At 35.4% G+C, this 1,089,496-nt stretch overlaps 18 protein-coding genes and 1 long non-coding RNA gene across 36 annotated transcripts in view; 8 read left to right on the plus strand and 11 right to left on the minus strand.

The window, feature by feature from the left end:
* Window positions 1-517, minus strand: part of LOC129751347 (vacuolar protein sorting-associated protein VTA1 homolog) — a 2,025-nt gene extending 1,508 nt beyond the window's left edge. The window contains exon 1 of the mRNA XM_055746791.1: window positions 1-517. Within this exon, the coding sequence (XP_055602766.1) occupies window positions 1-414 (414 nt within the window). The 5' untranslated portion in view covers window positions 415-517.
* LOC129751345 (peroxiredoxin-2-like) overlaps window positions 1-3,356 on the plus strand; it is a 6,446-nt gene extending 3,090 nt beyond the window's left edge. Inside the window, exons 1-4 of one of the 2 annotated variants that reach the window (XM_055746790.1) lie at window positions 1,505-1,687; window positions 2,507-2,970; window positions 3,036-3,201; window positions 3,264-3,356. In XM_055746790.1, the coding sequence (XP_055602765.1) occupies window positions 1,520-1,687; window positions 2,507-2,970; window positions 3,036-3,201; window positions 3,264-3,314 (849 nt within the window). In that variant the 5' untranslated portion in view covers window positions 1,505-1,519 and the 3' untranslated portion in view covers window positions 3,315-3,356. Of the gene's footprint in view, window positions 1-1,504; window positions 1,688-2,506; window positions 2,971-3,035; window positions 3,202-3,263 lie in introns of those variants that run through there. The other variant, XM_055746789.1, reaches the window with a different exon arrangement.
* A 29,358-nt stretch (window positions 3,357-32,714) lies between these two features.
* On the plus strand, window positions 32,715-42,056 carry LOC129755673 (integrator complex subunit 14). Its single transcript, XM_055752291.1, has 4 exons — window positions 32,715-33,073; window positions 40,361-40,745; window positions 40,805-41,064; window positions 41,126-42,056. The coding sequence occupies exons 1-4, from the start codon at window positions 32,879-32,881 to the stop codon at window positions 42,002-42,004; spliced, it is 1,719 nt and encodes a 572-aa protein (XP_055608266.1). The 5' UTR covers window positions 32,715-32,878; the 3' UTR covers window positions 42,005-42,056.
* Window positions 36,796-39,718, plus strand: LOC129755672 (dnaJ homolog subfamily C member 2). Its single transcript, XM_055752290.1, has 2 exons — window positions 36,796-37,611; window positions 37,676-39,718. Exons 1-2 carry the CDS (start codon window positions 37,271-37,273, stop codon window positions 39,450-39,452), a joined length of 2,118 nt encoding a protein of 705 aa, XP_055608265.1. The 5' UTR covers window positions 36,796-37,270; the 3' UTR covers window positions 39,453-39,718.
* Window positions 42,057-45,208: 3,152 nt separating the features above from the next.
* On the minus strand, window positions 45,209-273,133 carry LOC129750741 (homeobox protein PKNOX2-like). 7 transcript variants are annotated; one of them, XM_055745760.1, is made up of 11 exons: window positions 272,623-273,133; window positions 231,933-232,198; window positions 175,229-175,247; window positions 137,363-137,387; window positions 77,237-78,399; window positions 74,187-74,328; window positions 73,749-74,018; window positions 73,596-73,680; window positions 73,168-73,233; window positions 58,123-58,193; window positions 45,209-58,057 (listed from the first exon to the last, which is right to left on the minus strand). In XM_055745760.1, the coding sequence occupies exons 5-9, from the start codon at window positions 77,527-77,529 to the stop codon at window positions 73,217-73,219; spliced, it is 807 nt and encodes a 268-aa protein (XP_055601735.1). In that variant the 5' UTR covers window positions 77,530-78,399; window positions 137,363-137,387; window positions 175,229-175,247; window positions 231,933-232,198; window positions 272,623-273,133; the 3' UTR covers window positions 45,209-58,057; window positions 58,123-58,193; window positions 73,168-73,216. The 7 variants fall into 7 exon arrangements, with proteins under 7 accessions (XP_055601735.1, XP_055601738.1, XP_055601739.1 ...); XM_055745763.1 differs by lacking the exon at window positions 272,623-273,133 and adding an exon at window positions 272,001-272,134; XM_055745764.1 differs by lacking the exon at window positions 272,623-273,133 and adding an exon at window positions 233,168-233,336.
* Window positions 98,633-104,752, minus strand: LOC129751978 (uncharacterized). The gene has a single exon (XM_055747771.1). The coding sequence runs from the start codon at window positions 104,750-104,752 to the stop codon at window positions 98,633-98,635; it is 6,120 nt and encodes a 2,039-aa protein (XP_055603746.1).
* Window positions 273,134-278,189: 5,056 nt separating the features above from the next.
* LOC129750899 (E3 ubiquitin-protein ligase AMFR-like) lies at window positions 278,190-413,219 on the minus strand. Of its 2 annotated transcripts, none has more exons than XM_055746067.1 (10): window positions 412,927-413,219; window positions 378,135-378,784; window positions 346,995-347,087; window positions 339,731-339,814; window positions 339,194-339,274; window positions 316,672-316,827; window positions 292,499-292,589; window positions 281,068-281,413; window positions 280,049-281,002; window positions 278,190-279,311 (listed from the first exon to the last, which is right to left on the minus strand). In XM_055746067.1, exons 2-10 carry the CDS (start codon window positions 378,576-378,578, stop codon window positions 279,095-279,097), a joined length of 2,466 nt encoding a protein of 821 aa, XP_055602042.1. In that variant the 5' UTR covers window positions 378,579-378,784; window positions 412,927-413,219; the 3' UTR covers window positions 278,190-279,094. The 2 variants fall into 2 exon arrangements, with proteins under 2 accessions (XP_055602042.1, XP_055602041.1); XM_055746066.1 differs by having other exon boundaries at window positions 412,499-413,219.
* Window positions 378,672-383,435, minus strand: LOC129751979 (uncharacterized protein K02A2.6-like). Its single transcript, XM_055747772.1, has 4 exons — window positions 381,924-383,435; window positions 381,442-381,735; window positions 379,092-381,384; window positions 378,672-378,784 (listed from the first exon to the last, which is right to left on the minus strand). Exons 1-4 carry the CDS (start codon window positions 383,433-383,435, stop codon window positions 378,672-378,674), a joined length of 4,212 nt encoding a protein of 1,403 aa, XP_055603747.1.
* Window positions 413,220-420,746: 7,527 nt separating the features above from the next.
* Window positions 420,747-526,090, minus strand: LOC129758010 (mucin-17-like). Its single transcript, XM_055755427.1, has 6 exons — window positions 523,844-526,090; window positions 467,994-468,044; window positions 427,578-436,864; window positions 427,124-427,511; window positions 426,462-427,063; window positions 420,747-421,670 (listed from the first exon to the last, which is right to left on the minus strand). The coding sequence occupies exons 3-6, from the start codon at window positions 436,845-436,847 to the stop codon at window positions 421,374-421,376; spliced, it is 10,557 nt and encodes a 3,518-aa protein (XP_055611402.1). The 5' UTR covers window positions 436,848-436,864; window positions 467,994-468,044; window positions 523,844-526,090; the 3' UTR covers window positions 420,747-421,373.
* Window positions 526,091-636,435: 110,345 nt separating this feature from the next.
* Window positions 636,436-660,213, minus strand: LOC129758638 (uncharacterized). Its single transcript, XM_055756185.1, has 10 exons — window positions 660,063-660,213; window positions 649,819-651,195; window positions 649,514-649,757; window positions 649,328-649,452; window positions 649,050-649,261; window positions 648,730-648,989; window positions 648,267-648,667; window positions 643,198-643,305; window positions 637,823-638,104; window positions 636,436-637,768 (listed from the first exon to the last, which is right to left on the minus strand). Exons 2-10 carry the CDS (start codon window positions 650,998-651,000, stop codon window positions 636,617-636,619), a joined length of 3,966 nt encoding a protein of 1,321 aa, XP_055612160.1. The 5' UTR covers window positions 651,001-651,195; window positions 660,063-660,213; the 3' UTR covers window positions 636,436-636,616.
* A 19-nt stretch (window positions 660,214-660,232) lies between these two features.
* On the minus strand, window positions 660,233-758,281 carry LOC129758639 (DNA polymerase theta). Of its 3 annotated transcripts, XR_008740035.1 has the most exons (10): window positions 757,583-758,281; window positions 755,680-757,032; window positions 755,040-755,627; window positions 708,080-708,597; window positions 706,573-708,022; window positions 706,321-706,430; window positions 705,701-706,247; window positions 704,846-705,639; window positions 684,668-684,883; window positions 660,233-660,291 (listed from the first exon to the last, which is right to left on the minus strand). XR_008740035.1 is itself a non-coding variant. In XM_055756186.1 (9 exons), exons 1-8 carry the CDS (start codon window positions 758,177-758,179, stop codon window positions 704,848-704,850), a joined length of 5,955 nt encoding a protein of 1,984 aa, XP_055612161.1. In that variant the 5' UTR covers window positions 758,180-758,281; the 3' UTR covers window positions 684,064-684,883; window positions 704,846-704,847. The 3 variants fall into 3 exon arrangements, 2 of the variants coding, with proteins under 2 accessions (XP_055612161.1, XP_055612162.1); XM_055756186.1 differs by lacking the exon at window positions 660,233-660,291 and having other exon boundaries at window positions 684,064-684,883; XM_055756187.1 differs by lacking the exons at window positions 660,233-660,291; window positions 684,668-684,883 and having other exon boundaries at window positions 704,837-705,639.
* Window positions 666,830-697,125, plus strand: LOC129758645 (rhodanese domain-containing protein CG4456-like). Of its 5 annotated transcripts, none has more exons than XM_055756196.1 (4): window positions 666,830-666,986; window positions 695,904-696,063; window positions 696,139-696,304; window positions 696,879-697,042. In XM_055756196.1, exons 2-4 carry the CDS (start codon window positions 695,937-695,939, stop codon window positions 696,931-696,933), a joined length of 348 nt encoding a protein of 115 aa, XP_055612171.1. In that variant the 5' UTR covers window positions 666,830-666,986; window positions 695,904-695,936; the 3' UTR covers window positions 696,934-697,042. The 5 variants fall into 5 exon arrangements, with proteins under 5 accessions (XP_055612171.1, XP_055612172.1, XP_055612167.1 ...); XM_055756197.1 differs by lacking the exon at window positions 666,830-666,986 and adding an exon at window positions 694,478-695,281 and having other exon boundaries at window positions 696,879-697,125; XM_055756192.1 differs by lacking the exon at window positions 666,830-666,986 and adding an exon at window positions 695,092-695,347 and having other exon boundaries at window positions 696,879-697,041.
* LOC129758642 (rhodanese domain-containing protein CG4456-like) lies at window positions 667,073-668,215 on the plus strand. Its single transcript, XM_055756190.1, has 4 exons — window positions 667,073-667,332; window positions 667,549-667,743; window positions 667,801-667,960; window positions 668,032-668,215. The coding sequence occupies exons 1-4, from the start codon at window positions 667,158-667,160 to the stop codon at window positions 668,090-668,092; spliced, it is 591 nt and encodes a 196-aa protein (XP_055612165.1). The 5' UTR covers window positions 667,073-667,157; the 3' UTR covers window positions 668,093-668,215.
* LOC129758644 (rhodanese domain-containing protein CG4456-like) lies at window positions 704,018-704,700 on the plus strand. Its single transcript, XM_055756191.1, has 3 exons — window positions 704,018-704,289; window positions 704,372-704,531; window positions 704,598-704,700. The coding sequence occupies exons 1-3, from the start codon at window positions 704,091-704,093 to the stop codon at window positions 704,650-704,652; spliced, it is 414 nt and encodes a 137-aa protein (XP_055612166.1). The 5' UTR covers window positions 704,018-704,090; the 3' UTR covers window positions 704,653-704,700.
* LOC129758641 (venom carboxylesterase-6-like) lies at window positions 723,198-732,383 on the plus strand. Its single transcript, XM_055756189.1, has 2 exons — window positions 723,198-724,773; window positions 731,518-732,383. Exons 1-2 carry the CDS (start codon window positions 723,559-723,561, stop codon window positions 731,986-731,988), a joined length of 1,686 nt encoding a protein of 561 aa, XP_055612164.1. The 5' UTR covers window positions 723,198-723,558; the 3' UTR covers window positions 731,989-732,383.
* Window positions 758,282-759,382: 1,101 nt separating the features above from the next.
* Window positions 759,383-837,456, plus strand: LOC129758640 (vinculin). The gene is made up of 5 exons (XM_055756188.1): window positions 759,383-759,920; window positions 804,139-804,385; window positions 829,053-831,143; window positions 831,206-831,841; window positions 835,918-837,456. The coding sequence occupies exons 2-5, from the start codon at window positions 804,329-804,331 to the stop codon at window positions 836,023-836,025; spliced, it is 2,892 nt and encodes a 963-aa protein (XP_055612163.1). The 5' UTR covers window positions 759,383-759,920; window positions 804,139-804,328; the 3' UTR covers window positions 836,026-837,456.
* Window positions 837,457-901,265: 63,809 nt separating this feature from the next.
* On the minus strand, window positions 901,266-909,220 carry LOC129751980 (ionotropic receptor 75a-like). The gene is made up of 4 exons (XM_055747774.1): window positions 908,512-909,220; window positions 902,284-902,602; window positions 901,570-902,228; window positions 901,266-901,515 (listed from the first exon to the last, which is right to left on the minus strand). The coding sequence occupies exons 1-4, from the start codon at window positions 909,138-909,140 to the stop codon at window positions 901,266-901,268; spliced, it is 1,857 nt and encodes a 618-aa protein (XP_055603749.1). The 5' UTR covers window positions 909,141-909,220.
* Window positions 909,221-930,370: 21,150 nt separating this feature from the next.
* LOC129755687 (diuretic hormone receptor-like) lies at window positions 930,371-1,051,754 on the minus strand. 2 transcript variants are annotated; one of them, XR_008739302.1, is made up of 11 exons: window positions 1,051,583-1,051,754; window positions 1,042,358-1,042,451; window positions 1,041,607-1,041,706; window positions 1,009,373-1,009,453; window positions 990,968-991,044; window positions 980,255-980,365; window positions 979,728-979,913; window positions 964,361-964,488; window positions 961,173-961,361; window positions 952,116-952,175; window positions 931,331-931,410 (listed from the first exon to the last, which is right to left on the minus strand). XR_008739302.1 is itself a non-coding variant. In XM_055752304.1 (10 exons), exons 1-10 carry the CDS (start codon window positions 1,051,612-1,051,614, stop codon window positions 931,167-931,169), a joined length of 993 nt encoding a protein of 330 aa, XP_055608279.1. In that variant the 5' UTR covers window positions 1,051,615-1,051,754; the 3' UTR covers window positions 930,371-931,166. The 2 variants fall into 2 exon arrangements, 1 of the variants encoding a protein (XP_055608279.1); XM_055752304.1 differs by lacking the exons at window positions 952,116-952,175; window positions 961,173-961,361 and adding an exon at window positions 930,371-931,190 and having other exon boundaries at window positions 931,251-931,410.
* A 1,176-nt stretch (window positions 1,051,755-1,052,930) lies between these two features.
* Window positions 1,052,931-1,089,496, minus strand: part of LOC129755688 (uncharacterized) — a 45,195-nt gene continuing 8,629 nt past the window's right edge. Inside the window, exons 1-3 of one of the 3 annotated variants that reach the window (XR_008739304.1) lie at window positions 1,078,138-1,078,216; window positions 1,069,295-1,069,979; window positions 1,052,931-1,053,054 (exon numbers count right to left, since the gene is read on the minus strand). This is a non-coding gene — a long non-coding RNA (uncharacterized LOC129755688). Of the gene's footprint in view, window positions 1,053,055-1,069,294; window positions 1,069,980-1,078,036; window positions 1,078,217-1,089,496 lie in introns of those variants that run through there. The other 2 variants (XR_008739303.1, XR_008739305.1) reach the window with 2 other exon arrangements.

Genomic DNA, 1,089,496 nt, shown 5'->3' on the forward strand with positions numbered 1-1,089,496 from the left:
CTGAGTTACCTCCTCTGTCAATTCACCGAACGTCTGCAGTACATCGTAGATCATTCCTGCCGTATAGAAAGCCTTCACAACGTTCTTCCCGAAATTACTGGCACGATCTTGCTTGTCTGCGTACAGGAACAACTTCAATGCGTAGTTTTCCAGATATGCCTGGGCCGCTACCTCATGCGTAATCGATTCGTTCTCGGCATGTTCCTTCTTGGCGCGTTCCAGCCAATCCATGATACCGATCAGGAATTTACGTTCCTCCGAACCCTGGCTATTGATTTTCAACCCCAGCTGCAGAGCGTACAATCTGCACCAGTAGCTGACGATGGCATCTCTGCTGTCGTGTTCCTGGGCCGTCTTCAGATAGTGACTGATGGCTTTCAGTGATTCCGGAACGTTTGCTAAATTTGCTGCCATTTCCTTCCAGGGACTTTAAATCCTTCGATTAGTAATTGAGTTTAAATTTTTCGGCCAATAATTTTTACACAAATTTGAAGAACCAAAACAATGACTAATCTGACGTATCAAAACGAAAGGACTTATAAACATTTTATTCCATATTTGAAAGACTCTTTAAAGTCTAGAAAATGTACGTATAAATCATTAAAAGTATTGAGTTTTTTATTATAATAGTAACTTTGAAAAACAAAATCAAAACTTGATTCAATTTTGATGAAATATTGCGAATCAAAAATCTAAATAAATGATGTATATATCCTATTGTTATACTACGCTCAAATTATTTCAATGAGTGAACTTCGTTCATCTCACAGGAAAAATTAAAATTCAATTTCTTTCTCACGTGTCACGATTCACGAATTTAGAGATGAATCGAAGCTTACATTCTGTTCAATGATTTTAAAATCGTAATCTAATTTAAAGTTCTCGATTACTGAATCTAAAAGATACATTTTCTACTTCTATGAAGTAAAACTAGGGTTCTGCTGAGTATGAACTTCCAGTTTTTATGCTCAAATCTGTATCTAAAATCTGAAGGTATCATCCAAATTCACGAAGTAATAAAATTGCTTAAATCAATAACTCTATCTATCTCAAGTCTCAATCTGGAACCTGGAATCAGAAGCTGAATACGGAATCTGTATCTGGAATCTTAGTTCGAAATTTTAATTTTAAATCTAAATCTTAAATCTGAATTCAATGATAAAATCTGAATCCAAAGTCTAAAACTGAAATCCTCAACTGTAATTTAAAAGTGTTTAAAATTCGAATGATCAATCTGAACCTGAAATACATTCGAAACTCTTCAATATAATTCTGAAATCTTTTTAAAAATAAAATTTGAATCTTATTCTGAAATCTAAATATTCAACCCAAATTTTAATGCTGGAATAAGATTTTGAATATTGAAACTAAATCTGAAATTTTTTATTAGAAATCTGGATCAAAAAGGATCTGAAACTAGAATCCTAAATTAATGTTAGAATTCATTCTCCAAATTTAAACATTCTGAAATCTAACAGAGTTGGCTTTGCAAAATTGATCAAAACGATACAAATTAAAAATGTTGGCCAAAATTCTACCGTCAAATTTACCGAAATCGATCTTCCAGCAGCCGAAATCGGTTGATATATCACCGATCCCGCGGTATACTAATTGTTTGTTCTACAATTTCAATCCCATTCGGGTGGCCGTTTGCGAAGATTCAAATTTAAATCCTCAAGAAATTAAGGTACAATTCGTGTTAAAATTTTGAGTTTAAGCTAAGCACTGTTAATATTTTTTTTTCATTTGAGGGTGTCAAATTAAAATTAAAATGTGCGTTAGTTGTTTTTTTTATTCAATTTTGGTAGAACGATTGCTTTCAGTGTTACGATTCCAAACAAAGATGAACGAAATGAATTTGAAGTCAGTGTTTAAGGTGTCTACACATATTGTCGTTTTTGAGTTTCATTTGAAAATTGGTTTTGGAATTTACAATGTAATACAATAACTGCATACTTTTCTTAATTTTTCATTCTAACATGAACTTTTCGTTTTGTAATCAATTTTTCAATATCGGTGTTTTGGAATCTAGGTCAACTTTCGGCACATGTACCTTACCTGTTGTCTGCCGCCGGCTTTTCACGACTCACAACAAACTCATTCGCAGCCAAAATAGTTCCTCGGCGATCGGCTTGTCCGTCAACCATTGATTGCTTCTTTTCGCTTGAATCCCTGTCTAGCTTCGCGTAAACTCAGCAAAACTCTTTTGGCTCTTATCAAAAATACGTCGTCAAGAGCATACCTTATCAGCCAACCCATTAAAAAGGAACGATACAATCTTCCAATATAATTTTCCCGGCACGATTAGCAGCAGCGAGTTTGTGTTTCGTGCTGTTCTCACATTGCATTGCACCATTTTGTATGCGTGGCTAAAAGCCTACAATAGCAAATAGTTTTCCCGGTGGTTTCTAGGATAGGAGTGTGGCAAATGTTTAAAATGAAAAATATTAATCCGGGGCGTGTGCTTATTCTAATCGGCGCTGTTCTGGGCCTGCTATCTTCCCAGGGACAGGCAGAGGAAGGTTCCTGTCATTCGTACGCCGGAGGTCACGTTTACCCGCAGGAAGATGTGCGCTCGGCCGACCACAAACTTCAGTGGACCAAAGCTGTTATCTCGCGACCTGCCCCTCAATTTGAAGCTACAGCCGTCGTCGATGGCGCCTTCAAGAAGATCAAACTGTCCGACTACCGGGGCAAATATCTGGTGTTCTTTTTCTACCCGTTGGACTTCACATTCGTCTGCCCGACGGAGATTTTAGCTTTCTCGGATCGAGCCAAGGAGTTCAGGAAGATGAACGCCGAAGTTATTGCTGCCAGTATTGATTCCCACTTTACCCATCTGGCTTGGATCAACACTCCTCGGAAAGAAGGCGGTCTGGGCAAGATAAACATCCCACTGGTCAGCGATATCACTCACAGTATTGCCAAGGACTATGGAGTGTACTTGGACGATTTGGGCCATACTTTAAGGTAGATTTTTATATTTTGAGACTAGAATCATAACTAAATATTTAATTTGGTTTTTTTTTCAACAGAGGACTGTTCATCATCGACGATCGTGGCATCCTGCGGCAGATCACCATGAACGACTTGCCGGTGGGACGTTCGGTCGACGAAACGTTGAGGCTGGTGCAAGCATTCCAGTACACTGACAAGCACGGCGAGGTATGCCCGGCCGGTTGGAAACCGGGACAAGATACGGTACTTGATAAGTTAAAGCTGCTTTAAAAATAGGTCTAATAATCTTTTGTTTTAAATTTTAGATTGTGCCAAACCCAGCGGAGAAAATCAAGTATTTCGAGAAAAATCATTAGTGTAAATGAATGTGCTAATGAAACGTCGTTTCGTCCAAAACACTTTACTTGGTAGTGCTTTTAATTGAGAAATAGCCTTTATAATTCTGGTTAATCTTAGTTGGTCATCAAAATGTAGAAGCTCATTGCTTAAGGTTTTTCAAAAATTGGTTTTTTTCAAAATTTTCGTGTTTTCGGTTCTTTCTTTTCTTTTAAATTTAAATATTAAAGTTAATATAACTACATAACGTACGTAAGTATATAACATATCAGTTAGGTATTCATTACTTAGGTTATCGTTTCTCATCGCTTCATTATACAGCTGAACTGATCTAGCCAAATTTCGCATAATGAGATGATTTTCAAACTACCGTGTTCAGTTTTTATTTTGCGAAAATTTAAATAAGGTATGTGTATTTTGTGATTTTCACACACGTATAACATCTAATTCCAAACAGAATGTTTTCTGAGTACCTATGGTGAAAAAACTAAAACAATATTGTTGTCAGGGATTAAAAAAAATGCAGTATTGGGGCCAGTCTTGGTAATCGTTGAATCGTTTGAATAATTTAAATTACGTGTGATTTTTCCCGCTAATGTATCGTTGGATTCTAAACACACGTTAATAGAACCTTGTTGAAAAAAATTAGCTGTGCGTTGTTGATGTTGAATTATTTAAACATGAAGTCGACTCTACGAAAATCATTTAAGTTTATGACCTGTGCACATTTACACGATCTAAATTGAATGAATAGGTCAGAGATAGAAAATGATTGTTTCTTAAAAATAGTAGAAATATAAAATTTAAACAAAAATTGTTTTGTTAGTCCGTAAATCCAGTTTTTAAGGTTTTGATGACCTTTTTTTTGTTAAAATATAAAGTTTTTAAGCTCTTTTAATCTTCGATTGGTTAAAGTGGGTCCATAAAACACACTTTACAAACATTGAACTATAAGGTACACCTATTGACAGTGTTATAAAATATCAGTGTACCAATTGAAGTAACCCAAACGTGAGTGATCATAAATTAGCGTGTATCATTCTGACAAATAAAATTCAATCCTTTGTTCGTTTCCAACCTGTAAACACGCGTTTCATTTATACTCCTGCTGAGAGGTTTTGGGCCCAGCCTAACCTCAGTTCCAAACCGCGTGCTAAAAGTTTTTCGCGAATGAAAAGTTTTCGGATCGAAAAAGTTTGTCGGTCGTAATGGAGGAGGAAACGAGATCGCTCCGGATCAAGCCGTTTGACGGATCCGGGTTTAACAACTGGTGCTTCCGAATGAAGGCATATCTACAGCAGTTGGATGTGCTTCACACTCATCTGGCGCAACCCCTTATAGTGTAGTTTTGATCCGTTATCGGATAAGGCTGATGTCATGCTGAAGCAACTAGCAACGCGACCTACAACGCAACGTTCACACGACTAACCAGCTCTCATTTGATCTCCATGGAAATCGCGCAGACCTGTCATACTGGTCGCTTTGTGTAGCGCGACCAATCTGATGCCAATGTGTTTAGTAGCGCGACTAGCAGGAAATCCAATAGGAATATTGTTTTTTCTCGATTTGAAGCAGTGATTCCGGGTTTTAAGCACAATAGTACGAAGATCTGTCCGAACTTGTGATAATAAACTAAAAACTATCTTAATCGGCGAGAAAATTTTCATGAATTCTTAGTTCCGGCAAAAAAACAAGGAATTTTGTCGGTTCAAATTTCGGCATACTTGCAATCCGGGTCGTGATTTGATGAGTTTTTGATGGCTCCGGAAAGAAAGGAGACGATTCAAAGCATTATCAGATGTAGAGAAGTGATGATTTGTAGGGAATTTCAAAGTGACAGGTCGCGCCAGCATGACATACCAATGCAATGCAACGCAATCTTATTGGAACGTTGCGTTGCGTTGCGTTGCTAGTTGTTTCAGCATGACATCAGCCTAAGACTGGGTTAACTCCTTTTTGGTGTACAGGCCTTGTACCCCTTATAGGGTACATAGGCTATACGTCATATCGTCGGGTCAAATTTACACATTATTTGAAACGCTTGCGCTCTGTGAAGATGTGAGCAGTTTCAAGCGACAAGGAACGTTGCATGTAAGGAATACAAAATGAAAATGAAATGACATATTTTCAAACAAAGCATACTTTATTTCTTCACTTTAAACTTAACATTTTTAACATACTACCGCTCGATTTCAGCATTTTCCGAAGCATGATGATTTCCGCAGCTTGTGGTCACAGGGCAACCTGTTGAGCGAATAATTGATTGTTAATTGATGGTTTAATAATTTATTCGTAGTAAAATGCTTACCATTTACCAGCATAGTTTATCACGAAGCATTTCTGGTTCGGAATCGGAACCCTCCTCATGTGCCCACGCAAAGTCTGTGAAGAGAATCATACAAATGTATTAGAAACGAAACTATTTTGACGATAATATTAAAATACTTACTAAAATCCTCCTCCAAACAGTCCAGCGGACTTGCAACAAAACGGTTCAAAATTTGACAACACATAAAACTACCCGTCGTGATGCGTACCCGGGCTTTTCGAAATAATGTGTAATATTGACCCGACAAATTGACCCGTTATTTGACAGATAATTAATGCAGGTTCGTAAAAACGGGTCAATTTTACAACTTTCAGGTGTTCCGCCAAATGAGTGTGTTCATTGCGTGGAGAAAGCGGCTGAGGAGGAGGATTTCTGGCATGTCCGAGAAGACGACCGTCCGGAAGTTGCCACGCGAAAGGAAGTGAAAATCGCGGAACGTGTTAAACAGGACAATCGGTGTCGGTCCGTGTTGATTCAGGCTATCGCCGACAGCCATTTGGAGTATGTCAAGGACAAAAATAGCCCGAAACAGATTTGGGATGGACTCCACAGTGTGTTCCAGCGGAAGAGTCTGACGAACCGGTTTCTTCTGAAGCGTCAGTTGCTCTCTATGCGATACAGTGAGAGTGATAGTTTGCAGGACCATTTTCTCCGCTTCGATCAGTTGGTGCGGGAGATAAAAGGTGCTGGCGCATGCATGGAGGAGGAAGATGTAATTTGTCACCTCATGCTTACGATGCCGGAATCGTATGACGCCGTGACGACAGTCATGGAGGCTGTGTCTGACAATTTGACGCTGGATCTTGTGCGAAGAAAGTACCTGGATGTGGAGGCCAAGCGAAGAGGCCAACGGCCGGAAGCGGAAAAAGAAGAGGCCGCGTTTTCTGGAAAACAGAAACCGAAGATAAAGTGTTTTGGCTGCCACGGTTTTGGCCACAAGATGGCGCAGTGTCCGAAGAATAGTGGTGCAAAAAGGCACGAAAACAAAAGCTCGGTGCAAAAGGCACATGTGAGTGCGAAAACAGTGAGTTTTGTTGCAGCCGACGTGGAATTTGCTGCTGCCAGTGTGAATAGGCAATCGAAGTGGTACCTCGACAGTGGCGCGTCTGAGCATATGTCCAACGATAGTTCGTTGTTTGAGGTTATGGAAACTCTCCATACGCCGGTAGTGATTCAGACCGCGAAAAGTGGGGTAGTGTTGCGCGCACACAAGAAAGGTCGTGTCGTCGTACAAGCAGTGGTGAATGGTCAAAAGATTGTGATCACCATGGAAGATGTTTTATACATTCCTGATCTGGCGTTAAATCTTCTGTCGCTCAGGCGATTGGAGAGATCTGGGAAGAAAGTGATTTTCTACAGAGGGTGTATAACAGTAGAGGCCGATGGTGAGACAGTGGCCACTGGTTGCCAGTTTGGCAAGTTGTACTGTATGGACTTTGAGTGTAAACAAGTGAACTCAAGTGAAAGTGCGATGCTAAGTGGCAAAGTGAGCAAGAAACTCGAGCTGTGGCACCAAAGGTTTGGCCATCTAGGTAGTGATAATCTAGCGAAACTAGTTTCGAAGAAAATGGTGGATGGCTTGTCGGTAGAGGACGTCGCGGACGGCTCTGTGAAATTGTTGTGTGAAGCCTGTATTGTTGGTAAACAATCCCGTGAGCCATTCCACAGCCGTATCGAAAAGCTTGCGAGTCGACCCCTCGAAATCGTTCACAGTGACGTTTGTGGACCTGTGACACCAGTAACGTGGGACGGAAACAACTATTTCGTCACATTTACGGATGATTTTACCCATATGTGCGTGCTTTACCTCATTCGGTCGAAGAGTGATGTGCAGGAGTGCTTTGAGGAATATGAGGCAATGGCATCCGCTCATTTCGGAACCAAGATCAGCCGATTGGTTTGCGATAATGGAGGTGAATATACGGGTAAGTCGATGCGGCGTCTGTGCAAGAAGTTGGGTATTCTGCTGGAGACAACGGTACCGTATACGCCAGAGCAGAACGGCGTAAGTGAACGTCTCAACAGAACTCTCGTGGAAAAAGTGCGGGCTATGCTAGAAGCAAGTGAAATGCCGAAGAACTTGTGGGGCGAGGCAGTCTACACTGCAAATTATGTGCTTAATCGAAGCCCAAGCGTCGCGGTCGCCGGTGATCGGACTCCGTATGAGGTTTGGCACGGGAAAAAGCCAAACGTTTCGAACTTGCGCGTTTTCGGGAGTGAGTGTTACGTACACGTACCAATAAAACTTCGAAAGAAACTTGATTCGAAGAGTGAGAAAGTTCGGTTTGTCGGTTACGGTCCGAGCGGTTATCGAGTGTGGAACGGAAGAAAGGTTTTCACAGCTCGTGATGTTGTGTTCAACGAGGAAAAGTTGGGACATTGTTCGCCGCCGGTGTTGATCGAAAACGGGAAAGACGAAAGTCGAGCGGTCGTGATACGAAGTCGTGTGCTCAATCGCGAAGTTGATCAGAACCCGCCGCGGGTGCATCAAGAAACAGACGATGAGTTTTACACAGATACTGAAGAACAAAGTGAAAACGAAGCGTCGGTCGGTGATGAGCACTCGGGAAACGGTGACGTGCGTCGAAGCGGTCGTGCTACGGTGCCACCCGCGTGGCATAGTGATTATGACTTGAGTGCGACAGTGTTTGCGTTAAGTGCTGAGGAATATTTGGACGATATTCCGTCGGATATCGAGGCTCTCAAGAAGAGAAGTGATTGGTCGCAGTGGAATCGTGCAATTGAAGAAGAGCTAGCTTCATTGGAGAAGAACGACACGTGGCGTTTAACAAAGTTACCTGCTGGTAGAAAATTGGTCGATAATAAGTGGGTATTCAAGGTTAAACGCAAGTGTGATGGTGAAGTAGACAGGTACAAAGCCAGACTGGTTGCTCGCGGTTTTACCCAGCGACCAGGTTTTGATTTTTCGGAGACCTACTCACCTGTTGCTAGAATGTCGACGCTGCGGATTCTCCTAGCATTGGCGAACCATGAACGCTGGCACGTACACCAGATGGACGTAACGTGTGCATTTTTGAACGGCGTATTAGACGAGGATATCTATATGCGCCAACCAGCTGGCTTTGAGAGGGGGAATGGTCTTGTGTGTAAGCTGAACAAGGCTATTTATGGTCTTAAGCAAGCCTCTCGAAGCTGGAATCAGCGTTTCCATGTTTTTGTGAGCAGTCTTGGGTTCAAGAGAAGCGAGCATGACCTGTGTCTGTACTATCGACGACAGGACGGCGTTGTTGTTTACGTTGTCATTTACGTGGACGACATATTGCTTGTGAGCAACTCGGAGAAGGAGATCAAGAAACTCAAGAAAAGCCTGTCTGCTGAATTCGAGATGAAGGATCTTCAGGAAGTAAGGTCATTCCTGGGATTGAACATCAGGCGTGAACGTGAGATGGGACTCATGGAAATCGACCAGAGCACTTACGTCAAGAGTGTGCTCGAGAGATTCGGGATGAGCGACTGTAAACCTTCCGCTATTCCGATGGACCCACGCCTGCGATTGGAGAAAGGAGAGAATCCGAAGGAGTACACAGACAAACCGTACAAGGAGCTAGTGGGTTGTCTAATGTACTTAATGGTAACTTCGAGACCAGACCTGTCGGCAGCTGTGAGCTACTTTGCGGGATTCCAGTGTTGTGCTACCAATGATCACTGGGTCCACCTGAAACGAGTCCTGAGATACCTGAGAGGGACAGTTGATAGTAAGCTCGTGTTCCAGCGTACTGAATCGTCGAAAATGCTAGAGGCGTACGCTGATGCGGATTGGGGAAACGACCCCAACGACAGAAGATCAGTTTCCGGATTTGTCGTCAAGTTGTATGGTTCTACCGTGATGTGGGCGACCAAGAAACAGGGATCAGTTGCCTTGTCGAGTACCGAAGCGGAACTGATGGCGTTGTGTCTGGCTAGCTGCGAGGTCGTATGGGCGACGAACCTCCTGAAGTCTGTGGGACAAGACGTCGAGCTACCGATTACAGTGTACGAGGATAACCAACCATGTATCGCCGTTACGTCGGATCCTCGTAAACACAAACGTATGAAACACATCGAGATCCAGAACTTCTTCGTCAGAGAATTGGTGGAGAAAGGTCAACTGGAGCTGCAGTATTTGCAAACCGAGGAGCAAGTGGCGGACGCCTTAACCAAGGGACTACCATCGCCACGCTTCTGCAAACTACGAGAGAAATTGGGGATCATCAATTGAGGCGGGATATTGACAGTGTTATAAAATATCAGTGTACCAATTGAAGTAACCCAAACGTGAGTGATCATAAATTAGCGTGTATCATTCTGACAAATAAAATTCAATCCTTTGTTCGTTTCCAACCTGTAAACACGCGTTTCATTTATACTCCTGCTGAGAACACCGGGGCAAGTGCAAACGGTTTTCACCATAGTTCAACTTTCACATGTCCTAGAAAAATATGTATATGTTCAAAAATTACCAATTATCGTTCGTTGCATCACGAAAATAGTTCTCAACAAATTCCCGTTGAAAATGAAAAATAAAAAAATGTTGGTAAAAAGTAATGGTGCTTTTGTGAAAAAATTTCAAAATTTGCACTTGCCCCGTTTATGGGGGCAAGTGCAAACGCAATACTTTTTCCAAACTAATTCACAGATGAGTCAGTGTATCGGTCCTAAAATGAATTGAATACATGTTCCGGTACGTTTTATCAACTTTTGTTAATATATTTGCTGTTCTCTTGCAATTTTGATAACTTTTTGGAACTCCATTTTTGGTGACTGTTGTTTTAAGCAAAAGATCTGTCGGGCTACCCCATTATGGAGCACCGACGTCAGTTCTACCCGGAACATTTCATTCAGTGTTTTTCATTACTCCATCACACACAAATCCACACAAAATAAACACACACTTTGCTTACGAAATAAAAACTCATTCCATAGTTGTCAGTCACACCGTTAACCACGTTGTACTTTCCTCGACCGCTGCCTTTATTACCTGCGATAGGTTATGGGCCCAGCAGCGAGGTTAAAAGTAAAAATCGTAAAGTCCGTATTTTTAACCGCGTTAATCGAATTGTTCGCAAGTTTTCGGACGGTAATCGCGAAAAGCAATGGAGGCGAATCGATTCACGCTACAGAAGCTCGGGAACAATAATTATACCACCTGGCGGTTCAAGGTCGAGTTGTTACTCGTTCGGGAGGAGCTCTGGCGATACGTGGATCCAGGAGTAAAGCCGGAGACGGAAGCGGATGCCACGTGGAGGGCAGGAGATGCCAAAGCAAGAGCCACGATTGGCTTATTGATTGAGGACAACCAGCACGGATTGATTCGCTCATCAACGACGGCCAAAGCTACTTGGACGGCGCTCCAGAATCACCACCAGAAGACAACTCTAACCTCAAAAGTGTCGCTACTTAAAAGGATTTGCGACAAGCGCTACGTCAACGGAGAAGATATGGCCGAGCACCTGTTCGAGATGGAAGAGTTGTTTGCTTGTTTAGCCAACGCCGGTCAAGAGCTGCAACAAAATCTCATGGTCGCGATGATCTTGAGAAGTCTTCCCAGCTCTTTTGACACGCTAACAACAGCTCTCGAAAGCAGATCGGACGAAGACCTCACGCTCGAGTTGGTCAAGCGGAAGCTACTCGACGAGGCAGCGAAGCAGCAGGGATCAGCGCCCGGCACGGTGCTGCAGGTTAGCCGCGACAGCAGAAAGAAGAAGCCTTTTGTTTGCCACTATTGTCAGAAGGCAGGCCATAAGCAGAAAGAGTGCCGCAAGCTGATTCGCGACAAGGAGGCGGAATCAAAATCCCAAGGAAAGCCAACAAATCGGAAGGAAACCGTTTCGTTTGCTTTGGTTACCGGTGTTGTAGCAATGGTAAACGCAAGCAAACCGTGGATCGTCGACTCCGGTGCGACAAGCCACACCGTCGCCGACCGGAAATCGTTTTTGGAGCTCAAGGAAAGTGCGGCCAGGTATGTCAAGCTAGCGGATGGTAAGGATGTCAAAGTTTGTGGTGAAGGTCCCTGTGTCGTCGAATGCGTTAACGAGCGAGGTCACCGTCATGAAATGAACCTTAGTGAAGCACTTCATGTTCCGGATCTGTCCCTGAACTTACTTTCGGTCCGCGCGCTGGTCGAAAAGCAAGCTACTGTAATTTTCGACGCAGCTGGCTGTCGGATCATGCGAGGAGAAGTCACTATAGCAGCGGCAACTTTGAAGGACGGCCTGTACCACATTAAGCAACCACAGAGCGTCGTCATGGTGGCAAGCGACCATCACCACAAGGACTGTAAGCACGTTTGGCATAGGAGATTCGGCCACCGGGATCCGAAAGCGATTCACCGTTTGCAGAAGGGCGGTTTGGCGGACGGCATCATAATCCACGAGTGCAACGTTGACGAGCAGTGCGAATGCTGCCTAAAAGGTAAGATGCCACGTATTACCTTCCCCAACGAATCGACGTCTACGTCAGCCGCTCCTATGGATCTAGTGCACACGGACGTTTGCGGCCCGGTTGACACACCGTCGGTCAGTGGTTATCGGTACTTCATGACCGTCATTGATGACCACACCAGATACTGCGTGATCTTCCTATTAAAGGAAAAATCAGAAGTCGCAACGAAAATAGAAGAATACGTCGCTCGTGCCAAGACGCTGTTTGGTCGTTCACCGAAAGCCATCCGTTCAGACCAGGGCGGAGAGTACAGCAGCAAGCAGCTGCGGTCGTTCTACAAGCGAGAGGGGATTGCGCCGCAATACACAGCGGCTTACAGCCCCCAACAGAACGGGATTGCGGAACGAAAGAACCGTTCCCTCATCGAGATGGTGCGCGGTATGCTCTTCGATGCGAAGTTAGAGCAACGTTACTGGGCAGAGGCGCTTTGCACGGCAGTATACCTCCAAAACATTCTGCCTACGAAACCTCTTGACGTCACGCCCTTCGAGCTCTGGAATGGTGTGAAACCCAAGGTCCATCACTTGAAAGTTTTCGGCTGCAGCGCTTGGGTTCACATTCCTAAAGTAAAGAGGAAGAAACTGGACGCCACAGCTCAAAAGCTGACATTCATCGGTTATTCGCCGGAGCATAAGGCATACCGCTTCTTGGATAGAGCCACCCGTCAGATCCACGTAAGCCGAGACGCCAAGTTTATCGAAGACGAAAGGGACTCAAGCGTAGCAGGTACCTCCAGCGGAGATCAGCATATCGACGGGGAAGTGGAATTCGACTCCGTTTTGCAGAAAGACTCAGTTATCTCGAAGCAACAAGGCGAAGAAGAAGATACTGAAGATAGCGATAGCCTGGCCGACGAAGAATCATTCTACGGATTTAGCGAAAATGAACCCTTGCAGGGCGAGGATGACCCCGTAGAACAATTAGAAGGCAGAAAGTCAACACGGCGCACGAAAGGTGTACCCCCTGAAAGGTTCGATCCCGCCGCAGTTGTGGTGAAGCATTTCGAAGAAGAACCCCGCAGCTACTCCGAAGCTATCAAACGACCCGATGCTGCTGTCTGGCAGGTAGCGATGCAGGAGGAGATAAAGTCCCTTCAAGAGTACGGAACGTGGGAGTTGGTCCCATTGCCGCCTGGAAACAAACCGGTAGGATGCAAATGGACTTTTAAAAGAAAGCAGGACGAAAACGGGCAAATAGTGCGTCATAAAGCAAGACTAGTTGCTCAAGGATTCGCGCAAAAATACGGCCAAGATTACGACGAGGTCTTTGCCCCCGTCGTACGACAGGCGACCCTACGAACAGTGCTCGTGTTAGCCAGCAAGCAACAGATGCTAGTCAAGCACCTGGACATAAAAAGCGCCTACCTGTATGCAGACTTGGAGGAGGATGTCTACATGAAGCAACCGCCTGGCTTCGAACGAAACGACGGCATGGTGTGTCGCCTAAAACGAAGCATTTATGGTCTTAAACAGTCTGCCAGGGCCTGGAATAAGAAAATAGACGGTGTCTTCAAAATGATGGGGTTCGTCCAAGCTAGTGCCGACAAATGCCTGTACATCCGCAGCCACAAAGGGAAGCAGACCTTCATCCTGATATACGTCGACGATATGGTCATCGCGTGCAGCTCGGAGGAGGAGTTCGGAGAAATATCTCGTGCGCTTCAAAAAGACTTCAAATTGTCGTGTCTGGGTGAACTCAAACATTTCCTGGGCATACGCGTAGAGAGAAAGGGCGACCATTATACACTGGACCAATCCAACTACATTGGGAAGCTCATCCAACGATTCGGGCACGAAAACGCTAAACCATCAAAAGTGCCTATGGACCCCGCATATCTCAAGCAAAAGGAGGAGACCGAATTGCCTACAAACACATCATACCGCAGTTTGGTGGGCAGTTTGCTTTACGTTGCGGTAAACACCAGGCCGGACATCTGCGTGGCTACATCATTGCTGGGAAGAAAAGTTTCAAATCCGTCGAACAGTGATTGGACAGAAGCAAAGCGAGTCATCAGGTACCTCAAGGCTACGAAAGATTACCGTTTGCATCTAGGATCCGGCATCGGCGAACTTGAATGCTACGTGGACGCCAGCTGGGCCAGCGACGAGGCGGACATGAAATCACATTCTGGCTTTCTACTGAAGTTCGGTGGAGGGCTCGTCGAATGGGGCACACGAAAACAAACATGCTGTTGTGACCGATCAGCAAGTCACAAGTGAGAAGCGCTCATCATCATCTGTCGCGTTGACATGCCGCGAATTGTCACTAGTAAAGAGAAGATTATAGTTAAACGTAGAAGTGTAGAAGTGAAAAGCACATTGGCCGGAAAAAGTGCCGTAGCAAATTTAGCAACGTGGTATTCTGTTCGATCTTATAAATTCTGGATATTTATAGTTAAGTTCTTAGTGAACTCCTTGTAAGTTTGAACTAAAAAACGAATCTTTTGAAGCATCATTATTTGATAAATATTTTATATTTGATAGCGTTTTATGCGAGGTGTTTCGGCTTAGTTAAAGTGGTTTTTTTATAAGTTTATCAGATTAGCCGGATATTCCCAGTAAGTCTACCTCTCGATCATTATATTGAAAATATCCTAATGATAAAATTCCTCCAGCTAGCCGTATTGTCAAACGGACCAGACACAGTTTCGCTCAGATTAGCTGGTCGATCAAGAAAAGGGACTAATTTGTAAGTCGATTTAACATTACTTTTTCTACCTCAAAATACTTATACCTGTTACAAATAAATTTCAGTTGAGTTCAGTCGAGGACGAACTGCAAAAACCCCAACATTCTCAAAAATTATCGGCAAAATGAGCAAAACTGATCGTGTCATTCCTAACCTCGAAAGCGCTGTGGCTGGAACCACAAACGTGCACAACTGCTGCGATTGCTCCAAGGCAGATGGGGCTGAAACCATGGTAGCATGCGACCAGTGTAGTCGCTGGTGGCATTTCGCCTGTGCTGGAGTCGACGCTGATATTGCAGACAAATCCTGGAAATGTACGGATTGCTGCAAGACTCAAATTCTTGATCCGGAGCACATGGGCTCTAAGAGATCTGCAAAATCGGTTATATCGGTTCGATCCACCGCTTCTGTGTCCCAGTTACGGCTCCATCATCTTGAAGAGCAGAAAGAAATGGAAGATCGTTACCGGAAGGAGCAAGCAGAAAGGGATCTTCAGTTTCTGGTCCAAAAACATAACCTAGAAATGGCGATCATGCAAGAGGGGAGGAATCCTGGTAGCGAGAGAAGATCCGCTATTCTGGCTACAAATATGCGGGTTGAAGCTTGGGTCAACGATGCTCGAAATACAGAAAAGGAAGTTTCGGCGACCACGGTTATACCACTTACCAGCTCAACGCCTTTGGCACCGCCAAACCAGCATAGGCACAATCACGGCCATCAAGAACCAGGAAGAGCAGCCGCAAATGACTTCATGCTTCCCCCGTCAGTACCAACGGGCCCAAGGGAGCAAGTGAACGTGGAAAACGGCCCTCCTAAACCTGATCATTTTCGTCGTGATCCTGCACCCTCGTATATTAATCAGCCATCGACTAGTTGTGCCATGCAAATGCACCAAGTGAACTTCGGACACCGTGTTTTTCCTACTGGTCCTCCTGCGGCTTCCAAATGCCAACCAGAAATCCAAGGCTTACCCAGGAACGATTTCTTCCACGCTTCCTCACGGAACCATCCACCACCAATTTCACAACAGTTTGTGAACGGGCTACCACAAGTCAACCAGCAAGTACCTTCAAACGGACAACCGACACAGAACATTCCGCAATACCCCCCGGAATACGTCACTCATCAACCGTTTCCAAATTATGGACCAGTTCTTAGTGCCCAGCAGTTCGCGGCGCGGCAAGTAGTTTCGAAAGATCTACCGAAATTCGCCGGCGACCCGCTTGAATGGCCGATGTTCGAACATGCGTTTGAATCGACGACAGCAATGTGCGGGATCCAGCCCGATGAGAACCTTGCGAGGTTACAGAGAAGTCTCATAGGAAATGCTCGTGAAAAGGTACTTAGCATTCTTACAGTACCATCTGCGGTTCCCGAAATAATGGCCACTCTTCGTGCGGAATGTGGAAGACCGGATCAGCTGATTAACAGCCTCATAAGCAGAATCCGGAATACAAGTCCTCCCAGCATCAATAAGTTCGATTCCCTAGTGACATTTGGACGTGAGGTAAGAAACCTCATTACTTACATCGAAGCGGCTAACCTGCAATCACACCTTAACAACCCGTCGCTTGTTACCGAACTTGCTGCGAAATTGCCATCGGATCTTCTCCTGCAGTGGGGAATGCATATTCAATTGACCCAGCAAGCAACACTCAAAGAATTCTGCAACTTCGTTTCCGCTATTAGAGCGGCAGCGTGTAACGTGTCGGTTCCCTCAAAGCAATCTGTTGATGGGAGCATCAAAAAGGACAAGCGCAAGGACAAAGGCACCTTTGTGAACGTGCATCAAGAAGCTGATCGAGTATACGAAAAAGCTTTCACCAAGTCTAGTACCAACAATACGGCGGCCAAGCCGTGTCTCGGATGTAGTAGCAGGGCACACAAGATCCGTGATTGCCAAAAGTTTCGTAGTCTTACAGTGATGGAACGATTGAAGCTGGTAGAAGAAAAGGGGATGTGTCGTCGGTGTCTGGCGCCCCATGGCAAATGGCCCTGTCGCACTAAACAACCCTGTGGCCTTGAAGGTTGCTCAGAAGCGCATCACAAACTCCTACACGTGAGTCAATTTGAACCGGCAACGGTTTCCATCCATCGTGACAAAAGAGGTTCTACTTTGTACAAGATCGTACCTGTTACACTTCACGGCAACGGAAGGTCCGTTTCTGCCTACGCTTTTCTCGACGACGGTTCGAATGTTACATTGGTAGAAGACGAGATAGCGGAAAAACTTGGCCTAGAAGGTGATGATCACGATTTGTGTCTCCAATGGACGAGCAGTGTTACCCGCAACGAAAGTTCCCGAATCGTTCAATTGTCGGTGTCGAAGGAAAACAACGGTCACCAATATCCTTTATCGAACGTTCGAACCATTTCGAAACTAGACCTTCCCCAACAGACTTTGAACTACGAGGAGCTCTGTAAAAGCTTCCCTCATCTTCGCGGGTTACCCGTAAAAAGCTACCAAGCAGCCAAACCACAAATTCTAATTGGTTTGGACAATGCCAGATTGAAGCTGTCGTTAAACAAACGTGAAAGCAATGGTGCAAATCTCGTTGCCGCAAAGACTCGTCTAGGATGGGCCATATATGGTGGTCAAAGAGTAGCTGACTCGAATTTTCAAACGATGGTTCACATTTGCAAGTGCACACAAGATGAGCTGATGCATCAGCAGGTAGCGGACTATTTTCTCTCTGAGTCCTCAGGAATTTGTCCACCATCTCCACCAGAATGCGAAGAAGATCAACGTGCACGTAAAATCCTCGAAGCGACAACAAAAAGAACACCTTCCGGACGTTTCGAAACTGGACTTCTTTGGGCAGACGACTTTGTGAAATTTCCCAACAGTTTCTACATGGCAGATCGTCGTTCGTTATGTCTAGCTCGACGCCTCGAAAAAGATCCCCTTTTGAAGGCAAATGTTGTACGGCAAATTGAGGAATATCAGGAACGTGGATATGCCCATAAAGCAACGGAACAAGAGCTACGAGAATCCGACCCGAACCGTGTGTGGTATTTGCCGATAAGTGTAGTTTGCCACCCCCGAAAACCAAATAAAGTAAGAGTGGTCTGGGATGCGGCAGCTCGTGTTGGTACCACTTCGTTAAATTCCATGCTGCTTAAAGGCCCTGACTTGCTGAGGCCTCTGTTATCGGTGTCGAGACCGACGCGCTTGGCGGCCATCTTTTCCTGTCCTTTCTTTTCTGTTTTTGGTCCTAAATTATCGCAGCCCTCCTTTCTCGCTGAAATACGTCTATAAACTAAACTCTCAAAACTTTTGTCACTCTGTTCAATCTATCCTGCTTTTTCCTTCTCACGCTACCCATTGCAACCGAATCTCTACACACTCTCCCTGTTCTCCTTCATCAAATACCCCAGTACTCAATTACTCAGCTCGCTCTCTTTAACTTCTTCACGCTAAACGAGAAGCAATCGTACAAACATGCAGAATGCAGATTAGTTCACGAACGACTTAAACATATTTATTTTTCCTTAATTATATCCTCCGTTACACAACCCACATCTTATTTCCTACATTCGCCTCCGCCTCTATACTGCACTTCAATAGTTGACCCGATTAAACCCCGATTTATATTTGCAGCACTGATTTAAGACATACCACTTTTTTTTTTATCGACCCCAGTGATATTTTGCAACAACTCATCTTCTCAAACCAACACAACACCTTTCTGAGTTACAAAAGGTTCGCGGTTTGCGTAGCAGAAATTCAGAGTGCAGCCTTTCGGTCGAAAATCGAAAAGCCTCTTGATATTTATTATTTATTAACGTATTTTTTTTCACCTGGAGGCAACCTAGGTTCGCTCTAACTGCTGTCATCGTGCTCATTTATTGCTCGAGAGGCAACCTAGGTTCGCTCGGAAAACGGACGGAGTCGCCCTGAGAAGAAAGTCAGTTTTGCGAGAAGTTTACCAATACTCTCAACGTTGTTGTCAAAACATTAAACAGCTGTTTTTGGCTGAAAGCAAAACAGTTGAAATAATGAACGGGAAAATGATGATTGCCGCGATTTTGAACCTCTCAGCCAAGCAAAATCGTACTATCTGCTGTCCAGTGCAATCCGGACACGAAAAAAGGCAATCCGGATGTGAAGAACCGAATGAAGAAATCTAGAAGGGAGAACAAAATGACAGCTGCATGTAAACATTGCGCTCGTTCTCACGCACACCTACGTATAGAATAACTCGAAACCCGAAAATCGTTTTTTTATTCTGACGGTTCCAGAGCCAAATCCGGAATCAAAAAAAAATACGCCATATGTTTGATTGATAAACAACAAAAAAGAAGGCAAGACCAGGCTTCATTTTGCTCATCTTGAACAAAAGGAGACAGTGAACTTTTTCGCTCCGAATAATTGTGAGCTTACTTTTAATGAGCATTTCATCCTCCGCTGCTGAGAGAGCAGGGAGAATTTTTTTCTCAAACGAATGATCACTCTTCTACTGACAGAGCATTGTTGGTGTGTGACTCTGAAAACAAAACAAAAAAATTACATATGAAATTTGGTCGTTTCACTAAATCACGTGGACAGCTTTAATGTGTGATTTGACCGTCCTCTTTCTACGTGGAATTATGGAATATTGGCCTCAGAATTTGTCAACCTGCTTTATTGTTGGGGACGTTTAATAATTCTGGCATGCTTTTATATCTGATTTTGTAAACAAAGAGGTAATTAAAGATTTACACATTTGTTTCACATTATTTTCAGCATTTCAGCATTTACAACTTTGCTTGGTCGTTTATTTCTCAGCCAGTTACTGAGAAGCTAACGAAAATTTCTCCCTGCGAAAATGAGATTGGGTGACTGCGTGATTGAAATGATCTCCAACAAAATGTGGGTTGCTTGATCGTTTAAAGTGCGAGAAAGCATGTTTCTTCCAGGCGTTTGACAAGGAGATGAGAAAAAGTGAGCAAAAATCAAGAGAATCGCAGAAGCCTGGGCAAGACAAGCAATATCGGATTAACGGGAGGCAACCTACAACGAACATCGCTACAAAACTCCTTCGAAACCTCGAAACAGATCTTCGAAAATCTGGAACCTACAGTATGTGTGATACACCAATAAACCTTAACCAGAACTATTATGAATGTAAGTAAACATTATTCTAAACGAATATTTGAAGATTTCGCATGCATCCTTTTCTGCACAACCTTTGCTTATTCTTCCTACCGTCTCACTAGATTCAAACCTCTTAATCACAAGTTCTCACTCTAGTATCGATTGTAAAATTTCCTTTTCTTCTGGTTTTTAGACTAGGCAATTATTGATTCTTAGCAAAAACGACTCTTCTAACTTCAAAAACTCAAATATACATTCTCGACCCGATTTCGTAGTAAAATCTCTAATTCAAATTAAATCTATGTGAGATCAAAAAAGTACAACAAATTCTCGTCAGATTCCTATCTCCCTCCAATCGATTATCAGATTTATTATGGACACTGGACACTAACTTAAACCTCAGGTTCTAGACACTACTCCCCAATGCAAATTTCGTATTCCATTCCATTTTTTTCTATGCTTATTTTTTATCTAAAACACCAACAATTAAATTTCCCATTGTTCTTTAATCCATGGTAATGCAGTCAGGCCTCAAACTTTCAGCTAATATCACCATACTAAAACTTCGACTCCAGTTTCCAAATTTGGATATAAGGTGAAAATTTAAAAAAATAATTTTTATTTTTAGATCAACATGACGGAATCTATTTCTGCCTCTCTTATAATAATTTGGTTTCCGACTACCGGTACAGCTTAGATACTGCATCAAATTGAACAAGACTTCAACATATTGGTTCAAATTTCCAAAAACGAACATGAACATCAGACTAGTATCGCGCTCCAATTGCATGATTCGAGTAGAGACCATCAATTACATACAAGACATATTAAACATCTTTTTAAAAAAATGGGATACTCAGACTGTAGATTCAGCTTCCGGACTCCCCTTTAAAAAAAACTCAGGCTTTCATATTCTAAAACCAAATCACGAAGGCACTACCGTGGAACTCCGACTATGTCCTCATTTAAATTCAAACTGAAATTAATATCCAATATCCATATTAAGAATCGAAACTTAAATTAGAAGATGTTCCCTTCTCGTTCCCAACCATTGAATTAAGATTTCTTCTAAAGTTGCCCATTCACATTCACAAATTAATTATGAATTATGGCATTACTCTTTATTTTCAGAGGCCAACTATTAAAAACAAAATAGCCTGTTGAATTCCGATTAAGACAAGGACTATGACCTTTAACTGATAATCGAACCTCTGGTTAATATTTAAGAATAAAAAAATCAATTTCAAGACATGAATTAGGCCAACCCAGCAAACCTGCCATCCTTCAATCAATGATTTCAAATCATCTTGTCGTTTCCGAACCCAGCTTTGATCTTTATTATCTAATATTTTATGTTCTTATCTCTTCTGTTTCAACCTCTTTTATTTAATTCCCTTTTTGTCGTTTTATACTCCCCGTCTCCATTCACATGTTCTCATCCTATCATCGTTATTTTTTTTTCACTCCTCTCTACATTCTCTCACTTTTAATATCCAAATCCTTTTTTTTTCACTAAATTTTTGCTTTTTTTTGTCTACTTTCAACCTCTATTTCACTCATTTTTAAAATCCGGTTATTCTTTGTCGTCTCAAAGCCCAGCTTCTTATTGTCGTGATTTATTATTATTATTTTTTTTTTTTTAATAACTAGGTATTATTTTATTTTTTGTATTAATCTATTTGCTCCTGAGCTTAACAAGATCAATTAATAATATTATTTATGACGTCTCAATATTTCATCTTATTAACCCCTTTTCTTCATCTCTTCGGCTTAACTACCTTATTTAAGTTGTTTCAGTTTCCCATCGTTTAATTTTTCTCACCACAATTCTCATCTTTTATACTTCTTGTCTTCTTATGTTATCATCTTTTCTTCTACATTTCTCTCGAGCCTCTCATCTTATATTTTCATCCCTCGATTGTCTAATTTTCAAATTCTGTTGTTCTTTTTTTTTTACTTGACTCTTTTTTAAATCTTAATTACCTAATGTTTTTATCTACTTATTGCTTCTGTTTTAACATTTCTTATTTAACTTTTTGTTTCATCTCTCTCATCTCAATTCACATCTTTGCATCATACCACTATTCTCTCTAGCCTCTGATTTTTCAGTTTTTCTTTCATTAGTTTTCTGTTCTCATATCGTCATATTTCAATCTTTTCAGTTTGATGTTCGGTGACTTTTGGTCATCTCAATACCCTGCTTTTTTCTGTCTTTACCTTTTTTATTTATTAATTTTTTTTTTAATTACTCGTTCTTTTTAATCTTTTTATTTGCTCATAAGTCTAGCAAAGTCAATGAATAATACTATATGTACCGTCTCAATTATTCATCTAACTATCCCCTGTCCGTCATCTCTTCAGCTTTGTTTTTTTAATTCTTTTCCGTTTCTTATCGTTGTATCTTCCCATCACAAATCTCATCTCCTACTCTTGTCGTCTTTTCTTCTTATCATTCACTTTTTCCAGACTCTTTTTTGTAATTTTTATCTTCCAATTTTTCATTTTTTATTTTCAAATCCTATCAACTTTTTGTCGTCTCAGCACCCAGCTTTGATCTTTATTATCCAATCCTTTAATTTCCCTATCTCTTATGTTTCAACATATCCTATTGAATTTAAAAAAATCATCGTTGCATCCTTCCCGTCTCAATTCACATCATCTCATCTAATAATCTTTTCTCCCACTCGTCTTTCAATTTCCAAACTTCTCTTTAACTAACTTTCCATTCCTCCAGTGTCCACCTTCAATCCTTTCACATTCTCATTTTGAAATCCGATTATTCTTTGTCGCCTTAATGCCCATCTTCTTCTTGTCGTTTCCTGTTTATTTATCTTTTGTTCTACTAAGCACTAACTATCTCCTTGATCTATTCACTTGCTCATGCGCTTAACAAGGTTAATGAATAATACTTTTTATACCGCCTCAATATCTCATCCTATCAGCCTCTTTTCGCCATCTCACCGGCTTAACTTCTTTTCCTTTAAGTCGTTACGGTTTTTCATCGTTTCATTTCTACCGTCACGTTTCTTATCTTCCTGTCTTCTCATATTATCAGCTTTTCTTCTACTTTTCTATTCAGCTTCACATCGTATAGCTCTTATCTTTCCATTTTCTGATTTTAAAATTCGGTCATCTTTTTGTAGTCCCAGCACCCAGCTTTGATCCCTATTATCTAATGTTTCTATGTTCTTATTTTTTCTGTTTCAAACTCTCTCTTGTTTAATTTCCCTTTCATTTCTCTAGTCTCAAATCTTATATTTCATCCTATCATCTTTTCTTCCACTTTTCTCTCCAGCCTCTCATCTTTTGATTACAAAATTTTTCTCTGACTAGTTTTCTGTTCTTATATTGACATCTTCCAATATTTTCATTTTCTCATTTTGAAGTCCTATTACCTTTCGCCATTTAATACCCAACTTCTTCTTGTCGTGAGCTTTTTTTATATTTAATTTCTTTTTCAGTTTTTTTTATTAATCAATTTATCTCATAAGCCTATCAAATACAATGAATAATACTATGTATACCGTCTCAGTATCTCGTCTTATTATCCTCTTTTCTTCTACTCTACAGTTTCTTCACTTTTCTATCACGCTTCTATTCTTCTTGTATTCTCATCTTGTCCTATTTTCTTCCGATTCTCTCATTATATTTATCTTTCTTTCCGTTTGCTCAATCTCAAATCCTGTCATCTTTTAGCCGTCTGAGCTCTGATCTTTATTATCTTATGCTTCGATCTTCCTATCTCTTATTTTGATTTTATTTATCGTTTAATATTTCTCGTTTCACTTCACATTTTCACAACTCATCATCCTTTCTCCCACTTTTCTCTCCAGCCTCTCATCTTCTAATTTAAAAATTTTCTTTCACCAACCTTCTGTTCTTATATAGTCCTGTTTTAATCGTTTCATTTTCTCATCTTGAACTCCGGTTGCTCTTCGTGGTCTCAATACTCAACTTCGAATTGTCATGACCCTTTTGTAATTTCTTTTTTCAATTATTATTATTTTATCTTCATCCCGTCTCAATATTTTATCCTCTAATCCTCTTTACGTCATCTCTCCCACCTCTCAGCTACCTATTTTTCAGTGTCGTTTCCTTTTCCCATCGATTTCCCTCTCCGCCATTCTTCTTGTCTTCTCATCTTATCTTCATCTCTTCTACTCTTCTTTCCAGATTCTCCTCAAATAATTTTTGATAATTTAGTAGTTTTCAAATTCTGTCATCTTTTTTTTCTCTTATCATTATAACTATTTTTGTTGTTCAACTCATTGCTCATGAACTTAACAAAGACAACGAAATATATGATTTATACCGTCTCAATTTATTTTTATCTTATTAGACTCTTCTCGCTTTATCTCTACCGCTTCATAACCCTTAAGTGGTTTGTACATTTTTTCAAGTACTGGAGACTGTACCACGATTCAAGCACTGAACCTCCATATCCATCAAACTGTTTGAACTGCCCCACTCCGGGGTCTGTTCCACTCATCCGGCTTTTTGGACTGCCCCTCTCATGGGTCTGTTCCAAAAATCAAATTATTTGGACTGTCCCTCTCAGGGGTCTGTCCGATTTATCTGACTATTTGAACTGCCCTTCTCAGGGGTCTGTCACACTCATCCGGCTTTTTTCGGACTGCCCCTCTCAGGGGTCTGTCCCAAAAATCAAACTCTTTGGACTGCCCCTCTCAGGGGTCTGTCCCACTCATTCGACTATTTGGACTGCCCCTCTCAGGGGTCTGTCCAAAAATCTTATTATTTGGACTGCCCCTCTCAGGGGTATGTCACTCATCCGACTATTTGGACTGCCCCTCTCAGGGGTCTGTCCCAAAAATCAAACTCTTTGGACTGCCCCACTCAGGAGTCTGTCCCACTCATCCGGCTTTTTTGACTGCCCCTCACAAAGGTCTGTCCGACTCATCTGACTATTTGAACTGCCCCTCTCAGGGGTCTGTTCCACTCATTCGTCTATTTGGATTGCCCCTCTCAGGGGTCTGTCCCACTCATCCGGCTTTTTAGACTGCACCTCCCAGGGGTCTGTCCGATGACTATTTGAACTGCCCCTCTCATGGGTCTGTCTCACTCATCCGTCATTTGGACTGCCCCTCTCAGGGGTCTGTCACACTCATCCGGCTTTTTGGATTGCCCCTCTCAGGGGTCTGTCCCAAAAATTAAATTCTTTGGACTGCCCCTCACAGGGGTCTGCCCAACTCATCCGGCTTTTTTGGACTGCCCCTCTCAGGGCTCTGTCCCACTCATTCGACTATTTCGACTGCCCCTCTCAGGGGTCTGTCCAAAAATCTTATTATTTGGACTGCCCCTCTCAGGGGTCTGTCCCACTCATCCGACTATTTGAACTGCCCCTCTCAGGGGTCTGTCCCAAAAATCAAACTCTTTGGACTGCGCCTCTCAGGAGTCTGTCTCACTCATCCGGCTTTTTTAACTGCCCCTCACAGGGGTCTGTCCGACTCATCTGACTATTTGAACTGCCCCTCTCAGGGGTCTGTCCCGCTCATTCGTCTATTTGGACTGCCCCTCTCAGGGGTCTGTCCCACTCATCCGGCTTTTTGGACTGCCCCTCTCAGGGGTCTGTCACACTCATTCGGCTTTTTGGACTGCCCCTCTCAGGGGTCTGTCCCACTTATCCTGTTTTTTTTTTTTTTTGACTGCCCCTCACAGGGGTCTGTCCCACTCATCCGGCTTTTTTTTTTGGACTGCCTCTCTCAGGGGTCTGTCTCACTATTCCGACTATTTAGACTGCCCCTCTCAGGGGTCTGTCCCACTCATCCGGCTGTTTGGACTACCCCTCTCAGGGGTCTGTCACACTCATCCGGCTTTTGTTTTTTTTTTTTTTTTTTTTTTGGACTGCCCCTCACAGGGGTCTGTCCCACTCATCCGGCTTTTTCGACTGCCCCTCTCAGGGGTCTGTTCCACTCATTCGACTATTTGGACTGCCCCTCTCAGGGGTCTGTCCAAAAATCTAATTATTTGGACTGCCCCTCTCAGGGGTCTGTCCCACTCATCCGGCTGTTTGGACTACCCCTCTCAGGGGTCTGTCACACTCATCCGGCTTTTGTTTTTTTGGACTGCCCCTCACAGGGGTCTGTCACACTCATCCGGCTTTTTCGACTGCCCCTCTCAGGGGTCTGTCCCACTCATTCGACTATTTGGACTGCCCCTCTCAGGGGTCTGTCCCACTCATCCGGCTGTTTGGACTACCCCTCTCAGGGGTCTGTCACACTCATCCGGCTTTTGTTTTTTTTTTTTGGACTGCCCCTCACAGGGGTCTGTCCCACTCATCCGGCTTTTTCGACTGCCCCTCTCAGGGGTCTGTCCCACTCATTCGACTATTTGGACTGCCCCTCTCAGGGGTCTGTCCAAAAATCTAATTATTTGGACTGCCCCTCTCAGGGGTCTGTCACACTCATCCGGCTTTTGTTTTTTTTTTTGGACTGCCCCTCACAGGGGTCTGTCCCACTCATCCGGCTTTTTCGACTGCCCCTCTCAGGGGTCTGTCCCACTCATTCGACTATTTGGACTGCCCCTCTCAGGGGTCTGTCCAAAAATCTAATTATTTGGACTGCCCCTCTCAGGGGTCTGTCCCACTCATCCGGTTGTTTGGACTACCCCTCTCAGGGGTCTGTCCCACACACCCGATTATCTGGTCTGTCCCTCTTAGGAGTCTGGCCTACCCATCCACCTATTTGGACCGCCCCTCTCAGAGGTTTGTCCCATACAGCGAACCACCAGCAATGGCCCGTTCAAGGGGTCATCTCTGGCCAGATCCTTCGTCTCACACACCATCACTTACCCACCGAACAGTATTCTCTTTGGGACAATAACAAACAAAATTCTATCCCTCCTCCCATCGACGAATACAACCAACGCTCACTGCAGTATTTTAACATTATCCATCCTACTCCTGGACCTCTGGATGAAGCGTCAAATTCACCATATCCACAATAACAAGCAACTCACTTTAACAAAATAATTGATCGCTTTTTTGGTCCAACCTCACATCAATGTGGCCTGAATCCCACACAAACACAAACCTCCAACTCAGACCTAAAACAGGACATCACCAGCAAATCCGTTTCCAGAATCCAGTCTCCAATCCTAAAAACAACTTTAGTCACAAAATTTCAATTAAAGAGACACTCCGAACCCCAAATGTTACGACAAGATTAAAATTTTGCATCACAAGTTCAAACCCTTCAACCAGCTTAATTTCCAGACTATGCAGAAATTTGAACTTCGCTCACCTTCCAGTCAACACTGCAATGCACAATTACGGAAATGTATTTGCACATTTCCTACTATTTACCACTCTTAAACAATCCGAAGCATCAATCCTGTTAAAAAAAGTCTACTTACCGGTTCCTTGAACCGACTGCGCCATTGTCGAGACCGACGCGCTTGGCGGCCATCTTTTCCTGTCCTTTCTTTTCTGTTTTTGGTCCTAAATTATCGCAGCCCTCCTTTCTCGCTGAAATACGTCTATAAACTAAACTCTCAAAACTTTTGTCACTCTGTTCAATCTATCCTGCTTTTTCCTTCTCACGCTACCCATTGCAACCGAATCTCTACACACTCTCCCTGTTCTCCTTCATCAAATACCCCAGTACTCAATTACTCAGCTCGCTCTCTTTAACTTCTTCACGCTAAACGAGAAGCAATCGTACAAACATGCAGAATGCAGATTAGTTCACGAACGACTTAAACATATTTATTTTTCCTTAATTATATCCTCCGTTACACAACCCACATCTTATTTCCTACAATCGGTTCTTTTTCGCTTTAGAGAAAGACAGTTTTCGGTGGCTGGTGACATCCGCCAAATGTTCCACCAACTTTTGATCCGAGCGGAAGACCGACAGGCTCAACGGTTCCTGTGGCGCATCGATGAAAAATCTCCACCGGAAGTTTTTGTGATGAATGTGGCTACTTTTGGGGCAACTTGCTCTCCATGTTCCGCCCTCTACGTGAAGGACCTGAACGCCTCCGAACACCTCGCTGTTTATCCGGAGGCAGCACAAGCTATCGTTGACGGAACATACGTCGATGACTTTCTCGACAGTAAGGACACCATCGCTGAGGCGGTAAAGCTCGCCAAAGAAGTAGCCATCATCAACAGCGCTGCCGGATTTGAAATACCTTTATGGAAATCGAACTCCGAGGAAGTTCTGCAAAAAATCGGAACAAGACTCTCGAAAATGGAGGAAAAAACGTTCTCCGACAGATCATCGGTTGCTGAGCGGATCCTCGGCATAGTGTGGTTGCCGGATCAGGATGTGTTCACCTTTACCATACAGTTTCGGGAGGACCTCCAACAGTTATTGCGAGCTACTACTATCCCCACAAAGCGCCAAGTTCTGCAAGTGGTGATGAGTTTTTTCGATCCGATTGGTTTTATTGCTGCTTTCACAATCCACGGCAAAATCCTGATCCAGGACATCTGGCGGTCTGGTATCTCATGGGATCAACCGATCAGCCAAACCGAATTCGACAACTGGAAACGTTGGGTTTCCCTGATACCAAATCTGAAACAAGTAAGAATTCCCAGGTGCTACTTCCCCGATTACGAAATCGGCAGTTACGATACCCTCCAGCTCCACATATTCGCTGACGCCAGCGAGCTGGCTTACTCTTGTGTGGCCTTCTTCCGAATCGTTGACAGGGGACATCCTCGCTGCTCATTCGTTGCTCCCAAAACAAAGGTCACTCCACTACGCCCTCAATCCATCCCCAGGAACGAACTGAATGGTGCGCTCATAGGTGTTCGTTTGATGGAAACTATTGAGAAAAGTCATCGGCTGAAGGTGACGAAACGGTTCCTTTGGACGGATTCTTCTGTAGTCTTGTCCTGGCTGCGAGCAGATCCAAGGAAATATCGACAGTACGTTGGATTTCGTGTGGGCGAAATCTTATCCAAGACCAACATCGATGAATGGAACTGGGTTCCCTCGAAATTAAATATTGCGGACGAAGCCACAAAATGGAACAACGGTCCCAAATTGGACCCTTCCAGTACGTGGTTCACCGGTCCCGATTTTCTTCTGCGCAGCGAAAACGAGTGGCCAAAACGGAAACCAGACCAACAGGAAACACCCGAGGAGATGAAAGTCGTTCATTTAATCCACTACGCAGCTCCGATGCGACCGCTGTTGCAATATTGTAAATTCTCACGCTTCGAACAACTCACCAAGTATTTGGGTTACTTTTACCACTTTTTCCATCTTTGTCAAACCAAAAATCGTACCCCGAATAACCCACCAACAGTTCAACTTACCCAAAAAGATTATGCTGCAGCTGAAACTGCTTTGTGGCGTTTGATACAAGCAGAAAAATTCGCAGATGAAATAGCCGTTTGTCGGAACAACCTTAGCTTGCCAGTAACAAAACGTAAAAAACTTGTGAAAAGTAGCCCTTTGGCGAAAATTTGCTTATTTTTGGACGACGATGGTGTGCTTAGAGCAGCGACAAGAATTGACGGTAAGGCCCTTTATTACCCTTACAATTTTCGAAATCCAGTAGTTCTTCCCAAAGATAGCCACGTAACCAAACTACTTGTATTAAAATTCCATCAACGTTACGGTCATGCAAACACCGGAACCGTACTCAACGAGATACAACAGCGCTTCTATATCCCAAAATGTCGAGCAACAGTAAAGTCGATCATCAAAAACTGTGCATGGTGCCGCGTGTATAAAGCGGTTCCTTGTGCACCACGAATGGCTTGTCTACCTCACCCGAGGGTGCGTCCATATGTTCGAGCATTTACATTCACAGGCGTGGATTACTTTGGTCCGGTGACAGTTAGACGGGGACGCGCAAACGTTAAACGCTGGATCTGCTTATTCACGTGTCTCACGGTACGAGCTATACACCTCGAAGTGGTGCACTCCATGTCTTCCGATTCGTGTATAAAGGCTATTAGACGGTTTGTCGCAAGAAGAGGTCCGCCGAAGCACTTTTACAGCGACAATGGAACAAATTTTCGTGGTGCATCGAGAGAACTATCCACCGAGATCAAGAACGCGAATCATGAAGCTGCCCGAACTTTCACCAATGCCGAAACCGAGTGGCATTTCAACCCACCGTCCACTCCCCACATGGGGGGTATTTGGGAGCGGAAGGTCCGCTCTGTGAAAGATGCCTTCAAAGTAATCACACCTCAACGACAACTCGATGACGAAGAACTTGTTACGTTTTTGGCAGAGATCGAAATGTTAGTAAATTCTCATCCACTAACGTTTGTACCACTGGATTCCCCAAACGAAGAAGTTTTAACCCCGAATAATTTCCTGTTGCTCAGTTCAGATGGCTCCAACCCTCCAAAGGTGTCACTGGATGATCACGTAAACTTGAGAGCGAATTGGAAGGCGCTGGATCCAATCTTAAATCAATTTTGGAAAAAATGGATCTCAGGTTATTTGCCAACAATTGCTAGGAGGACAAAATGGTTCAGTGATGTCAGACCACTGAAAGAGGGCGACTTAGTGGTCATCGTAGATGAAACAGTGCGGAATGGCTGGCTGCGTGGGCGGATTGTGAAAACCTATCCAGACGACGAGGGTCAGGTCAGGAAAGTGGATGTACGGACAGATATCGGAATTCTACAACGAGGAGCGGTTAAGGTGGCCTTGCTGGATCTAAAGGAAGAAGGTAAAGCCGGTCTGTAGGGCATTACGGGCCGGGGTGTTGTGACCGATCAGCAAGTCACAAGTGAGAAGCGCTCATCATCATCTATCGCGTTGACATGCCGCGAATTGTCACTAGTAAAGAGAAGATTATAGTTAAACGTAGAAGTGTAGAAGTGAAAAGCACATTGGCCGGAAAAAGTGCCGTAGCAAATTTAGCAACGTGGTATTCTGTTCGATCTTATAAATTCTGGATATTTATAGTTAAGTTCTTAGTGAACTCCTTGTAAGTTTGAACTAAAAAACGAATCTTTTGAAGCATCATTATTTGATAAATATTTTATATTTGATAGCGTTTTATGCGAGGTGTTTCGGCTTAGTTAAAGTGGTTTTTTTATAAGTTTATCAGATTAGCCGGATATTCCCAGTAAGTCTACCTCTCGATCATTATATTGAAAATATCCTAATGATAAAATTCCTCCAGCTAGCCGTATTGTCAAACGGACCAGACACAGTTTCGCTCAGATTAGCTGGTCGATCAAGAAAAGGGACTAATTTGTAAGTCGATTTAACATTACTTTTTCTACCTCAAAATACTTATACCTGTTACAAATAAATTTCAGTTGAGTTCAGTCGAGGACGAACTGCAAAAACCCCAACACATGCGTTGCTGTGTCCTCGACCGAGGCTGAATACGTGGCTCTGGCGGAAGGTTGCCAGGAGTTGCTGTGGTACCGCAAGCTGCTCCAGGATCTACATCAAGAACAACGAGCTCCTGTCGTCGTATGGGAGGACAACCAATCGTGTATGAAGATCGTGGAGTCTGAACGTCTGGAACGCCGTTCTAAGCACATTAACACCAAGTATGCGTTCACCAAGGATCTACATTCAAAACGAATTATCGAGCTCCGCTACATGCCCACTGAAAGCATGGAGGCGGACATAATGACAAAGCCCCTGGATCGCGTAAAGCTGGAGCGGCACAGAGCAGCCATCGGCGTCATAGATTCAATTAAGGCATCGAACTAACATCGTTGAGGAGGAGTGTCGGGCTACCCCATTATGGAGCACCGACGTCAGTTCTACCCGGAACATTTCATTCAGTGTTTTTCATTACTCCATCACACACAAATCCACACAAAATAAACACACACTTTGCTTACGAAATAAAAACTCATTCCATAGTTGTCAGTCACACCGTTAACCAGAGTGCCTCCAGTAGGGTGGGTGCATATTGAGGAAAAGTAGGCAAGGGGTACCAAAAGTTTCTCATTGGTGGGGGGTGGAGACGGTGCGCTTTTTGACAGCGAATTGTTCGCCTACCATGCCTACGATTACGATTGCCTGTCACGCCTGTCACAAGATGGACGATTCCGTGCATTGGTATAAGAACACACCTGAAGATTTACCCGCCTTGCCGTTAACCACGTTGTACTTTCCTCGACCGCTGCCTTTATTACCTGCGATAAGATCTTCATTTACTAAGGCATTACGGAACTTTGAACATCCGCTTCAGATAAAACACTTTGGATATCCCTTCTAACAATTTTAATATAATGCTGAACCATTTTGGTGATGAATTTTCTGAAATGGCTGATGTTACATGGCTTGAAGGTGCGTTTGCACTTACCCCGGTAGTGTCGTTTGCACTTGCCCCGCAGTGTGGGTTAACAAGAGCGAATATTATTTTCACAACTTTCGGGGTGTACTGAAAATTTATCATAAATTTTCTGCTTTCACTTGAATATCGGTCTCAAACACTCACCTTTTAACGAAAATTCGGATTTGAATGCCCTTTTTTGTAGCCAAAATATGCAAAACAAAAACACACTGTTCATGTCTAGTACGTACTTGAATTCGTGTGGGATCAAACAGTGCCGTGTTTTTAGTGAAAAATTTAAAGAAAGTTTAGTTTATCTATGTCAGATTGTTTGTTTGAGTCTAAACAACAATTTCTAGAAGAAGAAATATTTTTTACTTTTTTTGTAACAGAGAAAAGTTGAACGTTTGCACTTGCCCCGAGTTTGCACTTGCCCCGGTGTACCTTACATGTTTAAAAGTTTTTTTGCCGTTTTAAGGCAAGAAGTTTTTCGTCTCTTAGAACTAAAAATATTGAAAAATTTAAAATGATAAAATTTAAAAATAATGTTTTCTATTTTCACAAATTTTACAAGTAATTGAACCATTCTAGCTATGGGTTCATGCATGCCACATTCATTTGATTCATTTTAGTGTTCATCATCACAATTTGTGATTGTTCTCAAACTTCTCAAACAAGAGTTTCGTCAACAAGGGCACATTATTTCGATGTTGCTCCAGTATTTTAAGCATTTTAAGTGAATGTTATTATTTTAAGTCCAGAAAGACCTTCTAATTGACTATCAAAAACCCCATCCGTTGTGAGCCAACAAAATGCCGACAATCATCGCGTTGGATGTGTCGCTGTCGATGACGCGACCGGTTCCGATACCGGGATCCGGTAGCTCGTCCGGATCCAATGCTGGAGCCAGTGACGACGGGTTGACCTATGGGCAGCTAGCCGTGCATGGGATCAACGCGATTCTAGACTATCTGACCAAGCATTCTCGGATGGAATTTGTATCGCTGGTAAGTTTTGATATTTTTTTTTAATTATTCATTGAACTTTTTGCAAAAAAAGAATGAACTTGTTCATCCATGTTTGTTATCAAAATGATCGAAAAGTAACAGTGTTTGCAGATTTCCCTATTTTTTGTAAGAATCCATCTCTTTTATTGATAAGAACATAATATGTTAGTTGCTAGCAAACTTTTAAATAAAAGGCAAGGGGTGATGCAACAAAGCCTTGAGCATTTCTAGCGTAACTCTTCAAAGGGCGAAACTGCCAAACGTAAACAAATTGAATTAACGGTCATATCGGATGTACGCGGTTGCACTTTACCTAATAAACGCGGTTTCATCTTTAAATCACTTAAAACTTTCAAAAAGTTCATAGAACTCAATTGGCTGAATCTTCCTGTTGATGCATTTTCATTGGAAAGTGAAGTTTTTTCTGTAGACCTATTTATTAAACACTACAATTTTGATTTTTACAAAGTTGCGAAAGTAAGTTAGGCCTATTCAAATGGGGTTAATTCTTCTAATCGTGTAGGTCCAATAGGCGTAACTAAATTGATCGTGTGTCACAAAATGGCCTAATTAGATTTTGCGTGTAGGACCAAAGGATTGGGATTGGGCCTGCTAAAAAGAATAAAGCGTGCTCTTCACTCTTACACAGATTTCCATAAGAATGACAGCTAATCGGAGTGAAATCGGAGTGAAGGCTATTTCTCGGTTTATCACACGAGAAATCGTATACCGGGACTGCGAGCGCGCCCATCGCCCATGAAACTTCAAAACCAAAACAAAAACGGCCGATCAATTGGGCGAAACTTGCAGGCGTAACTGGAATCGAAACAAACAAAAAAAAAAGCGAAACTCGAAAATCTCTTAAATTTAGTGAAAACATTTAAAGTTCTTGGTAACCAACAAACAATAATGCAATTTTTTTGATTTTGTTGAACAAAAAGTGGTCTATTTTTTAATAGGATTTAATTAGATGTTCCGAAATTTCAAAAGCGTTTTTCTCGTTTCGAGCTAACTACTGGTTTCGCCCTTGTAAAATTTACGCTAGGTTTTTATTTTTATTATTAATCATTAATTATCGGTTTTTGATTGTAACTTTTTTTTAATTTGTAAATTAATCAGAGTTACCGTAAAATATAATGTTAGCATTCAATTTATTAGATTGGCCAAATTCATATCAGTTTTAAGAAGTTAATCTTATATAACTGAGCCAATCAAACAAATTTTTTGCTGTATCATGTTTTAGATAGATTTTGACTATTAATATAAAAATGAAGTAGGAAAGTCAGATCCCACACCTTTTGTTTTGGAAATTATTGAATCGATTTTGACAAACTCTAGATCATTGAAGAAAAGTCAGTGATAACAACAGAACAATCGGTTAAGTGGTTTTCAAGTTGTGGTTGTTTGAAATTTTAAAGAGACTTTTATTATTTTGAATTGACTGAAATCGTACACGCTCGTTTTTGTTTAACCTTTTTTGGTTCAAAAATAACCATTTTATGGCTTTGGCCCGAAAACTGCCAATATGGTTATTTTTTAAGAATTTTTCCATCATAAATTTTAACCATTTTTGTAGTTCTAGGGCATTACCCATAAAATGTTATGTTTTTCATCGTAGCCATTTTAAAAATAATCGATGTGCAGACGAATGCGTTTTTTTTTTAATTCATAATACCGCGTAACTGAATCGAGTTCTAATTTAAATCGGTCCTTTGTAATTCTGGAACATCAAATCTATTGACAATGATAAAAGGTAAACAATTTAATATAAATTATCTTCGAATAAAAATTCTAACCTAAAAAAATATTTCAGGACACGGATTAGGAGGCTCCGCTTTAAATTGATCCGCTGGCAACCGGTTCATCGTAATCAGGCACAACAAACGAAAGCTGGAAAAGCATAGTCGTCGCACTATCTGGAAGCGGACTTCGCACAATTCCCCGGTAAGTTTTTATTTTCTCTCGAATATTTTTTAAAATAGAATTCAAAGGATAAATAAGGTTGGTTACTGAATGAAACATTCTTGTTTTAGGTTTTCTATCAATCGTTGCGAAATGCGAGATATTCTAACGACCAGTATTTTCACCATCCGGGAGGAGCTGGAACTGGCTGGACCGCCTGAAATACATCATCCGCCGGTCATGAAGGAATCATTCAAACCTCCGTGAACGAACAGCAGTGGTGTTGTGATACTGGGGGGAATCAATTTTGCTGCTTCAAATGCTACCGGGTGTTTCGGCTGCCCTTATCATTTCCTGCTTCCGTCCATATATTTTCAAATATCATCTTTTGCCATCATTTCTATGGCAAAAAGTACATACCGACAGAAATACAAGGAATAAAATAAACAACGTACATATTTGTAAACCGTGTTTTTGCTTAATTTTGTCGATAAGTCTATCATAACGTTCAATTCCGCAATATTGCTCTTTATATTTCGTTTAAAAAATAACCATTTTCTTACTTCTAGGATGCTACCATTTACGATTGAAAAATAACCATATTCGAACTTCTCCCCTAGAAGTCATTTTATGACTTCTCAAGGAGAACTCATAAAATGACATTTCCCGGGAAAAGGTAAAAAATGGTTATTTTTGAATCGTAAATGGTTTAATGATTTCTAGCGTGTAAGATTTCGAGAGTGAAGTTGAGAACATGGTTTGTTATTCGACCGTATCAAGAGATGGATTCTAATACAAAAAAATTACATTGTTCAAGAGGTGTGTTCAACAGAACTGAATCGAAATCAATTGAAATGGATTGACAGTTGATCAGCTGTTTTTCCAATTGACTTCAATCGATTTCTATCAGGCTGCTGAATGAACGGCCAGACACTAATACTAACGCGCTGTTTTTATTGTCATTTTCTTATTCAGCTATACTCTATGAGGTTTCAGGATTAATTTTCTTATATAAAAGAAGCAAAATCGTAATGGTCTTAAATTTTACTTTTAATTAATTTTTCGATTCCCGATGCGTCTCCGCTAGAATTGAAAAAAAAACTGAGTTTATGATTCGACCCCACAAAAAAGGAAAATGAAAAAAATTACGGATAAAGTATTTTTTAATAAAGATTATTTATTTCTGGAAAATTTTGTGTCTATTTTCCGGCTGGCTATCACAAAATACTGCATCTCTGACACAGCACCGCCGACACCACATCGACCGACATCAATTTCACTGGCACAGCACCATCGACTCAGAATACCTGGCAGACTACGACTTTCACAGCAACACCGACCCAGCATGATTGGCACAGCACCACCGACACAGCATGGCTGACACAGCAGCACCGACCAGCATCGACCAACACAGCACTACCGACACCGACTTAGCACGGCACAGCACCACCGACTCAGTACACGACAGAGGACACCGCACCGAATGACATCACTTTCAAACTTGAATATTAAAAAACAAAACCGAATCAGCTGTTTTTTTGACAGTAAACAACTGCATTTGTGTTAGTGCGATAGAAACCGATAGAAACGAATCCTGCTCTCGAGCTTGATCGATTTCGATTGGTTTCGATCGATTCCGATTGGCTTCATTGAACGTCAATTGGATTAGTTTCGATCACAACATTGGCTGAGTGAACAACAATTTACCAATCGAAATCGATTGAAACCGATTTCAATTGGCTGTTGAACGGGCTTAAGATCAACTGGCAACACTTCCGGTAAACACGCGCGCGCCAAACAAAAAAATTGACAACCGTCGAGCTCGCAGCAGCTGGCAGCTGACAGGAAATTTTTTCCTCGCACCGTTTCGCGATTCGTGAATTTTCGCTCCTGGTGTTGGCAGCACGCCATAAAAAGTTATTATTTTTCTGCGATTTTCTCGGCCGCAAACGAACGGTTCCCGCAGTATTTCGGCACATTTTGCGATCCGGTGCGGTGTTCCTCCGGTTTTCACTCGAATCGGCCCGGTTAAGTTGACGTGGGAGCCACTGTTCTTTCTTCATCTTCAACGAGGAGGTGCTGCACCAAAATTTTCGATCCAATGTTGGCTCATGTTTGAGGTTAGGATCATTCTTTAACGCTGTTGTGTGGTTCGGGATCGTCGAACTGCGGATAACTTAGCAGATCCGCTAAAGGATTGTGGAGACATATAGCAACAGGCTACCAAGGTAGCGTATTATCCAACAAATAAAATTTAAGAGGCAAGTCGGGAGCGGCCATTCGGAAGCAGCGAAAATGGCCACAGGAAAGCGAATATTGACGGTCGCCTTGCGTACCAATTACGACATCCGTCGAATGAAATCATCCTCATCGGTAGAATGTTTGCCTTATCTGGCTGATTCGAAGGGAATTCCACCGGAGTGTCCTCCCACGAAAGACGAGCTGCAGGCAGCCGGATTGCTTCCTTCGGATGAACAGCAGAATGCCGCTGCCGGAGAACAACAACCCTCGAAACCGGATCCGGAAGTCGTGTTCGAGAAGATGTTCGAGCTCGATGTGGACTATCTCAAATCTTTGGACCCGAAGGATTGGAAAAATCAGGACCATTATGCGGTGCTCGGACTGAAGAAAATGAGGTGAGCTTGGCTGAATGTTTGAACAAAAAGAATTAATTTGAAATGACTTTCCTTCCAATTGCAGATTCGATGCGACGGATGACGATATTAAGCGAGCATACCGTAAAATTGTACTCAAACACCACCCGGACAAACGGAAAGCTCTCGGGGAGGAGGTCATTGCCGATGAAGATTATTTCCACTGTATTACGATGGCATACGAGACGCTGGGTAACTTGAAGAACCGTCGAGCATTCGATTCAGTCGATCCGGAATTCGATGATTCGTTACCGTCGCAGGCCGAAGTCAAGAAGGACTTTTACAAATCGCTACGGAACGTTTTTAAACGTAACTCCCGTTGGAGTGAATCAAGAAAGCCGGTTCCTCAGTTGGGAGATGAGAATACCAGCCGCGAGAAGGTGGAAGAATTTTACGACTTTTGGTATAACTTTTCGAGTTGGCGCGAGTTCAGCTATTTGGACGAGGAAGACAAAGAAAAGGGACAGGATCGAGACGAGCGCCGTTGGATCGAAAAGCAAAACAAGGCTATTCGGCTGCAGAGAAAGAAGGAAGAATCGGCGAGAATCCGAGCCCTGGTGGATTTGACTTACAATAACGATCCTCGAATTGTTAAATTCAAGAAGGAAGAAAAGGATAAAAAGCTGGCTGCTAAACGGGCCAAGCAGGACGCCTACCAGGCTCAAAAAGCTGAAGAAGAGCGGATGGCTAAGGAAGCTGCCTTGGCAAAACAGAAAGCAGCTGAAGCTGAACAAAAACGTATCGAAAATATTCAAATCGAAAAGGAACGGATGAAGCGTGCCTTGAAGAAAGAACGTAAAACACTTCGGGACGCAGCCAAGGCCAACGATTACTATATCAAGGAAGAAACGGAACGTTTGAAACACTTGGAGGGTCTGGAGAAACTTTGCGAATCGATGAAGCTTCTTGATTTGCAGGAGTTCAATAAAGAACTTGCTTCGGATGGTCGAAACGCCTTTGTCAAAGCGCTGGATACTTTGGAGCAGAAATTAGAAGAAGAACGACGGTCACAGACGTCGCAAAATTCTTCGATACCGAACAATGCTGGCCTGAAAGTTGTGAATCGTAAAGCTCTCTGGAACTATGACAATGTTCAACTTTTGATTAAAGCTGTCAATCTGTTTCCGGCCGGGACCATTTCTCGCTGGGATGTAATCGCCAATTATCTCAATCAACATGGAACGGAACTGGGCGACATGAAGTTTTATGCGAAAGATATTCTGAACAAGGCCAAGGAACTGCAAAGCGGCGATTTCTCCAAAAGCGATCTCAAAACAGTGGTTAACCAGCAAGCTTACGAATCTTTCGAGAAAACTAGAAAAGACCTTAAAGTGATAGACCGTGCGGAAATTAGCACCAAGGATGATGAAGCTGTCGCTGCCAAAAAATCCAAAACTCCAAAAGAAGCCCCGAAACCGAATGGACAACACGCAAAAATGAACGGCTCCCACGAAGGCTCCGAGGAGAAGGAAAACATAAGCAGCAGTAAACCACCGGCAGCAGACACTAACAAAGAGAAGGAACCTTCTCCTGCTCCGGTTACGGAAGCACCAGCTGCCCCAGTGGCTCCAGCAAAGGAAAAAGAATCCACTAAAAAGGAAAAGAAAGAAAAGGAAAATAAGGTGTGGAGCAAGGAGGAGCAAGCCCTCCTGGAACAGGCCATCAAAACTTATCCTTTGTCCACACCGGATCGTTGGGATCGGATAGCGGAATGCATACCAAACCGAAGCAAAAAGGAGTGTCTCAAACGTGTCAAGGAGCTGGTCGATCTGGTGAATGCCAAAAAGGAAGCTCAGACAACGGTCGCCCCGAAGCAAAAATGAAGCAATCAAATCCCCACCCTCCGTAAGGCAAATTTCTTGATGCTGCTAAATCAATAACAACAAAGGCGCAATTACGCGAATGCTGCTAAACAACAATACCTAGCTACAACTACAGTAACGACTACTGGAGCGCGGAGTAAGGCCTGGGTCCCTAGAACAAGGGGCACCCCGAATAGGCGTCCGGGAATACAATTTGCTAATTATTTTACGTTTAGTACTGTAAATAATGTCTTAAACCTGAGAATTAAATACTGCTAGAAATTCAACCGTGGTGTTGATTTTGTTTTTCGATGAGAAGTCCCCGGTATTTCTTACTTATTAAAAATTTAATTACTTGTTAATTGGCTGTTAGGCGTTTCGATTAGATAGATTGCTGTTATAAGGCTTTGTTTGTCATGTTGGCAGACTTTTTAAAAAATGATTAAATAGCAGAGTAAATTCTTGAACTTATGCCGAAGGTGTATAGCCTCACTTCGCCTTCAAGCCTTCAATCATCACAATAAAAAGGTGGATTGCTGTAGAAATCATGAACTCGAGTATAAGGTCATGGGCATAAAGATTGAAAAGAAAATGGAAGAATCTCCAATTCCAAGTAAGCACAAGGTGACGTTCACTTGAACGATATTAGAGATGGCAGAACTTTGCACCCGAGTATTAACTCATGATCATGGTAAAGTTAAAAGACTATAGTAAACTATAGTAAGTCTCTTTAATGTAAAGCAGCTGAATTAACAAAATTCTCATCACGAGCATAAACTCATGATGAAATTTTGATTATACTCACTCATTTATTTCTGAACTTATCATGATCAGGTGTATTATATTATCTACTCAAGAACCGAAAAACTTACGTATTTACCTTGTAAAAAGTATCGTTTCCAATACTAAATTTCTGATCCTCACATCAGATAATCTACTCCTCGATGCTGGAAGTGCTGGTCGACTTCACCCGGGACTACGATGCCATAAGGCAGGCGTTGCACAAAATCGACCACTACGACAAGACGAACCTGGAGGCTGCCCTGGTGGCGGTGAATAATATGTTCAAGACTCACTGGGGCAGCCAAAACTACTGCCAGATCATTTTCGTAACGGATTGTGGCGTCGGGATGGGGCCCAGCTCGCTTAAGAACACCATCATTAATCTGCAGAACTGTAAGGTGCAAGCTGGGCCAGCTGGTGTTGGGGGCCTGAAGATACCGGTGTCGGACAACCAGTGGGTAGGGTTTTCCTACCCGAGCAAGCTGACCTTTATGTGCTTAGGAAATTTGGCGGATCTTTCGTTTAAATTTGGTAAGACGTTTTTCAAACATAAATCCCATATAAAGTCTAAATCTAACATATTTTTTAAGGAACAAAACTGTACCAGCAGTTGTTGGACGTGAGCGGTCAAAATGGACAGATTTTCATTCCCAAACTGAAGAGCCTCTCGATTGAGGATCCCATCGTTGAAGAGGGAGATGACAGTGGAGGACGACAGATGAATCGCCGATGCATTCAGGACATTTTCGAGAATATGTGTGAACAAAATTACAAACAGTTCGAAGCGACGCTCCGTTGTGGAGGCTACTTCCGGTTGGAAGGGGCGATCATCATTTGGCCGGCCCCTTTGGTACGTTAAAACAGTTATTTTATTTTGGAGTAGTTTAAACTAAAAATAAAATTTTCCTCAGCCTTACACCGCGAAAGACCTTCTGGGAGCGGAAACGACACGAATCATCTCCCGCAAGTTGGAGGTGTGCGGTTTCATTAGCTTGTCGGATATTGGTTCACCTATGTCAGTAAGCAGGCACCTGATTCTACCACGATGTGACGGAGACAAGCGCTTATCGGCAAAAGATAGCAATCTCACGGCTGAAGAGAAGTTGGAAAATGACATCAAAGGATTCTACGCCAAACCGGACGGAGCGAGTGGCGGAGGAGATGACGACGATGGGCATTCGGGAGGAGACGGCACCCGAGAATCGGTTTGCGTTATGCTGCATGGAGCCCTTAAGGTCGAAAATATGGCTGCATTAGTGTTGTTAAACGACAACTGGTACGGGTTCATCTACTCGTACGCAGACGGAAAGAAGAAATCCAACCTTATGCTGAACGTTCTGCCGCCTGGTAACGACGTAGTCCCATGGTTGGGCGATTTACGATATCTAGGAAATTTGGACGATGCCTTTCCGGGTGAAAATCCTAGTTTCCCTATCAAGGCTGATAAGCGAAGCTATTCGCAGAACATTGTGGTGTGGATCCGACAGGCGGGGCTTCAATCTGACATACAGAAGGTGTTGCGACATGCGAAGAAACTGCCCGAAAAGACGCAACATTTCTACAAAGAACTTAATCGTATTAGGCGTGCTGCTCTTTCGTTAGGCTTTATCGAGCTGCTCGAAGGGCTGGCACATATTTTTGAAAGGGAGGCGGCCATGCTGGGACCGAGCAGCAGTCCCGACTGTTCTATTCAACTTAAACACGCAGCCAATGAGTTGCGGAAACCTAGCAATCGGGATCTAAAAGCCGTCATCCAGGCCATGCCGACCAAATACAATCAAGTGGGATAGTTTTATAGGTAATTCCTCAAAAAAGCGTCTTTAAATATATTTTATGTGTCAACCCCAAGTTGCAACTTTTCTGATTATCACGTTCCTTGTGTTATTGGATATCATTACAACTTAAGCCATTTAAAAGCTTCAAATTGGTGCCACATGTAACGCTACTTCACTATTTTAACATTTGAATCCAAGAGTTTAATCCGTCGAGTCCGAGTTTTTCGAACAAACGGCTCTGAAAATATCGTATGACCACGACCGAAGATTTTTTCGTCGCAGAGTATGGCATCAATTTCACGAATGGAGTATACACTGAGGTTTTTTTTATACGGATTTTCGAATAAACCCGTTTTTTTTACACGGATTTCGCGAATTAACGCGGTTTTTGAGAGGAAATATTCTAAGACTCTTCTAAGGAAACATCTTTTTGTAGTTGGGAAAATTTAGGCTCTGAGACAAAGAACGTGAAACATGAGACCTGAGACTTGGGACCTGAGACATGAGACCTGAGGCTTTAGACCTGAAATATGAGACCTGGAATATGAGACACGAGACATGAGACCTGAGACATGAGACCTGAGACTTGAGACCTGGAATATGAGACTCGAGACCTGAGACACGAGACATGAGACCTGAGACCTGAGACTTGAGACCTGAGACATGAGACATGAGACTTGAGACCTGAAACTTGAGACCTGAAATATGAGATTCGAGATCTGAGACACGAGAGATGAGAGCTGAGACCTGAGACATGAGACATGAAACCTGAGACACGAGACACGAGACATGGGGGGCCATGAGACATGAGACTTGAGACCTGAGACTTGAGACCTGAGACTTGAGACCTGAAATATGAGACTCGAGATCTGAGTCACGAGACATGAGCCATGAGAGCTGAGACATGAGACCTGAGATTTGAGACCTGATACATGAGACATGAGACATGAGACATAGGACATGATACATGAGACGATCTGAATTCCACACTGTCAAATACGCATCACTATATTCTATTATTCAAATTATCTAATTGATTTTATTTTTTATCTTAAAAATAAACGATCATTGTACGCAAATTTTTAAACAATCAGCGCTGATTTTTTAATTAAAATAGATTTTTTACGGGGATTTTCGAATTACGGGTTTTTTTACGCGGATTTTCTAATTAACGAGGTTTTTTTACTCGGATTTTCGAATTAACGCGGTTTTTTTACGCGGATTTTCGAGTTACGAAACCCCGCGTAAAAAAACCTCAGTGTAAATGTAAACACGATACTCGAAGGTAAATTTTCTACCAGAAACAACAAAGCGTCTGCTTCAATGTTGAACGGCGATTCATTTCATAGGTTTCATGAGCGCATCAATAAATCTTTCACTTTTTAATACGACTATGGAAAATTGCTTGAATGGAATCCAGAAGGACATCGAAGAAGAGGCAGATCCAGAAACTCGTTGCGGCGAAGCCTAGCCGCCGAAATACGAACTGTCGACTAGAGTCTTGACTGGGACCAAGTGAAGACGCTGGCTCCGGATCGTCAACAGTGGAGGTCTTTTAACACGGCCCTATGCACCGGAGGATCGACGCGGGAACATTAAGTAAGTAAGTAAGTATACACACTTAATCTTTTCTCCTGTGGTCGGAACGATTTCGTCCTGTATTTTCAACTGCAAAAATTATAGGACGGTTTCAGGATAGAACAGACGATTTAAGAACTGCACAGGGAAACAATTGTCAAATTCGCACCTGTAGGTTTGAGATGGCTTTAAAGTTTTTGTATAGTGTTTTGATCCTGATGTTAGCATTGCCTTATTCTTTAAGGATACAGAATAATATAGATAGAACTGCGTAAGCGAGTGGGCGAAAAAGGGCGATAAGTTTGACTGACAGATTGTGGGACGAAAGTGCTTTTGCTAAGTCTGAACAAGAATCCCACAGTTTTACCTGTAATTAGGTTCATTATTAATTTTGAACTTCTTGGTACGGTCAAAAAGCCCATAAAGAGGACAAACCTTTAAAAATTTCAACAACGAATCATCCCACGTTTCATCGTTCTTTGAAAACCATGTGGCTCTTTTATTGAACCGAACGGCGGTGTTATAAATTTTACAAGTTAAACTAACAAAGGATTTTCGGATGTATGGCAATCGAAACAATAAAATTTCATATTCAATTCAATTTTCTCTCTTTAGTTAGCATTTTTTTTTTAATTTTCGGTTTTCCCTCTTTTGTATCAATTAATCAATAATAGTCAATGCTGCTTCCTTACTCTCATATAATGACTGCACTATTGGAAGTGTATTTGTATACATGGTTGCTTACTATCTTTTACATCATTATCACTAGCATCAAACGATCGCATTTTGTTGTTTTTTTTTGCTACGTATATTTGAACAAACTAGCGTACTTTCGTACAGGGTTTGTCTTCCCGATTCTCACATCTGGGACTTCGGGATATTATTGAAGTTTTAAAATGCAGCACCTTCTTGGTGTAACATCGCTTTTGTTAAAAGAGGTTTCTGATTAAAGTGTTTTTTTTTACACCTCCGAATATTGTTTTTGTGTAGCTTCTCGTAAGTGTAATGCAATTATAATGAGGAATAATAGAATTTTACGTATATCATTTTCTTCGTTTCTTGCTTACGTTATCGAAAGTTTTGATTTTTTTCACTTTTTGTTTATTGATTCCAAAGTTTTGTTTATTTTTTGGTTTTTGTTAATTTTAAAGTTCGTATAACTTGTAAGGTATTTTGCCGAGACGGTTCGAGTTTTAGTTTATTAATTTTTTTTTGATCGTTTTTACAATCATGTGGCGTTTGTATAGCAAGAAAATTTGTTTGTTGAAGCCAAAAGTTTGTACAAGCGTATTTCAAATTTATTTCGAGAAATAATAAATGGATAACTAGTTCAAAAAATCAGTTTTTAAGATTTGTTGATAATTTCGGAACTTTCAGTAGAGCAACCTAATTTTTTTACCGCGATATCTCTTTAACATATTTATCCGCTTTTAGTTTTTTTTCAAAAATTAAAAATTCATGTTTTGAGCAGGAAATTTATGAAGCAAAATAATATGTTTCCAATTGTTGTATTTAAAGAAGCCTATATTTTCTCATTCTTATTTTACCTTCTCTAAGTATATATATTTGAAATCATTTTCATCTCTATGTACAAATATGTCCATCCATGCCCTCTGGTAGAACATGCGAATTGCTTTTTCGTTTAGGTTAGTTTTTTTTTGTTTGTCAACTCTCATCGATCAACGTGGGACGACGTTTCGCCCCCAAAATTTGTATACTTCTTCAAGGTTATGGAACTGAAATCTCCCGTGTTCTCGGTGTCGTAAATAAGCTAATAGAGGATTAAAAATAAAACACATTGACTCTTCTTTGTTCGTTATCATTAGTTACGTATACAGTTTCGGTCAGCATTTTTTTCTGCTCAGACAATTGGCATTCGGTTTCCACGTGTTTAGGTTGTTTTTGTTTTGTTTAGCTACTAAAGTACAATAACTTATATGTTGGGTACTTAACATACTTGTGTAAAAAATCGGTATACCTTTTATTCTTAACGAATATTTCGCTTGGTTGTTTTTCATCCTGTGCTTGACTGTTGCCTACATAAAGCTTACTTAACATCTCCCTTTCTCTGCTTATTTTTACTTGTATTCTCATCAATTTCGCTCCTCGGAAGCCTTTTTGTCATGTGTCACGCGTGACAAATGATGATAGGAATATTTTACGTATTTCTGTTTTGGGTGGACTGATTTTGTTGCTTTACTTCTCAGCTTGAGTAAGTAAGTGTTATCCCAGCTGTTGCTGTTCGTTATCGAGCATTCGTTTTCTGTTGGTTTTTTTTTATTTCTTTTTGTTTGCAAGAGATATGAAAAACAAATAAATCTATTATCACAGGCTTAATTCTTACACTTTCGCTTCAGAACTTTTTAGTAGTATTGTTGTTTTTCACTGGTTTTATATTCTGAATCGTTACTTAATAAGGGATTTGGTTTTTTGGATAGTTTTTATAGTTATTGTTAAAAATAATTGTGTCACTTTGCGTACTTTGAACTCTTAACGTAGGTTGTCAGGGTATTGATGATAGTAGGGATATCCCGAGCAAACCCGGGATATGTTTCAAGGATCAAGACGATGGAAGTCAACAAGTTGAGAAAGTGAAGTGTTTCCAGTAGTATTGAGATGAGTTGAAAATATTGACTTATTAGCTCAAAATTTTGACAATTTTGACAATTTTGAAAATTTTGACAATTTTGAAAATTTTGACAAATTTTTACAATTTTGACAATTTTTGCCAATTTTAACAATTTTAGCAATTTTGGCAATTTTGGCAGTTTTGACAATTTTGACAATTTTGACAATTTTGAAAATTTTGACAAATTTTTACAATTTTGACAATTTTTGCCAATTTTAACAATTTTAGCAATTTTGGCAATTTTGACAATTTTGGCAATTTTGACAATTCTGGCAATTTTGACAATTTTGGCAATTTTGACAATTTTGAAAATTTTGAAAATTTTGACAGTTTTAATAATTTTGACAATTTTTACATTTTTGACATTTTTATCAATTTTGACAATTTTGACAATGTTGACAATTTTAAAAATTTTATTAATTTTGACAATTTTGGCAAGTTTTGACAATTTTCACATTTTTGACATTTTTGACAATTTTGACAATCTTGACAATTTTGACAATTTAACAATTTTGTGAATTTTGACATTTTTGACAAATTTTTACAATTTTGACAATTATGGCAATTTTGACAATTTTGGCAATTTTGTCAATCTTGACAATTTTGACAATTTCGACAATTTTGACAAGTTTTGACAATTTTGGCAATTTTGACAATTTTGACAATTTTGACAATTGTGACAATTTTGACAATTTTTACATTTTGACAATTTTGGCAATTTTGACAATTTGGCAATTTTGACACTTTTGAAAATTTTACAAATTTTGGCAATTTTGACATTTTTGACAATTTTGACCAAGGAATATTTAAAGAAGGTAGTGCCAAGGCAGCCCTGCTTTAGTATTGGTACAGGCTGAGAAGTCACAATCACCACAAATCTGTTAATTTACTAGGAAACTTGTCTTTTTCGCTGATATTTCAAAGAATCTACTGGAATTTTCCACTTTGAAAACATGTTATTGTAGAAGGATTCTTGCTCTTCAAGATCGGTACAAAAAAGTTGTATTTCCGAATAATTTTTCTATAAAATAGACCACCGAAGTTAGAAAAAATGGTGGATTTTCACCACTGTAATTTGCAAAACTTTAAAATTATTTCAAAGTCTTCCATGAAATTGTTCAAGTCAGTGCTTTTTAAGCTAACAATCAGTCGAACACTCAATATCTACCAGCTAGACGTTTCAAAAGCTGATTTTTCTTCATTTTTGAACGTTTTAGCTTAAAGGCGACATTACATTCATTAATAAAATAAGGAAAAAAAACATAATGCAATCTTCAAAGGACCAAAAAACTTCATAAAATTGTGAAAAAAGGCCTTACAACATAATCGAAATGAAATTGGAATTCATTTTCGTTCGAAAACGCGTTTTCTTTGAAATTCCTTCCATTCTCATATAAATTTTCGATACAATCGTTTTTGTGACGTCACAAAAAAATCCAATATGGCTCTCGGCACTACCTTATTTAAATATTCCTTGAATTTTGACAATTTTGATAATTTTGACATTTTTGACATTTTAACACTTTTGACATTTTTGACAATTCTGACAACGACAGGAATATGAAAAAAGGTAGGGTTATCACTTCGACTTTTCTTAATCCATGTTGAAAATGCCTTTTTTGAATTGTATTGAAGTGTATTATTGCTTATTTTTGTTGGAAAAGTCTGCTACCGAGTATGCTTAGAAAATAAAGGAATTGCTAGGAGATTTGGCGAGCGATTGCTTCAGATTTGGGCTTTATTCATACCAAACTAGCTTGTTCTAAAACTAAAAGCTCCTGACTGAGAAAACAGCTGTCAAAACAACCGTTATTCATAACAACTGAAGCAATTGCTTTGAGCGACTGCTCGACTGCACGATTTAGTTTAGCAAAAGCTATTACTAGGTTTTTTTCATACCACCTATGGTGCTAAATCTGCATAAAGAAATTAATTTTCTGGTATCCGCTGGCTTCAAAATAAGGCCATTTGCAAGAAACTCTTGACCACCCTATACTGTTGTTTGGAGGTTGAGACCCCAGAATCCCAGACATACACCCTTATTCTCGTTTTCGATCGAATGGCATTCGTTCGAAAGTTAGGCAAATTCGTATTCTTTTTTTTTTTTTTTTTTGTAAATTATTTATTTGAAACGGCTCATACCTTTAGGCTTTAAGGAGCCAAACTCGTTTTGTTTGATTACAATTGTGTACTTAGATCTAGTTCACTTTTTTTTTTTTGAAGAAAAAGAAAGATAGAAAGGGAAATATGAAAATAAAGAGAATTATAGTCGAAGATCGATAGCTTTTAGGAAAAGGTATATCTCGAACATATAGTCCAAGTCCATCATACCTAATACATCCCTCACTGGAACGTCGGGTGGTTTTCCTCGGGCCCGAAGGGAATCTATAAAGTTCGCTCTGGCGAATAGGTGGTCCTCACACGACCAAACATGGTCATGTCGATGTCATGGTAACCTAGACCACATCCGCATAAATTGCTGCCAGCAATATTTAAACGATAGAGTACCGCATTCATGGAATAATGATTGGACATGAGACGGGAAAATATACGAATAAAATCCCGAGTCAGGTTCAATCTATTAAACCAGGGTTTAAGGCTTACCTTTGGGATAATCGAGTGGAACCACCGACCCAACTCATCCTCGTCCCATCTACGCTGCCAGTTGACAAGAGAGTTTCTTCGAGCCAAGAAGTAAAATTCGTTGAATACGATTTCACGCTGGTAAATGTTGCCTTCCATCGCACCCACTTTTGCAAGGGAATCTGCCCTCTCATTGCCTGCTATTGAGCAATGTGAGGGGACCCAGATAAAGGTGATAGAAAAGCAACGTCTTGATAAAGTGGTCAATATATCTCGTATCATTTCGAGGAAGTACGGCGTGAATTTTCCTGGTTTTATAGAGCGGATTGCTTCAACAGAGCTGAGACTATCAGTTATAATATAGTAGTGTTCAATAGGTCGTGTGGCAATACTATTCAAAGCCCAGTGAATAGCTGCTAACTCTGCAACATATACAGAGCATGGTGACTGGAGACTGTGAGATGCGCTGGATATTTCGTTGAACACTCCAAATCCTGTTGTTTCCTCTATAAGTGATCCATCGGTAAAGTACATTTTATCAGCATCGACGTGTCTATATTTAGCTTCGAAAATTCTTGGAATCAGAAGAGGACGATGCGGATCCGGGATTCCACGAATTTCCTGCTGCATAGACAAATCAAACTGGACAGAAGAATGATCGTAGTCTGGGCTACAAACACGAGTTGGAGAATACGAAGAAGGGTTTACCTGCATTGACATGAGGATATGGTATATAGACATAAATCTGGTTTGAACATTTTGCTCAAGTAACCTTTCGAAATTTACAATCACCAATGGGTTCATGACCTCACACCTGATGAGGAACCGAAGTGATAGTAAATTGAATCGATCTTTCAAAGGGAGTATTCCTGCCAAAACTTCAAGACTCATGTTGTGTGTTGAGGGCATACAGCCCAAAGCGATACGGAGACAACGGTATTGGATACGCTCTAGTTTGATGAGGTGAGTTTTGGCAGCTGACTGGAAACAGAAGCTACCATATTCCATAACGGATAGAATAGTTGTTCGATACAATTTGATAAGATCTTCTGGATGGGCTCCCCACCAGGTGCCAGTAATTGATCGGAGAAAATTGATTCTTTGTTGGCATTTTCCTTTCAGATACTCAATGTGGGCTCTCCAGGTACACTTGGAATCAAACCAAACCCCAAGATACTTGAAACTCCTCGATTGAGTGATCGTTCTGCCTAGGAGTTGAAGCTTAGGTTGAGCAGGAAATTCGTATTCTTGTTTTCGTTCGAACGAATGAAAACAGTTCGATTTTTCGAACATAGTTCGAACGAACAAAACGTTGCATTCCCATTTTCGTTCAAACGTATTTTCTCTATGGGCCGACAAACGCGAGTCTGATACTGCGAACCGTTTGAAGTGAAATTAGTGAAATCTTATACCGATTGTGGAATTTTGTATTGTGGTTGGAAATACTAAAATTATTATCAGTTGAAATACGAAACCGTATGTTTCTAAATACATTTTCAAGACGAAAGAAATTTTCATTTAGTCATAGTTTTAAATCGTTCCTATCTTTCCCTCTCCAGGAATTTTCTTCAGCATCACAAAATCAGCTTTGCGTGCTCGGAATCTACTCGACATTCGAACGAATGGTTGTGTTTTTGTTGAATTAGTACACGGAAAATAATAAAAAGGTAAAATTTACCGAGATAAAAAGGTAAATGCTTGTGAAATCCAAAAAGGTAACTTTTACCTCACCGAGGTGAAACTCACCTCACAACGAGGTAAAGTTTACCTGAATCGAGCAGACAAAAAAGGTAAAATTCACCTAGAAAAAAAGGTAAAAAAAAGGTGCTTTCTACCTCTTCGAGGTAAAGCTTACCGCGTAGCAAGGTGAAATTGACCTGGATTGCGCTGAACAAAACGGTACAATTCACCTCGAAACAAAGGTAACTATTTTCCGAACCCGTTTATTGACGTTAAGTTGTTTTTTCATTCAGGAATAAGTTTTGTTTCGTGCGCAATACGTGAAAATAGAAGCAGAAAGGTAAATTTAGCATTAGATTTCATTTTGTTGTGCTGGTTCTCATCATAAAACTATATTACAGATTGGCCTACTGAGCTACGAAGTGTTTTCCTCATCATTCCGGAACAGCCAATATTATCCCCCAGTTGGTCGGATGAGTCGAACGGAGAAGGAACGAAATGTGCTAATTGTAGGAGGATTCAGCGGCCATGGTGGACACGGAAAAGGCAGCGTTGATGGCCGAGAGGGTGCAATAGTCCCAAGTAACCAAAAGTCTCATAGATACTTAATCCTGTAGTACATTAAAAGTTCACATTTGGCTGTAAAAGGTCCTCGAGAGAATTAAATATAAGTGCTTGAATCGGACTTCTGAACGAACATAAAAAGTCTAAAAAAGTACCATAGATCATTTTTGTGCGTTCCAAGTACCTTTAAAAATCCAGGATTCAATTTGGACTATCGGGCTTCGTTACGAACTTCTTACGAACTTTTTGGATCCATGAAGAACTTGTTACGAACGTTTTGGTTCCATGAGGAACTTCTTAAGAACTTCAATGCAAACGTATACATTATTTACAAAAAATAAAAGAATGGTAGGTTTTACTATCTCCGTCGGCGATTAGAACAAGAATGATGTTAGGAAAAGAACATTGGAATGGAAAAGTCCAGGTTCATAAGTAAATGATACTAAGGGAATATTTTACTAAATCCAAAACAAGTTTCTGCACCAGCTTTCCACAAATTCTTTACTTTTAGAACATTAATAATCCATAGTTTTGTTTTTGAGCCAAACAAACAAAAAAATCAAATTTTTATTCAAATTTTGTTTTCAAATTGTTTTCAATGATAGTATATATTCACACCGAATCATATTTTATCATTTTCCTTAATTTTCTTCATGAAGGAGCAGCTTTACAGACGAAGCGGAGCGGCCTAAAGCAAGGTCTCCACTGGTTGGTAGGTACCGGGAGAAGCCCTCATATGAGAAAAACTTAAAACTATGCGACTTCTGATTTTTTTTTCAGGCCTATTTGAAGAAATTTGTTTTTTGATTTAATCCAACAAGAATCTAAAATTTGAAAAATATCGTTAGTGGCACAGAACAAATAAAACTCATTTTAAAAAACCATACTAATTCACGAGCTCAATATGGCTTTCCATTTGCTGTTGCAGAAAATTTAAACTTGGAAGAGATATCGCAGCACATTATTGGTTCTTCTTTTTTAAACTAGAACTTGAAACAAAAAAGTAAGGCACACATTTTACAAAAAGCAAAATCAAACATTTAAAAACTTACGTTTAATCACAAACCATGCGAGTCCGCTTTGAAAATAAATGATGCATTATTTGATGGATGCAAATGTTCACATTTTAAATACTAAGCCTACTCGAAAAAGGTGATAAACCAGAGTTAACTTTGAATAGAAGTTTTAGATAACATCAATCTAAGTATTGGCTATGGTACAGAGGTAGCATGTTCAGTTTTCACCAAAAAGGTTCAGGTTCAAATCTTCATGAAAATTGTAAGTATAAAATTCATTTAGAGTAACGGGAATAGTAGGTATAATAAAAATGAAATGAATAGAATTTCAATGGGAGAGGGGGGTAAAGTAAATACCCCTACAATACTTTTTGAAAAAAATCTTTTTATTCAAAATCTCATGCAATGGCTGAATAGCCTTCTACTCAGCTTTGATTTTGAGACTTTAAAGTATCAATAAGAACTTAAATTTTAAGCTGAGTAGAAGGCTATACAGCCCGGAAACAGGGCTGAGTAAGCTTCTGAAAGACCGTTTTATGGAACTTTTGGTTACTTGGGAGTGTTTTCCTCCGTCAAAACGGAGCATTCGAGAAAAAAACGGAGAAGAACATTATTAAAACATAGATTTCCAAAACATTAATGACATAGGTAATAAAAAATAAAAATTAAATCTTGAATGAATTTGTGTCTTTGTTTCATTTAATTTAGTGAATAAGCAGAACCCTTTAAGATAGTGAATGGGAAACCGGTAGAATGTACCTTTTCGCTCAGTGTATCCCAAAAAGGTAAAATTTACCTTTTTTCTAGGTAAAAAGAAAAACGGTACAATTCACCTTTTGGCTACGTGAAATGGTAAAATTTACCTCGAAAGAGGGGTGGAAAAAAGTACCTCGCTACTCGGCATATTTTACCTTTTTATTATTTTCCGTGTACAATATCGTATAAGAAAAAAAATTCTAGAGAGTAAAAACTTAAATTTATTTCAATAGTTTTTAATTTGCAGATCGAAATTCAGTACCACACGTCTGTTAAGACGGGGCAAATTTTCACCAGCAACAACCATAGCACCACTACCACCGCCGGCTGTTATCGGCCTTGACTCGTTGAAATTTTAAAATTGTCTAGATATCACCGGATTTTTCTTACATCTGCTGCTGTTGATGCACTTTTCTGGTTCGGTTGCTAAGTCTTATAGCTGTTTCCCTGCAGTCCTCCGCCCCGACAGTCACAAATTTCACAAAATCACACAATTTGTTTACTTTTAATTGGCAGACGAGAAATGTCAATGCTGCCAAAAAATTTCGAAGTTCATCTGGTAACACCAACATCGAACGTATCGCATTCGAACGAAAACAGGAATAGCTTTTTCGAATTCGTTCGAAAGTATCCGTTCGAACGAAAGGCAGATACGCCGTAAACCAGAATAAGGGTGATAGTGTGATTTTTGGGTACCCTACTATCCATGCGATACTTTTTAAGTTTCTGAGAAGGTTTTTACTTAATGTTTGCCTTCAGAAGTTCTTGGGTTTGTGAAACTGGATTTGATCTCAATTGTCTACCAAGTTTAATGATCCTGCGTTTTTATAAAACTTGGCAATGCTTTGCTGGAGTAGGAGTTTTATGTTGCCAATTGACCCTATACGACATCAAAATTTCCCTTTAATCGATGATTATACACAGTTAGCGGAAATCGCCGAAACCAGTAGGTATATTTTTACCGAATTTTCAACATGTGGAGTACATTAACCAGTTTGATATTTTTTTAAATGACTGAGTGACTGTAATTATGCAAAGTACCCATAGTTTGTGCGTCAAAAAAGGTGTACTGAACAATCTGCTAAAGTAGCTGCAGCTCGGTTGCTTTTACCGAAGTATCGTAATACTTACCGAAAAACGAATTAAGCATTTTTATCACCAAAATTTCGGTAAATTTTGACTGAACTTTTGGTAATTTTTACCGAAATTTCGGTAATTTTAACCAATTTACTGAATGTTTCCAGAAAAGTCTGTAAATTTAATCGAACAAACAGTAAAATTTCGGTGAATAACTGGTCGGTAGAACAAATTACGAACTCATAGATTACTAGTTAGCGTGAATTGCTTTGTTGATTCGGGATAAGAGTTTCGATGTTCGTCGGTTTAGCTTTGTACCGATTTTAGTCCAGTTGGCCAAAGAAGAAGGTTTCAGCTGATCCAAAAAGGTTTCGACCGCACTCTTTCAAATATTTACTTTGTTTCGTTGCTCCCTTGTTTTACAAAAACACGCAGGTGTGCGCGCGCGTGTCTATCAGTACCATTATCATAATCATTCAATTAACGTCCTGCTAATGCGACAATTTAGATTCGAAATTGAAGTAAACAGTACAGGTACCTACGGAAAAAGGTGAGCAATCGAAGAGAGTTAAAAAACGAAACAAAATAGTACACAACTCGACGAAACCCTTCTCACCAAATCAATATGTAAATAATATTTATTCAATGTTGGTTATAACATCCACCTCCTAAATTTAGTCACCCCGGTTGACTGTTGGTCGGAGATTGTTTTCTGTCGTTTGTCGTTGCCGTTTTCTGATTGAGTTACGCGTAGCGAGCGATTCGAATCCGGTTCGAAGGACCATCAGCTCTCAACTCAAACGAAAAAATCCCCCGGCAAACAAACAACCTCATTATTTGTAATAAATATTAATCAATTCAACTCGACGGGCATGATCGCGCGAATTTACCGGCGTTAATGATGTTTATTTCCGATGGAATGGTTACTTTCCACACGAGCCCTGTGTCCTTGCTTCGCGAGTTTGACATCTGCTGTCCCATTTGGTTTACCCGATGCCGGTTGTTGAAGGGAGAAATTGAAACAAAACCGAAACATACGACGGAAAAACAACAACAGCTCGACGAATACGATTTCAACTTTCGAAGGAAGGGAAGGGGTGTGGCACTCTCATTAATTAATTATCATATTTTCATCATTTTCTCCTCGTGATTCGAGCAGCCAAATTCGGCCGATTCCATTGCCGATGTCATAATTATTTATAGGAAAAACACACTCCTCGAGGTTTGCTCTTTTTATCGTGGTTCTTGGCAGTTCATACGTACCTGTGTATTGTCCCTTTTTTTATTTGAAATTAAATTCATTGAATTACAGGTTTCGTAACAAGAAGAAATAATTTGATTCCTTTCTTGATGTTCCAAAAAAAAACGGCAACGAAAAATTTCAAACGGGACCCATTTACATTATCACGTGCTTTGACCATTCTCATAACCTCACATTCGCGTCGATTTGGGTTCGAGTTTTGAGAGTTCACGTGCTCGATGCCTTCGGAAAACAAAAAAAAAACAAACGCACAAGGGGAAACAGGGAAGAGGGGCGGCGCCAATGTTTAATGAATGGCAAATACCAAACACAAACAATAACCGACGACGAAAGTCAGCAGCAGCAGGGACCGCTTTTGTTTACAAATGGTTTTTCTATTCAAATTAATGTGTTTGATTTGAATTTCACACCCCCCTGACAGGGGACTGAAAGGGAGCAAAGAACACTGAACGTCGTCGTCAGCTTTTGGCTTTCATTAGATTTTATCCTACGACACCGGGGGAGGGCAGGGGATAATTTAAACAATAGTTAAGATTTGTTTGGAAATGAAAAATGGCACCGTTGACACATTTAGAACCCGGGAATGTTGTCCAGAAAATCGACCATGTCACACTACATTATGAATCTGATTCCTAAGGAAATTTTTTCCTGACATTATTTGGCCTGGATTCGACCAGACCGAACTGAACGCCAATTTGAAAAAAATTGAGTTATGTATTGCAGCGGATGTAAAACATAATAAACTATCTGTCCAATGAAAATCAGAACATTTGTCCTATTTTTTCTGATTTTATTAGAAAATTTCAATGTTGCAGACAGTAGAAATGGCAAAAATGCGTTGCGCCAAAGTGAACTGAGAGCACCCTTAGAGGTTAAGACAAAAATTCTGTTTTGGTCATGAAAACTGATTTTGTGCGAAAAAATCTTATGTGTGTTGGTTTTTTCGATTCAAAACAGTTCTTCGGCTCGTCACGAATTAATATCTGATAAATTAAATGATAAAAAACGTTCCCGTGGATAAAAACTTTATATTTCGGATTGTAAGCATTTGTTAAAATTTCGCTCCGCCAGACTGAACCGAATCCCTTGAGTTTTGTTTTCCAATTTACTCAAGGGGATGTTAGAACTTTTAACATTTTACGATAAAAGATACTTTATTTTATTGCTTACTGTCGTTCAGAACGCAACCGGTAAGTCACATTCAAAGATATTCCGGATTTCAAAAGTGCGAAATTTGTATGGCTCGGTTCACTCTGGCTCAACGAAAAAAAAACTTTTTCCAAGCATCAGCCATACTCGTTGGGTGCTGCTCGTAAAGCGCCTATTAGTAGGCTCCTACGTTCAGAACAAATGACCCAGGCAAATGTTAGCACATGGCAATTTTTTCAACATTTTGGTTCGACCAGAGTGAACTGGGTGCAAACATATTGCTATTAAAATTCAGTTTTCGGCTTATAGTGTAATCAGAAATCGACCAGTATAGCTTCCACGGCTTTATAAGAGTCTAAATGTGATGGTAAAATGATTAAATGAGATATCTAATAAAATGGTATCAATTGGTAGGGCTGTGAACTTTGAACTCGATTTTCTTGAAATCAAGTTTATGGCGTTCAGTTCGGTCTGGTCGCATCCCGACCATTTAGATTGAAGAGAAAAATTGCAATTTCCACTGTAATATGTGTTTTGAGCCTACTAGGTTGAAAAATTCTAATCAAAGCAATCAAAAGATTCCTTTTGATTAAAAAAAAGGATTCAAAAATCGAAGAAAAATGTCAAAATCATGAATTGACGATAGAAGGACAAAATTATTCTTTATAACTTTTTGAGATTTGCAACTGATTAGCCTACTTATAGGCGAAACTTTTCAAATTGAGGACATCAAATATTTTTGCCCTTGATGATAGAATTAAACTGTGGCTTTTTCAAAATGCTTAAAAAAATTCCAAATATTTGTATCAAATTAGGAAACCATTAATATTAAAAGCCCAACTGCAGCTAATGGCCGGCAGTCGGTTTGCGATGAATATTTAAAGACAGAAACATACTCGTCTCAATTAATACCTCCTCGTCAATAATGGACAACCACAAATACGCATATGAATAATTGAGCACGCAAAGTTTAGCAAAGTGACACGTTTGCGATTTGATTAGTAGATAGCTAGTAGGTTTGAAATGGTTGGAAAATTGTTTCGGTTTCTGTTTCTGTTTTGTTGACTTGACTCTGTCCATCCCAGCTGGATTACCTAATAATTGCTGCTGGGGGATGCGATTTGCTGCAACCCAAAATTCTTGCTTGCTCTAGCAAAAAAAAATATCTCTCTCACTCCTAACAACTCAGTTAAAAATTAACTACAAACTATATCGTATAACCGGTTGCAATTACGAATAGGGAGATACGAACTGATGAAAAAAAAACGAACTAGACTCGGTTGTTTGTTTGTATGGCATTTGCGTTGCACTTCGTATACGTAAAAAATGGGGAAGTCTAAAATAGTAGTATACCTCTATTTGTGGTAAGCACATTGCACTTTTTCTTCAAGTTTTTCATTTGTTTGTGTTTTTTCTTCATAGTTTCTCTCACATTTTCGCTTAGTATACATTAGTTACGTATTTTGAGGTTTTGGTTTCACATTTCAGTAAATATTTTTTCTAGTTTGATTCATCCTCGGGACTTACGTGCGATTTCTGTTGTTTTTGTTGTTTTCTTGTAGTCGTTGCTTTTGGAAGCAATCTGAACGGAAGTCATCTTGAGGGTGGCACGATCCACATTGGAACTGATGTTTTCGATGTTGCCCTCGATCATCAGCGGATTTGACTGGTTGGAGTGGAAGTTTGGATTCGTTGCACTTGGCTATTTGTTCTAAGACTTTTGGTAACTTTGAATGGGAACTTTTAGACAACAGTCACTTGATGCGTGAAATAATCTGTGAAAATAAAAAAAAAATGGTCATATTCACATTCCATCCAGAGGACAAGTAGTTTTACATACCTGAACTGGTCGATTTACTTATTGGGTTGCTGGAGTGGACGACGTTTAGTACTGATGAACCAATCATTGACCTAGTGATAAGAAACAGAAAATATAGATCATTTAACAAACATTTCGGAAAGATTTTGATTGTAGCTTACAGTCTATTTAAAATTCAATTAAAAGTAGGGTAGAAAATTCTCTAGCTGATCCTGTTTAATCGATCGAAGATTTAAATTCGATCGAAGCCACATTTCAAAACCCCACTTACAAAATCATTTTGAGTTAAAATTTCGATTAATAATGAAAAGGTAGATAACATTCCTGTGAATAACAAAAATTCTTTGGAACAATATGAAACGAGAAAAAGCAGTTAAGAAATTCTGAAAGTGTTTTACATCAACAGTGCCCAAAAGCCTCATTAGGTACGAGTCTAATTGCAGTTACTCTTGGGCGCGATCAAGCAGACATAGGCTCAGGAGGCAACTAACTAGTTAACTGACCTATATCACAAGCCCATTTTTTTTGTAATTCAAATCATGAAAAATGTAAAGTTTTTTTTTCTATAATATAGATGTTAATTTTTATTTCTTTGAAATTTTTAGTTCAAAATGCAATTTAAGTGTCCACTGAAGAGGAGCGAATGTCCTAGCTCGAAACGTATCTGGACGACTTGTAAAAACGTTTTAATCATCCTAAAACTCGCCGAAAAATGTCGATTAATTAATTCACAAACCGCCTTTATCGTCTCTCCATCCATGGGCGATGGAATCGAAAAGTTATTCTTTCGCTCCTTAAGAAAACCCTGTAAGATCTGTCAAAAATAGGGTTAAATTTTAGCTGCATCCAACTTGCACTATTTAATGCAAAATCAACACGCAAATTCGGCATCGCTTCCATCACTTAGGACTTGGTAGGATGTGGCCGAGTGAAGAGCATGTGTTTTTCTGTTCTGTTTTTGTAAGAATTTCAATTGTTTTATGACTGTTTTCACGAGGTGGTTTCAGATATTTAGATAAGACAGTTTTTTTCCTTTTATCCCTAATTTTTTTCAAATCTTTCCCGAAATGCATTTTGCTTTACACAAGACAGTTTGTTTCGTTTGTGATCGAATGAAAACAAAACAAACTGAAGACTAAAAACTAAAATTTCAAAGAAAAACCTGGCATTACTAATATTTTTTGTCTATCCCAGTGGTTGTATTTAGTTGAGAATGAATTGATCAACCTTCTCTCGCTCAACGCTTTACTCGGAAGCAAAGGTTGCTTTGAGGCAGCGAAAACGACAAAACAGATTATGCATACGCTCTCAACATGGCCCGCCTTCACGAAGCAATATACATTCGAGGCAGCGAATCCAAAAAACCAAACGAATGTCTCTCACTCATCTCCTGTTACATTCTTGAGGGAACCGAATTCAAAAGGCACAGCAAACCCGAGTCTCCTCGTTTGTGCCTGGATCGAATACCCGAGGTTTTTCTGCTATTGCTATTATTGCACAGCAACCGCACGCAGGCAGCTAGTTTTTTCGTTTCTTTTTCCTCCCCCCTCCTTGCTCCATACGTTGCGGGCCTATGCAATGCAATAAGTTCGGTTGTTGTCGTTGTTGCCTCAACCTTTGCGGCGAGGTTGAAGATGTTCTCCTCAACGACAGCTATCGGCTTGAGTCCATCAAATTCAATAACGTAAATGAGTATGTGTGCCTCGCCTACTTCATGCATCATGTAGCAACCGAACGTTGAGAGAGTTCGTTCGGGGCAGCAAACGAATAGTGTCTCTCAGAGCAGATCCTCCTCATGGGGGGAGATTTGAATGAATGTATATGTATCGTCTCCTGTATTACTATGCAAGGCCTCAAAGTGTGTATTTTGAGAGCCTCTGATGAGAAAATTGGTGAGGATTTCAATCACTGGTCTATCCTTAAATTACAACATCTATTTATGAATATATCCTAACTCGTTTATGTAAACAAATAGTTTTATTAAAAACCAATCAGCGTTAGATTTGTGGTACGCCATCTACACTCGGTCTCCGCAAAACAAACTATCGCATGTGCTGCACTTGCGTCTATCGACTATTTACACGGACTTGGCCGGCGTCGTTATTGGTTCATTTGAAAGAAAGGTTTCCTCAAAACTGTACAGTAATATTGTATTGCTTGTTCCCAGCAATCTCTAACTTGGTTCATTGTGCAATGTTGATCTGAATCAAACACAGAATGCAACCATTATGCCATTGGCCCATTGATAGCAAGCTCAAGCTCAAGCTCCATCCATTGCAGTTTGGCTAATGAAACTATCAATTTTATTTCATTTTCTATATACAGATGTAAAAAAATTAGAAAATAAATTAAACATGAGAAATGCTTGGCGGCCCGTATGACCATGTTCAAAGAGCCGAGGGTATCCAGCGCCTTAAAATTAAAAAAAATCGATTACTCTCTGGAGCCACCTCATAAGTTTAAAATTATGCAGTTTAAAAAATTTAACTTGTTATATTCCATTAATATAGTTCCAAAAAATTGTCAAATGAAAAAAGACAAAGAAATAAAAAGGAAAATGTATTTGGAGTTTTAAAACATCGTGGTCAGGGAAAAGAAGGTAAATTTATGAATGTTGTGACTAAAGGTAAAATTTATTTTTTTAATATATTGTTAAATTGTTTTTTAAATCGGTTTTGGCTGATAAAAACACAACGCTTTTGTTTTTAAATCGTACTGTACTACCGTCGGAAGAAAAATTGTCACACGTTTAAATTTAATATCTTTTAACAGGTTGGTGTCTGGTCGGCTTATTTCAAAATTTTTGTTTGTCAAAAGGTGGGGTGGAAAACAGATGGTAGAAATAGAAGGTAGGTCAGATAATTTTTTTTTTTATTAATATTTCAAGTATTAATAAATTAATGCAAGTATTAATAAATAAATAAATTTCAAACATGTGTATCAAACTGAAGTGAAACAAACCAAAATATCATGTCAAAATTTAACATGTGGCAATTAACTTCTTCATAACTTCTTCAATTTTCAACCGAATTTGATAAATAACCACATGAAATCTTTGTTTTGATTTGATATTTAAGGTCAACAGAAAATCAGATTTTTAAAATGTTACCAACGAGTCTAAAACTTTCGATAAAACAAAATTAAATCCAAAAAATGTTTTTAGAAATTCACTAAAATCAACAATAATGTTGATCATATGATTTTAATCGCCGTAATTTGTATGATTATAATTTTAATGGCATGTGCGGCGGAATGAAAACTAGAGAGAATTTATTTTATAGAATTTGAAAGAAAGGTGGATAGACAGGCATTAGTGCGCCAATAGGAGAAAGCTTGATAGGTGTTGAAATTTTAGGCTAGAGGGCATGTTGATGAAAAGCTCCCATGAATTGCTCCCGCCTTTGCTCTGCATTAGCTAACTATACATGAGAAACCCATTAAAATTATAATCATACAAACTACGGCGATTAAAATCATATAACAAATAATCATTGGCAAAAAGAAAAAATTATCTCTAGTTTTCATTCCGCCGCACATGCCATTAAAATTATAATCAACTAGCTGATCCCATACGAACTCCGTTTCGCTTTCAACTTGTTGTATGAATACGCCAATTGTCAAGCATTTTCCAGATGCACTTCCGAAATCATTGTTTAGTTATTTTTGCAAAAATATTGGACGTTCACTTTTCTGTCTTCTGCTACTAAATTTGAAATCAGAAATCAATTGAACGTGCCAAAAAATCACCGTGTATGAATTTCGACTCGACAGTTTCATAACAACGCAATTATTGTCAAAAAGTTCAACCCCTTCAGGTGGCCTCTTATACAATCTTTGATATCTGTAATCAATTTCCTTCCCTCAAAACTTCCGTATGCAAATTTTCAAAGCAATCTATTGCATAGTAATGTCAATATTGCTAAAAGCAGTGGAAAACTAATGGACGACTCCTGTCGTAGACCCCTGGCAAAACATTTGACAACTATAATCGATTGTCCGTCCCTGAAAACTACCGTGTGCCAATTTTCATCCCAATCCGATGTATGGTAACGACGATATTGCAAAAATATGGAAACGTTAATATGGACGCCCACCTTTTGCCGGCCCCTTACCCTGAATTCAATACCTGAAATCGATTGCCCGTCCCTCAAAACTCTCGTGTACAAATTTTCATCCCAATCCTTCATCTTTTCATGAAAAACATTTTTTACACCCATCATTTTTTAGGAAGCTTGAATAGATTTGTCTTAATAGTTTTATCTTCGAAAGATTAAACTGCTTTTTTATCTTTTCCATCCCCTATCTAATGAAAATATTTGTTGAAGATAATCCCACTTTTCAATATGGATGATCTCCCTGTAAAATGGTATATTTAAGTTTCATTTAATTAGAAATTTCTTAAAAACCTCCGAACTTTTTTGAACCATGTTGAAAACCCACTTTGTATGTTTTTTTTTATTTGCTTGTATGTATTTTTTCGCTTTTCAATTTCGCACTGTTTTATTATTAGTTTATCTTAAATGTTGAAAGTTCTACTAATAACTTTTTGAAGTTATCAACAACAAATCATCTCGGACACACCATTTTTATATTATGAAAAAGGTTTTTTTAGTTCTGTTATTTTTTCATGGGTACAAACATCCCATTAAGAGATGGTAGAATCGACCACATTTTTCATCAATGATAACTCAAAAGTTAGAAATTGGCCAGTAAAATAGAATTGTATAAAACTCAAAACCTCAAATTTCATTATGTTATCAATTTTCTAATCCCCCATTAAAATTCCAATTGAAGCGTTAAAATCGCAGCCGTGAACTTATAAACTCTGAATCTAAAAAAATTTTCTTTCTCTATGAGGAATTCCAAAAATAAAAAAATGGTTGACCTTCAAAGCCCCCCAGCAGCGGTAAAGAGTACTTTGAAAGCCACTACTATTCTAGTCAATATATTCCTAACAGGCTAGTTGTATTTTTCAATCAAAATGTAGGCTTATAATTGTATCCAAATATCTCGTACCGGTAGCATGTGCTTTGAATAGTAGAAGGTACAAAAAACACCCGCCAAAATTTTGACTTTCAAAATTTTAATGCTCAGCAAGCTTCGATTTGCTACCCAGTACATGTGAGCTCTGGATGGTCGTTTCTAATAGCCTGCCCATGGTGATGGTGAAAATAATCCCTCCAACGAAACGAACGGAAACGAAAGTCGGTTCACAAAATGGGTGCCATGACTTTTGGTTCGGGAGAATAAAACCGTTGTTGTTTGGACGACCGCCCTCAAAAGGGGTCATCCGAAAATCTAAAAACATTTTTCATCATTCCTGGTCCTAATGAGCACCCATGCCAAATTTCAGCTCTCTAGCTCTTAAGGCAGCTGAGCCTATTGAAGACAAACATACAAACGAACAAACGGAAATTACTTTTTATCTATTATATAAAATTCTCTTGTAACGGTGTTTGTAGTACTACTCCTCCGAAATTACCAAAACGATTCAAATGAAATTATTTTTAGAATATTCTGTGGGCATGCGAATCGGTTTATATCGAATAAAAACAACAAAAAGTCACATCAATTGTCCGTAATCATTAAATTTGTAATAAATTGAATCAAATAAAAGTCATGGCCTTCAATTTTTTCGAGAGATTTTTTTTCCTTTGGGCGCCGGGCGGTTTGTTTTTCGTCTCCAAGGTCGAGGCGTCGCGAGCTAACGTCGCTAGAGAATAGTTACCATGGCACAGCATACTGATTAATGGGAACATTTGGGCGCGTATTTCTCAACCAGGCATACTTTCAATTCACGTGGTGGCTCTATGAAGCCTAGATTTGATATTTTCTCTATGTATCCCAGCAAAATTGTACAGCACAAATTAATGAATGCGGCCTAGATGTCCCCCAGATTGATATTTTGCCGATCGAATCAAAACCATTCAAACGATTTTAAAACTTAAAACGATGTTGATTCCGTGTTAATTAAAGCAGCATGTTTTGTCTTAAAAATAAAAATTTAATACTGATAAAGGTATCTTTGCGGACGTTTGAAAAAAAGAAAGCGAGAAGATTTTCAAGCAATTATGTTTATAATTCGATACGCCTAGATTCCTGTCGATAGCAGACAAAATAATAACATGTATTAATTAATCAGAACCACAACAAAATCCGATGAAAATGAACAAACCCATGAACAAGAGTTTGTCTTTTACAATAGATTATATTTCAAAAGTGAGGATGTGCATTTTCCGGAAGAATTTTCAGTTGAGAAAGTACACTAGAGCAAGACCAAACTTTCAACATTTAAAAAAAATGGAGGTATTATTTCTTATTTCTTCATCTATTAATTTTCGGGCCCATACCAACAATCTGACGAAATAAACTCAACTTTTCTTTTAAACCATTTACCAAAAAAACATGAACATCTATCTTTAAGGAATTTCCTCTCCAAAATGATTCAGCATTATATGAGAAAGGCCCGCGTGTTGAATCTGAAGTGGATATTCAAAATTATTAAAAGTGTCTTTGTAAGTGGAGCCTTTTGTTTAAAACAGCATAAAGTAAAAGTGGAGTATCAAAAATTTACCTTAACTCTAAAAAAAAATGCAGATATATCAATGAAATTTGATACAACGAACAGGAACACGTATCAAATTCGTTTCAAAGTCTTTAAACTACATTTCGCATCTATGAATAAGTTCAGAAAATGCATAGTGTTTTCACTTGCTTCAATAATTGGGACAAATGTCAACTTAGAAGTATCTTTTAGTCAACATTATTGCATATTTTACTTTCAACAAAAGTTTGATGAGAAATGATTTAGTTATTCAACAAACGAAAATTTTTTTGTTTTAAAGATTTACATATTTTTCTTAAAAGCTCAACTATGTTAAAATCCGTTTACATTGTTTACATCCGTGTTGTATCTGAATTGAAATAAAGATTGAAATAAAAAAAAATCAAACAAAAGACACTTTGGTAACTGTTAGCCTTCTCGGTGTATAAATTATCATTTTATGGTTTTGTGTGATGTTCACATGAAAAATTTAAAAAAAAAATTCATACCACCTTCGAAGCATGAACAGACTTTTTTCGATCCATCAAATTTTTGATAATCTGCTTTTCATTCGATTGTTAATGAACAAATAAGGTCAGCAAGTTTAGATCTTCAAAATTCTTAAAAAGCTCAGCTAAAAAAAAAGAAAATAACCGTAATTCAGCTGAAAACAAAATTTAAACATATTTTTTTCCCCTTTAAAACCATTCTTTTCCTTGATCCTTTGAGTTGTGGTTTATCAATATGAATTCAATTTGCACTTTCTGCTAAAACAAATCAAAATATAGTAATTTGCAGTATAAAAAGTCGCCAGATTTCATACCATGACAAGTACTGTTTGGCATCACTTCAATTTATAACGTGTCATATCTACAAAGTGACTGATTTTAGCATGGGAAGGAATTTTGGCACGAGATATGTTTCCATGATGGTTATAAACCTTTCTGCATTGCAGTGTAAAGAAGGGAGGGACAAAGGGAGTTCAATGAAAACGTATCAAACCATTAAGGGCACCCATACAAGTTTATTGGCATAAATCGAAAATTCATAAAGCAAAAGGAAGAGAGGGTAGTTGGATACGAAGAATTTGAGACCATCCCTTATTTCTGGGTGGAATCGCAAAGAAGGAGGCAAGTTTTCATTCATATTATATTCGGAATAATTCGAAAACTTATCAGATAAATAAAGCGAAATACTACGTCATTTAAATACTAAAAATTCAGTTACAGTAGTTCGTGAGCACCTTTTGCATTGCTAGAGGGAAGGGGGAAAGGACTTGAAGTCCATATCATTAAAACATGCATTTTGACATCATTAAAGCTTATAAAAATAGATTAAAATTTTTAGGTCTTGAAAAACAAATCTAGAGATCAAACTTAAGAAAATATTATAAAATTATTTTTGTACTGAAATTCGAAATTAAAGCTGCGGTAATTTTTAAAAGCGTTTGCTTCTTAATAAGCTTGACATTTGGTTTGAAATGCTGCTTAAGAAATAAAGCTTGATTTCAGATATTTTATTAAATTTAATTTATTTTCGAAAGGTGTAGCAAAGCACACTGGGTAAGCTAGTATATATAGATAATGTTGATCATACGCAAGCCAGGATTAAGGAGGAGGGGGTAGTGCACAGTGGTTTAAAACTCGAAAAACGCGATCATGGGCTTTTTGAAGGCTTAAATGTAAAAATTTTTTTCCCACATTTTTATTGGCTGGGCAAATTTTTATTTGATTTTTTTTACACAAAATCCAAACAAATTAAGCTAAATCCAGAGATTATTCTAAAAAAAATTCTATAATAAACTGACCAACACCAAACACCTCAAATTTTCATTTTTTATCGTCAACAACATTCGTATCGTTTTAAAACTACAAAAAAAAAAACAGTTTAGATAAAGATAGCTTAAGAAAATTTAGAAAAAATTGAGTTTTCTGTTTGAGTCAGATCAAAGTTAGCTTTACTTGACTAGTCCACTTTACTTCAAAAATATATGTTCAAAAAAATCCAGAAAATCTGGAATGCCTACAATACATCATACATCACTTTCTCTTACTTATTAAACAGAGAAAGTATTTTAGGAGCTACTAGCGAATCACTCATTATTTTTGGATATGAAATATTTTCCCCACGTTTGAATTTTTTTAAAGATTTCCACGACAGGTAGCATAACGGGGGCTATAATAATAATAAAACCGAACAATGTGGAATTCTCACTTTATAAGCATAAGTATTAGAATGAATAATTGTTGCTAGCTTTTGGATTTTTTTTATTGAAATTTTCGTAGGAATTAATCTCTTCGTAGAAATCAACCATCAAAAAACCACTGTAGTCAATGCTCAATTGATTTTCTATTTAAATTTCGGTCTGTGATTTGAAATTCTAATAGAAACTTTTGCAACTAATTGAATCCAAGTTTTATTCGGTTAATTCTGATGTACTTTTAATTTAAAATTATCCTCTACTTAAGCAAATAACCGGAAATCAGCATATTATTTTATGGTTAACCAATCTCAATGTGAACATTTTGTCACATTTAGAAGAATTTTTTGAAAAAAGTTTCTGTTATTTAATATTTGATCTGGGAATCTTATTCTTTATACAAAATTATAAATAATACATTTTTTTTTCAATTTCGAACAAATGACAGAAAAAAGATTTGTTTTTGTTTTTCAAAGATATGAAACTGAAATAAAACATTTGGATTTAAATTATAAATTTAGTAATTTCTGCTTTGACTCTGATGGTAATTCCACTTAGCAATTTCATTTGTTAGGAATTCATTTGTTATCTGTTTCTCAAATCTTGATTTGAAATTATGATTTTAACTTGAGACACTGTATTTGGGTCCGATTTTAGGTTTAGAATTTCACTCTTGATTCTTACATCTTTTGGAATTTTAATTTATTTCTATTTTTTTTTATTCTAAGTCTTAGATCTTAATGTTGTATCCTAATTGTCATGATGGACATATTTATTCTGCTTTCGATCTATCTTATCTGCAATTAATCATCAAAAGAAAACATTTTCATATCTATCTTTGATGTTTTCTAATTCAGGGAATTTTCGACGATGATAGAGTCAAAAAAAAAATTGGAATGAATTTTGCATTTAACAGCTTTAATCCTAGTTTTAAGAAAGATATACTCTTTTACAATATTTGCACGTGATGTAATAACAATTATTGTTTAAAGATACCGGACAGAATTGTTATCTCAATGCTTGCCAGATTTCCGTTTGACACAAGATTAAAAAATTATAACAACTCAACTCCAGTTTTTGGTTTGGTTTTCCAAAATTCCATATTTGAAGCATAACTCAGAAACTGTTCTGCTGAGATTTTTAACAATTTCATTAACACAAACTTTATATGGAAAAAGACGAATACAAGATTTTGTTTTGTTGAAAATCAACTGAATTTTTTGAGTTGAAGTGCCAATCAAATTAATGAAGTTTTTTTTTTAAATAATTCGTTGATTTGAAACGGCTCAAACCTTTGAGTTTTAAGGAGCCAAGGTATTCTTTTTTAAATTAATGAAGTAACTGAATGGTGAGAGATGATATTCCAAATGCATTTAAAAATATGGATAGGCTTGTAGAACCAAAATCTTACATTTTAATTGATATCATTTTTCCTTTTTCCAGAATCCTTAAGGGGGGAGTAGGGTCTAACACTTTCAAAAAATCGATTTTATTTAATTTTCTTATTGTAAAACATTTCAAGAATGTTGTGTCAAATTTTCAAGTCAATTGAAGCAAAACTGTAGAAATTATAGGCCTTAATCTCCTCCTATCTAATACTGCAACAAAGCAAGAGCAGAAACTTCAAACGCGTTTTTCTCGAAAGCACATTTTTTAAGCCCGTCGACATCGTCATTTGAAAACTACTTATCCGATTCTTTTCAAATTTGGAACATATTTTCTACATATAAAATACCAGACCCCAACGTTTTTCTTTTTTTTTTTTTTATTTTGGGGAGATTTTACAAATAAAAAATGGCGAATTTTTTCGTGAAAAATCGTAGTTTTTACTTCAAACAGCCACAAAAATTTTATAAATTTTTTTTAAGTTAAATAAAAACTTTGGGGTCCAGAAAAACATCTATTAAAAATATTTTGCTCTGATTTTTTGACTTCAGATGATTCTGTGCAGAGATACAGTGTCCACCGCAAATCCTGTTTTCTTAACCTTCCCATGCCGTTCGGGTCAATATGACCCGAAGCGCACATTTAAAATCTCTTTATCATCATTCCAATATACTGAAGAACTTGGAATTTTGACAGACCAAGTATGTTCTATGAAAATAATGATCAAATTAACGTCAAAAAATTGAAATTTGAGTTTTGAAAATCTGTTCATTGGAGAATGAAATACAGCTAAGCAAAGCAAAAATTGGATATCGTTTTTTTAAAGATAGATTTTTTTCTACCGGAAGATCTGAGATAGCGGTCAGAACTTTCATTGGACCCCAATATATCTATACACTGTCAGATAGATGGATTCTTGACGAATTCAAACATTAATGAAACACTTAAATACAGAAAAGCTGTCAAAAGTTATGAGCATTTTAAAAATAAAATTGATTTTTCGGACTTTTTACTTTCTGAACCAGTTTCTGATAACTTGGTAATACATATCGACTTTATTTTAAAATTTTGAGTAAAAAGAACAAATTACCTACACAATGAATATAATATCATCAAAATCGGTTAACATTTACAGCCAGAAGAACGAAATCAAACTACAACACAAATTTCCCCGAAACGGATATTTTGCGAACGGCATGGGAAGGTTAAAGGCATCCTCGAAAGTGCTCCGTCACTGGCTCATTTTTCAATATTTTTCTACGAAAAAATTACTAAATGTTCTTTTTACAATGTTTTGTATAATGCAAAAAATTTGAATACATTTGTTTGAACGATAGCTCTAGAAAAAAATCGTGAAAATGGTGTTTTTTTTACCCATTAGACCCTACCACCCCCTTAATGAATAGGAATGGGATTAAAGAAACTGGATCGAGAGGATCCAGTTGTTTAATATTAGCAGCACATACGTTTTACGTTCTAAAACATTAAGTGATCAACTTAAACTTGCCGTATTTTTTCTAATCATTCATATAAGAAACCTGAACACCCCTCATTTTGTAGGTGTGTGTGTGTGTAGAAGGATGCTTCTATTTAGCTTTCGACATTAGTAAGATCTTTAGTTTTCAAAATAGCGTCCAAGCAAGAGTAGCTACGAATCAGAATTTTGTACATGCGTCATGAAAATCCAAACTACACGCACGCGGAAATAGCAAAATCGTTGAATGTAGCGAAATCAACCGTCACCAAAGTAATAAAAGTGTTCGGGGATCATATTTCGATAACTAGAAAGCAGAATCTGGAACAGAAGAGTGGCTAGCCTTTTCAAGCGTGTCGCCAATAAGTTGGAAATATCATCTACAACCGTGCATGAAGCTTAAAAACTATCCGGACTGTCGACTTATAAGAAGATATAGTGACTGCAAGATCTCTGAAACTGTATGCGACATTGTTTACAAAATTTGATTGCGTGGTAATGGACGACGAAACCCACGCCAAAGTAGACTTCAGACAGCTTCTGGGACAAGAGTTTTATACAGCAACCAGATGGGGAAAGGTGGCGGAAATTTTCAAGAATATTAAACAATCAAAATTTGCCAAGAAATATCTGGTTTGGCAAGCCATCTGTACCTGATGCTTGTAAAGCGACATTTTCGTTACCGCCGGGACCGTCAGCCAGGAAATTTTCGGAAATAAAAGGCTGTCTCCAAAAGCTTTTGCTGTCTTTCTTGAAGAAACATGACTTGTCTGTGCTGTTTTGGCCGGATTTGGCATCTCGCCATTATTATTATTATTTATTTATTATTATTAATTCATCGAACAATTGTGTTTAAATGAATAACTTCACGATCACAAAGAATGAAACGATCTTGATTGGTGTAACCGACGAACAAAACGACTTGATGGCTCTCCGAACTGATGTAAGTGCTCAACATCCCGGAATATGCGCATCATTGCGCTGGTTGGTTCATAGTAACCGTAGGATGTCCTATGAGTTCGACTCGACAGCAGCGAATGAGATCGTGACATTCTCGACGGAGCCCTAAAGCTGATCATCCTAAGCAGGTTTGGTGATTGTACTCCTCCGTTCAAAATTTTAGCGACAAATGTGGCCTGTTGAGTTTTTCGACGACATTCGAGAGAATCTAGTCCTAAAAGCTGGCACCGATGAGGATAAGGGGGTAGATCTTCGGGATGGTTCTACGGCAGATGACGTAAGGCGGATCTGATAAACCGCTTTTGCACTCGTTCGATTCGTAAGATCCAGCTTAGCTGGTATGGGGCCCATACGATTGAAGCGTGCTCAAGAATAGATCGGACAAGTGCACAGTACAGTGACTTCAAGCAATACGGATCTGTGAATTCTCGCGCTATTTTCAAGATAAAGCCGAGTTGTTTATTGGCTTTATTGATGACCGCAGTACGTTGATTGTTGAAGGTAAGATGATCATCCAGGATAACACCAAGATCATTAACTTCGAATACTCTATTTATGTGCTCATTGCCGATGTAGTAGTTATGTAGAACAGGTGATTTTTTCCGGTGAAAAGTTATGACCGAACACTTTGAGACACTAACAGATAATTGGTTACGTCTACACCATTCATCAAAGTTGTCTAACAAAGATTGAAGGTATTCACAATCCGCAGCGCATTCTATTGGAACGAATATTTTAAGATCGTCTGCATATGCAATTTTTGTTCCATTATCTAAGATAGCAATCAAATCGTTGAAAAACAAAGCAAACAACAAAGGTCCCAAATTGCTGCCTTGAGGGACGCCGGATCGGTTTGGAAACGGAAAAGAGATGCTATCATCAATCTTAATCCTTATGCACCTGTTAGTTAAAAATGACTTCAACCAATGAATCATATTGTTGTGGACACCGAGCTTGGCAAGCTTTGCAAGTAGAATTCGATGATCAATCGCGTCAAATGCGGCTTTAATATCGGTATAAACAGCATCAACTTGCTTCTTATTCTCTAGTTGATTCAAACAGAAAGACGTGTATTCTAAAAGGTTCGTACATACCGATCTTCCAGACATAAACCCATGTTGTTCCGATGAAATGTATTGCGAAGAAGCTACTAGTAAGGCTTGGCTAACTACAATTTCGAACAGTTTTGATCCAGCAGACAAGCTTGTTATTCCACGGTATTGTTTCACGTTACGACGTTCGCCAGTTTTAAAAATCGGAAACATAAACGAAGTTTTCCACAGCTCTGGAAATTTCCGTTGTTGGAAGGATCGGTTGAAAATTCGAGCCAGAGGAGATGATACTCCTTCGATACATCGACAATAAATAACTGAAGGGATTCCGTCAGGTCCTGGGGCAAAGGAGCTTTTTAGTTTTTTAGCAGCAACTTCGACGACATCTTGATTGACTTCAAAGGTGTTAAAGTCTATGGCATCCATAGGAACATGGCGAATGGCATCGAAACACTCGCGTTCTGAGGAGGTCTTGTGTGAGAAAACTAACCGAAAATACGCAGCAAACAAATCGCAACACGTTTGTGGGGAGTTAGCCTCAGTCTCATGGAAGAACACTGACGAAGGAATTGCGTTGGATTATCAAATAAAGGCCATGGAAAGGTAGGCCGCTAACAACATTCAGGTTGTGCCCAAGGATAAGAACCCTCCCAACACACCAGAGCTTCTCCCAATCGGAAAATATTGGACGATAGTTAAGCAAAACCGTAAGAAGACCCAAAAACTGTAAGCAGTTCAAAGCAGTTCAAAGCAAACTGGAGTTCTGCGCCGAAGAAAGTGGATAAGGTACAAAATCTGATGGCAGGCGTTAAACAAAAGTCTCGCCAATTTGTACTAGGTCGACCGAAATCCTAAATGGGTAGTTTTTCCGTCTTTTATACAGATTGAACATCAAAAAGAGAGATACTTTGATTTTTTAAATAAACAAATAATCGATTTACGCGCAAATTAGTTTTACCACTTTTTTATCCGAACACGCTTTACTTGTCAGGAATTACGCAGCGAGAAAGAGACTTTGCGGAATTCATATGGAATATATCATTTGATAATCCGCAGACAGTGAAATTCAGCATATGCGGTTAAAATCTTTAAAAATTTATCCTATTTCTTTTTATTCTCTGAAAGAAAAAAATTTTGAGCAACATTCAAATGACAGCATTAAGCTATGTTTATATTATAGTGAAAATAATAAGCATTTTTATGGTAGCATACCAGGAAAAATTAAATTTCCTATTTTTTTTAAAGAACCTAACCTCCTGAATCAAAGTATTTTTTTTTCATATCTTATAATTTGGGGTATTTTAAAAGTAGCATGATTTTCAAAGTCATTTAGAGTCATTGTTTCGTGAGTGTGAACTACTCTCTGGAGCCACGATTATCGATTTATCTTTTTTTCCCTCAAAAACAGCTTGAAATCATATTTTTATTTCAATTCAACAATTCAACTTACCTGCAATAGTGACGGATTGATTTGTGCGACCAGGGCACATTTCCCCTTCTCAGTAGGATAGGGATGCTGAGAAAAAAAAGGGTAAACAGAAGAAAATTATCAAAATTAGTCGCAGCAGGAATGGTTCGAAGGACAATGAAAAACTACCGGAAAGGATAAGCTAACAGCTTAATTCCAGCCAGTGTTTTGAGAGAATTTCGTGACGATTTGGTCCATTTTTCATCAACGTCATCTTGGTCGAAAAGATTTTTTTTCTGTTATGACGACAGCTTCTGACTGATCATCATCAGTCGATAATCAGGAATGGGTGAGTGGGAGATATGGATGGAAAGTTTGTAGAACTGTTGGATAGTTAGGGTTGAGTTGAGCTGGGTGGATTCAATAGGAGGGGCTCATATTTGCCTCAACTATCAAGGGCTGATACTCACTCTGCATATTGTTGAACTCGCTGGTGTCATTGGTGGTGAGATAGTCTGTGTTCTGGTAGTAGCCTTGAGCACTTCCCGAAAGATCCTTTAAAAATTTCAAAATTTTTAGGATTAACAAAAACTGCCTAAAAATTCTCCGTGTCAAATTCTTACCTGTTCCGGGCTGTTGATCGGACTGTTCGAGTTCGAGAGGTTGTTGTTGTGTTCCAGGGCGTAGTCCGATCGAAGCAAATTCTCCGACTGCATTTTGCCCCGCAAACAGGCAATGTAGCGGGTACAGAAGTCCCGGCACAGCTCCTGCACCTTCTCCAGCTCCAGCAGGTGTATCCTTAGGACTTGCAGGGCTTTGATCATAAGGCTGTCGAGTTCGGTGTTGTTCGTTAGCAGCGGCCGCTTCTCCTTTTCGAGCAGCTGGACGAAAGCCTAACGGAATGAGGAAATCAACAAAAATTAGTGCGAATTTCTTTGAAGAAAATTGGTCTCAACTGAGGGCCAAGGTTGAAGTGTGACTTTTGGCCGTTGGACTTTTTCAATTTTGAGTATATTTTTGTCATTTTCCAGAACTATTTTTTGTCAACTGGGTTTCCTTACCTGAATGTCTCGGGAAAAGCTATCGCCATCGGTCCCATTGCTGGATCCATTGGGGCTGGAGGAGTTCGAGGAGGGATAGTAACCTTGCGTCGCTTGTTCACATTTTTCTAGGAGCAAAGCTAACAGAGAAAAAAGTGGATGTCTGCAAAGAAAGAACCAAGAAAAAAAGTCATCATTGTGTTAGAGACGTTTTCCCCGAAAGAAAATTGACAAGGTGCATTTCGTTTTCATTTTCCATCCCACCCGATGCAATTTTATAAGAGGAGCTAGAAACCTTTGGTTGCGGTCTTCCCGAAGGACGGTTGCGGGAAACGTGCTCGGGAAGGTGGGAGGCGCCTGAGCTTTTGGATCCGCCCATCTTGTCCTCGACTGGTAATAAAGATATTACTGTGTTATTTCAACATTCTGTCTCGGATTCTATACCGTCGATGTCGTTTGGGTATAGTTTAACTTTTCCCTTTAGCTTTAGATTGATACAGCTATACGTTTAGCTAGATAAGTTAGTGGCCAAGTTTGAACTAGCTCTGACTTGCTCAAGGCAATGCAATGATGACGACTAGTTTCTTCGGAGGGCTTATGGTACATCATGTCTGGAATATTCACTTCTACCCACATCGAGAGGATTCCCATCGCAATATCCGTACGTTGTCGTTTTACTTTCGTGCTGCATGTGCAATGAAATTTACAATTCTCTATATTTTATTTCGATCCGAGCTTTGCAATTTGGAGAACGAAGGAATACCTTTGAATTAGGATTTAATTCGAACTTATTTGTTTTTCTCTACATAGAACATGTTTGAAGGATCTGAAATCATTTTAAATCATGAATGTCAATTGACAATTTTGACAATTTTGACAATTTTGACAATTTTGACAATTTTGACAATTTTGACAATTTTGACAGTTTTGACAATTTTGACAATTTTGACAATTTTGACAATTTTGACAATTTTGACAATTTTGTCAATTTTGACAATTTTGACAATTTTGACAATTTTGACAATTTTGACAATTTTAACAATTTTGACAATTTTGACAATTTTGACAATTTTGACAATTTTGACAATTTTGACAATTTTGATAATTTTGACAATTTTGACAATTTTGACAATTTTGACAATTTTGACAATTTTGACAGTTTTGACAATTTTGACAATTTTGATAATTTTGACAATTCTGACAATTTTAAAAATTTTCAAAAATTTTGACAATTTTGACAATTTTGACAATTTTGACAATTTTGACAATTTTGACAATTTTGACAATTTTGACAATTTTGACAATTTTGACAATTTTGACAATTTTGACAATTTTGACAATTTTGACAATTTTGACAATTTTGACAATTTTGACAATTTTGACAATTTTGACAATTTTGACAATTTTGACAATTTTGACAATTTTGACAATTTTGACAATTTTGACAATTTTGACAATTTTGACAATTTTGACAATTTTGACAATTTTGACAATTTTGACAATTTTGACAATTTTGACAATTTTGACAATTTTGACAATTTTGACAATTTTGACAATTTTGACAATTTTGACAATTTTGACAATTTTGACAATTTTGACAATTTTGACAATTTTGACAATTTTGACAATTTTGACAATTTTGACAATTTTGACAATTTCGACAATTTTGACAATTTTGACAATTTTGACAATTTGGACAAAATTGTAAATTTTGACAATTTTGACAATTCTGACAATTTTGAAAATTTTGACAATTCTGACAATTTTGAAAATTTTGCCATTTTTGACAATTTTGACAATCTTGACAATTTTGACAATTTTGAAAATTTTGACAATTTTGACAATTTTGACAATTTTGACAATTTTGACAATTTTGACAATTTTGACAATTTTGACAATTTTGACAATTTTGACAATTTTGACAATTTTGACAATTTTGACAATTTTGACAATTTTGACAATTTTGACAATTTTGACAATTTTGACAATTTTGACAATTTTGACAATTTTAACAATTTTGACAATTTTGACAATTTTGAAAATTTTGAAAATTTTGACAATTTCGACCATTTTGACAATTTTGACAATTTTGACAATTTTGACAATTTTGACAATTTTGACAATTTTGACAATTTTGACAATTTTGACAATTTTGACAATTTTGACAATTTTGACAATTTTGACAATTTTGACAATTTTGACAATTTTGACAATTTTGACAATTTTGACAATTTTGACAATTTTGACAATTTTGACAATTTTGACAATTTTGACAATTTTGACAATTTTGACAATTTTGACAATTTTGACAATTTTGACAATTTTGACAATTTTGACAATTTTGACAATTTTGACAATTTCGACAATTTTGACAATTTTGACAATTTTGACAATTTTGACAATTTTGACAATTTTGACAATTTTGACAATTTTGACAATTTTGACAATTTTGACAATTTTGACAATTTTGACAATTTTGACAATTGTTAAAATTTTGACAATTTTGAAAATTTTTACAATTTTAACAATTTTTACAATTTTGACAAATATGAGAAATTTGAGAACTTCGACGGTTTTGCCAATTCTGCCAATTTTGACAGTTTTGACAAATTTGACAATTTTGACAATTTTGCCAACTTTGACAATTTTGACAATTTTGACATTTTTTGTCAATTTTTGACAATTTTGACAATTTTGACAATTTTGACAATTTTGACAATTTTGACAATTTTGACAATTTTGACAATTTTGACAATTTTGACAATTTTGACAATTTTGACAATTTTGACAATTTTGACAATTTTGACAATTTTGACAATTTTGACAATTTTGACAATTTTGACAATTTTGACAATTTTGACAATTTTGACAATTTTGACAATTTTGACAATTTTGACAATTTTGACAATTTTGACAATTTTGACAATTTTGACAATTTTGACAATTTAGACAATTTTGACAATTTTGACAATTTTGACAATTTGGATAATTTTGACAATTTTGACAATTTTGTCAATTTTGACAATTTTGACAATTTTGACAATTTTGAAATTCGAAAAAAATCTACTCACTTGTACACTGCCCGTTTGTCCGCCTCGAATTGTGCCTGATCGAACTCGCTGAGTCCACTTCCGCCTCCCACGGTGGTGTTGCTGCTGCTGCTGTGATTGCTATTGTTATTTGGAGATGCTGTGACCGGAGCAGTATTGGCACTTCCTCCACCCCCACCGCCACCCGCACCCGAGCTTCCCCCACCGGATCCGGTTGTGGTACCGGCAGAACTGTGAAGCCCGCCACTCCCCACCAAACCGGAAGCTGCACCGGACACCACCGAAGGAACCGTGGCTATGCTATTATCTTGCATCTTGTGTGCGGGTGTGACTCTTTTGGTTGGACTTTTCTTGAGGTTATATCTTCTTCCTGGTGTTTTTTTTTTTGTCCCCGGTAATAAGACTGTGGGTGAACAAATACACTGTGTCCTCTTTTCGAAATTGCACTTTTTCTTCTCAACACTCAACACAGAAGACGGACACTATTTTCACAGACCAGCAAGCACGTTCAGGATGCCTTTCTTCTTCCTGTTATTAGACTTTTCCCCGCCCTTTTTTCTCTACCGTGTTGAAAGATTACAACTTCAGTACCTCAACATGATCTTATTGCACTTCACCAAGAAACCGGAATCAGAAACGGACATTCGAGATGGAAAATCATACAGACAGAGGGACAGAAATTTGTGAGAAACGTTTCGGATGTGATGTGTTACGTGATTTTGGCGCCTTTTTGGGGGTGTTTTTGTATGCTTTTGGAAAGGGAATGGGGGCGTCAAAAGTTTGATCACAATCCGCGTTTCGGGTGCAGGAGGAAATCCGCGTTCACGTTTTTGCAAACAACGAATCCGATTTGCATAAATTGCAGTTCATCAATTTGGCATTGATTGTTTCCCACGATTTTCCATCGGGATTCGAGGGGCCATCGCGTTTTGGTTGAAGTTATTGTTGATGGTAGAAACGAGAAAATGTTGGAGTCTCGCGTAATTTTTCCCGCTATCGGCGGTCTTTTAGTCTAGCTCCATCGATGGCTTCGTCCAACAAACTGCAAAGTGGATTAATTTTTCCATTCCTGTTTCGGTGACATCCGAGTTGATTTAGAGGTGCTTCCTGGTGGTCCTGGATTTCGGGGAACCGGGGCTGGCCATTCCAAATTTGAATTTATTTATCGAACTTGTTGTTGTGTTCTGAAATGATGGATAGAGATGAGGGGAAAAACCAAATTAGATTTATGTGATTCCGGTTTTCTGTTTTCCGTTTGTTTCGATTTGAACTAGTGGTGGCTTCAATAATACCAAACTCAATTGGAATGTTGTTTCCGATTTTGTATGACAAACTGTCGTCAAACAATGTCGGATTCGGAACGATTACGTTTCAACTGATCGGAACGATAAAAGGTTTTTAAATAAAACAACGATCAATTTATTCGGAGGCTCTAATGTGTAGAACGATTCAAAATGGTGTCGAAGTCAAAACATGACAAGTTTTTAAAGACATTTTGTTCAAATTCATTTTATTTAACACCTAACTCTTAACAAAACTAAGCATAAGTAATATCTGGTATCTGAAATCTAAAATCTGAATCTGAAATCTGAATCTGAAATCTGAATCTGAAATCTGAATCTGAAATCTGAATCTGAAATCTGAATCTGAAATCTGAATCCGAAATCTGAATCTGAAATCTGAATCTGAAATCTGAATCTGAAATCTGAATCTGAAATCTGAATCTGAAATCTGAATCTGAAATCTGAATCTGAAATCTGAATCTGAAATCTGAATCTGAAATCTGAATCTGAAATCTAAATCTGAAATCTGAATCCGAAATCTGAATCTGAAATCTGAATCTGAAATCTGAATCTGAAATCTGAATCTGAAATCTGAATCTGAAATCTGAATCTGAAATCTGAATCTGAAATCTGAATCTGAAATCTGAATCTGAAATCTGAATCTGAAATCTGAATCTGAAATCTGAATCTGAAATCTGAATCTGAAATCTGAATCTGAAATCTGAATCTGAAATCTGAATCTGAAATCTGAATCTGAATCTAAAATCTGTAAACTGTTGTTTAAGGGTGATTTAATTTAAACAAGAATCCTATAACAATTGTTATCGGTGGCCTTGTAATGTTGGTCAACAATTTTCAATCAAATGGTCGTTAAAACTGATTACATTCGTTTGCACAGCTCAGTAAATGGCACAGTGGGCATCATCAACTTATCCTATAAATTCAATAGTTTAATGGTCATTAAAACGCTTTTTTATCTTATCATTTATTTTGAACCTTAGATATTTAAAAATTGTTCAAATTACTTTCATTTAACTTATTTTTTTTAGATTTATGTGATTCCGGTTTTCTGTTTTCCGTTTGTTTCGATTTGAACTAGTGGTGGCTTCAATAATACCAAACTCAATTGGAATGTTGTTTCCGATTTTGTATGACAAACTGTCGTCAAACAATGTCGGATTCGGAACGATTACGTTTCAACTGATCGGAACGATAAAAGGTTTTTAAATAAAACAACGATCAATTTATTCGGAGGCTCTAATGTGTAGAACGATTCAAAATGGTGTCGAAGTCAAAACATGACAAGTTTTTAAAGACATTTTGTTCAAATTCATTTTATTTAACACCTAACTCTTAACAAAACTAAGCATAAGTAATATCTGGTATCTGAAATCTAAAATCTGAATCTGAAATCTGAATCTGAAATCTGAATCTGAAATCTGAATCTGAAATCTGAATCTGAAATCTGAATCTGAAATCTGAATCTGAAATCTGAATCTGAAATCTGAATCTGAAATCTGAATCCGAAATCTGAATCTGAAATCTGAATCTGAAATCTGAATCTGAAATCTGAATCTGAAATCTGAATCTGAAATCTGAATCTGAAATCTGAATCTGAAATCTGAATCTGAAATCTGAATCTGAAATCTAAATCTGAAATCTGAATCCGAAATCTGAATCTGAAATCTGAATCTGAAATCTGAATCTGAAATCTGAATCTGAAATCTGAATCTGAAATCTGAATCTGAAATCTGAATCTGAAATCTGAATCTGAAATCTGAATCTGAAATCTGAATCTGAAATCTGAATCTGAAATCTGAATCTGAAATCTGAATCTGAAATCTGAATCTGAAATCTGAATCTGAAATCTGAATCTGAAATCTGAATCTGAAATCTGAATCTGAAATCTGAATCTGAAATCTGAATCTGAAATCTGAATCTGAAATCTGAATCTGAAATCTGAATCTGAAATCTGAATCTGAAATCTGAATCTGAAATCTGAATCTGAAATCTGAATCTGAAATCTGAATCTGAAATCTGAATCTGAAATCTGAATCTGAAATCTGAATCTGAAATCTGAATCTGAAATCTGAATCTGAAATCTGAATCTGAAATCTGAATCTGAAATCTGAATCTGAAATCTGAATCTGAAATCTGAATCTGAAATCTGAATCTGAAATCTGAATCTGAAATCTGAATCTGAAATCTGAATCTGAAATCTGAATCTGAAATCTGAATCTGAAATCTGAATCTGAAATCTGAATCTGAAATCTGAATCTGAAATCTGAATCTGAAATCTGAATCTGAAATCTGAAATCTGAATCTGAAATCTGAATCTGAAATCTGAATCTGAAATCTGAATCTGAAATCTGAATCTGAAATCTGAATCTGAAATCTGAATCTGAAATCTGAATCTGAAATCTGAATCTGAAATCTGAATCTGAAATCTGAATCTGAAATCTGAATCTGAAATCTGAATCTGAAATCTGAATCTGAAATCTGAATCTGAAATCTGAATCTGAAATCTGAATCTGAAATCTGAATCTGAAATCTGAATCTGAAATCTGAATCTGAAATCTGAATCTGAAATCTGAATCTGAAATCTGAATCTGAAATCTGAATCTGAAATCTGAATCTGAAATCTGAATCTGAAATCTGAATCTGAAATCTGAATCTGAAATCTGAATCTGAAATCTGAATCTGAAATCTGAATCTGAAATCTGAATCTGAAATCTGAATCTGAAATCTGAATCTGAAATCTGAATCTGAAATCTGAATCTGAAATCTGAATCTGAAATCTGAATCTGAAATCTGAATCTGAAATCTGAATCTGAAATCTGAATCTGAAATCTGAATCTGAAATCTGAATCTGAAATCTGAATCTGAAATCTGAATCTGAAATCTGAATCTGAAATCTGAATCTGAAATCTGAATCTGAAATCTGAATCTGAAATCTGAATCTGAAATCTGAATCTGAAATCTGAATCTGAAATCTGAATCTGAAATCTGAATCTGAAATCTGAATCTGAAATCTGAATCTGAAATCTGAATCTGAAATCTGAATCTGAAATCTGAATCTGAAATCTGAATCTGAAATCTGAATCTGAAATCTGAATCTGAAATCTGAATCTGAAATCTGAATCTGAAATCTGAATCTGAGATCTGAATCTGAATCTGAATCTGAAATCTGAATCTGAAATCTGAATCTGAAATCTGAATCTGAAATCTGAATCTGAAATCTGAATCTGAAATCTGAATCTGAAATCTGAATCTGAAATCTGAATCTGAAATCTGAATCTGAAATCTGAATCTGAAATCTGAATCTGAAATCTGAATCTGAAATCTGAATCTGAAATCTGAATCTGAAATCTGAATCTGAAATCTGAATCTGAAATCTGAATCTGAAATCTGAATCTGAAATCTGAATCTGAAATCTGAATCTGAAATCTGAATCTGAAATCTGAATCTGAAATCTGAATCTGAAATCTGAATCTGAAATCTGAATCTGAAATCTGAATCTGAAATCTGAATCTGAAATCTGAATCTGAAATCTGAATCTGAAATCTGAATCTGAAATCTGAATCTGAAATCTGAATCTGAAATCTGAATCTGAAATCTGAATCTGAAATCTGAATCTGAAATCTGAATCTGAAATCTGAATCTGAAATCTGAATCTGAAATCTGAATCTGAAATCTGAATCTGAAATCTGAATCTGAAATCTGAATCTGAAATCTGAATCTGAAATCTGAATCTGAAATCTGAATCTGAAATCTGAATCTGAAATCTGAATCTGAATCTGAAATCTGAATCTGAAATCTGAATCTGAAATCTGAATCTGAAATCTGAATCTGAAATCTGAATCTGAAATCTGAATCTGAAATCTGAATCTGAAATCTGAATCTGAAATCTGAATCTGAAATCTGAATCTGAAATCTGAATCTGAAATCTGAATCTGAAATCTGAATCTGAAATCTGAATCTGAAATCTGAATCTGAAATCTGAATCTGAAATCTGAATCTGAAATCTGAATCTGAAATCTGAATCTGAAATCTGAATCTGAAATCTGAATCTGAAATCTGAATCTGAAATCTGAATCTGAAATCTGAATCTGAAATCTGAATCTGAAATCTGAATCTGAAATCTGAATCTGAAATCTGAATCTGAAATCTGAATCTGAAATCTGAATCTGAATCTGAAATCTGAATCTGAATCTGAATCTGAATCTGAAATCTGAATCTGAAATCTGAATCTGAAATCTGAATCTGAAATCTGAATCTGAAATCTGAATCTGAAATCTGAATCTGAAATCTGAATCTGAAATCTGAATCTGAAATCTGAATCTGAAATCTGAATCTGAAATCTGAATCTGAAATCTGAATCTGAAATCTGAATCTGAAATCTGAATCTGAAATCTGAATCTGAAATCTGAATCTGAAATCTGAATCTGAAATCTGAATCTGAAATCTGAATCTGAAATCTGAATCTGAAATCTGAATCTGAAATCTGAATCTGAAATCTGAATCTGAAATCTGAATCTGAAATCTGAATCTGAAATCTGAATCTGAAATCTGAATCTGAAATCTGAATCTGAAATCTGAATCTGAAATCTGAATCTGAAATCTGAATCTGAAATCTGAATCTGAAATCTGAATCTGAAATCTGAATCTGAAATCTGAATCTGAAATCTGAATCTGAAATCTGAATCTGAAATCTGAATCTGAAATCTGAATCTGAAATCTGAATCTGAAATCTGAATCTGAAATCTGAATCTGAAATCTGAATCTGAAATCTGAATCTGAAATCTGAATCTGAAATCTGAATCTGAAATCTGAATCTGAAATCTGAATCTGAAATCTGAATCTGAAATCTGAATCTGAAATCTGAATCTGAAATCTGAATCTGAAATCTGAATCTGAAATCTGAATCTGAAATCTGAATCTGAAATCTGAATCTGAAATCTGAATCTGAAATCTGAATCTGAAATCTGAATCTGAAATCTGAATCTGAAATCTGAATCTGAAATCTGAATCTGAAATCTGAATCTGAAATCTGAATCTGAAATCTGAATCTGAAATCTGAATCTGAAATCTGAATCTGAAATCTGAATCTGAAATCTGAATCTGAAATCTGAATCTGAAATCTGAATCTGAATCTGAAATCTGAATCTGAAATCTGAATCTGAAATCTGAATCTGAAATCTGAATCTGAAATCTGAATCTGAAATCTGAATCTGAAATCTGAATCTGAAATCTGAATCTGAAATCTGAATCTGAAATCTGAATCTGAAATCTGAATCTGAAATCTGAATCTGAAATCTGAATCTGAAATCTGAATCTGAAATCTGAATCTGAAATCTGAATCTGAAATCTGAATCTGAAATCTGAATCTGAAATCTGAATCTGAAATCTGAATCTGAAATCTGAATCTGAAATCTGAATCTGAAATCTGAATCTGAAATCTGAATCTGAAATCTGAATCTGAAATCTGAATCTGAAATCTGAATCTGAAATCTGAATCTGAAATCTGAATCTGAAATCTGAATCTGAAATCTGAATCTGAAATCTGAATCTGAAATCTGAATCTGAAATCTGAATCTGAAATCTGAATCTGAAATCTGAATCTGAAATCTGAATCTGAAATCTGAATCTGAAATCTGAATCTGAAATCTGAATCTGAAATCTGAATCTGAAATCTGAATCTGAAATCTGAATCTGAAATCTGAATCTGAAATCTGAATCTGAAATCTGAATCTGAAATCTGAATCTGAAATCTGAATCTGAAATCTGAATCTGAAATCTGAATCTGAAATCTGAATCTGAAATCTGAATCTGAAATCTGAATCTGAAATCTGAATCTGAAATCTGAATCTGAAATCTGAATCTGAAATCTGAATCTGAAATCTGAATCTGAAATCTGAATCTGAAATCTGAATCTGAAATCTGAATCTGAAATCTGAATCTGAAATCTGAATCTGAAATCTGAATCTGAAATCTGAATCTGAAATCTGAATCTGAAATCTGAATCTGAAATCTGAATCTGAAATCTGAATCTGAAATCTGAATCTGAAATCTGAATCTGAAATCTGAATCTGAAATCTGAATCTGAAATCTGAATCTGAAATCTGAATCTGAAATCTGAATCTGAAATCTGAATCTGAAATCTGAATCTGAAATCTGAATCTGAAATCTGAATCTGAAATCTGAATCTGAAATCTGAATCTGAAATCTGAATCTGAAATCTGAATCTGAAATCTGAATCTGAAATCTGAATCTGAAATCTGAATCTGAAATCTGAATCTGAAATCTGAATCTGAAATCTGAATCTGAAATCTGAATCTGAAATCTGAATCTGAAATCTGAATCTGAAATCTGAATCTGAAATCTGAATCTGAAATCTGAATCTGAAATCTGAATCTGAAATCTGAATCTGAAATCTGAATCTGAAATCTGAATCTGAAATCTGAATCTGAAATCTGAATCTGAAATCTGAATCTGAAATCTGAATCTGAAATCTGAATCTGAAATCTGAATCTGAAATCTGAATCTGAAATCTGAATCTGAAATCTGAATCTGAAATCTGAATCTGAAATCTGAATCTGAAATCTGAATCTGAAATCTGAATCTGAAATCTGAATCTGAAATCTGAATCTGAAATCTGAATCTGAAATCTGAATCTGAAATCTGAATCTGAAATCTGAATCTGAAATCTGAATCTGAAATCTGAATCTGAAATCTGAATCTGAAATCTGAATCTGAAATCTGAATCTGAAATCTGAATCTGAAATCTGAATCTGAAATCTGAATCTGAAATCTGAATCTGAAATCTGAATCTGAAATCTGAATCTGAAATCTGAATCTGAAATCTGAATCTGAAATCTGAATCTGAAATCTGAATCTGAAATCTGAATCTGAAATCTGAATCTGAAATCTGAATCTGAAATCTGAATCTGAAATCTGAATCTGAAATCTGAATCTGAAATCTGAATCTGAAATCTGAATCTGAAATCTGAATCTGAAATCTGAATCTGAAATCTGAATCTGAAATCTGAATCTGAAATCTGAATCTGAAATCTGAATCTGAAATCTGAATCTGAAATCTGAATCTGAAATCTGAATCTGAAATCTGAATCTGAAATCTGAATCTGAAATCTGAATCTGAAATCTGAATCTGAAATCTGAATCTGAAATCTGAATCTGAAATCTGAATCTGAAATCTGAATCTGAAATCTGAATCTGAAATCTGAATCTGAAATCTGAATCTGAAATCTGAATCTGAAATCTGAATCTGAAATCTGAATCTGAAATCTGAATCTGAAATCTGAATCTGAAATCTGAATCTGAAATCTGAATCTGAAATCTGAATCTGAAATCTGAATCTGAAATCTGAATCTGAAATCTGAATCTGAAATCTGAATCTGAAATCTGAATCTGAAATCTGAATCTGAAATCTGAATCTGAAATCTGAATCTGAAATCTGAATCTGAAATCTGAATCTGAAATCTGAATCTGAAATCTGAATCTGAAATCTGAATCTGAAATCTGAATCTGAAATCTGAATCTGAAATCTGAATCTGAAATCTGAATCTGAAATCTGAATCTGAAATCTGAATCTGAAATCTGAATCTGAAATCTGAATCTGAAATCTGAATCTGAAATCTGAATCTGAAATCTGAATCTGAAATCTGAATCTGAAATCTGAATCTGAAATCTGAATCTGAAATCTGAATCTGAAATCTGAATCTGAAATCTGAATCTGAAATCTGAATCTGAAATCTGAATCTGAAATCTGAATCTGAAATCTGAATCTGAAATCTGAATCTGAAATCTGAATCTGAAATCTGAATCTGAAATCTGAATCTGAAATCTGAATCTGAAATCTGAATCTGAAATCTGAATCTGAAATCTGAATCTGAAATCTGAATCTGAAATCTGAATCTGAAATCTGAATCTGAAATCTGAATCTGAAATCTGAATCTGAAATCTGAATCTGAAATCTGAATCTGAAATCTGAATCTGAAATCTGAATCTGAAATCTGAATCTGAAATCTGAATCTGAAATCTGAATCTGAAATCTGAATCTGAAATCTGAATCTGAAATCTGAATCTGAAATCTGAATCTGAAATCTGAATCTGAAATCTGAATCTGAAATCTGAATCTGAAATCTGAATCTGAAATCTGAATCTGAAATCTGAATCTGAAATCTGAATCTGAAATCTGAATCTGAAATCTGAATCTGAAATCTGAATCTGAAATCTGAATCTGAAATCTGAATCTGAAATCTGAATCTGAAATCTGAATCTGAAATCTGAATCTGAAATCTGAATCTGAAATCTGAATCTGAAATCTGAATCTGAAATCTGAATCTGAAATCTGAATCTGAAATCTGAATCTGAAATCTGAATCTGAAATCTGAATCTGAAATCTGAATCTGAAATCTGAATCTGAAATCTGAATCTGAAATCTGAATCTGAAATCTGAATCTGAAATCTGAATCTGAAATCTGAATCTGAAATCTGAATCTGAAATCTGAATCTGAAATCTGAATCTGAAATCTGAATCTGAAATCTGAATCTGAAATCTGAATCTGAAATCTGAATCTGAAATCTGAATCTGAAATCTGAATCTGAAATCTGAATCTGAAATCTGAATCTGAAATCTGAATCTGAAATCTGAATCTGAAATCTGAATCTGAAATCTGAATCTGAAATCTGAATCTGAAATCTGAATCTGAAATCTGAATCTGAAATCTGAATCTGAAATCTGAATCTGAAATCTGAATCTGAAATCTGAATCTGAATATGAAATCTGAATTTGAAAACTGTTGTTTTCGAAAGATTTAATTTAAACAAGAATCCTTTAACAATTTTTCATTGTTATCGGCGGCTGTTTTAATATTGGTCAACAATATTCAATCAAATGGTCGTTAAAACTGATTACATTCATTTGCTCAGCTCAGTAAATGCCACACTGGGTAACTCATGTTATAAATTTTATAGTTTAATGGCCATTAAAACGCTTTTTTTTATCATAACTATTATTTTGAACCTACAATATTTAAAAATGGTTTAAATTATTTTCCTAACTTAAATTTTTTTTATCTTCAAGACCAAATATTATCTGTCTGGGTCTACAAAACACCAACTATCAGTGAAAAGCATAGAAGCCTGAATGAGGTTTTGTGGCCTTCGAAAGTTGACACGAGGAAGCGCTCGCGGAAACAGTTCAAATTTGCAACCGGTTAGCTGGCCGGAAATTGAGAGCACCAGATAGGACATTTCCCTCTAAGGCTAAACTAAGCAAGGGGGTAGGGTGGCTCCATAAACCGAAAAACCAAATCAAATCGGTTTTTATCGCTCCGATCCATACAACAACAACCACTGTATGTTTGGGTTGTGAGGCTTCTATGGGGGGTTTTTGCACGCTGAAAAAAGGGGATTGGCAAGGGTATGAATATTGTTTTATTTGATTCTTTGATGGTTTGGTGAGTCGCGTTTCAAACACAAATGTCATCAAATTTGTGCTTCGCGATCGATTGTCCTAGGACATTCAAGTAGAGCAACTTTAGACACACTGTTTTAAATAAAAATAATAAATTAATCATCTGAACGACGAAGGCATTAGGTTTTTTTTATCAGTGGCAGGATCGCCATATGTACGAAGTAAAAAACAGAAGTATACCTTGATCAACCACAACAAAATATTCAGATATTGACCTTTCTTATGCAAGTGGTAACATGTAACGAGGTCCAAAGTAACTTCGGGCAACGGTTAAATTTTTGTGGGTTTCCCACTGGTGGTTGGGGACTTGGGGGTTCGCTTAAATGGGTGTTGTTCCATTTCTATCTGATACTGTTGTGACCAGCAAAACCTCCAAAAACACTTGTCCTGCCTAGTTGGGGGAATCAATCGATGGGCGAAATGAGCGAAGGTTTATCCACATATCCTGAACGAACCGGGTTTTGTAGTGGTTTAGTAAACTAATCGACTGGAACATTTTGATCGGAACATTTGGCAATCGATTTGCTGGGGCTTCACTCGTGGCACGGATTGATGCTAGGATGATGTGATTGAATATTTTATTTGCTTAGTGAAACAAACGAGACCAATTGCTACATGAAATCGTTTTTGCTTTTGAAATCAAATCGGGAGTCACTGAAGTCACATTTATCACTGAATTTCCATGTTTGAACTTTGATTATGATTGTTTTTATTGATCACAATCAATGAAATAGGAACCACAAACGTAAAAAACCACACTTTGTGAAAAATAGATTAAAAATTAATTCGGCAGTTAATGACTGTTAACACAGAACCAATACGTAAATACCATGATACGTAAATTTATCTATCTTTTATAAACGCTTGTTACTAACAACTAACCGAAAATTGAAAAAAATATAACATAAATTTTGATTTAATTTCGAAACTTTATATTGATTAAAATGGTGATGGGGGATTTATGGGGATCGAAGTAGTCATCGATTAAAGAATGACGTGTTTTTTTCCATGTTCCTATTTTTAGTCAATTTCAAAAGTAAAATTCTTTTAAATATCAAGAATAATCATAATCATGCTGCTGCAGAAGACCCTAAGTTGAGAATCCAATATTTGAACCATTCGACATTCGAGTCATCAGGCACGGTTATCCGCGCCGCTACGATCAATCAAACGGGAATTCGAAGATTGTTAGCGAATCAAGCGACGGATTGTAATTCCCTCTCTGCGGATTGGTTTCCGTGTAAGAAAATTTCATTTTCCCAAATCAAATTTGACCTTAATAATTGATTCAAGAACGGGTCCCGAAAAATTTTCACAAGGAGTGGCCTCGAGGAAAAAACACCAAATTTGCTTTCCGGAAAATCCGGAATGCAGCTCGTAGCGATATCCAAGGGTTTGAGCGGAATTTTGTCTTAGGAGTCCAAAATCTTATTGGAGAAATTGGTGAGTCCGTTCCTTTTTATTTGATCGCGAGTGAGTTTATGAAAGTATTGGACTTTTTTTTCTTATTCATTCCAAACGTTGCTTTTTGGTTGAAAGCAAAAGCTTGATCTGGTTTAAATCTTTCACAGCAATAGGTTCTCAAAATACAACTTGTTTTCAATCGGTCATCATTGAACTCATTTTTCAAATTTTGAAAGCTATTAAATGGGATCCGTGATTATGTCATAACGCGCTTATTCAAACATGATTTTTCCGCAGTTGATTTTTTTTTGCAATTCGGTACACTCTTTTGCCGCATTCTTACACCTTTTATTTTTCAAAACTCAAGAAGTGCAAAAAGACAAGTTTGAAAATTACTTTAAATTTACAAAATTTTTGTTTTGTTCCGGTACGCTTCATTGTGGTGTACAAACTTTTAATTTTTCTAAACTCAAGAAGTGCAAAAAGCTAGTTAAACAATTACTTTAAATTGTCAATATTATTGTTTAGTTTTGTTTAAATTTTAACCTTTCGTTTCATTGAGAAACAAGTAAGTTTGTAACAGTTTTTTTTTAATGAAAAAGTGAAATAAAAATTCTGCAGGATTAGATAAAATGACCTATTTAAAAAATTCAATTGTAAAGCAAAACTTATTCGTTTATCATCACCCAAAGTTATTCATAGCAGGTTTTTTTTACTTGTATTTTATAATTGTTCTATTAATATAATTTTTTACATAAGCACGGTTTCCACGGTTCTCGTATATTAACACGTTATTTGAGAAAAAAGTCCTGCGAGTAAACGGTGGATTTGATGAAGCGTAATAAAAAAAATCTTTGAGTAGAAATAAATCTTTTTAAAAATTTGTTTAAAAAATTTGAAAAGTTTAAGAAAACTTCCATCATTGTATACTTTGGACAATTGAGTCGAAAAAGGTGGTGTATGATGAAATGCAATTTAACTAAGATTCCGTCGAAAAATCAAGATCTATAATCGTTTGGAAGCAACTTAAACAACAAAATTTTCATAAGTTTTTACATTGCATAGGTTGGAAGTGCGGCAAAAACGCTTAACTGAATCAGTAACTTACTGGAACTTTGGAGTTATTCAGTTTTTTGAGAAAAAAAGACGTATTCGAAAATTTTTGTTTTGAGCCCATGAAATTTGGAATTGAGGTTCAAGTTTGATTTATTTCCAGTGTAAGTCATTTTTTTCCGGGATTAGTCAGTGATTATTGTAAAAGTTTTCCAAGAAAAAAAAAGCGGAACATTTTAAGGAAAAAGTGGGGCAGCGGGACATTCAACAAAAAAGCGGTACATGTATTTTGCGGGATAGCTGGCAACCCTATACAGAGGTGACCTCGATCCTAATGCACACCATGGATCTTTCAAGCCTTTCTCTCTTTTCCAAATTATCTATTGACTACTAGAACGTGGCCGGCGCCGTCATTGATTATAATCAATTATCAAAGAGAGAGCATCAGTTTTGGGCATTGTAAATGTACTGACAATCCCAGGCAACATTCTTTTAACCTTTGATAAAATTTGATGGCGTCGGTCAATCACAGCAACCATTGGCGATGTGGAACTACATAGTTCTACTGAGCCACGCCAGTGATCATTGAACTCAAATGTATTTACCTTCATTAAAATTTTATTATTCAAAAAATTCTAAGAACATAGAATCATTCATTGTTCAAAAAATTGAATGAATCATTTCGAGATCCATCATTTGAGGTGGATATAAGTAGTCAATCAAGCTAATCAAAGCTAAACTAAGGTTCTGCCAACTACAGTGATATGAATTTTTTTTTTATTGTATGTTCGTTCTCATAGGACTGATTCATAAAAAATTATATGGAGCAAAGTCAGACTTTTAGAACTGATAAAAATTGAATAAATTCTATTCAATGTATTAAATATGTGAATTGATGAGATTTTAGATTGTGGTAGAAAGAGAAGCAGGTTGTATTCGAATCAAAATCGATTAATAAGTCCAATCTTGATAAATTCGGTGCTTTCAAGCCGATAATGCTCAATTGTATTTGTCAATTAAATGAGGATAAATAGATGATCTTGCTAATAAGAAAAAAGTTGAACTGAACAGATTTACAGAACAGAATTTTAATATCAGAGACAATTGTTGGGCATGGTTAATAAAGTTAAAATCTTTACTTCGAGATACTAGAGCTTTTCTAGGGCTCTAGAAGTGAAAATAATTCTTTTCTATTTGTTTGGATGTGATAGGTTCAAGAAAAGATTACACTTTCCGGCTGTCAAATTAAATTTATTTTTATATATATATTACGACCTACATGAGGTTTTGGGTTTATTTGCACTATTTTTTCAAATGCTCTTCGCTCTTTTCACCACCTTAGAATTTTCTTCTGATCTTCTATCCGTCTTTCATTTCAACTCTTTAACTCTCACCTATAAAGCCGCAAATTAATTTCATAAAACAAATTCACGGTGATTTCTCTTCTTAAATAACTATTTTTTATTTTAACCTGTTCTACGTATAGCGCGGGATTTGTTGAAACTTTCACACTAGTCAAAATGTCTTCTAATCAAATCTCATTCCTCAAACAAAATTCTTTGCTAAGATGCAGAGGTAAACTCGGTCCTAAAGCGCGCTATTAATCTTATCCTTTTCTACATTTTCCAAACTATCTCTCGACTATTAGGACGTGGCCGGCGCCGTTATTGACGGTCCAAAGAGAGAGCACCAGTTTTAGACATCTTGAATGTGATGCAATTCCAGACACCCTTCTTTAGAGCTTTGATCAAAATTGATGGCCACGGTCAATCAAAGACTAGCAACCATTGGCGATGTTGAACTTGTTCTACTGAGCTACGCCGATCATGGAACTTGAAATGTATTCAATGATTCAAGGTGGATCTTAGTAGTCAATCAAGCAAAGCTAAGCAAAGCTATTATATTGATTAAAAAGGTGATGCTGTAAAATGGAATGGATAGGAACACTTTTCGGATTGTTGTTTTAACATTTCTGTGCCAGTCAGCATCTTCAAACTACATTTAATTTTTGTGCTTTTGGTAAAAAAACAAACGGAAAAATATTTTGTAACAAAATTCACCCGTTCGTTTAATTTTCCAGCGTTTCCATAAATAAATGCAAGTTTTTCGTTCAGTCGATGAAGCCTTCTTCGATATCCATTCTCGAAGAAGGCTTTAGACCATGCATGCTCTGCGAAGTAGTTCCACCTCCTCGTGATCCAGAGCGGAAATGTGTACGCATTCTTGCAGATGTACGGTCGAGAAAACTACACGTACCCCCACCCTTTATGACGACCTTGCGAACGAAAATGGTACACTCGTGGAAACTCGAGCGACGTAGGCGATACGATGACATAGCTGTGGGTCACTCCTCTGTTAGTAAGGCGGAGTGAAATCTTCCCTAAAAGGGTCAGTAAGGGGGTGGATCGCTACCGTCCCGTTAAAACATGGCGAGTATTTTGAAGATGCTTCGTTAGCCTGACTGGACTGACCACCCAGTCGGTGTGGTTGTCGGATGCCTCTCCCGACTTTGTGCTGGCCTGGCTCTGAGCCTGGGCCTCGTAAGGGCACCTGGTCAACATTGTGGCAAGAAGGGATAATCTGGAGACCACAAAGGCGACCCACCTGCGGAGGATTAACTCTGCCCTATCGATGGGACACTTACAGCATGTAAAATTTGAACAAAAATAGTAGAGCCGTGGGACTTACGGATACACTGAGTGGTGGTCTGATGAGATCGCCCCGACTCAAGTCGGTGGGTGGTAGTAGCAGTAGGGGCGCCCTCGCCCTTCGTCTAAGGAGCGCCTCAATGATGAAGTTAACGGTATAAGCACAATTTTTAAAAGTTCAGAGACGCCGAAAAATCCGCAACCGATGATATCGCAAGCGGTTATCGACATCGAAATCCTGAGACAATTCGTTATGGCACGATCGAATTTGGCTCGGGAGATGGAAGAGCGGGTGCAAGCTCTTAGAGAGACGCTCGATAAAACGGATGACGAGTTACAGCGTTTGGAAGGAAACGTACAGAAACGATTAGATTGATTATCTCTACTTCAAGGGGACATTGAGCGAACGTAGGGCAAGGATCGCTAGATTAGCCATGTACGATAAATACTTCAAGTTGAAGATCCGTGTCATAGCAGAAGATCCAAAGAAGCTGGCGAGAGCAGTTTTTTCCAGCGTAGATGGAAGGAACACCGAATTGCAAGCTAGTCTCTAATCCAGCAGCGAATCTAGTGATACCAACGAGCTGGGGTTGAAAGTTACTGTCCCCAAACAAGTACGGCGTATTAAACGCGTGGGTAGCAAGGAACCGGTAGCACAGGTACAGGTATTGCGACAAATGAGAGGAGATGTGTTTATTATGTACGAGTGTGTGCGCAATTGATCACGTCACAGATGGCGCAGGGTGCTCAGCGCCTTGCGATCGTCGTAGTTGTTGTCGTTACGCAGCCGGGAATGTCCGTGAAACGTCGAAACAAGGTGCGTGTGTAAGAACACAGAGACAGATGGAACCGTAACATGGTCAGAATGTCCCACCGTCGGAGGACTTCCGTTCGAGTAGACCTTCACCTTCTACGTAGTGGATCTTGGGGATACGTCCCGTGCGTGGTAGAATAACTCCTCCGGCGAGGAGTATCTGAGTAGTGCCGTTCCCTACAAGTGAAGCTGCGACGATAAGACAATAGCTTCTTCGCAGTGGATATCGTATGGAATGGGTATTTCGCGGTACGGAGTGGAGGGTAGAGTGACTCTTCGTCGGATGATGTGATGTCTTCGTCGGAAATTATCCGAGTAGTTGCTTCAAGCCCCGAGCGTATGCTGTGATAGGCGCGTATCCAGGATAAGCTGCTCTCGATCCGCCACACGACGAGATCTCAAGTCAAGATGAGGAGATATCGAGATGAGGAGAGGTAAGGCCTTGAGTCGTTGCTGTTGGATTGAATTCGACTTTGAGTATTGTCTTGAATGCTTGAAGCGCACTAGTTCGAATAGACCTTCCACTATTAAAAAATAGTGGATAATCATGGCCAGTAGTCTCTGGTGGACTTTATGGCGTAGGGGGTTAATGTATTTGTAATATTGTATCATGAGTCGAGCAATTGCACCGATAGACCAGACTAGCAAACTGGGGGGCACGGAGGCTCGCCGTGCCCTGAAATGTAATCCGTTAATTGGATTGCCCGCCGGGGTAACAACTAGAGTGTCCATTTCCCGGCCATTATGAATCGGGAAATCTTGTGGCCTATTTCCCGGGAATTCCCGGGATCCCGGGAAATATTCAAAATCATGTAAAATATATGCACTTCGATTCAAATATACATGGCTTATCGAACCTTTCATGCATACAAGCCCATAATTTGTTCAAAATGTACACTTCATAATGTTTTTTTGTACTTATTTTTAATCAATTTTATCAAACTGTTTTCAACAATGATAAAAACAGTATAACGAACTATAAAATAATTTGAATAAGTCAAATGAACATCCATGCAACTAGGGGTTGATACAAAAAATTATTTTTTTAATTTGTTTGATTCTTCCAACCATTCGTTTTTCTGAACACTTTACATATTTGCTCTTCAAATGAAACAACGATGTATTCTACATTTTGAGGTTTTGAAGTTCATCTGGCTTTCAAAGTCAAAGGGAAACAAGTGCATGAATATTACTTTCGAGAAAACACAATCTTTCTACCTGCTGCGCGATTTTTCATATATTTTTCGAACTGTCGTGGGGTTTCGTTCAATGAATACGGCGTGGAAATACATATAATCTTTTTAAACTAATCTATTTGAATAAAATAATTGCACCAACTGGCTGATAAATGTCTACTGCCACAGGAATCAGCATATTCTCAATGAGTTTTGTATGACTACATTTAAAAAAAAAGCAATAAGAATGATTACGGAGGCTTTCAGACTTTTCCAGAGAAATAATTTCATACATGTCGGGAATTCCCGGGAATGAAACTACGATTCCCGGGAATCGGAAATTCCCGATTTTTCAAAATTCCCGCCCGGGAAATCTCGGGACGGACACTCTAGTAACAACTAATTAAAAACGACAATGCATAATGGCTTCAGACAGTTCGAAAAGAATTATTAACTGTTTTCTATGATTTCAGTAAAACATCTACTGAAATATCTACTGAAATCAATGTTTAAAAAAATGGAATTGGAATGATGACGAAGTTATGATCTATTGTTCATATATGGCCAAATCAACTTATTAAAGATTTACCATTCTTCAGCTAGCAGAAGCCGTTAGCTAACGAAAAATTTTCTACAATTTACCAGCTTTAAAATAAGGAATCAAAGATGAAAAAATTTAGGTATCGAATTGAAAACAAATTTGGAATAATATCTTTTTTGAGATACAAATTAGGTTCGAAGTTTTTTCACGTAAAATGTAAACCAAGGAATATTAATCTTTCAAAGTTATTTACATCTTTGGTTATTTTCAAATAAAAAAAATTGTTTTCTTAAATAAACGACACTAATTCATAAATAAAATTGTCACGCGATTTGCAGCTCGGGTTATCAATGCTAAGCTGAAGCAACATCTGAGTCCATAAATCCGGCAAATTAAGAGAGCGGTGAAGCCTCAAGAAGCTCTACACTCCAGAAACCACATCATAACGGTTCCCTTAAGTGACATCGAAATCACATTTGTTATTTATGGCTTCCCAATAACGCGTGTCGTAGCTACCGGAATTCCTACCGGCGGCCGTCTGATCCTCGCCATTATTACAACAACCAACCGGAGGAAGACTCCCACGGAGAAATTTGGCAGGCAATAAAACGCACATTTTTCCTTCCGCCATGGACGAATGTGCTTGTGGCCAACCCTCGAGGATTTTTTATGTTATTTTTTTTTCTCTGGATTGCTCTCGTTGCACCCTTCAGCGGACACAATACATCCTTCCGAGAGACGGAACGTCCTTCACACATAAAAGAAGGCAAATAAAAACGGAAATATTTCGACATAATTCGAATCACACGCACTTTGTTCTCCCTAGAACGACATCATGGCCTGATGGCGGCGCGGCGTTCCGGATTACATGTGCTCCTTTTTCGCTCTCTTCCTTGTCTTGGAATTTGGTTGACGTTTGAGTCGAACTCTGCTCCGAGGGAGAAGAAAAAAGCCACTTGCCGACATCGGTCGGCAATTAAATGTTGGTTATGTGTTTTTGATAACGGCCATCCACCCCTTTGCTGTTCACTTCAACTTCCATACTTATAATCTCCCGCTGAAAGGCAGAAACCAACAACGAAAGTGAATAAAAATCTTGTCTAATCCATCCCTGTGACGTCGGGGTAGGTTGGGGTAAAATATTCTAAATTTTATTAACCGTTAGATTCTACACCTCAAACTTATTATTAGCAAAGAGTTACTTTCAGAAATATTTGTAAATTTTTTTATTAGGTTTTAGCAAGCCAAAAACAATTTTTTTGGCCCACTTTACCCAACGAATTTCCTCGTAATTCAGTCTGTTACTACTGGAAAAAGCAAGGACGTCTTCTCTGCGACCGAAGAAATACCTCTCATCTGCACCGAGTTTATTTCCCAGACTCGCCGAGCTTCTTTTTCTGATGACGCGCGCACTCCCAGATTGACTACTGACTGCTGCCAAAGGATGTGATGTGATGATGTAAGGAGGAAAGTACAGGCACTAAATCATATTTTTGTGTGAAAATCCTATTAAAACCACATGCTACACTACCTACTTGTGCTAGCTTGCTGCGGTAGGAGGGAACTTATGCCGCTGCCCTTGGAGTTGTGCATGATGGACACATTCTTCGGCTGGGTTACATACATAAATGGAACAGTTTCCCCGTCGCATGTTGATTTTATTGAATTTTTTATCTTGAATTTGTTTTTAATTTTTTTAAGAAAGTATTTCCTATGGAACATCTTTTCCCGAAATTATCACGTAAATAGGATGACTAACCTTATATGGCGACCGTCAAAAAATGTTCTATTGAATTTTCTATATTATCACAATGTGTCTTGAGAAGGGCTATCATGGGGATTGTGTGACCAAGATCCACGATGCTGGTTTTCCTGCCTCGTGTTCTTCCGCGATTAATTAGGACTTATTCATAGATGTTGACCGATTGAATTGATTGAAGGTGCACGAGTTATTAGAAAAGGGACAGTAGTGGGTATATGGATTCTCAGAGTAATCGAAACTCCTGCAGCGTCATTTATGAAAAAAAATAGCCGAAGCTGAGGATCTGTTTTTTTAAGACTTTGGAGATAATTATTGTTCCGGGTTGCGGAGGAGTAATCTAACGCCGATCTTTTTAGCAGCTTTACAGACAGCTTTAAGCTGTAATTTTATTCAAAAAATTAGTTTAGGGATATAATATAATATAAATTGTGACTTACATAATTCGGTGCAATTCTTATTGTTATAATTCCGACAACCTGAACTCTTTGAATGGGACTTGCCAAATGCTGTGAACGGAAAAGGAAAGTTTGAGCGCATCCGTCTTTGCATGCGACGTTGCTTTAGCAAACCTGATTGCCTCAAAGGCGATATTTTAGGCGGCACTGTCCACTAATGAATTCCTTGCTCTTCTGATAATGCCGACAACCGTAACGCGCTTAATTGGATTTGCCAAATGCTGGGAACAGAAAAGAAATAGCTCAACACCCGTCTTTGCATGCGACGTGGATTTCTTCAAACCTGAGTGCCTCAAAGGCGATATTTTAAGCGGCACTGTATACTATGGTATAGCCTAGCACTACTAATAGTTCCGTCAACTGGAACTCGCGTAAAAGGACAGGCCAATTGCTGTGGACGGAAAGGAAATGATTGAGCATGCGTCTTTGCATGTGACGTGGATTTGGCAAACCTGAATTACGCGAAAGGCAGTATTTTAAACGGCACTGTCTACAACAGAACTTTATAGCACTATAGTTTTAAGTAGTTCACTAGGTAGGTATCAAATTAATAGGCTAATATTACAATTTTTAGGTAGGGTAAATAACTAATAATCTAGCATGGGGAAACAGTCTGGATTCTGCAAACTTTTAACCGGATGTGGTCCTGTCATCCGTCGTTGATCAAGCTACGTCAACCAGCTCGCCGCTGAACTGCAGTTGAAGGCGCCGACGTATAATGGCGCGACGCTTGAGCTGGACCAGTGCACCCAGTTGCCAACATCCCCTCCCCCGTAACACAGGTCAGAATGATCCTGGGTTACCTCCTACTGCGACGTCTAGTAATGCAAGTTTTGAGACCGACTGCCTTGTGAGCCCCTTTTGAGTTTGAATGATCGCCTTTCTAATTCGCCCGTCTTGCCCAGGAATGACCTCGTTAACCCTGCCTCGCACCCAGCCGTTTCTTCGTGCCTCATCTACAATGATAACGAGATCTCCAACGCCAACCGGTCGCGTTTCACCAAGCCATTTAGAGCGACGTGTAAGCTCCGGCATGTACTCTCTAACCCATCGACGCCAAAACATATCCGCTTGATGCTGAATCTGGTTCCAAGCGTTCTTCAACGCAAACGCTTCTCCAATCGGTTCAATTGATGGCTGCTTCACACCGTTGGAGCTTCCCAGCAGCAGATGGTTAGGAGTGATCGCCTCATTTTCTTCAGCTTCCAAAGGTAGGTATGTCAGAGGTCTAGAATTGACGATGCTTTCAGCCTCAATCACAAGTGTCCACAAACCTTCGTCGTTTAATTTCCGATTTGCACTGATGCTGCTTTCCATGGCCGTTTTTACGGAACGCACCATTCTTTCCCAGGCGCCTCCCATATGGGGGGTACCGGGAGGAATGAATATCCATTTGGTAGTCGTATTAGTGAATGTTGAACTGAGTCCCTCTTGAATATTTCGCACCTGTTCCTGCAGCACGTTGTCCGCCCCTCTAAAGTTGGTACCGTTGTCGGAATAAAACTCCAGTGGGGATCCACGCCGATCGATGAAACGACGAATTGCCATGATGCAGGACTCCGTGCTCAGGCTGAACACCACTTCAACGTGAACGGCGCGCAATGTCAGGCACGTAAAGAGTGCGATCCACCTTTTCGCTGAACTCCTTCCGACTTTGACGAAAATTGGGCCAAAGAGATCAAGCCCAACGTAGGTAAACGGCCGTGTGTACGAGGCCAATCTTGCTGCTGGTAAGGGGGCCATTCTAGGGACCTGTGGTCGGGATTTATACACTCTACAGTATTGGCAGCATTTTATCACCTGCTTGACGCGAGAGCGAACTTGAGGAATGTAAACAATCTGGCGAAGCTCGTTAACGACTGTCTCGAAATTAGCATGTTTGAATTTACGATGGTAGAAGTCGATTAGCAGTACTGTTACTCGATGCGTCTTGGGTAGTATAACGGGAAATTTGACGTTGTCTCCTACGTTAGCGGCAGCACCGATTCGTCCATCTACTCGCATGACGCTGCGCTCATCCATGTAAGGACAAAGCTTGTACAGTTTGCTTCCTTTCTCCATTGGAATGTGGGTCGAACTCGACTTCTGACGGTGATAACTGAGCGTAGACATTTCTTCTAGGAAGCCCGACCATTGAGCTGTCCGGAACAGGTAGTTTTCTGCTTTCTGTAATTCAGTTTGATTGAGACGAACTCTTTTCAAGCTGGATTGTAGTTCAGCTTGATTGAGACGAGCTCCTTTCCACCGAGGTTGACGCTTCTCACAGAGGTCGACGTATCGAAAAACGTAGGCCATCGTCCTCAGCATTCGTTCCCATTTGGAAAACTTGGATGAATCAATTATTGATTCTGGGATGGCTACAGATTCGTGGATTAAGCAATGTTTTTGTTCTTCCTCGGTCGGTTGAATGGATCTCGGCTGCGGCCAATTCTCTTCTCTCTGCAGTAGAAATCCTGGTCCTTTGAACCAGAAACTATCCGTATTCAATTGATCTCCTTGTCCCTGCTTTGTAGCCATGTCCGCAACGTTTTGTTTTGTAGGTACCCATCGCCAATCAGCAATGGAAGTCGTCGACAAGATCTCCGATACCCGGCAAGCTACAAATTGCGAGTAGCGTCGATGGTCTGACCGGATCCACGCCAAAACAGTGCTTGAGTCTGACCAGAATATTGTTCGTGTTACGTTCACCTTGTGTCCTTCCTTGATAAAAGTTTCCAAGCGTGCTGCCAAAACCGCAGATTGCAACTCCAGCCGGGGAATAGACCAGTGGCGTAAAGGAGCCACTTTGGTCTTGGCTGCAACGAGGGCACACCGGAAACCGTCTGCCGAAATAGGGATTCTAAAATAGGCCACCGCTGCATACGCGTCTTCGCTGGCGTCGGCAAATATGTGGAGTTCTAGCTGACGATAGGAAGACTTATTGGCGCTTGGGAAGTAGCACCTTGGAACACGAACATCGGCTACCATCGGGAATTGCTCGATCCATTTTACCCACTTCTCGTTAGTTCGATCGCTTATTTCCTCATCCCACTGCGTGCCTGCACGCCAAATGTCTTGCAGCAGAACCTTTCCTTGGATTACGAAGGCCGCTAACAAGCCCAGCGGATCAAAGACGCTCATCAGGATTCTGAGTACTTGGCGCTTCGTAGGACGTTGTTTGCTTGCTATGAGATCACACAATTGTGGTTGAAAACTTGTTGAAAATGCCAGGAAATCATCTTTAGGCAGCCAATGCATTCCCAAAACTCTTTCGATGTTCGTATGTTCAAGATTCAGGGATCTTGGATCGGCAGATATTGGTTCTCCCAGACCTTCTAGCACCTTCGAACTGTTAGATCTCCATCCTCGAATATTGAAGCCTCCTTGAGCATGTACGGTTTTCACTTCTTTGGCGATTTCTTCAGTTTCTCTCTCCGTTCCAAAGCTGCTGAGGTAGTCGTCCATATAATGACAATCGAATATCTCTTCTACAGCCCGGGGGTAAACATTCTCATAATCTAGGGCATTTTTTCGTTTTACGAATAGCGCTGAAGCTGGGGAACACGTTGCACCGAAAGTGGCCACTTGCATAACAAAAACTTCCGGTTCTTTGAAGGGGTCTGTCCTCCATAGGAACCTCTGAGCGTGTTGGTCCTCTGGGCGAATACGGATTTGGTGGAACATCTCCGCAATGTCACCAGACACAGCCACTGAGAATTGTCGGAACCGGAAAAGGACCCATGGTAGCTTAGCAAGTTGATCAGGACCTTTGAGTAGCATAGCATTCAAGGAGACTCCATTTACAGTTGCAGCTGCATCCCAAATCATGCGGACTTTGTTTGGTTTCTTTGGGTTCACCACTACTCCCAGTGGAAGGTACCATACTTTTCGACAATCCTCTTTCTGCAATTCTGTCTCAGTAGCGCGGCGAGCGTATCCTTTTACCTGATATTCTTCAATCTGTTTCGTAACACATTCCAGCATCTCCGGGTTTCGCTTGAGCTTACGCTCGAGACATTCATGGCGCTTCAATGCCATTGGGCGACTGTCAGGGAATTCGAAGTGATCAAATCTCCAAAGAAGGCCTGTTTCGAACCGGTCACCTTTCCGGATTGTCGTTTCTTCTAAAATCTGTTTGGCTCGCTTGTCACTCTTGGATTCCAAAACTATTCGGCCCGCTACTCCTACGTCCTCTAAGGCGAAATAGTCCCGCACTGCAGTGTGCAGAGTGTTGTCGCATGAACAATCGTTGCTGTGAATATTCACGGACAGTTTCGATCGGTCTTCTGTGGTTCCTCCATAAATACACCACCCGAGCCTCGTTTTAGTAGCTACTGGTTCTTGCGGTCGACCTTCTTTAATAGAGAGCGGAACTGTTAAGCGTAAGTTGTTCAAACCTATAAGAACTCGTGGAACCGCTTCCTGGTAACTGGTAATGGGAAGACCCCGTAGATGAGAGAATGAACTAGAAAGAGCTCGATAATTCATGGATTGATGGGGAAGCGATAGTGCTTTCACTGTTCGAGTATCTCGCAGTTTGAATCTCGGTCGATCAATACCAGAAACACTAAGTTCCACCACCTTTGAATCTCGTTCCGTACGCATTACGTTGCCTGTCCATCGTAGACAGAGCGTCTGACGCTCACCCTGCAGGCCAAGCTCACCGACCAACGCTTCTTCCACAAGCGTAAGTGAAGATCCCTCGTCAAGAAAGGCAAAAGTTTGAATTTTTCGATTCCCACTTCCATGAACAACTATTGGTACAATCCGGAAAAGACAAAGCTGCGAAACACTACGGTGAACATGGTTTTCATAGACAGGCGGACCACGAACAGTTGGTTTCGACCGTTGATTTGTAGGGAATCTGGAACTAGGCTGGGCCTGCTGAGAACGGACGAAGTGAAGGAGAGGGTGGTGGCGAACATGACAACCATTCACGTTACACTTTCCACTAACACGGCAGGAACGATGTCCATGAAAGTTGAGACAGTTCCGGCAAAGTCCCTCTCTTTCCACGACCTGCCAGCGTTCATCGACGTTGAGGGATTTGAATTGCTCACACTCATTCAGACGATGGTTATGACCGCATACAATACACGTACGTTCTCTCGTTTCATCTCCTGTATAATCTGCATGTGCATGGAGCACTCCCCGTTTCGGTTTGCCGCGTTCTTCAGTTCTATTCGAAGTTCCGACGTAAGATGTTACAAGTCTGGCTGATTTCATGAGGGCGGACATGAACTCTCCAAACTGTTTAAGGTTTACTTCACCAATCATTTCACTATAGCATGCCCACTGCATCTGATATGAAATGGGCAAACGATCAACAAGTTCGGCGAGCAAGGATGGGTTGAAAAAATGGGCAGTTTGATTGGCAGCTTCTAAAGTGTCGCAGAAGCTTTGGACGGCCAAGCCGTAATCAATTAAGGTTTCCAGCTTTTCGGCTTTTGGGGCGGGAATAGTTTTAATTTTGTTCAAAAGGACCTTGATTAATTGCTCAGGTCGACCGTAATGGCTGCGGAGGGTGTCGATAATTCCTGGCACTGAATTAGGGATAAGAATGCGACTGCGAACAGATTCCAGAGCATCGCCTTTCAGACAACGCTGGAGGCGTAGTAAATTTTCAGCTTGATTGTACCCGCATGCTAGCGTAGTAGTAGTAAAAGTGCTGATGAAAACAGGCCAGTCAGCTGGGTTCCCAGTAAAGGTAGGGAGGTCTCGAGCCATGACCTGGCGGGCAGCTAACTGCGATGGTGTGGGCGTATAATCTGCCATAACTTGAGCAAAATTAATGTATTCATTTGGGCAACTCCCCAGCTGTTTAATCAGTGACTCGTGGGGCTCATAGAGTTGTTCAGCTGGCAAGCATTTATTAGGAGTGGTCTTACCTGTTTTCTCGGGGAGAGGGGGTAGAAGTGGCAAAAATGCACCCACCAAACTGGACGGGTGGGGTTTATTCTCACGATTTGCTGGATTCTCCGGGTTGTCGGTTGTCGTGGTGGGAATGGGAGTAGGCGAGTTTTGACGGGCTGATTCCAAAACATGATCTTGTTTCGGACGTTGGTTTAGAGCCAAACATTCTGTGAGTAGCTGACACAAGACTTCTACGTCCGGTTTTGAATTCGACGATCCACATTCTTCTGCTTCCGGAATCCTGGTTGAGCGCTGCTGGGCGTCGCTTTCTGCGGCAACGGGTTTCTGCTTCTTGATGGCACCACCTACTGGTGCTGGCTGTTGCTTTGGCGCTGGGTTCGATTGTAGAACATTCTCCAGATTGGGGGTTGAAATCTTTTCGGCACAATCCTTCGGCTTGTTAGTGTCAAAACTATTCCGTGGAGTTAGCTTCCCTTTCCAGTTGAATTCTTTCCTTGGTACTTCAGTTGATGACAATCCTTGAAAGACGGAAGCAATTTCGGGGCTGGGAAGGATTGGACCGTCGGGCGAGTTTTCAGTTGATGAGATTTGATCCAGCCATTCCGCGGTAATTTGACGACTGATTCGGCGGCTCAATCGACTTCGGACACTTGATTCGTCTTCTTCACTGATCGTAGATTGTAGGAGTTTATATCGTGTGTCAACTAGATTCTTTTCGGCCTGAATAGCTTCTAGACGGATATCTAGCGCTCTCTGCTCAAGTTCTCGATTCTCAGCTAGATGTTGCAGTTGCAGTTGAATTCTTTTTGAGCGCGTACCCGATGATGTTGCACCACTCCGAACGCTAATAGCTGGAAGACACTTTCGACAGGTCCAAGGGCGATTTTCTATTGACCCTGTGACTCCCGCACAAGTCTGGTGCCACCAATCATCGCACACGTCACACTGCACTAGATTAGCAACGGAATCCGGTCGGTCGCAGGCGACACAGTTAAATTCCTCTTCCGGGATGGTAACTGGCGTTGGCGCGTCGTTTCCCGCGGTTGCCATGTCGTGGCAGAAGAGCGAATTATCTTAAAGTTTGTTCCGGGTTGCGGAGGAGTAATCTAACGCCGATCTTTTTAGCAGCTTTACAGACAGCTTTAAGCTGTAATTTTATTCAAAAAATTAGTTTAGGGATATAATATAATATAAATTGTGACTTACATAATTCGGTGCAATTCTTATTGTTATAATTCCGACAACCTGAACTCTTTGAATGGGACTTGCCAAATGCTGTGAACGGAAAAGGAAAGTTTGAGCGCATCCGTCTTTGCATGCGACGTTGCTTTAGCAAACCTGATTGCCTCAAAGGCGATATTTTAGGCGGCACTGTCCACTAATGAATTCCTTGCTCTTCTGATAATGCCGACAACCGTAACGCGCTTAATTGGATTTGCCAAATGCTGGGAACAGAAAAGAAATAGCTCAACACCCGTCTTTGCATGCGACGTGGATTTCTTCAAACCTGAGTGCCTCAAAGGCGATATTTTAAGCGGCACTGTATACTATGGTATAGCCTAGCACTACTAATAGTTCCGTCAACTGGAACTCGCGTAAAAGGACAGGCCAATTGCTGTGGACGGAAAGGAAATGATTGAGCATGCGTCTTTGCATGTGACGTGGATTTGGCAAACCTGAATTACGCGAAAGGCAGTATTTTAAACGGCACTGTCTACAACAGAACTTTATAGCACTATAGTTTTAAGTAGTTCACTAGGTAGGTATCAAATTAATAGGCTAATATTACAATTTTTAGGTAGGGTAAATAACTAATAATCTAGCATGGGGAAACAGTCTGGATTCTGCAAACTTTTAACCGGATGTGGTCCTGTCATCCGTCGTTGATCAAGCTACGTCAACCAGCTCGCCGCTGAACTGCAGTTGAAGGCGCCGACGTATAATGGCGCGACGCTTGAGCTGGACCAGTGCACCCAGTTGCCAACAATTATGATTCAGACAGACAGAACCAACAACTAAACATTGGTGCATTGGAGGCTCATTGAATAGATTTGGACTGAATTCTCTGACCACAGTCAAAGCTCTGACCGACAGAGCCTCAGGCTAGTTCATCTCTTAGTCTTCATTTTGATAGATGTTAGAAAATTATTGATACAAATAAGAATCATGAACGTACCTCGTGTCAACAAAATTGTCAGTTAAACAAAATCCAGACTTGTTTTGTAGAAAAAGCTCAAACAAAGTTATGATGATTTCAACAACAAGGTTTGCATTGATATTTTTATTGAAACTTTCTTTAACAGTTCGGTTCATAAAGTAACTAATTTGCAACAATTAATTAAAGCTGTTAGAACTTTTTTATAAAGCTTAAATCAACTTTTTCATATTGTAAATAATATTTCTAATTTCAATATTACGATCAACAAACTGAAATTAGAAAAATATGAAATGTTCAATAAGTTTGATTTTTCAGATTTTTGGTCTAGTCTCATTCATATTGGGAAATATTTTTTTGACTCCAAAATGTAGAAATGTAATTGACATAAAAATTTAAGATTTTTGTGTTTTTCCTCTGATATAATGGAAGATTATAAATTGTTGTTGTCCTATTCGGCCGAATATTTAATTCAACTATTTGGTGAGTCAAATCTCTAGTTATTACAGTATTAACGTTCAAAGTATTTATGTCATGAGAACGAGTTTGATTGAGAAATCGTGAATGAAGGTGAGATGATAATGATAGTTCCATCTAAGTCCTACGGCATTATACGTTTACTTTTCTGAACAATTTTTTTACGGGGGAATAATCCATTAATAATGGATGAATTGAATAAATTTTTTAGCCCTTTTGGAGTTTGCATCAAATTTTCGATGAGTGCAATTCGGTTTTGCATTTCTTTAAGTGGTTGTTGCATATTTGGATGGAGCTGGAAATTGATACATATTCAGGATTGTGTGCGGGATATCAAATTCAAAACAATTTTAATTTGCGAGTTGTGGAGTTTCGGGAAGCAACAATTCCAATTTTTTAATACGTTTTAGACTGTATTAAAATATTTCTGAAAGTTAACATTAGTTTAGAATATATCTTATCGGATACTAATTCAAATTGCTTACGTTTAATGCTTCTCTTAGTTAAACTCCTGGATTCGACCTACAACTCTACTGCGTGACCTTCCTAACCTCCAAACACGACTTTGTATCAATTACAGCACTATCAGACAACCTGTTATGATGATCACTTTGAATACGTTTTTATAATATTTTTAACATTACGAATTCACCTTAGACCAGCGATGGTCGTTCCGGATTAACATCAATGGTAGTTTTCTGTTAGTCGTGCCTACGTGCCTTTTAGAACAACTGTGAATTTTAATATTGTGTTTTAATTTAAAGGTCACACTTAGCAATGATTATCTTCCTGTTAACTTACTGTTTCCAAATGCTTATGTAGCGAACTAAACATAATATTCTCAGAAACTTTGATTCTTAGATTGATCTTTGATTCATTACTTGTTAGAAATGGCGCGAACTTCAAATGTATAGCTTCTAATTTTCTACCTCCTATGATTATTATTATTATTTTACGTGCGGCATTTTCGAACATTATTGATGTTAATTTACCGAAATGTCATAAAACTGCTGTTGAGTTTCGCTGAGATGAGACGTGTCGACTCCTAGTCGTGACAGCGAGTTCTGGGGAGCAACAAATAGGGTAGGAAAGTATCGAAAATGGTTTTCGAAAAAGGGAGCATACGCATGTGATGAAAAACGACCCATCGCCGAAAACTGCTTGTGGATGCTCCACAACATGTTAATGAATCCATCAAGAAGTGTGCCCGAATAAGGTTAACGTTCCAGTTTCGTGGTGTAATTGATTAATACTTTAAAAAATTGAGATAACTAAGAAGGAACAACAGGATTGTGAGTCTGGATTTTGATTCTGGGTTCTGATTATGAGGTCTAATCATGAATTCTGATTCGGAGCCTGGTAATATCTTATTCTAAATATGTTTCGAAAATTAAAAAAATAGTTGGTAAGTGCCGTCTGAGGTAAGCTTCCAGGGTTTGAAAAGGTAAGATTCGAATAGCATTGCTTCATTATATGATTTTATTTTTATCGATAAATATATGTTTATTAGAACGAACAGTACCTGCTACCTGATACCTGTCAGCCAGGCAGGTACATACACCAGTGCGTAATACCTGTCGTAAATTCATAATATTTGTATAATGTTATGATTTTTTTCACGGCTGCAAAAATAAGTGACTCATTTTACCAAGTAAGACATTCACATCCATGTATGCATTCAGTTTACAACAAATTAATCGAAGCCATGGGGTCTGATATGTGGTGATTTGCATTGAAGATAAGCCGAACTAGTAATCTAAAGAATGCAAGTCAGCGCATCCGTTAACGAAACTGCGGTGAATCCGTGCACCCATTAATGATGGATGAATCATCATAAAGGATGAAAAACTAATAATAGATAAAATACCCTCATGTATTGATTTTTTTTATTGAAAAATTATTAAAAAGTGTTTTTTCAATTATTAGTGTTTACAAGAAGAGCGAAAATTGATTTTCTAAGTTAATTCTTCGCAACTATATGAATGGTTTTATAATTCGAACTTTTTATTTTAGATTGCTGCATATCGCACTTGAGAAACACGGACACGAAGATTATGATAAAAGCTTTCACAAAAAGAACATAATGCAAATTTCATACAAACATAATCGCATAACTATTCACAACTAAATTACTCACTTCCACGGTGTCCAAACACAAGATTTGTGAAGTTCTTCTGCTAAAATTATGATTACTGCAATGGAAATTTAGAGCAAGTAGGTATTTATTTCTAATTGCCTTGGGTTAAAACAATAAGGTATAATCGTTTCATGTTGTTGTTAGTTTGCAACAATTAATTTTTTTTTGTTCAACACCCAAGATATGAGGAAATAATATTTTTTCATTATTTTTCGTTTTATCTACTCATCATCGCCGACTATTGAGAATTTTTTCGGAGAAAAATAAAAAATATGAAAAGAAGGGTTAATGCAACATTGAACTTGTCATAACTTCTCTGAGCTAAACGATGCAGCTTTTATAAATTATTTTTCATGGAATGGTAAGGCTGCACAATTTTATGAAAAAATAGTCAGCTATTTCCGTAAAAACTTTGATTGCTCAAATTAATTGTTTTCGTTATACCCATATGTCTTTTATTCAGTTCAGCCATTCATGGCATTTTGTCAATTGTGCCATTTTTGTCATTTTTGTCATTTATGACATTTTATCCTTTTGTGCCATTTTATTAATTTTTCTATATTTTTTGGACATTTCGTACCAAATGCGAAAAAATAAGGTTTGACAAGCTTTTGACAATATCATTCTCATGAGAATTAAGCTTGAAGAGTCATGTTTGGTAAACTGTGGGCCAATAATTTTGGTCGAAATTTTTTTTTATGCGGCTTATGAGGCCAAAACTTCTCACCGCGGGATAATGCTAGGTAAATGAATTAGGAAGTAGTTAAGCGAGATCGTAATACACCTGAAGAACTAAACACTGGCACTCAATTGAACACTGGTTGCTTCCTGATAAGTTAGAAGGTCAGAGAGCTGTATTACAAGCATAATTAGGGCTTTAATATTCATTATGTAATTGTGTCAATGTGTTGCAGTTTGGATGCTACGATATGTAACGCTTTGTTGTGTAATGTAACAGATAAATAATAGCCACTGTGCGCTGAGTTTTGTTGTTACGATGTGTAATGCTGTGTTGTGTAATGTAACAGACAAAAAAAAGCCTCTGTTGGCTGGCCTTTGTTTTACGGTATTTAATGTTGTGTACTTGTGTTGTATCATATGTTTATTAAACATATAATGTGTACTATAATGTTGACCCATTAACTACTGAACGATGTTGTGTAAAGTGTGAATTTCCGGTCAAACAATCATTACTGATCGGACCAATGAATGCTGGGTTGGGCGTAGGTAAAAAGCCCTGGGGCCAACGTCATATCCTAGTTCTCTTGCATTCTTAGTGAACCGGTATTTGTAATTAATAAAAAAATGCGTACGTACATTGTACGTGCTACGGCATTGCCACAACAAAAAACTAACACACGCATATAGGATCTCAGTGAAACTTCATGATTCTTTAAATTCTACTTGAGACTAAAGGCTTATTGAGCTTTGAGGCTATACTATACTATACTATACTATACTATACTATACTATACTATACTATACTATACTATACTATACTATACTATACTATACTATACTATACTATACTATACTATACTATACTATACTATACTATACTATACTATACTATACTATACTATACTATACTATACTATACTATACTATACTATACTATACTATACTATACTATACTATACTATACTATACTATACTATACTATACTATACTATACTATACTATACTATACTATACTATACTATACTATACTATACTATACTATACTATACTATACTATACTATACTATACTATACTATACTATACTATACTATACTATACTATACTATACTATACTATACTATACTATACTATACTATACTATACTATACTATACTATACTATACTATACTATACTATACTATACTATACTATACTATACTATACTATACTATACTATACTATACTATACTATACTATACTATACTATACTATACTATACTATACTATACTATACTATACTATACTATACTATACTATACTATACTATACTATACTATACTATACTATACTATACTATACTATACTATACTATACTATACTATACTATACTATACTATACTATACTATACTATACTATACTATACTATACTATACTATACTATACTATACTATACTATACTATACTATACTATACTATACTATACTATACTATACTATACTATACTATACTATACTATACTATACTATACTATACTATACTATACTATACTATACTATACTATACTATACTATACTATACTATACTATACTATACTATACTATACTATACTATACTATACTATACTATACTATACTATACTATACTATACTATACTATACTATACTATACTATACTATACTATACTATACTATACTATACTATACTATACTATACTATACTATACTATACTATACTATACTATACTATACTATACTATACTATACTATACTATACTATACTATACTATACTATACTATACTATACTATACTATACTATACTATACTATACTATACTATACTATACTTTACTACCTACACTTTACTATTCTGCACTATGGAACATGCTTCATAAGTTAATTAGATAATTTTGTATCTCTTTGTATTCTTGTTCTTTTTGTATCTTTGTTTTCCTTTTAAGACTATGAAGTCAATAGTCAAGGATGTAAATATATGAAAAATTATATAATTGCTGTCATTCATTTTAATTTTATTTGGAACAAAAAATGGAACACTTCATATCTGTCTGACTGCCACAGTCCATCACAGGTGTCAACTAAAAATGCTCCCCCCACTAGCCCAAAAAAACCCTTCACAACATGGGTAACGTAACTCAAATTACTCTCGGGACCATATTAGGTACACCTCAGAAAGCCGGACTTTCGAAAACCGGCATCCGAGCATTCCGCATTCGCCCAGCTGCCTGAGTCTCCGGATTGTCCTTTGTGTGTCATTCTGTGGAAACCGGAAACATGATGATGATGGTGCCACATATGGTACACCTGCTGATTCCCTATGCTCAGAGAGGAACAGAAAAACGAAAGGACCCCAATATGCTTTCAAGGGACTGGACTGACCACCGCATACCGGTTGACGAACTGATCCCAGTGTGGATGTCATGTTGAACCTCGGAATCGACTTACCCCCGAACCCAGACATGCATCCAGTATTGCGAGAATCTTGGTTTGAGTTGACGGCGGAAAACACGAAGTCAGGAGAGAGGATTAAAAAAGAAGTACCTTCTGGCCGTCAGAACAGGGCATCATCTGTCTGTGTGCCCTTAGTTTGTCAGTGGAATGAGCTCGGTTTTATGGGATTTATTTTCTCCACTCAACGCCATGAAGACCGACTGGCTTCAGAATCCTGAAGATATGTGCAAGTGCAAGCATATGGTTAAAGTCATCCGTTTTTTTCCTCACGACTTGTTCAGCGAAACCTTCTACAGCACTTCATTCAGCTTTTTTTAATACAAAAAATGTCACTAGCGCAGAGTGGTCCCAGTTGAATTTATCCTGGTGCGGATCCCTTGATTTATGAAACATTCCCTAGTTCGAAATGTGTATTGAAATGCTCTCCTCAAAGAAAGTTTCCATACCTAATTAAGATGGACTTAATTTAAAATGCAATTAAATCGCCATTCGTCCAAGAGATTATAAATTTTCAACCAAACTCATAACTTTCCCCGACTTGAAAGAAAAAGTCTAAAAAACACCACCCCTTTACGCTCCGGGGGAACGGTAAATATAGTTAAATTAAGCCATTAAGAATGAAACCAGGCCCATCCGTCAACCCGTTCAGCTCAAAACGGGAGCCGTCAAAACCAAAACAGCAATAAGTCAACATTGCGTGCCGGATAGGTAAATCGGTGCCAAATTTATGTTTTAGTAGTGCCTCGGGAAATGTGGCTTGTAACCGCCCTTCGCTTGTCGGCCCCGGGGGGAAAATCCGACATTCGTCAATATGAATACAGGAGGCCTCTCCATACTTCATGCAGTATTGTAGAAAACAGTCAACGAGTTCAGTGGAAAATAGAACCCTCCTCTATCATTGAAGGCGATGGGAAAAATGGTTGAGGTTCGGAAAATGAGGATCAGAGAAGAGGAGAAGTAGAAAACATCAGCAAAAAACCATATAATTTACACCTTCCTGGTGTCGAACTGGTTGGTACTAAACTGTTCTTCTTTGCTGGCTCGCTCGCTCGCTCGCTTTCATCGTTTTGATCCTTCCGTTCATCCATCATTTTTCGCTCCGACCAGAATAGGTAGGTACCCCTTTCGAAATTTCACGTACGGTTCCATCCAGTAGAAGCAGAACCAGACGACGAGCTAGCGGCATCACGTCGAACTCAATCACCGTAATTTGACGCCCTCGGGGTGGCTATTGATTTAAATAAATAATGGTTATTAAGTAACTGTAGCAGGTACCGAGGTGAGGACTTCTTTCCTCTCGTTCGTTGATCTGATTTTACGGCTCGTGAACGGCCAACACAGCGGAAGGGAAATTAATCAAATTGATGGCTATTAGGTGGAATACCTTTGATGTACTTTACACATAGTTTCAGGAGATTAGATCAAGTAGTTTTCCTCCGATATTACAAAGTGAGTAGAAGTGTCCTTTTTAGCGTTAATGCTTCCGCTTAAAAAATTAAGTTCTACTAGAAGATCAAGTTATAGAATTCAATCGTGAGTTAGTCGTATTATCTTGTTATTTTTTTTAATTTATTTAAAACATTCCACTGAACGTGGGTATTCTTTTTGCGAGGGTCATACAAATTCGTATGTTTGTTAAGATAGAAAGGTTTGTTGTTTTCTTTTTCAAAAAATCATTTTAAATAAGTTGGAAATCATATGCATCAAGCAGAAGATAAAAAAAAAACGAATTTTCGGGCAGTCGAAGAGTGAGAGCACATCGTTAAAATAGATTAAGAAGATAGTCGGTCCTAGATGACTACCTTGGGGCACACCGGAGAAGGCAGAGAACTGGCTGAAGAGAGAGAGTCTCCTGTGCGAAATGTTAATTTACGTCCACTTAAGTAACTGCGGAACCAGCCAAGTAAAGGTCCTCAGAATCCTAATTGAACGCTTAGCCAATAGCAATATCGTGGTTCACCTTATCAAATGCTGCTGACAAATCGGTTTAAATTGCCTCTATTTGAGACTTTCGATCAACGTCGTCATCAACTCTTCGTTAGCTTCAGAATCGGAGAAATTCTGAGTCTCTCCAAGTTGACGGACTGTCGTTACGTTTCGATCAAGCTGAATGTAGCAGTGTCGCTCACCAAATGGGGACGTCCTCCCAATGTTTCGAGTGAGAGTTCTTGATTTTGTGGCCCGAAGTTCCTGTACCAGCATCTGTCGAAATGGCCTCAACATAATCTTCCCGCTGCAAATACAAAAACGGAAATCAAAGCAATACACCTTTTCCACAGCGTTGAGCTTCCGAGTTGCCTCATTGACGTGACCAGATTTTCGAAACGGATTATAGTGGTTCCGTTGCGGCAAGATGAGCATCGACATGCTGAAAATGTCCTCTTGGTTGGCTCGAATCGAGACCTACAGTGATAAAATCAGAATACTGAAGCGGAACTCAGAACTTCCTTTTCAAAATTGGTTACCGTTGGAGAAATCGAGTCTTCTCTAAGCTAGGTACTTTTTTTCTATCTTTTCAAAATAAAGGGTGCTCTTATGATGCCAAATTTCGCATCATGAAAAATTAATACCTCCATTATGACTAGTTTTGCTATCAAATTAAATTCTACAAAAAATTTTGCTTCCTGTTTGCTGTTGATGCCTGAACGTGATCTCAGCTTGCTGTCAAATATAAATATACGAAACCCTAATAATGCCTATTTTTCCCTCGTACAAAACTTAACAGCATACGATACTATCACTATGCTGTTGGCACACATCTAATAACTTTTTGCCTTTTTTGTAAATTCTTTTTTTGAAACGGCTTATACCTTTCGGCTTTAAGGAGCCAAACACGTTTTGTTTGATTACAATTGTGTGCTTCTATCTAGTTTACTTTTTGAAGAAAAGAAAGAAGATAGATAGGGAAATATGAAAATAAAAAGAATTATAGACGAAGATCAAAAGCTTTTAGAAAAAGGTATGTTTCGAACATGTAGTCCAAGTCTATCACAGCGACTTTTTTGCCTTATAAGATATAAATTTTAGATCTTCGACAAAGTTGTTCACCGGAAAATTTCCTTCGGAGAATTTATAAATTGGCACAACAACCATAACCAGACTCCATAGAAGAAACAAAAATTATGTTGATGTTTCAGAACAAAATATTCAATTTTCCCATACAAACCTAAAAGTTCAATTTACTTATGTTCACAGTCTTGTTTCAACCAACTTCGAGTTCGGACGCTTTTATCGATAACTGCTAATTTAACGGATAAGTCTTTATCGCTCTCGAAGTGTTGTTTCCTCTTTTGTTTTTTCAAGGTTAAGAAAGACAATAAAACTGTTTAGTTGAAGAATTTTGTACAGATTGCCATCGTCGCCATGGCGCCTGGGGGGTTTCACAGGAGTGATGAATTTCCTGCTTTGGGATCATTTATGCCAAATCGTGGTGAAATAAGTTACATTATTGTAGAAAGTGACACAAATAATTTATCGTTGGCCAATGTATCACCATTTCTCATACATCGTTCCATTACAAATTCGGTGGGTGATGTGGAAGATTCGCGTACGGAACAAAATGGTGCTCGTATCATTCTCAAAGTGAGGGGTACAAAAAAATATGAAAAACTGCTACAGCTATCTCAAATATCTGATGGCATCAAAATTAAAACATTCGAACATCCTAAACTCAACTTCTGTAAAGTCGTAATACATGCTCCGGAAGTAAGAAACGTTAAAGATGAAATCATCCTAGAAGAACTGCGTGATCAACATGTTGAGAAGGTTGATAGAATAAAGAGAAAGGTAGGTGAAGACCTCATCAATACCGACACCATCATTCTTACGATCAGACAACACACATCTCCGACGTTCATCAAACTTGGTTTTACTAAAAAACCAACCCGTACATACTATCCCCGTCCAATGCGCTGCTCAAACTGCCTTGAATACGGTCATGTTTCCCATAAATGCCTCAAACAAAAGAAGTGCAAAAATTGTAGTAAGAATTTCCATGGCGATGTGGCGATACTTTATCTCCTGTTTGCGTCAACTGTTCTGGTCCCCATCCTGTTACTTCATCTTCATGCCCTGATTTCAAATCTGAAACTGAAATTGTTAAAATTAAAATAGATAATGACATCCCTTTCCCACCCGCCCTCGTATATTTGTTGACCGCGAAGGACACAAATCATATGCTGATGCATCCAAAAATATATCTAGCCGAATAAATGTTGCTCAACTATCTTCCGTACCCATGCGTAGATGCAGCTGTAAATGTGCTTGTGAAAATGAATCTCTCCCTCTCCCAAACCTAATTACATCTCCATTACCTATCAACGAAACTACTATCATTCTCTCAGAAGCAATTCCCACAGTCTCTCACTAATCACTAATCGTACATCCAGCCAGAACTTATGCCTGATCCCGGAGAATAATGAAAGATTGTTATTATTCTTTTTGTCTTTGTTCATGTTTTCAATTATATTAACATAAAAACATTAAAATAATAGAAAACATAAATCGGCCGGGCCAACTGTGGAGCAGAGAACGCAGAGACGTCAGGAACAAAAAAAAGAGAAGAAGCGTGGACCACCAGTACCATACGCTCCGAGGGGCAATGCGTTGGAAGCACGCTAGAAAGTGCTCCTTGTTGATAAAACGAAGTGTGGCTCTGATCATTCTTCAGCGGCTGTAAATGAGTTATTTTGTACACAGAAATCACAAAACATAAGGAGCAAATTATGTTTGGGAATCTGACATCATAAGCGTAATAATTATGAAATTTCTAACTTTTAATACAATTTTTAAATTTGAATTTTTTACAATTTTGGATTTTTGTGCACTCTCATTTCAGGTCATTGACCAAGGATATAGCGCCTTTACTCGCTCTTGCAAATAAAAAAGAAAAGAGGAAAACATTAAAAGGAAAACCAAACCTTTCGAGTTCTGTTAAAAACTCGAATGGTTTTAATGACTTACAATAAGATGCGGTGCTATAACCGATGTTAATTTTCAGTATTGAAATGGATATTTCGAACAGCAAGTCTTTGTAAAGAGACAGTTAGTAACTCAAAACCATTATACAAATGAAAAACATAGAACAGCGTTGAAATTATACTTAGCTTTGTTTACCCCGCTGTAGATAATTATCTGCAAATAACGGAAAATTTAACATCTCCATTTCCGTAAGAGGGCAGCAGCACTGCAGTACGTCCTCCTTTTTGAATTATCCAAAAAGATCGCAGCAATCATGAAATTCTTCCTTGTCAATGTGACCGATAGTGAAAATCAGTCTTCATCCGTTTTTCACGGAACCACAAATCCCCTCTCCTACACAGCACCTCGCGAACAGCTCATGCCCCAACGACACCAAGGCAGTGGCTCATTAAACTCAATAAACTTCGACGATTCAACCAAATAAAAAGTAGCTTTAAACCAAGGTCGTAAGCAACAGAAAACATGTATCTGAAAACCTCATTATTTTTCCGCTATTGCCAATGTATAATTTTCTGCCACGACTTTTCTAACTGCATAACTTCATCATGAAAACTAGTAAAATTGAAGAACAGCTTAGTTTTTCCTTCAAAATCTGTCACAAAAGCACTGTATTTTCCACCGCCACATTGATTTGTGGGACTTTCTTCTTCACGTTTTCATTCTTCTTTGTGGCACTTTCTTCTATCACACAATAATCACACAAATAATATTCCCAACAAACAAGACAGGAATTTCACCATTTTCAAAAAATTTACTGTTCTTTCAAAAATAATTCATGTTTTCTTCTGTGAATCTTTAAAATGAATCAAGCCTTCCACACCACAAAAACTCGCCTCCCAATCGCCTCAATTTCCCGAGGACAATACATCTTATTAAACGGGTAATGGTTTATCTTTCACATGCACATCACTTTTGGTTATAAGTTGTTAATATTTCGATAATTTTCTTCAATTTTAAACTATCACCCATTATCGAAGCAAAACGCGACCGCGGAAAAAAAAACGACCGTACTCAAGCAAAGCCTACTTAGCCGAAGCAATTCCCACAGTCTCTCACCAAAATAACTTGAATATTAAAAAATCTCAACATGAGACAAATGAAGTTGTAACCGGAACAAAGCCGAAACAAGCTCCGAAAAGTAAAAGAACCGATCAAAATAGTTTAAAGAAAACACGGCCAACTAAATCTAACCTTCAAATCGACAGCCCTTCCTCGCCTAACAGTAAAGGACCACCCAATAAATACTTAAGAAAATCTCGTCCAACAATTGATTCTCGCAGTGATAATGACATGTTTGATGGAAATGATATTGACATTGATAGTATTTAAATCCTGTCCTTTTTCTCTTTTTAATTAAATTTATTTTCAATATTATACAGTGGAATATGAATGGTTTGATTTCCCATCGGAATGAATTGAACAATCTGATTGCAAACATAAATCCTCAACTTATAGCTTTACAAGAAATACACCACAAAACGACGATCAAAAAGGCGTTGATTACAATTCCACATGGGGTGGAGTTGCAATTGCAATTTTAGAAAATATTCCTCATGTTGAAATTCCCTTAAATACACAACTTCAAGCTGCTACTATTCAAATCTTATACCCATTTAAAATTTGTGTTGTATCTCTATACCTCAGAAATGGACACTGGGAAAAAGACGCAACTCTCATCCCTTATTAAAGCCTTGCCAATTCCTTTCTTAATTTTAGGAGACTTTAATGTTTGTCATCCGGACTGGGGAAGTATTGAAGCCAATAGATCTGGAAGAATTATTTCTGAAATAATTGCTGAAATGATTTGATTTAACGGCTCTGGAACCGATTTTTGCTCAAGCACAGGTAATATTACCAATATAGATTTGACGATAGGGAAAAGGGAAAAAGTAATAGATTTCACATGGAACGTTTTGGAAGATCTCTGTGAAAGTGATCATTTTCCAATAAAAATATCGACAGGGCGTCAATCATCTAATATTACCAGGGGTAGTCAGTGGGTCACTAAAGCAGCTGATTGAAACACTTTTGAAAATATCATTGACGAAAATTTTCCAGCTGGTTGTGCAGCATCTGTTGAGAAAATAACTTTTGAAATTGTAAATGCAGCACAAAAATCTATTCCCAGAACTTCAGAAACTCCACCTAAGAAAAGGAATCCTTGGTGGTCAGATGAGGTCCACTCCACTATCAAACATGGAAGAAAAACACTTAGAGCTCTTAGGAAAATAGGGAAAGATCATCCAAACTATGATAGAATTTTAGAAGAGTTCAAAGTAGCTAGATCAGGCTCTAGGAAAATTATCTGGAAAGCGAAATAGGAATCCTGGAAAACGTTTACTTCATCTTTTAATTCTGAAACTATGCCTAGCGAAATGTGGGGACGAATCAGATCCCTACGAGGATTCAGTAAAACTTCTAAAATATCAATCATGGAAACAAATGATGGTTTAACTGATGATCCTATAAAAATAGCCAACACTTTGGCAGAATCATTTGCGAATATTTCAAGTAATGATTCGTATGACACTGAATTTTTGAGATACAAAAACAAACAAGAACAACCAATATCTTACAACTTTGCTGATAATGATTTGTATAATTGTCCATTTTCTATTCACGAACTCATGACTGCTTTAGCTAAAGGAAAAGGAAAAAGTTGTGGTCCAGATAACATTAATTACTCCATGTTACAACATCTACCATACCATGCTAAGCTTACTCTTCTTAGAGCCTTTAATAATCTGTGGGAGGAGGGTAGTTTTCCAGAAATTTGGAAGGAATCGCCAATTCCGAAACCGAACAAAGCATCAACTAATCCAAAAAATATACGACCAATTTCGTCGAACGCGTGTCCTTCCACAGTACTAGAAAGGATGGTTTCATTTCGTTTAGCTTCAGAATTACAACGAAGAAACTTAATAGATTCGAGACAAATTGCTTTCCAAAAAGGTAGATCAATTGATGAACATATAGTAACTTTAACAGAAGATATCAAAGAGTCTTTAAGGAGGAAACAAATGACAGATGCAGTTTTTCTTGATATTTCAAAGGCATATGATGTTACGTGGCGTTTTAGTATTCTCAAACAACTCAAAGATTGGCAAATTGGTGGAAACATGTTTAGATTTATTCAGAACTTTCTTGAAGATCGTACCTTCAAAGTTATTTTTGGTAATAACATTTCGGATTCCAAAATTTTAGAAAACGGTGTTCTGCAAGGTTCGGTTTTGAGTGTTTATTTGTTTTGATTGCTTTCAATTCTGTGTTTAGTTACATTCCACGTGATGTTAAAGCTTTAGTATTTGCAGATGATATTGTTCTGTATGTCTCCGGTAAGAATGGCAAAGTGTTGCGGAAAAAATTACAGAAGACACTCAAAAAAATAGGTACTTGGTCCAAACGTTCTGGTTACAAGATTTCATCTGATAAAACAGTAGTTATGCGTTTCACAAAAAAGAAGGAGAATCTCAACCCAACTCTATTAGAAATCAATGGAATTTTGTTAAGTAATGTAGAACAAGTTAAGTGGCTTGGAGTGACTTTAATACCCAATATGAGTTTTCTTCCTTTCATAAAAGAAACAGCAAAGATATGCGAGAAACGATGTAATATTATAAAAGCTATATCAAACATAAAAACTGGCGGCCAGTCTAGTGATATTTTAAATATTTCAAAAAGTATTGTTTTCACTCGTCTTTTTTTTGCCATCCCTGTTTTAATTTTATGTAGTAACAATTATTTGAAAAAGCTTGAAGTAATTTATAACAAGCCATCAGGGCGGCAATCGGAGCCTTCTGCTCAAGTCCTATAATTAGCATCATGGTTGAATCTGGAATTCTACCATTCAAATATACGTTGCTTTACAATTTTGCAAAAATTTTTGTCAAGTTTCAAAATGGTGAGAATCAAAATGTAAATAGAGTATGTAATGATCTATTCTTTTCTAACAAATAAAAAAAGTCGACACTTAACTGGAATTTACCATCAGCTAAGAATATTTTACCCTGTTAAATGGAATTTATCACCTGCGAGAATCAACTGGGAAATGTTAGAAAACCGCGATAAAAAATTTCAAACATTGTCATCCAGCAAAATTTTCAAAACATGATAGGTCAGAAATATATCAACCATACAAAGTGCTTTACTGATGGTTCGAAAACAAGTTCTGCTGTTTCTGTTGGAATTTTTCATCCTCATAACAACGTTTCTCAATCCTTTTCGCTCCCTAACTTTCTTAGTATTTTTTCTGCTGAAGCATATGCTATAATGCTAGAAATGAAAAGAATTCAAGATACAATTTTACCCCAAGCCCAAGTCGTATTCACTGATTCCGCTAGCGTATTGCTAGCTGTAGAATCCAGTGAATCTCGACATCCCTGGATCCAAACAATCAACAAAATTGTTCGAGAAATTCATCACATTCAGTTATGCTGGGTTCCAAGTCACAGAGGCATATATGGAAATGATAAAGCTGATTTAGCAGCTAAAAACGGGTTAACCCTTGATGTCCACCCTATCCCGGCTCCTCAACAGGACATTATAAAAGAAATAAGGAAAAAAGTTTGGGAAATTTGGGATCATGAATGGTTAAATGCTACGCAGAACAAACTACGGGAAGTAAGAAGTACCACTCGCCCTTGGAAATATTTTACTGAATCTAGACCGGAAAAGGTGGCATCACGACGTTTGAAAATTGGGCACACGTGGGAAACACATCATCATCTGATTGACAAAAGCGACATGACCTGCGAATCCTGCGGGGTAACTAAAACCGTAAAACATCTTGTAATAAACTGCAGAATCTATGAACAACAAAGGCAAGAAAGCAACATCGGAACTACGTTTGGAGATATTCTTGCATATACTGAAGAAGCGGAAACAAAGTTAATACAATTCCTAAAAACAAGTGGTCTGATTAAAAAATTGTAAAGTTGTAAAAAACAATTCAAATTGTAATTTTCAAAATGTAAATAGTTGTAAAAAGTTATAGAATGTAAATAGTTGTAAAATTAGTTTTAAGTAGATTAAGACCTGAATAAACACTCAGGGTTACAAGGTCATTAATAAAATTAAAAAAAAAAATTACTTATCATGGATGAGTTTTGAACCAAATCCAAACTTGTAAGACCCTAGTGTTTGAGAAATTAAAAAATGACCCCAAATCGACGCAGTCTACCGTGACATGTTTAGTTCACCTCATATTCAATACTTGCATAATATTGAAATACGCTATTTTGTGTAAAGAATTTCAAGAACTGTTATCAAGGGGAAAAAATGTTATATAAATTGAAAGAACGTAAAAAAGGAAAAAAAAACTCCAACTTCCCATTTGAAGTGACAGTGTTCAGAGCCAAATGAGCTCCGGTTTTTATCATATCACATCTAAGCCCAGCCAGCTAACCAACAAGAGCAGAGCACACAGCACCAGAGGGATCGTTCCGAGCTCTTCAGAGCCAGACCCAGATAAAAGCATTTCGAGGTAGTCGCCTTCTCGTTGAACGGCCGGAAACATTTAGGTAGGTACCTACCCAGAAGAGCCAAGTCAACGACCAGGCCACAGCTGCCATATTGTGTTATCAACAACGACGAACGGGGGTTGGCCGTGGACAAACCGTGGACAAAATCTCATATATTGCTTCTTGTGTCGGAACGAAACGTGAATGAGAAGGGTTGGTCCATCTGAATTCAAACGCCGACCCAGCCGGACGAAGTTTGAAGAAAGGATGCTTGCCGGGGGAGAGCTTTCATTCATGAATTTGGGAATTGAAACAAGATTTTCAACTCTTGTCTTCCTCCAAACCCCCAAAAAAACCCACTGATAGCCCTTCCATTTTGCTACATACTTTGGGTTGGCAGGAAATTGATAGCAGCGTTCGGTTTCTATCTGCTGGTCCCTTGAACTGTTGTGGCATCTTCATTATTTTTCCTGGGGTTGCTCTGGAAAGAGGGGATTAGAGGACGTGAGAGAGCGCTGCCGACCGGGGTGAAGTGGTGTTATCACACCAGATCTCCCAAGAGCTTAGGGACCGAAGTCATTCTATTTTCTCGCCGCTGCTGTGACATTTTGCTTTGGTGGTTGGGAAGGCCCCGTTTCTTCTTCATTTAATACAGAATATCCAACCAGTCACTGCCACGCACTCACTAAATTCATTTCAACAAGCTCCTATTTTTCGGGTACATCCTAATTTTTTTCCAGTTTTTTTTGGAAGTATTCTTCCGAGGGCTTAACCTAGAAGAAACGAGCCTAATTCGACCTTTGCCATCCGATAGGGGCAATTTCGGTATGCCTGTCTTGTCGAATAGTGGTGTGTATACTCTTTGATGTTATCTTGATCAGTTTTTTCTGAGGTTCTCAACTTGAAACCTTATCCTACATCTCATATCTATAGCTCATTTCTCATATCCCATATCTCATTTCTTATTTCTAATTTCTCATGTCTCATTTCTCATCTCTCATTTCTTATTTCTGTTTCCTTATTTCTCATTTCTCATTTCTCATTTCTCATTTCTCATTTTTCATTTCTCATTTCTCATTTCTCATTTCTCATTTCTCATTTCTCATTTCTCATTTCTCATTTCTCATTTCTCATTTCTCATTTCTCATTTCTCATTTCTCATTTCTCATTTCTCATTTCTCATTTCTCATTTCTCATTTCTCATTTCTCACTTCTCATTTCTCATTTCTCATTTCTCATTTCTCATTTCTTATTTCTCATTTCTCATTTCTCATTTCTCATTTCCCATTTCTCATTTCCCATTTCCCATTTCCCATTTCCCATTTTCCATTTCCCATTCCCCATTTCTCATTTCTCATTTCTCATTTCCCATTTCTCATTTCTCATTTCCCATTTATCATGTCTCATTTCTCACTTCTCGTTTCTCATTTCTAATTTCTCATTTTTCATTTATCATTTTTCATTTCTCATTTCTCATTTCTAATTTATCATTTCTCATTTCTCATTTCTAATTTCTCATTTCTCATTTCTCATTTCTCATTTCTCATTTCTCATTTCTCATTTCTCATTTCTCATTTCTCATTTCTCATTTCTCATTTCTCATTTCTCATTTCTCATTTCTCATTTCTCATTTCTCATTTCTCATTTCTCATTTCTCATTTCTCATTTCTCATTTCTCATTTCTCATTTCTCATTTCTCATTTCTCATTTCTCATTTCTCATTTCTCATTTCTCATTTCTCATCTCTCATTTCTCATTTCTCATTTCTCATTTCTCATTTCTCATTTCTCATTTCTCATTTCTCATTTCTTATTTCTCATTTCTCATTTCTCATTCCTCATTTCTGATTTCTCATTACTCATTTCTCATTTGTCAATTCTCACCTAAAAATTTAACGAAATTTGTTGATTTTAACTAAATTTATTTTTCAAAATATCTTAAGAATCACTGCTTTTGACATAATAAGCAGATTTTGGGTCACATAGCAAAACAACATAGGAAGAAAAAACGAAACAAAACTTTCAATTTCAGCCTTCAATATTCACAAGCCCTCCCCCCAAATTCCGGTTCCATTACTGCGATATCAAAGTTATGATGAGCTCGGTCGATTCGTGACCTGAACCGAACACGGGTTTTCTCGGGGATTCAGATCCGGCAAAGTAGAGCGAAAAAAAAACTCACTAACGAAAATCCTACAGTTGACTTCATATTTTGATACTATTCTACAGTTCTGGTTCTGAGTTTTTTTTCACTCAACTCAACTTATTAGAATCGTGCGATACCCCAATTTCCTTCCAACAAGAACTCGAGAAAGGGAAAGTTTGGGCAAATTTTAATCTACCCTCACCGGTTATTGGCGACAGAAACTTATCAAGAGTGACACGACTTTTCCGAAGGGGAACCCATCGCTTGTAGGATTATACACGAATTCGGTACGATTTCTTGCCCTGGCAAAGCTGATTGTGCGTACGAAAGTTCGCCGGGAGGAAAAAACCTTCAGGACTGTGGCGAATTTCAATAAGCGCCGACGATGAGACGAAATTGACTAGAGCTTTATCGGAAATTTGATTGTTCTAATTGAAATCGTGAAAACGTGTCAGAAGGAAATTTTTTTATTATAATTTCGATCGACTAATATATGGCCTGCCTTCGACCAGATCGAACTGAACGCCATGAGAAAATTTTTAAACTGGTGATTTTGAAACTCTTGTTATCCTTGTGCGCTAACGCAACATCTAAAATAATTCAATGGGATTTGTTCCTTGGGTTAGGAACTATTGAATAGGGTTGATAAGTTTTGCAGATTTCGTCTATAGATGAAAATATTTGTCAATAATACTAAAGAAACTCGAAAAAATGCTGATGGCTTTCAGTTCGGTCTGGTCGAATCCCGACCATATAAGATCGAAATTCTTTTCAAATTGAAATGAACATTTTGATCTTCAATAACAAAAGAACGCATCCCGCATTTCTAACCTCTCATATCTTTTTCTTTATCGTTCATCTCTCATCAATCATTTTCATTTCTCAATTTTCATCTTTGATCTTTATCTCTCATCTCTCATCTCTCATCTCTCATCTCTCATCTCTCATCTCTCATCTCTCATCTCTCATCTCTCATCCCTCATCTCTCAACTCCCATCTCCCATCTCTCATCTCTCATCGCTCATCGCTCATCGCTCATCTCTCATCTCTCATCTCTCATCCCTCATCTCTCATCTCTCATCTCTCATCTCTCATCTCTCATCTCTCATCTCTCATCTCTCATCTCTCATCTCTCATCTCTCATATCTCATTTTTCATTTTTCATTTTTCATCTCTCATTTCTCATCTCTCATCTCTCATCTCTCATCTCTCATCTCTCATCTCTCATCTCTCATCTCTCATCTCTCATCTCTCATCTCTCATCTCTCATCTCTCATCTCTCATCTCTCATCTCTCATCTCTCATCTCTCATCTCTCATCTCTCATCTCTCATCTCTCATCTCTCATCTCTCATCTCTCATCTCTCATCTCTCATCTCTCATCTCTCATCTCTCATCTCTCATCTCTCATCTCTCATCTCTCATCTCTCATCTCTCATCTCTCATCTCTCATCTCTCATCTCTCATCTCTCATCTCTCATCTCTCATCTCTCATCTCTCATCTCTCATCTCTCATCTCTCATCTCTCATCTCTCATCTCTCATCTTTCATCACTGATCATCTATCTTTCATCTTTATCTTATACAATTTTCTAATTTTTGTTGCTATCATTATTATTCTTTCACAACCGTTTTGTCATTTTTTGACTTCTCTCCTCAAAATGTATCTGTGTTTTTTTTTAAATTTATACACTTTGAAACTACTTAAGATAACACCGAAACCAAATCTCGTAGAATCACTGCCAACAACCAGGCGCTGCGGTGTCGAATCGAGTCGAGACAAACACCACAATAAACAAACAAACTCAAACAAATTGCCGTTTCCGTAATGAAAACTGTCAATATTGACCGCGCCACTTGAAGCAACGTTTAATAGCAGCAAGCAGCTAAACGAAAATGGTTGTTGGCTTAAGTCGCTTCCACCTACCTTTATGGGATGGTAGCGAGCAGCTTAGCGAGGCTGTTTAGCTGCTGCCGGTTTTATTCCTGTGCTACTTAAGCTTATCGCGCTGCTCCCAGCCCAAGACGATGACGATAGACGGTGACTTATCGTCTCTCAACAAGTATGTTGTAAGCGTGATAAGATGGCTCTGGGATTGTTGAGAATGACGCTTAAATTGGAGAAAAATATTCTACCGTTTTGGTTTTGTTTGAAATCAGGAGGGATTGATTTTTCAATAATGTTATTATAAGCTTTAAAAAAGTAATAAATAACAAAAGAATAAAACACGTTTTAGGATCCCTAAAGATGACGACACTTTGAATCGAAACGTCGGAATAAACGTCTTTTGACTAAATTAGAAAAAAAATAAGACTATTATTGAAGAATTTAACATAAAATTTAATTTTTCTGACAGTTTTGATACAATTGAACGCTTAAAAGTAGTTCACTTACAATTACCCTCACTTCTACTGCGTATAGTCTTTCACAACATACAACTCCCTGAGGAAGACAAGTTCCTTCCAAGATGCTCTAGCTAGCTGAATATTCAACCGATAGATACCGGTGCATGGCTGTATGAAACATCTCGGGACGAAAGTGATCCATCTACAGATAAAATATTCAAATAAAGTCTCGTTTAATTGAAGTTAATTGGCCGAGCGATGTTTGTGTGTGACGGCAAGCCGTCACAGTCACATTCGTTGTACATAACATAGGTAGGTACTTAATCTGCTGCAATCGGATGCTGAGTGTCTTAGGACAAACACTACATAGGCATAGGTTCGCTCGCAGATAGGCTGATGCTAGATTGAGAATATTCTTCTTCTGGCAACGAGCTGCTGAAGCTGTTTGATCATTGCCGACTGTGCCAGGTCGAAGGAGCTCTTGGTCTTGTTTTTGTTGCCTCTCTGCCCTGACATCGAGAAACACTCTTCCGGTGCAGGTCGGACCTCTTACCGTAGATAAGACTTCAAACGTTCCGAATCGCGCGACAAAATTGTGATTTTTATATAAATTTATATTTTTTGAGCAATCTTATACAATTTTGAATCATTTTTGATAGAATATGTCAGTTCTATGTTTTTTTAAATTTTTTATCACTTTTGTCGTTTTTGTCATTTTTATCATTTATGTCAATTTTGTAATTTTTGTAATTTTGTTAATTTTTGTAAATTTTTGTGTCATTTTTGTGTCATTTTTGTGTTATTTTTGTGTCATTTTGGTGTCATTCTTGTGTCATTTTTGTGTCATTTTTGTGTCATTTTTCTGTCATTTTGTGTCATTTTGTGTCATTTTGGTTTCATTTTGGTTTCATTTTTATGTCATTTTTGTCATTTTTGTCATTTTTGTCATTTTTGTCATTTTTGTCATTTTTGTCATTTTTGTCATTTTTGTCATTTTTGTCATTTTTGTCATTTTTGTCATTTTGGTCATTTTTGTCATTTTTGTCATTTTTGTCATTTTTGTCATTTTTGTCATTTTTGTCATTTTTGTCATTTTTGTCATTTTTGTCATTTTTGTCATTTTTGTCATTTTTGTCATTTTTGTCATTTTTGTCATTTTTGTCATTTTTGTCATTTTTGTCATTTTTGTCATTTTTGTCATTTTTGTCATTTTTGACATTTTTGTCATTTTTGTCATTTTCGTCATTTTTGTCATTTTTGTCATTTTTGTATTTTTCGTGATTTTTTTCAGCAACTCATGTCGTTTTTAGATAACATGCCCAAGTCATCGGTTCAGCATATTCTCTCAAATCAAAGCAATCCTTTGTTGCGTTATAGCGTGTTTTTTCAAGCTGGCGAAAAAGTTCCGAAAAATTATAAATTTGAGAAGAAAATAGTAGATATTTATCGTATAGGAATCTTCGAATCCCGGAAGCAGAAAACTATGCAGTTCGAGTTACCAACTGCAGTGTGGATAGTTTTGGCGACGCAGCATCTTTACATGTCGTCAAGCGCAAGCCTCGCCTGAGCTCAGCTGGCTACATCCGATATTTGGTAAGTTCTTTCTTTATTTCATGTATACCAACTGCGTAAATATTTTCAGGTATTAAAACGAAAATTTATCCTTTTTTGTGAAGCGCAATCTTTATCTATTGAAAAGTGCCATTTTTTTCAAACGATTGGCACAGAAGGACCTCGTTTTAATTTTCAGTGAACAATTGGAAATTGTATTGCGTTTCGATGTCTGCCGAATATGTTTTATTGTAAGAATCAGATTAAGCTCGCAAGAATTGGTCTTCCAAAATCGAGAACTATATGCGATTTGTATCTGATTGGTAACAAGCTAAGATGCTTCAATTGAAAAAAATGTCCATTCAAATAAAAAAAAACAGCAAAACACAGACTTCCGACAGTCTAGTACTTCAGTTTTCTTAGTCGGAAGTCACAAGTTCGGACTTCCGAAGTAAAATTTAATGTTTGCGTGATAACAAAGTTTAGTGAGTGACATTGGAAAGTTTTTTTTTATCGATTGAAAACGCACATTGAAAATGGTGTTTTGAATGTTATATTAAAAAAAATGATGATCATATCATGTTGGTTAGCGAACACCATTAATTTTTTTCTTCGTCTTAAATAGCGAAATTCATATGACGCAAAGAGTAGAATTGCATTGATGAATTATCAAAAACGACCTTTATGAATTGTATGAATTATTCCAACTTTACAACGATTATGAAAAGTCGTTTTTTTTTTAAATTCATTAATATATCAGGAATAAAAGTTAGGAAAAGAAGCTAGTTTGAAGAAAATTTTCGAAAAAAATATGCTTGTTTTGTCTTTCTGCCAGCTTCAAAGTATTTAATCTTTGCCTCATAGATAGAAATAGGAGTTGATGTAATGCGTAATTCTACGCAGGTTTTAGTGGTGGAATAGAGTTATCGTTTATTCGATTTTGTCAGTGAGCGTCAGTCTAATGTGAATTAGCGATAGTTATTTATCACTCTTACACTTAAGTGTTATCCTCACTAATGTTCTCATTTCCGTGTGATATTATGAGTTAACCACTCAGAATATCTGGGAACACTATTGAGTTAACAAGAACCTAGTTTGAGTAATTTAGCTTTACAGTGTGATGATATAGGGGATGAATAACACGAGAGTGTTAAAATCCCAGAAAAACAAAAAACAATTCACAGTGTGATAGTGTAAACATTTCTAGAGTAGCATTCCTATAGGGCGAAAGTAGCAGTTAGCTCGAAACGAGAAAAAACGCGTTTGAAATTCCCGAACATTCAATCAAATCCTATTTAAAAATCGCCCACTTTTTGTTCAACAAAATCAAAAAATGTGCATTATATTCACTTATTGTTCAATGGTTATCAAAAATTTTAACTTTTTTTCACTAAATTTCAGAAATTTTCGAGTATCGCCCTTTTTTTGTTTTCGATTCCAGTTACGCCTGCAAGTTTCGCCCGTTTGGTTTTGGTTTTGAAGTTTCGTCCTTTGGTCCTACACGCAAAAACTAATTAGGCCGTTTTATCACACACGGTCAACTTAGTTACGCCTATTGGCCCTACATGAATAGAAAAATTAACCCCATTATGAATAGGCGTAACTCACGTTCCAACGAAAATGCATCAACAGAAAGTTTCACCCAATTGAGTTTTATCAATTTTTTGAAAGTTTTAACTGATTTTAAGATGAAACCGCGTCTGTTAGGTAGAGTGCAACCGCTTACATACGGAATGACCGTTAACTCAATTTGTTTACATTTGGCAGTTTCGCCCTTTTGAAATGTTGCGCTAGATTTCTTCAAATCGATCGATGCACACTCTGGAATCAATATTACGTATTGTTGGGAAAATTATCCAACAAATAGAATGGTGAAATCCTCACTATTAATGTTCTCATTTCCTCAAACTGCTGAGTTACCAAGAACCTAGTTTGAGTAATGTGGCTTCACAGTGTGATGATGTAAACAATTGTATTGTCATCATAATCACCATCCTATTGTTCTCAGCAATCATCAATTGTGAATTGGACATAGCAAGAGGAACCAAAACAAACAAGCAATCGTCTGCTGCTGTTCCGGACACCGGAGGAACCGATAGGAAATCGTAAGTTTCAACCCTTTCCTTGGATATTTGTATAAAGATTCGCAGACGTATAGACGGTTTCTATAGTTGGTGATATTGACATAACTTTGTTTCTGAACTTTTCAAATTCAGTCTTGGAATTTATAGGGACAAAAGGTTGTTGATTGATCCTAGAAAGTATCTTACTAACACTCCTCCCTTTATTGTCCGTCGTTATTGTTTATTCTCAAAGGGAGAGCATGAGTTTTACGCACTGAGAATATTGTGCCAATCTCAAGCACCATTCTATTGGCCCTTGCACAAAATTGATGGCTTCGATCAACCACGGTGTAGCAACCATTTTCGAAGTAGAACTTGTTCTGCCTAGTCACGCCAGCAGTTGTGGAATTGGAAATGCATAAGTAGAGCTCTCATTAATTTTTTTTTTCTACATTGATTCTTATTCAAAATCATATCTTAAGTCTTTTTTATTGTTGATGTATAAACATACCTACTCAGCATTTTAAGTTCAATGATTTAAGGTGAATATGAGAAGTCAACCAAGCAATATAAACTAAGAATTAAATCTGAATGTAAATTCTCTCAAATATTTGTTTCTCTTCCATGTTATCCCGGATTAAGAGTGCTAGACCCTAAAAGTTTTGAAAACTACAACTAGAGTGAAACTTCTACAAAACAAGTGTTACATCCACGTGAAAGGCACACATTCTCTAAAAGTAAACATTTTAAAGTGTTTCTTGCGTTTTGACTCGCACACTCAACAGCTGAACACCGTTCAGTAATAGCCAAATGTAGCCAAGAAACTTGGCTGGCGGTGTTGATAAAAACGCCCTGGCAAACAAGATAAGGGCCCTGATGATGATTCCACATCTCTCTAGGAGGAGCGAGCGCGTCTGCCTGTGCCTTGGCATGGCTTACAACATCCTGTTTGTTTGCTGTTTTGGGAAAACAGCTCGCACCATTTACTTCTTCCACTTTTCCACGCCGACCGTTTCGGAACTTCTGCACTCCTTCTTCTCTGGAGGAGAGAAAGAGGCTCCCACTTCTATTTAGTTAGAAGAGGCGAGAGTTGTTCACACGTGTGCCGGGAACCCATCTTCTCCAGTATCCAGGACCGGAGTGGCAAATTTGCCGGTTGGTCTTTCGTCGAGGATCGACGGACGAGAAAGAGGGCATAAACAACTCCCACGTGTATCACTATGCTACACGAACGAACGACGCACGAGGCACTACACCACATGATTTCAATTGGTGGGGGAGGACAGGATGAAGAAAAGCTGGGTGGGAAACAGAATGGAAATTTCATCCACCCATTCAGAACCAGACAGTGCACAAGGAGCGCAAATTGTTGGTGGTAGTTTTTTTTTCTTTGAAATAAATTTATTTTCAAATATTTTCAAAACATTTGATCAAATTTAGAAAAAAAATTTGGATCAAAAAACCTGATCCTCTAAATGATTGTACACTCTTCTAGTCACCATTAATTTTAACAAAAGAATTAAAAAAAAAATATCTCCCCCTTCAGACGCAGCGCGTCAACCAATCTAAATTTCGCCTCGCTTCGGTTCACTCGGGATGAGTTCAGTTCAGCCGGTCGGATGCTCGCTTTTCATCTCCAGGAGCTGTGGCATCATCATTGGCAAAGTGTCGGAGCATCGCCAGATCACAAACGCCTCCTCCCCTTCTGACACAAGCAAATCATATCGAAACAGTGGAAAGGAGAGGGAGAAAATTATATGGAAAAGAAACAAAAATTTCTTTAGTTTTGCTATTTTTGTTCAACTTTTTTTGGGTCTGGTTTCTCTTTCTTTTTCCACACTTTTCCATCGTTTGCCTTTTCTTTTGTGTATCATTTTCCGAAAATCTTTATGCATAAAACCGAGACGCTGAAACCGACTGGGTATTATATATGGGTGGCGGTTTCATATTTTGCAGTTTCCAGTTTTTCCTCATACATAATACATGCAATCCCGCTGGTTTTGCAGAATTGGTGCAGAGAGACCGGCCATAATGGTCGCACAGAACATCCCGGGATGGTTTGCTGATGTGCTGTCTCGGTACTAACCAGATCGAGCGAAATATTGAAGAATTTGATATCGAAGCTGAAAAGAATTGAAGAGTGAATTTCGCCAACTTAAAACATCTTGTATGACTTATTAACTCTTTCGCCTCACTTAAGAAATTGAACATAAAAACGTTCAGCAAGCAACTTCAGAAAGCGTCTAAACCCAACTGGAAAGAATGACAAAAATTAAAAAATGACAAAAATGACAAAAATGACAAAAATGACAAAAATGACAAAAATGTCAAAAATGTCAAAAATGACAAAAATGACAAAAATGACAAAAATGACAAAAATGACAAAAATGACAAAAATGACAAAAATGACAAAAATGACAAAAATGACAAAAATGACAAAAATGACAAAAATGACAAAAATGACAAAAATGACAAAAATGACAAAAATGACAAAAATGACAAAAATGACAAAAATGACAAAAATGACAAAAATGACAAAAATGACAAAAATGACAAAAATGACAAAAATGACAAAAATGACAAAAATGACAAAAATGACAAAAATGACAAAAATGACAAAAATGACAAAAAATGACAAAACTGACAAAAATGACAAAAATGACAAAAATGACAAAAATGACAAAAATGACAAAAATGACAAAAATGACAAAAATGACAAAAATGACAAAAATGACAAAAATGACAAAAATGACAAAAATGACAAAAATGACAAAAATTGCAAAAATGACAAAAATTACAAAAATGATAAAAATGACAAAAATGACAAAAATGACAAAAATGACAAAAATGACAAAAATGACAAAAATGACAAAAATGACAAAAATGACAAAAATGACAAAAATGACAAAAATGACAAAAATGACAAAAATGACAAAAATGACAAAAATGACAAAAATGACAAAAATGACAAAAATGACAAAAATGACAAAAATGACAAAAATGACAAAAATGACAAAAATGACAAAAATGACAAAAATGACAAAAATGACAAAAATGACAAAAATGACAAAAATGACAAAAATGACAAAAATGACAAAAATGACAAAAATGACAAAAATGACAAAAATGACAAAAATGACAAAAATGACAAAAATTGCAAAAATGACAAAAATTACAAAAATGATAAAAATGACAAAAATGACAAAAATGACAAAAATGACAAAAATGACAAAAATGACAAAAATGACAAAAATGACAAAAATGACAAAAATGACAAAAATGACAAAAATGACAAAAATGACAAAAATGACAAAAATGACAAAAATGACAAAAATGACAAAAATGACAAAAATGACAAAAATGACAAAAATGACAAAAATGACAAAAATGACAAAAATGAAATTTTTAAAGTTTTGACAATTTTTACAATTTTGACAATTTTGACAATTTTGACAATTTTGACAATTTTGACAATTTTGATAATTTTGACAATTTTGACAATTTTGACAATTTTGACAATTTTGACAATTTTGACAATTTTGACAATTTTGACAATTTTGACAATTTTGACAATTTTGACAATTTTGACAATTTTGACAATTTTGACAATTTTGACAATTTTGACAATTTTGACAATTTTGACAATTTTGACAATTTTGACAATTTTGACAATTTTGACAATTTTGACAATTTTGACAATTTTGACAATTTTGACAATTTTGACAATTTTGACAATTTTGACAATTTTGACAATTTTGACAATTTTGACAATTTTGACAATTTTGACAATTTTGACAATTTTGACAATTTTGACAATTTTGACAATTTTGACAATTTTGACAATTTTGACAATTTTGACAATTTTGACAATTTTGACAATTTTGACAATTTTGACAATTTTGACAATTTTGACAATTTTGACAATTTTGACAATTTTGACAATTTTGACAATTTTGACAATTTTGACAATTTTGACAATTTTGACAATTTTGACAAGTTTGACAATTTTGACAATTTTGACAATTTTGACAATTTTGACAATTTTGACAATTTTGACAATTTTGACAATTTTGACAATTTTGACAATTTTGACAATTTTGACAATTTTGACAATTTTGACAATTTTGACAATTTTGACAATTTTGACAATTTTGACAATTTTGACAATTTTGACAATTTTGACAATTTTGACAATTTCGATAACTTCAACAATATTGACAATATTGACAATTTTGACAATTTTGAAAATTTTGACAATTTTGATAATTTTGACAATTTTGATAATTTTGACAATTTTGACAATTTTGACAATTTTGACAATTTTGACAATTTTGACAATTTTGACAATTTTGACAATTTTGACAATTTTGACAATTTTGACAATTTTGACAATTTTGACAATTTTGACAATTTTGACAATTTTGACAATTTTGACAATTTTGACAATTTTGACAATTTTGACAATTTTGACAATTTTGACAATTTTGACAATTTTGACAATTTTGACAATTTTGACAATTTTGACAATTTTGACAATTTTGACAATTTTGAAAATTTTGACAATTTTGACAATTTTGACAATTTTGACAATTTTGACAATTTTAACAATTTTGACAATTTTGACAAGTTTGACAATTTTGACAATTTTGACAATTTTGACAATTTTGACAATTTTGACAATTTTGACAATTTTGACAATTTTGACAATTTTGACAATTTTGACAATTTTGACAATTTTGACAATTTTGACAATTTTGACAATTTTGACAATTTTGACAATTTTGACAATTTTGACAATTTTGACAATTTTGACAATTTTGACAATTTTGACAATTTTGACAATTTTGACAATTTTGACAATTTTGACAATTTTGACAATTTTGACAATTTTGACAATTTTGACAATTTTGACAATTTTGACAATTTTGACAATTTTGACAATTTTGACAATTTTGACAATTTTGACAATTTTGACAATTTTGACAATTTTTGACAATTTTGACAATTTTGACAATTTTGACAATTTTGACAATTTTGACAATTTTGACAATTTTGACAATTTTGACAATTTTGACAATTTTGACAATTTTGACAATTTTGACAATTTTGACAATTTTGACAATTTTGACAATTTTGACAATTTTGACAATTTTGACAATTTTGACAATTTTGACAATTTTGACAATTTTGACAATTTTGACAATTTTGACAATTTTGACAATTTTGACAATTTTGACAATTTTGACAATTTTGACAATTTTGACAATTTTGACAATTTTGACAATTTTGACAATTTTGATAATTTTGACAATTTTGACAATTTTGTTAATTTTTTCAATCATAAAGGTATTAAAAAATTTAAAAAAAAATTATCTGAGTTTTTACCCATATCTACAATTAAGAGAAGAGGAACCGATTACTGAACTTTACTCAAAATTGACGATTTTTTCCTATATATTCCTGTGATATTAAGAGTTCTTATTATAATTGGGACAATTGTGTTTCATTTTTGGTAGCATGCATTTTGTTCTTGACGAAGGTCTTTTTCTATTATTTCAAACCTGAAAAATTCAAATTTTCTTTTTTATTTTGTATACGGAAAGTGTTCCTCTATTTCTTCTTTGAATCAATAAAACACATTCAAGTGATACCGCAGGCTGCTACCCGCTCACATAATAGTAAACAAATCATAAAATCGTCACTAAACGTAGGAGAATCGTAAATCTTTTATTGGTGTCTAATTAGCGAGAATAACCAGCCATTAGCCCGGGCTTCTGCAATGCATAAAAGTGATGCCTTGAAGGCAACAGCAGCAGCCGCGACGAGTAGGTTTATGTTATTTTGTGTTTTATTTAACGCTTGCTCGCTCATATTATGCACTCACTTGCTTACACTTGTTGAGCTTTTGAGTCGTTCGTATTTTAACAACACGTCCGCCATAAACGGGAGGGACCATTCAAAAGCTACCGGAGGACTGATTAAGTCATTGAGCGCTGTTATGGTCGTTTGCTGTATAGGAATCATCGAGGTTATCTTCGCTTTCTTAGAGGTGTGATTTTATTGAGATTAGATTAGGTTTAATGTGCCTGACAATCGGGGCTAACTTGGAAGAATATTTATCAAAACATAAGCATTTTAAAATACTGCTTAGTTTCGCAAGATTTTTTCTATTTCGGAAATCTTGAAATTCCGCCTTCTCTCTTTCAAAAAATTATTACGTTTTTGGCATGTTGCGTTTTTTTTAAATGATTTTTTTCACTATTGATAATTTTTATTTCTGTCTTCTAAACATGTATAATGTGAAATTTGTCACAATGACAAATGAATGAAAAAAAAAACCACGCGTAGTGGTATTTTTTTGAACAAATAAAAAATATCTTTTCTAAAAATCCGCGAAACACTTTTTGGAGGCAACAACCGAGCACACGCCAGGAAAAGTCCAAATCATCCCCTGATGTCGATGCATAAGTAAGCAGCATCCGTAGGTCCACGCTTCGGTTGCTTCCTTGCGGTTCTGAAGGATTTTCCCGTAAAAGTTTCTCTCACCCTCTCGCCCTTTTCTGCGAGGAAGCGCGCCCAAATGCGACTGAGAAAAGAGGTACATATTTTCTATATTAAAGGTAACATTTGCGTTTTATTGCAGTTTTCTCCTCGGGAAAAGATGTCAGCTCCTGTTCTGTGCTACTTTGTGTTCGCAGCTATTCATCCAACATACATTTATGCAGAGCAAGCAAGCAACCCAGGAAGTCCCTCTACCCTTGAAAGTTTCCCGGCAGCCGAGGAAAATGTTACACCACGTTTGGAAACTTCGTCATTCCAGGAGCTATGGGTTTGGGCACAATGGAACGAAGCGGGAAGAAAAAGCATGAAGGATCCACTCAGCTAGCCAACTTCTTTCATCACACACTTTTTCACTTTATTGCGGTTCCAGTTGAGTTAAGTTTTCGGCATACATAGATTAGAAGGACGCGGGTCAAAGGAATTGTTATGTGAGTAGGTCATAATTTTCTTGTATATAATTAAAAGGCGAGCAGGATTTAGCCTGGCATATTTCAGCTAACGAAAATAGAACCTTTGAACTGTTTTTGACGGTCGCCATGTATAGAAAATTGTAAACCTCAAGACTTAGTTTTTTTTGTTTATTCAAATTTTTGAAATTATGAGCCAAGACGGCCTTCGATTGTGACCTGAGAATACGTTAGCTATGAACAATGTCACTTACCTTAACGTTTACGCATATCAGGTATCTGAAAAAAGTAAAAGAAAGAAAGAAACTCGATTAAGATTAAAGTAAAGCCAAGAGCGCAGATGATTTACTAACTTAAGTATCACCACAATTGGAAGATAATTTCCCGAAGCAGAAAACGACCGTTTTATTGGCATCGGATCTCGAAATGATTTCCACTCACTTTTACGTTAATGTCCAGAAACTCGACAAATAAAAACCGATATTTATTGGCACGCGGCTTGCGAAAACGTAATTAAAAGAGATAATCCCACACCCCTTGCTCATTTCCATTCCCCGGCAAGCCGCCTTATAGGCTCCCGTTTTGAAATACAGAATATCATCGAACTCGATTAAAAGTCGATTAAATGGGTTTTAAAACGCCGCCCGCGTTGGTGGAGTGGGAATGATAATGGGCCAGCTGAAATGTAACTGAGTCCCCCCCAGTTCACATTTTACCCGTGCCTGGCTTTTTTTGGTATGGCAATTCGTTTGCTACTTATACAGAGATTAAAGAAATTTTTATTATTACTACATATTTACTGCTCTGGACAGACAGAAAGAAAGAAAAATGGCACATCTGATGCGAAACGTAAATTTTTGGTCATTGTCCTTCTTCTAAAAAATTTTAATTTCTTAGTTGGTTTAGCCTCGAATGGAAATATAAGGTGAATTCAAGGTATCGCTTTAGACAATTTCAAAACCAATAAAAAGGAATTTACGAAACAAACCCATCAAAGTGTCAAATAAAACATATTTTTGGGAAGGGTTTAAAATATGCCTTTTTCTGATAAACTTTTTGGTAATGATTGTTCAAGAACAATTTGAATATCACAATTTATTATTCAGTTTTAATAATTATTTTCTTGAGGATTAATTAAAAATATGGGAAGTTCAAGAGTTATGGTTGTTAATTTGTGTAGGTTTTGGGTCAAATTGAAGAATTTTACAGAAAATTTGGAAGTTTAATCAAAGGTTTATTTTTTCAAATAATCGAAATATTTTGGGATCACTTCAGAAGAATATTTTAAAACTGTTTCAAAATATTAGAATTTTGATGAAAAATGAGTGAAAATTTGAATAAATGAACGTAAGAAAACTTAAATTTTTGCTGTTAAAGTGACAAATGTCACAATGCTAAGCAAATGTGTATTACATAGAAAATCTCTCACCTTGAATAATGGTAGTTGAAGATTTTTCCCTAAAAAGCCTTGAAAAAATTATATCGTCATCTAAATAAATCTTGAATAACCTAGATTTTAATGTTTTTATTAATTAACTCCTTGCCCTGAATTATTTTTTGACTTAAAAACTCACATAAGTTGAGTTTTATGATTACAAATAACTTTTGCTCAACGAAAAACTTTATTGTGAATAAAAAATTATAAATTTTGTTTGAGAAAACGATTCTAAATTTTTTCAGTTGTAGTTTTTACACACTTCAACGATTTTTTTTGAAATATTAAAATATATTTAGACTGCTTAGTAGGTCATTCATAATTTTTGCTAAAATTGTTTCAAAACGTTTTTTTGAGAATCTCTTGCCATTAGTTGGAATGCATTTGAATTGAGAAAGCAACATCATACTCGAGCAGATTTTGACTAAATCAATTGCAAACAGTAACCAAACTTAGGTATCAACACTGGAATGATACTATTATTTGGTGTTGTATTTTTCCCGATGCCAAAATAAGGTTCCAACAAAGTATCAAAATGCTGAAATATGATGACAAACTTATACAAAAATAAAGCATTAAAAGCAAAATGATAGCACCTAATCGTTGATTTTCCAATAACAGCTAAATCAGGCATCATTGAAGTTTCATTAACTTTAGAGTATGGTTGCCAGATTGCCCGGTTTTATCCGGGTTTGCCCGGATAATTGATACAAAATTTGGGAACAGCGAGGCCCAGCCCGGTTGCCCTTATTTTATTGAAAACACCCCGAATTTTTCCCGGATTTATACACTTTATATTGCGAATCAAACAAAAAATAAACAAATTGTGTTGTAATTTTTTTATTTATGCTACCAAAACGAAATTTTTTAGCAAGTTTAATAAAACGTATCATGAAAGGGTTTTGGAAGCCTAAAATACGAAGTTAAATCTGTCAATGAGTTTTAACGAAATAAAAATTGTGATGAATTTTTTTTCTTCGTTTTTTTTGAATAATTTCTGGGCTTCGACAAAATTTGCCCGGATATTACCGGGACGTAAATTTAGAAATCAAATGAACTGATTTTACCAGGTTTTGATAGAAAATTGCACGGATACGTGCTGAAAAAGTTCTGGTAACCCTACCCTAGGTAAGAAAAATGAGATCAAAATGAACTGAATCATGCTAATTCAGTGTCTAATTTTTTTCTGCGACGTCAAATCAGGGATATTAATGTGTTTGAATTCAAATCGAACTGAGAGTAATTTTGAACAAAATTTTGTGTCGTTTTGCAAGAATAAAAGTGATAAAATGTCAAAATTAGGCTTTCATTTCCCAAACAGCGAAAAAAAAATTAAACACATTGTTTTGAGAATAACTTTTGAACGCATGGATGTTGAAATTCTTATTGACACTACCTAGAAATGTAATTTTTACAGGGCTTGTCATACAGCTCAGTTGGCAAGTCAGTTGCCTCCCGAGCCGATGTCCGTGAGTAATTTTTACTTGAGCAGAATATTTCGACTATCTGAATTGATGAAGAAGTGCAGCTTCTTTGATTTTTGGGCTGCTTGTGCGCTGTGCGTCTGTATTTCACAATTTGTTTCTTCCCTTTTTTCAATCCAAGAATTTTTGTATGTTGTCCCCTTTTCCTGGAGCACTTCCTGGCACTTCAAATTACCTCAATTTTGTTTTTCGAAGTTATGAAAAGTTGAGCACGTTGCCCTCATTTTGCAAAAAAAAAAAACAACATCACTGACTTATTATCACTCCTCTTCAGTTTTCTCATAATGACACGATTTCTCATTCAATCAAAATAAAAATATCAACTTTATGAGGCCTATAAAAGTGTAATGGAAGAAAACGGTCGAGTTTAGAGGCATTTTTTCTTATATTTTTGGGCGTTTATCGTGACAATCATTATGTACTATCTACTGATTTGCAGCTTCCACAAATTGTTACCCTAAATAAAAACTAATTCACAAATTTTTTTAAACTTTTTCGGCTTTTTCTTCTTCTTGTCAACGGTAAATTTCTGGCTAGAAAACTTCTAGATGCCCGTTAAAAGATGTTTTTACAGTTCATTTCGAAAATTTTCACCACGCTAGCTGTATATCTGTTGAGCGCAAAGAAGAACTTTTTAAAATAGTCAAAAAAAATTGGGGCCTGGTTTGAGTCTGTTGGACCAGCCTGACAGAAGAATTGACATTTTCTACCACTTCTACAATCGAAATTTTCGGATTGTGCCAGATAAACTTTCAAAGATGGATTCAAATTCTTCATTTTCAAGAAATCAATCGTGTTTCCTTTTTTTTTTTAAATTTTAGCTCATCGTTAGATTTTCTAGGATGATTCTAAATGATTTATAACACAAACTTTGGTCGAATAGTTGATATTCAGCTGTTTTGGGATCTCTAAGGCACTTCCATGGATTTTTCACGTTCCAGCACAAAAATTCGTCGTAATCTCAAAAACCACTTCACTGAAAATTTCATCAATTTCCATCCATGAATCCAAAAGTTATTCCCGAAACAAAGTGTTGCATTTTTTTCGAATACCCTCTTTATATGCGAGTTGCACAATGCTGCTCGGTTTTAGTTTCACTAAAAGTATTTTAATGCCTCGTTAAATCAGCCTTTTTGAAGAAATTTTGAAAGCAAAACGATGCCATATTCTGGGATCATTCCATATCAAAAAGTGGCATAACTGTGCGCTCAAAATTCATTTTGAAACGGTGTAGTTAAACGAAGTATCATTAAGGTTTCTGTGAAACCTGGAATTGATATTGAATGAGTTTGTTATATGGAAATTGAGACCCAAATTTTGGCATTGTACCACCTTTTCCGAGCAAAATGATACCAAATTTTACTTTCAAAGCATTTTAGCAAAATCAGGTATAATTTTGCTATTAAAGTCTGCTCGGGTAACGCTTATTATTCTCAGCTACCTTAAAAAGAATATTATTAAAAATGCCATGAATGTAAGAAACAAAAAAAAACAAACACCCAATAGTTTGGAATTTCATAAGAAACACTGTAAAATTACTTTTCAATCAATCACTGATAAAAGACTTAACGAAAACTAAAATTCAAATGCAGATACTTTGAAAACAAACCTTCGTGACAAAGCATATGAGGTTGTCCTTTAGTATCGTTTTTATATGGTTTATTCTAGGATTGTTAAATTTTCTGCAAAAGATCGGTCCCCTAGATCGATTCAGATGAACGGTCGTAGGATCGATCCACCTAAAAATCGGAGCTGGAGGACCGATCTCTGTTGGATCGATCATTTCCATTGTTAACAAGTTACGTTTCAATGTACTCAAACTCATTGTATCAAACTCTGTAAACAAAAATTCCACAAAAGATAATCTAATTTTTAGACCAACATTCACTAGAATTTTCCCCGCGAGTATCGGGGCCGGGCAAATCCAGGAAATAGTGATTTCAAAATTTTGAAAACTCAAAATTCGGGTTAATTTGAGCAAAACCCATGAATAAATATAATTAATAAACAGCAGCATTTGAACATTACATATCAGCAGATTTCAAATCGTACTGTAAGCTACCAAAAATACATTATTTGTATTTTGATAAAATTTGTTAAAAAAATTCGTTCTTGGACTAGAGAATAAAAAATTAAAAAAACAGTCCAAATATGTTTTTGGTTTGGTTGTCTAAATAAATTAAATAAATTTGAGAAAAACCGGGGTTTTTTAAACGAGACCTGGACCATTTGCCCACAGTGGACTTTTCCCAAATTTTGTATTAAATACTCAGGCAAGTCTGGGTAAAACTCGTCAATCTGACAAGCTTAGACTAGATGGCTAAAAGATGGCACTGTTTGACAAAAAATCTTAAACCAAATTTTATCCATATATCTCGGCTCAACGAGAAAAAGAATACAAAAAGATCGAAAGATCGAATCGAAAATAAACAAATCTAATCGACTTTTTTCATGCTGAAGAATCGATTAAAAAAATTGAAAATCTAAGTTCAAAAGATCTATCTCTCAAAGATCGATTCAAGATCGATCAATCCTAGTTGATGCAATCAAACTTCACACGTATATTACACAGCCAATTTGTTTTTAAAACATTAGCTCAAAATCCATTTTGTTTGAAATCTTCCCAGTTTTTATTAATTGTTAAACTCGATTGATTGTTCAATAAACACTTGGTAGTTTCAATATCAATAAAAAAATCATGTTTGAAATGGTCACTTTGTTAGAGGCGTAAAATGAAGTGAATCAGAACAGAAATTGGAAAATTATACCATTAACCGTAAAGAAAAAAAATCTTCCTATACGTGCTGATTCAGCTAGAGCAGTGGTTTTCAAAGTGGTCCCTACCGCCCCCTTGGGGGCGTTGAGAGCTACCAGGGGGGGCGGTGAGATCAATTTTGAAATTTGGGGGGCGTTGGAAAGGCTCAGGGGGCGGTGAGGTAATTCTCATTTTCAGTTTGATGCAAGACAATGGAATTATGTTACAGAACTAAACATCAGTTTCAAGACTAAAAAAGCGTTAATTCTTCAGAGCTGCCAGCAAATTTTTGTTCCAGTATCAATTTTTGTTTCTAAAAATGTATCAAATTTTTTTTAATTGTCACAGATTTTGTATACGTTCTATTTTGGGTTATACTCAAAAAGATAATCTTGATAATCTTTGAAATGTATTGACTCAAAAAATCTGCTAAACAGAGAAATCCTACGAAAAATCTGTGTTAAATGATAATTTTTTTGGAAAGAAAATATGAAAGTTTTTATTTGGTAAGAAAATTTTTATTTAAAGTTCTTATTTGTTCATCTTTATTTCAATCGATTAAAAAAATCAACATTGTCACTAACATTGTCGGAACTCAGTTATAAGAATATAATTTAAAATTTAAAACTTATGAAGCCTGCATAACTTTGAACAGGTTTCAAATTTAGATAAATAAAATATAATACTATTATAACGTTATTTCACCGGCTTGACAGTAAAGATTTTAAATACACATTAATGATGAATATAGATTTTTTAACCAACATTCAAGATGTATGAATTTATATCAAAACAAACAAATCAATCAGTTTAAGTAATTGACGAGGAAATTTTACATAGAATTGAATGCTTACTGGAGGTATTAAGCAATATGAGGCCCTTGGAACCAAAAGTAAAAAAATAGTTATGTAAATAAAATTCTAAAAAACTTAAAAATTTCTTAATATAGTTTGAAATATACAGAATCGTTGGATAATATTGAATCAAAATCTACCATTTTTACACTTATGATACCCCATGCCACTTTGGCTCTAAGGATCTCATATAAATTTGAATGAATTTTGAGTTAAGTCTTAAATCAACATAAAGCCAAAAGCTAATGGTTTTTTCAACTATCTAGATGATCTTTTTTTTTAAAGATTTCATTAAATTTTGCTCAGGGGGGCGTTGAGCTCGAAAATTTTGCAAAAGGGGGCGGTGAGTGAAAAAAGTTTGAAAACCACTGAGCTAGAGGCTGAAAGTCTCTTCAATACAAATAAAAAAACAAAAAAATAATTTTACTTCTGGGATGCTTTATAAAAAGTGACCAGAATGATATAGAGCCATTTATTTTGTTTAACCTTTATTGTGGTCTTTAGATTGTCACCTATAAAATTTTAGGTAAGACTTGTCAAGAACGAAATGTCTGTTCTAAGAAATGATGATTCTCTGTAATAATCATCTAAAAATAATATAACGATGTGAACATGAGGTCTCGCGAAACTTTCTTCGAATAAAAATTATTTGATTTATTTAAAGCTTTTCAATTTTTTTTTCCAGTAAAAATCCGGATTTTGAAATCTGAAACAGTTATGTTTATTCAGTTTCAAGGGTCGAGCTGCTCAAACTTTGTTTAAGGGGGGGGGGGTAGGGTCTAACACTTTCAAAAAATCGATTTTTTTATTTTTTTATTTTCTTATTGTAAAACATTTCAAGAATATTGTGTCAAATTTTCAAGTCAATTGAAGCAAAACTGTAGAAGTTATAGGCCTTTATCTCCTCCTTTCTAATACTGCAAGAAAGCAAGAGCAGAAACTTCAAACGCGTTTTTCTCGAAAGCACATTTTTAAAGTCCGTGGACATCGTCATTTGAAAACTACTTATCCGATTCTTTTCAAATTTGGAACATATTTTCTACATATAAAATACCAGACCCCAACGTTTTTCTTTTTTGAATTTTTTACTTTGGGGAGATTTTAGAGGTGAAAAATGGCGGATTTTTGAGTGAAAAATCGTAGTTTTTACTTCAAACAGCCACAAAAATTTCATAAAAATATTTTTAAGTAAAATAAAAACGTTGGGGTCCAGAAAAACATCTATTAAAAATGTTTTTCTCTGATTTTTTGACTTCAGATGGTTCTGTGCTGAGATACAGTGTCCACCGCAAATCCTGTTTTCTGAAAGGCATCCTCGAAAATGCTCCGTCACCGGCTCATTTTTCAATATTTTTCTACGAAAAAATTACTAAATGTTCTTTTAACAATGCTTTGTATAATGCAAAAAATTTGAATACATTTGTTCGAACGATAGCTCTAGAAAAAAATCGTGAAAATGGTGTTTTTTATACCCGTTAGACCCTACCCCCCCCTTAAGCATTTTTAAAAAGTTAGTCTTGTATGTTAAAGTTTAACACTTGCCGAACTAAATTGAATAGGAAGAGTAGACGTGTGCTGAATCGTCAGTACGTGTTTTTTTTCGTGCGGTTAAAAGTGCAATAAAATTTTAAGAAAAATCTAATGATTTCGAGGATTTAAAACAAAGTTCAATTAGGGCTTGTAAGAAATATGCGAATTAAGTGTGTTTCAGAAAGTTGCGTGTGAGAAAAATGCACAGAAGCCGTTGTTAAGCTTCCGAATGAAACGGTCGATGTTTTGTTTGCCCCATGAACGTAGTTTGATTATGAAAATTGTGAGAAATTACAAAATATCTATGCAAGTAGAAATAATATGCGAGGTTATGTGAAAAACCAAAAAGTACGGTTTTGCAAAACTAGAAAGTTGTGAAATCCTTTGGCTACAAATTTTGCAATTAGCAATAAATTAATGCGAAAATAGGCGAAAGTGTTCCTAAAATGTTAAATGCCTATATCAAGAAAAAAGTAGGTTAGTCTTATAATTTTTTTTACTTTTCATCATAGAAACATTAAATCTACGCTCAAATCACAATCTTACAGTGAAAAAAGAAGACTCTGCACAAGCCAAAAATGTTATCGAGATGAATAATTCGATGACATTTTTCTGAGCGACTGTCATTGCAAAACTGAATAACATTTTCTCCAGTCGTTTAATATTTTTTTTGGATGACCGTCAATGTCATTGAGACATTTTCGAATGTTATTGGAAAATGTTATGCGACTGTCACGATCCCAACTGTCTTTTGGATGACATTCTCATCACTGATGAAAAGCTTAATACTTATCCGATAAAAATACGATATGAACAAAATATTACCAACAAAATAAGAACAGTCCAAAGTTGGTCTCCGTTTACTTTATTTTACAGCTTATTGGAAATAACCTTAAAAATGCGATTGTAATTTCAATTGTAGTTCGACAGAACGAGCATCAAATTCGAGCCTGGCAAATATTGTCTATTTGCAATGGGTGAATTCAACTTGCAGGGCTGGTAGCGGTTTGACAATGAAAAAGTAGGGACTTTAGTGACCAAAATTTGAAAAAAAAGTGACCAAATAGTGACTTTGAGAACCGAAAAAAGTGACCAAATTGTGACTATGTAGAACGTCCAGGGGGGGGGGGGGGGGGAGGAGGGCTGGGTTTCGAAATTCAAATTGAGATAAAAATAATAACAATACAACAAATAAAAAATTGAAAAGGAAAAGCCGTTTGTCACTCATGTTCAACACACAAACTAAAAAAAAGACTGATAAACAAAATTTTGGAAACATATTACAACGAATGTTTCAAATTTTCGATAAGTCAAGAAAGTAAGAAATAAATTAGTTTCTAAAGAATTTCTTAGCAAATTTAAAATTAAAAAAATCTGAATTCTAAAATAAATGTCCAATCTTGTACAAAACTTACCATGAATAGATGTTAGGAAAATGATAATAATTGTTAATTTTTATTCATCTAAATTTGGAATTCTTTTCCTCAATTTCAACTGGAAGTTTAGTGAGAAATTCCGCTGTAATTTTTTAATTTGAACAAAAAATATTTAATCACGATTTGAAATGTGAATTACCGATTACTGAATAAGAAATAAATTTTGAACAGAATTTATTCAATGTTCGATGGTTTAATCTATATATATAAAAATGAATGTTTGTCTGTCTGTCTGTTCCCTATAGACTCGGAAACTACTGAACCGATCATCGTCAAGATTGGCATCTGAGGGTTTTTGAGGCCGGGGATGGTTTCTGTAATAGTTAAAACTCCATCCGACTTAAGGGAGGGGGCGCTTCCATACAAAATTTGTAGTTTTTCGGAACAAATTAAAGTCATGACATCCATTTTCTCGAGATTTTTTCTTCCTTTGGGCGGTTTGTTTTTCGTCTCCAAGGTCGAGGCGTCGGGAGCCAACGTCGCAAAAGGATAGTAACAAGGCATAGCATACTGATCAGTGGAAGTATTTTGGCGCGTATTTCTCAACCAAGAATATTTTCAATGCAAGGGGTGGCGATATGAAGCCTTGATGTGATTTTTTTCTACTTGATTCCTAGCTCATTTGTACAGCACATGGTTATGAATGACGCCTAGATGAGACCCAGATTGACATTTTGTCGATCGAATAAAACATATACATTTTTGCCAAGTTCTGAAATTGAAAAGTCTTGGCATCATTTTTAGAGATTTTCTTTCCTTTGAGGGGTTTGTTTTTCGTTTCTATGGCCAAGCAAACGTCGTCGCAAGTGGATAGTAACCAAAACAACCTGTTCATTGATTGCTGGAAAAGTTAACAATCAGGCGCCTGTTTCTCAACCAAGTGCCTATATTTCTTATGCACGGAAGGGCGATATGCAACCTAGATGTGTTTTTTCTTGCTTTATTGTACACAGCACGTGGAAATAAATGACGCCTTGATGCGACACGGATTGGTATTTTATCAATCGAATCAAAACCAATTGAAAGATTCGCAAAAATACTTCTTTATTTAGTTCGTGTTAATGTAGAAAGCCTACGTTGTCTAAAAAATATAAATTTTATTCTGATGCGGACAATTGAAAAAAAAAATCCATAAAGAAAAGAATTTACAGACAATTTTTTAACCTATTTCGCCTACATTATTTTTGAATCATATTGATAGTAGGAATAGGAATAAGAAGTTTTCTACAGAGGTAGATCGGAAACATTTTGTTGAACATGTAAAAATGTACTTAACTGAAGTTTTATCAACCACCATTAAAATTTAAAGAAGATAATAAAAATCCGATCCGACACACGAACTGATCAAGAGCCTTTTCTTTAAATTAGATAAGATAGGACTGACGTGAAAGGTATCATTAAAATAAACTGATGTTTATTGACCAAAAGTGAGGGAAATCATTTCCCGGAAGACTTTTCATTCAAGGAACATTACAGCATGATCTGTTAAAAAAAAATGAAAATTATGTTTTCTTCTAGAAATTGTTACTTCGGCCCAAATACACAACTGAAACGAATTTAGAAATGAAAATGCGAGCTTTTTATTTTCAATAGTTCTGGAAAAACCATCGTACTTTTTGCTAAAATACCAATTCAAGTACGTACCTAACATAAAAAGTGTTTTTGTGTTACATGGCTCCATAAAAGAGACTTTTGATCCGCTACTTTTTTTGAAAAGTGAGACTTTAGAACTGATGTTCAACTGGAAGCAACATTTTTAGTATACTCTTAAAGTGTTAAAAACAATATTCCCTCATGTCAACTTACACGGTGGGACAAGGGCAAACGTCGAACTTTTAAGAAATTCATCTTCAAAATGATTCAACATTTTAGAAAGACCAGAAGGGGTATTCCGAATGTTGAAACTGAAGCGGATATTGAGAATTCTTAAATGTCTTTGTAAATGAAGGTCATTCCCTTTGAACAGCATTCGTTAAAAGTGGAGTAACAAACATAAATTTATATTGCAGGAATACTGTAGATATATCAATGAAACTTGATAGAACAAAAAACAGGAATACGACACTTGCCCCAATATACGAGACAAATGTAAACTTAGAAATTTGTTTTTGCCAACATTCTTGAATATTTGACTTTCAAAGAGAAAATAAAAAAACACTGAGAACTTATTTAGTGATGCAACTGATATTTTTTCAAATATTTATATTTTTTGCTGTAGTGGGGGACAAAATTGGAAAAGATGGGGGAGCTCCCATGTAAATTTAAGATAAAGAGCTTTTCAAAGAAGGGACCATATTCAAAAAGGGTGTTTTTGCGTACAGAGTACAAATTTCAGATCTTGAAAAACGAGTTTAGAGATTAAGTTTCAGTAAATATAACCATTTTTGAATTGCAATTCAGAACTGCAGCTCTTGGGCCACATTTCAGAGTTGTTGGTTCTGAAGTATTATGAGGTTTGATTTAAAAAAATGCTCCCTAAAATCTAAATTTGAATAAATTTTTACAAATTACATTTATTTCCGGAAGGTGTAGCAAAGCACACCGGGCCAGCTAGTTTAATTTGATAAAAAAAAGAATATATTTATGATTATTTTAAAAGTGCCAGTTATATAAGCCAGACATAAATCTTTTAATAAAGTAAAATTCTCCAGTTATCAAAATTTCATTTTTGAAGCTTAAATAATAACTTCATGTTCAACTTCACTGACAAAGAAATGTTAGAAAATGAGTAATTACGTGAATGATAAAAACTGATGAAAAATTAAAAATAATGAGTACAAAACTTTTGTTATTAATATTGAAAGCACAAATCAAGTACAAAGTTAGTTAACATTGCGTATTAATTTTATTTTTAAAATTGCTACTTAGAACAATTTTTCAAACTTTTTAGATTAATTTAAAAATCATAATCGATCCAAAAAACATGATTAGATATAAAAAATATTAATAAAAAGTTTTTAAATTTTCAATCGCAGGTTTTAAGGCTTTAAATTACAAGCTCTGAGTATTTTGTCTCTTTTGATTAAAATATTGGGTCCTGAAAGAACAGAAGGTTAAAATTATGTTCTATTATTAAAAATTGGGAGTTAAAGGCTTATGGTTGAAGAACACGAAAATTCAGAATTTAAAAACAAGGAAACAATATTTAAAAATATGTCTTAAAAATTTAAAAAGTTTGATTAAAAAAATTCGGCAAGTTGATTAGAAAATTGAAAAAAAAAAACTGTACAATAAAATTCGGTAAATTTATTTGAAGATTGAAAAAACAATATGGGAATAAAAAAGATTAGTTTTTAAAAACATTTCAGGAAGAGTTTTTTCAATTAACATGTTTCATTATAAACATGTTGGTGCTTATTTTTTTTTTAAATAATTGATTTGGTAAATAGTGTCCTAAACCAGGAATTTTGTCAAATTCGGCCGAAAACATTTAGTTTTGGTGATAAAGAGTTTATTACTAGTAAAATCAATCATTGATAGATAACTGATTATGGAAAAATGTCATTACAAGTATTTTTGACATCACAGCAGAAAGTTTAAAAAAAACCTGATTCTATTTAAAGCTCATCAATTGATTCAATGATTTTGATTTGAGTTTTCGTAAAAAAAAAGTGCACAAACTTCTCTGAAGATTTAATTATTTTCAAAAGTCATTTCAATAACAAAATCTGATAGAAATATTGCATACATATTTAGATTCGGAGAACCCAAATTAGTTGAAATTACCGTTTAAATTCATTGCACCTAAGAAAAATGTAAATTTTGTGGCCTTCTGTAAATTTTTAAACCCTTTTTTTTAAGTATTTAGAAGAACAAAACACACGAAATAAATTTGAGTATGAAATTGTTTTTTTAAAGAATATTTCATATCAACATAACATTGACATGACATAAAAGATTTTTTTAATAAAAAAAAAATGGTTCGTTTCAATCTCAATCTTAGTAACACTTCTTAATAAAAATCCATTCTAAACACGAGATAGGATTTTTGTATATCAAGTTTTGAGTTCCAATACAAAAGGTTGATTGAACTAAAAATTAAAATCTACAATCAAAGTTAGTTTCAATTCATCAACGTCAAATAATGTCGTAGATCGAAATGTCTCAAGCCAAGGGTGATTCATGCTGAAATTCCGCCGGAGGCTAAAAAAAATTCTAACTGACTGATCAAGTAATTTACCGTTACTACCGTCAATATTAACACGCGCAATTCAAATTACTCTTTCATTGGTTTATTTTCGGTGAAAAAAGTGACTTTTGGTGATGAAAGTGACCATTTTTCGGAAAATAGTGACTTTAGTGACCAAATAATAAAAAAAGTGACTTTTTGGTGACTGACCCAAAAAAAGTGACCAAGTCACTAAAAAGTGACTCGCTACCAGCCCTGAACTTGCACCCAGTGTCCAGGAGACACAAACCCATTCAGACGACTCGCGCTTCAAGTCGCGACTTAATGGCCTGCCCATCATCGAAGTTGCCGCCATTCCCGGGGAGAGTGAAATGTAGGGAAAAAAAGAAACGAAAAATAAAAAGAAAGAAACTCAATTCAAGAGTGGAGTGGAGATTGGCCATAATAATCATAACATCGGAATGAGTTATGATTTTTCATTTTACAATAATAGCATAAATTTTCCTGCCATCCAGCCAGCGCTACAGTCAGCCAGCAGTCGATTCTTTCCGGTCGGTTTGTGCGTTGTGGCACTACTGGGTACCGACTTGGAAGATGAGGAAATTCCGCTGCCGGAATGGCATTCCGCAAGACACGGATCCGCGAGAGAGAGAAGCTGCCGCCAACTTGCAAATAATGTGCCAATAATAATTGTGACGAGCGCTCCATTCACACCACACTATACAACTCAACTCACATGTAGATATACGCGAGATAACGCGCCGCGTTCATAACCATTCGAATGCGACAAATGATTGCAGAAACATGACCCATCCCGGGCGTCAGACTTCAGTTCAGACTCCTCCCGAACATCCCTGGGGGCTCGTAAACTGCAAGGGACATCAGTCAGCAGTCAGCAGAGAGCAGCATTGGTTCGATGTTGGATCACGTTCTTCGGTCGGGCTTCTTGGGTGACATCATGCGCAGCAATGTGAGGTAGGATTGATCCTTGTAGCTGGTGCATAACTACAAAGTGGAAGTCTGAGCTTGTTCAAGCTTTCAGCAAGGTTTGAGCGAGCATTAAGAACAGACTCGTTTTGATAGATTGTCTATTGTGACAGAATTCCATGAAAAAATCATTTTGTAATGCGGATACGAGTTGCATATTTTATCTATAAAATTACAATCAAATGGACAGGATCTACGAATACCATAAGGATGCGAAGTAACACAACAATCACACATACTGTATGAAAATGATCGATTTTACAGTTAAGATTACTTAGCTTCTTCATAGAAAAGGCTAATCCCATCAGCTTTATGTTGTGTACAAAAAATCTTCAAGCTGATGCATGCATGAGAGTCGATTTGGGATTATTTTCGAATATCTCGAATTTTCGTTTTGGCTCAAAGAGACTTGTGATATACAGACCCCGTTCGTTTTTGGCAACACGCCCGTAAATTTTATGTTGCCTAAATCGAATGTTGCCCAAATCGAACGGTTTTTTTTGTCACTTTTTCATTTTTGATTTTCATTTCAAATAAGTCAAAATTGATGTAAAACCTTATCTTAGCATAAAATTTTTCAATTTGGCTCGATTATATTAGTTTTGAGCAGTAAAACGTGGAAAAATTCATGTTTTTACTGTTTAAAACTATTATAATTAAGCCGAGTTGAAAAATTTCATGCTAATATTACGTTTTACATTAATTTTGATTAATTTGAAGAGAAAATAAAAAATAAAAAAAAATGACAAAAAAAATCGTCTTTTTTGGATGTTGCCAAAAACGAACGGTTTTTGCTCGGATGTTGCCAAAATCGTGTGTTGCCAAAATCGAACGGGGTCTGTAACTCAGTTGGTAAGTCAGTTGCTTCCTGAGCAGATGTCCGCGAGTTCGAGCCCAAGAGTAAAAATCGAATACAGTTGTACCGGATAAGTTTTTTACAGGGAAATTTTGAATTTTGCCCTTGAAATCGAACATGGATACCATTTAAACTCTGTAACAGAGCTTTTTCGTATTTTTTGTGTCTATTGTTGTTATCTCGAAATTTTGGCCTAAAATCGACTTTCTCGGAATTGCTTTGATTTTTTGGCTCTGAATGTAGTCAAGCCGAGGCCGTGCGAACGGGGGGGTTGAGGGGTTAAACCCCCCTCCCATGGAGATTTTTTTCCAAGTAAAATTTTCACCGTATTATCAGAAAATTACTTCATTTTAAAAGGTGTTAACAAGCAAGTCAGAAATTTGAATCGCCTCCGGCGGAATTGAGTCTTACATCACCCTAGGCTTGAGACATTTCATTTTGCGACACTATATTACGTTCACGAATTGAAACTTTTTTCTAATTGTAAGTTTCGTTTTGCAATTCAATTAACCTTTTGCATACTTGAGATACAAAACCCCTAACTTATCTTTAAGGTTTTGTGAAAATTATGAGTAAGAAAATGATGTTCAGGATCTATTTCCTTACTCATTTTATATATTTGTTATTGCTTTTATTTGAGCTAAATTTGAATTTCGAAACCCCCCCCCCCCTCATGGTCGGGTCCTTCGCACGGGCCTGAGTCAAGCATGGTTCAGTGAAAATAATTGATTTTCGGAACATTGGGCAGCGGACGCGCGAAAATTCATGATATTTTGAACGTGCAAAGCATCTGAAAATGACCTGACAACTATTATATCTGCTAAGAAGTTATTTTAAGGTACCTTAAAAATAAAATTCCTAATTCATCAGATGCAAACATTGCGGTAGAGTTAATTGAGATAATCTTATATAATAGATAATCCGATAGAGATAATCCGATAATCTTATCAAAAGTGAAAACTCTGATTAGAGCAGTTGAATGCAAAGTTCAATTCGCAGTTTTTTCAATACTTCTACTACCAACTAAAATTCTCTGCTTTAAAAAAAAAAAATCAAGAATTATCATTTAATTAAAACGCTTCTTGTTTGCAGAATTCATGTGTTTCATTGGAGGCAGAATAAATATTTTCCTCATGAGATTAGGGAAGATACATGAAGATTCGGCTAAGATTACAAAATTTAAAAAAACACATATACAGATATAATAGTTTGAGAAATTAAAACCTTAAATTAGGTTTTAATCATAGCCACAGTTCAGTGTCTCAAATTAGAATCATAATTCCAATTCAAGTTTTGAGAAACAAATTACAATTCAAATACAAAATGGTGAATCAAAAATACAATAAGAGCCAAGCAGGAATGGCAAAACTTATAATGCATAATCCAAATGTTTATTTAAATTTTATATCTTTAACTTTGGAAATTCAATCGAGAAATTCAGTTATTTACAATAACAAAGGGTGGGAAAACGGTTCAGGGTGTATACACCAATGCAAATTTCAATAATGACGATCTAAAAGCTAACATATTTTTTACATTTTCCATACCTATACTTATGCTTCACTTTCTTCATATTTTATTAGTTTTAATAATACCCCGCATTATCCCGGATAAAATTCTGAAAAGTTTATTATAAAGTTAGGTTGCCAAAATTCTTTCAGCACGTATCCGAGTTATTTTATTTAAAAATCTGGCAAAATTCGGGGATTAGATTTAAAATTGTTGAACAAAAATCCGGGCAATATCCGGGCTAATTCGGTTAAAGCTCAGAAATCTCTAAAGACAAACCGAAAAAAAAAAAAAACTTGAGAGAAAAATTGTTTTCATCAAAACTTATCCGCTCGTTTTTTTATGGTATTTTAGTGTTTCATAATTTTTTTCTATAAAACTAGCTCAAAATATTTCGTTTTTTAAATGAAATCCGTGCAACCTGGCCGAACTGGACTTTCCCAATTTTTTTAATTTTGTGTTAACAGTTTATCACCGCTGGTTTATGATTTTAATTTAATGATTAATGGCATTTCGGTGAATTATACATTCTAATAGGAAGAATTTCAAATGAAAGTAATGAAAATTATAGACGGATAGATTAGATTAGGAAGCATGAAAGGTGTTGGTTGAAAGGTTTCTCAAATCACGCTCTTGGCTCATTTTCAACACCTTTCATGCTTCCTAATCTAATCTATCCGTCTATAATTTTCATTACTTTCATTTGAAATTCTTCCTATTAGAATGTATAATTCACCGAAATGCCATTAATCATTAAATTAAAATTAAAAAAAAAAAATTAAAAAAATTAAAAAAAAAAATTTTTTTTTAATTAGTATCCGGGCAAACCCGGATAAAACTTGGCAATCTGGTAAGCTTATAATAAAGACTTTAAGTTTATTTAAGTAAACGTGAATTTATCCATAATTGCATATTTATAAAATTTTAAAAGTTTAAAGTTATCGTAAGAAACATTGAAATATTTCAAGACCTTTGTTCTTTATGAAAATAGGAGACATTTTTCTATATTGTATCTATTCTGTTCTATAAACCTTCTTCAAAAAACGGTTTGACCTGTTATTAATTAATACTTTGGCTGAGATAAGTTATTAAAGTCGCCGCAAAAGACGTAACATTTTTTCAAATGTGAAGATAATATTTCATTATCAACACCTAACGTTTGATTTGCGGGGACCTTTTCAATTAAATCTCATTGTATGATTAACAGAAAGTGATTTATTATATATTTGATTGATTCCAGATTTTTTTTTGACATGCCCGTGATTTCAAAGTAAAGTAAACAAGTAAAGCCAACCACGGTCTGGCACGGTTTCCAGAATATTTATTGTCGAACCAAGTACGCTTATTTTGCTTAATTTCTTCAAATTGTTGAAATATGTCAGAAAATTTCAATTAGGCTCAGTTTTTTAGCCAACTTTATCTTAATAATTTTTTTTTCAATACAGTTTGAACCATCCTAAAGTTTTCAATTATTTTTTTTTATCGAAACATGAAAGCTATTACTCATAGAGTTTATTATGTATGTAACGAATTCTAAAATAAGGTTGCCAAATTGTCCGCTTTTATCCGGGTTAGTCCGGATATTTAATACAAAAATTGACAAAAGTTTGGTCCGCCCCGGTTGCCCGGATTTCATAAAAAAAAGCCGGATTTTGCCCGGATTTGTTCACTTCATTTGCCGAAACATACAAAAAAAAACAAATTGTGTTGTAAAATTTTTATTTATGCGTCAAAGGAAATTTTTCAAGCAAGTTTTTTTTTTAATAATCATGAAAGGTTTTTTTAAAGGCCTGATTTATGATTCAAAAACTGCCAATAAGTTATGAAGAATTTTTTTTTCAATTTTTTTTTTGGTTTGTGTTGAGTAATTCTTGGGTTTTGACCAAATTTACCCGAATATTGCCCAGATTTTTCGTCGACCATTTTGAAATCAATTGCTCGAATTTTGTTAGGTTTGTAGATAAAATAGCCCGGATTTATTCGGCCCAGGCATGTGCAGAAAAAATTCTGGCAACCTTATTCTACAATATTTGATGAAGTAGAGCGCCCTTTGAAGAAACCATATTGTTTGCTCATGATAATTGTTTTTACTTGTTGAAATTTTTTTTCATTTATTATTCAAAGAGATTGGGGACGCAAGACAAAATAGCTATTCCTCAATAATTTTGTACATTTGATTTTTTTCCGGACCTAAAAATTGGAATTAAATAAGATTTTTATCCAAAATTAAAAAGAATCAGAAGAGGTTCGGTCAATTCGGTCGCCAAGTTTTTAGAAAACATGGAGAAAAGGCCTGCTCCTTTAGAAGCATCAAGTTTTCTAAGTCCTTTGTAAAAATTTTTGTCATCAATTTCAATCACTTCAATGTCACACGCTAAATCTAGAATGACTGAAATATATTCTACCTCGGTAAGAAAGAAGTGTACATTTATTGAAGTGAATTAGCAAATAAATTAGAAATTTCCAGTGGATTACTTCCAATGCTTCCGGGTAAGGTTGCCAGAATTTTTTCAGCACGTATCCGGGCCGGACAAACTGGGCAATCTATATATAAAAATGAATTTCTGTCTGTCTGTCTGTCTGTCTGTCTGTCTGTCTGTCTGTCTGTTCCCTATAGACTCGGAAACTACTGAACCGATTTGCGTGAAACTTGGCAGGTGGGTGTATTGGAGGCAGGGGAAGGTTTCTATTGTGGTTTGAGACCCCTCCCTCTCTTATGAAGGGGGGGAGGGGCCTCCCAAACAAAAGATAATTTTTTGCATAACTCGAGAACCCATCAAGCAAATGGTATCATATTTGGCATGTGAAGGTATTTGGATACGAAAAATATTTCAATGATTATTTGAGACCCCTTTCTCTTTCCAGTGGAAAGGGGGAGGGGCCTCTTTCATATTTTTTAATATAGTTCAAAAACTAAAACTAAAGCAATTTGAACCAAATTTGGTATGGGAGGGTATTTGGATACGAAAATTATTCCTATGATAATTTGAGACCCCTCCCTCTTTCCAGTAGGGAGATATAAAGGGGGAGGGGCCTCTTTTATAGTTTTCAACATAACTAAGAAATTAATTAGCAAATGGAACCAAACTTGGCATGGGCGGGTATTTGGGAACGTGACATGTTCTAATGATTGTTTGAGACCCCTTTCTTCTTTCAGCGGTTAGAAAGGAAAGAGGGAGGGGAGTTTCATACAATTTTTACTGCAAAATTCAAGAACTACAACAGCAAATGGAACCAAATTTGGCATGGAACAATATTTGGGTACGAGAAATGCTTCTGTGAATATTTGGTATCCCCCCAAAAGGTGGATGAAAAGGGGGAGGAAAGGTCTCTCTTACAATTATCAGTATAACTGGAGAGCTGATCAAGCAAATGGAACTATATTTGGCAGTTGAGGGTATTTGGGTACGAAAAATGTTTCTATTATTAATTGAAGCCTACCCACCCACCCAAGTATTTGTGTACGAAAATACTTTTTCAATGTGAAACAATTCCTTTTTTGCAGAAGATGATAGAATTGGATGTATATTTAGGAAGGGAAGAGGAGGCTTACATTTAACTTTTTTTTTACCGAGAAATGGACAAAACTTAACATGGAAAATCATTTTGGTATGATTCTTTGATTATCTGACACACCATCCTCCTTTCAGTGAGTAGGTACATGGGAGAAGGGAGGCGAGTTCAATACAATTTTGTTAGCATAAGTTCTCAATTTATGCTAACGAAACCAACAAATTGAAACAAATATGGCATGGGAAGGTACTTGGTTACGAGATATGTTTCTACGATTGTTATAGACCCTTACGTTTTACATTGTAAAGAGGGGAAGAAAGGAGGGCGCTCCATATAAATTTTGTTGTAAAGCTTAATTCGAGACCATCCAGACCGATTAAAATTATCAGATCTTTAACACAAATTTGTAGAGCAAGATTCAGAATGTTAGTTTAAGTTATCTTTGTGTTGTAATTCGTTTTATAGCGGTTTGTTATGAATTATGTTTTAATTTGATTTAAAATAATGCCAATAAAACAATAAAATTTTTAATAATTTTTAAAATATCATTTGATTTTTAAAGGTGTAGCAAAGCACACCGGGTCAGCTAGTTTTATATAAAAACCTGGAAAAAACCGGGCCTTTGATTTTGAAACTGAAGACCGAAAATCCGGGCAATATCCGGGCAAATTTGGTCCAAATTCAGGAATTACTCAATACAAATCAAGGCAAAAAACATAAAACAAATTTTTCTATCAGCAGTTTTTAAATCGTATTTAACGCTTTAAAAAAAAATTATGTTTTTTATTTAAACTTGTTCAAAAAATTTCGTTTAAGGCGCATAAAAATAAATTACAACAAAATTTTTTTTTGTTTGTTTTGGCAAATAAAATGAATAAATCCGGGCAAAATCTGGGCATTTTTTACTGAAATCCGGGCAATCAGGTCGGCCGGACTTTTATTAAATTTTGTGTTAAATATCCGGGCAAACCCGTAAAAACCGGACAATCTGGCAACCTTAGTCTAGTGTCAATTATGTGGGAAATTTTCATTTGCGTTTTAGTATAGACAAAGAAAGCTATTGGGATTCGTTTAATATCTTTTTCAATTTTCTAATTATATTTTCCAAAAAAACTTGTTATAAATTGAGCTGGTTGCTTAAATTTATATAATTTTGATGTTTGTTGGAACTTCTTTCACTTCTGTAAACTTTATGAGCCTTTTGCTCTCTATTTTGTAAGTTTTTCAAATCTTTGTTATACCAGACAGGGTGTCTACATCTGTTGGACCCTCTTTTAAATTTTGATGGAACTTAACTGTTTATCAGATTTATCATTATAATATAAATATAATATAACATTGTTTTAAAAAGTTTCTACTGTTCTATCAACATTTCCTTTTCCGCCGACCGTGGCCAAGAGGATAGCGTTCAAAACTTCCAAGCTAGAGGTCATGAGATCGAATCCCGGTCACGGCATACTTAGTACACTTTCTGTGGGTCGGTGGTTTTAGCATTTGTAAGATGCTAGCCATCTTATCCTTGAAAGATGTACGCCTTAGAGTTAATTAAATAAGATTTCTTCAAAGAAACATGAAGTTTCCCTGAGATCCTATATGTGTTTGTTCGTTTTTTTTCATTCTTCAATACACTTGACAACTCAATATTAATGAGTTCTAGTGTCAAAAGTCCGAAGTTCGAATTTTGATTGTAGCACATTTCCTCGTACTCCCAGTCACGGGGTTTGACACAACCGATTCATTTAAGCAAAAGACTTCGATACAGTTACCTAGTAAATAGTAGATCAAGATAAGGATTGTTAAAATAGAGTCAGCGTTGCCTTGATTGAAATCGCCATGAATGTGCAGTTTTGCTTTTGGAAGTTGCAAGAATTTGGAAAAATAATTTAAAATAATGTGAAGTGGCATATTCAGGTGGACAGTATACGGAAGCAAAAATGTGCACTTACTTTGCCAATGGTTTAACAAAGAGAGAATCAAATTCAGTGTATGTTTGCGTTGTAATTTCTTCTGAGGGAAAAATAGAATCCAAAGCAACATGAACGCCGTCACCTGATTTTTTTTTGGAACGAATTGGAAAATCTGGAACTAAAACATTTAATATATTGAATAATGTAAAGTTTACACAGTAAAATATGGTTGGATCCACCAATAAATTATAATTGTCATCGAATGCAAACCTCTTCCTCGAGTCCGGATCCATGAGCTAGGATTGAAACGGAAAAAGTTGAGGCTGATTTGATTCCGGAACCAGTTGCAATCCAATTTTCTGAAAGCCATTTGCTTTTCTCATCCCATATTTTCCAGTGTATGAGTCTTCGTGGTAATTTTTTCAATTTGCCAATGCATTTTCTACGATTGAATTCACCTTCGCCTTTTTCACTTGAATTTGATTTCGATTTGCCTTTCTTCACTTAAACAAAATTTTTTCTCACGAAGCAAAAAATTTTTGGGTCTTATAAGGTCAATGCCTACTTGAATTCTCTTCCGCTCAAAGTTTTGATTCTTTTACCTTCAAAAATCGCTTAAGGAAGAACCAAAGAAAATCGGGGCAAAATGAAATTTTTATTTTGCTGACAAATTACTGGGACTAATATGGGACTTTGTTTTTCAAATTCTTTATTCGAGTTTTAAATACCGAAATCCATGTATATTTCTTTGAGTTGTGACAATCACCGAGAGTTCATCGAAAGTTCTTTTTTCCGAAGTCTGTTGTTTGGCTTGATTGAGATATTTTAAAACCTTTTCATTTTCAAGACTATTTTAGAGATGCATTTGAGTTGGGATGTTTCTTTGAACTATTTGACGTCACGTTCCAGCTTGACAAAGCTTCAGAATAATAAAAAAAACAGTCACCTAAGCTCAGAAAGCTTCCCATCTCCATCCATTTCCACAACCAGCGTAGAGAAGCGCCATGATTTTGAAAACTATTAACGATAGTAAACATGCAGAACACGTTCTACGTGCGGATTTCGTCACTTTTCCGCTGCGCTTCACCTCGATCCAAAGGCAAAAATAAAACAAAAACCAGTCACTCATCCCTGGAGTTGGTTGTTTGGTTGGGACAAAAAGTCTGGCCCCAAAGAAAGCCCGGAATCGAGTCTGTCTGTTTACCCGGAGGCGTTTAGTTGAAAACTCTTCAGATTACTTACTACCCACACGGTAGCAACAGCAAAAACAATATTGAAAATCGTGACGCGGTTGTCGAGACGCCCTTTTCTTTGCCTGACTGACTAGCTGGTGATGGAGCGTTTGAGTTTCGACGACTCTCGAGATCCCCTCAAGAGTGATGCGTGAGTAATCCGTTATTTACCGGGTGAATTTCTTGTTTCAAAATTCTAAATAAGTTTTTTTAAAATGCTTATCACTTAAGATTAGAAAATATAGATAAGATTCAAATCTTAAGAAAATTCTAAAGATAATTTCGTTATAATCGGTGAAGCCGTTTCTGAGGAGTTCTGTAAAAAATGCCGTTTCACGAGAGTTTTACATACTAGAGGAAATTTCTTTTCGAAGTGTTTCAATATTAAATTGTGTTGCTATCCATTTTGTAGCAATCTACAGATCATTCATTGCCTAGTAAGGTTTTGAAATTTCTCGCGTTGTTTGTCTTTTTTTCTTTAAAAAAAGAGGCAATGTTTGCTCTCAAATTAAGGTAACGCTGATTTCCCACAAATCATGAATCCCAATCGCCTGTCTGTCTGCATGCATGCCTGACTTCAACAATGTTTTAAAACACGAACGATTTGTCGCCATTGACTGTTTCGAGATGTGGTAATGATGTGTACACATATTTATCGCTTAAAATGTTCCCTAAGGTGGTTCAGAGCTGTTAAGATTAAACGCAACTCAAAACCTTTTACTGTTTGACTCAAGTTTCACCAATCGTTGGGTGATTTAGCTTTTAACTGAATTTATGATATTTTATCGTTTGACCTGTCAGTCAGCTGCAAATTCGATTCCAAGCTGATCAGAATTCGAATCACCCTAACAAACGCTTAATTTAAAATCAATAATGTGTTCGTTAAAGTATGTGAGAGTGTTTTTGGAATGAGGGGGGATGTGAGTGAATGGATAAAACGCGGCAGACAGCGCCCGATAATAGAGTCGGTTTTTCCCGAATATATTAACACTTTCGTTCGACCCGCTTCGAAACGCTTCAAGGAGCCTAGACAACCCTATTTATCATTGCTTCTGGTCCCTGGATACACTTTAAATCAGCAGAAACGAAGAAGTCAAGAGTGGCTTCTGGTGTTGTGGTTGTTGTTGTTGTTTGCATTTCCTATTATCGCCAACAGTAGCAACAAAACGAGACAAACTCCACAAAACTCCCGCCTTTCGTCACAAACGCCATTCAAAGTAGGCGTGCTGAGAGTTGTTTTTTTGAAGTTGAATCCACGGACAAGAAGAAATCTCAAGAGACGTCAAGCTCTTCTGTTTGAGGAAAACTTTCAATGACAGCAGAAGTCATCATCGGCAGAATTCGTGGATGGAAACATGAAGCGAGCGGGTTTCCTAATGACTCAAATCAAAAGTGACTTCTTTTTGATGGGTAGTTAGCAAACACTTGAATCGGTGTTGGAAATTTCGATCTGCCTCCTGTAGCTGTCTCGTTCCTTTTTGAGGTTTGCGAAAATTTTCTGACAATTTTGACAATTTTGACAATTTTGACAATTTGAACAATTTTGAAATTTTAGCAATTTCGACAATTCTGTCAATTTTGTGAATTCTGACAATTTTGACAATTTTGACAATTTTGACAATTTTGGCAATTTTGACAATTTTGAAAATTTTGAAAATTTTGACAATTTTGACAATTTTGACAATTTTGACAATTTTGACAATTTTGACAATTTTGACAATTTTGACAATTTTGACAATTTTGACAATTTTGACAATTTTGACAATTTTGACAATTTTGACAATTTTGACAATTTTGACAATTTTGACAATTTCGACAATTTTGACAATTTTGACAATTTTGACAATTTTGACAATTTTGACAATTTTGACAATTTTGACAATTTTGACAATTTTGACAATTTTGACAATTTTGACAATTTTGACAATTTTGACAATTTTGACAATTTTGACAATTTTGACAATTTTGACAATTTTGACAATTTTGACAATTTTGACAATTTTGACAATTTTGACAATTTTGACAATTTTGACAATTTTGACAATTTTGACAATTTTGACAATTTTGACAATTTTGACAATTTTGACAATTTTGACAATTTTGACAATTTTGACAATTTTGACAATTTTGACAATTTTGACAATTTTGACAATTTTGACAATTTTGACAATTTTGACAATTTTGACAATTTTGACAATTTTGACAATTTTGACAATTTTGACAATTTTGACAATTTTGACAATTTTGACAATTTTGACAATTTTGACAATTTTGACAATTTTGACAATTTTGACAATTTTGACAATTTTGACAATTTTGACAATTTTGACAATTTTGACAATTTTGACAATTTTGACAATTTTGACAATTTTGACAATTTTGACAATTTTGACAATTTTGACAATTTTGACAATTTTGACAGTTTTGACAATTTTGACAATTTTGACAATTTTGACAATTTTGACAATTTTGACAATTTTGACAATTTTGACAATTTTGACAATTTTGACAATTTTGACAATTTTGACAATTTTGACAATTTTGACAATTTTGACAATTTTGACAATTTTGACAATTCTGACAATTTTGACAATTTTGACAATTTTGACAATTTTGACCATTTTCACAATTTTCACAATTTTCACAATTTTGACAATTTTGACAATTTTGACAATTTTGACAATTTTGACAATTTTGACAATTTTGACAATTTTGACAATTTTGACAATTTTGACAATTTTGACAATTTTGACAATTTTGACAATTTTGACAATTTTGACAATTTTGACAATTTTGACAATTTTGACAATTTTGACAATTTTGACAATTTTGACAATTTTGACAATTTTGACAATTTTGACAATTTTGACAATTTTGACAATTTTGACAATTTTGACAATTTTGACAATTTTGACAATTTTGACAATTTTGACAATTTTGACAATTTTGACATTTTTGACAATTTTGACAATTTTGACAATTTTGACAATTTTGACAATTTTGACAATTTTGACAATTTTGACAATTTTGACAATTTGAACAATTTGAACAATTTTGACAATTTAACGTGCCGGTGAAACTTGTCAGCATGTTCAGCATCGAGCCGGCATGCTTTTGTTACGGTCGCCATGGAAGAAGAAGAGAAATTCCCTTGCTGGAAAAGTGATGATGTAGACGTGCTCAGGATAAATAGTTTTCTCAGTGTAATTTATTGTATAAAACATCACATTTTTCATTTTTTTTTAGTTTTTCAAAAGATGGTGAAAATTGTCTTTGGTAATTAATTTTAGTCACCGACTTTATGTGAATTAAGTTTAAAGAAAAATAGACTCTATTGTGTTATGAGCCTACTTGGTTGAATGATTCAACTGCCCAAGTAACCATAAGCATTAAGCCATAACCGTTAATCAGCATTAAATCAACATTTCTAATGCAAGTTAGCATTTAATCAACATTCATAATGCTTTTTAGTTTTATATAAGCATTATTAATGCAAAGAAACAATAACAAAAATTAGCACTAATGGTAGCACTATATGCACACAAGGATTGAAAAACTCACTCAAACGAGCGACGGAGCCTGCATCGCTCCGATTTTTTCTCATAAAAATGCCCTGGAACGCGAATGAGGTGTGAGTGGGAATCTCCTGTTCTCACGAATGAAGCCCGACCAAGACGAAAACACGACCAAGGCTCCTGATTCCTTTTTGCCTTGCTTCCTTCTTCGCACACAAAATCTAGCATCAACCCAACGATTGCGTAGCAGCGAGCCGATTCATGAAACTGTTTACCAACCCGCTCATGAGCCGTGTTAGTAATGGTATTATTCTTTCCCGTGGAAAAATGTTCGTCCCTTTGCTTTGAGCTTGAACAAACACCAACAGCAACAAAGATGACGCCAAGCCGTGTTGGCTGTAAACACGCGTTGGCCAAAAGGAATGGAAAATAAGAAAAACAGTGTGCATACGGCCGGCACATCCAATCCATTTTAGTGATGTTATTATTCTTTTCAGGCAAATATGCCGAGCCAAAAGAATCGTGTTGCTTCTTGCTAGTGCTGTTATTATTGCTTCCTACAAAGAACGTGCGTAATTTTTTAAAGCAACGAGCTTGAAAGAACATCAATAACATCAACAGCAACAGTGTGCACTTGTGTAGGCCAAGTCAATCTTTAAACGATCGGTGCCCGGACGGTACGGACGGTTTGTCTCTGAGAAGGACGAGCCGAAAGATTCCTTTTTCTTTTTTTTCTTCCTACTTTTTTCTTCTGAACTGGCGTACTTCCTTCCCTAAACAGACAGCAAGCTCGGTATCAAAATTCTCATGAAGCAAATTCGAGTCTCTCGTGATCCCGTTTCTCAGACTCGCTCATGAACATTTTTTAATACGAGCAGCATAGAAACTGCCGTCGTAGAATCGTTTTTGTTGCTGTTCGTGATTGTATTGAACACAAACGAATAGCGAGCCGGCGGCGAAGCATTTTCGTGTGCGTTTCGAGGAGTGAGCGATTTTTATAGTCCTTGTATGCACATATAGAGCTACTATATAAAGTTAACAAGCATTAAGACTGTAGCACTAGAGCTTCCTGTTAAGGGGGGGGGGGGGGGGTAGGGTCTAACGGGTAAAAAAAATCACCATTTTCACGATTTTTTTCTAGAGCTATCGTTCAATCAAATGTATTCAATTTTTTTGCATTATACAAAGCATTGTTAAAAGAACATTTAGTAATTTTTTCGATATTTTGAAAGTGTTAGACCCTACCCCCCCCTTAATGCTTATATAAAGCTTTTATAAAGCGTAGAAACGTCAAACCCTCGAATGTAAACAAGAGTGATTTTCTCATTTACTGCGTGTGAGTAAGCAAGACAGCAAACGAAAACAAACAGAGCAGGCAGTTGCAGTTGTCTTCTCCCAAAATTGTCCAATACATTTCCAAACCTTCTCATGCATACATTGTCTATGAAGTTGTGTGACCCGAACAATACTTCAAGTACGGGTTTTTTCACCCCCCTTATCAGCATCAAGAGTGGTCGAAATAGTAAAGGCGCAAGGAAAGATAAAGGCTGCTGCGGGATCCTCGGTTCGAGACTCATTAAAAGTAATTCATAATTCAATTATAATCACTTCTCATTTCATAGAACCCTTCATTAAGCAAACATAATCCTTCATTCAACAGATTGATTGATGTTGTAGATAATGATTTTATTTTTTAATTTTTGTTCATTTTAATAAATCGAAGAATAATTCTCTATTTTGAATTTCCGTTTCACATCAATCATGATCAAATAATTAAAAAATTAAAAGGTGTTCTAAGTATGCATTGTTAATGCTTTTATACGGCTGGCGAAAAATGACGTTTCGATGGTGCTCTAGTTCAGCATTTGTAATGCTTATTAAAGGCTAAGTCGTGATAGTATTTATTCAGCCCGCTATTTCGCCTTTTTAGCATTAAATCTGCATTATATACGCGTATAGTGCGAAACAAGCATTAATTCAGAGTTATACATGGGAATATAGTGTTGATTAAGGGCTATGTTTAAGTGCTTATGGTTGATTCATGAATCAAAGCAATCGAAAGATTCATTTTGATTAAACCACGGTAGTTAAAAAGAATCTTTCGATTGCTTTGATTCAGAAAAATCGAAGTAATTATGGATTCAATCAGCAAAACATCAAAAATCATTACTTCCAAAATACTAATTTTGAAAACAAAGACAATTTCGTTGAAAACATTTCTTCAAACAAACAAACCAACAGCAATAATCGGTCATTTGTGTGCAAAGTACATCGATATTCTAATTTGCATCAATTCACAAACTCCCTCACAACAGGACGCCTGAGAAGTTGGAATATCATTGCTCTGAAAAAGGGAGAAAAAAAAATTTGACCCAAAACAGGCAGGGAGGAAATTCTTTCCACTCTAGCACGACATAAACTATGGGAAAATAAGTGGACGCCATGCTGAGTTTTAGTTTTTCACTGAATTCCACCAGCCAAGCCAATAGTGGTTGCCATTCTACTCCACAGGGAGGCTGAGTCACTTGCTTGTGAGGAGAGGACGGAGGAAATTTTAATACAACTCTCTGAATCAAAGCAATCGAATGAATCAAAGCAATCGAAAGATTCCTTTTAATTCAACCACGGTACAACTCTCTGTTTTGGACCATCCAAATGCCGGTCGATCCAAATTGACAATTAGCCTGCTTTGTGTATTTTGTTGATGGCATACAACACAAAACAACAATCCACTGGACCCGTCCCATCCAATAAAAAAAAGGATACCCAAGTGGGCGGGCGGCTTTTGCAGTTTCAATCCAACCCAAGTAGGCCGGCTGTTGTACTCATAATGAAAAAGTTGCTGCTTGGAAAAAGCAAAACTAAACAAATTTCCATTTTACGAATACCGATACCCGACTGCTAGGATGCTCCTCATCAATGAGCAGAAGCAACTTTAGATCCGAGTAATTTAGATCCTTTGCCTTCTTGGCTTGCTTGGATCCTTGAGTTTTGGACTCCTCTGGGAGTTTTCCCAGTTCCCGTAGCAGCGGCAAGATTTGGCTAAACATTTTACCCTGGGAAACACATTTATGTAAATGCACTGTGTGTTCTCATCCTCGCTCGTCGTATACCTTCAACTTCTTCAATATCTTTTCGGAAAAGGTTCGCTAAATTAAACACAACAACTGAACGAACTAAATTTAAACATGACTTCTTATCCACCCCCAACCTCCCCAGTCCACTACATTGCCGACCCACTACTTAAAATCCCAAAAATCTGAAAGGTTTCTCCAGAAGCCAAGCACCAGTCAGCTGTGTCTTAAGCCACATTGTAATATTGTAATACCCATGCCTCGTCTCGCCAATTTCCGCTCATCATCTTTCGGTCCCGACCTCCCCTCAGAAAAAAGCAAGCTTCATGTTTACATAAAATTAATTTCATTCAAAATCCAACGACATTGGAGCCCTTTTTTCTTCGCAGCTTTTATTTTCCCTAGGAGTTTACCAGATTAGTAAGAAACTGTTAGGCTTTTCCTTACTTAATTAAAGTCCCACCAAAACCTCATTGCGCTTCGAGGAGAGCTTAAAGTTTTGAGAAGTAAGTTCTCACTCTTGTTAATTTAAACCTTGGAAAAAATTTTATATGTGTTCAAATTCAACTCTCCTGCAAGATTAAACCCAAAATAAATTTACATTGGATTCAGAGTGAATAGTAAAACTGTCGCAATTGTCAAAATTGTCAAAATTGTCAAAATTGTCAAAATTGTCAAAATTGACAAAATCTACAGAATTGTCAAAATTGTCAAAACAGTCAGAATTGTCAAAATTGTCAAAATTGTCAAAATTGTCAAAATTGTCAAAATTGTCAAAATTGTCAAAATTGTCAAAATTGTCAAAATTGTCAAAATTGTCAAAATTGTCAAAATTGTCAAAATTGTCAAAATTTTTCAAATTTTTCTAAATTGTCAAAATAGTCAAAATTGTCAAAATTGTCAAAATTGTCAAAATTGTCAAAATTGTCAAAATTGTCAAAATTGTTAAAATTGTCAAAATTGTCAAAATTGACAAAATCTACAGAATTGTCAAAATTGTCAAAATTGTCAAAATTGTCAAAATTGTCAAAATTGTCAAAATTGTCAAAATTGTCAAAATTGTCAAAATTTTTCAAATTTTTCTAAATTGTCAAAATAGTCAAAATTGTCAAAATTGTCAAAATTGTCAAAATTGTCAAAATTGTCAAAATTGTCGAAATTGTCAAAATTGTCAAAATTGTCAAAATTGTCAAAATTGTCAAAATTGTCAAAATTGTCAAAATTGTCAACATTGTCAACATTGTCAAAACTGTCAAAATTGTCAAAATTGTCAAAATTGTCAAAATTGTCAAAATTGTCAAAATTGTCAAAATTGTCAAAATTGTCAAAATTGTCAAAATTGTCAAAATTGTCAAAATTGTCAAAATTGTCAAAATTGTCAAAATTGTCAAAATTGTCAAAATTGTCAAAATTGTCAAAATTGTCAAAATTGTCAAAATTGTCAAAATTGTCAAATTTGTCAAAATTGTCAAAATTGTCAAAATTGTCAAAATTGTCAAAATTGTCAAAATTGTCAAAATTGTCAAAATTGTCAAAATTCTCAAAATTGTCAAAATTGTCAAAATTGTCAAAATTGTCAAAATTGTCAAAATTGTCAAAATTGTCAAAATTGTCAAAATTTTCAAAATTGTCAAAATTGTCAAAATTGTCAAAATTTTCAAAATTATCGAAATTGTCCAAATTGTCAAAATTGTCAAAATTGTCAACATTGTCAACATTGTCAGAACTGTCAAAATTGTCAAAATTGTCAAAATTGTCAAAATTGTCAAAATTGTCAAAATTGTCAAAATTGTCAAAATTGTCAAAATTGTCAAAATTGTCAAAATTGTCAAAATTGTCAAAATTGTCAAAATTGTCAAAATTGTCAAAATTGTCAAAATTGTCAAAATTGTCAAAATTGTCAAAATTGTCAAAATTGTCAAAATTGTCAAAATTGTCAAAATTGTCAAAATTGTCAAAATTGTCAAAATTGTCAAAATTGTCAAAATTGTCAAAATTGTCAAAATTGTCAAAATTGTCAAAATTGTCAAAATTGTCAAAATTGTCAAAATTGTCAAAATTGTCAAAATTGTCAAAATTGTCAAAATTGTCAAAATTGTCAAAATTGTCAAAATTGTCAAAATTGTCAAAATTGTCAAAATTGTCAAAATTGTCAAAATTGTCAAAATTGTCAAAATTGTCAAAATTGTCAAAATTGTCGAAATTGTCAAAATTTTCAAAATTTTCAAAATTTTCAAAATTGTCAAAATTGTCAAAATTGTCAAAATTGTCAAAGTTGTCAAAATTGTCAAAATTGTTGTCAATGTTTCGGTTGAATGTGAAACGAACACATCTCAATGTTGTCTTTAACAAACTTTAAAAAAAACTCAAAAAAAAGAATCGAGAGCACCGCTGTGCTCAACAATATGCTCCAAAATGCTAAATTTGGTATGCATACTAATAAAAAACCGGAATGAAAATGAAAACAATCACTGGTAGAAAAAAAATACAACACACGTTCACACTTTCTAGCTGATGAAACAGAACAGTCGAACACAAAAAACAACAATGCTGTTGTCCTCGTCGACAATTTTTGGCAACAGCAGAAATTTAAAACCTCACCCCAAAAATTCTAAACTACTCGTTTAAGTCGTCTTTGACGTTGTCGATGATGTCTTCGGGACATGTTTATGCTAGCTGGAGGAAAGGGACGACGCAATCGAAGATTTCCTCCGGGGATTCTCCAGGTTGCCGGTTGCTCCGATTCACTTGCTTTGACAAAATCATCCAACCGAAATCGTCTCTATCCCAACACAAGAGAAGTTTTTTCGGGGTAAAATAACAGCAAAAAGAAAGCAACAACTTTCGAATGAAATAGTGCAGAAGGGCGTGTCGGTTTTTAGGTTTCTTTATTTTTAAAGAGAGTTTGACAGACTTCCAAAGTCATTGAAAAATGTATTGAAAACGACTGGTCCCATCTGACTTCCCTATGGAGCACCTTATGGGAACACAGGTTTAACAAGTCTAACATGTTTGGATAATGTCAAACTTTATTTTTATTATCGAATGATTTTTTAAAATTTTCATTTTACAGAAAGATTGTGTTAAATAAAACTCATAGTTCAACCAAATATTCAAGTGGCTCCATAGACAAAACCTACTGCCAGGCAAATAGTAGATACAAAGCTTTGTGAGAAAACATTCTCTCCACGCCCTTCCATTTCCAAACCCTTAACATCGTTTGTATCCAATTTTCGTTTCTTTTGAAATAGTTGAAGAAAGCAGCCGAATTATTCCTGCTCACGAATAGCACCCGAAAGAGTAAAAAAGAAATCCTAACAGATATCAACGCCGCACCAAATCTGCTGCTGCTGTCTTCACCTCTGTGCTGTGCTGCTGCTGCATCGTTTTGCCTGGGGGTTTTTCGTATTTAATTATTTACGAACGATTTGAATTTGAATTTTGCACTGAACCAAGAAAAACTCCAACTCGAAAACGGCAAAACTTTGGCCCGTTTTCTGGCTGCTCTCGGCCGAGGGTGTTGAAGCGTGCTGAAAACGAAAGCAAAACATAACCCCTCACTCGTTGCCGTTGCTCTCTGGAGCCCCCTCTTTTCGCGCATCTTTACACCAAAAATGGGAAAGAAAGTTTTCTCGCCGATAACTTGGAAAATCTTAAATTTCATTTCGAGCAATATATATATTTTTTTTGTTTTTCTCAAACCGGTATTGCCTCGTTCAGGATTCATCGAACGTAGACAAAGTATGATAGTGTTTTTTTTATTTCTATCATCCAGTTAAAAACCCTTTTTTTGTGTAGCTCTGAAACAGAAAATCAAAAATTTCCATCTTGGGTGTGTTCTGGTAAACCTTTCAAGGGGAAAAATTTATGGATTGTGAAAATGAATAATCAAAACCAAAACCATTCAAGAAAGTTTATTTTTAAGAGGGGGAGAGTTAAAAGTTAGGTGAAATAATCTGGAACAAAAAAGGTGACTTGTTTAATTACTCTCGTTTGTTTGCTGATGGATTCTTTCAATTACCGATGATGAAAACGGCAACTTGGTCCACTTGATCACGTCGTCAGTCGTCGAATTGATTTTTTTTTATCTTGAATGGGCCTACAGTGTGTATCAATTAAGAAAAGAAGAAAAGTCGAGCATGACTTTTTAAAAAATATGTGATTTTAGCACAGTTAAAATCATTTTTACTGAGCGAGCAGCATTTTCCAATTTAACTTCTACACAATGTAAACATAAATTTAAAAAAAATGTAGCTTGACTATTTAAAGAGCTAAACAAATTTTGACTTTTTCGATAATTTCAACAAATTTTGAAAATTTGGACAATTTTGATAATTTTGAAAATATTGCCAATTTTGCCAATTTTGTCAATTTTGATAATTTTTACAATTTTGACTATATTTATAAGTTTAACAATTTTAAAATTTGAACAATTTTGAAAATTTTTACATTTTAAATTTTTTACAATTTTTAATTTTTTTCCAAATTTTGACAATTTTCATAATTTTTACAATTTTTACAATATTGACAATTTTGATAATTTTGACATTTTTAACAGTTTTTAAATTTTTTTCAATTTTTAATATTTTGACAATTTTGACAATTTCGACAATTTTGACAATTTTGACAATTTTGACAATTTTGACAATTTTGACAATTTTGACAATTTTGACAATTTTGACAATTTTGACAATTTTGACAATTTTGACAATTTTGACAATTTTGACAATTTTGACAATTTTGACAATTTTGACAATTTTGACAATTTTGACAATTTTGACAATTTTGACAATTTTGACAATTTTGACAATTTTGACAATTTTGACAATTTTGACAATTTTGACAATTTTGACAATTTTGACAATTTTGACAATTTTGACAATTTTGACAATTTTGACAATTTTGACAATTTTGACAATTTTGACAATTTTGACAATTTTGACAGGTTGACAATTTTGACAATTTTGACAATTTTGACAATTTTGACAATTTTGACAATTTTGACAATTTTGACAATTTTGACAATTTTGACAATTTTGACAATTTTGACAATTTTGACAATTTTGACAATTTTGACAATTTTGACAATTTTGACAATTTTGGCAATTTTGACAATTTTGACAATTTTGACAATGTTGACAATGTTGACAATTTTGACAATTTTGACAATTTTGACAATTTTGACAATTTTGACAATTTTGACAATTTTGACAATTTTGACAATTTTGACAATTTTGACAATTTTGACAATTTTGACAATTTTGACAATTTTGACAATTTTGACAATTTTGACAATTTTGACAATTTTGACAATTTTGACAATTTTGACAATTTTGACAATTTTGACAATTTTGCCAATTTTGACAATTTTGACAATTTTGACAATTTTGACAATTTTTACAATTTTGACAATTTTGACAATTTTGACAATTTTGACAATTTTGACAATTTTGACAATTTTGACAATTTTGACAATTTTGACAATTTTGACAATTTTGACAATTTTGCCAATTTTGCCAATTTTGACAATTTTGACAATTTTGACAATTTGACAGTTTTAACAGTTTTGACAATTTTGACAATTTTGACAATTTTGACAATTTTGACAATTTTGACAATTTTGACAATTTTGACAATTTTGACAATTTTGACAATTTTGACAATTTTGACAATTTTGACAATTTTGACAATTTTGACAATTTTGACAATTTTGACAATTTTGACAATTTGGACAATTTTGACAATTTTGACAATTTTGACAATTTTGACAATTTTGACAATTTTGACAATTTTGACAATTTTGACAATTTTGACAATTTTGACAATTTTGGCAATTTTGGCAATTTTGGCAATTTTGACAATTTTGACAATTTTGACAATTTTGACAATTTTGACAATTTTGACAATTTTGACAATTTTGACAATTTTGACAATTTTGACAATTTTGACAATTTTGACAATTTTGACAATTTTGACAATTTTGACAATTTTGACAATTTTGACAATTTTGACAATTTTGACAATTTTGACAATTTTGACAATTTGGACAATTTGGACAATTTTGACAATTTTGACAATTTTGACAATTTTGACAATTTTGACAATTTTGACAATTTTGACAATTTTGATAATTTTGACAATTTTGACAATTTTGTCAATTTTGACAATTTTGACAATTTTGGCAAATTTGACAATTTTGACAATTTTGACAATTTTGACAGTTTTGACAATTTTGACAATTTTGACAATTTTGACAATTTTGACAATTTTGACAATTTTGACAATTTTGACAATTTTGACAATTTTGACAATTTTGACAATTTTGACAATTTGGACAATTTTGACAATTTTGACATATTTGACAATTTTGACAATTTGGACAATTTTGACAATTTTGACAATTTTGACAATTTGTACAATTTTGACAATTTTGACAATTTTGACAATTTTGACAATTTTGACAATTTTGACAATTTTGACAGTTTTGACAATTTTGACAATTTTGACAATTTTGACAATTTTGACAATTTTGACAATTTTGACCATTTTGACAATTTTGACAATTTTGACAATTTTGACAATTTTGACAATTTTTACCAATTTATCGAATTCTCATTTATGACTAATGTATTTACTTCAGGAGGGCTCACGAAGCCATCAATTTGTATTATTGTAATTATTTTCAGAAAAAAAGTTTCTGATTGGCTTCAGTATACACAAGCCATGGCCGTAGGGGGGAGGAGGATTTTAGGGATGAAACTTTAATTCCTAAATATTTGGAAATTTTTTACCAATGCCTCAAATGGTCATGCTTGTGGTTAAAAAGTACTAGCCAACTACTTTCTTATTTAAGAAAATATAAAAAAAAATCTTCAAAATGAAATTTTCAATCCCACATTTTATTATTTTAAACTTCTTCAAATAATTGGTAACTTTTTGGACTTATTCTTGAAAGTTATAAATCAAAATACCTTACTATTAATGTAAAGTTTAATGTAAATTAGCTGCAAAAGCTAAATCCCCAACGATTCTCTTCGCGTTTCATCAACCAAAGCAGCTTACTTCACCGCATCACTCTAGTAAAGTGAAGTTTTTCGCACAATTTTTCTTTACCCAGATTATTCGCAGCATCATCGCAGTGGCAAAGTGTTGAATCTAGACTAGAGCATTCACAAAAAAAAAAAGAACTCAGTCAGGGATCAAGCGAACAACAGAACACCGACTAGCGGAGAAAATCGGGGGAGCGCAACCCAAAACAAGGGCAAAAAATCCCTACGTACACAAATAAAGAAATTTGCATAAATATGTTATAAAAGAAGCTTAAAAAACACCGAAACAGATAACAGAAATAAAACTGACTGAAGAGGAGGACGACGACGACGACGACGGGGTTTTTCATCTTCTTCCTGTTCAGTTTCCATTCTTCGTTGTTGAAATTCATACTTCAACAAGCTGATACCGGCTTTTCCGTAAAACCATTCATAATTGTGTGGGTGGTAACCCACAGTACGAACGAAAAAGTACGAAAAACTTTGCAAATACATATTCTGCCGACTGGCAGCTGACCAAGCATTACTGTCAGGTTTTTTTTCTCTTCCGGTTCAAATTGGGGGTCCAAATCGTTTGGGACTAGAACTTTTGTTTGGAGGTTTTTTAAGCTTAACAACACTGAATTATAAACAAAAAGTTGCGTAAAGAGCGTTTTAATAACAAAGTTCAAATTCATCTCTGAAGTCAGTTTTATTTTCAGAAGTTTTGTGTTTAAGTAACTGATTAGAAAACAACTTAAAATTATTTGGTTTTTCGAATTTCAAAATTCTGAACCGAAAATTTGTTATTTTTTGTTAGACGTTTCGACTTTGACTTATTTCTTAGGCTGGTTTAAAAAAAATGTAAAAACTTACCAAATTTCAAGGAGTGAATCTGAAATAAAATAGAGAAAAAAAAGATAATGAGTTAAATTTATAGGTTTTAAGTTTAACAAAGTTTATTGAAATTTCGAGCACATCGATTCCTGTTTATTTGAGAATTTGAACATTGCTGCAGTGAAAGGGGTTCCTAATTTGAGATTCATGAATGATGTTCTTCTTATGTAGATAAAAAAATCATAATTACCCAAATGATTGCGTGGAACGTTGCCAGTCGACGGCATGAGAGAATGCATTAACCGAAGGAAATAATTAAGTCGGTATTATTTATGAACCCAGTGTGATTTGAGCGTCTTTCGTGGTGTAAAAGGAAAGAATGCATAAAATGCCACCCTCCTAATTCTATTAGATGCCAACGGACGAATGTCTTGGGATAATTGTCTTCACGTCTCGTAAGAATTGCTTCGTCTCACACAATCTCCTCCTAAATCGGCCTCGAAGGATCTAAATTACTCCCTTTCGGGGTGAGGATGCTATCTTTTGAGTCAACCCTTCAACACATTCACGCATCGAGTGAAGCTGCCCAGAATTTTTCCCCTTTTTTCCCCCATTATAGGGTGGAACTTTCTGACGCATTCCTTTCAGAAAGTATCCGAGGTGGCAAAGGGCAAATAAAAGATGTTATCTGCAGTTTCCGCATCCACCCACATCCACCAACAGCATCAACCTCACATGAGAAGAGGAAATGGGAACGTCAATTTTCCGCCATATGTGAACATTTCCATCAGGATGTCGTCGACGCACACACTTTTACACTCATATACTTATGTACGATGTGATGTGAGTCTGCTCCTTTCTTCAACTATATCAACTGACTTCCTCACGGTCTTAAATATCGAAAGAAAGAGACACACCCCCAGTTTAAGCGATTTTAGATTGAGATGACGTTGATCGGGGATCACCGGATGGACGTCAGGATTTCGTGACCCAGGACATCATCATCAACTTTGACAGGCATTATTGAGGAAATGCACTAAACTTCACTAACCTTTTTGCCAAATGTATAAAAAAATTGATCATTTCAATGAGTAAAATGACAATGATGACAAAAAATGACAAAAATGACAAAAATAACAAAAATGACAAAAATGACAAAAATGACAAAAATGACAAAAATGGCAAAAATGACAAAAATGACAAAAATGACAAAAATGACAAAAATGACAAAAATGACAAAAATGACAAATATAACAAAAATTACAAAAATTACAATAATTACAAAAATTACAAAAAAAAATTAAAAATGACAAAAATGACAAAAATGACAAAAATGACAGAAATGACAAAAATGACAAAAATGACAAAAATGACAAAAATGACAAAAATGACAAAAATGACAAAAATGACAAAAATGACAAAAATGACAAAAATGACAAAAATGACAAAAATGACAAAAATGACAAAAATGACAAAAATGACAAAAATGACAAAAATGACAAAAATGACAAAAATGACAAAAATTACAATAATTACAATGATTACAAAAATTACAAAAAAACATTAAAAATGACCAAAATTACAAAAATTACAAAAATGAAAAAAATGACAAAAATGACAAAAATGACAAAAATGACAAAAATGACAAAATGACAAAAATGACAAAAAAGACAAAAATGACAAAAATGACAAAAATGACAAAAATGACAAAAATGACAAAAATGACAAAAATGACAAAAAATGACAAAAATGACAAAAATGACAAAAATGACAAAAATGACAAAAATGACAAAAATGACAAAAATGACAAAAATGACAAAAATGACAAAAATGACAAAAATGACAAAAATGACAAAAATGACAAAAATGACAAAAATGACAAAAATGACAAAAATGACAAAAATGACAAAAATGACAAAAATGACAAAAATGACAAAAATGACAAAAATGACAAAAATGACAAAAATGACAAAAATGACAAAAATGACAAAAATGACAAAAATGACAAAAATGACAAAAACGACAAAAATGACAAGAAATAATCGAATTCTATTTCGAGCAGCGTAAGAAAAGGAAAGCATAGTGTAAAAGAATTCTTTAAATTTTTGTGATTTTACTGGTTTGAAAATAACAAACTTCGAAATATATACATGCTTTTTTCAGGCGTGTAGAGAGTGCAGCTTGAAATAACTAGAAAATTACAATACTAAGTAAGTCTTGAGGACAGTTTACTTATGGTATTTAGAACTTCAAGTGACTTGAGACAGCTTGGATTTCGTAGGTGAGTTGAGAGGATAGTCTGAACGCATCGACAAGGATTTTAAGCGAGTTGAGAGATCAGCTTGAAAATCTAATGTTGAGTTGAGAGGACAACCTGACTGATTTGATAAGAATATCAAACAAATTGAAAGGACAGCTTGAAAATTCTAAAGCGCGTTGAGAGGACAGCCTCAGTGTTTTGAAGAGAACATCAAGCGAGTTGAGAAGACAGCTTGGATTTCATAGGCGAGTTGAGAGGATAGCTTGAAAATCCAAAGGCGATTTGAGAGAACAGCCTGAGTGTATTGACACGAATATCAAGCGAGTTGAGAGAACAGCTTGAAAATTCAAAGGCGAGTTGAGAGGACAGTTTTGAAGAGAACATCAAGCGAGTTGAGAGAACAGCTTGAAAATTCACATGCGAGTTGAGAGGACAGCTTGGATTCCATAGACAAGTTGAGAGAACAACCTTAACGCATTGACAAGGATATCAAACAAATTGAAAGGACAGCTTGAAAATTCAAAGGCAAGTTGAGAGGACCGCTTGAGTGTTTTGATAAGAATATCAAGCGAGTTGAGAGGATAGCTTGAAAATTCAAAGGTGTGTTGAGAGAACTGCCTGAGTGTATTCAAGAGAATATCTAGCGAATTGAGAGGACAGCTCTAAAACTTATAAGCGAGTTGAGAATACAGTGTGTTGATAAGAATATCAAACAAGTCACTCTACAAAAGGCTATTCGATGGAATTCTTCAGATGTTCCTACAGAAGACCTTAAGGAGACCCTTTAGATAAATCTCAAGATCATAAGATAATCATATAGAAAACCTTTCAAAAGACAGGGAAATCCTTCAGAAGATTATTAAGAAAGATTTATAATTTAGTTAAAAAAATGTGATAAGAAGAATCTTCGAAAAACTATAAGGAATACTAAAAAAGAGCTTTACATGACTTTTAAGTAGACGCTATATGTGTCTGTTAAGACCGTTCTTCAGAAAACTCTTCAGAAAACTATTTAGAATTTCCTTTAAAGGAAGATCATCTTCGGAAGACCATCTTCAGAAGACCATCTTCAGAAGACCATCTTCAGAAGACCATCTTCAGAAGATCATCTTCGGAAGACCATTTTCAGAATACCATCTTCAGGAGACCTTCTTAGGAAGACCATCTTCAGAAGACCATCTTCAGAAGACCATCTTCAGAATACCATCTTCAGAAAACCATCTTCGGAAGACCATCTTCGGAAGAACATCTTCGGAAGACCATCTTCGGAAGACCATCTTCGGAAGACCATCTTCGGAAGACCATCTTCGGAAGACCATCTTCGGAAGACCATCTTCGAAAGACCATCTTCGGAAGACCATCTTCGGAAGACCATCTTAGGAAGACCATCTTCGGAAGACCATCTTCGGAAGACCATCTTCGGAAGACCATCTTCAAAAGAACATTTTCAGAATACCATCTTCAGAAGATCATCTTCGGAAGACCATTTTCAGAATACCATCTTCAGGAGACCTTCTTAGGAAGACCATCTTCGAAAGACCATCTTCAGAAGACCATCTTCAGAAGACCATCTTCAGAAGACCATCTTCAGAAGACCATCTTCAGAAGATCATATTCGGAAGACCATTTTCAGAATACCATCTTCAGGAGACCTTCTTAGGAAGACCATCTTCGGAAGACCATCTTCAGAAGACCATCTTCAGAAGACCATCTTCAGAAGACCATCTTCAGAATACCATCTTCAGAAAACCATCTTCGGAAGACCATCTTCGGAAGACCATCTTCGGAAGACCATCTTCGGAAGACCATCTTCGGAAGACCATCTTCGGAAGACCATCTTCAAAAGAACATTTTCAGAATACCATCTTCAGGAGACCATCTTCAGAAGACCATCTTCAGGAGATCATCTTCGGAAGATCATCTTCGAAAGACCATTTTCAGAATACCATCTTCAGGAGACCTTCTTAGGAAGACCATCTTCGGAAGACCATCTTCAGAAGACCATCTTCAGAAGACCATCTTTAGAAGACCATCTTCAGAAGATCATCTTCGGAAGACCATTTTCAGAATACCATCTTCAGGAGACCTTCTTAGGAAGACCATCTTCGGAAGACCATCTTCAGAAGACCATCTTCAGAAGACCATCTTCAGAAGACCATCTTCAGAATACCATCTTCAGAAAACCATCTTCGGAAGACCATCTTCGGAAGACCATCTTCGGAAGACCATCTTCGGAAGACCATCTTCGGAAGACCATCTTCGGAAGACCATCTTCGGAAGACCATCTTCGGAAGACCATCTTCGGAAGACCATCTTCGGAAGACCATCTTCAAAAGAACATTTTCAGAATACCATCTTCAGAAGATCATCTTCGGAAGACCATTTTCAGAATACCATCTTCAGGAGACCTTCTTAGGAAGACCATCTTCGGAAGACCATCTTCAGAAGACCATCTTCAGAAGACCATCTTCAGAAGACCATCTTCAGAAGACCATCTTCAGAATACCATCTTCAGAAAACCATCTTCGGAAGACCATCTTCGAAAGACCATCTTCGGAAGACCATCTTCGGAAGACCATCTTCGGAAGACCATCTTCGGAAGACCATCTTCGGAAGACCATCTTCGGAAGACCATTTTCGGAAGACCATCTTCGGAAGACCATCTTCGGAAGACCATCTTCGGAAGACCATCTTCGGAAGACCATCTTCGGAAGACCATCTTCGGAAGACCATCTTCGGAAGACCATCTTCGGAAGACCATCTTCAAAAGAACATTTTCAGAATACCATCTTCAGAAGATCATCTTCGGAAGACCATTTTCAGAATACCATCTTCAGGAGACCATCTTAGGAAGATCATCTTCGGAAGACCATCTTCAGAAGACCATCTTCAGAAGACCATCTTCAGAAGACCATCTTCAGAAGACCATCTTCAGAATACCATCTTCAGAAAACCATCTTCGGAAGACTATCTTCGGAAGACCATCTTCGGAAGACCATCTTCGGAAGACCATCTTCGGAAGACCATCTTCGGAAGACCATCTTCGGAAGACCATCTTCGGAAGACCATCTTCGGAAGACCATCTTCGGAAGACCATCTTCGGAAGACCATCTTCGGAAGACCATCTTCGGAAGACCATCTTCGGAAGACCATCTTCAAAAGAACATTTTCAGAATACCATCTTCAGAAGATCATCTTTGGAAGACCATTTTCAGAATACCATCTTCAGGAGACCTTCTTAGGAAGACCATCTTCGGAAGACCATCTTCAGAAGACCATCTTCAGAAGACCATCTTCAGAATACCTTATTTTAATAATAGCCAAGCAGTCTTTATAATCCGAACATGGAAATTTATTATTTGTCCAACGTTTCGGTGCTTGTTGGCACCATCTTCAGGGAAACTAAGATAGTTTAATATAAATGTGAGATTTTAGTTAGAATAAAGGTGTTATAAATGTTCTAAGTGTTGTTTGGTCCTACTTACAATAACGTATCTGTCCTTTGTTAATTTACTTAAAATAAGTCTATTGTCACATTGCTGGTCGATCGGTAGTTGGCACATGCTGTAACGTCGAGTTATATGGAAATACGTTATGAAAGTTTGAATTTGAAAAAACATAGAAGATCATCTTCGGAAGACCATTTTCAGAATACCATCTTCAGGAGACCTTCTTAGGAAGACCATCTTCGGAAGACCATCTTCAGAAGACCATCTTCAGAAGACCATCTTCAGAAGACCATCTTCAGAAGATCATCTTCGGAAGACCATTTTCAGAATACCATCTTCAGGAGACCTTCTTAGGAAGACCATCTTCGGAAGACCATCTTCAGAAGACCATCTTCAGAAGATCATCTTCGGAAGACCATTTTCAGAATACCATCTTCAGGAGACCTTCTTAGGAAGACCATCTTCAGAAGACCATCTTCAGAATACCATCTTCAGAAAACCATCTTCGGAAGACCATCTTCGGAAGGCCATCTTCGGAAGACCATCTTCGGAAGACCATCTTCGGAAGACCATCTTCGGAAGACCATCTTCGGAAGACCATCTTCGGAAGACCATCTTCGGAAGACCATCTTCGGAAGGCCATCTTCGGAAGACCATCTTCGGAAGACCATCTTCGGAAGACCATCTTCGGAAGACCATCTTCAAAAGAACATTTTCAGAATACCATCTTCAGAAGATCATCTTCGGAAGACCATTTTCAGAATACCATCTTCAGGAGACCTTCTTAGGAAGACCATCTTCGGAAGACCATCTTCAGAAGACCATCTTCAGAAGACCATCTTCAGAAGACCATCTTCAGAAGATCATCTTCGGAAGACCATTTTCAGAATACCATCTTCAGGAGACCTTCTTAGGAAGACCATCTTCGGAAGACCATCTTCAGAAGACCATCTTCAGAAGATCATCTTCGGAAGACCATTTTCAGAATACCATCTTCAGGAGACCTTCTTAGGAAGACCATCTTCAGAAGACCATCTTCAGAATACCATCTTCAGAAAACCATCTTCGGAAGACCATCTTCGGAAGGCCATCTTCGGAAGACCATCTTCGGAAGACCATCTTCGGAAGACCATCTTCGGAAGACCATCTTCGGAAGACCATCTTCGGAAGACCATCTTCGGAAGACCATCTTCGGAAGGCCATCTTCGGAAGACCATCTTCGGAAGACCATCTTCGGAAGACCATCTTCGGAAGACCATCTTCAAAAGAACATTTTCAGAATACCATCTTCAGAAGATCATCTTCGGAAGACCATTTTCAGAATACCATCTTCAGGAGACCTTCTTAGGAAGACCATCTTCGGAAGACCATCTTCAGAAGACCATCTTCAGAAGACCATCTTCAGAAGATCATCTTCGGAAGACCATTTTCAGAATACCATCTTCAGGAGACCTTCTTAGGAAGACCATCTTCGGAAGACCATCTTCAGAAGACCATCTTCAGAAGACCATCTTCAGAAGACCATCTTCAGAAGATCATCTTCGGAAGACCATTTTCAGAATACCATCTTCAGGAGACCTTCTTAGGAAGACCATCTTCGGAAGACCTTCTTCAGAAGACCATCTTCAGAAGACCATCTTCAGAAGACCATCTTTAGAATACCATCTTCAGAAAACCATCTTCGTAGATTTTTCGATTGGCATTTTCAGTCAAAAATAATATTGATCAAAAACAGTACGATTTACATATTATCCGACGTTTCGGCCTTTGGTCTTGGCCTTCTTCTAAGGAGAATTAGGTATTGTACTGTAGATCTGGCTATGGGTGTGGGACTAGATGGGAGTCCCACACCCATAGCCAGATCTACAGTACAATACCTAATTCTCCTTAGAAGAAGGCCAAGACCAAAGGCCGAAACGTCGGATAATATGTAAATCGTACTGTTTTTGATCAATATTATTTTTGACTGAAAATGCCAATCGAAAAATCTACGGAAATCAACCATTCGTTAAACAAATTTATTGAAAAAAAAAAAAGAAAACCATCTTCGGAAGACCATCTTCGGAAGACCATCTTCGGAAGACCATCTTCGGAAGACCATCTTCGGAAGACCATCTTCGGAAGACCATCTTCGGAAGACCATCTTCAAAAGAACATTTTCAGAATACCATCTTCAGAAGATCATCTTCGGAAGACCATTTTCAGAATACCATCTTCAGGAGACCTTCTTAGGAAGACCATCTTCGGAAGACCATCTTCAGAAGACCATCTTCAGAAGACCATCTTCAGAAGACCATCTTCAGAAGATCATCTTCGGAAGACCATTTTCAGAATACCATCTTCAGGAGACCTTCTTAGGAAGACCATCTTCAGAAGACCATCTTCAGAATACCATCTTCAGAAAACCATCTTCGGAAGACCATCTTCGGAAGGCCATCTTCGGAAGACCATCTTCGGAAGACCATCTTCGGAAGACCATCTTCGGAAGACCATCTTCGGAAGACCATCTTCGGAAGACCATCTTCGGAAGACCATCTTCGGAAGGCCATCTTCGGAAGACCATCTTCGGAAGACCATCTTCGGAAGACCATCTTCGGAAGACCATCTTCAAAAGAACATTTTCAGAATACCATCTTCAGAAGATCATCTTCGGAAGACCATTTTCAGAATACCATCTTCAGGAGACCTTCTTAGGAAGACCATCTTCGGAAGACCATCTTCAGAAGACCATCTTCAGAAGACCATCTTCAGAAGACCATCTTCAGAAGATCATCTTCGGAAGACCATTTTCAGAATACCATCTTCAGGAGACCTTCTTAGGAAGACCATCTTCGGAAGACCTTCTTCAGAAGACCATCTTCAGAAGACCATCTTCAGAAGACCATCTTCAGAATACCATCTTCAGAAAACCATCTTCGTAGATTTTTCGATTGGCATTTTCAGTCAAAAATAATATTGATCAAAAACAGTACGATTTACATATTATCCGACGTTTCGGCCTTTGGTCTTGGCCTTCTTCTAAGGAGAATTAGGTATTGTACTGTAGATCTGGCTATGGGTGTGGGACTCCCATCTAGTCCCACACCCATAGCCAGATCTACAGTACAATACCTAATTCTCCTTAGAAGAAGGCCAAGACCAAAGGCCGAAACGTCGGATAATATGTAAATCGTACTGTTTTTGATCAATATTATTTTTGACTGAAAATGCCAATCGAAAAATCTACGGAAATCAACCATTCGTTAAACAAATTTATTGAAAAAAAAAAAGAAAACCATCTTCGGAAGACCATCTTCGGAAAACCATCTTCGGAAGACCATCTTCGGAAGACCATCTTCGGAAGACCATCTTCGGAAGACCATCTTCGGAAGACCATCTTCAAAAGAACATTTTCAGAATACCATCTTCAGAAGATCATCTTCGGAAGACCATTTTCAGAATACCATCTTCAGGAGACCTTCTTAGGAAGACCATCTTCGGAAGACCATCTTCAGAAGACCATCTTCAGAAGACCATCTTCAGAAGACCATCTTCAGAATACCATCTTCAGAAAACCATCTTCGGAAGACCATCTTCGGAAGACCATCTTCGGAAGACCATCTTCGGAAGACCATTTTCGGAAGACCATCTTCGGAAGACCATCTTCGGAAGACCATCTTCGGAAGACCATCTTAGGAAGACCATCTTTGGAAGACCATCTTTGGAAGACCATCTTTGGAAGACCATCTTCGGAAGACCATCTGCAAAAGACCATCTTAGGAAGACCATCCTCGGAAGACCATATTCGGAAGACCATCAAGTATGAGAGATCTGCTCTGGAATATCATAAAAATAATAACCAAGCGGATTTAAATATAATCTATTTCTCGGTAACAACTGGATTTGAACTGAAGTCTACAATTTCATAATTTTTGAGTTGCTCGAAGTTTCGAGTTTACACTTTTTAGAACATGATTTCAGAGTTAGTTTCAATTTTTTTCAACTATTCTGGCGCATTAAAGGCCATTAATTTAATCCCGGCTTTCCCGAATGAGTGGCCACCCTTCATTGGAGTGGTTCGGAAATCGATTCGGAAGTATTGAGAGGAAAACAAAAAATCTGGGCAATGACCGGGTCCGGTGGACAAAACTTTGGACAGAAAAGTCATGCGGCCTTACGCCAGTAAGAAAAGTGCCTCTGTTCGGGATGTGGCCAAAAGTGGAATATCCTTTCAGCACCGTCCTTCGTGCCAAGGTAAGATTCGTGCCAATCTGATTTTACAATTTGATTACAAAACGCTTCCGGGTGACCACTACAACACTGTTTGGAATGGCCAAAGAGACATAAATTTTATCGAAATATTCGGTAAAAGGCAATGGTTTGGCTAGCCATATGTGAGTGTGACATGCTTTCCGAGCCGTTCGTGACCACTGACACAATGAATACAGCTGTTTACTTCGAAGAGTGCCTAAACCGTTGTCTGCTGCCCATGATCCGTAAGCCTGATCACCCAGTACTGCCAGATTTGGCATCAGTTCACTACTCAGAGGACACGATATGGCTTGGTACCCATCCAACAAAGTCAAGATCGTACCGAATGAGATGGATCTGCCAAATTCTGTTCGAGTGAGACCAATTGAATCTATCTGGGCCCTTTCCCAAAATCGTATTTAAAAAATACTGCAGATTCTATCGGAAACTACGCAAAAGACTGGAAAAAAGTGGTCAAATTTATCCTTAATCAGTCTGTGCTAGTTTCGATAAAAAAAAATCGATTACTGGTCTACGATTGACTGGAATCTAATTTTGAATTGAGTCACTGGAAAAGAAGACAATCGATAATACAAATTGAAATTAAAATTTGATTGGTTCCTAAATAGTGTTCATACTGTTCATTTTAAATTGTGCCATAATGGGACACCCTATATCAAAATTCTAATCGTTAACCAAAATTCCAAATCGGGATTTTAATTCTGATTTGGATTCTGAAATTTTATGCTGACTTCAATTGAAATTTGAATCCAAATTTAGCAAAGTAGAGTTCCATTTGTTTCGGGAGCTCCGGAATAGGTTTTGTACTTTTGGAACCTCCTGCAATCGGTTTTGTTTGACGATCTCATAAGTCATCAAAGCATCCATCATCATGTCTCACCATCAGTCTCCGGATAGCATGGAAATAGTTTCGTGTGCCAGACCAGTGTGAAGTTTTAGTTCACTCACTCTTTCCGGTTGAACGGAATCAACCGTAACACCATTCATCATCAGGTTTGGATTGATTTTTTTTTCGTCTGCTGACTCTTTTCCATCCACCCTGCTGAAGACGGAACGAATACGAGAACATTCCAAAGTTCAGAGTCCAGTCCAGAGATGATAAGTTTTCCTGGTCCTGTTGTAGACTCCGATACATTCTGAATCCGTTTGATCAACTCTAGAAGCTTGGAATTTTATACACCCATGCCATGATGACTTTCCGCTAGTGTACAAACGAATAAACCGGATGTTCAATATGGGGGCTCCTGCCAAGGGACCAAACGTGTATTCTCTTCTGACTGTCCGGAAAACTCTTTCCCGGGAGCCTTTGATGGTGACGATGACGTGTGACTGAAGTGGAGAGTGGCTCTGCCAAAGTGTGAAATGTGAAAAACGTTCGTCACCCGATAGAATGTGTGCTGATGGGTTTGTTTGATGCTTGATGCTGTTGCTGCCTGTTTGTCACTGGAAGTACTCCTCTGGTTAGGAATTCTCGCAAGGAAAAGTGCTGCAATGTGTAATAACAGACTCTGACATCTCGTATACTGACAGAGAGTTAGATACGTTAGTGGACGGCATAGTGATGAAGCTAAGGTATCGAGTTTAACTGGATGCAATCAACATTTGTTTATGTTTTTACAAAAAAGAAATCATAGAATTTTAAGAAGAAATATGATTTCTTGACTCTTGTTAAAATTCAAGAGTCAGTTGTCAAGATTATAGAGTCAAGAGTCAAGAGTCAAGAGTCAAGAGTCAAGAGCCAAGAGCCAAGAGTCAAGAGTCAAGAGTCAAGACTCAAAACTCAAGACTCTTGATTCAAAAGTCAGAGTCGAGATTCAAGAGTCAACAGTCCAGTCTCAAGACTCAAGAGTCAAGGCCTCAAGAGTTAAGAGTAAAGTGTCAATAGCCAAGATTCTAGAGTCAAGAATCAAGAGTCAAGGCCTCAAGAATCAAGAGTCAAGAGTAAAGTGTCAATAGTCAAGATTCTAGAGTCAAGAGTCAAGAGTCAAGAGTCAAGAGTCAAGCGTCAAGAGTCAAGAGTCAAGAGTCAAGAGTCAAGAGTCAAGAGTCAAGAGTCAAGAGTCAAGAGTCAAGAGTCAAGAGTCAAGAGTCAAGAGTCAAGAGTCAAAAGTCAAGAGTCAAGAGTCAAGAGTCAAGAGTCAAGAGTCAAGAGTCAAGAGTCAAGAGTCAAGAGTCAAGAGTCAAGAGTCAAGAGTCAAGAGTCAAGAGGCAAGAGTCAAGAGTCAAGAGTCAAGAATCAAGAATCAAGAGTAAGAGTCAAGAGTCTTGAGTCTAGAGTCAAGAGTCAAGAGTCAAGAGTCAAAAGTCAAGAGTCAAGAGTCAAAACTCAAGAGTCAAGAGTCAAGAACCAAGAGTCAAAAGTCAAGAGTCAAGAGTCAATGGTCAAGGGTCAAGAATCAAGAGTCAAAAGTCAAAAGTCAAGAGTCAAGAGTCAAGAATCAAGAGTCAAGAGTCAAGAGTCAAGAGTCAAGAGTCAAGAGTCAAGAGTCAAGAGTCAAGAGTCAAGAGTCAAGAGTCAAGAGTAAAGAGTCAAGAGTCAAAACTCAAGAGTCAAGAGTCAAGAGTCAAGAGTCAAGAGTCAAGAGTCAAGAGTCAAGAGTCAAGAGTCAAGAGTCAAGGGTCAAGAATCAAGAGTCAAGATTCAAGAATGAAAATTCAATAGTCTAGACGAAAGAGTCAAGAGTCAAGATTCAAGAGTGTAAATTCAATAGTCAAGAGTCAAGAGTCAAGGGTCAAGAGTCAAAAGTCAAGAGTCAAGAGTCAAGAGTCAAAAGTCAAGAGTTAAGAGTCAAGAGTCAAGAGTCAGGAGTCAAATCGAAAGAGTCATAAGTCAAGAGTCAATATTCAAGAGTCATGAGTCAAGAGTCAAGAGTCAAGAGTCAAGAGTCAAAAGTCAAGAGTCAAGAGTCAAGAGTCAAGAGTCAAGAGTCAAGAGTCAAGAGTCAAGAGTCAAGAGTCAAGAGTCAAGAGTCAAGAGTCAAGAGTCAAGAGTCAAGAGTCAAGAGTCAAGAGTCAAGAGTCAAGAGTCAAGAGTCAAGAGTCAAGAGTCAAGAGTCAAGAGTCAAGAGTCAAGAGTCAAGAGTCAAGAGTCAAGAGTCAAGAGTCAAGAGTCAAGAGTCAAGAATCAAGAGTCAAGAGTCAAGAGTCATGAGTCAAGAGTCAAGAGTCAAGAGTCAAGAGTCAAGAGTCAAGAGTCAAGAGTCAAGAGTCAAGAGTCAAGAGTCGAGAGTCGAGAGTCAAGAGTCAAGAGTTAAGAGTCAAGACTAAGGAGTCAAGAGTCAAGACTAAAGAGTCAAGAGTCAAGATTCAAGAGTCAAAATCAAGGGTCAAGAGTCAAGAGTCATGAGTCAAGAGTCAAGAGTCAAGAGTCAAAAATCAAAAGTCAAAAGTCAAGAGTCAAGAGTCAAGAGTCAAGAGTCAAGAGTCAAGAGTCAAGAGTCAAGAGTCAAGAGTCAAGAGTCAAGAGTCAAGAGTCAAGAGTCAATAGTCAAGAGTCAAGAGTCAAGAGTCAAGAGTCAAGAGTCAAGAGTCAAGAGTCAAGAATCAAGATTCAAGAGTCATGAGTCATGAATCAAGACTCAAGAATCAAGATTCAAGAGTGAAGAGTCAAAAGTCGAAAGTCAAGACGAAAGAGTTTAGAGTCAAGAGTCCAGAGTCAAGAGTCAAGAGTCAAGAGTCAAGAGTCAAGAGTCAAGAGTCAAGAGTCAAGACTCAAGAGTCAAGAGTCAAGAGTCAAGAGTCAAGAGTCAAGAGTCAAGAGTCATGAGTCAAGAGTCAAGAGTCAAGAGTCCATAGTCAAGAGTCAGGAGTCCAGACGAAAGAGTAAGAGTCAAGAATCAAGAGTCAACAGTCATGAGTCATGAATCAAGATTCAAGAGTCAAGAGTCAAGAGCCGAGAGTCAAGACGAAAGAGTTTAGAGTCAAGATTCAAGAGTCGAGAGTCGAGAGTCAAGAGTCAAGAGTCAAGAGTCAAAAGTCTAAAGTCAAGACGAAAGAGTTTAGAGTCAAGAGTCAAGAGTCAAGAGTCAAGAGTCAAGAGTCAAGCGTCAAGAGTCAAGTGTCAAGAGTCAAGAGTCAAGAGTCAAGAGTCAAGAGTCAAGAGTCAAGAGTCAAGAGTCAAGAGTCAAGAGTCAAGAGTCAAGAGTCAAGAGTCAAGAGTCAAAAATCAAATGTCAAGAGTCATGAGTCAAAAGTCAAGAGTCAGGAGTCAGGAGTCAAGAGTCAAGATGAAAGAGTCAAGAGTCAAAAGTCAAGAGTCAAGCGTCAAGAGTCAAGAGTCAAGAGTCAAGAGTCAAAAGTCTAAAGTCAAGACGAAAGAGTTTAGAGTCAAGAGTCAAGAGTCAAGAGTCAAGAGTCAAGAGTCAAGAGTCAAGCGTCAAGAGTCAAGTGTCAAGAGTCAAGAGTCAAGAGTCAAGAGTCAAGAGTCAAGAGTCAAAAATCAAATGTCAAGAGTCATGAGTCAAAAGTCAAGAGTCAGGAGTCAGGAGTCAAGAGTCAAGATGAAAGAATCAAGAGTCAAAAGTCAAGAGTCAAGCGTCAAGAGTCAAGAGTCAAGAGTCAAGAGTCAAGAGTTAAGAGTCATGAGTCAAGATTCAAGAGTCAAGAGACAAGAGTCAAAAGTCAAGAGTCAAGAGTCAAGAGTCAAGAGTCAGGAGTAAAGAGTCAGGAGTCCAAACGAAAGAGTCAAGAGTCAAAAGTCAAGAATCAAGAGTCAAGAATCAAGAGTCATGAGTCATAAATCGAGACTCAAGAGTTAAGATTCAAGAGTCAAAATTCAAGAGTAAAGATTCAAGAATCAAAAGTCAAAAGTCGAGAGTCAAGACGAAAGAGTTTAGAGTCAAAAGTCAATATTCAAGAGTCGAGAGTCAAGAGTCAAGAGTCAAGAGTCAAGAGTCAAGAGTCAAGAGTCAAGAGTCAAGAGTCAAGAGTCAAGAGTCAAGAGTCAAGAGTCAAGAGTCAAGAGTCAAGAGTCAAGAGTCAAGAGTCAAGAGTCAAGAGTCAAGAGTCAAGAGTCAAGAGTCAAGAGTCAAGAGTCAAGAGTGAAGAGTCAAGAGTCAAGAGTCAAGAGTCAAGAGTCAAGAGTCAAGAGTCAAGAGTCAAGAGTCAATATTCAAGAGTCGAGAGTCAAGAGTCAAGAGTCAAGAGTCAAGAGTCAAGAGTCAAGAGTCAAGAGTCAAGAGTCAAGAGTCAAGAGTCAAGAGTCAAGAGTCAAGAGTCAAGAGTCAAGAGTCAAGAGTCAAGAGTCAAGAGTCAAGAGTCAAGAATTAAGTGTCAAAAGTCAAAAGTCTAAAGTCGAGCGTCGAGCGTCAAGTGTTAAAAAATCACGAGTCAAAAGCCATGAGTCACGAAGCTTTAAATCAGTTTTTTATGAAGAATATGTAATTCGGGAATATCACAAAATTTAATTAAACTAACAAATAATTCTGGAATGAAGTAACCAAAGGAATTAAACTTTACTTGCCCTACGACCCCATCGCATGTACCGAAAAGCTTAGAATTTAGTCTATTTAAATTTCAGAAAAGTATTAATTTTATGTACGCAAGATGGTATCTCTTCGAGATGCTTGCGCGCGCGTTTGCTTGAACTCGTTTTCCTTGAGCTCTCGTGCAGGCTACTGGTTGGAAATGAAAGTCTCCTACTCCGAGCTGAAGCCAGGACCAAGTAGATTCCTTCTTTCGGAGGCACCCGGCCAGAATCTAAAATGATTAAATTTAATCAGATTTTTATCTTAAATATATTCTCTCTGGTGTTCCCGCAGCAGAAGCAGCAGCCGCCTAGCAAAATACTCCTATACACATTTGACTGCTAGGCCAAGGAAAAGTGAAAAGCCGCCAGAGTTCTGCGGTTCTGCCGGCACACTTCCGGCAACCAACCCTCGACTTGCTTTGCCATGCCTTGTTCAATCTAATGCACCACACTCCGGGGCCGAGGCAAATTCTTGGCGTCTTCATCTGTGAAATTGGAATAAGAGGATACTCTCAAAAGAGGGGAGAGTGGGAAAATGAAGCCTCTTGCCAGCCAAACCGAACGCATGATTTCCACTATACTGTAGAGAGCATCAGCCAAAATATAGGGGCTGGAGTAGAAAACTTCCGACGGATTTTCCTTCTACACATCAACATGAACCCACGTTTTCCTTTTTGCCAGATGGTAACACAAACTACTATATAGCAGTAGCAGAGAAACAGAATCGACGCCTTGAAGATACCAAACAAGCAAAATCCCCTGCCTCGTGATGGAATGGAAGAAAAGCTGCTGCTGCTGCAAGCTAGCTGTACACATATTAAATTAAAATTTCTTTTCCCGATCATCTTGAGCCGGGAGATTTTCTCAGCCTTTGGCGGTTGACTAAAATAGTTGGGGTAGAGAAGATTTTTGCATTTTCTGGATTGGTTGAAACGAACAACAAAAATCCGGCACAAAAAAGCTACCTTTGTTAAAAATACAGTTTAAAAGTCAGTTCAAAACTTAAAAATTTTTTTAATCGTTTTGAAATTTAATGAAGCGACCAAAAACCTACGCTATATCGAGGGTTTTACTGTTTGTTCTATTTTCTACCACCAAAGCTCAATAACAAGATACCAAGAGGAGTCAATATTGTACCGAAATATCAAAGACTAGATGAAGGAAGATGTAAACATTTACGCTTCAGTTACGTCTCCAGCATCCAAAACATACCAGACTGACAGACGGAGAGGAGATTCGCAAACAAATAATCCTGCTCGCTCAGTGCTTTATTTGGCGTAGGACATATGTATGTATATTAGGGTGGCAGCCAAATGGGTCATGTCGAATTTTGAAAACCAACCATATACATTTTGTAGATTTGTCCCAAAAAACTTACCTGTGCAAAATTTCAGCTCAATCGAATTTGACTTAGGGGTGTCTCAAAGCGCTCAAAGTTTCGGTTTGTTGGTATTTAAAAAGCCCTAAAAGGGGAACCATAGAAATTCGGATAATCAATACTTCAATTTTGATGCCAAATGACTTAAAATGCATAAATGTCGAGATATGATGTTATCTTGACCAACAATCGACCCTCTTGGCTGAAATTTGGCACAGTTCAGTTTTTTGGGCCAAATCTTCAAAATGTATATGGTTGATTTGCGAAATTCAACCATGAAATTGTTCCCATACATCCAATGTCACCCTCATGTATATATTTTAAGCACAACAATGGCGACAAATCTGTCCTAGTTACAATGCCACCAAAACCTGAGCTGGAGCCTGAGCCCTCGGGGGAAATTAATCGCCATGTAGCGATAGACGCCCGGTGTTTACATTCCGGATATTGTTTTGGGAAAGTTCTAACTTAGACATGGAGTTTGGATCAGTAATTTTGGCAAACTTTCTCTGACAATTTGAACTTTCTTCTTCTTCCTCCAAAAAAAAAACGTCTATCTGGTAAACACCCTTCCCCCTTCCGTTTCTACAAACAATGATTTATCTGATTGAGGATAAACATGCTTTCCGAACTAATATCTCAACAACGGGGATCAAAGTCAAGTGCTTCCCATTAACACTTGACCGCAGAGTTTCAATAGAAGAAAGAAAAAAGCCAGGAAAAAATATATCTTTAAATCTCCCCTTCTTCGAGGAACTAGTATGTTCGTCCTTCCACCCTCAAACATACGTAAATACGTGCGTGTGTCATGTTGTTATCGGAGATGAAAGTCGATTGAAAAAGGACATCATCATTCTATCATCACGGATACTCACAACACCCACTCCTCTGTTACAGAACACAACAAACGCAACGAATCTCGCACGCAATCGTCGAACGTCTTGGAAGACGGAAAATTGGAAAACGGCCCAAACAAAAACCCCCTCTTGTCGTGAGATGATGTTCGTACGTTCGTCCGAATGTGACCAATTTCTCAAATGGTCCGTATCGAGTTTAACATTGCCGGGATGCTTTTGGAAAACTTATGTTACCTATTTTAAGAAAGTTTTGGCAATAAGAAAGGCACATTTTAAATCAGTTTCATTTTGAAGAAATTAGTTAAAACTGTGAATTTTGGCTGACGATGAAACAATTTTGCAGATGGCTTTGGACGAATTCATGGTCAAAAAGGTATCTTTACGGAAAAAGCTATTGTCGTCTGTAATAGCCTCGGTGAATTTTCTTACCGTAAAATAAGGTGAATCGGGACAGTTTTCGAACTATTTTCGTAATAAATGGTGTCCCACATAAAATTGCATCATAGTAAAATCGCTGTAAAAAATTACCTTATTGACTTTTAGACAATAAACAATTAACTATTTGAGATCTTTTGATAATTTTACTTGATTTCTTAAATCTTAATCTGATCTGGCCTAAATTTGGCATGAGACCTTGTAATAAACACAGGATGAATTTTAGCCTGCAGCGCATAACTTTTTCAAAAATCAGGTAATTTGGGGCACTCTAATGGGCACTCAAGATTAGTCTCATTTGGTTCACAATTTTTCTGAATTAATTGAAAAATGTCGGGAATTGTAGGGTAAAATAGTCATAACTCTAGTTTTCGATGCAAGCGATGGCTTAAATAGCCTTCGATTGATTCCTCGAAAAAAAAAAAAACACACACACATTTGATTCAGAATTTTTAAGTCAGAAATTGAATTTTTCTGAATTAATTCAAAAATGCAGGGGAAAAGTGGGTAAAAACAGCCATAGCTCGATTTTCCAATGCATGCGGTGGCTCAGATAGCCCTCATTCGGTACCTCAGAAAAATCACATAATATAAGTCCCATTTGATTTGAAATGATCAAGTCCGAACACGCATTTCTGCAATATGTAAAAAATTTAGAAGAATCAAGGATAAACAGCCATAACTCCATTTTCCTATGCGTGCGGTCATTCGATTCCATGGCAAAAACACTCAAGATAGGTCCCATTTGTTCCAAAATCTTGCAGTCCGAATATGCTTTTTCTGAACTATATTAAAAATGTTGGGAAATCGAGGGTAAAACGGCCATAACTGTATTTTACGATGAGTGTGGTGGTTGAAACAGCTTTCATTTGATTCTTCGGAAAAATCAGTGTTTTTCTAGATTGTTTGCAAAATATAGGGGTATTATCTATAACTCTGTTCGTTAGCTCATGCGGCGTCTGAAACTCGATTCTCGATCCTCCGGACATTTTCACTAAAGGAAAGTATATTTTCAAAGATTTTGTTGATGTAGGAGGGAAATATTGAATTTTCTCGAGGATTACACACTTTTTCCTCATTGTGCAAAGGGCCAATTACAAATTTTAATAATCTCCGGCGGGCCGCACTTGAAATAACACTTTTTGATATTTTGAAGAACTTCATTGATATTATTCATTTTAACTGAGAGATATTCAATTAAAACGTTTATTTCTATAACTAAGTAGGCATATGAATTTCTGACGAAATAAATATAAAAAATGAAACGAATTCAAACGATATTTGAAATTCACTTGTTAAACGCAAGTATCAGCCAAAGTTGATCAGGTATTTACAGGGTGACAAAAAAGTCCGGTCACACAGGAAAACCTCAATATCTCAAGAAATAAGAAGGAAATCTGAATCTGGCTTTCATAGCTTTATTCAGTAACTCATAAAGATACTTCACAGACCATACTTCGGAATTACACCACCTTTAACTGAACGAACCAGCTTCAGACGTCTCGGAAAGTCGTCGCAAGCGGCGCGCACCTGCTCTATCGGCATCTCGTCCCAGATTTTCATGGTAACTCGCTTGAATTGCACCAAATTTGCTATTTTATAGTCGTTCAGCTTTGACATCATGTATCCCCACACGAAACAATCCAGTGGATTCAGATCCGGAGTCGACGGAGGCCATTCATTCTTCGAAATGAAATCGGTCAAGTTTTTCTCACAAAACGCCTGAACAACCTTTGCGGTGAGGGATGCTGCGCCATCTGTCAGGAAGCAAGACTGACGTCTTGTTTTGGAACCGGGAAACGTTCAGCTTGTCCGCAGAAGCTTGTTGGAGGCTCACACTCCAAACTCGATCATTTTGGCGATTGACTGTTTGCTCCAAAACGAACTGCTTCTTGTCCGAAAAAAGCCCTCGTCATTTCCGCGCCAAACCGAGCAGCGATAACAGCTGCCCTTAACTCTGCCATGGCTCACAACTCAATGTAAACAAACTGCACAGAAACGAAACTCTGCCACTTTGGACAGCAAAGTTAGCCCTTTAATTTGACATATAGAAGGCACCAGAATGATGCAACGTGTATGCTACAGGCGACCCCAAAAAAGTGTGACCGGACTTTTTTGTCACCCTGTATATCACTCGATCCTACATTTGTTTTTTTTTTATTTAATGATTTAATTTGTTCAATTAATTTTAACTATTTCGCCAACATTCGATTTTCCGTTCATGGACATAATTTGCTCATAATTTGCTTGCAATCTTTCAAGGCCTTTACACGATTAAAAAAACGTTTGTCTCGGTTTTCGGTTTTGTTTAAACTAGTGTGGTGTATCAATTCTTTATCATTTTATTCGAAAGACTTCTGGAGCTATACCACAGCAACAACTTAAAATGAGGAAAATAGATATCCTTTTTTTTAAACTGCTTTTTAAGCGTTGAATAATTTTTATTGAAATTCATTGATAAAAGTTTTGTTTTATGAGTTTTGTATGAATAGTTTTTTCACAATCGGCCTTTATCTCAAAGCCCCATTTTCCCTAACAGACAATGCATAAAATGTTTTTTGAGTAGAAGGTTCGTATAAGATTAGGTTGCCAGATTTTTTCCGGGCTATTTTCTAAAAAATATTTGGCGAAAACTGCACATTTAATTTCAAAATAATCAACAAATTATCAATAAAAAATCCGGGCGAAATTACAAAAATCAATAAAGAAAAATCATTTGAAATAAAAATTTACATTAAAACACATCAGTAAACTTCAATTTTTGATCAAATTTGCTCAGAAAAGCTCGTTTTTGGATGCAAAGATGACTCGATTTGAGTGTTTGTTTGATTTTGAAACGAAGTGAATAAATCCGACACATCCGGGCCAGACCGGACTTTTTCAAAATTTTGGATCAAATAACCGGGTAAAACCGGGAAAGCTTGGGTAAAATCGGGCCATCTAGCAAGCTTAGAATCAGACAAGGGGATGGCATCCCTATTCTTTTTCATTGAATTTGACAACTATCAATATTTGGGGCACTCGATTTTTTGGACCCCAAACAAACCTAAGAGTTGACTGTCAACGACCTGAACTAAATGTCATGTCCTAGAGTAGTATGGTTGATTGCACACTAACGCAATAATTATTCTGGTTCCTCATTGGTTGAATTTTTGATTTTTTCCACTCTGTTCTACTTTGAGAGGAAAATACCATAAACGATGGATCGGAAAGCAGCAAAGCCGGATTAAGCCATCGGGGGGCCCGGGGCAATTTTTCTCGGGGGGCCCCTATTTTTTTTTTCAAAAGCTATCCCAGAGAATAAAAAGCCTTTTAAACGCTTAAATGAACTGGAGATAAGTTCAGTAAACTGTCTTCTAATAGCCATGTTGTCTGCGTAGAAGATAGTTTCTGGTATATTCAAATGAAAATTGTTAATTAATCACGTGCAAAATATTGCGGAAGAGTTTAGAAAATTCTTAAAAATGAAGGCTCTGATTTGAGCTACAAAGTGCAAAATTTAATTCTCATTTATAAAAAGGCGAACCAGCCAAAGGCTGAAAATCTCTCTTATAAAGATAAAAAAATATTATTTTATTAATACCCTTATTACCAACAAAAATTCACTGATTTAGAAAAAAAATACCGGATAGAATTGAATACAAATGCCATAATGATACAGAATAAAGAGTTTAAGAATTCAAAAATTAAAATCATTATATATTTAGTACCACAATTTAGTGTCTTAAATCTAAATAATAGTTTCATATTAAATTTTGAGAAACAAAATATGAATTAAATTTAAAAAGAGTGATTGAAAGTTACAATCAGAGCCATAACAGAAATTGCATCACATGTGAATTTCAATTTTAAATCTTTGAAACAAAAAAAACCCTTTTCATGAGATGTTTATGAATATGATTTGCATCAGATAAAAAAATAGACCATTGATATGTTGAGCATGGTTGCCGAAATCACTGAAAAATCTTCAATTTCACAGATTTATAAGCAAATTATGTCAAAAAATGTAGATTACAGTTAACATTTTTTATATTTTTACAAATTCATAAATATAACATAATTACAATTGATGCTTTTTTCAAGAGCTCATAATTATTTTTCTTATAATTATTTTGAAGGAAATTTCCCGCTGAACAACTTTGCCGAAGACTATTACTTTAATCTCTTCAGGCAAAGAAGTAATTGGCTGTTAAATATGGGTATATCTTTTGGCATTGAAAAACAATCAATTTAACTGACATCATTGTTTGAGCCGAGCGAAGTATTACATGACTACTTTTCAAGGAATACTTGATTACTCATCAAAATTGCTTTCCAAAATTAGGAAAGTCATATCCGTTAATATTTAAAACAAATGTGTATGACAGTATTTGAGAGCCATCGAAGCAATAAAATGACTTTTCCTCTAATAGAACTTAATCAAAAAACACTTTTCGACTATATTAAAAAAAATACCGATCTGTAACTCGTTAAGAATTTGAAATTCAAAAGCAAATTGAATTCAAACATTAGGAAAAAAAATATTCATTAGGAAACAAAACTCCAATATTACGTTTATGACTATACTATTGCACTTGCACTATAGCCTTGCTCGGGACCTGTCGTATTTTCAGGTTGGCGTGTCCGTTGTCTCGATTGTGTTCTTGGCTGTGGAATGAATCGTAGAGCTTCGAAAATTTATTTTACTTCGGTTTTACAAAAATAATTATTCAAGAATGGTAGTTAAGAATGGTGATTAGTGAAATTGTGTATTTTTTTCATGGACAGTAAAGAAATCCAGTGATTGAGAAATTCAAAGAAGATCCTCTACACGATAGCCAAGGTGGAAGGACTAGGAAAATTGAACTGGAATTCGGATCTTAGATCGGTGAAACAAATTTGTGGATTCCTAATGTTCCGGTAGATCCTCGCAAGTATCTGAATAATGTTTATATTAAATTTTATATGAGTTTCTTTAAATTTTATATGAGATATGGCTTCGCCTAAGAAAATATGAAATTAAACATTGACGAGAAGATAATTGACTTTTTCCCACTAATAAGTCTATTCCATTATTTTTGGACTGAATGTTAATCTTTGTCTATGAAAACACATTTATATTTACTCGAAAAATAGGATGTTAAAAAATCAAATCTGAAAGTTATTTGATCTTTTTTTAGAATTTTTAAATTTTTTTTAAAGAATTTGAAAAAAAAATTATAAATGTATTAGAAAGTGCTTCAAGTGAAATCCCCATTTTTTTTTAATTTTTCGCTTAAATACATAGTTGTAAATGTTTTCACTAAGGTAATTTTCATATTGTATATGTTTATCGAATATTGTTTTCCAATATTTGTGACAAATCGTACAGCAAAAGGTAAGCAAGTTTAATAGTTCTGTTTTTATCTCATGAAATTTCTCGGATGTATACATATTTCAATAGATTTCAAGGAGGTTATAATCATGTTCTTTCTTTTTTATCAATACATATCTCTTTTCAAGAGTGAGCAATGGCGCTATATTTAAGGTCGATTACCAGAGAAATGGTGCACGGAAATCTAAAATTATTTAATCCTCGTTTTGAAAGCAGTATTAAAGCATGAAATTGAAGTTTTTGGAAACGATATTTTTTTAATTAAAATATTTCAGGATTTTGGATTCCTGTGTGATATAACCTCATTTCCATTCGCATAAGGAAGAATAAACCAGGGTTGGCATCCGGGAGCTCAATAAATATCATTTAGCATGTAGGTATTTTCACTACTCACCGGGATGCTCAAAAGATCTGGCTGTGTATGTGTCATAAGCATAAGCGTAAGCATAAGTATAGACTATTGCACAAGAACACAACAGATTCTTGAATTCTTAGAAATGCTTCGCAAGCCGTCTTAAAGTGTATCGAGATCAGCATGTTGAGTATGAATTTCGTTTGAAAATGGAATAATTTTCACTTTTACTAATTCAAAAAAAATGTTTTGTAGGAAAACATAAAGTGCTGCTATTTTTACTTTGCTCATTTTTTTTCTTTTCTTTTGTTTTCCAGCGTCAATTGTTTCATAAAAAATAAATTTTCCTTGAGTCATCCGTAAAACAATTTAAAACCAAGCTAAACTCTTCTGGGATCATCTTGAAAGTATTTTTATTCTCCCCATTCCTCATTGAAAGATTAACACAAAATTGGTCGTGAAACAGTTCAAACTATGTTTTCTTCATTTTAAAAAGGATTTTTTTCGTAAAAATGTGAAAGTAGTGGCTCCAGAGAGTATAGTAATTATGTCCCTGATGCAAGAATGAATTTAAAGTTCGCCAATTTTGAATCTGATCGATTGAGAATACTTTCAATGCATCTAAAGAACACTGATTCATTTGACTTTCCCGGCCAGACACACTTCAATCGGATTCAATTTGATTAAGTTTCGAATGAACCACACCGCTTACGTTTCTCTCTTCCGAATGTCGGTGGTGCTGTACATTCATCAAAACGGCTCAAGTGTTGAAAATATTAGGAAGGTAAGGGGGAGGCTGACTTTTTTCAAGCCCCTTTTATCAAATTCCAGACGCAGGGCCTCGTAAAACTTGATACAACAACCCATCGTCGTCTGGCTGACTGGAGTAAGAATGACAAATTTCCTGAAGACTAAATTTAGGGTTCGGGAACAAGCTGTCTGACTGAATTCGGAGAGTTTTGCTACAGTTCTAGTGGTTGGTTCTTTTTTCAAGGGGGGAAGACAGTCAAGGGACGTCAGTTTCGGTGCGTCGCGACGGTTTTTATGTTCTGTGTAGGCCAGACACAACAGTGGTAATTCGTCATTTTACGAGCGGGTGTAGAAAATTTGATGAACCTTTGCCGACTCTCGGCGAAGTCGTAAATTTTTCGGCTCTGGAGAAGACGAATGTCTTGAGGCAGTTTGAAGAAACCTACCTCAACATAGGCATTGTTGTGGGATGCATTTTACAGCTCCGTCAAAAAACTACAAAAATAATACTGAAGAAGTAACTTAATTATTTTATTTTTAAGGAAAAATTATAGAACTATGATGACTTTTTTAAGATTGATCATGATCTGAAATTCTTAAAATTTATCTTAAAAATTATGTTCTTATTTTTGGTAAAAAAAATCTTCTAGTTGAATTCATTTTTGTTTCTAACAGACATATTCCATAATTTCGAGTCCACTACTTAGTCGACGATTTATCTTTTGTCAGTCCAGCAAATAATCGTCTTTCAACTCCTTGCCTTTCTCTAGGTACCTCATTCTTCGTCCTATTATGAAGTCTCGAAAATCGCTTACCCGAAGAAGACAAACAAACCCATCACTCATCTGGCTCAAGTTGTTGGTCGTTCGAGGACGCAAAAAAAAAGAACATGGAGATATAACGCGCCGTTGAGGAAAACTTTTGCTGAACGTGGCGTTTTTCTCGGAACTTTTTCTGACCCGGACTACTCGAGAAATCATTTTTAATCCGAGCCCCACTTCGGTACTAAATTTTGTCGGAACCTGACATATTGGGAAAGGGCTTCTCCACCAACCTACTCACATCTTTGAGTGGATTCAGAAGGCAGGACACTCCGATAAATATTGCGATAGATAAATTTTGGTCACAACTGTTTCGTCTCTTCGAAATGAGATTTTTCCCGGTAGCAAGCTGAAACCATATTTCTGGTCTCATTCTTCTTTTGTATACTTTCAGTTCTCGCCTTCCCAAAATCATGTCTCTCATAATACATGTGACGACGAGCACGACGACGACTTTTTGGCATATGTTTAAAAAAGAAATACAACATCGCGCACACAGTCCAGCATCCTGTTCCGGTTCGGTTTGTTCCCATTTCCGATCCGGAAAAGTTGCACAAAACGCTGTCAAAGCGAAAGACCCGGAAAATGTCATCCTTGAAAAAACTGAGAGCAATGTGCACAAAAAGCATCTTCTCGAAAGTTTTAGTTGTATAATGATATTTTCAACAATTACATTTTTCAACCCACTTAGGGAGATGAACAAAGTAACGAGACATTAAAAAAAACGAAAGAAATTCATCAAAAATGGTCTAAACCAAAAACCAAAGCTAATTTTAAAGATCAAAATGCCAAATCACAATTTTTGATTCAAAAACATATCAAAATTTTCAAAATTGTCAAAATGGTCAAAATTGTCAAAATTGTCAAAATTGTCAAACTTGTCAAAATTGTCAAAATTGTCAAAGTTGTCCAAATTGTCAAAATTGTCAAAATTGTCAAAATTGTCCAAATTGTCAAAATTGTCAAAATTGTCAAAATTGTCAAAATTGTCAAAATTGTCAAAATTGTCAAAATTGTCAAAATTTTCAAAATTGTCAAAATTGTCAAAATTGTCAAAATTGTCAAAATTGTCAAAATTGTCGAAATTGTCAAAATTGTCAAAATTGTCAAAATTGTCAAAATTGTCAAAATTGTCAAAATTGTCAAAATTGTCAAAATTGTCAAAATTGTCAAAATTGTCAAAATTGTCAAAATTGTCAAAATTGTCAAAATTGTCAAAATTGTCAAAATTGTCAAAATTGTCAAAATTGTCAAAATTGTCAAAATTGTCAAAATTGTCAAAATTGTCAAAATTGTCAAAATTGTCAAAATTGTCAAAATTGTCAAAATTGTCAAAATTGTCAAAATTGTCAAAATTGTCAAAATTGTCAAAATTGTCAAAATTGTCAAAATTGTCAAAATTGTCGAAATTGTCAAAATTGTCAAAATTGTCAAAATTGTCAAAATTGTCAAAATTGTCAAAATTGTCAAAGCTGTCAAAATTGTTCAAATTTTCAAAATTGTCAAAATTGTCAAAATTTTCAAAATTGTCAAAATTGTCAAAATTGTCGAAATTGTCAAAATTGTAAAAATTGTCGAAATTGTCAAAATTGTCAAAATTGTGAAAATTGTCAAAATTGTCAAAATTGTCAAAATTGTCAAAATTGTCAAAATTGTCAAAATTGTCAAAATTGTCAAAATTGTCAAAATTGTCAAAATTGTCAAAATTGTCAAAATTGTCAAAATTGTCAAAATTGTCAAAATTGTCAAAATTGTCAAAATTGTCAAAATTGTCAAAATTGTCAAAATTGTCAAAATTGTCAAAATTGTCAAAATTGTCAAAATTGTCAAAATTGTCAAAATTGTCAAAATTGTCAAAATTGTCAAAATTGTCAAAATTGTAAAAATTGTCAAAATTGTCAAAATTGTCTAAATTGTCAAAATTGTCAAAATTGTAAAAAATGTAAAAATTGTCAAAATTGTCAAAATTGTCAAAATTGTCAAAATTGTCAAAATTGTCAAAATTGTCAAAATTGTCAAAATTGTCAAAATTGTCAAAATTGTCAAAATTGTCAAAATTGTCAAAATTGTCAAAATTGTCAAAATTGTCAAAATTGTCAAAATTGTCAAAATTGTCAAAATTGTCAAAATTGTCAAAATTGTCAAAATTGTCAAAATTGTCAAAATTGTCAAAATTGTCAAAATTGTCAAAATTGTCAAAATTGTCAAAATTGTCAAAATTGTCAAAATTGTCAAAATTGTCAAAATTGTCAAAATTGTCAAAATTGTCAAAATTGTCAAAATTGTCAAAATTGTCAAAATTGTCAAAATTGTCAAAATTGTCGAAATTGTCAAAATTGTCAAAATTGTCAAAATTGTCAAAATTGTCAAAATTGTCAAAATTGTCAAAATTGTCAAAATTGTCAAAATTGTCAAAATTGTCAAAATTGTCAAAATTGTCAAAATTGTCAAAGATGTCAAAATTGTCAAAATTGTCAAAATTGTCAAAATTTTCAAAATTGTCAAAATTGTCAAAATTGTCAAAATTGTCAAAGCTGTCAAAATTGTTCAAATTTTCAAAATTGTCAAAATTGTCAAAATTTTCAAAATTGTCAAAATTGTCAAAATTGTCGAAATTGTCAAAATTGTAAAAATTGTCGAAATTGTCAAAATTGTCAAAATTGTGGAAATTGTCAAATTTGTCAAAATTGTCAAAATTGTCAAAATTGTCAAAATTGTCAAAATTGTCAAAATTGTCAAAATTGTCAAAATTGTCAAAATTGTCAAAATTGTCAAAATTGTCAAAATTGTCAAAATTGTCAAAATTGTCAAAATTGTCAAAATTGTCAAAATTGTCAAAATTGTCAAAATTGTCAAAATTGTCAAAATTGTCAAAATTGTCAAAATTGTCGAAATTGTCAAAATTGTCAAAATTGTCAAAATTGTCAAAATTGTCAAAATTGTCAAAATTGTCAAAATTGTCAAAATTGTCAAAATTGTCAAAATTGTCAAAATTGTCAAAACTGTCAAAATTGTCAAAATTGTCAAAATTGTCAAAATTGTCAAAATTGTCAAAATTGTCAAAATTGTCAAAATTGTCAAAATTGTCAAAATTGTCAAAATTGTCAAAATTGTCAAAATTGTCAAAATTGTCAAAATTGTCAAAATTGTCAAAATTGTCAAAATTGTCAAAATTGTCAAAATTGTCAAAATTGTCAAAATTGTCAAAATTGTCAAAATTGTCAAAATTGTCAAAAGTGTCAAAATTCTCAAAATTGTCAAAATTGTCAAAATTGTCAAAATTGTAAAAATTGTCAAAATTGTCAAAATTGTCAAAATTGTCAAAATTGTCAAAATGGTCAAAATTGTCAAAATTGTCAAAATTGTCAAAATTGTCAAAATTGTCAAAATTGTCAAAATTGTCAAAATTGTCAAAATTGTCAAAATTGTTAAAATTGTCAAAATTGTCAAAATTGTCAAAATTGTCAAAATTGTCAAAATTGTCAAAATTGTCAAAATTGTAAAAATTGTCAAAATTGTCAAAATTGTCAAAATTGCTAAAATTGTCAAAATTGTCAAAATTGTCAAAATTGTCAAAATTGTCAAAATTGTCAAAATTGTCAAAATTGTCAAAATGGTCAAAATTGTCAAAATTGTCAAAATTGTCAAAATTGTCAAAATTGTCAAAATTGTCAAAATTGTGGAAATTGTCAAAATTGTCAAAATTGTCAAAATTGTCAAAATTGTCAAAATTGTCAAAATTGTCAAAATTGTCAAAATTGTCAAAATTGTCAAAATTGTCAAAATTGTCAAAATTGTCAAAATTGTCAAAATTGTCAAAATTGTCAAAATTGTCAAAATTGTCAAAATTGTCAAAATTGTCAAAATTGTCAAAATTGTCAAAATTGTCAAAATTGTCAAAATTGTCAAAATTGTCAAAATTGTCAAAATTGTCAAAATTGTCAAAATTGTCAAAATTGTCAAAATTGTCAAAATTGGCAAAATTGTCAAAATTGTCAAAATTGTCAAAATTGTCAAAATTGTCAAAATTGTCAAAATTGTCAAAATTGTCAAAATTGTCAAAATTGTCAAAATTGTCAAAATTGTCAAAATTGTCAAAATTGTCAAAATTGTCAAAATTGTCAAAATTGTCAAAATTGTCAAAATTGTCAAAATTGTCAAAATTGTCAAAATTGTCAAAATTGTCAAAATTGTCAAAATTGTAAAAATTGTCAAAATTGTCAAAATTGTCAAAATTGTCAAAATTGTCAAAATTGTCAAAATTGTCAAAATTGTCAAAATTGTCAAAATTGTCAAAATTGTCAAAATTGTCGAAATTGTCGAAATTGTCAAAATTGTCAAAATTGTCAAAATTGTCGAAATTGTCAAAATTGTCAAAATTGTCAAAATTGTCAAAATTGTCAAAATTGTCAAAATTGTCAAAATTGTCAAAATTGTCAAAATTGTTAAAATTGTCAAAATTGTCAAAATTGTTTATACTGTCAAAATAGTCAAAATTGTCAAAATTGTCGAAATTGTCGAAATTGTCAAAATTGTCAAAATTGTCAAAATTGTCAAAATTGTCAAAATTGTCAAAATTGTCAAAATTGTCAAAATTGTCAAAATTGTCAAAATTGTCAAAATTGTCAAAATTGTCAAAATTGTCAAAATTGTCAAAATTGTCAAAATTGTCAAAATTGTTAAAATTGTAAAAATTGTCAAAATTGTTTATACTGTCAAAATAGTCAAAATTGTCAAAATTGTCAAAATTGTCAAAATTGTCAAAATTGTCAAAATTGTCAAAATTGTCAAAATTGTCAAAATTGTCAAAATTGTCAAAATTGTCAAAATTGTCAAAATTGTCAAAATTGTCAAAATTGTCAAAATTGTCAAAATTGTCAAAATTGTCATAATTGTCAAAATTGTCAAAATTGCCAAAACTGTCAAAATTGTCAAAATTGTCAAAATTGTCAAAATTGTCAAAATTGTCAAAATTGACAAAATTGACAAAATTGTCAAAATTGTAAAAATTGTCCAAATTGTCAAAATTGTCAAAATTGTCAAAATTGTCAAAATTGTCAAAATTGTCAAAATTGTCAAAATTGTCAAAATTGTCAAAATTGTCAAAATTGTCAAAATTGTCAAAATTGTCAAAATTGTCAAAATTGTCAAAATTGTCAAAATTGTCAAAATTGTCAAAATTGTCAAAATTGTCAAAATTGTCAAAATTGTCAAAATTGTCAAAATTGTCAAAATTGTCAAAATTGTCAAAATTGTCAAAATTGTCAAAATTGTCAAAATTGTCAAAATTGTCAAAATTGTCAAAATTGTCAAAATTGTCAAAATTGTCAAAATTGTCAAAATTGTCAAAATTGTCAAAATTGTCAAAATTGTCAAAATTGTCAAAATTGTCAAAATTGTCAAAATTGTCAAAATTGTCAAAATTGTCAAAATTGTCAAAATTGTCAAAATTGTCAAAATTGTCAAAATTGTCAAAATTGTCAAAATTGTCAAAATTGTCAAAATTGTCAAAATTGTCAAAATTGTCAAAATTGTCAAAATTGTCAAAATTGTCAAAATTGTCAAAATTGTCAAAATTGTCAAAATTGTCAAAATTGTCAAAATTGTCAAAATTGTCAAAATTGTCAAAATTGTCAAAATTGTCAAAATTGTCAAAATTGTCAAAATTGTCAAAATTGTCAAAATTGTCAAAATTGTCAAAATTGTCAAAATTGTCAAAATTGCCAAAATTGTCAAAATTGTCAAAATTGTCAAAATTGTCAAAGATGTCAAAATTGTCAAAATTGTCAAAATTGTCAAAATTGTCAAAATTGTCAAAATTGTCAAAATTGTCAAAATTGTCAAAATTGTCAAAATTGTCAAAATTGTCAAAATTGTCAAAATTGTCAAAGCTGTCAAAATTGTTCAAATTTTCAAAATTGTCAAAATTGTCAAAATTGTCGAAATTGTCAAAATTGTCAAAATTGTCGAAATTGTCAAAATTGTAAAAATTGTCGAAATTGTCAAAATTGTCAAAATTGTGAAAATTGTCAAATTTGTCAAAATTGTCAAAATTGTCAAAATTGTCAAAATTGTCAAAATTGTCAAAATTGTCAAAATTGTCAAAATTGTCAAAATTGTCAAAATTGTCAAAATTGTCAAAATTGTCAAAATTGTCAAAATTGTCAAAATTTTCAAAATTGTCAAAATTGTCAAAATTGTCAAAATTGTCAAAATTGTCAAAATTGTCAAATTTGTCAAAATTGTCAAAATTGTCAAAATTGTAAAAATTGTCAAAATTGTCAAAATTGTCAAAATTGTAAAAATTGTAAAAATTGTCAAAATTGTCAAAATTGTCAAAATTGTCAAAATTGTCAAAATTGTCAAAATTGTCAAAATTGTCAAAATTGTCAAAATTGTCAAAATTGTCAAAATTGTCAAAATTGTCAAAATTGTCAAAATTGTCAAAATTGTCAAAATTGTCAAAATTGTCAAAACTGTCAAAATTGTCAAAATTGTCAAAATTATCAAAATTGTCAAAATTGTCAAAATTGTCAAAATTGTCAAAATTGTCAAAATTGTCAAAATTGTCAAAATTGTCAAAATTGTCAAAATTGTCAAAATTGTCAAAATTGTCAAAATTGTCAAAATTGTCAAAATTGTCAAAATTGTCAAAATTGTCAAAATTGTCAAAATTGTCAAAATTGTCAAAATTGTCAAAATTGTCAAAATTGTCAAAATTGTCAAAATTGTCAAAATTGTCAAAATTGTCAAAATTGTCAAAATTGTCAAAATTGTCAAAATTGTCAAAATTGTCAAAATTGTCAAAATTGTCAAAATTGTCAAAATTGTCAAAACTGTCAAAATTGTCAAAATTGTCAAAATTGTCAAAATTATCAAAATTGTCAAAATTGTCAAAATTGTCAAAATTGTCAAAATTGTCAAAATTGTCAAAACTGTCAAAATTATCAAAATTGTCAAAATTGTCAAAATTGTCAAAATTGTCAAAATTGTCAAAATTGTCAAAATTTTCAAAATTGTCAAAATTGTCAAAATTGTCAAAATTGTCAAAATTGTCAAAATTGTCAAAATTGTCAAAATTGTCAAAATTGTCAAAATTGTCAAAATTGTCAAAATTGTCAAAATTGTCAAAATTTTCAAAATTTTCAAAATTGTCAAAATTGTCAAAATTGCCAAAATTGTCAAAATTGTCAAAATTGTCAAAATTGTCAAAATTTTCAAAATTGTCAAAATTGTCAAAATTGTCAAAATTGTCAAAATTGTCAAAATTGTCAAAATTGTCAAAATTGTCAAAATTGTCAAAATTGTCAAAATTGTCAAAATTGTCAAAATTGTCAAAATTGTCAAAATTTTCAAAATTTTCAAAATTGTCAAAATTGTCAAAATTGCCAAAATTGTCAAAATTGTCAAAATTGTCAAAATTGTCAATATTGTCAAAATTGTCAAAATTGTCAAAATTGTCAAAATTGTCAAAATTGTCAAAATTGTCAAAATTGTCAAAATTGTCAAAATTGTCAAAATTGTCAAATTTTTCAAATTGTCAAAATGATCAAAATTATCAAGATCTTCATAATTGTCCAAATTTTCAAAAAAAAATTTAAATATTCAAAAAAATTAAAATTTTTAAATTTGTCATAATTTTTCATTCTCTCTGAATATTTGCGGTTTTATAGAAAAAATGTTTTCCTATTTGTTTGTAAGACGAAAATATAATATTGATATTTCTCTCTGGAGCCACCTTTTTGTCAGTAGCTTGTAAGTTGTATTGTAAGTTTGCTTTAAACTAAAGTTTTAGATGATTCAGTTGTAACTGCAGCACAAAATCATGGAATCGGTTTCAAATTTGATGTTCTACTAAAGCTCAAGAGTTACACAGCAAGAAACGAAGCAGAAATCGAACATCCGATTTCAGTTGACACAAACAAGCTCAAGATGAACACAGAAGGAAAAAAAAACTGTACAAAACTAACATCATGAAAAGTGTCTCCGAACCGAACCTTTTTCAAGAAGGCGCCGATGATGGAGGGAAGGGAGAGAAAAAAGTTGTAAGAGCCATTTGATCCAGTCGCCAGCAGCCCGAAGAAGAAACATGGATGGTTTCAGGTCCAAGCAAGAGTCGTCCGAACTCCTAACTCGAGAGAGCCAATCGCTAAAAATGCTGATGCTGATGCCAGCGATAATCCAACAAAAGAAGCTTTGGGGCGATGTTATCCCGCTTTCCCCCTTCTTTACCTCAACTATATTTGATAGGTTGGATTTTCTATTAGTTTCGGTTCCTCCAGCCGGTCTTTTTGATTCGAACTCGTTCGAGGAGAAATCGGATTTTCCGTTGGCCTCGTTTCCTTTTTGTGTCTCTCTATCTTGGAACCTGATCCAATCAAAGATGAAGTTTTCTTTTCGAGGAATGGAAAGGCATCGTTCGGTTACATGTGGGGAGATAGCCAGCATGGCAGATAGACTCTGCAGCGTAAAGGGTTGTTCGATCAAAACTGGGATAGGGAAGGAATAATCATTCTGGGGGGAAGTGGAAAACTTACAACAATAACAACACGTATCAGTGCTATGACATCTTCACGGAAGCCAGTTTTAGCCTTATTTTTAGCTAAAGTTAATTTCAGATTTTCTAACTGACATTCAGATTTAGATTAAAATTTAAGAATTCCAAAATCTGATAACTGAACGACAACCGGAACTTGTGCAAGCAAACAAAATAAAGTTTAGGAAATCATCCCCCCATTCTTCCAAGCCGGTGAACTTACGATTTCAAACAACAAATTCAGAATTCAGAATTTCTTGTTTTTAAGTGTTAAAATTGACAATTGGCAACTCTGAGCTTTTTTTTGGCCTCAAGAAAGTTTAAGAGAGCATCGAAAGCAAAATCACCCCCCCTTTCCACCCCAAACCGGTGAACTTACAACCGTGGCTAAACAAGTTTATACGACACGAAGGACAGGATACAAGTGGATTGAATCGTCCAAAAACGCATTGAGCCGATCAGAGGGGATGAAGATAGCTTTTCAATGAACACTCACACACAGCACATCACACGTTCTGACGGCAAAAGGGAGTAGGAAAGAATTGTGTACAGAAATTTAAAAAACGAGATGAAATTTTTCCAAAAAAAAGAGTATGGTTCTTCCAAGGAACTTCCTCACCAGAACAGAGATCGTTCGAATCTAACTAAGCCAGCCGTCAACGGTGAAGAGTGAGAAGGTTTCTCCTCCATGCGAGACCCGATACAATGATGAAGGATATAAATATATGGGGAAAATGTTTCGTAGAACGACGACAGACGACGGGGTGCTGCTGCATTTTCAAGCGGTCTCTGTCTCTCTCTCTCTGCTGGCGGTGAAAACTTTGTTGGCATACAAATGGGAAGATTTAAAGTTGAGAGCGCGCGGGACAAAGCGGTTCAGTTTTAAAGTTTTACCCGGAGCTCGTTCCCCATCCCTTAAAATGAGACGCTTCTTGAGTGGAAGTTTTCACAAGCTTAACCATAAACCCAATGGAGGGGAAATTTATGCTCAGGCAATTTTGACAACCAGTATGACGGTACAATATGTTGGATGCAAAACACGGTTTTAAACATATAAACATCCGCGAAATATCGGTTTTGTCTATTAAAAATACTTTTTTGTTGTGTAATGACTGAAGAAAATAATATTGAAAAATTGGTAGCCTGAATCCAATAGAAATCCTTGGGTTTCAAAAATCTGAAGTCGATCTCTCGTATTCCGTTTAAACAAACTGTTAAAAACCGAAATAAAAGTTATTCAATACGCTCCATAATTCTGAATAAAAAGGCAAAAGATCTTTTATAGAAGTCGAAACATTTACCACACAGTTCTTATTTTTCTCAAAATATCGAAAAAGTTCGGTTCGATTAAAAAAAAAACTTTAATAACATTGAACATTAAGATTAACATTGTGTGAGTTCGCCTTGAGAATTAATTGCAGCATGAGAGTGTCGCGTTTTTTTTTTATTGTTTTTTCCTAGTTTGGCATGATCGCCGAGAAGTAACCTTTTTAGAATGATGTTGATCTTCTAAAATTGGCAATCAGAAATAATAGAGTCGACTAGAGGTGACTTACGGTTGCAAGGTCAACAAGACGAAGAAATCATGAGGTGGACCCATTTTCGCCATCAGGCCACAAAGTATGATTAATATCATTAGCCATTGGTGGCACATGGCGGATCCTAAGATTTTTGAATTTTTTTCAGGCATTCATGTCCGTCTCTGCAATCTCACTTTCAGTACATTTTTTTAACCAAAAATATCATCACTTACATTTAACTTTAGTGGAACAAATTCTGTAAGATCTGGGGAAAAAGAATGTTCAAAATAAAAAAAAAACTTATAAAAACAAATAAAATGAATAAGTAGCAACACTGAAGCTTCAAAGCAGCGATGCCACACATTCCGACTTTCCGGTATTTGTTCCGATTTTTGACGAAATTTTTGACCAATATCCGGTATTTACCGAATAATGATTTTTGGCAAAACATACCGGTTTTATACCAATTTTTGAAAAATTCGTTTGATGATTTAATTTTCAGTTCCCGACAGGATCCACTCGTGAAAAATCCTTAGGCACCTTAATCTTAACACATTGCGGACCCAAAACGAGATATCCCGTTTTTCGGCTTGAAGCGAGTGCTCTCAACTGAAAAGCATAATGCAAATGTGATACATTACATAAAGAAACTTTACTCTACATAATTATATACAACACTTTCGATAACTCGAAGATAAGAAATTTTTAGAATTTGGTCCAATCGTTTCTGAGATAGAAAATACCGAATGTTGGTGTATTTGAACCTAGATTTCTTCGTCCTTAATGTGTTAAAATAGTAGTGGCAGCTTCTAAATTCTACACACTTCTCCACTTTATAGATTTCTCCGGAAGCATGATAAGGGGTAACTTTTTTTCATTTTGGCCAGAGAGAAAAAAAGTTTGAGATCTATATTTGTTGAAAGTGTCACAGAAAAACTTTGAAAAAAAAACTTTAAGAATAACGGTCGGTTTAGCGATGTTTTCGTCTACGTTTAATTTCAAGAGTTTTTTTTATTTTAAACTAAATTGAAAAGATAAACCCCTGATCTTTTTGCACTGAACTTCTGTACAAATGATTTTCAAAATTTGAGGAATTATATTGTCAATGTAGTTGATAGCCCAACCAGCGATGTCTTATCAATGCAGCAAATACAGTATCTGGGGAAGTTGAAAGACAACGCTTGTGCCTAGCGAGGTATTGCATGACTACTTTTCAAGGAATACTTCGATTGGCATAAGCAGTGATGTCAGTTGAATTGATTGATTTTCGAGTGCAAAAGGCATACCCCTGTTAATCAGCTAATATATAACTTTTTTGCCCAATAAGATTCGAAGTTACAATCTTGGACAAAGTTGTTCAGCGGAAAATTTCCATTGAAGAATTTATAAATTTTTTATCCTATTTTTAAACCCATTATCAGCCTCGTTTCCACAGAAAAAACAAAACTGATGTTTATTTTTCAAAACAAAATATTCAATTTTCCCTCACAAACATAAAAGTTCAAATTTATTATAAATCTCCTGAATACGAAAGACAATATTATGGTAACATATCGGAGTATCGTTGAAGGAAATGGTTATGTTACACAAGGCTCTCTTATAGTATAGCGACACTAATTGATCATTTGATAACGGATCTGAATGAACAGACTTTTAATTTTTCGCTGTTACATAGTAATTCAGATCTATCTGATCACAGAACTATCGTAAGGATTTTTAGTATGACTCAGAATACAAAAAGGTTAAAAATGAGATAAGAAATAAATCAAAACTGATGAAAACGCAGTATTTCAAATGTTTTATTACTTACAGCTTTAAAAATCCATAAAATTTGGAAATAATATCAATGAAATTGTTTTCCATAAGCAATCATCTTACCATTCCTCTTTTGTTATGAATATAAATGGTGTCATATCGAGTGAGGAAATGACAATAGCTGAAATTAAAAAAAAAAACTATTAACGTAAATGGATCGATAAGTTATATTGATTGGAACCCGAAACAGACTTCGAAGTTCCTTATTTTGAGTTTTCTTTCTCTGTCGCTTCAGAAGACAAAAATAATAGTCTCAATAATAAAAGTGTAACTGGAATTGATGGTTGTGAGTGATGGAGTTGAGTTCTTGAAAAAATACAAAAACAAGTAGATATATTCGTAAATACACAGATTTTGTGATTGAAAGCATAAACTCGAACTCGTTGTCAGATGATTTTAAATGCGCCAAAGTTATTCTAGTCATTAAAAGTGGTGATAGAACGAACAAAACTTACTATAGACCGATTTCAGTTTTCTATGCTCTCTCTAAACCCTTTGAAAGATTGTTATTTGATCAAATTGAACAGCACTGAACACAATCAATTGGGTTTCGTCCCCAAATCAAACACACTAAGTGCTTGTGCTAATCTTATAAATTTAATCGCAGAAAACCTGAATTAGAAGAAAAACTGCATGTGTTTTTTATAAATATTCGCAAAGCCTTTGATTGTGTTCATTACAAGATCTTAGTTAAAAAATTGAAATCGCTCGGTATCTTCGAAAAAGCCAGGCAGCCCATGGATTGTTGTCTATCTAACAGACAACAAATTGTGAGAATAAGCCCCAATTATAGTATAACTATACCCATCATATGTGGTATACCTCAATGTTCCATCTTGGGGCCTCTGTTGTTCGTAATGTACTTAAATGATATTTTTACTCTTTCTCTGAAAAGTAAATTGCAGCTTTTTGCTGATGATGCACCTCTATTATACATAGTGGACCACCTCGCCATTCCACATTCAACCTCGACGTTACACATGACACAAATATTCTAATACCATTTTTCAATCAAAATCATGTGAGGCCCTTAGAACCAAAGAAGTATAAGAGACAATACAGTCGATTTTGAGTTAGTGATGCCAAACAATTTTTCATATTTCAATCAATATTTGATGATTTTTTGTTTTTTGTTTACATAATTTTACATTGGAAAGGAAATTACAAATTCTCAAAAAATATATGCACTTATACCCCTTTGGCTCCAAAGGTCTCATATGGCATTGAACCTACAAAAAAAAACAAACTGAAGTCTGTTTCACATAGAATCTGGTCGCATCTTTTCATTTACTGCCGCGCCCCTAGTTGTCACCCCGCGAATCTATTGACAGTGTTTTTATCCGGATGGTTTGTTTACTTAGTGGTGAAAATTTCATCAAGATTGAAGCAGTCAGTCAAAAGTTATCGATGATGGAACGCGAAAGGCGAGAGAAAATTCTGCACACTCACGTAGAGGAACCGATGTGGTCAGGGGTAAAGATCGCAAAATTCCTGAAATATCCAAAATCGACTGTAAATTCGGTGCTGCAACGTTACCGGGAGACCCTTACGGTGGATCGAGCAAAACAAACCAGGCGTAAAAGTGGAACATATGACCGGAAGCTTCGAGCAAAGGTAATTCGATCAGTTCACAATAATTCTGGAATCTCCTTGCGTGATTTGGCGAAAAAGTTCAAGACGAACCATAGTACAGCTCGACGCATTTGTTTGCGAGAAGGCTTGCGGTAGTATCATGCAAGCAAACACCCCAACAGGACGCTGAAACAAAACCTGGTTGCCAAAACCAGGGCAAGGAAGTTGTACGAAAAAGTGTTGACCAAGTACAACAGATGCATTTTGATGGACGACGAAACTTACGTCAAAATGGATTTTGAACAAATACCCGGTAACCAATTTTACCTTGCGAAGCGTAAAGGGAATGATGCGGGTAGATTTAAGTTTGTTTTCGCAGATAAATTTGCTCGTAAGTTGATGATTTGGCAAGGGATCTGTAGTTGTGGGAAGAAGAATAAGATTTTAATCACTGGGGACACAATGAATGGAAATGTTTACAAAGAAGAATTTCTCCAGAAGAGGGTTTTGCCATTCATTCGGTCCCACAAAGGTCCGGTGAAGGTCTGGCCGGACCTGGCAAGCTGCCACTACAGCCGGGATGTCGTTAAGTGGTATTAGGAGAACAAGATCGATTTTGTTGAAAAAAGTACCAATCCACCGAACTGTCCGGATTTTCGTCCCATCGAGAAATATTGAGCAATAGTTAAGGGCAAACTGAAGAAATGTGGCAGAATCATGAAAAAACCCGCTCAAATGAAAAAGTGGTAGAACAACATGGCGAATGACACTACCAGCAGTACTGTGCAGAAAATGATGGGTGGTATCACAAAAAAGTTCGAAAATTCATCCGAAAAGCTGACGAATGATTTTTATGTATTTTTTTCCTTAAAGTGCAATAAAAACCCTACAAAATAACATTTTTACTTTTGCTTCTGTACACCTAAAACATCTTCTAAAATTACAAAAAAGAGCTTTAAAAATTGTTAAAAGACTTAAAATTTTGTTTCCCACCGATCAACTTTTCTCTGCAAATGTGCTCTCTTTACTTACTTTGAATATGTTTAATAATTGTGTATTGATCTTTTTACATAAATAGAAGAAAAAATACAATCGTTTCGAATAATTTTCTGAAAAAAGGCTTAAATCTTTTCAATACATTAGGTACTTTCTCACGTAAAAAAACATCAGAAATCTGCCGCACATTCCACTCTTAGAGCAAGTTCACTGGTGTTGGGAAAAAGTGGTAGAAATTTTGACACTTACGGCACATTTTGAAAATTTTGCCATGCAAAAATATTTTCAAGATCTGTGGCCTTCTAGTTTTTTTACAACACGTGTTGTATTTTCGCATGCTGTGATGCAAAATTAGCAATATTTCTATCACATACGGCTGAAATAGAAACAGTGTTGTAAAAAAATGTAACGCCCCAAGATCTTAAAAACATTTTTGCATGGTAAAATTTCTACCACTTTTTCCCAACACCAGTGAACTTGCTCTTAAAAGATACCTTTTTAATGTAGGGATCTAGTTAGCTTAGATAAGGAAGCTATCACGATAATGTCAGATTCATCCTAGACGTCCAAGAATAAAGTCATCAAATTAGGAACAAGTCTTTCATTTACCTCGGCGACCCTGCAGATTTCAGAAGTGGGATAACCGGGCGCTGCCTTCTGAAGATTTTATTCCGAGAACCTTCTAAATAAATTTGGAAGCGGCTGAAGCTCCTTTTCCGGAAGGTACCTGAACTGGAACACTGGGAAGATTTGAAGCATTCCGGATGCTCTGGTAGTCTTCCAGGCACTGACGCTGTCAGGATGGCAGGCAGTGGTGGAGCCAGAGATCGCGGATGTACGCTCTTCAGCCAAACGATGCAAGGAGTATCCCAGGTCAGGTAACGGATCCAGAAGTGGTGGCCAATCGTGAAGAAGGTTCAAGAATGGAATGCATATTTTTCGGAAGTCACAAGATAGCAGTTGTCCCAGACACTAACGCTGTCGAGTTGACGGGTTGTACTGGAATTGGAGATGCCGGAAGTTTAATTTCCAGTTGGGCGGTGTGTGAAGTTGTTTCAGTAAATCGTTAAATCTACAGGATTGCCGAGTTAATTGAAAGACTTGTTCTTAATTTGATGATTTTATTCTTGGACGTCTGGGATGAATCTAACATTATCGTGATAGATTCCTGATCTATGCTAACTAGATCCCTACATTTATGAAACTCAGCCTAGAAGCACTCGCCTACCTTGACAAAACCAACTGTACATAGCTTGAAGATGCCAGAATTTTTTCCTCACGTATCCGGGCTGGACAAATCTGGGAAAATTTATATAAAAACCTGGCAAAACCTGGTTTCAAAATTTTTGACCACAAATTCAGCCAATATCCGCACAAATTTGGTCAAACCCCATAAATTTCTCAATAGAAATCAAGAAAACAAAATTTGAACAAAATATTTTTTCATAAAAACTTATCAGCAGATTTTAATTCGTGTTTTAAGCTTCGTAAGTCAATAAATGATAATTTTCATAAAATTTGCTAAAAAAATCGTTTTGGACGCATAAATAAAGTGAATCTGGGCTTTTTTTAAATGAAATCTTGGCAACCGGCCCGGACTAGATTTGCCCAATCTGGCAAGCTAGTATGACTAGTCGGGGGATGGAGCGTTACTAGACTTCGCCAAAACCAATGCAAACTAAAATCACCTAGCTCTCCCAAGAAATTCATCATCAACTGAAGCTACGCTACTGCATGGGCGGCAAATCTTGCGATGATATGGACTCTTGGACTTTCCTAATTTCCTATTCTTTATATCCTTTCCCTCAAATCGGTTAAATAGTAGTTAACAGTAGTCAATAAACTTAGTTTTAAAATAGACTTATAACCTAAGCACTCTTGCACAAACACACTACTTACTAAATACACAACTTAGAGACTGACAACATTTTTCGAACTTATACGGTTTATGTTGGCTACATAAAGACATTTTTTTACTCATGTAAACGTTACTTCGAAGTTCTGCAAATAATCATGGATGGGTTTTAAACCAATACGAAGCTTTTAAGGTTTGGGAAATTCAAAAATGACCCGAAATCGACTCAGTCTAATATCACAAACCTGGGTTGAGTTTTATGAAATAAACAAAGTGTATCACTTTCACGAAGAGGAGACCATGATTCGTTGGCAAGGGACGCGTATTATTTTCACTCCGTCGGGGAAAATTTTATTTTTTTTATATTTTAGTGGTGAAATTGATTCAAAACTAAAAAAAAATTAAATATTGTGTCAATCGTCAGAAAAGTAACAGTCTCCTTCGACGGAGTAAAGACTTTCAGCATCGTTTTCCTTAGGCGCTGTGTAGAGCGGGAATCCATCAAGAACTGATTGGGAAGTTGAATCAATCAAAGACTATCAGGATCCAAAGATTTATTTGGTGAGTTCGTTTCATAATAGTTATTATACGTAAATTTAAAAAAAATAAATCTTTTCTGGGAATTTCGTCAAGGAAATTTCCAAATTTTCTTTAAATTTGAATATTTCATATTTTCAATAATAGTTAGCTGGAAAACGGTTGAACGTTCCAGCATTACCTAGCTCAACAATTTTTTTCCCCAAAACGTAGTCACTTCAATTAATTGAATTTGAATGGTTTCTCGTTTATTTTATCTGTACACGCTCGAACTTGTTTAGTTGCCAGAAATTAATAATTGTTGTAATTATTTTTTGCTTTTTGTAAATTTTGTCAATTTTCCAAAATAAACATTTCAAGAAAAAAATATTTGGTAAATAAATATTGTGTCAGCATTTCAAAGCTTTACTCATACGATCTGAGCTAGTTTTTAACATAAGATTAATAAGTTATCTAATATTCCAAAATTTGAAAGGCATTTTCATAATTGATATCTTCTCTAGTTTCATAATCTTAAACTTAGAAAAAAAAGAGGATGTGGTTTTAGGAAGCATTTTGCATTCCCACGGTGATTTGTAATTTTTTCTGTAGAAATTGAAATGTTTTTGTGTATTGTAATTAATGGTTTTTTTTTTCTTTCAAAAACTTTTAAATTTCCTTCACAGCTCCATAAAACATGCTTCTATCCAACGTCTTTGAGCTTATCAAGTGACTTGTTCAAAGCTGAAATTCTAAGGGCTTTTCGAAAAAAAATTAAAACCTAATTCTACAAATGAAACGTTATTTCAAGATTACGAGAAGGAAAACTTATGGCGACAGATCACGTTACCACTTTGAAAAATATTGATGAAGTTTTATTTAAAGTGAACGTTTTCAAGGGAGTTAAATTGAAAAACGACTCATAAATTGTTTCCTTCACTATTGAATCAGAAATTAAGCTAATTGAATAAACTGAATTCAACAAGCAACAAAAAACTATTGGAACAACTATAAAAACTGAAAAACGATTCGGAAAAGCGCCCCCTAAATGATAATAAACATCGGGCATCGTTTTTCCACCACCGCCGCCCTCGCTCGAATCACGACCAGCAACGCCACTAGAACCTTTTTTCACATCACCAACATTGTACCGACGCTATTTTCGACGTTTTGCTCAACCGGGTGCTGCCAAAATGTCACCCCCATCAAGTTATCGCGTGTCCTGTCCTGTCCAGGCATCGCCAAAAACCAGAGGAAAGTGGTCCGTCCGAGGAAAGTGGTGGGGCTTGTGGGTCATAATCTGCAACTACCCCATCGGATAATGATCACGGCAGCATTGACGCGTAACACCAACAACATCGCGACGCCTCTACTTTTGGTGGAAGAGGACAATTCCATAAACAACTAGGAGCATTCCTCCACCCACAGCCGGACTTTTATTGAGTTTGGGAAGTTGGACGGGAAAATCTCGCTCCCTCGCTCATATAGATACGCAAATCATGATAGGACGACACAGGCCACAGGGTGAGATGTTTTATGATCCCGACTATGAGGTGGGTCATTTGCCCGGAAAAAGGCGCATCATCCTTTTTGGTGCGTTTTTCAGCGAACTTTCCGGATTCGCGCGTCGTCGTCGTCGCCGTCCTTTTGCTCATTGCATTGGCGATAAACGCTAAATGATGATATTTTCCGTCAGAGCACTGGAATCGAATCGATTGCAAAATTCTAGTCGGGAGGCTTCAGTCGTTTTAGCATAAAAAACGATTAGCATTTATGGAAGGCAATAAATTTAAGAGTAGCTTTCACAGTTCCCTGTCAATCGCAGCACCGAAACGTCAACAAAATGTCGTCAACAAACGGGGCTGAAATCGGTATAGAATTTCGGCAGAAGCAAAAAAAATCACTATACATGATTAGGGCTGGTTATCAGTTACGCCGGGCCCATAAAACATTATCAAGATCTTCGCCGAAAAGCGGCAGAAAGGCAAAAAAGCATGGCTTCCGAAATCACCTGCCATTTCAGCTCACGCAACAGCAAAATCAAATCGGCAGTACTTCCCTGGTAAAAGAGTAGTGAAAAAAACTCCCCAAATCAGCTCCCGATGACGGATTTCACGCACCGTCATGTTTGTCCCTAATTCTTTTGTCTGCTGCTTTTGGTTATTCCGGCTGATTTTATTTTATTTTAGTAAGGAGTTTTGAGCAGTTGTGTTAGCACAAAATTTTGGCTAGGGTTACCTGAGAGAAAAATATTCCGGCTAACGAATTAATTTTGACAATTTTGACAGTTTTGACAATTTTGACAATTTTGACAATTTTGACATTTTAAAAATTTTGAAAATTTTGAAAATTTTGAAAATTTTGGTGGTTTGGACAGTTTTTATAATTTTGACAATTTTGTCAATTTTGTCAACTTTGTCAATTTTGTCTATTTTGTCTATTTTGTCAATTTTGTCAATTTTGTCAATTTTGTCAATTTTGTCAATTTTGTCAATTTTGTCAATTTTGTCAATTTTGTCAATTTTGTCAATTTTGTCAATTTTGTCAATTTTGTCAATTTTGTCAATTTTGTCAATTTTGTCAATTTTGTCAATTTTGTCAATTTTGTCAATTTTGTCAATTTTGTCAATTTTGTCAATTTTGTCAATTTTGTCAATTTTGTCAATTTTGTCAATTTTGTCAATTTTGTCAATTTTGTCAATTTTGTCAATTTTGTCAATTTTGTCAATTTTGTCAATTTTGTCAATTTTGTCAATTTTGTCAATTTTGTCAATTTTGTCAATTTTGTCAATTTTGTCAATTTTGTCAATTTTGTCAATTTTGTCAATTTTGTCAATTTTGTCAATTTTGTCAATTTTGTCAATTTTGTCAATTTTGTCAATTTTGTCAATTTTGTCAATTTTGTCAATTTTGTCAATATTGTCAATTTTGTCAATTTTGTCAATTTTGTCAATTTTGTCAATTTTGTCAATTTTGTCAATATTGTCAATTTTGTCAATTTTGTAAATTTTGTAAATTTTGTCAATTTTGTCAATTTTGTCAATTTTGTCAATTTTGTCAATTTTGTCAATTTTGTCAATTTTGTCAATTTTGTCAATTTTGTCAATTTTGTCAATTTTGTCAATTTTGTCAATTTTGTCAGTTTTGTTAATTTTGTCAATTTTGTCAATTTTGTCAATTTTGTCAATTTTGTCAATTTTGTCAATTTTGTCAATTTTGTCAATTTTGTAAATTTTGTCAATTTTGTCAATTTTGTCAATTTTGTCAATTTTGTCAATTTTGTCAATTTTGTCAATTTTGTCAATTTTGTCAATTTTGTCAATTTCGTCAATTTTGTCAATTTTGTCAATATTGTCAATTTTGTCAATTTAGTCAATTTTGTCAATTTTGTCAATTTTGTCAATTTTGTCAATATTGTCAATTTTGTCAATTTTGCCAATTTTGTCAATTTTGTCAATTTTGTCAATTTTGTCAATTTCGTCAATTTTGTCAATTTTGTCAATTTTGTCAATTTTGTCAATTTTGTCAATTTTGTCAATTTAGTCAATTTTGTCAATTTTTTCAATTTTGTCAATTTTGTCAATTTTGTCAATTTTGTCAATTTTGTCAATTTTGTCAATTTTGTCAATTTTGTCAATTTTGTCAATTGTGTCAATTTTGTCAATTTTGTCAATTTTGTCAATTTTGTCAATTTTGTCAATTTTGTCAATTTTGTCAATTTTGTCATTTTTGTCAATTTTGTCAATTTTATCAATTTCGTCAATCTTGTCAATTTTGTCAATTTTGTCAATTTGGTCAATTTTGTCAATTTGGTCAATTTTGTCAATTTTGTCAATTTTGGCCATTTTGTCAATTTTGTCAATTTGTCAATTTTGTCAATTTTGTCAATTTTGTCAATTTTGTCAATTTTGTCAATTTTGTCAATTTTGTCAATTTTGTCAATTTTGTCAATTTTGTCAATTTTGTCAGTTTTGTCAATTTTGTCAATTTTGTCAATTTTGTCAATTTTGTCAATTTTGTCAATTTTGTCAATTTTGTCAATTTTGTCAATTTTGTCAATTTTGTCAATTTTGTCAATTTTGTCAATTTTGTCAATTTTGTCAATTTTGTCAATTTTGTCAATTTTGTCAATTTTGTCAATTTTGTCAATTTTGTCAATTTTGTCAATTTTGTCAATTTTGTCAATTTTGTCAATTTTGTCAATTTTGTCAATTTTGTCAATTTTGTCAATTTTGTCAATTTTGTCAATTTTGTCAATTTTGTCAATTTTGTCAATTTTGTCAATTTTGTCAATTTTGTCAATTTTGTCAATTTTGTCAATTTTGTCAATTTTGTCAATTTTGTCAATTTTGTCAATTTTGTCAATTTTGTCAATTTTGTCAATTTTGTCAATTTTGTCAATTTTGTCAATTTTGTCAATTTTGTCAATTTGACAATTTTGACAAAATTGACAAATTTGACAATTTTGTCAGTTTTGACAATTTCGACAATTTTGTCAATTTAGTCAATTTTGACAATTATGACAATTTTGACGATTTTGACAAATTTGACTATTTTGACAATTTTGACAATGTTTAAAATGTTTAATGGTTTCAAAAATTTTGTCAATTTTGACAATTTTGATAATTTTGACAATTTTGACAATTTTGTCAATTTTGACGATTTTGACAATTTCGCAATTTTGACAATTTTGAAGATTTTGACAATTTTGACAATTTTGACAATTTTGACAATTTTGACAATTTTGACAATTTTGACAGTTTTTAAAATTCAATTTCTTTTTCAATTGATCAGGTTTTCTGATTTTCTTATTTTCTGATTTTTTGATTTTCTGATTTTCTGGTTTTCTGATTTTCTGGTTTTCTTATTTTCTGATTTTCTGATTTTCTGATTTTCTGATTTTCTGATTTGCTGATTTTCTGATTTTCTGATTTTCTGATTTTTTGATTTTCTGATTTTCTGATTATCTGATTTTCTGATTTTCTGATTTTCTGATTTTCTGATTTTCTGATTTTCTGATTTTCTGATTTTCTGATTTTCTGATTTTCTGATTTTCTGATTTTCTGATTTTCTGATTTTCTGATTTTCTGATTTTCTGATTTTCTGATTTTCTGATTTTCTGATTTTCTGATTTTCTGATTTTCTGATTTTCTGATTTTCTGATTTTCTGATTTTCTGATTTTCTGATTTTCTGATTTTCTGATTTTCTGATTTTCTGATTTTCTGATTTTCTGATTTTCTGATTTTCTGGCTTTCTGACTTTCTGATTTTTTGATTTTCTGATGTTTTGATTTTCTGATTTTCTGATTTTTTGATTTTATGGTTTCCTGATTTTCTGACTTTACAACTTTTTTTTTGCATTTCCTAAAATTTGGTTTTCCTGAAATTTGGTAACCCGAAGCCTTCAAAAACGCCTTGATTCGCACACATATTTTCCATCGAGTGAAGGTATGTCCTGATTCAAGTCCATTGCCGTGTTGACGTACGGCAAAAAGTCAGCTAGTCGATTCAAAACATCAAAAAGGCGGCAGACACTTTTCCAGCCAAATATTTTCCTTTTTTTTATCTTTCCAACTTTACCTTTCCTTGTTGAAAATTTGATGCCTCTGGAAAGAAGGCCGACCAGAATCTTTTCTTATCGCTGCCCTCCTAACTCACATGCCGCCAGCCAATCAACCTGCTTCAACACGACAACGACTAGGCCAGAAAGGGAAATTCCTCGGGACGTCCTCCCGTGGTGTCGCCTTCTTGTGAGGGAAAATTTCAACTCTCGTACATACAAGGTCCTCATTGTGGCCTGAAGCCTTTTATTTTCTTTTGCTGATCGATCCGTCTTCTTATCTTCATGACACGCCAAATTCGCCCCTCCCCTAACGAGGCTTTTCCACAAATGTTTACCTTACGATGGAAATCAGTGTGTAGCCAAACCGACCGGTGCACAATGGGTTAATTTATCAAAAAAATTGACTTCTGGGTATAAAATTTGAATTTTTCATGTTTGAATTTCAAACCATGGTTCTTAATACTGATTTAATAATTCTAATTTTTGTTTTAATGAAAATATCTTTTTTTACAATGTGATTCCACCGGGTTCCTTTGATCGAATCATCACTAATGTAATGCCAACTTTGATGAGGTCAGGATTTTCCAGTAGCGGCGGCAACATTTTCCGTTGGAGAGAAAAAGAAGCGAAAGCAAGTAAAAAGCATGCGGAAAAACGGAAGGTATAACATGACACACGCTACGCAGTTACTATAAGGCACACGCAGGCAGCGAAAAGTCACCATCATCATCATCATCATCCGAAGAAAAGGTATCGGTGCGTAAAAGTGATTTATTCATGTGAAAGCACACACACCTACTTGAAAAGTTTTCCATTGAGATTTTTTTTTCGGTCGGAGTCACGAATTTACCCTTCAAGGAACATGCGAAGTTCACTGCTGGAGGGGTCGCTTGGGTTTGAATCTGTTTAAATGATTTCTAAACGAGAACATTTGTATGTAGAAAAAAAATCCGTAGGTTGTTAGTGATTTTTTCCGTTAAACTTAAAAAGAATCCTGATGAATGTGAAGACGGACAAAACATATTATAAGAAATAGACTGCTGCAAAGATTGTAAGAAAACTTCTTATTTCATAAACTTTTACAGCTACGATCTGAAGTAAATTGTACGAAACGGATTAAAAACTTATTTCTTCAATTTTGTTGTAAAGAAAACTTTAAGAGTGATATCGTGAACCTTAAAGTCTATCCAAAAGAAGTTGGACACTTCATTCCTATATTACGAAAAGTAGAAAAAGAAACCATAACAGTTCTTTAAAGCTTGTTTTGAGTATTGACTGAATTCGGTTAAGAATAAAGTTACAATGACCTGGAAATATCATTTTAAACAGCAAAAAAGTTCCACGAATCCCGAAATAGATCAAATTTTTGGAGGATCGAGGATCGAGCATTTTATCAAATTTTTGTTAATTTTGTATGAGACACCCCCCCTCTTTTTTGGATTGAGGGGGGTTTGAAATTTAAGTGTTATGGAAACCATTCCCGGTCTTAAAAACGGCTACATTGTTATATTTTATTCAACTTTGTACAACAAACCGCCCCCTACCCCCCCACCCCCCTAAACTCAATGTGGAGGAGTTTGAAAGTATAAGAAAACGTTATCTGTCTTGTATACGGCTACTCATCAAATTTCACGATGGTCGGTTCATTAGTTTCCGAAAATTGTTCGAATTATGTCATATTTTCATTAATTTAGTATGGGAGCCTTAAATTTTCCCTCAATAATTTAGAGGCGTTTATTAAAAAAACCATTCTCGGTCTTAAAAAGAGCTACACACCAAATTTTGATCGGTTCAGTAACTTTCGGAAATTGCTCGAATTGTGTCATATTTTTATGACTTTGTATGGGAGCCTTCTCCTCTTTAATTTAGAAACATTTGAAAGTATTATAGAACCCATTCTCCGTCTTAAAAAGGGCTACACACCAAATGTAACGTTTATCGGTTCCCAGCAAACATGAAATCGTATCAGAAATGAAAACTTAAGTCGTACACAATGGTGTTGCGAATCGCAACACCAAATATCGTATAAAATGTCGTCTGAAGTCATTTTAGATCGGATATGATAGAAAGTCCGCAATGATTGTAAATTCTGAAATGATTTTGCTCCCGCACGGGCTTCAAGTGAAAAAATCATCGTCATGTTCTCTCTGCAACCAGCAGTGCATTAAGATGGCTTAAGAATCAGATGGGAACTGAGTAATATTGACCAATGAGCGAACTGGAACATGTTGTCGCTGGCAACGATTTGAAGGTTATGACAGGGAAATCTTGCGCTCTCTTGTATTTTTCCGATAGGTACAAAGAAGGTGTGAAAAATATTAAATTTATTTATTTATGCCTCCACGTTGGTAGGTAAATGTTTTTTTTTTTTCCAACTTTCAAACAATCTTTCTATGATGTATATGGAACGTATATCAAAAACGCATAAGCAAAGCATAAGCATATAGGTACAAAAATGTCTGCTGGGTTCAGCAGTTTCCGGAAATTGTCAAAATTGAATCCTATGTTTCTTGATTTTCTATGAGATGAGATGAGAGATTTATGTCTGAGCGGTTTGAAAGTATTTTAGAAACCATCTCTAACCTCAAAAACTCTTACATACCAAATTTCAAATTGATCGGTTTAAAAGTTTTCGAGTCTATAGGGTGAGGTTGCCAGATTGCCCAAATGCCCAGATATTCCCGTATTCATTCACTTCATTTGGCAAATAAAAAAAAAATAAACAAATTGTGTTGTAAATGTTTTTTTTATCTATGCCTCCAAAACGAAATTTTATGAGCAAGTTTTTCAAGTTTTTTTTTCTTGATTTTTTGCAGAGCAATTTCTGGTTTTTGGTCGTCGTTTTTGAAATCAAGTGCCCGGATTATGCAGGTTTATAGATAGAATAGTCCGGATTTTTCCGGCCCGGATAGGCGCTTTAAAAAAATCTGGCAACCTTACTATAAGGAACGGACAGACAGGCAGAAATCCATTTTTATGTATATATAAATAACATCAGATTTAAAAATAAATCCAAACTCTATTATAAAATAAATTTCAGACGTGGTTAGAAATTAACCATAATTAATAATTGTCAACGCCGGATCAAGGGGAGGTCTATAGAGAAAAATGCTAAAGGGGGCCCCCTTAGGAGAAAAAAAGTAAAAGTTTTGCTTTTATCGGTTATCAAAACTAGCAAACTGTGAAATCTCAAAGTAAACGGCTCCAAAAATATAAATTAATCCTGGATTTTTAACTTTACGTATGTGATACACATATTTTATTGAAAAAAATAACCCTTCAAGGCTCGATGATCTAACATTTATTTTCAATGAAATTTTCTTCAGATGCTTCCATAACATGCTAAAGAAATATACACAAATTTTCATAAGTTCTAAAATATTAAGTGGGAAAACATACATTGAGGATAACAAAAATAAGTTTTCCAGAATTTTTCAAATCCAGGATCTACTCAATAACTCACAAAAAAACTAAAAAAATGTCTTCAAAACTTATAAGCAGATTGTAAATCGCAATTTATGTTTAAAAAACTTTTTGAAACTTGCTTAAAAATTTCTTTTTGGACGCATGAATAAACAAAATTCACATCAGATTGTTTTATTTTCGTTTAATTTGGCTGGATAAATCCTAGCAAAAGCCGGGCCACCGGGCCGGACTGGACTTTTCCCAATTTTTGTTTGTTTTTTTTTTTGTTACGGGCAATCTGCAAAAAAGCCTCATATGGGTTAAGCAAACGGTAAAATGGTAAAGTAACGTTTCATACCTTCAAACTTTCGACAATGCCATTCTTGTTTTTTTAAATTCAAGTACGGAGCTTCATCCAGATATTTTAAAAATCTGATAACAAATAACAAATACGGTCTTTTATTTTTTTATTTTTAATTCCAATCTACCAACATTAGATATCCAAATGTTGCTTGTTTTCTCAGAGACACAATCAATGGTTTGTTTGAATATAATTACAATGCTCATGTTTTTTCCTAAAGTTTAAGCTGTTTCTAATAAAGAAGTAATAAAAAAAATGTTCTTTATTCAAATTATCTTTTCCTTTTATAAAATGAGTTTTGATTTAAGAATTTAAAATTTTAGACTGAATTTGGATGCTTATCTGCATGACTAAACCTACCTCTGGCACTAGATTTTTATTTTAAACTCTTTATTGTTAATTCGGTTTTATGTCTATAGGGTGTTCAATAAGTTCGAATACATTTTTTAACCAGATGGTGTGGTAAAGCCGTAGCATATACATCTAACTTTTTGTTAGAGTAATTTTATGCTATCATCAGACAAACTATTTCGTGTCGAAGAATTAATTTTCATTTAGTGTTCCTTTTTAACAGCCTTTTCACACCAAAAGTACTTGTACAGACGAAAAATCCAATTTATTGACCAAAATAAATAGTTTAAAGGTCACCTAATATGTCTCCATTGGTTCAATTTTCATAATCATTGATGTTGTCGAGAATAAACAAGAACAGAATTCCTAAACTTGTCTCAGATAAAATATATTTTTTCGTATTATGTGTGAAATGTCGAAAAAGTAATTACGTGCCAGCTGATTTTCTTTAAAAAGCCTATCAACGTGACGGAGGATAGAAATATTCCACATCATAAATAGACGAAAACCATTAAATATGTACTTGTGTAACTTTGTATTAAGTTAACATTGGTAATTAATGGATTTTTTTTGTTAATATTGCATTTAGTGTTTATTTTTATAGGCCATTTTACACAGAATAATACAGGTTTTTGGACATTTTAGCTCAAAGTGAAAAGTGTCTTGCCCTTCAAATATAAATCTCTTGGATTGATTAGTTGTATCTTACATGTTGTCGAGATTAAACTAAGTAAGGAAACCTATTTTGACTCTATATAAAAATCGTCAGCATTCTTATGTGGAACGAAATTTCAACAGCGAGGGTGCCGCGTACGGTGGACTTGAAAAACCGCTGGAGCTCATATAATTGGTTTATGGTAAAAAAATTTAAAACGAAAGGTGTGATTGGCCATTATTAAATTACCTTTCCATTTGAGTAAAAAAAAATATTCTGTTCGGATGATTTTAAATTATCTTTATTTTTATTTGTATTCGAACTTATTGAACACCCTGTATTTTATCCTTTGACTGAATTTGATTTGAATTTTACTACTTCAACTACTATTCTTATGTGAATTTCGAGGAATAAAAAAATGTTCATTGTTCTTTTGATTTTGTCGACTGTTCAAATACTTGAGTATTAATTTGTAATTTGCATCATTCTTTCGAAAGGAATTGAGATTCTACTCTTCAGTACTGAATTTTATTTAAGTGAACTGATATCAATTTTTGGAATTATTTTGGATTTTCAATCTATATCAAAACTAATTTTTAATTCGGTTTTGGATTTTTTCCCTGAGATTTTCTAATACAAATTTTCAATTTTAAATGGTGGAGTTACTTGCTTTTTAATTTTTATTCTGCACAATAATTTAAGACTTTAACTCTGTATTGTATTTTGTGGTTCACAAGTATGTTTGTAAAGGAGAGTTTTGATTTTAAACTTTGACTTCCACTTTTTCAACTGAATCATTATTGTGAGGATGAATATATAATCAGGATTGATCGCTCGAGTTAGAATAAACGATCTCCAGTTTTATTCTGCATTATATTATGCAGAAATATAGCTTGTTTTTAGAATAAAAAGATATACTTAATTTCATTTTACAAACTGCTACAGATATACAGTACCGTTCATAATTTTATAGGAATTGGAAGCACGCGAACTGTCATCTCGAATTAGAACTTCCATAACTTTCTACTTTGATGATATTTTTTTATCAAACCTTCTGCGTAAGATATATCAACTATCAAACTATTATATCACAAAATTTGAGCTTTCTAAAGTCTGTGTAGCCTGAGATACCGTAAATCTACGAAAATCGGACTTTTTGGACATTTACCATTCAAACTGCAATATCTAAGAAACTCATGAATTGTCCAAAATTCTATAGAAATCGCATTTTTAGGTTCATGCCTGAAATATTGTACCTCGCGTAACTTTTGATCCCATCGATAGAACTTTCCAAAAACTCCAGACATGCTAACTTCATGTTTCAAAAATCACTCTGCCAAAGTTCAATAAAAAGCGTTGCGGAGTATTTGAGACAGGGCCGTAGGAAAAACGGCCTCATGGAGAGGGGGGTGGAGGTTTGGTGACTTTTTTTTTCTGCTATACATTCGCTGAAAAATGCGCGAATAAAAAAAAATCAAAGAAACATTTTTTAACACTTTTTACTGAACCATTTCTAAGGTCTCATACATTAAAAGTTTTATGTATTACCTACATCAAAAGTTTTGAAAAAACAGATTTGTATAACGAATCCTTGAGTAACATATTAGAGAACCTACTTTCATTTTTTAATTTGTTCTAAAATCTGGTCTATTTAGCTTATTTGATTTGAACAAAAAATAAGTTTTTATAAGAAAGCCTTCGATTTATTTAAAAAAAACTTATATTACAGTCAAATCAAATAAGCTAAATCTACCTAACACTCGAACAATTTTAAAGATTAATGAAAATATATTAAATATTCAAAAGTAAAATTAATTTCTTGAAATTTTGCGATTCAAACATGATACTTACAATCTCTATCCAGATTCGAGTTTTTGTATGAAATTTAGCTCTTGATAAAATTGTAATTATAATGTTATTTTTTTACGGGATATAACATGTTTCTTCATCCGCAACAACTTTTCTAGAAAATGAATTCCTTTAATAAAATCATGAGGATGTTAGGTTCAAAATTCAGATACAGTATTATTATTAAAATTTTTGATAAAGCTCATAAATAAGTAAAAATTATCTAGATTACTTATTATGAAATTTAAATGTTGGTTCTTTTTTCGAGTTTCTATACAATTTCTGAAATGTAAATAAATGATTTTTGAATTTAGATTCCAGATCAATATTTCTATATAAGCCAAAAATTGAAATTTGTTTCAGAGCCCTCAATCATTAATCTAGTATTTTATATTTGATGTCTTGCGTTTTAATCTGCATTCATTATTTTTTTTTTTGAATTTTTAATTTGAAGTAAAAAAAAAAATTTAGAATGATGAATCTTATTTGGAGTTTTCTATTCTATTCTATTTTGTTGATTTATAGAGGATTTTACCCAACTTGGTATTTGGAGTTTTCAATTCTGGGTCGGCATATTGAAGTTTTAAATTCTGCGAAAGAATTAAGTTTAAGAACTTCTTATCTGAATATGAAACAAAAACTCAGGATGATTTCTAAAGCTATGATCATTTAGAGTCTGAGCACTTCATTTTGGTGATAAGTACATTCTTAAGATTTGGATATGCAAAATTTGACAGCTTTGTGTTGGTAATGAAAAGGATTACCTTGCCAATTTTATAGATGTATAAGTTTAAGTGTTTTTTTAAATTTACGATAAAAAAGTACATCGTAAAAATATTTTTGCACAATCACCTCGAAAATCTTTAACTGTCGACTGAAAAACTCATGAACTGTAAATTTTTTCTGAATTTTTTTTTTGGCCCAAATAGATAAGAAATATAAGAGAAGTGCTCACGTCTTTCGATAAAACGAATAAGTTTTAAAATATACGCGTCTGTAACTGCCCGGATTCTAAGTAATCATAGCTTTAAAGTGTGTTTTTTTCTTAATTGGGAAATAATTATTTAAATGCATATGGGTTTAAAAAATTATGAATAAAATGTTAAATGTCATGCAAAACCAAATTTGTATAACAATTTCAGTATTTTCTAATGATGATGCGAACTGATAATCAAGAATCCTAAACTAGATACATACTGCGAAATATGAAAATAGAAATACAATTTTGATTTTAATAATAGGGAATCAGAACCCTTAAATGAATTCTATCTATAAGAATTTATTATTCAGGAATGAATTTCTATCATCAAATGAGACAATTTTATAAATTTGTAGCAGAATTCTGAACCTGGGATTAGTTTTCGAGGTTTTGTTATAAGTTCTGAGTAAAGATTGTTTATCTTGAATAACCTTACTCAATCATCAAAATTTGATTAAGAATTTAAAAATTTGAGTGTAGAGTAGAACACCTGGTTTGCTTTTCCTGAACCTTCATGGGGGGGTTTAAAAATTTAGCTTTACAACTGCTACTTCGAATCATTTTTCGAGCTTTTCATAGATTATTTAAAAAAATATAATCGATTCAAGAAAGATGACTTAAAACAATAAAGAAAAAAGTGAACATATTAAATTTTTGAGCGCGTTTTTAGCCGTAAAAAATTTTAAGCTCTGAATATTTTGTCGCCGCCTTTTGAGATATTGGCCCAGTTAAACTATGCATTTTTTATCAAATATACTGATTTAAGGTTTTTCAAGAAGAATATTTTTTCATTTTGAATATGATCTCTATTAGGGTAAAAATTGACCCAAAAACAAAACGCACTTTCAATATTCTCGTTACCCACTTCGTTACATTCCTGAGAAGGTACATTCTAGAAAAAAAATTGCTTCAACGCATACCGACAAACACCACCCGCTTCGAAAATTTCCCTACATACCTTCCACGAAATCTATCTTAGGAAGAAGGATGCAAGAATCCACGGCACCATTTCTGGAAAGAACCGGGCAAAGGACAACAAGTACCAACGTACGTACTAAAACATGAATGAAGCCCACCACCCCCACTTGCCTCCGACGCACAGAGAGCATCGCGATTTTTTTCCTGCTGCTACTATTTCCTCCCACGAAATCTCTTTCGTATCCGCAGAAATGCAGCATCCTTGATTTGGTTTTTTTTTTTTTGTTTTTCCGCTCTACGTGTTTGTATACATACAAAAATTACAGCTTGAAGCTGGAGCGCCGACGACGAGTGAGGGAAAACAGATAAAATTTAATTGTATAAATGGCGGCACAATTTTCCGCGAGACTGCTGTAGTACACTATTCCCATTTTCCCAGGAAAATGAACGCTGAGATTGATTTGTTGTGCTGGGACTTACTCTTTGATTTCCGGATTTCTGATTCCTTGTAAGCGTTGACGTTTTACTCCCGACGGTAGGCAATCATCAGCAGCCAATTTTTCTCTCTGCTGTTTGATACGCTTTCCTCGTTGATTTCCCGTTTTTCATGCGGGGTTTTAAAAATTCACTTTTGTTTTGTCTCACTCACAGCACACTATTTAATCGAGAAGAGCTTTATAATAAAATCACTGCTCTTATCACTTATCAGGAACTTTAATCCATGCTGTTCAGCTTTTTTGACACATCTGTTGGATTTTGGGATGAAAATAAACAAAGGAAACTGACATTAGTCACTGTGTCGTCGCATCGGGGAAAAAATCAGATTAGATTTGTGTTCTGCCCTGCTAGTCTGGGTGTGAAAAATTGATTGATTGGACATCAACGTCGTGGTCGTCTCGTAGACGAATCTCTTTTTTTCCGAAGAAGATCAGATTTAAAGCACTCCGTGAAGCAAACGAAGAAGACTCACACACATCAAAGACGGATGAAAGCGATTGTTAAGTTCAAGAGAGAGAAAATCCGCGACGGGCAATAAGGGAATCCTGACACTGTTTGTTCACTGTTCTGGTGAAAGTCTTTCTCCGGAGGGGTTTTTCCCGGGAAAAAGTAGCGTCCAAATTTCGTCACTGCCGTCTCCTGACTGACTGAAGGCTGTCAGAAGCAGACCGCACACTTTTACCCTCAACAAAATCCACAGAAATCCCAAAAAAAGGTCCTGTCACGCAAACACACGACGGACGACGAGAACGCCATCGACGACGGACGAATGTGCCGTGACGAATTTTATGACACAGAGAGCCGAGGGTGGAGGGTGGATCAGATCCTTATTTGCGAGCGCAAGCGAGGGTGGTGGCGCAATGGGAGAAGGAAAGTGTTCACCAAAAATTTCCAACCCAACCACCTCCTAATGCATAAACTTTCCGAGGATCTACGCGCACGCACACTCTCTCAAACGGGAAGACCCGTGACGTGCTCACTCGGTGGAAGTCGGTGTGAAATTTCTTGTGAAGAAGTGGTGATGACAGTTTCGTGACAGATTGAGATCAAAGAGAAATCTCCGCCGGCTACGCGCCGACTGACAGCTCCAATAAGAGTTGTGTCAACACTCAACAGCATCCACCGACAACAACATCATCTCTCAGCATACCTACTCTCGAACTCACTTACTTGGAGTGATGCTCTCGTAAATTTTCCAGTAACACGGGGAAACTCACCAACACATCTGTAGCAACCGAATAGTAAATACTCCGGATGTTGGCAAATATTTTTGATTATAGTCCAAGAGGGTAGAGTTGGTAAACCGGTCGCGTATTTTAACATGCGAGTAAACGGAATGGATGGAATTTGTTTTGGAGAGAAAGTGTTGACGCGTGTCCTTTCTCGGCGGCGTCCGCGGTGAGACTTGCGAAGCGTTGGTAAATTCAAAGCATGTAAGTAGCCTACAATAAGTTCGGGTGAGTTCCACTCGTGGCACTCAGATTCATAAATTTTATGCGGTGGTTGTGGGTGGCTTTTTTCAGAAGACCGGTTCTGGGATAGAGTGGCTAGTGCTACAGATTAAGTTTTTCCTTAGATTTTCAGCAATCGACGAGTCCGCAAAACAAATAGTTGCTGATACATAGGGGAGAATGAGGAGACTCAATCCCTGGGATGAATGGAATCCTCAGTTATAACTCGAAACCTGAATATCTTAAAAATATCAAAATGTGCCAAATGGAGCAAAACAACTGTGCTGTTATAAGCTTAAATGATTTAACAAACTCATTATTTGAGTTATTGAACTAAAACTTGGTTAAAAAGTTGAACAAAATGTGACTAGAAGAATTTTTTCATCTCTTTCAAATATTTCCAACATATCAAAGCATTATTGTGCGTTTAGATAAAAATTTTATAAACGTCGTTGGTGAACTGGCATCATGGCTGACTTCCGACCAATACATATTGAGTCGTTTTATTTAAGCGTGCGCCAAGGAATTTTCTGTTTTCAAATTCACATAAAATCAACGTTGCCACAAATTCATTTCAATCGTTTGTGTATCTCCCCGCATAAATCAGTCAGGGTGGCCACAACTTTTTCATTTTGAAATTCCCGGTTTTTTCCCGGTTTTCCGGGACAAAAATTCAAGGTTTTCCAGACTTTGATTGTCCATTTGCGTCGGCATATAGCAAAATTTTCAACTTATTTCATTGATTGGCTTGTTTCATAACACACCAATTATTAAAAATTTCGACGAAATCGATTCAATTTTAAACTTTTCATCACATTTATATAAATGATAGAAAAAACACAAAATCATTATAGGGTTTTAAATCATGTTTACCAATTTTTTGATGTGTTACAGATATCCATTGTGTTGTTAAAGCTCACAAAATCCACGTCTCTAGAATTTAAAATTGTTCTGAAGGCGTTCAATCATGTAACTCTCTTCTCGCAGTAAATTCAGTATAAATGTTTTTCCATACGTTTTACAGTCAGTAATAAATGCATCTTCAAGTGTAATATAAATTTTTGCTAAACATTTATCACACTGATTCACAGAGGATTGTTAGTAATTGCCCATGTTTCAAAACACGAGGCAATTATGAACACTTGTTTCTAGGCATTGTTTGATTATCTAAACTTATCTTAAATGTTTAAAATATCATTAACCGTCAAAATCTTGGAAATAAACCGTTGTACATAACTTTATCAGTTTCTAAAATCTGTGAACATGAGATTGTATGGACAAGATTCCTTATTCCTTTTAATTATGAACAGATATAAGACCAAAAAGGAATGATCTTTGTTCATGATTTAGTTGACCCTATCATTTTCCGAAGAACTTGTCTTCTGTTTAAAAAAATATATTCTTTAGAATTCAGTACAAATTTATTATATATTGAAAAAGTCAATATTTGCAAAAAAATTCATTCAATTTTTGAATAGTTATTAAAATTGTATTTTATGTAACTCAGTGCTTAAAAGTTAACTTTAAGACACTGAAAAAATTATCAAAAAGTGATAATTTCTGCTTGCAAAAGTACATTCCACGACCTACTTTATCAAAAAATTTCAGTCATTTGGCATCGTCATTGACATGTGGTTATTTGTAAGATGCACTTCTTGTAAGTCAATTAATTAATTTTCAAAGGATTTTCCAAATTTTCATAAAATTATGAATACCACTCATAGCAAAACTCCATTTTTTTTAGCACCTAACGTAATTATCCAACTTGGCAATCTCCGTTGGATACGTTTACGAACCGTGCTAAAAAAAATAAACTTTTTGCAACTTGTTGCAATGAATAACTAATTAGAAACCATTCACCAAACATTGTTTTTGAACCTTGAATTCTGACTCCAAAAGTTAAAAAAATATATGGGCAACAAGCTTCAAGGTCTCTATTGAATAGATTTTAAGATTATTCAACAGCATATAAAAATTTGAGAAAGAGACATAATTTAAAACATTAATTCAATTCAGTTTCATCTATTGTTTTTTTTTAAATTTTAAACTAAGGAATTACAGTTTCGAAATGAATAGAGAAAAATATTGCTAAAGGAATTCAAAATTCATATCTTATCAACATTGATATCTTATTATAATAAAATCAAACGTATCAAAATCAATAAAAGTATTGGTCATTTACTTTTCATATCAAAGCGTAGTTAAATCAAATTTTTAAATTAAAATTGATTGATACGCAAATTAAACTATCTATACTATTTTAAAAACTGAATTCAACACTTATGGATTTTGAGTTCAAGATAACAATATTTTGATACATTGAAATTGAAAATTTTGAAAGAAATTAAAAAAGGAACAATGTAATTTTTTGTAGTAGCGATAAAAGGTAAAAAAAATTCTAAATCCTCTACTGCATACGACTCCATATTTGGTTTCGAACTTTTTTTTAAATATTTTCAGCATGATTCAGTATTGGCAAACATTGCAAACTATATTTATGAATAAAAAAACCCGATTTCGTACATTATTTTAACAATTAAAAGTATTGAAAACAGATCTATTTTGGCAATAAAAATATTTCCATAAAAAAAAGTTTTTATTACGTTTTTATTTTTCATTCAGTAGAGGATTAGCTTTATTATGCAGAAAAATGTGGATTTGATTTCAGTGAAAAAAGTAACAGTTATTTGTTCAACAGGGGGCCAAAAAAGGTGTCAATAACAATAAGAGACTCAACAGTGTACATAAAATTTTCAGAAACTATGAGCTGTGTTATAAAATGCAGATTACAATAAAAACATGATATGTGCATGTTTTCAAATCTTTAAAGCCGTTGTTTCACAAATTGATTGTGCCGTCCTGAATTCGAATCATTTGTCAGATTCTGTCAAACCTAGTTCTGGTGATATTGGGTTTTGAAATTAAAAAACTACTAAGTTTTGAGTAAAATACATCATTGATAACTAATAAACCGACAACCCTATATAAAAAACACAAAAACAGATTTCGAATCCATTTATTATCTTACATATGATAGAGGATTAAGAAATTAGCTAGCTATTCTAGATTCAAAGAAACAATGCTTGAAAATAAACCTCAAGTTTAAAAAAGTAATAGAAAAAAAATGTAACTATTTGTAGCATGATTGAATAACATTTATGAGCTTTCGATATTAAAGATTTAAATTTAAGCAAAAGTAAAAAAAAAAATTAAGTCTTTAACAAGGTTGCAATTGTTAAAGACTTCCATTTTTTTTTACTTTTGCTTTAAAAAAAAAAATTTGATTTTGATGATTTTGATTAAAAATCTACCAAAATATCACTAAATTCTCATGTCACTAGACTGTGAAAAATAAACTTGAAGGAAGTCTCAAAAGTTTCAACTATTCCTGGTCTTCGTAAAAGTTGATCATTGATTCGAAACCTACAATTGATTCTTATCTTTCCCGAATATTTTTTTTATCATTTCGACGTGTTGCAAAAATAATCAATTTCCTTAAAGAAGTATTAACCGTATCTTTCCGAAATGATTTTTTATCCATATTAGCAAAGGCACATTTAGCCAAAACACAATGTGAAACGTTACTATTAAGGTAATCAGAACGAAATAATACTTAAGATTCAGCGTATCATATTTGATTATGCGAGTCATTCTTGCCCGTAAGAGTATATTTCACGCGAACACAAACGATTGCTTGCGAAAACAGCAACAGCAACAAAAAAAAAACCATCTCCACCCCGGCTGGGAGGATGGTTTGTACAAAATATTTCGATCCCGACCGATTTTACTCCAACCGTTTGGGCGCTCATTCAAGCAGTGCCATACACTATGCAAATCGTGTTTACAGCGACAAAATTTCATCGAATATCATCGCATTTGTACAAATGTTGTGTAGTCTGTGGCCCGCTTTATACAAGCAGTGCCATAAGCGGGCCACAGACTACACAACATTTGTACAAATTCGATGAAATTTTATCGCTGTAAACACGATTTGCATAGTGTATGGCACTGCTTGAATGAGCGCCCAAATATTTATATGCTGTTATACGCTGTTCGTTCGAAAGATAATTATTAGGTGATAAACCTGAAATTGCAAAAAAGCGCTTTATACCTCGCAAATTATTGGGAATCGAGATGCGTTCATCTAGGCAGGGCCGGTCTGCAGTTTTCTAAGTAGAAGATGGATTCTGCTTAACGCAGTCAAATTTAAATTCAAATTAATATAAACTCAAATTTGTTTTGAGATGATTCAATTCTCCCTAAAGATATTATTTAGAGCTTCGATTCAAAGTTTTATTGATAAAAATCATATATTTATTCTATTTAACCTGTTATTTTAGGATAGGGGCATTTCACAAACATGATGGAGGAATAAAGAAATCCACTTTCTAATCGTTATGAAACCATCATAAAACCTTTAATTTGTTCTTCTTCTGAAGGTCATTTGAATAAGAAACAAAAACCATCTAAGATTTTGTTTTTAGCTTCTTTACGTATAATTTTTTAAAGTACATATTACATCAAAAGGAATCAAAATCTTGTAAGAATTTTTATTTTTTTGAGTTGGTAAATTCATATAATTCTTTCTTGCCTTAAGTTCAAAGCGCATCACCCTCATAATTCATTGATTAGATATGTTGTCTTGTCAGCCATTTCGTCAAACGGACGTAAGCGCATTTAACCCGATATGCCCATTTAGGAACACTTACACCTAACTTAATAGGGAAGACATCGATGGTTAAAATCTTTGAATTTGTTCAATAGTCTTTTAAGACGACAATGTTTGATGATTAAATTTGATTTTTTTTAAAGATGCCTTCTATTGCTTAAAAAATTTGTTCAATGCTCAAATAAAATACGCTGGGCCTATCATACTTTTGAGCAATTCAAAGATTTCAACGATCGTTGAAAATAAATCAATTTTCAAAAGTGATTTATATTTCGCGCTTCTATTTGATAATTGCGAACTCAATTTAATAAATCTATGATTTTTGTTTTACTTTAAAAAGTGCTGTATTGTTAATGTCAAACAATTCATCGAGAAATAAGGGGGCGCGAATTTTTGTACGAGAATATGAACATAAACGTAGCAAGCTCTGGTTGAGCGCGGTAGGAAAGATTTTGTAAGAGCAAGTTCACTGGTGTTGGGAAAAAGTGATAGAAATTTTGACATTTTGAAAATTGTACCATGCAAAAATGTTTTCAAGATCTTGGGGCGTTGGTTTTTTTTTACAACACTGTTTCTATTTCAGCCGTATGTGATAGAAATATTGCTATTTTTGCATCACAGCATGCGAAAATACAACACGTGTTGTAAAAAAACTTGTAGGCCACAGATCTTGGAAATGTTTTTGCCTGGGAAAATTTTCGAAATGTGCCGTAAGTGTCGAATAGTGTCCCAACACCAGTGAACTTGCTCTAATATTGGAAATTAAGACAGTTTGTTTAAAAGTTAATGTTAACAGGTCCGTCGCCGAACATTGTTTACGTTTTTACTGTACATTTTAGGTTTTCTGACTTTTACAGTAAGTAGGCGAAGAATGCGCGGTGAAGTGGTGAAGGGCTCGTTATCTTTGTTTACAAATATAAGAAAAAAATTTCGATCGTATTCCGTAAAAGATTATGTCATCTTTTTGCGCAGTTAAAGGCTTCCTAAATAAGCGGTCAGTAACGAAACACGGTGGAAAAATTGTGTACCTGAGGTTTCCGAAAAACAGGGAACAATTCAAGGCGTGGACAGTTTTCTGTGGCCATACGGAAGGATGTATACCAAAGTCCAATCAAGGGATCTGTTCGGAGCACTTCGAGCCAAATTGTTTTTGTTTCTTTCAATTTGGGCAGAATGTTTTAGATCCAAAACTGGCAACACTTCTCGTCCCAAAAGGTGCATTTAGTTCTCCAGATATACGTTTGGTTTTCACTATTGAAATGATTCATTGAATTTCAGCTGTGCCAAATCATCGCGCACCGCAGCCTCTGCAATCTACACCAGTTCATGCAGTTTTAGAGGATGGTTCCCTCAACGGTAAGTGATTTCCGGTAGGTTTCCGTAATTATAACGATTTTTTTTTATTTTAGCTGGTTCGCGCATCAGAGTCTCTACGAAATGAGACTGTTTTTGTAGATTCAAAGGACGATTCTCTCAATGGTAAGCGAATCAGCTCTTCCAACTGCTTACAAAGCTGATCGCAGATTCTGCTTCTCACTCCAGTGGATCTTGGTTACAATTGTCTGGTATGTGATTTAAGTAATTTCAGTGAATGCTTTTTGAAAAACTTTTGTTTTCTTTAATGTGTTTCTGGATTGGTTCTGGTACCAGATAATGCACCAGAGTCTTCGTCGAGATCAATTGCTGAGCTTGAAATCCTGTTGAGGGAAGTTTTCGGCTTCTGGAGGCACAGATCACCGAGCTGAGAAAGGCAAACGGTTGGTTTAATGTCAATCCACAAAACGGAAACCAAAGGGTTGAGAAGACGGCTTCTGGCTTTCGAAAAAAGTGTCAATCAACACATTTGAATGAAAATTAATTTATTGAAAAACTTCGAACGGTTTTCACTGGTATCCTGACTGAAACCCAGTTGGATGTGATTCTTAGACGAAAGCATAAACCGCAATGGACTTCCGAGGAGATTTCGACCGCATTTACATATCAAAAACTCAGTTCCAAATAATTAAGATATATTGTTTGAATAAAACCAATCGTTTCACTCACCGACAGCAAAAAAGAGTGAAGGGGTGTATTCCCGTCAAAGTTTTCAAAATTTTCCTGTATAAATTGTTCATAATAACCCTACCTTCAAAAACTACAAAACTAAATTTGGATATGAACCAGTGGTTCTTTAGCATGATTGGAAAAAAATGTAGTGTTTTCAGATCACTATTAAACGGCAAACCCAGGCGGGGTTACAGAAATGGGATGTGAGCTTCAACGAGTGCAACGGATGAAGAATTTTTAAACTTTTAGTTCCAACTTATTCTTTATTAATTCACGAAAATCTAATTATAATCTAGAACAACTTGTGAGCACCATAGCACATAATCTATTTTCTTTTGATGTTCTCTTCGTTTGATCTTCGTTTGATCTTCCTCTTGACACTGTTTCGTAATAGCTCTTTACCCCGTATGGATTGGTATTCTGCTTCAATTTGACGATTTCACTTCTGGTCAGCATTCCTCAGTTCAAACTTCCGATGGGACTTGATCAGAAGGCTAATTTAGGTGAATCCGAGGTTCTGGTCAACAGACTTCTCCCAGTCGGTTTGAGTTTATTCCACCTTTTTAAGTTAACCTGTTCATCTACTTACCGACAGCGAAAAAGAGTGCCGGCCTGTATTCCGGATATACCAGTTTACCGGTTTAACGGTTTACCTTGCGTTATAGGTTTTCGCCATTTTTTTTGTTAACGATCGACACCAGTCGAAAGTTACCAGAAGAAAATTATACAACGAGATCTCAGCTGATGGAAAAATTATTTGTAAACAAACGTAACGTATCTATGATAGCCATTTCGAAAACCAACATGGCTGATTCGGAAATCTTAATGATCAGTACACCTACTTTATACCCCCTTGCATTTTCCCTAGGCCGTCAATCGCATGCTTGAAGTCTCCTTGGAAACTCGCGATGCGCCGTTATTATTTTCAACGTCGCGACGTATGCAACGTGGTGCTAGTAAGCAAAGCTGCTATGATTATTAGCGCTCATATTTTAGATTTTTTCTACATCTATATATATAAAAATGAATGTTTGTCTGTCTGTCTGTTCCCTATAGACTCGGAAACTACTGAACCGATCATCGTCAAAATTGGCATCTGAGGGTTTTTGATGCCGGGGATGGTTTCTGTAATAGTCAAAACTCCATCCGACTTAAGGGAAGGGGGGCTTCCATACAAAATTTGTAGTTTTTCGAAACAAATTAAAGTCATGACATCCATTTTCTTGAGATTTTTTTTTCCTTTGGGCGGTTTGTTTTTCGTCTCTATGGTCGAGGCGTCGCGAGCCAAAGGAAAGTAGCCCAGGCATAGCATACTGATCAGTAGGAATATTTTGGCGCGTATTTCTCAACCAAGCATATTTTCTTCGAGGGGTTTGTTTTTCGTCTCCATGGGCGAACAAACGTCGTCGCAAGAGGATAGTAACCAAAGCACACTATTTATTGATTGCTGGAAAATTTAACAATAAGGCGCCTGTTTCTCAAACACGTGGGGGCGATATGCAACCTAGATGTGTTTTTTTCTTGCTTATTTGATTTGTACACAGCACGTGGTAATAAATGACGCCTAGATGTGACACGGATTGATATTTTATCAATCGAATCAAAACCAATTGAAAGATTTGCAAAAATACTTCAATATTTAGTTCGTGTTAATGTAGGCAGCATTCGACTTTTCATTCAAGGAACATCAGAACATGTTCAAACGTTCAACTTTTTCTGTTAAAAAAAATTAAAAATTATGTTTTCTTCTAGAAATTGTTACTTCGGCCCAAATACACAGCTGAAACGAATCTAGAAATGAAAATGGGAGCTTTTTATTTTAAATAATTCTGAAAAAACCATCGTACTTTTTGCTTACATACCAATTTAAGTACGTACTTAACATGAAAAGTGTTTTTGTGTTACATGGCTGCATAAAAGAGACTTTTGATCCGCTTCGTTTTTGAAAAGCGAGACTTTAGTTAGAACTGATATTCAACTGGACGCAAAATTTTTAAAAGAAATTTTTAGTTTACCCTTAAAGTGTTAAAAACAATATTCCCTTCTGTCAACTTACACGGTGGGGCAAGGGCAAACGTCGAACTTTTAAGAAATTCATTTTCAAAATGATTCAATATGTTGGAAAGACCAGAAGGGGTATTCCGAATGTTGAAAGTGCAGCGGATATTGAACAGCATTCGTTTAACCTTCCCATGCCGTTCGGGTCAATATGACCCGAAGCGCACATTTAAAATCTCTTTATCATCATTCCAATATACTGAAGAACTAGGAATTTTGACAGACCAAGTATGTTCTATGAAAATAATGATCAAATTAACGTCAAAAAAATGAAATTTGAGTTTTGAAAATCGGTTCATTGGGAAATGAAATACAGCTAAGCAAAGCAAAAATTGGATAACGTTTTTTTGAAGTTAGATTTTTTTCTACCGGAAGATCTGAGATAGCGGTCAAAACTTTCATTGGACCCCAACATATCTATACACTGTCGGATTGATGGATTCTTAACGATTTCAAACATCAATGAAACACTTAAATACAGAAAAGCTGTTAAAAGTTATGAGCATTTTAAAAATAAAATTGATTTTTCGGACTTTTTACTTTCTGAACCAGTTTCTGATAACTTGGTAATACATATCGACTTTATTTTAAAATTTTGAGTAATAAGAACAAATTACCTACACAATGAATATAATATCATCAAAATCGATTAACATTTACAGCCAGGAGAACGAAATCAAAATACAACTCAAATTTCCCCGAAACGGATATTTTGCGAACGGCATGGGAAGGTTAAAGTGGAGTAACCAACATAAATTTATATTGCAGGAATACTGCAGATCGATCAGTGAAACTTGATAGAACAAAAAACAGGAATTCGTATTAAATCCATTTTAAAGCCATTACTCTGACGCATCTGTAAATAAGCTTTGCATTGACACTTGCCCCAATATACGAGACAAATGTAAACTTAGAAATTTGTTTTTGCCAACATTTTTGAATATTTGACTTTCAAAGAGAAAATAAAAAAAAACGCTGAGAACTTATTTAGTGATGCAACTGGTATTTTTTTTAAATATTTATATGTTTACTGTAGTAAATTTATTTAAAAAAAAAAGAAATTTGCACTGTATTTAAAACATAACTAATTTAAAATATTTTTCATTACCATGATAAGTGCTGTTTGGGTATCGAGCCGGTTAAATTTGCCTACCTTCTTCAAGCAGTGGGGGACAAAATTGAAAAAGATGGGAGAGCTCCCATGTAAATTTAAGATAAAGAGCTTTTCAAAGAAGGGACCAAATTTTAAAAAGTTTTTTTGGGTACAGAGTACAAATTTCAGATCTTGAAAAAAGAGTTTAGAGATCAAGTTTCAATAAATAATATATACCATCTTTGAATTGCAATTCAGAACTGCAGCTGCAGCTCTCATTTCAAAGTTGTTGGTTCTGAAGTATGATGAGGTTTGATTTAAAAAAATGCTCTCTAAAATCTACATTTGAATAAATTTTTACAAATTACATTTATTTCCGGAAGGTGTAGCAAAGCACAACGGGTCAGCTAGTGCATAATATTTCATTAGTCGATCGAGAAGATTGAAAGATGTTCCAACTTCAAAAAGCAGTACACATTTCGAAAATTTTTAGGTTATTTTCATAATCATAACTATACTTGCACTGTTCGTGAAATATTTAACCACTTCTAACCTCAACTTCCAACAACGGTCACAGGTGCATTAAGCAGTCCCAGGTATTCAAAACTCACGAAGACTGGATATTTTTAGACTATTAGGTAGAGAACTAATATCGCATCTCCATCTAATTTATTTTTATATTCGAAAGAAAATGTTGTGACGAAAAACATGAAATTGATGCATACATATTCTTGAAGTACAATTAATTTTTTTCATGAATCCAAGATAAATTTGATTTCTTCAAAGAAAAAATGGAACAGTATCAAAATAATTTGTAATCATAGATAAAATCTTTTCACAACTGATGAATAGTAAACCGAGTCACATTTGTCAAAATACTTTTTCTTTCGCACCAGCTCGTTGTATAGAGGATAGCTTTCAATTCTTCGAAGCAAACGGTCATGAGATCGAATCCCGTCCACGGCATACGTAATACACTATCTGTGGGTTGGTGGTTACAGCATTTGTAAGATGCAAGCCATCATATCCTCGAAAGATGTACGCTTAAAGTTAAGAAAAAAGAAGTCTTTTCGAGGAAACATCAAGTTTCGTTGAGATCTTGTTTATGTTTGTGACCATTTAAAAAAAAAAATAAATAAACAAAATTTGAAGAGAAAGATATATAATAAAAAGGCAACTAGCATATACGAATGATTTGTGAAACTTTTTATTTATAAGTATCGAGACTGATGCTAAAAGTCAACTTCAATCCACTATTAAAGCGTGAATATTTCATTTGTATATTATGAATAACTACTTTTTGTACTAATTGGTTCATTTGTGATCCTCTGCGTAATCGCGAAACCATTATGAGGCAAAAAGTAGAATTGCATTGATGAATTTCCAAAAATGACCTTATTCAATTATCACAACTGACAACTCATTGAATAGTTTAAACCAAGTATCGAGGTTCACTGTTTTCGTTCACTAATTTAAATTTTTCATTTTAGACAAACGTTCAAGTTTGAATTAAGTGCCTAACTCTGAAAAGTCATTTTTGGAAATGCATCGTTGTCACAGAAATAGCAGCTAGGAAAACAAGTCGGCTTAAAGAACATTTAAAAAAAGCTTTACTTTACGATAATTTAGTAACCATAATACTTTTGTCTTCATAACAGATGGTTTGGTTGATTCCCGACTTAGCACGACGCGTTTCAACTTTGTATGGAAATATGTATGGGAAAAGAAATTTTTGCATATAAATTCATCCTGAAAATTCAAATAAGCTAGAAACGAAGTTTGTCTTTAATTATTAGATTTGATTCTTAAGCTTCATTTTTGCTATCATGAAAAAAGCTAAGTAACTCATGAAAAAAGTTATAACTATTTCAAAATAAAAAATCTGAATTTATTGAAAAGTGTTAAAAAATGGCAGTCTTTGCAGTCTAGGGTTTCCAATAATTTCATGAAATATTTTTGCAAAGGTTATGCGAATGCTGTTCGAGGTTTGTCAGGAACTTCTGTAGACAACCATATTTTTAGATTTTTTTTCACGAATTTCCAGCTCTACCTTACATTCTGTAAATATCCGTAAATTCATTTCAACAGGTGGAAAGCTGAATTTCGAAGGAAATAATGGAATAAGTTTCATTAAGGGGGGGGTAGGGTCTAACGGGTATAAAAAAACACCATTTTCACGATTTTTTTCTAGAGCTATCGTTCAAACAAATGTATTCAAATTTTTTGCATTATACAAAGCATTGTTAAAAGAACATTTAGTAATTTTTTCGTAGAAAAATATTGAAAAATGAGCCGGTGACGGAGCACTTTCGAGGATGCCTTTTAGAAAACAGGATTTGCGGTGGACACTGTATCTCAGCACAGAATCATCTGAAGTCAAAAAATCAGAGCAAAATATTTTTAATAGATGTTTTTCTGGACCCCAACGTTTTTATTTAACTTAAAAATATTTTTATGAAATTTTTGTGGCTGTTTGAAGTAAAAACTACAATTTTTCACTTAAAAATCCGCCATTTTTCACCTCTAAAATCTCCCCAAAGTATAAAAAATCAAAAAAGAAAAACGTTGGGGTCTGGTATTTCATATGTAGAAAATATGTTCCAAATTTGAAAAGAATCGGATAAGTAGTTTTCAAATGACGATGTCCACGGACTTTAAAAATGTGCTTTCGAGAAAAACGCGTTTGAAGTTTTTGCTCTTGCTTTCTTGCAGTATTAGATAGGGGGAGATAAAGGCCTATAACTTCTACAGTTTTGCTTCAATTGACTTGAAAATTTGACACAACATTCTTGAAATGTTTTACAATAAGAAAATAAAAAAATAAAAAAATCGATTTTTTGAAAGTGTTAGACCCTACCCCCCCCCCCCCCCTTAACCTTTGAAACTGTAATAGAATTATAACCTATGAACAGAAATAATTCTTTGCAAATCATTTTTGAATATTTGTCCATAGGAAAAAGGGTGAGTTTTCCCACCCCACCATCACTCATTTTCCGAGGGCTTCTAAGGAACTCAAACTGTGAGTTCATAAATTTCGAACCGCTTTGATTGAGAGAGTGAGTGGTTTTGATGAACGACAAAAAATGAGAATGACAGCAAAAGAGAAAGCATTGCGGGAGAAATTGTCCCCGTCGTAAGAAATCTTCTCTCGTCTGTTGTTGTTGTCGTTCGTTCAAAGACAACTGGACTGTTTATGTATGTTGAACACTGCACAGCTCCCCGAAACGCCATATATCCGAGCAAGATTTAAGAAGGAGATCATATTTATGGATTTCCCATTAAGCGTACAAACCGAGACTTGCCGTGGGGTTTAGGAACTCGCTTTCTTTTTTTCTTGAAGCATTGATGCTACTGGACTTGAGAGTAATTTAAAGACGTTTTTAAATTATTCAAACAGAAATTTGCAACAGTTATTTGGAAAACGAATATTTTGTTAACAACATTTGAATCAAAATATTGAAAATAAGCATAAACTCGTCAATTTATTCTTAAATATTTCAAAATATATATTATGCTTTTTTCTAGTGATTAGAAAATGTATTTTTCTCATACTGATTCATTAAGTATTCTCTCCGGAATCCGATTTAAGAACCCCTTCCCTCATTACCGCATCAAACAAACCAACCGATGCATATTTTGCCATCAACAGCAGTGTCGTTTGTTGCCGCCATTCACATATGGGAGGTTTTTCACCCACCTTTCTTTCAACACCCACCCTGGCATCTTCGTAGCTAAATTTACTCACTCACTCCCACCCGAGCGACAACAACGAAAACGACGCCCCTCTTCTTTCGCCTACGTTATCCTGACGTTAGTTATCCTTTCACGGGGGAATTTCAACCCACACGATACGTCGTATGTACCTTCGGTGTGAAAGTAAGAGTTTTGCAATTGAAACGCACATGTGTTTTTCCCGAGTTTTGATCTTCAATTATTGGGATAAGGGCGAGTTGCATTTAACTTTCATTCCAGATGAGTCCCAGGTCAAAAAACATTTGATTGAAAAAGACCATTTCCAATTGAAGTTAATTTGAGTTTTGGAAATCATCCGATTTTTGATAAATTAAAAATCTAAAAACAAAGTCTAAATTTTGAAAAACTAAACTCCAATCAAAAAATTGTAAGAATTTCATAAAATGAGATTTGAATTTAAATCCTCGACATCGTCAACATTGTAGGCATTGTCAATTTTTTTGACATTCCCCCTTATTCTGCGCCGCGCGTGAGGTGACGATAGTCGAATCACCCGATTCCAGTAGTCGCTTTAGGTGAGAAACGTCTTTTAGAATGAACTTTTTGAGTTCTTATCCTAATCTAGTAGTCACCGTGAGGTACAAATCGTATGCTCTGTCACATCGGCTTCGAGAATAAAGTGACAAGACACACGTGACTCCGACTCGATTCGACTATCGTCACCTCACGCGCGTCGCAGAATAAGGAGGATTGTCAAAATATGCAAAGGTGTGAAGAATGTCAAAATTTTCATGTCTGTCACTTATGCCAAATTGGCGAAATTGTCAAAAATGACAAAATTTTCAAAATTGAAAAAATATGTCAAAATTGTCAAAACTGTCAAATTGACCAAACTGTCAAAAATGTAAAAATTGTCACAATTGTCAAAGTTGTGAAATTTTCAAATTGGCAAAATTGTCAAAATTGTAAAAATGTCAAAACTGTACAACTAATCAAAATTGTCAAAATTGTCAAAATTGTCAAAATTAACAAAATGGTCAAAATTGCCAAAAATAATTTAAAAATTTGTCAAAATTGTCAAAATGGTCAAAATTGTCAAAACGGTCAAGATTGATAACAATGTCAAAATTGTCAACATTGCTTAAATTGTCGAAATTATCAAAATTGTCAAAATTGTCCAAATTGTCAAAAAGGTCAAAACTGTCAAAATTGAAAAATTCAAAAAAAATGTTAAAATTGTCAAATTGTCACAATTGTCAAATTTGTTAAATTTTTATAAATTGTCAAAATCGATAAAATTTTCATAATTGTCAAAAATGCAAAATTGACAAAAGTGTAAAAATTTTAAAAATTCTCAAATTATCAAAAGAGTCAAAACTGAAAAAATTGTCAAAATTGTCAAAATTATCAAATTGTCGATGATGTCGAAATTATCAAAATTGTCAAATGTCAAAATTGTCAAAATTGTCAAAATTGTCAAAATTGTCAAAATTGTCAAAATTGAAAAAATTGTCAAAATTGACAAAATTGTCAAAATTGACAAAATTATCAAAATTGTCAAAATTGTCAAATTGTCCAAGTGTCAAAAATGTCGAAATTGTCGAAATTGTCAAAATTGTCGAAATTGGCAAAATATTCAAAATTGTCCAAATTGTCAAAATTGTCAAAAATTGTCAAAATTGTCCAAATTGTCAAAATTGTCAACATAGTTTAAATTTTCAAAATTGTTTAAATTGTCAAAATTGTCACAGTTTTCAAAATTGTGAAAACATTTGAATTTTATGAAAATTGTCCAAATTGACAAAATTTTCAAAATTTTCAAAATTGTCAAAATTTTCCAAAATTGTCAAAACTGACAAATTGTCAAATCTGTCAAAATTGTCAAAACTTTTAATTTGTCAAAACTGTCAAAATTATCAAAATGAAAAAATTGTCAAAATAATCAAAATGGTCAAAATCGTCAAATTTATCAAAATTTTCTCAAATGACAAAATTGCTTAAACTGTCAATATTGTCAAAATTGTCAAAATTGCCAAAACTAACAAAATTTTCAAAATTGGCAAAATGGTCAAAATTGTCAAAATTGTAAAAATTGTCAAAATTAACAAAATATTCAAAATTGTGAAATTGTCAAAATTGTCAAAATTGTCAAATTTGCAAAAGTTATCAAAGTTGTCAAAATTGTCAACAATGTTAAAATTTTCAAAATGGTTTAAATTGTCAAAATTGTCACAATTTTCAAAATTGTGTAAACATTTAAATTTTATAAAAGTTGTCAAAATTGTCAAAATTGTCAAAATTATCAAAATTGTCAAAATTGTCAATATTGTCAAAATTGTAAAAATTTTCAAATGTGTCAAAATTGTCAAAATTGTTAAAATTGTCAAAATTGACAAAATTGACAAAATTGTCAAAATTGTCAAAATTGTCAAAATTGTCAAAATTGTCAAAATTGTCAAAATTGTCAAAATTGTCAAAATTGTCAAAATTGTCAAAATTGTCAAAATTGTCTGAATTGTCAAAATTGTCAAAATGGTCAAAATTGTCAAAATTGTCAAAATTGTCAAAATTTTCAAAATTGTCAAAATATTCAGAATTGTCAACATTGATAAAATTGTCAAAATTGTCAAAATTGTCAAAATTGTCAAAATTGTCAAAATTGTCAAAATTGTCAAAATTGTCAAAATTGTCAAAATTGCCAAAAATTGTCAAATTGTCAAAATTGTCAAAATTGTCAAAATTGTCAAAACTGTCAAAATTGACAAAATTATCAAAATTGTCAAAATTGTCAAAATTGTCAAGATTGCCAAAATTGTCAAAATTGTTAAAATTGTCAAAATTGTCAAAATTGTCAAAATTGTCAAAATTGTCAAAATTGTCAAAATTGTCAAAATTGTCACAATTGTCAAAATTGTCAAAATTTTCCAAATTTTTGAAACTGTAAAAATTGTTAAAATTATTTAAACTATCAAATTGTCAAAATTGTCAAAATTGTTAAAACTTTCGAGATTGTCAAAATTATCGAAATTGTCAAAAATTTTCCAAAATGTCAAAGCTGTCAACATTTTTTAAACTAGTTAAAATTGTCAAAATGGTCAAATTGTTAAAACTTTCAAAATGTCAAAATGGTCAAACTTGTTAAAATTTTCAAAATTGTCAAAATTGTCAAAATTTTCAAAATTGACAAAATTGTCAAAATTGAGAAAATTGTCCAAATTGGCAAAATTGTAAAACTTGTCATCACTGTCATCACTGTCAAAATATTCATATTTGTCAAAATTGTAAAAATTTTCATTAGTATCAAAATTGTCAAAATTGTCTCAGTTGTCAAAATTGTCAAAATTTTCAAAATTGTCAAAATTCACAAATTTGATACCATTGTAAAAATTGCCATAACTATCAAAATTGTTAAAACTTTCAAATTTGTCAAAACTATCGAAATTGTCAAAAATGTCAAAATGGTCAAAATTTGCAAAATTGTCAAAATTATCAGAATTTTCTTTAATGTCAAAATAGTCAAAATTGCTTAAATTGTTCAAATTGTCAAAATTGTTAAAATTGTCATAATTTTTAAAACTGTAAAAATTGTTAAAATTGTTTCAACTATCAAATTGTCAAAATTGTATAAATTTTTAAAATTTTTGTTCAATTATTGATAAATTTTGAAATTTGCAAAAAAGGGTAGATTTTCTCGAAAATTGTTTCAAATTGAATGTCAAATGTTCTGTCTTGGTTTAATACCTGATTATTTGAGACATCATTGATACAAACAAAACTGATTGAAAACTCCATTTTTTTCCTGAAATTTCAAAAGTTTAAGTTCAATTTAAAAAACCAAATTTTGGTGCCTTGAGAAACAAAAAAAGACATTTTCTCATAATATTTCGAAGCTTTCCCTTTTCCCTTCCTTGGCGATTTACAATGTTCGGCTTAATTTGACACCATCATTTCTCTGAGGAAAATTAATAATACATTAGGCATAACTTCGTCGTCGAGGTCTTATCTTTATAGTGTCGAAAGGCGCCATCGGCATGCTTCTTGGTGTATTTTTTTTGCCTTCTTCCTCCCTCGGTTCGTTCCATCGTCCTCGTCGCTGCCAAAAACGGGGTAAATCGCGTCGTGGTGCCGCGCCATATCCTCGCGATTTGCTGTTTTAAATGACGGTGTCCTGGCCCCTGGCCCTGGTGGCGGCACAGATAACAACAACTCTCCTCAACCCCTTTCCTGACTCAGTACCTACTACTTTCTCTATCCCCACTCAAGCCCGGAAAACCGCACGGTCCATTTGTGACGTGCCACGGCTGAGGCCACGGCTGAGGCCACGTTTCGCGCGAGGCAGCGCCGCGAAATAAATTGTTAAGTGGGGTGGAAATTGGAAATTAAATAATTTAACAGGCCCCAACACGTACCTACAATCCAGCTACATTGCTGCCAAAGATTTGAGGCGTCGTCACCACACAAAAATATACACCCACGCGATCCGACGACAAATACTAACCAAGTTTGGATCGCAACTCAACGACTTTGAAGCGCGGTAATTTTTAAGACTTCGGAAACGAGAAAAGTTATCGCGAGCAAGTATCTTTCTACACTGGGTTTCTGCAGGGAACAAACTTCAAGGTTCAAGATAGTTTCAGCAAAAAAAAATCTTTTACAGGATATCTAATCATTATTATTTGATTATTTAACTATGAGCACATCAGCACAATTTGTGCTTTGCAAACTTTTATTGAAATCATATTTCTAGGATTTGTGAGTCGGCTTTACGACAAATTAAACTTATAAAGTAGAAATTAATATGTGGAAGGAATTTTAAGATTTGATACATTACACATGATATCACATCTAGCATTTTCTGGTTTGAAGCATCGAATAGATGATAAAAACGTGATAGGGCTTTTGTACTATGGACGGCTTTAAACTACCTACATGGATGGTTTTCCAGTGGACTAGACGATGATTACGCTGAAACAGAGATCTTCGTTTCTATGCTTAATATGCGAATAAGGTCCAAAAGAAGAAATCGTATGAACTCTACGGTATCCTGTATAAGAAATCGTTTCAAAGAACGTCTGATTGTGGATCGAAAGCCCACATCCGGTCGGAAAAGCACTCAACTCATCCAAAACGTTCACCAACGCGTGGTTCCCAAGGATCTCAGAACTCTTTCAATTGGACTCTTTGTCCTGAATTATTTCGATCAACCAAAGCTATCGAACGCATTTTTGAGGCAAGTCTCCAATTCAAGGGATTTTTTCTTCGATTAAAGTCATCTTGTTGTGAACGATTATTAGCTCGGAGCTATGCAAGATCGTCTGACCGGAGCCACGGATTTTTTTCCTTGTAGTGGAAAGCCCACTGCGACCAGTAGTTGATCTATTGTGGTATTTACCCCGCGTTACAGTATGCTATCAGACTCATCTACACTATTGATTGAAGTTACAGTTGATTGCTGATTGAGAATCTTGTTCCAATCGGGTATGTAGTTTGATGTGCTTCGCATGAAGCTAGTTATAGCTCTATGTGGTTTATCTATAGGTGGGAACAACCAAAAATTTTAGTACTAGTTCGTTGTATCCATACAGTTATTATGAACGATTGTGACGTAACGCGACGCCATCACGGAGTCAAGTATAAGAGGTCCAAATGTAACCATAGAAACATATTAGGAGGTATGTTTGGGATGCAAATAATGTTGTTTATTATCATAGTACATGGAAAATAACAGGTAGGCTATTGCGCTTAACCTCACTTGAAAGCTCCGTGTATGTACACAGCATACTTGCATACCAACAAAAATAGTTATGAAAATTGGGCAGTTTTATATAGAATGGCAATCAAAATTATTTATTTCTCCGTCAATAGCCATTCGATTCCTTTGAAAAGGGCCTTAGATTAAATATTGATTCTTCAGGCTCATCGGAAACTATTTTTTTTGCTTTGGATTTTCGGATCTGAACCATAAATTATGAGCATTCAAAAGAAATTTTGATCACCGTCCCTCTTTTTTGAGAGCAAACAATTAAATATTTTCTTCTGTCTATGTTGAAAATTTGATAAAGATGTACAATACTTCATATTTCTGTGATAAAAAATCAATTAGTTTGAATTTTTGTTCAAACTGCACAAGAAAATGACCACACAAGGCGAAATAATCACCAAATTTTAGTTTTAAATCGACCAAAAGCCCGTTGCATATTACTTTTAGCGATTTTGAAAAGCCAAATATTGTTCGTTGCATTAAAATGCATCAATGCATATTTTTCTCATAATTTTAATGATTGTCAATTTTAAGAAAAAAAATTGATTTTGTGAAAAATTCAATACATTTGCCAGTTTTTTCCATAACTATTTTTTGGGGCGGGAGCCGGGGAGCGAGCGGAATAGCCTACCTTGTATATTTCAAAGTACTATGGTTTTTTTTTTCTCTTTCTTTTGGCTGTAGACCTATCGATCCAGAAATGCCAAGTCTTGTGGATTTTTACTGTTTTGTTTTTATTTACAGTTCGCGTGTTATTTAATTCGACCGTTTATTCCCATATCATGGGGTTAGTGATATTTCATTAGTTAAGTAACATTTACTATTTATTGACTTTAATTTGATGTTCATTTATTGATTAAGTATCTTCAGATGTTCCTCTTTGTATTTCTCAAAAAGTCGGACAGATCCTTATACTCTGATATGCTATTATTTCTAAGTATTTCAATTAAATCTTTTTTGTTGACCAGTATATCATAATTTGTTCTTAGTTGATTGAAGTTGATGCAGTCATACAGTATGTGATTGATGTTTTCTACGGTTCCACAAAATTCACATAGGTCGGAGTTAATTAGGTTCCACCTTGCCAGTCTATCCTTTGTGTACTATGGTTTATTATTTAGAACTCATAGCGTCGTCATACTAGGCGTCAGGAAGAAAAAGCGTAAATAAAAGGGTTCTTTGATCGTGATTTTTCAAATAACATGAAACGTTTCATGTCGTCGATGAACGGCGACTTCAACGTCGAGACGTTCATGAACATTTGTGACGTAGCAATCAAAACATTGAAAAAACTCATTCTCACACTCGTGCAAGGGCAGTCTCGTCCTCACCTATAGATAAACCACATAGGTTATAGCTAGAGTTGCTATTCTCTGAAGGTTTGCTAGTTTCTTCCGGGCCGTAGCTTGCACAATTTTGGTCTACCATACTAAAGAAGCATACGAGAATTTGGGTCTTATTATAGCTGTAAATATCCAATGGATAATTTTCGGCCTAAGTCCCCATTTTTTCCCTACTCCTTTGAGGCAAACCCATAGATCTGTTGTAGCCTTGGCTATTACTTGCTCTATCTGCGGATTCCATGATAGCTTTGAATCTAGTATAATGCATAAATATTTCACCTGTGATTCGAAGTTTAGCACTTCCCCGTTTCATTTTTGAGGTTTTAGTGCAGTTTTTCGTCTCGTAGTGAATGCTATCACAGTAGTTTTGGAAGGGTTGATGGTCAGGCCTTCTTCCCTGCACCAGAATAGTGTGTAGTTAAGTGCAGATTGCATTCTGTTTGACAACACATTCTCATGTTTTCCCCAAACTATTATTACTACGTCATCTGCAATGCCAATCACTTCTGTTGGGAGCAATTTTTCACCACTGTGCGGAACTGACGGAAAATAGAATACATAAAAGGAAAGGAAAATAAAAACAAAACATTGAAATCTGTTGATGTTCATGTTCATGGGCGCTGACATGTTGGAAAAAAGTTATTCTTGGTAGAATGGCGAATTTCCCATTTGTGATAGAAATGATAGCGTAAAGAGTTGGTGCAGGAATTCTATTGTGACCGTGAAATTTGTTTAGTATGACCTGTAAGAAAATTGTAATTTATTTAAATTGGTAAATCGTATGTGTTATTGATAACAGTTTTTCTAAGATAGGTCAGATTATCGTTCCAATTGTTTTGTTCGACTTCTTGGGTCTTGATGACCGACTGATGAAAGACGTGTCGTGAGTATATGTAAAATACGAACAAACATTAATAATTACATATAAAATCATTAATTCGAATAGGTTGATGACTGGAGAAAACTGTTTGTTGACAACATAAGTTCATCCCATCCGGAACTTACCGTAAGTCGTTTTTACTTTGTACAATAGAGCAGAATTTGATTTTTATATTATCAGGACTGGAAACACATCCAAGAATTGTGGTGTTGGATCGAATAATGATAGAATCGGAAAAGAAACTTGTAATGTAAGTTAATGGAATAGACATCTTAATTTTAACATTAAAACCACTCAATAAATTGTAGCTTTAAATTGTCCCAACGATAAATTTTGAGGATTTGTTTACTGAGCTCATCTTCCGGAATCCAAGCCAACAACGGTGATAAAACCTCACCTTGGGGACATCCCTTTGTTGGAGAGGCTTTGATTTAAAGTCCTTCCAAGCTTGCATAAATGGTTCTATTTATGAGCATGGCACTAGTCCAGTAAACAATTGCCGAAGGGCACCCTCGTCTTTTCGTAGCTGTTTCGATTGAACTATGAGATACGTTGTCGATGCCCCTTCAATGTCTAGAAAAGTAGCGAGTGCTATTTCTTTTGCCTCTAGGGTCTTTTCTTGTTTTTGGGTTAAAGTATGTAAGGCCGTAACCGTTGACATACCTTTTTTGTAAGCGAACTAAATTTTTTTTAGCTAACTTAAGCTGAGATACCCGTCTGTCGCCGACTGGTGCTTTACAAGGCCCTGTTTAGGCTGCCCGGGTCCTTGAACAGCTTTATCGGTGTGTGGTAGATATGTCATGGGTAGTAGATTTGCATTGAACAAAGCAATAAAAAAAGTAATAGTACAGGAACAGTAATTAAAAAGACCAGCCTTCTATCAGCAGATTTAAATTGTTCTGAAGAATTTGGCATTAATGTTCTGTGGAAACGGAGAAATTATTCGTTCGGTGTTTAAAAAAAAAAGAAAATGATTGAAAAGTATACTATACATGATTAAAAAGTTGAGAGCGTGTGATAGTCTAAGTGTTCATGTTGTACGGATGAACTACTTGGAAGGATGAGTTACTTGGAGAAGAATGAATGAACAAAAGAGGCGAATGAATGAGTTTTGATGGTCATTCTGTATTCCAAATTTCTGGATGTGTCCGATATTAGGTGCCTATGGGATTTCGAGTGGTGTTGGTGTTGCGGCAGATTTGTTAAAATTAGAAGGCACAACAAGCAAAGAAACATGTATGTCGAATGAGAGTTACCACAAGGTGGTGTTCCCTTCAATAGTTCTGCTTTCTGGATTTCTCTAGGTTATTTTCCAGATTTTACTGGAACCAAATCCATAGTATATGACGAAGTTCCTCTTCTCCAACTCTTTCATCGAAATTTCGTCTACGGTGAAAATCACTTCGAGAGTTTCGTTCTTTGCGTGGATGTCGTAAAATCTCCAGCTTCCAGTACTAAGCTCACCGTTTTGGCTTTCAATTGTAGCCTGAATCGTACCGATAAGGTCCTTGGCAGCTCCAGGTAGGTGAGCCTTCAGGATTTGATTATCTCCAACGGCGACTAGCTCAGCTCCTACCCTTGATTGATGGTGTAACTTGCCCAGTCCGATGTAGGCTTGTCAAGACACGTCCCAACCATGAAACCAGACTTGTACGAACATTGAGCGAACTTCGATTTAAGATTTTCCTGTCTTTGACCGAGAACAGCCCGTTTAATCGCCTGCTGTACCATTTTCAGTTGTTCTGTTTTCAGCTGTGTGCTGGCTGAATATTTGGCTAATATGTCTACCCTCACAGAACCAGCAACCTCACTATAGGAGGGTCTTTGTTTGGACTTGCCTTTAATTTTCTATTTTGGTCTCATTGGGCGTTTGGCCTTCTGTAGACCTTCACGAACCTCATTGGTCTGTGGTCGAGCTTGCTTTGATTCGTTTGAGTATGGCTGTCTTGCTGGGGCTTGTGGCCCTCTGGCCTTCTTGGCTCTCGATTTTTCCACACTTCCACGTTTTGCCCGCTCTCTTCGTTCATTTCCGCAGGTGAATCTAATGCGGAAGATGAGATGGATGGCACTCCCGTGAATGACTCGTTAGAGGGCTGTCTTTCGAGTTCACCTTCTGTGACTTTCATATTTTCCGGCTGAGACGAGCAGTCGGTACTTGTTTTTGTTTGTTTGTGTACATATTTTGATCCCACGAATAGCTAGAGAGGTAACGGTCAGCTCTGTCATTGCCCTGCTGTAACACAGTAAGGGCTGTATACAAAGGGATGCGCCATGGTGCCCCACAGGTTCCTTAGGATTGGGGCACCTCCTCACTTTGCTATTGTCGAGTTGATAACATTGCCCGGGCTTCGCCGCCAGCTGCGTATACACTTTTAGCTGGTTGTCATTTGTGATCATATGGCTCGTGGAGGCGTGAGGTAGGAACGAATGAGGACCAGAATTATGTTTATCATTCCTTCCAGGTTGTCAACCCACCATTTGAAGCCCAGATGCTCTCCGGCTAAGAAGTCACCCTACACCGGTCGCGGAATAATGCTGGTTAGCAACTCCTCTGCAAGACATTCATGATCCGGGTGAACCCATCGCTGACCATGCGCCAAGTACATATTGGTATCCTCACACATCCTCCGCACGATGTATCCGGCTATCGTGTCGGGTCCACAGGCGGCAAGCATGTTAATGCGTACCCCTTCGAACCTTGGACAGTTGATCACTACGTGCTCTGGTGTCTCAACTGTGTCACCGCAGGTTGGACAGAATGGCGAAGCCATATGTCCAAATCGATGATGGTGGTACTGCATGGAGCATTCGTAACCAGTCAAGATCTGCATCAAATCTACCTCTCCATGTTTCCGATCCATCCAAAATCCGACGCTAGAGACCAAGCGATGAAGCTGTCCCACTGGTGCTGTCAGTTGGAAATCGAGGTGTCTCTGGCATGTTTCCGCACATCTGGCATGTGCCTGTGCTCCGTAGCAGCTCCGTACATCTTCATCCTAACAAGACCGAGATGGGAATGACCCCCGCAAAAACATCAACTGCTACCGAGGACACTGTTCAGTATCCGTTGATAACCCGCAGGTTCATGGGCCGCTGCACACTGAAAAGCTTCTGCAGATTACACTGCCTGCTCAAGGTTGCCGCTCCGTACCGCAGAATGGACGAGGTCACGCTCGTCTGAACCCTTCTTCTGCTGCAGCGGATGCTGAGTTGTTCGACATGGCCCGCGAGAGGGCTGTCGTCACCATTGTCGCTCGTTTGCAGGCGTACTCGACATGACTCGTGAAACTCAGCCGATGGTCGATCATCACCCACAAATAGTTAATAGCACGCTTGGACTTGATTGAGTACGGTCCAGCTGCAATCGTCCCTATTTGAGATGAAATCATGTTTGTGATCAGCACCATTTCGGTCTTGTGGTGAGCCAGACGCAAGCTCTTGGAGCACATTCAACTTTCCACTTGCTCGAGCGCTACTGTGGCAAGTAGCTTGACTTCCTCTGTTTATGGGCCCGATTCCAGGAGAACCACGTCGTCGGCGAATCCCACTAGTCTCAGCAGTTCGTCGCAAACGATGTGCCACAATACCGGTCCAGGTATAGATCCTTGTGGAATCCCTGCCGAGACACTCACTGTTTCTAATTCCTCGCTGGTCATGGACTGTAGTTGGCGGTTACGGAAGTAACACTCCACCATCCTACAGATATAAGCCGGAATTTTCATATGAATGAGTGAAGACGCAATCGTTGCCCAGATTGCGCTGTTGAAAGCGATCCTCACGTCAAGGGTGACCATTGCGCAAAACCAGTCTCCTCTCCTCTTCTTCAGCTTGGCTTCTTCTGCCCCATCGATGACACGTCGAATGGCATCCACCGTGATGCGGCCTTTCCGAAAACCAAACTGTTTATCGGAAAGGTCGTTCTCGTCCTCGATGTAGAGCTGTATCCTTCTCTGGACCACCTTCTCCAGCACCTTGCCAGCCGGGTCCAAGAGGCGATATGCGGATGGGTCACTTGGTGGATTTCCCGGTTTTGGCAGAAGCACCAATCGTTGCCGCTTTCACACATCTGGGTAGACCCTCTCATCCACATACTATTGCAGTGATGACCGGAACATTTCAGGAAATTCCATGAGCGCGGCCTCCACTGCTACGTTAGGGATGCCATCCGGACCCAGAGCTTTGTTCAACTGGAGGGACTTAGTAATCTCCCGCAGTGTCGAGACCAGAAACAAACTGGAAGGTCGTTGGATCGGAGCCTAGTGTAATAAATATTCATGTTCTTTATCCTGCCAATGGACAAAGCATATCTTGTCTTTGACTGTCTTCTTACTTTTCCGAAGTTCCGGCTTCATTATCGCCCAGTACTGCTCCTTAGGACGCAGCTCCGGATAGTTCATATCCTTTGGAACAAAATGGACAGAATTGGCCTCATACCACCCCAGGACACTTTTAGAATAGTGGCATGATCTGGCCGGAGTTTCGTCGTGCTGCTGCAAGAACGGCAAAAGGCGCTTCTTGAGGCACTCATATTTGTGGATCTCGCCATTTACTGTGCTCTTTGTCACGAAAGGCTTACTCCTCAGTACGCAAGAGCAGATTGCCTGCCAAACGTGATATTTGGAGGCGAACTTCGGCATCTTCTTCTTCTCTAATTTGTCGTCCACATCGAACTTGTTCTTGCCTGTGAAAAGCTCCAACCCCGGAATTTGCTTAAAATCGGCTTTTATAAACGTTTCGTCGTCAATCACACAGCAGCCATATTTTGTCACCAACTTCTCGTAGAGCTTCCGTGCCCGAGTTTAGCCGTCGATTGTTGCCGCTTTTGAGCCAAATCACGGCTTGAGACGTTGGGATTTGCTTTAATCATCCGCTTCACCTTTCCCTCCGCTTCCCCTTCACAATACACATCAATGAGTAAGTGTGCAAAATTTGGTTGATTTTGACCCAATGGTAAAAAAGTTATGCCCTGTTGAATGTGTCGCAATAATTTCGTGTTCGCCCAAGGTATGGTTATAAAAACTGAAAAATCAACTTTCTAATTTGTAGGATCTAGCTTTTCATCATTTCACATCAAAGCCCATTGTCCGTCATATAGCTAAATCCGTAGCTAACCAAAACTGTCTTTATGCTGAACTTCGAAATTTAAAATTCCACTTTTCCAGCGGGATGCCACGTGTCTGCTGCTGAACAACCTCATCATCATCGTCATCGTAAGCGCTTGGATTACATAGGTATAGTGCAAGGTGTAGTATGCTCTACATATATCTAGTCATACCTCGAAGAGAGGGTGTTTGGTTTGGGGCCAAGAAGAGGCAGAGGAGGATAAAAGTAATTTCGAGAACCTTGGAAAATGCTTGGAAAATGAACTCTCAAACGCTCAGCTGTTGGGGCAAACGGAAGGACGGGAGCGCAACGAAAAAAAAAATTAAACTAAAATCTTAATCACCAACTGACGACGATGACTACGGCAGACGGCAGCAGCTTTCCAGGACCTTGTTGTTGTGGGAATGAAAACTCACCGACTGTACATTGAGCGTGATGGGGGACTTGAAGGGGATTAGTAGAGTGGGGGAGCAAAATCTCAGTCTGATAAATCTTAATTAAGCGAATGAAGCGGTTCAAGATTGGAACGAACCCGAGTTTCTAGCAAAGTTTTTTTTTTCGGGGAATTCCGCAAGGAAGCGAGATAAACGGGAAAATTTTCGGGAAGAAGCAGAACAGCAAATGAACGTAATGAAGTCGAGGCTAGGAAATTTGAAACGCTGAAAAATGCAGCATATTTGTACATCGAGTGGACACAGAGCTAAGCGAGTAGCTCACTCCTAGCTAACTAAGAACACTCGTTGAGGAAGGCTAGAAAAGTCAGGTCCAACTGCAGGCAACAATCTCGATTTCTTTTCCCCCAGTGTTTGGTGTGATTTTGAAATTAAAATTCAAAGGGTTTTCTGTCCAGTTGAGATTTTTCTATCAGCAACAAAAACATGATAGTAAAAAAACTATCAGTTGATTTCAGAATCAGAAAACAAAAATCAGATTCAGATTCATGTTTCACAATTCTGATTCAGAATCCAATGTTCAGATTTAAGATTCAAATTTCGGATATCAAATTCCAATTTTGGACTTTAGATTCAGGTTAAAATTTCAGAATTCTGAATTCGGATTTCAAATGTCAGATTCATATTGAAGATTGAGATTTGAAATTCAGATTTCAGATTCAAATATCAGATTCAGATTCCAAATTCAGATTTCAGATTCAGATTTCAGATTCAGATTTCAGATTCAGATTTCAGATTCAGATTTCAGATTTCAGATTCAGATTTCAGATTCAGATTTCAGATTCAGATTTCAGATTCAGATTTCAGATTCAGATTTCAGATTCAGATTTCAGATTCAGATTTCAGATTCAGATTTCAGATTCAGATTTCAGATTCAGATTTCAGATTCAGATTTCAGATTCAGATTTCAGATTCAGATTTCAGATTCAGATTTCAGATTCAGATTTCAGATTCAGATTTCAGATCCAGATTTCAGATTCAGATTTCAGATTCAGATTTCAGATTCAGATTTCAGATTCAGATTTCAGATTCAGATTTCAGATTCAGATTTCAGATTCAGATTTCAGATTCAGATTTCAGATTCAGATTTCAGATTCAGATTTCAGTTCAGATTTCAGATTCAGATTTCAGATTCAGATTTCAGATTCAGATTTCAGATTCAGATTTCAGATTCAGATTTCAGATTCAGATTTCAGATTCAGATTTCAGATTCAGATTTCAGATTCAGATTTCAGATTCAGATTTCAGATTCAGATTTCAGATTCAGATTTCAGATTCAGATTTCAGATTCAGATTTCAGATTCAGATTTCAGATTGAGATTTCAGATTTAGATTTCAGATTAAGATTTCAGATTCAGCTTTCCGATTCAGATTTCAGATTTCTGATTCAGATTTCAAATTCGGATTTCAGATTCAGATTTTAGATTTCAGATTCAGATTCAGATTTAAGATTGAGATATTGGATTTCAGATTTAGATTCAACTTCTATTTTCATGTCGGTTTTAGATATATTCGTTTTATTGTCATATTTATAAACAAAATCATTCTGTGTTTTTAATTATTTCAGTTTTTTCTGGGTATTTTCACTATTATTTTGCTTCTTTCTTTCATTTCCATCAATTTTGTCATTTTTGACATTTTAGTCATTTTAGTCAGAATTGTCATTTTTTGTCAATATTTTAAATTGTTATTTTCATTACTTTAATCATTTGTTATTTTAACCAAGTGATTTTTGCATTTTTTTTTATTTAAAATTTGGTAAATTTGGTCAAATTTGTAAATTTTGTCATTTTTTGTCTTCTAGTCATTTTGGTTATTTTTGTCATTTTTTACTGTATTTTAATTTTTTTTTCATTTTCGATATTTTTGGTATTTTTTTTTTCATTTACACATTTTTGTCATTTCAATGGCATCTGTTATTTTTATAATTTTTTTTCTAAATTTTTTTTTTTGATTTTTTAATTTTTTATTTAATTTTTGTCATTTTGAAAATGTTGGTCAAATATGTAAATTTTGTTATTTTTGTCATTTCAGATTCAGATTCCTTCCAGATTTCCAATTCAGATTTGAGATAAGAATTTTAAAATTCTTCAAATCAGTTTCTAGCTTTTTGCATGGTCCTTCGAGCCGGATTGAATTCAACGATCAGTAGATTTTGAAAAGCAATTTATCTGTTTTTTTTTTTACTGGATTGCGTTGCACCCAAAAATCCATCCGGATCACAACCATTTGCCAGATGATCCACTCATAGAATCGAGTTTTATTAATAGGTAGCGAAAGCATTTAGTAGATATATCGGAAAATAACAAATCCAAATGCCGACACACCACCTCGATGGCGCTTCCTTAGAAACTAGACATGTATGAAATATCTAGAAAGAGAAAAAAAATCGAAACAAACAGAAATGAAATAATCCTCTTTCCCGAAACCGTGTCCCGAAAAAATCCAAAGACCAAGCGCAAAGGCCAAAATCCAATTCCAAATCGTATAACCCGGAGTATAGATTTTTTTTTCGTTTCCACTTTTGCTGGTTGCCGACGCGCGTTTGAATTTCCAAACAGACGAAATGAAAATAAATAAATACATCAGGAGGAACATCGCGCGCTTGGACCAAGGAAAACAGTTTCGTTTCGTTTCGTTTTTGGGGAACAATTTTTTTCCTCATCCAGTATATTTTCTTGGACCTTTGGAGCAGCGCCTTTGTTATTGTGCCATCCATGATGAGAATGAAGGAGAATGGGTCTAGCTTAGCTTGAGCGCGTCTTATGATTTCGATTTCGACCGTCCGTCGTCTGACGCTGTGTTTATCGTTTATTCACTTCACGTGCTTATTCCTGCGATTGGAAACCGAACGAAACGAATCGGAATCGAATCGAATTTGAAAACAAAACATAACAGTAGGAGATTGGAAGAAGTCACCCACCGGTCTCCAGTTCTAACGAGGTAGTATGAGAACGAAGGAATCAATACCGACTTGTGTTTGATTGTTTCTATGCAGCGATATTTATTCTTGTCTAGGTTTTTTTTAAGAGAACGAAACTTTCCACTCTGGACTAGACTTTGTCAACGGAAGTTGTGCCATGTTTCAAGTTCTTTGTACATTGAGTGGATTAACAATACGAAAGTACCGTCTAGGAATGCGGGGAGCACAAACACTCAAGGTGCATCAAAACTATTCGAAATTTATCTTAAAACCAAAAGTTTAACAAAAACATTCTACCCAGTCTCGAAAATCCTACTATTTTTTTCGAATTCCTTAACTTCTACACCCACGAATTTATGAAAAATTGAAACTCCTCTAGGAAATCAAATGCTTTCAAACCTAACCACAAGGAGGTAACATTGGACATGGTCCTTCGAACCGGATACGAATTTTGTCGCCACTCGATCGACCTTCAACAAATATTGATTGCTGAATCGACGATTTGAATAGTGAACTTAGATACGCCAGATCCTCTGGTTTCAGCTAGAGTCAATCAAGTACTGTTATCCTAATGAATTAGCCGAATCTGTCATATCCTTAGGTTGTAGCTGATGTTTTAGAGCTCTAAGAGATTATGAACTCCTGATGAGGGAATTAAAGGCTGAAAATTATGTTAGATTGTTTGTTAAACTCTGTTTAACCAACACACGTGAAAGCAATGTTTAAAAAATTGGATTGAAGCTGAAGTTAACCCATCGTTGGGCGAATCAATTCTGTACAAATAATGTTCTAAATGTTTTTAATACATTCAGAAGAAATCATATTCTGATTTTCACGTCTTGGGAACCGCTTTATTGAGTATAAAATAATTTTTCATGAAAATCTTATGAATTTCTTTTATTTTCATAAGAAGTTCTTATCAAAAACGGGAGAAACGGCTGTGTGAAAATAAAATGAACACATCCATTCTAAGCGGCAGGGAAAAAACGCACAAGATTCTTTATCATCAGAAGCAATTCTGAAAAAATAATACATTTAAAGAAATAATTATTATGACATTGAACTATTCAATGGTTAATATATATCTATAGCAAATCATATAATTTATAAAAATGTTGGAATTATTCGTAGACTTTAAATTTTCGAAATTATTGTTATTGTTACTGGCTGACCAAAAGCGAAAAGCTTAGAGACCGAAATCAGTAACGGAATTTCCCAAGGTTTTTCCGTACATCCGCCAACAACGGACGTGTCTGCTGATTTAGAGGGAGAACTTCAAGTCCCACAACGAGGATAGAACAAATTATCTTTGCAACTTTGTTTTTTTTTTGACAAGTTGAACCGGAATGAATTTGCTGCTGATGTTCACGAGTGTGAAAAGGATGAATTTAAAGTAATAAAATTCAAGATATGGGACTCAAATCATCAATGCATCGGATAAAAATCCATATTTTTGTGGCATTTCCTGTGTTTTTAAAAAATCATATGAAAGTTCGAATGTTTTGATAAAATCATAAAACTATCTCTAGGCATGAATCATCCCAGAGGAAGGAAACCCCATACAAAAAAAAACTTATGAAAAACAAAACCTCCTCTATTATCACTGAAATGAACTTCATTTAGAAAGAGGTCCTAAGAAAATCTTATGAATTTCATTACTTTTTTTCTCCTGGGGCCTGTTCATAAGAGATTCTGATGGCATACATAATAGTATTTTTCTAAATGTTTCTTCGAAGAAATTACCAAAAAAATTCTCATTATCATCACAATACAGCAAAAAAAATGAAAAAAATGCTCAATCGAGCTAGAACAATAAATAAAACAAAATGCCTTTCAAAGAAATTTTGTAAAAAAAATTCTTATCCATTAAAGATCGCAATGTTTATACGAGCTTTTTCTAAAAAAAAAAAATATGAAAAAATGAGATCTCTGAAGGACGACTAAACTTTTGCCAAATTTGACACGAGTTGACACAGCAAACATGAAATTGTATCATAAATGATAACTAAAGTCGTTTTCAATGGTGTTGGGAATCGCAATTCCATCTGCGTAGTGAAAATATCGTAGAAAATGTCTTCTGAAGTCTGTTTAACTCGGATATGATAGAAAGTTCTGCCATGTTCTCTCTGCAACCAGCTGAGCAAAAAGATGGCTAAAAATCAGACAGGAATTGAGTGTAGTAGATATTGAGCAATGAGAAAACTGGGAAATGTTTTCGCTGGCAACGATTTGAAGGCTATTAAGAAACTCGAAAAAAACAGACTCAATTTTTTAACCTCTTCGAAATCCGAAAAATGTTTGGAAAAACAGTACCGTGACCAGGGCCTTAGGAAGAATTGACTCATGGGAGCGGGGGTGGGGGGTGTGGTTGGTTTGTGGATATTTGGGTTATTCATTGTTAAGTTTTTTTTACATAAATAGTTTTTTGTGTTAAATAGACAAAAGTTTCATCGTTATCATTTAAATGACGATTACAATTTTTATATAGAATCCATTAGTAACGAAATAGGAAACTTACTTTTATCGATGGTTGAAATCTTAAAATTTGCATCATTAAGCTTAACTTAGCTTAACATTGGCAGCAGTTCTACCACACCTATCCGGGCTATTTTATTTAAAACCTGGCAAAGTTCGGGCATTATAGTCGCATAACGAGAGTTGTTGAGAAAACAATTTAAATAAATCGTTTTTTTACCCATAGGGGAGATAAGGGCATAACGAGCACCCAGGGCATAATCAGCACTCCTTTTTTCTACAATAGTACGTTTTTTCTTAAACAAATTTTCATGAGGATTTGTTCCGTACTACCTATAGTATTAATTTTTCATCAAAAAGAAATATCCTTATCATCTTTACAGAAATAAAGTCTGCTTCATTTAATATTGGAACAAATTCTTTTGCTCATTGTGGCGCTCCTAGTGGACGGATTTGGAAACTTTTTTCACCCACGTGTCAGGAAATTCATTACCTTTCACCATGTATTTATGTCATAACACCAAACGATAGCATTTTGTAAACAACCGCCATGGAAGCCGAACGGAGAGATCAAATTGTGCACAGTTTTCTTGAAAATCCATTGTTGTCGGCATCGAAGCTAGCTAAACAGCTTAAAATGCCCAGAAATACCGTATGGCGTGTTATCAAGCAGTACAAGGAAACATTGAAGACGGCTCGGAAGCCGCATTCGAAGCGTCGGAGTGGAACTGTCGACCGGAAACTGCGTGGGAAAGTCATCAAAGCCGTCAAGAGGAATCCTAATCTTTCAGACCGCGATTTGGCCAATAAGTTCCAGGCCGTTCACAGTCCGGTGCGACGAATTCGTCTCCGGGAAGGAATAAGGTCATTCCGAGCCAGCAAACAGCCAAATCGGACGCTGAAGCAGAACAATGTGGCCAGAATCCGTGCTCGAAAGCTGTACGACCAAGTGCTGACCAAGTTCGACGGATGTATTCTGATGGACGATGAGACCTACGTGAAGGCGGACTTTGGGCAAATCCCAGGTGAAAAATTTTATTTGGCGACGGCTCGGGGGGATGTACCTGCAAAATTTAAGTTCGTGTTTGCGGATAAATTCGCCCGCAAGTACATGATTTGGCAGGGGATATGCAGTTGTGGACAGAAAACCAAAGTCTTTCTCACTGACAAGACAATGACATCAGAAGTCTACAAAAAAGAGTGCCTACAGAAACGGATTCTGCCGTTTATTCGTGCCCACGACCGTCCAGTAATGTTTTGGCCGGACCTCGCAAGCTGCCATTACAGCAAAACGGTTATGGAATGGTACGCAACGAACGGGGTCAGCGTAATACCGAAGGACCTCAACCCCCCAAACTGCCCCCAGTTCCGGCCGATAGAGAAATACTGGGCAATCACGAAGCGGAGGCTTAAGGCAAAGGGAAAACTTGTTAGGAACATGACTCAAATGAAGAACTGGTGGAATCAAATCGCCAAAACGGTGGACGAAAAGGGTGTGCGCCGCCAAATGTGCCGTATTACGGGAAAAGTACGAGAATTTCTTCGAAACAGCAATGAATAATTTTTTTGATTTTTTTTATGAAAGAGTAAAGAAAATGCTACATTTGTATGAAAAACAAATTATGAATTCGTTAATAAATGACTGAACTACACGCAATTGTTTGTGTTCCAATATTAAATGAAGCAGACTTTATTAAATAATAACCAGCTAGGTTCTCAAGTGACGAAAATATTATAATTTATGAGCACCACCAAATAAGCTTTTATGATCTTTAAATCATTTTGATCTGAAATGTGCTGTACTGTACTGTAATCTCGCGTTGCCTTTTGCCAGTCTTGTACAGATTCCGGATGATCGCTCGCTGGACCTCCGTGCAGTGCTGTGCTCGACCCATCGCTTTTCGCTGAAAACAGAGTAGGAGGAAGGAAATCTTTATTTTTTTTATTGTTTTCATGATTTACATGATTAATTTTATGGGAAATACTTACCAGGACACGAAAATGGACAAACAACACCTTTTCTTCAAATCTAGTGCGCTGAAAATGTCGGAACAGCCGAACCGATGAGCTGGTCTTATTTTTGACTTTTTTCACCCTCTGACAGCTTTCTGGTCGAGTAGAACAAACGGGTTGCTTTGATTGCAACAAACGTGCAGTATACAAAGTTGACATAGGGGGAAGTGTTCCTAAATGCGCATGTTGGGTAATATGCGCATACAGCCGATAGACGATATGGCTAGAGATTCATCATATCTAATCAGTGCAGTTTGAGGCTGATACGCTTTTAAAACATGGCATGACAAAATTAAATTGTTATATAAAGTCGAAAAAATTTAAAAATTCAAACAAGATTTTTGTCAGTTTTGTTATAATATATTGAACTTTAATCATTGTGCGTACAGGTTCAGTGAACAAAAATTTTAATGGTTTTTCTTTCTTATTCATCTGGAAATCGGAAATTCAACAAATTGAAGCTTTTGGCAAAGTTGTAGATGATAAGATATTGGAATAAGAGACAGGTTCTGAATGCCCATATCAAGGCAGGTAAAATGCCTATATCAAGAAATATAGATTAGTCTTTTAAATTTTTTACTTTCTATCATTTAAACATTAAATCTACGCTCAAATCATGATCTTACAGCGAAAAAAGAAGAACTTCATACAGATCCGATAAAAATACAATATGAACAAAATATTACCATGAAATATGGCCATATGGCATACTAAACTATGTTTCATACAAAAGAACTAGTGGTGTAAAAAATTTCACCAAAATTTCAGCCTTGACGTATGCTTTACATCCGTTTCTACCATTTTCAATTAAATTATTTCAAAATATTGCAAGTGTAAATGAAATATAGCTTAAAACATAAATATGCGCATTAAGCCCGTCGGTTTCGGAAATCGGCTATTTTGACTTCTTTTATTATAAAATTATTTTCACCAAAACTGTTAGAGATTTTAACAGAAAAATTGCTTTTACGTATAGAAAACAGATGTCCGCTCATGTGCATATAGTTTTCAGACTCCTATCTATTGGAATATGGGAGAAAATGAGTGCTTTCCTTAATATGCGCATATAGCCCGCCTCTCCCCTACTACAATAAGTGCATGCCGCTAATTTTTGATTTTTCACTTTAATCAATTTTAAAACGCATTTTTACTAAAATTTGTTAACCTGTGGCGAACAGAGCACTTTTAATCAGGGCAAGTTGAGCGTTTTTGTGCCGTATAATCTAGCAGCGAATTCGACTCGATGAAGTCAACTGAATAATAGAGCTACAGCTTGACTTGTTTCATCTGTCGATTTGGCCTATTGGTAAGGTGTCGGAGAAGTAATCAGTAGACTCGAGTTCAATTCCTGTTCGAGGCGATTTTTTTTTTCACATACCATTCATGATTGTTTTTTTTTTATTTACTTTATTTTTTATTTTTATTTGGAGTCTTTGACTACTGTCATACAGACTAGATATTAAAACTAACTTATGAATAAGTTTACAATACTATTAAAAATTAGTCGCGAATGCCATAAAGATGGTAAAACGACTATAATCGAAACAAAAAAAAAATTAAAAATTAGTTAAAAATTAGTTTACATCACGGATTGCATAAGTGCGAGACAACATTAAAAGCTTGACAACATCGGTATAAGGGGTGATTTTGTCCAAATACTGTTCTGCTTCTTGGCAACCAAAAAATCAACTGACTGCGTAGTTGTCGAGCTGGAGTATATAGGTTTAAACTCTGGAGCAGTTGGGGACAGTCAACAGCGTTGGTCAAAATATCGTAGATGAAGATTCGTTGCAGATAGTTTCTTCTTTGACTTGAAGGCGTCATTGATAGTAGGCCACACCTCTCAGAGTAAGGAGGTAGCCGTACGGGATCTTGCCAGGGCAGACGGCGTAGTGCGTATTGCAGAATTTTTTTTCTGGATTCTTTCAATTGTGGACGGAGTGGTAGGGTGCCCAAACTGGAACCGCATATTCTAAGACGCTGCGTACTAACGAGCAGAATAAAGTTTTCAATGCGTACGGGTCTTCAAAACTTGACGTATTCCGACGAAAAAAACGTGCAAAGCGAAACCTTTGGCTGTAGCCGTCGCGACATGCTGGGCAAAAGTGAGCTTTTGATCAAAAGTAACCCCAAGATCTTTTATGGAGGTTACCCTTTCGATAGAGCTTCCACTCAAAGCGTAGTCGTAAACGATTGAGGCTCTACTCCCGAAGAAGCTTATGCACTTACACTTACCGCCTTTAATTTCCATTCCATGTAAATTGCACCACGCCAGTAATCTGTCGATGTCATCTTGTAGCGCAACGTAATCCACTATTGAATCTATGATTCGATAGATTTTCAAATCATCAGCAAACAGTAGTTTTGGTGATTGAAGGCATGTTGCTAAATCGTTTATAAACAGCACGAAGGTAAGCGGTCCTAAGTGACTGCCCTGCGGTACACCAGATGGCATGTTGAATACAATAGAGTGAGTACCACGAATGTTGATAAAACCTCGACGATTAAGCAGGTACGATGACAACCATTTGGTTACCAATACAGGAAAGCCGTAGCGAGTAAGTTTTTCTATGACGATTCTATGTGGAACTTTATCGAAAGCCTTGGCGAAGTCAATGTATATTGAGTCCACTTGCAGTTTCTTATATGTTGCGGAATGCAATTCGCTGGCATAGCATAAATTTGTCAACGTTGACCGTTGATTGTTACATTATACAGCTAGTAGCATCATCCGTCAAACAAAACACCAGAAACATGATGTATGAGCATATGTTAATTCTTTGAATGCTACAAACAAATCTAGATTATTTTGTTATTGCTTTGTTTGATGAATCTACGCCTCACCGTTTAGTGCAAAATGCATCGATCATGAATGAATGAATGAAAAAAAAAACACCCTGACCAGGAATCGAACTCGAGTCTAATGATTACCTCTCCAAGACCTTACCAATAGGCCAAATCGACAGATGAAACAAGTCAAGCTGTAGCTCTATTATTCAGTTGACTTCATCGAGTCGAATTCGCTGCTAGATTATACGGCAGAAAATGCTCATCCTGTCCTGATTAATTGTGCTTTTACTGCCCCTAGGGAGTTCTCATTATGCCCCTTCAGTGACTGGTTTTCAGCTTTCGGCAAAAAATTTTAAAATGCATAGCACATGCATGCACTTTTCCAAGTTTCATCCAATTAGGCAATAGACTATTTGAGTGTCTAAACACGAAACAATGATGTAATTCACATATTATAGCTGTTCTCTATGATTAAATAAGCGTTTTCCTTAGGGTGGCCATTATGCCCTTATCTCCCCTAGTATTAATTGATCGAATGGACACAGGAAATGTTTCCAGATTGAATTCCTCAATTTGCAAAACGACGTTTGAGCCAATTCGATCACTGTAAAAGATAGTAATTACTGAAGTACATATTGACTAATAAGAACAAAATCAAGCCAGCAGATCGTGGCCTAGAGGATAGCATCCTTGTCTTCTAAGCCAACGATCATGAGATCGAATCCCGGTCGTGACATAACCTGGCACACATAGTATGATGAAGGTTGGCGGTTTTAGCATTAGTGAAATGCTAGCCGTGTATACCTTGGAATTGTACGCCTCAATGATGCAGCACATGCATGTGGATGGATCTTTTCAAGGGAACTTAGATTGCACTTGGAGATCCTTCCTAGCTATGTGTGTGCTCGTAGTGCTACCGGTAAACAACTGCAACTTCAACCAATAGTGCAGGGGTATCAAGTAGCATAGCAAAGTAAAAATAATAACGCGGGGTAAACCACAATAGTTCAACTTAATGGTCGCAGTGGACTCTCTCCCCAACAAGAAAAAAAAAAAAAGAACAAAATCAAAGCCCATATCGAATTAAACAGGCATATTCTAAAAATATTTCTCAGTTGGATCCCAAGTTTTCAGGCTATTCTGACCAATAGTTTCAGAACTAGAATTTTAAAGGTGTTTCGAAAATTCCAAAGCGATTTCCTCGAAACTCGTTCAGTGGCTCATACGACTCAATCAAAACAAACTTTAAAAATTACCAGTACGCGTTCAACTTGTTGATGTCCTAAAAAAGTTTGCTTACCACTTAAGCTGGATTGCTGGTGTAATGTAGCGCGTATAAGATGTTTTCCACAATATCACTGATTTTGAACTAACTCGTTTCGGAATAACCCCGATGAAATCACTTGATTGAAATGGATTCGCGACCTGCGCGACGCATTGATATGACCACAGGTTTTTCAGTAGTCGTGGTCTGTTTGGTTTTTTCTCTATCACGCTTTTGTTCTTATCGCGCTGTCAATGCCGTGAACTTTGTCTCGTTTTTGTTCGTTTTTTTTTTCATATGACGACGATAATGATGATCCGAGCGAACGTTGCTCTGAGCTCAAGTCTCAATCAATTAGCCAATAGTGTGTATTATCCGAACCAGCTGACTGGAACGGTATTTCTTAATTGAATGAGCGCGTTAGTGGCAAAATAATTGGCACAAATTTGACCTTCCTTTGAAAAACGAATAATTGTTAAAATTAATTTAAAACCGCCAGGATTTACTTTCCGTTTTATCGAACGGTTAGGAATTTGAACCATTGCAAAAAATAAAACTGATTGCGAAAAAGTTTATCAATCAAAATCCCACACACCCGAACCAATCAAGGCCTGCTATGCCGCCCGAAGCCGAAATGGGACCGTAATTGTTTGTTTACCTTTTTGATCCGTATCCAGCTGCGGTGTCTAAAATTAGACTGAATGGTTTATTTTTATTGGCCTCTCCTTTAGCTCCGGCACCACGAGCCAATGCAACGAATGCCGCAAAAAATATAAACACAAACACACCATAAATCACCCAAAGGGCGCTCGCGCACACACACCTGACTTCAAGAGCAACCCGAAAAGAACCTGTGGCACTGCGAATGGCGTTGCAGGTTCCTGCGATGATGGTGCCCTTCCGGTTCTCCCTTTCTCTGTGTACCGGAATGCTTATTTATGGTTAAACAAATAGCAACGCATAAATCACAGCGCGCCGGAACGTTCCACGCGCGAGGATCTTCTCGTTTCGCTTTCGTTACTTTTTTCGCCGGCGTGTTGTTGAGGCCCGTATGTGTGCCCGCCGCTCGGTATGTTTACATGCGTCCCGCGTGAGGTTTGTTTTTTTTTTGTTTTCGTTCGAGCTGGTGTGGCGGCGAACTACGGCAGACGGACGGCACAAGACCCGAGTCGAACCGAAGCCGAACAGAACTGACGGGCGTCGATCCGCTGCATGGCGGTCTGCCGGCTTGGTTGGTTTTTCGTTCTTTGCGCGAAAAAGAGTAGACTATATTCATGTGTTTATGCGGTTGCTCTAGTCGTGCGCTTCTGGCAAACATTTTTGTGTGTTCGATTGTGTGAAAGAGAACTTTTATCATTCTGTTGATTGTAGCGCTCTAGGTGTTGAGCACAGTAAGCTCGATAGTTGCAGTAGGTGAATTCGGTTTCAAATGTTCTGTTAGATTTCTGTTTTTTCTTGCTTTGATCTTTACCAACCTAAGGGTCCGGCGCCGACCCATAGGACTGAGATAAAAGATCTCCACTGCTGGCGATCCGGAGCTAGCGTCTTCACTTGCTGCCAGTCAAGGTTCTCGTCAACTGTGCGGATTTAAGCGGCTAGCCTACGCCGCGCCGCCGCGAGTTTCTGGGCATGCCTTTTTTTCGATGCCCATCTGGATTCCAGTCAAGTGCCTCTCTGCAAATCTCGTTTTCATCCCTTGGTAGCGTGTGTCCATTTCATTTCCAGCGCTCCATCTCGATTTCTAGCGCCTTTTGACGACACCGGCGATGTAGTTCCACACCATCAGGCGTAATCTGGTAACCAAGATACTGGAAGTACTCCACTTTCTCAACCTTTTGTCCAGCTACCACGAAATTGGAACGATTTTCAATGTTGATTTCCATCGACTTGGTCTTTCCGACATTGATATTGAGACCTGCTGCCTTGGAGCTTTCGGTGAGGTCGTCGAGTTTGCTCTGCATGTCTTATTATGTTTGGGCGAGCAAAACAATATTGTCTGCCAGGTCGAGGTCGTTCAGTTGCTCAATTGCTGAAGGATTCCACGGCAATCCTCGGTTTGGTCTACAGTCAATCGATCCAGTCAAGATCTCATCCATTACGATGAGAAAATTAGCGGTGATAAGATACATCCTTGTTTCACTCCAGCAGTTAGCGGGATTGGATCAGACAAGACACTGTCGGGCAGGACCTTGCACGAAAATGCCTCGTACTGTGAGATAGGTGAGATAGACTCATTTCTCTTGGCCTCCTCGTCGCCTTAGATCTGGGTGTTTTCATGGTTAAGTCGGTCGAATGCTTTTTCGAAATCAACGAACACCAGCAGAAGAGAGTCCTGATTTGCTCCAGTATGATTCGTAGCGTTGTGATGTGGTCCACACATGATCGTCCGGATCGGAATCCAGCTTGTTGCCGTCGGAGTGTAGCGTCGATTTTCTCCTGGATCCTGTTCAGGATGACTTTGCTGAGTACTTTGAGGGTTGTACAAATCAAAGTTATGCCAAGCCAGTTACCCACCTCAGGTCTCCTTTCTTCGGGACCTTTACAAGGATACCCTGCGTTAAATCGGCCGGGAATGTTGCAGTATTCCAAATGTCAGCGAAAAGACGGTGCAACATTTGTGCTGACAAGGCAGGGTCGGCTTTCGGCATTTCAGCAGGAATGCAATCGATCCCAGGCGCTTTGTTGGATTTCATGTCCTTGATTGCCGCTTCTATTTCAGCCAGCGCTTCCGAGTTGACGCCATTTATGCGACTTACTGTTGGCGCCTCGAGATGCGGGTTCTGTTGGCCATCGCTATTTGTGATTCGGAAAAGTTGTTCAAAATGCTCAATCCAGCGTTTGAGCTGATCTGTTCGATCTGTCAGCAGCTGACCTACTCGGTCTTTCAGCGGCATTCTTGCATTAGTCCTTGCGCCACTAAGGCGGCGAGAAATATCATATAGTTATCGGGTATCACCAATAGCAGCGGTCTTTCTCCCTCTTCGGCAAGGGATTTTGTCCAGAGTCTTTTGTCTCGTCTACAAGCTCGTTTAACTGCCTTTTCCAGCTTCGCATATCGTAAGCAGGCGGCTGCTTTGGCTGACTCGGTACATTCCGACTTTGGCCCTTATTCTGCGCCTCGAGTGACGTGACGATAGTAGAGTCACCCAAGTCACTCTATTCCAGCAGTCGGTTTAGGTGAGGATTGTCACTTCGGATGAACTTTGTGAGTTCTCACCCTATTCTCGTAGTCACCGTGGGTGAGAATCGTCGCATTCAGGTGACGATTTTAGGTGAGAATTGTCGGTACCTTTTGAGGTGGTGACGAGATAGGAATTTTATCGAAAATTTATTTAAATCAGAATGTTAGGCTCTAAATAGTTAATTATACTGATGAATGTTGGTTTTGGAAACAAAATAAAACAAATTTATTAGCAAAATAATTTTTAAATATAGTGAATTTTTTTCATTGCTATCTAAAATATGTAATTTGAATTAAAATACTGAATGGAAAGTATGATCTAATGAAATCCAAAATTCAGTTTAAATTGAAATTTGATTTGCGAAACGTTAAAACGATGAAATGACAAAAACTTAGAAAATCAAAATACTTTTAATTTTATTTCCACTTTTTAATCAAAATTATAAAGGTGAATAATTATTAAAATAGATTCGTGCAAAAATCTGGCTTTTTTCAATGAAATCCGCCCAATCGGACCAAACCGAACTATTTCCATATTTAGTATTAAATGTTTGGGCAATAATCTTGAATGCTAAGACTAGATGCTTAACAGATTGAAATTTAAAAAATAAAACTTCTTATTTTATTAAAGTTTGGTATTGGAATTAACATGATTTCGAATATATTTGAATATTATTTTTAACATTGAAAATACCCATAGATAATTATTTTAAAAGTGTAATTTGCTCTGAAAACGACTCTTCTTTCCTCCATCACTAAAAGAGATTGCCGCATCTTATCACCTTTAGCATATCCGTATAATTATCGGGAATCGCCCTTCAAATTCCAAAATACTCCTGTCCTTTTGGCTAGCACAAAAGTCCCTGACCTGGAAACCACAATCCACGGCTCGATGCCCAAATCTGTTTTTCCTCCAGCAGCTTTTTCAATTTTCAGGAACTGGAATTTAGTTGATAGGTTCCTCCCAGCAGCGTAGTCTTAAATGATATTTTGATTATTTGTTCTTCCTCTGTCGCTTCCGCATATTACTCACCCAAAAAAAGCTGCTGAATTTGGTAAAAAGTTTCTGAATTTAAATCCTCCTGGTCATCGGTTGGCAGGATATTGCCGATGACTTCTGCCTTCGTTGTTTTTTCATACAACTCGGGACCAGCGGTGCTTGTTCCATCCAATTTGGAGCTTGTTAGGCTCAGTTGTGATTGCCGAAATTGTATCCTAGGACGTAAAACTTGACCGTTTTTTTGTCCTGAGCAGCTTGCAGGCACTATAAAATCCTTTTGCCGCCCTTCTCTGGCCGAAATTCAAACTAATAATTTTTAAATTAATTTTTAAAAATCCGAAGTGTAACAAAATCAAAACAGCACTGAACAAATTCGACCATTTTGACAGATGTGTTCATTCGGTCACTCACCTAGAATGAACCTCTGTCACTTTACCCACATCGACTTCGGGAATAAGGTGACAACTCTCACGGTGACTCCGAAGTGAGGTGACAATCATCACGTCACGCGCGGCGCAGAATAAGGGCCTTTTGCCTTTCTACGATCATCGACCATCCTTCGAGTTTCATCCGACATCCATTCACTTCTTCTTCCACAAATTCTTGATTCCACAGCACTGTTCTTCAACTGATCCGTCTGTCGGCAATTTCGAGGCTCGGGACTCTAGCTGTTCAACGTATGCCCTTTTCACATTTGGATTCTCCAACCGGCGGACGTCGCAGCGACACACGACTTTCTCGCGCCGTTGGACACGCGCAACTCTCAGTCGTATCTCGAAAAGGACGAGGTGATGGTCAGATGCATTGTCTGCGCTTCGTTTGTTGCGGACATCATGAAGGCTCCTTCTCCATTTTCGACTGATGCAGATGTGGTCAATTTGATTTTCTGTTCGGCCATCTCGGGATACCCAAGTGACCTTATGTGCTGGTCGATGGGGGAAGAGCGATCCACCGATCACCATGTTGTTGTTGCCACAAAATTCTACAAACAGCTCTTCGTTTTCGCTCATCTGTCCTAGGCCATGGCGCCCCATGATGCGCTCAAAGTCCTGATTATCGGAGCCAATCTTTGCGTTGAAGTTGCCTAAGTAGATTTGAATGTCACCCTTCGAAATTTTTCCAACCACGCTGTTCAATTGATTGTATAACTGCTTTTTCTCCTGAAAATCGCCAGTTAGCACATAACACTGGACCATTGTAAGGTTTCTAATCAGTGTTCTGAATCTGGCTACGATTATTCTTTCGTTTATCGGTTCCCATCTTATAAGGGCTGCATGGGCCTGCGAGACTAATAGGAAACCAACTCCTCGTTCCCGAGTAGCGAGTTCTTCTCGCATGCTAGAGTAAATCAGTACCTACTTGCCCGGTCTGTGTCTTGTGTTCTTCATCTTGTATCTTCATCTTCAGCGTCAAAAAACGAACGTTTTATTTCTGTCCAAGATTTTTAACAGAGTTCCTGATTGGAGAGAACCATAATAATGCGCTTTCAACTTGTTTGAATCTCTCTAAAATGTTACTTAGAAGCGCGTGCATCTTTTCTTCGTGAGAAATGGCCGAACGTATCTTCTCAAGTTCTCTTATTGTGGGATCGTATTTATCGTAATTTCTCGATCCATTCTGAATAGAATTCAAGAATTGTCAGGCTCCTCCGTCGAGGATCCAAGGTTTGCTGTTTTCTTGGAGGATGTTTGAGGAACCATTTTCTTGAAGCTTGTTGGAGAAACCGTCTTCTCAGCCATTGTGGAAGATTCCGGGGGAACCAACAGTTTGTCCATTCTGAGGATGCTTTCACTTTAAGATTAGTTAAACGAATGAGACCAATCGAGCTGGGCACGCTCATTTTATAGCATCAAATGTCCGAGCGACAGAGAAATGGGCGGAGCTAAATCAATGGGTTATTTTTCTCTGGATTAAAAGTGATAAAAAAAGGATTTTCCGTTCAGAACCTTTTTTGCATCGAATGTATATGGATGATCCAGCTGCTTCTTTCGGAATCAGTTCAGCCCTCATGGAAATGGTGATATACAATCAACTAGATCAACAGTTTACGAAATGAAAGCTAACAACTGAATCGATTTATTATTCTAGAAAATTCTCCGGTGCCACTGTTCCAAGTGGACCTCTTAGCGAAACCGTCCACGTTCCTCCAATTTGACACGATCGGTTTCCTTTTCTTTTGATTTCATCAGTTCCTTCCGCTGTTGTTAAGCCTAGTCTTGTTTTAAATATCGAACCAAAAAAAATCACTTTCTATTTCTTGCTATCTCTCACGTTTGCTAAAATACGTTTTATGAGTTCTACAACTTTACAAGTAATAGTACTACTTCTTTAAATGGTATAGTATAAATAAATAACATCACAACGCTTGCAGTACAGTTTGTTTCTTCACTTTGATTTGCTACAACTTTCCGACTTTCACTTATCTGCGGTTTTTTTGTTCCTTAATATCCCTGCCCAAATTTTCGCACTACATAGTTTCAGATTGATTCTGTCCCCTCGTTTCCCTACATTCTGGGTACCCTTCTCTAGGTATAGGAATATGATTCGTTCTCGACAGATTCATTACGTTTGTGTTTTGATTTGTTTCAACTGGAGCAAGTTCTGAACGATTTACATTTTTCTGGTTTTTTTTATATGAACAGATCAGTTTTTTTGCTGTTCGCGAATATGTTATAGTTTATTATGCTGTTTTGCTCAGCTTCACTCTGTTGAAATTGTGAAAATTGTTCAACAAAATTGATCACATTTTACGTGTTATTTAAGACTTTTTTTTCAGTTAGTTATAATTATTTAAAATTAATTTTCTCCTCGCACTAATGTTTTATTTTTAGCAACGCGTACGAAATTCCTAAGATTTTGTGTGTTAGTTTTTCTATTGTTTGATTTTTTGCTACTTGAGTGAGTAGGTAAGGATTTTGTTGGATTCCAATTTTCGTAACACATGCTCTACTAATTTGGCCGCTGTGGCATTCGCTGAGGATTGCTATCACTGGGAGCGATGGAAAACGTCGTCGTCGTCGATGAGCTGGGGTTGTTGAATGTTTGTTGCACTGTTGAGGCCAAGGCTTCTGATGAAGAGGAAGAACTGGGCTGGGAGCTCACGTCCATATCCATGCAGCTCTTGTTCCGATGCCGAACTCCTTCGGGTTTGTTTTTCTCCAGATATCTACAAGAAAGTAACAAATTGGCTTTATCCAGGTGGCTGATTTCCCAGGTGAGATTTTGTTTTCCCCGGTATTGGAAAAAAAATCACAAAAATTAATAAGTTAAACAAAATCGGAATCAAGTATTCAATATCCGGGATCACGATCTGGATCGCATTCCGAGAGCCAATTCTAAGGACAGAATCAGTAAGGATCAGGTCATGGTCCAGGATTTTGGATCAGGGTCAAAATCGGCTATTAGCATATATGATCTGAAATCAGGTTCCGGATTAGGATATTGATATAGTCTCGGTTCAGGGTCAGAAGTATGTTTAAAACCTGAACTGAAATCAGAATCAGGATTTGGTTCCGAAACAGGATCAGTATAAGTATCCTAAACTTCATTCTGACCATTTTCGAATTTGAAATTGTTTTGGTAGTTATAGGTAGGAACTTGTTTATTATAAGAAGTACATTAAGAGAAGACAGGTTGTCGTTAAGCAAAGCTAACCTTGCAGCCCAGTTTTATACACATCCCCTCATCTTTTTGTATTTGGTATTTATTTGGTATTTTTCGAATATTCCCGGTTCGATTTTCAATTCTCGTGTTTATTTTTCAGGTCCGTTGGCCACCCTTCTAAATCTTATATAAGATTTCTGTTACAAATTCAAATAATTGAACAAAGTTAAGATTTAAAGTTTCAACAAGGATTCATATGACACTGGGTCATGAGAGCTTCCGAAAACGCGAAATTCCTACCTTCTCCTCATAACGTGCAGCAGCATCGATTTCCTCCGCTGCAGAATCCGTTCCCGCTCCTCGGAGCTCTTGGAAAACCGCTCCCCGGCCGGTTCCGTGCTGTCCTCCCGCAGCAGATTGTCGAAGTTACCGAAAATGCTTGTAGTTCGTTCAACCTCGTAGCCACTACCGCTACTGTTACTATTACTACTGCTACTGCTGCTGCTGCTACTACTACTGTTACTAATATGACTATCGTTGCTAATACTACTGCTAGGGCTGTAGCCATGACCGGTGACAATCATTGGCGGCGGCGCGGAGGAACTGTCGGAGCTGGGCGTGGAAGCCGCCGATGAAGATGGCGAATACTGATTGTGAAGTGCTGCTGACGAGGATGCTGCCTGGAAGTTGTAATCCATGGCATCGACGAAAAGGTCCTCGGGCACATTCGGGGATGAAAAACTCGCCCCTTCGCTAGCCGGTGTACTTCCGGTGGTCGCTGTTGGCGAATTGTCTTCGTCTAGCAGATCTTCGAACTCTTGTAATCGAGCCGGCATCTGAAGGCGCCCTTCCAGGATGTTATCGATTGTGACTTCGATCGATCGCGATATGCTCAGATCGGCAATGAGCGTAGACAGTGGAAATCGAGGGAACATCTCCTGGACGTGCCGGGCCATGTTCCGGACTTGGGAGGTATGGTTTTCAGCAGCCGTTTCCCGAGGAACCGGATCATTCCGGAGGACCGAATTAATGTGAGTCACCTCCACCGAGAAATTTGGCAACCACGACACGTAACGGGAGCCGTTAAAGTGGAAGAAGTGATTGTTTGCCGTTCGTCCCGGTCCAACCGGTTCCGGATCATCGATGCGGATTTCATTCTGCAAAATATTGGCCACATTGGCATTGTTAACACTCAATCCGAGCCGACACGTCGGGCAACTTGTGTCCTGTTCCAACCAAGATTGAAGGCATGAGCTAAAAACAAAAAAAAACTTAATTAAAAACCTTCAAATTCAAACAGATTAGTTAGGGAAACTCACTTATGAAACAGATGCGAACAGGGCAGCTTCCGGGCGGTTTCCATCTTCTCCCAGCAGATGGCACAGTTGTCCGAGTTCTGCTTCAGATCTTCGGCCGTCGCTAGCGGATAGCTCTTTTCCATGTGGTTCAGCACCCACAGGTAGTTGCGGTGCTTCTTGAACTTCCTTTGGATCTCGTTGATCAGGCAGCGCAACTGCATGATGATCACCAGGCTGGCCATCGAGAGGAACACATTGGCCCACAGCAGCATGTGCAGATGATGGCCGAAGTCAACGACCAGGGCGGCCACCTCGAACGAAAGTTCTATGTAGTATGCCACTGGGCCACGCTTGTCCCATGAAATTGCTGCAAGAAAAAAAAGGAACACAAAAAGAATTGGCAAAGATCAGTTAGCAACGGATAAAATCTATTAGCGAATGTTTGTTTCTTTTTTTCTCGGTTGGATCGTTAGCTGAAAATTGACCGATCATCAATCAACGGACTGGCGCTTGAGATAGATCATCGGCGGATGGGAAATTTGGGAGCCGAGCTCAGGATGATTCAGCTATTTCTGAGATTTGATTCTATGATTGATTGGGGGTAGTTTAAGTGAATTTGTGTTATGTACGGTTCAATGAACGGTATGTTTTCATCACGGATTAATGTCTGTATCATCGTTGTTTATGAATCTGAGAATAAAAAGGTTCAAAATTGATTTTTTTTCTGAAAGCTGAAAATCAGTCACTATTATAGAGAACCCCCTGGGGCAGTATAAGCACCATTAATCGGGGAATCCAACCATAGCTGGTATTAAGCCACCTGCGTCTTCCCTGCTGGAGGAGATATCCGATATTGATTCCTCCGAACAGGGAACCGCTGCGTATCCAAAGAGAAAGAAAAAGACTGGCATCGAAGAACCAACTGCTGCAAAACCCACTGGCGGAGCTTTCCCAGCTGTGTGCCAGCCTAGGTGAGTATCAAAAAATAAGTGAACTGCTCACCAATCACCAATTGCCATACTACACACACGACAATGTATCAACGAAGCCTTAAAAAATAGTACAGTGGGGCTAACCTGCATTTAATGGAGAAAAGGTTCTAACTGAGCTAAAAAATTTGGGGCTTTAACCTCAGGCGGTTTTCTCCATGTCTCGCCGATCTCTGGTGTGCAAAGATGACCCATTCAGCGATGAGCTGTTCCTCAAATAGGCATTGACTCCCAAACAACCCGGTCGAGTTCGGAAACCTTTACATATCATCACTTCGGACCACTTTCCGCCGCTTAAACCTCGTGCAGGGGTTCCTGTGCTAAGCCAGCTACCTCTTCCAAACAACAACCAACAAAATCGCAGGCTTCCAGCTGAGATAAAATCGGTCCAGCCGCGCCTAACCATCGCCTCAGCTCATCAACCAAGCTCTCTTACTCCTGAGCTTACGGCTAAGCTGACCCGGCGGTGGGCTCAATTAATCATCGGTAGCGACCTGAACGCCCGGCACGAGTTCTGGGGTAATTGAACAAGTACCTCGAAACAGGTGGTACATTCCTTTCTTGACATCTTCATCCAGAAGTTCCCGAGGTGCGCGAAGAACTATTTTTCGACCAGTATTCGGTCGTACTGAAACTGGGCGCCACTGCTGAAACGGTGGCCAGCTATCCACGGCGAAACTACCACCGAGCCAACTGGGCCGAGTTTGAGCGAATCATCGAAGCAAATATCAACAACAATCAACCCTCGGACTCCATTGAAGGCATCGATCAGGCGCTGGAATCCCTCCAACGAGCGATTACCGTCGCCGTTACAGGTGAGTACTTCTCTCCAAATAGACAACAATACCAAATACTTGATTAGACTCCGGAATATATACCGACGCCAGTATCAGAGCACTGGTAACCACACTAAGAAGATCTTGTCCAATCGACTTTCCATGGTAAGCCAAGATCGAATACAAGAACTGAAGAATAAATAATTCTAACAAGATCCGCCAAATTCCCCCAAATTCCAGACCTTTTTGGCCCTTGACCAAAATCTTGAAAAAGAAACCAAAACCAAAACCAATTCCTCCGAGCCAAAACGCCTTAGGGCGACCATTTGTGTCGTCACACAACATGGGTTCCCAAGTAACAATTTTAGCTTTATTATGGTCAGCAAAATATCGTTTGGACTATCGCATTAATCTTCATAAAAAGCTAAAGCGCATTCTATAACATCACCTGGACTCTAATAAAGCCAAAATCAGGCTATTTGGCCCTACCCTAGAAACGTCATCAAGACATATAATTGTTGGTCATCAATGTTGGTCACCAAAGCTTTTAAAAAGCTATTATAAAACATGTTAGAAATTTTTGTTTTTTTTTCGGTTCTGTCAGTTCTCGGAGTTTTTTTTTTATTTTTTCCAGCAACCATAATGGTTGATGAATGATGATTGCATTATTCAGATATGATCTGGTAAAATTAATAGCTAAAAAAACCAATGTTTTAACCATATATTGAGCTTCTTTTCTACTGCCAGTCTAGATTTTAGGTAAAATGTATATGAAATAGTATCTTAAAATAAATGCGCCTCGTCAAATCTGATGGTCAATCATGATGGAATTGATGGAAAAGGCCTGAAAATTTTTTTTCCAATGCTTGCATTGTGAATCCATCAACATGGCGTCATTTTGTGCCCTTCGATTTTGCAACCAACATGGCGTGAGTCAATTCATAGTTTTATTATGGTTTAATGATGACCCCAAAAAAAGCTACGATTTGACGTTTCTCTCGCAAGCCAACCAATTACACGCTAAGGTTGAGTTCCTCATTTCTGAGTTGTTAATCATTAGTACAGTAAATGAGGACAGACTTTTTGAATGAAAAGGGATTGGTTTTGAATGACCCGTGGAATGAATCATGAGTTTAAGTCAAATTTCGTTGTCTGACGCCAGCTTGAAATCCAAGATGGCGGCTTCCGCTGAACTTTAAAATGGTGTAAATGACTTGAAATCGCATGAAACCCCAACAAAATGGGTATCGGGTGAAAGGGCTAAACGAGTAGAAGTTGAATTTCGCTATCAGACGCCATCTTGAAATCCAAGATGGCGACATCCGCTCAACTTTAAATGCTTAATGCTGACAAAAAGTCGCATTAAACCACCACTATACGGGTATTGGGTGAAAGGGCTAAACTAGAAGTCGATTTTTTTTCATTCCGACGCCATCTTGAAATCCAAGATGGCAGCTTCCACTGAATTTAAAATACTGTTAATCAATGAAAATCGCTTGAACACAACTTTTTCACGTAATACTACATTAAAACTACTATTTTAAGACAATTAAGATCATTTTAAATCACTTTTATTATTTTTTCATTATGTTTCTAATGCATTTAGCACTTTTCTTGTTTTGTTTATAGTTTTTTTTTTTTGCCATTTATGTAACTCTATTATTCCTATCATGCTATTATGTTTAAATTGTATTGGTCTTATTCTTGCGAAAACTATAAGGTTATGTTGTTTCTGTTAACAGTCTGATTTAGGCACATGTGCCAAATTCGATGTTGCCAAAATCGAATGTTGCCAAAAACGAACGGGGTCTGTATTGTGGTGGTTTTTGTGGGATTTTCAGTCACTTACAGATTTTCAGAGAAACGCGAAAACAGATATTTGACTTCTATCATTTAGCCTTAGCACCCAATACAATATATTTGGGAGTTTCATGCTATTTTCATTCATTTACAGTATTTTTAAGTTCATCTGAAGCCACCATCTTGGATTTCAAGATAGCGTCATCCCAATTGACAAACACCCATATTTTGGAGGTTTCATACAATATTCAATGATTTAGAGCATTTTTAAAGTTTATAGAAAGCTGCCATCTTGGATTTCAAGATGGCGTAAGATAGCAATATTCGACTTCTACTCGTTAAGCCCTTCCACCCATTACCACCTGGGTTTCATGTCATTTTAAGTCATTTAATACATTTTGAAGTTTAGCGGAAGCCGCCATCTTGGATTTCAAGATGGCGTCAGATAGCGAAATTCAACTTCTACCGGTTGATTTCTTTCAACTTATACCCCTATAATATAGGTTTTCTGCGATTTTCAGTCATTTACAGTATTTTCAAGTTGAGTGGTAGCCGCCATCTTGGATTTAAGATGGCGACGGGCAACGAAATTTTACTTCTACTCTTATTCTACTCTCTTATTACTTTCACCTAATAACCATATTGTGAAGGTTTCACGATATTTTCAGTAATTTACAGCTTTGAAAATAAAAGCGGAAGCCGCCATCTTGAATTAATGATGGCGTCAAGCAACAATTTTTTTTCCTACTATTTGGGCCCTTTCACTCAATACTCATATTGTAAAGATATTCATACCACTTTCGGTGATTTCAAGTTTGCAAAGATGTATTTTTTTTAAATTTTAACTCAAAACCAACTCGCATAACTTACCAAAAATGTGTAAAAATGGGAGTTCCAATTCAAATATGTGCTATCTAATCTGAGCGTGTCCTGTTTTGACATCTTGATCGAGAACTGTCACTAAGTTTTATGGCGGTTTAATAATCATGCACTGAGTGCTATTATAGAACATGCAAAAGAAAGCTTGGAGCAAACTTCTAGGTTTGTGTTTTATTATAGTTTAAAAAAAGCATTCACAACTCTTTCAAAATAACTAAAACAGCATGTTTAATAAAAGTTTTATTAGCGTTTTCAAAACCATCTGAAAACATATGGTCGAAAAAAAATCATAAGCATTCTGCATGACCATAATAAAACCGCCATAAAACGAGCTGCACAAAAAAATGCCATAATTAAACCATGATAAAACTTCCTAATGCTAGTTGGCATAATCTGTGTTACTTGGGTTCCAATATAACAAGACCATTCGAATCATTTGTTGAAGAAGGAGTCGCTGCTGTCGACTCAAACAGTTTTCTCTCAGAGGAAGCAAGAGTTACTGCTAATGAGCTCATTGAACTTATCAAAAGATCCAAGAATATGAAGGCCCCCGGCTTTGACAACACCTTTAACATCGAGCTAAAGCGTCTGAGCCACGACACATTTGCCTGTCTATCTAATGTATTTAACAGCTGTTGGGTGCGTGATTATTTCCCTTCAGGGTGGAAGTTGGCTCAAGTTATACCGATACTAAAGCTGAGGAAAGATCCTTCCCCGCTCCATAAGTTTACTGAGCTTTCCAAGCTATTTGAAAAGACAATTCATAGCCGTTTGATTACTTTTGTTGAAGAAAATCAAGTCATCCCCGATGAACAGTTTGGACTTCAAAAAGGCAGATCCGCAATCCATCAACTAAATCGCATTACCAACAGTATCCAGCGTAACGAATCAGTTTCCAAAACAACCACAATAGCACTCTTGGATATTGAAAAAGCCTTCGACAATGTATTTTTTTTAGTTGGTAACCACAGGTAGTAAATCCCGGTTTACGGATTGTATTCCAAGGCACGGCGAGCCACCGCGTCCCCCCAGTTTGCTACTCTGTGTCCATGGGTACAATGGGAAGACTCATGATATACTCCGTGTATACCCCATACTCCCTAAACTCGACCTGGAGCCGCAGACCTGGTTCTCACCTCGAACTGTTTAGCACACTACACAGCAAAAAATTTCTAAAAGTACACGGAATCTAAAACACGAGTGATCTATTTTTTCTTGAGTGTAATTACAAAAAGATGTAATTTTAAACTTCTTTCGATGTAATATTAGTCTATTTTCCAAAATTGAATAGAAATAAACTGTTTTGATTTAATTTTACATTGCATCATGCAAAAATCAACCGGTCAATGAAATTTATATCACAAACAGTGTAAAATTATATCTGTTTAATTTAAAATTGAATGCAAATATTTAAATTGTGTCTTTTTATATTTCAAGTTAGTTTGCGCGTCGGGCACAAAGTAAACAAGTCGGAAAATTATTCGGAAATGAGTCATTCAAAGGCGTATTAGCTACAGGAGCACTTTAAGAGGCTTAGTAGTAAGTATATAAGACGTGAAATGAAGAATATGGTTGAAACTGATTAGTTTTCTCTCCATTATAGCAAGGTCAGATTTTTCGCAGCGGCTGATATCCGGCCAGTGATTATCCGGAGAAACTTTTGTCAGAACAATTCAAGTGTGCAGGATGCTGACCGAAAAATTATGATTTCCGGAACCATTCGAGGATGCTGATCATGCTGATTCGAAAAACATCCCCGTGTTGGGAGTCAGCCTGACGCTTTCCGAATGGTGTTTTTTATGTTCAGTTTTGGAAATAAAAATGAATTAAAAATGATACATTTTTTTATTCAAGACAAAAGCAAAACCCTTAATATGTAGAACAAATATCAATATTTACGATAATAAATTTTAAAATTTACATCCCTGTGTATTTTTACACGACGGCTTTTGTGATCCAATCTAGTGCATTGATTTCGATCTAAATTTACACGCCTCAAAAATTACATCCTCGGAAAAATACACCGTGATAGAATTTTACATCAAAATCGATGTTCCGTTTTCGTGCATCGTTTTCGATCTAAATTTACACGAATTTTTCTTGCTGTGTATGCTTCAATAGTGAGAGGTCTATTCGAGCTAGTGCGCTCCAAGGCAATACTCATTAACGAGACCACTTTCAGCTAAACCTCTCTTCCTTACGACTCGACGCCTGAACTCTCCTCTAACGACTTGAGAACCGACATCTTCTCGCAATGACTCGAGATTCAAACACAAACCTCTCCTCTTCGCGACTTGAGGCCTGATCTCTTCTCTAACGACTCGAGATCCGACCCCTCCTTGCATCGACTCAAGGTTTACCTCTCCTCTGCACGATTCAAGGCCCGATCTCTCCTCTAACGACTTTAGATCTGACCTCTCCTCGTAACGACTCGAGGTGACCACTTGTACTCCTCCTCTTATTGATACAGAGCCTGGTCCCTCCTCTTACGACTCGAGACCCGACCCCCTGTCGTTGACCACTCGACTCGGGGTTGACCACACAAACCTCTCCGCATGGAGGTTCGAGGCCTGACCTCTCCTCTAACGACTCAAAGCACGAACTCTAATCTTCATGATTCGAGGTTCGCCACCTTGCCCGTCGTGTGCCAGATCGAGAGCAACTTATCCTAGACTCGCGCCTGTCACGGCACACGCGCGGGACTTTACGCAACGACTCGGATGATTCCCGACGAAGACGTCATCCTACTCCAACTCGAATGGCTCGCCCGGCGTCGAAAGCCATTCTTCCCGTGGGTATTCCCCGATCGTGGAATAACCCTTTCCACTGCGAAGAACGTCAAGTCTTATCCCCGCAGCTTCTTTCGTTGAGAACCGCTCTACTCGGATACTCCCTGAAGGTGGAGCATCCTACGCACGAACGCGGCGCACCCACGGCATCCGCTACGCAGAAGGTGTTGCCTTATCTTTGTAGCTTCAAACCGTGGGGTCGGACGCACTCTACTCGACAGCCCCCGACGAGGGGGTTAGTCTACTCCGACCGTTGTTCGGTCTTCTTTACCCCCCTTGGCTGGCAACCCTAGGATTTTTGGCCCGCGGATTTTTCTGCCTGTTGTGTGCAAGATCGAGAGCAGCTTGTCCTGGACTCGCGCCTGTCACGGCACACGTTCGGGACTTTGAACGCTACGACTCGGATGTTTCCCGACGATGGAGTCATCCTACACCGTTCGCGGACTGCCGTTGGTTCTAGCTCCTCTGCCGGGCAGTCATGATCCGGGTGAACCCATCGCTGACCGCATGCCAAGTGTTGGAATCCGCACACATCTTTATCTAATAACAATCATAAGGATCTACCTATCAAACAGGGCATTCCGGGTTTCCCTACAAGGAGTGAGCTCAGAACAATTCAACACCGATGCGGGTGTGCCTCAAGGTAGCATCTTGGGGCCACTACTCTATAACATCTACACCTCCGATATACTCCCCCCTTCCTGGAGATGGTGTTACATACGTCCCAATACGTGGAAGACGCTGCGATCATGTACAAGGGTCGCAATATCCGAACCCTAACAAACAAATTACAGAGAAACCTGGATGCCCTAAATGACTACTACGCCAGCTGGAAAATTATTATCAATTCTGCCAAAACTAAAGTCATCGCGTTCCCACACTCGTGATAGCCTAGATTGGTTCCAAAGCCTGATTGTCAGGAACGGTTCGGTGGCTCCCTCATCGAGTGGTCCAACGAGGTTGTCCATCTTCGTTAGACTCACCCTAGACAGGCATCTTATCTTTAGAACGCATGTAGATAAAATTATTAATAAGTACACCATTCTAATCAAGGCATTGTATCCACTGACTTGTAGAAAATCGAAACTGGGCCTCAAAAATCAGATGGCTGCCTATAAACAAATTGTCTATCCATCTCTGGAATATGCAGTACCGGTGTGGAAGGGCTGTACTCAGACACACAAATTGCGGTTCCAGCGCTTACAGAGCAAGATACTCAAAATGATCTTTGACCTTCCATCCTGGACAAGAACATGCGAAGTTTATGAACTTGCATGCATGGATACCCTGGGAACAAAATTTGGTAATTACTGTATAAAAGACTCAAGACTGTATGTCTCCGCAAAAAAATTTTGTTCCGGAGATCATCAGAATTTGTTCTACATCACAAGATTATTTTCTCTGATAAAATACAATACATTTTTCTCCTGAAACTCTACACAAAATGCAAATACATACAAACCAAGAGAGTATAAATTCAAAACAAAAATTGCGTACAAGAAGTCTTGAAGTATAATTGTCACTCTAAAACCACGCGTTTATACTACGTCGTACCGGAATTTTACTAAGCAACGTCCCAAGTTAAGTTTAAATTTCTGAAACTTACAATTACGGGAAGAATACTTTTTCCAGTAAAATCATCGTCAACAATGCGTGGATATTGTCGCTGACACTGTTATATTAGACAGTAGTGTAAATAGTATAAGTAGGTAGGAAAAAATTTCAAAATTTCAATTCAAAATCAAATGTTTCAACATGTAAAAAGCTCACAATGAAGATGAAGATGAAATTCCTTAATAGGCAGAACACTTAAAATATAAACTATTGTAAAAATCAAAAAACCAAAAGTGAACAAATTTTTTTATTGAGTCAAAAATAAATAAAAAAGTTATTCTAGTTTTGATCGTCAAACAGTGTGTTTCTGTCCATTTCACTTCGAAAGTGCTCCCAGTCTAACAGAGTCGAACTCGAGTGTTCTGGTTACCTCTCCCACACCTTATCTTATAATTCAGTCGACTTCATCGAGTTGAATACTACGGTAGAAAATGCTCATCCTGCCCCGATCAATGGTGCTCTGTTTGCCCCGAGTTAACAAATTAACGTTAAAACGCGTTTTAAAATTAATTATAGTGAAAAATCAAAAATTTAATGATGGAAAAAATTGAGAAACAATGTGTACATCAATGTGTTGCAGTGCGAACATTATAAATCAAAATGATTTAACGATCATAAAAGCTTATTTACCGGTGTTCAAAAATTATATCATTTTTGTCAGTTGAGAACCTAGTTGGTTGTTTTTAATCCCCGGGTGCCTACTGTCTAAAAAAACATTATAAAAATGTCCATATCCGATAACCATAAACACATTGACAATGAACTTTTATCCTTAGTTGGTTTCAAGACCTTATGTATGCAGAAGAAAAATTACATAATCTCACTTGCAAGTCTGGAGATAAATCATTTCCGAAGATTGCAACATTAGACTTAGTCGAATTGGGGTCATTTTTGAATTTCACAAACCTTGGGGCCTAAAAAGCTTCGTTTCAATTCAAACTCATCGATGATTTTTTGCAGAATAATAATTAATTTTTTTCGTTTTTCAATGCTAAACGACATGCCCCCATTTAACACCTAATTACTTTTTTGTCTAATAAGATACAAAGTTACGGTCTTCGGCAAAGTTGTTCAGCGAAAAATTTATAAATTTGCACAAAAACCATTAGCAAGCGCAGTTCCACAGAAGAAACAAAAATGATGTTAATTTTTCAGTACAAAATATTCAATTTTCCTATACAAATCTAAATTTTCAAATTTACTCAGGTAAACGTTACTTAAAAATTCTGCAAAAAATCATGGATGAGTTTTGAATCAATTTTCAGACCCCAGAATGTTCGTTTGAGAAATACAAACATGACCCAAAATCGACTAAGTATATTGCGACATGTCTGTAAGTTGCTTATTTGTTGTGAGGTAATGCGGTATTATTTGCAAACTTGCAAGTTACAGAATGCTAGATCCCTTCTTGTGCGTAGTTGGTAAGATGAGCACAGATTTGCAAGGCTGATGCTCAGATTGTTTAAAAAAGGTTCTAGCCCCGGTAAATAAGACAAAGAGGATGGATTAGCGCAGATTGTTAACGCTGCTGCTTTGTTTATTCGTTTCTCCGGTAAATAAGACGGAGAGACTAGAAAGCGCGTATTTCTAAGGCTGCTGCTATGATTTTTTATTTTGATTTGACCTCTTGGTGGAAAAAGATTAAATTGGCTTAGGAAGGCAGATTTTGAAGACTGCTGCTGCTGGTTGTTTTTATTTCGCTTTCCGATGGAAAAGGACGAATTAGCTTGGGAGGCACAGATTTCTATGGCTGATGCTGCTGATTGTTTTTTTTTGTTTGTTTTTCCTTTCGATGGAAAAGGACGGAATTGGCTTAGGATGCGCAGATTTTTAAGACTGTTACTTCTGAATGTTTATTTTGATTTGGTCTTCCAGTGGAAACAGACGGATTGGCTTAGGAACGCAGATTTTTAAAGTGCACATTTTTGAGGCTACTGCTGATTGTTTATTTTGTTTGGTCTTTCGGTGGAAATAACGGAATGGCTTAGGAAATGCTCATTTTTAAGGCTGCTGCTTATTGTTTGTTTTCATTTGACCTTCCGGTGAAAAAATACAGAATTGGATTAGAAAACGCAGACTTTTAAGACTGCTGGTATGATCGTTTGTTTTGATTTCGCCTTCCGTTGGAAAAGGGTGGATTGGTTTAGAAAGCGCAGATTTTTAAGGCAGTTTCTGCTGACTGTTTGTTTTTGTTTTTCCTTCCGGAAGAAGATGCAATTGGCTGAGGAAGCGCAGATTTTTGATGCTGCTGCTGCTGATTGATTATTTTGATTTGGCCTTCTGGTTGGCAAGGATTTGTTTCTAAGAATACTATCGAATTATTCCAGCTATCGTAAGCAGATGCTTCTTTGCAAGATGATTCTTTCGCAGTTGACGTCGGTCGGTTAGAATCGACGCTGCATGTTGCATGGAGGGATCCCTTTGCACTTCTGTTGTGTAGTAAACCCTACTATTGCGAAACATTGTCGTAGAGTGAATCGTCCATGAAGAATAACGCACTTTATATGGAAATCGACCTAGTGAATAAATAAGCTAACAACCCGATCCCGTAATTTGAATAACAATTTTGCTAGAATATAAACAATCGTCAGCAAGCTCTACTTACACTCATGGGTGAATCCTTCTTGCCGCATATCGTACAGGAACATTGCATAACGGATCAACACGTGAAGCGTCCGTATCGACAGCAAAACACACTGAAAATAGAATGGAAAGAAAAGAAAAAAAACAGAGTTAAAATTCAATTACAATCAGTGTGCATAATCGACGGTTGTCGAGTGACAGACATTCGGTCGGGGAAAGACCTTTTCGGACAACGAATATAACCTCAAATTAGCGACACCTCGAAGACAGGCCCCAATTCTCCAAGTCATTAGAATACAAAACTACGTACAAATGAATCATCATCGACAACATCAACAAGTTCTCCAGTGTGACACTACCTCGACCGTTCAACTTGTTATTGTGGTTTTGTTTTTGTTTCTGTCTCTTTTTTAGGTTGCTTCTCTTCGCTTTTTTTCCATTGAAGTGTTGCTAACCCCAGTACAAGTTGTTGATTCTAACGAAGCGATAAGAACACTTTCTAAACTGTTGATGTTTTGCCTTTGCCTCGATACAATGGTAATGGTAATGAGGGTTACAAAATGATACAAAAGGTAACTACTAATCACTGTCCCTTGTGAATTATTCAACGGGGGCTTCCTCGTCGTTCTTCGATGCAGTCAACCAACTACAATGTGATAGGTGGGCATATTAAGCTGTTTAGTAGTTTTTTTCCTACTCTTTGATTTCGTAATGACGCCTGTTTGACGAGAAAATTCTTGAACCTGATGACGTGGGACTATCCTTATGTAGGTAATCTTCTCCAAACGTGTTGTGGGAGGACGAAAGGCTTTGAAACATAATGACGCCATTTTTCTAACGCAAGTGTCCTTTCACTTTATGAGGCAGCAGCGCACGAATGCTAATCGGACCGGTTAGTCTTTTCTAAGTTTATATCACACTGCATAATGCATTTTTTTTTTTTAAATATGTCTTTATTAGTCTTTTAATCATTACATTTAAGTTACATTATTAAAGTTAAATTAAAGTGTTCAGATCAATTATGATCAGTTCAACTCTTTGATACAGTTAATTTTAAACATTGTTTGTTTGATTTAAATTTGCTTTAGCAATAAATAATTTGATTTAAAGGAGAATATCCTGTTAAGCAAAAAAAAAAAAGATGTATAAACTTAATCCTAAATCCTAAAAACTAACTTAATTGTAAAGAGAACGAATCTCTGCGATGGAAGACTGCATCGATTTGCCTCTGAAGTTGGAGATGATTTTGTTGGCCATCTCTTCGATCGATTCTATGCCTGCAATCCGATGGAGATCTTCGGTGCTGTGCCAAGGTGGAAGCCGCAAAATCATTTTCAGAACCTTGTTCTGAATCCTCTGGATGGCTTTCTTCCTCGTCGCGCAGCAGTTAGACCAAATCGGAACTGCATACATTATCGCTGGTCGAAAGACCTGTTTGTAGATTAACATCTTGTTTCGCAGACACAACCTGGATTTCCTGTTGATGAGAGAATAAAGAGATTTAGTGTATTTATTACATTTAGATTGAATATCTTCAATGTGATTTTTAAAAGTAAGATTCCGATCAAGTGTGAGTCCCAAGTACTTCACGTGATCAGACCATTCTAATGAAACCCCATTAAAAGTTATGGAATGATTTTCATTAGGTTTTAAAAAATTTGCTCTTGGCTTATGGGGAAATAAAATAAGTTGAGTTTTGGAAGCGTTAGGAGAAATTTTCCACATTTTCAAGTAATTCAAAAAGGAATTTAAATTTTGTTGCAATCTACTGCGTACCACCCGTAAATTTCGACCTTTGGCTGAAAGCAAAGTATCATCAGCAAATAATCTTCTACCTTTTCCTTCTGGTACATCAGGAAGATCAGAAGTAAAAATATTGTATAAAATTGGCCCAAGTATACTGCCCTGAGGGACCCCAGCTCTAATGGGAGTCCTTTCAGAGCATGAATTTTGATAGCTTACTTGTAAGGTTCGGCTAGTCAAATAATTTTGAATAATTTTGGTGAGATATACAGGAAAATCAAATCGAGCTAATTTAGCTACTAAACCTTTGTGCCAAACACTGTCAAAAGCTTTTTCAATATCAAGAAGAGCAACACCAGTTGAATAACCTTCAGATTTGCTAGCGTTAATCATATTAGTTACACTCAAAAGTTGATGTGTAGTAGAGTGTCCATGACGAAAACCAAATTGTTCATCAGGGAAAATAGAATTCTGATTAATGTGAATCATCATTCTATTCAAAATAACTCTCTCAAATAGTTTACTTAAAGAAGGAAGCAAACTAATTGGTCGATAACTTGAAGGCTCTGAAGCACTTTTTCCAGGTTTCAAAATTGGAGTTACTTTGGCATTTTTCCATTTATTGGGAAAATAAGCCAAGTGAAAACATTTGTTGAAGATTTTAACTAAAAAATTTAAAGTGCTTTCAGGCAACTTTTTAATAAGAATATAGAAAATCCCATCTTCCCCCGCAGCTTTCATATTTTTAAATTTTTTGAAAATCAATTTAAGTTCATCAATATTTGTCACACAAGAAGTTTCAAATACATTTTGTTTAGAAAGAATTTCATCAAATTCAAGGGAAATTTGAGCATCAATTGGACTTACAACGTTTAAATTAAAATCATGAGCAGACTCAAATTGTTGGGCTAATTTTTGAGCTTTTTCTGAATTAGTTAAAAGAAGTTTCTCCCCATCTTTCAAAGTAGGAATTGGCTTCTGGGGCTTTTTCAGAATTTTAGTTAATTTCCAAAAAGGCTTTGAGTAGGGTTTTATGTCCTCTACTGCTTTTGCAAAATTTTCATTACGAATGAAATTTAAACGACGTTTGATCTCTTTTTGAAGGTCGCAATAAATAAATTTTAAATAAGGATCCCTAGTACGTTGATATTGGCGTCGACGAATGTTTTTCAGTCGTATTAAAAACTGAAGATCATCATCAATTAAAGGTTGATTAAATTTATGTTTAACTTTAGGTATTGAAGCGGCTCTAGCATTGACTATTGAAGTTGTCAAATTTTCTACAGCCAAATCAATATCTTCTATTGAATTCAATGGAACGTTTACATCTAAATTACGTTCAATAAAATTCATATATCGCTCCCAGTTAGCCTTTTGAAAATTAAAAGTTGATTTTAAAGGGTTTTCAATGGGACTTTGGGATAAAGAAAATGTTACTGGAAGGTGGTCTGAATCGAGGTCCGCATGAGTAACTAATTGACTACAATGCTCGCCTAAATCCGTTAGAACCAAATCAATTGTGGAGGGATTTCTAATTGAAGAAAAACAAGTATGCCCATTAGGATATTCAACAGTGTAATAACCTGCAGAGCAGTCATTAAACAAAATATTCCCATTAGAATTTGATGAAATATTATTCCAAGATCGGTGTTTTGCATTAAAGTCACCAATAATAAAAAATTTAGATTTATTTCTGGTGAGTTTTTGTAAATCTCCCTTCAAAAAATTCTTCTGTTCACCGCTACATTGAAAAGGCAAATATGCGGCAACAATTATAATTTTCCCCATAGAAGTTTCTAATTCAATTCCAATTGTTTCTAAGACTTTTGTATTGAAAGAAGGAAGAAGTCTAAATTTGAGACGACTATTGATGACAATAGCTACACCCATGGCCGTAGGAACGGGGGGGGTTTTGGGGGTTAAACCCCCCCCCATGAAGGTACAAAACGCCAAGTAAATTTTTTTTGCTAAACATAAAATTTCGATGAAAAACTAAAATGATTCATCAGTAACAATAGTGCAATAATTTTGACTCCAAAACCTCGAAATCTCATTCTAGGACAGCAATTCTACAGCAGTTTTTCAGAAAAAATTCTCACTTGTTGATTGTAATTGAGTCCAAAATGTTGAATCCAAACAAAGTTAGACTAGGCTTACAAGATTGTCCACATTTTGACCAGATCTTCTCCTTCTATTTGCAAAATCAAACGAAAATTTCAATTGGGTCATTAGAACTATGTATCTCGCGTACAAATAATTTATTTTGAACTAATTTTGTCACAATAAACATAAGATAAGATTTTTTGGAAACATTAAACATGAATCTGAATCGGTTGATGTGTTTCGATTGAATAAAAACTGTTTTCCATGTGTTTTTTTTTATTTTGATGGAATTATTTGGGATAATTATGAAACAACATGCCCTACTTTCGCTAAGTTTTATGATTAAATTGCCTGGATCTACCCAGCCCGGAAACTTGAGTGAAAATATCTAGTAATTATCCAGTTTATTGTTCTTGATTTTCAGGTTGAACCATATTTAGTATAGAATCCTGCTAAAAATCCTGTAAAATTGAAACATAAGAAATACCAGAATCGAAAAATGTGAAACAATTTTATCATTCACAATTTTATTTAAATTTACAAGTTCAATTACAAATAAATAATTGAAATAAGATTCATATTGAAAACCATAAATTTAGAATCAAACAAAACATTTCTGGTTAAGGGTTTTGATACAAATTTCGTTTTTGGGTTTCAAATTCAAAGGATTACTTTTCTGGAATTTAGATTAAGATTTTGATTTTGGGTTTAAAATGCAGGATTACTTGGAAATAAAATTCAAAGTTTGTATTCAAATTTAGCTTAAATTGAAGTTTTATAATCAATATTAAAATATCAATGTTAAAATTTGACTAAGGATTCAAATTGAAGGAGATTTCAGTTTCATAACTTTGATTCTTGATTTAAAATTAAAAAAATAATAAATTCAATCAAAGTCAGTTTAGAAACACAAAGTTGGTGAAAATCACATATAAAAAAATCTGGATTCATTTCAAAGAAATTGTTTTTGAAAAATCTAGATTTGAATTTTGAATACTTGAATCACAGGATTTAAATTATTAAATATGAAATATATAATAAATGATAATTTTTGAACATGTTTTTTATCCTCCTGAAAATTTTATTTAAAATTATTTACATATATTGCAGACTCTTTGAAATCAAAGGTTCTAACTAAAATCTTTAATTTCAATCGAGTTTACAAGAGTAGAAAATAAACCTTATTTGAACAGTAAGGCTAACTTTAACTGCTGAATATTTGATACATTTTCACCCATGCTTAAAATGGTTTTGCTTGTGGTTCAAAAGAATTAGCTTCCTAATGTAAGTTAGTAAAGAGGTTTTTTTTAAATGAAGCGTTCAAATTTTTTTTGTTTCGATTGAATAGTTGTTTCTACATCATTGTGCCACTCGCGACTTTTCTCAACGATGCAGTTGGCACACCAGTCATTGTTAAACTTATCTGAATCTACTGTGTCTGATGTTTACTCTTGAGCTCTAACATACGGACATCAGCTCAGAAGGCAACTGATTTACCAAGTGAGCTATATTCACAAGTCCCTATATTTTTTAAAGCTTCATGAAAAAAAAATTTGCATCTCCTAGGACTTATTTTCAAAAATAAATAACTTTTAATACAAAACAACTTTGACTTGAATAATATGTACTAACATATGTATACATTTTTCACTTGTGTATGCATTGTTCAAGAAAAAATGTTATAGGAAAAAAAATGTCATCAAAACCCCCCCCATGAGCCGGTTCTTCCTACGGCCCTGGCTACACCCCCACCTTGTCGATCAAGTCGATCATTCCGTAAAATTTTAAAGAAAGCATTGCTTTTCAAGTTATTGTCTGGCTTTAAAAAAGTTTCAGTGATGGCAGCAATATGTATGTTTTGAGTTTTCAAAAATAAAAAGAATTCATCTTGGTTAGCCAGCAAAGATCTAGCGTTCCAATTCATAATATTTAAACATCTATTTGGATCCATGAGGGAATCGTAAAGTCATAATAATTTTGTTAGCATAATTAAAAGAAGTTTGGAAAGCTTCAAACATTGAATTTGCTTTCAACATAAGTTGCATCATTTCCATTAAATTTTGATGCAAAAATTTTAATTTTTCCTCAGTAATCTCACCCAAATCAACAAAATTGTTAGGATCAGAAAATGAAGGAGAAGAACAAGTATTTGAATTTCGGGGATTTTCCCAAGCCTTCGCATGAACGTTGAGACTTGGTTTTTTCCCATTTTTATTAGTTAAACCTGAAGAGGGAAACCCATTTTCAACCACCTCTGAGAACGATAAACAACGAGTCTGGGGCGCAGAATCAGCCCAGGTAACATTAAAATCACTTCGGGTATTACCCAGCCGTGATTCCAATGTAGGCCGAGGCTGAATGCGAACAGGCAGGTTGTTTGCCGGTCTGACGTGTGAAGACGAAAAAGAGGAAGGAGGAGAAGAAACTTTTCTGGAAACTTTGGGATTTTTCCTAGAAGCAACAATTTTTGCCCTAACGGGACAGTCTAGAGAATTCGAGGAATGATTACCTGCGCAATTCGCACACTTAAAAAATTCTGTTTTTGGCTTATCACCACCAAAAAGGCATTTAGATTTTTCATGATCGAATGAGCCGCAAAACATGCATCTGGCATTCATTCTACAATTTTTAGTGCCGTGACAAAAAGCTTGACAACGACGACATTGCGTAATATTTTGTAAAAAATTGGTAGTAGATTTACGAAAAGGTTCAAATTTTACTCGACAATGAAACATAAGACGAGCCTTTTCCAGAATTTTTAAATTATTAACCTGATCCTTTTTAAAATGGATCAAATAAAGTTCAGGAGCAAAACCAACACTACTGGTATTATTCGTGTTGGTTCTTTTCCTCATTTGAATTACTTGAATTGGAGAAAAACCTAACAAAGAATTTAATTCAGCTGTGATCTCATCCGGTGTCTGATCGCCAGTGAGACCACGAAGTACAACTTTAAATGGACGATCACTTCTAGTGTCGTACGTAAAAAATTGGTGTTTTTTATTATTCAAATAATTTAAAACCTTTTGAAAATCATTAAAAGATTCCGCCAAAATACGAGCAGTTCCCCTTCGACCGATCTGAAAAGAAATCTTCACATCCTTGACGGAAGTGACGATTTCTTTTCGAAAGGCATTGAAGTCAGAAATCGTGACCGTAATTGGTGGAACCTTTTCATTTTTAAGAGTATAAGAAGAAGAAGGTTTCTTAGTACTCTTATCAGAATTAAATATGAATATTTCCTCATCACCGATGTTATGAAGGACATCGAATGAATTGGAAATTTCAACTTTTTTGGGCGATGGACCCGAATTAGGTTCAGCAATCCGTTTTCTTCCGGCCCTTGACCCGGCCGATGACTTCCCCATGCTGGAAAGAAAAGAGAAAATATGAATAAAAGAAAATGAAAATAATTTTAGCACTGAAAAGTGCTGATTGAAATACAGGTAAGGAAAAAATAAATAATGTAAAAATGTTCCTGCAGGTACACAGCAACGATAAGATGCTCCGGCGTACGTGTTGACGGCTCAACGGTACAGATGGAAGTGACTGCATAATGCATGATGCAACTGTTTTGAAGCTATCAGCTGAGAAAAATTATCTATAAAAGCTTCCGTGAAGTACACACAATTAAACCTCAAGTTGCAGATAAGATTTGCTGGGAAAAACGATTATTTCTGTCAATATGTAACCTTGTAAGAGTCGATTATTTTATTTTTATAAAAGTATGGTTCCAATTTTTATGAACCATTTGAAATAGATCAGTTTTTAATAGAACATATATAAAAAAGTTTTATACTCAAGAAGATCAACCGATCAGCCAAAAGAATCTGCCCCCACTTCTTCAACTTTACATACGGACAAATCCACCCCCCCTAAAAGCGATTGAAGAAAGCGGAACGGCATGTAAAGCACAAACTCGTAAAAGCACTAAATTAGATAAACCAAACCATATCCCGCCATTCGTGACATAACGATATCAGCAGCAGTAGTCTCTGACTGTGCGATGTCGTAGTCGCCGTTTTGAGATAGTAAATGGCGGACAATCAGCAGACGTTTGAATGGAAAAGGTTGCTTCCTAGCGTTGACCTTAGCAATTAAAGTGAACAGTCTGAACCCAAGCTTTACGGGGAAGTTCATTTGTGAGCTTCCTTAAAAAATTAAAATCTCACGAAAGCTTTCATTACGTCGTCGTATGAAACAAAACGTAAACAAATAGTTTTATTACGAAAAAAAAAAATACAAAAACTGACATAAACTACCCGCAAGTTCTTTCCATTTAAAATATTTGTAGTCTTAACAAAATATTCTATATAAGTGAAATACAAATTTTGAAGTTGTTTTCATTACTTTTGCACCAGTTTCCTGTGAATTATTAAGATGTTTTATACGACTTAATGAAAGCTCACGCGAGAAATAATGATCGAACCGGATTGGAAAAGTACCGTAAACTGGGGAAACTTTGATCAACATGAAATTTTTGCTGATAATCATCATAAACTAAGTCAAAAGATAAAATATCTGAAAACTGTTTACTACGTATGAATGCCTGTGAATTTAGTTACAATTAAGCTAAATTTTGTTTTTATTCGAAATTTGTTGATATTAGTTACTTCAAATATAGTTTTGAATCTTTGGTTTTTCGAAGGCCCACAAACAAACATCTCTCCTGATCAAATGTAAGCATTAAGAAGCAAATGAGTTGTTTTATGTGAAAGTTCAACTTTTTTCTTTATTTAGGTTTAGTTTGAGTGTTATTTTTATGGTCATTTGTTGAAAATTTTTGGATATTGAAAAAAACGGTGGTTTTCCATAAGAAAGTTCGTATAGTAAAAATGGCTAAAACCCTATCAAATGGTTCAATTTGAAGAAAAACAGAACATGGGAACAGTACGAGGACCAAGGAATTCATTCCATGAAGGCAAAATTCATTTGTTTTTAAAGGCCTAAAAATTGAGAAATGTTTTTAATTTTTATCTCTAGATGTATGCAGCAACATTGTCCATCTTTTGATTATAAATGTTTTTGAAAGGTTGAAAAAATTAATTTAGTCTTTAGTCTTTAGCCTTTAGCTGCTGCGATCGAGTCATTCTGTTTTCGGGCGTTATCCCACCCAGTCGCCATTAGTGCTGTGTGTGTTCGGGTGCCACCAAGTGCGATCAAGTTCGATCACGTGATGATACATTGCCAGTGTGACGTTCAGCATCGTCTCGAAAGCGGCCTGACGACCAAGGCGCTGTGGCATCGGATCCTGAGATTGATCGTGGAAGCGATCGGAATGCCTATTCCGCTGGCAAGAGACCGCTTAACGCGGAATCGGCAGTTTTCACTGCCAGTAAAATATTTCGAAAGAGGTCAACGAAGATCGCTCTCACGCGCCCGAGTACGCGAATGCAGAAAGGCCGAGTAAGTTTTTTCATTGTGGATTCCTATTTTGACGACCACTTACGAAAACCCGTGGTTTGGCAGAACACCATCGGCCTTTTTCGGTGTATTGACTGCGTAGAAGAATCCGGATTCAGCTGTAGGATGCCGCTCCTGCCGGACCGGAAGCTGATCCGTGAGAGCTCTCACTTAGTTTGTTTTCTTAGGATTTCGCCAATTAGATTAGATAATACTGTAATAGATACTTTGTAACTCTTGAAAGTTTTTTTGAATCTTACTTGAACAGTTCCGAATAACTAGGCAACAGACTCACGACTTCCCGCTAGCAGCCGGGCAAATTGGAAAGCGAATGCTGGCAAATTCTTAGTAGAATTTTGGCGCTTAAGTCAGCGTTTGATAACGGATCTATTCCTTTTTTTTTAATTAAGCTTTCCTTTCCGTAACATAAAACGTTACAAGGCTGAAGGTGTTGCAGCTATCAATCAATTAAACAAAGCCTTAAAACAAATTTCTCTAGTTCCAGAACTCGTAAGCTGTATAGACAGATGATTTCTGATAGACATAAAAATTTATGAAAAAACTAATTTAAAACAAATTGCATCAGTAGGATTCCGTAACGTTCGTGCTCGTGACAACGTCCCTAGTAGTTGCCCTACTTTAAGCGATGGTTTTTCAATATTCATGTTTTTCTCACAAATGGACGGGAAGTTTATATTATTCAGGAAATTAATATATCATGATCTTATCTGCATGTTTCAATGAGAATTTTCAAAATAAGTTTCGCCGTTATTGAAAAATTTGCAAAAAAAGGGATTATAGATGATCAAAATTTCCATCTTTGAAGCTACTGTTCCTATTCAGCTACTGAACTGGTACCTTTCATTGGACCTAGAAAATAAATTCCTATTAAAAATTATGATTTTCCGAAAATATATAACTAAGTTAATTAAAAATGTTATCTTCAGTCAAATATTATCATACAAAAGTATTACAACTTTTTAACGATTAAAAACTCTTAAATTTCTTTTATGAATACCTCAAACACTTTTACTTTGGCTGAAACTTTTTTTTGTGTTTAAATACTTGTAATTTATTTGCTTACAGTAAACAAAACATGTTGGAAATATTCAATATTGGCTTTGAACTATGTCCCAATTCTAAATTCACACCTTTTTTGATTTGTTGGTATGAAAACAAAGTTTTGGTGATGTCAGGACTAAACATGGAACATCTAAGTCGAAAGTCTTCTATTTTGGACCCATTACGAATTTTTCGGGTTTTTCATTGATTTTAATTTATTGTAGGAAAAATAGGTAGAATGGTTCATAATCTTTAAAGTGAAAATAATTTCCCTTTTATTTTTGGCTTGGACAGTAACAAAACGTTATTTTTCCTTACTCACTCTAAATTCTCAAAACACGGCCCACTAATTGAGCTGTCTGATTTACCATTGATGAGAAGGTACATTTTTAAAAAAGGTTGAAAATTTTATCAGATGGACTTTTTATGGCAAAAAGCGGTATGGTAGGATTCAGGAAGAACTAGAGTGTGCATAGGAGTTTCTTTATCCTATGCTAACAAAACGAATTATTTACCATTTTCGGCATTTTAGGACTAAAGTAGGCTCTAGGCCCAATGTAGAAGCACTCACCCTATATTAAAGTATGTAGTATTTGCTGATTGTTTTACTTCTTCTTCTTCTTCTAACACCAACATGGCCAAAACTTGTATGCATCCTGGAAAACGAAAAACTTGCGTTCCTCATTTTTTTTCAACATAGAATCTGATACATAGAACATGCATTGCAGATACTACTACGGCCAGGCCAACCATGTGATGAAAACGCAAAAGATACAGGAACGAGGGGAAGATGAAGTGTGAAGTTCCCTGCCAAACGCTTCTTATGATTATATTGGGTTAGTTACGATGGTCTCTTCCATCAGTTTATTAATTTTGTATTACAATTGCGATCATGTTTGAACCGACGATTCCTGGCCACTGTTCAGTTTGTACCCCAAGCGAAATTTCTTCCCGAGCACATCGCTAAGGTAAACGTTCCCAGAAATGCACTTTCCCTTGAGCTATTTGTACCATTCATCGGTCGTTATGTGTAGACGCTCGATGCTCTAGTTACAAGCTTCTTCGTAATGACGAATGTCCAATCAGCTCTGGCAACGGCTCCAGCTGTCGCAGCGGCCACTAGACATAATTCACCAATTTTGACAATAAATTAGGCTTGTACACCTCAAAACATCAACGAAACAAGAAATCAATATATAATGCAGAACAATTTCTTCAACACACAAAAAAAAACAATTTAGAAAAAAAATTTTTCCAGGAGATAAAATTAGCAGCAAAACAAACCACAACCGTCATTCACAGCAGCAGCCTACTTCGTAGTATTTGCTGACTGTTTTACGAACAAAATCATGATTTGCCAGTACTTTGCTCCTGTGAAGAAAAAGAGACAATTTTCGTGACAAAAATTCTGATTTTTGCTGTTTTCAAAAGCTTAAAAGGAGAACTCTTCTTTATATAAAGCTTAGTTCTTTTAGAAATGGGACACTTTCTTATGGTAATAGCTCGTTTATTAGTAATCAAACATTCAAAAATTTGACAGCATTTTGTTGCCTGTAAAAAGAACTATCCGACCTATTTTTTATTCAAAATTTAAAAACTACGCGTTTCTTGAGATATTTACGATGCAAGAGAAAAAGAAGAAAAAAATTGCATAGTTTCCTTCAAAATCCAAAAGCACATGATCGGCAGAAGAATGTAGAAGCCAAAGGACGTGCCCGGAAGTTATACAACAGGATTCTAACGAAGTACGACGGATGCATCCTCATGGATGACGAAACGTACGTGAAGATGGATTTTGGGTGCCTTCCTGGCCAAAAATTTTACAAAACCACCGACCAGTGGTCGGATGATGTTCCCTTCAAGTTCAAATTCATTTTTGCCGATAAGTTTGCATGAAAGGGTTTGATCTGGCAAGGTATTTGCAGCTGCGGACGAAAAACCCCGATTTTTGTGAAAAACAAGACCATGGACTGCGAAATGTACGAGGAGGAGTGCCTGGAAAACGTTTTTTTTACGTACATTAGATCTCACAAAGGACCAATTAAGTTTTCGCCAGATTTGGCAAGCTGCCACTACTGCAAATAGGTACTGCAGTGGTATCGGGACAACGGATGGATTTTGTCGAAAAGAACATCAACCCACCCAACTGCCCTCAATTCCGCCCTATCGAAAAATTTTGGGCAATTCTCAAGCAGAAGATGAAGAAGAATGGTAGGACGACTCGGGATGCAACAGAGTTGAAGAGATTGTGGAACAAAATGGCCGCTGAGGTCAGCGAATAGGGTGTCCAAACTATAATGGGTGGTACTCGACGAAAACTTCGAAATTTCATCAAAACAACATTGCAATAATTTTTTTCATTATTTTTTCTTCAAAGTGCAATAAAAACCCTACATTTAAGTTCAAAACAATTATATTTCGTTTACATAGCTCCGAGATAGACCCTTTTTAATGCGTCCAAATTTCGGGTGACCCATGCTTTAGTTATAGAGCTCTTAAGCTGTATAACCGGTACTGAGGCTTGCGACAGATGATTTCAGACGGACGACAACACTTATGAAAAGCCCTTTTTCAAACAAATTCCAGCGTTTGAATCCTATACCATGTCTGCTCATGTCAAGGTCCCTAGCATATGAAAGTATATGTATATTTGCTGGTTGTTTTGTATAAAATGTAATGATTTGCCAAAATCCTGCTCCCGTGGAAAAAAACAACTACAAAACGAAAACTTTGGTTTTTGCTGATTTTAAAAGCCAAAAAAGAGGAATCTTGTATGTCCCTTCGCAACCTACGATCTATACTAACCGATTATACCTATAGTTCAATCTCATGATGGTTTTGCTTCGTTATTGTCAGATTTTTCCAGTAGAATTTCCATTAAAAACGCTTTAGAGTAGTTCAAAAATAATCAAGTTTCATTAATTTCCAAACAAATATATCTACTAAATTGCCATCAGTTTCTTTCAAAAGACAAGTATTGGCCCGAAAATTAGCAGAAATGGAAGGAGAAGGATGTAGCCACACTACACTTAAAATACAGATTAAACGAAGTATGAGTTTGAAAAAATGATTTATATGATGACTTAAAAAGCTGTGCACCGACCGATGCACTGTGGTCCAAAAGGGCTAAAAGTGGAACTTTTTTCGTTGCGTCTCTGTATTTTATCTTATCTCTTAAGTGTCTTCAGAACATTTGCTTCTTCAAACATGCTTCATAACTTGAAAGCATCAAAAGTTAGTAAAAGTCCACTTTGAAAAAATTGAAAATTCTAACTATTTTATTCCAATAGATAGAGCTTTATGTTATGCTACAAAGTTGTAGAATACGTAAAAATATGAAACTTTGTTGAATACATCAAAACTTTATCTCTTTTCAGAGCAGAGTTATAAAGGTTTTCTTTTGAAAGTTATTTAAAAGTTAGTTTTTAAACTTAACTAGAGTTAGATGAGAATCTACATGAATAAGATGTTCTGCACATTTGTTGAGGTATTCAAATCACACGTTTTGCACAAGATTTCAACATTATACGACGTTTCCTAACCAACTTATTGCAACTTTAAGTTTAATTTTTACTCAAATTCACGAGCGTTTATTGCAAAAACGTGCAAGTGAATTTTCAAAACTAATAAACCACATTGAAGCTTGAACTAAGTGCAACAATTTGGTGTTGTTGTCATTTGTCTCCACGCGCTTATATTTGAACACAACAAGCATTTATTTGATGTGTTTTACGTGTTTCCATATAAAAAATATTTTCAACTGCCTTCTGCCTTCGTTTTGCGTAGCATCTGCGTAGCCTGGAAATCAATTTTTCCATTTTTTGTATGGAAACACGTAAAACATATCAAATATATGCTTGTTGTGTTCAAATATGAGCGCTTGGAGACAAATGACAACAACGCCAATTTTTTGCACTCAGTTCAAGCTTCAATGTGGTTTATTAGTTTTGAAAATTCACTTGCACGTTTTTGCAATAAACGATCGTGAAGTTGAGTAAAAATTAAACTTAAAATTGCAATAAGTTGGTAAGGAAACGTCGTATAATGTTGAAATCTTGTGCAAAACGTGTGATTTGAATACCTCAACAAATGTTCAGAACATCTTATTTATGTAGATTCTCATCTAACTATAGTTAAGTTTAAAAAACTAACTTTTAAATAACTTTCAAAAGAAAACCTTTATAACTCTGCTCTGAAAAGAGATACAATTTTGATGTATTCAACAAAGTTTCATATTTTTACGTATTCTACAACTTTGTAATATAATATAAAGCTCTATCTATTGAAATAAAAAAGTTAGAACTTTCAATTTTTGTATAATAGGCTTTTACTAACTTTTGATGCTTTCAAGTTATGAAGCATGTTTGAAGAAGCAAATGTTTTGAAGACACTTAAGAGATAAGATAAAAGACAGAGGCGCTACGAAAAAAGTTCCACTTTTAGCCCTTTTGGACCACTGTGCGATGGGAGGAACAAGAATAAAGCAGACATTTTTCTTACAAAAAACGATAAATATTTTATTTAAATTTTTTTATTAATTATCATAAGATTACCTTCATTTCTTTAATAGAAAGTATTTGGATCAAACGAACGGTTTTTGAGATACACGCATTCGTAACTTTCACGAAGATCGGTTAAGTAGTTTCTGAGTCTCTAGAAAACAGACAGACTGACAGGCAAACATTCATTTTATAAGGAACATATTATTAAGCTTATTATGTTTCTTAGAACCATTTTAGGAGCTTTTGTGGGTTACCTATTTTAGCGTCAGATTCCACTGAGTCACAATGTTCCCTCACTCAGTCACCCTGATTCCTACCCGGGTCAAGTGATTTTAGCTTATTTGAACAGCGCAGCGCAGCTTCGTTATTTGCTTGCATCTGGTAAGATGCGGCATTCCATCATCCCTGTTAACATGTTGTAATTACCAAGAAGTACTTCTGACAGACAGCACCCAGAACGTGAAGGCCAACGCAATGGTGGTAAAAGCAAAATATCGGAAAGAAGCGAAAAGCAAACTACATCGGCTGAAAGTGTCATGGAAACCATTTCTTCCGTCCAATCCTTCTTCACCGGGAATATCACAGGTTTCTCCCACCCGGGCGACCCCATTTTACCCGCTCACCCACTTTAACAAACAAATCGAGAGAGGTCATCACCAACAACGAGCAAAAGACCGAGAGACCATTAAGCGCCGCCAACATAAAGTGTAAAATGGGAGGAAAAAAACACTTGAAAAAATGGACATCCACGTGAACGGAACACGGAACGGAATGGCGGACCCAGCCCTTGAACTTTTGTGACCGAAGAAAATAAAGGAAGAAAAGAATTTCTCATCGGAGCCACCGCGGCAGGCAGGCAGCCCGAGTCAAGAGTATTCGTTGCATTGCAATTGTTGTTGTGGCTCGGCCTGGGCTGAACATAAAAATGCAAACGAAATCGCTGAAGAGGGGAAAAAAAAGAATCCGACTGTGAACTCTTGGCTTGTTGGATGACAGCCGCCGATCAGGAGGTCAGTGCATAAAAAGTGCAACAAACGCGTGCAAAGAAATGAGGGTCATCCGGCGGAATCTTCCCCAACCCCGGCACGTCCCTTTCTGAGTTGCTGTAAGGTGCCCGTAAAAACGCGGAATTAATTTTGCCATAGGGAGAAGTTCGTTGGTGAGTCCGGAGAAAAGTGCATACATCTTGACAGAAATATGGGGTCAGAAAAAGGAAAAGTTTTCGCGTGTCGGTTTTGGAAATATTCAAGTGGCACAAATAAGTCAGGAGATAGTTATCGGTTTCACTCTTTTTTAGGGGATTTAAATTTCAAAAAGCAGCAAATCGAGTGCTTTCTTTGGCCCAGAAAATTGACCCACTGTTCATGACACCTAATTTACGATTCTGGAAGCTGTTCATGAAGATGTTGATTTGATTGCGTGGTACAGGAAACCTACATGAAAAAGTAATTATTCACGAACACTTTATGCTGTCAAAGTTTACAAAGAAATATCCCGTGAAAAAGGAAAATTACGACCTTGAGCATAAAACTGAAAATTCAATTGCTTTTCATAAACAAACGCAAGTATTCCGTTCCGTATTGATCTTATGGGCATCTACCATTATTGTAAAACTCCTTGAACTGTTATGCCGGTAACAACGTCCAGATAGTGCCCTTGAACTTAGATTTTCTCACCAGCGCAGTGGCTTATGGATAATCGATCTATTGAAAAAATATATGGTCGAATTTCGTCATCCGACTATATATATTTTGTAGATTGGTCCAAAAAACTGACCTTTTAAAAAATTTCAGCGCAATCAAACTTGATTTAGGGGTGCCTTAAAGCGCCCAAAATTTCGGTTTTTTTGCCCTCTTCAAAGGAAATCAGAAAAATCGAAATTAAAATATTGATGTCATATGACTTAAAAATGCATGAAAACTGATGTTATCTTGAAACAAAAATTTTTAAGTCGAAAATTCATATAATTAAAATTACGTTAGGGGGGACAAAAGGACACCGGGAAAATCTAAATTTCAATGTAGGGGAGATAAGGGCATAACGAGCACCTAGGGTATAATAAGCATTCCTTTTTTTTTTTTCTACAAAAGTACGTATTTTCTTAAACAAATTTTCATGAGGATTTGTTTCGTACTACCTATAGTATTATTTTTCAAAAAAAAAAAAAAAAGAAAGAAATATCACCTTGACCAGGAATCGAACTCGAGCCTACTGATTACCTTTCCGAAATCAAACCAATAGTCCAAGTCGTCAGACGAAGCAAGTCAAGCTGTAAATCTATTATTTAGTTGATTTCATCGAGTGAAATTCGCTGCTATATTCTACGGCAGAAAACGCTCATCCTGCCCCGACTTATGTTGCTTATACTGCCCCAGTGGGGGTTCTCATTATGCCCCTACAGTGACTGATTTTCAACTTTCGGTAAAAAATTTTAAAATGCATTTTTAAACGTTTTCGTCTACTTTTTTAAGTATCAGCCAGTTAGGAAATAGACTTTTTGAGTGTCTGAACAGGAAACAATGATGTAAGTAACATATTATATCTGTTTTCTATGGTTAAATAAGCGTCTTCCTTAAGGTAGCTAGCCATTATGCCCTTTTATCCCCTACAGGCAATTGTTTCTGTTCCAATTCGATCTGAAGCAAGCTTTAAATGATTTATTAAGTTTGTTGACAGATTTTCTTTTGATGGAAAGGGGGGAGTCCTTTACATACAAAATCTTTTTTTACGCGGTTTGATTTTGCTCAGTTTTACTAACACGGCTTATTTTTACGCAGTTTTTTGCCATGGATATGATTCTTCTTCACGGCTCTCGCGAATCAACATTTTGACATTATGGGATTATTTATTGATTTGGCAAACAAGCCAAAACTTATACAACTTTTAGGATAATTCTATGAAATCTTCTAAAAAACTAATTTTACACCATGATATGATTTATTGTATGTTGAACATATTTATATGATTTATTATATGAAACGCCCTTGCCATTTTTGAAAGGAACAGGTAATATAGGTAATATGTAGGTAGGATAAGGTTGCCAGACTGCCCGGTTTTATCCGGGTTTGCCCGGATATTTGATACAAAATTTTAGAACAGTCCGGCCCGGCCCTGTTGCCCGGATTCCATTGAAAAATGCCCGGATTTTTTCACTTTATTTGGCAAATAACACAAAAAAAAATAAAATTTTGTTGTAAAATTTTACAATTTAGCTACCAATTCAAAAAAATTTGAGCAGATTTTGCAAAAATAATCATGAAAGAATTTTTTTAACATTAAAATACGATTTAAAATTTGTTTTTGAATTTTGATGAAAACATTATTTTTTCAATTCTTTTATTTTGATTTTTGTTGAGTAAATTCTGGGTTTTGACAAAATTTTCCCGGATATTGCCCGGATTTTTTGTCTTGACTTAGAAATGAAATGCCCGGATTTTGCCAGGCTTAAAAAAAAATGCCCGGGTTGTCCGGAACGGATACAAGTTGAAAAAATTCTGGCAACCTAAAGGTAGGAAATGTGTAGGTAGGTAATGTGTAAAATCTATAAACTCGAACGAGAAATTTTTTTAAACAATTTTGATCAAATTTGGTACAAAGTTTTAAAGTGATAACTTATCACTGATAAGATAATTTAAAATATTATAAATCGTTTAAATGAACAAAAATATGACATAACTTGATTAATTTTCAAGAGAACGTTGCATATGAAAGTTTTACATGATTAGATAATTGATTGAATTTTCCGAAAAAAATGGTTCTGGTTCCCATATAAAAATACCGTGAATTATAACAATATCTAAAAAAGTTTTAAGAGATTTGCATCAAACTTGTTACTGAACTAATTTTTACATCTTCTTCTTCTTCTTCTTCTTCTTCTTCTTCTTCTTCTTCTTCTTCTTCTTCTTCTTCTTCTTCTTCTTCTTCTTCTTCTTCTTCTTCTTCTTCTTCTTCTTCTTCTTCTTCTTCTTCTTCTTCTTCTTCTTCTTCTTCTTCTTCTTCTTCTTCTTCTTCTTCTTCTTCTTCTTCTTCTTCTTCTTCTTCTTCTTCTTCTTTCTTCTTCTTCTTCTTCTTCTTCTTCTTCTTCTTCTTCTACCAACATAGCCAAAACGTGTAAGCATCCTGGAAAATGAAAAGACTTGCGTCCTTCATTTTTCTTTTCTGGAGCAAGGGGAGGAATAAAGCGTGGAGTTCCCTACCAAACGCTTCATATGGATTACTTAAATACCTACAGCATAATTTGAAAATTGCTACACTAATCTAATGACAATGTGTATTAGGAAAATAACGTTTAATATAATGGAAAAGGTTTGATCTCACCAAATAAGTCTCGGAAGTTCTCGACTAGAAAATTTTTCCTCTAGTCCGGAGCAGCTGACTTTAAAATTCCTTTCGAACTCTCCCAACCAGGATTCAGCATGCCGAAACAAAGTACGAACCACTCCGGGAACAGCCACCAGTCACTTAATCTATCATTTTCCACTGTTTAATTTTAAAATTTCTAGTTTTATTGTAATTGATTAAAAAAAATTAAGGACGAAAACAAAAACGCGTGCGATGCCCAAAAGTCATGGCTTACTTCTTTACTGAACTAATTTTCACATCATGACATAATTCATCATTCACATTGATATGTCATGATGTAATTAGACAAATTATTATTCTATAAAAGCGCATCTTTCTAAGAAAAAGGGAGGACTCCCATACGAATTCGAAGTAATATTTGATAAAACTAGAAAAAATTTCATGTGATTCCGATCAAATTCGGTACACATACAAATGCTAATGTAATACCGATTTGAAATTCTCTTCCAACTTTTCTGGATGCTCCCATACATAACTAAATTAAAGCCTTAAATTTTTTTTTGTGTTCTAACATATACTCTTCTTGAACATTTCTAAGAAACTTCACTAAGTTTACAAGTATACAAGTATACAAGTATACAAGTCAGATTTAATAATGAGATTATTCAATTGAAAAAAATCCTCCCACTATTACTCAACCCTTAATTTTTTTTAGAAGACTTGAGTCTGTTCATAAATAAACTAAGAAATTCCATTTCTGGAATATTCAATAACAGAAATGAAAAAAACTAAAAAAAATCCAAAAAATTTTCAAATATTCTTAAAATTGTAGTAGGTATTTAGAGTTAGAGAAATACTTGAAGATTAAGATCTTTATAAGAAAATAATAATTACAAAAGGTCAATTCTTGAATTCACACCACAAAAATAATTCGTTTCTAAATTATCAGAATTAGTATGACTAGTTTCAAAAACAAAATTCCTGAACTCAGATCAATACTGAAAATACTTAAAAAGAGTCGCTTTTTTGTGAAAATGCAAGAAACATGATGTCCAAGATTTAAATATATTCTTCTATGAAATAGAATTTAAGAGACCGGGCCAGCTATTCAGATTTTGATTATGAAACGAAAATTAAATTAGATTTACTTTCAAAAAACTAATAAATATTGTATGGAAAGTACGCAGGGTCAGCTGGTCTTATATAGATATCAGTTCCTTCTAAATCTTATCACTTGGAGGTTAGTGCATAAAAAGAGAAGTCAAGCGGTGTAACTGAAGGGGAAAAAGTACATCACATGTTGAACAGAAAAGAACATGACTAGTATCAATAAAGCTGCACACTGCCACTTGAAAAATGTAGCCATCATAATGTGAAAACTTAAAACACAGGGCACATAAGTGTCAGCTAGATGCTGTTCAATACAAAGTTATGTTCCGGTTTAGGTAATATGATAAAAAAAAACTTGAAACAAGGATTTGAACAAAAGATCCATAAATTAGTGTTTACTCAAAGGGTAACCACAGAATTTATTATAAATTTTGTATAAAATGAAAATGAAACATACAGTGAGCAAAACAAGAATAGACAAGAGACTAAGTGTCTTGCCTGTTAAAATCTGAATGATTGAAAATCATCAAAATTTTCATCTACAATTTGTTATGAATTATTCAACATCAAGCAAAATTTTCCTTTTTTTGTCAAATGAAGCAATTGGCGTTGAGAACCAAAAAATATGAAGAAATGGTGCGAAATCAGAATAGTGCCAATTACTTTTATTTTGATTCTATTAGAGACTTTTTAAACACTGAGTGCTCATTCGAGTCTTATCAATTACTTTTTCTACAAAAATCAAGACAATTTATGAAATTTTACTGTGTAAAAGTGGATTATAATGCTTCTACGACCTCTTTGAATAGATAACTGAATTTTTAGGCGATTTCTGGTATTCCAAAGGTTTTATAGGGGTTTAAAAGAGATTTTTCTCTACCTCTAAACAGTTTGACACTTGAGCTATAAATTTCATCAAACTGTTTAGTTTCTCCATGAATATGACGTGTAATGATGTAACAAACATTCTGGGTTAATTTTGAATCAGCAAAAACAGGTTGGATTTTAAAAACTTTGATTTTTTTTTGTAGTAAAAACACTTTATATAGTTTGAATTTATAGATGCCAGCACTATCTTGCAGTTTAAACCAAACTAAGTCTCAATATTGATTTTCCGGGTTTATTTAGGCCCATATTCATCAATTCGAGGTAGTTTTCCAACACAGTTTTGTTGGAGTTCACGCTGCAGAAAGCTTTTCCAGATTTGCAAAAAATCACCAGCACAAAAATAAGCCCCGCCAAAGTTCCTTCTCATCTCAACTTCTGATTCCATTACAAATCATACCAATTACACGGAACATTCCTTTTTTCTTGACCAACATTATCCAGCACACCTTAATAATCCTGGAAATTCGAAAATGAATCTCAATTCCATTTAATAGCAAGATGGTGCTTCCATCTATAACTTGAAACTGGGGAAATAGTGTTTGACTGTTAAAAACATTAGTATTTTTGAATGAGAAGCCTGTTTATTGGATTGAAATTCAGCCTATAATCTATTTTAATTAGTTTACGTAATGTTAATTAATGTTTATAAAGAGATTAAGCAGCTTGATAGAGTATTATAACTCAAATCTCAAATTACTTAGCGCTAGAAGAACCCCCGCTTAAACCCCCTTTAAAAGCTATGGAATACTAGAAAACGCCTAAAAATGCAGTTATTTAACCGTATTTATGGTCATCAATGCCCATTTGCTTTGTCCAAAAAAAAAGTAAACTTATGCTTGATTTATCCGTTGAACAATTTAAAACAAATTGTAGAATAAAATTTTGCTGGTTTTTAATCATCAGGAAAAATAATCATAATCATCATAATAGTAAAAATCCAATTTGAAAAATTCATTTCCGGGATATCACAAACGTGTCAAAATCCGGGCATTTCATTTCAACATTTTCAACTCAAATCCGGACAAATTTGAGCAAATGTCAGAAATTAGGTGCACAACAAAAGCAATTAAAAAAAACAATTGGAACACTGCTTTGATTTTTATCGAAACACATCAGCAAAGTTTGAATCGTATTTAATTCTTCCAAAAAAGGGTTTTCGGATACAAACATTTTGAAATTTTAACAGCTCAATTTGAGATTATGTCTAAACACAATTCTGATACCACCTTGCTTATTCCGGATGAAGTTTGAACAGCTGGTTTCTGTTGTCTGTTGTTGTTTAGAGTTAAACATAAAACTCTGTGTATCGTGAGTTATGTTTTCTAGATTTTCATGCACAAATGGTGTGCTTTCCCCAACATTTCGCTGAGTCAGTTGAAGAAAATGAAGGAAGAACGCAATGGAGCAGTCCAAAATTCGATTTGGAAGTATGGAGAGCAAAGCAGCTTCGTGGACAAAAAAATCAGTTTTGTCCACCGGGAAACCGAATCCGGTGGACAAAACTTTGGACCGTGAAAGTCATAGGAAGACTACCTCAGTTCAGGATGTGACCAAAATAGTGGGATCCCTCATAGTACAAGAAAGCGCTCTTACCACCACTCGGATCATATTATAATTAGGGTCTGCAGACGGCATTTCTAGCGTAACATTTAAAATGGGCGAAACTGCCAAATGTAAACAAATCGAGTTAACGGTCATTCCGGATTCACGCAGTTGCACTTTACCTAATAAACGCGGTTTCATCTTAAAATCGCTTAAAACTTTCAAAAAATTGATAAAATTAAAATAGGCGAAACTTCATGTTGATGCATTTTCGTTGGAACGTGAAGTTACGCCCATTCAAAATAGGGTTAATTTTTCTATTGGTGTAGGGCCAATAGGCGTAACTGAGTTGACCGTGTGTGACAAAACGGCCTAATTAGTTTTTGCGTGTGAGACCAATGGGCGTAACTTCAAAACCAAAACAAAAACGACCGATCAATTGGGCGAAACTTGCAGGCGTAACTGAAATCGAAAACATAAAAAGGCGAAACTCGAAAATCTCTGAAATTTAGTGAAAAAAGTTAAAGATCTTGATAACCAACGAACAATAAGTGAATATAATGCACTTTTTTTTGATTTTATTGAACAAAAAGTGGTCAATTTTTTAAATAGGATTTGATTAGATATTCCGAAATTTCCAACGCGATTTTCTCGTTTCGAGCTAACTGCTAGTTTCGTTCTTATGAAATGTTACGCTAGATTTATATCTTATCTAGTCCTATTAAAACAAATTAACATCAATCGTTTGATTGCAATAAGCTACTGTTTGAGGATTCCAATATGTAAACGCTAATAAAATACCCGAAATCAAACATCGATAACTTTTCAATTAAAATGTCGTAAAAATAGAGCAGATATCGTTCATCAAATAAAAAGATTCCAAAATTAGCCCTAGCTATCAACGGCACGCGTTTCCAACAGCTCACGCACCTTCAAAAATGTATCAGATTTTCCCACGTTTCACGAAAAAAAAATCTAACGTAGGGCACGCAACAACTTTTGATGGGTTCCAGCGACAGCTGAAGGCGGGTGGAAATCAATCAAACAACTTCACCTAAAACCAGAATAGAAGTGACTTCCAATCTAGTCTTAACTAAGACAAAAGCATTGAAACTGTGGGCCCAAAAAGGCAACACGCCGAAAGGATAACCGGTAAGCAGCAGCACCAGCAGAAATCCAGATTGACAGGTTTTTGTCACAGTAAGTTAATGACCGATTGGCCGATATGTGGTGCGCCCGGCGACGAATCAGGAAGTGTTTTGATCGCATTCAGATTAGCCACCACGCCGGTTTATTAAAACTGGAACTTGGGGCTTTAGTCGAGTGCAAAGGGGATTGTCTGTCTTATCGGGTGACACGTGGAAGTCGGCATCTAAATTGGAACTAATTTTTTATCCCAGCTGTAAAGTGGTTGGAGTCCTTGGCCCACAACAGGTAAGACTATCCCACCCCTCAATTTTAACGTCATCACTTCTCCTGGGGGTATCGATTGCGTGACCTATAAATATGAAACTAGCTAGCACTAACTATGTACACTTACCTCGGCTGCCATGAAGGCAAAAGTATTGAAGCCGCTGATAAAAACGCCAACCCCAATCGATACGATTAGCATGAAGCCGGACAGCGTTAGGATGGCCGATAGGAGCGCTATCAGTCGGAAGTGGGACCATCCCGGGGTAGTCGGTGAGAAGGAGAGCTGGAAAGAAACAGGGAAGAGGAATATTCGTTAATATTTCATCGTACTATTACGGAGGTTTTTTTTTTTAATTTTTCAAGTCAAATATGATGGATGTGGAAAAATTGAAATAAAAAAATAACAAAATTTTGAAACACGTCAAAAATGATAAGACACCTACCAGAAATAAAAAAAGTTAAATGAAACAAAAATTACAAATCTAAAAGTTAGAATTATTATTGAAATGATTAAAATAGGGTGGCCACTTAATTGTAGTTTTTTTATTATCCGCATTTTTCCCGACTTTTCCTCGCATGGACTCATGAAATTCCCGATTCTCATGATTAATTCATTCAAATCAAAAGCTAAAAACTCTTAAATATGCTATGATTTCTGAAGAAATTGTCATGAAATACTAAGATTTCATATTTAAAAAATCTCAGTGTGACCGGCTCACATTCTGCGCATATTCATATCCTCACAACAAAACCAGTTTCGAAATCAAAGAATGTTTAAAAATCCAAACCAAATTAAGAGAATGCACAAATTTTGGAATCAATTAGGATTAAGGCCGTTTTGAGTAATTTACAGAAATTTTCAAAGCAGTGATAATATTAGAAAAAATAAGTAATTTTCCATCTGAAACTTTATTATTATAATTTTATGATTTTTTTTTTTAAGAATAAAGCTATTTAAAACAAAGCGGAAAGTAGAAAAGGTGCGTTTTAGAAAAATTGGTTCTATTAAAAAAATTGCTTTCATTGCTTTCACATTTCGAATAAAGAACATTTAAAGATTCAATTAAGTGAAATCAATTAAGTGGAATCAAGTATCAAACAAAAATGAATTTACACAAGAAATCAAATGATGTATTTCTCGTTGATTTGATCCATACAAGCACAATGGTACCAAAATTTGGAATGCTTTCCCCATAATACGCCATCTGAAAATGTTTCCTTATTTTATACAGGAGATAAACATGGTAAAAAAGTTTACTAAAGGTTCAAAATAATCAATTAAAAAATAAATTTAAGTATTCAAACCCTTAAAACTCAACGTTACTCAACTCGCATTTATTGAAAGTACTTTTTCATGGCGAACCGTTTTATCAAAGATTCAACGATTCAAGAAATCTGCGGCAGAAAAAAATTATACGAAGAACTATGAAACTGAGCCTTCTTCATCATGCTCCGAAGTAGTCCAATGACAATGTGGCATTACTTTTTTGTTTTAATGAGTACATATAAGCTAATTTTTTACAATTACCTATTACTTAAACTCCATATGCGAATATCGATCGTAACATAATTTACATATGTGTTGACGGTTTATGATTAGAATTTTTTCCAAAAAAGTAGATGCAAGCTCAACAGGAGTTACCATATAAGATCGCAAAAAACTCAAATGGAAAATGTCTTATTTCTACCTGCTATTAATCGGTAATATTTGGACTGAATTTTAAAAAAAATCGTTTTAATAAGCTCGTAGTTTCGAGTTTAGTTCTTTAGAACATGGGTTGAACATAAAATGCAAAATTTTCCAGTTTTTCTGGACCATTTCAAGGCAATGAGAAAAATAATTCCGATTTATTGAAGGAACTTTCCGATGTTAACAAAAACGAAAAGTACGCAAAAATGACAAAAATGCTTTAAATGCTTTAAAAATGGCACAAATCGTAAAAATAACAATAATAACAAAAATGATTAAAAGGGACAAAAATTAAACAAATTAATTAAATAAAAAGCATGGATGAGAAAAATTACAAAATAACAATAATTTAAAAAATGGAAAAGACCAAACATCAAAATTGACGAAATTTCAAAATAATAAGAAAATTACTAAACTTGCAAAAATGAAAAATGTAAAATCGATATGACGGAAAAATTAAAAACAAAAAATACAGAAAAACGTAAACAACAAAAATACTAAGAATTCTGAAACTTCGAAAAAATGATGAATATTATAAAAAAAATTCAAGCCATACCTTAAAAAGGAAAAATATAACTTAAAACGGAAAAAACAATCGTGAAAAATACACAAAATAATACGACAAAATAATAAATATAACAAAAATTCTCAAAAACAGGACAAAAATAATAAAATGATAAAAATGAAAAAATAAAGCTAAAAAACTGTAAACGACAAAATTGACTACAATGACAATAATGAGATTGATGATATTATTGACACAAATGACAAATAGAACATATATTACAAAAATAACTAAAAAAAAGAAATATGACAGAAATTAAAAATATTACAAACATTAAAAGTATGACAAAGATGACAAATTTGAAAAAAATGGGAAAACAAAGAAAATGACAAATAGAACAAAAAAGACTAAAACAATTCAAAATGTGACAAAAATTACAAAATGGTTAAAGGAGAATAAAAGGAGAAAAAATTTATAATGAACAATATGATAAAAAATTAAAATATATATGAAAAAACAAAATAACACAATAAAAATTTTAAAAACAATAAAAATGAAAAACAATTACAAAAATGAAAAACAATTACAAAAATGAAAAAAAGAGAAAATAAGAATAAAAAAACATAAAAAAATATATGACAAAAATAAGCATTTTGCCATTTTTTTTCGTTTTTTAATTTTGGATCATTTCTGACGTTTATGTCAGTTATATGATTTTTGCCATTTATTAATATTTTTAATTTTTTTCCAAATTTGTTTTTTCGTCCCTACTTTCTGTTTTTTAGTAATTTTAGTAATTTTTGTCGTTTTTTTTTATTGTTTTCAAAATTTGCATTTTTTTTTAAATTTTCCGGTTTTGACATTTGTGTCAGCTTTGTATTTTTGTTGTGAACTTATTTTTTTTTTTAATTTTTATTATTTTGTTCATTCGGTCAGTTTTTCAAAATTTGTTATTTTTCGTTGAAATTTTTGTCATGAGTGTCGTGTTGTCTTCATTGCCATTTTTATCATTTTTGTGGTTACAATTTTTGTAATGTTAGACTTTTTGATTTTTGTCAGTTTAGTTATTTTTGAAATTTAAATTTAGATCGTTTGGACATTTTTGTTTGTTTTGTTATTTTTGTTATTTGTTGTTTTTTTGTAATGTTATGCCATTTCTTGTAATTTTTAATTTTTTGTTATGGTTGTTAATTTTATCATTTTTTTTAGTTCTTGCTATTGGGGTTTTTTTTGGTAATTAAAAAAATGTTTTTGTGAATTTTGGAAATTTCCTGTCGTTTTTTGTTATTTTTGTCAGTGCCAATCTTTGAAGTCATGCTTTTTTTTTCCGGAGGTAAAAATAATATTTCCTGCTATTGACAGTACATTATAAAAGCTTAATCTTCTCAATTTGAAATAATGGTGCCGGCAACGTCCTAGTATTTTATGAAGATATTATCTAAGAGAGAGAAAATATCTTTTTCACATCATCGGATTCAGCGGATTTCCCAGAAAAAGAACCAAAACAACGAAAGCTTTAGATGTGGTTGAGAGATCAACTTTGAACTTACTTGAAGTCATTGTATTGTTTTCAAATCATTATTATTAGGTACAACATGAACCTGGTTTATACTTCTTCCACCTTTATTGAGCTCTTAATCAGAAATGAACTTCGAAAATGTTCTGAAATCTGTATCTACAAATCAAAAACATCATGTCTCACTAAATCACCACCAACACACGTTGAACGTCACCCCACCGAAATATATATATATATATATATATATATATATATATATATATATATATATATATATATATATATATATATATATATATATACATATATATATATATATATATATATATATATATATATATATATATATATATATATATATATATATATATATATATATATATGTATATATATATATATATATATATATATATATATATATATATATATATATATATATATATATATATATATATATATATATATATATATATATATATAATTATATATATATATATATATATATATATATATATATATATATATATATATATATATATATATATATATATATATATATATATATATTATATATATATATATATATATATATATATATATATAATTATATATATATATATATATATATATATATATATATATATATATATATATATATATATATATATATATATATATATATATATATATATATATATATATATATATATATATATATATATATATATATATATATATAATTATATATATATATATATAATTATATATATATATATATATATATATATATATATATATATATATATATATATATATATATATATATATATATATATATATATATACCATTTTGATGATGTACATATAAAAAAAAACGATCCGTAAAGAATTTTCCCGGTTTATATTTAAAATTCGAGGTGATTCCCGGTTTTCTCAATTCCATTTTCAATTCCCGGTTTTTTCCAGGTTCGCAAGTAGGACTAAAATGACAAATATGGCCTGAAATTTTAAAACATGACAGAAATCACAAAATGGTCAAACGAAAAAATTAAAAAAAATTACAACAAATTTAAAATGACAGATATGAAAAAAAGGGAAAGAAAATTACGAAAACGACAAAAATGGCAAAAATGAGCGATTTTTTAACGTTTATGTTATTTATATAAATATTATATTTTAGACATTTTTTAATATTTGTCATTTTTTCCAAATTTGTCTTTTTCGTCCTTATTTCAGTTTTTTTTGTAGTTATTTTTGTTGTGTTTTTTGTTATTTTCAACATTTGCGTTATTTTTTATGATTTTTTTAAAGTTTTGTCATTTGAGTCAGTTTTGTATTTTTGTTGTAAACTTGTAATTTTTTGTTTTGATTTTGGTCACTTTGTTTCTTCGGTCAGTTTTCTCAAATTTGATATTTTTTGTTGTTATTTTTATCATAAGTGTTATGTTGTGAATATTGCCTTTTTATCATGTTTGTGGTAATTGTGATTTAAATTTTTTTATAAGATTAATAATTCGAATTTTTAGTTAGTTTTGTAGTTCGATTTTTTTTTTTGTCATTTTTGTTCGTTTTGGACATTTTTGTCAGTTTTGTATTTTGTTGTTGTTGTTGTTATTTTATGTCATTTCTAGTAATTTTTAATTATTTGTCATTTTTGTTATAGTTGTAAATTTTAAATTTTTTTGTTTTTCTTGCCATTTTGTTTAAAAAAAATCAAAACAAAAAAAAAAATCTTCTATGTTATTTTCGGAAAGTTCCTGCCATTGTTTGTCATTTTTGTCAATTTTGTAATTTTTTTCAGTGCCAATCTTTGAAGTCGTGCTTTTGTTTAGAGGTCATATTTCCTCTATTATCAATAATGGTGCCGGCAAAGTCCTAGTTTTTATCTAAAAGAGTGATAGGAACATACAAGTATATATTTCCAACCTTACATCATCGGGCTAAGCAGAGTGTCCACAAAAAAAAACGATGAAAGCTTTAGAAGTGGTTGAAAGATCTTATTGTTTGTAGGAAAAAAAATCGTCACGTACGAATTCAAACTTTGAAGTCATTCAACGTCATTTTGCCAGTATAACGTATTGTTTTCAAATCATTTTTATAAGGTACAACATGATTTCTGGTTCCTGGTTTAAATTTTTTAAACCTTTGTGTAGCTCTTAATCCAAAATCAACTTCAAAAAGTTTCTGAAATCTGTATCTACTAAACCAAAAATTATTTTTCACGAATTGGTTGATGAAAATTCCATTTCAATAATTGAGAAATAATGTTTTGCATGTTTAAATCCCCGCCGACACACGTTAAACTTCGCCCCACCGCACAGTGGTCCAAAATGCGAAAAACGTGATCGTTGCTTATAATTTTTTTAGGTCACATTTTAGCATATCGGTGTCTTCGGAGAAGTTTGTCAGTAAAATTAGCTCTATAATAAAAAACTATTATTTTTCTGATTAATCCCCCTACAAGTGAGATAAAATTTCTAACTTCTCTGTTATAGGTTTTAGCTCTTTAATGTCTTCGACAAACTTGTTTAAAATCAAATTTTCTACAACTTTTTCTCAGATGCCAAGTTTCTAAAATATTTATTATCCGAGATATCGACCAAATAAGAAACTTAACCTCAAAAAATCAGTTTTTTAATAATAACTTTTTTCAGTAAATTTTAAGTTTTATATAATGTTCCACAAAGTTGTTTGTCTTACTAAAATACACCACTTTGTTGAACATTTCAAGTTTGTAAAATGTGATACTGCGGAGCTATGTTAAAAAGATTACTGAAAATAGGGCTTTTTCACGCCTTATTTTACAAACACCGGGCAACATCGGGCAGTCCGCTTTAGATGCAAAATAAAGTCGAAGATTTCGTCTACAAGATGCAGGTACAATCGTCAGTATCCACTTGTATCCAAGCGAGATACATCAATTTTACTTTTCCAAGTTTGTATTAAAAACAACGATTTCTATGAAAGCACATACAGCGCATTCTACTAGGTACGTGTGTTTTCTTCTAGCTTTTCCCTGCGCGATGTCAGAAGCAAAGGTTTGGAAGCGCATTTGTATTATTAGCATCTCCAGCTTGTAGAGGATATCTATTTCAATTGAACACACAATAACCTGTACTTATAATACGAATGCGCTTCCAAACCTTTGCTTCTGACATCGCGCAGGGAAAAGCTAGAAGAAAACACACGTACCTAGTAGAATGCGCTGTATGTGCTTTCATAGAAATCGTTGTTTTTAATACAAACTTGGAAAAGTAAAATTGATGTATCTCGCTTGGATACAAGTGGATACTGACGATTGTACCTGCATCTTGTAGACGAAATCTTCGACTTTATTTTGCATCTAAAGCGGGCTGCCTGATGTTGCCCGGTGTTTGTAAAATAAGGCGTGAAAAAGCCCTATTTTCAGTAATCTTTTTAACATAGCTCCGCAGTATCACATTTTACAAACTTGAAATGTTCAACAAAGTGGTGTATTTTAGTAAGACAAACAACTTTGTGGAACATTATATAAAACTTAAAATTTACTGAAAAAAGTTATTATAAAAAAACTGATTTTTTGAGGTTAAGTTTCTTATTTGGCCGATATCTCGGATAATAAATATTTTAGAAACTTGGCATCTGAGAAAAAGTTGTAGAAAATTTGATTTTAAACAAGTTTGTCGAAGACATTAAAGAGCTAAAACCTATAACAGAGAAGTTAGAAATGTTATCTCACTTGTAGGGGGATTAATCAGAAAAATAATAGTTTTTTATTATAGAGCTAATTTTACTGACAAACTTCTCCGAAGACACCAATATGCTAAAATGTGACCTAAAAAAGTTATAAGCAACGATCACGTTTTTCGCATTTTGGACCACTGTGCACCGGAACAATTATCTCGCCATCATGTTCCCATTAAAGAAACTACTATCCATCGTAAATACACTAACCAAACAAGAAACAATTAGCTCTCCATAACCTTTATCGTTTGTACCGAAAGTAATCTAAACGGCATGATCACCAATTTTAGTCGGTAGCCAAACGTTTCGTTCTGCCGGAATGAATTCGGAAGGTGCTTTTGGGACCAAGACAGCAAAAAAAAGCAAAACACCACATATCAGAAGCCGCCACGTGAGTCGTCAATTCTTGGGGATTCTCAAAGCCCCAACTAAATTAAGCGTGGCAGCAAAGTGGTCTCATACATAAAACGTTCGATGGCTATCTTAAATCTAGCTTTGATGAGGGTGCTCGACACATTCTGTCACCTGACTCCTAAGTTATTGAATGTTTACTAGATATACGACTATTAAGTGATTATGGGCAGCAAATAAGCTAGCATTATCGGTAATAGGTACTAGACAGAGTTTTTTTTTCGTTTCAAAGTATCACAACAAATACACACATCGTTTATCAGCTTTTAGTTGCGTTTCGGTTCAAATTCCAGTATTCAATCGAGCCATGCGTCACGAACGAATCGATTTTGGTAAGGGGGCAGTCAGTTTAAATCGGCCAGTGAAGGTTCGTTCTAGCGTCGATTCAAGTTCAATGCTGCAGGATTTAGCGCCAAAGTTTAGCCGGATGAAGTTCAGAGACAGACTAGAAGAGAGATACGGAAAGCGACTCGACACCTTCGACTGCAACATGTATGAGCGCAACCGGTTTCCGATCATGTTTAGTTTTTGTTTTTTTTTTTTTCAAGCCTAATAATTTATTTCCTTTGAAATCGATAGTGTTTGGTGGAAAAAAATTGTAGAACATAGGTCAACACAAATTACGTTGAAGAGGTTTCTGTTGATTGCCTACAATTTCAATTAATCCGATCATAAACATTTTGTTCATTGGCTAAAAAATTGACCAGTGTAAAGTTTTGGCTGAATCAGACATGATAAAGAGTTGCCCCAGTTGCAGTTCAAAGTTTGGATTTGGAAAATGCAACTGGTAAAATTGTACTTTTGTTCAGCCATTGACTTAGGGATTATGAAAAATTTGGAAAAAACTGACAAAAACAACGAAAAAACCAAAAACTAAACGACAAAAAACACAAATTAATTTTTACGGCTTTATCGATGAATGTTATGTTTACATAGTGCGAACATTTCGAGATTTGTTAGTTATTGATGGATAGAAGAAGATCAGAAGAAAATTATAAATGGGTGTTGGAAATGACCTTCAACACCTATAATTTTCTTCTATCCATCTTTAACTTTCAAGTGTTGAAATGATCTCACTATGAGAACATAACATTCACCGATAAGGCCGTAAACATTATTTTCAAACCAAATTCACGGTGATAAGTCTTAATAAATAAAAACTTTAAAAAAATTAACTCGCTGGAACTTAACAAACAACAAAAGTGATAAAGAAAAAGTAACCATAACGAATAATATGACAAGCAATTAAAATAATAATAATCATGGGAATTTTTTTTATTATCTGACGGGTTTGCGCCGGGGGTCTTCAGATTTTCCCCAAAATTGAAAATTTGGTTCATTTTTGCGACTTAAAAACACATGTATTTTTTCAGATTTCTAGCATTTTTATTTTTTGAGTTAGCTTCGGTTAGATTTTTTTGTCAATAAAAAATAACCATTTTTCAAAGCTACATAACTCTGTTGTTTCTCAACGGAAATTATAAAATAGCACATCAAAATGCATTTAAATTTTATCAGCTTTCCAAATAGAATAGTTGAAAAAAATTAAATAATGACCTTCAACATGAAAAGTTGTAAATAAACTTTAAAAGGCGTCTAAAAGTACCGTCTGCACCACCGAATATTTTGCAAAAAATCCCATTGTGTAGCTCGATTCATGATGCAACTTTCATCTGAAGACTCCAAAGTGGGCCATTAACACCTTGAAGAGTTATGAAAGAAATAATGACAATAAATCTCTTTTTTTGCATCGAAAACAAACAATGGTCGAACAACTGCACTCACATATGGAGATAGCAAGCACTTCTAACAACATGGAAACAAAAGAACTTATCAAAGCTGGTAAAAAACACTATTTTTTCGTCCTTTTCAGACTGCCCTTACTCGCATAACAGTCCCATATGAATTTTCGTCATTTTAGGTCAACATAAGGCTTAAACATAAAAGACTAAAAAATAAGGTTTTGTTCTAGAAATTTCGTAAAAAATATCGATTCGTGGCTGTCCTATATGAAATATACCTGAATAACTGTCCCATATGTGAAATTCCACGGATTTGGTTACTTTTCAATGTTTCTTTCGGCGAAATAGTCTTTGGTTTATTGTTTGAATCATTTAAACATTTTTTTAACTCACTTGATGTCGAATGATGCACACTAGTTTTCGAAGGCAGGTCTGACTTTCTTAGGAATGACTTCCTGAGCGAAAAACTATCGGATGCAATCAAAAATCGTAAAAAGATTCAACTTACAATGTGGAATTCATGATATTTTTTTGCAAAAGTATGTTTCTTTTTCTGACAATTGCATTTAGAAGTTCAAAAATGATCAAATTTAAGTCTTAGAAAGTAGCTTGGTGAGAAAAATATATTTTGTATGGGACTGTTATGCTAGTAGATTCGAAAAAGGTTTCAAATATGGTCGATTAACAGTCCCATAATGAATAAAAATGGTGCTCTCGACCTTACCAATAACCCAATTTCGAAAATTTCAGGCCTAACGATTTATTATGACAACCTAGAAACGATTTTCGTTTATGCTGAAAGTGGTGGTCACAATTTAAAAATAAATTCCAAAACAGAAAAAGCTGATTGTCTCGCTTGCTTATTTTTGTATATGGGACTGTTATGAAAGAAGGGGCCGTAGATTGTTGCAGCTTAACTGACTTCATGTTATGTCCAAGAATCTAATAACGTATTCGTTTATACCCAGTTTTGCACCAGGTCACAACAAGTTATGCACATTTTACTGTAATTTTTAGAAGTTTATGCGCTAAGTTTTGCATCCGTAATTCCCCAGATTTGATTTAAAATGGACGGTGGAACACTGAAGATTCGTGTGTGAGCGATCGAGGTAGCAAAACACTGACGACGAATTATGTTCGTTCTAGTATGGTAAACCTCAAAACTAGGCGAATGTAGAAAACGAATACGGTAAAAGTATCATATTTTCATCTTTTACAGCCTGGACTGGCCATACTGAGCTCTTTGATTATTTCTACAACAATTGTGCCACTTTCTCATACTTTTTTGATCATCAGTTGTCCACTCAGAATATCTGACAGCACTACTGTGTTTATTGTTTACTTAGTTATTATTATTAAATCAACAAATCATATATTGATCCAAATGATATTTAAAAATTAAGAGACTAACTGCAAATACAAATCTACACTGAACTTAGAACACTAAGAATTCTGCTGCGGAATACAACCTTCGAAACGTCAAAACCAAAATGCTCTGAGAAGCGGTTAAAAGTCTTGATGACGCCAATTATTGCAGAGTTGGCCCCGTAATTGTTTAGTTTAACAGGAACGTAGAGCTGAAGATCCCGATTCCTCAAACCACGAGGTCGGACGCTAAGTGGAAGAACTTCCAAAAGTGCGGGAGAGTCGATTCTTGATGAAAGCAGATCAGCGAAGAAAGACGCACGAGTGCCGGTCCTGCGGGCTTGCAGCGTGTCGATGTAGATCAGGCGGCAGCGGCTTTCGTAGCTGGGAAGTCGAAATGGGTCTTGCCAGTTTAAGTGTCAAAGGGCATACCTCAAAAAACGCCGTTGTATGGCTTCGATGCGATCAGAACCGTTTTGATAATATGGGCACCAAACCACAGTGAAGCATATCGGTATAGATGGCATCAGTTTGGGATTTCTTTGCAAACTTTCATGCACAAACGAGGTAAAGGTTAGTAAGTTAGTTGTAGTTGAGCGTTGAAGCATAAATCCATGCTGGTCGTTGGAGAGGTTGTGCTTGCAGGACATGAAAATGGGATCTAAAACCACCAATTCGAAAAGTTTGGCTATAGCACGCAGAGCAGAAATTCCTCGGTAATTATTAACATCTTTCCTATATCCCTTTTTGTGAAGCGGGAACATGTAAGCTTCTTTCAACAGTGAAGGGAAGGTGGCCTGGTCTAGCGAAGGCTGGAAGATAAGCCTGATAGGAGTCAGCCAAGAAGGCATAAAACGCTTCAGGTATCCCATCCGGGCCCGTAGAGAAGGAGTTTTTGAGCTTAGTGGCTGCTTTAGAGATGGTTGTGTCCTCGACTGTAATACCGTTTAAAGAAAAGCCCAGTGGTGAAACACTCCTGATGGCAGATGTCCGAGAATTTATTGGCAAAGAGATCGTAGATTCCAGAGTCATAGTTCGCCATGATGCCATCCAGGAACATGCAGGACGGTGTTCCAGGTTCATTTCGCTGATTCTTGACGTGATTCCAGAAGGATTTTGGGCTAGTATTGAGGTTTTGCTGAATTCGACTAAGATGGTTTAAATAGCTAAGTTGACAGGCTTTTTTATAGGCGGAGTTGAGTTTGCGATCTTCTTCTTTGGTATGCGGAGATTTGTGCTTGTTGTAATTTTACTGTTAATTAATATAAAAGGAGTATTAAGTCTAATTACAGGGTTCCTAATACACTTTAAACTTAACTCCGGAAAACATCTCTCGAAACGTCGAAGTCAAAGTGCTCAGAAAAACGGATGAATGTGTTCATAACACCGATGATAGCGCTATTAGCTCCATAATTGTTCAAACGAATGGGAACATACAATCGAAAATCTTGGTTTCTAAGTCCACGGGGTCGCACACTTAGAGGTATGGCTTCCAGTAGAGTGGGGCATTCGATTCACGATGTCAAGAGATCGGCGACGGAGGAGGCTCGTGCTGCGTTTCTGCGGGCTTGAAGTGTATCCATGTCTATGAGACGGCATCGATATTCATAGCTTGGCAAGTGAAACGGATCTTGCCAAGGCAGGTGCCCAAGGGCGAATCGCAAGAAGCGCCGCTGTATAGCCTAGTGATAGTGAACAATACTGCAATACAAACTTTTCAGGCAATCCACATCCTTGAAACTCCTTGGAAACTCGAAATAAGAATCTAAGACTTCTCGAGGCTTTGTCGACAACGTAGTTTGTGTGTGTCCTGAATTTCAGCTTGCAGTCTAGAATTTCGCCTAGATCATTGATGTGTTCTACGTATGCGATTGGCTTATCTCCGAGGAAGTACACAGCGGAAAAAGGCTGCGATTCAATGGCAGGCAGTTAATGTCAAACCAGGGAGCAAGAGGTTTAATTGATTTTGTAGGAAATCGATATCGAACTGGCCGTTGATGTAGTAAAATAGTTTTAGGTCTTAGCCTTAGCCTTAGCTTAGCCTAGCTTTGGGCCGTCGAGGAGTGAGAGCGCATCGTTGAAGTAGAATAAGAAGATAATCGGTCCTAAATGGCTTCCCTGAGGCACACCAGAAGAAGCAGGGAATTGTCTGGAGAAAGTCTCGCGTGCGAACTTTTAATTTACGTCCAGATAAGTAGCTTCGGAACCAGCCAAGAAAAGTTCCACAGAAACCCAGGCATTCGAGCTTTCTAATGGCAATATCGTGATTGATTTCAAACCCCGCAGACAAATCGGAGTAACTAGCGTCAGTGTGAGACTTCGCACAGCAACATTTTCTTGCACGTAAGAAGTAAACGTCCCCTCAGTTCTTAAATTGAGAATGCTGAACAGCATCGCGTGCCTCGCCCTTGGTAATGCCTTCGTGAACGCATCAGCTTACTGATCTTCAGTGAAGATGTGTCGCAAAGGTATTTACTTCACGTTCACACGTCGTACTTCACATCCAAGTTTGCTCTGATCGGTCTGCGTCCAGGTACTGGATGCAAACGATGTTGTCAACGAGTAAGTGTGTCAGCTAAAAACCTTCCTTTACCGCAAGGCACAGTGCGCTAACCTTAGCACTGACATTCGAACGCTAAGATGACTGTGAACAACCAATCAAATCGTTGAACGGCTGCTCGGTGTAAACCACACCACCGTTTAGCCTCGTCGAGCTCGAGTTTCCTACTTCTACAGGGTTTCGGCACCCATTTCCTTGTTGGACTTCCAGAAGCCTTATTTATCCCGGCATTACAGCTTTGTGATGATTTGAGGTAGCTCCTCATCAATATCAGCGGCTACGTTAACCACGGATATTGGTCAGACACAGATTTTGCCCTGATTTTTGCTCAGAGTGTCCAGATTTTACAGACTTCCAAAACTGAGTGACGGAATCAACGTTCATGTGTCGGATATGATCCATAAGTGCCAGATGATACTTGAAATTTCACCAATCACTCATTAAATTTTTTTTAATAAGATCCTCAACACCTGGTACCCCTGCTTGTCGCCGACTTCCGAGCCAAACTGGACGACTACTGCCGGGGATCGAGATTTGAAGGAGAAGCTCGCACCAAGAGTTCATCTTTCAATATTCAGCTACGCTGCAAGGCAGTTAGCATGTTAACAAAAATACATAAATCGATAAAATAGAAGAAATGACAATTGACTATATAAATGTACAAAAAAATAACAAAAAAAAAATGGAAAAAAAATCTAAAAATATCACAAACATAAAGGACATAACAAAAACGAACAATAATTGGCAATTTTGTAATTTTCAATTTTGTTATTTCTTGTCATTTTTGTTATTTTTGGAATCACTGTCATTTTTGTCATTTTTGATATATTCGTCATTTCAGTTTTTTCTAATTATTGTCATTTTTGTAATTTCTGTCATTTTTGTATTTTTTTTTATTTTTGTCTTTTCTGTTATTTTTGTCATTTTCGTCATTTTTGACATTTTGGGTCTATTTGTGGTTTTAGTTATTTTTGTAATTTTCACCAATTATAATTTTTGTAATTTTATAAATTTATGTTTTTCGAGTCATTTGGAAAATTTTCGGTTTAAAACCAAGAGACTCAGAATAAGAAATGAAGCATAACTGCTTATGAAATCTTGCCACATTGGCTTCTGATGATAAACCAGTGACTTCCGTTATAGTTGAGACAAAACGGCAATTAGAATAAATCAAACAGCTCCCAATCAGCACCCTTCAATTAGCCTAGAAAATTTCCGATCCAACAATTATACGCACATTAGAGGGCTACACAAAGGCTACCGATTGGTTTTCGTGACGGAACGCTACCATGCAATCGGAACTGCCCAGATTCCTTCCATCCTTCCATTGGCACCTTTGCTCGCGAGATCCTTACTTACGCTACGAGATAAGGGTGGCTTACACCCCGCTTAATTTCTTATTACTGATCAGTGAGTGAAAGGGTACCGAAACTGGTTTTTCATTATAATGCCGGCAATTATGGGCGGTAAATCATGTTTGGCTCGGCTTGCAGCTAAACTTGCGACAAATGACCCGATTCCGGCTAACTACCGATATCCTCGTTTGTTTCTGCAAGAAACATTGAGGTGGTTTTCTTTAAACCAAGTTGTCTCTAGAACTAATTTTTGAAATTAAAAAAAATTACGAATAATTCTAAACTTCTATCAGTCAAATATTATATCACGAAGCCGGTAGGAGCCACCGTTAAAAATACACATTCTTACATATGGGTGTCGAAATTCGCGGGTAATTTCTAACGAGATCTGCTGAATCAACAGTTGTCTGACGTTCTCGAGCATCTAAATACATGAGTGGGTACATGCACATCACATACATCGTACAGTAAAGTAGTAGCAGCCGGTTAACTGCTAACTAGCCCTGTCACTGCTTCCTATATACTGAGCTGAGCTGAACTGAAATGAGTAAACGGCTTGTCTGGTAAATAGGTAGCTCGCGATAATCGACGTGGTTGCATGTGCAGAAAGTGGCACGGTTCGGTACATGAATCAATGAAAAAAGGTGAATGGTTCAGAGATTGATGAGTTCGCGGGAAAAGTCTCAAGCAAGGTTGCCGAAATCACAGAAAAATCTGTAATTTCACAGAATTTTGAGAAAATTTTCATCACAGAATCTGTGTCACAGAACACAGAATTTTGAAATTTTCACAGATTTTACAGAATTTTTGAATTTTGAATCGATTTTTCGAAATTATAATTTATTATGACAGTATGAAATTTGGATTTCTTACTTTGAATTAGAAAAGTATGATAAGATTGGTAATGGTAATAATGATAATTATCCAACTAAAATGTGAAAAAGACACAAGTTATTATGAATTTTTTATGAAATTCAAGGAAATAGCATCACAGAAATCCATCACAGAATTTTTGGGTAAAATCACAGAAAGTCAGATTTTTTTTTCTCAAAAACACAGAATTTATTTCGGCAACCTTGGTCTCAAGCTCTAAAGGAGCTGCAGGAAAAAAAAAACTCATAAAAATTGTACCTTCACTCTTGAGAAAGTAAAATTGTCATTGAATGTCATTCAAGACATGTTTGTTTGAGCTTGAGATTAGGAGAGTTTGTCTATTCAGCGGCATAACTAGGGTGAGTGCTCCTACTTTAGTCCTAAAATGCCGAAAATTGTAAATAATTCATTTTTCTTGCAAAGGATAAAGATGCTGCTAAGTGCACAATGAACTCTTATTCTTCCTGAATCCTTCCATGCCGCTTTTTGCCATAAAAAGTCTTTCTCATAAAATTTTCAACGTTTATAAAAATGTGCCTCCTATTCAGTGGTAAATTAGACAGCTCAATTAGTGGGGTGCGTTTTGAGAAATGAGAGGAAATAAGGAAAAATCACGTTTTTCAGTGTCCAAGCCAATATTTAAAGGGTTATTACTTTCACTATGGAGAATATGAACCAGATTACCTATTTTTCCTAAAATAAATGAAAATCAATGGAAAACCCGGAAAATTTGTAAAGGGTCCAAATATAGGATACTTTGACTTTGATGTTCCATTTTTAGACCTAACATCACAAAAACTTTGTGTGAATACCAAACAAATCAACAAAAGTGCGAATTTTTAATTGGGGCATAATTCAGAACCAATATTGAACATATCTTACATTTTTTGTTAGCTTTACACAAATAAACTATAAGTTAGTAGACATATAAAAATTTGAGCTATTTTTCTGCTGATAGAGCTGACGGGGAGTAAAAGTGTTTAAAATATTTATGACAGAAATGTAAGTTTTTTAAGTCGTTAAAAGGCTGTAATATTTTTTATGGTAATATTTAATTAAAGATTACACTTTTAATGAATTTGTTTATTTATTTTCGAAAAATCATATATTTTATAAGAATTTTAGATATAGGTCCAATTGAAGGTACCAGTACAGTACCAAAATAGGAACAGTAGGTTCAAAGATGGAAATTTTGATCATCAATATCTATGCAAATCTTTTAATAAAGGCGAAACCTATGTTGAAAATTCTCATTGAAACTTGTAGATAAGATAATGAACTATTAATAAATTTCTTTAAAGATAGAAAGCTCCCGTTTGTTTATGAGAAAAGCGTGATTATTTAAAAACCACCGCTTAAAGGGTCCAAAGTAGGGCAACTAACCCTACATACGGTGAAATTTTGTGTTTCGAAAAAGCACAGCAGAGTTGAATTATAATTATTATGCATGCAGAAAAAACCCAAAATATGAGCGCTAATAATCATAGCAGCTTTGCCTACTAGCGACACGTCGCATCCGTCACGACGTTGAAAATAATAACGACGCACAGCAAGTTTCCTAGGAGACTTGAAGGATTCGATTGATAGTCTAAGGAAAATGTACCTACAGTAAATATCATAAACAATGTTCGACTACTATATCGAAATCGCCTACTGGACTGAAAAAAGAAAAACAAACCTACGAATGACAAGAATCTCGCTAGTAAAAAAGCGTCGCTAGTCCTTCTGTCGCTATTCGGTTTGGTGCTATACACATAATATAATGTAAGTTGGACACGCTGAAAAAAATGTTCTAAGAAGGCGGTGCTCTATAATGAAGTTTTCACGGCCTTCTACGGCGAAGATCGGTCCAAATAAAAAACATCGATGACGAAAATCTCCAAAAATGGCAAAAATGCCTGACGTGAAAACCTACCTCGTTAAAAATCTACCTACTATGACGAATACTTTCTACGAAACAAACTTTTTTGATGAAGTTCTTCTACAATTAGAACGTTCTTGGAGCAAGATCTCCCACATCTCTCGATTTAGAAAAATGCCAAGCTCCGAGGTAAGCTTCAAAGAAAAAAAGAAACTAGCCAGAAAGACTTTTCAAGCAATACCTCACAAGAAAATTTTCTAAGTACGCCGCCCAACAAAACTTTTTATGAAGACTTTTTAAGAAGACCTTCCAAAAAGTTCTTCAAAGAAAAAGATCTCCCAAGAAGACCAGCTAAGAGGACTTTAGCAGAAGCCCTTACAACAGTTCCAATATGTGTTTCAAAAAAAACTTTCAAGAAGACCTTTCAGGAAGACTACCAAAAAACTAACCTTTCGCAGAAAACTTCGAAGCAGATCTTTTTAGAAGACTTTCAAAAACGTCCTAAAAAATCACTTGTCAGGAAGACTGTACAAAACGACCTTTCAAGATCTTGCAAGATAACCTTTCAGAAAGATCTTCGAAAAAGACCTTACAGGGAGACCTTGCAAGACCTTCGAAGATACCTTTCCAATGAGATTCAAAAAGAAGACCTTTCCAGAAGCATAGCTTAGCTTGTTCGACTACTCATATCCACCTTAAATCATTATATCCGAAATGTTTCACTAACATTGTATTACGAACCGGAACGATATAATACTTTGATAATTTAAAAAAAAATCGATTCAATACACTTGACAGTGAATTGTATCCTTTTGTTGCCATTCTTGTCATTTTTGCCATTTTTGCCACTTTTGTTAATTTTTTCATTTTTGTAATTTTTGTCATTTTTGAAATTTTTGTAATTTTTGTCATTTTTGAAATTTTGGTCATTTTTTTCATTTTGTCATTTTGGTCCTTTTGGTCCTTTTGGTCCTTTTGGTCATTTTGGTCATTTTTATTATTATGGTCATTTTAGTCATTTTTGTTATTATGGACATTTTGGTCATTTTGATCATTTCGGTCGTTTTTTCATTTTTGTCATTTTTCTCATTTAATTCATTTTGGTCTTTTGATCATTTTTGTTGTTTCTCTCATTTTTGTCCTTTTTGTACTTTTGGTCATTATTGTCATTTTTTGACATTTTTGTCATTTTGGTCATTTATGCCATTTTTTGTCATTTTTGTCATTTTGTTATTATATCGTTTTGGTCATTTTAGTTATTTTTGTATTTGGATTTATCGCTGCGAATGTTTGCTCTTGGATTTTATCGACTTTTTTTCGGCGAGTTGTAATAAAAAAAAATCAATTTTTACCAGTTGTCCAGACGTTTCGAGCTACTATGCTCTCGCTCCTCTTCAGTGGACACTAAAATTATATTTTTCTTTAAACATTCAATTTTTATTTTTATTTTCAATTGAAACTTACAAATTACTGTTATTTTTGTCATTTTAGTCATTTTGTCGTTTTGATAATTTTTGTCATTCATGTCATTTTTGTCATTTTGTAATTTTGGTCATTTTATTCTTTTGGTCTTTTGGTCGTTTTGGTCATTTTTGTTATTTTTCTCTTTTTTGTCATGTTGATCAGTTTTGTCCTTTAAGCCATTAAGGCCATTTTAGTTATTTTTGTCATTTTTTGACACTTTTGTCATTTTGGTCATTTTTGGTCATTTTTTGTCATTTTTGTTATTTTGTTCTTATGTCGTTTTGGTCATCTAAGTTATTTTTGTCATTTTTGCCATTTTGTGATTTTGTCGTTTTGAACATTTTTGTAGTTTTGGTAATTTTTGCCATTTTTGCAATTTTTGTCACTTTAGACATTTTTGTCATTTTGATTATTTTCTTCATTTTTGTAAATTTGGTCATTTTGGTCAATTTTCTCATTTTGGCAATTTTCCTCATTTTGGTCATTTTAGTAATTATGGTAATTTTGTAAATTTTTGTCATTTTCACTTTTTTTGTTAATGTTATTTTTGGTTAATTTTTGTCATTAAGGAATTTTTTTTTTATTCTAAATTCATTTGTTATTTTGTTAATTTTGTATTTTTTTTTTCACTTTGGTCATTTATATCAATTTGTCATTTTTTGCCAATTTCGTTAGTTTTGATATTTTTGTGTCATTTGTGATATTTCAGATTTTTCATTTTTGAAATTTTCATCATTTTTGGTCATTTTTGTAATTTTTGCATTTTTTCAATGTGTCATTTTTGTCATTTGTGTCATTTTTGTCATTTTTGTCATTTTTGTCATTTTTGTCATTTTGGTCATTTTAGTCATTTTAGTAATTATGGTAATTTTGTTAATTTTGGTCATTTTTTTTCATTTTCACTTTTTTTGTATTTTTGTTTTATTTTCGATATTTTTTTCGTCATTTTGTAATTTTTTTTATTTTAAATTCATTTGTTATTTTGTTGAATTTGTAATTTTTTTCATTTTGGTCATTTTTATCAATTTGTCATTTTTGCCAATTTCGTCATTTTTGAAATTTTAGCGTCATTTGTGATATTTCAGTTTTGTCGTTTTTGAAATATTCATCATTCTCGATCATTTTTGTAATTTTTGTAATTTTTTCAATTTGTCATTTTATTCATTTTTGTCATTTGTGTCTTTTTTGTCATTTTCATCATTTTCGTCATTTTTGTCATTTTTGTCATTTCTGTAATTTTTGTCATGTTTGTTATCAATGTCATTTTTGTCATTTTTGTATATTTTTTAATGTTGTTAAATGTTAATGTTATTTTTGTGACATTTTTGTCATTTTTTTCTTTTTTGTCATTTTTTCCTGTTTTGTCATTTTTGTCATGTTGGTCATTTATGTCATTTTTGTAATTTTCTTGTCATTTTGCCAATATTTCTTTCAATTTTGTAAGTTTTGTTAATTTTTTTTCTATCAATTTTGTAATTTTCCTCAAAGAACCCATTTTCTCATTCGTGTCATTTTTGTAAAGTTTGTCAATTTTGTTTAGTTTGTAAATTTTATAATTTTTGTCAATCGGTTCATTATGTCAACTTTTTTTTATTTCTGCCGATTTGGTAAATTTTTTCAATTGTCAATTTCGTCAAATTTGTCTTTTTTTGTCGATTTGGTTATTTTTGACAATTTCGTTAGTTTAGTCGATTTGGTCCATTTTCACAATTTTGTAAATTTGGAATATTTTGACAATTTTGTCATTTTGTCAATTGTGTAGCTCTTGTTAAATTTGTAAAATTGGTCAATTTTTATAAAAAATTCCTGGAATTTTCGCGACTAAGAATGAATTAAACATTTTGCAATTGAGTGAATTTTGTTTTGGCCTGAATATTATCAAACAATGCTTGATTTGAGATTCGGGTACCGGGAAAAAACTTGTATCCCTTGATGCAAAGTAATTCATTTCATTAGGAAACGGGCTTCCGTCCTAAATTTTTGAATCCGGTTCAGCTAAAAACTGAAATGGAATACAAAGAGAATGAAAGCACTTTACAGTGCTAATCAACATTGAAATTTGACAATAATAATGACAATAATCATGACGATTTCCATTTTGTAGGAAGCTACCCCTCGTTTATTTACTCACGGGAAATTTTACACCAATAAAACGAGCTCATCGCTTATCGTGCCTATGACGTCATGAAAAATATGACGGCATACATATTTTTCATGATTTTTGGATATTCCTAGCAAACTAAACGGACACGCTTTTTTGGAGTGAAATTTCTATGATATTTACTATGAAACAAATTTCAAGCTATTTTTTCTATCTTTCTTCTATAGATTGTAGAGAACAAAATTAATTTTTTTAGATAAAAATAATAGTTGATAAAGGTATGTCTAAGACCCATAATTAATGACCTCTCAAATCGACCGATAGCCATACCTTTCTGTAAGAAAGGCAAAACATATTTGAAGCTAATTTCAAATTACTTTTAAGGTCGATTATGACGGAAAGAGTATCCAGAATCTTGATTTGAGTTGTTTTCGCTAGAATGACAAAGTTAAGTGCCATTATACATCTAACGCTGAACCCCTCAAATGTAATTCTATCAGCAAGTCAGCAGATCTTATCAAGCCCTGGACCACAATCTTGTGTACTTAGAACGAAGTATTTGTGCCATGAACCAACTACTCATAACGTAAACAAACCAACTAAGTTAAACTGGCCGATTATCATACAATAGCTAGCGCAGCCGCGAGTTAACCCAATAAAGGTGCCAGGGCGCAATAAAACAGCCATCGCTCCGAGACGGGTCTGCGGAAAGAAACAGAAAGTGCAGCTGAGACAATCGACCCAAAAACTGGAATGCGACTTCAAAAGGGTTTAAGGTTTGTTTAGGCAGAGGAATTTGTTGAAGAAGAAAAAAACAATTGGTTAAACACCGCTTAGAATAGCTGAAATGGTAAGACAAAATTTAAGACTTTTCAATTTTTTACTCAAGACAATAATCGTTGAAGCATTTCGAAGATGACGCATCGAATCAGCCGTTTTACAACAAGAGTAACTAGACTTTTGCTACGGAGAGTGCACAAAGTACCACACATGAGGCGTACTTTACCATTCTCAATATTTGAACAGGCTTAAACAATTGAGTTCGCCACGCGGAAAGCGAAGGTACCTTTCCATTTACAGTAAAAAATGTGGCAAGTGATAAATTGTTTCCTTTCCTCGCCTTTGTTAATTAAAGTTTACGGCCAATCAAAGGAAAAATAAAGGGATTCAATCATCAGAGAATAATTGAATTAAGATAAGCGTACCAAATTGACGGGAGTTGTTCCTGAAAGTTAGTTCCCAATCATTATCTAATTCTTCAAAACCACCTGAATGTGACGCCTATAAAAAATTAACAGCCCATCGATTCGGTTTGCTAGGCTTAGTGAATGTAGTTCGGATCATATCATCATCCTAATAAATAGTTTTCGATTTCGTTCGCAGTAATTGGATTCGTTTGAATAATTGTTAGTGAATCGATGAATGTTTTTTATTAGCCCTTTCGGGACGTCTTCGTTTAAATAGTGAGTAGTGTACTTACATATTCGAAACGGTCCTTGCTCAGCTGCGACAGAAGGTGCAGGAATCCTAGCACCGAAAACCACGACACCCAGAGGATAACCTGTGGAAATGAAAGTCAGCTATTAGTTTTGAGTTATAGTTTACTATTGGCTAATAAAATCTTTTATTGAGGAATGTGAGGCTTTGAGTTCAAAAAATGTATTCTAAAATAAAACAAATTTACTAAAAAAAAATATTTAGCGTAATCGTAGTCATGCCTAGGATTTTTTTCAAACCCTTGGAACAATTGTTGTTTTTGTTTATTACTTTTGGAAGTCGTTTGTCAATTCAATGAAATCACCTTCGCAAATGACACATTTCGTTTTAGGCACACCCTTGCTAAAATGTTCCGGCAAATTCAACCTCAGCTCATAAAAAATGCCATAAAAAGATAACGTTCTATGAAACCAAAGGGTGTTGAAAGCAACTCATCTACATAGCTTTATGCTATGTACTCAAACCCATCCTTTAAAAAGTTAAATTTAGAAATTCCACTATCATTACTGAGCAAACTTACCTCATGAAGGTACTGCACATTGACCACGCCGAACACAAATATGAATTTGTAGAAGATAAAGTTCCAAAACTTGTCCTTCATGTGCTGCAAAGAAAAACAAAACAAAAAAGTATCATAAGACGGATATCCAATAAACAAATCATTTATCTTATTAAGGATCGGTTTCGATCGTTAAGGGGGGGGTAGGGTCTAACACTTTCAAAAAATCGATTTTTTTATTTTTTTATTTTCTTATTGTAAAACATTTCAAGAATGTTGTGTCAAATTTTCAAGTCAATTGAAGCAAAACTGTAGAAGTTATAGGCCTTTATCTTCTCCTATCTAATACTGCAAGAAAGCAAGAGCAGAAACTTCAAACGCGTTTTTCTCGAAAGCACATTTTTAAAGTCCGTGGACATCGTCATTTGAAAACTACTTATCCGATTCTTTTCAAATTTGGAACATATTTTCTACATATAAAATACCAGACCCCAACGTTTTTGTTTTTTGATTTTTTTACTTTGGGGAGATTTTAGAGGTGAAAAATGGCGGATTTTTAAGTGAAAAATCGTAGTTTTTACTTCAAACAGCCACAAAAATTTCATAAAAATATTTTTAAGTTAAATAAAAACGTTGGGGTCCAGAAAAACATCTATTAAAAATATTTTGCTCTGATTTTTTGACTTCAGATGATTCTGTGCTGAGATACAGTGTCCACCGCAAATCCTGTTTTCTAAAAGGCATCCTCGAAAATGCTCCGTCACCGGCTCATTTTTCAATATTATTCTACGAAAAAATTACTAAATGTTCTTTTAACAATGGTTTGTATAATGCAAAAAATTTGAATACATTTGTTTGAACGATAGCTCTAGAAAAAAATCGTGAAAATGGTGTTTTTTTATACCCGTAAGACCCTACCCCCCCCTTAATATCGGGATCAGTGAAGGTAATCATTTTGCGCGTTCAACATTATGGATGATGAATTGCCGGGTTTGGCTTTCGAAGGTTTACAAATTCGGACACAGCTCGCGAAGTGATTGGATTGAATTGGGGGGCCGGACTCGCTTGAGCTTAAATAAATTTCAAGTGGCAAAGGTCGCTCACTTCCGAACCACCAGCAGACTTGAGCGTATCACCAAAACTGGACACATGATGTCTAAATTATTTTAAGAAACGATTTCCTTCCCTCTCCAAATCGCTTTCCTGTAGCCCCGAAATTCCTACCGTACCGTCGTTTAAATACTTAATCTGTGAGACTACAGTCTGTATAGAATCCTACTGCACTGACCCATATTTGGTACATATAAAGTTTGTTGTTGTGTGGATCCATATAAACAGTCGATCGGATTTCCTTCCTCTCGAGAAGATTGAAACGCTCACTCGAGGGAAGCGGATTAAATCGAATTTCGACGACAGTAATATGTCGGTGTTTGATTGATAGCCAGCTCGGTTTGATGCCAAAGGCCGAGTTAAGTGTGAAGCTAAGTTAAGAACTGAATGGAAGTGGGCCAGTGGAGTAGGATTGGTTAATTCATTAAGTTGAATTAGGTTAAAGGCGATCTAAATTGTAATTGTAGATTCAAAACTTTGAAAATCCCATCTCTTCAAAAGTCAGTTTCCTTTAATCTTTTTGCTTCTCAAATTTTTTTCCGTCCTTATTTCGAAAATCTCATTTTAAATTACATTTTTTTCGTTCTTAATATTAAATTTTTTTTTTGAGCTTGAGCTTGAGCTTGAGCTTAGATAAACCGTACATTTCAGTAGTTGCTTCTCCGTGATTGACAAGAACCATCAAAATTGTACATAGATCCAAATAAATGGGGCTTGGGATTAGCTTACCATTTTCTGTGTACACGTTTCAAAGGGTCCTTATCTTATATGATCAATAACGGCGCCGGCCACGTCCTTACGGTTCATCGGGGAAAGGGAAGGATTGTTAGTTCGACTTCCGTTGCTACTAGAGACCGAATACACCTCTAAATCTCCACGGTCGTCACAGGAAGGGTGGTTTGTTAGTGGGGAAGGTAAATTAGATCTGGATTCCCTTTGGGAAGGGATGTGATCAAAGCAAAGTTAAATATTTAATGTTCGTCGCGTCGCACACTATCGAGTTCACCGCGTTTTTATTTAGAGCAAATACATCCTAACGTGGCATTGTCATACACATACAATGTACTTAGCACCGGTGCAACTCACCGAATTTTACCGCGCGTTTATGACGAGGAGAGCAAAACGTCCTAACGTGGCATTGTCATACACGTACAATGCACAATTATATCGCGCGCTTAAAATGAGAAGAGCAAATGGTCCTAACGTGGCATTGTCGTACACGTACATAGCACAATTTTATCGCGCGCTTTAAATGAGAAGTTCGTTCTTAATATTAAATTTTTTTTTTTGAAATTATCTCATTCCTTTTTAAGAAATTTCTCATTTCTCATTTCTCATTTCTCATTTCTCATTTCTCATTTCTCATTTCCCATTTCTCATTTCTCATTTCTCATTTCTCATTTCTCATTTCTCATTTCTCATTTCTCATTTCTCATTTCTCATTTCTCATTTCTCATTTCTCATTTCTCATTTCTAATTTCTCATTTCTCATTTCTCATTTCTCATTTCTCATTTCTCATTTCTCATTTCTCATTTCTCATTTCTCATTTCTCATTTCTCATTTCTCATTTCTCATTTCTCATTTCTCATTTCTCATTTCTCATTTCTCATTTCTCATTTCTCATTTCTCATTTCTCATTTCTCATTTCTCATTTCTCATTTCTCATTTCTCATTTCTCATTTCTCATTTCTCATTTCTCATTTCTCATTTCTCATTTCTCATTTCTCATTTCTCATTTCTCATTTCTCATTTCTCATTTCTCATTTCTCATTTCTCATTTCTCATTTCTCATTTCTCATTTCTCATTTCTCATTTCTCATTTCTCATTTCTCATTTCTCATTTCTCATTTCTCATTTCTCATTTCTCATTTCTCATTTCTCGTTTCTCATTTCTCATTTCTCATTTCTCATTTCTCATTTCTCATTTCTCATTTCTCATTTCTCATTTCTCATTTCTCATTTCTCATATCTCATTTCTCATTTCTCATTTCTCATTTATAATTTCTCATTTCTCATTTCTCATTTCTCATTTCTCATTTCTCATTTCTCATTTCTCATTTCTCATTTCTTATTTCTCATTTCTCATTGCTTATTTCTCATTTCTCATTTCTCATTTCTCATTTCTCATTTCTCATTTCTCGTTTCTCATTTCTCATTTTTCATTTCTCATCTCTCATTTCTCATTTCTCGTTTCTCGTTTCTCATTTCTCATTTCTCATTACTCATTACTCATTTCTCATTTCTCATTTTTCATTATTCATTCCTCAATTTTCATTTCTCAATTTTCAATTCTCTTTCTCATTTCTCATTACTCGTTTCTCATTCCTCAACTTCATTTCTCATTTCTTATTTCTTATTTCTCATTTCTCATTTCTCAATGCTCATTGCTTATTGCTCATTTCTCATTTAGCACATTTCATTTCTCACATCTCATTTCTCTTTCCTCATTCTTCATTTCACATACCTCATTATTCCCTTTTCATTTTCCGTTTTTATTTCGTATCTCCCATCGCTCATTTCTCATCTCTAATCTCTCATCCTTCATCTTTCATCTCTCATCTCTTATCTCTCATCTCTCATCTCTCATTTCTCATCTCTGATCTCTTATCTCTCATCTCTCATTTCTCATCTCTCATCTCTAATCTCTCATCTCTCATCTCTCATCTCTCATCTCTCATCTCTCATCTCTCATCTCTCATCTTTCATCTCTCATCTCTCATCTCTCATCTCTCATCTCTCATCTCTCATCTCTCATCTCTCATCTTTCATCTCTCATCTCTCATCTCTCATCTCTCATCTCTCATCTCTCATTTCTCATCTCTCATCTCTCATCTCTCATCTCTCATCTCTCATCTCTCATCTCTCATCTCTCATCTCTCATCTCTCATCTCTCATCTCTCATCTCTCATCTCTCATCTCTCATCTCTCATCTCTCATCTCTCATCTCTCATCTCTCATCTCTCATCTCTCATCTCTCATCTCTCATCTCTCATCTCTCATCTCTCATCTCTCATCTCTCATCTCTCATCTCTCATCTCTCATCTCTCATCCCTCATCTCTCATCTCTCATCTCTCATCTCTCATCTCTCATCTCTCATCTCTCATCTCTCATCTCTCATCTCTCATCTCTCATCTCTCATCTCTCATCTCTCATCTCTCATCTCTCATCTCCATCTCTAATCTCTCATCTCTCATGCCTCATAGGTCATTCCTCATAGCTTATCCCTCATAGCTCATCCCTCATAGCTCATCTCTCATCTCTCATCTTTTATTCATCTTTTTAATCTAGCGTCTAGCGTCTTATTCAGCATTTTTTATTTCTTGTTTCACATTTCTCGTTTCACAATTCTCTTTCCTCATTTTTAATTTCTCATTCGTTGTTGGTGACTCCTTTCCATTTTTCATTTTTCAATTCTAATTTCGTATTTCTCTTTTCTTGATTCTTTTTACTCATTTCTCATTTCTCTTTTCTCAATTTTCTTGTGTTGTTCATTTGTTATTTCTTGTTCAATTCTCATTTTATTTCTTACTTCTAGTTTTTTTTTGTCACTTATTATTTGTCACTTCTTATTTATCACTGAGTTCTTATTTCCCACTCCTTTCTGATTATTTTTGGTTTCATATTTATCATATGTTGTTGCTTCTTATTTGTTTCCTCTATTGTTTAATTTTTCATATCTCATCTCCCTGTTTTATTTCTTCTTATTTCATTTCCCCTTTCTTATTTGTCATCTCTTACTTTTTATTGCCCATTTTTACTCTGGTCTGGTTTTATTTTCATTTTTAATTAAATTCTAAAATTATTAAATTTTAAATTACAAACTTCTCATTCTTCATTTTCTTTACCGTATCTTCTATCTTCTATCTTCTATCTTCTATCTTCTATCTTCTATCTTCTATCTTCTATCTTCTATCTTCTATCTTCTATCTTCTATCTTCTATCTTCTATCTTCTATCTTCTATCTTCTATCTTCTATCTTCTATCTTCTATCTTCTATCTTCTATCTTCTATCTTCTATCTTCTATCTTCTATCTTCTATCTTCTATCTTCTATCTTCTATCTTCTATCTTCTATCTTCTATCTTCTATCTTCTATCTTCTATCTTCTATCTTCTATCTTCTATCTTCTATCTTCTATCTTCTATCTTCTATCTTCTATCTTCTATCTTCTATCTTCTATCTTCTATCTTCTATCTTCTATCTTCTATCTTCTATCTACTATCTTCTATCTTTAACTTCTGTCATCTATCTTCTATTGTCGACCTTCTTATATCTATATTCAATAGTCTATTTTATCTAAAAATTCTGGCAAAATCCTGGCATTTGATTGCCGACCAAAAATCCGGGGGAATTTAGTGAAATCCTTAAAATTACTCAACACAAATCAAGAGCAAAAAGCTAGAGAAAATGATTTTTTTTATCAACATTTATCAGCAGATTTTTAATCGTAGGGATTTTAGGCTTCCGAAAAACCATTTATGATTATTTCTATAAAACTTGCTAACAAATTTATGTTTTGGACGCAAAAATAAAAAAAAATTAACAACACAGTTTGTTTTTTTTCTGTTTGATTTGGCAAACAAAGTAAATAAATTCTGGATTTTTCAATGAAATCCAGGCAATCGGACCTGAACAGACTTTTCCAAACTCTGTTTCAAATATCCGGACAAACCCTGATAAAACCGGGTTATATGGCAAACTTAGTCTACCTTCTACTGTCTATGTTTAATCCTCCATCTCTCTGAAATTTTAAATTTCAAATTAAATAAATAGACGTACGTGAACGAAATCTAGCAGCTCCGATCCAAAATTATGAAGTTGTCAGAATCTATAGTTGAAGGTTCAACGTAATGACTTAACCAATACATCATAAAAATGAATATAAAAATTTCAATCTTAAATTCTTAAAAAGCCAGAATTTTCGAATGAAAAAAAAAATCTTTTCTTTACTGAAAAAATCGGCCATCTGAGTAACAACTTTTATTCCGGTTAACGTGCTTCCTGCCCGTAAAGCGATAAAACCCTACTTTACGGAAATCACCAGCTTGGAATCTCACGAAACCTGAGGCCATAAACGACACCAAAGATTCATAATCGATTGAATCGTTCGAGAACCACACTGGACCTAACAATATCGGGAATTGAAAAAATATCATCACAGTGTTAAATCAATTTTGCAAACATTCTTAAAAAAATAATTTAAAACTAAGCGTGTTAATTTTTTATTTAACATCGAAAAATTGATAATACAAAAAAAAACCAGACTCAACAGCCCTATCAATCTTATCTAAAAAAATCTCATCAAGCGCAAGTCATCGACAAGTTCCGAATCAGCTCATCAAATGATGCAATATTGTTAGAAAATCGCCAAATTACTATAACCACAGAGAACTATAACCAATCGTACCGGCAAACTGGTGAAGGGGATTTCTCGCATGACGACAACTCGTGCTTATAACCAATTTCGGTGGCAAAAACCAACCGAAATTTAAGTCAGCTTGTATCTCTTTCTTCAGAATATCTTTTATCCGGTCATCCTGAACGTTTCGACTTAGAACGATGAAAAGGCATGAGTAACACCGATACACACAGAAAAACTAAAATATAAAAAGTCAAACAACTCGGATCTAAACTGCCTTATCGCGAATCGAACACTGACTGCTCGCTCAAGTTGAGTTGCAAACAAAACTCCTCTGAGCCGGAACGTCCTTGCGTCAAGTTCAATGCTGAATGATCTAAAATTATCGATGCGCGGAATGTCTCCCCTTGGATTCTTAATTTGATTTAGCTTGCTGATGCTTCTATCAGTAGACGTCGTCACAGCCTATATTGGAGAGATAGGAACGATAAAAATGCAACGTTTGTGCGGCTCTCCCAAATTCAAGCGTTTGAGTTCAGTTCGGGTATAAAAATGTAGTTCAAAGCTGAAAGTTGATTTTAATCGATTCTTGAGTTTAATCGCCCATTATTGATCATGTTCTCTAGGTAAACATTGGTGTTGAAATAATAAGCATTGATTATATTTATAAAATTGAAATTTTTTGTTACAGTTTTCATTAACTTAAAAAAGCTAATCTACCTACACTTGAACTAAACAGATTGTTGTTTTGTTGCGACAAAATTTAAAATGATCTAATTTTACAAAAAATATGTTTATTTGCTATTTCGACTTACCTGTTGTTCCGAAATTCGCAGCTCGCCAAATACGACCTTCTGAATGGACTTTCCCAGCAGAATAAGACAACAGTATGCCATATTTATCAAAGTCTGAAAAGGGAAAATAAAAATAAAAACATTTATAATAAGAGTTTAATAATATATAATATGGATACGTTACTCAAAACAAGACATTATAATCATAACTTTAATGGTCGCCCGGTCGGGATTCGATCAGACCAAACTGAACTGATACCTACATTTTTAAAGAAATTTTAACTTTATGAAACAATATTTTCAACAAGAGACGAAATCTATGTTGTTCTTAAGCCAGAATAAAAATTTGAAAAACCGAAGAATGAACTTCAGTCAAACGTTTTCAACTTTTCCATCTGTAATATAAATTAAACGTGCTTCGATTTCTGTTTTTTTCTAAAATGACTGGCACTCAGATCGGTCTGGTCGAATCCCGACCATAAATGATATCAACCGTATTCTTTCTTGAATTCTATCTTCTTCTTTCGTTTTCTATGTCCTATATGCAAGTCTTGTAATTTTCAGTCAACTTTATTCGATCTTGACCAGCGAGTGGAGGTCAATGTCAAAAATATATCAAAGTCGTCTACATGACCAAGAAACAATATCAGTCAAACAGTTATGTCAATGTTGCATAATATTGATGAATTTCCTTGAATCACACACTGGGATTTTATGTTATTTTTCGCGCAACAATTTGAAAAAGTTTATCTTTTCCTGTGAGAAGAAAAGTCACAGCAATCAAGATGTTGATCTTTCAACTTGGTCATGTTGGCATTGGAATAGGGTGACCAGCGAGTTTCCATATTCAAATTCCCGTTTATCTCCCGGTTTTCTCGAAATGAATTTTCATGATTTTCCAGGTTATATGTACACAAATAAATATGTTCATCAGGTTTTTTGACCAAAAAAGTACACATTTTTATAAAAGTTGAACATATTAATGTGGAAGGACTTAAAAATAAATCCTGAAATTCAAAGATTATTCAGATTACGATGATTTTCGTTGGGATTTCTACAGAATTTTGAGAACATATTCCGACTAATCTTATTCCTTCCTAAGCATTCTTACACTTTATTTATTATTTTTTTCTTCATTTTAAGAGACATTCAGCCTTTGGCTGGTTCGTCTCTGACACTTTATTTCGATTCTCATCACTAATAAAGCTTAGATCTTTTAGAAATGGCCATTATATGCTTGGAAGATGTACGCTTTCAGTCTTAAGTAGAATTTAGATTTCTTCACAGAAACATGAAGTTTCACTGAAATCCGATAAGTGTGTTCGTTTTTTTTATATCTCCCCAATTCAAGAGAGTGGAGTCCCAAATTATTTGTAGAATTTCGTCTAGTGGTTTCTGAGATATTGATTTTCGAATTTAGGTGTCAAACGGCTTGATTTCTTCGCGGTCTTTACTGCATTAAGAATTCCCTATTTTCAAAGGTTTAGAGTTCAGCTCAATTGAAAAAAATATTTTCGGAACTGAATAAAAAAAAATTTCTCGAAGTTTTTTCCTGTTTGTGAACAGTCGTAAACTCTATTAAAAACAGTCATATTATTATATATTTTTTTTAATTTTTTATACTTATTTCTTCATTTAGATGTTTAGGTATATTTTTGTCATTCTATCATCAATTAATGCTAAAAAAGTTATTCACCAAAGCGCAATATAATCAAGAATCAACAGTTATTAAAATTTATTGATTTGAAAAGCTGGCCCAAAATTGTATGGGAAATTTAAAATTCTTGAAATGTTATGCGCTGTAGGCTAAAATTGATCGTAGGCCTAGTAAAAGATCTCATGCCAAATTTGGGCCAGAATGGATCACGGGAAGAGGTCACTTTTTTCCAGTTTTTTTTATTGAATTGTATATACAGATACATTTTAAGCTAACATTTCTCAATTGATCTATGTGTTGTCTTCATTACTATTTCACTTATTTCACTTGAACACTTTCTATTTTATTTTCATATCATATTAGGTCACTCAACGAGCCTGAAGTCTGTATGGAAATTTGAGACATTTTGTTCGAGAAAAGCATGAAGAACCAGTGTTTTATCGATAACTTTGATTCCCTTCGGCGATTTCTTTCGAATTCTTAAAGCCTAAACTATGACGAAGACTGCATTTCGATTCGAGTTAAGATAAAATAGTAATAAGGCTTAAAAAATGCGCCAAGTTATTAAGGGTGATAGGGCTGCGTCAAAATGTTCAACGCAGGGCCAATTCAATAGTGATAAATTTCTAATTGATTTATTTAGAGACGATTTAAAAAAAAGTGATCAATTTCATCCCGCTTGTAACCTTTTGTGCGGACCGCGAAGTTTTTTTTTCAAATTTTCATGCTTTAACACTAGAAGGACCGGCAAATTGAATATACCTATTCGGACCGTAACCAGTCAAAATGACTGGTAAAGGGGAAATTTTTTCTATCAAAATATTTTTAATTTTTTTCTTTTGAAATTATGTTGCTATTAATTCGATAACATTTTTGTTATAAAATTGAAATATTTTTTCACCATGGGTGCCCGGAATCACCTCAGTTTGGCATAGTTGACGAATGCGTGTATGTCATAAAATGAATATGTCAAATAATTATCAAAAAATTGAAACACATTATCAATCTAATAATAAAAATATGTTAGATGGCTATGGTTATTGCCCATGGGTGCACGGTTTCACTTCAGTTTTGTTTTAGTAGATACTTTCTAGCATCCATCGCTCTGAAGTTTTTCAACCCGATGCCTATAAATTATACCTGATATTGTAGGTTTTGAAGCATATTTTTTATATAAGTAGAGCAATTTACCATGGGTGCACGGATTCACCGCCATTCATCCAAAATCAATTTTTTTGCATGTTAAAGGTAAAGAATAAAGACTTTTAAAGATTTAAATGAAAATTTGTGTTATATACATGGTTTTTCACTATGGGTGCACGGATTCACCGCGTTTTAATCAAATATTGGACTTTTTGCAATTTTTTAAAAAGCATTATTACAAATCTTAACTAAACCAAAGTCGAAATCATGTCTTTCATGCTGAGACATAATTATTTAAATAATGATTTTTATTTTAAGCTCCGTTTTTTTCATTTCTGGAAAAGAATATTTCAATTATATCTTGAAATAATTAATTAATTTATTTATTATTAAAAAACAGGTTATTGCCATCGTATATTTATCTGATAAGATCTGATCAACATCCAAGAAATTGGAAAACGGTTATCATGGATCGAGTGAATTTTAGTCGTTATGTCGTGCGACGGAAAACAGTGGAAATAAAAATAATGAATCAACATTGTCAAATGTACACATTGATTTGTTTTTCCTTAAAAGTTTTTCGATTGACTAATGTTGCATTTCAAATGCCTATCATATCTAACTCAAAAATATTTTGTGTTCTGAAGCAAGTTGAAACTTATTAATTTCTATATAATTAACAACGGCGAATTTACAGCCATTCCGTGCACCCATGTTGAAAAATCTTAGCGCCAATGTGGTCTATCAGATAGACTGGCGTGAGTCTAGTCTAGGTATGCCAGGTGTACTGGGTTCGATTCCCGGTATCGGCAAGAAACTCTAGGGTTCAAACCCCGTAAGTTGCCGACAGGTAAGATGTGTTTCCTCTTATAATAAGAATGTTCAATAAGAATGTTTATGTGCCAGTTTTATACACGGGTGCCGGAATACTTGTAAGGGAACTTGAATTGGAAATTTGTCGAACCTAATAATCTAAGAATGCATGTGAATACATACTTGGGCAGAAACTGCGGTTAATTCGTGCACCCATGGTGGATAACAAACATATGAAGAATAATCAAATATAAAAAAATCATTTAAATTGTTCAGTTTAATAGACATAAGGTCTTCAAATTTGAATGAATAAGTACACAATTCATAATTATTTTACTCATACTAGTTCAGTATAAAACATATTTATCACCTAAAATTACTCGATTACTCGAATGGACATGTATTAAAACTTACATAACTTTTACAAATCTTGATGAAATTTCGCCAAATTTTGACAGAAAGTTCTATTATAGTTGAGCAACAAAACAGACCAAAAAATTGGGAGTCACGTGCTTGAAGCGCCACACAGCGGTCGATCCGAGAACTTTTTCTACAAATTTTCATGACTTCGCATCGAAAATCAATAATTTCATAGCGAATGACACACTCCTGCCCACCATAAATCAACTAAGGTTCATTGTCTTGAATGTAGATTGCAAATAAAACCAAAAGCAAGCGAAAAAAATTTATCTTGTTTGAGTTATAGGTTTGTGAATTTTACCAGTCATTTTGACTGGTCACGGTCCGAGTGTCCATGGCGAAATTTTTCTCGCTTATTAAAAGAGCTAAAAAAATAAAAAATACACAGTTTTGAAAAGATTCAAAATTCATGAAAAGTCGTATTTTTTGCTAATTTTAGAGCGTAGTGTTTAAAAGATATTCAACAAACAAAGCGTCCCACCAGTCATTTTGACTGGTGCGGTCTTTCTAGTGTTAACTTACTTCTACAATGGATTGCTAAGAAAATTTATACGACTTGATCAGATATGCACTTATCTGCATTTGCCCTCCAACTGTTAACTTTTTTCTGACATATCAAGCATTTATTTTATTCTGTTCAAGGCATAACTGCAATATGGTTTATTGGCATAACGTAATATTAGAGCTTTTTTTTATTCGAGATACATTTTCCTAATTATTTAACTCCTTCCACTTTGAAAAGCTAAATCCATTAAAGTGTGTCGGAAGAGTGTCAAAAATCGGAATCATGTGCAGCATGATCAAAGGAATTTCGAAGTTCGTTAGGGAAGTCATTATTTTTGTTTCAAGCAAAACTAAAGTTGTATGCTTAAAGTATGCTCAGCAGAAAAATTTGTTTTAAAATTATTCTTTCCAATTCGGCAAAAAGGCTTGTTTTGTAAGCATTAAGATTCTGCAAAAAAAATTAACAAAAACCTCGTGAAATAATTTTTTATTTCTGAACATTGACGAAAATTACGAAAGTTTAATAAAGCCTGGGTGAACGATTTCAAATTTTCAAATTTCCAAAAAAAACCCGAAGGGAGGAATAAATAAAGTTTGAAGTATTTTATGGAAAATTCGAAAAAAATATCAATAAACGAGTTGTGGAAGATGGGAGCTTAATCACCTTTTGTGTTCATTATTTTATTGAATTTTTCGATGCTAACTTTCTACTTGATTTATAGGTTTTTGGCAATGATATAGAATGCAAGTTAGTTGCATACAAGTTTTCGTAAAATTCATTCAAGTTTAATAGTTTTTTGCATAATTTTTTATTCAACACCCTGCCAGAGAAAATTTTAATACTACCGAAACTGTACCTCGTACAACCCCTATTTTAAATCGAAGAAGCGAGTATGTTTGACTGAAATGAAATACTTGAATTTAAACTACGCTGACGGCGTTCAGTTCTGTCTGGTCGAATCCCGACCAGTTATCACTGTGGTAAGCTCCAGAATATTTTTAAATGGAAGTGATGACAAAAAGTATCATCGGTGTTAACAAAAATGTTGTAAGAACGAATGTTCGCAAAGAAGTTACTAATAAAAAAATCAGCGAATTTAAAAATGACAAAGATTTAGTGATGTACCTTTTCAATATCAGAAATTTAAAAAGTTTTGTTGAATTTCTGTTTTCAAACATGTGAATTCGATTTATCCTCCCTTTTTCAGATTGGTTTTTGTCGAAAATTTTTAGTTATAAAAATGACGTGAAGCTCTGCTAATTTAATAAAAAAAATATTTTAAGTGCGGCCCGGCGACAAGGTTGCTCACCCCTGCTTTAAAACTTAGCCCAGTTTTGAAGCCTAATAACTTTTTTTTATCTTAACTTTAATCTAAAGGCAGTTTTCGAATCAAATATTCATCATAATTAAGGCTTTAAGAAAACCCGTATTCAAAGAAATTGGCCGAAGAAGACTAAAGTTATTGATGAAAAACTGGATTTCGTAACTGCTAACGTAATGCTTGCTGAGCGACTCCTTTTTGTGATTTGATCTGGCCCTAATCTGGCATGAGATCTTGTACCAGGCCTAGGATAAATTTTGCCTGCAGCGCATAGCTTTTTCAAAAGTCGGGTCATTTGGGGCACTCTAAATTCCACCGACAGTTTCTTCCTGGATGTGGTATTCTAAGTGAGAAAAACAAATCACAAATGAATAGAAAATTTAAAAAAAATCATACTAATAAATTTTCTCTGCTTTCAACTTGATGAACTCTGAGAAAATTCTGAGATTTATTCTATGAGATGCATAACCGATTTAACCAGCTAAAATTGTTCTATGAAGGGAATTTATCAGGAAAAGTCAGTTTCACGATAGATTTCTAAAAATCGCTTAACACTCTAGAGTCCCACGTTTTATTTTAAAACATTTGGAAAGTCTAAAAATTATTGTATGTCAAAACATACTTGAAATTTCTGAAAATTGAAGACAATTTTTGTAATTACACGATTCGGTACGTATTAATCTATGGTAATATTCTTGTTTTCTGATATCAAGGTGAATATAAAAATGAAGAAAATGCATTGCAGGTCGTCGAAGAAAAAAAAATGTTAAAAGTATTTCAGTCATAAAAATCTTTTCCCTTGTTTAATTCTTCAAATTTACCATCCCATTAACCCTCATCTGTCCCAGAAATTTTTACCTGTTACAGTCCCTGGAGTGTCAATTTGACACTCCAGATTAAAACCAAAATATCTCTCTTGTTTCCCAAGCGATTTTTACCAAATTTATAGTTTCTCAGCCAATATTCAGATACAACACTTCAGTTTTCTGTTATTCGAAGTCTAAGAAAAACATCTGAAATAAATGCTTCGGTAAAAAGATTGTAGATCAGCTACGTAATGCTAAAAAAATCACTCTGTTTCCAAGAGAGCTGAAGTAAGATGCTATACGTTGCACATAAGGATATAAATTTTTTAATTTGTTCAAGATCATAACCACAAAAAATGTAAAAAAGTGGTGTGAAATACGTATTTTTCAATCAATGAATCGTCAAAATTGTTAAAGTCACATCAGATAAATTTTGAAAAGAAGATTGGAAAGTTGATATAATTTGGGAAATTTTTGTATTTGTGTAAAGTATTTCAGCGCTAATTTAATTACACCACTAGAAATCGGTATGATGGATATAAATTTATTGCGGTAATCTTGCGTTAATAAACTCAAAATCCAGTGTAAAGTTTAATTGAAGTGCAAGAAAATCTGAGAAATTGTAAATTAACAAAAAGTCCGAAAAACAGCTACCTTAGAAAATTCGTCAAAAATTCGGTGTTTCGTTTGTTGAAAATGTGAAGATGCAGAAATGTGCCTATTTTCATGAACTTTTCAATTCTTTTTTCAAAATCTATCTGGTGTGATTTAAACAATTTTGACAGTTGATGAATGGTTCATTGATTCAAAAGTACGGTTTTTACATCACTTTTTACATTTTTTGTGGTAATTATCTTGTAAAATTTCAAAAAAAATATATCCTTATGTGTTAAGTATATCTTCTAACTTCAGGTTTCTTGGAAACGAAGTGATTTTTTTTTAGCATTCCGTAGCTGATACAGTGTTATTTTCGAAGCATGTTTCGGATTTTTTTGGATTTTTTTTAAGGTGTTGTAGGTAAATAATGTCTGAGAAAAATATTTGATTAAAATTGAGAGTTTTCCAAAGCTATAAAATTTGTAAAAATCGGTTTAGAAACAAGAGATAAAGCGGTTTTAAGCTATGAGTGTCTAATTGATACTCAAGTTCTTATTAAGGAGTTTTTTTTCCTGGGCTTTCAGGGTGCGTCCATAAAAAGTAATGATGCAAAATTAAAGATCTCAAGGAATTGTTTTATTTGGATGCACCCGAGTTACAAGCCGCCACACTTCCAAAAGTGTCATATTGACACTCAAGAGCGGATTAGGGAATTGAAAAAAAAAAATTAAAAGCCCATAAGTTGGAGCGTGTTCTAAATTCCTTATCATTCAATCGAGATCAATTTAAATTCAAACATATGAGGCTAAAGGAGTGAAATTTTTCTTCAAGTTGCTTCTACATTTTAAAGGTAGCTAAAATTTCAGAAATGTAGAATACATTAATGGTCAACAAATTCAAACTCAAACTTTTCCCATGGGCCTTTTTTATTGAAATGCTTATTTCATAAGAAAAAAAAATTAAATGACTATTGTTTTTTTTTTAATTGAATGTTATTACGCTCAAAGCGATTCCTGTCCGCTGCTGGGAGAAGCTTGTCTTTCAAAAAATAAATCGATTTGAAGCTCAACATCTTTATGCATGAAGAATATCGAACAAATTCAATAAACTTTCGTGATTTTTGGGAATTTTGATATAGTAATCAAATGAAGCTTATATTAGTTTGTAATTGATTTGAATTTATTCAAACAAAATATATTTGGAAACCTAATGGAGAAAAAAATGATCAAATAAAAATTCGTGTCACTAAAATTCGTTATCTTGAAGCTGTTCTTGGTCAAACTCTTATTGTTGATGATAAAAGGATACTTCTAGTCAAACTCGTTTTTTTATGATCGTAGAGTTGCGTTACAGCTATATTGAAAAAATAATAAAGTTATTATTTAAATAAGCTTATATTAGTTTGTAATTCACTTGATTTGAAAAATACATTTGGAGACCTCTTGGAAAGAATTAATTAAGTAAAATAAAACTCGAGTCACTAAAATTCGTTATCTTGGATCAGTTCTTGGTTAAACTCTCGTATGTCCTTATTTTTTATTTAAATTTTTTTATTCTTGACTTAAAAACCTCTTGAAAAGGGGCTTTTTAATATTTAAAAGCGATGTTGATTTAAAACGAGGTTTTATTGCTCCTCTTAGGTTTTTATAAACCTAGAAATTTTTCTTTTCATATTTGATTTTTTTTAACGTATTCTCAGTACATTTTTGGAAGAACGAAAAACGACAATTTTATGTTCTGCTTCCTTTGTTCCTTCCTTTCATCGACAGCGATTTCTCTTAAGAAGAGATATGCGATTTTTTTTGGTAAATTTATGCCTTCCGATCCAAGCCCCAGAGTCAAGCGCCGATTAAACTTCTAATTGAGAACTACCGAACTAGAACAGCTAATTTTCGCCCATTCGGAAGAACTGCACGTCGTTTTCGCGTGAACCCGAGACCTCTGCCTAAGCGTAGCAAATGGAGGCGCCCAAAGTTGAGCAAATCCTAGATGAAGATCGTTGAACCGGGTTCTAGTGGCGGATTTTTTCGTTCTTATTTATTTCTCTTTGTGATCAGTATGTAAGAAAATTAGCAATCGTGCGTCCATAAATTAGATCGACCGTTCCAGCTCAGAGAAGTCAACAAGGCGACTTCTAGGGTTGCTTAATATTCCCTACCTCTTCATAATATGGGAATGGCGCGGGAATCAACCCGAACTACCTGAGTTGTTTTGAGCACAAAGACAGACCAGAACTCGTTTGACGGTCCTCTTCAGGTGGGAAGGTTCCAGCGCAAATGTTCAACAAGTAAAATGGTATGATAATAAAATAAATTAATCGACCGACGACCAGGGTATTAGGTGTCTTTGTTTGGTTTTGAACAAAAAAAATCGAAAAAGAAGCAGTGGGACGAGGTCGTTACCCACTTGTTCAGGGGACAACCAAGCAATTGTGGTTTGTTTTAATCCATCTAGTTCAAAATTTTATAGATAACTTATTGACAGCAGAAGTAATTCTGTGGAAATCGAGCCAGGTGGTTGGTGATGGAAATCTGAAAGGAGGGAATCAAAAAGTACGGCTTTAAAAATCTTTTAATTGGTTTTCTGTATTGCGACTTGTTTCTCAGCTAATCCATCCATACCTTCGGCTCACTTTTTAGGATGCGGTAAGCCAGATTCAGCATTATCACTGGGAATTGATCTGAAAACGGTGATACTTATAGTTTATGACATGGATTAAGCTGAGAGCAGGACTTGTTCTAAAAAACTGAGGCGCAATGGTTGGTTAATATCATTTGTGGGTCCATTCAGACCAGAAATCGTCGTTGAGGGGGCTGGTCCCCAGAAAAACAGGTCCAACCACAAAGCTTTTGTTTGAGCTCCCTCCCCGTGGGATTGAAGGTTCATAAACCGAACCAGTCAGTCGTCGTTAGATTTATGGAAGATCCATTGGAACGAATTGGGTGGCAGTATCAAGAGGGCCGTTTTTGATTGATAGGTTCGCAGAAAAAAAAATGAAAATTAATACTTCCCGGCTTGAAACCTACGTCAAGTTCAAGGTTAGTTGTGGAGAGAAGCTTAAATCTGGAAATCCAATGATTTCAAATAAAAAAAAAATAGGCACAGCATCATCAGTGATTATAGTATCGCCTGTAAAAAAGACGATTAAATTTGACATTTTCAAGAAAATTTTTAATAACACATCGTGCCGCATTAAGCCTATCCCTTTTCTGACCATTACAAAAATGACGGTTAGAGTTGAAAAAAAAAGTAAGGACCAACAAGTCTGAAGTCTGTACAAAAATTTTCATCAAAATATGTTTAATAAAAAAAATGTCCAGATTTGTTTTTCGAAGTTACTTTAAGAAACATAAGTCATTTTTGCATTCTTGTGTTTTTGTAATTTTTGTCATTTTTATTTTTTTTTTTCATTTTAATATTTTGTCATTTTTGTCTTTTAGTGATTTTAGTCGGTTGTACTCCCCGAAAACGTTTGCTCAGAATTAAAACACCCCAGAATATAAATCACCAAAAAAAAACACTTTCCCAGATTTTTTCCTCAGACGAATCATTTCCCAGAATGTTCTTCGCCAGAATGAACCATTTCCCAGAAATTTTTATACTCAAAGCCATAAATTTAGTTGAACAAGTTCAAACAAATGATTCAATCAAAAAATTATTAAGAAAAACTGCATTTCGAATCGTTTAAAATTCAAAAATAATAAGTTGAATAACAAGCAGAAAAATTAGCAAGAGAAAAATATCTGGGATATGTGCCATTCTAGGAAATGTTCCATTCTGGGAAATGGTTTATTCTGGGAACAAAATTGTAGTAAATGGTGCATGCTGGTGAATTTTTTTCTGGAAATTGATTTATTCTGGGGTTATTACCATTCTAGTGAAAATCATTCTGGGCAAAAGTTTTAGAGAAAACAGGATAAAATCCATTTCAGTCATTTTAATATATTTTGTCAATTAAGTCAATTCTTTCATTTTTGTGATTTAGTAATTTTTATCACTATTGTCTTACTTGACATTTCAATTTTTTTACCAGTTTTGTCATGTTCGCCATTTTTGTCACTTTTTGTCAATTTTGTCATTTTTGACATTTTTGTAATTTTTGTAATTTTTCTAATTTTTGTCATTTTTGTCATTTTTGTCATTTTTGTCATTTTTGTCAGTTTTGTCATTTTTGTCATTTTAGTCTTTTTTGTCATTTTTGTCATTTATGTCATTTATGTCATTTATGTCATTTATGTAATTTTTGTCATTTATGTCATTTTTGTCATTTTTGTCATTTTTGTCATTTTTGTCATTTTTGTCATTTTTGTCATTTTTGGCATTTTTCTAATTTTTGTCATTTTTGTAATTTTTGTAATTTTTGTCATTTTTGTCATTTTTGTCATTTTTGTCATTTTTGTCATTTTTGTCATTTTTGTCATTTTTGTCATTTTTGTCATTTTTGTCATTTTTGTCATTTTTGTCATTTTTGTCATTTTTGTCATTTTTGTCATTTTTGTCATTTTTGTCATTTTTGTCATTTTTGTCATTTTTGTCATTTTTGTCATTTTTGTCATTTTTGTCATTTTTGTCATTTTTGTCATTTTTGTCATTTTTGTCATTTTTGTCATTTTTGTCATTCGTGTCATTTTTGTCATTCGTGTCATTTTTGTCATTTTTGTTATTGTGGCCATTTTGGTCATTTTGGTCATTTTTTGTAATTTTTGTGATTTTTGTTATTTTTGTGATTTCTGATTGTTTTGTCATTTTTGTCATTGTTGCCATATTTGCCATTTTTGTCATTTTCATCATTTTTGTAATTTTTGTCAATTTTGTCATTTTTGTCATTTCTGTCTTTTTTTCATTTTTGTCATTTTTATACTTTTTTTTACTTTCGTTGTTTTTAGACATTTTTGTCATTTTTGTCACTTTTGTCATTTTTGTGATTTTTGTCTTTGTTGCAATTTTTGTCATTTTGTCACTTTGGTCACTTTGGTCATTTTTATAATTTTTGTTATTATTGGCTTTTTTGTCATTTTTGTCCCTTTTGTCATTTTTGTCATTTTGGTCATTGTTGCCATTTTTGACAGTTTTGTCATTTTTGTTGTTTTTGCCATTTTTGTCATATTTGTCATTTTTGTCATTTTTGTGATTTTCGTCATTTTTGCGTTTTTATCATTTTTTGTCATTTTTTTCATTTTTTTTTTTTCATTTTTGTCCCTTTTGTCATTTTTGTCATTTTTTGTCTTTTCTGTCATTTTTGTGATTATGTTCATTTTTGTCATTTTGTCATTTTAGTCATTTTTGCCTTTTCTTTCATTTTTGTGATTTTGATCATTTTCATCATTTTTGTCAATTTTGTTCATTTTTGTCTTTTCTGTCATTGCTGTCACTATTGTAATTTTTGTAATTTTTGTCATTTTTGTCACTTATTCATGTTCAGTTTTTTTTTTTACTCTTTGCCTATAAAATCTCGAAAAAAACAGGTTAAAAATTTTATAGGTCAGTCAACAAATTTCGTCAAAAAAAAAAATCAATAACATCCTGATCTAATAAAAACTTTCCGGCAACCATGGAAAACGACTTTTAATCGACAATCGGTCAATCCATTGAACTGGAACCTATTGCAAAAAGCGACAGCTGTCTTTAGCAGCCGACCAGGAAGTAAAGTTGCCACTGCGATAGAAGAAAATACAAAAAAAGGCACCCAGATAGACACACTGAAAAAAAAATCCAAACACCTCCGACCACCTCAGCTTGTCGGCAGTCATGCAGAACGATCCCGAATTACGCAAAAACTGTGCCGCCCCCACTTTGAAGTTACCCCCAAGCTCACAGAACGCTGTTGTCACAAACAAAACCTGCTCCATCGCATCGACAGATAGGCAGACAGTCAGAGAGACTCGAAGATATACCATATGGAGATATGATAGAAAACGAATTTGTTCTCGCACGTCTTTGCCCGCCTTGTCAAGCCAGTTAGCTGGGTCACGTTCAAGGTTCGCCCGGCTTGGTTTAACTTTGCTTAATCGTCGCTGCTGCTCACTGAAATTCAGTCGGGCACCGGAAGAATCGAGTGGTGCATTTTCGAAACGGCGAATGGTGGAACTAAGCTTTTTGCCCTAAAGAAAAAATTGTTCAATAAAGGATGGTTCACGTTGATAGGACCTCTTGAAAAAGTAACCGCGAAATGCGGTTTGGCACTCACTGTACTAGCCTATTCTCGGGCCAACCCAGCCTGACAGCCAGGGTGTGTGGTTTCGAACGCACGAATGCTTTTCTGGAACGTGACTGCAATAGTTGACATTTTTTAACAGTCTCTCAAGGGTGACTATTTTGAAAAGTCTCGCTCGCGCTAACAATAGCTTCTAGAGGCACCCCAGGTTCAAACGGACGTGTTAGTCATTTAAAAGCGAAAAATTAAACATTAAACTTAAGTTGAGCTTCGGGAGTTACCTGTAAAGTCAAATGATAACATCATTAATGGTTAAAGATAAACTTGCAAGGGTTTCCACATAGAAGTTCTAGTTTTTTTTTAATTTCAAAATTGTTTTCTGTTAAATTTAGATGAACTGCTTGAGCGAAATTTACAGGTCAGCAAAATTAAACCAGAAGCATCTACCTCACAAGATCTTATCTAAACCACAGCAAGGTATGCAACGATATGTTATTTTAATTTTTTCTCTTCGATTCGAATGCACTTACTGACTGACTGACTGAGACTTATATTGTGGAATTCGACGTCTTGATCTAGTAGAAAACAGGGCATCGAAGGACCGGTTCTTTCAAGAAAAAGTTGCAAGAAAATTGCTCTTGCGCGATGCTGCAAATTTCTCGTCTAGTCTAGATTCGCGGCATAATGAGACTTGGGAAGGTAACGGTGAAACTACTCAATGTGGTACGGTAGTGCGGTTTTTTTGCAACATCGCTGTCGATGTTGATAAAAAAATGTGTAACAAAATAAATTTTCTAAGAAATCACAATGAATGACTATTGAAATAGACGTAGAACCAGTAGATTCAAAAAATGCTTTTATATTTAATAGTGACACCCCCCTATTCTTTTGTCTCAATCGCATTTGGGGAAGGAAACAAATTGTTAGATTTTATCAAACAAACTGACCCGAAAAGGGAATGTTAATTAAAATTCTCCTGCATTGCGGCCAAACTGCGGCGGCACACCTTTCCAAAACGAACCCAACTTGGCTACGCAGTCAATTGTTCCAATCTGTTTGCTCCAGTCACTGGACTGTTTATTGCATTACTATAACAACATACGTTAATATAAAGACGACAGCCAACTTGGAAAGAACTCCACAGGGGGGCTGGCTAGTGTTCTAAATAGTTACCTAACAAACTTAGCCGCCGAAAAAATCGAAACAAAAAATCGACAAAACGTTACCGGCGACCCCCCGAAGTCAGTTATGCAATGGGTGTGTGGTGAATATGCGTGAATAAACAAACACACTTTGGGTTGAGAAAAATGTATTTGCTAGATTTGTTTTGCTCCTTCCTTTGGCACCGATTAATGAAATCAGCTTCCAGAATGTTTTGAGCAAATTTGTACGACTGCCCAAAGATTATTCGAAGCTAGACATCAGCTGATGTTTTTGTTTATATAGTTCGTACTGTTTGACTTGATTCCGTCATTTTGACAAATTATTTCATGATGGACACTCTGGACAGGACACATCTCAGCTACCAACCAGTGAATAGATTTCTGTTTTTCAATGGTAGTTCATAGGAATGATTTTATATGCAATGGTCTAACTGTCTAACAGTTGATTATATTGAACCATTCAAATTAGGGTAGCAGCAAAAGGGTTCAAATTCTGTTGATTTGCCCAAAAAATAACCTGGAAAAATTTCAGCTCAATCGGACATGATTTAGAGATGCTTCAAGAGCTCAAATTTACCCTAAAGAATTAACCTAACCTTAAAGAATCACATGAGAAAATCGGAAAAATAAAATTTTAATTTTGATGCCAAATGAAGTTATTTTTTAAACATTTGCCCAAAAATCAACTTTCTGGGACTGCATCGATTTTTTTGTCCTCGAGCTCAACGAATCGCTGCAGAAGTTCAAAGCAAGTTTCAATAAACCCTAGACAGCCAAATCCATAGGGTTCAGGTCAGGAAAACTCACCGGAAACTCCAAACTCGAAATTAACCCTCAAATAAATGTTGCACTCAAAATATGGGTTTTCTTCCCTCCGTGGACCAGTGCGAATTTCGGATGAGAAACCACTTGCTGAAACCGAAATGAGGACGTGTCCCCAGTTCGAGGACATTCCGTAGAAATATTCCCGATACGTAAATAGATTGATCTTACCCTCTTCAGGTTATTCTGGCCTAGTCCTTCAACTATGCATGTTTCTGTTGGCTGGTGGCCTTTAAACGTCTGCGAAAGTTCGTGATCTTTCTGGCAACAAAAATCTGTGGTTATTTTTTTATCACGAATCGCTGTACAACGAAGAATTAGTCGGAAAAAAACAGAATATTTCTAAATTTTTAAATCGCGGCCCGCGTCAGCTGCGCCTTGACTCTTTTACCCGTTTTACCGGAAGGTCTTGAAACTTTGGTCTAAAGTTCGACGGCGAACTTCAAAATTCGACGTATATCGTAAAGCATGGATCACTACAAATCTGGACGCACTATTTATTTTACCATAGTGCTCCTAGTTTTCGGATCTGGAATGTTTTGGCAGTACTTTGTAGAGGAATGTTTCTTCTACCAGTGCTGAAAATTTCATTACGATTCGTTTTGTTTCAAAAAAGTTACACCTGATGGAAGCCGCGAGATGAAAATAAATTTTGAACACCCACGTCAAAAACCCGACGTGGTCGGGTTCAAAAATCGCGAAATCATTAAAAATTGTCAAATCAACCGTGTGTAGCGTTCTCAAACGTTTCCGTGAGATGTGTACTATAGATCGGCAGGTTCATACCAAGCGTCATAGTGGAATTAAGGATCGGAAACTGCATTTGAAGGTGTTGAGAACGATCAAGGAAAACACAGGGTAGTCGGACTATGACATTGCCAAGAAATTCAACGCCGACCGGTGCACCGTCAGCAGAATTCATCTACGCGAAGGAATACGATCCTATCGGACCAGTAAGCAACCAAACCGGACATTGAAGCAGAATTTAGTAGCCAAAGGACGTGCCCGCAAGTTATACCAGAAGATTCCAACGAAGTTCGACGGATGCATGCTCATGGATGACGAAACGTACGTGAAGATGGATTTTGGGCAGCTTTCTGGCCAAAAATTATGTAAAGCCACTGCAGTGGTGCACTGCACTGGTCATGGTGATGTCCCCGGCAACTTCAAATTCGTTTTTGCTGATAAGTTTGCAAGAAAGTGTTTGATCTGGCAAGGTATTTGCAGCTGCGGACGAAAAATTCCGGTTTTTGTGAAAAACAAGACCATGGACTCCGAAATTTACAAGGAGGAATGCCTGAAAAACTTTTTTTTTTTCGTACATTAGATCTCACAAAGGACTAGTTAAGTTTTCGCCAGATTTGGCCAGATTTGGCAAACAGCTAGGAGGTTCTACAGTGGTATTGGGCGAACACGGGTGGATTTTGTCGAAATAGACATTAACCCACCCAACTGCCCTCAATTCCGCTCTATCGAAAAATTTTGGGCAATTGTCAAGCAGAAGATGAAGAAGAATGGTAGGACGACTCGGGAAGCAACAGAGATGAAGAGATTGTGGAACAAAATGGCCGCTGAGGTCAGCGAATAGGGTGTTCAAACTATAATGAGTGATACTCAACCAAAAGTTCGAAAATTCATCAAAACAACATCGGAATAATTTTTGTATTATTTTTCCTTTAAAGTGCAATAAAAACCCTACATTTCAAGTACAAAACATTTTTATTTCGTATATATAGCTCCGAGATAGACCCGTTTTAATGCGTCCAGATTTGTAGTGATCCATGCTTTATCAGGTTCTTCAAGATTCGACGGCGATTTTGATACGGTATACTAAAATCTATCGCCAAATAGTGGTACTAAGTCGAGGAATTCTCTCAGAGCGCATCACCGTGATACTAATCGGGGATGAAACTTCGGAGTCATCTATTCATGTTTGGTCTCCGATAAACATTAAAGCTAAGTATTCTCATGATTTTTTTTCGAATCAGTTTATCAAAACTTGTAAAATGAAATTAAAAAATACAGTGTCCTCAATGTGGGAAATTATTCATAAATATTTGTGCCACATTAATAATGTCACAAAAAAAAACATTTCGTAATTTTGATAGAATGATTTTGAATGTATTCAAACTAATCATTATTTCACCAATTCAAATTATAAATTCAATCAGTTCTATTACAAAATTTGTTCTTCTAGGTTTGAACAAAAAAAATTAGTTTTCTTTGTATCAAACCTAAACAAGGATTGACTTTTTTAAGAACTTGTTGAAAATATCTAAATTTCTCTTCAGTTTTTCCTTAGCCCTCCAAAGCTGTTCGGGTCAATATGACCCGAAGCGCATATTTCAAGCATCTTTATCATCATTCGAATATACTGGAACTGGAAATTTTGACAGACCAATGATAAAAATAATTGTTAATTGAATATAATGATCAGATTAACGATAAAAAATTAAAATTTAAGTTTTGAAAATCGGTTTATTGGGAAATGAAATACTGCTAAGCAAAGCCAATGTTGGATGTCGTTTTTTTAAAGTAAGATTTTTTTCTATCGAAAGATCTGTGATAGCGGTAAAAACTTTGATTGGACCCCAACATATCTATACATTGCCGGATAGATGGATTCTTGACAATTTCAAACATCAGTGAAACACTCAAATACAGAAAAGCTGTCAGAAGTTATGAGTATTTTAAAAATAAAATTGATTTTTCGGACTTTTTACTTTCTGAACCAGTTTCTGATAACCTGGTAATACATATCGACTTTTTTTTTCTTAATATTGAGTTATTAGAATAAATTATCTACACAATGAATACTATATCATCAAAATCGGTCAACATTTACAGCCAGGAGAAAGAAATCAAACCACAACTCAAATTTCCCCGAAACGGATATTTGGCGAACAGCTTTGGAAGGTTAATATCACAATTAAATCATAAACAGGGCACAAGTTAAATCTTTACGTTACTGATCAAATGCAGGAAGTCGTTACATGAAACTTTCAATCAAAATTGCTGTTAAAAGTAGCAATGTTTTCACATTCTCTCCATTTTTCTTTAAACAAATGATAAAACGTTCTATTTGGAATACTTCTTTCCAATGGTTCAATTCACTATTTTTTTTATTTTAATCTATTTCTGAATTTTTCTTCAAAATATTTGAACTTTTACATGATTTAGAACATCAATTCGAATATCATTTCGAACTTTGTATTATGTAGCAACAACTATTAGAGATATAAAGATGGTAATCGAGTTTATACCACTATACGATTGACTTCAAATAGGCTTTAATCATAATTACCTATCAAAAATGTTGTTTATTATTCGGCTAAGACGTTTCAAAAAATAAAAAAATATTTTAAAAGAAAAGTCTATCAGCTTAACACTAGTCGAAAGTGTTTCCTAAATATTAATTTTCCTTCACATTATCAACCATTTTTTTTTGCAAGGATGTAGAGGTGACCTTGGTCGTTAGTGTTAGGCACAAAGTAGTTCTTGGAAGTAGACTTGGATTTTAACCAAATTTAGAAATCAATCACAGAGTATACTAGAATACTTTCAACAAATTCTTCATTCAGACATCTTAAGGAGCATTTCGATTCATTTCAATGATTCAGGGTAGATGTGAGTAATCAATCAAGTTAAGCTAAGCTAAGCTAATTATTTTAACTTTGTAATTTTTGTCATTTTGGCTGGAACAAATAACTAGTCTACCTTACATCACTCGGAGTTTAAACATCTCGAGAGGAGGACTGTAAAAAAATTATTTAAAATTACAAACAATTGTATTAAATTGTATGAAAACTTTTGTGCAACCAAATCGAAAACAACTTTGTTGAAGTACGAGTAATCAACGCAGGTTTGTGTTGGAATAGAGTTATCGTTTATTCATTTTCGCCAGTCTGTTTTTAAACAGAGGCTATCACATTAGCAATAGCTATTTATCACTCTCACACTAAAGTGATATCCTCACCATTAATTTTCTCATTTCCGTGTAATATTTTTAACTAACTGCTCAGAATATCTGGTAACACTGCTGGGTTACCAAGAACCTAGTTTGAGTTGTTTTCCTTACAAGTGTGATGATGTGAACATTTGTACCGTGTTTATAATCATCACCTGTCTTCATCGTGGAGAACCAAAACAAGTAATGTTTTGGTTCTGGACGGTTGATGCTGGATCGCCCGCATTGTGAAACGGTTCTTCTGGAGGATCCGAACAAACCGTAAGTTTCAACAAATCTACTTTGCAAAGAATCGAGAAAATGGGTTATTTCAGATAAAAAAAAAAGAATCTGGAATTTGAAGGACGATGAAATTCTCATTGTTAAATACAGAGTAACAACGCTGGTTTGACCGGTGTAATAGAGTTATCTTTATTCAAGTTTGTTCGTCAAGTCCTAAAATAGCTACACATTCCATTAGCAATAGCTAATTGTCACTTTCAATTTCTCATATTCTCTAACCGGGAAAGTACTCATTCCTCAATGAGTATTCCGATGATTCGATTCACTTTTCCCTGCCAGCACTGCAGTGTAACTGCTAACTAGAGTTTGAGTAGTCCTGCTTTACAGTGTAAATGAGTACTTTACAGTGTAACCTTTGTACCGCGTTTATCATCATCTCATGTCACAAACAATCATCAGCGCTATTGTTCTCAACAGCAAATTGAATGAAACCAAAAAGAGAACCAAAACTACCTGTTTTGGTTCAGCTCCGCCGACGAAGCAGTACGGGCATATAGTCCAAGTCACTGGCCCTCCTATAGGAGCCCTTTCGCTTCAAACCAGAGGAAAGAAGAAGAAGAAGACGAAGCAGTACATTTTTTTTTTGCTTGCAAAAGGGATTTCGTCCGGATCAGTTCCAAAATCTTTAAGTTTCAACATCCATTCTTTACCTTTAGTTTTCGACCACTGAACAAGTTTTCACATTCTAATAGTTGCGTTTTTCTTTTTTTGTTAATCTGTTATCTTCTTCAGTTTTTTTCATTTTAGTTATTTTGTCATTTCTTTAATTTTGTCTATTCTTTAATTTTGTCATTCTAGCTTTATGGTGTATATCGTCATTTTTGTTACTTTTATCATTTTTGTATGTTTTGTCGTCATTATTTTGTCGTTTTGGTTATGATTGGTTGTGGCCTGAGATTTTTTTGATTTCGACAGCATGCGTATATGTCAAGTTCCATCCATCGACTGCTCGATCTTATATCGATAAACTCCATGTATTTCGCATGTGTTCTTTGTCCATTATTGATCTCTCTGTCGTGTCTCTATTACTCCCCATCGACTCGAGATTTTAGCCGAGCGCGCACAGGCGCACAGGATCGATTGCTTTTGGGACCATGAAGGAAAATCAGCCGGTTTTAACTAATAAGCAAAAATATTCACATCAGATACAAAATTGTTTTTTTAATAAGTATATTGTTGTTAATATAAATCATGTTCTAGATTTGGATTCGATGTTTAAATTTCAGAGATACAACGTTTAAAAAAAATCTTTACAAAATTGAATAGTCACTCCATACTAATTTCCGGCATCACTGGAGCTCATTTTTAAGTTCTCAATTTTCACGACCATAACTTATTAAGCATCTTAGTTGAAGACCGCTAATGGTTTTGAATTGTGGTTTAAAAGATATTAGAGAATTATTTTCAGTTTTTTAAGCCATATTTTGATTTGAAATTCCTATACTCTACCGTACGACAGAAGACAATCTCTAGCTTTTTTCACAAAAAGCCAAAACTACTTGCGGCCTTTAAGAAAGTTGATTATTGGTTAAAAATTGTCAATTTTAAATACTAATTACTCTAGTAATACTCTTTAATGTTACATTTTCCCACCCGTCAAATTGACGGGTTCACGTATAGATAGGTATAGCTATATAGCTAAGAATTCCGTAGTTTTAATGGGTTCAGGAAAAATTGTAATTTTCATTAAACAGTATTGCTACCCCTTAACTGATGGACCAAATTTTACTCAGACAGATTCGTTTCAGAACAAAGAAATGTGGCTACAATGGCCGAGCACAGGGACACGTTGAGTATGAAGTAGAAAACAAATTAACACTTGTGACAACAATCAGCATGCCTCTGGAACCGGCTGAATCAACGTGACCGACACCCAGCCAGAACCCGGCAGATATCTCTCGTGTGCGCGTCTGTTTTATAGCGGTGAATACTTAATGAGTGGTTATGAATCATCCCTGTGAATGCCAGAATCATCTGATCTGGTCACTGTCTGAAAAAGTGGCCCTATGAAATTATGACGTTCATAATTTTTAAGCTTCAAAGAGCCATCCAAAGTTTCGGAACCAATTGATTGAATAAGCTTAACTGCAAACAATTTAGGGATCGAATCCCCCTTTGGTGTCGGAGTACAACTTTGTCGCAAAATTTCACAGTTAAGTTGAAAATCACTCTTGCAAACTCCTTACTGCTATTTTGCAATCGATTATTGTTTGACTGACCGAGCAGCAGCAGGTTTTCCCAATCGCGGGCTCTCGCATCTTTTCAGCCGGTCCTCAGCCCGGTCATCAGCAGGGGGTAACCTTTTTTACCTTTGCAAAAATATAACTGCCTTTTACGTAACCACGCCACCGTAATAACACTCATTCACTTACTCAGTCACCCACTTATACCTGTGTGGCTGTGACGAAATTGGGATAGGTAGTAATCAATTTATGAAAATACACTTTGAAACTAAAAAAAAAATACTCGGCGGAATTCCAACTAACTTTTTGTATTGATTCCTGTTGAGTCCTGTTTTAAAATTTTTTTTTCAGGAATTTGAATTCTGATTTAATAAAGGAAACAGACTCGTCCTGTAACAGTCATGAACCCAACTATTACCTGTGAATTGGGTCTCTAGCCACCAAGAGTCCTCCATCATGCTGTAATATCCACTCCATTTCAACGCCAAGCGGCGCCACTAGAGCCGATTCCAAAAAAATATTCGACTTCAATATTTTCAAGAGGGATTTCTGTAGAAAAAAAAAACAACCCAAACCTGTTGACCAGACAGACGATGGCCCGGTGAAATGCTGCAACCTTTGATGATTACATATGAGTACGAAATTGGATGCAGTGGTTGGCTGCATCGACAAAAAAAAATGTTTTCCAGTGCTAAAAAGTGCGACTCTCAATTAGCTCTTGAAGTGTCGCGAGAAAAAAAAAACCATACAAACCACAGTGGTTGAAACCTTCAAATGGTCTTAGATAAGTCCATTATAAATTGTGACTCGTGGTTTCTCGTTATCGCTGATAACGATAATTATCGCTGAATTATCGCTGATAACGATAATTATTTTGTCTCGTTCGAATAGAAAGACAGCTTATTCGAAAATGATAAATTTAACTTTACAAACAAGAAGAAATGTCGAATTTCTTTCAGTGTTTTCCCACTGTGGCCAGTCGGAGCGCGGTCGTCAAACCGGGTCCGTCGTCCAAAATTGATTCGTTAACTGCGGCTCAAGTGAAAGTGAGAAAGTGTGAGACGGATTGATGATACTCATTCACATACGTAAGCGGTAAGGGTGGGGCAGGGGGTGGGCATTTGTTTTGGTTTATGAATCTTAGCGAGTGCGCCCGCCAGCAGAGAGAAATGTGAAGGTTACACAATAATAACCCAACGCAACAACGATCATTGAATCGCAATCGAATTGACTGGGGCCTTGTTGTTATTGAGGAATAACACTCACTGTGTTACATCATACGTAGGAGTTTGGAACCAGAGATTGGCGGGGTCACAATGAGAAAGCATTTCGTAAATTTGGGATTCACTTTCATCGCAAATGGAATCGGATACAGTTTTTTTACCATATTGCGACATCAATCTATGGTTTAATCATCTGATTTATAGGAGTACTAGCTGATCCCATACAAACTCCGTTTCGCTTTCAACTTGAAATATGTCATGAACAGTTTGTATGAGAGTCAGTTGCCAAGCATTTTCCAGATGCACTTCCGAATTCATTGTTAAGTAATAATTGCAAAAAATATTGAACGATCACTTTTTCTGTTGTAATCAATTGACCGTGCCAAAAAAAAACCCGTGTATAAATTTTAACTCAATCGTTGCATAACAACGCAATTTTTGCCAAAATGTTAAACCCCTTTCGGTGTCCTTTTTTTACAATCTTTAATATCTGAAATCGATTGCCATTCCCTCAAAACTCCCGTGTGCAAATTTTCAAAGCAATCCATTGCATAATAACGTCAATATTGCTGAAAACAGTGAAAAATCAATTAATATGGATGACCCCTTTCGTCGACCCCTGGCAGAACATTTGACATCTGAAATCGATTGCCCGTCTCTGAAACTATCGTGTGCAAATTTTCATCCCTATCCGATGTATACCTAATTACGACGATATTGCAAAAAATATTGAAAGGTTAAAGCAGACGACACCCTTTGCCAAATTGCTTTTTATATATATAGATAATTTTAGAACTTTCATAATTCGAAGGTAAAGTACGTTTATAATATAGAAAAAAATCTTGGAAATGATTAGCAACTGGTATACCCATGGAAGAGGTTAAAAAAATTAATACCTATTTAGCAAATCTCTGTGCAGAAAATGCTCTGAAAACTGTAATGTACCAAAAATGATATGATTGAAAAAGCACTACTGGCATAGACTCGAGCTCCCAAGCAAAATGATGCATGACCGCTACATTCAAGCAAAACAAGAAAAACATTTTATGGGATTTTCATCTTTATGGGTAGTTCATCCCAAAAAAAAATTTAGTGAAAATCGAACTTTCTCTAACATCACATCTCGGCTTGCCAGTTCGATATCTTACCCAGTGCACCATCTGAGTCGGTTAGCTAATGAAAGTATATTGTCATAGTCTTTCTGCCACCGCCGATTACATTTGGCCGGCGTTTTTTTTCCTCCTCTTTTGTCTTTGATGGGAAAGGGATGACAATTAGAGGGGCATTGGAAACTAGTACCTGTTTTCTATTGCCGGCCGAATACATACACACGCCCAGCTCATCTTGGTTTGGTTTCTTTCAGACATATGCAATGCGGTTGTGCTGAGAGGACAATGAAGTTCATTGGGGATAAATAACTTTCTAATAACTGGCATTGTCCTCCCAGCGCATTGCATATGCCTGAAAGAAACCAAAGACAAAGCAGGATGGAAACAATCCGTCAACAAGGATATTGTCGAATGATGTACCGAGCGCTACACTCAGATAAATTCTTATTATAATTTTCATAAGATGCGTCTTATGAACCACTTTTTACAGTACAAAGTTGTTTTTCATAAGAGTCTTTTGAAATTCTTTCAATTTTCATAGGAATATCTTATGAAAAATAAAATAAACGACATTGTGAAAATAAAATGAACACATTCATTCATTCCATCAGTCAACCGTAGAACTCATTGTTAAGTTATATGTTTTCCTGAATACATAGTTAAATGTGATTGTTATCTTGTAAATGGTAAGTTTGAGTTGAAGTTTCTGTTTTTGCTAACGTTGAATATATTTGCGAACTTTAAATACATTTTTGGTTTATTTTTCAACATACTTACCGGCAAAACGTCCCATAAGATGTTTTTCTTTCTCGGTTGAATCATTTCATTCATGAATCATGTATCATTTTGCTTGAGAGCTCAAGTCTTGATGCCAGTACACTGGATTCTTTTTTTTGAACGAACAAATTTTACACTGTTTTATTTTAAACGATTTTCTCTAAATAAGACGATTTTTGAACATGTCAAAAACAGGTTCGTTTTTTTTTTCAAACCATTTTTGGGTGGTAAATTGATTCGGACGTTGCTTCCCGACAAAAAATTCTTCGGGGATCCTAAATGAATTCAATAGTTTTTTAATTTTGCATCTTTACTTTATTTATGGACGAACCCTGGAAGCCTGGACAAAAAAAACTCCCTTTTCCGACTAAGAGTGTCATTTTAACACTCCAAAAGTAAAATCCATTTAAGTCGTTTGAATTATTATGAACTTCATATAAAACTTATATCAATAGAAACCTTGTAATGTCAGTAAAATATGTTTAAAACATTATATATAGCTAAAGCTTCTAGATTTCTCGTTATTCAGCATGAAAGAAAAAAAATCCTAAAAAACATGCCTCAGGAAAACTGCTGTAGTTCATATATTACACGTCCAAAAAATATTTGCCATCATTATTTCGTCTGTCGGCTTCGCTCTCTGACCAAATCACCACCCACCGTACCTACTCGGAGAGCAAACAAACACGTTTTGCTGGACGTGCTGCTTGTGGTTCTAGGGAATTCTAGGCAATTCAGGAATGATTTTATGTTTATAATTTTCATATTTTTGTTAAATCTCACAGCGTAAATTGTTGCACCTCACTAGAATGTAGATTAAATTTTCAATGGATATAGTTTGGATTACTTCAAACGGCGAGAAAGCACTGAAAATCCGGGTACAACCTGACGGTGGACCACAAAAACTAATGAAATTTCAATTAGTGAAAAAATCGCGCAAAGTAGTTAACTTTGAAAAATTTCAGTTAATTCAATTTTTGTTGCATCGAAAATCTAAAGACAGCAAAATGTTAGAATTTCAATGAAGTTTGTAGTCATATTTAAAAAAAACTCTACCATCGCTCAAACAGTATTTAATAGCAATCGAATGAAAAGCAGGTTTTTCAGACCACTTTTTTGAACTTTTTATGACCATTCCATTAAAAAAAATTTAAAAAAATTTAAAATATTTTTTTGTTCCATGATGTAGACAGCTTTCATATGTATAAGGCAAATATTTTTTTGGACGTGTAATATATAAACTACAGCAGTTTTCCTGAGGCATGTTTTTTCGGATTTTTTTTCTTTCATGCTGAGTAACGAGAAAACTAGAAGCTTTAGCTATATATATAGTTCTAAACATATTTTACATTACATTATATTTTGGCATTACAAGGTTTCTAGTGATATAAGTTTCATTGTAATCGGTTAAATATAAAAAGAGTTATGACGATTTTAGCTTGTAGTGCCAAATTGACACTCCTAGTGCTGATTAGGGTAATGAAATCTAATGCGGATGAGGGTTAAAATGATCAATTTACAGTTCAAGCTGGCCATTTTTCTCGAAATGAGCAATGAATTTTGCCCGGGTGTTTTGAACTTTATTTAAACGATTTCTTTTTTGCACGTACCCAACAATCGTTAAAAAAAAGAATACAGTGTAGTGCATGGGTGGCCAACAGTTTCATAATTGTCTGCGGGCCAAAAACATTCTTTGTATATTTTTTACATTTCATTTATTTATTAATATTTTCCTATCATATTTATTTTGTTTTAATTATAAAATGAATAGTTGTCAAAACATTTAAGATTTTAAAAGGAATAATAGTATTTCTATAACATTATTCTAATGCATGTAGTATGTCAGAGTAGATATAAAAAAAAAATAAAAACATCTTTTTTCTGAAACATTTTTGGAAAATCGTTATAATTTTTAAAGATTTGGTTATCTAACAATTAATAATCTAACACAATCTTGCAGCACTCAAAAGACTATATTCAATTGAAATTTTTTAATAAGTATAGAAACAAATAAGCAATTTCGAAAATTATGTTTCAACTTTTATGAGCTTCAAATATATTCATGTCAATCCGTTTTGAATTCAAATAATTCTGCCTTTTTCGGTCGATTTTGACATATAAAAACAATTTCGAAACGTTTTAGTGCTATGAGTCGATACAGACCAAAAAAACGCGTTCAAATTTTACTGCTTTACATCAAAAACGATCGTTTTGTTGTGAAAACTTGGCGTGCTCACCGTTAAAATCATTGTCTCAAAACTGTGAACTGTGTTTCTCGTTCTCGGATTAAACAGTACCACATTTTTTTTCTGTAAACATTTTTCTAAAGCTAAATTTACGCCAGCACACCCAAAACATTGGCGAACTTCAAGCTAGTCTGCGATCTGAAATAACCACTATGAAGCGCGAAATTTAGGCCAATTCTAGGGAGAATGCCCGTGAATAAACTGCTTTTTGCTTATCAATTGGGGATCATTTTATCGGCGTTGTATCCTAAATCTGGTTTGGAATAAATGGCATAAAATATGCTGACAAAAGCTTGTTTATTTTTGGAAATTGACTAAAAATTTGCCTCCATCAAATCGACTCCGCCTTTATACGAGGTTTACTAAAATCGACATTACACCAAAACCAATAATTATTTGAACTTACTTTTTGCGCAAAATGGTTAAAAAAAATCAATCTAGCAATCCACATCAATGAAACTTGTTTAACAAGCAATTATCAAAAGGTACAGCTAAAAAAAAACCTCAAAAACGTGAGAAAACTGGAAATAGACCTATGTTTCTAAATATTTTCAATTTGGTGGACTCAGAAATTTCTGTCCAATGTGTTTTTCCATCTAAACAAAATGATTAGAAAATCAATTTTAATCTAAAAAAGTTTTTGGACAGATTTTTTTCAGAAAAAAAAATGATCCTAAGGAATGAAAAACGCAACATATCTCTCTTCTACAGGTGGGTTTGGGAAAGAAAGCCAAGAAATCGAAAAATTTGTACAATCTTTACTAGAGATGTACCGAATAGTGGTATTCGGCGAACGGCCGAATACCGAATATTGACCTTTTCAACTATTCGGCCAAACGAATATTCGGCCGAATATTCGGCCGAATATTCGGTTGAGTATTCTGTTGAGTTTTCAATGAAAAAACCTTGAGCGATTATTTCAATGCTTTCTATTTCTTTCATATTAATGCCCCTCATGTTTTCTAAGTCTATTATTTTCAACCAAATGGTATTATAGGATGATATTTTACAAGAAATGTTTTAAGTAGGGGTCTTTCTGATTTTTAAAATGTCACCAATAACTAAAAAGTCATCAGATGACTAGTCGCTTCTAGGGTGTTTATCACCAAAGAGATTGCGTTCCTGTGAAATCTGGGATAAAACATATCGAAACAGGTGCCAAGCTTTTTGAAATTGTTTCTCTGATATTGAATTGGATGAAGGTCGAATTTGAGCAAGATGTCTTTAAAATAGTTGTTGAAAAGATTGATAATCTTAAAATTAAGCAAACCATACTTTCAACCAGGCATTCAGAACGATTTTTGAAAAAAATAAATAAAAAAGAGCAATATTTATGTATATTTTGAAATTTTTTGAAAAGTTGAACACAAAATCTAAAAAACTTCAAAGAGGAATTTGAGTTTTTTATTTGATTAAGCAAATAATCTTAATAACCCCGAGCAAAACTCGGGAAGTACTAAACAATATCTGGATATCCCATTCAGTTTGACTTATCTGGATTCTTACTGGATTTATGAGCAAGCCCGAATATATCCAGAAAATCTAGAATAAACTATAAACAAAGTATAAAGCGATACCGTTCAGTATCCTGCTGTACGATCTACAGTGAAAGATACGCGGATACACCTTAGATGTTTTGCCGAAACCATAAGATTTTAATGATTGTGTAGCTTTTGCAACATTTTTTAAAGATATTTTACAAATTATCAAAAAATATTTGAAAAATTTACCAGTCTCTAGAAGATATTCGGCCTATTCGGCCTATTCGGCCGAATACTTAGCTCAACTATTCGGTGAGCCGAATATTCGGCTTAACGGTTTTTCGGCGATATTCGGCGCCGAATATTCGGCTGACCGAATATTCGGTACATCTCTAATCTTTACTTTTTCAAGTTGTTTTAGTTTTAAGTTGAAATATCTGAATAATTTACAAAGACTTTTGAAAATAAAATTATGAGTCAGTCGAAATATGTTTCTAAATCTACGAAAAATTGGTTGAATTTTGCAGAAAAGACAACCATAGAAGCACTGAAAGTAAAGTTTCTTAGCCCCTGTGGCTATCTATTTAATAAAAAAAAATTGTCAAATTTAAACGTTGAATAGTTCCCATGGATTTTCAAGACCGATGATTCGACTTTTTACTGCCTCCAAAATAACGAATCATTGTTTGATCCAAATTTCAAAGAGCGAAATTTTGAAAAAAAGATTCGAAGAATCATTTAAAATAAGGAGTTTACAAATGTTTTGACCTTGCTCTAATTTGTAAGCATAATTCACATTTCACAACAAGGAAGCTGATAAAGCTTCGTGGGCCACAAATAAGCGTTCGCGGACCAAATGTGACAACCCCGTTGCATCATTTCAAAACCGTAATATGAATTCTTAGAAGTAATCTTTTATTCTAGTTTTATGGTAAAAAAAACAATATGAAATTACTCGAATAAAGTAGTAAATTCAGACAAAAAAAACAGATGATTCAGTCTTCTTACTTAACTTTATAAATAAACTCGAAAATTCGAATTCTAATTCTCACGCACTAGTAGGTATGGTATTGAAATTGTGATCCATAAATATCAAACTGAATTCAAAATATGATTGCCAATTAGAATTTAGAATTTTGAAATTTAATTGAAACTCAAGTTTGGTGGCACAAACTGATCTGTTTTGTTTTTTTTCTTCATTGCAGCATTTTCAAAAACAAACTTCGATTCTGAATCTGAATATTTGTTTCGGGAATGATAATTTAATATTTATTTTTGAATCCGTACTTTGTAGTGGGTAGGTACTGGATTTTGATTTTAGATTCCTTATTTCTGAGTTTTGATAATGTTTTTTTTTTTTTCATACGGCAGCTTTTTAGAAATCACATGACCCTTTCGAGTTTCTGAGTTTAGATCTTATTTCGAGACCAAAATAATAATATTGAATCCAGGGGTGGAATTATGAATCCTATTCGATTCGAGTTACCCGTTTCGAGTTGAACTCGAATCGAATTAGCATCAGTTTTACGAATCTCGTTCGAGTTCTAAATTTTCACGTACTAGATTTCGAGTAAATCGGGTAGTAGATCATCTCGAAATGTTCCATTCGAATCGAGATCGGTAATGCCAAAGTTGGTCGAAACGAACGAAACTCGATTGTTTCGAGTTCCATAATCCCGCCCCAGATTATGAGTCTTCATTTTGAATACAAATCTAAACTATACTTTCACAATTTAAATTTTGATTCCAATTTCTATACAAGAAAATTCAATCCTAATTGTTAATTCAGTATCAATATGCTTCATCTGCATGCGTCTTCTGAATCAATGTTTAAAGTATTCTCCAACCACCTGAATCTGAGTTTTGCTTCCAATTTAAATCTGTATTAAGAATTTCAATCATAAACATGATACCTTAATATCTAATCCAAATTTTGTCTCAATTGTAGTCTGATATTTGCATTCTGAAATTAGATTTTATCAAGAAAACTTTATTCATTCGAACTTGAATGAAAAAAAGGCTCATTTGAGAACTAAAACAACCAAAACGTTGGACTACCATTTTCCGCTTAATAATCAAAGAACAAAATTAACGGTTATGTAAAGCTTTCGAATAAAATTGACACTTGATAAGGTTTACCTATCTCGATGTGTATATGTATTAAAAAACATTATTTCCATTCCATGGAATGTGTGTTATTCCCGATTCTTTCCAGATTTTCTTGGTGCTATGTTTAATTTTCGTAAGAATTGCATCATCCGACTGAGAATTGTGAACCTTTTTTTCGAATTCTTTCAAACGAATCGAGTAAAGAATAAAAAAAAAGAGAACGAATTGTCTTGAATTACACCATGAGTAGCTCTGATATCGAGTCACTACTCACAAGGTAAACCTACACAATTTCAATCAACCGTAAAAGTGCCTTAAAAGCGGGAACTGGCTATATTTGAAGAATTTACTTAACGAAAAAAAAAAAATTCTTTCTGACTCACCCAAATACAGAACGGTTCACTGCCCATAAACGAGGCGATGTCTTTCAGGTGGGCACCGATGGAGCGCGAATCATTATATGCCGCACTTTCGAGCAGTTCCGCCTCGTGTTCCATCATTTTCTGCAGATCGGCATCGGTGGCCGCCAGGATCTTATCCTCCAGATCGTTGATCTCCTTCACGGTGAGCACCGAGGCCATCTTATCCCCCCCGGCAGCCCCGGCGACTCCTGCCGCTGCAGCATCTCCAGCGGCCGAGGCTGCCCCCGAAAGTATACTATTCACTGTTGTTGAAGTGGCAGCCGTAGCATTGCTCTGTTGCCTCCAGAAGGGATCACTGGTAACGGAAGTGGCGTAGTACAGGCACACCGACACCAGCAACACGCTGATGCTGGTGTAGATCCGTATCGAGGGCAGCGGAAGGGAACCGTTCAGTACCACCGGCATTTTGAGAACGCACCGATTACGCGGATTACGACGATTGGGAGAGATGAGACACTCAGTCAAACACCTTGAGTACACTATGGGAGCTACTTAAATTCATCTAAACTGACGCACTTCGACACATTCACTGGTCAACAGATCCGTTTTGTTTTTGCTTCCGGCGTGCACTAATCGACCCTTCCCAAATGCATCTTCCTGGTTTTCAAATTCTGAAATGAAAAGAGAAAAAGAGCAATGATTAAAATCTGTACATAGGTTCAGACTTATTTAATCAGAATGGTTAAAGGGAGTGTTGCTTTTAGATTGCAGTTGTAGAGAACGGAACTTTCGGATCACAAATCACTTGCTTTGCTACGAAATTCAACTACTATTCTTTAGCTTTTATTTGGCTGCCACGGGACACACAACCGGTCGTGAACCCGCACGTTTTTCTAATCCCCGTATTCTGTCAAACCCTAAGATATCGCAAGGACGCATATCATATTGCGAGGGGCGCGCCACTACATCCCACTTAACCTTTCTTGATGAAGTGTGTCACGTAATCATCAAACCACGAAGGCTCCTTGCGTTTCCGTCCTTTAGACGGCTCTGCTTGTTCTGAATCCTGTTGTGTATCTGCCACTCGATGATCGACAGTGCCCGACGAGAACGTACTACACTGTGGTAGTTCTAGAGGATCCCGTTCATTATGCCTGTCTCTTTCGTTGACTACTTCGGTGGTATCCATCAACTTCTTCAAATGAGCCGCATTCCTACGAAATTTTCTACCGGTTTCCACGGACTCGATGTTCGTGTCTGCTCCGACTTTGCTTTTCACTACAAAGGGTTCGTTGACATATTCAGTACTCAACTTGTTGTCCTTTTTCGCACGTTTCATAAGAACTAGATCCCCCTCTTTTATGCCACTTTCTTGAGCACCTCTTCTGTTGTCACTGTACTGCTTACCCTTTTCCTTGTTGACTCTGTCAAAATCACGCATGGCTTCATCTTCTACAGTCGAAGTAGAGATTTGCGGAAGCTTGGTCCGTATTCTGTGCCCGAACATCAACTCTGCCGGAGATCGACCCGTTGTGGTGTGAGTAGAGGATCGATACGTTAAAAGAAACTTTTGCAATTCATTTCGCCAGTTTTGCCCTAACTCTTGAGCTATTTTTAATCTTTTTAGGATTGTACGGTTTTGCCGTTCGACTTCCCCGTTCATTTGGGGCCAATATGGAATGGTATTGACTAATTTTATACCGTAATCAGAACAGAACCGTGCAAATTCTTCGCAGTCTTTAGATAGTTGAGGAGCGTTATCTGCTGTCAAAGTCAAAGGAACACCAAAGCGGCTGAACATTGTTGTAAGTTCTTGAATTGTACTCTCTGCTGAAATGGTTTTCATTTCACATACCTCAAAGTATCTGCTGTAAAAATCGACGACGACAAACAGATACTGTCCTTCTGGTAATGGGCCTAGGAAATCAATAGCTAAGTCTTCCCAAGGACCAGACGGTAAATCACGACGACTCATGGGTTCAGGTGGATTTGGAGCGGCAACTAGAGCACAGCCTCTGCACCGTTTGACATAATTTTCCACATCCTGATCCAATTTAGGCCACCAAACGGATGCCCGTAAATGGCTTTTCATCATTCTAACTCCTGGGTGTCCTTCGTGAGCTATGGTCAGAACTCTTTGACGCAGACTGCTTGGTACAACAATACGATCCCCTCTCATAAGAATATTCCCAACTTGGCATAATTCATTAGCCACAGTCCTAAGGCAAACTGGAAGTTCGTGTACTTTATCGTTTCTAAGAGCATCTAATACTTGTTTTATGTCGTCATCCTGCGCTGAAACTTGCTCGACCTCTTCCCATCTAAGAGCAGCATTTGTGGCTGCGGCTGCAGCAATTTCTTGCACGAACAGTTCTTCTGAGTGGTCGAAAGGCTTTGGTTCCAAGGTGGTTAAGCGCGATAGGACGTCTGCGATGTTTTTAGGTCCAGCGATATGTTTTACGCTGTAAGTAAACCCCTGCAATCGCAGTACCCAACGTTCTATACGTGCACACGGTTTTGATCGTGGTATGAAAAGATATTGCAACGCTTTGCAGTCTGTTACGAGGTCGAATTTTAGTCCAAGTAAATACATTTGGAACCGCTCAACGGCCCAAACTGCGGCTAATGCCTCCTTTTCTGTCTGGCAGTACCGTTTTTCGGTGTCGGTTAAAGATTTAGATGCATAACACACTACTCTGTTCTCGTTGTTACTTGTCTGAACTAAAACCGCACCTAACGCTGTAGGGCTGGCATCTACTATGACTGAGGTTTGATGTTTAACATTAAAATAGCCTAGTTGAGGAGTATTCGCCAGAGCCTTTTTGATGTTCTCGAACGACGTTTGTTGTTCATCTTTCCACTCGAACTTTACGTCAGTTTGCGTCAGTCGTCTAAGAGGTTCATCTAGGTCAGCTAGATTATGAATATACTTGTTCAGATAATTGGCTAAACCTAGAAAACTTTTAACCTCATTGACGTTAACCGGTGCACGGAAGGAAAGTAGAGATTCTACTTTCGAAGGAGACGGTCGAATACCCTCAGCTGAAATTACGTGCCCTAAAAATAGTACCTCTGGTTGACCTATGACACATTTTTCCTTGTTCAAAGCCACTCCTCGTTCATTCAGCCGATGCAATACTATTTTCAGACGCCGATCATGTTCTTCGCGGGTTTTCCCTTCTATGTAAATATCATCAAGGTACACAACGGTTCCTTCACACCCAGCGAGTATTTCTTCCATTACTCGTTGGAATATTTCTGGTGCGGAAACCTAGAATCGAAGTTGCATGTATAATTAAACCTACAAAATAAATTCAATTTTAATTACCAATCCGAAAGGTAATCGTTTGAACCTAAACAATCCACGACTAGTAATAAATGTCGTAATATCCCGTGAATCGGGAGCCAGTTCTGTCTGAAGGAAAGCCTCACGTATATCCAATCGACTTCGCACTGCGCCTTTACCAATACGTGCCAAAATCTCATCAACCATCGGCATGGGATATCTTTCCCGCATAACTGCTTCGTTAACTCGTCTCAAGTCCAAACATACTCGAGGTTCACCGTTGGCTTTACCAACAACGACTAACGGCGAAACCCACGAAGCTGGACCCTTTTTCACCTAAAACATTACGTAACGTCATGAAAGACGAATGGAATCGTTAGCAGTGTACAAAAAATATCAGTTTAGGTACTGTTGTATTGCTTCATTTTTTTTATTTATCAAAGTAATCAGTATTTCATTTCAACATTTTCTCTTGTAAACCGTAACAGTTAAATTTCAAATAAAAATATCGTTCATTTAGTCACCTCAATAATGTCGTTCTCTAACAGTTGGTTCAATTTTCGATTGACGGCTTCTTCATACGGAATCGGTATTCGCCGTACTGGTTGAAAAACGGGTTTCATTGATGGATCCATATGGATGTTGACTTGGATATCTTTAATTTTGGCAAATACCGGTTTTGAATCTAATTGGTTGACATCCACGCCCACTTTCAAAACGCCCAACTGCTTGGCAGTTGCGTCGCCTAGAAGACAACGTTGACCACCTTCAACCACGGAAAACGAAGCATATGTGGATTTTGTTCCAATTTCTATGAATCCTTTAAACGTTCCCAAAATCGGTAGAGGCTTGTCTTGACCATAAGCTTTGACAACTTGCTTGCAACCTTTTATCATTTCTTCAACCTTAACTTGTTGACATTTCATAAATTCCCATGTACCTTGATCAATAAGATTGATATCGGATCCCGAATCGACTAGCATTCTTATAACGACGCCCCCTATTTTGCAGTCAAGAACGTTGCTATCATTACCCAGATGGAAACAATAAAAACGTTTATTAGATTCCTCGTTGTCATTTCCTTTCTGTTCCATATAGCGAACTTCCTTGCCTCTACCCGTCTCGGGAATTTCCGGTTCCGGTTGTTCCAACATTCGTACTCGCTTAATCTTATTTGGTTTCCAATCTGAGTTGCTTCGCTTACGTTCTCGGCAGACGGATTCAAAATGCCCTACCACATCACACCGTCGACATTTCTGGTTACGCGCTTTGCAGTTCACCGAAGAGCTTATGTGTCCTTGTACACCGCAGTTAAAACATTTAGCTCCACGTTGCCAATTTGCGTTCCGCGAGTTAAAAGGTGTCGAATTTTTAAACTGTTTCGCCTCAACTTGGAAAACCTTCTCCGGTTGCTTCTCTGAACTCATTTGTCCAAAATCCTTGACTTGTTGCTCCACGTTTTCAAGCATACTACCAATTTCTTCGATTTCGACTAATGCTCTGTCTTTCTGTAATATTCTTCTACGAAGCTCGTCAGAAGAACAACCCTCGATAATGGCATCAATTAATAAGATTTCAGTCAAGACTTCCTGCACCTCTAACGAATACTGGTCTAAACCGCAATCTGGTAGCTGCTGCCTCAAACGTAACAAAAAATGAGCAAAACGTTCATTTTTCTCCTGAGTAATTGTACGCAGCCTACGCCTACCAAGTACACATTGTCGTCCTGGTTCAAAATATTCTTGCAACTTGTTGACAGCCGTATCATAGAAATTAGGCTTTGTTGCTACCAAAGATATTTTATCCACATCGGGCAAACTATTATATACGCGTTGCAGTTGGCTTCCACCCAGGTGCAACAAATTTGCTCTCATCTTGCTTTGGTCCGTGATACCATACGCTTCAAAGTAAACTTCTAGAGACAAGCGCCAACTTCTCCATTCTCTAGCTAACTGACCGCGTTCAATTTCCTCACAGCGAAACGGCGGCAGCGCTCTTGAGTTTTCCACCTGAAATGCCGGTGAGAAAAACTTCATTACGTTATGTTCAAAATCTATCTGTTGCAACATTCCCACATATTTCTCCAAACATCATAATACTCAGAATTCCATCATTTCCTCAAAACTTAACTTTGTGTTTTCCCAACTCGATGTTCAGTCCTCAGACTAATTTGCATGCGGAGGATATTCCATGAAAACTGACAAAATTATGACGCTCTTAGTTTTGTTTCTCAAAACAACTTCGATTATCCGAGTTTCTCGAAACTCATCATTAATCTTTTCATTCCATACTGACCGCAGTCTGATTAACGTTCCTCGGAACAAATCCCTTACTATTCCTCAGAATATACTCCATACAATTCCTCAGAATAAACTCCATAACATTCCTCAGAACCACACCTTTTTTTCCTCAGAACTAAATCCTTATTCCTCAGAACAAACCGAAACTTATACTCAGAACTAAGCACATATTCCTCAGAACATCTTACACAATGTTTTCCTCAGAACTAATCAAACTTTATTCCTCAGAACTCAGCACTTATTCCTCAGAAATTCTTCCAAATTATTCCTCAGAATATCTTTCAAATTATTCCTCAGAGCATCTTTCAAATTATTCCTCAGAACACACCCTATTCCTCAGAACAGTCATACATTCCTCAGAATCGTTCACATTTCTTTTCACTCCATTCCTCAGAATCGTTCGCATTGCTTCTCAAAGCAAATAACGAATATGTTCCTCAGAACAAAAACTGTTATCCTCGGAATCACAGCAAGCAACATAATTCGAGCAGTTTTCATTTTCTCTCTCCGTCCGTCTTCGCTACAAAGAAAAATTTCTCAACCTCTCTTCGATTGTCGTTCTCACCACCACCACTATGTTAGGAAACAAGTTTCGAGCCATCTTGGTGCTACGCCCCCACGAGACGCTTTTTTTTCCCAACAATTTCTTTTCACTAAAAATGTTAATAATAATGTTACTCACCGCACGATCCATTATCCTCGTCGCCAGATTGTAGAGAACGGAACTTTCGGATCACAAATCACTTGCTTTGCTACGAAATTCAACTACTATTCTTTAGCTTTTATTTGGCTGCCACGGGACACACAACCGGTCGTGAACCCGCACGTTTTTCTAATCCCCGTATTCTGTCAAACCCTAAGATATCGCAAGGACGCATATCATATTGCGAGGGGCGCGCCACTACAGCAGTTGTCAGAATTTTTCAGCACGTACTCGGACCGGACAAATCCGAGCTATTTTATCTTTAAATCTGGCACAAACCGGGCATTTGATTCTAAGATGTCGACCAATATCCGGGGCAAATTTGGTCGAAACCCAGGAATTACTCAAAACAGATCAAGAAAAAAAACCTTGAACAAAATTTTTGCTATCAGCAGTTTTTAAATCGTCTTTTATATTTTCATGATTTTTTTTCATTTCATTTTCATTTTTCATTTTTTTCAATTTGCACAAAAAATTTCGTTTTAGACGCATAAATAAAAATCTTTAAACACAATTTCTTTTGTTTATTTTAGCAAATAAAGTGAATAAATCCGAGCTTTTTTCAATGAAATCTTTTGTCAATTTTTTTTATTAAATATCCGGGCAAACCTGGATAAAACCGGGCAAATTGGCGACCTTATTTTAGATCCTAGTCGGCGTAAATAAACAGTATAAGAAAATTGTAAAATTAAAAAAAATAGCTGTTGCGCAAGCATACGCCCCTGGCTGGCGAACCACTCAGAGGATAATCGACTGACAACTCTCATTGCTATAATTTATATCACCTTGTTTATATCCGTTCCATCCATATCAATTTCATCAATCTGCCTAGCACGTTGTGCATTTTTTTGTAATTTACTAATATTATATCCTTTTGAGCATATCATTAATTAATTTGAATTTTCTAGTGGTGAAATATTGATTACGCTTGATTTCTGTTAGTGTATAAAATACAGAATTATTTCGGACACTAAATGTAAGTAAAGCACATTGCCAAGCTAACCTGTATCTAACATGAAATATATTACAGCTTTGAGCCTAATTTCACATAAGAAAACGAGTTTTGCTAAAGGATACCGAAAATATACTAACAGAAACTCAAAGATTTATCGAATTGCCGGCATCACCATGAGCCACGGAGGAGAAACTAGAAAAACTCGATCTCAAACCAAGGCGATACAGGAATTCGTGAAAGCTAACCCCAAAATTAATGAGCAAGCCGAAGGAATACCCTTGAGTGAAGAGAAGTTCGAGCCCAGCTTCGTGGACACGAACCGTGGTCATGAGAAGGATTGCGTAGCATGTGATCGCCGGAACGATGTTGAACGATACATGGTACAGTGCATTGACTGTGAGCGTTGGGAGCATTTTTCCTGCGCAAAAGTTACAACTGCGAACGCCCACATGATTATTCATCGCTGTACTATGTGTGTTCCACGTATACCGCCGCCACCTCCAAGCTCAGTTACTAGACAGTCAACAACAAGTAGTGCTCGACGGATACGCATTTCCCGAGATCTTGAACAACTTGAGGAGGAAAGGAAACTCCAGGAACAGGCTGCCAAAGACCAGCTTGAGAGAGATGAAAAATACATGTCGCGGAAATACAAATTGCTGAAGCAGCAAGATGAAGAGGAAATTCGGAGCTTAAAGAACAGTAATCGGTCCAATTCCAGCAGAGTCGCTGAATGGGTCGAATCGCAAATAACATCGCAGAGTACTGGAAATAACCCGAAAGGATTCGATGAAGTGCAGCAAACGGGTGAAAATCCACAGTTTTTCTCCGAAACTACATCCACCCCGTTTATGCCAAGGATAATTGGCAATCTTCGAAAAGATGATACAGTACTAACTACTGGTAGTATATCGGTAGTCGAACGTATTGACGATAGATCGGAAGGAACCACAGATACGTCGATACACATTTCACCACAGATTCCGTCGGTGAATATTCAGCCTTACGTTTCATTGTTGAAAGAAGTAGCGCAAGAAACCTGCAGATTGTCCGGTGCCATACCTAAAGTTCCAAGACCACCATCATTTGAGCAATGGCGCATGGAAACCGAAAGAAAAAGGAAGGTAAACGAAATACGAGAACAACATGAAGAAGAGAATAACGTGAGGCGAAAAAGAGAACTCGAGTTGGTCAAGCAAATACAACGTTTGGAAGCGCTAAGGTTGGAGGACCAAAAACGCATGGACCAGTTCGAGTCCGGGTTACGTAAACAATTGGATCAAGAGCGAGCAGAAATCCATGCCCAGCAACGGACGACACTAGAACAGCAGGAACTCGAACTCCAACGTTGTCTTCAAGTAGAACTACAGCTGAGAAAACAGTTAAAGGAGGCCAACGAACGTCGACAGACTGTGCCTGTCAGTGCAGCCCTTGGTCCTAATGTAACGGAGAGAGTGAGTAACAACCATGCATACGAGGACGCCGTTCAGCAGTTATCTACAGGTAACAACTTTTACCCCGTAAGCAGTGAGCCACCGGTAAGTTTCGCTTTCCCACTTGATCCAAGCAATGGTCCAAAATTGCGCAATGATCCATGTCTAATTAGCCCTATGGGTGGTCGATCTCAAGAATATGCATTAAGTAGTCAAGACCCATCGTTTTCCTTCATGCTACCCTCCGCTCCACAAATACAACCACACGCGACAGATCCGGCTTTTGTGGCAACCGACTTTCGAAATGTTTATGATGTAGTCCCGCCTAATCCTTCGGTGCCAACCGTACAGCAGCTTGCAGCTCGTCATGTTTCCAAAGAGCTTCCGGTCTTCACTGGGGATCCAATGGATTGGCCACTTTTCATCAGCACGTATCGTAACTCCACAGAAGTGTGTGGTTACTCAGAATCCGAAAACCTACTGAGATTGCAACGAAGCATCAAAGGGATTGCTAAAGAAGCTGTTAGTAGTTTTCTCCTACATCCGTCGACGGTTCCCAAAGTCATCCACACGCTTCAGACATTGTATGGCAAACCTGAACAAATAGTTCATCACATGGTATGCAAGGTTCGGGCAAGTCCAGCGCCAAAGGGTGATAGAATGGAAACTTTAGTATCATTTGGGTTAATGGTCCAGAATTTATGTAGCCATTTAAAAGCAGTGGGTTTAGAGAACCATCTTTCGAACCCCACCTTACTTCAAGAGCTTGTTGCTAAGTTACCACCAACAGCTATGTTTAGCTGGGCGCTTTTCCAAGAACTAATCCCTAATCCAGACCTTACTGTTTTCGGAAGATTCATGGAGCGGATCACTTCAGCCGCTAGTGGTGTCAGTATGTCTGGCAATATGGTCGGTAAATTTCCTAAAGATGAACGGCAGAAGAAGGACAAGGGATTCATCAACGTGCATTCGACATCTACGGATGTGGAGACGAATAACTACGGAGAAATATCGTCGAATAGGGAAAGAGGATCGGCGTGTGTGGCATGCGAAGACGAGACCCATAACGTTGCAGACTGTCTCGTATTTAGAAGGTTTTCTCTAGACGAAAGATGGAACTTGGTAAAAGAAAGAAAGCTTTGTAGTAGGTGCCTGAGATCACATCGACGGTGGCCTTGCCGAGTGGAAACGTGTGGTGTGAATAACTGCCAAAAACGGCATCACAAGCTGCTGCATTATGATCCGTCGCCTTCATCTCCAACGGCCGTCGTTACTATTCATCGCAAAATATCAGCATCTGTCCTTTATCGAATGCTTCCCGTTACACTAATCGGTCCTAAGGGAAAAGTCGAAACGTACGCTTTCTTGGACGATGGTTCCTCAGTAACCTTAATCGAAAATGCACTTGCAGAAAAGATCGGAGCCGAAGGTATCGCTACGTCGTTGTGTATACAGTGGACTGGTGGTGTAAACAAAACCTTATCAAATACACGCCTGGTAGGACTACAGATTTTAGGAATCGGTGCCACGAAATGTCTTCCTGTTTCAGAGGTTTACACGGTAGAATCCCTGGGGCTCCCGGAACAGAGCTTGAACTTTGATGAATTAAAAAGCCATTACCAACACCTGCATGGAATACATGTGAAAAGCTTCTCGTCTGCTGTTCCAGGCATATTAATAGGTCTCAACAACGTACATCTTCTGACCTCACTTACAGTGCGCGAAGGTCGAGTCAATGAACCAATAGCCACTAAATCGAGAATCGGTTGGTCCGTGTTTGGCCCAGTCCTGAAAGATACAAATCTACAATTACAACACCAAATGCATATGTGCGAAAAACAAAACGATGAGGATCTGCACGCATTCGTTCAACGATTTTTTGAATTTGAAAGTCTGGGAATCACAGTGGCTCCAGTGGTCCAAGGTGCCGACGATCAACGAGCTTATAAAATTCTTAACGAAACAACAAAACAGACACCCAATGGAAAATTTGAAGTAGGATTGCTGTGGCGATATGATTATATCGAGCTTCCGGACAGCAGACCAATGGCTGAAAGGCGTCATAGGTGCCTTGAAAAACGACTTGCACGAAATCCATCCCTTTATGAAAAAGTACGACAACAAATAGCCGACTACCAACTTAAAGGGTACGCTCACAAAGCGACTACAGAAGAGATGCGAAAATTCGATTTACGACGAACCTGGTATTGTCCTCTAGGTGTGGTCTTGAATGAAAAAAAACCAGACAAGGTGCGCCTAATATGGGATGCGGCCGCAAAAGTTGACGGGGTTTCCTTGAACTCGACACTGATGAAAGGCCCTGATTTGATTTCTTCTCTTCTTGCGATACTCTTCCGGTATAGAGAGCGAAAGGTGGCAATCTCGGCGGACATTAAAGAAATGTTCCACCAAATTCTGATAAGGGAAGTCGACCGCAGTGCACAACTTTTCGTCTGGAGAGATTATCCAAACATGCCTTTTGAAACTATGGTGATGGATGTCGCCATATTTGGTGCGACCTGTTCCCCAGCCCATTCACAGTTTGTGAAGAACATCAATGCTGCTCACTATCGCACAAAATTTCCAAAAGCTTCACAAGCAATCGAGAAATCACACTACGTTGACGATTGCCTTGTTAGTGTAGATACGCCTGAGGAGGCTGTGGAGTTAGCGCTACAGATCACTAATATCCATTCCAAAGCAGGGTTCCAAATCGTAAACTGGATGTCAAACGATAAAACGGTCGTTCACACTATAGGTCAAGTAGAACCAAACGCAGTAAAAAGTCTACAATTTGATAAAGAGAATACTGCAGAGAGGCTATTAGGAATGGTATGGTATCCAGAAAAAGATGTTTTTTCCTTTTCACTAAACTTTCGTGAAGACGTTATCAAGATCCTTACAGAGGGCACTGTTCCGACAAAACGGGAAATTCTCAAGGTTGTCATGAGTATTTACGATCCGCTTGGCCTGATATCTGCTTTCGTTATACATGGCAAAATCATTATTCAAGACGTCTGGCGCGCGAAGATCGGCTGGGACGAAAAGATTTCACCAGAATTGTTCAGTCGATGGAAACATTGGCTGTGTGTCTTAAAACAAATGGAAAAAGTTGTTATACCTCGTTGCTACTTCCCTGGATACGAAATCGAATATTTAAAGTCTCTTCAACTGCATGTATTTGTTGACGCTAGCGAGCAAGCGTATGCTGCTGTCGCTTACTTCCGGATCGTCGAGCAAAGAAGCGTTAGATGTGTGCTTGTGTCCTCGAAAACGAAAGTAGCACCTCTCCAGCTTCTGTCAGTTCCAAGGCTTGAATTACTAGCTGCAGTCTTGGGAGCTAGATTGAAAAATAATATCGAAAGTGAGCATTCTCTGCAAATTAGAAACACATTCCTTTGGAGTGATTCCACAACAGTCCTTTCATGGATTCGATCCGATATTCGCCGTTATCGTCCGTACGTAGGCCACCGAATCAACGAAATTCTTAGCTTTTCGAATATCCAACAATGGAAGTGGGTCCCGACACGATTGAACGTCGCAGATGAAGCTACGAAATGGGGGAAAGGTCCGTGTTTTCTTGTGGAAAGCCGATGGTTCAATGCTCCTGAATTCCTTTATGATGCTGAAGAAGATTGGCCATATGATAAACAAATATCCAAGGGAGAAACAAACGAGGAACTACGCCCGGGACTTGTGGCTGTACACACGATAGTTGAACCAGTTGAACCATTATTTGACGTTTTTCGATTTTCGAAGTGGGAACGAATGTTAAGATGTATTGGTTATGTATGCATTTTCATCGTGAATTGCCGTCGACAAGCTAAAAAGAACCCCAGAATTGATTTGAACTCTGAATGCCTCATCGAAGCTGAGCGCGTAATATGGAAGACAGCACAAATAACTTCATTTTCTGATGAAATTGCAGTTCTTATGTACAATAAAAAAGACGACGTGACTATCACGAAGAAACTTTCTAAATCCAGTTCAATCGCTTCGGCAAATCCTTTTCTAGACGAGTTTGGAGTGATGCGCCTCGAGGGGAGGCTTGAAGCAGCAGAATGGTTGTCGTACGATGCTAAGCATCCTGTGATAATGCCGAAGGACAACAGAATTACGTTCTTGCTCCTGGACTGGTATCACCGGAATCACAGACATGCCAACAACGAAACTGTGGTCAATGAGATACGCCAGAGATACTACATTCCTAGACTCAGGGTTCTAGTCCAGCAAACTTCCAACAAACATTGCATGTGGTGCCGGGTTTACAAAGCTCGTCCATGCCCTCCGAAGATGGGTCCACTGCCGAAAGCCAGACTTACACCACACGTTCGTCCATTTAGTTTCACAGGAATTGACTACTTTGGACCATACTATATTAAAATAGGAAGAGCAGCAGTTAAACGATGGGTTGTGCTGTTCACCTGCTTAACCGTCCGCGCCGTTCATCTTGAAGTTGCAGCCTCCCTATCTACTGATTCCTGTAAGAAAGCTATCCGTCGATTCATCGGTCGTAGAGGCGCTCCACAAGAAATTTATACTGACAATGGAACAAACTTTCTGGGCGCCAGTCGAGAATTGCAAGCTGAACTAAAAGAACTGAATGAAGAACTGGGCAGCACCTTCACCGACACCATAACACAGTGGTACTTCATTCCCCCGGCAGCTCCCCACATGGGTGGTTGCTGGGAAAGGATGGTGAGATCCGTAAAGACAGCTTTAGAAACTATTCCGACAGCACACAAACTAGATGAAGAGTCACTAGCAACTGTACTCGTCGAAGCAGAACACATGATCAACTCAAGACCATTAACCTTCATCCCGTTAAAGACTGCTGAGGAAGAATCACTAACTCCGAATCATTTCCTCATGCTCAGCTCAAAAGGAGTATGTCAAGGAAGTAAAAAACCATTGCCTTCAAACGGATCCTACAGAATGAGCTGGGACTACATTCAAAGAGTTCTTCAGGAGTTTTGGAAACGATGGGTTAGATCTTACCTTCCGACCATCACTAGACGAACCAAATGGTTCGACAATGTTCCGCCAATTCACACTGGGGAACTTGTGGTTATTGTGGATGAGCGTGTTAGAAACCGGTGGCTAAGGGGTCGTGTTTTGAAGACATATCCGGGAAAAGACGGTGTATCACGGAGAGCAGATGTGCAAACGACTGGAGGCATCTTCAACAGACCAGTTTCGAAACTTGCGCTGCTAGATGTGGGAGCTACGTATGACGCCGAACCGGACGTTCTAGCGACATGAGGGGGAGGATGTTGCGCAAGCATACGCCCCTGGCTGGCGAACCACTCAGAGGATAATCGACTGACAACTCTCATTGCTATAATTTATATCACCTTGTTTATATCCGTTCCATCCATATCAATTTCATCAATCTGCCTAGCACGTTGTGCATTTTTTTGTAATTTACTAATATTATATCCTTTTGAGCATATCATTAATTAATTTGAATTTTCTAGTGGTGAAATATTGATTACGCTTGATTTCTGTTAGTGTATAAAATACAGAATTATTTCGGACACTAAATGTAAGTAAAGCACATTGCCAAGCTAACCTGTATCTAACATGAAATATATTACAGCTTTGAGCCTAATTTCACATAAGAAAACGAGTTTTGCTAAAGGATACCGAAAATATACTAACAATAGCATTAAATAATATGTTGAAAAGATCACTTTATTAAGGTAAGTGAAACTATAAACGTGTTTACAAGATATCTTATTAAATCAATGTGTTGGAAGGACCACTTTAAAAAAATGTTTTCAATATAAGATGTGTGTTAGTAAAACCTGATGCTAGTGAAGTGTATTGGGAGGACCTCTCAGTAAAAGCTCGTTATAGTAAAACATGTTGAAAGGTTCCCTGAATGGATGTTTGTCGTAATAGAAAAGTGTTTTGGAAGAACCACTTAATGAAAGCTAATTTCGAAAATGCGTTGGGAAGACCGCTTTGTAACGCTTCCCGAAAAAAAGTTGCTGGGAAGAGCACTTTATATAAGCTCTTTATGTGAAAGTGAGTGGGAGGGCCACCGAAAAAAATAAGAAAATTATGTTGGAAGATATGTTATCATAATCGATGTACATTGCACAGTGGTGCAGAACATAAATCTAGCTGTACGAAATTAATAGCGCCCAGGGATGAAGAGATAGACATTTGATGTCTTCAGCAACATTGTTCAATTTTACAAGGAGCATATTCTAGTATCAAAATTTTTGCCGAGGGGTCCACCGATAGCGAGATAAAAATGCTAACTTTTTTGTTTCTCAAATTAGGGCTTTGATGTCTTCGACAAAGTTAACAAAGTTCGACAAACAAAATATATAAAAGAAAACTACAACATTTTATTAATCAATTAAATTTTTTAACGTTTTTTCTATAAGTAAAATAGGTAATTTTTACATAAAATGTGTATTTTTAATCATTCAAATCTCTACTAGTTCCACCGATTTCCGCGCTAATTTCAGATGGAAATGGTTCCGCTTATCATAAAAAATAATCACAAAAAAGGGGATGTTGCGAAAATGTGCACTTTTCGATGGATGAGCCTTCCAAAATTGCCAATAAAATACACTAAATGCTTTCTATAGAGCTTCAGCAACTTCTAAACCCATCATAATGTATGAGACAAATGTAGATCGTGGCTTGTTTCAACTTTGTTCCAAAGACAGCGAACCATTTTATCCAATCTACAAAGTGTCAGGTTCAAAAAACTGTTTTTTCAAGAGATTTTTTTTTACTTTGACTGTAACTCCTGAGGGTGATGTGACAGGACTTTGACATATTAAACAAACTTATGTATTTTGATCAGATAAACAACTTTGTCGAAGACATCAAAGCCCTAATTTGAGAAACAAAAAAGTTAGCATTTTTATCTCGCTATCGGTGGACCCCTCGGCAAAAATTTTGATACTAGAATATGCTCCTTGTAAAACTGAACAATGTTGCTGAAGACATCAAATGTCTATCTCTTCATCCCTGGGCGCTATTAATTTCGTACAGCTAGATTGATGTTCTGCACCACTGTGCATTGGAAGGACCACTTAATAGAAGTTTTTTCAAAGTGTTTTCAAAGAGCTTTTCGCTCAAAAGTGTGTGGAGATGACCACTTAATGTAACTTCTCAAAGAAAAGTGTGTTAGAAGGATAACTTAGTGAAAGTTCATTTAAGAAAGTGTGTTGGGAGGATCATCTAATAAAAGCTTACCATGATAGAAAAGTGTTTCGGGAGAACCACTTAGTCAATACTCATGATAGTAAAATATTATGGGAGGACCATTTTGTATAAAATCGTTATAGCTAAATGTGTTTAAAGCATCACGACTGAATGTGTATCATGATAAAAAAAAGTGTGTTGGAAGAACCACTTAATGAAAGCTTATTTGGAGGTGAGTTGGGGGGACCACTTTATGAAGCTTCTCAAAGAAAAGTGTGTTGGGAAAACCGCATTATATAAGCTCAATATATGAAAATGAGTGGGAGAACCGCTGTTAAATTATTTTTATCAAAAGTGTGTTTAGAGGACACTTATTTAGTGATTATAATGATCAAAAAGTGTGTTGGGAAGACCGCTCAATCAAACATGCTACAGAAATCAGCACCAACACGTGAAAAGGGTTTATGTTCATTTATGACGTTTCGAGATAAACGCGTTTGAAATTTCTTTTTTAAATCGCTAATTAAATTTCACGAGGAATCCTTCAAGTCTATATGGTCAAAACGGTGCACAGGATCATTCTAAATATGTTTCTACCGATACGATGGTGTTATCATGAAAAAATAGCTCGCAATTGCTGGAGTATGAAATTTGTCTAAATGTTTTATACACCCTTTGATGTGTACTGTATGTCTCATATGTGTGAGTGAGATGGAGATAAAATTTCCCCTATTTTTGCCAAAGGCTTATAGTTCTCGCGATAGGAGTGAGTAAGTAGCTTTACGCATTCTTCCCCTTTTAATGTTTTGCATCTAGACCGTTTGCTTTGTTGTGGAGTAAAGGGTGTATAAAACAATCTGTGTGAGGATAATGTCAATTTATGGCTCTGAATTTTTTAGATCCTTTGTTAAAACTGCATTATATATCTTACGAAAACTGAAAAACTAAAAACGGTTTTTGTGTTAAGTAAAGCTTACGTTGGGCTATTTGAATGCACTGAAAACGGGTTTTGTTTACTTTGTCTTTTATACCCTTTTCACATGTTGGTGCTGAAATGTGTGCAAAAGGAGCTTCTCAAAAAAATGTGTTGGAAGGACAGCTTTTTTGGTATGAGAAGATTCACTGCGACCAACTTTATATGATCAATTGTGGAAGGACAGCTTAGTAAAGCATTAAAGGAAGTTTTTAGAAAGGTTGAAAAGTATTTTAGGAGGATAATTTAATATGGTTTGAAAACCCGGTTTAATACATTTGAAAGTGGATTATAGCCTTTCTTAGAGACTGTAAATTATATCATTTGAAACAAAAAAGAAACAAGTGATACCTAGCGATCTAAATTCTAGTTTATAAAATTACGATTAAAGAATTTCAAACGCAGTAAAGTAAAGATTTCAAAAATAAAAAATCTAAATATTTTATAGGAAAAAGGTAATTACAAAAAAACATAAATTTGCAACTATATAGCGGTTTTCAAATGGTTGGATTCCGGAATATCCTGTATGATCCCGATTCTATTTTTTTTTTATTAGAATAATCTCAATGTTCTCTTCTTGGAGTCAGGGAATATGATAATCTAAAAAAAAATATAAAATTAAAGAATAAAATTAAAAAAAAAAAAAATTTCAACGTTTGCTTTGAGTAACCTCTGAAGTGAAGGAAACGAGTGTATATAAAATATTATTGGGTGAAATAATGTGTGCATTTCACTTCACCCAAAACGATTCAGGAATTCCATAGTCTTTTGAATTGTAGAACAGCAAATATGATCTTACGATCGCAGGAATAATATACGATGAAGTAACATAGGGTCCAACAATCGGTCAAATGTAAAACAAAAAGAATACAGACCCCGTTCGATTTTGGCAAAATGCCCGTACATTTTGTGTTGCCAAAATCGAATGTTGCCAAAATCGAACGGTTTTTTTTCTCATAGTGTTTTTAAGTTATTTTTTACAAAATAACTATTATTATTATCAAAAACGTTGGTTTTAGTCAGTTTCCGATCATATGTAGTCATTTTTTATATTTTTTCATCATGTTTTTGATGCATTTTGCACTTTTCTTGTTTTGTTTATAGTGTTTGTTTTCATGTCATATTTGCTGTTTTTGTCAATCTTCATCATTTTTTAGTTGTTTTTTGTCATATTCGGTCTTTTGTTTGATTTTTTTTAACTTTTTGAATTTTTCATCATTTTGTCATTTTTGAGTACTTTATCAAATTTAAAAAAATATTTGGTTTTTATTGTTGCATTTTATCACCATTTCAGAACATAAAAACGTATTTTTTATGTTTGTGTGAATTAAATTGGTCCTGTTATAACGAAAACTAAAAGGTATTGTTGTTTCTAAAAACCGTTGGATGTTGCCAAAATCGAATGTTGCCAAAAACGAACGGGGTCTGTATATTGTAAATTTTAGTATTGTCGATATTTTGTCCATTTGGCAATTTTGACAATGTTGAAATGGTCTTTTATGTCAGTTTGAACCTTTTTCAATTTTGTCAATTTTGTCAATTACATTAATTAAATTACTAAACTGACAAAATTGACAAAAAATTGCAAAAATGACAAAATTGATAAAATGAAAAAAATGAGAAAATGACAAAATTGGCGAAATTCACACAATTGACAAAATTGACAAATCATAAAAACTTGTCTAAAATGATCAGATTGATAAAAAATGCCAAAAATTACAAGATCGACAAACATGACAAAAATTCAAAAAAATGGCAAAAGCGACTGAGATGAAAAACACTAAAAAAACTGAAAAAAATTCATAAATTTACAAATAGAAAAAAAAATTAAATATGACAGAAATAACAAAAAGAGAAAATTTATAAAATTGGCATAAATAACAAAATTGACAAAAAATGGACAAAATTGAAAAAAAATTACTTATTTGCAAAATGAAGACAATTTACAAAATTTCGATTTTTTTTCTAAGGAGTGTATTCGAAAAAAAAGCAACACTTTGTTTCGAGAATAACTTTTAGATGCATGGATGGAAATTGCCGAAATTTTCAGCGAAGCTGCCTAGTAATGGAATGTTTACATGTGCAAATTTTTGTGACGTTCTGTCACTTTTATTTTTGAGCACCACTCGCGCCATCTAAAATGTATGCTATGGACCACACTTTCTCAAAATCAAGGCTATTTTTTAAAACGTTTTCTATTTCTTAGAACTTGAACTTCAAAATTACTCAAAATTTTTAATTTGGTCAAAGGTATGACATATTCAACCGATTGTCCTCCATCGGCACAAAATCAACATATTTGACTTTTCATCGATCCACCATAGTTTTCGCGTAATGACACGATTCCAACTCCAACTAAAACTGAGTGAAACCTTTGTGGGACCTATTAAAGTGCAATGCAGGGAAAACGGTTGCATTTGGAGGCAGTTTTCATTGTATATTTAGCCATTCATCGTGTCAATTCTGATGGAACACTGACTGATTTTCAGCTTCCCCAGATCGATAGTTTGCTCAAGTACTACACATCCGATACATTTTTTTCTCCTTGTTTATCTCCGGAGGCGAGATTTGTCAGCGAAAAGTTTCTGACTGGAATCCTGCCAGGTGACCGCTGAAGAGTTCGTTTTGGTGTCCATATCAAATTCTTTCAAAATATTTTCCCACTAGCGGTCCAAATATTTATTTTGTTCATTTTGCCGGTGGGCAGCTTTTCTACCTTGTAGAAATGAAGTTATGCCTGTTTATTAGTCAGGGAGACGAACCAATCAGATAATTTTACCTTTTTTACTACTTTCCTCATTAAAATGTTCAAATTGCTAAAACCTATCACATTCTTTTACTTCATGGAATCAATTATCTTCACTTTTATTCAAATTTAAGCTCACTGCTAGATCCTCTAGGACTCTTTAAATGGTTAACCATATGAACTTTGGTCGAATAGATCATTTTCAGCTGTTTTTAGGGTTTCCCACTGGGACATTCCTGGATTTTTCTCGATTCTGCCCAAAAAAATATGTCAATTAGTTTCTGTATTGGACGCTATCTCAAAAACCACTTGATAGTTTGTCACCAAATTTTGCACATGTACACATTTTTTCAGTAAGTAGCTTCACAAAAAAATTCATCTATTTTCATCCATGTACTCGAAAGTTATTCACGTAACAAAGTGATGCATTTTTTCGAATACACTGTTTATTTTGTCAATCAGGTTGATTTTGCCATTTGAGATGATTGAGTAAATTTTGTCTTTTGTGTCACATTTGAGAGTTTAGTCAATTTTCTTAATTTTGTCAGATTTTTCAATTTTGTCATTTTAGTTTTGTCATTTTTGTCATATGTGTCATTTTTGAAATTTTGTCATTTTTGTCATTTTGTCATTTTTGTCATTTTTGTAGCTTTTGTCATTTTAGTAACTTTTTGAAATTTTTAATTTTTGTCATTTTTGTCATTTTTTAATTTTTTTTTCATTTCGGTCAATTTTTTTTTATTTCTACCTATCTTGCCATATTTGTATTTTTTTGTCATTTTTGTTATATTTGTCATTTTTTCTAATCATTTGTGTCTTTCGTGCTATTGTGTTATTTTTGTCATTTTCGTAATTTGGGTCATTTTTGTCATTTTTGTCATTTTGTTTTTTTGTCATTTTAAGATTTATTAGGTCATTTTTGTTATTTTTTTATTTTTTTGTCATTTTTGTAACTTTTTGTAATTTTATTTTTGTAATTTTTGTCATTCTTGTCATTTTTGTTATTTTGGTCATTTTTGTCATTTTTGTCATTTTTGTCATTTTTGTCATTTTTGTCATTTTTGTCATTTTTGTAATTTTTGTAATTTTTGTAATTTTTGTAATTTTTGTAATTTTTGTAATTTTTGTCATTCTTGTCATTCTTGTCATTTTGGTCATTTTTGTCATTTTTGTCATTTTTGTCATTATTGTCATTATTGTCATTTTTGTCATTATTGTCATTTTTGTCATTTTTGTCATTTTTGTCATTTTTGTCATTTTTGTCATTTTTGTCATTTTTGTCATTTTTGTCATTTTTATCATTTTTATCATTTTTGTCATTTTTGTCATTTTTGTCATTTTTGTCATTTTTGTCATTTTTGTCCTTTTTGTCATTTTTGTCATTTTTGTCATTTTTGTCATTTTTGTCATTTTTGTCATTTTTGTCATTTTTGTCATTTTTGTCATTTTTGTCATTTTTGTCATTTTTGTCATTTTTGTCATTTTTGTCATTTTTGTCATTTTTGTCATTTTTGTCATTTTTGTCATTTTTGTCATTTTTGTCATTTTTGTCATTTTTGTCATTTTTGTCATTTTTGTCATTTTTGTCATTTTTGTCATTTTTGTCATTTTTGTCATTTTTGTCATTTTTGTCATTTTTGTCATTTTTGTCATTTTTGTCATTTTTGTCATTTTTGTCATTTTTGTCATTTTTGTCATTTTTGTCATTTTTGTCATTTTTGTCATTTTTGTCATTATTGTCATTTTTGTCATTTTTGTCATTTTTGTCATTTTTGTCATTTTTGTCATTTTTGTCATTTTTGTCACTTTTGTCATTTTTGTCATTTTTGTCATTTTTGTCATTTTTGTCATTTTTGTCATTTTTGTCATTTTTGTCATTTTTGTCATTTTTGTCATTTTTGTCATTTTTGTCATTTTTGTCATTTTTGTCATTTTTGTCATTTTTGTCATTTTTGTCATTTTTGTCATTTTTGTCATTTTTGTCATTTTTGTCATTTTTGTCATTTTTGTCATTTTTGTCATTTTTGTCATTTTTGTCATTTTTGTCATTTTTGTCATTTTTGTCATTTTTGTCATTTTTGTCATTTTTGTCATTTTTGTCATTATTGTCATTTTTGTCATTTTTGTCATTTTTGTCATTATTGTCATTTTTGTCATTTTTGTCATTTTTGTCATTTTTGTCATTTTTGTCATTTTTGTCATTTTTGTCATTTTTGTCATTTTTGTCATTTTTGTCATTTTTGTCATTTTTGTCATTTTTGTCATTTTTGTCATTTTTGTCATTTTTGTCATTTTTGTCATTTTTGTCATTTTTGTCATTTTTGTCATTTTTGTCATTTTTGTCATTTTTGTCATTTTTGCATTTTTGTCATTTTTGTTATTTGTGTCAATTTTGTCATTTTCGTAATTTTCGTAATTTTTGTCATTTTCGTAATTATCGTAATTTTTGTCATTTTCGTAATTTTTGTCATTTTTATAATTTTTCTCATTTTTGTGACTTTTGTCATTTTCTTCATTTTTGTCATTTTTGTTATTTTCGTGTTTTTCTACAGTTCTGCAATTTTTTTCCTGTTTTTTTTTGTCATTTTTGTCCTTTTTGTCGTATTTTTCATTTTCATTTCTATTTTGCATTCAAAGCAAGGCACCATACCTGAGGATCGTAAATAATTAGTAAATCAATTGTTTCCCCTTTCTTCCAAATTGCAAAACTGCCCAACCATCCCGAACATTGTCTTGTCATGTCCATCTAGTTATTACGTCGCGGCTTATTTTCTGTTTACCAACAACTCTGGCAGCTGCTACTGGGCCATCAAATTTTTAAACAGTTTTATTTTTAGAACGCGAAAAACAACTACAGGCCCAATGAAATCGATGCCATTGCCGCCTGCCGCCCATTCATTGCGAAATTTTGTGGTGCTCCCTTGAGTAGAAAGTGTATCAGCCGAGATTTGTAAAACCCGAAAACCGGGATAATATAGTGGAAAGGATGAAAGGATTGAATCGCTACAGGACGGTTTTTATTGAAGGAAAATAGGGACTCTTCCATCCAGTTTTCTCTTTTGTTAAGTAAAAAAATAAAAACGGATGAACTGTTTATACGCCTTTTGGGTTTGTTTCTTTTGAACATTCGACTATAGACACTATAATTTCATATAGTCTGGCAAAGAGAATGACGGAAGCCAATCGAACTGTCATTCGCGCGGAGCCAATCGAGCAAACTTTCTAAATATTGGAAAACCGTGGTTGGAGTATTGAGATTTACAAAGCTTTTCTGACGTTTTTCTAACATATACTGAAGTTATTTATCATAATTTTTACTATTTTTGTTCACCTATAGATTTTAATGATTGAAATATTTTTCAAAAGCGATTTCGAGTTGAAGTGACAAAAATAGCATGTAATTTACGAATCTTAGAAACTATTTTTTATTCTGCTACTGGAGAGAGTTATGAAGAGCTTGAACATTATCATAGAATGCTCGATTGGCTCCGCGCGAATGACAGTTCGATTGGCTCCCGTCATTCTCTTTACCAGACTATATGAAATTATAGTGTCTATAATTCGACTAATTAAAGTGGTTATTTCATTCAAAGTAGTGACCAATTATTTAAATTATCTAAAATAGTGCTAAACATGCTAAAATCTGAAAGGTTTCAATCTTAGAGTTTTATTTTCGTAAAAGTGGAATAATACCTATGAATGTTTCGGAAAAGTTTCAATAATTATCATCTCTTCTATCAACGTCAAAGGGGAATATTTGATAATACGTAAACATCATGAGAAAAAAAACCTCAAGAAAATAAAATGATTTTCAACATTCTTCGGCTGTTTACCGTCATCACATTCCTCGCAGTATTTTTTCTGGGAGGTATTGCAAATTAAATGTTTACTCAAAATCTTAACAAATGTGCTTGAGTAAATAAGAGTAGAAAAAATCCGCGGAGATCACGCCAGTTCTTCAATTTTGTTCTGTTCTCTTCATCTTTTTATCGCTCACAAGTATTTTGGAGCGCAGAAACTTTGACAGCTGATTGATGGAATTGGGATCGCGCCACGTGCTTCGAGTTTGTGGTCAACTTGTTTACTAGAAGTCAAGTAGATTTCCATTCCATTTTTTTCATTTCTCTAACCAGATTTCAATTTTTAATTTTTTCAAATTTTTATCATGACTTTCATTGTTGTCAAAAAAGTGTCAATCCATCCAGAACTTCTAACGTGAATACCGGACCGGATCATCATTCAAATCTTATGTTACGGAAAAGCTATTATCTGACATTCAATTGAAGATATTTATAGATTCAGTTCTATTTTAAGAAAATCCCATATTTCTTTGTGCCTACAGTTGTTTACCAGTGCGGTTTAAACTTGTCTCTTACATCGCATCCATCACTTGTCATTTGCCATTTTAAATACATTTCACACTTGTCACTTTCTCACGGCACAAAACTGACAGCCGGGGGAACAACAACTGGGACAGTTGGGACAGCTTTCTTCGTCACCGATACGCAAAACTATTACTTATAGCGGTTACGTTTTTCCAAATGGAAAGAAAAAAGGTGGTATCGGTGCTTATTTTATGTTTCACCTTGTTTTCTAAAACTTCGTCTAACCACCTCTCCCCGTTACCTTTTCCCATTTTAAATAACGGTTCAAAACTCGGATTGTTACAAGGCCTCGCCGTTGGAAAAAGTAAGTTCATTGCCTTGACTGCTCGGCGAAATGGTTTATTTTTATCGAGTCGACTTGCTGCTGCACTTGTCTCATGCATTTCTTCGTGTGTCGATTTTTGTTTGACATCATCACCACCAGCATTTAGTTTGTATTTTCGCTTCGGGCAGGTGTAAGAAAAAAAAAAAAAAGACGCGCTTTGCATATGCAAAGCCGAACACAATTGCACTCTGCAGTTGCATTTGCGCTGAATTACCTATTTCAGGGCTGGTAGCGGTTTGACAATGAAATAGTAGGGACTTTAGTGACCAAAATTTGAAAAAAAGTGACTAAATAGTGACTTTGAGGACCGAAAAAAGTGACCAAATAGTGACTATGTAGAACGAAAAAATAACTTTGAAGTACAAAAAATGTGACCAGTCAGGCCCGTGCGATGGACCCTTCCGGGGGGGTTTTCAAAATTCAAATTTAGATAAAATTAATAACAATACCAAAAATAAACAATTGAAAAGGAAAGGGTTTTCTTACACCATTTGTCACTCATGTTCAACACAAAAACTAAAAAAATGACTGATAAACAAAATTTTGGAAACATATTACAATAAATGTTTCAAATTTTCGATAAGTCAAGAAAGTAAGAAATAAATTAGTTTCAAAAGAATTTCTTAGCAAATTTAAAATTAAAAAATATCTGAATTCTAAAATAAATGTAAAATCTTGTACAAAAGAATAGATGTTAGGAAAATGATAATAATTGTTAATTTTTATTCATCTAAATTTGGAATTCTTTTCCTCATTTTTAACTGGAAGTTTAGGGAGAAATTCCGCTGTAATTTTTTAATTTGAACAAAAAATATTTAATCACGATTTAAAATGTAAATTACCGATTACTGAATAAGAAATGAATTTTGAACCGAATTTATTCAATGTTTGATGTTTTAATTTAATTTTATAAAAAGAAGAGTATATTTATAATTATTTTAAAAGTGCCAGTTATAGAAGCCAGACATAAAAACTTTAATAAAGTAAAATCCTCCATGTTCAACTACACTGACACAGAAATGTTAGAAAATGAGTAATTATGTGAATGATAAAAACTGATAAAAAAATAAAAATAATGAGTTCAAAACTTTTGTTATTAACACTGCGTATTAAAATTTATTTTGAAAGTTGCTACTTAGAACAATTTTTCAAACTTTTGAGATTAATTTAAAAATCATGATCGATCCAAATATATGATTTCATATAAAAAATATTAATAAAAAGTTTTTAAAGTTTCAATCGCAGGTTTTTAAGCTTTGAATTACAAGCTCTGAGTATTTTGTCTCTTTTGATTAAAATATTGGGTCCTGAAAGAACAGAAGGTTGAAATTATGTTTTTTTTATTTAAAATTTGGAGTTAAAGGCGTATGGTTGAAGAACACGAAAATTTAGAATTTAAAAACAAGGAAACAATTGTTAAAAATATGTCTTAAAAAATTAAAAAGTTTGATTAAAAAAAATCCGGCAAGTTGATTATAAAATTGAAAAAAAACTGTACAATAAAATTCGGTAGATTTATTTAAAAAATTGAAAAAACAGTATGGAAATAAAAAAGATTAGTTTTTAAAAACATTTCAGGAAGAGTTTTTTCAATAAACATGTTTCATCATAACCATTTTGGTGCTTATTTTTTCAATTATTGATTTGGTAAATAGTGTCCTCAACTAGAAATTTTGTCAAATTCGGCCATTGAGTTTTGGTAATAAAGAGTTTATTACTAGTAAAATTGATAGATAACTGATTATGGAAAAATGTCATTACAAGTATTTTTGACATCACAGCAGAAAGTGTAAAAAACTTGATTCTATTTAAAGCTCATTAATTCATATAAAACTTTTATTTCTAAATAATATGTTTTTGATTTGAGTTTTTGTAAAAAGAAAGTGCAGAAACTTCTCTAAAGATTTTAAATTATTTTCATTTCAATAACAAAACCAACGTACGAGGAAAGGTGTGCTCTGATATGTCTAACCTCACTCGAAAAGCGGCGCGTCGAACTGCAGCAAGGTTTTATATTCGACACATTGACCAACCGTATTGACTGTGCTTACATTCTACAACGTGTTAACATTTATGTACCAACGAGAACACTTCGACAACGCCAGTTTCTTTCTATTCCTCGCCACCGTACTGCCTATGGCCAAAACCACCCTATTGACAAGTGTTGTGAACTTTTTAATTTAGTGTATAATTTGTTTAATTTTAGTACACTGAGGTTTTTTTTTACGCGGTATTTGGTCCCGCGTAAAAAAAAACCCGCGTAAAAAAAAACCGCGTTAATTCGAAAATCCGCGTAAAAAAAAACCGCGTTAATTCGAAAATCCGCGTAAAAAAAAACCGCGTTAATTCGAAAATCCGCGTAAAAAAAAACCTCGTTAATTCGAAAATCCACGTAAAAAATCCATTTTAATTAAAAAGTTCAAACAAAACAGCACGTTACTAAAAAAACGCGTAAGAACCATGATTATTTAAAAAATTGCGTACAATGATAGTTTTTTTTAAGATAAAAAACAAAATCAATTAGATTAATAGAATAGTAGGGTCTCAGGTCTCATGTTCCATGTCTCAGGTCTTAGGTTTCATGTCTCAGGTTTCAGGTCTCATGTCTCATGTCTCATGTCTCAGGTCTCAGGTCTCATGTCTCAGGTCACATGTCTCATGTCGCAGGTTTCAGGTCTCAGGTCTCATGTCTCAGGTCTCATGTCTCATGTCTCATGTCTCAGGTCTCAGGTCTCAGGTCTCATGTCTCATGTCTCATGTTTCATGACTCATGTCTCATGTCTCAGGTCTCATGTCTCATGTCTCATGTCTCATGTCTCATGTCTCAGGTCTCAGGTCTCATGTCTCAGGTCACATGTCTCATGTCTCATGTCTCAGGTCTCAGGTCTCATGTCTCATGTCTCATGTCACATGTCTCAGGTCTCAGGTCTCATGTCTCATGTCTCATGTCTCATGGCTCATGTCTCATGTCTCAGGTCTCATGTCTCATGTCTCAGGTCACATGTCTCATGTCTCAGGTTTCAGGTCTCAGGTCTCATGTCTCATGTCTCAGGTCTAATGTCTCATGTCTCATGTCTCAGGTCTCAGGTCTCATGTCTCATGGCTCATGGCTCATGTCTCATGTCTCAGGTCTCATGTCTCATGTCTCAGGTTTCAGGTCTCAGGTCTCATGTATCACGTTCTTAGTCTCAGAGCTAAGATTTTCCCAACTACAAAAAGATTCTAAGTGTTTTCCTTTGAAAAAGTCTTAGAATATTTTCTCTGAAAAACCGCGTTAATTCGAAAATCCGCGTAAAAAAAAACCGCGTTAATTCGAAAATCCGCGTAAAAAAAAACCGCGTTAATTCGAAAATCCGCGTAAAAAAAGCCGCGTAAAAAAAACCGTGTAAAAAAAAACCGCGTAAAAAAAAACCTCAGTGTATGTGCAAACGTCGTTTTAAAATAGGCTTAAGAAGAATTTCCTAGTTTTTAAGTCATCAGTCTGTACGGTAATTAAACCAAAGACGAAATAAATAATAATGAATATAAAAGCTGATAGAAATATTGCATACATATTTAGATTCGGGGAACCCAAATAAGTTGAAATTACCGTTTAAATTCATTGCACCTAAAAAAATGTAATTTTTGTGGCCTTGTGTAAATTTTTACAACCCTTTTTTTAAGTATTTAGAAGAACGAAAAACACCGAATAAAATTGAGTCTGAAATTGTTTTTTAAAGAATATTTCATATCATCATAACATTTGTTATGACATAAAAGATTTTTTTTTTCATAAAAAAAATGGTTCGTTTCAATCTCAATCTTAGTTACACTTCTTCATAAAAACCCATTCTAACTAAAGACGAGATAGGGTTTTTGTATATCAAGTTTTGAGTTCCAATACAAAAGGTTGATTGAACTAAAAACTAGAATCTACAATCAAAGTTATAGTGTTTTCGTTTATTACCAGTGGTAACCTAGTTATCCACGAGTTTTGCCCGAACTGCTGTTTTTGTGTTCGTTTATTAATTCAGAAGTCCACAAGTTTTGCCCGAGGTTTGAACCTCAAGCAGGCGGTTGCAACCCGTAGAAGTTGTCAGTGTTGGGGGTAAGCATAAGGTTGACTATAGCAACCATATATTTGCATCGTCCCGGGTGACGATTCTGTTTGTTTATTCGGAGAAAGTTTTGCCCCGCGCCAGTGGAGAAAAACGAAAACGGCATTAGTTTCAATTCACGAACGTCAAATAATGTGAATGTCGTAGATCGAAATGTCTCAAGCCAAGGGTGATTGATGCCGAAATTCCGCCGGAGGCGAAAAAAATTTCTGACTGACTGATCAAGTAATTTACCGTTACTACCGTCAATATCGACACGCGCAATTCAAATTACTCTTTCATTGGTTTATTATCGGTGAAAAAAGTGACTTTTGGTGATAAAAGTGACCATTTTCCGGAAAATAGTGACTTTAGTGACCAAATGATGAAAAAAGTGACTTTTTAGTGACTGACCCAAAAAAAGTGACCAAGTCACTAAAAAGTGACTCGCTACCAGCCCTGCTATTTGTAGCTTGTTTTGTTTACGAATGCAAGCAACAGTTGCTCGTCGCTGTCTGTGGAGATTAAAGCTCGAAATGCAAATTGCTACTGATATCTTTGGGTTTAAATTTGAATTCAAAGTGATTCTTCATTCCTGTCGTGAAGCTTCGAGAAAAATTTTCGTACAAAACAATAAAAATTATTACAAAAAATGACAAAAACAATAAAAAAGAAAAAATATCTAAACTGACAAAATCGATAAAATTAACAACATTGGCAACAATGACAAAACCGACAAAATTGTAAAAATAAAAAAACTGTCTGTCATTTTTGAGTTCATTTTTTCTGTGTGAAATTTTTGTCGTTTTTGTCCTTATTGCGTTCCTGTCATTTGTTGCGTTCTTTGTGATTTTGTGATTTTTGCATTTTTTGTCATTTTTGTCACTTTTGTTATTTTTGTCATTTTTGCTATTTATGACTTTTGCATTTATTGTTAATTTTGTTATTTTTGTGGATTTTGTCATTTTGTCATTTTTATCATTTTTGTAAATTTTGTCATTTTTGTCGTTTTTGTCACCTTTGCCATTTTTGTCATTTTTGTCATTTTGTTATTTTTGTCATTTTGGTGATTTTTGTCATTCTTATAATTTTTGTCATTTTTTCCATTTTGTAAATGTTTTCATCTTTGTTTTTTCAATGTTTTGTCATTTCTGTTTTTGTATTTTTTTTCAATTTTGTCATTTTGGTGATTTTTGTCATTTTTGCGATTTTTTCAATTTTTGTAATTTTTTAACAAACTGACCAAATTAACAAAAATGACAAAAATAACAAAAAGACAAAAAATGCAAAAGTCATAAATAGCAAAAATGACAAAAATGAGAAAAATAGCAAAGGTGATCAAAAATTATAAAAATTACAAAAATTTCAAAAATTGCAAAAATGACAAGAATTATAAAAAATGGAAAAAACACGAAAAACGACAACAAAAGACACACTACTGAAATCTTATGATATTTTGACATTATAGTTCTGATTACTCTGAAATTCAATATTCAAGAAAAACGTTTATTAACTATTAAATATTATTTTAAAATTTGTTTTGTTTGTGTAAATATTTTACTTTATTTATAATTATTATATTCTGGAATCATAAATAAAAACATTTTAGTTGGAGATAGATTTTTAAGGGTTTAGCTAGCATAGGATATACTCCTAAAACGGTATAACCAGTGGAGTATAAAATCAAAAATGTAAATGTTTGTATATAAAACTGAATAAAGAAACTAAACTAAACTAAACAAAGAAAAATGAAAAAAAAAACGCAAGTAAGGTTTGTCATTTTAGAAATTTTAGAAATTTTTGTTATTTGTGCAATTGGTTTAATTTTTGCCATACTTGTCATTTTTGTTTTTTTTTATGTTATAATTGTCATTCTGGTCATTTTTGTCATTTTTTAAAAAGATTAAATTTTTTGAAATTTTCGAAATATTTATCATTTTTAAATTTGTCATTTTAGAAATATTGGGAATTTTTTTAATTTTCGAAATTATACAATTTGCCACTTTACCATTCTTGTCATTTTTGTTATTTTAGTAATTTTTGTATTTTTTGTCGTTTTTGCCATTTTTATCCTTTTTGTCATTTTTGACATTTTTTGTTAATATTTCCATTTTTGTAATTTTTGTCATTCTCATCATTTTTGTCATTTTTGATCTTTTTTGTTTTTTTTTGCCATTTTTTGTAATTTTGGTCATTTTTGTCATTTAAGTCATTGTTGCCATTTCTAGCATTTTTGTCATTTTTTTCATTGATGTAATTTTTGTCTTTTCTGTCATTTTTGACTTCTCTGGCATTTTTGTAAATTTTTTTTATCATTTTTGTCATTCTTGTCATTTTTGTCATTTTTGTCAATGTTGTCATTTTTGTAATTTTTGTTATTTTTGTCATTTTCTCCTTTTTTATCATTTTTGCAATTTTTGTCATTTTTTTTTGTAATTTTTGTCATTTCGGTCAATTTTGTAATTTTTGTAAATTTTGTAAATTTTATAATTTTTGTTATTTTTGCAATTTTTGGAAGTGTGTAAATTTTGTAATTTTTTGATTTTTGTATTTTTTGTAATTTTTGTCATTTTGGTCGTTTTTGTTAATTTTGCCATTTTTTGTGATTTTTGTCATTTTTGTAATTTTTGTAGTTTTTGTTATTTTTGTCATCTTCGTCATTTTTGTAATTTCTGTCATTTTCGTAATTTTTGTAATTTTAATCATTTTTGTTATTTTTACCATTATTGCCATTTTTTGCCATTTTTATCAAATTTATTATTTTTGTAGTTTTCTCATTTTTGTCATTCTTGTTATTTTTGTCATTTTTTTCATTGTGGAGATTTCTGCCATTTTTAAAATTTTTGTCATGTTTGTCATTTTGGTCAATTTTGTCCTATTAGACATTTTTGTCATTGTAAAAATGACAAAAATGAAAAAAAAATTGCCTAAGTGACATTTTTTTTTTCATTTTTGTTATATTTACATTTCATGTCGTTTTGGTGATTTTTGTCATTTTTGTAATTTTTGATAGTTTTTTCATTTTTGTCATATTTGTCATTTTTGTAATTTTTGATATTTTTTTCATTTTTGTCATGTTTGTCTTTTTTGTCATATTTGTCATATTTGTTATTTTTGTCATTTTTGATATTTTTGACATTTTTGTCATTTCGGTCCATTTTGTTATTTTTATTTTTGGTCATTTTTACAATTTTTATTATTTTTGTCATTTTTGCAATTTTTTTTTTAATTTTTTGAAGTTTGTCATTTTTGTCATTTGATTCATTTATGCCTTTTTTTGTAATTTGACATTTTGCAAATTTTGTCATTTGTGTTTTTTGTCATTTTCATTATTTTTGTTTTTTTTGTCATTTTTATCATTTTAGTAATTTTTGTCATTTTTCCAATTTATGTCATTTTTGTCATTCTTGTAATGCCAAAAATGACAAAAAAAACAGAAATTATAAAAATGACAAGAATGACAAAAATTACAAAAAGACAAAAAGAACCAAAATGACAAAAATGACCAAAATGACATTAATGAAAAAATGACAACAATAACAAATACGAAAAAAATGACAAAAATCTCAAAAACGACAAAAAAGACTAAAATTGACAAAAATGACAAATAAGACAAAAATGACAAAAGTGGCAAAAATGACCAAAATGACAACAAAATTTCACTTTTGTCATTGTTGTCACTTTCGCCCTTTTTGTAATATTTTCAACTAGAGACAAAATCATTTATGTTTATTTATCAGAGTCGACAGTTTATAATTCGAAGAATTCATATAATCCGAAGAATTTATTGTTACCAATAGTATTCGTGTTTTAGATCTAGAATATGAATTGCAAGAGATTCAATTTCTGTTGTTTCAAAATATTATCATGGCGCGGTTTGGTCGGAGCCCGGCTGTCTGTTTTGATATTGTACTAAATTATATTATTTTAATACAATGTCATACATATTACATGATTTACATACACTATAACATTATATTCATATTATATTTCATTACATGATATATCTATTGTATTATATTAATATCTAGGGAAGGGGCATCTGGGTATCCTCGTTTTACAAAAAGAGCGGGTTACCGTGTATGCTAGTACCGCATTGAATACTAGACGTTCCTCAATTTATGTCAAGGGAATTTGGCATGGTTGAGAAAAATAAAGTATTTGATTACTTTTTGTAAAATAAGGACGCACTCTTTTTTCGGAAGCCTTGGCGGCGGGATTATAATTTGCATGCTATCGTGGTTAGTCAACAATATGGTTATAGCTTCTCGAGACTTTTCCCCTTTTCACCCTGGATACCGTTAGTGCCTCTGCTTACGATTCCATTCCCTTAGAAGTCTCATTGAGTGGTTATGATCGTGTTGCGTGGTAGCCAAGATGGACGTGTGGGTTATTTTTTTTGCCAAAACCGCGGCGCTGCCGTAAACCCAAGGTGGATTCAATACATACATACATACATACATGTTGTCACTTTCGCCCTTTTTGTCTATTTTGTCATTTTCTAAATTTTTGTTTTTTTTGTCATTTTTATTTTTTTTTGTAATTTAAGCAATTTTTGGAATATTTGTAATTTTTGTAACTTAGCAAATTTTTGTAATTATTTAAATTTTTGTCATTTTTGTTATTTTTGTCATTTTCGTCATTTTTGTCATTTTTGTCATTTTCGTCATTTTTGTCATTTTTGTCATTTTTGTCATTTTTGTCAATTGTGTCATTTTTGTCAATTGTGTCATTTTTGTCATTTTTGGTAATTTAGCTATTTTAGTCATTTTTGGAATTTTTATTATTTTCCTTTTTTTTCATTTTTCCCATTTTTGTCATTTTTGTCAGTTTAGTAGTTTTGTCATTTCATTTTGGTCCATTTTTGCATTTTTGTGATTTTTGCGATTTTTGTCTTTTTGTCGTTTTCATCATTTTCGGTATCTTTCTCGTTTTAGGTATTTTAGTTATATTTGGCATTTTTGTCAATTTTTTCATTTTTTTAATTTTTGTGTTTTTTTTTTTCATTTTTTTCATTAAAACGAAAACGAAATGAAAAACTGTTCAAAATGACAGAATACACAAAAAACCGACATGATAAAAATGACACAAACGTTAAAAACGAGAAAAATGCCAAAGTTTTATATTTTTTGAAGAATTTTTGAAAATTTTATTTGATTAAAAAAATGAAGTTGAATAAATCAGTTTAAAAAAAACCTAACAGAAAATACGCATAAAAATTTAAGCATTTTCAACAACTTTGAATAATTTAAAAAATGATCGCACTCGTTTTTTGAAAATCACATTTATCAAAATTGTCTGATTTGAAAAATAATGATGAATAAACCCTAAGGGCTAAAACTCCCGAAAAAAGTACAAAGTAAAAAATTTATATTTTTTGAAGTGGTCCAAATTTATGAAGTCTTGTTATCGGGATAAATAAAAAACTGTCATGTCTGAATGTAGGTAAGTAAAATCAACCCCTAAATCTTGTCTGTATTTTTTTTTAAAGAAATTTAACTTAACAGTAAGCTGTCATTCTTTCCAAAAAATCTTGTCTTATCATTTTTTAAACCTTTTTGTAACAATCTGGCGATGCTCTACTGTCAATCACTGAGTTCACATGAAAATAGGATACAATATAATTGATGGAATCGACAAGGTAATGAAATAGTTTAGCTATCAATCAAGTTTGTACTTTTTCTATAAATTTCCCAAAATTATTTTTTATTTGCAAATTCACGTTACTATCGCAAAAATTTCTCCCCTTGAGCCATCAAGTGTGACATCTAAAATGACTCGTAACTTTTAATCGATAACACGAGTTTGGACTCTTTGGGGCAGGAAAAGCATCGATAAATTTAGAGCGTATAACAAAAACATGATCCCAACCCCTCTGGAGGCGCATCCACTTTCCTCGGCCCTCCATATGGCGCCTTGTTTGGCAGCAAACAGCAGTAAAAAAAAAACTGCAAAGATTATCTAAGCTGGTCAACGAAATCATAAACCGTGAAATTTTTCAGAGCAAAAAATCCATTAATATATTGCCTTTACCTTCGAATCCACCAACAGGCAGCAGGGTGTCTATTTTTGGCGATTTTCCCCCGCGGTCTCTGGCCAAAATCCGAAGGCGAGCTTTCTTCTTCACTCACTTTCTTGCCCCAGTAGGTACACACATTCACTTCGTCGTCGTTCCGCGGATAATTACCAACCTTCCTTTTTGGGCGAGCCTTTCGTAAGACTTTCTACTCGGGCTGGATGGAACTGTTTGCCTTTCTCCACCGGATGGTCACTTTTCCGCACCCGGCCACCAAAACATAATATTAGATAATGCTGTGTTTGGCTCCTCCGTCGTCAATCTTCCGAATTTCGCAACTCGCTCGCAAATTCCCCCCGAAGCCCCTTGCGTGTGTGCCAAGAAAATTCCTGCACACGTTTGCTGAATTTTGCACAATTTTATTCGCGATTCGATCTGCTGTTACCTGAGTTATTCCTGGCCTGGCTGGAGGTAATTATCCACCGCTAGTCGACTCCACATAGAGATTTTACCGGAAGTGTGGGTACCGTAATTTTCAAATGTGAAAAACAGCAAACACAAACTCAGCGACAAAAACAAAATGCTGAATATTACTGTCCAGCTGCTGCTGCTGGTTCAATTTCGCAAAACGTCACTCGAGAAAAATAGCGCATCAAGAAATCTATACACCGTCACTCGTCCGTCGTCATACAGCGATTACACCCTTCGCGGCCACGATGAAAACACGGAATGAACGGAATTGGCCAGCGGTTCTCCCGTTTCGTAACTGTTTGGGCGATTTGCTGTTGTTGCTGTTGGCTGATTGGGTGCGTTGGATGTGGGAGGGAGAGCAAAAAAAGAGAAAGAGAGTGAGAGAGCTCAGTGGCAAAAGAAAAGTGAGAGCGACTTTCAATCAAAATATGGTTCGAAAAGCCGCATATGAAGCATTATCACCATAGCATAGCATAGGTTTGCCGAGTTTCGAATTAGTAGCAACTTCTGCGGAAATTCAGGTTTTTTTTTCAATTTTCAAGAATGTAATTTTATTTGAACATAGACAGAAAAAATTTGCGTATGAAACCAAAACTTTTAAATTGTGGTACCAAGCAATGGAGTAATATGTTTCACTGCTTGGTATCATAACTCAAAAAATTGAAAAATTTGAAAAGAAAAGTTTCCAAAAAGCATTTTGGTTACTTTTAAAATACATTAATTAGATAATATCTAGATAAATGTACAACTTTCTTTTAGCCTTTTACAACTTTCTGAAACAGATGTTTTACTTTTTCGGGGGAACCACCCCACCCATACCGAAAATTTCATTTACCACTGAGAGAGAGAGAGCCATGCGGAAAATTCCTCTCGTCTTCTCTGGTGCTCATGCTCTCTCACGGCATTTTGACAGGTGCAAAATTTAACTTGCGGAACAAGCTGAAACTGAAACAGTACCTTGTCTGGGTGTCTGGGATGCCGGAAGCTCAAATTCAAATTCAAATTTTGCAAAAATTGCGAAACCTCGTGGATTTTCAAAGAGTTGATTAGTAAACGGTTGCAATAGTTATTCGTTTTTCAGCTCCATGGGCATCTTTATTGGTGAAAGAGGTGAGTAATAGCTGTAAGCGAAAATCTAAATTCAAAATCTTTTTGAATCTAATGCCATATTCGTTTTCATCTGGTGGAAAGATGGTTGTGCACCAACTGCTGTCATCTTCATATAAAAAAAACGCTTTGACAGCACTTGGTGCACTACCGGTGCACCACCAGGATGAAAACAAATATGGCATAATTTATATTTCAATTCACGATGAAATATATCCTCAGTGAAAATAATCACATTAATGAAATAAATTTGAAGCAAATTGTAAAATAAAAGGAAAAGAGCGTGATAGGTATTACAACAAATAATTCCATGGAGCCTGAAATTTTCTCGACAAAAAATATCAGGTAGATTAGGTGGGTATCTAATCGCGTTGTAAAATAAAGCACAATTACAATTACAATTCACTATTGTTTTCGAAGCTTCGCTCAAATTCCTGTATTTGTAGAGCAAAAGTTACAGGCATTTCAGGTAACTTACAGGTTAGTATTCTAATGTTCCAAAAAAACCGTTATCTTGAAACCTGTACTGTTTTGTTGAAAATTTTACCATGAAAAAATGTTTTCAAGATCTTTGGCCGTTGTATTTTTTTGCAGCACTGTTTCTATTTCAGCCGTAGGTATATGATAGAAATATTTCTATTTTTACATCACAGCATGCGAAAATATAACACGTGTTGTAAAAATTCTTGAAAGCCGCAGATCTTTAAAAGGTTTTCGCATGGAAAAGTTTTAAAAATGTGCTAAAAGTTTCTAAATTTCTACCATTTTTTTTTCCAACACGAGTGAACTTGCTCTAATTAAATATAGTTCAAAATTTAATATAGATCATTGACTACTACTTATATTTGCTGTAATGCTACCTTAAATCTTATGGAACAAATCGCAAATGAAATTGTAGAAATTGACAAAAACGACAGAAACGACCAAATTGACACAAAAATGAGAAAATTCACAAATACGACAATAATTGGTCAAGTGACAAAATTGACGAAAATTACAAAAATAAAAAAAATGACGAAAATGAGAAAATTAACATAAATGATCATAAATGACAAACAATATTGAAATATTTACTAAAATGACAAAAAGGCAAAAATGACTAAATTTTTGAAAAAAAAAAGTAAAAGGACAATCCAAATGGCAAAAATGAATCAATAACAAGATCGACTTAAGTAACTTGAATGGGAAAAATGACAAATATCACTAAAGTTACAAAATAGCCAAAATAACAGGCTACTAGATTTGTTTTTGGCATTTCTCACGCACATATACTGGCGTGTACGGACAAGAACGGGACAATTAACCTCCAAAAATTCTTGTGCAAAATTGAGCAGCCGGCCGTCGAACAAGCCTTTAATGTTCCCAAAATGAAAAAGTTAAATGCCCTGAATATTCCTGGGGGAAATATATCTATTGAAAAAAAAATGCTTAAAGACAATAAAGGCAAAAGAAACAAAACTACTAAAGATGATAACAACGGCATAAATGACGAAACCGATTGAAATGGCAAAACGATGAAAATGGGAATAAAAACTACAAAAATTACAGAAATGACAATATCAAGAAAAATTTAAAAAAAATTTTAAAAAATGTTAAGAAATCCTGAACTTTAATGTTCCGAAAACAACGTTATTTTGAAACCTTTAATGCTACCCTGATCTCCTCGGGAAAGCTTAGGGAACAGATCGAAAATGAAATGTACGATAGCTGCTTCACCTACTTACTAATAGGTGGCAGCACCCTGCGAATTAAGATGTACACAGTAGAAAAGCTTTAAGTTAAATGTCAATATTTTCTTATCATTCTTTAACCCTTCGTTTCATGATTTTTTATTTTTCCTCAAAAATTATTCTAAACAGTTGGAAATGATGTGTACATCAAGAAAAAAAATTAAAATAAAATACGATTTTTCCATTTTTCCATACATAAATTGTTGCAAATTTGTTACTTTATGAAACGAAGGGTTAAGTTTTTGTAAAAGGCAGAATCAAGTTTCAAAAATTTGTTTTATAATTTTTTTTAAATTTAGATTTTAAGTTTTTCCGAAATTGATACCTTCCTAGAATATTTGTTATAATTTATGACACAGTGGAGATTTGGCCTAGTAAGTCGCGAATGTTTAAATACGCTAAAAATTCGATATTTTTCATGATATTTTAACTTTTTCATTAAAGTTTATACTGAATAAAGGAAAAATAACTAATAGATTACATTTTTATATTTTTGTGACTTAGTAATTCGTATCATTATTGTCATTTTTGCAATTTCTGTTAGTTTTGTCAACGTTGTAATTTTAACCATGTATGTCGTTTTTATCAGTTTAGCTATTTACGTTGTTCATATGATTTTATTTTGCTGTCATTTTCGTCTTGCCTTTTTTCTATCATTTTCGTCTTTTGTCGTTTTGTATCATGCTCTTATTTCTGTTTTTCAAGTCATTTATCTTAATCAAAATTTCTGTGCTATGTCGCAACTTTTGACTTTTTCACCAATTCAGACATTTTCGCAGAAATCAGCTTTTATTTTGTTAAATTTTCGTCACTTCTGGCAATTTCGCCTTTTTTGCATGTTTGCTTTTTTGTCATTTTATCATGTCTGCCATTATTTTTCAATTTTTGTAATTTATTATTTTTATCTTATTTTTATATTTTTCAAATTTTTCTTTTTTTTATCATTTTCATTTATCCTCATATTTTCATTTAAGACATTTTCGTCATTTGAGCTTATTTGTAGTTTTTGCTTCACTTTTATTATTTTTGTCATTTCTGTATTTCTTCAAATTTTGACAATTTTTATCCTTTTTGTCTTTTTGTGTAAGTATTTTTGTAATTTGTGTCATTTTTCTCGTTTGAGAAATGTAATATTTTGGTCATTTTTTTCAATTTTTTCAATTGAGATTTGTTTTTTTGGTTTTTATTTGGTACATCTGTTGTTCAGTCATTATTATCATTTTTGTAATTTTTGCCAAGTCAGTATTTTTAGTATTTCCGTCCCTTCTATAATGTTCGTCATTTTTTATCTTTTTTCATGTTTGCCTATTTGCATTTTTTCGTTTTTTTTTTTTGCTTTTTTGTAATGTTTTGTTTTTTTCTCATTTTTTGCATTTTTTTTAAATTCTTTTTGTCTCGTCAATTTACTTTTTTTATCAACTTAATCACTTTTGCCTTTATCCTAATAAATTTTTGTCATTTTTACGTCATTTTAATCTTATTTTTGTGTTTCTTATAATTTTGCCATTTTCGTCATTTTTGGCATTATTTTTTTTAAATTTCGTCATTTTTAACATATTTGTCTTTTGTGTAGCTTTTGTAATATGTGTCGTCTTCGCGTTAGTGAAACATAATATTTTCGACATTTTTGTAACTTGTTCTTTCTGTTTTGTTCGTAGTTTTTGCTATTTTTCATAATTTTTTTCCAGTAATTTTGGGATAAGTGTATTTTTTTATGTTGATTTAGTTCGATGGTGCGGGAATTTAAATAAATTTTTGATTTTGTGTAAACAATCCAAATACTTTCAGATACAATATTTCCTTACTGTTCCAGGCATTTTAAGCATTAAGAATCAATCGATTGATAGGAATTTTGCAAGCGCGTTGGATAATTTTTTTCCATATTTAATGCAAATTGATTTTTAGGAATCATGTCCAGGTTACATGAAATCGGTAAATCGGTAATTGTTGTAAGCGTCCTATTCATTTTTTTAATCGTATCATTTTTCGAGCTTCTGTCATTTTTTGGTAATCATAATCTAAATCTGTTAACATCAGCCTGTCAGTTATAAACAAAAGTTCAGGTTAAGGATATGGTGAGCGAGGTAAGCGAAGTGCAGTTGGTTGAAAGGTAAGATGGAAAAATTTGTTCAAATATGTAACTTTTTATTCATTATATATTTGAAATAGCTTAACTCTATTCTTGGGGATTAGAGGGGGGTAGGACAGGGCATCAAACGAGCGGAAAACTGATATACAATGGATTGTGGGTTTAAGCCAGCCGGAGTATTTCGGCAAATTTGGAATCATGAATAGGCTATATAGGTCCCTTTTCCGGATTCTTTATTTGTAACGAACAGTTGGAAGGGAGTGAGATGAGTCAAACCTGTCCCAAGCCAGTGGTAACGGACCCCTTGGTTGTACTGCAAATATTGTTGATGAGTTAAGTATGAACAATATTTGAATGTGTGATCGAGACCTCCCGTACCGACTCGGGTCGAAAGACCTACCAGCCACTGGCGGATCAAACATACATACATATACATACATTTAGTTAGATGGTGCGCTTTTGAATAGACCGGCCAGGTTGAAAATCCTTTTACTACACGAAATTTATAATTTATGCCAAATATAGTTCAGTGTTTTTGCGAAAAAAAATCCATTTTTTCTGTGATTTTACCCAGAAATTTTATGATGGTTTTCTGTGATGTAAACAGCATCAGTTTCTTTGAAAAGTCAGGAAGAAATAAATCCTTTTTACATTTCACTTACGAAAAATAAATTGACCAATCTTAGCACGTTTTTCCAAAACAAAGTTAGAAATTCAAAATTTATTTGGAAACAACATTTATAATTTTGGAAATACGAACAAAATTATAAAAATCTGTGAAATCACTGAACATTTCAAAATTTCTGCTTCTGAGACACAGATTCTGTGGTAAAAATTTGCACAAAATTCTGTGAAATTATTTATTTTTCTGTTATTTCGACAACCTTGCCTCTAACACGGACGTTAAAATAGATACATCGAAAGAGACTCATATGAGGGAAAAAGGGTTTAATGTGAGATAAAAATATAAAATAAGTGTGCTAACATCTACAATCGAAAAAGGATGCTGTTCGATCATAATTTGATAACTGAAAGAGGTAAAATTCCTTTCAAAACAGAAGAAGCTATCGAATTCTGAAACTATATTTAGGAGGAAAATGATCATTTTATCACGTTATTTTTCAAGACAAGGGTGTTTTCGGATTAAGGAATGAGAAGTATAATAAAACCGTTTTTAATTATTTCGAATTTTATTCTATGCTTTCATAATAATATACTTTTGCTTAGTCTGCGTTTTTTTTCATCCTACAGATTAATTCAAATAATAGTTGTTCAATAATATGTTGTATATTTTCTTCTTGTTTTTCCTTTCTTTTTACGAAAATCACATTTCATTGTATCTACACATTGTTTTAGTTGTTTATTTTGTTTCTTTTTATTGTTTTAATATGTATAATCAATCATCATCGTCATCAGAGTTGTTTCGTGCTCCGCCTTGGCTGACCAAAGTGGCTTGCCGTATTTGTTACCTTTCCTTTGCTGGTTTTGCTTTAACCATTTTCTACTTCCTATTCTCCTAAGCTTTCCTAGTCAGTTCGTTTCCGTTTCTCATCTGCTGCTTTTACGCGATTGCACAAGTGTGTACGTGTTAGTGGGTGTGTTTGTATATGATTTAATTTATTGTTGTGTTGTGTTTTAGTTCTTCATATCAAATTATCGATACTAGTAGTCTTCATTACTTATAGGCTAGTTGGTTTGCTTTATTTCACTAACATCCCCTCCACCGATTTGCTTATCTTTCGAAACCTTTCATTAAATGTTTCCTGTCCGATTGAATCACTTTTCCTTTTCTTCAACTCATTACTTTCGTTCTATTAGATTTATTTTTGATTTTTTTTGTTTTATTTACTTCTCTTTGTTTTAAGAGAGAAGTGGGGACAGATTTCAAGCTTCGAATATGCTTTTCTGTTCCATCCTAAGCCTAAAGCTGCTTATTTAAATTAAAGTTGCATCGAATTCTATTCTATAAACGGATGTTGCTGCTGCACAAAAAAAGAGGTTTGCGTCCAGGTGGACCTACTTTCTGTGTGTATTTGTTCAACAATTGACGTTTTCAGTTTCGTCGTTTTTCGTTCTCGGTTTTTTTTTTGGTGCTGCACTTAGTGCACACCCACTATTAATAATCGTAAGGGTAGTCACGATTGGTTTTTTCGGGGTTTGCTTTCACAATCAATATGAGTTTCATACTTACAACAGTAAAAGTCATACGAGAAAAAATGAGTTATTTGATACAAAATATGTACAGACACAAAAAAACCAATGAAGGACTGGCTTATACGAGTCTCGAAAACGATTGGAACTATACTTAAAACTTGATGAACTAAAAACTATAATTTTCACCAACAACCGGAACACGATAATGATCGAGTAATACTAACTGAAACATTAACATACCAATTTGAACTAAAGAAAAATAAATATGTTTATAGACAAAAAGAAAAAAAGAAATAATTCACGTCGGAGTACAAGCGACGAGATGTAAATCACACTAGTATTTACTAACGAATAATGTACACTTAATAAAGTATGTAAACTATTTTTCAACTATCACGTAACTGGTAGTGGAAACGTATGAGTTTTTTTTTACAAACAACAAACAAACATTTCAAATGTGAGTTAAATTATTGTCGTTTTTAGAAGAGGGACAAAACAATAAAAATGTTCTCTAACTTTTTCGATTTTTACAAAATATTAATCTTTCCAACAGTCAATGCGTGATGAAAATTTCATTTTCCTAACTCTTTTTTTGCTTTCTTGCGTACAAACGCACGGAAAGGCACGGTTCAGTTGTCTATCTTGCAGGCGTATTTTTCGGAGTGTTTTTGTTTGTTTGCTAACAAATTTGAGTCATTATTTTTTTTTTCATAGTTTGCATTGAATTGTTGTTGATGGTTGATCTTGAATGAATGTGCCTTCCTCCTAAACCAATCTACTCAGTCTTCAACTTTCGAACGCCGAAGAAACAGCTGGAAGAAACTGAACGTTTTTTTTTTTTTTTTTTGACAGAAGTACATATTGAACACACGGAACTTTTCCGTTGATCTTCAGCTAACTGACTCGAAAAAACGTATCGTTAAAAATTAACTAATAGCGTATTCGACACCTTCTTTCTTCAGCAGCTAACTGTTTCTAACCTGAGCAAGTTGAGTTCCCTCATCGTCGTCCCCAAAGCATCTCTACACTACACTAGGTGTATGTCTGTTTTTTTTTGTTTAGTCTTATCCTTCCCACTTATCACACGATCGATTCTCGGAAAAGCACCAACAAAATTCGTTCTACAAAAAAAATAGTGGTGACCTCTCCGATCCATCTTAAAACCAATTACATCCAGCCCTCAGTTCCAGCTGGCCTTCTACACATACACAATAAGGCATATTCTGTTATTCGTTTATCGAGTTCCGTGTTTGTTTTGAGGCTTGTGTGGTTTTTTTTCTTCTTGATCCTTGCCGATCATTCCGTTGAAATCCTACTCAATCATTCATTACAATTTCCGATCTAGATCCTCGTCATTCGCGTTTGCACCTGCAGCAGGTTGCGCACGTTGTCGTTGTACTTGACCAGGATCACCTTGTTGGAGTTGATGTTGAGCTTCTCGCCGGCGCACAGCAGCTGCAGGCAGCTGGAGCGGGACAGGAATTCCTCGATCTTCATCTCCCGTATCAGCTCGCCTCGGGTGGCACCGGTGGAGTTGGGTGTCACTGTTTGGCCTCCTCCTCCTCCTGCGTTTGTGTTATTTGACTGCTGCCCCGTCGATGGACCATTTGAGGTGATGGCGTTGCTGGATGAGCATATCTGGAAGAAAAAAAAAGCAGTTAATGAACTGTTCTACAACTTACGATTATCATTCTAAATGTCCATTAAAAGAAGTATCGGATCGGATTACTCTAATACACAAAACGAGCCTTAATCTCAATTCTTATTCTAAACCCCGATTTCAGGTTCTCGATTCTCATCATGGAATTTGATCCTGGGTCAGGGTCCTGATCCTTGCTTGGACTGGCAATCAAATTAAGTCGGCAAAAATCAAAAGCGGTAGCGCACCTGTAATGTGCCTCAACAAACTGAGGGAAATAACGAAAGAGCTGTTCCCTCAATATAATGTCCATAGCTGGCCACAAGTACCGTACGACTGGGATACGAGCGAGGAGGAGTTACTGCGGGACATCGCAAAATCCCTTCAGCTTGAAAAGGCTCCGGTTCCGGATGGTATCCCGAACTTTGCAGTAAAGTCAGCGATTGTGGAATTTCCCGAAATGTTCCGATCGTCGCTGCAAATTTGTATTGAGCAAAAGATGTTTCCAGAGTTTGGGACACGGCAGAAGCTGATTCTGCTGCTCAAACAAGGAAAGCCATTGGGGAACCCATCGGCATACAAACCAATATGCCTACTGGATGTGGTTGGAAAAGTTCTGGAAAAGGTTATCTTGCATCGTTTCTAGTGGAACACCGAGGGCGATGGCGGACTGTCCAACAATCAATTCGGCTTTCGAGAAGGGCGGTGCACAGTCGACGCCATTCGAACTGTCATCGAAACGGCTGATAAAGCCAGATTCGAGAAGGGAAGAGAGGATCGTTTTTGTGTGGTAGTAACAATATTGTCAGCTGGGCAGCGATTGCATCTTCGCTTATAAAAATGAGAGTACCGAAATATCAGTGCAAATTAGCGGAAAGCTATTTCTAATATAAGCTACAAAACATGACGAGCGAAGGATTTCAGGAAATGGATGTTACAGCTGGATCGATACTGGGCCCGGGTGTTTGCGAATATTACGTACGATGAGGGAGTAAAGTTGGTTGGTTTCGCGGACGACGTCGTTCTACTAGCGACGGGTTACTCAACAGAAATCGCCCAGCTAAGAGCTTCAGAGGCTGTAGAAGCGGTGGAAAACTGGATGCACTCCAAGAGTTTGCAGTTGGCTCACCACAAAAAAAAATTCCACCGCAAACACTTGGATCTTGGACCAAAGCGCGAGCTTAAATATTTGGGTGTGATTGACGACCGCCTCAGCTTTAAATGCCATGTATGTTAGCAAGCAGGCGGCAACAGAACCGGCAGCACTTATGAGGATAATGGCGAACAACTCGGAGAGGTGAATGAAATTGCGGGTCATCAATGCATGACGCACCGTTTCGTCGGAGGCTGCATGCGTTGTGGGACAGCTCAGAAAGAGGAAAGTGGACCCATCGTGGTTTTGGAAAAAGCATGGCTATGTGGATTTCTACATGACCCCATTCCTTACTGGTGATGGATGCTTCAAGAAATATCACCACAGGTTCGGACATGTGGCCTCGCGGTCTGCCTGATACGCGGCCACGCGGAGAAGACACCCGAACACGTGGTATTCTATTGTCCAAGATTTGGAGAGGAACGTGCAAACATATTCGCCGTCTGCGGATCAGACACGACAGGCTACAACATGTTGCAGAAGATGTGTGATGACATCAACACTTGACATACAGGAGTTGGAGACAGACGCAAATTGCGATCGACGTAGGTTAACCAAACTTTACTAACCTGAATGAATCAGAAGCTATCCGAAGGATAAGACTGGCATAGTAGCTGCTATCCAGGAGATAGTAAGAGATACATTCCCGAGACGGAATCGAAATATTGACGGCATCATTTGCAGCTATCGGAAAGTCTAATACAAAGTTGGACAAACTTATTCGGGCCACAGCCTATTAAAAGCCAAGCGAGACAGGAGATTATGTAGAACGCACCCTCTGCTACGGATGCTGCGGGAATAAGACATCACCTTTTTCGCAGTCAAACTCGTAGGAGGAAGAGTATTCACGTCGCGGAATACTCTCGGGCAGACTGTCTACACGTCGCCGTTTGGTGGGTCTCGGGTCGAAGTGGGATGACATTATCGTCGGGTTTCATCTGATTCCCGTACGTGTCTGTAACAGGCGAATGACTAGGATCAGCTGCTCAAAATTCGGCACACGACGGCCTTATAGCCTTAATGCCAGGCCAACGTCGGAGTTGAATGCCGTTTCGGCGAGGGACTTTTTAATCGAGTGTGTCCGAATATGTCTGAAAGTAGTATACCCAAGTGGTGACTCTCTGATGGACCTCAGAAATTGTCGAACTATGTGCTAACTAGCTGCTTGAAACAAGGAGACGAGCTCAACGGACGAAAAACGATGCCGATCGAGAAACGAGATATTTTGTATATCGAGCAACCAGCATTTTAGTGTTACAGTTGATTTTTAGAACTTTATCTATGGTGTGATTTGCGTCGCCATCGGTGTGATGCACGGCACACATCCGGCTGTGTGGGAAGTGCTGCACCAGTAACAGAACAAGTCCAGCAACAGCAGCAGCATGGCCAGGCGGTCGTGCGTCGTGGGATACCAGGCACACCTCTGGTTCCGGAGAAAAAATACTGCACCAACAAAACAACAACAACTCCAACAGCAGCATGGCCAGGCGAGGCAGACAGTCGGACGTGAGCCGTAAGTGGAATTTGAATGAAACTACACTCTAACAAAAATGACCGGAATAGTCGGGAGATTGGGTGGGTGAAATAAAATGTGGCCAATAGTAGAATTTGAACCAATGTTTTCGATTTTTTTATTTGTGTTGACTATTATAATCAACTTTCCATTACATTAGCATAAGCTACTAAGCCAAGCAAGTAGATCAGTTTCAGAACACTGTGCCAGAGCGTTCATGACAACCCACTGGTCTAAGCCTAAAGAGTTGCACTGGCGAAATTCGGCGGCCCAAGGACGCCGACCGAAAAGTGTCCGGAAAAAATGTACATCTTTTGTGAGTCACTGCGCTATTGTGACGATCGACGTTAGCAAGAGTAGCCTCCTTTCGAGCGTAGAACTTTTGAAACTACGATACGGAGGAGCATCTTGGAGCTCTGCCCTTGATGTAGAGCACAACAGATTCAAATTTCTGAGCACATTTCTGCTAATAGCCATGCAAGTTCTCAGTGCATAAAGATGCAGATTTGTCATCGCAGACATGATCCCATTGACATCAAATCTGGCGGAAGATAAAGAGTGATACGTAGCAAGAGCTGTTTGAGGAGTACGTTAAGCTCAACGAGCAGCGTCAATGCCAAATGGCGGGAGCATTGGGGCGCATCGAGCAACGCAAGATTGTCGCATAGGCTAATCCCGCGGCTTAAACCGGGAGCATGGAGAGCTCTACTTTCACCTAACGCAGATAATTTCGGGTCATGGGTACTTAAGGCAATACCTTCATCAGTTGAGCTCGCCTACATTGCCCGAAATGCGTAGATACGGAGCAATCGGCATAACATGAAATCCTTGACTGCCCCAGGTCCATTTCAAGGTGTAGGGAACTTCTAACCTCGAACGCTGAGAATGTTGAGAATGAAATGTGTAGCGACGCACATTTATGGCGGACTATAGTCGACGACATCTCGCAGATCATGTGCGATCTGATACGGATCAGTAGAGAAGATGAACGTAGAGAAAGAGATAGTTAACCTTACTCAACAAGCTAAAAAAAGGTCTTGAGCCTCATATGACACCTTAGGGCGCGGTATAACCCTAATCTGGACTCATACGCATGGTGAGGCTTAAAAGGCCGCACGATCTTTTCTGTAGCAAGAGAAAGAGTAGAAACTATTCGGGGGTGATCGTGGCCGGGCTCTAGCTTTATAGACTCCCAATCAGCCATTGGTGGTTTGAAAGCACACGGGCAAGGTTGATGTGACTTAATCGGAACCAGCCTGAGTCTGAAGTTTGAGGAACTGAAATTCAAAGGGGTGCGATATATAAGCATAAAAGTACAGCCTCCACTAGATGTAGAATAGCTGCGGTAACTGCCATAGTTAGCCTTCAAGCCTAAGTAGACGGCATGACGGAGATACCATTCGTTCAAATGGGATCAATGCCATCGTTTAAACCACAAAGAGCAAGTGACTCCCAAGGTTTCTAAGATCGAAAAATGACTCAAGGCCTGGGATCAATGAAAAACGAGTTTCATTGCTTTGGCTGAGAAAGTGAACTATAACAGGCTCGCATATCAAGCGGCAGGTGGGAGTGCATCTTTAAATTCACAATCTAGCCGAATGATGAACAAAAGGACGTGATCAAAGCACTACAGAGCAATACGCTGTCGTCTACCGACGGATGCAAACGAGAGATTATATTGCTGATATGTTCGAAAAGCTGAGAAAAATCTGCAGGACTCACTTGACAGTAAAAGGATAGAATGTTTTCCAAAAATATGTGGTATCAGTGATTTTTTGCAAAATTAAACAAAGACTTTTCTGTGATTTTAGCAACCTTGAATAGAAGTGGCACCTCCCAAAATAGGCCCGGGAACGTGCCGTCAGAAAGTAAATCAAAACCTTGAAACAGACCACGACGGAAAGGAACGTCAGACGGCACCAATCGAAACGTGTGACATCTTTTTGGATAAGATGACGATTGTTAAGGAAAGGCCTTTTCATGACTAGCGCAGGTCAGACTTGTGAGGTGCTCTGTAGGAACCGGAAATTTGCTTTCATGGCGAAAGAGGGTGATGTTGGGAAAACTGAGAAATCAATAATTCTGATACTCCAACCTCATTTTACTATGTAGGATTGTACTTACATGCTTCATAACGGCCTCTTTCGACTTCAGCTTCAGGAAGTTGCACAGATCCGTCATCAACACCCACTTGTCCCCGGCGTGGTCATCCTTCAGCAAGTACAACGGCGGAAGGGGCCGCTCGGCTTCCTCGTACTCGAACATAAACTCCCCATCGCCATCGTCGTTTCCACTGTCCACATCCTCTGCCCCCCGATCGCAGTCCGTTAGCCCATTCCGCGCTTCCGGGTAGCAGCGAGACTTATGATGCGTCAGCTCCCCGTTGATGTAGGTTGGCTGCTGGTTTTGTCTTCCAGCACTCAGTTCCTGAATGTCGTTCAGCACCACGGCGCAATCCTTGTACTTGCGCTGCTCGATGGAATTGGTCAGTTCGTTGTCCAAACGCAGGTCGAAGTTCATGATGTTGGAGTTAGAATCGCACTTTTTGACGACTGGCGGCTGAAGTTTCGGTATCGGTGCCGAAGGTGGTGGAAGGTAGATGTCCGATTGCCGAGTGGAAGTGCTTAGGGAAGAACGTTCCGTCGTTGACGAGCTGTTGTGATGAGTTTCGTCATCGGAAAACCCGGGAATATCGGAAAACAGATCACAGCCGTTTTCTTCTGGGTCTGAAAATTGAAAAGAGATGTTAGATAACTTGAAGATTTAAATTGAAATATGAAAACTACCATAAGTTTTCCAGGGCCCGTCAAACTTCCAACCAGTTTTAAGTGGACTCATGCTTTGAATATCTATCAAGTGGTTCTCGAGAAACAGGGTCATCTCGTTATTCTCGGCCAGCTGAATCGGCGTTTGACCGGCGTAGGTTGCGAGCATCGGATCGGCGCCGAAAGCCAGCAGCAAACGAGTAACCTCTATGAACGAATTTTCCACTGCTTCGTGTAACGGTCGTATTCCGGAGACGGCCGTCTCCGAATGACTGGCACCGTACTTCAGCAAGTAGTTGCAGATATCCAGATGTCCCTTGGCGCAGGCTTCGTGCAATGGCGTATAGCCGGCGTTGTCTTTCTGGTCTGGATCCATCTCCAGGCGCTCCAAACAGTAAACAATGACATCCTGAAAGAGATTTATGCTATTAGTTTCTGAATTTAGTAAATTGTTGTAAAACTCAAAAGAACTCACCGTATACCCGAGTCGAGCAGCCTTGTGCAAAACGCTTTCGCCAACACCTTTGTTCAATACCCAGCTGCGAATCTCTTTGTTGATGTGCGACTCATCTTTAGATTGCATCTTCTCAAAGGCCGACGTGAGCTTTTTCTTCGGTACCACAGGGGTGCTGTTCTCTCCATTATTGTTCACTGGTGTGGGTTTTTTCTTCTTGCGGATGTAGTCGAAGCCAGAACTCCCTTTTCGACGACTTTTATAAGCTTTCTTCTTACCGACACCTTTAAACGAGACCGGAGTTGCCAGGTCTCGTTCCGATGCAACCGAAGGTGTATCGCCTTCCTCCGCGTTGAACTTATCCAAAATACTGTCCTGCGTTTCGTCGTCCAAATCTTCAATCTTGATGCGCACAGATCCACCGGTCAAACCGGATGCCGAAGCGATAGCTTTCTCCTCTTGGGCTTTCTTCTGTGCTAGAAAAGTTGCAACATTGTTGCTCTTGGTCAGCAAATCGTTGTACATCTCATCGTAGGTCAAGATTTTCGGTCCCGGCACGAAACCCAAAGGCGGTGCAGACTGAGGTCGTTCATCATCTCCTCCGAAAACCTCCCGAATGATTTCTTTGCTTTGCATCACCTTCTGTTCGGTTCGGGTTCTCGATTTGAAGATTGCCGTATCGAATAGAGACTTCTTCCTTTTATTGAACAGTTCCTCACTCTCCGCTCCCGGTGTCGGAAGTAACTCGAACTCGGACTTGGACTTCAGAAGATCCTTTTCGCTGATTGCCTTGCCCTTTTTTGTCTTCCCACTCCTTCCATGTCGAAGCATCCTCTCGTGTAGCAATTCTATAATCGAACTGAACTTCTTGTTGTCATCGATTTTCTTGCTCTCCTCTTTGCTTTTGCCTTCCTGCTTTGCTGCGGCTTTTGTTTTCATCTTCTTGCCTCCATCTTTCTGGTTGATCTTCTTGACAATTTCCGAAAAGGTTTCCGATTCATCGCTGTGGTGGGAATCCAAATCGGGAAGGGAAGCCGATATTCTGTGAACGTACTGTCTCCCTCTTATCGTAATCAGTTGCGGAGGAACTTTCAGTGAACGCTTATATTCGTACAGCTCTTTCTCCCATCCAGGATAAAAATTCTCTTTGGTATTCTCCGAGGCGCAGTCTTTTGAAGTTTTCTTTGGTTTCGGACCACGCTTTTTCGGTGGTTCCTGTTTAGCATTTTTCTTATCCTCCTTGCTACTGTTTTTAGCTGGAGTTCTGCTGTCTTGACTGTGGCCTCGTTTTGAAGCTGACGACGGAGCTGATGTTTCCGAAGTCTTGTGTCTGCGCGCTCTGAGTCTCTCCGACATAGTTTCAACGTCGCTCTCCTCAGAACTCTCCGACCCAGATGAAGATAGACGCTTCGACGTTTTTCTTGTTCGTTTCTTAGCCAGCTTTGCATCGGAATCACTGTCCAGGATGCGTTTCTTGGTGTGGTCCAACTTGGTGTTCGTCAATCCTTTTTTACCTTTCTGTGGCGTTGTGTTGTCATGCTTTTTACGATCTTTAACAAAATTTCCAACTACTTTGTCATTTCGTAGAACCTTGCTGTTGGAACGTTGCTTTTCCAGTTCCAGCTTCCGTTTGGATCGAGTCATCGTCTCCATGGATTCCAGTGATTCCTCGCTTTCAGAAACCAGCACCTTCGCTTTGCGACGTCCACGCTTTATTGCTTCCTTCTTTTCGCTCGTTTCACTCTTTTCCGAATCACTTCCACTGGAGTGTGCGGCAGCTGCTTGATTAGTTTTCTTCCCGCTAGTTCGTTCTTCTGTTTTCCGTTGATTTGAATCACTGTCCGAATGAATCGCTCGATTTTCCGGTTCATTCTTGATTTCTGGGGTCTTTTCATTCTTCCTCGGTGACTGTGACTTTGGGTCCTCTTCGTCCGAGCTCATGTCTGCGCCATTCTCCTGTTTGACTTGCGATTGACAGCGAGTCGGTTTCTTGATCGGGGTCTCAGCTTCCGATTCCGATGAAGTCTGTATAAGTCGCTTGCGTTTACGGAGATCTTTCGCTTGATTCTCCTCCTCTTCTTCCTCTTCATCCTCCTCATCGGTGTTGATGTCGGAAAATTTCAAAGGAACGCTCAATCGGTTTCTTAGCTTACGAGCACGCATCTTCGATCGTTGTACTATTCGTTTAGCATCCGACTCATCTTCGGAACTACTCGATCTGCCCAACTTAGCCTCCAGCTTTTGTTCCAACTCCAGCCGTTGTTTCTCCCTCATGTTTCTAGCAATCTTTTCCGAGAGTTTTTCTTTTGTAGACATTAGAATGGCGTTGGAATGAACATCTTTTACGTCTTCAATCGGATCGAATGGTTGCTGTTTAAGCAAAAGAAGCGGTTTGTCTTCGTCACTAGAAGAGCCCAAATCCTGCATTTCCTGGGAAGCAGATTGCAGAACTTCCTGTGGAACTTCCGAAATTGCACTACTCGACACGCCGGGTAGATCATTGCGAAAAGTTTCCGTCAAACCAGGTTCATTGTCTCGTTTCATTCCGAAGCCTTTTTTCCGACGACCCCGCTTTTTCCCCGTTTGTAGTTGTTCGACAAACTCGTTGCAAGCGCTCCCCCAGTCGAGGATGTCGAAGGCCGAGGGTCCTTCGTTTTCCGGAGGCTGTTCAGTTTTTGGTTCCTTTGGGGTAGAGTCTAAAGGTTCCGGTTTCATTGGTTTTGGGCTTGGTGCTATTGGCTGTTGAGGTGCTGCGGCTGATGGTGGTGCCTGTTGGCCGCCAAGAAAGGGCTGCTGGTTTTGAGTGTTGTTAGGTGCATCGAAGGCCGGTATTGGCGTGTAAGCTTTCATGGCTCCTTTGGAACGAAAGTGGGACGGTGGAAGATCTATTGGTTTGGACTGATCTTCTTCGGACATCTCGGAGCTGGTTTGTTTACGCAGCTGGTTGATGCGCTCTTTTTGCTCGAGGCTGTTCCGCAGCTTGGAGATGACCGATTGGTCTGTTACACCTCTATGTTGCGGAGATGCCAGTGCTGGCTGGGGCTGTTCAGTGATAACAGACTGGTTAGCGTCAATCTTTGGCATGGAGCTAGATTCAGCAGACATCATTCGCTGATTGTGTTCGTACTGTTGCCTCGCATCTATACTGCTACCAGAAGGACGCACTATGTGACCACTTTGAGCAGGATGGTACATTTCATTACGGGGAGCACTCTGTAGAACGTCCGGTCGCTTTTGATGGACTGGTTGTTGTGGTGGCTGATGAACTGAATGATGTCCACCGTATTGGATGTGAGATTGCATAACAACCGTAGACGAAGTTGTTTGAGGAGTGTGATATTGTTGGTTGGTTGGTTTGTCTAACGATGATCCGAAGTATTTTGCCGAATCACCGTGGCCGTGACGAAAGGGCTCCGGTCTCGGGTAGGAATGTTTTTCATCTGGAGGCGCTCCGTAAGCCGGTTGTCTACTGTGATGTTGATGGTGCGGAGATTCGTCTCTCGTTGAGCGAACTACTTCGAGTGGTCGACTCGCGTGGTAGCTTGTGATCACTGAGGGATGCGAATCGATCGGTCGTGCTTGAGAATGGCTGGAAGGCACCGATGACGGAGGTAAGTGATGATGTGGTGGAGCAGTGTTCAGCACACCACGTGTTATAGAGGGCGCTTCCGGCCGTCTATCTTGATAGTGTGGTCCTCCTCCCCCCGGGGGTTGAGGACTCACAGGTTCATGTTTGACAGGAACCGGGTAGTAGTCTCTTGGAGCAGAAGAACTCCCCGGAGGATACAAAGGGTGTCGGTATGTGGCTTCGTAGGGTCTATGGATCTGTGACGGTTGTTCCTCAAGCCTAACCATTTTGTTGGGAGAGGTCTTGGGGATCGACTCTGCAGGTCGTTTCTTGTTTGGAGCAAGTGCCGTTGGAAGTCGAGTTGTGAATTTACCGGCCTGCAGATCAGCAATCACATCAGCCGATGGTGAGGACTGTTTTTTGAGCATACTTTCGACGAAACGACGATCTTCCAGGCGAGGGTCGTCTGGTTGCGACGGATGTTTTGGAGGCATTGCTGGTTGTTTAGCAGGCATACGATTCATGTCATAAGTGGAGCCATACACGTTTCTAGTGCTGTTTGAAGATCCAGGTTTTGCGTAGTAAGGGTCAGATTTTGGAGGAGCACTGGAACCTTGAGAATAGGGATGATGAGCTTGAGCCTCTTCGGGCAACATTCGGTGAGGGTATCCACTGGGATGGAGTGCTCCATAGTTTGGCCCAGATGACTCACGTGGGTCAACCGGAGGATAGTTAGGCCTACCGGGTTGTTGAGGGTAACGATTATCGCTAGGATAACGTGAATCTTTCATCGGAGGTGGAGGTCCTCCGACCGCTCTGTAGTTTGTCGACATGTAAGCGTCAGTTTTCTTGTCATAGCCAGGAGGAATTGCTGGACTACCCACTGGTATTTGTCGACGATCCGGTGGTAGTGGACCACCCACTGGTGCCGCAGGAGCTTTAACTGATGAAGATGCAGGGTAAACCGGCTGAGACTCTCTGGATTGTTGAGAAACGTGATAGGACTGGGGCTGCGGTGGCTGCGGCTGTCTACTTTCTGCCGGTGGTCGTTCGGGTATATGTTTTCCAAAGTTGGGGTTGAAGTTAACCTTCGGGACACCTTCGCGACTTCGGCTCCCATGTCCGTATTCATCGCTTCCCGTTGAATCGGCCTTGGTTTTGATTGTTTTCACCGAGAGATCCAGAGGAGATTCGGATTTGGTAGTACTAGTGGCCGGAGCTATCACAGTGGATGATGGAGTTTGAGGAACGGGGTTGGTTGTGGCGATCACCTTGACCGGGATGTTTTTGTTCATTGGAGGTTGAATGACCGGGTTTTGTCTTTCATCGCGAGTTGCCGGTGTTCGTTCCGGACCGTACCCAGAAGGTCCGGGTTGAGGTTGCGGTGGGCCTCCATGATGAGTGGGCTGCTGTTGATAGGACCAACTTGGTTCGCGATTAGACAAGATCATGTTCGGTGGCATCTGAGGCGGATGCTGAGGATACGGCTGAGATGCTTTCGGAGGATGTGGCTGTGGTTGCTGTTGATAGGGATGCCCACTCGGATGCGGTTGATGGTAAGGGTCCATCTGTTGGGGTTTCTGCTCCGGGTAAATGGTTCGTTGAACTGTTCGTTCTTGGGTGTTGAAGGGTGGTGTACTGATAACGGTTGGTTGTTTTTCTGGAGGCCTCTCGTAACGGTTGTTTGGAACCGGGTATGGACTTCTACCGGATGAAGGTTGAGGTCCGTGATGAGGTGATTCTCCGCCCGATTGATAAGGGCTGGGGTGATGCTGAGTTGGCCTTGAAGAAGGTGGTTGTTGCGGTCCGTAGTTTACGGATGGCTTAGATTGTTGGTACACGGACTCGTTAGAGGCATATCTCTGACTAGGAGCCGGGGATGGACCTTTGCTCTGTGATGAATGGTGCGGCTGTTCAGGCCTCCGAACTTCTTTAGTCTTTGGATGGTGAGGATAGTACGGATCATACTGACTGGGGCCTTCTTGAGGCACTGGGTAGCGTGACCCAGCGTAGTGAGCACCTGCAGAGGGATGGACGTGAACTGCACCTGGTGGCGCAGCCCGTGGTCGTCCGTATTCGTCTCTGTACGGATCTTGGTGTTTAGGGTGTTGAGCGTTCGGCATTTGCGGATGTTGTTGGGGCTGAGGCTGAGGAGCATAAGCGGGGTTCCTGTAAGGATCACTAGGTTTGCTCACAACAACTGCTTGGTTTTCCCTCAAGCGATGGGCTTGACAGACCTCCGCAAACTTTTGCTCCATATTATAATCGAGGCCTTTGAAACCGGCTTTGTAGGATTCTTTGTCAACTTCGATGCTCACGACCCGTTCTCCGTTGCCACTCGGGTAGTACTGAGTGTACTTTGTGATGGAATTGGCGGGGACAGGTGGATAGGGAGACGGTGAAGAGGATGACGAAGGGCTCGGTGATTTGTAGACGGGACTTGGTCCGAGTACGTTAACCGGACTCGGAGAATTTTTCGGGTGTTGGAATTGATTTGGGCTCACGGAGGGTGGTGCCGGAATTGGTGATGATGTTGCACTGCCACCGTGAGGACTAGCTATGACTCGGCTTTGACCGGGCCAATTCGACGGGGGGTTCATTGAACCGGAAGCCATTTGCTGCTGATGGTGTTTGCTTGTTACTGGACTCTGACTCTGCATGTGATGGAAGGTTGGTGACGGAGTAGCTGATGAGGTAGCTGGACTCGGCGGTTGTTTGTATAGCTCAGCTTGAGTTGGATAGCCTTTGCTGGGTTGAGGTGAAGGTCCCCCTGGCGGTGGTGGACCTCGGTAATACGGATCGTAGGGAGAACGATCTCGAGAGCCTCGTGGTTCCTCGATGACGGGGCGCCCTGTCGGTGGATGTCTAGGGGCCGATTGCATTTGCGGAGGCATTTCTGCGTAGGATTGCTTTAGTTTGAAATCTCGGTAGAGAATCTCTTGGGATGAGGCCATCATTTGAGCTTCCCGTCTCTCGGCCGATGGTGATCTTGATCGAGGTGCGTGTTGCTGTTGTTGATACATTGGCTGAGGTGGGTAGTGAGAGGCTGCTGGTGCCGGTGGAGGTCGAGTGTCGTTCGGTTTTAGGGTTATGATGGTACCTTCCTGCCGAAGTTGTTTCTCCTTTTGATCCAGACGGAACTCCGGTTCTTTGGTTTTCGGAAGCGACTGGGAGGGTTCCGGGTAGTACGTTTTGACGTTGTTGACAATTATACCTCCCGGATGGGTAGCTGCTGGTGTTGGGGGTGGTTCTTTCCCTTTGATAGCGGAGTAAGGGGGATAACCAGCGTATGGATCACTTGTTAATGGTGGTGGGCCTTTGTGGCCTGTAGTAGGATATTGCTGTGAGTAGCGCTCTCGTTCATTGGGTTGCGGGTAGGGTTTCGAGTTGTTGTAGTCTACCGCTGGATTCCAGGTTTTGGTAGATGAAGGAGCTGCCTCGGGTGTTCCGGAAGCTTTGTGTATCACATGGGCTTTTGGTTCTTCTAACTGCGCAATGGTGGGATGTGGAGGAATATGGTACGGTTTGGAAGGTGGTTGTGATACAGGTGGTTTGTCCATTCGATAACTATTCAGGCTGGGACCGGATGATGGTCCCTTCACAACCGATGAATACTGTTGGTTTATCGCTTCAGATTGAGGATTTTTCAGCTGCAGATCGCTGATGTAATTTCGTTGCTTACTGATTTCGGCGAATGACGATTGATTGACGTAGGAGGATGGTACTCTCTCTTCTATTCGAGGATTGCTGTTCGTCGGAGGGTATTGGCCCTTTGGTGCAAAGCTTTTCGAAAAATCTGGATTGGCGATTTGTAATCCGTGGGACCGGGGAGCAGTCGATTGGACAATTGAACTTTGACTTGCTGGAACAGGACTCCCTGCGGTGCTTGGAAGCACTCGACTAAAATCTGGAGTCTTCATCTGCAGTTGGCTAAGGCTCTTAGTGGCGGGCATCTCGTTGCTACTGATAGTAGTAGGAGTAGAAGTCGTAGTACTTGGTGTTGCAGTTGTAACAGGAGACGACGTTGAGGAAGAAAGATTTGCAGCGGAGAATAATGACTTGCTGAAGTCTGGTAACTCGGCATGATACATTGCCTTTGGCCGATGTGATACACTTGTTGGAGGCATCTGCTCAGTCTCTTTAGTTGATTTGGGGGCATTTTCTAACGGCGATTGAGGAGCAGTCGTGGAGGCAGCCGAAGTGACGATTGTCGTTGGCTGGTCTCTAGGAACTACAGGACTGCTACTACTAGTGGATTGAGGCCATTCCCGAAAATCTAAGGAAGAACTTCGGTTATAGGTTTCGCTTTGTTCTCGCACTGTTTCACTAGTGATGGATACTTTGTTTTCTAAACTGGAATGTCGCACTTCTGTTGGGCTTTGCACTGCCGTTGGTTGTTGTTGTTGCTCTGTCCGGTTTTGTTTGGCATCGTTTCCTTCACTATGACCAGCATTGCTGTCGCCGCTATTACTCGACGACGACGAACTAGGTTCTACAGACTGAGGCCTCGATGTACTAGCACAGGCAGGAGGTGTTGTTTTGTTGTCCAGCGTAACAGCTGCACTTTTAAAACTCTCTTCCTTAGATTTTTCTTCATGCCTCATAGGGGCACCGCCTAAAACGACCCTACTGAGAGATGAAGTCGTCGCAAGAGTAGCCTCTCCGTTGTTACTAACACCGCTCATGATAAGTCGACTATTCTCCAACCGTTTACTACTGTCCTGCATTCCATTGAGCAGAGAAAACTTTATCACTTTGTGCATCAAGCTGCCTCCTTCTACCTTCACTTCAATCTCATCATCGTTACCTTGGGTAACATCGAGTATGCTTAAATCACTAATACCTTTGATCTCTAAACTATTATCACCATTGACGGCGCTCAGGCTACTGACGCCTGCGCTAGCGCTGTTCCCACTACTGCTGCTGCTGTTGCTGCTACTACAGCTTTTAGAACCATTATTGTTGCTACTAACACTACCGCTGCTATTGATATTGGTGCTGCTGGACGTCGGTTGGTCATTAGACGACGCCACTCCTTGCTCTGGGGTTTCACTTTGAGGAGATTTCTCTCCGGCTATCACTTCTTGCTGCTGTTGTTCAGTACTGATCGATGAAGATGGTCCAACTGTTGCCGAGCTTTGCTCAGCCGTATTGTTGGACGACGTATCTTCGACCGTATTCACACTACTGCTAACGCTGATTTCACTGCTTTCATAATCCCTTCTAAAGTTCTGCGCATCTTCTTGCGCAGAGATGTTTGATGAATTCGTTACGGTGGATGCTGCTTCGGCAGCTGTAGCTGTCGAATTTTCGACATTGCTGTGTGGCTGTTCACTCGGACCGATATCCAATGGATCGTTGGTCGGCTCCTGAGAGGGAGGCGGCGTTCTTATCACATTACTACTACCGCTACTGCTGTTAACGGTGATCAGTTCTGATGTGGATGGAGATTCTGAGGCAGTCGGCTGCTGCTGCTGCTGTTGCTCCGACGATGCTGCATCTGAACTGGATGCAGCGGGTTGTTGCTGATCGGAGTTATCTGTTGATGGAGGTTTATCATTGGTATCAGCGATTGGATCCACTGTGTTCGATTCAGGCTCCACCAATGGATCTTGAGTTGGTTCCGACGATTCGATCGGAACATCGATGGCCAGTGGATCAGTCGATGGTTGTGATTGCTCCTCCGATGGGGGTGAAGACGCTTCTTGCTGATTCGGTTCCATCTTTCATTTGGATTTATCTGTAACAGAAAATAACATAAAATAAACATTATTAGTCAATTTGTCAATTTTAATTTCAATAATTTAATAATTTCAAATTTTAAGAAAAAAATACAAGAGCACAAGTCACACGAAATCCCAACTAGGGCAGGCAGGCACCAACTGCGAACCCGACCAAACGGGGTTCAATCAACTGAACCGTTCCGTTTACTTTTTTGTTTCGAATTCTTCAAGCCTTGGTTCCCGTGTCGAAATGAATAACAAAACGAAAAACACACCAACCGCATCGCCATCACCCGGTCAGTAAAAACAGTCCTACCTATGTAGTTGTCTTGCTCTCCAAGCGACGTCGTCAGTGGTCTTTCGGGGCAGTTCAGTCCAAGACAAAAACGGTCCGAGTTAGTGTAGGGAAATGGAAATCAAGAAGGAAGGCATTTGAACTACAGATAAAACAAATTAGACAGAATAGTTTTAACAATGACAAAAAAGTGGTAAAACCATCCGAAGGAAGGAAAGAGGAGCCCATCGATCAAAGCAAAATGTCCCCGAAAGTTAACCGTTATATGTATTGTCACGATAATTATGAGGCTGATGAATATGGAGCACTTTTGTCAATTCAATTTCGATCTATTGAGCAAATTGCCTGAAAATTATCACATTTTCAAAGGTGATGGAAAGTATTTGAGAAACATGGATACCATGAATTGTGTTTCTTTTTCTTGTACCCTGTGACCAAAACGACGTCTTCGTCACGGCTTACTTCGACCTGGAAGATAGCTAACGATGCTTTTTTTCCACACAATTTTTTTTCCAGACAATCGGTTTTTCGTTTTTGAGTTCCAGTCAGAAGCAGTCGCATAAATGAGCTCCAGAAAATCTCCAAAACGCTCATTAGCAGCGACAGCTAAGGATTTCGTGACACAAGAAGAAAATGGAATATTTTGCCGGATTGATCCGCATAGCACCTGTACATACAGGCAGCAAAAGTATGATCCCGGAAATATGAAGTTGATACATGAAAAAAAAATCTACTGCCAAAAAACTGATTGCCATCGATGCGAGCCTGTATGTTGAGTCGTTCCTGAAAATGGTGGTGCTGGACAATTGCCCGCTGCAAATCTTCAATCTTCCCGGGCATAATCTATTGCCGATTGCCGATAGTGTGGGTATCACCATGAACCAGAAAAGCATCAAGGATTACTAAATATATCCAGAAAACAGCTGAAGAAATGGTGCGGGTAATTTCTGATGAGGTAAAAGGGCGTTTGCTTTGCCTCAAAATTGATATTGCCAGTCGAAAACAACGCCACATAATCGGAACAAATGCCAAGGCTTTGAAGTTGTTAGAAATTTAGGTAAGTTAATTTTTTTCATTTAATCTCTGTTGTCGTTTGAGTGAATTAAAAAAAAAAGATTTTTTTCTGAAAACCCTCAGGACGCTGTTTTTGACCAATTTGGAACAAAATCAGTTTATTATGTTCCAAATCGGTCAAAATTAGTTTATTATGTTTCAAATCGGTCAAAAACAGCGTCCTTTGTAACGAGCTTGGCTCATATTGACTCAGAATTCATTTGATTTGATTTTTACGAACGCCAAAGAGAAGTTGAGGATCAGGATTTTAGATTTTTGCTAAATTATTATTTCAATTTTTTTCACAGCAATGATTGGAGCTACAGAAAGGCAGACTGCTAAATACTTGAAAGCAAAAGTTCTGAAAGTTATGACTGGATACAATATTTGTATCGTTCAAATCTATGCCGTAACTGTTGACAACGGAGCAAATGTCGTTGCAGCCGCCAAATCACTTAGAAAACTTTAAGCTGAAACCATTCTTTCTCATTTAATACTCGAAAGTGATGATCCAGATGGGATTGTGGACGAAAGGGTGGAAAATCTGAAAGCTGAGCAACTAAAGTGGCAAAACTAACGCGACATATGAAATACAAATATTTCTTCTATCATCACGGTGCTAAATACGCTCCATTGTGGGGCGCCACGCGTTGGGGCCGAAAATTCAAATTGGCGAGCAGCTTCCCAAAACATGAAAATTTGTACAACGATTTATTCAAGCAGTTCCCGAATTAGAGTAGGCTTTTATTTTTTTCTTGCAATTGAATAATTTAAATTTTTTTTATTGTTGCGATACCTGTGTACAAATATTTTTAAAAAGTCTCAAAATAACGTTCTTGGAGAATTTCAGAAGCAGAATTTTAATTTTTGTTTTAGATTTAACGTATGAGCTCCCTATCTCATGGCGAAAGAAATGCAATCCAGTTTTCAAACCTTTACAGATTTTTTCTAACAAGGCTTATTACTTCAAGACAGATAAAGAATCTTATAGGAAGCAGATTTTCGGGACCTCTGTGCGCAGCCCTGGATAAGCGATTAAATGCCTTAAAAGGACAACATGGTCTTCAATATGGCTTTTTATGTTGATCCAAGATACAATTAGATGGGGTCCACAATTTTTGACGGAATTAAAAACAACAGGATTCAGGTTAAACACGAATGCAATTAATAATTTAACAAATTTTTTATAAGTTTATTCTTTCAGCAATATGTCAGTAATTTGTACAGTTGAATGAAAGATTGAAGACCTTCAAACAATCAAGAATTATTCGCTCATAAAACATCAGATGATATCGATGACATGTTCACAGAGATGTTTGGAGGATCTTTAGACTCTTCCAACTCTTCGACGTCTGAAACAACAAGTTTACTACAACATATAAAAGCTCAAGAGCTAGAACAGCACCAACCTTACAAGTTCGACGTGTGGAACTACTCAATGGAAGAACAACGTCCCATCCTCAACTGCCAGCATTAGCTTTAGTAGCACTTGCAACATTATCATACCAAGTTTCGGTTGAAAGAGCATTTAGTGCTCTGAGCTAATTCTGTCTGACCACAGAACAAATTTGGAACACCATGTTCTTGAAGAAATTTTACTTTTAAAACTCAATCCTGAGTTTCTTGATAGTGCTATTCGCCGAGTTACAGTGTAACCAGTGCTTTGACTTACTTAAATGTTCAAGGAGGCGCTTTGGCGCGTAAAGGTGGAGGACCGCTTGAAGATATCGAACACAATAACAAGTAGCGAGAATAACTTAACGCAGCGTTAGCCGACAGAGAGGACACGTTACAGTAACGCTAACGCACTGGAACGTAGCCATGACCGGACATGATGGGAGGAATTCATGGATGGACAAAAATCCCGGGGTCAATGGCCTGGATCATGAAACAAGCTCACTTTGGCCTACATGTTCGAGACGTCGACATCACCAGCAACCTTCAAGCACACGAGTTGTCTAGAATAGACCACAATCCAGTTCCACCTAGTGCTGCGAGTACCGAGGACAGTCTGCCAACCCCTGGTCCAGTGAACATCTCGCGATTACGACATTGAGGAGGTTTGGACGCCCACAACAATCCGTCGTCAATACCACTACCCGCATCGGAGCTTAGTCGCCAATATTTAACCTCGTGAGCCACCACCAAGGAAGTCGAGCCGCCATCTTTCGACACTCCAGTCACGGAAATCACCACACGCTGCAACACAAGGTAGGACCAAATCGACCTTTCTGGGGAATTATTATTGGGACATTCCTACCTCTATTCAAAGTCTCTATAATAATAAAAAAAAATCCTACCTCTACGGAACGTTACCATCTATCTTCAAACTTTTGATACATTGACCTTATGATTAATTGAGGACATATTTTCTAGAAGCCATTCAAGGTGAAAAAAGTTGCTTGATTCCCAAGCTGCCGGCAGCAGCAGCCTTAAAAATATGCGCCTGCCTAGCCAATCCGCCTTTTCCACCGGAAGGCCAAATTACAACATACAATCAACAGCAGTAGCCTTTAAAATCTGTGCTCCGTGTGCCAATCCATCTTTCTACCGGAAGCCGAATCGCAATTTTTTTTTTCTTAGCAGCAGCCTTTAACATTTGCGCTTCCTGTGCTAATCCGTCTTTCCACCGAGTCTTACGAATCTCAGGAGAATTTAGAGATTCACTCAGATACGTCTGGTGCTCACAAGAATAGATCAATAACTGGCTTTGTTTTGTTTGTTTTGACTAGTGTTTCCAAAACAACAAACGTTGCCATAGATTTTTGTTTGATTTTATACATCTTCAGTGTTGCCGAATACAACTGTTTTTTTTTTAACAATTCTTTATTTGAAACGGCTCATACCTTTAGGCTTTAAGGAGCCAAAATCGATTTTGTTGTTTACAATTGTTTTCTTAACTTAACACTTTGTGAGAGGAGAAAGGAAAATAGAAAGGGAAATATGAAAATAAAAAAGAAATTATAGACAAAGATCGATAGCTTTTAGAAAAAGGTAGATTTCGAACATGTAGTCCAAATCTAGCACAGCTAGTACATCTCTAACTGGAACATTAGGTGGTTTTCCTCGGGCCCTAAGGGTGTCTATTAAATTCGTTCTGGCGACAAGATGGACCTCACACGACCAAACAATATGCTCGATGTCATGGTAACCTTGGCCGCAACTACACAAATTGCTGCCAGCAATGTCAAAACGATAGAGTACCGCGTCTAAGGAACAATGATTGGACATGAGGCGGGAAAATATACGAATAAAATCCCGACTCAAGTTCAATCTATTGAACCATGGTTTAAGGCTTACCTTTGGGATAATCGAGTGGAGCCACCGACCCTTGTCATCCTTGTCCCATTTGCGCTGCCAGTTGACAAGAGAGTTCCCTCGTACCAAGAAGTAGAATTCGTTGAAGACGATTTCACGTGGATACGTGTCGCCTTCCGTCGCCCCCACCTTTGCCAGAGAGTCTGCCTTCTCATTGCACACTATCGAGCAATGCGAGGGAACCCAAACAAAGGTGATGGAAAAAAGACGTCTTGTTAAAGCACTCAAAATATCCCGTATCTTCTCTAATACAACTGTTGTTTTAGTTTATTTTTATTAAATTTGATTTATTTTCTGCATATACTTGATCTCATCTCATTCACACTGGCTTTGCATCTGATTTACCATACAAAATACAAGAATATGTAGAAATTGTCACCTGCCATGAAAAATATTTCAAAAAGGTCGTTGCAGATCTTTTTCTACTGGACTGTGGCTAAGGCTTGAAAAAAATTGAAGACACGTTTTTCCAAACTAACATCACATTCGACTTATTTCCGTTAGAACACTTTTTTCTTTAATCATATTCATGAGTTTGAAACGGTCTGGAGCAAACAAATGAAGCATAAAAACTGTAGCAAAGTGTCCCATCCTCGACAGTCAATTTATCAAACTCATCATCATCATCGATAAAACGGTGGTGCAAAAACCTTGAAGCGGACCAATTTGCGAACAGAGTCGGGAGGTGGGTAGAAGGTAAAAAAAACAACAAAAATGCAAAGAAACCAAATGCACCCAAGTGCATAACCACCACTACCATCAACATCATCACCATGAACATCATTTGATCGCGCACATTTCGGTCCGGTTCGCCTTTTAGCCGTGTTGTCGTCGTGGTCGTCGTCGATTTATAGAACACAACATTTTCAGCTCAGCTCAGCCGAACAAGATCAATGACCTTTCGTATGGCTGAAGGCGAGGTACCCGTAACGAACGGAAAAAAGAACTGGGAAGAGCCGATCTTTTCAGGACAGAATTTGAAAATCTTAAGGAAAAAAAACAAAGAAAAGGTTCAAGAGCATTTGGCTGACAAAAGAAAAGTAGAAATGGTGCAACAGAAGAAGAGACGAATGGTGGAAAAAAGGATGATCATCTTTGGGTAACATGATCGCATAGGGAAAGGGACAAACTAGAACGAACTGACGATGAATAGAGTTTGATATGGATCACTTCATGGGTTGTTCTTTTGTGCCGAATGTGTCGTTTCGTCAAGGATTCAGGCAACATAAGCAAGCAACCAGTAATGTGAGCCAAACGCTCTCTCTTCAAGGTTAAGCAAGTGCAAATGAGCTGGAACAACGAACGGGTGGCGGCGACGATGTGGTGTGTTGGTAATCGAAGTGTTGCCAGTTGAAACCTACACCCACTTGATATCCGCATGCATCGCGCCCGGTATCGGAAAGCACGTCGTCAGTCGTGAACACGTGGGGTCGTTTGACCTAGAAATGAAAAGCCAGCCCGGCAAGCAAGTGGGTAGTAGGCGCGGACAATTTTTTCCTTCGTTCACTGTCAAACAGCGGCGGACGTGCCGAATTCATACCGAACGCAATAAAGGTCAAGGTTGCATTGATAACACTAGTTTACAAAATTTTAAAAAAATCGTGAACTTGATTAACTGACCAACATTTTTAATGTAAAATCGAGCGCTGAATCCGAAAATGAAATTCAAAAAAATCTCAGTAGAACCGTTTTTGAGTTATGCTCCAAATATGAAATTTCGGAAAAATTAAAAAAGTTCTTATACTTAGATTGAAATATCTCGGACGGCATAATAGTAATTTGGAATCCCTCTTTTGCATATTGAAGGTGAATAAATTTTCTATCGATCATCTGAACACTGTTTTTGCGTTTGACCAACATTATTGTGGATATTAGTGACTTTATGAGAAAAAAAATTATAAAAAACGCATTTTTTTTTAGAGAAAATTTTGTTTTAACGAAAGTTTTGACTCGATGGTAGCATTTAAAAAATCTGATTTTCTTTTGCGCAAAAATGTCAATTCAAAACAAAGATTTCAAGTGGTTATTTATCAAAATCGGTTGAAAATTGAAGAAGCTATGGCTACTTTACCATAACTGAAATTTTTGGAGTTTTTAATAATTTAACGAACCGCAGTACACTTATCATAGTATAGGAAGACTGAAACATGAAAAATCTCACTCGCTCCAAGTCAAAACTATTTATTAGCTTACCAAAAGGTCACATGCCAAGTTTCAGGAAGATCTGACCATAGGGAGGGGTTGCTTGAGTATAAAACGTGAATAAAATTTTGAGGTATTTTGTCCGGAAAGAACGAAAAATACTGGTTTTTCATCAATAACTTTTTTCATCACCAGCTGATTGTTTTTTATTGTTGATTTTCTGAAAGCCTAAGTTGAGACAAATATTTCATCCGAAGACTGTAACTCGATTGGATTTGAAACAGAAAAGTTATTGCGATTCAAAGACCGCAAATTTGTCCAACACGCAATGAGTACTTTTTACGCATTGCGTTTTATACGACATTTTTCGACCAAAATACAATCTTTGAACCGCAATAACTTTTCTGTTTCAAATCCAATCGAGTTACAGTCTTCGGATGAAATATTTGTCTCAACTTAGGCTTTAAGAAAATCAACCATAAAAAACAATCAGTTAGTGATGAAAAAAGTTATTGATGAAAACCAGTATTTTTCGTTCCTTCCGGACAAAATACCTCAAAATTTTATTCACGTTTGAGACTCAAGCAACCCCTCCCTATGGTCAGATCTTCCTGAAACTTGGCATGTGACCTTCTGGTAAGCTAATAAATAGTTTTGACTTGGAGCAAGTGAGATTTTTCATGTTTTATTCTTCCTATACTATGATAAGTGTACTGCGGTTCGTTAAATTATGAAAAACTACAAAAAAATACTAGTATGGTAAAGTAGCCATAACTTCTTCAATTTTCAAGCGATTTTGATAAATAGCCGCTTGAAATCTTTGTTTTGAATTGACATTTTTTCGCAAAAGAAAATCAGATTTTTGAAATGCTACCATCGAGTCTAAAACATTTGTTGAAACAAAATTTTCTCTAAAAAAATGCGTTTTTTATAATTTTTTTTCTCATACAATCATTAATATCAACAATACTGTTGGTCAAACGCAAAAACAGTGTTCAGATGATCGATAGAAAATTTATTCACCTTCAATATGCAAAAGAGGGATTCCAAATTACTGTTATGCCGTCTGAGATATTTCAATCTAAGTACAAGAACTTTTTTAATTTTTCCGAAATTTCATATTTGGAGCATAACTCAAAAACGGTTCTACTGTGATTTTTTTGAATTTCATTTTCGGATTCAGCGCTCGATTTCACATTGGAAATGACCTTCAGTTTACTGAGTTCAAAAATGCTGTAAACTAGTGTAATCGGAGAAATAATAACACACACAGGGAATGACTCAGCTGCTGTCAGTTGCTCCCTTGTGGCGTGGGTCAGATTAGTTTGTGTTTACTTTTTTCACTCTGGCGACAGCACGTGTTATCAACTTTTTGGCAAAGCCTAGTCTGATATGCTGAGGAGAAATACAGCAAGTGGGCTTACCAAGAAGAAAAATCAAATCAGAATATGAACAGCCCTGAACTTGCCACCAGTTTCGGTCCCGGCCGCCGCCATATCAGGTTATATTTATAGAAGCGTGTACATTCGTACGAATGAACATAAATGTAAATGTCGTCTCCTCGTATGACACCACCATTTGTTTATTTGCGCGCCGACAATGTGCCTGTTGTTTTCCACCCCGCAGCACGCCATTCATATTCCATTGTTGGTGCTGGTCGAATTCCGAATTTTTTTACCTTCTTCACAACCCGCGATACGTGAGAGTTTTAAGGAATGTGATTACCGGTAACGGTAGGTGAGATTTTGGAACTGAGATTTATAATGTCCCCGAATTACTGTCTGATTGTCGATTTTTTTATCATTGGTGTGTAGTAGGTACATTACTACCCACTAATGACAATAATCTCATGAAACTGTTGGTGGAAACCCTTACTTGCAGTAATAGATAAGATAAGTTTATGGTTTGTGTACAGTGCAAGACACGATAACAAGTAACAACTCATCTCGTTAAAGTTGGTTCCTTTGAATTTTGAATTTTTCGATGTGACGATCAAAAATTGGTCTTTTTTTCAAGCAATCTTGCGCGCCAGTTGCGTTTGGGCTAAACAAAGAACCCAGATAATTCTGGCAGTGGGACGAGTACAGGCCACTTTTCAAAAATGCGAGAACTACCCTTTGCGAGGCAATCAAGTGACCAAGTTTAAGTACTGAATCAAAGCAATCGAAAGACTCTCTTTAATTCAACCACCGTATAAGAAAAGTTCAGATACCGGTATTTCGGTAGCAACTTACTATCTTCTTCAGTGAGCGTTTTCGATTGATTACTCTCGCTGAAGAAGATAGTTAGTTGCTACCGAAAAACCGGTATCTGAATTTTTCTTACACCGTTGTTGAATTAAAGGGAATCTTTCGAGTGCTTTGATTCTTTAGAATTATTCAACCAAGTAGGCTCACAACGTATATTAGAGACGTTTCAGTAAAGTATTGGCTCTATAACATAAGACGAGTCACGAGTCGTTTTACTCGAATGAGCCATTTTGGTATTACAGTAGTCGAGTCGAGTCGAATTTCAGTCGAGTAGCTCGACTGAGTGGACTGCTTGAAGGTTCGTGACTCAGCTGTTTCACTTGACTACCGTAATACGACATTTCGCTCGACTCGACAGTGACTGAAGTCGAGTCGAGTTACTCGACTGGTGTCATGGCAGGTCTTCCAGAGGCGGATCCAGAGGTACAACGAAGTTGAAGGCGTGTCCTTCGACCAATAGTTGGTTTTAAGACACGTCGCAGCACAGTGGAGGCCATTCGTTCTATCATCGAGACGGCGAAAGAGTCAGGATAGCCAAAATAAGAGAGGGCCGTTTCTGCGCAGTTGTCACTCTGGACGTGAGAGACGTCTTCATCGATGTTAGGTGAAAGTGATTGCGTCGTCGAAATCGGATGAGGATCCAGGAATATCTCCGTAGTTTGGTTATTCGGTAGCTACATTTTTTATCAGCTAAGAGAGTAATCTCTTCGCAAACAGATGCTATTGCAGTTGGATTGCAAGAAAAAGCACACGCTGTTGATGTCTTAGCTTCAAAAGCCATGTCATGAAGGAAGGTGTAACATGTATTGTCGAATATGACCTTAAAAAATCCTGGAATATTTAGAAGTGGCTTGCGCCAGAGCCTGGAACTGTTCTTGAACATAACCATATACTTAAACCTGTTGCTTTGCGACGTAGTTCCACCTCCCCGTGGAGCAGAGTGGAAACGTGTCTACAGACTTGTCACCTGTAGATGTACGGCCAAGAGAACTACACGTAACACTTGGTGCAGCCAGCCCGCCGACGAGCTGCGTGCCGATTGTGGTACAAACGTGGTGCGACTGGGTACCTTGGTACCAGTGGTGCCAGTGCTCAGTTGCAAGAGGGAGGGTTGTAACGTGTATCGGATAGTCGCGATCCCGATATGCGGGACGACCAAATGTTCGAGCGGGTTTTGATCGATCTGCCTTTTGGGGAGGTTCCTGGCCTGATTTGGATTAAACCTCAACTTGCTTGACCTGAATTATCTGTACCTAAACCTGGGCCTGCTTTTGCACTTCTTGAACCAAGACCTGGACCTAGATCTTAACCTAAATACCGGAAATAGAATTGAAACCTGTCTTTACATCAGAACCTTCATCTGTACTTAAACTCTCCCTGGGTTTGGATCTACATTTTGATCTGGACTTAAACCTAGACATCGTTCTAGAAACTAAATTTTACCTGAATCTGGACCTAAACTAGGAATCTGGACCTGGACCGTGTCTTGAACCTGAACTGAACCTAGGCCTGGACCTGGACCTTGACCTGGACCTGGAGCTGGACCTGGACCTGGACCTGGACCTGGACCTGGACCTGGACCTGGACCTAGACCTGTACCTGAACCTGGATCTGGACTTGGACCTGAACCTTGTCTTGAACCTGAACTGAACCTGGACCTGGACTTGGACCTGGACCTGGACTTGAACCTTATCTTGAACCTGAACCTGGACCTGGATCTGGACTTGAACCTGGACCTTGATCTGGACTTGGACCTGGACCTGAACCTTGTCTTGAACCTGAACTGAATCTGAACCTGGACCTGGACCTGGACCTGGACCTGGACCTGAACCTGGACCTGGACCTGGACCTGGACCTGGACCTGGACCTGAACCTGGACCTGGACCTTGACCTGGACCTGGACTTGGACCTGGACCTGGACCTGGACCTGAACCTGGACCTGTACCTGGACCTGGACTTGGACCTGGATCTGAATCTGGACTTGGTCTTTGACCTGGACCTGAACCTTGTCTTGAACCTGAACTGAACCTGAACCTGGACCTGGACTTGGACATGGACCTGGACCTGGACCTGGACCTGGACTTTTACCTGGACCTAGACTTGGACGTGTGTAGGATACCCCAGTGTCGGGGGGTATCCAAGTAGTGCCGCTTCCTAAGAGGGAAACTGCGGGGATAAGACTTTACCTTCCTCGTAGCGGATCTCGAGGGAAGAGGGTTAACCACTGTCGGGGGATACCCACGGGTAGAGAGGCTCTCGACGCCGGGCGAGCCTCTCGAGTCGGTGTAGGATGTCGTCATCGTCGGGAGAAATCCAAGTCGTAGCGTTCCAAGTCCCGAATGTGTGCCGTGACAGGCGCGAGTCTAGGATAAGCTGCTCTCGATTTGGCACACAACGGGCAGGAAAATCCGCGGGCCAAAAATCCTAGGGTTGCCAACCAAGGGGGATAAAGAAGACCGGACAACGGTCGGAGTAGACTGACCCCATCGACGGGGGGCTGTCGAGTAGAGTGCGTCCGACCCCACGGTTTGAAGTTACAAAGATAAGACAATACCTTCTGCGTAGCGGATGCCGTGGGTGCGCCGCGTTCGTGAGTAGGATTCTCCACCTTCGGGGAGTATCTGAGTGGAGCGGTTCTCAACGACAGAAGCTGCGGGGATAAGACATGACCTTCTTCGCAGTGGAAATCGTTGGGAAAGGGTTATTCCACGTTCGGGGAATACCCACGGGTAGAGTGGCTCTCGACGCCGGGCGAGCCATTCGAGTCGGTGTAGGATGACGTCTTCGTCGGGAATCATCCGAGTCGTTGCGTTAAGTCCCGCGCGTGTGCCGTGACAGGCGCGAGTCTAGGATAAGCTGCTCTCGATCTGGCACACGACGGGCAAGGTGGCAAACTTCGAACCCTGAAGATAAGAGGTCAGGCCTCAAACCTTCAGGCGGAGAGGTTTGTGTGGTCAACCCCGAGTCTTTATGATAAGAGGTCGGGTCCCGAGTCGTAAGAGGAGGGATCAGGCCCCTTACCAACAAGAGGAGGGGTACAAGTGGTCACCTCGAGTCATTACGAGGAGAGTTCAGATTTAAAGTCGTTAGAGGAGAGATCGGGCCTTGAATCGTGCAGAGGAGAGGTAAACCTCGAGTCGATGCGAGGAGGGGTCGGATCTCAAGTCGTTAGAGGAGAGATCAGGCCTCAAGTCGCGAAGAGGAGAGGTTTGTGTGGGAATCTCGAGTCATTGCGAGGAGATGTCGGTTCTCAAGTCGTTAGAGGAGAGTTCAGGCGTCGAGTCGTAAGGATGAGAGGTTTTGCTGAAAGTGGTCTCGTTAATGAGTATTGCCTTTGAGCGCATTAGTGCGAATAGACCTCCTACTATTGAAGCATAGTGTACTAAACAGTTCGAGGTGGGAACCAGGTCTGCGGCCCCAGGTGGAGTTTAGGGAGTAGGGGGTATACACGGAGTATATCATGAGTCTGCCCATTGTACCCATGGACCCAGAGTAGCAAACTGGGGGGACGCGGTGGCTCGCCGTGCCTTGAAATACAATCCGTAAACCGGGATTTACCACCTGTGGTTACCAACTAAAAGGAAAAAAAAAACTTGGACCTGAACCTTGTCTTGAACCTGAACCTAGACCTGGACTTGGACTTGGACCTGGACCTGAACCTTTACCTGTACCTGGACTTGAACCTGCCGCTTCCTACGGGGGAAACTGCGGGGATAGGACAATACCTTCCTCGTAGCGGACCTCGTAGGAAAAGGGTAAACCACTGTCGGGGGAAAACCACGGGTGGACAGGTTCTCGAAGCCAGGCAAGCTTCTCAAGTCGATGAAGAATGTCGTCCGTGTCGTAGTGTTCAAAGTCCCAAATGTGTGTCGTGAAAGGCGCGAGTCCAGGACAAGCTGCACTCGATCTGGCATACGACGGACAGAAAAACCTGCTTGCCAAAAATTCTAGGAAGCCAAATGGATACAAGGAGACTGGACAACGGTCGATGTAGACTGACCCCATCGAGTAGTATGCTCCACCTTCGAGGAGTATCTGAGTAGGTCGGAGATCAGTTTCCAACGATCAAAGCTGCGGGGATAAGACTTTACCTTCTCCGCAGTGGGAATCGTTGGGAAAGGGTTATTCCACGATCGGGGAGTACTCACGGGTAGAGTGGCTCTCGACGCCGGGTGAGCCATTCTAGTCGAAGTAGGATGACGTCTTCGTCGGGAATCATCCGAGTAGTTGAGATAAGTCCCGCGCGTGTGCTGTGACAGGCGCGAGTCTAGGTTAAGCTGTTCTCGATCGCACACGACAGGTGGCAAACCTCGAATCTTTGGATTAATAGGTCTGGCTTTGAGTCGTTAGAGGAGAGGTCAAGCCTCGAGTCTTCAGGAGGGGAGGTTTGTGCGGTCAACCCTGAGTCTTAGCGGTAAGAGGTCGGATCTTGAGTCGCAAGAAGAGAGATCAGGCCTTTAATAAATAAAAAGATGAGAGGTATTGCTGAACGTGGTCTCGTCTGTGAGTATTGCCTTGAAGCGCACTAGCGCGAATAGACCTCCCAATATTGAAGGATAGTGGTTGAGCTGGGAACTGGCCTAGACCTAGATCTAAAATTAACTTGAACCTGAAACTGGATCTGAACCTGCCTGGACCTGACCTTAAACCTTGAACCTTTTTGAACCTGGACATGATCTTGGACTTGAATCTTGACAATTTCCTGAACTTCGACCTGATATCTGGGCATAGAAAAGCGGACCTGATCTTGGACATGGACCTGAACGAAAACCTAAACCAGGTTGACCTTGACCTGGACTTGGCCCTGAACCAGGAACTGGACCTGGACATAAACCTGGACTTGGACGTGAACCTGGATCTGGATCTGAACCTGAATCTAGATCAGAACCTGGCTACCTTTAGATTTAATTATATTTGCCAATAGATTTCGTGTATCCTTAAATAAGTTAATCAATTTACCAGATTTCTGTCATTTTTCTGAGAAGACTTCTCAGACAGCATGTATATTTTTTCATCCATTAGTCACTCTAAGAAAAACATAAAAACCGTCCAAACTCAGCAAGGGGAATGCCAACGTTTCGTCACACGAAGCTCACATTCACTCGATCAATCACTGTTTCTCCTCAGGAACACACCCACAAATTGGAACATTTTTCATTCCTCCAAACGATCTCTTGCGTGTTTTCAACTAGGACGGATGGCCGCGGCGACTTGTTTACATTTTTCATTTCGTGAAAAAAAATCCGAACCATCCATCCATCGGTGAGTGAGATTTTCCTCTGCAATTTCGTAAAGCTTCGTTATTTTTAGACAATCTACACTCGACTCGACTGACGAACGACTGTTGTGTGTATCAGTCGATCAGTTTCTAGGATTTTGTTTTTGTTTTCCTTTTGACTGTTATTGTTGCTAACAAAGAGGTTTATTTGCTCTGTTTTGAATGTTGCATATTTTTCGAATTAATTTGTTGGTAGGCAATTTTAGGCATTCCCTGTGTTTTCCCTCTATGGAGCTTTATGATTGACTTCTGTTTTAATTGTTATGTCCTAGATTTTCCGATGAAGAATGCATGTGGGAAGAACCCACATGTTTGTGATAATAGACAACATTCCAAACCGCCTAGAGTAGATTTCAAATTGAATACCTCCTTAATGGAAGAATTTAAACTTGAAAACTAGGAGAGCACAACGTGGAAACGCTTCAATACGAGGAATTGAATCAATTCAATCAAGGATACGAAGAGAGTGGGAGTTCATTCCCAGAATGCACCTGGTTTTGCTTTCATCCCGGGAGTTTCAATGGAAACTTTGCATCGTGCTTGGCATTGTAAAGTTGAGCAGACTACGTAGGAAAAAAAAAGAAAATAAAGCCGCCCCCTCGAAAAACCAATACTCACGCAAACAAACAAACGAACTGTAAAAGTTGCATACAGACAGCTCGGCTTTCCCCACGGAAACGATAGAGCGAAAAGAAAAAATGGAATGGAAAATCATCCCCAAACGGCTCAATTTCCCGTGAGAGGGAAAATGGGGGTCCGGAAAGGTGGAAAACTCGAGAAATCTAGAGACGCACCAACCAACCAACAACAACAACGGAGCGATTATTTATGCTAGTAAACAAACACGTCTGAAAATTTGCTGCTACATATATACCAACCGAATGAAGCGAATTGTATATGTTTATGCTGTTTTTGGGGTGGTTCGTGAAACGCGTTTTTTAAGAGGTTTTACAAACTATCCATAAACGTTTGAAAAAAAAAAATGTCAAAATTAACGAAAATGGAAAAAAACGCAAAATGACAACTTGTGAGTTTGAAATATTTCGAAAAAAGTGAGTTACGATCCTCATCGGAGAATTTCTTTCAATCAGTCCGAATAGTGACAGAATAAAATAAAACAAAATCAGTCAAGAAACACAAAGGATTTGGTTCGAAAACGGACCGGCTTTGGTCCGAAAACGGACCGACTTTCGTCCGAAATCGGACCGAGTACCGACACGGACCGATTGTTTTGACAACTCTCTCGTAAAAACTCATTGTCGTCGGGAAAGTGAATCTGAACAAATAAATTTTCTATCAAATTCTCCTGTAGATAGTCGACTTTAAACTTAAGAATACCGCATTAGAAACAATCTTGATGAAATAGTATTTTGTGCCAGTATTTCCCAAATGAATCGGAAAAACAACCGTAACATCCACCCCATGGAACACTCCGAACATCGACTCAACCCCCTCAAAACCAACAGGGAGCATTACAGTTGGGTCGCGCTCCCCAACAACCCCAACAGAAAACAAAATGCGACGACGACGACGTCCGCGTCCGTCGGCAACGCGACCAGTTGGCTCTCATGACGATGAGCAGAATAGGATGATGATGAGGGTAGCAAAAATGGTAAACTGCCAATGGCTACCAATGCAATGGGGGAAAACTGGGGAAGACACGAGTTGGGGATTTCACCGCGCCCCATTCTCACCCCTCGTTCCTCTTTTCATCATCTCCATCGATTCGGTTGAGGCAAGAATTGCAGCTCATTGAAATGGTTATCGGGGGCTGGCTGACTGGGGGAGGTTAAATATGTGAAGAAGAAACCCAGCTAGCCTGCGCTCGCTCCATCAGTCGTCGTCGGGTTTTGGTTCGGATGAGGCAGCGGAAGCAGGCAGGCAGAAAAGAATAACAACAACAAACAGCATGAACGGAACGAGCCGAATGACGACGACGGCGACGGCGGTGCAAATTTAGGTCAACGACCTTGACAATTCGTTTCAAGTTCTGCCGGTTTCGGGTATTTAGTGGTGTGGATTGGAGAAGAAGGTTTTTTTCTTCTTCTTCGTTCCAATCGGATCCACACTAATTAACCCCTTTTTATCCTACATGTTTTTAAAGGTCAATAAAACATTGATTCAAACCAGGTAGGAGGTACTTAAATCCAAATAGATTATTGATTGGAGAGACACATTTCTATCAGATTTGACCCGGAAACATTGATGTTTTTATTGATCTAAAATTAATCGATAGTGTCTAAAATGATCTAAAAGTGTTCAAAATAGCAAAAATTTCTTTTATATACAAATGGACGAGATTTTTTTTGTGGCACCATAATTTCAAAACGGATTATTAGAATGACTTGAAAATTGGTACCCAGGATTTTTTTTTGAATTAAGGATGGTTTGTATACAAGTTTTATGACCCTTTTGTCCTATGGAAGGGAGGCTCCCATACAAAATCAACATAAAATATGACACAACTTGAACGATTTTCAGATGATTTTTATAAAACTTAGTTCAGACATATATTTTGTCACAATTAGTTGATGTATAGTGTAGAATGACTCCTTTCACGGAAAAAAGTCCACAGTTTTTCTAATTATTTCAGCTGGTTATACCAATCACCAAAGCGTAGTACTTTACGCAATCAATTATGAATATAATGGATTCAACTGCAAATATGATCGATTCAACTACAATTGTACGATTGATTTTATGCATTCAATTATAAATATATTTGAATGAACTACAAACTGCTGTTTGACCTTACACAATCAACTATTAATACGATGGATTCAATTGTTTTGATATAATTGATTCAACTGTAAATATGATAAATTCAACTACAATTGTATGATTGATTTTAGTTATTCAACTATAAATATAAAAGATTCAACTACAAATGTATGATTGATTCTAGGTATTGAACTATAAATATAGTAAATCAAACTATATTTTCATGATTGATTGTGCGATACTTTAATACTAAAGAGTTCATCCGTGTTCATCAGCAATAATAGAAAAAAATCGTTAGTGTGAGACCAGTAAATGTTCCCTGCAGCAATCGTAGTGTTGTTTCAGGGCTCAGACGGCAGTTCCTGACGGCGGTGGTAAAGCGCAAGCGCTCTCCGGTAATGGGGAATCATTTTCCTATACCAGTTCCTGGGAGCGGTCGTGGCCGACAGTTCCTGGAATTAAGAAAGGAACACCTACTCTGGCTTCCCGCGAAATGGACTTGAGTCTCGACGTTCCTTTACGTGATCCTGGCAGGAACCCACAGGAAACTAGCATTGGTAAGTCAGCGTATGATAGATTGATGTTTATGATAATGAGTGAATTTTCACCCCACAAGGTCAATCTTCGTCGGGTGCAGAAGCACGAACTTCTAAGAGGACTGGGACCGATTTGTTAAGACGCACAATTTGCTGGGCAACCATGCATCAAGATGCAAAAAGAACAGTGGAGGAAAGGATGTGGATATCGGGATTTCAGGTCAGCTCTTCTAGCTACGTGGTGGCTAAAACGAACTAGATGCAATATGCTGAAATATTAAATTTAAAGAAAATAAAACGGAGAAATAACATTATTCCGAAAAAATAAAACAATTTAAATTTTTTTTTTTTTGTATCGATTATAGTCGTTTTACCAACTTTATGGCATTCGCGACTTTATCAAAGTTACAGTTAGCGGATCGTTATTGAAAAACTTATCCGGTACAACTGTGTTCGATGTTTACTCTGTGGCTCGAACTCGCGGACATCGGCTCAGGAGACAACAGACTAGCCAACTGAGCTATATCACAAGCCCCTATTTTAAGATATGATAACTTTCAATATAAACAGAATTTAAATTTACAATATTTAAAGTTGATCTTATTTAATCAATCATAGAAATATAATTGAATAGATCATATTTATAATCAGTCAATCACAATATCATAGTTGAATCTACCATATTTACGATTAATCAATCATATTATTATAATTGAATCGATCATATTTACGATTAAAACAATCATACTATTACAGTTGAATCTACTATAGGTATTGAAGAATGTATGATATTAATTGTACATTATAGTTAATCTACTATATTTATAGTTGAATGCACAAAATCAATCATTCAACCATAGTTGAATGTATTACATTTTTTTTTTTTTTTACAAGATGGAAATTTGACTTCAAACCATAACAGCCGGGTGTTTGCTGCCGTGTGTGGGTTCGTCCCACTAAAACCACCTTGGGCTTCGTGTGCCAGATGTGCCCCTTGGTTTCACCCTATGATACTACATCAAGGGGTAGGCTGTGCTCATGCACTTTTACATCTCACCCTTTTCCTCTTTCTCAATTTTTCCTCAATTTCTCCTTGATCATCGTTCTGCTTTATCCTTTTTCCTCCTTCTCCTTTTCCTCTATCGTCAACTTCAGACTGGTACGGAAGACCCCGAAACGTGTGCCGGTTAGGTAACGCTTTCATAATAACTCACGCCCGTCACAGCATCCACTATCCCGGGGACCTCGAAACGTGTGCCGGTTAGGTAACGCTTTCAAAGTAACTCGCGCCCGTCACAGCAACCACTTCCGCAGGATTTCTAACCACCAAGGCATGGCCGATTGAGAAACTACCAAGCTAGAATCTCGACACGACCACCCCGAATGGTATCTCCGCTTCCTTTTGCTGCAGGAAAGATCGTAGCTGAGTACGTGAGACCTTTTAAGTCCCACCACACGTATGAGTCCAGATTAGGGTTATACCGCGCCCTAAGATCGCGTTGCTTTTGAATTGAAGTGTCATACGAGGCCCAAGACCTTTCATTAGCTTGTCAAATTTGGTTGACTATCTCGCTCTCTCCGTTCATCATCTTTCCTGATCCTTATCAGATCGCGCATGATTTGCGAGATTTCGTCGACTATAGCACGCCATGACTGTTCGTCGCGACACATTTCACTCACTATGTTTTCAGCGTTCAAATTTTGAAGTTGTTGACGCCTTGAATTGAACCTGGGGCAGACAATGTATTACATGTATTGTTGAATGTACGACATGTATTGTTGAAATTTTGAAAATTATAGGTGGTCGAGAAGCAATCAGATTTATGATTGATTATAAGTGGATTATGGTTGGAAATACCATATTTTTTCTCCGTGTTCGCTTATAAAATGGGGGGCTCCCATAAAAAAAATCTAAGGAAAAACGAAAGAGCTCATAAACTTTTCATTTGATAGTCATGAAATTTGGCACACATGCAAGTTTTCACATGACGAGATGATTTATTCCAATTAGTAAGTTTATTAATTTTGATTATAACCCCTATCGCATTAAAACACGAGGGCCTGCCATACTTAAACAGACTTAACAGACAAAACTCATACAATTTTTGAGTGCCATTCGTGAAATATGGTACACGTGCAAGCTCTAACATGGCAAGTTGATTTGTTGCTTTGAAAAACCTTTCGCAGTTTTAAAGCGAGAGGCACCCATACAAAATCAACATAAAATTCGAAGCAAATCAAATAAGCTTTAAGCAAGTTTTTCATAGCAATTGATTTACTGATTGATTTATTGTAAATTTTTATATTAAATATACAAGTTTCGGTTTATCACACAACAGGAGACAGCTTGAACACTCAATCCGCTAAGAATTGCCTCATAATCAGAACTGTGAAATCCAAACATTAAAGCTTTCTCCATTATAAGTGTAGTGTTTAGTCCAAAGGTTCAGTTACCTAATTTGTAGCTTCGATAACAGGTTAAGGACTATTGGAAATGGGATCCATTCTCCTCAAGCTTATCTGGAAATTTGGGCTGCTCTGCTGTAACACCGGAAACCTGGATACAAAATCAACTCGGCCAAACCACAAATCCGATTTCATTCCCCGTTGCAATGACAGCACTCTACCGGAACTTCAAATATTTTCAATGTTTTAGGAGAACATCAAAAAATTTAAGATGAGCAAAATTTTTCACTTCCTGTCAAACCTGTGGGTTGCTTGGATCCTCTTTATCATTTTTCCATCGAATTTACAACACAAACTAACTTTCAATCTTAGAGCAAATTCACCGGTGTTGGGAAAAAGTGGTAGAAATTTTGACATTTTGAAAATTTTACCATGCAAAAATGTTTTCAAGATCTTGGAGCGTTGTATTTTTTTACAACACTGTTTCTATTTCAGTCGTATGTGATAGAAATATTGCTATTTTTGCATCACAGCATGCGAAAATATAACACGTGTTGTAAAAAAAACTAGAAGTCCACAGATCTTGAAAATGTTTTTGCATGGGAAAATTTTCAAAATGTGCCATAAGTGTCAAAATTTCTACCACTTTTTCCCAACACCAGTGAACTTGCTCTTAGAGCAAGTCCATTCGAGTTGGGAAAAAGTGGTAGAAATTTTCACATTTGTAGCACATTTTGAAAACTTTACCATACAAAAACATTTTCAAGATCTGCGGCTTTCAAGTTTTTTTACAACATGTGTTCTTTTTTCGCATGCTGTAATGCAAAAATAGCTCAATTTTTATAACATACAGCTGAAATAGAAACAGTGTTGTAAAAAAAAAAAAAAATACAACGCCTCAAGATCTTGAAAACATTTTTGCATGATAAAATTTTCAAAATGTGCTAAAAATGACAAAATGTCTACCAATTTTTTCCCAACACGAGTGAATTTGCTCTTAGAGTTCACTCGTATTGGTCTAAACAGTCGGTTTCGACCCGAATTCCGACCAAAGCTTCAAATTACAAAAATGACATAAAATGATAAAAGAGACACAAATTTTGTCTGAAACCCAAATATGTTTTGACATAATGAATAGGCTTGTTGTTTATAAAAATGAAAAAAAAAATCTTCAAAAACCGTATTTCGCTAGTATCTATTTCCCGATTCAAGCGACTTTTTTATCGACTCGAATAACAGCCTTTACCGAAATCATTCAACTGTACAAGCTAGTTGTTAAGAAGATATCTGGAAGTCATTCCAATCCGGAAAGCCACATCGAATAGATAACTCATTTTGGAGGCAACATTAATTTCCATAATCAGTCTAGCCTAGCCTAAAACAAAAAGAAAAAAGGGAACATCGCAAAAAACTTGAAAATCCTCTCTTCTGGTTGATCAGAAATCCGTAGAGCGGCAACGACGAGAAAACCTCGGAATGAAGTTTTAATAAATCAAACCCGAGATGGGATAAATATTCAACTCGACCGGCGCTCCTAAGAAGGAGGAGGAGGAAGTCAGCTGGTACGAAAAACAAACTAAGAAATACACATACACACTTTGAATCGAAGTTCGTTCGGGGAGAGAAGGCGGATGTGAGAAAGGGTGGCAAAAAAACTTGAAACCATGCCAAAAGAAAAAAAACTGCCGTTAGGTTTTTGCTTCCTACTTTGGCCAACTTGAAGGCAGTCGCGGCGGAAAGATCCTACTAGATTTCTGTATAGGTACCTAAATATATACCAACAAATTTGAGAGTTCAACATGGCGCAATCGGATGGTGGCACCACGGCTAGTGGGAAGTGAGAAAATGCGGTCTCCTTTTTGGGGGTAGGGTGGGACATTTTGCAGCTTACAAAAAGAACGAAAGAAAAATAAGTACAGGAGTAAAAAAAAATAAAAATGCAAAGAACATAAGTACAAAAGAACGAGATACAGAAGTACAAAAGTTCAACACCACACAAAAATAAAAGTACAATAAACAAAAGAACAAGATACAAAAGTACAAAATTACCAAACTACAAAAGTATAGAAGCACAAAAGTACAAAAATACAAAACTACAAAAGTACAAAAGCACAAAAGTACAAAAGCACAAAATTTCAGAAGTACAGAAGTACAAAAGCACAAAATTCAAAAATACAAAAGTACAGAAGAAAAAAAATTACAAAAGAAAAAAAGTACAAAAAAACAAAAGTACAAAAGTAAAAAAGTAGAAATGTACAAAAGCAAGTAAAAAAGTACAAAACTACAAAAGTGCAAAAGTACAAAAGTGCAAAAGTTCAAAAGTATAAAAGAACGAAAGTAAAAAAGTACAAAAGTACAAAAGTTCAAAAGTACAAAAGTACAAAAGTGCAAAGGTATAAAACTACAAAAGTGCAGAAGTACAAAAGTATAAAAGAACGAAAGTAAAATAGTACAAAAGTACAAAAGCACAAAAGTACAAAAGTACAAAAATACAAAAATATCGAAGCACAAAAGTACGAAAGTACAAAAGAACAAAGCACAAAAGTGCAATAGTATAAAAGTGCAAAAATACAAAAGAACAAGATACAAAAGTATAAAAACTGAAAAGTACAAAACTACAAAAGTGTAAAAGTACAAAAGTACAAAAGAATAAAGGTACAAAAGTAAAAAAAGTACAAAAGTACAAAAGTAGAAAAGAACGAAAGAAAAATAGTACAAAAGGACAAAAGTACAAAAGTGAAAAAGTACAAAAGTACAAAAGTTCAAGAGTACAAAAGTATTAAAGTACAAAAGTACAAAAGAACAAAACTACAAAAGTTCAAAAGTACAAAATTATCAAAGTACAAAAGAACAAAGTACAAAGTTGCAAAAGTACAAAAGTAAAAATGTACAAAAGTTCAAAAGTACAAAAATTCAAAATAACAAAAGTACAACAGTACAAAAGTATGAAAGTACAAAAGTACAAAACTACAAAAGAACAAAAGTACAAAAGTTCAAAAGTTTAAAAGTACAAAAGTACAATAGTACAATAGTACAAAAGTACAAAAGTACAAACGTACAAACGTACAAAAGTTCAAAAGAACAAACGTACAAAAGTACAGAAGAACTATAGTAAAAATGTTCAAAAGTGCAAAAGTAAAAATGTACAAAAGTTCGAAAAGTCAAATGTACAAAAAAACAAAAGTACAAAAGAATAAAAGAACAAAATAACACAAGTAAAACAGACAAACCTAAATGCAAAAATGTCCCTTATAAATAAAAGTTCGTAGGTTGAAAAAACTCAAAAAAAACCAGTGAATTTTACAGTTCTTTGTGGTGGAATTCTGTAATTAACATCCTGAATAAATGTAATTTTACAGTTTGTTATGTTGTTGTTGACTTAATTTCGGCTGAAATTACCGGACAAACCGTAGAAAATTTTTCGATTACGTACTATTCATTAAAATGCTATCGAATGTTCTGTTATTGAAGTAAACATTTAAACAAATCCGTTTACTTTTGCCGAAACATACTTTTTACATTGCCAGCTCACTTAGAAATGAAATATCGAACTTATTATCAAAAAAATAAATAAATTTGATTGTATTTTAAACTGAATTACCGTCTCAAGCTTTTGAACAACTTAAAATAAGAACCTGAAGATGCTGCGTCGTCGGTCGTCGAATGCGTTATTCCATTTCGTTCCTTTTGTTTTAAGAAACAATTTTCTTTGGACGGGGAGATACGATGGGAGGTTTTCGATTGAGGAAGTGGGGAAGCTCTTATACATAACCAAAACGGCATACACAAACGTATCTTGTGCCTAGTTGGCAGCACCATACGGTTGCCAGATGAGAAGAGAGGGAATAGCGCGTTTGAAAATAATCACCCACATGGCGTGCGCGTTGCACAAGTGATGGATTGAATTTTCCTTCTGAAGAAGCTGTAGGTACAGAGAAGATCAACTGCAAATTTAATGAGAACATGTGAATTTTCTGTGTGACCTCACACAGCTTAAATTTAAAGCATCTTTTGTCGCAACAGCTCCACTTTGAGGTTACGAGTATTTGTTACTCATAAAATTAATAACTGTTTTTGTCCGTAATTAAATTTAATGAACTTGAGCTGATGTAAGGCTTTGAATACATTAATCCAGTATTACAGCATACTTCCCGTTCAAAGTCAAGGTGAACGTAAGTCGTTCTCATGATCAAGACATGATCCCGCCTCTATATAATTATTACCTGGGCCAGGTAATTGAGGGTCAAGGGAACACAAAGAAAACACGACGAGAGCAACATTCAATCTTCCATAACCGAGACACGCTGCGAGCTTACCGCTGTTTGTTCATGGCATCAATTTCATGTCGAAGTTTTAAGTTCTCAATTAGGGAGGTCTTAACCACACGAAGAAAAAACCCTCATCAAACAAACTTTAACAAACTTCTAAACGATTTTAGTTCATGCGAACCTCGTAAAACTACATCGAGAAAAAAGTTTTGCCATTAACCTCGAAAATCGGGAATCAAAGCAATCGCATTACAAATTGCACTCCATCATCAAGACAGCACGAACGAACGAACGAAAAAATAACACTGTTCATGGCTGTGACATTGAATGTATCAATCTCCTCCATTCAGTAGTAGGCCAGGAGTAAATTCCTTTTGCTAGCAAGCTTCTGAGCACCCACTACCTACCACCTACTGTGAATATTATAAGTAAGTAACCGGGGGGTGCACCGAAAGTCATGCACACCGAGACTACTATCTCTATCGGTTACGAAAATTGTTGGAGCACACCAACACCACTGAAAAAATTGCTAGCTTCGAATGAAAATGACTACCAGCAGAAGGCACCCACTGCACTTCTGTTTGTACCAAACCCTCCACGCGACGACGACGACGACGGAACGATGCAAACTTCAAGTAGGACCAAATGCGCCATTATTTATGGCCAGAGTGCTCCGCTAGCGGTACCCCTTGCATCATCCGTGCTCCGCTTCTGGCGGACGGGGCGGGCAGCAAATAATCATCAAACAGCATGGTCACGATTCGTAAACACGTTCTTGTATTGTATTTGCACTTGGATGCGCTTGTATTTTGGGGCGAACTATCTGTGCACCGTTTAGAGAAGAACACAGTGTCGTCCTAGTTTCGGAAGACACTTTTTATTTTGTGGGGCCATTTTGATCTATTGTCCGAAGAAGTTTTATCTAACATTTCATTCCATAATATTTATAGACCTGAAGTCCTTTTTCTGCAGAATAGACAGTGGAGATGGTCTTTTGAAGTTGATTTTTCACGAAGGTCTCAAAAAGATGATCATCTGAAGATAATCTTTCAAGATTATCTTCTGAAGATGGTCTTCTGAAGATGGTCTTCTGAAGATGGTCTTCTGAAGATGGTTTTCTGAAGATGGTCTTCTGAAGGTGGTCTTCTGAAGATGGTCTTCTGAAGATAGTCTTCTGAAGATGGTCTTCTGAAGATGGTCTTCTGAAGATGGTCTTCTGAAGATGGTCTTCTGAAGATGGTCTTCTGAAGATGGTCTTCTGAAGATGGTCTTCTGAAGATGGTCTTCTGAAGATGGTCTTCTGAAGATGGTTTTCTGAAGATGGTCTTCTGAAGATGGTCTTCTGAAGGTGGTCTTCTGAAGATGGTCTTCTGAAGATGGTCTTCTGAAGATGGTCTTCTGAAGATGGTCTTCTGAAGATGATCTTCTGAAGATGGTTTTCTGAAGATGGTCTTCTGAAGATAGTCTTCTGAAGATGGTCTTCTGAAGATGGTCTTCTGAAGATGGTTTTCGGAAGATGGTCTTCTGAAGATGGTCTTCTGAAGATGGTCTTCTGAAGATGGTTTTCTGAAGATGGTCTTCTGAAGATGGTCTTCTGAAGATGGTCTTCTGAAGATGGTCTTCTGAAGATGGTCTTCTGAAGGTGGTCTTCTGAAGATGGTCTTCTGTAGATGGTCTTCTGAAGATGGTCTTCTGAAGATGGTCTTCTGAAGATGGTCTTCTGAAGATGGTTTTCTGAAGATGGTCTTCTGAAGATAGTCTTCTGAAGATGGTCTTCTGAAGATAATCTTCTGAAGATGGTCTTCTGAAGATGGTCTCTCGAAGATAGTCTTCTGAAGATGGTCTTTCGAAGATGGCCTTCCGGTGATGGTCTTCTGAAGATAGTCTTTCGAAGATGGTCTTCCGAATATGGTCTTCTGAAGATAGTCTTTCGAAATTGGTCTTCCGAAGATGGTCTTTCGAAGATGGTCTTTCGAAGATGGTCTTCTGAGGATGGTCTTCTGAAGATGATCTTCCGAAGATGGCCTTCCAAAGATGGTCTTCTGAAGATGGTCTTCTGAAATGGTCTTCTGAAGATGGTCTTCTGAAGATGGTCTTCTGAAGATGGTCTTCTGAAGATGGTCTTCTAAAGATGGTCTTCTGAAGATGGTCTTCTGTAGATGGTCTTCTGAAGATGGTCTTCTGAAGATAGTCTTCTGAAGATGGTTTTCTGAAGATGGTCTTCTGAAGATGGTCTTCTGAAGATAATCTTCTGAAGATGGTCTTCTGAAGATGGTCTCTCGAAGATAGTCTTCTGAAGATGGTCTTTCGAAGATGGCCTTCCGGTGATGGTCTTCTGAAGATAGTCTTTCGAATATGGTCTTCCGAATATGGTCTTCTGAAGATAGTCTTTCGAAGGTGGTCTTCCGAAGATGGTCTTTCGAAGATGGTCTTCTGAGGATGGCCTTCCAAAGATGGTCTTCTGGAGATGGTCTTCTGAAGAGGTTTCTGAAGTGTCTTCAGAAAAGGTTTCTGAAGTGTTTTCAAAGGAAATCTCAAAGAGTCTTCTGAAGATGGTCTTCTGAAGATGGTCTTCTGAAGATGGTCTTCTGAAGATGGTCTTCTAAAGATGGTCTTCTGAAAATGGTCTTCTGAAGATGGTCTTCTAAAGATGATCTTCTGAAGATAGTCTTCTGAAGGTGATCTTCTGAAGATGGTCTTCTGAAGATGGTCTTCTGAAGATGGTCTTCTGAAGATGGTCTTCTGAAGATGGTCTTCTGAAGATGGTCTTCTGAAGATGGTCTTCTGAAGATGGTCTTCTAAAGATGGTCTTCTAAAGATGGTCTTCTGAAGATGGTCTTCTGAAGATGGTCTTCTGAAAATGGTCTTCTGAAGATGGTCTTTTGAAGATGGTCTTCTGAAGATGGTCTTCTGAAGATGGTCTTCTGAAGATGGTCTTCTGAAGATGGTCTTCTGAAGATGGTCTTCTGAAGATGGTCTTCTGAAGATGGTCTTTTGAAGATGGTCTTCTGAAGATGGTCTTCTGAAGATGGTCTTCTGAAGATGGTCTTCTAAAGATGGTCTTCTGAAGATGGTCTTCTGAAGATGGTCTTCTGAAGTTGATTTTCTGAAGATGGTCTTCTGAAGACGGTCTTCTGAAAATGGTCTTCTGAAGACGGTCTTCTGAAGATTGGCTTCCGAAGATGGTCTTCTGAAGATCGTTTTCTGGAGAGGTTTATCAAGTGTCTTCAAAGGAAGTTCTAAAGAGTTTTCTTGAAAGTTTTCTGCAGAGCGGTCTTAACAGACACATGTAGCGTCTACTTGAAAGTCATTTTAGAGCTCTTTTTCACTATTCCTTATAGTTTTTTGAAGACTTTTCTTATCACATTTTGTTAAACTAGATTATGAAAACGTTCTTAATAATCATCTGAAAGATTCCTAAAGGGTCTTCTGGAAGGTTTTCTGAATGATCTCCAGATGATCTTGAGATTTATCTTAAGGGTCTCCTAAAGGTCTTCTGTAGGAACATCTCTAGAATTCCTTTGAATAGCCTTTTGTAGAGTGTCTTGAAAGACTTCTTTAGGAATAGTAGAAGTTGTTAAGAGTAGAGTTACCCTATTTAATCCAAATCAAGGTTGCCAGATTTTTTTCAGCACGTATCCGGGCCGGAAAAATCCGGGCAACTTTATATGAAAACCTGGCAAAATCCGGGCATTTGATTTCAAAATTGATAACCACAAATCCGGGCAATATCCGGGAAAATTCTGTTAAAACCCAGAAATTAATCAACATGAATCAAGAAAAAAAAACTGAAATATTTTTTTGATCAAAGCTCATCGATAGATTTTAAATCTTATTTTAGGCTTCCAGAAAACCTTTCATGATTATTTTTATAAAACACCCAAAACAATTAGTTTTGGAGGCATAAACAAATAAAATTTTACTTGACAATTTGTTTTCACTCTATTGTGTTGTGAGCCTACTTGGTTAAATGATTAAACTGAATCAAAGCAATCAAAAGATTTCTTTTAATTCACCACCGTGGTTGAACAAAAAGAAATTTTTCGATTGCTTTCATTCAAATTTTTTTTAGTTCGATTTGCCAAAAAAGTGAATAAATCTAGCAAAAATTCGGGCATTTTGCAATGAAGTCCGGGCAACCGGGCCGGACCAGGCTGTTCCCAAATTTTGAATTGAATATCCGGGGAAAAAGTCCTGTGATCAAAACTCGCGGAAATGGAGTCGAAAGAACAGCTCGTGCGTGATAAAATCTTGCGCATTCATCACGAGAACAAGGATTTCTCGCATCGTTCCATCGCAAAAACGTTGAGAATCGCGAATTCCACGGTGTCGAGAGTGATTAAGCGGTTCGAGGAACGATTGACCACCGATCGGAAGCCCAGAAGTGAAGGAAAAAGTATTCCGTACAACACCAAAAATCACAACCGTGAGTTGGGGCCTTCAACCGAAACCCAAAAGCCTCCGTTCGGGATGTGGCTAAGAAGCTGCACCTAAACCGAAATTTTGTTCAGAAGGCCAAAACTTAGGCTGGGCTTCGAACGTTCAAGGTACAAAAGGCAAGTCCGCCAAAACCCGTGCCAGGAAGTTGTACCTCAACATGCTGACGAAAGTTGAATGTTGCATCATGGACGACGAAACATATGTGAAGGCCGACTTCAAACAGATCCCCGGCAACCTGTTTTTCACGGTCAAGAATATGTTCAGCGTTCCGGAGCATGTCCGCACTCAGAAGATGTCCAAATTTGCAAATAAATTCCTGGGAAGCGGAGTGCACCTTTCGTGACCCAGGACACGATGAACGGACAGGTGTGCATGAAAGAGTGCCTCCAGAAGCGGCTGCTTCCTCTGCTGAAGGTCCACAACGTCCCAACAATCTTCTGGCCGGATTTGGCCTCATGCCTCAACTCCAAGGACCTGCTGAAGTGGTATGCGGACAATAAGGTCAATTTCGTGCCGAAAACACTCTGGAGCTCCGCCCCATCGAGAAGTACTGGCCGATCATGAAGCAGCGCCTTCTTAAACGACCTAAGGTAGTGAAGACAGTCGTGAAATTGAAGAAAGTATGGGTTTACATGCAAAAAACGGTTGATTCAAAGGTTGTGCAGAATCTTATGGTCGGGGTTAAGACCAAGGTGCGGGCATTTAAAATACGAGGAAAATGGTAAAATGAAGTTTAATAGTTATTTTTCAATCTCTGGAAATTTGATGGCAATCGGATGAAAACTCGAATTTTGCGAATCAATTTTTGTGTAGGGCAATTTCATCGTGGACACCCTTTATGATAAAAATTCCTAAAATATAGATTGCAAAAATTTTATACCCAATACGACTTATGTAACAATTTTGGGAGTGGCCCATCGAAACCCGACCCGATGTTTTTAAATGTTAGAACAATTCATATACATATTTGACGGTCGCCATGTATTTGTTCAAAACTACGTGTATTTTCGCTTGAAGTGGCATTGATAAGCCGATCCTATACCGGATGGCGTTCTGTCAGAGAGATTTCACTTCGCCGGATATTGATCTGAATGAAGCGCGAAGTGTCTTGTTGGAATGTTTGTGTTGTTGTTGGTGTTTTTGTTATCAAAAACATCCTCCCACTTGAAAAAAAAACCCACGCCAACACCTATTAATCCACCATGAAAGCAAGTCAATTCGAGCTGCATCGATGAACTGACTATTTAGGCGGTGTTTTTTTTTACTTTAGAGAGAGAGAAACATGCAAAATATTGCACTCAGCCAAGCGAGTAATTTGTTTCCTGTTTTGGCCTACCCCAAACCCTGACTGACTAGGTACCTGCTGCTGTTGCTACTTTTGCATGGAAACCAGAGCACCATGACAAGAGTGCAATAATGCATCGAAAAACGATAGTAGTTTTGTAGTTGTTGTTATTATTATTATTATTTCTGCCATAGTTTATCACCTCTACTAGGAGGCTTAAGTTGCCCCCTCTAATAAGTCCGGTTTGCCGAAAGCGGAAGCAACAAGAGAAGAGGGAAGGCATAAATAGCTGGTAGCTATTTCTGTCAATCAATCCACTAGCAAAAGAAAAATACCCCGTTGTATTCGATACAGTTAGTTTACTTTACTAGTAGAACCCCGCAAGTGTTAGTTTGAACTAGCTTGGAGGTATAAGTGGATTGAAACCTCTACACAAACTAGTGAGAACTGACCGATTTCCGACTCTCGATGATGTCGAACACGAACGAATGACAGCGTGGCCGCTCTTTGTTAAATGGGCACTTGGTACTTTCGTTCGGATTGCATAATTGTGGACACACGCCATAATATGATACAACGACGCGAAACGTGATCCCACATTGATAGTGATAGCATGCAGGCACCTAGCTAGTTCTATTTCTAGACCACGCCATTTCACTGAATAGTTTGGGAGGTTGATTTATTGTTTTTTTTTAAAAGACTTATAGATTACTCGAACAAGAGAGCTGTGATGGATGTTTGAGATTCAAATTATACGAAACGTGGGAGAAGTAGGTTTTTATAAATAAGTTTATTGTCTTCCTCCATTTTTGTTGAAGTCTATCGAAATATTCATACTGGTAAAAGATTAAAAAAAAACCCGTAAGCCAAGATGTGAGGTAAGGTTTATGTTATCAACAGTATATGATGTTCAGTATTCTATTTTTTTTGGCTATTTTCGGTATTGGATTTCAAGCAAACAACATTATTTTTAAAATGAATTTAAAAAAGAAAGTTGTTTGCTTGAAACAACATTCTTTTTGAAATGCATTTAAAAAAGAAAGTTGTTTGCTTGAAATCCAAGACTCAAAATAGCCTAAAAAATAGAATATTTAAAAAATCCTTACCCAATTTAATCTAAAATTTACTCTACAATTACATTAACTTTAAACATACCTTAAGTTTCAGGAAGTTCTGTTGATCGTTTCATTTGTCGACTTTATGGATCTGAAAAGAAATAAGAGAAAATATTATTAAAATAAATATTCAAAATTGGTACACTCAGGTAAGCTCATAGTCAAGTTTCCCATAAATATCTAGGGATTGTTACAAAATAATTTCATTTTGAAAAATTACATTTAAAAAACATAAAAATAGACGCCCAAAAGTGGAAAATTTCCTTCATCTTTGAGGACCGCTTCCAGCTCAAATCAATTAGGTGCCATCCAAACCATTGCATACCTAAAGCTTCCGGAAGATCCTCTTCTGGGAAATTTAATCGAACGAAATTACCAATTTGCGTTTCTGTCTCTGACTGTCCCTGGCAGACGAGGGTGCTTTCGGAAGCCCTAGCCTGGAACTTTCCAGCCAATCCATTAGCTTGTTCTCGGAAATGGATTCTCGAAAAAAAGTGCTTTTTACAGTTAGGAGATGAATTGGATAAACGTGAAGTATGGTATTTTTTCAAGGTTCTAAGAATTGATTTTAGCTAAAATCTGGACGGCGGAAGCTAATTTTTTAATGTTCCTTCCTGCTATTCGCAGTCTCTTTAAAAAATAAAAATAACTGCGATTATCATGGAAATTTTCATGATACTGATGCTTTTATAGCAGGGGGAAACCTTTCAAAACGCAAGTTTGACAATTTTTATATTTTACGAGCTGAACCGTTGTGATTTGCTAGTCCTTCTAAAAATCAATAAAACTTGTGAACATTTCATACCAATTAATTTTAGATAACATTACAATGAGAGCTGTAACATGAAGTTTGATTAATTTAAAAAAAATCTGATCTGAAATTCGTTTTCAATCATTGTTTTAAATCTGGAATTAAGAACTAACTAGTTTTATTTGCCTCTCGCCCTGCACTGTGGGGAGTGTCCGTGATCTGCCATAGAGACTTTTTTCGTTACCAAATAACGACACATGTCACATTTGGCTCCATTTGTTAGAAACTTGTTTATACATACACTCCTTCTTCCCGTTTCTCCTCTGAATGAAGGAGCTTTAGATTTAGCTTTAGCTTTGCTTAGCTTGATTGACTACTCACATCCACCTTTAATCATTGGACCCAAAATGCTTTATTCAATAGATCAAAATTGGTCAATCCTGTTCGATTTTTTTTATTTTTTTTAGTCAAGTTTTATTTATCGGTATGATAGTTGTATTTAAACCAATGCATTTAGAATTCCACGAACGCAGGCGTGGCTACAAGTTCTAAATCGCCAATGGTTGCTTCTCCGTGATTGACCGAAGCCATCAATTTTTCACAGAGGTAAAAAAAAGGTGTCTACGATTGACCGCACATCAAGAATGATCAAAACTGATGCGCTCTCTTTGAACATCAATAACGGCGCCGGCCACGTCCTAGTAGTCAATAGATATTTTGGAAAAAGGGATGAAAGAACAATCTTGTGCTTTAGGACCTCCTCTGAATGAAGGAGGGTATTTTTACAAAATACCTTCTCATGTAAAACATTCTTTCTATACTTGAAAAGTTTTTTAAACTTTGCGATAAAACGTGTTTAGGAGCCCCCTTCACCACCTTTCTATGCAAGAATTTGAACGGAACTCCACACCTCCTTTCTTATCCACCCATTGGAAGCTAAGAAAGGGTTTTTAAATAATCATAGAATCATTTCTCGTATCCAGAGCTTTGTTTATGGCGTGTTTTTTCAATAGGTGCTCCACTGTATTTCTGAAGATCAACATGGGTTCATGCAACGTAGATCTACGGCCACCAACCTCATGACGTACGTTTCGAAGTTGGTTACTAGGCTTGACAAACGTCAACTGGTCATCGAAAAATGCGTCGGGTAGAACTACCTGATTGGCGTTGCAAATGGATCAACTCTTATCTCCTATACCGGATTGCTTACGTACGACTAAACAACGTGAACTGGACACCTTTTAGAATCACTTCTAGAGTTCCACAAGGAAGTCATCTGGGACCTTTGATCTTCGTTCTTTTTATCAACGATCTATGCGCTATTATTGAATCGGAAAAGCTGTTGTGCGCCGACGATTTCAAAGTTTTTCCTACCATAGACTTACTAGTTGACTGCTGTGGCCTCCAAATCGACATCAATCCAATTCTAACGTGGTGTCAACAGAATGGTATGGCTCCTAATGTTTCCAAGTGTGATGCCATTTCTTTCGCACGTAAACGTCAACCTTTGAACTTCGAGTACAAAATATCTTCGACTACCTTAAGCCGCAATGCCATCGTCAAGGACCTTGGCATAATTTTGGACAGCAACCTCAATTTCTCGCAGCATATCTCGACTACAACATCTGAGGGCTTCGCGGTTCAGACACTCGAGCTCCTCAATAATCGCATAGCTCGATCAAGTTTACGGTTGAAAACGAAGTTGAATGAAAACTCTCCTTTCTTGATTTGCTGATTCAAAGAAAAGAGGATAATACCTTTAAATTTGGAATTTACCGTAAACCAACCTCAACTGATAGATACATCACGGTTGACTCGAATCATTTTGGGGCTCAAAAACAAGCCGCCTTCCACTCTATGGCACACCGGTTGTATCATATTCCAATGCAAAAGCCCGAGTTTGAAGAGAATATACGAAGCCGGGATTGTAAATGGATATGACAATGATTTTGTTCTAAAAATCCATATCAAACACGCCCAAAAAATACATACAACCACCTTCAGACCGGAAAAAGAAGAATCTTACAGAGTGCGTCTACCATTTCATCCGAAAATTACTAATGGTATAAGTAAGATTCTTCTACAACATGGATTAAAAACTGCATACAAAAGTGGGAATACTTTGAAGGATCGGCTGGTGTCACTCAAAGATAGGATTCCAGAACAGGAGAGATCCGGAATTTACGGCATTCCATGTAAGAGTTGTCCATCGATTTACATCGGCCAAACCCGCCGTAAATTCAAAGTTTGGCTCAAAGACCATAAGAATGCCGTTGAAAACAAAATGATCAACGAATCAAGCGTGGCCGCCCACACAACAGAATTTGACCATTCCATTGACAGGGAAAAGGGCAAATTTAAAAAATGCCTGCGCAAACCTGGACACCTTAACGCATGGGAGTCTATGTTCATCAGTACTGCCGAGAAACTGTTGATGAACGAAGATGATCCACCGATTATATCCACACTTTTAAACCTGATCAACTAAAACTTCGCATGATGCGACACCCTTTCGACGAATTCATCAGCAAAGTAGGACATTGGTTACGTTAATTGTCTTCAAGTAATCACCCTGGCATCGTATTGTAGATGGATTCATTCCATTTTTAGTTTTCGTAAAATGCATGAAATCGTATGGGGGACCCCTCTCCCCTTTGTATCACCCCAAATGAAGAGGGAAGAGTCCCAAAAAATCATAGAAACATTTCTCGTACCAAAACAACCACCCATGTCAAATTAGGTTCTATTTGCTTAATGAGTTCTCGAATTGAGCACAAAGATGTATGGAAGCCCCCCTCCCCCTCATCCATTCTATCTCCACCCTGGTAGAAGGGAGGGGTCACAAACCATCCTTAAAATACTCGTTCTACCCATATAGATACCCTCGCGTGCCAAATATGGTTCGGTTTTGCTGATTAGTTCTCGAGATATTCAAACATGTTTTTTTTGTTTGTGAGACTCCCTCACACTTTCTAGAGAGGGGGCGAGTTCTTAAACTATACCTAATAGTCCTATTTGCCGCTGATAGTGTTGTGTTCGTGATATTATACCAGGTTGTTTCACCAACACTTTTCAGTTTTGGACAATCAACCTCAAAAACGACTATGTGTGTCGACTGGCTGCCCGTTTTTTGTACCGAGAGTTTTTAAGGTTAATTGTCCCGTCTCATCTGTACACGCTCATCAAGTGTGTATAAGAAATGTCGAAAACAACTCTATAGGAACCAAGGTGTGTATATACAGGAGGTGTTACCGAATATCGAATTCCCGATTAAGCCATTTTGGCTTTTAGGCTATGCAACTATGTGGAACTCATGAAGTTTGTTTACCAACAAACCACAGAAATGCTGAGCAAATAAAGGATGATACGGTCAAAATTTGGTCAATATCAACTTGACGTATTTCTTTCAATTTTGCATTTAAAAAACCTGAACACCCCTCATTTTGAAGGTGTGTGTGTGTGTAGAATGTTGTTCCTATTTTGATTTTGGAATTCACTCTTCAGTTGTCAAAATGCCGTCCAAGGAAGAAGAGCAGTGTATAAAAATTTTGCTCGCGCATCGCGAAAATCCGAGCTACTCGCACGCAAAGCTGGCAAAATCGCTAAAAGTTTCCAAATCAACCGTTACAAATGTAATTAAAGTGTTTGGGGAACGTTTGTCGACAGCCAGGAAGTCTGGATCGGGGGGACATCGAAAACCGGAAGCCGCTGAGACGACAAAAAGAGTTGCCGGTAGTTTCAAGCGAAACGACCGTGCATCGAGCCAAAGAACGAGCCGGACTATCGACTTACAAGAAGGTAGTGACTCCAAATCGCGATAAAAAACAAATTACGACGGCCAAAGCGCGATCCCGGAGTCTGTACACGACGATGCTGACGAAGTTTGACTGCGTGGTAATGGACGACGAAACCTACGTCAAAGCCGACTACAAGCAGCTTCCGGGACAGGAGTTTTATACGGCAAAAGGAAGGGGAAAGGTAGCAGATATTTTCAAGCACATGAAACTGTCAAAGTTCGCGAAGAAATATCTGGTTTGGCAAGCCATCTGTTCCTGTGGCTTGAAAAACAGCATTTTCATAGCTTCCAGGACTGTCAACCAAGAAATTTAAGTGAAAGAGTGTTTGAATAAACGTCTGCTGCCTTTCCTGAAGAAACACGGTTGTTCCATACTGTTTTGGCCGGATTTGGCATCTTGCCATTACGGTAAAAAGGCCATGGAGTGGTACGCCGCCAACAACGTGCAGGTGGTTCCCAAGGACAAGAACCCTCCCAACACGCCAGAGCACCGCCCAATTGAGAAATACTGAGCTATAGTCAAGCGGAACCTAAAGAAGACCAAAAAAATTGCTAAGGACGAGCAGCAGTTCAAGGCAAACTGGCTTTCTGCGGCGAAGAAGTTGGACAAGGTGGCTGTACAAAATCAGATGGCAGGGGTTAAGCGTAAGGCCCAGCAATTCGGATTTGGAAAAGCGAAAGCCTAACTGAATATTTTTTCTGAATTTCATACTAATTAAACTTGAAAAAGAAATTTAATTTGATTTGTTAAATAAACGATTTCACCGATTTACACGCGTTTTCCCTTGACAAAATTTTGACCGTATCACCCTTTAGTTCTCGAGATATTCAAACATTTTTCTGTTGTTTGTGAGAGAGGGGTAGAGTTCTTAAACTATAATAGGAACCTTTCCCGGTTTCCTATGTATCCGCCTATCAAACTGCACGTAAATCGGTGCGAATCGGGAACAGACAGACAGATAGACAGAAATTTTATAAGGAGTGTATTCGAAAAAAATACAACACTTTGTTTTGTGAATAACTTTTGAACACATGGATGGAAATTGTCGAAATTTTAGGCAAAGCTGCTTAGTAATGCAATAGTCACCTATGCAAATTTTCATGACGTTTTCTGAAGTGGTTTCTGAAAAAGGCATCCAATGAAGAAGTTTTTCGATTTTAATTTTTGGACACCACGTGCGGCATTTATAATGTATACTATGAACCACCCTTTTTCGAAATCAAGGCCATTTTTGATGATCTCCGACCGACCGACCGAATTGCAGCTTCAAAAGATCATGAGCCTCTTTGAATACTAAACATCAAATTTTTCAATTTTTTTTTCCTTGTTTATTTCCAAAAAATACAGGCTTGACTTGTCAACGACAAGTGTTTGGCTGGAAACATGTCAGGTGTCCGCAAAAGAGTTCATTTTGATGTCCATTACTAAATTTTTCAAAATTTCTCTCCGCTAGCGGTCCAAATATTTTGCGCACAATTTGACCACCGTATTTTGTATATTTTACTGGAGGGCTTCTTTTTGGGCTTAAAGATGTTAAGTAAATCCTATTTATTAGTCAGCTAGACGGACCAGTCCTTAAATTAATCTTTTATTTTTTATTCATTTCATCTATTGAAATTTTCGAATAGAGCTTAATAAAACCTCTCAAAATCCTTAACTTCATAAAATCAATCATCTTAACTTTTATTCAAATTTTAACTCACTGTTAGTTCCTCTAAGACTTATTAAACAATTTACCATATGGACTTTGGTCAAATAGTTGATTGTCAGCTGTTTTTGAGTCTTCCGCTGGGTTTATCCTGAATTTTTCTCGATATTGCCTGAATTGAACGCTATCTCACAAACCACTTGACAGATTGTCAACAAATTTTGTACAGAAAGTATTTCGATCAAACAAATGGTTTTCAAGATACCCGCATTAGTAACTGTTCCATTTTTTAAATGAACTAAGCCTTACATGGGCACACTTTTATTTGTTCTGCTCCTAGCTGTAGAATTTTTATTAATCTTATTCAGAGCAAGTTCACTCGTGTTGGGAAAAAGTGGTTAAAAATTTTGACACTTGTAGCACATTTTGAAAATTTTACAATGCAAAAAGGTTTTCAAGATTTTTTTTTTTTTTAGTTAAGCATTTATTTTTCGTTACTGAAGGCTCATGTGCCAGATGGCCTAAGGAGCCGAGTGTCTTTTGTGGAGGGAAAAAGCCCATTTGAGTGTGGCTCAAGTCAAACAGTTCGTAAACCGGATAGAGCCCTTCTCAAATGGGCGCAAAAATTTTTCAAGATCTTGGGCGTTGTATTTTTTTACAGCACTGTTTCTTTTTGAGCCGCATGTGATAGAAATATCGCTATTTTTGCATGAGGGATGAATCATCCTTCGGGATGAAAATCGTGAGAAAAAAAAGAAGCTATTTTTGCATCACAGCATGCGGAAATACAACACGTGTTGTAAAAAAACTTGAAGACCACAGATCTTAGAAATGTTTTTGCATGGAAAAACTTTCAAAATGTGCTAAAAGTGTTAAAATTTCTACCACTTTTTCCCAACACCAGTGAACTTGCTCTCATGCATCGAATTTTGCAAAAATTCTACACAGCACAGGCAGAAGACGAACGAAATCGGACTTGAAGAAGTTTGAAGTAAATGAAATTTATCTACATTGCTGACTCCTTTAGCAATTTTTCTGAGTGTATTTGGGATGATTGACCCTACTGTGTTATTTATTGCACCCATTTCAACCTTGATCTGTTTCTAGATTTGATACTCTGTTTCGAAATATAACCATTAAAATTCCTCTCAATCTACATTTTTCATTTCAGCAATCAATATCCTCGCAATGGATCAAACTCAATGTTGCAGAATCCCAACATTTTATAGAAAACCTCAAGACGACACTTTAACCCTGACAAAATGCCTACTTTCAAGACATTTCACGGCATTTTCCATCGCCGAACCTCGCCCATGGAAGCGCCATTCGAAAAGGTAAGTATCGACGTGTTTTACTCGCAGCTGCCGCCTGATTTTATGGTGGCCTTAAAAGGCGCGATATGACCATCACATTTTTGCAAAATCTCCGGCTGAAACATTGTACGGTCTCCTCCAATGACTGAAAACCGGTTTTATGAAACACAGATTTCGAGCCGATCAATCGATCTTCATCAGTGTAGAGACGAGGGTCGCCGCCGCCAACGTCATATTCAAAAGGTCAAACTTTTTTCTGCGCTGTTCAAGTTTTTTTTTCTTATGGAAAATATTTCGTTCTTCATAACGAGCATTAGTCCGAAACATTTTTATAATTTTTCTTATCTTTATTAAAGAGACTTTCAGCCTTTGGCTGGTTCGTCTCTATTTTTTAAATATTTTTTATCATATTTTATTAGGATTGTTATTTCAAATGATTCTGAAACATGACGTCTAAGCTAATCCAAACCGGAAAAAAATCAACATAATTCTTCCGTCATCACGTTCCATATTGGAAAATCTTTTGATGTGAAAAGAATAACAGGTTGTTTTTCTTTTTTCCTTTCCTTTGTCTCTCGAAGAGACAGAAAAAAAACGTAAACAACTCGTGGACCGAACGGTCACGTAATGACAATCGAAACAATCACGTGTTGGTCGTTCGAAGAGATTTTGGTGCAGTTGACCGGAAGTTTCCGGTGCCGATAGCTTTTGTTGTTGTAAAAAAAAGTCACGTGTTTCGAAACCGTTAAATCGGTGGTCACTCTCGGCAGGGCGCGGTGGAATCTGTCAACATCAGTTTGTTGGCTGTTATCCTTGTCTCCGAATTTTCATTTTCCAATTTGGCCGTGTCCTGGGCAAAAGGTCATTGAAATGCCCAAAGGTCGACGATAAACCTTTCTGCTCACCACCATTAGAGGATGACCGAAGCAGCTGCGGAGTTTGATGGCTTCCGAGAGAAAAATACAATGCCCGTTGGATTGAATTATGACAGCAAGCGAACGAGCGGCGTAAATTAAGTCAGTTAAGCCGGGGAAAATTACGTCGGAGAAATTTCTCATGGCAACCGACGAAGTTGGCGTGGCTTTGGGGTTGCCATGAACCAGCTCCAACCAAACCAAACCAAACCAAACACACTCACCATCTGTTCTTCTGTTGGCAATAACTGGTTCAGCTTCATCACGCAACTTTGCCCGCCGCCTGCTTTGTTGCGTTCGGCATGGTCGTGTATGGTAGGGGCTTCGCGTTACTTAGGCGATGCGATGGAAGGAGTGCGGGGCTCAAATCCTCCATCAGAATGATCCATCTCATAACTGTACAACTCTCCGCGTCTTCCTCTGCTGACGCGGAACAGCCATTACTCTATTTTTCCTTCGCCTCATCGCCGATGGGAAGTTTTTACCGGTCGTGGAAACCACACCAAGGTGAGAAGTGGAAGTTCCGCTATTAAATCGCGCTTACAGCAGCAGAACACGAGCTCTGGCGACGACGTAAAGTTCAACACCATCAAACTGGTGCAGCAGTGGTGTGTTTCTTACACCCACTCACACAATCTCGGACACAAACTGACAAGTCTGAGTAGCTGTCACACAGTTTGAAGCATTCGGACACGTGTGCTGCTGCTGATTCGGTGACGTTCTTCTGTCAGTTAATGTTACCTCTACGACGCCACCTACGATGGATTCTCGTGAACATCACCACATCGTTAACTGGGTAGCAGGGAGGAATGTGCGGTGTACCTACTTACACTTTAATTCTGATCTCCAGGAAGGAGGACTGACTGGCTGACCTACTTCGATCTACTAAGAAGACAACTTCTAGGTATGCATTTCTACGAGCCGGAATGCCCGAGAGTGTTCGAATTGGATCAGCGATTTTCTTGTTTGATTTAGCCATTCGGTGGAAAAAGACGGAATTGGCCTAGGAAGTCCAGATTTTTAAGGTTGCTTCTGCTGAATGTTTATTTTTTGCTTTCCGGTGGAAAAAAGACGGAATTGGCTTAGGAAGCGCAGATTTTTAAGACTTCTGCAGCTTATTGTTTGTTTTGGTTTGGCTTTCCAGTGGATAAAAAACAGAATTTGCTAAAGAAGCGTAGAATTTTAAGGCTGTTGTTGCTGATTGTTTGTTATGGTTCGGCTTTCCGGTGGATAAAGACGGAATGGCTTTAGAAGAGCATATTTTTAGGATTGTTTCGGCTGATTGTTTGCTGCTTCTGCTGATTGTTTGCTCTGATTTGGCCTTCCGATGGAAAAAGACGGAATTGGCTAAGAAAGTGCAGAATTTTAAGGCTGCTGCTGCTGATTGTTTGTTTTGCTTTGGCCTTCCGGTGGAAAAGACTTAATTGGCTTAGGAAGCTATCATGGTTTTGCCTTAATTGTTGTATAGTATTTTTTCCTTGAAGCCTTTGAAATAGTTTGGGATTTTTTAGTTTCAATCTATGTATATGCATAGAAGGGTGTGTCGATTTATAACTTTTTTCGAATTTTAAAAACCCTGTAGCCTAAAAAAAAGGCAAAAAAAAAGAATTTTTGCAGATTTTTATAAAGAGAATTTGATTTGAAATTTTGTATAAAAATGCAAAAAAAATGCTCGGATAATGTCACTTTTTTGGTTTTTCTCGAAAATTTTTTTCTAACGTAATGCCAATGAAGGATCCAATATATGGAGCTAACTGAAAAATTCTCTGGTTACAACTTTCAGGAAGACGGAAAAGCGGTAGCAGTAGCGAGAAAATAGTTATAACGCCCTAAACAAAGCCTTTTTTTCTTGAAACGAAACTGTCAACACTGACAGATTTCCCGTTCAATTTTCAGAAATATCATTTTAACAAGAAAGCTATTGATTTTAGAGTCTCAAGATCTTCTGATGAAATGATCTACATTAGATTCTCTATCGTTTTTTTTTTAAGTTAGGGTTATCAGAAATTTATAGTCACCAGATGCAATAGTTTTGCAAAAATGAAACTGAAATTGGGTGGAGCAATGACGTTAACAAACATAAAAAATTCAGACCTCCTTCTGTCAAAGTTATCGGATGATCTTCATTCGTCAACTTGAAACGAAACTAACTCCACATATCAGTACCAAGTACCAATAAATTACACTTTCTCAATAAAAATCCACTCGACGCTTCTACAACAGGCAATCCTGCTCAAGGTTCGCAAACGCTCACCTATAAATATATGCGTCCACATTAGTTGGAAACGTGACGAAAATATCCCATAGCAGTTCGTTTTTTATTTATCGCCAGCGAAACTTCGAAACGTGACATTTTGGGATGGGACTCGGGATGGTTAATATATTTATCTTTTTTTTTTCACTACCGCCGCTCGTGTCCGACAAACTATGAATAGGAAATTGACAGCCAGCCTACGGTATACGTAAATGTTTATTCATAATATTGTTTCAGGCTGGGTCCTCGAGCGAAATTTAAACTTCTACAGCTTGTAAGGAAATTATTCGACAGCAATCATAATCAAGGTTAATGGTGTAACTCTCTCAAACTTTCCTGGGCTGGTCCTTTTCCGGATGATTTACTATTATTGGAAAATCAACCCAACAAAACACCAATAAATGTGACGATCGAAATGGTTGTTTTTTTTTCAGAGAAAAAACGAGAAAACGGAAAAATTGGGGTCACGACATGCCGAAAGGCAAACCAAGAATCGAGCTCGGCGATAAATCTTTCTCGCGGAGCTATACCAAACCAACTTTAACCATCCCGAGATCAATTCAGACCAAAGCCGAGAATGAAGGAAAAATCGAATTTTCTTGTGCGCCCAGATGAGGAACAAAATTCACCAGAACGTTTATGTAGAATGAAGGAGGACAAATAATAAAAAAAAAAGATAACTGATCCTACGAAATCGGCCAAAAAAGAAACCTTTTTTCAGCTCCAAACCGGTTGTTGGTTGTTCTTTTTTCCATTTTCTTGTTTTGGGAAGAAGAAAAAAGAATTGAAGCTGTATTTTTTTTTTCGAGTCTGAAGTCTGAAGTCCTCGTCGTTTTGATTATAGTTTTCGGCACCCTGAGGGATTCGGGAAACCGAAATCAATTTTCGTTTGTTCAACTTTCAAGGGTCAAAGGAATTAGCAGGGGTGCCAGTCGATTTTTTTACCGAGTCAGACTTTGACTTGTGATCTGAAGTAAGCTAAAAACGATTTTCCTTGAAAGAAGCAGCTATTTAGGGGTAGTTTTCAATGTGACCAGGATTTGATTTTGTTAAATACTATCTGAAAACCACTTTCCGAAATCATTTGAACTCACAGAACAAGTACAACAGAAAAAGTCGTAGCCTTTTTTTATTTGGTTTTGACATAAAAATATGGCTAAAAACGTCATAGACAGAAAAATCAAGACTTTTCCCTTTTCAACTCAAAATAAGTAAGTATGTAATAATAAGTATGCATTGAAATCGAGAGAAATTTATATTAAAAAAATATCAATATCTTCGAATTAAAACCTACCAGAGATAAGAGAAATTAAACCAAGCAGTTTAAAAAAGGGTGGAACAAATCGGTTAACTATTCTCTGAGCGAGTCCTTTTTCTCTGTTGTACTGGCTTCATTTCTTCTTCGGCCATTCAGAAAATAATTTTTTTTTTTTGATTTCTGTTTTTACTCCCTGTTCAAGAAAAAAGGACCCGTTCGGCCCGTCGTTCTGTGTCGATTACAGTTCCTGTTGATTCGACCTCCTCCGCATTAATTTTAGGGGTTTTTGGATGGCTTTTTCTTCTTAATTTTATTTCATCTGGCACGGACTGTCCCTTGTTTCGTCTATCGATTCGAGGCGAGGGTGTTTCTTACTTATTGGACCAATTTCGATGCTTGAAATTTTCTTTTATCGGTTCGAGGTACCAGCTTTGGAAGTGGCTTTCAGAAATCGTGAAGAATCCCAATTAACGGGTATATTATGGATGCTGGTTTATGCAACTGATCGATCTGGCTGTTACATGAATACTTCGTGACTGATGGGAATGTACCGACCCAGCACCTGTAGTGCTAATATGTTTATCGACAAGCTTGGTTTAGAGAATCCATGACTTATTTGACAGGGAAAATTTATCATTTTCGAAACTTGAAGGTTGATTCTGAAAGTTACGCGAAGGTGGACAATTGTGTCCAAATTAACCCTAATTCGTCCCAAAAAAAACTACCCGTTACAGTAGATTAAGTCGATTTGAGCTCATTTTTAAATTTTTCAAACCCTGGGGTCTAAAAAGCTTTGTATCGGTTCAAAATTTATTCATGATTTTTTGCAGAATTTTTAGGTTACGTTTACATGAGTAAATTTAAACTTTTATGTTTGTATGTGAAAATTGAATATTTTGTACTGAAAAATCAACATCAATTTTGTTTCTTCTGTGGAACCGAGCCTGACTATGGTTTTCGTGCCAATTAATAAATTCTCTGAAGGAAATTTTCGCTAAACAACTTTGTCGAAGATCATGACTATGTGTGGCAGGGGCCTAAAGAATTCTGCCACTGGGATACTGGTCCATGTCGTGCAAGGCGACGTATCTCGTACTTCCCAGATATCTTAAGGTTGCCTGAATTTTCTTAGTACGTATCCGGGCTATTTTATCTAAAAACTTGGCCAAATCCGGGCATTTGATTTCAAAATTATGACCAAAAATCCGAGCAACATCCGGGCAAATTTGGTAAAAACCCAAAAAATACTCAACAAAAACCAAGACAAAAAATTCAGAAAAAAAATTGTTTTCATCAAAACTCATCAGCAAATTTTAAATCGTATTTAAGGGTTCCAGGGTTACTCAAAAAATTTCGTGTTGAAATGAACAATTTTTACAAATCATTTTTAGTTGTTGATTTGGCAAATAAAGTGAATAAATAAAAAAAAATGCGTAAAATCCTGGCTTTTTTCGATCAAATCCAGGCAACTGGGCTGGACCGAACTTTTCCAAAATTTTGTATCAAATATTCGGGCAACCTGGTAATATTTCTATTTAATGGAAATCAATGAGTGGAGAAAATAAGTCAAATGTTTTCAGTTCAAAATGTTGGAGGAAAATGTTTGAATCTGAATTGGTAAAAAATGGTTTAAATTCCTGCTAGTATTTTTTAACTTTTGATCTACTTTCTCTCGCGGAGGACATGCCAACCCAAGTAACATTTCAGGTCTTATAGCAGGCTACTAGATAAAGTTTTGGTTTTATAAGGGGCTTGAGGAGTCTAATAAAAGTATCGGTGTTACTTGGGAATAGTGCATATGGCCATACATGCACTTACGCAAGCTATATTCTTTCATATTTTCTTGTTTTGCCAATTCGGAAATGGCTCCGGCAAAGGGCTTAAAATCAGGCTTCTTCGATTCTCTTGATTTTTGCTCACTTTTTCTCATCTGCTTGTCAAACGCCTGGGAGAAATATGCTTCTCACACTCAACGCGATCAAGCAGCCCACGTTTTGTTGCAGAGCATTTTAAAAACGCAGTCACCTAATTTCATTCTCGCACGGAGAAATGTTCATCAGCTTCTCAATTGCTGGCTGAGAAATCAACGACGGAACAGAGTTGTGATGCTTCGGTTGTGGTTTATTTCAGCACTAGCTGAATTTTACATTCGGCCTGTCAAATTCTTTAATTTATGATTGTCAGAGTTCTCCGTGTCGGAATCAAAAATAATTTTTTTTTTCAAACTTTAAGACCCCCGAAATGTCTGAAATTTCCAAAAGTTTCAAACTTGTTTACCTCTTCATGCCAGAATTATTGAACGTCTCCAGCATTAAAGCAGGTTGACAAATGCTGGGGCCAATGCTCCATAATTCCGGGTAGAAAGAGGACGGTTCAATCACATTTTAAAGCTGTCCACGTGATTTGGTGAAACGGCCAAATTTCAAATGCGATTTGCATTTCTTTTTCTCTTTGGAGCGATGAGAATAGCGAAACTATGCCCTTGCCTTCACTGAGCAATTCATTTCACTGATCACACGTAGCGCTGATGAGGTGTTTTCAGAGTCACACACCAACAGTGCTCTGACAGTAGAAGAGTGATCATTCGTTAGAGAAAAATTTTCTCACCACTCACTCAGCAGCAGATGATGAAGTGCTCATTAAAAATAGACTCACAATTATTCGGAGCGAAAAAGTTCACTGTCTCTTTTTGGTGAAGATGAGCAAAATGAAGCCTGCTTAAAATCGCTTTTCACGTTCAGTTTATAAATATTTTGCAAGTTAATAAAAAAGCCTTTCTGTCACAACCACAACGAATCGTTATGTATCAAAATTCTTCTGCCTATACATTCTTCAAAGCTGCATTTGAAATTTCACTTTATAGCAACACATTGTAGCTAACTAACCAAAGCAACTGATCTGTTGCCTGGCTGCATTTCATTTGTGTATGTCTGAATTTAAGAATGTAGGTTATAAAAAGAAAATAATTTCAAATGTAATGAAAAAAGCGTGAATGCTTGGAAATCCCTATTTGGATAGGCCAACTTTGCCACTATAAACAAGTTCTTTTATATGCACTCATTTTAGCATCCTGGTTAGATTCTGCCAACCTTTCTGTACGTTGCCTATATTATGTAATAATTGAATCGAATTCTAAGAATTTAAACTAAAATAATACAAAATCAAAGCAATCGAAAGATTCTCTTTAGTTCAACCAAGGAATGGAAGGGAATTTTCCGATTGCTTTGATTGAGTATTATTTTAGTTTAAATTCTTAGAAATCGATTCAATTATTAAAAGTGGTAGACATGTTCACACTTTTAGTACATTTTGAAAATTTTGCCATGCAAAAACATTTTCAAGATCTGTCGCCTTCAAGTTTTTTTACAACACGTGTTGTATATTCGCATGCTCGGATGCAAAAATAGCAATATTTCTATCACATACGGCTGAAATAAAAACAGTGCTGTAAAAAAATATAACGCCCAAAAATCTTGAAAACATTTTTGCACGGTAAGATTTTCAAAATGGGCTACTTCTAAAACTTTTTCCCAACACTGGTGAACTTGCTCTTATAGGCAACGTACAGAAAGGTTGTCAGGCAAACGAGAAACAGTTCTATATTAGTTGGATCTGGATCTTTCATAATTTATTTGAGGAGATTTAAGTTTACAATGATAAAAGAATCCAACCAGGATGCTACAACGAGGGCATATAAAACATTTTATTCGTAATGATCAAAAATTATATTATTTTCGACACTTTGGAACCTTGTTGGTTTTTTTAAAATATTTCTGTAAAGATGATACGGAGATTTCTTTTTTGCTGGAAAATTAATACTTTAGGAACTACAAAACAATTTCTCATGAAAATTTATTTGAGAAAATTCGTATTTTCGTGGAAAAGAGGAGTGCTTACTATGTCCCGGGTGCTCGTTATGCCCTCATCTCCCCTAGTGCTTTTTCAAAAATATTATCTTTGGTCAGTGCACATTTCAGCGCATTTTCGGCGGACAGATTTGCTAAATAGGCATTGTATTTTTGCAACCTCTTCTTTGGGTGTAGTTTTAGTGTTATCAGCACCAACATGTGAAAAAGGTATTAAAGACAAAGTTAAAAAAAACGGTTTTCAGTGGTTTAAAGTAGCCCAATATGAGTTCTGTTGATCACAAAAACCGTTTTTAGTTAATCAGTTTCCAATCGATTTACAAAGCAATTTTAGCAAAAGATCTAAAAGATATATAGCCATAATATATATGACATTATCCCTACAAAAATTGGTTTATGCACCCTCTACTCCACAATAAAGCAAACGGCCTAGAAGCAAAACATTAAAAGTGAAAAAATGCAAAGAGCTATTCACCCACTCCTAAAGAGAGAACCAAAAGCGTTTATCAAAAAATTGAGGAAACTTTATCTCCATCTCACTCACACACATGAGACATACATTCAGAGATGCCAATGTGCCTGATTTTTCAGGATTTGCCTGATTTTTCGAGGCTCAGCCTGACAACCTGATAAGCCATTGAATTTCCCTGATTTTTGAAAATATGCCTGATTTTTGCAAATGTGTTGAAAATGGGTAGTAAAGAACTGGATTAGGAACCATTGCTGAAGTTTTTTTGGCCTTATTATAGACACTTTAACGCTTTCATGTCATTCGTGTCTTATTGCTGAAGTGAAAATGTGAAGCGATGACCAAAAAAAAAAGTTCATCACTTAGAGCGAAATTTCCGTTACTTTAACGTAGCCTGATTTAGCATGATTTTCATTTCACCCGTTCCCTGATTTTTCAATAAAAAAAAATGTTGGCAAGCCTGCATACAATACGAAGAAGAATGATCCTACGCATCGTTTGGGTCATAAAGACTTTAAAAATTCCACTTTGATTTTAATAAGCGATTTAAAAAAGGTTGCAAAATTTTAAAACTCGTCTTTCTCGAAACATCATAAATGAACATAGACCTTTTTCACGTGTTGGTACTGATATAAAGTTTATTAAAAATGTATCAGTGTTGAGTAAAATCAATCATTGATAACTGATGAACTATCAAATCTATATGAAAGAAAAAAAAAACTGATTATGAACTGGCTCATTCTGTTAAGTATCGTAAGTATTTAACGAATGTCACATGGCTACAAATTTGTTGAAATTTCTATGAATGCATTTTGAAGTAAAATGGTTAGCTTCAAATTCTGAATTTGGTTGGTTAAACTTCTTAAAAAAAAACCCATTCTAAATAAATACAACACATATTTTTTGTGTCAAGATTTGAGTTTCATACAGATGGTCTATTGAAATTCGAACTGAAATTTACAATTGAAAATTATTTTTTATTTGGAAACGCCCTCAAATAGAATGTCTTAGGCCTTGAATGATTTAGGACTAAATTCCGCCGGAGACGAGCTAATTTTCTAACATGTACGGTAAATTCCTTCTTGAACTGATAATTTTACTTGAAAAAAAAACTCCATGGGAAGGGTTAAAACTCTAAGCAGAATTCGTCTCTCGAACCTCACAATGGAGCATGCATATATACTGACATGTCAAAAGCTTTTGACGTGATTAACATAAATGCTCTCCTGTCAGTGTTGTGAAAAATGGGATCACCGGAATTAGTCTTCAGTGGATTCGTTCGTATCTGAAAAAAAAGAGTCCAATTTGTGAAGATAGGGAATGCGAAATCCAGGGTATTCTCGGTCAAAAGCGGCGCACCACAAGGGAGTCCCTTGGGACCCCTTCTTTTCTTCACTGTTATGAACGAGTTTCCCGGAGTGCTGCGTGACGTTTTGTATGCCGGAATACCGATAGGTACTTGTGTATGTTGGTAGGACTGAAGTCACTCGAAACTCGGAGGAAATCAACAGATGTGCTGTTTTAAAAGGACTCGACCAGTGGAAAGTATTTTTCATAGTAAATAGTACCACACATTTCTCCAAATGATGTAATCAAACTGAATATGTCCAAAGATCAAGATGTGTTTATGACATAGATATGTTATAACTAATTAGAATTAAAGACTGAAGCATTGAATCTGATAAATAAATAAATACGACCAGTGAAGAAAAAGATGAGTAATCCAAGTCCAGCTGAAGAATATTAATTCAGTTACCCTTTGTGGGCCCTTGGTGAAAAGCCTCGATCCGTATACAGTAGACTGCCCCAAATTTGTATGGGAAATTCAAAACCTGTGAAATGTTATGCGCTGCAGGCTGAAATTGCTCCTAGTCCTAGTTCAAGATCTCATGCCAAATTTGGGCCAGATCGGATCACGGGAAGGGGTCGCTCAACGAGCCTGAAGTTTGTATGGGATTTCGAGATATTTTGATCGGGAGAAACATGAAAAACCAGTTTTTCATCAATAACTTTGGTTCCCGTCGGCCGATTTCGGTCAATCACGGAGTAGCAACCATTAGCGATGTGGAATTCGTTCTACTGAGCCACGCCTACGATCATGGAATTCGAAATGCGGTTGTTTTTAAAAGATTTCCATCATTTTAAAAAAACATCAACTAAGTTTACGAAGCTTATTAAAATACATCGAGCTTAAATATTCTTCAGGTTGTATTTCGAGTTCAATGATTTAGGTTGGATGTGAGTAGTCAATCAAGCTAAGCTAAGCTAAGCTAATAACTTTGGTTCCCGTCGGCCGATTTCTTTCAAAAACGGTTTTTCTCAAAGCCTAAATTATGAAACATATTCCATCCGAAGACTGCATTTCGATAAGAGTTAAGATAAAAAAGATATTAAGCTTCAAACATGGGCTTACTTTTTTAACGGTGGTATTCAGCACTGTTAATGAGGCGTCAATATGTTCGACCGCCTCGACTCATTAACAGTGATGAATACCATCCTTAAAAGAGTTAGCTCATTTTTTAAGCCTAATTACTTTCTTATCTTAACTCTAATTGAAATGCAGTCTTCGGATGAAATATTTTTCATAATTTAGGCTTTGAGAAAAACCGTTTTAGAAAGAAATCGGCCGACGGGAACCAAAGTTATTGATGAAAAACTGGTTTTTCATGTTTCTCCCGAACAAAATGTCTCGAAATCCCATACAAACTTCAGGCTCGTTGAGCGACCCCTTCCCGTGATCCGATCTCGCCCAAATTTGGCATGAGATCTTGTACTAGGCCAAGGATCAATTTTAGCCTGCAGCGCATAATTTTTTTAAAAGTCGGTTCATTTGGGGCACTCTAGTATACAGTCCTATGCAACTTTGCTTTTTTTAATGTTTGTTTTGAGAATATACTGATTTTAAAAATAGTTATAGCCTTCCACACCCAGATTATTTTCTTTGATGCACAGGTAACCTTGGTCCTAAAGCACAAATTCATTTCTTTCATCCCTTTCTCTTTTTACTGCCTATCAATTGGCTACTAGGACGTGGCCGGCGCCGTTATTGACGTTCAAAGAGAGCAGTTTTGTACACTGAGAATGTGCTGCTATTACAGTGTTGAAAAAATTCGAAAGGACACATTGACAATGAAAACAAAATTTCTCCCATTCAAAATATCTTGTTGAAAACTTCTGTCTTCCTTTTCTCAATTATGCCTTCTTTGATTTGACCGATGGTTCATTATCTTGTTTATTTTGGTATTTTCTTTGTCGATATCATTACCAATGAACGTGCACCGACAGAGTTCAACTATCATTGTCAAATTTGTTTTCCCTTTTTTGAAAGTTCATTTAAATTTCGATTTTCAACTATCAATTTTGTCTTTGAAATTTTCGAAAATTCAACTTTGATGTGAAAAAATTGCTTCAAGCAATTGAAAACGAACGGTGATCGCGTAACGAATGATCGGCCTTGCTTTAGGCCGAAATTCATCAACCGCCTGTGCACGTATGGACAATGTGATCCTTAAATCGTGTAAACTATCATTAATTCGTGCAACCCAACTCGATGGGGGTTTTGCTGCCTCGTGAAGACCTTGGCTGAGAAATACAGTTGGTTCCAGAAACTGACCTCACCGTGTGAGACACATTGAACGTTGTTAACGAAGGCCTCAATTCAAAGCACATCGAACCGGCAGCAGTTCCTCTAACCCTTAAGAACTACAGCTGGGGAATCCTTAACTTTCAGTTATTAGGTATGACATCGTTTTAGGCAGCAATTGGATTTGGCAAAGAAAATATGCCACACGAGCCATCGCCCGCCAGATTCAGCATTATTTATCGGAAATAACACAACAGCAAAATTGGAATCCAGCAACATTATGATGGGCTTTGATCGTACCTCAGGCAAAGGAAATGAAATGATGACAAGCACAAGTCTGAAATTCATGAAATTTATGTTCCAGACCTAAGCCCATTTTTAAAGTCCACATCTTAATCCAAATCTCAAGTCCGAATCCGAAGCGCAAGCTCAAGATGTCCAGGTAGCAGATGGGCGAAACAATTTTCTTCTGTTTGTTTGATGTTTGTCTAATGGAAAAATTTTTCCAGCTTTCGACATTCAATTTCGAATCCATATGACGTATATGAGTAAGTTATCTATTCAATTAAAAATCAAGACTTAGACAAAAGAAACCGATTAAGTTACACTCGTTTCATTCGAAGAGGTCGCTTTGCTAACAGTTTGTTGGATATGCTCAATAAAGTTTAACGTTTTACTTATGCTCTTTCTACAGTATATAACCAGAAAAATTCTTTGAAAAATTTAAAAAACTCAGGCTTATGACTATTATTATTATTTATTGAAAAATCGGGGAAAATATTAACACGGACATTGTTTTACTTTAGTTATTTTAATCACATATTTTGCTTAACTTCATTACCTTAGCCAAAACTTGATTAAGAAGAAAAACAAATTCCTACTTTTATTGCGATTTTCTCTCGCACTAATTTGATCTGACCATTCACTGTTTCAGGTTAAGTAACTTATTTTTATAACGCATTCGATGGCTCCAAGTTGTAAAATAATTCTGCAAGAATTATAAAACAAATTAATGATTATTTCTAGTAAAAGATAGCTGCATACTTACATCGACATGAAACGAATTAAGAAGTATCGTATGTAAAGCTGACGTTACTTTGCTCCGAGATTTAATACCTTTTGGCGAGCAACTTCCTTCCGGTTGCTATTAGATCGTTTTGAGCAACTTTCGCTTTCGAGTACCAACAGAACTCGTTACATCCTACCATAATTAAAAGAAGAAATCTACGGAACAAAAAAAAAATCATTCACGAAAATAACTGAAAAAACAAAAAGGTTTCACCTGCTGACTGTTTGTTGTCCTGATCCTGAGACAAGTTAGGTGTTGGCCCACTGAATGGCACCGTAATTGTTGCTGCTACCGGTTGCAAAATACTTGGGTTGTCCTTTGAAACTGCCATACGGGTTTAAAAAACTAAACACTAAAATTTTGTTCGACCTCGTAGTCTGAGTTATAAGAAAATTTCAGACAGGTGACATTTCCAAGAATGATTTTTTCCTTCTATCCCTTTCACTTGGATCACTATGACAATGATAAAATAAAGTGTTCATTTTCAGTGAGGGCGATTAACGAATGAGTGTGGAAGGAACTGAAAAAAATATTGTCAAACGTTGCAGGGTGTGGATTTCATGAACGCACTCTTTGTTTATTTATCATGAACTGCGAAAAATATCTGGGTGACTGAGATGTTTTCTCTATGTCTACTGATGTCAGGTAAATGATAGACGAAATTTTCAAGACTGGCTGCTAATCCCAAGCGCCTTTCTTTTGACCTCTGTGCAAAATTGATGGCCTCGCTCGCTAAGCTATACTGATTTTAAATATTGGGGTTTTTTTTATTATCTGACGGGTTTGCGCCGGGGGTCTTCAGATTTTCCCCAAAATTTAAAATTTGGTTCATTTTTGCGACTTAAAAACACATGTATTTTTTCAGATTTCTAACATTTTTATTTTTTGAGTTAGCTTCGGTTAGATTTTTTTGTCAATAAAAATTAACAATTTTTCAAAGCTACATAACTCTGTTATTTTTCAACGGAAACTATAAAATAGCACATCAAAATGCATTGGAATTTTATCAGCTTTCCAAATAAAATAGTTGCTAAAAAATGGATAAAGACCTTCAATATGAAAAGTTGTAAATAAACTTTAAATGGCGCCTAAAAGTACCGTCTGCACCACCGAATATTTTGCAAAAAATACCATTGAATAGCTCAATTTATGATGCAACTTTCATCTGAAGACACTAAAATGGGCCATCAACTCCTTGAAGAGTTATGAAAGAAATAATGACAACAAATCTCTTTTTTTTGCGACGAAAACAAACAATGGTCGAACAACTGCACTCACATATGGAGGTAGCGCGCACTTCTAACAACATGGAAACAAAAGAACTTATCAAAGCAAGTAAAAAACACTATTTTTGTGCTTTGTAGACTGCCCCTACTCGCATAACAGTCCCATATGAATTTTCGTCAGTTAAGGTCAACATAGGGATTCAAAATAAAACACTAAAAAAAGAGGTTTTGTTCTACAAATTCCGAAAAAAAATCATTTTGTGGCTGTCCTATATGAAATACACTCGAATAACAGTTCCATATGTGAAATACCACGAATTTGGTTACTTTTCAATGCTTCTTTCGGCGAAATAGTCTTTGATTTATTGCTTTGAAACATTTAAAAAAAATTTAACTCACTTGATGTCGAATGATGCACACGAGTTTTCGAAGGCAGGTCTGACTTGCTTAGGAATGACTTCCTGAGCGAAAAACTATCGGATGCAATCAAAAATCGTAAAAAGATTCAACTTACAATGTGGATTTTACGATATTTTGTATGTTTCTTTTTCTGAAAATTGCATTTAGAAGTTCAAAAATGATCAAATTTAAGTCTTAGAAAGTGGCTTGGTGAGAAAAAAAATATTCTGTATAGGACAGTTATGCGAGTAGATTTGAAAAAGGTTTCAAATATGGTCGATTAACAGTCCCATAATGAATAAAAATGGTGCTCTCGACCTTACCAATAACCCAATTTTGAAAATTTCAGGTCTTACGATTTATTATGACAACCTAGAAACGATTTTCGTTCATACCGAAAGTGGTGATCACAATTTAAGAATGTATTCCAAAACAGGAAAAGCTGATTTTCTCGCTTGCTTGGTTTTGCATATTGGACTGTTTTGAAAGTAGGGGCGGTAGAGTGTTGCAGCTAAACTGACTTCATGTTATATCCAAAAATCTAATAACGTATTCGTTTATACCCAGTTTTGCACCAGGTCACAATAAGTTTTGCAAATTTGGCTGTCATTTTTAGAAGTTTATGCGCTCAGTTTTGCATCCGTAATTCTCCAGATTTGATTTAAAATGGACGGTGGAACACTGAAGATTCGTTTGTGAGCGATCGAGGTAGCAAAACACTGACGACGAATTATGTTCGTTCTATGCTTATGATACATACACAGCCAGATCTTGTCAGCATCCCGGTGAATAGTAAAAATACATTTACTATTCATCTTTACAAGGCCGGGCCCACTGTGCAGTATTGGACGCAGAGACGACTGGAACCAGGGGAGGAAGAAACGTGGACAACAGTACCATACGTTCCCATGTTCATTTGATATTTATTCGTTGGGAGCATAGATGCTAAGATATTTCTATGCTCCTTGGTGTTGGGCCTTGCGATTTTTCCTTCAGGGGATGGAAATGAGGATTTTCTACAGAGAGTCCCAAATTTAACAATACAATAATTAAAGAAATTTCTTAAACCATTATACACTGTTTAATTCTGGATCCTTGTACCTTCATCTCAGGTCATCGACCATGGTTATAGCGCCATTGCTCGCTTTTGAAAAGATTTGAAAGAGCAGAGAAATTATTAATACAGCACCAAAATGATTAGAATTTTTCCATTCCAAAAGATTTCAGCACCAAAAGGAATACATACTAAAAACTAATATTTATGATTAGATTTAATAACAATGATTAAAACAACGTGCGTTGCGTGCAATATATAATATCATTAGTTCTGCGTTATGATTCCAGTATTGGTATTTATACAATTGGGTTGGCATCTACTAGAATTATCAGATCAATTTATTGACTCGGGAATCGAACCAAAAACCTTCAGATCCCAAGTCGCCAACGCTATCCAATAAACCATCGGCACGCTTTGACGACGAATTATGTTCGTTCTAGTATGGTAAACTTCAAAACTGGGCGAATGGAGAAAACGAATACGGTAAAAGTATCATATTTTCAATGTCATATCCCTAAAATGGGAATGATGCTTTTTACAGCCTGGGCTGGTCATACTGAGCTCTTCGATTATTTCTACATTTTTGCCACACTCTTTGTTTTTGATCAATGGGAAAGGATTTTGGTGTCCAGTGCTTAGCTCCCGATATAAAAACTATGTAAAGCACGTCTATATTTCATTTTTTAATCATATTTTTGTGATCCCAAACACAGGGACTGAACTATTGGCATTGATTATGCTTCACAATGGTCTTTGATCGAAAAGTTAATAAGTTATATAGCATATGACCAGGTTGTAAAAGCAACATTTCCATTACTTGTTATATTACATTAACAATACGATACTAAGAATTTTGGTTAAAATTTAAAGTCAGTTATGCTGCAAACACTCCACAAAGCACGAAAAAGTAGTGTTTTTTACCTGCTTTGGTAAGTTCTTTTGTTTCCATTTTGTTAGAAGTGCGCGCTACCTCCATATGTGAGTGCAGTTGTTCGACCATTGTTTGTTTTCGTTGCAAAAAAAAAGAGAATTGTTGTCATTATTTCTTTCATAACTCTTCAAGGAGTTGATGGCCCACTTTGGTGTCTTCAGATGAAAGTTGCATCATAAATTGAGCTATTCAATGGTATTTTTTGCAAAATATTCGGTGGTGCAGACGGTACTTTTAGACGCCATTTAAAGTTTATTTACAACTTTTCATATTGAAGGTCTTTATCCATTTTTTAGCAACTATTTTATTTGGAAAGCTGATAAAATTCCAATGCATTTTGATGTGCTATTTTATAATTTCCGTTGAAAAATAACAGAGTTATGTAGCTTTGAAAAATGGTTAATTTTTATTGACAAAAAAATCTAACCGAAGCTAACTCAAAAAATAAAAATGTTAGAAATCTGAAAAATACATGTGTTTTTAGGTCGCAAAAATGAACCAAATTTTCAATTTTGGATAAAATCTGAAGACCCCCGGCGCAAATTGTCAGATAATAAAAAAAATCCCCTATTGTTATTATTGCGTGAAGAACCTGTGAATCAATATTACTTACAAACAAACTGCAATACGCATCATTTTTCAGCAATTTACCTGCAAATAAAAAAAAAGAGAAAGAAAACATCCAATTAATGAGGCACGCAAAATTGACTCGACAACACAAATATCGTGACCATAAAGATGAAAATGGTTGGTGTTTGGTCTTGTTCATTTAATTTTTTTTTCCTTCGATGATGTTATTTAAACTTCTCCAATCACCGTACGTGCATCTTTCGTGCGAGGTAACTAAAACAATCGAGTTGCGACTTGCGTGCAGTAATTTTGCAACATTGAACCCGACCGAGAGAATGTGGAAGAGATGGTGGTGGTGGCCGTGGCACAACAAATTCATACCGTCTCCATGTTGAATTTGATGACCAAACTGTCCGTGGTCCTCCGATAGACATCTTAATTGCCCCGGTCCGGTTCTCTTTTACTTGACTTTTTTTTTGTGGGTCTCTGTTTGCTTTCTGTTGAAACACTCTCGATTTCCATGGGTCGAATGTACATTTACTAAACGGTTTGGTCTTCTTGTTTCGTGTTTTTTTTCTGTCGCTGCCGTTGCGTTGTTGTTAATTCATATTTCTCATATGTGGCTTTTCCGTGTGACCCCTCGATTTTATGCAACGTTTGCAATGTTGGCACACTGATTTCGATGTTGTTTTTAAGGGTAATTTTTTCAAGTAAGCTGTTTTTCTTAGAAGAATTGTTTTCCATCAACAAGTTCAATTAAAATTTTATTTGTCGACCACTGTCCATCGACCAAAAAAAAAAAGAGACAAACAAGTTGGGAGCCTTCCAAATCTTGGTGCTATCTGGACAGCCTAATCTCTTGCCGAATTCGCATGGACTGGAAAATTATCACTTTTTGTCCCTCCATCGGAAACGAAGTGTCCGTGCATTGACCGTCCAGACCAGATAAGCAAATTAACATACACATGTTGTTCTATATTTTTTTGTTGAAGCTAATTTGTCGAAGACAAAGAACAAGTCTTTTTTGCGCCTGAATGTATGTACTTTATAACTACAGTCTTTGTATCGATTAATTCTGCAGACTTCTCAAGAAAGGACGGAGGAATAAATCAGGTCAAACTGTTTTTTCCTTTTTCACTTTTCTAACAAAATGAACCCCCTCCAGGAAAAAGGCACTACAGTGCAAACTCCAATTTTTTGCTGATAAGTGAATTGGCTAAATCAGCGAAAAGGAAACATAATACACACCACCGAAAGAAACATCAGCAGAAATATGAAACGGATAATTTGGGTTGCCAATTAAGCTTTCGGGTTGTAATTACCGACCGAGGAAAGGAAAGGGGCTGACGATTGCCAAATAAATTGCAGACGCGCGTTCACAAAAAAAAAACACACAGAAAAGGAATCAACTTTCGATGTTATTAAAATAATTTCAATATTTTTATCAAATTAATACATGCTCCCATAGAAAATTTTTAGAGTAAGTTCTCGAAAACTTCGACCAAATATCATTATCGATTTTCAATATACATGTCAGCCGTTTTTCTATGAGATGCTCAAAGCTTTTACATTCATTCACGTTTCTAGGTGTATTTAGAATGTAAATAGCTATCCACATAGCACACGTACCAAATCGAAAATATCTGACTTGGCTGACTTTTTTTTTCTTCCTCCAACGCTCTCTTCTGCTGTCAGAGAATAACAAATGCTTGACCTCAATAGTGTTTTTTTGCTTCCTTCGTTCGTTCGTTGGTTCGTTTATTTAACCAAAACGGTTATTCTTGCCTTGCTTCTTCTACTTTTCGGGAAGGTGAAACAGCTTACTCGCTGTAAGATTTTCTTACAGCTCTCAGCTTCAGTCCGGTTCTTCTTTTAGTTTTCAGGAACTACTTCTTGAATTCTCTGTATAAGGGAGTTTGAAACTTACTACCGTGGTGGTGCAGGACAGAGAGGTTGGCGGAGGAATTTATGACCGGGACTGTGGCCGTTCTTTTCTGCTTTAAATCGACCGAATTTTATCGGTAGTTTTATGAACGGTTTCGCTCTTTTTGCAATTGAATCCTTTTCGAGCTTCTGAAAGCTTATTTATACCAAAAAGATTGCCTTCGAATATGTTCGAATCTATTCCTAAGGTACGAAAAGAAGAATGGTCCATCAAATTAATATTTTTGATGTTTTCAATCCCTCGGTTTAAGCTCAACCAACTTAAAATTTAAGATATCCATTAGAAAATGGAAGGTGTCGAACTAAAAACAGTAAAGACACTTGAAAATCTCAAGGTCACTATGTGAGACCCCTAATTTTTCTTCTGTACATCGATGACAAGCTTCAACACTCAGTTGTCTGCAGAAAGAGATAATACAAAATTTTTCAACAATTTTGCTTTCATCTGTGCATAAATAAATTAGCTAAGCAAAACCATCGTTTTTTTTAGCAATTTATTTACAATGCTGCGATAGGAAGGTACTGTTTTTTTCACATTTTACAGCTGATCGCCGTATTTTTATATGATTCAAGCTTTCATGGCAGGCTCGGCGAGATGAAAACTTTTTTAGAGAGAAATATTTTACAGATACGAAAGAAAGGTGGATAGACAGGCAATTAGTGTGCCAATAGAAGAAAGCTTGATGGGTGTTGAAATTTCAGGCTAGAGTAAGGTTGTCAGATTGCCCGGTTTTATCCGGGTTTTCCCGGATATTTAATCCAAAATTTGGGAACAGTCCGGTCCGGCCCGGGTGCCTGGATTTTATTGAAAAAAGCCCGGATTCGCCCGGATTTATTCACTTTATTTGGAAAATCAATTGAAAATTAATCAAATTGTGTTGTGAAAATTGTCTATCTATGCATCCAAAACGAATTTTTTTGAGTAAGTTTTACAAAAATAGTCATCACAAGTTTTTTGGAACCTAAAATACGATACGGGATTTGCAAGGCTCGGCTACGTGCTGGAAAAAATTCTGGCAAACTTAGGCTAGAGGGCATGTTGATGAAAAGCTCCCATGAATTGTAACGCATTTAATCTACACTAGCTACCTATACAGGGGAACTGAGAAACAGAATTCCCATGTATAGCTAGTCCAGTAGTGGTTTGAGAGCGTGTTTTACGCAAAACTAAAAAAGTTTTCATCTTGCCGAGTATGCCAAGAAAATTTTAATTTTATTTTAAGGTTTATTAATCGATTCACCATTCTTATTTGAAATGATAAACTGCTTTTTAAAATGCGAATGTTTAATATGCTTATTTTTCTCCAATAGCAGGGGCGTGGTGTACCAGTGTTCTCGAATAAATCCTACCCTGGATTGGGTCAGGGAATCAAATTGAGTACTACATACTTAACTAATTTTGAGCAACTCAGAGACGGAAAGTCTACTTTTCGACATCGAAAAGTGCTTGTATTCGACACTATTTTTTGCTTCACGACCTACTTGATCTGAAATTTTCAGTCATTGGCATGATCGTCCACTTCCTTAGATTATTAGTGGCTTTAATTGTAAAGTGCTTCACCACGAAAAGTGTCATATCCACGGTTAGTAATAATGAGCGTGGCGATGAACGTGTTAAAACCTAAAGGTATAAGCCGTTTCAAACAAAAATTTAAAGAGAGTGGTATTTCTCGGCTATTCTAGCGAGTGATGCCAGATTTTTTCTGGATCTTCCAGACTTTTTGGACTTTCATCAGACATTTTTTCTAGGTTTCCAGACTTCCATACTGTTGACTTTTATTCCAGACACTTCCAGATTTTTGAGTTTGGACATGAAATTTTTTACAAAACAGTAAAAATTGAAAATTTTCGTGGTAAAATGGTAGGAAATGATTCGAATATGTTATCGAATGCAACTGGATTTGGCCTGGATTTTGAAAATTTTAAAATCATATGCTCGGGATTGCAGGTTTTAGGTAAATAGTTTGAGGCTACCGATGTAGTTTGTTTTTTGTTTCGTAAAATTGCCATTATAAAAGTCTTCCATTATTTTGTGTTATCACATGCTCATTAAACTGCCCCAAATTTGAACGGGAAATTTTAAACCTGTGAAATGTTATGCGCTGCAGGCTAAAACTGATCCTAGGCTTACTACATGATCTCATGCCAAATTTGGGCCAGATCGGATCACGGGAAGGGGTCGCACAACGAGCCTTAAGGGGGGGGTAGGGTCTAACGGCTATAAAAAAACACCATTTTCACGATTTTTTTCTAGAGCTATCGTTCAAACAAATGTATTCAAATTTTTTGCATTATACAAAGCATTGTTAAAAGAACATTTAGTAATTTTTTCGTAGAAAAATATTGAAAAATGAGCCGGTGACGGAGCACTTTCGAGGATGCCTTTTAAAAAACAGGATTTGCGGTGGACACTGTATCTCAGCACAGAATCATCTGAAGACAAAAAATCAGAGCAAAATATTTTTAATAGATGTTTTTCTGGACCCCAACGTTTTTATTTAACTTAAAATTTTTTTTATGAAATTTTTGTGGCTGTTTGAAGTAATAACTACGATTTTTCACGAAAAAATCCGCCATTTTTCACCTGTAAAATCTCCCCAAAGTAAAAAAAACAAAAAACAAAAACGTTGGGGTCTGGTATTTTATATGTAGAAAACATGTTCCAAATTTGAAAAGAATCGGATAAGTAGTTTTCAAATGACGATGTCCACGGACTTCAAAAATGTGCTTCCGAGAAAAACGCGTTTGAAGTTTCTGCTCTTGCTTTCTTGCAGTATTAGATAGGAGGAGATAAAGGCCTATAACTTCTACAGTTTTGCTTCAATTGAATTGAAAATTTGACACAACATTCTTGAAATGTTTTGCAATAAGAAAATAAAAAAATAAAAAAATCGATTTTTTGAAAGTGTTAGACCCTACCCCCCCCTTAAGTTTGTATGACATTTTAAGACATTTTTTTCGGGAGAAACATGAAAAACAGTCGATTCAGTCGAACATATTGACGCCTCATTAACAGTGTGATGAATACCACCCTTAAAAAGTTAGCCCATTTTTTAAGCCTAATAACTTCTTTATCTTAAGTCTAATCGAAATGCAGTCTTCGGAGGACATTTTTGTCATAATTTAGACTTTAAGAAAAACCGTAGTCAAAAGAAATCGGCCGAAGGGGACCAAAGTTATTGATGAAAAACTGATTTTCATGTTCCTCTCGAACAAAATGTCTCAAAATCCCATACAAACTTCAATCTCGTTGAGTAACGCCTTCTCGTGATCCGATCTGGCAGAAATTTGGCATGAGATCTTGTAGTAGGCCTAGGATTATTTTGGACCTGCAGTGCATAACTTTTTCAAAAGTCGGGCCATTTTGCACTCTAATGCTCAACCTCATATTTAGTCAGTTATTTAGTAAGTGAATGTCAAAAAGAAACATTTTTGGATTTTTTTTAATTGAATGATGATTGGCATTTCGGTGAAGCATACATTCTAATAAGAAGCATATCAAATGAATGTAATGAAAATTATAGACGGATAGATTAGATTAAGAAGCATGAAAAATGTTAAATGTGAGCCAAGAGCGTGTCGGAGGATCGAAGCAACCAGTTGTTAAGAAGTGACGTGTTTTTGTCAGCTGCTACAAAATACCTCGAAAATTTGAAAATAATCGAGAAAAAGTTGTTTACTGAAAGAGGGATTGAAACAGGAAAAGACGGATTCGTAAGTTTTTACCAGAGGATATGGAAGCGCCAATGCACAAGAGCCAGCTAACCAGGACAAGGAAGTATGGTGATGGAATTACAGCATCTTTAAAACGGCCGAAAATCAGCCTTAAAAGCTTGGGACGTTATCGTGAATATCTGGTGAGCTCGTTTAATTTTACTTTATGTTCAAGAAGTTTGAAGAAGTTTATGCCTTCCTCGAAAATAATAGAAATTCAAAAGTCGACTGAAATCAAGTTTACTTTCAAATCATTTTAAAATCACTGAAATCTATTCGAAGCTTTGATTTAACCGACAAAAATCTTCCACGGCATTCTTTCTTTTGACTTGTCATTGTAAATATTGAATAGCAGGAAAAACCGATCGTATTGAGTGTAGAACGACCATTTTAGATTTTTTTGATAATACTGATTAATTAAAATATTGAGGCTAGTTAGAATATTGTACTATGATGTTTCAGATATTTAGCAAAGGTCTTTAAAAAATCTAATAATACCCCGCATGAACCAGTATTATACAGTGACTATTCCCATTATCTTCTTCCCAAGACACCCAAAAGATTACTTCTATAGTTTTGGATTATTAATCTAAGATAAGGCTTATCATTTTTTCATGAAATGGAATCGTTTGGACTCACTTTACGATACAGGGAACGGGTCGTTAAGTAGAGTAACCATTCATTTTTTTTGCCTTTTTTACACGTCCTAAAACGAGTTGATCATACGTGTTATCTTAAGTTAATGATCCAATCATAAAATGATAACGATACAGCATATCGTGAACTTAAAATTATAATATTCAAAATAATACTGGGGTTTTGGTTATTCAATCTAATTTAAGTTAAATTTTCGGATTAAAAAAAACATGATTTTACACATTATTTTTTTATCTGAATCTTTTTGTAGCTAACACAATTCACAATTTTGCAAACTTTTCAATTGCACTTTCACAAAATAACCATCCGACCGTTCGTCGGTGGTTCTATCTTGAAGCTTCCGCGGAACACAAGTTTCCACAAATACTGAGTTTAGCCACGGCCGTGCGATCCAACTGTTGTTTGACGCTGTGGTTGCTCCGCGGCTTTGCTTCCCCGGCGATGGAATGCCATATCTCGCTAGGTTTCCATCTTCCTCCTGTGACATTCCGCGGCTTCCAATTTCTTAAGAGCCCCTGAAAAAACATTATTTTGGAAGAAGCATTAATTTCGCTCATAAGTAATTAATGAATATTTAAGGTTACTCACCATTTCCTGCGAAGCTGGCACCGCCTATTGATCCGACCTTTTCCATTTCGAGCTCCACGAGATTGACCCGAATTCAGCCAGGGGATTTTATTCAGGAATTCAACCACGTGTGTTGACGTGACAGCAGAGAACTCGGGGCGTGTTGCAAAAAACCTCAATTTAGTTTTAGGACCGTTAATTGTATCTTCCAGGGATAGTTTTTTATCATTCCAGCGCGTTGCTAAATTTATCAATTCGGTATTTAGAAGATTTTTTGAATCTTCCAGATATAATATTTTTTTCATTTAAGCAGAGACACATTTAACCATGACGCGATACGCACGTTACTATTAATGTTATCAGAAGAGAATAATACGGATGATTCAGCATATGGTATTTACGTATGCGGGACTCCAACACATCAATCACAAATTTGTTGAAGTATAGTTTCAAGAATATGAAACGTCAATTTTAAAAATTTGATCAATTAACGTTAGATTAACGCTTGTTTTGAAAATTTATATGTACATTGTACATACATTTATAAGGCAAAATAGTAAGGAGTTTATAGTAAATTTTTACATATATATTGAGAATTTTCTAGCAGGCCCATCAATTTGGGTTTGTTTTTTAAGATCGTTTTAGATACATTTAATGTTTATTTAAAATCTTTCGGTATATAACATTAAAATATCAATACATTTGACGTAAATTCAATGTAAATTTAAAATTTTTCAACATTTTTGTTTACCAGCCTCACTGGTAGAGCTAGAAGTTTCAGTAGGAAACTTTAGGAGAATAGGAGGTGTAGGGCAAAATCATCTACCGCAATGCTGGTCAAGCATCTCCCAGGGTTTACCTTTCCCAATTACCTGTTACAAACCTCCCCACGTTTATGGGTGGATCGTAGAGATCTCTGCATCTACTTGTTAAATAAACGTGAGTGACTAACATTCCTTCCCCTCTTCCCCACACAGTCCGCAGGGTTCGGCCAGGGCACCTTCAACATTCTGTGGGGGCGGGTTTTTCAGTTTAAGAGATTAAGTAATCTGAGGCAACGAATTGAAAGACTTCAGCTTCTATTGAAACTACTGGTGAGAAAGTGTAACATCATCTCTGGAGAGAAGTTTTATTTTATATAATTTTATAAAACGGAGAGTTGCTGAGTAGCGCCAACCGAAGTTTTAGGCGAACAATGATACATGGATGGATCAAGGCACGTGTTTCGTACCCCGATCGGAGAATCTGTTATTACAATTCTGGATTTTATATCTCAAAGAGATTCATGAAGCAGCTTAAAAACCAGAAGCAGCTTAACCCGTCTGTATGATATTCAGTTATCGGAGACCGTAAACATCAATAAATAAATTAGAATATACATCAGTGTTTGTTACTTGAAATTAGCAATTCTTTAACCATTTTTCTATAAACAATACATCCAACTCCAAGAAGTTCATGTTGTTATCTGAAATTACCTACTAAGAACAGGAATTTACAAATCCAGCGTCCCTGAACGAGGTTTTTGGCGCTGCCTTGGCCGTCAACCTTTTTCATGAGATTTACAGGTTGAATCACCTATTTAGTACTGCTGGTGGTGATAAGTGATCTGTGCGCAAAGGACGGGGTACTGTGGTACAAAATGCCTCTAAGGCATTTCAAATTGTTGGGTTTTTTTTACTCCTAAAATTAGGTCAATCGTAAAAAAAAAGAAAACATTGAAGAAATTATCTTCAATTCAAAGACTGATAAGACAATGACTTGACACTCAACAATCGGACTAGAGAGCGTATTAACCCCGAATCACCATCCGCCTATCATCGCATTACACCGGTAAAGGAATGTTATTCAAATATGGCGTCCACTTATCGCTCTCATAAAGCTTTGTTCGGAAACTGGCTTGGCTAGCTAGCTCTAAGTGTGCCTTCCTTCCGCCCCTCCGTTGCACAATTCCTGTTACGTCCGATTGTGGAGCGAGGCGGGTATGCTTGCTGTGCTGTGCGTTTGTGTATATGTGTTGTGTCCAAGCTCGAGATAGGGCAAAATAGTAAACAACTTGATCAACGAGGCCCCGGTTTCGCTTCAAGGCAATTGACATTGGTACTCGCTCGATGGGTGTCGCTAAGGAGGCGGCGGCAGCTCAATCGCAGTAGGCTGGGTTCTGTGACATTTATCGTGATTAATACCTTTTCACAGAGATTGAAACTATTCGTAGTTTACTTCGATTAACGTGCCTTCTTCTAAACCGATGAGTTCAATACCCTCAAAAAACCATGAAATGTGTTTCCAAAAATGTATACAAAATTTGAAAATTTCAGTCTGGAATGAGACCATTCTTCTGGGTTGAGCTCTATAATCCCGCTCGGAAAAAGGACCAACAATGCCCTTCGGGTTCGAATTAAATTCAGGAAACCAGCCAGTCGGCCGAAGGGCGTTGATTGCAGCCATTTATCAAGCTCCGAGTCGGTAGCCATTATTGCGGGAACTCGGCTCAGCCAACATCGGCATCATTATTCAAAACGGGGAGAAGGTTGGAACGACCGGGCCATACAAGCTAGCAAGCAAACAAACACGTGTGCCGCCGCCAGGACGTGCCAAAAATTTATGCAAGCTGATTCGAAAGTAAAACTCACATCACACAAAACCTTCATGACGGCCTCGAGAATAAATGAAAGTCATTTCGTACCCGTGTACGGGCAATGTTTTTCGAAAGTGCCCGATTACATTAATTGCGCTCGGTAGTCCTCGGTTTGTGCAAGGTAACTTGTTTTGACAGTCACCTTGGCGACGACCATTATGTACCAAAATCTAGCAACCTTTTCCAATTTTAAAAACAAACCCTTAAGTTCCATTGACCCATCAATGGGAACGACCTAGACGAGTGGCCGATGCCGAATCGATCGTACTCAAATTACAAAACAATTTATATTCATTGAACTGACAGTATTATCCCGGACTTCCTACCAATGCCAACAAGAAATTCTTCCTCAAGCTACATCTCCTTGTCCCAGCCCTAAGGATGGTGACGGAACCCGAACAACGAAGAAGAAAACCCGGCATCAAAGCGCAACCGTGGGACTGCTGTAGCGAGAATTTGATTGACGAGCCAAGATTATCGCTCAGGGAAAATTCCTCCAACCCCAAACCTCTCTCAGTCGCAGTCTAGCCGTAAACTTTTCCCACCCACTCACTCGCTCGGGATCCCAACGGAATTTATTATAACAGTTCCATCCAGTAGAGCCGCCGCGGCGTACCGACTGGCTGCAATCACATTCCCCTAAGGCCATTTTTTTATCTCCGGCGCGTCGTTGTCGGCGTCGGCATCCTGCAGAGGGTTTGACCTTTTTCCCTGGGAGGAAAAAAAACAGCAATAACAACTAAACACAAAAGTAAAGCGCAGACATTTTTATTCGGAGCTGCAGCATTTCGTTCAATGCGACGACGGACATCGATTGCAATTAAAGCGTAATGGAAAGGTGCAGGTCTTTGTTGAATGTTGTAGGAGTTCCTGGATGCCGAATAAACTAGGGATTTTTGGGTGCTCCCCGACTTCGCACGTGGGGATAAATGAGGTTAGAATTTTCGTTTTTTTACGGTTGAGTTCAAATGACACAAACTTGATTTCCGGTATTCTATGAGGGAAAAAAATCCTAACAGCCTGTTCGGACTGAGCTCATGCACAAAATCAGGATATCATCATCAAGCATCTAAGAAAAGTCAACTCCTACATGAACAACTAAAAGATGGCAGGTTTTGCGAACTTTACAAACATTTGACTCGATTGCACCCTTGCGCTCTTCCACCAATAACTTCTTTGCCTTAGCTCGTAGTTTTCTTTAAAAAGATGTTATTTCGACTAAGACTGTAAGATGTCTTAGAATTCCTTGTTTGAAGTTCCGTTATTTTTTACAGAAAACTAAATTATCTAGAATTACACAGACTAAAATATTTGAATAAATATACATTGGATTTAAACAAAGCAATGTTTTGTTCGTCCGTATCCCTATTGTTTAAGCAAAATAACGAAAATGTTTGTGTCTTTATTGCTTGAAATATATAAGTATTTTGTTAAGATCAAAACATTTAACTGGTGCGACAGTGTAAGGTGTAAGTGCGACTCCAGAGGTACACTAAAAGTGAGGGCAGACTCTTAGAGAATTAGTTCGGTCTCCATAGAGGAAGCAGCACCGTAGACGCCATCCACTCTGTCATTGAGAGAGCGGACAGAGCTAGGCTAACGAAGAGGAGAGGGCTCCGTTTTTGAGCGATGGTCACTTTGGACGTGAATAACGGCTTCAATCGCGTCAGTTGGACAGCGATTGCGTCGTCGCTTTAGGTTCCCGGCATATCTGTATAGGCTTGTGGGACGTTATTTCCACAATATATGACCGGTTAGGGCATACGGGCACAAGAGGTTTCGGCGGGTGCCACAGGGGTCAATACTTGGCCCGGTCCTGTGGAACATCTCGTTCGACGAGCTCCTACAAATGAGCCTCCCATCGGGAGCTGAACTCGTAGGATTTGATGTAGTGCTCTTGGCGATAGGCACCTCGACAGCGGAGGTACGGCTACTTGCCACAGTAGCTATCCAGAAAGTGGAAAGATGGATGCAATTTAAGTGCCTGCGACTAGCCCACTACAAAACCGAGATCTAACCTCAAACAGGTACCATTGCAGTTGGACCGTGTGACATCGTGTCCAAACGCGCAATTAGCTACCTAGGGGTGATGATCGACGACAGACTCAGCTTCACGAGTCATGTCGACTACATGTGTAAGAGAGCGGCAATGGCTACAGCTGCATTCACACCGATGATGTCGGACTCCTCGGCAATCCGCAGTACCAAGAGGAGGATACTGTCAAGCGTGACCACGTCAATCTTGCGGAAGACAGTGTGATCTTCAGAGACTTAGCAGCGTACAGCGGCTGATGAACCTGCGGATTATCAGTAGATACCGGACCATCTCGTCCGCAGCCACCTGCGTAGAAGCGGGCGTCATGCCCATCTCGGTATTGCTAGAGGAGGATGTCTATTGTTACGACAATAAAGACACGCACAACTAACGAGAACTTGCCAATGAGGACTCGATGTCCAACTTGCAGCAGCTGTGGGACAGCTCAGCGAGAGGAACCCATCGTCTGACCGAGCACATCGGGAGCTGGATCGGAAGAAGACACGATAAAGTGTACTTCCATATGACACAATTCCTGACTAGTACCTCTACCGGTTTGGACATGTGGCTTCGCCTTATTGCCCAGATTGTGGTGACGAATAGGATACACCTAAACACGTGGTGTTTGCTTGTCCGAGGTTCGAGGCGGTACGTTCCAACATACTAGCCGTCTGTGGGCCCGACACCACATTGGACAGTGCAGAGGATGTGTACGGACTCCAACACTTGGCATGCGGTCAGCGATGGGTTCACCCGGATCATGACTACCTTGCTTGAAGCTGAAGTCAACGGCAGTCCGCGAACGGTGTCGGATGACTCCATCGCCGGGAAGCATCAGAGTAGTGTGCGTCCAATCCCTTGATCGAAGCTACATAGATGAGGCATCATCTTCTGGGTAGCGGAGGTCACCCCACCGCCAGGGAGTATCCAAGTAGTGCCTCTACCTACGGAGAAAACGCCGGGGAAAAGACAATACCTTCTTCATAGCTGACCCCGTAGCAAGGGGGTAAACTACTGTAGAGAAAAACCCATGGCTAGAGAGGCTGTCGATACCGGGCGAACCTCTCAAGTCAGTGTAGGATGTCGTCACTGTCGGGAAACAGCCGAGTCGTAACGTTCAAAGTCCCGAATGTGTGCGGTGACAGGCGCGAGTCCAGGACAAGCTGCTCTCGATCTGGCACACGACTGGCAGAAATCCTAGGATTGTCAGCCAAAGGGGTTAAAGAAGACCGAACAACGGTCAGAGTAGACTGACCACATCGATAGGGGGCTGTCTAGTAGAGTGCTTCCGACCCCACGGTTTAAAGTTACAAAGATAAGGCAACAATTTCTTCGTAGTGGATGCCGTGAGTGCGCCGCGTTCGTGCGTAGGTTGCTCCCCCTTCGGGGAGTATCCGAGTAGTGCGGTTCTCAACTTTCTCTCTCTCTCTGCGGAGTTGAGACTTGACCTTCTTCGCAGTGGAAATCCTTAGAAAAGGGTTATTCCACGATCGGGTAATATCCACGGATAGAGTGGCTCTCGACGCCGGGTGAGCTATTCGAATCGGAGTAGGATGACGTCTTCATCGGGAATCATCCGAATAGTTGCGCTAAATCCCGGTATAAAGGTGACAAACCTCGAATCCTGGCTTATCTCCAAAATCGGGATTCGAGTCGTTAGAAGAGAGATTAGGCCTCGAGTCTTCAGGAGGAGAGCTTTATGTGGTCAACCCCGAGTCTTTACGATAAGAGGACGGATCTCGAGTCGCAAGAGGAGAGATCAGGCCTTTAATCAACAAGAGAAGGGATATAAGTGCTTGCCTCGAGTCACTACAAGGAGAGGTCAGACATCGAGTCACCAGAGGAGAGATCGGGTCTTGAGTCGTGCAAAGGAGAGGTATGTATACGTCAATCTCGAGTCGATGCAAGGAGGAGTCGAATCTCGAGTCGTAAGAGGACAATAGACCTCCCACTATTGAAGGATAGTGTGTTCAACAGTTCGAGGTGGGAACTAGGTTTGCGGCCCCAGGTGGAGTTTAGGGAGTAGGAGGTATACACGGAGTATATCACGAGTTTTCCCATTTTACCTATGAACCCAGAGTTGCAAACTGAGGGAACGCGGTGGCTCGCCGTGCCTTGGAATTTATCACCTCTAGTTACCTACTAGAAAGTTCCAGTTTAACCTTGCAGTTGTGTCACACAATTTTTTCAAACTAATGACTTCAAATTATTTCGCCTCACTTCCGAAACAATTTCAAATACATAAATAGTCAACATTGAGATCTGGACCATCTCCAACCTACTCCATTTGATTCTGATACGCAACGGGATCGATGTCCTGATCCGTATCGTGATCCTTATCCCAATCCTATTGCCGATCCTTGATCTTGATTTCCGAATCTGGTTCAGGATCCTTTTCCGGGAATACTGACCACAGATACTGAACCTGCACAGAAAAAATTATTTTCTGTAAAATTACAGTAAATGTCCTGTAACAAAAAGGAGCAGGACATTTACCGTAATTTTACAGGTCGAGGACATGGAAATTCACAGGCAAGTTTAAAATTACAGGCCAGTAATTTCAGGCTACCTGTAATTGCAAGCGACCTGTAATTGCAAGCGATCTGTAATTGCAAGGGACCTGTAATTTCAAGCGACCTTTAGAAAAAAAGTGCACGTAATTTGTTTGTTTTGATTCATTATAATAGGAAGGAATTTCATTATTGAATAAAACAAATTGTACTCGTATATACATTATTATTTATTATAATAACCTCAATACATCACTGAACAATTTCGGAATTACGTTTTTATGGCTTTTTTACCTTAGTAATAGTGAGTGAACACTCTGCGGGTAGTATGGTTCATGTCTATATGAATCAAATATGACCCTGCGAGGATTCAAAGATGAGTGCCGAGTACATACCTTAATATTGTTACTTGAGTGTACAGTGTATACATTGGAGCGTTCAATCCAACAAAACAGTTCGTCGTAAGGAACTGATGCCCGAAATACCAAAAAAAAAATCAATGAATTGTTCAAAAATCATTAATACTATTATGAATCAGTTTAGAAATTTCCAATATTTACACTCTAAACTATTGGCAGGGCACAATCAACACTGATTGATCGGTGATTTTTCTGCGACCCAAAGTTGCGAAAAAATTAGGACTTTTTGCCCGGAGGATCAGCTATCTGGCAGAGTCCATGCTGTCCAACTTCGCAAAGGGTTGTAAAATTCTACCACAAAACGGACCGAAACGACTTCAACATCATTTTCATCGTCGTCGTTGCCAATCGGTTCATCCCCATCGGTGCCGCTACTGTCGTCGATCTTTTGCGTCTTTATCCGATTGCCCGATTCAATCCAAATCTCGCACGGACCCATCTGGCTCAGGTCTAGCAGCTGGTCCGGTTTGTTTTCTTTTAGTAGTTTAAGATATTTTAACGGCAGATGGCGATGTCTGAAAAGAAATGGAATCTGTAATTTAAAAGCCTCTAAGACTGTGAAACAATAAATTTTGTACGGATAGGGCAACGGACTGATTCTGGACCGCCTTGTTATTTTTAACTTACAATTAATGACGTAATTTTTTTTATCGGTTGTGTCTCGGTTTCCGGAGCCCGGAGTCTTTCATGCTAACATTATGGTATCCCGAGTTTCCATACTGGTATGAACGAAATTACATCTGAGGGCATACGACACCACTTTTATCTCCAAACCGACCTTCGAGTCTGGGTGAGAGACCAATACCATTCTAGAAAAAAAGGGTAAAATAAAATTTATAAAATTATTGACGCATATCAAACTTACATCGAATCCCTAGAACTCGTTTACGAAACGTCTTAATACAATTGCGGTCTCCTCAATGTCATCAAAATAACCAAAATTAAATGCGCGAATCAAACGAGCTTGGCAGTGGACCGTAACGTTGCTGAGTCATTAACGAAGGAGGCAAGATACAGTTATAGGCCGGACCAATCAGATTAGCTGAAATTTTTAAGAGGAAAAATAGTTAGAAATCAAAATATGAATTTGATTAGAAGTTACATTTTGCTAAACGATTAAACAAATAGGTATGTTCCAAATTCAAATAAAATGTAAAACATACTACTCTGTGAGTTGTTCTTGAAATTTTGAATCAACAAACAGATTTAACGGATCGAACAGATTGTACAGTTCAAATGGATCGTACGATTCAAACTGATCGAGCAAATCTTTCGATTCAAGCGGATCGATCAAACGAATTGTACGGTTCAAACAAACCGAACGGTTCAAACAAGTTGTTCGTACGACTCGAAATGTTTGAACGAATCGAACTGATCAAACGCAATCGCATTGAAACTCGGCTTAAAGAAAAGACTTTAAATATTTAGAGAACTAAATTGTCTTGTTCATATTTTAAAGAAGTGTTTGAAAAAAAAAAACCTCAAACACACTAAGTGATTTGTTTTCTTTTTTATACATTACAAAAACTTCAATTAAGATTCTGAATCTTAGAGCTTAACTAATATGGGTACTTTTGAAAGCATTTGGAATAACGCCAAGTTTAACTTACCCTGCCTCTGAATGCTAAATATGTAAATTTAAAGATGACGGCGCCATGTTCAACTTCCCGCGCATTCACAGCAGCATAATTGCAGTATCTTGAGAAGTCCTAAAAAAACAAAACAACTTTGTTTCCTTCAAATTCATGCTGCTGCTTTTGAAACAGCTAGTACGGAATAGCGAGAAAAACTGGCCACAGTTCTCCGTTTGAATTCGGTACCAATATTTTCGATTGACTGCATTCTGGAACAGCTGTTCTGGAGCAGTGAAGATTGTTCGCTGTATTTAATTTGAATTTGGAACACCTTTGGTTACGAAGCGTTAGAAATTTCATAGTTATTAGCAAAGCTGAATAGAAATTGGAAAAGCACTGCAACCAGTTTTTAAGCTGTATCCGACTGGCTGTTCCGGAAGGTAGGTTGAAAAATAGTTCCGAACTCGAACGAAGCACTGTGAGCAGTTTTCGCACACTCAGATTACTATGGAACTGGAACACTTATTCACTTACCTCGTTTCCCATTTCGCAGGGAATCCTGCATGCACGGTTCCGGAATCAAAACAAAAACTGCGCCGCTGCAGTTCCTATGCAAATTTGGTAAACACTCGCCTCATACGAGCAGCAACTAATGTCCTCCCGGTAGCGAGTAGACTGGACAGTTTAATCGTCATTTTCAAAATCCGGTGATGAACTGCACGCATCGGAACCGAAAACTAGCACAATTGTAGCAAATTCCAAGGGAATCCAATTTGACATTTTTGCTCGCACCGAATTCGCGACCGACCGAATGAGAAAAACAAAACAAAAAACGACCACAGTTTGATCACAGGCAAAAAGTTTGAGTTCGTGTTACTGCAATTACTTAAGTTAGTAGCAATTGAGTTTTTTTACTCAAGTTGAGCTAAATTCAAGACCAGATGGTTAAGTGCTAACTGAAGTAAAAAATAATTTTGCTAACTGGACGCACAGACACGAGAAACGATGTAAGCCTTTAAAAGACATGTTGACTTAAAATTAAATTGAGTGGCCTGTAAAAATACAGCAAATGTCATGCTCCTTTTTGTTACAGGACATCTGCTGTAATATTTAAGGATTTATTTTATCTTTCAATCAAATACATTGAAAATTACAGGTTTATTGTTTTACAGGTTTTATTATTTTACGTGCAACCATTTTCAAGTACACGTAATATTCATTATTTTTTTCTGTGTGGATCCTGACTCATAGAGCAGAGCAGAGAGAGCAGAGAAGCTCTAAAACTGTTTTTGGATAGAATTTTGACAAACCATTAGTGCTTATGGTTACTTGGGTACGTTTTTTGAACTTTTTGAAGATCGACACTGTTGGATCATTTGCGAAAAGGCAAGTAGGCATTGGAGTAACAGTAGCATCAAAACGCTCTTTTAACAACTACTTGAAGAATGTATAATTTTATCCGCAGAAGCTATGGCCATATTATTAGTCCTTTAAACATAGCGAAGGAATCAAGGAACCCTGCAGTTGTTTTTCCGGATTTGGCCAGAGTTTTAGCAGCAGTGGAGTCGGGAAAATTGTTCCATCCTTGGGTACAAGAAATTTAAGGAAAATTGCAACAAATTGAAGGTACTTTGTGTTGGGTCCCCGGCCATGTAGGCGCTGAAGGCAACACCAAAGCAAATGTGTTGGCTGAAAAAGTATGAGCGGTCCGATGATTTCAGTTCAGATTCCAATGCCATTTGACATTATCGATCAAAGATCAGACCCAAATGGGAAGCACAATGATAAGTAAATCGGGAATTCTTTATGATAAGGATAAAAAGAAACAGTCTACTTTGGAAGGATAGCGGAAGCCTCTCTAGAACAACGAGCCTTGACTAGATATGATCTCGAATCGTGATCCTGGATTCTGATCTTGATCCTCGAGTTTATATTCAGAACTTGATCCAGATTCTAGAGTCTCTTTCTGAACTTATTTAATTTTGGATTCTAGTTGCGGATACTGATTCTATTCTTGATCATGGAACTTGACTTTAGCCTTGATCCTTGATCTTGAACCCTATTTCTAGATATTGAAACTGGATTTTTTGTTTTTTTTTTGTTTTCTTTTTTTATTTTTTTCTTTACTCTATACTAGCGCAAATACATACATCTGCATTGAAGTTAAATTTTCCCGATGCAAAAAATAACATTTCGAAAGCGTTGAACGCTGAAGTGTCAAAAATAATGTATACCGTAAAAAGTGGGTGGTTTCCTCTGTTTGGTTTCGATAAACCAACTAACAAAGGGTAAATAAGCTCAGAAACTCTCCACATTTTAATTCCGGAGCCTTTTACATGCATCGGAGGATTGATTCAATCATATTCGCTTCTCGCTAGAATTGAATCGTTTTGTTCGTCATCCATTCGATTTAAACTGAAATAAAACAGTGACTCACCAGATTTTTTGGCTTATACTATTGCACATAAAATTTCGAATCTTGGGTCTAGGATAGTTATAACAGTTAGAATAGAATCTTTATAATAACTCAAGGAAATAGAAGAAATTTTATGATTAATGGTGTACCAAAGGGCAATCATATGAGACCAGCTTTTTTTAAAGAACAAAATCAACTTAATAGCAATGACACTCATACGCCCACGATCTTTTTCATGGATTCAACTGTAGATATTTGATTATTTTCTAGTTTGACAGTTACACGTCCAATGAAACGTCAATCTCATTTGCTAGTTTATTGCACAGCTATCATCCGTCCGTTATGAGAAGGAATGGTGACTTTTAGCAGCAGCAGCAGCAGCACCTTTATTGTGTATTCCGCTCGCAACTATGTTCGACAATCTTTGCTCGACTTGGAACCGGTTTGCGCCAACCAACCATCACGCAAAGATTTACAGCGGCCGGCTGCTGAGTATATTCGAGGAATGCAACTCGCGGACCTAAATCCGGAAGTAATCGAAACGCACAAACACAAAACCATTAAGCGGCATTTATGAGGTCGGAATTAATTTATAACTTTCGAACCGGCGCGGCGGGCCAGAGTCATTTCATTCGTCGTTTACCCTGGTCGAACCTGTTTCTTTATCGTTTTTTTTGTTCATTTTCCCGTTTCGTTTCGCCGAGGCTAACGTTGCTCCTCCTAAGCTGAATTGTGATTGCCATTGCTCTAAAGAAACAGGTCGTTGAATTGAGATGGAAATCTTTCACGGTACCAATTAAAAACTTAGCTGGAACCGGTTGTCTGTCGGATGGCTAAGCTCGTTCAGTTTACGTCAGATCCGAGTGAGGTAGCTTTCATCTTCCAGCCAACAATGATACAATACCGTTAGGTTTCAATTATTTGATTGGGGAGCACGAGTTCAGGGAATATAAAGCTTGTATGCGTAGAAAATGGTGTGGAATCCATTCCGGTGGAGAGCTATTTTTAACACAGATAAAGACTGCTGTTTACATTTCCGTTTCACACGATGGGTTTCGGAATATTTTTTTAAGATCATCCTGCCAATCCGAGACCACCAAACAAGCTAATTGGCAGGTGAAGAATTCAAAATGGGCTCTGACCAACCGTTACAAAGTTCCAATGCCCGAATCGCCCGCAAGTTCCGGCAGCTTCGATCCGGAAATTGCCAGACAGCCTCGCAAATTAGCTTTCCTCCTTCCAAGCGTAGATTCATAATTTTCAGTTCCCCTGACCGGACCCGAAACTGGAAGCACTAGATTAGCACCGATTCGTACGTAGAAGTATATAGGAAAAGAACACAGAAATAGTCGGTAGGTAGTGGGGAAAAAATCGTTCTAGCGCGAAACGATCAACGAACTCTTCACCCATCATCTTTATTGGTGTAAATACACCATCTCGAGGCCACTCCTGCGCCTCTCCTATCGTTCGTTTGAACGATGATGATGATGACGATGGGGCATTGGGTGGTGAATGGCGCAAACGACTCCATCATCAATCCGTCCGTCCTTCCTCGGTTCTGTAGCAATCAGACGGGGAAGCAAAGACGAGTCGGACATGGAACACGAGCGGCTGACTTCGTACACAACACCGTCCAGAAGACAATGAACTGGGTGTCCTTGAGTCTCGAGAACCCTCTCGTCTCGTCGTCAAACGAACGCACGAACAAACTACGGCAAGCAAGCAAGCACACATCACATGGTGATGATGATGGCACATGGGCGACGACGACAACACACAACGCAACAATGTCGGTTTAGGTTGTTGGCGGGAATCCTTCACCACGAGGCCAGGCCACACACCGACCGGCTTCGACATCGTCAATCATCTCGAAGCCGATTTGGGTTTTCGCGCTGTCTCCAGAAGCCCGGAATTTGGGAAGATGCCACCCTTTTTGCGTTTGTCTGTTAGGGACTTAGGACTGGTAGCGGTTATGAAATCAACGAATTAACTATGGGGGTTTCCCGCTAACCGCCAGTCTCTCTTGATCGGTCAATTTGGTGCAATTGATTTACGTTTAATGGCAATAAATTCTAGTTTCATGCCCTGTGAGAGTGAAGTGACTTGATTCCATTTTCTTGATTTTTTTTGAAAATTTCTAACAACTTGCAATCTTTCAAAGTTTTTGTCAGCATGTACCGAGTTAGTAATTGTTACCCGGAAAATTTCGTTCTATACACAAAGAAGAGGTTGTAAAATTTCAATGCCGCCCGGCGCGTACCTTATGCTAAAAATGCGCTGAAACATGCATTGAACCAATGATGATATGATTGGAAAAACTCTACTGGCATAAAGACTCGAGCTCCCATGCATGAAACATATTTTATGGAATTTTCATCCTATTGGATAATTCCTCCCAAAAACAAGACAATTAAAAAAAAAAATGCCGTCGGAAAGAGTGAATCGAACTCAGAAAACAATTTTACATCGTCTTGCCAATCCGACCACTTAACTACTGTATTACCTGAGCCGGATGGAGGACAAGATAGAGATAGTTGTCATATTCTTTATGCCACGGTCAATCACCAAAAACGCAGAGCGTTGGCTTTTTTATGTTTGGCTGATGGTTTTTTTTTGTTCTCCTTTCGAATGTGTCCTTTGTCTTGCGGAGGGAATACGAAGAAAATGGATTACCACTGAATGGGTATTGGAAATAAAAAACTGTTTTTTGGTTTTCTACTAACGCCTTACTATCATCATTTTGTACGGGGTAGCTCAGACATCCCAAGAAACAAAAAGTCCGATAAAACAGGTACAAAAACGCTTACTCAGCCCCATCATTGGTATGAGGTCCGTTCTATGCATCTCAAAATTTAAGTTCTTATTGATACTTTCAAGTTCCAAAACAAGTCTTATTGATCTTCTGGTGATTTCTTCATGATCTTTTGGTGATTTGAAAGCACCTCAATGCACTTTTTGTGACTTAGTAAATCCCGTTCTGAGCACTTGTGTGCCCTTTATGTGACTTAAGTCCCATACAACGTACATATTAATCACTTTTGCAACTTTCAAGTTCATTAATGAATACATAAAGTTCACCAAAGGGAATTGGGCAGTTGATTCTCTTTGTCAGCCAATATGTAACTTTCGAAGCCTTCATTCAATTAAATATGTGACATTTGGTTGCACTGGTTTAGAAATTATAACGGGGGTGAACAAGCTGAACTAAGCTTTTTCACGAACAAACAGGATCTATAGGCGTACAGATTTTTCAGAGGGCATCCGATCAGATTACTTTGTAGATGACTCACCCGATCGTAACGGTTTAGGCCGTAGGCACACAACAATTTAATGCAACATTTAATCTTTGTAACGTCCCAGCGCTAGGGCGAACACGGAGTACATCTCCATACAGAAAATGTGGGAGGATCAGCGCTTTAAATAGACGAATTTTCGTATTAGTTGATGCAGAAAAAGTATTTGTGTAAAGTGAGCGCAAGCAACCGTAGACTTTACCGCATTGTTGCATGACCAAGTCATCCCATAGCAAGTTTTCATGGAGAACGTATCCGAGGTTGCTGGCCGATTTCACCCAAAGAATTTGCTCGCCATTCATGACCACATTAAGAAGAGCTCCAGAAGCGGCGTGCCTCTTAGATTTCCCTTGCTCTTGCTTTGATTCACAAGAAGTCCATTTCCAAAGCACCATGTAGCAACCCTTTCGGCATCTTCATTCACCCGTCGGATCAGTTCATGTGAGTTTTGACTCCAGTCAACAGCGTAGAGCTGAACATCGTCAGTGTACAATTGGATTGAACAATGATGCAGTACACGAGGTAAATCGTTTATGTAACAAGTGAAAAGAAGAGGCCCAAGAATAGACCCTTGCGGAACGCCAGATGTCACAGGTGTGCTCTGAGAGAATTTATCACCGCAAAAAACTGTTTGTCAGGTATGACTAAATCAACTTCACAGCAGGGGAAGATACGTTGAACTGTTCGTTTGGTTTTTCGCAAAGCTTTTTGTGTGAAATGGTGTCGAATGCCTTGCTAAAATCAAGCAAAAGTAAGACTTGATACTTTTAAGTTGACTAGCCGGGCTTACCGAAAAGCAACAAGCGCTGCCGAATGCTCAAGTTGGCACAGCTACTGCACTAGATAGCTTAAACGGAAAATCCCATATAGGGGAACTGGGGGTATAATGCCCAGTGTGGGCAAAACGCCCCATTGCGATATCTAGCTAGATATACACATCTTTTAAGAGTTCTGTACGTTATTCCGTTCTAATTAACAGTAGAAACCTTTTGTACAAAAAATTAGCATCAAACATGCGATAATTTCCTGCAAAAAACCAAAAATGTTTTTCAAGCCATATTCCTTGCAATTTGTGCCTTGACTTTCGTAAGGAAATACGGTATCTATCAGCAAAAAAAAATTACCTGACATCTGTTACAATGATGAACATTGGTCTTGAAAATCATTACAAAACGAAAAATTTCCTTATTCAATCATTTTTTCTATTATTTTGAACAATTTTTAATAAACATGTCGAGGTAGGGCAAAACGCGCCATGTCCGTTTATCTTTAAGCATGTTTCATATTTGTTTAAATTTATTTGTGGTTTCATCACAACAATTTTAAAGATATTTATATGTTGTATTGGAAAACATAACTTGAATTTAAACGAATATATTTAAAATTCCTAAATTTAGTATAGATTTAGTTAACTATTCACAAGAATTTCAGTATATCTGGCAGCACTACGCATAGCAATACATTTTTCCATCTGTGAAGTAGAAAAGAAGTGTTCTACCTGGCAAACATTTTCGGAGGCACTTGAATCAATAAACACTTATTAAACGTTAAACGGCGCGAATGGGTACACACATATGCGCATTATGCCCCTACTTATTCTGAAATCCAATTTTCAGCCTACTCTTCAAACTTCATTAAATTTGTGGCCTTTTTTGACCTTGCAATTATTCTAATTGTCAGATTTAGACAAAAATAAAACCAAACTTCCAAACACAATCGAAGATTAAAGTTAATCTTTTCAAATGTACTCTAAAACAAGGCTTTCTTCTTAACGTGGGCATTATGCCCCCTCTTCCCCTACGCACAAATCCGTTTCTGATCCAGCTCTGGCGAATTTGTCAGCGCACTCGTTTCCAAAAATCTCATCCAATATCACAAATCTCATTACAATCTCTCCAATACTCATAGAAAGTTTAAACAGGCTATTGAACTATTGGCTTGATTGATTTACTGTGTGCTTGTTTGCTTTCATGATTTTCGTGAATTTGGTCCCAAAATTTGCCCTAGTGGCATCCAAACCTACGTTTATCAGTCCCCGGAGTCGTGATTAGTGGAGGATCCCCGGCAAACGTTCTTCCGTCCCGAAAACACTCGTTAAAGTTTCCGTGCACCGATCGGATTGTTTTTGTTGTGTTTTGCTTCGCGCGGTTTTACCAAAGGACTAAAGCAACTGTCAAATCACATACAAACGGACCGTGCTGAGTTTTTGGAATCAGAACGTCAGTTCCCCTTTGTTTTCAATAGCATTTTGGTACCAAAACGTCAGTGCGGTACTGAAATGTCAGTTCGGAAGTTTTCTTCTCTTTCAGACCCTTGGGTTTCACCGAGGGATTCCAGTGGAGAGAGAATTCTTTGCATTTGGAATGGTAATGATCAAAATTCCACAACTGCTTAACAAATTGCAACAATTTGCAACAATAAGCACATTTTCACTCTTTCTGAGCACCGGTTTCTCTCATTTTAACTTAAACCTTCTTAATCTCTCAAACAAATTGCCACAAATTACCACAAATTCAATCATTGGCTGCAAAATTTGTTTGATCATTGACGGTGATTCTCCGTTCATCTCAACAACTAAAATGCTGATGTGCTGGAGTCGTTTTAAAACCCGGACTTTCTTCCCAGGGGTGGGCTTCCAAAGAAGACTGGACCAGGTTAATCTATCGTCTGTCGTCTAACGTTGATATTGGTACACTGGACAAAATGAATATTTGCGCAGCGTATTGGAATTTGTTCGAATATTTGCCTTTTTGACACTATGGCCAACATGAAAGATAAAAAGCATCGTGGAGAGTGTCAATTGGCGATCAATGGCATTGAGCCGCTAGGTTGTGGATTCTGTGGGAATTTCTTTTATATCATCCAGCAGTGTTGTGGATTCAACATCCGGTTCAACATGGAGCTGTTTACACAGGGTAAGGTTATGTTTATCTGTACTCCCTGTCGTACGAAGTTAAACGACCGAAGTATTCGCTGCTATGTAGACGACTTGATCGACCGCACCGCCCTAAACACCAACTACTCCGATATTGTTTTGGACAAGCAACAGCTCGATCTTTTGTCCAAAAAAAGTCGATGACATGGCTTCGAAGCAATACCCACCAATATGGCAGCTTCAATGTTTACACAACTGAAAGGGACTCCACAAGCATATCCACCATAAAATATGAAGCGTCGCTGTGGTAATGATGGATTATCGCTTGTCTCTTCGACAATGACTGCGACTAACTCTATCGTTCTTAGTGATCTTTCAGTCCCGTTTGTTGTTCCTCCACTTCCGGCACCTGGCTGTGTTTAGCCGGACTTAAAACGTAAATTGGATGTCAACAAAATAGTTCTTCGTTGCGTAACTTCACCAGAGGAAGTGAAACGATGGCTTCCGAAAAATGTGGATGGCTTCACTAGAAGATTTATTTCCTTTAAAATCGGATTTGATCCTCCGCTCAAAGACGCCGAGCTGAACACAACGACCTAGCCCACGGGGTCAACCGTCGGCCTCAGACTCCTGCTGCCGGGAGATTTGTACTGAGCAAAACCATTGGTTGCCTTTTTCAGGGATTTGATCGCTATCACTTTGCGAGCAAAATGGCAAGTCTCTAAACTACTTGTGAAGAATTCTTGTTCAACAAAAATGTAGATATTAAAAAGACATGCTAGTGTGTATTCATCATTAGAAGTGTATTCTCCATTTGGGATTTTGAGTTTTGATACCTGATGAAACTTTGATTTATCCAAGACTTTGTTGAGTCTACAGGCCTCATTTAAGCCTGATATGTTTGTGGAATAGATCTGCCAGCTTGAACGCTCAGCTGCTCTCGTAGCCTTCCTGTAGGCGCTTCGAGCAGGCTTAAATGCTTCAATACCTTCTGTACACCGTCTGTTCCACGCACGACTGCAACATGTCTTCAGTATTGCAAGATTTGAATTCCACCATGGTGTAGTTTTCCTGATAACTCTGTCATGCTGTCACGACATCATCTAGATCAGCAGGAGTGCTTATTTCACGGAAGAATCCTAGCTAGGACAGATGAATTATTACCAATATAAGAATAAAAAAGTTACAGAATGTAGCGATGTTGAGCGCATAATCAATATAAGGTGTACGAAAGAACTTTCAAGTGACAGAATGGTAGTTGATTTTATTGTTGTTAAGAGATTTTTCCATACGTACACAAATATAATTCAAAAAATTCTATAGAACCGAAAATCTTTCCTGCTAACGATAGCGAATATTTAATGGCCATCCTACCCTCGCCCAACTTCTTTGTGTTCCAAATTTGGTTATTTAACTTGAACATTTTTTTTGTCTTTTAATGATTTTGTAAGGAAGCCCTTCGTTCGGAAAGTCGAAACAGCAATTCAGTTAAATAAATGGAACACGAAATTATTGCGACACCGAAATTTTTTATAATGTTTAGAATCAAATCAAAATTTTGGGGTAGTTTTATACATATTTATCAGGAAAAATCCATTTTTTTTATAGGTGATTATAGGTTTCGATGGGAAACCTTTAAATTTTAGGAGTTAATGCTGCACTTCCTTTCGCTTTATCCACCGCTCGGACTTGGCGTTATTGGTTCAGTTTCAATTAGAAGGTCCTCAAAATTGTACAGTGAGATTGTATTGTTTGTTTTTTAGAACTAAACAAGATATTCTGGAGATGTATTTATTTTTTATTGCAAAAGATGGAATGATGTACCAGCTTTCATGTGAAAAAATTTGAAAACGATTGTTATGAAGATATATCAAAAACAAATACTAATCATTTTAACCCCGAATGGCGGTACCATTATACGTTATTTAGTAAAAACCTTAAAAATTAATAACTGATTTTATGAAGGATTAATCACCGTAATTTATATTTGTAGATTTAATTGATCGGCCTAGCGGTGAAAAGTGATGACATCTAAAGATTATGAAATTTTTTTTTTATAGGTGGATAGAAAATTAGATGAAATGAAAGAGGTTGAAAATGAGCGGGTAGAATTTATTTAGAAGCATCCAAACCCCGGATGTAACAAAAGCGCGATGATAACAAACTGAGAAGTCTAAACATCGATAGATGCGTTTCTGAGTTAAGGGAGTATATCTGAGCGATCACATATCATCTTTTTGTTCGTCCGCACTGCAAGTTTTCACTTGTGGGGTGGACCACGCTTGGCCTACTAATGTGTGGTGGTAGATGAAACTCTATCTGTATCTACCGCTTCATAGTAGTAGGCCCGTGAGGAACAAAAATTTGATATGAGATTCCCAAGTAACACAGATCAAGCCAATTTGCTTTTTTGAGTTTTAATATTGTTTTATGAAGACTTTTCGATGGCATCCCATTTTTAAAACGGCTTTATTGTAACATAGGAAATGCTTCATTTATCGTGTGTTTTAAAAGAGCCCCAAAAGTTTTGCTAAAACTTGAATAAAACACTATCTTAAGAGTTTTGTGAAAAAGTTGCAAAAGTATTGCTAAAGATTCAATAAAACACATACTTTCCTGTTTTTATTAGAGCTTTGGTAAAGGTTTTAATAATGCGCTCAATGCGCTTTTAAAACTAGCGTTCAAGCCAAGTTGAAAAACTGTTTTATTGGAACATTGGATGTAGGCATGATAAAACTAAGTGACAGATGATTTGACAATCGAGAAGAACGTATACACGCTTAAACTTTTTTACCTCTTTTTGATATAGCATAACCTGTTTTGAAAGGATTATCACTCAAAATTGAGAAAAACGTGCTATCAAAATGATATAAATTAACACAGCTAAATTCATCTTAAAAATAAAAACAGCTTTGTTGTATCCGCATTCAAATTTCAAAACAACCGTAAATCAGTCCACATCATTATTCGCTCAATTCTCAGGGTTCGAATAAAAGCCCACTGTGAATAAACGGTTTTTGTGATTCGATAAGAATAAATGTATTAGAAAATTCGTTTACAAGTACGCCTATTAACTACTTGTTTTATTTATCCATCTCTGTCTCTCAATGCGAAGTTGATCTTTATTTACGTCATCCAATCCAGAACTAACAAAATTATTTTCAGATAAACCGTCCTTGAAAATTTCTGGAAGACTGCAGAAACCGGCTTCAACTCAGCAAAGACGGAGAAATCGGGTTTCATCACAAGCGAAAATGCTCATTCTAAATCAGCCTCAACAAGTTTCAGATGATGTATTCAGAATGAAGACCACTAGCATTGGCCGATCATTGAAAATAACGATTTATTTAAAGCGTAAGGCAGTTCTGGTAATAGTAAGCAAAACATCCGAAGGACGTTTTAAAGAATCGTTTTATCACTTCCAATTGTTTTCCCATACAACTGTTTTAACAGTTTTTAACTGTTTTACATAACCTAACTACAAATTCAAAATTCAATCATTTCGGAATTCACGATTCAGGCAATGTTTTTACAATTTCAATAATCGTTTGCTAAACGTTTTATTACGCTTTAAAAATCATTTGGTTATAATCCTTATTTATGCGGGTTATTATTTAGCTTTGAGGCCAGGGTTTTGATAACAGAAAATGTTCTATTCCAAAATAGTTTGAGATTATTTGATAGCAATACCTATTTGTTATTTAAAGATGATTGACCATCCTCATAGTCAAAAGGAAACAAAACAAAAAGTTGCATGAATGCCTTTTGCCAAGCAACAAATCGAAATGTTTTCATTTATTGCGAAAAACTTCTTTTTCTCAAAAATGGATAAATCCATCATGAGCGTGTATTCCATTTAGAGAAACGTCAAACGAAGCTTTGATTCAAGGTCTCTTAAAACCATTTAAAACCTGTTTATTGAAATTGTTTTATTACCACATTTTTCTAACCGTCATAAAACCATCTTAACACTGTTTTACAACTGCCTTAAGATTTTCAATATTAATTTACTGAGCGCCATGTTGATTGTGAAATTGAATCGAAATTACTGACGCCATGTTGCTGTAAATAATACTTTAATACTAAAAACTCGACATTTTCATCAATTTGACAATGTTGACGGTACTATTTGTTGTATAGGTGATGAATTTCAATGTAAAACAAAAATTGCATCATTTGAGTCAATTTATATTTTGTTTTAATTATAATTTTTTTATTTAAAAAATGCTTAAAATATGGTCAATTCTGATTTTCTTTGAGGCGCGCTTAAGTTTTGATGCTATTTCGTATACACTTCACCAGAAATCTGAGGTTGCAGGAAGTTTCTTGCTTAGATATATTGAAAATGAGAATGAGAATATTTTTAAAATATTTTAAATGGAATCTTTACCTATCATCAAATGCTTGGGAGAGTAAGTGATAAAACGAGAAAAAACGGAACAGAAAGCTCCCACAGTAAAATTTCTATTAGATTCCACAGCTGCCACAGTAAAATTCCTATCAGATTTCACAGATCCCACAGTAAAATTCCTATCAGATTCCACGACGTAGTTTTAAAAGAGCTGTGGATAGTCTGAAGAGGGCTCTGAAAGGTTTCTTAAAGCTATGTCTATAAGGTCGAATAAAACTATTCTGTTGGATGTTTTATTATAGCGTATAGAATTAGCTTTAACAACGTTAACAAAATGGTCCCTTTTGGCCATATGTTAACTTTAAAGTAGTTGTGCTAATAGCGTAGAATGCGCTTTGGCTTATAAAGTAGCTTTAGGAAATAGTCTTAAGCGAACTGTTAAGGTTGGAATAAAACTTAAATTGTTACTTGGGATTGTATGCTTCTAAATAAATTCTACCCGCTCATTTTCAACCTCTTTCATTTCATCTAACCTTCTATCCACCTATAAAAAAAAAATGTCATAATCTTTAGATGTCCCTACTAAAAAGGACATCACTTTTCACCGCTAGGCCAATCAATTAAATCTACATTAATAACTGACTTCCAGGAGAACAATTTGCCGGTAGAAAAAAGCATTAATCCACGAGTTCTCGAACTTGGTTTGGTTGAAATTTAGAACTATTCCAATCATCATTAAACTCATAATATACGGAATCACGTGACATTGCCCTACATCGTAATAATGACTTCAATTAAGACCTTAAAACTTGTTCCCTCTACAACATTTTCATTCTTATTTCACGTAGGTGTCAAAATCTACCCAAACCATGTTGAGTTTGGAACAGCCATGGTTAAACTTTTGCGCAAATTCACATCCTACATGCCTCAAGTCGACGATGACGGCAACGACCAAATTAAAGCCTCCAAAGTCTATCGGGTGCTTTTCTTCTGCCTTTTCCTTCTCAGATGTTATTCTTCTTATGTCTCGCGTCGTCGTCGTTCGTCATTCAACTAGGAAGGTTTGGCATTCAAGACATTAAGTATACAGCGAAACCACATGGCACGGGCGGCCGCGAAAAAAAGCTACAAATGTCAAGGACATTTCAGTTCAGCAGCTAGCAGCACCGCGTTTCAAGGAATCACACTTGTCTGTCTGTCTGTCTGGGGTTTGAGGCCGATCTATTGCGGTAACGTAAGGTGTGCCGGTATTGACTGGAAGGAAATCCTGGTTTTCGTCTTGAAAATTAATCGCACCGCAATTCTCTAGTACGGCGAGGTTCTTTTTTTAAAAGGAACCTTCAATTTTTGCTTAGCTACTTTTTAAGACAACAAATGATTGGCTTTGTTCCTCCGACCAACCTTCAGTCTGTTTTTCAGCCTAGTTGAAAACCGTTATCCGAGTTTCTGAAGTTCCAATTTGTCTAATTTACTCTTAACTGTGATTTGCATAGAATACCATTCGAAAGTTCGTCCAACCAGTGAAGATTCCCTCAAATCTTTCCAGCTTCTCCACGGACACATTTCACCACATCTGTTGCACAAATTCCATCGCAGGTTCATTACAGCACATGAAGCCAGATCCCAGTGCAGAAATGTTGCCACATTCGATACCCTTTTCGAGATCGAGGCTTTAAGTGCGCTCTCCAGTCAGCAGGAGGTCTCCTCTAAATCTTCCACACTCAGTTTTGTTCCAACATATGTATGTATGCACGTCTACGAAAAATATGTGTATAAGCTCGTTTCACGTACTCACCTCATTATATTGTTCCGTCTTCGGGTTTTCAAAATTATTTCATCGATTGTTTCCACTTCTGCTTCCTGGTATATTTTTTTCGTTTTCTTTCTTTCAGTATCACCACTCTATGAACACGTTGATTTTGGCAATCGAAGCTCTGATAATTTCTTTCTTCGATTGGTGTTTTTTTTTTCGACTTGGACAGCACAACAGATTTTCTCGACTCGTTTTGGACGCAGTTGGTTCGTCGTCGGTTAATTGGTAATCCAAAAACGTTACCGCCTGTGTTGAGCCGTTTTCTGAATGAGGTCACACGTACACACCAACACTACTAGGTTGAAGAACACAAACACAGACACTCTTTCGATTTATTCGTCGTCGTCGTTCGAGCGACGATCACACAGTTCTTCTTACACGGAGAACGAAGACGACAACCGACTAAAAATAGCACCGCTACACTTAATCCATATTGCACATGGGAGGGCGTAACGCTAGCGCTACAGCTGCTGCTTCTTCCACACCATCACCAGAATTAATCCAATAGCGATAAGACATCTTGATCTTTCTCCTTTATGGCTTTGGCTCCAATCGTCACGGCTTCCCGGGTGTAGAGAGTGGGTATTCCTGCATCAGCGCTCACACTCACACCCTGCACTAAGATGCACTTTTCCGATTACTATTTAAACGGTAAACCACACTCGTCTAGAAGCAACACAAAAAAAAAACATTATCTTTCTAGGGGTTTTTCCACTAAATCATCTGGACGACAACGACTTTTTCTTCCAACACAAAAGTTTCGCCGAAAATTTAAGGTTTCAACAGAAGAGAGGAGCATCGGCGGTAAGATTTATATCCATCCGAGCGGCCGGTAATAATTGCACAATAATTCATCTCATTTTCCCGGTTCTCTTTTGGCCGATGGTTTGTTATTTTAATTCATTCAGCCCCGATGGCAGCAGACACAGTCGCCGCACAGTTCCTGTGCCAACATCTCACGTCATTTGTTCGTCGGAACAATACTTTGGGGGATCGATCTCACTGCGACTACAAACTATCGAGGGATGTCTTCACGGAATAGCGGGTTTCAATAAGGGGGGGCAACACACGTAGTGGTACCTCAGGTGAGATTAGTTTTCCTCGTAGCACACCAACACAACGGAACTGACGCAAGCACCGACTTTGGTCGTTTTCTTCTTCGCGTACACAGGTTGGAGCTGGCTGCGATGATTTTCCTTTGTCGCCAATTTCCTTCACGATTCCATTGCTAGCTGCTGCTCCGTGTTCTTTTGTTTCTTCTTCTCACGCGGGGCGTTTATCCAAGTTGGCCGAGTAAGTGATGTTGCAACTTTCCCCCAGTCTGAGTAAATGCCTGAATGGCAGAGTTGTGCAAAGCAGGCTTTGGACTTGGTGAAAGCGTTTCACAGTTTTGTGACTTGAAATTTAAATCCTTGAAAGGTTTCTATGGATCCGCACTAACGCCGAACTAACGCACTCGGGTTTCGTAATCGATTCAATTTCAAACTAGCTGCTTCAACTAAAGTGGACTGTTGCAAACGGTTTCGTATTGTTGCATCCAAAAACACTTGAATCTAATCAGTGTTTTCTGCAGCTTCGAACATAACCGATGCACTCGTGTAGCTTTCAAACTAGTAGTTAACTTAACGCACTCTTCAGATGGAAAACATAATTCGGGGTTCCCAAATAAAAAAACCGCACTTGGCACGGGAAGGCAAGGTACGGAAACCACACTTGGCTAGAGCTGTATTGCACGGACAGAAATTTTTCAGTAACTTTTCACTCTTCTTCCTCCTCTTTCGGTTATCTTCTCCTCGTCGTTCCACACACAGCGACACGACAGCGATGGGCCGCACAGACTATTGCTCTCTTGCTCACTCACACGCACCCCCGAACGCAGTACCAACACACATTGCGCTTCCTTTTCTTCTACCTTGCTGCGAGAATCATATTCGCCTTCTACTTTTTCGCCACCACCATCTGACTGGCTCGTGTGAACACAGTATTTAAAAAAAAAAAAAAGAAACACAACATAAAATAAAACGAACTACAGAAAAACCTTTTTTCAATCACTATTTCCAAGGGCGACCGGCGATGACGACGGGCCGAGCGAGAGGCAAGCGCGACGCGAGAAGAACGTATGATAATTTAAACTCTCTCTCCGTCTCCCTCTCTGGCGCTGCTTCTGTCACCATTCACTCGTACACGGAACACGGAACTGCGGTTGCGAACGTACGAACCGTTCGACTTCTGCTGGACGACTGACGGCGAGCGAGCGACCCACGGCCGAACGAACCCGTTTCTTCCTTCGTTCGCTTGCGAGAATTGCATTCATCTTGGAGAGAATTTGGTACATTTGGGAGAATGAGTGAGTAAAGTACCTACACGCAGCGAGCGTGAGAAATTAAACTTGCGAATCAAATTCAATCTCATTCATATGACGATGGATTGTTGCTTGGAGGCAGGGTAGCCAGTAGTAATTCTTGCAAATTATAATAATGTTCAAAGAAGTAAAATACATCTTATGACCATATACCTACTACTTAAGTTCACTCGAACTCCTTTGTGCCTCAACATAAGTCACCAGCATAACAACCGTAAGATTACTTTTTGAATCAATGAATGCTAGAAAATATCTCATTTTTGTAATTTTTATAATGACAAAAATGACGAAAATGATAAAAATAACAAAAAATACAAAAATGACCAAAAGACATGACAAGAATGACAAAAATGATAAAAATGACAAAAATGACAAAAATGACAAAAATGACAAAAATGACAAAAATGACAAAAATGACAAAAATGACAAAAATGACAAAAATGACAAAAATGACAAAAATGACAAAAATGACAAAAATGACAAAAATGACAAAAATGACAAAAATGACAAAAATGACAAAAATGACAAAAATGACAAAAATGACAAAAATGACAAAAATGACAAAAATGACAAAAATGACAAAAATGACAAAAATGACAAAAATGACAAAAATGAAAAAAAAAAAAACAGAAATGACTAAATTGACAAAAATGACAAAAATAACAAAAATGACAAAAATGACAAAAATGACAAAAATGACAAAAATGACAAAAATGACAAAAATGACAAAAATGACAAAAATGACAAAAATGACAAAAATGACAAAAATGACAAAAATGACAAAAATGACAAAAATGACAAAAATGACAAAAATGACAAAAATGACAAAAATGACAAAAATGACAAAAATGACAAAAATGACAAAAATGACAAAAATGACAAAAATGACAAAAATGACAAAAATGACAAAAATGACAAAAATGACAAAAATGACAAAAATGACAAAAATGACAAAAATGACAAAAATGACAAAAATGACAAAAATGACAAAAATGACAAAAATGACAAAAATGACAAAAATGACAAAAATGACAAAAATGACAAAAATGACAAAAATGACAAAAATGACAAAAATGACAAAAATGACAAAAATGACAAAAATGACAAAAATGACAAAAATGACAAAAATGACAAAAATGACAAAAATGACAAAAATGACAAAAATGACAAAAATGACAAAAATGACAAAAATGACAAAAATGACAAAAATGACAAAAATGACAAAAATGACAAAAATGACAAAAATGACGAAAATGACAAAAATGACAAAAATGACAAAAATGACAAAAATGACAAAAATGACAAAAATGACAAAAATGACAAAAATGACAAAAATGACAAAAATGACAAAAATGACAAAAACGACAAAAATGACAAAAATGACAAAAATGACAAAAATGACAAAAATGACAAAAATGACAAAAATGACAAAAATGACAAAAATGACAAAAATGACCAAAATGACGAAAATGACGAAAATGACGAAAATGACAAAAATGACAAAAATGACCAAAATGACGAAAATGACGAAAATGACAAAAATGACAAAAATGACAAAAATGACAAAAATGAAAAATAATGAAAATATGACAAAAATTGAAAAATTAAAAACAGTGACATTTTTGCCATTTTTATTCAATTTGTCATTTATGTTTATTTTATCATTTTTGACATTTTTGTCATTTTTGTCATTTTATCATTTTGTCATTTCTGTCATTTCTATCATTTCTGTCATTTCTGTCATTTTTGTCATTCTTGTCATTCTTGTCATTTTCGTCATTTCTGTCATTTTTGTCATTTTTGTCATTTTTGTCATTTCTGTCATTTTTGCCATTTCTGTCATTTCTGTCATTTTTGTCATTTTTGTCATTTTTGTCATTTTTGTCATTTTTGTCATTTTTGTCATTTTTGTCATTTTTGTCATTTTTGTCATTTTTGTCATTTTTGTCATTTTTGTCATTTTTGTCATTTTTGTCATTTTTGTCATTTTTGTCATTTTTTGTCATTTTTGTCATTTTTGTCATTTTTGTCATTTTTGTCATTTTTGTCATTTTTGTCATTTTTGTCATTTTTGTCATTTTTGTCATTTTTGTCATTTTTGTCGTTTTTGTCATTTTTGTCATTTTTGTCATTTTTGTCATTTTTGTCATTTTTGTCATTTTTGTCATTTTTGTCATTTTTGTCATTTTTGTCATTTTTGTCATTTTTGTCATTTTTGTCATTTTTGTCAGTTTTGTCATTTTTGTCATTTTTGTCATTTTTGTCATTTTTGTTATTTTTGTCATTTTTGTCATTTTTATCATTTTTGTCAAATTTTTAAATTTCTGCCATTTTTGTCAATTTTTTTATTTCTGCCATTTTTGACATTTTTGATATTTTTGTCATTTTTGTGATTTATGTGATTTTTATCTTTTTGACATTTTTGTTAATTTTAATATCTTGTTATTGTTTTAATTTTTGTCATTTTTCTGCCATTTTTTGAGGTTTTTGTCATTTTTTGACGTTTTGGGTAATATTGTTTTTTTTTTATAATTCTGTTATTTTTGTCATTTCGGTCTCTGAAATCATTTTTGTCGTTAATGATTTTTTTGCAATTTTTCTCATTTTTGTCATTTTTTAAATTTCTTTAATTTTTGTTTTTTTTATCCTTTTTTTGTCATTTTTGTCTTTTTGTCATTTTGGCCATTCTTGTCATTTTTGTCATTTTTGTCATTTACGTTATTTTTGTCATTTTTGTCATTTTTGTAATATTTTTAATTTTTTTTTTGAATTGTTTGAATTGTTGGAATTTTTGTTATTTTTTTGTAATTTTGGTCATTTTTGTCTTTTTTGTCATTTTTGGTCATTATTGTGATTTTTGACATTTTTGTATTTTTTTTTTAAATTTTCGTCATATTCGTCATTTTTATCATTTTGATCATTATGGTCATTTTTATCATATTTGTTATTTTTATCATTTTTGCCTTTTTGTCATTTTTACCATTTTTGTCAGTTTTGTAATTTTTGTCATTTTTGTCGTTTTTGTCATTTTTTTTTTCATTTTCGTCATTTTTTGTTATTTTTGTCATTTTGTCATTTTTGTCAGTCGTTTTTTTTTTCATTTTTGTCTTTTTTTCAGGCTCCAAAAGAACACAATGAACCTATCAGTAAAGATCATGTCGCTGGTAGAGGAACCCTTGATGGCTTTTTGATACCTTGATGATTTGTGGGGAGTAGCTTTAAGCGTAGGGTCTAGAAATTAATGACACTCATTAACATTCTATTCTATCGTCATAACCAAAGGAATGTAATTTCTGCGATAGCAGCAAGCTGGCAGCCCTGCTCTGTCTAGTTCTTTGTTTCTGCTTTCCACCTTGAAAACAACTCTCTTCAACTCGCCCATCAGATTATTCTCTTTCTTGTGCACTTTCTGTTTTTTTTCTCATTGTTTCTTCAACTCTCTCAGCTTCAACCCCAGTTTGCTAATGATTTCGCTCCTCCGCTCGTTTGTGCTCATTCTCCTGTGCTCTCATTCACCTTGTTCGCTCGCAAGTTTTGTGTTCGAGTTCGTGACGAGATAATTATAAATATTTTGTAATGACAATCCTTCGCTGTATATTTTTTGTGTTTTTTTTTGTTTGTGTATTCAATTTCCCTTTACATTTCTCTAGCCGATGTTATTGTTACCGGAGCTGCTTTCTCCTACCTGTGCCGCGACGGCAATAAAAAGGGAAGGGTCGATTGAATGAATGGTTGGGCTGCGGGGCAGGGAAGAGAGATCTGATTCCTTTTGCGATTGAGATTTCGATATTCGCCGCCGTTCTCAGCTGTCCTACTTTTGCGAAGCATATCTTCGTGCCTTGCAATGACAATGGCTAAGACAGAAGCGGTACTAACAGTACCACCCACCTCTCTCTTTCTCCAGCCGACGTTTCCACCCACCTTTCGCTCGCTCGACTTCATCAGACCCGCCGGCCGTGGGGCTGGGGACTATCGTAACAGGAATCGTCTTGGAAACCTCCCTCTGCTCAATTCGCAAGGAGTTGCCGGAGGACGAATCAGAATCACTTCTTCTCAGATGGATGGTTGTCACGATCTCGTTATTCTGCGTAAATATGGCAGAAAGTGACGCGCCTCGACGCTAAACAACATGCAGAGTCAACAAACAACAACGATTCTCTGTGTTCTGAGGCAGCCAACCGTCTAAAGTAGAAGATGACGCCAATGAAGAGATTGTGCTAGTGGTGGTGGTGGTGGATGTGCTGCTGTTATTGATGCTATTTTTCAGCAACCAACCTAACCAACTGATTGGGCCCAACTGCACGGCGACGGCGACGACGACGGCATGGCCGAATTGGGTCAATTATTTTGGCATTGACTGAATGGAACCGCGTTGAAGGATGATGGTGATGTCGGCTGGGTCGGTTTGGTTTATGTACCACCAGAGAAGAGTGACGCACACCTGTTGAGTCAGGTAAGTGATACGGCTGCGAGGCTGCCGCTGCCGTTCGCGGAATGGTTTTAATGTTTTTGTGAATAAATTATTTCATTCAGCACCAACTCTCGACTCGCATGACAACAGCAAGAGAACATGAACATTGTATGGGGCACGAGAGAGGTATAGTTAACATGGCACGTTCAAGTCACATATCATTCGAGCGATCTCGAAATGAATCATTTCTGAATGAACGCTGCGTTCAATCATTTTTAATAATATTCTTGTTGGAACGGATACGCCAATTTAAAGGATTTTCTACAAAACAGATGATTCAAGATAAAAAAAAATAATCTCAATCACAAGTTTCTGAAATTGGGCGGTCAGAGCTATTGGGCGGTCTTCGGGCCGATAATCTACTGGCAAATGGTCGAACCAGAGTCATTCATTGGGAAGTGGTGTTGTCTCGTTGGGAGGTCTTCTTGGTAACTATGAAAAGACTACTGCCCAGCACTTTTAGGACTCCCCCAATTCTTGCCTCAGGGTCGGCTTCTCGAGTGAAAATACTACAAAGGAATGCTGGGTGACTCAATTTCGAGCTACACTCGCCTTACTTTATTCCCCTCAAAGGATCAGAAATGGCTAGGAACTTGTCAACTAAATAACTGCACCCCAAATATCAAATGTGTCCTACTTCACACGATTACTTTTCGGGTCCCTCGTTCTTGGTACAATCCGCCATCTGGCGGCCCCGGACATCCAACTGCTCATCGTACCTTGTAGATGTACTTGCACTGCGTATCGTATAAAAGTCGAAAAACAGCATTTACCTACCAAAGTGGAGTATATTGCATACATACATACGTTTCATTTCTTTTTAAAGCGACGAAAACTACACCAATTGGGCGTTATCCGACACCTTATTCGTACCTATCGGAAGAATGCAAAAGAGCGCAAGATTTTGCTCTCATAGTCTTCAAATCGTTGCCAGCGACAATATTTTGCCATCTGATTTTCAGCCATCTGGATGCACTGCTGATTACAGAGAGAACATGACAATGATTTTCTCACTTGAAGCCCGTGAGGGAACTAAATCATTTCAAAATTTACAAACATGGCGGACTTTCTAACATATCCGATTTAAACTGACTTTTATACGACATTTTATACGATCTTTTCACTATGTAGTTTGAATTGCGATTCGCAACACCATTGTAAACGACCTAATTTATCATTTCTGATACGATTTCTTGTTTGCTGGGATGTAGACACGTGGCTGCTGCGGATCGACGGAATGTCTACTCCGGTATCTTGGGCGAATCGGGATATTCAGGGGATGGGAAATACGGGAATTCGGGCATACATGAATATTCCGTCTTCAGGGATTCTCACCGGAAGTTCATAATCAAATCTCGGGATCCTGTTAGTTCTCTACACACACACACACACTCGGTTGTTTGAGGAGCAATTCAATTTACTTCCACGAGTCTCCACGTATGGAACTAGTACTCAGAATTAAAGAATACGGATGTTAGCCCAATTGCGTGGTGACCTTGTGGATACGCTTCTGTAGTACTCGCCTGACGACTAAACATCCAATCGCCGTTTTTTACAATTTCCTATTTCTCGTACCCGACTTTTGACCTTTCCTACCCCTATATCCCTTTCGTCTTCTATCCCTTCAGCAACCCAGTGTTCCCAGGCATTCGCTGTGTACAACCCTGACTTCAAGAATCGTGTCAGGTGCTGCTATATGTTGTTTTCTGCCAACATTCATCCTAACTTATGTTGGCTGGCTGCGTCCGGGATGTTTCCTTTATTTCGGGGTTTAAAGGTCGGTCCGTTTCACTCTCCACTAAACGAACAGCACTCCTTCGACATTTAATCTGACGCGACGAATCCTAACAATGTTGACTAGTAAACTTCACATGGTTACAAAGCAGAGTTTCCACTAGAAGGTTTTCAGGGCAGAAGCCATTGGAAAGTATTGGGAAGTCTTCGCGTTGGTGCCAGCCGGTATTCACTCGAAGGTCGTTGAACCAGAGCCACTTTTAGATCAGATGAGAGCCGTCGTTAGAGGTCAAACCGAGCATCCACGGGTGGATCGTCGGTTCAAGGTCACTGAAAGGCCGCCATATTGAAGGCATTTGTCTTGTCTTTGAGTCGGAGATATTAAAAGTTCGTAAGAGCAGAACCAATGTATGGTCATCGAGATGGAGTCAATGATATGTCGTCGGACCAGCACCTTTCTGTGATCTTCGAGTCAAGAATCAAGGTAGGATTAGTTAGAAAGATCCATTGTCGAAATTAAAAATCACCGTTCGACCTGGAGCCATGGAAAATTGCCGAGCTAGAACTACTGAAAGTTCAACGAACCAGGATCCATTGGCAGTTCATTGTACCAGAGCCATGGAAGATCATCTAGCAAGAGCCATGGAAATTCGTCGAGTCTGCGTTTCTTACCAAGCCATGCAAGTTATTCGAGCTGGTAAACACACGTGATATGCTCATTAGTTAAATTACGGCCCTTATTCTGCGCCGCCCTTGAGGTGACGAATGTCACGTGACCTTAAGTCACCGTCAGATTTGTTACCTTATTCCCGGAGTCGATGCGGGTAAAGTGACAGAGGTTGAGTGAGCACGAACGTCAATCCGATCAATTTGTTTTGATTTTGTTTGTGTTTCGGAATTAAATAATCATATTCCAGAATAACGGAGGAAAATTCCAGCTCTTAAAAGGTCTCCGCAGTTTTCCACGGCATAAGCAAACAGTTTAAGCGTAAAATAAATTATTTTCCTACACCGTGGCCAACACAAAGCCGCTGTGGAAAAGCAGTAGTAAGCAACCGAGGTAGGAAAGATTTCAACAGGCGCGCCTGGCTGAATGTTTACTTGTGTTGATTCCTGCGGAACGAGTCGAGGAAATTATATCCTCATGTCAAAATCCACACAGGTTTTCAGTTATTAGATTGAGGTCTCATTTGTTATTACTATTTCAATTATTAAAACTCACTTCCCAAAGTGACATCAACTTCCGGATTGTGCATTCTGGGAGAACCATTCCTTGAAAAGCCGATGTTCCAGGAAAATATAGAGCAGTTTTGCCTAAAGCCTTAAGCTAACATTTTAAATAGCAGAAAAACCAAACCGTCGAAAGATTGCGTTTTATGGCTCAGTTGGATAAGATGCTGGAACCAGATCCTGATGAAAGAACAACATGGCAAGGAACCCGAACAACGAATGTATACCGATCAGTAAGTATTTTTTATGTTTTTTCACCGTATATTCTAGCATAAATCTAAGTTTATCATCCAAAAAGTTCTCTTCCCAGCATATCTAACTTTAAACTTGTAATATTTAAACATGTCCCATTAATTTAGAATTCAGTTATTGGAAGCTTAGGTGGGCTGGAGGTCTAAAAAGGGGCGGCAAACTCATCCTGGGCACTGTCGTAATCTGGGGGTTTTTCCTTGTACCGAAGGCCGTCTTCTCGAGGGCGCTTACTCCGCTTGATGTTTACTTCACAAAATTCGATTTAAGAATGACCCGATTAGCCCAAGTGCCGTTTTATTTATAGGTAAAAGTTACCGCGCAACAATGAACGCAATGAACATTTTTTCCAATCAAAGTAGCCAGATTTTCTCAGATTCAGCATGTTGTTCACTTGTCCGTTAATTATAAGTGCGTGTTGAGAAACTCTAAGTGATAAAATTACGTTCTTTTCTTCGAACATAAATTATTTGATTTTATATTTTCCATTATCTCATATCTATCCTACAGGCACCACTGTTTGGAAAAACGCACCCGTTAACTTCTCGGAGTTTGCGATTCGACTGGGGTATGCGAACTCCAAAAAGGAGGAAATGAGCCGGAAAGAGAAAAGCGCATCGGGAAGCTCTCTTGTCTGCTGGACGTGAGGAAAGATAGACGTGCTTGTCGAAGAGGAGTCGGTTGTTCCCCCGTTAGGTCAAAACTGGTCATCAGTTAGCGGGATTTTCCCCATTATCCGGCAATAATCACGACGCGAAACGAAAACTACGCGCGTGACAAGTGACAAGAGTGCTCTCAGTTCGGTCGAAGATCAAAAAAGTGTCCATAGAGGTCTACAATATCACCTCTTTATCACTGGGAACACGTGCGGCATCCTGGGCCACCTATTTCCATCGCCCCAGAGTGTGTACCCTGAGAAATAAAAGTGAAAAGAAAAGGCCTAAGTGGTTGCAACGATCCCAGTCAGTGGCCTCACTGGCCGCCCTTGATTGCCTCCAGACTAGCACCAACCCCAAAACGAGCGTAGGAGCCCCTGAAGAAAAGGAAGCCGGTAAGTCTAATTTAGACCCCCTTTAAATGTGAAAAAAAAAACAATTTATTACAATTTCCAGCAGTCCACTTGGCAGGATGTTCACATACCGAAAAAAATGGAAATTCTTCCGGCAAAATCGTCCTGATTATATCAGCCCTCAACAGATCTAATGCTAAAATTATTAATTTCAATTCCGAATCAGATATCACATTACACTTTCTGATTGAGGTTTTAGATTTGAGTTTTTAGAATACGGTTTCAGGTTAAAACGCAAATCTCAGAACCATTTTTCGGATAAGATTTCTTCTTTAGTTTTCTTGTTGAATTTTTAATTCCATATTTGAAATTTAAGATGATCATTCAGCTTGGACGCAGTCTTTTCTGGCAAATGACCATCATTCATGTTTTTTCTCTCGTTTATTGGCTAGAAATATTTTTTCAAGATAAGGGCATTATAAAACGAATCTAGAATTTCAATCACAAATTAAAAAGTGTTATAATGAAATATGCCGTCTCTTTGAGTATTTATGAGTCGCCCTAAAAAGTAAGTTCTACCACGACGTGTATATATTTGGCCTTGTTCAATTACTGTGTCCAGTTTCAGTTTGTAGAACTTCATTGTACACCAAAATCAAAGAATTTTGAGATGCGTATTAAAACTTAGAAAAAGTTACGTCAACTAAAAAAAAAGAAAAATTTTAGATATTCCGCGGGGTTTCAACTTTTGATTGAATTTCAACAACTAACAACTCCGCTATGCAGTGATTTTCGTAATTTTTCATTACATTTTTATCTTGTCACCACCTAAAAAGGTACCGACAATTGTCACCTAAAATAGTCACCCGAATGCGACGATTCTCACACTGACAAATAATTCCACACATTACTGTGTCAAATTTCACATATTATCGAAATAAGTAGATCAACACATTCAATGTGTGAAGGTACCCCTGCACACTAATGGGAAGTACCGCTTAAGGAAACGAAATGTGGGCGTATCACACATTATGCAAAAAGCGTTTAAAACGGGAAAATGTGGGAAAATGAAAAAAAAACTGTTCAATTTAGGTAAACGGGAGGTGATAGTTAAACTTATTTTCAATTATTTGGATAAAGAAACACCATGATGTGCCATTTAAATGTTGGACATGATTGGTATTCATTTATTCAATTTAAGTGCTTTGAGCTTTTTCTACCAGCCAGAACGGGCCGGCTATACCAGGCCGGATCTGAAAGAGAAATTGATGCTTTAGTCGATTTAATTTTAAAATTTAAATGCTTTGGGATTACTTGCCATTATTCTATCATGACTTGAGGCGCCTTGAGGAATGATTCCTGCTTGGCTCGCGCATAATTGTTTGTGATTTCACACACTCTCCCTTAATCCACGAATTCGGTTAATATGTAAATTTCGAACTTGCATGGTGTGTGAAAACCACACTTGAGTTTGACAGCTCCATATATTTGCTGATAATGTGTGAAACAATTTTGCAAAATGTGTGAAATGATTTATCAGTGCACCCACGGTGACTACGAGAATAGGGCAAGAACTCTCAAATTTCATCCTAAGTGACATTCCTCACCTAAACCGACTTCTGGAATAGAATGACTTGGGTGACTCGACTATCATCACGTCACACGCGGCGCAGAATATCGTAATTTAAACTGAAATTAAAGACTTGTGAGGTTATATTACTGACTGTGCACTTACACTCACAATGCCATCTTGTGTAAGTATTTCGCACCCAGTAAATAATCTCTCGATGCTCTCATGAAGCGCAGCCCAATCCACAATCGAATTTCCGACCCGGTAAATTTTTAAGTCATCGGCAAACTGCAGTATCAGAAGGTTCCAAGTGTCGTGACTGACCGCCTTTTTTCTAAGTACACCAAGGTCGTTTATAAACAGCACAAAAATAAGTGGTCTTAAGTGGCAGCCCTGTGGCACACCAGACGGTATGTTGATCTCTGAGAAGTAGATTTAACGAATGTTTATAAAATCTTCAACAGCACCCAAGAAGAGGCCAAGTACGCAACAGTCACTCTGCTTGGCTTACTGTCGAAAGACCAATGTCACCCTGTGCCATGTGCTAAGCCATTAGAAATCAGTTGCGATCAATTCTCATGCTCAGGATTCCCCATGGTCTTGAGAGGTTTATTTGACTGTTATAAGTCTCATATGCTTGCCTACGGACTCGAGAGCGACGGAGCCCACTTGTCCAGTAATAACAAGGTAACGATCGACGGCGACGAGCTGGAGATAGTCTAAGACTTTGTCTATCTCAGCTCACTGGTGACCGCAGATAATGACACCAGCCGTGAGATTCGAATGATTATCGGAAGTCGGCCTACACCCATAGAAGAGGTTGCAAAAATCCAATGCCTATTTAGCAAATCTCTGTGCCGATAATGCCCTGAAATGTGCACTGTGCCGAAAACGGTATGTTTGAAAAACCGTAACTGGCATAGGGACTCGGCTCCCAACCAAAATGATGACCACTACATTCAAGCGAAACAAGAAACACATTTTATGAGAATTCGTTCCTATTGGATAATTCATCCCAGAAACAAGAAAATAAAAATATAAACCACAGCGCCCGTAGGGAGAATCAAACTCAAATCACCAACCAAACGGTCTTGCCAGACCGACATCTTAACTAGTTCATGCAGGAAGAGGGATATTTGTCATAGGCATTCTGCCACCGAACAATCACAAAAGAAACGCACGACAGTAGCTTCCCGGCGTTTGGCCTCCTTTCAAGGTATTCATTTGTCTTGCGATGGAAACGGGAAAGGGAACGGGAGTGAAGGAAACGGGAAACCCATTGAATGAGAACTGTGCTTTGCTTACTGCCTGCTATTACATACACACGCTACATATACACAGCTGCTAAAGCCGGGCAGTTTGGCCGGTGCTTGGTTGCCGGTGAATTGAAGGAATATATCCTTATTGCTTTTGCTACATACACACGCACAGCATAGCCGTGGTTGTTTGCCGGCGAATTGAATTCAAGGAATGTTTTTTTGTTGCTTTTGCTACATTCACACGCACAGTGCTCGGTTCGCTGGCTGCCTGGTGTTGGCCGATATTTATTTCCATCCTTTTTCGTCTTGTGATGCGATGGGGGGGAACGTGAAAACGTTTTTATTTTGTTTCTTTCGGACATACGCAATTCGGTCGCTCTAGGAGGTTAGCGCTGGTGGATGCAAATCGAATCAGCACCGGTCGCGTTATCTTCTTGTACCGATGATGCTATGAAATTGATTACACGCCATTGACACAGAGGCTGAATTTTGGGTGTACTATGGACTCCACAAGCAACTGCGGTCGAGAAGACTTAGCCCTCACACAAAGTGTAACCTGTACACAACGGTTGTCCTCTACGAGGATGGAACGTGGATTTTGCTCGAAAAGGCCCTACGAACACTTGTTGTATTCGAGCGACGAGTGTTAGGAACCATCTTTGGCGGCGTGCAGGAGAACGGAGTGTGAAGGTGAAGGACGAACCATGAGCTCAAGCGACTCTACGGCGAACTCAGTATCCAGAAGGTGGTGAAGGCTGATAAGCTATGTAGGACATGTTGCGAGAATGCCAGACAACTGTTTTGCAAAACAGGTGTTCGCAACGAATTCGGTTGGAACGATACGAGCAGGGGCGCAACGAGCGAGGTGGTTAGACCAAGTGGAGCGTGATCTGGCGAAAGTAGGATGTCCGAGAAATTGGAAAACGGTTTCCATGGACTGTGTGAATTGGAGGAATTATGTTCATCAAGTTATGTCGGAATACTATGAAAATAAATAACGAAAGGTAAAAATTGAACTCGTCCATTATTGATAATGCAAAGATACAGATTCTTCCGTATGTCTTAATACATTATAAATCAGGGTATGATTCTGTTAAATTGAAATATTGACTGATATGGTTCGTTAGATGATACCAAACGTTTATCACGTTGGTGTTATTGAACCAAGAAAATTGGGATGTGATTGATGCCAACTTTTCAAAACATATTTCGTGATATTTCTTCCACGTAATCTGAGGCTATGGATGCTAGATGTTTTAAAAATTAAAAGCGTTGGGCTTGTAGAAGTTCAAAGAACCATGAAAATCGAGTTTAGAAGTCCTTCAAAAATATCTGCTAATTGAAATAATATAAGTGTTAAATCAACATCGATATATGTAGGTTAAATTAGTGTTGCCAAACGAATCGAGCTTGTATGGGTCACATGAATGACGTTATAAACATAATTCGAGAACCAAAAAAAAAAAATCATTCAAATCACGATCATTTAGACTGGTTGTTTCCAATCCAACTCCCATACAATGAAGACCGAAACCAAAAACTAGCAAACTGGGCAACACTAGCAATAACATTTGAAATGGACGGTAGAACAATATTGTTGAACACGCACAAATTCCAAGCGACTCACCGTGTCGTGCGCCGTTGAGTTTTCGACACATTTCTAAAACATTTGCCCTGTCCCCATGCTCTTCTTCTACGATCCAAAAAGCGAAACCGGTCGGACCGCTGCTGGTTGGCCAGATCATCATCCGATGTCGGTCGAGGCGGCCTCCAGGCAGCGCCTGGACTGGCCTAGACTGCATGAGGAGTACATCGTCGCGCGTACAAATATGCCAAAGTATGAAAATTAAGAATGTAAACAAACCCGGTCGAGTGTTACTCGGCAAAGTCTACTATGTTTGTTTTGCTAGAGCTGATAAGCGCGTTAACGCGTCAAGTTAGTGCAGGCACTTCGGTGTGGAATTCGAGCCAATGAACGTTGTACGAGATTTCGAGGATCCTTGAAATTGTAAAGAATAACAAAGCGAGCTGAGGGAATTATTATTTTGAAATTGAAATTTAATGTTTAAAGATGGAAGCCTTGCCCAATGTTTATTTTTTTTACTGTTTAAAAAAAATAAACTGACATTACTTTTCAAGTTCTGATCACGCCCCCATGTTGAACTGTCTTATCGGGTAAAAGCGCCTTGTTTTTGCGACCTACAATACTACACTCCCAAAAAATTAAGGTAACCCATCAAGTAGGCGTAGGTCGTACACGCATTGCGCAAGAATTCCATCCACACCGGTTGATCGGGACAACGCAGCGCGTAGCCTGCATGGCCTACTTTTGGGAAAATTCTGGTGCCCCATCATAATCGTACCATTTCAAAAAGAAACTGCCGGGTCCTCCGCAATTTTGCTTTTGTCGATCGATTCCGGGCCACAACAACCGGACCCATGCGGTGACGCTACAACAGGGAATCGGAACATGTAATTGGGAAAGTTTCCAACACTCACTCCTCAATTCTCTTCGCCAGTGTTGAGCGAAAGAAAAGAATGGGTGATGCAATTCATTGATAATAATCGGTTCGCTGCTGCCACACAAAATGGAAATCATAACATCTCAACCTTTCGGCTAAAATTGATAGGTGGTGGACGAGTCAACAAAATCCGGGCAAATCCATAAAGCATTCGTGAGTAGTTTGAACTATTTTCTATTTTGTGATTTTGATGGGACGTGATATCGGTGGTGAATAATAAATCATATCTATATAATTTTACATAACTTTAACGAGATTATCATCTAACACGAATTCATTTTACACTTTGAATGACCGAATTTGAGTTTTGTATATTAGAAAACAGACATGGTTCATGGCTTGAGGTTACGTCAATACTTGTGCACTGGTACCTATGCTAAAGACACTCTATTAACAGATGACCATTGATCTGATCTTTGTTATCTTGTTGGCCTTGATATGCCTCTAAAAGATGAGAAACCACCCCAATTCAAAGTTTGTAAATTTGAGACAGAACAGAGAATCATTAATCTAGGGAATTTATGCCCATTTCTCTACATTGGGATTTGAAAATCCAGTAATTGTCGATGTAACGATAGGTTCAATGGGCCTTTGCGTACAAGGTCGAATAGCACACTAGGTGGAATAAGTTGTAAGGCCTAAGGTTATTGGAAGTTAGGTCGAAGGGATTTATTTATTTATATGGTGTTCCGTCTCACGGCATAACCTGATGCACAATATACCTAAAATTCACTGGGCATCCCACATAGGCCAGTTCACGCTCCACTTAGTCTAACCACCTCGCTCGGCGCGCCCCTGCAAATCTCGTTTCTATCGGATTCGTAGCGAACACCTGTTTTGCAGGACAGTCATCCGGCATTCTTGCAACATGTCCTACCCAGCTTATCCGTCCAGCCTTCACCACCTTCTGGATACTGGATTCGCAGTAGAGTCGCGCAAGCTCGTGGTTCATCCTTCGCCTTTACACTCCGTCCTCTTGCACGCCGCCAAAGATGGTTCTTAACACTCGTAGCTTTTTTTTTTTTTTTATTAGTTGTTAACCCAGGTGGTAAATCCATTTTACGGATTGCATTCCAAGGCACGGCGAGCCACCGCGTCCCCCCAGTTTGCTACTCTGGGTCCATGGGTGCAATTGGACGACTCATGATACAATGCTAAGGAACACTGTACCCCCTACGCCATAAAGTCCACCTGGGGCCACTGACCTTTGTTCCCACCTCGAACTGTTTGACACACTTTGCTTCAATAGTGGGAGGTCATTTCGCGCTAGTGCGCTCCAAGGCAATACTCGTTTCCGAACCCTCTGATAGCATAGCCTCATTCTAACACAACTCGGTGCGCGACCCCTCCTCTGACGAGTTAGGACCCGACATCTCATCGTGTGAATGAGGTCCCCACGTAGCGCAACTACTAACTTTGTGAATCCAGTCCAAGATCCAGAAACACAAAGCGAGTTGTCGACGGCACTTTCTCTGTTCAAACACGCGGGTAGGGGGGGTAAGCCCCCTAGACCACGTGTAGGACTCAGACTCCTCCGAACTCACAAATAGCGTTGACTTGAGTCACCACTCAGCGCAACTACTCGATCTTCAAGTCGGGCGCTAGACCACCCGAAGCGCAGATCGAGCTATAGAACGCCCTCATCAGGTCACACTCGCGGTTCAGGCGCATCAATTCCCGAAACGCGTGTCGAACCCCGACACCTCCGGCAGAATGTGCCTCTCGGACACTGACGTGTAAACACGTCCCTAAGTGATCGGCCCACCATTGGCCACCACTTTGCGCATCTACTCATTTTGCGAGACGGGTCTATACCCACCGAAGCTCAAAACAAGTTGGCGATCGCTCTCCCTCCGGTCGCATCCGCATATCAGGGTCATGACCCCCCGAAAGCGTGTTGGACCATCACGCTCACACCCAAGTACTGGTACCTAAGTACCCGGGTGCACCACTTCTTCCGCGCGGGTTTGGCGGGACCCGTCGACGGCCTCTAGTGGGTTTGGTGTAGTTCTCTTGGCCGTACATCTGCAATACGCCGGACTTGCAGACACGTTTCCACTCTGCACCACGGGGAGGTGGAACTACGTCGCAGAGCTTACGAACACTCCGAGTGTACGCAGGTCCTCCTCGAGCAATATTCATGTCTCGTGCCCGTAGAGGACAACCGTTGTGTACAGGTAACACTTTGTGCGAATGCTAAGTCTTCGCGACCGCAGTTGCTTGTGGAGTCCGTAGTAGGCACGACTTCCGATGATCATTCGGATTGTCATGTCATTGTCTTCATTCCATTGTCTGTGGTCACCAGTGAGCCGAGATAGACAATGTCTCCAGGTCGTCGCCGTCGATCGTGACCTTGTTATTACTGGACAAGCGGGCTCCGTCGCTCTGGAGTCCGTAGGCCAGCAGATGAGACCTATAACAGTCAAATAAACCTCTCATGACCATGGGGAATCCTGAGCATGGGAATTGATCGCAACTGATTTCTGATGACTAGCATATGGCAACAAGGTAGTGGTTCTCAGAGTTCAACATACCGTCTGGTGTGTCACAGGGTTGCAACTTAAGACCGCTTATTTTCGTGTTGTCTACACAGTTAGAAAAATTCACGTAGATTTACATGCAACAACATGGGTAGAAGGGAATCGGCTATTTACGTGCGAAGACTCGGCATATTTCATGTAAATTTTCATGAGCATTCAATGCTGTTATTTACTGTAGGTTTACATTATTTTGATCTTTTTTTGTCAGGGAATATTTTACTTATTTAAAAAAAAATTGAATTTGTACAGAGGAAAAGATTTATTTTACGTTTTTAAACTCACTATTTGAAGATGAAAACTTGAACCGAACACTTTGAAGTAGGTATCAAATAATTATAATTATCGATACATTTTCTTTCACTCGATTCTCCCGACGACGGAAGCAAAGTCTGGGGCGATGATTTCACATTCAGCTCCATCGCAGCATACACCATCGATTTCCTGCCAAGAAAAGTTGTTAGTTTGAAAATATGATATTGTTTAATGATATTTCTTACCTCTGTTTGTCTCAAATTAGCGCACACGACCAGATTGAACAAGAAGTTCGCTTGCGTTGGGAATCCAATAGGAACAAAAACAAAACAGAATTAGCAAACTGACGTTGACGCTGGATTTCGCATGCGGTGACATGTAAAGTTCCTTTAAAAGACTAAGATGCTATACTCTTTTTCATATTATTTGTGGCGATGATGTGAAAACGTGCAATGTAAAATTACATTTTTCTTTCTGTGTATAAACGACCTTGGAACCTTCTGATAGTGCAGTTTGCCGATGACTTAAAAATTTACCGGATCGAAAATTTGATTGTGGATTGGATTCATGAGAGCATCGAGAATTTTTTCACTAGGTTATTTACCTACACTACACAGAAAGAAAAATGTAATCTTACATTGCACGTTTTCACATCATCGCCACGAAAAATATGAAAAAGAGTATAACATTTAAAGGCTAAGATGAACTTTACATGTCATCGCATGCGAAATCCAGCGTCAACGTCAGTTTGCCAATTCTGTTTTGTTTTCGTTCCTATTGGATTCCCAACGAAGGCGAACTTCATCAATTAGCTTGCAATATCATGTAAATCTCAGCGTTCGCAACGTTCGACCGTATTTTGTTGTACGTGCTCGTGTGCTGTTCGCTTCTGTTCGAATCGAGGTGGTGCATGCTGAGTTTTAAAGCAAGTAAGTGAGAAATAAAACTTAATATGTACCCTTCTAATTATTGTAATTATTATATCAAATGGTTATTTTATTTGTTCCAGAAAAAAATGCCACTTGAATTCAACGAAAGCTCGGGCTACAACTTTTTTTCCTACCAGCATGTAAATCGCCGTTACCGTCGTCGGGGGAATAGCACCAAAAAAAAACCGGTGTTCGTGGAAATTTATTGAATACTAATTTTTCTTGTGTGGATCAAATAAAATGTATGTGTAAGATATTAAAATCTCTTATCGACGAATATCGATGCTTTTCTTATTGTATAAACAACCATACCAAAAAGAATGATTGGAAATGTAGGTTTACAGTAAACAAATCAGTTGAAGGCGATGGGAAGTTTACATGAATTAAGCCGTATTGATACATGTAAATACCCGATTCCCTTCTACCCATGTAGTTACATGTAATGTTACAAGGATTTTTCTAACTGTGTAGATGGCAGCATTGTGAGTGTAAGTGCACAGACAGAACTAGAACTTCCCGAGTCTTCGATTTCAATTTAAATTACGAGATGTAATTGAACTAATGACCATGTCACGTAGATTTACCAGCTCGAATGCCTTGCATGACTTGATTAGTAATGCAGACTCGACGAATTTCCATGGCTATTGCAAGATGATCTGCCATGGCTCCGGTACGATGAACTGCTAATGGATCCCGGTTCGTTGAACTTTGAACTTTCAGTAGTCTACAGTTTAACAGTTTTCCATGGCTGCAGGTCGAACGGCGTTTTTAAATTTCGATAATGGATCTTTCTAACTACTCCTACCTTGATCAGTGGTTTTATCGGCTCGAAGATCACAGAAAGGTGCTGGCCCGACGACACATCATTGGCTCCACCTCGATGACATTCCATAGGTTCTGCTCTTACGACCTTCCAATGTCTCCGACTCAAAGATCCGACAAATGGCTTCGATATAGTGGCCTTTCAGTGACCTTGGACCGACGATCCACCCGTGGATGCTTGGTTTGACCTCTAACGACGGCTCTCATCTGACCTAAAAGTCGCTCTGGTACGACGACCTTCCAGTGAATCTCGGCTGGCACCAGCGCGGTGACTTCCCAATACTTTCTTAATGGCTTCTTCCCTGAAAACCTTCTAGTGGAAACTCTGCTTGAACACCTCCCAATAATTTTGACAACACCACTTCCTAATAACTCTGGTTCGCAGTGTTCAGCATCGCTAACTGAAAAGTTAGCGGCGCTAATTAGATCGCTAACTCGGTCAAAGTTAGCGATCGCTAATCAAAACCGCTAAATGTTGCGTAAAAGTTATCTATATATATAAAAATGAATGTTTGTCTGTCTGTCTGTTCCCTATAGACTCGGAAACTACTGAACCGATCATCGTCAAAACTGGCATCTGAGGGTTTTTGAGGCCGGGGATGGTTTCTGTAATAGTCAAAACTCCATCCGACTTAAAGAAGGAGAGGCTTCCATACAAAATTTGTAGTTTTTCGAAACAAATTAAAGTCATGACATCCATTTTCTTGAAATTTTTGTTTCCTTTGGGCGGTTTGTTTTTCGTCTCTATGGTCGAGGCGTCGCCAGCCAACGTCGTTCAAGGAAAGTAACCCAGGCATAGCATATTGATCAGTAGGAATATTTTGGCGCGTATTTTTCAACCTGGGGTTTGTTTTTCGTCTCCATGGGCGAGCAAACGTCGACGTAAGAGGATAGTAACCAAAGCACACTGTTCATTGATTGCTGGAAAATTTAATAATAAGGCGCCTGTTTCTCAAACACGTGGGGCGATATGCAGCCTAGATGTGTTTTTTTCTTGCTTATTTGATTTGTACACAGCATGTGGTAATAAATGACGCCTAGATGTGACACCGATTGGTATTTTATCAATCGAATCAAAACCAATTGAAAGATTTGCAAATATACTTCCATATTTAGTTCGTGTTGATGTAGGTAGCATTCGACTTTTCATTCAAGGAACACTAGAACATATTCAAACGTTCAACTTTTTCTGTTAAAAAAAATTAAAATTTATGTTTTCTTCTAGAAATTGTTACTTCGGCCTAAATACACAACTGAAACGAATTTAGAAATGAAAATGGGAGCTTTTTATTTTAAATAATTCTGAAAAAACCATCGTACTTTTTGCTTACATACCAATTCAAGTACGTACTTAACATGAAAAGTGTTTTTGTGTTACATGGCTGCATAAAAGAGACTTTTGATCCGCTTCGTTATTGAAAAGCGAGACTTTAGAACTGATATTCAACTGTACGCAAAATTTTAAAGAGAAATTTTAAGTTTACCCTTAAAGTGTTAAAAACAATATTCCCTTCTGTCAACTTACACGGTGGGGCAAGAGCAAACGTCGAACTTTTAAAAAATTCATCTTCAAAATGATTCAATATGTTGGAAAGACCAGAAAGGGTATTCCGAATGTTGAAATTGCCGCGGATATTGAAAATTCTTAAATGTCTTTGTAAATGAAGGTCATTCCCTTTGAACAGCATTCGTTAAAAGTGGAGTAACAAACATAAATTTATATTGCAGGAATACTGCAGATACACTGCCGGCCAAAAGTTTGGGATCACCCACTAAAAAACATGCAAATTTTGATCGTTCATATCTCAGCCGTCTTGGGACATATTGCAAATCTTTTGATCTCATTTGAAAGATAATGAGCAATAGCTATTTCGGAGTTATTTTGCCTAAATATAATGTTTTAGTTTTGAACTTAAAACTTAACCTAAAGTTATGACATTTTCAAAAAATCGCACTCAATATTCAAAGCCGATCATCTCGGGATAGGGTGGACCAAATCTCAAAATTTGAGTGGCATTAGAATCCCTATTCTGTACTTCTCAAAACACAGTAAAAAAATTTTGTGAAAAAATTCAAGAATGTACTTGAAATTAATAAAATAGACACTTGAGTTATCGTCCAAAAGTTTGGGATCACCCCTTGGTATGGTGAGTTTGGGATCATTCTTATAAAAACATGCAAATCTATTTTATTCATATCTTTCTCATCTTACATCGTATTGCAGATCTGAAGGTCTCATTTGGAAGCTAAGGAATTGTTGTTTTTTCATAAATTCATTCAAAAATTATATTTTGAAGTGAAAACCATAAAAAATCGCCATAAATTTATTGTTTTTTTGAAAGTTTCCAGTTATGATTCTGATTTTTTTGTAGTTCTCACCTTAAGGGGGGGGTAGGGTCTAACGGGTATAAAGAAACACAATTTTCACGATTTTTGGCTAGAGCTATCGTTCAAACAAATGTATTCAAATTTTTTGCATTATACAAAGCATTGTTAAAAGAACATTTTGTAATTTTTTCGTAGAAAAATATTGAAAAATGAGCCGGTGACGGAGCATTTTCGAGGATGCCTTTTAGAAAACAGGATTTGCGGTGGACACTGTATCTCAGCACAGAATCATCTGAAATCAAAAAATCCGAGCAAAATATTTTTATTAGATGTTTTTCTGGACCCCAACGTTTTTATTTAACTTAAAAATATTTTTATGAAATTTTTGTGGCTGTTTGAAGTAAAAACTACGATTTTTCACTTAAAAATCCACCATTTTTCACCTCTAAAATCTCCCCAAAGTAAAAAAATCAAAAAAGAAAAACGTTGGGGTCTGGTATTTTATATGTAGAAAATATGTTCCAAATTTGAAAAGAATCGGATAAGTAGTTTTCAAATGACGATGTCCACGGACTTTAAAAATGTGCTTTCGAGAAAAACGCGTTTGAAGTTTCTGCTCTTGCTTTCTTGCAGTATTAGATAGGAGGAGATAAAGGCCTATAACTTCTACAGTTTTGCTTCAATTGACTTGAAAATTTGACACAACATTCTTGAAATGTTTTACAATAAGAAAATAAAAAAATAAAAAAATCGATTTTTTGAAAGTGTTAGACCCTACCCCCCCCTTAAAATAAAATTTTTGAATGAATTTATGAAAAAACAACAATTCCTAAGCTTCCAAATGAACCCTTCAGATCTACAATACGATGTTAGATAAGAAAGATATGAATAAAATAAATTTGCATGTTTTTATAAGAATGATCCCAAACTCACCATACCAAGGGGTGATCCCAAACTTTTGGACGATAACTCAAGTGTCTATTTTATTAATTTCAAGTACATTCTTGAATTTTTTCACAAAATTTTTTTACTGTGTTTTGAGAAGTACAGAATAGGGATTCTAATGCCACTCAAATTTTGAGATTTGGTCCACCCTATCCCGAGATGATCGGCTTTGAATATTGAGTGCGATTTTTTGAAAATGTCATAACTTTAGGTTAAGTTTTAAGTTCAAAACTAAAACATTATATTTAGGCAAAATAACTCCGAAATAGCTATTGCTCATAATCTTTCAAATGTGATCAGAAGATTTGCAAAATGTCCTAAGACGGCTGAGATATGAACGATCAAAATTTGCATGTTTTTTAGTGGGTGATCCCAAACTTTTGGCCGCCAGTGTACATCAGTGAAACTTGATAGAACAAAAAACAGGAATTCGTATTAAATCCATTTTAAAGCCATTACTCTGACGCATCTGTAAATAAGCTTTGCATTGACACTTGCCCCAATATACGGGTCAAATGTAAACTTAGAAATTTGTTATTGCCTACATTTTTGAATATTTGACTTTCAAAGATAAAATAAAAAAAAACGCTGAGAACTTATTTAGTGATGCAACTGATATTTTTTTAAATATTTATATGTTTACCGTAGTAAATGTATTAAAAAGAAATGAAATTTGCACTGTATTTAATACATAACTAATTTAATATATTTTTCATTACCATGATAAGTGCTGTTTGGGTATCGAGCCGGTTAAATTTGCCTACCTTCTTCAAGCAGTGGGGGACCAAATTGAAAAGGATGGGAGAGCTCCCATGTAAATTTAAGATAAAGAGCTTTTCAAAGAAGGGACCATATTTAAAAAGGTTTTTTGGGTACAGAGTACAAATTTCAGATCTTGAAAAACGAGTTAAGAGATCAGTAAATAATATATACCATCTTTGAATTGCTATTCAGAACTGCAGCTGCAGCTCTCATTTCAAAGTTGTTGGTTCTGAAGTATGATGAGGTTTGATTTAAAACAATGCTCTCTAAAATCTAAATTTTAATAAATTTTTACAAATTACATTTATTTCCGGAAGGTGTAGCAAAGCACAACGGGTCAGCTAGTCGATCTATAATAAAGCGCCAATCGCTAATCGGTACTAGAAAGTTTTGAAAAAGATTATCAAAATACAAATTTAGCGGCCATCTTTAATGACTTGAAAAGTTGTTGAAGGATATCAATAGGGGCAGTTTTCGAACTTATTTTGTAATATTTCTGACCATGTCAGTTGCGTCAGTCCACTTTTAATTTTAGTTGACGTGTTTGGTGGAAAGTAAAAGGAAAAACTTTTGAATTAAATTTGTCAAAATATTTACCCGTTTATCAAGTTTTTGTTTTGCCTCAGTTAATGCAAAGATTCTCTTAAGGTAGATGTTTTGTTTTGTCCGAAATAGTTTTTCATCTTTTTTTGACATTGATACTCAAAAGATTGGTTGATTTATTGACGTATTTTGTTCTGGAAATTTCAATTTTTCACAACTTTTTTTCATCTTTTTTAAATTTAAAGATGGCTTATTCTTCAGACCTAAATTCAAGTGAAGATAATTCAAAAACACGTATACATATTCCTATGATTCCAGTCAAAATCGAGATCGAATAGCTTCTTAAATCAATCTTTAACGAAAATTAAAAAACCGATCAAAATTTTAAATCTGAATGATGCCGAATATATGATCTATAAGTCTCTGGCCAAATTAACACTTCAAAGAAGTAGCGTTCTTCAGTTAGCGGAACTAAAAATGAGCGGAACTTTCTTATCCGCTAGCTGAAGAAAAAAGTAGCGAGAAAATTAATTCGCTAGCCGAAAGTTAGCGGACTAATTAGCGATTAGCGGAATAGGGTTTTAGTGCCGGACACTGCTGGTTCGACCATTTGCTAGTAGATTCTCTGCCCGAAGACCTCTCAATAGCTCTGACCGCACAATTTCCGAATCTTGTGATTGAAATGATTTTTTAATCTTTGATCATCGGTCTGTGAAACATCCTTTAAATTGACGTAACCGCTCCAGTCAGAGTATTATTAAAAATGATTGAATAACAGCGTTTATTCAGAAATAATTCATTTGAAGATCACTCGAATGATACGTAACTTTGAAGTGCCATGCCTGTCTTGCTCCTCATACAATGTTCATGTTCTCTTACTGTTGTCATGTTAGTCGAGAGTTTGTGCTGAATGAAATAATTTATCCACAAAAACATGCTTGGGATATTACTCTACACTAAAAATTTTAAATTTATTTTAAAAGTAAAAAATTTGACTTGGAACTGATGTCAAAATATCAAAAACTAGTCCTTAATTCAAAATCACTTGTTGATATAAAATTCAGTTCTGAATCTGAATTTAAATTTTCATTATCTCTTTTCAAAGCTTTTGGTTTCAAACTACTATAATTCTTCTTCTGTTCTCACATTTCGGATACTGTTTCAAATTCGGATTCTTGGTTTTCAGTTGTATTGTATTGTATTGAAATCAGCTGTTTCAAATTTGCATTTGCAATTTATACAAAATTTTATCCATGATATTGGAAACTCGTGCATTTTCAACACTTGGATGATAATTTCCGAATATGAAAAAAATAATATACGAAACCATCCTGAATTTTTTGTTTCTTATTTAGATTCGAAGTTTTTAATCTTATTTATTATTCAAAGACAAAAATAAAAATAGCTTCAAAATGGCGATATTAAATGAAAAACTCTGAAACATCATAGATATGTATATTTCAGTTCAGTTTTACAAGTCGGATTTAAAATAAATAATTATAAAAATAAGTTCAGATTGAAATAAAAACTTTGAAATTTGAGTCTTCCAGAATAAATATTTTCACACGTAGTCAGGTCAGGAAATTCCTGGCATTTTTTAAACCTTGCAAAACCCGGGTAGCTAAATGATTTAAATTAAACATTCCAAAATCCGGATAACATCCGGGTGAATCTGAGCAAATTCCAGGCCATAAACGAAAATAAATTGAAGAAAAAGTGAAAAATCTGAAATTAAATTTATATGTCAAAGCACATTAAATAGCAGCATCCAATTCGTTTAAGGCCTCAAAAAAAAAATGGTTTATTTTGATGAACAAACTTTGATAAAAAAAAATTTTATGACGTATAAATCAAGTTTGAGATATTTGTTCAATTTACCAAATAATGTGAATGAAACCGGGGAAAATCCGAGCAGTTCTTTCCCAACATCCGGGCATTCGGGGCGGACCGGATTTGTCTCGAAAATTTCATTGCAAAACCGGCCAAGTCTTTATAAATCCAGACAATTTGGAATGCTTAATCATAATTGAGTCTATTTTGGAAAAACAAATTACTTTTGGTTCATTTTTAAAATTCAGAGCTAGAATTTAGTTTTTGAAACAATATTGATATGGAAAGCAGATCCAAAATTTAAACTTGAACTTAGGTGCAAAACTCAGACTAAGAATTAATATTCAAAATTTAGAATCAGATTGGCTCGTAAATAAGTTATGCAATCAAGATAAAATATAAAGATGATTAATTCGTTGAGGAATTAAAATCGCTAGAGATTGTTAATTCAATTTCAAAATTTCATATTTTTAACCCAAGTCAGTTGTATACACAACTCAGCGACGAATCACAAAGACTAAGAAGAGATACTTTCAAAAAAAAAATTTTGATCTGCGAAAATGATCATACTAACACTAAAGAAAACCAACTTGATATGAACAAATCCCATGGAGAGGCGAAAAAACTACATACTGCTATTGCTCATTCTGGAGAGCGTGTAATCGTGACCTAATCAATATTTTCCCACTACTTATGACTCAGGCAGTAGTAGAAGGTACGACAATCTCCCGAATCTTCCATAGTAAATTCATGCACAACAAACCAATTTTCAATCGACGTGGTTATATTTTTTTATTTTCTGGGATTGTCTAATGTAAAGGATTGCTTTGAAGTGTTAGTTTTTTTTTGCAGCGGCCTTGGCTTAGAGGTTAGTGCGTAAGTCTTTTAAGCCAGAGGTCATGAGATCGAATTTCGGTCATGGCATACATAGTACTGCTACTGGAGGTTGGCGGTTTTAGCATTTAAAGCATGCTAACCGCCACTTCTGGAAGTTTGTACGCTTGAGTGCATAGGTATGGATGATCTTTCAAGGAAACATGACGTTGCACTTAGGATCTCTAGTGTGAACTAATGTAACGTAAGGTTGCACTTAGGATTAAACATATGTGTGTGCTCATCAAATGCGCAACCAGTGTTCACCTGCCACTTATCAATAGTGTATCTGGAAGCATATAGTAAAAAAAAAACGCGGGGTAATGCTACAAAAGATCTAACATCTGGTCGCAGTGTCCTCTCCCAAAAAAAAACAATCTTTTGTAAAAAGTTGCCTCCAATTTAAAAAAAAAATTAAAAAGACAGCATTACGAAAATGAGCAATAAAGCAAAATGTTGTGGTCTAAACATGTTTTGTTTTATTCTCCCTTATTTCTGTTGAAAGAAACTGATCAATTATTTCCAGATCCACTTGTTATGTAGAGCCATACTCATCCATTATTCATAAGGTCCTAGATTGTGGAAGTTTTGTTTGTCGATTAAAGGTGTAAGATTCATTCCGTCTTCTTAAATAAACCGGAGCTGCTGCTCTAAATTTCGGCACACGTACCCGCAAGCTTCAACATACAGCCCACCATTATTATTTTTGTTTCTGTTATTATTATTTCGTGGAGGCCAAAAGAAAGGCACGAAATTGTGTCGTGTGACCCAATTTTCGCATGCCTCTCTTGTTGTCTGGTTTTGGTTCAGCTTCCCCGTCAAGCCCAAGTTAAGCTTCGTCTAGTTAGTACCAGTATATACAGTCGTATAGAAAATCTGCCAACACCCCCACTAAACTTGGTGAATCCACCTAAAAAGACTGTATAGAGAAGAGATGTAGAGCTCATAACAACTCGAACTCATACCATCAGCAGCAGAGCCCGGCTTGGTAAAACACTATGACGTCTTTTGGACCACGATTATACCTTCGTACATTTTCTCCGGCTCATTTCCAAGAATCGGGCCAAAGTAAGTAAAGTGTGCTTATGCGTTACTTCACACAACAACAGTACGGTATAGCCTTCAAAAAGCTTTATCAGCAACCGGTGTCGAGGTCTGGAAGTTTGTTTTTGTTGTGCCTCTGCGTTGCAGTTTAAATGAAAGTCTATATTAAATAACTCTAAGGGCGTCAGGGATGAATCATCACTAAATGATTCTGAAATCTGACTCCAAATTCTTATTTATTTAGGGCTTTCTTGTCTTATGATCAAAGATTGTTCTAACATAGTTCTCTTGAAATTGAAGGGTTAGATGAGAATTTATGCTTGAATAGAGCTGTCAACTTAACTCTACAAGCTAGTCAATAAAAAAGAACTCTAATTCGATGTTAAATAACACACGAACAGCTAGGGGCCCGGAGCTCAACCAAATCAAGAAACTTCAACCCTCAAGTCCAACTCTACGAAAGACAAAAAAAAAATAAAACAGAGGAAGCGGAAAAAAAGCAAAACAATTCTGCATGAACAAGCAAAACCACCACTGAAGTACACCGAGGAGGAAAAACTTGGGAAAAGAGCTTTTTCGACATAAAAATTATAACTGTATATTTACCCGAACGAGAAACAAGTTGAATATGTAGGCTCTCTCCCATTTCTGGCACACGACGCGGCTGGCTGGCTGCCTGGCTGGTTCTCGGTCTTGGAGCTTGGTTTTGGTCCGGTGTGGGTACTTTGCTATCTCTGTACCTACATAGCGAGTTGTTTTTCGATCGAGTTTTTCTTTGCTTCTGTTGATTTTCCATGATCCGTAGAGCGGGTATTTTTTGCGTTTTTCTTCTTCCATAGTACCTTGGCTCTTTTAAGGTTGCAAGATATAAGTGTGGAGCATAAATGTAATTATTGTTTTTCATATCATTTTAGCCAATTTTATAATAAAATATGATATTTAAGCATTTATTGATCTTTTCTGGTTTTAAAAAAGGACTGAGGAGAAAGAAGTAAATAAATAAAAAAAGGCTTAGAAAACATTGGAAAATTTCTTCTTCACCTTTTCATGTTCGATGTGGAGGTCTTTCATGATGCGCTCCAGAGAACTGCCGTGAAAATCGGCATTGAGAAGTTTTTGAAGCCGCGAATAATTCCCACGAACATGTACATGTTCTTTGTGGAGAGATGACGCAATTTGGTTAAGTAAGCTATTTAGTTTTATTCATTTCAGTACCGTTACCGTTACATGTTACCGAATTAGTAACAATTGATGAAACCCTAAAGGCCAAAATGTCAAAATGATGTATATACCTCAGACTTGTCAGGATCGGACCAAAAAAGTATCAAACGGTTTTGGGTTCCTTTTGGTCCCAATAATAACTGTGCAAAATTTTGGTGGCTCTAGGATTTGAAATGGGCTGTAGTAAAAATTCCATGTTTGTATGGAAATTAGTATAGAAAAAGTGACTTTTTTGTTAATAAAAATCCTACACACTGGCTGATATGAATAAAGCTCTACACAGTAAATGAAAATTACCGAGTTCGGTAATTTTTTTACCGAGATCCTTGTGGGATATGAGAAAAGGAATCGTGTCAAATGTTGAATTAAGTCGAACAATGCAACTGGCATCACTATTTTCCAGCATTGTTAGATCTGTCACGAATGATTTCTTTCTCACACCAATCCTCTCTTTCCCTCTAACGGGCTCAGACACAGGCCAAACCAGTTCGTCAGTCAGTTCGTCTGTCGTGTGCCAGACAGGTTGTGCGTTGCTGCCGCGCTGAGATCAGACGAAGGGTATCCGGATTGTCGTGTGGGTTTTCCGGTAGACCCTCGAGTGGCCCCACATTTTGGCGACCGTGACAGGACGGAACATCACAATGTTGATGTTCCCCTTATCCTTGAAGTACGGAAAGTAAATGAAGTATACTTTGCTACGCCAACAAATTGTGTTTTTCAAAAATGGCGGCGATGAAGTGAACGAAAACAGTGCAAGTGGTGAGACAATCGAGACAATACCAGATTGCTGAAATATTTGAAGGTTTGTGTCAAAGCTCGGCGGATACCGACTTTGGCTGGAAAAATCCGGCGGATACCGGTACACAGTTCGGCGGATACCGACTGTAGATCGAGGACCGCCGGATACCGGTATATAAATTATCACAGATCGGCGGATACCGACTGTGGATGCAAAACCGGCGGATACCGGTATATAAATAAGGAAATCCGGCGGATACCGGTACACAAATTTCCGTAGTTGGCGGATACCGACTATAGATTGTGAGAAAAAAACCGGATGGTACCGGTGAATGAGGCCTAATAGTTCGGCGGATACCGACTTTGAACGAAAAAAAATCGGTGGATACCGTTGAATGAGATCTAAAAGTTCGGCGGATACCGACTTCGTATTGAAGACAGAAAAAATGACGGAGGCATTGAAGTTTGTTTCAATTGTTTGGCGACTACCGACTTAGGTTTGAAAAATCCGTTAAACTCCAGATATTGGGTTTTGATAACTTGGTGGATCCGGCTCACGATTATTTAAATTCTAGGAAGAGTGAAAAAAAAGGAAATCAAATGACAAGTCTTGTAATTTGATATTATAGAACGAAAAAAAAAACTATTTTGAATTATGCTGAATCAATTGAAAAACAAAAACATTCAGTCTAATCCAAGATGGCGTTCCAATGATTGTGATGTTGATTTGGAAATTTCACGTACGTTGGGTAATTAAAAAGGCGACCTAGAACAACAGATTTTGAATTCCGGCGGATACCGGATGAACAATGTTCTGATTTGTATAACCAATCTGGTCAAATAATTTGGCCGTAAAATCTTCAGTAAGTTGAGACTGCATAAAGCTGTATTGTTTAATTTATGGATGAGCTTCGAAACAGCGATTAAAGTTGCTGAAGTTGTTGAAAGTTACTGAAACCAAGGCGGGTAGAAAGAGAGGATAATTTCACATGGGAATGGTTGAAAGTTGATGATGAATTGATGGATGAAAAACCTTCTCAATGGAATTGATTCCATTGAAACACTGATGAATTGAAAATCTCATGGAGAATCATGGAAAAAAATCCTAATCCGAACAAAACACCATTTGTCAGACACGGATTCTTAGGCCGAGAAATACTGTAAAATGTATTGAGAAAAAGAAAATAATATCAAATGATAAATGAAGCGAGGTACCATCAGCAGACCTTTTTTTAAAAAATAACAAGTATGACGTAAAATGGAGTTTAAGTCTGCAAGCTAGAATCTAAATCTTGAAGTTGAACCTGAGATATGCATCTGATGTCTGAGGTCTGCATTTAAATTGCATTAACTCTGAGACTGAGTAAAATTTAGTTTGAGATAGAAACCAGACATTCAAATAAGATACTTCAGTATAATTTACTCATGAAATGTCTTGAATCTGTAATCATATAATCAAGTCTGAATTCTAAAACTAATTTGATATGGTAGATGTGCTGTTGAAATTCGAAGTTTTCGCGCTGATGTTCTGCAACCTTGTCAACCTGAGTCATATCTGAGCTTCTTATAAAAAAAACAAATTATTCTGAAAATTATCAAAAAAAAAAATCACAATTTGATAGCTAGATCTGTCTTGTAAACCTGAAAGTTGCGAGGATTAAAATCAAATTTGAAATTTTCAAAGCGTGGGTGTTTTGTTACTTAAATGTTTCGGAGATGTTTGAAAAAGCTCCGAAACTGGTCTGAAGGGGAAAAAACACTGCTTTGACAGAAGGCGAACTTACAGAAGTGAATGAAAAGTTAATATTATAAATATTAACTGAATACTGATACTGAAAAAGAGAGATCACGAAAGTCTTTCGAAGAAAACAATAGCCGAATCAAAAGGTCTAATTACAGGAATAGGTGACATATAAGGCAAAAAAAAAACTCAATTTGAATTTACTTCTTCTTCTTTCTTTGTTCTAGTGTTTGAAGTTCTATCATCGCAATGCTTTGTGATATGTTAGATTTTCTGGTTTTTCGAAACATAACTGTAAATGGAATATTTTTGTCATAAAAGAAAATAATTTTTTTTTTGTTTTTTTTATGGAGAAGAGGAAAGATGTGGGATATGAGAAAAGGAATCGTGTCAAATGTTGAATTAAGTCGAACAATGCAACTGGCATCACTATTTTCCAGCATTGTTAGATCTGTCACGAATGATGTCTTTCTCACACCAATCCTCTCTTTCCCTCTAACGGGCTCAGACACAGGCCAAACCAGTTCGTCAGTCAGTTCGTCTGTCGTGTGCCAGACAGGTTGTGCGTTGCTGCCGCGCTGAGATCAGACGAAGGGTATCCGGATTGTCGTGTGGTTTTTCCGGTAGACCCTCGAGTGGCCCCACAATCCTAACATGTGTAAATCGTTAAACTGTTCGGTAATTTTTTCGGTAAAAAATAAACGAACATCGGTAAATCGATTCTTCATTTACCGATGTTCGTTTATTTTTTACCGAAAAAATTACCGAACAGTTTAACGATTTACACATGTTAGGACTTCGGTAAAAAAATTACCGAACTCGGTAATTTTCGTTTACTGTGTACACACAAAAAAAAAGCATAGTAAAATTACTAAATCCGTGGTTTAAACGAACAACAGGCGACCATATTTTTGAGTCAAATATGTTTTGTTGTTTATAATACCTTACGCATAGCTATTTTACCATGTGCTCAATTTGGCTGCGCATAGTAAATTCGACTACGTTTTAGTAAAATTGTCAATGAAATGATGCATTGTTTTACTTCGTCCCTAGTAAAATTAATATGTTTCACGATGAAACTAGTATGTGTTATGATAAAGATTAGGAGGAGCGAGGAGCTTGATTTAAATAGTAAAATTACTATGTATGTTTGTTTGTTTATTTGCATTCATGCATTATGACATTATTTGAAACATGAAAATTCACACTTCCGACACACGTCGGTCAATGTTAGTGTGTTTCCCCGATGCTCTGGAATGATTTTCAAAGTTATGTTACTATAAAGCAGCTCAAAATTAGTTTTTTTTACAAACGGGTTTGACGATTAATGATCCTGAATTAGTGTACACAACAAGAATGTTTACCATAGTAAAATTATCATACGCACTTATGTTTTTGAGTCAAATATGTTTTGTTCTCAAAAGTACGATGTGCGTAATATTTTGTTGATATGAATTGGTGCCACAATGTCAAAATTACTATGCGGACGGTAGTTGTGATAGAAATTATGATGAAATTATCATGATCATAGTATTTTCGACAACAAACATTGAGAGTTATCGAAAATTACCAGGTACATAGTAATTTCAATATTGTTTCATGCGCACTTTCACAAAATCGATGTTAAACTTTTCGTGGTTGAAAATACTATAGCGCTGAAATGGTAAAATTATCATGACAGCGTCTTTGGGATGACCACTCAATTTTTTTCCGTGTAGTAATTGCTTTTGCTATTTCCGAGCAGTTTTGTGAGTCAAATACTTCGAATAGCATCCATATTTTTAATCCGGAGCTGATTGAAAGTAAATTTTCTACTCTGCTTTTTCCTATCTAGTTAGGCAAATGCTTTCAAATTTTGCCATTCTAAAGTTCGAGCTGAGTAAAAGCTATCGAAGCATTATTCTTATTCATACCACCTACTTTATCTTTACTCCTGTGATCGGAACGATTTCGTCCTATATTTTCAACAGCTGAAAATTACAGGACTATCTCAGAACAGAAAAACATTACAGCTGTCTAACTCACCTGTATAAAGGGTATGTTACATAAAATTGCATTACGGAAAAACGCTGTAGATTCGCCCAGTAGACCGATCCCTTTGACTATTTTAGACAGTAAAATAAAAACTATTGAACAACTTTTGGCATTTTGTAATTATTCATACTTCGAGCCCAAGCCCGTATGCTCGCACCTTTCTTTTTACTCTGTCCATAAGGTTCTGTACAACGTCAGGTTATAGTTTTTTTTTAACAGAAATCCATTTTCTCTTGAAGTCCACCTCACATTTGACAACTTTTGGGTTCTTCCGGAGGGCCTGCATCATAATCGCCCAATATTTCTCTATTGGGCAAAGCTCCGGCGCGTTGGGTGGGTTTATTTCTTTTGGCACTGTAACCTGTGGTTGAGTCACTACCCAGCACTGTTAAGACTTCCCCAATGCTTGCCTCAGGGTCGGTTTTTCGAATTTAAGAACTTTAAGGAAACACTAAATAATTAAGCTTTCGGAACCTTTCGCTCTGCGCGCACCTCCTCCCTGCGACGTACCGGAGATGCAGCAACTCGTCGTGCTGCGTACTGAACGCCTCCGTAGCTCGCAGTGCGTTGTCGTTGCCTCACGACTCCGAAGTACAGGGTGCCGCCTGCTGTGTCGGACGGTCTCGTTGGATGGTAAGCGGCCCTCACACTTCCACTGGTTATGACGGTAGTTTGCGACGCCCTTGGATGGCGTCGCCCTTGGCACCCGGACACGTCGCGGGTGGAAGGCAGGATTGACGCTCAGGAATACAGCTTCGGGTACTCCGACCGGACTTCAAAAGGGTAAATTACGGGGTCTTGGTGATAGAAGGAACAAAATGGTGGCTTGGCATTAGGTCGGATACTTTGCTGACATTCAGAGCCTTGGGTTACCTGGCAGTCCTCCACACACACATTATTATTTTATTTCTCGCTAACTCACTAAGGTCACCGTAACTTCAACGGCTATTTTTAAAAAGGAACTTGACCTTTAGAACGAAAGATACTTTGGCGCTTTTCTTGCCGTAGTATTCGCAGAGTTGCGACGAAGAATGACCCTATTGTTAAAGGTCCATGGCTCCCGTATCTGACCGTTGACCTCTCATGCCCCTCTATCCCTTCTTCCGGTTTCCACTCAGCAGCTCAGCATCCATCGCTGCTATATCCAGCCCTGGACTCAGAAGCCTATCATGTGCTGCCATCTGTTGAAGCGTACCAACATCTCCAGACGTGTTTGTTGGTTGGCTGCGTCCGAAGTTTTCTTTCGGGGTTCAAAAGCAGGTCCGCTCCACTCTACACTTAATCACCAGCACTTCCTCGACATTTACATTTACGCGATGAATCTTGACAATCTTGGTTAGAAACTTTCCCATGGGGTCAGCACGAAGATGACCCCGTTGGCTTCGTACCACTCCAACACGTCCTTTGAATAGTGGCACGAAGTGAGATCCGGCCAGAAGATGGTCGAGCCCTTGTGCTGCTTCAATAGTGGTAGTAAGCGCTTCTGTAGGCACTCCTTAAGGGGTGGGGTAGGGTCTAACGGGTATAAAAAAAACACCATTTTCACAATTTTTTTCTGGAGCTATCATTCAAACAAATGTATTCAAATTTTTTGCATTATACAAAGCATTGTTAAAAGAACATTTAATATTTTTTTCGTAGAAAAATATTGAAAAATGAGCCGGTGACGGAGCATTTTCGAGGAGGCCTTTTAAAAAACAGGATTTGCGGTGGACACTGTATCTCAGCACAGAATCATCTGAAGTCAAATAAACAGAGCAAAATATTTTTGATAGATGTTTTTCTGGACCCCAACGTTTTTATTTATCTTAAAAAAATTTTTATGAAATTTTTGTGGCTGTTTGAAGTAAAAACTACGATTTTTCACGAAAAAATCCGCCATTTTTCACCTGTAAAATCTCCCCAAAGTAAAAAAAACAAAAAAGAAAAACGTTGGGGTCTGGTATTTTATATGTAGAAAATATGTTCCAAATTTGAAAAGAATCGGATAAGTAGTTTTCAAATGACGATGTCCACGGACTTTAAAAACGTGCTTTCGAGAAAAACGCGTTTGAAGTTTCTGCTCTTGCTTTCTTGCAGTATTAGATAGGAGGAGATAAAGGCCTATAACTTCTACAGTTTCGCTTCAATTGACTTGCAAATTTGACACAACAATCTTGAAATGTTTTACAATAAGAAAATAAAAAAATAAAAAAATCGATTTTTTTAAAGTGTAAGACCCTACCCCCCCCTTAAGGTAAACCTGCCCGTTTACCGTGCCGATCGTCACGAAGGGGGTGCTCCGTTTTCCGCAAGAGAAGATCGCTTGCCACACCATGTAGTTTTTGGCAAACTTGGATAGTTTCTGCTTGCGAATCTCCTCCGGAACGCTGAATTTGTCTTCTGCGGTGAAGAACTACAGGCCCGGCAGCTGACGAAAGTCCGCGTTGACGTAGGTTTCGTCGTCCATTAGCCAGGTAATGCGGCTTCGTCAGCATTTCGGTGTACAGCTTCCGGGCTCGCGTCTTCCCCACCAGGAAGGAGTCATCTGAACCTTGTATGTACGCAGGCCCTCTCGCTGCTTGGTCCGCTGGACGAATGAACTCGACAAATTCAGCTTTTTGGCGACATCCCGGAGCGAACTTCTCGGATCACGTCTAAACTGCCTAACTACGCGCTTGTGATCCTTTTCACTGACGGAGCATCCATTTTTGCCGTTTTTCACTTTCCGGTCGATGGTTAGGTTTCCGAAGTATCGTTTTAGTACTCTGCTGGACTAATCCCAGCATCTAACCGATGTCCCGATGTGACAACTCCGGATTCTCGAAAGGAGTGCGCAGGATTAATTTACGACGCTCTTTTTCGTTCGACGACAGTTTTCCAAATTTACGAAAAATTGACAGTGAAGCATGGCCAACGTGATCTATACACTCTTATCTGATTATAAGCGAAAGCTGAAGATATAATTCATAAAAATTAAATTTCAACAGCGTTTTTCCGTGATGCAATTTGATGTGACATACCCTTTAGATCTAGATCAACACTTTTTGAAGAGAATAGGAAATATATAGGAAAATATGAAAATAAAAAGAATTATAGACAAAGATCAATAGCTTTTAGGAAAAGGTATATTTAGAACATGTAGTCCAAGTCCATCACAGCTAATACATCCCTTACTGGAACGTTGAGTGGTTTTCTTCGGGCCCGAAGGGAGTCTATGAAATTCGTTCTAGCGACAAGATGGACCTCACATGACCAAACAATATGCTCGATGTCATGGTAACCTATGCCACAACCGCATAAATTACTGCCAGCAATATTTAAACGATAGAGTACCGCATTCAAGGAATAATGATTGGACATGAGACGGGAAAATAAACTAATAAAATCTCGACTCAGGCCAAATCTATTAAACCAGGGTTTAAGGCTTACCATTGGGATAATCGAGTGGATTCACAGACCCAACTCATCCTCGTCTTATTTGCGCTGCCAGTTGATAAGAGAGTTTCTCCGAGCCAAGAAGTAGAATTTGTTGAAAACGATTTCACGTTGGTAACTGTCGCCTTCCATCGCACCCACCTTTGCAAGTGAATCTGCCCTCTCATTGCGAACTATTGAGCAATAGGAGGGAACCCAGACAAAGGTTATGGAAAAGCAACGTCTTGATAAAGTACTCAACGTATCGCGTATCTTATCGAGGAAGTACGGCGTGTGTTTTCCCGGTCTTGTTGAACCGATTGCTTCAACAAAGCTGAGACTGTCAGTTAAATGTAATATAAAAGTGTTCAACAGGTCGTGTGTCGACACTATCCAGAGCGCAATTAATAGCAACCAACTCTGCGTTGTACACAGAATATGGTGACTGGAGACTGTAAGAAGCGCTGAAGATTTCGTTGAACACTACAAATCCTGTTGATTCCTCTATAAGTGATCCATCGGTAAAGAACATTCTATCAGCATCGACGTGTCCATATTGAGCTTCGAAAATTCTTGGAATCAGAAGTAGACGATACGGATCCGGGATTCCACGAATTTCCTGCTGCATAGGCAAATCAAACTGGACAGAAGAACTATCGAACTCTGGACGGAAAACACGAGTGGGAGAATACGAAGAAGGGTTTACCTGCATTGACATGAGGACATAGTATGTAGATATAAATCTGGTTTGAAGATTTTGCTCAAGTAGCCTTTTGAAATTTGCAATCACCAATGGGTTCATGACCTCACACCTGATGAGGAACCGATGTGATAGTATGTAGATTAAACCGATCTTTCAGAGGGAGTATTCCTGCCAAAACTTCAACACTCATGTTATGCCTGGAGGACATACAACCCAAAGCGATGCGGAGCCAACAATATTGGATACGCTCGAGTTTGATGAAGTGAGTTTTGATAGCTGATTGGAAACAGAGGCTACCATATTCCATCACTGAGAGAATAGTTGTTCGGTACAGTTTTATAAGATCTTCTGGATGGGCTCCCCATCAGGTGCCAGTGATTGATTGGAGAAAATTTATTCTTTGTTGGCATTTTCTTTTCAGTTACTCAATGTGGCCTCTCCAGGTATACTTGGAATCAAACCAAACCCCAAGATACGGGAAACATCTCAATTGAGTGATCGTTCTACCTAGGAGATGAAGCTTAGGTTGAGCAGGTCTATGTTTCTTAGAGAAAACAACCATCTCCATTTCTGGGGGAAAACTCAATCCCAAGCCCCAAAGGCCTGGAAGACAATCTGTCTAAAGTATCTTGTAAAGGCCCCTGCAGATGAGACTTAGTAGATCCTATGACACACACCACGCCGTCATCTGCAAGTTGTCTTAGAGTGCAGTCTTCAGAGAGACAACTGTCGATGTCACTTACGTAAAAGTTGTACAAAAGTGGACTCAAACATGAACCCTGCGGAAGGCCCATGTAAGAGATTCTTCTAACTGAGCAAAGTTCAGATGTTTCTCACAAAGCAAGCTGTATACGATGTTGTTCAAAAGAGAAGGCAGACCCCGGGAGTGCAACTTGTCTGATTACACCTTTATGTCCCTTTATGTCCAGAAACACTGAAGCCATTTGCTCACGTTTTGCGTACGCCATTTTTGTGATTTTGTTATTTTTGTTTAAGATTTATTTTTTGTATTTTTCGTTCTGTTTTTAGTATCTTTTATTTGTGTCAATTTTGACATATTTTTGTAATTTTTTTCATTTTATATTTTTTGTATCTTATTTTTTATGTTTCTGTTCCTATTTGTTTTTATTTTGTGTAATTTTTAAATCGTATTCAAATATTTTTGTGTTTTTTCATAGTATTTTGGTGTAGTTTTTCCTTAATTATGCGTTTATTTGTTTGTGTCATTTTCGTTTAATTATTGTCATTTTAATTCGGAATACTTAAGGGCTGAAGTCAGAAAGCAGGATTCCAAAATCAGCAATCTGATTGTTATTGTTCACATAATTATGAACCAATTCACCCGTAATACCCGCCTTCAAGAGGCATTTCTAGTGCGATGTTAGTTAGAAATTAACGGCAGCACCATCACGTGGAATTCATGCGATCGTAAGAGGAGGAGGGTGGTGAGTTGATCAGGGTGGAAAGTGTGCGGTGGGTGCAAGTCTGACTCGAGTATTCTTCTTTCTTTCTTTCTTCGTGTGCACTTGCTTGAACTTGTTTGTTGTTGGACACAAACTCGCATCGCTGCTGGCTGGTCTGGTCTGGTACCTTCTCTGGTTCACAAACTTCGTCCCTCGGTACCTCACTCGAGTCGGATTGCTGTCCTCCATCATCGCTTCGTTGCTGTGTGAACCGGCACTTTTCCAACGCGATTCTTTATGCAATTATTGCGCTCTCTGGCCGCTTGCTCGCTCGCCAAATCGGCCAACTTTAGGTACTTCGGAACTGCTGTTCTGCTGCTGCTGCTTCATGAGCGCACTCTTTCAGAGCGACCGGCAGACTTCACTTAGCTAGTGCAGGCAGAGCTGGAATTGGAATGTGGTGCAGCGAAACGAATTTCATGTAGCACACACAAATACAACTCACTTCACCTCGCTGGAATCTGAAGGTGGATAAGAAAGCGAGGGGTAAAAAGAGCACTCCACCCCACCCCACCATGCACTCCTCTTGCTGTAGCAAAGTTTGTTGTTTGGTACGTGATACGCCACTGAGCCACAGAGTCGGAGTCAAAACTAACAGCCAACAACAACAAAAAACAACACGCGAGCGGTGAACGAATTGGTTATATAATGTACGCATTGCTATGTGGCCTAGGCCTATTTTCGATTGACTTTGAGAAAGTTGAGTTAAGAGTGCTGTTTCTGCTGTTTGCTGGAAGGAAGTTGAAGGCAGTTTTAGTGAAAAATTTGGCCGAGCATAGCTTCATCAGTAGATTCGTGGGAACATGAAAACTTACTTATTGCAATCAGTGAAAGATAAAGTAAGTTGGAGATGAGTTAATCAATGATACAAGATAGTAACAGTTGAAATTCTTGGGACGAAAATATGACAAAAATGACAAAAACGACAAAAATGACAAAAATGACAAAAATGACAAAAATGACAAAAATGACAAAAATGACAAAAATGACAAAAATGACAAAAATGACAAAAATGACAAAAATGACAAAAATGACAAAAAATGACAAAAAATGACAAAAAATGACAAAAATGACAAAATTGACAAAAATGACAAAAGTAACAAAAATGACAAAAATGACAAAAATGACAAAAATGACAAAAATGACAAAAATGACAAAAATGACAAAAATGACAAAAATGACAAAAATGACAAAAATGACAAAAATGACAAAAATGACAAAAATGACAAAAGTAACAAAAATGACAAAAATGACAAAAATGACAAAAATGACAAAAATGACAAAAATGACAACAATGACAACAATGACAAAAATGACAAAAATGACAAAAATGACAAAAATGACAAAAATGACAAAAATGACAAAAATGACAAAAATGACAAAAATGACAAAAAAGACAAAAATGACAAAAATGACAAAAATGACAAAAATGACAAAAATGACAAAAATGACAAAAATGACAAAAATGACAAAAATGACAAAAATGACAAAAATGACAAAAATGACAAAAATGACAAAAAATAACAGAAGTGACAAAAGTGACAAAAGTGACAAAAGTGACAAAAGTGACAAAAATGACAAAAATGACAAATATGACAAAAACGACAAAAATGACAAAAATGACAAAAGTGACAAAAATATCAAAAATGGCAAAAAATGAAAAATGATAAAAATTACATTTGTGACAAAAATAACAAAAATGACAAGTATGACAAAAATGACAAAAATAACAAAAATGACAAGTATGACAAAAATGACAAAAATGACAAAAAAGACAAAAATGACAAAAATGACAAAAATGACAAAAATGACAAAAATGACAAAAATGACAAAAATGACAAAAATGACAAAAATGACAAAAATGACAAAAATGACAAAAATGACAAAAATGACAAAAATGACAAAAATGACAAAAATGACAAAAATGACAAAAATGACAAAAATGACAAAAATGACAAAAATGACAAAAATGACAAAAATGACAAAAATGACAAAAATGACAAAAATGACAAAAATGACAAAAAATGACAAAAATGACAAAAATGACAAAAATGACAAAAATGACAAAAATGACAAAAATGACAAAAATGACAAAAATGACAAAAATGACAAAAATGACAAAAATGGCAAAAATGACAAAAATGACAAAAATGACAAAAATGACAAAAATGACAAAAATGACAAAAATGACAAAAGTGACAAAAATGAGAAAAATGATTGAAATGACAATATGTTAGTATGTATGTCGGTTATCCACCATGGGTACACGGATTCACCGCAGTTTCTGCGTATACTTACGTTCACGTGTATTCTTTGAATAGATTTTTGATTTCGACAAATGTATTTCGTAATTATGTGCAGTTTATTTTTGGAAGAATGAGTCAAGGGTTTCTGGGGCTGGACTAGTTTACTTAGAGGTATTCCGGCATCCGTGTATATACCTGGCCAGCTGGCAACTGATTGAACCAAGGTTGCGAAATCTCATGAGATTGAGATTTTTTTGAGTGAGATTTTCCCTTTTTGAATCTCAGTGTGATGTTAGGTTATCTCACCTTAAGCAACACTCTTGAACATTGAAACAAGCCAGTTATACATTTTTAAAACATTTTTTATAGAGAACATACCGTTAAAAGTTCAGTTTAATCAGGTTAATGATAAGAATTTGTTTATTTTATTTCTGTCTTGAGCAAGGTTGCGAAATCTTTTTGAATCTCAGTGTGAAACGTTAACGTTAATTGTGAATGAATGTTTTCATTTTAAAACATCTTTTTGAAGAATGTATTATCATGACTTGTAATAATTTGATTATAATACTTCTGTCTTAGATAAATGAAAATTTTACAGGATGAGCAAAAGATATTTTTGACCACACTTAGCGCTGAAATCATTATAAGTCTCGCTCGTATTCAGACGATTAAAGACACGCAAGTTATGAAATTGTATTTCTCACTGTAATGTACTTTTAAATCTGTCAAAAACGTTGATGCAAAGTTTTTACAATCATGAACAAAAAATCGCAAACATTGAAATGCCCGAGCTCAAAATTTTTCAAAAAAAAAAACCCAATGACCCAATATGCTTACCAGAAAAAACATCTCAAATGTACTAGACATTACAAGAAACTAGAAACAAAATTATCAAAATCTGAATAGCTACATATTTGATTATTATAAATATAAACACATTTAGTACCGCAAAAAACAACTAAGCAGGGAAACACCAAAATTCAGCATTAAAATTTTCAAGATCCACTGAGCCTAATTTTACAAATTAAGTATCCTTGGATTACCGAAAGTTTTTTGTCAATTTTGCAGAAACAAGTTTCATGATTTTATTTATAGCATTCGAGCTATGCTTTGCTTCTACTTGTAGCGGAAACCTTAAAACGGAGTTGAAAGTCTTAGGTAGCTATGTAGAGTTTCAATATAAATGAAGAAAATCGTTTCTTAATCTTCTAAACAAATAATTGAGTTAGGAAACAGATTTAAAGCATTTAAAAATAAAAAAAAAAGAATATAACCAACGAAAAAACCATTCCAATTAAAACGCATGGCATCCCAGTTTATGCAACCGGCTGGAATCGACAACATGTGAAAAGCATTTATCAACCAAATAAAATGTAATAAAAAATTATCAAAAATTCCCCTTTCAAATGAAAGCGGCGGTTTGTAGCATCTATTCTTACGGTTAAACTTTTTTATTTCAATTTCAAAAAGACATATTAATGATTTTTTATGCATTTTAAAGATTTTTATCAAGAGAACGAAAGCCGAAAGCCGAAATCTTTTTCAAATATTATCCCGACTCGCGTGATGTTTGAAATTCCCTGTGGGAAATTTCTGAAGTAGAAAACATGATCGTTGCAACAAAAAGTAGGATATGATTCATACTAGCTTATCTAATGTCCGATAAATTCACTTATTTTATTATGAGCGCTTCTAGAAAATTGTAGAATTCTAAATAGAAAAAAGAATATTACAGAAATAATAATGTGACATTGAATATCAAGATAGATCAAATATTTTTATAGCACCGTTTGGAGTAATTATAAAATCGCATCTTTTGTTACGCTGCCTTACTACTGATTTCTAGATTATGATTTTATGAGCTTATTAGACACATGCATCAGAAATTAATTGTTCTTTAATAATCATAACTGGATTGTTTACGTTTAAAAATGCCCTTTAAAAAAATCGTGAAACCCTTGGTCTAAATATCATTGTTTAATTTTAGAAAAATGGCTAGTTTAGACTGTAAATTGATCATTTACAGCCTAGTAGATCATTTTGAAGTGGTCTTTGTGAAATCGGGAGTGTAAAGATTTGTTTCGAAAATTGGTTTTCTACACACAAAAAAAATCTGAGTTTTACATTCGATGTAAAATTTTATTTCATGTAAATTTCGGTCTGATGTGTTGTATATTATAACGCAGCCCTGAAAAAACCATGCGTTTCCTCATTCGGGTCATTTTGTTGTAATTTTACATGACTTTTGCTTGAAACGATGTTTGGAATCTGACACGTTGCTGTCGCGCACAGGGTGTGTCTTATTGTTTGTCAATATCAATAAATATAAAAAAGTGAAATCCTTTCAACAATTTTCAGCAAAAACAAATTATGTTTTATTGCTTATTGTAAAAAAACACACTTTAAAAATAGTACATTACTCGATAGAATTTTGTAGACTTTATTGGAGAAGTGATATTTTGTTCTAAGCAACAGTTCACCTCTTATCTTTGATTCTTAATATTATAGAAATAATAGAATATAGAAATAATAGAAATAACTCTAACCGATAACATTGATACGAAATCTAAAAATTAAAAATGAATAGCACAAAAAATAGTCAAACTTTCGATAAAAATAAATATTGCATGAAAAGGTCAAAAATATTCTCAATTTGTTGTTACAAAAGATTCAGCACAATAAAGCTTTTTTTTCTCTTTATTCTTCGATTTAAGTATAAACTTACGGATTAAAAAAAATCAAGTTCTTGGATTTATATACAAGTGAATCGTTTTGAATTGTTTAATATTTATACAAACAAATTACAAGCTTCATTACCCCTTCCTCACATTCCATCATTTTGCAAAGGGCATTTCAAAGTACAACAACAAATAACAAGCATTATTAATCAAAAAAAAACATTCTAGATTAACTTAGTGCTACCTATTTTGAAAAGTAATGAAAAACTTTTTTCAAAATCATCCATCCAAAAAGTATTAACGAAACTAAAAGAAAATTGTATCACAAACAAACACCTAACGGACGACCGGTAAGCACCAAGTTCGATTTGATGCGCGAAGAAAATGCTGTTTTAATGCTGGAGCTCATGGATTTCAAGTATTCATAAACATTATGAGCATCTTTTAAACCATTGTCATGCTTTGATATTAATCTGATGGCAAGAATTTGATAAAATAGTGATTCAAAAACTAAAAAGGAATAATGAGCCGGTACGGTTTCATTGTTATGGTCATGCAAATTCACAATTGCATTTTTTAATTTTCGGGAATTTACATTTCATCATAAATCATGTAAATTTAGTAGAAATAACTTGTTCCAATTATTTTTAGGTTAAAACATGTAATAATTTAATACTGTGATACGGTTTTTCTGGATCTTTTACAGTCTCTAAGTGACCATTCCTGTCAAAAATTCTGCAGAAAACTGCACCACCAATGTTAAAATCTCAGCCCTTAATAGTTAAATAAAATATCGATTTTTCATTTAACGTATTCTATATTTAGCCATCCAAACATATTTTATTGATTTCAAATAGCGAGAAATTCGATTTGAAATATTGATTTTAATCTCATATTATGTTTTTGCTTTTAATCTTTGAAAATCAACATAGCGCTAACGGCTTAATATTATAATTGTTTCCAGTCTTGAAAATTTCGTAGATCATTTAGCTGACATCGCTAGATATTGAGAAAACATCTCAGTCAACCAGATATTTTTCACAGTTCATGATAAATAAACAAGGGGTGCGTTCATGAAATCCACTTTCTTCAACGTTCAAGATTTTTTTTTTCAATTCATTCCACACTCATTCGTTAATGACCCTCACTGAAAATGAACACTTGATTTTATCATTGTCATAGTGATCCAAGTGAAAGTGAAAGAAGAAAAAAAAACATTCTTTGAAAAGTCACCCATCTCAAATTTTCTCAAAACTCGAACTACGAGATCAAACAAAATTATAGTGTTTGGGTTTTAAATCCCGTAAGGCAGTTTCAAAGGACAACCCAAGTATTTTTTCAGTTACACCAGGGAGCAGCAAAAATTACGGTGCCGTTTATTATGCCCAAATATAACTTGTCTCAGGATCAGAACAAGGGACAGTCAGCAGGTGAATTCTTTTTTTTTTAAGATATTTGTAAACGAAACTTTTTTTATTCCGTAGATCTTCTCCTCTGATTATGGTAGGATGTAACGAGTTTTGATAGTACTAGAAAGCGAAAATTGCTCAAAACGATTTTATGACAACCCGAAGGAAGTTGACCACCAAAAGGTCATCGGAGCTTTACCGCAAGGTTACGTCAGCTTTTCACACAATACCCCTGGCTTCACGTAATTTCGACGTAAGTATGCTGCTACCTCATCACGGTTAGTAATGCAACTCTGGATTGAACATTCTTATTATATAGCCAGTTATCAAGGGAAACCAAAGTTTTCTGGCCGATACCGGGAATTAAACCCAGTAAGCCTGGCACTCAACACCAGATTCTTTCCGCCTATCAACTAGAGCACATCAGCTCTGTTAAAGAATAGAGCAAATAATAATGGCCCTAGATTACTCCCCTGAGGAACGCCTGATCAATTGGTAAAACAGTATGAAATGCTTGAGCCGTAATTGATCTCTATGCAGCGCTCGATGAGAAAAGATTTAAGCCAAATAATCAAGTTGTTATGAACGCCAAGCTTGGCAAGCTTGGCAAGCGAGCAGAATCTTATGACCAATCGTGTCATAAGCAGAATTTTTAAGTATTGAATTTGTTTAACAATGACAGAAAAATTATATTACTGCAATTTTAACTTTTTAAAAGTGGTTTTTTGTTTCCAGAATGAATGAAATTCAAAGTCTAATAACTATATATTAGAATGTCTCATCTCCTTTCGGTCAACCTGTTGTTGGTTTTGGGGAAGCCCGTCAAAAAACTGCCGCCGATCAATCTGATAAAATCAAATCTACCCTTTTTTCGGTCCCTTGCCTTTGAACCCACCACGACCGTCGACGGGCCACGCCAGTAATAAAAGCCAGTTAACCCCATTTCCATCGACCCGTAACAGGACAAAGATAGGAAAAAAAAGTATTCTGGCGACCGGCACTCCGTCGGTCGATGTAGAGGTACAAGGGAAAAGAACAAAACGGCCGTCGCAACAAATCTAGGTCAGTTCACACCATCGAATCGAACCCAGCACACCATATCATATCGTCCGCCGATTTGCCCTTTTCGTCTGGTCAACTGTTGTTTGTTGGCCGTTTTTGTTTTTTTTTTGTCCCGATTTTACCGGTCTTCGGTGGTGGGTTAAAAAAAACCTGAAGCATGTTTAAATATACCGGTCCCATCGACCGGAGGCGCCCTCCTCGATCAACTTTCACCCCTGGATTCCACTTTTTTCCGAGTAAAAACCCTACGCATTAGTCGGAAAAGATTCTTTGGACTTGTTCTTGTCCGCTACTCGGTTCTGTAGGTTAAGCAGCTGAGAAATCAAGTGAGTGATGATTGTTGCATAGACCACAAGTGGGAATGGGAGGCGATTTCCATTGCTCATTCAAGAGGGCACTCACACCGGCTACTCTAACCTAACGACGACGCTCCAATTTCCGCGTTCCGGTGCTGCGTTTTCCACAATCGTAAAGTTGCCAGTTGGTTAATTGTTAGGGTTTCCAGGAAAGATTGCTTTAAAAAAAATAGGGGCTAAACTATGATTTCGTTCAACCCTTCACAACCTTGATTAATAAAAAAAATTATTTCATTATTTACACCCACAGATCGAATACAACGCCAAAAATGACAGCATTGCTTGATGTCACCAGAAGACAACATGAGACAGGTTGTTTGACAGCCCTCAGTCATTCTAAGACTCTTTTGAAAGAAAAATTGCTCTAAGACTGGTAACCTTTTTCCGGGGGGCAATGTTTGTATATCACCAATGAATAAAACCAGAAAAGAAACCGGCCGGTAGGTAACTGTTAATATATTCAAAAGTCAGTCAAGAATATAATTTACTATTGTGTGTGGCAGGGAGTTCCTCAGTTGGGCTGGTACCTACTCAATTATACCTCCTCTTGTAGTTCTCTCGCGCTGATTCCCGTATCGCAGTTATTTCGCAATGACGAGAACTCCTACACAAATTCTCACAGTACAGTCGGTCCTCGATTCGTTTCGGGAGCGGAGAAGAGAACGTTTTTGTTTTTGTTTTTTTCCGCTTGGTGGGTGGGTGAGTCGGTAACAATGTAAATAAATGTATGCTTTCCGCGCCCTTCCTAGTTGCGTGATTCGATTTTGTTTTTTTTTCTGAATATATTAACCGGCTGTTGGGTTTATTTTATGAATGATCTGATTACAGTTAGCGAAGATTCGATTGGGTTGTCTAAGTTTTCAGGTCAGATAAAAGATCAAATCAAAAAGTGAAAACATAAGAAGTTACAATCAAAATATGAAGGAAAATGCATAACTTAATAGCCAAATAAGAAGAATACATTTTTTTTTCGCTTTACCATATTTATGGCTTAACAACGAAAATATAGTGTTTTTGGGTTTTGTCATGAACCATCTCCAGAACCTTTCCTGGTACCAAAAATTTTCAAACCACAAGTTACCTGATTAGCTCTTAAGTAGTGCCAAATTTTGGCTTTCCCTTTAACAGAACTTTTTTTTTCTATTTCAGTAGGAAAGAGGTCTCGAACTATCAGAGATACATATCATGTACCCAAATACATTATCATACCAATTTTTTCTTGCCCTCTTGATAAAAAAGGTACGTCGAACAGTCATAGAAATATTTTCCGTACATTAATAGCCTTCCGATACAAATTTGCTTCTATTTGTTGGATTTTAGATCTTAAGCAATGCAAAAACATTGTATGGCTACCTCTTACCTTTTTATTTCCTTAATGTTTGTATGCATGTATGTATGTTTGAAAGGTCTTTCGACCCGATTCGGTACGGCAAGTCTCGATCGCATATTCAAATATGGTTCATGCTTAACTCATCAACAATAAGTGCAGCACAACCAAGGGGTCCGCTACCACTGGATTGGGGCAGGTTTGATTAATTTCACCCCCTTCCAACTGTTCTAAACAAATAAAGAATCCTGAAAAGGTATCTAAGTAACCTACTAAAGGTTCCAAATTTGCCTAGATACTTCGGCGGACTTGAACCCACAATCCATTGTTTATCAGTATTTCGCTCGTTTGATGCCCTGTCCTACCCCCTTCTTATCCCCAATAATAGAGTTGAACTATTTATATTTAATTTAATTTTATTTCGTCTTTGGTTTAAATTACCGTACAGACTGATAACTTAAAAACTACTAAATTCTGCTTAAACCTAATTTAAAACGACGTTTGCACATATTAAAATTAAACATTATTTCTTAAAGATACAATGAATAGTTTTAAAAATAAAATGATTATTTTAGCAACACGCTTCCCCTTTTCTGCTGTCAGACAACCGCGGTCGGATTTCGGTGAAAAAAAAACAAATACTTCGAGCAAATAGAGTTCGCGTAAATTTAACGGACTGTGGTTGTGGCCAGATCCAGGCCTCTGAGGAATCAAAACAGCGCGAGGTTAGAGGTAATTTCAAGCATATGAAAAAAGTTTGTTTTTATAATGATTCTTTATAAACCATTTGTCTTAACTCTTAATTGGACATTTATTCAGGTTTGGAGGAAAACCCCTGCAGCCATAATAAGCTGGAAGCAACACCATCGTAGCAGCAGCGCAAAGTTGGTAGGGAGAGAATCGGCCGGAAGTGCAGCAGCAGTAAAACATAACCGCAACTGGAGGATTGAAGCAACGATGACCAGCGACGATCAAGATGGCCAAATCAGATCAGTGCAAGCAACACCCATGCCAAATGGTGCTACTTACATCATCCGGAAGGCGTCATTCGGAACATCCGAAAGGTGCTGAATACTGGAAGGTTACTTGATAAGTATGTTAAATAAATTAAAATAAATGGAATAAATTGACAAAATGTTTTATTTAACTCTGAAAATCGAACAAAAAAATATTAATTTTGATCTTTTTATCAACACTTCACGATATGCTGTATCATTATTTTTCTTATGAGACAATCATTCAGGAAAGATTCCACGTATGATATAGCTTGCTTCAGAGCGAATAGAACAAAGCAAAAAAATGAATCGTTTATTTACTTAACAACCCGTTCCCTGTATCGTTATTTGTGTCTAAACGATTCCATTTCATGAAAAAACGATTAGTATAATCGTTCTTAAATACTCCACAAACTATAAAGGGAATCTTTTGAGTGTCTTGGGAAGAAGATAATGGGGATCGTTATTGTATAATACTGCTCCATGCGGGTTGTCAATAGGATGGTTTTGACCATAAGCAGTACGGTGGTGAGGTATTGAAAGAAACTGACGTTGTCGAAGTGTTCTCGTTGGTACATAAATATTAACACGTTGTAGAATGTAAGCACAGTCAATACGGTTGGTCAATGTGTCGAATATAAAACCTTGCTGCAGCTCGATGCGACGCTTTTCGAGTGAGGTTAGGCATATCAGTGCACACCTTTCCTCATACGGCGGTAGTTGGATCGGGTCGTTCCAGGGAAGACGCCGTAGAGCGTATCTTAAGAAACAGCGTTGAACTCGTTCAAGACGGTGGCATTGTGTCCTCTGAGCTGGAGCCCACACCTGGACGGCGTACTCCATGATGCTACGTACTGATGCACAGTATATGGCTTTCAATGCGTAAACGTCATCGAAATCCTTGGTGTTGCGACGCAGGAATCCGAGAGCAGCGAATCCTTTTGCAGAAGTAAGCGCGACATGTTCAGCAAATGTAAGCCTGTTGTCGATCTTCACTCCGAGGTCGAGAATAGACTTCACGCTCTCCAGCCTTACTCCGGTTAGTTGGTAGTCAAAAAGGATCGTTCTTCTTGCACGACAAAAGTTTATAACCTTGCACTTCTTTGCGTTTGCTAGCATTCCGTTTAAGCGGCACCACTCATCTAGTCTAGCGATGTCAGCTTGAAGGGCCAAACAGTCAACAGTGTTATGAATCTTCCGGAAAATCTTCAGATCATCGGCGTAGAAGAGTGTATCGGACTGAAGTGTTGAAGTGTTGAGCACAGGTCATTCACGAAGATTATAAATAGCAGAGGTCCGAGGTGGCTCCCCTGGGGAACTCCAGACGGTGTGGCAAACATTCGTGAGCGCGTGTTTCGTATTCTGGTGAAAGCCTGGCGGTCGGTTAGATATGACGCAATCCACTCGAGTGCCCAAGCCGGGAATCCTAGTCGATTCAACTTTGCAACCAGTATTTTGTGCGGCACACGGTCGAAAGCTTTGGCAAAGTCAATATAGACTGAATCCACCTGGCAACCTTTCTCCATGCTTTTATTCAGTGAACTTACGTAGCACATCAAATTTGTAACTGTTGACCTTTTCTTGACGAAACCATGTTGATATTCCGAGATCAAAGGTTTAACAGCGGCATACATTCGCTCGTGCATAAGAATTTCGAAGATCTTTGACATTGAATTTAAAATCGATATTGGCCGGTAGTTTTCCACGCTGTGAGCACTTCCGGATTTGTGTATCGGGGAAATAGCCGCAACTTTCCATGCATTAGGAAACGATCTTTCGGTTACCGATCGATTAAGGATACTGCAAATCGGGGCGGATAAAGATGCAGCACAATGTTTCAGAAGAGCGGGAGGTATTTTATCTGGACCAGAACCTTTAGAAGGATCGACTGTGGACAACTTTTCGTAAATATCCTGTTCGGTGAAGCACGGTGAAGGCAAATTTACAACGTAAGATTGCAACGATGCAAGGTAGTTGCAGTCTGCATCAATATCAACAGAACAGTACACATTTTGGAAAAAGTCCGCGAACAAATTGATCGACTCGGCTTGATTGGAGGCAGTGACACCATTGAAGCTTACATCTACGGGGACATTATGTTTTCTGTATGTATGTATGTATGTTGGTAATCCACCATGGGTGCACGGATTCACCGCAGTTTCTGCCAAAGTATGGGTTCACATACATTCCTTAGATTATTTGGTTCGACAAATCACCAATGCAGTGCGCCACCATACCCGGACCCCATGGCTTCGTATGAACTGTTATGTTGTGAATGTATTGCGTGTGTTGATGTAGGTATATTTTGGAAGAACGAATCAATCAGGTGGGCTAGTTTACTTATAGGTATTCCGGCATCCGTGTATATACCTGGCCAGCTGGCAACTGATTGAATATTCCAATTATATAGTCAGTTATATAATGAAACACATCTTACCTGTCGGCCCGCTTATGGGATTCGAACCCAAAAGTTTTTCTTGCCGATACCGGGAATCGAACCCAGTACGCCTGGCGTACCAATACCAGACTCACGCCAGCCTATCCACTAGACCACATCGGCGCTCTCTACGGGGACATTATGTTTTCTACCCTTAAAATGCTCCCAAAATGATGATGGATCTCGTTTAAGGTTTTCTTCGAGTCGAGATATATGTTGTCGGTAGAGAAGGTCGTTTAGATGTTTGAATTCATTTTCCAAGTGCTTCAAGTGACATCTAAGAGCTTCTGTGCGGTTCTTGTTGAAGCTTTTGCGAACTTTACGTAGCTGGTTCCTTAGAAAAATATTAACACACATGATTAAAGTTTGACATCTTACCTTATCACCATCTACAATTCCCTTTTGTACTTACCTCAGCATCTCTACAATGAAAAGATACCTATCATTATACCACAAAAGATTTCAGGGTTATTTAACGGTCCACGCCTTCTAATGCCAAGGGCCAAGAATCCATCCAACAATGAGTGTAATACACTCAAATACTAATTTCAAATGCATTTGCAATTTACATCATAAAAAAAATAACAAAGCAGGCATAGAAAACAGTTTCCACAAGCAGCTTTTTCCAAATTAAACCAGAATATTTCTGTCGGACCAACTTCAACCCACGAGAACAACATTGATCTTCGAAATCTTACTCCAGGAATCATTTAATAAAATTTGAGCACACATTTCCGGCACCCCTTCGATCACTACTTTAACACTTTGGCCAGGGCGTCATTTCTTGCCTCAGCCTTTATTGCAGCATAGCCCAAAGTTTTTTGATACACTAGGTTCTCCGACTTTCACAGTAAGTAGGCGAGGAGTGAGCTGGGCTCTCAATGAGTTTGTTTATTTTTTGCTCAGCTTTTCTGTGGTTTGTTGGTAAACAAACTTCATGAGTTCCGCATAGTTGCATAGCCTACATAGCCAAAATGGCTGAATCGGGAATTCGATATTCGGTAACACCTCCTGTATATAGACACACGTTGGCATAGCCCAAATAGCAAAAATCAGTAAATGTGGAGTGTTTTTTTATTATGGCCCTAAACACATGTCAAAACTTCACTTAATTCTCCTCTTATTTTAGAAACTTTGTTAATTACTATTAAAGACGTTTTCTCTCAACTACCCGAGGACTACAAACACATCTTAAAACAGTTGCATAAAATGCGCACAAGATCCTGTGATTACCTGGTGATATTATCTAATTTTTCCTACACGCAGAGAAAACTTGGATTTTGAAACAAAACAAAACTGACTTTGATTCAAAAATTTCATTTTTTCGATTCAATCTCCTGTTTTCTTTGAATCAATGAATTATGGTTTTGTTTCAAATAAATAATTTTTGAAAGAAAGAATTAATTTTTTGAATCGAATAATTTTGGACTTTGATTTTAAACAAATTCTTTGATTCAATAGACATTTGTTCAATTGCATATTTATTTGGAAACAAAGTAAATTTTCTTTCAACCAAAGAAAAATGTATTCAATGCAAAGGAATAATTTCTTAAAATAAAAACTTCAAACTTAGAAGGTTTTATGCATTGAGCAAGAAGAATTTAAAACGAAAAATCGGTTTGGATCAGAGTTAGCTTAGTTAGGAGGATTCAGGATAAAGTATAGTAAGTTTATGTTAATTAGAGAATGAATATTGAAAATTTTCAATAAGTGCTTGCAATTTTACAGGACCACGGCCGATAGATGGTTTTCCAAGTCCCTGGATGCCTCAACCGAGCTTACACCGCTCCAATCCAGCGATCAGGTCCACGAAAATTTAAACCGGATGATTCGATTAAAGTGAACCAGTGTCTGACCCAATAATGCATTTATTTGTGAATAAAAATAAATTTTAAATTTGAAATCCTTTCTTTTTATTATTTGAAATTCCTAATAGGAATTTCAAAACAACAGAAAATAATGCTTCCAATTGGAATAAATAGAAAATGGTTCAATGAATAAATGCTTTTAAATCTAAATTAAATTACCTTGTGGCAAAAGAAAGCAACTTTGAATAAAAAGAAACTGTTTTTTGTTTCAAAGTATCAATATTTTGAATCAAAGATTTTTCAAAGGAAAAATTCTTTGAATCAAACGAAAATGCATTTGAAACAAAGAAATTTTTATTTATCCCAAAATCAAAGGAAATTTTCCTTTGTTTTCGCGGCACTTGCCTTTGAAATAAAAAATCTTTTCGCTGCGTGTACTATTTTGCACCTTAATAAGATTTTTTTTTCTAGAAAATGTTGAAGAGCGCAAAAATAAACCGCGTTCGTTCCAAAACGATCAACGCCTTCTTCACCTCTTCACTTTTTATCTCCTTAACATCACTAATCACCAATCGTACTTCCACAGTCAAATCTTAAGTCTGAGTTCCAAAGATTAAAAAAAACTTTTTGTTATGCATCTTGTCGCAGTTCATGCCTTAAATTATTTAAACATAAAATCATCAAGATAATTATAAACATAAAATGGTCAGGCCTACTGTGGAGCAGAGAACGCAGGGACATTAGAGCAAGTTCACTGGTGTTAGGGAAAAGTGATAGAAATTTTGACACTTATGGCACATTTTGAAAATTTTCCCATGAAAAAACATTTTCAAGATCTGTGGACTTCTAGTTTTTTTTACAACACGTGTTGTATTTTTTATTGTCCTTCCGATCCAACGTATATTCAAAAAGTGAACCTTTAGAACAGTCTTCATGTTGGTCCTCCCGATCCAACGTTAATTTATAAAGTGAAGCTTCAAATCTCTCTTCGTGTTGGTCCTCCCGATCCAACGTATATTCAAAAAGTGAACCTTCAGAACAGTCTTCATGTTGGTCCTCCCGATCCAACGTTAATTTATGTAGTGAAGCTTCAAATCTCTCTTCGTGTTGGTCCTCCCGATCCAACGTATATTCAAAAAGTGAACCTTCAGAACACTCTGCATGTTGGTCCTCCCGATCCAACGTTAATTTATAGAGTGAAGCTTCGAATCTGTCTTCGTGTTGTTCCTCCCGATCCAACGTTAATTTATAAAGTGAACCTTCAGATCACTCTTCATGTTGGTCCTCCCGATCCAACGTATATTCATAGAGTGAACCTTCAGAACTCTCTTCTTGGTCCTCCCGATAAAACGTATATTCAAAAAGTGAACCTTCAGAAAACTCTTCATGTTGGTCCTCCCGATCCAACGTTAATTTATAAAGTGAAGCTTCAAATCTCTCTTCGTGTTGGTCCTCCCGATCCAACGTATATTCAAAAAGTGAACCTTCAGAACAGTCTTCATGTTGGTCCTCCCGATCCAACGTTAATTTATGTAGTGAAGCTTCAAATCTCTCTTCGTGTTGGTCCTCCCGATCCAACGTATATTCAAAAAGTGAACCTTCAGAACACTCTGCATGTTGGTCCTCCCGATCCAACGTTAATTTATAGAGTGAAGCTTCGAATCTGTCTTCGTGTTGTTCCTCCCGATCCAACGTTAATTTATAAAGTGAACCTTCAGATCACTCTTCATGTTGGTCCTCCCTATCCAACGTATATTCATAGAGTGAACCTTCAGAACTCTCTTCTTGGTCCTCCCGATAAAACGTATATTCAAAAAGTGAACCTTCAGAAAACTCTTCATGTTGGTCCTCCCGATCCAACGTTAATTTATAAAGTGAAGCTTCAAATCTCTCTTCATGTTGGTCCTCCCGATCCAACGTATATTCAAAAAGTGAACTTTCAGAACACTCTTCATGTTGGTCCTCCCGACTCAACGTATATTCCAAAATTGAACCTTCAGAATACTTTTCATGTTGGTCCTCCCGGTCCAACGTTAATATATAAAGTGAAGCTTCGAATTTTTCTTCATATTGGTCCTCTCGATACAACCTTAATTTACAAAGTGAAGCTTCAAATCTCTCTTCATGTTGGTCCTCCCGATCCAACGTTAATTAATAAAGTGAAGCTTCGAATCTCTCTTCATGTTGGTCCTCCCGATCCAACGTTAATTTATAAAGTGAAGCTTCGAATTTCTCTTCGTGTTGGTCCTCCCGATCCAACGTATATTCAAAAAGTGAACCTTCTGAACACTCTTCATATTGGTCCTCCCGATCCAACGTTAATTTATGAAGTGAAGCTTCAGATCACTCTTCATGTTGGTCCTGAATTTTTTCCTAACCCTTTTATCGTTTTCAGGTTTGTCAGGTATATGTTGAAATCTGTGAAAAAAGGCCAGGTACAATTTTCCCGTTTGTTTGGATAACGTGCCGCTATTAAACCAACCCCGTTTCTGATACCTGATAATAAAATTAATATTTGCTATATTTGTGCTTTTAATATTCTCTTATTGTTTATTTTTGTTTTTCTAAATTTCTTATTCATCATTCTTGAAATTACCCATTTTCCAACATGTACTTTGTCAGTATACAGTTTCAACGACGAAAAGGCATCCTGACTCCAGCTGATGAACTGGTTATAGTGCGGAGACTGAAGAAGGATTCTAGACCAGTATTCCGCAATTGGCAATCTCAAAACTAATTTCGATGTCGAGTTGCCTGTAAAAAGCCATTCATTTCAAAAGTGAATATGAAGAAGCGATTGGATTTAGCCTAGAAAGCCTGCAGAGTTCTGGACCAAGGTTATTTTCTTGAATGAAACTAAAAGTAACCTTTTCGGATCCGATGGAAGACAAATGGTGTGGAGGAAACCAAATACAGAGCTGGAAGTGCCAAATTAGTTTTAAACTGTTAGGTATGGTTGTGGTAATGCGGGTTTCTATTTGACAGAAAGCTTTTGATAAGGTCATGCGCAGGTCCTCGTATTCCATAGTATTCTTATTTTTAAGAAGAATCGCGTGGTCAATAGAATCAAAAGCCTTTTTCTGTTTGGCCTCAATTGCGTGTTAAATTCAGCAAATAAATCTGTAATTGCGCTTGTAGTGCTTGATCCTAAGCGAAATCCATATTAAACTTATAGAATATTCTGTTTTTCGGAAGAAATCGGTTATACGAGAGACGGAAAAGAAGTAGGCGTTGGTTGAACGTGCAACACGCGTTTTTTTTTTCAAGCTCCGCAATTCTTATCCAAAAATATTTCATTTCAATTTAGAAATTTGTGCTTTTCATAATTTAATGTTGTTTGTTACAGTGATGAATTTCATTTTGAAGCTAGGGGCTTGTGAACTGAATCTTTATGAACTGCGAAGAATACTTCTATCCGATAACCGGAGCCCCCAATGGGGAATGTTTTTTTTTCTATCCAAACATACGTGATAAATTTTAAAATTTGTTTTGATTCGGTTTGGAAAATAACTTGATTCTGTTGTGATAGAATAGTGGTCAACACGTTGTTTCGAAATTTCAAGTGGTAATTAAGTAACTTAATCGTCAAAATCATTCGAAATTTCGAGTGATCGAAGTGGAAGAGTGTTTGTGAAAATTGTATTTTGGGAAGGGAAAGTGAAGAATCTCGGTGATGTTTTTCTATTTGAACCCAGATGCTTGGCCTGCAATGCGATTAGAGGCACCACATTAAAGTATTTTTTGTGAAATTTTCGATGAAAGCGTCGTTAACTAGTAAATTTTCTTCTGCAATATTGATCTCGCAAACTGGCTTGTAAAAAACAAGCGATGACTATTGCAGTTTAAACCGATTGCTGCGATTGACTACAAATCTAAAGAAGAATCAAAAATACAAATTGGAAAGTTCATGATGCAGAAAAATTATTCAGATAAGTATTCATTTGCTTCAAATTATATTTTATTTTTATTATAAGTAATCATTTATGTTAAATAATTGGTTACCAAATTGTGATAATTTGAATCGTAAATTAACATGTAATGAATTTAAAGTCGAGTTTTCATAGGGAGTTGTTTCCCAAATTCATCTCTTATCTTTATTGGGTGGGATAACATTTTGTCAAATGACTGATCTATCTCCGTCAAATACAATTTGAAGGTAATCTAACGAGTAAATTTTTATTTTAAAGGTAAATTTTCTTAAATACCTTTCGAGTCCTAAACAGGCCTCGAAAGGTTTTATATTTTACTAAAATTTTCCGTTTCTTTTTTTTAATTTTCAAGAGCGAGTAAAGGCGCTTTATCCTTGGTCGATGGCCAGAAATGATTGTACACAAAAATCCAAAACAGTTCAACGTAGAGAAAATAATAAAGCTTAGATTTTTACAACCCCTATATCAAACATTAAATTCTTCAATACTATGTCTTAGTATGAGGTTTTGTGATTTCTGTGTACAAAATAAATTATTTCCAGCCGTTGAAGAATGGTCCCAATAATTGATGAAGCTACTTTATATGACGCATGACTGTTTCTTCAAGGAGCATTTTTCTTAGCAGGCTTCCAAGGATACTGCCCATTTGAAACGTATGGTACTGGTGGTCCACGTTTCTTCTGTTCCTGTGTTCCAGATGTCTCTGCGTTCTCTGCTCCACAGTGGGCCCGGCCATTTCATGTTCTCTATTATTTTAATGTTTTTATGTTAACATAATAGAAAACATGAGCAAAGACAAAAAGAATAATAAAAATCTTTTATTATCCTCCGGGATCGGACATAAGTTCTGGCTGTGGAAGTACGATTAGTGATTAGTGATTAGTGATTAGTTAGGTATGGTTGTGGTAATGCTCTGGTGCTCTATGGCGACCTCTGGAACTGGTACTGATGACCTACCTATTTATAGAGAAATTTATAACAACTGAATTTTTTTGAAATTTTTATTGGTTTTGTCTCTAAAGGCTGGATTTTATGAATTGATTTTGGTTTTTCGCTTTATTTCGCGATTGACTGTGCCTCGTATTTGGTCCGCAATGTGTTAAATACTGTTATCGAGCTCACCACAAATTCTTCGAGACACATTGAGCAAATTGATCAGGGCCGTCTCGAAGGGCGTTTACTTGCCCCTTACAGAATCTGCCTCCTCGTACAGCTAGCAGCTCGTGATCGCCGATGCTCCACCGACAGCATCCACACAAAACAGGTTTCCTATCAAGGGACGGCTTTAGTTGCTGTTTCTTACAAGGGAGATCATTTTTTCGCTGATATCACTACTCTGCTGGGGGAGGTTTAAAGTGCAAAAATTGAATGCAACTGCACTCTCAAAACAGCCATAATAATTTAGTTATAAAAAGTATTAGCCCTTGGTCCCGTTGCCTAGCCACCTAGAAAGGAAGTTTTCTAGGCACGATCTCTTAGACACCGACCCAGTTGCTAGCGATCAGATTAGAGAGGATGAAAACCATTTTTAGAATTTAAAATGGTTCACGCTTTTGTGAACAAGAGCAGCGCAGCAAAGCCCAGTAAAGGGGTTTCGGATCTTCCCTCGAGGGCTCTACCAGGAAGAGAACGGTTAAAGTTTATGTACCTACTAACAGACTGCCGCGAAGATAGAGCTATAGGAACTGGTGTGTTCTGCTTCGATGGTGTGCAGATCTATGACCGCGGATTGGCGAAAGCTCTGCCTTCTACGGACAACGACGAAGCAACGCGCAAACCCATGAAGCCATGAAACGAGCGACTTAAACTCGAATGAGCTGAATCAAGTACAGGAGTGATGGCTAGGAGAAAGAGGAAGCAGTTGGACGATCAGTGGAGTGAGGCGAGCAAAACTTGTTTGGCAAGCCAAGCGCGTGGAGTTTGCGATCGTTTGTTTCACTTCTTTTTGCTGCTCTTGGGTCTTTTATCTCAATGGACAAGTAGTTTGCTTATACCTACCTTCTCCAAACTTCCATTCAACTCCCCGGCGTCTGTGCCGGAGCAAAGTCGGAGTTGAGACAGGCGATAAAAACTTGTTTGAGCTGCTTGGGCCAGTGATGCCAGCTCTTTTTGATTTGAAATTAAAGTCATCAACAGCTAAGCTACCTTCAGTACGGAAATTTTCGACAAATTACACTAAAGGCAAAAAAGATTTTGGCAACACTGCGGGTATCGTAGCCAATTTCCAGGCGGGTACCTTCTCCAGCAGCATAACTAGTTTTCTTCTCTAAGTTCCGCAATTACAGGTTTAGGCGAAGGAAAAATAGAAGAAAAAAACAAAATCGTTGTATCACATGCTAATGTCGGTACATACAAGTACGTACATAACCCTTTTAATGATCTAACCTAGTCTAGAGAGAAAACAAGACAAAACGTGATTTGGGGTCCGTTTTAAATTGCTCAAACCGGAGCCAGTTTTTTTCCTACTTCGGTTGGCCAGGGAGATCTGCCGATGTTCGAGGCTTGCCGAGTCTTGAAGCCGGAGGCGGCGAACTGTCATAATATTATTACGCACTTACGATTTTCCCACTGAACAGCACTGATGCACTTCCGGTTTGGCTCAGAGATTTGTAGCAACGATGACGGTACTTTAAATTAGAACCAGTTTGCTCATCCTTACGAGGCAATAGAATCTAAGTTTTATGTTCGACAATGATTATTATGAGCTAAATAGAAAAAAAGCTGGATGTTGAAAGGAAATTGGCTTTGAATGGTTTTTTTTGAGTTTCAAACATAAAAATGTGTAATTTGGATATGGTTGCCGTTATCATTTTATTTAAAATCTAAAATAAAATGAAATTTTAAAAAAGGATAAAAAGTTAGAAGAAATGAAAGATGGCAAAAATGGGCGGGTAGAGTTTATTCAGAAGCATTATCATCACAAACCAAATTTTAGTTCAGCACGGGCCAACTACTATAAAGTACACAGTAAAATTTTTGACTCGATTTCCAGCAAAAAATTTCTAGAAAAGTCCAGCGATCCAATTTTTGCTGGAAACCAGCGAACATTCTCCGTCTTGCTGATTTTTCCAGCACTTGATCTTCATTGTTGGAAAACCAGCAATCGATCTGTCAAACTCGAATTTCTTTTTGTTTTTGCTCATTATTTTAAATTGCGCGCGAAAAGTATTTGATTCCAAATGATGAAGTATTCAAACCAAAGGTTATTTTTGTTTAGTTCCATTTGCTCCAAAAGTTTTCGAGCATTGAAATAAAAAATGTATGAGAACCCTATTAATATACTTTTCGTATTCACATACCCTCGTATATTATATTTGGTTCCATTTCTTTGAATAATGAACGAGTTATAATGGAAATTATGAAGGCATTCTCCTCCCCGAAAATAACAAAAATAATGAAATTGCCAAAACAAAATAAGGATAATTTTTGTCATTTGAGTCATTTTTGTCATTTTTGTCATTTTTGTCATTTTTGTAATTTTTGTCATTTTTGTAATTTTTGTCATTTTACTAATTTTTGTCATTTTTGTCATTTTTGTCATTTTTGTCATTTTTGTCATTTTTGTCATTTTTGTAATTTTTGTAATTTTTGTAATTTTTGTAATTTTTGTAATTTTTGTAATTTTTGTAATTTTTGTAATTTTTGTAATTTTTGTAATTTTTGTAATTTTTGTAATTTTTGTAATTTTTGTAATTTTTGTCATTTTTGTCATTTTTGTCATTTTTGTCATTTTTGTCATTTTTGTCATTTTTGTCATTTTTGTCATTTTTGTCATTTTTGTCATTTTTGTCATTTTTGTCATTTTTGTCATTTTTGTCATTTTTGTCATTTTTGTCATTTTTGTCATTTTTGTCATTTTTGTCATTTTTGTCATTTTTGTCATTTTTGTCATTTTTGTCATTTTTGTCATTTTTGTCATTTTTGTCATTTTTGTCATTTTTGTCATTTTTGTCATTTTTGTCATTTTTGTCATTTTTGTCATTTTTGTCATTTTTGTCATTTTTGTCATTTTTGTCATTTTTGTCATTTTTGTCATTTTTGTCATTTTTGTCATTTTTGTCATTTTTGTCATTTTTGTCATTTTTGTCATTTTTGTCATTTTTGTCATTTTTGTCATTTTTGTCATTTTTGTCATTTTTGTCATTTTTGTCATTTTTGTCATTTTTGTCATTTTTGTCATTTTTGTCATTTTTGTCATTTTTGTCATTTTTGTCATTTTTGTCATTTTTGTCATTTTTGTCATTTTTGTCATTTTTGTCATTTTTGTCATTTTTGTCATTTTTGTCATTTTTGTCATTTTTGTCATTTTTGTCATTTTTGTCATTTTTGTCATTTTTGTCATTTTTGTCATTTTTGTCATTTTTGTCATTTTTGTCATTTTTGTCATTTTTGTCATTTTTGTCATTTTTGTCATTTTTGTCATTTTTGTCATTTTTGTCATTTTTGTCATTTTTGTCATTTTTGTCATTTTTGTCATTTTTGTCATTTTTGTCATTTTTGTCATTTTTGTCATTTTTGTCATTTTTGTCATTTTTGTCATTTTTGTCATTTTTGTCATTTTTGTCATTTTTGTCATTTTTGTCATTTTTGTCATTTTTGTCATTTTTGTCATTTTTGTCATTTTTGTCATTTTTGTCATTTTTGTCATTTTTGTCATTTTTGTCATTTTTGTCATTTTTGTCATTTTTGTCATTTTTGTCATTTTTGTCATTTTTGTCATTTTTGTCATTTTTGTCATTTTTGTCATTTTTGTCATTTTTGTCATTTTTGTCATTTTTGTCATTTTTGTCATTTTTGTCATTTTTGTCATTTTTGTCATTTTTGTCATTTTTGTCATTTTTGTCATTTTTGTCATTTTTGTCATTTTTGTCATTTTTGTCATTTTTGTCATTTTTGTCATTTTTGTCATTTTTGTCATTTTTGTCATTTTTGTCATTTTTGTCATTTTTGTCATTTTTGTCATTTTTGTCATTTTTGTCATTTTTGTCATTTTTGTCATTTTTGTCATTTTTGTCATTTTTGTCATTTTTGTCATTTTTGTCATTTTTGTCATTTTTGTCATTTTTGTCATTTTTGTCATTTTTGTCATTTTTGTCATTTTTGTCATTTTTGTCATTTTTGTCATTTTTGTCATTTTTGTCATTTTTGTCATTTTTGTCATTTTTGTCATTTTTGTCATTTTTGTCATTTTTGTCATTTTTGTCATTTTTGTCATTTTTGTCATTTTTGTCATTTTTGTCATTTTTGTCATTTTTGTCATTTTTGTCATTTTTGTCATTTTTGTCATTTTTGTCATTTTTGTCATTTTTGTCATTTTTGTCATTTTTGTCATTTTTGTCATTTTTGTCATTTTTGTCATTTTTGTCATTTTTGTCATTTTTGTCATTTTTGTCATTTTTGTCATTTTTGTCATTTTTGTCATTTTTGTCATTTTTGTCATTTTTGTCATTTTTGTCATTTTTGTCATTTTTGTCATTTTTGTCATTTTTGTCATTTTTGTCATTTTTGTCATTTTTGTCATTTTTGTCATTTTTGTCATTTTTGTCATTTTTGTCATTTTTGTCATTTTTGTCATTTTTGTCATTTTTGTCATTTTTGTCATTTTTGTCATTTTTGTCATTTTTGTCATTTTTGTCATTTTTGTCATTTTTGTCATTTTTGTCATTTTTGTCATTTTTGTCATTTTTGTCATTTTTGTCATTTTTGTCATTTTTGTCATTTTTGTCATTTTTGTCATTTTTGTCATTTTTGTCATTTTTGTCATTTTTGTCATTTTTGTCATTTTTGTCATTTTTGTCATTTTTGTCATTTTTGTCATTTTTGTCATTTTTGTCATTTTTGTCATTTTTGTCATTTTTGTCATTTTTGTCATTTTTGTCATTTTTGTCATTTTTGTCATTTTTGTCATTTTTGTCATTTTTGTCATTTTTGTCATTTTTGTCATTTTTGTCATTTTTGTCATTTTTGTCATTTTTGTCATTTTTGTCATTTTTGTCATTTTTGTCATTTTTGTCATTTTTGTCATTTTTGTCATTTTTGTCATTTTTGTCATTTTTGTCATTTTTGTCATTTTTGTCATTTTTGTCATTTTTGTCATTTTTGTCATTTTTGTCATTTTTGTCATTTTTGTCATTTTTGTCATTTTTGTCATTTTTGTCATTTTTGTCATTTTTGTCATTTTTGTCATTTTTGTCATTTTTGTCATTTTTGTCATTTTTGTCATTTTTGTCATTTTTGTCATTTTTGTCATTTTTGTCATTTTTGTCATTTTTGTCATTTTTGTCATTTTTGTCATTTTTGTCATTTTTGTCATTTTTGTCATTTTTGTCATTTTTGTCATTTTTGTCATTTTTGTCATTTTTGTCATTTTTGTCATTTTTGTCATTTTTGTCATTTTTGTCATTTTTGTCATTTTTGTCATTTTTGTCATTTTTGTCATTTTTGTCATTTTTGTCATTTTTGTCATTTTTGTCATTTTTGTCATTTTTGTCATTTTTGTCATTTTTGTCATTTTTGTCATTTTTGTCATTTTTGTCATTTTTGTCATTTTTGTCATTTTTGTCATTTTTGTCATTTTTGTCATTTTTGTCATTTTTGTCATTTTTGTCATTTTTGTCATTTTTGTCATTTTTGTCATTTTTGTCATTTTTGTCATTTTTGTCATTTTTGTCATTTTTGTCATTTTTGTCATTTTTGTCATTTTTGTCATTTTTGTCATTTTTGTCATTTTTGTCATTTTTGTCATTTTTGTCATTTTTGTCATTTTTGTCACTCTTTAAAATTTGTTCCATTTTCGCCACTTTTGTCATTTCCGTCATATCTCCTCCTTTTGTTATTGTTGTTTGTTTTTGACTTATTTTAATTCTAGTAATTTGTGTAATATGTCATTTTTTAAATTTTGAAATGGTTGTAACTTTTTCCATGAAATTTTTAGTTTCTTTTCATGTTACCAATAAAAGAAACGAATAGACAAAATCAACAACTCCTAATTTCATTTCAAGCTTATTTGAATTTTGTGAGCAACCTTTTGAACACACGGGCCAATTTGAATTTGAAATTTTTGCGGCGGGCCGCACTCAAAATAAAATTTATTAATAATTAGCAGAGCTTAACCTGCAAACATTTTTTTAATAAATCAAATCTGAAATTGGAAACATAAAACGACAAGGCTTAAGAAAACTTAAATTTTACATCCAATTTTTTATGCAAGGCGGGCAATGCCAGCCAAAATTGAATAGCTACCTCATTTGGTATATCTTGATCATTTTATATTAATCTTAATTTTCAAATTGATTTGCACTTCTTCGGAACATTCGTTTTGCCAAATAGAGACATCATTTGTTTTCCTTTGATATTAAACACAAAAATTTTTGAAGGCCTTAATATGGTTCATAAAAAAAAGTTTGGACAATTTTTTGACAAAAATCCTTGATTTCACATAACATTGTAACCTTTTGTCATCACTTCCATTAAAAAGTTTTCTGAAACGATATCACAGCGATAGCGATAGATTTTTTCTATGATTTTTCATTTTTCATTATCGTCTTTAATGAAGAACAAAAAAAACTCACTTGTCAATTATTTTTTACTAGTATTCATTTGAGTGATTTCAGAACTAACCTTTTTAAGAATTTTTATCGTACAACTTTATCATTGCTTGGAATGAATAAAATAATGACTGTGATCATCTGTAGTCTCTTGATTTTTCGTTTGCTATTCCAGCTCGCTTATTGAAATGCTCTTAAAAGAACACAATAAGTGACCAAAATGCTAGAAAAATGTTAAAAATATAAATTATTGCAGTGCTAATGCAGCTCCAAACATTTGAAGTGCATATTTGTTCAAATCACTTACACCCTATTTTTATGGTTTTATACACATTATGTACCTACTATTATTCAACTTATCAGCATCATTCATCAAATTAAAAAAAAAATGAATTCAATCTGAGAAATGCTTCGCGGGCCGCGCTTTGCTCATTCCTGTTCTAGATAATTAAACACGCACAAATTTGTACTTTCATAAAAAAAAATGAAACGCGTTGCGTTAATTCAGGAATCAACTAAATCGTCTCAAATTTTACACTGATGCTTGGTGACCCAAAATACATCGAAAAAAACATGAGGAAGCAAAAAGTAATTTTTTGAAGCAGTCTGATGCCTTCTTTTTGATTTAGTTAAAAACCCCGAGTAAATTTGTTTCACAATGTTTTTGAAATCAACGGAATATTTTTCCGAATTGACCCGCGTAATACCTGTACATTCTATGCTATGATCCCGGAAATATGATCCGTCATTTTTCGGATCATGCTCACGGAAAAAGCCAATTGCAAAAGGTTTCTGCACCTATGATACAGGTATAAAAAATCTATCATTGCCATCATATAGTCTCATGCATCAACTAATAGCCGATAGCGTGGGTATCACCTCAAATTTGGAAAAACAGCTTTAGAAATGGTGCGCGTGAGGTATCCGATGAGGTGAAAGGACGATTTCTTTGCCTCAAAAAATGACAAGGCCAGCAACGCCACATAATCAGAATAAATGCAAAGTACGAAAAACAAAGCTTGAAAATTATTAGAAACTTAGGTAAATAAATTGTATTCATTTAAATTCTGTTGGCGTAAATGTCTATTGAAAAGCATAGGTTAGCAATTAGCATCTTTCAAATGCCAAGACCACCAACCCATAGAAAATGTACCCTCTACGTCACTGGCAATGTTTTATCTTTCGGGTTCGGTTAAACTGTTTTCTAGCCAGACTTTTCCTTATTACTTTCTTTTTAAATACGAAAAAAGTATCATGAAAATTATGCTAGACTTTCGAAACCCTTTTTTGTTATTGCTATGATTTTGTTTTGTTTCAGATAGATGCATCGTACGCAACGAGAATTGTATAATAATTATATTAATTATTATTACCGCAGCAGAGCGCCGCGTATCGTAATGAATTATGCCAGAAATGTGATATCATTCCAAAGCCATACAAGTGGTAGCTAGATGTATGTACGAGTAGGTATGTCTGCTCGTTGTGGGGGAAAATCACTTCCATGGCACCCATACTACTAACTTATGACGGCCCCCAATCCGTCATCCGATAGCGCCGGTGCCGCTTTCCCATCGCGAACGCGTCACTGCCAAATGCAGCGGCGCCGCACCGCAACCGTCGACGACCTGCATGCAGCAGCAATTCAATTCAATTCATTCGATTCCTACCAGCACTAGCACAACACCAAGCAGTCTCAGCAACTTTAGTTGTTGGGTTTCAAAACCGTGTGGGGCAGCTCCAACTTTCTCCAACATGACGAGTTTAAATTTAGCTGAACCGGGGTGAAGAAGAGAAGGTTTAAATGAATATGAGAAGAGGCGAAAAAAAATTCAACACAAAAACAAGGAGGCGAATAAACAGTCGCTACACCCTATAAAATTCCAGTTAATGTCTTGTAAGAAAAGTGATTACTTTCATCTTGTACCAGCGAGGTGACTTTATTGCTGCTTTAATGTATTACAGTTTTTTTTTTAAATAATACAACTTTATGTGAAAGTTCTCATTGTTTCAAAAAACATTTCACCTCCATGCTTTCCAATTGCAGCAGAAAATGGATCATACAAGTCGGATGATTGATTTATTTAACTCAATTATGTTACTTACCCCAAAAAATGGATAATCCTGTGGTTCCATGACGCAATCAGCCAGCTAAGCAAAGCGTCATTGTTGCGATCATCGTTTGCTGTTTACATGGCGACCGTCGTTGACATTGTTCAGCGCTCTGTGTCGTCGTCGTGACTGGAAGGTTAAGTTCGCGGTGCATACACCTATTATGAAAAGCAGCAGCAACAAAATAGAAACACATTGTCACTTTGCATGACAACTTTTCGCCTACTTTGATCAACAATACTAGCTACCTAGGTGTACCTCGTATGGGGCGGACGTTCAAATTATGCATAAGTTGCAGTTTTATTGTTTGGTATTTAAGTTTTTATTTGTCAGGTACAAGTTCAACTCGAGGACCCTACTTTTAAGCTGAGGTTTTTACAAGACAGCTTAAGTTTTTTTTGGCGTTTATAGAAGGGAAACGACTTAACCTTAGATTTAATGAATTTAAAAAAAAAATTCTTGAAAATCGTTTTCTTCAGAAAACAAATATCGATGAAAATTAAAAGAAAAAATAATAACAAATTTAAAAAAAAAACCGACATACACCAAAATGTCGAAATGACGAAAATTTCTAAATTGAGAAAAAAGAAAAAAAAACGCCAAAATTCCAAAAATGACAAAAACAACAAATATTACAGAAATTTAAAAAAAACAACAAAACAATACAAAAATAACAAAAATGACAAAAATGACAAAATTACCAAAATTACAAAAATGACCAAAATTACGAAAATGGCAAAAATTACAACAATAATAAAAATTTCAAAATTCAAAAATTTAAAAAAAAAATTAAAATTACAAAAATTACAAAAATTACAAAAATTACAAAAATTACAAAAATTACAAAAATTACAAAAATTACAAAAATTACAAAAATTACAAAAATTACAAAAATTACAAAAATTACAAAAATTACAAAAATTACAAAAATTACAAAAATTACAAAAATTACAAAAATTACAAAAATTACAAAAATTACAAAAATTACAAAAATGACAAAAATTACAAAAATTCCAAATATACAAAAAATACAAAAATTACAAAAATTACAAAAATTACAAAAATTACACAACAACAATTATATGTAATTGTGTTGAAAAAATGTTTTCTTTATGCTTCCAAAACGAAATTTTTGAGCAAGTTTTATAAAAATAGTCATGAAATATTTTTTGGAATACAATTGCAAATCTGTGCCGATCAAGATAAGTTCAAAAAAAATTATGGCAACCTTATGAATGCATTGCTGTGTGAAACAATTTATGATTGATTCATTTCAAAAGTAAAATACTGATTTTCTCATCTTCGATATGATGTGGTGAGATGAATCAACTCTACACAGAAAAAATTATTTCCTGTAAAATTACGCAAATGTCCTGCAACAAAAAGTAGCAGGACATTTACCGTAATTTTACAGTTCAAAAAACAAATTACGTGACATTTTATTTTTAGTGTACAACTTTTTTAAAGGACATTTGCTGTAATAATAAATGAATCTTCGTTAAATTTTAAGGAAAATAATTCAAAATTACAGGTTTTGCTAATTACAGGTTGATTTATTTTAAAGGTTGCAGTTTCAGTGACACGTAATAGCCACAAAAAGATTTCTGTGTACAAAAGTGGAATGTAGCTTAAGACTAAGTCGATTTGAGGTTATTTTTGGATTTCTCAAACCCTGTAGTCAAAAAAGCTTCCTTTTTGGTTTAAAACCCATCCATGTTTTTTTGCAGAATTTTAGGTAATGTTAACATCAGTGAATTTAAACTTTTAGGTTTGAATGGAAAAATTGGATTTTTTTACTGAAAAATTGACATCATTTTTGTTTCTTTTGTGGAACCGAGCCTGCTGATGGTTTATGTGTCAATTTATAAATTTTTTAAAGGAAATTTTCCCCTGAACAACTATGTTCAAGACTGTAACTTCGTATCTGATTAGGCAAAAAAATCATTAGCTGTTTTACAGGGTTATGTCTTTTAAAATTAAAAAACAATAAATTCAATTGATCGACTGGTGATGCCTCGCGTAGTGTTGCATGAAAAGAAGTCATGCAATACCTCGCTAGGCACCCAGCAGTGATGTCCATTGGATTATTTTTTTTTCAATGCCAAAAGACATGCCCAATTCAACACCTATCTTTTTTGTCCAATAAGATACAGTCTTTTAAAGGATTTTTAATTTGGCACAAAACCAAAAGCAGGTTTAAGCTCCCTTGGTAGAATTCTGAACTACGAAGAAGCCGTAATTCAGTTTGCAAAGCCCGGAAACGTTATTTCAAGGAGAAATCTGATCAAAACAAATCGATCTTATCTCGTTTAGAAGTCGAGTACTCAACCCTGTGAAATACTACTTTTAAACTCGATACATCTCAAACATCGAACGCAACATTAAGCAAGATCCATCTAGCTTTTGGAAGTTCATGAACAGCCGCCGCCTGGAAAAAAAAGGTTCCATTTTCTGTATCGTTTCATGGATGCACCTCGAGAAGTATCAGAGAATCAGCTGCTGTCAACTGCTGACTATGCTGATACCAGGGGGGTGAGGACAAGAGAGACGCCCGTGGCAATGATGTCGTCGCGAGTTCGGACTTTAGCCCCACACAACAGTTATTGTTCAGCCTCACAATCCATCGGGACGCCTTACAATCCGTCGGGACGCCTTACAATCCGTCGGGACGGCTAACCATCATGACACGCGAGAATACACAGGCATCTCTCTTGTGCCCACTCCCCTGATCGAAAGATATAGGTCCAGATGGAATTCCATCGTCGTTGGTTTCGAGAATTGCTGTTTCTCTTGCTGTTTTATTATCTTTATATGTTTTTTTTTATTGAGAAATAACGATAAAGTTTATTGTTATATTGAATATCATTGTTCGGTTATATTAATACCATGGTCTTTGCTATTCGGGTACTTTATTGAACGATCTTACATCGGTGACGGACAGGATAAAACTGATGCTTGTAGTTGTAAGGATAGAGCGCGAGAGCTAACATAGGGTGTTTCTAAATACTGTAACATCCTCCCTACTCTAAGAAAACTGTTATTCAAATGTTACTTCAAAGTCTTCGAACCTATCCGTAATGCATATTTCACGTTTCGGTCTTCCTGCACCTGCTTCATTCGGAACCTGCTTTTGAATTTTTTGTGTTGATCGTGTATGTTTTGAAGTGGGCGTCGACCAGAGTGCGCGACGCTGCTGATGTTGATGTCGACGGATTGGAGTCGGTCGAAGCAAGCTATTTTGTTGTGTTTTCCTCCTGCCAATTATTCGGTTGTTCAGTTTCTCGGACGTCTACTTGATTCGGGCTTGAAGAATTTGTTTCAGGAATGGCCAAAGTTTGGTCGAGGTTCGAAGAATCGGGTTCATTACGTGGCTTAAGATGTACGAGGCTACTACGATAATCCACTCCATCAACGTTGACTACATAGGACCGCTCACTCAAACAATTGGCAATTGTTCCGGTGGACCATTGCTTTGATGTTTGTGGATGCAACTAGGTGTGTATTGGCGAACCAACTTGGAGATCAGGTAATTCCCGAGTTCTTCTATCATAATGTCGTTTGCATGATTTACGATTTTCTTCTATAGCTTCAGGTACCTTTTCTACCACCTTTTGGAGCAACTTTGCAGTCGATGTTGGTACTCCAGATCGGGTTGAGCATGAAAATAAGCGAGATGCAGGACTGAACCAATCTTATTCGGAATGTTTCTCCAATGAAGAAATGCGTACCAGTGCCAGTTTCTTCCGCCTTCTTGAGCAAACGTTTTGCTATTTTCACAGCCGCTTCTGATTTACCATTCGCTTGTTGGTGATGAGATGCTGACGTGACCAACTCGAAATCCTATTCTTTAGGAACTGGACCATTTTCACGTTCGAAAAGTTTTTGGCGTTATCACTAAGGACTCCCTGCGGTTTACCATGACGAGAAAAAATTTCCTTGCAAATGCTGATTACTGATTCAGGATTCAGGAGGCAAGTCTTTCAGTAAATCCAGTTCAATAAAGTCAGAGTAATGGTCTACGGTGACTAGGAACTTAAGTTTGATGCCATTATATTCTGCTTGGAATACATAAATGGACACTAGCTGGAAAGGCTACTTGCAACACCGCTTTGTCTAATTTCCAACCGATCCATCTCAGAAGAAGTTTTTCCTAGCCGTTCTAAAATTGCTTTAATTTCTCCAATTCATAAATCTGGAAATGCTCATCGTGTGAAGAACTACCGGCCAATTTCAATCCTCTGCTGTTTTACAAAAGTTCTTGAAGTTTTGGTGTACAAAAGGCTCTATTTAGCAGCTACACCGTTACTTCCAAAGGTCCAGCACGGGTTTATTCGAGAAAGATCGACGTTGACCAACTTGATGTGCTAGGCCAGTGAATTGCATGCTGCAACTGATAAGAAAAAACTGCAGGTGGACTCAATATACATCGACTTTGCAAAAGCCTTCGATAAAGTGCCGCATATGGTCGTGATGGAGAAACTTAAGCGCTACGGGTTCCCAGAATGGGCAACCAAATGGTTGCATTCCTACCTGTTACATCGTCTATTTTACTAGTTTCGATATGCCGTCTGGTGTACCACAGGGAAGTCACTTAGGACCGCTTATCTTTGTGAGTATCATTAACGACCTAGCAACTTTCCTTCAATCGCCAAAACTACTGTTTGCAGATGATTTGAAAATGTACAAAATCATAGACTCGAGAGGATCTGAAGACCCCCGGCACAAATTGTCAGATAATAAAAAATCCCCTTGACTGTCTACAATTGCTCCAAAGCTTGAGTTTGATTTCGATTTTTCTGTTCAAATCATTGAATTTTTCCAAACAAACCTAAAAATTCGAATTTACTCATGTAAACGTTACTTGAAAATTTTGCAAAAAATCATGGATGAGTTTTGAATCAAAACGAAACTTTTTAGATCACAGGGTTTGAGAAATTCAAAAATGACCCTAAATCGACTCAGCATTATGAGTCTAAGAAGACTAATAAGAATTGTGCAAATGTATATGCCAACACTCGATACACTTTCAAGATTCAGCAGACAGTTGGGCGCCAATTAGGTATAGAACAACATTTACCTCCCACAATCATGATTGAGTCAGTTTGAATTCCTCCAACCAGTTTCGACAAACGTGAAGTCATTTGTAACTGCAACAGGTGCTATGATTTCATAATTTTCTCAGAAAACTTTATTGTAAGAAAGATGCAACAATACCCATAAATGAAACATTCCAATTTTTGTTCCGGTAAAATCTGATGCAAAAATTCACCCATCAACCGGAACATCATTGGCAATCTTCAACCTTCACCCACCACCTCTTTTCGAAATTTAGTGAGATGGAAAAGTGGAAAAACGATCGTAGCGACTTTAAACGAACTAGATATAGATTTCCCAAGCATATCACCGGATTCCCGTCAAATGTGTTTGCGCTCTTTGTTGTCTGCTGCTTCTCCTTCAGGGCGAAATTTTCCGGCGGGACCACCAAAATCCTCCTCGATTAAATATTTCTATTAATTTAGTCTAGCTTGAATGTCCTCTGTAAAATCTTGATTCCCTAACAAGCAAAACGATGAAAACAAACGAAGAAAATGAACCAAATGACATTAATTTTTTCATCATCAAAGATGAAAATTCGTCGAGAGCCAAACCACCCTAGCGCACCATGTACATAGTCATGGTCTGGGTTGGGTGTTGCAGGAAAATTCCTCAAGGAAACCGGATGGAGACAGTGTCTCGTTTCCATCCTCGTCGTTCGGAGACGTCCTTGGGATACTTTGTTCTGTTTGTTGGAGGGTAAATATTGGCGTGGGTTTTTTTCTCTACTGCTAACTGCTGCTAGTTAAAACAAATATTCGATACAAAAGAGGAAGGATACAAGGTGGGGAGAAATTGAGAAATATATTAGGTTTTAATTTAATTACATCATGGTTAAAAGTGAGTACAAAGAAATATAACATATTTTCAAAGATTCTCAATAAATTGATTCAAGCGAAAGTGGTTTGAAAAAAAAGTTTGAATATTTGACACATTTCACCGTCTAGTGACGCTTGTTTTGAACTTTTAAAGTTTGTGTTGAGTTCTAAACTAGTTCCGAGATAGAATCTATTTTCAATTCTTTTAGACTTCCTTTACTCAGCCAAATGTGAAAATTTTCTATCCATAAGAATTTATTTTTTCGACCTAGTTCTCAACAGTCTCCATCTGATGCTCCGAAGTACTACTTTTTTGGATTTTCATAGGCTTGGAGGTATGTTGTTTAAATCATCGATTCCCATTTTTCCTTATTCGCATCCGTTCAAAATTACCAACTTTCGTCGTTAATCTCCAAAGTTCCGCAGTTATCGCGAATCAGTTAGCGAAAATTTTACGTCAGGCATTTTCGATTCTCCTACACATTCAATCCACCCTCCGCCTAAATAAGTGCATCATTATGCAGCACCGTTTTTTTTCGTTCTTTCTCGCTGTCGTAGTCTTTGTCTCATACCACAGAGCAATATTGGAAACTTTTCTTAAATTCCGCTCCTCAGAAAGCGCCTATCCGAGCGCAATATCAATTTTACGCTTCAAGAGATCCCCAGATGAATGGATTCCCCATCACATCCACCCCCTGCTGCTCCATCCGATATTCCTAAGCGTGATGATTACGATCAGATCTAGAGAAATCTGTTACGGTATTTTTCCTAAGAATTGATAGGAAATACCATAAAAATAACTTTGAACGTGGAATCTATTCAAGTGTATCTCTAATATCCCTACAATCTTTGATTATTTCGAAATTCCCATTTCAAGCATTAATGATCCCATTTCGTTGAAGGCAAATAAAGAAGGGGGGCCTCGTGGGGGAAAAACTGACAACTTTAACCAACACCACAGCTCGCCGCCTTAAGTATTGGTGCGAGCTGACAAGTTTTTTTTAAGTCCGCGGGAAAAAAAACTTTTCAAGACCAGACCCAAGATCTTTCAACATCCGCCAGCGCCAAGCGACTGGTGAGCAAATTGGACGGTCCAATTTTGACGAAACGGAGCGCGCTCTTTCTAACTGGGAGTTTAGTAGATTTACTCTCGGCGTTTCGATTTCTCTCGCGCTCTCAATGTTACTCTCTGAGAGAATTAAGAGCACAGCCAGAAACCGGCTCGTTTACCGAGAGAGGAGAAAAAGTCAGCTCACTGATTGAGAGCAATTCGAATAGGTCTGTCTGTCTGTCTGTGTCCATCGTCTGTTTGGTCTGTTTTGATGGAAATTGAAATGTGCTACAGATGGCAAAACCACAACCTCATTTATTATAAATGAATAAATAAATAAATAATCTGCTAAACCAGCCAGATGAGATGAAAGCCTCTAAAGTTGAAATAATCGAAAACAATCGAGTAATCGAGAGAAGTAGTGAGGGAAGAAGGATTTTGAGCTAAGTTTTTTTTTGTAAATACCTTCCTTGATTTGATACAAAAATGACAAAAATGACAAAAATGACAAAAATGACAAAAATGACAAAAATGACAAAAATGACAAAAATGACAAAAATGACAAAAATGACCAAAATGACAAAAATGACAAAAATGACAAAAATGACAAAAATGACAAAAATGACAAAAATGACAAAAATGACAAAAATGACAAAAATGACAAAAATGACAAAAATGACAAAAATGACAAAAATGACAAAAATGACAAAAATGACAAAAATGACAAAAATGACAAAAATGACAAAAATGACAAAAATGACAAAAATGACAAAAATGACAAAAATGACAAAAATGACAAAAATGACAAAAATGACAAAAATTACAAAAATTACAAAAATTACAAAAATTACAAAAATTACAAAAATTACAAAAATTACAAAAATAACAAAAATTACAAAAATTACAAAAATTACAAAAATTACAAAAATTACAAAAATTACAAAAATTACAAAAATTACAAAAATTACAAAAATTACAAAAATTACAAAAATTACAAAAATTACAAAAATTACAAAAATTACAAAAATTACAAAAATTAGAAAAATTACAAAAATTACAAAAATTACAAAAATTACAAAAATTACAAAAATTACAAAAATTACAAAAATTACAAAAATTACAAAAATTACAAAAATTACAAAAATTACAAAAATTACAAAAATTACAAAAATTACAAAAATTACAAAAATTACAAAAATTACAAAAATTACAAAAATTACAAAAATTACAAAAATTACAAAAAATTACAAAAATTAAAAAAATTAAAAAAATTACAAAAATTACAAAAATTACAAAAATTACAAAAATTACAAAAATTACAAAAATTACAAAAATTACAAAAATTACAAAAATTACAAAAATTACAAAAATGACAAAAATTACAAAAATGACAAAAATGACAAAAATTACAAAAATTACAAAAATTACTAAAATTACAAAAATGACAAAAATGACAAAAATGACAAAAATTACAAAAATTACAAAAATTACAAAAATTACAAAAATTACAAAAATTACAAAAATTACAAAAATTACAAAAATTACAAAATTTACAAAAATTACAAAAAATTACAAAAATTACAAAAATGACAAAAATGACAAAAATGACAAAAATGACAAAAATGACAAAAATGACAAAAATGACAAAAATGACAAAAATGACAAAAATGACAAAAATGACAAAAATGGCAAAAATGACAAAAATGACAAAAATGACAAAAATGACAAAAATGACAAAAATGACAAAAATGACAAAAATGACAAAAATGACAAAAATGACAAAAATGACAAAAATGACAAAAATGACAAAAATGACAAAAATGACAAAAATGACAAAAATGACAAAAATGACAAAAATGACAAAAATGACAAAAATGACAAAAATGACAAAAATGACAAAAATGACAAAAATGACAAAAATGACAAAAATGACAAAAATGACAAAAATGACAAAAATGACAAAAATGACAAAAATGACAAAAATGACAAAAATGACAAAAATGACAAAAATGACAAAAATGACAAAAATGACAAAAATGACAAAAATGACAAAAATGACAAAAATGACAAAAATGACGAAAATGACAAAAATGACAAAAATGACAAAAATGACAAAAATGACAAAAATGACAAAAATGACAAAAAAATATCACAAAAATGACAAAAAAATGACACAAAAATGACAAAAATGACAAAAATCACAAAAATGACAAAAATGACACAAAAATGACAAAAATGACAAAAATGACAAAAATGACGAAAATGACAAAAATGACAAAAATGACAAAAATGACAAAAATGACAAAAAAATATCACAAAAATGACAAAAAAATGACACAAAAATGACACAAAAATGACAAAAATGACAAAAATCACAAAAATGACAAAAATGACAAAAAAAATGACACAAAAATGACACAAAAATGACACAAAAATGACACAAAATTGAGACAAAAATGACCAAAAAATGACACAATATGACACAAAAATGATTGGAAAATGACAGAAGAATGACTCAAAACTTACACAAAAATTACACAAAAATGACAAAAATGACAAAAATGACACAAAAATTACACAAAAATTACACAAAAACGACACAAAAATGACAGAAAAATGACACAAAAATGACACAAAAATGACACAAAAATTACACAAAAATTACACAAAAATGACGCAAAAATGACGCAAAAATGACGCAAAAATGACACAAAAATGACACAAAAATGATACAAAAATTACAAAAATTACAAAAATGACAAAAATGACACAATAATTACACAAAAATTACACAAAAACGACACAAAAATGACACGAAAATGAGAGAAAAATGACACAAGAATGTTACAAAAATGACACAAAAATTACACAAAAATTACACAAAAATTACACAAAAATGACGCAAAAATGACATTCAAATGACACAAAAATTACAAAAATGATACAAAAGTGACACAAAAATGATACAAAAATGATACAAAAATGACAAAAAAATGATACAAAAATATCACAAAAATGACCAAAAAATGACACAATATGACACAAAAATGATTGGAAAATGACAGAAGAATGACTCAAAACTTACACAAAAATTACACAAAAATGACAAAAATGACAAAAATGACACAAAAATTACACAAAAATTACACAAAAACGACACAAAAATGACACAAAAATGACACAAAAATGACACAAAAATTACACAAAAATTACACAAAAATGACGCAAAAATGACGCAAAACTGACACAAAAATGACACAAAAATGATACAAAAATTACAAAAATGACAAAAATGACAAAAATGACACAATAATTACACAAAAATTACACAAAAACGACACAAAAATGACACGAAAATGAGAGAAAAATGACACAAGAATGTTACAAAAATGACACAAAAATTACACAAAAATTACACAAAAATTACACAAAAATGACACAAAAATGACGCAAAAATGACATTCAAATGACACAAAAATTACAAAAATGATACAAAAGTGACACAAAAATGATACAAAAATGATACAAAAATGACAAAAAAATGATACAAAAATGACACAAAAATGACACAAAAATGACACAAAAATGACTCAAAAATCACACAAAAATGATACAAAAATGACACAAAAATGACAGAAAAATGACACAACAATGACATTAAAATGACTCAAAAATGACACGAAAATGAGAGAAAAATGACACAAGAATTTTACAAAAATGACACAAATATAACACAAAAATGACTCAAAAATGACACGAAAATGATAGAAAAATTACACAAAAATGTTACAAAAAGACACAAAAATGACACAAAAATGACACAAACATGACACAAAAATGACAAATACTGACACAAAAATGACACAAAAATAAGACAAAAATGACAAAAAATGACCCAAAAATGATACAAAAATGATACAAAAATGACACAAAAATGACACTAAAATGATAAGAAAGTGACAGAAAAATGACACAAAAATGACACAAAAATGACATAAAACCAATATAAAAATGTCACAAAATTACACAAAAAAATGGCAAAATGGCCAAAATGACATAAATGACAAAATTAAAAAACTTTTTATATGAAAGATATGACAAAATTGACAAATATTACAAAATTTACAAAAATATCATTATTACAAAAAAAAATAAGAATTACAAAAATATCGAAAAATTATACCTTCGATTACAATTTTAATAAAAAGACAAACACCATAAAAACGAAAAGAAAACAATAACAAAATTGACAAACATTACAAAATCGAGAAAAATAAAAAAAAAAAATCAAAAATTTCACACTTCCTTTTTTATCAAAACTCGCGTTTACCGTTTAATAAGTGGTAAAATTTGCTTGGAACACAGGTAAATATCCGAATTATTTTAAGTACGCCGTTCGCAGTAAGGAACCGTTTCAATTAGGTATGTCCAGCTTTAGGTTTTTTTTTCAACCTTCTCAACTCGGTCATCGTTGGTTGGATCTGGGTTAGTCGGCCAAGGCGATTCATCTGTGTCTGTTTGTAGCCAGCCCGGGGGAGGTCTCTCGCCGTGTTGTGTTGCTGCAGCCCTTGCAAAAGTTTGTTTGGTTGGACTTTTATCTCGCCCTCGTTGGCTGCCCTCTGTTGATTTTTTCATCTTTCATACAGTGCACTTTGCTGTTGGTTTTTCTCCACCAAATGCTTACTTCTTGTTTACCAAGTGCAGCCCGATTCCGTTAGATTTTTCATTCTTAGAAAACAACTTTTTCCGAGGAAGTTTGGTTCTGTTGGACTTTTTTTTCGTTTTTGTGTTGATTATTATGAAAACGAACTACTTTTTTTGTCTCTGGTAGAAGCAGGAAAAAACTTTTCTTCTTGCAGTTTTTGTTCCTTTTCGTTTAGCATGAAACTAAAATGCATTTTATGTTTCCGACATAAATAAGCGTGGAAGTTGCCATCTATTTGCATATTTAAAACGGCAGCTCCTAGTTGAAAACCTTGAGGGACTCAGCTGCAATAAGATCTCATACATAACGGAAAATTTAAGTGAAATATGAGTTCAGTTTTTCTTACAGAAAACGTCTTCAATTTCAAAACTTTGTGCGATTTCTATTATTTTTTTCATAGTTTTCGATTATTCGAACATTTTAGCCTTTCCTGATTTTCTTGATTTTCTTGACTTTGAGGACTTTCTTGATTTTCTGATTTTCTTGATTTTTTTTATTTCTTTTTAATTTTATTGATTTTTCAGATATTTTTGATTTTTTTTCTTGAATTTTTTTAGAATTCGTGGATTTTCTTGATTTCTCAATTTTTTTGGTTTTTATTTATTTATTTTCTAGATTTTCTTGGTTTTCTTGATTTTCTTGATTTTCTTGATTTTCTTGATTTTCTTTATTTTCTTGATTTTCTTGATTTTCTTGATTTTCTTGATTTTCTTGATTTTCTTGATTTTCTTGATATTCTTGATTTTCTTGATTTTCTTGATTTTCTTGATTTTCTTGATTTTCTTGATTTTCTTGATTTTCTTGATTTTCTTGATTTTCTTGATTTTCTTGATTTTCTTGATTTTCTAGATTTTCTAGATTTTCTTGATTTTCTTGATTTTCTTGATTTTCTTGATTTTCTTGATTTTCTTGATTTTCTTGATTTTCTTGATTTTCTTGATTTTCTTGATTTTCTTGATTTTCCTAATTTTCTTGATTTCCTTGATTTTCTTGATTTTCTTGATTTTCTTGATTTTCTTGTTTTTTTTTTATTTTCTTGATTTTCTTGATTTTCTTGATTTTCTTGATTTTCTTGATTTTCTTGATTTTCTTGATTTCCTTGATTTTCTTGAATTTCTTGATTTCCTTGATTTTCTTGATTTTTTGATTTTCCTGATTTTCTTGATCTTATCGATTTTCTTGATTTTCTCGATTTTCTTGATTTTCTAGGATTTTCTTGATTTTCTTGATTTTCTTGATTTTCTTGATTTTCTTGATTTTCTTGATTTTCTTGATTTTCTTGATTTTCTTGATTTTCTTGATTTTCTTGATTTTCTTGATTTTCTTGATTTTCTTGATTTTCTTGATTTTCTTGATTTTCTTGATTATTTGATTCTCTTGATTTTCTTGATTTTCTTGATTTTCTTGATTTTCTTGATTTTCTTGATTTTCTTGATTTTCTTGATTTTCTTGATTTTTTTTATTTTCTTTATTTTCTTGATTTTCTTAATTTTCTTGATTTTCTTGATTTTCTTGATTTTCTTGATTTTCTTGATTTTCTTGATTTTCTTGATTTTCTTGATTTTCTTGTTATTCTTGATTTTCTTGATTGTTTTATTTTCTTGATTATCATCATTTTCTTGATTTTCGTAATTATCTTGAATTTCTTGTTTCTCTTAATTTTTTTGTTTTTTTATGTTTGTCTTGATTTTCTTGATTTTCTTGATTTTTTTGATTTTCTTGTTTTCCTTGTTTTACTTGATTTTTCTGATTTTCTTGTTTTATTTTCTTGATTTTCTTGATTTTCTTGATTTTCTTGATTTTCGTAATTATCTTGAATTTCTTGTTTCTCTCGATTTTTTTATGTTTGTCTGGATTTTTTTGATATTCTTGATTTTCTTGATTTTCCAGATTTTCTAGATTTTCTAGATTTTCTAGATTTTCTAGATTTTCTAGATTTTCTAAATTTTCTAGATTTTCTAGATTTTCTAGATTTTCTATAATTTGCAGATTTTCTAGATTTTAGCTTAGCTTAGCTTGATTGACTACTCACACCCACCCGAATCATTGAACCCGAAATGCTCTGTTATTTTTTTACAAAATGGAACTCATTGAAATGGTTTTTCCTGATTTTGATGGTTATTGATTTTGCAGATTTTCTAGATTTTCTAGATTGTCTAGATTTTCTATATTTTCTAGATTTTCTAGATTTTCTAGATTTTCTAGATTTTCTAGATATTCTAGATTTTTCAAGATTTTCAAGATTTTCAAGATTTTCTAGATCTTTTTAATTTTCTTGATTTTCTTGATTTTTTAATATTTTTGATTTTCTTGATTTTCTAGATTATCTTGATTTTCTTGATTTTCTTGATTTTCTAGATTTTCTAGATTTTCTAGATTTTCTAGATTTTCTAGATTTTCTAGATTTTCTAGATTTTCTAGATTTTCTAGATTTTCTAGATTTTCTAGATTTTCTAGATTTTCTAGATTTTCTAGATTTTCTAGATTTTCTAGATTTTCTAGATTTTCTAGATTTTCTAGATTTTCTAGATTTTGCAGATTTTCTAGATTTTCTAGATTTTCTTGATTTCTAGTTTTTCAAGATTTTCAAGATTTTCTTAATTTTCTTGATTTTTTTGATTTTCTTGACTTTCGTGATTTTCTTGATTTTCTTAATTTTCTTGATTTTCTTGATTTTCTTGATTTTCTTGATTTTCTTGATTTTCTTGATTTTCTTGATTTTCTTGATTTTCTTGATTTTCTTGATTTTCTTGATTTTCTTGATTTTCTTGATTTTCTTGATTTTCTTGATTTTCTTGATTTTCTTGATTTTCTTGATTTTCATGATTTTCTTGATTTTCTTGATTTTCTTGATTTTCTTGATTTTCTTGATTTTCTTGATTTTCTTGATTTTCTTGATTTTCTTGATTTTCTTGATTTTCTTGATTTTCTTGATTTTCTTGATTTTCTTGATTTTCTTGATTTTCTTGATTTTCTTGATTTTCTTGATTTTTTTGATTTTCTTGATTTTCTTGATTTTCTTGATTTTCTTGATTTTCTTGATTTTCTTGATTTTCTTGATTTTCTTGATTTTCTTGATTTTCTTGATTTTCTAGATTTTCTTGATTTTCTTGATTTTCTCGATTTTCTTGATTTTTTTATTTTCTTGATTGTCTTGATTTTTTGATTTTCTTGTTTTTCTTGATTTTCTCGACTATCTTGATTTTCTTGATTTCCTAGATTTTCTTGATTTTCTTTTGTTTTTATTTTGGTTTTCTACATTTTTTTAATTTTCTAGATTTTCTTGATTTTTTTTATTTTTGTAGATTTTCTTGGCTTTCGATTTTTTTACGTTTTCATGATTTTTCAAACAGAAAAACTTGTTTTTATTGAATTCATATTCTTAGAATTATTCTCGTAGGAAAAACTCCTTGAAACAGGAACTTCGTCGAAAAATCTGATTTAATCTTCATCAGTCCTTGATAAATTTTTCTATAATTAGTTATGTGGATCATGATTGTGTATTGATATCGATTACATTTCATTTCTTTTTTTTTTAAATTGATTGATTAATTCATTGAAAAATTATCAAAAGGTCAAAAGAAAAGAATTTAACGTGAATTTAATTTTGGTTTTTAAATTTATTCAAAATGAATCATTAATTGTCGCTTGATTAGCGTGATTTCAAACTTTGGATTCCTAAATCTGAAATTGATTCAGTATAATGATGCGAAGGTCACCGAACTTTATCTCCCTCCCCCTGGCGTGCATCGTGATTCTGCATCGTTTGTGGTTTATTGTGATTCAGCCATTCCGCAGTAATAGGTAGGAAGGTAGGTAGGGAAGCAATCCTCCGCTTGAGTTCATCCTTGGCCAAGCTCCGCTGATAAGCCAAAGAGAGCTGCTGAGTGCAACGAATTCTGTAACTGTATCAAAGTTGTGGAAGCGGCATTAGATAGTAGCACACGTAGCTACCTACTAGTTTATAAATGTACTCATAGCTATTTACTAGTATTTGGCTTTAACGGCGGTCGTCTAGTAAAAGTACAAACGCCAGCCCAAAGCCAAACATATGTAGTAGGTATCACTCTCTTTTGCACGACAGCCTGGTGTGGCTAAAGTAAATCGGCAAAGTACAGTGAACTTCACACTGCATCAATTTTTAACGTTTTTTTGTTTTATTTTTTTTTTTTTTGACTATACTAATCCATATACAACAAGGTAGTAGTAGGGTAGGTTGAGCGAAGATTGTTTTCATGTTAAAATAATTACTTTTTTTATTTCTACGCCTAAACCTTGTGTTAGAACTAAAACGAAAATTTAAAATAGCATGAAGTCAACAGAAGGGCGTTTTACCCCTTGAGTTGGGTTTTGGTATGATGATGGCGTGCCGCACAATCCTCCGCTTTTTTCTGCTAAGTGAATCGGAATCGCTTAAAGCCGTCGCGTGGTTGTCGGTTGGACTTTTTCTAATTATAGCCTTCCTCCCTACGATAGATGCCGATGCATGCAATACATATGGTCGGAATGCGACCAGACCGAACTGAACGCCATCAGCATTTTTACGAGACACTTGAACTTCATGTGCAAATACTTTCATCTAGAAACAATATCTTTTATGTTAATGAGCTATAATCAATACTTTATAATTAAAGGAATTCATTTTAATCATTCGTATTCGGTTTCGCGATCTAGGATATGAATAACTCGAGATTTTGTTTCTGTTGTTTTTAAATTTTCAAATGGCGCTCAGTTCGGTCTGGTCGAAGTCCGGCCATATATTAAGTAGCCACTCTACAACAACAAAAAACACAAGAATGTAAGTAAATCATTTCATTCATAAAAAATTGCAATGGCCGGAAGAGATTGACAACTCTCAATCAATTAATTTCGATTTTATGGGTATCAACCGAATCCAGATGGATTTTATAACCTTCATACTTCAACATTACCAAAACTTCAAAACATCCTGGAAAATGAAAAATTTGCGTCCTTAATTTCGTTGTAAATAGGTAAAATTAAACAAAGAAAAAAAATAATGGATTGATCTCACCAAAATCTTCCGAAGCTTACGCAGGTGGTAATATATTGTTTAATTGATGCCATCTGGACGCTTTTCCATCTAAATATGATGGCATTTCATGTGGATTTCAGCAAACTTCAGAATTTTGATGACTATAACCTCACCATAACTAAATTTGAATTGTCTTTTAAATCCGATTCACAATTTCCGTCACGAAACTCCTTTTTCAGGTTTTCTCAATTCAAGTTTGATTTTGTCTTAAATTTCACTGTACCACGAACTTCTTTAAAAGTTTCTTGGGCAATTCCAGCACGTAACTATCACATAAACGATTTCCTTGGAGAACTCTTAACATTAAAATCTAACTTGGTTGTTATATTAATTTTTATTTTCTATGGAGTAAAAATAAAAATTTGCGGATCCGAATATACACATGATGACAGTTTGGCATACGCCTACTTCTCCTTTGATTTATTTTAAAAGATTGATTTTAGTCAAAAATTCTGTTCTCTTGCTTAATTAAGAAAATAATTCATGATACAGATTATTCCACAACTAAGACATAATTAAGAAAACAACCTTTGAACCCCCCAAAATATTTAGATTATCTTCATTGACTTTTAATTTAAAAACAAAAATTAATTAAACATAAAAAATACTCCTGGACAATCAAGGAATGTAGAAAAAAATGAAAAACTATCAACGCTTTGAAAATACTAAAAAAGATAATTATCAATTACATCAATAAAGTAAAGAAAAAAACCCATACATAAAAGCAAGGAAAGGAAAGTATCCAGAGAATTCTGAAATCAGCTATATAACACAGCCGAGGTAATGAAGTGCCTCAATCAAACAAGAATTTTCAGAATTATTCAATAAGAAATCAGAAAATTTAGGAACTCATGAAAATCAAGATGTTTCAGAATGTTACGAATGACAGAATCAAATCGAATCGATGCAGTCATTAGATGAGTGAAGGCATGAATGTATTTATACTTATGTAGTAAAGAAAAAAAAATCAGAATTCCAATAATTTTAACATTCACATAAACGAAAAAGTTGAGAAAATCCAGAATAGGTAAAACATCTTCAAGTTCTTAGCTTAGCTTTATTGACTGCTCATATTCACCTTAAATCATTGAACTCGAAATGCTTCATTTACAGGTTTTTTTTTTATTAAAAAAGATTCTAGAAGAACTTCGTATTTTTTCTTTTGATTTCAAACTATACAATTCGAATTCCATGATCGCTGGCGTGGCTAAGCAGAACAAATTCCACGTCACCAATGGTTGCCACTCCGTGATTAATCGAGGCCAAAAATTTTGCACTAAGTCCAAAAGAATGGTGCTTGGGATTAGCAGGCATTCTCATTCTACAAAACTGATACTCTCCCTTTTTTATATGATGTATATGATTAACAACGGCGCCGGCCACGTCCTAGTAGTCTATGGGGAAAAGGGAAGGATTGTTAGTTATACTCTTTAAGGTCAACTAGCAACCTCTCGCTCTTGCATACTCCAAAAAAAATCTTTTGAAATAGTCAGAACCAAAGAGAAGCTCGTATCACCAACTATGGAAACTGTCTAGACGTCTGCGAATCCATATTCAAGTATCCAAGAAGAAGTTGTGTTAGTTTGTGAAAGGTAGAGATCAGGATCCATTTTGGTAAATGGTGCGATCATGATTTTCCTACACCTCCAATGCTCGTAGACATTTCCTAAGGAAACTCCTATACCTATGAGGCATTTCATAAATGTCCAATAAAAATGAATCGAGTAAAATATTGAAGGCAAATCAGTACCATTCAAATTCCTCCCTTGATAAACTAGCTCTTTTCCCTAACCGTGATCCCTGTTGAAGCAAAGAGTTTGCAAACGGGGCTTAAATATTTGAAGACGGAATGTTATTTAAAATAAAAATGAAATATATTATAATATTTAGACACAAATTTTTCCAAATTGTTTTTCTACGATTATTGCCTTTTTGAAAACTTTTTGATTATTTTCTCTCCTTTGCCTCACATTGAAAAAATCTTTAGAGCTTTATTGCTTAAAGCGCACAACGTAATGTTTTGAATAATCAATACTTTTAAATACATTTTCGATTTTTTCTACCACTTCGAGAAAATATATTTAGCTTTTGATTTGATTTTGAAAATTGAACAGTTAAACTCAAAGTTATTAAAATTTCTTCTGCTTTAACTACAGCTTTGAAAATAATAAATTTTAGAATTTTCAGAAAGTTATATAGATAACATTGCAACTATTTCTGACACCGCTGCAGAAAGTCTTCGAGTATCTTAAGAATTTCAATTAATTAAGAAGTTTGTCGAAGACTGCAAAACGATTGGACTTATGATTTAAGAAATATCGAAGATTTAATTGGGTCAAAATTTCTTAAAAATTTATTCGAAATTGCCGTATTTTGCAAAATTGCAAAAAATAAACAATAAGAAAACTTCTAGAATTTTTCTCTCAGAAATTAAAATTTCTCGCGATCTAGGGGAAAATCTTTAATTTCCGAATCATTGAAATCTTTTACAGTTTTATGTATGTATGTATGTATGTATGTAGTTGAACCCACCAGTGGCTGATAGGTCTTTCGACCCGAGGCGGTACGGGAAGTCTCGATCGCACATTCAAGTATTGCTCATGCTTAACTCATCAACAATATTTGCAACACAACCAAGGGGTCCGTTACCACTGGCTTGGGGCAGGTTTGACTCATCTTACTCCCTTCAAACTGTTCGAAACAAATAAAGAATCCTGAAAAGGTACTTAAGTAACCTACTCATGATTCTAAATTTGCCGAGATACTCCGGCTGGCTTGAACCCACAATCCATTGTATATCAGTTTTCGGATCGTTCGATGCCCTGTCCAACCCCCCAACATCCCCATAAATAGAGTTAAGCTATTTTCATTATTGATATATAATAAACAAAAGTTGCACATTTTCAATATCTTACCTCGTACCATTTTAAAAGGATACTAGAACTTCTTCTTCAATTAAAGGGTACTTATCTTACTTCCTAAATGGCTTCGTTTTCAATTTTTCAACTGATTTGCCTATTGTACCCAAATAATCCCTTTGAATTTTGATCATTTCTTCAATCAAATGTACTGATGAACCTTAAAGAAAATCATGATGATTAAAACAGCATTTTTCCCATAACTATATTCTCAAAATTCAGTAAAAAGAAATAAAATTAAAAAAATCATGACAGTCATTAATGACAAATCTCAAATATTTTGATTGAATTGGAGTGAAGTTTTAAAAATTATTTTAACAGCTTGGCTATCTTAAAGACCAATTTATCGGTGAAAATTGAACTGAGTTTATAAAATATAAAAAGTTGAAATTTGAGCAAGTTTTCTATTTGTTTGCACGAAAAAATAAACAAAAATTCATGGTTCCAAAAAAAGTTGAGAATATATGTATTCAGCAAACTCATCATAAATTCCTCAATTGTTTCCCGGATAAACATTTCAATTCAGTCAACACTCAACAGTCAATTCTGAATTTTTAAAGAACTTGCTAACCATTGGAAACTTTAATTATCTTACTAGCCTCAATTTTATAATTTTCAACAATCATTAGTTAAAAAATATTGTTATTCACTTAAAATATAGTCCAGAAAAAAAAATAAAACTCATGAAATAAGTTACTCTTAGAAAAAAAGAAGATTCGGAAACCTAGGCAGACAAGTAAAGAAAGTACTCACGAATTTTTATAAATGTTTCTTGAGAGAACGAAGACGAAAATAAAATAAACACGAATACTTAGCTTTTGTACTGATACTGCTAATCAATTAACAAATTTGGTTTCAAGCTCCAAAAGTCCTTCAGGTATCCATTTGTCCATCTAACAAACACCCATGCACCGTTTGTTATAGTCCGTTGAGAAGAAACTACGATCCGCCAACACTAGTTGACCGCTTGTTGGAATGACCGTAGTGGTTGGCGGTGCTTATGGCTCGGAAGAATCCTCCGAAACTTGTTGGGATTCTTTATAAAGGATCTTCGGCACCGGCATAATGATGATTATTCTTAATATTTTAAAATTTTCACTTTTGAAATTAACTTGATATTTAACAGCTCGATAAAAATAAACACGTCATTCTTCAGGCGATGACTACTTCGATTTGTCCATTGAAATCTTTTACAGTTTTACGAAAAAACTACACTAGTTGATTAAATGAATTTTTACCAATTTTTCGAAGTAATTTTGAAAGAGCTGCTTCCAAAAACTTATTGCAAATTAGTCTTTATTCAGTTCTTAAGTTCTTTGCACCACGGAAAAATGTAAAATTTGTTGCCTTGTGTTATCGATTTTCTTCACATAATATGAAGTAAGTAAATCATCATATGAAGTAAATTAAAGCTAAAACCACTCGCTTGGGATATTTTGCAATTTGAAAGTATCAATCTTTATCAACTATAACTAGTTATTTTAATTCAAAATAGTTCCAGTTTTTCACGATTTTTATCAATACATAACATGACCGTTTAAGAACTGTGAACTGTATTTTATGAATTTCCAGACTAAAAATTAAAATGAGGATTGAATGAGGATTGATCTATGAATCTATGATAGCTTTTTTATTTCTCAAAATTGTTTTTAAAAAAGGCAATACATATTGAAAAATTGCAACGATGTACCGAGAAAAAATGCGATGAAAAGTTAACCTTTTTTAATATGCAATTTTATAAGGATATTGAAACTATTAACTTTATTGTTATGAGGTTGAAAACTATTGAAATCCGGCAGAATATTGATCAAGTTCAAACCTCGATATGTCGAAATATGTTGAGTTATTTCTTTTATGGTTTACTAAAAATTTAAAGCTGACTCATCATTGTATCGAACACCATATAACTGTTCGATTAAATATACAAATGGACAGTTTCTTTGAATTTACAGTTCAAATTGGTACATTTAATAAAAGAGAATACTTAGCTTGGATATTTTCCACTGTGGAATCAAGGATCCTCTACTGGAATCAGCAATCAGACCACTTTTTTCTTAGAGTTGAAAGAATCCGGACCCTATTTCTCCATTATTGAGATCATTCACTTGATACACATCACTTGATTTTTCAATATTTCATCTTCCTTCCTCTTTTTAATATGTCCATAAACTCGAAGCGCTGATATATTTGATTGTTTTTCAATACTCTTGAAGACTTTTGAAACAATATAGAAAATAATCGAAAAATTTTAGAAGCTTGAAAATTTAACGTGAGTTGTTCCCGCCGACTAATTTGATCTCCTAGGGAGAACATCTTCAAGTTCTGGAAGTAAAGTAGGCGTTGGTAGAATCTGACTTAACTTTTTTTCCGCGTGTCGAAACAACGTATATTTTTCATGTTATTTATTCAATAATTAGTGGAATAAATAGACAGGACAGTTGAAACCTGTTAGGTCCTCGAATGCCGGTGCTGCTCTTCCTGAAATATCCTTATGACGTTTCTGCAGAAAACTTTTTGAATAAAAAGTGGAAGAATAATATGAATCGAAGCTGAAAATTTCTTTTCTTTAAACTTAGTTCTTTGAAAAACGAAATCGATGTGTTCGAAAAAGTTTTGCTAAAAGGTTTGCGATGCACATTAATTGCTATCAGTGCCATGAAGATTTTGATTTTTTCTCCTTACCGTTCCGAATATAATTTTTTCAGATAAGGACGTTTGTAGGGAGAAGGCGGGGGGTGGATCTTATGAGATAATTAGGTTCCCCTTTCCGCTTCTTTCTTTATCAAATAATAATATTTGTTTATCCTGCGAAAGATCTCACTTTTTACGAAATTAGGGGAGATAAGAGCATAATGGCCACCTTAAGAAGGACGCTAATTTAACCATAGAAAATAGTTACTTTATTGTTTCAAACGGGCTTAAACTTGAAAAAAGAAGATAAAAAAGATAAAAAACGTTTTAAAAATGCATTTCAAATTTTTTGCCAAAAGCTGAAAATCAGTCACAGTACGGGCATAATGAGAACCCCCACTGGGGCAGTATAAGCACCATTAATCGGGGCACGATGAGCATTTTCTGCCGTACAATCTAGCAGCTAATTCAACTCGATAGAGTCAACTGAATAATAGAGCTACAGCTTGACTTATTTCATCTGACGATTTGGCCTATTGGTAAGGTGTCGGAGAGGTAATCAGCAGACTCGAGTTCGAATCCTGGTCGAAAAGATTTTTTTTTACCATGCATGATCCCGATCTATACGCCCCAAGTCAACAAGTCAGAGTAAAAACACGTTTTTAAATTGATTATAGTGAAAAAACAAAAATTTAATTATGGTGAAAATTTAGGAACAACTAGCTGTCCCGGTAAACTTCGTTTTACCTTTTAAAATATAAATCGTAATTAATGTTTAATTTCATCTACACGTCCTTAACTGCACCGTGCTCGCGTATAGATTCTTATGGAAATCGTAACAAATAAAGTTGAATTTGTATTGGGACCACCTTCCATAAAAAATGAGATTCTTGAAACTATTGTACAAACCATCTCTGACCCAAAAAACCCTCTGATACCAAATTTCACTTCATTCCGACCGACCATTCATGCGTGATGTTGTTACAAAGAAAACGCCTCCATTTTTATATATAAAATGTGAAGAGATAATTTTGTATGGGGACCCCCCTTTCATAAAAAGTGAGATTCTGGAAACTATTATACGAACCATCTCTGACCCAAAAAACCCTCGGATACCAAATTTCACTTCATTCCGACCGACCATTCATACGTGATGTTGTTACAAAGAAATGCCTCCATTTTTATATATAAGATGTGAAGAAGAAATAAATTTGTATGGGGACCACCCCCTCATAAAAAGTGAGATTCTTGAAACTATTATACAAACCATCTCTGACCCAAAAAACCCTCGGATACCAAGTTTCACTTCATTCCGACCGCCCGTTCATACGTGATGTTATCACAAAGATAGCGCCTCCATTTTTATATATAAGATAAGTACATCTTGTTGCATTGCGCGTTTTCGATTATCAAAAGGAATCTTTCGATTGCTTTGATTCAGTAGAATTTGAGTTTATTTTCTGTATTTTAATTCGTGCATATTTCAAATATCAACTATTATATTTCAAAAAATTCCTCCACAGAATTTTAGTATGGAATTGATTCTTTATGAAAATTATTTCCTGTTAAAGAAACATATTCCTGATCTTCGCCTAAAAAATCTGCACATAATTATTCATTTTCTCAGAGTATTGTTTAACATTTAAAAAAAAAAAGCTTTTCTTAAGATTTTATTTATGACACTTTACCATCCTTGTGGCATTCGTATCTTCTCTCAAGTTCCGATTTCATACGAAAACTATTAATGAGTACTTAAAAATGAATAATCATATAGTTACAAACATTATTTGTTCTAATTTTTGTTATTCGTGTGTGTTGGGCAAAAAATCGAAAGTAAAAAAGAAGTCACTAAGTGAGATCATTCCAAGTATTTGCTAAATAGAAACTTATAGAAATTAAGAAAATACGATTTCAAAGTAATCGATGAATTCTTTGTAATTCAACCACAGTATTTGAAAACCCCAAATTTATTTCCCTAGCTACTTGCTAGCATCCTTAGTGGAATATCGACTGAAGAAAGTGTATCATTTCCCCCCTTAAATTATCTATAGCTATAGCTATGTATAGGTAGCTTTAAAGGCACCACATTGATGAGAGCATTTTAATCGGATATTTAAAATTTAATAAATCTTCAGTTTGACATAAAACAACAATTTACCGCAATTTTTCATCAATGGATAATGCTTATGCTTATGATAAGCACATACACAGCCAGATCTTAATCGAACAACGAAAAGCTGCTGGGACAACCAAGTTCGATTCTGAATGTTAAAGTTTGAAGACCACTTGCTTTCCACCCGTCGCCACTTGAACAGAAGTTCAACGAAGCAGTTGCACAATCGCGCACATTTCGCTTGAACCAACCCATCACTGTTTATTGCTCTTACTTCTCCTCCTCCTGCTATGCACACACCAACAATTTAACAACAATCGTGTCGTCGTTGGATTTGCCGCTGACCTTCGCCTTCACCATAGAGTTGTTTTTGACATTTCTTGCTGAGCGTGTACAGATGAGACGGGACAATTAACCTCAAAAACTCTCGGTACAAAAAACGGGCAACCAGTCGACGCACATGGTCGTTTTTGAGGTTAATTGTCCCAAAACTGAAAAGTGTTGGTTAAACAACCAGCATAATTTCACGAACACTACCAGCGGCAAATAGTACTATTGAACAGCTCTGTGATGGCATGATGGTGGAGCGGCTTCATTGAGCTTGGGGAACCGGAAATTATGTAGATGATCCAAAGCCGTTGAATCGATAATTCAAACTTTGAAATCCAGATTTTGAATCTACGAAATTGGTAACCCTATCGAAAACTGTGGCCTTTTTGTGAAAATAGGTCAACAGTGAATGGTTTGGCAAAAATAACACTGGTTCGCCATTACGGAGAAATTGTTTTTGTTCTTCTTTTACAGGTAAATTCAAAAGTTGCAATAATTTACCCAACCAAAAACAACCACGATGAAAATTGAAAACAAAACATAAAATTGGCAGAAAAAAGTGCACAACTTAAAACACACTTACAGCCAACCGGCACGAGAAGTGAAAGTGAGCAACATTTTTGAAGGTTCCAACCTCACCAACTTACTACCTTCTGCTACGGCTTACTGACGTTGTCATGTGAACATTCAAAAACAAGTTTTTTTCTTCCTTCCGTTGAACATGCAAGGCACGCTTTGATTCCGGATGGATCGTTTTAAATAGCTTGAACAAAAATGCAAACCGATTTGTTCACTTGACTTCTTCAATCAAATGAAATGAATCGTTGTTTAAAAATCGAATTTATTTTGGACACTACCCCTAGAATGCGAAAAACTTCGAAGGAAAGTTACTGAATTGATTCATTGCATGCTCAGCTCATCCAGCATAATCATAACATAATTAAGTCGTCATTGACGCGAAGCCACTAACAAATATGGAATCCGTGTGATACAACCGTTATGTTTTCTCGCCGTGGATTTTCTGCTTCCATTTTGCGTCATCATAAAAGATTGTTGACGAGTTCGCTTGCTCATTCACGCAGCAACAACAACCCGCGCCACCAAAAACTGACTTCGGTTTCGGGAAATTAAAAGTTTACATCATTATGCTGAAACTCTCTTTCCGAGGGAAGGTTTCATAACTTTTGGTAGAAATTTCTCTTTCCATGACGCGGAGTCGTCGTAGTGTGTAGTAACTTACGACCTACTCTCCTCTACACAATCCACCAAAGCTCAGATTCCGACGTAGGCGAACGGTTGCGATTATACAGCTCAAAGAAGCTGCTGCCAAATGGGCCATCATCATCAATTCCGGTTCTGGCTGCGGGCCACCTCCGTCCGTAACTGGAAAGCCTTCAGATCCCCTGAGAGACCTGGCAACAGAGTTGAAAGCGAGGTTGAGTTCAGCAGTGTTTGCAGAATATATTTCATTAATCCAAAAAAATAAGATCCAATGCAGCAAGTATCGTTGACATCGCAAAGAACAGAAAATTCTTCCTGTAGCAGTTTGAACACGTGTTAACGCCTAATGGTGGTGTCAAAAATGCTCGATTTACGTTTGGAAGTCTCCGAAACATCTGGTGATCTACACATGTACATCTCCAGTGTCATCAAAGGGAAAAAATTAATAGATATTCTTGTGCATGAGTAGAGATGGATTGGGCATAAGCTGTTAACAGAGCGAAAACTGTAGAGAGCCACTTAACTGCAATGCACATGTGCATTGAAGAAGAGGCAGGCCTTACTTTCATTGGCAAGTAATCAAGTACGATGCAGAATTGATCTAAATGAAACAAGTTTTTGGTTTAAACAGGCCTCTAAATATAGCGCCGTTTCAACATTATCATCGGAACAGTAACAGAGGATCGTCGTAGAACAAGTAAATAAAAGGCCAGGTTTTGACGATGACTGCGGAACCAGGTTTGGTTCTATGGCCAGTTTGTTGTCAGCAGGTTGTAGGTGTATTTTTATTATTTGGTAACCCAGGTGGAAAATCCTTGTTTAGTTTACGGATTCCATTCCAAGGACGGAAAACCACCCCAACGTCTCTCCAGTATGCAACTTTGAGTCCATGGGTGCAACTCACGATACAACCACGTATACCTTTTACTACCTAAACCTCACCTAAACTTCGTCGTTATGTTTAACCATTCTTTAGTAATGGGAGGTCTTTCCCGCTACTGCGCTCCAAAGCAACCTAATACACAAGACCCCACAATACCTCAAGGCCTGCATGATCTCTTCTCTTGCGATTCGAGATCCTACCCTTCGCAAAAAGACTCGAAGATTTGAGGCCTAACCTCTACTAAATTTAACGACTCGAGGGCCGACTTTTCATTACCATGATTCGAGCTCCGACACCTTTTACCCTTCGTGTGTCGGTCGAGAGCAGATTGTCACCACGCAGGCGGACTTAACGTAACTACTTGGATGACGACGAAGTTGTCACGATACACCAACTCAAATGATTCGCCTGGTATCTATAGCCATTTCCAAGCAACCAAAAGTCTCGTTAAACACTCTCCTCTCCTCTCGTACTTCGTTCACCACCAGCTCATATGGTGCTGCCGGTTTCTCGACATCCATCTTTATTCCTCCCATCATCAGAATTCATCTTACTTTTTTGTTTTGTTTTTATCTTTGTTTGATACACGCTGGTTCACATTTGTTTGATTTGCTTACTCAAGCAATCCAAAAATCTGTAACCGTCGTTACAAAGTCATAAGGTAATTTTTCCATTTTGTTTTAATTGTTGTTTCGAACTGTTGTTTTTCTATTTGTTAATTTAGTTAGGATTAGGGAAATTTTAAATAAATGTTTAGAAGATTTTAACAAATACAATTATTGTTAGTTTCAAGTTGGGCGTGTGGTATCTTCGTCAACAAGTCTGCAACCAAGACTTGTTGCAAGGTCGAATGCATGTAGGTTGCATGCAAGGTGCAATAACTCGCTTAAGATATTTTGAATGGAGAAGGTGGAGGAAGGAGTGAAGTAACGTGCCAAAAAGGGTCTTTGACTCTGGGCTTTTTTCTTCCGGCGTTCGTGCGAGTGAGGTGTGTTCCCCAACAGCCAAGAAATTTGGAAAACCTGTGTGTTTTGTTCTTGTGCCATCCCGTTTTGTGTTGAGGATTCCCGTAGTACGATTCGGCCTAGATTACCTGACGGTAGTCTACGTCTTACCTTAAAAGACTTCGGCCTCTGTTTCATGGTAAGAACCATAATTGTAAAGGAGGCCTATCTCTCGGAACTTCGAGAGATTCTCGAAGTCTCTAATTCCCAAAGAGAGCCCTTCTCAGCGCGGCCAATACGGCCTTGCCGTGGTCCGCTGATCCCCGTCAACGAAGGAAGACGCCGTATCCAACCCATTCGTCAACGCCAGACGAACTGCCACCATTTTGGCAATCACATCAGGACACAACGCAAGCAACCAAAAGTCTCATAAAACAGATACAAAAACGCTTACTCAGCCTCATCATTGATATGAAGTACGTTCTATGCAGCTCAAAATTTAAGTACTTATAGATACTTTCAAGTTCCAAAACAAGTCTTAATTATCTTCTTTTCAGCTTTCAACGACCTCTTAATTCAGCTTCCAAAAAATCGCAAAATGAAGAAAAAAAACTCTCTCTATCTCAACTGGCTTCGGTTCATATCACCTTCTCTTGATTATTTACTCTGTTCTGTACCGGTGCCGCCATGATGCCACGCGCCGGATACCAAACTCGACAATCTGCTCAATTTGCATCTTTCCTACATTTTCTACATATATCGCATCAGAATGGTCACTCAATTACTAAATTACTTATTGAAAAAAAACTAGCCCAGCTTGCCTAGCCCCGACCTTCGTGGTGAGAATCGAACACGTTACCACAAGACCACGCCTAGATGTTGTTCTAACTGAAACTAAAATTCGAAGTGGTGATTGGATTTTGAAAGCACATCAATGCACTTTTTGTGACTTATTCAATCCCGTTTTAAGCACTTTTGTGCCTTTTATGTGACTTACCAACTCCGTATTGAGCACTTTTGTGCCCTTTATGTGACTTAAGTCCCGTATAACGTACGTATAGATCACTTTTGCAACTTTCAAGTTTGTTAATGAGTACATATAGCTCAGTAATGGGAATTGGGCAAAACAAGTCACATACAACGTACATTTTAATCACTTTTGCAACTTTCAAGTTCATCAATGAGTACATAAAGTTCACGAAAGGGAATTGGGCAGTTGATTCTCTTTGCCAGCCAATATTTAACTTTCAATGCCTTCATTCAAGTAAATATGTGACTTTTGGTTGCTTGGGAAGTTCCCGTTCCTGATCCGCCATCCCGGTAAGGGTAACCTGTGAGCGCTCATCAACGTAGTCATCGAGCATCCGGTACGCACCGCATCGGTTATCGACCACCGTCCAACCCACACCCTACACAAACATACCACACAGTAGCGTGCTTAATAAAGCTTTAAGTTAAAGAACCAAAGTTAAAAATAGTTTTTCTCGTTATTTTTAATAAAAGTAATTTTCTGGTCCAATGTTTTAATTTGTTGATTGTTTTTGATTGTAGAAAACCCACACTTTGTTCCCTTAGTTTTTGTCCGCGTTCCCCTTCAATTACCCAGCCGTAGGCCGACCCTGAGATTAGTCAAAGCGTCTTTTGCGACTCAGCTAGAAATATCCGGGAGTTGCTGGCCAAAAGTCTCAAACCTAACGAAAAAAATAGGCCTTTTTTTTTTTTTTTTTTTTTTTTTAAATATGTCTTTATTTGTATCAAATCATCATTGCACTTATATTACATTATTGCATTAAACTAGGTGTTCAGCTCAATAATAAACTGTTCATAGCCCTATAAGTAACTAGATTATAAAAATTTATTTATAAGATTTAAATTTGCTGAGCGCAATCAAGTTTTTAATGTAGGAGAACATCCTGTAATAGCAAAAATATTTTATACTTAAAACTAAACACTATCTTAAAATTAAACTAAACATAAAGAGAACGAATCTCTGCGATGGAAGACTGCATCGATTTGCCTCTGAAGTTGGAGATGATTTTGTTGGCCATCTCTTCGATCGATTCAATGCCCGCAATCCGATGAAGATCTTCGGTGCTGTGCCAAGGTGGAAGCCGCAAAATCATTTTCAGAACCTTGTTCTGAATCCTCTGGATGGATTTCTTCCTCGTCGCGCAGCAGCTAGACCAAATCGGAACTGCATACATGATCGCTGGTCGGAAAACTTGTTTGTAGATGAGCATCTTATTTCGCAGACACAACCGGGATTTCCTGTTGATGAGAGAATAAAGAGATTTAGTGTATTTATTACATTTAGATTGAATATCTTCAATGTGATTTTTAAAAGTAAGATTCCGATCAAGTGTGAGTCCCAAGTACTTCACGTGATCAGACCATTCTAATGAAACCCCATTAAAAGTTATGGAATGATTTTCATTAGGTTTTAAAAAATTTGCTCTTGGCTTATGGGGAAATAAAATAAGTTGAGTTTTGGAAGCGTTAGGAGAAATTTTCCACATTTTCAAGTAATTCAAAAAGGAATTTAAATTTTGTTGCAATCTACTGCGTACCACCCGTAAATTTCGACCTTTGGCTGAAAGCAAAGTGTCATCAGCAAATAATCTTCTACCTTTTCCTTCTGGTACATCAGGAAGATCAGAAGTAAAAATATTATATAAAATTGGCCCTAGTATACTACCCTGAGGGACACCAGCTCTAATGGGTGTCCTTTCAGAGCATGAATTTTGATAGCTTACTTGTAAGGTTCGGCTAGTCAAATAATTTTGAATAATTTTGGTGAGATATACAGGAAAATCAAATCGAGCTAATTTAGCTACTAAACCTTTGTGCCAAACACTGTCAAAAGCTTTTTCAATATCAAGAAGAGCAACACCAGTTGAATAACCTTCAGATTTGCTAGCGTTAATCATATTAGTTACACTCAAAAGTTGATGTGTAGTAGAATGTCCATGACGAAAACCAAATTGTTCATCAGGGAAAATAGAATTCTGATTAATGTGAATCATCATTCTATTCAAAATAACTCTCTCAAATAGTTTACTTAAAGAAGAAAGCAAACTAATTGGTCGATAACTTGAAGGCTCTGAAGCACTTTTTCCAGGTTTCAAAATTGGAGTTATTTTGGCATTTTTCCATTTATTGGGAAAATAAGCCAAATGAAAACATTTGTTGAAGATTTTAACTAAAAAATTTAAAGTGCTTTCAGGCAACTTTTTAATAAGAATATAGAAAATCCCATCTTCCCCTGGAGCTTTCATATTTTTAAATTTTTTGAAAATCAATTTAAGTTCATCAATATTTGTCTCACAAGAACTTTCAAACACATTTTGCTTGGAAAGAATATCATCAAATTCTAGGGAAATTTGAGCATCAATTGGACTTACAACGTTTAAATTAAAATCATGAGCAGACTCAAATTGTTGGGCTAATTTTTGAGCCTTTTCTGAATTAGTTAAAAGAAGTTTATCCCCATCTTTCAAAGTAGGAATTGGCTTCTGGGGCTTTTTCAAAATTTTAGTTAATTTCCAAAATGGCTTTGAGTAGGGTTTTATATCCTCTACTGCTTTAGCAAAATTTTCATTACGAATGAAATTTAAACGACGTTTGATCTCTTTTTGAAGGTCGCAATAAATTAATTTCAAATAAGGATCCCTAGTACGTTGATATTGGCGTCGACGAATGTTTTTCAGTCGTATCAAAAACTGAAGATCATCATCAATTAAAGGTTGATTAAATTTATGTTTAACTTTAGGTATTGAAGCGGCTCTAGCATTGACTATTGAAGTTGTCAAATTTTCTACAGCCAAATCAATATCTTCTATTGAATTCAATGGAACGTTTACATCTAAATTACGTTCAATAAAATTCATATATCGCTCCCAGTTAGCCTTTTGAAAATTAAAAGTTGATTTTAAAGGGTTTTCAATGGGACTTTGGGATAAAGAAAATGTTACTGGAAGGTGGTCTGAATCGAGGTCCGCATGAGTAACTAATTGACTACAATGCTCGCCTAAATCCGTTAGAACCAAATCAATTGTGGAGGGATTTCTAATTGAAGAAAAACAAGTATGCCCATTAGGATATTCAACAGTATAATAACCTGCAGAGCAGTCATTAAACAAAATATTCCCATTTGAATTTGATGAAATATTATTCCAAGATCGGTGTTTTGCATTAAAGTCACCAATAATAAAAAATTTAGATTTATTTCTTGTGAGTTTTTGTAAATCTCCCTTCAAAAAATTTTTCTGTTCACCGCTACATTGGAAAGGCAAATATGCGGCAATAATTATAATTTTCCCCATAGAAGTTTCTAATTCAATTCCAATTGTTTCTAAGACTTTTGTATTGAAAGAAGGAAGAAGTCTAAATTTGAGACGACTATTGATGACAATAGCTACACCCCCACCTTGCCGATCAAGTCGATCATTTCGTAAAATTTTAAAGAAAGCATTGCTTTTCAAGTTATTGTCTGGCTTTAAAAAAGTTTCAGTGATGGCAGCAATATGTATGTTTTGAGTTTTCAAAAATAAAAAGAATTCATCTTGGTTAGCCAGCAAAGATCTAGCATTCCAATTCATAATGTTTAAACATCTATTTGGATCCATGAGGGAATCGTAAAGTCATAATAATTTTGTTAGCATAATTAAAAGAAGTTTGGAAAGCTTGAAACATTGAATTTGCTTTCAACATAAGTTGCATCATTTCCATTAAATTTTGATGCAAAAATTTTAATTTTTCCTCAGTAATCTCACCCAAATCAACAAAATTGTTAGGATCAGAAAATGAAGGAGAAGAACAAGTATTTGAATTTCGGGGATTTTCCCAAGCCTTCGCATGAACGTTGAGACTTGGTTTTTTCCCATTTTTATTAGTTAAACCTGAAGAGGGAATCCCATTTTCAACCACCTCTGAGAACGATAAACAACGAGTCTGGGGCGCAGATTCAGCACAGGTAACATTAAAATCACTTCGGGTATTACCCAGCCGTGATTCCAATGTAGGCCGAGGCTGACCGCGAACAGGCAGGTTGTTTGCCGGCCCGACGTGTGAAGACGAAAAAGAGGAAGGAGGAGACGAAACTTTTCTGGAAACTTTGGGATTTTTCCTAGAAGCAATAATTTTTGCCCTGATGGGACAATCTAGCGAATTCGAGGAGTGATTACCTGCGCAATTCGCACACTTAAAAAATTCTGTTTTTGGCTTATCACCACCAAAAAGGCATTTAGATTTTTCATGATCGAATGAGCCGCAAAACATGCATCTGGCATTCATTCTACAATTTTTAGTGCCATGACAAAAAGCTTGACAACGACGACATTGCGTAATGTTTTGTAAAAAATTGGTAGAAGATTTACGAAAAGGTTCGAATTTTACTCGACAATGAAACATAAGTTTCAAGAATTTGCAGATTATTAATCTGATCCTTTTTAAAATGGATCAAATAAAGTTCAGGAGCAAAACCAACACTACTGGTATTATTCGTGTTGGTTCTTTTCCTCATTTGAATTACTTGAATTGGAGAAAAACCTAACAAAGAATTTAATTCGGTTGTGATCTCATCCGGTGTCTGATCGCCGGTGAGACCACGAAGTACAACTTTAAAAGGACGATCACCTCTAGTGTCGTACGTAAAAAATTGGTGTTTTTTATTATTCAAATAATTTAAAACCTTTTGAAAATCATTAAAAGATTCCGCCAATATACGAGCAGTTCCCCTTCGACCGATCTGAAAAGAAATCTTCACATCCTTGACGGAAGTGACGATTTCTTTTCGAAAGGCATTGAAGTCAGGAATCGTGACCGTTATTGGTGGAATCTTTTCGTTTTTAAGAGTATAAGAAGAAGAAGGTTTCTTAGTACTCTTATCAGAATTAAATATGAATATTTCCTCATCACCGATGTTATGAAGGACTTCGAATGAATTGGAAATTTCAACTTTTTTGGCAGATGGTCCTGGATTAGGTTCAGCAATCCGTTTTCTTCCGGCCCTTGAGCCGGCCGAAGACTTCCCCATGCTGGAAAGAAAAGAGAAAATATGAATAAAAGAAAATGAAAATAATTTTAGCACTGAAAAGTGCTGATTGAAATACAGGTAAGGAAAAAATAAATAATGTAAAATGTTCCTGCAGGTACACAGCAACGATACGATGCTCCGGCGTACGTGTTGACGGCTCAACGGTACAGATGGAAGTGAAAAAAATAGGCCTAATACCAGATTTGAACCGCGACTCTTCTAGATGATAGCCTCACAAGCTGTCACGAGGCCACGCCTAGATATTGCCTAAGCTGCAACTAAAATTCGAAGTGGTAATAAACTTCCCTAGAACACCTGTGTGTGAGGACAGCCAGCAGCTAGCAGCGAAGGCGCATGGTTATTATTACTCAGAAACATTACGAAGCGGCATATAAATCAACATCCGTTAAAATAATATCTATATATATAAAAAGCAATTTCTGTATGTTTGTTTGTTTGTTTGTCCTCTATAGACTCAGCCGTCTTAAGAGCTAGAGGTCTGAAATTTGGCATGGATGCTCATTAGGACCAAGAAGGATGAAAAATATTTTCAGATTTTCGGACGACCCCTTCTGAAGGGGATCGTCCATACAAGACAAATATTGTTTTCGCGATATTGACGTTACTTTTCGTCGGATCGTGTTGAAAATTTGCACATGAGTATTTTGAAAGACGAGAAATCGATTTCAGGTATCAAGGTGTATGTAAGGGGTCAGGCAAAATGGGTCGTCGATATTAAATGTTCGCTGTTTTTGCGATATTGACGTTATTATACATCGTATTGACCTGAAAATTGATACACGATAGTTTTGAGTGACGTGCAATCGATTCGAGGCATCAAATTCAGTGTAAGAGGCCGGCAAAAGGGGTCGTCCATATCAAATTTTCAATATCTTAGTGATATTGACGTTTTTATACATCGGATTCTGATGAAAATTTGCACAAAGGAGTTATTAGGGACAAAAAATTTAATTCACCTATCCAAATTAAAAACAGGGGTCGACCAAAGGGGTCGTCCATATTAACTATTCACTGTTTATGCGATATTGTCGTTATTATACATAGGATTCAGATGAAATTTGGTACACGAGAGTTTTGAGGGACGAGCAATGGATTTCGGGTATTAAATTCAGTATAAGGGGCCGGCAAAGGGGGTCGTCCATATTAACCATTCAATATTTTTGCAATATCGTCGTTATTTGACATCGGATTGTAATGAAAATTAGCACACGGTAAGTTTCGGGGACGGGCAATCGATTTCAGATGTCAAATGTTTTGCCAGGGGTCGACGAAAGGGATCGTCCATATTAATTAATTTTCACTGTTTTTAGCAATATTGACGTAATTATGCAATAGATTGCCTTGAAAATTTGCACACGGGAGTTTTGATTCTTGATTTTAAATTAAGTAGCAGACGACAGAAAAAGTAATCGTCCAATATTTTAGCAATTATTACTTAACAATGAATTCGGAAGAGCATCTGGAAAGTTTTCTACAATTGACTTTCATACAAGCTGTTCATGACATATTCCAAGTTCAAAAGCGAAACGGAGTTCGTATGGGATCAGCTAGTCTGTTATATAAAAAAAAATGAATTTCATGTTCACAACTCTTAAGCATAAAATGATACAGATACTTGAGTCAAGATTTTAGGCAAAATGTGTATGAACAGTATCTTAAAATAAATGCGCCTCGTGAAATCTGATGGTCAATCATGATAAAACTGATAAAAAATAGGCCTGGAAAAATATTTTCAAATACATACTTGCATTGTGAATCCATCAACATGGTGTCCTTTCGTGCCCTTTGATTTTGCAACCAACATGGCGTTAGTCAATTCAATGATTAGTAGCTTTTTAAAGGTCAATTAAATGGCTAATTAGTTTTATGATAATTTAATGATGACTACATACACGCTAACTTTTGGCTACCCCTTAACGAATACTTTTGACCCGTTATTCAATAAGACTGGGAGAACTCCTTTTTCGGGATAAAGTCCCTCTACCCTTTAAGGGGTACTCAGCATGATAACGCTTGAAGCGGATTAAAATTACCCCTTATTTCGGAAGAGCTCGATTACGGGATGTGAGCAGTTTCAAGTGACAGGGCCAATCTTGTTGAATGCGAGGAATTCAAAATCAAAATAAAATAAACAATTTATAGATAAAAATTATATATTTTCCTACGATTCATGTCATTAGCAAAAGTTTTGTAAAAAAGATCATCGTTAATTGTCCCGATTTGACTGCTTTTGGGATCACTCAAAGTTGGACCTTCATCATGAGGACGGCATCAAAATGACGAATTCTGAAATGAGTTCAAATATAATATTAGTTGTTTTCCTTTTAATTAAATTATTTTGAATGAACTTACCCCCAAGGTTGCTGATCTTCGCTCAGAATGGTTTTTCACCCCGATCCTAGTCACCAACGAGTTTACTCCTCAACATAGAAAGTCTGTTTTCTTTAGAAACGACGCTTTTCAGCATCGAACGACGCAATCCTAGTTTGTTTTTCTTCCCCTCTTTAGTGATCCGTTATTTTTTGAGTTACTATCGGTAACCATCAAACAATCATCATTCGCTTCTAATGAAAACATTGCGCGTAGACGGCGTCGAATTCTTCGACATCTACTCGACTCGCTGACGATCATGCTTCGCCGCGAACGCTTCATGAAGGAAAACGAGTTAATTCTTGGAACGCAAGAGATGCCCAAAAACCAAATTTATGCCAAAATTGCCTTATTTTCCTCTTAAGCTGTGTTAATTATTTTATTAAATGTCGGTCTTAGTCTTTAGCCCAGGAATTGATCCCTAGTAGCATTCTCCCTTAAAGGTCTAATTTCGGGCATGAATCAACAGCATCGTCATCAACTCGCGCCGAATCAACTCGCAAACGAGTTCATTCAGTAGCAAAGCGAATGATTGCTGGAGTAAACAATGACTAAAAATCGGAAGGAGAAAATCAACAAGGAACGCTAGGCAACACAAACAGAACGAAAATTCATAGTACATGGTTCACTAAGACGGCGTTCATATGTTGCATGTTTTGATTCGTTCGCGAGTCGATGCTTAACAGCGTCGTTACTGTGGTTGCGTCGTAACGATTGAAAATTTTGAAGTAAACGAAGCGATTATCAGTAACCCTGCCTACAACCAGTCTAAGATCGGAGGAGACTTGCTTAATTTTTCACAGGTCCGCAGCTCCCACATACATTTCGCAGTTTTTCCTTCAACTGGTTCCGGAACAATCTGTTGGGAAATATTCTTATTTTCATTATTAAATGATAAAGAACAATTTCGTTGAAATACAACTTACCACAATCCTCTGCATCCAGTTCAGTTCCCCTTGCAGAGATTAATTTTCACAAGAGCAAATAAAATTCCGAAACTCACAAAGTTCCAAGGCTACCCTTTATGGCTGGACTCGTGCTTTTCTAAATAAAGGGTAATTTTGATCCGATAAATTGACCCGTTATTTGACAGATCACAAAGGTTCTCAATAACGGGTCAATTTTACGCCTTTAAGGGGTAGCCAAAAGTTAGCGTGTAAAAAGCTAAAATTTGACGTTTCTCTCGCAAGCCAATCAATTACACGCTTAGAATAAGTTCCTCATATCTGAGTTGTTAATCATTAGTACAGGAAATGAGGACAGACTTTTTGAATGATAATGGTTCGGTTGTGAATGACCCGTGGCATAAACCATGAGTTGAAGTCAAATTTCGTTGTCTGGCGCCATCTTGAAATCCAAGATGGCGACTTCTGCTGAACTTTAGAATGTTGTAAATGACTTAAAATCTCATGAAACCCCAACATTATTGGTATTGGGTGGAAGGGTTAACCCGCATACTAAAAAACTTTATTTCAAATAGTCACTACGATACATCTACGGCTCCAGAAAAAGTGATTGTCTCTGTAAACGTAGCTATTATTTTAAACTTTACTTCGACAACGATAAGAACTTAAAATTAACGTCATTGTGAATAAGTGATGGTATCTGGAAAGGTAAATGAATGGTTTAACGATTTACTTCAATTTTATTAATAGTCGTAAAACTGTTCTCGAATCATAACGCAAAGCGTTCATGACGTCTGTCAAACTCATGTCAAAAATAACCTAAATGCTGGTCAGAGATGCCAGATGATTTGAAAAAAATAAACTCAGCACAGATTTATGAAAAATCTTTTGAACAAAAAAAAATTTTTTTTTTGATTATTGAGTCGATAACAGGCACGGTTATAGTGCATGGTGTTGACCACCATGTTAGATACAAAGTTACAATTTCTTATAAAACTTATGATATTGTTCTAGATTTTACACACCATGCTATCCACAATAAGCTTTTAGTTGAGTTTAATATCGCTTCCTTAAAAAAACTTTTTGTTTCTTAAATATGCTTAATTCACACATCTATATATTCTAACCTTTTTAACGAACAAAGATTATTTGGGTGTGATCTTTTCGAGGACTTTCCTCTCATGAGGCGATAAAAAGATGAAATAAAAATTCACCCAACTATGTAGAACTCATTGTTGTTTGAGTTTAGGGAATATCACCTCTACTTTTGTTTAATAAGTTTTCGATAAAAGTTATTTATACTCTTTGTCCTTGAAATTAACCTGTTTCTAATAGCTACTAATTACTCTTTTTTATTTTCACATTTTTATTTCATATTAGTACAATATTGATAAATCAGTCTCGTTGGCATCCCTGCCGACAACATAAAAAAACAACAAACGTTTTCCGCGCGCGTTCCCCCAAGAAGTCGTGTGTGCCGTTCCAGCAGCAAATCTCCACCGTTTGGCTGTCGACTGAAGGGAATCGGTAGCCGTCGTGATTATCAGGACAGACAAGAAAAAAGCCACCAGCGATGTTTGCAACAGGTAAATTCCACATACAAATATTAACATCAACAAATTTTAGAAAGGTTTTTTTTTATTTCAGAAACATATCCGCTGGAGGAGCTGGAGGAGCAATTTCACTCTGGAAGGAGCCTGACTTCGGGATTCAGCAGCTGATCCAACGTGTGTCGGAAATTAGACCTCGTCCTGGTGAAGGAGCGATAAGAAGATATCAGTCCGAGTCGAGAGGGTATAAAGACGGCAAAGACATGGTTCTAAATTGGCACCCGCCGCTCCAGGAGGATCTTTTTCCATTCCACCACTGTTTCAACCCCGGTGTTGGTTGATAGTTGATGGGTAATTATGTTTTTTAAAATATTAGGTCGATAGTATGGTGTACATAATTCAAGTTGATAAAATAAAGATTTATAAAATCTAAAAATCGCCATTTTTTATTTTTCACAAAAATGAGAATTTTTCTGTATGTGTGCGTGCTCCATTCCCGTATACGATTCAGAATACGGTACACATAACGTTGGAAGAACGTCATATCGGATCGTTTTATAATTATTACTGTAAATGTTCAGTTACAAGTGAACTTTAAGAATGACTCTAACATTAACAGTTTGATGGCAAGAATATGTTTTCCCTGAGCGGTTTTTGAACTTTATCTCAACTGTTTGCAGAACAGTTTCTCCATACAATTGTTTTAACAGTTTTAAACAGTAACATAACTTAACGCCATATTCCACAGACCGTCGTTTTGGAATTCACAATTAGTGGAATGTTTTTTACGATGTCAGTTATCGTTTTCTAAAAGTTATTTTACGCTGTCCCGAATAGTTTTATAACTATTATAGTAACTGTTTGGTAACAGTATTTTTGTATTCGGGAAACTAGTAGAAGACGAATTTTGCTATCTGACGCCATCTTGAAATCCAAGATGGCGGCATTCGCTCAACTTTAAATGCTGTAAATGACAAAAAGTCGCATTAAACCACCACTATATGGGTATTGGGTGAAAGGGCTAAACTAGAAAAGTCGTTTTTTTCTTCTTTCCGACACCATCTTGAAATCCAAGATGGCAGCTTCCGCTGAACTTTGAAATTATTTCCACACATTATGGGTATTGAGGGAAAGGAGTAAACTAGAAGAAGAAGGTGGCTTTCGCTATTCTTTTCAAAGCTATAAATTACTGAAAATCTCATGATACATCCACAATACGGGGTATTGGATGAAAGGGCTAAACTAGAAGAAGTAAACTTTCATTGTCCGACGCCATCTTGAAAGCCAAGATGGATTTCAAGATGGCGTCGGAAAAAAATTCGACTTGTTTAGCTCTTTCACACAATACCCATATAGGGGAAAAGTTCATATAACGCCCCATGTGGCTAATAAGCGCCATCCTTGATTTGAAGAATCTGAAGCATTTTAAGCCTGCAAAATATTACCAATTTGTTCTAAATGCTGTGATTGGTCATGGCAAGTATGAATTTTTCCTTAAAATGCTCCTGTGTCGTGATAATTTCACAATTTAGGTTTTTCTTCATTTCGATCTAAATTTTAAAACACTCTTAATAAGGTGTCACCAAGCAGAGAAAAACGAATAAGACAATATTTTCTGACACATCGATAGAGGAGAATCTAAACTACGATTTAATGCTAAAAAATTATACCGAACTCGCTATGGTATGCTTTTTATGGGTATGTTTTATCACGGCCTATGCGCTCGTTATAACGCGCCAATCGTAGTAGGCTGAAAATAGCATTAATTTTTCAAAAAGGCCAATTTTCATTGAAAATGAACAAAAAGTCTAAAACCTTATTTTGAGCGTTAATTCAGCCCAAAAAATCAACTTTAATTTTTTTTTAATTTTGATTAGTCCATTTTGGTTTTATTTTCATTCAAAGTGTCTGTAAGTATTGGTGTGTTTTCGGTCTTCGGCTGCTTTCGGGTGTGTTCGGCTGCTAGGCGCGTATTGAATACATGGCGGCGCGTTTTTGCAACACAGTTTTGTTCTGTGGCTTTGAATAAGGTTTTTAAAAATCAAGTTTTTGAAGCAACTATAGCAATTTGAGTAATAAAAAATCATAGGCATTTGTAGAAAACAATTTTCTTCAACGATTGCTCCCATTTTTAACACAATTTGTACGTGGAATACATAGAAAATCAGCGATTCGCTTAGGTGGCGCATAATAGGGCATGTTCCCCTAATGGCGGTTTAATGCAACTTTCTGTCAAAGATTGTCATGGATTGCCATGGATTTTAAGATGGCGTCAGATAGCGAAATTCGACTTATACTCGTTTAGCTCTTTTAACCCAATACCAATTCCAACTAATACCCATATTTTGAGGTTTTATGCGATTTTCAGTCATTTACAGTTATTTCAAGTTGAGTGGTAGCCGCCATCTTGAAATTTAAGATGGCGCCAGACAGAAAAATTTGACTTCAACTCGTTTATTATTTTCACCTGATAACCATATTGTGAAGGTTTCATGATATTTTCAGTTATTTATAGCTTTGAAAATAAAAGCGAAAGCCGCCATCTTGGATTAATGATGGCGTCAAGCAACAAATTTTGTTCCTACTATTTGGGCTCTTTCACTCAATACTCATATTGTAGAGATATTCCTTCCAAATCCGGTAATTTGAAGTTTTTTATTATTATTTTTTTAATCAAAACCAACACACATAACTTATAAAAAGTGTGTAAAAATGGGAATTCCCATTCAAATATGTTATACCTTATCTGAGCGTGTCCTGTTTTGACATCTTGATCGAGAACTGTCACTAAGTTTTATGGCGGTTTAATAATCAGGCACTGAGTGCTATAATAAAACATGCAAAAGAAAGCTTGAAGCAAACTCCTAAGATTGTGTTATATTATAGTTTAAACAGAGCTTTAATAACTCTTTCAAAACAGTATGTTTAATAAAAGCTTTATTAGCGTTTTCAAAATTATCTAATTCAAGAATATAAGCATTTTCCATGACCATAATTAAACCGTCATAAAAAGAACTGCACGAAAAAATGCTCAAATAAAACATAAAATAAACCATCCAAATGCAACTTAGCTTAATCTGTGTTACTTGGGATGTCTCAAAAATGCTATTTGGAGAACATTTTGGAACTTTAAGTCCATAGAAGGCTATTTGGGACAAGATGTTTAACTTTTATACTAAATTTTAGTAATTTTTTGTCATTTTTATGATTTTTGAAATTCTTGTTATTTTTTGTCATTTTTGTCATTTTTTTTTTGCAATTTTCGTATTTTTTGTAATTCTTTGCAGTTTTTGTAATTTTTACAATTTTGTATTTTTTGTAATTTTTGTCATTTCTGTATTTTTTTTTATTTTTGTCATTTTTTATTATTTTTGTTATTTTTGTCATTTTTGACATTTGACATTTTTATCAGTTTAGTAACATTTGTAATTTTTGTAATTTTGGTATTTTTTGTCTTTTGTGTAACAGTTGTAATTTTTATCATTTTGCCATTTTTGTCATTTTTGTCATTTTTGTCATTTTTGTCATTTTTGTCATTTTTGTCATTTTTGTCATTTTTGTCATTTTTGTCATTTTTGTCATTTTTGTCATTTTTGTCATTTTTGTCATTTTTGTCATTTTTGTCATTTTTGTCATTTTTGTCATTTTTGTCATTTTTGTCATTTTTGTCATTTTTGTCATTTTTGTCATTTTTGTCATTTTTGTCATTTTTGTCATTTTTGTCACTTTTTTCATTTTTGTCATTTTTGTCATGTTTGTCATTTTTATCATTTTTGAAATTTTTTGCATTTTTGAAATTTTTTTGCATTTTTGTCATTTTTTGCATTTTTGAAATTTTTTGCATTTTTGTCATTTTTGGTTTTTTAAAGTTTCGAACACCGGCAACACTGATTAAAATACCTTGGATACCACACGGAGGGGGGAGGAAACAGGTTTTTTTTTGTTTTTAGCTCCCCCCCCTTTCGACGATCACCGGTTCGAGATGATGGGCTTGCTGGCTGGCTGGGAAGCTTCAACCTTTGGAAAACCACAAATGGACGCTGCTGCTGCTGCCTGCATGCCGGTTGGAAGTTTCGGATGTTCGGCTTCTGCTCCGCGTGCCAGACGGAGTATGAATCGGTCTAACGGTACCCAACTAACTACCTACCTACCTTCCTACCTTGTGTTTGTCTTCTTGTGGTTGGCTGGCTCATGGTGGTTGGTTTATTTATTTTGATTTTTTGCCTTCTCATCATATTTTCTTACCATTTTTTTTTTCGTGGTGCGCGCGACGTTCAATTCCGATGCCCTGGAATCTTCTCAAAGTAGTTCGGATTGATTGTCGGGAGATTATTTAATAAATTTTAGAATTGGATTTTTTAAGTTCTACTTCGAGCAAGTTCACTGGTGTTGGGAAAAAGTGGAAGAAATTTTTGCGTGTGCACATTTTGAAAATTTTGCCATGCAAAAACATTTTCAAGATTTGTGGCCCTCAAGTTTTTCTTCAACACGTGTTGTATTTTCGCATGCTGTGATGCAAAAATAGCAATATTTCTATCACATACGGCTGAAATAGAAACAGTGCTGTAAAAAAATACAACGACCAACGATCTTGAAAACATTTTTGCATGGTAAAATTTTCAAAATGTCAAAATTTCTACCACTTTTTCCTACACCAGTGAACTTGATTTTCTGTTTATGAATTTTGAATCTGAATTCTCAATTGTTTTTTGAAGTTTTCGACTGTTATTTGAGTTTCGTTGGTCATTTATTTAGGTAATACGCTTATGCTCAACTGACGTTTAATGATGTTTGCTGAATAACTTCTTCAGATCAAGATGATTAAAGCTTAAATTAAAATTTAAAAAAACACGTGACTTAGTGAATTTTCGAGGCCTTCTTCCAGCCAGCTTGCTGATTAAAAATTTAACCAAGATATTTTTTTTAACGTTTATTCAGCAAGAAAGTGTTTGGAGACTTCTTTGAACGCTGAAACATGCTCACAGTTTGTCTTTGTTCAGCCAGTAAGCTGAAGCAACAATTACGCCTTAACTCAACTTTTGTTCAGAAAATTTCCGTTCTTTAGCAGCCAAAATGTTTATTGGGTTAGGCACGCCATAAAATTTGCCTGAGCAAATTTTGGGCACAGACAAGCTGTTTAAAATGATTTTTTATGTTTTTATGTAACTTTTATTCGAACATTTGAACTTTTGGATCTTGTTGACCCATCTTGTATAAGTTCAATCGTCAAAAAAAAAATCGGCTGAATTCGTTTGAAATGACTTAAATACAGCTTAGAAACCAATATCATGTGCTTAGCTGTGCAACGTTTGGCAAATCACCCTATTTGAACACTTAAAAATTCCAGTCTATAAGTACGTGAGGTCTTGTACGATTTGAGTACTGAATCGCTTGAGGATTTCAAAACTTTTGTTAATTCTCCCGTGCAAGGAATTGTTTCGAACAAGTAAATGTTCCCAATTAACTACAATTTGATTTTATTTTTACAAAAAAAAATCGAAAAAATTCATCAGCGTCTCGCTGATCAATACGGCGAAAGTTTAGTTTTGTTTGTTTTGCACCATCCCAAAAATATCCAATGTGTACAAATCCAGATCCAGAATACTACAGAAAAGAGAGCGGTTGCTGCTTCACAGCTATGCTAGAACTGTATTCTATACTTGTTCTCTGTCCGCGTCAGACTGCTACCCCGGCGCTGCTGTTGTCCGGCCGAGCTTCCTCCACTACTGCTTCCGCCGTTGCCGCTGATCCCACTTTTGCCGTCGGTCATCGGTTTCGGGGGTAGTGAGGCTGTACTCTGCTGACCATTGGCAATCGTAGCCGAGGCCGTGACGGCAGCGTGAAGGATGCTAGCACTCGGCAGGGTACTGGTCTTGTGCGTCTGCAGCTTGGTCGTCGAAGGAGACATTTTGCCGAATAATGGCGGCGGTTGTTGGGTTTGGGGTGACTGTTGAAGATTGTGATGGGAAGATTTGGTCGATTCGGCCGATGTCGACTGCGAGTGATGAATGAATCGGGGAGGTGTTCGGCCATGATGTAGATGATTGTGATGGTGATAGACCATGGTGTTGGGTGGAGGTTGGACAACTTGGGCAGCACTTGGGTGGATAGGACTCGATCGTGAAAGATGATTGGAATTGTTAGAATTGTTCGATCCACTAGAGGCTGAATTGAGCGAGTCTCGTGATCCCTTGATGGGTGTTGAACTAAGCTTACGAACGTTGGGTAGCAGCGATCGCTTCATGCTTGAAGTATCTACGGAACTTTTACGTGACTGCAACGGCTGCTCTTCCAATCGCTGGTAATTTCTCGTCGAAGTGTAGTCCGGTTTGGAAAACTCACAACTATTGGAAGTGTTGGACTTCGATCCGAAACCAAACTTTCCCTCACTCTTTCCCGGCGAAGGAATAATCGCACCAGTATTACTCATCGATCCGTAGTTCTTGGACTTCAACGTTCCATAATCTTTGGCTGCCAGCTGAAGCGTGTCCTTCATTTCGATGTAGCTTTTAGCCGGGGAAAACTCTCGCTTATTGAAGGCCTGCCCGCTGCCCGTTGACCTTTTCAGGCTGGAAGGCTTCATGTCGTAATCTGCCTCTGGAGTTTTCGGCGGAGTTTCAGCCATTTTCTTCCCCTCGGAATCACTCAACCGTCCGTACTCAATTTTCCTGGGCGGTTTCAAACTTCTGGGCGGTCTTGGCAGGGCACTGGGTGGCAGTGATGCTCCTCGATCCTTCCTCGGTGGCAAAATTCCTCCTGCCTGTTGCGCTATATTCGATAGAAGCTTCGGAACCTAAAAAAATCTTCCATTACTATCAATAAACACAAAAAACACCTCTAAACCCACCTTATTTCCTCCAATATTACTGATATCCGTCATATTTTGGCCCACCGTTTGGGTAACGTGGGCCAAGTTGCTCAGCTGCTGGCTGCGTAGCTTCTGGGAGCATCGGCCCTGCTTCTCCAGCAGCAACATCTCCTCGGGCTTGGTGGAGGCGCCATTGGGTCCGCTGCTGCCGCTGCTATTGTTGGATCCCAACCCTCCAGTATTATTATTTCCTCCTCCGCCATCCTGATCCCGACCACGATCCTGCCGCTCCCGATCGCGCTGATCCATGTGGGCTAGGTTCTGGGAGCAGGAAATTATGTTCAAATGAGAGATTTTTTTATATTGTAAAACAGCATGCTCAATGCTTAAAGAGAGTATCTCAAATCTTTCGGTAAAAATTATAATACAGAAAAAAAAACCTTCCATTTTTTCTACTCATCCTTTACCCACAGACTCTGTTATAATGTTAAAACTTGATGGCCTAAGCTTTTGAGAACTGATGAGTTGCAGGCTTATCAAATCTAGATTTCAAGGATTCATCATCTGAGTGTTTTGAAAGTTTTAAACTTGATCTTACATAATATAGTGAAGTAAGTGAGTAAGGTACTTTCCCAAAGGTGGCTCCAGAGAGTTACCACTGACTGGTTGAAAGTACTAAATCGCAACTAATCAAGATGATCGAGAAAGCTTTTCCCCTCTGATTTTTCATCATTAGCTCGTCCGCTCTGACCTTCACAAGCTCTATCAAATGCGAGGATTTATGGTTTGAAGAACATGAGAGCTGATAACTGTTCAAATAAGTCTTAACTATTTTACTATCGAGCAAAGAATGAATATATTTTCTTCATTTCACATGACACAAATTTCCATGTTACTGCGATCAGGCTGCTAACATTTCTCCCTTCTATCTCCAGAACACCAGGTAATGCTCGAAACGGGAGGGCATCCGGACGGTTCGTTGGGGCCTGACCCGTTCAGGAACGCTTGAAGATTGGTCGTCTGCTTGATGTGTTTCTTATGCATCTGCGAACTTTTCACTGCGAGCAGGGCTTTGTGGCTCTAAGGTGTCCTCGAAAACAACAGATAAAGAATCTGAAGTGCCCTCGGATTGTTGGACTGGATGTTCAACCGGTAGTGGAATCGCTGGATCTTGAGCTTCGGTAGTGCAATTCGATGTTGGAGCCACGGATTGAGATGATAGACCAAACATGTCCACCAAAATATTTAGTGGAGAGCTTGGATTGATGGTTTCTTGATTACCGTTGAGCCGAGGTTTCAATTGATTGACATGGGAGCGAATCAGCTTTCGCCGGCCATGCCAGGAATCCAGGAGCACGTTGTAGGTAACGCTGCCGACTGCCTCGATCACATGTCCAGGGACCCATTTCCAGCTGTTGGCTTCGTGAATTTTGGCGTAAACCTCGTCATCAACCTCGAAACGTCCGGAGGGAAATGTGCCTTCAATGGGGTTTGACTGCGGCTTGAGTGGTAAATGCCGGAGATTTCCCTTTAAGAATCCGACTGGGAGTGGAGCGGTAGGTTTGCAGAAAAGTTTGAAGAATTTCTGCAACGTTTCCACCCTTGCTTTCCTCGACTTTGAGCATGGAGCACTTCATCGTGTCGACAAACCTCTCTGCTTGCCCGTTTGATTGAGGATGGTATGGTGCAGTTCGCAGGTGTTGGATACCATTGGATTTGAAGAGAGCAGCGAACTGTTCGGATGTAAATTGCGTTCCGTTGTCAGTTACGATTGTTTCTGTATCGCCAAACCTTGAGAACAGCTCGTTCAGGAACTCGATGACCGTCAACGTTGTGGGAGAACGGACCGCTTTCATTTCGGGCCATTTTGAGTGGGCATCGATGACAATCAAGAAATGTTGGTTGAAGAATGGACCAGCGAAATCGAGATGAATTCGTTCCCAGGAATGTTTGGTTGCTGGCCATGGCTGAGATGATACCTTTGGTGGAGATTTGGAATGTATGGCACAGCTGCTGCAACGTTTGATGTACTCCGTGATGCATTCATCGATTTTGAGCCAGAACACGTAGCTTCGGGCCACAGCTTTCATCCTTTCGATACCAGGGTGCCCTCGGTGAAGTTGCTTGAGTATTCGTTGACGCAAACTGTTCGGAATCACCAGTCTGTCGTCCACCATCAGGCAGCCTTTCACAGCTGCTAGCGATTCACGATTGGAATGAAACTGTTTAACCGTTTCATGCTGGATACTGCTGAGATCGGAAGGCCATCCTTTTTGGGTGAACTCGGTAACTTGCTGGAGGACAGGACATTTGCTTGTCACACGTTGGACCAATTTGAAGGAAACGGATAAAGATTCGATGACTTCATCCAGAGGAACCTCAACGTCTTCTTCGAGTTGGAGGGATGCGATTATGACATCTTCATCCGGCTTGGTGTGGCTACTGATCAGACGGGGTAGAATGTCTGCATATCCGAATTGATTGGTGGATACGTACTGGATGTCGAAATCGTAGCACAGGAGAGTAAGCGCCCAACATTGGAAACGATTCGCTGTATGTAGTGGAATGCCCTTTCTGGATCCAAAAATTTGGTGCAAGGGCTGGTGATCCGTCTGCACAGTGAACCGTCGATCGAGCAGCATGCGATTAAATTTGGTAACCGCAAAAACAAGGCTGAGTCCTTCCTTCTCGATCTGACTGTACCCGACCTCAGCTGACGTAAGCGTTCGGGAAGCATGAGCGATTGCCTTGAGAGAACCATCCGGAAATCGATGCATAATGACGGCACCAACTCCGGATTTCGACGCGTCAGCAACAACGATGATGTCCAAGCTCGGATCGTAGTGGGTCAGCAGTAGATCTGATTGGAGCGTCGTCTTGAATTTCTCGAAAGCTTCTTGGCATTCTTGAGACCAGATAAACTTGACATCCTTCTTCAATAGTGCATCAAGAGGGCGCCTAAGTTGGTGCATAGCGCGTACAAACTTCCCGTAGAAATTTCTGGGGAGTATGCCTTTTTCGTCAACAATGTGGTACAGATACTTGATTCGCCGCTGGAGAATGTTGCATTTGTCTTCACGAAGACGGAACCCATACTCGCAGAACCGGTTGAAGAGTGCTCGGAGTCGTTTGTGATGATCGGATTCGGTCTTAATGAAAATGATGATATCGTCTAGGAACGTTTCAACGCCTTCGAGAGATAGCGATATCATTCCGTTCATCAACTGCTGGAACGCCCCGGGAGCGGATTTGACACCAGGAGCTAGTCTGTTGAAGCGGTACAGTCCTCGATGTTGATTGTGAGCAGCTTCTTTGATTCATCGTCCACTTCAACTTGGAGATAAGCATCGGACAAATCAATGATGCTAAAAACCTTGGATCCATTCAGCTTGGTAAAGATGTCGTCCGGCACCGGAAGAGGATGAATGTGCGGCTCTAGAGCAGCGTTCAGACCGGTTGAGTAGTCGGCGCAGATTCTCACTTTGCCACCCGCCTTCTTGACAACGACTATTGGGGCGGCCCACTGTGAGAAATCCATTGGGGAAATGATTCCGAGATTCTCAAGACGATCCAATTCTTCTTCGACCGTCTGGCTTCAAAAACAGCTTGACTCGAGTTTTCGTGCAATGTCCGAGTGAGTTGGCAAACACCTTGGAAAACGCCTTCTTGTACTGCTGGATCGGTTCGGAGAGGTCTTCTTGAACTGTGTGGCAGATCGATGACAGTGGAAGAGACCACAGACCGAACAGCTCAATCCAATCCAGGCCGAAAAGATTGAAGGATGGTTGATTGGTGACAAAACACGTTCCAAACTTTGTTTGGTTGCCCATGGTGACGTCGCATTGTATTTCGCCGACTAACTGCAGAGGTTTGCCAAATGCTGATTTTGCCTGTTTGCGAGTTGGTTGTAGAGGTGGAAATCCCAGCTTCTTCCATGTTGGCTTTGAAATGACGGTTATATCGGAAGTGGTGTCCAATTGCAGCTCGATATACACGCCATTGACGGAGACGTCAATGAATTTGCGTCTTAGTCCGCTGCTGATATGGTTGACAGCGAACTTCCCGTCGATCGATTTTTTCTTGCTGTGCTGCTACGCTGAGAGACAGTTACAGTATCCCTCTTTGTGTCCAGTCTTCCCACAGGATCTGCAGAGGTGCTTGGTGAAGGGGCATTCTCGGACGCAATGCATACCTCCACATTGCCAACACGGTGTCTTGGGTAAAGTTGATTGTTGCTTGCCTTTTTTCGGAGGTTGAGTGTGCGGTTTCACCTGCTGCTTTTTTTGTTTGAGTGCACATACTGAAGCAGCAGATGAAGGTTGCTTCTGCTCGACCAAAGCGGTATCGTGCTTGAGGTTCTGGAGTCGTTGACATTCGACGATAAGCGTTTCCAACTTGCAGTCTCCTTCATCCGATTCCAGCTTGGAAAGTAGTCTGGTGCGGATATCGACGATTGGAGGCCTCGGATAAAGATCAGCGTCTTGAATTGATCCGAGGTGATTCTGCTTAGCTCGAAGTCCTCACAGCTTTTGTTCCCTGTTCCGGCATACGCCACGAAATCCTCCTTCGGCTGCTTGACAAGTTGAAAGCAATGGTACCTCTTGCTGAACAGCGAAATCCGGGTTCCAAAGAGCTGTTTTAGTGTCTCGACAGTCTCTTCGAAACTAAAATCCCTCGGATGTCTCGGAAAAAAGAAGTTGAGGTATCTCTCGTGGACTATCACGTTCAAACTCCTAAGAAGCAGCCGTACCTTGGCCGCATCGTCCAGCTTGGCTCCTTCTTGAAGGAAAAAGTCCTCGTACTTTTGGTACCAACGGTCAAATGTAAGACCATTTTCCGGATCATAGCAGAACTCTCGAATATTGGACGAGCAGAGATTCGATGACCAATTCGGGGTTGTTAGTTAACTGGTTGGGGGCTGCTTGAGTGGTGAACCTTTCCATGACCGCCATTAACCGCGCGTTCTGTTCCGCCATCTGCCGATTCTGGTTCATGATCATTTTGAAAATGTCTTGCATTTGGTTGGAACTTCCTTCGGATGGATGGGACATCTTGTTCGGAATAGGCAAGGCTTTGTAGATTCTTCAATTACTCGTCGCCAATTGATAACTGTTCAAATAAGTCTTAACTATTTGACTTTCGAACAAAGAATGAATTTATTTTCTTAATTTTCACATGACACAAATTTCCATGTTACTGCGATCAGGCTGCTAACAAGAGCTTAATGTCTTAAGAAGCCTTAAAACACTTAAATCTCTAATTGATTTCGAAAAAACTATTGAACAGATTTCCAAGACGAAGTAATGATATTATAAACCTAAGTAAGATACACAAACGTAAACATAAACAAAAATTGGTCAATTTGATGTCAGCTGCCTTTGACAGAATTTAGAATTTTTCTCCGGAAAGCTTACCTGCAGAAAACTGTCGCTATTGTTGGTCGACAGGACGGACATTTCATCGGAAAGCAGCGGCTGGATCGGTTTCTTCGTTGTCAAACTTGGAAAGCAGCAAAGACCACGCTATCGGTTTGAAAAGAAGGAATAAAAACTGTTATTTTCATTTTATTTGGCCCCAATTCAGGACTGAACTTAACTTATAACACAATTCAGTGAAAGTTTTTTCAATAAAAAAAAAAACGAAACAAATACAAACAATACTTACGGCTTCCTCAGAAGAGATGACATATTTTTCGTGGATTCTGTTTTCCAAACACACATCGAATTGTTAGCCAACGAACTTTACTTAGCTCACTCTTCTGTTTAACATGGCGACCGTCAAAAATTAGTCGAACGATTTTCAAAACTTTTCAAAAAACAAAAGATTGTTGACAACACTTCTATTCTAATTCTCACAACGGTAACGATATTCAACAAAAATTAAAGAGTGGGAGAGGGGAGGATGGTATAAAATGCACACTCAAACCAAACAGCCAGCAGCCAGCAGCCTGGGGCTTAAATTATCACCGGCGGGAAATCGATTGCGGGGGCAGCAGTAAATTAGGCAGCTAAAACAGGGATTTTTTCGGGGTCCGGAAAAAAATCTGGGGAAATAAGGTTGCCAAACAAAAGGAAAAAATTATAAAAATAAAATAAAATCACACAAAACACAGGTTTTTTTTCTTGGTTATCAATCTTCAACAATATATTTATTCACTGTCATGAAAAAATCGATAGGCATTTGTCGTTTTTTTTTCTTCCATTTTCGGTTTAGATAGGTTTAAATTATTAGTTTTAAAAATATTTATATATGCTCGGACTTGATCTTGCCACAAGTGACTATCTACTGTCTAACTTAGCTATAAACTTTGAAAAAGCAATTTTCGATTGGATTTTTTTTTGTTTTGTTTTTAATATTTGTTAAAAATTCTAGCTAGAATTTTATTTATTTTAAATGGGTTTTATTTTTTGTATCTATACCTTTTGCAGACGAAGGAAGAAACGGGATTTCTGCAAATAGCATGCAACATTCTCGAATCGGATTAGTCAATACGTTTGTTGTTGTTGTTGTTCTCGTTGTCTTCTAACTAGTTCAGCACTGTTTCAATTGTTAAGGCACTCTCGAGCTAGAGGTTGTTTGTTCTATCTGTCAACACGTGTCGGGTGACGACGTAAGGCAAAAATGGTTTACTTACGCTTATTTTAGTTCGACCGCTTTTTTTTCGATTCTTTTCTTCAATAATCCAACCTTTCCCATAGTAAGGTTGACAATTTTTTTTCTTGGGATATTTTACAAATAAATTAGTTCACTTAAAACTAGCCTACTAATTGGAAATCAGAGAAAAAGGTAGAACGTTAGAATGTGGAAATGTAAATATGGTTTAATAAAAAAAAAGGAAGCGGGTAGGTGGTGGTTTTGCGTTTGTTGACATCTGATTTACACGCTAAAATGTTCCACAGTACTTAGTTTTTGTTGTTGTTTTGACAGGAACCCAAAACGTGTTTCTTGTGTTTGTGTGTATATCCCGGTGTCAGGAGTCTTACATAATCTTTGGTTTGTGAACTACTACAACTTTTAGTGTTTGTTTGCTTGTTTGTTTATGTGCATTTGTGTTTAGGTTTGTATGTGAGTGTTTGAATATGTAGATATTTTCAAAAGACAATGCCGTTCACTGTCTTGAAAGGAAACACACCAACGGAAATGGAGTTTTCGTTTCGAGTGTGTTTGTTTTTTTTTCTGAATTGAATTCTGTTTTATACAACTTGTTGTAAATCAGATCTTCCGGATAAACTGGTTTGCATGCTCAACTATTTTTTTTTTTACTATTTTTGCTTTCATGAACTCTCTATGGACACGTAAAAGAACCCTAATAATTTCTAACCTCATCATCATCGTATAGTCACTATCAGTCTCTCAAATTGCCATGTTTTGTATCATTTGTTAGATTACCAGCGAGTGCTGTCACAGATAGTTGTCGTACAGGAATAGAAAGACACAAAAAAAATCCAGCAGTTTACTGGCGATGTCGTTCCCGAGAGCTTGTTTTTGGACAGGAAAGAATAGAAGGAATTCTACCAGCTTAATTGAGTTATGAAGTTTGCAGAAACATGTTCAAATTGGTTTTTACAAACATCACAAATTTGTATTCGTTTCCCAGTACTTTATGTGTGAAAACTTATCAAAAACAATATTCGTTCTTTCAGTTTTCCAAGCTAAAATGCTTAATGTTGTTGTTATTCAGCGGACCAAAGGTTGCCAAAAAACTTGTAAACAATGAGAAATCAGCTGTTTGTTTGGCAATCTAGGAAATTGCTGATAACAGCAAATCATCATCAAGTTGTTTTGACGTCTAAGCCTTCAAACAGACCATGATAAAGTTTTTTCGAATTTTCAAGCACTGTTCCAAGTCTCGAAAATACGCTAAGCATGTAAGAAAGCGCATTGAAATTTGTTTCAAAATTGTTCAAAGAAGTTAATGTGATTTTCTCATTTTTATCAGGATACCCTCACAAAAATCAGTTTAAATCTTGAAAACGATTTGTCGAATTGTCGCTTAGAAAGACCAAAAGGTACAATTCTAACATAAACATCTTCAAATTCCGTAAAGTCTGTTTCACATAGAATCTGTTCGCATCTTTTCATTTACTGCAGCGCCCCTAGTTGGCCCATCGCGAATCTATTGACAGTGTTTTGATCCGGATGGTTTGTTTACTTAGTGGTGAAAATTTCATCAAGATTGAAGCAGTCAGTCGAAAGTTATTGACGATGGAACGCGAAAGGCGAGAGAAAATTCTGCACACTCACGTAGAGAAACCGACGTGGTCAGGGGTAAAGATCGCGAAATTCCTGAAATATCCAAAATCGAGTGTAAATTCGGTGCTGCAACGTTACCGGGAGACCCTTACGGTGGATCGAGCAAAACAAACCAGGCGTAAAAGTGGAACATATGACCGGAAGCTGCGAGCAAAGGTAATTCGATCAGTTCACAATAATCCTGGAATCTCCTTGCGTGATTTGGCGAAAAAGTTCAAGACGAACCACAGTACAGCTCGATGAATTTGTTTGCGAGAAGGCTTGCGGTCGTATCATGCAAGCAAACACCCCAACAGGACGCTGAAACAGAACCTGGTTGCCAAAACCAGGGCAAGGAAGTTGTACGAGAAAGTGTTGACCAAGTACAACGGGTGAATTTTGATGGACGACGAAACTTACTTCAAAATAGATTTTGGACAAATACCCTATAACAAATTTTACCTTGCGAAGCGTAAAGGGAATGTTGCGGGTAGATTCAAGTTCGTTTTCGCAGATAAATTTGCTCGTAAGTTGATGATTTGGCAAGGGATCTGTAGTTGTGGGAAGAAGACTAAGATTTTCATCACTGGGGAAACAATGAATGGAAATATTTACAAAGAGGAATGTCTCCAGAAGAGGGTTTTGCCTTTCATTCGGTCTCACAAAGGTCTGGAGAAGTTCTGGCCGGACCTGACAAGCTGCCACTACGGCCGGGATGAGATCGATTTTGTTGAAAAAAGTATCAATCCACCAAACTGTCCGGATTTTCGTCCCATCGAGAAATATCGGGCAAAAGTTAAGGGCAAACTGAAGAAATGTGGCAGAACCATGAAAAAACCCGGTCAAATAGAAAAATAGTGGAACAAATGGCGAATGAGGTTACCAGCAGTACTGTGCAGAAAATGATGAGTGGTATCACAAAAAAATTCGAAAATTCATCCGAAAAGCTGACGAATGATTTTTATGTATTTTTTTTTTCTTAAAGTGCAATAAAAACCCTACAAAATGACATTTTTACTTTAGTTGTACGTTATTTCTTTGCGGAGAAATGATCTATTTTATCCGACCAGATTCCATGTAAAACAGACTTTTACGAAGAAATGCTTAAAACATTCAGTCAGACAACGTATTTGAAATTATTTAAAAGAATTATCGAAAAAAGTTCCAAATCCCAAATTAAAGGCTTAGGATGGGAATGTTATTTTAAAAAGATATTCCAAAGTTTGATCAAAACACCAAAATAAGGTTCAAAACAAATGACCAAAACATGGCTTCGAGTCCCGGAATTTTTTTTTTAGAATGGTAAAATCTTCTCATCTGTATCAGGATAAGATCAATTTTGAGCTTGAATCAGATTTCAAGAGAAGGTATATCAATAATCCCACATAACGAAGAAGTTGACAAACGTGCTTCAATCACTGGTAATCGTGACATCAAATATTTGACTCGATCGTACAAAATTGTTTAGTACTGTACTGTGAAGTGCAGTCCCAGTCGAGAACCCGATTGAGATCTACTGTAGACTGCCGCAAAAATGACTTCATCGATAATTGGATACTGGAAAAATCCGTTGTGCTAGCGATGGATAACACCTTTGGCTCTCATAAACACTCTTTCAATTGTGATCTTTCCTGTCCCAAAAAAAACCCGCTCTCGTTGCGACACACCCAAAACATACAGAGTTACAGCAGCCCTGTTATACATACGTACATACTTAGCAAACTCTTAAGCCTAATAAACACAAATACAAACGCGCGCGCGCTGCTGCGATCGCGTTGATCGCGGTTGCGGGTTAGAGTTAGTAGAAGGTTTCTTGCTCGGAAGACGACGATGGCGAGGAAATGTTCTTGCAGGAGGAAGAGGTCTGCTTCTTAGCGCTACTTACGGCGGCCGCGGAGCTAGCGCTGGCCTTCTTCGGGACCGGCTTGGGTGCCGATACGGCATTGATGGCCGGCGTCGAGATGGTTTTCGAGATACCCTTCTTCTCGCTTACCTTGCCGGACGTTGACGGCGTACCGGGGTTAGAAGCTGGGTTAGCAACAACACTATTGAGCACACTCGGGCCAACAGCAACAGCGGTTAGTGAGTTACCGTTGGAGTCGACCGAGCTCGAACTGGAGGTCGCTCCGCTGGCGGAAGCTCGCGACGAAACGGCAACCGAGCTCGAGCTCGAGCCCTTGGCAAGCGACGCCGCAATACGGGCCTTGTGCAGCAGCTGGTTTTGCTTCTCAACCATCGACAGTTCACTCACCTTGCTCAGCAGCTGCTCGTCCAGTTGCTTCAGCTGGTCGTCGATGGATTTGCGCTGGGCGTCAAAGTTCTTCGAGTCGAATATCGCCGTATGATCACTGGCACCGTAGTTGGTACTGTAGTTGGAGCTGCTACTCGGTGAACTGTAGCTATTGCCACCGGCCGTCTGCAGATTAATGGAGCTTTGATTGAAGCTCGGGTTCGTCTGTCCGTAGTTCGAGGTGAAGCTGGAAGACGGATTCTGACCATAGGTTGGATCCAGCAGTGAGGCCGTGGTCGTCACATCAAACGAATTGTTCGAAACGTCGTACGACGCCTGCGAATTGTACGCTCCCAGTGGATTCAATGCGAAACTATCGTTAGATAGGTTGTACGATCCGTAGGAGTTGGTTGAACCATAAACTACAAAACAAAACGTATGCGTTACGGAACCTTCTGGGATCTAAACACAATCGCATACTCACTTTTCTGTCCCTGATAAGCGCGTATCATGGCTTCCTTTTCGGCTAGCCGGTTTTCCAGCAGTTTGAGGCGGGTCTGCAACTCCGTAACTTTTCGGTTTGCGGCGTGCGCTTCGTCCAGGTAGCGAATCTTCTCCTGCTTCGCCTCCGCAATGATCCGTTCGGTTTCCTGCGAGTTGCGCTCCATTGCCAGCTTCGTGACGTTTCGCACGTTCGACTCCTCAAGGTTTCGCTGCTCCAGCCGGGCACACTCAGCTTCCAATCTGTATTTGAAGATTCAAGTTAAACTTCAAGACTTCCTTTAACAGTGTTTTTAAACTCACCTCATGATTTGTGCGTCCTTTTCGCGCAGCTGCCATTTGAGGTTGTCGACGTCGCTGGCCGAGCTGCTTCCACTACGGTTGGGTAGATCGTTTTCGTAGTCCAGCCGAAGCTTCCGCTCGGCCTGTTCCCGCCGTTCGCTGGCATTCTGGAGCGATTGCAACGCGTGCTGCAGCTGAGCACAACGTTCCACGTAAACCTGCTTCTGCCGGCACTGTAACATCAATAAGGTTTTATTAAGAAACTTCGTTTACGAGTCATTTGCTGCTCAAACACTAACCTCTTCCTCAAGTCGTTTCAATGCCGTATCTAGCACGTTGATATGAATCCGTTGCTCTTCCAGGGTAGCGTTTTGAGCCTGCAGCTCAATACACTGACGTCGGTTGGCGTCCACTAGTGATTTATCTTAAAAAACACAAGTTAAACAGTTATCTAAGGTCTAATGAAGCCTTCAGAAAACGCATACTTTGTGTCACCAGTTGCGAGATGAGCACGTCCTGCTGGGTCCGACCCAGCTGGTGGTCCGAGGTGGAAAGCAGCTGACCCTGCAGCACCTCGACCTGATCCCGGAAGGCTCGGTTCAGTTCCTGCAGCCGACGGCAGTCCTGCTGCAGGCGATTTCGGGCCGCCTTCTCCAGCCGCTCCCGCCTCTCGCACGACTGTACCAGCTCTTCGTGCACCCGGTAGATGTTGGATATCTCTTGCTCCAGCTGAAATAGAAACACTATTTTAGAATTCTTTTCTATAGGTTTCAGAATAAACCAAACAAACCTTCTGACTCTTGGCCACCTTAAGGAAGCAACTGTTAAGCTGTTGTTTCAGCAGTTGGTTCTCCTTGTACAGAGCTTCCAGTTCTTCGGGGTCGATGTCCAGTAGTCGGGTTAAGTCCGGTTGGCTTTTGCTTTTCAGCTTGGCATTCCCCTGTGAGGCTGCCGATTCATCTGTCGAAGCGCTCTGACCACCGCTCCAGTGTTGTCCGTATTTGGGTGGGTGATCCCGCGAGTCCGTATTCTCCGATACGCCCGAGTCTCGAGTAGTGGAATCGCTGCGATTTCTCGACGGCAGTTTCACTTCCTTGGCGAGGTGTTTCAAAACGTGACTCTGGCTCAAATATTCTTCGGGGATTTCGGCGATCTCCTGCATCGGTGGTTGTGGCTCTCCGTACGAACGTGGACGTTCCTTTTTCATGTACGGTGGAGGGCTCGAATACTCCCGGTTCATCGAGTAGATTCCTTCGTCGTGGATGATCAGCGTATTGTACGAAGACTGCGAAACATCCATCGAGGAACGGTTCGAGTTGGTTTCCTTCAACGAATTCCGGTTCGAGTTGGTTCCGATGAGGGAATTACGGTTGGATCCCTCGCCGCCTGCATTGACGTAGGTGTGTATCGCATTGCGAGACTCCGATATGCTGCGGCTGCTGGTAGGGGTAGCGTATCGTGTCGAATCCGACGAAGTGTTGGAAGAAAACTTGTCCGGGATATAGCGTCCCTGAATCTCGTTGACCGGTGTGATGCTGCCGGTCATATTTTCTTCACCTTGTGGTTCGACGCGAGCGTGTCGCAGCACGTACCGCTCCTCACGGGTCAAATTTTCCGTTGACGTAGACACATCGGTGTCCGATCCGGACAGACTGCCACTCAAATACTTGGTATTAGTTGCCGCCGTTGAGGTCTGCGTAGTTTGGCATTGCTGAGTCTGCGGGGCTCCGGACTGATTCGGAATTGGTGGACTAGGTGGCAGCATCGAGCAACCGGATGAGGTCACCATCATCGGGGGCCTCATGGTAGGGGGTGGGGGTATTTGAGGTGGCGTCGTAGCAGACGAACCGGCCCTCGGAGCAATGCTAGGTCCAGCCGTGCCGCTGGAGTTCGACGAAACTTTTCCACTCGTCTGGGGACCGGCCCCGGAAGACGAATACTGTGAATACCGTAAGCCATGCTGGTGGGACATTGCTGAAACCTTGATGTGGATGTCTACACGAACTGCTCACTGTTTGCATTCACTTGTCGTTTTGTTAGTGGTTGGCGTCAATAGAGGCACTTGTTAGGGAAAAAAAACTGTTTGGTTTTTTAAAAGTCGAATTCATAAGTCAATAATTGCACTTTTTATTCATCAATCGTTCCGTTCGATCGTTGTTTCATTTGACTGTAATTAAAGGAAAAAAATAGGTTTTAGAAATTTTGTTTTCTAAACAATCTTAATAATCTACGGGACACTTTTTAGACATGAGCTTGATGATTCATGGTCAGCATATGATGCTCACTGAAGGACGACATTCTTTTTGGATTTATTTTTTGGAGGCGTTCCTCTTTCCCATTGTTCCCCATCTTGGCTGAAATCTTAGTCATGAACTAAGCTACGATAAAAATCTTAATCTCAATCCAACATAAGTTTTTCCAGTTCCAATTGCACCCTCAATTCTTACTCCCATTTCAATCAAATTACTGTTGAATAAACCTTCACATTTAAAAATTCAAGGATTTTTTGGATATCTCGCCTGAAGTCTAAACGTCTACAGCTAGAAATCGTAGATCAGTTACACCGTCTCAATCAAACTTAAGTTAGTATGCCGTCTCAAGTGGAATCTCAAGAAGAACTGATGGAAATTCCATCAATCCCATTTTACACAAACTTCAGTTGAATATCTCATTTCAATTGCCAACTCAAACCCTTGGTTGGATCTTTTTCGAGTCAACTTCAGTAGGATATTCCGTTTCAAAAAAATTCAATTTTTTTGACAGTATATCAAGTCTCAACCAAACTTCAGTTCAAACCACCTCAAACTCATAAATTTAAAAACAAAACCATCTACGAGACACTCTTTAGCCGTGATCTTGATGATTCATAGTCGGCGAATGGTGATGCTCAATTTATGATCGTCATCACTGAAGGCCGACATTCTTATCGGAAATTCTTTCGCAGGCGTTCCTCCTTTGATTAGTGGCAGACACTATCGCGCTTGAAAGAATTAGTCATGCAGCAGTTTTGAGTCGTTATTATCTTAATCAATTCCATGCGCTTCTTCGATCCGTCTTGATCACCGGAACTGGAATCATTTCAAAACAAACAAAGCAGCTACTTTTGCCATCTGCGCTTCTTCAGTCTGTCATATTCACCGGAACTGGAATCATTTCAGAACAAACAAAGCAGCAGCCTGCGCTTCTTCAGTCCGTCTTATTTACCGGAATTGGGATCATTTCAAAACAAAAAAAAGCAGCAGCCTGTTTAATCTGAACTTCTTCAGTCCGCCATATCCACAGGAACTGAAATCATTTAAAAACTAACAAAGTAGTAGCTTTTTTAGAATTTGCGCTTCCTCAGTTTGTCTTATTTACCGGAGCTGGAATCATTTCGAAACAAAAAAAAGCAGCTACCTTTCCAATCTGCGCTTCTTCAGTCCGTCATATTTACCGGAACTGAAATCATTTCAAAACAAAAAAAGCAACAGCCTTTCTAACTGCGCTTCTTACTGGGATTTCGGATAGGCCAGGAGAAAACACGCGGTTTTACTTTGGAACGATTACAAAAGACGTGTGTATTCGATAGAATGAACTTTTAGATTGAAAAGAAAATGGCACTTGTTCTCTCTCCATAGTCGCCGTCTGGTGGGGGCAAACCTGGCAGTGGTTGCCATCTCAACACCCCTGCTCAACCACGGCAAGGTCCGATTCCTAAGGTTGACCGTAGTTTCTTGAAGGCACCCGATGGCAGTCCCTTCGTCATGATGTCCGCTTGTTGATCCGTTGAACAAACGAACTGTACCGCAACCTCCTTACGTTCGATCAGCTCTCTTAAGAAACGATACTTGGTATCCACGTGTTTCAAGCGCCCATAGTCCTTGGCGTTTTCGACGATTCGTATTGTGGATTGATTATCCTCCAAAACCTGTATTGGTTCCAGCTGTTCGTGCCCAAGACTCAGAAGAATTCGTTTCATCCACAGTGTATGGCATGCAGCCGTCACCAGCGCTGCAAGCTCCGCTTCAGTAGACGACAACGAGACTGTTTGCTGTTTTCTCGTTATCCAACTAACCGTACATCCAGCAACTTTGAAGACACAACCCGTGATGGATCGACGGTCGATGATGTCGTTTGCCCAGTCGGCATCAGAAAACACCTGCAGCAGTTTCTCTTCTGGTTTCGCCTCGTACACCAATCCAAAATCAAGGGTCCCCTTGACATACCGAAGAACCCGTTTGAGGTGAACCCAGTGTTCCTCATTCGGGCAAGACTGGAACTGGCTGTAGTAGTTCACGGCTAGGTCGGGGCGAGCCGTGAGCGAGGCATACATCAGGCAGCCTACTAGCTCTCGATAGGGCTTATTCGTTCTGCGATCTTCGATTCCCTTTTTCAATCGCAGGCGATTCTCCATTGGGGTGGAAATGGGTTTGCATTCAATCATCTCGAAACGTTTGAGTAAGCTCTCCAGGTATCCTCTCTGGCCAATGCTCATGATACCAGCTCCTACGTCTCTCTTGATGGTCATGCCGAGGAATTGTTTTACTTCCCCAGCATCTGTCATATCAAACTCCTCACTGAACCTTTGTTTGTACATCTTCACAAGGTCCAAAGACGCTCCAACGATCAGAATGTCATCAACATAAACTATGACAATGATCTGCTGCTGTTTCTCACCAACCGTGTACAGACACTGGTCATCAGCACTCTGTTTCAACCCCAGCTTCTCGGTGAACTCATGGAATCTCTGGTTCCACGTTCTGGACGCTTGCTTTAGTCCATAAATAGCACGGTGAAGTCGACAAACTAAATCCTTCCCCTGCTGAAACCCATCCGGCTGGGTCATGTAAATTTCTTCACTAAGAACACCATTCAGGAATGCCGTTCGCACGTCCATTTGATGTATGTGCAAACGGTCCCTGTTCGCAAGCGCTAACACCATCCGAAGAGTATCCAATTTAGCCACCGGCGAATAGGTCTCGGTATAGTCGAAGCCTTGTTTTTGAGTAAAGCCTCTGGCTACCAATCTCGCCTTATACCGATCAGGAACCTCACCATCGCCGTGTTTAATGCAGAACACCCATTTGCAGGTTACAGCCTTCCTGCCCTTGGGAAGCTTCGTTAGCGTCCATGTTTTGTTTCGCCGCAGGGAATCCATTTCGTCGTCAATGGCCGCTTTCCAGTTGGCCCAATCCGCACGACATTTCAGCTCTTCAATCGTGCTCGGAATGTTGTCGACGTAGCTTATTGCACTCAACGCAAACACAGCATACTCAACATCAAAATCTCTATGCCACGCCGGAGGGGCACGATCTCGCTGCGGTCTTTCGTTCGGTGCTTCGTTTTCGGAGAGCTCTTCGGTTGTACTGGACCGACAACTCTCAAAACCCTCGAAATCCTCGGACGTCGTCATAACACTTTCATTACCTTCGAGCTCATCCTCAATTTCCACAAGAGGATTCGATGAAACTTCGACGCACTTTTCAACCGGAATCAATTCGAGGTTCACACTTTCTTCGACTTGCGTCTCCACAAAAACCACATCACGAGCGACGACAATCCGACGCTGTTTCGGATTCCAGATTCGGTAGCCATTCGAAGAATAGCCAACGAAAACACCACTCCACGCCTTGGAGTCTAGCTTCTTCCTGAGCTGCGACGGGACGTGCACGAAAACTGAACTCCCAAACACTTTCAGCTTCGAAACATCCGGTTTTCTATTCTCCCACAGCTCAAAAGGCGTTTTCACTTCCGTCACTGCACTTGTGGGGCTCCTATTCAACAAGTAGGCGGCCGTTTGCACGGCTTGTCCCCAAAACTCCATGCTCACACCCGAATCGAACAGCATCGCCCTCGCCTTCTCTACGAGCGTGCGATTCATACGCTCGCTGACCCCATTTTGCTGAGGGGTGTAGGGTACCGTCAACTCCAACTGTACACCCTTTTCCGCACAAAACTTCCTGAAGGCTTTCCCGGTGTACTCCCCACCGTTATCGCACCGCAAGCGAGAGATTTTCTTGCCAAACTTGGCCGTCACTATTGCTTCGTACGCCTTGAAGCAACGCAGCACATCACTTTTCTGCTCCATCAAGTACACCATGGTAAAATGCGTCCAATCATCGGTGAACGTGACGAAAAATCTCGAACCGAACTTCCCGACCGGCGACACGGGACCACATACGTCCGAGTGGACCAGTTCGAGCACACGCGACGATCGTCTCTCGACAGACGATGAGAACGGCTTCCGAGCCATTTTCCCGGCGATACACGATTCACAGGTTAACGTTGCACCTTGTTTCTTTTCAGTGTCTATTTTCAGTCCCGACACCATATCGTTACGAACGAGCACTTCCAAGTTCTTCGCGGAAATGTGGCCATACCGACGATGCCACAGCTCAAAATTCGACTGAGCTACACCGCACGACAACAACGATTTCTCACTGACACTGTTCCCGATCGGCCGAAAGTCCAGTTCATACAGTGTTTCGCGACGCGTTCCGCTGGCTACGATTTCCGAATCACGATAAATCAGCACTTTTCCTTGTCCGAACACTACCCGCATGCCAGCTTTTTCGACCCGCAATACCGAAAACAAATTGTACCGTAGTTGCGGAACGAACAAAACATTTTTCACTGTGCACTCAATGTTTTCGCCATTCGCAATCGATAACACTTTCACAGTTCCGATGTATTCTGCCACAAGGGACTCGCCGTCCTTCGCAACAGCAATTTCGATCGGTTTCTTCAATCGACGAATTTCCGTGAACAACTCCTTATCTCGGACCAAATGTTCCGATGCTCCGGAATCGATGAACCACTTGGTTCCACGCACTTTTTGTGACACACAGCCAGTCACACCGACGAAACACACTTCATCCGGATTATTTTTAACACCATCGGCAACATTTGCTTTCGGGTACCGATTCACTTTCTGAAACGACTGCTTCTTCTTTTCCGGACAGTCCACTAACTTGTGTCCTTCCTTCTTACACCGAAAACAACGGAACTTTTTCGGTTGTCTCACTCCCGAGAACGCGGCGGAATCACTACTGGAGGGCAACTTCGATTCGATGCCCTTCTGTTTCGTTTCCTCGTCGAGAAGTCTACACTTGACGAACTCCATCGTCAAATTTTCTTCCGGCATAGTTTCGATTGCCGTGACAACTGTAGAGTACGACGGACCAAGAGTGAGCAGCAAATGACACACTGCTGCCAGCTCATCCATGTCCGCACCTGCACCACGATATTCACGCAACAACTTGTCGAAACAAAGAAAATGTTCTTGGAGTTGTCCTCCCTCGAAACGCATGTCCAACATTCGACGCAGGAGGGACATCCGGCTAGCGATGCTCTTCCTTTCAAAAACCCGTCTCAGCGCGTCCCAAATTTGTTTTGGGGTTTCCTTTTCTTGCACGTACTCGAGCTGAGTGTCATGGATTCGGGCAATAATCATCGATTTGCACGACCGCTGCCGCTTCCTCCAAATATCGCGCCTCTTCCTTTTCTCCTGCCGCTGTGCCACTGTGTCGTCTTCATTCTCCTGCAGCTCAACCAAATCTTCCAACTCCATTAAAACGCAATCCCACAACTCATGCTCCTCCAAGAGCACCTGAACGCGGAACTTCCACGCGGAGTAATTTGTCCCGTCGAGCAACGCAACGAAGAAACGTTCATTCTTTAAAACTTCCATTTTCGCGACACGGCACCGGATGTCCTGGGCCCATAACCTACTGGGATTTCGGATAGGCCAGGAGAAAACACGCGGTTTTACTTTGGAACGATTACAAAAGACGTGTGTATTCGATAGAATGAACTTTTAGATTGAAAAGAAAATGGCACTTGTTCTCTCTCCATAGTCGCCGTCTGGTGGGGGCAAACCTGGCAGTGGTTGCCATCTCAACACTTCTTGAGTTCGTCTTGTTTACCAGAATTGGAATCATTTCAAAACAAACCATGCAGCAGCCTTTCAAACCTCCGCTTCTTCAGTCCATAATATTTAATGGAATTGGAATTATTTCAAAACAAAAAAAAAGCAGCAGCCTATCCAGTGTTCGGCACAAAAACGCTCAACCGCTAATCGCTAATTAGTCCGCTAACTTTTTGTTAGCGGTTTAATTTTACCGCTATATTTTGATCAAGCTAGCGAATTTGAAAGTTCCGCTAATTTTTAGTTCCGCTAAGTGAAGAGCGCTATCTCTCATATATTTGTTAAAAACTGACGAAAGATATCTGATAGAAGTATACGTTTTGACGTACTATGAATTGTCAAATGCTGTTAACAATTCATTTAGCCTTTGTTTCAAGTTCGAATGGAAACTGTTTTTTGTTTTCTAGTATTAAGTTTGAAAATGTTGTTCACGTACAATCACGTATTAAATCACTGACTTGAGTCTCGACATGAATTTGTGGCATTAATGAGTGTCACTGATAAAAATCTTATACATATAAAAATTGGACAAAGATGAGATCTGAGAAAAAACTGGCAACCACAATCTTGTTTCATTAACTGTAAAACGCTTTATAACTGCCTCAATTTGGGTTCAAATCTCATAAGTTTTAGACCGATACTTAAACAAGTTCTAAAAAAGTCGAGTTGAAAATGGTATAATGTGCGGTGCCTATTGCTTTGGTCGAGTTAGGGTCTAAACCGGCTGTTTGGATTTAGTTGCATAATGTTTAAAAATGGCCAGTAAAATGTGTACCATAAATCCTGATTTAAAATGAAATTCAAAAAATATACATAACTTGGTAAACAGTTAGCGAATAGCGCTTTAAGCTTGAAGCGATAAGTTTTTCAGCTCATTTAGCGGTTTTTATTAGCGATAGCTAACTTTGCATGCGTTAGCGATTTAATTAGCGGCGCTAATCTTTCAGTTAGCGATGCCGAACACTGAGCCTATCTAATCTGAGCTTCTTCAGTCCGTCTTATTCACCGAAAATGGAACATTTCAAAACAAACAAAGCAGCAGCCTTCACATAGATCGAACTGACGATAAATCTGAAACATAATCCGAATCTCACTTCAAAAACGTCCTTCTCTCACAAAGTTAGACCAATGACTGATTTGTGTTTTTATTTACACTTTGCGGCTTCTATATCGGTGTTGCCACACATTTGTTTCATTTATGTTTATAACTTTTACTTTTACTCTGTACATTCTTCATCTCATTTCTACAGTTCTCGTTCCAAAAACTTCGAAAGTTTTGAATGTACAGAACCTGGATCGTCACTATAACATATTTGGCATTCCATTCCAATCTCTCCCTATGGCTGCAACTAATCCTACTGAGCCATCTGCGTTCCGTTTTTCCCTGCTCCTTCTGCTAAGAGGATTGTTTATTTTCTTTTCCGATAGGTTAGCACCGCTCGGTGCTGAGAAAAAAAAGAGCAGCTGTCCGTGGTGCGTTGCAGCGAGAGGATCACTTTTCAACCCTCTTCATCTCATCAAGAAGTTGCACATTGTAGCCAGCAGAACCCGTCGCCGTCATAAGCAGCAGAATACCACAGATGGAAGAACAGAGGAATGTGGGTATAGATTATAACAACGCGCGCCAGCTAGTGTACGTGGAATGCGGACTGCGACGGCTGTTCTTCAGTTCATTTCTTCTTCACTTCGGTTTGTTCTTATGCTTGCTGTTGAGCCACATTCCACAGTCCTCGCTCATTCTCTTCCCGATCAGGAGAGCATATCAAAATAATAACTCGAACGTATCTCACCAAGATATTTACATCTGATTCAGTTATAATTAAGTATTCTTAATTATCGATTTTAAGTTTCTCCAATCTAAATTATGTCTTATTCTGATTGACATACTTGAATGGTGTTGAGCTCATTGTGATACACGTGCGACTTTTCATGAAACACGGACATCGAAGTCAACGGCCCAAACCGTGCATTAATGAGTTTCGTTCAACAGATGCATAAAATTGAATCCAATTTTTGGGAAACCAAATATGGAACTTGGTTTTAGCATATAATGTGGTTTATTGACATTCCACTAGAAATTTTTCTCGAAGCACTCATATCTTGATAAGTTATAATTTTGATAGGTTTTGTTGTGTCCAATATCAAACTATGCTATTTGAATGAAATATAATCTTGAAAGGAGCATATCCAAAATTGGTATAATTTAGCTATGATCGCATAGATTTTTTTATATAATTTGTACTGAATAATAACTCATTTAGATAGGAAAAAAATAGTATAAAAACATCTCATCTTGATATAATTTAGTTTATCCCTCCTGATCGGGAATTTCCATCTGTCTCGCGAATGCATCCGCGACTATTCTGCTTCTGTTTGCTATTCAATCACACTTTGCAGATACCTTCTTCCCTAACTATTCCGCTCTTCTTCTGTAACAAATCTCACAATATTGTGCGAACAAAATAATCCCTTGAGTAATATAGAGTCTTGCTGCATGCCTCTTCAAATCGAAGCTAGCCATGACCGAGTGAAGAACAGCAAAAACAACAACATTCACACCAACAGCAGCTATCCAGCGATGGAATTCCAAAGCATACAAACATGAAACGTTCGTTGTGGTCGTCGTCGTCGTCGTTTAACGGCGGCCAACCGCAAGTATTCACTGCTGGCTGACTGGCTGGCGGCTGCTCTAAGCTTGTAATCGTTTCATCTACCATACTCGAGATGGCTCCGCTGTATGCGTGTGCGTGCCCACCGTCGATATTTATGAGAAGGAGGAAAAAAAATACTTTGAATGGAATGTGCGATTTGCGATTCTCATTGACATTTTCAGCTACGCATATTCCCCAAGAGCACCTTGAAAATTCCCCAAATTTCCACCGAATCTTCACAGTTTTTGATCAATTATCGTAATAATAAGCAGCAATCAACACTTTCAAGCACTAGAAACTCCATAAAACCCATCCTCATCCAAACGAGAAAAAAATCCCTTCCGGAAAATTTCATTTCACTTTTTCCCGATGGAATTTTTGCGCTTTACCACACTCGAAACCGAAAAAAATCTATCCCCTCAGCTAGAACCCAACCCCAAGAAACTTTTAACAACAATTTCCACACCCGAAACTCACTTTAAACTCCGAATTTCGACAAAAATTGTAGCGGTACAAATCGCCGTCCGACTTCCACTTTTCTCTTGGCACATTAGAATTGACGACGGCAGCTTGCGGCATTCCTCAACGGAGGCGCTGCGATCGTTTCTCGCTGCTGGTGCTGTTGTTGTTATCGCATTGCGGCGACCGTCCGCTTTCCTGGTGGCTGCTCGAGTGCTCGATCTGTGCGACTGCGGGAATCGAGTAGCTGGAAGAAATTCATGGAAGTTGGTTGAATTTCTTTGAAGTTATGAAGATTTTGTCAATGGACCGTTTAATAATCATGAGAACTTTGTACATTTTAAATTTTGAACATGCTTTTCAATCCTATAATGAGGTTTTTTTTTATTTCTTCAGTTGAATTCGATGTGTAGAAATAACTGTCATTTCAAACCATCAAAACAAGAATGAGCTTTTGAGAAGAGCAAATTCGAGATTGAACTGGAATATAAGAATAAATTTCATAAAGAGATCAATCACCGTAATTTATGTTTGTTACATAATTTATCGGCCTTATAGGTGAAAAATTGGCCCGTGCTAAACAAGAATTTGATATGTGATGATAATGCTACTAAATCTAAATAAATTACTACCCGCTCATTTTAACCACCTTTCATTTCTTCTAACTTTCTATCCATCTATAAAATTTCATAATCTTAAGATGTCCCAACTAAAAAAGAGAATCTAATTATTTTTTTTTCTTTTCCATCTTTTTATTTTTCACTTTTCGTCTCATCTTTTTTTCAGCTTTTCGACATAGTATCCTTCAAAGTGAATTATATTTTAAGATTTTTTTTGTAATATTACCATATGGTCCCACAGACCCATTTCCTTTCTCCACCCCTTACGCTTCTTTAGAAGTGGGAGGGATAGTTTATTCTTTGGATAAAATTTTTTTGCATTATTTTATTAAAATTATGTACACTGATAAGTGATAAGTTTGATAAATTTTGCCGAATATGAAATTCAAATTTTTAATTTTAAACGTTTAAACGCTTTAAAAATAATGAAGTGTCAAAAATTTACATTTTTTTTTCACTATTCATCTATCAGAATTTTGTCAAAGTTGATAGTTTTTAAGTAAGATTTTTACAATTTTTGAGAAACTCAGAATTTAGATTACTAATTTAATTTTTAAAACTACCGACAAATGTGACAGGTTTTAAAATAATGAACTTATCTTCCATATATTTTCTCTAATTAAAAAAAACACAGTTCAAATAATGACAATACCTAGAATTTAGGCAGCTTTTGAAATTTACAGTTGTTAGAATTTGATGAAACTTAACAGATTGGAGCATAAATTATAGATAATACCTTAACTTTGCTTACTCGATCTTTCGTCAATTTGATCAAATTTTATTATATCTTTCAAATTTTTAACAACTTATGTTATTATTTTTGTGATTTTTGCCTTCAATGTCATTTTGTCATTTTTGTTATTTTTGTCATTTTTGTCAATTTTATAATTTTTGTCATTTTTGTCAATTTTATATTTTTTGTCATTTTTGTGATATTTGTCATTTTTGTGATTTTTGACATTTTTGTCATTTTTGTCATTCTTGTCATTCTTGTCATTTTTGTCACTTTTATCACTTTTGTCATTTTTGTCTTTTTTTGTCTTTTCTGTCATTTTTGTCATTTTTGTGATTTTTGACATTTTTGTCAATTTTGTCAACTTTGTCATTTTTGTCATTTTTGTCATTTTTTTCATTTTTGTCATTTTTGTCATTTTTTTCATTTTTGTCATTTTTGTCATTTTTGCCATTTTTGTCACTTTTGCCATTTTTGTCATTTTTGTCATTTTTGTCATTTTTGTCATTCTTGTCATTTTTATCATTTTGGTCATTTTTTTCGTTTATGTCGTTTATGTCATTTTTGTCATTTATGTAATTTTTTTTTTCATTTTTGTCATTTTTGTCCTTTTTTCATTCATGTCATTTTTGTCAGTTTTGTAATATTTGTCATTTTCGTCATTTTTGTCATTTTTGTAATTTTTATAATTTTTGTCATTTTATCTAATTTTGTCATTTTTATAATTTTTGTCAGTTTTTTTCAATTTTGTTAGTTTTTCATCATATTCAGTTTTGTCATTTTTGGCATTGCTTTCTTTTTCGTCATTTTAATATTTTTTCTCATTTTTGCCATTTTTACCATTTTTGTTATTTTTGTCATTTTGTCATTTTGTCATTTTTTTTAATTTTCTCATTTTTGTTATTCCGTCATTTTTGTAATTTTTTTCATTTTTGTCATTTTTGTCATTTTCGTCATGTTTGTTACTTTTGTCTTTTTTCATTTCTGTCATTTTTGTTATTTTTGTCCTTTTTGTCATTTTTGTCAATTTTGTCACGTTTTTCATTTTTGTCATTTTTGTCGTTTTTGTCATATTTTTTTTCAATTTTGTCATTTTTGTCATTTCTTTTCTTTTTTGTCATTTTTGTCATTTCTGTCATTTCTGTCATTTTTGTCATTGTTGTCATTTCTGCCATTTTCGTCACTTTTGTCATTTTTTGTCATTTTTGTCATTTTTGTCATTTTTGTCATATTTGTCATATTTGTCAATTTTGTCATTTTTGTAATTTTTGTAATTTTTGTCATTTTTGTCATTTTTGTCATTTTTGTCATTTTTGTTATTTTTGTCATTTTTGTCATTTTTGTCATTTTTGTCATTTTTGTCATTTTTGTCATTTTTGTCATTTTTGTCATATTTGTCATTTTTGTCATATTTGTCATATTTGTCATATTTGTCATTTTTGTCATGTTTGTCATTTTTGTCATTTTTGTCATTTTTGTCATTTTTGTCATTTTTGTCATTTTTGTCATTTTTGTCATTTTTGTCATTTTTGTCATTTTTGTCATTTTTGTCATTTTTGTCATTTTTGTCATTTTTGTCATTTTTGTCATTTTTGTCATTTTTGTCATTTTTGTCATTTTTGTCATTTTTGTCATTTTTGTCATTTTTGTCATTTTTGTCATTTTTGTCATTTTTGTCATTTTTGTCATTTTTGTCATTTTTGTCATTTTTGTCATTTTTGTCATTTTTGTCATTTTTGTCATTTTTGTCATTTTTGTCATTTTTGTCATTTTTGTCATTTTTGTCATTTTTGTCATTTTTGTCATTTTTGTCATTTTTGTCATTTTTGTCATTTTTGTCATTTTTGTCATTTTTGTCATTTTTGTCATTTTTGTCATTTTTGTCATTTTTGTCATTTTTGTCATTTTTGTCATTTTTGTCATTTTTGTCATTTTTGTCATTTTTGTCATTTTTGTCATTTTTGTCATTTTTGTCATTTTTGTCATTTTTGTCATTTTTGTCATTTTTGTCATTTTTGTCATTTTTGTCATTTTTGTCATTTTTTTCATTTTTGTCATTTTTGTCATTTTTGTCATTTTTGTCATTTTCGTCATTTTTGTCATTTTTGTCATTTTTGTCATTTTTGTCATTTTTGTCATTTTTGTCATTTTTGTCATTTTTGTCTTTTTTGTCATTTTTGTCAGTTTTTTTTAATTTGTTTTTTTTTTTGTCATTTTTGTAATTTTTGTCATTTTTGCCGTGTTTGTCCTTTTTGTCATTTTTGTCATTTTTGTCATTTTTGTCATTTTTGTCATTTTTGTCATTTTTGTCATTTTTGTCATTTTTGTCATTTTTGTCATTTTTGTCATTTTTGTCATTTTTGTCATTTTTGTCATTTTTGTCATTTTTGTCATTTTTGTCATTTTTGTCATTTTTGTCATTTTTGTCATTTTTGTCATTTTTGTCATTTTTGTCATTTTTGTCATTTTTGTCATTTTTGTCATTTTTGTCATTTTTGTCATTTTTGTCATTTTTGTCATTTTTGTCATTTTTGTCATTTTTGTCATTTTTGTCATTTTTGTCATTTTTGTCGTTTTTGTCATTTTTGTCATTTTTGTCTCTTATGTCATTTTTGCCTTTTTATCATTTTTGTCATTTTTGTCATTTATGTCATTTTTATCATTTTTGTCATTTATGTCATTTATATCATTAATGTCGTTTATGTCATTTATGTCATTTATGTCATTTTTGTCATTTTTTTCATTTTTATCATTTTTGTCATTTTTGTCATTTTTGTCATTTTTGTCATTTTTGTCATTTTTGTCATTTTTGTCATTTTTGTCATTTTTGTCATTTTTGTCATTTTTGTCATTTTTGTCATTTTTGTCATTTTTGTCATTTTTGTCATTTTTGTCATTTTAAACATTTTTTGTGTGTGTCATTGTTGTGTCATTTCTGTTATTTTTGTTATTTTAATCACATGACATTTTTGTAATTTTTGCCGTGTTTGTCATTTTTGCCGTGTTTGTCATTTTTGTCCTTTTTGTCATTTTTGTCATTTTTGTCATTTTTGTCATTTTTGTCATTTTTGTCATTTTTGTGATTTTTGTCATTTTTGTCATTTTTGTCATTTTTGTCATTTTTGTCATTTTTGTCATTTTTGTCATTTTTGTCATTTTTGTCATTTTTGTCATTTTTGTCATTTTTGTCATTTTTGTCATTTTTGTCATTTTTGTCATTTTTGTCATTTTTGTCATTTTTGTCATTTTTGTCATTTTTGTCATTTTTGTCATTTTTGTCATTTTTGTCATTTTTGTCATTTTTGTCATTTTTTTCATTTTTTCATTTTTGTTCAATTTTGTCATTTTTGTCATTTTTGTCAATTTTGTCATTTTTTTCATTTTTGTCATCATTTTTATTTTTTGTCACTTTTGTAATTTTTTTTGTTGACATTTTTATCATTTTTGTAATTTTTGTACTTTTTATCATTTTTGTAATTTTTGTACTTTTTATCATTTTTGTGATTTTTATCATTTTTGTAATTTTTATACTTTTTGTCATTTTTGTCATTTTTGTCATTTTTGTCATTTTTGTAATTTTTGTCATTTTTGTCATTTTTGTCATTTTTGTCATTTTTGTCATTTTTGTCATTTCTGTCATTTTTGTCATTTTTGTCATTTTTGTCATTTTTGTCATTTTTGTCATTTTTGTCATTTTTGTCATTTTTGTCATTTTTGTCATTTTTGTCATTTTTGTCATTTTTGTCATTTTTGTCATTTTTGTCATTTTTGTCATTTTTGTCATTTTTGTCATTTTTGTCATTTTTGTCATTTTTGTCATTTTTGTCATTTTTGTCATTTTTGTCATTTTTGTCATTTTTGTCATTTTTGTCATTTTTGTCATTTTTGTCATTTTTGTCATTTTTGTCATTTTTGTCATTTTTGTCATTTTTGTCATTTTTGTCATTTTTGTCATTTTTGTCATTTTTGTCATTTTTGTCATTTTTTTCATTTTTGTCTTTTTTGTTCAATTTTGTCATTTTTATCATTTTTGTCAATTTTGTCATTTTTTTCATTTTTGTCATCATTTTTATTTTTTGTCACTTTTGTAATTTTTTTTTGTTGACATTTTCATCATTTTTGTAATTTTTGTACTTTTTATCATTTTTGTGATTTTTATCATTTTTGTGATTTTTATCATTTTTGTAATTTTTGTACTTTTTATCATTTTTGTGATTTTTGTCATTTTTGTCATTTTTGTCATTTTTGTCATTTTTGTCATTTGTATCATTTTTGTCATTTTTGTCATTTTTGTAATTTTTGTCATTTTTGTCATTTTTGACATTTTTGTCATTTTTGTCATTTTTGTCATTTTTGTCATTTTTTTCATTTTTGTCATCATTTTTATTTTTTGTCACTTTTGTAATTTTTTTTTGTTGACATTTTTATCATTTTTGTAATTTTTGTACTTTTTATCATTTTTGTGATTTTTATCATTTTTGTAATTTTTGTACTTTTTACCATTTTTGTCATTTTTGTCATTTTTGTCATTTTTGTCATTTTTGTCATTTTTGTCATTTTTGTCTTTTTTTTCATTTTTGTCATTTTTGTCATTTTTGTCATTTTTGTCATTTTTGTCTTTCTTTTTATGTTTGTCATTTTGGTCATTTTTGTCATTTTGGTGGTTTTTGTCTTTTTTATAATTTTTTATATTGGTGTCATTTAGTCAATATTTTCAATTTTGTCACATTTGTATGTTTTTTTGCATTTTTGCCTTTTTTTCATTTTTATTATTTTTGTTATTTTTGAGATTTTTGTCATTTTTTTTTATTTTTCTCATTTTTGTCATTTTTTTAAAATTTTTGGTCATTTTTGCCATTTTCGTCATTTTTGTAACTTTTGTCATTTTTATCATTTCTGTAACTTTAGTCATTTTTGTAATTTTTGTCATTATGTCATTTTTGTCACTTTTGTCATTTATATCATTTTTAGTGATTTTCACCATTTTCGCTTTTTTCGACATTTTTATCTTTTTTGTAATTTTTGTCACTTTTGTCATTTTTGTAATTTTTTTCATTTTTGCTTTTTATGTCATTTTTGTCAATTTTATCATTTTGTCAGTTTTTTTTTTTCATTTTTGTCATTTATGTTATTTTTGATATTTTTGTCATTTCCGGACAGTTTCTAAGTCTTTATTTGAGAGGTTTTAAGCCACAGGCTTGTTTACCTCTTCATTTTGGACTGGATGGAATATTTATGTTATTCTTTCCATTTTACTTATTTAGCTTAGTAATTTTTGTAATTTTTCTATCGTATTTTTATTTGTAGGTTATTTCTGTTTTTTTTTTTTTGTATTTTGCTCATTTTTAATGTTTTTAATCATTTTTCGTTGATGAATGTCTTTTACTGAACAAACCTTTTGAGTCGGAAAGCTCTGTCAACATGACGTTTGGGTAAACTTTGAAACATAAAAAAGCTCTACACTCCACTCAACACACGCAACAGGTCGTGCTTCTTCGATCATTTTGTGAGGGGTTTGCAGCCAGTATTTACGTTGTCTTCATCTCAACAACAACAACAACAAAAACGCAACCGAAACCAATTCATCAAGTGAGTACACATATCTTCTCTTTTTTTTTAATTTGTTGCATAATTTTATTTAGAGCATCTTCGTTTGTGATACGAATCAATTCTAGTTAACTTGTTAGACGCAGTCTAAACAATTCATTGTCAATTTTCGTTTCGGTTTGACAAGATCGGTGTGTTGTTTTTTGTCGAAACATGGCTGCAGTCAATGCTTTGAAACTCACCGCATTGAGATTTCGGATTGTACCTCATGTTATCAGTGAGGTCAAACAAACGCGTTATGTTATCGTCAGTGGGAACCGTGCCATTTCATCGTATTTTGGCCGGGAAAAGCTGGTTGGGAGAGATGAATCCAGCATGTTTTTAGGTGGTAAGTATACAATGAAACCGGTATGAAAACCAGTTCAAAATACCACTATCAAACAATGAAAAAAAAACATGAAGGGGTACCCGGTTCGAAGTCGCTTGGCTTAAACTCATCAGTTGAGCTTCTCTTGTGCACCAACTAAGACCTCTTTAGAGCAAACAGCGAAAAAAATGGCTTCTGTGATGATGCTATCTTTGTTTTGCTTCCTTATTATCGTAGGAAGCTCCCGTTGCTATGGAAGCGACGCCTGTGCAACGAACAAATTCGACAAAACCTGCATCGATCCCAGCCTGGTGGCCAACTACGATGAAATCGTCGATCTGCCAAACCACCCGGAGAAGTTGCTGATCGATGTCCGACAGCCGGAGGAATTGGCCGCCACCGGAGTCATTCCGACCAGTATCAACATACCACGTGAGTTTGTTTGTTTTTAAAATATTTTGTAAAATAAAATTTTAAATGTGATTCCAGTGAAAACCGTTCGCGATGAGCTTAAGTTGGACGATGGAGCATTCCAGGCCAAATATGGAAGGAAAAAGCCAACCGTGAATGATCCCATTATCTTTAGCTGTCGCTCTGGAGTTCGAGCTGGCCAAGCGGCATTTGAAGCCGATCAGTTGGGATTCAAAAAGTAAATATTACATTTAAATTTTTTTTTATATTTGATTTGTTTTATTGTGAGATTTCTGTTTTTTTTTTCAGTGTTAAAAATTACGTCGGCTCTTGGCTGGAATACGCCGAAAAGAATGGTTTACCTCAGTAAAAGTGTGCAATAAAAATAACTTTTAATATTCGTAAAAATTATCTCTTTCAATTCGTTACAGACATTTTGAATCGTAGAAGTTGACTTATGTGTATTGTAGAATAAAGTTTTCAAATTATTGAATCGTGTTATTTTTTTCAGAAATTCGAAAGAAAAATTTTCAAGTTCCTTCAGTGTACCAAAGAAAGGTAAAAAAAAAATCCTGTCCCAAACAAGAAATTTGGTTAAAACGAATAAAAATCTCCAACTGTGACACGAACAGAAAATTTAACCTTTCGTATAAACCAAGTTTTGTAGTAGAAAAGAAGCATTGAAACATTTCAGAACTTGGATTTCAATTCTTGTCACTGTTGGTGAATTTTTGTATCATATTGTTTTTATCAATTTTGTAATTTTTTTCGGTAATTTATGTCGTTATTTTTGAAACGTTTGTCTCTTTTGTAATTTTTGTCTTTTTTGTAACTTTTGTCAATTTCGTTAGTTTTGGCATTTTTGTCTTTTTTAATCTATTTTGTCATATTTGTCACTTCTGTCGTTTAAGGGGAGTTTTTGTCATTTTAGAAAAATTTTTGTCATTTTCATGCTTTTTGTCATATTTTAATTTTTTTAACTGATTTCGTTATTTTGTTGTGTTTTTTTTGGTTTTTGTCATCTTAATTAGTATTGTCATTTTTGTCATTTTAGTAATTTATGGAATTTTTGTCATTTTGATCATTTTTATTGTTTGTGTCACTTTTTGACAGTTTTGTGGTTTTTGTTATTTTTGTAATTTATGATATTTTTGTCATTTTAGAGTATTTTTGTCATTTTCATGTTTTTTGTCATATTTTTAATTTTGTAACTGTTTTCATTATTTTGTTGTTTTTTTTTGTTTTTGTCATTTAAATCAGTATTGTCATTTTTGTAAATTTTTGTCATTTCTATTATTTTAGTAATATATGAAATTTTTGCCATTTTGGTAATTTTTGTTGTATTCGTCACTTTTTGTCATTTTTGAGATTTTTTGTTATTTTACTCAGTATTGTCATTTTTGTAAATTTTTGTAATTTTTATTATTTTAGTAATTTATGAAATTTTTGTCATTTTGGTCATTTCTATTGTTTTCGTCACTTTTTGTCATTTTTGTGATTTTTTGTTTTTTAATTTGTAATTTATGACATTTTTGTCATAGAGTAATTTTGTCATTTATTTTTTTTTTTTGTTATATTTTTTAATTTTTAACTGATTTTGATATTTTGTAATTTTTTCGTTTTTGTTATTTTAGTCAGTAATGTCTTTTTTGAAATTTTTTGTTATTTTAGTAATTTATGACATTTTTGTCATTTTACTCACTTTTGTCGTTTATGTCACTTTTTGTCATTTTGGTTAATTTTGTCGTTTTTATTATTTTTGTCATATTTGTTATTTTTGTCATTTTAGAGTCATAGCAATTTTTGTCATTCTCCTCTTTTTTGTCATATTTTTAATTTTCAACTGATTTTGTAATTTTGTGATTTTTAAATTTTTTCTCATTTTTATCATTTTTGTCATAAATGTAATTTTTGTTATTTCCATCTTCTTTTTTATATTTTGTATTTTCGTTATTTTGGTCATTTTTTAGATTTTTATATTTTTTTTGTTATTTCTGTATTTTAATCATTTTTGTCACCTTTGTATTTTTTTGAAATTTTGGAATACTGGCTCATTCATCAACTATAATAACAAATTATACAATAAATATTTGCTTCTCAAATTTACACTACTTTTGGAGGCGTGGGTTATTCAACCGATTTCATTCACGTGCCGCTTCCTCTTGATTTGATCAACTACTTTTTTTTTTTATTATTGCGACAAAAGTGGAACTTGCAAGTCATCATGACTCAGCAGAAAAAAAAGTAACACACAACAGAGGAAAAAAAATATGTAGGTATGGCGAGAGAACGAAGGTGAAAACCGGCTTTTTAATGAGCAGCCAGCCAGGTATTTCGTGTGCGGTTCGTTACTCTCAAAGCAGAAGATTCAAAGGTTTAAGATTGAAGTTATTTTTTGTGTTCAGTTAGTCTTACACTGATTAAAAGGTAAAAAAGGTCATAAAGTCTGTTGAACACATAATCATGTGCCTCGTTACTACGAATGATGGAGGACTGATAAATCTTTTCTTAAAATTAAACAAAGTTTAAACGGACTACGATTTTTAAACTCATGTTATGGCGTATGATTATAACGTCGATAAACTATTCTGTAGTAAAATAAGCCCAAAATACAACCACCACAACCCAAATCTATCATCTTTATCACTATCCGACTAAGAACACAGTTAAAAAAATCGAGAAAAATTTATAATTGAGGTTCTAATTTTTCTAAGTCGAAAAGTTCAGAGAAACAACTCCTCACAAACCGTCATGAATATAGATAATAACCACTTATAACCGTTACCAAAGTTATAAGTTATGTTAACTTTTTCCACTGTGTCTTCGGTTGTGGAGGTAGGTTTAACCTTCGACCGATCATCTCTCTTCTCTGCCGGCGAACGAGAATTGATTCGTTTGCACCACCGGTATTTTTAACCCTCTAGTGAATAACAGTCGCTTGCCTTTTGCTCTGCTCCAAAGCATGGGTTTTCTGATTAAAAATATATTTAAAATATCATTAGATCTACATCTGATATCATGATACGTGAATGATTAAAGTCGTGGCGTCTCAATGCGCAACATTCTATTTTTATTTTTATTTTTTTTAAAGTAACAACCTTACTGTAGTGAAGATAAATGAGAAGTGATAATACTGAAAAAATAAACATCTGGTATTACAAATAACAACAACTTGATGATTTATATCAGTACAAAATATCCCAGTGTTAAAAAGAAACGAAATCAACATCAAATTAAGAGAGAGTGAAATGAAATGCAACTCTGAATAACTTCTATGAGTATGTAGAAAAGAGAGAGAGAGAAAGAAATGAATAATGAAATAGATACATGCAAATCAATATTCGTTGGGGGATCAGTTTGTACAAGGTTGTATAAAAATGTAAATGGTTACTAAGAATGCGAGTGGTCGGGGCCGCAAAACCATCAGATACAACAATGGCGTGGTTCAGGTTGTTTTATGCTCCCGAACATAGAACTTGGAGGTAATTTCGAACTTTTGACTAATTTAACACGTTCGTCGCCACGCTTATTTTGGTAGTTTTGCTAGCCGGGCCCAAAGAAATTTTCAGAGAGAGAAAGCAAAGAGGGAGAACTCCCATATTTGAAACGTGTGGCGAAGCTGAGCGGTAAACTCAAGTAAGAGAGCGTCACCTGCTTTTTGATGTGACGGGGCCCCCCAGGAAATACACCCGTCAGCCGAATATGGGTGACGTGGCGACGAACGTGTTAAGAGAATTCATTATAATGGAAGTGGAAAACAAAATGGTGTCTTATCAAGGCCGTGCGAAGGGGGGGGGGGGTTTAGGGGTTTAACCCCCCCCATGGACATTTTTTCTAAGTAAAATTTTCAGTACAAAAAATGAATTTACCGGGAAATTGCTTGATCCAAAAAGGTGTTTAAAAAATGTGTTGACAAACATGTCAGAAATTCGGCTCGCCTCCGGCGGATTTTCATCTTAAATCATTCTCTAGGCTTAAGGCATTTCATTTTACGGCTTTATATGACGTTCACGAATTGAAAATAATCAATTGTAGATTTCGATTTGCAATTCAGTTGACACCTTTCGTTTTTAAACTCAAATCTTGACACACAAAAATTCTAACTCATGTTTAAAATGGTTCTTTCTTCTAAGAAGTGTAACTTAACAAGTTCAGCCATGTGACAGGTGTTAACACGTACGATGTTGATTTAGCAAAACAAGAACAAATTCCTAGTTTCGATGACTTTATAACTAACCTTTGTTTTTGGAAAATGTCATTCGAAATTTTATGCTGGTATGAAATATTCCTTAAGAAACCAATTTCAGCCTCCTGAATCCTGAACTCCATATCCAAATAGATTTTGACTAATTACTCAAAGCCTTAAATTTCACATTTTTCCTATTTTTAAGAGATGATTTTGAATAACGTGGGTGCCCTAATTTTAGTCGTCAAATTAGTAAAATTAAATAATATCTTTTCTATTTTAAAGTTCTTTACTAGAGTCAAATATGCTTGTAATGATATATTCCAAGTTTATAAAAACTATTGAATTTAACTTATTTAGATCATGCATTATCGTCATCATTTTTTTTTTTTTTTTGTAAATTCTTTATTTGAAACGGCTCATACCTTTAGGCTTTAAGAAGCCAAACTCGTTTTGTTTGATTACAATTGTGTGCTGATATCTAGTTCACTTTTAAAGAAAAAAGAAGATAGATAGGGAAATATGAAAATAAGAAGAAATTATAGACGAAGATCAATAGCTTTTAGGAAAAGATATATTTCGAACATGTAGTCCAAGTCTATCACACCCAGCACATCTCTCACTGGAACATAGGGTGGTTTTCCTCGGGCCCGAAGGGAGTCTATCAAATTCGTTCTAGCGACAAGATGGACCTCGCACGACCAAACAATATGCTCGATGTCGTGGTAACCTTGGCCGCAACTACACAAATTGCTGCTAGCAATATTCAAACGATAGAGTACCGCGTCTAAGGAATAATGATTGGACATGAGACGGGAAAATATACGAATAAAATCTCGACTCAGGTCCAATCTATTAAACCATGGTTTAAGGCTTACCCTTGGGATAATCGAGTGCAGCCACCGACCCAACTCATCCTCGTCCCATTTGCGCTGCCAGTTGACAAGAGAGTTTCTTCGAACTAAAAAGTGAAATTCGTTGAAGGCAATTTCACGCTGGTACGTGTCGCCTTCCATCGCCCCCACCTTTGCCAGAGAGTCTGCCTTCTCATTACCCTCTATCGAGCAATGAGAGGGAACCCAAACAAAGGTGATGATAAAGCGACGTTTTGATAAAGCACTCAAACTATCCCGTATCTTCTCGAAGAAGTATGGCGAGTGCTTTCCCGGTTTTATTGAGTGGATTGCTTGAACAGAACTCAGACTATCCGTTACAATAAAGTAGTGCCCAACTGGCCTTGAAGCTATACTGTCCAAAGCACAATGAATAGCTGCTAACTCTGTTATATACACAGAGCATGGTGACTCGAGGCTGTAAGAGGCGCTAGATATTTCGTTGAACACTCCAAATCCTGTTGATTCCTCTATAAGTGATCCATCAGTAAAGTACATTTTATCAGCATCGACGTGTCTATATTTAGCTTCGAAAATTCTTGGAATCAGAAGGGAGCGATGAGGGACCGGGATTCCACAAATTTCCTGCTGCATAGACAAATCAAACTGGACAGAAGAATGATCGTAGTCTGGGCTACAAACACGAGTTGGAGAGAATGAAGAAGGGTTTACCTGCATTGACATGAGGACATGGTATATAGACATAAACCTGATTTGAAAATTTTGCTCAAGTAGCCTGTCAAAATTTACAATCACCAATGGGTTCATGACCTCACACCTGATGAGGAACCGAAGTGATAGTAGATTGAATCGATCTTTCAAAGGGAGTATTCCTGCCAAAACTTCAAGACTCATGTTGTGCGTTGAGGGCATACAGCCCAAAGCGATGCGAAGACAACGGTATTGGATACGCTCGAGTTTGAGGAGGTGAGTTTTGGCAGCTGACTGGAAACAGAAGCTACCATATTCCATCACTGAGAGAATAGTTGTTCGATACAATTTTAAAAGATCTTCTGGATGGGCTCCCCACCAGGTGCCAGTGATTGATCGGAGAAAATTCATTCTTTGTTGGCATTTTCCTTTCAGATACTCAATGTGGGCTCTTCAAGTACACTTGGAATCAAACCAAACCCCAAGATACTTAAAACACCTCGATTGAGTGATCGTTCGGCCTAGAAGTTGAAGCTTAGGTTGAGCAGGTCTACGTTTCTTAGAGAAAACAACCATCTCCGTTTTCTGAGGAGAAAACTCAATCCCAAGCCCCAAAGCCCAGGATGACAATCTGTCTAAAGTATCTTGTAAAGGTCTGAGCAGATGAGACTCAGTAGAACCTGTGACAGACACCACGCCGTCATCTGCAAGTTGTCTTAGAGTGCAGCCTTCAGAGATACAACTGTCGATGTCATTTACGTAAAAGTTGTACAAAAGTGGACTCAAACATGAACCCTGTGGGAGGCCCATGTAAGAGGTTCTCCTAACTGCAATATCTCCGTGAGCAAAGTTCAAATGTTTCTCACAAAGCAAGCTGTATAAGATGTTGTTCAATAGAGGAGGCAGACCCCGGGAGTGCAATTTGTCTGACAACACCTCTATTGAAACTGCATCAAAAGCTCCCTTTATGTCTAGAAACACTGAAGCCATTTGCTCACGTTTTGCGTACGCCATTTGTATCTCTGAAGACAGCAAAGCAAGACAATCGTTTGTCCCTTTGTCCCTTCGAAACCCAAATTGAGTATCTGAAAGGAGGCCATTTGTTTCTACCCATTTATCCAAACGAAACAAAATCATTTTCTCCATCAATTTTCGTATACAAGACAACATCGCTATAGGACGGTACGAATTCGCATCGGACGCTGGTTTTCCGGGCTTTTGGATAGCGATAACTCTCACTTGTCTCCACTCTTGGGGAACAATGTTATTCTCCAAGAATTGATTAAATAAATTTAATAAGCGAAATTTTGCGGCGTCCGGAAGGTTTTTCAACAAGTTAAATTTGATTTCATCAATTCCCGGAGCTGAATTGTTGCAAGAGAGGAGAGCAAGTGAAAATTCGACCATCGAGAAGCTGGAATCCAGACCACACCTATCAGGAGGCACGTTCCGGATTATTTTTTGCACAGGTGTAAAATCTGGACAGACTTTCCGTGCGAAGTTGAATATCCATCTATGTGTATGTTCTTCACTTTCATTTGTAGATGATCGATTACGCATGCTTCGTGCAACTTTCCATAAGGTACTCAAGGAAGTTTCCCGTGATAAACCACCCACAAAATTCCGCCAATACGCCTTCTTTTTCCCTTTGATTAATTTTTTGAACTGATTTTCAAGGGACACATAAGCATCAAAAAGGACGAGAGTTCCATATTTCCGAAAATCTTTGAATGCTTTTGATTTGTCCTTATAAAGCTTGGAACACTGCTGATCCCACCATGGGTTTGGAGGCCTTCGAGGAACTGATGAATCTGGGATGGGTTTTGTTTGTGCGCAAAGTGCACTTTCATGTATCAAACGTGAAAGAAAGTGGTACTCCTCTAAAGGAGGCAAAACATTCATAGAATCGATGGCTGTTGTTATTTCGTCCGAATATTTTTTCCAGTCGATGTGTCTTGTAAGGTCATATGTCATATTAGTAGAATTCGAAGAGCTGACCCCATTGGTGATTGTAATTTTGATAGGCAAATGATCACTACCATTAGGATCAGGAACTACCTTCCACTGGCAATTCAATGATAGTGAATTTGAGCAGAGTGAGAGGTCAATTGCGCTTTGTCTTGCAGGAGGTTTAGGTACTCGTGTTTTTTCACCCGTGTTCAAAATTGTTAAATTGAAACTATCACAAATATCATAGATAAGAGTAGAACGACTGTCATCAATTTGTTCTCCCCAGACAGTTCCATGTGAGTTGAAGTCACCCAGGATCAACCTTGGCTCAGGGAGCATTGAGCACAGGTCCTCTAGGTTACTTCGATCCACTGCAACTCTATGAGGCCAGTACAAACTGACAACACATAAATCCTTACCTCTTATAGTTGTATGACATGCAACAGCTTCAATTCCTCCTGATAAAGGGAGGTGGATTCTATAAAAAGAGTGGCGCTTATTGATCCCTAAAAGCACCCCTCCATAAGAATCGTTGCGATCCAAACGGATAATGTTAAAATCGTGGAATGAGATGTTTGATTGAGAAGAAAGCCATGTTTCTGAAAGGGCAAAAATATCGCAACTAGTTTCATGAAGAAGAAATTTGAACGGGTCCAGTTTAGGAACTAAACTACGACAATTCCACTGTATAACAGTGATATCTCCGACCTCTCGGCGTAAATTAGCCATCGAGAGAGATAAACATTGAAATGAGGGGCCAAGTTTGCATCAATTGCTTCAAAAATGTCTTTAATACAGGAAGCATTGTTGTTATAATGCTTTTGATGGATTCAGAAACGTTGAAGAACGAAAAAATTCCATTCAGAATGTCAGTCAACTTAAACAATCCTGGCTGGGAAGTTGATTCTGGAAAAACTGCATTCGTCATAGGGGCCTTTGAGGTCCCTGCTGGTGTTGAATCATTCTGTGGTGAAAAAATCGTGCGGAATCCAGGAGGATTTTGTTTTTGTTGTTCTGCAGCATTCGGCTTTTTAGGGACACTGATTGGAGGGCTCATTGTAGGGATTTTTTTTTGGTATTTTGGGTGTCTTGGGAGTTGTTTTAGCACGTTTCCGGGAGTTCGCAACGAAAACAAAAGGGTTTTCCTCATCCGTTGTTTCTTCGTTGTCAACTGGCAACACAGAAAAGATGTTACTTGAATGAGGTTGGGCCAGTGGAGAAGCGCTCTTTAAGATAGAGGCATAAGAACGTCTCGATCGTTCTTTTAAAGAGCGCTTCTGTTTATCCCAGCAACTCTTGAATGCCTCGCACGAAGAGATTTCATGGGGTGAGCCCCCGCAATAGACACATTTCTGCTCTATTGCTGAGCATGCTCCATCCCCATGATTCTCCCCGCATTGGGGACAGCGTGGCTTATTGCAACAGTGCGACGCTGTGTGCCCCAACTTGATGCAATTTTGACAATGCATGGGTCGAGGCACGAAGAGTCGCACAGGAAGCCTTAAAACTCCGTCAATCAAGACGTAGTGAGGGAGGGCGGTACCCGCGAAGGTCACACGAAATGAAGCTGAAGGCGAGTACTTTGTAACTCCATTTACGACGTTGGCAGTATTGAGTTGACGGCAATCCACGATTTCGACCGAAGTCGAATCGAGGCTCTTGAACTTACCAACGCCGTTGGATTTAACGTACTTCGCATCCAGACTCATTTCTGTGATCACGCCCTCAATCTCTACGTCTCGAGACGGGATGTAAACGTGATACTCTAAAATTAGAAAATTGCTAGCCACAATTTCGTTTGCAGCTTTCGAGTTAGCCACAACAACGCGCAGCTTGTTCGCACGTAATTTTGTAACACTGGTTACAGAGGTCCACCTCGCCAGATCTTTGGTGATCTGTACCACATTAAGAGGTTTACCGTTCTTTTTGGGCCGGATGAAAACCACCCATGGCCCAGAGGAAGATGAGCCTTCGGCATATTTTCGGAGCCGGGTGACTCTACTCTCCACTGGGGATGATCCGACATTGTCATCCATCCGAGAACGATTTGCATCTGAAGGACCAGCATCAGCTGATTCCTCCAGATGCTCCTCATCTTCATAGGTGATATTCGCATCATCCCCAGTTGGAGGGTATAACCCTCCGCCTTCGCTCATATTTTTCAACGGGAAAACGAATGCCCTCCGTGTTGAAAATATGAGCGGAGCACAAAATTATCGAAATATATATTTATTTAAAGGGAAATAAGATAGAGAAAGAAAATGTGAAAAAAGAATGAAAAAAAGAACTCACTATTTTTTTGCACTTCTTGAAATGGTTTTTCTTGTAGTGTGAATTGCTCCAACCACGTGGTCCTCCGTTGATCCAACAAGATGGCGACGTCAACCGGAGAAAACCAACCAAACGAATGCTTGACCGCTCTGAGATCACTCGGCTACGGCTAATAACAACCGAGTTACCGCCCTGACGGTGTTGAAAATCCGGATTTGGAGGGCGAACTGGAACGCACTTGTTGACGATTATGGCCAGGATGGTGATGGTGACAAAATGCTGTTTCCAAATTGGCTATTTAAGCTTGCCAACTGTCTTTGTGAGGAAATCCGGCAATTAACGACCGAACCAGCAACAATAAATCACTTCGCGTGAAAAAAAAAACTCACTTTACTTGGCGAGAAACAAAACAAAAAAACACCCTGGCACTGCAGTAAATCAAAAAACGTCCGCACTGTGCGAGCGTCTAGGATGGAATGATTATCGTCATCATTATCATCATTTTTAATTCCTAACTCAATTGAAATATAATAAAAATCAGGAATTTTAGGAATTATGTTCGTCAAGTTATGTCGTGAGACGGAATACTATGCAAGTAAATAATAAAAATCAGTGCTTTTTCAATTTCATGAAGATTTGTTAGAAAATCGGTTATCAATGGTTGATTTCACTCAAAACTGATGCATTTTTAACTTTTAAACTCCTTATCATTAATACTAAATACGTATCTTTTAAACGCCATATTTTGTTTTAATATTCAAATAATTTTATCGGATTGTACAGTTTTTTTATTTTATATTTTCACCTGAATGTTCCGATTTTTATAGTCAAACATTTTAAATTTATTTAAAATTAATTTTAATAAGGTTCTGATTGTTTATCAATTCCGATTTTTTGTTTTCTGAAAACATAATAAGCATAGTAATCTAAATAAAAAAACAAAGTTTCTACCTTTTGTCCTTTCTAGGACCCAGTATTTCAATTGACAGTTACAAAATATTCTGAGCTTGATATTTTGAACTATAAAACTTGGTTTTACTCATTTTAATTGTTTTGAATAACCTTTTTTTTATCGTTAATGATATTTTAATTTATGAAAAGAACCGAAATTATTTTAAGCAGCAACTTTAAAGCTAAATTTCAATGGACAACATTAATTAAATAAGTATTTGCTTTACCTTATCAATAGTTACAACAAAACTTCAAATTTATTATTTTCATTTTCATAAGTTTCTTATTGATTCGAAGTAAACGAATTAAAAAATGATCTTATCTCTGATACTCTTGAAATAAAATTGATATATTTCTTTGTATCAAATTTAGATCAAATTGTGATCAAATATTTTTTCAAATTTAAAATATTACAGCGGAATTTGTCAATCAAGCCTTCAATTGAAAATAAAGAAAACAAATTAAATTAAGGCAATCATAAAAAAACAATTATTATAGCTTTCCGGAATAATTTTCAATTATTATTAATTTGTTATCTGGTCTGCAATTTATTTAGGAACCCGGATTTTGTTTCTTTTTCAATTTGGGTTAAAATTAATTAATTTCATTTCTAATATTATTATGCCCGAAGCTCTAGTTTTATTCAAAATTTCAAATCGCATTCATTCTCTGTATTTTCTGATATATTGATGTTAAATTTGTAAACTTTATTGCGTAGTATCTATTTTTTATGCAAATGTCTAGTTCAGATTAAGAAACATCATTTTGATTCAAAACTTTGAAAATCTTGACTTTGAATTTTGAACCCCCCCCCCCATGAGCGGGTCCTTCGCACGGGCCTGTGTCTTATAGAAGGTGAAATGTTAATGTGACACTGATATTTTGGTAAGCTCGGTTATAAAATGTCAGTATGAGGGAATGATCATTGCTCGGTGTTGAAGAGGATAAGTTTTTGCTAAAAATAGTTCCGAAGGGGCATATTGGAGGCAGCTGCACCCATAGAAGAGGTTGCAAAAATCCAATGCCTATTTAGCACATCTCTGTGCCGATAATGCGCTGAAATGTGTACTGTGCCGAAGATGATATGTTTGAAAAACCGTAACTGGCATAAGGACTCGGCTCCCAACTAAAATGATGCATGACCACTACATTCAAGCAAAACAAGAAAAACATTTTATGGGATTTCGTTCCTATTGGATAATTCATCCCAGAAACAAGAAAATAAAAATATAAACCACAGCGCCCGTAGGGAGAATCGAACTCAAATCACTAACCAAATGGCCTTGCCAGACCGACATCTTTACCAGTGTACTATTTGAGCTTCATGCAGGAAGAGGGATATTTGTCATAGGCATTCTGCCACCGATCAATCACAAAAGAAACGCACGACAGTGGCTTCCCGGCGTTTGGCCTCCTTTCAAGGTATTCATTTGTCTTGTGATGGAAACGGGAAAGGGAACGGGAGTGGAGGAAACGGGAAACCCATTGAATGAGAACTGTGCTTTGCTTACTGCCTGCTATTACATACACACGCTACATATGCACAGCTGCTAAAGCCGGGCAGCTTGGCCGGTGCTTGTTTGCCGGTGAATTGAAGGAATATATTCTTGTTGCTTTTGCTACATACACACGCACAGCTTAGCCGTGGTTGTTTGCCGGCGAATTGAATTGAAGGAATGTTTTTTTTGTTGTTGCTTTTACTGCATACACACGCACAGCTCGGCCGTGGTTGTTTGCCGGTGGATTGAAGGGATTGAATTAGAAGGATGTTTTTGTTGTTGCTTTTGCTACATTCACACGCACAGTGCTCAGTTCGCTGGCTGCCTGGTGTTGGCCGGTATTTATTTCCATCCTTCTTCGTCTTGTGATGCGATAGGGAGGGACGTGAAAGCGTTTTTATTTTGTTTCTTTCAGACATACGCAATTCGGTTAACTTGGGAGATTAATGCCGGTGGGAGCAAATCGAATCAGCACCGATCGCGTTATCTTCTTGTACCAATGATGCTATGTAATTGACTACACGCCATTGGCACAGAGGCTGAATTTTGGGTGTGGAAACCACAAAAAATTCGAATAGTCCTTGTTGAGATGGGCGGATACAAAATGCAACTCGAAAGTACAAACCCCCCGAGAGGGGCAGTACTTTAAAGAAAGGACAAACCCCTTGAGAGGCGCAGTACTTGAAATGAAGTACAACCCTTCCGAGAGGGGCAGTATTTAAAATGAAGTACAAACCCCCTGAGAAGGGCAGTACTTGAAAGAAAGAACAAACCCCCCGAGAGGGGCAGTACTTGAAATGAAGTACAAACCCCCCAAGAGGGGCAGTACTTGAAATGAAGTACAAACCCCCCGAGAGGGGCAGTACTTGAAATGAAGTACAAACCCCCTGAGAGGGGCAGTACTTGAAAGAAAGTGCAAACCCCCCGAGAGGGGCAGTACTTGAAAGGATATACAAAACCCTTGAGAGGGGCAGTACTTGAAAGGATGTACAAACCCCCTGAGAGGGGCAGTACTTGAAAGGATGTACAAACCCTCCGAAAGGAGCAGTGCTTGAAAGAAAGTACGAACCCCCCGAGAGGGGCAGTACTTGAAAGAAAGTGCAAACCCCCCGAGAGGAGCAGTACTTGAAAGGATGTACAAACCCCCTGAGAGGGGCAGTTCTTGAAAGGATGTACAAACCCCCTGAGAGGGGCAGTACTTGGATGAAAGTACGAACCCCCCGAGAGGGGCAGTACTTGAAAGGAAGTAAAAACTCCCCGAGAGGGGCAGTACTTGAAAGAAAGTACAAAACCCCCGAGAGGGGCAGTACTTGAAAGAAAGTACAAACTCCCCGAGAGGGGCAGTACATAAATGAAAATACAAACCCCCATTCTGAAGGGACAGTAGTTGAATGGGTACTTCGGATTCTCCAAAGCTCTGAGAAGGAATCTTCATTCCCTGGGAGGATGATAAACTGCCGAAATTTCTTAGGACGATGATGATAAATAAATAAAAAAAACTTATTTGAATATCTCTGCGAAGATAAAAGGCTCTAAAAATCTTTCGAAATGAGTACTGCGAGGATTTCTTAAATATTATGAATCCACTTTTGAGGATAAGAGGCTCTGGAACTGAGTACTTTAAGTATTGCTTAAATGATCTAAAAACCAAGTCTAAAAAAAGTCCCTGTGGGAATAGTAACAACTATCAATTTTTTTAAAGTTTTCTTAGTGACACTTAGTTTGGGAAGCTGTATTTGATTTAGTTATCCAGATCTCAGAGAAGCAATCATTAGTTCCTGTGAGAAAAGTAAAAAATTAAAAGGTTCCCTGATAGAAAACATTCAAAAAGATAGAAAAAATAGTTAAAACCAACTTTAAGTCTTTGACCCGAATGACAATTGTTAAAGGGTCTTTAATAAATATTAATAATAATAATAATAGCTTAAGTCCCTGTGAGGATAACAAACTGTCAGGATTCGCTGGGAAAATGATAAAATTAAAAGTTTTGGATTGATGTATTTTCAGTTGCCTAGATCTCTGAGAATCTATTATTAATTCTTGTGGAAAAGAAGACTAATAGGTTTCCTGGTAGCAAAATTTCATCAAAAAATAAATAAAATAATTACCTCCAATAAGTTGTAAAAGGTATCTGAGATCGTGTTTAGCTCTTATGTCCTGTCCTCGGAAGGATATTTAGCTCTGGGAAACAATATTTGTTTTTTGGAGAAGCAGATTGATGGTCAATGTCTCCTTAAAAAAAACTGAGATGAAGACAAAATACTATTGCTGAAAACCTCTAAGAAACGATTGTTATTCTTGCGTATACATAGCTATGAGAAGCATCTATTTTCGCTTTGAAGTATCAATGAAAAAATAAACATTGAAAACAACAGATGAGAAAAAAATTCGGAATTATGAAAAAAATTAGTCGATCGAATATCGACCACGAATCTGAATCTTTAAAAAAAGATATATTAAATGGCTTCAACATTTAAACCTTATTTTAATTTTGAACTGAAAGTTTTCGAAACATGCAAAAGTTGAATCAGATCAGACACGACACTTACGTTTTCTATAAACAAGTGAACAAAATAAGTTATAACTAAAAGTTATGTCTGAGAAATATCTTTATTAACAGTGTGAAATATTTCTGCAAATAACGAAAATCAAAACTAGCGAAATTTGATGGGCACCTGGAACGTGTTTTTATGATAAATTTATAAGCATTGGGCGAAAAAAATTACTTTGGAAAAATATATTCTCTAATTAGTCGTCTTTCTGAGTAGATTTAAAGTACCAAACTAGTTCTAGTTGAATTCCTGAAAAACTTTCAATTTTTTTTATTTTAAAAACTATATTTCTGCTTATTGAAGATGAAATAAAAAATATAAAATGTTATATATTTCCAAAGAAGAGTTTATTTATTTTAAAATACTTTTCAAAGTCAAAGATGTTGTTGGGTAGTCAAAGTTTATCCGAACTCAGGAAATGAATTCAACTTACGACTAGTTTAAGATTCTTAAAATAACTAATCTCGATTATGTTGTAAATTTGGCTTGGTAATTTTAAAATATATATTTAGTCAATAGTTTGATATGATCTCATTGCCTTTGAGGCTTTCCAAACTCCTCAAAAAGAAAATAAGAGTCCGCTTTAAACTCTCAACGATTCCAAAACGGTAAAAATCATGATTGTTGTTGGAGACAGGGACAATGGGAATTTCGTTCAAAGTGATGATCTTTTTTGGATGTTACTCCACATTTTCGCTTCAGCTATACCTTACCTCCCATTTTTCATCACATTCGCAAAAATCAGGCATATTTTAAAAAATTAAAAAGAAACAATGGCGTATCAGGTTGTAAAACTGAGCCACGAAAAAACAAGTAAATCTCGAAACATCAGGCCTATTGGCATCTCTGGTTGGAGACCATCCAACCAGGGTTGCCAACATTTTTTCATTTTTTCATCAGGCAAAATCAGGCTACGGCAAAGTAACGGAAATTTTGCTCAAAGTGATGACTTTTTTTTTATCATCGCTCCTCATTTTCACTCTAATATGTTTTGTGAGCCATACTTGGTTGAATAATTCTACTGAATTACAGCAAGATTCCCTTTAATTCCCTTTATTAAATAAAAATTCAAATTCAAGGGAATTTTTCGATTGCTTTGATTCAACAATCGAATTTCACATTTCCCCCTTTTCACTTCAGCAATGGCACATAATCCAATTCATTTCTACCCATTGTTTATCACATTCGAAAAAATCAGGCAAAATCAGGCATATTTGGAAAAATCAGACAAATTCAATGGCTTCAATAGCTGGGTCTCGAAAAATCAGGCAAATCCTGAAAAATCAGGCATATTGGCATCCAACTGAGTTTTATTTTCACAAAATTTGGCAAACGATGCAATCTGCTACAAAAACTGATCAATATTTCTTTTTTTTTAGGATTTTCATCGTAGTTCGGCTCAAGGCCACGTTGCAGGCAGACGTGTTTCACTAGATCTTTGAGTTGTACTGTATCAGCAGTTTTCACGTTTCGCACTTAAGTTTTGCTTTAAGAGCTTAAAGCGTTCGGTCCGTGCGTGACAATGTCTATCGGAGTGCGAGAAAATACCTTCAAGATTCATTTAAGTAACTTTTACAAACGCCCGTCGCACGAACAAATTCATGATTTTGTTTATGGACCGCTTGGTCTTTCCCCGAAACAAGTAATACGCCTACAAATAAACCATGTGCAAAAATGTGCACATGTGAAGTGTGTGGATTACAAAACCGCTCTAAATGTGGTTATTGAACACAACGAACGACGCATGATCCAAGTGGGCAACACGCGTTCTAGGGTGCAACTAAGCATGGATGATGGCGGAATCGAAGTGAATATCTATGACTTATCCGAAAATGTTCGGAATGATGAAATCTGTTCATTCCTGAACATGTATGGAGAAGTGCTTTCAATCAAGGATGAAATCTGGAAGGAAGGTTTTAAATTCAAAGGTGTTTTGTCTGGCGTCAGAATTGTAAAGATGATTCTGAGAAAACACATCGAATTATTCGTTACCATCCAAGGTGAAGAAACGCAAGTTTCCTACAGAGGCCAGCCTTTTGTTTGCAATCATTGTCATAACCAAATTCATCGAAGCAGCACTTGTGTTGAAAATACAACTGGACCACCGGAAGCAGTTGAAGCAGCGCCCGACCAAACAGTAGTCATCAAGAAATCTACAGCGCTACGCAAACCGGTCGTCGACATCAATTCTAATGTGGTGAGTGACCTCTGTAGGGATGAGATGAAAGATATGAAGAATATAAATTAAATAGATTTAAGAATATAATAAAATAAAATAATAGTTGTATTTGGCAACACTGAAGATAAATAGAATAAAATAAATGTCTTTGGCAACGTTTGTTATTTTGGCAACACTAGGTAAAACAAACAAAACAAAAGGTGTGTTCAACAGAACTCAATCGAAATCAATTGAAATGGATTGACAGTTTTTTCCAATTGACTTCGATCGATTTCTATCAGGCTGCTGAATGAACAGCCAGACACTAATACTAACGCGCTGCTTTTACTGTCATTTTCTTATACAGCTGTGTACTTGGAGATTTCGAGCTTTATTTAATAATGAAAACTATAATAGCAATCGTCTGTTACTGTACAGTTGTTCTCACTTGATTAAATGAAAAAAACCGAAAAACCCTTTTTTTATTGGTTTATCGATTCTTAATAAACATGACACCAGCCCGACGGCCCTGCCCCAAGTCATTAGCGGCACTGAACGAAGCCCTTTGCACTGGCATCTCCTAGAAGTTGCGGGATCTGGCCACAAAGGAGGGACTGCTCAAAGCCAAACCGAGGTCTCTGAGTCCGCTCAAGGCGACAACACGCGTGAAGAAGCGTTTTGTAGTTGAGGGTGAAGATTGCGTTGAAAGCGGCACGGAAGGAATAAACGATGCAGCATGGGAGGAGCATTGGGCCAACTTCTGAAATCACGTGATGATTTTGGTTCGAATCAGTATCCGAAGAAAGTAGGGGCAGGAAAGTTAGGGCAGATAGGATTTAGATATGATTTAGAATATGAAAAGAAAGGTTTATTAAGTTTCAATTGTACTATCTACATTATTTATTAAAAACTGCCAAACACTTTTCCAACACTTCACCATCGAATCAGCATGAATGTCGCAGCACCACAGCCTCAGCATGACTGCCACAGCACCAACGAATCAGCATGGCTAGCACAGCACCACCGACTCAGCACAGCACCATTGACTCAGCACAGCACCACCGACTCAGCACAGTACCACCTCAGCATGGCTAGCACAGCACCACCGACTCAGCAAGACTGGCACTGCACCACCGACTCAGCTAACTCGCACAGCACCGACCCCAGCACCCGACAAAAAACACCAAAGAAACAATCAAAATGAGTCACAACAAACCAAACCAGCTGTAAGCAACTGCATGTGTGTTATAGCACCTGCAACGGTTCAGGCGTAAATATTGGTTTTAAGTATACCAGTTTCAGCAAATTTGAAATTTTCGAATCGGCTAAAATACCCACTCCCCACCGGTGTAGGAGCAAATTTAAAACGGAAACACTTTCATTGCAGACACTCAATAATTGAGAAGAAAAAAACCCATTTTATTAGAAAAATTGCATAAGTTTTGAGTTTTACGGTTAATTGTCTTAAAATTAATTCTACGAATATTCTTTTTGACAGAACAGTGATTTCAACTATTCTACCAGGATTTCATTAATTTAAAAGCGAAAATGACTATACAACGAGGAAAAAAGGTCAATTGAAAAAAGTTTTGTTAAAATGAAATGAAAAAGCTTTTTTACATGTTGTTGCTGACATTGATAAGGAAACGAGAAATGTTTATCCCAAAGTCAAAGGAAATTTTCCCTTGATTTGTCGACATTTTTGTTTGACAAAAACTTGTTTCAATATTTGCAAATTTATGTATGGATACAGACAAATATGCTGATATTGACGAAAACTTCGAGCAATCCATACGAAACTAAAAATCTCTCAATATTAACAATAACGATAAACATTTTTTTTACCTCATCGAAAAAGTATTAAAATTTTCATTTCGTTTATTTTTTTCAAATTTTAGAACGCTGACTGGATTAACTAATTCGTCGAGCACTAATGAAAAGCTTCTTATTTATTTATAAAATCGAGAATAATGTGACATCTATTATTTATACTTGATATGGTTTTTATTAACATCTATTCTCAATTTATGTTACGTATAGGGTGGTTGAAGCGAAAAAAAACATTCAAATAATATCTCAAAAAGAAATAATTATCACACCCAATGTTACCCAAACATGTGTGAAAGAAATCATTGTTGGCTTAAATTTTCTCATCGTGAGCTAAATCGGTCTGTCGTATATTCTGAAATCCTGTTCCAAATTTGCATGAATTTGGAACAAAGGCGTATAACTGTTGGGAATTTTGAAATCGATAACTGTGCTAAAACAGCAATTTACGCCACCGGTGCCAGCCGAAATGTTTTAGCGTGGTCGAAAACCGTGTTTTGCATCTACCGTTGGGACAGCCCTTAGTGTAATTGAAACCGATGGAAACGAATCCTGCTCTCGAGCTTGATCGATTTCGATTGGTTTCGATCGACTTCGATTGGCTTCATTGAACGTCAATTGGATTAGTTTCGATCACAACATTGGCTGAGTGAACAACAATTTACCAATCGAAATCGATTGAAACCGATTTCAATTGGTTGTTGAACGGGCTTAAAGTCAGTCATTGATCTATTCTTGTGAGCGACAGACGTGTCTTAGTGAATCTTTCAATTGAGATTCGTAAAATCATGACAAACTCCTTCCTATAAATATATATATCACATCCCAGATTTCCGAAACTAAGATGCACGATTCCGCTAATTGATTAAAAATATTTATGTCCACTTAATCCATGGGTGGCTAGAAAAATGTCCGCCCCTTTTTTTGTAGCCCGCGAAGCTCATTCTTCCTGATTCTATCAAGATGGACTCTAAAGGTAAGATGGTCGTCGATTCAAAATCCAAGAAGACGGATGTAGTGAACATTATTTATTTTTATAGCATACATAGCTTGATGAACTTAAGTCATAAAATGCACTCGATCCATGGCAACCATTTTCCAACTACTCGGACAGCCTACATTCGCCAGACTGGATCTGTTGAAAATCATGCCCCGCATTTCGCCCACCGCTCGTCGAATAACACCTACCCAGTAAGCGCGTCTTCTCAGAAATCGACAGAGAATGCAAAAAATTGAGAGTTGAGTCACCGAACTTAGAATAAAACGGTTAACTTCGGCGACACTCCAAGAACGCAAATATTTTCATTCGGTTTGTCCTGCCGAGATACCTAGAGGCAACGAATACGAATGCGTACATGCGAAATCAGTTTGAATCGTACACTCGTACGGTGTGGTCGCATTTTGTCCCCGTGTCCCGTGTGTGCTTTCAATCGTAGCTGTCGACTTCTCAGGCAGACGAACACGTGTCTCGGAGGGAAACATACAAACACGATTCGGATTGTGTTCGTGTGTTTCTCTGGAGGGCGTGTCTTAGCTTAATTCGTGGCACTCACCCAAGGCACGCGTATGGTGTGTTCCTCTCTAACGATGTGATGATGCAAAATCACCAGAGAGATCGTTACGATCCCTCTGGCGATTTGAGTTACCTCTCTGCCGATTCAAATTTACCGGGTAGCGCCACGTTGAACATCATGCAGGATAGACCATCACCTCGTCGAAGCCCCCTGCGTGATTCGAATGAACTCGACAATTCATCCGAAATCCGCACACAGCACTGCGTTCCATCCATCGTCGCCTTGATCACCCAAGTAACATTTAAAGTTTTATAACAGGCTACTAGATAAAGTTTTGGTTTTATAAGGTGCTTGAATAGTCTATTAAAACTATCGGTGTTACTTGGGCAGTCTGTTCAACTTCCCGTAAAAGCCTTTCCCGTCCGTGATTTTCCATAGCTCGTCACGGTCGATCGTGTCGTATGCGACTCCAAAGTCGATGAATAGATGGTGCGTAGGGACTTGGTATTCACGGCATTTTTGGAGAATTTGCCGTAGTGTGAAGTTCTGGTCCGTCGTAGATCTTCTCTCCATGGCCTGATGACTTCCCGCGAATCTGTTTACTTGTGGCGTTAGGCGGCGAAGTAGGATTCGGAACAACCCTTTGTAGGCGACATTGAGGGCAGTGATTGTTCGATAGTTCTCACAGTTCAATTTGATGCCCTTTTTGATTTTCGAAATTTTTAAAAATCAGTCAATATAAAGGAACGTTAATATCTGGTGAAAAACGATCATTTGAGAGAACGAAAGGAGGGGGAGGGGTGGAGGTTTAGTTGCTCTTATTGAGTCTACAATATAAGCTGCACTCGGCTCCTCCTTCCCCATGAATTTCACTGAACAACATGTATTTCGAAAAGTATGAAACAAGAGAAGAATAATGAAAACATTATCAAAAATTCTCTATATACCGTAAAACGGGGTAACATTTTTCACCGATGTAACTTTGACCACCATGAATTTTTTCCAGATAATCATCAATAACTAAGTCTAAAGTTAAAATATCTCAAAACTTTTTTCTACGTTCAAAAACTTATAGGTTGAGTTTCGAATTGGGAAAAACTTGGTTTGTTTTTAAAAATTTCAAATAAAAAAAAAATGTAATTTCAAAATCTTGAAATAACTATTTTTTCGAAGGCTCGCAAACAAACACCCTTCCTGATGAAATCAAAGCGCTTCGAAGCAAATAGGTTGATATATGTGAGAGTTCAACTTTTATCCTTAGTAAATGTATAGTTTTTGATATAGTTTCAAGTTAAATTTTTGATATTTGAAAAATAGGGACATTTTCCAAGAGTAAGCCAGTCTTGGACAAAAGCCTAGAAACCTAATTTAAAATTTGAATAAAAAACTTAAAGGGGAATAGTGCGAGGGCCTAGGGAATTGAATGAATAAAACTTTCATTTGTTTTCGCAGTTAAAATTTGTTCCTTAGTTATGTTAAAAAATTTAGCCCCTTAAATTAAGCAGCATCATTGTCCATCCTTCAATTTTAATTGTTGTTCAGTCTTAACTCCACTCTTAACACATAAAGGACCGTGGTGTTGTTTTTTATGGACCGCGAAGAAATCTAAACCAAAAACCCAAAAATTCAGAAAGTGTTTTGTTTCCTTTTTGATCAAGAAAACCGTCAAAACAGAAACTGATCAATGTTACCCCAAAGCATCAAATTCGAAACAGAGACTAAATCGATTTTTGAATCAAATTTGAAGTAGTCTAATAAATTTCTGCAACCATGTTTTACGCTCATAGGAGTCCAGTACTGGTTTTAGAAATATGAAAGATGCAACATTTTTTTTTAATAGAAAAAATAATCGAAAAATATTGAAAAAGGTGATCAATCTTACCCCGGATTACGATACACATTTCAATATCCTTCTACACAACTTACACACCCTTTTATAAAACAACCAGCGAATCTACAGCATGTTGATGTTGATTATTATCTTTTTATTGGTAGGTTTATCTGGTATGTTAAAACTGTCACTTAAAAAAGATCTTTGAAGAATTTTTCGTCATGAATATAATTTCTCCAATGAAAGATTAAATTCTTCATTGGAATATTTTACTGAATCGTGATACTACTAATATTATTATTTTCAATTTTGATACACAATTTTCGTTGAAATTTGTGGTTTGTTTTTTTTTTTAATTTCTTAATTTAAAAAATCAACACTTTAAAGATAAATTAAGTAGAAAATACGATTATCAAAATCAATTTCAGAAGTATGAACAGGGTGGTCAGCGAGTTTCCGGTTTCAAAGTCCCGGTTTTTCCGGTTTTTTCGATCGAGATTTTATGATCTTCCCAGTTTGGAAATATATGAATTTGATTATCGGGGTTTTTTAAACCAAAATAAGACTTTTTTTAAGTGTTAAAAGTAAGGTTATTCAGATAACGGTGATGTTTGTTGGGATTTGTATGTATGTATGTATGTTAACTCACCAACAATATTTGCAGTGCAACCAAGGGGTCCGTTACCACTGGTTTGGGATAGGTTTGACTCACCAAACTCTCTTCCTACTGTTCGAAACAAATTTAGAATTATGAAAAGGAACCATAGTATCCTTCTCATGATTCCATATTTGGCGAGATACTCCGGCTGGCTTGAACCCACAATCCATTGTATGTCAGTCTTTCGTTCGCTTGGTGACCTATCCAACCCCCCACGAATCCCCTTGAATAGAGTTAAGCTATTTTAGATATATGAATATAATACATTTGAAACATCTTACCATTTTACCATTTGAAAAGGATACTTATCTTCAAACCATAAAAGGCATCGTGAATATTTCAAAGGTTTGACTGGTCGCAGCATGCCGAAATTGCTATATCGATCGTCCAAACACATTTTTATTTTCTACACCAGCATTATGAAATATTCTCCTCCTTTAACAACACTCACACACGATTGAATTTCAGTCAATGCCATACTTGAAATAGTATATGTTCCCATTATTTTCACTTCTTATGCCTTTTTAAATGTATTGTGAACCGAAGAGCTTTCACTAAAACACATCACATATCAAACGACCCAAGCATTAGGAAAAAAACAACCTGCTTCCCGCAGCATCAAATCAATCAGGATGGATACATGCTCATCACTCCCCCGTACCAGGTTCTGCGTTCTGAACAAACTAGAAACCATTTCGGGAACTTCCACCGATCACTTTTCCAAACATTTATCACTGATTCGTTCTTAAATTTCATCTTTAATTAAATTTTATTAAAATTTTTGCGGGACGAAAACAAAAACGCGTGCGTTGCCCCCGGTGATGTTTGTTGGGATTTCTACAGAAAATATTTTGAGAAGGTTTAAATGTAAAGGATTAATAAAATAATTGAGGCCCCTTAGAATCAGAGGGATGAGGTGCCAAAATCGTCAATTTTGAGTTAAGTTCAGTACCGTTCATAATTGTATAGAAATTGGAAGCACGCACACTGTCACTTCGAATTTGAACTTCCATAACTTTTTTCTCTGATGATATTTATGGATCAAATTTTCTGCGTTTGATAGATCAACTATCACACTATTTTACCACAAAGCTTTCTGGAGTTTGTGTGGCCTGAGATACACCAATTCTACGGAAATCGGACTTTTTGGACTTTTACCATTCAAACTGCAATATCTCAGAAACAACGCTACATTTTTTATTGAAATTTTGCAAATTGATTGTTGAAATATAAAGCTAGCATGTCTGAAGTTTTTGAAAAATTCTATCGATGGGATCAAAAGTTACGCGAGGTACAATATTTCAGGCATGAACCTAGAAATGCGAGTTCTATAGAATTATATCGTTTCCAATCCACAAATCAGTCGAAAAATGTCTGGCAAAAGCAATGTAGAAAAGGAAAAATGGAATAAATATTTGTGTTTTTAAATCACAATCTCGTGATATTGTTTTGATTTTTTTTGTTGAAAATTTACCGGTTGTTGAACATAAAATAGGATTTTTCTATGGAGACATTCGTCCAAAATTCTACAGAAATCGCAGTTCTAGGTTCATGCCTGAAATATTGTACCTCACGTAAATTTTTATCCCATCGATAGAACTTTTCAAAAACTTCAGACATACTAACTTAATATTTCAGCAATCACTCTGCAAAATTTCAATAAAAAATGTAGTTTTGTTTCTGAGATGTTGCAGTTTGAATGGTAAAAGTCCAAAAAGTCCGATTTTCGTAGAATTGGTGTATCTCAAGCCAGACAAACTCCAGAAAGCTCAAATTTTTTAGTAGAATTGTGTGATAGTTGATCTATGTAACGCAGAAAGTCGAAGTGACAGTGTGCGTGCTTCCAATTTCTATACAATTATGAACGGTACTGTACATGTACCAATCGATTCTTCACATCTCAATCTACATCTGCTGCATAACTCTGATTTTTTTATAGTTTGTCAACACTTTTTCGATTAAATTTAAACGATGATGTTCTAATTAAAATTATTTTATCGCACTCAGAATTTGACTATTGAGCTCTGGTTTCTGAATTCTGAAATTTGAAATATACATAATCATCATGGTGGATGTATCACGCATCTGTAAATGAAAACTTAACAACTTTAAGTTTGAATTCATGATTTGAAACTTAAAGTTTCAGTGATTGATCCTGATTTTTATACACATTTATTTATTTTATCTGCCATTTTGAGAAAACAATCCGCTAAATTTTATTCCTCCTAAGTTTGGTTTTGATTGTCGTCTTGAATACTGAGTGAGATTTTCATTATACATTTTCCTTTTTTAGAGCCTGAGTTCTGGGTGCTTGACTTTGGACTTTGCATGTTAATTTAAATTCTAAGTCTGAATTAGCAATCCTACTAGAACAATTGAATATCGTTATTCAAATTTTAAATTTGTCTTAATGCAAATTTTGAAAATTATTCTAAAGCTTAAATTTGCTTCCCCAATTCACTTTTCGGTTGTGATAATTTTTTAATGTGATTCGTAGCTCATACCTTCATTTTTACGATCTGTATTTTTTTTTACATTTTTGAATCAATAAAGACTGCGAAAATGTATAATAGAATCACAAAAGCATATGGAATCTCGTTCTACATTTTCTGCATTTTATTAATGAACCGTGTAACATGGTGGCCACTCATTTTGAATTTTTCTGTTCTATCGTTGTTTATTACGATTGAATTTGTTAAGTGAAATTGGTGACTAAAAGACAAAAAGAAAGATTAGAAAATAAGACTGTAATTGAAGTCATACGTTTCTTAAGCGTCTACTTGAAAACTGATCACTCCGATGGAAATTTTAACTACAACTTTAATTTCTTACTATAAAAGCAATTCAACACTTGGAGATCAAAGGTCTTTTTTTTTTGTTTTCTTAGAAAGACCAAGATCTGCAAAATCTGGTAGAAATTTCTAAAAATTAAAGAAAATTAAATATCACATAATTCCGCACGTTTATAGTTTAAGGATTTTTTTATCGTTTTCTTCCATCCAAGCAAATAAAAAAGAAACTGCATGGTGAAGGCAATAAATGTATGACGACAGCAGAAAAAATGTTTCAGGTATTTCAGTCTTATGAAATATATATGACTTTTCAAATTTGCCATTTCATTAACATTCAAAACAAAATTAAGAATTTAGAAGCTCTGAATTTAAAGCAAATACAAAATTTATTACCATTTGCACATGTTAATTTAGGCATATGAGGGAAGTTAGTGACAATAAAAAAATTTGTCCCTACATTTCACTAATAGCAAATTCAAAATCAACACTCTAAATAACTCAACTAAAATTTTTTTGGTATAATTCGGTCCGGGAAATTGCAAGTTACAGCTGCTTAAGTTTGGTAGACCGTTTTTTTTTTCAATATTGAGCTTTTAAAGTGATGAATAAACTTTTTGTTGAATAAAGAATGTAGAAATTCGAGCATTTGCGGTTTTTGCCGCTTGGAGAGGGGGAGGAGGGGGATCAATCCAATCAACCTTACCACCCTCCCCCCCCCCCCTCCCCCCGTAAGTTGTTCACTACGGAGAGTTTTTGGCGCATCTTCACCATCATTAGATAATGATCTGATTCAATTTGGCGCCTCGACAGGATCTGACGTTCGTCCCGAGAAACTCAAAGGAACCTATTTAAGCGAGAAAAACAAATTTCGTCCCTTGGACTCTCGCTTATCCAGGTTCGATTGTACTAATGAGCACCTGACGAACTTTTTGGTTCCATGCTTAACTTCTATTACACTATATCATGAGTTGAATATTGCCTTAATTTACTTAGTCGACTGGAGGTTATTTAATAATTCCGCTGAGCCTGGAGTCTACAAAACTTCGTATTGGTTGAAAACTCAATTGACAGTTTGTCCTGAAAAGTCCTGAAACCTAATTTTTCTTTCTTACGTGGAAACGAGCCTTCTAACGTTTTTTGTGCCAATTTTTATTTTATTTAAAGTAAGTTTTTTGCTGAACCAGACTGTTACTTCGTATCTTTAAAAACAAAAAAAAGTTATGCGCTGGTGAATAGGAGTATGGCTTATGGCATACAAACCTTAAAGCAAAGAGAAATTATGCCAAAAATCATAGATGCGACAAAACGAATCTTTTAAGAACCCATGCACAGAGAAACTCAAAAATGACCCCAAAACAAATCAGTCTATTTCTTTACACTTTTGATGACTCAAAGAAGATGATTCAAAAGTCAATAGAATGAAGGGCAAACAACCTTCATCTCAGCTTGATTATGAGGCATTGTAAATTAAAATCCGGAAAATAAAAATGAAAATCTAGAATTTGAAAAAAAAAATTCTTACTCAGGTTTAAAAATCAAAATTTCGAAATGAATTTATGATTTCGAAAAAAATTAATACTAAAAATAGAGTCAATCACCATCCAAGGGTTAACGAGAGGGAGGCAGCACGCAATGCTCCCACCATCCGATCTTTTTGCTACCTCGAGCCTCTACGGAGACCCAGCCAGCTAGTCGTTGCCTGGAGACGTTAAGTTGTGGTTCACCGAGAAGACGCGAAACTGTAGTGGGTCGTAATCGTATCGTAGCCCACTGAATTAATAATAATCACCGTGAGAAGGCTCTTTTCCACGAACCAGCAATCAAAAGTAGGTACCTAGCCAACAGTCGGTGCCTGCAGCTCTAGTTGGATGTGTGCTTCGTTTTTCGATTGGGTAAATATCGACATCTAATTCGGTTTGTTTGCTATGAACAATTATTGAGATGAAGGTACTATCTCGATAGAACGATTTCTCTCGTTCAAATTGGGGGTTTAATACCGAAAATTTGTGACGGTTCACATAGCGAATAATTATTAAATAATTCTAGCAATTATTGATTGGTTTTGCAAATATTTGTGTTCAATTAACACCTGCGTTTATCCATGACATTATCTTCCGGACCGGAACTTTCCGTAGCAACAATTTGGTGAGGGAGAGATAACCTACACGTGCCTTTAATTCGGCTATCTTTGAAACGGATGATGTTTCGTGCTTTTTTTTCCAATACATTCATACAACACGTGCCATGCTCCAAAAACCCTTGTATCCGATTGTAAACTGATGGTGCCACCTTGAAAATTTCCCTTTCATTTCATTTTCGGTAAACCGATAACCGAAACCGTTATCAGTTTCGGTTGTTTGCTTTGTATCAACACAAACGGGGATTAGAAATAGGTGCAACAAAGTTCACCTGATTCACTGTAGCAATTTTATCGTCTCTCATTTGCAGATTGCCAGCAGTTTGGGACTCTCCAGCAACAAGATGTCGATCGCCACCTACGAAGAAGTACTGGACCTCCCGAATCATCCGGAAAAGCTTCTGATCGATGTCCGGGGTGTCGATGAGGTCAAGGAAACCGGAGCAATCCCCACGAGCATCAACATTCCCCGTAAGTTACTTTTTTCAGATTTACCATCCTTCTAAGTCTAAATTCTTTAATGAGTAATGAACGTGTCCCACTTAGTGGATCAAGTTGAGCGAGCTTTTGCACCGGAAACAACTACCGGAGAGTTCGAGCAACTCTACGGAGTTCCTAAACCGGCGTTCGATCGCTACATTATCATGTCATGCCGAACCGGAAGGCGTAGCCAGATGGCACTAGACACGATCACGGCTCTTGGTTACACCAAGTAAGAGACATTTCTCTTTCAACTTAAAAAAAAAACACCGCATTTGTTTGTGGGACAGTATAACCTTTCCAAGGGGGTCACCGAAATTAAAACTTCCTAATCATCATTGTACGCAAACATAACCTAGAAAAACGATACCTTCAAGTGCGCCTAACTAACAAAAAAAAAATACCACTAGTTAAAAAGACAATTTTTGCCGCAACCGATGTCTTTCTCTTCTTTTGCAGTCCCGATCCTGGAATTTGAACTGAATCAGTCGCCCGCTTCCTTCAAGGCCAAGTACGGACGCGATATGCCTCAGCAGGAAGCGGAAATCATCTTCCACTGCAAAATGGGCGGACGGGCTCAGAAGGCAGCGGAACTGGCCACGCAACTCGGGTTCCAGAAGTAAGATTTTTTTATCTTTAATTTTAAGGCGCCCGCTTTTCTTGTACATACACTCCTACCAGTTAATCGGCTCTGGGTTTTCTTTCATTTGTGTCATCATCAGAAATAACCTAAAATTAATTAGAAATTAGGCATGAGAAAAATAATTTCATAGTTTACTGATAATCGATTTTTTTTTTGTTTTCAGTGCCCGTAACTACAAAGGATCGTGGACCGAGTGGGCTGCTAAACAGGGAAAGTGAGCTCAACAACGCCGCCGGGAGCATAAGTTTAAAAGTCGAAATGAATTGTTGAAATAAAAGTTATCATAAGTTGAACGTACCCGAGAATAATTTGTTTTATTTAAATTGGAATGGTTTTGGTAAATTTTGATAATCGGTGTTAGAATTACCGAATTTACCGAATAAAATGTTACAGTTACACTAAAAGGATATGCAGTGAAACTCTCTTATGAGTTTCGCGTAATGAATGTTTTTACTTTAAAAGACATCTCAACTAAAAGACATCTCACGGTTAGCGTTGCCACTTATACAGATTTGTCTGTCATCATAAGAATTTCTTTTTTTTTTTTTTTGTACATATATACCCATTTTAGTGTTGCGTCATATCAATTGAAAAAACTTTTTTAATGATTTTCGTGATAATATTTAGGTGTTTAAATTTGCCTATGCATTGGTTTACAAGATAAAGCCTTTTTCCTCCGTTGCGTCACATCAGGCGACTTTTCAGCGTTTTCAAAATTATTCACAATATCGAAGTTTTCTGCTCTGTCTGACGAGCAGTGAGTAGTGCAGTGAGAAAAATTGTAAGCATTCATGAAGGAAAAGATTTTTGGTAATAAAAATAAACTTATTAAATTGTACACTGAACTCAAAATCACAGAATTGAGTTGGTAGGTGCAGAATTAAAGTAATTTATATGTTACTAAGCAGTTATATTTTCCATAGGTCGACAGAAACATCGTGTAAATCGGTTTACACCTTTGACCTTTTTTAAAGCAATCAGGTTTCGGATACGTTTTCCGATGATGATTTATTTTGGAAATATTCTAGTGCAGTGAAATTAAAGTAAGTTTCATGCAAAACAATTAAACAATAAATACTATAGTTAAATTAATTTTTTTATTATTATTTCAGAAAAGATCAACCCGAATGTCTCGTCAAAGTGAGAAAGTCAATGATTTTTCGAAGCCGAAAAATCTTTTTGAACCCAAATAAGGAAAAAAAGTGACGTTTTTTACGTTGTATTTTTTTTAAAATAAATAATAAATAAAACAAAGTTGATTTATGTTTGATATTCAGAAATTTCACCTAAAAACCACTACAACTGAAAGATATTAATGACCTGAGCAAACATTTGAAATTCACTTTGCCATTCACTTGATCGCTCACTTAAGTGATTTCACTTGACGGTCACTTAAAATTCACATAATACGCATCCACACATAATACGCACCGCGTAAAAAACAGTGCAAAATACCGTGTCAATTCCCGAAAACCATGTAAAAAACCGTGTAAAAAACGCGCTAATTGAGGAAAACCGTGTAAATGAGACCATTCAAATTCTGCAGCTTTGAGACTTGAAACAATAAGACATGTAACTTGAAACCTGAGACTTCAGACTTAAGACTTGAGACATGAGATCTGAGACCTGCGAACTGGTACCTGAGACTTGAGACCTGAAAATTGAGACATGAGACGTGAGACCTTAGCCTTTCAACATGACACCTGAGACTTGAGACCTGAGACTTGAGACTTAAGACATGACACGTTAGACCTGAGTCCTGAAATCTGAGCCCTGAGGCATGAGACCTGGCATGAGCCATTGAGGGACATGGGACATTGGAACTAAGACATAAAACTTGAAACATGAGACCTGAGACTTGAGACATCGGACATGACACCTGAGACATGGGATATGAGAAAAGAGACATGAGATATTAGACATTGGACATGAGTCCTGAGATCTGAGGCCTGAGACATGGGACATGAGACCTGAGATCTGAGACAAGAGACATGAGATATTAGACATTGGACATGAGACATCAGACGTTAAATCTGAGATCTGAGACCTGAGATCTGAGACTTGAGAACTGAGACTGTAGACCTGAGACATGATACCTAAGACATCATACATGAGAAATGACACGTTAGACCTGATACTCTCAAGTCTCATATCTCATGTCTCAGGTTTCTTGTCTCAGGTTTCTTGTCTCAGGTCTAAAGACTCATGTTCCTTGTCTCTTGTCTCAGGTCTCAAGTTTCTTGTCTTAGATCAGGGGTGAGCAACCTTTTGAACCAACGGGCCAATTTGAATTTAAAATTCTTTCTGCGGGCCGCACTCAAGATATCACTTACTAACAAATTTGTAAAGCTTCAGAGAAGTATTAAAATCAAACGTGATTCTTTTATGATAACAAATGTTTTACGAATAAAAACTGAAAATGGAAAAGAAACACGAAATCGCCTTTCGTTTATTTGAAATGTTTGTAAACATATTTAATACGATTTTTCAAATGTAAAGCAGACAAAAGTCAGCTGGAATTGATATGGTACATCACTAAATTAGTTGATTTTAATCTTTTTTGCAAACATCTGTTCTTCAAAAATGAAAAACTGTCGTAGCCTTTGTAATGTTAAAAAAAATTTAAACTGTTTTCTAAAAACAGTTATTCCAATTGTACTACTTCTCATCACCTCAAAGTCTTCTGGAAAGATATTTTTCTTTTGGAAATCACTCTCTTTCAAGCATTGGACGGTGGATCTTTATCAAAATTAATGAAATTTTCCTAAAGAACGAATTCTTCGCTATAAACGGTGAAATCCTATTTTTAATTCAAAATTTCGTTTCAATTTGGCGTTGAGCAAATTCACATATTTTTAAGCGAATTTCGTCCAAGTTCCAGTACCAAATCTTCATTTCTTGAATCCCAGGTAAACTTTAAGAATTTCTATATTTCCCTTCTCTTTAAGTTTTATTGAAAACGAAAATTTTAACAGTTTGAACCGTTTATTCGAGACAAGTTTTTTTTTATCAAACAGATGGTCCTCTTCTTCATAATTCTTTTTTCAAAAGTCTGACGCGATGATAAATAACGATATTTTGAGTTTTAAGAGAAATCACTGTCTCCTCAGGATTAAAAGTTATTGAAATTTATCTACATAAATTCCATTTCTGTGCATATCTTCGAGACATTTTTCCACAATGCTCCAATTTTTCTACAAACGGTTTTAAACCTTGTTTTTGTATCCGAAGTTCCGTATATAATCATTGCATTGAGATTTTCAATAAGGTTTTCTCACAAAAATTCATTACTAACCATATTTTCAAACAGATTTAGTCAAAAATTACAGGTAACGTATTTGATACTGGATAAAATTTTACAGATTTCATGGATTTTCTTTTTAAATTCAGACACCATTGGGATTGGATTTTTAAAGCTAATCTTACTAAGATAATGTGGAATGCTTATTTTAAAGTAAAATAACACAATTTATCAATGTTTGGCATGATTTCGCTATGAAATATGAAATGCCTGAAAATAATCGTCCCAAAACTCTTCAGTCAAACCACATTTTGCTTTTGATTTCGAGTCATGTTGATTAGAATCCCATGTCGGCCAAGTCGACAAGAGCTTTCAATATTCAAGAACTAAAATCGTGCTCGTGGTCTGGTTTTTGTCAGTTTCTGGAAAACGGATTTAGAAACGCCTGTGATAATATATATCCCTCCAATTTTTTGTTTATTCTCCCGGGCCATTACATTTTTTTCCAAATTTTTAAGTGATAGTTGAAAAATAGGGAAAAAATGTCATCTGAATATAAAAGATCTCTAATATTGTGTTCGCCTATTAATAATATTGCACTTTTTCCTTTTAAAGAACGCAAGAAATGCCAGAAAAAAGTTAAATACTGAATAACTGTGGGGCAACTTACTGACATGTCATTTATTTTGTTTTGTATTGACTAGTCACACGTGTTTTATTACAATCTAAGCAAAAAAAGTAAAAAAAAAAATTGATAAATGCTTCGCGGGCCGCACAAGGACGCCTCAGGGCCGCGCGTTGCTCACCCCTGTCTTAGATCATGTCTCAGGTCTCAAGTCTCATGTCTCTTGTCTTATGACTCAGGTCTCTGATCTTATGTGACAGGTCTCTGGTCTCATATCTCATGTCTTAGGTCTCTTGTCTCAAGTGTTGTGTCTCATGTCTCAGGTTTCATATCTCGTGCCTCAGATCTCAGGCCTCATATCTCAGGTCTCATGTCTTACGTTCTAAGATTTTCCCAACAAAAATTTCCAAGTGTTTCCCATTCAACAAAAGGGCTATTTTCTGTCAAAAACCGTGTTAATTCGCGAAATCCGTGTGGAAAAAACTTTACAAAAATTTTAGTGTATCTCGTTTTTTTTAAGTCCAATTTGACTTTTTTAAATGCAGAACAAAGCTGAAGAATTCATATATGTATATGAAAGTGTATATGAATTTTAACGAATATGAGAAAAACGTCTTCGTGGTGGACAAGCGCGTGGAATGGGTCATATACAGATTAGACAGATATGAGAGCTTCACTAAACTATAGATTGAGGTTTTTGGTTGATCGATATCGAAATGTCCAACGTTTTACCGACTGATCAGCTTGTTTTCAATTCCACAAAAGACTCCTGATCCAGCACCAAACTCATTTCCGACTGGGACAAGTCTCTGGTATTTGCTTCAGTTTGAGAATATTCTGCCTGGAAACCAAAAGAGAAAAACGATAAAACGTAGATTTATTTTGTCAATTATAAGATTTTCTGAATAATTACCTGCTCCAGCAGTTTCAGTAATCAGCGGTAAGTACTTAAGATCTCATTGATCAGACGTCTTGGAGTCCATTTCAGCAATAAACAGCGGTTCTTATAATGAAATTTAAGACACACACTTTAGTGGTAGTTTCGCGCCGAAATTTATGACACTTCGCCAGTGAATGTTGCTACACGACATTTAACAGCTTTTGCAGTTGTAACCTTTTCAACAGATTATTCTATAAGCGGGAGAAATAGATTCTACGGATCAATGCTCCAAAACTAACTCATGGCAGTGACGTTTTACAGGGAATCACTGCCCTGAATTTGATCGAGCTCCTGGGCATTCGAAAAAGAATGCCTTCGAATTTCAGAAGGAATAGAGTGCTACAAGAATTGGTTAGTAATCTCCGCGTGCCCTAGGAAAACCTCTTGTTTTTTGTCAATTTGAGTGTCAGTTTGAGCTGTTTTCCTGTAATTCAGAGGATTAGGGTCCCGAGCAGGATAATTGCAATCTAAGTGTGTAGCTATCCAAAGTTCAGGCCATCTTGAACATGTTAAGACCTGGACGAGCGATTTAGCTTTTTTATGCATCTTTTTTATGCTAGCCGATGCCAAACACTCTTCAAGAATTGGTCCAGTACAACCGTTTAACGTTTGGAGTCAAATTCACCCCTGGTACTTTCCAATGGATCATCGACAGCCTTCTAGGAGCGAATCGTATTTTGTCAACACCATCTTCAATTGAAAACTCAAGAGGAGCACGATTGTACTTTTTACGTCATCCTCGTAAGCTGCACTCGTATTGGGGAGCCACGAATTTCTAAGCTTCTTTTACTTGCTAAAGTGAACGAAGTCCTTTAGTCATGGCACATTCTGACTAAGCCCTGAGAGTACATCCACGTCGATTACGCTAGCCCCGTGGATATTTATTCAAACGGACAGGTTCGTCGACAGTCCTTGACGTTAAGAACGCCTTCAACAGCGTCAGTTAGGCAGTAATTGCGTTGTCGCTCATTCGTGGTACTTCCGTAACCGCCAACTACAGTATATGCCAACAAGAGATTGGAAACAGTAAGGATTTTGGTAGGGGTTCCATAAAGATCTATTCTTGACCCGGTATTGTGGAACATCGTCTACGCCGAACTGCTTAAACTGCGTCTTCTCATGGGAATGAGACTTGTGGGATTCGCCATCGACCTGGTTCTTCTGGCATCAGACCAATCAACCGAGGAGGTCCAGCTACTCGCCACAGTAGTTATCGAGAAGGTGGAAAGTTGGATGCGATTCAAGAGCTTGCGTCTAGCTCACCACAAGACCTAGATGGTGCTGATCATGCGCAATTGAATCTAAGGTGCGATCAAGTAGCTGGGGTGTGATGATCGACGATCGGCTGAGTTTCACGGCCAACGTCGATTATGCCTGCAAAAGAGCGGCAATGGTAGCAGCCCTCTCGCGGGTCACATTGAACAACTCAGCGATCCGCTGCAGCTGAAGGAGGGTCCTGGCGAGCGTGACCTCGTCCATTTTGCGGTATGGAGCGGCAGCCTTCAGCTGGCAGTGTAATCTGCAGAAGCTCTGCAGCGCGCAGCGCCTGATGAACCTGCGGGTTATCAGCGCATACCGAACAGTGTCCTCGGTAGCTGCTGATGTTGTGGCGGGGGTAATGCCCATCTCGGTCTTGTTAGAGGAAGATATCTTCTGCTACGAGCACAGGCACTTGCCCGATGTGCGGAAACATGCCAGAGAGGTCTCAATTTACAACTGGCAGCACCAGTGGGACAGCACGGAACGCGGCCGGTGGATCATCGCTTGATCCCTAACGTCGGATTTTGGATGGACTGGAAACATGAAGAGGTTTATTTCTGCATGACACAGTTCTTGACTGGTCACGGATGCTTCATACAGTACCACCATCGGTTTAGACATCGGCTTACCGCCTGTGGACCCGACACGACAGCCGAAAACATCGTGCGGAGGATGTGTGAGGATGCCAATACTTGGCGCGTGGTCAGCGATGGGTTCACCCGAATCATGACTGCCCTGTAGAGCAGTTGGAACGAGCACCAGTCAGCGATCGATGTAGGGTGACTCCTTCGCCGGGGAACATCTGAGTAGAGTGCTGCCGAACCTAGCAGTAAAGCATACAAAGATGAGACTTTACCTTCTGCGTATGCCGAGCTGCTTGGTACGTCGCGTGCGTGTATAGGGTACTTCCATCGTTACCGTCGCGGAGTATCCAAGTAGAACGCGCCCTCTGCGACGAAGGCTGCGAGGATAAGACATGACCTTCTCCGCAGTCGAACTCGTAGGGAGAAGGGTATTCACGCCGCGAAATACTCTCAGGCAGCGTGGTTTTATGTCGCCGTCGGGTGAGCCACTCGAGCCGGGTAGGATGACATCACCATCGGGATTCATCTGAGTCGTAAGCGTGAAAGGCCCGTCTTTGTTAGAAATCTTCCGTCCATCGTTAGCGTAATTGCTTCGTCATCCATTTTTTTTTTCCTTGTGTCGTCATCCATGCAGCAGAAGAAAATAAAAGGAAAATGATAAACGAGCAAGTGCCTATGTTATCAGATTCATAAGATTGTCTGTTCAAACGTTTATTATCTGTTCCATGAAGTCAAACCTCTTTCATTACGTTACATGCACCCTATCAAACGAGATCACCAATTATAACAAGGCTATAATGTCAATCGCCACCTACGAAGAAATTCTGGATCTTCCCAACCATCCGGAGAAACTGCTGGTGGATGTTCGTGGCACGGACGAGGTCAAAGAAAAGGGTGCTATTCCCACCAGTATCAACATACCGCGTAAGTAGTGTCTTTGTATATGTATTCTTTTTCTTCTATACCAAAGTAATGAAACTTATTTTAATTTTTATTCCTCCAAAAGTTCCTATTCTGGAAGATGAACTGAAACTATCGGCCGAATCCTTCAAGGATAAATATGGACGTGTGAAACCACTGCCGCAGACAGAAGTTATCTTCCACTGCAACAAGGGTGGTCGGGCTCAGAAGGCAACCGACCTGGCCACCGGACTCGGTTTTGGAAAGTAAGTTTCCATGCAAACTGGTGGCCCTCGATATAAAAAGTCATATTTTTTCGTTATTCTTTTCAGTGCGAGAAACTACAAAGGGTCATTCACTGAATGGCTATCCAAACAGGAGAAGTGAGTTTGTTACCGATATGAATAACAAATAATAGTGATAATAAAAATTTTTTTTTTAATCGAAAGTGTTACTCGATCCCCAATAATTGTCATTCATTAACACGTTTAAAAGGACGATTCGGAAGACGTAACTACTAATTCAGAAAGTTTGGTAACATCTTTATATTTACAAACAATACATGATCGTGTCTACTTACCGTCAAAGATGAATTTCTTTCATCTCACCCCAGCTGGGACCGGACTTGACCTTCACTCGAAGCGGTAAACTAAGTTTGGCACAATTTTCCATACTGGACTTCAGAATTTTTGCTACCTTTCGCATCTGGTCACTAGGTACTTCAAAAATGAGCTCATCGTGCATGTGTAGGACCAGCTCTACCTGTCCCAGATGGAGGGTGGATCGATATTTTCGTAGATTTCGACTCATGCGTAGGATGGCATTCTTAAGGATGTCTGCAGCCGAGCCTTGCACAGTTGTGCACACGGCTTGTCGTTCGGCCTCCGAACGTCTCCGCTGATCGGTGCTGTTGATGGCCGGCAAATAGCGACGTCTCCCAGTCAACGTTTCTATGTAGCCCCGTTCTCTGGTTATCTGTATGACTTTGTCCGTGTACCGTCGAATCTCCGGATAGGTGGAATGAAACTGTTCCATCAGAGTGCGAGCCGTGTCTTCGTCGACGTGTAATTCGGCTGCCATCGACTTGGCCCCCATCCCGTAGATTACACCGTACACTATGGCTTTGGTGTAGTTCCGCACATCATCGGATACTTCATCTTCGTTCGGAATGTGACTCCATTTGGCGGCAATGCCCCGGAAAACATCTTTGCGACCATTCATTACGGCTAGTAGCTTTCGATCCTGGGACAGGTGCGTAAGAACGCAAAGTTCTAACTGACAAAAGTCGGCCGACAGAAGCGTTTTCGTTGAATCCAAACACGAAAAGGTACTTCGACAGCTGAAGGTTTCGACATGATTGGGATCAATTTCCACCTAAAATTTGAAGTATTATTAAGAGTTATAACGAAAAGATGGTCATTAAAGTTGGTCTAACCTTGAAATCCTTTACCACGGTCTGAAGATTTGGTTCATGCATCGATATTCGCCCGGTCGTTGTGTAACAGAAACTGTTTCCGAAAATTCTCTTCTCATTTCTGATAGTCCTGAACAGTGGCTCAATCGTCCTGCTCAAATTGCTCTCAATTTTACGATACGCAATCACCAGAGCTGCCAACGGTGAATCGATTTTTTCCAGCACCTGTCGATTGGTTTTGGTTCGTCCACTTTTGGGATCCCGAGCTATTTTCAGCACTGCTGCCACCTCACTTGTAGAACTGAAATCCAACCGACGGCCTCCATTCAACGTCCGAACCCGATCGCTTATCCGTTCCTTCGCTTTTTGGAGCCGCTCTATCAGCTGGCTCAACTTTCGCCCGTCGACTGGAAATCCAACCATTTCCATTCGCGCCAGCGCCCCATGGACCGGCATTTCGCGGTTACAAAACGAGGAAACCATCTCCTCGGAACGCTCTTCCAGCTCCCCGAGCTGGTCCACCTGGGCTCGGATCAGGTAGTTAACCAGTAAACTTTCCACGGTGCAGCTGAAATAGTCAATACAAATAAAACGTGAGAGGAGAATTTCTTGGATGTTGAGAATTCAATTGTGGCGCCTACCGTATCCTTGCATCGATGCTACTGTTATAATTCAAAGCCGGGGACGACGATCCGGTAGAATGACCCGCCAGTTGGCACATTGCTGTCAATTCCGGGCAGTATTGTTGAACCTATATCGAGAACGTTTTTCGTTATTCAAATAACCTTGAACTTGAACCTAAGGATCCAAAGTCCATGGAACCCTTAATTGCACTCTCAGATGCTTATCAAACTTGAGCACATGGAAGCAAAAAAATGCGCAGCTGAACTTACCATCGCTGCAAGGGGGATCATTTTATCCTCGGTTTGCAACAGCCAGCAGGCTACCTTGGGATCCCGCAACCCAACGATCAGCTCCTGGTTCATGGTTAGCAGACCGGTTCGGTAGCCCATCTTGATTTGCTCTTTCGCATCGTACAGATCTACCGTCAAATCTTCCCTTTTGAAGAACAGCTCGCCAACCAGTCGTTGTTTTTCTTCGGACCGAATAGTGGCACATTTCCGAAGGCTCATGTAGTAGACCACATTTGCCGACTGGGAATCATTCGTTTCCGGAAAGGTGAAAGCCACTCCGGTCATATACAAATTGTCCTCGGAAATAAAGGTGAAATTCTTGCGGATTTCTTCGTTTTCTGAACTAGACTGCTGGTTGATAAGTAGATTTCCTCCGATCACCGATTTAGCACTGTCGAACTTACTGATTCCGAAGGCTATACTTATCGATGTCGTCTTGGACAAATGATCTCTAAAGCTCTGGAACAGTTTCCGATCAGCGCAGACATCAACTATGTTGATGCTGTCAAACTTTGTCGAACCGGAACGGGTTGAATCATCTTTATCTTCGCTTAAAACGTGCGAAAAATTCATAATAAGAGAGTTATGAAAACATTCAATGTCCTGGTTGCTTTCCGCTTCAGAAACTTCAAACGAATTCGCCGTGGCTTGTTTACTGTTTTCAGAGATGGCATCAGTCGGTTTTGATTCAGCTTGAACTTCTAATTGAGGTTCTGATTCAGCAATCGTTTCAGTTTGCTCTTTATCAATTGTCTCGGTTTCATTCCAATCGGGGTTATGGATTCCCGTTTCTAGTTGGATGAAGTTTCGAGCTTCACGTATCATCAAACGAGCAGCCTCTGGTACCGTTAGACCAGATCGTCCTGTTACATACATATTTCGGGTGTTCATTCGTTTTCGAGCTTCAAATTCATCCTCTCCTTCGCGACGTTGCTCCGTTTCAAAACCTACTCCTCCGTAGAGAATACGTTCCAAAATCAACGGATCGCTGTTGGCCAATTCTACCAATCCAACAATCCCTCCATTGAACAACAATCGAGCTCGTTGGCCGTTTAAGCTAGGTATCCGCATCAGATCCATCAAATCAGGTTGAATTCCGAAAAACAACCTCTCCCGATACTGTGACACTATCAGAGCTAGCAAATTCCAGTTCAGGGCGGTGCAGAAAGCCGTCACGATTCCGGCAAAGGTGGCAGCAACCTGCTGCAGACTCTGTAGCAAACCACGGGTACAGCAAAACTTGCTAGCCACTTCCGACAGAGGCACCTCGTTAACCAACTCCTGTAGAGCTAGGGCCGTATAAAAACGTTTGTGAATCTGAAGCGCCTGATGGTCGTCCACTTTGCCCCGAATCGCTTTGACAAGAAAAGCCTCCCGTATCCCAACCAGATCGCCGACACGCTTTTCCGCCGCGGATAACTTTTCCCATCTGAAAGAATTCAAACTTGATGAATGAGAAAAAATTATAACAATCAAACTCCCTCACCTCTCCAAGTAGCTCATCCAGTTGATGTTCTGCCACTGGTAAGCAACCGAGTAGGGCGTCACCAGGTAGATGGCATGCAGTTCCGTTTCTAACACAAAACATTGTCTCGACTTTTGCAGCTCACTGAACAGCAGAAACCCATCCCTAGGAGGCATCGAGGCCGCCAAACAAGCCTTCCCCAATTGAGTAGCACAAAGTATCAGGGCTTCACCATCGCCATCAGCATCGGCTTGTACCCGGATGAATTCGTACTCCAGCAAGAATCGGATGCACTCACCGATGGGATCCCGATGGGTTTCGCTAGAAGATTCCGATCCAGGGTCCTTGACGCTTTCCGATTTGTTGGCGCGGGTCCATCGAACCGGATTCGGCTGGTGCAGTATTTCGGTGTTGAACTTGAACGGTTGGTCACGCTTTTCCCGGCTGTACAGGGTACAGTTCACGAAACCTTCCAGCTCCGATGGGGTCGAGGCAACACCGGCTGCAATAACCTCCAGGATCGCTCGTTTCAGGTGGCTCTAAAAGTTTGGGGGAGCAGGGCACGTGTTAGAGGAAATAACGTAGTTATAAAGTGGAATACAAAGTACCGTCAATGTCAATAACTTCTAAAAACTTAATGTCTACAGATAATCATACAGCTTGTATATCAAAAGTTTTAAGGTTGTTGGGACATCAAATTGACGTTTTTGTAGGTGATGGAAAGAATTAGAGAAACATGAGGTATCAAAGAACATAAGCCGTAAATATCATGAACTTTTCAAAAAGATACAACGGCTTACCGGCAGGACTTGAACCTGCAATCTCCGCTTTAGTACAACGGCGCGTTAGCCAATTTCACCACGGTGAACATGATGAAATCGGCTAACACGAGCAATCGAACTCTGCCGATCAACTGCTGGACCTTCTATCGAAACAGTATGTGATCTTTCCCGCTATTGATCTCTCTTGTTTCTCTAGATCACATGCGGGATATATGGTGTTTCGATAGAAGGTCCAGGTCCAGTAGTTGATCGACAGAGCTCAATTGCTCGTGTTGGCCGACTTCATAACATCCAGTATTGAAATTGACGTAGTCAGAAGCGAGGTGAAGTTGACCTTGGTCGAGCTTAACAAAACAGTACAATTCATCTCGAAAAACTATGTGCCGAACCAGTTTATCGAGGTTAAGCTGTTTTTTTCATTCAGGAAAAAGTTTTGCATCTAGCCCAATATGTGAAAATCGGAACAGAACGGTAAATGTTTTCTTTGATTCCATTTAGTTTTCTTTTATCTTTATTAGTGACACTTTAAACCTATGAGGCTATTCGTGTTTTCATTTAACTGTGCTGGTTCTCGTCATACCTAATACTTTACTTTTGTTAAAGATTGGCCCACAGAGCTTCCAAGGGGTTTTTAACGTCATTGTCGGAACTTCCCCCAGATATCATTCTAAAAATGATCGAAGGATTAATCGAAGGAGTATTGGGCATAAAAGTGTTAACGGCCATGGTGGGTCGGAAGAACGCGAAGAAGCGAATCGTGAGGAAGCAGAAGTATTTGTCCGGCAATGAAGAAAAACGAAGCCGAACCGAATAGCCACGAGCCTGGCGAAGTAAGTTAATGGGTGTATCACATCAAATTGCATCACGGAAAAAAAGTTGTAGAAATTTGATTTTTAGGAATTTTATCTTCAGCTTCCGCTTATAATCAGATGAGAGTGTAAAAATCACGTTGGCCATGCTTCACTGTCAATTTTTTGTAAATTTGGAAAAAGTTGTCGAACGAAAAAGAGCGTCGTGAAATTATCCTGCGCACTCATTTCGAGAATCCGGAGTTGTCACATAGGGACATCGGTAAGATGCTGGGAATAGTCCAATCCACGTTCAACAGATTACAAAAGCGATACTTCGAGAACCTAACCATCGGCCAGAAGGTGAAGAACGGTTAAAATGGATGCTCCGTCAGTGAAAAAGATCACAAGCGCGTAGTTAAGCAGTTTAGACGTGATCCGAGAAGTTCGGTCCGGGATTTCCCCCAAAAAGCTGAATTTCCAGCGGACCAAGCAGCGGGAGGGCCTGCGTACATACAAGGTTCAGAAGGCTCCTAACCGCGACGAAAGGCAAAACATGATGGGGAAGACGCGAGCCCGGAAGCTGTACACCGAAATGCTGACGAGGCCGCATTGCCTGGTAATGGACGACGAAACCTATGTCAAAGCGGAATTTCGTTAGATACCGGGCCTGTTGTTCTTCACCGCAGAGGACAAATTCAGTGTTCCGGAGGAGAATCGCTTGTAGAAACTATCCAAGTTTGCAAAATAGTATATGGTGTGGCAAGCGATCTGCTCTTGTGGAAAGCGAAGCGCCCCCTTCGTAACGACCGGCACGGTAAACGGGCAGGTTTACCTTAAGGAGTGCCTACAGAAGCGACTACCACTATTGAAACAGCACGAGGGCTCGACCATCTTCTGGCCGGATCTCGCTTCGTGCTACTATTCAAACAACGTGTTAGAGCGGTACAAAGCCAACGGGGTCACCTTCGTGCCAAAGGAAATGAACCCGCCCAACGCGCCGGAGCTTCGCCCAATAGAGAAATATTGGGCGACTATGAAGCAGGCCCCCCGGAAGAATCCGAAATTTGTCAAATCGGAGACGGACTTCAAGAGAAAACGGATTTCTGTTAAAAAAACTACAACCTAACGTTATACAGAACCTTATTGGCGGGGTAAAGAGGAAGGTGCGAGCATACGAGCTTGGAATTGAGGCATAAACAAAAAGACCAATTATGTTATTAATTTTTTTTGACAATTTCGTCTGTTTTTTGTTATTTACACTGCCGGCCAAAAGTTTGGGATCACCCACTAAAAAACATGCAAATTTTGATCGTTCATATCTCAGCCGTCTTAGGACATATTGAAAATCTTCTGATCTCGTTTGAAAGATAATGAGCAATAGCTATCTCGGAGGCATTTTGCCCAAATATAAAGTTTTAGTTTTGAACTTAAAACTTAACCTAAAGTTATAACATTTTCAAACAATCGCACTCAATATTCAAAGCCGATCATCTTGGGATAGGGTGGATCAAATCTCAAAATTTGAGTGGCATTAGAATTCCTGTTCTTTACTTCTCAAAACACAATCAAAAAACTTTGAGAAAAAATTCAAGAATGTATTTTTAATTAATAAAATAGACACTTGAGTTATCGTCCAAAAGTTTGGGATCACCTCTTTGTATGGTGAGTTTGGGATCATTCTTATAAAAACATGCAAATTTGTTTTATTCATATCTTTCTCATCTAACATCGTATTGCAGAGCTGAAGGGTTCATTTGGAAGCTTAGGAATTGTTGTTTTTTAATAAATTCATTCAAAAATTATATTTTGAAGTGATAACCATAAAAAAATCACCTGAAATTAATTGTTTTCTTGAAAGTTCTCAGATTTTTTTTATAGTTCTCACCTTAAAATATAATTTTTGAATGAATTTATTAAAAAACAACAATTCCTAAGCTTCCAAATGAACCCTTCAGCTCTGCAATACGATGTTAGATGAGAAAGATATGAATAAAACAAATTTGCATGTTTTTATAAGAATGATCCCAAACTCACCATACAAAGAGGTGATCCCAAACTTTTGGACGATAACTCGAGTGTCTATTTTATTAATTAAAAATACATTCTTGAATTTTTTCTCAAATTTTTTTGATTGTGTTTTGAGAAGTAAAGAACAGGAATTCTAATGCCACTTAAATTTTGAGATTTGGTCCACCCTATTCCGAGATGATCGGCTTTGAATATTGAGTGCGACTTTTTGAAAATGTTATAACTTTAGGTTAAGTTTTAAGTTCAAAACTAAAACATTATATTTGGGCAAAATACCTCCGAGATAGCTATTGCTCATTATCTTTCAAATGAGATCAGAAGATTTTCAATATGTCCTAAGACGGCTGAGATATGAACGATCAAAATTTGCATGTTTTTAAGTGGGTGATCCCAAACTTTTGGCCGGCAGTGTATGTAATTTGTGTCATTTTGGACGTTTGAGTCATTTTTGTCGTGTTTATCAATTTTGTCAGTTTTGTCATTTTTTATCACATTTTGTTTTTTGGTCATTTCTGACATTTAATTTCACTTTGATATTTTGTTAGTTTTATCAATTTTATAATTTGTGTATTTTGTTCTTATTTTTGTCATTTCCGTCAATTTATCCATTTTACATATTTTTGTTTGTTTTGCCTTTTCCATCATTTTGGTCGAACTTCACCAAAATTGCCAACGAATGATTAAAATGGGAAAAATAATACAACCCAAAAACTCCAAATGGTAATGACAAGAACACAAAAATGAACAAAATAAAATTAAACCAAAAATTGCAAAACTGACAAAAATGACGAAAATAACGAATGACAAAAATGAGTCAAAGACTAAAAATAATCATAAGATATAAATGATAAAAAATAACAAGAAGACAGAAATGACAAATATGATAATATACACGATCGGCTGGCAGCCAATACTTTACACTTCTTGGTTGTAAAAAGGGCTTTTTCTGTGAAGATGATAAGGAGATTTCTTTTTTGCTGAAAAATTTATACTATAGAAACAACAAAACTCATGGAAATTTATTTGAGATAACGATGAGATATAAGGGCATAACGAGCACCCGGGGCATAGTAAGCACTCCTCTTTTTCAAGAAAGTACGAATTTTCTCAAATAAATTTCCATGAGTTTCGTTGTTCCTACAGTATTAATTTTTTAGCAAAAAAGAAATCTTCTTATCATCTTTACAGATATATTTGGAAAAAAAATTAACTAGGTTCTCATGTGACGAAAATATTATAGTTTTTGAGCACCGTTAAATCATCTTGATCTATTAGATACGCAATACAACATGATGTACACATTGGTCCTCAATTTTCAGCATCATTAATTTTTTTGATTTTCCGCTATATGCGCTATAAATGCATCGATCATGAAGGGGAAATGAAAAAAAAATGGCACGATCAGGAATCGAACTCGAGTCTTCTGATTATCACTCCGACATCTTACCAATAGGCCAAATCGTCAGATGAAACTAGTCAACTCTATTATTGAGTTGACTTCATCGAGTTGAATTCGCTGCTAGATTCCACGGCAGAAAACGCTCATCGTGCCCCGTTTAATGGTGCTTATACTGCCCAAACGGGGGTTCTCATTATGCCCCTACAGTGACTGGTATTCAGCTTTCGTCAAAAAATTTTAAATTGCATTTTTAAACATTTTCATCTATTTTTTCAAGTTTCAGCCAATTAGGAAATATACTCTTTTAGTGTTTGAACACGAAACAATGAAAAAGCGTAATTGAACGAAGAAAGTGCTTTACCGTAAGTTGAAACCTCATCCGAACAACCGTTAATTTAATATTCTGGACTTGATAACTGGATGTTCATCAGCATATGTAAAACCTACCACTAAATTGCGCAATTTAGAATGGCCCTGTTGCAACAGAAAGCGACATTGAAACGAGTAATTTAAATTACAGTTTTCAGCCTTTTTTGAATGATGCTGGACGTTTCATAAGTTTGATTTTTTTCATTCGACCTCAAATAAAACTAATTGTCCCTTGAAAAGCAAAATGCATGAATTCAGAGTGGGGTATCTTGGGCCACTTTTGTCCTGGTTTCATAACTTCTTTAGTAATGGGTGATACGGTCAAAATTTGGTCAATATCAACTTGACGTATTTCTTTCAATTTTGCATTTAAAAAACTTGAACACCCCTCATTTTGAAGGTGTGTGTGTGTGTGTGTGTAGAATGTTGCTCCTATTTTGATTTTGGAATTCACTCTTCAGTTGTCAGTCCAAGGAAGAAGAGCAGCGTATCAAAATTTTGTTCGCGCATCGCGAAAATCCGAGCTACTCGCACGTAAAGCTGGCAAAATCGCTAAAAGTTGCCAAATCAACCGTTACAAATGTAATTAAAGCGTTTGGGGAACGTTTGTCGACAGCCAGGAAGTCTGGATCAGGGGGAAATCGAAAACCGGAAGCCGCTGAGACGACAAAGAGAGTTGCCGATAGTTTCCTCTCTCTCTGAGATGGCGCAAATAAGCTGGGTGTATCGTCTACAACCGGGCATCGAGCCAAAAAAACAAGCCGGACTATCGACTTACAAGAAGATAGTGACTCCAAATCGCGATGATAACCAAATACGACGGCCAAAGCGCGATCCCGGAGGCTGTACACGACGATGCTGACGAAGTTTGACTGCGTGGTAATGGACGACGAAACCTACGCCAAAGCCGACTACAAGCAGCTTCCGGGACAGGAGTTTTATACGGCAAAAGGAAGGGGAAAGGTAGCAGATATTTTCAAGCACATGAAACTGTCAAAGTTCGCGAAGAAATATCTGGTTTGGCAAGCCATTTGGCATCTTGCCATTACGGTAAAAAGGCCATGGAGTGGTACGCCGCCAACAACGTGCAGGTGGTTCCCAAGGACAAGAACCCTCCCAACACGCCAGAGCTCCGCCCAATTGAGAAATACTGGGCTATTGTCAAGCGGAACCTAAAGAAGGCCACAAAAACTGCTAAGGACGAGACGCAGTTCAAGGCAAACTGGCTTCTGCGGCGAAGAAGGTGAACAAGGTGGCTTTACAAAATCTGATGGCAGGGGTTAAGCGTGAGGCCCGGCAATTCGGATTTGGAAAAAAACGGAAGCCTAACTGAATATTTTTCCTGAATTTTATACTAATTTAACTTGAAAAAGATATTTAATTTGATTTTTTAAATAAACGATTTCACCGATTTACACGCGTTTTCCCTTGACCAAATTTTGACCGTATCACCCTTTACTACCACCGAATCTCGCTTCTTGCCACTATTCAAAGGACGTGTTGGAATGGTACGAAGCCAACGGGGTCATCTTCGTGCCAAAGGAAATCAACACGCCGGAGCTTCGCCCAATAGAGAAATATTGGGCGTTTATGAAGCTGGCCCTCCGGAAGAACCCATAATTTGGCAAATCGGGGACAAACTTCAAGAGAAAATGGATTTCTGTTAAAAAAAAAACTACAACCTGACGTTGTACAGAAATGGACGGGGTAAAGAAGAAGGTGCGAGCAAACGGGCTTGGGCTCGAAGTATGAATAAAAAGAAAATGCCAAAAGTTGTTTCATAGTTTTTATTTTATTGTCTAAAATTTTCAAAAGGATTGGTCTACTGGGCGAAATTCTACAGCGTTTTTTTTCGTGATGCAATGCAATACAAATACACTTTTTTTCTTGGACTTGGAGCAAAAATATTTGTTTTCGAACACGGTGATACATTCCAGCAATAAAAATAAAATAAAAGTTCCTATTTTTCTTAAAGAAATATACATTTTCGAATGAATTTGGTTTTGCTATATTTTTATTGAAGAAATCAACCAAACCAGCTAGCATTTACCTTTTAAATCAGAGAATGGGAACACGATATTATTTTTGTAGGTGAAAAAGTAAAATTTACCTTTTTGCTAAATGAATGAAAAAAAAATGTAAAATTTACCGAGAAAGCTGGGAGTTCTTATTTTTGTCATTTCTGTCAATTTATTCATTTTTAAAATTTTTGTTTGTTTTGCCTTTTTCGTCATTTTGGTCGAACTTCACCAAAATGCCAACGAATGATTAAAAAGGGAAAAACTCAAAATGGTCAAGAATGACAAGAACACCAAAACTAAAATAAAACCAAAAATTACAAAATTGAAATGATATATCTTTTTTGTAGTTCCTATAGTAAAGGGTGTAGGTACACGATGAAATTGCAACACACAAAATTGATTTGCAAAATTAGAGTTTTCATCCGATTGCCACCAAATTTTCAGGGATTGGAAAATAACTATTAAACTTCTTTCTTAAAATTTTCTCGTATTTTATTTACAGTCCATACGCAAATGCCCGCACTTTGGTCTTAATCCCGGCCATAAAATTCTGCACAGCCTGTGAATCAACCTTTTTTTGCATGTAAACCTTTCTTCAGTTCCTCGACTGTCTTCACTACCTTAGGTCGTTTAAGAAGGTGCTGCTTCATAATCATTCAGTTTCGGAAAGCCAAAACTAAGGTCTTCGAAAATTCAAGGTACAACAGGCCCCTGATCGCGACGAGAAGCAGAACAAGTCCGCAAAAACCCTTGCCAGGAAATTGTACTTCAACATGCTGACGAAAGTTGAATGCTGCATCATGGAAGATGAAAGATATTGGAAGGCCGACTTCAAAAAGATCCCTTGTAACCTTTTTTCTCACGGTCAAGGATAAGATCAGCGTTTCGGAGCATGTCCGCCCTCAGAAGTTGTCCAAATTTGCGAAGAAATTCCTCGTTTGGCGGACTTGTTCTGCTTCTCGTTGCGATCAGGGGCCTTTTGTACCTTGAACGTTCGAAGCCCAGCCTTAGTTTTGGCTTTCCAGAACTGAATGATAATGAAGCAGCACCTTTATATACGACCTCACTTCCATTCTAGCCGTTCGTGAGTACGGACGCATTTTAACGACGGTCTGCAATAATTTTTGCTAGTATATATATATATATATTTTTTTTTTGTTTTGTGTCGCGCCGCACTCGGTCATTTTATTTTTTTATTATGAATTGCTGTATCAAAAGCTGCAGTGTCAGTGATGATCGCTTCCTATTGAAGTGTGAATTTTGTAAAAAGCGCTATCACGCGGCTTGTATTGGAGTTCAACGACATCAGGAGAACGTTATTCAACATTACATGATCCCGCTCTGTGAAGACTGCCAGCATCATTTGAAAGCTGGAATTGATACGAGCAAGGTATTAAGTCAACAAGAGCAATTAATTAGCTCACTCAACTCACAAACGGACTCCAGCCTGCGCATCTCTGCCGAATTAAAAAAGTTCAATGCAATGGGTGAGCTGTTTGAAAATATGGAGCTCCAACTGAAAGAAGCGGTGTCGGCGATAAACAACAATACGGCAACAAAAGTCAACAATGCTGTGTCAACATTATCGCAGTGTATGGAAAATACTAAAGGCACAAACAGTTGTGAGCTCGCAGATGTAAAAAACCACCTCACTTCCCTTTTTAATATTTCAATGGAAGCAAGTAGGGACCGTATCGAAAATTATGTGTCTGATCTCACTACGGACCTACAGAAAGAACTCAAACGCATTTGTGATGATGTGCAAAATATAAGCTCCGTTACTGTGGATATGGCAGCTCATTGCACCGATCACCGCCCTACCATGTCCCACACTACAGAGGACGCTTTAAATGTAATTGAAACTAATGTATTAATGGAACTGACAATTGCTAACAGTTCTGACAACTGCGGTTGGCGCCTCCTGGGTTCTAAAAAAGTGTGGCGTTCAGACTGGACTGACTATGACGCGCGTAAATTACGCTATGTTCAGCAGCAAAAGGCTAGAGATAAAGCATTGAAGAAAAGGAAAGCCAATAAAAAAAAAATTGGGAATCTCAGCAACAAATCCAAGAACAACAACAGCAACAATTTACGTAATTTAAATAGTAACAACGCCCGAAATGAGGAGCACACCTTCAACTATTACAACTACAACAATGCCAACAACAATAGAAACAGCAACATAGACCAGGATACCCCTTCATGTAGTTACAGCGATTACAATAGTACCAGGATCCCCCACATCAATCATCAACCAGTTATCAACTCTCTGCTTCCGGATAAAAAGCTACTAGCAGCTGCAAAAGCAACATTTTCAAAACCTCCAGTAGAAAATCAGCGTGGTATAAGGTTCCAACGTGGTGAAGTACTGAATCCATATCCGGCAGATCATCAGCTTGCACGAGTAAGCACGGTCTCGACGATAGGAAATCCAGATTTGGCGCGCTCGCCCCAGAGGCCTTCTCCATGTCAAGCGTGTGCATGTAGGCATTCGTGTTTTGCCAGGATCTGACGGGCCCCTTGGAGGACAACAACGATGTAGTTAGGTATGATATGAAAAACTCTGCTTGCAAGAAAATCAATTCCTCTCTATGCGACAGTAAAGAAATAACAATTTATTGTCAAAATTTTAATAGAATGAAAAGTGCCTTAAAATTAAATGAAATTTACAGGCGTGTAGCTGCTTGTAGCTACCCCTTAATATTAGCAACTGAGACGAGTTGGGATTCTTGCGTTAAAAGCTCCGAAGTCTTCGCTGATAAATTTAATGTCTATAGAGACGATCGTGATAAATTGTTATCCGACAAGAAATCCGGGGGTGGCGTTTTAATTGCAATTTCTTCTGATTATGAATCTGAAGAAATCCCATCTAATAAACACAAGGAATTTGACCATGTTTGGGTTAAATCCGTGATAGGAAATCAAGTTCACATTTTTGGATCTGTGTATTTTCCCCCTGAAGGTGCCAAAACTGAGTCCTATAAAATGTTTTTTAGTATTGCTGATAATATAATTTCAAAATTCGAGTCTGACGCCAATGTTCACATATATGGCGACTTTAATCAAAGTGCTGCTGATTTTATTGTAGATGACCACAACGAATCTCTTTTGATTCCAATAATTGGGGAAAACTCAACACTTCTAACATTATTTGAAAAGAGTTCTGAGATTGGACTTAATCAAATAAATCACGTACGAAATCAGAATAACTGCTACCTTGATTTATTGTTTACTAATATGACGGATGATTTCTGTGTGATTGAGGCACCAAATCCACTTTGGAAAAATGAAGTATTTCACTCTGCTATTGAATATTCCTTTTTCATTCATGACAACGCCACAATGTCGGATGACAATTTATCTGAACCTTATTTTGACTTCAAACATGCAAACTACGAACTAATTAAAAACAAATTAAACTCGATTGATTGGCAAAGTAGTATTCGTAGTTTATCAACACATCAGGCTGTAACTTTTTTCTACCAAAACATATTCGATATATTAGAGTCTGCAGTACCCAAAAAACGTAGAAAAAAGCCGAATAGAAATCCGAAGTGGTATAGTAAGAAGATACTTAATCTTAAAAATAGAAAGCAGAAAGCCCATAAAAACTATAAAAAAGATGCAAATGATATGAACCTCACAATATATTTGACTATCTGTGATCAACTAAATATGGAAATGAAAATCGCACACGAGGAGTATAATAGAGGAATAGAAAGTAATATCAAATCAGACCCAAAATCATTTTTCAGCCTAGTTAAAGATATACAGAAGTCTAGCAATTTTCCGACAAAAATGCAGTTCAACGACAAAATCGGTAAAAATCCTGCGGAAATCAGTAACTTATTTGCTAATTTTTTTCAAGATGTTTACACAACCCGTAACGAAGAGGATCGAGATTATGATTATTTCTCGTATCTTCCTGAATCTTCATTAAATATCACTGTTGATAATGTATCACCCAACGAAATTTTGAATGCTTTAAACACCTTAGACGCCTCTAAAGGGGCAGGTCCTGATGGATTGCCGCCAGTATTTTTGAAATCATTATCAAATGAGTTAGTGAAACCCTTGTTCTGGTTGTTCAATTCATCTTTAAAAAGCGGCATACTACCCCCCATTTGGAAAGAATCGTATTTGGTTCCGATTTTCAAAACCGGCAAAAAGTCAGATGTTAAAAATTATCGTGGAATTGCTATATTATCTTGCATCCCTAAGTTATTTGAATCAATAATTAATCAACACATTTTTTCTCAAGTTAAAAATGCAATCACTACTAAACAACATGGTTTTATTAGAGGACGTTCTACTTCCACCAATTTACTAAATTTTGTAAATTTCTCGATAAATGCCATAGATGAAGGGAATTATATTGAAACATTATATACTGATTTTAGCAAAGCATTTGATAGAGTTGATATTCCTTTATTGCTTTTCAAATTATCTAAAATAGGTTTCAATCATAAATTATTAAAGTGGGTTCAGTCATACCTGCACGGAAGAACGCAACAAGTAAGATTTGAAGGAAATTTGTCGTCTGTTGTGCATGTTACATCAGGAGTGCCACAGGGATCCCATCTGGGTCCTTTACTATTTATTTTATTTGTCAATGATGTTGAACACATTTTAAATCATTTAAATGTTTTAATATATGCAGACGACATGAAACTTTTCATGGAAATACGTAAACCATCTGATATTGAATCCTTCCAAAGAGAAGTTGATAATTTTTATGTATGGTGTACAAAAAGCTTGCTAGAGATAAACGTAAAAAAATGCATCTCAATCTCATTTACCAAAAAGCGAAATGTAAGACAGGACACCATCACCATTGGTCAAAAATCTGTAGAAAGATGCAATCAAGTCAGAGACTTAGGAGTCATACTAGATTCTGAACTGACCTTTGTAGAACACTACAATAACATAATTTACAAGGCAAGTAATATGCTCGGGTTTATAAAAAGGTTTAGTTTTCAATTCAATGATCCCTATACCATCAAAACACTGTATGTAACATATGTTAGGCCCCTTCTTGAGTACTGCAGTGTTGTCTGGGCTCCATATCAAGGTACACATAAAGACCGCATTGAGTCAGTACAAAAACAGTTTTTATTATATGCTTTACGCAGGTTAGGTTGGAGCTCGTATCAGCTACCTTCGTATGAATCTCGATGTATGTTAATTAAAATAGATAGTCTTGATAAACGACGTGAGTTTGCAATGTTAGCTTTTATAAATGATGTTATTGGGCAAAGAGTAAATGATGCAAACATTTTAGAAAAACTTAACTTTTATTCTCCCACTCGGTATTTAAGAAACAGGAATCTTTTCTACATAAATAAACAAAGAACAAACTATGCCCAAAATGGACCTATAAATAAGATCATGATCTGCTATAACAAATACTGCACCATAATTGATATAACAATGAACAAAAATGAACTGAAGAGAGTGCTTCTATCATAACATTATACTTATATAGATTTAAGGCAAACATGTAAAACGGTCTACGCAAATGATTGACGTCAAATAAATAAGTGAAGACAGTTGAGAAATTGTCAGAAAAAACAATCGGCTAGTGGAGAAAAAAGCTATTCATGAAAAACCAGTATTTCACGTTTGAGACTCAAGCGACCCCTCCCCATGGTTAGATCTTTATGAAATTTGGCATGTGACCTTCTGGTTAGCTAAAAAAATAATTTAGACTTGGAGCGAATGATATTTACCATGTTTAATTCTTCCCATACCATGATTAGTATACTGCGATTCGTTAAATTATTAAAAAATGCAAAAATTACTGTTATGGTAAAGTAATCGTAACTTCTTCAATTTTTAACCGATTTTGATAAATGATCACTTGAAATCTTTGTCTTGAATTTGCATTGAGGGCCAATAGAAAATCAGATTTTTTAAATGTTCCCATCGAGTCTAAAACTTTCACTAAAACAAAATTTTATAGCTTAGCTTAGCTTAGCTTGATTAACTACTCACATCCACCTTTAACCGTAAAACCCGAAGTGCATGGTTGTATAAAATGTATGCATTGCTTGTTCGAAAAACATATTATGATAACAATCACTTCGAGGTCCACGATCGCTGGCGTGGCTCAGTAGAACAAGTTCCACATTGCCAATGGTTGCTACTCCGTGATTGACCGAGGCCATCAATTTTGATTAGAGGTCAAATGAATGGTGCTTGGGATTAGCAGCTCATTCACACTGCACAAAACTGATGCTCTCTTTTTTAACGTCAATAACGGCGCCGGCCACGTCCTAGTAGTCAATAGATAGATTGGAAGAAAGAGAAAAGGATGAAAGATCTATTTTGTGCTTTAGGACCGAGGTTACCTCTGCATCCTAGCAAAACAATTTTGGTTGGGAGAGAGGTTGAAGTAATTGATTGGGAGACACTTTTGACTAGTGTTACGGTGAACCTTAAAAATTATAATTATTTTCCTAACTCCTATTAGTTCCTATTGAAAGCTTTCAGTTTATTAAAAGGCTTGAGTATAAGGCCTCATGCAAAATTTATTTTCGATAAACATTGAAACTGCAAGTTACTTATCATCAAAATAATTTCTTTAGTCAGAGCTGCAATTTTTGAAAATTATTGATTTTTCAAATCCTATCAGACAAAAAAAAGGTATTTTAGCCCTCTTTGCGACTAATTAAAAAATCATTTTCTTGGCAAACATTGCGTAAGTAGTTAGAGATCTAAAAAGTTATTTCCATAGTTCCAACAAAAGTGAATCTCTAATAGAAAAAACAAAACAAAAAAAAATAAAAAAATTTCCTAATAGTCGAGGCGAACTTTCCAGCCAATCGAAACATTGATAGAAACTTATACCTAAAGTTGCTCAAAATTTAGCACAAAAGTTAGCGAGTGTTTCCTTTGATTCGAAACATTAAACTATAAAAAATTATCTTCCGCTCTGAATCTAATTGATCTAAATCAATGAGAAATTTTGTTTCATTTTTGTAAAACTACCAAAAATATAATCTTAAATCAGCAACGAACTATGAGCTAAAACAAAATTTTATCTAGAAAAATGCGTTTTTTACTTTTTTATCTACCATAAAGTCACTAATATCAACAATACTGTTGATGATGCGCAAAAATAATGTTCAGATGATCGATAGTAAATTGGTTCACCTTTAACCCTTTTATGCAAAGTGTTGTTTTAAAACAACACTAATCATAATCCAACTATCTCGAAAACGAGTGGATATTTTTTAGTGATGTATTCACAAAAAATACTCTAGAGATTAAAAGAAATCAGTCCATGGTATTTTTATTACGATATTTTAATGTATGAGTGAGATATCGAACAAATTATGCAAAAAATTTGCAAAAAGCAAATTTATTTATTTTTTTTCGAAAAAAGTAGTTTTTTGGTAAATCGTTGTTATTTCTTCAAATTTTAACAAACTTTTTAATCTCACTCAATCAGAAACACTTTCCTGCACCCAATTGACAAGGTTTTGAAGAAATTGGAAAAATCGTATGGAAATTAATTAAGAGTTTCGAAAAATATTTTTCAACTTTGATCTGCCCTAACTTTTATAATACTCAAAGTAACGACTTCAAACCTGTTGTGTTGTGTTATTCGAATTAAAATGTTATTATTTCACTGAACTAATAGCTGCTTTTCTCATTTAAAAAGATTCTGGAAAACGCTCATAAAGAACCTTAGAAAGAAGTTAACAATTTTATGATGATTTTATACAGCATGAAAATAACTCAACCGAGACTACTGTTAACGATTCCATTGGTTTTTCTTTTATGGCAACCCTCAAACGTTTCATCAAACAGTTGTACGTACAGCAACAGTTCTCAATTCCGAAAATTAACATTTTATTCTGAACTGATAATGCGGGACGGCTTGTGGGAGCCAAATCGCGGTGTTGTGATAAGCCAATATGCTTATTTTCACTCACAGCTTCCCGACGTTCGGCGCTAAACTGAGATGAACATGATTAGGAAGGCTGACGGTTTATAATCATCGGTTGTAGGCAAACACCGAAACAAATATGGCAATGGGCAAACCTCAACGTGTTCGACATTAAATAGATGCAATCAGTTTTCGATGGTCTGAAATCGGAGAACGATGCTGAGGATTTTTGGTCTCGCGGTTGTCGGTTTGTGGATTAATTCTTGCGACTCGGAAGCTGTGCTGGTCAATGTTGAAAATGGACCTCTGAGAGGAGAACAACGTGACGGTTATTATTACGCCTTTGAGGGCATTCCTTACGCGAGGGCGCCCTTGGGCGATTTGAGATTGGCCCCATCGGTGTTGAATGATGAACGATGGAAGGAACCGCGAGATGCGTTGAAGCCAGGATCCTGGTGCATCCAGTGGAACCATTTCCTGGAGGATGACTTCAAGGTGGTGGGCGAGGAGGATTGTCTGTTTTTGAATGTCTACACGCCCAACTTGAGTCCGAATGTGTCGATGCCGACATTTTTCTACATTCACGGTGGGGCTTTCATGTTCGGATCAGGAGATTACTATAGACCGGATCATTTGATGAAACAACCGGTGATTGTAGTGACCATCAACTATCGGTTGGGTCCGATGGGATTCATGAGCACGGAAGATGACGTGATCCCGGGAAACTTCGGTCTCAAAGATCAGGTGACGGCACTCGAATGGGTTCGACGTAATATCGCCAGCTTTGGAGGCCATCCAGAACAAATAACTTTGGTGGGATTTTCGGCCGGATCGGCCAGCGTCGAAATGCACTACCTATCACCGATGTCTCGGGATCTGTTCAAAAACGCTATCGGCCACAGCGGATCAGCCCTAAATCCCTGGGTGTTGGTGGAAAATTCGACCGCAAAAGCCAAAAAAGTTGCCTCCAGCGTTGGTTGTCAAACGAGTGCCAGCAAAGAAATGCTAGCATGTCTGAGAGCTGCACCAGCCCAAGACATTGTTGGGACAGTCAAACAGTTTTTTGGATTCATGTTCAATCCCTTTTCTCCTTTTGGAGCAGTTGTGGAAGTACAGTCAGATAACAATCCGAAACCGTTTTTGATTGACCATCCCTACAATTTGATGCGAGCCGGTAAGGTCAAGAAGGCTCCGTTGATTTTGTCTGCTACCGATGCCGAGGGTCTCTATCCAGCAGGGGCTTTCATAAGAAAAAAGGAATACCTGGAGGACATCGACAAGAATTGGAACGCACTGCTCCCTGCGATCTTGGACTATCAAACATCACTGGATGCCGACGTCAAAGGTAGAAATCAGATAAGCGAAACGATTCGGAAGCGCTACCTGAAAGATCAACCGCTGACTGAAGATAATTTTCGCGATTTTGTTAAGGTAACTTTAATCATAAAGAGTGAGTCATATGTAGCGGGAATATATTGAAGTCTCGTGGATTTGTTCTCCCATTAGTAAGTTTTACTCGTAAACTCCAATTAAATCTCTGAGAAAAAAGGAAACAAAGTAAACTCCAATCGATCTTAGGATGAGCCCAACAGTAAAGTTCATATCTTAAATTTTTGTATTTTTTGACATTCATGTCATGTTTGTCAACTTTTAAAAACCTTTTATATTTTTGATAATTTTTGTATTTTATTTACTTGGGTAATTATTATTTATACCATTGACAATTAGAATTTTTTTTTTATTATCTGACAAATTGCGCCGTGGGTGTTGAGATTTTTCCCAAAATTTCAAATTTGATTCATTTTTACGATTTTAAAACGTATGATAATTTTCAATTTTTCAATTTTCCGAGATATTTCAGGTTAGATTTTTTTCGTGAATAAAAATAAACAATCTTTCAAGTGCACATTGCTTTATCATATTTTAACGGAAATAGTAGAATAGCATATCAAACCGCATTAAAATTTTATCAGCTTTTCTAACAAAATATAAGAAAAAAAATAGGTTACTTCCACTTGAAAAATCGAAAACCGGCTTTAAAAGTGTTTAAATGTAAAATGTACACATTTACAAATCTACAACCAAAAAATATTTCACAATAAAAAAAACTATATGTAGCCCCATTTTGTGTTGTATCTTTCACCTGAAGACACCAAAATAAGTTGGTTAATTTTTATTCAAGAAAAAATCTAACCTAACATATCTCGAATAATTAAAAATTTAAAAACTGCAAATCATTTGTTTTGAAGTCGCAAAAATGAAATAGTAATTTTTAAAATTTTTGTTAATTTGTCTATTGTTATTTTCATTATTTAACTTGTTTGTAACATGTTTGATATTTAAATCGTTCTTGTCATATTTTATTTTCGATTTTTTTTTTTTTTTTTGTTATTTAAGCTTTTTTTTTAATTTGTCTTTTTTTGTCATTTGTGACATTTTTGTCTTGTTTCAGTTAGGTCATTTATGAAATTTTTGCCATTGTTGTTATTTTTGTCTTTAAAGAAATCTTTGTCTTTCGTGATTTTTTGATTTTATTTTGTTATTTACGGTATTTTTGTCATTCAAACCTATCCCAAACCAGTGGTAACGGACCCCTTGGTTGTGCTGCAAATATTGTTGGTGAGTTAAGCATGGACAATATTTGAACGTGCGGTCGAGACTTCCCGTACCGACTCGGGTCGAAAGACCTATCAGCCACTGGTGGGTTCTCATACATACATACATACATACATACATTATTTACGGTATTTTTGTCATTTTTGAGAATTTGGTCATTTCTGTAAATTAAATAATTTTTGTCATTTTAGACTATTTTCATTTTTGACATTCTTCATTTTAGTAATTTTTGTAATTAAATGATATTTTTGTCATCTCTTTCATTTTTTCAAATTTTGTCATTTTTGTCATCATTTTGGCAATTTTTGTCACTCTTTTCATTTTTATATTTTTTTTCATTTTTGCTATATTCGTCAATTTTATTCTTTTTGTTATTTTTAATATTTTTGTCATTTTTATAATTTTTGTCGTTTTTGTCATTTATATCATTTTTGTCATTTTTGTATAACTTTGGTCGCTTTTCCCGTTTATGTTATTTTTGCAAATTCAGTATTTTTGTATTTTTTTCTTTTATTTTTGTCGATTTTGTGATTTTTTTTACATTTTGTCATTTTGATCATTTTTTTTCGATTTTGTCGTTTTTGCAATTTTTGCACTTTTGTCGATTTTGTCATTTTTCATTTCTGCCATTTTTATCATTTGTGTCGTTTTTGTCGTTTTTGTCCATTTTGATCATTTTTGTCAGTTTTGTATTTTTTGTAATGTTTGTCAATTTCGTAATTTTTATCGTTTTTGTCATTTTTGTCATTTTTGTCATTTGTGTCATTTTTTTTTTCATTTGTGTCATTTTTGTCATTTTTGTCATTTTTTAACATTTTCGTCATTTTTGTCATTTTGTCATTTTTGTCATTTTTGTCATTTTTGTCATTTTTGTCATTTTTGTCATTTTTGTCATTTTTGTCATTTCTGTCATTTCTGTCATTTTTGTCATTTTTGTCATTTTTGTCATTTTTGTCATTTTTGTCATTTTTGTCATTTTTGTCATTTTTGTCATTTTTGTCATTTTTGTCCTTTTTGTCATTTTTGTCATTTTTGTCATTTATGTCATTTTTGTCATTTTTGTCATTTTTGTCATTTTTGTCATTTTTGTCATTTTTGTCATTTTTGTTATTTTTGTTATTTTTGTTATTTTTGTTATTTTTGTCATTTTTGTCATTTTTGTCATTTTTGTCATTTTTGTCATTTTTGTCATTTTTGTCATTTTTGTCATTTTTGTCATTTTTGTCATTTTTGTCATTTTTGTCATTTTTGTCATTTTTGTCATTTTTGTCATTTTTGTCATTTTTGTCATTTTTGTCATTTTTGTCATTTTTGTCATTTTTGTCATTTTTGTCATTTTTGTCATTTTTGTCATTTTTGTCATTTTTGTCATTTTTGTCATTTTTGTCATTTTTGTCATTTTTGTCATTTTTGTCATTTTTGTCATTTTTGTCATTTTTGTCATTTTTGTCATTTTTGTCATTTTTGTCATTTTTGTCATTTTTGTCATTTTTGTCATTTTTGTCATTTTTGTCATTTTTGTCATTTTTGTCATTTTTGTCATTTTTGTCATTTTTGTCATTTTTGTCATTTTTGTCATTTTTGTCATTTTTGTCATTTTTGTCATTTTTGTCATTTTTGTCATTTTTGTCATTTTTGTCATTTTTGTCATTTTTGTCATTTTTTGTCATTTTTGTCATTTTTGTCATTTTTGTCATTTTTGTCATTTTTGTCATTTTTGTCATTTTTGTCATTTTTGTCATTTTTGTCATTTTTGTCATTTTTGTCATTTTTGTCATTTTTGTCATTTTTGTCATTTTTGTCATTTTTGTCATTTTTGTCATTTTTGTCATTTTTGTCATTTTTGTCATTTTTGTCATTTTTGTCATTTTTGTCATTTTTGTCATTTTTGTCATTTTTGTCATTTTTGTCATTTTTTGTCATTTTTGTCATTTTTGTCTTTTTTTGTCTTTTTTGTCATTTTTGTCATTTTTGCCATTTTTGTCATTTTTGTCATTTTTGTTATTTTTATCATTTTTGTGATTTTTGTCATTTTTGTCATTTTTGTGATTTTTGTCATTTTTATCATTTTTATCATTTTGGTCTTTTTCTTCATTTTTGTCATTTTTGTTATTTTTGTTATTTTTGTCATTTTGGTCATTTTGGTCATTTTTTTCATTTTTGTCATTTTTGTCAATTTTGTCATTTTTGTCATTTTTGTCATTTTTGTCTTTTTTGTCATTTTTGTCATTTTTGTCATTTTTGTCATTTTTGTCATTTTTGTCATTTTTGTCATTTTTGTCATTTTTGTCATTTTTGTCATTTTTGTCATTTTTGTCATTTTCGTCATTTTCGTCATTTTCGTCATTTTTGTCATTTTTGTCATTTTTGTCATTTTTGTCATTTTTGTCATTTTTGTCATTTTTGTCATTTTTGTCATTTTTGTCATTTTTGTCATTTTTTAGTCTTTTTAGTCTTTTTAATCTTTTTAGTCTTTTTAATCTTTTTAGTCTTTTTGGTCTTTTTAGTCTTTTTAGTCTGTTTTGTCTTTTTTGTCTTTTTAGTCTTTTTAGTCTTTTTAGTCTTTTTAGTCTTTTTAGTCTTTTTAGTCTTTTTAGTCTTTTTAGTCTTTTTAGTCTTTTTAGTCTTTTTAGTCTTTTTAGTCTTTTTAGTCTTTTTAGTCTTTTTAGTCTTTTTAGTCTTTTTAGTCTTTTTAGTCTTTTTAGTCTTTTTAGTCTTTTTAGTCTTTTTAGTCTTTTTAGTCTTTTTAGTCTTTTTAGTCTTTTTAGTCTTTTTAGTCTTTTTAGTCTTTTTAGTCTTTTTAGTCTTTTTAGTCTTTTTAGTCTTTTTAGTCTTTTTAGTCTTTTTAGTCTTTTTAGTCTTTTTAGTCTTTTTAGTCTTTTTAGTCTTTTTAGTCTTTTTAGTCTTTTTAGTCTTTTTAGTCTTTTTAGTCTTTTTAGTCTTTTTAGTCTTTTTAGTCTTTTTAGTCTTTTTAGTCTTTTTAGTCTTTTTAGTCTTTTTAGTCTTTTTAGTCTTTTTAATCTTTTCAGTCTTTTTAATCTTTTTAGTCTTTTTGGTCTTTTTAGTCTTTTTAGTCTGTTTTGTCTTTTTAGTTTTTTTAGTCTTTCTAATCTTTTTAGTCTTTTTAATCTTTTTAGTCTTTTTGGTCTTTTTAGTCTTTTTTGTCTATTTTTGTCTTTTTTGTCTTTTCAGTCTTTTCAGTCTTTTCAGTCCTTTTAGTCTTTTCAGTCTTTTTAGTCTTTTTAGTCTTTTTAGTCTTTTTAGTCTTTTTAGTCCATTTAGTCCATTTAGTCTTTTAAGTCTTTTTAGTCTTTTTAGTCTTTTTAGTCTTTTTAGTCTTTTTAGTCTTTTTAGTCTTTTTAGTCTTTTTAGTCTTTTCAGTCTTTTTAGTCTTTTTAGTCTTTTTAGTCTTTTTAGTCTTTTTAGTCTTTTTAGTCTTTTTAGTCTTTTTAGTCTTTTTAGTCTTTTTAGTCTTTTTAGTCTTTTTAGTCTTTTTAGTCTTTTTAGTCTTTTTAGTCTTTTTAGTCTTTTTAGTCTTTTTAGTCTTTTTAGTCTTTTTAGTCTTTTTAGTCTTTTTAGTCTTTTTAGTCTTTTTAGTCTTTTTAGTCTTTTTAGTCTTTTTAGTCTTTTTAGTCTTTTTAGTCTTTTTAGTCTTTTTAGTCTTTTTAGTCTTTTTAGTCTTTTTTGTCTTTTTAGTCTTTTTAGTCTTTTTAGTCTTTTTAGTCTTTTTAGTCTTTTTAGTCTTTTTAGTCTTTTTAGTCTTTTTAGTCTTTTTAGTCTTTTTAGTCTTTTTAGTCTTTTTAGTCTTTTTAGTCTTTTTAGTCTTTTTAGTCTTTTTAGTCTTTTTAGTCTTTTTAGTCTTTTTAGTCTTTTTAGTCTTTTTAGTCTTTTTAGTCTTTTTAGTCTTTTTAGTCTTTTTAGTCTTTTTAGTCTTTTTAGTCTTTTTAGTCTTTTTAGTCTTTTTAGTCTTTTTAGTCTTTTTAGTCTTTTTAGTCTTTTTAGTCTTTTTAGTCTTTTTAGTCTTTTTAGTCTTTTTAGTCTTTTTAGTCTTTTTAGTCTTTTTAGTCTTTTTAGTCTTTTTAGTCTTTTTAGTCTTTTTAGTCTTTTTAGTCTTTTTAGTCTTTTTAGTCTTTTTAGTCTTTTTAGTCTTTTGAGTCTTTTTAGTCTTTTTAGTCTTTTTAGTCTTTTTAGTCTTTTTAGTATTTTTAGTCTTTTTAGTCCTTTTAGTCTTTTTAGCCTTTTTATTCTTTTTAGTCATTTTAGTCTTTTAAGTCTTTTTAGTCTTTTTAGTCTTTTTAGTCTTTTTAGTCTTTTTAGTCTTTTTAGTCTTTTTAGTCTTTTTAGTCTTTTTAGTCTTTTTAGTCATTTTAGTCTTTTTCGTCTTTTTAGTCTTTTTAGTCTTTTTAGTCTTTTTAGTCTTTTTAGTCTTTTTAGTCTTTTTAGTCTTTTTAGTCTTTTTAGTCTTTTTAGTCTTTTTAGTCTTTTTAGTCATTTTAGTCATTTTTGGTTTTTTTGTTATTTTTATCATTTTATTTTTTTTTGTCATTGTTGTCGTTTTTGTCATTTTTTTAATTCTTGTCACTTTTGTTGCTTTTGCCATTTTTGTTCTTTTTGGCACTTTCGTCATTTTTGTAATTTTTGGCTTTATTTTTTCTCGGTCATTTTTGGCATTCTTGTGATTTTTGTTATTTATGTCATTTTTGAATTTTTTGTCGTTTTTGCCATTTTTGTCGTTCATCATTTTTGTCATTGATGTCATCTTCACCATTTTTGCCATTTTGTTTTTTTAGTCTTTTAGTCTTTTAAGTCTTTTTAGTCTTTTTAGTCTTTTTAGTCTTTTTAGTCTTTTTAGTCTTTTTAGTCTTTTTAGTCTTTTTAGTCTTTTTAGTCTTTTTAGTCTTTTTAGTCTTTTTAGTCATTTTAGTCTTTTTAGTCTTTTTAGTCTTTTTAATCTTTTTAGTCTTTTTAGTCTTTTTAGTCATTTTAGTCATTTTTGTTTTTTTTTGTTATTTTTATCATTTTATTTTTTTTTTGTCATTGTTGTCGTTTTTGTCATTTTTTTAATTCTTGTCACTTTTGTTGCTTTTGCCATTTTTGTTCTTTTTGGCACTTTCGTCATTTTTGTAATTTTTGGCTTTATTTTTTCTCGGTCATTTTTGGCATTCTTGTGATTTTTGTTATTTATGTCATTTTTGAATTTTTTGTCGTTTTTGCCATTTTTGTCGTTCATCATTTTTGTCATTGATGTCATCTTCACCATTTTTGCCATTTTGTTTTTTTTGTCATTTTTGTCAATTTTGTAATTTTTGGCATTTTAGAAAATTTTGTCATTTTAGTCACTTTTGACATTTTTGTCATTTTTGTCCTTTTTGGCGTTCTGGTTAATTTTGTAATTTCGTAATGCTTCATTTTGGACATTTTTGTAATTTTTAATATTTCTAAAACAATACACTCAAACGAAAGATTTTTTTTTAAATATAATATTCTCGCTACTTATGACTCAGGCGATATTCATTATAACCGAATGAATCGGAGCTTTAATTTATTTCCTCATTTCAGATTATCTCAAATCGGCTGTACTTTGCCGGTATCACGACGTCAGCCAAACTGCTCAAGAACCACATCCCCGTATACTTCTACTACGACGTCTACAAAACCCAATACGGGCTCGGTGAACACATGAGCTACACTAGCACCGACTACGGGGTCGCTCACGGTGAGGACATTTTGCTGATCTTTAAGACCGACATGCGGGATGGCAATCACCCTTACAGCGAAGAAGAACGACTGATGTCCGATCGATTCGTGCAACTTTATGAGGGATTTTCTCGAGACCGGCCGCCTCACTTTGGACCGCACGCTTTGCCTCGAATGGAACCTACCGATGACCGGCTGAGATTTCTCGAACTGAGCTATCCCGAGAGTTGGGTGCGCCTCCGCGCCCAGTTGAGTGACGAAGATTTTTGGAATCGAATTGACTTCCACGATGGCATGCCGGTTCAGGAGTCACGCAATAAAACGGAACTGTAAACTTGAATTGTTTGCCGATATAGATTTGCATGTTGGTCTATAAAGCCTAGTCCACACTCGGCAACTTTACTGCGATTTCGGTTGCTGGGACTTTGTTTATGTTTTCATTTTTAACTATAGACGAAGAGATGCATGTCTGAAGTCTCCCGACAAGTGGACTAGGCTTAACAGTTGATTAAAATAGTATGCAGCTCTTCACAGTTGTGTAAAAAATGCGAAATACATAGGTCATTAAGACACACAATTTATATACAAATTTTCCAACTTATAGGAAGAAAATTGTCCTCAAATATGCTCTTATATTATCTTATAAGCACTTCAGTGTAGGTACTTCGATTTCGTTGAATTTGGGCGGAAATCTTCGGTGGCATTTGATTTAAATTTTATTTATTAACTGACATTTGGAATAAATTTTACTTAAACCTTTTCTTTGTTTACTTTTTTTTCTCAGTGTAACGATTCAGACTCTCCCGCGCTGTCCACTAAACTATTGTCGTTACAGGGAAAAACTGTAAAATCAGTTGAGCGACAATGGATTTTTCTCGGAGTAGGTAAGTTAAACCTAACGTCGGAAGTAGTGCGCTGGATGGCGGGTCACCGTACGATTCCAGCGCACTACTTCCGACGTTAGGTTTAACTTACCTAGGGGAGATGAGGGCATAATGGGCACCTTAAGGAAAATGCTTATTTAACCATAGAGAACAGCTGTAATATGTGAATTACATCATTGTTTCGTGTTCCGACACTCAAATAGTCTATTGTCTAATTGGATGAAACTTGAAAAAGTAGATAAAAACGTTTAAAGATGCATTTTAAAAAAATTTGCTGAAAGCTGAAAACCAGTCACTGTGGAGGCATAATGAGAAACCCCCCGAGGCAGTATGAGCACCATTAATGAAGGCATAATGAGCATTTTCTGCCGGGAATCTAGCAGCGAATCCGACTCGATGAAGTCAATTGAGTAATAGAGCTACAGCTCAACTTGTATCGTCTGACGATTTGGCCTATTGGTTAGATGTCGGAGAGATAATCAGTAGGCTCGAGTTCGATTCCTGGTGGAGGTGATTTTTTTTTCTTCATTTATCATTTATGATCATGATTGCACTAAACGGCGAGGCGTAGATTCATCAAACAAAGCAAAAACAAAATAATCTAGGTCTGTTTGTAGAATTCAAAGAATTAACACATGTTCATACATTATGTTTCTGGTGTTTTGTTTGACGGATGATGCTTTGATGCTATTAGCCGTGTAATGTAACAATAAAAAAAATCAATCATGAATGGTATGTGCAAAAAAAAATCCCCTCGAACAGGAATCGAACCCGAGTCTACTGATTACCTCTCCGACATCTAACCAATAGGCCAAATCGTAAGACGACACAAGTTAAGCTGTAGCTCTATTATTCAGTTGACTTCATCGAGTTGAATTCGCTGCTAGATTCTCCGGCAGAAAATGCTCAATATGCCTTCATTGAAAGTGCTCTGTTCGCCTCTAGTGAACAAATTAAAGTAAAAACGCGTTTTACAATTGATTAAAGTGAAAAATCAAAAATTTTATGATGCTGAAAATTTAGAAACAATGTGTAGATCATGTTGCAATGCGTACATTTCAGATCAAGATGATTTAAAGGTCCTAAAAGCTTATTTGGTGGTGCTCAAAAATTATAATACTTTCGTCACTTGAGAACCTAGCTGGTTATTATTTAATATTTCCTTAAATATGAAAAGGATATTTCTTTTTTGGTGAAAAATCAATACTATAGGTAGTACGAAACAAGTCCTCATGAAAATTTTTTTAAGAAAATACGTACTTATGTAGAAAAATTGACTTCTCATTATGCCTCGGGTGCTCGTTATGCCCTCATCTCCCCTACTCTGAGAAAAATCCATTGTCGCTCAACTGATTTTACAGCGCTGGACTGGCGACACAATAGTGAACCTTCATATAAGAGAAGCGACATCTGATCCCTCTTAAAATAAAATATGTGGCAACATCGTCGAAATCTTGTACAAAAAAAATCCTCAGCACTGTTTTCTGGCTCAATGTTCAAGCTCTAAAGTGAACGCTCCTTCAATCCAACAAAACAACATTGAACTCGATGCCCGAAGGATCGCGATAAACGGTATGAATGACTTGAATTTCGTTAATAATCAGTTAGTTTTTTAAATAGGAATTCGATTCACCAAAGCATTGAAAAAAAATTGCACCTAATCATAAGTTCATATGACCAGCTTGAAAATTATCTGATTAAACTATAACAACAATCACAATAGCTTCCTCGGTTGAGTTTTCAATAAGAAAGGTAAAAGCTCTGCTCGGATCGATTGGAATCGATTTTGACAGTTCTTTTGTTCGATTGGAATTTTTTGTTTCAGATGTTTCTTCTCTTATAGTGTATTTGTTTATGTCGAGTGTTGCACTGGTGCACCACTAGGTGCTGTCAAACTGTTTGTTTATTCGGACGGTGTTGCACTGGTTTTGACCTGTCGGAGTTATGCTTACGGACGGTGGCCCACCGAGAATTTTGCCAGTGTTGCGAGAGAGCGTGTGAGTGAGGGAGGTAGCAATACACTGGCGACGATTTGTGTTTGTTTTTATCGGGTACGGTGGAACACTCCACGAGTGGAGAAAACAAATACAGTATTATATACAGGTTCACTACACTAAACCGGTGCGCGAATGAGTGTGTTACACGCTCTATTTTTTTCAACTCAAAATTAAGTATGACCGAGGTTCAAAACATATACTGTATTTGTTTTCTCCACTCGTGGAGTGTTCCACCGTACCCGATAAAAACAAACACAAATCGTCGCCAGTGTATTGCTACCTCCCTCACTCACACGCTCTCTCGCAACACTGGCAAAATTCTCGGTGGGCCACCGTCCGTAAGCATAACTCCGACAGGTCAAAACCAGTGCAACACCGTCCGAATAAACAAACAGTTTGACAGCACCTAGTGGTGCACCAGTGCAACACTAGTGCAACACTCGACATAAACAAATACACTAATAGTTCGATTCTATGAACTTAAAGTTAAGTACCCTTTTTCCTCCTTGCGATGGATCAAAACGGAGTTCGAACTGCGAACTCAAAATTGATCCCTTTTTTTCCTTCGGCGAGGGATCAAAGCTGAGTTCGACCTTATGAACTAAAAATTAAACTCTCTTTGTTGGACTGAAAACACTTAGCGAGTTCAGTTCGAACCGGAACAGCAACCAACGAATACGTCGCAAAATTTTGTCGCTCCGGAACAATTACCGGAAGACTATGAAGGAACTTTATAATGAAATGCATGTTCACCGTGTCAGCGTAAAATTCTGTCCGTCATTGTCATCATATGCTGAGCGGCTTGGAATGTCCGGAAACTTCCGGATGTTGTTTACTTCCCGTGGGAAGTAACATCCGGAAGTTTTCTTTGACCGGGGGTGTCATAATTTTCCACCGCTCTGTAATTACAATGCAATGTACCGGAACAGCAACATCCGGGTACAACAAATTTAAATCATCCTTTAATTCCCTGAAAATAAACTACCCTCCCTTGAAGAAAAAGGATGAATTCGAGTTCGGCTGCCGAACTTAGTTTTGAGTAAGCCAGGCAGAACTTAATTTCACGCTTGCCCAGCCGTACTCAAAGTTGAGGGCTGCCACTGAAGTGCGGTTTTGAGCCAAAACAACTAAATTTTGAGTTAAAAAAAATAGCGTGTGCAAGCCACTATACAAAAACAACACGAAACTAGCCGCTTTGAAGAAAGGGAACAACATACAGTCTGGTCGAGTTTTATGGTAGGTAATTGGATTCATTTTTTTCACGTTATCTTCAAACTTGGTTAAACATAAAAATGTCTATACAAAGCTAGAGCTCAACCAACGCAACATCGCCCGGAAAAAAAGTGATTCAGCCCGGCTTCGAAGTGAGTCAGCCTGTGAGAACAACAGCAACAAAAACGATATAAACGATGGGTATTCAACTTTCCAAGCGAGAGCAACGCGCTGCTGATGATATCTGCCAATCTATATCGCCCGTTAAAGCATCCGGCGGGCGTGGAGTTGAAACAAATAACGCCCGCGGAAAAGGATTTTCCTTTTCCACATTTCCATTTCGCACAATACTTTACCTGAGCGTGGCCGGCTTGCTTTGGTACAACCGAAAAAGTGTGTATTTAAAATGTCAGTCCGTGTATCTTTCAGGACAAAGGTTCATCATTTCTACTTATCAGGACGTGGAGCTGAGAAACAAGTCATGTGAATGTGACTGTGTAGGTCTTTTGCCATCAGCCACTCCATCAGCCACTCCTGCTCTTGAAAGCTTGCAATCATCGGCGAGCGAACTCGATCCTTCGATCGGATCATTCGTAGCGGATACTTATCAGGACGTGGAGCTGAGAAACATGTTATGTGACTGTGTAAGTCGTATCCATGAGTTCATAAAACAAATCGTGTACTCAATGTACTCTTTTTTGATTGGGTTTTTGCCATCAGCCACTCGTGCTCTTGAAAGCTTGCAATCATCGGCGAGCGGACTCGTTTCTTCGATACGATCATTCGTAGCGGATACTTATCAGGACGTGGAGCTGAGAAACATGTTATGTGACTGTGTAGGTCGTATCCATGAGTTCATAAAACAAATCGTGTACTCAATGTACTCTTTTTTGATTGGGTTTTTGCCATCACCCACTCGTGCTCTTGAAAGATTGCAATCATCGGCGAGCGAACGCGTTTCTTCGATCGGATCATTCGTAGCGGATACTTATCAGGACGTGGAGCTGAGAAACATGTTATGTGACTGTGTAGGTCGTATCTATGAGCTTATAAAACAAATCGTGTACTCAATGTACTCTTTTTTGATTGGGTTTTTGCCATCACCCACTCGTGCTCTTGGAAGCTTGCAATCATCGGCGAGCGAACTCGTTTCTTTGATCGGATCATTCGTAGCGGATATTTTCAGATAAGTACACATTCAGAATAAATCACATCAAAGTTATGAAAATTTCTTTTGTCTAATGTGTTAGAAATTCTTAGAAATTTTCTTTAAAGCACACCCTTTGAAAACAGAAAGCCGACGAGGAAATAATGTGTTCCTAATTTTATCATACCTAGTCAAGTGTACCTGTATTACAGAACCATAACATGTTTCTAAAAATAACTCCATACTTATTTGAAGTAAAGAGACTAGATATGCTTACTATAAAAAACGGAACATTCCACGAAAAAAAAACGAGATACAATCCTTATTTTTACAGATAAACTGATACCTACATATACCTAAAAAACTAATACATATATCTATAGTTGTTCAGGAAAAGTTATAAATCATGGAAATTTCAAATACTGAGAAAATTTCCCTCTTTGTATAAAGGGTGAAGGTCAAAATTTGGTCAAGGGAAAACGCGTGTGAATCGGTAAAATTGTTTGTTTAAAAAATCAAATTAAATTTTTTTTTCAAGTTTAATTAGTATAAAATTCAGGAAAAATATTCAGTTAGGCTTCCGTTTTTTTCCAAATCCGAATTGCCGGGCCTCACGCTTAACTCCTGCCATCAGATTTTGTACAGCCACCTTGTCCACCTTCTTCGCCGCAGAAAGCCAGTTTGCCTTGAACTGCTGTTCATCCTTAGCAGTTTCTTTTGTCTTCTTTAGGATCCGCGTGACAATAGCCCAGTATTTCTCAATTGGGCGAAGCTCTGGCGTGTTGGGAGGGTTCTTGTCCTTGGGAATCACCTGCACATTGTTGGCGGCGTACCACTCCATGGCCTTTTTACCGTAATGGCAAGATGCCAAATCCGGCCAAAGCAGTACGGAACAACCGTGTTTCTTCAGGAAAGGCAGCAGACGTTTATTCAAACATTCTTTCACGTAAAATTTCTTGGTTGACAGTCCCGGAAGCTGCTTTTCAAGCCCAAGCAGACTTGTAAACCATCGACATTTTCTCTGACAGTCGCACAGCCTGCTTTTATCAGTTTCATTGTTCGTGCCATCAAACGAATGCGACCGAAAACTTGCCGAACAGTCGACTACCATCAAACGAAACGACATTCATTCTTCTTTGTGTGATTGTCGAACGAAATTTCGTGTCTTGGTACACGAGAGGGATAATTTGATGGTCAAACGACCACCATACTCGACAGTTTACGACATCGCCTATCTCTTTCACGCAGCAGAACTTACAGACTCAAGCAAATGCAATCTTTTCTATTCACTCCTTCCTGTTGAAAAAAAAAAATTCGCCACTCGGCAGCGCCAGGTGATGTTTGGATGTGTTGGTCGAACAATGTGGAATGATTATCTCGATTATCTACGCAAGAGGGATGAATGTCAAACGACTAACCACAACAAAGATCAAAATTTACAGATGGCTTGCCAAACCAGATATTTCTTCGCGAACTTTGACAGTTTCATGTGCTTGAAAATATCTGCTACCTTTCCCCTTCCTTTTGCAGTATAAAACTCCTGTCCCGGAAGCTGCTTGTAGTCGGCTTTGACGTAGGTTTCGTCGTCCATTACCACGCAGTCAAACTTTGTCAGTATCGTCGTGTACAGCCTCCGGGATCGCGCTTTGGCCGTCGTAATTTGTTTATCATCGCGATTTGGAGTCACTATCTTCTTGTGAGTCGATAGTCCGGCTTGTTTTTTGGCTCTATGCACGGTTTTAGACGATACACCCAGCTTATTTGCGGCATCTCGAAAGCGAGGTTAGGGTTTAGCTTGAAACTACCGGCAACTCTCTTTGTCGTCTCAGCGGCTTCCGATTTTCGATTCACCCCTGATCCAGACTTCCTGGCTGTCGACAAACGTTCCCCAAACACTTTAATTTTGCCAGCTTTGCGTGCGAGTAGCTCGGATTTTCGCGATGCGCGAGCAAAATTTTGATACGCTGCTCTCCTTCCTTGGACGGCATTTGGACAACTGAAGAGTGAATTCCAAAATCGAAATAGGAGCAACATTCTAGACACACACACACCTTCAAAATGAGGGGTGTTCAGGTTTTTTAAATGCAAAATTGAAAGAAATACGTCAAGTAGATATTGACCAAATTTTGACCGTATCACCCTTTACTTGGAACACATGTGTTAAAAATGTTGTAGTTTGGATTTCTAACAGCCTTATTTCTATCGTCTACCAAGTTGAATTTGTCTTATTAATGTTAGTTCATTAATTGTTTGGCAAGAAAAAGATTTTTCGTTAAATGGCCCTATTTGTGACTGAAACAATTTGGACGATTGTTTGATTGAAGTGTAATTTTTTTTGAGCATTTAGTAACGGATCTGTTTTCGATTCATGTTTTTAATTTTTTTTTTCAATTTTTCAATAACGTAAAAATGAATTATTGTAGCTGAATATTGTCTGAGAATTATATTCGAGCTACCTTACGAGGTTTCCAAAACTATCAATTCGATAAAAATCGGTTGAGAAACAAGAGACATATATCTAAGCGATTTTCAGCGAGAGATGTCAAATGGACACTCTAGATTCCGAAAAAAAAGTTTTTTGTCTGGACTTCCAAGGAGCGTCCATAAAAAAGGAACTATGTAAAATTAAAATTGTTAGTAATTCATTGGAGGTCTCAGAAGATTTTTTTTAATGAATTTACATGCCATTAAACTTCCCATTGTGTCATATTGACACTTTAGACCGGAACAATCTTTTCAATACCTGTACAGAATTTCTCCTTACTTTCCATCCCCCTTAAATTTTCAAATCTGATATTTTTTCTTGAATATACATTTCCTCCGATGCTTCAGAATTAATGTTTCAGAATTCAGATCCAGAAATCGGAGCTCGTATTCAGAGTTTCTGATTCAGAATTCAGATTAGAAATTAAGATTCAGATTCAGAGTTCAGATCCAGATAGGGAATTGAGATATCGATTCAAAGTTCAAAATTCAGCTTCAGAATTTAAATTAATATACAAATTGATTCATAATTCAGATTTCCAGTTCGTAGTGAAGTAAACTTAAAAATTGCTAAATGAAATGAAAACATAGATCGTAACTTTGTTAGCCAGTTGTTCTGTTGAAGCGCCGACATTTGTCATGCTAGGATCAGTGAACAATTTCTTCTCGAATGATAATACATAAAAAAATCCAAATATTTCAAAAGATGTAGAAGCAGATTTAATTGTAATGCCAAATCAGTAAACTAAGAATTTCTTACTTAAACCGATCAATCCTCGTACAGAGAATCTGCATCAACTTTATTATAAATTGAAAATGTGTTTTCAGGAAATCATAAATTTACATTAGTTTTTTTAACAGAGTTATAAATACAAGTTTTATCAAACCTATCTTATTTTCCTGAGCGAACTGAACACTAAACGCCTGCGAACTCAGTTTAAAATCCCCATCTTTAATATCATTTCGGTATCGAATTTTGAATACGGCGAATGCGCCAACTGTAAACAAATCCAGATAATCACATAAATGCGTTAAACTCTTTATTTTACATCCGAAAATATTATCTCCTTTAAATTTTTCTTATTTTAGTGAAGTTAAATTTAACTTTTTAAATAAGGCGAATAGCTTTTTTTATTAGTGTGTAATCCCACAGTTCATTCGCCCATTTCCCCTCAAAATTTGGTCGCGAACAAAAAGGCCAATAGTTATTTCGAGATAGAAAAAGGGCATTGAAGTTTTTGAAATTTGTTTTCCAGGACGAGGAGATGCACAAATCAGTATTTATAAGATCGTTGAATGTGCTAATGTGTTAATGTGATCATTTGGACCCGCTTTCAAGCCGAAATTTGCTTGAATATTGCTTCTTTAATGAATGATCCAAAAGGCGAATAGCCATTCTGCAATTCAAAAGGGCGCTCCAATTTGGCGAATGAACAAAATGAGAGCACCAGTCTGTGGTAAAAGGACCCACAGTTATATTTATTAATTTTTTGAAGTAATTAGTACGTAAAAGCTATATTTATCGATCGGGTGATAAAATTAAATCAATTTGAAAGTATTTAAGCGGCTTATTTAGGAAAATGATTGTACGCAGCTAAATAGGAAATTGATTTTATTTTCTGAAACTTGGAATGCGTTTTTCTCAAAACAAAGGTCTTGGCGCATTCGCCGTATTCAAAAATCGATACCGATTTTCTTTTTAAACTTGATTGGTAGTTTCATACGAATTAGAAGGAAGTTTGAAATTTGAATGTGGGGTGGTTTATGACAGTCTACCAAAGCAATTCAGAAACGATTGTGAGTCGAGAGATATTTTAGGATGAGCTATTTTCAAATTTATTGCCAGTTGCTTTTTTTATTAAACTTTTATTATATTTACATTAAAGATTTAATATTATTTACATACATACACTAGATGGCGTGAAGTGAGTAAAAAACATTCTTCGATATTTTAACAGGTACTTTTTTAATCAAAAATGCAGCTTAAATAGCCTATACATTCTTCCGGAGGAATGGTTAAATCTTATTTGTTTTACAAAATTGTAGAAAAAAGTTATTTTTTAAGATCAATGATAATTCGATTTAGGATTATATAGGCGTCAAGATCAAGTAAAAACAAAGTTAAAAAATTACTGACTTGTATTGAAAATCTACAAATAAGTCAGGAAAATTGCAAAAATATGTTGAAGTGAAAATTTTCCGTACACTGGAACGGAACATTTGTTGGACTTAATGTAATAAATATATCGTAAGATTAGATCACATCAGATGATTGATCTAAAAACAAGATATTTTCTGTATACTAAATGAAAATATTTAAATTCCATTATATAGATTAAACAAGTACCTGCTTAGAATATTTTTATGTTAACGTTAGTATGTAGGTGGTATCTATCTCTAGTATGTTGAAATACTTCCCTGTAAACTTTATTGTTTTGTTTCTTCATGAAATAATTTTTCGTCAGCATAACTGACCGAGTCGGAAGATGAAATCTCTATTTTAGTGTTTTCGACAAAAAATCTCTCTGTACCCAAGTTGTGTAGCTCTACATAAAGGTTTAAGAACTCGTTTCGTTGCTTCCAAGCACGGTTGTCATGTTGGATTCTAAATACGGGGAAAGGGAAGACGACGTCCAGTTCAGCACGTCATTGGTTGCGGTTCCATTTGTCAAAATCCCCATCAGTAACGCGTTTGCCGATTCCGCCACGGATTCCCAGAAGTAGTAGACAAGGCCTCCGATCGCTATGATCAACAGCACGATCCAGGTACAGACATGCTTCAGCAGCTGGCCCAGTGCCGTGAGTAGCTTGGCCACACCCAGAACCAGGCAACTGCAACAATCACCACAGCACGATGAGGATCGGTTCCGGTTCAGGCACAGTCCGCAACGGAAGAAGGGATCCCGGCCGCAGCAGCAGGTACACGGCTTGCAGCAAACGGTGAAAAATCTCATACAGGTCGCTATGTCAGCAGACCGCTGGGCAGATGCCGAAGGCATGATGATAGGTGGGCTCTCTTCCGAAGATCGATTTGTTTACAAACGCGGACACAACAGCACTGATTTTTTTTTGTGTTTGTCTCGCTACCATTTGAACTGAATAATATACTACTTGCCGCTGGTAGTGATATTATGCTGGTTGTTTCACTTACAATTTTCAATTTTTCAGAAAATCAACCTGAGAGACGACCATGTTTGTCGACCGACTGCCCGTTTTTTGTACCGAGAATTTTTGAGGATAATGGTCGCGTTTGGTTCCGCAGATCAGACTCACGTTCGCGATCGCGAAATAGGCTGTGCGCGTAAAATTATTGACGTTTCCCCCCTTCGGAATTTAAATTGACTGTTGTGGGATCAGTTGTGCTGTGCGTGTGGGAAATAAAACTGTTCCGATTTACGTTTTTCCAAGTGTCCAAGTTTTCTTGTCAGATTTTTTTTTAGATCAGTGGATAGATCTTGGTTTCTGCTTTCTAATTATGATTTGAAGAATTTTTTAGAGTAAATCGTAATAGTCTAGAGCTGTTTTACTGAAGAAAGAATTCTGATCTTGAGCGGAACCAAAATATGATGGATGGATTGTTTTTGTTTTTGGGTAGGACTATTGCATGAGAATGTATCGGTTCTTGACCGGTTTCCCCGAAATCAAGAAGCTGTTTCCGCAACCACAGTAGTTCCTTGCAGCCTTGAGCAAGGGATATGTATTCCGCTTCGGTTAAAGAAAAAGCCACGCATGTTTCCAAGAATCGATGCGCAAATCCCGATGTCTGGCCGCGTGTTCACCACCAGATACAACTACCACCCAAGGCTTCCTGATAGTTCTTGGGATCAGTCGGCGATTCTTGAGCGACCACCACTCGAAACCGCTTCGGTAGGATACCCTTTGTTGAACGTTCGGAACGCCGCTTTCTGCTGTTGACAACCTTTTCACCATCTCGACCAGCGAACGATTCTTTCGCTCCGCGACACCGTTCTGTTGAGGAGTGCATGCCGTTGTAAACTGCTGCAGGATTCCTTCGCTTCGGAGGAACTTAGCCATCGCATACCCTCTGTACTCGCTACCTTTTTTTTCCTGTAGGGGAGAGCCCACTGCGACCAGTAGTTGATCTATTGTGGTGTTTACCCCGCGTTACTATATGCTGTCAGGTTCACCTGCACTATTGATTGGAGTGACAGTTGATTGCTGACTAAGCATTTTATCCCAATCGGGTATGATATCAAAGATGTATGATATAACCTTCTTAGGGCTGATATGCAACCATATGTCTTGTGCGCTTATTAACTTAGCCCCAAGTACACGCTCTCTCCTATTTAGGAGGGCGCAGCAGTTACATAGAAGATGCTCTGCAGTTTCTTTTTCGAACCCGCAAAACCGACAGTCATCGTTCAGAATTATGTTTATCCTTTTGAGATGCTGTTTTGTTGGACAATGTCCGGTCAAGAGACCTGTGTAAGTACTTAATTCGTGCTTACTTAAGTTCAACATGTTTTTTGAGAGTCGTGCGCTTGGTTCAATGAATCTTTTTGCCTGAGTTGCTCCCTCCGCTGTTTTCCAGTTGGAAACAATAGTGGTGCTTTCCCAGTTCTTGAGCTCCATAGTCAAGGCACTTCTCGATACTCCGCAGAAAGGTTCAGGTCCAATCAACAGTCCCTGAGATCCTTCCCTAGCTAGTTGGTCTGCTTCTTCGTTCCCTAGGATACCGCAGTGGCCTGGTACCCAGAATAAAGATACTCTGTTCCTTATGGCCAGGTTTCTTAGTGCAACTATACACTCCCAAACTAGTTTGGAGTAACATGTGAACGTACTTAGTGCTCGGAGAGCAGCCTGGCTGTCAGAGAACATGCAGATACTTGTGTACCTGTATCCCCTTTTCAAACAGGCTAAAGTGCATTCTAGAATTGCTTGAATTTCAGCTTGGAATACTGTTGGCCAGTTTCCCATAGGAATTGAGATCCTGAGTCTAGGTCCGAAAACCCCTGCCCCAGTTCTTTTATCCATTTTTGACCCATCAGTGAAGAATAGGATCGATCTGGGAGGAACCGCAGGTCCACCTGACTCCCACACGTCCCTATCATTGATAGTTACATTGTATGGTATGTCTAGGTTGAAAATGGGCTCCATCCAGTCATCATTTTTCACAATAAGTGAGTTTAATTTAAATTTCTTTAGGATTTTGAGGTGTCCTGTAAGATCTGCTTCATAGAGAGTTTTGTGTTTGGAGAGTCTCAAGGCACTACGTTCCGCCTCTAACTCAATGAATTGATGTAGAGGCAGAATATTTAGTAGTGCATTTAGAGCCTCATTCGGTGTGCTTCGCTTTGCGCCAGTTGTAGCTAGCGTTGCTAGTCTTTGGAGCTTCCCTAGTTTTTTCTGGGCCGTAATTTGCATAGTTTTGGTCCACCATACTAAGGAGGCGTAAGAGATTTTGGGTCTTATAATAGCGCAAATATCCAGTAGATAATTTTCGGCTGTAGTCCCCATTTTTTCCCTACTCCTTTGAGGCAGACCCATAGAGCTGTTGTAGCCTTAGCGATTACATGCTCTATCTGTGGGTCCCATGATAGCTTTGAGTCTAGTACTATGCCTAAATATTTCACTTGTGATTCGAGGTTCAACACTTCCCCATCTAATGTTAGAGGTTTTAGTGTAATTTTTCGTCTCCTAGTGAATGCTATCACAGTAGTTTTGGAAGGGTTTATGTTTAGTCCCTCTTCCCTGCACCAAAATAGCAAAATACTCGCTACCTTGATCGGACCTGATCACCTTCGGCGGCCGGCCGAAATGCGTCTTCATCTCACGGACAAAATCTTAGACAGCTTCCAACGTTCCAGACTTCTCGCTCAGAAAATACAGTTTAGTGTAGCGGCTGAATCGTCGATATGAATAAGGAATGCTGTAATACGTCGTGTGTTATTTGTGTAGTTAAAAGTTCTTACGTTGGCACAACCCACTAAAATGAGTGAATAAGGAAGTACCGTCGTCCTGCAGGCGTCGCCGTGTTCATTGATCCGCACAAGTCGCTGTGAATCAGATCCAGAATTTGTTTCGATGACCTCTGCGTCTTCTTGGGAAACAGTAGCCTCGTCATTTTGCCGCCGAAACAAACCTCGCAAGTAAGGCGTCGTACACAAATTACGTAACGCAAAAAATCTAGAATTTAGACCCCGTCCCTCCCCTATGTAACAATAAGTAACGGTTGATAGGACCCCCCTTCTATAGTTACGTAACGCTAAATACCCCCCCCCCCCCTCCCCATATTCAATTTCGAAATTAAAAGTAAAAGTACACTAAGTAGCGGGGGTTCTCATCTGGGCCGTCGTCAACGTAGTTCACACACCCTGTTGAAATCCAGTCCATGGGAAAAAACTGTTGATGAACAGTGTTTCCCTGAACGCACCAACTTAACCACCATTGACGTTTTCGAACAAGGGGTGCGTAGATTTGCTCGCCAAAAAAAAAGAAAATTACAATTCTTTTTTTTATGTTATTTTTCCATTAATTTGTTACGTAACTGAATCAAGTACCCCCTCTCCCCCCTATGTAACAGCAAGTAACGCAGACTCAACCCCCCTCTCCCCCCTACATGCGTTACGTAATTTGTGTACGACGCCTAATTTGATTGTCACAATCGTATACCTCCATGACAGAAATCAGATTTGCCAAAGGATTGTTTACATCGGAAAACAGTGGAGACGTTTTTTTTAATTCTTGACAACAAAATTGGCTTTAATTTATAGTTTTAAAACTTTTAAATTGTGGTCTAGTTCTTTTAATGTGTGAATCAGTGTTATTTATTGATTTATCATAAGTGAAAAAAAAATTAAAAGTGGAAACCAATTGAAAAAGAAAAATGAGCCTGGCAGATGCTGCTCCAGATGGAGCAGCATCAATAAATTTAAGGATGCCTAACCTCGAAAACGGGAAGCAATCTTCAACTAAGGAGGATGAATGTATGGAGATTACAGAATCACAAAAAAACGGAGAGGAAAATCAGAATGGAAAATCTACAACAACAACAACAACAACAACATCAAATACCATAACAAACAAAGATAACGTACAACATAAAGTTTTTAAAAACTATCTATACAAACCGAGTGATGTTCGACCATATCGAGTTTTAATAGAAAATACGGATACAGAAAACAGAAAAATGATTAATAGATTGAAGGTAGGAATTACACTACATCAAAACGGATTCGACAAGAGCATCGAAGATATTAGAAAAACAGCAAGGAACAAAGTCACCGTGTATCTAGGAAATTGGAAAGACGCGAATCGTTTAGTTGCCTGCCAAAATTTAAAACTGGGAGGATATAAAGCATTCATACCAAGGCAATTTGTTACAATGACTGGTGTAATATCAGGTATCCCTCCTGACATGACAGAAGAGAATATAAAATCGAACATAAAAAGTAACATTGAAGTTGAATCGACCTTCAAAATGTTTCGATTCAAGGATGGTAAAAAAGAATTAAATCACAAAATGGGGGTGGTATTCCGATCTAATATTCTTCCCACTTATGTCAGTATTTTTTCCGCTATTTTCAGAGTTCAACCCTACATAAGAAAACCTGTGATATGCTACAAGTGCCTGAGATATAATCACCTATCGAAAAACTGTAAGTCATCAGTGGAAAAATGTCCAAGTTGTTCGGAGGTACACCCAACAGATAAGAACTGCATCAAGATCAAATGTTTTTACTGTGAGAGCAATGACCATAAAACAACAGATAAGAAATGTCCCCGATGGAATAAGGAGAACAACATTCAAGCAACAATGGCAAGAAAAGGTTTAACGTATCAGGAAGCAAAACAATCATATGAGATACCAACAGCAAATCAGTTTGATGTTTTGAGATGTTCTGAAGAATATCCAACACCAGCGGAATCATTTGCCAAAATAGCAACAAAGCCATCTGTAACCTACCAACAAACAGCAAATCAACGGCGAACTTCACCGAGCATAAATAGACACATCAAAACAAAGGAAAGGAATGAAGCAATAGAAGTAATACCAGGAGTAGCTAGCGTGCTAGGATTATCTTCAAACGAGTTTGTTAAAAAACGCAAAATAGATGAAGAAAAAGAGGATTTTAGAGGAAACGGTTTGAATAATAATCATAAAACAGGAGAAATGGAAAAAATGAAGAAACAATTAGAAGAAACCATTAAGAAACAAACACAAACAGAGTGGAAAAGAGCAATGAATGAAATTGGCTCTAAATTGGTTGAAATTCTAAAACCCCACGGAATATCAGGTGAGGAATTATCTTCCCAAATTATGGGTGAGTTGCAGAGAGCAGGTGAGTGGACTAGAAACTTTTAAAACAACCCAAAAATGTTTAAAATACTACAAACAAACATTCAAAGTTTACGAACGAACAAAAATGAACTAGCCCATGAGCTTTTCTTAGAAAAATACGATGCTGCACTTTTATCTGAGATCTGGGTAAAACCGGATCAGCTTTTAACTGACAGGTGGAACATTCAAGGTTTTCATCGTGTGTTGTCACCCAGATCTGACGGATTTGGAGGAGTCGGAATGTATTTACGATCAGATTTGACTTTTGAGAAACTCTCTCTCAATTCATCTGCTAAATTTGAAACATTAGGAATAAAAATAAGTTCCATTGATTTGGTGCTGGTAACAATTTACATTAATCCCAGGATCTCTGTACAAGAACTAGAAACGACTTTCTCAATATTATTAAGAGAAATATCATCATTCAGGAGAGTTTTGATAGGCGGAGATTTCAACAGCCACAATGAGCTATGGGGATGTCCAGAAACAAACAATAAGGGGGAATTGATCTATGATTTGATTAGTGGGTCTAACCTTATCATTATGAATACCGGAGAGACAACATTTATACCACCAAGTACTGGTCAGAGACGCAGTGCCATTGACCTTTCACTATGCACAACAAATTTATTTAACAACATGAAATGGGAAGTATTAGAAAAATCTTTTGGTGGAAGCGGACATTTATTAATAAATATACAACTTCAACTAAACTCCAAAGCTAAAACAAAGTTCTATTTTGACCGGGCAAAAATTTCTGAAGATATTTCTCAAATCAAACACTGGGAATTTAATGGAATTGAAGATTTTGTCAAGATATCCAATGAAATTTGCAAAAAACATAAAAAACTGAGTTCTTTTACTCCTAAATACTACTGGAGCGATGAACTCGGCGTATTATATGAAGCAAAACAAAAAGCACTAAGGGAATATAATAGAATTAGTAATACAACAAACCTAATTGAATGGAAAAAAGCAACTGCAAAGTTTAAAAAATCTAAAGCAAAACACATCAGAGAAAAGATTCTTGAATTGTGTAGTTCAATCGACCCAAGAAATACCAGAGAAAACTGGAAACTTGTTAAACGGTTGAGATTGAATCCTGTAGAAAACCCCAAAAATAATCCCATTCTAAGCGACAAAAATACTTCCCACCAATTTCTCTTGAAAAATTTCGGAACACCAGAAATCAAACAACCCCTTCAACCTGATTGTGATACCCGAACAACAATAATCGATTTTAAATCGTGGAAAGAATTTCTGAAAAATAAAACTCATAGATCATCCCCGGGAACAGACAACATTAGCTATGGCATGCTGAAAAATTTAGATCTGATAACTACTACAAAATTAATTGACTTACTCAATCAAATGTGGCGGAAGGCAACATTAGATATGAGCCTCAAAGAGATCAAGATTATTCCTGTGTTAAAACCAAACAAACCTCCAGAAGACATTGGTTCAAGCAGACCTATAGCACTTCTGCCGACTTTGGTAAAAATAATAAACGGAGCAGTACTTAAAGATATTCACACTACATGTGAACAGAACAACATCCTACCAGATCAATCATTCGGATTCCGCAAAGGAATGTCAACAGAGCACTGTGTAACCTTTGCCACGAACTACATTATGTCTTCCAGAAGAGAAGGCTTAACAACTATCGGAGTGTTTTTTGATTTTTCCAATGCTTTCAACGGTGTAAATGCAGACAAACTAAAAACGGTAATGTTCACTTACGGATTTCAACGAGATACAGTAACTTGGATTTACAATTTTCTGATCAACAGAAAAATGATAATTCGTACTGATCAAGGAAATGTGGAACACACAACAAGCTGTGGAGTACCACAGGGAGATGTATTATCCCCTGTCCTCTTCAATATTTACACTGCGGGTTTACATGACACAGATATGGACAGAGACATAGTTACTCTTCAGTTTGCAGATGACTTTATGAAGATAGTAAGGGCGAAATCTTTAGAAGCAGCTATTCGGAAAATGCAATTAGAAATCAACAACTTTTCTACAAAAGCTACCACACTGGGTCTTTCATTGAATAGCTCAAAAACCAAATCAATGATTTTCAAACAAACCGATAAAACTCTTCCTCTTACTCTTTTTGGAGAATCCTTAGAAACAGTCACCAGTTATAAATACTTAGGCATCACGCTAGATCAAACACTACGATACGGAATTCACATCAAAAATTTAAAAAAATCCTTTGTTGATAGGCAGAATATGTTGAAGATAATTGGAGGAATTAAACATGGAGGTACACCAAAAGTAATGATGATGTACCACAAAGCACTTTACGGGAATTTCCTCAATTATGGTTCTATTTTATATGGAAATACAGCAACTAAATACAGCAACATGCTTGAAACGATAAACAGACAAGGTTTGCGCATAGCAACGGGGTGTACAAAAACAACCCCAGTGAACACTTTAGCAGCATTGAGTGGGGAAGGCCCTCTAATGTTCAAACGGGAATTATTCGCCAAAAAAAGAATTGCTCATCACATCTTTAAAAACGATCTTATTGCACAACAGTTATATTCACTCGATATGGAATCTCTTAAAAAAGAAACACAATACTCCTTCATTGAAAAAACCTATATAAAAAATTTCGATGAATTTCAAAAACTATACATTCAAACAAGGGCTTGTAGCATAATTGAACTCACAGTTGAAGAACAAATCACAGGATCCTCTCTGAGGAAAAAAATAACGTCTCCAAGTGTGTTGAAAATACTTACTGAAGAAATGATAAGAACAAAATATCCTCTTCATGACCATTGGTTCACTGATGCTTCAAAATCTGGAACCAATTGCGGCATTGGCATTTTTAGCAATACTACAAATATAAGTATAAGCCTTGCCTTAGCACAGGAAGTAAGTATAACTTCGGCTGAACTCTTAGCAATAAGAGTTGCACTCGAACAAATAGCGGAAAACAGTACAAGGAGGGCAGTTATATTCACTGACTCACAAGCAGCTTGCAAAATTTTAAAAAGGGATAAAAAAGCCAAAATCTTTGACAACGTAACCTATGACATCTGCACACTAGCAACAAGCAAAAATGCGACCATCCAATGGCTACCTTCACACGTTGGAATAGATGGAAATGAGAATGCAGATCAACTAGCCAAACAAGGAACAGTTTCCCCGGCCATTCTAGAGAACAAACTGCGACTAGACGACGCAATCAGGCGGTATAAAATAGACCACATCAAAAAAATTAATGAATGGTACAAAGATATAGCCACAAACAAACTCAAGGGATTGAAATTTTATCATTTTCAAAATAACTTTGTAACAAAACCATGGTATTTTAATACAGAAATGAATAATGTCCAAATCCGAAAAGCAAACAGACTGTTAAGCGGACACGATTACTCGCCATATTATCTTGGCCTTATGCGGATAAACGAATCGAAACTATGCGGAATGTGCTCGGTGAACTTTACGACCGAACACGCTCTGTTTGATTGCATACAATTCAATCATATTCGAAACCATTACGATTGGGAGAGATCTACAAATCTACTCGAACTCATAAAGAACTTTGACGAAGATAAAATAAAGGAAGTTCTCAGTTTCCTAGAAAAAGCCAGATTTAATATTTGAACATAAGTTCATCATCGACACACTGTGTCTTTCGAAAAATACTATAGGACGAAAGTGGTTATATAGAGTATAATACTCTGGGCCAAAAATAATGCCAAACCAATACATACATACATACATACATACATTTGCCAACCGCTTGATGTCGTCAATGTTCCGATGACCCAATTTGCGATATTTACCATTCGTGCACGCAATTTTTCTTGTTGTAGTGGTCCGAGACTGCATTCGCCCGTTCCACAATCTGGATGTGGAACAACCCGTTTTTGTGTTGAGGCGTGGTTGCGATACGACTATTTTTTTAAATGGTGCAACCGTCTTGATTGAAGAATACCTCGGCTCCTTTCTGCACAAGCTTGCCAACCGAAACCAGGTTCATATGGAGATCAGGAACGTAGAGAACCTCGCCCAAAGTCATAGTATTCTCGGTACCTTAGCTACCATAGCAAAGGATTTTGCATGAGCCAACTCGTTCGACCACTGCTTGCTTGCCATCAGCAACCGTCCCTGTCCTCGGAATACTTCGGTTCGACTCCATCTCATGGAGCAGATCCTTGTCGGCACACTTGCACCCGAATCGACGATCCAATTCCGGACACCCCGTACGGAAAACGCAAAATCTTCGTTGCCACTCGAAATATATTTTGCCTTCAGTTGCCTTGGAAAACAACTTCGTTAGTAAGAGATCGTAAGCAAATGTTAAACCCCCCACCCTATGTTGTTGCGACTTCGACAGCCCACAGTGGCTGACTACACGGCACCCGCTGTCAGAACGATAACAGATGAGTATAAATAAATAAGTGGCAAACGAGATAAAGAAGACTGAAATTGAAATTTGATTCGTCATCCTAACAGTTGAAGTTGAGTTGCGTTCGATTCTAAACTTGGTGTTTTTTAGTTTAAATTAAAATCAACCCGACGTTCAATTCAGCATCATTCACTAAATCGTAGGTATTATCAGAATACTCAAAAGGTACACATAACAGAAACAGGTGTGCAACTATTTTTAGGCCGTTCCTACAGTTGGACAATAGGTCGTGACATTGAGGATTTCGCTAGCCGTGACTATAGTTAGTTGTGAGTATTTATAAATCAGTTTCCCACAAAAAGCAGTTAATTAAAACTGTATTTAGTTCGAGTAGGCAGTTGCGAGGACTCGAGATCTTTTGGAACGCTGCAAGATAGTAGGACACTCAATGTAAGCCTTAGTTTATAGTTTATTTTCCGTTAATTAAAAAGAAATTACTTTAGCTTTTAGCTACATCCTGTAAAAAACGGGTTTTGCTGAAAAGAGTCCGAATACGTTCCAACACCCTATGTGCTGACGTCATAGTGAACAGCCCCTTGTATGTGTTGACGATGTTCACTTTGGTGCCTATTATCTGGACGTTTATGTTTTGCGTATTTTTCTTGGTGAAGGGCACAATCGCGCATTTATTGGGATTGATTTCTAATTTCAATTCCAGCATTTTGTCTCTACAATGGCTGTGAGATCATCAGCGAATTGTAATAACGTACATCCGGCTATCCTGATATTAGGCAGCAAAGCAGAGTACAGGTTAAATAAGATGGGCGAGAGCGGAAAGCCCTGCGGTAGTCCCTTTGTGTCTTCTCATTCAACCGTTCCGTCTTCTGTATTCAGTAAGAGCACTCTTGCGCTAAAGTAGTTGTGGATCTTGCTCGTAATTTTGTAATTCGCCAATATTTCTAATAACTTTTCTGTGTCTACCCTATCGAAGGCCCTTGATACGTCTAAGAAGGCTACCATGCATTCCATTTTGCTGTTCTTTGCCTCCAGTACAGTGTTTACTAAGTTCACGCTTCTTTATACGATACTCCATTTTTCCTAATTGCGCTGGTTATTCTTCGTTGGCATTATTCTTCGTTGGCGTTCCAGACAAGAGGGTTCTTCGGGTTTATAATTCCCCTTGCAATTGGGACAGAAGGGAGATTGGGTGCAGTTTTCTCCTTTGTGTACCCCGTCACTAAACAAAACTTAATTTTGTGCCCAAAGCGCCAGCATTTGCTGCACTGTCTGACCAGGAAAACATATAATTCGGCCCTAAAGAAACAGCCGTATAGCTTGACTTTATTTGGTACTTTTTCTACTTTTTCGTTGACCTTTACGTTTGTAGTAGGCAGCAAGTCTTCGTCTCCTTTTCGCATTATTCGTTCGACCTTTTTGGATTTCTTGTTCGCATTCCATATTTTCGAACAATTCCCCGTCTGAGTATTCCGTTGGGATGCCCCTGACAAAGGCAATCGTATCTCGCGAAATATTGGGGGAGTAAATTTTGAGGCTGTGATCCGAGAGCTTCAAATTTTTTAGTTCGGAGGTAGCTCTTGGAGAGTCCAAATCGAGCTTTAACCAATAGCGACCGATTGCTTTTATTTCCGAAAAACTTTTGAATTTCAATTCGTTTAGCAGTTTTCCTATCTCTAGGGGATGCTTGGAGGTTTGTCCAGCGTAATCGATCGATCTCTAGGATTGTTCTGCGTCATCACAGGGGGATAAGCACTCCGTGCTTGCTTGGGGATCGCTCCAGATGATGTGTGTTAGAGCTAGTTGAGATCTTATTGGCCGGCTGAGTTGCGCTTATCACTTGTTTTTTGCCTAGCCTCAGGCATCTTCTGGCTTCTGACCATGAATCTCCAGCACTGGCTGGTCTCGTAATATTTAGTTCTTCACCTTAACTCTTTCCTCTTCTTTGACTTCTCTTCCTTTCTTATCTTTCGTAACTTTTTTTTTTATCTTCCTTCACTTTCTTATCTTCTTGCACTATTTTAACTTCTTTAACTTTCTTATCTTCCTTAACTTTCTCATCTTCTTTCTCGCTTTCTTTCCAACTTATCTTCCTTTATTTTTTTTACTAGAAGCTTCTTTTCTTTTTGATATCACTTTCTTTTTATGCTCCTCGTGGGCGTTGAGTGGCCTCCCGTATCTCCCCAAATGGCAGAATTATATCCGGCGAACTTCCGCGATTCACCCGATTCAGCGTGAGAATTCTAAGCGAACCGGCAACGTTGCTCGGGCGATACACGGCTTTGCCGGAGCACCCTCAACACAACACTGGCACTCTTTAAACGAAAAAAAAAATGGCGAGAATCCGACCCACAAAAACCCCCAAAATCTCGCGAAAAACACTGATTTTCACGGCTACCGGCACTGAAATCTACCCCCGGGACTCAATGGAACTATTGTCCCGCTTTTTGGGCAAAAACAAAGCGCACCACCGGTAAAAACTGAGAATTTCGCGTATGACAAAGAAAAGCACTCCCGACGCCATATGCTTCTACACGCCAAAAAATAAAAAAAGGAGAAAAAATTGATCTTGAGTGGAACCATTTTGTACGTCAATTTGATGTCCCATCAAAAATACAAAGTACAAAATTACGTATAAAATTTATAGTCTCGACTAAACGTAACGACGACACTTAATGGAAGGACTAATGAATGCCTAAAAGCGGTTGAGCTTTCAACCGAGAGAAAGAACATTTTAATAAGAACACTGTTACCTCACGAGGGGTTCACCGATGTATGCTGATATTCCTCATCAATTTCAAACCCAGTTTTACGGAACAGATTATGATACAGGATTTGTATGACGTTACTTTAAACTGAACTAGCACCATTTAATAAATCTAGCGCTATTCAATCTAACGCCATTCAATGAATTGATAATATCATCAAACTTCCCACACCCCAATAAAATGAAAATTCTACTTACATAACCATCCTTATCCAGGCAGGAACCAATCGGGGTTAGATCGGCCTCCACCAGACTCCACCCGGCTTTGCTGCTAGCACTATCACACATCAAAATCGACTCGCCCATCGTATCCTGGCCCTTGCGACCCGCGCGCCCTATCATCTGTCGATAGGTTAGCGAACTCATGGGCCCACCACCGAACAGCGGGGTCCTAATGATGACCCGCCTGGCCGGGAGATTCACTCCACTACTTAGTGTACTGGTGGCGACAATGATTCGAACCATTCCCGACTTGAAGCAACTCTCGATAATGTCCCGCTCGTCGGCCGTCAACCCGGCATGGTGGTAGGCGACCCCATAGTGAGCCGTTTTCCCCAGCACCTGATCCAGTCCGGTGGGACAATTTTTCAACAGTCCGACCGCTTCTTGAAGCTTGGCAGGGTTCAGCTCGGTGCGAAGTTGTTTGCCCAGATCGGTTTCCGATTTGGTGAGAACGTAGATGAATTCGGCCAGATGCAGGGTAAGCTTTTCGCAGCGATCCTTCGAAGGACAGAACACGATGACCGAACATCCTTCGAGGATCGTTTCCAAGCAGAGTTGGGCAACCTAGAAGATTTTCGTTAGAAGATAATTTCATAAGGGGTTTTAATATACGAACCTGATCTTGATCCGGCATAACGTCCTTGAAAGACGAAGTGTCCAGGCGTCGAACAAACTTTTTCCTATTATCGTACAAACATGTTCCAAGCTTGAGCATTTCTTGTAGCTGCACCGGTCGAAAGTCGGTCTCAAATTGTTCGGCCTCGAGCCAGTCGGTAAGCAGTTCTACATTCGGAATCGTAGCCGACATTGCAACAATCTGAATGCGTTCGTTAAGTTTCTGAGCCGCGAACCGAATCTTGGTGAGCAACAGTTCCAGAATGTAGCCCCGTGAAGGGTCGGAAATCAGATGAACCTCATCGACCACAACCAGTCCAACGTCGGCCAACTTTTGCTGCTCCAACAGCCGGTTGGTGATTGAGTTGGCTTTTTCGATTGTACAAACGGCAATGTCAACGGAATCGAAGCCACCGGGAGGGCTATGTCCTCCGAAGAAACCTTCGACCCGGACACCGGCAGGAGAAAGCAGCTCCTGGAGGTAGAACATTTTTTCCCGGGCCACCGCAACAAACGGCAGGATTAGGATCGCTTTTCGCTTTCTCTCCACTACAGTTTTGGCCAGCAGAAATTCGCTAACAAGAGTTTTGCCACCGGAAGTCGGAGCTCTGTAGACGAGATTAGCACAGTCCAAAAGAACTTTCGGCTGCGACAGGCAATCGGCTTGCCATTGAAACAGTTCAGTCACCCCTTTTCGAGCATAAGCCTTTGTAACTGCTTCCGGAAGACCCCAACTGGCTACTAATCGGGGATTTTTCGATTCGCTTAAACTCATTGCTGATTTTTGAGATTCTTCCTTCCGTATTGAAACGCTTATCGGTTTTTGAGAGGCAGCAGTTTCTCGGGTTTGAGACAAACTTACCAGCACTTCTTGTCGAATGCTAGCTATTTTTTCAACCAAGCCTCGCTGGAGATTCCCACCGTTTGAATCGATAGGCACCTGGGTGAAACTGACATTTTCCACTATTAGCGATCCGAATCCTTCTTCCAAGTCATCCTCGCGGACTCGTAAAGATTCTTGAAGCTCCGAAAGCTCCCGTAAATCTTCACTGGCCAAGCAATCCTTCAAGGTACGATTCGCTCGGTCCAAACTTTCATCAACCGGCGGGGCCACGTCCAGGGTAAAGGCGCTTTGATCGAACATACTTTCGTACTCGTTGTTGCCATCAGGAGCTTGCTTCGGCGAAGAAGCTGGATCAGCAGGATTTTCTACCAGCAAACTTTGACTACGAGGCAGGAGGTCCATCGAAAAATTGCTGCTACCGAACATGTCCTCCGGAATTTGCTGACTGTGTCGAGGCTTTTTCGTGGGACTAACTGCTGGGCGGTCTTCATTGTCGGGATTCAGGCGATTCTGCAATTGAACAATTGAAAGTTAATTTTATTTTCCAATAAAATTCTGGATTTTAATTATCACTAATCAGTATAATACATTCATTCGAAAACCAAATCTAAATATCTACAATGAATCTTTATCTAAAATCTTAGATCTGAATCTGGAATCATCCGAAATCTGATAAGCAATGTGAAACTAGAATCTGAATATGATACCTGGATCAGAATCGAAATAAGAATCTGAAATCCAAATCTTAATTTGAAACCTTAAATCTGAGTCTGAATCTAATCTGAAATCTGAATCTGAATTTATAATGGAAAACGGAAAGTTGAATCAAATATGAAACTGAAATCTTAATCTGAAATTTGAATGGGAAACTAAAATTAGACTGAACTGAAATAGGATTCTGAAAACTTATCTGAATTTGATTCAAAATTTAAAAATTCTTAATCTGAGTTTTAAATTAGAATCTAAAATCTCAATCTAAAACATAGCTCAAATCTCAAATCTAAATCTGAAATTTAAATTTTAGGTGATTTTTTAATATGTATCAATAAAAGTGACAAACCGTTACATCGACATTCAAATCGGTATCCAACAACAGGGCCGAAATATTGATTTCCTCCTGCTGCCGAACCACCTGTTCTCGATTCTCTTTCCCGGCCGTCTTCGACTGTGTGGTTCCGGAAGCACCACCGAAGCATACGTCGCTGCGAAATAGTTCCGAGCCCAGCTCCTCGACGGCGACGGCGTTAATCTGTTCCCGGCTTTCACTTTTCGATTTCAGTTGCTGCTTTTCTCCACCGCCGGTTTTTGCAACTACCGAGTCCGATTTGTGTCTTTTGAGTGCCTTTCGGGACCGTGATTGTGTTCCGATTGTTTTTAACCGTTCCCGGACGCTCTTCTGACGTCGGTGCGTTCCAGTTCCGGTTCCGGTGCGCGCCGAACTCGTCGGGGATTCATCGATCACTTCCAGCTGCTGCTGGTCGTCGGAGTTTTGTCGTTTGCCTGTTTGACTGCTGCCGGAACCGCCGTTGGTTTTTGAACTGCGACCGGGAGTCGATGGAAGTTTTCTCTGTTGAGCATCGGATTTTTTGGTAGCTTGATTTTCCAACGACTCCAGTGTGCAGTCGCCGAGTAGGAACGATTGCGAAAAACCGGCCATGGTTAAATATTTTCACTTGAACAAACACGCCGGATGAGGTTTGTTTTTATTAATAAACTTATTCACTTTTAAAAAACGTTAAAATAACAAACCGAACAACGACCGAGTTAAAAAAAACCGCCACTGGCTGCATGCGAAGAAACTCCGCGAAAATTTTGTTTTGATTTTTCTGAAGCACCCTTCAGAAACAAAAGCAAATTAAATCAACGGTTCAAACTTTTTTTCTCCGTGCCAGAAAAATGTTGCCATAATATTTTAATTTGTTTATCCAATTGCCCATTTCTTTTTATTTTAATAAAAGCGATCTTATTTTGTTAAATGAACTTGAATAACTGAAAAGTTACGTTTACTTATTTGCTTTTAAAAGACGTAGAAACAGAAAAAATTAACAAAAAAAGACAAAAATGGCAAAAATGACAAAAATTACAAAAATCACAAAAATGACAAAAATAGCAAAAAAGACAAATATGACAAAAATGACATAATGACCAAAGTGACAAAAATGACAAAATTGACAAAAATGACAAAAATAACAAACATGCCAAAAATGACAAAATGACAAAATGACAAAAATGACAAAAATGGCATTAATGTTGAAATATGACAATAATGAAAAATTGAAAAATAAGACAAAAATGGCGAAAATGATGAAAATGACACAAATGACCAAAATCAGGATAATTCCAAAATTAAAAAAAAAACATAAATGAGAAAATCACAAAAATTACAATTATTACAAAAATGGCAAAACGACAAAAAATTTTAAAATCACTAAAATAACTATAATAAAAATGTTTATACAGTTATTAAGAAAAAAAAAACAACAAGATAAGCAATTATAATTAAGACAAAAAATGTCAAAACCGACTGATATCTTTAATATTATTGACCTTGACTGCATGGTCGAATCGTTAAAGTGGAAGCTTCAAGTTGTTACTTGAAACAGATTTTTATCGTTAAACGGGGTTAGAAAAAATTTCGAATCTTAAATGTTTATTTTTTTTTTTGATACAATTAGTTTTATTATAAAATATTCAATTATGCATGCATGGCTTTATGTTCACAAACATCATTCAATTCAAATTTAAAACTAGTTGTGAATCAAATCAAATTTGAGAGTTTGGCAACACTTCCCGTTTCGCGCAGTTTCAAAAGAAAACAAAGAACCAATTTTTCGCTATCTTTTTCTCGCAAAAACCAAACTCGGTCAGTCAGTCAGTTTCGTTCTTTCGTCGCGTTCGGTTGTGTCCAGGTTAAAAATTCTTCCCCCCAGGCTCGAGATTCGTCGGGGGCGGTTGGAGTTGGGTTTTTATTTTTAAACTTCCACACACTTGAATTTTGTGCAACTTACTTATTCGGTAGAAGAAAAATCGACGCAAAAAAGTGAATTGTGCGATTGCATTTTCAATCTTGGAAAAGGTGTCTTTCTGTGGAGTGGTGTTTATGGTTCTAAATTTTTGTCTCTATTACGTCTGGCAGGGACGAAAGATTTATCTCAGCTTTGAAAAAGTGCCTACATTTGCATTGTTATTGAGAAAAGATAAGCCTAACTACTGGAAGAGTTCGGAGAAAGTGCATGCTAGTCTCGTCTTGAAGTGTCTTATTTCATCGGAGTGTGGTCAACAGGCTGAAAACCAGTTTTCCTCTCGGGGAAGGAAAGAAAGAAGGAAGGCAACCAAAAAAATACACGAACGCATAGCAAGAAAACTGCACAGCACAGAGGAAACTTCGCCCTAATAAGGTAAAAATTGGTGGTCGATATAATTTTTAAATGAATATCAATTCTATCGGTTTAGTCTTGATAGGGTCGTTATCTACAATTCTTGGAAATTAAGAAGGTAGACAGGGTTGCAGTACTTATCGCTAAAAATTCTTATCAGCTATCTCCTGTCGAATCCGCCAGTTCCATTTCGATTCGAATATTTTTCACATAAACAACACGCATCCGTTTATTGCAATAGTCGTAGAACAACTGATGTTTGCTCTGTTTGCGCATTAGGATGTTTTCTCGCTTACTCTCAATATACACGATAAAACGCAAAACCTACACACAAAACTTTCGAGGCTCCACTTAGCAAAAATGAGCTGTTACTTTCCGTTAGCAAAATTTTATTTTTACTGTTGAGTTAGCACTTTCCCAAATTGTCATGACTTTTGCTCAATTTGAGTAAAAATAACCAATTTACTACTAATTTAAGCATTTGAAGTAGTATGGACTCAAACTTTTAGCCTGTGCTCAAACCACGTTCTTTATGTGCTCGAATTTTAGAAAGGCGACACAGGCGGGAACCTGTCAGATTATTCTTGTTTTTGTTTTGCACCGCGCGCGGGTAAAAATATTTTTGTTCCGCTCCTCGGTTTTTCGTCGTTTAATTTGAATTTGAATTTGGTAAGTAGTACATAAAATAGTGGTTAAAAGGAAAAAATAACAGAAATATTAAGCTTTCCAATCCTCAAATCGGCATCGACTAACCAGGTTTCCGAACTTTTCCAGGATCAACAGCAGCTCGTGTTAGGGAATGCTGCAGAAGTAGCCGCAATCTCCCTCCAGCGGAACGGTTACCGGTTCGGTAATCAGTGGAAAATCGCGGAATCCTAACGCTGCACATACCGGTACACGATAACCAGAAAGGAGGAGAAAAGTGTGAAGCGCAAAACCGAACCCGGAAGCAGCAGTAGTGGTTCCGCCGGGTGGTGTGGTTTATCTGTTGGTGGTCAGTGTTTCTTACTATCAGCTAGCAAAAAAAAATAGACTGTCTACCTATTATAGTTTTATTTCTATTCTATAAGATCCTTATATGAAATGCACTTAACTAAATTATTTCTATTTTTCAGATTTCATTGGTGGAGATGTATAGTAAAAGCTTCAAGAACGCGATGATGGAATACACTTTTCGAAACTCGCGGAGTGATGCGAACAAAAATAAAAGAGAAGATAAAAAATCAAATCTCATTTTTTAATATTTGAAAACCTTTCCATTGAAAATAATTTAATTTTGGATTTTACTCAAATTCTAGCAAACGTTAGAAAAATAAATTTTGCTAAAATGTTAGCAAACAAAGGTTTTTGTTTGCTTGAAAATTAGTAAACATTCAGTCAGGACACATTTTGCTATTTTGCTAAAATTTTAGTAGAAAAAAATTGCTAAATTGATTGCTAACTTTCTAGCTGGTCAAATTTGAGCAAAATTTTGCTAATTTTCGGCCTCGAAAATTTTGTGTGTACACACAAAACTTTCGAGGCTCCACTTAGCAAAAATGAGCTGTTACTTTCCGTTAGCAAAATTTTATTTTTACTGTTGAGTTAGCACTTTCCCAAATTGTCATGACTTTTGCTCAATTTGAGTAAAAATAACCAATTTACTACTAATTTAAGCATTTGAAGTAGTATGGACTCAAACTTTTAGCCTGTGCTCAAACCACGTTCTTTATGTGCTCGAATTTTAGAAAGGCGACACAGGCGGGAACCTGTCAGATTATTCTTGTTTTTGTTTTGCACCGCGCGCGGGTAAAAATATTTTTGTTCCGCTCCTCGGTTTTTCGTCGTTTAATTTGAATTTGAATTTGGTAAGTAGTACATAAAATAGTGGTTAAAAGGAAAAAATAACAGAAATATTAAGCTTTCCAATCCTCAAATCGGCATCGACTAACCAGGTTTCCGAACTTTTCCAGGATCAACAGCAGCTCGTGTTAGGGAATGCTGCAGAAGTAGCCGCAATCTCCCTCCAGCGGAACGGTTACCGGTTCGGTAATCAGTGGAAAATCGCGGAATCCTAACGCTGCACATACCGGTACACGATAACCAGAAAGGAGGAGAAAAGTGTGAAGCGCAAAACCGAACCCGGAAGCAGCAGTAGTGGTTCCGCCGGGTGGTGTGGTTTATCTGTTGGTGGTCAGTGTTTCTTACTATCAGCTAGCAAAAAAAAATAGACTGTCTACCTATTATAGTTTTATTTCTATTCTATAAGATCCTTATATGAAATGCACTTAACTAAATTATTTCTATTTTTCAGATTTCATTGGTGGAGATGTATAGTAAAAGCTTCAAGAACGCGATGATGGAATACACTTTTCGAAACTCGCGGAGTGATGCGAACAAAAATAAAAGAGAAGATAAAAAATCAAATCTCATTTTTTAATATTTGAAAACCTTTCCATTGAAAATAATTTAATTTTGGATTTTACTCAAATTCTAGCAAACGTTAGAAAAATAAATTTTGCTAAAATGTTAGCAAACAAAGGTTTTTGTTTGCTTGAAAATTAGTAAACATTCAGTCAGGACACATTTTGCTATTTTGCTAAAATTTTAGTAGAAAAAAATTGCTAAATTGATTGCTAACTTTCTAGCTGGTCAAATTTGAGCAAAATTTTGCTAATTTTCGGCCTCGAAAATTTTGTGTGTAATAACGCGTCATTTTATGACCAATTCTAACATTCTTATTATATTTACGAATTCTTTTATTCATTTCATCTATCCTCTACATCTCCTACGGACCGGGCTGGCAACATTGGCAAGTGAAGTTTGTTTTTGTCTTATCGGTGCTTAAAAATCGTTTAATTTCGGGTGAAATATGCGGTGTTTGATTTATTGGTCTAGGGATTCGGTCGTGCGGGGTCGTATTCTCTTACAGTGAAGTGAAATTCTTATTGAATTTAGCTGATTAGGTGTTGATTTTGTGCAACTAGTTTTTGTATTGTTCGCATAAAATGGAAGATGGTAACGCAAAGAGTGGATCTGAACAAAGCTCCGAAATGGCGTCACATGCGTTACTAGTTAGAAGTTGCATGAAAAGGTTGAATGCAATATTGAATGGCAAATGCGGTATGGTCAATTTGATGACAGAGACCTCTACAGTTCGGATTTCACAACTAAAGCTAAGTATTATTCTTTTTTAAACCTCCCAGAGTACTAGAACTTTTCATAACAATTTAAAAACTGAGGCTCATCATCAGAAGTATTAAAGCGCCAGCAATAAATTTTAATTTAGAAGTCCGGACTTCCGACAAAGAAAAATGAAGTACAAGATTGTCGGAAGTCTGTGTTCAGCTGTAAGTTCACGATTAACGTTTCTTATGTATTTTAAAAGTATTTAAATTAGCCAGGAGGATATGTTTTCTTCTTTTCGTCAGTTTTTATCAGTAGTTTTGAAATTTTTTAGGAATTCTAAATAAAAAAGTCTAGCAGAAGGTCAATAATAATGAGTTAGAACGTTTTTTGCTCGTTAGGTCGTCCTTGCTCTTCTCGTTTTGAACGCGTGATAAAATTCGGTATGTTGTACCGGTATGTACAATGCCACGTTAGGATGTTTTGTTCTTCTCGTTATAACCGCGCGGTTAAATTCGGTGAATCGCAACGGTGCAAGGTGCATTATACGTGTATGACAATGCCAAGTTAGGACGTCTTGCTCTTCTCGTTATAAACGCGCGGTAAAATTCGTGCCACGTTAGGACGCTTTGCTTTTCTCGTTTTGAGCGCGTGGTAAAATTCGGCGAGTTGCATCGATAGCATTGTACGCGTATGACAATACTACGTTAAGACATATTTGCTCTAAATAAAAACGCGATGTACTCGATAGTGTGCGATGAGACTATCACTAAATATTTAACTTTGCTTTGATCACATCCCTTCCCAAAGGGAATCCAGATCTTATTTACCTTCCCCACTAACAAACCACCCATCCTGTGACGACCGTGGAGATTTAGAGGTGTATTCGGTCTCTAGTAGCAACGGAAGTCGAACTAATAATCCTTCCCTTTCCCCGATGAACCGTAAGGACGTGGCCGGCGCCGTTATTGACCATATAAGATCAGGAACCTTCGAAACGTGTACACAGAAAATGGTAAGCTAATCCCAAGCCCCATTTATTTGGATCTATGTACAATTTTGATGGTTCTTGTCAATCACGGAGTAGCAACTACTGAAATGTACGGTTTATCTAAGCTCAAGCTCAAGCTCAAGCTAAGCTCATCTATCCTCTACATCTCCTACGAAGGTATAGAAACGAACAGGAAGAGAAAATATGCCAGAGCGCAAGGAAGATTATGACGATACTGGACTGCACGCACAGTGGAGAAAAATTGGTTATCTTGAACCAACATTAAAAAAAATGCAGTTTTTTTTAACTTGAATTTTAAATTAAATTTCTAAACCTGTATTTAAAACACCGTGGGCATGGTAAGAGGCTCATTTATATCACTTTGATATAAATGGGTATGCCTTGTCGCGCAAGATCTTAAAGAATCGAATAGTGATAGTATCACACCAGATCTTGCGAACACGAACGGATCACTGATGAACACCAGTGAAACGGAACCTACGTGTTGGCCCCACGGCTTTAAACAAACGTCTTACCAGTGTTCAATATGGTCCGATCAGTATTGATTGTTTGAGCTGATATAATTTTTCATACAATTTGTTTAATAAAGTTTTATATTTCAGGTCCGGTATTCTGTAGGTCCAGATGTGTCCCCGTATCCTAGGCTGTAATGGGTCACGGGTTAATAACTGTTCAATGTGTTACTAGGCAAGGTAAAGGTAGTAGTATTCGCCTCCCCAATGCTCTAGTAAGTGTGCATTTGCGGTTTATGAATTTCGAAGGCTTATTCTTAAATCAAGCATTTTACAAGAACTAGAGGCTCATTGGATCAGAATGCTTTTTGGATAGTTTCCTGTTAACCATAATTCTTTCTCGTTTCAACGCTTTTTGGTAGATTCGTCTATTGTTCGGTTAGGCTTGAAATTCAATTAAGGTAGTCGAAGAAAGATGTTACTATTTTGAAAAACTATAATATAAAGGCAGTCCAGGAAGATAATATTGGGAATTAAAAATAGAAGTGTTATTTCTTTCAACCGAAACAGATTGAGGAAAGTTGCTCAGTTGCAAGTTGATGTTCAGAGTTAGCGATGATGCTTTAGAGGAACAGCATTGTCATTAGTAGTATGGTCTTGTTTGCTTATTTATCAATTATTTTATTGTTTGTGTAACGTAGATTTTTTTACAATTGCTGCAGTGATAAACACCTTTTAATGGAGATTCTGTTTTATGGTATCCAAGCTGTTAATATAATTACAGAGTAGCCACACATTTGTTATGAATCTCTAAAGACTTACTCATTTGTAAATATTTTTATACGCCAATCTATGCTAATCTCAAGAGAAAACTATCATGGGTTCAAAGTTTTTGAATCGAGTAAGGTTAGGTGACAGGTAGGGCCCAACATAACACTATTCACTGTGACAATAAACCTCAGTCCTACAAAGGCTACTATTTATTGTTCACTTCACATGACACAATACTACTCACTGTGACAACAAAACTCGGCCCTATAAAGGCTACTATTTGTTGCTCACTTCACATGACACAATATGACTCACCGTGACAACAAAACTCAGCCCTACAAAGGCTACTATTTGTTGCTCACTTCACATGACACAATACTACTCACCGTGACAACAAAACTCAGCCCTACAAAGGCTACTATTTGTTGCTCACTTCACATGACACAATATTACTCACTGTGACAACAAAACTCAGCCCTACAAAGGCTACTATTTGTTGCTCACTTCACATGACACAATATTACTCACTGTGACAACAAAACTCAGCCCTGCAAAGGCTACTACTTGTTGCTCACTTCACATGACACAATAATACTCACCGTGACAACAAAACTTAGCCCTACATAGGCTACTACTTGTTGCTCACTTCACATGACACAATAATACTCACCGTGACAACAAAACTCAGCCCTACATAGGCTACAATTTGTTGCTCACTTCACATGACACAATATTACTCACTGTGACAACAAAACTCAGCCCTACAAAGGCTACTACTTGTTGCTCACTTCACATGACACAATAATACTCACCGTGACAACAAAACTCAGCCCTACATAGGCTACAATTTGTTGCTCACTTCACATGACACAATATTACTCACTGTGACAACAAAACTCAGCCCTACAAAGGCTACTACTTGTTGCTCACTTCACATGACACAATAATACTCACCGTGAAAACAAAACTCAGCCCTACATAGGCTACAATTTTTTGCTCACTTCACATGACACAATATTACTCACCGTGACAACAAAACTCAGCCCTACAAAGGCTACTATTTGTTCAGACGACTTCAGACGACACAATATTACTCACTGTGAAAACAAAACTCAGCCCTACAAAGGCTACTATTTGTTGCTCACTTCAGACGACACAATACTACTTAATATAACGACGAATCCAGCAAACAAACCAAACCAAAGCTAATATTTGTTGCTCACTTCACATGACACAGTGTTACACATTTACACATTATACAACTGATATAAAATACCCCCGCTCGCAATACGGCTCATTGGCAAGCTCAGCCCTGGTTCGCCAGGGTTTGACTTGTCAGAGAGCAACCGGAGTTTAAATGAGACACATTCTTAATCCGCCCGGTGTATTGCGGTCTCCTCCCAATCCTACCCATTTCATTTACCTAGCTTTCCCCCGCGGTGAGTAATTTTGGCCTCAAAAGGGCCGTGTGATTTCTCATAAAGCTGCCGCACGAAAAAAAAAAAAAAAAAAAAAAAAAATTTCTAAACCTGTATTTAAAACATGAAACTGAATTTTCATATCCAATTTTTGAATCTGGACTCTGAGTCGGAATTCTAAATCCTAAATCTGAATTCCGAATCAGAATTCTGAATCGGAACTCTGAATCAGGGTTCTAAAACTGAATTTTGAATCTAAATTTCAAATTCTGGTTTCGAATTCAGAATCTGAATTTGAAAAAAAAATCATATTTTTAATTTTTTTTTCTGAATGTAGTTTTCGAATCTGTATTCCTATTCAGAATTTGATTTTTCATTTAAGAGGTTAACTAATTTAAGCGAATTGCTATTTAAAGACCGAGTCAGTGAAACATTTTCTCGATCAATAGAGTGACCAGATTCACACATGTGTAATGCTACTGCAGATCTAGGATTCTGTGAAGGAAGGATTTTCTTCTTCGAATCAGATCTAGCAATAGTCTCGAATCTACCAGTTTCCTTTTGGTGTCCTATTTACACCTTAACACAGTCGAAATAACTGATTTTGTACACCCCAGATCTATGACGGAGATCTACTGGATCTTAAGTCGATCCAATCACTGCCACTGGCATTTGAAGAAAAGTTGGACATGGCGTTAGTGGCAAACCCGTATCGCAGGAACTCGGATGGCAATAATTGGGTAACCGATAAAGACAAACTGGCCGCGAAATGGGTTACAGGGTTACCTCATACAAGAGGTGGTGTCGGCTGGAGAGGAAGGCTTCGTGATAGCCAAGGTTAACGGGATCTTCGTTGGTAGCTGCTACGCCTTCCCGAGGTGGTCTCTGGAGAGGCTCGGCGTCATGATGGTCAAAATCGTTGAAGGTATCACGGGTAGGTGCCCCATTGTCATAGGCGGGGACTTCAACGTGTGGGCCGTCGAATGGGGTAGTCGCTTTAAAAACCTTCTACTTCTACTAGAAGCCCTAGCAAGGCGGAACGTAGATCTGGGGAATGTAGGCGGTACAAGAGCCAGAAATAGAGTCAATCATTGACGTCACCTTCTGTAGTCCGTACTGGACGAGCGACCGGACTGGACGAGCGGTAGGACACTCGGCAACCCGTCTACTGGTGGACGACGGAAATAGCGGACCTGCGTAATAGCTGCCTACGGGCTAGGCGATATATGCAGCGGAGCTAAGAGTGCCCTACGCAAGTGCGAGGTCTACCCTCTGCAGGTCAATCAAGGCGAGTAAAAAGCGAGGACGCCAAAGACAACTTCTGGGGCGACGCTTACAGGATTGTCATGGCCAAGACGCGAAGCGGGGGTGTGCCGCAGAAAACGTGTTCGAACAAAGTGCGTAAAATCGTCAACCCAGCTGTTCCCACAGCACGAGGAAGCCACATGGCCGAGGGTCCCATATGACTGGGATACGAGTGAAGAGGAGCAGATTTCGCTGGAGGAACTGTGGGACATTGCTAAGTCCCGCAGCAATATGTGGATGAGAGGGTCTCCCCAGACGTCTGGGAGCGGCAGCGATTGGTGCTCCTGCCAAAACCTGGTTAGCTACCAGATGACCCATCAGCTTATCGCCCGATTTATTTTCTAAATACTGCTGGAAAGGCGCTAGAGAAGGTGGTCCAGAGCAGGATACAGCTCTACACCGAAGGTGCGAACCGCCTATCCCATAAACAGTTTGGTTTCCGGAAAGGTCGGTGGATGCCATTCGACGTGTCTTCGAAGGCGCGGAAGAAGCCAAGCTGAAGAAGAGGAGAGGAGACCGGTTTTGCGCAGTGTTCACCCTTGACGAGAAGAAAGCTTTAAACAACGTCAGTTGGGCAGTGATTGTGTAATCGCCAACTACAGTATATGACCATTGAGGGACAGGGAAACAGTGAGTGTCTCGGCATGGGTTCTACAAGGATCGATACTTGGCCCGGTAGTGTGAAATATCGTTTCCGACGAACTGCTGAGACTGCGTCTCTCTACGGGAATAAGACTACGTGGTTCGCCTGGCATCGGGCCCATCAACCGGAGAAGTCCAGCTTCTCGCCACAGTAGCGATTGAGAAGGTGGAAAATTGGATGAGCTCCAAGAGCTTGCCTTTGGCTCACCACAAGACCGAGATGGTGCTTATCACCAACCTGATTTCAGAACAATCAGGGACGATTGCAGCTGGACCGTGCGCAACCGAATCCAAGCGTGCGATCAATTACCTAGGGATGATGATCGTCGACCGGCTGAGTTTTCGGCCCACGTCGACTACGCCTGCTAAAGAGTGGCGATGGCTACAGCAGTCCTCTCGCGGGTCACGTCGAACAACTCGGCAATCCACTGCAGCAGAAGGAGGTTCCTGATGAGTGTGACCTCGTCCATTTTGCGGTACGGAGCGGCAGTCTTGAGCATGCAGTGTAATCTGCAAAAGATCTGCCGCTGATGAACATGCGAGTTACCAGTGCATACCGAACGGTGTCCTCGGTAACTGCTGATGTTGTGGTGGAGGTCATGTTCATCTTGGTCTTGCTAGAGGAAGGTATCTTCTGTTGCAGTTTTAGTTGAAACTCACTTGACTGAAGACTCAAATTCAAATTCTTTGAACATAAGTGGTTACACTACGATACATTGTTTCTCTCATTCAAGGCATACTGGAGGAGTCTCAATGTTTGTTCGGAACATTTACAAAATCGTCAATTTGCTTAATGCTAACATAGAAATGAATTGGATACTGGCAGCAAAACTGAATGATGGAAAGAAACGAATAGTCGTTGGAGGAATTTATCATTCACCGAGCGCAAGCAATCTTCGCTTCCTAGATATTCTTGAGAATCATTGGCTTAAGGAAACAGTCGAAGAAGAAATCGATAACATTTTTTTGTGGCGATTTTAATATAAATTTCAATAAAGAAGCAGAGTGCCGAGACTTGAAACGTGTTATGGAGGCATATGGTTTTCGACAAATTGTCACTGCAGACACCCGTATAACGGCTTCCAGCGGTACTAAAATAGACTTGGTTTTCACAAATGTGGACAGAGCTGAAGCGACTATCATTCCAGATTATCGCGTATCAGATCATGAGTCAATAAATATATTTGCGGGGTTAGGACCTGAGGCTGTCATACCCGAAACACATCAAATAGTTAATGACTGGAGTCAGTATAAAAGCAACAAATTACGTCAACTTCTTGAGGCAGGTTTGCCAACGCTGAGATGCGCAGACTTTAATGAGCTGGTAAGACGTTTCGATTTATTGTTAAAAAACAGTGTTAATGCACTAGTAAAGCGGAAAAGTGTTCGTCAAACACCGGTACTAAATGGTACTGGCTCGAGTACTAATTGGTACTCTAGTAGTCTTAGTGAGATAAAAAAAAACGAAGAGATAAGCTTTATAAACAGTTTTTAAGAACTCAATGCGAAAGAAGTTGGCGTAATTATAAAGTTGTAAGAAATGAATACTCGCGTAAGATCAAAGAAGCGAAAAACCAATCTATTCAAGAAGAGCTAGAGAGAAACAAAACTTATGGAAAGTTATTATGAAAGTCTATAAAACGATTAATGAATCCGATTGGCGCCAAATCTGACTCGATCTCGTTTCGCGGTGTTGAAATTACAGATGAATCTGAAATTGCAGAGAAGTTTAATGACTTCTTTATCGATAGTGTCATGGAAATTCATGACAGTATTCCAGCAAGCTCAAATGGCTGCTTGAATCAGATAACCTACAACGGCGGAGATTTTCGCACTTTTGAACCATTAAATAGCCAAGAGGTTTTTGAAATAGTGAACAATATGAAACCAACGGCAGGAATCGAAAATGTTTCTCTTAGAGTTTTTAAAGATTCTTTATCGGTACTAGCGAGTCCATTACGAGATGCTATAAACACAAGTCTTCAAACAGGGATAGTACCTGATACGTGGAAGTGTTCAACTGTAGTTCCTATAGAAAAACAGAAAAATGCACGAGAGGAAAAGTTATTCCGTCCTATAAATATGTTGGAAATCCAAGAAAAAGTGCTAGAATTAGCAGTAAAAAAACAGTTTTTAAACTTTATTGAGTCCCAAGAAATACTTATTGCAGAACAGTCTGGATTTAGGTAACAACATTCAACAGAATCTGCTGTGTATTTGATACTTCGAAACTGGAAGGTCAATATTGAAAATGGTAGCTACACAATTGCTGTGTTTCTGGATTTTAAGAGAGCATTTGAAACGATTGATCGGTTATTGCTGATAGATGTACTAGTGAGATTTAGTATCAATGATACGGTTCTTAACTGGTTCAAGAATTATTTAGATAACAGAATGCAAAGAACAAAATTTGCTTCATCTTACTCGCGATACAGAGAAAATAACTTAGGTGTCCCACAAGGAAGTGTCTTAGGTCCATTGTTATTTATACTGTACATCAACGACATGAAACAATGCTTACAGTACGGTTGTCTTAAGCTATTTGCGGATGATTCAGTTTCCTACTAGGTGGAAATGACTTAGAGCTTGTTATTCAAAAAGCAAATGCTGATTTGGAAAATATTGCAGATTTCCTAAAACAGAGAAAGTTGTGTCTGAATCTCAATAAAACCAACTGGATGATCATTGGCAACCGCAAAATTGGAGAGTGTTCACAATTGTTGATTGATGGTTGTGTAATCGAAAGAGTACATCAAGTTAAATACTTAGGAGTACAGATAGATGAAAAGTTAAATTGTATAGCCCACATTGACTACACTATTAAGAAGATTGCCATGCAATATGGAATACTTTGTCGGATAAGCAGATATATGACTTTCTGGTCAAAAATTATCTACGTGAAATCTGTTATTATGCCACACTTTGATTATTGCGCTTCAATATTGCTTCATGCATCAAACACGCAGACAAAGCGGCTGCAAAGAATACAAAACAAGATCATGCGAGTGGTAATACGATGCAACCTATATACTCCTAGTGCTCTTATGCTTGATATGTTGCAATGGTTGTCAGTAAAGCAGAGCATTGCTTACAACAGTATGATTTTTATCTACAAAATGAAAAAAAGAATGTTACCATCCTATTTATTGGACGCTCTGCAGTACAGAATTGACATACACGGATACAATACAAGGAGAGCCCGAGATTTCAGACTACCAAATACATAAAAAGAGATGACCAAACGATCTGTGTTCTACAATGGACTGAAAATGTATAACAGCCTACCACGGAGCATCATAGACAGTTCAAACTTGAATATTTTTAAGAAGCTGACAATAAATTACATAAAACATACAATTTGAAACAAGGACTAATCCTAAAAAGGATCATACAAAAGTGATGAAGATCTGATGGAACATCAGATAGAAATTTGTACGGTGATGGACATACGCGGGAGTAAGACGAACAAGTCGTACAGAAATTGACAACATAAGTAAACAATACATCCTAAGGATAAACTGTCCCTCCTTCTTCAAAAGATGGGGTGGAGAAAGGACCCAAATGGGCCTGTGGGACCATCACAAAAAAAAGCACAGGCACAAGCCTAGACTAGCTTACACTATTTCCAACAGGCCCGTTTTCTAACTTAATGACAAACATCTAACAGCCAAAACAAACAACAATCATCATCACAGCTCAAAATCAAGTAGTTTTGGTTCAAAACAGCACTTCATTGACAGCCCTCACCTTTGAGTTCGACTGGGCAATCACAAAACTAAGTTCTGATAGGCAGACTCAATACTAAGTTCGGCAGACGAACTCAAATTTATCCTTTTTATTCGAGGGTTGTTTACATTCGGTCATACTTTATTTTGGGTTAAAATAAAGGAGCGTGCAGTTTCTTAGGCACAATCAAGGACTAATAAAATCGTGTACACGAGTGGCGATTCCCGCTCGTCTACGATTTTTACCCGTAAAGGTTCGCCAAAGCGCGAGCAGGCTGTGAAAAAAAATCCCTTAGGTTCGCGAACCATAGGAAACACGAGCGAGGCAGTCCAACCAGCAGACGATTCTTTTGGATTTTGAATCCTGTCTCGCTCGTGGAAATCGTAACATACATGAAAATTTTTCCCCGCGATTTTGGCTCACGAACCATTTGGCGAAAAGGTTCATGAACTTTTTTTTGGAAGGGAACGCGTGGTTATTCGATTTTCTTCTGTAGGCAGGCTGTGCGTCTCTTTAGGTACGCGTACGGGTAATAAATTGTGCTTCAAGCAGCAGCAGGAAGTTCTTCATTTTCCACTGTTCTTTCAATTATTGCATGGAATATTTCTGTTTTATTTTTAAGTTTATTAAAAAAAAATTTTTTTTTTAATAACTTACAGTGTTTTAAGATTAACGAAACTCTAAATATTAAATCAAATTCATTCTGCCATGTCAACTCCTGGGTGGTCAATTAAACAAAGCTTTTTGACAAAATTATGGATTAGAATGGACACAAGAAGGCCCTAATAATGATCTTTAACAACCGTTCAAGGAATAAATAATCAAATCAAATCTTAGAGCCTTACAATTTCATCCAAATCACTACATTTCTGTAGTAGAGGTTGAGTGTAAAATTCCATAACTGTTTTTTTAAATTTGGAAAAGACAACCACGATTCCATATGTAAAGCTTCAATAAGAAAACACATGCAAACGTATCAATGATTATTTTGGATTAAAGTGAATATCATAAAAAAATGATAAATTAATTCAATAATAATAATAATAATGATAATAAAGAAGAGTTTTTCAAGTTTTCAAGTGTTTCAAGTTCAAGTAATTTTTCTTTAAAAAAAACTTTCTTGAGGGGTTTTGGCTTGAGGGTTACAAATATCTACGGAAACTTGCTTTTTCACCACCTTATTCACATGCCCCTAAAAGGATGAAAAAAAAAATGAAACCTTTAGTTCCAACGGCTTTTGCAAAGAATTGAATTCTTTTTAACTTATAAGAAGACGAAACAATTTTCCAAGAAGATAAAAAACCCGAATTATAAGAGTGCGTACTTTATTTTGTCAAAGCGAAAACGGACTTTGACCACAATAACGGGACGGTAGTTTTTAAATATTACAATAAATTCATGTTATTCTCAATTCAAATCTTTTTAAATAAAAAAATGAGTATGAAAAATGATCAATGATAAAACCGATAGAATTAATGATACGTCGGAAAATAAATTACAAATTTGCATTGTTATTTTTAAATTATTATAATCTCTAACATTCACTCTGAATCTGATCTTTATCTTACTACTGGATTTGAAATCACCTTTTATTGTCTGAATTTCCTTCGATTGAGCTTCTTGAATTGATTTCTGCAATTTTTTTATCTACCATTTTTTCGTCATTTTTATCTACTTATAATCTGAAGATTATTTTTCGATCATCAAAATTCACAACGCAACTTTAAAATGAATAACTCCAAATTAATTATTCATTATTTATGATTCAAAACTATCAAAATTCTTTTTATGGGTTCATCACTCTATGTTTCGAACTGTTAGTAAGTACGGAGTTTGTTTTTCAGATTTTATTTTAACATTTCTGAATCCGCTTATACGAATTTTGCTATTAAAATTTATATTTTCTCACTCTTTGCATAGAGTTTGGAATGGACAAATTAATGATTGAAAATTGCTTATTCCAAATTCAAAAATATTCAGTTGAAATTCATTTTGGAATAGGGAATCCTGATTTTGGAATTGTGATTTTATGATGACTCAATTCTAAATGAAAAAGTCACACTTTACTATTTGAATTGGGAATTCTTAATCCACAAATTAGATTCAAATATTCGTAGAACTTATTTCAAAACTCAGAGTTCGAATTTAAATTGTACAGTTTCAAATTAAGTATCACGAATATGAAATTAAGAATTTATGAGAAAGAATTTTCAATCCTAATTTTTTAAATCAATTGTATAATTTTGAATCCAGAAAAGGAATTTAAAAAAATGAATTTTGAATCGTGAATATTGAATTATTTGTTTTCAAATTTTGTTCATCATTCGGATTTTCAGCTGAAATTAGGAATTTGAAATATCAATCGCATCTAACATATTGGCTTCTAGATTGGCTTCAGCGCTTCGTCAACGTATGACAAAATTGACAGAGAACATGCAATTCAAGGTCTGCATTTATCTTGATCCGCGATATAATTTTCTTGGGTCCAAAAGGATGACGTTTCAGGACAAAGAAGCTGCGCAGGTAAAAAAAATCTTGAATTATTTAATAGCTTAATATTTATTTTTTCTCATATTAACCTCATTTCAAAATGTTATATGTTGTCGATGAGTTTATTTGAATTACGCCACAATGAACCGTGTAAAATCTATGCTAATTGCGGGAAACCGTGTAAAAAACTAAGGTCTCGAGTCTCATGTCTCATTTCTAAGGTCTCAGGCCTCATGTCTCTAACCTTCACAGCTTTAGAGCTTAGATCCTCCTACCTTTGAAAAATTTTAAGTGTTTTTCAATGAAAAGGACTTAAAAAAATTACTACAAGATACCGTGTTGACTGCGAAAACTGCGTAAAACTGTACTGATTCCGGAAAATCGTGTAAAAAACTGTGCAAAAAATTTCTGTGTACTCCACTACCTTCTACTAAGTGCATAACCGACCGAGAATGCTAGCAAGTAACTAATGAAATACTAGTATATGAGTTTTTGGATTTCCTTTGATTGAGCTTGTTGAATTTTTTTCCTGCTATTTTTAATTCGTCATTATTATCTGCTCATAAACTAAAAATTATATTAGAGAAATAGCGATTCTTTCTTATCTAATGTTGTCCGATTTCCCGGTTTTATTCAGGTTTGCCTGGACATTCAATACAAAATTTTGAAACAGTCCGGGCCGGCCCGGTTGCCTGGATTTCATTGAAAAATGCCTGGATTTTGCCCGGTTATATTCACTTTATTTGGAAAATCAAAATAACAAACTCCTCCAAAACGGAATTTATTGAGAAAAAATAATCATGAAAGGTGTTTTGGAACTTAAAGTACGATTCAAAACCTGTCGATAAGTTCTGATGAACAAAAAAGTTTTTTTGCCCAGATAATGCTCGGATTTATGGACATTTTTAAAATTATTTGCCCGGATTTTGCTAGGTTTTTATTTAAAATTGCCCGGTTTGTCCGGCTCGGAAACACGTCAAGCGAAATGAATTAACATTGAAATTCTTAATTATCTTAATGGTTTTCCCTCGCTTTCAAAACTTCATCGCACGGTTAATGCCTCCTTTTTTCTGCCATGACATGAAATTTGAAATTCCAAACTTATATAACTTCCTCAATTTTAACTTCGGAAGAAACTTGAAAATAACAAAGGGAATACAATTAAGATGCCGAAGTAGCACATTTCTAGATTGGACTCGTATTTTTTTTTATTCTTTTGCCACCCCATACATCTTTTTAGGATGCGGAGGAACTTTTTATCCTTCGGATAATTAAATCAATATTTTTTCTATCTGTTACTGGGCCAGATTGCATCCTTTCGAAACTCTATGTACAAATTTGCCAAATTTGACGTTGTTTAACATCAGAAAGGACAAACTTCAATTCACAAATTATATACATCGTTTAAATTTACAACATTGTAAATTATTTTCAAGAAATTGTTATGAAAACTTTGAAAAATCGATTCATTTCATCTGTCCACGCGTTGCATTTGGCGCAATCAACAACCATGTGGAGACAAAATAACGAAACGGAAAACACGACCATCAAGTGTGCAATGCGTTTTCCAATTTGGTTCACGAACCAGAATCGCGAGGTTCGCGAGGTTTTCTGCCACGGCTCGCTCACGATTTTCTGGCGATCGGATTCCCCTTGAAAAAAATCCCCTACAATCACGTGTTTGCTGAGTCGCGAACCTACTGTGGTCAGAACTTTTGTGAACTACGCGCGGTTTTGTTTCTTGGCTGCTCCGATTTGAATACGATTTTTTTAGTCCTTGGGCACAATTGGTATTCTGGCAACCCTGTCTGGCTGCACTGCTCCACGAATGCATGACAATGACCCGGAGCACTTCCGACATCTGCTTCCGGCTGAATATGTTCTGGCTTGGCCATGCTACGGCTGATCAAGGCCAAAATACTCAACTGGTACGAACCATCTTATGATTAGGTCGTTTTTTACCGCCCAGTCCAACCCAATTTCGGAAACGAACAAGCAGCTGCTAGCTGCTTATTGCGAATATCTTGCGCTAATATACTCAAAATCCAGTGCAATGTTGAATTTAAGTCTTAGAAAATCTGAGAAATTGCAAGTTGACAAAAGGTTCAAAAAACAGTTATCTTTGAAAATTCGTAAAAAAATCTGTGTTTCGTATTTTGGAAATCGAAAAATGCAAAAATGTGCCAAATTACGTCGACTTTCCAATCCTCTTTTGAAAATTTATCTAACGTGACTTAAACCATTCTGACAATTCATTGATTGAAAGGTACGTTTTTAACACCACTTTTTTACATTTTTAGTGATCATGATCTTGAAAAATTTCAAAAAAAAATATCCTTATGTGCAACGTATAGCTTCTGACTTAAGCTTTCTTGGAAACTAAGTTAATTTATTTTAGTACTCCGTAGCTGATATACAGTCTTTTCCGAAGCTTTCTTTACAGATTTTTTTTTCTTAAATTTTGAATAACAGAAAACTGAAGTGTTGGAGTTGAATCTGAGAAACATATTTCAGCTACATTATGAGGTTTCCAAAACTACAAATTTCGTATAAATTCGTTGATATACAAAAGAGATCTATTGGTTTTAGTCAGGAGTGTCATATTGACACTCCAGGGACTGTAACGGGTGAACATTTCGGGGACGGATGAAGGTTAAACCAGAAATACTAAAAAACAGGCAACTCCGGTACTGCACTCGCTGTTGAATGTAAACCTACGCTACTAAATACACACCTTGAAACATGCGCTAGAGCTAGAGGCAATTAAATTATTTTGTTTATTTTGCTGACAAACTGAGGATGCATCCGATTATGTAAACAAACCGCAGCCATCTCCAGGCACACAGCTGGATCACTGGTTGATGGACGGTTTTGGTGCGCTAGTCAGCTAGACAGACGAACTTTATAAACATGCGGATTGGAAGCTGGCAGCCGGCCCCTCAAAGCAGTTCTGGAATGAATCTCTCAGTATTCAACCGACTGCGAGTGGTTCGTAAGTTGCCTTATCTAAATAGGATTAAGGTAATGTATCCTTCCAGCCATCCGACGACGGCGCTCGTTGTCGTTATTAATGCCGAGAAGGTAATTACGGCGGCGATTGGAAATTAAAATGCAAACTGCAAACAACCGCTAGAAATGGGCATAATATAATAATCGCGTAAACTTTGCTCTACCGTCTTTCTACCGGTCAATATCTCGGTTGGTCCCCGGCTAAGGCGATGGCGATAAGTGTGATTTGTTGACTTAATTCGGTTTGAATCAATCGGACGCACCCATGTTGAGCTACTTTTAATGCTCAGTTTGTCTTTTATGTGCTTATCTTACTAGAGATAATATTTTTTTTGAAATTAAATTCATTCATTCGGTTAGATTTTCGTTTCTATTGGTTGTATTAGAGTGGTCCAAAAACACCGATAAATCTCGGATTTAAAACCATGGGTGTTTTTTTTTCTTCTGCCAAAAGGCCCCATACCAATTTTCAGCTAGTTAGTCATTTGTCTGGATGCGCGAGTTTGTATGGGATTTTTGCACCAATCTTCTTTCGAAAAAGATTTTTTTTCGGCTCATATTTTTGCACGATAGAGTTAGTTATTCCGTAAATTAAATTTTGATTATGACAAAATGACCAGAATCACAAAAACAACAAAAATGACAAAAATTTTGTACAAAAATTACAAATATCACAAAAATTTCAAAAATTACAAAAATTACAAAAATTACAAAAATTACGAAAATTACAAAAATTACAAAATTACAAAAATTACAAAAATTACAAAAATTACAAAAATTACAAAAATTACAAAAAATTACAAAAATAGCAAAAATTACAAAGAATTGAAAAAATAACAAAAATTACAAAAATGACAAAAATGAAAAAAATGACAAAAATGACCAAAATGACAGAAATAATTAAAATGACAAAATAATAAAAATGACAAAACGACAAAAATGATAAAAATGACCAAGATGACAAAAATTATAAAAATAACCAAAATGACAAAAATTACAAAAACTACAAAAATGACAAAAATTACAAAAATGACAAAACTTACAAAATTACAAAAAAAAACAAAATTACAAAAATTACTAAAATTTAAAAAAAATACAAAAGTTACTAAAACTACAAAAATGAAAAAAAATTACAAAAATTACAAAAATTACAAAAAATACAAAAATTACAAAAAAATTACAAAAAATACAAAAATTACAAAAATTGCAAAAATAACAATAATTACAATAATTACAAAAATTACAAAAATTACAAAAGTGACAAAAACTACAAAAATTACAAAAAATACAAAAATGGCAAATATGACAAAATTGACAAAATTATAAAAAAATGACAAAAATGACAAATATAACAAAAATGATAAAAATTACAAAAATGACAAAAATTACAAAAATGACAAAAATGACAAAAATTACAAAAATTACACAAATTACAAAAATGACAAAAATGACAAAAATAACAAAAATTACAAATATTACAAAAAATGACAAAAATGACAAAAATGACAAAAATGAGCAAAATGACAAAAATGACAAAAATGACAAAAATGACAAAAATGACAAAAATGACAAAAATGACAAAAATGACAAAAATGACAAAAATGACAAAAATGACAAAAATGACAAAAATGACAAAAATGACAAAAAATAACAAAAATTACAAAAATTACAAAAATTACAAAAATTAAAAAAATGACAAAAATGACAAAAATTACAAAAAGTACAAAAATTTCAAAAATTACAAAAATTACAAAAATTACAAAAATTACAAAAATTACAAAAATTACAAAAGTGACAAAAATGACAAAAATGACAAAAATGACAAAAATGACAAAAATGACAAAAATGACAAAAATGACAAAAATGACAAAAATGACAAAAATGACAAAAATGACAAAAATGACAAAAATGACAAAAATGACAAAAATGACAAAAATGACAAAAATGACAAAAATGACAAAAATGACAAAAATGACAAAAATGACAAAAATGACAAAAATGACAAAAATGACAAAAATGACAAAAATGACAAAAATGACAAAAATGACAAAAATGACAAAAATGACAAAAATGACAAAAATGACAAAATGACAAAAATGACAAAAATGACAAAAATGACAAAAATGACAAAAATGACAAAAATGACAAAAATGACAAAAATGACAAAAATGACAAAAATGACAAAAATGACAAAAATGACAAAAATGACAAAAATTACAAAAATTACAAAAATTACAAAAATTACAAAAATGACAAAAAAATTTTTTTTTTTAATGTCTTTATTATAGAGATTTTCAGCTTTCAGCTGGTTCATCTCTTTGAAGATGACAAAAATGACAAAAATTAAAAAAATGACAAAAATGACAAAAATTACAAAAAGTACAAAAATTTCAAAAATTACAAAAATTACAAAAATGACAAAAGTGACAAAAATGTTAAAATTGACCAAAATTACAAAAATGACAAAAATGACAAAAATGACAAAAATGACAAAAATGACAAAAATGACAAAAATGACAAAAATGACAAAAATGACAAAAATGACAAAAATGACAAAAATGACAAAAATGACAAAAATGACAAAAATGACAAAAATGACAAAAATGACAAAATTGACAAAAATGACAAAAATGACAAAAATGACAGAAAAGCCAAAAATTACAAAAAATACAAAAAATACAAGAATGAAAAAAATTACAAAAACACAAAAATTATAAAAATAACAAAAATCACAAAAATTGCAAAAATTACAAAAATTTCAAAAATTACAAAGATTTTAAAAATTACAAAATCACACAAATTACAAAAATTACTAAAATTAAAGAAATTAAAAAAATTACAAATATTACAAAAATTACAAAAATTACAAAAATTACAAATATTACAAAAATTACAAAAATTACAAAAATTTCAAAAATTACAAAAATTACATAAATTACTAAAATTACTAAAATTACAAAAATTACATAAATTATAAAAATTACAAAAACTACAAAAATTACAAAAATAACAAAAATTACAAACATTACAGAATTTACAAAAATTACAAAAAATGACAAAAATTACAAAAATTACAAAAATTACAAAAATTACAAAAATTACAAAAATTACAAAAATTATAAAAATTACAAAAATTACAAAAATTACTAAAATTACAAAAATTACAAAAATTACAAAAATCACAAAAATTACAAAAATGACAAAAATTACAAAAAATACAAAAATTACAAAAAATACAAAAATAACAAAAATGACAAAATTGTCAAAATTGTCAAAAATGACAAAAATGACAAAAATTACAAAAATGACAAAAATGACAAAAATGACAAAAATGACAAAAATAACAAAAATTACAAAAGTCACAAAAATGACAAAAATGACAAAAATTACAAAAATGACAAAAAATACAAAAATGACAAAAATGACAAAAATGATAAAAATGATAAAAATGACAAAAATGACAAAAATGACAAAAACGACAAAATGACAATAATGATAAAAATTTCAAAAATTACAAAAATTTTAAAAATTACAAAAATTACAAAAATGACAATATTACAAAAATGACAACAATGACAAAAATAACAAAAATTTCAAAAATGACAAAGATTACTAAAATTACAAAAATTGTTAAAATGACAAAAATAACAAGAATGTCAAAAATGACGAAAATGATAAAAATGACAAAAATGACACAAATGACAAAAATGGACAAAAATGACAAAAATGACAAAAATAATAAAAATGACAAAAATGAAAAAAATGACAAAAATGACAATAATCACAAAAATGACAAAAATGACAAAAATGACAAAAATGACAAAAATGACAAAAATGACAAAAATGACAAAAATGACAAAATTGACAAAAATGACAAAAATGACAAAAATGACAGAAAAGCCAAAAATTACAAAAAATACAAAAAATACAAGAATGAAAAAAATTACAAAAACACAAAAATTATAAAAATAACAAAAATCACAAAAATTGCAAAAATTACAAAAATTTCAAAAATTACAAAGATTTTAAAAATTACAAAATCACACAAATTACAAAAATTACTAAAATTAAAGAAATTAAAAAAATTACAAATATTACAAAAATTACAAAAATTACAAAAATTACAAAAATTACAAAAATTACAAAAATTACAAAAATTACAAAAATTTCAAAAATTACAAAAATTACATAAATTACTAAAATTACTAAAATTACAAAAATTACATAAATTATAAAAATTACAAAAACTACAAAAATTACAAAAATAACAAAAATTACAAACATTACAGAATTTACAAAAATTACAAAAAATGACAAAAATTACAAAAATTACAAAAATTACAAAAATTACAAAAATTACAAAAATTACAAAAATTATAAAAATTACAAAAATTACAAAAATTACAAAAATTACAAAAATTACAAAAATTACAAAAATTACAAAAATTACAAAAATTACAAAAATCACAAAAATTACAAAAATGACAAAAATTACAAAAAATACAAAAATTACAAAAAATACAAAAATAACAAAAATGACAAAATTGTCAAAATTGTCAAAAATGACAAAAATGACAAAAATTACAAAAATGACAAAAATGACAAAAATGACAAAAATGACAAAAATGACAAAAATGACAAAAATGACAAAAATGACAAAAATGACAAAAATGACAAAAATGACAAAAATGACAAAAATGACAAAAATGACAAAAATGACAAAAATGACAAAAATGACAAAAATGACAAAAATGGCAAAAATGACAAAAGTGACAAAAATGACAAAAATTACAAAAATTACAAAAATTACAAAATTACAAAAATTACAAAAATATTACAAAAATTACAAAAATTGAAAAATGACAAAAATGACAAAAATGACAAAAATGAACAAAATGAGAAAAATAAGAAAAATTACAAAAATGGCAAAAATGACAAAAATGAGAACTTTGACAAAAATGACAAAAATTACACAACTGTCAAAACTGTCAAAAATGACAAAAAGGGTAAAAATGGCAAAAATGACAAAATTGACAAAAATTACAAAACTGACAAAAATTTAAAAAAATTATAAAAATTTCAAAAATAACAAAAACGATAAAAATTACATAAATTTCAAGAATTATAAAAATGACAAATATTAGGGAATTGACAAAAATGACAAAAATGACAAAAATGACAAAAATAACAAAAATGACAAAATCACAAAAATGACAAAAATGATAAAACTGACAAATAGAACAGAAATGACAAAAATGGCAGAAGATAACAAAAACGACAATTACAAAAAGACAACCAAATAAGACAACGAAGCCGAAAAATACAGATATTCGGCATTCTGTATTTCAGAATTATTTATATGCTAGTTTAATGGCAATGCGGTGAACGTTAGATCATAAATTCTTGATAGAAGAATTAAAGATCGGAAAGAAATGACGGATAGATAAAGCAGACGCTTAGTAGAAGAAAATTTACAGGTGTTGAAATTGAGCCAAGAGCGTAGTTTATGGAAAGTTTCAAAGGTGCGTTCTAGACCCTTTGTCCCACATCAGTTGAATGGCTGAGAGAAGTAACAGCGAGAGGCGCAATTACGTTCACCCATACATCCAACCCGATGGATTGGTAAAGCACGTGCTTCCCAATCGGACAAAAAGTCTAGAACGCATGGCTCTGGTGAAGCTTTCCTATTGCTGAACCAGTTCAAGCGATGTGTTGTCTGTTTTTCGGATTCCGTTGACTATTCGTTAAAAAGATTAAAATCATTTGGCTTCGGGGGGTTTAAATAAGGGGTAAATATTCAAAAATACAGTTCAAAAATACAAAAGTTGTCAAAAGTAGGGACGTTTACGGTACTTGCGTGAAAACAATAAGTAGCGCTGCCGATAAAAACGGAATCCGAAAAACAGCCAACACATCGCTTGAACTGGTTCAGCAATAGGAAAGCTTCACCAGAGCCATGCGTTCTAGACTTTTTGTCCGATTGGGAAGCACGTGCTTTACCAATCCATCGGGTTGGATGTATGGGTGAACGTAATTGCGCCTCTCGCTGTTACTTCTCTCAGCCATTCAACTGATGTGGGACAAAGGGTCTAGAACGCACCTTTGAAACTTTCCATAAAATACGCTCTTGGCTCAATTTCAACACCTGTAAATTTTCTTCTACTAAGCGTCTGCTTTATCTATCCGTCATTTCTTTCCGATCTTTAATTCTTCTATCAAGAATTTATGATCTAACGTTCACCGCATTGCCATTAAACTAGCATATAAATAATTTACCAACGGTGACTATTCGTTAAAAAGTATTTCAGAATCCACGAGATTTTATCCTTCAACTGTAGTATCTATCAGTTATCGAGAGTCTTATGTTAAATGTTGTAGAATTATTTTATTGATTAAATTTTATAACATTTTAGTAATGTTTCTCAATGTAGAACATTCGCAGCAAGCGAAAAGCGTGACATCTCGTATTTGGTCCGCAATGTGTTAAAAATATTAAGCGTTTCAATTTTTCCAAACAATCATAAAAGGTAATATTTCAATTTTTCCATACAATCCTGAAAGGTAAAATTTAATCATGTAGTCGTCAATCAGAATTTTGAAAAAATGATTGGATGAGTTTTGAACTTTCTAAATCTCAGGACGAAAATCTCCCCAAATCGATTCTTCAAGACTATAAACATTCAAGGAACTAAAAATGTCGTAAATCAATTTCTACAACAAAAAAAAAACTAATAAGCCCAAATGCACATAAATTGCGGTTTCCTGTCAGAATGAGATTGTTTCGATTTCCAGGGGAAGGAGAATTTTCCAATCTCATCCGGCAGCGACCTAAAAAGGAAATTTGAACTAATTGAGCGTGAATGTCGTCGTCGTGGCTTCTCATATATCTCACCTCCTCCATATATGCGATGATCGTCGATGTCGTTTGAGCTCTACATTTTTCGCTGTATACATACCTACCCACACACAGTTTTAAAACGAAACAGAAGGAATACAACAATCGAGTCAATTGATTCATTCAAGATTCAATATCTTTCGCCACGGCACCCAGTGACAGGCGACGACGACGGCTCAAAGTCGATGTCTTTCTCTCTATATAGCGAGAGAAGCTTTTGATTTCTTTCTGGTGACGGAATCCGAAGAATTTCACGCTGTCAGAGTAGGTGCATACCTACAGTGAATTAGCTTACGCTCAATCAATCGATGAGTCTATCGACGAAATGAAGCGGAAGCGTAGCTAGCATAGCGTGTTACATTGAGGTAGGAACGCGTTAGGGCAGGAATAAACGAGGGGTAAGCTAATCAAGTATAGCGAGATGGCGTCATCGCTCAATATTGGTCTGCCTGGGGTAATGAAACTTTGCACCCATCGGTCCAGAAAAGGTGTGAAGTTGATTTGTTTGCACGATAGGTACGTGTATTTTCCCAACCAATGATGGAACAGTGGGAAAATCTAACATTCCTATAGAATTGCCTTTGAATCAAAAATCTAAAGAAAATTGAAACAACCCAACACACTTTAAATTTTCGAAGTTTTTTGCACTTATACCTGGTTTTGTGTCCATCATCTGTCTAAAGTCTAAATATGCAACGCTCTATCGGTCTTGTACTCTTTTCGTTTCAACTGCTGCCCGATTCAACTAATTTTGCTGGTGCTAACCCGACAACCATTTGTATGGCTGATTTGACACGTATTTTCACTGATGTTCCTATACATCATTCTCGGAGCTGATTTGAGCTTTTTTGTTGAGGGCATGGTTGGTCGGTTACTCCCAAACAACCAAGAGCGGGGAGAAAACAACATTGTTTTCAGGTCGGCTTCCGAGTGTAATTCTCTTTCGCTGATCGTGCTCCACTAATTATCCGTATTTTACGCGAGCTGTAAGCGACTCGGACGGCAAGTGTGAGGGTGCTGTTAGACTGAGGCGACAAGCTTCATATGCACGCGACATAACTGCTCTCATTTACTCTCCATGGAAAAAGCGCAGACCTGACATACTGACCGCTTCAGGAAGCGCGACCAAACTGATGCCAGTGTGTTTTGTAGCGCGACAAGTTGAGAATCCAATAGAAATATTGTTTTTTTTCGGTTTGAAGCTGTGATTTCGGGTTTCAAGCACAATAATTTGAAGGTCCGTTACAATTTGTTATAATAAACTAAACAATATCCTAATCGGTGAGAAAATTCTCATGAAATCTTAGTTCCCGCAAAAATAACAAGAAAGTTTGTCTGTGGTCCATTTCGGCATTCTCGCAATCCGGATCATAATCTTATGAGCTCCTAATGGCTTTCGTAAGAAAAGAAACGATTTCAAGCATTAGCAGATGTAGAAAAGTGGTGATTTGTAGTGATATTCAAAGCCAATGCAATGACATACCAATGCTTTGCTTCGCTTTCTCATTGGAACGCAGAACGCAACGCGACTCTTGTCGCCCCAGCACGACATCAACCTGAGAGATTTCGCATCTAAGTGGGAGAAAGAGAATTCTAGCCAAGAGCGCTCTAGTGTTTTTGTCATACACCTCAGTGTAAATGAAGAAAAAAAAGTTGAGGAGGTAGTAATTTAGCTACAACCGCTAAACGTAGAATTAGGCAAATTTTTTCTTGGCTTTGACCATGCAACATAATCCAAGCTTATGAAATGTTATGCGCTGCAGGCTTAAATTGATCCTAGGTCTAGTACAAGGTCTCATGCCAAATTTAGGCCAGATCGGATCACGGAAAGGGGTCGCTCAACGAGCCTAAAGTTTGTATGGGATTTTGAGACATTTTGTTCAGGAGGAACATGAAAATCCAGTTTTTCATGAATAACTTTGGTCTCCTTCGGCCGATTTCTTTTCGGTTTTTCGTAAAGCCTAAACTATAACAAATATTTCATCCGAATACTGCACTTCAATTCGACTTATGATAAAAAAGTTATTAGACTTCAAAAATGAGGTAACTTTTTTCAGGGTGATTTTCTTCACTGTTAATGCTGCGTCAAAATGTTCGAAGCAATGTCTCTCATTAATAGTGATGAATATCATCCTTAAAAAAGATAGCTATTTTTTTAAGCTTAATAACTTTTTTATCTTAACTCGTATCGAAATGCAGTCTTGGGATGAAATATTTGTCATAGCTTAGGCTTTACGAAAAACCGTTTTCAAAAGAAATCGGCCGAATAGGACCAAAGTTATTCATGAAAAACTGGATTTTCATGTTCCTCCCGAACAAAATGTCTCAAAATCCCATACAAACTTTAGGCTCGTTGAGCGACCCCTTCCCGTCATCCGATCTGACCCAAATTTGGCATGAGACCTTGTACTAGGCCTAGGATCAATTTAAGCCTGCAGCGCATAACTTTTTCAAATGTCGGGTCATTTGGGGCACTCTACCGACCATGTAATATAACCTGACTATGCAACATAATCGGACCATGTGACAGAATCTGACTCGAACCATGTGACATAATCCAACCATGCAACATAATCGAGCATATGACATAATCAGACCATGTGAATAATCTGACCGTGCAACATTATACAACCATGTGACATAACCAGACAATGCAACATAATCAGACAATGGAAAATAATCAGACCATGCAACATAATCCTACCATTGACATAATCATACCATGCAACATAGTCAACCATGTGCATAATCCGACCATGCAATATAATCCAATTATGCAACAGAATCAGACCATGCAACATAATCAGACCCTGCATCATAATCGGACCATGTAATACACTCCGACCATGCAACATAATCCAAAAATACAACATAATCCGACCATGTGACATAATCAGATCATGCAACATAATCAAACCATGCGACTATGTGACATAATCTGATCGTCTACGCTGTTGGCCGTCATCGCTGCTCGCTGTCTCTGCAACTGTTCCATGTTGCTCCACAGTTGCCACTGAACTACTGTTCAGTTCGACGGCAAACAGAGAATGAAACCGAGTTGTTTTTTTTTCTCAAGGAATTTCACAGCAAGCTGTCATTCTTCCCAAACACCCGAATCCGCTAAAACCGAGTCGACCAACGAGCCCTTTCTTTTATACCTTAAACAGTGCCCCCTGACCGTTGAGACTTGGCTTTAGCTGAATCTTTTGCTCTGCCTCTCTAAAGTAAGCTCGATTTGCTCTCCGGCAGACGACATTGATGAGTATGTCGTCTGCCGGAGAGCAAATCGAGCTTACTTTAGAGAGGCAGAGCAAAAGAGCGGCGACTTCAATCTACCCGGTTTGAAATGGTGCTTCTCCCCAAGCGGCTTTTTATTTCCGGATTCTGCTCGTTCTTCATTCTAAGCATCCTCTAATATCTTCCTTGACTCTTTGAGCACCGCGACTCTTCGGCAGATCAACAAAATTGAAAATGAAAACGGCCGTATGCTTGATCTCTGCTTCGTGAACGAAGGGATCAAGAATCCGATGATCGAATCTGCTCCTGCTCCTCTGGTTAAAACTGTCCCGCATCATCCAGCCTTATTGATTTCACTCGATATCACTAAAATACTTGGCTCAGAAGAGAAAACTGCGTTTTTCTATCACGATTTTAAGAACGTTGACTTCGAAGCCATATCCCTCGTCCTGCAATCCATTGATTGGGAGGCTGAGCTCGATTTTTCTAATCCCAATGCAGCTGCCGAGACGTTTGCGAACATTCTGAACTATATCATCGATCGACATGTGCCGAAACGTAGCACGGCTACCAATCTACTGGAAGTCTTCGGAGACTTAAGACGGCTAAACAGCGCGCACTACGCAACTACAACAAACACAAGTCCCTCTACACTAAGGACAAATATCGCAAATTGAATTCTGCCTATAAGAAAGCCATTAAGCGTTGCTACCAGAATTATATTAATCGGTTACAACAGAATTTCAAGAGCAGTCCGAAATCTTTTTGGAAGCACGTGAAAAATCAGCGGAGAGAATCAGGGCTTCCGTCTCACATGTTCCTGAACAGCGACACAGGGAACTCTGATCCCGAAATTTGTGATCTATTTGCCGAGTAGTTCTCTAGCATTTTTACAAATGGTTCCATTTCTCCTGAGCAACTGGCTAGAGCTGTGAGAAATATATTGCCTACACCTTCTTCGTTTAACGGTATCACAATCGACGATGCATCCATATCGAAAGCGACAGTTAAGCTGAAAAACTCCACATCTTTGGGTCCGGATGGTATACCTGCTACTTTTTTGAAGCGTTTTATGCCACTATTGCTGTTTCCTATTCGGCATATTTTGCAATCATCGCTGGATGTTGGAATCTTTCCCTCACTATGGAAGGAAGCCTACATGTTTCCTGTTCACAAGAAGGGTGACAAGAGAGACGTTAACAACTACCGCGGAATTTCAGCTCTATGCGCGATGGCCAAATTGTTTGAATTGGTTATCCTGGATCCCATTAATTCGTTCTTCAAGCACCATTTCCAATGATCAACACGGGTTCATGCCTAAACGATCCACGACTACCAACTTACTCACCTTCACATCTTTTGTGCAAGACAGCTTTGCTATGAAAACCCAAACTGATGCCATATATACTGACCTCTCTGTTGCATTCGACAAGGTGAACCACGATATCGCTATCGCAAAGCTGGAACGTCTGGGTTTCTGTGGATCCCTTTTGCACTGGTTCCATAGTTACTTAACAGGTCGAAAGTTATCCGTTCGTATTGGTGACTCCTTTTCAAATCATTTTCTTGCCTGCTCCGGCGTGCCTCAAGGAAGTCATTTAGGACCACTAATTTTCGTGATATATTTTAATGACGTACTCTCGCTCCTTGACTGCAAAAAACTTGCATATGCCGACGACCTGAAACTCTTTCACACCAGAAACGGCCAAGAGGACATCAATTTTCTGCAGCAGCAGTTCAATGTGTTTGCTCAATGAATTGCCTGCCCCTGAATCGCAGTAAATGCTCGGTCGTATCATTTTCTCGTAAGCGACACCCTCTTTATACGGAGTACGCTCTCGGAGACGGAATCATTTCTCGGGTGGACCACATCAACGATCTGGGCGTTATTCTCGATCAACGGCTGGAGTTTAAGACTCACACAAACTACATCGTCGACAAAGCATCCAGAAACCTCGGATTCTTATTTCGCATGGCCAAAGACTTCAAAGACGTGTACTGCCTAAAGAGTCTTTACTGCTGTATAGTTCGTTCCATCCTCGAGTATGCTTCAGCTGTTTGGTGCCCTTTCTACCAGAATGGGGCTGAACGAATTGAGGCTATCCAGCGTCGCTTCATGCGGTATGCCCTACGTCATCTGAACTGGCAAGACCCGTTCCGTTTACCAAGTTATGAGAATCGCTGCCGCCTCATAAACCTAGATACGCTTCAAGCTCGCAGAAACGCTACGCGCGCTCTAGTTGTTGCTGATCTCTTAACGTCCAGAGTCGACTGTCCCGTTTTGCTGGAAGCCATTCCTCTTAGCGTGCGTCCCCGAGGATTGAGAAACCAGCTTTTGCAGCTCTATGTACCTATTCGTCTCAACAACTACGGAGCGAACAGCGCATTTATCGGCATATTGAAAACGTTCAATCGCTTTTCTGAGCATTTCGACTTCGATGTTTCGAGGAACGTGTTCCGGACAAAAATTTTAACTGTTTCAAGAACTGTATAGACCTGTGTTAATTTTTTATCTTGTATTGTAATTATCTACTATTAAGTTATCATTAGGATCTACATATGATCCGTTGATTTTATTCTAATAATAAACAATAAGAGAGCTAGAAAAGCAGGCAGTGAAAACGAAAATCCATCAAGGGGCGGGGCTTCCGTGTTTTCTTTCTTTTTCTCTGTTTTTTTGGCTTGGTGATGACGTCATAATCCTTTAGATGTGATGTCCGTTAATGAGGCTATTTTCGTGACGCGAGATTCTTTCAAAAATTTCAGTTTGTCCCTTTATAGTGTTGCCGTAAGATGTAATTCTACGTCAAAATTTTTTAGACTCCCATCACACAAAGTTGTGGGTGTATTATCATAGATGATGAAACGTATGTGAAATTGAACTATAAAACCCTTCCTGGGCAACAATACTTCACTGTACGCAAGGACAAGGATATCCCCGAAACGGAGAAGCCCATTTTTATCGAAAAATTTGGCAAGAAGGTGTGGCAGGTAATTTGCGAGTGCGGCAAATATCTAGCCCGTACGTCACATCGGAAACAATGAACATCCAGAACTATATCAAGGAATGCCTCCAGAAGTGTTTATTGCTGATGATCAAGCAGCATGATGGACCCGTCATATTTTGGCCCGATTTGGCATCAAGTTATAACGCCAAAGACACACTACCGTGGTCATGGTAAGATGCTCATCTATATCACTTTGATATAAATGGGTATGCCTTGTCGCGCAAGATCTTAAAGAAGCGAATAGTGATAGTATCACACCAGATCTTGCGAACACGAACGGATCACTGATAAACACCAGTGAAACGGAACCTACGTGTTGGCCCCACGGCTTTAAACAAAGGTCTTACCAGTGTTCAATATGGTCCGATCAGTATTGATTGTTTGACCTGATATAATTTTTCATACAATTTATTTAATAAAGTTTTATATTTCAGGTCCGGTATTCTGTAGGTTCAGATATGTCCCCGTACCCTAGGCTGTAATGGGTCACGGGTTAATAACTGTTCAATGTGTTCTAGGCAAGGTAAAGGTAGAAGTATTTGCTTCCCCAATGCTCTAGTAAGTGTGCATTTGCGGTTTATGAATTTCGAAAGTTTGTTCTTAAATCAAGCATTTTACAAGAACTAGAGGCTCATTGGATCAGAATGCTTTTTGGACAGTTTCCTGTTAACCAAAATTCTTTCTCGTTTGAACGCTTTTTGGTAGATTTGTCTATGTTCGGTTAGGCTTGAAATTCAATAAAGGTAGTCGAAGAAAGATGTTACGATTTTGAAAAACAATAATATAAAGGCAGATCAGGAAAATAATATTGGGAATTAAAAAAAGGAGTGTTATTTATTTCAACCGTAACAGATTAGGGGGGGGGGGGGGGGGGTTTAGGGTCTAACACTTTCAAAAAATCGATTTTTTTTTATTTTTTTATTTTCTTATTGTAAAACATTTCAAGAATGTTGTGACAAATTTTCAAGCCAATTGAAGCAAAACTGTAGAAATTATAGGCCTTTATCTCCTCCTATCTAATACTGCAAGAAAGCAAGAGCAGAAACTTCAAACGCGTTTTTCTCGAAAGCACATTTTCAAATTCAGTGGACATCGTCATTTTAAAATTTCTTCACCGATTCTTTTCAAATTTGGAACATATTTTCTACATATAAAATACCAAACCCCAACGATTTTCTTTTTTTTTAACTTTGGGGAGATTTTACATATAAAAAATGGCGGATTTTTTCGTGATAAATCGTAGTTCTTACTTCAAACAGCCTCAAAAATTTCATAAATCTTTTTTTAAGTTAAATAAAATCGTTGGGGTCAAGAAAAACATCTATTAAAAATATTTTGCTCTGATTTTTTGACTGCAGATGATTCTGTGCTGAGATACAGTGTCCACCGCAAATCCTGTTCTCTAAAAGGTATCCTCGAAAATGTTTCGTCACCGGCTCATTTTTCAATACTTTTCTACGAATAAACTACTAAATGTTCTTTTAACAATGCTTTGTATAATGCAAAAAATTTGAATACATTTGTTTGAACGATAGCTCCAGAAAAAAAATCGTGAAAATCATGTTTTTTTTTACCCGTTAGACCCCCCCCCCCCCCCCCCTTAAATATGTCATTATTTTTTGGTTTATTTCAACAATTATAATTTAAACACTTATATCATAGGTAGAAAACTTCTAAAATGAGCTTTTAGGACTGATTTTGTTTTGTTTTTGAGGATCGGGAATTTCGTGAGTCCATGCGGGAAAAAGTCGGGAAAATGCGGGAAATCAAAAATTGAATTTGAGTGGCTATCCTGAAAGTATGAAGACTTTCAAAATGTATGTAGTAGTTGAATAAACAAAGATTAGGATCTAGAGACGTCACATTTCCATAAGCAGAAATTTTGGCCATAATCCAATTGACATATGAAATAGAATAGAATAGAATAGAAAAGAATAGAATAGAATAGAATAGAATAGAATAGAATAGAATAGAATAGAATAGAATAGAATAGAATAGAATAGAATAGAATAGAATAGAATAGAATAGAATAGAATAGAATAGAATAGAATAGAATAGAATAGAATAGAATAGAATAGAATAGAATAGAATAGAATAGAATAGAATAGAATAGAATAAAAAAATATAATAATTTAATAGAATATAATAGAAAATAAAATAATAAAATATAAAAAACAGAATAGAATATAACAGAATAGCGATTAAGCTGATTAATTACACAAAATTTACCTGTTTCCGATGCGCCGTAAGTTCAAAAGCTGATTTTGAGAGCGTTTATTTCAGGTCAGTTTTTTTCTACCAGCTCTATCTGTTGAGATTGAACGGTTAACTTTTGAAAAAAAAATTTAAACTCCATTCAAACCCAAATAACTCAAACGGAAAATTCTGTCAGACGTAAACTGTTGTAGGAATCTTAAGGTTATATTTAATGATAAGCACAAAAACCGCATGAAAAAATTGAAAAAAAAAATTAAACTTTTGTAGATGTATATAAGTGTGGCCCTTATTTTCCAACTTTCTTGAAACCCTGCTCTTGCCTTCATATATTAATCTTATCAGTGGTACAAAAATATTGGCAAATTTTGGCTTATTGGGAACCCTCAAAGACCTTTGAAATTTCAGAAAAAAACATAATTAACTTCGGCAACACTGTATAACCAAACAAACTTTTGTGCCATCAAGGTTTTAAGTTGATTAACAACTTCGATATTTTTTCATCTTATAATATTTGTTAAACTTTTAATATCAAGAAATACAGTTCTTCTGAGCGCTTTTAGACGATAGGCGTGCGTAGGCGTCTCGTGCCGAAGGAGATTTTTCTTTGCCAAAAAAGTTAATTTAAATGTGTGAAAAAATAAAAACCCACCGTCGCGGTTTATTCGTTTATTATACGACAAGAAGTATCGCTATTTACGTTTCTTTTTTTCTCCGTAACGCTTTCTAGAAGGAAGAATCGTGGGCGCTATCTGTGGCGGCGAATGTTCAGTGTCAGTCGAGTCCAAGCTGATCTGTCCTCATGTCCGTCGTCGTCGTCGTCGTTTTTGTTTTGTGTTTGTGCGATATTTTGCCCGAGACCTGCTGCTGCCTATTTAGCTAAAGAAACCTGCCACCGCGTGATGATAATAAATGATGGCGTCATCAACCGAGAAAACACCTCGAACTCGCGCTCGTTGATTGGATTTAATTTGTAGTCACAGCGCCTCTGTGCGGAATAGTTTTGGGCCGCGTGAAACCATGCCTGTAGATTTACCTGGGACGCGTGTATGAGAATGCGACGCCGTTGACCTACACGCGATCGATGGAGCGATTATTATTATGTTACCCCTGTTTCTCACTTCGTTCCTCCCGGTCCGGACTGAAGGATTTGAGGTTTTTTTCTCTCTTCCATTTTGCGCGGGGGTGGTTCAATGTCAAGTTCGATCATTCATAAGCCACACACATGGAAAGGCAACAAAACAGATGGCAGTTACTGTGAACGTTGAAAGACATTTTTACGATCTTTCTTCCTTCCAAGTGGGTTGGCACACAGGTTGTAATGAAGTATTTTTGTTATTTTTTATACCTTCTTAAGCCAGTTTTATTCAATTAAAGAGCACAATTTATTGCCATCATTAACCAGCCGTGGAAAAACAATTGTTTATATCTGATGTAAAAATATAAATAACATTTTGATAGTCGTGGTTATTGTATATTTTGTTATAATGACCGCAAATTTTTAGAAAGCAACGATTAAACAAGATTTAAGTGTGTTTCAAACTATTCAAAGATGATTTTTCCCCGTGAAACTCTTCAAACAAGTCTCGCTTCATAATTTTAGTACATATTTCGAAAAACAAAAAACTTTTCCTATGATTTATTTGTACAAATTTTTGCAATTAAACAAATTTATGAAAGTCATTTGAGATTTGGACCAACGCATTAGAAATATGACGAAGGCTGACAAAACAGCTTCATTAGACATGAGACCTGAGATCTATTTAATATCTGAGAACTGGGATCTAAGATTTAAGATCTGAGACCCGGACTAAGACATAAGATATGACACTTGAAACATGAGATTAAAGACACGAGATTTGAGACCTGTGCGAGACATGAGGCGTGAGACCAGAGAAGTGAGGCGTGACACGCAAGAAACGAGACGTGAGATGTAGGGAGTGAGACGTGTAACGTGAAGTTTGAGACGTGAAAAATAAAAAGTGAGACGAAGAGTGCGACGTGAAAAGTTAAAAATTAAAAGTGAAAAAATATATAGTTAAAAGTATGACATGAGAAGGGAGCCGTGAGTGAAATGTGAGTCGTGAGAAGTGATACGTAAGACTTTTCATTGAAAAGAACTTGACATTTGCATTGAAAAGAACTCGGAATCGGATATCGAAAACTTTGTAAAAAATCTATGTTAGGGCGGCGAAAATCAGTGTAAAAAATGTATTAGGATAAAAATAAAAATAAAACCCTAAAATTTGCCCAACAACGCTTCAAAGTAGCTTTGAGGATACAGTTTTTTTTCCTCAAATTTAATTCCATTAACAAAAACCCTCAAACGAGCACCGAGAGTAATGTATAGGAGCAGCAGTGAAAATACGTTTCAAATCAGCCATACAAATGGCTGTCTTACATGGCCGTAGGAACCACCCCACGAAGTTCCAGGATTGCTTTTCCTGGTATTCCCTACACTCAAAATTTCAAAATCTTAACCAAAGTTTTATGTTTGAGTGTGATGCCAAAACCTCGAAAACTAATCCCACGTTCTTTTACAGTTTTTAAAAATTGTCTTTCTGATAGAAATTCAATTCTGAATATTAAAATTTAAATGAGATTGATCTCATTTCGTAGCGTAGGTTCTGGTTCCATATTATCAAAATCCAAATTGTCTTTCTGATTTTATATTTTGGATTCTGTATTCAGTTTAGGATTCTTGATTTTCAGTAAGAATTATCATTATATGTTAGAAATAAAAAGCTGTATTGAAATCCTGGTTCTTATCCGATTTTTTTTTCATTCCAAATTTGATTCATGCTTTTTTAACCTATCATATGAAACCCTTGGAGCCAAAGGGGTATGAGTACAGCTAATTATTTCGTGAAAACACGTTTTTAAGTTGTTGTGTTTGGTCATTTTCTATTTATTCTTCTTTTTTTCATTCAAACGTTAAAAGATTTAAAAAAATTCAAAAATCTGAAAAAATCATCGAAATTAGTTTGAAGTATGAATAATCGTTTGGCATTTTTAACTCAATATCGAACATTTTGCACTTATAATCCTTTGGCTCTGAGTGACTCATGTGCATTTTCAATCTTAAGCTAAAATTTTTATTAATATTCATATTCAGATTCGAAGTTTCTTAGCTGAATTCTTATACAGATTTCAAACAAAACAAAGGTTCAATATGGCTATTCAGAATTCAAAGTCTTTCAGTCTCAAGTTTTTTTTTAGAAAAACTACTTTATTTTTTATACATCCTACGTTTCTATCCTCATAGGATCTTTATCAAGGACGAAAATGTTGTCATTTATTTGTCGAGTTTGATGCGGCGTATCGTTTACTGCTGTCGGTTTCTGTTTGAAAAATTAAAACTGTACAAGTGCAAGTATTTTGTTCGTTAAAAGTGTTACAAAAATCAACAATAGCTCAGAAAAAGAATTTTTAATTTTTGAAACAGAAACGGACAGCAGTAAACGATACGCCGTATTAAACCGGGCAAGAAAACGACAACTTTTTCGTCCCTGATGAATATCCTATAAGGATCTAAAAGTAGAATATGTAAAATTAAAGTCGTTTTTACTAAAAAAACTTGAGACTGAAAGTCGAAAATCAACTAAAAGTAAACTATACAGTCGCTCTAAAAAGAAAATTAAAAACTCAGATCAGATATTTACATCATTCAAAATTCCTAAAATGTCACTTTCCCAAATGATAAATCTGATTCAGATTCACATGGCAGATTGAAAGAATCAAGTCAATTTGAAACCCAAAACATCAGGATTGAAACTGATTCATGGTTGAGGGCTCTGAAACAAATTTCACTTTCGGCTCATATTTTAAATAGTAATCTGGAATTTAAATTCAGAAATCGTATTGAAATTCGGAAACAGATTCTAAATTCCAGTATTAAATTCAGTTTCAGAATAGTTATTCAGAATTAATATTCAAAATTCAGATTCAGATTCAGCTCTTGAAGATAAAAATATCAAGATTACTATTTTGTTGAGGATTTAAAATCGCACAGACTTATAATTTTGTCTGAATTTCAAATTTTCAATCAAAGTCAATGTCCTACACAATTCAGCTGAAAATCACAAATGTAAAGAAGAATTTTAGTTTATTTTGCATGTATTTTTTGATAAAAAATTTGATTTTATTTTAAAAAAAATTTACATATGATATTAATTATGGAATTCATTTTTAATGGAAAATATGTGTTGGTAAAGAAACATGTACCTCATATTCACGAAAAATAATCTACAGGAAATACCTTTTTTTTTATGCAAATATAGTGGTATATTGCAAATTTTTCAAGAGCAAATTTACAAACTAAAATCTTAACTTTGGATCGAGTTCGCAAGATTTAGATTTGAACCGAATTTTTTTAATCTTTTATATTTACTTTCAAAAATTTGAATTATTTTTATCGATGGTTTAAATCTTTGAATTTTCTCAGGAGTTTGATAGATTCAAATTATTTGATTTTAGCATGGAATAAGTTTTTTTTAAGTATTTGAATGCTTTCTTTAAAAAAACAACTTATTCTGTGCTCAAATCGAATAAGCTTAATCTTCCAGACACTTGAGCAAATTCTAAGCTAAAGGCTGAAGGCTTCATTATACAATTTTTTCATACCATTTTTAAGTTTTTTCGACGAATTTTCAAAAGTTACTTTTTCATACAAAAAAGATATGTGTGAAAAAACCTTAAAGATGAATGATCAAATAGTACTGAACTATATCAGTTTTCAGGTTTTTTTTAGAACCAAAATAACTTAGAAAAAATGATCAGCTATCAAAATACCCTCATGAGGCGGTTCTTCCTACGGCCCTGCTGTCTGGTTATGACTCGCAAAATTTGTTAAATCAAGCAGCAAAAGAATTCAAGATCGATATAGCATGCATAGTCAAACTTAGCTTATCGTCAGGCCAATTCAACCTTTAAACAAACGATCTTTTGCTAAAATAAATGTATCTCCTGAGCGATGGACTGTCACATTGAAATATTCACTCTTTGTTGATCACTAGAAAGGGTCCCCAAACAAGTCTAATGTTTGAATTTTATTTTTTATTTTTTTTTTCGTAATCTAGACTTAGGGTTAAACCATATAGAGAAATCGATTGGTATTGAAAAATGTTAAATTATTCAATCACGTTTTTCAAACTTTTCTCGAGTAAGATGTCTAAAAATCCTATACATTTTTTTCAGCCTTCTTGTGTGATGTTTTTCTGTTTTCTAACGCCTCGACTCAAATTGCATCACTGGAAAAACGCTGTAGAAAATAACACTTAAAATATTTTTTTCATGAAAATTTGCATATAGATAGTTTGAAATGTATTGTTGACACTGTATTATTTCAATTGTCGATTTTTCAAAAGTTGGAAAAAATTGCGTCACTCGCAGACAGATGATACAAATTTATTAAGTACAAACTTAGGATACAATTCTCAACTTTTTCTCGGTACGTTGCAAAACAACTTGGAATCCCACAGTTAACGGCGAGTTTTTTTCAAAAGTTATTTGGAACTCTAAGTATTGAAATGAAAAATAAAAAAAAACGAACACAAACACATACAGGATCTCAATGAAACTTGATGTTCCCTCGAAGAAATTCCTTTTTCTCAACTCTAAGCGTACATCTCTCGAGGATATGATGGCTAGCATCTTACAAATGCTAAAACCATCAACCCACACAGAAAGTGTACTACGTATGCCTTGACCGGGATTCGATCTCATACCCACTGGCTTAGAAGACTTGAACGCTATCCTCTACGCCACGGGCTGCGGCAACATGGAAGCCAAACATGTTTTCCATGCTAGAACTTTAATATGATTTTTATAATTTGTATTACGTGCCACTAGCATTTAATAATTTTTACTGGATCAAATTATCAATTAGCCAATTATCGGTTTACAGTTTTGTCTCCAGATGCAAACTACTGAACCTATTAAAAAAATATAGTTGGTATGGAATCGTTTTAATATCTGGTACGTTTTTGTTTAATTTGTATAATTTCAATGGCGTCGGAAAAATGGAGACAAATACATAAATTTTCGACGAAAATCGTGGTTCCGAGCAAAGCCTGAAATTGCCGTATAAAAGTTCTTGTGAAGCTTTTCGTTTCTGAATCTGCATATTTGGGGCAGTTAAAATGCCGAACTAAGCTATAAAGCAGACTTCCGCTCCATTTCGTCTTATTTTCGATCGTTTCCTGATTCAAATAATGCCTTGGAAGTATTTGAACCCAAGGTGGTCACCTTTGTAATCAAGGACATAAATTCTCTCAATGCACCAGAACTTAAGACCCATCGAAAAATAAGGAGATTTTCTGTAGTAACAACAAAAATATCTTGAAGAGTTCAGTCTTGAGGAAGAAAAGAAAAAGTAGATTTCTGTACAAAAAAAATTGCAGTCAAACTTTGTACAAAATTCAAAAAAATTGTACTATTTGAGCCGAAACAGGCCTTAATCTAGCTCAAATTCGAATGCAACTATTTTTTTGGCATGATGCCCAAATAAATATAAAAAATAAAATCAAAACCTGATTTTCGTGACCTCGTTATAACGCTGTGAAGTGCGTGTTAAAGGTTTTGTGTTGCAACTTATGTAGTTCCTAAACAATTTCTATATTTACCAAGGTTTTTTGCACACGTATAATTTAAAAGACCGTGTTATTTCCCGAAAACCTAGTGGAGAATCTGGAAACTCGCGTAAAAACCGTGTTCATTTCCAAGCTCCATAAATTGAAACCGAAGTCAGATGGAGTAAAGTGAAAGTGAGGGGAAAGGAGTGAGACGTGAAATATGACAAGAGTTGAAATACGTGAGAGGTTGAAAAAGAGAAGGGAAACGTGAGAAGTAAAAAGTGGTACGTGAGACACGAGAACTGAAAAGTAAAAAGTAAGAAATGAGAAGTGGGACGTGTGTCATGGTACGTGAGAAATGAGAAGTGAGACGTGATACCGGTTTTATGCCTTACTTCTTATAACTCACATTCCATGTATCACATATCACTTATCACTTCTCGCTTTTCACTTCTTACTTCTCACGTTTCACGTCTCCCTTCTCTCTAGTCATGTCTTACATCTCATCTCTCACGTCTTACGTCTTACTTCTCAAGTCTTTCGTCTCTTTTTATTTCTCATGTCTCACTCTTTTCTTCTCACATCTACTGTGCAACGTTTCACGTACAGCTACTTACTTCTCAGGTCGCAAGTCTCATTTCTAAGATTTCATGTCTAAGGAAACAGGTCTCAGGTTTCTTGTATCAAGTCTCAGGTTTAAAGTCATATTTATCATTTCTAATATCTCAGGTCTAAAGCTCTGTCTGTCAAGTCTGAGACTCCTCAATCAGCACTTTCTATGTCTCAGTTTTCGGTTTCCATGTCTCACGTATTATGTCTCATGTTTCATGCCTCATGTCTCACTTTTCAAGCTTCAGAACTAAGGTCCTAAAAATATAAAAATATGTATTTTCCACACGGAAAAACTCAGCAACTCATAAAATGTGTTGTAATTACACCTTGGTTGTAACTAACCCTCTGATGCTCAAAATATGTATAACCCCAAATCAAATTTGGGTTGCCAAAATACAGAAGTGACTAAATAATTGACATCGTTTATTTAAACATTTCTGTATAAAAAGTTGTTGTTGTTGGAATGTTAGTCAAAACGGATGCCAGTCAAAGCCTGACAAGAACAAATTGCCGGTCTGGTGGTCGACGGAGGGCATCTATTTCAGTGTACCTCCATCCGGATGTGGACCTCCAGGTGCTGCCCCAATGAGAGGAGCCAGTGGAGCAGCTCCTGGTGCCATTCCTACGATACGATGGTGGTTCCGTCGGTGGTCAGCGGATGGACGGAGCATAAGGCTCCAGACAAACGAACCTAGCATTGTCACCAAGCAAAGCTCAAGGGAGAAGCTGGACAAGCTTTAACCAGCAGAAAAATTGCAGTCCCCGTGTCTCTGGACGAAGTACCGATCCGATCAAGGTATTTTTGTTTTGTTTTTAGTTTACCATAAGATTTAAAAATCTTTTAAAAAATCCACTTCCTGGTGATACCAACCTCAAACGGTTTAGATTATCAAGTATGAAGGAGCAAGAGTGTAAGCTGGAGAGAAAGTAAAAAATAGATCCGGCAAGCTTCCTTTTATTTTTATTCGGAATTGGACTTACCACCAAGTACCAAACAAGCCACGGTAGAACAAAACGGCACTATCGAGTTCTTCTAAAGATTCTAGACAGGTAGGTTCAATCAATCAAATTTTATTTTTTAACTAACTAACAATTGGTTTTAAAGGTCCCCAATTACCCCCCACGGCATACCTCCAAGGCCAGCTGAAGAACCACATCACAAGGATTCCCATTGAAATCTGAGGAAACTGAAAAACATCATTAATGCCACCATGACATCAGCGGGATCTGAGTCAATCACCGCCGAATTGATTTAAATTTAGATATTTTTTATATGTATATGTTTGTATGCGCAGTTTTATATATTTCAAAATGTATTTTTATAAATAAAGAATTAGAATAAATAATATTTTTTAGAGAAATCATTTTTAATTTGCTGAAATTTATTTTATTCGTGAGAAAACAATTTCTTAATTGCTGGCATCCCTTCAAAATATACAGAATTGACTAACTGGGTGGAAGCTTTCGAATGTGTAAAAGCTTTTTGCTCACGCTCTGTGTAAAGCGCCCAAACTTAAAACTAAGTGGAGACACTTTTTTCGAATTTGTATGGATTTTTATACAGAACAGAGTAACTTTGTTTACCGTGCATTGAATATTTTTTCTCAGATACCGTGTTTATTGTAAAAATCGTGTAAAAACCTAGGTGTACTTCCTCTACTCAAAACAAACCGGCAGCCTGTTTATGAATTAGGGAGTATATTTACTGTGCGAAGTTTCACGTAAAACTTCTTATTATTCAGGTCGCAGGTCTAATTTCCAAGATCCCATGTCTCAGGTTTCTTGTCTCAAATCTCAGGTTCAAAGTCCTATTTTTCAATGTTACAGGTCTAAGGCCTCATTGTCTCATGTCTCAGGTCACAAATCTCAGGTCTCCACCAATCTCACGTCTTATGTCTTCGGTCTCAGTTTCCATGTCTTGTGCATTATGCCTCATGTTTCATGGCTCAAGTCTCACCTTTCAAGCTTAAGAGTTAAGCGTCTTAAAAAAATATATATTTTTATGTTTTCCATTAAATATTTTCTCTCAGATACCATGTTAATTTTAAAAACAGTGTAAAAAACCGAGCTATATGCGAAAACCGTGTAAAAACCTTAGTGTATTTCCTATAATATAATCAAAAAAAAAAAAAAAAACGGCAGCCTGTTGAATTAGAGAGTATGTCTTTGATTTTTTTTTAGAGTCATTACATTACTCAGTAGTATAATTAAATTTATTCTGAAGTGTGTTTATTTCGCTTTAGTTTAAACAGAGTCGTTTCGCTTCGGATTTACTTGTCTTTACAATAACTCCGAAACAGTTAGCATAGCGAGAAATAAAATCAGCATTTCATTATTATCTGGAATTGATTCCAAAACTCAAATTCGTTATCATAATTCAAAATTCAGATGACATCTTTAGTTTGATATCAGGGGATGAATAACGCGAAAGCGTTAAAAACCTAAAAAAAATCTTTAGTTCGAAATGAAACCCAATATTCAGAATTCAGATCCAAAATTTTCCATTTTGATCTTACCTAACCTACCTACCTACTCTTTGATGCATACCTAAAATTTCAGTTTTATTCAAGCATCATATGATTTAAAAAAAAACATCTAACGAATTCGTCGCGACCACCGAAACTTTCAGCTGATTCGAGTTTCCCTTAATCAGGATCCATGGTTTCGCTTGTGACGGTGTGACAAGATTAGTGTCGATCGTCAAGATTTTAACATTTGAAACGGTGAATGAAATAAACAGCAAAAAAAGCTGTTGCCGCCAACAACGCCCACTCACGTGAGATTTTTTTTTTGGTTTTGAACTGGCAACAGCGGGTTGATTTTTTTATTTGGATGGTTTTGATCGTGTTTATTTTGCTTCGAAAATTGTCGAGGTCAATATAATGTTGGTGGTGGGATTAGGATCGAAATTGCCCGTTGTTGGGACAAGTGGAAGAAAGATTATTCTTAGACTTGACTTTACAACTTGAACTTAAACTTCCAGTTCAACAGAACCTTTTAAATTCGATGAAAAGTGTCACTTTCATCAAACTTTGATCGTTAAGAATAGTTAGTGTCCAAACGTGTTTCGTTCAACTATTTTAATCTAACATAAACACGATTAGCCCAAAATAGAAGAAGCTAGTCATCGCCAATGGCAGGGAAATACCGTGTCTAATTAAATTTTCCGATCGAAATTAATTACCAGCTTCGGCCAAGCACGTTACTTTTCATTGGCAGGGCAAAATTGGAAACATGCCGCGTGCTGCAGCGCAGAAATCGAATATGCTAAACTGTGAGCGGAACGTTCGTCGCGACGCTGCTACCAATTTTCAGCTTAGCCAAACCAAGAATGAGTCACGGATTGTTTATTAAGGGGGTTGATGCGGAGGAAAAAAAGAAGCAACAAATCGCGAGAAGTTGGCCAGAAGCAGCTGGTATTTTTGTTCTGTTTTTTTTTTTTCGTCAGGGCGTATGTCCGCTGACTTTTTGGCGTATCGCGCTTGAAGAAAGGCGTGCTCGCCGGAACAATACAAACAACGACGACTACGCTATACGCAACACAATCTTCCTCCGGATGGTGACGCATTAAGTCAATTTCGGTTTCGGTTACTCAAGTGCTCGGTCCGTGAGCTTGAAGGTGTGCTGACTGAACCTCATTTCGTAAGAAATTCTGATCTCATAGTCAGTTGGTTTTCAAAAATTTAGAATTCCATTTACCTTCGTTCAGTTTAATTTAAAATTCCTCAATTCAAATATTCAAACGTTTTCTCTCTTTTGGTTCTTTTTCAGAATTAACGCATCGGTAAACTGGAACTGCCGATAGCAACAACCGGGGCAGGAACGGAACGGAAGCTGGCCGCCGGAAGGAATCCGTTCAACTAGGCGAGGAACGGAAAAACGAGCCTGTGAGCTAAAGTACAAAGAAGAAAAATTAGTTCCCTCAAAGAACGTTGAATTTTATACATAATACCCCGCAAAAATGCCTGTCTTTCACACCAAAACGATCGAGAGCATCTTGGAGCCGGTTGCACAACAGGTACGTGCCAATCTGGTTAAATAATATCTAATGTAGCGGTCTTATGAACCATTTCTGTCTCGAACAACGAGCGAGCGGCGTTAGTTTAGGTTCTGTTCTAACACCGTTCAACGTATTAGAAGGAAGTATTGCACAGTGGATGAAAAAAAGTCTGAAAATTGGAAGAAATTATTGATCGTCATCGTAGAAATTTGCAACATTTAATGCAGTTAACTCTTCAAAGCTAACTATTTAAGTCGTGAAAATTTAGAAAACAGTTTGAAAATGCTATAAATCATTATTAGATACTTTAAGCGAAGTTTAAGCTGTTGCTGAAGGAAACTTAAATTAAGGTTTCAAACAAATTTTAGAGCTTAGATAACCTGTTTTTAGATCGAAATAAGCTTGAATCTAAAAAAATGCTGTAAAATATTTAGAAATGAAAAAAATATTCAGAAGAAATATTATTTCTGACAAATTAGGCCTGAACAAATTTTAAATCCTTCTTTTGTCACTCGGAGTTGGAACATCGCGAGGGGGGACACAATAAAAAATAATGCGAAAAATAAATATATTGGAATAAATTGCACGAAAGCTTTTATGCAACAAAATTGCATACTATATCATTGCAAACATATAAGTCAAGTAACTTTCTATTGAATAATTCAATAAAATCAAGAATACAAAAGGTGAAAAAACTTCCATCTTCCAAATTTTGTATTTCGGTCTTGTAATCTATCGGATATTGGATTTTTTTGTCGAAATTTACATAAAATAGTTCAAACTTTATTTATTCCCCCCCTTCGGATTTTCTGGAAAGAAGAAATTGATATTTGTTCCAGAAATATCAATTTCTTCTTTTGTCACCCCCCCCCCCCCCCTTCGGAATTTCAAAAAACCCGAAGGGGGAAATTAATAAAGTTTGAAGTAATTTATGTAAATTTCGATAAAAATTCCAATATCTGAAAGATTAAAAGATCAAAAAACAAATTTCAGATGATGGAAGTAATTTCACCTTTTGTTTTCCTGATTTGATTGAATTATTCGATAAAAAATTACTTGATTTAGAAGTTTTGTGCAACGATATAGTATGCAATTTTTGTTGCATACAAGCTTCCGTGCAACTTATAGCAACATCTAGGAAAAAATACCAAAACTAAAAATTGATCGATGTATATAAAATTAAAAAATTACGAAAATGAAGAATATGACAAAAATGATTAAATAAGATTGGACTCAAACTAAAATTAAAAAAAATTAAAAAAAAACCTAGATTTACTAAACTGATAAAATGACCGGAACGACAAAAATGAAAAAAACTACAATAAAAAAATGGGCGATAAAAAATCACAGCGGTGAAAAAATAACTGCCATACAAAATGACAGCGATAAAAGAAAATAGCTGTGATAAAAAAGTTACAAAAATTGGAAAAAGGGCCAAAAAACAGATTTTAACACATTGCGGAACAAATACGAGATATCTCCTGAATCAAAGCAATCGAAGATTCCCTTTAATTAAAGCACGGTATAAGAAAAGTGCAGATACCGTTATTTCGATAGCAACTTACTATCTAGAAGATAGTAAATTGCTATCGAAATGCCAGTATCAGTACATTTCTTATACCATGGTTCAATTGAAGGGAATCTTTCGACTCGCTCGCGGCGAGTATACTGTATTTAGAAGCATACATCCAATGTCATCAATTTAACAATGGGAATCTTGTTTTATTCTTCAAAACTAAACACAAATTTTTCGGTAACTCAAACTGAGATATAGAATGCTGAAATTTGGTGTTTCCCGATTTAGATTTTTTTGCAGTCTTTTAATGTGTTATTAAAAAAACTTCAATAAAAACATGTAAAAGTTTAACAAAGACGAAAATTAAAACAATAAAAATAAAAACAATCAAAGATATAAAATAAAAACAATATAAAATTAAAAACTAAATTAAAAAAAAAATTATAGATGTTGTTAAAGATGTTCTATAATTTTTTTAAAAATAAAAAAATAAAAAAAATTTAAAACAAAACATTAAAAACTAAAAAAAAAATTTAAAACAAGAAATTAAAAAAAATTCAAAAAATTAAAAAATGAAAGAAATTTAACCTTCCCATGCCGTTCGGGTCAATATGACCCGAAGCGCACATTTAAAATCTCTTTATCATCTTTCCAATATACTGAAGAACTTGGAATTTTGACAGACCAAGTATGTTCTATGAAAATAATGATCAAATTAACGTCAAAAAATTGAAATATGAGTTTTGAAAATCGGTTCATTGGGAAATGAAATACAGCTAAGCAAAGCAAAAATTGGATATCGTTTTTTTAAAGATAGATTTTTTTCTACCGGAAGATCTGAGATAGCGGTCAAAACTTTCATTGGACCCCAACATATCTATACACTGTCGGATAGATGGATTCTTGACGATTTCAAACATCAATGAAACACTTAAATACAGAAAAGCTGTCAAAAGTTATGAACATTTTAAAAATAAAATTGATTTTTCGGACTTTTTACTTACTGAACCAGTTTCTGATAACTTGGTAATACATATCGACTTAATTTTAAAATTTGGAGTAATAAGAACAAATTACCTACACAATGAATAAAATATCATCAAAATCGGTTAACATTTACAGCCAGGAAAACGAAATCAAACTACAATTCAAATTTCCCCGAAACGGATATTTTGTGAACGGCATGGGAAGGTTAAAAAAGAAAACAAAATTAAAACAATGAGAAAAATTTTAAACCATGAAAAAAAATTCAAAAAACAAAAAAGTACAAAAAATAACAAAAAATAAAAATTAAAAAAAAGAAAAAAATATCAAAGAATTAGAAAAATAATTAATAGAAAAAGAAAAATATTTAAAAGAATTTAAAATAAAAAAAAATTCAAAATATTTTAAAAAAAATTTAAAATTAGAAATCATTTTAAAAAATAAAAATAATAAAAAAAAAATTAAGAAAAATTAAAAAGTAAGGAAAAAATATATATAAAAAAAAAAAATAAATGTAAAAAAAATAAAATTAAAAAAAAAATTTAAAAAAAAATAAAATTTAAAAAAAATTAAAAAAAATAAAAAAACAATAAAAAAAAATAAAATAAAATAATAAAGAACAATAAAGAAAAAACAATGAAAAATAAAAAATATTAAAGAACAATAAAGAAAAAACAAAAAAAAAACATAAAAAATACAAAAAAATAACAAAGAAAAATAATAAATAAATACCAAGAAAACAGAAATAAAAAACCAAAAGAAAATTAAAAAAAAAACAATTAACAAAAAAAAACAAAATTAAAAAAAAAACAAAACAAAAAAAATTAAAAAAAACAAAAGAAAAAAACAAAAAAAATTAAAAAACAAATTAAAGAAAAAAAAATAAATAAAATTAATTAAAATAAAAAAATTAAAAAAAAAACAAAATAAATAAAAAATAGACGAAATAAAAAATTTAAAAAAATAAACAAAATAAAAAATAACAAAAACAATACAAATAAAATATAAAATAACAAAAACAAAAAAAAAATAAAACCAAATAAAATATAAAAAAAATATCTTAAAACAAAAAATTGAAAAAAAAGTAAAAAATAGAAAAAAAAGTAAAAAAACATGATAAAAAACTTCAATTCGTTTTTTATCATGTTTTTTTTGGTTTTTTTCAATTTTTTACTTTTTTTTTCTATTCTTTACTTTGTTTTTTTAAAAAAAAAACCAAAAAAAAAAAATAACAAAAAGAACAAAATAAAAAAGTTTAAAAAAAAATTAAAATATGCAAAAAAAACCAAAATAAAAAATTAAAAAAAATAAATTAAAGAAAACAAATGAAAAAAAAAAACAAAATAAAATAAAAAAAACAAATTAAAATATTAAGAAACTTAATTTTGAATAAAATAGAAAATAAAACAAATAAAAAAAGGAATGGAAAACAAGAAATAAACACAAGGAATTAACAAAAATTAAAAAAAAAGAAATAGAAAAAGTAAAAATGAAAATTAAATAAAGAATTAGTAAAAAACCAACAAAAAATTTAAACAAGAACTTAAAAAAATGGGAAAAATCAAACAAAAAATTAAAATAGTAAAAAAAATAAAAAAAAACTAGAAGTTTATTTACAGAAATAAAAAAAAATTGAAAACATTCCAAAAAATTTAAAAAATAATAAAATGAAAAAAAAATCAAATAAAATAACAATCTAAAAAAACTGAAAAATTTTTTTGGTCCGCCAGCAATACATATAAATCACAAATGTCCTATGTAAAGATAAAAAAAAAAATAAAGCAAGAAAAATTTAAAAAATGATATAAAGAAAATAATTTGAATGATTGTTTTAATATATTTTTCTTTAAATCATGTTTTAATGTTTCCTTCAAAAAAAAAAAACCTAAACAATTGAGGAAAAGACTTACACAGTAAAAGAAAAAGAAACAAAACGAAAAAAAGGAAAACAAAATACATGGGAAAAGAAAAAAAAGAAAAAAAGGAAAACTCAAAAGGAAAACACAACATGAAAACAAAAAAGGAAAGGAAATACAGCACTAGAAAAAAATGGAAAAGGAAAAGAAAATGAAAAAAAAATGAACGGAAAAAATGAAGAGTTAATCTTTTTTAAAGAAAAGGAAAAAATGAAGAGTTTAAAAAGAGAAAAGAAAAAACGGAAAAGTCAAAAAGGAAAAAAATGAAAGAAAAAGAATGAAAGGAATAGAAAAAAGGAAAAGTAAAAAGGGAAAGAAAAAAGTAAAAAAAAATCAATAAGGGAAAAGAAAAAAGGAAATTCAAAAAATGGAAAAGAAAAAATAGAAAAGAAAAAAAAGAAAAGAAATAAAAGGAAAGGAAAAAAATAAATGTCGAAAAGAAAAAATAAAGAAAAGAAAAAAAAATGAAAGAAAAAGAATAGTAAAAAAGGAAAAAAATAAAAAAGGGAAAAATTGAAAAAAATATATTAAAAAAAAAATGTCGAAAAAAGGAGAAGGAAATAGAATAGTAAAACAAAAAAAAGGAAAAGTTAAGAAAACAAATAAGAGAAAAACAAAAAAAATTAAAAAAGAAATAACACAAAAAAAGAAAAAAAATGAGAAAATAAAGAAATTACAGAAAAAAAGAATAAAATTTAAAAAAAATTAAGGAAAAAAGAAGAAAAAAAACAAAAGTAACAAAAATAAATAAAGGAAAAAAAAGTTTAAAAAAATAGAAAAAGTCAATGCAAATAAGAATGAGCACGAGAGAAAAAAAAATAGGAAAAAAGAAAAAGAAAAAAAAAGAAAAAAAAGAAAAAAAAAGAAAAAAAAGAAAAAAAAGAAAGAAAAAGAAAAAAAGAAAAAAAAGAAAAAAAAAGAAAAAAAAAGAAAAGAAAAGAAAAAAAAGAGAAAAATAGAAAAAAGAAAAAAAAAAAAAAATAAATTAAACTGCCAATCAAAAATCCAAGTAATCGGATATTAAAAAAATTAATTAAAAAAATTAATATAAGAAAAGTTATAAATATTTCAAAAGAAACTTCCCAATACACAAATTGTAAGGTATTAAAAAAATGATAGAATTGCCAAAAGTATCAAATGAGAGGAATTATAAATCGACAAATGTTTTTGACAAAAATAATAAAAGTAGTGTAATAAAACAAAGTATAAAAATGAGAAAAGTTATAAATTTCTGTGATAAAAGCTATCGAAAAGCAGAAATTCAAAAAAAAGCTCAATACCAATAAATTAAATTCTATATTTTTAAATAAAAAACCTTTTTTAAACAAGATAACTGAGAAAATAAAAATAACACCTAAACAATTAAGAAAAAAGCCAAACATTACAAAAATGACAAATGGTAAGACGATACATTGAAAAATAGACTAAGAGTATAAAAATGCTGAAGACTACAAATAATCAGTAACTTTTTACTCTAGTTTATTTTTCGTGTCGTCCAATTCTGACCACTTGCCGCTCACTGTGTCTGACTAACATACTGTTTCTATTTTTGTCCACATAGTTGTCCATATAGTTTTTCAAGGCACGCTAGACCTGGGACCTGGGATGGCTGACGCAGATTTTGACCATCACTTACCAGCGCCACGTGACAGGTTTCGGAAAATTTGATTTATTGGTCGGAAGGGACAAAACTGAAATGCAATTTTGCTAAGCTAGTCAGTCCGTCAGTCAGTCAGCAGATACGAGGAGTGGGGTGCTATTTCACAGCATTTTTTTTATCATATTTATATTTATTAAGGCATTTTACTTCTTACATCGTATATTTTATAGGATAAATTTGATGAATCGAAAGTAATAGGAAATTTTCTCTTAGCATTTTTTTCCTGATATTACAACATTCTCAAACCTGGTTTCAGTAATAAATTTGAAAAAAAAAAATCCTGTAAAAACTCAGTTTAGGCCCAGTAAAATCTCCAACAAAACCAGTAAACAATTTCCCCAAGAAGGTGAACAAACTTCCACAAGTCAGAACGCACACAGATCATACGTCGAGTCGAGTCGAGAGTACCTAAATGTATGATCGTCTCGGAAACGACGCGATTCTTCTCGGCGCGCGTTTGTTGAATCTAATTTTAATTCGATTGAATAAACTCCTTCACGTCTGGCGCGGACGATGGCTGTATTTGTTTGTTGTATTAGGGTGACAGGTTTTTTGTTAATTCTCGAGCTTACTTAAAATGTCTTACATTCTCAGTTTAGAAAAAAATCTACATGCTCCTATACTGAATTTTAAAATTTTAGGTTTAATTTTGAACTCTCTGTATTGATTCTTTTTTTCCTGGATCTGTGAATTAAAATTCAGATTCCTTAAAACTTGATTTGAATTCTTGTTTATTTTGGATGTATTAAAAAAAATGAATTGTCACCCTAATGTCTTCTAAAATAAGAATGAATCGGCCAGGTAAGAGCTGTGCTACCTATACGAACAGCTTCTTCCGTTTAGCATTAATTTTAATATTTTTCCGATGTTTTTTCCCAGCCGGCTTTCAAAATGAGGTCGAAAACGTGTAGGAGATTGATAATCTATTCAGTTTGACCAACCATAATCGTCGTCGTCAGCCAGATGTGCGTTGGCCCAGAGCTTGCCGAATATAGAAATAGTTATGACAGCGAAAAAAACGGTCAAACGCAAACAAGGGAATGACTAAAAAGAATATTTTCAAACAGCATTATCATTCTAAAGTAAACATAAGGAATTAAGCAGGATGGATGATATGGTTATCACCTGAAGTCAGATTTTAAAGCGAATCAGAAACGTAACGATAAAAAACAGACAATTATTTATAGACAAACAAATGTTTCAAAATGAGAATTTTTTTTGTTTCCAAAGATAGCATTTTATATTTACACCTTCCAAATGGTGTAAATTTCCCATACGGTTCAAAAATAAGCGCGTGAAATCGCAAATTTTATGTTTGCTTGTCGTGGCTCGAAAAAAACAACAACATTCGCTTCCAAACAATGACCGAAACAAGCTTGCATTTTTTTTCTGCTGAAATTCTGTCGAAGATTGTTTTTCCTTCGCCACTGTAAACAATTGTAAAGACCGAAGCCCAAACAAACGTTCTCGGAAAAGAGACAAATCTACAAAACATTTTGGCGTAAAATCACAGTTTAGTGGCCTGTAATCCTTGGCATCGACCACGCATTCAGACCTATTTGGATTCGAATAAAAAAAAAGTTCAAGAAATTATGTTTCACGCTACCGGGTACCTACTTACAAATATAAGGGAGACAGTCAAGTCAAGGTATTCCTGTGAACGGCAGCTGGATTAGCAATTTAATTCACTTAATCGTAGGTCGACTCCCTGCTTGAGACGCGAAAAAACACCCTCACTTCCGCAGCTCGCCGTCATTAGCTCATCGAATGACGAATCGTGTGCCCGGCTTTTTCTTACTTTGAAAAGCCTATGTATGAATAATAAGGGCGGCCAACAAGAATTGGTGTGCGCTCGCTTGATCTACTAACGGGGCCATTAATCTTTCCGCGCTGCGCATGTCCAACGTGATGATGTTGATGGGCGGCTTCTCTGCTTTCTTGTCGCGACTGAGACGATGACGGCGACTGGCTGAGAGATGACTTTTGAAGTGACAGCAACTTTCTGCAAGCGATCGTGTTTCAGTGTCTTTCGAGGAAGGGAGATTGAACTGATCTATGGGTTTCAAAGTCATTTCTTGAGTATCCTGTTCCGGTGTTGTTGACAAAATCGACAAAATTCATAAGATTGACAAACTTGACAAACTGGACAAACTTGACAAAGTTCACAAATTTGTCAAAACTGACAAAATAGAAAAATATTACAGAAAAATTTCAAAATCGACAAAAAATTTTAAAATTCACAAAATACACAAATTAGTAAAAATTGACAAAATTGACGAAATTGACAAAATTAAAATCGACAGTTTGGTGGGGGTATTGGGTGAAAGTTCTCAAAAACTAGAACACTAAATCCGACGCACAACATGAGAAGCGAAACATGAGACGTGTGAAGGTGAGACACGGATCACGATACACTTCTCTCGTCACACATCTCACACCTCAATTCTCAATTCTCATTTCACACTTAACACTTCTCACTTTTCAATTGCCACTTTTCACTTCTCACTACTCACGTCTCCTTTCTTACTTCTTCCGTCTTATTTCTCATTTCTCACGACTCACCCTTCACATCCCATTTCTCGCTCCTTCTCACTGCTCACGTCTCATTTCTCACGTCATACGGTTTCACTTAGCATTTCTCACACGTCCCATCGCTTATTTCTAGCGTCTTTCACATTATTTTTCATTTTTCATTTATTTCTTACTATTCACGTCTCACATTCCACATTTCACTTCTTACTTCTCATGTATCATTCCTATGTGGTTTATCTATAGGTGGGGACAAGACTGCCCTTGCACGAGTGTGAGAATCAGTTTTTTCAATGTTTTGATTGCTACGTCACAAACGTTCATGAGCGTCTCGACGTTGAAGTCGCCGTTTATCGACGACATGCAACTTTTCATGTTATTTGAAAAATCACAATCAAAGCACCCTTTTATTTACGCTTTTTCTTCCTGACGCCTAGTACGGCGACGCTATAAGTTCTAAATAATAAACAACTTTATTTGCGTCCAAACATACCTCCTAATATGTTTCTATAGCTACATTCGGACGCCTTATACTTGACTCCGTGATGGCGTCGCGTTACGTCACAATCGTTCATAAACAACTGTATGGATACAACGAACTAATACTAAAGTTTTTGGTTGTCCCCACCTATAGATAAACCACATAGCATTAGAACTACATTGGACTGAGTTGATTTGGGGTCATTTTTGAATTTCACAAACCCTGGGGTCTAAACAACTTCGTTTTGGTTTAAAACTCATCCATAATTTTTTGCATAATTTTTGAGTAACGTTTACATGAGTAAATTTGGACTTTTAGGTTTCTATGGGAAAATTGAATATTTTGTACTGAAAAATCAACATCATTTTTTTTCTTCTGTTGCATCAAGCAGAATCTGATACACGAAACTTAAGACATGAGGCTTGAAATCTGTGTGAGGCCTGAGACCTGAGACTTGAGACCTGAGGCTTGACACATGGTAATAAGAGACTTGAAACGTCAGACTAGAGAAGGGAAACGTGAGAAGTGTGACATGAAACACATGTGGAATGATACCTATGTGGTTTATCTAAAGGTAGGGACAACCAAAAACTTAAGTATTAGTTCGTTGTATCCATACAGGTGTTTATGAACGATTGTGAAGCTATAGAAACATATTAGGAGGTATGTTTGGACGCAAATAAAGTTGTTTATTATTTAGAACTTATAGCGTCGCCGTACTATGCGTCAGGAAGAAAAAGCGTAAATAAAAGGGTGCTTTGATTGTGATTTTTCAAATAACATGAAAAGTTGCATGTCGTCGATAAACGGCGACTTCAACGTCGAGACGCTCATGAACGTTTGTGACGTAGCAATCAAAACGTTGAAAAAACTGATTCTCACACTCGTGCAAGGGCAGTCTTGTCCCCACCTATAGATAAACCACATAGGTTCTTATGTAGCAGGTTTCAGGTCTCAAATATAGCAGAAATTATACCGCTTCGATGAAACCTTGTTGATCGTAAGAGTTTAAAAAAAAAATCAAACTGCGACTCAAAAAACTATGGGGAAAATAGGGCCAAAAAGTGGACAATAAAGTTCACATAAGCATTTAATGCTTTATGTGTTACGAACCTATTAATTACCTGTAGACAGGCCCATGCGAAGGACCCGTTCATGGGAGGGAGGGAGGTAGGAGGATGTTTCGACATTTAAATTACGCCATAAATGATAACAATACCGAAAATGTTCACTAAATAAGGAATGACTTTTAGAACCATATACTAATTTAATTAAGATTGTGCATTAAAATTCAGTTTATTATTTATTATTTTGCGAACATTTCATAGATTATTTAAAATCATGATCAATTATAAAAAGAAGATTTAAAATAATTAAAATAAGCTGTTGTTGTGTTTTTCTCGTAAAATGTGTTTCTCATTTAAAATTTAGATTTACAGACTTTCAAGAAGATTAACATATTTCGGAACAAAAACGTGACATCTCGTTTTCATCTGCAATAAGTGTGCTACACTTAAAAGCATAAATAAAATGTTATAAATTGAATAATGAATCTATATTATACTAAATTAAGCCGTCATTTCCAGTAAATCAAAGATAATTAATTTGTAGAATTTGATTCAGTGGTTTCTAAGATACAGAATGTAGAATTTTGAGGTTTGTACTAAGTTTTCAGAACACAAAAATACAGAATTGAAAATCAAAAACATATTTATTTTAAAGAATCATCAATTTGAAATGGTACGAATAAAATGATTACAAAATGTGGAGATGATTTTTTATTGAATAAAAACGTGTTACCATTTTAAAAATTTATTTATAAAATCTAATTGATAGCTCGAGGGAACAGCTTTTATGTCCAATGATTGCTTTGGAAAATTTTAGCGTCTTGAGCTCGAATCTTTTGTCAGATTTTTTATCACCTTTTGGTGATATGGCGATGATAAGTTTAAAAATTAATCAGATATTAGTGAAATCAATCATTGATAACCGATGAACCAACCAACCTACATGAAAGACAAGAACTGTTTCTGAAATTGCTTATTATCCTCCATTCAATCAAACAATAATTTTCTAATTTTAGAGATACAATGATCTTAAAAGGGTACATGTTAAAACTTATAGAAATTAAAAGAAACGAAAATTTTGCTTCATTTAACAAATTTGATGGAATTTGCTTTGGAAAACATCTTAAATCCAATTTGTTTTGAAACTTCTTAAAAAATTCGTTATAATTCTCATATTTTATAGGGAATTGAAAATAAAATTCTATCACTTTTTCGCACAAGTTAAAATTACTCGGTATCCATGGATCCAGTTGATCATTGATTTATTTAAAACTTTTTTTTTCAATTTTTTTGTAATGTGTGAAACATTTGTCAAAAACTGCAGAAATTTTTAAATGATTTTTAAATGTAAATTTATTTTTCGGCATATCGGTGAAATGTAGTTCTGAAAATTGATAAAGATGGATAGAGAAGTGAGGAGAAAATTTACAGATCCGGACCAACCAGATTTCATTGTATAGGTTAAGGTAGTGCCACCTCTATCCCGGTACTACTTCTCCTAAATAATGAAATGTTGCGGGGTAAAGTATGGTGTACGTTAATAAGTTTCCTCGCAAAAATGCTCTTTCGCTCTTTTCAACATCTGTAAATTTTCTCCTCACTTCTCTATCCATCTTTATCAATTTTCAGAACTACATTTCACCGACATGCCGAAAAATAAATTTACAAAATTAATTAACGGTGGTTAACTTATCTTAAAAAAAAAAGATTTTTACAAATTTTCAAAAGTTATCCAAAAAACAAAAGCTGTTGAAATAAAAAAATAAATGCATATTTTGAACCTGGACACCTTAATTTAACGAAATTACCTCGTAAGTTCTTTGCACCTCGGAAAAATGTGAATTTTGTGGCCCTGTGTAATTTATCGAAACCATTTTGAATGTAGAGTTGAGTATTTCGAAAAACAAAAACTACAAAATAGAATTAAAATTGAAATTGGTTTATTGAAGACTATTTCATTTCAGCATAGAATTTGTAATGGCATGAATGTTTTTTGTTCTAACTGTTCAAACAGGGTAAACCGGGATTATCGAGAAAAACTTTGGAATTTCATCGCGCCACCGGGAAACTGGAAAAAACCGGAATTTCGGCACCCTACCGGGAAAACGTTCATGATTGAATTTTTTCAACGGAATTGTAAAAATATTTTCAAAATTATTTCTAAATTTAAGAGTAGTTTTTGTAAGTCTCGATATAGATTTATCACACTTGTTTTCGTTCTTACTAATGAACTAATGGGAATGTTCGGGTCAATATGACCCGAAGCGCTCATTTCAAACAACTTTATCATCATTTAAATCTACTGAAGAACTGGGAATTTCGACAGACCAAGTAGGTTCTATGAAAATAAAGATCAAATTAACGTCCAAAAATAAAAAAAATGAGTTTTGAAAATCGGTTTATTGGGAAATGAAATACAGCTAAGCTAAGCCAAAATTGGGTGTCGTTTTTTTAAAGTAAGATTTTTTTCTACCGGAAGATCTGAGATAGCGGTCAAAACTTTCATTGGACTCCAACATGTCTATACTATGTCGGATAGATGGATTTTTGACGATTTCAAACATCAATGAAACACTTAAATACAGAAACGCTGTCAGAAGTTATGAGTATTTTAAAAATAAAATTGATTTTTCTGACTTTTTACTTTCTGAACCGGTTTCTGATAACTTGGTAATACATATCGACTTTATTTTTAAATTTTGAGTAATTAGAATAAATTACCTACACAATGAATATAATATAATATAATATAATATAATATAATATAATATAATATAATATAATATAATATAATATAATATAATATAATATAATATAATATAATATAATATAATATAATATAATATAATATAATATAATATAATATAATATAATATAATATAATATAATATAATATAATATAATATAATATAATATAATATAATATAATATAATATAATATCATATATAATATATATATATATACACTGGATTCTTTTTTTAAACGATTGTTGTGTTCGTGCAAAAAAAGAAATCGTGTAAAAAAAGTTTGAAACAACCGGGCAAAATTCATCGCTCATTTTGAGTAAAGTGGCCAACTTGGACTGTAAATCGATCATTTCCAACCACAGTTGACGATCAGATTTCGTTGGAGACAGACGTCTTCTAGTTACAAAGCAACAAGTATAACCTCAAAAGAATCAGCATTTCGGTATATTGTTTTCTGACCACGTGTTTATGATGGAGGATGAATTATTGAAAAACACGGTAGCTTTTAAGTTTCCGGAAAGTGCTTCTAGTCCATCTCTGGTTGAAATGGCCCGGTTTCTCAAAGGTTTCAATGCGGATAGAACAGAGATGGACTCATTCTATAAAGTTGCAGAGGAGAAGTCTTTGTTTATAAAATTTAAGACAAATGCCGCGATGATGGACGCCATTTCTCAGAACGCAGAGGTACTCAAATTTTTCTACTCCAACGGGAGTGCAGTGGAAGTGACTATGGGATTAGCAGAGTGTTTAACCAGATACGTAAGGATATTCGATTTACCTCCGGAAATCACCGATGAGAACATTGCTGCAGTCATGGATAAGTACGGAAAAGTGAAGAGAATGGTCAAAGAAAAATTTCCTCGGGAGCTAGAATTGGATTTATTTACCGGTGTGCGGGGATTGTACATCGAGTTGAAAAAAGAAATTCCAGGTTCTCTATTGTTTTTAAATCGAAGAGGCAGAATTTATTACGACGGTTTAAAGCAAAAATGTTTTCGCTGCAAGCAAGAGGGCCACATAAAGCTTAATTGCCCGCAGAATCATGTAAATGAAGGAATATTGAACCAGAACGACGTAAGAAATATGGCTCCCTCAGTTAGCACAACTAGCCGAGTTGAGCATCAAGAAATTATTAGGTACTCTGGTGACACTCAAAGGCTTGTTTCTAAACCCACAGAATCAGTACCAAAACTAGAAATAGAGCTGATAAGCTCGGAATCCAAAAGACAAACGGAGAAATCGAAAACTAATAAAAAGCAAAGTAGTTTCGCTGAAGTGCTCAAGGGATTCGCAGATTTTGAGCAGAAGGAAATCGAAGAATCCAAAAAGCAGACCACCGGTAAACGACATCGATCGCCAGTATCGGAGAACACAACTGACGCTACTGATGAGGATGGCTTAACGCAAAAAGCTTCACGACGTTTTCGGAAAGTAAAAAAAGGAACACAAGTTGATTCATTATCTAAAACAGCTCCAGTAGATAGCAGACGTTCCCGTAGTAAATAGTATTTTTTCTATGTCATTTGAAAGCAGTTAAAATTGACTAAATTTGAAATGAAATTTTTGTAGATATTAAGTTACATTGTAAAAGATTCAGTTATATTTTAATAAAAAAAAAAAAAACCAGGTAGACCATTCTGAAGTGATTTGAGTGAAACCGGGAAGCTCAAAGATTTGTTTTGGATTGCTTTGTTTTGGGTTTTAAGCCACGGTTGTTCCGGAACTTCCGCAGAATCTCTAAGTGGCCATTCCGGCAAATGTTTCCGTCGGGAAGCAACGTCCGAATCCATTCACCACCCAAGAGTGGTTCGGACAAAAAGCGGAAATGTGTAGAACCTGTTTTGACATGTTCAAAAATCGTCTTATTTCGAGAAAATCGTTTAAAAAAAGTCGTTTAAAATAAAACCGTGTAAAATAAGATCGTTTAAAAAAAGAATCCAGTGTATAATATAATATAATATCATCAAAATCGGTTAACATTTACACTTTACAGCCGAAGAACGAAATCAAACTACAACTCAAATTTCCCAGAAAACGATATTTAGCGAACGGTTTTGGAAGGGTTATAGCAGAACAAATCTTCCTGAGTCCCGCAAACCGGTTCCTTATTTTGATACACCCAAAATAATCTGTACGTACTCAAGCAACCAAAAGTTCGGATATCACTTAAGGAGCGAACTCATAAGTTCACATAGAGCTGTACAAAAGTTTTTTGGAACTTTTTTGCTGTTCAAAATGCTATTTCGATGTTCATGGAACTTTATTCTTTATCAAGCTCAGCCAATACCCAAAAAAGCTGTTTTGGTTTCTGTTTCTACTTTTTGGGAAATTTAAAGTTGATTTGAAGAAAACCAATCTACTTGTTACGTACTTCTAGTATTTTCAACATCAATTAGCTATCAAACGGATGTAAGTCTTATTGTACTCAATAGTTCAATAGTTCGTAAAAAATCTATGTTGTACTCTCTTATAAACTTGGAAGTTTTTAATTAGTTCCAACGGCCTTTCAAATGTTACGCAATGAAGAAACTTTGAAGTAAATTTAAAAGCTTAATTCTACTTGTTTCGAACTTCAACCCGTGTTTGCATAAACAAACACATCGTTACTAGGGAAACGATCATGTGAAGTAAACATTTAGTTCCGGAAGAACTTTTTAACAACTTGAAAGTGGGAATAAAGTAGAAATTAAGAACTGGAAAGTCGTTATGAAGAAAATTATCACATCAAGTAATATCGTTGCCTACTCATGATGTTTATATAGAGCAGCAAGTATGTCGCTCGATTTTCAAGTGGTGAGCTTGGGTTCGAGGCTTGGTAAGAATATGTTATTTATATTTGAGTTAGTAATAAATATAGTTGATTAACTTGAACGAACTTAGTTAGCGGGTGAATAACCAACTTAAATCCGGGGCCGTTCGATTGCATTCCATTTTACAACAAGAATTCACTACTACACGCCTGAGAAAAATGCAAAAAAAAATCAATCCATCCACTGAAACTTTACGTGAAAATCATGTGTCAGTAGACTGAGTCGATTTGGGTTTATTTTCGAATTTCTCAAACCCTGGGGTCTTAAAAGTTTCGTTTTGTCCTAAAACTCATCCATGATTTTTTGCCGAATTTTTAAGTAACGTTTACATGAGTAAATTTGGACTTTTAGGTTTGTATGGGAAAATTTAAAATTTTGTACTGAAAAACGAACATTGTTTTTCTTTTTATTATGGTACCAAGCCATTCAACTCTTTATGTGCCAATTTATAAATTTCTTAAAGGAAATTTTCCGCTTAACAACATTGCCGAAGACCGTAACTTATTATCTCTCCAGACAACGAAGTTATAACCAATTTAATGAAGGTATGTCTTTTGGCATTGAAGGCAATTCAAATAAACCCGCAACACTGCTGGGTACAAACGAGAGATTGCTTAACAGATTTGCTCGTAGATGTTTTCTTTCAAATTTTATCATACTAGTTTCTTCGGAGCGATTGTTGTTTACATTAGGAGCCATCTTTTGATGGTTTCTATAAATAAAAATAACTATGCTTGAAGGGCTGGCATTCAATTGATTGCAAGCGCTTCAACATTTCACATAGAGCTGGAACAGCAAAACAACGAACCCCACACTCAGTATTAAAAACACCTATATTAGAATCGTTGTCACTCGGCCTGTTCTTGACCGATATTCATAAATAGGATATTAAAATGAAGATAAAAGATTCATTTAGCATTTTGTTAAACAAAATTTGAGAACCAAATCATGAGGTCTTAAGAAAACTTGCTTCAACTGAACGCCTTTTGCTGAAACATATTCCCCCGGGTTACCATAAAAACACAAATATGCAATAATAAAACGAATACCTATAATGTATTTTTTTTATTATTAGAAACTCAAATCTTTTTTCGATCGAAACCCTGGCATTTGTTTTCGGCCAGCTTGTTGGGCGATAATGTATTTATGGCGTTTTTTGAATGAAAAAACTTCATCTGCTGCTTCAGACACCATTTTAACCCCTCCTTCGACACCTTGGCCGTGGCACGGCCAATTAGGGACTTCCATCGGCTGGAGTTTAAAAGCTTCAATTTCTTCAAATTTCAAATCACATGACAGTATCTTATACACGATCCTTCCAACTAATAAAATCGATTAAATTTGTTTCGTTATGTTTATATTCGGTGATTTACGCGTTCAGACTGATTTATCGCCAAATGACTTGCTTTTCTTTTAAATTTGCCTAGATATTTGGAACAAAATAAATAATAATCAAAGGTGCAATTCTGTTTAAACAAATTTTGGAATCAAGATTAATTTGAAATAAGTGCACTTAATTTCATAAGTCTTTTTGTTCGAAAAACGCCATGAATACATTATCGCCCAACAAGCTGGCCGAAAACAAATGCCAGAGCTTAGATCGAAAAAAAGATTTTAGTTTCTAATAATAAAAAGATACATTATAGGTATTCGTTTTTAGTTTAAATACATGAAATATCTGATTTTTGAATTATTGCATATTTATGTTTTTATTATGGTTACCCGGGGGAATATGTTTCAGCAAAAGGCGTTCAGTTGAAGCAAGTTTTCTTAAGACCTCATGATTTGGTTCTCAAATTTTGTTTAACAAAATGCTAAATGAATCTTTTATCTTCATTTTAATATCCTATTTATGAATATCGGTCAAGAACAGGCCGAGTGACAACGATTCTAATATAGGTGTTTTTAATACTGAGTGTGGGGTTCGTTGTTTTGCTGTTCCAGCTCTATGTGAAATGTTGAAGCGCTTGCAATCAATTGAATGCCAGCCCTTCAAGCATAGTTATTTTTATTTATAGAAACCATCAAAAGATGGCTCCTAATGTAAACAACAATCGCTCCGAAGAAACTAGTATGATAAAATTTGAAAGAAAACATCTACGAGCAAATCTGTCAAGCAATCTCTCGTTTGTACCCAGCAGTGTTGCGGGTTTATTTGAATTGCCTTCAATGCCAAAAGACATACCTTCATTAAATTGGTTATAACTTCGTTGTCTGGAGAGATATTAAGTTACGGTCTTCGGCAATGTTGTTAAGCGGAAAATTTCCTTTAAGAAATTTATAAATTGGCACATAAAGGGTTGAATGGCTTGGTACCATAGTAAAAAGAAAAACCATGTTCGTTTTTCAGTACAAAATTTTAAATTTTCCCATACAAACCTAAAAGTCCAAATTTACTCATGTAAACGTTACTTAAAAATTCGGCAAAAAATCATGGATGAGTTTTAGGACAAAACAAAACTTTTAAGACCCCAGGGTTTGAGAAATTCGAAAATGACCCCAAATCGACTCAGTCTAATGTGTCAGTAACATGCACGCAGAAAAATAAAAATTAGTTTCAAAGGAAAGTGCCGTAAAAACAAAGGATTTTTTCCTTTGATTTTGAGACAAATAAAAATTCCTTGGATTCAAATGCATTTTCTTTTGTTTCGAAGAAATGCATTCCTTTGAATCAAACCTTTTTGTTTGTTTCCAATAATTTAATACTTTTGATTCAAAAACCTTTTCGTTTAATTTTATGAAGTTTTCTTTTATTCCAACGCTATTTGGGTTTCAATTTAAAAGCATTTGTTTTTCAAATTTATTTTTTGTTCCTAAAAATTCTAGTACTACAAATTATTTTCATCCTATTGGAAATAACAAGAAATCAATTATGGTTAAAACATTTTATTTCTCTTTAAGTACATGTTCATCATTTAGATCATCAATTTTCCACAGGATAAAAGTTCTTGAACCGGTACATCTGTAAATAAAGAGGAGAACACATGTATTACAAGCTTTCAAAAAACGACATTATGCTAAATAATGCAATTAAAAAAAATAATTTGCATATATTGCATGAAAAGTACTTACTGGACGATGTTTGTTGGCGGACAGTTCCATCCGAACAACTGATGGGTTTCAGCGCCAGATGTTGAGTCTCCTTGGACCGGACCGGAAGCGATTGCAACCGCTTAGTCGGAGGACCGGAAAAGTCGGTACAGTTACCTCTTCAAATTAGTTGGATGAATGATTACCCTAAAAAAATTGTTACGTTGACGGTTTATTTGAAATTAAATTGATCTTGAAAGACCTACCTAGGAGTCCACTATCCTTTGTCCTCTCAAAGCTGTCGCCGGGTACGTCTCGTGATTCCGGTGCTGTCTAGCGGTTGCTCGGCAGGAAGATTCTGCAGAAAATAAATAGGTCTGACTGATTGTCGGAAAAGCTTCTCGCCGACCCGTTCACCAATCTGAAGCTAATGAAGAAATGTCGACTGTTTGACGAAAACATACTTTGGTTCAAAAGAAAATTTATATAAATCAATGAATTTTCACTTTGATTCTGAGCTAAAAAAAAATTCTTTGAATTCAAATTAAATATTTTGATTCAAAAACTCGGAACATTGGTTTTATAGGAAAAAACTTCGGTTCAATATAAAATTTACTTGAATAAAGGAAATTGGATTTTGTTTCAATGTAAACAAGGTTTTTGAAACAAAGATGTATTTTTTTAGTTCAATGGTACTACTTTTTGCTGCGTATCTACTACAAAGCACACGTAGAATCGATGTGCTGCATCAAAAGCTCAGTTTACGTGGAAATTCCTGTATATTAAATTTCTAGATTATTTTGCGTGTATTGATGAAATTTTCAACGCAATTGAGATTTAACATTGATCACTTGATACATTATTGCATAGAAGGTTGTGATATTACACTACATGATCTTTTCGCATCGAGTACATCATTTGGATGTAATATTTCTGAGAAAATAAAAAAAAAAAACGATTGGCTTACATCTTCAAAAACTACATCGGCCGTCACAATTTTTTGCTGTGTACCGTAAACCGACGCATGACATTCGACGCGAAACATGAGACGTGTGAAAGTGAGACACCGGTCATGATTCACTTCTCTCGTCACACATCTCATATTTGAATTCTCAATTCTCTTTTCGCACTTCTCATTTTTTATCTCTCACTTCTCACTTGTTACGTTCCCCTTCTCATTTATCACGTCCCATTGCTCACTTCTCGCGTCTTCGCATAACGTTTCATTTTTTTCATTTCTTACTATTCACGTTTCACGTCCCACGTTTCACATATCACTTCTTACTTCTCACGTATCGTTCCACATGTATCAGTATCATGTCACACTTCTCACGTCTAACTTCTCTGGTCTGACGTCTCAAATCTCTCATATCCATGTCTCAAGCCACAGGTCTCAGGTCTCAAGTATCATGTCTTAAGTTTCATGTATCAGGTGCCATGGCCCACCAGACTGAGTCGATTTGAAGTCATTTTTGAATTTCTCTGAACCCTGTAGTCTTAAAGCTTCGTTTTTGTTCAAAACTCATCCACGATTTTTTGCAGAGCCTTCAAGTAATCGAAGAGTTTTCAAGAAACCCCGTTATCAAAATTTATTGACTGATTTGCCAAATACCAATCGCAAATGTTACAATTTTTTTTTTTTTTAGGAAAGATGGAAAATAATATCACTTATAAATGGGTAACATTTAAGACATATTCCACCCTTGTACAAATTATAAGTGATATTAGGTTTTCCATCTTTCCTTCAGATTTTAGAATCTTAAGGAAGACTTAGCTCAGATAGCTCGGGAATTTCGTGAGCCCGAGTGGGAAAAATGCAGGAAGTTAAAAATAGGAATTGACTGGCCTTGCTTATTGCTATTCTGAGATAAAATCTACTTTCTAACGACCATGACCCTCAGTTAACCCTAATCCGCTCTTGGGTGTCAATGTGACACTATTGGAAGTTTGGCGGCTTGTAACTCTCAATGAATTCTTAAAATACTAAATTTTGCATCATTACATTTTTCATGGAAGCACCCTGAAAGCCCAGACAAAAAATTCCCTAATCACCCTCTCTTGTTTTTCAACCTATTTTCACAAAATTTATAGTTTTTGAAACTTCGTGATATAACTCAAATATGTTTCTCAGACAATCCCCCTTATTCTGCGCCGCGCGTGAGGTGAAGATAGTCGAGTCTCGCTAGTCACCCGATTCCAGTAGACGCTTTAGGTGAGAAACGTCTTTCAGAATGAACTTTTTGAGTTCTTACCCCAATCTAGTAGTTAGCTGGGCATGAACCTCTGTCACATCGACTTCGGGAATAAGGTGACAAGACTCACGTGACTCCGACTCGACTCGACTATCGTCACCTCACGCGCCGCGCAGAATAAAGGGGAATATTCAGCTACAACACTTCAGTTTTCCGTTATTCAAAGACTACGAAAAAACCGAAAAACAGGCTTCGGAAAAAAATACTATAGATGAGCTATGGAAGGCTAAAAAAATTTCACTTAGTGCTCAAGAAAGCTGAAGTTAGAAGCTTTACGTTACATATTTTTGTAAAGTATCACAGCGCTTATGTAATTACACCACTAGAATTGGTAGTAAATTGCCTTTCTGGTGAATACAAATTTATTGTGGAAATCTAGCGTGAATATACTCAAAATTCAGTGCAAAATTTAATTTAAGTCTTAGAAAAACTGCAATTTGACAAAAAGTTCGAAAAACAGCTTCCTTTGAAAATTTGTCAAAAATTCTGTGTTTCGTATTTCAAAAATCTTAAAAGGCGAAAATGTGCCAAATTACGTAAAATTCGAATCCTCTTTTCAAAACTCATCTGTTGTGACTTGAACGGTTCATTAATTTAAAAGTACGGTTTTACTTCACTTTTTTACATTTTCGTGGTCATGATCTTAAAAAATATATCCTTGTGCGCAACGTATAGCTTCTTATGCATTCCATAGCTGATTTACAGTCTTTTTTTTTCTAAAGTATGCTTTTTAAGATTCATTTTCTTAGACTTTGAATAACGGAAAACTGAAATTTTGTAGCTTAATATTGCCTGAAAAAACATATTTGAGTTGCATTATAAGGTTTCCAAAACTATGATTTTTTTTGATAAAATCACCAAAGGAAATCGTAAAAATCAAAATTTTAATTTCCCAAATGAGATTAAAATGCATAAAATGTCGAAATCTGGTGTTATCTTGAAATTTTTTTTTTGTCTAGAATTGACTTAAAAATTAAAAAAATCACGTAAATCACGTGGTTCCCCAACGGAAATCTAAAAAAATTAAGATCTGGTGATATCTCAAAAAAAAAAAAAAAACATCTGTCAAAATTCAACGAATGCTTTTTTTTTGTTATGAACCTTACAAAAAGCGACTTTAAACCAGTAATTAGCTACAAGATTTTAATTGCCGTATATTTTATGATTCGAATTTTAAATGGCGTTGCAATTCATGGGAGCTTCTCATCAACATACTCTATAGCCTAAAATTTCAACACCTATCAAGCTTTCTTCTATTGGCGCACTAATGCCTGTCTATCCACCTTTTTTCCTTACTATTTAAAAATTAAATTTCTCTAGAATTTCATCCCGCCAAGCATGCCATCTTAAATTTCGAATCAGCCAGTAATTTATAACACTCAACATAATTTAAGCAGTACTTACTGCTAAATGGGTGATGTAATGTTGAATTTCTCTGTTACTTTATTATTTTTCTGAAATATTTTGTTGAATTGTGATTTGGATCAGATCAGATTTTCTGAAATTTCAAGCTCTTATGCTAGATTTTTAATTTGAATAAAATGCATTGAGAAAAAAAATGAATAGTCGTGTGTTTTCTTAATCTACAGATTTTTTTCAAAAAAAAATTTAAGTAACAATTTTCGTGATTCAAAATCGCGTTTCCTTAGCAAATCTGTCTTTTCCACCGGATGGCCAAATCAAATCAAACAATCAGCAGCAGTAGCTTTAAAAATCTGCGCTTCCTAAGCCAATTCGTTTTCATCGCCGGAAGGCAAAATCATAACATTCAATCGTCCGCAGCAGCCTTCAAAATCTGCGCTTCCTTAGCCAATTTGTCTTCTTTCACACGGAGGGCCGAATAAAATGCAGCATTAAAATTCTTCGCTTCGTAAGCCAATCCGGATTTTTCCCCGGAAGGCCGAATCGCAACAAACAATCAGCAGCAGCAGCCTAAAAAATCTGTGCGTCCTCAGCCAATTCGTCTTTTCCACCGGAAGGCCAAATCAAATCAATCAATCAACAGAAGCTTTTAAAATTTGCGCTCTTTGTGCTTATTCTACCATCCACGCCATGCATTGTCTTGGTTCTACAAATCTCAATTCAGAGATTCACTCAGACACGTCTGTCACTGACAAGAAAAGATCAATGACTGACTCGGTTTTGTTTATTTTGACTAGTTTTGCCAAAATAACAAACGTTGCGATAGAAATTTATTTTATTTTATACATCTTTAGTAATGCGAAATACAACAACTATTTTTAATAAATTTGATTTATCTTCTGCATATCCTTCATCTTATCTCTACAATAATATGAACGAAAGGCTAGGGGTATAAATGTGGAAATTGAAAAAACTCGAGATAACCATCTAGAACGAATCCTTGACTACCAAATATTACAATTTTCTTATGTTTTGGTCTCGTTGAAAGAACCCTGCTGACTAAAAGTCACATTTTGTTTGCAGCCATCCAAAATGTCATTTCCAGAAAAAAAAGTGTTTTTTTTTTTTCATCGGGACCAAAAATGTTAAAAAAGTGGAATTTAATTTTTATTTGAAACGGGTATTTGATGTTTGAATATTTACCATCAACAGTTAATCATTTCATTGCATTTGGTGATAATTTTAGTGGACCCAATATTATCAATTTTTGTTATGTTTTTATATTCTAACCCCTAATGAATCACAAATTCCCGACTTCTAGTCATAATTATATCGGGTTTGTCACGAATTCGGGGCTAGGCTCAACATGTATTTGTAGGCGAGGGTTTAACGTTGAAGCGCTAGTCCTAAATTTACTGTTAAACATCAACTCATAATGAGTGGGAGTTAAATTGTCATGCGCTGCAGGCTAAAATTGATTCTAGACCAAGTACAAGATCTCATGCCGCTGTTGCTCAGCAAGCCTGAATTTTGTATGGGATTTTGAGACATTTTGTTCGGAAAAAAATCATGAAAAACCATTTTTCATCAATAACTTTGGAACAAAATGTCCCAAAATCCCATACAAACTTCAGGCTCGTTTCCGTGAACCAATCTGGCCCAAATTTGGCATGAGATCTTGTATTAGGCATAGGAATAACAGCGCATAACTTTTTCAAAAGTCAGGTCATTTGGGGCACTCTAGACTCTAGTGGGAGTCCATTTTCAATGTCCAATTGATCAGGCAAAGGCGCACGAAACATGCAATGATTCAAAATGAAAAGGAAGATACCTTTCACGAATTATGCTTATTCTGAATAAAAATCATTGTTTGAAGAGATTGACTTTTGATTACCCCGATGCTTCAGGTATTGTTTTTTTTTGCAATCAAACCACATGTGATGATGGTTCTTCAAATTATCTTAGTAGAAGCGTGGTCATGTTGAACATTTTTGAACTGAGATTTTATATCCATCAACAATGATCAATTATTAATTCAAGGGTTAGACTTAGTCGTTGCTAGTTTAGGCGACTGTAATCAAATCTTTCTTAGTTAACTTGATTTTTCTTTTTCAAATGAAATTGAAAACATTTTCTAGATCTTATTCGCTGTTGAAAATAGCTTCCCTCGTTTTCGTTTTTAATCGTTAGAACTACTGACTCAAATCTGTAACGATGTTGACCTTCTTTTTTTTCAAAACCATTAATAACGCCAAAACAGAAACCGGTGCCAAAATGATCTCGTGTGCTCTAATGCTGTTGTTGTTCTTTTTTCCCCCCACTCTCGATAGGTCTCCCGGTTGGTGATACTACACGAGGAAGCCGAAGATGGCAACGCCATGCCCGATCTCGGCCGGCCAGTCCAAGCCGTTTCGTTGGCCGTTACAAATCTGGTTAAGGTCGGACGGGAGACGATCCACAACTCGGACGACGAGATCCTGCGGCAGGATATGCCCTCAGCACTGGCCCGGGTCGAGAACGCTTCCCAACATCTGGAGGAGGCCAGCATCATGCTGATGTCGGATCCGTTTTCTGGGCCGGCGAGGAAGAAGCTGATCGAAGGATCACGCGGCATTTTGCAAGGTACATCTTCGCTGCTGCTGTGCTTCGACGAGTCGGAGGTGCGAAAAATTGTGCGCGAATGTAAGCGGGTGCTGGATTATTTGGCCGTGTCGGAGGTTATCGATACGATGGAAGATTTGGTGCAGTTCCTGAAAGATTTGAGTCCCTGTTTGAGCAAAGTGTCGCGGGAGGTTGGCGCGAGAGAGAAGGAATTGACGCATCAGGTGCACAGCGAGATTTTGGTACGGTGCCTAGAGCAGGTTAAGATCTTGGCACCGATTCTTATCTGCAGCATGAAAGTGTTCATTTTGATTGCGGAGCAGAACGGGAAAGGTTCGGACGAGGCAGCTGAAAATAGGAATTATTTGGCATCTAGGATGAGCGAAGAAATTCAGGAGATTATCCGGGTGCTGCAGTTGACCACTTATGATGAAGATCAGAGTGAGCTGGATAATTTGACTGTGCTGAAGAAGATTCATAATGTGATGAACAACAAGATGGAAGCAGCGGTTGATTGGTTGAAGAATCCGTATGCGCTGAGGGGTGGAATTGGCGAGAAGGCGCTGCGACAGATTGTGGAGAATGGGATGAAAGTGGCCGACAGATGCCTGCCGCAGGATTCGCACATTATCCGGAAGTTGGGCGGAGATATCACTGCAATGACAAATACTTTGTGCGATCTGAGACAGGATGGAAAGGGAACAACGCCACAGGCAGATTCGATTGCCCGTGATATTCGGGACAAGCTTGGTAATTTAGAGCAGTCGGTATTGAATGCTATTATGGGTGTTGATAAGGCTGGTCTTCAGCAAACGGCCCACACTGTGCAGGGACGTTTGGAGCAAGCGTGCCGCTGGCTGCAGAATCCTAGTCAAGATGATCGTGGACTTGGTCAGAGGGCTATTGCTTTGATCGTTGATGAGGGTCGTAGAGTAGCCGAAGGTCTGAGTGGCCATCAGAAGGCGGAAGTAATGCAGCTGTGTGATGAGGTGGAACAACTTTCCCACGATTTCTCCCAGATGGCTGCCAATGGACTGGGCCACACTGCACAAGCCCAGGAAGTTGCTCGTCGTTTGAATGAAAAGTTACACGGGCTCAAGAAACAAATTCAAGATGCTGTTGTTAACCGTGTGGTGGAAGACTTCATCGACATCTCGTCTCCTTTGAAACAGTTCATGGAGGCGGTTGCACTTCCAGAAGGAACCCCAGGTCGTGATCAGAACTTCAATCAGAAATCAAATAAACTGCAAAACTTTAGCGATCGTGCTTCCAAAACTAGTCGCATGGTTGCGGCTGGAGGTTCGGGTGGCAACAAAAAGCTTGCAGAAGTTCTCCTGGCGTCAGCCTCTCAGGTTGATAGCTTGACTCCACAGCTTATTTCCGCAGGACGGATTCGCATGAACTACCCCACAAGCAAGGCAGCGGAAGAGCATTTGAACAACCTCAAACAACAGTACGCCGATACAATCCTGCGCATGAGAACCCTGTGCGATCAGGCCACCGATCCCTTGGACTTCATCGAGGCTTCCGAAAAGCAAATGCAGAAGCACTCTTTCCTGTGCGACGACGCCATCCGGATGCGGCAACCACAAAAGATGGTCGACAACACTTCCAGCGAAGCCCGTCTCGCTAACCGAGTCTTGCTGGTGGCCAAACAGGAAGCCGACAATTCCGAAGATCCAGAATTCATTGCCAACGTCAATAACGCTTCGGATCGGTTGCAATCGTCGATTTCTCCGATGGTACAGGAAGCTAAGAATGTTTCCATGAACATTGCCGATCCGATCGCCGCTTCTAACTGGAGGGAAGCTAATAAGCATGTAAGTTATAATTTATAAATACCATTAGAAGAATTAGTTCAAATTTATCAATCCCATTTCAGCTTCTTCAAAACGTCCGCAACATCCGCAGTGCCATCAGCAATGTGCCGGAGGTTCCGGAAATGCCGGACCTCGCGGCACTACATCTATCGCAACAGCACCAGGCTCCGCCGGAGACGGCTCCTCCACGTCCACCGCTACCGAGGGAAAACATTCCTCCGGTAAGGCCACCACCACCTGAGACCGACGACGAGGATGAGCTGTTCCAGGGACTTCCGAACGCCAACCAGCCGATCCTGATGGCCGCCCATGGACTGCACCAGGAAGTGCGCCAGTGGTCTTCCAAGGATAACGAAATCATCGCTGCAGCCAAACGGATGGCCGTTCTGATGGCTCGACTCTCGGAACTGGTTCGAGCGGACTCCAAGGGATCCAAGAGGGAGCTCATTGCGACGGCCAAGAAGATTGCCGAAGCCTCGGAGGATGTCACCCGGTTGGCCAAGATTCTGGCCCGACAGTGTACCGATAAGCGCATCCGGACCAATCTGCTGCAGGTCTGCGAACGGATACCGACAATCGGTACGCAGCTGAAGATTCTGTCGACGGTGAAGGCCACCATGCTGGGAGCTCAGGGCTCCGATGAGGATAGGGAGGCCACTGATATGTTGGTCGGAAATGCTCAGAATTTGATGCAAAGTGTAAGTAACTAAATGATTATTTATATCAATTTAAATCTGATTTCTTTATAAATCAATGAAACATGAAAATTGATTTTGAATTTTGAAATATCATTTTGAGCTTGAAATCATAATTTGATATTAAAATCTGAAACATAAATCTGAAATCTGAACCTAAAACGTAAATCTGAAATCTGTGTCTGAAGTTTAAAATCTGTTTCTGACGATATCTGTATCTAAAATCTGATTCGGATGAAAGCTGTATCTAAAATCTGAATCTGAAATCAGAATCTGAAATCAGAATCAATCGGAATCTGAAATCTTAATCTTAAATCTGAATCTTAATTCTGAATCTGAAATCGGAATCTAAAATGTGAATTTGAAATCTGAATCTGAAATCTGGATCTGTAATCTGAATCTCAAATGTGAATCTGAAATCTGAATTATTTGTTTATTCGAATTCATTTGAATCTGAAGTCTGATTGTGGAAAAACGGAATCTGGAATTTCTATCTTAAATCTGAACTGCAATCCGATTAATCTGAAATATAAATACTGAATTTGAAATCGAAATTTACCATCTGAAATCTAATCTGAAGTCTCAAATCCGAATCTTCATTCTGAAATCTGAACTCTAAAATCCTCATCTAAAATATTTTACCTGAATTTGAATACTAAATCTAAAAACTTTTTATCTGAATCTGAGATCAGAGTCTGAATCTAGAAACCGAAATCTGAAATCTCCAGCGATGGTTCCATCGTGTAGAATGACTTGGTGATGGCCCAAGCTCCAACAAATACCAATGGTCCTCCGTAGACAAAGATTAAATATTTGTCGATCAATTCAAAAGAAATTAAAAGAACTACTAATCTTGCAAACTACTAAACATGAAATTTATACTATCAAATATCAAATTCCAATTCCCAATCCCTCAAACTCAACCAAATGGCAAAAATAAAACGGTAATCAAATACAATTATGACAGACACAGTTAATATCAGGAAAATCAGAAAAACAAACAAAAATCTGACGAAGAATTGAACAAACCACAACCAAAAACTGTTGAAAATAATATCAGAAGCAAAACTGATAAAAATGAAAATGCAAAGTGTAAGTAACCGAATATTTTTTTTTATCTCAATTTAAACCTGATTTTTTTTTATAAATCCTTGAAGCCTGAAATCATAATTTGATATTCAAATCTTAAAATCTGAATCTGACGATATCTGTATCTAAAATCTGAATCTGGAATCAGAATCAAACGGAATCTGATCTGAGGTTTTAAATCTGAATCTATCAGAATCTGTATCTAATATCTGAATCTGAAATCAGAATCATTTGGAATCTGAAATCTTAATCTTTACTCAGAAATAGCAAAAACGAAAAAAAATACAAAAATGACAAAAATGACAAAAATAACAAAAACAAAACACAAAATTAATAGAACGAAAAAAACTAAAATAGTTACAAAAATGATAAAAAAACAAAAATTCCAAGTATGACAAAAATGCCAAAAACGAAAAAAATTACAAAAAAAAACAAAATCAAAAAGGAAAAATAATGAAACAAATTAACAAAAATGACAAAAACGAAAATAATGTCAAACTTGATAACGAACAAAATTACAAATAATGATAGAAATGACAAAGATAAGCAAAAAAAATGACAAAAACAAAAATAATGACAAAATTGACAAAAATAATGGCAAAATTGACAAAAACAATGGCAAAATTGACAAAAACAATGGCAAAATTGACAAAAATAATGGCAAAATTGACAAAAATAATAGCAAAATTGACAAAAATAATGGCAAAATTGACAAGAATCATGGCAAAATTGACAAAAATAATGGCAAAATTGACAAAAATAATAGTAAAATTGACAAAAATGACAAAAACGAAAAAAAAAATGAAAAATAAAAAAAATGAAAAAAATAAAACATCGAAAAAAATCAAAAATCGAAAGAAAAATAAAAAATCGAAAGAAAAATAAAAAATCGAAAGAAAAATAAAAAATCGAAAGAAAAATAAAAAATCGAAAGAAAAATAAAAAATCGAAAAAAAATAAAAAATCAAAAAAAAAAAAATAAATAATCGAAAAAAAAAAAAAAATCGAAAAAAAAAATAAAAAATCGAAAAAAATAAAAAATCGAAAAAAATAAAAAAATTGAAAAAAAATAAAAAATCGAAAAAAAAAATTAAAAAAAATCAAAAATCGAATGAAAATAAAAAATCGAAAAAAAATAAAAAATCGAAAAAAATAAATAATCGAAAAAAAATAAATAATCAAAAAAAAAATAAAAAATCGAAAACAAAATAAAAAATCGAAAAAAAAACAAATCGAAAAAAAAATTAAAAAAATCGTAAAAATTAAATAAAAAATCGAAAAAAATAAAAATTAATGAAAAATTGATATAGTGAAAAAAAAACGAAAAAAAAGTAAAAAAAAATCCAAAAAAACGAAAAAAATTAATATAAACGGAAAAAAATATAAAAAAAAGGAAAAAAAAGGATAAAAAGTGAAAAAAAGGAAAAAAAGAAAAAAAAGGAAAAAAAGGAAAAAAAAGGAAAAAGAAGGAAAAAAAGGAAAAAAAGGAAAAATAGGAAAAAAAAATGAAATAAAAAAGGAAATAAAAAATAAAAAAACGAAATAAAAAATAAAAAAAACGAAAAAAAATATAAAAAAAAAAGAAAAACGAAAAAAAAACGAAAAAAAATAAAAAAACAAAAAAAGAAATAAAAATAACAAAAAAAAAATAAAAAAAACAAAAAAAAAAATTTAAAAAACGAAAAAAAATACAAATATGATAAATACGTCAAAAATGACAATTATGACAAAAACGAAAAAAAAAATAACAAAAACGAAAAATAGGAAAACTATCATAAAAAATAACAAAAATGACAAAAACGGGAATAATGACGAACATGATAAAAATGACAAAAATGATCAAAATGACAAAACTTATGACAAAAACGATAAAATGATAAAAATTACAAAAATTTAAAAAATTACACAAAAAAAAAAAATGACAAAAACAAAAATAGTGACAAAAATTACAAAAAAGACAAAACGAAATATTGTTAAAAGTGACAAAAAATGACAAAAATCATAATGAAAAAATGAAAAATAACAATAATGACACAAACAAAAAAAAAAGATAAAATGACAAAAATGACAAATTGAAATAAATGGCTTAAATGATAAAAATGCCAAAAACGATAAAATTGACAAAGAAATGCAAAAATGACCAAAATGACAAAATTAAAAAAAAAAACGGTAAAAAACGATAAAAATGACAAATATAAGAATGACAAAATCGAGAAAAATGACAAAAATAACAAAAACAGAAATTAAAAATTTACAATAATGACAAAAATGATAAAAATGATAAAAATAACAGAAATGACAAAAAGAAGAAATGATAAAAATTATAAAAATGACAAAAAAAAAAAAAATATCAAAAATACCAAAAATCATTAAGATACAAAAATGACAAAAACGAAAAAAATGACAAAAACGGCATAAAAGTCATTAGGGATAACAATGAAAAAAAAAGGATAAAAATGTCTAATGTGATAAAAATGTCAAAAGTGATAAAAAATTGTAAAAATTATAAATAACAAAAAAATACAATTTTGATAATTTTGATCATCGATCTAAAACTGAATTCTGACATCGAAAGTGGAGATTTGAATTTTAATATTAATCTTAATTTTAATTTTAATCCTTAATCTCAATCGAAATCAGAAATCTGATATCAAAATCTGAAATCTCAATCTGATGTACTAAATCATATCTTAAGTCAGACACATAAATCTAGGTTCTGCATCTGAATCGGAAATCTAAAATTTGATCTTGAATCTGAATTCTGAATCCCTAATTTGAATCTGAAATTTGAATCCGAAGTTGGCATCAGTGAATCTGAAATTTAGTATCGAAATTTTGAATGTTCAATCTTTTATCTGAATAAATTGAATTTAAACTGTGAACCTGTATCTGAAACATAAAATTATAATATTCAGCTCTGACAGTTTTGAAAATTTCAAATTTAAAAGTTGAATGGTCGATTCTCATCAATTTTTTCTCTCTCGCCGTAGGTCAAGGAAACGGTTCGCGCATCTGAGGGTGCCAGCATCAAGATTCGCTCGGACCAGACCAACCATCGGCTTCGTTGGGTACGCCGGCAGCCCTGGTATCAGTACTAAAAAGGATAGGTGAAGCAGATAAATTGAGATTGAGATCGAAGGGAAAAGTCCCCGAAGCAATGCAACAGCCAACCAATCGAAGCACAATCCGCGGATCCGGAATTCGGATCCGACACTCGTTTGCCTTCTCGTTGAAGTGAAATTTACACACTACACCTTAACACGTGTTACACGATACACATGGTCGTCACATAACATTTATAATCAAGGAATTAGGGAAGAATGGAAAGGGAACAACGAGCTAAAATTTTTACTGTGTCTGCCAATCTAGTACTTCGTTTTTTTAGTAGAGGAAAACCGTTGGAAAGCGAAACTGGTTTTTTTTCTCTACAAGGTAGCAGAGATAGATTTTTAAGCATGTTATCGAACGGCGTTTTTTATTTGTATTTATTGATATTTAGTGTACGATTAAGTTTCTATGTTTTTACGTCTATACGAATTCGAATCCTTTTTATAGTCGTTTTTGTCTCCGGAACGGAGACTAAAGTTTAGTTTTTGGAATCTTTAGAAGGTCAGGAAAATTAAACCAGTCATTAGAGAAAAATGTTTTGCAAAAATTTTTGATAAACCCGTCAAAAGCAAGAAATGAAAGTAACAAAAAGTATTGATTGAAAAGAAAAAAACAAGTTTAAAAGCAGAGAAACGCTTCCAAAAACAAAAGTGGTTTCGCTAAACGGAAACTATTTAATAGTGGGGTCAAACCTGGATCGTTGAATCGTGAATAAATTTTATTAGCACAAGCAAAAGAAAATAAATCTAAAATGTTACAAAATTCAATGTAGAAGTTTATCGAATAAGGCAGCAATTGACGGTGAATTGTGAACCGTTTCACAAAAGTAGTGTAAAACAAAAAAAAACAAAATCGTAACAAGTAATCGCAATTTGTATGGATTGAATTCTTAATAACGACAAATGCGGTGTTTGAAAACTAACTAGTTGATAATAATCGATGGTTTTGATTTACGTAACAAGTGCAATAAGATTGTTTCGAATTCGAATGGGAGAAAAGAAAATCTAACAGAAAAACCGATTACTCTTAACATCTACCCAGTAGGAGAAGCATTGTAGGAATTTCTTAACGTTTTGTACACAATCTACATATTAACAGATAAACTTTGAATACACTTTTTCTGTCGGATAGATTTAACCGTTTTCGAAATCTATTATAATTGAGCAGCTAGAATTTCGAACGTCGATATTCAAATACTTACTAAGAGTTTTCCGGTAGTTTATTTGAAGAAAAATAACAACAAAACAAAACAGATACAAAAAGAACAAACCAACCTTATGAGAGGATCCCTGAAACTGACACAAAACAATGATATAACAAACCAGCCAATTGAACTACGTACTACTATTAACGGTAGATTTTTTACAGTGTAAAACAAGTGTTGTAATAACAAGTGCCTATTTACATTATTTGTGAAGTTATGCTTTTTTTTCGGTTTCGTTTATTTCGTATAGAGAAATTCCTTTGTTCGTTTTCTTGTTTTTGATTTTTTTTTCTTCATGGAATGATAAGATCAATTTTTTGTTGTGTCAGGTTCTTACTGACAACTATATTTTAAACTATTTTAGTTGATTTTGAAAGCAGCAGTCGAACACATTTTGCCCGTCAACGAGAATTGCGGAACAAAAAGGAGGAATATTGAAGGAATATTCTCCAGGAAAAGATACTAATTTATCTGTTGCTTATGCTCACAGCACAAATGTATTAACGAGAACCTACAACTTTATAATTTACACCAACGTGCATTTGTGTTACCAGCATAAACAGAACAAATAAAAAAAACAATTCAATCAAGTAAAGCCAGAAGGAAATACAGACAAAGAGATTCCGACAATGTGATAGCTACCATTATTATTATTATTGTATTTTTATTTATGTAACGTAAGATTACAATATCTTTTAAATTGTTACAATGTGGTTGACTTCTTGATGTAGATTACTTAAAACTAATCGTTCCTTGTTCGCTTTTAACTCTATCTTTGTCGTTTTACTCTATGTATTCCTCTAGTAGACCCCTTTTGAACTCTGATTTCTTATTTAAAAGTTTTAAATGAGTTGGAAGATTGTTCCAATTAACAATACCCCGAACGAAAAATGATTTACCATAATATGATGAACTATGAGATGGAATAAGGATATTTCTAGTGCGTGAATTTCTAAGCGGAATGAGCAGGGATTTCAGATAGTGTGGCTTTCCAGAGTTGAGAATTCTATGAATTATCATGCATGATCGGTACTTAAAGAAATTATCGAAAGAACATCCAATAAGAAATTTATGTAAGTGGGAAACTCGAGAAAAACGAGATAAGTTGAAGACATATCGCACACATGAATTCAGAGCAACTCGTAACTTGTGAATAGATCTCTCCGATGCGTTTGAGTGAATGAAATCACTATAAATGAACAAAGGAAAAACGTAGGCCTTGAATAATCTTAGTTTTGTAGAAACATCCAGATGGCTTGTTGTTAAGTTAAGTCTTTTAATAGAGCCATAAATTTTGCAGCATTGAGCATTAACCTGACGATTCCATGAGAGATCGCGGTCGAAAATAACGCCCAGGTTTTCAGCGTAGTCGACAAAATGTATAGCAGTACCATTCATAACAAGTTGTGGATAATTACAGGAGGATTGTTGTCTTCCAAAGAACAAAGCTTTTGTTTTTTAAGGGGTTGATTGGTAAAAGGTTGGCGTTTGACCATCCGAGAAGCTGATTAAGATCATGATTTATTTTATGAAAAAAGTCACTTAAGTTTGAGGTTCGTTTGTCGCAGAAATATATTTGGACATCATCTGCGAAAAGATGCACCGAACAGTACTGTAGAACAGCAGGAAGATCGTTAATGAAAAGCAATGTACTTTTGCGTTACTATTGGAAAAGTTAATTCGATTTTCGTTGGATAAGAGCATCTTAACATGAAGAAGGATATGAACCTTATAAAATCAAATTCGTTAAATTTAGTAAATTGCTCTTTGATTTTTCTATTAATCAAAGCTATTAGCTAAATATTATGTTTGAACTGCATAATTTTCAATCGATTTTGTTACGGTCATTCTATTAGAATTTTGCATTTTATTTTTATTATATTCTTTAAGTTCATTGCGTTTAGAATGCCGTTAATATCTATAAGTTTTGCTAGCATCCTCTTTTTGTTTTCCCTCTATGATATTAGTTTAAATGATTTTGGGTAGTCCTCCCGTAAACGATATCTCTACAATAATACCTCTAGCCGTTCTTAATGCGGCTATGAGCAACGATTTGCTAAATGTATGCCACATTAATGTTCAAAGTATTTGTGCTCGCCAAATGACTAAATTTCAAGAGCTGAAGCAGATTATAACACAGAGTAAAACTGACATCGTGTGCATGACCGAATCGTGGTTAGATGAGTCAGTTAGCAATTCGCTCATTACATTGGATGGTTTTCATATACTTCGAAACGATCGTAATCGACATGGAGGAGGCATACTTGTATACATTAAGCGAGATCTAAACTTTAAAATGCTTTCTAAATCTTTCTATCCAAATGAAGCAGGGATTAATGGTACCGAGTTCATTATTTTTGAGATAACTATAGATACTGATAAAGTTTTGTTCGGTGTATACTATAATCCTCCTCGAACTGACTGTGCTGAACTGATTATCAATCATTACGAATCTTTTGCTCTCAACTACGATCATTCTTTTCTTATTGGGGATTTCAATGCAGACTTTTTGAAAAATACTGCACCTATTCAACGGTTTCGTGACTCCTTACAATTATTATCTTTCGAATGTATAGGTTCGGAACCTACGTTTTTTCATATCAGTGGTTGTTCACAGCTTGATTTGTTATTGACTAATTCTCCAAACTCGGTTCACAAATTCAATCAGATATCTGTCCCTGGAATATCTCGACACGATATGATTTTCTTCACTCTGAAGTATACGCGTGAAAATAATACAACGGGATACTGGTATCGGGATTACAAAAGTTATGACAGTGATAGCCTTAATATTGCTCTTCAAAACATGTATTTCGGTAGATTGTTGAGCATAAACAATCCTGATATTATCGTAAGTATTCTCAATAAAAATCTGGTAGAAATTCACGAGACCTTTTTTCCCTTCAAGTTTCGGAAATTTAATAGTAAAACTTGGTTTAATAATGATATTAAAATAGCTATGACACATCGCGATATTGCTTACCGGACCTGGAAACGAAACAAAACCTCAGAAAACCATGTCTCATTCAAGCAATTAAGAAATAGAGTCAACACACTAATTCGCAAAGCCAAAATTCATTATGATAAACAGCGAATCGATTTTAATCTACCACCAAAAGCTCTTTGGAAAAATATCAAAAGTTTAGGTTTGTCCAGAAAATCCGTAGACGATCAACATAGTAGCTTCTCTCCAGATGAAATCAATAAATATTTTTCTTCTAATTTTATAAATTGTACCAACACCTTTATACCTCCAACTAGTTTGAATAGTTTTGGATTTAGATCAGTTCAAGAATATGAGATTATTAATTCAATATTTTCTATAAAATCTAACGCCACTGGTCTCGACAATCTTCCGATAAAACTAATACAAATTGTTCTTCCTCAAATTTTGGCAGTTTTGAAACACCTTTTTAACACTATTATTAAATCCTCGAAATTTCCTGATGAATGGAAACTTTCAAAAATTGTACCTATACCAAAGAAAGCAAAATCTTGCGCCATTTCTAATTTACGACCGGTTAGTATTTTGTGTTCGCTATCGAAAGTTTTCGAAAAATTAATAAAAGAACAAATCTCAGAATACATAAATGACAATGATTTTCTGCACGAATTTCAATCTGGTTTTCGTAAAAATCACAGTACTGAGACAGCTCTGATTAAAGTGCACGATGATATAGCCAAATGTGTGGACAGAAAAGGAGTTGCTATATTACTTTTGATTGACTTTGCAAAGGCATTTGATAGGGTATCACATACTGGATTATATAACAAACTTATAAATCGTTTTTCTTTTGGTGCATCAGCTGCTAATCTAATCAAATCGTATCTGATTCTAAGGAAGCAAGCCGTACTTTTCGATGGTTCTATGTCGAACTTTGAGAATATTCAATCTGGTGTCCCGCAAGGTTCCGTGTTAGGACCTATTTTATTTTCTTTATTTATAAATGATCTACCTAACGTTTTGGAATATTGTACCCCACATCTTTTTGCTGACGATGTTCAACTTTATTTTTGCAATTACGGTCAATATAACGCTTTTGAAGTTGCACATAAAATAAACAATGATTTATGCAAACTTCATTGTTGGTCGTCTAGGAATCGATTACCAATAAACTCTTCAAAAACTCAAGCTTTATTTATTTCTCGTCCTAAAAGTACGCTGGAACCTCCCGAATTATTCCTAAATAATGAAAAACTTGAGTTTTTAGACAGAATAAATAGTCTAGGTGTTATTTTTGATAATAACCTCAATTGGGGCATGCACATCCGATATCAGTGCTCAAAAATATACGCATCATTGAAACTGCTAAATATTAACACAAGGCACTTAGATATACAATCAAAGATCAAACTATTTAAAACTTTCGTTCTCCCTCACTTTATGTATGGTGGATTTATCACTTCTAATGCTCAAATCAGTTTTATAGATCGACTTAAAGTTGCATTGAATGCCTGCGTACGGTACGTGTTCAGACTTTCACGATTTTCTAGAGTAAAACATCTCCAAAAATTTCTTCTTGGATGTGATTTCAAAAACTTTTTTGGTTATCGATCGTGTACGGTAATGCACAGCATTATTATGAGTAAAAAACCTTCTTATTTATACTCGATGCTCATTCCATTACGAAGTTCACGTACTAATAGTTTCATAATACCAACTCATAATTCTTCTTACTATAGTAATTCGTTCATTGTAAGAGGTATCGTTTATTGGAATCAATTACCTTTGGAAATTAAAAATATTTTAAATAAAAAGGGATTCAGGGAGAGTTTGTTGGCAAAACTTAATAGCATAAGTAATTAAAACGTAAACATTAAAATGAAATAGTTAATGAAAACGGTAACCTTCAGAAACATTGTTAGTTTGTAAATTTATTATTCAAGTGAAAATACCATATTGTAGCGAGTTAGAAGATCCAAGATCTTATGTTACATGATTAAAAATAAATAAATGAAATGAAATGAAATGAAAAGCGAAAAGAATAGAGGTCCCAAAATTGATCCCTGAGGAACTCCTGATTCGATTGGAGCAAGCTCAGAATAGCAACCATCAAATAAAACAGTTTGATGACGACCTTGTAGATATGAACGCACTAAATCAACTGCTGATCTTGAAAAATTATATTTAGATATTAACTTATTTATGAATTTAGCATGTGATACACGGTCGAAAGCTTTGGCAAAGTCTATCATAAGAAGTACAACTATTCCTTTGTTATCTAAGGCATAGGCAATATCGTTATGAACCTTCATCAACGCAGTTTCAGTACTGTGAGAAGAACGAAAACCCGATTGAAATTCATATAAAATGTTATTTTGATTTAGAAATTCTGTTATTTGACATTTGATAATTTTTTCGAAAATTTTTGAAATTGTACTTAAAAAGTGATTAAAAGTGATCGTTTTGAAAATTCGTGGATATAAGCTTTATAAATTCTAGGATTTCAGAAAACAATCATGCAGATCACAACATCAAAGCTCAAATGACCTTCCAAAAGTTGCTGGGCATCGTATTGCAGCCGTTTACAAAAATCATCGACGGATAGCAACTTCAACTTTCTTTATCGCGAAAGCGAGCCAGCGTACTTAGTTTTTCCGGCCCTGAGTAAGTCTGTAACGACAAGACACTCTAGATTGCACTTACAGCCAAGTATTCATAGAATTGGATTTTCGAGAGATTTGTCGATTTTAACCACATCTATAAGGTTCTGTAATATCGGCGTCTATACCGGGACGCATCGAACTAGGCACTTAGGAAAACTCGGAGCGACTCTGTCGTGCAGCTTCCAGTCAGCGTTCCGGCTCTAAGATCGATGGTAGCAATGAGGTTCTCCAGCCTACATGCTCAAGCAAGAACTTCATCACAAACATTATTCTTGTGTGTGATTGTAATCATCTAGCTGCGCCAGCAAGAACTTCAGCTGCCCTTCTTCGCACCACGAGAAAATCGCTTCTTTTACTGGATCCTCAGCACCGGGGCGCAACGTAATGACCCTTACATAGATCCACTTTTCCCATAAAAGACACCGAAAAATAGGAAGAAGGCAACAATGTGAACTAACTTTGAAATCTTTGACCTGTAGCCACAAAATTCTCGAGCATTTCTGTTATGGAACACAGTTAGCCAGCACTACTTCATAAACCCTCTTGATAGTTTAGTTTTCGCGTTACCAAAATGCGACTAAGTATCGCCCATAACGTAAAGCTCTAAATTAGCGGGAACTACAAACGCACTACTACCAGAAAAAGCAATAGCCAAATTTATAAACCTTTGTTCTAAGAGTCAGCCATCAGAAACCACTGGACAGTCCACTAAAGATCGGAGTCAGAAGAGGTCACCATAAGATTAGTTTCATTAAATACAGATAAAAAATTTGTCTAACTACCGGTACTTCCGAGATAAAAAGTTGTGTCAAATATTTATTTATTTATTTGGAGACTGTATGACCGTGAAGTCATACAGTCTTAAAATCTTAAAATTAAAAATTAACCTAAGTAACAGGTACAATGTTTAAATTTAAAATTGAGTTAAATCACGGATCGAACGTTTAAACATCGAATTTGATACGTTCACGCAGAGAAAACTTGGATTTTGATACAAAACAAAACTGACTTTGATTCAAAACATTCAGTTTTTTGAATCAAAATCCTGTTTTCTTTGAATCAATGAATTATCGTTCTGATTCAAATGAATAATTTTTGAAAGAAAGAATTAATTTTTTGAACTGAAAAATTTTGGACTTTGATTTTAAACAAATTCTTTGATTCAAAAGCAATTTTTTCAATTGCACATTTCGTTAAAAACAAAGTAAATTTTCTTTCAACCAAAGAAAATTGTTTTCAACAGAAAGGAATAATTTCTTTGAATTAAAATTTTAAACTTAGAAGATATTTTGGATTGAGAAAGAACCGAATTTCGAATAAAGTTCGTCCGGTTGTGTTGAAAATCAAAACTAGTGAATCAGAGATAGCTTTAGGAGGATTCAGGATGAAGGATGGTAAGTGTGTGTTAATCCATTCATCAAAAAGTGAATGTTTAAGATTTTATATAAACTCTTGCATTCTTACAGGACCACGGCAGATTCCGCCCCAAATCCAGCGGTCTGATTATCTTTGGCCCAATCTTCAGCGGTAATCACCAGTTGGATGACCACTAAAGTAGCAACCGGAGCGGGCTTCCGGAAGTCTATTGAGCGGCCCAAGAAGAATGCCCTCAGGCCAAAATTAGGATCAAAATTATAGTAAACCAGTGTTAGTGTTAATTTTGTGAATAAAAATGAATTTAAAATGTAAATTCTTTCTTTTTATTATTCAAAATTCCTAATAGGAACTTCGGGACAACAGATAATATTTCTTCCAATTGGAATAAAAGGAAAATGGTTCAATGAACCAATCCTTTTAAATCTAAATCTAAATTACATTGTAGCAAACGAGAACAACTTTGCACCAAATGGAACTGTTTTTTGTTTCAAAGCATTAATATTTTGATTCAAAGATTTTTCAAAAGAAAAATTCTTTGAAACAAAGGAAAATGCCTTTGAATCAAAGGAATTTTTATTTATCCCAAAATCAAAGGAAAAAATCCTTTGTTTTTGCGGCACTTTCCTTTGAAATGAAAAATCTTTTCGCTGCGTGTTTGAGTCGAAAAGGTGGGAAACTTCGTTGAAAGCATGACAGCATCGATGTAGTGGATGATTTTGGCCAAAACTCGTTCTGTTTCTTGGTAATCAGAGAAAATTTTGATTGCGCAGTTGTCGAGCTGGAGCGTGCAGATTAAGAGAAAACAGCAATTGCGGGCAATCAATAACGTTTGTTAAGATGTAGTACACAAAGATCCGTTTCAGGTACGTCCTCCTTTGACTCAAAGACGTCAGTGACAGAAAACCATATCTCTCGTAATAAGGTGGTAAAAGTACAGAATCTTACCAGGGCAATCTTCTTAATGCATAGCGGAGAATTTTTTTTCTGGACCTACGCTATCCTTTCGATTTGAACGGATTGGTAATGTGCCCAAACCCTGTAAATAAACACATCCATACACATATACGTCCACTATCGAGTCAATGACTCTGTAAATTTTTAGGTCATCGGCGTACAGTAGTTTAGTCGAGTTGAGGTAGGTATCTATGTCGTTTGTAAAAAACACAAAGATAAGCGGCCCTAGGTGACTACCTTGTGGAACACCAGACGGCATGTCGATTTCTGTAGAGTGTGTTCCTCGGATGTTTATGTAACCTTGGCGTTTTACCAGGTAGGAATGCAGCCATTTTATTATCCATGAAGGAAAACCGTAACGTTCGAGCTTTGTTATTGCTATGCTTTGTTATACAAAGAATATGCAGTCTAACTTCACCGCAATCCAGGTCACGGGAACTACGTCACGAAAATCATGGTCAAGGAAATCCACGGTACAGATTACACCCCATCGCTCTGCGTCATCATCGGACTTATGGTGTTCCCCAAGAATTCGATTCGTTGATTGTTCGATCAACGATCGGGATCGCTGAAGCTGCCTCCAAGCTAAAAACTTCTTTTCTACTGGCCCAGCTTTTTCCGGGAACTTATTACTTTATGGCATTCTTCCCTACAACTGAACTGACTCAGATGGGATACCCGCTTCTTTTCTGAAACGTTCTATGGCTTTTATGTTGACTCCTGTTAGGCTTATCTTCCAAGCAATTGCGCTTCCTGGGTTTTGGATCACATTTTCCTGTCTTGCAGGCTTAATTTTTCTAGCGATCAGCATAGATTTATGCCAAAACCCTCAACATCAACTAACTTGTTAACCTTCAGTTCTTATGTGCTTGAAAGTTTTGCAAAGAAATCACAAACTGACGCCACATATACTGATCTGTCGAAAAGGTTCACCTTGACGAAAAGGTTAACCTTGACGTCGAAAAGCTCGGATGTTTAGGATTTTGTGGATCTCTACTTGGTTGGTCCAGCAGTATCTTAACTGGACGTAAATTGACTGTTTCTCCAGCCTGTTCTCAGCTTCCTCCGGTGTATCTCAGGGACGTCATCTAGGACCAACAGTATTACTGATCTATTTCAACGACGCGTTTTAGTTTCTGGATTGAATGGAGCAAACGTATGCCGACGACGTGAAATTGTTCTATTCCATGAATGGCCCCGAAGATTTGAATTTTCAACAGAGACAGTCTGACCTTATCTCCTCCTGATGTTATGCAGCTGCCTAATTTTACCCGCAAACGGGTTTATTTTCTTGGAAACGATGCAATCTAAGGATGGATTACAAGACTCAAAACCAACTACATTATTGACTAAACCTCCAGAAACCTGGGTCTTTTTTTCGAATGACGGAAGACTTGAGGGACTTTATTAACATTGATACACTGAAGGCACGCAGGACCACCACTGCGTCTCAAATCTGCTTTTATCAAGAATCGACTCTCCCACTCTGTTAGGATCGCCTTTTCAGCGAACGACCTCGAGGTCGGGTTTGAGGTGTTCCTCTCCGCCAGAATACTAACATAACTAACACATCACTACGATTTATACAAAAACTGTGACAATTTGAGCTACAGGAGGTATACTGGAAGAGCTCCGCAGTACGTGCTTTCCAAGATGGTCATAGTAGAGCTTCGGCAACACACGAGCTTGGAATAGTTTTGTAGGGATGGGAAAAATGTAGAAGCGCGTGATCGGATGGTGGCTTATCGATCCACGAATATGCCGGTTGATGATAAAGGGCAGGTTCTTCAACATCAGCACCATCAACGTGCACAGCCCTCACCTTGGAAGTACCGCTGCCCAAAACATGATATCAATATCGTCATCGGGGATTTCAACGCCCAGGTCAGCCAGGAGGAGGAATTTAAACCGACAATTGGTAGGTTCTTCGCGCACCAGCCGACCACCGAAAACGGCCTCAGACTCATCGATTCCACCGCCTCTAAACGAATGGCCGTACGTAAAGGATGTCCACGATGAAACTGTCACACACAAAATTAATTCGCAAAATTCGGGTTTTCATCCGATTGCCATAAAATTTTCAGGGATTGAAAATAACTATTAAACTTCATTTTACCATTTTACTCGTATTTTATATGCAGTCCATACGCAAATGCTCGTTCCTTGGCGTTAACCCCGACCATAAGATTGTGCACAACCTGTGAATCAACCGTTTCTTGCATGTTAACCCATACTTTCTTCAGTTACTCGACTGGCTTCACTACCTTAGGTCGTTTAAAAAGGTGCTGCTTCATAATCACCCAGTACTGGCGCGGAGCTCCGGAGTTTTGGAGGGTTGAACATTTTCGGCACGAAATTGACCTTATTGTCCGCATACCACTTCAGCACGTCCTTGGAGTAGTGGCACGAGATCATATCCGGCCAGAAGAATGTTTGGCCTTCAGGATAGTAAGCAGCTGCTTCTGGAGGCACCCTTTCATGTACACCTGTCCGTTCAACGTGTCCTGGGTCACGAAAGGTGCACTCCGCTTCCCGCACTTGCAGATGGCTTGCCAAACCAGGAATATCAGGGATACGATAATTCGGACAACTTATCCTTGGCCGTGAATAACAGGTTGCCGGGGATCTGTTTGAAATCGGCCTTCACATATGTTTCGTCGTCCATGATGCAGCAAACAACTTTCGTCAGCTTATTTAGGTAAATACAACTTCCTGGCACGGGCTTTGGCGGACTTGTTCTGCTTTTCGTCGCGATTAGGGACCTTTTATACCTTGAACGTTCGAAGCCCAGTCTTTGTTTTGGCCTTCTGGACGAAACTTCGGTTAAGGTGCAGCTTCTTAGCCACATCTCGAACGGAGGCGTTCGGGTTTCGGTCGATAGCCCAACTACGCGGTTGTGATTTTTGGTGTTGTACGGAATACTTTTTCCTCACTTCTGGGCTTCCGATCGGTTAATCGTTCCTCGAACCGCTTAATCACTCACGACACCGTGGAATTCGCGATTCCCCAACACGTTTTATCGATGGAACGATTCGAGAGATCCTTTTTCTCGTGATGAATGCGCAAGATTTTATCACGCACGAGCTGTTCTTTCGACTCAATTTCCGCGAGTTTTTATCACAGGACTTACAAACTACCAGGATGTAAACAATGCACTATGAACTAAATCCTCCCAAATTTTCTCTAAATTCTACCTAACGGTCGAAAAGTAAGAGCAATTTCATTGTGTGGCAATTTCATCGTGGACACCCTTTAGTACCTTTTTCCAGCACCGCCTTCCACACAAGTGCATCTGGAGATCACCGTACCAAACGCAATCACAAATTGACCACGTTTTGATAGACAGCCGGCACTTCTTGGACATCATCGATGTCAGATCCTGTCGAGGCGCCAACATCGAGCCTGACCACGATCTGATGATGGTGAAAATGCACCCAAAAAAAAAAACTCTCCGTAGTGAGCAATATTCAAAACCGACGCCTACCTTGGTGAAATATTGCACGACTGAAGCAACCTGTGGTCGCAACAGACTACGCGCAACCGCTTGAAGCAGCGCTGCTGGCCATCAAGGCAGCTATCAACAGCGTTGCGAAGAACGTCATCGGGCATGTGGAACGAACTCGACTGAACGACTCGAGTCGGAGTAGGAGGGTGATGAACGAAGATAACGCTGTTCGGGCGGTAGTAGTGCTAAGAACACCCGTCGAAACTAAGAAAACCACCGACTGCGGAAGAGGCAGCATTTTCCAGGAAAAAAGTGCCATCTGGAGGAGGAGAAGCTCGAGGAGCTGGAGTAGCTGCATCGTTCCCAAGAAACACGGAAGTTCTATCAGAAACTCAACGCATCCCGCAAAGGCTTCGTGCCGCAAGCCGAATGTGCCGGGATAAGGACAGTGGCAACCTAACGGACAATCGTGTGGTAGACGAGCCATTCCCAACGATGAGTGAAATTGAGGAAGCCATTCGACGAGCGGTGGGCGAAATGCGGGCAAGATTTGCAACAGATCCAGTCAATTTATCTGCTTCGCCAACGACATTGATATAGCCGTTAGATCATCTGTGGCGTTGTAGAACATCTACCGTTAACTGAAACGCGAAGCAGGAAGGAGTGGATTGATAATTAATACGTCCAAGACGAAGTATATGCTGGCCTGCGGATCCGAGACCAACCGAATTCGCTTGTCCAGTAATAACTTGGACACGATTGACGGCGACGACTTGGAGAAAGTCGAAGACTTTGTCTATCTTGGCTCACTGGTGATGACACCAGCCGTGAGATCCGTTGGCGAATGATCAGCGGAAGTTGCGCCCACTCTGAACTCCACAACCAACTGCGGTCGAAAAAGCTTAGTCCTCGCATGAAGTGTTTCCTGTACATGACGCTCATTAGACCGATTGTCTCTACGGGCACGATGCATGGATATTGCTCGAGGAGGACCTGTGTACATATGGAGTTTTCGAGCGCCGAGTGTTAAGAACCATCTCCAGAAGGTGGTGAAGGCTGGAAGGATACGCCGGGCAGGACACGTTGCAAGAATGCCGGACGACTGTCCTGCAAAACAGGTGTTCGCTACGAATCCGGTAGGAACGAGACGAGCAGGGGCACAACGAGCGAGGTGGTTAGACCAAGTGGAGCGTGATCTGGCGAAAGTGGGATGTCCGAGGAATTGGAGAACGGTTCCCAAGGACCGAGTGAATTTTAGGAATTATGTTCATCAGGTTATGTCGTGAGACGGAATACTAAGAATATAAAAAGTAAATAACACTCCTGTATGGGTTCGAATGATGGTTGTTTTTTGTGTTGATATCTTTTCATTCATATATATTTTTTAAATTTAGTTCGAATTCCATTATTTAGCGTCGAAAGTTGGTATTTTTATCATTATTTTTGGCTACAACTGAATTAAACAGAAGCAAAAAATAAACCTCAAATATTCAACTGTTTAAAACAGAAAAAAAGAATCAATTACAGTGAATCAACAGTATTAGACAAATGAAACAATTCATAGTTATACTTATCGTCCTTAAATAGTTTATATTTACTCATACTTCTAACTAAACTTAACCTAAAACATTGTTACATTGCCTACCCGCAACTAACGTAAATCCTCATGATAGATGGAAGCTTTATAGGAACAGGAATCGAGATTGTTAGGGTCAGGAGCACACTTTTTTAGACACAAGATCAACCTGTTTTCCTAGACACTAAAGTTAAAAAATTTGTGAAATAAACGTCTTTTTCTAGGCATTCAATCATTGTGATAGTTGAGAGCCAACCAAACGATTAAATCTTTAAATTTTTTCACCACTTCGAAAGCCTAAAATGCATAGTTTCAGGAGCTGAACTATCACGGATAGGAGCGCCATCACGTTGATTCCAGGAAACAGGGCGATCCTTTCGATGTGGTACAGCACCAGACCCACCTGGACGGCCGCCATTTGAGACCGAGAGGACGAAAGAAGAGTCTTGGCCGCCCCAACGGTGCAACGGATATTGAAGGCCTTCAACTCCACGCGGGCTTCCGGCGTCGGCAGCAAAGCATCTCGGATGAACATCAGGGCCATTCCGGTGGCCGCGACCGACGATAGCTGCAGCAGACGCTGACCAATTTCGGTGGACATTGCTGCTGCGGGCCTTCTTGGAATTGATTAATCCGGGCTTGAAGATTGATTGATGACTGACTGACTGGCGCTTCGAATGATAGACGATTGATGAATGCGGTTTAAAGTTTGTTTGCGTTGGAGGTTCCTTCTAGCTTGGGAATTGGCTTAACCGTCCAGACTGCGATTAGATAAAATTCGAATTATTTATCTAACGTCGTCGATATCTTGTGAACTTGTGCGTGTTTACAAAAATGGGACTTACCTATTAACAGTGAAGGCTCCCCAAGAGTTAATCGGTTTGATAACATTCAGGAAATTTGACGGAAAGCTACCAGAAAATAAGAAGAACGAATTAAAATGTCAAAAATTTCAAACAATACAAAACTAACAAAAATGACAAAAATGACAAAAATGACAAAAATGACAAAAATGACAAAAATGACAAAAATGACAAAAATGACAAAAATGACAAAAATGACAAAAATGACAAAAATGACAAAAATGACAAAAATGACAAAAATGACAAAAATGACAAAAATGACAAAAATGACAAAAATGACAAAAATGACAAAAATGACAAAAATGACAAAAATGACAAAAATGACAAAAATGACAAAAATGACAAAAATGACAAAAATGACAAAAATGACAAAAATGACAAAAATGACAAAAATGACAAAAATGACAAAAATGACAAAAATGACAAAAATGACAAAAATGACAAAAATGACAAAAATGACAAAAATGACAAAAATGACAAAAATGACAAAAATGACAAAAATGACAAAAATGACAAAAATGACAAAAATGACAAAAATGACAAAAATGACAAAAATGACAAAAATGACAAAAATGACAAAAATGACAAAAATGACAAAAATGACAAAAATGACAAAAATGACAAAAATGACAAAAATGACAAAAATGACAAAAATGACAAAAATGACAAAAATGACAAAAATGACAAAAATGACAAAAATGACAAAAATGACAAAAATGACAAAAATGACAAAAGTGACAAAAATATCAAAAATAACAAAAATTACAAAAATTACTAAAATTACAAAAATTACAAAAATTACAAAAATTACAAAAATTACAATAATTACAAAAATTACAAAAATTACAAAAATTACAAAAATTACAAAAATTACGAAAATTACGAAAATGACAAAAATGACATAAATAACAAAATGTGTCATTTTTGTCATTTTTGTCATTTTTGTCATTTTTGTCATTTTTGTCATTTTTGTCATTTTTGTCATTTTTGTCATTTTTGTCATTTTTGTCATTTTTGTCATTTTTGTCATTTTTGTCATTTTTGTAATTTTTGTCATTTTTGTTATTTTTGATATTTTTGTCACTTTTGTCATTTTTGTCATTTTTGTCATTTTTGTCATTTTTGTCATTTTTGTCATTTTTGTCATTTTTGTCATTTTTGTCATTTTTGTCATTTTTGTCATTTTTGTCATTTTTGTCATTTTTGTCATTTTTGTCATTTTTGTCATTTTTGTCATTTTTGTCATTTTTGTCATTTTTGTCATTTTTGTCATTTTTGTCATTTTTGTCATTTTTGTCATTTTTGTCATTTTTGTCATTTTTGTCATTTTTGTCATTTTTGTCATTTTTGTCATTTTTGTCATTTTTGTCATTTTTGTCATTTTTGTCATTTTTGTCATTTTTTGTCATTTTTGTCATTTTTGTCATTTTTGTCATTTTTGTCATTTTTGTCATTTTTGTCATTTTTGTCATTTTTGTCATTTTTGTCATTTTTGTCATTTTTGTCATTTTTGTCATTTTTGTCATTTTTGTCATTTTTGTCATTTTTGTCATTTTTGTCATTTTTGTCATTTTTGTCATTTTTGTCATTTTTGTCATTTTTGTCATTTTTGTCATTTTTGTCATTTTTGTCATTTTTGTCATTTTTGTCATTTTTGTCATTTTTGTCATTTTAGTCATTTTTGTCATTTTTGTCATTTTTGTCATTTTTGTCATTTTCGTCATTTTTGTCATTTTTGTCATTTTTGTCATTTTTGTCATTTTCGTCATTTTTGTCATTTTTGTCATTTTTGTCATTTTTGTCATTTTTGTCATTTTTGTCATTTTTGTCATTTTTGTCATTTTTGTCATTTTTGTCATTTTTGTCATTTTTGTCATTTTTGTCATTTTTTTCATTTTTGTCATTTTTGTCATTTTTGTCATTTTTGTCATTTTTGTTATTTTTGTCATTTTTTTCATTTTTGTCATTTTTGTTATTTTTGTAATTTTTGTCATTTTTGTCATTTTTGTCGTTTTTTCATTTTTGTCGTTTTGTCATTTATGTCATTTTTGTCATTTTTGTCATTTTTGTCATTTTTGTCATTTTTGTCATTTTTGTCATTTTTGTCATTTTTGTCATTTTTGTCATTTTTGTCATTTCTGTCATTTTTGTCTTTTTTGTCGTTTTTTCATTTTTGTTATTTTTGTCATTTTTGTCATTTTTAGTCATTCTTAGTCATTTTTTGCCTAAATTTCCAATTATTAATAAAATTACCAAAATGCTAAATATCAATAACATAAAAAAAATGATAAAAATGACAAAAATGACAAAAATGACAAAAATGACAAAAATTACAAAAATTACAAAAAATACAAAAATTACAAAAAATGACAAAAATTACAAAAATTAAAAAATTACAAAAATTACAAAAATACAATAATTACAAAAATGACAAAAATTACAAAAAATACAAAAATTACAAAAATTACAAAAAATGACAAAAACTACAAAAAATTAAAAAATGACAAAAATGAAAAAATGACAAAAATGACAAAAATAACATAAATGACAAAAATGACAAAAATGACAAAATTAAACAAAATGGAAGAATCTGACAAATTTGACAAAATTGTCAATATTGATAAAAATTTAAAAAATGAAAAAATTATAAAAATGACAAAAATGACACAAAAATTACACAAAAATGACACAAAAATGACACAAAATTGACACTTAATTAACAAGAAAATGGCACAAAAATAACACAAAAATGACAAAAAAATGACACAAAAATTACACAAAATGACACAAAAACTACACAAAAATGACACAAAAATGACAAAAAATTGACACAAAAACGAGACATAAAAACATAAAAATGACACAAAAATTACACAAAAATGACAAAAAAATGACACAAAAATTACACAAATTTGACACAAAAATGACACGAAAATGGCACAAAAATTACACAAAAATGACAAAAAAATGATACAAAAATGACACAAAAATTATTCAAAAATAACACAAAAGTGACACACTCAAGAATCACAAAAATGACAAGAAAGATAAAAAATGACAAGTATCGCAAACATAACACATAAATAAAAAAAAATAATACAAAAACTTGGAAAAAATGGAACAAAATCACAAAATGTCATAAAATATATCAAAAGTTACATGTGTCAAAAAACCTCAAATGCAGAATGCAATTTTCGGCATACCATTTTTCTGGTAGGTGAAGAAAACGATTTATCCTCAACAACCGCAACGTGTTTAATCAAAAAGTTTTATTCAATTTCGTGTGCCTTGTGTCTCTGACACCGACTCTTTCGGCACTACATTAGCACCCACCAAAGATCATCACTTTAACGATGCCTCGTAAAAGTAAACCAGAGAATAATAAAAACTTGCTCCTTGCAATCGCTTCCGCTTCTCTGAAGTATGAGTCTGTACCTAGGTATCATTGCTCAAAATCCTGCAACCGAAACTTGTTCATCCATCCATTTTCGATAAAACTTCCCATCATATACACAACATCAAGCAACTAATATGATAGTTAGCAAGTTCTCGTATATCGTACCCTGGAATGTTTCCGGGAGTATGCACAGCACCAGTTATTGAATTAAATCGAAAAAGTTTGACCCCCCAACTATCAAAAAGTTGATTGCGCATCCCTGGGTGCTTCCGGAATGTTGTGCAATTTAGTTGAATTTTCAAAGTTTTGTCATTTATAAGTTGAAAATTTGTAAAAAGATTTTTTACGGTATTTTTTCATATTTAATTGATATGGGAAATTCAAAAAGGTTTGAAGAAAAGATAATTTCGCTTCAATGTGTCAGTTTCATTCGTTGCGCGTGTCTCTAATGGAAGCAATAAACTTCCGATTTCACTAGGTCGAAGTAATTCAGCTAATGATCTCTTTAAATCTTTCCCCACCAACCAACAATGATCGAAATTAGAGGGTGTCTCCTAAATTACTCCCACAACTGACCCTCTTCCTTCAAATGGGGAATGTTTCCACTTTGGACTTCTCCGAAATTGAGTTCCCGTGACATCGCCAATGGACGTCCAAATTCGACGACGACGGCGACGACGCCCGGAAGCGTAATGATTTGCCTTTCTGGCGCGCTTTTTGTCTTATTGGGTTTCATTTTTTTTGGTCTGGCTCCAATTTGATCTGGTGAAGTTTTTTCCCCTCTTTTTGTTTGCATTGCAATTTGGACTAGGAAACCAAGCCCTGTTCCTAGGCAGAAAAAGAGCTTTCCCATCGACCGTTGACCTAAATTCCTACAAACAGTTCCGAGGAATTCGAGCCTCAAGGACCAGAAACTATGACCGAAGTAATTTAGATTAGCAGTAGACAGGAGTATTGGTGGGCGTGTAGAAATTTTGTGAAAGTGATCTAATGTTAAACTCTCTGGAGCCACTGACTAAGTCACTAAGAAACACCCTTCAGTCACATTTAGAAGTTCCATTTGATTTGCATATGAATTTTTGTTCTAGAACAAGAAGAGTACATAAATTTGCTCAACTCTGTGAGTTTCTTCCCCGAGCTTTTATTTTTCTGTTCATCCTACAGCCTTGAGGTATCGATGTCTTTTGATGAGTTCGGTTCGTTCATCACAAATCATCTTTAGGCGCCTTTGGCAATGTCAATGGCGACACGTTTTGCGTACGTATTTGTTTTTGATTTACGCTAGCTTCCCTGAAGCCTGAAGTGTGATTCTAAGACAATTGTTTAAAGTTTTTGAACCAGACTCACTTGAGTTAGACTCGTAAACGCAAAAACGTAAACGCAAAAAATAAATTTAGTATGAACCTTTTTCTCAGTTTTCCAACTGATGGATTAGTTTTAAGCCAACACCCTTCCGAAGCTTCAGAACAACATTGTATATTTTTTTTCTATTGAACCCAAGATAATCTGCCGACCATCTAATGACACTTTCATGCTTCACTTTCCGGATCTTCTAACAGGTGGCTAACATAAACTTTCTTGTTGTTGCGACAACTTTCTAGCGTACGAAGGAAAAATAATTTGCACACCGGAGCTTAGACGAACGAGAAACATTTACAAAAAAATATACCTTCTACAGGATAAAACTCATAAAAACTCCAAACAAATGCAACACAAAAACTATAGCATTCGTTGCACATGTAGACCGTCTAGTGGAAATTTCCCTTTCATCGGGCTAGAAAAATCTTTGCAGCTCAGTTCAGTCAGGGCGCTCGCTATGAACAGGAACAAACAAATACGTGGACCCACACATATGTTTGAGAAGCTTGAAGTAAAAGGGTAGTCGGGGGCAATGCATTCCATCAGTGATTGAATGTGGTTTTCTTAAACTCACTGGAGCCTTTTATGACGGTCGCCATGTAAGGAAAACTTTTACATTATACCCATTTCGGAGGTTCTGGTTCCATATTCCCATAGGCATAACAAAAATTGTATTTCTATTATCGTATTTCTGATTCTGTATCCAGTTCAGGATTCTTGATTTTTAATTCGAAAAATCATAAGAAATTAGAAATGAAAAGCTGCTTTGAAATCCTGGTTCAAATTCGGTTTTGCATTTCATATCAAATTGGAATAATGTTTTTCGCAAATCATATGCATTTTCAATATTTGGATCATAGTTTTCCGAATATGAAAAAAAAAGTTTTATAATGAAATTCGAAGTTCTCAACCTTAATTCTTACACTAAATTAAACCAGTTTAAGCTTTTAAACGGTGATCAAAAATTGAAAACTCAGATTCACCATTTGAAATTAACATTTTAATTCAGATTCACAATACAGAATGAAAAAAATTGAAATAATGAATCAAGATTAAATCAGAACTACAGAATTTAAATAACACATTCATGAATTAAGACTCTAAAATTGGATCATAAAATTCTAATCTGGAATTAAGATTCGGAAATCTTATTTTTTATACATTTTAGAAATCGTTTAGAAATTCGGAAACAAATTCAAAGTTCAATTTTTGAATTCAGATTCAGAATGCAGATTAAAAATTCAGAAAAGGACTGAGCTTGTAAATGAGTTTTCAATCAACATAAAATTGTTGAGAAATTCAAGAGAACATGAATTTAAAAATTTGCTTGTCTATTCAATTTCCAGATTTTAAATTTTCTAATCGAAATAAGTTTGTACACACGATTAACAAGCTGAAAATCACAAATATAAAGTTGTTAATTTTTTGTTTTGTTTTATGTAAAAAATCCCAAATTGGATTTTAAAAAAAAATCATTCACATGATTTCCATTATGAAATTGACTCTTTGTGAACAGTATTTGCTGTTAAAGAAACATATACCCGATCTTCACCTAAAAAATCTGCACAAAATTCCATATTTTCTCGGTGTATTATTTAACATTATAAATATTGAAGTTATTTTTAAGCCAAATTTCAAACTAAAATCATAAATTTGGTTCAAGTTTGCTTCAAGCAAATTTCAACTATCGATGAAAGCATTTTCTATATTTTGTTTCTTATGGTTTCATTGGAAAAATTTAGGTCACCCTTTAGGTTAAGGGAAGGTTGCCAGATAGCCCGGTTTTATCCGGGTTTGCACGAATATTTAATACAAAATTTGGGAACAGTCCGGCTTGGCCCGAGTGCCTGGATTTCATTGAAAATAGCCCAGATTTTTGGACGTCAATTTTGAAAACAATTTCCCGGATTTTGCCAGGTTTTTATTTAAAATTGCCGGGCCCGGCTTTGTGCTGAAAAAGTTATGGCAACCTTAGGCTAAGGACCACTTTTCTAAAGTCACGATTTAGTACGAAAACTATTAATGAATACTTAAAAATTCAATACCATATTTATAAACAAAATTTGTTTTATTTTTTTAAATCACATTTTTGGGCAAAAATTGTAGGCAAAAAACAGTCACCAAAACCCATGAGTCAGTTCTTCCTACGGTCCTGATTTAAAGTTGATAATGGTACTTAAACAATTTTTCAGATAATAAAATTTAAAAATGGATTTTTTCTCAGTTTTTTAGAATTTTTATGTACACTCTTGCGTTACCAATTTGCAAAAAATCTATGGAAAATGGCCAAACACAGTAACTTTAAAGTGTGCTTTCTCAGGCCCGTGAGAGAGGAGGGGGAGGGAGGGGCTTATTCTGAACTAAAAATTTGCTTGAAAATGAGTTTAAGTCTAGTATACAAATTTGAAATCAATATTTCCGAAACACCAGCAGACGAATGCGATAAAAAATTTCAAATAAAACACGAATGCAAAAGTTCGGCCATAAAAATGAGTGCATATAAGAAGAACACATAAAATGAAACACACACACACACAAAAAATCAAATCCGAATCTATGTCCGAATCAGGTAAGAAATTAACCATGATTAAAAATTGTACAGCATCATTTTGTTACACAAGGCAAAATATTCATATTTTTCCGATGTGCACAGAACTAAAGAGCTTATGTTGACTAATTTTAACGCTGAGTTTTTTCTATTAGCTCTTGTTTTCGAGATATCATCTCAGCTATTATCTTTTGATATCTTTGAACATATTGAACATATTATAAAAATTAAAATTTCAACTCATTAATTAACTTTCTGAAGACCGCGAGTAATTTGACTTCTGTGAAAAAAGTTATTGAATTTTTCTTTTTGTAAATTTTTCCCAAATCTGCCAAAAACGGGAATTTTGACAAAATTTCAATTCCATTTGAACTAAATTGATTTTTGGATATTTCCTTAAACACAAGTCAAATAGTTTCGTAGTCTTCATCAAAGTTGTTAAAGCAGTTAAAAATGTTCATTAGAAATACTCAAAGACTATCTTGAATGATGTCATGAATAGTTGTAATTAGAGATGTACCGAATAGTGGTATTCGGCGAACGGCCGAATACCGAATATTGACCTTTTCAACTATTCGGCCAAACGAATATTCGGCCGAATATTCGGTCGAATATTCAGTTGAGTTTTTGATAGAAATACTTCTATTTCTACTGCTATTTCTAATAGAAACCTTCTATTTCTGCCATCTTAATGTCCCTCATGTTTTTTAGTCAATTACTTCCAACCATAGGTATCAGTTCTTTTTAAGTAGAGCTCTTTGATTTTCAAAATGTCACCATTAGCTGAAAGGACATTAGATGACTTGTCGCTTCTAGGACGTTTATCATAAAAAAAATTGGAATCCAGTGAAATCTGGATTACAAAACATGTTAAAACAGGTGTCAAGCTAATGAAATTGCTTTTTATAGGTAACTAGCTGATCCCATACGAACTCCGTTTCGCTTTCAACTTGAAATATGTCATGAACAGTTTGTATGAAAGTCAATTGCAATCATTTTCCAGATGCACTTCTGAAATCAATTGCAAAAATATTGGACGATCACTTTGTCTGTCGTCTGCTACTAAATTTGAAATCAGGAATCAATTGACCGTGCCAAAACCCCCGCGTATAAATTTCGACTCAATCGTTGCATAACAACGCAATTATTGCCAAAAAGCTAAACCCCTTTCGGTGGCCTCTTATACAATCTTTGATATCTGAAATCGATTGCCCTTCCCTCAAAACTTCCGTATGCAAATTTTCAAAGCAATCCATTGTATAATAACGTCAATATTGCTAAAAATAGTGAAAAATTTATTTATACGGACGACCCCTTCCGTCGACTCCTGGCAAAACATTTGACATCTGAAATCGATTGCTCGTCCCTGAAAACTACCGTGTGCAAATATTCATCCCAATCCGATGTATAATAACGAAGATATTGCAAAAATATTGAAAGGTTTATATGGACGACCCCCTTTGCCGGCCTCTTGCACTGAATCCATTGCTCGTCTCTCAAAACTCTTGTGTACGAATTTTCGTCTGAATCCGATGTATAATAACGACAATACCGCATTAACAGTGAATAGTTAATATGGACGACCCCTTTGGCCGACCCCTGATTTTAGTTTGGATAAGTGAAATCAGTTGCTTGTCCCTAATAACTCCTATGTGCAAATTCTCATCCCAATCCGATGTAAAAAAAACGTCAATATCACTAAGATACTGAAAATTTAATATGGACGACCCCTTTTGTAGGCCCCTCACACTAAATTTGATACCTTAAATCGATTGCACGTCACTCAAAACTATCGTGTACCAATTTTCATCTGAATACGATGTATAATAACGTGAATATCGCATAAACAGCGAACAGGTAATATGGACGACCCCTTTGGCTCATCCCTTATACAAAATTTGACACCTAAAATCGATTGCTCGTCTTTCAAAACACTCATGTGCAAATTTTCAACACGATCCGACGAAAAGTAACGTCAATATCGCGAAAACAATATTTGTCTTCTATGGAAGACCCCCTTCAGAAGGGGTCATCCGAAAATCCAAAAACATTTTTCATCATTCCTGGTCCTAATGAGCATTCATGCCAAATTTCAGAACTCTAGCTCTTAAGACGGCTGAGTCTACAGAGGACAAACAAACAAACAAACAAACATACAGAAATTGCTTTTTATATATATAGATTAGATGAATGTCTATAAAAATAGTTGCCAAAAAGAACGATGATCTTCCACCTTAGACATACAATTTCTACGACACGTTTCCACACGGCCGGCTCTGAACAATTTTTTGAAAAACTTGTAAAAAAAGAGAAAATCTAAATAGAAACAAGGCATTATTCTCAAACATACCAGAGGAAAAATAAATAAATTTACTTGAAATTTAAAGTTTTCATCGAATTACAACAGCAGTGTTCAAATCGTGTCTAACGAATAAATTTACTCAAAAAATCGTATTCAAATAGAAAATTCAAAACAAAATTAAAGGGATATTTGATTTTTTTATTTGATTTAGAAAAAAAATCTGAATAAACCCGGGTAAATCCGGAAAGTTTCAAAAAATATTTGGCCATCCCGATCAGATTTAACTTTTCTCAGATTCTTTATTTGGTTTATGAGCGAACCTGGATATGTTATGAAAATTTGGAATAAACGATAATCAAAGTGTAAAGCTATCTACAGTAAAAATTCACGGACACATCTGAAACGTTTAACTGAAACCATAAATTTTTGATGATTTTGGAAGTTTCTCAACATTACCTTTGCCTGTTTAATAAATTTTCCAACATCAGTTTAAAAATTTGAGAAGTTTGTTTTTATATAAATTTTAAATAATAAATATTCGGCATATTCGGCCTATTCGGCCGAATATTTAGCTCAACTATTCGGTGAGCCGAATATTCGGCTTAACGGTTTTTTGGCGGTATTCGGCGCCGAATATTCGGTACATCTCTAGTTGTAATCTTATCTATTAATATTTTTATAAATTGGAGAATTTATAATTTATAAAGCGTTGTTTCCTCAACATAAGAATATTCAATGAAGAATAATTAATTGAATGAAAGTCAGCTTTTAGTTTTCATGTACGTTCATTAGTTTACCAGACACGTTGATCAATTTTACTCAAGACTAATCAATATTAAAATTTCTAATCACCCTTATTGACCTTTTTTTTCTACGTTTACAAATGAAGGGTTGATTGAAAAGTTCCACTGTAATATATTTTGAATTTGAAAAAAATATTTAATCATGATTTGAAGTATAAACACTCGATTACAAAAAATCCATTTTGATCGATTTTTTTTAAACACATAATTGATATTCAAAAGTGATACATTAAAAAAAAAGAAAAAAAAGAACATAAAATATTAATTTTCGAGACGAGTTTTATAATTTAAAATTTTATGCTCTGAATATTTTTTCGCAGTCAATAGAGATATTAGGTCCTGGAAAGAACAAAAGATTGAAAGTATGTTTTTCTTATTGAAGATTATTTTATCAGAACACAAAAATTCAGAATTGACAAACAAAAACAAGCTTAACTTTATGTTACGTAAAATTTAAATAGTTTGACCAAAAATTTCGATTAATTTATTTAAAAAAAAAAAACAAAAATATTATGATCAAAAAGGTAAGTTTTTTAACATTTTAGAACGAATTTAGTTAAATAAAAACGTCGAACCATTTAAAAAGTGCCTTTAGTACCTTTTTCAAATAATTGATTGTGGTGTCCTGAACTCGATTTTTTAGTCAGATTTTTTCTATCAATTCCAGTTTTCTTGATATGGAGTATGTTTGTTTAAAAAATTAATCAGCTTTTAAAAAATCTGATTCTGATTTTGTTCATTATACCTACTACATTCAATTAAGGAAAAATATATTAAAGATGATGATGATGAATGATCTAAAAAAATTAAACTCTCTAGTGTTTGAAAATTTGGAAAAATGTAAATTTTGTAAATTTTGTAAGTTTTGTAAATTTTGTAAATTTTGTAAATTTTGTAAATTTTGTAAATTTTGTAAATTTTGTAAATTTTGTAAATTTTGTAAATTTTGTAAATTTTGTAAATTTTGTAAATTTTGTAAATTTTGTAAATTTTGTAAATTTTGTAAATTTTGTAAATTTTGTAAATTTTGTAAATTTTGTAAATTTTGTAAATTTTGTAAATTTTGTAAATTTTGTAAATTTTGTAAATTTTGTAAATTTTGTAAATTTTGTAAATTTTGTAAATTTTGTAAATTTTGTAAATTTTGTAAATTTTGTAAATTTTGTAAATTTTGTAAATTTTGTAAATTTTGTAAATTTTGTAAATTTTGTAAATTTTGTAAATTTGGTAAATTTTGTAAATTTTGTAAATTTTGTAAATTTTGTAAATTTTGTAAATTTTGTAAATTTTGTAAATTTCGTAAATTTCGTAAATTTTGTTAATTTTGTAAATTTTGTAAATTTTGTAAATTTTGTAAATTTTGTAAATTTTGTAAATTTTGTAAATTTTGTAAATCTTGTAAATTTTGTAAATTTTGTAAATTTTGTAAATTTTGTAAATTTTGTAAATTTTGTAAATTTTGTAAATTTTGTAAATTTTGTAAATTTTGTAAATTTTGTAAATTTTGTAAATTTTGTAAATTTTGTAAATTTTGTAAATTTTGTAAATTTTGTAAATTTTGTAAATTTTGTAAATTTTGTAAATTTTGTAAATTTTGTAAATTTTGTAAATTTTGTAAATTTTGTAAATTTTGTAAATTTTGTAAATTTTGTAAATTTTGTAAATTTTGTAAATTTTGTAAATTTTGTAAATTTTGTAAATTTTGTAAATTTTGTAAATTTTGTAAATTTTGTAAATTTTGTAAATTTTGTAAATTTTGTAAATTTTGTAAATTTTGTAAATTTTGTAAATTTTGTAAATTTAGTAAATTTTGTAAATTTTGTAAATTTTGTAAATTTTGTCAATTTTGTAAATTTTGTAAATTTGTAAATTTTGTAAATTTTGTAAATTTTGTAAATTTTGTAAATTTTGTAAATTTTGTAAATTTTGTAAATTTTGTAAATTTTGTAAATTTTGTAAATTTTGTAAATTTTGTAAATTTTGAAAATTTTGTAAATTTTGTAAATTTTGTAAATTTTGTAAATTTTGTAAATTTTGTAAATTTTGTAAATTTTGTAAATTTTGTAAATTTTGTAAATTTTGTAAATTTTGTAAATTTTGTAAATTTTGTAAATTTTGTAAATTTTGTAAATTTTGTAAATTTTGTAAATTTTGTAAATTTTGTAAATTTTGTAAATTTTGTAAATTTTGTAAATTTTGTAAATTTTGTAAATTTTGTAAATTTTATAAATTTTGTAAATTTTGTAAATTTTGTAAATTTTTGTAAATTTTGTAAATTATGTAAATTTTGTAAATTTTGTAATTTTGTAAATTTTGTAAATTTTGTAAATTTTGTAAATTTGTAAATTTTGTAAATTTTGTAAATTTTGTAAATTTTGTAAATTTTGTAAATTTTGTAAATTTTGTAAATTTTGTAAATTTTGTAAATTTTGTAAATTTTGTAAATTTTGTAAATTTTGTAAATTTTGTAAATTTGTAAATTTTGTAAATTTTGTAAATTTTGTAAATTTTGTAAATTTTGTAAATTTTGTAAATTTTGTAAATTTTGTAAATTTTGTAAATTTTGTAAATTTTGTAAATTTTGTAAATTTGTAAATTTTGTAAATTTTGTAAATTTTGTAAATTTTGTAAATTTTGTAAATTTTGTAATTTTGTAAATTTTGTAAATTTTGTAAATTTTGTAAATTTTGTAAATTTTGTAAATTTTGTAAATTTTGTAAATTTTGTAAATTTTGTAATTTTGTAAATTTTGTAAATTTTGTAAATTTTTGTAAATTTTGTAAATTTTGTAAATTTTGTAAATTTTGTAATTTTTGTAAATTTTGTAAATTTTGTAAATTTTGTAAATTTGTTAAATTTTGTAAATTTTGTAAATTTTGTAATTTGTATTTGTAAATTTGTAAATTTGTTGTAATTTTGTAAATTTTGTAAATTTTTGTAAATTTTGTAAATTTTTGTAAATTTTGTAAATTTTGTTAAATTTTGTAAATTTTGTAAATTTGTAAATTTTGTAAATTTTGTAAATTTTGTAAATTTTGTAAATTTTGTAAATTTTGTAAATTTTGTAAATTTTGTAAATTTTGTAATTTTGTAAATTTTGTAATTGTTTTGTAATTTTGTAAATTTTGTAAATTTTGTAAATTTTGTAAATTTTGTAAATTTTGTAAATTTTGTAAATTTTGTAATTTTGTAATTTGTAAATTTTGTAAATTTTGTAAATTTTGTAAATTTTGTAAATTTTGTAAATTTTGTAAATTTTGTAAATTTGTAATTTTGTAAATTTGTAAATTTTGTAAATTTGTAATTTGTAAATTTTGTAAATTTTGTAAATTTTGTAAATTTTGTAAATTTTGTAAATTTTGTAAATTTTGTAAATTTTGTAAATTTTGTAAATTTTTGTAAATTTTGTAAATTTTGTAAATTTGTAAATTTGTAAATTTGTAAATTTTGTAAATTTTGTAAATTTTGTAAATTTTGTAAATTTTGTAAATTTTGTAAATTTTGTAAATTTTGTAAATTTTGTAAATTTTGTAAATTTGTAAATTTTGTAAATTTTGTAAATTTGTAAATTTGTAAATTTTGTAAATTTTGTAAATTTTGTAAATTTTGTAAATTTTTTTTTGTAAATTTTGTAAATTTTGTAAATTTTGTAAATTTTGTAAATTTTGTAAATTTTGTAAATTTTTGTAAATTTTGTAAATTTTGTAAATTTGTAAATTTTGTAAATTTTGTAAAATTTGTAAATTTTGTAAATTTTGTAATGTTTGTAAATTTTGTAAATTTTGTAAATTTTGTAAATTTTGTAATTTTGTAAATTTTGTAAATTTTGTAAATTTTGTAAATTTGTAAATTTTGTAAATTTTGTAAATTTGTAAATTTTGTAAATTTTGTAAATTTGTAAATTTTGTAATTTTGTAAATTTTGTAATTTTGTAAATTTTGTAACTTTGTAATTTTTGTAAATTTTGTAAATTTTGTAAATTTTGTAAATTTTGTAAATTTTGTAAATTTTGTAAATTTTGTAAATTTTGTAAATTTTGTAAATTTTGTAAATTTTGTAAATTTTGTAAATTTTGTAAATTTTGTAAATTTTGTAAATTTTGTATATTTTGTAAATTTTGTAAATTATGTAAATTTTGTAAATTTTGTAAATTTTGTAAATTTTGTAAATTTTGTAAATTTTGTAAATTTTGTAAATTTTGTAAATTTTGTAAATTCTGAATGTTTTGTAAATTTTGTAAATTTTGTAAATTTTGTAAATTTTGTAAATTTTGTAAATTTTGTAAATTTTGTAAATTTGTAAATTTTGTAAATTTTGTAAATTTTGTAAATTTTGTAAATTTTGTAAATTTTGTAAATTTGTAAATTTTGTAAATTTTGTAAATTTGTAAATTTTGTAAATTTTGTAAATTTTGTAAATTTTGTAAATTTTGTAAATTTTGTAAATTTTGTAAATTTTGTAAATTTTGTAAATTTTGTAAATTTTGTAAATTTGTAATTTTGTAAATTTTGTAAATTTTGTAAATTTTGTAAATTTTGTAAATTTTGTAAATTTGTAAATTTTGTAAATTTTGTAAATTTTGTAAATTTGTAAATTTTGTAAATTTTGTAAATTTTGTAATTTTGTAATTTTGTAAATTTTGTAATTTTGTAAATTTTGTAAATTTGTAAATTTTGTAAATTTTGTAAATTTTGTAAATTTTGTAAATTTTGTAAATTTTGTAAATTTTGTAAATTTTGTAAATTTTGTAAATTTTGTAAATTTTGTAATTTTGTAAATTTTGTAAATTTTGTAATTAATTTTGTAAATTTTGTAAATTTTGTAAATTTTGTAAATTTGTAAATTTTGTAAATTTTGTAAATTTTGTAAATTTTGTAATTTTGTAAATTTTGTAAAATTTTGTAAATTTTGTAAATTTTGTAAATTTTGTAAATTTTGTAAATTTGTAAATTTTGTAAATTTTGTAAATTTTGTAAATTTTGTAAATTTTGTAAATTTGTAAATTTTGTAAATTTTGTAAATTTTGTAAATTTTTGTAAATTTGTAAATTTTGTAAATTTTGTAAATTTTGTAAATTTTGTAAATTTTGTAAATTTTGTAAATTTTGTAAATTTGTAAATTTTGTAAATTTTGTAAATTTTGTAAATTTTGTAAATTTTGTAAATTTTGTAAATTTTGTAAATTTTGTAAATTTTGTAAATTTTGTAAATTTGTAAATTTTGTAAATTTTGTAAATTTTGTAAATTTTGTAAACTTTGTAAACTTTTGTAATTTTTGTAAATTTTGTAAATTTTGTAAATTTTGTAAATTTTGTAAATTTTGTAAATTTTGTAAATTTTGTAAATTTTGTAAATTTTGTAAATTTTGTAAATTTTGTAAATTTTGTAAGTTTTGTAAATTTTGTATATTTTGTAAATTTTGTAAATTATGTAAATTTTGTAAATTTTGTAAATTTTGTAAATTTTGTAAATTTTGTAAATTTTGTAAATTTTGTAAATTTGTAAATTCTGAATGTTTTGTAAATTTTGTAAATTTTGTAAATTTTGTAAATTTTGTAAATTTTTGTAAATTTTGTAAATTTTGTAAATTTTGTAAATTTTGCAAATTTTGTAAATTTTGTAAATTTTGTAAATTTTGTAAATTTTGTAAATTTTGTAAATTTTGTAAATTTTGTAAATTTTGTAAATTTTGTAAATTTTGTATATTTTGTAAATTTTGTAAATTATGTAAATTTTGTAAATTTTGTAAATTTTGTAAATTTGTAAATTTTGTAAATTTTGTAAATTTGTAAATTTTGTAAATTTTGTAAATTTTGTAAATTTTGTAAATTTTGTAAATTTTGTAAATTTTGTAAATTTTGTAAATTTTGTAAATTTTGTAAATTTTGTAAATTTTGTAAATTTGTAAATTTTGTAAATTTTGTAAATTTTGTAAATTTTGTAAATTTTTTTGTAAATTTTGTAAATTTTGTAAATTTTGTAAATTTTGTAAATTTTGTAAATTTTGTAAATTTTGTAAATTTTGTAAATTTTGTAAATTTTGTAAATTTTGTAAATTTTGTAAATTTTGTAAATTTTGTAAATTTTGTAAATTTTGTAAATTTTGTAAATTTTGTAAATTTTGTAAATTTTGTAAATTTTGTAAATTTTGTAAATTTTGTAAATTTTGTAAATTTTGTAAATTTTGTAAATTTTGTAAATTTTGTAAATTTTGTAAATTTTGTAAATTTTGTAAATTTTGTAAACTTTGTAATTTTTGTAAATTTTGTAAATTTTGTAAATTTTGTAAATTTTGTAAATTTTGTAAATTTTGTAAATTTTGTAAATTTTGTAAATTTTGTAAATTTTGTAAATTTTGTAAATTTTGTAAATTTTGTAAATTTTGTAAATTTTGTAAATTTTGTAAATTCTGAATGTTTTGTAAATTTTGTAAATTTTGTAAATTTTGTAAATTTTGTAAATTTTGTAAATTTTGTAAATTTTGTAAATTTTGTAAATTTTGTAAATTTTGTAAATTTTGTAAATTTTGTAAATTTTGTAAATTTTGTAAATTTTGTAAATTTTGTAAATTTTGTAAATTTTGTAAATTTTGTAAACTTTGTAATTTTTGTAAATTTTGTAAATTTTGTAAATTTTGTAAATTTTGTAAATTTTGTAAATTTTGTAAATTTTGTAAATTTTGTAAATTTTGTAAATTTTGTAAATTTTGTAAATTTTGTAAATTTTGTAAATTTTGTATATTTTGTAAATTTTGTAAATTATGTAAATTTTGTAAATTTTGTAAATTTTGTAAATTTTGTAAATTTTGTAAATTTTGTAAATTTTGTAAATTCTGAATGTTTTGTAAATTTTGTAAATTTTGTAAATTTTGTAAATTTTGTAAATTTTGTATATTTTGTAAATTTTGCAAATTTTGTAAATTTTGTAAATTTTGTAAATTTTGTAAATTTTGTAAATTTTGTAAATTTTGTAAATTTTGTAAATTTTGTAAATTTTGTAAATTTTGTATATTTTGTAAATTTTGTAAATTATGTAAATTTTGTAAATTTTGTAAATTTTGTAAATTTTGTAAATTTTGTAAATTTTGTAAATTTTGTAAATTTTGTAAATTTTGTAAATTTTGTAAATTTTGTAAATTTTGTAAATTTTGTAAATTTTGTAAATTTTGTAAATTTTGTAAATTTTGTAAATTTTGTAAATTTTGTAAATTTTGTAAATTTTGTAAATTTTGTAAATTTTGTAAATTTTGTAAATTTTGTAAATTTTGTAAATTTTGTAAATTTTGTAAATTTTGTAAATTTTGTAAATTTTGTAAATTTTGTAAATTTTGTAAATTTTGTAAATTTTGTAAATTTTGTAAATTTTGTAAATTTTGTAAATTTTGTAAATTTTGTAAATTTTGTAAATTTTGTAAATTTTGTAAATTTTGTAAATTTTGTAAATTTTGTAAATTTTGTAAATTTTGTAAATTTTGTAAATTTTGTAAATTTTGTAAATTTTGTAAATTTTGTAAATTTTGTAAATTTTGTAAATTTTGTAAATTTTGTAAATTTTGTAAATTTTGTAAATTTTGTAAATTTTGTAAATTTTGTAAATTTTGTAAATTTTGTAAACTTTGTAATTTTTGTAAATTTTGTAAATTTTGTAAATTTTGTAAATTTTGTAAATTTTGTAAATTTTGTAAATTTTGTAAATTTTGTAAATTTTGTAAATTTTGTAAATTTTGTAAATTTTGTAAATTATGTAAATTTTGTAAATTTTGTAAATTTTGTAAATTTTGTGAATTCTGAATATTTTGTAAATTTTGTAAATTTTGTAAATTTTGTAAATTTTGTAAATTTTGTAAATTTTGTAAATTTTGTAAATTTTGTAAATTTTGTAAATTTTGTAAATTTTGTAAATTTTGTAAATTTTGTAAATTTTGTAAATTTTGTAAATTTTGTAAATTTTGTAAATTTTGTAAATTTTGTAAATTTTGTAAATTTTGTAAATTTTGTAAATTTTGTAAATTTTGTAAATTTTGTAAATTTTGTAAATTTTGTAAATTTTGTAAATTTTGTAAATTTTGTAAATTTTGTAAATTTTGTAAATTTTGTAAATTTTGTAAATTTTGTAAATTTTGTAAATTTTGTAAATTTTGTAAATTTTGTAAATTTTGTAAATTTTGTAAATTTTGTAAATTTTGTAAATTTTGTAAATTTTGTAAATTTTGTAAATTTTGTAAATTTTGTAAATTTTGTAAATTTTGTAAATTTTGTAAATTTTGTAAATTTTGTAAATTTTGTAAATTTTGTAAATTTTGTAAATTTTGTAAATTTTGTAAATTTTGTAAATTTTGTAAATTTTGTAAATTTTGTAAATTTTGTAAATTTTGTAAATTTTGTAAATTTTGTAAATTTTGTAAATTTTGTAAAATTTGTAAATTTTGTAAATTTTGTAAATTTTGTAAATTTTGTAAATTTTGTAAATTTTGTAAATTTTGTAAATTTTGTAAATTTTGTAAATTTTGTAAATTTTGTAAATTTTGTAAATTTTGTTAATTCTGTAAATTTTGTAAATTCTGTAAATTTTGTAAATTTTGTAAATTTTGTAAATTCTGAAAATTTTGTAAATTTTGTAAATTTTGTAAATTTTGTAAATTTTGTAAATTTTGTAAATTTTGTAAATTTTGTAAATTTTGTAAATTTTGTAAATTTTGTAAATTTTGTAAATTTTGTAAATTTTGTAAATTTTGTAAATTTTGTAAGTTTTGTAAATTTTGTAAATTTTGTAAATTTTGTAAATTTTGTAAATTTTGTAAATTTTGTAAATTTTGTAAATTTTGTAAATTTTGTAAATTTTGTAAATTTCGTAAATTTCGTAAATTTTGTTAAATTTGGAAATTTTGTAAATTTTGTAAATTTTGTAAATTTTGTAAATTTTGTAAATTTTGTAATTTTTGTAAATTTTGTAAATTTTGTAAATTTTGTAAATTTTGTAAATTTTGTAAATTTTGTAAATTTTGTAAATTTTGTAAATTTTGTAAATTTTGTAAATTTTGTAAATTTTGTAAATTTTGTAAATTTTGTAAATTTTGTAAATTTTGTAAATTTTGTAAATTTTGTAAATTTTGTAAATTTTGTAAATTTTGTAAATTTTGTAAATTTTGTAAATTTTGTAAATTTTGTAAATTTTGTAAATTTTGTAAATTTTGTAAATTTTGTAAATTTTGTAAATTTTGTAAATTTTGTAAATTTTGTAAATTTTGTAAATTTTGTAAATTTTGTAAATTTTGTAAATTTTGTAAATTTTGTAAATTTTGTAAATTTTGTAAATTTTGTAAATTTTGTAAATTTTGTAAATTTTGTAAATTTTGTAAATTTTGTAAATTTTGTAAATTTTGTAAATTTTGTAAATTTTGTAAATTTTGTAAATTTTGTAAATTTTGTAAATTTTGTAAATTTTGTAAATTTTGTAAATTTTGTAAATTTTGTAAATTTTGTAAATTTTGTAAATTTTGTAAATTTTGTAAATTTTGTAAATTTTGTAAATTTTGTAAATTTTGTAAATTTTGTAAATTTTGTAAATTTCGTAAATTTTGTTAATTTTGTAAATTTTGTAAATTTTGTAAATTTTGTAAATTTTGTAAATTTTGTAAATTTTGTAAATTTTGTAAATTTTGTAAATTTTGTAAATTTTGTAAATTTTGTAAATTTTGTAAATTTTGTAAATTTTGTAGATTTTGTAAATTTTGTAAATTTTGTAAATTTTGTAAATTTTGTAAATTTTGTAAATTTTGTAAATTTTGTAAATTTTGTAAATTTTGTAAATTTTGTCAATTTTGTAAATTTTGTAAATTTTGTAAATTTTGTAAATTTTGTAATTTTGTAAATTTTGTAAATTTTGTAAATTTTGTAAATTTTGTAAATTTTGTAAATTTTGTAAATTTTGTAAATTTTGTAAATTTTGTAAATTTTGTAATTTTGTAAATTTTGTAAATTTTGTCAATTTTGTAAATTTTGTAAATTTTGTAAATTTTGTAAATTTTGTAAATTTTGTAAATTTTGTAAATTTTGTAAATTTTGTAAATTTTGTAAATTTTGTAAATTTTGTAAATTTTGTAAATTTTGTAAATTTTGTAAATTTTGTAAATTTTGTAAATTTTGTAAATTTTGTAAATTTTGTAAATTCTGTAAATTTTGTAAATTTTGTAAATTTTGTAAATTCTGAAAATTTTGTAAATTTTGTAAATTTTGTAAATTTTGTAAATTTTGTAAATTTTGTAAATTTTGTAAATTTTGTAAATTTTGTAAATTTTGTAAATTTTGTAAATTTTGTAAATTTTGTAAATTTTGTAAATTTTGTAAATTTTGTAAATTTTGTAAATTTTGTAAATTTTGTAAATTTTGTAAATTTTGTAAATTTTGTAAATTTTGTAAATTTTGTAAATTTTGTAAATTTTGTAAATTTTGTAAATTTTGTAAATTTTGTAAATTTTGTAAATTTGTAAATTTTGTAAATTTTGTAAATTTTGTAAATTTTGTAAATTTTGTAAATTTTGTAAATTTTGTAAATTTTGTAAATTTTGTAAATTTTGTAAATTTTGTAAATTTTGTAAATTTTGTAAATTTTGTAAATTTTGTAAATTTTGTAAATTTTGTAAATTTTGTAAATTTTGTAAATTTTGTAAATTTTGTAAATTTTGTAAATTTTGTAAATTTTGTAAATTTTGTAAATTTTGTAAATTTTGTAAATTTTGTAAATTTTGTAAATTTTGTAAATTTTGTAAATTTTGTAAATTTTGTAAATTTTGTAAATTTTGTAAATTTCGTTAATTTCGTAAATTTCGTAAATTTTGTAAATTTTGTAAATTTTGTAAATTTTGTAAATTTTGTAAATTTTGTAAATTTTGTAAATTTTGTAAATTTTGTAAATTTTGTAAATTTTGTAAATTTTGTAAATTTTGTAAATTTTGTAAATTTTGTAAATTTTGTAAATTTTGTAAATTTTGTAAATTTTGTAAATTTTGTAAATTTTGTAAATTTTGTAAATTTTGTAAATTTTGTAAATTTTGTAAATTTTGTAAATTTTGTAAATTTTGTAAATTTTGTAAATTTTGTAAATTTTGTAAATTTTGTAAATTTTGTAAATTTTGTAAATTTTGTAAATTTTGTAAATTTTGTAAATTTTGTAAATTTTGTAAATTTTGTAAATTTAGAAAATTTTGTAAATTTTGTAAATTTTGTGAATTTTGTAAATTTTGTTAATTTTGTAAATTTTGTAAATTTTGTAAATTTTGTAAATTTTGTAAATTCTGAAAATTTTGTAAATTTTGTAAATTTTAGTCATTTTTGTCATTTTTGTTATTTTTGTCATTTTTGTCATTTTTGTCATTTTTGTCATTTTTGTCATTTTTGTCATTTTTGTCATTTTTGTCATTTTTGTCATTTTTGTCATTTTTGTCATTTTTGTCATTTTTGTCATTTTTGTCATTTTTGTCATTTTTGTCATTTTTGTCATTTTTGTCATTTTTGACATTTTTGTCATTTTTGTCATTTTTGTCATTTTTGTCATTTTTGTCATTTTTGTCATTTTTGTCATTTTTGTCATTTTTGTCATTTTTGTCATTTTTGTCATTTTTGTCATTTTTGTCATTTTTGTCATTTTTGTCATTTTTGTCATTTTTGTCATTTTTGTCATTTTTGTCATTTTTGTCATTTTTGTCATTTTTGTCATTTTTGTCATTTTTGTCATTTTTGTCATTTTTGTCATTTTTGTCATTTTTGTCATTTTTGTCATTTTTGTAATTTTTGTGATTTTTGTAATCTTTGTCATTTTTGTCATTTTTGTCATTTTTGTCATTTTTGTCATTTTTGTCATTTTTGTCATTTTTGTCATTTTTGTCATTTTTGTCATTTTTGTCATTTTTGTCATTTTTGTCATTTTTGTCACTTTTGTCATTTTTGTCATGTTTTAATAAATTTGTGTCATTTTTGTCAATTTTGTAATTTTTGTAATTTTTGTCATTTTTGTCATTTTTGTCATTTTTGTCATTTTTGTCATTTTTGTCATTTTTGTCATTTTTGTCATTTTTGTCATTTTTGTCATTTTTGTCATTTTTGTCATTTTTGTCATTTTTGTCATTTTTGTCATTTTTGTCATTTTTGTCATTTTTGTCATTTTTGTCATTTTTGTCATTTTTGTCATTTTTTGTCATTTCTGTGTTGATTACAACTTTTAGTAACTGATTTTTTTCTTTGTTTGCGAATTTTTGTTTTGACCACTTAGGTGAATTTTTTTTTTTCAAATGCTTTATTTACACTTAAAAATTCCAGGTAGTAAAATGTCGTTCTAAAAATTCAAACATTTGTATCTTTCAATTACCTGGGCCGAATTTCACCAAACAACTTTTGTTGAGATTGAATTTGTTGAGAATTTATCTTCCAACATTTAAGTATTTTGAGCTACACATAATGAAGAGGTATGTTTTTGTTTGAAAAATTGTCACAGCTTTACCCTAGTATGCTTAAAATCATCATGAGCAAATAATGACTAAATGCTTTATTTTTTTTTCGAATTTTGATAAACTGACAATTTTGAAGAAATAACTGAATAAGGTAAAACTTTATTCACTGAAATATTAAAAATATTGTTTTTTACTGACGAATGCCGTCACCATGCGGTGACTTTTCTTTTTGCTTAGATAGAAAAAAATTAGAATATTGCCGTAAACTATCCATAGACGGAATCACGTGATTTGCAATTTTCTTAAATAATAAATAATTTCTACCATGTTTTGTGAATCAACAGATCTTGGGCCTGCCAAAAAGTGAAAAAGTCGTTGCGCCTTTAAATGTTAACATTGAAATGGTTAAGGTGTCGTTTGGAGCGATTTGTGATTAAAATTATAAGGCATCTCTGAAATATACCATATAAAGTCATGAGTTTTCGAAAAAACGGCATAATCCAAGAAAGTCGTTTTTTACATGCTTTAGTATTCATTTATTTATGCTCCTTGTGCTCTCACGTACCCTTCACTGTAAGCCAGGAAGTAGGAAATAGAATGTGCAATATTGTACAACAACTATCCTAAGGGAGCTGAACTTTCATCAACTTCAGTAGCTACAAACCTACGGTTGGCAATCTCATACGGAAGCCAGACTTAGGTTCAACAAATGCACAATGTAGCAAAGATCAACTAGAAAGTTTATTATGCATGACATATGAGTACATTTATTTGTTTAACAATACTTTAATGTTTATCGGAGATTCTCTGTTAAAATTGAACATTTATTTGTAATTTTTTTAAGGAACTACAGACGGCTTAAATGCCAAATGCATCAACCCACTGCATTTTTCGTTTTTTTTTCACACAAATTTAATAATAAATCTTGTTTTAGCCACCAGTATGGAGCGTGGAGATGTGCAAACAGTTTGTAGCTTTAATCTACTGACCTTTACTTTCAGCGGCAAAAGCAATGTGTCAGAATTCCCAAAACGCGTCCTGGTCAGAGTACATTTGATCGTGTACCACTACCCTAGTCATTCAACCATTGTATCAGTAGAAAGGAAACATGATGCCATGATGAAAGCCAATAACAATGAAGGTTGAAAAATCATAAAAGTCAGCAGCAATTGCACCACCACACCACACGATCAAAGCAGAGAATGGGAAAGGGCGAGCGAAAGCCCCCAAAGGTGTTTGCCAGCTACCAGAGTTTTATTTTAAACGTGTAGGTTTTTGCTACAAACGACTTGCTACATTTTAATTACACACATCCTGGCTCGATGCCCCTGGTCTATGATGTACTACCGAGAAGGACTAGAGAAAAGTTTCCATTTATGTTGTAAGTGATATCAAGAGCGATTAAAGCTCAATTTGATGGTGGGTGAAATTGTCTAGAAATGTTTGGGGACCCCGAGAGCAAAATGAAAATTTTAGGAAATGTTTATTTTTGATTTGTGGTTTTATAAAAATCAAAATGAAACTCAATATGAATTTATGTTATTTTTTTAGAAAAATGTTATGAATGTTTGTAAAACCTTATAGGTACCTATTTGAAAAATTGAAATCCATAATAGACAATCGTCAAGTTGCACATGATCACGATCTGAAAAATAGAAGGGAAAGAAATATCTATGATGTTCTTTTTTTATCTTTTAAATATTCTTTAGGTGTTAAGATTTAGATAATGGCTTAGGGTAGAACTATTAGAACGCAAATCATGCGAAAGTTTTGTACTCGACAAATTAAGGAAAGCAGAATTGAGATATTCAGAAGGGTTTCCGGAAACACGAAAACTTAAGACTATGACTTTCTGAAATTCTTATTATGCATCATCATTCCAAAACACTGTTTAAAGCCGTTTAATAGACAGATAGTACTTCAGCGCCTTTTAGCCACAGAGAATATCATTGTTCGGTTTCCAAACTCACTCTTATTTGAAAACAGATGGTGGCTCCAGAGAGTAAACATCAAACTAAGTTCATAATGAAAGTGGACACCTGTTTTTCAATGTTGATACAATTAAATCGGTTTGAAATATCATAGAATATTATAGACTAAATTTGCTAGAGCTATCCATGGTGTTGACTTTTTTATTCTCATAATGTGTTTTAATTATAGGCAAGTGTCCTCAACGAGTCGCAGCTTGATGTACTTTAGTTAATTTTGATGTTTCTCGAAAAACGGAATATTTTTCTTGGTACAGCTGACTCATGGTATAAGAAGCACTTAAGAAATAAGGTGATCAGATGTAGACCTCAAATCGATCGAATGAAATGAGAAATTTGTTGGTTTACAGTAAGAAGCCAGTCATGTTTTGAAGAACCCTTTTCTGTAGATCTCATTTTTATTGCGATTAATGTGAAAAAATGGAACTCTTTCTGTCGCAAATACAATTTACATGTCCTCCTAAAACTAGTGTATCATATTCTAATTGTTTAATGATTAAAACTAGATAGCCAACTGGTTTTTTATTGTGTTGGGTCTATTAAGTTTCTTCAGCAACATCCTTTTTATTCCGGTTTGCTGGCCCCTTTTTTCCATCGGCATGTTATAGACAAAAAAAAAACAAATTACTCTAAATATCTAGATTCTTTAAAACACCAAAAAAATCGTGTACTGCGAAAATTGACTAAATTCATGGAATTCATGGAAGATTTAATTAGCCCAATGATTCGAGTAAACGACCCAAGCCCTAAGTAACTTATTTTTTAAACATTTTTCATGTGCTTGCTTGAAGCCATTAATGCAAAACTGTTTATAACGAAATAAGGAGTTAATCAACAAAAATTTATTTTTTGAAATCATTTGATCGGCTATACCGGTGAAATTTTATATTCTTTGTAAAGGAATATTTAAGAATTAAAAGATTAAATAAAGACGGACAGAAGAATAGAATAAAGTGAAAGATGTTGAAAATGAGCGAAAGGGTAATTTTAATTTGAAAAACTTTGAAAACTTGTATGATATTAAAACTTCAGACTGTAATTGACGAAAGTTTCATTTCTATCAAAAGCTCAAATGTTGATCATTATTTTTTGAACGAACGAACTATACAGCAGTAAAGACTTTTCAGGCAATACACGTCTTTGAAGTCTTTGGTAATGCGAAATAAGAATCCAAGGTTTCTGGATGCTTTGTCGACGATGTATTTAGTTTGTGTGAGCCTTAAACTTCAGCCGATGATCAAGAATAACGCCCAGATAGTTGATGTGGTCCAACCGAGAAATGATTCCTGCTCCGAGAGCGTACTCCGCACAATGAGGGTGTCGCTTACTAGAAAATGATACGATCGAGCATTTACTGCGATTCAGGGGCAGGCAATTCAGGTCACACCATTGAGCAAACACATTGAAATGCTGCTGCAGGAAATCGATGTCCTCTTGGCCATTTATGGTGGGAAAGAGTTTCAGGTCGTCGGCATATACAAGTTTTTTTGCAGTCAAGGAGCGAAAGTACATCATTAAAATATATCACGAAAATGTATGGTCCTAAATGACTTCCTTGAGGCACACCGGAGCAGGCAAGAAAATGATATGAAAAGGAGTCACCAATACGAACGGATAACTTTGGACCTATTAAGTAACTATGAAACCAGTGCAGAAGGTAACCACAGAAACCCAGACGTTCCAGCTTTGCGATAGCGATATCATGGTTCACCTTGTCGAATGCAGCAGAAAGGTCAGTATATATGGCGTCAGTTTGGCAAAGCTGTCTTGCACAAAAGATGTGAAGGTGAGTAAGTTGGTAGTCGTAGATCGTTTAGGCATGAACCCGTGTTGATCGTTGGAAAGTTGGTGCTTGAAGAACGAATTAATGGGCTCCAAGATAATCAATTCAAACAATTTGGCTATCGCGCATAGAGCTTAACTTCCGCGGTAGTTGTTAACATCTCTCTTGTCACCCTTCTTGTGAACAGGAAACATATAGGCTTCCTTCCACAGTGAGGGAAAAATTCTAACATCCAGCGATGATTGGAAATTATGTCAAAAAAGAAACAGCAAAAGTGGCATAAAACGCTTCAGTAGCAGGTATACCATCCGGGCACATAGATGTAGACCCAAGCAACCAGAATTCCCTTAAAAAGGTTCCATAGAAGCTTAATCAGCTCTCGTTTGTGTCTGAAGAGAATGCTAATCAGCCCAAAATTTAAGTTCTTAAAGCTACTTTCAAGTTCGTTTAGGTGGCTGTAGAGAACGCTATTCAGCTTCTAAGAGAATGTCAAGAAACTTCTACGCGCCGAAAAAAAAATCCTATCGACAGATTGCTCTGACAACCACATGTCAGATTGCTAGGTTGCCGGTCTATCATGGTCTATCTCATTGATTTTAATTATATTGTTTTGATTACAAAAGCTGCTTACCCGCTTAGAGAATTGAACCGCTGCTCTTTAGGTTGCAATGAAACTCACCAGCCTCTCGTCCAATCCAGCAATAGTTAATTGCCACTGTAATGATTAGTATTTAAACTTAATGTCCTTTGAGATGATTGAGTGGGTTGGTCAATAGAAGGTACCTTATTTCGTTCAAAGGACTTTCAGTACACAATATGAATCATAACAAAAATTCGCATCATCAAAATTTTTTTCAAATATGTTAACATTTATAAGAAAAATTCGAAAAAATCTTGAATTCCATTTGTAAATATCAGTACAGATATAAACAAAACAAATACCATGACGAGAAATTGACAGACATTTTTGACATGTCGCTTAGAATTCCCATATAGGTTCTATAAAATATCTTCAAGTATCTTAATGGTGCGCTATAGAATGTTACGCGAACGTTATCGACCTTCTTGAAAAGCATTTTTGACATGTCCCTTAGAATTCCCATATAGGTTCTTTAAAACACCTTCAAGTATCTTAATGGTGCGCTTTAGAATGTTACGCGAACGTTATCGACCTTCTTGAAAAACATTTTTGACATGTCGCTTAGATTTCCCATATAGGTTCTTTAAAACACCTTCAAGTATCTTAATGGTGCGTTTTGGAATGTTACGCGAACTTTATCGACCTTCTTGAAAGAAGTTCCATTAAAGGCGCTTAGAAGTTCCGTTATCGATAGTTTAACCTTTCAAAGGGCGATGGAAGTTCCTGAGTAACTTTTACGCGACAAGAGTCACCTGAAGTTCCCGCATTTTTTCAGCCAAATGTGAACTTCGGAGCTCCATCTTTAAGTAAAAACGCGACTTTTGGTTGCTTGGGGAGTTTTTCAGCTTAGCTGTCGCTTTTGATATGGATGTATCGTCGATTATGATACCCTTAAACGAAGAACCTATAGGCAATATATTTCTCACAGCTCTAGCCAGTTGCTCGGAAATGGATCCATGCTGCTAGAGATTTTCTCGGCAAATAGATCACAAATTTCGGGATCAGAGTTCACTGTTTCGCTGTTCAGGAACATGTAAGACGGAAGGCCTGATTCTGTCCGCTAATTTTGCACGTGCTTCCAAAAAGGTTTTGGACTTCTCTTGAAATTCTGTTGTAACCGATTAATATAATTCTGGTAGCAACGTTTACTGGCTTCCTTAGTGTAGAAAGACTTGTGCTTGCGTAGTGCGCGTTGCTTAATCGTCTTAAGTCCCCGAAGACTTTCAGTAACCCAGGGGGTCCGTAGATTGGTAGCCGTGCTCGTTTCGGCACATGGCGATCGATGATATAATTCAGGTTGTTCGCAAACGTCTCGGCAGCTGTATTGGAATTAGAGAAATCGAGCTCAGCCTCCCAATCAAATGGATTGCAGGACGAGGGATATAGCTTCGAAGTCGACGTTCTTAAAATCGTGATAGAAAGATGCGGTTTTCTCTTCTGAGCCCTGTATTTTAGTGATATCGAGTGAAATCACTACCCGAGCAGACTTTGATGCCCAAATTGATAGTAAACTTAAACCATAATAAGGTGTCAACAGCAAACTGATAGCATCTTAAGCTGTTAAATTTTGTACGAGAGCAAAGTAAGGCATAATTAAGGCATCATATATTTTTATTTGACAGCAAGCTGAGGCCAAATTTAGGTTTCAACAACAAACAGTACGCAAAATTTTATGTAGCATTCAATTTGATAGCAAAACTAGGCACAATAGAAGTCTCCATTTTTTTCATAAATAACACACCTAAGATCAAAATAACAGCATCATTTGCTGTACAACTAATTTACTAGCAAAATTAGGCATCATTTTGCTATCCTTGAGTTTGAAAATTTCAAATTTGAAAACAAAGTTGTAGTCTTCAGGGAAAAAAATCAATTCATTTATTTCTACAGGGAAATTAAATATTGATAGCAAAACTAGGCCTCATTAAGCTATCCATAATTTTGAGATAAAAAAAAATTAAAAAATACAAATCTATTCAGCTTTATGAATCCAAACCAAACATATGTTACTCAAATCTTCATTAAGAATTGTGGAAAGAACCAAGAACAAGACCTAAAAAAATCGATATAAATTTTATTACTTCTTTGAAGCATCAAAATAATCCGAATCAAAAAAACTTAAACGGTCAACTTATCGGTAATTTTTATGAATGCGTTGGGAATTATTGATGGTGTCAAAAGGTGTCAAAAAAACTTTTAAGAGGAAAATTTTAAAATATCAGAGTAATATCAAAAACTTATATAATTTCGAATTGTTTTATCTGGTAATTAACTTTAACTCTATTAATTGAACTTCTGTTAACAAATTTAACCAGTTTTACGAATTTGACAAATTGATTGAATTCATTTTTGAATTTCGATGAATAAATATATAAATACGTATCTGCTTTAAAACGTTTGCTTGAAATTTGAAATTAATAATGAAAAAATAATCTTAATGTAGAATGTTAATTGGATTCTCTAGCAAAAAACCGGGGTTAAAAAGATTTAATATCATGAATATATATTTTTTGCCTATGCGATTAATTTATTCTGTATAACCTGGTAGAGAATTTATTAATTTATTTCTAAATGGATCAATAACAAGCACTGGTTTCTCAAATCTTAATTTGAAAATTGTGGTAAGAGCTGAAATTTCTTTTGATTTATAACTCCCATCACAAAATTATCGTTTTTATCGAAGAGAAAAAAAAAATGATTCACCGATTTATGGTATCAAAACTCAAGAAATCAAAATTCCAAGAAAATCCGAACTCTACAAAACTCAATCGACCAACTTGGCCATTCAACTTTCATAGCCGCATAACATTTTTTTAGTTGCGTACAGAAACTACTGATTCAGTAGCAGACTGAATTTTCAAAAAATATATGTTTTTTTTTGCAAATCTCCTTGCACACATTAATAAAAATCAAATAACACATATTCCATTGTTCGATAAATAGCTACTTCTGTTTTGAATATTTTTGTGAATATACAACCCAAAAATATAGAAACGTTTCCGAGATAATTTGATTTAAGTTGTTGTTGTTTTTAAATACCACTAAGTCTTAAAAAGTAAAAATATTTCTATTTCTATATGACTCGTGTTGGGAAAAAGTGGTAGAAATTTCGACACTTGTAGCTTATTTTTAAAATTCTACCATGCGAAAACGTTTTCAAGATCTTTGGTCGCTGTATTTTTTTTTTACAAAACTGTGTCTATTTCAGCCGTATATGATAGAAATCGAACTGTTTTTGCATCGCAGCATGCGAAAACAGAACACGTGCTGTAAAATAAACTTAACGACCGCAGAGCCTAAAAATGTTTTTGCATGGTAAAGTTTTCAAAATATGCTACCAGTGCCAAAATTCTTACCACCTTTCCCAACACGAATGATCTTGCGCGTAATAGGTATAGTCTTAAATTTCCTCACAAATATTAAAATCTAAAAATTTAAAATTATTTGAATATGTAATTCGGATACGATTTAATCTGAATAATTAATTAAACCATAACACCATTTTATACAAAGTTATCGGAAACGCAACCAACAAAACAAACTGCCAGCACTGACTGTCAAAGGTAAACAAAAACAACATTCAGTTGATTGTATTTTTTACTTACGCCTGCAATTTAATTATTTGAATTCTGTACAATTAAGGTGTGTGAGGTTCGTGAATCTATCCGAAATGGTGAACGTAAAATTTGGAATAAGGGTAAGTTATAGTTTATTGACAGTTAAGTGTTAATTTCTTCATTCCTATTTTATGCGGATTAGAACGTCAACCTTTCCCGATTATCAACGTGCAGCAGGACAAACGGTGTTGCAACCAACAGCCTTTGTAGCCAAATGCAGAAAGACTGGAATTATCCGGAACATGTCAACAATATCTTTTGGAACTGCCGGAAAGAGGATGATTTGTTTTGGAGTGCTCCAGATTGTAGCAAACATCCTGATTAAACCAGCAACCGTATGAGCGATCCCTTATTCATGCTGTGAGCAGGTTTCAGTGCAATAAGTAAGTAATTCGAAACATCCGGAACACAGAACCATCGGATACTCTATGAAGTGACGGTTCAACTCATAAAGCCCAGCACAGATTAGGTGACAGTTGTGTTTTTTTTTTTATCAACTGCTGCATCGAATTGCAGGTTTGTTCGGAGGCGACTCCATATCGGTTCCGGAAAAACTGGGATACCTGAAATTCGTTGCAACTTAATAAACACAACCTCTGTCTAGTGTGGACTAGGCTTTACAGTAGTGCAACATAATGAGAAAGCGTAACTCACTTGAATGCTCCTACAACGAGTGGAAAACTTATGTCTTTTTAAATAGCGTTTTAAAGATTCTTCAAACTACAATAAATTTATAGCTCTCAGTAGGTTCAAACAAAACTAATTTTAACAATGTAAACGGCTTGATAATATCTTCCGGTATCAGAATGGGGATAGGCTTAATAGCGGCACGTTATCCAAACATACGGGAAAATTGTGCCTTGATAAAATCTTATTTTCAATCTTAATTATCTCAACGTCTACATGCATTGCAGTGGATTGAATTCTTATGCTCTATTAGCTTGCTTAAAATGTAATTTCATACGTATTGTTTTTTTTTTATTATACACACATTTTTGAATGCCATTAAGTCTTGTATTCGTTGCCTACGTTAAGGCGATTTTTATAGTGCTATTCCTTTTTAACTGGTTAGCTCAGGAAGGTAACGCATATTAAGTTGCATAAGTGAAGGCGGTTATAATTACAATTAAGTACTTCATACATGGAAGCCACATGCATAATTTAAATAACCGATTAGAGAAAAACTATTTGAGGGTTGAATTCTTTTTCCTCACCGAACTAGGAAATTATTTTTTGTAACATAAAATACATTATAAAGTATTCTATTGAGACCCTCAGGATCAAAAGGGGTCAAGTGCCAAATTTATCAATTTTTAGTTAAGTATACCTAATGATTATTTATGGACATCTGGGGCAAACCTCAGATTGTTTATAATTTTTTTGAACCGTTTTTTGATTGAATAAAAACTGCTGGAATTCGAAAAATATATTAAAAATCGAGCACCTTCACTGCTTTGAAGCTCTCTCGAAATTCTCATTTAGGCGCTTGATCCCAAGCGCCTGAATTGTAAATGTGATTCAACTAATCAATATATTGATGTATATTCTTGATGAATTTTAAAATACAAAACAAAATCTAAACTTACAACATCTTATAAGTTATTCTGTGATAAGTGGAGAAGATAAATTTATTATTATTCAAGTTTAGCATAAAATATAAACTAAATTTAAAAATGAAATAACTTTACAGCAAAAGTTGATTCTAGTAAACTTAAAACGATGCAAATTATAAGTGTATAACTTTCGACCCATCACCTAACATTCCAGTGAGGGATGTATGTTAGCTGTGCTAGAGTTGGATTACATGTTCGAAATTTATCTTTTATCGATCTTCGTCTATAACTCTTTTTAATTCCCCTTTCTTTTTTTTCTCCTCTTAAAAAAAGTGCTAGACATAAATAATCAATTGTTATTAACACTAAATGAGTTTGGCTAGTTAAAAATCAAGGGTATGAGCCGTTTCAAATAAAGAAATATTATTAAAAAAAACTTTTGAACCATATAAAGAGATTCAATTTTTTCAAATGTATTTCAATGTAAAAGGGTTAACACATCTAGTGTCTACTTGCAGGCGTTTAATATTATAAGCTTTTAATGAAATATTTCAATCTCCAACGATTAGATGTATAGTAATGTAGAATACTTTTGCCTTGGATGATAAGTAACATAAAAAAAATACCGTTCTAAACGTCTTCTATACAAAGGCGATTGAATATTCATTTTTTGCCAGGAATGATGTCGTCGTGGATTAGATGCGAAAGCATTATGATTCGATTGAGAATATTTGTTTGGTTTAAATCTCTTTGAATAATTTCGAAGAAAGCCGAAATGGAAGCTCCGATGGAAGGCATGCAACAACAGTGATTATTAATGTGTTCTAAGAAATTTAAAAATTTCTTTGCTATTAGATTAGATGCAAAATAATTCCAAATTTAGCTATCATGCTTTGAGTGCAACATTTGCTCTTATATTGTTTAATTTAAAGTGGTACCCAGCACAAAACAACCGTAAAATTTGACTGAACGGATAGCAAAATTATTCAAAATTTTGCTTGTATTGAAATCTTAACGATACCTTATTTTGCTCTCGTTTTTTTCTTAAAGTTTGGAAAGCATAATGATTCCTAATTATGCTATTATTGAAATTTTTGTGATGCCTTATTTTACCATCATTATGCTCTTCAAGCTCTCAAAAAACGAGGTGTAGTTTGGGTCTCAGTTTTAGCAAAATTAGGTATCATTTTGCTAACCAAGTATGGAAATCTTTGCTCTCATTTTTGCTGTGTACCACCTTATGTCAAGCAAAATGAGAGCAAGTTTGGCTCTCATGGCGTGATAGCAAAATTTGCTATAATTTTGCCATTAAAGTCTGCTCGGGTAAGGCTAGATGATGCGGGACAGTTTTAACAAGAGGAGCAGGAGCAGATTCAATCGTCGGATTCTTGATCCCTTCGTTCACGAAGCAGAGATCAAGCATACGGCCGTTTTCATTTTCAATTTTGTTGATCTGTCGAAGAGTCGCGGTTTCAAGGAGTCTAGGAAGATGCTGGAGGATAACGAGAATGAAGAACGAGCAGGATCCGGAAATTAAAAGCCGCTTGGGGAGGAGCACCAAACCAGATAGATTGTCAAGTTCCAGGTCAAGGGGCAAGGGGCACGTACACTACGCACAAGTAGAGTTTCCGATCCCCGAAATCAATGCGAATAAAAACAAGTTCTAAATTGTCCCAGGAATCGTCTTCAACTGGCTGAGCTGGAAATGTAGATTTCATAGCGAGTAACACTCCACCACCAGTAGGCTTTTTGCTGTTACCGGGACTACGGTCGCAACGGAACACTGCGTAATCTGGGCCGATAATCTGACTAGAGAGGGTCCGGTCGTTGAGCCAGGTTTCGGTGAAGGCAATGACGTCATAGCAGGAACACGAAGTCTCCAACAAGTAGTCAATCAAACAACTATTAACACCACCGACGTTCTAATAGAAAATGTTGAAGAGTTCGGACGATTCCAACGTAGCGCGGGATCGATGATCACTGGAAAGGTAAATTCCATCACGCGGGGAAAATCGCTTAGTGATATCATATTTGCCAGAAAGCGCTTAACTTCCTGTTTCACAACCATTTTTGTGGCATGCCTCACTTTTCAATTACTAATTCGAATCATCTCCTGCCATTTTGCAACGAAAATGTTTAATTTTGACTGTTTTGTCAAAAAATTCCAGTCGAAACTCAAAAGTCTGGAAGAAATGACAAAATTCTGGAAGTCTGGAAACCTTAAAAAAACGTCTAACAAAAGTCCAAAAAATCTGGAAAATCCAGAAAAAAATCTGGAAGGTTGACATTACTGCATGGCGTGCCTCTTTTTTTATCACCACCCACCACGGTTCTTTTGGTTCAAGAGAACAAACGAACGAATTTCTGCTGTTCTCCGCTCTTTAGTTTTTGTTGCTTGTTTAGTGATGGGGGACCAACCAAGAGCATATTTGAACCAGGGGCGGAATTTTGGAACACGAAACAATCGAGTTTCGTTCGATTCGACCAACTTTGGCATTACCGATCTTGAACGAGCTCGATTCGAATGGAACGTTTCGAGATGATCTACTACCCAGTTTACTCGAAATCTAGTACGTTAAAATTTAGAACTCGAACGAGATACGTAAAACGATTCTAATTCGATTCGAGTTGATACTCGAAACGAGTATCTCGAATCGAATAGGATTCATAATTTCACACCAGCTCTTTTGTAAAGAACGAGCGAACCTTGAATCGCCCGAATCACGGCTCCCTTGATTCGAAAAACGGATGGCTCTCCACTCTCCACTCTTGCATATTGCAGCGGTTAAGTTTTTGGAGTTGAGCGGCGGATCACGGCTCATTTTGGACCGCGGCTCTTTTTTTAACACGTTCGTCGCCACGCTCATTTTGGTAGTTTTACTAGCCGGGCCCAAAGAAATTCTTGGAGAGAGAAAGGGAGAACTCCAAATTTGAAACGTGTGGCGAAGCTGAGCGGTTAACTTAACCTTCCCATGCCGTTCGGGTCAATATGACCCGAAGCGCACATTTAAAATCTCTTTATCATCATTCCAATATACTGAAGAACTTGGAATTTTGACAGACCAAGTATGTTCTATGAAAATAATGATCAAATTAACGTCAAAAAATTGAAATTTGAGTTTTGAAAATCAGTTCATTGGGAAATGAAATACAGCTAAGCAAAGCAAAAATTGGATATCGGTTTTTTAAAGTTAGATTTCTTTCTACCGGAAGATCTGAGATAGCGGTCAAAACTTTCATTGGACCCCAACATATCTATACATTGTCGGATAGATGGATTCTTGACGATTTCAAACATCAATGAAACACTTAAATACAGAAAAGCTGTCAAAAGTTATGAGCATTTTAAAAAAATAATTGATTTTTCAGACTTTTTACTTTCTGAACCAGTTTCTGATAACTTGGTAATACATATCGACTTTATTTTAAAATTTTGAGTAATAAGAACAAATTACCTACACAATGAGTATAATATCATCAAAATCGGTTAACATTTACAGCCAGGAGAACGAAATCAAATTACAACTCAAATTTCCCCGAAACGGATATTTTGCGAACGGCATGGGAAGGTTAAGTAAGAGAGCGTCACACGCTTTTAGATGCGACGGGACCCCCACTACATACACCCGTCACAAGAATATGGGTCCCTTGGCGACGAACGTATTAAGAGCCACGGTTCGTTCGTGAGCGGCTCTTGAGCGCTCGCCCATCACTATTTCAAATTTGTTCCGGCCTAACGGCACAAAAATAGCACATCAATCACATAAAAATGACTCATACTGAAACAAAAAAAAGGTTATCAATGACAAACACATTGAGTGGTACGCCCCTGTGTCATCGACATAACGTATAAAATCGGTAGCTACCGATTGGTGCTTCACGCACACTAGCAGCACTCAGACACGAGATATTTACCAACATGCATGTATCACCGAACTCATTCGTGAGCTGAGTTGTCAATTGTTTTTCATTAAAGTCTGAAAGATTTTGTAAAAAATGTCTGGAAAAGACTGGATTGTTTTTGTCACGAGATCTAAATTTTAGCAATACCCAAATTTTTTGAGAGTGTTTTATACGATAAGGATTGAAACGAAGACTTCGGACGTTCAACATGGTTTTCTCAAAGAGCCCTCAACCGTAACGAACCTAACAGAGTTTGTATCGAGAACCTTACAGTGGATGATGCAAGGTTTCCAAGTTGACGCAATAAATATAGTGACATGTCCAAAGCCTTTCATGTAATAAATATTAACGCTCTACTGTCGGTATTGTGCAAGAATGAAATAACCGGCTCCTGTCTTCAGTGGATTCGTTCGTACCTCATTGAAAGATACGTCAAACTGGAGAACGTGAGATCTAGAACTTTCTCGGTCAACAGTGGTGTTCCACAAGGGAGTCACTTGGGACCCCTTCTTTTCATCGCTGTTACAACGAATTTCCTGAAAAGCTGACTGATGTATTCGTGCTGGTTAATGCCGATTATTTCAAAATTTGCCTATTCGTCACCCGAAAGATTGCGTGATTCTGCAAAATGCCTTAAACAGGTTCACAGAGTGTTGTAGTTGATCTGGCTCAAAGATCAACTCCTCGAAATGCAACGTGATAACATTTTTTCGGAAAATAAGCTATATAACTAATGAATACCGCTTAGAAACGATTGCATCATTCCTCGGCAAAAATCAGTGAAAAACTTGGAAGTGTAGTTGGATGGGGAGTTAACTTTTTCCAAACACATAGCAAAACTTGTAGTAAAGGCAAGTTATTTCGAATGGTCAGTAGAATCTGTTACGAGCTGGATAATCCCTATACGATTGTCTCAATCTACACTGAACTAGTTAGGACCGTCATTGAATATGCATTGTGTGGCGACCGTATTACAGGGTCCGGCAATTGAACTGCTACATTACTTCAACAGTAATTATTTCGTTGCACACGAAACAGTATTGAACGACCCCTCGTCGCTTTGTTTACATTAAGTCTTAGCTATCATTGGATGTAAGTGTTACTTTTGTAATCAGGTGTTATCCGGAAAAATGGATCTCGAACAGAAACGTAGCGCTGTGGTTGCCTTGTTCCTAGCTGACAAAAGGCAGAAGGACATATTTCGTGAGCTGTCCGATATAAGTATGTATGTTCAGAAGATTTGTATAGCGTACATTTAAAAGATACCTGGAGACCGGAAGTGCCAAAAACGATATGGTGGGGGACGCCGACCTACTGTGGTGGCACCTGACGTGGCGAAGATCGCCAAGAAGCGCTTTAAGAGAAATCCTCGTCGTAGTGCCACTAAATTGGCAGAGGATCTCAACATATCGGATCGCAGTTTCCGTCGGATCCTGAAAGATAAACTTCAGACCAAGCCTTACAATATCCAAAAGGTTTAATACCTTACGGTGAAGCAGAAACAAGAAAGGGGTAAAAAGAGCGAAGGCGCTGCTGAAGAGGGAAGAAGAATATCGTGTTTACCGACAAGAAACTCTTCACCGTACAGCAGTTCGTGAATAAGCAGAACGACAGAGTTTGGTTGCCAGACAGATCACGAAGCCATGCCGACTTGCAGACGGCCACCCGGCGACAGAAACCAGCATCGATGATGGTTTGGGCCGGAATGCCGGACTCCGTTGGTTTTTTTCCCTGAAGGAGTGAAGATCAACCCAAATACATATCGGGAACTAGTTCTACAGAATGTCGTTGAACCGTGGGCACATCGACATTTTTGTTCCAGGTATTGGGTTTTCCAACAGGACTCGGCATCGGCTCGAAGCGAAGAAAACCCAACTTTAGATTGCGCAACATTTTCCAGGGTTCCTTTCGAGCTCCGAGTGGCCGGCGAGTTCGCCAGACCTGTACCCTATGGACTTCGCTGTTTGGAGTATGCTGTAGGCCGAAGTCTGCTCTAAGAAACATGAAGGTGTGGAGGTCCTGAAGCGACATCTCGTGGCAGCCTGGGATAAAATACCACAAGAACATCTGCGGGCCTCACACGATGTGTTCCTCGACCGTCTGCGGCGAGTGGTTAAACTCAAGGGCGAACAAGTCGAACTTTACCAGTGAATTTTGAAAAAGTTATTTGTTTTCAAGAGAAATTGAATGAATTTGAAATGAAAAGTTGTTGTTTTGATCAATTTATATGTTTATTTCAATGTAGCACTTCAATTGCCGGACCCTGTACAACAAACAAAACAACAGACTAGAGAGAATTCAGAAGAAGTTCTTGAAATACGCTTTGAGAAACCTTGGGTGGCAAGTAGAAAGGCCGGAGTATCGAGTCTTGTGCACGCTGGTAGGTTTGGACACGCTGAAAATGCGTAGGAAATCGATCAACGCACTATTTCTAAAGGATTTAATCTGTGGAAGATATTATATATCATTATATAATATTGTTGATACACACGGTTCTTTTCGGATCCTCTCACAATAATTCGTCCTCCTGGACACTCGGAAGATTCCATTTCGGAACGACTTCGTTCCTCCATGGGGAAAAACCAAAATCACATTGGTTTGTTTTGGTTTCTTTTTCTCTTTTGGTCGGTCAATTCGCATACTGAGAACAATAGCGTTTTGACAACCAATGATCATCGATGATGATGACAACAATACAAATGTTGTCATCATACACGATAAACTTAGCCAACACAACATGTGGTTCAGAGTAACCTAGCAGTGTTGGCAGTTAATTCTGAGAGGATATCTCAGAATCCAATAGAAATTAAGAACTGATTCTGAGTTTGGGAATCAGTTAGTTTTAAGCGACAAGATGATAATCGCTATAGGATTAAGTTATTGTATATGGACTTGACGAAGGAAATAAACAATGTTTAACTCAATTCCAACACAAACCTGCGTTATTCTCTCATACTTTAACAGGTTATGGGCCTAGATCCGTCTGGTTTGGAATAGAAGAGTTAGTGTGAGAGGGTTACTCTCAAGTTTTGGAAAATTTAACTTGTGGTTAGCAAGTTTTGGAGCCAACGATTCGTCGCAGAGGTCAGCCGAGATCAGCCGAGATGTCCCAGGTGCCCAAGAAGGAGTCGAGGTCGGTCAAAAATCTCGAGGAGCCTGCAGCCAAGGTAGCCCTCCGGAAAAGGCAAAACGATGATTCCGAGGCGCTTGATGAGATGATTATGGCCGTCAATAATGCCGTACTTACGGCGTGTTCGTAAATTGATTTTTTCTATCGAAGTGATTTTTTTTATCGATGCTGGCGTTCGTAAATTCCAAACAAACGTATGCAAAAGCATATGGAAAGTGATTTGACATCTACCAAACAAATCAATCGACTGATGCATCACCCAAAAAAATCAATTTACGAACGCGCCGTTAATCGCATAATCGGGGTACGATATGCCAAAGAGGCCATGGACATTTTGGTCAAATCTTACCAGCGCATCGGAACATACTCGTGGATAGCGATGCGCGACAGGCTCCACGACCTTAAACACAAGAGGAACTTCAGATCGCTCACTCAGCTTTTCGATGAGTACGATCTGATAGTTCGGGAACTCGAGCGAATGGGGGCAAACATCCCGGCTGACATAGAACAGCTACCGGAGGAGTGGAAGGTAGGGGTAATATGCCCCATCTACAAGAAGGGCGACAAATTGGACTGTGAGAACTACCGAGCGATCACTGTCCTCAATGCCGCCTACAAAGTGTTGTCCCGAATCCTACTCCGCCGCCTCACGCCACAAGCAAACAGATTCGTGGGAAGTCATCAGGCCGGCTTCATGGAGGGACGGTCTACGACGGACCAGATATTCACATTACGGCAAATCCTCCAAAAATGCCGTGAACACCAAGTCCCTACGCATCATCTATTCATCGACTTCAAAGCCGCATACGACACGATCGACCGTAACGAGCTATGGAAAATCATGGACGAGAACGGCTTTTCCGGGAAGCTAATCAGACTGATCAAGGCGACGATGGATGGAACGCAGTGCTGTGTGCGGATTTCGGGTGAATTGTCGAGTTCATTCGAATCGCGCAGGGGGCTTCGACAAGGTGATGGTCTATCCTGCATGATGTTCAACGTGGCGCTAGAAGGTGTTATTCGACGAGCGGTGGGCGAAATGCGGGGCACGATTTTCAACAGATCCAGTCAACTTATCTGCTTTGCCAATGACATTGATATAGTCGGCAGATCATCTGTGGCGGTGGAGGAGATCTACCGCAAACTGAAACGCGAAGCAGGAAGGATTGGGTTGATGATTAATACGTCCAAGACGAAGTACATGCTGGCCTGCGGATCCGAGACCGACCGAACCCGCTTGTCCAGTAATAACAAGGTCACGATCGACGGCGACGAGCTGGAGATAGTCGAAGACTTTGTCTATCTCGGCTCACTGGTGACCGCAGACAATGACACCAGCCGTGAGATCCGGAGGCGAATTATCAGCGGAAGTCGTGCCTACTATGGACTCCACAAGCAACTGCGGTCGAGAAGACTTTGCCCTCGCACGAAGTGTAACCTGTATATGACGCTTATTAGACCGGTTGTTCTCTACGGGCACGAGACATGGATATTGCTCGAGGAGGACCTGCGTACACTCGGGGTATTCGAGCGACGAGTGTTAAGAACCATCTTTGGCGGCGTACAGGAAAACGGAGTGTGGAGGCGAAGGATGAACCACGAGCTCGCGCGACTCTACGGCGAACCCAGTATCCAGAAGGTGGTGAAGGCTGGCCGGATACGCTGGGCGGGACATGTTGCGAGAATGCCGGACGACTGTCCTGCATAACAGGTGTTCGCTACGAATCCGGTAGGAACAAGGCGAGCGGGGGCGCAACGAGCCAGGTGGTTAGACCAAGTGGAGCGTGATCTGGCGAACGTGGGGTGCCCGAGAAATTGGAGAACGGTTGCCATGGACCGAGTGAATTTTAGGAATTATGTTCGTCAAGTTATGTCGTGAGACGGAATACTATGTAAATAAAATAATACATCCCGGCTGACGAGAAGGTGCACTCGTTGATCTCTGCGGTCCCATCGGAATACAACCATGTAAAGGGAGCTCTAACGGTTTTGCCAATTGCCGATCTATGTGCAAAACCAATACAAGAGCTAAAGCGCATGTTTCTTGATGCGGAGATGGCCTTCCAAAACCGTGATTTGCCTGGGTAGATCTTCGGGACCACACAACACCGCGATGCAGGCTCGGAAAGCAGACAAAGTGGTGTGCTTCGGATGTGGCGAAACGGGGCATTACAGAAACCGCTGCCCAGCCCTGCGTAAAGGTCGAAAGGGAAAATCGATGATGGCCGTGCAAGGTCGTCGTTCAACTGCTGGGGCCACCAGCAGAAATGAGCGTAAGGTACGGTTCGTTGTGGATTCCGGTGCCTCCCAACACATGGTCCGGGACGAGGCACTTCTGGAGGACGTTCGAACCCTCGCCGAACCAGTTGTGGTAGAAACAGCGAAATCCGGAGAAATTCTTCGTGCAAAACGTAGTGGCAAAGTAGTTTTGAAGAGCGCCATTGGAAAAATAATAAAACCAATTATTCTTTACGACGTTCTTTTAATTCCTGAGCTTGAGGAAAATTTGCTCTCTGTTAGCAAATGTGTTGAAAAAGGGAAAAGGGTTACTTTTCTTAAAAACCAGGTTCTGTTTGAGTCTTCTGGGGAGGTATTTGCCAGAGGAAAAATAGTCGACAACCTATATTGTCTCGATATGATCTGGTCTGGTCGGCCTGTTCGAAAGGCACTGCTTGGTAGTCAATCAACAATCCAGCAATGGCATATGAGACTAGGGCATCTAGGTCTCAATTCAGTGCAGCAGTTAGTTCGTGACAAAATGGCAGAGGGTATCGGTCATTTACCTCTAAAACAAGAACACCAAACTGTCTGTGAAAGCTGCATGGCCGGAAAACAGACAGCAAACAAATACCACAATGCTGAGCTCCCTCGGTCGGGTAGACCACTTGAGATTGTACATTCCGACGTGTGTGGGTATATGGAGGTCCCGACGTTCGACGGGACTATATCACTAATATCTCCGTACAAAGGCCGCAGCAGTTTACGAAGCGTAAGGCCGTTTCAACTAGCTAATCGGATCCAGAATTACGCCAGAAACGAACCAATGTACCGAATGCTGGCATTTTACAAGGCAAACGTCGATATTATTCAACTAAGCATGACCAGAGAGAAAATTGTGCAGGATTCTTTTACAAATTAACCATTAGTGTTGTTATTTATTTCCATATAAATCTATCTATATATATATATAAAAAGCAATTTCTGTATGTTTGTTTGTTTGTTTGTTTGTTTGTTTGTCCTCTATAGACTCAGCCGTCTTAAGAGCTAGAGGTCTGAAATTTGGCATGGATGCTCATTAGGACCAGGAATGATGAAAAATGTTTTTAGATTTTCGGACGACCCCTTCTGAAGGAGGTCGTCCATACAAGACAAATATTGTTTTCGCGATATTGACTTTACTTTTCGTCGGATCGTGTTGAAAATTTGCACATGAGTGTTTTGAAAGACGAGCAATCGATTTCAGGTGTCAAGGTGTATGTAAGGGGTCAGCCAAAGGGGTCGTCCATATTAAATGTTCGCTGTTTTTGCGATATTGACGTTATTATACATCGCATTCAGCTGAAAATTGATACACGATAGTTTTGAGTGACGTGCAATCGATTTAAGGTATCAAATTTATTGTAAGGGGCCGGCAAAAGGGGTCGTCCATATCAAATTTTCAATATCTTAGTGATATTGACGTTTTTATAAATCGGATTGGGATGAAAATTTGCACATAGGAGTTATTAGGGACTAAAAATTGATTTCACTTATTCAAATTAAAAAAAGGGGTCGACCAAAGGGGTCGTCCATATTAACTATTCACTGTTTATGCGATGTTGTCGTTATTATACATAGGATTCAGATGAAATTTGGTACACGAGAGTTTTGAGGGATGAGCAATGCATTTCGGGTATTAAATTTAGTATAAGGGGCCGGCAAAGGGGGTCGTCCATATTAACCGTCCAATATTTTTGCAATATCGTCGTTATTTGACATCGGATTGTAATGAAAATTTGCACACGGTAGTTTTCGGGGACGGGCAATCGATTTCAGATGTCAAATATTTTTCCAGGGGTCGACGAAAGGGTCGTCCAAATTAATTAATGTTCACTGTTTTTAGCAATATTGACGTAATTATGCAACAGATTGCTTCGAAAATTTGCACACGGGAGTTTTGAGGGAAGGGAAATCAATTTCAGGTATCAAAGAGTGTTATGTTATGCCACCGAAGGGGTTTAACTTTTTGGCAATAAGAGCGTTGTTATGCAACGATCGAGTCAAAATTTATACACGGGGTTTTTTTTTGGCACGGTCAATTGATTCCTGATTTCAAATTTAGTAACAGACGACAGAAAAAGTAATCGTCCAATATTTTTGCAATTATTACTGAACAATGAATTCGGAAGTGCATCTGGAAAATTTCCGGCAATTGACTTTCATACAAACCGTTCATGACATATTCCAAGTTCAGAAGCGAAACGGAGTTCGTATGGGATCAGCTAGTCTTCTATATATATAAAAAGCAATTTCTGTATGTTTGTTTGTTTGTTTGTTTGTTTGTTTGTCCTCTATAGACTCAGCCGTCTTAAGAGCTAGAGATCTGAAATTTGGCATGGATGCTCATTAGGACCAGGAATGATGAAAAATGTTTTCAGATTTTTGGACGACCCCTTCTGAAGGGGGTCGTCCATACAAGACAAATATTGTTTTCACGTTATTGACGTTATTTTCCGTCGGATTGTGATTAAAATTTGCACATGAGTGTTTTGAGAGACGAGCAAACGATTACAGTTATCAAATTTAGGGTCAGGGGTCGGCCAAAGGGGTCGTCCATATCAACTGATTAATGTTTTTGCGATATTGGCGTTATTATACACCGGATTGTGATGAAAATTTGCACATGAGTGTTTTGAGAGACGAACAATCGATTACAGTTATCAAATTTAGGGTTTGAGGTCGGCAAAAGGGGTCGTCCATATTCACTGATTAATGTTTTTGCGATATTGGCTTTATTTTACATTGAATTGTGATGAATATTTGCACATGAATGTTTTGAGAGACGAACAATCGATTACAGTTATCAAATTTAGGTTCAGGGATCGTCCATATTCACTGATTAATTTTTTTGCGATATTGGCGTTATTATACATCGGATTGTGATGAAAATTTGCACATGAGTGTTTTGAGAGACGAGCAATCGATTACAGTTATCAAATTTAGGGTCAGGAGTCGGCCAAAGGGGTCGTCCATATTCACTAATTAATGTTTTTGCGATATTGGTGTTATTATACACTGGATTGTGATGAAAATTTGCACATGAGTGTTTTGAAAGACGAGCAATCGATTTCAAGTTTCGAATTGCGGATCAGAAGTCGGCTGAAGGAGTCGTCCATACCCAACTTTAATGTTTTTGCGATTTTGACGTTATTCTACATTGGATTGAGATGAAAATTTCCGCATAGGAGTTTTGAGGGACGCTCTTTTGCTTTCAGGTTTCAAATCTTAAATCAGGGGTCTGCAAAAGGGGTTATTATCTGTTCACTGTTTTTACGATATTCTCTTGATTGAGCATAGAATTGTAATGAAAATTAGCACATGGGAGTTTAACAGAAAAGATAATTGATTTCAGGTGTTCAAGTTTTGAATCGTGGTCAAAAAAGGCCGTCCATGTTAGTTGCTCACTGTTTTCGCGATATTGTCGTGATCATGCATCGGATTGAGATGAAAATGTTCAGATGAGGGTTATAAACTATGAGCAATTGACTCCAGGTAGCATGTTCCGTGTCAAGGGTCGGCGAAAGGGGCGTCTATATTCACTGATCACTGTTTTCAAGTTCCTGACGTAATTTTACATATAATTTGAAAAGAAAAAATGGCACAAGGGAGTTTTGAGGAACGTAAAATTGGTTTCAATTATCGAATTTCGGGCCATGGGACAGAAAAAGAGGGTTTCATTGAAAGTTCAGTGTTTTGTGCAATAATTCTGTTGGAGGCAGTTAATTGATACCAATTTAAGTCTGAAGGTCAAGCAAAAGAGTCGTGCACATAAACAAATAGTACATGTTTCTGCCATAATGTCTAGATTTTGCAACCGATCGAGAAGAAAACACTCTCACATAAATTTTAATAAAAAGCCAATCAACAGTTTAATTTGAATTTCAAGTAATAGTAATAGTAGCGACTTTAAACACTGTTGAATTTTTTCCCCAAAATTGTCGAAAGAATGTTTCGAATTCATTTTCTAAACTCATTTTGACGTACCAATGATTTAAAGCGAAACGAAGTTCGTACGGGTTCAGCTAGTTATAGAATAAGATAAAGGGATGAATCCTAGGATCTAAAAAATAAACAAACTCCTAACGATCCATGCTAAACTCACAGTTCCACATATATCTTCGCCAAATTTTACTCTCTTTTAATTACTAATTCTCATAACTGCCTACCATTCCGCCTTCAACTATTTGAATTGTTATTCTTTTGTTGAAAAATTCATGGCTAGACCCAAAAGTCTGGAATTGTCTGGAAGAAATGTCAAAAGTCTGGAAGTCTGAAAACATGAAAAAATGTCTGACGGAAGGCCAAAAAGTCTGGAAGATCAAGTCAAAATCTGGAAGGTTGACATCACTGTTCGCGAGTCGGCATTCGGCCAGCCAGGTTGTACTTGAGCATAGCATCCCCGTGAAGGATGATTTCCTCGTAGTGAATTTTGTTTACACAAACATGATTTGAAATTATTCAAAAATTACATGAAACACTTAAAAATTACACAGAAATGACACAAAAATGACTTAAAATTAACACTTAAATGACACAAAAGTTACACAAATATGACACTAGAATGACACAATAATTTCCTAAAATGATGTAAAATTCATAGAAAGGAGACACAAATGGCACGTATGCTACAAATAAGATGGCTGTAATCATAAAAATGAATATTGTTGCAAATCAAGATAATGGTGAGACAAAAATCAGATTTTAAGAAAATTGAGGCCAAAATGACAGAATAATCACAAAAAAGGATAAAGCAAAAATTTCATTAAACTAATTCGATATTAAGTGAATTTATTCCCTGCAAATGAGGTTTCCTCGAATGCTGATACCAATAAATTGTGACATCAAATCGAATCCTTCGACCATTAACAATCGTTTAGGACGTTCTCGAAAGTCTGGATCATTAACGGTTGTTGTGCTCGCATAACCTAGTAGTTAATTTCGAGAACCGACACGCACCACAAACAGTTCACAATCGACATCCGCCAAGAGAAAACCGCCTACGGCCAGCGGATATATTAGTTGCCTAACGTCAGTAATTTGGTGACTACTACTGGTAGATTTTGGCAGTGAAAGCAATCCGTGATGGTCAGCACTGCAACTGGATCCCGGTGCAACGCGTTGCATCTAATTAGCAGTTTGCTAATTGCTTTAACCATCGGCGGCATCGTCGTCGTGCCTTCTTGTTCCGGGACCATTATTTCCGGCCGACCGCAGCAGCTGGGTCCTATTAGCAGTAGCGATGCGGTCGGAGGAAGCTATCTGGTTGGACCCGGCGGGGGATTTGGGAGTGCTGGAATTGGAACGCGACCCGGATATGTGATTGCATTTGGCGGCAGCGGTGGCGTCGGAAATCATAATGGGGGTGGCGGAGGTCTTTTGGGACCTGGCGTCGGCGTCGGCGTCGGTGGAGGAGCCCTGGAATTGGGGCTTTCCAATGAACAGGCAACGGTCGTTATTCCGGCATCGATCAATCGTCGTGGGATGGCCGTGGGGCTCCTAAACTTACCATGTGAGTGCTCATTTGAGAGTTCAATATAATCCTTTCATCATTGAGTAAGCTATTAGCTTTCGAAGAGTACCTCGAGGCGACTGTTAAAACGTCCTTTAAGGCCTCGGAGTTTCCGATTACAGTTAAAACGTTTATTTCAGCGTATTCTGGCAAAGGGAAAAAGAATTGGATAATATAAATTGAGGAATTCTACACACAAGATTTTTAATTGAAACTCCCATACTTTGCAGACATCCTGTGCCACTTCGCTGCCCGTGGGGATTGGCCGTCCTATCCGGTGCTGCTTCAGGGTGCCGTTTTGGACCTGGGCCGGCACGTCTTCGCCATGGACGATCTGGGCGTCCGGACGTACTGCGGCCGCTTTTTCCACCAAATCCCGGTCGTTCATCGTCCGTGTTGTGCTGGACCGGGTGCGTTTCCGTTGCCGGGTGGTACCGTTTGAAGCCTGAAATGAACACAGTATTTTCATTTCTGTTTGATTTTGTTTTCGAGTAGGTAATTTTGATTCAGAAATTTCTAAAGAATATCCTTCCCTCTTAGTGTTTCCTGTGTTAATAGGTTCTCCCCATAGTTATGATGATGAGAAGATTCTAAGCGGGAAAAAGGTCACAAAGCGTCCCACTAAACCCACTCAGGCACCAGATGATATTGACACCGAAGTGATAACCGGAATCGCTGAGGAAGGTGGAGAAGAAGCTGTGGAGGCAGAAGTTGAAGCTGAAGAACCTGCAGAAGAACCTACGGGAGAAGAGGAAGCACCTGCAGAGGAGGCAGAAGTTCTAGAAGATCCAATAGAAGAAGTACCAGTAGAAGAAGCGCCAGCAGAAGAAGCGCCTGCCGAAGAAGAGACAACTGAAGAAGCTCCAGCTGAGGAGGCCCCTGCAGAAGAAGTTGAAGAAGAGGCAGCAGAAGCAGAGGAGGAAGCACCGGAGGCAGAAGAAGAGGCACTGGCCGAACGTCTTCAAATGCCCCGCGGTAAACTGAGATCATCCGGTTGTATTCAATCGAGCAATGGAAAATGTAAACCAACTAAACCCCCTAACACGGTGCCGTTTATTCCGTTGAGAACCACTACCGTTGGCAGAAGCGCTTCTGCTACTGTGGCCTCAATCGTCATTGGGCCTAACGGGATGATTCCGAAGGCTAAAGCCGTCGATGGAAAGGTTAAGTTACTTGCTGAGAAGAGCTTTTCAGGAGCAGTTCCTAAATAAAGTGGTGCTATGCCATAATAATGTCTTAGGTGTTGTATGTTTGAATTGAATTATAAAATTGTTGTTCTATAAGTTATTAAAGGCAAAATGGTATCACATGAATTGGAGTTGAGTATCAATTTTTCATACTGTTGGATATACCTGAGATTTTTATTTTACATTTAGACATTTATCCATGATTTGATGGTTGGCCGGCTCCTCCCAAACAGCGAAGAGCAAAGAGAAAATAACACTGTTTACAGCTCGGCTTCTCGACAGTGATGTCAACCTCCAGATTTTGTCTGGATTTTCCAGACATCTTGGACTTTTGCCAGAATTTTTTTTCAAGTTTCCAGACTACCAGACTTTTGGCATTTCATCCAGACAATTCCAGACTTTTGGTTTAGCACATAAACTGTTTTAAGAAGCTATGAAATTTCAAATTGGTCATGGTGTAATATGGCAGGAAGTGATAAGAATATAATAATTATGAATTCAGAAGTGTTCGAAACCTATTAATAATGGCAAATGCTTCCAAGATGTACATATGTAAATTGAGAGTCAGACAAAGCACGTGACTGATAGTGACAAAAGCATTCGATTAGTGGCTATATGCAACTTTGAGATCTAACGACCAACAGTGTACAACATTGAAAAATCAAGTTTTTTAGATCGAAAATTAAAAAAAAATCTTGAGAACAAAAGGTGATTCAATTTTCATCTTCTACTGTTTGACTTTCGCTCTTCCAACTGTTTTCAATTTCAAAGAATTAATTATATTTAAATTGATTGCCTCAAACGATATTAATTTCTTTCTTCTGGCCTTTCGGATAAATCTAAGGGAGAAAGAGGTGATAAAAGAAAAATTTAAAATTTTTTCTTGTCTTATTGTGATGTCATTTTCTTATCAGGTTTGTGTTATTTTTTAAAGTTTTTTTTTTATTAAATCTGTTTCAACTTGACTAAACTCGTTTAGTCATTTTGCATAATTTAAGATTCACTTTTATGTCGTTTTTTAATTTTTTTATTTTTTTTTGTCATTTTTTTCATTTTTGTCATTTTTGTCATTTTGGTCATTTTTGTCATTTTTGTCATTTTTGTCATTTTTGTCATTTTTGTCATTTTTGTCATTTTTGTCATTTTTGTCATTTTTGTTATTTTTGTCATTTTTGTCATTTTTGTCATTTTTGTCATTTTTGTCATTTTTGTCATTTTTGTCATTTTTGTCATTTTTGTCATTTATGTCATTTTTGTCATTTATGTCATTTTTGTCATTTTTGTCATTTTTGTCATTTTTGTGTTTTTTGTCATTTTTGTCATTTTTATCATTTTGGTCATTTTTGTAATTTTTGTCATTTTTGTCATTTTTGTCATTTTTGTCATTTTTGTCATTTTTGTCATTTTTGTCATTTTTGTAATTTTTGTAATTTTTGTCATTTTTGTCATTTTTGTAATTTTTGTAATTTTTGTCATTTTTGTCATTTTTGTCATTTTTGTCATTTTTGTCATTTTTGTCATTTTTGTCATTTTATGTCATGTTTGTAACTTTATTTTTTATCTGTAAGTTTATTTTAGTGTTTTCTAGTGCCTTTTTATCGTGTATTGGTTTTCTTAATTTTTTTTATTGATATTTCGATTTCTTTTGTGTCAGTTCCAGTGACAATCGAATGGTTTTTGGGAATATCATAATGTTAATTTTGTCATTTTTGTAATTAACTATTTTTTCATTGCCTGTTGTTGCCATTTGACCCAGAAAACAGTTGATAGACATTTAAATGTTCACGCAAACTTAACAACCCTGCTCCTCTTCCAATCCTGAAAGATCTGCCAAGCCTTCCACCAAATGCTCTCGATCACAAAAACGGCCGCAGTGAAACCTCCACCCCAAACCATAGCCAAAAGGGCCGGCTCGATATCGACCAAGCTGACCGGAACGAATTTCCCCCCACCTCCGGTACATCTGGGCTTTTTGGTGTACAGATTCGTGTTTTCCCGATGCTGGATGCCGTGCTCATTCAACCTAAATAATCTGCAATGAACATTTATTTAAGTTGTTCTATAAAATAGTAGGATAAGATTTTACCCAATTTTAACATGTTCCTTGAAGGAAGAATTCTTCTGAATGGCATAATATGGATCAATCACCTGCAGATACTGAATCTCTTGAATGCCGCACTTTTCATCTTCTTGATAAGTTTCGCTCATCACCTTGTATCCGACACCTTGTTCCACGTGAAACGCGTACAGTCCCTGACGAATCCGATCGATGCCATCCTCCAGCTCGATGAAACTCTCGGAACCATCCGGTTGCAAGATCTTTCGTTCGTAGATCGCCTTTCTGGTACGCTCAGTAGTGTGAGTGAAATAATACCGATTGAATACGGTATCGTGGACACCAAGCTTCAACCGGGACATAAGCAAATCATCCAAGGACTGAATCTTCGTCGATGGACTCTGCAGCAGGGCCACAATGTTAGCCGAGTAGCACACGTACAGGAACATCAAGATCACAAACGATATGAAGGTGATGGAGCGAGCTGCGATACTCTTCGGAACCGTCGATGAACCTTGCTGACAGGTTGCGCCATAGATCATCATCAACGAGTCTCGGAAGTTCGGTTGCAGCAAACTCGGATCGTTAGAATCGGCCGCCGAATGAGGAAAGCGCCACTCGGCAAGGGCAGTGATCACCAACAGCCCCGAAGCCAAGAATATGATCACAACGATGCATAACCAGACAAACTGAAATTGAAACAAAACTAAAAACATGTCTAAACATAACCAATCTTCAACTAACATCATCAAAGGGCAGCAGAAAGACGTTCTCGGTGTACGACAATTTCGGCGATCGGAAGATAAACTTGGATCGGGTGGCCGACGTCATGGCAACGTACTCGATCACGGCGATCCGATCGGTGGTGAAGAACAGAGGCGACGCACCGAGATCCGCTGTTCGGCTGGAGAGTTCTCCGATCATTCCACTCCACTCGCCGCTGGAGGTATTCAGGTAACCCCAGGTCGATACCACCGAGTAATTGACCACTGCGCCCATATACTGAACCAGGGCATTGGTCAGGATGAAGTTGACCTTGGTGATGGTGTCGATATGTTTATCTCTGGGGAATAGATTTTAGAATGAAATGATTTTTATAACTCAGTATTTAAAATTCTTAACTCATTTTTTTTTGTTTTATACAGGACCTTTTTTGTCATTCGGATGCTTTAAAAATGTTGGATTACAACAATATTTTCATTTTTTTTATACAAATGATGAATTTTACAGCTCTGGATAACAACTGTCAAAATTTCTTCGTGAGTTCAAAACGCTTTCCCCATGAGAAATGTATAAATTGTTAATTGTTAGTTTGCACACACCGATTCGTTTTGTCGTGTAACATATTGAGAAGCTGTTAAAACGAATTTGAGTTTAAAATCTCGTTCGAAGTTTCTCCACATTTCAGGATGAAAGAAGTGTCACAAAGATTCAATTTGACTCTCGGAAGATCTGTTGTTTAGTAACGAATCTCGTGATATTTGAGCAGTATTCCTGTGATTCGCAGAGTTATGGTCCTAAGACAGAACGTCAATTAAACGCTTTCGTAATATAAACACGTTCGTCGCCATGAGACCCATATTTGTGTGATGGGTGATGCTCTCTTACTCATGTTAGCCGCTCAGTTTGGCCACGCGTTGCAAAGCTGGAGCTCTCCTTCTTTATTTTGTCGCTCCGAGAATTTCTTTGGGCCCGGCAAGTAAAACTATCAAAATGAGTGTGGCGACGAACGTGTTAATATAGAAGAAAAGTTCATATAACGCCCCATGTGGCTAATACGCGCCGCTCGCGTTTTCGACAAACTGTAACATTTTGAGCTTTCAAAATACTGCCAATCTGTTTTTTTATGCTGTGTTTTGCCATGGCAAGTATGATTTTTCCCTTATAATGCCCTGGTTTGTCAAAATTTTACAATTTATTTTTTTCTATATTTCGATGTATGTTTTAAGATACTTTCAATAAGGTGTCATCTAGCGAAGAAAAATAAATAAGACAATATTTTATGATACAACGATAGAGGACAATCTAAACAACGATTTAGTGTTAAAAAATTATACTAAACTCGCTAAAATATGCTTTTTATGGGAATGTTTTATCACGGCCCATGCGCTCAATATAACGCGCCACTCATAAAATGTTGAAAATAGCATCATTTCAAAACGGCCAATTTTCATTGGAAATGGCTAAAAATAGTAAAAACCGCTTCTTAGGAATAATTCAGCCCAAAAATATAAACTTTGATGTTTTTTAAAATTTCATTTAGTCCATTTTGATTTTTCTTTCCAATCAAAAAGTTTTTTGGTATTGGTGTGTTTTCGGTCTTCGGCTGTTTTCGGGTGTGTTCAGCTCTATGGCGCATATTGAATACAAACCGGCGCAAATTCGCAATACAGTTTAGCTACGTGGCTTTTGATAAGGTTTTAAAAAATTAAGCTTTTGAAGCAGTTAAATGAATTTGAGTAATGAAAAAAATATTGGCATTTGTAGAAAACACTTTTCTTCAACGATTTCACTCGTTTTTTACTCGAAATGTTCATGGAATACATGGCAAATTGACCATTCGCTTAGATGGGGCATTATAGAGCATATTCCCCAACTGTAAAACAGCTCTTTTTTCCACTATATAAATTTTTTTGTGATATCAAATAAAACAGGCTACTATTTGTATCGGAAAACTGATAATATTATCACATTTGTTCTCGTCAAGTCATGTAAAAAGGACAGGTTACAATAGTGATTGATAATTTATCGCTTGGAATCTGCTGTGGGGTTGCGGCATCAGAATACTACCCCTGGGTTGCTGACCCATGTCGTAAGAGGCGACTGAATTCAGCAATTCTCCCCTCCATTATTGACCCACGCAAATGAACTCGGATTATGCACTCGGGATAGATTGGAACCATCCCCCATTCTAATGCAATGGATATGGACTACGCAAACGGAACTGACGGAACCCCTCTATGGATGAAGAAATACGCAATGTACTCGGATTTTACCAACGGAACTTATTGGATACAACGACCCAAGGTTGTCCAAAGTGTGCCGCTCATGGGGGCGCGAAAACGCCTCTATGCTATGCGAAAGACCGTGCTGATGAGGTGGAAGGCTGGCGGGTCGAAAATGTGTCAGTCGCAAACGGTAGTCTGTGTGGCACCAAGACGCACCCCACAGCGATCAGGGAATTCGAAATGTATCGATTGAAGACAAATTTAAAAAAAGCAAAACTAGCTTTTAATGAAGCATTTCGAGTTCAATGATTTAAGGTGGACATGAGTAGTCAATCAAGTTAGGTTAAGTTGAGTACCAACAATGTACACACGCACATCAAGACCTGGGTGCTGAAATTGATGGTGCTTCTGCCGAGTGCCAAGGAACGAATGCAGCTGGTGTGGGAAGTCGAGACTGCGGGGAAGGGATTAGATTGAATTGGATGCTTCTCAAGGACCTTCGAAGGAGTCCAAGCCGAGAAGAACCGCGAAAAGAGATCGCAACTCGCTCGTCGTGAACGATTCCTCCAACAAAAGGAGGGGTACGGATTACAATGATGCAGACGGAGAAAGCAGTGCAGGCGGTTGGCGAATGGTTCGTAATAGAAAGGAAAACGCGAAAAGAAAGGCCGTCATGAAGCCAGAACCACCCCTAAAACCAAAACCTTAACGGGTAATATCCAGGGGAGCCGAAGCAAAAGTTATCTGCTCTTGGTGAGAGCGTTACCAAAACAAGACGCACCTAAAAAAGCGAACTGCTCTTCGATCTTAAAAAAGACCCGGCGGTAAAGAACGTCGACTTCAATGAGCTTGTTGAAAGCACCCTATGCGATGAAGCGACTGTCCGAGCGCTTGCGCTGATCGCACCTATTGAATGCAAGGACTTGGATGAGTTTACCACTGAAGAGACGGTACTGACGATAGGGAGTGTAAGAGTTGGGTGGTCAGTGGGTCACTTTAGAACTCGGCCAGGATACCAAAACAAATGCAACGCTGCTTTAATTGCTCAGACTTTGATCACCAATCCCGAAGTTGCAACGGACTCGACCGGTCACGATGTTGCCGAAGATGTGGTGAAGAAGGACACTTCGCTAGAGTTAGCAAAAATCAACCGAAATGCATGCTGTTCTAGCAGGCGGATGTCAACTCTCACGAAATTGGTCTCTTAGACCAAACCCACCGGGCGTCGCTTTTTCGGTCGATATTTTAGATGTTTCGATTGGTTGCGTTTTTATCTACTTACTGATTTTCGCACCCATTGTTGCCATCTTTGGTAATTGTCTTTGTTTATTTTCTGATAGCGACGACCGGCTGCGTTGCTACCGGGTTGCTACAAAAACGCATCCTGTAACAACCTACTGCTCGAATGCTATTTCTCGAATCAAGTTAGCGACTGTTGGTGTGATGATGGGTTGATAGATATGTTGCTGAATGTATTATGTGTATAGCACCAAACCGAATAGCGACAGTAGGACTAGCGACGCTTTTTTACTAGCGAGATTCCTGTCATTCGCAGATTTGTTTTTCTTTTTTCAGTCCAGTAGGCGATTTTGATGTAGTACTCGAACATTGTTTATGTTATTTAGTGTACATTTTCCTTAGGCCATCATTAGCGTGCTTCAAGTCTCCTAGGAAACTCGCACTGCGTCGTTGTTATTTTCAACGTCGCGACGTATGTGACGTGTCGCTAGTAGGCAAAGCTGCTATGATTATTAGCGCTCATATTTTGGATTTTTTCTGCATGCATAATACTTCGATTCGAGGTTTAGCAACCATTGGTGGGTTTGGTCTTAGACTGCCAGGCGTACAAAAAGGCAAAGGCGAGCCAGTAAAATTGGATGTAATCACAGCTACACAGCTTCTGCTGCAGCAAACGGTAGGCAACAGGAAGTGTGACGTAGCGCTTTTAACAGAACCGTACAGAATTCGGTAATTGGACATCGGACAGGTCTGGCTTAGCTACTTTCTATGCCACGGGACGTTTTTCTATCCAGGAGTTAGTGGTAAATTCTCGGGACGGATTCGTGATGGACGATCGGGGAGTTCAACACAATGATGGATGAATTCACTCGCGAACAGACAGGAAGTGTCCCGGTATTTGGTAATAGGAGGAAACATCATCGCTTGCAACAACCCTCGGGGCCACAGTCTACTAGAGTCCTTCGCGAGACTGGAGGTTGAGCTGTGCAACACTTGATCTATCATCACCTATCTCAACATGGACTACCAGGCAGAACGTCAGTGATAGATGTCAACTTTGCGAGCCCATCATTTAAAACTGATATTAATTGGAGAGTGTGTGATGATTATACGCACAGCTACCACCAGGCGATACGTTATAACGTAGGAGACCGAAATCCGGTGGCAGTAAGGCAACTGCCAGCCCATGAGCGGAGATGGAAGACCAAAGTTTTCGATAAGGAAGTGTCGCAGGTCCATAATGCTGAGTAGCTGACGAGTGTGCGCGTGCGCGGTAGCGGTGTGCGATATGACCATGCCCAGAAGGAATACACCTAAGTGGTGGCGACGACCAACTTCTTTCCTTGGAGGGGAGAGCCCACTGCGACCAGTAGTTTATCTGTTGTGGTAATTATCCCGTTAATATATGCTATCAAGCTTACCTGCATTATGGCTTGAAGTGACAGTTGATTGTTGACTAAGCATTCTATACCAATCGGAAATGAAATCAAAGATGAATGATATAACCTTCTTAGGGCTGATATGCAACCATGTCTTGTGCGCTTATTAACTTTGCCCCAAGTATACGCTCTCTCCTATTTAGGAGGGCGCAGCAGTTGCATAGGAGATGCTCTGCAGTTTCTTTTTTGAACTCGAAGAACCGACATTCATCGTTTTGAATAATGTTTATCCGTTTGAGATGTTGTTGTGTTGGACAATGAAATGTCCGGTCAAGAGACCTGTGTAAGTACTTAACTCGTGCTTACTTAGGTTCAACATGTTTTTGGAAAGTCGTGCGCTTGGTTAAATGAATCTTTTCGCCTGAGCTGCTCCCTCTGCTGTTCTCCAATTGGAGTGGTTAACAGTCCCTGAGATCCTTCCCTAGCTACACAGAAATTTTTTTTTTGACTATGACGTGTCACTGAAACTGCAACCTTTAAAAATAAATCAACCGTAATTAACAAAACCAGTAATTTTAAATTGTTTTCCTTTAAAGTTAACGAAGATTCATTTATTATTACAGCAAATGTCCTGTAAAAAAGTTGTACACTAAAAATTGAATGTCACGTTATTTGTTTTTCGTCCTGTAAAATTACGGTAAATTTCCTGCTCCTTTTTTACAGGACATTTGCATAATTTTACAGGAAATAATTTTTGCTGTGTAGCTGGGCTGCTTCTTCATTCCCTAGGATACCGCAGTGGTCTGGAGCTCAGAATAAAAATACTCTGTTCCGTATGGTCAGATTTCTTAGCGCAACAATACACTCCCATACTAGCTTAGAGTAACATGTGAACGTACTTCATGCTCGGAGAGCGGCCTGGCTGTCAGAGAATATATAGATATTTTATTTGTGTACCTGTATCCTCTTTTCATCACCTATAAACTTCGCCATCCAGACTTTTCCACACTTTTCCAGACATTTTTTCAAAATCTTCCAGACATTTCTGAAAAACAGTTGACATCACTGGTTGCGAGAGCCTATATAGAGAGTCTGGGAAAGTTTGTTTCCCCGCGGGGGGAAAGAGCGCGTAGGAAAAAACGAATGATCATTCCGTTAACGATTGTTGAGACGAACGGTCGCAGTCGCGGTCTGGCATTCCAGATTCCAGAAGATGGCTGAAAACGACACGACATTTCAGACTAAGTAAATTGGAAGTATGGAGAGGTCAACTTCTACCTGACGCAGTTCCTATTGTAAGTCAAATATGACCCCCAGAATCACGGAATCACCCCCTTTTTCGATGTTGTGCAGTTTTTTTTTTAATACTTGAAATCTGTGCAAACGAGTTGACCCAATTGACTTACTTATAATCCTCCAGATGATTCAGCGTCTCTGGATCGGTAACCACCATCGAAGCCTTCAGGGTGTGTCCGTTCAAATTCAAACGCCGAATCGAGGTCACCTTTCCAAGCCGAACATCTCTAAACGTTCCACTGTCCCAGATTCCAAAATCCTCCACCGAAAGAGATTCTTGTTCGTAGATTTTGTACAATTGTTTAACTTCAAAATACGTTGGAGATGCCTTGATGATTATGAAAATTTCACTACTCACTAGAAGGGGTAAGCTTTTGAGTTCGGTTGAGTAAAATTCGAGTTGTTCATCTTTGGTAACAGAAGAATTCCAGTCACCTAAGAAGGCACTATTCAAAATCATCCAGCGATACTTCATGTACAAAAGTTGCTTAGCCGATCTGAGTAACTCTGTTGATCCGGAACAGTTCAAATCCACCACCAGAAACGTTTGATGATCGTTGATATCCTCTACAAATTGGCTGATGTGGTCATCGGCGAAAGTCGTTATGTACCGTTCGTTGAGCACGTTGTGAAATCGAATCTTTTCCATCGGTTCCCAACAGGTCATAAATGTTACCTTCAACGGATTTCCGATGGCACCAAGAAGATCGAAAAGAACGACCGGAATTGCCGAGTCCATTGCACCCACAGGGGACGCGTGCAGCCAAAAAATGACCAACTGGGCCCACGTGGACACCAGACAAACTTTCCCAATATACATTAGGTGTTTTTTTCTACCTTAAGCGTTTTCCCAGAACAGCTCGTAGGACGTAGGACAGTAAAAAGCCACAAGAATCGGCCTTTTTATAGCCGTGATTTTACCCCGAAGTCATTTTTATCATTTTTTGTTGGTTTGCTCCTTTCTGCCTTTATTAGAGAAACAGCAGCCCCACCATTCTAAGGTAAATATAATTAGCAACGAAATTACTAGCACCGGGGCAGTTTCATTCCCTTTTAACAAGTCGGACGCACCACCGAATGGGGGAAAGTTTAAAAAAAAAATGGTCCTGTAAAATCCTAGACGCGTGGGTGATGCCATCGTGTGCGCGGGAAAGCCCTGGGAGAGGTCAGCTTAATTAATATTTTAAAAGATGCTTGCTTTTGTGTGGTTTTGTACGGTTAATTTTTTCCCTTACTTTTGTCAGGTTTACTCTGAGACTGTCCGTTGTATCCGTCGTTCTACTGAGAAGGAAAATGGAATGCCAAAAGGGTAATTTGTTGGTTGTTACGTTTGTTTTACTTGAAGTTTTTTTCCTTTCTCAGTTTACCGGATTTACATTTCGTTTATATTAAGTCCAGCTGAAAATGGAGCATGGAAAATTAGACGAGCTCCAAACTGAACAAAATTACATTTATCAAACATCAATCTATTGGATCTGGATCGAATATTTTTTAGTTTCGGCAAGACATAAAAATTGGAAGAACACACTACGGAAATGATCAACAAAGCATGGCGAGTTGGATGAGATTCTTTTCCTTAGAGGATGTTCTTTAAGAAACCCATTTTCGCTGAAGACCTTCTTGGACGACACTTTTGTGACAGACATTCTAACGATGAAGGACTCCTATTAAGAAAATTTTCTACGACTAATATTTATCCATTCAACCAAATTTTTTTTCGACGTCGGGGACCTTCATCGAAGTAGACCTTCTTCTTCAAATTTTTTTTTACGACGGACATTCTTGGAATAAGATTGTCTTTGGCGTAGGCTTTCTACGACTAAGACAAAGGTTTTGAGGGACTATTTATGACGAAGCTCTTCGAGGAAACAAATCATTTTTAGAAAAAGACCTCAAGACGAAGAAAAAATCTTCTACAACAAGACTTTTAACGACAAAACCATTTTCGATATTTAAAGAAATCCTTCTTCTTCTTCTTCTAACACCAACATGGCCAAAACTTGTACGCATTTTGGAAAAAGAAAAACTTGTGTTCCTCATTTTCCTTGTCAACATAGTATCTGGTTCATAGGACTTGCAATGCATGCCCTACGCAACTACTACGGCCATGCCAACCATGTGATGAAAAACGCACAAGAAACAGGCAAGTACAAGGAAGTAATGGAGCGTGGAATTTCCTGCCAAATGCTTCATATGATGGTAAAGGGTTTGTTTATAAACGATAATGTTAATTTGTAAATATGCAAACATAAAAAATAAACAAAAAATGAATTGATCTCACCCGGAACTTCCAATTTTTTATGTTTATTCATACAGGTAATAAAAATTTCAGGCGACAGGGATTTGAATGATTGTTTTCTCTTTCGTTTATCACAATTGTCACTCCTATCCTAACACAAATTTAAAAAAAAAACTACATAACAGGTAAAAATAGTTCTTTCACGAAAAAAAAAACAAATGGGAAATCGCGACGCCGAAAAAAAACACGTTCGTTCTGGAGCAGAGCTTGCTGCGATCTCTTGAACATTTTAGAAAAATCCTCCGGTGAAAATCTTCTACCAGCTTCACCGAAAAAAGCCTTCAGGTTCCCCTTCTTAGAAAACCTTTCAGTTAGACCATTCAGGAAGACCTTCAAGGAAGACCTTTCAGGAAGACCTTTCATGAAGACTTTTAAGGAAGACCTTGCAGGAAGACCTTGCAGGAAGACCTTTCAGATAGTCCTCTTAGAAAAGCCAGACAGAAAGATCTTCCAAGAAGATTTTTCGGAAAGGCCTTCCATTACAATCTTCCAGGAATATCTTTCCACGAAACCTTCCATGACTTCCATGATCTTCCAAAAATACCATTCAGAAAGACCTTTTAAGGAATAATTTTCAAGGACGATCTTTCAAGAAAACCTTCTAGTTTGTCTGTGCTTACCATTTTCGATATTTAAAGAAATCCTTCTTCTTCTTCTTCTAACACCAACATGGCCAAAACTTGTACGCATTTTGGAAAAAGAAAAACTTGTGTTCCTCATTTTCCTTGTCAACATAGTATCTGGTTCATAGGACTTGCAATGCATGCCCTACGCAACTACTACGGCCATGCCAACCATGTGATGAAAAACGCACAAGAAACAGGCAAGTACAAGGAAGTAATGGAGCGTGGAATTTCCTGCCAAATGCTTCATATGATGGTAAAGGGTTTGTTTATAAACGATAATGTTAATTTGTAAATATGCAAACATAAAAAATAAACAAAAAATGAATTGATCTCACCCGGAACTTCCAATTTTTTATGTTTATTCATACAGGTAATAAAAATTTCAGGCGACAGGGATTTGAATGATTGTTTTCTCTTTCGTTTATCACAATTGTCACTCCTATCCTAACACAAATTTAAAAAAAAACTACATAACAGGTAAAAATAGTTCTTTCACGAAAAAAAAAAACAAATGGGAAATCGCGACGCCGAAAAAAAACACGTTCGTTCTGGAGCAGAGCTTGCTGCGATCTCTTGAACATTTTAGAAAAATCCTCCGGTGAAAATCTTCTACCAGCTTCACCGAAAAAAGCCTTCAGGTTCCCCTTCTTAGAAAACCTTTCAGTTAGACCATTCAGGAAGACCTTCAAGGAAGACCTTCAAGGAAGACCTTTCAGGAAGACCTTTCATGAAGACTTTTAAGGAAGACCTTGCAGGAAGACCTTTCAGATAGTCCTCTTAGAAAAGCCAGACAGAAAGATCTTCCAAGAAGATTTTTCGGAAAGGCCTTCCATTACAATCTTCCAGGAATATCTTTCCACGAAACCTTCCATGACTTCCATGATCTTCCAAAAATACCATTCAGAAAGACCTTTTAAGGAATAATTTTCAAGGACGATCTTTCAAGAAAACCTTCTAGTTTGTCTGTGCTCTTAGAAAGACATCCCGGGTAAACATTCCAGAACGGCCTTTCAAGAAGCCCGAGAACGGCCTTTACTTAAAGACCGTCGTTCCAAGTGGTTGATCAGTCTAGAGCTGAGAGAAACATCCGTTAGCCTCCAGAAGATGGAGAAGTCGGTTTTAGAGAGAGACACATTTCCAAATTCAACTGTTCATTTATGGTGCTTGCTCTTCTTCTTCCGGTGGTACGATTCGACAGATCCTGATTTTCAAAAATACTCGTCTTAAACTTATCCGTTCACGAAATTTATTTTCGACGTCCACCATTTTGAAACCTAAATCCGAAGTTTACGCGCAGGTGATTGGCAACCTTGCCAAACAGCGACGATGAATAATTCATCAAACACCTCGGCAATCGACAACACTTTCGTTAGTTTGGTTCCGACACTTGGAAGCAGCGTTGCCAGATTGAAAACCGCTCAAGTCCGTAGATTTGACGAAAACCGAAAAACGTACTGATTTCGGCAAAATAAAACTTGATGACCTTTTTTTTTTTTTTTTGGTCGTCAGGTAGAATTTTCATTTATCCGCAGAATCCCTTGAATTTATGCGATTATCCGTAGAAAATCCGTAGGAAATGCTGAAAATCCGTAGATTTAGAGCATCAATCCGTAGCTCCGTAGAAATGCTGAAAATCCGTAGAACTACGGAGAAATCCGTAGATCTGGCAAGGCTGCTTGGAAGATGTTTGATACACGCTCTTTTTTTAAACTCAAAATTAAGTAGTTTTGGTTCAAAACAGCACTTCAGTGGCATCCCTCAACTTTGAGTTTGTCTGGGCAATAGCAAAATTAAGTTCTGATAGGTATACTCAATACTAAGTTCGGCTGCCGAACTCGAATTTATCCTTTTTTTCCAAGGGTAGCTTATTTTCAGGGAATTAAAGGATGATTAAAATTTGTTGTACCCGGATGTTGCTGTTCCGGTACATTGCATTGCAATTACAGAGCGGTGGAAAGTTTTGACACTCCCGGTCCAAGAAAACTTCCGGATGTTACTTCCTACGGGAAGTAAACAACATCCGGAAGTTTCCGGACATTCCAAGCCGCTCACCGTATGGTGACAATGACGGACAGAATTTTACGCTGAATTTTACGGTGAACATGCATTCCATTATGAAGTTCCTTCATAGTCTTCCGGTAATTGTTTCGGAACGACCAAATTTTGCGACGTGTTCGTTGGTTGCTGTTCTGGTTCGAATTGAACTCGCTAAGTGTTTTCAGTCCATCAACAAAGAGAGTTCAATTTTTAGTTCATAAGGTCGAACTCAGCTTTGCTCCCTCGCCGAAGGAAAAAAAAGGATCAATTTTGAGTTCGCAGTTCGCACTCCATTTTGAACCACCTCAAGTTCATATAATCGAACTATGTTTTGAACCTCGGTCGTACTTAACTTTGAGTTAAAATAAAAGAGCGTGTAGATGTCTGGTCAACATGAAATGTCGTCAGAGATGTCGCCGTCGCTAAAGGTGACGAAAGCTCCGGTTTGGGGATTCAGCGACAATAATTAGGCTGCAACAAATATCAAATTCTTCTTTTGTCACCCCTTCGAAATGTCCAAAATCCCGAAGGGGGGAATAAATAAAGTTTGAAGTATTTTAGGTAAATTTCAAATAAAAATTCAAATATCCGAAAAATTACAAGACCAAGAACCAAATTTTGGAAGATGGAAGTTAATTCACATTTTGTATTCTTGATTTTATCGAATTTTTCGATAAAAAAATACATGATTTATAAGTTTTATGCAATAATATAGTATGCTATTTGGTTGCATACAAGCTTTCGTGCAATTTATTTGTTTTTCGTATTATTTTTTATTGTCCCCCCCTCGCGATGTTCCAACTCCGAGTGACAAAAGAAGGATTTGAAATTTGTTCCGGCCTTATTTACAAATCACAAAGTGTAAACAATACACTTTAAACTATGGATACGCATAATGCCAATAAATTTACCCTATTGAATCAAAGTGCCGATTTTTATTTATTTATTTATTTATTTATTTATTGGCGGATATATGGGCTGAGCCCGTCATCCCGGCTATCTTAAAATTATCTTACATACAGTTGTCTTCTTAATAATAAAATGTAAAGATTTTTGATTATAAATAATAAACTTAAATTGAAATCAATGACACTGTTAACACTGTTGATTTCCCTCATGAACCTGAGGGCTGGCTCGTTGCGACTGTAGTTTGTTCGGCGATTTTCAGGAGCGTAAAGTCTTCGTCTTCTTAAGACCACATTGCTGGTGTTAGCTGTCAATCGGGAGCGTAGAAATGTTGAGTTAGTCAAACCGCGTTCAATTTTCATAAAAAACATCAGATCATTTATGCGATGTCGGTTCTCTAATAAATCCAAATCCAAAAGGTAACAGATGTGTTCGTAATCTGGCAAATTTTCTCTCCAGCCTAGATTCCTGACAGCGAATCTCACAAAGCGTTTCTGTACTCCTTCCAGTCTGCTTATATGGACATTGTACATTGGCCTCCAGACTATACTCGCGAAATCGAATCTAGATCTTACCAAACTGACATACAGGCTTTTGATGGTGTATGGATCTTCCAATTCCCCAGCAAAGCGCCGCACTACACCGAAAAGTGCAAGTCCATCCGATACCAAGTTATTTATGTGGTCTCTGAAACTTAATCCGGAATCCAAAGTGACGCCTAAGTCCAATACGCTGGAAACTCTTTGAATGTCATCACCGCCGAGGGAGTACCTGAACAGGATCGGAGTATTGCTTCTGGTGAACGAAATCGTTGAGCATTTGGAGATATTCACTTTTAGCTTGCATCCGTTCACAAAAGCAGAGAATACGTCCAAATCGTTTTGAAGTTTCTTACAATCTTCCATCTTTTTTACGGGTAAAAATAATTTCACGTCATCGGCGTAGATTAAAACGAATGAATCATTCAGGAAGTCAGGTAAGCTATTCATTAGCAAAATAAAGAGAAATGGACCCAAGTGACTACCTTGAGGCACTCCAGAGGACGCTTTATAGGATGCAGATATAGCCGAATTTACGGAAACATACTGAAGCCTACCCTCTAAATAGGATTTTATCCAATGAAGGATATTTCCTCCTATACCAATATTCGATGATGCCTCCAGAATTTCCTTTATGCCTGCTACATCGAAAGCTTTCGACATGTCCGTATAAACGCAGTCCACTTGAAATCCTTTCACCATCCAATCCAGTACACGAGTAGTGAACTCGCAAAGGTTTGTTACCACTGATCTCCTCTTAAAAAATCCATGTTGACACGATGAAATTTTATTTTCCAAGACTGGATACAACCGTTGATATATAATCCTTTCAAAAAGTTTCGGCAAAGCAGATAGTATAGCCACTCCTCTGTAGTTTTCAGCTAACGATTTGGAACCTTTCTTGTGTATAGGAGCAACTCGCGATATTTTCCAAATTGAGGGAAAATATCCGGTACTTAGCGAATTATTAAATAGAACAAGGAGAGGACACTTGATCTCGTTGCAACAAGCCTTCAGAAACATGTTTGGTATTCCATCGGGTCCAGATGATTTTCCGGAATCTAACTCTTTTAATCCTGTTTCGATTTCATCAAGAGTCAAGCGCATATCACTTATTAAGGGATCATGTGGCATTGTAAATGAACATGATGTTTCCGTATTTTGATAGCTTGTTTCAAAAAAATCTGCAAAAAGCTGGGCAGTGCTTTGAGAATCTGTTGAAATGCAACTTTTGTACTTTATATTCACCATTTTCTGCTTGTTTTTCTTTTTAGAATTAACAAATTTCCAAAATTGTTTCGGGCAAGATTTGATTTCTCGTTCGACTTTCGAAATATAGGCCGAGTGCGCTTCACGATGGGCCAATTTGAAAAATTGATGAATTTCATTGTAAACTTCCCTGTCGCTCATCAAACGAGTTTTCTTCATCCGATTGTACGCTTTCTTTTTCTGTTTATACATTTAAACAAGGTGTTTGTCAAACCACTCTGGAAATTCTCTTTTGTGAGATGTGCGTAATACCGTGGTGGATGCGTTAGCGCAACAAATTTCGTAAAGTATTTTATAAAAAAGCAGTACATTATAGTCGTGAAAATCTCTCCCAAATGCTTCGTCAATCACATTACGAAAGACATTGATTGATTTTAACCATTGTATCATATCATGCATTGCAGTCACATAATAGCCAATGTTAACGATAAAAGTATCAGCTGTTATAAAAATATCCTGCCAAACAATTTCACTGAGTTCACGTGAAACGGCGATTGCATCAAGTGATTTCCAATTGATTTGTTTCAGTAACCCTACCTCCTCTTCCATTGATTCCGTCACGTCCAGTGTTACTTCCATGGCTCTGTGGTGAATTTCGTTCCGTAATAGTGGTTCAGTCAGCGACAGTTGACAGTCAGAAGTGTCATTCACAAACACAAGATCGAGGAATCGATTGTTTTCGTTCGTAACATCGCAAATCTGGAACAGCCCAGCAGCAACCAAATCGTCAACAACCATCGCTTCAAATTCGTTCAAGTTTTCGGGTAAGAGAAAAACGTTCTCATTACATATCTTCCATTCTTCCATCTCTGATTCCATTTCAAATTCGGCAGGTTAAAATCCCCCATCACGACTAACACATCATCTCGAGAGATTGTGTTGGAAATGTTGGTCAAAAACAAGGTAAGACTTTTATAACGATCAATAGTTTCTGCGGGTGCTATGTACGCGGGTGCTATGTTCCACCGGGAGTGAACAGTCAACATTTTGAACGTTCACCCTTTTAGCACAGAGAACCAGAGTTCGGGCTGGAGCCCCAACCGTGTGTAAAAATACCAACCGTGATTTCAAAATAAACGACACCATTTTTGCAACTTAGCTAAGAGCCACCAGATGTCGTTACCGGTACTTTTATTTTTTCCATTTTTTCTACACGCTAAGGCGGTAATACCTTCAACGAATGAAAAATGCGCTCAAAGCCAAATTTATTTTCAGTCACTCAATCGGGTATTAAAATAATTGTATGGTTTTTCAGTTTTGGCCTGTGTTTATTTTTGTCGAAATGAAATTCACTACATCAAGACTAAATTAATTTTTTTTAAATTTAGAATAAATTTCGATGATGAACACAAATTTAAAAATTCGTTCAGTATTCTTTTTTCTTTCACAAAATTGTTATCTCGGTGGGATTGATGAAAAATGGGCGCATGGTGTTATCGGATATCTGTAATAAGTATACCTAATAGAAGGTGGGATTATTTGAAGAATTTATAAAATTTTGATATCGAGTTGCTTTTAAATGCCTTTTGCTATTCCCTTAAATTCTTAGGATTCTTAGGTGTCCGGGTAACCTCCATTACTTTGCTCTGTCTAAGAGGCCAAATTCGATATTAAGAAGCTATTACAATTGTCGAATATTTTCGGAAGTAGGTACTGAAGTCCTATCCTGGCAGAAATGACGCAATTTTTACATGCTAGAATTTCGCAATGTTCGAACGAAGATGTGTGGTGATACTTTCGATTAATTAGATGCTTGAAATGCTTCGTTATGAGTGAAATTTGATTAAAAAAAAATCTGATCCTAAACAAAAAGTGGAGTTCATCCATTAGAGGGGTATCATAAATTAACACATCATACAGAAATCCTGCGGCAAATGTTGACTGAACTATTTTTGAAATTATAATTCATATTAAAACAGACACATAATTAAAATCTTATATGAACTTTCTCTTCAATTGACTAAATAATGTTTGCTTTTTTTCTCAAAAAAAATATAAAACGAGTACCAAATGAGGCAACATTGCTAAAAGAAAAAGATTTCGTTTAAAGAGCATAGTTCCTGCTGAAAATTTCATTATGTTGCTTTTTCTACACCCCAAAAAAAGAAAACCAGCTGAACTCTGTTTTGGTTCGACCTGGAAGTAAATTTTGGGTTATTTATGTTCTGAGTGTTCTCAACTGTTGACAAAAAAAAATCGACAACAACAGCTGAGTCACTTACACCCTTAGAAAATACCACACAAAAGTTAGTAAAAAGAAGTCAAAACAACCCGTAAGTGCAGGAAGCCACTAGTATGTAAAAATGATAATACGAAAAAGCATGTAGAAAGGCTGGTACGTACCAGTATGTAGAAAGAACGCAAAAGAACGTAGAGCTCTGTGAACTGAAAACTATGTTAAAATCACATAATGTAGGAAAAAACCAAAATTCTTTTTCGGAATTAAGAAGCAGGGATATTTTCTTTGAAATTAATTGAAATTTGGTTTTAGTATGATAATTTATTGTCCATCACTTCAAAAACTAAAGATTTTGTAGTAAATTGATTTCATCATTCCCGGCCAGTTTTTCTTGAAACTTTTTCCGGTTCATCCAAGAAGTCCGTTCTTTCGTTGGGGATTGAATTGGCCATATCCTGATGGAAACCACCCGGATGGGATTGGCCACACCAGAACATCGACGCTTGAGCAGGTTTCCTTGAGATTCAACTTCTGGGACAGGGTGTGATTCAACAGTCGACCGGGTGTTGAAGTTCGAAATCCTAATAAAACAAAAAATGGTTAGCAAAATTGTTTTAAAAAAATAAAGAAATATTACCCCTGCTTTTAATTTGCTTGATTGCGGCCGCTACTATGGTAGAATCAGATTGTGATATCGTCTGATGGTAGCGTATTATGACGCTTCTGGACCTAGAGGAATCCTAAAATTATGGAGATGAATTGAATAACACATACACCAGAAATGAATGTTACCAAACTTACCGAAAGAAGCGAAAAAATTTCGAAGTTTTCACAGATTTACAGGCAGTTCTGCTAAAGTTGTTGCTTGCGCGCGAGTAGGATGTAAATAACAAACTGACTCCTTGGTGGTGCGAGTGAAAAGAAAAACGCCATCAACAACAAATTTACTGAAATTGCAGTTCTTTCTACAGAAAGGGTTTTGTAGAACAGAAAGAACTGACAAAGTATGTAATATCTGGAACTCATTTCTACGTAAAAGTTGTCGAACTTCAAAGTATGTACTTTTTACATAACCAATATGTACAATTTTCTTAGAGTGTAGCTAAGAGCCACTAGATGGTGCTGTTTTTAGGCCAATTTTAACGGTTTTAAAATGGCCGACGATTCAAATTCTTACACACGGATTCGACACATATTTGTTCGGGGCCCGATCTCTGGTTCTCTGTGCTTTTAGTCCCTTCCTTTACTTTATCCACTGCAATATTGCTTGCTTATTTCGACATGCATATGCTTCCATTTTTTCTCCTTCATATGCATAAAAACTACTGATACTTACCCCATTAGGTGGGTACCTCATATGTTATCAATACCGTAGCACGTGTGCAGTTCAACGGCGGGTGTGGTTAGAGAGCAAAATAACTGTTATTCAGTGGAAATTTTTCCCGCTTTTTTAAGAACCCAATAAAGTGAACAGTTTCATTCACTGTTGCTAAACTGTTGGAACGAGAAAAAAAACACGTAAATGCATATAAGGAAAGCTCTCAAGCTCCGGTTTTCCAGACGTCGTTGTTGGTTTGAGACCACGACGACGCCAAGGGAAGTTGCTTCGCTTCGGAACGTGGAATCGCGACGCGCATCCTGTGCCAGATTCTTTTTCCTCATTTTCTCACCTCACTTGCAAGATTAATGGGGTGGAACAAAATATGTATTCGTTGGAAGAAGGCAACGTAACGTAACGTTCCATGGTGCTGCTCGTTTGCTCGCTCGTTGTTTGTTTCGACTGTCCTTGGAAAACTAAAATCTACCGGGAATACACCTAGCGCTTCAAGAATCCCCTTTCTTGGAAAAGTGGGGGACCATCTATTCAAAAATTCATCCACAACGGTTTTGTTTCATTTTTCCGAACATCATTTTTTATCGATGACTTATGAAAAATTGATCAGATAATTCTCTTGACTGCTGAAATTTTGTTAGCTTCACGCGCTTCTATTCCATAATACAGGACTCTAAAGATGGTGTCTTTAAGACACATTTTATAGCAACCGAAATCCTGTGTACTCTGCCTTGTTTTTTATTAAACGTTTCCGGAAGCTGGGCTGTCATAACTAACAACATGGACCAAGTAGAAGACGAAAAATGTGCTCAGCTCTTAATAGGGTAATCTTTTCGGACGATGAGCAGCACATTTATGGTGAGAAATATATGTATTTTCCCGTAAGCTGTTTGTTCCCCAACAAAATGGAGCAACCTTCCCAGCTTTTTCGTCTGGTGCTGCTTCATTTCGGTTCATTTCTTGGGGATTTATTTGAGATCGGCGGGGTGCATGGTCGTAATTTCTTTTGAAACTAGATTTTAAACTGTTCTTCCCGGTCGGTCGGAGGATGGCTTATGATGTTAAGAGGAACGACTTTTAATGTTGGCCGGGATAGTCTTTAGATGATGGCAGAGTTTACCTTCTGAAGTTTATGGATATGTTAATAAATTTTGTTTGAATTGTAGTTTGGCTAGTTATTTTTGCAGTTCAGAAATTAAAGGTTTGACACATTTGATATTTCAGAACATAAGAATCTAGAGTTGATGGGAAATAAGAATAAAAGAAAAAGGTAATAGAAAACGAACAAAAATGACAAAAATGACAAAAATGTCAAAAATGACAAAAATGACAAAAATGACAAAAATGACAAAAATGACAAAAATGACAAAAATGACAAAAATGACAAAAATGACAAAAATGACAAAAATGACAAAAATGGCAAAAATGACAAAAATGACAAAAATGACAAAAATGACAAAAATGACAAAAATGACAAAAATGACAAAAATGACAAAAATGACAAAAATGACAAAAATGACAAAAATGGCAAAATTGACAAAAATGACAAAAATGACAAAAAATGACAAAAATGACAAAAATGACAAAAATGACAAAAATGACAAAAATGACAAAAATGACAAAAATGACAAAAATGACAAAAATGACAAAAATGACAAAAATGACAAAAATGACAAAAATGACAAAAATGACAAAAATGACAAAAATGTCGAAAATGTCAAAAATGTCAAAAATGTCAAAAATGTCAAAAATGTCAAAAATGTCAAAAATGTCAAAAATGTCAAAAATGTCAAAAATGTCAAAAATGTCAAAAATGTCAAAAATGTCAAAAATGTCAAAAATGTCAAAAATGTCAAAAACGTCAAAAATGTCAAAAATGTCAAAAATGTCAAAAATGTCAAAACTGTCAAAAATGTCAAAAATGTTGAAAATGTCAAAAATATCAAAAATATCAAAAATGTCAAAAATGTCAAAAACGTCAAAAATGTCAAAAATGTCAAAAATGTCAAGAATGTCAAAAATGTCGAAAATGTCAAAACTGTCAAAAATGCCAAAAATGTCAAAAATGTCAAAAATGTCAAAAATGTCAAAAATGTCAAAAATGTCAAAAATGTCAAAAATGTCAAAAATGTCAAAAATGTCAAAAATGTCAAAAATGTCAAAAATGTCAAAAATGTCAAAAATGTCAAAAATGTCAAAAATGTCAAAAATGTCAAAAATGTCAAAAATGTCAAAAATGTCAAAAATGTCAAAAATGTCAAAAATGTCAAAAATGTCAAAAATGTCAAAAATGTCAAAAATGTCAAAAATGTCAAAAATGTCAAAAATGTCAAAAATGTCAAAAATGTCAAAAATGTCAAAAATGTCAAAAATGTCAAAAATGTCAAAAATGTCAAAAATGTCAAAAATGTCAAAAATGTCAAAAATGTCAAAAATGTCAAAAATGTCAAAAATGTCAAAAATGTCAAAAATGTCAAAAATGTCAAAAATGTCAAAAATGTCAAAAATGTCAAAAATGTCAAAAATGTCAAAAATGTCAAAAATGTCAAAAATGACAAAAATGACAAAAATGACAAAAATGTCGAAAATGTCAAAAATGTCAAAAATGTCAAAAATGTCAAAAATGTCAAAAATGTCAAAAATGTCAAAAATGTCAAAAATGTCAAAAATGTCAAAAATGTCAAAAATGTCAAAAATGTCAAAAATGTCAAAAATGTCAAAAATGTCAAAAACGTCAAAAATGTCAAAAATGTCAAAAATGTCAAAAATGTCAAAACTGTCAAAAATGTCAAAAATGTTGAAAATGTCAAAAATATCAAAATTTCAAAAATGTCAAAAATGTCAAAAACGTCAAAAATGTCAAAAATGTCAAAAATGTCAAGAATGTCAAAAATGTCGAAAATGTCAAAACTGTCAAAAATGCCAAAAATGTCAAAAATGTCAAAAATGTCAAAAATGTCAAAAATGTCAAAAATGTCAAAAATGTCAAAAATGTCAAAAATGTCAAAAATGTCAAAAATGTCAAAAATGTCAAAAATGTCAAAAATGTCAAAAATGTCAAAAATGTCAAAAATGTCAAAAATGTCAAAAATGTCAAAAATGTCAAAAATGTCAAAAATGTCAAAAATGTCAAAAATGTCAAAAATGTCAAAAATGTCAAAAATGTCAAAAATGTCAAAAATGTCAAAAATGTCAAAAATGTCAAAAATGTCAAAAATGTCAAAAATGTCAAAAATGTCAAAAATGTCAAAAATGTCAAAAATGTCAAAAATGTCAAAAATGTCAAAAATGTCAAAAATGTCAAAAATGTCAAAAATGTCAAAAATGTCAAAAATGTCAAAAATGTCAAAAATGTCAAAAATGTCAAAAATGTCAAAAATGTCAAAAATGTCAAAAATGTCAAAAATGACAAAAATGTCAAAAATGTCAAAAATGTCATATATGTCAAAAATGTCAAAAATGTCAAAAATGTCAAAGATGTCAAAAATGTTAAAAATGTCAAAAAGTTAAAAATGTCAAAAATCTCAAAAATGTCAAAAATGTCAAAAATGTCAAAAATGTCAAAAATGTCAAAAATGTCAAAAATGTCAAAAATGTCAAAAATGTCAAAAATGTCAAAAATGTCAAAAATGTCAAAAATGTCAAAAATGTCAAAAATGTCAAAAATGTCAAAAATGTCAAAAATTTTAAAAATGTCAAAAATTTTAAAAATGTCAAAAATGTTAAAAATGTCAAAAATGTCAAAAATGTCACAAATGTCAAAAATGTCAAAAATGTCAAAAATGTCAAAAATGTCAAAAATGTCAAAATGTCAAAAATGTCAAAAATGTCAAAAATGTCAAAAATGTCGAAAATTTCAAAAATTTCAAAAATGTCAAAAATGTCAAAAATGTCAAAAATGTCAAAAATGTCAAAAATGTCAAAAATGTCAAAAATGTCAAAAATGTCAAAAATGTCAAAAATGTCAAAAATGTCAAAAATGTCAAAAATGTCAAAAATGTCAAAAATGTCAAAAATGTCAAAAATGTCAAAAATGACAAAAATGACAAAAATGACAAAAATGACAAAAATGACAAAAATGACAAAAATGACAAAAATGACAAAAATGACAAAAATTACAAAAATTACAAAAATTACAAAAATGACAAAAATGACAAAAATGACAAAAATGACAAAAATGACAAAAATGACAAAAATGACAAAAATGACAAAAATGACAAAAATGACAAAAATGACAAAAATGACAAAAATGACAAAAATGACAAAAATGACAAAAATGACAAAAATGACAAAAATGACAAAAATGACAAAAATGACAAAAATGACAAAAATGACAAAAATGACAAAAATGACAAAAATGACAAAAATGACAAAAATGACAAAAATGACAAAAATGACAAAAATGACAAAAATGACAAAAATGACAAAAATGACAAAAATGACAAAAATGACAAAAATGTCAAAAATGTCAAAAATGTCAAAAATGTCAAAAATGTCAAAAATGTCAAAAATGTCAAAAATGTCAAAAATTTTAAAAATGTCAAAAATTTTAAAAATGTCAAAAATGTTAAAAATGTCAAAAATGTCAAAAATGTCAAAAATGTCAAAAATGTCAAAAATGTCAAAAATGTCAAAAATGTCAAAAATGTCAAAAATGTCAAAAATGTCAAAAATGTCAAAAATGTCAAAAATGTCAAAAATTTTAAAAATGTCAAAAATTTTAAAAATGTCAAAAATGTTAAAAATGTCAAAAATGTCAAAAATGTCACAAATGTCAAAAATGTCAAAAATGTCAAAAATGTCAAAAATGTCAAAAATGTCAAAATGTCAAAAATGTCAAAAATGTCAAAAATGTCAAAAATGTCGAAAATTTCAAAAATTTCAAAAATGTCAAAAATGTCAAAAATGTCAAAAATGTCAAAAATGTCAAAAATGTCAAAAATGTCAAAAATGTCAAAAATGTCAAAAATGTCAAAAATGTCAAAAATGTCAAAAATGTCAAAAATGTCAAAAATGTCAAAAATGTCAAAAATGTCAAAAATGTCAAAAATGTCAAAAATGACAAAAATGACAAAAATGACAAAAATGACAAAAATGACAAAAATGACAAAAATGACAAAAATGACAAAAATGACAAAAATGACAAAAATGACAAAAATGACAAAAATGACAAAAATGACAAAAATGACAAAAATGACAAAAATGACAAAAATGACAAAAATGACAAAAATGACAAAAATGACAAAAATGACAAAAATGACAAAAATGACAAAAATGACAAAAATGACAAAAATGACAAAAATGACAAAAATGACAAAAATGACAAAAATGACAAAAATGACAAAAATGTCAAAAATGTCAAAAATGTCAAAAATGTCAAAAATGTCAAAAACGTCAAAAATGTCAAAAATGTCAAAAATGTCAAAAATGTCAAAACTGTCAAAAATGTCAAAAATGTTGAAAATGTCAAAAATATCAAAATTTCAAAAATGTCAAAAATGTCAAAAACGTCAAAAATGTCAAAAATGTCAAAAATGTCAAGAATGTCAAAAATGTCGAAAATGTCAAAACTGTCAAAAATGCCAAAAATGTCAAAAATGTCAAAAATGTCAAAAATGTCAAAAATGTCAAAAATGTCAAAAATGTCAAAAATGTCAAAAATGTCAAAAATGTCAAAAATGTCAAAAATGTCAAAAATGTCAAAAATGTCAAAAATGTCAAAAATGTCAAAAATGTCAAAAATGTCAAAAATGTCAAAAATGTCAAAAATGTCAAAAATGTCAAAAATGTCAAAAATGTCAAAAATGTCAAAAATGTCAAAAATGTCAAAAATGTCAAAAATGTCAAAAATGTCAAAAATGTCAAAAATGTCAAAAATGTCAAAAATGTCAAAAATGTCAAAAATGTCAAAAATGTCAAAAATGTCAAAAATGTCAAAAATGTCAAAAATGTCAAAAATGTCAAAAATGTCAAAAATGTCAAAAATGTCAAAAATGTCAAAAATGTCAAAAATGTCAAAAATGTCAAAAATGTCAAAAATGTCAAAAATGACAAAAATGTCAAAAATGTCAAAAATGTCATATATGTCAAAAATGTCAAAAATGTCAAAAATGTCAAAGATGTCAAAAATGTTAAAAATGTCAAAAAGTTAAAAATGTCAAAAATCTCAAAAATGTCAAAAATGTCAAAAATGTCAAAAATGTCAAAAATGTCAAAAATGTCAAAAATGTCAAAAATGTCAAAAATGTCAAAAATGTCAAAAATGTCAAAAATGTCAAAAATGTCAAAAATGTCAAAAATGTCAAAAATGTCAAAAATGTCAAAAATGTCAAAAATGTCAAAAATTTTAAAAATGTCAAAAATTTTAAAAATGTCAAAAATGTTAAAAATGTCAAAAATGTCAAAAATGTCACAAATGTCAAAAATGTCAAAAATGTCAAAAATGTCAAAAATGTCAAAAATGTCAAAATGTCAAAAATGTCAAAAATGTCAAAAATGTCAAAAATGTCGAAAATTTCAAAAATTTCAAAAATGTCAAAAATGTCAAAAATGTCAAAAATGTCAAAAATGTCAAAAATGTCAAAAATGTCAAAAATGTCAAAAATGTCAAAAATGTCAAAAATGTCAAAAATGTCAAAAATGTCAAAAATGTCAAAAATGTCAAAAATGTCAAAAATGTCAAAAATGTCAAAAATGACAAAAATGACAAAAATGACAAAAATGACAAAAATGACAAAAATGACAAAAATGACAAAAATGACAAAAATGACAAAAATTACAAAAATTACAAAAATTACAAAAATGACAAAAATGACAAAAATGACAAAAATGACAAAAATGACAAAAATGACAAAAATGACAAAAATGACAAAAATGACAAAAATGACAAAAATGACAAAAATGACAAAAATGACAAAAATGACAAAAATGACAAAAATGACAAAAATGACAAAAATGACAAAAATGACAAAAATGACAAAAATGACAAAAATGACAAAAATGACAAAAATGACAAAAATGACAAAAATGACAAAAATGACAAAAATGACAAAAATGACAAAAATGACAAAAATGACAAAAATGACAAAAATGACAAAAATGACAAAAATGACAAAAATGACAAAAATGACAAAAATGACAAAAATGACAAAAATGACAAAAATGACAAAAATGACAAAAATGACAAAAATGACAAAAATGACAAAAATGACAAAAATGACAAAAATGACAAAAATGACAAAAATGACAAAAATGACAAAAATGACAAAAATGACAAAAATGACAAAAATGACAAAAATGACAAAAATGACAAAAATGACAAAAATGACAAAAATGACAAAAATGACAAAAATGACAAAAATGACAAAAATGACAAAAATGACAAAAATGACAAAAATGACAAAAATGACAAAAATGACAAAAATGACAAAAATGACAAAAATGACAAAAATGACAAAAATGACAAAAATGACAAAAATGACAAAAATGACAAAAATGACAAAAATGACAAAAATGACAAAAATGACAAAAATGACAAAAATGACAAAAATGACAAAAATGACAAAAATGACAAAAATGACAAAAATGACAAAAATGACAAAAATGACAAAAATGACAAAAATGACAAAAATGACAAAAATGACAAAAATGACAAAAATGACAAAAATGACAAAAATGACAAAAATGACAAAAATGACAAAAATGACAAAAATGACAAAAATGACAAAAATGACAAAAATGACAAAAATGACAAAAATGACAAAAATGACAAAAATGACAAAAATGACAAAAATGACAAAAATGACAAAAATGACAAAAATGACAAAAATGACAAAAATGACAAAAATGTCAAAAATGTCAAAAATGTCAAAAATGTCAAAAATGTCAAAAATGTCAAAAATGACAAAAATGACAAAAATGACAAAAATGACAAAAATGACAAAAATGACAAAAATGACAAAAATGACAAAAATGACAAAAATGACAAAAATGACAAAAATGACAAAAATGACAAAAATGACAAAAATGACAAAAATGACAAAAATGTCAAAAATGTCAAAAATGTCAAAAATGTCAAAAATGTCAAAAATGTCAAAAATGTCAAAAATGTCAAAAATGTCAAAAATGTCAAAAATGTCAAAAATGTCAAAAATGTCAAAAATGTCAAAAATGTCAAAAATGTCAAAAATGTCAAAAATGTCAAAAATGTCAAAAATGTCAAAAATGTCAAAAATGTCAAAAATGTCAAATATGTCAAAAATGTCAAAAATGTCAAAAATGTCAAAAATGTCAAAAATGTCAAAAATGTCAAAAATGTCAAAAATGTCAAAAATGTCAAAAATGTCAAAAATGTCAAAAATGTCAAAAATGTCAAAAATGTCAAAAATGTCAAAAATGTCAAAAATGTCAAAAATGTCAAAAATGTCAAAAATGTCAAAAATGTCAAAAATGTCAAAAATGTCAAAAATGTCAAAAATGTCAAAAATGTCAAAAATGTCAAAAATGTCAAAAATGTCAAAAATGTCAAAAATGTCAAAAATGTCAAAAATGTCAAAAATGTCAAAAATGTCAAAAATGTCAAAAATGTCAAAAATGTCAAAAATGTCAAAAATGTCAAAAATGTCAAAAATGTCAAAAATGACAAAAATTTCAAAAATGTCAAAAATGTCAAAAATGTCAAAAATGTCAAAAATGTCAAAAATGTCAAAAATGACAAAAATGACAAAAATCACAAAAATGACAAAAATGACAAAAATGACAAAAATGACAAAAATGAGAAAAATGACAAAAATGACAAAAATGACAAAAATGACAAAAATGACAAAAATGACAGAAATGACAAAAATGACAAAAATGACAAAAATGACAAAATTGACAAAAATGACAAAAATGACAAAAATGACAAAAATGACAAAAATGACAAAATTGAAAAAAATGACAAAAAAGACAAAAATGACAAAAATGACAAAAATGACAAAAATGACAAAAATGACAAAAATGACAAAAATGACAAAAATGACAAAAATGACAAAAATGACAAAAATGTCAAAAATGTCAAAAATGTCAAAAATGTCAAAAATGTCAAAAATGTCAAAAATGTCAAAAATGTCAAAAATGTCAAAAATGTCAAAAATGACAAAAATGACAAAAATGACAAAAATGACAAAAATGACAAAAATGACAAAAATGACAAAAATGACAAAAATGACAAAAATGACAAAAATGACAAAAATGACAAAAATGACAAAAATGACAAAAATGACAAAAATGACAAAAATGTCAAAAATGTCAAAAATGTCAAAAATGTCAAAAATGTCAAAAATGTCAAAAATGTCAAAAATGTCAAAAATGTCAAAAATGACAAAAATGACAAAAATGACAAAAATGACAAAAATGACAAAAATGACAAAAATGACAAAAATGACAAAAATGACAAAAATGACAAAAATGACAAAAATGACAAAAATGACAAAAATGACAAAAATGACAAAAATGACAAAAATGTCAAAAATGTCAAAAATGTCAAAAATGTCAAAAATGTCAAAAATGTCAAAAATGTCAAAAATGTCAAAAATGTCAAAAATGTCAAAAATGTCAAAAATGTCAAAAATGTCAAAAATGTCAAAAATGTCAAAAATGTCAAAAATGTCAAAAATGTCAAAAATGTCAAAAATGACAAAAATTTCAAAAATGTCAAAAATGTCAAAAATGTCAAAAATGTCAAAAATGTCAAAAATGTCAAAAATGACAAAAATGACAAAAATCACAAAAATGACAAAAATGACAAAAATGACAAAAATGAGAAAAATGACAAAAATGACAAAAATGACAAAAATGACAAAAATCACAAAAATGACAAAAATGACAAAAATGACAAAAATGACAAAAATGACAAAATTGACAAAAATGACAAAAATGACAAAAATGACAAAATTGAAAAAAATGACAAAAAAGACAAAAATGACAACAATCACAAAAATGACAAAAATGACAAAAATGACAAACATGACAAAAATGACAAAAATGACAAAAATGACAAAAATGACAAAAATGACAAAAATGACAAAAATGACAAAAATGACAAAAATGACAAAAATGACAAAAATGACAAAAATGACAAAAATGACAAAAATGACAAAAATGACAAAAATGACAAAAATGACAAAAATGACAAAAATGACAAAAATGACAAAAATGACAAAAATGACAAAAATGACAAAAATGACAAAAATGACAAAAATGACAAAAATGACAAAAATGACAAAAATGACAAAAATGACAAAAATGACAAAAATGACAAAAATGACAAAAATGACAAAAATGACAAAAATGACAAAAATGACAAAAATGACAAAAATGACAAAAATGACAAAAATGACAACAATGAAAAAAATGAAAAAAATGACAAAAATGACAAAAATGACAAAAATGACAAAAATGACAAAAATGACAAAAATTACAAAAATGACAAAAATGACAAAAATGACAAAAATGACAAAAATGACAAAAATGACAAAAATGACAAAAATGACAAAAATGACAAAAATGACAAAAATGACAAAAATGACAAAAATGACAAAAATGACAAAAATGACAAAAATTTCAAAAATAACAAAAATGTGAAAAATGTCAAAAATGTGAGAAATGTCAAAAAATGACAAAAATGAAAAAATATCAAAACTCAAAAAAAATTCTAGATGTCATTAATGTCTTAAAAATCGAAAAACTTGAGGGATTTCGAAGCATTAAAGTTTTAAAAAGATTAACAATTTACACAGATTGTATTTACGAACAAAAATCGTCTCCATTTGTTTTTTTTTTTCTTTCAATAGGTTGTTATAAAGACAGCATTTTTTTTCACAGTTAGTTTACAAATTCCGGCTGACATCAAGATTAGAGATTGTTGGTTTTTTGTTTAATATAAATTTGTTTTTTTTTGTTATCAGTGTGTAGTACGATTGGGTGATTTTGTTTTTTTTTTACAATTTAATTCATCCGTTTTTTAAACGGATTGGAATCTTTGGTGGATTTTTAATGGTTTTTATGGTTCGTTTGAATTGGTCTAGTCTAAGCGAAGAAGTTCATTTTTTTTGGTTTGGTTTATGAGCCTATCCGATTCGAATAAATTGTTTTAATAAATGTTTGTAGCTATTTTCGGCTCTTTTTCCATCTAGTTAAATATCTTACTGTAGTTAAACATTGAATAAAACATTTAGAAATTAAAAGAAAAAAAATCTCACAATTTTTAATTTTTAATATAACCGAAGCCGCGTCCCTAACATTATTAAAGTAGATAACAATTCTTTTCTCTCTCCTTAGTTAGCTGGAAGCATGTTTGCTCGAGGGAAATTCTTTGAAATGCTCTTTGCTGGTTTGAGTTAAAATTTTTGGTAAAATTATGAATAGTAGTGTGTTTGTTTTTTGGTCTCGAACTGAGTTTTTCTCTCATTTAATGAGGTGCCTTTAATTGTTTAGATCACTTTTAGAATGTTTTTGTAACAAAGTTGTTATCTGCAACTGCAAATGTGATGTTTCAATATATTATGGTGAAGTTTTTCCGGAAGCCATTCACAATTTTTAGACGGAGTTTTCATCAAGGCCCTGAGAATGAATAAGATTGAGGTTAAATTTAAATGAAATTAACATAAATTCAAAATTTACCTGCATCAAAGGACTGATCGCTCGAGGTGCCAGAGTGTGGAGATGAAGAGCGCCATTGGAGCCCCGCATCGTGGTCGAGTGTCCCCCCATCGGAGGTCCCAGGAGGGTCGTGGTCGTCGCTGACGAGGCACAGCTTTCCCGTTTGCTGTAGGTCAGTGGTCTGAAAGTTGAATCAAGAACAACGACAATAAATAATAATAGTTTGTTTTGTCGAATTGGTTGAAACAAAAAAAAAAAAAGGACGACGAAAACAGGGACACCCCAAAAAACGACCGGATGAAATATGAGTTTGCAAAACGGTCCCCGTCAGCAATGTCCCGGCGTTTATGATATATTGTAAAAGTCAGATTTTGATAGGAAAACCCATGGAACAGAGAGCCAGCCCAAGCGTGAAACCAGCGCGGGAGTCATTTCAAAGTTTGCCTTTTTTGTGTCGTGTTTTCACCAACTTTGATGGCACCAGTCACACACATCCATGTTGAGTTGCTCAGATTTTTTTCCTGAATTTGCTAGCCCAAAGTGCTAATAGAGAAATTGGTCCGAGGAACGACCACGCTCTAAACCATCCATTGAAGCCCGGGAACAATTAATTTAGAAGCGCGCATCGTGGCCGCCATTTCTAGCTTCGGAGCGGAAACGATCGCATAAAACATTTTCCAAACGCAGAACACCGCTTGACTTGGCTTGGCGTAGTGGCGGCGTGACACTTTGTCCCGGTTTCTGGGCCCTGAGGTTGGATGCAACTTTTAACGGTTTTCCCATCCCGGTTAGACGGCCAAACGAATGGACCATGGATCCTATCGACGCGATTTTTGGAACGTTCGTCGCCTTTATGTGTCCCTTTTCCGGAGGAAAATTGCTGCGAGGGACAATAGCAGTGCCGCCGTATTCGAAGACGACAGAATGCATGTTTCTGGCTAGCACGTTTTTAATACCGAAAACAGAGCTTAAATTCGGTAAACCCTGCTGGGTAGGGATCAAAAAGTCGTTCGTTCTCTTTTGGAAAGCAGTTTTGTGTTAAATATAGAAGGAAATTCCCAACACTGTTTAACTTATAAGTGGAACAGTGTCCAGGCTAGTTATACTAATTTTTTTAACGGTCGCCATGTAAGAAAAACGTCAATACACGCACTCCCAGCACTCTTTAATTTTGAAATATTCCCTGGAACGAAGAAGCACCAGAAAGTATTTTATTCTCACTCTTTCGTTGTATGGCGACCGTAAAAAATAGGTTAGAATGCTGTTCCATTCCTAAGATTAAGTTTATTTTTGATTTTTCCTTTTCGACTTCCGAATTTCTATTTTCGGCTCTCGATTTGAAACTATCAACTGACTGCTGATTTACGACTTTCGACTTCCAACTTCCAAATTAAACTTGACTTTATGACTTTCGACGTTCGACTTTCGACTTTCGACTTTCAATTTTTCGACTATCGACTTCCAACTTCGATTCCGACTTCCGACATCCAACATTCGACTTTCGACTTTTGACTTTCGATTTTCGACTTTTGACTTTCGATTTTCGACTTTTGACTTTTTTGACTTTCGACTATTGAATATTGACTTTCGACTTTGGACTATCGACTCTCGACTTTCGACTTTCGTTTTTCGACTTTCGACTTTCGAGTTTCAACTTTCGATTTTCGTCTTTCGACATTCGACTGTCGACTTTCGACTTTCGACTTTCGACTTTCGACTTTCAACTTTTAACTTCGACTTTCATCTTTCGGCTTTCGGCTTTCGACTTTCGAATTTAAACTTTCGACTTTCAACTTTTGAATTTCGACTATTGACTCTTGATTTTAAACGTTCGGGTTTCGATCATCTACTTAAACTTTCAACTTTCGACTTACGACTTTCAACTTTTTTACCAGTTTCGACTCCCGATTTCTTATTCAACCTTCGACTTTTGGCTTCTTACTTTTGTTATAGAGTTTCGGACCTTCGATTTTCAACCATCATTTTTGGCTTTCGACATTCAACTATCGATTTTCCACTTTCGATTTTCGACTTTAGCCATTAGAATTTCGACTTCCGGCTTTCAAGTTTCGACTTTTGACTTCGACCTTCGTCGACTTTCGACTTTGGACTTTCGACTTTCGACTTTCGATTTTGTATGTTTGATTTAACCTTTCTGGCTTTCAACTGTCGACTTTCAATTTTATGGTTTCCGCTTTCGACTTTCGACTTTCGAATTTCGACCTTTGACTTTCGACTGCCGACATTTGACTTTCGATTTTCAATTAAGACATTTCACTTTCGATTTCAAACTTTCGACTTCCGATTTTTGACTTTCGACTTTCGATTTTAGATTTTAGACTTACGACTTTCGACTTTCGACTTTTGACTTTCGACTTTCGACTTTTGACCTTCGACATTCGGCTTTTATTTTTTGACTTTCGACTTTTGACTTTCGGCTTTCGACTTTCGACTATCGAATTTCAACGTTCGACTCTCGACTTTCGACTTTCGATCTTCAACTTTCGACTTTCAATTTTCGACTTTCGACTTCCGAGTTTTGACTTTCGACTTCCGACTTTCAACCTTCGACTTTCGACTTTTGACTTTCGCATTTTGACTTTTGACTTTTGACTTTAAATTTTAACTTCTGACTTCTGACTTTTGACTTTTGACTTTTGACTTTTGACTTTTGACTTTTGACTTTTGACTTTTGACTTTTGACTTTTGACTTTTGACTTTTGACTTTTGACTTTTGACTTTTGACTTTTGACTTTTGACTTTTGACTTTTGACTTTTGACTTTTGACTTTTGACTTTTGACTTTTGACTTTTGACTTTTGACTTTTGACTTTTGACTTTTGACTTTTGACTTTTGACTTTTGACTTTTGACTTTTGACTTTTGACTTTTGACTTTTGACTTTTGACTTTTGACTTTTGACTTTTGACTTTTGACTTTTGACTTTTGACTTTTGACTTTTGACTTTTGACTTTTGACTTTTGACTTTTGACTTTTGACTTTTGACTTTTGACTTTTGACTTTTGACTTTTGACTTTTGACTTTTGACTTTTGACTTTTGACTTTTGACTTTTGACTTTTGACTTTTGACTTTTGACTTTTGACTTTTGACTTTTGACTTTTGACTTTTGACTTTTGACTTTTGACTTTTGACTTTTGACTTTTGACTTTTGACTTTTGACTTTTGACTTTTGACTTTTGACTTTTGACTTTTGACTTTTGACTTTTGACTTTTGACTTTTGACTTTTGACTTTTGACTTTTGACTTTTGACTTTTGACTTTTGACTTTTGACTTTTGACTTTTGAGTTTTGACTTTTGACTTTCGACTTTCGACTTTCGACTATCGACTTTCGACTTTCGACTTTCGACTTTCGACTTTCGACTTTCGACTTTCGACTTTCGACTTTCGACTTTCGACTTTCGACTTTCGACTTTCGACTTTCGACTTTCGACTTTCGACTTTCGACTTTCGACTTTCGACTTTCGACTTTCGACTTTCGACTTTCGACTTTCGACTTTCGACTTTCGACTTTCGACTTTCGACTTTCGACCTTCGACTTTCGACTTCCAACTTTCGACTTTCGACTTTCGACTTTTCACTTTCGACATTCAACTTTCGACTTTTCACTTTCGACTTTCGACTTTTGACTTTTGACTTTCGACTTTCGACTTTCGGTTTTTGATTTTCGATTTTGGACTTCCGCTTTCAACTTCCGAATTTAGACTTTCTGTCTTTCGATTTTCGATTGCGACTTTCGAATTTCGATTTTCGATTTTTGATTTTCGATTTTCGATTTTCGATTTTCGATTTTTGATTTTCGACTTTCGACTTTCGACTGTTGACTTTCTTATTTTCTGGCTCTCTGATACCCGGCTTTCGTCCTTTTTGACTTCTTGGCTATCTGACTTAAAACTTAAATTTTATTTTATATTAACAATTGTTTTATCTTTTTTTTATATTCATTCCGGGTTTTTATAGGTTCATAATTCAGACTTAAAGATTTAAGATTATATTTCAAACTATGATTTAATTACATATGAATCAGATTCTGGTTTCAAAGTTCATATTCTTAATCAATATTCAGAATCAAAAGTTCAGATCAAGATTCCACACGTCGAAAAGTGAAGATCAAGATTCCTATTATAGAAACACAAGCTCAAAGATAAAATTTCAAGGATAAACTTTCTACAAAATGAAAACCATAACTTTATATTCTTTCAATAGATTCCGAAGAGAAATAAAAACTGGATTGAGTTTTATGTCGTGAACAACTTTCACTTTGCCACCCTGTATATCTTGGATGACGTCACTTCGAAGAAGCATTTGAAAAGTTACACTCGTGGTTTAAAATTTAGATTTAAAACTACTTAGAATCATTTTACGATCTTTTCATAGTTTAATTCAAAAGTCATGATCGATTCGAAAAATAAGATTAAAAATAATAGAATAAGTTGAACGTTGATAAATTTTCAAGAACATATTTTATAGTTTTAAATTTTATGCTCTGAATTTTTTGTCACCGTCAATAGAAATAATGGTTCCTGGGAAGGACAGAAAGTACATACATATGTACAATGTTTTTTGCATTAAAAATTAAGACTTAAAGGTTCCAAGAAGATTATATTTTTCGAACAAAAAATTCAGAATTGAAAATCCGAAGCCTGAGTTATTGATGAGAAATCAAGCGAGCGAGTCAATTAGTGTATGTGTTCCCCTAGTAGTTCGTGATCCGGCAATTCACCGTTGTTGCCTCCGAGTTAGGAGCTTCGGACAGGTCAGCACATTTGGCGACCGTGACTGGTCATTTTTCGTAAGCTCAATAGAACGAGAATTTATAAAGAAAAATCGAACCGAAAAAGGAAAAACAGACGGTTCACGTTGAGTAAATTATCATTAAAGTTGCTTAGAAATCAAACACTTATTTTTTTTTTCTTCAGCAAGCTTTTCTTAGGAAATGAGCGGCTGATGAAATAATGCCGAAATAAGAATAAAAACGAAATATCAAGCAAGTCGTAAGGACAGCTTGATCATGTTCACAATTTCAAGTGAGTTGAGAGGACAGTCTGAAATTGGGAGGCGAGTTGAGAAGACAGCCTGAACGTTTTGGAAACAATTATGCGAGTTGGGAGGACAGCATAAAATTTAAAGGCGACTTGAGAGGACAGCCTGGGTTATTGATGAAAAATCAAGCGAGTTAAGAGGACAGCTTAAAATCGAAAGGAGATTTGAGGAACAGTCTTAGAAACTGATGAAAAAAAACAAGCGAGTTGAGAGGACAGCTTGAAAACGAAAGGCGATTTGAAGAACAGCCTGAGTCATTGATGGAAAAAACAAACTAGTTGAGAGGACAGCTTGAAATTAAAAGGTGAACTGAGAGGACAGTCTGAGTAATTGATGAAAAAACAAGCGAGTTCAGAGGACGGCTTGAAATCGAAAGGCGAATTGAGAGAACAGCCTAAGTTTTTGATGAGAAATCAAGAGAGTCGAGAGGACAGCTTGAAATCGAAGACGAGTTGAGAGGACAGCCTGAGTAATTGATGAAAAAACAAGCGAGTTGAGAGGACAGCTAAAAATCGAAAGGCGAGTTGAGAGGACAGCCTAAGTTAGTGATGAGAAATCAAGCGAGTTGAGAGGACAGATTAAAAACGAAAAGCGAGTTGAGAAACAGACTGAGAAATTGATGGAAAAAACAAGCGAGTCGAGAGGACAGCTTGAAATTAAAAGGTAAATTGAGAGGATAGCCTGAGTTACTGATAAGATTTTCAAGCGAATTGAAACAACAGCTTGAAATATAAAGGCGAATTGAGAGAATAGCCAAAGTTACTTATCAAATTGGAAATCAAGCGGTTTAAAAATCAGCTTGAGATAAGAACAATTTGTGAAGCGTTGTGAGAGGATAGTTTTTTTATCTGTGGTTTTAATGAATTGTTCAGAATTTAAGTGAGTCAAAAGGACAACTTGGAATTTTAAAGAGTTTTGAGAAGGCAGCTCTTTTAATTGTTCATCATGTTTGTTGAGGGAAAGTTTGAGGTAAGAGAGTACAATAAAGCAGGTAAGCGAGATAGGATGGCTCGAACAAACTGTCTTTGGGAAAAAAACAAGAAAATCGAGGGAAAAGTTTGAAATGCATTAAAAGCATGTTGAGAGAACAGCTTTTTTTTTAAATCAATGACCAATGATTTGCATTTCTTCGAAATAGAGAAAAGATTGAGGGCAATGCAGTTGAAATTGCTTTTTTATTTTTTACATAGTTCCCATTTTTTGGAATAGTAGACCCTTAATTGCTTGTTTGGAAATGACAGAGGCATAAGGTTCATCGAAATATTTAAGATGATTTTATTCAACAGAGATTGAAAAAAGGCGGAATTGAGATATGTAAACATTGACCACGCATGGTAGCGTAAGTTCTTCATACCTACTCCACATCAGTTCGTTGATAGTATTCATAGCCAAGTATACGAGTTTTTAGAAAAAATCGAACTTGTTTGAAATTTAATCAGAATTTTTATGTTGCAATCATTACTATTTTTTTGCTTAATCAGCATATCTCTTTACGGAAAACTTACAATTTGTGCTATGACGTCTCCCTGTATCTTTAATATTTTTTTTCTTGAAACCCTAAAAAAAGGAAAGGATTTTGAAACAATTAAACTAAATTTTGTTTGGGAAAGGAGGGGGATGTGTGAACGGATTAAACCGACAACGGGTAATCTAAAAATAGACATCACTTTTCACCGCTAAGGCCGATAAATTAAATCTACAGACTTTCAACTATCGACATTCGATTCTGGACTTCCGACTTTCGAGTTTTGACTTTCAATTCTCGACATTCGACTTTCGATTCTTGACCTTCGACTTTCGACTGTCAACTTTTGACTTTCGAGTCATGACTTTCGACTTTCGATTTTCAAGCTTCGACTCGCGACTTTCGACTTCCAACTTTCGACATTCTGACTTTAAACTTTCGACTTTCGATTTTAGATTCGACTTTTGAGTTCCACTTTCGAGTATCGTCTTTCTAGTTACGACTTTCGAGTTTTGACTTTTAACATTTTGCTTCTGCTTTCGTTTTTCTTGCTTTCAACTTTTGATTTCCTGATTGACTTTGGACTCTCCACCTTCGATTTTTCACTTCCAATTTTTGGACTTCCGTATTCTACTTTCTCATGTACTGTTCTTTTAACATTTTGTGTTTTGAGGATGTTTTTCCATCTTTTTTAGTTCTCTTCACAATTTGCGTATAGCATCCTTGAAATTTTCCTTCATAAGAAACTCACTTCTCGCTTTGATTTTCCCGTTGGAGGTGGCGATGAGATCCCAGAAGAATCTAATTACAGTAATGGCAAAAATTCTCTGCTGCGTGCCATCTCAACTTGAACTTGAAAGCTTTTACTCACTCCTCAACAGTCAACGACAGATAGCTCGCCCTTGTCCTAGCCCTAGAAGAACAAAACAGAAACAGAGACAAGCCAGAGGAAAATCCAACTTCCACTTCCACACCGAATGGAATCCAAACTTTTTAAATTACATGTCATGAAACAGACCAGCATTGACATCGTTTGTCTGAGGTTTTTTTTTCGTGTGAATTTTTATTTTGTTCGAGAAGTTCGCAGCGATGTTTATATTTTCTCTCTTCTATTTTATGCTTCAGCTACTGGTTTCTGGATGCTAACAAGGTCAATTGTCAAATTTGTTGATGTCTACTCTCGAAGTTGTGTAGTTTGGTTGTATTGGTGTGCTTTTGTTTGTCAGTGGGTGTTCGGCCGGGGAAACTTTTCTGTGCTGTTGGTATTTACTTTGTGCTTCCAATTTTTGTTGCCTCGAACGAAGGTGATCACTCGAAAATTTCGAACCAGAGCGGAAGCAGTCGGTAATGTTTCCGGTGTGGAAAGTTTATAATGAAGTGAAAGCTGCCCGGTGTCGTGGTGATGGGACGTCAGTTTGTTTTTTACCATTGTGTCTTTTGTGGGTTTGGGTCAGCAGTTTTCTAGAAAAAATGGATGACTTTTCGATAGATTTTTTCTCCTTTGTTCATATATGAAATACAAATTTGAAATGAATATAAATATCTTTTGCACATTTCTAGCCGATTTGGAAAAAATCGGCTAGGTTTCTGACTCTTTTCTTTAAATTTTCTAAGGCTTTCTGACTTTTGAATTTAGGCCATCCACATTCCACATTTCGAGTTTCAATTTTTAAGGGTCAATTTCTGGAATCACAACTCTCGCTTCGATTCTCGAATTCAGAGTTTTATTTTCCAATTTTTCACTTTCAACTTTCAACTTCCGACTTTCTACTTCCGACTTTCTACTTCCGACTTTCGACTTTCGACATTCAACATTCGATTTACGACTTTTAATTTTATTTTCGAGTCGACTTTCGACTTTCGACTTTCAACTTTCAACTTCCGACTTTCGACCTTCAACTTTCGACTTTCGATTTTCAACTTTTGACCTTCGACTTTCGACTTCCGACTTTCGAATTTCGACTTTCGACTTTCGACTTTCGATTTTCGACTTTTGACTTTGGACTTTTGACTTTCGACTTTAAACTTTCGACTTTCGACCTTTGACTTTCGACTTTCTACTTTCGACTTTCGACTTTCGACTTTCAACTTTCGACTTTCGACTTTCGACTTTCGACTTTCGACTTTCGACTTTCGACTTTCGACTTTCGTTTTTCGACTTTCGACTTTCAACTTTCGACTTTTGACTTTCGACTTCCGATCTTCGATTTTCGACTTTCGACATTCGACTTTCGACTTTCGACTTTCGACTTTCGACTTTCGACTTTTGTCTTTCGACTTTCGACTTTTGACTTCCGACTTTCGACTTTCGACCTTCGACTTTCGACTTTCGACTTTCGACTTTCGACTTTCGACTATCGACTTTCGACGATCAACTTTCGACTATCGACTTTCAACTTTCGATTTTCGACTATCGACTTTCGACTTTCGACTTTCGACTTTAGACTCTTAACTTTTGACTTTCGACTTTTGACTTTCGACTTTCGACTTTCGACTTTCGACTTTCGACTTTCGACTTTCGACTTTCGACTTTCGACTTTCGACTTTCGACTTTCGACTTTCGACCTTTGCGACCTTCGACTTTCGATCTTCGATTTTCGACTTTTAACTTTATTTTTGAGTCGACTTTAAACTTTTGACTTTCGACTTTGACTTTTGACTTTCGACTTTCGAATTTTGACTTTTGGCTTTTGACCTTTGACTTTCGACTTTCGACATTCGATCTTCAACTTTCAACTTTCGACTTTCGTCTATCGATTTACGGCTTTCGACTTTCGACTCGAATTCCAACTTTCGACTTTTGACTTTCACTTTAGACTTTCGATTTTTGACCTCCAATTTACGACTTTGTGACTTTTAAATTTCGACTTTCGACTATCGAATTCAGAATTTAGACGTTCGACTTCAACTTTCGACTTTCGACTTTCGACATTCGACTTTCGACTTTCGACTTTCGACTTCGACTTTAGACTTTCGACTTTCAATTTTCGACTTTCAATTTTCGACTTTGTGACTTTCGACATAAAACTTTTGACTTTCGACTTTCTACTTTTGATTTTCGACTTTCGACTTTCGACTTTTAATTTTATTTTCGACTTTAGACTTTCGACTCTCGACTTTCGACTTTTGATTTTCAACTTTTAACTTTATTTTTGAGTCGACTTCCGGCTTTCGACTTTTGACTTTTAACTTTTGACTTTCAATTTTCGACTACCGACTTTCGACTTCTGACTTTCGACTCGAATTCCAACTTTCGACTTTTGACTTCCATTTTAGACTTTGGACTTTTGAACTTCAATTCACGACTTTGTGACTTTTAAATTTCGACTTTCGACTATTGAATTCAGAATTCAGACGTACGACTTTCAACTTTCGATTTTCGACTTTCGTCGATCGACTTTCGACTTTGTGACTTTCGAATTTCGATCTCCGGCGAATTCATGATTTCGTCGTTCGACTATCGACTTTCGACTATTCGACTTTCGACTACCAATTTGAGTCTTTCGTCTTTTGATAAAGACATGTAATTCACCGAGTTTCTGTTCCTTGACGGCTCGCTTTCTCTTCTGGCTTTTTATATTTTTGACTTTTTAATTTTAAAGTTAGATTTTATGAATTTTAGACTTTTGAATTTCATTCTCCATTTGTTATTTTCAATCACTCATGGCAAATAACTCTTTCAATTTCAAATCTCCACACAGTTTGTCTAAAAATAATCTGCTATGATGAATATGATTGCAAATGTCCAATCATAAATTAAAACCAGGTCGAGCGTTCACCCGAAATGGAACAAGTTCCGAAACAAGACTCCATTAGTAGGTAGATGATAAATTGGACCGGCATGTTAAATTTACCCAAACAAGATGGGAGAAGGATGTGCGTGTCTTCATACTTCTCCCCCTATTCAGGGGTGGGGAGACCGAAACGAGAAAGCAGAGATTTGCAGCCATTGAGGAATGATTGATATGGTTATGGGATGATATTTTCCAAAATGTTCGTCCCAAAAGGCTAGCATATGCCAATCGACGGTAGATGACGGATGAAATTGTCCATGTAAAGGGTTGGGCTGTAAATTTGATATTTTTCAGAAACTGAAACCTGACTGGAATATTCCAACCTTTCCATAAGGATTTCGACCAATTGGAGCTGAAATGAGCTGACTCTCCGGTAATGAAATGGATGAACAAAATTTTTTATTGAAATTTGAAAAGAACAAATTCGGTTGATTAGAAAAGCGAAATTCCTAAAAAAAGACTTCTGACTTTCAGTGAATTTAAAGGAGAAAATTTTCCAAACAACAGAGGGAAGAAAATTTATGACGCCGCACACCTTTGACCAGATTGGGCAAAATGTGTGCAATATGTCTGGAAGCAGGACACATTTTCCACCCGATTATTTCACGACACAATCGTCGATGATTTGTGGGTCTCGGGGAATCGTCTTCTACCAGAAGAGAAAATTGCTGAACTGCAAGAGAATGACAGTGAATTATGTTGGCGGGGTATTTTGTCATGCATAACGTCGAATTCAGGGTATCATGTGTCTGAGCAACATACATATTAGAACAGGATAGCAAAACTATAGAAATATAATTTAAATGTGTTTAGCAATTTTCAAGATTTGAAATCCAAGAAGAAATTATCAAATTTAAATTTTTGTAATTTTTGTCATTTTTGTCATTTTTTGTCATTTTTTGTCATTTTGGTTATTTTTGTCATTTTTGTCATTTTTGTCATTTTTGTCATTTTTTTCATTTTTGTCATTTTTGTCATTTTTGTCATTTTTGTCATTTTTGTCATTTTTGTCATTTTTGTCATTTTTGTCATTTTTGTTATTTTTGTCATTTTTGTCATTTTTGTCATTTTTGTCATTTTTGTCATTTTTGTCATTTTTGTCATTTTTGTCATTTTTGTCATTTTTGTCATTTTTGTCATTTTTGTCATTTTTGTCATTTTTGTCATTTTTGTCATTTTTGTCATTTTTGTCATTTTTGTCATTTTTGTCATTTTTGTCATTTTTGTCATTTTTGTCATTTTTGTCATTTTTGTCATTTTTGTCATTTTTGTCATTTTTTTCATTTTTGTCATTTTTGTCATTTTTGTCATTTTTGTCATTTTTGTCATTTTTGTCATTTTTGTCATTTTTGTCATTTTTGTCATTTTTGTCATTTTTGTCATTTTTGTCATTTTTGTCATTTTTGTCATTTTTGTCATTTTTGTCATTTTTGTCATTTTTGTCATTTTTGTCATTTTTGTCATTTTTGTCATTTTTGTCATTTTTGTCATTTTTGTCATTTTTGTCATTTTTGTCATTTTTGTCATTTTTGTCATTTTTGTCATTTTTGTCATTTTTGTCATTTTTGTCATTTTTGTCATTTTTGTCATTTTTGTCATTTTTGTCATTTTTGTCATTTTTGTCATTTTTGTCATTTTTGTCATTTTTGTCATTTTTGTCATTTTTGTCATTTTTGTCATTTTTGTCATTTTTGTCATTTTTGTCATTTTTGTAATTTTTGTCATTTTAGTCATTTTTGTCATTTTTGTCATTTTTGTCATTTTCGTCATTTTTGTCATTTTTGTCATTTTTGTCATTTTCGTCATTTTCGTCATTTTTGTCATTTTTGTCATTTTTGTCATTTTTGTCATTTTTGTCATTTTTGTCATTTTTGTCATTTTTGTCATTTTTGTCATTTTTGTCATTTTTGTCATTTTTGTCATTTTTGTCATTTTTGTCATTTTTGTCATTTTTGTCATTTTTGTCATTTTTGTCATTTTTGTCATTTTTGTCATTTTTGTCATTTTTGTCATTTTTGTCATTTTTGTCATTTTTGTCATTTTTGTCATTTTTGTCATTTTTGTCATTTTTGTCATTTTTGTCATTTTTGTCATTTTTGTCATTTTTGTCATTTTTGTCATTTTTGTCATTTTTGTCATTTTTGTCATTTTTGTCATTTTTGTCATTTTTGTCATTTTTGTCATTTTTATCATTTTTGTCATTTTTGTCATTTTTGTCATTTTTGTCATTTTTGTCATTTTGTCATTTTTGTCATTTTTGTCATTTTTGTCATTTTTGTCATTTTTGTCATTTTTGTCATTTTTGTCATTTTTGTCATTTTTGTCATTTTGTCATTTTTGTCATTTTTGTCATTTTTGTCATTTTTGTCATTTTTGTCATTTTTGTCATTTTTGTCATTTTTGTCATTTTTGTCATTTTTGTCATTTTTGTCATTTTTGTCATTTTTGTCATTTTTGTCATTTTTGTCATTTTTGTCATTTTTGTAATTTTTGGATTTTTTTGTAATTTTTGTAATTTTTGTAATATTTGTAATTTTTGTAATTTTTGTAATTTTTGTAATTTTTGTAATTTTTGTAATTTTTGTAATTTTTGTAATTTTTGTAATTTTTGTAATTTTTGTAATTTTTGTAATTTTTGTAATTTTTGTTATTTTTGTTATTTTTGTAATTTTTGTAATTTTTGTAATTTTTGTAATTTTTGTAATTTTTGTAATTTTTGTAATTTTTGTAATTTTTGTAATTTTTGTAATTTTTGTTATTTTTGTAATTTTTAATTTTTGTAATTTTTGTAATTTTTTAATTTTTGTCATTTTTGTATTTTTTGTCATTTTTGTCATTTTTGTCATTTTTGTAATTTTTGTAATTTTTGTAATTTTTGTAATTTTTTTAATTTTTGTAATTTTGTAGTTTTTGTCATTTTTGTAATTTTTGTAATTTTGTTATTTTTGTCATTTTTGTAAGTTTTGTTATTTTTGTAATTTTTGTAATTTTTGTCATTTTTGTTTTTTGTAATTTTTGTAATTTTTGTAATTTTTGTAATTTTTTGTAATTTTTGTAATTTTTGTAATTTTTGTAATTTTCGTAATTTTTGTAATTTTTGTAATTTTTGTAATTTTTGTAATTTTTGTAATTTTTGTAATTTTTGTAATTTTTGTAATTTTTTTAATTTTTGTATTTTTTAAAGTTTTTGTCATTTCTGTCATTTTTGTATTTTTTTTCATTTGATCAATTCAGCTTTCAAAATTCAATAGCATTCGTGCAAGATTTACAGTCCTTGTTTTTATTCTACATGGCGACCGTGAAAAATTGGTTTGACGATGTCTTAATGGTTTTGAAACAATAAAAAAAATATAATAGTTGGGATGGATACATTCAAATCTATGCAAAGTACTTGATTTTACTCTGATGCAGTTATGGTAGGACAACATCATCTTTGATCCTACTTAAAGCTGTCTGCTAAACCGATGATGTGATTTTCCGGCAGCTGCTGAAAACCTTCAGATCCATGTACTTACAGGGCATAATGCTATTCCCAGAACAGAACGCTCGTCGTTGTCTTTGAGCCGAACGTGTCGTCGTCATCGTCCTTTTGAAGCCAAAGAACATGGAAGCCTCGTAATAACTAGATTATTTCAGCCTTTTCCCCTTGAAGATTCATATCTATGACTCGGAAATACTGTAACAGTATGTAGTGCAGTGTTTAAAGCAGCAAGAAAGGATTTGGCCCAATCAAATGGTATATCGTACGCATCCATCCGAATGCTTTCTACTATGTATGGAAATTTTTCCCCTCTATCTCTTTAGGATTCTATCTTTCGACTCGGCCCTTATTCCCACCAGTTATGACCTCAATTTTGCAATTGCTTTGTGTCGTCTGTGTTTGGAAGATGGGATTTAGAATGATTCAAGGAGAGCTACTATTTTTATAAAAATCACTAACAAGCTATTGAAAACAGAAAAAAAGTTTCACCACAAATTTTCATTTCTATTTTTGATTTTTTATTAAACAAATTTGAACCAACCTTCAACTTTCACCAAAAAAAACAGGCAAACAGGATAAGTGACGGGATACGATTAGGATATGCGGCTAGTCGTTCAGCAAAAGTGTTGATCCCCGGCTTTTGATGACGATTGTGCAGCAATCGAGGGGCATCGCAATATTGTAGTAACAACATCACCGAGCACAATTACCAGAAACAACAAACCCTTTTTGCAAAGAAGAAGCCGCAATAAGTGGTAGTGTACGATATTTACAAGATGAAAAAAGGGTTCATTTCGGTTTGGTTCAAAGAAGACTCTTCCAGCTGGAAATGGACATTGTTATTGCTTCTTGGGCCTCACGTTCCTACGTAGGTACATTTACTCAATGTGCGTGGGTGAGTGTTGTATATGAATGGACAATTGTGTGGAAAGGTTCTAACCGAGAGGCATTAACTAAACGATGCTGCCCCGGTCTCATAACTATCATCGCTCGAGTGAAAGACAATCAAGATGAGCCTCTCTATGCAGTAGTGTTTGCCTTCAATTTGTTCCCGTAAATTGTATGAATAAATAGGTCTAGACCCCTCTCATTCGTTCTTTAAGTTGTTCAATTTGTACTTCCAGTTAATTTTTGTTTGAGTACTGAAATGGATCGATATGAGAAGCTAAGATGAGAAATAAGGACGTATTTTATTATGCAATCTGTATAGAGCAGCAAAAGGCTCAACTAAGATTTATTTTATGTTGAGTCATTTATTGATTGACTTTGAACAGTTTGATTTTGGCCTTGGAATTGCCTCAATGTAGTGTTTTTCGCAGTCAGCAAATGTGAGACCAACTTGTTTCTTTGAAAAACAAAATACAAAAATTTCGTTAATTCAGATTTTTAACGGTCGCCGTATAAGAAGAAGGAATGTTTTTCGATTTTTTAAAAACTACAGAAACAAGTTCATCCACAAGTGGAAAAGAATAATTTCCATGTACATGGAAAATGAATCATTTCAGTCTCAGTTCAGGATCAATTACAATCTTTCGCCCTTAGTTACAACTCTTTGCACAAAAAAGTGTCCAGGGCTCTGCGAGAGAATGATAAATCGTTTCGCTGTTAAACTTGAGCTAGTCTGCATGTGTGCGTGGGTGTTGCCGTACTCAGCCGGACAAATTTAGCACAGATTGCACATTTTCCATCATATTTCGAGTCATAAATCAGCATAGCCTTAGTGATTAGTAAACTCATGGGCAAAAAAAATCGAATACCACCATAAATATTTTTTTGGAGATATTTGTTTACTTAAAATGCGTTCTGTTTGAATTCCCAAAAAAACATCAAATTAAACCTTTTTCGTTTATCTATAATTATTGTTTTTTTACTGTTCGATTTTTCGATCTTTTTACTTAGCTCAGTTTCATCTAACGACTTCCGACTCTTGATTTTTGACTTTCGAATTTCACCTATCGACTTTCGACTTCCGAATCTGGACGTTCGATTTTCGAATCTCGAATTTCGAATTCTGACTTTCTACTTTAAACTTACCGACTTTCCACTTCCATCTTTTGACTTACAATTTCGGACGTTTGGTTTTGTACTTTTGACTTTCGATTTTAAACTTTTAAGTTCTGATTTTCGTATCTCGACTTTCGACTTGTTCGGCTATTGACATTCGATTTTTTCTATTTTTAACTTTTTTGTCGATTTTTGATTTTCTGCTTTTGACTTGGAATTTTCAGAGTTTAGATTTCGATATTTTGGCTATTGGTTTCCGACTTTTAACTTTTGGTTCAAATTCCGCTACTAACGACTTTGATTTTAAATTTTAAACTTTCTGATTTCCTGAATTTTGACTTTCGACTTTCGACTTTCGACTTCAGACTTTCGACTTTCAACTTTCAACTTTCAACTTTCAACTTTCAACTTTCAACTTTCAACTTTCAACTTTCAACTTTCAACTTTCAACTTTCAACTTTCAACTTTCAACTTTCAACTTTCAACTTTCAACTTTCAACTTTCAACTTTCAACTTTCAACTTTCAACTTTCAACTTTCAACTTTCAACTTTCAACTTTCAACTTTCAACTTTCAACTTTCAACTTTCAACTTTCCACTTTCGACTTTCGACTTTCGATTTTCGAATTTGACTTTCTACTTTCTTCTTTCGACTTTCTGACTTCCTGACTTACTGACTTACTGACTTATTGACTAACTGACTTTCAACTTTCGGCTTTCGATTTTCGATTTTCGATTTTAGATTTTCGATTTTCGATTTTCGATTTTCGATTTTCGATTTTCGATTTTCGATTTTCGATTTTCGATTTTCGATTTTAGATTTTCGATTTTCGATTTTCGATTTTCGATTTTCGATTTTCGATTTTCGATTTTCGATTTTCGATTTTCGATTTTCGATTTTCGATTTTCGATTTTCGATTTTCGATTTTCGATTTTCGATTTTCGATTTTCGATTTTCGATTTTCGATTTTCGATTTTCGATTTTCGATTTTCGATTTTCGATTTTCGATTTTCGATTTTCGATTTTCGATTTTCGATTTTCGATTTTCGATTTTCGATTTTCGATTTTCGATTTTCGATTTTCGATTTTCGATTTTCGATTTTCGATTTTCGATTTTCGATTTTCGATTTTCGATTTTCGATTTTCGATTTTCGATTTTCGATTTTCGATTTTCGATTTTCGATTTTCGATTTTCGATTTTCGATTTTCGATTTTCGATTTTCGATTTTCGATTTTCGATTTTCGATTTTCGATTTTCGATTTTCGATTATCGATTTTCGATTTTCGATTTTCGATTTTCGATTTTCGATTTTCGATTTTCGATTTTCGATTTTCGATTTTCGATTTTCGATTTTCGATTTTCGATTTTCGATTTTCGATTTTCGATTTTCGATTTTCGATTTTCGACTTTCGATTTTCGATTTTCGATTTTCGATTTTCGATTTTCGATTTTCGATTTTCGATTTTCGATTTTCGATTTTAGATTTTCGATTTTCGATTTTCGATTTTCGATTTTCGATTTTCGATTTTCGATTTTCGATTTTCGATTTTCGATTTTGGATTTTCGATATTCAAATTTCGATTTTCAACTTTCTGACTTTCTAAGTTTCTGACTTTTTTAATTTTTCACTTTCGATTTTAAATTTGTCTTATTAAGACCTTGATTTTCCGGTTGTCGAATTTTGATAAGTTTTTTTTATCATTGATTTTTGACTTTCTGATTTTCTGACTTCCGACTTTCAACTTTCAACGTTGGACTTTAGACTTTCAATTTTCGACTTTTGACTTTCAACTTTCGACTTTTGAATTTCATCATTTGACCTTCGATTTTTGACCTTAAGATTTCGATTTTCGATGCTCGACTTTCGACTTTTTCGGTTATCGACTTTCGATTTTTTTTACAATGAATTTTTTTTGCTGATTTTCATTTCTGGACTTTCAGCTTAGAATTTGTCGAATTCAGTCTTCGAATTTTTTGCATTCGTTTTTTTACCTTAAATTTTCGACTTTTAAGCAGAAAATTATCGACTTTGATTTTCGACTTTTGACTTTAGCCTATTCTTCAATTCAATTTTGGACTTTCAGTTCTTGTTTTTTATTTTCATTTTCATTACACAGAACTGCTAATGACTACTGCTAGTATACATATTTATACCATTTACTGAGTATTTATTGATTTGAGCTAAATTTCTGTTCTAAATAATACATTTTTCATGTCCTCAAGCAAACAATTGGAAGAGATCTCCAAGAGAAAGAATCAATTTCCGAAGTGCTAGGTCATTATATAGCTCTGAATCCTATCATCATGCAACAGCAGGGATAGATGCAACATCTGTATATCATTGCACTTATTCAATTTTAATTTTTATATAATGTTATAGAGGTATCAATCAATTAATACAAAATGATGAAGACATAGTTTCACGCATCTTGAGCAAATTTATTGATGTGTTTAAATCTCACAGAAAATTTAAAAAATCGAGCAATAGATGTACAAATTTTAATAGTTTTCGATGCCGTAAAGCACTATACCCAGTATGACGGATTGGCTTAATGATATTACCTACAAAGTTTATGTTGCTTTCATTAACCTATACCAACACTATTGCTGTAAACGTATTTTTCGGACAATCACAAAGTTTTTGTAAATAAATATTTTTATAATTCAGTTACCAGTCTGGGCTAAAATGCATCAAAATGCCAATCAAAGATTCACCTTTCAAATTACGTTTCCATATGCTGGAATATGATATGCAAAACATATCGTGTATGTTTTTTTTTTAAACGAACACACACATATAGGATCTCAGTGAAACTTCATGTTTCTTTGAAGAGATCTAAATTCTACTTAAGACTAAGCGTACATCTTTCAAGGATATAATGGCTAGCATTTTACTAATGCTAACACCACCAACCCACAGAAAGAGTACTATGTTTGCCGTGACCAAGACTTGATCGCATGACCTTTGGCTTAGAAGACTTGAACGCTATCCTCTAGGCCACGGTCGGCGGCATTTTACCGGTAATTGTACCCCTAAATGTATGCATCACTCTTATGCTTTTTCTTTAAAACCATTTTCGACAGAAAAAAAAAGTAAAATTTAGTAGGGTGAAAATCGCATGTTTTTGTAAATTTGAAAATAACTGGGGAAAAAAAAACTTTTCTAACTTCGTCAATTTGATGTCCGATCAACCTTAAAACTTTATATGTAGAAGCGGTATGAATATCTGTGGACATTAAGTTTTTAGAAGCAGTTGGAGTTGAGAAATGTTGCAAGATGGCCCAATTGAAGGTAATGCGTTTAGCTTGTTACGCTTTGTGGATTATGAATAGAAAATCTGATAATAATGTGTTACGCAGGAGGGTGGGGGATTTAAATTGATCGAAAATTGACTAACGTAGTATTTTAGCAATCCCTAAAGTCTTAGGAACATCTTTGCGGGGAAAATGATAATCACAAGTTTTGATCAGCCCATGAGCTGCAAACATGTGAAAGATTCGAAATTTGAAAACCGATCATACAAATTTTGTAGATTGGCCCGGAAAACTGACCCTGTGCAAAATTTCAGGTCTATCAGACTTGATTTAGGGCTGCCTCAAAGCACTCAAAGTTTTTGTTTTCTGTCCCTCAAAAATCACCAAAGGAAGGGAACAAAGGAAATAAAAAAATCCCTTTTTTAAATTTTGATGCCAAATGACATTAAAATGCATGAAATGGGCGTTTATTGGATAACTGACCCAGTTCCAGAATGTTGATTTTTGGGTGTTTTTTTGTTAAAATAACACCGATCTCGACGTTTCATGCATTTAAAGTCATTTCAAATTCGATTGAGTTGAGATTTTTACAGGTCAGTTTTTCGGTGAATCTACAAAATGTATTTGCACGGTTAGCAAAAATCAACATGACCCATTTGGCTGCCACCCTAACCTACAGTCTAGGCCATGAATAGATTCATGTACAAATTTTTATTAAATCTGATAACGGCTGAAAGAAATTGTCTATGCTTCTAAAAAGCAAAATCGAAAAATGCAGCAAACTACCAACTAATGCAGTTTAGATGAAACAGGTTATTGGTGTTGACAGCACGTAAGCAAACATTGTCCTAGTGAAAATTGAAATTCTTCCCTCATTCAGGGGAACGTGTTCGACAGTTTAGCAGATATTTTCCACACTAGCTGGTTTGAGCACGGTCGGCATATCTCGATCTGGTTGGCGGCACATCGTGTCCTATTCAGATAACACTTTTTTTTTCGAAAACAATTCATTAGAGATTGTTTTCAAAAGGTCTTAAGCTGGACATAGAAATAATCGACCCGTTATAAAAATAATCAATTTTTAACCAACTTTCTAAACGACTTTTTGTCTCAAATTTTTGTATAGCCCAGAGCTCAACAATTTGTGGAATTTCAACCCAGCAGCAACGATTGGCGACTAATTTTTTGTGACTTTTTGTGTTTGTTTTTCAGTCGTGGCTTCTCAATTTTCGCCATACCCATACCATGGTCGAAAGTTCACATGAATATGTTTCAAAGTTCTCCGAGCTGGGCTCCAGAATGGGCGGTGTTATTTTTTTTTCTAGCTGTCCACCCAAAGTTCAAATGTTGGCTCGCAATTTTTGCCGCCCAGCAGCTGTTGGCAATTGTTTGAGCATAAAATTGGATTCGTTTCCTGAGAATGGAATAAATATAAGTTTTAAGGGGAAAAAATTTCGCAGTGGATATCAGAGACTCAGAAACAAAAATTTCGGTCTAGGTTATTGTTGTTTCAGTAGCTGCATTCTCATTAACTTTTTTCTCCCTTCTTTCAGGAATTTAAATCACCACAACATGTTTTTTTGAACTTCAATCGAATTAAAACAACAACAAAAAACAGTTCCAGTGTTATTCATAACATGATGACAAATGAAATGCACAACAAAACAAAGCGTGTCCGATTCCCCGATTTGTTATTCTTTTTTTATTGATAACCAGACTCGTGAATGAAAATGTTAAGATAAAAAATAAATATAAATTCAACTTATTTTTTTTAAATTTAGTGAGGAGCTTGGATGTGGAATATAAAATATGAATCAAGCTTACCGGAAGCTTTCTGTTCGGGATCGGGGTGAGCATTCTTTTGAGAGGCCAGAATTGGTGAAGCTGTAACGAAAAGAGCAAACGAAAATAGGCTTAGTGAAAATAAGTATAATAGGGTTCACACGATATTTAAAAAAGAATGAAAAATGTTACTGAAACTACCAAATCATAGTTTTAATATAGAAATGAAATTGAAATTTTTATTAATGATATGTATGAATTAAAATTATTGAAGATTATCGAGAATTTGCTGAATTAAACGAAAATAAATTGGAAAACTAGGATACGATTTTGAACAGTTATGTATTGTTACCGTTAGTAACATTTGTCTTGTTGCATGTTAGTTTTTGTTTCTTTTTTCAATGTTAATTGTTTAACTTAATTATTTATTTTTATGGCTGTTTAAGTCAGGCAATTGATTTCAAACTATTTCGAAAAATGGCTAAGTATTAGGGCTAGGTTTAGACACAACACGTATAACATCACAAACATGAACATCACAAGGTGGCGAATTTCAGTTCAGTGGGTTGGAGAAAAAACTCAGAAGGGTTAATCGGAAAGAGAAAGCCGAGAGATGATCTCTTTAGGGTGGTAACTTCGCGCTGAACGCTTCGCATGCGCCCGTTGCCAACTTGTAGGCGCTTTGTGACTCGTGGAGTGCCGGTTAAAAGTTTTTGGGCAAGAAAAGTAGCCTGGATCGTAACTTTTGCCGAAAATAAGCACACGGACATCGCAAATTGTGTCCCGAAGCCGATTTACTTGCCCAGGTAACAAGAACGGTCCACTCGAGGTGTCCTTGGGGGACGTCAGCCCCGTGGCACGTGGTGCAGCACTCGACTCGGTCGCCAATCCGACCGGGCAAGCCAGAACCATTCCGAGTGTCGATCAGAGATCCCCGAGAAGTCCAATCGTGCCAAATCGCCCCGAAAGAACCTAACAAGCCGGCCTAGCTCATTTCCCGCCAAGTAATGCCCATTACGTTGGTCAGCATCATTGGTCAGCTTCACTCAAGCCACAACCAGCCCCAGACGACCTCCAGCCATCCACCAAGCCATCTCCGAGAATTCGCCAGTCCATCACCAGCCCCACCGCCAAGAGAACGTTCCGACGCCGCACACAGGGGTAAATGCACCTAATAAGCGATCAAAATTATTTGCGGACAAACGGTAAACGGTAGACATTTGATGTCTTCGCAACATTTTTATATTTTTAGATGGTCTATCAAATTCTTGAAAGAAAAAAGTGATTTTTCCACCTGGAAGGGAGATAAAAAAATTATTTCTTGAAACAATTAGTTTAGAGACTTGATGTCTTCACAAAAGTTGTAGATCTTATTATTTTAAGCAACTTTGTTGAAGACACCATCAAGATCGCATGAAAAACGTAAAAGTTACGAGCATTTTAAAAATAACGAGTATTTTAACAAGTAATTTTAAACTTTTATTTAATATCTTTTTTAGTATACGATTTACATACTTGGTATATTTGAGAAAGTTGTTCAAATTGTTGAAACACACAGTTTTGTGGAACATTTCAACTACATATTTCAACTAAGAAAGGAGATATACTACAAAATATCCAAAATAATGCCTTTTTTTCAGTAAGTTATAACTTAAGAGTTCGGACGAGTTCGGATAATGTTTTGAGTGGGTTTTGTTGGTCAAGTTATTGGCTTTCCATTGATATTTAAATTTAACATTAGTTTTTGATAGATTTTCTGCAAACTAGCAATCAAAAATGAGATTTTTCCTCTAAAAACAGGAAAAATTGGGGATTTTTTTCTTCGAATCTTTTGTAAATATTATGAAGGTGTTTTGTATCCTTTATGATCAAGAAAACTCGTTAAAACTCGTTGATCAATCTTACACCGTTTTACGATACTTATTCTTTATTCTTTAATTATTGTGCACATCAATTTAATGGTGATATCTGATTTCGACGGAGATTCTTCTATGACACTCTACCTGTTAAAAATTTATGTAAACGGCATCAATTAAACCTTTTTTATGGAAATAAATTTCAGTTGATCAAAATATATAAGTTTTGAACCGAATAGGTACTCAGATTTTCATGCAAAAATAAATGTTTTTTTTTTAAATCAAGCTTTGAATTCCATTTCAAAGCGTCAAGAAGTTAACATAGATCCAAAGTTCAGATTCGTTAAGCTAATTCAACCAGTTTTGACGGTCGCCATTGAAGTGACTGCAATCAAGTGCTTTTCAATTTGTCGGCAAAGTTTTATAAGCACAATTGAATTACCGACTGTCAACAAAAATGGTGTCAGTTTTTGATCATATGTAGGCAACAAATTTTATTTTTCATCAAAACTTATCAGTAGCTTTTTAATTGTATTTTAGACTGCCACAAAACTTTCAATTTTTTTACGGAACTTGTTTAAAAAATTTTGCATAAATTAAATAAAAATAAAACAATTTGCTATTTTTTGTTCGATTCGGCATATTCCATGGATGGATCCGGGCAATCGGATCTTTTCCCCAATTTTTTGTCTAGGCAAATCCAGATAAAACCCTGCAATATGGCAAGCTTAGTTTACGTTCTATGAACCATATAAAAGTATTTTATTTTAAAAACGTGAAAAATTTGTTGGTTTTTGTGTAAATCTTCCGAAGAAGCAAAAAGTTACTTTTTCATGAGATAGGAAAAAAAAACCTCTGGAGTGTTAACTATTTCTCATGTGTACTTCAAAACTAATGAAGAATGACATTTTTTTCACCAAATGACCTCGAAAATGTTTCACATTGTTATTGAGGGATCACTAGCACGAAAACAAAATAAAAATAACACTTTCTGGCCTGTACGGTTAACAGAAACTTCATCCCACCCCTTTCGCAACTCTTTTTATGAACTTGAATATATTTCACTAAGATTGTACCAAAGGAAACTTTTACACTTTATCTCAGTTGTCAGTTTGATACACTTTTAGATAATTCCATGTCCGTTTTCCAACGTAAAATTTAGGATTTTATGACATTTTCGCGGACGATGAGAAAAACGCTTACGGTTAGCAACAGTCATCGCCTACTCCTCAAGATATATTTGTTTTATTTTTCTGATTATTTTGTCAATTAGTTTTGATATACAGTTGCGTTCAAAAAAGAATGAAATCGCACATAGCAGCTGATATTTTCTTATGGAACTTTCACACAAGCTAGTTAAACTTATAAAATCTTTTTCAATGAGTTTTGAACATTTTGCGGACACTTTGAAGAGAGATGCAGCTATTTTAGTAAAAATAGAGGAAATTGGGATTGCCTCACAAAATTAGCTGTAACTTTGTCAAATTTTACGTTTTCATCTCAATTTTGTGAGATTATGTTAAAAGAGCGTTCTAGTAGCAGTAGATTGCTTTCAGAGCATAGACGTCGTCGAAGTATTTCGTGCTACGACGCAAAAATCCTTACGCAGCAAATTCTTTCGCAGAAGTGAGCGTGAGGTGTTCAGCGAATGTTAGTTTGTTGTAAATTTTCACTCGCAGGTCGAGAATGGACTTGATATTCTCTAATGTCGATCCTGAGAGTTGATATTTGAGGATGACAGTGTTTCGTGCACGAGGGAAGTTGACTATCTTACATTTTTTTGGCGTTTGCCGTCATTCCATCTAAGCGGCACCAGTCTTCTAATCTGCCGTTTTCAAAAGCAAGACAGCCAACAGCACTGATAATCTCACTAAACTGCTTCAGGTCATCAGTTTTACAGGTCGTTCGCGATAACTTCGAAAGGAAGGGGTCCCAGGTGACTTCCCTGCGGTACTCCAGACGTGGCGTCGAAAGTTCGTGCTCGTGAATTCCTGCACCTGTCGGAGCAATATTACAGTCGTTTCTTCACGAGCCCATGCTGAAACTATAAGATGAGAGGTTTTATGGTGGCATACAATCGCTCGTGCATGAAAACTTCGAAAATTTTAGAAATTGGATTCAAAATTGAGATTGGGTCTTTGTTTTCGACGTGATGATCATTGCCAGATTTATAAATCGGAGAAATTTCTGCGACCTTTCAAGCACTAGGAAACATCCTTTCATTTAGTAATCGCCTTAGGATGCTGCGCAATGTTTCAAGATCGCAAGAGGTATGCCGTCAGAACTAGATCCTTCCGTTGAAAGCTGCGGTCAGCTTCTCGTAGATATCCTGAACGGAAAAGCACGGCAAGGGTAAGTTTATGTCATTGGACTTGAGCGATGCGAGGTAACTACTGTCTGTGCCAATACTGTAGAAAAACAGTGTGCTGTGGTTTGGTTAACAACTGATGAACTGATAGATAAAAAACTGGTAGGTAATTTTTATGGAATATTTGAATTTTCATGACTTGCCTAGTTTGTTTTAATCTAGAGGAAACTTATTCTAACGGCTAATCATAATTATCGCCTAGGTTTGTTCCTTAACACGCCCACTCAATCCTAGGGAGGCACGATGCTGTTTGAATGAACCAGCCGACAGACTCTTGATGAGGAAATCTGCTTGCTGATGGCTTGTTACGATGTACTGCTTGATGATCTTGTCCTGGATGCCTTCCAGGATAAAGTTGTAGCGAATACCCAGATGTGTTATTCGTTTCTGATCTCGAGGCTTTTCTGCGATGTGAATGCAGGACTGGTTGTCTTCGTGGATTGTCAGCTGAGATTTTATGACAACAGCAAATTCGGACAGCAGGTTCTTCATCCAGATGGCGTCACATGCCGCCTGGCTTAGGGACAGTTACTCGGCTCCGGTAGATGATAGTGACACGGTTGTTTGTTTCCTGCTCGTCCATGCGACCGTGTTGCCGAAGATCTGGAACAGGTAACTGGATAATGAATGCCGTGTATCGACATCGTTCCATCAGCCAGCGTAAGCGAAACCGATGATTGGCTCGCCGCCTTCGTCTTGCTTGGTGTAGACCAGCCGAAAATCGTTCGTCCCTTGAAGACACCGCAAGACATGCTTCAAATAAGCTCAATGCGTATGAGTGGCACCACTCTGGAACCGAATCAGATAGTTAACCACAAAGCTGATGTCCGGTCGCGAGGAGATCATCAAGTATGTGAGGCAACCGATGAGCTCTCGAAAAGGCTGCTGCGTGCTGATGTACATTGCTTCCTGTTGTGCTCAGTGTTCATGCCAAGAAAAATGCTGACGTCGTCCAGGTCTTAAATCTCGAACTCGGCTGATAGTTGCGACCTGGAATCCGTCGCAATCTAGATGTCTTCAACGTAGAGGATCAGGTACACATTGATTTGTGTAGTCGGCGCACTTTATTCCCCCTCTCAAATCCTGGTGGCTGTTGAATGTACACCGTCTCTTCAAGATTTTCGATGAGGAAGATGATGCAAACGTCCATCTGGTGCAGGTGTAAGTCTTGCTGGACCGCCACGGCCAAAAGCGTTCAAACGGTACTCATTCGAGCCACCGGGGCATGCGTTTCGTGGTAGTCGTATCTAGCACGTTGAGACCAGCTTTTAGTGACCAGTCGAGCTCTCTTCTGGGCAAGTTTACCGTCATTCATCTTGATTTTGAACACCCTCTTACATGGCACAACTCGAATTCCGGTAGGGGGATCTACAAGATTCCAGGTGCAGTTGTTCTCCAAGGACCGCATCTCTTCGTCGACAGCAGGCTTCCACAATGGCCAATCATCATGCTTCTTGAGTTTCTCGATGTCTTCTGGCAGCTCGTCGACGTAGGCCTCGGCATTCCATGCAAAGGCGATGAGCTTTCGTCTTCAGAATCGCATCGACTAGCGCGCTGCAGCGTTGCGTTTCGGGAATGGATTCAACTTTTAGTCGGAAAAATGGGCCGATCGCTTTTTTGCTCGTTCACTCCCTATTACAGGTACTTTTTCTTCTTTGCCTCTCACTGTTTCGACATTCGAGAATTCACTATCGTCTATCACTTTATCATCCCCTACAGATTCATCATCATTATTTTTACTTTACTTTTTTACTAGAATTGTCTTTGTGTTCATTTTGTTTCACAGAATCTGACACGAGATAATCATTTTTTTCACTTTCTTGTCTTGCACTTTTACGTCTCGAGCGTCGATCACTCTTCTCTGAACAGGATCCCATGGACGATATCCGTTAATCCCGTATCCAGCAAGGAAACATGGCACATGGCTTTTCGGACACGTTTGGCTTATGTCCGAACAGCATCTCGTACGACGTTTTTGATTCCTTCAAAGCAGCGGTGGAGCTCCGGTTGATTACGAAGTCTGCTGTTAGATCCGCTTCAGATCACATCTATCGTTGGAATTCGGATTCGTCCAGCATTGCCCGAGCACGCTCCATAATGCCTCAAAGACTTCGCTTTTTCGATTCAGGAATGTAAAATGCGGGTAAAATGCGTGAAATCTCGATTAAGCTCACGAGGATTTTCCCACCATTCCAGGATGCTGGCGAGAAAAGTCCACACACGTCTGTATGGATGAGTCTAAGTAGGAGGCGTGAGGAACGAGACTTCGAGGACTCCTCGAGTGGCAACCTAGCTTGCTTCCCCTTCATGCAGGGCTCGCAAATCTCGCTTCCAGGTTCAGAGTCTGCGGCGACGTCCAAACCATCGACCATCTCGTTTCGGATTAGTGTCTGAAAACCACAGCGTTCCCTAACCTGTTCAACAGATTAGCGAGAAGATCAAGCACGTACAGGACATCGTGGACTGTGCAGTTGATTTCATTGCCGTCCACAAGAACTGCCATTTTGACCTCGCCAGCGAAGTGACTCGTTAGCGACACACCCGATTTGGCCACGTTGATCACCACCGAAGATTTTAGTTTTAGCTTCTGTAAACGAACGTGTGCTCGGAAGCACCGCTGTCAAGTACAAGTAAATTTGCCTTCATCGCCTCTGCTGCTTGCGCCACCGTCACGAATGCGACGTTTGATTGAGCAGCGTGTGAGTTCTCCCATTTTTCTGACAGCTGACTCGGAAGGCTGACTTTTTCGGTTCTGCTCCACTCTGGACAATCAGCTCGCTCGCTGTCCAGTTTTGCCAGAGTTAAAGCACTTGACTGTGAATCGCCTGCTTTTTCCAGCGAACTCCGTTCCAGATTACATCCTCACCACACCATGTTGCCGGATTACATCCTTAATCAGCAAACCGATTTGACGAATTACATCGAGCATTGCTCCACTGGCAGCGTCTGTGGAGAGACACCTTCTCATCGTACTTCGCACTGGCCAACCTTTGCAGCAAGAAGAAAATACCGGACACTCCTTTTCAGTCGAAATTGTTCTTCAGTGCATCCCAAATGGCCTTCGGAGACGGTTTTCCACGGATGTGTTCCAGCTGCGAGTCTGCTATTTTGTGGATTAGAACCGTCGTTGTTTGCACAAAGCGCCCCTCTGCTCTTCCTCGTTCGCCACCGGGTAGAAGTCCTCCTCCTCGAGAGTTCTCTGAACGCAATGGTGCAGACCCAACTTTTCAAGGTGTGCCTACATTCTGAAGTTCCAGTTCGAAAACTCTTCCGACTTCATTTAACGACCGATGTGAACAACTTTCCACTCAAACGAATAAAAGCCACGTGCGCGAAAACTGCACCTCTTGTTACCAGGCAACGCTAACTATGTCCACAACCTGTAGAAAACAGCGTGCTGTGGTTCGGTTAACAGACTGTATTTGAACTGATAGACAATACAAACTAGTAGGCGGTTTTTATAGAATATTTGAATTTTTATGGCTTGCCTAGTTTAGTTTAATCTGGAGGGAACTTATTCTAACGGCTAATCATAATTATCGTTTAGGATTGTTCCATAACAAACATCCGGTGGAGAGTGAACGCATTGGAAGAATTCAGCAAACATATTAGCCGATTCGGTCAAGCTGAAGGGGGTAACACCGTGGAAAATTTTCAAGATGATGTATAATCTAATCTTAGATAAAATGAGGATCAAAGAAATGGTAGAACAGAAGCCATAAATATCTTGGATTTATCGAAAAAAATACAACGACTCACCGACAGCACTTGAACCCGCAATCCCCGCTTCAGTACAACGGCACGTTAGCCGATTACACCACGGTGAATTTGATGGAATAGCCCGACGCGAACGTACAAGTCGAGCTTCATCAGTCGACTCCGACTGCTGGACCTTCCATCGATACACTCCATGTATATCTGATCGCATGAGTTCTTGCCTTCAATTGATCTCTCATGTTTCTGTCTTCCTTTGATTCGGGATTTTAGCCGAGCGCGCACATGGTCGATTGCTTCGGTCTTGCCGGTAATTGGCTTACGCGCCGTTGTACTCAAGCGGAGATTGCGGGTTCAAGTCCTGTCGGTGAGCCGTTGTATCTTTTTCGAGAAATGCATTATATTTACGCTTATGTTCCTTCTTTTCTTTGATCCACATGTTTCTTCAAAATTATCCATCATTTTAAAAACTTGCTATTTTTTAGGTACGAAATGTACCAAGACAGAATCATAAGATTTGACCGTGGAAAAATTAAAATAATCTTATGAGGTCATCTACAATAACATCATTTGAGTATCCTATCGTTCTTTCATTTCCATATAAGAAAGCAAATTTAGCATTAATCAACATCCAAAGGCAACATTTATGGTTCCAAATTGTACTACTCTGAAGGGCAGTGTGCAAAGACAGAAAGGGACAGAAGAAGAATTCACCATTCTAGTAGAGCATGCGGTAGTTAAACATCTAAAATCGTCCAAACCATAGAACGTTGTGTTGTCCTAATAGAAGAATCGTAGCTTGGTGCTTGTGTTCATGAGAGTGTATAGATGTGTTTTTGTGTTCTGTGAAAGCATTAGGTGGAAAGGTTTTGCGTGCCAAATGTAAGCCGAACATGTGGTTTTGTGACAGCCGTGACTTTCAGCTGCATCTGTTTTATATGTGTTATGAGGTGGTATTTATGAGAAATTTTACAGCTGGACTGTGGGATATGATATGTGTTTGTGACTGTATGGGTGAAATTTACACATTAATGCACACCGGAACGGGCCACATATTCTGGAACGATTCCAGAATTCAGGCTGTCTTAACCTCTTCTTTTTACCCTATCGGTATAGGGAAGTTAGGAGGTTAAGAAGCCCGGTGGCGGTTGGAAAACTTACCGCATGCTCTAGAAGACGGGAGAAGAAATGTTCTTTCGCTTTCGTGTATAAGTTCTCGCTTTTGTCGGGTGCATTAACTTGGCAGTAGTTTTCTGGGGTGGCACACGATGGCGGTTTTTCCCCTAGACTGTACACTCGACTGTGGTCGTGCAGGTGACAAAACCGTCTTGATTTTCAAAACTCAAACACCTGAAAACCAGATGGAAATAAGTAAACTTGCATCAGTGGGGCCTGGGTTAAGTTTTTCGCGCTCCTGCTTTTCAACTGTCTTAGGCTGTCGGTTTCGGAATGGGTTATTCGAAAGTCAACATAAAGTTTTAATGACTGTTGTCTGGATTGTTTGAAGATGTCGTTATACTAGTTTGCTTGGAGCTATCGGCTTCACTACCTAGGTCATTTGAACAAGAAGGTATATTGGAAAAATTTAGTCATCAAAAAGTGGTCATCCTCATTCCGCGTATAACAAACCTGAACACTCCTCATTTGTTAGGTGTGTGTGGGTGTGTAGAGTGATGCTTCAATTTGGATTTTTACATCAGATGTTTAGCTATCAAAATGGAGTTCAAGGAAGATGAGTTACTGTCTGTCTGTCTGTCTGTCTGTCTGTCTGTCTGTCTGCTGGCTGAATTTTGGTTTATTTTCGTTTTGACGTTTTGACGTTTTGACCAAAAAGAACTTTTAATGGGTCATATTTTCAATTTTTACCCCATATATTCGATGGCCATTATGATCATACAACGTACGAGAAATGCCATCTTCAGAAATATTTGTGAATAACAAATTTATGTATGTATCAAAATAATTAATTTCTGCCCCACAAACTTTCTGGTATCATTACCATTTTATTGCTTCCTGTTTCTGTAGTTACACGCATATCGAACCCATTGCTGGTGTGGTCTTAAATAGTCCTTTTTATTATCCGTTCCGTTCAGAATCGGTTGGGATTCGATGGGGTAAAATGCCCCTAGTTGATCGATAACTCTAGTTCGCTTGAAAGAAAGTTGTCACTTAAGGTCAACGAGAATGTCTTTTATCCCATTCTACCCATTCAATGGTGAGAGCGTTGTAATCGCATTTTATTTATGGGATAATCGTCTAGGAGCAGCAGTAGGTATTGGATGTTTTCCATTGCTGCTGCCGGTGTGAAATTCAAGAGCAAAATGAAAACGAAGGTGACGACGCCGACGCCGACGCTGATGACGAGGAGAGGTGCAATTTATTACACCTTTTAAGAAACAATAGAAATAAAATGCAGGATATAGAGGGAAAAAATGAGCGGAAACCGATTGGCGGAAAAAAACAGCGCAGTAAATTATCAACTTTTTGCTCTGTTGCCCGATGCATGTTTTACGATGTTTTCCATGCCGTAATAGAAGTGTGCACTACATTTAACTTGATGGTGCTTTTTTCTAGAAGTATTCATGAAACAAGGGCAGATTAAAGCGGAGCTTTGCTAATCCTTCAAATTTTGCCTTTTCATAAATTTTTGTCATGTTTTGTCAATTTTTATCAATTTTTGTAATTTTTGGTAAATTTTTGTCAATTTTCATCGATTATTCTAAATTTTTTTAACTTTGTTTATTTTTGTTAATTTTTGTCAATTTTCGAAAAATTTTGTAATTTTTGGTCAATTTTTGTCAATTTTGACAATTTTTGACAATTTCTGACAATTTTTGACAATTTTTGGACTTTTTTGAAAATTTTTGACAATTTTTGACAATTTCTTGACAATTTTTGATAATTGTTGACAATTTTTGACAATTTTCAACAAAATTTTGTCAATTTCATCAATTTTGTCAATTTTGTCTATTTTGTCAATTTTGTCAATTTGATCAATTTTGTAAATTTTGTCAATTGATCAATTTTGTCAATTTTCAAATTTTGTCAATTTTGTCAATTTTGTCAATTTTGTCAATTTTGTCAATTTTGTCAATTTTGTCAATTTTGTCAATTTTGTCAATTTTGTCAATTTTGTCAATTTTGTCAATTTTGTCAATTTTGTCAATTTTGTCAATTTTGTCAATTTTGTCAATTTTGTCAATTTTGTCAATTTTGTCAATTTTGTCAATTTTGTCAATTTTGTCAATTTTTGTCAATTTTGTCAATTTTGTCAATTTTGTCAATTTTGTCAATTTTGTCAATTTTGTCAATTTTGTCAATTTTGTCAATTTTGTCAATTTTGTCAATTTTGTCAATTTTGTCAATTTTGTCAATTTTGTCAATTTTGTCAATTTTGTCAATTTTGTCAATTTTGTCAATTTTGTCAATTTTGTCAATTTTGTCAATTTTGTCAATTTTGTCAATTTTGTCAATTTTGTCAATTTTGTCAATTTTGTCAATTTTGTCAATTTTGTCAATTTTGTCAATTTAGTCAATTTTGTCAATTTTGTCAATTTTGTCAATTTTGTCAATTTTGTCAATTTTGTCAATTTTGTCAATTTTGTCAATTTTGTCAATTTTGTCAATTTTGTCAATTTTGTCAATTTTGTCAATTTTGTCAATTTTGTCAATTTTGTCAATTTTGTCAATTTTGTCAATTTTGTCAATTTTGTCAATTTTGTCAATTTTGTCAATTTTGTCAATTTTGTCAATTTTGTCAATTTTGTCAATTTTGTCAATTTTGTCAATTTTGTCAATTTTGTCAATTTTGTCAATTTTGACAATTTTGACAATTTTGACAATTTTGACAATTTTGACAATTTTGACAATTTTGACAATTTTGGAGTTTATATTAAATTTTCTGTTTCACTACCTCAATCATTTTGCGGGTAGAATTGCATGAGAATTGATTCTTTGAATTGATAAAACATAAAATATGCCATTGGGCAATAGATTTTGCTTTGAGCAAATTTGCTTCGTCAGAGTCTTTTCATGTTACTTCAGCAAATTTGTACATCGTGAATAATGTCATAGTAGTTGCGTTTGACTGATTTATAGGGTGTCTCATTTTTATAATTTTAGCAGAAATTTCAACAAATAGGTTTTAATAAATCACAGGCAAAAATAGGATGAATTTTTGTCGCTCAAAATCTTGTGTAAAGTTTATGTATATAATAAAAGTAAAAAGGGGACCCCCTAAGCATATGCTGATTGGGGACCAGCTCACGAGATTTATGTCACAATGCACTTCGATTCCCCGCTAGTTTCTCCTCTTCGGATTCCTAAATAGGGGTAGCTTATTGACTTACCGTCGGCTTCGTTGCCGGACTTGACCTATCCGGATGTTCCGCTCGTCTCGCCAGCGTTCCAGTCGATGGCGCAGGGCCAGCCGGACTTCCGAGTTCAGGAAGCAGTAGAATAGCGATACCGAGAAGCCCTGCAAAATGGAAACGGAGAATGGGAAAATGGCAGCAGTAGTCGGTAGCAGTTGCATATAAATATTTTGATTTAGTACGCTTATTGTTGCCTGCAGCCTGTAGAGTAGGATTTACGAAGATTGAGAGGCTTATTGGGGTTCAATATTCGGAGAAATTTATGGTATATTTTTTTGGCTCGAAGCTCCATATCAATACATATTTATGATAAGTTTGCTACAAACAGTGACAACCCAGTAGAAATTGTTCAGAATTTATGGAAGTAGATAATATGGGAAGTAGAAAAAATGGTTCGATGTTAACTCACACGTTAAAACCCGTTAAAACATACATATTTTCCCACGCCATTGCATGGTGTAATAATTCTGGTCTCAGAAGAAAAAGTCAACATAAAAACGTCTAAAACGTCTAACCTTCACCTGCCAGTTCAATTGACTTCAAGTGGCTCCGGGAAAGGTTGTCATGTGTGGAGGCAATTTGGCTGACCCAGTTACTATTTTTGCTTTTACTAGAATGAAGGTTACCTGACGGCTGGCTGGCGTTCGACTTGTGCTTCCGGGAATCTGTCACGGCAAAACAAGAAAAGCAACGAAAATAATCCCTACCATGAAGGACTGCCTCAACTGCCAGTTAAAATAGGAAAAGGTATAAAAATTACCGTTCTTCTTATCCTGGATAAGCATTACACTTTATTGGACTAGCTTCAGCTGCCTGTGGACTGATAAAATTTGATTTATTTCCTGATTCGTTTTAGTTGTTTGGAACATTTGAAGTTGAAATACGAAAAATTCCGGACGTGGCGAAAACTATCAGCTAACCAGCACATTTTCGTCTGTCAATAAACGTGTCTCGACTTGAAAACCTTCAATTATAAGGCTGAAGATGGACGTATTTAACCCTCTAAAGCTGTTCGCAAAATATTCGTTTCGGAGAAATTTAACCTATAGTTTGTTGTCGTTCCCGTGGTCGCAAATGTTGATTGATATCGATGATTTTTTATTTATTGTGTAGGTAATTTATTCTAGTTTCTCAATGTTTCAAAAATGAGTACATTTGTTCAACTTGGTTATCTGTAGTTGATTCCGAATGAAGAGATCCGAAAAACAATGTAATAATTGAATTGCCTATAATTTCTGACAGCTATAAAGTATTTGAGTGTTTCTTTGACTTTTGCTCATAACTTTATCAAATTGTAACTGAAATCATCAAAAAGCACATAAAAACGCATTGAAATTTTATCAGATTTTTAAATAACATATTTGAAATTGAATAGCAATAAGCTTTCATTGAAATTGTAAAAACTGTTTAAAAAATGTTTAAAGATAGCATCGATATCATCAAATATTCTCCAACCATTCAATAGCTCTCTTGATATTGCAGACACCTAAACAGATAATTCATTCCTTGCAAATTTATGACAAAAATAATAACAATTAATCTCTATTTTCTCGTTAAAGACTAAGAGTTAAAAAATGTATGCAAACCGTTCTCTAGTAGACAAGTAGTTTCTAGATTAGTTTGTTGTACTTGAATCAAGCTTGAAGATGTGATATTTTGTTTTTGGATCTATTTGTCCCATTTCACCCGAGAATTTCGCTAAATTAGGTAAGAATAAAACTTAAAATTGCGATAACTTCGGAAGGAAAAGTCGTAGATAATTGAAATCTAGTGCAAAATTTGCGTATTAAGTGTCTTAATAATTGTTGTAAACATTATATTTTTATTCATTCAAAATTTAAATTAATGTAATTCCCGATAAGTCAATTATAAATTATTCAAAATGATGATCCTTATTATGAATTAGAAATTTACTAGAAAATAAATTTTAAGCAGTCTAGTTTATAAATTTGAATTCAAAATTTCAGAAACATCAGAAACATAGTGCGAACTGAAATTTCAAATGAAACCAAAATTTCAAGCTTTGGACATGAGTAATGCACAGAAATAGAATATACAAGATGTAACAAAAGATTTAAAAAGAAATCAAAACCCAATTGTAGAATAAATTTCAGACCAGGATTAATGATTGTTTAGGAAAGCTGCTAATAATTGTTGATCATTGATAATCTTAAATTAAGTTTCTATTTCTTTTTTAATTGAAGCATTTATAAAACAACATGTTCATCATGGAATGCTAAAACAGCCAATGTACAGGTTGGATAATGGGCGATTTCTTGAATGATCAATAAGAAACGTATAAAAAAAAGGAATTCCCAGTTTTGTTATAAATATTCAAACATGAAACATACACTTATTTACTTAACATTGTGTACATAGTCATTTTTCTAAACAGCTGCTACTTCGAATCATCTTTTGAACCTTTCATAGATTGATTAGAAAAATATTATCGATTCAAGAAAGATTATTTAAAATAATAAAAACCAGTGAAACATTTTTTTATTTTTGAGCGCGAGTTTTGATGTGTAAAATTTTAAGCTCTGAATATTTTTTCGTCGTCTTTTAGAATATTGGGTCCTAAAAAGGACTGGAAAGGATCTTTTAAAATTGACTTTAAAAGATACGATAAAACTATAAAACGATTCTATAAAATTAGTAAATTTTTGAAAATTAGAACAATAAAGGAAAATGGAAAAGATAAGTTTATTTAACAATTCAGACATTTTTTTTAATAAAATCATCTTGACATTTTAAAAATGTATCCAATGAACTTAATAGGTCATTCAAGAAAAAAGCATTTTGGAGCCCATGTTTTCAAAAATGAGGTAGATTTTAAATACCGTCCTGAACTCTAATCTTTTGTTCGATTTTGTCTGTCACTTCTTGTTTTGGTGAAATGGTTTTTAAAATGAAGTGTAGTTGAGTTTTTAGTGAAACCAATCATTGATAACTGATGAACTAACAAATCTACATGAAATAAAAAAACGGATTCTGAATTCTTCACTCAATTTATGAATAATATTTTCTTGAAAATAAATAAATGAAAAACGTAAATGCAAAATTATCTGAAAAGGTTAAATACTACTGTTTTAAAAAAATTGAAATTTATCATCATTAGTATTACTGATATTACTGAAGAAAGATTTTATTCCCTCCAATCTATTTGTTAAATTCTGCTAAATGATCTGATGTTTGTTTAAAAAGTGATCTAAAATTCAAATTGGTTGAAAACTATTTGAAAAATCGTTAAAACTCTCGAATTGAAAAACAAAATGGGGTAAAGGAAACATATAGAAATTCTATACAGCTTTCTTCGCAGAAGTTGAAAGCATTTGCGGTCTTGAGGAAAGTTGATAATTTATTTCAAATTTAATTTTTTAAGGTTTTTCCAAAAAATGCATAAATTTCTTAAATGATTTTTACCTTTTTTCAAAAGTTTATTCAAAAATAAAAGCCGATAGAAAAAAAAACTTACTGAATATTTGAATTCAGGGTACCCAATTTGACCATAATAAGTTCTTAAATTCTTTGAATCTTGGAAAAATGTGAATGTTGTGGTCTTGTGTAATTTACCAAAACCCTTTTTAATATGAAGCTGAGTATTTAGCATTGAGAAGAACAAGAAAAATATGTTCAATTGAGCCTGAAATTGGTTTCTTGAAGAATATTTCATAAGAGCATAAAATTTGTAATGACATAAACGATTTTTTATAATCAAAAAGATTAGTAACAAAGAAATGGATACTAGGATTTAGATTTTTTTGGCTTATTCTATTGACTTTCGTGAGTATTGAACTCCTGTCACATGGCTTATAGTTTGATGATGTGTAAAATTATTATCCGATGAATGAATTATGAAATTAAAATGGTTGGTTTTAAATTTTGAACTTATTTGGTTACACTTCTTGATAAAACCCCATACACCAAGTTTTTTTGTCTCAAGATTTGAGTATCAAGATAAAAGATTTGTTGAATTGCAACTCTAAACTTAGAATAATAATAATAATAAAAAAAAATCAATTCGTGATGACCTTTGTGATAATCATAATTTTGTAAAATGAAATGTTTTTGACTTTGAGTGACATGTTTGTTTAAACTTATTTTTGAACACCTTTTGAAATCGAAACATTCCCAGTAACTATAGTAAATTCATTTATTGATCTTTAAATCTTACTTGAAATAAATCTCCATGGGGGGGGGGGGGTTTATGGTTAACCTCTGACACCTCCCCTCATCCCGTTCGCACGGCTAAGGGAACAACTTAAAACAACGTAAATTTCACGGTATTCAAACTCTACGAGTTTTATTATTGACTAGCTGACCCGGTGTGCTTTGCTGCACCTTTCAAAAACAAATGATATTTTCGGATATGATTCAAATTTTTATTGTTTTGTTGGCATTATTTTGAATCAAATTGTAACATAATTCAAAAGCATTCGCTATGAAATGAGAGCATAAGCTGGAGTTTCGAATTGCAATACTAAGATGACTTAAACTAATTTTCTGAATCTTGATCTATAAGTTCTGATAATTTTTATCTGTTTCTATTAGCTTCGTCCTGAAAAAGGAGGGTCTAAAATTAATCTTATGCAAACAATCTAACTTTTAAAATATATTTGGTTTTGCTTGATATATATGCTGGATTTATGCTAAAAACTGATAATAGAGCCCCCCCAGTCCTTCCCATCATCCCCTGATGAATGGAGGTCGTGGTCTTTAATAGCACTGGTTTACAAAATTTAAAAAAAATCGTGAACTTCATTGACCGACTTAAATTTTTAATGTGAAATCGGGCGCTGATTCCGCAAATGAAATTCAAAAAATTCTCAGTAGAACAGTTTTTGAGTTATGCTCCAAATATGAAAATTTGAAAAAATAAAAAAGTACTTTTACTTAGATTAAAATATCTCGGAACGCATAACAGTAATTAGGAATCTCTTTTTTGCATATTAAAAGTGAATAAATTTTCTATCGATCATTTGAACTTCATTTTTGCGTATAATCAATAGTTTTATGATTTTAATTTTAATAATTAATGTCATTTCGGTGAATTATACATTCTAATAGGAAGAATTTCAAATGAAAGTAATGAAAATTATAGACGGATGGAAATACCCCTGGGTTAGACGACGTGAGTGGTGTGAGTCCCAGTGGCTCCTGTAGGATACAGATGAACAATAGCAGAAATGAAAAGTTTGAAACAATGATTAAACATATTAATCGATTTAAACATGGAAATGAATGGTTCTAGTTGAGTGTGTAAAAGGCCTTTTAGAAACGGTTAGAAAAGAGAAAAAGAGGAGGAAAGACAAATGTGCGTGAAGCATCAGTTGAGTAACGAATTTTGGCAGTAACGGACGTTTTTCCAATTGTTTGTCCGGAAGATTCCTTAGAAGAATCCGACAATGGCGCAGTCGTGGCTCCCCGGAATAAGTAAGTATCTTCCGCGTAAAAAGTGCGATATGTTGATAATGTGAAGTGAAAAAAAGGTGAATTAAATGGATTTTGAAGGAAACCTTAGAAGCTTATTTCCGGTTAAAACAAAAAGCAAGCCAAATTATATGAAAAAAAAAAGATCTAAGATGGTAGTTTTTAAAACAGGACTTCGATGAGGCGGAGATCCTAATAAATGATGCAATGATAAGAAGAAAATAGAAAGATATATCATGAGTAAAGGAACTTCGATGGGAAGGCGAAGCTTCTGAAAAAAAAGGAAAATGAAAATCAAAATTGAAAAAAAAATAATAATTACACTTAATGGACTTCGATGAGAAGGCGAAGTTCTTCGAATACAAAATTTGACTTCGATGAGAAGGCGAAGTTGAATTATTGATAAGCTATGGAATTTCGATGAGAAGGCGGAATTCTGAATTACAATAATAAGAGAATTGAATTAAAAAAAAAGAAAGAAAATAAAACGGAAGGCTTCTAAGATTTCTTTCAAGAGTTTTAAATTTAAAAGTCGAGAATTGAGATAGAAAGATTTTGAGATAAATAAACATTAAAAAAGGATGTGCCATAAAACTAATTTACAGTGCAGAAAAAAATACAAGCTTTGATCAATCTATTCTTAAGTTGTTAAAAAAAAAACAAATGACAACGAAATTATAAATTTCAAACTAGATACAATTTAACAAAAAAAAAACCAAGAAGGTGTAGATAATAGATGACATGAAAATGAAATCGATTAATCAACATGGTGAGAGAAAATTCAAAATAAATAAGAAATTGTTCGAGACAATTAAAAAAAAAAAATGAAATCGTGAAATTATGTGATAAGAAAACTTCAAATTATAAAAACATGACCAAACAAAAACCAGTTGAAAACAAACTTTACTGAAAATTAAAAGTTATAATAATTATAAAAAAAAAATCAGCGACAAAATAGTACAAAATTAACCAAAATTAGAAAAATATATTTTGTGATAGAATCTAAAACAATCAGAAAACACACGTTGAAAAAAAAACTGAAATTAATTTTAAAATGATCACGGGCAGTTAAATAGAAAATTGTTATAAAAAAAAAAAATAATTTAAATAAAAAATTGTTCAAGGCAGTAGCAAAAAAAAATTTTTAAGGATACGGTGAGAAATTATAAAAGAGTTTTCCAAATATTAGATTACAAAGCATCAAAAATGGTTTAAATTAAAACGTCAATGAATTTTTGAAAAATTTAAATCAGCGGTGAACTTGCAAAAAAAGTTGAACAACAAGTGGATGGCACAGAGAAAAATATTATGAGATAGAATCGAATAATGATATAAAAAAAACATGATGAGAGAAAATGATTGAAAATTGTTCAAGACGGTAAAGAGAAAAACATGAAACATGAAAAATATGAATTCTTCAAAACGGTAAGATAGAAAAATATAACTAAAATTGTGAATTTTTAGGATAATAAGCAACAGTCAAAATATTTGATTAAAAAAAAGGATAAAAAATACAAAAAAAAAAAACAGCGATGAAAAATATTATGAGACAGAATCAAATAATTATCAGATAATGGTGAGGATATATTCAAAATAAATTTAAAGTTGTTGAAGATGATAAAATAGAAAAAAAACCGGAATCGTAAAGTTAAGTGATGAAAAACGAAAAAACAGAGAAAATTTAAATAAATTTTAAATTGTTCAAGACTGTATGCTAAAAAAAATAGTTTATGAGAAGTAAAAAAAAAGTTAAAAACATTTGATATCCAAATAAAACTAAACAAAAAAAAGTTATGATTAAAAATCAAAATCAGAAAAAAAATCTTCAATAAAATTTTTAAATATTTACCAAAAAAATGGCATAGAAAAAATTAATAACATGGTGAGAAAATTTTAAATAAATTATAAATTGTTCAAGATGGTAAAATAGAAAAAAAAAATCGAGATTAAAAAGAGAAAAAATATGAATAAAAATGTCAATTCTTCTTAATGATAATTTTTTTTTCCAACGTCACGTTTTCTCGTTTGTATTTTCGCGAATATAAATTTTGGTGAATTTCCAATCCAAATAATTGAAATAGATGCTTTTCATTTCTAAATTTGGTGTTCTGTAGTGCTTGGCGAATCGTGCGTGAAGAAAATCAATCGTTGGTTATAGAAAAATGAATTCTATTTCCGGTCGTCGTGATTTTCATACTTGGAATCAAATAAGTTAAGTTACGGTTGGAGGGATTTGATGATCTTTTGATTGTGCATCAATCGATGAGTGTATTTCCGTTAAAATTTTTGTTTTCGTAAAATGCTCATGTTGTTTTCTCCGAGTAGAAGAACGGAAAAAACAAACTGGAGGTCTGAGCAACATTCATCTTCGGCTCGTTTTCTTTTTTGAGTACTTGACAGAGCCTAAGGTAAACGCGAATAATCAATTGGCGATTGATGTTAGGCGGTTGAAACTGAGGGAACAGTGATGTTGAGAACATGTGAATGCAACCAATTTGAAGTTGACCGGAACCAGGAAAAATAGGGAGATAGTACCAGCAGGAACCTTTGGAGTTTGGTGAGATCGTTTCTTTTTAAAATTACTCCTTTAACCCTTATTCGTCCTAGGTTTTTCCCAATTACCAATCAATCAATAGTGTTAAATTTTAGCAAAATATCATATGAAGCGTTTGGTAGGGAACTCCACGCTTCATTCCTCTCTTGTTCCTGAATCTTTTGCGGTTTTCATCACATGGTTGGCCTGGCCGTAGTAGAATCTGCAATGCATAAAAATATGTAACAGATAATACGCTGAAAAGAAAAATGAAAGATGCAAGTCTTCCATTTTCCAGGATGCCTACATGTTTTGGCCATGTTGATGTAAGAAGAAGAGAAGAAGAATTCTTCTTAATGATAATTAGAAAAAAAAAACGAAATAGTGAAATTGAATAATTAAAAAAAAAACTGTCGCAAATATACGACGACAAAGATAAAAAAAAATTGGTTGAAATTAAAAAAAAAAGTATTTCGTTTATTCATAAATGAAAAAATAAAATTAAGATTAAGCCCCATTCTTTTGAGTAAGAATACAGGGTTGTATATAAAAAAAGAAAATGCTTCTATAACTACGTCTTGGTATAAATAAAAAAAATAATATATTTATGAATTTAAATAAAATGAAAAAAAGAGCCGTATAATTAGACATAACTGAATTGAATTCAAATCTTTGGTAAAGAATTAAAAGAATCAAATGTTCTATTCCATAATTTTTATTTGGGATGGGATTTAATGTGATCCAAAAAATGGAACAAAAATTACATTTAGCATGAAATTGTGTGCAACATAAATATAAAAATTGGATATTATCGAAAGAATTAGCTTATTTTTTTTGACTTTGTATTAAATAAGAAGCAGTCTTAATATCATCAAGGCGTAAACTTTTAAAGAGTAGGCGTGAAGGAGATTGTAGGATACAGATGAACAATAGCAGAAATGAAAAGTTTGAAACAATGATTAAACATATTAATCGATTTAAACATGGAAATGAATGGTTCTAGTTGAGTGTGTAAAAGGCCTTTTAGAAACGGTTAGAAAAGAGAAAAAGAGGAGGAAAGACAAATGTGCGTGAAGCATCAGTTGAGTAACGAATTTTGGCAGTAACGAACGTTTTTCCAATTGTTTGTCCGGAAGATTCCTTAGAAGAATCCGACAGCTCCCTGAAATGACATCCAAGCATATATTTACAAACATTGGTCGCTGTCCGCATGATGGTATGACTTGCAAGAATTGAGTTGAATCTTTGATAAAAGTAGTCAGTTGTTTTTCCCAGTTAAATCATTTCAAGCACTAGTGAAGACGTTGCAGTAAAGTTGGATTAGAGGTGCAATTAGTTTTATAGCCGATTCGATAAGGATCATTGAATGAACAATAATTAGAAAATAGAGCAGGAGAGTTAACCTAATCATGATTCCATAGGTCTAGATTAGTTGCAACGAACCTTTTGTACGGTATTTCGGGAGTTTGAGCTAAATCTGTAGAACCAGTAGTTCACAACATATCAAAATAGTGAGTACAAGCAAATTTGATGTAACATAGATATTAATGCAAACCTACTCAACAGAGGTGATCATAGCTTATGCTAACGGCCTTGTATAGGATTGGTTCAGAGAACGATAGGAAAAACCTAAATATAGGTTGAAATATGTCTATTAAAACCCTCACATCAGTCACTAATAAAATCCTATATTTATAGCTTTGAAGCGTGCAAACAGTACTGCTGTCGAGATAGTTTTTTCATTCCGAACCACAACAGACGGATAGATTAGATTAGGAAGCATGAAAGGTGTTGAAAATGAGCCATGAGCGTGATTTGAGAAAACTTCTTGCCGCACAAGACCATTTGTCCAGCACCGTATCATTGTCTAGAAGAAGCAAAGTCGATAGGCTGACTTTGCATTGATCTATACAATGATACTTGGATGGATCGAAGTACGTGTTTTTCGTACCCCGATCGGACAAAAGGAAATGTACGGCCGGCTCAAATGAAGATTTCTATTTACTTCTTCTAGACAATGATACGGTGCAGGACAAATGGTCTTGTGCGGCAAGAAGTTTTCTCAAATCACGCTCATGGCTCATTTTCAACACCTTTCATGCTTCCTAATCTAATCTATCCGTCTATAATTTTCAGAAATTTTTTTTCAGCGGAAGTTTTAGACTCGATGGAAAGATTTGAAAAATCTGATTTTCTATTCTCGCTAACTTTCAGCTACTCAGTTCAGAGTGACGGTTACTCAGTTGTCGCCAAAACCGCATTTACTCAGTTCTGACTAAACGGCCTTTACTCAGATCTGACTAACTGCTCTTTTCGCGACTTCTGAGTCGAGGTTACTCAGAATGCATGAATTCTTTCGGGTCGGTTTTTGATCGGATTTTTTCACGCTGGGAAAGTAAAAACCTGTATAATTTTCGGAAAATGTTATGGATTGGTTGATTCAATAAATAAAAAGTCGAAATATTGCACATAAATCTTTATTTAAAAAAAAATCTTCATTTTTCTGAGGTCGGGTTACGCTTCCTGCGGGACCTATTCTGCGTTACCGGATTGGGAAACATTATTTTGGAACCAACGCAACCACAGTACGCTCGATTTTTCAAGATGCTGTTTTTGTTCGTTCCTGGACTTTATCGCCGGCAAACTTGCAACGCAATCCGAAGGATGTTTTTTGATGCATCTCTGATTCGACAAAAAATCATCGCAATTCCCTGTAAAATTATCAAAAGCACGTTATTATTATTAGATTACCGTTAAAAATGTACATTTACCATATCAATTTCCCAATTCTTTGTAGCCGAAAACAAACAAAAACGTCTGCCTCGCAGAAACTGATCCAAATTTACTCAGTTGTCGCCTTCAAGCACCCGAATTCGCTGAGTGCCAATTTTCGAGTCGTCTGAGTAGTCGTTACTCGGAAAAACTGAGTCGTTTTAGATCAAACGACGACTGTGCCATACAAAAAACGATGTCTGAGTAATATGGAGGCGGGCTCTGAGTATTTCAAAATTAGCGAGTTGACCTTAAATGTCAATTCAAAACGAAGATTTCAAGTAGTTATTTATCAAAATTGGTTGAAAATTGAAGAAGTTATGGTTACTATACCATAATTGAAATTTTTGCATTTTTTTATAATTTAACGAACCGCAGTGTACTAATCATAGTATAGGAAGAATTAAACATGGAAAATCTCACTTGCTACAATTCAGAATTATTTATCAGCTTACCAGAAGGTCACATGCCAAATTTCAGAACGATCAGACCATGGGGAGGGGTTACTTGAGTCTCTGAAGTGAATTTGATTTTAAGGTATTATGCTCGGAAGGAACAAAAAATACTGGTTTTTCATTAATAACTTTTTTCATCACAAGCCGAATGTTGCAACACGATTGGACTTGAAACAAAAAATAACACGCACTGAGTACTTTTTACGCATTGTGTTTTATACGAGAATTTTCGGCCGAAATTCAATTTTAGAAAAGCAATAACTTTTTTGTTTCAAGTCCAATCGTGTTGCAGTCTTCGAATGAAATGTGAATGAAATAAAATTAATTCGGCTTGTGATGAAAAAAATTATTAATGAAAAACCAGTATTTTTTGTTCCTTCCGTGCATAATACCTTAAAATCAAATTCACTTCAGAGACTCAAGTAACCCCTCCCCATGGTCTGATCGCTCTGAAATTTGGCATGTGACCTTCTGGTAAGCTGATAAATAATTTTGAATTGTAGTGAATGAGATTTTCCATGCTTAATTCTTCCTATACTATGATATTATGTGTATAGCACCAAACCGAATAGCGACAGTAGGACTAGCGACGCTTTTTTACTAGCGAGGTTTCTGTCATTCGCAGGTTTGTTTTTCTTTTTTCAGTCCAGCAGGCGATTTCGATGTAGTACTCGAACAATGTTTATGTTATTTATTGTATATTTTCCTTACGGCATCAATCACATGCTCCAGGTTTCCTAGGAAACTTGCGGTGCGTCGATATTATTTTCAACGTCGCGACGTATGCGACGTGTCGCTAGTAGGCAAAGCTGCTATGATTATTAGCGCTCATATTTTGGATTTTTTCTGCATGCATAATAAGTACACTGCGGTTCGTTGAATTATTCAAAAATGCAAAAATTACTATTATGGTAAAGTAACCATACCTTCTTCAAATTTCAACCAATGTTGATAAATAACTACTTGAAATCATCGTTTTAGTTGACATTTAAGGTCAATAGAAAATCAGATTTTTCAAATGATACCATCGAGTCTAAAACTTCCACTGAAATAAAATTTTCTCTGAAAACGCGGTTTTTATAATTTTTTCTATCATAAAGTCACGAATATCAACAATACTTTTGATTATACACAAAAATGAAGTTCAAATGATCGAAAGAATATTTATTTACCTTTAATATGCAAAAAAGAGATTTAAAATTTCTGTTATCCAGTCCGAGATATTTTAATCTAAGTAAAAGTACTTTTCTTATTTTTTCAAATTTTCATATTTTGAGCATAACTCAAAAACTGTTCTACTGAGATTTTTTTTAATTTAATTTTCGATTTCAGTGCCCGATTTCACATTAAAAATGACCTTCAGTTTGCTAAGATCAAAAATGCTGTAAATTAGTGTAATCATATCCATTTTTTCCGAGCCCACAAATCCTCTTATTTCAAATATAGTTCCAATGGTTGATAAATTTTCAAGCTTTACAACAACATTTATATGGAGCCCCCTCCTTTCTTCATCTCTTTGCACTGTAAAGCGTAAGGGTCAATAACAATCGTATAAACATATCTCGTAACTAAGTTTGTTTCCATTTATTGGCTTCTTTAGCATAAATTGAGAACTTATGCTAACAAAATTGTATTGGGCGCACCTCCCTCCTCCTATGTACCTACTCACTGAAAGGAGGATGGTGTGTCAGATAATCATGAAATCATACCAAAATGATTTTCCGTGTTATTTTTGTTCATTTCTCGGATTTTGTTAAAAATAAAGTTTAATATAAGCTTTCCTCTTCCCTTCCTATATTCCCAATTTCATACTCCTACTGCAAGAAAGGAATTGTTTCACATAGAAAAGTTTCTAGTATTGAAATATCATCCCATGCCAAATTTGGTTTTATTTGCGTAGTAAACTCTTGAGTTATGCTTAAACTTGAAAGGAAGCACCTTCCCCCCATCCATTCTCCTCATTAAATGGAGGGAGGAGAACATAATATTGATAAAAGTATTTCTCATACATAAATAAATACTTTATGAAACCAAATTTGGTTTCATTTGCTCGATTAATTCTCGAGTTATGCAAAAAATTTGTATGGAAGCCTCCCTTTCCCCCTTTGTATCTTTCCGCTGAAGAAAAGGTGGGGCTTCCATTCATAATAGAAACATTTCTGGTGTCCAAATACGCTCACATGCCAAATATGTTTCCATTTTCTCGATCAGCTCTCCAGTGATACTGAAAATTGTAAGGGAGACCTCTCCTCTCCGTTTTCATCCTCCTTTTTGAAGGAGTGAGGGATGCCAGCATTTCTCGTACCCAAATATCGTTCCATGCCAAATTTGGTTCCAGTTGCTGTTGTAGTTCTCGAGTTATGCAGTTAAAATTGTATGAAACACCCTCCCTCTTTCCTTTCTTTCCGCTGGATGAAGGAAGGGGTTTCAAACAATCATTAGAACATGTCACGTTCCCAAATTCCCGCCCATGCCAAATTTGATTCCATTTGCTTAATTAGTTTTTGAGTTATATAAAAAATTATAAAAAAGGCCCCCTCCCCCCTTTATATCTCCACAATGGAAAGAGGGAAGGGTCTCAAAATTATCATAGAAATATTTTTCGTATCCAAATACCCTCCCATGCCAAATTTGGATCCATTTGCTTTATCAGTTTTTGATTTATGTGAGAAATTATAAAAGAGGTCCCCTCCCCCTTTCTACTGGAAAGAGGGAGGGGCCTCAAATAATCATTGAAATATTTTTCAAATCAAAATACCTTACAATGCCAAATTTTTTTCCAATATCTCGATTAGTTTTCGAGTTAAATGAAAAATTGTAAGGTAGCCCCCCTCCCCTTTCCTATCAACCCACTGAGAGGAGGGAGGGATACCTTATATTTTTAGAAATATTCCTCTTTTCCGAATACCACCCCATGCCGAATTTAATACCATTTGCTTGATTGGTTCTCGAGTTATGCAAAAAATTGTCTTATGTTTGGGAGACCCCTCCCCCCTTCATAAGAGAGAGAGGGGTCTCAAACCATAATAGGAACCTTCCCCTGCCTTCAATACCCCCCCTACTAAGTTTCACGCAAATCGGTTCAGTGGTTTCCGAGTCTATAGGGAACAGACAGACAGACAGAAATCCATTTTTATATATATGGATTAATGTTTGTCCCCATTCATGAAGCCACCGAAAATGCTGATTGAAAATTGGAAGTTAATTTTTTCATCATTTTTATTTCAAAGAATGCACAGAATATCTTCTGATTCAAAAAGTTGGCTGAATCAGCTGAGTTTGGCAGGAGTATTACAAAAACAGCTCATACTATATAGTTTCTTAGATGCTTCTAACGAATATGACAATGGAGGACCAAACCGGTTAATTTTTTATCAAAAAGAACAAAAGTAAAAATGGCGAACATCGAGTTTCATCTAGAAATCTACGGGATTCAACCAAGATTGCCGAAAGAAATTCAATGTTTTTGCGAAAAACATTTTCACTTTCTGTGATGGAAATTGCTTAAGTTTCTTGGAAATGTCATGAAGAAATAAGCCTTTTATACATTATCTCCCAATGGTAAACTAATGAAAAATTGTTCAATACTTTTGTGTTAGACATGAACTCAATTTGAAACGTTTGAACAATTTCGTCAAATATGGTTTTGCTAAGTTATAGTTTCGGAAGCAATCCTGAAAGCCTAGACTGGGAACTTGTTGAATATTGCATATCTTAAAAGCTCTTGTATCTCGTTGAAATCATATTGGAAGTCTCACAATGTTGGATTAAAACTAAATAGTGAAGTTTCTATTGAAATCAATGTTACTTTACTATGAGCTAACTCGTGATAAAAACTACTCACCAGGCTAATTGATTAAAAAACTTCAAGAGTGGCCTTTGTTAAAACAAATAATTACGGCACGGTACGCAATTAACTTTCGAGCATGATTTACATCAACACAGAAGGAATGCCTAAGATTGTCCACTCATGCGATTGCCCTTCTCCACGGTTGTATGTACAATGTACAAATACTTCTAATGCAAACAACCGAATATGCTACAGAGTGCACTTTATGTGAAAATAGTTGTTAGATATGCGGTCACATATTTTCACATTACTCAGAGTACAGGGGACCCAACCAAAAGGGAATATTCTGAAATCACAACTCACCTGCGTGCTCAGCAGCAGTGCCCGGGCGATGGCGAAAATGTCACTGACGATGCCCTCGGCCGGAGCAGCCAGGAAGACCAGGTACGTGATGCCCAGCAGCGGAATTAGGACCAGCAGGGCCTTCGATGCTTTGCGATATTGGCGAGTTTCGACCGTGTTGGCCGACCGGAGTTTCGTGATTAGCACCTAGAGCGTGTGTTTGTGTACGAATGTATGCAGGAAAAATAAAAGCCACACGAAAAATTACTACTAGAACCAGGCTTAGAGACCAAAAAGTAAGCAGCAGGAACATAAAAGCCAGCACTAATGGATTTTCCACATTCCACGGAAAAGTTGGCCCTCACGCAATTAGTAGCAGGTGGGCTGTGGACATGTTCCAGGACCATGTCCACTTCCGGGGCCAAGATAATCGACCGTTAAATTCAAATGGAAAGGATAATTGTACCACCCGGGAGTTTTGTTAACATGTCCTAGAGAAGGAAGGGGAAAAAACTGACATACTTTTTTCACCCCCGGTTCTCACTTACCCACATGATTCGGATGAGAAAAACAAGGTTGATTATGAGCACCGCACAAACTGGCCCCTGGAAGATCCAATCGACGGTTGATTCACGCATCCAGGTGCAGTCGATATCAAGCTGAAACGCAGAAAAAAAGTAGATCCTAGGTATAACACAAATCTGTTTTTGTTATAAAGAAATTTATGTTTGAACCATTTCTGTGTCTTTTTAAACTTTTTTTTTATAATTCTGTTTATATATATTTTTGGTCATTTTTGTGTCATTTTATTTTCCCTATTTTTTGTCATTTTAGTGCAATTTCTGTTTTTTTTGTGTAACTTCTGTTTGGTTTTTGTGTAGTTTTTTTCGTGTAATTTTTGAGTCATTTTTGTCATTTTTGTCATTTTTGTCATTTTTGTCATTTTTGTCATTTTTGTCATTTTTGTCATTTTTGTCATTTTTGTCATTTTTGTCATTTTTGTCATTTTTGACATTTTTGTCATTTTTGTCATTTTTGTCATTTTTGTCATTTTTGTCATTTTTGTCATTTTTGTCATTTTTGTCATTTTTGTCATTTTTGTCATTTTTGTCATTTTTGTCATTTTTGTCATTTTTGTCATTTTTGTCATTTTTGTCATTTTTGTTATTTTTGTCATTTTTGTCATTTTTGTCATTTTTGTCATTTTTGTCATTTTTGTCATTTTTGTCATTTTTGTCATTTTTGTCATTTTTGTCATTTTTGTCATTTTTGTCATTTTTGTCATTTTTGTCATTTTTGTCATTTTTGTCATTTTTGTCATTTTTGTCATTTTTGTCATTTTTGTCATTTTTGTCATTTTTGTCATTTTTGTCATTTTTGTCATTTTTGTCATTTTTGTCATTTTTGTCATTTTTGTCATTTTTGTCATTTTTGTCATTTTTGTCATTTTTGTCATTTTTGTCATTTTTGTCATTTTTGTCATTTTTGTCATTTTTGTCATTTTTGTCATTTTTGTCATTTTTGTCATTTTTGTCATTTTTGTCATTTTTGTCATTTTTGTCATTTTTGTCATTTTTGTCATTTTTGTCATTTTTGTCATTTTTGTCATTTTTGTCATTTTTGTCATTTTTGTCATTTTTGTCATTTTTGTCATTTTTGTCATTTTTGTCATTTTTGTCATTTTTGTCATTTTTGTCATTTTTGTCATTTTTGTCATTTTTGTCATTTTTGTCATTTTTGTCATTTTTGTCATTTTTGTCATTTTTGTCATTTTTGTCATTTTTGTCATTTTTGTCATTTTTGTCATTTTTGTCATTTTTGTCATTTTTGTCATTTTTGTCATTTTTGTCATTTTTGTCATTTTTGTCATTTTTGTCATTTTTGTCATTTTTGTCATTTTTGTCATTTTTGTCATTTTTGTCATTTTTGTCATTTTTGTCATTTTTGTCATTTTTGTCATTTTTGTCATTTTTGTCATTTTTGTCATTTTTGTCATTTTTGTCATTTTTGTCATTTTTGTCATTTTTGTCATTTTTGTCATTTTTGTCATTTTTGTCATTTTTGTCATTTTTGTCATTTTTGTCATTTTTGTCATTTTTGTCATTTTTGTCATTTTTGTCATTTTTGTCATTTTTGTCATTTTTGTCATTTTTGTCATTTTTGTCATTTTTGTCATTTTTGTCATTTTTGTCATTTTTGTCATTTTTGTCATTTTTGTCATTTTTGTCATTTTTGTCATTTTTGTCATTTTTGTCATTTTTGTCATTTTTGTCATTTTTGTCATTTTTGTCATTTTTGTCATTTTTGTCATTTTTGTCATTTTTGTCATTTTTGTCATTTTTGTCATTTTTGTCATTTTTGTCATTTTTGTCATTTTTGTCATTTTTGTCATTTTTGTCATTTTTGTCATTTTTGTCATTTTTGTCATTTTTGTCATTTTTGTCATTTTTGTCATTTTTGTCATTTTTGTCATTTTTGTCATTTTTGTCATTTTTGTCATTTTTGTCATTTTTGTCATTTTTGTCATTTTTGTCATTTTTGTCATTTTTGTCATTTTTGTCATTTTTGTCATTTTTGTCATTTTTGTCATTTTTGTCATTTTTGTCATTTTTGTCATTTTTGTCATTTTTGTCATTTTTGTCATTTTTGTCATTTTTGTCATTTTTGTCATTTTTGTCATTTTTGTCATTTTTGTCATTTTTGTCATTTTTGTCATTTTTGTCATTTTTGTCATTTTTGTCATTTTTGTCATTTTTGTCATTTTTGTCATTTTTGTCATTTTTGTCATTTTTGTCATTTTTGTCATTTTTGTCATTTTTGTCATTTTTGTCATTTTTGTCATTTTTGTCATTTTTGTCATTTTTGTCATTTTTGTCATTTTTGTCATTTTTGTCATTTTTGTCATTTTTGTCATTTTTGTCATTTTTGTCATTTTTGTCATTTTTGTCATTTTTGTCATTTTTGTCATTTTTGTCATTTTTGTCATTTTTGTCATTTTTGTCATTTTTGTCATTTTTGTCATTTTTGTCATTTTTGTCATTTTTGTCATTTTTGTCATTTTTGTCATTTTTGTCATTTTTGTCATTTTTGTCATTTTTGTCATTTTTGTCATTTTTGTCATTTTTGTCATTTTTGTCATTTTTGTCATTTTTGTCATTTTTGTCATTTTTGTCATTTTTGTCATTTTTGTCATTTTTGTCATTTTTGTCATTTTTGTCATTTTTGTCATTTTTGTCATTTTTGTCATTTTTGTCATTTTTGTCATTTTTGTCATTTTTGTCATTTTTGTCATTTTTGTCATTTTTGTCATTTTTGTCATTTTTGTCATTTTTGTCATTTTTGTCATTTTTGTCATTTTTGTCATTTTTGTCATTTTTGTCATTTTTGTCATTTTTGTCATTTTTGTCATTTTTGTCATTTTTGTCATTTTTGTCATTTTTGTCATTTTTGTCATTTTTGTCATTTTTGTCATTTTTGTCATTTTTGTCATTTTTGTCATTTTTGTCATTTTTGTCATTTTTGTCATTTTTGTCATTTTTGTCATTTTTGTCATTTTTGTCATTTTTGTCATTTTTGTCATTTTTGTCATTTTTGTCATTTTTGTCATTTTTGTCATTTTTGTCATTTTTGTCATTTTTGTCATTTTTGTCATTTTTGTCATTTTTGTCATTTTTGTCATTTTTGTCATTTTTGTCATTTTTGTCATTTTTGTCATTTTTGTCATTTTTGTCATTTTTGTCATTTTTGTCATTTTTGTCATTTTTGTCATTTTTGTCATTTTTGTCATTTTTGTCATTTTTGTCATTTTTGTCATTTTTGTCATTTTTGTCATTTTTGTCATTTTTGTCATTTTTGTCATTTTTGTCATTTTTGTCATTTTTGTCATTTTTGTCATTTTTGTCATTTTTGTCATTTTTGTCATTTTTGTCATTTTTGTCATTTTTGTCATTTTTGTCATTTTTGTCATTTTTGTCATTTTTGTCATTTTTGTCATTTTTGTCATTTTTGTCATTTTTGTCATTTTTGTCATTTTTGTCATTTTTGTCATTTTTGTCATTTTTGTCATTTTTGTCATTTTTGTCATTTTTGTCATTTTTGTCATTTTTGTCATTTTTGTCATTTTTGTCATTTTTGTCATTTTTGTCATTTTTGTCATTTTTGTCATTTTTGTCATTTTTGTCATTTTTGTCATTTTTGTCATTTTTGTCATTTTTGTCATTTTTGTCATTTTTGTCATTTTTGTCATTTTTGTCATTTTTGTCATTTTTGTCATTTTTGTCATTTTTGTCATTTTTGTCATTTTTGTCATTTTTGTCATTTTTGTCATTTTTGTCATTTTTGTCATTTTTGTCATTTTTGTCATTTTTGTCATTTTTGTCATTTTTGTCATTTTTGTCATTTTTGTCATTTTTGTCATTTTTGTCATTTTTGTCATTTTTGTCATTTTTGTCATTTTTGTCATTTTTGTCATTTTTGTCATTTTTGTCATTTTTGTCATTTTTGTCATTTTTGTCATTTTTGTCATTTTTGTCATTTTTGTCATTTTTGTCATTTTTGTCATTTTTGTCATTTTTGTCATTTTTGTCATTTTTGTCATTTTTGTCATTTTTGTCATTTTTGTCATTTTTGTCATTTTTGTCATTTTTGTCATTTTTGTCATTTTTGTCATTTTTGTCATTTTTGTCATTTTTGTCATTTTTGTCATTTTTGTCATTTTTGTCATTTTTGTCATTTTTGTCATTTTTGTCATTTTTGTCATTTTTGTCATTTTTGTCATTTTTGTCATTTTTGTCATTTTTGTCATTTTTGTCATTTTTGTCATTTTTGTCATTTTTGTCATTTTTGTCATTTTTGTCATTTTTGTCATTTTTGTCATTTTTGTCATTTTTGTCATTTTTGTCATTTTTGTCATTTTTGTCATTTTTGTCATTTTTGTCATTTTTGTCATTTTTGTCATTTTTGTCATTTTTGTCATTTTTGTCATTTTTGTCATTTTTGTCATTTTTGTCATTTTTGTCATTTTTGTCATTTTTGTCATTTTTGTCATTTTTGTCATTTTTGTCATTTTTGTCATTTTTGTCATTTTTGTCATTTTTGTCATTTTTGTCATTTTTGTCATTTTTGTCATTTTTGTCATTTTTGTCATTTTTGTCATTTTTGTCATTTTTGTCATTTTTGTCATTTTTGTCATTTTTGTCATTTTTGTCATTTTTGTCATTTTTGTCATTTTTGTCATTTTTGTCATTTTTGTCATTTTTGTCATTTTTGTCATTTTTGTCATTTCAGTATCATTTTATGTATTGTCATTCTTATGTCAGTTGTATGTCATTTATATGTAATTTTAAATGTCATTTTAATGACATTTTGTTGTCTTCATCGACAATTTGAAAATATTGACATTTGTGACTATTTTGACAATTTTGACAATTTTGACAATTTTGACAATTTTGACAATTTTGACAATTTTGACAATTTTGACAATTTTGACAATTTTGACAATTTTGACAATTTTGACAATTTTGACAATTTTGACAATTTTGACAATTTTGACAATTTTGACAATTTTGACAATTTTGACAATTTTGACAATTTTGACAATTTTGACAATTTTGACAATTTTGACAATTTTGACAATTTTGACAATTTTGACAATTTTGACAATTTTGACAATTTTGACAATTTTGACAATTTTGACAATTTTAACAATTTTAACAATTTTAACAATTTTGACAATTTTGACAATTTTGACAATTTTGACAATTTTGACAATTTTGACAATTTTGACAATTTTGACAATTTTGGCAATTTTGACAATTTTGACAATTTTGACAATTTTGACAATTTTGACAATTTTGACAACTTTGACAATTTTGACAATTTTGACAATTTTGACAATTTTGACAATTTTGACAATTTTGACAATTTTGACAATTTTGACAATTTTGACAATTTTGACAATTTTGACAATTTTGACAATTTTGACAATTTTGACAATTTTGACAATTTTGACAATTTTGACAATTTTGACAATTTTGACAATTTTGACAATTTTGACAATTTTGACAATTTTGACAATTTTGACAATTTTGACAATTTTGACAATTTTGACAATTTTGACAATTTTGACAATTTTGACAATTTTGACAATTTTGACAATTTTGACAATTTTGACAATTTTGACAATTTTGACAATTTTGACAATTTTGACAATTTTGACAATTTTGACAATTTTGACAATTTTGACAATTTTGACAATTTTGACAATTTTGACAATTTTGACAATTTTGACAATTTTGACAATTTTGACAATTTTGACAATTTTGACAATTTTGACAATTTTGACAATTTTGACAATTTTGACAATTTTGACAATTTTGACAATTTTGACAATTTTGACAATTTTGACAATTTTGACAATTTTGACAATTTTGACAATTTTGACAATTTTGACAATTTTGACAATTTTGACAATTTTGACAATTTTGACAATTTTGACAATTTTGACAATTTTGACAATTTTGACAATTTTGACAATTTTGACAATTTTGACAATTTTGACAATTTTGACAATTTTGACAATTTTGACAATTTTGACAATTTTGACAATTTTGACAATTTTGACAATTTTGACAATTTTGGCAATTTTGACAATTTTTACAATTTTGACCTTTTTGTCAATTTTGACAATTTTAACAATTTTAACAATTTTGACAATTTTGACAATTTTGACAATTTTGATAAATTTTGACAATTTTGTTGATTTTAACCATTTTGACAATTTTGACAATTTTGACAATTTTGACAATTTTGACAATTTTGACAATTTTGACAATTTTGACAATTTTGGCAATTTTGACAATTTTTACAATTTTGACCTTTTTGTCAATTTTGACAATTTTAACAATTTTAACAATTTTGACAATTTTGACAATTTTGACAATTTTGTCAATTTTGACAATTTTGACAATTTTGACAATTTTGACAATTTTGACAATTTTGACAATTTTGACAATTTTGACAATTTTGACAATTTTGACAATTTTGACAATTTTGACAATTTTGACAATTTTGACAATTTTGACAATTTTGACAATTTTGACAATTTTGACAATTTTGACAATTTTGACAATTTTGACAATTTTGCAATTTTGACAATTTTGACAATTTTGACAATTTTGACAATTTTGAGAATTTTGACAATTTAGACAATTTTGACAATTTTTGCAATTTTTACAATTTTTACAATTTTTACAATTTTGACAACTTTAAAAATTTATTTTCTGATAATAAATTCTTGTATTTGTGTTCGAATGTTGGAATTTTCCAAAGCTATGTTTTCTCACAAATATAAACACAGCATTGACAAAGGTTAAGTTGCGTTCACAATAACAATAACAGTACGCTCGTAAATAATCATTACTTCATTCAAGCTACCGGTGAACATTTCTACACAAAAAGGAACCCTCCATTTAGTAGAATCCTGCACCTAATAGCCGGTCTGGTCAACATTTTACCAGAAAAGCAATCATCCAGAATACCCAAACAAACGTCCCTCGGTCACATTGTCCGGAAGATATTACATGGCTCCCAATGGGGGAATTGCAGCATTTCTGGGAAATCGTCCTGAAGTCATTTATTACCCGACATCCAATGAATCATAACTACGCGCGGCGTCCCTTTCTTTGTTCCAATTTCTACCTTCCAATAAATTCATTCCGACTACAGCCATCCTATTCAAGTGACACATGCCATTGGCCTTTCTCATTTCCTCTTGACTTGAGCAAAGCCATCTTCCGGAAAACATTTCCCCCGAAAACGCATCCTCCAGCCGACATTCAGCAATAATCGTGAAGGGTCAGTCCTCTGGGAGTCTTACTATGTATGGATGAAGTTGTCCAAAAGTGTGTCAACATTACTTGTCCGATTTTGGACACCTTCTCCGGGTATTTCTAGCCACTTCACACTTCATTCGCCCTCTCGTATGAAGTTTTTACCAATGGAGGGCTAGGCATATTGTATGGGTAAAAGTAAGATATCTCTGTCGAGTGCCCTCGAGGGAATGACATTTCCTTAAGGGGGGGGGTAGGGTCTAACACTTTCAAAAAATCGATTTTTTTATTTTTTTATTTTCTTATTGTAAAACATTTCAAGAATGTTGTGTCAAATTTTCAAGTCAATTGAAGCAAAACTGTAGAAGTTATAGGCCTTTATCTCCTCCTATCTAATACTGCAAGAAAGCAAGAGCAGAAACTTCAAACGCGTTTTTCTCGAAAGCACATTTTTAAAGTCCGTGGACATCGTCATTTGAAAACTACTTATCCGATTCTTTTCAAATTTGGAACATATTTTCTACATATAAAATACCAGACCCCAACGTTTTTCTTTTTTGATTTTTTTACTTTGGGGAGATTTTAGAGGTGAAAAATGGCGGATTTTTAAGTGAAAAATCGTAGTTTTTACTTCAAACAGCCACAAAAATTTCATAAAAATATTTTTAAGTTAAATAAAAACGTTGGGGTCCTGAAAAACATCTATTAAAAATATTTTGCTCTGATTTTTTGACTTGAGATGATTCTGTGCTGAGATACAGTGTCCACCGCAAATCCTGTTTTCTAAAAGGCATCCTCGAAAATGCTCCGTCACCGGCTCATTTTTCAATATTTTTCTACGAAAAAATTACTAAATTTTCTTTTAACAGTGCTTTGTATAATGCAAAAAATTTGAATACATTTGTTTGAACGATAGCTCTAGAAAAAAATCGTGAAAATGGTGTTTTTTTATACCCGTTAGACCCTACCCCCCCCTTAATGTAACTGTTTGATGATTTGGACCAATGTTTGACACTTTTCTTCGGAGACTTTGATGAGATTTTGGTTATTTCGAATAAACTAAATCTCTGTCTCAGTCCAGACGGAGATAAATCAACAAGATCGATCACAAGAACTTGAAATTTCACTTAACGATAAAAAATATAAATATAAATTGTCAAAATTGTCAAAATTGTCAAAATTGTCAAAATGGTCAAAATTGTCAAAATTGTCAAAATTGTCAAAATTGTCAAAATTGTCAAAATTGTCAAAATTGTCAAAATTGTCAAAATTGTCAAAATTGTCAAAATTGTCAAAATTGTCAAAATTGTCAAAATTGTCAAAATTGTCAAAATTGTCAAAATTGTCAAAATTGTCAAAATTGTCAAAATTGTCAAAATTGTCAAAATTGTCAAAATTGTCAAAATTGTCAAAATTGTCAAAATTGTCAAAATTGTCAAAATTGTCAAAATTGTCAAAATTGTCAAAATTGTCAAAATTGTCAAAATTGTCAAAATTGTCAAAATTGTCAAAATTGTCAAAATTGTCAAAATTGTCAAAATTGTCAAAATTATCAAAATTGTCAAAATTGTCAAAATTGTCAAAATTGTCAGAATTGTCAAAATTGTCAAAATTGTCAAAATTGTCAAAATTGTCAAAATTGTCAAAATTGTCAAAATTGTCAAAATTGTCAAAATTGTCAAAATTGTCAAAATTGTCAAAATTGTCAAAATTGTCAAAATTGTCAAAATTGTCAAAATTGTCAAAATTGTCAAAATTGTCAAAATTGTCAAAATTGTCAAAATTGTCAAAATTGTCAAAATTGTCAAAATTGTCAAAATTGTCAAAATTGTCAAAATTGTCAAAATTGTCAAAATTGTCAAAATTGTCAAAATTGTCAAAATTGTCAAAATTGTCAAAATTGTCAAAATTGTCAAAATTGTCAAAATTGTCAAAATTGTCAAAATTGTCAAAATTGTCAAAATTGTCAAAATTGTCAAAATTGTCAAAATTGTCAAAATTGTCAAAATTGTCAAAATTGTCAAAATTGTCAAAATTGTCAAAATTGTCAAAATTGTCAAAATTGTCAAAATTGTCAAAATTGTCAAAATTGTCAAAATTGTCAAAATTGTCAAAATTGTCAAAATTGTCAAAATTGTCAAAATTGTCAAAATTGTCAAAATTGTCAAAATTGTCAAAATTGTCAAAATTGTCAAAATTGTCAAAATTGTCAAAATTGTCAAAATTGTCAAAATTGTCAAAATTGTCAAAATTGTCAAAATTGTCAAAATTGTCAAAATTGTCAAAATTGTCAAAATTGTTAAAATCGTCAAAATTGTCAAAATTGTCAAAATTTTCAAAATTGTCAAAATTGTCAAAATTGTCCAAATTGTCAAAATTGTCAAAATTGTCAAAATTGTCAAAATTGTCAAAATTGTCAAAATTGTCAAAATTGTCAAAATTGTCAAAATTGTCAAAATTGTCAAAATTGTCAAAATTGTCAAAATTGTCAAAATTGTCAAAATTGTCAAAATTGTCAAAATTGTCAAAATTGTCAAAATTGTCAAAATTGTCAAAATTGTCAAAATTGTCAAAATTGTCAAAATTGTCAAAATTGTCAAAATTGTTAAAATTGTCAAAATTGGTCAAAATCTTACCTAATTAGATAAAATTCTAGCAAACGTGCCACAGATTTCTTCTAGAGAAAAGATTCTGCTAAATTCGCTCTCGGCTGCCAGCAAAGCTGACAGTACAATTCCCTTTTTATGGATTGATATTTTCCATACGATTATTATTATTTGTTCTTCTTCTTCTTAGATTACGTTTTGCTGTTCCCAATAAAGGTAATGGCGTTGCCCATTTTCTCAAGAACTTTATCCAGAGCGCCATGGCTGTTTGTTGTGCTTCCATATGGGGACAAAATCTGCCCTCCGGGGAAAGTCAAAGATAAAAACGGAATCCCAAGAAAAATGGCTAAAGGCAGCCAGCTTCTGTCGCAAATATGTATCTAGCTTCATTGAAGGAAAGAAACAGCCATTCTCGACAACTTTGTAGGAACATTCACATATGTGTATTCTTGTATGGCCATTCAGCTGAGCCTAAATTTTCAAACGATTTGTTATGACAAATGGTTTATGTTTGGATGTCAAGATTCATTTGACTTTCGGGAAAGTTTCACAAAAAAGAAATATACATATATTTGGAATTTAATACTTATTCCGTGAGGAAAAAGTTGGCTCGATTTAATATATGTTTCTTTTTCATTTTCTGAGATTGAGCGCACGTTTTGTGTTCTGTTTGGAAAAATATTAGCTTAACAGCGTTCAAATTGTACCTTTGAACTTCTTCTGCAATTTTCCAAACACGAAAAACATCATAGTCATCGCTAGAAATAATTCAACAATCATCTCACTTTCGGATAATGATACCTACAATAAAATCATTTCAACTCACCGTTGCCGAACTGTCGGGACCGGATAGGGACACAACCCGGACAATTGCCCACAGGACCACAAAAATGACTGGACCACCTGTAAACGAGTGATGAGAGGAGAAAAAAAAAACAAGTGAAAATCAGGAACAAAATGTCATTCACTCCCCAGAGCATGAAAAGCGCAACAAATTCAATTAATACATTTTCCCCTAAATCCCTCTTCGTCATTGTCACGGTCGCCACAATAGTTGCAGTTTGTGAGGGCCAATTATGTGCCTGTAGTCCCAGGGACTGTCATGTGTCAAACAGGAGTGGGTATCTACTGTATAAATGAAGAGAGAAAAAAACTGCATCGCTTTCAACCCCCTCCACCATTTTTGGATGAATGGGCGGCCCTACTCTGTAATCATAATTACCCAGCGGTGATTAACATTGCTGATGAATTTTTGATGAGCGCAGTAAAAGTGGCATCGTTCTCCTAAAAAAGGGTTCAGTACACAGCAATTGGAGTCGTATATGGGGCTATACCTATACGGATTGAATATATATGTCATTTATTTTTCTTTTCAGTGAAGTAAAATTTTCTATTAAAAAAAATGAAATGTAAAATCGGTTGATTAAAAAAAGAGTTTTTTTTTTAAATATATCCTAACTCGTACATCCATCAAGGAATTTATATAATTTTATTGCACCTCATTGTCAAGGTTAAATTTAATTTTAAGCTTATCAGTAGCCACCTCGGAGAAAAATTAAACAAAACTCAAAGAACGGAATTGAAAGATGGATTAAACGTGACTGACACTCCACCCATTGGATTGAGGAAAAAAAAAATAACGATGACTTCACTCTTTTATACCAAAACAGTAAACGCCCTGTTTCATATGCGAACTAATTTCTTCAAAAATCCAAATAATTATCATATACTAAAATCTCTGGTTGATGATCAAATTACCAAATTACTTCATTTCGCACATAGGATGCAGCACCTTATTATTGCAGAAATAAACTTCCAGCTACATATATGCACTGGAATGTAAGTGTCTACTGGAATGTGTTGTTGATATAATGTGAAAAATGACTGACTCAAGAAGGATCAAAAAGACTTATTTCTATCATTTTTACCTTGGCTTGAGTTAATTTCTATCCCAAAATTTTGATGGAAAACATCAAATGAAAATATGTTCATTAAAAAAAGTAAGTAACAAATTATACCCTCTCACCATATTGGGAAAGGATTCACTCGCGAGCGGGGTGTTGTTGGTTGCTGGAATGGGCGCTCATTACCGGTCCGTGCTGGCAGAAGTTGATGATGCGATAATTGTGAGACTAGACGTGAAGCTTGAAGCAAAAACCGACCGGCAGACGCAGAGGCCAGCAAGCAGCCTTGACATTATGCATGCAGAATGCGCAAACAGAGAGCCTTACATATTTAGACTAGGCTAGGAGTAATTGCTGGATGCTGTTGACTGTTTAAGAAGAATGTTTGTGTCTGTTTTTGGATGCGTTCATGTGTTTGTTTTGTTTCATTTCGGTCCACAGACCCTCGGGCTAGAAAGTTGCGTTTCCAACATTGTTGAGCAATAACAACAAAATGTCATTTTGAATGATTTAAAGCTAGATGTGGGTTCTGACTTTTTAATTCTGGCATGTCCTAGAATATGAAATTGGAAAACATTCCAACTTATCCTTTTTTTTCGTAAATCGCTAGTTACTAGCGAACATGTATATGTGTCTCTGGAGCCACTTTTGTATCATGTTATTCTATACTCTTATACCATGATCTCGAAATCAGCAACAAAAAGAACATATAACATTTATAAGCGTTTCGATGCATTGTGAAAGGAGCATACGGCGAAGAACAGATAACCATTGCTTTTTATCAACAGAAAAAAAAGAAATCGATGATGTACCTTGCCCTTTTCGATACGTTCCCAAGTAACACAGATTAACCCAACTAACATTAGAAAGTTTTATCATGGTTTTTATGGCATTTTACTAGCAGCTAGTTTTATGACTGTTTTATTATGGTCCTAAAAAATGCTTAGATTCTTGATTCAACCATTTCGTTTCAGGTTGTTCTGAAAAAGCTTATAAAACTTTTACTCAATGTACTGTTCAAGTTGTTTAGAAAGAGTTCTGAATGCTCTATTAGAACTCCAATAAAACATAAAATAAAAAGTTAGTTTCAAGCTTTTTTTTGCGTGTTTTATAATGGCACGCAGTACTTTAATTTAAAACCATAATAAAATTAAGGAACAGTTTTCGATCAAGATGTCAAAATAGGACACGCTCGGGCTAAATCGCATGTATTTGAATTGACATTCCCGTTTTCACACACTTTTGATAAGTCATGTGTGTTGTTTTTGAGTAAGAAAAAATATATATAAAAATCTTTGAAATATTTCAAATTACCGGTAGCGGAATGAATTTGTTGCATGACGCCATCGTTAATCCTAAATGTTGACTTCCACTTTGCTTTTCAAAGCTATAAATTTCTGACAATCTCATTAAGCATCCACAATATGGGTATTAATTGAAAGGGGTTAACGAATAGAAGTCGAATTTTGCAATCTGACGCCATATACACATCTAAGATGACGGCTTCCGTTTAACTTTAAAAAAGTTATGAATCACTGAAAATCACATGAAAACTCTACATTTTGGGTATTGGGTGAAAGGGCTCAACAAGTACAAGTCGAATTTTGCTATCTAACATCATCTTCAAATCTTTTCTTTTCAAACCTGTATATTACTGATAATCTTGGACCAAGTGAAGACCGAGTGCGCCGGAGGATTGACTTACCATAAAGTAAGTAAGTAAGTAAGTAAGTATGACTGATAATCGCTTAAAACTCCCGAGATACGGGTATAAGTTGGAAGGGCTATACGAGTAGAAATCGAATTTCGCTATCTGACGACATTATGAAAACCAAGATGGTGGTTTCCGCGGAGATTTAATCGCTGTAAATGACTAAAAATCGCATGAAACCCCCACAATAAGCTATTGGGTGAAAAGGCCAAACTTAGGCTTGCCAGGTACTTTCAGAAAAAAGCGGGACATTTCACGAAAAAAGGCGAGACACAGCGAAAAAAAGCGGGACATTTAGGAAAATTTAGAAAAAAAACCTTATTGTAAGCCAAACTTTTACGTTAACCATCAGCCAAAGCTGTATAGAAAGCCATAGAAAGAACACTAAGGTTTTTTTTAACGCAGATTGATTTGGCTCAGTTTTTCTTACATGAATTCTATTTACAGTGATTTTTGTCATATGCACCGTTTTCTTCCACGGTTTTCGCAAATTAACACGTTATTTGAGAGAAAATACTTCAAGTCGAATATATGAACAACGGATTTGTTACCGCGTTAAAACCATTTTGTAATTATTAAAAATATAAGTTTGTTTGATAATTTGTTCAAAAGTTTAAAAACATCAAGAAAACTTCCATCTTTATATACATTGGACAGTTAGGTCGAAAAAAGTGGTGTATAATATTTAGAAATTTAACTAAGATTCCGGTGAAAAAGTTTATCTCTATAATTGTATTATTTATAATTATTTTTATGAAGAGATTAACCACCGTAATTTTTGTTTGTTACTTTGATTTATCGGCCTAGCGGTGAAAAGTGATGTCCTTTTTAGTAGGGACATCTAAAGATTATGAAATTTTTTATATAGATGGATAGAAGGTTAGAGGAAATGAAAGATGGTGAAAATGAGCGGGTAGAATTTGTCTAGAAGCATTACCATCACATCACATACCATCTTTTTGTTCGTCCGCACTACAAGTTCTCGCTTGTGGGGCGGACCACGCTAAGCCTACTAATGTGTGGTGGTAGATGCAACTCTATCTGTATCTACCACTTCATAGTAGTAGGCTCGTGAGGAACAAAAATTTGGTATGTGATGGTAATGCTTCTAGACAAATTCTACCCGCTCATTTTCACCATCTTTCATTTCCTCTAACCTTCTATCCATCTATATAAAAAAATTTCATAATCTTTAGATGTCCCTACTAAAAAGGACATCACTTTTCACCGCTAGGCCGATAAATCAAAGTAACATTTATAATTATCTTAAGGCAACTTTAACAATATTTTTTTCATACATTGGCTTACGTGCTGCAAGAACACTTAGCTAAATCAGAATCTTACTGTAATGCTAAGAGCTTTAGATTTATTCTGTATTGTCTTATATAAGCTATGAAAAATGCTGCTTATACGATTTTGATTTGATTTTTTCCGGTGTCAGACTGACAGCCAGTAAACTTTGTAAAAGTATCCCAAGAATAAAAGCGGGACAGCGGGACATTCAACAAAAAAGCGGGACATGTCCCGCTTTTGCGGGACGGATGGCAACCCTAGCCAAACTAGAAGAAGTCAAGTTTTACTATCTGACGTCATCTTGAAATTCAATATGGCGACTTCCACTGAATTCAAAATGCTGTAAATCACTGAAAATCTAATGAAACTTCCACAATATGGGTATTTAGTGAAACAGGTAAATGAGTAGAAGTCGACTTTTGAAGTCGATTTCGTGTAGAATTGTGGGCCAGGAAGCGTTCCTCAATCATGTTTGACGTAGGTTTCGTCGTTCATTAAGATATACCTGTTGCTGTTGTCCTGAATCCATTCGTAAAGTTTCAGTGTCCTTGTTTTTGCTCAAGAATGTTGACTGATTTCTTAGGTAACTTCCTCTTCTTGTATGTCTTCAAGAAGTTCCTGACCTTGATTTTCTGAATCATCCCAATGCTGGTTTTGAACTTTTTAGCCAGATCACGCGTTGATTCCGATCGGCTACGTTTGATATGAGTGACTACTTTAGCATTGAACTGGGGCTGACTGGAACCAGATTTTATTTCCGGATCTAAGCAGATCCTTCAAGGACGGCTCGTTGTCATATTTGTCGATGATATTTTTCACGCTTGTGTGGTGTACTTTGAATTGTTTTGCGGTTTGGTTCAAGGTAACACTAGGCTTGCCAGATACTTAAAAAAAGCGGGTCATTTCACAAGAAAAAAGCGGGACATAGCCGAAAATAGCGGGACATTTAAGAAACTCCTTTAAAAAGGTTGATTGTATTGCAAAACTTTTACGTTTACCATCAGCCAAAGTTGTTCATAGAAAGAACACTAAGGTTTTTTTAACGCAGATTTTGCTAAGTTTTTCTTACATGACCACTATTTACAAGGTTGTTCCATAAACACGGTTCTCACTAATTAACACGTAATTTGAGAGAAATGTAACAAGTTCTACATGAAAACGGCGGATTTAAAATCACGTAAAAAACCTTTGTGCTATAAAAAAAATTGAAAACTCAAGAAAACTTCCATCATTGTATACATTAAACTATTGAGGCTGTGTAAGTCGGTCAATTTTGTAAAAGTTTTCTATGAAAAAAAGCGGGACATTTTGAGGGAAAAGCGGGGCGGCGGGACGTTCAACAAAAAAGCTGGACATGTCCCGCTCTTGCGGGACGGATGGCAACCCTAGGTAATACCCTTTTCAGTGCACCAAGTGTGCAAAATAGCGAAAATGATAAAAAAAAATAAATCCAAACAAATTGATTGCCAACACTTTTTAAGCATGTAAACAAACTTTTGCTTGCATGCACGCAGAAAAAAGTTAACATGTTTTTGAGTAAATTAGTTTTAAAAGTTGCTAATGACTTTCCGATACAGTATAACAAAATGCTTTTTGCAAAATATTTTAATCTAATTTTTTTCCATAAAAATTTATATATATATTTTTTAAATTTCCTTACTCTACAGATTAGACAAGACGCATTTATTTTAAAATACTATTTCATACACATTTTACCTAAAATTTTGACTGACAGTAGAAAAGATACTCTGAAACAGGGGTGAGCAACCTTTGGAACCAACAGGCCAATTTAAATTTGAAATCTTGTAGGCGGGCCGCACTTTTTTTCAATAATTAGCAGACCTTCGCATCATTTTATATAACACCAAATTTTTGACAAGGCCACCCTCTTACTAACCCAAAGTTAGGAAAAATACTCCCGGCACATAGAAAATTTATATGTAAAATTTGTACATAAAACATAAATTTTTGACAAAACAAATGTGGAAAAGGAAAGATAAAACGAATTCACGTGGACCGAATGAATTTTAGAAATTGTGTTCGCCAAGCTATGTCGTGAGACGGAATACTATGAAAATAAAAATGAATAATCACTTGTTTAAAAAACAGAAATTGAACACGAATTTTTAAGTATCCGATTTTGAAAAGGTACATCACTGAGTCTTTGTCATGTTTAAATTCTCTCAATTTTTTTATAGTACTTTTCGGCGAACATTCGTTCTTACAACATTCTGGTTAAATCCGATGGTACTATTCGTAATCACTTCTATTTAAAAATCATCTGGAGCTTGCACAGTGATAGCTTAGAGTGAGAAAAATTTATATTCAAAGAAATCACCGTCTTCATCGCGTTGGACTTTGAATCGCTAATTGACTTTCTCTGTTTTTTTCCCAAAATTAAAACTTTTCCTCAAAGCCTAGATTTTTCTCCTACAAACGGTAAAAACTTCGTTCTTCAAATTGAAGTTCTGTATTGGATCATTGCATTTGGAGGTTGAGCGAGGTTGTCGGAATCACAGAAAAATGCACCATTTCACATATTTTTAGGCAATTATCTTCAAAAATACATTCTTGATTCAAGAATTTTCATCGAGATTTTTTATCATTTTTAATATTTTTTAGATACCATTGGGATAGAATTTCTGAAGCTATATTATGACTTTGGTGATATGGAATGCGAATGATAAGTGAAATAACTTAATTTATCGATTTTTGTTATAAATGTTCTGTCAAATTTCTGAAAAAAGCATCACAGATAATCGTCAAAGACCTCTCGGATCGAATCACAGAATTTCAGATATTTATTGTTTTTATCAAAAACTAATAATTTTTGTTGGTAACTTTGATGCCGGCAGATTAAAGTGGATAAAAAGTCTAAAATCGTTCACTAAGGCTTTATTATTAAACTTCCGTAATTTTCGTCAATATTCAGAAATAAACAAATTTTCACAAGGTTTTATTTTAAAATAATTACCAGTATTTGAATGCTTACATTACACGCCTTTTTGCCAAATTGGATAGAATAACTTTAAAAAAAAATATCTACTGAACATATTTTTTATCAAACAACTTTATTTTTGCTTGAAACTAAAATAATGACTTCACTAACGGGTGCCGAATTTCCTTTAATCATGATTTTTGGCTGCTCTTCCGCTTCACTTTAATGGATTTTACTTTTCAAAGTGGTAAGAGTTAAAAAATTTAGAAAAATGGATCCTGAATTTTAAAAAAATTACCAATTTCGTACATATCGATCACCATAAATTCAAATAACTTTGAAAGCTCTTCAACACCCTTCGATATTTTACACGCAACATAATTTTCACTTAAAAAGTAAGTGACATCTGTAGTAAATTCTCGCCATACATAATTTCATTTGAATTTTAAGTGATGGGTCAAGTGAATTCACTTAAGTGACCGGTCAAGTGTAATTCACTATGACGTCCAAGTGAAATTTATCTGAATTTCTAAGTAAGGACTTGAGGGATGTTCTACACACTCCTGAACTCTGTGATCAATCAAACGAACTTTTTTCCCACCGGTTGGTTCGTTTCCGGGTCCGATAGTTGTCCTCCTTCGAAAAGATCACGTATGGTACACCGGGGTAAGTGTGGACGCGGGGTAAGTGTGGACGATGGCTATTAAAACAATACTGTGCACAATTTTTTCAAACTTTTAATGCAGAATGTTCAATTTACTTGTAATCTATCCAAAAACTGTGAAAAAGATACGATTCCGACAATAACGGATGTTTACAGCGACTTTTTGCGAATTTTCTATTTTCAACTACGATGTCGAGGTGATGTGCATCTTTTTTAATTGCAAAATTTTCGTAAACTAGCTAGCTCTTGACGAAAAACTCTACATTGAATTAATCCTTACATTCGAAACAACCAGTTAGGGAAAGAAACGGCGATTTTTTTTTTTTTTTTTTTTTTTTTTTGCTGAGAACACAAAATTGTTTAATGTCGTGCGAGGAAATGTATTATTTAACTAAATTGACAACAATATGAATCTCAATGGAAAATAATTTCCTTTGAAGAGATTCATTATACTATATTTACTATTACACTAATTATATTTACTAATTTTATCAAGTTATGTTCAATAATTTAATAAGATAAAAATACAAACTACAATTTTTTAAAGAATAATAATATTAGAAATTAACGCTACAAATATGCAAAAGGTAAGCAAAACAAAGACTGGTTGATGATCGACTGTTTTAATGGTTCAATTTTTCTTTCAAAAGCTGTATCACTTTGGTTTTGAACATGGAACGATTGGTTATGTTTTTAATATCAGTTGGTAAGGTGTTGTATTTAGTAGGTCCAATAAACGAAATTCTTTTTTGCCCTAATGATGTTGTGGATCGGCTTCGTTGCAAGAAATCTGACTGGCGAGTGTTATGAGTTCGCAACCCCGTAGTAAAATGGAGGTTTTGAATATTTTCAGTTGAGTGTAGATTATCATAGATATATATAACAGTTTGCAAATCACAGAGTTCAGATATTGGAAGAACGTTATGCGTTCTTAAAGAGTATAGCTGAAAGGTAGGGAATAACAAAGGGAGTTTTAAGATGTTTTTCAAGCATCTATTCTGGAGCGTTTGAAGTTTCTGTAAGTGAGACAAAGAAGCTCTTCCCCATATCATAACAAGGTAGTTCAAATGAGAGTGAATAAACGCAAAATAAAATTTAAAGAGAACATGTTGGGGAACAAAATTTCTCAGTTTCCAAAGAACACCGCAAAGAGGAGTAATTTTTTTTTCCAGGTGTTCAATTTGACGATTCCATGAAAGAGTTTCATCTAAGTAAATTCCTAAGTATTTGAAACAACTAACTCTCTCAATCGTATTACCATTCATAGCTGGGTCATTAGTACGAGGCAGTTTTTTATGTGAAGAACGAAACAACATGTATTTGGTTTTTGTATAATTAAGTGAAAGTAGGTTTGAATTGAAATATTTTGAAAGCAGTTTTAGGTCGTCTTCAATGTGCTGAATTATAATATCAGGTGAAGTTTCTGAATAAAAAATTGCTGTATCATCGGCAAATAAACGTGCTGTGCCTTTAAGTTGAAGGTTACATAAATCATTTACATATAAGAGGAAAAGTAATGGCCCGATATTACTCCCTTGTGGTACACCGATATCAATATTTCTTAATTCGCTTCTTGTATTTTCAATAGCCACAAACTGCTTGCGATCTTCTAGGTAGCTACGAAGGATATTATTTGCTGTTCCTCTTATCCCGTATTTATGCAATTTGGACAATAATATGTCATGATTTAGAGTGTCGAAAGCTTTTTTGAGATCCAAAAACAATGCCCCAACAACATTTTTTGACTCTATTTTACATATGATAGATTCCACTAATTCTGAGATGGCAATTTGAGTGCTCGAGCCTGATCTAAATCCATATTGCAGTTTATAGAGTATATTGTTCTGATTTAGAAAGTCTACAATCCTATTAACAAGAAGCTTCTCGAACACTTTACTAAAAACGCTTAAGGTCGAGATAGGACGATAGTTATTGACGTCAAGCGAATCGCCAGCCTTAAAAACAGGGATAACTTTCGCAATTTTTAGACAGTTCGGGAAAACTCCTGACTCTAATATTTGGTTAAAATATTGTGTGAGTATGTACGAGAATGTTTCATGGTTGTTTTTTAGGACATTAACAGGGAAGCCATCTGGTCCATGACCCTTTTTATTTTTAAGTGAAAAAATAACTAATCGAACCTCGTTTACATTAGCGGGTCGTAAGAAGATTGTATTTTCTACCTGTGCGATATGAGACAAATGATCATTTTCAGTGTCTATTGGAATCTCTTTAGCCAGGTTCTTTCCAATTGTGGAAAAATGTTTGTTAAATTTCTCACAAATCTGTGTACTATTGGTTATAACACCTCTTTCATCTGAAAGGTTGATTGAGGAAGTCGTTTTAGATTTACCTAAGAGCGTATTTATGTTTTTCCAGAGCTTAGAATGCGGAGAATTATTTAATAAGCGCTCGTAATAGAGCCTTTTACATTCTTGTTTTTTTGCACTCACTTTTTTATTTAAATGAATTAACATCTCTTTCAAATTGTTATCATTAGGATGCTTTTTTGATCGTTTTAAATAATTATCTTTTATTTTGATGAGTGTCCACAGGTCAAATGTCATCCACGGACAGCAATTACCTTTAAGTTTTACCCTTTTATTAAGTGTACGAGTAGAAACTTTAACAAAGCGATTGTAAGTTGATGTGATTTCTTGTAGGCCTTCATCAACACTTTCTGGTAGTTGAATACTGTTTAAATAATTCACAAATAAGCTGTTTAGTTTAGCGTAGTCAACTATCTCTTTTCTTAGAATTGTTACATTTTTATCACCTAATAAATTGAAGGACGTGAGTATTTGTAGATGGTCACTAACATCAGAAGAGATTGTATCATTTTTCAATCGATCTAAGTCAATTTGCTTCGATATTACGTGATCTAGAATATTCCGAGTTGTTAGCCTAGTAGGAAATGTGTTTGTACAAGCGTATCCAAAAGATTCTAAGATAGATCTATATTTTGCTACGGTATTCAAATTAACCAGATTCACAGGAACGTTTAAATCACCTACAATAAAGCAGGAGTGATTATCAGCAACAGACGTTAGAAGAGATTCAATTTGATCACAAAACTTGTTAAACGAAAATGCAGGGGGTCTATATACGCCATGAACACAAATTACTTGACCACTTGTACAGATTTCGACACTTATTCGGTGAAAGCCATCAAAAGTTATATTTTCAGTAGTTTTAAAATTCAAATTTGTTTTTATATACATAGCTAGGCCTCCATATGGTTGATCACGGCAAGAGAAAATAGATGTATATCCCGGAATGTTGTAAATACAACAGTTATCTTTACCAAGCCAAGTTTCACAAATAACAATAACATCGATACAAACATTAAAATGATCAATAGTTTGTAATATGCAATCAAATTTATCTAAATTATTCATACTACGTACATTCCATTGCAAAATTCTAAAGGATCTTGAATCATTATTAAAACTACTTAAATTAAAATCTTCTACATTTTCGTGGTATCTATTAATTAAACTATCCATTGAATAAAATATATAAAAGTTTCAAACAGTTGTAGATTTAAGATCTTATTTTGATCGTGGATCAGCATTGTTCCTTTTTCGTTTGGGTGAAGGACTTTCATTTGGAATCGTAGATGTGTTATTTCCTTGCTGAGTGACATGCATGCTCATATAACGATTCATTTCGAGTTTAGTTTTAATTATATCAGGTTTTGAATTTTCTGTTTGTTTGACCAGAATGGCACCATTTCTTCCGGGCCAGATGTATTTGGCTCCAATTAAATCTTGATATTCGCGCAATTCAGTTAGAATTTCCATAGATAAGGGCGTCAATTCATCCCTTATTGTGACGTTAAGCGCTTTACCATCAACTACTAATAAAGGATCTATTGAAGAAGAGGCAAGTTTCCCAAAAAATTTTTTTTTACTAAAAATTTCTTCTTTTATGACTGTATCTTTTAATAAAACTTTGATCGGTGGACACTTTTCATTGGGTTTGTTCGAGGATATTAACCTAACAGCGTTTAAAATGGACTCAGTTTTAAGCTCGTAGCCAAAAGTGCCACATGTTTTGCGTACAAGTTCTTGTGTATTTTCTCCATTTTTGTATGGCATTCCGAAGATCATGAGGTTTTTAGAAACAGCTTCCCGGTTAAATCGGTCGAGGTTTACTTCTAATTTAAGGACCTGATTAGAAAGATTTGAATGCTTAGATTTGAGGTCAGTTACTTCTTTTTCAAGAGCATCGTTTCGGAGTTTTATGTCTTTGAAATCAGTCTGAATTTCATCGAATTTCGTGGACAAAAATTCCTGCGAAGCCTCTATCGCAGTAGTAACTGATCTCATATCTGTTTTGATTGAGGTCAATTCATGTGAAACCACATTATGTACGGTCGTTTCAATTTTAGTATGGATATTTTCGATAATAGTTTCATGATCTTTCCGTAAACTTATTATTTTGGCGTAAATACATGCACAGTTGGCATCGCAAAAGTATTGCTGCGCTTTCATTTTGCGAGCTGCACTGCCAATCAAATTTTTGCACCGAAGATGAACGCTCTTGAAACAATATGCACAAGTAAGTATTTTATCAAGATTATTTTCAGTATTATTACACTCTATACAGATAACTTCGTCATCACATTCCATGTTCGCCATCGCCATAATACAACGATTAAAAGCTAAAAGGAACTAACTCGTTTGATGAAACGCACAACTAAAGCTAGAAATTATTAAAATTAAGAAATAAGAGACTTATAAATTTATTTTTAATAAATGCACAACTAAAACTAGGATTATTTAAGAAAACAACACAATAAATATTAAAAAGGAAAGACTGTTATGAAAAGAGGAACAAAAATTTAATTAAAAAAACCCTAAGCTATCTTAAATTATATGTATGTACGGAGATGAGAACTATTTAATTAAAAGCGTTATTTAAAAGGGTTCAATGTCAAAATCGCAACTCAAATTAAATTTTAAGGACAAAGACAAACCTAAATAATGTGTGTGTACGAAATTAAAGATAAGGTAATTTAAAGCGCTTGAAATAAAAAAAAAATTGATTACATAATATTAAACGCACAAAAAAAAAAATCTAATAAAAATCTAATTTTAAAACAAAAGAAAAATCATTGCTTTCCAAAAAGAACAATTTTCAAGTTTATGTTGCACTGTGTACGACTATCAAGAATACAAGTGACGAGTCACCATTAAAACCAGCACACGCTAGTTCCAACAATGTGTGCTACTGACGGAAGCAACAATACTTTCGTACCTACTCATGTGCGCTGGCTGCGTTTGCCTAATCTTCACCGCTAGCGATCGAGATTGACTAACAAGCTAGCAAGTGTAAGAAACACAACCCTTTGAAGTGCGCTAATAACAGAGACACACACTTTCGCACTACTTGCAAGTGCCCCGAGGTTGGCCAAATACTACACCGCTCAGCGACGAGATTTACTAACAGCTGAGCAAATGATAGAACCACAAGAAGTTGAACAGCGGCAGTTTTTTTTACTCAGATAGACCGACAAACGGTGGACGCATGCAGATACGGTTGAGATATATGCTTGGTCAACGATTTGTTGCTGTGCAATATACTCTTGAGAATGTTAGTTGTGAAAAGTAATAAGAAAGAAAGTTCACTTTACTCACCAACCTAGAGGAGTGACTTTCAATACACAGCTCACTACACGAATGCTTGGGGTATGTTTTTTTTACGTGTTACGGCACAAAGGAAAACTCAATTTTAACACATTTAGGACAATTTAAAGTAGAAAATCATAGTACGGTTTTGCACACTGAACACTAAATAACGCCACTTAAACTCATCACAGATTAAAAAATACGTATTTCTAGTAAATATTTCAATAAAACTGCGGGACAATAAAACAAGACGGTCGATCAAAAACCAGCGCTGCCAGAAGAGGGATTAAAAATGAAGAAAAAACAGTTTATTCACAAAAAACTATAATTTTGTCTTCAAACCCTACCTGGGGTAAGTGTGGACGGCTTTATACAGGCTTGATATTTACACATTTTTTCAATTTTCTGTCCTTCATCCAATACAATTTAGCTTTATTTAGCATTCGGATAATGAAAAGTTGGGTTGTTCTGGAATAAGTATATATTTTCGATAAAATCGGATCTCGTGTATTGCAACATAATTTACACACAATAATCATTGAAAGATGCCTTACTAATAGCACCAAGAACTTTTTTCAACATTTTGGACGGTTCGAGCAATAAAGTAACGTATTGAACCAAGAAAACACAAATTTGTTGAAAATTTCTTGAAAAATCATAGAGAAAATCTACCGTCCACACTTACCCCATAAAGCGGGGTAAGTGAAGACACCAGCAGTCCATAACAATTTACGTGATAACTTTTCTCGCTTTGCTTCTTCCAAGCTCGTCTCTTCAGCGTTTGTAAAAAACATGTTCTGCGTCACATTGAACGTAATTTTATCAAAATTGATCAACTGCTGATTTTTTAATGATTTTTTAAAGTTGAACTATACGAAAAACCGTCCACACTTACCCCGGTGTACCTTATAACGTTTTTCTGGACATATGAACATAAGCTTTATCTACACAGTTAGAAAAATCCTTGTAACATTACATGCAGCTGCATGGGTAGAAGTGAATCGGGTATTTACATGTATCAATACGGCTTAATTCATGTAAACTTCCCATCGCCTTCAACTGATTTGTTTACTGTAAACCTACATTTCCAATCGTTCTTTTTGGTATGGTTGTTTATCCAATAAGAAAAACATCGATATTTGTCGATAAGAGATTTTAATATCTTACACATACATTTTATTTGTTCCACACAAGAAAAATTGGTATTCAATAAATTTTCACGAATACCGTTTTTTTTTGTGCTATTCCCCCGACAGCGGCAACGGCGAATGATATGCTGGTAGGAAAATAAGTTGTCATGCACTTGCGGTAGCCCAAGCTTTCGTTGAATTCAAGCGGCATTTTTTCTGGAACAAATAAAATTGACCATTGGATATAATAATTACAATAATTAGAAGGGTATTGAGTTTTATTTCTCACTTACTTGCTTTAAAACTCAGCATGCACCTCCTCGATTCGAACAGAAGCAAACAGCACACGGGCAGGTACAACAAAATACGGTCGAATGTTGCGAACGTCAAGATTTATATGAAATTGCAAGCTAATTGATGAAGTTCGCCTTCGTTGGGAATCCAATAGGAACGAAAACAAAACAGAATTGGCAAACTGACGTTGACGCTGGAATTCGCATGCGGTGACATGTAAAGTTCATCTTAGCCTTTAAATGTTATACTCTTTTTCATATTTTTCGAGGCGATGATGTGAAAACGTGCAATGTAAGATTACATTTTTCTTTCTGTGCACGGTTTTTAAATAAAAGAACATTTATAGTACACCACTTTGATTTCAAACACTTTCGCCATAAATTTATTGATTGAAAAATTCCATCGTAATACCAAGGCAGATCGGTTACTGCGGATAGTTTGACTTATAAATCTTCCCTGCTGCAAACCTTAAAATCTGTCCATTCCAACCCACAAGCTGAAACATGATAACACCTTTAAATAACTTTTTCTTACATCACGTTTAACACAATCTACCGCCAAAATCGCCTAGTAAAGAATTGGGAAAATCCAAATCCAGCATAAGCTTTAAACGCTGCTCTTTAGAATTTGCCATTTTGAACTCTGAAAATAAACACTATTACAACCCGACATTCACTCGAAATTCAAGTGATGGGGAAGTGAATATTTTTTCTCAATTCAAATTCAAGTGACGACTGAAGTGAATGTGGATGAATTCACTTGAAATTTAAGTGATTGCCAAGTGAAATGTATATGTATCACTTGAATGGAAGAAAATCACTGGATCCTTGTTTTTAACCATGTGTATTTTAAGAGTGAATTTGGGTTCAGTGTACCATAATTTGATTGTATAGTGTTGCCATTTTATCATAATTTGTGAAATAATATGCAGAATAATATGCAGAAACAGGGCACCAAAAACTTTAATGTTTAGCATGATTAAAATGATATGCCTTTTACTGTTTTGAACGTCGACAAGATAAGTCTTTTTTACCATCCGGAATGGTCTGCCCAAACAATCTCCAATATTACGTTATGCCTATAAAAAATATTGCATTTATGTCTTGAACAAAACACAATAAATGCTTAAAATGTCAGAAAAAAAGTTGAAAAAAGAATGATTGTGTGGCAAATGCAGACAAGACAATGCATTTTTGATGAAATCATTTAAATTTTCCTAACAATCCATTGTAGAAAAAAGTTAAGGCATAAAAATATGAAAAAAGATTCACGGGCCGCACAAAAGGGTCTCGCGGGCCACATGCGACCGGCGGGCCGCGGGTAGCTCATCCCTGCTCTGAAACATTGCTTTGTTGCGTGGCAACAAATGCTCCCGAAGCTTATTGGCTATATCGTTAAAGCGCAATGGCTAACTAAGGGATGGTCGACTACAACCACCAAAAAAATGCTTAAACTACTCGCGCGTCTTTTTTGCATTGTCTGGGCATTGAGTTTGAGGAAAATCCTCAGAAGAAGGGCGGAGGGAAAAGTTTTCCTGAAAGCTGGCAGGACATGAGCCAGCCCTCTAATCCTGGAACCCGGTTGTAAGACGGATGTCGAAAACGTAGTCGGGGTTTAAAGATTACTATCAAAGTATAGGATTTATGATAAGCGTCGTGGTTGTATCGGAGTACCGTGCGAATTCCAATATCGGAAACCTTGGAAAGATATCGAAAGTCTACGGAAGTGTGATGGTTCAAAACTAACCCCCTGTCCGACTGAACAGGCAATCCGACGGTCTATGTTTGGACACCCGGAACACGTAGTTGGCAATTCGTTGGTAAGTCGTTGTACTTTATTGATTCCTTTGAGATTTTCAAAGAGCCGGTCTATATTCCCAACGATATTGCCAGCTTACTTCTTGACTCAGTAGAGCGCGAAAACAAATTGTTCCCCCCTGGGGTAAGAGTCCGGGCAAAGTATCTTGGCTGCTAGCACATCTGCATTCGCAGATGGCGCAAAAGTGCTGGTAGTAATTTTCGCGACTATCAAGGTTTAAAGAGTTATCCGCTACGTAACAGCTTTTTTGTTCGTCAACCTGAAAGTTGGTGGAAAAAATAAAACAAAATTCGAAGAACTCACGGAATAAAAAAAACCAAAAATTTCGATCGTTTTAAAAAAAAAATTATAAAAAAACATTGGTGAATAAAAATTTTAAAGTACAATACTTTTATCGAAGTTTTTAAAATTAGTCACGATGACGTTTCTTGAACAAATAGTCATACAGAATGCGCTTTAGCTTTTTATGAAGATTATAGCTCTAACGAAGTTGTGCTGAGCATAATATAGCTAAAATTGTAACTTGGGTTGCGAATTTTTTTTAATATTGATCCGTTGTCGTCTAATGCCAGCGAAGTTCCAAACCTATAACGTTTAACTTTATTTCTGCACTGAACGAATCATTCAGGTCAATTAAAGTATTCCTATTAAAACCGCTCCCCTGAACCCCCTCTCTTGAAGATGTCTTTTTCCATCTTTCTTCAGGAAAACGTTTGTTGGTGTAGTGACTATCGGAAAGTCCCCTGCTAGTACCCACATATTTTTCGTTTCAGAATTCTGTCACACTCCGTATCTGTTTGGGAAAACTAGAAAAAAGCTGTTTAAAAAAATCATATAAAACTCACAGCTCCAGACAGAGAATTTTGGTTCAACATCTAAACGCGCAAAGAAGTCAACATGAAGATATGGAGTTCATTGGAGACCAAAAAAACAATATACAGCGAATGTTTTGCTTCCCCTAAACACGATGTATGCATTTATTCCGCGAAATCCGGTAATTTTTAAATCGGAAATAATAAGGTGCAAAAGTGGAGAAATTTGGCTAAGTCCATATTTAACCAGTCATTGACTCCGCGCCCGCAAGTTCGGTAAATGCAATTTTAATAACGATCCCGGATCTTCGCCGTTCCTGAACCTCCCAACAATTCCTTTCACAACTTTTAAAGGAGTTGTTAGGCTATACAATGATATTTTTTGCAGAATATTCGGTGATGCAGGCAGTACTTTTAGACAGCATTTACAGCTTAATTACAATTATTCATGTTTAAGGTCAGAGTTATGTAGTTTTGAAATATGAATCTTACTCAAAAAACTAAAAATATTAGAAATTTAAAAATACTTTGTTTTTAATTCGTTAAAATGAATCGAATTTTGAATTTTGGTGAAGATCGAAAGACCCCCGGCGCAAACTCGTCAGATAATAAAAAAATCCTTAAAACAAACCCGTGAACGTATCCAAAAACTAGATTTTGAGTAACAATCCTTATAATAAGAACCGCCCATCCAACAGTTGAGAGCACTGAATAATGTATCATTATAATTAGCCTTATCACTGATGCAAAACTTTCCCCAGGATTGAGCCATAACAGTAGCGTGGTACAAGGAAATCCATAAAATGGTACCACTTACAGGGAAAACTTGTTGCTCCATTCACAGCAATGTGGCTTTCTTGTTTCAAAAGGCAAAACTCCACGCCCCACACCGATTAACCGTTATCAGTTCGCTAGATAATTGCTCGCTTATTTTTCCCACCCAAGAGCACCCAAGAGCATCCAAGAGCAAGCGAGTAATCCGCACCTTATTCAGCAGAATAAAAAAGAAAACTAACTAAACCGAACGAACTTACCCCATCCGATGGCCGCATACATGTTGAAGCGCAGATTATCACCGGAAAACGTTTCCACCACCAGCATGTACAGATAGAGTCCTGTCGTCCGCAGCAGCAAGAAAGTGGTGAACGAATGAGAAGAAACGGTTAGTTAGTTTAAGGGAAAATTCTGGAACAAAGGACTGGAAAATATCAAAAACCGGTAATCCAGTTCGCCATCCGCGAATCCGCTGGGCAAGTACACAGAAAGTTGAAAGTGGCTCAAGGTACTTTCTTCCATTTAACTACACCCGGATATTAAAGAACTGAGGGTAAAGAAGTGGTAAAACTACTTCCGTTTTAACTTGGTGAAAAAATATTTATGGGGAAAATTTCTTTAAAAAAAAAAATGAACCGCTTTGATTGCTGTGCACCATTCACATGTTTCTATTAGCTTGCATAAAGGTTATTTAATCGTGGCAGTTGATCTTTTCACTTAGTCATCATTCCACGATGTGGAAACACAGTGGCTGACAAATGGTCGAAAAAGGTTGGCTCATCCTTATTATACTTAGGCGTAAAATAAGTTTCAGAGGACGTACACTTCGGGGCTTGTGATATAACTTAGTTGGCAAGACAGTTGCTTCCTGAGTCGATGTCCGTAAGTTCAAGCCCAAGAGTAAACATCGATCGCAGTTGTATCAGATAAGCTTTTCAACGACTGTCCGCCAACTGCATCGTTGATTTAAGTCGCAAATGCCTTGAATATGATAAAACGGCTATAATCGAGACAATAAATAAAATTAGGGTAGATACACGATTTCATTGAATATGAGACAGGTTTAGATTTAGAATTTCAATTTTTCCTAGCGTTTGAAGATTTAAGATTAGCCATTAGATCGTGGAGATTTTCAGAATATTTGAATGAGAGTTTTATTCGAAGTTTAAGTTTGATATCATTAAAAACGCAGGTTTCAGTGGTGGAAAGAGTTAATCTTTATTCTCATTTTTCATCTACTCGTTACAATGTCACTTGTATCATCAGTGATAACATATTTATCACTATTCATGCTTGGATTCCCTGACCGAGAAAGTACTCATTTCTCAATGAGTAAAATGCTACTTCTACCCAGAATATCAGGCATCACTGTTGTGTTACCACGAACCGAATTTGAGTAGTCTCGCTTAACCGTGTGATGATGTAAACATTTATACTATCATCATCATCACTATTCTATTGCTTGGCAATCATCAATTGCGAATTGCCTAAAGCATGCGGCGCCGAAAATTGTAATTTCAAGAGATTTAGAACCAAAGAACTTTAAAATATTCACAAGCTATATGAGTTTGAGAAATTTCAGGAATTTTATTTTTCGAAATAAGACAAATTTTGAGTGTTATACGAATTCCTGATTCTTCAAATTTGAATTTTTTTATTTTTCTCGAAAGTTGTTGAAAAAACATCAACATCAAATAAAAAAAAATTGATTTTTCACTTTTTCCCTACTTTTATTGTTACAAATTTGTTACTTTAGGAAACGAAGGATAAAGAAATATAAGAATCTTGAGAGTCCTAAGAGCTTGAAGAGTTTTGAGAGCTAAACAAGTTTAAAATTTGAAGAGTTTAAGCCATTGTGGGTTTGATTTAAGCCATTTAAAATTTGAAAACTTTCAAAAGTTTTTAAAAACTTGAAGAGTTCCTAAAACTAGAGTTGAAAAGTTTTAAAATGTGTGTTATGACTTTAGAGAATTTTTAGATTTTTAAAATTTCTTGAAGAATTTTATCTATTTGATTTTTTTTGTATTTCAAAAGGTCGCAAAGTTTAAACGTGTTTAACACGTTCATTGCCAAGCGTCATCCATTCAAAAAATGTCCAACTTTGAAAGGCCAAAACATCAAAAGGAAATATCGTTTCGGCTGCAAATTTCAGCTAGAGAACGGAGAAGAATATGGTTACAATCCGAAATAATTTTAAATAAAAAACATATCTCCAAATTGGTGTTTTGACATTTTAAATTTAGACATATTTTACGTCACTCACTCTTGGCGACGAACGTGTTCAAAATTTAAAGTTTTAAGATTTCAAGGAGTTTTTAGAGTTTAAGGGTTATAAAAGATTTTTAAGTTATTAAACCTTAGAAAGTTTCAAAAGTTTTCAGAATTTTAAGAGCTTCAAAAATAAAATAAGGTTTGAAGAGTGTGGAGAGTTTAAAAAAAATTTAAGAATTTCAAAAGATTCAAAATTTCAAGAGATTTCAATGTATTAAGAGCTTTAAATCTTTTAAGAGTTTTAAGACTTTAAAGGTTTGAGACTATGGAGAATAAAAAGAGTTTCAAAAGTTTTAAATGTCTTTATTTAGAGTTTTGAGGGTGTCCAAAGGTTTCAATTACTCAATGTTTTTCGAGATTTAAACCTCTCCAGAATCTTAGGAGCTCTGAAAAATTTGAAGAATATTTACCATTTTCAAAGTTATTAACATTTTGAGTTTTCTTTTTGAGTTTTTAAGCATGTTGAAATTTTTAAGATATTTAAAAATTTAAGACTTGAAGATTGCTTGGCATTTAGGAGATAGCAAAAACTCATAAATAAATCATTAAAAAAAAAAGAGCTTTTACAGTTTCAGAAATTTAGAAGTTGCAAAGAGTTAAGAGTTTGAAAGTTTCAAGAGTTTTGGAGATTTTAGGAGTAAAGATGAGCTGATCAAGAGATTTAAAAACAAGAGTTCAAAAGATTTGAAATCTAAAAAGTTTTGTGAGTTAAGAGAGTTTTAAGATTTTTGAAATTACTTGAAGAGTTTTAACTGTTTGATTCTTTTTATTTCGAAAACGCGTTTTGTTGATTTTTTTTTAATTTAAAGTTTAAAAATTTTAAAATTTAAGAGTGAAAATAGTTTAAAAAAATATTAATCTTCTGAAAGTTTCCAATGTATTCAAAATTTCCAGTGCTTTGAAAATTAAAAATGGTTTAAGGAGTGTGGAAGTTTTAAGAAATTTAGGAACTTCAAAAGTTTCAAGAGCAATAAATGTTATAAGAATTTTAAAACTTTTAAGAGTTTTATGGGTTTAGAGGTTTGAAAGTTTTTGGAATATGGAGAGTTTTGAAAGTTTTTGAGAGTTTTGAGGGTATCAAAAGGTTTAAGTTTCTCAATTGTATTCGAGTTTCAAACCTCTCCTGAAACTCTGAAGCGTTTAAAATTTGAAGAATATTAACAATCTGAAAAATTTCAAACGATTTAAATGTTCGAATATTTTTAAAAATTTAATACTTTTGAGAATTTTACCCAGTTTTAAGTGATTTATTAGTTTTCAAGGAAATTGGAAAATTTCAAGACTTGAAGATTGCCTGGCATTTAAGAGATAGCATAAATAATAATATCATTCTTAATCAAAAAATTAAGAGCTTTTACAGTTAGAGAAATTTTAGGAGTTTCAAGAGTTTTTTCGGAATTTCAGAGTTTAGAAATTATCGAAAGGTTCGTGGAAAATTGAATTGATTTAAGAGTTTCTAGAGTATTAGAAATTTTAAGAGTTTTCAATATTATTAGACTCCACTTAAAACTTCAAATTTCAAATATTTATATTTCGAGTTCGTTTGAACTTACTTTAATTTTAAGCATCAAATGCGATAAGAAATTTTTATTAGTGAGAGATTTATTAATACTTTTTTCCTTTTTTTCAACTAAATTTGCGCTAATGCAGTCAAGTTATAGGAATGATTATTATTTCAGAGAATTGAAGAGTTATAACTTTTGGCTGATTTTGGTTTCATTTTGATCTTATTTTAATTTTTTTTAACTCCGACCAATTTAAGTTTAATTTTTTACTTATTTTAATTTTATTATGAATCATCATTTTGTCTTATTTTTGTATCATTTTTTTTTCTAATTTCTGTCACATTTTGGTCTTATTTTAGTCTCATTTTGGTTTCGTTTTGGTCTCATTTAAGTCCCATTTTCGTCCTTTTTTTTATCTCATTTTTTCTTATGTTGGATTTGTGAATTTTAAGGTAAGTGAACCATCGTTTAATTGTTTTTTTGTAAATTAATTTTCGGCATATCGGTGAAAATGTATATTCTTGGAGAAAAAATATCAGAATTGAAAATTGATAAAAATAGATAGAAAAGTTAGGAGAAAGATGCTGAAAAGAGCGATAGAGGCTTTTTTTCGTATGGTGTACGTTAATAAGTTTTCCTCGAAAAAAAAAAATGCTTTTTCGGAATTTTCAACATCTTAACATCTGTAAATTTTCTCCTAACATTTCTATCTATCTGATCACTTTTCAATTCTAATATTTTTTCTTCGAAAATATACATTTTCACCGATATGCCGATAGAATTTGAGAATTTAGAAGAATTTGTGTTGCTTAATTTTTATTTGGTTTTTATGAAATTTAATGAATTGATTAATATTTTCTTAATTAAATTCAATATTGTTCTATTTTTGTATCAGTTTTATTTAATTTCAGTTTTTTTTTTTAAATATGTCTTTATTTGTATCAATTCATCATTACATTAATATTACATTATTACATTAATTTAGGTGTTCAGCTCAATAATGAACTGTTCAGAGCCCTATAGTTAACTAGATATTAAAAATTTATTTATAAGAATCAAATATGCTTAGCGCAATTAAGTATTTAATGTAGGAGAACATCCTGTAATGGCAAAAATATTTTAAACTTAAAACTAAACACTATACTAAAATTAAACTAATTATAAAGAGAACGAATCTCTGCGATCGAAGACTGCATCGATTTTCCTCTGAAGTTAGAGATGATTTTGTTGGCCATCTCTTCGATCGATTCAATGCCCGCAATCCGATGAAGATCTTCGGTGCTGTGCCAAGGTGGAAGCCGCAAAATCATTTTCAGAACCTTGTTCTGAATCCTCTGGATGGCTTTCTTCCTCGTCGCGCAGCATCTAGACCAAATCGGAACTGCATACATTATCGCTGGTCGGAATATCTGCTTATAAATAAGCATCTTATTTTTCAGGCACAGTCGGGATTTCCTGTTGATGAGAGAATAAAGAGATTTAGTGTATTTATTACATTTAGATTGAATATCTTCAATGTGATTTTTAAAAGTAAGATTCCGATCAAGTGTAAGTCCCAAGTACTTCACGTGATCAGACCATTCTAAAGAAACCCCATTAAAAGTTATGGAATGATTTTCATTAGGTTTTAAAAAATTTGCTCTTGGCTTATGGGGAAATAAAATAAGTTGAGTTTTGGAAGCGTTAGGAGAAATTTTCCACATTTTCAAGTAATTCAAAAAGGAATTTAAATTTTGTTGCAATCTACTGCGTACCACCCGTAAATTTCGACCTTTGGCTGAAAGCAAAGTATCGTCAGCAAATAATCTTCTACCTTTTCCTTCTGGGACATCAGGAAGATCAGAAGTAAAAATATTGTATAAAATAGGCCCAAGTATACTACCCTGAGGGACACCAGCTCTAATGGGTATCCTTTCAGAGCATGAATTTTGATAGCTTACTTGCAAAGTTCGGCTAGTCAAATAATTTTGAATAATTTTGGTGAGATATACAGGAAAATCAAATCGAGCTAATTTAGCTACTAAACCTTTGTGCCAAACACTGTCAAAAGCTTTTTCAATATCAAGAAGAGCAACACCAGTTGAATAACCTTCAGATTTGCTAGCGTTAATCATATTAGTTACACTCAAAAGTTGATGTGTAGTAGAGTGTCCATGACGAAAACCAAATTGTTCATCAGGGAAAATAGAATTCTGATTAATGTGAATCATCATTCTATTCAAAATAACTCTCTCAAATAGTTTACTTAAAGAAGGAAGCAAACTAATTGGTCGATAACTTGAAGGCTCTGAAGCACTTTTTCCAGGTTTCAAAATTGGAGTTACTTTGGCATTTTTCCATTTATTGGGAAAATAAGCCAAGTGAAAACATTTATTGAAGATTTTAACTAAAAAATTTAAAGTGCTTTCAGGCAACTTTTTAATAAGAATATAGAAAATCCCATCTTCCCCCGGGGCTTTCATATTTTTAAATTTTTTGAAAATCAATTTAAGTTCATCAATATTTGTCTCACAAGAACTTTCAAACACAATTTGCTTAGAAAGAATATCATCAAATTCTAGGGAAATTTGAGCATCAATTGGACTTACAACGTTTAAATTAAAATCATGAGCAGACTCAAATTGTTGGGCTAATTTTTGAGCTTTTTCTGAATTAGTTAAAACAAGTTTATCCCCATCTTTCAAAGTAGGAATTGGCTTCTGGGGCTTTTTTAGAATTTTAGTTAATTTCCAAAATGGCTTTGAGTAGGGTTTTATGTCCTCTACTGCTTTAGCAAAATTTTCATTACGAATGAAATTTAAACGACGTTTGATCTCTTTTTGAAGGTCGCAATAAATTAATTTCAAATAAGGATCCCTAGTTCGTTGGAATTGGCGTCGACGAATGTTTTTCAGTCGTATCAAAAACTGAAGATCATCATCAATTAAAGGTTGATTAAATTTATGTTTAACTTTAGGTATTGAAGCGGCTTTAGCATTGACAATTGAAGTTGTCAAATTTTCTACAGCCAAATCAATATCTTCTATTGAATTCAGTGGAACGTTTACTTTTAATTTCAGTTTCGTTTTGGTCGCATTGAAGTCTCATTTAAGTCTCAAAATTTTCTCATAAAAAACTCATTTTATCTTGTTTTTGACTTATTTTTGGTTCAAATATAACTCATTTCAATTTCATTACGGTTGCATTTTCGTTTCAATTTATTTCGTCTTTGATTCTTCACTCATATATTTCTTAATTTTTTCTCATTTTATATCATTTTGGGTCATTTTTTTTCAATTTTTGTCTCAATTTTTGTCTCAATTTTTGTCTTAACTTTTGTCCTATTTTTTTTCTTAATTAGTGTCTTAATTTTTGTCTTAATTTTGGTCTTAATTTTTGTCTTTACTTTTGTCTTAATTTTTGTCTTAATTTTTGTCTTAATTTTTGTCTTAATTTTTGTCTTAATTTTTGTCATAATTTTTGTCTTAATTCTTGTGTTAATTTTTGTCTTAATTTTTGTCTTAATTTTTGTCTTAATTTTTGTCTAAATTTTTGTCTTAATTTTCGTCTCAATTTATGTCTAAACTTTTGTTCTTAATTTTGTCATAATTTTTGTCTTAATTTTTGTTTTAATTTTTGCCTTAAATTTTGTCTTAATTTTTGTCTTAATTTTTATCTTAATTTTTATCTTAATTTTTGTCTTAATTTTTGTCTTAATTTTTGTCTTAATTTTTGTCTTAATTTTTGTCTTAATTTTTGTCTTAATTTTTGTCCTAATTTTTGTCTTAATTTTTGTCCTAATTTTTGTCTTAATTTTTGTCCTAATTTTTGTCTTGGTTTTTCTGTGAATTTTTGACGTATTTGTGTGATTTCTCGTCTGTTTTCATTTTTTGTCTGATTTTTGAGGAATTGTTATATAATTTATTTTGTGTGAAATTTTAATTATTTCTGTTCAGTTTTTGTATTTTATTGTTGTCATTTTTGTGGACTATATTTGTGTTTCTTTGTAGTTCTTGTGTTATTTTTGTGTTGTTTGCGTTATTCGACAAATGTCATTTCTTTTTGGTTTTTTCTGTCTTTTCTGTCTTTTCTGCCTTTTCTGTCGTTTCTGTAATTTTTTTATACTCTTTACGCGGAAACGATTTTCTAACTTAAATTTAAAACTTAGAAAAAGCTTTCCCAACTAAATTTTAAAGAGAGAGACTAACTTTGACGTTCCACACTGCTCTGGTCCGGTCCAAGCCATCAGTCGTCCATCAACAGAAGCCGGAACCGGAGACATGGTCGGGCTGGGATTCCCGGAAGCATGCACCTAATGGATAATGTACGATGTGAGTGGCTTCCGGATGTCGGGTTTGCACTTTTTCAAATCAACTGCACTGGGATGACACACACGCAAGCAAACAAAAAAAAAGGAAACAGACGAGAAGTGAAGCATTTGTGCACATTTACCAGAGCCGGTTGGATTTTCTCGTTACTTTTTGATGGGCACACTCTGGGCAAATTGCACCGGCAATAAAGCTGGCTTGGAAGCTGAGTAGAAGTAGGTAGGGTACTAGCTGTTTGTTGTTGTACATTAGACTAGTTCACTTTTCGGCTTTTTTCGCTGATCGCAACGCCACTTACAGGGTTTGATCCTCATTCATTTTCAAGTACTCTGGCCAAATTTGAGCTCATTTGAGTAAGTTTGCGGCGTGCGCTAGGAGATTTATTGAAAAAAGTCCATTTTTCTGGAAAATTTTCGCAGATGTGTTCTAGCAAGCTGTTGTTGAAATAAAATGATGGTTCTATAGTGCACGATGATTGGTATGACAAGCATCTGTGAGGACCTGTTTTAGACAATTGACTAAATCAAACCGAAAAAATTTAAAAATTCATAAACTACCAACTTTTACAGGAAATTTACTTACAAGTTGAGAGCTTAAAATCAGTAGTAAATAGAAAAAAAAATATTTTCGATATAACCTTTTTATTAAAAGATAGCCTTATTTATAACCTTTAATTTGATGTATAACACTTAATGATCGCAAGAGTGCTAGCAAAGTTATTCAAATATCTATGCAACAAATTTGATTTGATAAAATATTTTTCATTCAAGTTTGCTCCACACCAACTTGTGCACAAGAAAGGATATTTTATTCAATCAAGTACCCCATGACGGGGCCAGGAGTTAAAAAAAAGCGCGCGCTTTGATCAAGTTGTAAGCAAGTCCTCTTGATGCCACGTTTTTCATGTTGCATGATGCTAAAACTTGAATGGAGACAACATTATGATTCAAAGAATGCGATGTGAATGTTTGAATATCTTTGCTTGTGCTGTTGCGATAATTAAGTGTTATACATCAAATTAAAGGTTATAAATAAGGCTATCTTTTTATGAAAAGGTTATATCGAAAATATTTTTTTTCTATTTACTACTGATTTTAAGCTCTTAACTTGTAAGTAAATTTTCTGTAAAAGTTGGTAGTATATGAATTTTTAATTTTTTTCGGTTTGATTTAGTCAATTATCTAAAACAGGTCCATACGAATGGATGTCATACCAATCACCGAGCACTATAAAATTATCATTTTATATTAACAACAGCTTGCTAGAACACATCTACGAAAATTTTCCAGAAAAATGGACTTTTTTCAATAAATCTTCTAGCGCACGCTGGAAACTTACTCAAATGAGCTCAAATTCGGCCAGAGTTCTTGAAAATGAATGAGGATTAAACCCTGTAAGTGGCGTTGTGATCAGCGAAAAAAGCCGAAAAGTGAACTAGTCTATTGTACATCCTTTTTGCTGAAGTTGGCGATAAGATGCAACGAATTTGTTCCCTTCAGCCAGCCAGCCATAAATCGATAGTTCTCATTTTGCTAGGGGAATTTGTCCCATTTATTGGAAACACTTAATCACGTTCAGTTGAGTAACCTCTTTTTTCATTGCTTTTGCTTCATTTATTCTGAGCAAAGTTTCATTTTTCTTTGGCAAGGAACAACATTTGAAGGATTACCTACTATTTTTCGTTGAACAGATTCGTGCCTTTAAGAATGGTTACGAAATCGTTGATTTGCCCAGACAAAAAAGTAAAACATGACCTGCACATCCAAGTTAAATTGGATCCCACGTAGCACAAACCCTGTGGCTCAATGATGTTGATCCAATTATGGAAACCGAGCAGATTTCTTTCCTTTTCGAAAGCTAAGCTGAATCGTTAAGCGAGAAAGATTCTGCAGAGAGCATCTCAACTCAACTCAACATTCTGGCGGTCAATCTTTGGCCAAAAAAATCTCACAATGGATTAAGTTCAGTACGAGCTGGGGAAAAACCGATATTGATTACCGCTTCATGCTTCGTCGGGTTTTTCGCTCTTTCAACGAGAAGCAGCAGCTGCAGAAATGATTGGTGAAACTTCCGGGTCAAGTGTGTTTTACCTGATGCTGCTGCTGCTTCACGTGTTTAGAGCAAGAATGAAATTGGTATCGGTTAGCCGTAATCATCGGTTCAACTCTGTATCGGTATCGATTTGGAGATTGTTTCTAAGAACACTAGTTCTATAGCTCTTGAAAAAAAAACCTGCTTTACGAACATTCCCCAGTAAATCGGTTTTGATGCATAGCCGAACCACTTCTGTTCGATGGTGAGTTGAATTGAAATTTATTAAGACCAGTTGTAACCGCTGACTAATTTCGGAATATCATTCCGGCAGATGAATGATATTTTTCCGTAGATACACCCACAGTTCTGTTGTATTTAGTAATTTTGTATTTCGCATTTTGACAATTTAAAAATGTGCCAAACTCAATCAACCTTTCAATCTTCTTTTCAAAATTTATCTGGTGTGACTTAAACAATTTGGATGGTTCATTGATTGAAAAGAACGATTTTTACACCACTTTTTTAAATTTTTCATAGATTTTTAGAAATTTTACAAAATATACCCTTGTATGCAACATAAATCTTCTAACACTAAGTGATTTTTTTAGCATTCCGTAGCTTATCTACAGTTTTTTTTCCGAAGCATGTTTTTTTTTCGGATTTTTTTTCTTGGACTTTAACTAACGGAAAACTGAATTGTTGAAGCTGAATAATGTCTGAGAAACATATTTGAGTTACATTACTAGACTGAGTCGATTTTTGAATTTCTCAAACCCTGAAGTCTAAGAAACTTCGTTTTAATTCAAAACTCATCCATGGTTTTTGGCAAAATTTTTAAGTAACGTTTACATGAGTAAATTTGAACTTTTCGGTTTGTATGGGAAAATTGAATGTTTTGTACTGGAAAATCAACATCATTATTGTTTCTTCTGTGGAACCGCGACTGCTAATGGTTTTTGTGCCAATTTAGAAATTCTCCAAAGGAAATTTTCCGCTGAACAACTTTGTCGAAGGCCGTAACTTCGCATCTTGTAAGACTTAATCAGCTTTTTAACAGGGGTACGTCTTTTGGCATTGGAAAACGATAAATGCAATTGACATTACTACTGGGTGCCTCGCGAAGTGTTGCATGAAAAGTAGTCATGGAATATATCATATATCGTTAGGCACCCAGCAGTGATCTCAATTAAATGTGTTGTTTTTCAATGCCAAAAGAAATGCCCCCGTTCAATACCTTCTTACTTTTTTGTCTAATTAGATACGAAGTTACGGTCTTCGACAATCCAGCAAACATGAAATGGTACCAGAAATGATAACTTAAGTCGTTTACAATTGTGTTACGAATCGCAATTCCAACTACATATGGAAAAGATCGTATAAAATGTCGTCTGAAGTCAGTTTAAATCGGATATGATAGAAAGTCAGCCATGTTTGTAAATTTTGAAATGATTATTCTCCCGCGCGGGCTTCAAGTGAGAGAATCATCGTCATGTTCTCTTTGCAGCCAGCAGTTCATCCAGATGGCTTAAAACCAGATGGGAATTGAGTCATATTTACCTGTGAGAGACAATGATCAGAAAATCGCTCAAGAAAAGCAATCAGGATTCGTTTCAAGCTAGAATACTTATTCCTCCGTGTGCTGTGATCCGCACGTAGTAAAAGTATCCGATACATTTTGAACGTCGCTCCCACAATCATTCACTAACGCCTATCCTTACATCATTGTTTATGATGTTCGGTATTGATAGACGATCATGAATGTTTCAGAAGGAAAAAATTGAAGAAATAATAGGACTACATGATTCAAAAAATCCGTAACAAATGATGGACAGTTCATTGCGTTTACCTAGTAGTGATTTTGTCCTTCTACGCAAAGCGAAAAATTAAAAATCATATTGTCAGCTTTACGCATCTATCGGATTGATACATATCAGTTGTAATCCTAGAAGGTTGAAAACCATCAAGGAAAGCAATCATCGTTGAGACGTTCGGTGCTGAAGGCTATGAGAGCAAAATCTTGCGCTCTCTTGCATTCTTCCGATAGGTACGAATGAGGTGTCGGATAACCAAAAATGTATTAAATTGATTCTTAAGTAAAAATAGCTAAACTCGATAAGAGGGGATTAGTGGGGTTTGGACAGGACATCGAGCGATCCGAAAACTGATATACAATAATGGATTGTGGGTTCAAACCAGCCGGAGTATCTCGGCAAATTTAGAATGATGAATATGGTACTTAGGAATCTTTTCAGCATTCTTTATTTGTTTCGAACAGTTGGAAGGGAGTGAGATGAATCAAACCTGTCCCTTGAATGTATGATTGAGACTTCCCGTACCGCCTCGGGTCGAAAGACCTATCAGCCACTGCATACAAATGTACATTTGGAGATAATTTGGGAAACGGTTAGTTGCCAGCAACTTCAGCAGTGCATCAAAACCGGATTGGGCGCATGCTGCTCAAGGGTCCCTTTCGGCTCTTCAGAGCAATAAAAGCGTTGGAGAAACTGGACAGTCTAGAACGCTGCAAGCCGGGAGGATTTTTCTCATGCATTCGAGATGCGTTGCGCATGTGGTTAAATAACATGCGTCTTCGACGGTTGGAAACTGTTCTGTGTGCTTTGAGGTAGATGTTTGCATTTTCAGGGGAGGTTGTCGCCCGAGGGAAACTCCTGAACAACGAATACTGCCTTGGTTTGTTATTGGAGCCCAATCGAAACGATGTTGTTCAAAAACAGATGGTCATCGACAAGAGTGTTGAGATTCCACTCGAGACCTTCATATCTGAGCTGATAGCCGATGTGTACGAGGCAGAACAACATCCTGCACTCGAGAAGTTAGCCGACGTGCACGAAATCGAAAACACATCTGAGCGGGCAGCCGAAAAAGTTAAGCAAAAAGCTTAAATATGTTTTATTTTTTAAGTTCATTTGAATAAGAAACAAAAAACATCCTAATTTCGGTTTTGAGTTTCTTTACGTGTGGGAGCGAGCCCAAGTGCAATGCACCACGGTTGGTGGTCTACGATTGAATGATTAAGACAGCTCACGCACCGAGTGATCGTACAGAACAGGGTTGACTTAGTAAGCAGGTGTATATTGGTATAATGGCTTCCAACGCTAAATGACTAAGCCTACAGTGTGCTGAAAGTATAAGCATTCACCACATTTCGTATAATTTTAAAAAGTCGAAATATTACATCAAAATGTATCAAAACCTTGCGTTAATTTTTAATTTTTTTTTGAGTTTGTAAATTCATAAAATTTTGTCTAACTATATGTTCAAAACGTATCATCATCATCAAAATGTATTGATTAGATATGCTGTCTTGTTAGCCATTTCGTCAAACAGCCGTAGGCGCATTTAACCCGATAGGCCCATTTAGGAAACCATTGCCCTACATGATCTTCGTGATTTTTTTTCACGGTCAACGAAACGTCAGCAAACGGTCTGTCTATGATCGACCGAGGCTGAGAGCCATGCAGTTAAGGAAGATTTTTTGATTCAGAAACTTCCTGAGTGATTTAGGTGTGGTTAGCACTCTTTTAACATTTATGGAGGTCAACATCCCTTTCATCTAGTACCTGGGAGAGGCGAGAACCCATCAGCGGATAAAATACTTGAATGTTTTCATCAGGAAGATCGTAAGAAGCGGTTAGCTATCTTTTGTAAGCGTTGCTTGTCATTCATAGGGGGTCGCAGTGATCTTGTTAAAGTTTTAATATAATAGTGTTGCAGTGCTGTTCGTGGGGGTTAAGGGGTTCTTCTTGGCAACGCATTTCACCAAGCCACTCTAACCAGGCGAACAAACCGGCAGAAGTGGTTCCCAAACCCGCCACCAGAGCGAAGCGACGAGATGCGAGCAGCAGACGAGCGAAGCGATCAGGTGCGAGCGAAATCTGGAATCGGGTGAAAAGACGAACGATCGTGGAACAGGAACAACGAACTGCGTTTGGTTAAGAGCTAGCGAACACATCAAAAGGATCTCGCAATAAATGATTCGAATGTTCAACAAATTTGAACAAATAATCTAAGTTTTTGACTAAAATCATAGTGCGGTTAACATTAGTGCTACATAAGCCAGTGCTTGCCATTTAATCGGCCAAAGAAAACAACAGGCTGATTGAGCATCAGGTAACCCATTCGCCATCTTATCATTGTTCCCACAATCGTTCACAGCAAAAAAGTATTGCGATATTACATCAAATACCTGCACAAAACTTGAGTCGCAAAAGGTAACTAATTTTACATTATCTTTAAGTATCAGGCTGTTTGAAGATAAAGAATATGTTTCGTACCGCTTATCCATACAGGCAAAATTTTCTAAAAATAAAAAATTCTGAAATTTATTTTTGAAGCTGGGGTTTGCTTATATTTTTAATTAATTTTGAAATTACTTACAAGCCAAACAAATACAGCTGAGGTCCATAATCTGTTTCTTAATTTTTGAAATGAAATCAAATTTGAACGTCAACAGAGGAAAACATTGACTACTTGATGCGACATCACATAGAAGGTTGTGATATTACAATTCACGACGTATTCACGTTGTGTACATCATTTAGATGTACTATTGCAACAGAAATCCGTAATTCCCAGAAATTACATCGTCCATCGTTACATTTTTTTTTTTGCTGTGTTCCCTAACCTGTCCTGAATGTCCAAAGGACCCCGCTGTTTGGGTTTGGAATCAACCCTAGTGTGTCCCTATCATCGCCCAGTGCGATACACTACTGCATCGACTACCTACCCTCAGTGTTACTTACCCTCGGTACTTGGTTCAGCACTCAAGGTGGGACCAGGTACTCCACGCACCGCTTCGCTCACCGTCTAAGGACCTGTCTGTGACCGGTTCAGCACTCAAGGTGGGGCTGGGTACAACAACATACCCAGCAGAAACCAGGCGAACCAGCAGACCTCCCCGAACCCGAGCTCGACGCCAAAGGAGGAACGGACGTACCAGATCAAGGTCAGATAGTTATTAAGGAAGTGATGGGTGAATAAAGCTGTAATTTTCAATAAACGGTACCGTAGTTTAACTAAAGAGTTTAACTTCGCTCTCTCGAACTTCCCTGCAACTAGTTTTTAGAATGGTAAGCGCAGACCCTAGGGATTATTAGGGGTTGACTGCAATTCTACTGTTTGGCAAACAGCCAGTCTTACACTTTACGACACATTTCGACTGAGGTCAGCCAGCTGATGCGTTCACGAAGGTGCTACCGAAGGAGAGGCATACGAAGTTGTTCAGCATTCTCAATTTGCGAATTGAGGGGAGGTGTTGCCACTTACGGTTTCTTTCGGCCTCAGATCGTCCGGAGATAATTGAATAGGATAAACACGGTACAAATGTTTACATCATCACACGATATACCTGAACGACTCAAACTGAGTTCGTGGTAACTAAGTAGCGTTTCCAGATATTCTGAGTGGATAACTCAGAATGTTCTCAAAGAAATAAATAGTTTCTCATTTACTCATTCAGAAATGAGTAATTTCCTGGATAGAGGATATGATAAGTGGAGAGTGCGACAATAGCAATCGCTAATGAATTATGTAGTTATGTAATGACTAGACTGACGAAACATCAATAAAGTTAACTCTATCACACCACTGAAACCTGCGTTGTTTACTCATTGAAACAATAAATAATTAAACTTAGAATGTTAATCCAAATTTAAGAAAGGTCTCTTCCAAACGTCGAACTAAACTGTGAATTCATTCAAATATTAGTTTATTTGTTTTTTTTTTGTTGAATTGTATAGACTTAAAATAAAAATTTATTCACTCTTGCAATTATTTCTCAAGCAGAAGGCAATGTGCAAAACAACAATTATCTTCAAAGTCTTACACAAATTAAAAGAAATGGAATCGCTAAACATAATCTAGCGAAAAATAAAATTACGCCTTCATATAAAAACTTTTTTTTTTCAATGCAGTAACATGTTTGGCATGTTTTCTCGAAATAATATCAAAAATTTCTTTCCCTTCGAATAATCCAACAGAACTGAGACTTAAACTTCTGACTAAAAACTGCAAGGAACAAAAACTGGAATCCATAATTTTCAATAGGATTAAAGCTTTTTATCCAGAGAAAAATATAATTGTCATGGGCGTCACAGAGTTGTGTTTTCATAGTTTTAAATGTCCTGCTTTCTACTGTTTATTTTAATTTTTTTTAAATATGATTTCAATGAACTCTTGTTAGCGTTAGTGGATTTGGTAACCCTAAGCAAAGATTTTGATGCAGATTGTATAAAGTCTAAAGTCGAATTTCATATCTATGTGGTTTTGGAATTATTTTTTTTATGCTATTTGCTGTTGAATGGAAAAATATATCGGAAATAAAAGTTTTTCAACCATTCAAAAACCGGTATTTCGATATTGGAAAATATGGATCCTACAAATCTTCCATACAAAGCTTGCAGCGGTTAAGTGTTTGATTTTAACTTGCTTAAGCATTACATACAGTGTCAATGGATTTAACCTTCATCCGTCCCAGAAATTTTTACCCATTACAGTCCCTGGGGTGTCAATTTGACACTTCTGACTAAAATCAATACATCTCCTTTTTTGTGATTTTTTTTAAGATCATGGCAATAAAAAATGTAAAAAGTTGTGAAAAATCTGTTTTTTCCAAATTTTTCTGGTGTTACTTAAAAAATTTTGATTTCAATTTCAATTTCAGTTTTTCCGTAATTCAAAGTCTAAGACAAAAAAATCCGAAAAAACATGCTTCGGAAAAAAGAATGTAGATCAGCTACGGAATGCTCAAAAAATCCTTTCTCTCAATGTCCTCAATGACCTCAAAAAATGAAAAAAATGGGGAAAAAGCCATACTTTTCAATTCATGAATTGAATAAATTTAATTGAAAAGTACGGGTTTTCACATTTTTTTCATTTTTTGAGGTCATGATCTTAAAAAGAATCAAAAATACGTATCGTAATGTTTAACCTATAATTTCTAACTTCAGGTTTTTTGGACATTGAGAGAAAGTTTTTTTTAGCATTCCGTAGCTTTTTCCGGAGCGAGATTTTTTCGGATTTTGTTATTGGACTTTGAATAACGGAAAATCTGAAGAGTTGTAGATAAACGTTGTCTGAAAAACATATTTGAGTTACATTGCGAGGTTTCCAAAACTATTAATTTTATAAATATCGGTTCACAAACAAAAGTGGTATAGCGGTTTTAAGCGAACAGTGTCAAATTTACACTCCAGGTCTGATTAGGGAGTTTTTCCCGGGCTTTCGAGGTGCGTTCATAAAAAAGTAATTCTTTGAGGGTCTTTGAGATTTTTCTTTATTTAGATGCACCCGAATAAAATTTCGAGCCACCAAACTTCCAATAGTGTCATAGTCACTCAAGAGCGGATAAAGGTTAAATAACTATTTGCCCGAACCGATTATCTTAAAGAGCCTTTGATTTTTTTTATTGCAAAATGTGTGTTCTGGAACGAACGAGCAGCGTTGAGCCACCCTAGCTTGTGAATTGTTGAATTTCCTTCGCCTAAAAGGCTTATAATTTTACAATAGTTGTTTATAAATGACTCAAGTATTTACCAACAACACTTTTGAAACTTGAGTGTAACCGTAGAGTTGCTCCAATGCACAAAAACTTAAATGAAAGTGCTGCTGCAGTTTCGCCGATCTTTGGTCGGCAGTTTGACTTATTACATTTCTCCATTTCAGCACCAGCTGCCAGTTGGTTAAATTATAGGGCGGCAGGGTTACCACTTTCTTCCCAGTCATCTATCCTTTCCCCCCACAAAGTTTAACCCGGGTGGCCAAGCGGGTGAGGATGGGAAAACTTGTTCACTTCCGGCGGCCGGCGCTCACTGCTTTTGATGCTTCGTATTGTAGAGTTATTTTTGTTGGACAGCTTGCTTGCCGGTTTTCCTCGAACACACATTGTGCACTCGACTTGGCTCGAAGTGCATCAACTAATTGTGGTATAATTAAAGCTTCAAACTGTCACTTCCGCGTTCGATGGAGGATGGAATGGAGCTTCCGGGGACTAACTTTTGCGAAAGAGTCTCTCTCTCTCGTTTTGAAACTCGAACGCGCTTCTCTGTGGTGTGTGGTAAATTACGATGGATGCACTTGTACACGTAAAACTTCCATCCACTCTGGAAGTGACGTAAATTGTTGGAAACTTCACGCGAACTGTAATTGATGTTGACTTTTTAACCTTTTGCTCAAGTTTGCTTTTTTTTCGAAGAAAAAAAAACTTTGTTTAAAATCAGAGTTTGGAAAGTGTTTTTATCATGATTTCAAATTTTAAAACAAGCGTTGAATGTTAAATAAATTAATCCAATTTTGATATCTGATCTTAATTTCATCAGATTCCACACTTTGAATGTTCATTTTTCCCAGAATCTAACTGATAAATCCTCTGATAAAAAGAATATGATAAAGGTACATCTTGATCGAAATAATTTCTTGTGGAAGCCTTTGCTTTCGGAATTGTTTGTGGCATAAAACTTCCCCAATCAGATCGATAAATTTCCCTCGGCGACTCCCTGAGGGTAGAAATTTTACCCGGAACGAGTTCCCTGCTCATTGAAATTCAATGCCCAGGTGAGCTGAGGATAGATATTCCTTTTCCCTCGCTTTGGCCACTGTTGGTAGTGGATTGATTCGAAAAGTTTCGCCCCGAGGTAATCTTTGGCCTTTCTTCTCCGTTATCTAGCTGGTTAAGAGGAGACTTGTAAGGCTTGAGCATCCGGCTGGCAGCGATATGGTTCTCCTTCGGCAGTAAGTCATGTGTAAAGATTTACAATAAGATTAATTCTGCTTGCTACACCTGTCCGTCGGAAGAAGGTTCAAGTTGAGCTTTTGTATTAAGCGATTTAGTTCAGGAATTCATCTTCCTTCATCCGGGTTTAATTTTTTGCTGCCGGAAGATGAAGTTTTTGTCATTGCAATGTTTACAAATGAGGCTCATCTGATCGAGATTGGTTCGAGCTCAATCAGCCATGTTATGCAAAAAGTTTTCCTTGGAAGGCGTGCAAAAAAAAAGACATGAAATTTATGAAAAACAGACTAATATGTTTCCTCTAAATTTTATAAATATTAGGATTAAAATAATAAAGAAATGATGGTAATTTTGCTAAATTTTCTTGTCCGAAGCTCGCAGCTTCCGGTCATATGTTCCACGCATGGTTTGTTTTGCTCGATCCACCGTAAGGGTCTCCCGGTAACGTTGCAGCACCGAATTTACAGTCGATTTGGGATATTCCAGGAATTTCGCGATCTTTACCCCTGACCACGTCGGTTTCTCTACGTGAGTGTGTAGAATTTTCTCTCGCCTTTCGCGTTCCATCGTCGATAACTTTCGACTGACTGCTCCAATCTTGATGAAATTTTCACCACTAAGTAAACAAACCATCCGGATCAAAACAATTTCAATAGATTCGCGATGTGACAACTAGGGGCGCTGCAGTAAATGAAAAGATGCGGCCAGATTCTATGTGAAACAGACTTTAGTTTGCCAAAATACGAAAAACAGAATTTTTGACGAATTTTCAAATCTAGCTGTTTTGCATACCATTTGTCAATTTTGAATTTTTCAGAGTTTCTGAGACTTCAAATCTACGGTGATGATAATGCTTCAAAATAAATTCTACCCGCTCATTTTCACCATCTTTCAATTCATCTTACGTTCTATCCATCTATAAAATTTCTTAATGTCAAGATGTCACTACTAAAAAGAACATCACTTTTTATCGATAAGGCCGATAAATTAAGTAACAAACATAAAAAAAACGGTGATTAATTTCTTTAAAAAAAAATTACTTTTCACTTGGTTTTGAGTACATTAACGCCAAGATTTCCACAATAGGTAGATTTATACTCACCAGAAAGTCAATTTCATACCGATTCTTAAGCTGTGCCTATGATCATTTTGTATCCGGGTACTTTTTTCGGTAATAGCTACGTTACTAGAGCTCAGATATGCAATTTAGCAGCGTTGAGTTGGTTATAAAAAGGACTAGGTTTTTTTCCTATTTTTTTTCAGATTTTTAAATTTACGTGTGTCTGAGATATTTCCGATGCAAAAAGACATGATGAAAATAATTCTGCACAATAGCCTCGGAAATTCTTCATTGTTGATTTGAAAACAGATCTATTATATTGCTTTTTCATCTATAAATAGTCTCTTTTTAAGTATTTAAAGTGTTCAAGAATCATTTAGCTCGTTTTATGGAATTCCAATGACCTCAAATTTTTTAATTAAGGGCGTGGCCATACAAAGTAACCGAGGTATTCTACTCTACACTCAATACTTTAAGTTCCTTATCAAATTTGATGATTTATATTATTCAAGAGTAACAATCTTTACTCAAAACTCATGCCAAAACCTCGAAAACTGATCCCAGGTTCAGAATTCCGCAACAGTTTTTAAACATTTTCATAGTTCAAATTTCAAATGATGAATTGGGAGGTTTTGGTTACATATTAACCAAACCAAATTATTTTTCGGTTTGCATATTTCCAATTTTGTATCCAGTTTAGGATTCTTATCTTCAGCTCGAATCATCATTAAAGATTGGAAACCATCCTGAGATTTTGTTTCATATTTTGATTCGGAGTTTTTAAATTTAATTCTTATGCAGAATTGAAACTTAACAAAGCTTTATAATGGCGGTTCAGAATTGAAAAATCGAAATTAGATTCATCATTTGTAGTTCGGATTTTGTTCCTCATGTTGAATTAAAAATAAATAATTGAAATAATGGATTCAAATTGAAACCAAAAACATCATATTTTAAATTACAGATTCTTGAAACAAAATTCACTTCTCAGCTCATATTTAAAATACTGATCTGGAATTAAGATTCAGATTTTTTTTAAGTTTCAGAAATCGTTTTGAAACTTTGAAAATAGATTCAAAATTTCAATTTTTAATTCAGGTTCAGGCAGATTAAGATTTTATATCTAAAAGACAGATTCTGATTTATGTAGCTCGTTAATGAGATTTACATTCAAGATAAGAATATCAAGATGATTGTTTCGATGAAGAACTTTAATCGCAAGAGATCGCAGACTAATAATTTTTTTGATTTTTTTTAATCAAAGTTTGTTTGTATTAAAAATTTAATTGAAAATTACGAACATTAAGCAGAATTTCAGATTATTTTGCAAAATTTTGTCACCACCAAACATCCGAACGATTTTAAATATGGAATTGATTTTCAAGGCGAAATATTTAGGGATAAAAACATGTAATCTTCATTTTAAAAAATCTTCAATTCTGTATTTTCTTAGCCTTTTGTTTAAGATAAGGTCACCAGATTGTCCGTTTTTATCGGGATTTGGCCGGATATTTCATACAAATTTTGGGAACAGTCTGGTCTGGCCCGGTTGCCCGGATTTCATTAAAAAGCTCGATTTTTTTTACTTTATTTGACAGATCAAATATAAAATAAACAAATTGTGTTGTAATTTTTTTATTTACATCTCCAAAACGAGATTTTTTCAGCAAGTTTTATAAACATAATCATGAAAAGTTTTTTGAATGCCTATAATACGATTTAAAATCTGTCGATAAGTTTTGAGGAAAGAAATTTTTTTCAATTTTTTCCTTGATTTTTCTTGAGTAATTTCTGAGTTTTGAAAAAAATTGCCCAGATGTTGCCCGGATGTTTGGTCGTAATTTTTGGCAACCTTAGTTTGAGATCAATAAAATTTCAGTTTTTACGCGAGCCAATTTTCATCATTAAATCTTAAGTTAGGATTAAGTTCAAAATAATAAGATTTTAGCAGCAATTTTTATTTATTTTTTCCTTTAAATTTTAAAATTTGGAATTCTTTACATTGATGATTGAAGTATTTCAATTTGCCAATCAGGAGTTTGGTAAATTCAGTTGATTTGATTTGAACAAAGAAGTTAATTTAAAAAAAAAAATGTTGACTTTTATTTTACGCTCAAATCAAAAAAGCTCAATCTACAAGACTCTGGAGCACATTCGAAGGTTTTAACCATTGGTGAAAGTAAGTACCATATTTCGTTACTAAAAGCTTTATAAAAAAAATCAGTCAAGCATTAAATTGATTTAAGGCCATAGTTTCAAAAGTAACTTTTATTTACGAAAAACTATTAATGTAAAAAAAAACTTAAAATGGATACTCAAATAGCTCCAAAATTACAAAAACATTTTTTATTCATGCATTGTTTGAGCAATAGTATTATATAAAAAAATTCAGCTACTAAACTCCCCCCATGAGGCGGTTCTTCCGGATGTCAATTGAATTTATTGTTTATCAGTGCGAAAAGACATACCCCTGTTTAACAGCTAATAATTTTTTTTCCTAATAAGATACGAAGTTACGGTCTTCGACAAAGTTGTTCAGCGGAAAATTTCTTTAAAGAATTTTATAAATTGGCACAAAATCATAAGCTGGTTCGGTTCCACAGACGAAACAAAAATGATGTTGATTTTTCAGTACAAAATATTCAATTTTCCCATACAAACCTACAAGTTCAAATTTACTCATGTAAACGTTACTTAAAAATTTTGCAAAAAATCATGGTTGAGTTTTGGACCAAGACGAAGCATTTTAGACCCCAGGGTTTGAGGAATTCCAAAATGACCCCAAATCGACTCAGTCTACATAGAACGATATTGGGCTATCGTCAAGAGAGTTTTCAAGGAGGATGGTAAGGCCAACAAGACCATGGCGGTTTTCAAGAAAAATTGGAATGCTGCGGCCAAGAAGTGTGATCAATCAGCTGTACAAAACCTTATAAAACGCGTCAAGTCGAAAGTCCAAGAATATTCCCAATAATTACTTTTTAACTTGTATTTCTTTATAAACTGTAAGAATAACAAACACTTCCGAACTGTTTCTTTGTTTGAATAATCATTAAAATCAATTCAATCAAAAAAAAAATTCATTTTAAATCACGATTTGAACCTTCAAATCCTTAATCCTATATATTTTTTTGTGAGAAGAGTTTTATAATCATTTGTGTTGAGTCCCCCAATGCGCAGATGTCGAACATCAACGAAGATCGTTGTCACTGGACGCTCCAACGAAAAATGTCAGTTAAATTTATTTTTTCTGTTAAATTTATTTTAGATTCATTCTGATTTTTAACGACAACGAAGCAGAGAGTTAAATTTCGAAGTTTGAAACTCGTCGAACTGGCTTACTCTCGTTTTAACACAGCAGGTACAACTAAATTTGTACACAAAGCTAAATTTAAGTAGAAAGCCTCAAGTCCAAAGTTTTGTTTTTATCAAACTTCGACAATAGTTAAGCGGATGGTACTTTCTGGGGCTTCTGAAATTGATAAATATTGACATAACAACACTTGAATGTATGTTTTTTTCAAGGTTTAGAGAAATAAATTGTTTGACTTGCCATTTAAACTTTACATCCAATGAATTCAAAGTAATTTTAAAGCTCTCTGGAGCCACTTCATGTTTGAAAAGCCTACGTTAAACGGACTGAGTACATTGTATAGCAATCCAATCTTCTTTCATATTCCAGATACTTCTTTAAGATTTTTTTTAAAATTCTTTCATCTTCCACGGTCCATCGTGTGATGTTAAAGTAATTAATACCCACAATTTTCTTATTTTCTTTATTTTTTAATTGCTTCAGATGAGTATGAAAGAATTAATATTTTTTTGCACAAAGGTGAGGAAAATTGCAATTATGATCGTGAAAAATTAAGATGATTAGTGTTTACCCATTGCTCGCTAAGCAAAAGTGTAGAAAAAACGCACCGAGCCGGGAGCTAATTAAACAAAGCATTGTTGAGATCATTAGTCAAACCGACTTCCGGGTTTAGGGTTTAGTGAGAGGGAAAATAAAAAAAAACTATTCCAGCGTTCATTCATTGCAGCAGCACTGCATCCATTTTTTTTAAGGAAACAACGAAAGCCAAAACAACGAGCTCAGATTATCCTATTTCCGGTCTTTGCTGAACCATAAACCGGGTCTTTGAGAGGAGAAGAGAAAACTGCAACTGTTGCATGTTCCTGGACCGACCTTTGCTTATTAGATTTATTTTATGAAATTAAAAAATCTTTTTTTTTTTATTTTATCAAAAAAAATATTAAAGCGTAATCGCTTATTTATAAAGGGAAAAAACTTTAATATTTTTGAACATCAAACAATTACTTGCCATCTGGAAGATATTTCCGGCAAGAAAACGAGCAGCAAGCGAAAGCGGAAAATCGAGAGTGAGAAAATGCACATAATTACCGTAGAACGTGCCAGAATCTGGACAAAGAAGCGGCCAAAGGAACGTGCTTAAAGCCTTGGAATAGAGGGTTGAAACCACTTAGAGTAAATACAAAGTTTCTGTTAAGATGCTCAGCGTCTTCTGAAGATCCAGACGAAGGCAATTAGCTCACTTCTGGTGAACGGGTTGTTACAGATGTTGCTTTAAATTTTCTATACTTTACACAGGCAATTTTATATGCATTCAAATCATTTCAATTCTTTTTTTAAATAATCAAATTGCTCATACATTCTTAACCAAAAAAGGAACTATATAAGTTTTCACCAATTTCTTACGTTCAGAAAAGTCAGTGGCTCCAGAGACTAAAATTCCAGTTAGGTTTTGAGTTGTAAAAAAATAGAAAGATTTCTTCAGACTGATTTCCTACTTAACCAAAACTGGCTCTAGAGAGAAGCATTCCAGAGTTAAGTAATATTTTTTTTAAATTTATTTACACTTTATTGGGAATTATGATTATTTAAATTAACTCAGTCAAGACGTGGTATCACGAACTCTCAAATCACTATCCTAATCCAAATCCGAACCTTCCCTTTTAAAAGATCTCATAAATGAAAATGCAATTGAGTAAAACACTGAGCACGCATTCAGCTTCCGAAAATGCACTTGCCATCTTCCGTTCGTCTTGGTCGTTGGTCGTAAAATTGAATTTGGTTCCTGACCGGAATGAAAAACCACCATCGAGCATTCTCTCTTGTATTTTGTCGGGATGGTTTGGTTTGTGGTTCAAGAATATAATACAAAATGTTGTGAAATGACCAATGGGGAAGATAGAGAGATGAAAAAAAAAACACTAGAATATTACAACACCAGTCAGTACCATTGATTGAGCTCCCTTGTTGAACTACTGAACTTGGAGCCCCGGAGTTACTTTTCCCCGGCTTCTGGTTAGCCCAGGACCAAGAAGGTTTCTCGATGTGATCCTCCGATGGAATCTGTTGTGTTGGTCCTCAGTTAGTTGGTTGTTGGCCTCTGGGTCTGACCTTGGGGGAATGTTGAAAGTAAAGTAAAAACCAGAACAAGGAGCAACCACGATGATGGCATCGTTTTACACAAGAAACAGAATATGGCGCCCTTTTATTCGTTTCCTGTGCAGTTTTTTTTTCAAGTGCACGGAATAAAATGTTATAAAAAAAAGATTATAAAATCAAAGTTATCTGATCAAGAATTATTTTTATACAATGCATTGTTTAATAAAATCTAATTCTTATCTTGTTTTTTTTTTAATTTATCTTCGAAAATTTTTCACAAATCCGGCTGTTATTTTTCTCATGGTGCATTTAAAAGTAAATGCACTGATGTGAATGCAAAAAGAGCTGCAGGAAATATGAAAACAGTTTCTGCTGTTTCATATTTTAGTTTTTTTTTCTTGTGGAACAAGAAACAAGCTCAAGTTTTCCTGTAACCTCAAACGCGTGTTTTTAAACGATTGAAAATAGTTCCTCTGTTAAAATATCAAATTTTGAAACCATAAACACCTGAGGAAAAAAGGAAAACTATTCAGAAAATATCTTCCTATCTGAAATCACATTTGAATTTATAGACACAATTCATTCAGATTGTGTAAAACGACTATAATCGAAACAAAAAAAAAAATGAGATTCTGCTCATTTTTGAACAATTTTACCAACACAAGTGTTAATCAAATTTACTCATTTCTTACAATCTTAATTGTAATTTTACATAAGTTCACAAATATCATAACTTAAAACATAATTGTAAATTGTTTTGCTCAATTTCTCATATTTTTTCATAACATTACTTAAAATTTTAAAAATACACAATAAATTTTTTTTAATTAAATTTCAATGAAAAAACATTAAAATAAAAATTAAAAAATAATTCAAATAGAAATTCAATTTACTATTGAAAAAAATCCGAAAACTTCTGTAGTTCTTGTTAAAAACTTGCAAAATTTTTGAAAACTTTTATGATTTTTTCTTGTAACTCTGTAGAACTCTATAAAATTAGTACTCTTCTTCTTCTACCTGAGCAGCTTCACGAGCAGCTCAATTCTGTAATTCTATTATATTCTGAAAAAATCCGTAAATTTCTTCTCTCCAAATTTCTGTGAATTCTGTAAATATTGTAAACCTCTTTAAAAACTGAAAAATTCTAAACAACTTTGAAAATATTTGAAAAGTTCTGAAAAATACATAAAATTTAAAAAAGTTCAGTAAAATTCCGAAAAAAATCTATGAAATTTGTGAAGTGTATTCTTTTAAATTCTTTCAAATCATTTGAAAGTCGGTTAAGTTCTGTAAAGTTTTGTAAATTTCTGAAAAAATCTGTAAATTTCGTAAAATTTTGTAATGTTCTGAAAAATTCTGTAAAATTTGGGAAAATTTCGTCTAATTCTACGAAATTCGGAAAAAATCTGATAAATTCTGCAAAATTCAGTGACAGTCTGTAAATTTTCGTAAAATTCGATAAAATTCTTCAAAAATCTGTAAAACTCAATAAAATTCTTTAAATTTATGTAAAATTTTGTGAATTTTTCTAAAACTCTTTAAAATTCGTTGAAATTCTATGGGATTCTGAATAATTTTGAGATATCGTGAAAATTCTGTTAAATTCGGATAAATTCTGAAAAATTCTGTACAATTCCTCTATTTCTTTAAATTTCCGAAAAAAGTTATGTTGGATGCTGAAAATTTCTGTAAAATTCCATAAATTCCTATGAAATTCTGAGCAGTTAAGTAAAATGCTGTTTTTAGTTCTGTGGAATTCTGTTAACTCAATCAAACTCTTTCAATATCTGTGGAATTCTATAAAGTTCTGTAAAATCCAGTAGAGTTCTATAAAATTCTTTTCAATTTCGTAAAATCTGTTTAATTTAGTAAAATTTTGAGAAAATATTTAAATTCTGTAAATTTTTAAAAATTCAGAAAAACAGTGAAAACACTATATGGCTCTGATAAATTCTATAAAATTAAGTAAAACTCTGTGAAATCCTGTGGAATTTAATAAAATTCTGGAAGATTCTGAAAATTTCTATAAATTTTTGTTGATTTCTGTATCTTCTCTTTAATTCTGTGAAACGCTGAAAAATTCGGTTAAATTTTTCAAACTTTGTGAATTTTTGTAACATTTTACAAAAAAATTTAAAATTCGGTAAAATTCTGAAAAATTCTCTTAAAATAATTTTTTTTTTAAATTTCTATAAAATTCTATGCAGATTTGTAAAAAACTAGTCTGAAGTTCTTTTAATTTTGAAGATCCAAAAAATTCTGTAGAATTCTGTTAAATTTTTTAAATTCTGACAAATTATGTTCAAATTCAGATTCAGAAATTCTGACATAAATGAAATTCTGTAAAATACTGTAAAATTTTTAAAATTCTGAAAAACTGTGAAAAATCAAGTGAAGCTTTGTAAAATTATGAATAATTTAGTAAAACTCTGTAAAATTCTGTAAAACTCTTTAAAATTCTGTAAAAATACTAAATTTGTTAAAAATTCAGTTGGATATTGTATCTTGTCTTTAATCCTGTGAAACACTTAATTTGGTAAAATTCCAAAAATTTTGTGAGATTCTGTAACATTTAAAAAAAATTCTGTAAATTTAATTTAAACTCTATAAAATTAATTAACTGACTGAAAAATTTTGTAAACTTTTGTTAAAATTTGGTAAATTTCTGAAAAATTCTTTGAAATTCTGTATAAAATTCTGGACAATTCTTTATAATTGTGTGAAATCAGTTAAATGCTGTAAAGTTTTGTAAAATATTTTAAGATTCTATCAAATCTTGAAAATTTTAGTTATATTCTGTAAAATTCGGTTATATTTTGAATTTTTTTGAGTTCTGTAAACATTCTGTAACATTTTGTGCAAATTCTTTATCATTCTGTAATATTTTCCAAAATTTCGAAAAAAAAATCTGAACAGTCTGAAGAAATTCTTTGTCCCATTCTGTAAAATTCTGTTAAATTCTCCCAATTTTGTAAAACTCTGTAAAAATCTGTAAAATTCTATAAAGTTTAGAAAAATTATGCCAATTTTTGAAAAAACCATAAAAATTCGAAAAATTCCGTAAAATTCTGTAAGTTTCGTTTCACTTTGAAGAATTCTCTAAATTTCTGTAAAATTCTGTCAAATTTAGCAAAATTCTGTGAAATTCTGTAAAATCAGTTTAATTCTGTTGAACTCTGTGAAATTAGGTTAAAATCAGCAAATTTCTGCTAAAATTATGTAAATTTTTGTAAACTTCTTTAAAATTCTATAAAAATTCTGAAAATTGTGAAAGTTCTGTGCTGTTTACTTCTGAAAAAATCTAGAAAATTGTGGAAAAATCTTTAAAATTTTACAAAAATTATATAAAACTTCGTAAATGTTTACAGTTTCAAAAATTTCAATTTAAAAAAGTTCGCAAAATGAGAAGAACCTTATAAATATTGTAGAATTTTGTAAAACATTTTTGAACTCTTTAAATTATACAAAATTTTACAAAATTAGAAAAAAATAACAACATTTTTCAAAATTGCAATCAATTTTTCAAAAAAAAATTTTTTTCATATGATTTTTAAAAAAAGTGTTCTATAAATTTCGGTGAAATTTCAAAAATCACCGTTAAATTCTGCGCAGATTTGTAAAATACTATTCTGAAGATCTGTTCATTCTTCATTACAAATTAATAATAAATTTTTAAATATCTTTGGAACTCTTTGAAGTTCTGTAAAATTCTGTAAAATTCTATTAAATTCTGTAATTATCTATTTAATTCCGTAAAATTCTGAAAATGTAACTTTCTGTAAAAAATTGTAAAATTCTTTGAAATACTGTCGAATTCTAAAAATTCTGGAAAACTGTGAAAAAAATATGTAAAGCTCTGTTAAATTCCGTACAATTCAATAAAACTCTGTAAAATTCTGAAAAATCATGTGAAAATAAATAGAATTCTGTTAACTTCAGCAAATTTCATAAAACTACTGGTGAATTCTGTATCTGTTTAATTTTAAAACAAATAATAAATTTTTACAAAGTTTTACAAAGTTTTACAAAGTTTTACAAAATTTTACAAAATTATACAAAATTATACAAAATTTTACAACATTTTACAAAATTTCACAAAATATTACAAAATTTTACAAAATTTTACAAAATTTTACAAAATTTTACAAAATTTTACAAAGTTTTACAAAATTTTACAAAATTTTACAAAATTTTACAAAATTTCACAAAATTTTACAAAATTTTACAAAATTTTACAAAATTTTACATAATTTTACAAAATTTTACAAAAATTTACAAAATTTTACAAAATTTTACAAAATTTAACAAAATTTTACAAATTTTACAAATTTTTACAAAAAAATTCAAGATTTACCAAAATTTTACAAAATTTAAAAAACAATTACAAAATTTCACAATATTTTACAAAGTCTAAAAAAATTTGTTTTAATTTGAACAAACTTTAAAAATTTTTGTAAAGTTTTAAAAAAAAGTATAAAAATTTGTGAAAAATTGAAAGAGATGTGAAAATTTGTAAAAGTTAGTAAAAAGATGAAAAGATTCATAAAAATTATTCGTCAAAATGTCAAAATTCGATAAAAATTTGTGAAAATTTATAAAAATTTAAAAAGTTTGTTAAGATATGAATTTTTTTTTTAAGTTTTGTAAAATTTGTTAAAAAAATTTAAAATCTTTTAGAATTTGATGAATCTAGCAAAAATTTGTAAAACTTTGTTGAATACTGTTAAAATTTGCAATGTTGAAATTTGTTAAAATAAGTTAGAAAATTAATAAAAAAAAATAAAATTTGTTAAAAATTGTAAAAATAATTAATTTTTTAATTAGTAAAAATTTGAAAAAACTTCGTAAAAATTTGATTATTTTGTTATATTCGTAAAAAATTGTAGAATATTTTAAAAATTTGTAAAAATTTGACAAAATAAGTAAAAATTAGTAAAATTTGTAAAAATTATTAAAAATTTGTAAAAATATTAAATTTGTTAAAATTTTTTTAAAATATATAAATTTGTTGAAATTTGTAAAAAATTTTAAATTTGTTAAAATTTGTAAAAATTTGTTAAAAATTTGTAAAAGTTCGTAGAAATTTGTAAAAATTCGTTTAAATTCGTAAAAATTTGTAAAAATTCGTAAAAATTTGTAAAGATTTTTGAAGATTTAAAAAAAAATTAAAAATTATAAAACATTTGTTATAATTTGTAAATATTAGTTTCAATTTGTTCCAAATTTTGAAAATTAGTTAAAATTTGTGAAAATGTGCAGAAATTTAAAGAAATTTGAATAAGATTGTAAAAATTTTAAAAATTTGTTAATTTAGGAAAACATTGAAAGTTTATAAAAATTTGTTACAATTTGTAAAAATTTGATAAAATTTGTAAAAATTTGTCACAATTTGTAAAAATTTGTAAAAATTTGTAAAAATTTGTAAAACTTTGTGAAAATTTGTAAAAATTTGTAATAATTTGTAAAAATTTGTAAAAATTTGTAAAATCTGTAAAAATTTGTAAAAATTTGTGAAAATTTGACAAAAATTGCTGAAATTGTGCAAATTTTAATAAAATTAAGAAAAAATTGTAAAAACTTATTAAAAATTGACAAAAATTGTAAAAATTTGTAAAATTTTTAATTTTTATTAAAAAATTGGAAAAATTTGTTAAAAAATTTAAAATTTTTAAATTTTTTTAAAGTTTGTAAAAATTTGTCAAAATTTGTTAACATTTGTAATTTTTTTTAATTTATAAATTTGTTAAAATTAGTTTAAATTTGATACAATTTATAAAATTTGTAGAAACTGTTTAATTTTTTTATCAAATTTGTTAAAATTTGTGAAAACTTTTTAAAACTTGTTAAAATTTGAATTTTATTTTGAAAATTAGGAAAAATTTGTAAAAATTTGTAGAAATTTGTAAAAAGTTGAATTTTGTTTTTAAATTCGCAAAAAAAAAATTTATAATCTTGTTAAATTTTTTTGAAATTTGTTTAAACTTGTTGAAATATGTAAAAATATTTAAAAAAAATGTATTTTTTAGAATTTGTAGTTTATTTTAAAATATTGAAAAAAAGTAATATATTGAATAAGCTCCCAAAAATATTAAAAATTTGAGAAATTTTTTTCAAACCTTATGTCAAAATGTATAGAAATCTAAATATTTTTCAAACATTTGGAAATTTGTGTATTTTCATGGATGTTTTAAAAGTTTTGTTCGATTTGGTGAAGCATATTTCGGAATAATGTTGTGAAAATATGATTTTTTTTTTGTAAATAAAGGGTGTCCACGATGAAATTGCCACACACAAAATTGATTCGCAAAATTCGAGTTTTCATCCGATTGCCATCAAATTTTCAGGGATTGAAGAATGACTATTAAACTTCATTTTACTATTTTTTTCGTATTTTATTCACAGTCCATACGCAAATGCCAGCACATTAGCCTTAACCCCGGCCATAAGATTCTGCACAACTTGTGAATGTCTCAAAATCCAATACAAACTTCAGGCTCGTTGAGCGACCCCTTCACGTGTTCCAATACGGCCCAAATTAGGCATGGGATGTTGTACTTGACCTTGGATCCATTTTAGCCTGCAGCGCATAACATTTTCAAAAGTCGGGTCATTTGGGGCACTCTAGTTTACATGCAAAAAACGGTTGATTCACAAGTTATGCAGAATCTTATGGCCGGGGTTAAGGCCAATGTGCTGGCATTTGCGTATGGACTGTGAAAAAAATACGAAAAAAATAGTAAAATAAAGTTTAATAGTCATTCTTCAATCCCTGAAAATTTGATGGCAATCGGATGAAAACTCGAATTTTGCGAATCAATTTTGTGTGTGGCAATTTCATCGTGGACACCCTTTAAGTAGACATTTGAAAGTATGTATGTAAAATCGTGGAAATTCGAAAGCATTTGTAAATATTTATTATTATGTGTTAAACTTTCTATAAATCGGTTATATTTCAACAGGACTTGTGAACATCCTTTTTTTATTTTGCTTAATTTAGTAACAACTGTTAAAAATCAATTTAAGTGTATTCTGAGGTTTTAAAAACTTTAAATGGAAGCAAGTAGCCTTCGCATCAACTTTCCATTCAACAACCATACCGGATGTGATAATTTTCAACAGTCCACAAAAGCACCTCTATAAGTAAAGCACGATACTCACCTTCCACCAGCATCCAGAAGAAGTTGGTAAGCGTAAAATAGTGCAGCAGGGTGACAAAGATTACACAACTGGCCATGTTTCCACTGGAGCTGGCCGAAAGCTGTGTGTTCGTCCGATCCCGGCACCCATTGCAGCATCCATTCGCGAACCCCAGCGCCCCAGAGGATCCGGAAACGGCCATTCACAGGAAACCAGCATGATTGTGTTGTCCATTGTTGGGTAATCCAGCCGGCAAAAGTTGACCGGAGTGCATTCGAATGCATGAGAAAAACGACAAACAGGAGGGAAAAAACAAACAAACATAGAGGAACAAATGTTAATGAGAAGATAAATCTGTTGGACCGGATGCTGAGTGCTCTGTGAGTCGATTCTCTGCTGCTATTTTTGACCGCACTAGACGTCTGTTGCCAGAAGTACACGAAAACGCAAGCTAGCAATATCATGTTTGCAAATACATTTGACTTTTCCAACTCTTTGACCCGATGATGTGTGGTCTAAGAAGAAATTTAATTTAGACCCACAAGAATTGAGTCATCTATACGTATACATGCTTCCAGCATCCAGTTGTCATTCGTCGGTCTCTCGTTAATCTCGTTTGCTTGGCCTGGATTTGGGTTCTTGTCGTTGTTGGCCTACCGAAATCCTTTGAAGCGCTCACTCACAACTTCTCTGGCAAAAGTGTTCTACATTCATACCGTGACTGTGACTGTGACAGGAAAGGAAGATTCAACAACCAAAAACTCAAACTCACCTGCATCGTCAGGATCAAAATCCAGAACAAGTCCGACATGATGTACGTGACGAACAGATTCGCATGGATTGTGTTGCGCAAACAGCGTAAATCTCTGCAAATGAACGAGGCAAAAAGGATGGGAAGAAGAAGCGTTAGTGAAAATTGCAGTTTACAGTGAGTGAGAGGACAGGTGTTGCGAGCATTGATGCAGGCAGACAAACGTTTGCTGTTAGTCGTTGTCAAGTGACACCTGGTTTCTGCTTTCAGCTTTAGGGGCTTAATTTTGTGCTTCAATTCAATAATATTCCTTTGACTTGAGAAATGATGATGATTGTCAAAAAATTCTTGAATCTATAACTAAATTGGAATTATGTATCAACTTTACGACAAATGATATTATAATTGCCATGCGTAGAATATTTGCCAATTAAAACTTTATATTTTAGTCGAGTCGCGAGATGAATTGTGACTCAAATTTAAAAGAGAAGTATTGTTTTGATTCTTTATTTTCAACAGTTTACACAAATATTAGTTTGTGATCGAAATAAAATCTCCAAAGTTATCTAAACAAGGATTAAGCTACATTTTGATTCGATTTAACTGAATTCAAAATATTTCTTTTATTTCATAATTGCATATGTACCTTGTAAACTAAATATGTATGCTCAATATTGAATAAATATCTGCAACTTAAATTTTCCAATTATAATAATCATAATCATAATTATAAATTGTTGAGATAACCAAGTGGCAATAATTGATTACAGTGATACCACTGACCATACTCACTGGACACTCGATTTCGTTTTCTGGATAATTTTTCCAACAGTACGCAATATCGATTCCAGAGTGCGCATCGATCGATTTGAAGAAATGCTATCCCAGTTAGAAAATGCCACCCAATTTAAAAAAACAGGCAATTTGTACGATAAAATTGGGCTAAACAGGTATATTTCTCCTAGAGGGCATTTTTTGTCACATTTTTCAGGTTCGTCACTTGCCGTCGATATTACGAACCTACAAAATCTGACAAAATAAATAAGACAGAAAATGGCTGAATTTTTGTTCTAAGTGTCATGTCAGTGTGATCAGTTGTGATACGATAGATAAGGAAAAATTAAAAAATTTGGAACTTTCCAATATTGTAAATAAATTAGGCAATTTTTTGAGGAATTTTTTTTCTGGCCCCAATTTTGGCAGGTTAAATTTATTAGAATTTAAAAAAAAACAAACACAAACAATAAAGTAAAATGACAAAAATTATTATTAAAAATAATAATGATTCAAATCTTCCAAAGATAAAAAAACATGAGAAAAATACAAAATATTATAAACAAAACAATAAAAGTGTAAAATATGTCTAACACTTAGCTCAAAATATTTTTTTTTTTAAATTATCAAAAAAATTCAAAAACAACCAAAACATACAAAAAATAATAAATTAATGTTGATGACAAATGAAAATTTGTTTACGAAAACCATTTGATCGGTAAATAAAGCACTGATAAGCTGATATAACTGCGTAGGAGAAAATTATTGATCGCCGAGAACTCCTGGCGCCAATTAGCTCATCATTCCCGATGCTTCGTTTTCCACCAAGTCAACCAGAACTCGTATTTTATTTTACAGATTATATCGTATATAATGTTATTTAAACACATTTTCGTATATCTGCACCTACAATGTGCGGCCCATGCATATTCTTTATCGTATTTAAATGCATTGCATGATTTCATTTCGACAAGAAGAGGAACTCGTATTAATGTACATATGAACTTGACTTTGTGTACGACAAAAAATCCTTGAAACAACAGATATACGATGATCAGCCGTGATTGACAGATGCTACCGTCAAACGGGGCATCATGCAAAAGCAGGGTTAGATGCAACATTTGTATACCACAACACTCATTCAATTTTAATTTCAATATACTGTAATAAAGTTATCATTGAATGATAACAAATTGATGATGACATAGTTTTTAACATCTTGAAAGAGATTTTAAAAGTTTCTGGTTCTCATAAAAAATTAAAAAATCGAGCAATATATGTACAATTTTTTACATTTTTCGATGCCTTAAAAAACTTTACCCAGTATGACAGATTGGCTCATTGATATCACCTACAAACTTTATAATGCTTTCATTATCCTTTACCCACACTGTTGGTGTAAAAATATTTTTCGGACAATCACCATTTTTTTTTAAATAAATATTTTTATAATTCACTTAACAGTCTGGGGCAACAAATTGAAAATCAGAACAAAACCTCATAAATCTCGTTTCCATATACTGGGATATGATTATTTTGCATTATGCGTTTGTTAGCATTCAAATTTCATCCATGCTAAGATTTATTTTCATGATTTAGGCTAATATAATATTTGTAGTATTTTTTTACCCCTAAATGTATGCAGCAAAATTACACTTTTTCCTTGAAAACATTTTTTATAGAAAAATGTAAAAGTTAATTCGAACAAACCAAAAATTACTGCAATCGGTGCGTCATGCGTTATGTCATCACAAATGTATAAAAAACTATAAATTTTCAAACGTTTCCATTCGATTTTTCATTAATAACAGAGTTTGTTGCAATTTACCCCTTTTTCTTAGTAGGGTGAAAATCGCATGTTTTTGAAAATTTAAAAATAACTGATCAAACCAATAATTTTTTTGACTACATCAATTTGGTGTCCCATCAACCTTAAAACTTTTGATGTACAAGAGGAATGATTATCTGTAGGCATTAAGATTTTAGAAGCCATTGAAGTTGAAAAATGATGCATGTTGCCCCAGTTGACGGTATGCATAAAATAATTCGAAATTAAGATTTTTTTAAAATGAAATACGATTTATATTATCATAACAACCAGGTGTTAGATCTTAGGAGAAAGTACATTTTTCTATCAAACAAGATTGCTGAGAGATGAGAGATTATATTTTAAAAAGAAAAAATATAAAATGTCGGAAGAGTGATACCTACAGTCGATAAGTTCAGCGATCCAAAAGTACTAAGGAATCTGCTGGTAATAAAAGTTCTTCCCAGCGTGTTCACATTTAGCGCGGCGGCGAAACATTTCTACCCGAAATCCAGGCCGATGCTGTATCCATTTTTGTACCTGCCGATGAAAATAAAAATTCACAGGAAATTTCCGATAGGGATCAGGAAGCCTCCGAAAACTGCAAGATACTGTTGTTATACACCTATATGCTTAAATTACAGGCTTATTTTTTTGGCTGGCAGCACATGACTAGTTGATAAAATTCGAAACTGGTCTACCGAATTCCATATTACCCACGCTGCTTTGAATTCCCTTATAGGAATTCTGAACTCTGACTCACATTTAATTTTCCGAGCGATGCCTGCACCATTTTGAGGACGCCTAGAAATCTGAACATAATCAGTATAGGGAATGGTGGAAAGTATTGGCATCAGGGTGGTGAGAGCTGCCTGCGCAAAGCATTGACTTCAATTAATAAGCCCTCATCAATATCGCTCAACATCAACGTAGACGGTCTGCCAAAAAGTCGTCAAACTTTCCATATTGTTACGAAAGATGTCGTATTTAAGGATCTTCGCAATCGCATATTGAGCGAAGACCTACAAGAATACAATCTCAATCATCTATATGATGATGTAAATTGTCCTATTATATTTCAAAAAGAATCACGGTAGTCGTAAATGATTCGCATGACAAATCGTGCAAATCGTAATTCAATACAATCCAAATCAAAAATATGTGTGCTAATGTACCTATATGGCCTCCAAAATGATACGTATATACTAGGGATGTACCGAATAGTGGTATTTGGCGAACCTTTTCAACTATTCGGCCAACAAATATTCAGCCGAATATTCTGTGGAGTTTCAATAGAAATACTTCTGTTTCTACTGCTATTTCTAATAGAAATCTTCTATTTCTGCCATCTTAATGTCCCTCATGTTTTTAAGTCGATTATTTCCAACCAGATGTATCAGATATTTTTTAGTAGATGTCTCTTTCAGTTTCAAAATGTTATCATTAGCTTAAAGGACATCAGATGACTTTAAACCAAGGTTGCCGAAAAAAATTATGAATTTTTGCAAATAAAAATTCTGATTTTCTGTGATATTATCTGATAATTCTGTGACAGTTTTCGGTGATGGTACATAATAGTATTTAAAAGCTTTGAAAAATTGGCCTTTTCCACAATTTACATGGAAAAAATCAATTAACATAACCCATCATATCAGATTTTTCCAAGACAAACTAAGAAATAAAAAAAAATTTTACAGAAAAATATTTATAATTTTGGACAAACGTACAAAATTTAAATATTCTGTGGAATCTGTGATTATTTACAAAATTCTGTTTTCTGTGATACAGATTCTGTGGTAAAAATTTGCTCAAAATTCTGGGGGCGTTTATCGCAAAAGAGATCAGATTCCAGTGAAATCTGGGACAAATCATGCCAAAATAGGTGTTAAGCTATTTGAAATTGGTTTTTTTTCATATCGAAATAGATGAATGTCTAATTTTTGCTAGATATCCTCAAAATAGTTGCCAAAAAGAACGATGATCTTTAACCTTAAGCATACAATACTTTCAACGACACGTTTCAACATGGTCGGGTCTGAACAATTTTTTGAAAAACTTGTAAAAAATAGGGAAACCTGAACATAAACTAGGCATTATTCCCATACATACAAGAGGAAAAAGAAATGAAATATAAAGTTTTCATCGAATTACAACAGCAGTGTTCAAATTATACCTAGCGAATAAATTTACTCTTAAAAACCGTTTTGTAACAGAAATTCAAAAAATTTTCAAAAAAACATTTGATTTTTTTAATTTGATTTTGCAAAGGATCTGAATAAACCCGGGTAAAATCTGGAAAGTGTTAAAAATATGTGGCCATTCCAGTCAGATTTAACTTTTCTTGAATTCTTTTTATGATTAATGGGCAAGCCTGGATACATAAAAAAAATTGGAATAAATGATAATCAAAGTATAAAGCTATCTATAGTGAAAAATACACGGATACATATGAAATGTTTTACTAAAACCATAAGTTTATGATGATTTTTAAGGTTTTTCAACATTACTTTTGGATTTTATTTATAAATTATTCACCATCAATTGAAAAATTTGAGAAGTCTGTTTGGGCGATCTTGATTTTTTCGTTAATCATTTAATTTTCAATTGATAATTCGTTAATATTTTTCAAGAAGAGCTATGTAACTCAGTTCGTTTAAATTTTGGTTTCAATGTATCGGATCAATTCCATTCGTATTGGAGAAGAGTGTTTTGAACTTTATTAATAAAGATAACCACCGATATTTTTGTTTGATAATTAATTTTTACGGCTTTATGGTTGGAATTTTTCAAGATTTTGAAAACCATACATGGATAGAAATAATAAGAAGAAAACTATTGCGTTGAAAATGAGCGGGTAGAAATTTTTAAGAAGCATTTTCATCACTGATAAGTTTTCATCACATACTTAACTTTTATTCAGCACGGACCAACTATTTTGAATTTTCTTTTTTTTTTTAATTTTATGAATTCCATTTATAGTTTTCAAAATCTTGAAATTTTTTCACTAAGAGATCTTAAAAATTCGCCGATAAAGCTGTAAAAATTAATTATGAAAGTGTTTTGAACTTTTGAAAATTTTATCCAAAGGGAAAAATTGAAGAAAATTCAGATAATTTAAAGGGTATTTTTTCTTATTAAATGGCTAGATTACCACCAGAAGATCCAATTTTTAAGAACTGTGATGTTTTTCCACAATGAGATTAAGAACATTTTTGCTTTGCCTCTTTAAATCTATGACTTTTATACATTTGCAAAAATGATTTCTTAAAAAATGTTGAACTTCCATTTCAAATCTACTATTTAGTTATTTTTAAAATTTTATTATCCTTATGAATCTTATTTTTCAATATGAAGAGTTGATTTTCATATTTAGATATGTTTCCAATTTTGTTCCTCAAATTTCAAAGCCCAATGAATCTGCAACCACCGGGACCTTTTTTCACTGGAAGGAAAACATAACACAAATTGAACACCATAGCAACTTATACTTTTGCACTAAGAAAAATTGAAGCGGGCTGAAAATGATAATGAAATTTGTATATATTTTTCGACGTGTCATTAGTACAGTGTATCAATCACTTACTAACCAGTTAAGACACGAATCTAAGGTTAATGAAAATGTGGTGCAGTGTTATATCAGTTTATCAGTGAATAAAGTGTTCGGGCATGTTGCCAAAATCTAAAGTATTGGTCAAAGTCATCAAAAAACTGGGTTATTTACCTGACTTCAACAGTAAGTAGGGCAGTGTGCTAAAATGAAAAGGCATGCTTAAGTCTCCACTGTTCTATGAATAAATTTGACAGATCGAAACCCCTTCTATTAACCCCCCCTCGGTATTGGTCTAAGGTTGCCAGAATTTTTTCAGCACGTATCCGGGTCAGACAAATCCATGAAATTTTATATAAATCTGTGCAATTTCTGGGCAAATTTTGAAAACCCAGAAATTACTCAACAAAAATAATGAAAAAAAATTGAAAAAAAACTTTTTCTTCAAATCTCATCGACAGATTATAATGCATGTTTTAGGGTTCAAATACCATTTCATGATTATTTTTATAAAACTTGCTAAAAAAATTTCATTTCAAAATTTTCACTACACAATACACAATTGATTATTGGAATTGTCAAAAATGAATATTTTCAACTATGTATAAATATGTTGAGGTTCAAGGTAAGTTTTGATCGCTATCTCAGATCTTCCGGTAAAAAAAATCTTGCTTAAAAAAACAACATTCAACTTTTGCTTTGCTTTGGTGTTACCCCTTTTTTTAATGAACCAATTTTCAAAACTCAAATTTTAGTTTTTATCGTTAGTTTGATTATTATCTTCATAGAATATACATAGTGAACTAGTTCACTTTTTGGTTTCATTAACGGAAGTTTTCAAGTAAAATTAGACTTTTGATTAACTAAAACTCTTAGCGCTGGGAACTTACCCAAATACGCTCAAATTTGGCCAGAGTACTTGAAAGTGATAAAGTATCAATCTCTGTTAGTGGCAGTGTGATCAGCGAAATAAGTCGAAAAGTGGACTAGTCTTATATTTAGTCACTCAAAAATCTCAGTCCTTAGTAAATTGGAATGGTGATTATGATAATTGAAATTTGAGCTTCAGGTCACATATCGACCCGAACAGCTTTGGAAGGTTAAGAAATTTTTCGTGTGGGCCGCCAGCAAATCAAATCTCTGAAATTTGGCCCGCCTGTTGAAAATGTTGGCCCTCCATATCGTAGATTAACTAGAAGCGTTTTCGTAGGTCTATAAAAAATGTAATTTTTTTTAAAGTTAAAGGATTCTTTAGTCAGGGTGTCCTAAGCTTTGGCATAATCATGCAAAATCTAAATATCAAAGTTCCATCGACATATTTGTCCATATTGGTTTTTATTAGTATTTTTTCGCTTGTTTTACACTCTGTGATGAATCTTCAACAAATAATATCTTCATAAGGATTTTTTTTCATTTTTGACATTAGTAACATAAAACAACCTGAGATTGTTCAAAATAATGTCTTTAGATATGAGCATATTTTTTTTCATCTTTCAACTCAATCCGCAACATTTTGACAACGTTGCTTGAAATAAAACTGCAAACACAAGATTAAAAAACTATTTTTCGATACCGCTTTTTAACAATAAAGTCTGCTTCATTTAATATTGGAACAAATTCTTTTGCTCATTGTGGCGCTCCTAGTGGACGGATTTGGAAACTTTTTTCACCCACGTGTCGGGAAATTCATTACCTTTCACCATGTATTTATGTCATAACATCAAACGATAGCATTTTGTAAACAATCGCCATGGAAGCCGAACGGAGAGATCAAATTGGGCACAGTTTTCTTGAAAATCCATTGTTGTCGGCATCGAAGCTAGCTAAACAGCTTAAAATGCCCAGAAATACCGTATGGCGTGTTATCAAGCAGTACAAGGAAACATTGACGACGGCTCGGAAGCCGCATTCGAAGCGTCGGAGTGGAACTGTCGACCGGAAACTGCGTGGGAAAGTCATCAAGGCCGTCAAGAGGAATCCCAATCTTTCAGACCGCGATTTGGCCAATAAGTTCCAGGCCGCTCACAGTACGCACAGTGCGACGAATTCGTCTCCGGGAAGGAATAAGGTCATTCCGAGCCAGCAAACAGCCAAATCGGACGCTGAAGCAGAACAATGTGGCCAGAATCCGTGCTCGAAAGCTGTACGACCAAGTGCTGACCAAGTTCGACGGTTGTAAATATGCAGGTTTTTATGTTCATCTTGTCCGGGAGCGACCACAAAAACCATTTGATAGATTGAGACCAAAAACAACACTGAAGAAAAGTTTTAAAATAGTGGCTCCAGAGAGCAGAAGTTGTTGATCTTTAATTTGAAAAGTATCTGGCATTCTGTTTTTTTTATAACAGGTAAGCTACACTGCTTGAAATTTTTCATAGTTCTGAGTATGAGTTTGAGTTTTGAGTGTAATAAATATTGATTTTTAATCTACTTCAAGAAGTTTGACGGCTGCATGGTAAGTTTAAAGCTGTTCAATTCAGGCTTAGTTTGTCACAAGAGGTTGCTCTAAAATTTTGACCCAAGGTAATAATCATACTTTATTGTATTGTAAGCCTACTTGGTTGAATGATTCAAGTTAATCAAAGCAATCGAAAGATTCCTTTTAATTCAACCACGTTAAATGAGAAGTTCAGATACCGGTATTTCGATAGCAACTTACTATCTTCTTCAGTGAACGTTTTGAACTTTTCATTTACCGTGGTTGAATTAAAAAGAATCTTTCGATTGCTTTGATCAATAATCATAGTTTGTTGTTGTGACAGCTTCAAACGTGCATTTTGGGTTTGAATATATCTTGTGTTTTAGGCAAATTTGCACGTTCTATAAGTCAACGATATTTGATAATTGGGAGTGCAGACAAAAAATATAAAAGTGATAATGTCACAGCAATTTATGTGCAGACTTCAAGTTCTATGAGTGATTTCTAAAGCATGCAAAAATACTAGGAAAAATTTAAAAGACGAGGCTTGTTTGTCAAAATTAAGTTTGGTACAATATTTTGAATCACCTGGTTGTAATAAATTAATCTTTTAATCAAATAAGAATATTCACTTTAGCACATTTTCAGCAAAAACGTTATAACTGTTTTTGGATTGAAAACCAATCGTAAATAACTTACTTAAAGTAGACGAAAACGGTGACGGCCAGCATGAGGGCCACCAGACTAACGATGTATCCGGTGTAGTAGATGATGGAGGTGAGCTCGACGATGTGCGACGGTGAATCGGTTGTGTGCTCGCAGGCCGCATAGTGGCTGTAGTTTTCCCAAGTTCCATTCGCCTGGCAGAACCGGGTGGCATTTTCTGTTTTGAAGATAAAAAAAAAGATTTAAAAATCATGTTTTCAGTTATGAGTTGCGTTTTTTTGTTGTTGAAAATTTCTTTCCTGAAGGAAAGATTCCATTACAGAAGATGGTCAGATTAGCCTCTGTGGTTTGACTAGTTTTGACGTCAGTTTTAATTGAAAAGGCACGGTCCTTGGGCAAAGCCCCGATCTCAAAATCAACCCATCTCGCCCGTTGCCGGGATCGAACATAAATGAGCAAAACATCATCTCAGCGAAAGAGTGGTTCCGGCTTCATCTTCTAGTAACCCGCACACCGGATGATAAACGAAGATTAAGATGAAGGTTTAGCAAAAGTTAAGCCCTGATGCTAGTGCTTCTTCAATTTTCCTCGCTTATCGAAAGATTCATTCCCTCGATAGAAGACTTAAAATTGAACAAAAAAAAAACTAAAGATTTCTTGAAATTTAGAAAAAAAAAAACAACAGAGTACGGTTACTCACCCACAGTCAAAAGAGCACTTCCCCCGTAGTTTATTATATTTGTGCAAAGCTGTGATAGGAAATAAACTTTACTTCACAGATTTGAACAAGAAATCCTTTCAATGCGGAAGGAAAAACTTTACTCTATCTTTTCTCCGGTGAATAATAGTTAGGAATGCAGTGCCAAATCCTGTTATGCTGGAATGCACTCGATGGAAGTTTTTTTCCTTCTCTTATATTTTCCCAGTAAATCGGCACGAAGGTGAAGAAAAACGAATGATTCTTCCGCATTCGTATTGGAAGCAAAAAAAAAGTAGGAGGATAAACTTTTCCTATCAGATGCTGATGATACGACGAGCGAGTGAGATGGCAAGCAGCAGATCGTTTTCCGGATAAATCTTGAGAAAGCAGTTCGAAAGCCGAACAAATTGAATAGGAAAACTTAGTTTGTTTTTGTCGAGTGTTCTCTCCTGTTCTTCTTCTTCCGAAGCAAGTCGAGGTGATGGAAAACTGTTTGAAAACTGTTTCGAAATGTTTGCCAGACTCTTGCCACCTCAAGTGGGGATCCCGAAATTGCCAAGTTGAGGCAGCCACTAAGTGGCCGGCCAATATGGGGTTTTGTGTTTTGATTTCGGTCTTGTTATTGTGCAAGCAAACTCGATTAGGCCGACCTCTCCGCAACTTTTTTGTGAGCTAACTTACGTGTAACGTCATAATGGACGCCCTTGAATTCTTCGAAGCACGGAAGAACTGCCCAGGTACCGCGTGGAGTTTTCGGCCAGCACAGGATCTTGTCAAAGTGCGCCGAGCAGCCATCGAATGGAATCTAGAAACGAAAGTTGGAAAGTTCGAAATTAGTATGACTACCCTAACAAAAACAGAAATGGAGAAAACAGAAAAAAACGGAAACCGGAAACAGGAAACAGGAAACAGGAAACAGGGAGCAGGAAGCAGGAACCAGGAAACACGAAACAGGAAATAAAAAACAGGAACCAGGAAACAGGATACTGAATATAAGAAACAAGAAACAGGGAATAAGACACGCAAAAAACAAAAGGTAAAGAAAAAAAGAGCAACAAAAACAATATAATAAATAAGTAAAAAGAACATAACGGAAAATAGTGAAGAAAACACGAAAAAAAATAAAGAGAAAAGATGCAAATCAAGAAAAAAAGACAGAAAAAGAAAATGAGGAAAGAAGGAGAAAATAATGATACAATAGTGATACATAAAAAACCATAGAAAAAGTTATCATTTATATGTTAAATTTTGTGATTTTTTTCTCATATGATTATCCGTACCTTTTGAACATATTTGTGAAACAATTGAAGTGTTTTTGTTTTGTTTTTAATTATTTTAACTTATTTTTAGAGTCATTGTTGTGCAGGTTTATTTTCATGTATTGTATTTTTCAGTATTTTGTATGTCTAATTAGAGTCACTCTTTTGTACCATTTTTATGTAGTTTTTTTTCTGTTTTTTTTGTTGTTCTGCTTATTTTTTATGTATTTCTATTACTTTTGAGTAATATAAGCGTATTTTTAAGGATAGTGTTGCGTAATTGAGCTATGGCGTAATTTTGTGTCCTGTAAATTTAAAGTTTTATTTTTGTGAATGTAGTTTATGTGCAATGTGATCGTGATTTTTGGAGATTTTTGGTGATAGATTTGTGATATTTTTATTTAAATTTCAGAAAAAAAATTGTTATTAAATGTTATTTTTTGTCACTTTTTGTTCTATTTTGAGTTCGTTTATTTGATTTATGTGTTTTGTTCTTGTGCCATTTATTATACTGTTGCAAAGCTTTTGTTTGCTATTTTTACCAGTTTTTTTAATTTTTCATTATTTCGTGCTTTTTTAATGTGGTTCTTTAATTTTTTTTTAATCGTAGGTAATTTCATAATTAATTTATGAAATTTTTTGAAAATTTTTTTTTCATCAAATTCATTTTATTATTTCAGTTGAATTTCTTGGAAATTCTGGGAATTGGTATTGTTATTGTGGATTAATTGTAACTGGATAAGTTTGTTTATTTTTTTGTGTCATTGTTGTGTTAGTTCTATGTCATTTTCGTGCCATATTTTTTAAATCATTTATCTATCCTTTTTGTGTTATATTTGTGGTATTTCAGTATCATTTTCTTGTCATATCTTTGTAATGCCTTTGTTATTATTGTACCATTTGTGTCATTTTTATGTAAAATTTGTGCCATTTTTGTCACATTAATATATCTTTTTTGCGTCATGTTTGTGTCATTTATGTATTATTGTAATGTATTTTAAGTGTAATAGTTGTTTCATATTTGTGACAATTTTATTTCATACTTCGGAGACCTTTCTGTGTCATTTTTGTGTAATTTTTATGTCAATTATTTGAAGTTTTGGTGTTTCTTTGTCATTTTGTGCCATTGATGTAATTTGTGTATAAATTTTGTGCCATTTATGTTTGATATTTGCGTTACTATAGTGTCCTTTTTGTGTAATTTCTGTGTAATTTTTATGACAATTTAGTCTCATTTTTCCGTCAATTGTGCGTCATTTCTCTATTTTTTTAGTGGTAATATTTTTGTCCTTTTTGTGTAATTTTTGTGTAATTTATGTGTCATTTCTGTATCATTTCTGTTTCACTTTTGTGTCATTTTTGTGTCTTTTTTGTGTCATTTTGTGTAAATTTTGTGTATTTTATGTGTCATTTTTGTGTCATTGTTGTATATTTTTTGTATATGGTATGTGTGATTTTTGTTCAATTTTTGTGTAATTTTGTTAAATCTTTGTGTAATTTTGGTGTAATTTTAATGTTTTTTTATGTTAATTTTGTGTAAATATTAAGTAAAATTTGTGTAAATTTTGTTTAAATTTTATGTTATTTTGTGTAATTTTTGTGTCTTTTTTGTGCCATTTTCGGATCTTTTTTGAATCGGTTTTGTACCAAGTTTTTTTTTTGTTATTTCTGTGTCTTTTTTGTGTCATTTTTGTGAAATTTTTGTTTAATTTTTTAAAATTTATGTATGATTTTTGTATGATTTTTGTGAGGTTTTTGTGTAATTTTTGTGTCATTTCTTTGCTATTTTTGGGCCATTTTTGTATGATTTTTGTGGTTTTTTGTGCCATTTTTGTGTAAGTTTTGAGTTATTTTTGTATTATTTTTGTGTTATTTTTGTGTTATATTTGTGTTATTTTTGTGTAATTTTTAATGTCATTTTTGTGCATTTTTGTGTCATATTGGTGTGTTTTTGAAATATTTTTGTGTATTCTTTTTGTATTTTATGTGTAATTTATGTGTTATTCACGTGTTATTTTTGCGTTATTTTTGTGTTATTTTTGTGTAATTTTTGTAACTCATTTCTGTGTCATTTCTGTATTATTTTTGTGTCAATTATGTGTCATTTTGTGCCATTGTTGTGCCATTTTTGAGTAGTTTTCGAGACATATTTGTGTCATTTTTGTGTCATTTATGTGTCATTTTCGTGTAATTTTTGTGTCGTTTTTGTGTCATTTTTGTGTTATTTTTGTTTAATTTTGTATAATTTTTGTGTCATTTTTGTGTCATTTTTGTGTAATTTTTGTGTTATTTTTGTGTAATTTTTGTGTAATTTTTGTGTAATTTTTTTGTAATTTTTGTGTAATTTTTGTGTAATTTTTGTGTATTTTTTGTGTAATTTTTGTGTAATTTTTGTGTAATTTTTGTGTAATTTTTGTGTAATTTTTGTGTAATTTTTGTGTAATTTTTGTGTAATTTTTGTGTAATTTTTGTGTAATTTTTGTGTAATTTTTGTGTAATTTTTGTATTTTTGTGTGTCTTTTTCAAGTGAATTTTGTGTCAATTTTTGTCGTTTTTGTGTCATATTTGAGAAATATTTGGGTCATTTTTGTGTCGTTTTTGTGTTATTTTGGTGTCTGTTTTGTGTCATTGTGTGGTATTTGTCATTTTTGTGTCATTTTAATGTCAAACTTTAGTCATTTGTGTCATTTTTTGTCATTTTTATCATTTTTGTATCATTTTGTGTCATTTTTGTGTCATTTTTGTTTCATTTTTGTGTCATTTTTGTGTCATTTTCGTGTAATATTTGTGTTATAATTTGTGAAATTTTTGTGACATTTTTGTGTTACTTTATCAATTTTTGTAATTTTTGTAATTTTTGTTATTTGATTAATTTTTGTAATTTTTGTCATTTTTGTCATTTTTGTCATTTTTGTCATTTTTGTCATTTTTGTCATTTTTTGTCATTTTTGTCATTTTTGTCATTTTTGTCATTTTTGTCATTTTTGTCATTTTTGTCATTTTTGTAATTTTTGTCATTTTTGTAATTTTTGTCATTTTTGTCATTTTTGTCATTTTTGTAATTTTTGTCATTTTTGTAAATTTTGTCATTTTTGTCATTTTTGTCATTTTTGTCATTTTTGTCATTTTTGTCATTTTTGTCATTTTTGTCATTTTTGTCATTTTTGTCATTTTTGTCATTTTTGTCATTTTTGTCATTTTTGTCATTTTTGTCATTTTTGTCATTTTTGTCATTTTTGTCATTTTTGTCATTTTTGTCATTTTTGTCATTTTTGTCATTTTTGTCATTTTTGTCATTTTTGTCATTTTTGTCATTTTTGTCATTTTTGTCATTTTTGTCATTTTTGTCAGTTTTGTCATTTCTGTCATTTTTGTCATTTTTGTCATTTTTGTCATTTTTGTCATTTTTGTCATTTTTGTCATTTTTGTCATTTTTGTCATTTTTGTCATTTTTGTCATTTTTGTCATTTTTGTCATTTTTGTCATTTATGTCATTTTTGTCATTTTGGACGTTTTTTGTCATTTTTGTCATTTTTGTCATTTTTGTCATTTATGTCATTTTTGTCATTTTTGTCATATTTGTCATTTTTGTCATTTTTGTCATTTTTATCATTTTTGTCATTTTTGTCATTTTTGTCATTTTTGTCATTTTTGTCATTTTTGTCATTTTTGTCATTTTTGTCATTTTTGTAATTTTTGTAATTTTTGTAATTTTTGTAATTTTTGTAATTTTTGTAATTTTTGTAATTTTTGTATTTTTTGTCATTTTTGTCATTTTTGTCATTTTTGTCATTTTTGTCATTTTTGGCATTTTTGTCATTTGTGTCATTTTTGTCATTTTTGTCATTTTTGTCATTTTTGTCATTTTTGTCATTTTTGTCATTTTTGTCATTTTTGTCATTTTTGTCATTTTTGTCATTTTTGTCATTTTTGTCATTTTTGTCATTTTTGTCATTTTTGTCATTTTTGTCATTTTTGTCATTTTTGTCATTTTTGTCATTTTTGTCATTTTTGTCATTTTTGTCATTTTTGTCATTTTTGTCATTTTTGTCATTTTTGTCATTTTTGTCATTTTTGTCATTTTTGTCATTTTTGTCATTTTTGTCATTTTTGTCATTTTTGTCATTTTTGTCATTTTTGTCATTTTTGTCATTTTTGTCATTTTTGTCATTTTTGTCATTTTTGTCATTTTTGTCATTTTTGTCATTTTTGTCATTTTTGTCATTTTTGTCATTTTTGTCATTTTTGTCATTTTTGTCATTTTTGTCATTTTTGTCATTTTTGTCATTTTTGTCATTTTTGTCATTTTTGTCATTTTTGTCATTTTTGTCATTTTTGTCATTTTTGTCATTTTTGTCATTTTTGTCATTTTTGTCATTTTTGTCATTTTTGTCATTTTTGTCATTTTTGTCATTTTTGTCATTTTTGTCATTTTTGTCATTTTTGTCATTTTTGTCATTTTTGTCATTTTTGTCATTTTTGTCATTTTTGTCATTTTTGTCATTTTTGTCGTTTTTGTCGTTTTTGTCATTTTTGTCATTTTTGTCATTTTTGTCATTTTTGTCATTTTTGTCATTTTTGTCATTTTTGTCATTTTTGTCATTTTTGTCATTTTTGTCATTTTTGTCATTTTTGTCATTTTTGTCATTTTTGTCATTTTTGTCATTTTTGTCATTTTTGTCATTTTTGTCATTTTTGTCATTTTTGTCATTTTTGTCATTTTTGTCATTTTTGGCATTTTTGGCATTTATGGCATTTGTGTCATTTGTGGCATTTTTGTCATTTTTGTCATTTTTGTCATTTTTGTCATTTTTGTCATTTTTGTCATTTTTGTCATTTTTGTCATTTTTGTCATTTTTGTCATTTTTGTCATTTTTGTCATTTTTGTCATTTTTGTCATTTTTGTCATTTTTGTCATTTTTGTCATTTTTGTCATTTTTGTCATTTTTGTCATTTTTGTCATTTTTGTCATTTTTGTCATTTTTGTCATTTTTGTCATTTTTGTCATTTTTGTCATTTTTGTCATTTTTGTCATTTTTGTCATTTTTGTCATTTTTGTCATTTTTGTCATTTTTGTCATTTTTGTCATTTTTGTCATTTTTGTCATTTTTGTCATTTTTGGCATTTATGGCATTTGTGTCATTTTTGTCATTTTTGTCATTCATTTTTGTCATTTTTGTCATTTTTGTCATTTTTGTCATTTTTGTCATTTTTGTCATTTTTGTCATTTTTGTCATTTTTGTCATTTTTGTCATTTTTGTCATTTTTGTCATTTTTGTCATTTTTGTCATTTTTGTCATTTTTGTCATTTTTGTCATTTTTGTCATTTTTGTCATTTTTGTCATTTTTGTCATTTTTGTCATTTTTGTCATTTTTGTCATTTTTGTCATTTTTGTCATTTTTGTCATTTTTGTCATTTTTGTCATTTTTGTCATTTTTGTCATTTTTGTCATTTTTGTCATTTTTGTCATTTTTGTCATTTTTGTCATTTTTGTCATTTTTGTCATTTTTGTCATTTTTGTCATTTTTGTCATTTTTGTCATTTTTGTCATTTTTGTCATTTTTGTCATTTTTGTCATTTTTGTCATTTTTGTCATTTTTGTCATTTTTGTCATTTTTGTCATTTTTGTCATTTTTGTCATTTTTGTCATTTTTGTCATTTTTGTCATTTTTGTCATTTTTGTCATTTTTGTCATTTTTGTCATTTTTGTCATTTTTGTCATTTTTGTCATTTTTGTCATTTTTGTCATTTTCGTCATTTTTGTCATTTTTGTCATTTTTGTCATTTTTGTCATTTTTGTCATTTTTGTCATTTTTGTCATTTTTGTCATTTTTGTCATTTTTGTCATTTTTGTCATTTTTGTCATTTTTGTCATTTTTGTCATTTTTGTCATTTTTGTCATTTTTGTCATTTTTGTCATTTTTGTCATTTTTGTCATTTTTGTCATTTTTGTCATTTTTGTCATTTTTGTCATTTTTGTCATTTTTGTCATTTTTGTCATTTTTGTCATTTTTGTCATTTTTGTCATTTTTGTCATTTTTGTCATTTTTGTCATTTTTGTCATTTTTGTCATTTTTGTCATTTTTGTCATTTTTGTCATTTTTGTCATTTTTGTCATTTTTGTCATTTTTGTCATTTTTGTTATTTTTGTCATTTTTGTCATTTTTGTCATTTTTGTCATTTTTGTCATTTTTGTCATTTTTGTCATTTTTGTCATTTTTGTCATTTTTGTCATTTTTGTCATTTTTGTCATTTTTGTCATTTTTGTCATTTTTGTCATTTTTGTCATTTTTGTCATTTTTGTCATTTTTGTCATTTTTGTCATTTTTGTCATTTTTGTCATTTTAGTCATTTTTGTCATTTTTGTCTTTTTTGTCTTTTCTGCCATTTTTGTCATTTTTGTCATTTTTGTCATTTTTGTCATTTTTGTCATTTTTGTCATTTTTGTCATTTTTGTCATTTTTGTCATTTTTGTCATTTTTGTCATTTTTGTCATTTTTGTCATTTTTGTCATTTTTGTCATTTTTGTCATTTTTGTCATTTTTGTCATTTTTGTCATTTTTGTCATTTTTGTCATTTTTGTCATTTTTGTCAGTTTTGGCATTTATGGCATTTGTGTCATTTTTGTCATTTTTGTCATTTTTGTCATTTTTGTCATTTTTGTCATTTTTGTCATTTTTGTCATTTTTGTCATTTTTGTCATTTTTGTCATTTTTGTCATTTTTGTCATTTTTGTCATTTTTGTCATTTTTGTCATTTTTGTCATTTTTGTCATTTTTGTCATTTTTGTCATTTTTGTCATTTTTGTCATTTTTGTCATTTTTGTCATTTTTGTCATTTTTGTCATTTTTGTCATTTTTGTCATTTTTGTCATTTTTGTCATTTTTGTCATTTTTGTCATTTTTGTCATTTTTGTCATTTTTGTCATTTTTGTCATTTTTGTCATTTTTGTCATTTTTGTCATTTTTGTCATTTTTGTCATTTTTGTCATTTTTGTCATTTTTGTCATTTTTGTCATTTTTGTCATTTTTGTCATTTTTGTCATTTTTGTCATTTTTGTCATTTTTGTCATTTTTGTCATTTTTGTCATTTTTGTCATTTTTGTCATTTTTGTCATTTGTGTCATTTTTGTCATTTTTGTCATTTTTGTCATTTTTGTCATTTTTGTCATTTTTGTCATTTTTGTCATTTTTGTCATTTTTGTCATTTTTGTCATTTTTGTCATTTTTGTCATTTTTGTCATTTTTGTCATTTTTGTCATTTTTGTCATTTTTGTCATTTTTGTCATTTTTGTCATTTTTGTCATTTTTGTCATTTTTGTCATTTTTGTCATTTTTGTCATTTTTGTCATTTTTGTCATTTTTGTCATTTTTGTCATTTTTGTCATTTTTGTCATTTTTGTCATTTTTGTCATTTTTGTCATTTTTGTCATTTTTGTCATTTTTGTCATTTTTGTCATTTTTGTCATTTTTGTCATTTTTGTCATTTTTGTCATTTTTGTCATTTTTGTCATTTTTGTCATTTTTGTCATTTTTGTCATTTTTGTCATTTTTGTCATTTTTGTCATTTTTGTCATTTTTGTCATTTTTGTCATTTTTGTCATTTTTGTCATTTTTGTCATTTTTGTCATTTTTGTCATTTTTGTCATTTTTGTCATTTTTGTCATTTTTGTCATTTTTGTCATTTTTGTCATTTTGGTCATTTTGGTCATTTTTGTCATTTTTGTCATTTTTGTCATTTTTGTCATTTTTGTCATTTTTGTCATTTTTGTCATTTTTGTCATTTTTGTCATTTTGGTCATTTTTGTCATTTTTGTCATTTTTGTCATTTTTGTCATTTTTGTCATTTTTGTCATTTTTGTCATTTTTGTCATTTTTGTCATTTTTGTCATTTATGTCATTTTTGTCTTTTTTGTCATTTTTGTCATTTTTGTCATTTTTGTCATTTTTGTCATTTTTGTCATTTTTGTCATTTTTGTCATTTTTGTCATTTTTGTCATTTTTGTCATTTTTGTCATTTTTGTCATTTTTGTCATTTTTGTCATTTTTGTCATTTTTGTCATTTTTGTCATTTTTGTCATTTTTGTCATTTTTGTCATTTTTGTCATTTTTGTCATTTTTGTCATTTTTGTCATTTTTGTCATTTTTGTCATTTTTGTCATTTTTGTCATTTTTGTCATTTTTGTCATTTTTGTCATTTTTGTCATTTTTGTCATTTTTGTCATTTTTGTCATTTTTGTCATTTTTGTCATTTTTGTCATTTTTGTCATTCTTGTCATTTTTGTCATTTTTGTCATTTTTGTCATTTTTGTCATTTTTGTCATTTTTGTCATTTTTGTCATTTTTGTCATTTTTGTCATTTTTGTCATTTTTGTCATTTTTGTCATTTTTGTCATTTTTGTCATTTTTGTCATTTTTGTCATTCTTGTCATTTTTGTTATTTTTGTCATTTTTGTCAGTTTTGGCATTTATGGCATTTTTCTCATTTTTGTCATTTTTGTCATTTTTGTCATTCTTGTCATTTTTGTTATTTTTGTCATTTTTGTCATTTTTGTCATTTTTGTCATTTTTGTCATTTTTGTCATTTTTGTCATTTTTGTCATTTTTGTCATTTTTGTCATTTTTGTCATTTTTGTCATTTTTGTCATTTTTGTCATTTTTGTCATTTTTGTCATTTTTGTCATTTTTGTCATTTTTTTCATTTTTGTCATTTTTGTCATTTTTGTCATTTTTGTCATTTTTGTCATTTTTGTCATTTTTGTCATTTTTGTCATTTTTGTCATTTTTGTCATTTTTGTCATTTTTGTCATTTTTGTCATTTTTGTCATTTTTGTCATTTTTGTCATTTTTGTCATTTTTGTCATTTTTGTCATTTTTGTCATTTTTGTCATTTTTGTCATTTTTGTCATTTTTGTCATTTTTGTCATTTTTGTCATTTTTGTCATTTTTGTCATTTTTGTCATTTTTGTCATTTTTGTCATTTTTGTCATTTTTGTCATTTTTGTCATTTTTGTCATTTTTGTCATTTTTGTCATTTTTGTCATTTTTGTCATTTTTGTCAGTTTTGGCATTTATGGCATTTTTCTCATTTTTGTCATTTTTGTCATTTTTGTCATTTTTGTCATTCTTGTCATTTCTGTTATTTTTGTCATTTTTGTCAGATTTGGCATTAATGGCATTTTTCTCATTTTTGTCATTTTTGTCATTTTTGTCATTTTTGTCATTTTTGTCATTCTTGTCATTTTTGTTATTTTTGTCATTTTTGTCATTTTTGTCATTTTTGTCATTTTTGTCATTTTTGTCATTTTTGTCATTTTTTTCATTTTTTTCATTTTTTTCATTTTTGTCATTTTTGTCATTTTTGTCATTTTTGTCATTTTTGTCATTTTTGTCATTTTTGTCATTTTTGTCATTTTTGTCATTTTTGTCATTTTTGTCATTTTTGTCATTTTTGTCATTTTTGTCATTTTTGTCATTTTTGTCATTTTTGTCATTTTTGTCATTTTTGTCATTTTTGTCATTTTTGTCATTTTTGTCATTTTTGTCATTTTTGTCATTTTTGTCATTTTTGTCATTTTTGTCATTTTTGTCATTTTTGTCATTTTTGTCATTTTTGTCATTTTTGTCATTTTTGTCATTTTTGTCATTTTTGTCATTTTTGTCATTTTTGTCATTTTTGTCATTTTTGTCATTTTTGTCATTTTTGTCATTTTTGTCATTTTTGTCATTTTTGTCATTTTTGTCATTTTTGTCATTTTTGTCATTTTTGTCATTTTTGTCATTTTTGTCATTTTTGTCATTTTTGTCATTTTTGTCATTTTTGTCATTTTTGTCATTTTTGTCATTTTTGTCATTTTTGTCATTTTTGTCATTTTTGTCATTTTTGTCATTTTTGTCATTTTTGTCATTTTTGTCATTTTTGTCATTTTTGTCATTTTTGTCATTTTTGTCATTTTTGTCATTTTTGTCATTTTTGTCATTTTTGTCATTTTTGTCATTTTTGTCATTTTTGTCATTTTTGTCATTTTTGTCATTTTTGTCATTTTTGTCATTTTTGTCATTTTTGTCATTTTTGTCATTTTTGTCATTTTTGTCATTTTTGTCATTTTTGTCATTTTTGTCATTTTTGTCATTTTTGTCATTTTTGTCATTTTTGTCATTTTTGTCATTTTTGTCATTTTTGTCATTTTTGTCATTTTTGTCATTTTTGTCATTTTTGTCATTTTTGTCATTTTTGTCATTTTTGTCATTTTTGTCATTTTTGTCATTTTTGTCATTTTTGTCTTTTTGTCATTTTTGTCATTTTTGTTTTTGTCATTTTTGTCATTTTTGTCATTTTTGTCATTTTTGTCATTTTTGTCATTTTTGTCATTTTTGTCATTTTTGTCATTTTTGTCATTTTTGTCATTTTTGTCATTTTTGTCATTTTTGTCATTTTTGTCATTTTTGTCATTTTTGTCATTTTTTTCATTTTTGTCATTTTTGTCATTTTTGTCATTTTTGTCATTTTTGTCATTTTTGTCATTTTTGTCATTTTTGTCATTTTTGTCATTTTTGTCATTTTTGTCATTTTTGTCATTTTTGTCATTTTTGTCATTTTTGTCATTTTTTTCATTTTTGTCATTTTTGTCATTTTTGTCATTTTTGTCATTTTTGTCATTTTTGTCATTTTTGGCATTTTTGTCATTTTTGTCATTTTTGTCATTTTTGTCATTTTTGTCATTTTTGTCATTTTTGTCATTTTTGTCATTTTTGTCATTTTTGTCATTTTTGTCATTTTTGTCATTTTTGTCATTTTTGTCATTTTTGTCATTTTTGTCATTTTTGTCATTTTTGTCATTTTTGTCATTTTTGTCATTTTTGTCATTTTTGTCATTTTTGTCATTTTTGTCATTTTTGTCATTTTTGTCATTTTTATCATTTTTGTCATTTTTGTCTTTTTTGTCTTTTTTGCCATTTTTGTCATTTTTGTCATTTTTGTCATTTTTGTCATTTTTGTCATTTTTGTCATTTTTGTCATTTTTGTCATTTTTGTCATTTTTGTCATTTTTGTCATTTTTGTCATTTTTGTCATTTTTGTCATTTTTGTCATTTTTGTCATTTTTGTCATTTTTGTCATTTTTGTCATTTTTGTCATTTTTGTCATTTTTGTCATTTTTGTCATTTTTGTCATTTTTGTCATTTTTGTCATTTCTGTCATTTTTGTCATTTTTGTCAGTTTTGGCATTTATGGCATTTTTGTCATTTTTGTCATTTTTGTCATTTTTGTCATTTTTGTCATTTTTGTCATTTTTGTCATTTTTGTCATTTTTGTCATTTTTGTCATTTTTGTCATTTTTGTCATTTTTGTCATTTTTGTCATTTTTGTCATTTTTGTCATTTTTGTCATTTTTGTCATTTTTGTCATTTTTGTCATTTTTGTCATTTTTGTCATTTTTGTCATTTTTGTCATTTTTGTCATTTTTGTCATTTTTGTCATTTTTGTCACTTTTGTCATTTTTGTCATTTTTGTCATTTTTGTCATTTTTGTCATTTTTGTCATTTTTGTCATTTTTGTCATTTTTGTCATTTTTGTCATTTTTGTCATTTTTGTCATTTTTGTCATTTTTGTCATTTTTGTCATTTTTGTCATTTTTGTCATTTTTGTCATTTTTGTCATTTTTGTCATTTTTGTCATTTTTGTCATTTTTGTCATTTTTGTCATTTTTGTCATTTTTGTCATTTTTGTCATTTTTGTCATTTTTGTCATTTTTGTCATTTTTGTCATTTTTGTCATTTTTGTCATTTTTGTCATTTTTGTCATTTTTGTCATTTTTGTCATTTTTGTCATTTTTGTCATTTTTGTCATTTTTGTCATTTTTGTCATTTTTGTCATTTTTGTCATTTTTGTCATTTTTGTCATTTTTGTCATTTTTGTCATTTTTGTCATTTTTGTCATTTTTGTCATTTTTGTCATTTTTGTCATTTTTGTCATTTTTGTCATTTTTGTCATTTTTGTCATTTTTGTCATTTTTGTCATTTTTGTCATTTTTGTCATTTTTGTCATTTTTGTCATTTTTGTCATTTTTGTCATTTTTGTCATTTTTGTCATTTTTGTCATTTTTGTCATTTTTGTCATTTTTGTCATTTTTGTCATTTTTGTCATTTTTGTCATTTTTGTCATTTTTGTCATTTTTGTCATTTTTGTCATTTTTGTCATTTTTGTCATTTTTGTCATTTTTGTCATTTTTGTCATTTTTGTCATTTTTGTCATTTTTGTCATTTTTGTCATTTTTGTCATTTTTGTCATTTTTGTCATTTTTGTCATTTTTGTCATTTTTGTCATTTTTGTCATTTTTGTCATTTTTGTCATTTTTGTCATTTTTGTCATTCTTGTCATTTTTGTAATTTTTGTAATTTTTGTAATTTTTGTAATTTTTGTAATTTTTGTAATTTTTGTCATTTTTGTCATTTTGGTCATTTTTGTCATTTTTGTCATTTTGGTCATTTTTGTCATTTTTGTCATTTTTGTCATTTTTGTCATTTTTGTCATGTTTGTCATTTTTGTCATTTTGTCATTTTTGTCATTTTTGTCATTTTTGTCATTTTTGTCATTTTTGTCATTTTTGTCATTTTTGTCATTTTTGTCATTTTTGTCATTTTTGTCATTTTTGTCATTTTTGTCATTTTTGTCATTTTTGTCATTTTTGTCATTTTTGTCATTTTTGTCATTTTTGTCATTTTTGTCATTTTTGTCATTTTTGTCATTTTTGTCATTTTTGTCATTTTTGTCATTTTTGTCATTTTTGTCATTTTTGTCATTTTTGTCATTTTTGTCATTTTTGTCATTTTTGTCATTTTTGTCATTTTTGTCATTTTTGTCATTTTTGTCATTTTTGTCATTTTTGTCATTTTTGTCATTTTTGTCATTTTTGTCATTTTTGTCATTTTTGTCATTTTTGTCATTTTTGTCATTTTTGTCATTTTTGTCATTTTTGTCATTTTTGTCATTTTTGTCATTTTTGTCATTTTTGTCATTTTTGTCATTTTTGTCATTTTTGTCATTTTTGTCATTTTTGTCATTTTTGTCATTTTTGTCATTTTTGTCATTTTTGTCATTTTTGTCATTTTTGTCATTTTTGTCATTTTTGTCATTTTTGTCATTTTTGTCATTTTTGTCATTTTTGTCATTTTTGTCATTTTTGTCATTTTTGTCATTTTTGTCATTTTTGTCATTTTTGTCATTTTTGTCATTTTTGTCATTTTTGTCATTTTTGTCATTTTTGTCATTTTTGTCATTTTTGTCATTTTTGTCATTTTTGTCATTTTTGTCATTTTTGTCATTTTTGTCATTTTTGTCATTTTTGTCATTTTTGTCATTTTTGTCATTTTTGTCATTTTTATCATTTTGGTCGTTTTTTGTCATTTTTGTCATTTTTGTCATTTTAGTCATTTTAGTCATTTTAGTCATTTTTGTCATTTTTGTCATTTTTGTCATTTTTGTCATTTTTGTCATTTTTGTCATTTTTGTCATTTTTGTCATTTTTGTCATTTTTGTCATTTTTGTCATTTTTGTCATTTTTGTCATTTTTGTCATTTTTGTCATTTTTGTCATTTTTGTCATTTTTGTCATTTTTGTCATTTTTGTCATTTTTGTCATTTTTGTCATTTTTGTCATTTTTGTCATTTTTGTCATTTTTGTCATTTTTGTCATTTTTGTCATTTTTGTCATTTTTGTCATTTTTGTCATTTTTGTCATTTTTGTCATTTTTGTCATTTTTGTCATTTTTGTCATTTTTGTCATTTTTGTCATTTTTGTCATTTTTGTCATTTTTGTCATTTTTGTCATTTTTGTCATTTTTGTCATTTTTGTCATTTGCATTATTTTTGTCATTTTTGTCATTTTTGTTATTTTTGTCACTTCTGTCATTTTTGTCATTTTTGTCATTTTTGTCATTTTTGTCATTTTTGTCATTTTTGTCATTTTTGTCATTTTTGTCATTTTTGTCATTTTTGTCATTTTTGTCATTTTTGTCATTTTTGTCATTTTTGTCATTTTTGTCTTTTTTGTCATTTTTGTCATTTTTGTCATTTTTGTCATTTGCATTATTTTCATTATTTTTGTTTTTTTGTCATTTTTGTCATTTTTGTCATTTTTATCATTTTTGTCATTTTTGTCATTTGCATTATTTTCATTATTTTTGTCATTTTTGTCATTTTTGTAATTTCTGTCATTTTTGTCATTTTTGTCATTTTTGTCATTTTGGTCATTTTTGTCATTTTTGTCATTTTTGTCATTTTTGTCATTTTTGTCATTTTTGTCATTTTTGTCATTTTTGTCATTTTTGTCATTTTTGTCATTTTTGTCATTTTTGTCATTTTTGTCATTTTTGTCATTTTTGTCATTTTTGTCATTTTTGTCATTTTTGTCATTTTTGTCATTTTTGTCATTTTTGTCATTTTTGTCATTTTTGTCATTTTTGTCATTTTTGCCATTTTTGTCATTTTTGTCATTTTTGTCATTTTTGTCATTTTTGTCATTTTTGTCATTTTTGTCATTTTTGTCATTTTTGTCATTTTTGTCATTTTTGTCATTTTTGTCATTTTTGTCATTTTTGTCATTTTTGTCATTTTTGTCACTTCTGTCATTTTTGTCATTTTTGTCATTTTTGTCATTTTTGTCATTTTTGTCATTTTTGTCATTTTTGTCATTTTTGTCATTTTTGTCATTTTTGTCATTTTTGTCATTTTTGTCATTTTTGTCATTTTTGTCATTTTTGTCATTTTTGTCATTTTTGTCATTTTTGTCATTTTTGTCATTTTTGTCATTTTTGTCATTTTTGTCATTTTTGTCATTTTTGTCATTTTTGTCATTTTTGTCATTTTTGTCATTTTTGTCATTTTTGTCATTTTTGTCATTTTTGTCATTTTTGTCATTTTTGTCATTTTTGTCATTTTTGTCAATTTTGTCATTTTTGTCATTTTTGTCATTTTTGTCATTTTTGTCATTTTCGTCATTTTTGTCATTTTTGTCATTTTTGTCATTTTTGTCATTTTTGTCATTTTTGTCATTTTTGTCATTTTTGTCATTTTTGTCATTTTTGTCATTTTTGTCATTTTTGTCATTTTTGTCATTTTTGTCATTTTTGTCATTTTTGTCATTTTTGTCATTTTTGTCATTTTTGTCATTTTTGTCATTTTTGTCATTTTTGTCATTTTTGTCATTTTTGTCATTTTTGTCATTTTTGTCATTTTTGTCATTTTTGTCACTTTTGTCATTTTTGTCATTTTTTGACATTTTTTGTCAATTTTGTCATTTTTGTCATTTTTGTCACTTTTGACATTTTTGTCATTTTTGGCATTTTTGTCAATTTTTGTCTTTTTGTCATTTTTGTAATTTTTGTTTTTTTTTGTCATTTTTGTCAGTTTTGCCAGTTTTGTCATTTTTGTCAGTTTTGTTATTTTTGTTATTTTTGTCTTTTTTGTCATTTTTTGTCATTTTGGCATTTTTGTCAATTTTTGTCATTTTTGTAATTTTTGTCATTTTTGTCATTTTTTGACATTTTTGTCAATTTTGTCATTTTTTTCATATTTGTCCTTTTTATTTATTTTGTTATTTATAACTGATAAATTTCTGTTAAAATATATTAAAATAAGCCCAATTTTTTTAAAGTTTAGCTGGGGTACCCTCAAAAAGAGTCATTATGGTTTAATTGGTGTCTGATTAAAGGATGAGTGGGAAAAACAAATTTATCGTTTTCTAATCCCACCATAATTTCTACCATCCTTAGCTGTACGAACGCTCACCTCGGCTTGTGCATCCAGGTGTGCCTGCAGCAGACATTCTAGCTCGGCGTTGTCCGCGAATGCCTCGTAGAGATCCGGCGGAAATGTGCTCCCGTTAACGTGGTCCGCCACCCTGATCTAGCCCGGGAGACCCTTTTTTCGCACCACCCTAGTAAGGTTTTCTTCCCGCGTTTGCTTTCTGTTAGGATTTTTTTTCCGTATCCTCTTCAAGCACACAAATTTTCCACACCCGCACACACAGTTAGTTTTTCTTTATTTGCTCGTCGTTAGTTTTTCCACCCACTATTTGTGTGCAACGATTTTCCACTTGGTTAAGCTGCTCAGCACTCCAGCCAAGATTTTTAATCAGCAGCAACTTTGCACCAAGAGGACGTCCACGAGGATACCTACACAAAAATTTTGCGCTCGTTCAGGTTTTGTTTGATGACCACAAGACCGAGGATTGTTTGTTCCTAATTGGTTTGGAGAAATGGCGTCCACTGTCCCATTTGTCACTCACCCATTCGGCGGCGTGTTGCAGCAGAAGAAAAAAAACAAAATGGATTGCTCCACCTCACCTTGGGAGGTTGGAAAATGGCGGCAGACAGACACGGTGGAGGTTATTTGTGATTTGTTGCCATTTTATTCACTGGAAGCCACTACACAGAACATTATTGTTGGTGCCATTCAACCGATGCACAGAAGTCTAAACAAAGAAAGAAAAACAAAAACAATTAGATTGTGGTGAATGGTGAAATTTGTCGTCGTTCTGCCGCGTCGATGTAATTTAGTGACTCAATTTAGATTCGTTTATTTATGCTGCAATTGAGCCACCATTATGCTATGACCATGGCTTATCGTTAATGATGTTTTCTGGGTGAGTGTGACGCCAGTTAATGAATTGGGATGTAAATGTAATTAAACCTTTGGTCAGATGAGAGGAAAACGATAAAGCTGAATTTTGAGCCTAAGCTTCACTGCTAGAAAACACTTAAAAAAAACTGAATAAAACTGAAAGCGGGTCATAACGAATTCTAGTCATGGTTTACCCTCCCACCATTAAGAGTCCAAAATGCTAAGCAAAATATTTTCCAATTAACTAAAAATTTCAATCTCTCATCAAGTTTTGATGAACGATTAAAATGATTTAAGAGTAACAATCTCTACTCAAAACTAGGGCCAATACTTTGACATCTTATCCTAGGTTTACAGTACTGCTACTAAAGTCTGTTTCACATAGAATCTGGTCAGGTAAAATAGATCATTTCTCCGCAAAGAAATAACGTACAACAAAAGTAAAAATGTCATTTTGTAGGGTTTTTATTGCACTTTAAGGATAAAAATACATAAAAATCATTCGTCAGCTTTTCGAATGAATTTTCGAACTTTTTTTTGTGATACCACCCATCATTTTCTGCACAGTACTGCTGGTTACCTCATTCGCCATCTTGTTCCACCACTTTTCCATTTGAGCGGGTTTTTTCATGGTTCTGCCACATTTCCCTTAACAATTGCCCAATATTTCTCGATGGGATGATTGATACTTTTTTCAACAAAATCGATCTTGTTCTCCTTATACCACTTAACGACATCCCGGCTGTAGTAACAGCTTGCCAGGTCCGGCCAGAACTTCACCGGACCTATATGTGGAACCGAATGAAGTGGGACCCAGTGATGAAAATCTAAGTCTTCTTCCCACAACTACAGATCCCTTGCCAAATCATCAACTTACGAGCAAATTTATCTGCGAAAACAAACTTGAATCTACCCGCAACATTCCCTTTACGCTTCGCAAGGTAAAATTTGTTACCGGGTATTTGTCCAAAATCCATTTTGACGTAAGTTTCGTCGTCCATCAAAATGCATCCGTTGTACTTGGTCAACACATTCTCGTACAACTTCCTTGCCCTGGTTTCGGCAACCAGGTTTTGTTTCAGCGTCCTGTTGGGGTGTTTGCTGGCATGATACGACCGCAAGCATTCTCGCAAACAAATTCGTCGAGCTGTACTGTGGTTCGTCTTGATTTTTTTCGCCAAATCAAGCAAGGAGATTCCAGGGATGGCTTCTGGGAGCACTGGTTACAACCAACGCGCCTTTTTCTCGGAAGAAAGTTTTAAGTGAATTCCTATGGCATCTACGTGTTGTGATTTGGTTAATCGATGACCAGGTAGAAAAAAATTAGCTAGAAGCTTACAAAAAGTGTAACTAGATGGAGTTGGTGCAGGGTCGAATGGTGAAAGTTGGAATCACTACAAACGCTCCCTGAAAATAATTGTTTGTCTTCATTTAAGATGCGTAGAATCATTTCAAAAGAGTATTGGAAGATAAGTATACATTTTTTAGCTTCTATCAAAAAACTGGTATGAATTCTATTTAATCCATCATAATAAAACCAAACATAATTCTTATATAAAGGCCCGTTTCCAATTTGCGAAAGATTCGATGAAACGTTTAACGATTTCCAACAACAGAGCGCACTAGTTATACTTCTCCTAATCAAAGCTTCGAACCCCGCTTAGTTAACAGAATATAGACAAAAAACGTAAAATATGGTTCGTGTACAAGATCGGGAATCGATTTAAGCTTTTCGATTTTAATCGTTCATCAAATGTCTTGTGTTGCCAAATTCTTAGAAAAAAAAATCACCAATTGGCTTTAGTAAATTATAAGCTCTTAAAAAAAATCCTGCATTGCTGTCCCAATATATTTCTTATTAAATTTCTAATGAATAGGAGCTATACACATGTAAAGTGCTATAACAGGAATCTTTAAGTTTCATCATATACTTTATTCATATTGGATACTGTATCAACATAGTTTTAAAATTTGTTCAGAATGATTCTAATTGCTAGTCAAAAAGCTAAAAAGATCTTTCTACACTAAACGTCTTATTCTTCTTTCCTTATAGCCTATATCCACTGTGCAATTCAGTGTTTGTATATATTGATAGTTTATAATATTAATATGAGGCATAGATTAGCAACGCATCGATTTATTTTCATAAAAACTCATTCAAAATAACCTTTATTCAAATTTTGAAGTTTATAAAATATATCAAGATTTTTGAATGATGATGATGTGTTAGAAGGCATTTAGTGTTTTCCTTGTAGCAGTGAAAGAATTTTCATCAAAAAATAATTTCGAGAATAAGATCATAAAAAAAACAAATCACACTAGTCAAAAGTGTCTCCTGATCATATCCTATCATCCAAACCTCCAAACCAAAATTGTTTTGCTAGGATGCAGAGGTGACCTCGGTCCTAAAGCATGAATTTATATTCTATCATCCTATTCTCTTATTTTCCTCTCTATCTATTGACTACTAGGACGTGGCCGGCGCCGTTATTGACGTTCAAAGAGAGAGCATCAGTTTTGTACATTGTGAATGTGCGCCAGACACCATTCATTTGACCTCTGAACAAAGTTGATGGCCTCGGTCAATCACGGAATAGCAACCATTGGTGATGTTCAGTTATTTCTACTGAGCCACGCCTGATAACATGGTTTTCGAAATGCTTTTATTGTAGAAAATGAGAGACGAACAATGATATCAGCTTTATTTTTTTTTTTTTTTCTTTTTTTAAAACGAACACAAACACATACAGGGTCTCAATGAAACTTGATGTTTCCTCGAAGAGAATCCCTTTTCTTAATTCTAAGCGTACATCTTTCGAGGATATGATGGCTAGCATCTTACAAATGCTAAAACCACCAACCCACAGAAAGTGTACTATGTGTGCCGTGACCGGGACTCGATCTCATACCCGCTGGCTTAGAAGACTGGAAGGCTATCCTCTACGCCACGGGCTGCGGCAAAGCTTATCAGTTTATATCAGGTCATTAAAAGAAAGATGAAATTTTTCAGTAAAATTATTTTGTAAAATTTAATTATATAGCATTTCGGGTTCAATGGTTCAGGTGGATGTGAGTAGTCAATCAAGCTAAGCTAAACTAAATCACGCAAGGAGATTCCAGGATTATTGTGAACTGATCGAATAACCTTTGCTTGCAGCTTCCGGTCATATGTTTCACTTTTACGCTTGGTTTGCTTAACTCGATCCACCGTAAGGGTCTCCCGGTAACGTTGTAGCACCGAATTTACAGTCGATTTTGGATATTTCAGGAATTTCGCGATCTTTACCCCTTACCACGTCGATTTCTCTGCGTTCCATCGTCGATAACTTTTGACTGACTGCTTCAATCTTGATGAAATTTTCACCACTAAGTAAACAAACCATCCGGATTAAAACACTGTCAATAGGATTCGCGATGTGACAACTAGGGACATGAAAAGATGCGACCAGCTTCTATGTGAAACAGACTTTAGCTCTCTAGGTGAGATTTCCTTCCTACAAACCGATCAAAGGAAGGATGGGAGAGACCGTACAGAGTGTCAACTGAAGGACCACCCATTTATCGCAAATCAGTTCACTTTATGAAAGCTCAAATCGTAAATGCCGTATAAACATATTCTCTACTTTTTGGAGACATATTTCCGAATTGACTAAACTGCTCAAATTTTTTTGGGTAAAGCATGTCGTAAATGAATGATAGAAAATCACTCAATACCAACGCGTTTACGATAGTTTTTAAAAATGTCTTAATATTCGATTTGGATTATCAATTCTATAACAATTTCATGTTAGCTGGGTGGTGAATAAAATATATTTTAATGAAATCACTCATTGATGGACGATAAAACGTTATTGAAATTCATCGGCTTTCTGTGAATTTTTCCTCAAATTAAATTTGTCCTTCAAGTCTCATTTTTTTTTTCCTGCAAATGGAGGAATGTTTTTAAGTTCTGTTAAAATTTTTTATTTTAGTCGTTTTAACATCTTTATGTCATTCTCGACTTCATATCAACGATGCAGTTGGCGGTCACCAGGGCTGAAAAACAAAAAAAATCGCTCAAATGTCAAATTGGATTAAATCGCCGACTAGTGAGTAGCTAACTAATGTTGTTTCATTAGAATGATAAATCTTAAAACTTTTTTTTAAGTTTTTGAGAGAGTCTTGCATTGAACAGGTTTACAAATTTCACCAAACTGAGCATGCCTTATCTATAAAACAATAGTTTTGTTGATTCTGTTTGGTTCAGGCACAAGTTTTTATCTTAAACGATTACAACTGTTTCCAAAACATGCTATTTTTTTTTAAATATGTCTGTATTTGTATCAATTCATCATTACATTTATATGACATTATTACATTAAATCAGGTGTTCAGCTCAGTAATGAACTGTTCAGAGCCCTATAGTTAACTAGATAATAAAAATTTATTTATAAGATTTAAATTTGCTGAACGCAATCAAGTATTTAATGTAGGAGAACATCCTGTAATGGCAAAAATATTTTAAACTTAATATTAAACAATATCCTAAAACTAAACTAATTATAAAGAGAACGAATCTCTGCGATGGAAGACTGCATCGATTTTCCTCTGAAGTTAGAAATGATTTTGTTGGCCATCTCTTCGATAGATTCAATTCCCGCAATGAAGATCTTCGGTGCTGTGCCAAGGTGGAAGCCGCAAAATCATTTTCAGAACCTTGTTCTGAATCCTCTCGATGGCTTTCTTCCTCGTCGCGCAGCAGCGATTCCAAAAAGCTCTAAGTTTTCTGTCTAAAAGTAAAAAAATACTGCAAAAATGCTGCAGAAAAATTTCTATTTGCCTGAGCTAGGGCGGTCAGTCATTGAAAAACTTATCAGGTACAACTATGGAACGAGGCTGGGTCATTCGGCCGAAAGCCATTCGGCCAAAGGACATTCGGCCGATGGACATTAAGCCGAATGGGTTATCAGGCCAAATATGCCACTAGGCCGAATGGGTTATTCAGCCGAAGGCTGTTAGGCCGAAAGGACGCAAAGTCGAAAGGATCGTAAGGTCGAATGGTCATTTGGCCGAATGGACATTGAACCGGATGATCGTTAAGCCGAATGTATGCCAGGCCGATAAGACATATTAATGTAGGGTCCGACATTCGGCCGAATGCCGATAGGCTGAAACATGATAGGCCGAAGGTCGCTAGACCGAATGGGTTATTTGGCTGACGGATGTTCGGCTGAAAAGGACACTAGGCTGAATGGGACATTTGGCCTAAGGTTATTTGGCCGAATTTCGTTTGGCCGAATGGACGATAGGCCGAATTTTGTTTTGCCGAATGGACGATAGGCTGAATGGTCGTAAAGCCAAATGGTCGTAATGGGGAATGGATGATAAGCCGAATGGTCGTCACGCCGAACGGAGGCTAGGCAAAAAGGTCGTTAGGCCGGATGGTCATTAGGCCGAATAGTCGTTAGGCCGAATGGACGTTAGGCTGAATGGTCGTTCGGCCGAATTTATGCTAGGGCTACAAGACATATTATCGCTTTTTTACATGTTGGGCCGATCGGTAGTTAGGCCCAACGGTCGTTAGGCCGAATAGCCATCAGGCGGAATGGTCATCAAGCCTAATGGATACAAGACTGGATTCGACCATTCGGCTTTGCGGCCATTCAGCCTATCGACGATTCGGTCTGACGACCATTCAGCCTTACGATGTTTCGCCAAATAATATTCGGCCAAATAACATTCGGCCAAATGTCCCATTCGGCCTACTGTCCAATTCAGCCGAACATCCTTCGGTCTGTTAACCCATTCGGCCTAGCAACCTTCGGCCTAATTTCTATCGGCCTAACATCTCAAAAAATAAAATAAAACAAAGACATACACCGTCTTAGCCGATTAGGGCTTTACAGACTGAATAAATGACGTGGACAACTTAAGATTAACATTTAACACCCAGTACCGAGATGGGAATCGAACCCATGCCATCACTGGACCAGCGATTACCGTCTTACCACGCAAACCACTCGACCACCGAGACGAACTTCGCCTTCGGCCGAATGTCCAGGCCCCGTTTGATGTTTACATTTGGGTTAGAACTCACGGACTTCGGCTCAGGAGGTGGCTGTTTGTCAACTGGGCTATAGCACAAGCTGTTGCGCAAGCATGTCGAAATCACTGAAGCAGTGGTCGGAAAATCGCTCAAGAAAAGCAATCAGGAATGGTTTCTAGCTAGAATGATGCTACCTCCGAGTGCTGTGATACGCACGTGGTAAAAGTACCCATTGAATATATGTCGAAAATCAACACTAACTTGATACAAGAAGATATACCATGCCCCACCGGAGGCTACCGTTGCTATTCGTCACGTGGCTAATCGACGGTGATCGACATACTTGGTGATACATTTTGAACGTCGCTCCCTCAATCATTCCCGAACGTCTATCCTCGCATCATTGTTGATAATGCTTGTTATTGATAGACGATCATAAATGTTTCAAAAGGAAAAATCTGAATAAATACCAGGACCACATGTTCAAAAAAGCTGTAGCACATGCTGGACAGTTCATTGCGGTTACCTAGTCATGATTTAGTCCTTCCAGGCAAAACGAAAAATAAAAAATCATCTGATAGCCTACATAGATCGCTCAGAACTGATACATATCAGTTATGATCCTAAAGGTTGAAAGTCGTTAGGGGAAGGAAATCAGCATCGAGACGTTCGTTGCTGATAGTCTGCGTCCTTTTTTACCTCATCATGTATCGCAAAAGTGTTTCAAATACAGAAGCGTCGTTGTCATGCATGATTGTTTGTATGATTTGGTTGAAGAAGGAAAATTTGACTGCTTTGATTTTTTGGCTCTGAATGTAGTCAAGCATGGCTCAGTGAAAATGATTGATTTTCGGAAGCATGCACTGAAGATCTATAACTTCACAGATTTTAAACCAAATTTGGTCAAAGTTTAAGTTTTCATCATATACATTAGAACATTTTTTACAAATTTTATGGATTTTAATTTAAATATATTTCAATACCACAAATTGGATTTCTAAAACTTCTAGAAAATTTCATAACTTTGGAGATGTGAAATGCTTATTTTCAAGTAAAATAATCTGCTCTATTTATTGATGTTTGGCACAGTTTTACTATATAATTTCTGAAAATAGCATTACAGTGAATTTCTTAGATTATTTGGTCAAAATTAAGAGTTACAGATATTATTTGGTCAAGAACTCGAAATTTTTGTCGACGATTTTGAAGAGTCATGTCAATTAAAAATTAAGAGGCGTTCACTCAGGCTTTGTTATCAGCATCAAAATGTTTCATATTTTGTTTTTTTTTTTGTAATAATTTAGTGTTAACAGAACTAGCCTTTGCAGCCTTTTTTCCCAGCTTTTCATTTCTTTGTACATAAATTTACTACACTGTTCAGTAGAAACCTAATGAATTCTTTCAGTTTCTTAGTCAGTAACAATGGGGAAGCTAATGGCAAAAGTTCGAACATTAAAGTTCGCTGGTTTCTTGAAAAATACAATGAAAGCAGTCGATGGCAGTCCTTAGCCTGAAACGTTTGCTTCCGAAGAATTGTAACGTTTCCAAAATCAGTAAGGTACTATTTTCCCATGGAGGCAGCATCAGGAAAAAATAACGAAAAACTCCACCAAGCATACCGGCTTAAATTTGTTCCTTTTCCCATTGCGGATAACCTCACACAAATAAGATTTTTCCGGCAAATTTGCACCACTTTTTATGAGGACGTTGTATATGTGTGTATGTGTTCTCGCTCAACCTTATTCCGGGAGCCCGCTGTTTGCTTCCGGAAACGGATAAGGAAAAAAGCGCGCGCGCTCGTCCCATTTTCCCGGCTGGAAACATTTGATTCGTTTAACGGGCTATACTTCATGTTTTTTCCTGGTATGCACTTTTTTCCATACCGGGGGAAGAATAGATTTGAATCCCCCTGCTCAGGGAAGTTGGGTTGCGAATGATGGCCAAAAAACCACTGCTGCCGCCGGTATTAAACTTTATGTCGAACCTTTGGAGACGTTTTCACTTTCCAGGTGCAGTTTTTCTCCCTCCTGAGGCATCAGTTGACGTTGGCATTTGCATCTGAAAAGAGAAACACGATAATGGAAAACGTTAATGGTGTGAACAAATTTTGAAATGGGGTTGTTGACACGGTTATCATTGATATTGTTAAAAAAAAATTGTATTTTTACTGTTTTAATTACTTTTTAACAGAGAGAATACTTAGTAAGTTTATATAATGTACCACGTAGTTTAGTCATCTCCAATTAAATGACTCCTATAAACTTCAACGCAAAGAAAACTAATTTACCTTCATGTCAATTTATGTCCAAAGTGTAAATTTTCTGAAGATCTAATGGCGATAGATAATTAGGTATGACTTGGTTGAGCACAAAAAAGTTTCGTCTCACTGAGCCCTCCATTCGCCGCGTGGTTGCCATTAATGAAATTATTGTAATTAGGGAAGGTTTCAGTCTGACCTTTTTTAATTGGATCTTTTATATTCCGTTTTTAAGATAATTTGTTGGTTTTTTTTCTAACCAAAATTTTTGTAATTTTTGTAATTTTTGTAATTTTTGTCATTTTTGTCATTTTTGTCATTTTTGTCATTTTTGTCATTTTTGTCATTTTTGTCATTTTTGTCATTTTTGTCATTTTTATCATTTTTGTCATTTTTGTCATTTTTGTCATTTTTGTCATTATTGACATTTTTGTCATTTTTGTCATTTTTGTCATTTTTGTCATTTTTGTCATTTTTGTCATTTTTGTCATTTTTGTCATTTTTGTCATTTTTGTCATTTTTGTCATTTTTGTCATTTTTGTCATTTTTGTCATTTTTGTCATTTTTGTCATTTTTGTCATTTTTGTCATTTTTGTCATTTTTGTCATTTTTGTCATTTTTGTCATTTTTGTCATTTTTGTCATTTTTGTCATTTTTGTCATTTTTGTCATTTTTGTCATTTTTGTCATTTTTGTCATTTTTGTCATTTTTGTCATTTTTGTCATTTTTGTCATTTTTGTCATTTTTGTCATTTTTGTCATTTTTGTCATTTTTGTCATTTTTGTCATTTTTGTCATTTTTGTCATTTTTGTCATTTTTGTCATTTTTGTCATTTTTGTCATTTTTGTCATTTTTGTCATTTTTGTCATTTTTGTCATTTTTGTCATTTTTGTCATTTTTGTCATTTTTGTCATTTTTGTCATTTTTGTCATTTTTGTCATTTTTGTCATTTTTGTCATTTTTGTCATTTTTGTCATTTTTGTCATTTTTGTCATTTTTGTCATTTTTGTCATTTTTGTCATTTTTGTCATTTTTGTCATTTTTGTCATTTTTGTCATTTTTGTCATTTTTGTCATTTTTGTCATTTTTGTCATTTTTGTCATTTTTGTCATTTTTGTCATTTTTGTCATTTTTTTCATTTTTTTCATCTTTTTCATTTTTGTCATTTTTGTCATTTTTGTCATTTTTGTCATTTTTGTCATTTTTGTCATTTTTGTCATTTTTGTCATTTTTGTCATTTTTGTCATTTTTGTCATTTTTGTCATTTTTGTCATTTTTGTCATTTTTGTCATTTTTGTCATTTTTGTCATTTTTGTCATTTTTGTCATTTTTGTCATTTTTGTCATTTTTGTCATTTTTGTCATTTTTGTCATTTTTGTCATTTTTGTCATTTTTGTCATTTTTGTCATTTTTGTCATTTTTGTCATTTTTGTCATTTTTGTCATTTTTGTCATTTTTGTCATTTTTGTCATTTTTGTCATTTTTGTCATTTTTGTCATTTTTGTCATTTTTGTCATTTTTGTCATTTTTGTCATTTTTGTCATTTTTGTCATTTTTGTCATTTTTGTCATTTTTGTCATTTTTGTCATTTTTGTCATTTTTGTCATTTTTGTCATTTTTGTCATTTTTGTCATTTTTGTCATTTTTGTCATTTTTGTCATTTTTGTCATTTTTGTCATTTTTGTCATTTTTGTCATTTTTGTCATTTTTGTCATTTTTGTCATTTTTGTCATTTTTGTCATTTTTGTCATTTTTGTCATTTTTGTCATTTTGTCATTTTTGTCATTTTTGTCATTTTTGTCATTTTTGTCATTTTTGTCATTTTTGTCATTTTTGTCATTTTTGTCATTTTTGTCATTTTTGTCATTTTTGTCATTTTTGTCATTTTTGTCATTTTTGTCATTTTTGTCATTTTTGTCATTTTTGTCATTTTTTTCATTTTTTTCATTTTTGTCATTTTTGTCATTTTTGTCATTTTTGTCATTTTTGTCATTTTTGTCATTTTTGTCATTTTTGTCATTTTTGTCATTTTTGTCATTTTTGTCATTTTTGTCATTTTTGTCATTTTTGTCATTTTTGTCATTTTTGTCATTTTTGTCATTTTTGTCATTTTTGTCATTTTTGTCATTTTTGTCATTTTTGTCATTTTTGTCATTTTTGTCATTTTTGTCATTTTTGTCATTTTTGTCATTTTTGTCATTTTTGTCATTTTTGTCATTTTTGTCATTTTTGTCATTTTTGTCATTTTTGTCATTTTTGTCATTTTTGTCATTTTTGTCATTTTTGTCATTTTTGTCATTTTTGTCATTTTTGTCATTTTTGTCATTTTTGTCATTTTTGTCATTTTTGTCATTTTTGTCATTTTTGTCATTTTTGTCATTTTTGTCATTTTTGTCATTTTTGTCATTTTTGTCATTTTTGTCATTTTTGTCATTTTTGTCATTTTTGTCATTTTTGTCATTTTTGTCATTTTTGTCATTTTTGTCATTTTTGTCATTTTTGTCATTTTTGTCATTTTTGTCATTTTTGTCATTTTTGTCATTTTTGTCATTTTTGTCATTTTTGTCATTTTTGTCATTTTTGTCATTTTTGTCATTTTTGTCATTTTTGTCATTTTTGTCATTTTTGTCATTTTTGTCATTTTTGTCATTTTTGTCATTTTTGTCATTTTTGTCATTTTTGTCATTTTTGTCATTTTTGTCATTTTTGTCATTTTTGTCATTTTTGTCATTTTTGTCATTTTTGTCATTTTTGTCATTTTTGTCATTTTTGTCATTTTTGTCATTTTTGTCATTTTTGTCATTTTTGTCATTTTTGTCATTTTTGTCATTTTTGTCATTTTTGTCATTTTTGTCATTTTTGTCATTTTTGTCATTTTTGTCATTTTTGTCATTTTTGTCATTTTTGTCATTTTTGTCATTTTTGTCATTTTTGTCATTTTTGTCATTTTTGTCATTTTTGTCATTTTTGTCATTTTTGTCATTTTTGTCATTTTTGTCATTTTTGTCATTTTTGTCATTTTTGTCATTTTTGTCATTTTTGTCATTTTTGTCATTTTTGTCATTTTTGTCATTTTTGTCATTTTTGTCATTTTTGTCATTTTTGTCATTTTTGTCATTTTTGTCATTTTTGTCATTTTTGTCATTTTTGTCATTTTTGTCATTTTTGTCATTTTTGTCATTTTTGTCATTTTTGTCATTTTTGTCATTTTTGTCATTTTTGTCATTTTTGTCATTTTTGTCATTTTTGTCATTTTTGTCATTTTTGTCATTTTTGTCATTTTTGTCATTTTTGTCATTTTTGTCATTTTTGTCATTTTTGTCATTTTTGTCATTTTTGTCATTTTTGTCATTTTTGTCATTTTTGTCATTTTTGTCATTTTTGTCATTTTTGTCATTTTTGTCATTTTTGTCATTTTTGTCATTTTTGTCATTTTTGTCATTTTTGTCATTTTTGTCATTTTTGTCATTTTTGTCATTTTTGTCATTTTTGTCATTTTTGTCATTTTTGTCATTTTTGTCATTTTTGTCATTTTTGTCATTTTTGTCATTTTTGTCATTTTTGTCATTTTTGTCATTTTTGTCATTTTTGTCATTTTTGTCATTTTTGTCATTTTTGTCATTTTTGTCATTTTTGTCATTTTTGTCATTTTTGTCATTTTTGTCATTTTTGTCATTTTTGTCATTTTTGTCATTTTTGTCATTTTTGTCATTTTTGTCATTTTTGTCATTTTTGTCATTTTTGTCATTTTTGTCATTTTTGTCATTTTTGTCATTTTTGTCATTTTTGTCATTTTTGTCATTTTTGTCATTTTTGTCATTTTTGTCATTTTTGTCATTTTTGTCATTTTTGTCATTTTTGTCATTTTTGTCATTTTTGTCATTTTTGTCATTTTTGTCATTTTTGTCATTTTTGTCATTTTTGTCATTTTTGTCATTTTTGTCATTTTTGTCATTTTTGTCATTTTTGTCATTTTTGTCATTTTTGTCATTTTTGTCATTTTTGTCATTTTTGTCATTTTTGTCATTTTTGTCATTTTTGTCATTTTTTGTCATTTTTGTCATTTTTGTCATTTTTGTCATTTTTGTCATTTTTGTCATTTTTGTCATTTTTGTCATTTTTGTCATTTTTGTCATTTTTGTCATTTTTGTCATTTTTGTCATTTTTGTCATTTTTGTCATTTTTGTCATTTTTGTCATTTTTGTCATTTTTGTCATTTTTTGTCATTTTTGTCATTTTTGTCATTTTTGTCATTTTTGTCATTTTGTCATTTTTGTCATTTTTGTCATTTTTGTCATTTTTGTCATTTTTGTCATTTTTGTCATTTTTGTCATTTTTGTCATTTTTGTCATTTTTGTCATTTTTGTCATTTTGTCATTTTTGTCATTTTTGTCATTTTTGTCATTTTTGTCATTTTTGTCATTTTTGTCATTTTTGTCATTTTTGTCATTTTTGTCATTTTTGTCATTTTTGTCATTTTTGTCATTTTTGTCATTTTTGTCATTTTTGTCATTTTTGTCATTTTTTGTCATTTTTGTCATTTTTGTCATTTTTGTCATTTTTGTCATTTTTGTCATTTTTGTCATTTTTGTCATTTTTGTCATTTTTGTCATTTTTGTCATTTTTGTCATTTTTGTCATTTTTGTCATTTTTGTCATTTTTGTCATTTTTGTCATTTTTGTCATTTTTGTCATTTTTGTCATTTTTGTCATTTTTGTCATTTTTGTCATTTTTGTCATTTTGTCATTTTTGTCATTTTTGTCATTTTTGTCATTTTTGTCATTTTTGTCATTTTTGTCATTTTTGTCATTTTTGTCATTTTTGTCATTTTTGTCATTTTTGTCATTTTTGTCATTTTTGTCATTTTTGTCATTTTTGTCATTTTCATTGTCATTTTTGTCATTTTTGTCATTTTTGTCATTTTTGTCATTTTTGTCATTTTTGTCATTTTTGTCATTTTTGTCATTTTTGTCATTCTTTTTGTCATTTTTGTCATTTTTGTCATTTTTGTCATTTTTGTCATTTTTGTCATTTTTGTCATTTTTGTCATTTTTGTCATTTTTGTCATTTTTGTCATTTTTGTCATTTTTGTCATTTTTGTCATTTTTGTCATTTTTGTCATTTTTGTCATTTTTGTCATTTTTGTCATTTTTGTCATTTTTGTCATTTTTGTCATTTTTGTCATTTTTGTCATTTTTGTCATTTTTGTCATTTTTGTCATTTTTGTCATTTTTGTCATTTTTGTCATTTTTGTCATTTTTGTCATTTTTGTCATTTTTGTCATTTTTGTCATTTTTGTCATTTTTGTCATTTTTGTCATTTTTGTCATTTTTGTCATTTTTGTCATTTTTGTCATTTTTTGTCATTTTTGTCATTTTTGTCATTTTTGTCATTTTTGTCATTTTTGTCATTTTTGTCATTTTTGTCATTTTTGTCATTTTTGTCATTTTTGTCATTTTTGTCATTTTTGTCATTTTTGTCATTTTTGTCATTTTTGTCATTTTTGTCATTTTTGTCATTTTTGTCATTTTTGTCATTTTTGTCATTTTTGTCATTTTTGTCATTTTTGTCATTTTTGTCATTTTTGTCATTTTTGTCATTTTTGTCATTTTTGTCATTTTTGTCATTTTTGTCATTTTTGTCATTTTTGTCATTTTTGTCATTTTTGTCATTTTTGTCATTTTTGTCATTTTTGTCATTTTTGTCATTTTTGTCATTTTTGTCATTTTTGTCATTTTTGTCATTTTTGTCATTTTTGTCATTTTTGTCATTTTGTCATTTTGTCATTTTTGTCATTTTTGTCATTTTTGTCATTTTTGTCATTTTTGTCATTTTTGTCATTTTTGTCATTTTTGTCATTTTTGTCATTTTTGTCATTTTTGTCATTTTTGTCATTTTTGTCATTTTTGTCATTTTTGTCATTTTTGTCATTTTTGTCATTTTTGTCATTTTTTGTCATTTTTGTCATTTTTTTCATTTTTGTCATTTTTGTCATTTTTGTCATTTTTGTCATTTTTGTCATTTTTGTCATTTTTGTCATTTTTGTCATTTTTGTCATTTTTGTCATTTTTGTCATTTTTGTCATTTTTGTCATTTTTGTCATTTTTGTCATTTTTGTCATTTTTGTCATTTTTGTCATTTTTGTCATTTTTGTCATTTTTGTCATTTTTGTCATTTTTGTCATTTTTGTCATTTTTGTCATTTTTGTCATTTTTGTCATTTTTGTCATTTTTGTCATTTTTGTCATTTTTGTCATTTTTGTCATTTTTGTCATTTTTGTCATTTTTGTCATTTTTGTCATTTTTGTCATTTTTGTCATTTTTGTCATTTTTGTCATTTTTGTCATTTTTGTCATTTTTTGTCATTTTTGTCATTTTTGTCATTTTTGTCATTTTTGTCATTTTTGTCATTTTTGTCATTTTTGTCATTTTTGTCATTTTTGTCATTTTTTGTCATTTTTGTCATTTTTGTCATTTTTGTCATTTTTGTCATTTTTGTCATTTTTTGTCATTTTTGTCATTTTTGTCATTTTTGTCATTTTTGTCATTTTTGTCATTTTTGTCATTTTTGTCATTTTTGTCATTTTTGTCATTTTGTCATTTTTGTCATTTTTGTCATTTTTGTCATTTTTGTCATTTTTTGTCATTTTTGTCATTTTTGTCATTTTTGTCATTTTTGTCATTTTTGTCATTTTTGTCATTTTTGTCATTTTTGTCATTTTTGTCATTTTTGTCATTTTTGTCATTTTTGTCATTTTTGTCATTTTTGTCATTTTTGTCATTTTTGTCATTTTTGTCATTTTTGTCATTTTTGTCATTTTTGTCATTTTTGTCATTTTTGTCATTTTTGTCATTTTTGTCATTTTTGTCATTTTTGTCATTTTGTCATTTTTGTCATTTTTGTCATTTTTGTCATTTTTGTCATTTTTGTCATTTTTGTCATTTTTGTCATTTTTGTCATTTTTGTCATTTTTGTCATTTTTGTCATTTTTGTCATTTTTGTCATTTTTGTCATTTTTGTCATTTTTGTCATTTTTGTCATTTTGTCATTTTTGTCATTTTTGTCATTTTTGTCATTTTTGTCATTTTTGTCATTTTTGTCATTTTTGTCATTTTTGTCATTTTTGTCATTTTTGTCATTTTTGTCATTTTTGTCATTTTTGTCATTTTTGTCATTTTTGTCATTTTTGTCATTTTTGTCATTTTTGTCATTTTTGTCATTTTTGTCATTTTTTTCATTTTTGTCATTTTTGTCATTTTTGTCATTTTTGTCATTTTTGTCATTTTTGTCATTTTTGTCATTTTTGTCATTTTTGTCATTTTTGTCATTTTTGTCATTTTTGTCATTTTTGTCATTTTTGTCATTTTTGTCATTTTTGTCATTTTTGTCATTTTTGTCATTTTTGTCATTTTTTGTCATTTTTGTCATTTTTGTCATTTTTGTCATTTTTGTCATTTTTTGTCATTTTTGTCATTTTTGTCATTTTTGTCATTTTTGTCATTTTTGTCATTTTTGTCATTTTTGTCATTTTTGTCATTTTTGTCATTTTGTCATTTTTGTCATTTTTGTCATTTTTGTCATTTTTGTCATTTTTGTCATTTTTGTCATTTTTGTCATTTTTGTCATTTTTGTCATTTTTGTCATTTTTGTCATTTTGTCATTTTTGTCATTTTTGTCATTTTTGTCATTTTTGTCATTTTTGTCATTTTTGTCATTTTTGTCATTTTTGTCATTTTTGTCATTTTTGTCATTTTTGTCATTTTTGTCATTTTTGTCATTTTTGTCATTTTTGTCATTTTTGTCATTTTTGTCATTTTTGTCATTTTTGTCATTTTTGTCATTTTTGTCATTTTTGTCATTTTGTCATTTTTGTCATTTTTGTCATTTTTGTCATTTTTGTCATTTTTGTCATTTTTGTCATTTTTGTCATTTTTGTCATTTTTGTCATTTTTGTCATTTTTGTCATTTTTGTCATTTTTGTCATTTTTGTCATTTTTGTCATTTTTGTCATTTTTGTCATTTTTGTCATTTTTGTCATTTTTGTCATTTTTGTCATTTTTGTCATTTTTGTCATTTTTGTCATTTTTGTCATTTTTGTCATTTTTGTCATTTTTGTCATTTTTGTCATTTTGTCATTTTTGTCATTTTTGTCATTTTTGTCATTTTTGTCATTTTTGTCATTTTTGTCATTTTTGTCATTTTTGTCATTTTTGTCTTTTTGTCATTTTTGTCATTTTTGTCATTTTTTGTCATTTTTGTCATTTTTGTCATTTTTGTCATTTTTGTCATTTTTGTCATTTTTGTCATTTTTGTCATTTTTGTCATTTTTGTCATTTTTGTCATTTTTGTCATTTTTGTCATTTTTGTCATTTTTGTCATTTTTGTCATTTTTGTCATTTTTGTCATTTTTGTCATTTTTGTCATTTTTGTCATTTTTGTCATTTTTGTCATTTTTGTCATTTTTGTCATTTTTGTCATTTTTGTCATTTTTGTCATTTTTTTCATTTTTTTCATTTTTTTCATTTTTTTCATTTTTGTCATTTTTGTCATTTTTGTCATTTTTGTCATTTTTGTCATTTTTGTCATTTTTGTCATTTTTGTCATTTTTGTCATTTTTGTCATTTTTGTCATTTTTGTCATTTTTGTCATTTTTGTCATTTTTGTCATTTTTGTCATTTTGTCATTTTTGTCATTTTTGTCATTTTTGTCATTTTTGTCATTTTTGTCATTTTTGTCATTTTTGTCATTTTTGTCATTTTTGTCATTTTTGTCATTTTTGTCATTTTGTATTTTGTCATTTTTGTCATTTTTGTCATTTTGTCATTTTTGTCATTTTTGTCATTTTTGTCATTTTTGTCATTTTTGTCATTTTTGTCATTTTTGTCATTTTTGTCATTTTTGTCATTTTTGTCATTTTTGTCATTTTTGTCATTTTTGTCATTTTTGTCATTTTTGTCATTTTTGTCATTTTTGTCATTTTTGTCATTTTTGTCATTTTTGTCATTTTTGTCATTTTTGTCATTTTTGTCATTTTTGTCATTTTTGTCATTTTTGTCATTTTTGTCATTTTTGTCATTTTTGTCATTTTTGTCATTTTTGTCATTTTTGTCATTTTTGTCATTTTTGTCATTTTTGTCATTTTTTGTCATTTTTGTCATTTTGTCATTTTTGTCATTTTTGTCATTTTTGTCATTTTTGTCATTTTTGTCATTTTTGTCATTTTTGTCATTTTTGTCATTTTTGTCATTTTTGTCATTTTTGTCATTTTTGTCATTTTTGTCATTTTTGTCATTTTTGTCATTTTTGTCATTTTTGTCATTTTTGTCATTTTTGTCATTTTTGTCATTTTTGTCATTTTTGTCATTTTTGTCATTTTTGTCATTTTTGTCATTTTTGTCATTTTTGTCATTTTTGTCATTTTTGTCATTTTTGTCATTTTTGTCATTTTGTTTTGTCATTTTTGTCATTTTTGTCATTTTTGTCATTTTTGTCATTTTTGTCATTTTTGTCATTTTTGTCATTTTTGTCATTTTTGTCATTTTTGTCATTTTTGTCATTTTTGTCATTTTTGTCATTTTTGTCATTTTTGTCATTTTTGTCATTTTTGTCATTTTTGTCATTTTTGTCATTTTTGTCATTTTTGTCATTTTTGTCATTTTTGTCATTTTTGTCATTTTTGTCATTTTTGTCATTTTTGTCATTTTTGTCATTTTTGTCATTTTTGTCATTTTTGTCATTTTTGTCATTTTTGTCATTTTTGTCATTTTTGTCATTTTTGTCATTTTTGTCATTTTTGTCATTTTTGTCATTTTTGTCATTTTTGTCATTTTTGTCATTTTTGTCATTTTTGTCATTTTTGTCATTTTTGTCATTTTTGTCATTTTTGTCATTTTTGTCATTTTTGTCATTTTTGTCATTTTTGTCATTTTTGTCATTTTTGTCATTTTTGTCATTTTTGTCATTTTTGTCATTTTTGTCATTTTTGTCATTTTTGTCATTTTTGTCATTTTTGTCATTTTTGTCATTTTTGTCATTTTTGTCATTTTTGTCATTTTTGTCATTTTTGTCATTTTTGTCATTTTTGTCATTTTTGTCATTTTTGTCATTTTTGTCATTTTTGTCATTTTTGTCATTTTTGTCATTTTTGTCATTTTTGTCATTTTTGTCATTTTTGTCATTTTTGTCATTTTTGTCATTTTTGTCATTTTTGTCATTTTTGTCATTTTTGTCATTTTTGTCATTTTTGTCATTTTTGTCATTTTTGTCATTTTTGTCATTTTTGTCATTTTTGTCATTTTTGTCATTTTTGTCATTTTTGTCATTTTTGTCATTTTTGTCATTTTTGTCATTTTTGTCATTTTTGTCATTTTTGTCATTTTTGTCAATTTTGTTTTAGTTTTTTCTTATTTTCGCGTCATTTTTGTGTAAATTTGTTTTAATTAAGAAATATTTTTGTTTCTTTTGTTTTATTTCCTTTTTTAAACCAGTAGCCTTTGTATGCAAATTACCTATCCCAGTGGCCAAATTTCCTGCAATCATTGGTCGTAATTGGCCCACCAAAACCACTTTTGGCGAATCCCGTCTAACAGATGTCACCTGGCGCCGATCTAAAGCAATAACTGTCAGCCTATCGGCCCAACGAAATGCTTGCAAATTCTAGCCGACGGATAAATCCATACAAAGAAGAAGTGGATTCATCCAGATCGCTGCTGCCTCGTCCATCTAGTTTTTTGGCAAGTTAGTCTCCTTTTCAGCCAAAGGATACGCAAAATCTGAACCTAACGTACAGCATCCCGAGGAGATTGACAGTGATTTATCCCCCCCTGGCCAGTTCCGTCGCAGACACGAAATGGAATAGGATAGATGTCATCCAAAGACCCGAAAAAATACATCAGCTGCCATCCGTTGACCAATGTCAGTCGAAGTTTTTGGAGATGTTTTTCTTCTTGATGACGAACATTGAGGTTTTTACATTTTGAACTCCTTTTTGGCACATTGTCTTTCGAATAGGGAACATCATAAAGGGTTCGTTTTTCTAGAGATAGCGGCCAGTTACTCATGATAACTTTTTATGCTACGATGTGAT

Source organism: Uranotaenia lowii, chromosome 3 (assembly GCF_029784155.1).
Source record: "Uranotaenia lowii strain MFRU-FL chromosome 3, ASM2978415v1, whole genome shotgun sequence".
Classification (NCBI taxonomy): Eukaryota; Metazoa; Arthropoda; class Insecta; order Diptera; family Culicidae; genus Uranotaenia; species Uranotaenia lowii.

What these genes read in the sequence shown, in the direction of transcription:
- LOC129755673 (XM_055752291.1), top strand. Translation starts at nt 32,879, where the DNA reads ATGCCGACAATCATCGCGTTGGATGTGTCGCTGTCGATGACGCGACCG. An exon ending in GGATGGAATTTGTATCGCTG is followed by an intron (nt 33,074 to 40,360) that starts GTAAGTTTTGAT and finishes TCCTCACATCAG; the next exon opens with ATAATCTACTCCTCGATGCT. An exon ending in TCATTTGGCCGGCCCCTTTG is followed by an intron (nt 41,065 to 41,125) that starts GTACGTTAAAAC and finishes AATTTTCCTCAG; the next exon opens with CCTTACACCGCGAAAGACCT.
- LOC129755672 (XM_055752290.1), top strand. Translation starts at nt 37,271, where the DNA reads ATGGCCACAGGAAAGCGAATATTGACGGTCGCCTTGCGTACCAATTAC. An exon ending in CTCGGACTGAAGAAAATGAG is followed by an intron (nt 37,612 to 37,675) that starts GTGAGCTTGGCT and finishes TTCCAATTGCAG; the next exon opens with ATTCGATGCGACGGATGACG.
- LOC129750741 (XM_055745759.1), bottom strand. Translation starts at nt 50,072, where the DNA reads ATGTTCGAAAAATCGAACTGTTTTCATTCGTTCGAACGAAAACAAGAA.
- LOC129751978 (XM_055747771.1), bottom strand. Translation starts at nt 104,752, where the DNA reads ATGGCAACCGCGGGAAACGACGCGCCAACGCCAGTTACCATCCCGGAA.
- LOC129750899 (XM_055746067.1), bottom strand. Translation starts at nt 378,578, where the DNA reads ATGCCGGTGGTACTGAACGGTTCCCTTCCGCTGCCCTCGATACGGATC. An exon ending in GTGAACCGTTCTGTATTTGG is followed by an intron (nt 347,088 to 378,134) that starts GTGAGTCAGAAA and finishes TTCCCTTTTCAG; the next exon opens with ACTTTGATAAATATGGCATA. An exon ending in TTGCCTTCATGGCAGCCGAG is followed by an intron (nt 292,590 to 316,671) that starts GTAAGTGTACAT and finishes TTCTATTTTCAG; the next exon opens with TGTGTTTTGCTGTCGATACG.
- LOC129751979 (XM_055747772.1), bottom strand. Translation starts at nt 383,435, where the DNA reads ATGAAGTTTTTCTCACCGGCATTTCAGGTGGAAAACTCAAGAGCGCTG. An exon ending in AACGATTACCTTTCGGATTG is followed by an intron (nt 381,385 to 381,441) that starts GTAATTAAAATT and finishes CTTCGATTCTAG; the next exon opens with GTTTCCGCACCAGAAATATT. An exon ending in GACACACTTCATCAAGAAAG is followed by an intron (nt 378,785 to 379,091) that starts GTTAAGTGGGAT and finishes TTTTCATTTCAG; the next exon opens with AATTTGAAAACCAGGAAGAT.
- LOC129758010 (XM_055755427.1), bottom strand. Translation starts at nt 436,847, where the DNA reads ATGGAACCGAATCAGCAAGAAGCGTCTTCACCCCCATCGGAGGAGCAA. An exon ending in CGGGCCCTGGAAAACTTATG is followed by an intron (nt 427,064 to 427,123) that starts GTAGTTTTCATA and finishes TTCAATTTTCAG; the next exon opens with ACCCAGAAGAAAACGGCTGT. An exon ending in AAGAGGCCGTTATGAAGCAT is followed by an intron (nt 421,671 to 426,461) that starts GTAAGTACAATC and finishes TTTTTCTTCCAG; the next exon opens with ATATGCTCATCCAGCAACGC.
- LOC129758638 (XM_055756185.1), bottom strand. Translation starts at nt 651,000, where the DNA reads ATGTCCCACCAGCATGGCTTACGGTATTCACAGTATTCGTCTTCCGGG. An exon ending in AAGGACGCACAAATCATGAG is followed by an intron (nt 648,990 to 649,049) that starts GTGAGTTTAAAA and finishes CTTCAAATACAG; the next exon opens with ATTGGAAGCTGAGTGTGCCC. An exon ending in GTAATATTGGAGGAAATAAG is followed by an intron (nt 637,769 to 637,822) that starts GTGGGTTTAGAG and finishes AGATTTTTTTAG; the next exon opens with GTTCCGAAGCTTCTATCGAA.
- LOC129758642 (XM_055756190.1), top strand. Translation starts at nt 667,158, where the DNA reads ATGGCTGCAGTCAATGCTTTGAAACTCACCGCATTGAGATTTCGGATT. An exon ending in GACCAGTATCAACATACCAC is followed by an intron (nt 667,744 to 667,800) that starts GTGAGTTTGTTT and finishes ATGTGATTCCAG; the next exon opens with TGAAAACCGTTCGCGATGAG. An exon ending in GATCAGTTGGGATTCAAAAA is followed by an intron (nt 667,961 to 668,031) that starts GTAAATATTACA and finishes TTTTTTTTTCAG; the next exon opens with TGTTAAAAATTACGTCGGCT.
- LOC129758645 (XM_055756192.1), top strand. Translation starts at nt 695,324, where the DNA reads ATGTGTGCTTCGTTTTTCGATTGG. An exon ending in GTGCTTCGTTTTTCGATTGG is followed by an intron (nt 695,348 to 695,903) that starts GTAAATATCGAC and finishes TCTCATTTGCAG; the next exon opens with ATTGCCAGCAGTTTGGGACT. An exon ending in ACGGCTCTTGGTTACACCAA is followed by an intron (nt 696,305 to 696,878) that starts GTAAGAGACATT and finishes TTTTGTTTTCAG; the next exon opens with TGCCCGTAACTACAAAGGAT.
- LOC129758644 (XM_055756191.1), top strand. Translation starts at nt 704,091, where the DNA reads ATGAAGTCAAACCTCTTTCATTACGTTACATGCACCCTATCAAACGAG. An exon ending in CACCAGTATCAACATACCGC is followed by an intron (nt 704,290 to 704,371) that starts GTAAGTAGTGTC and finishes TTCCTCCAAAAG; the next exon opens with TTCCTATTCTGGAAGATGAA. An exon ending in ACCGGACTCGGTTTTGGAAA is followed by an intron (nt 704,532 to 704,597) that starts GTAAGTTTCCAT and finishes TATTCTTTTCAG; the next exon opens with TGCGAGAAACTACAAAGGGT.
- LOC129758641 (XM_055756189.1), top strand. Translation starts at nt 723,559, where the DNA reads ATGCTGAGGATTTTTGGTCTCGCGGTTGTCGGTTTGTGGATTAATTCT. An exon ending in ATTTTCGCGATTTTGTTAAG is followed by an intron (nt 724,774 to 731,517) that starts GTAACTTTAATC and finishes TCCTCATTTCAG; the next exon opens with ATTATCTCAAATCGGCTGTA.
- LOC129758639 (XM_055756186.1), bottom strand. Translation starts at nt 758,179, where the DNA reads ATGGCCGGTTTTTCGCAATCGTTCCTACTCGGCGACTGCACACTGGAG. An exon ending in GCCTGGATAAGGATGGTTAT is followed by an intron (nt 708,598 to 755,039) that starts GTAAGTAGAATT and finishes CCAAACTTTTAG; the next exon opens with AGCCACCTGAAACGAGCGAT. An exon ending in TGGATGAGCTACTTGGAGAG is followed by an intron (nt 708,023 to 708,079) that starts GTGAGGGAGTTT and finishes GAATTCTTTCAG; the next exon opens with ATGGGAAAAGTTATCCGCGG.
- LOC129758640 (XM_055756188.1), top strand. Translation starts at nt 804,329, where the DNA reads ATGCCTGTCTTTCACACCAAAACGATCGAGAGCATCTTGGAGCCGGTT. An exon ending in TGGAGCCGGTTGCACAACAG is followed by an intron (nt 804,386 to 829,052) that starts GTACGTGCCAAT and finishes CACTCTCGATAG; the next exon opens with GTCTCCCGGTTGGTGATACT. An exon ending in CTCAGAATTTGATGCAAAGT is followed by an intron (nt 831,842 to 835,917) that starts GTAAGTAACTAA and finishes CTCTCGCCGTAG; the next exon opens with GTCAAGGAAACGGTTCGCGC.
- LOC129751980 (XM_055747774.1), bottom strand. Translation starts at nt 909,140, where the DNA reads ATGGACTCGGCAATTCCGGTCGTTCTTTTCGATCTTCTTGGTGCCATC. An exon ending in AATCATCTGGAGGATTATAA is followed by an intron (nt 902,603 to 908,511) that starts GTAAGTCAATTG and finishes TCTATTCCCCAG; the next exon opens with AGATAAACATATCGACACCA. An exon ending in AAGGAACATGTTAAAATTGG is followed by an intron (nt 901,516 to 901,569) that starts GTAAAATCTTAT and finishes TGTTCATTGCAG; the next exon opens with ATTATTTAGGTTGAATGAGC.
- LOC129755687 (XM_055752304.1), bottom strand. Translation starts at nt 1,051,614, where the DNA reads ATGCTGGCCGTCACCGTTTTCGTCTACTTTAA. An exon ending in TTTTGATCCTGACGATGCAG is followed by an intron (nt 1,041,707 to 1,042,357) that starts GTGAGTTTGAGT and finishes ACGAACACACAG; the next exon opens with CTTTCGGCCAGCTCCAGTGG. An exon ending in GTATGCGGCCATCGGATGGG is followed by an intron (nt 991,045 to 1,009,372) that starts GTAAGTTCGTTC and finishes ACTCGTTTACAG; the next exon opens with GTGGTCCAGTCATTTTTGTG.